Source organism: Phyllobates terribilis, unplaced genomic scaffold (genome assembly GCF_046119375.1).
Source record: "Phyllobates terribilis strain yellow unplaced genomic scaffold, ASM4611937v1 Scaffold_3__8_contigs__length_932513732, whole genome shotgun sequence".
Lineage (NCBI taxonomy): Eukaryota > Metazoa > Chordata > Amphibia > Anura > Dendrobatidae > Phyllobates > Phyllobates terribilis.
This window is the reverse complement of record NW_027362763.1, coordinates 399,644,739-400,684,093: the sequence shown is the minus strand read 5'-3', so window position 1 is coordinate 400,684,093 and position 1,039,355 is coordinate 399,644,739. Positions and strand designations below refer to the sequence as shown.

At 42.7% G+C, this 1,039,355-nt stretch overlaps 2 protein-coding genes across 5 annotated transcripts; one reads left to right on the top strand and one right to left on the bottom strand.

The window, feature by feature from the left end:
• Positions 1-68,711: 68,711 nt before the first annotated feature.
• Positions 68,712-935,446, bottom strand: KCNQ5 (potassium voltage-gated channel subfamily Q member 5). 4 transcript variants are annotated; one of them, XM_073675560.1, is made up of 15 exons: positions 933,835-935,446; positions 433,065-433,155; positions 294,930-295,056; positions 292,018-292,193; positions 285,577-285,702; positions 267,469-267,579; positions 263,051-263,146; positions 226,422-226,510; positions 219,864-219,890; positions 193,525-193,581; positions 178,539-178,759; positions 105,728-105,836; positions 74,487-74,618; positions 73,119-73,245; positions 68,712-71,037 (listed from the first exon to the last, which is right to left on the bottom strand). In XM_073675560.1, exons 1-15 carry the CDS (start codon positions 934,230-934,232, stop codon positions 70,090-70,092), a joined length of 2,835 nt encoding a protein of 944 aa, XP_073531661.1. In that variant the 5' UTR covers positions 934,233-935,446; the 3' UTR covers positions 68,712-70,089. The 4 variants fall into 4 exon arrangements, with proteins under 4 accessions (XP_073531661.1, XP_073531660.1, XP_073531663.1 ...); XM_073675559.1 differs by lacking the exon at positions 226,422-226,510 and adding an exon at positions 226,191-226,285 and having other exon boundaries at positions 933,835-935,445; XM_073675562.1 differs by lacking the exon at positions 193,525-193,581 and having other exon boundaries at positions 933,835-935,445.
• LOC141257844 (uncharacterized) lies at positions 587,545-590,308 on the top strand. Its single transcript, XM_073672857.1, has 4 exons — positions 587,545-587,688; positions 587,952-588,052; positions 588,772-589,055; positions 589,458-590,308. Exons 1-4 carry the CDS (start codon positions 587,545-587,547, stop codon positions 590,306-590,308), a joined length of 1,380 nt encoding a protein of 459 aa, XP_073528958.1.
• Positions 935,447-1,039,355: the final 103,909 nt, after the last annotated feature.

Sequence of the window (1,039,355 nt, the reverse complement as noted above, 5' to 3'; positions counted from 1 at the left end):
GTACGTGTTTAAATATGGCTGTGCGAATGAGGCCTTAGAGCTTATAAATCGGACGTGTGCGCTCTGATTTTTGATCAGACAGCACACTGACACGTGTTATTCAGTAGGACTGTTCAGATGAATGATTTTGCTCTTGGTCCGACTGTCCGTGAGAAATAACTGTAACATGCACTACTTTCAGATGAGTCTCACCCATTCAAGTCTATGGGTGTGTAAAAAAAAAAAAAAGGAACATCCCACACAGAACATCCAAGTGGCATCTGATTTATTCAGATACATTTCTGTTATAAACCTAGAAAATTGTATTTCATCATGTACATTTTTTAATGTAGATGCATGAAAACGGCTCGCACACGGACATTAAAAACACAGGCAGATGGCATAGGGATGAAAATCTGATGAAAATCGAAACAAATTTTTTTTATATTCTCGTCGCAGCCAACATAAGGTTATGTTCACATGTTCCTTTTTTTGCAGCATTTTTTTTTTACTATATTTTTCATGCAAATTAAAGCAGCTTTTTACAGTACCCTCAAAATCTATGACATATCAGAAATGTTATGCACACGCTTGTTATTTTTTCCTGACTGAATTGGAAAACTGTTGCGTTTTTTGAATCTGCAGCATGTCACTTCTTTCAGCGGTTTTGCAGTGTTTTTTCACCAATAGAAAGCAATGAGTAGGTGCAAATATGCAGCAAAAATGCTATCAGTTTTTGTAACATTTTTGGTGAAAAAATCTCAGGTACTGCAGGATGTGAATCCCATTTATTTTTGTGATTTTCCCAAATATAGACCATAATGTCCTTGTGTGATCCCAGGAGCATGCATATCAGTATTTTCTTATTGTAATTGTAATTTGCACTTTATTTTTTTAAAGCAATCCTTTTAATCCTTTTGTTTATCCTGACTCCAAACAAACAGTACAATGTTTCATTGAATTAGTGATAAGTGTCAGTAAACAATTCCTATCCCTACCTATTCAACTCTCCCTCCAATGCTGGTTTTACCTTTGCAATTGTGTGTTCATGGTTGCGCTTCATACATAAATCCAGCATTTTTTGTTCAGAAGTTACTATTTTTTCAGACATAAAAAACTTTTTCCCCTAAATAATTTGATCAAAAACAAAACGCGGCACAAAAGCCACATGTGAACATAGACTTAGGGCTCACTCACAGGAGTGTAAAAGACGGTGCTATCCAATGTTTTATCGGGTAGCACTCGGACCAGTGTTATACTATGAGGCTCTGCTGATCTGCAATTTCTTTATATAGACAATCAGTTTGTGGATAAAATTGCAGCATGCTGCGAGTGGCTTCTCTATTCGGATCACACGCACCCATACAAGTGCATTTCGTGTCATCCGAGTGCAGTCCGACATCCACAGACTCAGACAATGGAGAAATGAAGTCCTCTGTCTTCTCCACACCTGTGATATGATTCGCTCATGCGACAGAATCAGATCACACTAAGATGACACTCGTTTCCAACTCTGACAGAGTTTGAGACAAGTGTCTTTAGGATAATCGTCCCAATTCTCTTGCATGAGAGAATCAACGGCCATGTGACCTCGTCTTAGACTCTGAAAAATCTGTACACCTACATCAGTGTGAAATCACGCATGCCAATCTATGGCACAGTGATGAACAAGTATTCCAGTTACTACAAGTTTTATATATCCACAGGGTTCATGGGATTCTGACTTCTGACACCTCCGCTGATCTACTAGTTATCATCTATCCTGTGGAATGCCCTTTTTACCTGAGATAACGTCGTAGGCAGGGGCGTACATAGGAATCATGGGCCCCATAGCAGAAGCTCTAATTGGGCCCCCCCCCAAAAAAAAAATGTAAATAATTGTCGGGGTCACCAAAGATCAGATCTCACAACTTTCCATCCTTTACATAGTAATTTTCCTCCTGCTGACGTCCTAGATCTCTCTTTCATTGCCCCATAAAGTGTGATGCCAATAAAAGGGCCCCCCAAACACAGTATGAAACCCCCATGGTGAATTCCTCCACATGCACAGTATAATGACCCTACTGTACCCCACCTCAACTCCCAGGGTAAAGTATGCTGACCCCAACACAGTATGATCCCCCAACTGTGAGCCGCTAGAGAGGATGGTCCATTTAAAGGAATAGAGGAATCCAAGTTATCAGTAAACAGAAAGATTGTGAGGGAATATTTAGCTAACATAAATGAGTTCAAGTCTCCAGGTCCAGATGAATTACACCCCAGAGTACTGAAGGAGATTGTAGAAGAAATTTTAGAACCACTCTCCATAATCTTTGAAAATTCTTGGAGAACAGGAGAAGTCCCAGAAGACTGGAGAAGAGCAAATGTTGTTCCTATCTTCAAAAAGGGGAAGAAGGTGGACCCAGGGAACTATAGGCCGGTGAGTCTGACTTCTATACCAGGAAAGATCTTTGAACAAATTATTAAACAACATGTATGTAAGTACATGGATAAGAATGAAGTGATTAACCAGAGTCAGCATGGGTTTGTAACTAACAAGTCATGTCAGACTAACTTAATTTCCTTCTATGACAGAATCACTGACTGGGTGGATCAGGGAAATGCTGTAGATATAGTATATCTTGACTTCAGCAAAGCATTTGACAAAGTATCTCACATCATCCTTATTGAAAAAATGACCAAGTATGCAATGGACCAGGCAACTGTTAGGTGGATTCATAACTGGCTTAGTGATCGGACTCAAAGGGTGGTTGTAAATGGCTTCACATCCAGCTGGATGAATGTCTCAAGTGGGGTACCACAGGGCTCCGTCCTGGGACCTGTATTGTTCAACATCTTTATCAATGATTTAGATGAAGGAATTGAGGGTAAACTGATTAAATTTGCTGATGACACAAAGCTAGGAGGGATAGCTAATACTAGAGAAGAGAGAGAGAGGATTCAAAAAGACCTAAATAAACTGGAGCAGTGGGCAGCAACCAACAGAATGGTTTTTAACAGGGAAAAATGCAAAGTACTACATCTGGGCAATAAAAATGAAAAAAGCATATACAGAATGGGAGGAATAGAGCTAAGCAACAGTACATGTGAAAAAGACTTAGGTATACTAATAGATCATAGACTGAACATGAGTCAACAGTGTGATGCAGCAGCAAAAAAGGCAAATACAATTCTGGGATGTATTAACAGAAGCATACAGTCTAGATCACGTGAAGTCATTATCGGTCTTTACTCCTCTTTGGTCAGACCTCATCTGGAATACTGTGTACAGTTTTGGGCACCACATTTTAAAAAAGACATAGACAAACTGGAGCAAGTTCAGAGAAGAGCGACCAGAATGGTGACTGGTCTGCAAACCATGTCCTATGAGGAACGGTTGCAGGATTTGGGAATGTTTAGCTTGCAAAAAAGAAGACTGAGAGGAGACTTAATAGCTGTCTACAAATATGTCAAGGGCTGTCACATTGTAGAAGGATCATCTTTATTCTCATTTGCACAAGGAAAGACTAGAAGCAATGGGATGAAACTAAATGGGAGGAGACACAGATTAGATATTAGAAAAAACTTTTTGACAGTTAGGGTGATTAATGAGTGGAACAGGCTGCCACGAGAGGTGGTGAGTTCCCCTTCAATGGACGTCTTCAAACAGAGGCTGGACAGACATCTGTCTGAGATGATCTAGTGAATCCTGCTTTGAGCAGGGGGTTGGACCAGATGACCCAGGAGGTCCCTTCCAACTCTACCATTCTATGATTCTATGATTCTATGATTCTATGATAATAAGGGAGGGTGTTATACATAATAAAAGAGGAAACTATATAACTAAGGATGGCGCTATACATAATAAGTGAGTACACTATATACTAAGGGACTGTGCTATACATAATAAGGCTACATTCCTGCATCTGTGTGCCGTGTCGGTGTGCTGCCCTGTTTTACTGACGCATTGAGCATGTCCTATTCTAATCCTCAAAATCGGATCAGAACAGGACATTCTCTGACCCTCACAAATCTCATTCTCAGATCCGTGATTTTCATGGATGTGTGAATGGATCTATAAAACGGTACGAGTCCGTGGACCATCCGATAAAAAGATCTGGCAGCACACGGAAATTTCACACAAATGTGAGAATGTGGCCTAAGGGATTTTACAGATAACATTATCACTCCAAGTCACACAGTGCAGATACAGAATAATATTTACATCCAGGCACTTACCGCAGACGTCACATCTGATCAGAGCCGGTTTCTGCTGCTTCTTCTCCATCTGGTCAGACCTTCATGTCGACATCTCCCAGCCACAACTCGTCTTGTCACGATGATCTCCAGCCTAGAAAATAACAAGGTCACATATTGTATGTATACATGTGTCTCCCCCGCTCTGCGTCCTCGAATACAGATATGTAACCCCCCCATTAATATACTATTAGCCACTTAGTAATCAAAATATAAAGTGATAAGCAGCACTGTGCCCCCCATTAACTATAATCTGCACCGGCCAATAATATAAATTATTCAGTCTCTGTGACTCTCCCCAATTAACTGTAAGGCTATGTGCACACGGAAAACATACAAGGCTTCACAGTACAAGCAAAGTGAAACCCCCATAATTTCTCTCTCCCAGCACCCCCATCATTGCTCTCTCCCAGCACCCTCGTCATTGCTCTCTCCCAGCACCCCCATCATTACTCTCTCCCAGCACCCCCGTCATTGCTCTGTCCCAGCACCCCCGTCATTGCTCTGTCCCAGCACCCTCATCGTTGCTCTCTCCCAGCACCCCCATCACTGTTCTCTCCCAGCACCCGCATCATTGCTCTCTCTCAGCACCCGCATCATTGCTCTGTCCCACCACCCCCATCATTGCTCTCTTCCACCCCCCATCATTGCTCTGTCCCAGCACCCCCATCATTGCTGTGTCCCAGCACCTCCATCATTGCTCTCTCCCAGCCCCCCATCATTGCTCTGTCCCAGCACCTCCATCATTGCTTCTCCCAGCACTCCCATCATTGCTCTCTCCCAGCACCCCCATCATTGCGCTCTCCCACCACCCCCATCATTTCCTCTCAGCACCCCCATCATTACTCTGTTCCAGCACCTCCATCATTGCTCTCTCCCAGCCCCACATCATTGCTCTTTCCCAGCCCCCCCACCATTGCTCTCTCCCAGCACCCCCATCAGCCCCATTATTGCTCTTCCCAGCCCCATCATTCCTCTCCCCAGCCCCATCAGCCCCATTATTGCTCTCCCCAGCCCCATCATCCCATCATTCCTCTCCCCAGCCCCATCAACTCCATTATTCCTCTCCCCAGCCCCATCAGCCCCATTATTGCTCAGCCCAGCCCCACCATCTCATCATTGCTCTCCCCAGCCCCACCATCCCCATCATTGCTCTCCCCAGCCCTATCATTCCTCTCCCCAGCCCCATCATTGCTCTCTCTAGCCCTACCATCCCATTATCCCTCTCCCCAGCCCCATCAACCCCATTATTCCTCTCCCCAGTCCCATCATTCCTCTCCCCAGCCACATTATTGCTCTTCCCAGCCCCATTAGTCCCATTATTCCTATCCCAAGCCCCATCATTCCTCTCCCTAGCCCCATCAGCCCCATTATTGCTCTCCCCAGCCCCATCAACCCCATTATTCCTCTCCCCAGACCCATTATTGCTCTCCCCAGCCCCATCAACCCCATTATTCTTCTCCCCAGCCCCATCAGCCCTCTCTCCAGACCCAATATTTCTCTCCCCAGCCCCATCATTGTTCTCCCCAGTCCCATCAGCCCCATTATTGCTCTTCCCAGCCCCATCATTCCTCTCCCCAGCCCCACCATCCCACCATTGCTCTCCCCCCACCTCCCCTCCCCAGCATTTCAGTAAAAAACAAACAAAAAAAAACAAAACAACAACTTACCCTCAGCTCGCTCCCCTGCAGCAGCATCCTCCTGGTTGCCGGCAGCTTTCTTCCTGACCCAGGCGCGCGCTGCATGATGACGTCATCAAGCTGCGCGCGCCTGGGTCAGGGAGGAAGCAGAGGACGAACCCTCCAGCTCCGCTGCTATTCTCCTCCTGACAGCAGCATCGCTCCCTGACCGCCGCGTGCAGGGAGCAGCTGCACCTTTGGGGCCCCTTGGTTCAGCTGCATGGTGGGGACCCGGCACAGCTGCACCGGCGGCGGTATGTCCACCCCTGGACTGCTATGGGGCCCCCACGGCTCACGGGCCCCATAGCAGTCGCGTGGTCTGCCGCCATTGGCGGTACGCCACTGGTCGTAGGACCATATTTCAATGAGGGCACAAATATGACAGTAGTTATACACTAGATTGAGTTGCAGACCTTGGTAGTAACTCTATGAGACTGCAAACATGAACACTGCGTGCTGTAATGATTCTTCAGTGTTGGTGCCGGTGTTCATGTGATCGCAAGTATGCAATATGCATACTCCAGACCACAATCTAACTAGACGTGCGCGGCCTCACCTATTTCAAGCGTATTGAGTGAGGCTGGTAACAGTCAAGTCTGATTGTTTAAGGGAGTAGGCATATCGCATGCTTGTGATCGCATGACCGCCTTTCCCAGCGACCAGCGATGACACCGGAGAATCCTCACAGCATGCAGTGCACACGATGTGAGCATTCACAAGTTTGCAGTCTCATAGTGTGAGTGATAATACTATTTCTTGATGTTGTTATTGTTCAGTATCGATATCATTCACTATTGATTTTATTTTCAATAATGGTATTTCTAACATAAATGGCAAGCCACGATAGGAGGGGAATTGGTGTGTTGGAGAGCATATTGATAATTGAGTATGTTTTTATATCCAGAACAATTGTGAGGTGTTGGGAGTTGAGAAACTTTCTTTAACCCCATAAGGTTCAATGATGTACACTGTACGGCATGAGCGGGTGTAAGTCCCTGCTCATTGCCATTTAGTGTCCATCATGGCTTTGAACTGTTACTGCGTGTAAACACGCAGTGACAGCTAAGTGCCAACAGCTGTCACAGACAGCTGAGCGGTAGGTGAAGAGGTGCAGGGACCCATGCCGTGGTCCCCGCACCCGGATCGCTGTGATCGGTCAGTCAATCTGACTGATCGATCTCAGCATGATAGTGCAGGAGTTGCTGTAATATCAGCACCTCCTGCCCAATCAGTGCCAGAGGTTTGTGCTGCTGGTGGCTAAGCAAATGCAGTAAACATCCAGGAGTGGTGTCATCACCGACCCTGGATCTTAACCCCCTGAATGCTGCGATCGCGCTTTCATAGCATTTCATTGCAAAGATGTGCAGTTGTGGGGTGCGTTTTTGAGAAGAACTTTGCTTTTATCCGTTCTGTTATAGTTATTGGTTGTTGTGTAAGCTTAAACATGGCATACTTCTTAAAAAAGATTGTTAGAGTGAAGGATACTTAGGTGCTTGCAAGTGAAATGGAGGGACCTCGTGATCCATGGTTACTAGGCAAAATTTTTGTGACTGCAATAAAAGTCAAGATAAAACATGCAAAAATTGCAAAAAATATTAGAAAAACAACAACACAAAATAAAGAACAAAAATATTACTCCAGTAAGTGTGCTTATTTATGTAAAAATAAAAATACACATAGTTGGTATCGCTGCATACAGAACAAAGAAAAAACTGTCTCACTATTTAGCCCTTAGAGTGAATACCGTAAAAAAATATAAAATGTACAAAAAGTATGTTTTTGCATCATACCCCCAAACAAAAAGTGAAATAAAACATGATCAAACAGTCATATGTGAATTGGAATGGTATCCCTGAAAACGTGATCTTGCTCCCCTAAAAAGCAAGTCCCCATTCTGCACCATTAATGGAAAAAAAGGAATAGTTTTCTATAAAATTTTTATTATGTAGAAGAAACAAAACCTAAAAAACCTGCCTAAATGTATCACTGTAATCGTACTGATCCGAAAAATAAAGTCATCTTATCACTTTTACCATTCGATGAACAGTATAAAAAAAAACAAAAAAAAACCCCAAACTTCCTGAATTGTTGTTTTTTGTTAATTCTGCCTCACAAAATCAGAATTGAAAGTGATCAAAAAATGTTATGCACCCCAAAATGGTACTAATAAAAAGTTTAACTCCTCAAACAAGCCCTGACATGACTGTCGGCAGAAAAATGGAAAAATTAAAGCTCTCAGAATATGGCGATTAAAAAAAACTTTTTTTTATCAGTGTGAGATAGTAGCAAAACATAAAAAAACAAACCTAAAAAAGAACAATATAAATCGAGTATTAGGCCGGAGTCACACCAGCGTATGGCATCCAATGCGAGAGCATTGGATGCAATATGCTTATGAAACTCGGCTCCTGCTCTGCTGCAAGTGGGAGCTGAGTGTCATGCTACTGTGCTGCGATTCTCTCGCATGAGAAGATCGCAGCACAGCTGTGGAGGAAGCGGAGAATATAATTTCTCCATCTCCTCCATGGCATGACTCTGCGTATATCGGACTGCACTGGGCTGACATCCGTGTCCCATCCGATGTTTCACTCACACTCATAGACTTTGTATGGGTGTAAGTGAATTGAATGTTTCTGCAAATCGCAGCATGCTGCGATTGTTCTCTCATGCCGAATTGAGAAAATAATCGCTGATCTGAACTACCCCATAGAATAACACTGGGCCGAGTGCTATGCAAAGTTTTATCGCATAGCACTCGGCCGTGTTATACTGTAGTGCAGGGGTCTCAAACACGCGGCCCGCGGGCCGCATGCGGCCCCTGAGGTTGCTTTATGCGGCCCGCAGGCACAGACCCCTTGATGATCCCGACCAGGTCCAGGAGGAGCCGCCGACAGCAGCGCTGAATTGCCACACAGAGACCGTCTCCCAGCACTGCATTTCCAATGCCAGCCGCTGGCCAATCAGAGGCCAGCAGCTGATATCTGCGTGTCGGCGCAGCGAGTATGACGTCATTGCCATATGCAGATATCAGCTGCTGGCCTCTGATTGGCCAGCGCCTGACATTGGAAATGCAGTGCTGGGAGACAGTCTCTGTGTGGCAATTCAGCGCTGCTGTCGGCGGCTCCTCCTGGACCTGGTCGGGATCGTCAAGGGGTCGGACTCTGTGGTGCCTGCGGGACACATCTGCAGGAAGGACGCCGAGGGAACGGAGGACAGGTGAGAATCATCTTTTTTTTCTATTTTATGTGTGTGAAGAACAGCACAGGGGGCACATAGCCACAAGAGGGGACCTGGATGGGGCACATAGCCACAAGAGGGGACCTGGATGGGGCACATAGCCACAAGAGGGGACCTGGATGGGGCACATAGCCACAAGAGGGGACCTGGATGGGGCACATAGCCACAAGAGGGGACCTGGATGGGGCACATAGCCACAAGAGGGGACCTGGATGGGGCACATAGCCACAAGAGGGGACCTGGATGGGGCACATAGCCACAAGAGGGGACCTGGATGGGGCACATAGCCACAAGAGGAGACCTGGATGGGGCACATAGCCACAAGAGGGGACCTGGATGGGGCACATAGCCACAAGAGGGGACCTGGATGGGGCACATAGCCACAAGAGGGGACCTGGATGGGACATATAGCCACAAGATGGGGACCTGGATGGGGCACATAGCCACAAGAGGGGACCTGGATGGGGCACATAGCCACAAGAGGGGACCTGGATGGGACACATAGCCACAAGATGGGGACCTGGATGGGGCACATAGCCACAAGAGGGGACCTGGATGGGGCACATAGCCACAAGAGGGGACCTGGATGGGGCACATAGCCACAAGAGGGGACCTGGATGGGGCACATAGCCACAAGAGGGGACCTGGATGGGGCACATAGCCACAAGAGGGGACCTGGATGGGGCACATAGCCACAAGAGGGGACCTGGATGGGGCACATAGCCATAAGAGGGGACCTGGATGGGGCACATAGCCACAAGAGGGGACCTGGATGGGGCACATAGCCACAAGATGGTGACCTGGATGGGGCACAGAGCCACAAGATGGGGACCTGGATGAGGCACTTTAGTACAAGATGGGCGCCAGGATGGGGAACGTTGCCACAGGATGGGGACCTGGATGGGGCACATAGCCACAAGATGGGGACCTGGATGGGGCACATAGCCACAAGATGGGGACCTGGATGAGGCACATTAGTACAAGATGGGTGCCAGGATGGGGAACATTGCCAAAAGATGGGGACCTGGATGGGGCACATAGCCACAAGAGGGGACCTGGATGGGGCACATAGCCACAAGATGGGGACCAGAGCCACAACATGGGGACCTGGATGGGGCACAGAGCCACAAGATGGGGACCAGAGCCACAACATGGGGACCTGGATGGGGCACATAGCCACAAGAGGGGACCTGGATGGGGCACATTAGTACAAGATGGGCGCCAGGATGGGGAACATTGCCAAAAGATGGGGACCTGGATGGGGCACATAGACACAAGATGGGGACCTGGATCGGGAACATTGCCACAGGATGGGGACCTGGATGGGGTACATAGCCACAAGATGGGGACCTGGATGGGACACATAGCCACAGGATGGGGACCTGGATGGGGCACATAGCCACAGGATGGGGACCTGGATGGGGCACATTAGTACAAGATGGGGACTTGGATGGGGAACATTACTACAAGATGTTTTCCATTATTACTATATGATGCTAATTGTAAGACAATATTACTGTATGTGGCCAATTGGGGGAAATAAAATTGTAAAAAAAATAAAAAATAAAATAAAGCATGAAAAAATATTGGGCACTAAAAATGCTGTTTTATATGTAAACTAAAGTAAACACAAAAAAGTGCACGTTTATTATCGCCACATCCATAACGACCCAAGCCATAAAAAAATAAACACTGCAAAAATGTTCAAAAGGTGTATACAAAAAAAATGGTATCACTAAAAATGTCACATTGAACAAAGAATGCGGCCCCCCAAATTCAAATTTTTTCCATGTGCGGCCCATATACCCAGCCGAGTTTGAGACCCCTGCTGTAGTGTGACTCCGGCCTTACTGTGATCATACTGACACGAAAAATATAGCTGTTTTATCACTTGTACAGTGTGGTGAATGTCGTAAAAAAAAGTTCTTGACCTGCTGTTGATTTGTTCATTCTGCCTCCCAAAGATCGCAGTATAGCTCTGCTCACATTTATCCTGCGCACTACGCTGAGCGCTTACATTCGGGTTACGTGTAAATCTCTGAAATACATAATTCAAATGAAACCCCAAATGGAACATTCCCTATAATGAGGCAGATGGAGACACTTAATTTGGGGTTTATGTGTAAACTTATGTGTCAATTTCTGAAATATGTGATTCAAACTAAACCTTGATGGAACATTCCCTATAATAAGGGAGACGGAAATACTTTAGCCAATGATCCGGTGGTGTCCGGTTTTTAGGCATGCACTAAAGCGCGTTTGGTTTCACCTCTGAGTGTTGTTACCTTTGTGAAATATTCCAGCTAAAGCAATTTTTTAGTGGAAAAATATAATTTTTCATTTTTTGTATTCCACTTTCCCTTATTACTCCTCAGCTATTTAGAATAATTTGAGGTGTGCAATTTTTAAAACAGTATCACTTCTGAGGGTTTTCCAATATATAGGCCCTTCAAAACTAAATAGGTCGATAAAATATTGGATTTGTACATTTCGTTGAAAAAAAAATGAAATATTGCTGCTAAATTTTAATCATTCTACCATCACAGCTAAATAAAAGAACATTTGAAAAATGATGCTGACATAAATGAGACATGTGGGAAATGTTACTTATTAACTATTTTGTGCCGTATGCCTTTCTACCCTGCTGTTCTGTTCGCATTTGCTATACACTTGTACTGTTCCCGGGTCAATATGACTCGACCTATTAATTCTTGATTTTTAGCTACTCTAAGGCTGAGTTCACACGATGCGTTTTTAATGCGTTTCCGTGGCATTTTTGCAGTTGCGGAAACGCATTAAAAACGCATGGTAGAAGGGCAGCAATGTTCCCCAATTGAAATCCGCATGTGCTGTGCCCATGATGCGGATTTTTCCGCAGCGTAAACGCTGCGCTCAAAAATCCGCAGCATGTCAATTAATTTTGCGTAAATGCGGCGTTTTCGCCGCCATTGACTTGCATTAGAATGCGCCAATTCCGCAAGACTGCATTTGTACTTGCGCTATTGGCGCGTTCTAATGTGCGGATGGTACCCGAGTGTGGAGGAGAGGAGAGTCTCATCCACACCCAGGTACCATTAAAAAAGCTGTAAAAAAAGAATAAAATAAAAAATAAATGTATACTTACCTTCTGTCGGCCCGCGCAGCGCTCCTGCTTGGTTCCCGGCACTTTGCAGTGAGTTGAAGGACCTGCGCTGACGTCAGAGTCATGTGACGGGTCACATGACGCTGACGTCGGCCGGTCTTTCAATTCAAAGTTGCCGGCGAGGGAGAACAGATTGAGCAAGACAGCGCGGACCGTCGGAGGGTAAAGTATACATTTATTTTTTATTTTTACCACTCTCTCGGGTCACACTATATAAATCCATGCTGGTTGCATGGATTTATATAGTGTGACCTAGTTGTCAAGCACTTTCCAGGTGATGCTAAAATCGCCTGGAAAGCGCTTGTCAATCCACATGCGGAAACGCATGTGGAAACGCATGTGAATCCGCATGTATTCTGCAGGAAAAACGCATGCACAATCTGCATGTGTTTTTTCTGCCAGGGAGATGCAGAAATGATGCAGAAATTTTCTGCTTCATTTCTGCATCGTGTGCACATACCCTAAGGCTGTGTGCCCACGTAGCATTTTTCAAGCGTATATGATGCGGAATTTCCGCAGCGTAAACGCTTGAAAAACGTATGTATATCCGTACCCCATGGTCCCCAATGGGATTCCGCAAGTTCAATGCACATGCTGCGGATTTTTCCGCAGCGTTTATGCCGCGTTCAAAAATCCGCAGCATGTCATTTAATTTTGCGTTTCCGCAAGCGGAATTGCCTTTGTCCAATGCATAAAAAACGCAAGGCAATTCCGCATGTGGAAAACGCGTGATAAACGCGCGAAAAATGCGCGATAAACGCGTGCGTAATTCCGCATGCGTTTTTCCGGGAGAGGACTTACATTTATGAAGCAGAAATTTTCTGCTTCATAAATGCAACGTGGGCACATAGCCTTAGGCCCACGTTGCATTTATGAAGCAGAAAATTTCTGCTTCATAAATGCAAGTCCTCTCCCGGAAAAACGCATGCGGAATTCCGCACGCGTTTATCGCGCATTTTTCGCGCGTTTATCACGCGTTTTCCACATGCGGAATTGCCTTGCGTTTTTTATGCATTGGACAAAGGCAATTCCGCTTGCGGAAACGCAAAATTAAATGACATGCTGCGGATTTTTGAACGCAGCATAAACGCTGCGGAAAAATCCGCAGCATGTGCATAGAACTTGCAGAATCCCATTGGGGACCATGGGGTGCGGGTTACCAAGCGTTTTACAAGCGTTTCCGCTGCGGAAATTCCGCATCAAAAACGCTTGAAAAACGCTACGTGGGCACACAGCCTAAGTGTTTTATTTTAATACTTTTTTCATTATTATACTGTATGTGAACATGGTTGATCATAAACAAATGAAAAATTTAAATTCAAACTTAATAATTTCTTTTTTTTTCATAAAAAGGTTACACAGGCTTTTTACAATTATCTTTGATTGTTGGCATTCTGCACACAAATAACAAAGAAGCTTTACATTACTATTACTAAAACATAAAATTTAACTTTTTGAAAACAATATTTATAAATCAACAAATGAAAAATCATAAAAACTTCAACCTTTTTAGAAAGAAAAAAGAAAAAACTGAACATGTTCATGCGTTTTTACACTGAACACAATAATAAGACACATGTCCTTTACACAGATATTTTGAACATCCAGCACATGTCAGATTAGTCTTATTGTCACAGGAAGATGGACAGAAGCTACATCTCTTCCTTTTTTGCTGGTAGCTGTGCTGCTGGTATCTGTGCTGGTGGAGGCCGTGGATGTGGAGTCTCTTTCTTGAGCATGCTGGACACTTTTTACAATGGCTGTTGCTCCTTCACTTCTGGAGGTCACTTTTCTGCTCTCAATATATGGCCTAACCAGGGATTTTCCCAATTCCTCAAGAAATAATCTTCTTTTATGCAGCTTATTCCGGTTCCAATCGGGGTCGATTTCTCTCCATAAGACAAATGCATTGTATGCAGAAACGTCCAGTATGTTATAAAATAAAATCATTGGCCACCGATTGGTTTTGCGTTTGCATGTATATGTTGATATTGCTTGGTCTAAAGTATCAACTGCTCCCTTTGTGGCATTATAATCCAAAATAATGTCAGGCTTTCTGTCTTCTCTATCACTTACGGCATTGTCATGGTGCATTGTGCTCATTAGAATTACCTGTTTGTTTTTTTTTGGAACATAAGAAGCAACAGTTGTATTTCCATAAAAATAAAAAGCAGAACTGTACACTTCTCTCTTACTAAGGATACCTTGCGGTAGTTCAGGTTTGTTTTTTCTTATAGTACCCAGCATGGTAAGTTGTTTTTTCTTCAACATCTGGCCTAGTTGATAGGATGTAAAAAAGTTGTCACATGTGACATTTTGTCCTTTTAGTCCATGAGTCAAATCGAGAACAACACGCATACCCTGATTTTTTTCAGGTCTTTCACCGGGGGGTTTTTCCTGTATACACTTGAACATTTAGAGCATATGAACTTTTGCTGTCGCAAAGTGTCCAGATCTTGATGCCGTATTTTGCTGGATTACTTGGTATATATTGTCTGAATGGGCACCTACCTCGGAATGCCACCCGTTGCCCATCAACAGTTACATTTTCACCACTATTATACAATTTTGGTAGAATCTCTACCCATTGATTCCAAACATTTCTAATAGGTGCTAGTTTATCTTTAGCTCTTCTTTCCATTCTATCTGTTTTAGAATCAAACCGCAGTACTCTAGAAATTTCATGAAACCTTTCACGACACATTGTAGCTCTAAATATGTGGCGACCGGTTTCGCAATTCCACAAACTTTTAGTTGATTCACCATAAGATTTGTATACTCCCGCTAAAAGAAGTAAACCAATATAAGCATTTAGAGCTGTCACATCTAATTTTTTCCATTTATCACCATAAACTACTTGTCCCTCAATGTTTGTCATTTGTATTATAATATTTAGGATAGTCATATTTAGGAACAATGCGAATGCTGATCCTATATCAGATATTCTTGATGTAGCGTACCTTGTAGGACCAGGAGTAGCTTTTATGATATTTTCAGAGGACAATCTACCAGCCTGACTACTGTTAGAACCTTGCTGTTAGGTTTTTTTTCCTTTGCTGGTCACATGACCTTGTTGGCCTATTTAATCCTGCTCCGCCCTTCTGGCTTTGCTGGACTTCATTGTATATCTACTTTCTAGCTAGCCTGTGCTCTGTATCTACTCTGTTAGTTTGCTTGGTCTACGGACCTCTATGTTCTATCTATTTTGTTTGTTCTTCTGTCTGCTACTATTTCTGTTAGGAGGTGTCCCATATTCCTCCCAGTCCTTAGTACTTGTAGGGATTCCCTCCCCACATCTATAGGTCTTCGTACAGACTAGATTAGGACTTTAGCAGGTCTGATCGCAGGATCAGGTTCCCTGTTACATCGTAGGGATTCAGCTGAGTCCTATAGTAGGGACAGATCTCCTCTCTTTCCTTAGCTTTGGTAGCAGAACAGAACAGTAAGTCCAGCCTGTAAATTCTCTAAGGAAAGATTTTTTTTTTTGTTCCATCATGGTGTCGGTTCAGGATTTGGCTAAACACCTGCAGGGACTCTCTCTGGAAGTGGCCGAGCTCCGTCAGCACGTGAGTAACTGTCCTGGAGCATATTTCTTGGAGCCTAAGGTATGTTTGCCGGATTTATTTTTTGGTGAACATCGAGATTTTTTTTCATTTAAAAATGCTTGCTTATTGTATTTTCGTTTGAGACCCAAGTCCTCTGGGGATGAATCCCAGCGCGTAGGGTTCATAATGTCACTTTTGCGCAAAGAGCCTCAGGAGTGGGCCTTTTCTTTGCAACCTAGTGATACATGCTTCAGATCAGTGGATAGTTTTTTTTCTGCTTTAGGACTATTATATGATGATCCTGACCGTGTGGCATCAGCTGAGACTGAGTTGAGACGTTTAAAACAAGGATCAGGTAATATGGAAAAATATTGTACACATTTTCGTCGTTGGTCCACTCAAACAGGGTGGAACGATTCTGCTCTGAAAAGTCTATTTCTTGCTGGGCTCAGTGAAAGGGTTAAAGATCTGCTAATTGCTTATCCTACACCTGAGGATTTGCAACAGGCTATGCAATTAGCTATACGGGTGGATAGAAGACTGCGTGCTAGGGTTAATGAGAGCAAATCCTCTGCTATGTCAGTTTCTGGTTATGATAATGTGTGTACTAACAGTGGTGAACCGATGGAGATTGGATCGGTGGCACCTCGCTCTCAAGAAAAACACCGTCGTTTTTCAGAAGGCTTGTGTTTCTATTGCGGGAAATCTGGTCATTTGATTAAAGGCTGTGAGCTTCGTATGAAGAAAGAAAAAAAAATGGTCAGTCACGCCCGTATTGCCTGTTTAAATTCCAAGGGTATATTTTTAGCTGCTTCCACGATTGCTCAGGAAAAATTAATGGAATTTCGGGTGTTTGTTGATTGCGGGTCTACACTGAATGTAATTGATGGGGGATTCGTGGAAAAACTCAATTTAAAACCTGAACCTTTATCATGCCCCATTGCTGTGGTTTCTGTGGATGGCTCCCCTTTGAAGAATATTACTCTCAAGGTCTGTGAATTTCCTCTCACTATTAATGGTGTTCACCATGAGAAATTGGATTTGGTAGTGTTGAATAACTTGCCTTCTCCAGTAATATTGGGTTTGCCCTGGTTAAAATTTCACAATCCTGTACTGGATTGGTCTACCAGTGAAATTAAATCCTGGAGCCATAAATGTTATGACAAGTGTTGTAACGGGCGTATTGCAGCTTTGGATAGGGGAGAATTGCCTGTTCCTATTCAGGATTTTTGGAGAGTTTTTTCTGAGAAAGAATCGCAGGTTTTGCCTCCCCATAGAGACTATGATTGTTCTATTGAATTTGTCCCTGGAGCGACTCTTCCTAAAAGTCGTTTATTTAACCTTACTATTCCTGAGAGGAAGGCTTTGGAGGAATACATACAGACAAGTTTGGCCGCCGGTCACATTAGGCCCTCTAAGTCTCCTGTGGCGGTTGGATTTTTTTTTGTAAAAAAAAAGGACGGCGGTTTACGTCCTTGTCTGGATTTTCGTGAGATTAACAAAATTACGGTACGCAATCCTTACCCACTGCCATTGATTCCTGATCTGTTTAACCAGTTATTGGGGGCCAAGTGGTTCTCTAAAATTGACCTTAAGGGGGCATACAATCTGTTGCGCATGAAGGAGGGTGATGAATGGAAGACTGCTTTTAACACTCCTGTGGGTCATTTTGAGAATCTGGTTATGCCTTTTGGTCTTACTAATGCTCCTGCATTTTTTCAGAATCTGATTAATGACATCCTTAGACCTTTGATCGGTAAAAATGTGGTTGTGTATTTGGATGACATTTTGATTTATTCGCCAGATCTGGAGTCTCATTGGCGGAGCGTGCGTGAGGTATTACAGTTATTAATGGACAATTCGCTTTTTGCTAAGCTGGAGAAATGTGAGTTCGCTGTACAGAGAATTAGTTTTTTGGGCTACATTATCTCCAGCAAAGGTTTTGAGATGGATCCGGTTAAGGTTCAGGCTGTGCAGGAATGGCCTAGGCCTATTGGTTTGAAATCGATACAGAGGTTTTTGGGTTTCGCCAATTACTATAGAAAATTCATAAAAAATTTTTCTAGTATTGTCAAACCTCTGACTGATCTCACCAGGAAAGGTGCTGATGCGGTTCAGTGGTCTTCTGAGGCCATTGAAGCTTTTGTGTATCTCAAGGAGAGGTTCACCTCTGCTCCCATCCTTATGCAGCCTGATGTTACTAGGCCGTTTTTGGTTGAGGTTGATGCTTCCTCTGTGGGGGTTGGCGCAGTATTGTCTCAGGATAACGGGGATGGATTACATCCCTGTGCCTTTTTTTCAAAAAAATTTTCGGAGACTGAATTGAATTACGATATTGGTAATCGGGAATTATTGGCTATTAAACTCGCATTTGAACACTGGCGCCACTTCTTGGAAGGTGCGGAATTTCCCGTTCAGGTTCTTACGGATCATAAAAATCTGATATATCTTGACGCTGCCAAGCGCCTGAATGCCCGTCAGGCTAGGTGGGCACTGTTTTTCTCGCGGTTTAATTTCTCCGTTACTTACATCCCTGGTACTAAGAATGTTAAGGCGGATGCCTTGTCTCGCAGTTTTTCTCCCATAGTCGGTGCTGAGAAAGAGGAAAACATTTTACAAGAAGGTGTTGTGATAGCTGCTTTAGACTCCGTTTTGGAAGATGAGATTCTTAAAGCTCAGGAGAATGCCCCATCTAACACTCCTCATGGGAGGTTGTTTGTGCCTGGGACCTTTAGGAGAGATTTGTTTGTTGAGTGTCACGAATCTCGGTTGGCAGGTCATCCCGGAATCTCTGAGACCAAGAGACTGGTGGGTCGCAGTTTTTGGTGGCCTGGATGGCAGAAGGAAGTCATTAAGTGGGTGCGCCAATGTACTATATGTGCTAGATCTAAGTCCTCACATACTCCTGCTGCGGGGTTGCTTTGTCCTTTGGAGGTCCCCAGTGCTCCTTGGACACATTTGGCTATGGACTTTATAACTGACCTTCCCCCCTCTGAGGGTTTTACTGTCATCTGGGTGGTCGTGGACCGTTTTAGCAAGATGTGTCACTTGGTTCCCTTCGTCAAACTGCCCTGCGCTAAAACTCTCGCTAAGGCCTTTGTCAAGGAAATTGTCAGACTTCATGGCGTTCCGACTGACATTGTTTCTGATAGGGGTCCTCAGTTCGTGGCTCGTTTTTGGCGTGCCTTTTGTGACAGGTTGGGAATTCATTTGTCGTTTTCGTCCGGATATCATCCTGAATCTAATGGCCAGACAGAAAGGAAAAACCAGGATGTTGAGCAGTTCTTGCGTTGTTTTGTGGCAGACAATCAAGAGGGGTGGTCTGAGTTTCTGCCACTTGCCGAATTTGCTCTGAACAATCATACATCTTCTTCTGCTGGTTGTTCGCCTTTTTTTTGTTGTTCTGGGAGACATCCGTCGTTTGGGTCGTTCTCCAAGTTGGGATCTGCCGTGCCTGAGGAGGAGAATTTTTCCGGTGATTTGGAAAGAGTTTGGACGGATGTGCGTGGTAATCTTCAGGAGGCCAACAGAAAATCTAAAGACTACTTTGATAGGAAACGACAGGAGGTTTTGTTCGCTGTTGGTGACATGGTTTGGTTGTCCTCTAGGAATCTGCGGTTAAGGATTCCTTCTAAGAAATTGGGTCCCAAGTTTGTAGGGCCCTTTAAGGTGCTTCAGGTTGTCAACCAATCTGCTGTTAGGTTGGAGGTTCCTACCTCCTGGAGAATTAATCCGGTCTTTCATGTCTCTCTGTTAAAAAAAGCTGTTGTGTCGGATGGTGACGCCTCTGCCTCTGTTCCTCCGGTGGTGGAGGACGGGGAATATGAAATTTCTCGCATCCTTGACTCTAGACGGTATAGAGGTAGTTTGCAGTATCTTGTGGCCTGGAAAGGTTTCGGACCCGAGGATAACTCTTGGGTGAGGTCAGATGATGTTTCCGCGTCCAGACTTATCAGAGCGTTTCACAGGAGATTTCCTGATAAGCCTGGTCCTAGGGGATCCGGAGGATCCTCTTAAAAGGGGGGGTACTGTTAGAACCTTGCTGTTAGGTTTTTTTTCCTTTGCTGGTCACATGACCTTGTTGGCCTATTTAATCCTGCTCCGCCCTTCTGGCTTTGCTGGACTTCATTGTATATCTACTTTCTAGCTAGCCTGTGCTCTGTATCTACTCTGTTAGTTTGCTTGGTCTACGGACCTCTATGTTCTATCTATTTTGTTTGTTCTTCTGTCTGCTACTATTTCTGTTAGGAGGTGTCCCATATTCCTCCCAGTCCTTAGTACTTGTAGGGATTCCCTCCCCACATCTATAGGTCTTCGTACAGACTAGATTAGGACTTTAGCAGGTCTGATCGCAGGATCAGGTTCCCTGTTACATCGTAGGGATTCAGCTGAGTCCTATAGTAGGGACAGATCTCCTCTCTTTCCTTAGCTTTGGTAGCAGAACATAACAACTAGGCTGCAAGTTCCAAATTACACAGTTGTTTTTAGAAGGGATTTCTTGCATCCGGCTAGTTGTCTGGGTATCATGTTCCTCTTCATACTCCACTTCAGAATCCGAATTTTCAACATTGCTTTCCATCTCGCTTATGTGGTCCTCCTCTTCGGACATTATTTCCTGTGGGACATCATCTTCTGAATCAGAGGCGTTGACAAGCTCTTCCAATTCAGCGTCAGTCAACATACTTTTTCGAAACATTTTTATCTAAGTTTGGAAAAGAAAAGAATAGTTGTAAAGATATGTATTCACAGCGTCAGTCAATAGACATTTTAGAAACATTTTTATCCAAGTTTTGAAAAAAAAAGAATACCTGTAAAGATGTGTATTCACAGCTCAGTGCTCTGTCTCTCACAGATTCCAGTGTCTCTTTCACAGGACTTAGCTTCAGGTGTAAGTTAAATGATTGGTGTCCAATTTATAAGACAACAGTGTCTTCTCTCACAAACTGAAAATGCATTTGACTAAATAAGTACTTGATTACTGATAACAGTGAAACCCCCAGCCTTTGAATGATAGACAACCAGTCTCCTCTCTCACAAACAGAAAATGGATAATACTAGATAATTACTTGCTTACTGATAAGAACAGTGAAACCACCACCATTTTGAAATGAAGTACACATAAAAAAACATAACTTTTGCAGTCAGAAATAATCAGAGACCTGTAGAACAGTATAAAATGCTATCGGGTCATATTGACCCGAGCAGTACAAGTGTAAAGCCCCCGTCTCAAATAGCGAGATCGCTAGCGAGATCGCTGCTGTGTCACGGTTTTGGTGACGCAACAGCGACCTCACCAGCGATGTCGCTATGTGTGACACTTTGCAGCGATCAGGCCCCTGCTGTGAGGTCGCTGATCGCTGCAAAGTGTCCTGGACCATTTTTTGGTCGTTGCCCTCCCGCTGGTCAGCACACATCGCTGTGAGTGACCAGCGGGAGCAGCGATCAGGCTGGTAACCATGATAAACATCGGATTACTAGGGGCACACGCTCACCTAGTAACCCGTTGTTTATCATGGTTACAAGCCTACTAAAGTGAGTGGTAACCTCCCGCTCACCGTAGCAGAGTGGTAACCATGATAAACAACGGGTTACTAGGTGCGCGTGTGCCCCTAGTAACCCGCTGTTTATCATGGTTACCAACCTGCTCCTGCTTTAGCTGCAGGCTGGTAACCGGAGCAGGACATCGTGGAAAGATTCTTTCCACGATGTCTCTGCTCCCCTGATTGTTGGTGAGCCTGCCTCTTTGACAGCTCACCAGCGACCACATAGCGACGCAGCAACGATCCCTGACAGGTCATATCGTTGTCGGGATCGTTGCAGCGTTGCTAAGTGTGACGGGGCCTTAACAATCAGCATGTAGCAAAAAGTAAACAAAACAAAACAAAAAAATATATAGAGATCCACAAATGAGGAGAAGTCAAGATACCACTAGTTTCAAATCCTCATATAAAAAAATCTACAGGGTCTCAAAAATCATTTCGGGTCATATTGACCCGAACAGTACAGCAGGGTTTTAAGATACGAGCATTGAAAGTTTGAAACTCGCACATTTTTCTAAATTTTTATCAAAATTCTGATATTTTCACAAAAAAAAATCAAAGAAGCCTATCAATCTAAATTCACTGCTAACATTAAGCACAATGTGTCACGAAAAAAACAGTCTCAGGATCACTAAAGGCCCCGTCACACTTAGCGACGCTGCAGCGATCCTGACAACGATACAACTGTCAGGGATCATTGCTGCGTCACTATGTGGTCGCTGGTGAGCTGTCAAACAGGCAGGCTCACCAACGATCAGGGGAGCAGCGACATCGTGGAAAGAATCTTTCCACGATGTCCTGCTCCTGGTTACCAGCCTGCTGAAGCAGGAGCAGGCTGGTAACCATGGTAAACATCGGGTTACTATGGCCACACGCGCACCTAGTAACCCGTTGTTTATCATGGTTACCAATCTGCTACGGTGAGCGGGAGGTTACCGCTCACATTAGCAGGCTCGTAACCATGATAAACAGTGGGTTACTAGGTGCGCGTGTGCCCCTAGTAACCCGATATTTACCATGGTTACCAGCCTGATCGCTGCTCCCGCTGGTCCCACACAGCGATGTGTGCTGACCAGCGGGAGGGCACCGACCAAAAAAAGGTCCAGGACATTCTGCAGCGATCAGCGACCTCACAGCAGGGGCCTGATCGCTGCAAAGTGTCACACATAGCGACATCGCTGGTGAGGTCGCTGTTGTGTCACCAAAACCTTGACTCAGCAGCGATCTCGCTATGTGAGACGGGGGGGGGGGGGGGGCATGGAGAGGGGGGGGGGGGGGCTTAAGATATGTAGAAGCATCCAGTGTTTTTATCTCCTAAAGTGACACTGGTTAAAAGGAGGCTTAGTCATTAACATACAATACAAAGTGGGTCAGTTTTTAAGGGGTTAAGGAAAACCTCTAAATTGAGTGATGACTAAATTCTAAAGTGATTTTTTTTGTCCTTTTTTTTAGTCTTTGTCTTTAATGTTTTCCCCAAACATTAGCCTGTACTGTTGGCTAAGGTGGTAAAATTACCATCTAAATATCTAAATAATGAAGTTGCCATTGTGAGGCAAATACAAAGAGGACAATGGACAGTCACACCCCTCTGTGAATATAGGAGCCTGTAAGGCTGTCTCATTTACACATTCTATTGTGCGGATGTGTGCTATTTTGATTTTATTTTTGCATTAGTTATAATGGTAACATATTTCATGTGTTTTAATAGGTTGCATGCTACTTCAATACCAGCAGAAATGATCTAAGGGTACAGAGGTAGAGTGGTATAATGAGCACAATTCAGTCTGAATTTTTTCTTCCATTACTATCTATGTGGGTTATTTGTTTGTCTTTCTTAATTTTAGTTTCCATTTTTATCTATGTGGGTTGTTTGTCACAATTAATGCATGCAATTGTTGCATTAACTACACTTTATGTAAGGATCCCTTCACATGTCCATGTTTGCAGTGCATGTGATATCCATTTTTTTTTTCACGGATGCCACACGTACCCATTATAACCAATGATGCTGTGAACATGTCAGTGTTTTTACACGGACTGTGTGTCTGTGTAAACCACAAGGAGACATGTTCTGATACATGAGTGAAATGGCCAACCTTAGAAACCGTCTGGAGGTACTATACGTTAATGTGGGGTTAGATTTAGTGATATTTTTGGAAGGAACATGTAAAAAGTGAAATCTCACACTTTGTGTTAAATATGAATATGTTAATTCTGTTATAGTGACTGCACCGTTCACTAGAAAGACGCAGACTCTCCTGCAATATGTGTATTTTCTGTTATGGACTAAAATCGCTGAAGGAGCAAATATGATATATAGAAATGTCTGTGAATATTATAGGTGCAAATTTAACTTCACAGAATGCAACTTTACATTAATGGTTGTCAAATCCAGACTGTCTCAGTAAATCTTATCATTTCTACCTGTAATGGTATCAGCACAACTGTGAAAGTAAACATACAACATATAGGGGACATTTGTGAATGATTATGAGAGCTTACTCTTAGAAGTCCGTTCGCTCTCAGGTGGTGGATTGTAAAATATGCAGATATCAAATATGAAAATATTCTTCTATGGGAGCAGTGGTGTAATGTGTGACACTGCTCCGTTCACTTCTATGGGAATAGCGGTATAATGTGTGATGTGTGACATTGCTCCATCCACTTCTATAGGAGCAGTGGTGTAATGTGTGACACTGCTCCATCCACTTTTAAGGGAACAGCGGTGTTGTGTGTGACCCCTCTTTGTCCACTTCTATGGGAGTAGCAGTATTATATGTGACACTGCTCCATCCACATCTATGGGAGCAGTGGTCTAATGTGTGGCACCGCTCCGTCCACTTCTAGGGTAACAGTGGTATAATGTGTGACACCGCTCCATCCACTTCTATGGGAGCAGTGGTGTAATGTGTGTCACTACTCCATCCACTTCTATGGGCACAGTGGTGTAATGTTTGACACCACTCTGTCCGCTTCTGTGGGTGCATCGATGTAATGTGTGTCATACCGGCTGGGATGAGATACATGACTCTGTGGGGTAGCACGCAGGCTGGGATTAGATACACATCTCTGTAGGATAGCACGCAGGCTGGGATTAGATAAATGGCTCTTCAGGGTATCACGCAGGCTGGGATTGGATAAATGGCTCTGCAGGGTATCACGCAGGCTGGGATTGGATAAATGGCTCTGCAGGGTATCACGCAGGCTGGGATTGGATAAATGGCTCTGCAGGGTATCACGCAGGCTGGGATTGGATAAATGGCTCTGCAGGGTATCACGCAGGCTGGGATTAGGCTGGATGTTACAGCTCAGCAGCGTGATGATTACACTGCTGTGCTCTGAACACGGCAGCGGCGGGGAGCAGTGATTGGCAGCCTGGTATTGTACCGCAGTCTCCTATGTACAGGGGCTGCCATAATCGAGGTGTGTAAGTGTCATGCTCAGACACGTGCACATCAGCAAATGTAAATGGTGTGCAAGTGACTGAAGTGGCTGAAGAAAAAGTTACTAAATAAAAAAAATATTTAGCCAGTCCATTTAATTTTTTATTAAAAATAATCGATTATATAATCAATAATTATTAATACAAAATTAAAAATTGTGGCACCTCGCTTATCACTTGCTTCCATTCATGCATAGAAATGGAAGCAAGTGAAAGGGAAGGTGCCGCAATTTCATCCGTCATCCGTCCTGCTGCTCCCTAGAATCCTGTGTGTGCAACATCCTCCTTCCCCACGTGCCATCCTGCCAGCTGCACCAATGCCCGGGGTTCGTTTACCCACTGGACCTGGGGCTTAGCAAATCCACTTCACAAGATGAGTCTTACAGTGTGATTCTATGCTGACTGTTCCTCAGAATTTACATAGGAATATTGTTTTTGTGCAATATTTTTATCATTTGATGTTGGTGTTGTCAATAATAATATTTCTTGATGTTGTTATTGTTCAGTATCCTTGTCATTCGATATTGGTATTCTTCATGATAATGGTATTTCTTACAGCTGCTCCATTAATTCCCAATAGGGCTACTGAGTAGGAATGAGCAAACCCATTGAAATGCGGGTCCGGCTGAACTTGAGTCTAAAGTTCGGTTCGGATACCCGAACTTGACCCTGCACCTGAATCCCATATAAGTCAATTGGGGCCCAAACTTTGGTGCTGTAAAATGGCTGTAAAATGGTCGTAGTAAGGGCTAAAGTGCTGCAAAAGGAAGCAAAATGGGCGTAAGAGCAGGACAATTGCCCTGCAAACAAATATGGATAGGAAAATGACTTAAAATAACATAGAATAGGAAAAACTAATCTTGAACCAGGAGGCGGAGGTCCAAGTGGAGGAGTGGAGCAGTGCCTTGTGTGTGTAATTTACTGTACTTATTAACCCCTTAACAACCCTTGCCGTATTAGTATGCACATTTGCGTACCCCCCGTTCAGTGAGGGCTCCGGCGCTGAGCCCGCACTGAACCGAGCACATGTCAGCTGATTCTTACAGCTGACATGTGCCCGCAATAACCTCGGGTGGAATCGCGATCCACCCGCGGCTGTTAACATGTTAAATTCCGCTGTCAATCTCCGACAGCGGCATTTAACGCGCGCTTCCGGGTAGCGCGTCATAAGCCCCGCCCATCGGCGACCCCGTCACGTGATCGTGGTTCACTGATGGGTGGGCATGACAACCCAGGGTCTGCAGCAGACGCCTGTGGTTGTCATGATCTGGTCGCTATGAGCGCCACCTAGTGGTCGGCGCTCATAGCACAGGACCATTTCTGCTGCATGCAGGGGACCTGCTCGTCCCCTGTATGTAGCAGAGCCGATCGGACAGTTGCTGCTTCTAGTCTCCTATGGAGACTATTGAAGCATGCAGTAAGTGAAAAAAAAAAGTTTTTAAAAATATAAAAAAGAATAAAAAAATATAAAAGTTTAAATCACCCCCCTTTCGCCCCATTCAAAATAAAATATCTAAAAAAAAAACCTACATAGACATATTTGGTATCGCCGCGTTCAGAATCGCCCCATCTATCAATATAAAAAAAGAATTAGTCCGATCGGTAAACAGCGTAACGAGAAAAAAATTCTAAACGCTAGAATTACGTTTTTTGGTCGCCGCAAAATTGCAACAAAATGCAATAATGGGCGATCAAAACATCGGATCTACCCCAAAATGTTATCAATAAAAATGTCAGCCCGTCGCGCAAAAAATAAGCCCTCACCCAGCCCCAGATCACGAAAAATGGAGACGTTACAGGTCTCGGAAAATGGCGCTATTTTTTTTTTTTTACCAAATTTTGGATTTTTTTTTCACCACTTAAATATAAAAGAACCTATACATGTTTGGTGTCTATGAGCTCATAATGACCTGTAGAATAAGAATGGTAAGTCAGTTTTAGCATTCAGTGAATGTGGTAAAAAAATAAATAAAAAACAACTGTGGTATTGCACTTTTTTTGCAATTTTACCGCACTTGGAATTTTTTTCCCGTTTTCCCGTACACGATATGGTAAAACTAGTAATGGCGTTGAAAAGTACAACTTGTCCCGCAAAAAATAAGCCCTCACATGGCCATATTGACCAAAAAATAAAAACGCTATGACTCTGGGAACAAGGGGAGCAAAAAACGAAAATGCAAAAGCGGAAAATGCTCCGGGGCTTAAGGGGTTAATAAAAAAAATAAAAAAAAAACAACAACATGGGGTCCCCCCTATTTTTAATAACCAGTCAAGAGAAAGGAGACAGCTGGGGGCTGGTCTTACTATGCTGGGAAGGGGCCAATATCTATAGACCTTCCCAGCCTATTGATATCAGCCATCAGCTTTCTGCTTTGCCTTTGCTGGTTATTAAAAATGTGGGGACCCTAAAAATAATGACGTGGCATCCCCCTGTTTTTAATAACCGGCTAAGACAAAGCAGACGTCTGGGGGCTAATATTAACAGGCTGAGAAGGTCCATCGATATTGGCCCTGTCCCAGCCTAATAAGACCAGCCCTCAGCCACAACAGAAATGGGGTATCCATCAGATGCGCAAATTCTGGTTTCTTCACCTCGGCTCTTCCAGATTGCTCTGGTTCATTTTCAAATGGGGTAATAGTTTTGGGGTTGATGTCAGCTGTGTAATGTCCGCTGACATCAAGCCCAGGGGTTAGTAATGGAGAGGCATCTATTAGACACCCCCATTACTAACCACGTAGTCAAAAGAAAGAAACACACACACAGAAAAGTCCTTTATTTGACAATTTCCCTCTTTTCCCCCATTTATTACCATAAAAACAAAATCCACAGGGTCTGGCGTAATTGAAATGGATCCAGTCTATGGAGCTCCGTTCAGAGAACACAGCTCCATAGACTGGAGCAACAGCCATTACTGGGTCTCACTCTGTACTCTGCGAGACCCGGTCGCTGTGATCTCAGATGACGTGAGTAAGGATAAGGCTATGTGCCCACGATGCAGAAATGCTCCGGATTTTTTCCTGAGTGTGTCTGCATCTCCCTCGCAGAAAAAACGCATGCGGATTGTACATGCGTTTTCCTGCCAGGTACAAGTGGAAGTGAAGTGTTCTTCACATGCATTTCCGTATGCGGGTTGTCAAGCGCTTTCCAAGTGATTTTAGCATCACTTGGAAAGTGCTTGTCAACTTGGTCACACTATATAAATCCATGCAAACGGCATGGATTTATATAGTGTGACCACAAAGAATGTCAAAAAATAAAAAAATAAATCTATACTTACCTTCCGATGGCCCCCGAAATCTTGCTTCGCTCCGTCCTGGCTTGCTGGCAACTCGCGGTACACTGAAGGACCTGCCGTCACATGACTATGACGTCAGCTCAGGTCCTTCAGTCCACCGCGAGCTGCCGGCAAGGGAAGAGAAGGAGACCGGATGCCATCAGAAGGTAAATATAATATTTATTTTTAATTTATTCTTTTTTTTACAGATTCTATGGTACCCAGGTCCGGAGAGGAGTCTCCTGTCCTCTAGACCCGGGTACCATCCGCACATTGAAACGTTTGTATTCCGCATGTACAGATCCAGTGATGCGAAATCCAAGCGTTCCAATGAAAGTCAATGGCGGCGAAAATGCAGCGCTTCCGCAAAATCATTGGTAGTGCTGCGTTTTTTTCTGCAATGATAACCCGCAGCGAAAATTGCTGCAGCATGTGCACAGCACATGTGGATTATCATTGGGGAACATGGCAAGCCTTCTACCATGCGTTTTTTAAGCGTTTCTGCAGCGTTTTTGCCGCTGCGGAAACACTTAAAAAACGCATCGTGGGCACACAGCCTAAAGGGCTGTCTGCTGTGGCTCTTGGTGTTAGCTAATCCTTCTACTTATCTGCTTTCAATTCCACCAACCAAAATGCATTAGTCAGCGCTCTTGCATATGGAAAACCTGATGTGTGACTAGCCGCCCATGGAATGGCACTTTAAAGCCATCTCGTCGCACCTTAATTTCTCCCAGATACAGAAATGAAGACTGCATGATTCTAACTAGCCATTGTAGTTCTACCATGATGTGATTGATGTGTCAAGGTGCTATGCTAGTTAGGGGCTTAAACTCTCAATCAGTAATGCATTATGTAGGTATTTGAAGGCTCAAGTCTGCAGTCACTGTATGTGATTGCAGACTTGTGAATTCTCACATCGCACACACTTCTGGTGCTGATATCGAAAGATCCCAACAGCATGTAGTGCATAAATATGAGGATTCACAAGTATGCAGACTTGTAGCTGAAAAAAAAAGCAATATTCAGTTGAAGCCATGTCAGAATCCAGGAGAGACAAGCAAGACTTAGTCAAGCGAATAGTCAACATTTTTTTAGTTAAAACAAGAGCAGGAGCCAGAGGGATTAATCCAGAAGAGTAGTCAAACAATGGTCAAATCAGAGCAGTAAACAGATCCTCTACCACAAGGGTACACAACATTTTTTGGTCCAAGGGCCACATTGTCATACTAAACCAATCCTAAGGGCCGCAAAAAATGCAAATGAGTACTTACATGAATACATCAACAGAACCATTTTCAGTACACTAATACATCATCAGAACCAAATTTTTAGTATTTGAAAAGGATTTGGAGAGTTTCTGCTCCAAAAAATCAGTGTGAACACCCAAACCTACACTGCGTTTTTGGAGCAGAAACTCAACCAAATCTTTCTCATAATCTCAAAACTAAGATTTAAGGATTTTTCAGTTTTACCATGAAACACGTTATGGATTTCTACATGATCAGAATCACCGTCAGTAAATGAATGCAGCACCAGAACCACCGTCAGTACATGAATAAAACACCGTCAGTACAGGAATACATCAACAAGCTTAGTACAGTGATCAATTGCAGTTTCAGATCAGCCCTATATACACTTGTATCACAGGAACCTGCAACTCCCAGTTTGTCCTTAAAAATGGTGCCGGCGACAGCAGCAGTGTGATGAGGTCGCATCGTGATGACCTCAACACACTGCTGCATGTCAGGACGGGGGATGACGGGTGCTCCTCTGCCCCTGTCACGGGGCCAGAGTGTTCAACTGTATTCGCTTGTGAAAAAATAAGTGAGACGGAATCTCCCAGTTCTCTGCTGGCAGCACAATACTCTTTGGTGGGCCACATTTTGTGTAGGCAAGCAAAGAACCATTTTGTCTTCTGTATCTTCCATCTTGTTCCTTGTATTAACAGTGTGCATAGACTTTCGTCCATGCATTCCCCAACCTCGAAGACCAAGTTCTGTACATGCCCTACATGACTGTAGGTTAAATCTATTGGGCATGTCAGGAACACCCTGAATACTTGCCATTCTTTTGTTTACCTGTCTGTATAAACCTGCATTTGAGTCTAAATAAACAGGAATTTACATTGAATATAAAACTGCTGTATCTCTGTGTGTTGCTTCCTTCCAGCCGATTGTATACATTCATTTATATTCAATTTGGTACAACACTGTATTGCAAGGAGCTGATTTGGCTCACACCTACTATCTTGAAGAGGTCTCTTTCCTTTCTTTTCATCAACTAACCCAGCTCTGCCCTGAACAAACAGCCTGGTTTATATTCAATTTTATAAAAATTACTCTTTTGCTGCTGTTAGATGTGTCGATAATTAGGGAATGAGCGTTCCTAGGAACACGGATTCCAAGCTATCATAGTTACATAGTTTATAAGGCCGAAAAAAGACAAGCGTCCATCCAGTTCAGCCTATTTCTTGTGCACTGCAGCTATTCCGCAGCGTTGATCCAGGGGAAGGCAAAAAAAAACCATGCGGTATAGGCCAATTTACATCATTGAGGAAAAATTCACTTCCCGATACCAATCTGGCAGTCAGATTAAATCCCTGGATTAATTAACTATCACTAAGCATAAGATGTAATTTTATTGTTCTCAAGAAAGGCGTCCAGGCCTCTCTTGAACTCATTAAGTGAGTTGGACATCACCACTTCCTCTCCCAGAGAGTTCCAGAGTCTCACGGCTCTGACCGTAAAGAATCCCCTTCTATGCTGGTGCAGGAACCTCCTTTCCTCCAGACGCATAGTGCTCCCCCTCGTCTTTGTCACCATCCTTGGTATAAACAGGTCATGGGAGAGATCTCTGTACTGCCCCCTGATGTATTTATACATGTTTATGAGGTCTCCCCTAATCCTTCTCTTTTCCAACGTCAATAGGCCTAATTGTGACAACCTCTCTGGGTATTCTAGTCCCTCCATTCCCTTTATTACCTTAGTCACCCTCCTTTGTACCCTCTCTAGCTCCAATATGTCTTTCCTGAGCACCGGAGCCCAGAATTGTGCACAATATTCTAAGTGCGGCCTTACCAGCGCTTTATACAGAGGAAGAACAATGTTCTCATCATATGCCCCTATTCCTCTTCTGATGCATGCCATGACTCTATTTGCCTTCGCAGCTGCTGCCTGACACTGGGCACTCCAATTTAATTTGCTATTAACCAAGGCGCCCAGGTCCTTCTCTATGTCAGATTTCCCCAACGGTTTCCCATTTAATATGTATGGGTGACTGCTGTTTTTCTTTCCCATGTGCATGACCTTACATTTATCGGCATTGAACCCCATTTGCCATTTTTTGGCCCAACTCCCCAATTTATCTAAATTCTCCTGTAGCTGTGCCCTATCCTCATCTGTATTAACTACTTTACAAAGTTTAGTATCATCTGCAAATATTGCTATTTTACTATGCAACCCTTCCACTAGATCATTAATAAATATATTAAATAATATAGGGCCCAAGACAGACCCTTGAGGCACCCCGCTATTAACCCTGACACCCCCTGAGCTTACTCTATTGATAACCACCCTCTGCTTTCTATCACTCAGCCAGCTATTTACCCACTTGCACACATTATCCCCCAGACCAAGCATTCTCATTTTATATACCAACCTTTTGTGTGGCACGGTATCAAACGCTTTGGAGAAGTCAAGGTATACAACATCCACTGACTCTCCCCGGTCCAGCTGTGAGCTCACCTCCTCGTAGAAGGCGATCAGGTTTGTTTGGCAGGAGCGATCCCTCATGAATCCATGTTGATACAATAGCATCTCTAAGAAATCCTTCAAACAATTTACCCACAACAGACGTTAAGCTTACTGGTCTATAGTTCCCAGGGTCACTTTTAGACCCCTTTTTGAATATTGGTACCACATTTGCTTGGCGCCAGTCTAGTGGGACAGTCCCTGTCCATAAAGAGTGCTTGAATATAAGATACAGCGGTCTGTCTATCACATTACTTAATTCTTTTAGTACCCGGGGGTGTATGTCATCTGGGCCTGGTGACTTGTCTATTTTGATATTATTTAGGCGTTTCTGAACTTCCTCCTTGGTTAGGTGGGTGATATTTAGCGGAGGGTTTACTTTATCACTCTGCATTTCCTCCGATAAATTGTTTTCTTTTGTGAAAACAGTGGAGAAGAAGCTATTGAGTAGGTTTGCTTTACCCTCATCGCCCTCTATGATTTTACCCAGGTTATTTTTCAATGGGCCAACTCCATCAGTTTTAATCCTTTTACTGTTTATATAGTTAAAGAACAGTTTGGGATTCGTTTTACTTTCCTTGGCAATTAGTCTCTCTGTCTCCTCTTTTGCTATTCTTATTTGTTTCTTACAGATTTTGTTTTTTTCCCTATAAGATATTAGCGCTTCCTCGCTGCCTTCTTGTTTAAGTTTACCGAAAGCCCTTTTTTTGTTTTTCATTGCCCTCTTGACTTCTTTATTTAGCAACATTGGCTTCCTCCTATTCCTAGCCCTTTTATTCCCATAAGGTATGTACCTTCTACAGTGACTATGTAGGACTGTTTTGAAAATTTCCCATTTTCTATCCGTACTCCTATTACTAAAGATACTATCCCAGTCTATAAGGTGAAGGGCATCTCTTAGCTGATCAAACTTTGCCCTCCTGAAATTCAGTGTTTTTGTGACTCCCTTGCTGGGCACCCTACTGAAGCACATGTGGAATTGTATAATTTTGTGGTCACTATTTCCCAGGTGCCCCCCGACCTGCACCTCAGTTATTCTGTCTGGCCTGTTAGTTAATATTAAGTCTAAAAGGGCCGTCCCTCTAGTTGGTTCCTGCACAAGTTGTGACAAATAATTGTCTATGATAATTGACAGAAACCTGTTTCCTTTCTGAGATCTACAGCTTTCGGTTTCCCAGTCTATATCAGGGTAGTTGAAGTCCCCCATAATAATCACCTCGTTATTTTTTGCTACTTCGTCTATTTGTCTCATTAATAGACTTTCCGTGGCTTCTGCTATATTTGTTGGTTTATAACAGACTCCTATGATAATTTTATTATTGTTTTTTGCCCCATGTATCTCCACCCATAAGGACTCGACCTCCTCATTTCCCTCCCATACATCCTCCCGTATTGTAGTCTTTAGACACGTCTTTACATATAGACAGACTCCACCCCCTTTTCGATTTCTTCGATCTCTTCTAAACAGACTGTAACCCTGTAAGTTAACTGCCCAGTCATAGCTTTCATCTAACCATGTCTCGGTTATTCCCACTATGTCATAGTTACCTGTAGATATTTCTGCTTCCAGTTCATCCATCTTGTTTGTCAGGCTTCTGGCATTTGCTAGCATGCAGTTTACATGATTTTGTTTTGTTCCAATCTTCACCCTGTGGATTGTATTAGAAATGTTCTTACCTCCCTTCCAAGTATCTTGTCTTGGACCTTCTTTGTCGCACTTCATATCTTTCATTAGTATGTTCTCTGGTTGCATGTTCGTGTCCGGCGTTTTTCTTCCCATCCCCTCTTCTTCTAGTTTAACGCCCTCCTGATGAGTGTTGCGAGTCTCCTGGCGAATGTGTGTTTCCCGGGTTTGTTGAGGTGTAGTCCGTCTCTGGCAAGGAGTCCGTCATAGAGGTAATTCACACCGTGGTCCAGGAATCCAAATCCTTATTGTCTGCACCATCATCTCAGCCAGTTGTTCACATCAAGGATCCTGTTCCATCTCCTGACGCCATGCCCGTCTACTGGAAGGATAGAAGAAAAAACTACCTGCGCATCCAGTTCTTTTACTTTCTTCCCCAATGCTTCAAAGTCCTTGCAGATTGTCGGTAGGTCCTTCTTTGCCGTGTCATTGGTGCCAACATGTATCAGAAGAAATGGGTGGACATCCTTGGAACTGATGAGCTTCGGTATCCTATCGGTAACATCCTTGATCTTCGCCCCTGGGAGGCAGCATACTTTTCTTGCGGTTATGTCCGGTCTGCAGATAGCTGCTTCTGTTCCTCTCAGTAGTGCGTCTCCCACCACCACCATTCTTCTTCCCTTCTTGGCTGTCCTTTTTCTTGTCGCTTCTGGGTGTTTCTGAGTGCTCTTTTCTTTTTTGCTTGCTGGTAGCGCCTCATCCTTAGGTGTGCCATCTTCGTCCTCCACAAGTCCTTGGAATCTGTTTCTCAGTTGTGTGGTTGGTGGTGTCTCCATGGTCTTCTTGTTTCTTTTGGTCACTTGTCCCCACTTGTCTGCCTCTGGAGGTTCTCTGACGCTTCCTTCACTTTCCGTGACCAGTAGTGACGCTTCTGTTGTGTCCAGGAAGTCTTCATTTTCCTTGATGAGTTTTAATGTCGCAATTCTTTCTTCCAGTCCCTGCACCTTTTCTTCTAAAAGAGCCAGTAGTCTACACTTCTGGCAGGTGAAGTTGGTTTCAGCTTCTGGTCGATCTGCGAACAGGTAGCACATGTTGCAGCTCACCATGTAGGTTGTCACATCTGCCATGCTGCTCCTTGTCCCTGCTGATTGTCCTCTTCAAGCTTCAATCCCTGGTTTGGCGATGCTTTCCAAGCAGCTGGTCCCGGCTGTACCCAACGATCTTCTAGCTGAAGGAGACTCTTCGCTTTTCCCAGAAGGCACCTGGACTATGCAAATTGTCCTCTTCAAGCTTCAATCCCTGGTTTGGCGATGCTTTCCAAGCAGCTGGTCCCGGCTGTCCCAACCATCTTCTAGCTGAAGGAGACTCTTCGCTTTTCCCAGAAGGCACCTGGACTATGCAAATTGTCCTCTTCAAGCTTCAATCCCTGGTTTGGCGATGCTTTCCAAGCAGCTGGTCCCGGCTGTACCCAACGATCTTCTAGCTGAAGGAGACTCTTCGCTTTTCCCAGAAGGCACCTGGACTATGCAAATTGTCCTCTTCAAGCTTCAATCCCTGGTTTGGCGATGCTTTCCAAGCAGCTGGTCCCGGCTGTACCCAACGATCTTCTAGCTGAAGGAGACTCTTCGCTTTTCCCAGAAGGCACCTGGACTATGCAAATTGTCCTCTTCAAGCTTCAATCCCTGGTTTGGCGATGCTTTCCAAGCAGCTGGTCCCGGCTGTACCCAACGATCTTCTAGCTGAAGGAGACTCTTCGCTTTTCCCAGAAGGCACCTGGACTATGCAAATTGTCCTCTTCAAGCTTCAATCCCTGGTTTGGCGATGCTTTCCAAGCAGCTGGTCCCGGCTGTACCCAACGATCTTCTAGCTGAAGGAGACTCTTCGCTTTTCCCAGAAGGCACCTGGACTATGCAAATTGTCCTCTTCAAGCTTCAATCCCTGGTTTGGCGATGCTTTCCAAGCAGCTGGTCCCGGCTATACCCATCCCGATATATTCCCTCATGTAACCTCCGATCCTCCGAAGACCTCCTTCTCTTCTCCACACTTATTCATTCCTCACGCAATCGCCTCCAAGATTTCTCCTGAATATACCCTGTCCTATGGAATTCTGTGCCTCAACACGTCTGATTATCCACCACACCTGGATCCTTCAGACGGAACCTGAAAACCCATCTCTTCAAACAAGCTTACAGCCTGCCATGGCTTGCTGCCACCTCAACCAACAACACTGGAGCTACTGCAACCCCTCAACCTACTGTCTCCGCCCTATTCCTGTAGAATGTAAGCCCGCAAGGGCAGGGTGTCCTTCCTTCCGTACAGTTCTATCATTGTTAGTTTGTTTACTGTAAGTGATATCTGGATTTGGTATGTAACCCCTCCATATGTACAGCGCCATGGAATCAATGGCGCTATATAAATTAATAATAATAATAATAATAATACTAATACATTGGAGGAACAACCAGAAAACTGTGTGGAAAAAGGGGCCCTAAATAAATTTCCAATCTAACAAAAAAAACCTAAATGATATATTTATTAAATATAGATTAAAAACACTCCAAAATTTAGAAAGATCAAGGATAGACTTCTAAGGGAATGTACAGGTACACTCGGAAAGCAGCCCAGGCCTAATTGTCCCTAAATATTTTTTAAATTGACCCTACTTGTTGGCAGAGGTTAGCACCCTACTGGAGATGATGTGGCGCCTCCGCTGAACCAAGAGTAACCCTAGATAACCCTAGTGAATCCTACAGTGGATACGGAAAGTATTCAGACACCTTTAAATTTTTCACTCTTTGTTTCACTGCAGCCATTTGGTAAATTCTAAAAAGTTTATTTTTTTTCTCATTAATGTACACTCTGCACCCCATCTTGACTGAAAAAAGCCAGAAATGTAGAAATTTTTACAAATTTATTAAAAAAGAAAAACTGAAATATCACATGGTCATAAGTATTCGGACCCTTTGCTCAGTATGGAGTAGAAGCACCCTTTTGAGGTAGTACAGTCATGAGTCTTCTTGGGAATGATGCAAAAAGTTTTTCACACCTGGATTTGGGGATCCTATGCCATTCTTCCTTGCAGATCCTCTCCAGTTCCATCAAGTTGGATGGTGAATGTTGGTGGACAGCCATTTTCAGGTCTCTCCAGAGAAGCTCCATTGGGTTTAGGTCAGGGCTCTGGCTGGGCCACTCAAGAATGGTCACAGAGTTGTTCTGAAGCCACTCCTTTGTTATTTTAGCTGTGTGCTTAGGGTCATTGTCTTGTTGGAAGGTGAACCATCTGCCAAGTCTGAGGTCCAGAGCACTCTAAAAGAGGTTTTCATCCAGGATATCTCTGTATTTGGCCGCATTCATGTTTCCTTCAGTTGCAACCAGTCATCCTGTCCCTGCAGCTGAAAAACACCCCCATAGCATGATGCTGCCACCACCATGTTTCACTGTTGGGATTGTATTGAGCAGGTGATGAACAGTGCCTGGTTTTCTCCACACATACCACTTAGAATTATCATCAAAAAGTTCTATCTTCGTTTCATCAGACCAGAAAATCTTATTTCTCATAGTCTGGGAGACTTTCATGTGTTTTTGAGCAAACTCTATGCGGGCTTTCATATGTCTTGCACTGAGGAGAGGCTTCCGTCGGGCCACACTGGCATAAAGGCCCGACTGGTGGAGGGCTGCAGTGATAGTTGTCTTTGTGGAACTTTCTCCCATCTCCCTACAGCATCTCTGGAGCTCAGCCACAGTGATCTTGGGGTTCTTCTTTACCTCTCTCACCAAGGCTCTTCTCCCACAATTGCTCAGTTTGGCTGGACGGCCAAGTCTAGGAAGACTCCTGGTGGTCCCAAACTTCTTCCATTTAAGGATTATGGAGGCCACTGTGTTCTTAGAAACCTTGAGTACTGCAGAAATTCTTTTGTAACCTTGGCCAGATCCGTGCCTTGCCACAATTCTGTCTCTGAGCTCCTTGGGCGGTTCCTTTGAGCTCATGATTCTCATGCATTGTGAGCTGTAAGGTCTTATATAGACAGGTGTGTGCCTTTCCAAATCAAATCCTCTTAGTGTAATTAAACACAGCTGGACTCCAATGAAGGAGTAGAACCATCTCAAGGAGGATCACAAGGAAGTGGACAGCATGTGACTTAAATATGAGTGTCTGAGCAAAGGATCTCAATACTTATGACCACGTGATATTTCAGCTTTTCTTTTTTAATAAATTTGCAAAAATTTCTACATTTCTGTTTTTTTCAGTCAAGATGGGGTGCAGAGTGTACTTTAATGAGAAAAAAAATAAACTTTTTAGAATTTACCAAATGGCTGCAATGAAACAAAGAGTGAAAAATTTAAAGGAGTCTGAATACTTTCCGTACCCACTGTATCTCTGGTCAAAACCACCAACACCCAAAGCCTATAGATGCAAACAGTCACGGTGTCCTCTCTAAATGGAGAGTATAAAACTTGGAATATACACACAGGCTACTATAATGCACTGCTCAAAAAAATAAAGGGAACACTTAAACAACAGAATATAACTCCAAGAAAATCAAACTTCTGTGAAATCAAACTGTCCACTTAGGAAACAACACTGATTGACAATCAATTTCACATGCTGTTGTACAAATGGAATAGACAATAGATGGAAATTATTGGCAACTAGCTGTACTACCTGGCTTCGCCCGGGTTAATAACTGCTGTTAGCAAAATAGAATGTGTTAACAAAAATTTATTCTCCACACAAAAACCACAAAACAAATAGATAGAAATGTAATTATTAAAAGGCAAAAACTAAGCTAATAGAAGCATTTCACAACATATATTTCAACACCAGAGATATTCCACACAGATTTAACTAAATTGGCCAAGTAATGTGAAGTAATCTTCTACTCCTTATTCGAGAGCCTTTTGATAAACGACATTCTTAGTTCTTCCTTCAGGTGCAAACACGAACGGATTTTTGGCTGTTCCAACTCTTGAACAGGCCACATAGAGTTGACCATGAGAAAAGCATGGAGTTTGTAATTCGATTCCAACTACTTTCAAGGACGGTCCCTGAGCCTTGTTGATGGACATAGCAAATGCCAGTCGAACAGGAAACTGGAGGCGTTTAAAATCAAAAGGCAAATCAGATGGAATGAGAGGAATTGTTGGAATGAAAACATCTTCTCCCGTGGCACATCCTGTCAAAATGGTTGCCTCAGTTACATGTGGAAACAGGTTCTTAATCAAGAGTCTTGTTCCATTACACAGCTTTGGTGGATCCAAATTTCTCAATAGCAGAATAGGTGCTCCAGGTTTTAGAAAGAGGTTGTGAGGAGGAAGTCCTTGTGGCTCCAAGGAATTGAGGAACTCAGTTGGATAAAATAATGCTTGAGCAGGGTCTATTACTGTATCCACTGACTTGTAGGTTGTGCACACACCTGGAAGGAGATTTAGAATTTGAAGATTGATCTTGTTGACACTGTCATTTTTGGGAGCTAGAATAGCCCTTTCACACAGCCAGCCAGAATTTTTGAAGTGGAGTTGAATGTTTGGAAAAACCTTTGCTTTCAGCTCCTCAATGGAAGTCACAATGCAACAAAAGTTGCTTGGGAAGGTGATCTGTCCAATGGTTGAGTTTACTGGTTCCTTGCCATCTCCAATAGTCAACAGCTGGCTCGAAAACAGTCCAGCAGAAACATCGCCTGTCATGTAGACCCTCATGTTTGTGTTCAGTGACATTTTCTTTACTTTTCTCCAAGGTACGATACTTTGAGACAGGAATTCAGTTTGTCTGCAGGGGTTGATCTTGGAGTAACAGGTATAGTTTGGCGGAAGTCACCTGTGAAAACAACAACTACTCCTCCCATGATATATTTGTTGCTACGCAGGTCTTGCAGCAGTCTGTCCACTGCTTCCAGAGCCCTTTTGTGTGACATGGTGCATTCATCCCAAATGATGACACTGCATTTTTGAAGCAATTTGGCCAGTCCTGATCCCTTGGCAATATTACAAACGGGGCTATCACTATGAGACAGGTTAAGTGGTAGTTTGAATGTCGAATGTGCTGTCTTGCCACCTTTTAAAAGCGTAGCTGCAAGTCCAGAAGATGCCACTGCAAGTGCAATCTTTTTTTGTTGTCGAAATTTTGCCAGGAGCAAGTTGATTACAAATGTCTTTCCTGTTCCACCTGGAGCATCAAGGAAGACAATCCCACCTTTGTTGGTTTCACTGAAACTTAAAATGTAGTTATAGGCGTTCCTTTGATCTGGTAACAATATTGGCTCGTTCTGAGACACAAATGCTGTCAGTTCATCAATATTGTAGTTTGTTTCTAGGAAAATCTCCCTACAGATTTGGATGCCTTCAGGATTTCTTATTGGAGCAGGCAAACCAAGCAACTGTAAGACTTTTCCTGACATTGCTATGCACTGATCTTCAAGGAGCATTAAAGTTTCATTGAACATTTCCTCAGTGAAGTTGATGAGTTGCTGAGGATTTTCCCTTCTAATCTGCATGAGGATGTCCTCACTGAGATCAGTTTTGTACTTTGTCCAAATCTCAAGAGGATTTGAAATGCTACAGGTTGTTATAATAAAAGCAAAGAGGTGTCTTAGTCGCTTTGGGGTTTGTGTGGCTGCTGCTTCACTGAGGGTCATGTCCCAGTGTCCATCATTTTCCAAAAGTCCTTTTCTTTGGCAAGCTTCCCTGAATGTTTCACACACATGGCCTCCGAAGGTCTTCAGGTCAGAAAATGATGTAGGGCCTTTGACAACATGAAGTAACATGCGCAGGTAGAAGCACTCTGCATTTGACGGATGAACAGTGTAGACGCGACCAAGAGTATCAGTTGCTTTCACCCCTGGATAGCCTTCAATATCAAGCCCCCGTTTCCTCCGTTACAGTGTTTTCTGTGTTTTCTGGAGGCATTCCAAGTGTAGTACTTTGGTAAATCACAGTAGAGAATTGTTTTTGCAAAAGGGTCTTGTTGACACAGCTCAAAAAATGCCAAGAATGTGGTCTTAGGTGGTGTTAGGAGCTGCTGCTGCAAGTTTGCTGGGTTAAAGTAAATTCTCTGTCCATTTTCCAAGTGCACACTCAGATGCACAACTGGTGGGTAGCGCTCATGAATGGAGAATCCTAGTATTCTCCAAACAGCTTCATTGCTGCTTATGTACCTGCCCATCTGGAATGTCTCCACTTCATTAATAATAGGTCCATTTTTCTGGAGTTCAAAAACTGCTTGATCACTTCCTTTGTGGACATATTTGCAGATATACTTGATTGATTTCACAGAGTGGCAAGATTCGACATTTATGTGGGCCTGGAAGATTTTTGAGAGCAAAGGGTTGTAAGGCACTGCCCATCTATTGTCAATTTCTATCTCTTGGAGTGATGATCCAACACGCATTTTGAGCTTTGCTATGAAACCACCATCCCCTGGCTTTCTTCTTCGGTAGACTGGATATCCATCTTGTCCTGTTTGGGTTTCTTGGATCAGGGATCGTGGGTAATGCTTTGAACACCTGCCATCAATCATACAGGGAGAATTTTTGTTCAGACTCCCACACAAACCATGGATCTTGTTTTTTTGTGATTGTGTCAAACAGCAATGGGTCAATCTGAGGGTCTGACAATTCTGCACTGATGATATTGTCAATTTCGGTAGGCTGTATTTTTTGCTTCAGCCAAATCAAGATGTGGGCGTGAGGAAGGCCTCATTTTTGCCATTCAACTGAATACATCCAGCACTGCGTCTCACCATAAATATGTGATTTTGTGATGAGATTAGTCATTTTTGAAAGTTTCTGTTTGAAAACCCGAGCAATAAGGTCATGGCGATTCACTGTTTTTTGGCCCGGCAACAGGTGCCCTCCAATTTCCTCCCAGGCAGGATTGCAAGTAAAGGTGATGAAAAGATCTGGACAGCCATACTTTCTCACATAAGTCATTGCATCCTGTGTGTATTCATGCGTGTGTCGTGGGCTTCCAGTGACAGTTGATGGAAGAATAACCATTTTCCCCAACTCTTTTGGATCAGCATCATTTGCAACAGCATGTCTAAGTGAATATATTCCTCTGCCCTGAGCTTCTTTTGATTTAGTCGGATATATAAAAGACGTTAACTCTCAGTCTTTGCATACATGTCAACAATAAATTTGTGGAAGAGGTGTTTGCATTTCAAGATGTGATTTTCCTCTGCAAATCTTGTCATGATCCTATATGCATAGAAGTCCATGGCAGACACTTTTTTTCCTGAAGGGTTGCCTGTTGTAGGATCTGTCTGAGGTATTCCAAAGTGATAGCCATCCTGTCCCTGCCAAAAGATGATTGGATATTGCAGAGCATCATAGGACCTGTGAATTTCTGCTACTCATTGCAAATTATTGTTCCTTTTCTGAAGCACAATGTCACGGCTTTGAAAATCATTACCTACAATCAAGATGGCTACCTCATCAAATGTGGGAGCATTGAAACGTCGCTGATGTTCACCTTGTGGTGTTTTGTCAGCTCGAATGACAACCTTGTAATCGTCATATGGCATGCATTCAAGTGCAGTCTTGAAAAGTTGAACATATAGATTGTTGGAGTGAAGGAACTGCTGCAAAATAGTGACAATATCAAGGCGAGTGTTAGGAATTAAAGAGCATCTCCGCTGAGCCTCTGCTTCTGCATTTCTCATAAAGAAGAGTTGAAGAAATTGAGGTTCTTCACCTTGTAATGGAAGCAGTGAGCCAATTGAGTGGTAAACCTGTCCTTGAACTTTAAATGTCGGCATAAATCCTGTTGTAAACATTTCTTTTGTTACACCAAATGATGTCACTTGGAAGCAGGAGTTGTACTTCCTAATGTTGTCCAAGAAATGCTTTGATATTGTACTGGTACCTGTCATCAGAGACTTTAGGGGATCTAGTGGTGACAGGAGAGGTGGAAGTTTTATCTTGCCATTTGCACAGCATAAACCTGGCGGTTCATCTTTCCATTTCAGGGTACTGCAGTACATGCAGACCACATTTATTTTTCCTATCTGAACTTTAGGATTATCCTGATAGTTTATGTCTGACTGGTAACAAAAGGCAGCATGTTTCAAATCTCCAACCATTTCCTGTGCCCCGGTGGAAGAAATAGCAATTCTCTTAGTGGCAAGTCGGCCTTCTCTCTGCTGAGATGACTCATTGGCCCTTGAGGAAGCAGCTCTTCTCCTCTTATCTGCAAGCCTTGCTTCCCTCTCCTTAGAAAGTTCATTGGCTCTTGAGGAAGCAGTTCTTGTTTTCATGTCTGCAAGCCTCGCTTCCCTCTCCTCAGAAAGTTCATTGGCTCTTGAGGACGCAGCTCTTGTTTTCATGTCTGCAAGCCTCGCTTCCCTGTCCTCAGAAAGTTCATTGGCTCTTGAGGAAGCAGGTCTTGTTTTCATGTCTGCAAGCCTTGCTTCCCTCTCCTCAGAAAGTTCATTGGACCTTGAGGAAGCAGCTCTTGTTATCTTGTCTGCAAGCCTCGTTTCCCTCTGCTCAGAAAGTTCATTGGCTCTTGAGGAAGCAGCTGCTGTTCTCATGTGTGTCAGCCTTGTTTCTCGGTCTTCACATTTTTCATTGGCCCGTAATGCAGCTTTTCTTTTTGCATCAGCTGACATTTGTGCTATAAAATTCCTTTTCTTATGAGGCATTATTGTGGTAAAAATCGTCTGTAACTGGCAGTTTCTATATCCTCTCACATAGAAGTAATGTGACTGACATCAGCCTTTCCACCAACACACCCTAACTGATATCTTATTACCTTACACAAGCTTTGTTATATTGAGAATGTCCTTTGTTGCCTATATTAACCAATCACAGCTCAGATTAATTAACTGTAGCAAAATAGAAGCTGAGCTGTGATTGGTTGCTATTGGCAGCCTGATAAATCTTTGTGAGATGAGTTTTGTGTGTGCTGAGGGTGGTATATGTGTTCAAACACGTGGTAGTGTGTGGCGCATTTTGTGTGTGTGTTCATATCCCCGTGTGTGGTGAGTATGAGTATCCCATGTCGGGACCCCACCTTAGCAACTGTACGGTATATACTCTTTGGCGCCATCGCTCTCATTCTTTAATTCTCCCTTGTTCACATGTGGCAGCTGTCAATTTACCTCCAACACTTTTCCTTTCACTTTTTCCCCATTATGTAGATAGGGGTAAAATTGTTTGGTGAATTGGAATGCGCGGGGTTAAAATTTCGCCTCACAACATAGCCTATGACGCTCTCGCGGTCCAGACGTGTGACTGTGCAAAATTTTGTGGCTGTAGCTGCGACGGTGCAGATGCCAATCCTGGACATTCACACATACATACATACATACATACACACACACACACATTCAGCTTTATATATTAGATTATCAAGACACCCTCAATAAAGGAGTGGTTCTGCAGGTGGGGACCACAGACCACATCTCAGTACCAATGCTTTCTGGTTGATGTTTGGGTCACTTTTGAATGTTGGTTGTGCTTTCACACTTGTGGTAGCATGAGACGGACTCTATAGCCCACAGAAGTTGCTCAGGTAGTGCAGCTCATCCAGGATGGCAAATCAATGCGAGCTGTGGCAAGAAGGTTTGCCGTGTCTGTCAGCGTAGTGTCCAGTGGCAGGAGGCACTACCAGGAGACAGGCCATTACACCAGGAGACGTGGAGGGGCCGTAGGAGGGCAACAACCCAGCAGCAAGACCGCTACCTCCGCCTTTGTGCAAGGAGAAACAGGAGGAGCACTGCCAGAGCCCTGCAAAATGACCTCCAGCAGGCCACAAATGTGCATGTGTCTGCACAAACGGTTAGAAACCGACTCCATGAGGGTGGTATGATGGCCCGACATCCACAGATGGGGTTTGTGCTCACAGCCCAACACCGTGCAGGACGCTTGGCATTTGCCACAGAACACCAGGAGTGGCAAAGTCACCACTGGCGCCCTGTGCTCTTCATAGATGAAAGCACATTCACACTGAGCACATGTGACAGACGTGACAGAGTCTGGAGACGCCGTGGAGAGCGATCTGCTGCCTGCAACATCCTTCAGCATGACCGGTTTGGCAGTGGGTCAGTAATGGTGTGGGGTGGCATTTCTTTGGAGGGCCGCACAGCCCTCCATGTGCTCGCCAGAGGTAGCCTGACTGCCATTAGGTACCGAGATGAGATCCTCAGTCCCCTTGTGAGACTATATACTGGTGCGGTAGGCCCTGGGTTCCTCCTAATACCGAACAGTGCCAGACCTCATGTGGCTGGAGTGTGTCAGCAGTTCCTGCAAGATGAAGGCATTGAAGCTATGGACTGGCCCGCCCGTTCCCCAGACCTGAATCCGATTGAGCACATCTGGGACATCATGTCTCACTCCATCCACAAATGTCACGCTGCACCACAGACTGTCCAGGAGTTGGCGGATGCTTTAGTCCAGGTCTGGGAGGAGATTCCACAGGAAACCATCCGCAACCTCATCAGGAGCATGCCCAGGCATTGTAGGGAGGTCATACAGGCACTTGGAGGCCACACACAATACTGAGCCTCATTTTGACTTGTTTTAAGGACATTATATCAAAGTTGGATCAGCCTGTAGTGTGTTTTTCCACTTTAATTTTGGGGGTGACTCCAAATCCAGGCCTCCATTGGTTAATAAATTTGATTTCCATTGATGATTTTTGTGTGATTTTGTTGTTAGCACATTCAACTTTGTACAGAACAAAGTATTCAATCAGAATATTTCATTCATTCAGATCTAGGATGTTGCTCAGTTGATGAGCAACTTCTGTGGGTTGTACTGTAGACTCCCCCTCATGCTACTGTACCTCTAGGGGTGAGAGCAAAGGCAAAATGAAAAAGTGACCAAAACAACAGCCAAAAAGGGTGAGAACAGAGAAATGGTCTGTGGTCACCACCTGCAGAACCACTCCTTTATAGGGGGTATCTTGCTAATTGCCTATCATTTCTACCAATTGTCTGTTCCATTTGCACAACAGCAGGAGAAATTGATTCACAATCAGTGTTGCTTCATAACTGGACAGGTAGATTTCACAGAAGTGTTATTGACTTGGAGTTATCTGGCGCCCCTGAGGGTTCAGTCGCCACAGAGGTACTGCACCTCACCCAGAGGTGTGGTGTCTCCCTTCTCTCAGGTAAGGAGGGAGTGCTGCACAGAACCCCAAACACCTGCATCCAACACTACACTGCTCCTGGCCGGCTGGAGGGGCAACATGCAGAGCGCAGCTGCTGAGCCCTGACCCTGGCTGGAGTGGGGGGAACCCAAAGGTAGGGGAACCAGGTGTGGGTGGAGAAAGTAGTTAGAGGGAGCACTTTAGTAGGAGTATAAATAGGGAAGCCATCTTACAGTGGCAGGTCAGTTCTAGGGAGCAGTTCAGAAGAACAGCTCGGGACAGTTCAGAAGAACAGTCCGGAAGCCGAGTCTCATTAGGAGATCTGCTCCACAAGTAGGGCCAAGTCAGGAGGCCCAGGAGGGGAGCAGGGAGTAGGCTCCATTCTAAGAAAGGATCCTAGGGGTTACGGCGCGTGCTGGACGGCACCCTTACGCCCCCATCTGTCAGAAGACAGAGGGATCACAGCCGCATTCTAATCCCCTGAGGGTCAAGCAAGTCTGTGTAACTCCGACGGACAGGAGGGACTTCAGAGTACCTGAACAGGACTGAGAGTGGGCAGCGCAGAGCAGGAGGGAGAAAGACCAGTGTGAAGACGGTCAAAATAGGAACACGAGAAAGTGGGGTTCTGCCAGGTATTCCCAAGTTGCCTGAGGAAGGATTGAACCCCTGCCCGGTGAACGCAGCGCGACGCGGGAGGCCTTAACCTGTACAGTGCACCTGTGGACTGCCTTAAGAACTGTGAGTAAAGACACGGATGACTGCACTGCACCGCCTCTGTCCAATTATTTCGTTCGCGCCATGATTCCCTCCCTGCACTACAACGCCCAGCGCAACCACCATTCACTTACACTGCCCTGAGGCCTGCTCCACCTGTGGGGAGCTGTCCCATCACAAGCTGCCCTAACATCTGCCTCAGAGGACTGTTGCAGCGCTGGTGATCCTCACCAGACACCACAGGTGGTGTCACGAACTGTCCAAATCCCCCATATCTATCCCCCTTTTAACTGACCGCCCTGGGTCACGGAACGGGCCAGCCACCGTGATATTCCCTGCCAACCGGCATCTAGAGGCCCGGCTGCCGAGTACCCCATGGCCCTGGGGGCGCGTCAGTTACATTGTGTTGTTTAAGTGTTTCCTTTATTTTTTTGAGTAGTGTATTTAAGTGAACACATCAAAGAGTTATAGTTATCAAATATAACTTGCAAAGCTGAGCTGTTCATTAAGCCCCCTGGAGTCATCGAGTCAAGACAAAAAAATCCATCTAGTTTCGTGTTGTGTGATCTATTTATACCAGTCCCCTAATCTGAATGGGGGGAACTACTTCGATAACACAGAATGAAATAGCAGCAATGTCACCATTGAGTTTTTTATGACATGGTGGGTGTCACGCTGGTGGATTGTGGACCCACTGCACCATGGGTGGGTCTTACTCTGGAGGGGCATGGCTAGGCAGCTACCTGGTTTTCACTAGAGCCCCTGATGGTTGAGTTAGGCTTGAGCTGCAGGTAGCCACCAGGTACTACTCCAGTGCAATCCTCAATACTGCAGCAGCTGACCCCAAGGGTCAGGAACGCAGGTACAGTCTCAAAGTCCAAGGCAGAACCGGATACTGATGCTGGTTCATACAGTGCAGATTCCGGAACACGACAGACCGGACCCTGGTTCTGGTTCAGACAGTGCGGATCCTAGAACACTTGACAGGACTGACAGTGGCGCAGGTTCAAACAGTGCGAATCCTGGAACACTTGACAGGATGGACATTGGTGCAGGTTCAGACCGGAAGGTTCCAAGTTCAGGTGCAGACAGGACAGGTTCAGGTACAGAGAGATAATAGGTTCAAACAAGATGGTTCCAGGTTCAGGTACAGATGGGATGGATTCAGGTTCAGGTACAGATTCAGGAGGTTTCAGGTTTCGGGACCGGCAGAGCGGTTTCAGGTTCAGGGACTGACAGAGTGGTTTCAGTTTCAAGGACCGACAGAGCGGTTTCAGGTTCAGGGACCGACAAAGCAGTTTCAGGTTCAGGGACCAACAGAGTGGTTTCAGGTTCAAGGACTGACAAGGTGGTTTCAAGTTCATGGACCTACAGAGCGGTGTCAGGTTCAAGGACCAATAAGGCTGTTTCAGGTTCAGGGACCAACAGAGCTGTTTCAGGTTTGGGGACTTACAGAGCGGTTTCAGGTTCAGGGATAGACAGAGCGGTTTAAGGTTCAGGATTCAGGTTCAGGGACAGGGACCTGACAACGGCTTACTAGGTTGCAGACTAACTAAACACAGATATTTCACAGGCACCTCCCTATAGGGAAAGGTGCATTATATAATTTAGTACCTCCCAGCCATTGGTTGGGGCACATGAGGAATGCGCACCCTAAGCATGCTGACAGGAGACCTGCGTGACGTGCGCAAGTCCTAGGACACGGGAGTCGGAGCAGAGGACATAACTGGGTGGTCAAGATGGTGAGCATGTTGGCTTCCCTACCGGGAGGAAGGAAGGGTTCCATGCAGGGACGCCGGCATTACAGCAAGCCAGGGGAGTGTCTCTACCGTTTCTAATGTCCTCTTGGATGGGGTGATGAAACAACAGAAGCTACAGAAACCATATGTGATCAAGCCATGTGCTCATAAGTTTAGGGAAAGTGAAAAAACTGTGGACCAGATGGTCCCTTAAAGATTTCCCTCTCCTAAAGGTGACAGATGGCGCAGTAGAGATAGAATTGCAGATGTCAGGTTATCTAACTACATTGACAGATTATCTAATTTAATAAGCATACTATCTGTTACATGTCATGTGTGTGATCAGATTTGTATCACTTGTGCCTGCAAACTCTAGGGTACACATTCTTCCTTAAATGAACATTTTTATCATACATTATTGTGAGCAGCCTATCTGTTTGTATATGCTGAGTTTTACACTCTCGATTTAGAGAGGACACCATGACTGTTTGCATCTATAGGCTGATTTTTTAAGGTTATGCACTTTTTGGGTGTTGATGGTTATGACCAGAGATAAAATTCACTAGGGTTATGTAGGGTTACTCTTCATTGAACGGGGGCGTCACATTGTCTATACTAGGATGCCAACTTCCGCCAATAGACAGGGTTAATTTAGGAAATATTTAAGGACAGTTATGCCTGAGCTTCCTTTCTCGTGTACCTATACATTCTCTTTGAGGCCTATCCTTGTTATTTCTGAATTTTGGAGTGTTTTAACTTATTTTTAATAAAGATATCCTTTTATTTTTTTTTTTGTTAGGTTGATAATAAATTGGAGGCCATTCCCCATAATTAATGGGCTAAGATTCCTCAGAAACACTGCCAGAAGCTGGTGTCTGACTATGCATCATGTTTCAGCTAGATATAACAGGTAAAGAAAGCTTTACTAAATATTAAAGATGCTTCTCACGAAAAGGTTGAATAATTCTTACACTACAGTAGTCATTAAAAGTGAAATTTTGTGTTGATTTTTTGAAAAACACTTGTTATAATAGTTGTGTTTGTGATTGGCTTATTGCAAACAGCAGAATGTTTGTACAAATTACTAATAGTGATGAGCGAGCATACTCGCAAGTACTCGGTACTTGCCTGAGCATCTCAGTACTCGAGATGCTCGGAGCTCAACGAGTACTTGCGAGATGCTCGGGCGGATGCTCGTGTCCCCTCCCTGCATGTTTGGCGCTCTTTAGAGCGCCAATCAACATGCAGGGATTGCCTGCCACTCACTGTAATGCTGCAGCCATGTTGGTTGTGCCATTACAGTGATTGGCTAGCCGCACAGTGTCATCAGGTCTATATCAAACCTGGCGCCGCTGTGCTCGTCAGTCTACTCCGCAATCAGGCAGTATAGGGAGAGGTAACATAGTAACATAGTTTTTATGGTTGAAGGAAGACTAAGTCCATCTAGTTCAACCCATAGCCTAACATGTTGATCCAGAGGAAGGCAAAATAAAAACATGTGGCAAACACTAAGCTCCACATTGGGGAAAAAAATTCCTTCCCGACTCCATGCTGCTGAGCTAGGGAGAGATTTCTGTATTAGGTAGTGTAGGGAGAAAACAAGTACATTACACATATCCATCTCAACAAACAGTCCTTCTGAGCACTAATCCAGCTGCAGAGATATCAGGCAGGCAGTTTATATAGGCAGGCAGTGTATATAGCAGACTGCAGTGCATATAGCACAAGAGGCTCCATTCCAGTTGTGCTTTCTGCTGCTGTTAGACATTTCTAGACAAAGGATCTTAATCCTCATTATTTGCTTATAAAGCAATCCAGAGAACACTGTTTTTCTGCGCCATTTGCTTGTTGGCACTGCAGAATACAGCTAGGTCCGTTCCATATTACAGCCCTAAAAATCCAGTTATTTAAAACTGTAGTTTGTCACACGGATCACATATAATTGCGCTGAAAATACTTCCATTAGTGATGAGCGAGTATGTTTTGTTAACCCTTTCGCTGAGTATTCTCGGCCGAGCACCGAGTATTTATAGCGTGCTCAGTGATATGTTTGAATCACTCCCATGTGCATGATTTGCGACTTTTTGACAGCTATGATACATGTGAGGAATGTCTGTTTCTTACACATTCCTCACATGTATTAAAGCTGTCAAACCATCGCAAATCATGCACACGGGAGTGATTCAAACATATCACCGAGCCGAGCATACTCGGCGAAAGGGTTAACAAAACATACTCGCTCATCACTAACTGCCATTTTTGGCCTCCATTCAAATTTTTTTCAGTGTGTCAGCATCAGCAAAGTTTTTGACACCGGTTTGCTGTTCAAAATAGTTACTTACAGGCCAGGTATTTAAAACTGTAGTTTCTCCGTCACACGGATCACATATAATTGCGCTGAAAATACTGCCATTTTTGGCCTCCATTCAAATTTTTTTTCAGTGTTTCAGCAAAGTTTTTGGCACCGGTTTTGCTGTTCAAAATAGTTACCTACAGGCCAGGTATTTAAAACTGTGGTTTGTCCATCACACGGATTACATATAACTTCTCTCCAAATTCAGCCATTTGTAGTGAGCGTGGAAGATATTGTCCTCCATTTAAAATGGGCAAGGCGCGTGGCAAGGGACGGGGAACTGGACGTGATGGTGATGGTGCATGCAGAGGCCGAGGCCGTGGGCAAGCTGAAATTGTGCCACAACAAACACCCACATCTTCTCGCCCGACCTTCCTGTCCCAATTCCTAGGGGACTGCAGCACACCACTATTGAACCCAGAGCAGTATCAAAAGGTGGTTGGTTGGATAGCGGATAATGCTTCTAGTCACTTAGCCACCACCACCACCCTGTCTTCCACACAGTCAAATCTCAGTAGCTGTGAGTCTGGACTGCAGATTCCTCACCCTGATCCTCCTTCCTCCCACCATGCCGAGTGCCCGGAGGCAACTGATCCCACACTTGGACACTCTGAAGAGCTGTTCACTTTTCCATTTGTAGATTCGGGCCTCTCGTCCGGTCCACTTGAAGCGGGGCAAGGGGAGATCGCATGTAGCATTGCCCAAATATTTGAGCAGCCACTGTCACACGAAGGCGATGGTGGGAAAGTGTCACAAGAAAGTCAGGAGGAGGAACAGGGTGCAGTAGTGGAAGACGAGGTGGTGGATGATATAGTAACTGACCATACCTGGCAGGAGGACATGCAGAGCGAGGACAGCAGCACACAGGGGGAGGGAGGCAGAGCACTCCAATAGGCAGGAAGAAGCAGTGTGGTTGCGGCAGACAGAAGGCAGGCAACCGTTCCCCGTAACACCAACACGAAGGAAGTTGCCAGTACAACTTTTAGGTTTTCCCGAGTCTGGTTGCTTTTTAAAGACTCTGCCGATAACCCTCAAAAAAACATTTGCACCACCTGCCAGGCCAGCATCAGCAGGGGTGGCAAAACTAGCAGCCTGACCACCACCAGCATGATCAGGCAATGGGCAGCAAAGCACCCGACTTTGTGGGCCGAACCCCAGGGTCCAGGAACAGTGTCTGCGGATGGAACCATTGCTTCTTCCGCTGTTGTGCATGCAAGCCAATCCTCTGTGCATGGTGCATGCGAAGGTGCCTCGTGCCCTGTACCTGTCGTTGCACACTCTCAAGTAGTAGCATCAGGAAGCACGTCCACATCCTTGCCCCAGCGCAGCTTTCAGTTCTCCATACCCCAGTCCATGGAATGCAAATGCAAATACGCAGCCAACGCCCCACAGGCCACACTACTAAATTCCTATGTGGGGGTCGTGATGACATTCCACTCGTCCTCCAGTCACTCCAAATTAAGGCTATGAGCATGGGTCAACCATTCAAAGAATGAGTCAGACAACAAGCTGGTTCAAACTCTGAACACGCTCAAAAGACTACTACAGACAACGTTCTCAGCAATGTTCTGTGTTTATTCCTACATACACAAATCTAAATACACTACATAATGGGGAGGGGAAAGGGGTTGTCCGGGGCGGGGTAAGCCATGAAAGTCCAGTGTCTGGCCACTCCTGATTGGTCCACATCTCCTTATCTCAGTCTCTGGGCAGATATTGCAGCCGTCAGCTTATAATCTTGTTTCGTTTCTCTGAAATAAGTCTTGGCAACACTGGAACTGTCTTAGTTTAAGTTTCGATTTAAGTAATACGTAGCAAGGAAAGCTTATTGTTATAAGACACAAAATGGTGGTTAGTACATTAGCAAAAAAGCGTATAAAAGTATAAAAGTTACAAAATATATATATTCTCTTTTACCCCGACATTTGGGGGAGGAGGAGATGGTGTTCACACGAGCACGCGCAGGCATGCGACATCACTCGTTTTAACACTTGCTGGTTCAGGACGTGGTGCGGGACGCCTGAGGTCTCACCACTCGACCGATCACCCACCCAGATCCAACCTGTTAGGAAACAGTGTATTGAGGTGTCTCTACACTGTCAGGTGGTGCCGTGGTAGGAAAGGAGATAGATTGAGGTGTCTCTCTATCTCATCAGTGTATTGAGGTGTCTCTACACTGATGGGTGGTGACCTGTAGTCAGGGTGCCGTGGTGAGTCGCACTGTAAAGTCGCCATTCAAGGCTAGGAAAGGAGTTAGATTGAGGTGTCTCTCTATCTCATCAGTGTATTGAGGTGTGCTCTACACTGAGGAGTGGCGACCTGTGGACTGCACCAGTGATCTGAGTCGCGACAGATCATTGCATTCTATAAGAAAATGTTGCGTATATTCAAATTTGAAAGATCTCGTAAGTTGCGGAATGCTGCTGTGGGAGTTAAGCCAATTAGTGGAGTTACGGGAAGGCAAGAAGGCAAGAAGAATGTTAGGAATTTGTATAACATGATAAGCTTATCCAGTACAGGAAGGCTTTAGCTTTCAGTGTAGAAAGAATGTGTTACACAGAAATTGGGAAAGCTGGGTGAGGACTTCTGCACCAGGCTCAAGCACATCTTAGAGTAGCGAGTGATTTGAAGTCTGAAGGCTGGAAAGAAGTAGATGGTGTGGGGGGGACAGAGAATGCCGAGCCTTTGTTCGGATACATGAAAGCTGCAGACTGTGATTTGTTATGTGCCCCCAAAATGGCCGTTGCACCTTTGATGCCTGTCACTACACCGAGCCCTCAGCCACCGCCCTATAATGGTGCCAACAACAAATCACCGGAGGGGTGGACGTGTCGGGTGTGTGGAGAGCAAAACCCACCTTGGGCGGAGTTCTGCTGTGTCTCTGGGGCGGGCCGCCCATGGCACGATGCCCAGCCTGCCTCCAAGAACAATCCCACTCCACCTCCTCCCTCCAACGGCCATCTTACTACACCTTTTCCTGCCTCCAAGAACAATCCCACTCCACCTCCTCCCTCCCACGGCCATCTTGCTACACCTCTTACTTGTTGTGGGAGGCCCGGAAAGCCCCAATCCGGCCTATATCCACTACTAGATCTGTCCGGTGCTTATTACCAGCCGCCAGCACGGGTGGAAAAGCCCGCAGTCCCAGAGCACCCATCTGAAACTAATGTGACACCCTCTGCTCCAGTCCACGATGCTGAGACGCTTCTCCTGTTTCCTATGGGAGTCACCCACAACCCTGGGGATATCCTCCTCAACTCCCCAGAATTTCAGGCCAGACTGCTCTCCCTCCGCCAACATACTGTTACTCAAGACGATACGGAGCCAGAGGAGGGATGGGCTCAAGATACTCCAGCCCCCCCCTCCTTTACCCCATACGTCTCCTATGGCATCCTCCACCCCACATCCATTACCCGTACTCCGGCCCTTGCTCCAAGCAACTGCTGAAAGAACACCACCCCACAGCCTCTCAGAAGTTTGGGACCCCTGCCGCTCCCGTAATCTAGTAGACCCATCAGGACGCCCTGTCACTCTGTCAATAGGCTATGGTGACATCCTTACACATCGGGTGGGGGCCATAGTCAACCCTGCAAACACTTGTATGAGCCATGTTGGAGGATTGGCTCGCAAAATTTCCCTTGCTGCTGGTTCTACTCTGGCTGCAGAATGCCAGGCTCACTTAGCCGAAAACGGAGAGCTTTCACAAGGCCAGACCTTAGTCACCCGTGCGGGTAAACTGCCCGCTGATGTCATCATACATGCAGTGGGTCCTATTTATGACTCCCGGAACCCTGAAGAGTCACTTTCCACTCTCGCATCTACCATCCGTTCAGTACTCCTTCATGCAGGAAAATTGAGTCATCAGGATATGCCCAGACGCACTTTAGCGATACCACTCATATCTTCTGGAATTTTCGGCTACCCACTCGGGCCGTGCATGGAGGAACACGTACTGGCCCTCAAGGAAGGCATAGAGACCCTCCCTCATGGATTGGACTCGATACGCATTGTCTGTGTCCGTAGTCCAGCAGTTCATGTTGCTATGCCTTTGGCCCTTGAGCTACTAGTGGCAACCTCCTCCCCGACACCGATTCCCAATGCGGTTCTGTTGCCTGAAGAATCCTCCCTAGCGGCCACCCCAAACACCACCAAGGAACAAGCGACGCTGCCCGGTCCTCAACAAGTTCCTGGACCTTTAGGGATGATCAAATATCAACCCTTTACCCCAGTACAAGTAGACACTCTGGTCTCAAAGCTTCCTGATCCCGATAAATCTCCCATGCAGTATGCTAGACGCTTGGACACAACCAGAGCCATTTATGGTGCAACCGGGGCTGATTTGGCAGGTATCACATCTGTGAAGGCCAAGGAATATTTCTTGCCTACTATCGAAAAGGCCATGGATTCCACAAAAGCAGGATCTCTTAGTACGTATGAATCCGGCCTAGAATACATGAAACAGTTAAAGGCCTGGGCTCAGGGTCGCTTGTCAGATCAAGCTGGGTCTGTACAAGATGTTCAACAAGACCCTGATGAATCTGTGGAAAGATATGCTGCAAGACTCAGCATGCATTTTGAGGATCTCGGATACAGTCCTCACGTCAAGACGCAGGCCGCCCTGTTGGTTCAGGCCCTAGTAGATGGCCTACAAGACGCTCTCAGAGATGAAGTCCTGAGAGTACGGCCCGAGATTCGTTCTTCTTCTTTCAACGACGCGGTGGACATCGTTAAAGCTTTCCAAAAATCAATGCTAAAAATGAAAAAGGATACTAAGCCAAAGAAGAAAACCGCTCCTGCCATGGTATATCAAGCTCAAGAAAGCTACCCACCCCCTGGCAACCAACATGGAATCAAGTGGGTAATGGTTAAAGGCACAGGTGATGATACTCCTCCCACATATAGAAAACAAGACAGAAGAGATGACAAGGGACCATCTAGAAACAGAAGACAATCTCATGATTCTGGAGGACGAATGTTGTGTTGGGAGTGTGGTAGCCTTGACCACATCCTCAGAGACTGTCCAACCCGCAGACAGTACCATGACCGGTCGTTCCGTGACGGTCCACACAACCATGGACCTTCCCGTGAACCATCTCATCCACGCCAATGACGGCTCGGTCAACCAGTGTCCACTTTCCCGGCTACGCATCTCACGGCCGCCTGTGGGACTGTCACTTTACAGGTGGACCATCAACCACTGGAGTTCCTGGTGGACACTGGGGCGGCCACATCTGTCATTTCCTCTGCACAGCTCCCTCCTTCTGTATCCCTATCACCGGATACCCTCACCTGTGTTGGGGTGGAAGGCCAACATATTTCCTCTCCACTCACAGTCCCTGTGTCTGCAGGACCGTTCACCGGAGTACTCACAAGATTCTTGGTCTCTGAAACTTGCCCTGTCAATCTGTTGGGAGCCGATCTCTTAAAGCGGATGAAGGCAACAATTACCTTCGGAAACCATGGTATGGAGCTTCTTTTGCGGGACCCTCATTCCGAACAAGGGACTGAAGACCGCTGTGTTCTTAAAGCCTTCCCTCTCATGATGATGACTATACAACCTCACACTCTTCTTGATATCTCACAGTTTCCTCACTCTCTGTGGTCCAGTGGGCCAGAGGACGTCGGCCTCCTGCAGGTTCCCCCGGTCCGAGTACACCTCAAGCCTGGACACAGGTACCCACGGTTGCCACAATACCCCCTCAAGGCTGCACAAGAACAAAGCTTGGGTACCCAAATCGCTTCCCTCCTGGAATCAGGAGTCCTTGTCAGATGTGTATCTCCATACAATACACCCCTCTTTCCTGTAAAAAAGAAAACCGTTCCGGGAGAGTCTCCAAGATACCAGTTGGTTCAGGATCTCAGAGCCGTCAATGCAGCTACCATTTTAGAAACTCCAGTGGTACCTAACCCAAACACCCTCTTGTCTCAGCTGCCTCCAACGGCCACCTTGTTTACGGTGTTAGATCTGGCCAACGCCTTCTTCAGTATACCCTTACATGAAGATTCGTGGTTTCTTTCTGCCTTCACCTTTCAAGGAGCACAGCTTACATGGACCAGGACTCCGCAAAGAGCCCAGAACTCTCCTAACCAATTCACTCATTCTATGAAGTCTATTCTGGAGCCATGGGTTCAAGAGAACCCTCAGGTCACCCTTCTACAGTATGTGGATGATCTTTTACTCTGTGGCACTGAAGAAAATTTGCCAGAGATGTCAGCATCCCTATTCTGGTTTCTTCACTCAGCTAACTGTAAAGTCTCGAAAGGCGAAGTCCAATGGTGTCTGCCCAAGGTCATTTTCCTCGGACATTGTATATCACAAGGTGCTAGACATCTGACTGAAGAAAGAAAACAAGCCATCATGGATATCACCTTCCCAACCACCTACTCCGCTATGCAGACTTTCCTTGGCCTCATCACTTACTGCAGGCAATGGATCCCTGATGCCTCAAAGCTCATGCAACCTCTGTACTACTGTCTCAAGGATGAAGGCCCAGTTTGGCTTCATGCTGAAGATCCACGTGTTTCTCATCAACATAGACTATGTTTTGACCGCCTTAAACAGGCTGTTGTCTCTGCCCCGGCCTTGGGCTTACCAGACTATACTCAGCCATTTCACCTTTTTGTCTCGGAATCGGAAGGTCATGCCTCTGGAGTTCTAGCACAACGCTATGATCATAAGTATCGGCCTTTGGGCTACTACTCAGCCCGCCTGGACCCTGTCGCCCGAACTGCCCCCACGTGCCTTAAGGCGGTCCACGCTGCTCACATCCACCAACCAAAGACACCTGCGGCTGCAGTGTTCCCTATTGTTGCCCTCCAATATAACATTTACCAGATGTCTGACTATCAATCCTGCCACTTTGCTTCCACCTTCTAGGGGGGAAGGTGAAGAGGGTGAAGGTCCATTGGTGGGACCTCATGATTGTATAAAAATTTTGCAGGAAGAGACTTCAGCTCCAGAGAACATGGTGGCACATCCGCTCGCAGACCCTCAAGGGAAGTTCCACACGGGATATGCTGTCACAACGGACCTAACAGTCCTCAAGGCTGAAGCTCTACCACCATACATGTCTGCACAAGAAGCTGAACTTGTGGCTCTCACAGAGGCCTGCCACCTGGCAGCAGGAACAAAGGCGAATATGTATATACCGATTCCAGGTATGGACATGGAATTTGCAATGATTCTGGACTCTTGTGGAAGTCTAGAGGATTCATCACAGCTGCAGGTACACCAGTGAAACATGTCTCATGGATTAAGGCTCTAATGAAGGCCCTGGAACTACCCATTCAGGTTGCTGTTATCAAGGTCAAGGCTCATGGAAGACTAGAATCCAGAGAAGCCAGGGGCAACCACCTAGCTGACCAAGCAGCCAAGACTGCAGCAGTGGAGAATGTGTCATCAAAGTGGCAGGAAAAGGAAGAAGAGATGGGGGAGACCCTGCAAACCGTAGCTGTGGCGCTCACTAGAGCAAGAGCCAAAGAACAGCCGGCGGAAGACCATACAAGTCCAGCGGAGACACGAGTGGAATCCAGGGGGGTCAGGATGCCTGAAGAAAAATTGTGTGAGGAACAAAGGAAGACCCCCACTGAAGAAGTCAAGCAATGGAAAGCGGCAGGAGCCGTGCTGGCAGGTCGCAAAGATTCAAAGGTCAACTCGACTCTTTACCAAGTGGATGGGAAGCCTTGCTTGCCTAGACGCATGTACTCAGCTGTGGCAGCATGGGCTCACGGGCCTACACACAGAGGAAAGAATCAAGCCTTGGCATGTATCAAGAAACTGTACTTTGCACCCGGAATCTCTTCCACTGTGACTGCGTACTCAAAATCCTGCTCTGTCTGCGCTACCTGCAACCCAATGTGTACGGCACGGGTCCCTCTCCAACACCTGGCTAAACCAGACTACCCTTGGCAGAGAATACAAGTCGACCATATCCAAATGCCTAAAGCAGGAAAATATGAGTACGTTTTGGTAGCCGTGGATATGTTCTCAGCCTGGCCCGAGGCCTACCCGGTTGTCAACATGACTGCTAAAGTCACAGCCAAGAAACTGATCACCGAAATTGCCTGCAGATTTGGAGTTCCCCAAGTCATAGAATCGGATCAAGGACCAGCCTTCACAGCTAATATCTACGAAGAACTCTGGAACATGTTGGGAACAGATTTGGGCCTCCACACTCCATACCATCCTGCCAGTTCAGGCAAAGTGGAGAGAATGAATTCCACACTCAAGACCCAGCTCTTGAAAATGACCTAAGATCATCCCCTCCCCTGGCCCAACCTACTCCCCATAGTATTGTATCATATCGCACACACTCCTCAGGCCAAACATGGGCTGACTCCCTATAAAATTTTGTTTGGGACCCCACCCAAGATAGGAGAGATTAGGCCCCAAGAGTTGTCTGAAACACATGATAGAGTGGTAAAATTTGTGATTGCCTTGTCTAGAGAATTGACTAACACCCGCTCTCCAGTATCTGCTTCTCTCCCAGAATCTACAGGTGATGCAGTACATGATTTCATCCCAGGCGATCTAGTGTATGTGAAGAAGTTTGTCCGGAAAGACTGCCTCCAGCCGCGGTTCGAGGGACTGTACACTGTGCTTCTCACCACCCCGACGGCTCTGAAGCTTGAGGGCAAGAGCACCTGGATTCACGCCTCCCACTGCAAGAGAGACAGAACGAGTCTATAAAAGATGACTACCTTCTTCTATATCCTTTCCATATGCTTACTGTCTGTCCCAGGGTGGACAGCTACCACACAGGGGTAGATACCTCCTTCTTCTCAGGTTGGTTGGGAGGGCTCAAGGGATTCCTCCAACAAGTTTGTCTAGTAATGGGAGGTCTACTAGTATTGGGCCTGGTGGTCCTGTGCTGAATAGTCCCCTTATACAGGAAAGCTATAACCAATGCTGTCCCAACCTCCGGGACCTTTCTGAATCAAGAGAAGATATGGAGAAATACACTCCTTTGAACAAGCCTGACCAGCCCCCCCATAACAAAGTCCAATTGAGAGATTTAGTTTAGGGACAGTTGGGAGAACTCCATGTGTCACCCAGGATAGGGCTCGATTGTCTGGGGGCGTCCCATAAGGGGGCAGCTTCTAAGATGATTGGGTGAAGAAATCCACCTCCCCTCTCCCCACACATGGACAGTCTCAAAGGCCCCGAAGCAAGGGAAAGCTTAGTGTTTAGGGGGGAATGTCGGGGTAAAAGAGAATATATATATTTTGTAACTTTTATACTTTTATATGCTTTTTTGCTAATGTACTAACCACCATTTTGTGTCTTATAACAATAAGCTTTCCTTGCTACGTATTACTTAAATCGAAACTTAAACTAAGACAGTTCCAGTGTTGCCAAGACTTATTTCAGAGAAACGAAACAAGATTATAAGCTGACGGCTGCAATATCTGCCCAGAGACTGAGATAAGGAGATGTGGACCAATCAGGAGTGGCCAGACACTGGACTTTCATGGCTTACCCCGCCCCGGACAACCCCTTTCCCCTCCCCATTATGTAGTGTATTTAGGTTTGTGTATGTAGGAATAAACACAGAACATTGCTGAGAACGTTGTCTGTAGTAGTCTTTTGAGCGTGCTCTGAGTTTGAACCAGCTTGTTGTCTGACTCATTCTTTGAATGGTTGACCCATGCTCATAGCCTTAATTTGGAGTGACTGGAGGACGAGTGGAATGTCATCACGACCCCCACACCTACATTTCACGACTGCTTGCGCTCGAAATGTTGCCTTTTAGGCTCGTGGAGACGGAAGCATTCCGCAACCTGATGGTGGCAGCAGTCCCTCGGTACTCGGTTCCCAGCCACCACTATTTCTCTCGGTGTGCCGTCCTCACATTACACAAGTACGTGTCCCAAAACATTAGCCGTGCCCTCAACAAGGCAGTTAACGGGAAAGTCCACCTAACCACGGACACGTGGACAAGTGCTTGTGGGCATGGACAGTGCATCTCACTCACGACACACTGGGTTAACATAGTGGAAGCCAGGACCCAGCCGGACCTTGGGACGGAACACTTCCTCCCGACGCCAAGGATTGCGGGCCCTAGGTCAATGAGAGCTGCCCCCACGGTCTACAGCTCCTGCACCTCATCCTCCTCTGCCTCCTCCTCCTCTTCAGCCTCCATCTCCAAAATGACCACATCAGTCACAAGCTGGAAGCACTGCAGCACTGCCTCGGCCAAGCGGCAACAGGCTGTGCTGAAGCTAATATGACAAACCGCACAATGCTGAAGAGTTGTGGACAGCTCTGAAAGAGCAGGCAGATCTGTGGCTCACACCGCTGAACTTACAGCCAAGCATGGTCGTGTGTGACCATGGCCGGAACCTGGTGGAGGCTCTGAGGCGAGGCGAGCTCACACATGTACCATGCCTGGCCCATGTGCTTAACCTCGTGGTTCAGCGGTTTCTCAAATCCTACCCGTAGCTGCCGGATCAGCTTGTTAAAGTAGCCGCCTGTGTGCCCATTTTAGAAAGTCACCTACAGTTCCACCGCCTTTGCCGTGTTTCAGCAGCATTTGCAGCTTCTGGCTCACAGACTGGTGTGATGTCCCCACGCATTGGAACTCTACACTGCAGATGTTGGGAAGGATTTGTGAGCAGAAGAGGGCAGTTGTTGAGTACCAGCATCAACAAGGCCGTCGGTATTCAGTTCAGACTCCACATATAAGACCTCAGGAGTGGACATGGATGTCAGACATATGTACCATCCTCCAAAACTTTGAGGACTCCACCAAGATGGGAGCGGCGATGACGCCATAATTAGCATCACCATGCCGCTTCTCTGTCTTCTGAAATGCTCTCTGCTCACAATCAAAGAGGATGCATTGCAGGCGGAGCACGATGAGATGGAGCAAGGAACCATACAGGGTGATTACACACAGCCCAGCCCCATCTCATCCCAACATTGATTGGGTGACAATGAGGAAGAGGAGGAGGAGGAAGAACTGGATCTGCAAAAATGGAGCAGTACCAGAAGGCCCTTGTTGCGGAACTATTAAAAAAAATTCCCATCTGAAAACTCTGGCGCCAGAGGTCACAGTTCGTTGGACAACCAAGGGGTACTCTCACAAGGAGTGCAAGGTTTGGGAAGATGCTGAGGGAGTACCTTGCCGACGGTACCAATGTCTTCCGTGATTCCTCTGTGCCTTATAATTATTGGGTATCCAAGCTGGATACGTGAAATGAACTGGCTCTCTACACCTTGGATGTCCTGGCCTGCCCTGCTACTAGCGTTTTATCAGAGCGGGTTTTTAGTGCCGCTGGTGGAATTATAACTGATAAGCGCTTCCGCCTGTCAACTGAAAATGCTGTCAGGCTGGCTCTTATAAAAATGAACAAGGGCTGGATTGGGCCAGACTTCTCAACACCACCGAATGATAGCAGCGTAACCGAAACTCAAATCCAATGTCACCAGGGTGACCGTGGTCCGTGATGCAACACCCACATAATTTTTTAAAGGGTGTTTATGATGCCCGTATAAAATTTTTTTATACAGTATGTTCATGTATACCCCCCAGAGGTAAATGTTTGTCAGCCCATACACTTAGTGCATGGGGATTACAAGTATGGGAGACCCGCTCCTTTCTAATGGGAGCATTTTTTATGAGGCCCTCCTCCACATCTCTTCCAAGGGGCATTGGAGTGCCTCCAAATTTTTGGCAGCCCTTGCATTCACTGCATAAGCCAACACTATGGGAGACCCACTTCCTAATAATGGGAACATTGTTTTCAGGAGGCCCTCTGACCTCCATGTCCCTTCCAATGGGCATTGGAGTGCCTCCAAATTTTTGGCAATGCTTGCATTCACTGCATAGGCCAACACTATAGGAGATCCACTTCCTAATAATGGGAACAGTTTTCAGGAGACCCTCCTCTAAGTCTCTTCAAAGGGGTATTGGGGTGCGTCCAAATTTTCAAAGTGGTATTGGAGTGCGTCCAAATTTTGGGCACCCCTGCCACTCTATGCATACGCAATAACAGTATAGGAGACCCACTGTTTAGTAATGGGAACAATAAAACATAGCCGGCTGATGGCTCTCTAAGAATAGAGAGGGCCGACTGCTGGCCCTTTAAGAATAGTAAAGGCCGCCTGATGGCCCTATACAAAATAGGCTTTGTGACTTTCAGAGTCCCTCCTTCATAAATGAAACACGATGTGTCTGATGATATCTCACATACCACATGGCCAGATAAGGTTGTAAAATGTTAAAATGACATTTCCTGGGGAATGCATTTGTCACGGTTGAAAGCAATGCAAAAGTGCAAAAACGCATCAAAAACACTAAGTGTGAACATAGCCCAAGGTGTGGAGGAGTATTTTTGTTTTTGGTTATTTATTTTGCTTTATATACAAGTCATTACCCTGGAAAGGATGTCCCTTAACATATTTCCCAGGAAAATCCATTTTGTTTTTGCTTTTGTATGTTTTAATATTTTATTGTGAGTAATGCCTCTGACAACGTTGTTAACAGCAGTGACTTGGAAGTCAGAACTGCTTCCAGGGGTCTTCCCCATGCTGTTCCGATGTCATTTGAGCACTGTTCCCATCGATTTGGGCAATTTTTAGGCCCTCTGCAGACCGCCGGGGGGGAGCCGCCTGAAAAATGCTCGAGTTTCCCATAGACTTATATTGGGCTCGTTGCTTGGGTCGATCACCCGAGTATTCCAATGTGCTCGACCCGAGCATTTTAATGCTCGCCCATCACTAATTACTAAACTTATTTTGCAATTGGGGTTTAATAATTGTGAATGCAACTGTAAAGTTAAAATGTTGTTTATAACTAAGTAAACAATGCAAAACAACAATGATGAAAGTCCTTTTTTCAGCATTAATTTCACTAAAAAATTTAAGAGACATATATAACTTGTCCCATAAAAAACAAGCCCTCAAGTAGCTAAGCCAACAGAAAAATAAAAAGTTATGACTCTATGGATTTGGCAATGTAAAATGTTTTCTCTATGAAAAATGTTTGGTCCGGCGCGTGCGCACTGAGGCTGTGTGATTACCAGCTTCAGTGTGCACGTGCTGTGACCTGTGACTCCCGGTGCGTGCGCAGTCAATGTATCTTGCGGTCACCGCATGCACAGTCACACTGCAGCGTTGACCGCAAGATACATTGAATGCGCACGTGCCGGGAGCCACAGGTCACAGCGCGTGCACACTGAAGCTGGTAATCACACAGCCTCAGTGAGCACGCGCTGGGAGTTACAGGTCACAATGTGTGCGCACTGAAGCTGGTGACCACTCAGCCTCAGTGCGCACGCACTGGACCAACTGCCCAACGTGTACAAATGCGCATGCGCCCCTCAAACCTATCGCTTGCCAGGAGCAGTATTCAAATGTCATGGGCGGCACCAGCACTGAATGAATGCTGCGCCCGCCCACGACTGAATGTGAGGATCACTCCCCTATGACTGAATACGAGCAGGTAGGACAATGTATATAAAACGTTATAAAATCATTATACTACCACCGATTTTCATGAAAACAGCTTGTTAGTGATGCACACTGCATCACTAACAAAGCAATGGGGGCAGTGTACATAACAACTAGGACGTGACAGGTTCCCTTTAAGAGGTTAAAGGTTCAAAAAGACAACAAGTCCTCAAAAGACTGAATTTCAGCAACTGGTTTGTGAGCTGAACAGGTAAATGGATATGTAGCAAGTGTTCCAAAGCAGCTGACGTTCTTTTATTCAGTTTTCAGACCTAGCTTTGGTATACCGAGACTTAAGTAGGGGACTCTCTTTATGGCAAAAATGCGCAGTTATCACATATTAACAGGATATGTCTTGATTTGTCAACAGAGCACCATTAAAGTAAGGTTATGGTGGCCGACAAAATTGTTGTGCAGTGTAATACTCTGCTGCTAAAACATCATTCTGATGATCAGTGGGGGTCCCAGAAAGGATATCTCAATGATCAGTAAGTCATTGCTTATTCTAAGGCTAGGGTCACACAACTACTTTTTCTCCATCTGAGAGAAAATCGGTCCGATTATGCTAGTCGAACTCTGATTAGGCATGCTATCAGAGTTTGATCAGAGAGGGATCCGATTTTCTCTAAGGTGGAGAGAAAAAAAAAGTTTCTCCACTTTCTTCATTCAGTCAGTCCCTGAAATTCAGACTGCACTCGGATGTCAACCAAGTGTGGTCTGTTTTTTTCACAGACCCGTAGGTTTGCCATCCGATTCTCAGAGGCTCGCTGTTCCATGCTGTGATTTTTTCCTTGGACCACCACGGTGTACAGCCCCGTAGATTAACATGCGTATGAGTGCTATCTGAGAAACCGCGGATAGTACTTCTCCCCTTTATACGATTATTTGCACGAGCCCTAACAATCAAGGCTGTGGAGTCGGAGTCGTGGAGGTGGAGTCTGAGTCGTAGCCCATTTTGGTGGAGTCGGTATAAAATGGACCAACTCCGACTCCTAAAATATATAATAAATTGGGTACAGTAGTTCAACGAAGTTTATGGGGAATATTTTTTCATAAGAATTTGGGAAAGTTATGAAATGTCCTATAAATGTCTGTCCTATTCCTGATCTAAGGGTCTAGACTTTTAGCTGAGATGAATCTGTGCTACAGTAAATTTATCACTTAAACATGAGCCATGTATGAGGGAGTCAGAGTCGTGGAGTCGGAGTCGGTGTCATGGAAATTGAGGAGTCGGAGTCGGAGGTTTGGCTTACCAATTCCACAGCCCTGCTAACAATGTGCAATCACATATGATTGTGAGGAAACCCGTTAATGTGCTGTTTACAATCATGTCAAGGCTTCTGATATTATGTGATGTATCATTTGTGTTATGAATTCTAGTAGATCCCATTGACTTTTAATGAACTTGTCATGCCTCAGGATTCTCTGTCCGTTGAGCCACAGCAGGTTCTGTTGCTGTCCGGGTGCTGATTACCTTTTGCCTTTGTCCATTCTTTTAAGACAGCAGGTGTTTTTCATTTGTTATCTAGCCTGTCCAACACACTGCAGGTGCTACTATTTAAACCTTCCCCCTGCTGTTTTTTTCTGCTGGTGATAGTCTTTAGTGGATTCTGCTTGGAGTTCTAGTTCTACTTCTGGGTATCTAGGCCAGTCAGATAAATGTACTGCTGGGGTATATTTCTTATGCTGCACTCTCCCTTGATTCCTTAGGAGGTACGTGATACACTTTACGGAGTCAGGTCCAAGTTGTCTTCTCTAGTTTTTACCTTCAGGGTTTATCCAGGTTGCGCTGAAGCCGCTAGGGCCTGCATTACTGGACACCATAGTCTGTACAGGAACCAAGTGGGGTTTGTGCAGCTTTTTCATAGTTAGATCCTTTATCCCCGTGTTTACTACCACATGTTCATAACAGAACCATAGCCTAAAGGCCCCATACATAAAAAAATTATCTTAACCCATTGATAGTGGCAGGTTAAGTCTAACATCTCATGTGTATGGGGGGGGGGTGTCACCCGACTGTCACCTGGCAGATTATGTTGGAGAGCATAAAGATTGGGCGGTTGGAATTAAATTGCCTTATCGTTTTGTTTGACTGGGAAATGTGCCAAGCATTCCTTAGTTCCCTAGGAGAGAACCACTGTCAGAATCATCTGGCACTGGACCTCTTATAGAGCACTCTGAAGTGCTTCTCTGTGCCGAGCATTCCTGTTTAGATGGGAGGCATGAAAGATAGTTGTCAGTCAAACGATCATTCAGTCAACTGATATCTATTGTGCAAAGTCAGCTTAAGTGGAAACGTAGCCTGTGGTAGTGTATAAGTATATATTTTTGTGGAAACCCCAACCAGTGCAAATGTTCTTGCGTTCTTATTAGAAGTTTAACTTTACAGCACTCAAGAACATCTACTATACTGCAACCAAATGCACGCCCTTCCGAAGTCCCAATTTTCTAGACAAAATGTTGAATCATATTATGCTTTTGAGTGTTGACAGATTCTTGCCTTGGTTTTCTTCATATTCATGTGTTACATTTGCATTAGGCACTGTATTAGTTTTGTCTGCACAGTTCTTTTAAGATATTCATCTCTCACTCAACATTCATGGCCAAAAGTTTTGAGACCAACACAAATTTTGGCTTTCACAAAATTTGCTACATTGGTATTTTAAGATCTTTTAGTCAGATGTTTCTGTGGTTACTGAAGTACAGTTATCAGCATTTCATAAGTTTTTACATTTTTATTTACAAATACATCAAGTTTATGCAAAGACTGATTTACAGTGTTGACCCTTATTTATCAAGAGTTCTACAATTCACCCTGGCAGCTGGATATCAGCTTCTGGGCCAAATCCTAACTGATGACAACCCATTTTTGCCTAATTAGTATTTCGGAGCTTATCACAATTTATTTGCTTTTGTTTGTCCACCAGCTTTTGGAGGATTAACCACAGGTTCTCAATGAGACTGAAATCTGGAGATTTTCTTAGCCATGGACCCAAAATGTCAATGTTTTGTTCATTGATTCACTTAGTTATTACTTTTGCCTTGTGACATGGTGCTCCATCATGGGGCTTCATCCAAAAAAATAACCTTGCAGGAAGTACTTGGATTGGACGGCAGAGGACAGGTGTAAAGTTATTTTCTCTGATGAAGCCCTCTTCAGACTGTTTGGGACATCTGGAAGAATGATTGTCCGGAGAAGAAAAGGGGGGCCCACCATACGTCCTGTGTCATGCCATCAGTAAAGCACCCTGAGTCCATTCATGTGTGATGTTGCTTTTCATCCAAGGTAGTGGACTCACAATTTTGCCTAAGATCCCTTCAATGAATAAAGAATGGGATCTCAACATCCTAAAAGAGCAACTTGATCCAACAAACCAGAAGAAATTTGATGCTTTTTCCAGCATGATGGGGCACCATGTCACAAGGCAAGAGAGATAACTATGTGACTCGATGAACAAAACATTGAAATTTTTGGGTCCATGGCCAGAAAACTTCACAGATCTCAATGTCAGTCTTCAAACAGCAGATGGACAAAAAAAAACAAAGAAATTGAGATAAACTCCTAGCACTGATTAAACAAGCATGGTCTGATATCAGTCAGGATATGGCCCAGAATCTGATATTGTTAGAATCTATGTTGTTTTACTTTTCGGCCATCTTTTTGTGGTTTGCTGGCTCCTAGTCTTTTCCTCTGGTGCTGGGTGTCTTGGTCACGTGATCTCCTCACTCTTTATTACTCAGCACCTGTCTCCCATTCCCCGCTGGACATCAGTGTTGTTTTGCTTGTGCTCTGGCTAAGTTGCCTTGTTAGTTCTTTGTGCTTAGGACAATTGATTTCCTGGGACTTCTTGTTCCACCAGTTTTGTTTGCTTTTATCTTCGTTTCTGCAACTTACTTTTCTATGAGGAGATCTCCTGTTTTTGCTCCCAGTCCTTAGATCTTTTAGGGACACCCTTTCCCCTTCCTTCAGGTCTTCATTTGAGTTCAGTGCAGGAGTGTCGGTGGGGCTATTCACAATGAATAGGGCACCCATCCCAGCATAGGGTTTAAGCATACCAGGGTTAAGGGCAGTAGTCTTGCTAAATAACTGGACTACTGCCCTGTAAATATTGAGTCTTTACATAAACTTGATAAATTTGTCAATGAAATTCAAAACTTATGAAATGGTTATAATTGTACTTCAGTAACCATAGAAACATCTGACTAAAAGATCTAAAATTACCGAAGCAGCAGATTTTGTAATAACTAAAATTTGCGTCAATCTCAAAACTCTTTGCAAAAGCTGCACTTGTAAATCTGTTCTGATTTTTGTATGCATAATAAAATTAAACCACAGGATTACAATGACACCCTGAACGTTGCCGAAGGACTGTGTAAAGCCATTCGTGACCAGTAATAACCAGACCTATGAGTTTACAATTAATGTCAGTTTTTCAATATTGTGTGTATGACTCTACATTGAGCTAATCATTCAATTTCTATTCTACTGTAGCACAAAAAAATATCAGGATCGTAAAAAACAACCAAACTAAAACATATTTGTGTTTTATTACGTCTTCCAGGAAAAAAAATATTCCATATATTTTCTTATTCATATATGATCCATAGAGTTGCGCAGTAATGTGCACAAATTTTTATTGAATAAATTAAATTAAAACTAGTAAATTTCAAGCTCATAAGCATTTCATTTAAGGCAAATACAGTATACCAAGTTATTTGTGATCATTTACCAATAAAATCAAATAAGGGTACCTGCTTTGTCTAACGATGGAGAAAAAGGAACAGAAACCATTTTTTTTTTCTTTTTTCTTTTTAAATAAAAACTTTTTTTTATATTTTGCAATCATCTATTAATCAAAATGCAGACCTATGAGAAATGGCAAATGTACAATGAAATAAAGGCACGTGAAACATTGATTAAAATAAAATGAAAGGAAAACTTGTATAGCTGTATACATTGTACAATACTTTTCAATGTACAGAATAGTTATTTAGCTAAACGGATGCAGACATTCAAAATAAGTTATTTCTAATACGAGCTGAGATGTTGAGATACCCTACATAATGTCACAAAATTAGTAGTAGTAAACAAGCTTTAGTAAGAGCAAAAATGTACTAATGAAATAGAAACCCAAAATGCAATATGAAATGGCAAACAGTAAGAAGTGTTTTGTGCTTCAGACATCTTTCAGAATTGATCATTCATCTTTGTTCATGTAGGAGAAATAGTAAAACACAATAATTCATTTGCAATGACATCATGTCAGGGTCAGGGAGAGGAGTTTCTATCAACTACCCTATAATATGAGCATGTATTTCAATATCTCCTAAGAATGGCTTCGTCAGAACCACAAGCCAATCAATTAAAGAATCAAAAAAATACAAACGCAATCAAAATTGGCTTCAGTTCTTGTCTCTTTTTTTTGTTTGTTTCTGAACTGATGTCCCTCGAAGCAGTTTTCATAGACAAGGACACCATATATACAATATACAGTATGTAAGTATGTTCACATAACAAGCCTATCATTTAACATCCAAGAATACTTTGAAAAGAAATGTGGAGGCAGAACTTTTTTTTTTTTTCATAGTAAACAGGTCAAGTCCTTCATGAAAGAGTTTTTACAGCATTTTGTATGGTTAAGACTGCAGTGACTGGTTTCATATATTATAAATCTTCGTAGCAAAAGAACAACCTGAATGTGATGTGCCAAATGTATGCTTGTCACAACACTATTTCACCAAAAATATACAGAAATCAACATTCTTGTAACATGTGCATTAAATTACTGAAATGAATGAAAGTGTATGCGTCATGTTGTCACAACTAGCAGCGGGTACAGTCCAATGTTACTCATTCTGTGGTAAGATTGCTAGCAGCTGTAACATCCTTTTCTTGTAAACATGACCTTATAGATCTAGTTTGGAAAGATCATTTTTTCTACCTTGATACAAAGTGCTTTAGACTGTACAAGTAGAGAACAGTACCAGAAAAGTGTAGGGCTCCCAATACATTATGTCTATTCAATTTGGTGTCATTGACTTTCTAGGTGAGTGGGCATTTAAACCATCCACTATATACTGCATTCTATAGTTTATAGGATTAAAGATATAGGAATATCTTTATTAGATTTCTAGCCTTCACTTAAAACATGCATTTTCATGCAACAAAAAGAGATTGGCTCATAGAACTTCCATTCAGGTTCTTTCTAATTCTTGCACTGCTAATTGTAAGGGCTTTCAGAACAGTTCATGCAATGATATGAATGACTAAGGAAACTGTAAACCCTACAAAGTGTTATTTGTGTTTGACATGTGGAGGGCTAAGGGTTTCTGTACCATCCCTAGTTTTGCTAATGCTTTGAGATGATCTTGCTATTCCAGTCCTCATAGAGTCAGATAACAATGTGGTTTCCACCGTAGGCTCAGAGGCAGCATCGTATGTTTCCATCTCTGTCTCCAGCTCCTCGTCTGCAATAAAAAGTTTTGACTCTCTCCACTGTGGGTACGTGTCCTGGCTGCCTCTTGAGACACTCGAGTCACTGCATGATAGCTGTTCATTTAGTTCTTCTGTAGATTGAATTAGATTTTGTACAGAAATTGATTTGCCAAAATCCTTGTGTGTGAATGGACCTGAAGACAAAACCCCACTATTTGTATCAAGGCTTTTCCGCCTTACAAAATTTTTCGGTAAACTGGGTTGTGCAGGCTGTACGCTTTCTTTTGAAGCAACAAGGCAGGCGGTGACATCACAAGCATCCTCTTTTGTGGTCATGGGAATTATATGAATTGGTTCTGGTTTGCAGATATGCTTCAGTGGAGATACAGCTGGTATCTGTAGCGTTGTTGGTGCTGTTGGCTTTGAGGCCTGGCTTATTTGGTTTGATATACTGTTTGTTACCACAGTTACAGGTCCGTCATTTACATTTGCTGACACTTGTGTTGCTTGGCTATCCATTGTAGGACTAAACCCATAATAGGCAGGTGCATTAAATTCATTTGGTGTGAGCACAAACTGTAACCCCCGGGGGATGTTGGCACTGGCTGATCTGGTTATGAATCCACTGTTCTGTGCAGAATTTGACAAATCTTTGCTGTCTATTGGACTTTGATAATCAGAAGTTTGTTCACATTCAAATAGGGGCATCTGAAATGATGCCAATGTCAGTGCTGAGGCAGATCCCTTCTTTAAGACCTGTTGGTAGATATCAAGTAGGCTGTCCAATTTTGACTCAATTGACTGTACCTAGTAAAGAAATAAAAATATAAACATATATCTCATCATTGCCAATTTTAGTAATTATGAATCTTGGGCAAAATCTATTTTTATCAAATGCCTATATCAAAAGGGGCCACATACACTTCCACTCAGACTCTTTTCAAACTCCATTTTTTTTACTTCTGTTGAATGCATATTCCAGTAAATGCTCCTGAAATATAAATTAACAGAAATGTTTGATAGAGGCCATATAGTGGCATTCATCACCCTTAGAACTCCTTTTTAACCCACTAGCAACAGCCGCCAAACATGTATGGCAAGTTTATGGATTACAGCTCCAAGCTTCTGAAAGTAACATATAATAAACAATCTTTTTCCTCCTTCTCATCTGTTTTTCTAATATAGATTTGCATGTAGATTGTGAGAATGCTTATTATTATTATTAGTTGACTAGTTACTTTTACTAGTTTTACTAGTTACATAGGCAGATTGCTTTGTGGGACGCTAATTAAAAGCTGTGCTGAGGATCCTCAAAGATAAGAGATTCATGAGTCTCCTGTCCAGCGGCCAGAGACTACTGACCTACCTGATGGACTGGAATCCCGCGAATCGATTCACCCATCTCTACTAGTCACCAAAATTTAGTTTTGTTTTTTAAATGTTGCAATTAAAATTGTGTATTATAGAAATTTACTGCAGATGAGTCACTCATAAATGAGTTGTCCGGTCTTATATGAACCAGGATTCCCTATTTCAGCCAACCATTATTCTTATGCTTTTTCAAAGCAACTCTGTTTCATATCAATGGGATTTGGTAGAGGATCTCTGCCATCATTAAGGACATACTGTATCGGTCTGAAACGTGTAGGGAACATTTATATAAGCCATAATTGGGAACAAACGTTTCTAAGAATGCTCATGTCCTGATTATCTACCTGTCTAAACAGGCTAGCAATCGCCCTACGAATGAGCGAAATGCTTGTTCATTCAGTGAGATGATGTGTAAGCAGTAGTGATGAGCGAGCGTGCTTGTTTAACCCTTTCGCCGAGCACGCTCGGGTGCTTTCCGAGTATCTTTGGCGTGCTCGTATATTAAATTCGAGTCCCTGCGTCTGCATGATTTCTGGCTGCGTCAACACATGCAGAGATTGCCTGTTTGTTAGGGAATCCTCACATGTTGAGGTGAAAGGGTTAAAAGAGCACGCTCGCTCATCACTATTAAGCAGACTTAAAAATCATAGCTCTTGTCTTCACATAGGCTTGTGTAAACAGGTCATGTGTGGCCGAGATGCTCTGTGTGCATAGAATGATCGTATTAATGATCGTTCTGTGTGCTTGGAAGTGTTGTCTGTCTGTCTAAACTGGCCTTTAAAGAAAATCTGTTGATCTGTTGCCAGGTTTCTACTACCCTATCTGAGAGCAGCATGATGTAGGAGCAGGGAACATGATTTCAGCAATGTGTAATTTACTGGACTGTGTGTTGTATTTTTGATAAAATCAGTGTTTTCTCTGCTGCAGATCTGCCAGTTCCCTGAATGCTGAGCTCTGTATAACCCTGCCCACACCACTGATTGGCAACTTTCGGTATAGACTGTGCATAGGCAGAAAACTGACAATCAGTTGTGGGGGCAGGGTTATACAGAGCTCATGAATATAGAGGACTACATGGCAGCAGGTTTACTAGTCATCTAGTGATAATCTCCTGCTAACAAATCAGTCATTTTATCAAAACTACAGCAACCTAGTAAGTGACATATCACTGGAATCAGGGTCTCTGTCTCTACATCATGTTGCTCTCAGATTAGATGGCAAAAACCTGGTGATGTATTTCCTTTAAACAACTGCTGGTTTCCATATAGGTCAACTAACGGCCATAGTCAGCTAGTCTAAAGGGAACCTTAGTCTGAAGTCCAGAAGAGGAGAGATATTTGTGATGCTGCTATCTTTAACCCCAGAGGATTGTCCAAATGGACATATTGTAACAAAACTTCAGCTGTGTATGTAGGAGCTAGTCTAGACAGGATTTCATCTTCTGAGAATGAAATGCAAGAGATTCAACCACAAGTTTATTAGGCAGTTGCATCAACTTTCATTATTAAATATGTTACCTGTTTTTCCACTTTTACTACTCGGCCCAACATACTGAGGTCATCCCCTGCCTCAATTTCATGTACAGTTTTCTCACGACTCTTTTTATCTGTTGCTATTTGACCTTTGCCAAGAATCTGATCGACCCTGCACATGAAAAATAAAGCACAATGTAAATCATTCAGCAACAGAGGAGAAGAAACTAGAAGACAACAGATTTTAAGGAATGCAAATGAGAATAGAACTGTTTTCACCTCAGGGGCTCCTGCACAAGACCATAAAAATCGGACGAGTGCTATCCGTCGTTTTGAAGGATAGCACTCGTCCTCATGCTATTTTATGAGGCTGCACACATCCACAGTTTACCTCCGATAATCGGGATGCACTCGGCCATTCAAGTATGTAGGTGAGAAAAATTGGACCACACGCGGTTGATATAACAATGTGGACTGATTTTCATGGACAGACTGAATGGAGCAGATGTAGAAACTTTTTTTTTTTTTAATTCTCCACATCCAAGAAAATCGGATCACACTCTGATGAAACTCTGATCAGAGTGTAATTAGCATAATTGGACCGATTTTCTCAGATGAAAGAAAAACGGTCCTGTCAGCCTAAGGATACAATTAAGGCTGTATTCATAATTCGTGCTGCCTTAGGCACCTAGAGTTAACCCCTTTAACTGGGAGTCTCATGAATATTTTGGAGTTGGCAGGTATTGTATTAATTGTATTAATATTATTGTATTAATTTAAAGGAGTTGTCCTGGATTTAAAGGAGTTGTCCACTACTGTGAAATTTTTAGCAAGCCCTGCAGCTTGCCAGATATTAACGGTGTGTAATGTACACACTGCAAGGATTCGGCTCCGCTTGCCAGTTCCAGTGGTCGTCATGTGACCTCAAGTATGTGATTTGCATACTTGCTGTCCGGTGCTGACTAGAGTCTCAGCCACGTCTCTCAATAGTTTTTATTGATAAGCAGATGAGACTTTAGTTGGCTCTTGATTACAAGTATGCAAATCACATAATTACGGTAACATGTCGACCGCTGCAAGGTGCCAGAAAAATAATGCCTTGGGTACTACTACCATATTGCTGGAGACTGGCTGGCCTGACTTCTCTGCTCTATCTCATCGACTGTCTACATGATTATTCATAGGCAAACAAAGAGCAATTCTTATGCAGTCAAAGCTGCTTTTATGTTGAATTCTTGCATGTACCTGAGCCTGAAAAATCATATAAAAACATATCGGAAATCAAAAATATATTTTTTAGTATGCAAATGAATAGGAAATAGAACAGGTGTATCGTAATGACAAAGTCTTTATTCCGTTATTATAACACATATACTGTTCTTACTTAACAAAGAAAACATGCTAATTACTAACCGTGTTTGAAGGCTCTTTATCCTGCATAGCATATCTAAATGTCCAGCAGAATATTGCTCAATCACATCTTTCACATCATAAGGACGCAAAGTTTCCTTAAACTTCCTCTTTGCTACGTGGAACTTCATAATTCTGTAGGAAAAATGTTATGGTTAACTAATTTCCCTTGTAAATCATGGATGATTGATAGGCAGAAAATTAGTAAAACGATCCCACTTAGGGACTTCTAACATTCATGGTCATTTTAAGTAACTTGCCATGAGGATTTTATACTTTTAATCTAATGGCATGTACAGCGGGTGAAATAAGTATTGAACATGTCACCATTTTTTTAAGTAAATATATTTCTAAAGGAGCTTTTGACATGAAATTCTCACCAGATGTTGGTAACAACCTATCCAATCCACACAGGCAACTAAATCTAACCATAGATGTCCATAAGTTAAGTTATGTGTAATGAGAAATAACACAGGGAAAGTATTGAACACGATTACTGAAATTTAATTAACACTTCATCCAAAAGCCTTTGTTGGTGATGACAGCTTCAAGACGACTCCTGTATGGAGACACTAGTCGCATGCATTGCTCAGGTGTGATTTTGGCCCATTCTTCCACACAAACACTTTTCAAATTCTGAAGGTTCTGTGGGCTTCTTCTATAATCTCTGAGCTTTAGTTCCTTCCAGAAATGTTCTATTGGACTCAGTTCAGGTGATTGGCTGGGCCATTCCAACAGCTTTATTTTCTTTCTCTGTAACCAATTCATTGTTTCCTTGGCTGTGTGTTTGGGATCATTGTGTGGCTGAATTGTCCACCCTCATTTCATCTTCATCATGCTGGTAGATGGCAGCAGATTTTTTTCAAGAATGTCAGTACATTTCGCCATTCATTATTCCTTCAATTGCATGAATTTCGCTACTGCCATATGCTGAAAAAACGCCCCACACCAGGATGTACCCACCTATAAACTTCACTGTTGGTATGGTGTTTTTGGGGCTATATGCAGTGCCTTTTGGACTCCAAACATGCTGTGTATTATGGCATTCAAAGAGTTCAATTGTGGTCTCATCTAACCAGACTGTGTTCAATACTTTTTCCCTGTGTTATTTCTCATTATTAAACATAATTTATGGACATCTATGGTTGATTTCTTTGGCTGTGTGGAATAGATGGGTTCTTACCGACATCTGGTGAGAATTTCATGTACAATAATAATAAAAAGGGGAGAGGGAACAAAGGAGAATCAGCTCACCACAATCTGAAGCACCTTGTCAGCAGGATACATCGCACGGAGCCGCCTTAGTCCAGGTGTTAGAACTCTCCTGTTTGTTTTTTCCATCTTGTGTTTTGCGGTCACGTGACCACCTGCCTTTATATTCCTGCTCCGCCCTTTTGGCTGTGCTGGACTTCAGTGTTGTTTGACTGTTTTTCTAGCCAGGTGCTTCTGTGCCTATCTCTGTCAGTTCGCTTGGTCCTTCTGGGACCTCTAGTACCTTTTTGTCTGTTTATCTTTTTGTGTTTTGCAACAACTTCTCTGTTTAGGAGGTGTCCCATTTTTGTTCCAGTCCTTAGTTCTTTTAGGGACCCCTCCCCTTATGCTATAGGTCTTCGTTCAGACTAGCCGAGGACTAAGGCGAGTCTGTTCGCTAGGAACAGGCAGTCCACTACATCGTAGGGATTCAGCTTAGTCTTAATGTAGGAACAGCTTTCCCCTATCTTTCCTTAGTACATGTTGCAGATCATAACACCAGGCAGATATAATCATGTAGAAAAAAAGTAGTTCTCCAGCAATGATGGAAAAACAGGTAAGTATAAAACTTCACATTTATTTAAGCATATTATAAGTCCAACACGTCGGCATGACATAGTGTTTCCTGGTGGGCTGCACTAACGCGTTTCGGGCTAGCATGCCTTAGTCATGGTCTGTGTGAAAAAGCATCTAGCTAAGCTAATAAACATTTGTTCACTAGTTAAATAATTAGCACCAGTGTGCCAAATAATATTTAACTCTATCCTAGCTGGATGCAATAAAAGACTGAAAATACATTAGAACACAACATGAAACAAACTATTAGTACTGAATGATTAAATCTTGCCTTATCTAATATTCATATCAAGCAGTATTGTAGTTTGGAGCATATAGATCCAATATGATTCTCTGTTTAGTATTTTCATCTTTAAATCTCCTCCTCTGAAAAAAACTTTTTCAATATCTGCAAGTCTGAACTATGTCATATCCCCCTTATATCATCAAAAAATATTTACCAATTCTCAATCAGAACAATCAGGACTTACCTGTTTTTTCATCATTGCTGGAGAACTACTTTTTTCTTTCATGTCAATAGCGCTTTTAGAAATATAGTTACTTAGCAAATTGGTGACGTGTTCAATACTTATTTCACCCGCTGTATATACAGACGCCTTCATGCTAATTAAATCCATACTTGACTGCAGAAATCAGTTTTGTAGTTTCTGAGAAATCCTGTACGAAATTTGCAAATGAGAGCGCCGCATGAGCTTCGGAGTGGGGCATTGCCCACCTTCTTATTCCCCACCCGTCAACTGCCTCTTGTGTCTGACTGAAAAGTCACTCTTTTTTCAATTACCTGCCTCCCCTGACTTCAGGTTGACACTTTTTCGCTGCTGCGTGTTCCTGCACAGCTCAGTTCTTCAGATGGGGATGGCACGAGCTCATATCAATACACTGAGTCCAGCCATGTAATGAGTAACTTATTGTGCAGGATCTCACTCAGAGGAGGTAAGTCACTGAAACAAGAGTGATCTGTCAATCAGACTCAGGAAGCAGGGAATAGGGGAGGGTAGGAGAGTTGCAAGTACAATGTCTGTTCCAGCCCCAAAACACTTGCATATTTACATATGATACATTTACATTGTTTCGAAAAAGTATAACCTGCAAACTTTTCCACATTTTTCCACATTTCTTCACATTGCACCCACAAACTTAACTGTATTTCTTTGGGATTTTATGTGATATACCAACACTATGTAGCAAGTATTTGTGAAATTTAAAGGAAATGATACATGATTTTAAAAATATTTAAAAAATATAAATCTTAAAATTGTGACGTGCATTTGTATTCAGACCCCCGTAGTCTGATACCCCTAAATAAAATCCAGAGTGATCAATTGCATCCAAAAGTCACCCGATTAGTAAATTCAGTCCATCAGTGTGTAATTTATTCTCAATGTAATTACAGCTGTTCTGTGAGGGCCTCAGTGATCTGTTTGAGAACATTAGTGATCACTCAGCAACATTACAACCAAAGAACTGACCAGACAGGTCAGGGATAAAGTTGTGGAGAAGAGTAAAGGAGGGTTAGGTTATAAAAAAACAGCCCAAGTTCCGGACATCTCACAGAGCACTGTTCAATCCATCATTCAAAAAAGGAAAGAGTATGGCAAAACTGCAGACCTAATAAGACATGGCTGTCCACCTAAACTGATATCCCAAGCAAGGAGAGCACTAATTCGAGAAGCAGTCAAGAGGCCCATGGTCACTGTGGAGGAGCTACAGAGATCCACAGCTCAGGTGAGAGAATCTTTCCACAGGACATTTATTAGTTGTATACTTCACAAATCTGGCCTTTATGGAAGAGTGGCAAGAAGAAAGACATTTTTGAAAGCAAGCCATAAGAAGTCCTTTTTGCAGTTTGCAAAAGGCAATGTAGAAGACACAGCAAGCATGTGGAAGAAAGTGCTCTAGTCAGATGAGACCAAAGTAGAGCTTTTTGGGCTAAATACAGGATGCTATGTGTGGTGGAAAACTAACACAGTGCATCACCCTGAAAACACCATTCCCACCGACAAACATATTGGTGGCAGCATTATGCTGAGGAGATGCTTTTCTTCAGCTCGAACAGGAAAGCTGGTCAGAGTTAATGGGAAGATGGATGGAGCTAAATACTGGGCTATCCAGGAGGAAAACCTCTTACAGGCTGCAAAAGACATTAGACTGGGGTGTAGGTTCACCTTCCAGCAGGACAACTACCCTAAACATACTGCCAGAGCTACAATGTAATGGTTTAAATCAAAGCATATTCATGTGTGTAAATGGCCCAGTCACATTCCCGACTTAAATCCCATTGAGAATCTGTGACAAAACTTGAAAATTGCTGTTCACAGACTCTTCATCCAATCTCACCGAGCTAGAGCTAGTATGCAAAGAAGAATGGGAAAAAATTTCAGCCTTTAGGTGGTGGTCCTACAAAGTATTGACTTAGGGGGACTGAATACAAATTCACATCACAATTTTAAGATTCATATTTTTTAAATAATTACAAAGCCATGTATCATTTCCTTCACACTTCACAAATACATGTTACTTTATGTTGGTATATCACATAAAATCCCAATAAAATACATTTAAGCTTGTGGGTGTAAAACGTGAAAAAATTTGGAAAAGTTCACGGGGTATGAATACGTTTTCAAGGCACTTTATATATGATTTCAATACTGGATTTCACAGAAACAGCAAAATGGATTTCTACAATCATGGTATGGATTTAATCAGTATGAAACTTCCTGAACATATTTGACATTAGTTTGCTGTAAAAAATACTGATGACAGTTATCTCCTTTTCGTAATGTAGGTGATAACTTGCTGATCTCTGGGGGGTCTGACCGCTGGGTTCTGGAACCCCGAGAATAGAGCTCTGCAACCCCATCTTGAATTGCACAATGATGCACATGTTTTATCTTTGCTCCATTCATTATCTATGAGACTGCGGGAAATAGTGGGACACTGTACTCGGCAGTCCCATAGAAAATGAATGGAGTGGATGTCGAGCAAGCACACCTCTATTCCATTCAATATGGGTTTCAGAGACTAGTTCCTGGGTTTCAGATCCCCTACTCGGTATCGCTGGGTGTCTCACAGCAAGTAATGTCCAATCAGCAGGATTTGAGATTAATTGCTCTTTTGGGAATAATCCATTCTCTGTGCTTACCCCATGATGGTAATTTTAGTGGTACTTTTTAAAAATATATATTAGGAACAGTTAATTTAATAGAGATGTGCAGCTTAAAAAAAGTTCTTGCATAATTTTTTATCTAAGACATGACGCATATTTGGCTAGGCTATATAGTTCCTGTAAACAGAGCCTTAAGTATAGATACCTAATAAAGTAGACACTTGAATGTAATTATAATATCTATACCATTTTTCATTGACACTGTAATTAACTACATATAAACTGTAATCCAAATTAAAAATATTAAAACAGAAGATTTTCCAACATTTTTTGTGTAACATTGTTAAGTCAATTGTCTTATTCTAAACCACCACAAGAGGGCAGTAAAACAATGTCCTAACATTTTTACCATGACTGAGAAAGTAAGTGCTGAATGATTGGCAGCTAAATACATTCTGAAAATACTTTCATTTATAATTTGCGTTGTCCTAAGAGCCAAAAACAAACACATGGATAAGTACATGACTCCTTTTCTTAGATGAAAGTAGCAGCAGATTGGCAGGGTGACAGCAGCAGCTCAGAGCCCGGGTGAGTTGTAACAGTTGTGGAGAAATTAAGTAGAATAGGTGAAAATGTTTTCAAGAAAGACAAGCTGGCTTTGACAGTAAACGCAAGCTCAGCGATCAAGTGGTCACTGCAGATCCAGCTTCAGAAACTGTTCCATTACATGCCAGTCATTTAAATGGACATGCTCAGCGAGCGAGAGGTGCTCAGGTTCATGGAGGAGTGTCCTCAGCAGACAATCCTCCTCTATTACATTCATGTGCCCTAACTGGACATACTCACAGTGGCTTGTGGTTAATCATGAAGTAGTAAACGGGTGCTTGATCCATTTTATTAAGGATAGATAGCTATAAAAAGGTCAGTATTTTCACACAGGCTTTGGATAACTTTTTTGGTTGTAACTCTGACTTGTGACTACCTGTAGTGCTAAAAATCCTCTATGAGAACACAAAAAGCCAAGCAATCCTTCTCTTGGGGCATAGTATGAGCATGGTCTCATTCAAGGGCACCAGAAGGCTGGGAAAATTGGAATCTTAAAGGTGTTGTCCACTACTAAGACAACCCTTCTTGATCTAAATGTTTGGCCCTGATAAAATAAAAAAGCTTATACTCACCTCCTGTGCTGGTGCCGTTGCAGTGGTGTCGGCAGTCGTGTTTTCGGGGCTCTCATGCGGTTGTTATGATATGCGAACCTGGCGCCCAATCAGCGCTGATGTCACTGTCCACGCCTTTGTACAGTTAAGTTATTAACAGGAAGTGAGTGGCTGCTGTAGCTCTGGCTTCCAGTTAATTACTTAACTGTACAAAGGTGTGGAAAGTGACATCAGCGCTGATTGGGCGCAGGGCTCACGTGTCATAAAAACCACACGTGAGCCCCAGTAATACGAGTGCCGATACCTCTGGAACGGCGCCGGCACGGGAGGTGAGTATAAGCTTTTTTTATTTTATCTGTGCCAAACATTTAGATCAAGAAGGGGTTGTCCTAGTAGCGGACACCCCCTTTAAGGCCCATCATACACCAATTAGCCAAAAAAATAAAATTCAACACAACTAAGAATAGTATAGCATATCTATAATAGATTATTATATGAATAACCATACAATCATTTAAAATATTCATTTAATAGATTTTTTTAAAATACATACAGTACAGACCAAAAGTTTGGACACACCTTCTCATTTAAAGATTTTTCTGTATTTTCATGGCTATGAAAATTCTACATTCACACTGAAGACATCAAAACTATGAATTAACACGTGGAATTATACACTTAACAAAAAAGTGTGAAAAAACTGAAAATATGTCTTATATTCTAGGCTCTTCAAAGTAGCCACCTTTTGCTTTGATGACTGCTTTGCACACTCTTGGCATTCTCTTGATGAGCTTCAAGAGGTAGTCACTAGAGATGAGCGGTGTTCGACTAGAACTGTTCGCCAATCTCAAATTCGAGCTGTTTTGGGTGGTGTTCGAGTCGTTCGACGAACGCGAACGATTTGCAAAAAATTCGGCTGTTCGAGGTTATGTTCGATAACTGTTCGTGCACCAAAAGCGTGTCCTGCATGTCTGGCGCTATTTAGAGCACCAAACATGCAGGGATTGTCTGCCACTCACTGTAATGCCACAGCCATGGTGGTTGTGGCATTACAGTAGTTGCCCAAATCGATGGGAACAGTGCTCACAGTGAAACATGAAAAGCCGGCAATTCAGCAGCGGCATACACCGGTACCCGACAATTTAGAACCGAAAGAATAGAGTATCACACATAGATTAGATACATAGAAACATGTCAGTCACATATATAAGAAGTGCAGTGACAGTGTTGGTTACTGTACTTGTCATTTAGTGTTAAAGGATTTATTAAAAAAAATATTAGTGTTTTCATGCACCGTCTCATTAAAAAAGCCGGCCGGCAATTCAGCAGCGGTACCCGACAATTTATAACAGAAAAAATAGAGCATCACACATAGATTAGATAGATAGAAACATGTCAGTCACATATGTAAGAAGTACAGTGATAGTGTTGGTTACTGTACTTGTCATTTAGTGTTAAAATAAAGGATTTATTAAAAAAAAAACTGGCGTGGGGTTCCCCGTAATTTTAGTCTCTAGTGGAGGTTAAGCAGACGGCTGGGGGAGATGTTTGAAGCCTGGGAAGGGGGAAATACCCACGGAGCTTCCCAGGCTACTAATATCAGCCCCCAGCTGAATACCTAGCCTTTACTAGCTATTAAAATGGGGGACCCCAAAAAAGATGATGTGGGGTCCCCCCTATTTTAATAGCTAGCAAAGGCTAGGCATACAGCTGGGGGCTGATATTAATAGCCCTGGAAGGGTGCCATGAATATTGGCCCCCTCCCAGGCTAGAAACACCAGCCGTCCGCCGCCCCAGAAATGGCGCATCCATAGGATGCGCCAATTCTGGCACTTAGCCTCGCTCTTCCCACTGCCCTGTAGCGGTGGCAGTGGGGTAATAGGGCTTGGGTTGATGTCAGCTTATAATGCCAGCTGACATCAAGCCCAGGTTAGTAATGGAGAGGCGTCTATAAGACACCCCCATTACTAACCCCATAGTCAAAGTTACAAAAAAAACACAAACACCCAGAATAAAGTCCTTTAATTGAAATAAACACACAATTCTTTATTGTTCTAAATTAAACCATACTTATCATCACGCCCATTCCAGCTGAAGCCAACGATCTCCTGCAATAAAAGTAAAGTAATAAAATAGTAAAATAATAAAGCAACATCATCCTTACCTTTCCATGGTTCCCACGACGGCTCCAGCTCTGCTACATTCACATGACAGGCTGGACCGCAGCAGAACGCTGCCATCCAGCTTGCCATGCGGCAGACACTGAGAAGCGCAGGCATGCTTGCGCTCTGCAGTGTCTGGCTGTGACGGCATAAAGATGAGCTCAGCGCGCCTCATGCACTCACCGCATGCGCAGGAGAATTTTCCCACGCTGTCAGTGACGTGCATGAGGTGAGCTGAGTTCATTGGACATGAACTCGGCTCATCTTTATGCCGTCACAGCCAGACACTGCAGAGCGCAAGCATGCCTGCGCTTCTCAGTGTCTGCCGCATGGCAAGCTGGATGGCAGCGTTCTGCTGCGGTCCAGCCTGTCATGTGAATGTAGCAGAGCTGGAGCCGTCGTGGGAACCATGGAAAGGTAAGGATGATGTTGCTTTATTATTTTACTATTTTATTACTTTACTTTTATTGCAGGAGATCGTTGGCTTCAGCTGGAATGGGTGTGACGGTAAGTATGGTTTAATTTAGAACAATAAAGAATTTTGTGTTTATTTCAATTAAAGGACTTTATTCTGGGTGTTTGTGTTTTTTTTTGTAACTTTGACTATGGGGTTAGTAATGGGGGTGTCTTATAGACGCCTCTCCATTACTAACCTAGGCTTGATGTCAGCTGGCATTATAAGCTGACATCAACCCCTGCCCTATTACCCCACTGCCACCGCTACAGGGCAGTGGGAAGAGCGAGGCTAAATGCCAGAATTGGCGCATCCTATGGATGCGCCATTTCTGGGGCGGCTGACGGCTGGTGTTTCTATCCTGGGAGGGGGCCAATATTCATGGCACCCTTCCTTGGCTATTAATATCAGCCCCAGCTGTCTGCCTAGCCTTTGCTAGCTATTAAAATAGGGGGGACCCCCACGTCATTTTTTTGGGGGTCCCCCATTTTAATAGCTAGTAATGGCTAGGTATTCAGCTGGGGGCTGATATTAGTAGCCTGGGAAGCTCCGTGGGTATTACCCCCTTCCCAGGCTTCAAACATCTGCCCCAGCCGTCTGCTTAACCTCCGCTAGAGACTAAAATTACGGGGAACCTCACGCCAATTTTTTTTAAAATAAATCCTTTATTTTAACACTAAATGACAAGTACAGTAATCAACACTATCACTGTACTTCTTATATATGTGACTGACATGTTTCTATGTATCGAATCTATGTGTGATGCTCTATTCTTTCTGTTATAAATTGTCGGGTACCGCTGCTGAATTGCCGGCCGGCTTTTTTTAAAGAGACGGTGCATGAAAACACTAATATTTTTTTAAATAAATCCTTTAACACTAAATGACAAGTACAGTAACCAACACTGTCACTGTACTTCTTATAAATGTGACTGACATGTTTCTATCTATCTAATCTATGTGTGATGCTCTATTCTTTCTGTTATAAATTGTTGGGTACCGATGCTGAATTGCCGGCCGGCTTTTTTAAAGAGACGGTGCATGAAAACACTAATATTTTTTTAAATAAATCCTTTAACACTAAATGACAAGTACAGTAACCAACACTGTCACTGTACTTCTTATAAATGTGACTGACATGTTTCTATGTATCTAATCTATGTGTGATGCTCTATTCCTTCTTGTCTAAATTGTCGGGTATCGGTGCATGCCGCTGCTGAATTGCCGGCCGGCTTTTTTAAAGAGAGTGTCTTCTGAGCAGTTTGTCAGCTTTTGGACACCTTTGAAGGTGTTTTCTATGTGTTTTTGTTTGCCTGCCATTGGTTTTAACGGTGTTCGATGGTGTTCTAAGGTGTTCGACGAACAGTTCCACGAACATCCCGGTGTTCGACGAACCGAACCGAACCCGAACACTACGGGGGTGGCTCAACACTAGTAGTCACCGGAAATGGTCTTCCAACAATCTTGAAGGAGTTCCCAGAGACGCTTAGCACTTGTTGACCCTTTTTCCTTCACTCTGCAGTCCAGCTCACCCCAAACCATCTCGATTGGGTTCAGGTCTGGTGACTGTGGAGGCCAGGTCATCTGGCGTAACACCCCATCACTCTCCTCCTTGGTCAAATAGCCCTTACACAGCCTGGAGGTGTGTTTGGGGTCATTGTCCTGTTGAAAAATAAATGATGGTCCAACTAAACGCAAACCGGATGGAATAGCATGCTGCTGCAAGATGCTGTGGTAGCCATGCTGGTTCAGTATGCCTTCAATTTTGAATAAATCCCCAACAGTGTCACCAGCAAAGCACCCCCACACCATCACACCTCCTCCTCCATGCTTCACGGTGGGAACCAGGCATGTAGAGTCCATCCGTTCACCTTTTCTGTGTCGCACAAAGACACGGTGGTTGTAACCAAAGATCTCAAATTTGGACTCATCAGACCAAAGCACAGATTTCCACTGGTCTAATGTCCATTCCTTGTGTTCTTTAGCCCAAACAAGTCTCTTCTGCTTGTTGACTGTCCTTAGCAGTGGTTTCCTAGCAGCTATTTTACCATGAAGGCCTGCTGCACAAAGTATCCTCTTAACAGTTGTTGAAGAGATGTGTCTGCTGCTAGAACTCTGAGTGGCATTGACCTGGTGTCTAATCTGAGCTGCTGTTAACCTGCGATTTCTGAGGCTGGTGACTCGGATAAACTTATCCTCAGAAGCAGAGGTGACTCTTGGTCTTCCTTTCCTGGGGCGGTCCTCATGTGAGCCAGTTTCTTTGTAGCGCTTGATGGTTTTTGCAACTGCCCTTGGGAACACATTCAAAGTTTGCCCAATTTTTCGGACTGACTGACCTTCATTTCTTAAAGTAATGATGGCCACTCGTTTTTCTTTACTTAGCTGCTTTTTTCTTGCCATAATATAAATTCTAACAGTCTGTTCAATAGGACTATCAGCTGTGTATCCAGCAGACTTCTGCACAACACAACTGATGGTCCCAACCCCATTTATAAGGCAAGAAATCCCACTTATTAAACCTGACAGGGTACACCTGTGAAGTGAAAACCATTTCCGGTGACTACTATTCTCATCAAGAGAATGCCAAGAGTGTGCAAAGCAGTCGTCAAAGCAAAAGGTGGCTAATTTGAAGAACCTAGAATATAAGACATATTTTCTGTTGTTTCACACTTTTTTGTTAAGTATATAATTCCACATGTGTTAATTCATAGTTTTGATGCCTTCAGTGTGAATGTACAATTTTCATAGTCATGAAAATACAGAAAAATCTTTAAATGAGAAGGTGTGTCCAAACTTTTGGTCTGTACTGTATATAAATCAAAAAACACAATTTAGAAAACAGACTCAGGGATATATAATAAATACCCAATAATTAATTAACTGTGGGGCACAAATCAATAAGAAAAAAATAGAAGGCAAATCCAGATTATGTGTTGAAGTGCATAGTGCAATAGATACGTATAGCAGCAGCTAGAAATATAAATAAATAATTAAATCACATTGGATATATATAAATTAGAGTGCTAAACTGAATGCATTAATATGACTAAATAAACACATAGAGAGGAATAAATACCATATAAATAGGCCCCACCACCTCCAACGCCGTTTCGCCGGATGGGTTTCTCAAGGAGTATATAATCTTTATTTAAAACAATAAAATTGTTATATGTGAAGTGATTAACATTGATAATCTTATGATAACAGCATGAGCGGGTTCTCCACAATACATAGAATCATAGAATCATAGAATGGTAGAGTTGGAAGGGACCTCCTGGGTCATCTGGTCCAACCCCCTGCTCAAAGCAGGATTCACTAGATCATCTCAGACAGATGTCTGTCCAGCCTCTGTTTGAAGACGTCCATTGAAGGGGAACTCACCACCTCTCGTGGCAGCCTGTTCCACTCATTAATCACCCTAACTGTCAAAAAGTTTTTTCTAATATCTAATCTGTGTCTCCTCCCATTTAGTTTCATCCCATTGCTTCTAGTCTTTCCTTGTGCAAATGAGAATAAAGATGATCCTTCTACAATGTGACAGCCATTGACATATTTGTAGACAGCTATTAAGTCTCCTCTCAGTCTTCTTTTTTGCAAGCTAAACATTCCCAAATCCTGCAACCGTTTCTCATAGGACATGGTTTGCAGACCAATCACCATTCTGGTCGCTCTTCTCTGAACTTGCTCCAGTTTGTCTATGTCTTTTTTAAAATGTGGTGCCCAAAACTGTACACAGTATTCCAGATGAGGTCTGACCAAAGAGGAGTAAAGACCGATAATGACTTCACGTGATCTAGACTGTATGCTTCTGTTAATACATCCCAGAATTGTATTTGCCTTTTTTGCTGCTGCATCACACTGTTGACTCATGTTCAGTCTATGATCTATTAGTATACCTAAGTCTTTTTCACATGTACTGTTGCTTAGCTCTATTCCTCCCATTCTGTATATGCTTTTTTCATTTTTATTGCCCAGATGTAGTACTTTGCATTTTTCCCTGTTAAAAACCATTCTGTTGGTTGCTGCCCACTGCTCCAGTTTATTTAGGTCTTTTTGAATCCTCTCTCTCTCTTCTCTAGTATTAGCTATCCCTCCTAGCTTTGTGTCATCAGCAAATTTAATCAGTTTACCCTCAATTCCTTCATCTAAATCATTGATAAAGATGTTGAACAATACAGGTCCCAGGACGGAGCCCTGTGGTACCCCACTTGAGACATTCATCCAGCTGGATGTGAAGCCATTTACAACCACCCTTTGAGTCCGATCACTAAGCCAGTTATGAATCCACCTAACAGTTGCCTGGTCCATTGCATACTTGGTCATTTTTTCAATAAGGATGGTGTGAGATACTTTGTCAAATGCTTTGCTGAAGTCAAGATATACTATATCTACAGCATTTCCCTGATCCACCCAGTCAGTGATTCTGTCATAGAAGGAAATTAAGTTAGTCTGACATGACTTGTTAGTTACAAACCCATGCTGACTCTGGTTAATCACTTCATTCTTATCCATGTACTTACATACATGTTGTTTAATAATTTGTTCAAAGATCTTTCCTGGTATAGAAGTCAGACTCACCGGCCTATAGTTCCCTGTGTCCACCTTCTTCCCCTTTTTGAAGATAGGAACAACATTTGCTCTTCTCCAGTCTTCTGGGACTTCTCCTGTTCTCCAAGAATTTTCAAAGATTATGGAGAGTGGTTCTAAAATTTCTTCTACGATCTCCTTCAGTACTCTGGGGTGTAATTCATCTGGACCTGGAGACTTGAACTCATTTATGTTAGCTAAATATTCCCTCACAATCTTTCTGTTTACAGATAACTTGGATTCCTCTATTCCTTTAAAAGGACAGTGAAGATCAGTTGATGTTACATTTTCTTTCTGAGAGAAAACAGATGCAAAATAGGAATTAAAAAGTTCGGCCTTCTCAACATCCTCTCTTACCATTTCTCCATTTTCATCCTGTAAAAATCCTATAGCATCTTTGACTTTTCTTTTACTTTTGACATACCCCCAAAATCCTTTTTTATTGCTTTTGACATCTCTTGCAAGCCTTAATTCATTGTCAGCTTTAGCTAACCTGATACGTGCCCTACAGGATCTGCAGACTGCATTATAATCTTCTTTAGATATGCCTCCCTCTTTCCATTTAATAAACATTTCTTTCTTTCTTTTTAGCATGTGTTTAAGTTCTGTGTTCATGCATCCTGGTTTCCTTAAATGCTTCCCATTCTTCCTACTTTTCGGGATTGTTAACGATTGTGCTTTGAGAATTTCATTTTTAAAAATTTCCCATCCTTCCTGGACATTTTTGTCATTAAGGACATCCAGCCATTGGATCCCTCCTATTCTCTTTCTGAGTCTCTTAAAATCTGCCTTTCTAAAATCTAACCTTGAAGTTTGAGTCTTCACATGTCTTCCTCCTCTAGTTATCCAAAATTCTATAATAGCATGATCGCTGCCTCCTAGGGTCCCAGCCACCTTTACCTCCTCAACCATTTCCTCCCTGTTTATAAGGATTAGATCCAAAGTAGCAGATCCCCTTGTTTTCTCCCCTACCTTTTGGAAGATAAAGTTGTCAGCAAGAGAGGATAAGAATTTGCTTGACCTGTTAGTTTTACTTGAAAGAGATTCCCAACAAATGTCTGGATAGTTGAAATCTCCCATGACCACTACGTCATATTTTTTGGAGAACTTGGTCATTTGATACATAAAGAGTTCATCCATATCTTCAGCTTGCCCAGGTGGCCTGTAGTAAATGCCTACAATGGTGTCCTTTCCGTTGTTCTCTCCTTGTATTCTTACCCAAACAGTTTCCACAGAACTCCCAGTCTCTGAAGCTTCAATCTCTGTGCAGATATACACTTTTCTAACATACAATGCAACACCTCCTCCTCGTTTATCAAGTCTGTTTCTTGCAAATAAGTTGTATCCTTTTAGCCTTTTATTCCAATCATGTGTATCGTCCCACCAAGTTTCAGTGATTCCAATGACATCATATTCCTTTTCCTGCATTAGTAGTTCCAATTCTCCTTGTTTGTTGCCCATGCTTTGTGCATTTGTATAAAAACATTTTAGTTTGTGATTGGTTTCTCTTCCTCCCATATTTTTATTATTTAAATTGTTTTGTCTTTGTTCTTCCATTCCACTTCCAGTAGCAGAGATCTCAATAGTATTTGTCAGCTGTATGGCTTTTTCTGGCCTTTTGCTTCCCTTCCCACATTGTTCTAGTTTAAAGCTTTTCTGATGAGTGTAGCAAGGCGACTTCCAAATACATGTTTTCCAGTCTTCGTAAGGTGCACCCCATCTCTAGCAAGTAGTCCATCGTATAGGTAATTCATTCCGTGATCCAGAAATCCAAATCCTTGTTGACGGCACCATCGACGTAGCCAGTTGTTCACCTGTAGAATCTTATTCCACCTCATTGTTCCATGGCCATCCACTGGGAGGATGGATGAGAAGACCACCTGCGCTCCCAATTCTTTCACTTTCTTGCCTAAGTCTTCAAAGTCACTGCAGATGGTTTCCAAGTCCTTTCTTGCGGTGTCATTTGTCCCCACATGTATTAGCAGGAATGGGTAGTGATCTGTAGGTCTGAAGAGTCTTGATATCCTGTCAGACACATCTTTAATTTTTGCTCCTGGAAGACAGCACATTTCTCTTGAGGTTATGTCTGGTCTGCAGATAGCGGCCTCTGTTCCTCTTAACAGGGAATCCCCCATGACCACCACTCTCCGTTTTTTCTTCACAACATTCTTCTTTCTCCATCCAGGAGGAATCTGAGGGCTTACAAGGTTATTCATTGCTGGCAAAGTCTTATTTTGCTGTATTTCTTCATGGTTCTCCTGCGTGAGAGCCTGGTACTGGTTCCTGAGCAGTATGGGTGCTGACTGCCTCTCGATCCTCCTGCTTCTGTGGGTCACATGCTTCCATTCCTCTGTTTCGTCAGGTGCAGTTCGAATTTCTTCTCTTTCTGAATCATGAAGAGATAATTCTGCTCTGTCTAAGAACTCTTCACCTTCCTTAATGATTTTCAAGGTAGTTAACCTCTCTTCTAGATTTCGCAACTTTTCCTCCAACAGGGACACAAGCTTGCATTTCTGGCATGTGAAGTTTGGCTTTTCCACTGGCAAGTCTGTGAACATGTAGCAGGATATGCAGCTCACCAAATGGCTCCTGGACTCTTCCATGTTCTTATTGTTAATGTTCTGAAAACAGTGAAAAAAGCTTAAAAAAAAAGCGGTTTACCGATGTCCTCTTTTCAGCTCCAACAGCCAAAATCCAGTGTTCTTTGAGCTCGCGGAGACTCTTCACTTACCCCAAAATGCAGTGGGAATATTCAAATTATCTCCTCAGGACTCCTCCCCTGGTTTGCCGATGTCCTCTTTTCAGCTCCAACAGCCAAAATCCAGTGTTCTTTGAGCTCGCGGAGACTCTTCACTTACCCCAAAATGCAGTGGGAATATGCAAATTATCTCCTCAGGACTCCTCCCCTGGTTTGCCGATGTCCTCTTTTCAGCTCCAACAGCCAAAATCCAGTGTTCTTTGAGCTCGCGGAGACTCTTCACTTACCCCAAAATGCAGTGGGAATATGCAAATTATCTCCTCAGGACTCCTCCCCTGGTTTGCCGATGTCCTCTTTTCAGCTCCAACAGCCAAAATCCAGTGTTCTTTGAGCTCGCGGAGACTCTTCACTTACCCCAAAATGCAGTGGGAATATGCAAATTATCTCCTCAGGACTCCTCCCCTGGTTTTGGCAGGATGGAATGGGTGACCGGTGTATCTTAGACAATATCTAAGGGGTTTCCTGGGTGAAAGTTACATTTATGCAGTCAGTTTATTTGACTGTAGATTGCTGAATCCTACCATAGGCACACCATTAGGATTCCCCTCTGTGCCTGCTCTAACGGTTGTCACATGACTGCTCATATGCAATTTGAATATTTGCGATCTCATGCCAACTAGCAACTTATACTGCTTCTCTCATTATTCTTTTGAAAAGTTGATAGTCGGCACTAGACCGCCAGTAAGTAAATCTCATATTAGGGGAATCCTGACATGGAGCATATGGCACACTTATGACTTGGCACAAAGAGTGACTGCAGAAGTTTATGTTTAGAACGGAAAACCCATTTAATCATTAGGGTTGTCTGCTTGTCATGTTTTCATGAAATGCTGACATCAGCATGCTAGTAAATACCTGGAAGTTAAGAAAATCCTCTTTCTTTGCTCTTAAAGCGAACCTGTCAGAAGGATTTTGCTAAGTAAACTACAGGCAGTGTTATGTTACGGTTGCTGCACTGATTAATATGATACCTGAGGTGAAGAAATCAGTCTTGTGGTTCTTGTGTAATCAGTGTTTGCAGTTTTGAGCTAATGATATGTCCGTGCTCCGGGGCGGGACTGTAGGCAGAATCTTTCCTTGGTGCTCTAGTCAAGATCCACAAGATAAGACCTGCCCACAGGCCTGCCTCTCTGCTGGTGTCTCTATGATGAAGAGCATACTTGAGCCTTGGGGCGGGGCTGAGGGCTGGTCTTATTAGGCTGGGAAGGGGCCAATATACATGGCCCTTTCCAGCCTATTAATATAAGCCCACAGCTGTCTGCTTTCCCATGGCTGGCTATTAAATATAGGGGGGACCCCACATAATTTTTTTTAAGGTCCCCTCTGTGACGAAACAGCTTCTTATCTTAATCAGCCAGACGTCTAGATTTGTTAAGCCAATGTAATGTATGTAATGTATGTAATGTATTTATTTGGCTAGTCAAGAAGGACATACTATTATTTGTATAAACCTGAATGTTGACTTCTCTTCCTTTGGAAACAATAATGTTTGTTAATATGCTAGTTACATATTGTACTAAAACCAGCTAATTGTTGATTTAAAGAGCTCCCTTCTATACCAACTATGTAAATTGATTAAATGCTCAAACAATGAGACCTGAGCCCTGTGGAATAATACCCTCCCTAATCCTTGCCCTGTCGATGTGTGCTTGAAAGAACAGTTGTAACTATTTAAGGGACATATGCCTCTGTAACAGAGAGAATTGAAAGAGAGAATCAAAGATCAGACAGACACTTCAGGACATCAACGTGGCAGCATGCCTCAATCCAGAGAGACACAGATTTGGATTCTACATGATTCCGGCCTAATGGTACACGGCCCTGAATGGAAGGATATGGAATGGATCTGCTCCATTGACCATCAGAGAACCCATGGATACATTTAGGGAGACCACGTTGGGACAATGAAGTCACCTGGCCCCATGGATATGTTGTTTGGGGTTGCTAGGTGGGACCCTCCAGTCGCCTAGAGCTCATGGAGATGTGAGAGCAGGATTTATGTTTATCTCTCCTGACGCCATCTTGGATATTTTAAGTCCATCTTCTGCTTTCTTAAATGCAGTTTGAGCCAATATGTGTGTATGAGATAAAGAGTCTTTGGAATGTCTTTGTCTAAACACTTAGAGAAAACATAGGAAAGAGAAACGAAACTAGAAAGTGAGAGATTCATAAATCCAAAAGATGGCTGAGAACAGAATTACCTTTAGCAACTGAGATGTATGTATGCTAATGCCAGCACATATGTAGAGATAAGCTGAGCCAATTATATTGCTACAACGAATGTCCAAGAAATGTCTATATATAAGTGACCAATGATGTAATAAACTCAGACCTACCCTGATGCTCAAAAGAATCAGTGTAGTGCTTCCGTGCACGTATTTGAATTCTACATTTTTATTTGGAACAGGCACAACGTCTCAGAACGTCCCAAATTATGTAGCGATGACAAAACCAGGCACAACGAACAGGGACCCACTAATGCAAAAGACTGTTGACCCAACCAATTTGCTGGACCCCAGACAGATCGATAATTCGGGACAGCTACATCAATTGGTAAGAAGCTTTATTCTTACACTACCTGAATTTATCCCTCTGCTTTGTTGGTTTCACCGTGTGTTTGGTAAGTATTCGCAGATCATTCAATCTGTTCACAGTAAGTGGGTCCACTATTGTTAGACAAAGAACCCTGATGAGACCTTGTGAACTGTGTTGAGTTTCTGTGTTGTATGGGGAGTGTGGATTTGGTATTTCACTGGTCATCTGTACGTGGGGTTGGATTGTAGTGATTAGTTGGTTGTACCTGGTAGAGTAGACGTTGGTGATTGTCACAACAGCCTCATGTATTGCTAAGGAAGCCCATATGGTTCTGGCTCCTAGATGTAGGAGCTGTTAGTGTTCATCTGATACAGCTCTACCCTCACCTACTGTATCCTCATCCATCCCTTGTAAACTGTGAGCCCTCACGGGCAGGGTCCTCTCTCCTCCTGTACCAGTCGCTGACTTGTATTGTTCAAAATTATTGTAATTGTTTGTGCTATGTATACCCCTTTCATATGTAAAGCGTCATGTAATAAATGGCGCTATAATAATAAATAATAATAATAATTATAAGTCAGGCAAGGAGTGACAGAGCAGAAAGCCAAAGTGTGTGTGGTACGAGTGCCCGCTGGCTTGTCTTTCTAGTCCTGTATTCCTGTTTTCAAAGAAATAGAAGATGGATAGTAATCTGTTCAATAAGGGGCAGATTGAGCATGGTAGATGTGCTGTATAAAGTATACAAACCATAGTGAGTGTGGTATGAGTCCCCGCTGGTTTGTGACTATTCCTGTTTTTAAAGAAAAGGAAGGAAAGAAATTTGTGCAGAAAATGCATTGGTTTTGTTCAGTGTTTGGTTGTCCACCGGGTGGTAGATTTGATGAAGGTTTCTGAAAAGTATTTGAGGAACAGCAAGGTTATTTAAATGATGCTGGTTTACTAGATCAGGCTGAGATATGTTGGAAAAACTCTAAATCTGTAACTAGAGGCGAGGAAGAAAAACATGGTGATAAGTTTTTGTATGTTAAAGTATGTAGCAAAGATGGCGTTCATTCCCCTACTGCTCCCAGTTTGACTCCACCCCTGTACATTGTCCCTAAAGGATGGACATGTTGTGTATGTAGGTATCAGAATCTAGATTGGGTGGAGACCTGTTGTGTATGTGGTGCCCCCTGTTGGCACATAGTAACCATTAAACCTCCTACTCCTAAAACAGGATTGCACCTTTTTTGTCAACGCCCCACAATCCTTTTGAATAGTGAGCCACCCCCCTTGGCCAGTGTCCCAAGTGCTATGCCCCCATAAGTCTCGGCCAGGCCCCCAATGAATATCATGCCTGCACTGGATGGGACTAACGCTCCTTCATGCCCTGCCCTCCAGCACCTCCCCTGACACAGCCCAAATGGATGCAGCAGTTATACGTCGGCCTTTTGCTGTCATGAAAGACTCACTAGGACAATTACTTAGTCAGGGTGGGCAGCTCACCTTAACCTCCCCTGCTGCTTGCCCGCAGCTCTCGTCCAGACTGCTGCCACCAGACACTGTAGAACCCCAGAAGGGTGTGTGGTGTCACTGGAATCCTAGTGATATGCTGGCCATGATGAGTAGAATGCCACACCCTGAAATGTTTCCCATGCCATTTGTTAGAGAAAGTAGAGAAAATTAGAAAGGCTTTCTCCTGTTAGTAAAAAAATATTATACCCCGCTCTGGTAAAGCTGGCAGGACTTAGTATATGAGAACACGTCTAAAGTTCACACTTGTTTACTGTCTTGTGCCTCTGTTGAAGTTTTAAAAGCCTGTGATTAAAGAGCCACTAATAGTATCTCACCTAGAGTACCCGGCTGTCATACAAAGTAGCCAAGGGTGTAGAAGCAACAAATGCTTTGAATAACAAGGCAAAAACCCGGTTCAGAGCCCCTCTTCTGTATGACAAGTCCCGGAAGGACAAAGAAATTTCATATGTTATAAATGTGAGAAACCTAAACACACAGAAACTGCAGCACTGCTAGACTAATGATGATCACCCTCCTTCCCCCTTCTCCAGCAGGGAGGGGGGGAGACAGTGTTACACTAGGTCAGAAATGTTGTGTAACTCTTACTTGCTGTATAAGTCTGCTGGAATTTCTTTAACTTTCTCTCTCACTGTTTGATAACTTCACCATTCACATTGCACTACTCTGAATCCAGCCACCTTGTTGCCTCTGGAGGAAGGAGAGGGGTGGTAGTGATAATGTGGATGATCTGCTAGTTAAGTCACAAGAGGAACATGACTGTATACAACTAATGCCCCACAGGGGGTTTCAGTCATGTTACTGATGTCCCACTAGATAACTCAGACCATGAGCTCTTTGTGGATGGATCGCGGTATGGCGTGGATGGCCAGTTATACACTGGATATGCTATGGTTTCCCTCCATGAAACCATAAAAGCAGAGCAGCAGCCCCCACACATGTCCACCCAGGAAGCTGAACTCTGTGCCCTTATATAAGCCTGCAGACATGCTAAAGACCAGACTGCCACGATTTATACAGACAGCCGCTATGCTTTCATGACTATGGACCTATATGGAGAGCTTGATCTTTCCTCACAGTCGCAAGTAAGCTTATAAAGAATGATAAATCCATCCAATGCCTGATGGAGGACCTACCTTTGCCCTAGAAAGTTGCCATGATGAAAGTCAAAGGCCATGCAAAGGACGCTCAATACAGCCAAAGGAATCAGAGCAACAGTAACAGTTTTTGCAGAGTCAAAGGTAAGAAGGACTTTATTCTGGGTGTTGTGTTTTTTTAAATACTTCACTAGAAATTCATGGCGGTCATGTCTAATATTGGCGTGACCCCATGAATTTCGGGCATAGGGCCAGCTGATAATGTCAAACTGGCTCTAACCCCTTTATTACCCAGTGAGCCACCGCACCAGGGCCCTGGATGAGTTGGGTACAGCGCCAGAAGATGACGCTTCTATGAACGCGCCATTTTCTGGGGTGGCTGCGGACAGCAATTTGCAGCGGGGGGGGGGGGCCCAGAAAGCTTGGCCCTCCTGCGCTGCGGATTCCAGCCCACAGCTGCCTAGTTGTACCTGGCTGGACACAAAAATAGGGCAAAGCCCCACGTATTTTTTTTTTTAATTATTTCATGAAATTCATGAAATAATTAAAAAAAAAAGGGCTTCCCTATATTGTTGTGTCCGGCCAGGTACAAATAGGCAGCTGGTGGTTGGGGGCAGCCCGTTCCTGCCTGCTGTACCTGGCTGGACACAAAAATAGGGCGAAGTCCCGCGTATTTTTTTTTAAATTATTTCATGAAATTCATGAAATAATATTAAAAAAAAGGGTTACCTATATTGTTGTGTCCGGCCAGGTACAAATAGGCATCTGGTGGTTGGGGGCAGCCCGTTCCTGGATGCTGTACCTGGCTGGCATACAAAAATATGGCGAATCCCACGTCAAAATTTTTGTGAAAAATTAATTAAAAAATAATTAAAAAAAATAATAATTTAGGGACTGCATCTTTATTAACCCCTCACGTGGAGGGGTTAATAAAGATGCAGTCCCTAAATGTGTTTTTTTAAAAAAAATAATTTATTGAATTTTTCACCAAAAATTTGACGTGGCCTTCGCCATATTTTTGTGTCCAGCCAGGTACAGCAGGCAGGAACGGGCTGCCCCCAACCCCCAGATGCCTATTTGTACCTGGCTGGAAACAAAAATACAGGGAAGCCCTTTTTTAATTATTTCATGAATTTCATGAAATAATTTAAAAAAAATTTCCCTGGGGCTTCACCCTATTTTTGTGTCCAGCCAGGTACAGCAGGCAGGAACGGGCTGCCCCCAACCACCAGCTACCTATTTGTACCTGGCCAGACACAACAATATAGGGAAGCCCTTTTTTTAAAATTATTTCATGAATTTCATGAAATAATTAAAAAAAAAAAATATGTGGGGCTTCGCCCTATTTTTGTGTCCAGCCAGGTACATCTAGGCAGCTGTTGGCTGGAATCCGCAGAGCAGGGAGGCCCAAGCCTTCTGGGCCCCCCCCACTGCAAATTGCTATCCGCAGTCACCCCAGAAAATGGCGCGTTCATAGAAGCGCCATCTTCTGGCGCTGTACCCAACTCATCCAAGGCCCTGGTGCGGTGGCTCACTGGGTAATAAAGGGGTTAGGGCCAGCTTGGCATTATCAGCTGGCCCTAAACCCGAAATTCATGGGGTCACGCCAATATTGGACATGACCGCCATGAATTTCTAGTAAAGTATTTAAAAAAACACAACACCCAGAATAAAGTCCTTTAATTGAAATAAACACACAATTTTTTAATGTTCTAGTTAAACCATACTTACCATCACGCCCATTCCAGCTGAAGCCAATGTCTTCTGCAATAAAAGTAAAATAATAAACCAAAATCATCCTTACCTTTCCATGGTTCCCACAACGGCTACAGCTCTGCTACATTCACATGACAGGCTGGATCGCAGCTGAAAGCTGCCATCTAGCTTGCCTTGCTGCAGACACTGAGAAGCGCAGGCATGCTTGCGCTCTGCAGTGTCCGGCTGTGACGGCATCCAGATGAGCCGAGGTCATGTCCAATGAACTCAGCTCACCTCATGCACGTCACTGACAGCGTGGGAAAATTCTCCTGCGCTCAGCGCTTCAGCAGGAGAATTCTCTCACGCTCACTGCAAGCGCAGGAGAATTTTCCCACGCTGACAGTGACATGCATGAGGTGAGCCGAGTTCATTGGACATGAACTAGACTCATCTTTATGCCGTCACAGCCAGACACTGAGGAGCGCAAGCAGTTGTATCCCCTTATAAAGGCCAATAGGCCTGGGAATTACAATTGTTTGCAGAGTTTAACATGTACCATTAACTAAAGCATTTAGGTTCCTCCTACAGCAGTTCAACCACCACTCACTTGATATGAGGCCATGCCCTCCTGAATCAGACGGTAGCTAGGGCTGACTTGTGGTGGATGTGGGAAAAACTTTTATCCAGTACAGCCAATGGGATGGGAGAACTCTTGTTCTATTGTTAAGTTCCTGATACCACTCCAGATTGTGACTCCGAATACAGACGAGTGTGACACCAGTTTTCCTACTTCTTTCGATCCTCACGTGTACATCAACCCTATTGGAGTCCCAAGAGGAGTACCAGATGAGTTCAAAGCCACAGATCAAGTAGTAGCAGGACTTGAATCGCTATTCTCCATCGTTACAGCAAATAAAAATGTGGACTGGATAAATGATATCTTCAATGACAAACTGTTGGATGCCAACTCTGACCAGCACATGAATATGCCACCCAGTAAAGTTTCCTTGCTTGTTGTGGCTTGTGTGTGTATATGTGTGTCCATACGATGGTGTGACAGACAGACCGATCTGGAGAATCCGGTGAAGCAGTGTAGCGAGACCGGCTTCTTCTATTAGGGGAGGAGAACGTGTCTGGGGCAGTCTGTAGACAGGCACTTCGGCTGGAACAGCCACCCACTGCCGCAAGAGAAGGGAATTGTGAGAGCAGGATTTATATTTATCTATCCTGACTCCATCTTGGATATTCTAAGTCCACCTTCTGCTTTCTTAAATGCAGTTTGAGCCAGTATGTGTGTATGATTTAAGGAGTTTTTGGAAGTCTTTGTCTAAAGCGAAAACATAGGAAAGAGAAACAAAACTAGAAAGTGAGAGATTCCTAAATCCAAAAGATGGGTGTATACAGAATTACCTTTAGCCAATGAGATGTATGTATGCTAATGCCAGCACATATGTAGGGATAAGGTGAACCAATTATATTGCTACAACGAATGTCCAAGAAAAGTATATATATAAGTGACCAATGATGTAATAAACTCAGACCTACCCTGATGCTCAAAAGAATCAGTGTAGTGCTACCGTGCACGTATTTGAATTTTACATTTTAATTTGGGACAGGCACAACATCTCAGAACGTCCCACATTATGTTGCGATGACAGAGACATTCGGAGAAGCCAGAATGGGACCAAGCCGTCATCTGGCCCCATGGAAACTCTGGGAGAGGCCATGGTGGGACCCTCGGGTCTCCTGGCCTTGTACCTCGATGGACTGTCAGCTTCCTAAGCTTGTCGCTATCGCTTCACTGCGGGGGCCCGGCAAAAGCGGGGGGCCACTGGTTGAGGTAGTTGGCCCTGGAAGTCCCAAAGTGGCAGTTGTTCTATCCCAGGCGGGCCAGCGGAGCGGAAGGATGAGGCTGTGTAATGTTATACCATCTTGGGTATTTGCTGGGACTGCTCTATGTATTTCTTGTCCATTTTTTACCCTCGCCCTGTGTTGTCTGATTAGTATTATCCCAACGGAAGACCCCGGGTCTTCACACTCCCCATTTGTAATAACCAGCAAAGGCTAAGCAGACAGCTGTAAGCTGATATTAATAAGCTGGGAAGGTCCATGGGTATTGGCCCCTTCCCAGCATAATAAGACCAGCTGACAGCTGTCTGCTTTCCCTTAGCTGGTTATGAAAATAGGGGCGGGCATATGCCATTTTTTTACATTGATTCCTAGAAAGCTGCCGGATAAGCTCCACAGAGCTTATTAAATATCTTGACAGCTATCTCTCTCTCTCTTTGTATCTTTCATCTATGTTCCTCATCGCTATCTATCTCTATCTTTGAACATCTTTAAAACTGAATACTCTTTAATTTCTATACTGCATTTCATTCCATATGTGTCACAGGGCCTCACTCTGACAGCACACCGTGAGCACACAGACACACGGATACGGACAGCATACGGACATAAGGATGTCACATGGATAGCACACACATACACACAGATGACACACGGACACAGACAATGGATCTCACCAGCATTGGTGAATTATGAGGGCAATTTGGGCTACCACCCATGGCCCGAGACTCTGGGTGGCCCATGACCAGATTGCCCTCATTATAATGTTTTGTGCGCTGCTGAGGCAGCACACATATCCTGGCAAGGGCGAGCTGGGCCGGGGGGCCCCAGGCTGCTCCCCCGAAGCTGTGCAGGGCCGGCACTGCACCTTTTAAACGTTGTTGAATGCTGGCCCGGCCACGTAACAGCTAGCAGATGTGGCCCTGTGTGCAGCCATGTCTGCAAAAGTGATGTCACGCAGTGCGTCCTGCACTGCTACTTCCCACCAAAGAGGAGCGGGATGGGAGACAAGCCGTGGGATGGTGAGTGACATGTGCTGCTTCCAAATGTAGAAATATCTCTAGTGTGTGCATATATGATTGTGTTTATGTATCTATGTGACTCGCCCCCTGGGCCGTGGGGCACTCGGGACCGGGCTTCAGGGCAATGCTGGGAGTAGTGGTGGCGACCCGGTCCCGTGGCTCAGGGTGGTCAGACCAGTGGTAGTCTGCTATGCGCTGTAGGTAATGTCCGACTACGCCACCCGTGGATTGCGGCTATTATGAACCGCCGCTGCAAGGCAGACCGCTGAGGCTGATGGTGTTTGCAGCTGAGGTAGTGTTACTCCCCACGGGAAGAGTGCAGCCCCAGGGCAGTGTAGAGGATGGTGGGGGTGATGGTGCAGAGAGTCCCAGTGCCGTTAGTGCTGGAGGAGCAAGGAGTACACAGACAACGTACTGCAGTCCAATGTCTTTTACGCACAGTTCATATGCTCCGGGTCACTTCGGCGCAAGCAGTGACCACCCAAGCCGTGCTGTGTCCACCAGGTGAGGGACTCGGTCAACCCCAGGCACTTCAGGAGTATGGTTCAGAGCTCCTTCCTATCCTTCCTTTGGCTCGTGCCCCACCAGTGACCAAGCTTTTGTCCAGCTCCCGCGGGTCTATGCGGGCAAACGTGGGCCCCGTTTCCCGCTACCCTATATGGTATGCCTTCCTAGCAAGGTTTAGCAAGGGGTCGCACCAAGTGATGGTCGTGACCTCCGGTTCTTGGCTGAAGATTATTAGCTTCCACCAAATTGAGATCCGGTACCCTCTTCTTGCCTGACCCGTATCCCGATTCATGTTGGTCCTTAGGGTCCCTTCCACCTTCTTGTTCCTGAGCCCTTCTGTTTCTTGGCCACTTCTTTCCCTTTCCTGTACCTTCTCTTCTCCTCTGTTCCTTCTCCTCTCAGGCCCCGGCCTTTTCTCTAGGCCTGCCTCTGAGCAGAGCTCCTACAGAGCCTCTGCTCCCTGTCTTCTCTTCTGCGTTCTCCACCGAACAGACTGAACCCGAACCTAAGATGGTGCCCACCTTTTATACTTCCCTCTAGAACATGAGCCCAGGTGACCAGCAACCAATGAGCTCCTACCTACGCTCAGGAACCGTCCCCTCCTGCTCCTACATCCTCCCCCCTCCCCACTCCAGCCAGGGACATGGTCTGTCATGCCTGCATTAATATTTAAATGGGAGCACCGTTAAGCTGTCCCCCGGAAATGGGTTGTGTGTGCTGCATGCTGCTACCTGAGCCCTGGTCCATACTCCATCCTTACCCGGGAGTGGAATATCACACCTCTGGGTGAGGTGCAATACCTCTGTAGCGACCGAGCCCTTGGGCCGCTACATATGTCTGTGATATGTCTGTTTATGTTGCGTCGGCGTCCCTGCCTCCTGCTAGGCAGAGACGCCGTTCCTCTCACCTCCCTGCTCCGTCCTCGGAGTCCTCTTCCCGAGCTGCTGGCAGCGCTCGCCGCTTCCCGGGCACTGTGCTTAGGGCGCACGCGTGCTCTCGCCCTCTCTCTTAAAGGGGCTGCGCACGCCGTCCTAAGGAGTCCCCGGCCAATTGCCGGTGGAGCTCCCATATATAAGGCACCTCCTCTAAAATGGAGGTGCCCGAGCAAAGTTGTTGCAAAGCCTTTCACCTCTGCTTCAGCCCTCAGGTCCCATTGCCAGTCTGTTTTCCAGCTCTGTCTACCTGCTTGCATTCTCTGCGGTCCGACAGTCTACCAGCATCCGCCAGTCTGTCTATGGACCAGTCCGCCTGCGGATCAGGAAGCACCTGCCTGATACCTGCCTGATACCTGCTTGAGACCACCTGCCAGCCAGCCGAGAGACTCTTATCCGCTAACCTGGGAGCGCTCACCTGCTACCCGCCAGCTAGCCTACCTGGAGGCTCTGCCGTCACTTGCCGTGACCACCTGCCAGCCAGCCGAGAGACTCTTACCCGCTCACCTGGGAGCGCTCACCTGCTACCCGCCAGTTAGCCTACCTGGAGGCTCTGCCGTCACTTGCCGTGACCACCTGCCAGCCAGCCGAGAGACTCTTACCCTGCTGTCACTTGCCGTGACCACCTGCCTGTCTAGAGACTCCTACCCTGCTGTCACTTGCCGTGACCACCTGCCTGTCAAGAGACTGTTCCCGTCACTTGCCGTGACCTCCTGCCCTTCTATCCAGAGACTGTCCCTGTCACTTGCCGTGACTACCTGCCCGCCTTCCCTGGGAGCCACCCGCTTCCTTACAAGGACTGCCCCTTTGTATAGTAGCTCAGAGGTTCCACCTCCCAGACCCATTACAGTTTATATGTATTTTTGTGTATGTCTTCAAATATGTTTATGTCCGTATGTGTCTTTGTATGTCTGTGTGTGTGTACACATTTCTGCAACCCATATATGTGCAAGTCTGCATGTGTATACGTGACTGTGTGTGCGTATGTTCATAACTGCATGTGCATGACCATGTGTGTATGACCATGTGTGTGCATGCCTGCTGATGCCTGACTGCGTGTGTGTGTGTACAAGACTGCGTGTTTGCGTGACTGCATGCATGTGTATGTGCGGTGCGTGAGTATCTGTGTGTGTATGTGCGTGAGTCAGTGAGTGGGTGAGTGCGTCTACGTGTGCATGTGGACCAGTTTACAAAAAACAGATGAATATCCGAGGATTATCAATTACTAGCTAACAAATTTATCCACTTAAAAATGCAAAATGTATTCAATTTAGATAAAAAACAAAGAGCTTTTCAGAAGCTCATACTATATCTAGGAGGCTATGCGGGGGCTCGTACTGTATCTAGGAGGCTATGTGGGGGCTCTTACTGTATCTAGGAGGTTATGTATGGACTCATACTGTATCTAGGAAGCTATGCGGGGACTCATTCTGTATCTAGGAAGCTATGTGGGGGCTCATACTGTATCTAGGAGGCTATACAGGGGCTCATACTGTATCTAGGGAGCTATGCGGGGGCTTATACTGTATCTAGAGAGCTATGTGCAGGCTCATGCTGTATCTAGGAGGCTATGCGGGGGCTCATACTGTATCTAAGAGGCTATGCGGGGGCTCATATTGTATCTAGGAGGCTATGCGGAGGCTCATACTGTATCTAGGGAGCTATGCAGGGGCTCATACTGTATCTAGAAGGCTATGCGGGGGCGTATACTGTATCTAGGAGGCTATGCTTGGCTCATACTGTATCTATGGAGCTATGCAGGTGCTCATGCTGTATATAGGAGGCTATTATACTGTGTCTAGGGAGCCACATGCAGGCTCCTACTGTATATAGGAGGCTATATGGGGGCTCATACTGTGCATGGAGAGCTATGTGCGGACTCACACTGTATATAGGGCCTATGTGCGGGCTCATACTGTATGTAGGCGGCTATGTGGGGGCTCATACTGTATATAGAGGGATGTCAGCATACTTAATTGTGCTCAATATTAAGTCATACAATTAATGTAAAACAATAATTATAATTAATGTTAATATTAATATTGAACAGAATTAATTTCAGCCAATTGGTTTGGTCTCCACAACAGTCACTGTCTCTCATGAGGCCCCTTGGGAAAATTAACCTCCAACCCCTGCTCTATTTTATATAGCGCTATGTTATGCATATTGCTGTACATAAGGGTAAAATTTGCGTGCCGCGCTATGTGCGCTGCGCGCACCGCTGTCTGTCTTTTTCCATCTACAGATGTGCACCAGACCACCTGTGTGTTACTCACATGACCTATCACATGATTTATCAAATGGGGATCATGTGACAGGTCACGTGATACATTGGGTACCTAAAGGGGGGGTCCACGCCTTCTAAATTGCCCAGGACCCTGGCTTCTCTTAATCCATCCCTGCTCACCAGTACTGATATTTCCAGTACTGGAAAAACCAGGACATATGAAGGGGACCTTACTCAGTATGATGCAACTTCACAGAATGCTAAAGATTAGCCAACCTGCACTCTCTGCAAGAATTTTTCAACCTTTAGGCTAAAGTTACATGGTGACATGTGTCCTGTGACAGTAAATTCACAGTAATGCATTGCAACTTTGAATGTAATGATTTCCTATGGTGTCGTGTTGTGACTTCTGACATACTGCGACACAGAGTCGCAAATGTTTCCAAATGTGTTGAATTTTATGTTGTTGGTTACAACTTACAAGTCGCACGCAACACACTTGCCATAGACTTCAATGCAAGTCGTTTAAGAAATATGCAACTTGTGTGCAACTTCTCTGCTACTTGGTTGTTTTATTTACAGCTTTAAAATAGTTGCACAAGTCACAGAAAAGTTGCACAAATGATTTTGTTTTGCAAATTTCAAGTAGTTGCTACCGCACAACATGTGTCTCCAGACTTAAAGGGTTTTCCCACAAACAAAGTACATTTTAATCAATAGATTTCGGAATAAAAAATAATTTCCACAATTGGATGTGTTACATTTTTTTTCCAGAATGTAAGGGCTGATACTCTGATTCCAGTGATGTATTACTTACTGGGTTGCTTGCTGCAGTTTTGATAAAATCACAGATTTATTTGCTAAAGATATACCAGTTCTCTGAATGTTGAGCTCTGTATAACCCCGCATACACCACTGATGGACTGTTTTCTGTGTATGCTGTGCATAGGCAGAAGGATGTGAGGGCAGAGTTATACAGAGCTCATAAATATGCAGGACTACATGACAGCAGGTTTACTAGTCCTCTGCTTGTAATCACCTAATGATAAAAAAGTGAGGATGTTTAGATTCCATTCTTTATTCATTGCTGTTCCAGGTAGAATGTTTATAACCTGCGATGCTGATAGAAAAGCTAATTAGGTTTTGTCAATCAATCCTGAAAAAGCAGGTGCGCAAACAAAATCAAAGAAATTGTGATAAACTCCAAGCACTGATTAGACAAGAACGGGTTGTCATCAGTCAGGATTTGGTTCAGAAACTGACATCCAACTGCAAGGAGGTATTGTAGTAGTCTTGATAAATAAGGGTCAACACTATAAATATTGAGTCTTAAAATGAACTTGATGTATTTGTCAATAAAATTTTAAAACTTATGGAACGTCTATATTTGTACTTCAGTATCCAACTAAAAGATCTAAAAACACTGAAGCAGCAAACTTTATAATAGCTAAAATTTGGATCAGTCTCAAGCCTTTTCGCCACCAGGAGTATACAGTTAGGTCTGTTACTTTAACAGCTGAAAGCTAGGTGGCAGCAAATAAGCACGTAAACTAATACTTACTGCTATATCAAATTATTGAGTGACAAGGAAACAGCAATTACATAGTTTCATAGTGTCATGTCTTAGCAGAATTGTGTCACGTCTATTAATCCACTCAGAACTACAAAAAAGTTGCTCACCAACCCTAATGTGGGTTTACCTTGCATTTACTAACATTTTTGTATGAGCAGGTATATTGTTATTATTTAGGAAGGCAAATATTTTTGCATATTAGAAGTGTAACTTTTAACTGTAAATCTTATATATTTTTCTTACCTGATTGCTCGGATGACAGTTTTTAGAGCTGGGGTTAGATCCTCTACTGATACATCGCAATGACACCCTTTGTCATCGTGTACTTCCTCTGTTCCAAGGTTGGCGTCAGCTAAAAAGATAAAATCAGACACATCTAAGAAGATATTCATGAGAATTAAAATCCACAGCCTTTTAAGGGTAAGGCTGAAATAGGCATGTTTGGTATTGGATTCAGTTTTTCATAGTGCCCTCCTACTTAAATGTTGTTCAATAGCAAATATTGATATTTTGCTGATCTGTAACTCTCAGGGCTTTACTAGTCTGTTAAATCTTGTTTCTCAGCAGACCCAACAGTAGTTCAACTCACCAACACTTCACTTGTGCTTATTTTATTTTTCTCATAATATTGGTTCCCATATATCTAAGATAGCTATCAGCCTAACACTCGTTCACCCAACAGCTATTTTTCCCAAAACACTACAGTCAGTAGTGTGCAGTACTGCAGAAAGTTAGCAGGCTCTATAAGGGCTGCTAGGGTAGATGTGGGCCTAGTATCCCAGACAGTGGATTGCATGAGAATCCCTCCACAAGAGTCCACTAAGCTTGCCTGGGAACCTCGAGAAAGTCGTTGGGGGCCTGGGGGCACATTCTGTCTGCGAAGCTGCAGAATAAGTCAGGACTCAAGTACTCAGAGGTGGAGAGAAATGGGATCCAGATATACTGTCATTGGTGAGGAAGAGTCTCTAGGGCTAGAGAAGAAAGCAATAGAGATTCTTCACCTAAATCGGGAACCGAGGCTGAAGTTGTATCCAGTATCTGTGGAAAAGATGACAGCCCATTGCTTATCCTTTATACTTGCTTGTAAATACTGCCAATTACCAAGTAAAGTTCTGGTTGTTTTTATTAACTCTGTGTCCTCTGAATTGATTACTGCCCTGGTTCCAGAAGAGCAATTCCTGGAGTCAGAAGAGACGGTATGGCCAGAAGTAAGTGAGAAACACCACATACACAGCAGCACACCAGAGCGAGGACACACTTTGTCTGTAGGGTGCCAAAGCGAGCATGGGCTACAGCTCGCCCATGACTATCTTGCTTGGGCACCTTACAGAGAAGCGGCCTTGGCTCAATACAAGTGTATGGAACGAGGCCGCGCACCCTGGCTGGGAGTATGTGTTGTAGAAGTGGCAGGAAGAGTGCTGGTTTGCATCTTTGAAAAAACCTTATGACACTGTGAACACTAAGTCCTTAGCAGCCATTGTCCCCAAATGAATCCTGCTATCCAAGTGTTTTATTAAAACAAAAAAAAATCCATATTCTATTTAGTATACTTCACATTTCATTCTTGTTTGTGTATTAAAAGCAATTCCTTAATGCACTGTTTGATTTTGTTTAGAAAAGTTCCTTATATATTGAACTTACTGCATAATTATTTATGAGACATTCTGATTTCAGCTTGTTATACGTTTTTCTAGCATGCAATGCAGATAATTTATTATACAATATTAAACAGCTTTTATCCAATATTAGATTAAGTTTTATTGCACTATTCTGTAGAATATGCGTGCTGAATCAGAAGAAATGAAAATATGGCAGGTTTAGCAATGTTCTTAATGCTGAAATACATTTATGTATTTTCCTTTGCTCTAAAAAGTTAAAAGGTGTACTAAATTAGATCTACGTGTAGGAGTAAAGTATTCAAAATCATTATTTAATAGTTCATATATTTTTGACACAGTTAAAGATTTATTCTCATCTTCTATCTTCAGGAGCGCACCTCTCCCCAGCCTCCCACTTCCCTGCTTGCTCGGGGCGGTGCACTCCTGAAGAGTGACAGTTCGGACAATGATGAGCTCCTGGTCTAAACTGTTATCTCTCTATTGCTGCTAGCAGAAGCAGCTTTGCCTCTGCAGCATCGGAGAAGTACATGGGCACTGAAGCTGGTCGGATCTAGCAATTCACCCAATTTCAGAGCAGCGCTTCCAGGCTACAAAGCATAAAGCTTGCAAGTGTATGTGTAGCGCCCCGAGGGTTCGGCCGCTACAGGGGTATTGCACCTCAACCAGAGGTGTGGTATTCCACTCCCGGGTAAGGATGGAGTATGGACCAGGGCTCAGTTAGCTGCACACATATACAGTCCTCATTTCCGGGGGACAGCTCTACGGTGCTCCCATTAGTATGCAGGCACGACCGACTATGTCCCTGGCTGGAGTGGAGAGGGGGGGGAACCCTAGTGATGTGGGAGCAGATAGGGGTTGGTTCCTGGGCATAGGAAGGAGCTCATTGGTTGCAGGTCACCTGGGCTCATACAGAGAGGAGGAGGTATATAAGGTGGGCACCATCTTAGTTCTGGGAGTGGAGAGAGGAGAGAAGTTCAGTCTGTGAGGAGGAAGTGAGAGTGGAGGAGGAGGGGAGCAGAGGCTCCGCTGGAGTTCTGCTCCAGAGCCAGGCCTAGGGACATGGGCCGGGCGGGAAGGAGAGTAGGAAAGGAACGGGACAGAAAGAGAAAGGAACCGAAGAGAAAGGCCCTGGAACACGAAGGAAGAAGGGACCCTAAGGACCCAGGAAATTACGGGTGACGGGTCAGGCAAGGAAAGGGTACCGGATCCTAAGTTGGTGGAGGCAGATAATCCTCAGCCAAGAACCGGCGGTCGTGATCATATATTGGGGAGACCCCTCGCTAAACCTGCTAGGAAGGCACCATATAGGATAGCGGGAAACGGGGCCCACATTTGCCCGCATAAATCCGCGGCAGCTGGACAGAAGTTTGGTCACTGGTGGGGCACGAACCAGAGAAAGGACAGAAGGGGGTCCTGTACCATGCTCCTGAATTGCCTGGGAGTTGACCGAGCCCCTCACCTGGTGGATGCAGCACGGCTTGGGCAGTCACTACCTGTACAGAAGTGGCTTGGAGTATACGAACTGTGAGTAAAAGACCCTGGACTGCAACACGTTGTCTTTGTGCTTATTACTTCGCCAGTACTAACGGTACTGGGACTCCCTGCACCACAACCCCCACCATCTACCCCTCGCTGCCCTGAGGCTACATTCCTCCCGTGGGGAGTCGTACTATTTCCTGCTGCACCCACAACACCAGCCTCAGCGGTTGGCACTGCAGCGGCGGTTAGCCCTGACCGCAATCCACGGGTGGCGTAGTCGGACATTACAAAGCACATAGTAGACTACCACTGGCCTGACCACCCTGAGCCACAGACCGGGTTGCCACTACTACCCCCATCATCACACTGAAGCCCGGTTCCGAGTGCCCCAAGGCCCAGGGGGCGAGTCATATGCTCCTTGTCTACTAAACTGGTCACCTATAATAGACTGCAGCAGTGGCCAGTAACTTAAACAGGCAATTAATTATACAATTAAAAATCCCATTGTTCTTGAGAACGGAGAAGATTTTTTTTATTAATAGTAAGATTGCAAAATTGCTTGTTTTTACAATCAATTTGCAATTTTATTAATTTATAATGATGAGACTTACGCTTTAATATTATAGCTAAACATATGATATATTTTATTCATGTCATAAAATGTAAAAGTTTATACTTCATGTACTTTAAATGACCTCTCTATTTTCCATCCATTACTCAATGACCCTGATTCATCCAAGCAATTACGTAAAATGCTTGGATGAAATTTGCAACATTTTTGAAGTTACGGAAAAATATTGTGGAAAAACTTTTCAAATTTTCATCCCAATTTTGCCACTAAATTGGGTGGATCTGCGGCAGTACAGTGGTGTGACGGAGCATGGTGACGCCCTCATGTCTAATTCATGATGAGCTGAGCCACAAAATATTACTCAAGTCAAGGACTGGAGAAAGATAGGTGACAAGGTGCACACCACTTTTTACATGAATCAGGCGCATCTCACTCAAACACACACCCTCATCAAGACCAACATGTATCATGATGTGTGCGCCAGTTATTTCACTATTTTCTATTATATTGGAATTTATTAATTTATTGAGGGAACTGCAGTATAGAGATGAGCAAACCTTTCAAGGTTTCGGTTAGTTTCAGCTAGGCGAACTTCCCGATGTTCGCCGAACAGTTTGTCAAACATATCTGAATCCAATTGGATTCAATGGAAGGCAAAACCAAATGCATAGACAACACCTTCAAAGGGGCCCAGAAGCTGCCAAAACAGCTCAAAATAGGGGCAGACACCAGGGAAAGTGGCATCAATTGACCCACATTACAAATTTTATAATGGCACAGCAGCAGTCAACCATGGGCCATGCATGAGGTATCATGTTCTGGGCCAGTATTTACAGTTTTGAATTTAACTTCAAATTAAGACAATGTTGGTGAGGGATCGGTGTTGGTCTGCTGTGCTGGGAGCCTTGATATCACATGCAACAGCTCAAGCTGCTTTTCTGCTCAGCCACACTCAGGTGGCACACATATAAATTTTGTAAACTACTATTGCTAGAAAAAATTAAGGATAGTTGCACAGGTAGTTTACTGAAAGCAAGTGCAAGCCTGCCAGTCTGGGAGCCATACTGCTACAGACCCAACTTGGAGTCACCACATCTCAAAAAATGATTGCCACACGCCACAAAAGTGGCATCAATTACACCAGAGTAGAAATAATATAATGGGCCACTGACACCCCTTGCACTACAAGAAACACACCAGATGGAGTCCCAACCAGGAGTCTCCCTCTCCACATTTCAAAAAATTAGGGGCAGACACCACCAAAGTGGCATCAATTTCACTAGAGTAGAAATAGTATTATGGGGATCAACACCCCTTCCACTACAGGAAACACACCAGAAGTAGACCCAATCAGGAGTCTCCATGTTTTAAAAAAAATAGAGGCAGACACCACCAAAGTGGCATCAATTTCACTAGAGTAGAAATAGTATAATGGGGACAGACACTCCTTCCACTACAGGACACACACCAGATGGAGACCCAAACAGGAGTCTCCACTTTTCCAAAAATTATTGGTAACATCATCAGCAACAGCAACAGCAGGCACAGAAGCCACGACAAAGATGTCACAAACTGCAATAACCCGAGATCAATGCAGCACACTAAAAAACATCACCTAGGCTGCACAGTCTGCAATTGGGGAGAAAAAGTTCTTGGAGATCCATGACTTGTTCATCTTTATGAAAGTTAGGCAGTCTACACTTTCAGGGGACAGCCGAATGCGATAACAGAGAGGGGATCATGATCCTCTTCATCTCCTGACTGTTGCTCTTCCATCACCTCTTTCGCCTCTTCCTCCTCCATTTGTTCCTTGGCTCCTGCACTTTCAATAACAGTTTGTCTGGTACCACGAGCCCCCCTCGATCGCTGTAATCCACCTTCCCTTGGCACACACCTGTGTGATGACAGTCTGGAACTTAGAGACATTGTTATCCCTTCCGCATCCTCCTCTGCTTCCTCCTTTTCCTCTGGGACCACCACCTATTCAAAGTGTGCTCCAGCATGTAGATGACCAGAATAGTGATGCTGATGATGACATTGTCAGCACTAACCATCTTAGCAGCCATTTCGAAACAGTGCAGAAAGGTGTAGAGGTCCTTAATCTGTGCCACTGCACAAACATGATTTGCACCACGCCTGTACTGCGTTGGCTCGGGCTATACGACATGAGATACTGCATCAGGGCTCGTCGCTGTTGCCACAGTCACTGCAACATGTGCAGAGTGGAATTCCACCATGTCAGCACATTGCATATCAACTGGTTAACCGGTATGGCCAAAAACCTCTGTATTGATGCAAGTCGATGACCTGTGGGGTGCGAACGGCGGGAGTGAGCACACAGCAACCGGGCTTTCTGCAGCTGCGCTTCCAGGCCGGGATAGTGGCGGCAAATTGCTCTACCACCAGGTTGAGGACGTGAGCCATGCAAGGCACATGTGTGAGGTTGCCTCGTGTAGGGCCGCCATGAGGTTTGCACCGTATAGCACACGGCCCTCCCTGGCTCCAGATTCAATGGAGACAGTGGTTGCTCAAACTCGTCCTGGATAGCTGTCCACGACTCTTCAGCTGTGAGACCACGATCTCCAAGGCAAATTAATTTTAACACTGCCTGATTGCGGTGAGCTCTGGCTGCGCAGCACGGAAGTGGGGGGGGGGGGTTCTCTCTGCTCTGTTGGAGTGCGTGTCTCATTAAGGCAGAGGGCACAGGTGGAGGACCTAGAGGAGGTGGAAGAGGAAGAAGCAGAGGAGTAACTGTTAGATACAGAGGTTTGTCCGACAAGCCTTGAGGATTCCAAGACTTGGGGAGCAGTCCCTTCCCTGCTTGCCCCACAGCCACCAGTGTCACCCAATGCCAAGCAGTGAGATGCAACACTCCTGGACATGCTTACTCTTCCAGGTGTCTGTGGTGAAATGCCCCCTGGCAGACAAAAATTTATTCAAGGAACGGGTGATGTTGTCTGACATGCTGGTGTAGCGCAGGCACAGCTTTCTTAGAGAAGTAATAGCAACTGGTACTGGGGGACTGCGAGTGCCATCAGCTTTCAGAAGCAATCTGTATCCACCAGGCAGAAAGGCAGCATTTCCGTGGCTAACAGATTGGAGATGGTGGAGTTCAACCTCTTAGCTTTGTCATGTGTAGGATGAAACAATCTTTAACATGACCACAATTGTGGGACCGAGGTCTGGTTGATGTGCTCAGAGAGGGTGGAGTAGGGTGAACACAACAAACTGCTGGACCGTGAGTGAGGTGCAGGCAGAGATGTTACAGTGGATTGAGAAAGATGTGGTGTGCTCGGTGAAACATTAACAGCAGGCATGTCCACTTCTGTTACAGCTGACGGGCTGTCACTCACTCTGACTGGAGCGGGTAAACAAGTGGAGGTTCTGTGGCTGGAGACCTGTGTGAAAACACTTGGCACTGTGACGGAGGAGGAAGAAGCAGCAGATGCTGTTGATGGGGCGGCCGATGGTTGGTGAGACCTGCTAATGCGCATTTTATCGCAGTGAGATTCCCAGACTAACGCATGTTGATCACGCATGTGCTGGTTCATGCATGTACCCCCCTTGAAAAAGCTTTATGTGTGCGAAACACGCATTGGGGTGAATGGTGGTGGCCCGTAATAGTTCACGCTGACATGGGTAAGTGCAATTCTAAAGTTGGTGTGTGGTTCTGATTGCAGGACTAGGATGGGGGGTTGCATTGAGCTACATACTGTACTTTATTCTAATTACTGGGGCACCCTGAGAACCTGATCCGCATATTGATGCACTGTTGCACTTTGACTCTGAATCTGATATATTGCCAGAGGCTAGAGGATATACTAATGTCTCTGACTAGGCTTTATAGATAAGATTGTGATAAGAATACCTTACCCAGCACTGGGCTTACTGCCATTTTTGCTTGTTAATCCCTCTTTGTCAAATATCTCTGTGCAGTTTTTCTATATTGCTGCATTTTATTGTATTTTTGTCTACATTGTTTAATAAAGATTATTAGTCTTTTATTGAAATTGTCGGTGGTATTTTTTGGATGCTTTGGCATCCAAATATAGGTTTATAATTTGTATAATCCACTGTACTATATATTGAGATTAGTGTTGAGCCACCCCCGTAGTGTTCGAGTTCGGTTCGGTTCGTCGAACACCCGTGTGTTCGCCGAACTGTTCGTTGAACTGTTCATCGAACATCTTCGAACACCATTAAAACCAATGGCAGGCAAACAAAAACACATAGAAACACATAGAAAACACCTTCAAAGGTGTCCAAAAGCTGACAAACTGCTCAGAAGACACAACTAACACATGGAAAAGTGACAAGTACATATAGTCATGCGAAAAGAAAAGAGGTGGAGGAGTAAAAGGAGGGGGAGACACAGATATAGGCATGTCATGCCCTTCTAAAATCCAAAAAGTGAGAAGCCGACACGTTCAGTCCGCTCCTGCCCGTGCCACCTCCGCGTCGCCGGGTTTGTGCCAGAACCGCGGTGAACCCTGACGGCCAGCCCCCCTCTCCCAATACTGGTGCCTGTCCGCTGGTGGGTCGAGCGAGCCCCCCTGTGGTGGAGGCAGCTCTAAGCTTTTTAATTTAAATTGTCTCTCTAATTTGAATGAATACACTTTAAATCCATTTACAAGGATCTATTGGAGGGCAAGTCTCATGCCAGCAGCCGCGTAATTCCAGCTCCAGTAGCGTCCACTAAAGCTGCTGCAGTTAAAAAGCTTTTATAAGGATCGAGCTCGGCTGTCCACCGCAAGGCATCCTACTGCCAGTCCCAGCCCCTATGCCTTGGGGTGCCTCCTGATGCTCTTCACTGAGTATCCCGTGGTCCCGAAGCATTTCCTTTGAAAAAATTAAGTGTCCAAACTACAGGTGGTGTAGCTTGCTTAACAGCCGGGATAATCCGCTGACTAGCAGACACTGCTACTAGGCACAAAGTATTTCCTGGGCTAGATGCAGTTAAAAATTTGTAATTAGATACTCTCGTTGGATGCTGAGAAAGCATTCCATAGAGTCTCCTGGCACGCCATATATGATTCTCTTAAAAAGCTTGGGGTAGGGGTCTAGGGGACCCTTTTATAGCCAAAATCACGGCCCTGTATCGCAATACGTCACCTAGGCTGAAGATAAATGGAACTGTAGCACCCTGAGGGCTCGGTTGCTACAGAGGTATTGCACCTCACCCAGAGGTGTGATATCTCACTCTCAGGTAAGGATGTAGTGTGGATCAGGACCCGACACCTGCATGCATTACACCACATTGCCGTGGGGCAGGGCGACCAATATGCCCCTGAGATGGGCACGACAGTCCCTGTCCCTGGCTGGAGTGGGGGGAGGGAACACTGAGGAAGGGGAACCCTGTTGTGCAGGAGCAGGGAGGAAGCAGTTCCTGGGTGCATTGAGAAGGGAGTATAAAAGGTGGGCACCATCTTAGTTCAGTGCAGAGAAGTCTGAGCAGAAGTGGCAGGGAGCAGGGGCTCTGCATGAGCTCTGCTCCGGAGGCGGGCCTAGTAACAGAGGCCCAGGCCTGGAAGAGGGAGAAGGAAGGAAGAGGAGTGGAGAAGGCTCCAGGAACGAGGAACAAAGGGATCCCAGGGGTGCGGACGGGCGAGTCGCCACCGCACGCCCGAATCCACCTGCGTGGAGGGGTCAGGCCAAAGGGGGAGACCGGTCCCCGAAACTAGTGGAGGCAGGAAACGACCCTCAGCTAGAAACAGGAGGCTGTGACATTTTATGTGGCGCAGCCCCTCGCTACACCCGCTAGGAAGGCACCACATAGGGTCAGGGAAACTGGCGCCAAGTTTACCAAGAGGAGGCCCGAGGCAGCCGGACAGAAGGGTTGGTAAGAAAGGCCAGACAAAGGACACACAAAGGGGGTCCTGTGAAGCGCTCCAAAGTTATCTGGGAGTTGTCTGAGCCCCTCACCTGGTGAGCACAGTACGACGTGGGCAGCCGTTACCTGCAGACGTGGTCTGGATAATAAGAACTGTGAGTAAAGGCCCTGGACTGCATCACTGACTCCGTGTCGTTACTGCTGCTGCCCTGCACCATCACCCCCATCCTCCGCATACACTGCCCTGAGGCTATACTCCTCCCGTGGGGAGTTATGCTACGCTCTGCTGCACCCACAACACCAGCCTCAGCGGTCTGCCCTGGAGCGGCGGTTCACTCTGACCGCAATCCACGGGTGGCGTAGTTGGACATTTAAACATCAAAACCACATAAATAGTTTCGCCACTGGTTTGACCGCCCTGAGCCACGGAACCGGGTCGCCGCCACGGAGACTACAACCACCAGCATCCACCAAAAAGGGTCCGGCTCCGGGTGTCCCAAGGCCCAGGGGGCGCGTCAGAACATTTTCATCACCTTTCACAATCACCAATGGGACAAGGCAGGGATGTTCTCTGTCCCCTCTCTTATACATCTCTTATACATCCTAGTGACGGAGCACCTGCTCTCATCAATTCGCCATAACCCCAATATTAGGTGGATTGAGGTGGGAGGCACCGAGTACAAGTGCTCTCTATTTGCTGATGATGTCCTAGTATATATCACTCAATCACATATATCCATCCATGCTGTTATGGCTGAAATAGATCACTTTGTTACATGGTCAAATTTTAAAATCAATGCAGCGAAGTCTGAGGCCCTCGATGTCTCCCTCCCCAAATCCATATAGGATTCCATCCAGTCCAACTTTCCCTTTGCCTGGCCCTCACAGGGTATCAAATACTTAGGAATTCCTATTCATAGAGACCTCTCCCATCTATGTTATCTTAATTTTGGGCCCTTTATTGAACAACTCCATACAGACCACGGTTGGCAAGTTAGAACTGTAAGATTCACTACGTGAACCACTGGTGTTTTGTGGAAAAGCACATGTACACTGTGTTCCAAATTATTATGCAAAAAGTGTTTAGGAGTGATAAGGGAAGAATTTGTTTGTTTGTCAGTTAAACTCATTGATGGTGATGTGTGTCAGGGCTCTTTATATCACTGTAAGCAATTGCAGACACCTGTGCTAATTAGTTTGGCAGGTGTGTCCAATGAAAGGCAAGACTACTTAAGAAGGCTGTCTCACATTATTAAGCAGCCTACATTTTCTGCCAAAAAAGTATGTAGCTGATTCACAGTACACACGTGTGCGTGCTGATAAGGGCAAATTGAGGACTCTTTCCTACAGGCAATTACGTCAGGTTGAAAGAGCAGCGGCAAAAAAGCCTTGTCATAGCAGCAGACAAGTTTTTGAAGCTGCTGGTGCCTCCAACGTCCCCCGAACAACAAGATGCAGGGTCCTTCAGAGGTTTGCAGCTGTGCATACGCCATCCTGTTGACCTCCTCTATCCACTTCACACAAGCAGAAACGGCTCCAGTGGGCCAAACATTACATGAAGACTGATTTCAAAACTATTTTGTTCACGGATGAGTGCCGTGCAGCGCTCGATGGTCCAGATGGATGGAGTGGAGGATGGCTGGTTAATGGACACCCCACGTAAACACGGCTACAGCGCCAACAAGGAGGAGGTGGAGTAATGTTTTGGGCTGGAATCATGGGGAGAGAGATTGTTGGCCCCTTTAGGATCCCTGAAGGTGCTAAAGATGAACTCCATAATGTATGTGGATTTTCTCAAACAGCACTTCCTGCCATGGTTCAAGAAGAAGAACCGTGTATTTCACAGCAAGATCATTTTTTTGCATGATAATGCACCATCTCATGCTGCACATAAAACATCTGCATCTCTGGCTGATATGGGCATAAAAGGGGACAAACTTAAGGGGTGACCCCCATGTTCCCCTGACCTCTACCCCATTCAGAACCTTTGGAGCATCATTAAAAGGAGTGTCTATGATGGCGGGAGGCAGTTCACATCTAAGCAACAGCTCTGGGAGGGTATTCTGTCCTCATGCAAAACAATTGAAGCAGAAACCAGCCAAAACCTGACAAATTCAATGGACGAGAGAGTTCAGAAGCTCCTTTAGAACAAGGGGTCCTATGTGAAAATGTAACATCACCTAGAATAAAGTTTTGAGTTGAAAACTGTTTGATTTCAGTTTCTAACAACCTGCTAATGCTTATAATTTCAAAAATGACCATTTTTTTGGTCTTTATTAAAATGAAAAGGTTGATCGAAAAGTTTGGGGGATCTAAGAGTGTGGCAACCCAGTAGTCATGATTACTTCGAATTCTGACAATATGAGGGTCATGCTGCAGGTAGTGCAGCAAGAAGGCACTTATGTGTCTTGCGCATCTCGGAGCCCCAAAATTATTTTCCGGGCTAGATGCAGCTAAAAATTATTATTAATTTTAAATCTGGTGAAGCTTTAGTATAGATGGCCTAATAGGATCAGTGCTGCACACTGCTACAAAGCCCAAATTATTTTCCAGTCAAGATACAGATAAACATGATTAGTAATTTTAAATCTGGTGGAGCTTATTATAGATGGCCTAATAGAATCAGTGCTGCACACTGCTACAAAGCCCAAATTATTTTCCAGCCAAGATACAGATAAACATGATTAGTAATTTGAAAGCTTAAAACGGTTGGTAGGGTGATTTTAACCAATCATCAAGCTTTTACTCTCCCCAGGATGACACAGGGGTAGAAAAGTCGTTTCGGATCCATGATTTGTTCATCTTTATGAACGTGAGTCTGCCTACATTATCAGTGGAGAGCCGCGTGCGCTTATCTGTCAGCACACCACCAGCAGCGCTGAACACACGTTCAGACAGAACGCTGGCTGCGGGGCATGACAAGATCTCCAAGGCGTAAGTGGCTAGCTCTGGCCATTTATCCAGATTGGAAGCCCAAAAAGAGCAAGGGTCCAGTGACACAGTCATGGCTTCAATGTTTACTTGGAGATACTCCTGTACCATCGTCTCTAGGCGTTGACTATGTGTCAGACTTCTTGTCTCCTGTGGCCTTGCAAAGGATGGGCTAAAAAAGTGGTGAAATGATTCCGCAAAATTGATGTTACCAGCAGATACCGTGGTTCTGTTACGGTTTGAGTGCTGAACACTTGACGGTCCCACGGTTGGCAAGTTGGAACTGTGAGATTCACTACGTGCACCACTGGTATTTTGTGGAAAAGCACATGTAAGATTCTGCAACAGTCTCTGCTGATACTCCTGCATGCGTGCATCCCTTTCTATGGCAGGAATAATTTCTGTAAATTTACTTTTGTACCGGGGATCTAACAGTGTGGCAACCCAGTAGTCAGGATTATTTCTAATTCTCACAATTCGAGGGTCATGTTGCAGGTAGTGCAGCAAGAAGGCACTCATGTGTGTTGCGCATCCAGGAGCACCAAGTCCCTGTTGTGTTGGTGGCGAGGTAACAATCATGCTTCCTTCCTCTGTCCTCTCCCCCCAACCTCGCACAACAGAAATGTGATCAAGGTCTCCCTCATCTGATGAGTCTTCCATCAGTTCGTCCTCCACTTCTTCCTGGGCTCCTGCACCTTCCTCACTAGTTTGGCTGCTACCATGCGCCCTGGTAAAACCATCTCCCCCACCCTCACATGCCTGCCGCCTTGGTGCTGCCGACCGTCTGGACCTTGCAGATGTTAGCCCTTCCGCATACAACTCCTCCTCCTCTACTTCCTCCACCTCCTCTTGTGCCACCACCTGACTCCGAATTCTGTTTAACATGTGCTCCAGCATGTAAATCACCGGAATAGTCATGCTGATAATGGCATCGTCAGCACTAAACATCTTCGTCGCCATTTCAAAACTGTGCAGAAGGGTGCATAGGTCCCTGATCTGAGACCACTCCTCCAGCGTGATTTGCCCCACCTCTGGATCTCGTTGGCCCAGGCTATACGTCAGAACGTATTGCACCAGGGCTTGTCGGTGCTGCCACAGTCGCTGCAACATGTGCAGAGTTGAATTCCACCGGGTAGGCACATCGCATTTTAGCCGGTGAAGTGGCAGGCCCAACGACTTCTGTAGAGATGTAAGTCGCTGAGCGACCGTGCCCTCTGCAGAAGGCCATCTAGTCTGGGATAGTGGGCTAAAAATTGCTGGACAACCAGGTTCAACACGTGAGCCATACAAGGCACGTGTGTGACATTGCCCCGGCGAAGGGCCGCACCCAGGTTTGCAGCATTGTCGCACACGGCCTTCCCTGGTTTCAGGTCCAGTGGAGACAACCATTCATGAAATTGGTTCTCCAGAGCTGACCACAACTCCTCAGCTGTGTGACTCACATTTCCCAGACATTTCAATGTAAAAACCGCCTGATGACGTTGAGCCCTACTGCCAGCATAGTAAGGAGGTGTGCAGGATCCCTTCTGCGCAGTTAGAAAGCTTGTGGCATGACCAGACAGGCTTTGGGTGCAGGTGGAAGACCGAGAGGAGGTTGAGGAGGCAGAAGCAGTGGAAGAACTTTGACATAAAGAGGATTGACGCACAACTCGTGGGGACAGCAAGACTTGGACAGCAGCCCCTTGTCCTGCTGTCACCATAGTTAGCCAGTGCCCAGTCAGCGACATGTAACGCCCCTGTCCATGCCTACTCGTCCAAGTGTCTGTGGTGAAATGCACCCTGTCACACACAGAGTTTCTCAAAGAAGCGGTGTTGTTGTGTGCGACATGCTGGTGGAGCGCAGGCACACCTTTCTTTGAGAAGTAGTGCCGACTGGGCATCTGGTACTGGGGCACTGCGACGGACATAAGGTCTCGAAAATCCTCTGTGTCCACCAGGCGGAAAGGCAGCATTTCTGTAGCCAAGAGCTTGCAGATGGTGAAATTCAACCTCTTAGCTTTCTCATGGCTAGGAGGAAATGGTCTTTTACTTGTCCACATCTGAGGGCTGGCTATTGTGCTTAGACGGGGTTGATAAGGGTGTCCCCGGCAAACTGCCGGTCTGTGAGGAAGATGCAGGCAGACATGTTAGGTTGCCTTGATCCAAAGGTGGTGCTATCGATGTCGGACAGCGCTCAACACCAGCTGGTGTTACCACCTCCAAAGAAAATGATGACCTGCCAATCACGCTGGCTGTTGCGGGTAAAGAGGTGGCAGGTCTGCGCCCCAAAACAGGTGTGACTGCTGTCCCCCCAGTCACAGAGGATGAAGAGGCCGCGGATGCACAAGATATGGCAGACGGCGGTTGGCCCGGCCGGCTAGGCTGCATTGTAGCACACTGAGCTTCCCACTGCAACTTATGCTTCATGTCCATGTGCCGGTTCATGCATGAAGTACTCAAACTATGTATTTTTTGGCCTCTACTTAGCTTTTGCTGACAAATGTTACAGATAACACGAGTTGGGTCATCTTTATCGATCTGAAAAAATGCCCAGGCTATGCAAGGCTTAGCACCCATGCGACCTGAAGAGCCACCAAGAGTTGTGGTGAGAGGCAGAGTTGTGTTTGAGGATGCAGTTGTTGACATGCTTCCAGTACTACGTCTCTGTCCAGGAAGGCGCAACCTGACCTCGTCGTCACTAGCATCTTCCTCCACCTCCTCTGCTGACCTCATCTCTTGGCTGACTGTGGGTTGACAGTAAGTGGGATCTCCAACCTCATCATCATCACCCTGTGCGTTATCACACCCGTCGTCCTCAGAGCCAACCTGTTCCTGCCCTGACAAAAAACTAAAGTTGTCGCTCCAATCAGGTATTTGAGTCTTATCATCGTCTTCCTCATCCTCATTGTCTCCACCAACAGGAGTTACAGTTTGGGAATGAGGGTCTACATTATGGTCAGAACCTTCTGCGTCTGGTCCTGGATTCGACTCATAAAGATTCTGGGCATCAGTGCAGATCATTTCCTCGTCTGGATTCACAGAAGCGCTGGAGTCGACCTCTGATTCCCAGGCTATAGTATGAGTAAACAGCTCTGCAGACTCAACCATCTGTTCTACCTCATACTCAGACGGGCAGCTGGAGATTTGGGAGCTGTGAGGAAGCAAGTGCGATTGGGGTGACACCTTTGAGGACTGGAGTATTTGTGATGTTGAAGTTGATGTGGAGGAGAGCCCACTTAAAGGAGCACTTGATATCCGTTGAAGCACCTGCTGTTTTTGTGCCTCATCTGGAATTTGTAGCGATTGGCGTGGCCGTAAGAAAGGGATCTTATCACATTGTCCGCTAAAAGAAGTAGACATTTTAGTTTGGCTGGAAGATGGTCTTTCTTCTGCAGATGTTACTGTTGCTTTAACACCTACCCCACGGACACAACCTTTTTTCCCCTTCCCAACACGCCTATTCCCCTTTCCACCAGCAGCAGGCCTTTTTCCACTCATTTTGGTGGTTAACTAATTCACAACTCTGGAGTTGTTTGCACAAAAAAACAATGGATGGGAACCGAGCAGAGCTGAGTGGCCAAACTGTGGTATTAGGCCAAAACTATTGGCTGGGTTAGATGCAGAAAAAAATTATATTCATTTTGCAACCTGATGGAGGTCAGTATAGATGGACTAATAGAACAAGTCCCACACACAGCTAGAAGCCCAAATATTTTTTCAGAGGTAGATGCAGAAAATTTTTTTATTCAGTTTGCAACCTGATGGAGGTCTGTATAGATGGATTAATAGAACAAGTCCCACACACAGCTACAAGCCCAATATTTTTTCAGAGGTAGATGCAGAAAAAAAATATATTCAGTTTGCAACCTGATGGAGGTCAGTATAGATGGACTAATAGAGAAAGTCCCACACACTGCTAGAAGGCCAAATATTTTTTCAGAGCTAGATGCAGACAAAAAATTATTTTGAATTTGCAACCTGATGGAGGTCAGTATAGGTGGACTAATAGAACAAGTCCCACACACTGCTAGAAGGCCAAATATTTTTTCAGAGCTAGATGCAGAAAAAAATTATATTCAGTTTGCAACCTGATGGAGGTCTGTATAGATGGATTAATAGAACAAGTCCCACACACAGCTAGAAGCCCAAATATTTTTTCAGAGGTAGATGCAGATAAAAATTATTTTTAATTTGCAACCTGATGGAGGTCAGTATAGATGGACTAATAGAGAAAGTCCCACACACTGCTAGAAGGCCAAATATTTTTTCAGAGCTAGATGCAGAAAAAAATTATATTCAGTTTGCAACCTGATGGAGGTCAGTATAGATGGACTAATAGAGAAAGTCCCACACACTGCTAGGCCACATATTTTTTCAGTGGTAGATGCAGAAAAAAATATATTCAGTTTGCAACCTGATGGAGGTCTGTATAGATGGATTAATAGAACAAGTCCCACACACAGCTAGAAGCCCAATATTTTTTCAGAGGTAGATGCAGAAAAAAATATATTCAGTTTGCAACCTGATGGAGGTCAGTATAGATGGACTAATACAACAAGTCCCACACACAGCTAGAAGCCCAATATTTTTCAGAGGTAGATGCAGAAAAAAAAATATTCAGTTTGCAACCTGATGGAGGTCTGTATAGATAGATTAATAGAACAAGTCCCACACACAGCTAGAAGCCCAATATTTTTTCAGAGGTAGATGCAGAAAAACATATATTCAGTTTGCAACCTGATGGAGGTCAGTATAGATGGACTAATACAATAAGTCCCACACACAGCTAGAAGCCCAATATTTTTTCAGAGGTAGATGCAGAAAAAAATATATTCAGTTTGCAACCTGATGGAGGTCTGTATAGATGGATTAATAGAACAAGTCCCACACACAGCTAGAAGCCCAATATTTTTTCAGAGGTAGATGCAGAAAAAAATATATTCAGTTTGCAACCTGATGGAGGTCAGTATAGATGGACTAATACAACAAGTCCCACACACATCTAGAAGCCCAATATTTTTTCAGAGCTAGATGCAGAAAAAAATTATATTCAATTTGCAACCTGATGGAGGTCAGTATAGATGGACTAATAGAATGATGCTATGCCCAAAAGATTTTACTTCACTAGGTGCAGTAAAAAAATTGGTATTCTATACACAGGTGGTATATCTTGCAACACAGATAGGCTACTCCACTGACTAACACACTCTGCAATAGGCCAAAAAGGATTAGCTTTGCTAGATTCAGCCAAATGCTGTGAAAAAAACTTGCACAGCACCGGCACAGACCTGCCTGGCAAAAACTGATAGGAACTGATGTAACCTAGTCCTGAAAAGGACTCCAATTACAATTAGTCTTTACTCCCACAATCTATCTATTTAAGAGCACAGACCTGCCTGATAAAAGTCGTAGGAAATGCTGTAACCTAGTCCTTAAAAGGACTGCAATCACAACTATTCCCTACTCCCAAGCTATCTGTAGATTTGTGCGAAAATTGGCTTGAAATTAACAAGGTATAGCGCACACAGCAACAGCGGTGCCGTCTAACACGCAGCTGCAGCAGTGAGAAAAAGGTGGCGACGGGGAAAATGGCTTGGTCTTATAGGGCAAGGACATGTGACATACACTGCCAATGACACATGCCCTTGCTTGTGTGAAAAAAAGCACTTCGCTCCGTGTGTGCGCTGCTGATAGGCTGACAGATTGCACCTCCCCACTGTAAATGCGGGAAAGAGAAAAAAAAAATGGAGATCTTCATTGTTCCTGCAGAGACCCACCCCGCTGTACACTCAAACTGCGTATTAACATTAATTTTCATCATTATTGAGAAAAAATCCAGTTATCATTTTGGTGCACGAACAGTTATCGAACATAACCTCGAACAGCCAAATTTTTCTCAAATTGTTCGTGTTCGCCGAACGGCTCGAACACCGCCCAAAACAGCTCGAATTTGAGATTGGCGAACAGTTCGAGTAGAACAACGCTCATCTCTAATTGAGATATTATTTATGGGGAGATTAAACAGTGCTATATCTCTAGTCAATATGAAATGTATATGTCTTTTGAATGTTAGTTTGAGTAGTAGTCAAATTATTGCATTTTTTGCCTATACTGAGTCATTTTTTGCAAAGTTGTGAGATAACGAGTTGGGTCATCCTTTGCGGTCTCAAAAAAGTCCCAGGCTAGGCAACCTTTGCCACTCCTGTGAGCTGCAGACCTGCGACCCTGCTGGCCACAGTCACATTTGTGGCTGAGGATGCAGTGCTCGCCGTGGTTGCATCACTCCATGTCTGTGCGGTAGGCCGCAATGTAACCTCCTTGTCTTCCTCCTTCTCTGCTGAGCTACTCAGCTGCATGCTGGGTTCACACCAAGTGGGATCTGCAACCTCATCATCTTCCTCTCTGTTCTCCCACTCCTCACCCTGAGAGTGGCCCTTTTCCTGCCCTGACAGCACAGTACAGTCCGCGTGCGCCTCTTGTATCTGAGTCTCATCAGGATCACCTCCACCCCCAGGGGTTAACGTCTGGTGACGAGGGTCAGGATTCTGCTCGGACCCTACTTTATCCTGCCCTGGATCCAACAGAAAAAAAATTGGCCATTGCTGCAGATGCTTTCCTCCTCTTGAGTCTGTGAATTTTTGGAGCAGACCTCTGATACCCGTGACATATAATGTGTGAACAGCTCTGCAGACTCACCCATCTGTGCTTCCCTACAGTCAGTTGGCCGGTTGGAGAGTGGTAACATGGGCGGAAACAAGAGTAACTGGGGTGCCATCTCTGAGGACTGTACTGTGTGTGATGTTGAGGTGGAGGAAGAGGAAGAGAGGCCATTTGATGTAGCACTTGCCATCCACTAGAGCACATGCTCTTTCTGGCCCTCATCTACAAGGCGTACCGCTGTGCGGCTGCCAAAGAAAGGGAGTGGAATAGCCTGTCCATTCACAGAAGTTGTCAGTTGTCTTTGGATAGGACATGACGGTGTTGGTTCAGTAGAGCTTTCACTAACATTACCACCTACCCCACATACACCTTGAACACCAAGCCTATTCCCCCTTCCACCACAACCTTGCTTTTTCCCACTCATGTTGGATGTACCCTTCCCCTCTTTTAACCAGCTGTTTAACAAACCTATGCCCAGACCTGTGAGTCACCTGGCAGTAAATTACCAATCAGTATTTATTTCCTCAGAAAGTGTGGCTGGAGCACGCTATTAGCAAGAAAAAAATTTACTTTCTACTGTGGAGCCCTGGATACAGCAGAATCTCTGCACAAAAGAATTACAAGCAGAGATGTGGCCTGCTTTATGTAGCACATCAGTAACAGAAAAAAATTAATTTTTTTATTGTGGAGCCCTGGATACAGCAGAATCTCAACGCAAAAGAATTACAAGCTGAGATGTGGCCTGCTTTATGTATCACGCTAGTAACTGAAAAAAATTTATTTTTTACTGCGGGCCCTGGATACAGCAGAATCTCAGCACAAAAGAATTACAAGCTGAGATGTGGTCTGCTTTATGTACCACGGTAGTAGCAGAAAAAATTTGATTTTTTACCGTGGAGCCCTGAATACAGCTGAATCTCTGCACTAACCAATTACAAGCTCAGATGTGGACTGCTTTATGTAGCACAGTAGTAACAGAAAAAATTAGAGTTTCAAAAGTGTATTCCTGCATGGAGCACAATATCAGCGCAACAGAGTTCTATACTGAAATGTGGTCTGTTGTCTCTGTCTGGACCACATTAATAGCAAAACTAATTGATCTGCTGGAAGGTCGAATTCTCAGCCACACAGGGTCCTATCTATCTAAACTATCTGACTTACAAGCAACCGCGTAGCTAACTATCTCACTATCCAGTAGCAGCAGCAGGAGCAGCCTCTCTGCGCTGTTACACTTACAAAATGGTGCTAAAACAACATGTCCGCTCTTTATATGGAGAGGGACATGTGACTTCAGCAGCCATTGACACAAGCCCTTGTGTCTGGACATTGTGGATGGTTCCTTCGCCCCGATTGGCTTGCCGGAATCTCCAGACATTAAGTTAAGAAAAAAAAAAATTAAGATTAACAGTCCGCCGCTACTTCAACCTCTCCCCATCCCCTTCCCTCATCAAAGACATTCCCCCTGCTCATCATACAGCACAACTGTCCTAGCCAAAGTCCTAAAACATACACTAGCGATAATTTACTGCACTTTGGCTGAATTTTGCCGATTTTGAATAAAAACGCTCAGGGGTCCGATCACTAATCCGAATGTGCAATGCTCATGCCGAATTTGAAAAGAAACAAACGTTTTCCGCACAAGTTCGCTCATCTCTACTGCAGTAGCACCTGAATGATCAGAATGCACATACAGTGGTGGCCAAAAGTATTGGCACCCCTGCATTTCTGTCAGATAATACTCAGTTTCTTCCTGAAAATGATTGCAATCACAAATTCTTTGGTATTATTATCTTCATTTAATTTGCTTGCAAGGAAAAAACACAAAAGAGAATGAAGCAAAAATCAAATCATTGATTATTTCACACAAAACTCCAAAAATGGGCCAGACAAAAGTATTGGCACCCTCAGCCTAATACCTGGTTGCACAACCTTTAGCCAAAATAACTGCGAACAACCGCTTACGGTAACCATCAATGAGTTTCTTACAATGCTCTGCTGGAATTGTAGACCATTCTTCTTTGGCAAACTGCTCCAGGTCCCTGATATTTAAAGGGTGCCTTCTCCAAACTGCCATTTTGAGATCTCTTCACAGGTGTTCTATGGGATTCAAGTCTGGACTCATTGCTGGCCACCTTAGAAGTCTCCAGTGCTTTCTCTCAAACCATTTTATAGTGCTTTTGGAAGTGTGTTTTGGGTCATTGTCCTGCTGGAAGACCCATGACTTCTGAGGGAGACCCAACATTCTCACACTGGGCCCTAAATTATGCTGCAAAGTTTGTTGGTAGTCTTCAGACTTCATATTGCCATGCACACGGTCAAGCAGTCCAGTGCCCGAGGCAGCAAAGCAACCCCAAAACATCAGGGAACCTCCGCCATGTTTGACTGTAAGGACCGTGTTCTTTTCTTTGAATGCCTCTTTTTTTTCCTGTACACTCTATGCTGATGCTTTTTTCCCAAAAGCTCTACTTTTGTCTCATCTGACCAGAAAACATTCTTCCAAAACGTTTTAGGCTTTCTCAGGTAAGTTTTGGCAAACTCCAGCCTGGATTTTTTATGTCTCGGGGTAAGAAGTGGGGTCTTCCTGGGTATCCTATCATACAGTCCCTTTTCATTCAGACACTGACGGATAGTACGGGTTGACACTGTTGTACCCTCGGACTGCAGGGCAGCTTGAACTTGTTTGGATGTTAGTCGAGGTTCTTTATCCATCATACGCACAATCTTGCGTTGAAATCTCTCGTCAATTTTTCTTTTCCGTCCACATCTAGGGAGGTTAGCCACAGTGCCATGGGCTTTAAACTTCTTGATGACACTGCGCACGGAAGACACAGGAACATTCAGGTCTTTGGAGATGGACTTGTAGCCTTGAGATTGCTCATGCTTCCTCACAATTTGGTTTCTCAAGTCCTCAGACAGTTCTTTGGTCTTATTTCTTTTCTCCATGCTCAATGTGGTACACACAAGGACACAGGACAGAGGTTGAGTCAACTTTAATCCATGTTAACTGGCTGCAAGTGTGATTTAGTTATTGCCAACACCTGTTAGGTGCCACAGGTAAGTTACAGGTGCTGTTAATTACACGAATTAGAGAAGCATCACATGATTTTTCAAACAGTGCCAATACTTTTGTCCACCCCCTTTTTTAGGTTTGGTGTGGAATTGTATCCAATTTGGCTTTAGGACAATTCTTTTTGTGTTTTTTCATTGAAGACAAATTAAATGAAGATAATAATACCAAAGAATTTGTGATTGCAATAATTTTCAGGAAGAAACTGAGTATTATCTGACAGAATTGCAGGGGTGCCAATACTTTTGGCCATCACTGTAGCTCTAGCACTCATGATGTATGTCACCCATTTATGGTAAGCATCACCCAAAGAGAGGTCTGGAAGAAAATGTTTATCTATCAGAGCTGCATATAGTAAAAACAAGGCAAAAGCGTAGTGGGTTAATTCTCCTTTACAGTATAAGCAGCAATCCAGGGACCTAGGGGAAAGCAAGTGAAGTATATGCACCCATATAGATGAAATGTTTCAACTTCTCATTTGGTGCTTGATGCTTCTAATGCTTGATAAAAGCTTCAAACAAGAAACGGAAACTTTGCATGTATCTGGGCTAATAAACTTCACTTGCATTCCCCTATATCACTCACAATGATACACTTTGTAATGCTCTACTGACGGGGCGTAATATTAGAGGAAACAGACTCAATAAAGAGGTTACTCAATACAAGTGTATGGAAAGCAAGGCCGCACCGACTGGTCGGGGGTATGTATAACTCATACATACCCTCCAATACCGGGTCTGAAACCAGCGAATCCCCGCAGCGCACAGTGTGTGCACTGGGGGGATTCATAAGTCTACAGTCATACTGAGTGATTGCAGACTTATCAGTTTTGACAAGACAACCCCTTTAAATCGATTAGTTTCCCTCTATTTCGATGTAGGTGTCCCTGCTCCAAAAGATGCCTGAAAAATTACTTCAAAAATGGTGAAAGACTCTTCTTATTCATTTCTATTGTAAAACTACTTTGCTGTGCATATGTTGTCTTTTAAATATTTTTTTAATGTTTTTTATCTAGAGTGTGTGACTTCTTTAACCCCTTCACCACCCAGCTTGTTTTCACCTTCCTGACCAGGCCAAATTTTACAATTATGACTAGCATCAATTTATAAGGTAATAATTATGTAATGCTTCAACGAATCCCAATGATTCTGAGATAATTTTTTTGTGACACATTGTACTTTATGACAGTAGTAAATTTAGGTTGAATTTTTTTGCGTTTATTTGTGAAAATATGAGAATTTTGGCAAAAATTTAGCAATTTTCAAACTTTCAATTTGTATCCCCTTAAACCAGAGACTTTTAGAACACAAAATAGTTAATAACATTTACCATATGTCTACTTTACATCAGCATCATTTTTGAAACATCATTTTTTTTGTTAGGATATTAGAAAATATCAGCAATTTTCATTTTTCCAACAAAATTTACAAAACCAATTTTTTCAAGGACCACATCACATTTGAAGTGACTTTGAGGGACCTATATTACAGAAAATACCCCAAAGTAACACAGTTTTAAAAACTGCAACCCTCAAAGTGTTCAAAACCACATTCAACAAGTTTATTAAGGCTAAGTGCCCACAAACCAGAAATGCTCCGGATTTTTTCTGCATCTCCCTGGCAGGAAAAACGCATGCTAATTTTACAAAAATTACGTCAGCGGTCGCGTGACCTGTCACATGACTAAATGATGTCATGGAAGGTCCTTTTACACCACCGCGAGCCACCCAAGACACCAGACGCACCGTACAGGAGACCAGGGGCCATCAGAAGGTGAGTATAATGTTTTTTTTTATTTGAATTGTTTTTTAACTACAGGTACTATGGTACCCGGGTCTGGAGGAGAGTCTACTCTTCTCCAGACCCGGGTACCATTCGCGCATTGAATCGCTTAATATCCGCATGTGTACATGTACTCATGCGGATATTATGCGATTCAATGCAAGTCAATGGCGGCGATCACGCTGCGTTTCCGCAAAATTAATGGACATGCTGGGGATTTTTCTGCAATGATAATCAGCAGTGGAAATTTCCACAGCATGTGCACAGCACATGCGGATTATCATTGGGGACCATGGGGCATGTATTACCAAGCATTTTTTAAGCGTTTTCGCTGCGGAAATTTCCGCATGAAAAACGCATAGTGGGCACGCAGCTTCACACTGCAGGTGCTTCACAGAAATTAATGGAATGCGGAAGCAAAAAATTAACATTTTACATTTTTCCACAAAAATGTTACTTTAGCCCCCAATTTTTTATTTTCACAAGGGTAACAGGAGAAAAAGGACTCCAAAATTACTGTTTTGGCACACAGTAGGGCTCAGAAGGGAAGGAGCACCATTTGACTTTTGGAACGCAAAATTAGCGGAAATCGATAGCGGACGCCATGTCGTGTTTGCAGAGCCCCTACCTAAACAGTGGAAACCCCCCCACAAGTGACCCCATTTTGAAAACTAGACCCCTCAGAGAACTTAGCTGGATGTGTGGTGAGCACCTTGAACCCCCAGGTGGTTCACAGAATTTTATGACGTTAAGCCGTGAAAATAAAAAAATCCATTTTGTCCCACAAAAGGGTATTTTATTTTCATGAGGGTAACAGGAGAAAATGAACTTCAAAATTTGTTGTGCAATTTCTCCTGAGTACACCGATACCCCATATGTGGTGGAAAACTACTGTTTGGGGACACGGCAGGCCTCAGGAGGGAAGGAGCACCATTTGACTTTTGTCTGGAATCAATGTATTGATATTGATATTGAAGCCATGCCGCATTTACAGTCACTGATGACGTAAACATTGCAAGCCCCCCACAAATTATCCCATTTTGGAAACTTCTCCTCTTGAGGAATTCAAAATGCTGTAGTCAGCATTTTTAAACCATGCGATTCACAGAATTGTATAACATTGGGCTGAATAAATGGCAAATTACCATTTTTTTCCACTAAAATGTTGCATTGGCGCAAAGTTTTTAATTTTCAGAAGAGGTAATATGAGAAAACGAATTTTACAATTTATTATGCATTTTCTCCAGAGTATGCCAATTTCCCATATGTGGTAGAAAACTACTTTTTAGGCACAAAACAAAGCACAGAATTGAAGGTGCGCCATATTTTAGTGCAGATTTTTCTGGAATGGTTTGAGGGTACCATGCCACATTGACAGAGCCCCTAAGGTGCCAGAACAGCAGAACCCTCTATAAGTGACCCCATTTTACAAACTACATCTCTCAATGAATTCATCTAAGGGTGTGTCACAGAATTTTATACCATTGGGCGGTGAAGAAAAAATAATTACATTTTTACCATAAAAAGATTTTACATTTTTCCATTGATATCTATCACACTATTCAAAGATTTACAGTGGGAAAAAAATCTGGAGAAGATCTGTATGGAGGAGTTGGCCAAAATCCCTGTTGCAGTGTGTGCAAACTTGGTCAAGAACTATAGGAAACGTCTGACCTCTGTAATTGCAAACAAAGGTTTCTGTACCAAATACCCGTTTTTCTATTGTATCAAAAACTTATTTCATGCAATAAAATGCATTTTAAGTATTTAAAAATCATACAATGTGATTTTCTGTTTTTTATATTTGGAGTCTGTCTCTCACAGTTGATGTGTACCTACGATAAAAAATTACAGACCTCTCCATTCTTTGTAGGTGGGAAAACTTGCAAAATCGTCAGTGTATCAAATAATTATTTTCCCCACTGTAAATAGTCCGATGGCCCGCTCCTGGCCATGACAGCGGGAGCTCATCTATAACTTACGTATAGCTCCCGATGGAGATCACACAGGCACAGCTCTTATGCCAGCACGATTGCCATAACATAAGTTTACATCATAGGTCGTGAACCCCTATCTGATCAGGACGTAAACTTGCGTCAAAGGTCGTGAAGGAGTTAAAATGTCTCCTGATAGAAAACACTCCTAACTACGCTATGTCCAATCAAAAGGCTGCAAATAAAGGTTTTAAGAAAAAACAGTCTCCCAAAGCTCTTGAAAAACTCTTTAAAATGGTTCAGAGAATCAAAAAGTTTTCCAATAACTCTCCAAACAAGGAGCGTTTCCTAAAATGGTTTTCGCTAGAAAACGCATTGTGTTTGACGACCTCAAAAAAGTTCAGTGTGCACATATCTTATTTTTGAAGGCATTGCAGAAATGTGCGTCGGGGTGCGGGCAACACATAGGAGGTCCTGTAGCTATCATGGTATGTGTTAACCATTACCACTGGTTTAATATAGCAGGTTGTGTGGTGGTGTATACATGCAAGAATAATTATATACTTGCTCTAATATACTGTACATTATTATATACTTACCTATATTTATTTGACCATCTATGCCTCACTTGCACAGCTGGCTATAATTATAGTGTATATTTGTATTATCTTCAGCCTGATACATCTAGATACTGCATCCTGTTTCACACTGGGCATACATTCTTGCTATTGCTTATGCAGCATGCGTCCTGTCTTATTTTGACACTTGTCTTTTTTATTACCCTTATGTGATTTGCTCCCTTTTCCTTTTGTCTGTGTGTCACCCCATAGTTTTTATACTTGTATACTAATAAAATATTTAATTTTATAATGATTTTTTGCCTCACTGACTTTCTATTGATTTTCTTGTGGTTTGTTTATGTTACTTACTGATTAGTCTTTTGGCTACAAACAGACATATGCACAAATCTCTATCTATTCCTACATCCTTATGTTTTGTGCTTATTGATACTGTTGGTTCCTTACAACCCCTTTTCCTATACTATACTATACTATGCTATATTATATTAGAATTTGCCAGCCAAACTATAATGATTAGGGATGTTTTAAGAATATATGCACACTGGTTAACATTGAAATTGCATCACCAATAAAGAAAAAAAATTCAAAACATCTTGAATTATTCAGAATCAAGTATGAGTGACACGTGGAGAAATATGCGCACTTACACACCTTGTCATGCTATCAATGTGGTTATTAACCCCTTCACTCCGAAGCCTGTTTTCACCTTCCTGACCAGGCCATTTTTTTTAATTCTTGGTCAAATAGCCCTTACACAGCCTGGAGATGTGTTTGGGGTCATTGTCCTGTTGAAAAATAAATGATGGTCCAACTAAACGCAGACCGGATGGAATAGCATGCCGCTGCAAGATGCTGTGGTAGCCATGCTGGTTCAGTATGCCTTCAATTTTGAATAAATCACCAACAGTGTCACCAGCAAAGCACCCCCACACCATCACACCTCCTCCTCCATGCTTCATGGTGGGAACCAGGTATGTAGAGTCCATCCGTTCATCTTTTCTGCGTCGCACAAAGACACAGTGGTTGGAACCAAAGATCTCAAATTTGGACTCATCAGACCAAAGCACGGATTTCCACTGGTCTAATGTCCATTCCTTGTGTTCTTTAGCCCAAACAAGTCTCTTCTGCTTGTTGCCTGTCCTTAGCAGTGGTTTCCTAGCAGCTATTTTACCATGAAGGCCGGCTGCCCAAAGTTTCCTCTTAACAGTTGTTGAAGAGATGTGTCTGCTGCTAGAACTCTGTGTGGCATTGACCTGGTCTCTAATCTGAGCTGCTGTTAACCTGCGATTTCTGAGGCTGGTGACTCGGATAAACTTATCCTCAGAAGCAGAGGTGACTCTTGGTCTTCCTTTCCTGGGGCGGTCCTCATATGAAACAGTTTCTTTGTAGCGCTTGATGGTTTTTGCAACTGCACTTGGGGACACTTTCAAAGTTTTCCCAATATTTCGCACTGACTGACCTTCATTTCTTTAAGTAATGATGGCCACTCATTTTTCTTTACTTAGCTGCTTTTTTCTTGCCATAATACAAATTCTAACAGTCTATTCAGTAGGACTATCAGCTGTGTATCCACCAGACTTCTGCACAACACAACTGATGGTCCCAACCCCATTTATAAGGCAAGAAATCCCACTTATTAAACCTGACAGGGCACACCTGTGAAGTGAAAACCATTTCCGCTGACTACCTCTTGAAGCTCATCAAGAGAATGCCAAGAGTGTGCAAAGCAGTCATCAAAGCAAAAGGTGGCTACTTTGAAGAACCTAGAATATAAGACATATTTTCTGTTGTTTCACACTTTTTTGTTAAGTATATAATTCCACATGTGTTAATTCATAGTTGTGATGCCTTCAGTGTGAATGTACAATTTTCATAGTCATGAAAATACAGAAAAATCTTTAAATGAGAAGGTGTGTCCAAACTTTTGGTCTGTACTGTATGTCACACAAAATAGTTAATAAGTAACATTTCCCACATGTCTACTTTACATCAGCACAATTTTGGAACCAACATGTTTTTCATTAGGAAGTTCTAAGGGTTAAAAGTTGACCTGTGATTTCTCATTTTTCCAACAAAATTTACAAAACCATTTTTTTAGGGACCACATCACATTTGTAGTGACTTTGAGGGCTTTATATGACAGAAAATACCCAAAAGTGACACCATTCTAAAACTGCACACCTCATGGTACTCAAAATCACATTCAAGAAGTTTATTAACCCTTCAAGCGCTTCACAGGAATTTTTGGAATGTGGAAGGAAAAAATAAACATTTAACTTTTTTTTACAAAAATGTTACTTTAGACCCATTTTTTTTTACTTTCACAAGAGTAACAGGAGAAAATGGACCCCAAAATTAGTTGTGCAGTTTCTCTTGAGCACACCAATACCCAATATATTGGGGAAAACCCCTGTTTGGGCATACGGCAGGGTTCGGAAGGGATTGAGCGCCATTTGACTTTTTGAATGTAAAATTTGCTGGCATAATTAACTGACGCCATGTTGTGTTTGGAGGGCCGCTGATGTGCCTAATCAGTGGAAACCCTCCACAAGTGACACCATTTTGGAAATTAGACCCCTCAGGGGACTTATCTAGATGAGTGGTGAGCACTTTGAACCCTCAGGTGCTTCACAGAAGTTTATAACCTTGAGCTGTGAAAATAAAGAAATCAAATTTTTCCACAAAAATGTTTTTTTCAGCCCAAAATTTTGCATTTTCACTAAGGTAACAGGAAAAATTGCACCATATAATTTGTTGTGCAATTTCTCCTGAGTACGCAGATACCCAATATGTGGAGGAAGACTACTTTTTTGACGCACAGAAGGGCTTGGAACTAAAGGAGCGCCATTTGACTTTTTGAATGTAAAATTTGCTGGAATAATTAGCGGACGCTATGTCGCATTTGGAGAGCCCCTGAAGTGCCTAAACAGTGGAAACCCTCCACTGTTTTATACTGTTTGGCAGTGAAGAAATAATTATATTTTTACCACGAAAATTTTGTTTTAGCCCCAGATTTTCCATTTTCACACTGGGAAATGGGAAAAATGGCACCAAAATTTGTCCCACAAATTCTGCTGAATGTAGAAATACCCCATATGCAGCTGTACAGTACTGCTTAGTCACACGGCGAGACTCGGAGGGGACGAATCGCTTTTTGCCTCCTGGAGCGCAGATTTTCCTAGAATGGTTTGTGGATTCCCATATACAGACACCCTATGTGCTAGAAGAGCAGAATCCCCCTCAAGTGACCCCATTTTGAAAATTATACCTCTTTGTGAATTTATCTACAGGTGTAGTGACGATTTTGACTCCATGGGTGTTTTCCAGAAACAAGCACAGTGGATGTTGCTAAGTGAAGATTAAGAACTGCCGTTGTAGTGACCAGTACGCTGTAGTGACCAGTACATTGTAGTGACCAGTACATTATGCCCAGCTCGTTCTTCTGGAGACATGCACCGATAAATAAGGCAGGCTCTCATTGCTACAGGAATGCCAAACACGTGGATGTTAACAGTGGTTTAGACACAAACTGGAGCGCAGAATGGAGGGGGACATTTGGATTTGGGAGCGCAGAATTTGCTGGATTTCTTTTGGAGGGTGAGGAGCCATTTAGTTTTTCCGGAGCCTTTATGCTACCAGTAATTTGGAAGCCCCTATATTATTGTTAACAGATGACAGACCTGAGTGGGGGCTTTTTTTGTGAATGTAGTTGAAGATTTTAACATTTTACATAACATTTTGGATCATGTTTTTCCTGCGCTCTACGCTGAGCACTTACATCGGGGTTTCCATCTAAATCTCCGAGTGATGTGATTTAGATGAAATTCCCAAGGGATCCATTCACTATAATGAGGCAGCAGAGTTAGTCTGGACTCTGTCTGGCCTCTGTTCAGCGTCATCTTTCTTTTCAGAAGAGCACAGAACTGTGGCCAACGGCACTTTTATGCACGTCTAATAAAAAGATGGACACCGTGGGATTACAGGTCCTACGGCGTCCACAGTGCCTCCATCTGCCTCATTACAGGGAATCTTCCACCGGGGGTTCCGTCTGAATCACATATTTCAGTGATTTACTCGGAAATCCCGATGTAAGCGCTCAGCGCAGAGCGCCGGATAAATGTGAGCCAAGCCTTACTGCAATCTTTGGGAGGCAGAATGAATAAATCAACAGCCTGTGAATAATTGGTTTTATATATTTTTTACGTCTTTCCTCGTGCGGTATAAGTGATTAGATGACTTTATCCTTCGGGTCAGCTCAATTACAGTGATACCAGATTTTTATTGGGTTTTCTATCATTTACAGCTGTCACACACAACAGTAAAAGACGCTTTTTATTGCAAAAACAAGTTTTTGCATTGCTATATTTTGAGAGCTATAATTTTTCTATATTCTGGCTGAGAGAGTCATGTAAGGGCTTGTTTTTGCGGGACGAGTTGACGTATTTATTGGTACCATTTTCGGGCACGTAACATTTTTTGATCGCTTTCTATTACGTTTTTTAGGAGGCAGAATGAACAAAATCCAGCAATTCAGGAATTGCTTTTTGGGGATTTTTTTATGCCGTTCCGCGTGTGGTAAAACTGGTAAGGCAGATTTATTCTTCGAGTCGGTGTGATTAAAGCGATACCACATTTATATTTTTTTTATGTTTTGGCGCTTTTACACAATAAAAACTGTTTTATAGAAAAAATAATTATTTTGGCATCGCTTTATTCTGAGAGCTGTAACTTTTTTACTTTTCTGCTGACGGAGCTGTATGGCAGCTTGTTTTTTGCGGGACAAGATGACATTTTCAGTGGTACCATATTTATTTACAGGCGTCTTTTTGATTGCGTTTTATTCCACTTTTTGTTTGGTGGTATGATGTTAAAGCATCATTTTTTGCCTTGTTTTTTACTTCTTTTTTTTACAGTGTTCACTGAAGGGATTAACTAGTGGGACAGTTTTATAGGCCGGGTCGTTACAGACACGGCAATACCAAATATGTGTACTTTTATTGTTTTCTTTGTTTTTTTTACACAGATAAATATATTTATTGGATTAATATTTTTTCTTCTAATTTCTTTATTTTGTGATTTTTTAAAAAAATATGGTTTTAAAATTTTTATTAAAAGTTTTGTTTCATTTCTACATTGTCCCAGGGTGGGACATCAGCTTCAAACTGTCAGATCGCTGATCTGATGCTCTGCAATGCATCTGCACTGCAGAGAATCAGAGCGGCGTCTGACAGGCAGGAAGGAGGCGTCTCAGCTCCTGCTCTCTGAGCAGGCGCTGACAGGCCACCTTCCAGCAGGACCCTGAAGAACCCTGCGGCCATCTTGGGACCGGGGGTCATGATGGAGACCATCAACACAACGTGATCACATTGCGTTGTGCTGATGGGATCACAGAGGAAGCCCACTCCCTCTGCGATGCCCTGCGATGTCGCTGTCACTACTGACAGCAGCATCACAGGGATTAAACGCCCGCTATTGGTGCTATCACCGATCATGGGTAGTGCTGCGGATTGTCAGAAGTGTTGAGCCACCCCCGTAGTGTTCGGGTTCGGTTCGGTTCGTCGAACACCGGGATGTTCGAGGAACTGTTCGTCGAACTGTTCGTCGAACACCTTAGAACACCGTCGAACACCGTTAAAACCAGTGGCAGGCAAACAAAAACACATAGAAACACATAGAAAACACCTTCAAAGGTGTCCAAAAGCTGACAAACTGCTCAGAAGACGCTCTCTTAAAAAAAGCCGGCCGGCAATTCAGCAGCGGCATACACCGGTACCCGACAATTTAGACAAGAAGGAATAGAGCATCACACATAGATTAGATAGATAGAAACATGTCAGTCACACATATAAGAAGCACAGTGACAGTGTTGCTTACTGTACTTGTCATTTAGTGTAAAGGATTTATTAAAAAAAATAATAGTGTTTTCGTGCACCGTCTCTTTAAAAAAGCCGGCCGGCAATTCAGCAGCGGTACCCGACAATTTATAACAGAAAGAATAGAGCATCACACATAGATAGATATAAACATGCCAATCACATATATAATAAGTACAGTGACAGTGTTGGTTACTGTATTTGTCATTTAGTGTAAAGGATTTATTTAAAAAAATAATAGTGTTTTCATGCACCGTCTCTTTAAAAAAGCCGGCCGGCAATTCAGCCTCGGTACCCGACAATTTAGAACAGAAAGATAGAGCATCACACATAGATTAGATAGATAGAAACATGTCAGTCACATATATAAGAAGTACAGTGATAGTGTTGATCACTGTACTTGTCATTTAGTGTTAAAATAAAGGATTTATTAAAAAAAAAATTGGCGTGGGGTTCCCCCTAATTTTAGTCTCTAGCGGAGGTTAAGCAGACGGCTGGGGCAGATGTTTGAAGCCTGGGAAGGGGGTAATACCCACGGAGCTTCCCAGGCTACTAATATCAGCCCCCAGCTGAATACCTAGCCTTTACTAGCTATTAAAATGGGGGACCCCCCCAAAAAAATGACGTGGGGTCCCCCCTATTTAAATAGCTAGCAAAGGCTAAGCAGACAGCTGGGGGCTGATATTAATAGCCCAGGAAGGGTGCCATGAATATTGGCCCCCTCCCAGGCTAGAAACACCAGCCGTCAGCTGTCCCAGAAATGGCGCATCCGTAGGATGCGCCAAATCTGGCACTTAGCCTCGCTCTTCCCACTGCCCTGTAGCGGTGGCAGTGGGGTAATAGGGCTGGGGTTGATGTCAGCTTATAATGCCAGCTGACATCAAGCCCAGGTTAGTAATGGAGAGGCGTCTATAAGACACCCCCATTACTAACCCCATAGTCAAAGTTAAAAGAAAACACAAACACCCAGAATAAAGTCCTTTAATTGAAATAAACACAGAATTCTTTATTGTTCTAAATTAAACCATACTTACCATCACGCTCATTCCAGCTGAAGCCAACGATCTCCTGCAATAAAAGTAAAATAATAAACCAACATCATCCTTACCTTTCCATGGTTCCCACGACAGCTTCAGCTCTGCTACATCGAGATGACAGGCTGGACCGCAGCAGAACGCTGCCATCCAGCCTGTCATCCCGCAGACACTGAGAAGCGCAGGCTTGCTTGCGCTCCTCAGTGTCTGGCTGTGACGGCATAAAGATGAGCCGAGGTCATGTCCAATGAGCTCGGCTCACCTCATGCACGTCACTGACAGCGTGGGAGAATTCTCACGCTGAAGCGCTGAGTGCAGGAGAATTTTCCCACGCTGTCTGTGACGTGCATGAGGCTGATATTTAAATTTGGCGCACAAATCGGTGATTGGTCGCGGGCAGCGTCCGCGACCAATCAGCACAGTAGTGTTTAACTTTGGCGGCAAGATCAGTGATTGGTCGCGGTCAAGACGGCGACCAATCACCGATTTGTGCGGCACATTTAAATAGCGGCCGCGACCAATTGGATGTCAGCGCCGCTCCCTGGTCCTCCCTTCACGCCCTAGCCGCATGGATGTCACCGGCGCTGCCTGTGCGGATACTTCCGCTGCGAGAACCTGGGACATGAGTGGGCGCTCGGAGCAGAAGTATCCCGACCCGCAGCGCCGCTCCCCGGTCCTCCCTTTACACCCTAGCCGCTGATGACCCCACAGTATCCGCATGGTGTTACAAAGGTCCGGACATTTGTGTTAAAAATCGCTGATTGGTCGCTGGCGCTGCCCGCGACCAATCACCGATTTGGGCGCCAAATTTAAATATCGGCCGCGACCAATCACCCATCTTGGCTCCACATTTAAACACCGCTGTACTGATTGGTCGCGGACGCTATTTAAATGTGGCGCCAAAATCGGTGATTGGTCGCGCCCAGTGTCGGCGACCAAGCAGCACAGCGGTGTTTAAATGTGGAGCCAAGATCGGTGATTGGTTGCGGCCGATATTTAAATTTGGCGCCCAAATCGGTGATTGGTCGCGGGCAGCGCCAGCGACCAATCAGCGATTTTTAACACAAATGTCCGGATCTTTGTAACACCATGCGGATACTGTGGGGAGATCAGCGGCTAGGGTGTCAAGGGAGGACCGGGGAGCGGAGCTGCGGGTCGGGATACATCTGCTGCGAGCAGTCGCTCATCTCCCGGCTTCTCGCAGCGGAAGTATCCGACCAGGCAGCGGCGCTCCCCGGTCCTCACCAATACGATTCGCTGATTGGTCGCGATCTCCGCACGCGACCAATCAGTGATCTTGGCGCTAAAGTTAAACACCTCTCTGCTGATTGGTCGCGGAAACTGCCCGCAACCAATCACCGATTTGGGCGCCACATTTAAATAGCGGCCGCGACCAATCAGTGAGATTGGCGCCAAATTTAAACAACGCTCTGCTGATTGGTCGCGGACTCCAGCCGCGACCAATCAGCGAGATTGGCACCAAATTTAAACCCCGCTCTGCTAATTGATCGCGGTCGCCGTCCGCAACCAATCAGCAGTATTGGCGCCAAATTTAAACCCTGCTCGGCTGATTGGTCACGGTTGCCGGCCGCGACCAATCAGCAGTATTGCCGCCAAATTTAAACCCCGCTCTGCTGATGGGTCACGGTTGCCGGCCGCGACCAATCAGCGATTTTGGCGCCAAATTGAAACACCGCTCTGCTGATTGGTCGCGGCCGGCGATTGCGACCAATCAGTATTATTGGCACCAAATTTAAACCCCGCTCTGCTGATTGGTCGCGACCGCCGGCCGCGACTAATCAACATTGTTGCCGCCAAATTTAAACACCGCCCTGCTGAATGGTCGCGGTCGTGACCAATCACCGTTATTGGCGCCAAATTTAAACACCGCTTTGCTGATTGGTCGCAACCGCAACCAATCAGCATTATTGGCGCAAAATTTAAACACCGCTTTGCTGATTGGTCGCGACCGCGACCAATCAGCATTATTGGCGCAAAATTTAAACCCCGCTCTGCTGATTAGTCGCAACCGCCGGCCGTGATCAATCAGCGATATAGTCGCCAAATTTCAACACCGCTTTGCTGATTGGTCGCGGTTGCTGGCCGCGACCAGTCAGCGATTTTGGCGCCAAATTTAAACACCGCTCTGCTGATTGCGCCGGGTCTGCCGCATACATATTCTAGAATACCCGATGCGTTAGAATCGGGCCACCATCTAGTTTCATGAAATAATTTAAAAAAAAAATTGACGTGGGGCTTCGCACTATATTTGTGTCCAGCCAGGTACAGCAGGCAGGAACGGGCTGCCCCCAACCACCAGCTGCCTATTTGTACCTGGTTGGACACAACAATATAGGGAAGCCCTTTTTTTCTTAATTATTTCATGAATTTCATGAAATAATTAAAAAAAAAAATACGTGGGGCTTCGCCCTATTTTTGTGTCCAGCCAGGTACAACTAGGCAGCTGGGGGCTGGAATCTGCAGCGCAGGGAGGCCCAAGCTTTCTGGGTCCCCCCCGCTGCAAACTGCAGTCCGCAGCCACCCCGGAAAATGGCGCGTTCATAGAAGCGCCATCTTCTGGCGCTGTACCCAACTCATACAGGGCCCTGGTGCGGTGGCTCACTGGGTAATAAAGGGGTTAGGGCCAGCTTGGCATTATCAGCTGGCCCTAAGCCCGAAATTCATGGGGTCACGCCAATATTAGACATGACCGCCATGAATTTCTAGTAAAGTATTTAAAAAAAACACAACACCCAGAATAAAGTCCTTTAATTGAAATAAACACACAATTCTTTATTGTTCTAAATTAAATCATACTTACCGTCAAGCCCATTCCAGCTGAAGCCAATGTCTTCTGCAGTAAAAGTAAAATAATAAAGCAACCTCATCCTTACCTTTCCATGGTTCCCACGACAGCTTCAGCTCTGCTACATCGAGATGACAGGCTGGACCGCAGCAGAACGCTGCCATCCAGCCTGTCATCCCGCAGACACTGAGAAAGGCAGGCATGCTTGCGCTCCTCAGTGTCTCGCTGTGACGGCATAAAGATGAGACGAGTTCATGTCCAATGATCTCAGCTCACCTCATGCACGTCACTGACAGCGTGGGAAAATTCTCCTGCACTCAGCGCTACAGCGTGAGAATTCTCCCACGCTGTCAGTGACGTGCATGAGGTGAGCTGAGATCATTGGACATGAACTCGTCTCATCTTTATGCCGTCACAGCGAGACACTGAGGAGCGCAAGCATGCCTGCGCTTCTCAGTGTCTGCGGGATGACAGGCTGGATGGCAGCGTTCTGCTGCGGTCCAGCCTGTCATCTCGATGTAGCAGAGCTGAAGCTGTCGTGGGAACCATGGAAAGGTAAGGATGATGTTGCTTTATTATTTTACTTTTATTGCAGGAGATCGTTGGCTTCAGCTGGAATGGGCGTGGTGGTAAGTATGGTTTAATTTAGAACAATAAAGGAATGTGTCTTTATTTCAATTAAAGGAGTTTATTCTGGGTGTTTGTGTTTTCTTTTAACTTTGACTATGGGAATAGTAATGGGGGTGTCTTATAGACGCCTCTCCATTACTAACCTGGGCTTGATGTCAGCTGGCATTATAAGCTGACATTAACCCCAGCCCTATTACCCCACTACCACCGCTACAGGGCAGTGGGAAGAGCGAGGCTAAGTGCCAGAATTAGCGCATCCTATGGATGCGCCAGTTCTGGGGCGGCTGACGGCTGGTGTTTCTAGCCTGGGAGGGGGCCAATATTCATGGCACCCTTCCTGGGCTATTAATATCAGCTCCCAGCTGTCTGCCTAGCCTTTGCTAGCTATTAAAATAGGGGGGACCCCACGTCATTTTTTTCGGGGGGTCCCCCATTTTAATAGCTAGTAAAGGCTAGGTATTCAGCTGGGGGCTGATATTAGTAGCCTGGGAAGCTCCATGGGTATTACCCCCCTCCCAGGCTTCAAACATCTGCCCCAGCCGTCTGCTTAACCTCCGCTAGAGCCTAAAATTATGGGGACCCCCACGCCAATTTTTTTTTAAATAAATCCTTTATTTTAACACTAAATGACAAGTACAGTAAGCAACACTGTCACTGTACTTCATATATATGTGACTGACATGTTTCTATCTATCTAATCTATGTGTGATTCTCTATTCCTTGTATTCTAAATTGTCGGGTACCGCTGTTGAATTGCCGGCCGGCTTTTTTAAAGAGACAGTGCATGAAAACACTATTATTTTTTTTAATAAATCCTTTACACTAAATGACAAGTACAGTAAGCAACACTGTCACTGTACTTCATATATGTGACTGACATGTTTCTCTCTATCTAATCTATGTGTGATTCTCTATTCTTTCTATTCTAAATTGTCGGGTACCGCTGCTGAATTGCCGGCCGGCTTTTTTAAAGAGACGGTGCATGAAAACACTATTATTTTTTTTGATAAATCCTTTACACTAAATGACAAGTACAGTAAGCAACACTGTCACTGTACTTCGTATATATGTGGCTGACTTGTTTCTATCTATCTAATCTATGTGTGATGCTCTATTCTTTCTGTTCTAAATTGTCGGGTACCGGTCTATGCCGCTGTTGAATTGCCGCTTTTCATGTTTCACTGTTGGCACTGTTCCCATCGATTTGGGCAATCACTGTAATGCCACAACCACCATGGCTGTGGCATTACAGTGAGTGGCAGGCAATCCCTGCATGATTGGTGCTCAAAATAGTGCCAGACATGCAGGACACGCTTTTGGTGCACGAACAGTTATCGAACATAACCTCGAACAGCCGAATTTTTTGCAAATCGTTCGGGTTCGTCGAACAACTCGAACACCGCCCAAAACAGCTCGAATTTGAGATTGGCGAACAGTTCTAGTCGAACACCGCTCATCTCTAATTGTCAGCTTTCACACAGAGCTGACACCCGCATGTGATCGCGGCGGTGTAAATGTACTGCTCTTTGCTGGAACGCAACTCCCGCAGAGCAGTACATGTACGGCGCATGTCGGGAAGGGGTTAATGTTCTGTCTCGCTGAATGCACTTGGTCATGCAAATAAAGATCTACTATTGGAAGCTTCCTTTGCAATTGTCAACCAGCGAAGTCACAGATGGGTTTGATGGGATGTAAGCAGGTTGCAGAATGAAACAGCGGAGACACAGGTGGAACAACAGTCTATTTCCTTTATTTAACAAACTAATATTAATGATAGATCTCGTATAATACAATCACAATATCCACAATATTTAACAGTAAAATATCAGGAATTGGCACAACAGTATAAAAAATGATAAGAATGCACTAGAATTCAGAGATCGGCAGTTTAAAATGATCTACCGGAGGGAAGGAGAAATAAATTGTCATTAATTATAACGGGCGAGGGGCCGTCTTAGAAAGCCTTGCTAGTACTCTGTTCCTGTCACAAATCGCCACCCGTTCCTCCTGTCACCCTCTATTCTCTTTCGCGACGCTGCTCTGGCGTCTGCTGGGTCCTGTCTGACATTTGTCTTTCCCTCTATTTACACCCGATACCATGTGTCCCTGCCAGAAGTAACAGCCCGTCTCATGTGTCCTTCCTGTTCACCGGCCCGACCATGAATCTCCGACCTGACACCTCCAGAACTTCTGCGACATCCTGCTAATGGGGCGCACGTCTGAGAACCATGCCGCCGTAACTCACTCCCATCCCATGGGCCGATGTCGCTCAGGTGAAAAGCCTTGACTGGTGTCGCTCGGATCTTTGGGGCTTAGCCGTCGACGTCTGGGCTGGGATCCTTGATTGGTGCCGTTCAGGTCTTTGGGGCTTGACCATCGACATCTGAACTGGGAACCTTGATTAACGTTGCTCGGGTCTTTGGGGCTTGATCGTCAACGTCTGAGCTGGGTAAGTGCAGGGCACTTCTCTTTCTCACAGGAAATCCGGACACTGCTGCAGCTCCTTCCGTCTCTCTTCTTGGCACCAAAATCACCTCATGTGCGTTTATCTCCTGAGCTGGTCTCCCTGATGTCACTTGACCCGCAGTCCTCACCAATCGTGTCCCCTCTGCTACACTTCTTTGCCATTCTGGTTCCGTAGTGTTTTTTCTCCTTACAGGGAGACAAGTCTGGAGATGATCCAAGCCATCGTAGCACGTTTAGGCCACGTAGGCTGCTCACATTAGCACAAACAACATGTGGCTTGGCATCGTCATGTTGAAACACAGCTCTTGGAACACTTTAGTCAAATGGCCATACCACTGGTTCCACAAACAAATCAATGTAACTTCGAGCACCTGGATTGAAGATTAGATGGGTCTGTTTAATATATATTATGTCACCCCACACCATAATCCCAGGAGTAGAACGTTCCCTCGGGAAGGCCTTCACAGGGTTGTCCACATGGTCTCCATGACCAATTTACGGATTATTGCATCAAATACAAAAAACGGGACTCATCTCTGAAGAGAATAGACCTCCATTCCAGCCTCCATTACCATCTTGCTCTGCACCATTTACAGCATTTGAGAACAATGGCATGAGGTGAATGGAACACTTGTAGCTGGACTTCTGGCTTTTAGCCCAATGTCATGCAAATGCTTTCTAATAGGTTGTATAGACACTGTTTGACTCCCTAGGCTTGGCGTGTGATGTTTGATTTCACTTGCAGTACAGAATGCATCACTATGCACCATTTTTCTAATCACACAATCCATTGATGCAGAGGTTTGCCCTTGTGCAACTCTAGCTGTCTTTCCAGTTCATAATTTTTCTCCCAACCAGTGGAACATGTAACTTTGAACAGTGCTGACATATCAAGGTGTCCCTTCATTCAGGAAACATCTTTGAATATCCTTTGGGATTGCCTTTTTGCACAGGGCCTGTTGGATACCCTGCAGAGTGAACTCAAAGACTCTGAACCCAGGAAGAGCCTATTGTATCACTTTGTACTAAAGTATTCTATTCCCTGGGGTTTATTCCATTAGAACCATCCAGGAGGTCTGGCGACTTATCAAGGGTTTTAAACAAGCTTCTTGGCTTGCCATGAATTGGATCAATTTGCAAAGGGACAGCATTTCCATCCGACTACAGTAGGATGATGGACAACCTGCTCAGAGACTATTTCATCTTAGATGGTCCGGATGTCAAATTATCTCTCTATAAAGCTTTGGGCCTGGGATCTTCACCTCCATACCTCCTCTTTACAACTTCCTTTGCCCTATCATGTTTTTGTAAGCTTTGTTGAATGATATGTAGTAATAAGCTGGAGTGATTGTTTAGCGTAAAGGTATGATGTGTAGTGTGGGGTAATCTGCACTGTGTGTTGTACTCTCATGCTATGTGTGTTAAATGTTATACTGTGTGCTGCTTCCTAGCCTGTGCCTGTGGTTGCAAATTGAATTTTTGTGTTTGAGGACTGATTGTTAAAATGTTTTATTTTCAATAAAAAAAGAAAAATTGCTTAACTGACAATGTTTTACTATAAGATTATTGATATAGAATTAATCTAGAATTACTAATATTTACAGATAAAAGTTATATTTCAATTCATATTCCATTTGGAGGAAGAAAGGTAGTTTGCTGCTGATTGGATATTACCAGTGGCTCAGTGGTTAGCACTGCAGCATTGCAGCTCTGGGTTCCTGGGTTCAAATCACCAAGGACAACATCTGCAAGGAGATTGTATGTTCTCCCCGTGTTTGTGTGGGTTTCCTCCCACACTCCAAAGTCATACTGATAGGGAATCTAGATTGTGAGCTTCAATGAGGATGGTGCCAATAATGTCTGTAAATTGCTGCGGAATTTGTTGGCGCTATATAAATAAAAAGATTATTATTATTACCGATCCACCATTCATGGGGTTCATTATTTCTTGTTTCAACTATCAATGAACAGTTGAGGAAGCTAACATTTTGTCAGCCAGCACCTTCTCCTTGATCAGTTGGCATCTGGTAAATGCCTGGATTTAAAGCGCCTTTTTCTTATGACTCGGATACTTTAGATAGCAATGCTCTCATAAAATGCAATTAACATTTATACAGAACTTGTAGGTCATTCTGAAAATACTTAGCCAGCTCCAAATGAACTTAAATTTCCTAAGATTTCCTTCCAGCTCCATTAATGGACAATTTATAACAGAATTTTGCCTATTTCTGGATGGTTAGAGATGAGAGGGCAGACTTTAGCATTATTTTAGTGTCAGATACAACAGCCTTTTTTTAAGTGTTAGTGTTGCTAAAGTGCCAGTATTGGTTTTATTGTGCAAGCGGGATAAAAGCAAGGCTTATTCATTTGGGTGCTACATATCCATATTAGTCATTTGCCCTAATAAAATTGTAGCTGTAAGCTGATGGCATTGTTTTGTATAATGGAGCTCTTTTCCTGTAATTCAAAGTCTCTTTTTTCCTCTAATAGGAGCTTTTTTTGTATATGAATGAGTTTATTTAGAAAGTGTAATTAGTCATGTAAGAGTAGAAAAAATATGGGAACTATATTTTATGTGGCACGGACGATTTATGTATGCCTTTGGCACCAGTGTTTTACCAGCATTGCCTTATTCAGTAATGTTTTTAAGTGTTTCTTGACAACACTCTTTGCAAGCAGTGGGACTATCACACCAGTCTAATCTTGCGTGTAGTGGTGTCGTTTTAACAGTATTTACGATACCATCTGTTTAGTAGTTGAAAGAGCTGCTTTTAACTTTTAGCTTCTTTGTGTTTTTAGGCAATATATCTAAATGTAATCTCACATGTATACAATGTAACTAAAATGTATCATAAGAAAAAAAATGACACGTGGAAGTCATAATTACTATCAAATACTATGAAAAAAAACAGTCCACAGAATGGAAATGACAGCAGCGAATCAAATCAGAATGCAAATGATTTAAAATCTTTGTACTTTTTAACTCCTATATATTTCAGTGGCTGATCTACACATAAAGCATTACAGTAGAAAGCATCTGGCAGTGCAAAGGAGAAATGCCACAGAGCAACAAGCTTGAAAAGAAAAATGAACACACTGAAAGGAAGAAGCAGTGTAGTAATTTAAGAAGATTATAAACCAGAATTTATGTTAACCATATCTTAACTGTATGCATACTTTTCCTACATTTATTAGGACAGAGACTTATACTGAGATTTGTGAAAGTGTTTTAACAGTAATTCAAACCTCAGATGAAATTCGTTTTCTGTAAAAACAAAAATACCATATACTGGATGTACAGCTGCACAGCAGCCTTGTAGGGCGACATTTCCATGGTTTGCATAAATTGGTAAATTAGTATAAAAGTCAGATACAAGGGAGATGGTGAGTATGGGGCTGGCACACTTTATTATTGACTCCTAAAATCCCAAAGCTATCAAAACTATGGCTGAGGGTGTGATTGCTGTGTAAGTAGGTGGACTGTTGCTTTGCATTCCTTTCCCTGTAGACACCTATCACATAATTGTGATGTAATGTGAAAAGTGTAATATGTTAATGACATGTGTAATTTGACAGTAGGAACAGTTAGAGTTAATGTCTGGGACTTGCCCAGAGTGGGAGCAGATGAGTCATAGGAAAAGTGACAAGTTCCTGTCAGAGAGGCAGATAGGGCCTGGAGTGCTTAGTGAGTGGACCACAAGGTCCAAGGTGAGCAGTGCCGCATATTGGGGTAACCCTAAGTGAGATTAGACCGAAGAGCAGGGATAGCAAGATATGAATTACAAGTGACTAAGAGACAGAGTGGCCTTCTGGAAACTGATACTAGGAGAGGATGCCTTGCCTGCCACGAGACCCAGAGTTGATAATGCTGAAAGGTAACGGATCTAAACAGGACTGAGTACGTGGCGCTAGTAAAGTGTCCTGAATGGGAGTTCTAGGGTGCCAGCAGTGGAAAAAGAGCAAGGAACCGCACAACAAGTATAGGAGACTTGTTGATCAGGACTGTATCATTAAAACTGGGTTGTTGTTAAGTAGGGAGAAATAGTGGACATAGAGAGCATTGGAGTAAACTAGTCAGGAAGGAAACTTTGTGGAAAATGCTTTGTGTTGTAAAATAAACTTGTATATTCCTTGTATATCCTTGTAACCACCCCTAATCCCTACACCTAGTAAGGAACTCTTCATCTCTCCTCCATTCTCCCCACCCATCTCACCTCCTCCTCAGAGCTATTCCTCAACATACAATCCTTTGCCTCCAAACACAGACAGCCACCTCATGCCCTCTCCTGCTCCCACCTAATAACGCTTTCTCTGCTCCTCCTTACTGCTGGCGACATCTCTCCAAATCCTGGCCTTCCTCACCACATCCCTACAATCACTTCCACCTCCTACCCACGATCTATCCCAAACTCTCGTAACCCTTCTAACCTTACACCCATCCGCCCAGCCCCCGCTTCCCCAGTTCCACTAATAGGAGCTCTATGGAACGCTCGCTCCGTCTGCAATAAACTTTCCTACATTCACGATCTCTTCATCACTAACAAGCTTTCCTTCCTCGGCATCACTGAAACCTGGCTCACCCCCTCCGACACAGCCTCTCCTGCTGCACTTTCGTATGGCGGATTCCACCTCTCCCATACCCCCCGCCCCACCGGCAAGCACGGTGGAGGAATAGGTTTCCTCCTCTCAGAAAACTGCTCTTTCACCCATATCCCACTGCCACCCTCAATTACGCTCCCCTCTTTTGAAGTGCACTGCGTGCGCATCTACTCCCCATCCAACCTCCAACTGGCTGTCATCTACCGCCCCCCAGGATCAACCACCACTTTCTTTGACTACTTCACCACTTGGCTACTTCATTTCCTCTCCGTTGACATCCCCACTATCCTCATGGGCTACTTTAACATCTCCATTGACACTTCCCTCTCAGCTGCCTCTAAGCTTCTATCCCTCACTTCCTCCTTTGGTCTTACTCAGTGGTCTTCCACAGCCACCCACAAAGACGGCCACACGCTGGACCTCATCTTCACCCGCCTCTGTTCCCTATCTAACCTCTCTAACTCACCTCTCCCTCTCTCTGACCACAACCTACTCACATTCTCTTCTCTCTCCTCCCCGGGGCAACAATCTCCACTCCACAAACTTGCATACCCTCGCAGAAATCTCAAACACCTTGACCTACACTCACTCTCTGAATCCCTCCTCCCTCTTACAGACATTAGTTCCTTCCATGATGCAGATGTTGCTGCCACTTTATGCAACACCACAACCGCTGCATCTCTCGATTCAGTCGCGCCCCTCACACATACCAAGGCTCGCACAATCAACAGACAACCCTGGCACACCAGCCTAACTAAAGAACTGCGACGGGCCTCCAGGGTTGCTGAGCGTAGATGGAAAAGGTCCCACTCCCATGAGCACTTCATTGCATACAAACAGTCCCTCACTACCTTCAAGTCCACACTCACTGCAGCAAAACAAACATACTTCACATCTCTCATATCCTCCCTGTCTCACAACCCCAAACAACTATTCAACACCTTCAATTCTCTCCTCCGTCCCCCAGTGCCTCCTCCCTCTCCTCTTATTTCAGCCGAAGACTTTGCCTCATTCTTCAAATAGAAGATTGACACCATCAGACAAAGCTTTTGCCTAAAGCCCCCACAGCCCCTCCCCACACCTACTCAACCCTCTTCCTCCAAAACCACATTCTCCACCATTTCTGAAGATCAACTTTCCTCCTTACTCTCCAAATCATACCTCACCACCTGTAAACTTGACCCAATCCCGTCCCACCTCATCCCAAACCTTACCACTATCTTCATCCCAGCCCTAGCCCACCTCTTCAACCCGTCACTAACAACTGGTGTCTTCCCCTCATGCTTCAAACATGCCTCAATCACACCCATCCTTAAAAAGCCCTCCCTTGACCCATCCTCTGTGTCTAGCTATCGCCCCATATCACTTCTCCCCTATGCCTCAAAACTACTGGAACAACATGTCCATTCTGAACTGTCCTCCCACCTCTCCTCCTGCTCCCTCTTTGACCGCCTACAATCTTGTTTCCGACTGCACCATTCTACTGAAACTGCACTGACTAAAGTCACCAACGACCTACTAACCGCCAAATCTAAGCGACACTACTCTGTCCTCCTCCTCCTAGACCTGTCATCTGCCTTTGACACAGTGGACCATTCCCTCTTACTACAGACTCTCTCATCTATCGGCATCACAGACTTAGCCCTATCCTGGATCTCCTCATACAAAACAGACCGGACATTCAGTGTCTCCCACTCACACACCACCTCCTCATCTCGTCCCCTATCTGTCGGTGTCCCCCAAGGTTCAGTTCTAGGACCGCTGCTCTTCTCCATCTACACCTTCGGTCTGGGACAGCTCATAGAGTCCCACGGCTTTCATTATCACCTCTATGCTGATGACACACAGATCTACCTCTCTGGACCTGATATCACCTCCTTACTAACCAAAATCCCACAATGTCTGTCTGCTATTTCATCCTTCTTCTCTGCCAGATTTCTTAAACTTAACATGGACAAAACAGAATTAATCATCTTTCCGCCATCTCATTCAACCCCCCCAACTGACCTATTTATCAAAGTCAATGGCTGCCCACTCTCCCCAGTCCCTTAAGCTCGCTGCCTTGGGGTAACCCTGGACTCTGAACTCTCCTTCAAACCACATATCCAAGCCCTTTCCACTTCCTGCTGACTCCAACTCAAAAATATCTCCCGGATCCGCACATTCCTCAACCATGAATCTGCAAAAACACTAGTGCACGCCCTCATCATCTCCCGCCTTGACTACTGCAAACTCCTGCTCTGTGGCCTCCCCTCTAACACTCTCGCACCCCTCCAATCTATCCTAAACTCTGCTGCTCGACTAATCAACCTGTCCCCCCGCTATTCCCCGGCCTCTCCTCTCTGTCAGTCTCTTCACTAGCTCCCCATTGCTCAGAGACTCCAGTTCAAAACCCTAACCATGACATACAAAGCCATTCACAACCTGTCTCCTCCATATATCTCTGACCTAGTCTCCCGTTACATACCCGCACGCAACCTCCGATCCTCACAAGATCTCCTTCTCTACTCCCCTCTTATCTCCTCCTCCCACAATCACATACAAGATTTCTCCTGTGCTTCCCCCCTACTCTGGAACTCTCTACTAGAGATGAGCAGTGTTCGACTTGAACTGTTCGCCAATCTCAAATTCGAGCTGTTTTGGGCGGTGTTCGAGCCGTTCGACGAACCCGAACGATTTGCAAAAAATCCGGCTGTTCGAGGTTATGTTCGATAACTGTTCGTGCACCAAAATCGTAACTGGATTTTTTCACAGTAATACTGTTAATCAATGTTAATAGACAGTTTCAGTGTAGAGTGGGTGGGGGGAGGGGCAGGGGATGGATCTCTGCAGAAATAATGCCGATCTCCATTTTTTTTTTCTTTCCCGCATTTACAGTGGGGAAGTGCAGTCTGTCAGCCTATCAGCAGCACACACACGCAGCGAAGTGCTTTTTTTCACACAAGCAAGGGCATGTGTCATTGGCTGTGTATGTCACATGTCCTTGCCCTATAAGACCCAGCCATTTTCCCCGTCGCCACCATTTTCTCACTGCTGCAGCTGAGTGTTAGACGGCACCACTGCTGCTGTGGGCACTATACTTTGTAACTGTGTGAATTGCAAGCGAATTTGTTCTTAAATAGACAGATAGGTTTAGGGAGTAGGGACTAGTTGGAATTGCAGCCCTTTTGAGGGCTAGGTTACAGCAGTTCCTAGCACTTTTTGCCAGGCAGGTCTGTGCCAGTGCTGTGCAAGTGATTTTCACAGCATTTGGCTAAATCTAGCTAAGCCAATCCTTTTGGGCCTCTAGCAGTGTGTGTTAGTCAGTGGAGTAGCCTATCTGTGTTGCAAGCTACACCACCTGTGTATCTAATACCAAATTTTTACTGCCCCTAGCCCAGTAAAAACTTTTGGGCCTGTAGCAGTGCCTGTTACTCATTGTAGTAGCCCATCTGTACCAAGCTACACCACCTTTGTATTTAGTAACAATTTTTTACTGCATCAAGCCCAGTAAATCCTTTTGGGCCTGTAGCAGTGTCTGTTACGCATTGTAGTAGCCCATCTGTACCAAGCTAAACCACCTTTGTATTTAATAACAATTTTTTACTGCATCTAGCCCAGTAAATACTTTTGGGCCTGTAGCAGTGTCTGTTACTCATTGTAGTAGCCCATCTGTACCAAGCTACACCACCTTTGTATTTAATAACAATTTTTTACTGCATCTAGCCAAGTAAAACCTTTTGGGCATAGTAGCAGTGTCTGGTAGTCAGTGGAGTAGCCCATCTGTACCAAGCTACACCACCTTTGTATTTAAAAACAATTTTTTACTGCATCTAGCCCAGTAAATACTTTTGGGCCTGTAGCAGTGTCTGTTACTCATTGTAGTAGCCCATCTGTACCAAGCTACACCACATTTGTATTTAATAACAATTTTTTACTGCATCTAGCCAAGTAAAACCTGTTGGGCATGGTAGCATTGTCTGGTAATCAGTGGAGTAGCCTATCTGTACCAAGCTACACCACCTTTGTATTTAATAACAATTTTTTACTGCATCTAGCCCAGTAAATCCTTTGGGCCTGTAGCAGTGTCTGTTACACATTGTAGTAGCCCATCTGTACCAAGCTACACCACCTTTGTATTTAATAACAATTTTTTACCGCATCTAGCCAAGTAAAACCTTTTGGGCCTGTAGCAGTGTCTGTTACTCATTGGAGTAGCCCATCTGTACAGATATGCAGCGATACTAAATAACCAATGGAGCTTATGGCCTCTGTATTGGGCAGAACAAGTGCTGACAAAAAACAGACACTCCTGGAATTCTTCCCAATAGTGGTAGCAATAGAAATATGGGGCGCGCGCCTGGCTAACAAAAATATACGCTTCATAACAGAAAACACCAGCCTAGCGCACTGCATTAATAATATGGCATCATCGTCTCTCCCAGTGCTAGGCCTACTACGCCGGCTAGCATTCCTGTGCCTAAAACACAATGTACGGGTCCGCGCTAGCCACGATGCTGAGGGGTCTAACACTGCTGCTAACGCTTTATCACAATTCAATTGGCAGATTTTCACAGAGCTCCTCCCCAACGCCCACCCATCGGTCAACAGTTGCCCACCCTCCCTATGGGATCTAGTGGTGAATAGTTGATGCCATTAATCAGAGCGTCAGTTGCCCCGTCGACGTGGCAAGCATACGGTAAGGCATGGGAAGAGTGGACACGACTAGTAGCAGGCAGACGGGTTGACCAATGTGAACAAGCCAGATTACAAGTCACCATAGAATTTCTCCACCAGCTAATGATGAGGGGCATATCAGGGGCATCAGCGCAGCAGTGTCTGACCGGAGTAGCATTTCACTTCTAACTACTGAATTGGGGAGATGTGACAAAGAGATTCATCATCAGACAATCCATAAAAGGATGGAAAAGGGGTCAGCCAAGTCAGGAGTGTACACGTCCCGTCCCGTGTCACTAAAACTGATTTCTCACATCATATCCCTAACACCATTAACATGACACTCACAATTTGAAGCAACACTACTGTCTACTGCATTTGCGATCGCCTTCTTCGGGGCGCTATGCATAAGCGAATTAGTCCCTCAATCCAAAATTACCACCAGTGGAGGCTTATTACACCAGGACGTAGTCATAGCCAATAATGCAATACGTCTACGCATACGCAAATCGAAAATGGTTCCAGCGGGCAGGGGCACTTGGGTACTTCTACAACCCACAAACGGTACACTGAGTCAGGTAACAATAGTAAAAACATATATAACCATCAGATCACAAAGTAATTTCTTCCTATCACACATTGATGGAACGCCATTATCAAGATACCAGTTCCAAGCTATATTTAATAAATGCCTAACATCGGCAGGGAACCACCCCAAAGATTACGGGACACACTCATTCCGCATAGGCGCGGCCACGGAAGCAGCAACAGCAGGACTGTCAGAAACGGAAGTTCAGAGGATAGGGAGATGGTGATCCACGTGTTTGGCGAGATACATAAGACCGGACTTGTTATCCTAACGTGGTTTGTTTCTTTTACAGGTGACGCTAAGCCAATAGTGTGGGTGATAGGCCACTCGTATATATATTGGGCAGAAAAAAGGGCGAAAGTCCGCCCAGGCGAGAGGAAATTAGAGTTTCATAACACATATTTCAACAGGAAAGGTATTAGAGGCCTGCAATGGCCACAGGTACTAATGGAGGTAATCAAGGTAGGGAGAGAGGCAAGAGGTCCGGTCATCTTAGTTATACAGGCCGGGGGAAACGACCTAGGTCATCACAAGAGTGCATAACTAATGGCAATAATGAAACTAGACACTGAGCGCTTCAGAGAATTTTTCACAAAACTAACTGTAGTATGGTCAGAGATTGTGCCGATAGCAGTATGGCAAGGTGCGAGAGACATCACGGCCATCGAACGGACAAGGCGGGTAATAAATATTCGGATGGCAAAATTTAGAAGAGACAGAGGCGGTGTAGTGATACGACACCGACAACTGGAAGGAGATAAAGCAGGCCTCATACGGCCCGACGGTGTTCACTTAATGGATATTGGACTGGACATATTCCTGTCAGGACTCCAGGACGGAGTGGAACAAGCGTTAAGAGTGATGGATGGGGGTCAGAGTCCTGCATAAGAGTACGCAGGATCCTCCGTGGCCTGGAAATAGAAAGGACATGTTGGAGAGTTACACTTGTTGGCCAACTTGCCGGTGTGGAGACACAGGGCATGCTGCAACAAGCTGAATTATTTTAGAAATAAAATGCCTTTCTAATGGAATGAGTATAAAGAGTTAATAAAGCTGTGACCGATCCTCACCCATCCAGTTGTAAGAGTTACATTATTGTATTGTCAAGGAAAGGGGGCGGTAGGGGGGCTGAGCGTCTAGGTTTGGTTGGGGGTCCCCACAGTATGCCTAGGCTAGATGCAGTTAAAAATTCTTATTCGATACACAGGCGGTGTAGCTTGCTTCAGAGCTGGGCTACTACGCTGACTAGCAGACACTGAAGCTTTGGAGCAGACCTCTGAGTAAACAGCTCTTCAGACTCAACCATCTGTGTTACCCCAAGCCATAGTGTATGTAGTTTCTTACGGTTAAAAGGGGGGGGGAGTGACCCAACCCACCTGGAATTGACAATGCCAATGTCAAGTAAAACACAGCAAGGGGACTCCAAAAAGAGTTTCCATTTTTTCCAAAAATTGTGGCACAGACACCACTTAAGTGGCATCAATTGCCCCAGAGTTGCTTAAAACGGTTGGTGAGGTGATTTTACCAAATCCTCAAGCTTTTAGTCTCCCCAGGATGACACAGGGGTAGAAAAGTCCTTGCGGATCCATGATTTGTTCATCTTTATGAACGTGAGTCTGTCTACATTCTCAGTGGACAGCTGCGTGAGCTTATCTGTCAGCACACCACCAGCAGCGCTGAACACACATTCAGAGAGAACGCTGGCTGCAGGGCATGACAAGATCTCCAAGGCGTGAGTGGCGAGCTCCGGACATTTTTCCAGATTAGAAGGCTAAAATGAGCAAGGGTCCAGTGACACAGTCATGGCTTCGATGTTCACTTGGAGATACTCCTGTACCATCCTCTCTAGGCGTTGACTTTGTGTCAGACTTCTTGTCTCCTGTGGCCTTGCAAAGGATGGTCTAAAAAAGTGGTGAAACGATTCCACAAAATTGCTGTTACCAGCATATACTGTGTTACTGTTACGGTTTGAGTGATGAAGACTCGACAGTCCCACGGTTGGCAAGTTAGAACTGTGAGATTCACTACGTGCACCACTGGTGTTTTGTGGAAAAGCACATGGAAGAGTCTGCAACAGCCTCTGCTGATACTCCTGCATGCGTGAATCCCTTTCTATGGCAGGAATTATTTCGGCAAATTTACTTTTGTACCGGGGATCTAAGAGTGTGGCAACCCAGTAGTCGGGATTACTTTGAATTCTGACAATCCGAGGGTCATGTTGCAGGTAGTGCAGCAAGAAGGAACTCATGTGTCTTGCGCATCCAGGAGGACCAAGTCCTTGTTGTGTTGGTAGCGAGGTAAGAATCATGCTTCCTTCCTCTGCCCTCTCCCCCCAACCTCGCACAACAGAAATGTGATCAAGGTCTCCCTCATCTCATGAGTCTTCCATGCCCATCGCCAGTTCGTCCTCCACTTCTTCCTCAGCTCCTGTACCTTCCTCAACAGTTTGGCTGCTACCATGCGCCCTGGTTAATCCCTCTCCCCCACCCTCCCATGCCTGCCGCCTTGGTGCTGCCGACCGCCTGGACCTTGGAGATGTTATCTATTCCGCATATGACTCCTCCTCCACTTCCGCCACCTCCTCTTGTCCCACCACCTGACTCCGAATTCTTTTTAACGTGTGATCCAGCATGTAAATCACCGGAATAGTCATGCTGATAATGGCATCGTCAGCACTAAACATCTTCGTCGCCATTTCAAAACTGTGCAGAAGGGTGCATAGGTCCCTGACCTGAGATCACTCCTGCAGTGTGATTTGCCCCACCTCTGGATCTCGTTGGCCCAGGGTATACGTCAGAACGTATTGCACCCGGTTTTGTCGGTGCTGCCACAGTCGCTGCAACATGTGCAGAGTTGAATTCCACCGTGTCGGCACATCGCATTTCAGCTGGTGAACTGGCAGGCCCAACGACTTCTGTAGAGCTGTAAGTCGTTGAGCTGCGGGATGCGAACGGCGGAAGTGAGCACACAGCGACCGTGCCCTCTGCAGAAAGCCATCTAGCCCGGGATAGTGGGCTAAAAATTGCTGGACAACCAGGTTCAACACGTGAGCCATACAAGGCCCGTGTGTGACATTGCCCCGGCGAAGGGCCGCACCCAGGTTTGCAGCATTGTCGCACACGGCCTTCCCTGGTTGCAGGTCCAGTGGAGACAACCATTCATGAAACTTGGTCTCCAGAGCTGACCACAACTTCTCAGCTGTGTGACTCACATTTCCCAGACATTTCAAAGTAAACACCGCCTGATGCCGTTGAGCCCTGCTGCCAGCATAGTAAGGAGGTGTGCTGGATTCCTTCTGCGCAGTTAGAAGGCAGGCCGCATTACCAGACAGGCTTTGGGTGCAGGTGGAGGACCGAGAGGAGGTTGAGGAGGCAGAAGCAGTGGAGGAACTTCTAGATAAAGAGGATTGACGCACAACTCGTGGGGACGGCAAGACTTGGACAGCAGCCCCTTGTCCTGCTGTCACCATAGTTACCCAGTGCCCCGTCAGCGACATGTAACGCCCCTGTCCATGCCTACTCGTCCAAGTGTCTGTGGTGAAATGCACCCTGTCACACACAGAGTTTCTCAAAGAAGCGGTGATGTTGTGTGCGACATGCTGGTGGAGCGCAGGCACACCTTTCTTTGAGAAGTAGTGCCGACTGGGCATCTGGTACTGGGGCACTGCGACGGACATAAAGTCTCGAAAATCCTCTGTGTCCACCAGGCGAAAAGGCAGCATTTCTGTAGCCAACAGCTTGCAGATGGTGAAATTCAACCTCTTAGCTTTGTTATGGCTAGGAGGAAATGGTCTTTTACTTGTCCACATCTGAGGGACCGAGGGCTGGCTGTTGTGCTTAGACGGGGTTGAGTAGGGTGTCCCCGGCAAACTGCCGGTCTGTGAGGAAGATGCAGGCGGAAAAGTTAGGTTGCCTTGATCCAAAGGTGGTGCTCTCGATGTCGGAGAGCGCTCAACACCAGCTTGTGTTTCCACTTCCAAATGAAATGATGACCTGCCAATCACACTGGCTGTTGCGGGTAAAGAGGTGGCAGGTCTGCATCCAAAATCATGTGTGACTGCTGTCCCCCCAGTCACAGAGGATGAAGAGGCCGCGGATGCACAAGATGGGGCAGACAGTGGTTGGCCCGGCCCGCTAGGCAGCATTGTAGCACAGTGAGCTACCCACTGCAACTTATGCTTCATATCCATGTGACGGTTCATGCATGAAGTACTCAAACTATGGATTTTTTGGCCTCTACTTAGCTTTTGGTGACAAATATTACAGATAACACGAGTTGGGTCATCCTTATCGATCTGAAAAAATGCCCAGGCTATGCAAGGCTTAGAGCCCATGCGACCTGAATAGCCACCACGACTTGTGGTCAGAGGCAGAGTTGCGGTTGAGGATGCAGTTGTTGATGTGCTTAAAGTACTCCGTCTCTGTCCAGGAAGGCGCAACCTAACCTTGTCGTCAATAGCATCCTCCTCCACCTCCTTTGCTGACCTTATCGAGTATTTGTGATGTTGAAGTTGAGGTGGAGGAGAGCCCACTTGAAGGAGCACTTGATATCCGTTGAAGCACCTGCTGTTTTTGTGAATCATCTGGAATTTGTAGCGAATGGGCGTGTCCGTAAGAAAGGGATCATATCACTTTATCCACGAAAAGAAGTAGACATCTTAGTTTGGCTGGAAGATGGTCTTTCTTCTGCAGATGTTACTCCCCCCCCACCGCGGGGGGGCTCGACCCACCAGCGGACAGACACCAGTATTGGGAGAGGGGGGCTGGCTGTCAGGGTCCACCGCGGCTCTGGCACAAACCCGGCGACACGGAGGTCGCACGGGCATGAACAGACTGGCCGTGTCGGCTTCACACTCCAGCGTAGTCCTTCTGCCCGCTTGCGCCCGTAATTTTGGGCCTGTAGCAGTGTCTGTTACGCACTGGAGTAGCCCATCTGTACCAAGCTACACCACCTTTGTATTTAATAACAACTTTTTACTGCATCTAGCCCAGTAAATACTTTGGGGCCTGTAACAGTGTCTGTTACTCATTGTAGTAGCCCATCTGTGCCAAGCTACACCACCTGTGTATCTAATAAAATTGTTTTACTGCATCTAACCCAGCCAATCCTTTTGGGCTAGTACTACAGTTTGGCCACTCAGCTCTGCTCGGTTTCCATCCATTGATTTTTTTGTGCAAACAACTACAGAGTTGTCAATTAGTTAACCACCAAAATGAGTGGCAAAAGGGCTGCTGCTGGTGGAAAGGGGAATAGGCGTGTTGGAAAGGGAAAAAAAGGTTCTCAAATTTGATTGGTCCCAACCGATAAATCAGACTTTCTTTAAGGGCATCTTTGCGGCCTTTAGGGAATCCCTTCGTATTGACTTTGACTCTCGTTATGATAAACTCCAAAAATCTATTGACTCGGTTAATCTTAGGACAGATAAAAATGAGTCCGAAATTTTTAACTTGGGAGAAATGAGTAATAAATTAGAGAGGGACAACCGTCACCTTAGAGAAGAGTTACAGGGTGTTAAGAATAAACTCACCGACTTGGAGGATCGTAATAGAAGGCTGAATCTGAAGTTTAGAGCCATACCAGAAGCAGTTAAAAATGACCAGTTGGCTCCCTACATCAAGGATTTGGTAAGGGCAGCTATCCAATCCTTGTCTGACTTAGATCTGACCCTGTTGAGAGTACATCGTCTTCCAAAGCCCAAGCATCTCCAACCCGAAACACCCAGAGACATCATTGCTAAATTCCACTTCTATCACACGAAAGACCAACTAATGGAGTATCTTCGCCGCAAGGGGTCCCTCCCAAAACCTTATAACTCTGTTAAGATATTTGCGGACTTGTCTAGGGAAACTATGATGCAAAGCAAAAAATTTATAAAAATTACTGATGCCCTACGTAATAGTCAGATTCAGTACAAATGGGGATTTAATCCCACAAAAATTCTTTTCTTCTATCAAGGGAAGAACTATAGCGTCTCGGAAACTGAAAATGGGAAAAAAATTCTTGGGGATCTAGGGATCATCACCTGATGAACTATATCTATCATTAGGCTGATGCAATCCGCCGAAACTTTAGCTCCATATAGGAGGTATCCATCGAAATTTATTCCCTCCTTGTTGGGATTCCACAGAGTAATTTGATAGACTCGGACTTGATCTGAGACTAAGTTTTCTCTACTTGTTTAGTACAATTCAGTATAGTTTGACGTTAGGTAAAATTTAGATATTCCTTTTTATTCTTTCATTCTTCACTTATGTTTAAAGGAAAACTAATGACAGTAATCTCTCATTTGAAATTGAGTCTTTTTTCTTATCTCAACAAACTTGGTCATGTCACTTAAATTCTTGGTCAACAATGTTAACGGCCTGAACTCTCCCCAACGGTGCTTTTATACCTGGAAGATGATTAAAGACTACAAAGCTGATGTAGTGGCCTTACAGGAAACAAAAATTTTCCTCTACTAATCAACCTAGATTTTCACACAAGGACTTCCAAAATATATTTCTCGCAAATAATCAAAAAAAAAATGGGGTGTTGCCATCTTGATTAAAAATTCTGTTACATTCGAACAAATTTCTCGTATAGATGACCCAAATGGGAGGTTTATAATCTTAACCTGTAAACTAAATCACCAACTTTTTACCCTAGTGAATGTCTATGTACCTAACTGTGGACAAATCACCTTTCTTAACAGAATTTTGCAAAAAATTGACCAGCATACAAGGGGTGAATTGATAATTTTTGGTGATTTTAATATAGTCCCTAATCCCTCCCTTGATTCTTCTAACAAATCAAGGCAACACTCTTTATGCTTGGATCCTTGGATAATAAAATCTGGTTTGTATGATGTCTTTAGATGCATTCACCCATCATCTATGGAGTTCACACATTTCTCGGGTACTCATAATTCCTATGCCAGACTATATTTAGTCCTCACAAATATCTTCTCTCTCCACAAATTCAAATGTATCTCTATAGGCCCCAGAATATGGTCTGACCACTCTCCGGTAGTATTTGAGGTTGAGACACTATGCAATACCTCCGCACAACGGCTTTGGAGAAATAACAGCTTCCTCTATAACCATCCAGTTTATAAAAAAGAAATAGCACTATCCAAAACTATTTTAAAGACAATGATATTGATAACATATCAATATTTACTTTATGGTCTGCTTTCAAGGCAGTACTCAGAGGAAAGCTTATTCAATTAAATTCACAACTAGCTAAAACTAATAGAGACAAAACAAAAAATTTGGTCAACGATATACATAGTTTGGAACAAAAACAAGTTTCCAACCCCTCCCTAGACTATTCTGCTAAGATACTCCAACTTAGAATGAATCTCAAATCAATGTTAACAAGTGAATATGAAAAAATGGTACAAACAACCAAATCTAAATACTACTTCTCCGCAGATAGACCGTCTAAATTATTTGCTGCTAAGGTTAAACACTTTAAACTGAAGTCTAGAATAAATGAGATTAAAGACCCCTCCGGTCGTTTAGTAAAACATCCACAAGATATAGTTAACTCTTTTGCAGACTTTTATAAAGCACTATATAATTTAAGAGAAAACTCTACCTCAACCCAGCCCTCTGATATGGAGATTGATGGTTACTTAACCAAACTTAACTTGCCAACTTTAAACGATCAAGATCTGCAAGACTTAAACCTGCCATACTCATCCCAAGAAATCTCAGGAGTAATTAAAGAGTTTAAAATAGGTAAATCGCCGGGCCCAGGCGGCTTCCAAAATGAGTTGTATAAATCATTTAACAATTTACTGCTTCCTTATCTTACCAGATTATCTAATCAATCTGCTCAGCAGGGATTTCTTCCGCATGACATGTTGGAAGCTATTGTCACTATTATTCCCAAAAATAAAGGAGATCCCTTAGATACAAAGAACTACAGGCCTATCTCTCTCCTAAATTCTGATACAAAAATTCTGGCAAAATTGGTTGCGGATAGACTGAAATCACATATCGGTAAATTAATCCATAACGACCAGACAGGATTTATTCCTGGCCGAACCACTGCTGACGCCACAAGAAGAGCTATAGATCTAATTACCCTGGTTGAACGCTCAAAACTACTATCAGCCTTCCTAGCTCTAGATGCAGAGAAGGCTTTCATCAGAGTCTACTGGCCTTTTCTCTTTGGCACTCTGCAAAAATTCGGCCTTCATGGGAACATTTTTAGGTCTATTAAATCGATGTACTCCAATCAGTCTGCTCGAATCTACTCAAATAACACTCTTTCTCAAAAGTTTAGCCTTTCTAATGGTACTAGACAGGGGTGCCCCCTCTCACCCATCCTCTTTGCTCTCTTTATTGAGCCCTTTGCGGCCTCGATCAGGGAAAATATTAACATTAAAGGCATCCCTATTGATACCGAACAAATCAAAATAGCCCTGTTTGCAGATGATATTTTGCTTACCATTTCGAATCCTCTTAAATCTTTGAGACATGTAACATCATCAATCGAAGAATTTTCCCACCTCTCCCTTTATAAAGTAAATAAAGAAAAGTCCCAAATCATAGATTTTAATTTATATTGTACCCTACTGGCTTACCTTAAAGAAGAATTTGAATACACTTGGAAAGAAAGAAAAATCTCTTATTTGGGAATCCTCATAACTAAGCCCTCAACTGACATAGTCCAGGAGAATCTCTCTAACCTACTTAAAACCTTTCACCAGGACTACTTGCGCCTAACTAAACTTGAGATCTCCTGGCTAGGCAGAATTGAGGCATTTAAAATGCTTCTCCTTCCCAAGTTCTTATATATAATTAGGTCTATTCCTGTCTTTATTCCTAAAATCTGGTTCCAAAAATTCCAAACCCAATTGCTGAAGTACATTTGGAACAAGAAGAAACCAAGAATATCTAGGATATCTTTGGAAAAGCATAAGGGGATGGGAGGGTTGGGAGTCCCCAATCTCTATAATTATTACTTAGCTTCAATACTTAAACTTTCACGGGGATGGTTGTTAGACTCAGATATCTCAGCCTGGACTTTTATAGAAAAATCAATCGTTAAAACAAAACAAATGTCGGCATTAATACTAGCTCATCTAATTGAACCCTCCAGGCCTCCTCCAAACTATCCAGCTCTGAGGGCTGCTATTTTGGCATGGAGAAATCTTGTAAATAAATCCCCTGACCGAACTAGCCCGACACCAATAAAAAATATTCCTCTCACAGTACTGGAAATTTTAATACCAAAACTCAATCTATCGACGTGGTTGGATAGGGGAGTACTGTATGTAGATGATATTATGCAAAACGACTCTTTAGCGTCTTTCTATTATCTTCAATCCAAGTTCTCTCTTCCTAGAGATGAGAGAACAAGTTGGAGATCTATAGCTAACTATTTTGGAAATTCCTCTCCCACTCTTTCTCTCCCACAAATGGTACAAGACCTTATAAATTCTCCAAACAAGACCCAACTTTGGAAATCAAACATATTCTATAAAATCCTCAATGAGGAGACAGACATTCCTGACCACTCATTCGTAGGGGCATGGGAACAAGAATTGAATCTCAAAATAGATTTGCAAAAACTAAAAAAAACATTAGCTATTGCGTACTCCAATACTGCTTCTGCCACGATTCAGGAATCCTACTTTAAAATGCTATCTCGGTGGTATTGGACCCCAGTCAAGCTCCACTGTATTAATCCGGTAAACTCACCAAATTGCTGGAGAGCCTGTAACAACCCAGGTACTTTATCCCATATATTTTGGAGCTGCCCAAAATTGGTAAACTTCTGGCTAGGAATTAAACAACTCATAACAGATATCACCGGAATGAGAATTGACATTACTCCTCAGCTTGCTCTTTTATCCATAGGCATAGAAGACTTTCCCAAACAGCTGCGTTACATAATTTTACACATACTCTTTACAGCAAAACTCATCATAGCTTCCAGATGGAAAAGTGATGACCCACCAGCTTTAATACACTTGATAGAAAGAGTGACGCAACATAGCATATTTGAATATAATGCCGCCATTAGGAGTAACTCCTTCTCAAAATACTTAGAACGTTGGGATCTTTGGACCTCGAAATACTCTCCCATGTTATCAAACACGGCCTAGGTGACATGCCTAGGTTTGTTATTAGCTCATCTTCGTTTTTATGACAATCTTAATTTGAGATGATGATGAGGATTATGCTCAGTTTGACTTGGATTTCATTTCGGATTTTCTACTCTACTTTGCTTTAAAATACTGTCTTTATTTTATCAACCTCAACAACATTGTATGCTAATATACGAGAATCTTTTAGTTTTTATATATGTTCTCGTGTGTTATGGGAATTGCAAACTGTTGTATTCTAAATGTGAAACTCAATGTTTCTGTTTTAATATGTCTGTTCCCCTTCCCCCCTCCCTCTTTTATTTATGTACCCCCTCCTCCCCTTCTTTCCGTTTTATGGAAAATTTCAATAAAAATATTTAAACACAAGAACAGATGATTGGTGGGGTGCTGGTTGTCGCACATCCACCAATTTGATATTGATGACCTATCCTGAGGATAGGCTTCAATAGAAAGTATCAGACAACCCTATATGGTGAAACGTTATCGTTTAGACCTTTGTCAAAGGTTTTTCACCCAATTAACCAATGTGCTACTCTGCACTGATGAGAGGCAAGAGCCTTGAAATAGATGCCTGCTGATGGAGGTGTTTACCTTTTGGAGAAGACTTTGGTTTGGCTGAATATCCTAAGACATGTGCTAAGGTCTTTATTGACTTATATAGCTTGGTTACCCCTAATAGGTGGTAGTGCAGCTTTACAAAGCCCATATCTATGAGCATGCGAATATAATGGACCTCACAGAGTCTGCTGTCTTCATGAGGGGAGAAATCCTCCCCCTCCCCCCACAGCCTTAGCAGTGACTGATGCCGGCGACATTAACAATGAAAAAATAATAATGTATTCCCTATTATTTTTCTTTTCATTTATCTGGCCTCATAGCAATATATGGGATAAACAATCTTAGTTGTCAGCCCAGGCAAAATTGAGCTATCAGAGCTACTATTACAATCGATATTTAAAATGAAAAAGTAGCTTAGCACTACACAAAAAAAAGAGGAATACCCCACAAAAGCCATAGACAAGGAATAAAAAGAGTAGAAATTGAGTAGGATGTCTACCTAACAATTGCATTATTATATCTGTGCCTGTCAGTTGCACAGTGCTCAAAATTACAGCAATGTGACCTCCGAACCATTTTTATAAGTAAAAAATATTCAGATTTTTTCCCAAGCTTTTTAGCAATCAGTATGAAATACAAATCCATTGTATGTAATTTTTCTTCCTTATTGCTTTTTTCTTTCACTATGCTCTGAACATCATCAAAAAATAGGCCAAGATTATATCTTGATTATAATACTTGTTAAATATGGCTTATAGAACAAATCTGTGCTCTTTGAAGAAAATGTAATGTACAGTATATCTCTATTGCATAAAGATACAGTATGTATCTTTTACAGTATATTCATTGACATACAGCGAGAGCTGCGAGACAAAGATACTTAAAGAAGCACTCCTCCAATCAAAATGTTTATCCTCTTAATATTTTGCAGTCTTCATATTATATAGCATTGTGTACTTACAATTTCTCATTTTGTCTTTCTACCCAGCTAATTCTTCTGTTTTCCATTAGGTCTATGACCTCAGGTGATTAAAAACTGACTAGCTGAATCCTTCTAAGCTCTATGTAGAAACAGGAGGTCAATTTTCCCTGCATGAGTCATCACTGCAAAAGTCCCTGGCAGAGGGAGGAGCAAATCAGCTGGGTGAGGAGTTGAAGAGGGGGATGACTCATGCAGGGAAAAGAGACTTCTTGTTTCTACATAGAGCAGCGAAAAGAGACAAATTAACTGGGTAGAAAGTTAAAATGAGCAATTGTAAGTACACAGTGTTGAATAATATGACTGCAATATATTAAGACTCAGAGGATAAAAACTTTGATGAGAGTGCTTTTTCAAGTGATAAATAATAGTCCGGAAGATCAAAAGATGCTACAGCGAGTGTGTCCAGAAAGAATAAGATGTTCTAATTCAGGATTATATCCTTTAAGCAGTGGCAGACACAGGGCAAGAACAGTATATAAGCCCTTTGCAGTCCAATAGTTCTATTCTTTCTGCTGCTTGCTGCTTTGGAGGCAGAAGTGGCCCCCTTAACTCTTGAGCCCCTGTATGGCTGCACAGGTTGCACCAATGATATGTCCACCCCTGTATTGCACATTAACTATTACATGAACAGTTCAGTACTCCTATTAGCAAAAACTACACAGAAATATTGTGCCTTTTGGCAAATATGAGATACGAAAGAAAACAACGTCCAAAAAAGCTATGGGTCTGCCCCATTGATGAGGGAAGCTACACCTCCCGTCTCTGAAACTGATTTATCAGCTGCTTTATACCGTATGCAGATACACAGCCGCCAGCCACATCTGGGACACATACCTATCCCTAAAACTGAGGTTCCCCAACCCGATTTTGCCTGGTGAGCACTTAGGCAAGATATGAATGGAGAGATTGTCATTAAAGCGTGCTTGGCTTTTACTATAAATCCTAAAGAAATGAATGCAGTAAGCTGAACAACTAATTGGACCCCTTATCTCCTAATGAAAGATGTGCACCTGTTTTGCCTCCTCTCAATTCATTCCAGACTGCAACAGGTGGGATGGGGTTTCACAGACCTCTATTCTGCAGATGAGAGTGGGTCCCAAAATTGCAACCCACACCTATCAGCCATTTATGGCATATCCACATGGTATAATGTAAGTAATAAACATCTGTAAGAAGGTTAGAAGGGTGCATTTAGGGAAGAATATCTCAGTACATGCAGAGGGTATTAGTTTGTTTGTGACTATTTTCTTCACCTGCTGGTTAGCAAATCATTCTCTTTGGGCACCCCAAACGGCACACTTCTGGGATTTTGTGTCTTAAATGTCACTGTCAGTGAATAACAGCGCAATTTAAGGGGTTGATAGTAGCAATCAGAGCATATAACACAGCAAGTTTCTGCCAGTTGTGATGCAACCTCAGTTCCTGAGCCTGCTTCATACACCAGCACCTGACATGTGACGTATATGTACGGTGGATGAGAATAAGAGGTTAAAAGTAGAGATAGCAAATTATTATGATGCAAATCAAATTAAAGTTACATTTTTAGGAAATAACTAAACTCCAAAAAATTAAACAGTTTGCCATAAACTCTGCATGAATTGTCAAAAATGTCCACCACCATTTTACACATTGCACAAGACTACATTAGCTAGAAAAGGATCATATGACCTCAGGCGGGCTTCCCATTAATGCAATCCAGCTATCATATCACATGGTATAGCGCAGCCAATCAGGACGGACTATTAAAGCCAAAGAAGGAAATGCAGTAGCCATTTTTAAATGAATCTGGAAAGTGAAAGTGAACATCACAGCTCACAGCTTTGCCAACGAGATAGTGAGTGAAATCCATCAAATAGTGAAGAAACTGTACATATAATGTGTGACAGCATAGCACTGATGAAGGGAAAGCAAATACTGTCATACATGGTTTTCAGGGCAATTGGAGGATTCAATGCACTTTAAATATGCCAAGAATCAAATTTACTGGAAGATTCATCAAATTTGGAAAATTCAACTTTTAAAACACTTGCTTATCTCGAGTTTAAAGGGTTGACCACTACTCTGATGACCTTATGGTATGTGATCAATATCAGATCATAAAGGGTCTGACACCTCACCGATCAGCGGCTATCCCCCTCACCAGCAGCCAAATCCAAACAGTGTACTGCAGCTGAACAGCACAGCTCTGCACACTGTATAGTGGCCATTCTCATGTACTGCAGCTGAACAGCACAGCTCTGCACACTGTATAGTGGCCACACTCATGTACTACAGCTGAACAGCACAGCTCTGCACACTGTATAGTGGCCAGTCTCATGTACTGCAGCTGAACAGCACAGCTCTGCTCGCTGTATAGTGGCCATTCACATGTACTGCAGCTGAACAGCACAGCTCTGCTCGCTGTATAGTGGCCACTCTCATGTACTGCAGCTGAACAGCACAGTTCTGCACACTGTATAGTGGCCAGTCTCATGTACTGCAGCTGAACAGCACAGCTCTGCACACTGTATAGTGGCCAGTCTCATGTACTGCCGCTGAACAGCATAGCTCTGCTCGCTGTATAGTGGCCATTCTCAAGTACTGCAGCTGAACAGCACAGCTCTGCACACTGTATAGTGGCCATTCTCATGTACTGCAGCTGAACAGCACAGCTCTGCTCGCTGTATAGTGGCCATTCTCATGTACTGCAGCTGAACAGTACAGCTCTGCTCGCTGTATAGTGGCCATTCTCATGTACTGCAGCTGAACAGCACAGCTCTGCACACTGTATAGTGGCCATTCTCTTGTACTGCAGCTGAACAGCACAGCTCTGCACACTGTATAGTGGCCATTCTCATGTACTGCAGCTGAACAGCACAGCACTGCTCGCTGTATAGTGGCCATTCTCATGTACTGCAGCTGAACAGCACAGCTGTGCTCGCTGTATAGTGGCCATTCTCTTGTACTGCAGCTGAACAGCACAGCTCTGCACACTGTATAGTGGCCATTCTCTTGTACTGCAGCTGAACAGCACAGCACTGCTCGCTGTATAGTGGTCACTCTCATGTACTGCAGCTGAACAGCACAGCTCCGCTCGCTGCATAGTGGCCATTCTCATGTACTGCAGCTGAACAGCACAGCTCTGCACATTGTATAGTGGTCACTCTCATGTACTGCAGCTGAACAGCACAGCTCTGCTCGCTGCATAGTGGCCATTCTCATGTACTGCAGCTGAACAGCACAGCTCTGCTCGCTGTATAGTGGCCATTCTCATGTACTGCAGCTGAACAGCACAGCTCTGCACACTGTATAGTGGCCATTCTCATGTACTGCAGCTGAACAGCACAGCTCTGCACATTGTATAGTGGCCACTCTCATGTACTGCAGCTGAACAGCACAGCTCGGCTCGCTGTATAGTTGCCATTCTCATGTACTGCAGCTGAACAGCACAGCTCTGCTCGCTGTATAGTGGCCATTCTCATGTACTGCAGCTGAACAGCACAGCTCTGCTCGCTGTATAGTGGCCATTCTCATGTACTGCAGCAGAACAGCACAGCTCTGCACACTGGATAGTGGCCATTCTCATGTACTGCAGCTGAACAGCACAGCTCTGCTCGCTGTATAGTGGCCATTCTCAAGTACTGCAGCTGAACAGCACAGCTCTGCACACTGTATAGTGGCCATTCTCATGTACTGTAGCTGAACAGCACAGCTCTGCTCGCTGTATAGTGGCCATTCACATGTACTGCAGCTGAACAGCACAGCTCTGCTCGCGGTATAGTGGCCATTCTCATGTACTGCAGCTGAACAGCACAGTTCTGCACACTGTATAGTGGCCAGTCTAATGTACTGCAGCTGATCAGCACAGCTCTGCACACTGTATAGTGGCCAGTCTCATGTACTGCAGCTGAACAGCACAGCTCTGCACACTGTATAGTGGCCATTCTCATGTACTGCAGCTGAACAGCACAGCTCTGCTCGCTGTATAGTGGCCATTCTCAAGTACTGCAGCTGAACAGCACAGCTCTGCACACTGTATAGTGGCCATTCTCATGTACTGCAGCTGAACAGCACAGCTCTGCTCGCTGTATAGTGGCCATTCTCATGTACTGCAGCTGAACAGTACAGCTCTGCTCGCTGTATAGTGGCCATTCTCATGTACTGCAGCTGAACAGCACAGCTCTGCACACTGTATAGTGGCCATTCTCTTGTACTGCAGCTGAACAGCACAGCTCTGCACACTGTATAGTGGCCATTCTCATGTACTGCAGCTGAACAGCACAGCACTGCTCGCTGTATAGTGGCCATTCTCATGTACTGCAGCTGAACAGCACAGCTGTGCTCGCTGTATAGTGGCCATTCTCTTGTACTGCAGCTGAACAGCACAGCTCTGCACACTGTATAGTGGCCATTCTCTTGTACTGCAGCTGAACAGCACAGCACTGCTCGCTGTATAGTGGTCACTCTCATGTACTGCAGCTGAACAGCACAGCTCTGCTCGCTGCATAGTGGCCATTCTCATGTACTGCAGCTGAACAGCACAGCTCTGCTCGCTGTATAGTGGCCATTCTCATGTACTGCAGCTGAACAGCACAGCTCTGCTCGCTGTATAGTGGCCATTCTCATGTACTGCAGCTGAACAGCACAGCTCTGCTCGCTGTATAGTGGCCATTCTCATGTACTGCAGCAGAACAGCACAGCTCTGCACACTGGATAGTGGCCATTCTCATGTACTGCAGCTGAACAGCACAGCTCTGTACACTGGTTAGTGGCCATTCTCATGTACTGCAGCTGAACAGCACAGCTCTGCACACTGTATAGTGGCCACTCTCATATACTGCAGCTGAACAGCACAGCACTGCACACTGTATAGTGGCCACTCTCATGTACTGCAGCTGAACAGCACAGCTCTGCACACTGTATAGTGGCCAGTCTCATGTACTGCAGCTGAACAGCACAGCTCTGCACATTGTATAGTGGCCATTCTCATGTACTGCAGCTGAACAGCACAGCTCTGCACACTGCATAGTGGCCACACTCATGTACTGCAGCTGAACAGCACAGCTCTGCACACTGTATAGTGGCCAGTCTCATGTACTGCAGCTGAACAGCACAGCTCTGCACACTGTATAGTGGCCAGTCTCATGTACTGCAGCTGAACAGCACAGCTCTGCTCGCTGTATAGTGGCCATTCTCAAGTACTGCAGCTGAACAGCACAGCTCTGCACACTGTATAGTGGCCATTCTCATGTACTGCAGCTGAACAGCACAGCTCTGCTCGCTGTATAGTGGCCATTCTCATGTACTGCAGCTGAACAGTACAGCTCTGCTCGCTGTATAGTGGCCATTCTCATGTACTGCAGCTGAACAGCACAGCTCTGCACACTGTATAGTGGCCATTCTCTTGTACTGCAGCTGAACAGCACAGCTCTGCACACTGTATAGTGGCCATTCTCATGTACTGCAGCTGAACAGCACAGCACTGCTCGCTGTATAGTGGCCATTCTCATGTACTGCAGCTGAACAGCACAGCTGTGCTCGCTGTATAGTGGCCATTCTCTTGTACTGCAGCTGAACAGCACAGCTCTGCACACTGTATAGTGGCCATTCTCTTGTACTGCAGCTGAACAGCACAGCACTGCTCGCTGTATAGTGGTCACTCTCATGTACTGCAGCTGAACAGCACAGCTCCGCTCGCTGCATAGTGGCCATTCTCATGTAATGCAGCTGAACAGCACAGCTCTGCACATTGTATAGTGGTCACTCTCATGTACTGCAGCTGAACAGCACAGCTCTGCTCGCTGCATAGTGGCCATTCTCATGTACTGCAGCTGAACAGCACAGCTCTGCTCGCTGTATAGTGGCCATTCTCATGTACTGCAGCTGAACAGCACAGCTCTGCACACTGTATAGTGGCCATTCTCATGTACTGCAGCTGAACAGCACAGCTCTGCACATTGTATAGTGGCCACTCTCATGTACTGCAGCTGAACAGCACAGCTCGGCTCGCTGTATAGTTGCCATTCTCATGTACTGCAGCTGAACAGCACAGCTCTGCTCGCTGTATAGTGGCCATTCTCATGTACTGCAGCTGAACAGCACAGCTCTGCTCGCTGTATAGTGGCCATTCTCATGTACTGCAGCAGAACAGCACAGCTCTGCACACTGGATAGTGGCCATTCTCATGTACTGCAGCTGAACAGCACAGCTCTGCTCGCTGTATAGTGGCCATTCTCAAGTACTGCAGCTGAACAGCACAGCTCTGCACACTGTATAGTGGCCATTCTCATGTACTGCAGCTGAACAGCACAGCTCTGCTCGCTGTATAGTGGCCATTCACATGTACTGCAGCTGAACAGCACAGCTCTGCTCGCGGTATAGTGGCCATTCTCATGTACTGCAGCTGAACAGCACAGTTCTGCACACTGTATAGTGGCCAGTCTAATGTACTGCAGCTGATCAGCACAGCTCTGCACACTGTATAGTGGCCAGTCTCATGTACTGCAGCTGAACAGCACAGCTCTGCACACTGTATAGTGGCCATTCTCATGTACTGCAGCTGAACAGCACAGCTCTGCTCGCTGTATAGTGGCCATTCTCAAGTACTGCAGCTGAACAGCACAGCTCTGCACACTGTATAGTGGCCATTCTCATGTACTGCAGCTGAACAGCACAGCTCTGCTCGCTGTATAGTGGCCATTCTCATGTACTGCAGCTGAACAGTACAGCTCTGCTCGCTGTATAGTGGCCATTCTCATGTACTGCAGCTGAACAGCACAGCTCTGCACACTGTATAGTGGCCATTCTCTTGTACTGCAGCTGAACAGCACAGCTCTGCACACTGTATAGTGGCCATTCTCATGTACTGCAGCTGAACAGCACAGCACTGCTCGCTGTATAGTGGCCATTCTCATGTACTGCAGCTGAACAGCACAGCTGTGCTCATTGTATAGTGGCCATTCTCTTGTACTGCAGCTGAACAGCACAGCTCTGCACACTGTATAGTGGCCATTCTCTTGTACTGCAGCTGAACAGCACAGCACTGCTCGCTGTATAGTGGTCACTCTCATGTACTGCAGCTGAACAGCACAGCTCTGCTCGCTGCATAGTGGCCATTCTCATGTACTGCAGCTGAACAGCACAGCTCTGCTCGCTGTATAGTGGCCATTCTCATGTACTGCAGCTGAACAGCACAGCTCTGCTCGCTGTATAGTGGCCATTCTCATGTACTGCAGCTGAACAGCACAGCTCTGCTCGCTGTATAGTGGCCATTCTCATGTACTGCAGCAGAACAGCACAGCTCTGCACACTGGATAGTGGCCATTCTCATGTACTGCAGCTGAACAGCACAGCTCTGTACACTGGTTAGTGGCCATTCTCATGTACTGCAGCTGAACAGCACAGCTCTGCACACTGTATAGTGGCCATTCTCATGTACTGCAGCTGAACAGCACAGCTCTGCACACTGTATAGTGGCCATTCTCATGTACTCCAGCTGAACAGCACAGCTCTGCACATTGTATAGTGGCCACTCTCATGTACTGCAGCTGAAGAGCACAGCTCTGCACACTGTAGAGTGACCATTCTCATGTAATGCAGCTGAACAACACAGCTCTGCACACTGTATAGTGGCCAGTCTCATGTACTGCAGCTGAACAGCACAGCTATGTACACTGTATAGTGGCCACTTTCATGTACTGCAGCTGAACAGCACAGCTCTGCACATTGTATAGTGGCCATTCTCATGTACTGCAGCTGAGCAGCACACCTCTGCACACTGTATAGTGGCCATTCTCATGTACTACAGCTGAACAGCACAGCTCTGCACACTGTATAGTGGCCACTCTCATGTACTGCAGCTGAACAGCACAGCTATGCACACTGTATAGTGGCCACTCTCATATACTGCAGCTGAACAGCACAGCACTGCTCGCTGTATAGTGGTCACTCTCATGTACTGCAGCTGAACAGCACAGCTCTGCTCGCTGTATAGTGGCCATTCTCATGTACTGCAGCTGAACAGCACAGCTCTGCACACTGTATAGTGGCCACTCTCATGTACTGCAGCTGAACAGCACAGCTCGGCTTTCTGTATAGTAGCCACTCTCATGTACTACAGCTGAACAGCACATCTCTGCTCGTTGAATAGTGGCCAGTCTCATGGACTGCAGCTGAACAGCACAGCTCAGCACACTGTATAGTGGCCATTCTCATGTACTGCAGCTGAACAGCACAGCTCTGCTCACTGTATAGTGGCCACTCTCATGTACTGCAGCTGAACAGCACAGATCTGCACACTGTATAGTGGCCATTCTCATGTACTGCAGCTGAACAGCACAGCTCTGCACATTGTATAGTGGCCACTCTCATGTACTGCAGCTGAACAGCACAGCTCTGCACATTGTATAGTGGCCATTCTCATGTACTGCAGCTGAACAGCACAGCTCTGCACAGTTTATAGTGGCCACACTAATGTACTGCAGCTGAACAGCACAGCTCTGCTCAATGTATAGTGGCCATTCTCATGTACTGCAGATGAACAGCACAGCTCTGCTCACTGTATAGTGGCCACTCTCATGTACTGCAGCTGAACAGCACAGCACTGCACACTGTATATTGGCCAGTCTCATGTACTGCAGCTGAACAGCACAGCTCGGCTTTCTGTATAGTAGCCACTCTCATGTACTACAGCTTAACAGCACATCTCTGCTCGCTGTATAGTGGCCATTCTCATGTACTGCAGCTGAACAGCACAGCTCTGCTCGCTGTATAGTAGGCATTCTCATGTACTGCAGCTGAACAGCACAGCTCTGCACACTGTATAGTGGCCATTCTCATGTACTGCAGCTGAACAGCACAGCTCTGCTCGCTGTATAGTGGCCATTCTCATGTACTACAGCTGAATAGCACAGCTCTGCACACTGTAGAGTGGCCACTCTCATGTACTGCAGCTGAACAGCACAGCTCTGCACACTGTATAGTGGCCAATCTCATATGCTGCAGCTGAACAGCACAGCACTGCTCGCTGTATAGTGGTCACTCTCATGTACTGCAGCTGAACAGCACAGCACTGCTCGCTGTATAGTGGCCATTCTCATGTACTGCAGCTGAACAGCACAGCTCTGCACACTGTATAGTGGCCACTCTCATGTACTGCAGCTGAACAGCACAGCTCTGCTTGCTGTATAGTAGCCACTCTCATGTACTGCAGCTGAACAGCACAGCTCTGCTTGCTGTATAGTAGGCACTCTCATGTACTGCAGCTGAACAGCACAGCTCTGCACACTGTATAGTGGCCATTCTCATGTACTGCAGCTGAACAGCACAGCTCTGCACACTGTATAGTGGCCACTCTCATGTACTGCAGCTGAACAGCACAGCTCGGCACACTGTATAGTGGGCAGTCTCATGTACTGCAGCTGAACAGCACAGCTCTGCACACTGTATAGTGGCCAGTCTCATGTACTGCAGCTGAACAGCACAGCTCGGCACACTGTATAGTGGGCAGTCTCATGTACTGCAGCTGAACAGCACAGCTCTGCACACTGTATAGTGGCCAGTCTCATGTACTGCAGCTGAACAGCACAGCTCTGTACACTGTATAGTGGCCAGTCTCATGTACTGCAGCTGAATAGCACAGCTCTGCTCACTGTATAGTGAAACCAAACCTGGAAAAAAACGAAAAAGGGCCCATAGTATTGCAAAAATAGTATATATCAAAATTTATTATACATAAATGATCAGACAAATACTGGAATCAGTGCGGAAAATACATGAGGCATTAAAACCCGCAACAACCCTCTACACACGTCAGGGACACATCGAAACGCGCGTCGGGGCATCCCTGCTCTGCATGTGCCGACCCCAGACGGACCCATAATCCTGACTGTTCCGTGCTGAAGCCTGACATCCCTGGTATGTATATAGTTGAGACTCTAGCTAGTCACTCTTAGTTATATCCAGTACGTGATAGGGAATTTGCACCCAGCACGTATAGGACAGTGTGGGCAGTTTCGTATACATGCTAAACTATGTACTTATAGAGTACCCTCTCTGCAAATTTTGAAGAGAAGATAGACAATAATATTTCATGTATAGCGATGATCTTTTGATTATTTGATTCCATGGATACCTTATATATACAATTTTGTACTTTTTGTGTCCTGAATTGGGTCTGCCGTGTGTAGAGGGTTGTTGCGGGTTTTAATGCCTCATGTATTTTCCGCACTGATTCCTGTATTTGTCTGATCATTTATGTATAATAAATTTTGATATATACTATTTTTGCAATACTATGGGCTCCTTTTTAGTTTTTTTCCTGGTTTGGTTTGTAAATTTATGGCGATGGAGCCTTATGATGTCCGTAATAGGGTAGTATTGAATACAGCAATAATTTAGGTTTATAAATATTTGATATGATATACACTACCTGCTCATGATTAGTATGTACTACACTGTATAGTGGCCATTCTCATGTACTGCAGCTGAACAGCACAGCTCTGCACATTGTATAGTGGCCACTCTCATGTACTGCAGCTGAACAGCACAGCACTGCACACTGTATAGTGGCCATTCTCATGTACTGCAGCTGAACAGCACAGCTCTGCACACTGTATAGTGGCCACACTCATGTACTGCAGCTGAACAGCACAGCTCTGCTCGCTGTATAGCGGCCATTCTCATGTACTGCAGCTGAACAGCACAGCTCTGCACACTGTATAGTGGCCATTCTCATGTACTGCAGCTGAACAGCACAGCTCTGCTCGCTGTTTAGTGGCCACTCTCATGTACTGCAGCTGAACAGCACAGCACGGCACACTGTATAGTGGGCAGTCTCATGTACTGCAGCTGAACAGCACAGCTCTGCACACTGTATAGTGGCCAGTCTCATGTACTGCAGCTGAACAGCACAGCTCTGTACACTGTATAGTAGCCAGTCTCATGTACTGCAGCAGAATAGCACAGCTCTGCTCACTGTATAGTGAAACCAAACCTGGAAAAAAACGAAAAAGGGCCCATAGTATTGCAAAAATAGTATATATCAAAATTTATTATACATAAATGATCAGACAAATATTGGAATCAGTGCGGAAAATACATGAGGCATTAAAACCCGCAACAACCCTCTACACACGTCAGGGACACATCGAACCGCGCGTCGGGGCATCCCTGCTCTGCATGTGCCGACCCCAGACGGACCCATAATCCTGACTGTTCCGTGCTGAAGCCTGACATCCCTGGTATGTATATAGTTGAGACTCTAGCAAGTCACTCTTAGTTATATCCAGTACGTGATAGGGAATTTGCACCCAGCACGTATAGGACAGTGTGGGCAGTTTCGTATACACGCTAAACTATGTACTTATAGAGTACCCTCTCTGCAAATTTTGAAGAGAAGATAGACAATAATATTTCCTGTATAGCGATGATCTTTTGATTATTTGATTCCTTGGATACCTTATATATACAATTTTGTACTTTTTGTGTCCTGAATTGGGTCTGCCGTGTGTAGAGGGTTGTTGCGGGTTTTAATGCCTCATGTATTTTCCGCACTGATTCCTGTATTTGTCTGATCATTTATGTATAATAAATTTTGATATATACTATTTTTGCAATACTATGGGCTCGTTTTTAGTTTTTTTCCTGGTTTGGTTTGTAAATTTATGGCGATGGAGTCTTATGATGTCCGTAATAGGGTAGTATTAAATACAGCAATAATTTAGGTTTATAAATATTTGATATGATATACACTACCTGCTCATGATTAGTATGTACTACACTGTATAGTGGCCAGTGTCATGTACTGCAGTTGAAATCCTATTCAACTATAGGTCACCAATATCAAGCAAGAGGACAAACCCTTTAAGGTCTGCTTATTTATGCTAATGACATAAAAACCGAGAGAACATTCTTAAAAGGAAAAACAAGCTAAAATTATTTATATTCAGCATATACACCCACATTTTTTAAAATGTAATCATACCATCTTCACCAACTAAATACCCATACTGAAATCAATTGAGATAAAATGTATATTTGTATTAATACAGCACATATATACAAGTTCAGTTTAGCATAAAATACCCGTATCATTTTTAAATGATCATATTTCGCATTGGGTCAGACCTCTTTATAAAAATATATACGGTACTTTTAATATGGTAAAGTATTATTGCTATTATTCACCATTATTTGCACGTTAGTTGCTATTCTTGAATGTTTCTGTTTAGAGCTCATGTGTCTGTTGGGTAGATACTGATAGTTTTTGTTAATATGTGAATGGAGTATAAAACTTCATGTATATATTTCATACTGCAATTATAGTTGTAGAAAAGCAAACACTCTTACTGTCAGTCACCGGTTTAGGTTGTGAACTCTTCAGCCTGAGAGAAGGTCTAAATCTGGTTCTGTCATTGAAGCTCCAGCTTTTTTGTACTTTTGTTGGACTTGCTTCTGAGCCCATATCAGTGCTCGGGGAACGTCGATCTCCAACAGATGTTTGTCTGCCTTTTATACTTTGACCTCTTGGGCTTGCCATACGGACTCTCTCCTTGAAGCTCAATTTCTGGCTGTGAAAAAGAGATTATAGTTATTCAAATTTGAGGCCAGATCCATCAAACACTTTCTTAAGAGGACAATAAATAGTTAAGGTTTACTTATAATTTTTTTTTAAGAACTTCTGACTAGATAGGCTTAATATAGCTATAACTCAATAAAACTCAATAAGACAAAGAATAATGTAATGAGAAAAACTTTAGTCCAAACAGGAAGCTTAGATAGACACATTATAATGAAAGCAATTTAAAAAACAGATTCTGTTATGGCTCACAATGCAGAAAAAAGATTAAATATCACAGGTATTATAAGAAAACATGCAAGTTAGTTCACAGCAAGCAAATTGTCCATTTATTGAAACACGTCCTCATGCATGTGCACGACTTTACTATGCAGTCAATGAATATAATTTACATGTCATATTTGTTATCTGATGACTATATAACCAGACATAGCACATTACTTCAAATATATATACTTCCCAAATATACAATGCTGTTCTACACGGAAATTACGTTACTTATCAAAGTTTGCAATGGAATGCTTAACCACTGGATACCAATGATGAAATGATTTTCTTGGGTGGTATAGACATTTTCAGTTAATGGGGTTTGCCAGGATTTTGTATTGGTGCCCTTTACTTAGAATAGGTTATCCAAGTATAATTGGTGGTGTCCAACCATCAAGACACCAACAGACCAACAAAGCCAACAAAGCAAAAAGGCAGTAGTGCATGATGGTACACCATGGCCCCTCTTAAAGGGGTTGCCTCCAATTTTTTCTAATGAGTCCATGGTGATTAAAGAAAAGAAAACTACTAATACTCACCTCCCAGACTGTCTACTACTACTTATATTCACCTCCCAGGGTCCCACTCCTCCATACTTGCTACTGGGTCCACCAATGTTCTGCTGGCAGCAATATCTGGTGGGGCACATTGCATGACCACTACAGCCAATCAGTGAACACTGATCAAAGTCACGTCAATATTAACTTCATTGTCAGGTACTACATAGAAGTGACTCTGACGTTCCAGACTTTGCTGTGTTGGGTACTGAAGAGAAGTTGTGAAAGTCATTGCTGAAGTCCAGCAATTGCTGCTACCTCTGAGCTCTGCTGATCACTGAAGTTTCCTAGAGTAAGTCCCTTTATCCAATCCGACACTGATGGTCAACCCTAAAGATAGGCTATCAATGTAAATATTCCATAAGAAAAAAAACTTTAAAGAGTAGTACTACCTAGATAATGAACATGGAAGATTAGTATTTCTACATCATTCAAATTTGAACTGCAAGTGAAAATTGTGTATCCTTGCATGGACTATCATATTAAGGGCTTGTGCAGATGGTCGTATTATCAGCCCGAGTGTGATTCGACAAAACATTGGATCACACCCGCGCCAATGCTAGTCTATAGGGCTGTGCCCATGACCAATTTTTTTCCTTGGATAGAGTATATCTGAGAAAAAAACTGCTGCATGTCCGAATTTGATCCAATATTGGGAACACACTTGGCCAAGCAAGTCAATGACTGTGTGGAACTCATCGGACTGTCATCGTAGTCCGATTTCCTCGCACTTACACAATAGAGAAGATGGAGACATTTTGTTCTCCATAATATCCTCAAAATATATTCTGTCATCCGAGAGAATCGGATCACACGATGATCACAATCCGATCAAACTCTGATCAGAGTGTCATTTACATAATTGGCCCAATTCTCTCTGCTGAGAGAATCTACAGCCATCTGCACAAACTCTAAGGCTTTCCCTAGGTCGAATTGTTACTATTCATACTGTACAAATTGAGCTATTGCTGTAAGTTTAGGTCATAATAGTATCTTCCTTCGCTCATAGCTCCAATGGAAGTCTTGCTATGGCAGCATGGAATAAGACAGCTACAATGGGACATCCTGTACTAGTTGATATTTTTTTCTGTATAACATGAACACTTTTCTTATTAAGGTACTGATGTCTTTATATTGGTTGTTCTCAAGTTATATTGGTTATTTATCTTATTTAATCTTAATTTTGAAGGTCGAATACACAATTATGGGTTGATCTGCATTGGACATTCTCTACTTTTTATAAGGGTTGATAAACTAATAACAAAGATTCCCCTGATAGGAACTGCAGGAACCATTTGTAATCTATGAGGAAACCTTGTAGAAACTGTTCAATTTCCCCACAATTCTACTATGGTGAAATTAAAGGTATCACACTGAGTTTTTAGAAGTAATGCCCCCAAAAAATAGGAATGACTAGAAGAAAGACAAGCAGTAGGTTCACAAAAAGAGGGCTTCTTTCTTAGGTATAAAATACAACGCACTCACTAAGCTTTTTTACTAGGATACTGGAACAACTTCCTATCCATATTCAAATAAAAAATGTTCAAATACTCTTTGAATAAGCTTCTTATTGGCTTCAATTGGAAAATATGCCTTAGGGCACTTTTTTTTGAGCAGAAAAAAAGCATCATGCTAATGTGCCACCCCTGCGGGTTCAGTCACCACAGAGGTACTGCATCTCACCCAGAGGTGTGGTACCCCACTCTCAGGTAAGGAGGGAGTACTACCCGGGACCCACACACCCACATCCAACACTACACCACTCCAGACCAGCAGGTGGGGTAAGATGCACGTGTACAATGCTGATCCCTGTCCCTGGTTGGAAGGGCGGGAACCAAGAGAGGGGGAAGCATGTAGTGGGTGTGGGTGGAGGAAGTAGTTGAGGGGAGAACCGTCAGAAAGAGTATAAGAAGAAAGGGAGCCATCTAGAAGGAGTTCAGTCAGAACCAGTCCTGCTCAGGAGGAGTGGAGAAAGGAGCAGGGCCCAGTGAGAGAGGCCCAGGAGAAGGAAAGAGAGAAGAGAGGAGCAGAGGGTAGGCTCCAGGAGGTACAGAGGGGATCCCAGGGGAACGGTGAGTGCGGAGGCCACCCGTGCGCCCGAATCCACGCTAACGTGGAGGGATCAGGCCGCAGAGAGGGGACCGGCCTCTAAACTAGTGGAGAACAACCAGGCTCAGCTAGATAACCGGAGGCTGCTGTACTTGCAAGGAGCAGCGGCCAACCACCACAATTACATCGCCGAAAAGGTGGCCGCGTAGGGTCCAGGGAATTTCAAGTCCCCCGACAAGACACGATGCTACCGGCTTGGGACACTGATTGTGAGGCGCAGGGCAGGAGGGTGAGAGCCAGCGCAGGGAAGACGACCGAGAAAGGAACATAGAACGGGGACCCGTTTAAGTACTCCTGAGAGACTTGAGAGTTGCTGAATCTCTTCCCTGGTGAACACAGGACGACATGGGAGGTTACACACTGGCCCTGGTAACCTGGAGTCTTGAACAACTGTGAGTAAACCTTGAAGACTGCACCCCACTGTGTCCTGGAATTATTGCTGCGCCATCACCAGCCCAGCACTACACAGCACCAACAACATCTACCTCATAGCATCACTATATCCTGCCCTGGAGCTAAGCTCTGCCTGTGGAGAGCTGAACCAACTCTGCTGCGTCACCATCAGGTCCAGAGGACCTGCACCGCAGCGGTGGCCCCATATAACTGCATACCACAGGTGGCATCACAAATATTATCTCTAAAAACTTTATTCCCCTTTTACTTTACTTAGCCCTTTAATTGACCGCCCTGGGTCATGGACCGGGTCACTGCCACCGTGACATCCCCCAGCATTGACTGGCCCGGCTACCGAGTACCCCATGGCCCAGGGGGCGCGTCACTAATGCATAACAACAGCATCAAAAACAATGTTAGAAGCTTCAATCACCACTTTAGGTTTCCTAGACAGATTTTCTGGTAGAAAAATACCCAAATAAAAAAGGCTGTGTGAACTTAGCCTAAAACACCCTAATCATTACACAGCGGGATTTCATACCAATATGTTTCTGTGCCATACAGGTCAGGACAGGTTCTCCAGAGCAGGAGATGCTTATAATGACTTTTCATTTTAGCCAAGAGATGAAGATCCTGAATGGTCTCCTATGATTTAGTCAGATTTCTTTAATAAGTATATACAATTGATTTTATAAATTTAAACCAAATTATTAGTGTCAATTATGTTAAAATTACCTTAGTTTAATTAGAGTTGAGTTGTGGGGGGGGGTCATCTTTTGAGCTTGCAACTTTGGATGCCCTTTTTACACCAGTCGAAAAGATGCCAGATTGGCTGGAATTTTACCTTAATCAGGACAATTTGATAGCAAATGTAATTTGCAGATAGCTGCTGCTATTGTAATCCTATTTCCTATTCTAAAATTTTCATGTTAAATAGATTTTCTTTTGGATTTCTTTAATGACATTATCTATATCTTTGGTTGTCATCTCAATATTATGTCAAACAGTATTGCAATGAAAGATCTACCATTCACAAAATGTGATGGTCACAGCTCATCTACTTGACCACCCTGCACAATGACCTCTGCACAGGTCACAGAAGCATCCCTACTTTCCTATACATGTAAATGAAAATATCCCGTCTATTGTGTCTTATGGTCCATAAGGTTTCTACAATGCCTATCTCTAAATGCAGTTATCAGCAAGTTGGATGCCACCACAATCATGTACATAAAATAGTATAAAAAATCTTTAATCAGAAAAAAAAACAGACTATAAAAATGAATGTCAAGTATCTCATTTTAATTAGTAAGCAAAATATTGATTATTCAATGTCTTGAACAATTCACTGTTGTGTACTACACATAAATTCAGTATTAGGTTTATGTGACTGAAATCACATTTTGTCACTTGTATATACTGGAATAAGCTGCAGCGTTTAGTGTTAGAATCCCTAGATTTACTAATACCTAAGGCCTCATTCAGACATCCGTGATTTTTCACATATGTAAAAATGTGGACAGCTATTCATCAGTGCTTTGGATCCGAGTTTCATCAGTATTTGTTCAGTGTGGAAGTTTTTACTATCAGTATTTCAGCAGTGATTTTTCACCAATGGAAAAAAAAAATTAGACTGCAAAGCTTCTCCCACCCATTACAATGCTAAAAAAGAACTCCCATGAATCTTTTTATGCCCTAAAAAGTGTACATTTATATCTAATGTTCTAGTTCTTTTTTCACTCATGTGACTGCAACTCTGACTCACCAGATCACACTAGCGTTTATGCGTGAGCCGGTAGTCACTTCTACAATATAAGCCTATCCATAGGCTTAGGATTGCTACCCCAATAGGTGGCACTAGATTTGTAGTCTCATCCTCTCTGAAAGCTCTAGTTCTCTTCCTCTCTGAAGAGGATATTTGAATATTTAATTTCCCAGATGAGCATTGCATGGCCTATAAGTCTCCTTACACCAGCTGGCACAATCAGCAAGGAGAAATGTTCCCCCTTAGACATTCCTGTCAGAGGTTTCTCAATTAGCTACAGTTATATGAAAAAGTTTGGGCACCCCTATTAATCTTAAGCTTAATGTTTTATAAAAAATTGGTGTTTTTGCAACAGCTATTTCAGTTTGATATATGTAATAACTGTTGGACACAGTAATGTTTCTGCCTTGAAATGAGGTTTATTGTACTAACAGAAAATGTGCAATCTGCATTCAAACAAAATTTGACAGGTGCATAAGTATGGGCACCTCACCAGAAAAGTGACATTAATATTTAGTAGATCCTCCTTTTGCAAAAATAACAGCCTCTAGTCACTTCCTGTAGCTTTTAATGATTTCCTGGATCCTGGATGAAGGTATTTTTGACCATTCCTCTTTACAAAACAATTCCAGTTCAGTTAAGTTTGATGGTCGCCGAGCATGGACAGCCCTCTTCAAATGATCCCACAGATGTTCAATGATATTCAGGTCTGGGGACTGGGATGGCCATTCCAGAACATTGTAATTGTTCCTCTGCATGAATGCCTGAGTAGATTTGGAGCGGTGTTTTGGATCATTGTCTTGCTGAAAGATCCATCCCCTGCGTAACTTCAACTTTGTCACTGATTCTTGAACATTATTGTCAAGAATCTGCTGATACTGAGTGGAATCCATGCGTCCCTCAACTTTAACAAGATTCCCGGTGCCGGCATTGGCCACACAGCCCCAAAGCATGATGGAACCTCCACCAAATTTTACTGTGGGTAGCAAGTGTTTTTCTTGGAATGCTGTGTTCTTTTGCCGCCATGCATAACGCCTTTTTGTATGACCAAACAACTCAATCTTGGTTTCACCAGTCCACAGGACCTTCTTCCAAAAAGAAATTGGCTTCTCCAAATGTGCTTTTGCATACCTCAGCCGACTCTGTTTGTGGCGTGCTTGCAGAAACGGCTTCTTTCGCATCACTCTCCCATACAGCTTCTCCTTGTGCAAAGTGCGTTGTATAGTTGACCGATGCACAGTGACACCATCTGCAGCAAGTTGATGCTGCAGCTCTCTGGAGGTGGTCTGAGGATTGTCCTTGACTGATCTCACCATTCTTCTTCTCTGCCTTTCTGATGTTTTTCTTGGCCTGCCACTTCTGGCCTTAACAAGAACTGTTCCTGTGTTCTTCCATTTCCTTACTATGTTCCTCACAGTGGAAACTGACAGGTTAAATCTCTCAGACAGCTTTTTGTATCCTTCCCCTGAACAACTATGTTGAATAATCTTTGTTTTCAGATCATTTCACAGTTGTTTTGAGGAGCCCATGATGCCACTCTTCAGAGGAGATTCAAACAGGAGAACAACTTGCAAGTGGCCACTTTAAGTAGCTTTTCTCATGATTGCATACACCTGGCTATGAAGTTCAAAGCTCAATGAGGTTACAAAACCAAAAAAAGGGCTTTAGTAAGTCAGTAAAAAGTAGGTAGGAGTATTTAAAACAAGAAAATGATAAGGGTGCCCATACTTATGCACCTGTCAAATTTTGTTTGAATGCAGATTGCACATTTTCTGTTAGTACAATAAGCCTCATTTCAAGGCAGAAACATTACTGTGTCCAACAGTTATTACATATATCAAACTGAAATAGCTGTTGCAAAACACCAATTTTTATAAAACATTAAGCTTAAGATTAATAGGGGTGCCCAAACTTTTTCATATAACTGTAAATCATACCAACTTTCCAAAACACCCCCAAAAAATCTATCTGGTTTGGCTTTTTATCCGTCATATGACAAGGCTTGTTAAAGGGTTAACACTACCTTTTAGGATTGCTAACCCCCAATAGGTGGCACTAGAGTGGTAGTCCTCTTCTTCTCTGAAGAGGATATTTGCATAATCATAGATAGGACACATACGAGGCACACGAAAGTCTGAATGAGGTCTTAAATTGTATCATGTCTTCTGTTCAAGTCAAGCTGTAAACATTCTATGAGGAACCAGGCTACGTTTGATTTTTCTGCAACCTAACCATTAAAGAGGATTTCCATCCAAACTTAAAAATGCCATATATTAGTAGATCATAAGTTTGAGCAGTAGTCTAGGTTTGTAATTATGTCTTTTTTTCCGAAGGCCACAGCCCCACTATCAGTATTCGGTCAGTATTTTTTATCAGGAGTGGGGACAAAACCAGGTGAGGAACAATCAGGGAAAAGGTATAATAGAAACAAGTCACCAATTCTGCATTTATCACCCACTCCTGGTTTTGGCTCCCACTCCTGAGAAAAAATACTGATCGAATACTGACCAAATACTGTGGCCTAACAGTGATATTATTTTTTCTATTCAGTAGCAGAGACAATTTTTGCAGCAGTGAGTACATGAAGTGCAATCATATTGGCTATCACTTAAAAATTAGCTTCTCAGTAACTTTACATTTGATAGAATATATTGACGAAATTACAGTTTGTAGTCCGTTTCAAAGAAACTAATCCAAGGACAACCCGTTATAGTTGCTTGGCCTCTACAAACTAATAGAAAAATTATAAAGCACCATTCTGTTTTTTTTATTAAATTTCACCACTGGAGTTGTATCACTAATGCAAGTTTCCTGCCCTTTTTAAAATGCTTACAGGCCGCTGTCTTCTTCTGTTCTCGGTGCCGCTTCAGTCATATTCTACTAGTTGTGACCTGCCCGATCGCTCCAGTGTTTGCTGGGAGGACCAGAAGTCACTTCTCAATTCATGACTGAGAGCCAGAATGAGGATCTCATAGACTTACATTGAGAGCTTGCAACTGTTAGCTCTGACTTCCGGCCAGTCTGGAGCTGTGGTCACAAGATGGCGGAACAGGACCAGAGCAGCTCAGGGAAGAGCAGAAGATGGCAGCTGGTTAATATTTTACTAAGGGCAGGGAACAGACATTAGCGATACCATTCCAGTGGTGAAATAAAAAAAATGCCAGAGTGGTGCATTAAATATTTGTGCAAGTAGAACAGACATCATTCTCATACTTGTTGTTCTGGTGTGTTATTTCTTTACGTAAATCCGCTTTAGTCTGAATTCAAACATCAGTGGAAAACGGTCTGTGTACGGACAGTGATGTACAGACTGGTCTCCTGACACAAACTCAGAAAGTCATATATGAGGCTTTCAAGTTTGGATCTGGAGAGTCTGTGCATTGTGGTCTGTACTTGAACCATGATACAAGGATCTGAATTAGGCCTTAACATGACTGTGATTAGAAACTTAATAGAACAGTGGTTTCCTGTATGATTCCTAGCCCTCACTTCATAATATACATATATTCTGAAATAAATGAGCCCCATGTTAAAGGGGTAGTAAACTACTATGACAACCCCTTCTCCATCTGACTGTTGTGCCCCGTGAAAATAAAAAAGCTTATACTCACCTCCAATGCCGTTCCAGCGGTGTTGGCACTTGCATTCTCGGGGTTCACGTGAGGTTGTTATGACACATTAGCCCTGTGTTGAATCAGTGCTAGTTTCACTGTCCCTGCCTACAGACATAATTAAAAGGCAGTGAGAGCTGCGGCTGGCCTCTCACTTCCTCTTGATTACTTATACGGGAGGTGAGTATAGGCTTTTTAATTTTTGGAGGGTCAAACATTCAAGTCAAGAAGGGGTTGTCTTAGTAGTTGACAACCCCATTAAAAATACTCCTGAAAACAAAATTATTTAGAAAAAAACAAAACAAGATACTTTACACATTCTGTGGATGATCTCTAGCAACAATTAATATTGGATAAGCCAGTGACATTTTAAACTGACTTTTTTAGATGAGAAACTTCTCTATACAGTACTGAGCCTAAGGCATACTGTCATTAAAATTAAATAAATAAATAAATAAATAAATAAATAAATAAAAGTATCACCATATTGCATCCTTCTCATGATATAGCTGCATGGACTTTCTTTGGTCCATCCTGGGTTCAAATCCCACAAAGGACAACATCTGCAAGGAGTTTGTATGTTCTCCCCATGTTTGCCTGGGTTTCCTCCGGATTCTCCGGTTTCCTCCCACACTCCAAAGACATAGTGATAGGGAATGTAGATTGTGAGCCCCAATGGGGACAGCGCTGATAATGTCTGTAAATTGTCTGAATTGTAAAGCGCTGCGGAATATGTTAGCGCTATATAAATAAAAAGATTATTATTATTATTATTACTGACACCATCACTGTCTCTTATGGTTCTGTATTCTTTAGAGAAGCATTTGCTCTAGGCATTATGTCCTTTTATATAAGAGCCAGATAATGTTTTTATACCTTCTTTGTGCTGTTTGTAAAAAAAAACAATTTTGGGACTGAGATGGAAATTTTACAGTGTATTGGATTTTGGTAAATAAATGTGACACCTATTAAGTGTTTTTTATTACATCAGCCAGCACTTTAGTAAAATATAGCTTTCTTATATCTGGCAAAAGTTTCAGACAAGTGACGACTCAATGATTTTCAAACTAGTGAAGAATGAATATAGCCATCTAATTATCTTATGGGATTTTAAGCTATCTGTGGCTGATCATTATCCCATGCCATTATCGTTAAAGTAATTTGCATGAAATATGGTCATTATGTTTATTCCATAGTTAACTTCACACAGCTTGCTTACTTTGCAGATTTCTCCTGCAGTATATTGCCAAACTATGCATATATGTAATATTTCTAAATGAGATTTCATTAAATTCATAGTCACAAACTTCAGTGTATTGCCATTGTGGTCTTGCTACAAGTCCCAGGTGTTTTTGTGAATTTTTTTTCGCCAGTTGAGTTAGAAGAAACTAACATCCATTACTGGTAGATGAAAGATGAATATCCCAGTAAGGCACTCCCTTTGGTTTATACATACAGAATAATGGCCCCACATAGGGGTGGTGGTTCTGGTGTCGCAAGCCAAATATAATCACCATGGGGGCCAGATTTGGCATGTGTGCCCTAAGGGGTGTGAATGGCTTAGATGGGAATACCTGTCTCTGTGCAACTGCAAAAGATGTTTGGGACTCGCTTAGATGCATTGTTTCTGACACACTTTGGCTGATACTACCACTTCACCAACGAATGGCCGAAAAGGCAATACCCTTTAAACTAATGAAAGAGTCAGAGGATTACAGTATAGTGAAATACACGTAAACAATTCCTCTATTTCAACAATTTAGTAAAAAGCTACAAAGCTGTAAATAAGAGGCTTTTGTGACAGATGAAAATATAGTATAAACTAATAACTTATAATATAAAGCCGAGATTTATTAAGTTTCTTCCATCGATGGGCTTCAGTATTTACAATTTTATTTGTTTTATGGAGAAATCAGAACAGTCCCAAAGATGATGGATATTGGAAATGCTGATTGTATACATAACAGACTTTAACAAGACTATGAATTTCTTTAGGTCAATCAAAGCAAACATATTTCCAAGGCGTTAGAAATCCAATAAAATCTAAAGCTTATTCAGGCAGAGTGTGAAAGCATAAGAGGATGCTGCGGCCGCACTGGTGCCTTGGAGATTTCTTTACTGTTTGTGTGTCAGTAAGGTAGAATATTGCAGTAAGTTAATCATCCATATTGGAAAGAGAAGAGCTAACAATACACAACAGATCCATAAGTCAATCAATCACTTTCTTAACTTATCAAGCTCAAATTTTAATTATCCATTATTAAATTATATAATATTAAATACAAGTAACTATCAGCTTTGCTTTTCAGCTTTTGCCAGAGACGAAATGACCACTCGTCCCTTATAGTCTCACCTACATGGTTCCCACCAGTCGGAATTGTCTTCTACTAACATGATCAGGATCTGGACAGCTATGGTCATAGAAGTTGTATAGGAAACATGTTAGAGTTATCCCTGCACATGGAGACGCAGTGCGTTATTCTCTATACAAGTCCCCGAAGGGGTCATGACAACTGCTGCCCATGATTGAGGCAGTAGAATGGTCATCCGTGTATCTTCTGATCTGTGAGCACCTTGTAGTTCAGATTTTAGGGTTGGGTTGGCCACCTCCACTCCAGACCCATGCTGAATTTTTAGCTTCTATCCAGCGCATCACTTTAAGTTAAATTTTACAGCTTTTACATTCATATTAAAGAATTCCTCCAATATATAAACATTTCTGGTTAAAAGAATAATTTATACAAACTACATGCATTACACATGCACTTAATAAATATTCCACATGCAAAGTATTACATGAAAATATATTCTGCATGCTGCAATTATTAACAAAAAAATAACATACAAATATACAAGATCTAATTCTGTGAATTAATTTACACTGCACCGGTACCAAATGTAATTTTATGTTAATAAGTTAAAAAGAAAATGTAAAACTTTTATTTAAAATGATTTTATTTCCAAGCTAATAACTGATATCCGATTAAGAAAACACATGCAACATTTTTCACAACACTTTTCAGTCACCCTCCTGATATATTTACTATTACAGTAAGTCATGATTCCTGCTGTTATTAAAAAGGTTCTCCGGCCTTAGGCTACACGTCTGCAGTTATTCTATGTGACTGCAGACTTGTGAACCCACACATTGCGTTGTGAGAATTCTCCGGAGCAGTGTGTGTGTGTGTGACCGCATGTATGTAATTTGCATATATGCGGTCACGTGCCAACTAGACGTGCGCAGCCTCGCTCAATGCAAGTGTATTGAGCGAGGCTAGACATGTCTAGTCGGAATGTGGCTGGAAGTGTGTATATTACATACTTGCGGTCACAAGACCGCCCGCCCCTGGTGCGACACTAGAGAATTCCCATAGCGTCAGTGCATGTGCTGTGAGGATTCACAAGTCTGTAGTCACATAGAGTAATTGCAGAATTGTAGTCTAAGGTCGGGCAACCCATTTATGAGCTATTCAAATGGAGGAAGATAAATTTGTGGTAATTAAGTATGCAAATTGCCTCTTCAGAGAAAAAGAGGACTTGTACTCTATAGCGCCACCTATTGGAAGTAGCAATCCTACAATTCAAAATCAACCCTTTAACGAGTCGCGCAATATGACTTAGACAAAAGCCAAATCAGAATCTCAATTTGAAGACACGGTGTTTCGGGCTATTGGCCCTCGTCAGTGCAAAGTATGAGAACTGATTTGGCTAGGTGAGAGGCTCTGGACTGAGGTCTAAGGGGTAACGTTTCTCCTTATGGAGAGTGACACAGCAGCTCTGGCACGTCAAGGTAAGGAGGCTTATTTGCCATGGTAATTAAGTAAAATTCTTGCCTACACAGCATTGCAGAAAAGTAGGTAATTTTTTGCAGGTAGTGTAAATACTTTTAATTTCAAAATACCAAATGTTCCGTGAGCAAATTTCTTTTTAAATGTTTGATTTTTGTAATATTTTTTCCAGCTTAGAAAATTATGAAACTTTGCAATTCACTTCATTAGGTTTGTTTTCATTCCTCTAAAATACTTTCATGTAATTGACTTCCAAACCACTGCTTTTCCCTTGTCTGTTTTCCTTCAGCTGCTTTATTAGCTGAATGTACTCACTTGTAGTATAAACGATGGTAATGAAAGGGTCAGTACGAGTCCTCCACTGAGGATTGTACTTACTAGCACAACACTTTTCAGTGACCCTTCCAGCAACTCACCCGCCCAACAACTTATCTCCAGAAATGAAACGCAGGTACAGAGCTGACACTTTGACTGCCATCATCTGTACTCCAAAGCAGTAAGTTCAGATATCAATGCGCCTAAAAGCAGGCAAATATACTGGAAAAAAAGCAGGGATTTGGAAACCACTTGCATGCAATGTTTTATTACAAGAATGAAGACAATTGCCTAATATAGTGATTTGCAAAGTTTCATAACTTACTATGTTGGATAAAATCATTAGTTACTCTTAAATAAATGGAAACTTGTGCATTAGAAAAATGTGAAAAAAGTTCTTTGTTATATAGAAAGTTTTAAGGATCTGCATGATTAATATGCTTAAATATTATCTATCAGTCTGACTAGCTTAGCTTAAAGGGGTTATCCAGCCTTAGGCAACAAGTTTGCAGTCACTCTATGCATCTGCATGCAAACTTGTGAATCCTTACAGTGCACGCACTGGGCGCTATGAGGATTCTGCTGTGCCGCCGGCGGGCATGTGACCTAAACTATGTGATTTGCATTCATGCGGTCACATGCCAACTAGATGGGCACAACTAGTCAGAATGTGTCTGGAAGTATGCAAATCAAATAGTTGCACTCACATGACCACCCGCTGCCAGTGCCAGCACCGGAGAATCCTCACAGTGAACAGTGCACGTGATGTGAGGATTCACGAGTCTGCAGTCACATAAGGTGACAGAGTGACTGCAGACTTGTAGCCTAAGACCAGTTAACCCCTTTAATATTACAACATTACATGGTGATAATTCTATGTGAAAACTTTAGCTCATACTTGTCTTTTATTTGTTTTTTTATGTCATCTTAAGAATAAGGCAGTTATAAGGCTAATAAAGGAAACCTTTAGAACATGATTGCAGAAATGTTGGGCAGCTGTAGTATCCAACCTTTACTGCAAGCAGACATGAAGTTTATGGGGCCACAAAGACTTCCCATTTAAGGTTGTATAACATATATGCACTGTATATGGGACAGTTTGTTGTTGTGCGGTGATCGATATTTTTAATTGCTCCCATAATCTTACTTTTGCATACTTGCAGCTGCAGGTTTAGCAGCTCTTTAAGCATTTTTTAAATCTTACCATAAAGTTATCTGTGGAAGGAATAGAAAGCAGAAAAACAGCAAAGACAAGCAAATTGTAAATGTAGTAAAAGGCAATAAAATACGTCAACAGGACAAAGAAGGAAACAATGCAGAATAGCTCCAAAAATACTGTTTTGATCAGATTGTAACAGCTGAATGAGTCACACATTGTCTACGTTGAATAGGAGAATTCTTGAAATAAATGTATCAAGTATAAATTAATATGAAGTAATGAATTGACAGAATATCATCTTTTTGGCTGAATAAATGCACAATTCCATATACACACAAAATCGACTATTGCACATACCCAGCACAGCGCAGACTGCTGTTTAGCATATTGTAACAGGCCTATCCTGTTTTTTATCTTTCCGACACCAGTCAGTTTAATTATCCCATCTGTTCAGTTTTAGCTACTAATAAGAAGGGGTCATTATGAGGAATACGAGGGCGATTCAGTTTAGACAAACCTGAATGTTCGGTTATTCAGTCTAATATCAAATTCTATTTTTAATGGTAAGTGGCGACAACAACCTGCTGGCGGCGTACAATACGTCATTACAGGCAACAAGCAGCAGTGAATCTTGCAAGCAGTTTGATAGTACCACAAAAAAAAATAAAGTCACAGCAAGGATTAGGCAAAAACAGATTAGATTACGAAGCACGGGAAGAGGAAGTCACCCATCATGCACCTTCTCTCAGCTGGCATTCTCAGATATCATATGAGCAGACAGGATGCGGAATACCTAGGGTTCCGAGAGCTGTACATCCTGAAGAGCTTCTGCTTATTACTACAAAGCTTACTAGGAGTGAGGGGAAATAGAGGATCAGATTACTAAGCATGGCACGCTCAGGACATGTGTTAGGCCTCATTACGTACGATTATTACAGATTATTAAGGATAAACAGACAACCAAAGACACTAGTATTCACAGATAAAACCATCAGAAACAGCAGATAAATTAGGAGAATATGGTTTGTCATCAAGTTGTGTAATTTTTTTGACAATTTTTTAGCATCAGCTATTGAGCCAGTAAAGCTACATGATTAAATATATGATCAAAAAGTGGGTAGAGCTGTACATGTATCTGTGTACAGATAGACATAGTAGAGGATAGTATTAGTGGGTGTCTAGGAGCTGAGACCTCCACCAACCACTAAATTTGTTCCCATCAGCCTATCATGGCTTCATTAGGGAAAGATAAATCAATCCATTACTGTCTATGGCCCAACCAAGGCTGATGGAGGCCAAACGGACAAAACACCTCCTTATAATGGCTGTATTCAGAACCCAACCAATGCTATCTGCTAAAACAGGGCTTCTCAAACTTTTTCTACTGGTGCATCATTAGACAGATCAATGTAATGCTTGAGCCCAACAGACAGACCAAGGTTATGCCTGGGCATCTACTGGTGACTTATCAGACAGATCAAGATAATGCATGGGTCTACCAGACAGACCAAGATTATGCCTGGGCCTCTACTGGTGCCTCATCAGACAGACCAAGAAAATGCCTTGGCCTACCAGACAGACCAAGATTATGCCTGGGCCTCTACTAGTGCCTCATCAGACAGATCAAAAAAATGCCTTGGCCTACCAGACAGACCAAGGTTATGCCTGGGCCTTTACTGATGACTCATCATACAGATCAAGGTAATGCCTAGGCCTTACGATCTGTAGTGGAAGTACATATTAAAATTAAAAAATATATCTCAATTTTCTTTTTTTGTACATTATAATGTAGATGACTTGTAATTATCTTGTTAAACTACAGCAATCATGTGCAGCACTTGTTCGTTTTTAGGCTAAAACTGCCTTCCCAGCAATTCTTCACCAACAACTAGCTGGGGCCTCACTAGTGAGACCAGACTCACAGTTTGAGAAGCACTGTTGTAAAATGTCCTTATGTCATTCATAGATTAGAACTAAGAAAGTGCACATTTAATTTTAAATGGCATTCACACAATACAGATCTGGTGTGATCGCAGCATGCATTTTCTTTATGACATCAGGGATCTAAGTGGATAAGTGTAATAGAAATAGAAAGCTTTAAATGTAGTCTCAATTTTCTGATCTGACTCCAGTTTTCAGTAGGGAAAACACAAAAGAAAACTCTCCTGTAGTGCATATAGCCTTGTAGGAAACGACTAATATACCAAGACAGCTGCAAAAGTATTTAGACCTGTAAAATAGTTTAGTAAAATTGTATTTTGGAAAATGTTGCATTTGTGTTTTACTATGGTGAGCCGTACTGAACCTCCTATTATGAGTTACATAGACCATACTGTTACACTAGATAAGAAAATTGTAATGTCTTATGATAAGGAATTCTTAACATATTTTATGTATATTTATTCTCACTGTTGCATTGGCTGGAATAACCATTTTTCTAATACATGGTATATTATTAAAAAATGCATGATGCTGCTTATTCAACAAACTTAGAATCTTACACCATGTTTAGTGAAAAAGTAGTCATTCCATTTATATATTATTGCTCAAATAAATTGATAACCTTTCAAACAGGCTTTAAAAGTTGCAATCCTATGAACAGGTTTTAAATGTTTTCATTTTACTATTACTAGAGATGAGCAAATCGATTTGTAGGACTCCGGTCCAGTGTCCACGTCGGTATTCCGTGGTTACCGTACGGGAAGCCTGCAGACCAACTCCTACATGCTGGCCTCCTCGGAGCCTCTTTATTGTTTATAGGCCTGGCAGAATGTCATATGCGTCACGTCACAAGAATGATGTTGCGCCAGGCTTTTTAATTAAAAGAGGCGCTGGAGATGTCAGCAGGTAAGAGGTGGTTCTCAGGATTTCTGTCCGTTGCCACAGAATACTGAAGCTGCCAATGCACCAGTGTCTTGTGAATCAAATTGATCATCTCTAATTGTTACAATTGAAAGTAGATTTGCAATTAATTTTTACTAAAAAAAAATTTGGATTTTAGGACTTGCATCGTACACAACAGTGCAGCTGGTAGACCCAACTCGGTCATCGTTCCTTCAAACTATGTCTTGGATGGTTCTTTCTGCAGCTTCCCTCCAAACTCTCCTGAAGCTAATCTAAACTCAAATCTGGAGCTGGTGGTGACAGAATATTATCGAGCAGCTTCTCACTGTAGTGTATTATATGAAAGTTATAAGCCAAAAGGAAGAAAATGAAAACCAATGGCAGACCTCTCTTATTTGTAAAGGTGTATCTTACACAATAATAAAAAGTCTTCATTTGCCATTTATAGATAGTCTTTAAGATCTTCAGGAAAAAGAACTAATGTCTTATAAATACTGCTACATTTATTGGTTTAATGGAATAAAAGCCAACTTTAGTTACTCAACTTTTTCCCCACAGTTGTTTTCAGAGCTCGTAGACAGAAAACAGCTTCCAATATTTCATTTTTGGTTTGGTTTTCATATTTCACCTTTCTTGTGCAGTTTGTCAATTCTTCACAAACTCAGGGGAACCTAAAAAACAAGCCTGTGTACCATGAAGAGGCAGGCTATTGTGCAGCTTCCTGTGGCCACTTCAGTAAATTTAGTTAAATGTCCTGAAATATGAGTTATTACCACTTAAACTTACGCATCCATCTCTATTCACAGAGGAAGCATGCAAAAATCATGTACTTTTATTTAGTCGGAATTGTGTAAGGGTTTGAAGTAATAAAGAAAACAACAGGAAATATTTGTTAATCTATCGTCTCCATCAATCTCATGATGCCTGAAAATATTCTACTGTTTACACTTTTTTTTTCACCTTAGTTAAAAATTAATTTCCCTTTGCTCCTCTGGGATGGTTGAGAAGGTAAAAAAAAATATTTTTGTGATAGTGGAATGTTTTTTGGAATTTTTTCGTTAAACAAAATAAAAAAAGGAAGAAAAGAAAAAAAAAAAAGTAATACATTTTCTTCTATGTTCTTGATTTTGTTTTTGGGCATTTTCCCCAAAACATGTCATATTTACAGTATGTTAAATGCAATAAACGCGGGCTTAAAAAACTGTGGTGATTCTTTTTAAGTAAGATACTGTTTCTGTACTTGCTCAGTTCACTTATTGCGAAAGCAGGAAGACACGGAAAAATACAAAGGACGACCATAATCACACAATAAAATAGGGTAGTTCAGGTGCTAAAAAGTTAACTAAGAGTTGGATGAGGAGAGGAGGTGGGAGTAAGAATAAAATGTCAATTATTATATGCAGACTATGATTTTTAGTAACTTTTTTCATTATTCTGATCATATGCAGTCAAATTAAAAGACATAACAAGCCTCCAGACAGGAGAACAACTATAAATATCTTCTGGTGTGTTTATTCAGTGATATTTGCTAATGATCAAGGAAACATTAAATGAGTTAACAAACAATAACTACAGACACCAGACATCATTAGAACTTAGAGGCCAACTAGTCCATGACAAAAATCATCTAGAAAGATAATGACACAACGTATGATGATGAAATAACACATTTTACACTAGTCACCTAATATTTTCATTCGATATTTTTGTTTTTCTTACTTTTCTAAATTGTTAAGACATATTTTTTATTCAGTCATTGCTCTTTCCTTTTTTTCTTTTTCTTTAACCTATCTCTTATCTTCTTAGATTTCCATGATGCAGACTGTATGGATGCACCAAATGATAGCATTCTTAGATTGAGGAGTGAACACATTGTTCAATTGATATACATGCATTTTCTGACACATTGATAGCTGCCTTATGCTTTTTTTTTATTTGTTTAGTAATTGATCTCTGTTAATATATTCATGAAATTCCACCTTACCAAGAAGAAGGTATAATGGAAATGTACCATAGTGGGACATTTTCAAACATCTATATACATTCCTAATGTCTTCTAACATTCATATAATGTACAAAACATAATAAATAAAGTCATCTTAACACACAGTTACAATATTAGAAGCCTAGATTGAAATTGATTAGTCCTGCTAACAAGATGTGATGCTGATAAATGGATAGTGCAGTAAGAAAGAAAAGTGATCACAGTCAGACAAAATGTCTTGGACGTAGAAACAAGGCTGGAGAAAATACCCAACTGACTTCAATAATTTTCAGAAAACAACCCCCCCCTTGAATCAGATGCACTAAATACTTATAGATGACAAAAACGTAATTGCTATAAAAAAAGATATGACCTGTTGTAAACAATGAAAAATATCATGAACTTGTCAGGCTCAAGCCCTAAATGAAGTTAAAATGATAAATTATCAACTGACTTTTGAAATATCAGAATGTAGACCTAATGGATAGAACACCAGATAAATTGTCATCAAAGATGAATACAAGATGAAAAAATGCAGCAGATATAAAAGAAAACATCTGAAAACAACAAGGGACACACAACAATATTCTAACAAAATAAATAAAGATATTGACCTGGGAACATGTAAAAAAATAGTTTTTCAAGATGATCTGTGTGTAAAAACAATAGGAGAAGGATATTATAGGTGTACATATCTTCAAAAATGAAAACAATTTTGGAAAACAAGACAACTGACTTTTACTAGTAGGGATCCAGTGACTTTATGATCCAGAACCAAAGAAACAAGACTTGAAACCTAAAAAAAAGTGTGTGCTTTCATGCAAATTCTAACTTATTTTATACCAGTAAAAGAAGAAAAACTGGAAGAAAAAAAAGGAGGAATTGTTGTGATGCATACTAGAATTTTCAAAAAGTCAAGCTCGGCAATGCAAGATGGATGTCAAAAGTGAATCTTTGTCCCTGTCTGTGGGAAAGGGAATGTACTATAACATTGCATTGTTATGAAGAACCCACATAGACTACATATTTTGAAAATAAACAAAATAGTAGAAAAGCTAGTTCGCTGTAAATAGTTAAGTTCAGTATGATTGGATCAGACATGGAGACAATTATGAAAAAAGAATATTCTGGATAAAGCATTCAACTTTATTGGATAATTTAAAACTCCATTCCATGATGTGCATAGCAGAAGGATGGGGAAAAAAAGGTGACGCGTTTCGAACGCTGACCTGCCTACCTAGTCAATGCTTCTCAAAAAACCAATGTCTAAATGTGTAGTCCAAAGCAGTTATGGGTTGGATACTGGTGCTGAATACTGGTGCTGAGTTCAGTACCAGTTTCCAACTCATAACTGTTTTGAACTACACATTCAGACATGTTTTTTTATTTAAGAGAAGGAAACATATAACTGGAAGATTTGTCTCTATTTAATATCAACTATATAACTTGATCAAGAAAAAAATTAATTAAAAACTGCATCAACACAGCTGTAAATGGCTATCTTTATCAGTGCTATAGGCTTTGAGTGGTACAGCAGTGCGCATGCACAACCAGTGCTCTATTCAACTGGTAGAGTTGGCAATACTGTCAACTCCTTATTGCTGTTAAAGAGGAATGGGCAACAAAGAATTCTATGCATGTGATCACTGGGGGTCTGAGTTTTTTCAATTTTCTTGATTATTTTAAACTCTAAACATACAAAATGCAAATATCTAACCTATTTCTTTCTTAATCTTATTTTCTTTAATTCAATTTGTCTCATTTTGCAATTAAATATATAAAGAAAACTTTCTTGTGTGTCTCATGGAATGTAAATGTCAACCCTCCTTCACTATTCTGTGTAATGCTGTTAGGCAACTGCCCTCAGCATGAGTCACCTGTCTGTGCTCTGTCTGTACTAGGATGAAAATATTAGTAACCTCCTCCAGCCCTTGATTAAGTCTAGTACTTTAGCTATTAAAGGGTTATATCCAACTTGACAAGCTATAATTATCATTGTCTATGGCACTACGCTATTTCCAGCATTTAAATAGACAATGAATGGACATGGAATTGTATTCCTGTCATGCCACATCACTTTACATAAATCGTTGGAAAGCAGACCCCAAAAAGAAGTCGATCGCAGCATTGCGATGGCTAGGGGAGGTGATCGCAATACTCACCTCCTCTTCCGGCCTCCAGCGCTGTCTGCCGCGGCTTCCCGGATGTTGCCATGATGACCCGATGTCGTCATGACAACATCCGGGTCACCAGGCAGCAGTAAGATATTTTGGTCATGCGCAGTGCATGACCAAACTATCTTCTCCCTGTGCAGCGCTGACAGCCTGCATAGCACAGGGATGGTGCTCCATTCCTGCGCTATGCAGGCGATCAGAATAAAAAAAGTGAAAGTCCCATAGTGGGACAAAGTAAAAAAGTAAAAAAAATGTCAGAAAGTGAAAAAAAAAATTGTAAAAAAATAAATAAATAATCCACCAAAAATAAAAATATAATGTACCCATCAATAAATATTATTAAGAAAAAAAAACAAACAAAACAATAAAAGTACACATATTTGGTATCGCCACGTCTGGAACGACCTGACCTATAAAATTGTCCTACTAGTTAACCCCTTCAGTGAACACGGTAAAAAAAAAAAAAAAAAAACCGAAGCAAAAAACAATGGTTTATCAACATACTGGCCCAAAAAAAATGGAATAACACGCAATAAAAAAGACGAATATAAATAAAAATGGTATCGCTGAAAACATCATCTTGTCCTGCAAAAAACAAGCTGCCATACAGCTCCATAAGCCGAAAAATAAAAAAGTTATAGCTCTCAGAATAAAGCGATGCAAAAAAATATTTTTTTCTATAAAATTGCTTTTATTATGTAAAAGCGCCAAAACATAGAAAAACGATATAAATGTGGTACCGCTGAAAATGTACCGACCCGAAGAATAACGCTGCCTCAATTTTACCACACGCGGAACAGAATAAAAAAAAAACAATTCCTGAATTGTTTGTTTTTGTTTATTCTGCCTCCCAAAAATTGGAATAGAAAACAATCAAAAAATGTCACGTGCCTGAAAATGGCACCAATAAAAACGTCAACTCATCCCGCAAAAAACAAGCCATCACATGACTCTGTCGGCCAAAATATTGAAAAATTATAGCTCTCAAACTAGATTTTACAAAAAAATGCGTCTTTTACTGTGTGACAGCTGTCAATCATAAAAACCCGATATGATTCTGGTGTCTCTGTAGTCGCACCGACCCGAAGAATAAAGTCGTCTAATCACTTATACCGCACGAGGAACGGCATAAAAAATAAACTCTTGGGTTAGGGTTGTGCTAGGGTTAGGGTTGTGCTAGGGTTAGGGTTAGGGTCGGGGTTAGGGTTGGGTTGGGGTTAGGGTTGGGTTGGGGTTAGGGTTGGGCTAGGGTTAGGGTTGGGATTTTTTTCAAAAGTAAAAAAAAAAAGATGACGATATGGCGACTAGTGTTTCGCGCAAGTGCTCGCTACTTGAGTTTGCATCGGGTGCTCGGGTATGCATTGAGTATCGCGGGTGCTCGAGTCTCCACCCCATATGCTTCGCGGCCAAAAAACCTTGCGGGGATTGCCTGCCATGCACGAGCGATCCCCGCATGTTTTTTTTGGGTGTCTAATAAAAGTGAAACATGCGGGCGGGGACTCGAGTGTTAGAACTCTCCTGTTAGGTTTTTTCTATTTTGCTGGTCACATGACCTTTTTGCCTATTTAATCCTGCTCCGCCCTTCTGGCCATGCTGGACTTCATTGTAATTTCTACTCTTAAGCTAGCCAGGTGCTTTGTAACCTTTCTCAGTCAGTTTAGCTAGGTCTTTTGACCTTTATGTTCTATGTTGTGTGTTTGTCTTTTTACTGCTACAATTTCTGCTAGGAGGTGTCCATCTTTCTCCCAGTCCCTAGTTCTTGTAGGGATCCCTCCCTCACATCTATAGGTCTTCGTTCAGACTAGCTGAGGACTTAAGCGGGTCTGATCGCAGGATCAGGTCCCCGTTACATCGTAGGGATCTAGCTTAGTTCTATTGTAGGGACAGATCTCCTGTCTTTCCTTAGTGCTTGTAGCCTATCATAACAGTAAGTCCAGCCCAAAAATATCTCTAAGGAAAGACCACCAGTTTCCATCATGGTGTCGGTTCAGGATTTGGCTCAACGCCTGCAGGGACTCTCTCTGGAGGTGGCCGAGCTCCAACAACACGTGAGTAGCTGTTCTGGAGCGCATTTTGTGGAGCCAAAGGTACGATTGCCTGATTTATTTTTTGGTGAACAACAAGATTTTTTTTCCTTTAAAAATGCTTGTTTATTGTATTTTCGTTTGAGACCCAGATCCTCTGGTGATGAATCACAGCGCATAGGGTTCATAATGTCACTTTTGCGCAAAGAACCTCTGGGATGGGCCTTTTCTCTCCAACCTAGTGATCCGTGCTTTAGATCAGTGGATAGTTTTTTTTCTGCTTTGGGGTTGTTGTATGATGATCCTGATCGTGTCTTATCAACTGAGACGGAATTGAGACTTTTGAGACAGGGATCAGGTAATGTGGAAAATTATTGTACTCACTTCCGTCGGTGGTCTGCTCAGGTGGGGTGGAACGATTCAGCTCTGAAAAGTTTGTTTCTTGCTGGGCTAGGTGAAAGGGTTAAGGATCTGCTTATTGCTTATCCTACACCTGGAAACTTGCAGGAGGCAATGCAATTAGCTATACGGGTGGACAGGAGACTGCGTGCAAGGGTTAATGAGAGTAAATCCTTTGCCATGTCAGCTCCTAGTCTTGAGAGGGTCTGTACTGACATTGGAGAGCCGATGGAGATTGGGGCGATGTCACCCCGCTCTCAGGAAAAAGACAGCAGGTTTTCTGAAGGTTTGTGCTTTTATTGCGGAAAATCTGACCATTTCATTAAGAACTGTGTGCTTCGTATGAACAAAGAAAAAAAAAAGGTCAGTTACGCCCGTATAGCCTGTTTAAACACTAAGGGGGTATTTCTTTCTGCTACTACTGCAGCTCAGGAAGAATTAATTGAATTTCGGGTATTTGTGGATTGTGGTTCTACTCTGAATGTGATTGATGGGGGATTCTTGGAAAAACTTAAATTAAAACCCAAACCTTTGTCATCCCCTATTACCGTGGTTTCTGTCGATGGCTCTCCCTTGAAATGTGTTACTCACAAGGTTTATGGATTTCCCCTCACTATTAATGGTATTCACCAAGAAAATTTGGATTTGGTAGTATTAAATAATTTGCCTTCTCCAGTAATTTTGGGGTTACCCTGGTTAAAATTGCACAATCCTGTACTGCATTGGTCTACTAATGAAATTAAGTCCTGGAGCCCTAAGTGTTATGACAAGTGTTGTATAGGGCGCATTGCTGCTGTGGATAAAGGGGAATTTCCTGTACCTATTCAGGATTTTTGGAAAGTTTTTTCTGAGGAGGAGTCGCAAATTTTGCCTCCCCATAGAGACTATGATTGTACCATTGAATTTGTCCCTGGAGCGACTCTTCCTAAAAGTCGTTTATTTAATCTGACTATTCCTGAGAGAAAGGCTTTGGAGGAATACATACAGACGAGCTTGGCCGCCGGTCATATCAGACCCTCTAAGTCACCTGTGGCTGTTGGATTTTTTTTTGTTAAAAAAAAGGACGGCGGTTTACGTCCTTGTCTGGACTTTCGCGAGATTAATAAAATTACTGTACGTAATCCCTACCCACTGCCATTGATTCCTGATTTGTTTAACCAGTTAGTGGGGGCCAAGTGGTTCTCTAAAATTGATCTCCGGGGGGCATACAATTTGTTGCGCATGAAGGAGGGTGATGAATGGAAGACTGCTTTTAACACTCCTGTGGGTCATTTTGAGAATCTGGTTATGCCTTTTGGTCTTACCAATGCCCCAGCATTTTTTCAGAATCTTATTAATGACATCCTTAGACCTTTGATCGGCAAAAATGTGGTTGTGTATTTGGATGACATTTTGATTTATTCGCCTGATCTGGAGTCTCATTGGCGGAGCGTATGTGAGGTATTACAGTTATTAATTGACAATTCGCTTTTTGCTAAGCTAGAGAAATGTGAGTTCGCTGTACAGAGAATTAGTTTTTTGGGCTACATTATCTCCAGCGAGGGCTTTGAGATGGACCTGGTGAAAGTTCAAGCTGTGCAGGAATGGCCTAGGCCTATTGGTTTGAAATCGATACAGAGGTTTTTGGGTTTCGCCAATTATTACAGAAAATTCATTAAAAATTTTTCTATTATTGTTAAACCACTGACCGATCTCACCAGGAAAGGTGCTAATACGGTTCAGTGGACTACTGAGGCCATTGAAGCATTTGTGTTTCTAAAGGAGAGGTTCAGCTCTGCCCCCATCCTTATGCAGCCTGATGTGACTAAGCCGTTTTTGGTTGAGGTTGATGTTTCTTCTGTGGGGGTCGGTGCGGTGTTGTCTCAGGAAAACAAGGATGGAGTACATCCCTGTGCCTTTTTTTCAAAAAAATTTTCTGAGACTGAACTTAATTATGATATTGGTAATCGGGAATTGCTGGCTATTAAACTCGCATTTGAACACTGGCTTCATCTCTTGGAAGGTGCTGAATTTCCCATTCAGGTTTTCACTGATCATAAAAATCTGATCTATCTTGATGCTGCCAAGCGCTTGAATGCCCGTCAGGCTAGGTGGGCACTTTTTTTTTCGCGGTTTAATTTTTCCGTTACTTACATCCCGGGTACCACGAATGTTAAAGCTGATGCGTTGTCTCGCAGCTTTTCTCCCATGGTCGGTGCTGAGGAGGAGGAGAGCATTTTACAAGAAGGTGTTGTGATTGCTGCATTGGACTCCGTTTTGGAAGATGAGATTCTTAAAGCACAGGAGAATGCCCCATCTAACACTCCCCATGGGAGGTTATTTGTGCCTAGGACCTTTAGGAGAGATTTGTTTGTTGAGTGTCATGAGTCTCGGTTGGCAGGTCATCCAGGAATTTCTGAGACCAAGAGACTTGTGGGTCGCAGTTTTTGGTGGCCTGGATGGCAGAAGGAAGTCATTAAGTGGGTGCGTCAATGTACTGTGTGTGCTAGATCTAAGTCTTCTCATACTCCTGCTGCGGGGTTGCTTTGCCCTCTGGAGGTTCCTAGTGCACCTTGGACACATCTGGCTATGGACTTTATTACTGACCTTCCCTCCTCTGAGTGTTTCACGGTCATCTGGGTGGTCGTGGACTGTTTTAGCAAGATGTGTCACTTGGTTCCCTTCATCAAACTGCCCTGCGCTAAGACACTCGCTAAGGCCTTTGTCAAGGAAATTGGCAGACTCCATGGTGTTCCTACTGACATTGTTTCTGATAGGGGACCTCAGTTCGTGGCTCGTTTTTGGAGTGCCTTTTGTGACAGGTTGGGAGTTCATTTGTCATTTTCATCTGGATATCATCCTGAGTCTAATGGCCAGACAGAAAGGAAGAATCAGGATGTTGAGCAGTTCTTGCGTTGTTTTGTGGCAGACAATCAAGAGGGGTGGTCTGAGTTTCTGCCGCTTGCTGAATTTGCTCTTAACAACCATACATCCTCTTGTGCTGGGTGTTCGCCTTTTTTATGTTTTTCTGGGAGACATCCATCTTTTGGGTCATTCTCCAAATTGGTATCGGCTGTGCCTGAGGAGGAGAGTTTTTCCGGTGATTTGGAGAGAGTTTGGACGGATGTGCGTGGTAATCTTCAGGAGGCTAAAAAAAAATCTAAGAGGTACTTTGACAGGAAACGTCAATAGGTTATGTTTACGGTTGGTGACATGGTTTGGTTGTCCTCTAAGAATCTGCGGTTGAGGATTCCTTCAAAAAAATTGGGTCCCAAGTTTGTAGGGCCCTTTAAGGTGCTTCAGGTAGTTAACCAATTTGCTGTTAGGTTGAAGGTTCCTACCTCCTGGAAGATTAATCCGGTGTTTCATGTTTCTCTATTGAAAAAAGCTGATGTATCAGATAGAGACGCCACTGCCACTGTTCCCCCGGTGGTGGAGGATGGGGAATATGAAATGTCCCGCATCCTTAATTCTAGACGGTATAGGGGGAGTTTGCAGTATCTCGTCGCTTGGAAGGGTTTCGGTCCCGAGGATAACTCATGAGTGAGGGCGGATGATGTTTCTGCTTCCAGACTTGTCAGAGCGTTTCACAAGAGGTTTCCTGATAAGCCTGGGCCTAGGGGATCCGGAGGATCCTCTTAGAAGAGGGGGTACTGTTAGAACTCTCCTGTTAGGTTTTTTCTATTTTGCTGGTCACATGACCTTTTTGCCTATTTAATCCTGCTCCGCCCTTCTGGCCATGCTGGACTTCATTGTAATTTCTACTCTTAAGCTAGCCAGGTGCTTTGTAACCTTTCTCAGTCAGTTTAGCTAGGTCTTTTGACCTTTATGTTCTATGTTGTGTGTTTGTCTTTTTACTGCTACAATTTCTGCTAGGAGGTGTCCATCTTTCTCCCAGTCCCTAGTTCTTGTAGGGATCCCTCCCTCACATCTATAGGTCTTCGTTCAGACTAGCTGAGGACTTTAGCGGCTCTGATCGCAGGATCAGGTTCCCCGGTACATCGTAGGGATCTAGCTTAGTTCTATTGTAGGGACAGATCTCCTGTCTTTCCTTAGTGCTTGTAGCCTATCATAACATCAAGCATGTCACTTGAGCACCCGTGATACAAGGTGCATACCTGAGTACCCGATGCAAACTCAAGTAGCGAGCACTTGCGCTCAAGACTAATGACAACTTATTCAATATGATGACCTAATGTTATCAAATTCTGTGTCGTACCTCTGGGTTCAAAATGTTCACTATACCCCTTGATAAAATCCTTGAGTGGTGTAGTTTTCAAAATGAGGTCACTTGTGGGGGGTTTCCACTATTTAGGCACATCAGGCGTTCTCCAAACGCGACATGGCGTCCGCTCTCGATTCCAGACAATTTTGCGTTCAAAAAGTCACAAAGTGCTCCTTCCCTTCTGAACTCTGCCGTGTGCCCAAACACTGTATTTTCCCCACATATGGTGTATTGGCGTACTCAGGAGAAATTGCACAAAAGTTTTTGGGGTCCATTTTCTCCTCTTACCCTTGTGAAAATAAAAAAATAGGGGCTAAAACATCTTTTTTATGGAAAAAGTTAGATTTTTTAATTTTCGGGGCACCATGTTATAAACTTCTGTAAAGGACATCTAGATAAGTTCCCTGAGGGGTCTAGTTTCCAAAATGGTGTCACTTGTGGTGTGGTCCCTAAAAAAATGGTTTTGTAAATTTTGTTGGAAAAATGAGAAATCGCTGGTCAACTTTTAACCCTTATAGCTCCCTAATAAAAAAAAATTGGTTCCAAAATTGTGCTGATGTAAATTAGACATGTGGAAAATGTTATTTATTAACTATTTTGTGTGACATATCTCTGTGATTTAAGGGCATAAAAATTCAAATTTTGAAAATTGCAAAAGCTTCAAAATTTTCGCCAAATTTCCATTTTTTTCACAAATAAACGCAAGTGATATCGAAGAAATTTTACCACAATCATGAAGTACAATATGTCACGAAAAAACAATCTCAGAATCAGGGGGATCCGTTGAAGCGTTCCAGAGTAATTACCTCATAAAGTGACATGGTCAGAATTGTAAAAATTGGCCTGGTCATTAACGTGCAAACCACCTTGGGTTGTAAAGAGGTTAAAAGAGGCATAGATGCTCATGAGGAGAACATAATTTTACCTCTATACAAGTCACTAGTGCGACCACACTTAGAATACTGTGTACAGTTCTGGTCTCCGGTGTATAAGAAAGATATAGTTGAACTAGAGCGGGTGCAGAGAAGAGCGACCAAGGTTATTAGAGGACTGGGGGGTCTGCAATACCAAGACAGGTTATTACACTTGGGGTTATTTACTTTGGAAAAACGAAGGCTTAGGGGTGATCTTATTACTATGTACAAGTATATAAGGGGACAGTACAAAGACCTTTCTACTGATCTTTTTACTCTGAGGCCAGAGACGGGGAAAAGTGGGCATCTTCTACGTCTGGAGGAAAGAAGGTTTAATCATAATCACAGACGGTGATTCTTTACTGTAAGAGCAGTGAGACTATGGAACTCTCTGCCGCATGATGTTGTAATGAGTGATTCACTACTAAAATTTAAGAAGGGTCTGGATGCCTTTCTTGAAAAGTATAATATTACAGGTTATATATACTAAATTCCTTGATAGGGCGTTGATCCAGGGAATTAGTTTGATTGCCGTATGTGGAGTCACAAAGGATTTTTTTTCCCCAATGTGGAGCTTATTGTTTACCACGTGTTTTTTTTTTGCCTTCCTCTGGATCAACATGTTAGGCTATGGGTTGAACTAGATGGACTTAGTCTTCCTTCAACCTTAAAAACTATGTTACTATGTTACATTTACATGGTTGGAATTCATAGATGATGGCTTTTTCATAATTTGAGGACCTTGTACGTGAGAACATGATTGTAACAAGTAACGTTCCTAGAAACATTCTTTCCTGATCATTGCTCAGTATAAATCAGCTGAGATTTGAAATAATAAATGATAAAACACTTGTGCCTATAAAATATGTTGGTATGATCGTCTGATCTATACAGTTTTTATTTATGTTGTCAGTACATTCCCTGTTTATATTAAAGAATAATCTGCCACCATGAATGGAAAATATATGCAGTGGACAGTTACTCAATCCAAACCTCCCTGAAAACTGCAATATGTAAAATGTTTAGTAATGAGTGGCAATTAGCCTGCTGCCCATATAAAGGACCTTACTGTCATCTACCGGCTGACTGAGATATCATGTTACTTGTTCCAAAAAACTTTATATACTCAGCCAGGTCGTCCCATCAAAACAAACTTAAGACTCATTGAGATGTCTGTGAATTTTCACGCATGCAAAAAAAATGTCTGAGTTTCATTAGTGTTTGGTTAGTGTATCAGATTTTACCATTAATGTTTCATAAGCGATTTTCACGTATAAAAAAAATTAAAAAAATTATCGAAACTACTCTTATTCATTGTGCTGTCTGTGATTTTCATGGAACTACAGGTGCACCTCACTAAATTAGAATATCATCAAAAAGTTAATTTATTTCAGTTCTTCAATACAAAAAGTGAAACTCATATATTATATAGAGTCATTACAAACAGAGTGATCTATTTCAAGTGTTTATTTCCGTTAATGTTGATAATTATGGCTTACAGCCAATGAAAACACAAAAGTCATTAACTCAGTAAATTAGAATAATTAACAAAAAACACCTGAAAAGGCTTCCTAAGCATTTAAAAAGGTCCCTTAGTCTGTTTCAGTAGGCTCCACAATCATGGGGAAGACTGCTCACTCAACAGATGTCTAGAAGGCAGTCATTGACACACTCCACAAGGTCCCAGAGTTCCAATTTTCATTTGGAAATCAAGGTCCCAGAGTCTGGAGGAAGAGTGGAGAGGCCACAATCCAAGCTGCTTGAGGTCTAGTGTGAAGTTTCCACAATCAGTGATGGTTTGGGGAGCCATATCATCTGCTGGTGTAGGTCCACTGTGTTTTATCGAGACCAAAGTCAGCGCAGCCGTCTACCAGGAAATTTTAGAGCACTTCATGCTTCCCTCTGCCGACAAGCTTTTTGAGATGGAAATTTAATTCTCCTGCAGGACTTTGCACGTATCCACACTGCCAAAAGTACCAATACCTGGTTTAAAAACAACAGTATCACTGAGCTTGATTGGCCAGCAAACTCGCCTGACCTTAACCCCAGAGAGAATCCATCGGGTATTGTCAAGAGGAAGAAGAGAGACATCAGACCCAACAATGCAGACGAGCTGAAGGCAGCTATCAAAGCAACCTGGGCTTGCATAACACCTCAGCAGTGCCACAGGCTGATCGCCTCCATGCCACGCCGCATTGATGCAGTAATTGATGCAAAATGAGCCCCGACCAAGTATTGAGGGTACTTACTGAACATACATTTCAGTAGGCCAACATTTTGGATTTTAAAAACATTTTTCAAGCTGTTGTTCTAAAGTATTCTAATTTACTGAGATAATGACTTTTGTGTTTTCATTGGCTGTAAGCCATAATCATCAACATTAACAGAAAAAAACACTTGATATAGATCACTCTGTTTGTAATACTAATATATGAGTTTCACTTTTTGCATTGAAGAACTGAAATAAATTTACTTTTTGATGATTACTTTTACTTTACTTTTTGATTTATTCTAATTTTGTGAGATGCATCTGTATATACTTGTACGGGTATCTGTGACTTTGAGCAAGAATGGACGTCTCTATGATTTTTTTTGGCGGACACACAGTCAGCAGAGAAACATGAACATGTGAACCAGGGAATTAATCAATTAATCAATTAATTTATAGAATGTATGTACAGAGCACAGACAGATGGCGGCCCCTCTCCAAAAGTCCTTTGTTAGAGGAGTCACAATCACAGCAGTGTCTGAGCCTGCACAGCCAGGAGATATGGAGATATCGTCCTTTAATGGGTAACTGTTCTATCCCAAAAAATTACAAAAAGAACATGCATATTATTCATGGGCTTCTGAATGAGGTCTTAGAATATATCCGCTGACAATGACCTGACTGCGGTAATTCATGGCAATCAGAATTGGCAGAGGAAGCTGCTAGCATCAACACAATAATGGAAATTTCCCTCTACCTTAGCCATATGACTTAAAATGAGCATCAGGGCAGTATTGTTCCAGTACTGTCTTTACCCATTTAACCAAGCTAATAATTCATGTACATTAAATCACTATTTTTTTAATTTAAAGAGTTAACTAAAGAATAACTATACTTTTCATTTTAATAAATTTGTCCAGCATGGAAAGTTATACAAATTTGAAATTCCTTTTATTAGATGATTTGTTGTTATTCTTGATTTTCCCTAGTCTTTTTACCTGCCTTCAGCTGCATTGATATCAGAACATACTTCTCTGGAGTACGGTTGCTGGCAGTGAAAGGGTCAGTAACTGTGTCCTCCACATCTAAAAAATCTACTGTAGCAGCTTGTTTCCAGGGTTAGAGGGAATCTGTCAATAGCTTCAACCCTCCTAAGCTGTCTATATGGGCATGTAGGTCATAGGAAGCTGAATAAATTATTGCAGAGAAATACACGTTTTTCTTATATGTAAATGACCTCTTCCAGGCTATGGGGAGGACGCTGCCTGGAACATAACTTTGCCTCCAGAGATTATTTTACATGAAGGGGAAGTTACCAGTGTGAGACAAGTAACTAACAGAACAGGAGAAAATACATTTGTCTGAATCTCTCTGAGCTCTGCTGTATTGCAACAATATTACAACCCCGTCTGCCTGTGAGCTGGAAGTTGGAGCTGAGAGGAATCTGCAGATGTGTCAGGTATAATCACCTACAGCTCTGCAGTGAGATCAGGAGAGCAGAGAGCGGCAATTACACGTCACACTGGTAACTCCCCCTTCATGTAAAATAATCTCTGGAGGCAGAAGAGGTCATTTATATAAAGTTATAAATGATTTATCCACAAGACATCTGATATGAGACATACAGGTATCACTCTCCTCTGTAGTCTATAACCTGTATGCCCATATTAATAGTTTAGATAGGTCAAATGTGGTGACAGATTTTATTTTACATTGTTTACAGCTCATTACTAAGGAGACTGGTAAAACATGTGCAGTAGCTACATTCTACATTCTAGGCTGAGGAGTTACCTCATGAGATCCCAGTCAAATCTCTCAAGCTATTAATTTATATAAAGCAGTTAGACAGTGCTGCTCACCAGTCCCCCTTGGCTCAACTCTTTCCTGTCAGTCCTGCAAAATCATAAACCTTTGGCACCACCTGTTGGCTACTTAGCCAGTGTAGTTTTCCTAATCACTGCTCAGTTTCCCATGGGCTGCTGAGCACTTTTATCTATATATGTAAATATAAAGATAACAGCTGTGACAAAGTGACTGGCAGAGTACTGGAGGGGAGATATGTTTCACTGAGGCTCTTAGCTTCAGTGATGTGAAACATGGAAGTTTCTCCTGCATAGTAGGTGCAGAGAGGGTTAAACAGCCATTTAAAAAGGGCATGTTTTATAGGTGGATGGCTGTAGTGCAGGTGGGAGACCATCCACCATATCTCCACTCCAGGGCGGGGTCTGGGCTTTAAATAGCCAGCCTTTTCAGTCAGGTGGTATTCAGTATGTGGCAGCTGGCTCCTGAGAGAGGGAGCTTGTGTTTGTGCTATCACTGGACTATGTGCTCTTGCTAACCCTGAGTGGCCGGACCCCGGACGAAGTAAGGACTGTTGTGTACCTTTTTCTTTTTTGTTTCCTGTTATCCTGTTAAAGGCTACATTTATGTTATGCACTTGACCATGGTTTATGCTGCTTCCTGCAAATAAACCATTAAGTCATTTAAAGAGAAAGTGTCCTGTATCTATCTCCTAGTGCAGCAGAGTGAGCGACTGTACCACAAGTGGTGCGAGAGTGTGTGAAAGATCCCAGGAACATGTGTACCTGCCACAGAAAGCGGTGAATGTCCTGGGTAAAGGCCGTCTGCCAGCAGGAGATGTCTGGCAGCATGGAGGAGGTAATAAAACACCTGGTCCTGATGCATCAGCAGCAGGAGACAAACAAGCAGTTGCTACAGCAGATACATCAACAGCAGCAGGATCAACAGCAGCAGATGCAGCTTTTGGCGACTACAATCCAGGGCCGACAGACCACTCCTCCCCCAGGTCCGGCTGATGACTCCCAGGTCCGGAAGGCGGTAAGACTTGCGATGAAAAAAATGACCCCGGATGACGATATAGAGGCATTTCTGACCATTTATGAAAGGGTCGTCGAGAGGGAGAAACTTCCGCCAGACCAATAGGCAAAGGTGCTGGCACCAAACCTGACGGAGGAACCCCAGAAGGCATATTATGACTTGGCCTTGCAAGATGCCAAAGAGTATGGAAAGTTAAAAACTGAAAATTTGGCACGCTTGGGTTGTAACAATGACTGTCAGGGCACAGCGGGTCCACCGCTGGGCGTATCACCGCGAGAAACCCACTCAGTCCCAAATGTTTGACCTGTTGCACCTGGTCCAAAAATGACTGCAGCCGGAGTACTCTACCCTGGCTCAGATGGTAGAGCTGGTGGTGATGGACCGATTTGTGCATTCCCTGCCGAGGCCGATACAGACTTGGGTTGCCCAAGGTGATCCTCGGAACTGGTCAGACTGGTCGAGAGGTATCAGGGGGTCGAGGGTTCCTGTTTTGGTGGAAAGCAGATGTACCATGTGACTCAGGAAGGAGCCGTTTCCCCCATAATGAATTTACAGAGCAGTCAGAGGCGGATGAATTCCCCCTGTGTGTCCTTGCTGGTGATGAGGACAAAACGGTGACCCAAGATGCCGAGATTCCTGAATTGGGAGTTTCTGGGCGGAATTTTGATACTGCTCAGATGCAGGATCTTACCTTGAAGAATGCATTTGATAATGTGTCTGTAATCAATGGGGTTGCTCACGAGCCGGGGGCTGACACCAGGTTCCCATATTTTACACTCAATGGGGAACTCCTTTATCGAGTTACTCAGCCTAGAGGGGAAGTGATAGAGCAGTTGGTGATGCTGGGTCCCTATAGGCGGAAGGTATTAGACCTGTCCCATTCTCATATCTTGGGTGGGCATCTAGGGGTAGACAAAACTCGAGAGTGGGTCCTGCAGAGGTTCTACTGGCCTGGATGTCACCAAGAGATTGTGAATTATTGCCGATCTTGCCCCACATGTCAGCTGACTGCTCCTGTGTCCCACTTCCACAGCCCCCTAGTACCATTGTCTATTATAGAGGACCTATTTGACCGAATTGCCATGGACCTTGTCGGGCCCCTGGTCAAGTCCGTCAGGGGGCACCAATACATCCTGGTAGTGTTGGACTATGCAACTCGGTATCCGGAGGCGGTACCATTGAGAAACTCCTCCGCCAGGAGTATAGCCAGAAAGCTGGCGCATATTTTCTCCCGGACAGGCCTGCCAAAGGAAATCATGATGGACCAGGGAATTCCTTTTATGTCTAAGGTGATGAGGGAGTTGTGTAAGGCTCTCCAGATTACACAACTCCGGACGTCTGTATCCCATCCGCAAATGGACGGCCTGGTGGAGAGATTCAACAAGACCTTGAAGTCTATGCTGAAGAAGGTCGTGGAGAAGGATGGGCAAAACTGGGATTGCCTATTGCCATACCTGCTGTTCTCCATTAGGGATGTTCCCCAGGGCTCTACGGGATTTTCACCGTTTGAGCTGCAATACAGATGGCACCCTCGGGGAAATAGCAAAGGAGACCTGGGAAGCAGAGGTTACACCCCACTGGAACATCTTCGAGCATATGCCTCAAATGCAGGACCGGATTGCAAGGGTGATGCCAATTGTGAAGGAGAGCCTCCTACAGGCACAAGAAGCCCAGTCGAGGGTCTACAATTGGGCTGCAAGGCTGAGACAATTCAGCCCTGGAGACCGGGTATTAGTATTATTACCCACGGTCAAAAGTAAATTTCTGGCCAAGTGGCAAGGGCTGTACGAGGTGGTTGAGAAGTTGACTGAAGTCAATTATAAAATCCACCAGCCAGGAAGAAGAAAGCCATACCAGATCTACCACATCAACTTGCTGAAGACGTGGTGGGACAGGGAAACAAGGGAAGCTACGTGTCTTGGGGCCAATCCTGAAACCAGGGTCAAGGATGTCACAGTGGCAATGTCACACAAGGTGTAGGAAAGACTAAGTGCAACACGAAGGGAAGGGGGAAAGGGGGGCCCAGTCTCTAGGGAAAGTGGGTAATGGAGACCTCCTAGACTGACCTATATGACCCTGTCTCCCCTAACATCCCTATATTGGTTCCGCACCAATCGCCACACAGGAACCTCATCCTATCTTTCCCTGGCCTTTGGCCCTGGCTAGGGAAGGGAGGGGATGAGCACTAGTCGATTCCCACTGACAACTAAAGACAACAAGGGGGAACAAACATGGGAAGATAGCTTAGCTTTAGTCGACTTTGGAAAGATGAACACACGTCCTTTTGCACCAGAGAAGAAGAAGTACTGCACTAGCTCCAAGCCTTCACAAGAAGTCATGTAAGTATTGCCGGCACCTCCCTCTAGCAAACAGCAGGTATTTATACACCCAGGCCAGGGTGTTAATCAGCAAGAGGAAGGTAGCCGCTGGGTCCTAGAGAGACAGCTTCTAAGAAGGTGTCTGTAACGCCAAACAAAGAAATCTCTTGCACCCAACTGCAGGGCGACTGTCTGTCACTTCTGACACACCTGTGACAGGCAGACACACTATCATCGGCCCAAAAACAACAGTGTCGAGAACTGCTGCAGAGAACCAGAGACCTGTTCTCAGAGTTGCCCGGATGTATGCGGTTGTGGGGCATGAGATCTTGATGGAACCGCATGTACGTGTGAACCAGAGGCCATATCGAACCCCCAAGCCCATCTCGAGGTGATCTCCAAGGAAGTGCAGAAAATGTTGAGCCTGGGCATCATCGAGGAGTCTAAGAGTGGTTGGTCCAGCCTCATTGTTCTTGTACGCCGGATAGAGAATGGCGCTTCTGTAACAATTATAGGAAACTAAACGAAGTGTCTAAGCTTGATGCCTATCCGATGCCCCGAGTCGATGAACTTATTGAAAGGCTGGGGCCTGCCAGGTACATCACTACCCTAGACCTAACAAAAGGGTACTGGTAAATTCTCTTGTCCCCAGGGGCCAAGGAGAAGACTGCCTTCTCTACACCCGACGGGTGTTTCCAGTACACCAGGATGCCGTTCAGTCTGCAGGGAGCCCCAGCTACCTTCCAGAGGACCATGGACTGGATCCTGGCTTCGCACAAGAAGTACGCCGCTGCTTACCTGGACGACATCGTGATCTTCATCGTAGATTGGGGAAGTCACCTGCAGAAGGTTCAGGCAGTACTGGGGGCACTGAGAAAGGTCGGGTTTACCATACACCCAAAAAAATGTGCCATAGGAAAAGAAGAGGCAAAATACTTGGGCTACGTCGTTGGAAGGGGCGAAATAAAGCCACAAGTGAACAAGGTGAAAGCAATCCAGAATTGCCTGCAACCGTCCTACAAGAAACAGGTTCGGGCATTTCTGGCAATCGTGGGGTACTATTGGCGATTTATACATTTCGCTATGATAGAGGCACCTCTGACCGACCTACTTAAAGGTACGAAGACGGCGATGGCCAAGTGGTCTTCTGAGGCAGAAGGGGCATTCCAGAAATTGAAACTCGTCCTGTGTAGGCAGCCGGTCTTGATAGCGCCTGACTTCAATAAAGAGTTTGTGGTCCAGACGGACGCCTCAAAGGTTGGCATAGGAGCCGTCTTATCGCAAGAAGTAAATGGGGAGGAACACCCAATTCTTTATCTAAGCAGAAAACTCTCGACATGCGAAAAGAACTATGCTATTATGAAAAAAGAGTTCCTAGCCATCAAGTGGGCATTTGACACCCTGAAATACTACTTATTAGGTCGGACGTTCAGGGTAGTGTCAGATTATGCTCCCCTAAGATGGATGAGAGAAAGGAAGAATGCTCAGGTGACTAGGTGGTTCCTGGCATTTCAGAACTTTAGTTTTTTGGTGGAGCACAGGCCTGGAAAACTACATGGCAACACAGATGCCCTGTCCAGACTTCCATGTTTAGTAAGTGAAGGTGCCAAAATCCCTGGCTTTGGGCAGAGGGGGGATATGTGACAAAGTCACTGGCAGAATACTGGAGGGGAGATATGTTTCACTGAGGCTGTTAGCTTCAGTGATGTGAAACATGGATGTTTCTCCTGCATAGTAGGTGCAGAGAGGGTTAAAAAGCCATTTAAAAAGGGCATGTTTTATAGGTGAATGGCTGTAGAGCAGGCGGGAGGCCATCCACCATATCTCCACCCCAGGGTGGGGTCTGGGCTTTAAATAGACCTGCCTTTTCACTCAGGTGGTGTTCAGTGTGTGGAAGCTAGCTCCTGAAAGAGGGAAGCTTGTGTTTGTGCTAAGACTGGACCATGTGCTCTTGCTAACCCTGAATGACTGGACCCGGGCCGAAGTAAGGACTCTTCTGTACCTTTTTCCTTTTTGTTTCCTGTTATCCTGTAAAAGGCTACGTTTATGTTATGCACTTGACCGTGGTTTATGCTGCTGCCTACAAATAAACCACTAAGTCATGTAAAGAGACAGTGTCCTGTATCTACCTCCTAGTGCAGCAGAGCGAGCGACTCTACCACACAGCCTAGAGTTTAGAACAAGTACACTGTCAGACCTGTATGTGCCACATTAGCAAATATAGGTGTTCAGAAAGACAATGCTGCTCAAACAGTACTATCACTCCAGGAGGAGCACCTGCACCTCAACAACAAGGAAGCGAGGAGGCTTCAAAATTTTGTAAAGTACAACTGTAGCAAATTTACTTGTATTATGATGTAGTATTGATAGTTACCCATTTGATTGGCACACACTAATAGATCAGGGAACTTTTGTCTTCCATACTATAAACTTATTATTAGACTTAATGCCATTAAAACAGATCTCTCAGTTTGTTTCACAAAGTCTAGTCACAGATCATAGGTCACAGTAAACAGTAACCTATAATCTGTTATGCATTTATAGGGAATTGAATTTCTTGTAGTCCAACATTTATCAGCAGAATGTGAATGGAAAAATATCAATAGTTACTAACTACACTTTAACCCATTACTTACTATGAAATGCTGCAAATGACTGGCCACATACTGTATCTAAGAGCTAAAGTGTGTAGAAATATAGTCTGTAAGACAGTAAACTTTTGGCAGCTTAGATGAGATCTAACTTGTAAGCCTTTTTGCGTTATATTTTTTGAAAAGGGTAAACCCTACATTGACGGTTGTTTCTGTTATTAATGAGTTTTTGAGGATAACAAGCTGGGGCTGCAAGGTAATTTAAATGGGCAAGTCATTTTACCAAACTGCTTAAATCAAGAGAACAAACTAATACAGTAGGGAAAATAAGTATTTGATACACTGACGATTTTGCAAGTTTTCCCACCTACAAAGAATGGAGAGGTCTGTAATTTTTATCGTAGGTACACTTCAACTGTGAGAGACAAAATCTAAAAATAAAAGCCAGAAAATCACATTGTATGATTTTTAAATAATTAAATTGCATTTTATTGCATGAAATAAATATTTGGTCACCTACCAACCAGCAAGAATTCTGGCTCTCACAGATCTGTTAGTTTTTCTTTAAGAATCACTCCTACTCTGCACTCATTACCTATATTTATTGCACCTGATTGAACTTGTTACCTGTATAAAAGACACCTGTCCACACACTCAATCAATCACGCTCCAACCTCTCCAGCATGACCAGGACAAAAGAGCTGTCTAAGGACACCAAGGACAAAATTGTAGACCTGCACAAGGCTGGTTTAGGCTACGGGACAATAGGCAAGCAGCTTGTTGAAAATGCAACAACTGTTGGCGCAATTATTAGAAAATGGAAGAAACACAAGATGTCAATCTTCCTCGGTCTGGGGCTCCATGCAAGATCTCACCTCGTAGGGTAAGGATGACTCTGAGAAAGGTCAGCAATCAGCCCATAACTACATGGGAGGACCTGGTCAATGACCGGAAGAAAGCTGGGACCACAGTCTCAAACATTGCCGTTAGTAGCACACTAAAATCCTGCAGGGCATGCAAGGTCCCCCTGCTCACGCCAGCACATGTCCAAGCCTGTTTGAAGTTTGCCAATGACCATCTGGATGATTCAGAGAACATCGACCCAACCGTGAAGCATGGTGGGGGAAACATCATACTTTGGGAGTGCTTTTCTGCAAAGGGAACAGGATGATTGCACCTTATTGAAGTGATTGTGTCATATATCGTGAGATTTTGGCCAACAACCTCCTTCCCTCAGTAAGAGCATTGAAGATGGGTTGTGGCTGGGTCTTCCAGCATGACAATGACCTGAAACACACAGCCAGGGCAACTAAGGAGTCGCTCTGTAAGAAGCATTTCAAGGTCCTGGAGTGGCCTAGCCAGTCTCCAGACCTGAACCCAATAGCAAATCTTTGGAGAGAGCTGAAAATCAATGTTGCCCAGAGACAGCCCCGAAACCTGAAAGATCGGGATAAGATCTGTATGGAGGAGTAGGCCAAAATCCCTGTTGCAGTGTGTGCAAACTTGGTGAAGAACTATAGGAAACGTCTGACCTCCTTTAATTGCAAACAAAAGTTTCTGTAGCAAATATTAAGTTTTGTTTTTCTATTGTATCAAATACTTATTTCATGCAATAAAATGCTAATTAATTATGTAAAAATCATACAATGTGGTTTTCTGTATTTTCTTAAGATTCTGTCTCTGACAGTTGACGTGTATCTACTATAAAAATGACAGACCTCTCCATTCTTTGTAGGTGGGAAAACTTGCAAAACTCGGAAGTGTATCAAATACTTATTTCCCCCCACTGTAGGAGAAACTTTCTAATATATCTTAAAATATCTTTTTAGAGAAAACTGACTCTTTTTGACCTATGGGCCATAAATTCTTCCCCTCCCCTCTTAACTGATCATTCACTCTCAAAAATTGCAAAGATCTGTTTTGAGAATCAAATTATTAGCCTATTAAAAATTAAGTTACATGCTGACCTCAGAAATCAATGGGAAGGTGTGCTGGGGAGGCAGAAAGATGCACAGAAACTCTGTTGAGGGCTATAGTAAGTGTTTCTCACCCCAGTTGCGTATTCACAGCTACACTGCTCAGTATAGCTGTATAATGTCCTTCAAGGTGATGCAACTTTTGAAGCCTTACTACAGAGAGAAAGAGGAGCTGGATCACAGCAGCTAGTCTCTACCCAGGAAAACACATAATTAGAGATATAGAATTTAAAGAGGACAAAACGAAGGAAAACGCCATATAGAAGTCATATAATGGATAGCGATACTGCTACTACTCATGTTTCACACATGAGAGCTTATTCCGAAAACTCAGATCATATGACATGTACACTTTAAAAGACACACACAATGCACATAAAAATTGTGGCCATACTACAACTTGGACTAATCTTTACAGATAAAAAAAAAGACTCATGTCACCATATTAGACATTTTGTGATATCGGCAGGTCACATGCAATTTTTTTTGCTTTTGGTTGATTCTACTATGATTTGGAATTTCTGTATAAAAAATGAACTAACAATTGAGTAACATCATTGACATTTGGTAAACAGGACCTTCATTTGTATGCTTACTATGCGTATCCATTAAAATGTAATTTATGCTCAATGAAGAATAAATCATATTTATACAAACCTTCCAGATGTCTCTCCTTGTTCTTTCCTTCAGGTATTAGTTAATGAAAAAGAATGAAAAATAATGTAATTAAGCAAACTGTATTTATATTATGTGCTATAAACAGTGCATAGGATAATAGGAAATGCAATTGTTATTGATTATGGGACACACAACATACAATTTGCTTTAGCTTAAACAGCGCAACAAGGCTCTGAAGCAAACACATCACATATATTTTTCCACAGTCCTTTCCCATGCAGCATGCTCAGTGCATATCACAGCAGACTGGCAAAGCACTCAATGAGGCAAATGCATGGCTGACACATACTTTACAGAAAGCTGTAGACTTTTATTAAGAATAATAGTATCTGCAGTGATGAAGTAGATTAAAGTCAATTAATAGTTGTCTCTCACGGAACAATTTGGAAAATAAATGTATGTGGTTTATATTTTTACTTGTATTGAAAATATTGTCTTATATAAGCACATAATATGAACATATAATTGTGTTTGTCCAAGCATTGTTCTTCACGGTACTTGACAAATACTTTCCAAAGACCTAAAATCCCTAGGCTCCAAATTAATGTCCCTAAATTCTCAAAGAGGTTTAAAGTTTAACAATGCACAGGCTTGATCAGTCTAAGGCCTCCTTCACATGTCCGTGCTGTATTAGTTTTTTCCACTGGTGCCACACGTACCCATTATAATCTATAATCCATTTTTTTACCGGCAGCACGGATGACAAGGGCCAATACAAGTCTATGGGTCCATTTAAAACGTGTACAGTACAGGGATGGCAACTGGGTGCCGTCTGTGTGCTGTATATGTTTAGCATTGCAAAGTATAGGAGAAGGTTTTTTTACCAGAAAAAACAGATGGCACCCCGATGGCTCACTGATCCAAAACATTGATGACACTATTACCGTTTTTTTCCGTTACCGGTATTATATGGACATGTGAAGGGAGCCTAAAAAAGGAAAATTTATTTAAAAAAAGGAAAACCAGCATTGCTTACCTGCTGCCACTCCGGCGCTGCCTCTTCACTGCTCCCATACTGCAGTTAATCAGTGGGCTCAGCGGGCTACGCCATCGACCTTAGCATTGCTGCTGAGCCAAGTGATTGGCTGCAGTGGTCACATGCAGTAAATGGGACTTCACCACTATAACAATGTCAATGTAGATCAGGGTAGCACTTGAGAGGCAGCGCTGGAGTTACAGTCGATAAATACATTTTATTATTTTTAAACAGACCGTGCCTGTGCAGCATTAACATAAATGTTGACATCCCATTCCAGAAAACCTGTCACCAATCCCGTCATGTCTGCTTTAAAAAATACCAGAATTTCCCATGAAAATAAGATTCCCCAGCATTTTTTTTCACAACTCTGCATTTTGCCATTGCATTATGAATAAATTGCCAACTGGATGTTACCACCCTCCCTTGTCAAGTGGGTGTGTCCCTACACAGGCTCAAAGTGTTAGTACTGATAGGACTGTGTCAGAGTGTACAGAGACAAAACTCCAACTGATAACACCCAGCTGTCAATTTATTCATTTATAGGGGGAATTATATTAACAATACTACATTTTTTTTTTTATAAAAAGTCATATTAGGGGAGGTGAAAGGTCATCTTAAAATAATAATAACACCTTTTTTCATAAATCAGTAGTGAAAGTGAAGATAAGAAAGTTTGTAATAAATATTAGTAAAGAAAAATGACTTTCTTTCTCTTTCTTTCTTTTTCGTCACTTTTTTCTCCTGCACTGATCATTCGCTTAAAAAATAAACTGCTCAAATCCATCTACAAGTCTGTCTGCAATAAGTGGTCAAACTATATCCCCCAGCCTGTAACACCCTATAGAGAGGAAGGGGGGAAGAAGTTGGAGGGAAACAAAAGCAGAGACACAGAAATTGCTAATGTTTCTAGTGCAGAGGGAATAGCTGCTAAAAAAAGCAGGGTACAAGTCATATAACGGCCAGAATTATTATGTTTCCTTATATACACACACGACAGCTTATTCTGAAAAGTCACCAAAAGTGCATTTACCTTTAAAGGGAACCTGTCAGCTGATACTTGCAGCCCAAACCGTGGGCAGCATGCATCAGCCACTGGCTGTAGTATCCCAGTCATGTATGTTTGTCTCTGAAACACGTGGCATTTTAGAGAAAAAAACACTTTTAATAAGAATTTTTGTAATATATCTTATCAGAGAAATCTGCTTCTTTCTCCTCTAGAGCTAATCATTCATTTAAAAAATTCTCAATTCTCAGGTAAAATCTGATACAAAAAGGATTGTAAAACTAGTACAAAAATGGGTCTAGAACGCTGAAAAAAAAAACCACGCATATGGTGAAGAAATTGGTATATAGCTAGTGGTTCAAGGTTGATTAATTACTCTGGCAGTCTGGGGTGGAGAACAGCTTAAAAAAACTTTGGTGGTCTCCACGTTTACAATTAACATGTGGGTCATGAAGAAAGATGCATCAGCTCAGGTTAGAGTTCTATTTTGATTTTTCATGGGACTCTGTTACCCTAATCCATTACATCAAAAGTACATCCAATCTTAGAGGATAATTCTTTATGGCTGTGCTTTGCCTTTAGATAGGTCACCAATTTTTTTTTAAAGAGCCTTGTGGAATGTGTAGCATCTATGCAAATCTGCCAAATAGTTCATTAAATCTGTATGATTTGCAACCATAGAAGACTTGGATCTGTGTCTGGCAGAAAAGGCTGTGACAAAAATAGGTTGCTGTCTTTCCTGTTATTGAATAAAGGTCAGTGTGTACTAGTTTAGAAAACTGATATTCGGAGTGATGAAACGTAGAACGCAGAAGGGACAAATGCATTGGACAGTTTTCTCTTAAAGATCGCATATAATGAAGAGCCCGCTCCAGTCAGGGCTATATCTCTAACAAGCCTCTAAAAGGTCCAAGTCCTGTAAGGGGACTAACAAATAACGTAAAACGTAAAGAAATAAAAGTTTTTAAAAATGTGAAAAAATACAAAAGATATACAAATTCAAATTCCCCCATTTTCCTCAGTTAACAAAAGAAAAATAATGAAATGCAAAAGATAAAAAAAAAACATATTTGGTATTAACTTGTCTAGAAAAGTCTGATATATCTAAATATAAAATTAATAAACCCAATCTATAACAACTGTAAATAGAAAAAGAATTGACATACCAAAACTGCTGGTTTTTGGTTGCCGCAACTTCACAAAAGATGCAATAGGATGGGATTAAAGTGTTATATCTACACCAAAATAGAATCAATAAAAACATCACGTCACCACACAAAATAGAAGCACTAACAAAGTTGGATCAACCAAAAAATAAAAATTTTGAGCGGTGACTTCAGCAAAATTTTTTTAAATAAAAAAAAAATGCATGTTTGGTATTGGCATAATCGTACTGATGTGGACAATCATATTTTCAGGTAATTTTTACTGCAGAATGAACACCAGAAAAAAAAAGAAAAACCCCCAAAAACTATTGCGGAATTGTGTTTTTTTCTTAATTTCACTTCACTTGGAATTTTTTTTCCCATTCTCCAGTCAACAATATGATAGAATGAATAGTGTCATTCGAAAGTACTACTAGTCCCACAAGAAAGCAAGCCTTCATATGGCTTGGTCAGTTGGAAAATATTAAAGTTACAGCTCTTGGAAGAAGGGGAGGGAAAAATGAAAAGCGAAAAATTAAAAAATTGCTCGGTCCTTAAGGGGTTAATCATACACATTTGTTTTTTGAAATTCTGCTAGCTCTCTTCAGAAACAGGTAGTGGCCTGGCTTTATGTGACATTACTGCTATGGTAAGATGAAATCAACTAAATTCTAATTTGAGGTTTTTGCATGAATAGAATAGAGGGCGTCATGAAAGATGAAAGACAAAATTGAAATTGAGTTCAAGGCTAAAAAAAAGTACTTTAAGGAGTTTCCCGGTGTGATTCAAATACTGACAATGACAAGTCATGGGGATAACAGGAGAGAAGAAGATATACTCACCCTTCACCCGAATCTGCGTCCATTCTGATGGTATCTGCCACACTAGAAGTGATGACTTGCCAACAACCTGTCTTTTGATCCTACAGTCAATCAGTGGTCACAGTGGTCAAGTGACAAGCGGTCCGGCAGAAACCGTCATATTGGCCATGCTGTAGCGGGCAGCAGATTCCCGAGGTGAGTATATCTTCTTTCATCCGCATGGATTGTTGCTGTCAGTTTTTTAGTCAAGCTAGAGATCCCCTTTACAAGGTTGCTCAACACTTTAGAGAAATATAGTCTGAGGTGTGTTGTACATTTTGTTGATTTTGAACATACTGTCTGCAGGTGCCATGATACAAGTAGGAGGAGCGTAATATTTAATATTGTGATTTAAAATTGTGAAAAGGGGGAACAGCACAGTAACTTGATAATGTAGAGCTGGCCCGCATTCAGATACTTCTGCTAGTCCCAGTATTTCACAAAGAAAATGCAGAACTTCAAAAACATGTGTTCACACTTATGGTTTCAGCTCCTCAGTGTAGCCCGTTCTAAGCCAAAATGTTACCTGTGAACTTCAGTATAAAATATTTTCATTGTAGCATATTTTTTGGAATTATGCTGCTTTGTAATTTTCTATTTTTGATATAAATGAGTACAGTGGATGGTCCTAAAGCTGTCTGTAGGTATACACACTCATATGGAGTTACCGTAAGTACCAGCTACAAGATACTTAGGCCCAAATTCATCATTGTCTTCGCACCTGTTTGTCTATTTTTTGTACTTTTTTTGTTTGCACCCAATTCATGATTCTCTTTGCACATTTTTTTAAGTTTATTTTTACAAGTGCTCACCTGTTTTTTATTCTGCTTTCTGCGCAGAGTCTAGCAAAGTCATAAAATTTGGTGCAACTTTACTCCTTTCCACCCCTGGTGTATTTTTTAATATACCAAATTTTGGTGCATTTTTGCAACTTTTGGCACCAACGTGTGACTTTTGGCACTAAAGGTCTACACACAGTTCAAGAAGGAGGAAAGCCCATTTTCGACTTTGTGCCAAATTCATGAATGTGATGGACCATTCTGATGAATTTGGCTCCCAAAAAGGAAACTAATGCCACAAGACAAAAAAGGAAGGTGACTTAATAAAATATGCAAATGATGAATCGGGGCTTCCATCTTTTCCTACAATATATCGACATGCTCAGCTCCTCCTGCTCTATAGGATGGGATGTTGCCTGAACATCAGGCAGTATGTTCAACTTGACAAGTTCAAATAAAGGGGCTATCTCATGAAGATGACAGTCACTCATTCAATGAAAGCCATTCTGATAATCAGCTGATTGCTGTGGTTCCAGTCTCTCTAATGCATGGCTCATTATCAGTCATCATGGAAGGAAGACACTTGTGGTCATACATGTACCATTTAAATGGTTTTCTGTATAATGCGCTCAGGCAGAAGTTATTAAAGTTATTAAAGTGGTCAATTATATTGGCCTTACCAATTTCCCACCATTTCATTTATTTTTGCTGCTTATTTCTCCTGCTTCCCCCAATCTCTGCATTCTGGACCCTCTCAATAACCAGTAGATGACCTGTCAGCCAATCCCACCGATCACCAGTGATTGTGTTGAGCGGGATTAAGTAGCAGAGAACGGCAGGGACCCAGGAAGTATTGGAATGGAAGATTGGTTAGGCAATTGGCCAGACAACCAGAGCGGTTTTCTAGTTTCAGAAAATCCCTGTCCCGAGGTGCCATTTGTTTTAAAAATGCCATATGCTTTATTCACCCTCCTCAAGTCCAGCGATGTCTCTGTTGCTTCTCAAGGTGACTGGTATTGTCTGCAGCGCTGAAGTCTGTTATTGTCTGCAGCGCTGATTTCACTTTGCCAGCCCTGACGCTAATAATTGACCTCAGCGGCTCTGCCCAAGTAAATGGAAAGAGCTTCTCAAAGCCGCTGAGCTCACTGATTAGCTGCAGTGCTGTCTACATCAAGTCAGTGATGGAGGCAATATAAGACACTGGGAGCAGCAGAATAGTGCTGGACATAGGAAGGGTGAGTTAAGAATGTTTTCTTTATTAAAACAAACTGCACCTGAGGACAGAGGTTTTCTAAAATTGGAAAAGTCATCTGCCTTTTACAAAATCCTTCTAATAGCATTTAACAGAGAAAGTAATACAACAACCAGGAAAATAGGATTTTAATTTGGAGCCTGGAGATTTTAGTCTGGTTTATTAGTATACATTAAAATTTAGGACTGTCATGTAGAAAAAAGTCAAGAGACAAACCAACATAAATACTAGTGTTCTAGAAGTTAAACAGACATCACGAACAACACCAGCTGCCATATTTGTACCTACTTTGTAGGGCTGCAGGTATGCAAGGCCTTCAAATGAGGCTTCCAGGTAGCAATGGAAACCGATTTCTCATCAGCCGCATAACTACGCCATACACACTACGTGCAGGATATATAATAAAAAAAAAAGGAAAACAAGGCAGAAGGGAGCAGGGGATAAAACAAAATTGAAAAGCAGATTAGTAAACCAGTACAAGTCATGGCTTTATTCATCATTCATAGCATTGATACATGCCTGAGAGGTGGAAGAATACTTTCATAATATCGCCAGGTGGCTGTCAGGTATGTTCGACTGGAATCAGTAGAATAAAACCGCCACGTAGCCTGGTATGAGGAAAAAATAAGAAGCACAAGGGAACCAACAAAACATGAAATAAAGGAAGAACCAAGTCCGGTAAGGAGTATTAATACTTCACTCTGCAACTGCCTGCCAGTTATCTAAATTGTGTTTTACATAGGTAGATGATACCTAGGTACGGGAAGAAAATCACTATGAACATTATTCTCAAATAGATTTTTATTTTTAAGATCCATTTTATCAGCACTATTTGCCATGTCCTATTTATTTAGTAATATAGTGCATGATAATTTGTTCATTATCTGCTTTATAAAATGTGGTTCCAGGTAGTTACTGATAACAAGAGAAAAAGTTCCAGTACAATTTGTTTTTCTAAAGTGCATGAAAAAAGCCATTAATGAAAAATTAAGTCTCCGCAATAATGGGTGTGCTCGATTTACAACTCCCACTGCCTTTTTAAAACAATAAAGGTTAGGTGATTCCAGTGATGTCACATCTAGGTGGGTACAGGACAGTATGCTATGGCCACATTGCCCATAGGCTCTTGTAAAACATATTTGCAGATGCCCGTCCAGCTTGAGGGTCTATGGGTGATGTAATCACATAAAGCCAAAATTAGTATTTAACGTAATAAACCCATTATCAGTATTACCCTGCACTGAGAAATAACTATTGAGGCCAATTCATGAACAATGCAAAAAAGGTCATAACAAATATTAATGACACCTACTTGTGGCGCTGGAACCAGTCCAACAAGTGGAGACAATCTATGGGTAGGCGTAATTATTTAGCATTTTTCATGAATTGTACTTTATAATTATTTCTCATTACAGGGTGATACTGATAATGAGTTTATTTATGTCAGTCTAATGATGGTTCCACTCATCTGTGATTCACAGTCAGTATGTCGATCGCATTACACAGACTGGAAGCAGGTCTCATGCCCCTTAGACATATATGAGGTTGTGAAGTTTGGGTCTGGAGACCCACAGGTTGTCCATGCATCACGGTCAAGTATGACCTGTGAAACATAGATATGTGAACTCAGCCTAAGGTGGGTCATTGTATCTTCAGTCCTATTATTGGGCAGCATGGTGGCTCAGTGGTTAGCCTTGCAGCACTGGGGTCCTAGGTTAAAGTCCCAACAAGTACAATGTCTGTTTATATGTTCTCCCCGTGTTTGTGTGAGTTTCCTCCTAATCCAAAGACATACTGATAGGGAATTTAGATTGTGAGCTCCAATGGGGACAGTGATGATGATATCTGTAAAGTGCTGTGGAATTAATGGAGCTATAAAAGCGAGTAACATAAATAAATTACATTCAACTAAAATTGTAAGTGCTGATTTCTGGACAATTAGCCTGTGTAAACAGGCAGGCTATCACTCCACTTAAGAGCAAAACACTCCTATGTTGGGTAAGATGATTTTTAAGCCTGCTTATAAACCATCATTCTCACCATCCTGCTGCCAATAATAATGATTGTCTTCATGCACAGAATGATCTATCTGTTACATCTGCATATACTGTATGACTGTAAATGAAATTATATTTTTTTAATAAAGTTTGGCCATCCTAACTGGTTTTGTATTGAACAAAAAGATACATAAGTAAATAGTAAAAATTGTATTCACTTTGCTCGTATTGTAATACAATATGGTACAAAATACCTACTGAGCATTAGAGAATACTCTCAGATGCCATGGGTTGGTAACCACTGCTATAAATTCTTTTAATAAGAATTATTTCTAATTTGGTGAAAATGGGTTAAATGAATGTTTCCTTTAATTTGATAAAATTCCTACTGCCGGCTGAATGAGTTGTCTAATTTTAAGTGAATTAAAAGAATTGTCCCTTTTCAGAAAGTTTGTCTTATAGGGTAGGAAAATAACAAGCTGTGCGCTACTTACCCTTCCCGGGTCCACTGCTGAGTCTGCACTGTTGCTTCTGATGTCTGTTGTTGTCTGCAGTACTGATGTCACATTGACAGCGATGCAGATCCGCCCTGTCGATACAGATGGTACGAAGCGCTCAGTGCCCCTGAGTTCACTGATTGGCTGCAGCGGTGCTGTCAATGTGTCACCAGCGCAGCAAACAACAACAGAAACCAGGACAGTAGCGGAGGCTCAGGACCCAGGCAAGGTAAGTAAAGCACAATCTGCTTTTTTGTACTGCTAACATAGCTTATAGGAAAAAAACTTTTCTGAATGAGGACAGCCCCTTCTAGCTTTTTCATGGTATAATGAAGTCATGCTATTTGCTAATATTCTATGTGCTTCAAATCAAAGTTTTCAAGATCTCTACTGAGTTTTGTCAGTAAATGGAAACCATTTTCCAGATTTCTAGAAACTGTGGACGCCAGGAAATTAGACTGCAGACTGATACAGTCTCCAGGCAGAATTGTTTTTTAATATTTGTTGAAAAACTGGAAACAGTAAAGGTATTTCTGTAACTAAGATGATCAAGCTAATGTGTTGGAGGTGCAGAAGAATAAAATGGATTTTTCTCCAGACCAGTTTCAGTCTCATGTAATGTGTAGGATGAATTTATAGAACCCATAAAAAAAATATAATACCGATATTAAAAAACTTTACCAGGATCTCATTAGAATTTTTCAGATACAGATATTAAAAAACTTTACCAGATTCTCATTAGAACTTTTTGGCTGTTTTATTTTTTTTAGGGATACTATAGTACAAGTATTATTTGAACTTTTTTCACCTTAGAGAATCTGTACTTTGCAAGATATAGTAAAATATAACCTTTATTAATTAATCTAAAATTATGACATCCAATATGTGAAATAAAATAGAACCGCCACCACCAAAAAATACAGGTCAAAATTATTAACATGATAATATTACCAAAATAGAAAAAGTGCCAAGTGCATCTGAAAGGATCAAATTATCCCATATACTTAGAAAGCACCGGTACCTGAATGTACATATGGTAAACATATGTATTGTTTACATATTTATTGTGTACATATTTATTGTTTACCATATGTACATTCAGGTACCGGTGCTTTCTAAGTATATGGGATAATTTGATCCTTTCAGATGCACTTGGCACTTTTTCTATTTTGGTAATATTATCATGTTAATAAGTTTGGTCTGATAACTTGTTTCTTGACCCCATCACTTAGGGCCTTACAGGGCTAGAAGGCTCAGCCATCGGTGAGCAGGGGGCTCCACATGCGCAGTTATAGGGTGTCAACCTCCGCGGCAAGGCAGGGATAGTACAGTAGCTGAGCAGCGCGAGGCACCGACCCCTGGCTTCTCTTTTTGTATTGCTGTATTGTATTTTTTGGTGTTGGCGGTTCTATTTTATTTCACATATTGGATGTCATAATTTTAGTATTGTTGATTTACTTTGAACACTGATTTTCTATTTTTAAAGGGAACCTATCATGTGAAAAAAAGCTATTAACCTGCAGATATGGGGTCAATAGCATTTTGAACCTGCCCGGCATGGCCACTTAGACTCCCGCTGTAGGGAGGAAATGAACTTTATTCCTCCCAGTAGCGTTCGGGTTTCAGTCACGGGTATGGCGCCGTTGCGCATTCAATCACCGCTCTGTGTATAGAGAGCATTGGCCTTAACCGCGCCCCCGGCACTGACTGACAGCTGGATCTAATGCTGAGCTGCTGTCAGTCAGTGCCAGGGGCACAGTTATACACAGAGCGGTGATTGAAATCGCGTTTGCGCCGCCAACGTGACTGAAAAGTTCATTCCTCCCTCCAGCAGGGGTCTAAGTTCAGGCACTGAGTAGGTTCAGAACACTATTAACCTGCAGATTAACCCCATATATGCAGGTTAATAGCATTTTTTCATGTGATAGGTTCCTTTTAAGGCCATAAAAGGGGCAGCATTCTTTCTGGAACCTCTATGGTATAACACAAGTAGCCCGAATGGCTGGGAAAAGTTACAACAAACTTGTGTCTTGTAATTACTATAATTTATATAGGGATAATGTTACTGTATATTGCTTTAATTATTGTGTTTAAATATTGATGTTAATCCAGTACATTAATACGAAATGTCCCGACTTTTTTGCATTTTTATCTCGAGTATTTTGTCTATATCATTAGTAAGTATATGTTTGTTTCCTATAAATGTTGGTAATGTACCATGCAAACCATTTATTATCCATATTGCAATTCAGTACCAATTGAGCTATTAAGAAAGAAATATACTCTTCCACAATAACATTTGAAATAAACAATGTGTAATTAAACACATTTTTTTTATTTTACATTCCAGCAATTGTTCTTTGTCATTGCTTTGGGCTATAAAATGTTGGGCTCCAGCTCCAGTGTTTGTTCTTTTATATCCAGTATGTATATAAAACCTTTATTCCTCAGCAGAGGGACGGGGTGATTTTAGGGCATGTGCTCTGGGTACATGGGAAAGCCCCGAGCGTCTCTTCCCTGGCAATGTATTTAGACACAGAGCCAGGGGAATCAGCTACGGTAAATCTTCCCAGAAAGGGATTGGCCCAGTCTAAATAGCCTGTAATCCTATGCCCTGACCATGGCGTTCTTCTATTAACGAGAGCACACCTCTGGAAGACTAGTGGTGTCCATTGAAAAAAATAAACGCAATTACATTTAATAGGCACTACATATTCCACATAAAATTAAAACTTTGCAGTCCACATATTTCAGGTATCTCACTCATGACATATTGATTATATCTAACTTATTATTTCATTTATTTTCCCCTACACAGATTTTGAGTTGTGGATATATATATGTGTTTATGCAACAGCTATAGAGTATAAAAAATCTAAAAATGCATCACCGGGCCTAATAAAATACAATTGTAATTGTTAATTTCCATTCTATAATGTTTAAGTGCCTTCCTCATTGGTGTCTGGCAATAGTCAATGTAAAATTATGCATTGACTAGATGAAAGCAATGATATGGAAAATGAAGATATATTGAATATAGTATATGTACTAAGGCGATTAATGAGTATTTCATGCCAAATGTAGTCATCCTACATGCTCACCAAATATACTCTGGGAATTGGCAGCTTAAGATTTTAAAATTTTCTATTGATCCCTTGATGATGGTTGTTTAAAAGAGCTGGTGAGTGTGTTACATTTACATAAAACATTTGATTGTGTCTATTCTGCTACAGCTATTAAATGGAATTTGTCACCAGGTTTTTGTTATGCAATCTGAGAGAACCATGATGTAGGGGAAGAGAGCCTGATTTCAATGATGTGTCTCTTACTGAGCTGTGTGTTGATGTTTCTATATATTGTATAATCAATGTTTTACCAGCAGGAGATGATCACTACAGGACTAGGTGTCTCGTGCCTCCTAGTCCAGCCACTCCCCCACCACTGAGTTTCCTGCCAATATACAATATAGACAGAAAGCTAGTAATCAGTGGTGTAGGCAGGGTTACACACAGCTCAGCATTCTGAGCTCTGCTAGGTCTGCAGCAGAGAAAACTGTGATTCTATCACAACCGCTGCACCCAGTTAGCGAAGTGAAACACTGCTGGAATCAGGGTCTCTGTCCCTATACTGTCAGATTAGACAGCAAAACCTGCTGACAGATTCCCTTTAAGTATCAGGTAGCACAAGCTCATAGAAGGGGATTTCCAAAGTCCAAAGCATTATTGATTCTGCATGTTTCTGCTTTCAATGCCCTCTCATAAGGGCCAAACTAACCGTGGAACCAATGTCTACACAAACACTGTCTATCTTCTGTATGCATCACTAGCTTATTTTCATTGTCCAAGAAACTGCACACAAGCCTGAGATTAGCAAGTACAATCTCAAGAGTCAGCTGGTATGGTGTAAACAGACTTGGACTGGCCCACAGGAGAACAGGAGAATCCTTCGGGGTGCCCCTGTGCAGGAGTGGGCCCCCACCCTCTTATATGAGCAGTACTTGGCACTATATACTTGAATCACTATGTACAGACAAAGGCAGCAAGTTATTAATTTAACAATCTACCCAGATCATTGATTTATAAATTTGTGATTGAGCATAATGTCATGTTTGCAGGTAGCTGAAAAGTGGGGCCCTGGATTTGGTTACTGGTGGGCCATTGACACCCAGTCCGACACTGGGTGTAAAGCACATATCAATTGGACTATGGATCAAATCATGAATTGCCGTCACTTCTGTGGAAATTTAACTATTTGGTCAAAAGGGAAAATGGTCTGGGATTTCTTTTTATGGAAGGAAAATCTTAATATTGTAATATACATTGAAATTCTATTTTCAAGTTTGCAGCAATGGTTGTCAAAAATCCATTTACTGTAGAAATTGAACCTGTCAAGGGGATCTATCCATATAGTGTAATAGGATCACTTTCTCTGGACAGTAATAAAATTTTTATTCATGCGTTTATTACAAATAGCTGTGCAATTTGTGAAAAAAAGTTTAGTCGAGGTGCTTGTGCACCCAGAGAAGTCCAGGATTGCCTCCACTTATTCCTGTATTTACTTCTATCACACCCAGTGGTGTGATTGACAATCCAGCCCCTGCAGGAAAAGCAGAGACGCGGAGAAGAGGAACATATTCACCTCCCTGCTCTCACTGGTTCACAATCACACCAGTGTGTGAGGTACAAGTGAAAAGCAGGAATGAGTGACCGCTCTCCCCGAATTCTTTGGGTGCACAAGCACCAGGATTAGTTACTGTTTTTTTTACAAACTGCACTAACAGTTACTTGTAATAAAGGCATGATTAAAATGTTATTAGGACCTGATAAAGCTCTTTCATTACCTTGTAGGGGTAAATCCTTTAAGCAAGACAATCTACATTTTTGCAAAAATGGGTCCTAACTAGTGTTGAGCAAGTATGTTCTGTCCAAGTATGCTCGGGCCGAGCAGCGAGTATTTATAGCTGCTCGGTGATAAGGTTAAATTGCTCCCGTGTGCATGATTTGCAACTGTTTGACAGTTTTATTACATGTGAGGAATGTGTAAGAAATAGACATTCCTCACATGTAATAAAACTGTCAAACAGTTGCAAATCATGCACACGGGAGCGATTCAACCATATCACCGAGCAGCTATAAATACTCGGAGCTCGGCCCGAGCATACTCGGCGAAAGGGTTAATAGAACATACTCGCTCAACACTAGTCCTAACCTCAATTTCATTAAAAGCCTTTGGAATATATTGGAACTCTGAGCCATGCAATGACATTACAACTGCTCATTAGAGATGAGCGTTGTTCTACTCGAACTGTTCGCCAATCTCAAATTCGAGCTGTTTTGGGCGGTGTTCGAGCCGTTCGGCGAACACGAACAATTTGAGAAAAATTCGGCTGTTCGAGGTTATGTTCGATAACTGTTCGTGCACCAAAATCATAACTGGATTTTTTCTCAGTAATGATGAAAATTAATGTTAATACGCAGTTTGAGTGTACAGCGGGGTGGGGGGAGGGGCAGGGGATGGATCTCTGCAGGAACAATGAAGATCTCCATTTTTTTTCTCTTTCCCGCATTTGCAGTGGGGAGGTGCAATCTGTCAGCCTATCAGCAGCGCACACACGGAGCAAAGTGCTTTTTTTCACACAAGCAAGGGCATGTGTCATTGGCAGTGTATGTCACATGTCCTTGCCGTATAAGACCAAGCCATTTTCCCCGTCGCCACCATTTTCTCACTGCTGCAGCTGCGTGTTAGACGGCACCGCTGTTGCTGTGTGCGCTATACCTTGTTAATTTCAAGCCAATTTTCGCACAAATCTACAGATAGCTTGGGAGTAGGGAATAGTTGTGATTGCAGTCCTTTTAAGGACTAGGTTACAGCATTTCCTACGACTTTTATCAGGGAGGTCTGTGCTCTTAAATAGATAGGTTGTGGGAGTAAAGACTAATTGTAATTGGAGTCCTTTTCAGGACTAGGTTACATGAGTTCCTATCAGTTTTTGCCAGGCAGGTCTGTGCCAGTGCTGTGCAAGTTTTTTTCACAGCATTTGGCTGAATCTAGCAAAGCTAATCCTTTTTGGCCTATTGCAGAGTGTGTTAGTCAGTGGAGTAGCCTATCTGTGTTGCAAGATATAACACCTGTGTATAGAATACCAATTTTTTTTACTGCACCTAGTGAAGTAAAATCTTTTGGGCATAGCATCATTCTATTAGTCCATCTATACTGACCTCCATCAGGTTGCAAACTGAATATAATTTTTTTCTGCATCTAGCTCTGAAAAAATATTTGGGCTTCTAGCAGTGTGTGGGACTTGGTCTATTAGTCCATCTATACTGACCTCCATCAGGTTGCAAATTAAAAATAATTTTTTTCTTCATTTAGCTCTGAAAAAATATTTGGGCTTCTAGCAGTGTGTGGGACTTGTTCTATTAGTCCTTCTATACTGACCTCCAGCAGGTTGCAAATTGAATATAATTTTTTTCTGCATCTAGCTCTGAAAAAATAGTTGGGCTTCTAGCGGTGTGTGGGACTTGGTCTATTAGTCCATCTATACTGACCTCCATCAGGTTGCAAATTAAAAATAATTTTTTTCTGCATCTAGCTCTGAAAAAATATTTGGGCTTCTAGCAGTGTGTGGGACTTGGTCTATTAGTCCATCTATACTGACCTCCATCAGGTTGCAAATTAAAAATAATTTTTTTCTGCATCTAGCTCTGAAAAAATATTTGGGCTTCTAGCAGTGTGTGGGACTTGGTCTATTAGTCCATCTATACTGACCTCCATCAGGTTGCAAATTAAAAATATTTTTTTTCTGCATCTAGCTCTGAAAAAATATTTGGGCTTCTAGCAGTGTGTGGGACTTGGTCTATTAGTCCATCTATACTGACCTCCATCAGGTTGCAAATTAAAAATAATTTTTTTCTTCATTTAGCTCTGAAAAAATATTTGGGCTTCTAGCAGTGTGTGGGACTTGTTCTATTAGTCCTTCTATACTGACCTCCAGCAGGTTGCAAATTGAATATAATTTTTTTCTGCATCTAGCTCTGAAAAAATAGTTGGGCTTCTAGCGGTGTGTGGGACTTGGTCTATTAGTCCATCTATACTGACCTCCATCAGGTTGCAAATTAAAAATAATTTTTTTCTGCATCTAGCTCTGAAAAAATATTTGGGCTTCTAGCAGTGTGTGGGACTTGGTCTATTAGTCCATCTATACTGACCTCCATCAGGTTGCAAATTAAAAATAATTTTTTTCTGCATCTAGCTCTGAAAAAATATTTGGGCTTCTAGCAGTGTGTGGGACTTGGTCTATTAGTCCATCTATACTGACCTCCATCAGGTTGCAAATTAAAAATAATTTTTTTCTGCATCTAGCTCTGAAAAAATATTTGGGCTTCTAGCGGTGTGTGGGACTTGGTCTATTAGTCCATCTATACTGACCTCCATCAGGTTGCAAATTAAAAATAATTTTTTTCTGCATCTAGCTCTGAAAAAATATTTGGGCTTCTAGCAGTGTGTGGGACTTGGTCTATTAGTCCATCTATACTGACCTCCATCAGGTTGCAAATTAAAAATAATTTTTTTCTTCATTTAGCTCTGAAAAAATATTTGGGCTTCTAGCAGTGTGTGGGACTTGTTCTATTAGTCCTTCTATACTGACCTCCAGCAGGTTGCAAATTGAATATAATTTTTTTCTGCATCTAGCTCTGAAAAAATAGTTGGGCTTCTAGCGGTGTGTGGGACTTGGTCTATTAGTCCATCTATACTGACCTCCATCAGGTTGCAAATTAAAAATAATTTTTTTCTGCATCTAGCTCTGAAAAAATATTTGGGCTTCTAGCAGTGTGTGGGACTTGGTCTATTAGTCCATCTATACTGACCTCCATCAGGTTGCAAATTAAAAATAATTTTTTTCTGCATCTAGCTCTGAAAAAATATTTGGGCTTCTAGCAGTGTGTGGGACTTGGTCTATTAGTCCATCTATACTGACCTCCATCAGGTTGCAAATTAAAAATAATTTTTTTCTGCATCTAGCTCTGAAAAAATATTTGGGCTTCTAGCGGTGTGTGGGACTTGGTCTATTAGTCCATCTATACTGACCTCCATCAGGTTGCAAATTAAAAATAATTTTTTTCTGCATCTAGCTCTGAAAAAATATTTGGGCTTCTAGCAGTGTGTGGGACTTGGTCTATTAGTCCATCTATACTGACCTCCATCAGGTTGCAAATTAAAAATAATTTTTTTCTTCATTTAGCTCTGAAAAAATATTTGGGCTTCTAGCAGTGTGTGGGACTTGTTCTATTAGTCCTTCTATACTGACCTCCAGCAGGTTGCAAATTGAATATAATTTTTTTCTGCATCTAGCTCTGAAAAAATAGTTGGGCTTCTAGCGGTGTGTGGGACTTGGTCTATTAGTCCATCTATACTGACCTCCATCAGGTTGCAAATTAAAAATAATTTTTTTCTGCATCTAGCTCTGAAAAAATATTTGGGCTTCTAGCAGTGTGTGGGACTTGGTCTATTAGTCCATCTATACTGACCTCCATCAGGTTGCAAATTAAAAATAATTTTTATCTGCATCTACAGTACCTATGAAAAAATATTTGGGCTTCTAGCAGTGTGTGGGACTATTTGTATTAGTCCATCTATACTGACCTCCATCAGGTTGCAAATTCAAAATAATTTTTTTCTGCATCTAACCCAGCCAATAGTTTTGGCCTAATACCACAGTTTGGCCACTCAGCTCTGCTCGGTTACCATCCATTGTTTTTTTGTGCAAACAACTCCAGAGTTGTGAATTAGTTAACCACCAAAATGAGTGGAAAAAGGCCTGCTGCTGGTGGAAAGGGGAATAGGCGTGTTGGGAAGGGGAAAAAAGGTTGTGTCTGTGGGGTAGGTGTTAAAGCAACAGTAACATCTGCAGAAGAAAGACCATCTTCCAGCCAAACTAAAATGTCTACTTCTTTTAGCGGACAATGTGATAAGATCCCTTTCTTACGGCCATGCCAATCGCTACAAATTCCAGATGAGGCACAAAAACAGCAGGTGCTTCAACGGATATCAAGTGCTCCTTTAAGTGGGCTCTCCTCCACATCAACTTCAACATCACAAATACTCCAGTCCTCAAAGGTGTCACCCAAATCGCACTTGCTTCCTCACAGCTCCCAAATCTCCAGCTGCCCATCTGAGTATGAGGTAGAACAGATGGTTGAGTCTGCAGAGCTGTTTACTCATACTATAGCCTGGGAATCAGAGGTCGACTCCAGCGCTTCTGTGAATCCAGACGAGGAAATGATCTGCACTGATGCCCAGAATCTTTATGAGTCGGATCCAGGACCAGACGCAGAAGGTTCTGACCATAATGTAGACCCTCATTCCCAAACTGTAACTCCTGTTGGTGGAGACAATGAGGAAGACGATGATAAGACTCAAATACCTGATTGGAGCGACAACTTTAGTTTTTTGTCAGGGCAGGAACAGGTTGGCTCTGAGGACGACGGGTGTGATAACGCACAGGGTGATGATGATGAGGTCGGAGATCCCACTTACTGTCAACCCACAGTCAGCCAAGAGATGAGGTCAGCAGAGGAGGTGGAGGAAGATGCTAGTGACGACGAGGTCAGGTTGCGCCTTCCTGGACAGAGACGTAGTACTGGAAGCACGTCAACAACTGCATCCTCAAACACAACTCTGCCTCTCACCACAAGTCGTGGTGGCTCTTCAGGTCGCATGGGTGCTAAGCCTTGCATAGCCTGGGCATTTTTTCAGATCGATAAAGATGACCCAACTCGTGTTATCTGTAACATTTGTCAGCAAAAGCTAAGTAGAGGCCAAAAAATACATAGTTTGAGTACTTCATGCATGAACCGGCACATGGACATGAAGCATAAGTTGCAGTGGGAAGCTCAGTGTGCTACAATGCGGCCTAGCCGGCCGGGCCAATCACCGTCTGCCATATCTTGTGCATCCGCGGCCTCTTCATCCTCTGTGACTGGGGGGACAGCAGTCACACCTGTTTTGGGGCGCAGACCTGCCACCTCTTTACCCGCAACAGCCAGCGTGATTGGCAGGTCATCATTTTCTTTGGAGGTGGTAACACCAGCTGGTGTTGAGCGCTGTCCGACATCGATAGCACCACCTTTGTATCAAGGCAACCTAACATGTCCGCCTGCATCTTCCTCACAGACCGGCAGTTTGCCGGGGACACCCTTATCAACCCCGTCTAAGCACAATAGCCAGCCCTCGGTCCCTCAGATGTGGACAAGTAAAAGACCATTTCCTCCTAGCCATGAGAAAGCTAAGAGGTTGAATTTCACCATCTGCAAGCTCTTGGCTACAGAAATGCTGCCTTTCCGCCTGGTGGACACAGAGGATTTTCAAGACCTTATGTCCGTCGCAGTGCCCCAGTACCAGATGCCCAGTCAGCACTACTTCTCAAAGAAAGGTGTGCCTGCGCTCCACCAACATGTCGCACACAACATCACCGCTTCTTTGAGAAACTCTGTGTGTGACAGGGTGCATTTCACCACAGACACTTGGACGAGTAGGCATGGACAGGGGCGTTACATGTCGCTGACTGGACACTGGGTAACTATGGTGACAGCAGGACAAGGGGCTGCTGTCCAAGTCTTGCCGTCCCCACGAGTTGTGCGTCAATCCTCTTTATGTCAAAGTTCCTCCACTGCTTCTGCCTCCTCAACCTCCTCTCGGTCTTCCACCTGCACCCAAAGCCTGTCTGGTCATGCCACAAGCTTTCTAACTGCGCAGAAGGGATCCTGCACACCTCCTTACTATGCTGGCAGTAGGGCTCAACGTCATCAGGCGGTTTTTACATTGAAATGTCTGGGAAATGTGAGTCACACAGCTGAGGAGTTGTGGTCAGCTCTGGAGAACCAATTTCATGAATGGTTGTCTCCACTGGACCTGAAACCAGGGAAGGCCGTGTGCGACAATGCTGCAAACCTGGGTGCGGCCCTTCGCCGGGGCAATGTCACACACGTGCCTTGTATGGCTCACGTGTTGAACCTGGTTGTCCAGCAATTTTTAGCCCACTATCCCAGACTAGATGGCCTTCTGCAGAGGGCACGGTCGCTGTGTGCTCACTTCCGCCGTTCGCATCCCGCAGCTCAGCGACTTACATCTCTACAGAAGTCGTTGGGCCTGCCACTTCACCGGCTAAAATGCGATGTGCCTACCCGGTGGAATTCAACTCTGCACATGTTGCAGCGACTGTGGCAGCACCGACAAGCCCTGGTGCAATACGTTCTGACGTATAGCCTGGGCCAACGAGATTCAGAGGTGGGGCAAATCACGCTGGAGGAGTGGTCTCAGATCAGGGACCTATGCACCCTTCTGCACAGTTTTGAAATGGCGACGAAGATGTTTAGTGCTGACGATGCCATTATCAGCATGACTATTCCGGTGATTTACATGCTGGAGCACATGTTAAACAGAATTCGGAGTCAGGTGGTGGCACAAGAGGAGGTGGAGGAAGTAGAGGAGGAGGAGTTGTATGCGGAAGGGCTAACATCTGCAAGGTCCAGACGGTCGGCAGCACCAAGGCGGCAGGCATGTGAGGGTGGGGGAGATGGTTTTACCAGGGCGCATGGTAGCAGCCAAACTAGTGAGGAAGGTGCAGGAGCCCAGGAAGAAGTGGAGGACGAACTGATGGAAGACTCATCAGATGAGGGAGACCTTGATCACATTTCTGTTGTGCGAGGTTGGGGGGAGAGGACAGAGGAAGGAAGCATGATTGTTACCTAGCCACCAACACAACAGGGACTTGGTGCTCCTGGATGCGCAACACACGAGTGCCTTCTTGCTGCACTACCTGCAACATGACCCTCGAATTATGAGAATTAGAAATAATCCTGACTACTGGGTTGCCACACTGTTAGATCCCCGGTACAAAAGTAAATTTGCAGAAATTATTCCTGCCATAGAAAGGGATGCACGCATGCAGGAGTATCAGCAGAGACTGTTGCAGAATCTTACATGTGCTTTTCCACAAAATACCAGTGGTGCACGTAGTGAATCTCACAGTTCCAACTTGCCAACCGTGGGACCGTCAAGTGTTCAGCACTCAAACCGTAACAGAACCACAGTATCTGCTGGTAACATCAATTTTGCGGAATCATTTCACCACTTTTTTAGCCCATCCTTTGCAAGGCCACAGGAGACAAGAAGTCTGACACATAGTCAACGCCTAGAGACGATGGTACAGGAGTATCTCCAAGTAAACATTGAAGCCACGACTGTGTCACTGGACCCTTGCTCTTTTTGGGCTTCCAATCTGGATAAATGGCCGGAGCTAGCCACTTACGCCTTGGAGATCTTGTCATGCCCCGCAGCCAGCGTTCTGTCTGAACATGTGTTCAGCGCTGCTGGTGGTGTGCTGACAGATAAGCGCACACGGCTCTCCACTGATAATGTAGACAGACTCACGTTCATAAAGATGAACAAATCATGGATCCGAAACGACTTTTCTACCCCTGTGTCATCCTGGGGAGAGTAAAAGCTTGATGATTGGTTAAAATCACCCTACCAACTGTTTTAAGCTTTCAAATTACTAATCATGTTTATCTGTATCTTGACTGGAAAATAATTTGGGCTTTGTAGCAGTGTGCAGCACTGATCCTATTAGGCCATCTATACTAAAGCTTCACCAGATTTAAAATTCAAAATAATTTTTAGCTGCATCTAGCCCGGAAAATAATTTTGGGGCTCCGAGATGCGCAAGGCACATAAGTGCCTTCTTGCTGCACTACCTGCAGCATGACCCTCATATTGTCAGAATTCGAAGTAATCATGACTACTGGGTTGCCACACTCTTAGATCCCCCAAACTTTTCGATCAACCTTTTCATTTTAATAAAGACCAAAAAAATGGTCATTTTTGAAATTATAAGCATTAGCAGGTTGTTAGAAACTGAAATCAAACAGTTTTCAACTCAAAACTTTATTCTAGGTGATGTTACATTTTCACATAGGACCCCTTGTTCGAAAGGAGCTTCTGAACTCTCTCGTCCATTGAATTTGTCAGGTTTTGGATGGTTTCTGCTTCAATTGTTTTGCATGAGGACAGAATACCCTCCCAGAGCTGTTGCTTAGATGTGAACTGCCTCCCGCCATCATAGACACTCCTTTTAATGATGCTCCAAAGGTTCTGAATGGGGTAGAGGTCAGGGGAGTATGGGGGTCACACCATAAGTTTGTCCCCTTTTATGCCCATATCAGCCAGAGATGCAGATGTTTTATGTGCAGCATGAGATGGTGCATTATCATGCAGAAAAATGATCTTGCTGTGAAATACACGGTTCTTCTTCTTGAACCATGGCAGGAAGTGCTGTTTGAGAAAATCCACATACATTATGGAGTTCATCTTTAGCGCCTTCAGGGATCCTAAAGGGGCCGACAATCTCTCTCCCCATGATTCCAGCCCAAAACATTACTCCACCTCCTCCTTGTTGGCGCTGTAGCCGTGTTTGCGTGGGGTGTCCATCAACCAGCCATCCTCCACTCCATCCATCTGGACCATCGAGCGCTGCACGGCACTCATCCGTGAACAAAACAGTTTTGAAATCAGTCTTCATGTAATGTTTGGCCCACTGGAGCCGTTTCTGCTTGTGTGAAGTGGATAGAGGAGGTCGACAGGATGGCGCATGCACAGCTGCAAACCTCTGAAGGACCCTGCATCTTGTTGTTCGGGGGACGTTGGAGGCACAAGCAGCTTCAAAAACTTGTCTGCTGCTATGACAAGGCTTTTTTGCCGCTGCTCTTTCAACCTGACGTAATTGCCTGTAGGAAAGAGTCCTCAATTTGCCCTTATCAGCACGCACACGTGTGTACTGTGAATCAGCTACATACTTCTTGATTGCCAAGACACTTCATCCTGATCATCGCACAATGTTGATTGTAGTCATGCCTTGACCTAAACACTCCACAATTTGTTGCTTCTCAGCAGCCGACACATCCTTTTTCTTTCCCATTTTGGCAGAAAATGTAGGCTGCTTAATAATGTGAGAGAGCCTTCTTAAGTAGTCTTGCCTTTCATTGGACACACCTGCCAAACTGATTAGCACAGGTGTCTGCAATTGCTTACAGTGATATAAAGAGCCCTGACACACATCACCATCAATGAGTTTAACTGACAAACAAACAAATTCTTCCCTTATCACTCCTAAACACTTTTTGTATAATAATTTGGAACGCAGTGTACATGTGCTTTTCCACAAAACACCAGTGGTTCACGTAGTGAATCTTACAGTTCTAACTTGCCAACCGTGGTCTGTATGGAGTTGTTCAATAAAGGGCCCAAAATTAAGATAACATAGATGGGAGAGGTCTCTATGAATAGGAATTCCTAAGTATTTGATACCCTGTGAGGGCCAGGCAAAGGGAAAGTTGGACTGGATGGAATCCTATATGGATTTGGGGAGGGAGACATCGAGGGCCTCAGACTTCGCTGCATTGATTTTAAAATTTTACCATGTAACAAAGTGATCTATTTCAGCCATAACAGCATGGATGGATATATGTGATTGAGTGATATATACTAGGACATCATCAGCAAATAGAGAGCACTTGTACTCGGTGCCTCCCACCTCAATCCACCTAATATTGGGGTTATGGCGAATTGATGAGAGCAGGTGCTCCGTCACTAGGATGTATAAGAGAGGGGACAGAGGACATCACTGCCTTGTCCCATTGGTGATTGTGAAAGGTGATGAAAATGTTCTGACGCACCCCCTGGGCCTTGGGACACCCGGAGCCGGACCCTTTTTGGTGGATGCTGGTGGTTGTAGTCTTCGTGGCGGCGACCCAGTTCCGTGGCTCAGGGCGGTCAAACCAGTGGCGGAACTATTTATGTGGTTTTCATGTTTAAATGTCCGACTACGCCACCCGTGGATTGCGGTCAGAGTGAACCGCCGCTACAGGGCAGACCACTGAGGCTGGTGTTGTGGGTGCAGCAGAGCGTAGCATAACTCCCCACGGGAGGAGTATAGCCTCAGGGCAGTGTATGCGGAGGATGGGGGTGATGGTGCAGGGCAGCAGCAGTAACGACACGGAGTCAGTGATGCAGTTCAGGGCCTTTACTCACAGTTCTTATTATCCAGACCACGTCTGCAGGTAACGGCTGCCCACGTCGTACTGTGCTCACCAGGTGAGGGGCTCAGACAACTCCCAGATAACTTTGGAGCACTTCACAGGACCCCCTTTGTGTGTCCTTTGTCTGGCCTTTCTTACCAACACTTCTGTCCGGCTGCCTCGGGCCTCCTCTTGGTAAACTTGGCGCCAGTTTCCCTGACCCTATGTGGTGCCTTCCTAGCGGGTGTAGCGAGGGGCTGCGCCACATAAAATGTCAGAGCCTCCGGTTTCTAGCTGAGGGTCGTTTCCTGCCTCCACTAGTTCGGGGACCGGTCTCCCCCTTTGGCCTGACCCCTCCACGCAGGTGGATTCGGGCGTGCGGTGGCGACTCGCCCGTCCGCACCCCTGGGATCCCTTCATTCCTCGTTCCTGGAGCCTTCTCCGCTCCTCTTCCTTCCTTCTCCCTCTTCCAGGCCTGGGCCTCTGTTACTAGGCCCGCTTCCGGAGCAGAGCTCATGCAGAGCCCCTGCTCCCTGCCACTTCTGCTCAGACTTCTCTGCACTGAACTAAGATGGTGCCCACCTTTTATACTCCCTTCTCAATGCACCCAGGAACTGCTTCCTCCCTGCTCCTGCACTACAGGGTTCCCCTTCCTCAGTGTTCCCTCCCCCCACTCCAGCCAGGGACAGGGACTGTCGTGCCCATCTCAGGGGCATATTGGTCGCCCTGCCCCACGGCAATGTGGTGTAATGCATGCAGGTGTCGGGTCCTGATCCACACTACATCCTTACCTGAGAGTGAGATATCACACCTCTGGGTGAGGTGCAATACCTCTGTAGCAACCGAGCCCTCAGAGTGCTACAGTTCCATTTATCTTCAGCCTAGGTGACGTATTGCGATACAGGGCCGTGATTTTGGCTATAAAAGGGTCCCCTAGACCCCTACCCCAAGCTTTTTAAGAGAATCATATATGGCGTGCCAGGAGACTCTATGGAATGCTTTCTCAGCATCCAACGAGAGTATCTAATTACAAATTTTTAACTGCATCTAGCCCAGGAAATACTTTGTGCCTAGTAGCAGTGTCTGCTAGTGAGCGGATTATCCCGGCTGTTAAGCAAGCTGCACCACCTGTAGTTTAGACACTTAATTTTTTCAAAGGAAATGCTTCGGGACCATGGGATACTTAGTGAAGAGCATCAGGAGGCACCCCAAGGCATAGGGGCTGGGACTGGCAGTAGGATGCCTTGCGGTGGACAGCCGAGCTCGATCCTTATAAAAGCTTTTTAACTGCAGCAGCTTTAGTGGACGCTACTGGAGCTGGAATTACCGCGGCTGCTGGCATGAGACTTGCCCTCCAATAGATCCTTGTAAATGGATTTAAAGTGTATTCATTCAAATTAGAGAGACAATTTAAATTAAAAAGCTTAGAGCTGCCTCCACCACAGGGGGGCTCGCTCGACCCACCAGCGGACAGGCACCAGTATTGGGAGAGGGGGGCTGGCCGTCAGGGTTCACCGCGGCTCTGGCACAAACCCGGAGACACGGAGGTGGCACGGGCAGGAGCGGACTGGCTGTGTCGGCTTCTCACTTTTTGGATTTTAGAAGGGCATGACATGCCTATATCTGTGTCTCCCCCTCCTTTTACTCCTCCACCTCTTTTATTTTCGCATGACTATATGTACTTGTCACTTTTCCATGTGTTAGTTATGTCTTCTGAGCAGTTTGTCAGCTTTTGGACACCTTTGAAGGTGTTTTCTATGTGTTTCTATGTGTTTTTGTTTGCCTGCCATTGGTTTTAACGGTGTTCGAAGGTGTTCGACGAACAGTTCGACGAACAGTTCGGCGAACACACGGGTGTTCGACGAACCGAACCGAACTCGAACACTACGGGGGTGGCTCAACACTACTGCTCATATGGCTGAATACTGACAGCCATGTCATAAAATCTTGTGAAGACTGGACCAAATTCATCTTAATGACTGTGGTTTTACAATGAGATCTACTAGAGACTCACATGGATATGATGTTTGGTTGTCCACGACTACATAAAATATATTATTGGCAACGTAAAATTCAAAATAGTAATTTGCTAAAATAATGTTTTTCATTGGGAATCCCACCTTAAGATGGGGGAAGTGTTCAATAATAAAATGTGAGGCTCCAGGTCTATTTTACATTTTTTATGATTACTGCACATTAAGAGACACAAATGGCACCCAGTAGCCGGCTGACAGGTATGTAAGGCAAGCTTTTGAAATTTGAAAATCCTCTAGATCATTAAAACCAGTAATCAAGGAAAAAATTTCCATCAAAATGGTGACATTTTTTAATTTATTAAGGAACTATAAGTGGTCTTTGAGTGCCAGGTAAGGCGAAGCTCCTCGGCCTTGGCCAGGGTATCTAGATGTAGGACTTGGGCAGCAAACAGAATCTTGGCCCCTGGAGAAGCAATACCAAGCTACAGCTTTGGGAACTGCCATTTTTATCTACAAATGTCATATTTGCATATCTAGTATCACATAAATATACCGACTGTGAATAAAATATAGAAATATTTATTTTTAATTATTTTTAATCAAACAAGGCTGCTGGTGAGATCTGTAGTGCTTTTCGGCAGGCTCTAACAATAGCTACTTTAATGAGAACGAACTGTTGATTTACTATGTCAATGCCTGAAAGCCATGAAAAGTATTGCAAATATACACAAAAATCTAAAAAGTATGAAAAAAATCTGGTAAATACGCTCATTTCATGGCTTAGAGCTTTGTAGAAAATACACAATGAAAGTCATTTTCTATTTATCAAGAAATTTGGAATTCTTTAAAGAGCTGCATTCAGGCAGAAATTATATAAGTCTGCAAAACACAGGTAAAAAGAGGTATGAAAGAATAACAAGGCATTTCTAGAATAACAATATATCCCAGTGTCAATGTCATTTATTTTATCAGTTTAAGAGGTTGTTCAGGACTTTGATATTAATGTTCAGGAGTTGGAGTTAGACACCCACTGACCCACTGGACAACCCTTTTTGGTCAGAAATCTTTTTATAAACATTTTTACAATGATGATATTTTTTTTAAATTTAACTCTATTTTTCATTCATAGTAAATCAAAGTTAATCATTATCACTCAGAAGTACAACTCTCAAAATATACTATTTTCAAAATGTTGTGTATGTATTTCTTTAGTAAAGGTGCTTCCTGATCTTTAAAGGGGTTTTCTACTTATGGCCTTTAATGGTTGTTCACTGTAGTTGTGCTGTCACAGCTGCAGCCAGTAAATAGAAACCAGAACAAAAGTTGAGAACCATCCATGAGAAAGGACTGAAACATGTAGGAAAAGCTCCAACATTTATTTTTTTTCTATAGTACTAGGAATATTGTGTTTTCTTTTCTAATTCTACAAATACATTTTTTTTGTAATTTTTTTATCCAAAAAATGTCTGACTATCCCTACCATTCCAACCACCAGGATCGGTTTTTCATCCGAGCCAAGGATTTGTTGGCTACTTCAATGTGGGTGAGCAGGATCATACTTTTTCATTCAGCAGTGGAGAGCTGTCTCTGGACCTGGGGAAAGGTTGGATAGCATCTGATGGCCATTAGTGTCCAAAGAGCTTCAAGTGGAAAACCCCTTTAAATGTTTGCTTTGTGCAATTTTTGCCTCACATTTCATAACTACTGTAATGTATATGACCAAACCTGGCCATACACTTCTAATCTCACTGACAACTACTGCTTATAGGACATCAATCAGTGCTCTGAACCCACACCGTGGCCCCAGTGAAGGAAGTGTAATGGGGGACTATAATTCCCTTGAACCTTTAACTGCCACAAATACTGGCTCGCCTGTTGTTCAGGACCCTATAATCCTATTAGGTTGGGTCAGGCTCATGTTTAACTATATTTGAGACTCATATTTTAGAAGGGTTCTTTATGATGACAAAAGAGCAGTGATGTTCTGTACTTTGCCCTCTATAAACATAAATGATTTAACTGAAGTAATATATGATATGGAGCTGAGTGAATTTTAAAGGGGTTTTCGATACCCCATGTGACCTCTACAGCCAACCAATAATCTCAGCGGTCTTCTGCTGGACATGACTCTTAAAAATCAGAACAAGACAGAACACCACTAAAATTATGAATTTATTGGATAGAATTAAAATCCAAGACAAAAAATATTCTAAATAATTCTTGCAGCTTACTTGACCAGCATATACTCTATGCAAACAAAGATATAGATTAGGGACAAAAAAGATAAAATATATAGTATCAATTAGGGTAGGAAAGCGAAAGGCAGGATGATATTGTGGACAGCATTTTATCCTACAAATCCCTCCTATCAAGTCAATGAGGTTCGAACCCTAAATATTAGGCAATTATGGCTCCTCCGCTCAATGAGGTCTATGCCCTACTTACTCTAATTGACAATATACAATATAACTCTTGCGTCCTTAATCTATATGTTTGATTGTTTGATGTATTGATATTTGGTAGAGTATATGTTGGTCAAATAAATTGCCAAAACTATTGAGAATATTTTTGTCTTAGATTTTAACTCTATTTTAAAAATTCATAGTTTTAGTGATTTTTTTTCTTGTTCTGTTTCTTTTTTACATATGGCCCCTTAACCCCTAAGGTGATAGGCAATTTTGTCTTTAGTTGTCTTTGTACATTCTTCCTTTGTAAAAAAAACAAACCATATCTTAAAATAAAGTGAAAATTGATAAATTCACACATTTTTTGATGCAGTAAAGAATCAAAGCCAAGAGTGCATCCCAAAAGAAATAAAAATGTATTAAGGAATATTCACACATCCAGTAACAGATTTGTCCAAATTTTTCAACATTTCTGTGACTGAATATGATTTATATGATTGGGTTTTCTGGTGTATCTGCAGTATGTATATAGAATTCTGCAAACCCTTTTCAGATGAATAGGACAGGCGCTATATTGTCTGCAACATATCTGTCACGACTATATCCTAAACTTTTTTATTTGACATTTTTTTTAGAGCCTAAAGGAAACACTTCAATACCTCCTCTCTTTTGTATTCACACTGTTATTAGCTTAAATAAAATCTTGCACCAAAAACTGAATGTATGAAGGATGGGTATGATCAAAATGCTCTTAATTGTCATGTTTGGATGGAAAAGATCAAGGGAAATTCTCATTATTATATAACAGGAACTTTAATATGATATAACTTTGGATGCTAAAATAATGGAATTTTTATCTCAACCCCGGAGTTGCACTGTAAAATAAGGATTTTTTTCATTAAATGCATTACCGTCTGATTATGTTCTCAGTAATTTTTCACAAAACGTGAAGTTAATACTGGAGAAGTAAATTAATGAGGTTTTCCCACTGAATGCATTTATCAGTTCTCCACAGAATAGGTGATAAAATATAAGATCTTCAGGGGGTCCAATCATTGTGACCCTCACTGATCTGAGAATGGAGATCCCAAGTTCCGTGTGTAAATGGTGCAATAGTGTGCATGTGTGACTTCTTCATTAACTTACATGAGGCTCACAAAATAGTTATTTCTGTCAGTTCTATAGAAGTGAATGGAGCAGTAATAAATCAAGTGCACTACAGCTCCATTCGCACAGTTATATTTAGTGCTCCCATTCTTGGGATTGGTGGTCAGACTCCAAAGATCATACTTTTTTTGAATAGGTGATAAATGTATTTAGTGGGAAAACCCCCTTAAGATTTGTTTCTTTAATATATATCTATAAACAAGACTAAAACATCATCTTTTACACATTTAATTAACGAACACTAAAGGTCATTTAATTTATAATTCTTTAAAGCTTTAAATTATTTAAATAAAATTGACAAAAAAAAAACCTTTTAAGAGAGTAATGCACCTTACTGATTACAAGAGAAGATGGCAATGTGAGCACCGGATTATTATTCTAACTGTTCTGAAAAAAATTTACTTTCAAAAGTGTGGAAATAAATTTGCCGAAAATGATTCTATGCAAATTTAGAAACTTTGGCTTGTAACCTGAAACAGGATGCCAATATATCTGGATGCATAGCATAGCTTGAAACGTCTGTGCCCAGATGTCAACTTTCTACCTAGGTCCCCACAAGCACAAAGTTACATACATGCATATTTACACATATTTTTAATAAGGACTTGTCGCCAAGTCAAAAGTGGTTGCTTTTTGCTCATGCATTATTCCTGCTGCTCCTCTGAGTATTTTTTTAAGTCTGCCATACAGATTCATAGATATTGACCTTTTTTATTTAGTGCTGTTTTGGATAGTCTTTACCAAGGGGGTATTGCTCATATGGTAATAATGCAAAGCAGTATAAAGACAGAGAATTCTGTGAGCCATGCCATCTTGGTAAAGACCATAAAAATTAGCCTAAATAAAAAGGCCAATACTTCTGGAACCTTATTGAGTTAAAAAAACAGAATTAATCAAGAAAGGAGTGAGAATAAAAGAAGAGGAAAAATTGCTCACTTTTGACTTTGTGACAGATTCTCCTTAAAGAGGGAGTGAGAGGCAAGGGGGCTGAGTTTTTCCTCCTTTGTATATTTTAGTGTTTAGTACATATTGTAAGCGGGTAGGTAAATAAAAGTGAGTAGGGTCTGAATTAGAGCTATTGTGGCCACCACAGCTACAGAGATATTTCCACCAATAATGGAGTGATCTATCTTATCAAAGTCTGAATTCCTCATTAAGCCAGGTTGTTAAAGAGGTATTCTCAAGATCTTAGATTGCTTTAATTAGTTGGACAGCATGAAAATAAGCAAGTTTGCAATTGACTTGCTTTTTCTATCTACTGTCATTCTCCTACAATGAGAACTTTTATTATTTATAGTGTGCAGCTTGTTTCCATGGAGCTCGGACTCTAGTGCCTGACAAAGAGTTTTCAGTAGTTACATTCCAGGAGAGGGTTATTAACATCCCAGTCAGCTCTCTCTAGTCCATTGATTTCTGTACAGAAGTTTTAGCTGCTCACCTTCCTCCCTCCTCCTACCTCCTCTTCCTCTCATCTTCTAACGAGACACTGTTATAAATCACCAGCCTGGCAGCTTTTACAATAGTTCTCTTAAGGCCCCGTCACACATAACGAGATCGCTAGCGAGATCGTTGATACGTCACGTTTTTTGTGACGCAATAGCGATCTCGCTAGCGATCTCGTTATGTCTGACAGGTAGCAAAGATCAGGCCCCTGCTGTGAGATCGCTGATCGTTACAAATCTTCCTGGACCATTCCTGGGTTGTTGCGCTCCCGCTGGGCAGTGTGCATCGCTGTATTTGACACCTTATCAACGACCTCGTTAGCGATTCAGAACTGAGACACGTAGGCGTGCATAAATTGGACTTTTCCGCGCCCCTCGTCCCCGATTGGTGGTCGCTACAGCGTTCTCATTTTCCGCCGTGCATAAAGAAGGCAAAAGAATAGCGATTCCATCCTTTGTTTCTGACCTCGTGCTGGATTGCAGATCCTAGCAGAATTCTCCGGGCTGTTGATATCCGTTCATTCGACTGAGTCCTGATTTTGCGGATCGTTGTAGCGACCAAGGCCGCCCAATCAGAACACAGTAGCGTCCATCAATCGGAGATGAGGGGGTGCGGAAAAGTAATTTTATGCATGCCTTTGTGACACAGTACAGTCCCTATCAAGGTGTGGATCGTTGAAATAGCTGCTGTGTGAAAGCGTCCCAACGACCGCCGAGATCGTTAGTTAGATCGCTGGGGCGGCCGAAATCGTTGGGATGTTCTGCATGTTTGACAGCTCCCCAGCGATCACGAAACTACTCTCCAGTGATCCCAAAACCGTGACGTAATAACGATCTCGCTAGCGATCTCGTTATGTGTGACGGGGCCTTTAATCAGAGCTGTGTGCTTGTTTAAATGCCTTGTTATCTCTATGTGTGAATACAGTGATAACAGTGTACACTCCAGAACAAACCACTGATAGCTGAGTGTGTTATAGCAGAACTTGAGCTGGGCTTTATAGTTCTATTAATCCTAAAGCTCTGCTGACCACCAGAACTGTCACTCAAGGAGGAGAGTCCAACGTTTTAGAAACCAGGAAGTAAAGACATAGCAAGAAGATTGCATTACTCTGAACTGCTCCAGCGACAACTTGAGAATACCTCTTTAAGAACAATCTGTAATAGTAAATTGTTGCACTTACAGATTGTAAATTGTAGTAAATTGTTGCACTTGTTCCCTTATTGGGGAATGTTTTTGACCTTTCATATTGTGCAATATATGGCAATATGTGGATTGACACTTTCAGATGGAAGTGTCAGTCTACTGGCAAATGTTTCCAGACCAATGAAAATGTATTTATAAAAAATAATTGCTGTTTATTGTATGTTTTATGTGACACTAATATTTTAGGAATAGTTTTGTTGCAATTATGTTTTATATACACTTATTTTTATATCATTATGAATCTTTATAATATGTAAAGACAATGAGGCATATCTATGAAGCGAAATGTGCCAGAGTTGAGTTGCTCCAAAAATTTTTTTTTAATGATGTGCACCATACAGTGGGGAAAATAAGTATTTGATACACTGCCGATTTTGCAAGTTTTCCCACCTATAAAGAATGGAGAAGTCTGTAATTTCTATCGTACGCACACTTCAACTGTAAGAGACAGAATATAAAAAAAATCCAAAAAATCACATTGTATGATTTTTACATAATTAATTTGTATTTTATTGCATGAAATACAGTTGTGCTCAAAAGTTTACATACACCGGCAGAATTTTTGCTCTCTTGGCCTTGTTTCAGAGAATATGAATGATAACAAAAAACTTTTTTTCCACTCATGGTTATTGGTTAGTTGAAGCCATTTATTGTCAAACTACTGTGTTTTCTCTTTTTAAATCTTAACCCCTTTACCCCAGAGGGTGGTTTGCACGTTAATGACCAGGCCAATTTTTACAATTCTGACCACTGTCACTTTATGAGGTAATTACTCTGGAACGCTTCAACGGATCCCCCTGATTCTGAGACTGTTTTTTCGTGACATATTGTACTTCATGATTGTGGTAAAATTTCTTCGATATCACTTGCGTTTATTTGTGAAAGAAATGGAAATTTGGCAAAAATTTTGAAAATTTAGCAATTTTCAAAATTTGAATTTTTATGCCCTTAAATCAGAGAGATATGTCACACAAAATACTTAATAAATAACATTTCCCACATGTGTACTTTACATCAGCACAATTTTGGAACCAAAACTTTTTTTTGTTAGGGAGCTATAAGGGTGAAAAGTTGACCAGCGATTTCTCATTTTTCCAACAAAATTTACAAAACCATTTTTTTAGGGACCACATCACATTTGAAGTCACTTTGAGAGGTCTTTATGACAGAAAATACCAAAAAGTGACACCCTCAAGGTGCTCAAAACCACATTCAAGAACTTTATTAACCCTTCAGGTGCTTCACAGGAATTTTTGGAATGTGGAAGAAAAAAATGAACATTTAACTTTTTTCACAAAAATGTTAATTTAGACCCAATTTTTTTTATTTTCACAGGGGTAACAAGAAAAAATGGACCTCAAAATTTGTTGTGCAATTTACCCTGGGCACGCAGATACCCCATATGTGGGGAAAAACCACTGTTTGGGCGCACGGCAGGGCTCGGAAGGGAAGGAGCGCCATTTGACTTTTTGATTGTAAAATTTGCTTGAATAATTAGCGGACGCCATGTTGCGTTTGGAGAGCCCCTGATGTGCCTAAACATTGGAGCTCCCCCACAAGTGACCCCATTTTGGAAACTAGACCCCCAAGGCACCTATATAGATGCATAGTGAGCACTTGGAACCCCCAGGTGCTTCACAAATTGATTTGAAAAAATGAAAAAGTATTTTTTTTTCCACTTTTTCATTTTTACGAATCAATTTGTGAAGCACCTGGGGGTTCCAAGTGCTCACTATGCATATAGATAGGTGCCTTGGGTGGTATAGTTTCCAAAATGGGGTCACTTGTGGGGTAGCTCAAATGTTTAGGCACACAGGGGCTCTCCAAATGCAACATGGTGTCCGCTAACAAATTGAATGGAAAATCGGCTCAAATTGTTAGCGGACACCATGTTGCATTTGGAGAGCCCCTATGTGCCTAAACATTGGAGCTCCCCCACAAGTGACCCCATTTTGGAAACTAGATCCCCCAAGGCACCTATCTAGATGCATAGTGAGCACTTGGAACCCCCAGATGCTTCACAAATTGATTCGTAATAATGAAAAAGTGGAAAATAAAACATTTTTTCATTTTTACGAATCAATTTGTGAAGCACCTGGGGGTTCCAAGTGCTCACTATGCATCTAGATAGGTGCCTTGGGTGGTCTAGTTTCCAAAATGGGGTCACTTGTGGGGGAGCTCCAATGTTTAGGCACACAGGGGCTCTCCAAATGCAACATGGTGTCCGCTAACAAATTGAATGGAAAATCGGCTCAAATTGTTAGCGGACACCATGTTGCGTTTGGAGAGCCCCTGTGTGCCTAAACATTGGAGCTCCCCCACAAGAGACCCCATTTTGGAAACTAGATCCCCCAAGGCACCTATCTAGATGCATAGTGAGCACTTGGAACCCCCAGATGCTTCACAAATTGATTCGTAATAATGAAAAAGTGGAAAATAAAACATTTTTTCATTTTTACGAATCAATTTGTGAAGCACCTGGGGGTTCCAAGTGCTCACTATGCATCTAGATAGGTGCCTTGGGTGTTCTAGTTTCCAAAATGGGGTCACTTATGGGAGAGCTCCAATGTTTAGGCACACAGGGGCTCTCCAAATGCGACATGGTTCCAATTTGTTAGCGGACACCATGTCGCGTTTGGAGAGCTCCTGTGTGCCTAAACATTGGAGCTCCCCCACAAGTGACCCCATTTTGGAAACTAGACCACCCAAGGCACCTATCTAGATGCATAGTGAGCACTTGGAACCCCCAGGTGCTTCACAAATTGATTCGTAAAAATGAAAAAGTGGAAAAAAAAAACATTTTTTCATTTTTACGAATCAATTTGTGAAGCACCTAGGGGTTCCAAGTGCTCACTATGCATCTAGATAGGTGCCTTGGGAGATCTAGTTTCCAAAATGAGGTCACTTGTGGGGGAGCTCTAATGTTTAGGCACACAGGGGCTTTCCAAATGCAACATGGTGTCCGCTAACAAATTAAATGGAAAATCGGCTCAAATTGTTAGCGGACACCATGTTGCGTTTGGAGAGCCCCTGTGAGCCTAAACATTAGAGCTCCCCCACAAGTGACCCCATTTTGGAAACTAGAGCCCCCAAGGCACCTATCTAGAGGCACAGTGAGCACTTGGAACCCCCAGGTACTCCACAAACTGATTCGTAAAAATGAAAGTGTTTTTTTTTCACTTTTTCATTTTTATGAATCAATTTGTGAAGCACCTGGGGGTTCCAAGTGCTCACTATGCATCTAGATAGGTGCCTTGGGTGGTCTAGTTTCCAAAATGGTGTCACTTGTGGGGGAGCTCCAATGTTTGGCACACAGGGGCTCTCCAAACCTGACATAGTTCCAATTTGTTAGCGGACACCATGTCGCGTTTGGAGAGCTCCTGTGTGCCTAAACATTGGAGCTCCCCCACAAGTGACCCCATTTTGGAAACTAGACCACCCAATTCACCTATCTTGATGCATAGTGAGCACTTGGAACCCCCAGGTGCTTCACAAATTGATTCGTAAAAATGAAAAAGTGGAAAAAAAACACTTTTTCATTTTTACAAATCAATTTGTGAAGTACCTGGGGGTTTCAAGTGCTCACAATGCATCTAGATAGGTGCCTTGGGGGGTCTAGTTTCCAAAATGGGGTCACTTGTGGGGGAGCTCCAATGTTTAGGCACACAGGGGCTCTCCAAACGCAACATGGCGTCCGCTAACAATTTGAGCCGATTTTCCATTCAATTTGTTAGCGGACACCATGTTTCGTTTGGAGAGCCCCTGATGTGCCTAAACAGTGGAGCTCCCCCACAAGTGACCCCATTTTGGAAACTATAGCCCTCAAGGATTTTATTAAGGGGCATAGTGAACATTTTGAACCCAGAGGTACGACACAGAATTTGATAACATTAGGTCATCATATTGAATAAGTTGTCATTAGTCTTGAGCACAAGTGCTCGCTACTTGAGTTTGCATCGGGTACTCAGGTATGCACCATGTACTGCGTGTGCTCGAGTGACATGCTCGAGTCCCTGCCCCGCATGTTTCACGGTTATTAGACACCCCAAAAAAAACATGCGGGGATTGCTCGTGCATGGCAGGCAATCCCCGCAAAGTTTTTTTGGCCGCGAAGCATATGGGGCGGAGACTCGAGCATGTCACTCAATTACCCACGATACTCAATGCATACCAGAGCACCCGATGCAAACTCAAGTAGCGAGCACTTGCGCTCAACACTAGTCGCCATATCGTCATCTTTTTTTCTTACTTTTGAAAAAAATCCCAACCCCATCACAACCCTAACCCCAAACCCAGCCCTAACCCTAGCCCAACCCTAACCCTAGCAGAAACCTAAGCCTAGAGTTTATTTTTTACGCCGTTCCTCGTGCGGTATAAGTGATTAGACGACTTTATTCTTCGGGTCGGTGCGATTACAGCGATACCAGAATCATATGGGGGTTTTATGATTGACAGCTGTCACACACTAAAAGACGCATTTTTTGCAAAATCAAGTTTTTGCATCGCCATATTTTGAGAGCTATAATTTTTCCAGATTTTGGCAGACAGAGTCATGTGACGGCTTGTTTTTTGCGGGATGAGTTGACGTTGTTATTGGTGCCATTTTCAGGCACGTGACATTTTTTGATCGCTTTCTATTCCGATTTTTGGGAGGCAGAATAAACAAAAACCAACAATTCAGGAATTGTTTTTTTTCATTCTGTTCCGCGTGTGGTAAAATTGATAAGGCAGCTTTATTCTTCGGGTCAGTACGTTTACTGCGGTACCACATTTATATCGTTTTTCTATGTTTTGCACTTTTACATAATAAAAGCAATTTTATAGAAAAAATTATTTTTTAGCATCGCTTTATTCTGAGAGCTATAACTTTTTTATTTTTTGGCTGATGAAGCTATATGGTGGCTTGTTTTTTGCGGCACAAGATGACGTTTTCAGCAATACCATTTTTATTTATATTAGTCTTTTTGATCGCGTGTTATTCCATTTTTTGTTTGGCGGTATGGTGATAAAGCATTGTTTTTTTTTATTTTTTTTTTTACCGTGTTCACTGAAGGGGTTAACTAGTGGGACAGTTTTATAGGTCAGGTCGTTCCGGTCGCGGCGATACCGAATATGTGCACTTTTATTGTTTTTTTTTTTTTTTTTTTATAATAATATTTATTGATGGGTACATTATATTTTTATTTTTGGTGGATTATTTTTTTTATTTTTTTTTTAAATATTTTTGCAATTTTTTTTTATTTTTATTTTCACTTTATGACACTTTTTTTATTTTTTTACTTTGTCCCAATATGGGACTTTCACTTTTTTTTCTCTGATCGCCTGCATGGCACAGGAATGGAGCACCATCCCTGTGCCATGCAGGCTGTCAGCGCTGGACAGGGAGAAGATAGTTTGGAGATGCACTGCGCATGTCCAAAAATATTCCTGCTGTCTGGTGACCCGGATGTTGTCATGACGACATCGGGTCGTCATGGCAACATCCTAGAAGCCACGGCAGACAGCGCTGGAGGCCGGAAGAGGAGGTGAGTATCGGCGATCACCTCCCCTTGCCACCCCAATGCTGCGATTGACTGCAATCGACTTCGATCGCAGCATTGCAGGGGTTAATGTGCCGGGAGTGGTGCGGGACTGCTCCCTGCACATAGTACCGGGTGTCAGCTGTAACAATCAGCTGACACCCGGTGGCGATCACGCCCGCACAGCCTGTGTGCGGGCGAAATCGTCAGGGCGTATAAATACGTATCTGGTCCATAAGTCCCAGGGCACAGATACGTACTAATACGCCCTATGTCGTAAAGGGGTTAATTACAACCAAAAACATCCAAATGACCCTGATCAAAAGTTCACATACCCTGGTGATTTTGGCCTGATAACATGCACAGAATTTGACACAAATGGGTTTGAATGGCTACTAAAGGTAACATCCTCACTTGTGACCTATTTGCTTGTAATCACTGTGTGTGTGCATAAAAGCTGAGTGAGTTTCTGGGGTCCAGACAGACTCTTGCATCTTTCATCCAGCCACTGATGTTTCTGGATTGTGAGTCATGGGGAAAGCAAAATAATTGTCAACAGATCTATGGGAAAAGGTAGTTGAACAGTACAACACAGGAAAGGGATACAAAAGATATCCAAGGAATTGATAATGCCAGTCAGCAGCGTTCAAACTGTGATTAAGAAATGGAAAATCAGGGGCTCTGTAAAAACCAAACCACGGTCAGGTAGACCAGCAAACGGGATGCAAAGAAAAACCCACAAATAACATCAGCTGAAATTCAGGACTCTCTGAAAACTAGCGGTGTGACTATTTCAAGATGCACACTAAGGAGGCACATGAAGAAAAATGGGCTGCATGGTCAAATCATCAGAAGAAAGCCATTACTGCGCAAATGCCACAAAGGATCTCTCCTACAATACGCCAAAGAGCACAGAGACAAGCCTCAAAACTTCTGGAACAAGGTAATTTGGAATGATGAGACAAAAATTTTACTTTTTGGTCACAACCATAAACGTTACATTTGGAGAGAGGTAAACAAGACTTATAATGAAAGAAACACCATTCCTACTGTAGAGCACGGAGGCGGATCGCTGATGTTTTGGGGATATGTGAGCTACAAAGGCACAGGAAACTTGGTATAAGTTGAAGGTAAGATGAATGCAGCACGTTATCAGCAAATACTGGAGGCAAATTTGCACTCATCAGCCCGGAAGCTGCGCATGAGACGTTCCAACATGACAACGATCCAAAACACAAGGCAAAGTCGACCTGTCATTGGCTACAGCAGAACAAAGTGAAGGTTCTGGAGTGGCCATCTTGGTCTCCTGACCTCAATATCATTGAGTTACTCTGGGGAGATCTCAAGCACGTAGTTCATACTAGACAGCTCAGGAATTTACAGGAACTGGAGGCTTTTTGCCTAGAAGAATGGACAGCTTTACCATCTGAGAAAATAAAGAATCTCATCCACAACTACCATAAAAGAATTCAAGCTGTCATTGACGTTAGAGGGGGCAATACACGGTATTAAGAACTGGTGTATGTGAACTTTTGATCAGTGCCATTTGGATGTTTTTGGTTGTCATTAAGATTTAAAAAGAGAAAACACAGTAGTTTGACAATAAATGGCTTCACCCAACCAATAACCATGAGTGGAGAAAAAGTTTTTTTTGTTATCATTCATATTCTCTGAAACAAGGCCAAGAAAGCAAAAATTCTGCCGGGGTATGTAAACTTTTGAGCACAACTGTAAGTATTTGATACAATAGAAAAACAGAACTCAATATTTGGTACAGAAATCGTTGTTTGCAACTACAGAGGTCAGACATTTCCTGTTGCTCTTGACCAAGTTTGCGCACACTGCACCAGGGATTTTGGCCCACTCCTCTATACAGATCTTCTCCAGATCTTTCAGGTTTCAGGGCTGTTGCTGGCCATATAGAGTTTCAGCTCCCTCCAAAGATTTTCTATTGGGTTCAGGTCTGGAGACTGACTAGACCACTCCAGGACCTTAAAATGTTTCTTACGGAGCCACTCCTAAGTTGCCCTGGCTGTGTGTTTCGGGTCATTGTCATTCTGGAAGACCAAGCCACAGCCCATCTTCAATGCTCTTACTGAGGGAAGGAGGTTGTTGGCCAAAATCTTGTGATACATGACCCCATCCATCCTCCCTTTAATACGGTGCAGTCGCCCTGTCCCCTTTGCAGAAAATCACACCCAAAGTATGATGTTTCCCCCACCATGCTTCACGTTGGGACAGAGTTCGTGGGGTAGTACTCATCCTTCTTCTTCCTCCAAACACAGCAAGTAGAGTTGATACCAAAAAGTTCTATTTTGGTCTCTTCTGACCACATGACCTTCTCCCATGCCTCCTTTGGATCATCTAGATGGTCACTGGCAAACTTCAAACGGGCTTGGAAAAGTGCTGACATGAGCAGGGGACCTTGCATGCCCTGCAGGATTTTAATCCATGACAGCGTAGTGTGTTACTAACGGTAATGTTTGAGACTGTGGTCCCAGGTCTATTCAGGTCTGCCCGTGTAGTTCTGGGCTGATTCCTGACCTTTCCCAGAATCATCCTTACTAGTGATGAGTGAGCATGCTCGCCACTGCTCGGTACTCGCCCAAGCATCTCAGTACTCGAGATGCTCGGAGCTCGCCGAGTACTTTCAAGATGCTGGGGCGGGAGCTCGGGTCCCCGTCCTGCATGTTTGGCGCTATTTAGAGCACTAATCATGGTTGTGGCATTACAGTGATTGCCCAAATCGATGGGAACAGTGCTCACAGTGAAACATGAAAAGCTGGCAATTCAGCAGCGGCATACACCGATACCCGACAATTTAGAACAGAAAGAATAGAGCATCACATATAGATTAGATAGATAGAAACATGTCAGTCACATATATAATAAGTACAGTGACAGTGTTGGTTACTGTACTTGTTATTTAGTGTTAAAATAAAGGATTTATTTAAAAAAAAATTATAGTGTTTTCATGCACCCATCTCTTTAAAAAAGCCGGCCGGCAATTCTTTAGCGGCATACATCGGTACCCGACAATTTAGAACAGAAAGAATAGAGCATCACACATAGATTAGATAGATAGAAACATGTCAGTCACATATATAATAAGTAGAATGACAGTGTTAGTTACTGTACTTGTCATTTAGTGTTAAAATAAAGGATTTATTAAAAAAAAAATTGGCTTAGGGTTCCCCGTAATTTGTCTGCAGACACCTGGGGCAGATGTTTGAAGCCTGGGAAGGGGGTAATACCCACGGAGCTTCCCAGGCTACTAATATCAGCCCCCAGCTGAATACCTAGCCTTTACCAGCTATTAAAATGGAGGACCCCCAAAAATATGACGTGGGGTCCCCCCTATTTTAATAGCTAGCAAAGGCTAGGCAGACAGCTGGGGGCTGATATTAATAGCCCACGAAGGGTGCCATGAATATTGGCCCCCTCCCAGGCTAAAAACACCAGCCGTCAGCCGCCCCAGAAATGGCACATCTTCCCACTGCTCAGGAGAATTCTCTCACGCTCACTGCATGCGCAGGAGAATTCTCCCACGCTGTCAGTGACGGGCATGAGGTGAGCTGAGTTCATTGGACATGTACTCGGCTCATCTGGATGCCGTCACAGCCAGACACTGAGGAGCGCAAGCATGCCTGCGATTCTCAGTGTCTGCGGCATGGCAAGCTGGATGGCAGCTTTCTGCTGCGATCCAGCCTGTCATGTGAATGTAGCAGAGCTGGAGCCGTCCTGGGAACCATGGAAAGGTAAGGATGAGGTTGGTTTATTATTTTATTTTTAGTGCAGGAGATCGTTGGCTTCAGCTGGAATGGGCGTGATGGTAAGTATGGTTTAATTTAGAACATTAAAGAATTGTGTGTTTATTTCAATTAAAGGACTTTATTCTGGCTGTTTGTGTTTTTTTTTAACTTTGACTATGAGGTTAGTAATGGGGGTGTCTTATAGACGCCTCTCCATTACTAACCTGGGCTTGATGTCAGCTGGCATTATAAGCTGACATCAACCCCAGCCCTATTACCCCACTACCACCGCTACAGGGCAGTGGGAAGAGCGAGGCTAAGTGCCAGAATTGGTGCATCCTATGGATGCGCCATTTCTGGGGCGGCTGACGGCTGGTGTTTCTAGCCTGGGAGGGGGCCAATATTCATGGCACCCTTCCTGGGCTATTAATATCAGCCCCCAGCTGTCTGCCTAGCCTTTGTAAGCTATTAAAATAGGGGGGACGCCCACGTCATTTTTTTTTGGGTCCCCCATTTTAATAGCTAGTAAAGGCTAGGTATTCAGCTGGGGGCTGATATTAGTAGCCTGGGAAGCTCTGTGGGTATTACCCCCTTCCCAGGCTTCAAACATCTGCCCCAGGTGTCTGCTTAACCTTCGCTAGAGACTAAAATTATGGGGAAGCCCACGCCAATTTTTTTTTTTAATAAATCCTTTATTTTAACACTAAATGACAAGTACAGTAATCAACACTATCACTGTACTTATTATACATGCGACTGACTTCTATCTATCTAATCTATGTGTGATGCTCTATTCTTTCTGTTCTAAATTGTCGGGTACCGGTGTATGCCGTTGATGAATTGCTGGCCGGCTTTTTTAAAGAGACGGGTGCATGAAAATCGGAGGACACTAGTGTGTTCCAATTGCCCTGCTATGTTTTTCATGCACCCTCCTATATACCTTGCCTGCCTGTCTGCCTATATATTCTGACTCCCTGACGTTTAATTGAGCACCGTTCCCATCGATTTTGGCAATTTTTGACCTTCTGCAGATCGCCGGGGGGACCGCCAGAAAAATGCTCGAGTTTCCCATAGACTTACATTGGGCTCGTTGCTTGGGTCGAGCACCCGAGTCTTCCAATGTGCTCGACCCGAGCTTCGAGCACCCGAGCATTTTAGTGCTCGCTCATCATTAATCCTTACCCATGAGGCGAGATCCTCCATAGAGTTCCATACCAAGGAAGATTGACAGTCATCTTGTGTTTCTTCCATTTTCTAATAATTGCGCCAACAGTTGTTGCCTTCTCATCTAGCTGCTTGTCTATTGTCCTGTAGCCCATCCCAGCCTTGTGTAAGTCCCTGGTGTCCGTAGACAGCTCTTTGGTCTGGGCTATGGTGGAGAGGTTGCAGTGTGATTGAGTCTGTGGACGGGTGTCTTTTATACAGGTAACAAGTTCAATCAGGTGCAATTAATACAGGTAATGAGTGCAGAGTAGGAGGGCTTCTTAAATAAAAACTAGCAGGTCTGTGAGAGCCAGAATTCTTGCTGGTTGGTAGGTGATCAAATACTTATTTCATGCAATAAAATGCTATTTAATTATTTAAAAATCATACAATGTGATTTTCTGGTTTTAGATTCTGTCTCTCACAGTTGAAGTGTAACTACGATAAAAATTACAGACCTCTCCATTCTTAGGAAAACTTGCAAAATCAGCAGTGTATCAAATACTTATTTCCCCCACTATATATATATATATATGACATGTTTTAGACACTTTGTACAACTTGTCTATCTAGTGGGCTTGGCCTTGCTGAAAGGATGGGGCTTATCGGGACAAGGGTGTGACTTAATGTACGACACTATGAGCAAAAATTCTGACGCACATATCTGACACAAAGTAAGCCAACTGTTAGCTGATGTAAATTTAGACTAGACAGTCTGAAAATTAGACAGATTTATCAAACGGCATGAACCACTTTGGTAAAATGTGTCTGTCTAGTCTAAGTTTGCACTGATTAAGAAATAGACAATTATATTTAATATGTCCTAATGTGTACAAATGCAGTACCGAAAATGTTTCACATTTATACTATATACATGTTTTAGTATTGATTAAGACATTTCTTAACTCTCACCTGTATTAAGCTAGCTGCAGGGTTTCTCCTTTTTTCAAAGTGCTTCTGTCGATGTTGTTCCTGAACTTTTAAGGCAAATCCTGACCCAAGAATTCCCTGCAAGGTACAAAATATTTAGCATTTATAAGAATCAACACAGTAGAAGCATGTATTTTTTTCTGACAAGAAGAAAATAAGCCAATTTTTATTATCTGCACAATAGCTGGAATCATTTGGCCACCCGTATAATCAAAGAAATGGTTTTGGGGGCTGAGCTAATGTGCATGCGTGACCATCAACTCTAAGGACATTAGTTATACATTGTGAGTAGAAAGGACACAATGGGGGCCAGAAAAATGCATCTAACAACAATAACTAGACACCTTAGCTTTATCTCATAATTCCAATGAAATAGTGTTTGGCGTCATCTAACAGAGAAATGTAATATTGTGGGGCCACTTCAACCCTTAGGAAATTAATAGGCACATTAATCTTATATCCCTACCTGGATCTGCTCCAGCAATGTCTGCCTCTGTCACCAGACACCTCCATATTCACTCTGTGGGCAGCGCTAGTGATGAAGACATCATGGCAAATGTCACTGGACGGTGCAGGCTCTGTCCAGTCGGGGTTACTGGTATGTCTATGACTTGTAGTGTAACACAGCCAGACATGATGGGTTTGTATGCTGTCCATCACCTCAGCAGTTGTAATCAGCTGCCTGCTGTCGCCAATGGAACAAAGCCATACCTTCCTTAAACTCTCAGCTGCTGAGAGTTGTCAATAATTGTGCTTGGTGTTATTCATTTGTTGTACTCATCCTTCTTTACCAGGCTTGTGATCCTGTCTTTTTCTGTCTCCATGAACCCGCTGATCTGACCTTAGCTTGTCTACCTTTGATTTTGACTGACCAACTGGTATCTGACCTTTTTATTCCTCTGACTACGGTATTGTCTTCTTATTCTGTTCTTTATGTTACTGACACATCTAGTTTGGCTATCTTTGCCTCAGGCTTGCTCCTCTGGCCTGCAGTTACTCCGTGGATGCAACCCAAGGACCCCAATTGCAAGTCCAGATCCCTTTATAGGGGCTTTAGGGTGAAGGCTGAGGTTCCTTTGGCACCTACTAGACAGAGTGATTAGTGCCAAGTTTGTCTGAGGTGGCCTTTCTGAGCTAACAACATGAAGGCAGAGATACCAGGCGAAGGGCACTCCCACGATAACAGATGAAATCAATTCAAAAAATTCCCAATTAACTTTTTGGATAATTTTTCCATTTGATTGCATTTACTATCATGGGAGAGCCCTTCACCTGGTATCTCCACCCTCATTATACACTGTCGGAAACTCCCTTGGAGGAATTTCCATGAGCACACCAGGTCGGCTTCACCTATTAGATTTATTTCATACATTCTTAGGAGTTGGGCCCAAATATGCACAATGCCATCAGGTGAGCAGATTCCCTGTTTTTGATTTTAATCTCTCTCTTTTAAACTTACTTAAATCAGAAAGTGACATCTTCTCTCCTTTTTCCTTTAAAGGGGTTTTCCCACAAACAAAAGCACATTTTAATCAATAAATCTTGGAATAATAATACCTTTCACAATTGGATGTTTTAAATACATTGTTCCTGTGCTGAGATAATCTTATAAATGTGCCCCTGCTGTGTACTGTGTAATGACTGTGTCTGACTGTACAGGAACATGGTCTGATCATACCACATCTCCTGGGCAGGGGAGGAAGCAAAAGAGTATACAGACATTACAGCACGGGATCACAGCTGGTTCTTTCTTTGAAGTAAAACATTGTTTAAATTCAGACAGGAAAATGTTTTACCTCACAAAAAGAACCAGCTGCAATCCTGTACTGTATACTCTTTTGCTTCCTTCCCTTCCCAGGAGATGTGGTATGATCAGACCATGTTCCTGTATAGTCAGACACAGACAGTACACAGTACACAGCAGGGGCACATTTATAAGATTATCTCAGCACAGGAACATTTTATTTAAACACATCCAATTGTGGAAATTATTATTAGTCCAAGATCTATTGATTAAAATCAACTTTTGTTCGTGGGACAACCCCTTTGGAATTCCACTATTGATATATGAGCTGACAACATAAGACAGACTGTACAAGCATTGAGGTGTATCTCTCAGTATTTTAATATTCTAACAATTTGTACGATCGAAAACAAGAAAGATTTCCACAATGTTTGCTATTGCCTTGAATGGAATGATATTAAAAAGTCCACTTAATAAGTGTTTGACATATTACAAATTGGAAATGTTGAGCCAACCTTATAAAGAAACTTGATTTGAGAGACCATGAGTAAAATAGATATGCAGTACACTATCTTTTTTTAAGAAGTTAAATATCAGCAACCACCTACTCCCTCCGGTAGAAAGTTTGAAAGAAATCTACTGTCATGTAAAATTACATTCTTCCTACTTAATTGACTGACTTCTCCCAGTTTAACTCTGGTACTATGTTCTACCTTCCATTTCCAATTTAATTGGCCTCAAATAAGCAAAATAAACTATAATGTATCTTGTGGCCTCATTAAATAAAAACATTTCAAACAATCATTGATTAAAAAACATATTCAATATTGGAGGTCTCTGTTGGACAAAGGCTAGCATGAGTGAGAAATCACCAGTTATCTAGAAGACATATATTTACTTTATTGATTGGAGCACAAGGTTATTTTTTAGAAACAAACATTCATTGTATATTTTATGAGAAGAGTGTATGAACAACAAAGAAAATATGTTTTAGAAACTGAAAGGATAGCTATTACAGTTGTCTACTGTATGATGTTTATAGTGGTCTTATGTGTATTCGAGATGTGCTGTAATAAATTAGAAATGACCAAGGACCTACTAATTAAAGTGGTGGTCTACTTAATAAATATATTTAGAGGAGTTTATAATACAAATACAAACAACTTACTAATATATGTATATTTACAAAGGTGCCCTAATCTTCAGATTGCTCCTTGGACCTTGCAGTTGCTGGCTTGACCGATTGCCTCATTTCAACAGCTAAGCTAGTAATCCTCTTTCTATGATTGAACCGTAAAAAGAAATTGCTATTAAAATGAGCCAATTATCCAGCCTCATTAACACACACAGTGGTCTTAGCAATAATTTTATTGAAATAGCCAACTTCTTTAGGCTACGTTCCCACGATGAGTTTTTGACGCTGTTTTTTCAAGAAAATGCCAGTAATCTATTTTACTTAATGAGTGCAGAAATGGTGCAGAAAATCTGACTCACCAAAAGATCATTGTGAGAATGTAGCCTTAAAGGGATTGTTGTAAGCCCGCAAGGGCAGGGTCCTCTTCCATCTGTACCAGTCTATCATTGTTAGTTCATTTACTGTAAGTGATATCTGTATTTGGTATGTAACTCCTTCTTATTTACAGCACCATGGAATCAATGGCGCTATATAAATAAATAATAATAATAATTGTTTCAGTAGGAAAAATCCTTTATACATGTCTTACTTTACATCTTAAAGAAGAGACTGCCCCATTAAGAGACAGGTTAGAGCAGCTCCATTCAATGTGTAGTGGCTAGGCATGAGCGGATTAGTGGAAGTTCTGGTTCTGGTACCCGACCCAAACTTTATTCCAAAGTTCGAGTCAGATACCAGAACTGTACCCGAACTTGAACCAGGACCCGAACCCTATTGAAAACAATGGGGACCCGGACTTTTGGGCCGGAAAATTCTCTCTCCCTTTGCAACAGACTTTCCCCGAAACTCCGAACATTGCAACGGACTTACAGGAGAAATCCGTGTTAGCCGTTTAGCACCGGACACAAACCGTCCAGTACGAACCCCGAACTTTTAAGTTCGGGTTCGCTCATCTCTAGTAGTGGCCACTGGTGAGAACTGCAGATCAGCTTTTATAGGATATATCATCAATATGCCCAGACAAATCCCTCTAATATCCCTGATGCTAGGTTACTTTCCAAGACTGCATATAGAGCATGCTCATTTTTAATACAGGCTTATAAGAGCAAACAAAATCTTTATGAGAGTATGTTCACACATTAAGCATTTGCTGCGTTTTTGTAACATTTTTTTTCCACACAATTTTGTCACAAAAACGGAACCATTTCTTAGTACCAGGAAAGTGAATGAGATTCCTGAATTCTCATGCACACGTTACTTATTTTTTTTCTTACAGATTTGAAGCAGATTTAAATCTGATGCATGTAAATTCTTTCAGCGTTTTTGCAGCACTTTTAACCCATTCCAATGCATGGGAAAAAAGCAAGTAAAAAATGCGGCAAAAACGCATGAATTTTACACTGTTTTTCCTGCCAAGAGACAAGTTTTTGATGTAGAAATGTCTGCAGCAAATATTTCACATGTGCACATACCCTAACAGATCCACACTACATTATTATTTAAGTAAGGCTTAATACTCACTGCAGGTAGTGCAAAGAAGGAAATACCAAGAAGAGCAAAACCAGCTGAAAGAAGCCTTCCAAGCCATGTATGAGGAGTTTTATCACCATAGCCGATGGTTGTCAATGTGATCTGTAATACACACGAACAAGTAATATGTTAAGAATATATGAAGCATACAAAGATTACATACAGTGCTGCTCACCATTATTGCCACCCCTTCATTTTTTCATAGGCTGTACAATATCTTCAGAAATAAATGGAAATGTACCAAAGTTATATCCTCAGGCTTTTTTAATTAGTGGTCCAAAGTCCAAAAAACATTGTTTTTCAACTTTCATGTTGGAATTTCAAAGACAAAACAGAATAAACAGCATGTGCAGCAATAAAGGCACCCCTAATTAATACTTGGTTGCACACCCTTTGGCATTGCTGACAGCCTCCAAACGTTTCTTGCAGCCATCTATAAGCTTCTTGCACTTCTCAGCTGGAATTTTCTCCTACTCTTCCTTTGCAGTTTGTTCAAGCTCTTGAATGTTTGCAGGGTTCTTTTTCCCAATGGCAGATTTCAGCTCACTCCAAAGATTTTCAATGGGATTGAGGTCAGGACTCATTGCTGGCCATTTTAAAACAGTCCATTTTTTCTTTTTCAACCATTCCTATGTACTTTTGGATGTGTGCTTTGGGTCATTGTCTTGCTGGAGAACCCATGATCTTCGGCTCAAACCAAGTTTTCTTACACTGAGTAGTACATTTTGCTCTAAAATCTCTTGATTCTCTGATTTCATGATTCCTGTGATACAGTCAAAGCCTCCAGTACCAGACGCAGCAAAGCAACCCCACTGCATTATGGATCCTCTACCATGCTTAACTGTTGGTAAGGTGTTCTCTTCTTTATAAGCTTCATTGCACTGTCTGTAAACAAACTGTTGCTTTGCATTGCCAAAAAGCTCCATTTTTGTATCATCTGTCCACAGAACATTTTTCCAGAAGGATTGTGGCTTGTCAAGGTACTCTTTGGCAAAGATCAGTCGTTCCTTTTTATGTCTTTTCTTCAGCAATGGTTTCTTCCTTGGCCTTCGCCTATAAAGCTATGTTTGGTTTAGTGTGCAGCGTATGGTACTTGTTGAAACCATGACCCCAGACTGTTCCAGGTTGGCCTTCAGGTCTTTGGATGTTTGACGTGGTGTTTTTTCCACCATTCGCACCAACCTTTGAAGACATCTCTTGTCAATTTTTCTCTTTACCGCACGTACAGGGAGGTTCTTGACGGTTCCATGCTTGGCAAATTTCTTAATAACATTGCACACTGTTGAAACTGGGATACCAAGGTCTTTGGAGATAGCTTTATACCCTTTGGAAGTCTTGTGTTTGCTAATAATAGCAGTTCTGATGTCCCCAGACAGCTCATTTGTCTTCACCATTGTGACAAAGGAACAGGGCCTACCATATGGATTTTTAAAACAGTGAAGTCATCATTCATTGTCTAATTCATGTTACATGGGCTTCGACAATTACTCACAGGTGAATCTCTTTTGTAATTTATCACTGGCGAGTCAAAATGTGTTTCCATACTAAATTAATGTAAAGGGTGCCAATACCAGTGTCACAGCAAGCTTTAGGATTTTCTATACAAAAAAACTGTTTAACTTTATTCATTTTTTTCAGGAGATATTCCACATTATGTACTTAAACTTCATGAGTGCCAATGATGATGAGCAGGACTGTAGTACCGAATGTGCTAAAAGTAATTTACGAAGCTGTGATCAGCAGACGTGACTGTAATGTAGATTTTTACATTCACAGTGCAATGTACTCATTTATTGTAAAATGTGGATGGTCCATTGGAACAAAATGCATAGTACATAGTGAGGTAGAAAAAAAAATGGAAATGTAGGGACACAATTCTAAATGCAACAAGAACTCTGGCATCATTTCTGCAAAATAAAAAAAACCTCTTTCTTGACTTGTACCATATTTATTGTGGGTTTTCTACACTTTTTAAGCCTAGTCTATAGGAACATGACCTTGCTGAAATAGTGGGTGTGACCTAAATGTGACATCATGCTCTAATAAATGTGTCAACATTTTGGTTCAAATTTCTGTCACAAAGTAAGTTAAAAAAATTGGTGAAGTAAACTTAAAGGGCTTGAACGTTTAAAAGTGATAAGTCTACAGTCACTTTGTGTGACTGCAGGCTTATGAATCACTCAAGCGCAGGCACTGTGCATTGCGGGGATTCGATGGTCTCAAACCTTGGAACGGAGGGTATGTATGAGTTATACATACCCCCGGCCAGTGGGCGCAGCCTCGCTCTCCATACACTTGTATGGAGCGAGGCCATGCCCCGTCTAGTGATGCGGACTGCCAGCGGGCACGTCCGACTAGAGGGCGTGGCCTAGCTCAATACAAGTGTATGGAGAGCGAGGCTGCGCCCACAGGCCAGGGGTATGTATAACTCATACATACCCTCCTGTCCCGAGTCTGAAACCGTTGAATCCCAGCAGCGCATAGTGCCTGCGCTGGAGTGATTCATAAGCCTGCAGTCACACAAAGTGACCAGACAACCCCTTTAAAATGCACAATAAAGATGTGCCAAATGTATCAAACAGCATGAACCACTTTAATATATGTAGCACATATCAAGATTATATTGATAGCAAATATTGATAAATGTGTCCTAAAAGGTTCATTGTTAGATAAATTTGGGAAATAACTGACTGCTCCTCAGATACATTCTAAATATAAAAGATGACATTTTTTCATACAACAAGAACAAGCTTTCTACCCTCATATGTTTTTGTCAACTTGTTTTTTATTGAGTTTGCATAACATCTATTGTGTTTCTTTCTTTCTCCTTGGATACGTTGCATAGCTTAAGGACAAGTGATGGCCAAAGTGACAGCTGCGTTGGGTAACAAATACTATGGGGGTGCAGTTGTAGTTTTAAATAGCACCATTTATTTTACCATACAATGCACTGGAAAAAGGAAAAAAAATCCAAGTGCATTAAAAAAAAACCCCAATTCTGTAAAAAAATAATAAAAAAATTCAGGGGTGGGGAGGGTTTGCTTTTACAGTTTTCATTCTGCCGTAAAACTGACCTGGCAGTGTGATTCTCCAGAATAAGATAATTATTGCAATGCCAAACTTGTATAGTTCTGTATATTTACATATCATAAATCAATAGTGCACATGAAAATATGAAGCTGTGATATATCTTAAAAGATAAATCTGCTTCTTTCTTCAACAAGACTGATCAGTAATTTTCAAAATTATCAATTCACAGGTAAAATCTGTATTCAGTGAAGACAGATTTTTATATTATTGAGATAGAAGATGATGACATTTGCAGCTGAGAAGATTCTATGTTGATGAGAGGAGGAGGGAGAAGTTCTGCCTCTAGTTCCTCTTTCTTCCCTCCTTTCCCCTCCACATAGAATCTTATTAGTAAACTTTCATCTCCTATCTCAGTAACAGGTAAATGTCTTCCCTGAGAATTTTGAGAATGAATGATTAGTCCTGATGGAGAAAGAAGCACATCTCTCTAGTAAGATATATTACAAAATTGTTAATTTTCACGTGCACTGTTGATTTATGAAATAAAAATTAAAATGACATTTACTCTGTAAATGTTAAAAATAAATCAGAAATTTATAAGAAAAAGATTGTTTTGTGTTACCATTTTTGCTTAGAATCATGACTTTTTATTTTTTCCTTTGATGGAGCTGTTTTTTTATTTGGCAAGATATTGTTTTTATTGATGCCATTTTGGGGTACATACAAGGTTTCCATAAATTTTTCTTGCATTTTTCTTTGGGGGAGGGGGGGGGTGCAGTGACTAAAAAACAAAATGTTAGCATTTCAATTTATGGCATTTACCATATGACTGTGTGCCCAGGATGCAGAAATGCTCCGGATTTTTCCTGAGCGTTTCTGCATCTCCCCTGGCAGAAAAAACGCATGCGGATTGTACATGCGGATTGCACATGCGTTTTTCCTGTCAGGGACATGCGGATGTGAAGCGTTCTTCACATGCATTTCCGCATGCGGGTTGACAAGTGTTTCCAATCGATTTTAGCATCACTTGGAAAGTGCTTGACAACTTGGTCACACTATATAAAGCAATGCAACCGGCATGGATTTATATAGTGTGACCGAAAGAATGGTAAAAAATAAAAAACAAATATATACTTACCTTCTGATGGCCCCCGGAGTCTTTGTCCGATGCATCCTGGCTTGCCGGCAGCTCGCGGTACACTAAAGGACCTGCCGACGTCATCGGTCGCGTGACCCGTCACATGACTAAATGACGTCAGCGCAGGTCCTTTAGTCTACCGCGAGCTGCCGGCAAGCAGAGACAAGCACACCGGGGGCCATCAGAAGGTAAATATAATGTATATTTTTTATTTTATTCTTTTTTTTACAGGTACTATGGTACCCGGGTCCGGAGGAGAGTCTCCTCTTCTCCAAATCCGGGTACCATGCGCACATTGAAACGCATGGAATCCGCATCTGCAAGTCCAATGCAAGTTTAACAGCCATGACACATGCAGCCGCAGCGGCTCCAACATAGATGCCGAGCACACGAAAATACTCGACGAGCACCTGAGCATGCTCGATTAAAAAAAACATTTAAAAAATATTTTAAAAAAATACGTAAAACTTCAAATCACCACTAGTGATGAGCGAGCGTCCTCGTTTAACACTTTAATCGAGCACGCTCGCTCATCACTAGTGGTGATCTGAATTTTTACGTATTTTTTTAAAATATTTTTTAAATGTTTCACTTAACTTTTTAGTTAAATTTACCATCACTTGTTTTTTATACTGCAATACTATTGTGGCTGGACTTCTCTGGAGTTCCAACAGCAGCCATGGCAATCCTCAGCAAGGTTCTGACAGCCATGACATCCAACTGATACCATGTGGTCATGTTGTGGGGTGGGAAAGAGGGATATTACCACTTGCTTCAAATGCTACTATCAGAGATTGACAGCGGCGTTTAAAAGATTAAGTAGCAGCGATCGGTGCAAACTGCTGTCACTGCTGTTAGCGGTAGATGCTGGTGTATAACATATAGCCGCTCAAAGTTACATCATGTGTCAGAAAGTTACTATTCTTATTGTGAAAGCATGTTTTTATTATGTGTTTTTTTCAGTATTTTAGATTGTATATCATTAGTCAAACGTGATATGAGTGACTTGGGTGTTAGCACATGGTCCTAGTAGATGTATAGGTGGGGAATTTTCTGCAGTGGAATTGGGTGAATTAGTAAAATAGCATAAATAGACCATTGATGTGGATTTGAAATCCACATCATGTAAATTTATGCTGCCATGCATGCCACTGAATTTCTGCCACAAAATACTTTCCTCAACATTGAAATTGCAATACCAATAATAAAAAATTATAGAATTATGAAAATCACAGGATCAATAGACATTATAATTATATGCAAATGATGAAAAATAGAAACAAAATTTTGGAAAACTTCTTGATTTATGCAGTATGGAGTATGAACACCACATGCAGAAATACATGCACTTACAGGCCTTGGTACGCTATCAATTACATTATTAATGGTTTCCTTATGTATTTTCTGCCACATTGACATGCACTTGGTGTTGCATTGACCTCATTCCACTGCTCTCAAAGACAATTGTGGTGCAGAGGAAGATAGGAGTGGAGGTTGGAATGACGGTCTATGCTTTTCAGCGAGGAGTCAAGCTTTTGTCTAGCAGTAAATTAGCTAGGAAACTATATGGGTGACGCCATGAAGAGTGTAACATCCCTGGCGGCGTGCTTGCATGGCTTACCATCTCCCACCATGCAAGACCGCAATCTTACCTTTCAGGCCAGGCTGCACACTTTTGCTCCAGTACCTGCTGTTTGTATGTCTCTTGTCTGCTGGCTTAGGGCGTCGGCGCTGTTGCGTTCTGATTCTTAAAGCTACAGTGTGCGCAGTCCTAATGCATCCCCAGCCTATTGCTGTGAGTTACTGGATACTTAAACCCCCTCCACCCAGTAGGAGGTGCCTGAGCAACACTTTCTTACAGTCTGTTCTGTGCAACTGTGAGTTGCCAGGTCCTGTCCTGACTCTAGTCTGTCCGCCACCCTGGGGGCTGAGTACCCAGGGCCTTTACCTGTACCTGTGACTTCTAGTCAGTTTCTGCCACCCTGGGGGCTGAGTTCCCAGGCTCGTTCCTGTATCTTGTTCCTGGTTCAGATCCTGTCTGAACAGTGTCCTAGCCCATTACTTGTTTGTCTCTGCGGGTTTTGCTCTGCTTTGCTTGTTCACCGCATCTGCGGTTTTGCTCTGCTTTGCTTGTTCACCGCATCTGCGGGTTTTGCTCTGCTTTGCTTGTTCACCGCATCTGCGGTTTTGCTCTGCTTTGCTTGTTCACCGCATCTGCGGGTTTTGCTCTGCTTTGCTTGTTCACCGCATCTGCGGTTTTGCTCTGCTTTGCTTGTTCGCCGCATCTGCGGGTTTTGCTCTGCTTTGCTTTTTCACCGCATCTGCGGGTTTTGCTCTGCTCTGCTTGTCTACCGCACCTGCGGCTCTGTTCTTGTATCCCAGTCAGTACTGGTCCCTATCCTGCCTACGTTCCTACTTGCCAGTACCCGCCTGTCTGCATGTCAGCCGTGCCTCCCTGTGCCCACCTGTCTGCATGCCAGCCGTGCCTGCCAGTGCCCACCTGTCTGCATACCAGCTGTGCCTGTCAATATCCACCTGTCTGCATACCAGCCGTGCCTGCCAGTACCCACCAGTCAAAATGCCAGTTTAACCAGCCTGTTCCTGCATTCACTGGTGTGGGTCAACAGGTGTGACCGGGTCTGACCTGGAGTAGCACCTGGTCCCTCTGCTCAGTTCCTCCCTGGTTCACGGAGTCGACTCAGCCGCCGTGTGACCTTGGTCAGATCGGGTTGATACTTAGTTACGCCCCTCCAGGCACTCTTCGGTTCATGGTACAGTGGGATCACTAATAACGCTCACGCTAGTCTGCCCGGGTGTGTGCCTAACAAAGAGGCCTTCACAAGGTAAAGTCACACTAGTCTTACTCCCAAGATTATAGTGTGGGGTGGCATAACGTACTGTAGCTGGACCCCTCTATTCTTAATTCCAGGTACACTAACAGGTCGGCATTACCGTGATTTGGTTGTAGAACAGAATCTGTGCTATGGAAGTTTCTCCAAAGTGTCCCAGGAGTCATCTTTCAATATGGCATGTTACTCATGCTACTGTGAGTAGCCGGCGTGACCTAAACATGCTACCATGTCCTGCAGCATCTCTGGGCTTATCTCCCATTGAGCAAATCTAGAACGTCGTTGGTCAATAATTGATAAGGGAACTGCCAGCAGCAGATCTTGATGATTTGTGTGTCCCAGTGAATTCAATGTGGCAGAACATTCCCCAAACAACCATTAATAACTTCACTGATAGAAGTCAAGGCATGTGAGGGCATGTATTTCTGTGTGTGGCGCTCATCTTTAAAGCTAAAAGAATTCAGAAATTTTGAAAAATTTGTTTTCATCTTTTCACCAATATATTGTATATCGTTAACATGTTTATTGATCCTGTAATGTCCAACAACATAATTCCTCGACTTTTCCATCTTGATGTTGCAATTTCAATATTGAGGAGTGTAAGTAGTGCTTTTTGCCACTGCAGGAAGATATTTCGGTCAGAACATATCCTTATGAAACTAAGTTAGACCACGTTCCCACGTTTGGAAATAATGTTTTCTCTATATTCTCGACAGTCCGCTCCAAAATTAAAAATAGCAATTCTTTTTTTATTGCACTTTTGTTGCTTTTTATGTGTTATCAGGTTTTGATGCTTTTGACAGTCATAAAAGCTGCAATTTTATACCCTGTTTTCAGACGCTTAATAAAAGTCTTTGGTGAAAATGTGCACTAAAACAGGCACAGGCATGCCGCATCTTTATATCCATAGAAGGCATGAGTTTTCAATAAATCTCTTTAATTATGAAACACAGTGTTTTTTTTCTGCACAAAAAAATGCAAGGTAAATAATTTAGCATTTTCTCTACATGTGAATGCTCCCTAAAGGAAATATAGTGTGGTTTTACAGAAAACTACCTTGGGGCAATATGATTTTTGGTAGCATAGCTTGTACAAGTGAAGAACATGGATTCAATGTAGCTCTCCTGTACAAGCTATATCCACCATGCTCCCGTGGTGTATGGTTAAAATGCCAATTAACTGTGCTAATGTATACAAGCAAGTCAATTCCAATTAGCAGTAGCACATCTTCGAACCATCCATGACTTATTTTGGCAAAATAATCAGCACGTCTGTAAAGCCTATTAAGAAAAACAAGTTTCTACACTTAGCAGCAATTCCTATTAGTAAGTAGGAAAGAACAACAATGGGGTCGGGTCGAAGGCTTAACACAGCTGTACTTGCCAGAAATTGATTTTCAATAATGAGCGTTCAGTCAGCTGTCTTAAGATATACTAAAGGCTATAACTGTGAAGACGGCAATTTTATCCGATTACTTCATATGATAAGCCACTTGGTACTTGTTTATTCTTTTCACGCTATTTTTTCTTTGTCTGTCTGGGATTTTCTAAGAATAGCTCCCTGATTACAAACTGTTTTTGAGCATCCGCGCTGAAAATGAGCTAACAGACACTGCCATTCAGAATGTTCAGCCATTTCTAAATGGCATTGATGTAGTGGACTTACTTTTACCAATCATCTTTAGTGCCCCAATCAGCACTTGGCCCTTTGAGATTACACATGACCGGTGCAGTTTTCAGACTGACAGCTAATGGTGGCACAGTTTAGTGGGTAAACAGCAATTTTACCTGAAATAACAAACTATTTGAAAACTGCACCATATAAGGCTATGTGCGCACGATCAGTATTTGCTTGCAGAAATTTCTGCAGCGTTTCTGCAAGGTTCCACAGCGTTTTTGATGCTTTTTTGCCTGCGGATTTGCCATGTGTTTTTTCAAATGCATTGTATAGGAAAAGCACAGGCAAAAAACGCACAAAGAATGGACGTGCTGCTTATTTAAATGTACGTGAAATTCTGTCAGGAAAATTCCTGATCATGTGTACAGATCTTGCAAATTATCATAGAAAATGCTGGGATAAGGTTTGCAATGCATTTTTGGGGCCAATTCTGCGGGGATTTGCCACATCAAAAACGCATAAAAAGCGCACCGAGTGCACATACTCTTACAGTAAAATGCGTTTTAGCTCAGTTTCCACTTGCATCCTGTCCTGGCTATGGCCACCAGGGGAGAACCCCGCCTTAGGCGAGGGCTACTTTGAGACTTCTTTATAGAAAGCCCTATGTCTGCATTACTGATAGTTTGCCTTTAACAAGATTTTTTTGTAATTAACCCCTTTCCGGCCCAAGGCGTACTAATACGTATCTGCGCCCTGGGCCTTATTGGCCAGATAAGTATTAGTACGCCCTGTCGATTTCGCCCACACACAGGCAGTGCGGGCTCGATCGCCGCCAGGTGACATCTGCTCCGGATGTTGTCATGATGACCAGAAAAACAAAAACAAAATAAAAGTACACATATTTGGTATCACAACGTCCGGAACGACCTGACAGATAAAACTTAACCCCTGTAGTGAACACGGTAAAAAAAAAAAGAAACAAAGCAAAAAACGATGCTTTATTATCATACCGCCAAACAAAAAGTCGAATAAAACGCGATAAATAAGATGAATAATAATAAAAATGGTACAGATGATAACGTGATCTTGTCACGCAAAAAACAAGCCGCCATACTGCTCCAACGGCGGAAAAATAAAAAAGTTATAGCTCTCAGAATAAAACGATTCACAAACAATTCTTTTTTCTATAAAATTGTTTTTATTGTGTAAAAGCGCCAAAACATAAAAAAATATATAAATGTGGTACCGTTCTAAACGTACTGACCCGAAGAATAAAGCTGCCTTACCAATTTCACCACACGCGGAACGGCATAAAAAAACCCTCCAAAAAACAATTCCTGAATTGTTGGTTTTTGTTTATTCTGCCTCCCAAAAACGTCATGTGCCCGAAAATGGTACCAATAAAAACATCAACTTGTCCCACAAAAAACAAGCCATCACATGACTCTGTCGGCCAAAAAATGGAAAAATTATAGCTCTCAAAATATGGTGATGCAAAAACTAGTCTTTGCAAAAAAAAGTGTTTTTTTAGCGTGTGACAGCTGTCAATCATAAAAACCCGATATCAATCTGGTATCACTGTAATCGCACCGACCCAAAGAATAAAGTCATCTAATCACTTATACCACACGAGGAACAGAGTAAAAAATAAACTCTGGGGTTAGGGTTGTGCTAGGGTTAGGGCTGTCCTAGGGTTAGGGTTGAGCTAGGGTAAGGATTGTGCTAGGGTTACGGTTGGGCTAGGGTTATGGTTGTGCTATGGTTAGGGTTGGGCTAGGATTAGGGTTGGGCTAGGGTTAGGGCAAGGGTTAGGGTTAGGGCTAGGGTTAGGGCTAGAGCTAGGGTTGGGCTAGGGTTGGGCTAGGGTTAGGGTTAGGGTTAGGGCTAGGGTTAGGGCTAGGGCTAGGTTTAGGGCTAGGGTTAGGGTTGGGCTAGGGCTAGGGTTAGGGCTAGGGTTAGTTTTAGGGCTAGGGATAGGGTTGTGTTGGGGTGGGGATTTTTTCAGAAGTAAAGAAAAACAAATGATGACGATATGGCGATTAGTGTTGTGTTAGAACCCTCCTGTTTGTTTTTTCCATCTTGTGTTTGTCACGTGACCATCTGCCTTTATATTCCAGCTCCACCCTTTTGGCTGTGCTGGACTTCAGTGTTTGACTGTTTCTCTAGCCAGGTGCTTCTGTGCCTTTTTCGGTCAGTTCGCTTGGTCCTTCTGGGACCTCTAGTACCTTTTTGTCAGTTTGTCTTTTTGTGTTCTGCAACAACTTCTCTATTTAGGAATTGTCCCATTTTTGTCCCAATCCTTAGTTCTTTTAGGGATCCTTCCCCTTATGCTATAGGTCTTCGTTCAGACTAGCCGAGGACTAAGGTGGGTCTATTCGCTAGGAACAGTCAGCCCGCTACATCGTAGGGATTCAGCTTAGTCTTACTGTAGGGATCTTTCCTTAGTCCTTGTTGCAGATCATAACACTAAGTCCAGCCCAAAAAACTAAAAGGAAAGAAATTCGGGGATCAGTATGGTTTCCGTCCAGGATTTGGCTCAACGCTTGCAGGGATTGTCTCTGGAGGTGGCCGAGCTATAGCAACACGTGAGTAGCTGTTCTGGAGCGCATTTTGTGGAACCCAAGGTAGGACTGCCTGATGATTTTTTATGGTAAACAGCAAGATTTTTTTCCTTTAAAAATGCTTGTTTGTTATATTTTCGTTTGAGACCAAGGTCCTCTGGGAATGAATCACAGAGCATTGGTTTTATTATGTCACTTTTGCGCAATGAACCACAGGGGTGGGCCTTTTCTTTCCAACCTAATGATCCGTGATTAAGGTTTGTAGAAGAATTTTTTTCTGCTATGGGGCTATTATATGACGATCCTGATAGAATCTCATCTGCTGAGGCAGAACTCAGGCGTTTGAATCAGGGGTCAGGTGATGTTGAAAATTATTGCACACACTTCAGGAGATGGGCTTCAGAAGTCAAATGGAATTATCCTGCTCTGAACTGTTTATTTCTTGCTGGTCTGAGTGAAAGGGTTAAGGATCTGCTAATTGCATTCCCCGCACCTGAGACTCTGCAGGATGCCATGCAGTTAGCTGTTCGTGTGGACAAGAGACTGAGGTCCAGGGTAAATGAGGCAAAGACTCCTGTAATGTCAGGTCCTAGTCCCCAGAAAATCTGCTCTGACGGTGGAGAACCAATGGAGGTTGGGGCGATGTCACTCTGCTCTCAGGAAAGAGTTCGGAGGTTCGCCGAGGGATTGTGTCTTTATTGTGGTAAAGCTGACCATTTGATTAAGTATTGTGAGCTTCGTTTAAGTAAAGAAAAAAAACAGTCAGTTACGCCCGTATAGCTTGTTTACGCTCTGCAGGAGCATTTCTTTCTGGGAGTACTACTTTGCAGGAAAAAATTTGATTGAATTTCAGGTATTTGTGGATTGTGGTTCAACATTTAATGTGATTGATAAAGGGTTTTTGGAAAACCTTAAATTGAAATCCAAACCTTTGTCATCACCTATTTCTGTGATTGCAATTGATAACACTCCCTTGAAATGTATTGCTCACAAGGTTGCTGCATTTCTCCTCACTATCAATGGAGTTCACCAAGAAATTTTGGACTTGGTTGTATTAGATAATCTACCCTCTCCAGTCGTTTTAGGTTTGCCTTGGTTAAAACTGCACAATCCTTTGCTGGACTGGTCTACTAATGTGATTAAGTCTTGGAGTCCGAAGAGCTATGGTAAATGTTGTAATGGTCGCATTGCAGCTGTAGAAAAAAGGGAATTACCTGTACCTATTCAAGATTTTTGGAGGGTTTTTTCAGAGGAGGAGTCGCAAGTTTTACCTCCTCATAGGGATTATGATTGCGCCATTGAGGTTGTTCCTGGAGCTACTCTTCCCCAGAGTCGCTTGTTTAATCTGACTATTCGTGAAAGGAGTACATACAGACTAGCCTGGCTGCTGGTCACATTAGACCTTCTAAGTCGCCTGTGGCAGTTGGATTTTTCTTTGTTAAAATAAAGGACGGGGGTTTACGTCCATGTCTGGATTTTCGTGAAATTAATAAGATTACCGTACGCAATTCCTACCCGTTGCCGTTAATTCCTGACTTGTTTAACCAGTTGGTGGGGGTCAAGTGGTTCTCTAAAATTGGTCTCCGGGGGCGCATACAATTTGTTACGACTGATGGAGGGTGATGAATGGAAAACTGCTTTTAACACTCCGGTAGGTCATTTTGAGAATCTGGTGATGCCTTTTGGTCTTACCAATGCACCTGCATTTTTTCAGAACCTTATTAATGACATCCTGAGACCTTTGATTGGTAAGAATGTGGTTGTGTATTTGGATGACATTTTGATTTATTCACCAGATCTAGAGTCCCATTGGCAGAGTGTACGTGAAGTTTTGCAGTTACTGAGTGATAATTCACTCTTTGCTAAGCTGGAGAAATGTAACTTTGCTGTGCAGAAAATTAGTTTTTTGGGCTACATTGTCTCCAGCGAGGGCTTTGAGATGGACCCGGTGAAGCTTCAGGCTGTGCAGGAATGGTCTAGGCCTATTGTTTTGAAATCTATACAGAGATTTTTAGGTTTTGCCAATTATTACAGGAAATTCATTAAGAATTTTTCTATAATTGTTAAGCCTCTGACTGATCTCACTAGGAAAGGTGCGAATACGGTCCAGTGGACTACTGAGGCCATTGAAGCGTTTGAGTATCTCAAAGAGAGGTTCAGTTCTGCCCCTATCCTTATGCAGCCTGATGAGAACAAGCCTCTTTTGGTCAAGGTCGATACTTCATCGGTGGGGGTTGGAGCAGTTTTGTCTCAGGAGAACAAGGATGGAGTACATCCTTGTGCCTTCTTTTCGAAATTTTTTTCGGAAACCGAACTGAATTATGATGTTGGAAATCGGGAGTTGCTGGCTATTAAACTCGCGTTTGAACATTGGCGTCATTTTTTGGAAGGCGCTAGATTTCCTATTCAGGTTTTCACAGATCATAAGAATTTGATCTATCTGGATGCTGCCAAGCGCTTGAATGCCTGACAAGCTAGGTGGGCACTGGTACTAAGAATGTTAAAGCCGATGCTTTATCTCGCAGCTTCTCTCCTATTGTCGGTGCCGAGGAGGAGGAGAGCATTTTACAGAAAGGAGTTGTGTTGGCGGCATTGGACTCCGTTTTGGAGAATGGGATTCTGAAAGCTCAAGATGATGCTCCATCTAACACTCCCCATGGGAGGTTGTTCGTGCCTAGAGCCTTTAAGAGAGATTTGTTTGTGGAGTGTCATGAGTCTAGGTTGGCAGGTCATCCAGGAATTTCAGAGACTAAGAGACTTATCAGTCGCAGTTTTTGGTGGCCTGGATGGCAGAAGGAAGTCATCAAGTGGGTGCGTCAATGTACTGTGTGTGCTAGGTCAAAAGCTTCACATACTCCTCCTGCGGGGTTACTTTGCCCTCTGGAGGTTCCTAGTGCGCCTTGGACGCATCTCACAATGGATTTTATTACTGATCTTCCTGTGTCCGAAGGTTTTACTGTCATCTGGGTGGTCGTGGACCGTTTTAGTAAGATGTGTCATTTGGTTCCATTCATTAGTTTCCCTGCGCCAAGACACTCGCTAAGGCATTTGTTAAGGAGATTGTCAAGCTCCATGACGTTCCCACGGATATTGTTTCTGATAGAGGACCTCAGTTTGTGGCTCGCTTTTGGCGTGCTTTTTCTGACAGGTTGGGAGTCCATTTGTCATTTTCGTCTGGTTATCATCCTGAGTCTAATGGACAAACTGAAAGAAAGAACCAGGATACTGAACAGTTTTTGCGTTGTTTTGTGGCGGATAATCAAGAGGTGTGGTCTGAGTTTCTGCCTCTCGCAGAATTTGCTCTTAACAATCATACATCCTCCTCTGCTGGGTGTTCTCATTTATTTTGTTGTACTGGGAGACATCCGTCTTTTGGTTCGTTCTCCAAATTGGGGTCGGCGGTGCCGGAGGAGGAGAATTTTTCCGGTGATTTGGAGAGAGTTTGGACTAATGTACATTGCAACCTTCAAGAGGCTAACAAGAAGTCCAAGAAGTATTTTGACAGGAAACGTAAGGAGGTTTTGTTTACTGTGAGTGACATGGTTTGGTTGTCCTCAAAGAACCTGCGGTTGAGGATTCCCTCTAAAAAACTGGGTCCTAAGTTTGTGAGTCCATTTAAAGTGCTTCAGGTTGTTAACCCGTCTACTGTTAGGTTGGATGTCCCTACTTCCTGGAAGATTAATCCTGTGTTTCATGTTTCCTTGTTGAAAAAGGCTGATGTATCAGATAGGGACGCTACTGTCACAGTTCCTCCTGTGGTGGAAGACGGCGAATATGAAATTTCTCGTATCTTGAATTCTAGATGGCTTAGAGGGAGATTACATTATCTTGTCTTCTGGAAGGATCTCCGTCCCGAAGACAACTCCTGGGTAAGGACGGATGATGTCTCTGCTCCTAGGCTTGTTAAAGCTTTCCACAGGAGGTTTCCGGATAGGCCTGGAGGATCCGGAGGATCCTCATAAAAGAGGGGGTACTGTTAGAACCCTCCTGTTTGTTTTTTTCCATCTTGTGTTTTGCGGTCACATGACCATCTGCCTTTATGTTCCAGCTCCACCCTTTTGGCTGTGCTGGACTTCAGTGTTTGACTGTTTCTCTAGCCAGGTGCTTCTGTGCCTTTCTCTGTCAGTTCGCTTGGTCCTTCTGGGACCTCTAGTACCTTTTTGTCAGTTTGTCTTTTTGTGTTCTGCAACAACTTCTCTGTTTAGGAGGTGTCCCATTTTTGTCCAAGTCCTTAGTTCTTTTAGGGACCCCTCCCCTTATGCTATAGGTCTTCGTTCAGACTAGCTGAGGACTAAGGCAGGTCTGTTTGCTTGGAACAGTCAGCCCACTACATTGTAGGGATTCAGCTTAGTCTTACTGTAGGGACAGATTTCCCCTATCTTTCCTTAGTACTTGTTGCAGATCATAACATGTTGAGCGCAAGTGTCCGCTACTTGAGTTTGCATCGGGTGCTCGGGTATGCACAGAGTATCGCGGGTGCTCGAGTGACATGCTCGAGTCTTCACCCCATATGTGTTGCAACTGTTATACAGCCAAAAAAAACCCAGCGGGGATTGCCTGCCATGCACGAGCGATCCCTGCATGTCTTTTTTTAGGTGTCTAACAACCATGAAACATGCAGGCGGGGACTCGAGCATGTCACTTAAGCACCCGCGATTAGTGTTGAGCGAATTTGTTCGGCATTTAAAATTTGTGTTCGTTTTCGGGGTTCTGACTTGTTCGCGCCAAAAAATCGGCTCCGGCCATGAACATCCCTGATTTGCCAATATGGGACTAATATGATGACCTAATGTTATCAAATTCTGCGTCATACCTCTGGGTTCAAAATGTTCACTATACCATTTGATAAAATCCTTAAGAGGTGTAGTTTCCAAAATGGAGTCACTTGAGGGGGGTTTCCACTTTTTAAGCACATCAGGGCTCCCCAAACACAAAATGGCGTCCACTAATTATTCAATTATATTTGAATGATAAATTGGTGAATGAGGGAGTGTTTCTTGTCTTTATTTATTCAATTCTCTCTTTTTATGTCTTTCAGGTTCCCATTAACGGACTACTTCGGATTGTTAGGACTACTTCGTATCTTAATGTGTTTTTTGTTTACTGTTTTAATAAATTAGTGAAACAGGGCTAGAGTTGGGAGGTGTTTTTTTTTAATAAAATATTTGTTTGCTTTTTAATTTGAACTTAGTGGGCTAGTAATGGGAGTGTCTGATAGATGCCTTTCGATTACTAACCCCTGGCATTGATGCCAGCAGACATTACACAGCTGACATCAACCCCATAAACCATTACCCAGCTGACATCAACCCCATAAACCATTACCCCAATTACTAGTTCCCCAGGGAAATCAGGAAGAGCTGCGCCAAGCTCCAAAATTGGCACATCTAATGAATGTGATGCGCAATTCTGAGGCGGCTGCCGGCTTATATGTTTAGGCTAGAAGGGCCAAATAACCATGGACCTTTCCAGTCTGATAATACAAGTCCCTAGCTGTCTGCTTTATCTTAGCTGGATATCAAAAAAAGGGGAGACCCCACGTAATTTTTTAAAATTATTTATTTATTCAATAAGTTAAATAAGCCTTTTTTCTTCAGTCCGATTAGAGCTGAGGAAAAACTCACAGTTGAGCACTGACTCATTTACTAACATTGATCAGTGTGCAATGCGATGTTTTCTCGTATTGCACTCGTCTGATTTATATGGTGAGCTAGCATTAAGAGCTGCAGGTTTCGGCTGCAGAAAAAAATGCTGCAAAAAAAGGTACATATGAACATAGCCTTCCAGCCACTCACACACTTAATAGCCATGATGTAATTAAGGGCCCTGGAGGGTCTCCTGAGATAATCCCTGTTATGCCTTAACATTTGTCTGTGTGGTTTACACACACAAGGAACAATACATTTGAGTAAAGTTTAATACAGTAATCCGAAAAACTAAAATATGTAAATGAGGATGTAAAACAAAATGATGAAATCATTTAATAATAATAGTAATAATAATAATAATAATAATAATAATGAAAATGAAATTATTAGATATTTACTTGAAATACATCTTTTTGCATTCCTAAAAAAGAATAATAAATAAACACTATGTATAGAGAAAATGATACAAAATGTATATACCGCTATGGAAAAGGACAGAGCAAAATAAGCTGTTTCCTAAAAGAGGACCTGTCTCCACCATGTTTCTTTTATTCCTCCATTTTTCCTCCTAGAAATTTATGAATAAATTAGCAACTGCATGTGGACATTGCCTTTGTCAAAGAGGCCTAAACAATCGGTTGTAAATTTATTTACACATTTCTAGGAAGAATAACGGCAGATCAGGACAATATGATGTTATAAAACCGTGCTTAAGAATTATTATATCATGGAGTATGCAATTAATTGACTCAAATGGGCACGTCAGATACTCAAGGTTTTAAAGGTTTGTAACTTGACATAATTTAAAAATCGAAAAATATTAATATTAATAAAAAAAAAAAAAATTCTGTTTGTTCCAATAAAAATCTTAACTCACCAGAGAAGGATATTGATTATAGGTACACATCTTCTTCTAATGTACATGTTTTATTGAGCTGTTACAGTTTACATAAAGACATGAAGATAAATCTTATTATAGGGACCATTTCAATTACTGTGATGTGCTTTTTATGCTATTACCACATGCAAGATATGACAGTAAAATCATATAAACAATCACTCCCATTTTATCCCCTTTATTTTGACTTGTGATTCATCCAATAGCTCAAAAACTGATGACCTGTTCATTCCCGAAGAATAAATGACTGGTCACCTCCATTCCATATAGAAATCAATGTTGCATTGTTTTCATTGAAACCAGTTTAACCTTCCTCTAAGGACAATATCTCTATCCATTCAAGATTGATTTTACTTACCGTACCCCACCATAAAGCATCTGCATATGTTTGAAATTGTGTGTTAGCTTCTTTCTCCACCAGATACACAAGGAACGATGAAAAGATGAGCACTAAAAATCCTATATACCAAGCTGTGATGAGTTCCTGCATGATAAATGAAATATTTTAGAATAGTATGAAGACTAACAACAAGTTATCATAGTACGTCCATAGATTGTCAATTTGTAGAGAGTCTGGAATAGGTGAAAAATGTAACCTTTTACATTTTACTAAATATAATGTGTCCTTATAAAATACAGGTGCATCTCACTAAATTAGAATATCATCAAAAAGTTAATTTATTTCAGTAGCGGGGCAAATTTACTTTTGTTTAAATTTCTCTTCTCGCACAATAGATTTTCACACAAGATCTGTGTATCTCTCTGCAGCTTCCTCACGTTTATTCTATCCTCATCCTCAGGGTGCTAGAGTAATCAATTTATTTGTTTTGAATTATAATAGGAACACGTCACCACTTCTGCATTTTTCACCCACTCCTGGTTTTGGCTTACAAATACTGACCAAATACTGCACATGTGAACAGGGACTACAGTTGTGCTCAAAAGTTTACATACCCCGGCAGAATTTTTCCTTTCTTGGCCTTGTTTCAGAAAATATGAATGATAACAAAAAACTTTTTCTCCACTCATAGTTATTGGTTGGGTGAAGCTATTTATTGTCAAACTACTGTGTTTTCTCTTTTTAAATCTTAATGACAACCAAAAACATTCAAATGACCCTGATCAAAAGTTCACATACCTTGGTGATTTTGGCCTGATAACATGCACAGAATTTGACACAAATGGGTTTGAATGGCTACTAAAGGTAACATCCTCACTTGTGACCTGTTTGCTTGTAATCACTGTCTGTGTGCATAAAAGCTGAGTGAGTTTCTGAGAGCCAGACAGACTCTTGCATCTTTCATCCAGCCACTGATGTTTCTGGATTGTGAGTCATGGGGAAAGCAAAAGAATTGTCAACGGTTCTACGGGAAAAGGTAGTTGAACTGTATAACACAGGGAAGGGATACAAAAAAAATTATTTGTGATTAGCAAATGGAAAATCAGGGGCTCTATAAAAACCAAACCATGGTCAGGTAGACCAACAAAAATTTCAGCCACAACTGCCAGGAAAATTGTTCGGGATGCAGAGAAAAACCCACAAATAACATCAGCTGAAATTCAGGACTCTCTGAAAACTAGCGGTGTCGCTGTTTCAAGATGCACAATAAGGACGCACTTGAAGAAAAATGGGCTGCATGGCCGAGTCGCCAGAAGATAGCTATTACTGCACAAATGCCACAAAGTATCTCGCCTACAATACACCAAACAGCACAGAGACAAGCCTCAAAACTTTTGGAAAAAGGTAATTTGGAGTGATGAGACCAAAATTGAACTTTTTGACCACAACCATAAACGTTACATTTGGAGAGAGGTCAACAAGGCCTATGATGAAAGGAACACCATTCCTACAGTTAAGCATGGAGGTGGATCACTGATGTTTTGGGGATGTGTGAGCTGCAAAGGCACAGGAAACTTGGTAAAAGTTGAAGGAAAGATGAATGCAGCACGTTATCAGCAAATACTGGAGGCAAATTTGCACTCATCAGCCCGGAAGCTGCGCATGGGATGTACTTGGACGTTCCAACATGACAACGTTCCAAAACACAAGGCCAAGATGACCAGTCATTGGCTACAGCAGAACAAAGTATAGGTTCTGGAGTGGCCATCTCAGTCTCCTGACCTCAATATCATTGAGCCGCTCTGGGGAGTTCTCAAGCGTGCAGTTCATGCTAGACAGCCCAGGAATTTACAGGAACTGAAGGCTTTTTGCCAAGAAAAATGGGCAGCTTTACCATCTGAGAAAATAAAGAACCTAATCCACAACTACCACAAAAGACTTCAAGCTGTCATTGTTAGAGGGGGCAATACACGGTATTAAGAACTTTATGTGAACTTTTGATCAGGGTCATTTGGATGTTTTTTGTTGTCATTAAGATTCAAAAAGAGAAAACACAGTAGTTTGACAATAAATGACTTCACCCAACCAATAACCATGAGTGGAGAAAGTTTTTTTGTTATCATTCATATTCTCTGAAACAAGGCCAAGAAAGGAAAAATTCTGCCGGGGTATGTAAACTTTTGAGCACAACTGTAAGTAGAACACATGCCACACCACTCACACATAGGATTAATACATCAAAGAACAATCACACATACAACTTATGCCACACATGCCACTCACACTCGCCAAATAGGTCCCATGTTGCAAATGCTGCACACACCACTTTTATTTTTCATAGGATACTGGTCACACACCATTCAATGATCTTTGCCCATATGTCATGTATTGTAGTCCAGATTTCTGTGTAGCACTAGCCCAAATATAACAGCAGCTTGCAGACTGTGGACATACAGGTGCTTCTCACTAAATTAGAATATCATCAAAAAGTTAATTTATTTCAGTTCTTCAATACAAAAAGTGAAACTCATATATTATATATAATCATTACAAACAAAGTGATCTATTTCAAGTGTTTATTTCTGTTAATGTTGATGATTATGGCTTACAGCCAATGAAAACACAAAAGTCAGTATCTCAGTAAATTTGAATATTTAACAAAAAACACCTGCAAAAGCATCAAGTTTATATGGATCTTGCATTATGAATAGTGCGATTGTTATGGACTAATTTACTTATCTGTGGACTACAATAATCTTATGGGCATTTAATCCTATGTTTAACATGCATTGTAAGTTTTATGAAATGGATTAAGCATTTTTAAATACAGTCATGGCAAAAAGTTTTGAGAATGACACCAAAATTATATTTTCACATGATCTGCTGGCCTCTGGTTTTTATTAGTGTTTGTCTGATGTTTATATCACATACAGAAATATAATTGCAATCATATTATGAGTACCAATAGGTTATATTGACAGTTAGAATGAGTTAATGCAGCAAGTCAATATTTGCAGTGTTGCCCCTTCTTCTTCAAGACCTCTGTAATTCTCCCTGGCATGCTCTCAATCAACTTTTGGACCAAATCCTGACTGATAGCAGTCCATTCTTGCATAATCAATGCTTGCATTTTGCCAGAATTTGTTGGTTTTTGTTTGTCCACCCGTCTCTTGATGACTGACCACGAGTTCTCAATGGGATTAAGATCTGGGGAGTTTCCAGGCCATGGACCCAAAATCTCTATGTTTTGTTCCATGAGCCATTTAGTTATCACCTTTGCTTTATGGCAAGGTGCTCCATCATGCTGGAAAAGGCACTGTTGGGCGCCAAACTGCTCTTGGACGGTTGGGAGAAGCTGCTCTTGGAGGACATTCTGGTACCATTCTTTATTCATGGCTGTGTTTTTAGGCAAGACTGTGAGTGAGCCGATTCCCTTGGCTGAGAAGCAACCCCACACATGAATGGTTTCAGGATGCTTTACAGTTGGCATGAGACAAGACTGGTGGTAGCGCTCACCTCTTCTTCTCCGAATAAGCTGTTTTCCAGATGTCCCAAACAATCGAAAAGGGGATTCATCAGAGAAAATGACTTTGCCCCAGTCCTCAGCAGTCCACTCCCTGTACCTTTTGCAGAATATCAGTCGGTCCCTGATGTTTTTTCTGGAGAGAAGTGGCTTCTTTGCTGCCCTCCTTGAAACCAGCCCTTGCTCAAAGAGTCTCCGCCTCACAGTGCGTGCAGAAGCACTCACACCAGCCTGCTGCCATTCCTGAGCAAGCTCGGCACTGCTGGTAGTCCGATCCCACAGCTGAAACAGTTTTAAGATACGGTCCTGGCGCTTGCTGGTCTTTCTTGGGCGCCCTGGAGCCTTTTTGACAACAATGGAAGCTCTTTCCTTGAAGTTCTTGATGATGCGATAGATTGTTGACTGAGGTGCAATCTTTGTAGCTGCGATACTCTTCCCTGTTAGGCCATTTTTGTGCAGTGCAATGATGGCTGCACGTGTTTCTTTAGAGATAACCATGGTTAACTGAAGAGAAACAATGATACCAAGAACCAGCCTCCCTTTAAAGTGTCCAGTGATGTCATTCTTACTTAATCATGACTGATTGATCGCCAGCCCTGTCCTCATCAACACCCACACCTGTGTTAATGGATCAATCACTAAAACGATGTTAGCTGCTCCTTTTAAGGCAGGACTGCAATGATGTTGAAATGTGTTTTGGGGGTTAAAGTTCATTATCTGGGCAAATATTGACTTTGCTAGTACAGTAATTGCTGTTAAGCTGATCACTCTTTGACATTCAGGAGTATATGCAAATTGCCATTACAAAAAATGAAGCAGTAAACTTTGGAAAAATTACTGTTTGTCTCATTCTCAATACTTTTGGCTGTACATCTATTAACTATACTTCGGTTCTCTCCTACCAACTTGTTGTTCTATCAATTCCTTCCTTAATTTCAATTACGCATCTATGCACAGTGAGGGACGTGTTTCTATTATACTTTTCCTCTGATTGTTCCACTCCTGATTTTGGCTTACAGATACTGCGGTAAAATACTGACCAAATACTGAACATGTGAATGTTGCCTTACTATTAGCGTACATGCTCCATGTGTGAGTAGTATATGCACAGTATGTGTTCCTAATGTGAGAGGTGTGTGTCATGTGTGTAATGTCTACAGCATGATCCAATGTGTGTGACTTCTGTGCAGCTTAAATGTAGTTTTCTGAACCTTTACTTGATTCCTTTCAAATTACCATTAATATACTTTAAGATACCATAATTCCCAGATTTAAAGTCCACAAGAATGCAAAGAATAATAATGTTAATAATTAACATAAAAATAACGTGGTCTATATCTATTTTATGTATCTCAAAGGATTCAAAATCTAATTCTATACATTACTTTGGATTAATCCTAAGTGATAAGTTTGTGATGTAGGATTAGAAGCAGAACGAGTAAGGCTGTGTGCCCACGATGAGTTTTTTGGTGATTTTTTGACGTTATGTGTTTTTGCTGCATCTATAACGCAGCGACTTAGGCCACGTTCACACGTTCAGTATTTGGTCAGTATTTTACCTCAGTATTTGTAAGTCAAAACTAGGAGTGGATGATAAATACAGAAGTGGTGACGTGTTTCGATTATATTTTTCCTCTGATTGTTCCTCTTCTGGTTTTGGCTTACAAATACTGAGGTAAAATACTGAACGTGTGAATGTGGCCTTTCACTTCCAGCAAAGTGGATGGGATTTATAGAAATCTCCTGCCCACTGTGCTTTTTTTTACTCAGCGTAAACTGACCTGCGGTGCGGGTTTCAAATCCACAACATGTCAAATTCTCTGTGGGTGCGCGGAGTTTTATATGTAGATTTTCCACATGGACTTGCATTAGACGCATAAAATCCGCAGGTAAAAAAAGCATGTGTTTTTAGTGGTCTTTTGTAGCAGAAACGCATCAAGAACTCATGTAATCCATACACAACTGTATGAATAGTTTTGTCAAAGCCAAATACCAGGAAGTATCAAATGCAAAGGCGCTATGTTTAAAACATGACAATGACATACCACATAGAGAAAAAAACTGCAGTATCAAAAACGTGATAAAAACACATGTAAAAAAAACTAACTCAAAAACGAATTGAAAAAACATAGGTAACCTAATTTACTTAATAGGTGCAGAAATGGTGCAGAAAATCTGTAACATCAAAATCTCACCAAATACTGATCGTGGGAACATGGCCTAAGAAAATTTTTATGTTACCATCCCTATGTATATTAAAACTTGCTGGGTGATCAGAAGACCGCAGTGGGCCTGGCCTCAGACCTCCCCAGTGACTATGGTCAGCCATACCTGTCCCCTCCATTGGCTACTGCTGGGGAGATGCATTATTAAATTAAATGGATAAGATCAAATTCATAGAATTTTTTTCTCTTGTGCACAAAAAAACAGACCAGTTTTAATAATTGTGTGGGATACAGTTGTCATCCATTTTTGGTCTGTGTGTCATCTATTATTCTTGCATGAATAAATTAACTGATTGAGGTTTCCTAAGCTTCTTCTAACATCAGTTAAAAATGGATAGCACTTGGATGAATATGTTTTTTCATGTACCAACTAAGCTAAAATGTGTTCTACCTGCCCAAAAAGCCTCATACATATAGAATACGTACTTAAATCTCATATGTGTTAATGGGGCGTAACAATGTTGAGTCATATTTGCTACAGTAATAGCTTCCATTTGCCGCAGTTTTCTGCTCTGTCAAACCATGTATGATAGCTATATCTCCTGATAGTATGAAACATTGGAAAAGGGGATGTTTAAATGCAATAGCCCCTTTAATCTAATAGAAATGTATGTTCAGTAGATTAGGTACAAATAATAACATCAATTCCCATCCTATTTCTAGATTTACATGAAATGAAGTACAGTTTTCTGAGCATATGATAGTGATTACCTTGCTATGTGCATAAACAACAGAACCTAGCAGCTTCCAAGTTCCCCCTCTCCGATCCATCCGCACCATACGCAGGATCTGTAGAAATCGAAGACTTCGAAGTGCTGATGTTGCAAAAATATTTCCCTGAGATCCAGCAGACACAACTGCCACAGAAGCGATAAGAACTATGATATCTAGAAAATAATCAATTCAACATAATACGGGTTAGTTTGATGATATACATGGTACATGGGATTCTAAACTCCAACAAGATGGGTCTGGTGAGACTGGGCTTCCATATCAGAGAAGAAACACAAGAATATTGTTATAAAGGGTTGTGTTTGTTTCTCAACACTACAGAAGCATTCTGTGCCCTCTGGGAACCAGTCACCAAAAGAGACTGCTTACAGATTTTACAGCAGTCACACAATCATTCCTCTTCCTGCTCATAATTGGCACATAAGGGCCACACTTAATGAGCACAGTTGCATTTTATTAATGATGCCCTTATCGTAAGGAAACTTTTCTTCAACTCTCCCGTCATATCTATATTCTGAAGCATCTATTCTTAGAACTATACATCCTGCCGTTTCATTATCATTCCTCATGGGAGTCTGTGAGTAAATTAACAAGTGGGTGTTACCAATTGGAGGTGTGTCCTTACACAATCGAACACTGTCGATAGTGTCAGATATGCCCTATTGCTGGGAAAAATGGTCACAAAGTTGTCATGTGATTCAACATTTCCAGGGATATAACAGTCTGCTCACATCATTCTTTGCTATCTATGTCATTCTTTTTCTTCAAAGGCTTCCATAATAAATATAAACTACTTTTTTATACAAGTGTTTTTTTGTACGAGCCTATGGCTTCAGGCTAGGCGTTCTGTTACATCCTGATGCACCAGCAAAATAGAGAGTCCACTGCTCTGCAATCCACTCTATGGCATACAGCGGCATCTAGTAAAAATATTTATCCCAAGGGGGCCTATGGGTGACATTAACCTTTTCAAGGACTGGCCATTTTTTTGTTTTTGCTTTTTCATTTTATTTTCCTCTTTCAAGAGCCATAAATTATTTATTATTCCATTGACCATTCATGTTACCATAAACAATCTAAAATATGGGAAAAAATCCAAGTGAGATGAAATGGTAATAAAAATTGAAAATTCAACATTGTTTTTTGGGAATCATTTTTACTGTGTTCATTATGCAGTAAAAATGACCTACGCAATATGATTTTCCATCTCAATACGAAAAATGCCAAACTTATAGGTTTTTATTTATTTTTTGTGGTTTAAAAAATTCTGAACTTTCTGAAAAAAAAATAAAATAAACAATTTGTATTATCAAGTCCGTTTTTATTTTGCTGTGCATGGATCTGTAATAGGTCTTTTTTAGTGCTGCGCTGTAGTTTTTTTTTTTTTTTTTTTTTAGTGCCGAGCCTTAGTTCTTTTTTATATCATTTTGAGGTACTTATGATGTTTTGATAGCATTTTATTGCATTTTTTAGGAAGTGTGGAATTTCATTTTTTTTTACAATTTCAATTATTTAATATTTAATTATTTATATAATGTGTGTGTGTATGCATATTCATTTTTTTTATGCTATTGCTTTATTTTTCATCCCCATGTTTCTTCCAGCATCTGCTTTTTATGGAAGCGGTCTCTGCTCTTGAGCCCGCTCTATACACCCTGTACACAAAAATTTACGCCACAGATCATTTTGGGGTTAACATATATTCCCAAGGATTTAATTTGGAAATCCTCTTGACAGAAACATTGGGTGGGCAAAGCAGAACATGTGAACAAAGCAAGCAAAGAGCCTTATAGATGAATATCACAGATTTCTAAGAAAAGATGCTTCAGAATTGTTATTACATGGGGAATACCAGTATAAATCTTTGCTAAATCCAACTTGTCAGGGTTTAGTATAGACTTTCATCAAGCAATAATCTAAAAAGAAAACCAACGGGACAAAATGCATTTATTGCAATAATGTACCAGATATTTCACAATGTGATTTATAATCACATTGGTTAACATGGTATTAATTTCCAATCGCGGCTCACTGAACACACAATCACAGTCCTCATTGATATTTAGCAAAGCTTCCCTGCAGCTCTCATTTAATAGGTTCTCGTCAAGAGGCAACAGGCATAGATTCTCTATATTGCTGTAGGCAGCTTTGGCAGCAACAGCGATGATTTAGCAATATCAGAACATTACTGCAAGCGAGAGAAAGAATTTATTGCTTTGCTGTGACATAACACATAAATAATAAATTGGAGTTTCTTTATTTTTCATTCTTATCTTTATCACTCACTAGTAGCATAATTAAATACTTATTGCTCACTTATATCTATCAAGCATACTTTATCCATTAAAGGAGTTATCCAGGACTTTCATTATTTTTGTGTATGGGGCTCAGAACTAACATTCAGGTAGTTGCTAACTACTTGCCTGTTCTGCAAGGGGACAATCTCTCCCTGTGATTCTGCTGCTTCAATTCACCACTCGTCAACAGAACAGCTCCTTGTTTTCCGGGCTGGTCTGTCAATGGGACTTCACTGCAGACGACTTGCTGATTGACCGCTGGCTCCCCGCAATTAGGCAGTGGGGAGCCAGTTGTCAATCAGCATCACATCAACAGAGATGCACTGTTGACAGAGCAGAGTGGAAGAAAAAATGCTGCTCTGTCTATGTGATGTCAGCGGAAAACAGAGAATTGCCGTCAGGAGCGGACTGTGACTACATTGAGGCAGCAGAGATCAGTGCAGGACAGAACTGACAGGTTGTTAGCAAAAACTTGTCTATTAGTTCTTAGCCCCATAGCAAAAAATACTAAAAATCCTGGCTAACCCCTTTAAGTCAACAACTTGCATTCTTCCTCCATCATTTATGCCAAACCTCTATAATGAACATGCTTACCTATTACACAAAATGGTTTTCGGGCATATCTTAATCTTCCCTGCAATCCTCGATAGCGACAGCAGCAACCAGCAGACCATATTCGAATAATATATTCCAAACCGAACACGACAATCATTACGAATTCCTGAAATTAAAAGAATAACATTTAAAAATGCAAAGAAGTAAGTTTAGAATAGACATTGTTGTGAAGTAATTTTTTTAATTGAAGTTTCTTTTTTTAGCAAAATCTTACAAAATAGAAACTGAACTACTGAAATGTAGTTCAAAAAACTTGGAAAGCCTTGGAATTGGTACAGAAATATACATACAGTGGTGTGAAAAAAGTGTTTGCCCCCTTCCTGATTTCTTATTCTTTTGCATGTTTGTCACAATTATATATTTCAGATCACAAACAAATTTAAATATTAGACAAAAAGATAACACAAGTAAAATGTAGTTTTTAAATGAAGTCTTTATTATTAAGGGAAAAAGAAATCCAAACCTACAGGGCCTTGTGTGAAAAAGTGATTGCCCCCCCCCACACCTCCTTAAAACATAAATTAGCTGTGGTTTATCACATCTTTGGGAAGCTGAGTTCAATTTCCCTAGCCACACACAGGCTAGATTACTGCCACAACTGTTCTCAATCAAGAAATCGCTTAAATATGACCTGCCTGACAAAGTGAAGTAGACCAAAAGATCCTCAAAGGCTAGACATGATGCTGCGATCCAAAGAAAAACCACTGCTGAGTAAAAAGAACATAAAGGCTCATCTCAGTTTAGCCAGAAAACATCTTGATGAGCGGCAAGATTTTTGGGAGAATACTCTTTTCTCTGACGAGACAAAAGTTGAACTTTTTGGAAGGTGGTTGTCCCATTAGATCTGGTGTAGAAGTAACACAGTATTTCAGAAAAGGAACATGATACCAACAGTAAAATATGGTGGTGGTAGTGTGATGGTCTGGGGCTGTTTTGCTGAACCAGGATATGGAAGACTTGCTGTGCAAAAACCTCAGGACACATTCAGCCAATTTGTATCACAGGGAAAAATTCCTTCTTGACCCCGAGAAAAGGCAATCAGTACAAGAACTCTGGATCAAATGTACTACTATAGATGTAACATTTTGTTTAATTTAACTGTAACCCACAATGTCACCTGTATCGAGGAAATCATCCAGCCATTTTTTAAAAGCTGTTATAGTGTCTGCCATCACTACCTCTTGTGGTAGGGCATTCCACAGTCCGACTGCTCTGACTGTAAAGAACCCTTTCCTATTTAGCTGCTGGAATCGCCTTTCTTCCTTAGTATGGACTTTGGAAGGAATAAGTCGTGTGCCAGTCCTTTCAACTGACCACACATATAAAAGATATTTCCTCTGAGACGCGCAATCAATGCAAGAAATTCAATAATCTATAATGCATTATATTTACCTTATTTTTACTTGGTTTTCTGAGTGGTAGAATGTATTGGAAATAGCACACAATTATAACATTTTCCCCTTTTTTATTAATTTATTCACTTAGACTATCCCTTATCGGCATGTATTTTATGGTCCATGCATTTATTGGTTATAAATTGTACTATAAATAGCCCCCCAAAAAAGACAACATTACAAATGGTGCACATGCACATTAGATGAGTGGAGCTGCTGATTTCATTCAGAGCATCTTATCATTTCTAGATCATGGCAGAGTCAGTGTTCTCCCCCTAGAGTAGATGGTGGGGGAAAAGAAGGAAGCGTCACGTAGGATTTCAACACGCGCAATCCTTCATTCCTCCTGGAAATAAGCAACTACCTGGTCTATTCCTCTCTTCTTAGTAGAACATGTGAATGCTCAGTCAAGCCAAGCGTGTTTATGTTGGAGAAATATCTGTGGGATGAATGGCAGCTATAATAAGTGTATTATCGTCAAGCAGAAGTACTAGCTTCCTTTACATGCTGACAGCTAATGGTCATGTCAAAATAGCCTCATATATATTTTTAACCGAACATACTGAAACAGATCTGCTTCATAGAAATGCAAAAATATCTGGAAACAATGAAGAAAAACACTAAAGAAGTAAAGCATCTTTTATTTCAACACTCCTAATACCGCATGCAAAAATCTGACTATTAATCATCCTATGACACCACTACAGAGCAAATACTCAGCTATTTGAGTAGAATGCATAAAATAATTCACTCTCAGGTTTTTGGTTTATTAAAGGGATTTTGAAAATGATCTTTAGAATAAAAAGGGTTATAGCAGTAGTTATTAAGGGGGTTAAACCTATTGTGGCGCTCCTGTGACATATCCCGCTCACTATTTTGACTGATCCACACTGCACAGCACTGTAAGGACTTGTGCACATAAATGGTTTTCTTGGACGAGTGCTATCTGGTTTTCACGGATCGCACTCATCCCTATGATATTCTACGGTGATGTGCACATGTCCCATTTTTTTCTTCAGACCGAATTGTCTGCGGAAAAAAATGTAGAGATGTCCAATTTTGATCCAAGTGTCAGATCAAAATCATCAATGTAAGTCTATGGGTCCATGAAAAAATTGGACTGCATTAGGATGACATCCGAGTATAGTCTGATTTTCATGGACTGACAAACTGGAGAAGGCAAAGAAACTTATTTTTTTCTCCTCGTACGAGAGAAAAACTGATATCACTCTGATCAAACTCTGATCAAAGTCTTTGATCGAAGTAATAGGACCATTTTTTATGGATGTGAAAATATGGTCATGTGACTCTACCCTAAGAGTAAATTTACCCACTGCTTCATTTTTCCTGAAGTAGAGCTATATGAAATATTCTGACTCCATAGCTAAGCTGCAAATGTAGGGCACTGAGACACCGTTTCTAGGCAGCCTCTTTCAACTGTTACTCACACATAGTGATGTCCTCAGATAGCTTGAACTCGACTGTAGGAGGCACGTATGAAGATTCCAGAAGAAGGTTTATTTTCCAGCTGAATTCTTGTAGATATGCACACATACAGCAGGTAAAAAAGACTTTTCAGAAAAAGGGCTGTAAACACACAGGAGCTTCTAAGATGGCTGATAGTGAATGAGGAAGAAGGGAGGGTTTACTGACATCAGAGTTACATCAGAGAGAGACAGGGAGAGAGGAACGACAAACTTCTAAAGAGGGCAAACCTTATTGCATAGCAAGAAAACAGCACAATATAACAACACAATGATACTACAATACTGTCAGTATGATTCCTCAATCATGGGACATGACACTACCCATCTGAAATCTTTAGATTTCACAATGATCCAATTTTGACATGAAGTCCTTTTATGATGTCCACTGTCGATCTGTAACCTTAAAGATAAAAAAGATAAAATAGGAAAACACAAATATACAATAGTAACTATAACAGTTGTAAGTCCAAATTCGTGGCTTGTGGTCTATAGTGCCGGCTTTGGGGCTAGTTTGGCCTTGTCCAGGACAAATCAGCAATGCACCCTGTTGATGGCCTACGAGGTCTTCAGACAGGCCAATACAGCTATGGCCTCTGTAGATGCATCAGAGAAAATGTGTACTTCTCGTCTGATGGTGGCTGAAAGGGACTTTAAGGAATAACAACGTGGGACTTGGAGGTGTTCTAAGACCTTCTGAGACTTTTTCCATGCCTTTTTTGCTTTTGGTACGGTAGCATAGTGTCCCATTCCGTGTTCTCAGCATTCAACTGTCTCAACAGTATCGTGCCTTGAATGGTGATGGCCACTATAAACCCAAGAGGATCATAGATGCTGTTCCCAACAGATAAGACTCCTTGTTTGGTGAAGGATTTATCGCAGACTGACACCTGGAATGTGAATGAGTCCGATTTAATGTCTCAAAGCAGACCAATGCTGTGTTGCATAGGAGGAATGTCATAACCCAGATGGAAGTCTTTTAAGCTCGTTGCATGGACCTCAGATGGGAATGCCTTCATTATCTCCTGGCTGTTGGAGATGATCTTGTGAAGTCTGAGGTTTGCTACCGACAGCATTTCCAGTGTTATAGAGAGCAGATCAATTGCCTCTTTACTTGTGGGCAGAGACTTAAGCCCATCATCTACATAGAAGCTCTTCTCCACAAATAGACGAGCATCAGATCCATATTCTCTCTCACCTTCCTTGGCTGTCTGTCTCAGTCCATAGATTGCAGGTGAGGGGCTGTTCCCGAAGATACGTACCTTCATTTGGTAGTCTACGACCTTGTTGTGGAAGTCAATGTCCTTGTGCCATAGGAACCTGAAGTAGTTTCTACTGTCTTCTCGCATTATAAAACAATGGCGCATTTGCTGAATGTCAGCTATTACTGTCTGCAACAGGTTATTGTCTGAAGTGAATCAGTACTCCTATAAGGCTGTCGTTTAGGTTAGGCCCAGTGAGGAGCAGGCTATTGAGAGAGATGCCTTCATACTGAGCACTGGAGTCAAATACCACTCTGATTTGGTTAGGTTTGTGAGGGTGATAGACACCAAAGAATGAAAGATACCAGCATCCTTCTCCTTCCTTCAGTGGTGGTGCAGGCTCTGGATGACCTCTGATATTCTGCATGAAGTCGACAAAATGTTTCTCCATCTCTCGTTTTCTCTTAAGGGTGCATTTTAAAGATGAAAACCTTGCAGTTGGTTGCTGCAGATTGTTTGCCACTTTTTTTCTTGGAGAATGAAAGCGTAAAGGTGCTACCCAGCTGTTGGAGTCATCCTAAGTGAATTCTCTTTCCATAACCCTTATGAATTCCTTGTCCTCTCTTGCAGATGCCAGCTTGTTGTCTTCACTTGTAGAACTGAACACTGTTGACCTGAGGTTGTCATCACAGGACAGGAATGTGTTCATGTTGTCAGGGTTTTTTTGCTGACACTTATTGTCACTCAGCTTCTCTTTCACCCAGTAATGATGTGGGCATGGCTGAAAGTAAGTGCTGCGACCTGTTGGCAAGACATGAGTCTTAAATGAGGAAATCCTTGTCGGCCTCTTCAACTTATCTATGCAGACATTACCTATGATAACCCAGCTAGATCAAAGCGTTGACAAAATGGAGCATTATGTGGTCCGTTGATTTGCTGATGTACCTTGTGTAGCTTGAGAATGTCTCTGCCGAGCAGTATCAGGATATTTGCGCTGTTGTCAAGGGCTAGTATCTTGTTGGCTATAGTCTTTAGATGAGGGTGATGAAGAGCAGCCTCTGGGGTTGGGATTTCCTCTCTGTTGGATGGTATCTGGTTTCACTCAATGAGAGTGGGTAGGGGTATCTCCACGTTGTTCTTGAGAGAAGATACTATTAGTCCATTGGCTCTTCTCGCAGAGACCTCTGTAACACCACTACAGGTGCCCAGGGTGTAGGGGTGAGTTAAATAGATCAAAGAGTTCTGAACTTGCAAGTGATCGGTTACTATGATCGTCCAGGATCACGTACATCTTTACGGTTTTCTCTGGTTGACCCTTGGGATGCACATTCACCAGACATCTTCGCACAGGACTTGTCACAAAGGTCTTCTGCGCAGACTTCTGTGCATGAAGAACATATTGTGGTAGGACCTGCTGCTTGACCTGCATCCTCCCCGCCATGCCTTGTGGTGGGAGAAAGCGTAAGCGCTGTAAGAGTTAAATTGGGATAGATGGAACGCTTGTACGTGGTAATAGTATTGTCATGTGCAAAACAGGAGATTGTACAAGTATAGTTACATGCAGGACAGTGGATTGTGTCAGTATTGTTATGTGCAGAGCAGTGGATTATGTAAGTGTTATGTGCAGAACAGTGGATTGTACAAGTATAGTTACATGCAGAACAGTGGATTGTGTCAGTATTGTTATGTGCAGAACAGTGGATTGTGTCAGTATTGTTATGTGCAGAGCAGTGGATTGTGTTAGTATAGTTACATGCAAAACAGTGGATTGTGTTAGTATTATGTGCGGAACAGTGGATTATGCCAGTATTATTATGTTCAGAACAGTGGATTGTGCAAGTGTTATGTGTAGAACTGTGGATGGTGTCAGTATTATGTGCTGAACAGTGGATTGTGTCAGTATTATTATGTGCAGAGCAGAGGATTGTGCAAGTATAGTTGCATGTAGAACAGTGGATTGTGTCAGTATTGTTATGTTCAGAAAAGTGGATTGTGTAAGTGTTATGTGTAGGACTGTGGATTTTACAAGTATAGTTACATGCAGAACAGTGGATTGCGTCAGGATTGTTATGTGCAGAACAATGGATTATGTCAGTATTATTATGTGCAGAACAGTGGATTATGTCAGTATTATTATGTGCAGAACAGTGGATTTTGCCATTATGTGCAGAACAGTGGATTTTGCCATTATGTGCAGAACAGTGGACTCTATGTTATGTGATAAACTACAGATTGTGTAAGTATTGTTGTGTGTAGAACAGAGAAGTGGATTTGAGTATGTACTGAGAGTTTGACCCCCCCACCAATCTAATCTTAATTAGTCCATTAAGATAATTATAGTTAATCTGCAGGATAATGATAATGACCCAATGATGAAAAAAGAAAACAAGGCCAATGAATGGGACTTAATCTCTATTTTTTGCAGATGTTCAGTAGTGTTGAGCCACCCCAGTAGTGTTCGAGTTCGGTTCGGTTCGTCGAACACCCATGTGTTCGCCGAACTGTTCGTCGAACTGTTCGTCGAACACCTTCGAACACCGTTAAAACCAATGGCAGGCAAACAAAAACACATAGAAACACATAGAAAACACCTTCAAAGGTGTCCAAAAGCTGACAAACTGCTCAGAAGACATAACTAACACATGGAAAAGTGACAAGTACATATAGTCATGCGAAAATAAAAGAGGTGGAGGAGTAAAAGGAGGGGGAGACACAGATATAGGCATGTCATGCCCTTCTAAAATCCAAAAAGTGAGAAGCCGACACGGCCAGTCCGCTCCTGCCCGTGCCACCTCCGTGTCGCCGGGTTTGTGCCAGAGCCACGGTGAACCCTGACGGCCAGCCCCCCTCTCCCAATACTGGTGCCTGTCCGCTGGTGGGTCGAGCGAGCCCCCCTGTGGTGGAGGCAGCTCTAAGCTTTTTAATTTAAATTGTCTCTCTAATTTGAATGAATACACTTTAAATCCATTTACAAGGATCTATTGGAGGGCAAGTCTCATGCCAGCAGCCGCGGTAATTCCAGCTCCAGTAGCGTCCACTAAAGCTGCTGCAGTTAAAAAGCTTTTATAAGGATCGAGCTCGGCTGTCCACCGCAAGGCATCCTACTGCCAGTCCCAGCCCCTATGCCTTGGGGTGCCTCCTGATGCTCTTCACTAAGTATCCCATGGTCCCGAAGCATTTCCTTTGAAAAAATTAAGTGTCTAAACTACAGGTGGTGCAGCTTGCTTAACAGCCGGGATAATCCGCTCACTAGCAGACACTGCTAGTAGGATGTAGTGTGGATCAGGACCCGACACCTGCATGCATTACACCACATTGCCGTAGGGCAGGGCGACCAATATGCCCCTGAGATGGGCACGACAGTCCCTGTCCCTGGCTGGAGTGGGGGGAGGGAACACTGAGGAAGGGGAACCCTGTAGTGCAGGAGCAGGGAGGAAGCAGTTCCTGGGTGCATTGAGAAGGGAGTATAAAAGGTGGGCACCATCTTAGTTCAGTGCAGAGAAGTCTGAGCAGAAGTGGCAGGGAGCAGGGGCTCTGCATGAGCTCTGCTCCGGAGGCGGGCCTAGTAACAGAGGCCCAGGCCTGGAAGAGGGAGAAGGAAGGAAGAGGAGCGGAGAAGGCTCCAGGAACGAGGAATGAAGGGATCCCAGGGGTGCGGACGGGCGAGTCGCCACCGCACGCCCGAATCCACCTGCGTGGAGGGGTCAGGCCAAAGGGGGAGACCGGTCCCCGAACTACTGGAGGCAGGAAACGACCCTCAGCTAGAAACCGGAGGCTCTGACATTTTATGTGGCGCAGCCCCTCGCTACACCCGCTAGGAAGGCACCACATAGGGTCAGGGAAACTGGCGCCAAGTTTACCAAGAGGAGGCCCGAAGCAGCCGGACAGAAGTGTTGGTAAGAAAGGCCAGACAAAGGACACACAAAGGGGGTCCTGTGAAGTGCTCCAAAGTTATCTGGGAGTTGTCTGAGCCCCTCACCTGGTGAGCACAGTACGACGTGGGCAGCCGTTACCTGCAGACGTGGTCTGGATAATAAGAACTGTGAGTAAAGGCCCTGAACTGCATCACTGACTCCGTGTCGTTACTGCTGCTGCCCTGCACCATCACCCCCATCCTCCGCATACACTTCCCTGAGGCTATACTCCTCCCGTGGGGAGTTATGCTACGCTCTGCTGCACCCACAACACCAGCCTCAGTGGTCTGCCCTGTAGCGGCGGTTCACTCTGACCGCAATCCACGGGTGGCGTAGTCGTACATTTAAACATGAAAACCACATAAATAGTTCCGCCACTGGTTTGACCGCCCTGAGCCACGGAACTGGGTCGCCGCCACGAAGACTACAACCACCAGCATCCACCAAAAAGGGTCCGGCTCCGGGTGTCCCAAGGCCCAGGGGGTGCGTCAGAACATTTTCATCACCTTTCACAATCACCAATGGGACAAGGCAGTGATGTCCTCTGTCCCCTCTCTTATACATCCTAGTGACGGAGCACCTGCTCTCATCAATTCGCCATAACCCCAATATTAGGTGGATTGAGGTGGGAGGCACCGAGTACAAGTGCTCTCTATTTGCTGATGATGTCCTAGTATATATCACTCAATCACATATATCCATCCATGCTGTTATGGCTGAAATAGATCACTTTGTTACATGGTAAAATTTTAAAATCAATGCAGCGAAGTCTGAGGCCCTCGATGTCTCCCTCCCCAAATCCATATAGGATTCCATCCAGTCCAACTTTCCCTTTGCCTGGCCCTCACAGGGTATCAAATACTTAGGAATTCCTATTCATAGAGACCTCTCCCATCTATGTTATCTTAATTTTGGGCCCTTTATTGAACAACTCCATACAGACCACGGTTGGCAAGTTAGAACTGTAAGATTCACTACGTGAACCACTGGTGTTTTGTGGAAAAGCACATGTACACTGCGTTCCAAATTATTATACAAAAAGTGTTTAGGAGTGATAAGGGAAGAATTTGTTTGTTTGTCAGTTAAACTCATTGATGGTGATGTGTGTCAGGGCTCTTTATATCACTGTAAGCAATTGCAGACACCTGTGCTAATTAGTTTGGCAGGTGTGTCCAATGAAAGGCAAGACTACTTAAGAAGGCTCTATCACATTATTAAGCAGCCTACATTTTCTGCCAAAATGGGAAAGAAAAAGGATGTGTCGGCTGCTGAGAAGCAACAAATTGTGGAGTGTTTAGGTCAAGGCATGACTACAATCAACATTGTGCGATGATCAGGATGAAGTGTCTTGGCAATCAAGAAGTATGTAGCTGATTCACAGTACACACGTGTGCGTGCTGATAAGGGCAAATTGAGGACTCTTTCCTACAGGCAATTACGTCAGGTTGAAAGAGCAGCGGCAAAAAAGCCTTGTCATAGCAGCAGACAAGTTTTTGAAGCTGCTTGTGCCTCCAACGTCCCCCGAACAACAAGATGCAGGGTCCTTCAGAGGTTTGCAGCTGTGCATGCGCCATCCTGTCGACCTCCTCTATCCACTTCACACAAGCAGAAACGGCTCCAGTGGGCCAAACATTACATGAAGACTGATTTCAAAACTGTTTTGTTCACGGATGAGTGCCGTGCAGCGCTCGATGGTCCAGATGGATGGAGTGGAGGATGGCTGGTTGATGGACACCCCACGCAAACACGGCTACAGCGCCAACAAGGAGGAGGTGGAGTAATGTTTTGGGCTGGAATCATGGGGAGAGAGATTGTCGGCCCCTTTAGGATCCCTGAAGGCGCTAAAGATGAACTCCATAATGTATGTGGATTTTCTCAAACAGCACTTCCTGCCATGGTTCAAGAAGAAGAACCGTGTATTTCACAGCAAGATCATTTTTCTGCATGATAATGCACCATCTCATGCTGCACATAAAACATCTGCATCTCTGGCTGATTTGGGCATAAAAGGGGACAAACTTATGGTGTGACCCCCATGCTCCCCTGACCTCTACCCCATTCAGAACCTTTGGAGCATCATTAAAAGGAGTGTCTATGATGGCGGGAGGCAGTTCACATCTAAGCAACAGCTCTGGGAGGGTATTCTGTCCTCATGCAAAACAATTGAAGCAGAAACCATCCAAAACCTGACAAATTCAATGGACGAGAGAGTTCAGAAGCTCCTTTCGAACAAGGGGTCCTATGTGAAAATGTAACATCACCTAGAATAAAGTTTTGAGTTGAAAACTGTTTGATTTCAGTTTCTAACAACCTGCTAATGCTTATAATTTCAAAAATGACCATTTTTTTGGTCTTTATTAAAATGAAAAGGTTGATCGAAAAGTTTGGGGGATCTAAGAGTGTGGCAACCCAGTAGTCATGATTACTTCGAATTCTGACAATATGAGGGTCATGCTGCAGGTAGTGCAGCAAGAAGGCACTTATGTGCCTTGCGCATCTCGGAGCCCCAAAATTATTTTCCGGGCTAGATGCAGCTAAAAATTATTTTTAATTTTAAATCTGGTGAAGCTTTAGTATAGATGGCCTAATAGGATCAGTGCTGCACACTGCTACAAAGCCCAAATTATTTTCCAGTCAAGATACAGATAAACATGATTAGTAATTTGAAAGCTTAAAACGGTTGGTAGGGTGATTTTAACCAATCATCAAGCTTTTACTCTCCCCAGGATGACACAGGGGTAGAAAAGTCGTTTCGGATCCATGATTTGTTCATCTTTATGAACGTGAGTCTGTCTACATTATCAGTGGAGAGCCGCGTGCGCTTATCTGTCAGCACACCACCAGCAGCGCTGAACACACGTTCAGACAGAACGCTGGCTGCGGGGCATGACAAGATCTCCAAGGCGTAAGTGGCTAGCTCCGGCCATTTATCCAGATTGGAAGCCCAAAAAGAGCAAGGGTCCAGTGACACAGTCGTGGCTTCAATGTTTACTTGGAGATACTCCTGTACCATCGTCTCTAGGCGTTGACTATGTGTCAGACTTCTTGTCTACTGTGGCCTTGCAAAGGATGGGCTAAAAAAGTGGTGAAATGATTCCGCAAAATTGATGTTACCAGCAGATACTGTGGTTCTGTTACGGTTTGAGTGCTGAACACTTGACGGTCCCACGGTTGGCAAGTTGGAACTGTGAGATTCACTACGTGCACCACTGGTATTTTGTGGAAAAGCACATGTAAGATTCTGCAACAGTCTCTGCTGATACTCCTGCATGCGTGCATCCCTTTCTATGGCAGGAATAATTTCTGCAAATTTACTTTTGTACCGGGGATCTAACAGTGTGGCAACCCAGTAGTCAGGATTATTTCTAATTCTCACAATTCGAGGGTCATGTTGCAGGTAGTGCAGCAAGAAGGCACTCATGTGTGTTGCGCATCCAGGAGAACCAAGTCCCTGTTGTGTTGGTGGCGAGGTAACAATCATGCTTCCTTCCTCTGTCCTCTCCCCCCAACCTCGCACAACAGAAATGTGATCAAGGTCTCCCTCATCTGATGAGTCTTCCATCAGTTCGTCCTCCACTTCTTCCTGGGCTCCTGCACCTTCCTCACTAGTTTGGCTGCTACCATGCACCCTGGTAAAACCATCTCCCCCACCCTCACATGCCTGCCGCCTTGGTGCTGCCGACCGTCTGGACCTTGCAGATGTTAGCCCTTCCGCATACAACTCCTCCTCCTCTACTTCCTCCACCTCCTCTTGTGCCACCACCTGACTCCGAATTCTGTTTAACATGTGCTCCAGCATGTAAATCACCGGAATAGTCATGATGATAATGGCATCGTCAGCACTAAACATCTTCGTCGCCATTTCAAAACTGTGCAGAAGGGTGCATAGGTCCCTGATCTGAGACCACTCCTCCAGCGTGATTTGCCCCACCTCTGAATCTCGTTGGCCCAGGCTATACGTCAGAACGTATTGCACCAGGGCTTGTCGGTGCTGCCACAGTCGCTGCAACATGTGCAGAGTTGAATTCCACCGGGTAGGCACATCGCATTTTAGCCGGTGAAGTGGCAGGCCCAACGACTTCTGTAGAGATGTAAGTCGCTGAGCTGCGGGATGCGAACGGCGGAAGTGAGCACACAGCGACCGTGCCCTCTGCAGAAGGCCATCTAGTCTGGGATAGTGGGCTAAAAATTGCTGGACAACCAGGTTCAACACGTGAGCCATACAAGGCACGTGTGTGACATTGCCCCGGCGAAGGGCCGCACCCAGGTTTGCAGCATTGTCGCACACGGCCTTCCCTGGTTTCAGGTCCAGTGGAGACAACCATTCATGAAATTGGTTCTCCAGAGCTGACCACAACTCCTCAGCTGTGTGACTCACATTTCCCAGACATTTCAATGTAAAAACCGCCTGATGACGTTGAGCCCTACTGCCAGCATAGTAAGGAGGTGTGCAGGATCCCTTCTGCGCAGTTAGAAAGCTTGTGGCATGACCAGACAGGCTTTGGGTGCAGGTGGAAGACCGAGAGGAGGTTGAGGAGGCAGAAGCAGTGGAGGAACTTTGACATAAAGAGGATTGACGCACAACTCGTGGGGACGGCAAGACTTGGACAGCAGCCCCTTGTCCTGCTGTCACCATAGTTACCCAGTGCCCAGTCAGCGACATGTAACGCCCCTGTCCATGCCTACTCGTCCAAGTGTCTGTGGTGAAATGCACCCTGTCACACACAGAGTTTCTCAAAGAAGCGGTGATGTTGTGTGCGACATGCTGGTGGAGCGCAGGCACACCTTTCTTTGAGAAGTAGTGCCGACTGGGCATCTGGTACTGGGGCACTGCGACGGACATAAGGTCTCGAAAATCCTCTGTGTCCACCAGGCGGAAAGGCAGCATTTCTGTAGCCAAGAGCTTGCAGATGGTGAAATTCAACCTCTTAGCTTTCTCATGGCTAGGAGGAAATGGTCTTTTACTTGTCCACATCTGAGGGACCGAGGGCTGGCTATTGTGCTTAGACGGGGTTGATAAGGGTGTCCCCGGCAAACTGCCGGTCTGTGAGGAAGATGCAGGCGGACATGTTAGGTTGCCTTGATCCAAAGGTGGTGCTATCGATGTCGGACAACGCTCAACACCAGCTGGTGTTACCACCTCCAAAGAAAATGATGACCTGCCAATCACGCTGGCTGTTGCGGGTAAAGAGGTGGCAGTTCTGCGCCCCAAAACAGGTGTGACTGCTGTCCCCCCAGTCACAGAGGATGAAGAGGCCGCGGATGCACAAGATATGGCAGACGGTGATTGGCCCGGCCGGCTAGGCCGCATTGTAGCACACTGAGCTTCCCACTGCAACTTATGCTTCATGTCCATGTGCCGGTTCATGCATGAAGTACTCAAACTATGTATTTTTTGGCCTCTACTTAGCTTTTGCTGACAAATGTTACAGATAACACGAGTTGGGTCATCTTTATCGATCTGAAAAAATGCCCAGGCTATGCAAGGCTTAGCACCCATGCGACCTGAAGAGCCACCACGACTTGTGGTGAGAGGCAGAGTTGTGTTTGAGGATGCAGTTGTTGACGTGCTTCCAGTACTACGTCTCTGTCCAGGAAGGCGCAACCTGACCTCGTCGTCACTAGCATCTTCCTCCACCTCCTCTGCTGACCTCATCTCTTGGCTGACTGTGGGTTGACAGTAAGTGGGATCTCCGACCTCATCATCATCACCCTGTGCGTTATCACACCCGTCGTCCTCAGAGCCAACCTGTTAATGCCCTGACAAAAAACTAAAGTTGTCGCTCCAATCAGGTATTTGAGTCTTATCATCGTCTTCCTCCTTGTCTCCACCAACAGGAGTTACAGTTTGGGAATGAGGGTCTACATTATGGTCAGAACCTTCTGCGTCTGGTCCTGGATCCGACTCATAAAGATTCTGGGCATCAGTGCAGATCATTTCCTCGTCTGGATTCACAGAAGCGCTGGAGTCGACCTCTGATTCCCAGGCTATAGTATGAGTAAACAGCTCTGCAGACTCAACCATCTGTTCTACCTCATACTCAGACGGGCAGCTGGAGATTTGGGAGCTGTGAGGAAGCAAGTGCGATTTGGGTGACACCTTTGAGGACTGGAGTATTTGTGATGTTGAAGTTGATGTGGAGGAGAGCCCACTTAAAGGAGCACTTGATATCCGTTGAAGCACCTGCTGTTTTTGTGCCTCATCTGGAATTTGTAGCGATTGGCGTGGCCGTAAGAAAGGGATCTTATCACATTGTCCGCTAAAAGAAGTAGACATTTTAGTTTGGCTGGAAGATGGTCTTTCTTCTGCAGATGTTACTGTTGCTTTAACACCTACCCCACGGACACAACCTTTTTTCCCCTTCCCAACACGCCTATTCCCCTTTCCACCAGCAGCAGGCCTTTTTCCACTCATTTTGGTGGTTAACTAATTCACAACTCTGGAGTTGTTTGCACAAAAAAACAATGGATGGTAACCGAGCAGAGCTGAGTGGCCAAACTGTGGTATTAGGCCAAAACTATTGGCTGGGTTAGATGCAGAAAAAAATTATTTTGAATTTGCAACCTGATGGAGGTCAGTATAGATGGACTAATACAAATAGTCCCACACACTGCTAGAAGCCCAAATATTTTTTCAGAGGTACTGTAGATGCAGATAAAAATTATTTTTAATTTGCAACCTGATGGAGGTCAGTATAGATGGACTAATAGACCAAGTCCCACACACTGCTAGAAGCCCAAATATTTTTTCAGAGCTAGATGCAGAAAAAAATTATTTTTAATTTGCAACCTGATGGAGGTCAGTATAGATCGACTAATAGACCAAGTCCCACACACCGCTAGAAGCCCAAATATTTTTTCAGAGCTAGATGAAGAAAAAAATTATTTTTAATTTGCAACCTGATGGAGGTCAGTATAGATGGACTAATAGACCAAGTCCCACACACTGCTAGAAGCCCAAATATTTTTTCAGAGCTAGATGCAGAAAAAAATTATTTTTAATTTGCAACCTGATGGAGGTCAGTATAGATGGACTAATAGACCAAGTCCCACACACCGCTAGAAGCCCAAATATTTTTTCAGAGCTAGATGCAGAAAAAAATTATTTTTAATTTGCAACCTGATGGAGGTCAGTATAGATGGACTAATAGACCAAGTCCCACACACTGCTAGAAGCCCAAATATTTTTTCAGAGCTAGATGCAGAAAAAAATTATTTTTAATTTGCAACCTGATGGAGGTCAGTATAGATGGACTAATAGACCAAGTCCCACACACTGCTAGAAGCCCAACTATTTTTTCAGAGCTAGATGCAAAAAAAAATTATATTCAATTTGCAACCTGCTGGAGGTCAGTATAGAAGGACTAATAGAACAAGTCCCACACACTGCTAGAAGCCCAAATATTTTTTCAGAGCTAAATGAAGAAAAAAATTATTTTTAATTTGCAACCTGATGGAGGTCAGTATAGATGGACTAATAGACCAAGTCCCACACACTGCTAGAAGCCCAAATATTTTTTCAGAGCTAGATGCAGAAAAAAATTATTTTTAATTTGCAACCTGATGGAGGTCAGTATAGATGGACTAATAGACCAAGTCCCACACACTGCTAGAAGCCCAAATATTTTTTCAGAGCTAGATGCAGAAAAAAATTATTTTTAATTTGCAACCTGATGGAGGTCAGTATAGATGGACTAATAGACCAAGTCCCACACACCGCTAGAAGCCCAACTATTTTTTCAGAGCTAGATGCAGAAAAAAATTATATTCAATTTGCAACCTGCTGGAGGTCAGTATAGAAGGACTAATAGAACAAGTCCCACACACTGCTAGAAGCCCAAATATTTTTTCAGAGCTAAATGAAGAAAAAAATTATTTTTAATTTGCAACCTGATGGAGGTCAGTATAGATGGACTAATAGACCAAGTCCCACACACTGCTAGAAGCCCAAATATTTTTTCAGAGCTAGATGCAGAAAAAAATTATATTCAGTTTGCAACCTGATGGAGGTCAGTATAGATGGACTAATAGAATGATGCTATGCCCAAAAGATTTTACTTCACTAGGTGCAGTAAAAAAATTGGTATTCTATACACAGGTGTTATATCTTGCAACACAGATAGGCTACTCCACTGACTAACACACTCTGCAATAGGCCAAAAAGGATTAGCTTTGCTAGATTCAGCCAAATGCTGTGAAAAAAACTTGCACAGCACTGGCACAGACCTGCCTGGCAAAAACTGATAGGAACTCATGTAACCTAGTCCTGAAAAGGACTCCAATTACAATTAGTCTTTACTCCCACAACCTATCTATTTAAGAGCACAGACCTCCCTGATAAAAGTCGTAGGAAATGCTGTAACCTAGTCCTTAAAAGGACTGCAATCACAACTATTCCCTACTCCCAAGCTATCTGTATATTTGTGCGAAAATTGGCTTGAAATTAACAAGGTATAGCGCACACAGCAACAGCGGTGCCGTCTAACACGCAGCTGCAACAGTGAGAAAATGGTGGCGACGGGGAAAATGGCTTGGTCTTATAGGGCAAGGACATGTGACATACACTGCCAATGACACATGCCCTTGCTTGTGTGAAAAAAAGCACTTCGCTCCGTGTGTGCGCTGCTGATAGGCTGACAGATTGCACCTCCCCACTGCAAATGCGGGAAAGAGAAAAAAAAATGGAGATCTTCATTGTTCCTGCAGAGATCCATCCCCTGCCCCTCCCCCCACCCCGCTGTACACTCAAACTGCGTATTAACATTAATTTTCATCATTACTGAGAAAAAATCCAGTTATGATTTTGGTGCACGAACAGTTATCGAACATAACCTCGAACAGCCGAATTTTTCTCAAATTGTTCGTGTTCGCCGAACGGCTCGAACACCGCCCAAAACAACTCGAATTTGAGATTGGCGAACAGTTCGAGTAGAACAACGCTCATCTCTAATGTTCAGTTAAAAACAATTTGTCTGTGCAAAATATATATATATACTGTATATATGTATATATATATATATATATATATATATATATACAGTACAGACCAAAAGTTTGGACACACCTTCTCATTTATACATTTTTCTGTATTTTCATAACTATGAAAATTGTACATTCACACTGAAGGCATCAAAACTATGAATTAACACATGTGGAATTATATACTTAACAAAAAAGTGTGAAACAACTGAAAATATGTCTTATATTCTATGTTCTTCAAAGTAGCCACCTTTTGCTTTGATGAATGCTTTGCACACTCTTGGCATTCTCTTGATGAGATTCAAGAGGTAGTCACCGGAAATGTTTTTCACTTCACAGGTGTGCCCTGTCAGGTTTAATAAGTGGGATTTCTTGCCTTATAAATTATAAATAGGGTTGGGACCATCAGTTGTATTGTGCAGAAGTCTGGTGGATACACAGCTGAATAGACTGTTAGAATTTGTATTATGGCAAGAAAAAAGCGGCTAAGGAAAGAAAAACGAGTGGACATCATTACTTTAAGAAATGAAGGTCAGTCAGTCCGAAAAATTGGGAAAACTTTGAAAGTGTCCCCAAGTGCAGTTGCAAAAACCATCAAGCGCTACAAAGAAACTGGCTCACATGAGGACCGCCCAAGAAAAGGAAGACCAAGAGTCACCTCTGCTTCTGAGGATAAGTTTATCCGAGTCACCAGCCTCAGAAATCGCAGGTTAACAGCAGCTCAGATTAGAGACCAGGTCAATGCCACACAGAGTTCTAGCAGCAGACACATCTCTACAACAACTGTTAAGAGGAGACTTTGTGCAGCAGGCCTTCATGGTAAAATATCTGCTAGGAAGCCACTGCTAAGGACAGGCAACAAGCAGAAGAGACTTGTTTGGGCTAAAGAACACAAGGAATGGATATTAGACCAGTGGAAATCTGTGCTTTGGTCTGATGAGTCCAAATTTGAGATCTTTGGTTCTAACCACCATGTCTTTGTGCGACGCAGAAAAGGTGAACGGATGGACTCTACATGCCTGGTTCCCACCGTGAAGCATGGAGGAGGAGGTGTGATGTTGTGGGGGTGCTTTGCTGGTGACACTGATGGGGATTTATTCAAAATTGAAGGCATACTGAACCAGCAAAAACCACAGCATCTTGCAGCGGCATGCTATTCCATCCAGTTTGCGTTTAGTCGGACCATCATTTATTTTTCAACAGGACAATGACCCCAAACACACCTCCAGGCTGTGAAAGGGCTATTTGACCAAGAAGGAGAGTGATGGGGTGCTACGACAGATGACCTGGCCTCCACAGTCACCAGACCTGAACCCAATCGAGATGGTTTTGGGTGAGCTGGACCGCAGAGTGAAGGCAAAAGGGCTAAGCATCTCTGGGAACTCCTTCAAGATTGTTGGAAGACCATTTCCGGTGACTACCTCTTGAAGCTCATCAACAGAATGCCAAGAGTGTGCAAAGCAGTCATCAAAGCAAAAGGTGGCTACTTTGAAGAACCTAGAATATAAGACATATTTTCATTTGTTCCACACTTTTTTGTAAAGTACAGTACAGACCAAAAGTTTGGACACACCTTCTCATTTAAAGATTTTTCTGCATTTTCATGACTATGAAAATTGTACATTCACACTGAAGGCATCAAAACTATGAATTAACACATGTGGAATTATGTACTTAACAAAAAAGTGTGAAACAACTGAAAATATGTCTTATATTCTAGGTTCTTCAAAGTAGCCACCTTTTGCTTTGAAGACTGCTTTGCACACTCTTGGCATTCTCTTGATGAGCTTCAAGAAGTAGTGACCGGAAATGGTTTTCACTTCACAGGTGTGCCCTGTCAGGTTTAATAAGTGGGATTTCTTGCCTTATAAATGGGGTTGGGAACATCAGTTGTGTTCTGCAGAAGTCTGATGGAAACACAGCTGATAGTTCTACTGAATAGACTGTTAGAATTTGTATTATGGTAAGAAAAAAGCAGCTAAGTAAAGAAAAACGAGTGGCCATCATTACTTTAAGAAATGAAGATCAGTCAGTGCGAAAAATTGTGAAAACTTTGAAAGTGTCCCCAAGTGCAGTTGCAAAAACCATCAAGCGCTACAAAGAAACTGGCTCACATGAGGACCGCCCCAAAAAAGGAAGACCAAGAGTCACATCTGCTTCTGAGGATAAGTTTATCCGAGTCACCAGCCTCAGAAATCACAGGTTAACAGCAGCTCAGATTAGAGACCAGGTCAATGCCACACAGAGTTCTAGCAGCAGACACATCTCTTCAACAACTGTTAAGAGGAGACTTTGTGCTGCAGGCCTTCATGGTAAAATAGCTGCTAGGAAACCACTGCTAAGGACAGGCAACAAGCAAAAGAGACTTGTTTGGGCATTAGACATTAGACCAGTCGAAATGGACATTAGACCAGTCGAAATCTGTGCTTTGGTCTGATGAGTCCAAATTTGAGATCTTTGGTTCCAACCACCGTGTCTTTGTGCGACGCAGAAAAGGTGAACGGATGGACTCTACATGCCTGGTTCCCACCGTGAAGCATGGAGGAGGAGGTGTGATGGTGTGGGGTTGCTTTGCTGGTGACACTGTTGGGGATTTATTCAAAATTGAAGGCATACTGAACCAGCATGGCTACCACAGCATCTTGCAGCGGCATGCTATTCCATCCGGTTTGCATTTAGTTGGACCATCATTTATTTTTCAACAGGACAATGACCCCAAACACACCTCCAGGCTGTGTAAGGGCTATTTGGCCAAGAAAGAGAGTGATGGGGTGCTACGACAGATGATTGCCTCCACAGTCACCAGGCCTGAACCCAATCGAGATGGTTTGGGGTGAGCTGGACTGCAGAGTGAAAGCAAAAGGGCCAGCAAGTGCTAAGCATCTCAGGGAACTCCTTCAAGATTGTTGGAAGACCATTTCTGGTGACTACCTCTTGAAGCTCATCAAGAGAATGCCAAGAGTGTGCAAAGCAGTCATCAAAGCAAAAGGTGGCTACTTTGAAGAACCTAGAATATAAGACATATTTTCAGTTGTTTCACACTTTTTTGTTAAGTATATAATTCCACATGTGTTAATTCATAGTTTTGATGCCTTCAGTGTGAATGTACAATTTTCATAGTCATGAAAATATAGATAAATCTTTAAATGAGAAGGTGTGTCCAAACTTTTGGTCTGTACTGTATATAATTCAACATGTGTTAATTAATAGTTTTGATGCCTTCAGTGTGAATGTACAATTTTCATAGTCATAAAAATACAGAAAAATCCTTAAATGAGAAGGTGTGTCCAAACTTTTGGTCCGTACTGTATATATATATATATATATATATATATATATATATATATACATATATATATATATATTTGCATCTATAAGGACACAAATGGTTATTTAACACTTTCGCACCAGAGCATGTTTTCACCATGATAACCAAGCCAATTTTTTTAAATTCTGACCAGTGTCACTTTATGTGGTAATAACTCTAGAATGCTTCAATGTATCCGAGTGATTTTGTGCTTTTTTTCCGTGACACATTGTGCTTCATGGGAAATTTAGGTAGATATTTTTGCGTTTATTTGTAAAAATATCAGAATTTTGGCAAAAATGTTGAAAGTTTCGTAATTTTAAAACTTTACATTTTTATCCCCTTAAACCAGATAATTATATCACACAAAATAGTTAATAAATAACATTTACCAAGGGAAGGGGCACCATATGGCTTTTGGAATGCAAAATTGGCTGCATGTTTGGAGAGCCCCTGATGTGCCTAAACAGTGGAAACCTCCCACAAGTGAACCTATTTCACAGAATTTTATTACGTTAAGCCATGAAAATAAAAAAATATTTTTTTTTCCACAAAAATGTTGTTTTAGCCTTATATGTTTTATTTTCACAAGTCTAACAGGAGAAAATGGACCTTAAAATTTGTTGAGCAACTTCTCCTGAGTACGCTGATACCCTATATGTGGTAGAAAACTATTGTTTGGGCGCATGGCACGCCGCAGAAGGGATGCCATTTTGGCTGGAATAGGTTGCGGAAGCCATGTCATATTTGAAGAGCCTCTGACATGCCAAAACAGCAGAAACCCCCACAAGTGAACCAATTTTGGAAACTACACCTCTCTATAAATTCATCTAGGGGAGTATTGAGTATTTGCAATCCTCAGACAATTCACAGAATTGAATAACATTGTGCTGAGTAAATTAAATATTACAATTTTTCCCACTAAAATGTTAATTTGGCCCCAAGTTTGTAATTATCAAAAGGGGTAATGGGAAAAAATGAACAATACAATTTGTTACGCAATTTCTTCTGAGTACACCAATACCTCATAAGTGGTCGAAAATTACTCTTGAGGCACAGTACAAAGCTCATAAGGGAAGGAGCGCCATATTGAAGTGCAGATTTTGCTTTTATGGTTTGCCATGTCTCATTGACAGAGCCCCTGAGGTCCTAAAGCATCAGAACCCCCCAAAAGTGACCCCATTTTATAAACATCACCTCTCAATTAATTCATCTAGAGTTGTAGTAATCATATTGACACTACAGGTGTGTCACAGAATTTTATACTATTGGGCGGTGAAAAAATAATAATTACAATTTTACCACAAAAAAAAATGTTTTAACCCCAGAATTTACATTTTCACAAGTGAAAATGGGTAAAATGGCACCAAAATTTGTCACGCAATTTCAGCTGAAAGTGGCAATACCCAACGTGTGGCTGTACATTGCTGCTTAGCCACAAGGCAAAGGAGGGCTATTTGACTCTTGGAGAACAAATTTTCGTAGAATAGTTTGTGGACTCCATATACAGAGCCCTTAATACCAGAACCCCCCTTAAGTGACTCCATTTTGGAAATTGCAACCCTCTGGGAATTTATCTACAGGTGTAGTGATGATTTTGACTCCATGGGTGTTTTCCAGAAACAAGTAGCAACTGATATTGCTTAGTGAAAATTGCAAATCTACCTTTGTAGTGCCTAGTATGTTGTAGTGCCCAGTACGTTGTAGAGCCCATACATTGTGCCCAGCTCTTGCTTCTGGAGACACACACCCCATAAATTAAGCGGGCTCCAGTTGCTACAGAAATGTCAAACATGTGGACGCTATATGTGGTTTAGGCACACTGTGGAGCTCAGAAGGAAAGTGGGCATTAGGATTTGGGAGCGCAGAATTTGCTGGATTTTATTTTTTTTTGGGAGTAGTCATAGCGCTTTTTGAGAACCTTTGTGCTATCAGTAATGTGAAAGCCCCCATATATTTCTATTGACAGATGACGGACCTGAGAGGGGAATTGTTTGTTTTGTGGATTGAGTTGGAGCTTTTATTGGAAACATTCTACATAACATTTTGGATTATGTTTATCCTATGCTCTACACTGAGCGCTTACATCGGGGTGTCCATCTAAGTCTCCAAATGACATGACTCAGATGAAACCCCTTAGGGATCCATTCACTATGAGGAGGCAGCAGAGTTACTCTGGACTACGTCTGGCCTCTGTTCAGCGGTGTCCTTATTTTCAAAAGTGCACTAAACTGTGGTCGACCGCGATTTTATGCACACTTAAAAAGACAGACACCACTGGATGATAAGCCAGACAGCATCCAGAGTGCCTCCATCTACCTTATTAGAGGTAATCTTTCACCAGGGGTTCTGAATCTTGTATCCCTGAGATTTACATGGAAACCCCGGTGTAAGTGCTCAGCATAGAGTGACGACTAAATGTGCGCCGAGCTTTATTGCAAACTTTGGGAGGCAGAATGAACAAATCAACAGCAGATCAAGAATTGGTTTCATTTATGTTTTACACTGTTTCTTGTGCGGTATAAGTGATAAGACTTTATTTGTCGAGTCGGGACAATTACAGCGATACCATATTTATATAGTTTTTTTTAGGTTTGGCCACTACCACACACTGACACAAGGATATGGCTTCAGGATGATTCATAAAGATATATATGGTTAAAATGCAACTGCAAAAAAAGGGAGACAGAAGGAGTATATCTTCTCCGTTATAGTGTAATATGATAATTTCCACGGAGTCCAAGTTTTATTTAAATCTATGGAGATTCTTCCTTCTGGTTGAAACAAACTTTCTCGTGAGGGGTCTGAAGCTGGTCATGTGCACACAATAGCTGTCAGCCAGCAGCTATATGTACTTGCTCAACCATACACGTGAACGTCAAGTTTAGCCAACTCTCGTGTTTTCAATGGGAAGAGAAGCGTAACCCACTACCAGACAGCTAGAGGGGTGGCTTTATCTCCCAGAGAAAAAAATAGTTGGACATTTAAATTCACACTGCTTGACCCTTATTTCCCCAAAAAATAATCTGTCAGATGAATGTTGGGAGTCCTCTATACACATTAGATTGTTGGTCCATCCCACTGATATCATTGCATCAACTTTAATATGTATGGGGGCCTTTACTGGCTCCTATAATTCACAGTAATTTGCCTACACTTATCTTAGCACATGTTTAAATGTGAGATGTACTAATGTGTACTATTCCTAGCAGCACTTAACTAACCAATCAAAAGTTCAACTAGTTCCTTCATTATTCACTTAAAAGGAAGATTTAGGGTATGACAATATCAAGTCTTCCCTGGAATGCCTAAAATTGAGTAGATGAAATTTTCATTACTGATGTGTCAAACAGTGCAACCAGGGAGCAATTATCACAATTGTTTATTTTCCTTTAATTAAAAGTCTTACAGTAAATTTTCTTGCAAACTAATTAAATACTGTCTCCCACATTGCGGTTTAGAGCTTCTGTTTCTGCCTAAAATGCTTATAAATTTTGAATAGGTTTTGTTGTCCTATAGAGACATAAAATGTACAAGGTCAATGTTTCACAATTCTGTGTTGATTTGACAATTAAATGGAAAACCTCAAAGAGTGATTTTATTCCCGTATACCTAGCTATCATGGGTACTATGCAATTAAACAAGATAGATAATATCTTTAGACTTATTGTAATCATTGTTTTGCAGATCTTAGAATTTAAAATATTGGATAATGTAATCATTATCCATGTCCTTAAACATAATTCAAGCAAGCATTCCAAGGTGTACCCAATGCTTCAAGGGGTTGTCCATTTTTTTAACAAGTGTGTTACAGAGTTACATACTGTAGCTACATATGTTGAAAAAAAGGTCGATCTAGTTCAACTTTTCTCTATCAATTATACATTGTTTATCACTATATTATTTATAAACCTAAATAGAACTTGTTAATAGACAAGCTTCCAGACATTCTTTAATTGATGGATGTTCCAGTAGCATTATACTCAGTGATGGAGCTTGCAGTCAATGAACCTTTGAAAAATAGTATTATTCACGTCAGACTTTACATTAAGGATCATCATGTCACCAGAGCTTTAGCAGAATAAAATGAGGTCTCTACTAGCACATGATGATTAAGGAGGATCCCCTTTGACATAGATGCCTATTGATAGGAAGGTACCAGAACTCATTTGGAAGCTCCTTCACAATCTCAGCACTGAGGCTGTTTGCCCACGATGCGTTTTTTAAGAGTTTCCGCAGCGGCAAAAACGCTGCAGAAACGCTTAAAAAACACATGGTAGAAGGCCTGCCATGTTCCCCAATGAGAATCCGCATGTGCTGTGCACATGCTGCGGAAGTTTCCGCTGCGGATTATCATTGCGGAAAAAAACACAGCACTACCAATTATTTTGCGGAAGTGCTGCGTTTTCGCCGTCATTGACTTGCATTGAAATGCATGGATTACGCATCACTGCATATGTAGATGTGCATTCCACGTGTTTCAATGTGCAGATGGTACACGAGTCTGTAGAAGAGGAGACTCTCCTCCGGACCCGGGTACCATAGAACCTGTAAAAAAAAGAATAAAATAAAAAATAAATATATTTACCTTCCGATGACCCCCGCTGCGCTCGTCCTCCCTCACCGGCAGCTCGTGATGGACTGAAGGACCTGCACTGACGTCATAGTCATGTGACGGCAGGTCCTTCAGTGTAGTGCACCGCGAGCTTCCGGCAAGCCAGGACGGAGCGAAGCAAGACTGCGGGGGCCACCAGAAGGTAAGTATAGATAATTTTTTTTATTTTTAAACATTCTTTAAGGTCACACTATATAAATCCATGCCGGTTGCATGGATTTATATAGTGTGACCAAGTTGTCAAGCACTTTCCAAAGTGATGCTAAAATCGCTTGGAAAGCGCTTGACAACCCGCATGTGGAAATGCAAGTGAAGAACGCTTCACATCCGCATGTCCCTGGCAGGAAAAACACATGTACAATCCGCATGTACAATCCGCATGCGTTTTTTTTCTGCCAGGGAGATGCAGAAACGCTCAGGAAAAAATCCGGAGCATTTCTGCATCGTGGGCACTTAGCCTAAGGGTTACTCATTAGGCAGCATGAAGGATAATACAATGGGAAAGACCAGTTTTCAGCATTTTCTTTTTAAATGATGAGGCTTAATGTAAATTGGTCTGTTCTGATGAAAAGTATTTGCAAAGAGCTTTGGTGCTACTGATGCAATAGAAGGTTGATCTTTGAAGTGATGTTTCATATTAAGTTCCCAGTAGGTGCAGGGGTTACCTAATGTATTACTTGTTTGTGATTTTCCTTTTTGCTTATTGTAATGATTATAATTAATTGTACAACATCACAAAGAGTAGATGACCTTTATGTGTAGCTCTAAGACAAATGACTCTTCCTAATAAGAATATATCAAACACTGGAAATAATGATGAAAATATTATATTTAATAATCATATGAAAGCAGTGGTAGATAAGGCTTCAAACTAGGTAAAACCTTTCATCTTGCATGGCCAAAATAACCCTACAAAAATGTTACCCTCTCCCACTAACCACAGATCTGTTTTAAAAGATCAACAGTAGTCTATTAGTGGGCATCATAGATTAGAATACTAGGTAGAATACAGCTTTTAATAATAAAAATTATATTTATTATAAATATCTTACTTTCATTTGGCCTCTACAGGACCATAGAAGTCTTCCAAAAAGTAGTAAATGACTTATAAGGGAATTTATTATAAAGGTATATAATTGTTCACATTGCATGACACGTAGGGCATGTCATCCAGTCAACATGAGAAGGTCATGACAATAGTTGTGAAGAATTTTACTTCTGAAAACTGAGAAGTATCATTGCTATCATCACGATGGGTCTGAATAAATCCTTTTTTCTTCAACTGGCCATATAGATTTAACGCGAATGATTCATCATAAAATTATTGATTCTTTAAAATTTATTTATTTAAAAAAATGATTTTTTTTTAATTTATGACCCTTTTTAAATGTTTCATATGTATATATCTATCGCTCTGTGTGTACATGCATACAGTTCATATATATATAGACATTAGTGATGAGCGAGCACTAAAATGCTCGGGTACTACTTGCTCGGGTCGAGCAAATTGGAATACTCGGGTGCTCGACCCGAACAACGAGCCCAATGTAAATCTGTGGGAAACTCAAGCATTTTTCAGGCAGCTCCCCCCGGCGGTCTGCAGAGGGCCTAAAAATTGCCCAAATCGATGGGAACAGTGCTCAAATGACATGGGAACCGCATGGGGAAGACCCCTTGAAGCATTTCTGACTCCCAGGTCACTGCTGTCAACAACGTTGTCAGAGTATTTCGCCACTTTTACGGACTCACAATAAAACATGCAAAAACGAAACCAAAATGGATTTTCCTGGGAAATATGTTAAGGAACATCCTTTCCAGGGTAATGACTTGTATATAAGGCAAAATAAATAACCAAAACCAAAAATACTCCTCCACACCTTGGGCTATGTTCACACGTAGCGTTTTTGATGCGATTTTACACTTTTGCATTGCTTTCAACAAAGACAAATGCATTCACTGGGAAATGTCATTTTAATATTTTACAACCTTATCTGGCCATGTGGTGTGTGACACATCATCAGACACATGCATACAGTGCTGAAAAGACATGGGAACAGCATGGGTAAGACCTCTGGAAGCATATCTGACTCCCAGGTCACTGCCTAAAAGTGTGCCCATCATAAGTGATCCTTGGCGCATGCGAAAATGCCTCCCGCCATGCACCTGTCGTTGCAGACTTGCAACAATCACCATCCACGTCCTTGTCCCAGTGCAGGGTTCAGTTGTCCCTACCCCATTCCTTGGAATGCAAGTGCAAGTATGCAGCCAAACACCCACCCTCCCACAGGCCGCAATACTATACTGCCAAATTTTTGACCCCTGCTTGCACTTGAAATGTGGCCTTTTAGGCTCGTGGAGGCAGAAGCTTTTCACAACCTCATGCCGGCGGAAACCGGGTGTCCATACTCGGTTCCCAGCTGCCACTATTTATCCCGGTATCGTCTCAGCCTTCCACAAGCACGGGTCCCACAACATTACCCGTGCCCTACCCAGCGAACTTACTGGGAAGGACCGCCTAACCACAAACACGTGGACAGGTGAATGTGGCCAGGGACGGTATGGAGCCAGTCCACAGCTTTTTTGCTGAGTTGTATTTAGCTCAGTGAAAGGACTGGCATAGAGGGAAACCGTATCTACTCTGGGTGTAATTTCACCCAGGAAGTCCTCTAATGCAGCTTGTTGCAGAAGCAATGGCAGCCCGTCCAACATCAACTCGCACTTGTCGGTGGTTCTTTGACACACACACATCTTTCTTTGCGCATTTAATTTCATGACTACAGAGTTGGGCAATGGCCTGATCTGCAATGCGGTTTGATAAATAACATGCATAAGCACGTCCTATCCACATTAAAAAAGCAGCCATAGTGTCCAGGAACCTTCCCCCACACTTTTCTTAGCCAGGGCTGCTTCTCGGCAGGGATGGACAGACCCACCAGAAAACCGGAGACACCTCCAGTGGGCCCTGGCTTCTCCTTCAGGAGAGTTCATAGTGCCGAGGTGAGGCCATGATGATGATAGAGATCACCATCTGCTTAGTTTTCTGTTACTTGGAATGCAAGCGCAAGTATGCAGCCAGTCACCCACCCGCCCACTCACAGGCTGCAATACTAAACTGCTAGATTTCAGGGAAGCTGCTTGCACTTGAAATGTGGCCTTTTAGGCTCGTGGAGGCGGAAGCTGTCCACAATCTTATGACGGCGGCGACCGGGTGTCCATACTCGATCCCCAGCCGCCACTATTTTTCCCGGTATCATCTCCGCCTTCCACAAGCACGGGTCCCACAACATTACCTGTGCCCTCCCCAGTGCACTTACTGGGAAGGACCGCCTAACCACAAACATGTGGACAGGTGAACGTGGCCAGGGATGGTACGGAGCCAGTCCACAGCTTTCTTTGCTTAGTTGTATTTAGCTCGGTGAAAGGACTGGCATAGAGGGAAACCGCATCTACTCTGGGTGAAATTTCTCCCAGGAAGTCCTCTAATGCAGCTTGTTGCAGAAGCAATGGCAGCCCGTCCAACATCAACTCGCACTTGTCAGTGGTTCTTTGACACACACACACATCTTTCTTTGCGCATTTAATTTCATGACTACAGAGTTGGGCAATGGCCTGATCTGCAATGCGGTTTGAGAAATAACATGCATAAGCACGTCCGATCTGCATTAAAAAAGCAGCCATAGAGTGTCCAGGAACCTTCCCCCACACTTTTCTTAGCCAGGACTGCTTCTTGGCAGGGTTGGACGGTCCCACCAGAGAATCCTCTGGTGTGTCTTGGCTTCTACCTCAGGAGAGTTCATGATAGCGCTAACTTTGCTGCTGCTATGGGACTCTTGAGGGGGGAGAAAGGTGAGCTCTCAGATTCAAGTCCTGTGGTGGGCACAATGTTTTTCAATCTGAAACCACTTCTCAGTGGAAGTTGTATTTCACTGCAGCCATATTCTTTAGCTCGGTGAAAGGACTGGCATAGAGGGAAACCGTATCCACTCCAGCTGTCATTTCTCCGTCACCAGGTTCCGCCCATTGTCACACACGACCATGTCTGGCTGTATGTTCAGCGGTGAGAGCTACAGATCAGGCTGCTGTGTTACAGCTTTCAACAACTCTGCAGCGCTGGGCGGTTTGTCACCTAAGCATTAAGCATGTTATCTTCAGCACAGCCTGTTGCCTCTTGGCCAAGGCAGTGCTGCAGTGCTGTCAGTTTGTTACTGATGTGGTCATTTCGGAGATGGAGGAGGAGGTGTAAGAGCTGAACAATGTGATTACATTGAGGTTAAATTGGTGAAGCTGTTTTTTATACTAAAGAAAGATCCTATTGTTTTGTTTCTTTTTTCCTTATTTTTTAAGACAAATGCATTCACCGGGAAATGTCACGTAAACATTTTACAACCTTATCTGGGAAAGTGGTCTGTGACACATCATCAGACACATCCTGTTTTATTTATGATGGAGGGACTCTGAAAGTCATAAAGCCTATTTTTATAGGGCCATCAGATGGCCCTTACTATTCTTAAAAGGCCAGCAGTCGGCCCTCGCTATTGTTAAAGAGCCATCAGCCGGCTATGCTTTGTTGTTCCCATTATTAACAAGTGGGTCTCCTATACTGTTATTGCATATCCTGTGACTGCAAGGGCTGTCAAAAAAATTTGGACGCAACCCAATACCCCTTTGAAGAGACACAGAGGAGGTTCTCAGTAAAAAAAATGTTCCCATTATAAAGGAGTGGGTCTCCTATAGTGGTAATGCCCATGGTGTGACTGCAAGGGCTGCCAAAATTTGGGAAAAACCACACTAAGAATTTAAAGACACATAGAGCAGGGCCACAGTAACGACAAATTCCCATTAGAAAGGAGAGAGTCTGCTATACAGTTACAGGATATGCAGTGAGTCCAACGTTGATCAATTTTAGGAAAAACCCCACTAAGAATTTAAAGACACAGAGCAGGGCCACAGTAACAAGTATGACATGTTCCCATTAGAAAGGAGAGGGTCTGCTATACAGTTATAGGGTATGCAGTAAGTCCAATGACTGGCCAATTTTAGGAAAAACCCCACTAAGAATTTAAAGACACACACAGCAGGGCCACAGTAACAACAAATTCCTATTAGAAAGGAGAGTCTGCTATACAGTTATAGGGTATGCAGTGAGTCCAACAGCTGACAAATTTTAGGAAAAACCCCACTAAGAATTTAAAGACACATAGAGCAGGGCCACAGTAATGACAAATTCCCATTAGAAAGGAGAGAGTCTGCTATTCAGCCATAGGGTATGCAGTGAGTCCAACGGCTGACCAATTTTAGGAAAAACCCCACTAAGAATTTAAAGACACACAGAGCAGGGCCACAGTAACAAGTACGACATGTTCCCATTACAAAGGAGAGAGTCTGCTATACAGTTATAGGGTATGCAGTAAGTCCAATGGCTGGCCAATTTTAGGAAAAACCCCACTAAGAATTTGAAGACACATAGAGCAGGGCCACAGTAACGACAAATTCCCATTAGAAAGGAGAGAGTCTGCTATACAGTTACAGGATATGCAGTGAGTCCAGCGCTGACCAATTTTAGGAAAAACCCCACTAAGAATTTAAAGACACAGAGCAGTTCCACAGTAACAAGTACGACATGTTCCCATTACAAAGGAGAGGGTCTGCTATACAGTTATAGGGTATGCAGTGAGTCCAAGGCTGACCAATTTTAGGAAAAACCCCACTAAGAATTTAAAGACACATAGAGCAGGGTCACAGTAATGACAAATTCCCATTAGAAAGGAGAGAGTCTGCTATACGGTTATAGGCTATGCAGTGAGTCCAACGGCTGACCAATTTTAGGAAAAACCCCACTAAGAATTTAAAGCCACATAGAGCAGGGCCACAGTAACAACAAATTCCCATTAGAAATGAGAGAGTCTGCTATACAGTTATAGGGTATGCAGTGAGTCCAAGGCTGACCAATTTTAGGAAAAAACCCACTAAGAATTTAAAGACACATAGAGCAAGGCCACAGTAACGACAAATTCCCATTAGAAAGGAGAGAGTCTGCAATACAGTTATAGGGTATGCAGTGAGTCCAAGGCTGACCAATTTTAGGAAAAACCCCACTAAGAATTTAAAGACACAGAGAGCAGGGCCACAGTAATGACAAATTCCCATTAAAAAGGAGAGAGTCTGCTTTACAGTTATAGGGTATGCAGTGAGTTCAACAGCTGACCAATTTTAGGAAAAACTCCACTACGAATTTAAAGACACATAGAGCAGGGCCACAGTAATGACAAATTCCCATTAGAAAGGAGAGCGTCTGCTATACAGTTATAGGGTATGCAGTGAGTCCAACAGCTGACCAGTTTTAGGGAAAACCCCACTAAGAATTTAAAGACACATAGAGCAGGGCCACAGTAACGACAAATTCCCATTAGAAAGGAGAGTCTGCTATACAGTTATTGCATGTGCAGTGAGTCCAAGGCTGACCAATTTTAGGAAAAACCCCACTAAAAAAGACACATAGATCAGGGCCACAGTCACAACAAATTCTCATTAGAAAGGAGAGGGTCTCCCATAGTGTTGGCCTATGCAATGAATGCAAAGGCTGCCAAAAATTGGAGGCACTCCAATGCCCCTTGGAAGAGACTTAGAGGGCCTCATAAAAAAATGTTCCCATTAGAAAGGAGCGGGTCTCCTATACTTGGAATGCCCATGCACTAAGTGTATAGGCTGACAAACATTTACCCTTGGGGGTATACATGAACATACTGTATAATTTTTTTTTTTAAGGGCATCATAAACACCCTTTAAAAAAATTATGTGGGTGTTGCATCACGGACCACGGTCACCCTGGTGATATGGTGGTGGAGGATGAGGAGAAGGAGGAGGACAAGAGCAAATAGCCAAAATCAGGATGCGTATACCCATATGTGAGTGTGAAGAGGTGCATGGGAATACGCCTCCCAAAAAATGACACTGGATTTGAGTTTGTTACGCTGCTATCATTCGGTGGTGTTGAAAAGTCTGGTCCAATCCAGCCCTTGTTCATTTTTATAAGCCTGTCAGCATTTTCAGTTGACAGGCGGATGCGCTTATCAGTTATAATTCCACCAGCGGCACTAAAAACCCACTCTGATAAAACGCTGGCGGCAGGGCAGGCCAGGACCTCCAAGGCGTAGAGAGCCAGTTCATTCCACGTATCCAGCTTGGATACCCAATAAATAAAAGGCACCGCGGAATCACGGAGGACGGAGGTACGGTCGGCAAGGTACTCTCTCAGCATCTTCCCAAACTTTGCACTCCTTGTGAGAGTACCCTTCACATCAGGGCCTGTGCGATGGGAGGGTCTGAGAAAACTGTCCCAGAACTTTGACAGTGTTCCTCTGCTTCTGCTGGATTGCATTTGTGTCTCTCTCGCCTGTACTCCTTGATTGTCCAATGAACTGTGACCTCTGCCGCAAGCGTTTTCAGATGGGAATTTTTTTAATAGATGCAAACAAGGACCTTCTGGTACTGCCCCATTTTTGTAGACCTGTCCGCCTTAGGAATAAAAGATATAAAGTTCTCCTTGTAGCGTGGGTCTAGAAGTGTCACCAACCAGTAATAACTGTCATCCAAAATTTGGAGAATGCGAGGGTCATGGGAAAGGCAGCGTAACATAAATTCAGCCATGCGTGCCAGACTGTTAACAGGCAAGACTTCCGTGTCCTCACCAAGAGGATGATTGACCATGTGCTCCTCCTCCTTCTCTCTGTCCTCTGGCCATCCACGCTGAACAGACGGTATGACAGTTGTGCAGGTAGTACCGTCTATAGCGCATGAAACTAGCTCCTGTTCTTCCTCATCCTCCTCTTCCTCATTGTCACCCAATTCACGTTGGGACGAGATGAGGCTGGGCTGTGTGTAATCACCCTGTATGGTTCCTTGCTCCATCTCATCGTGCTCCGCCTGCAATGCGTCCTCTTTGATTGTGAGCAGAGAGCTTTTCAGAAGACAGAGAAGCGGGATGGTGACTCTAATTATGATGTCATCGCCGCTCACCATCTTGGTGGAGTCCTCAAAGTTTTGGAGGATGGTACATATGTCTGAAATCCATGTCCACTCCTGAGGTCTTATGTGTGGAGTCTGAACTGAATACCGACAGCCTTGTTGATGCTGGTACTCAACAACTGCCCTCTTTTGCTCACAAATCCTTCCCAACATCTGCAGTGTCACATCTCCATCAGGTGAGTGTAACCAGCACTCTCTTACTCTCCCTCCATAGGTTATCACCCTATTGTGTGCTCTGTTCCCCACATTTAGATCTACATAGGCTCTGGCCATTGTCACACATGACAAAGCCTGGCTGTAGGTTCAGCGGTGTGAGCCACAGATCTTCCTGCTCTTTCAGAGCTGTCCACAACTCTTCAGCATTGTGCAGTTTGTCACCAAAGCATATTAGCTTCAGCACAGCCTGTTGCCGCTTGGCCGAGGCAGTGCTGCAGTGCTTCTAGCTTGTGACTGATGTGGTCATTTCAGAGATGAAGGCTAAAGAGGAGGAGGAGGCTGAGGAGGATAAGGTGCAGGAGCTGTAGACTGTGGGGGCAACCCTGATTGACCTAGAGCCCGCAATCCTCAGTGTCGGGAGGATGTGTTCCATCCCAAGGTCCGACTGAGTCCCAGGTTCCACTATGCTAACCCAGTGTGCCGTCAGCGAGATGTACCGTCCCTGCCTACAAGCACTTGTCCACGTGTCTGTGGTTAGGTGGACTTTCCCGGTAACTGCATTGTTGACGGCACGGCTAATGTTTTGGGACACAAGCTTGTGTAATGCGGTGACGGCACAACGGGAGAAATAGTGGCGGCTGGGGACCGAGTACCGAGGGACGGCCGCCGCCATCAGGTTGCGGAATGCTTTAGTCTCCACGAGTCTAAAAGGCCACATTTCGAGCGCAAGCAGTCCTGAAATGAGGGAATTTAGTAGTGTGGCCTGTGGGGCGTTGGCTGCGTATTTGCACTTGCGTTCCAAGGACTGGGGTATGGACAACTGAATGCTGTGCTGGGACAAGGACGTGGATGTGCTTCCTGATGTTACTACTTGAGAGTGTGCAATGACAAGTGCAGGGCAGGAGGCATCTTCGCATGCACCATGGACAGGGGATTGGCTTGCATGCACAACAGCGGAAGAAGCAATGGTGCCACCCGCAGACACTGTTCCTGGATCCTGGGGCTCGGCCCACAAAGTCGGGTGCTTTGCTGCCATGTGCCTGATCGTGCTGGTGGTTTTCAGGCTGGTCGTTTTGCCACCCCTGCTGATGCTGGCCTGGCAAGTGGTGCAAATGGCCTTTTTGGGGTTATCGGCAGAGTCTTTAAAAAACAACCAGACTCGGGAAGACCTAACAGTTGTACTGGCAACTTCCTTCGTGTTGGTGGGGAACGGTTGCCTGCCTTCTTCTGCAGCCACCATACTGCTTCTTCCTGCCTGTTGGGGTGCTCTGCCTCCCTCCCCCTGTGTGCTGCTGTCCTCGCTCTGCATGTCATCCTGCCAGGTTGGGTCAGTTACTATATCATCCACCACCTCGTCTTCCACTTCCGCACTCTGGTCCTCCTCCTGATTTTCTGGCAATTGTGTCTCATCATCGTCCACCTCTTGTGACACTTTCCCACCGTCGCCTTCGTGTGACCGTGGCTGCTCAAATATTTGGGCATCGCTACATGCGATCTCCTTTTGCCCCGCTTCAAGTGGACCGGGCGAGAGGCCCGAATCTATAAATGGGAAAGTAAACAGCTCTTCGGAGTGTCCAAGTGTGGGATCAGTTGTCTCTGGGCACTTGGCATGGTGAGAGGAAGGTGTTATGATCTGCAACATGAACTAAGGAAAGAAAGAGGAAAGCTATCCCTACAGTAAGACTAAGCTGAATCCCTATGATGTACGGGGCTGCCTGTTCCTAATGAACAAACCCGCCTTAGTCCTCGGCTAGTCTGAACGAAGACCTATAGCATAAAGGAAGGAGTCCCTAAAAGAACTAAGGACTGGAGCAAAAATGGGATACCTCCTGAACAGAGAAAGTTGTTGCAGAACACAAAAAGACAAACTGACAAAAAGGTACTAGAGGTCCCAGAAGGACCAAGGGAACTGACAGAGATAGGCACCGAAGCACCTGGCAAGAGAAACAGTCAAACACTGAAGTCCAGCACAGCCAGAAGGGCAGAGCTGGAATATAAAGGCAGGTGGTCAGGTGACCGCAAAACACAATATGGAAAAAAACAAACAGGAAGGGTTCTAACAGTACCCCCTCTTTTATGAGGATCCTCCGAATCCTCCAGGCCCAGGCCTATCCGGAAACCTCCTGTGGAAAGCTCTAACAAGCCTGGGACCAGAGACATCATCCGTCCTTACCCAGGAGTTATCTTCGGGACCGAAACCCTTCCAGGAGACAAGAAACTGTAATCTCCTTCTATGCCATCTAGAATTCAAGATACGAGAAATTTCATATTCACCGTCTTCCACCACAGGAGGAACTGTGGCAGTGGCATCCCTATCTGATACATCAGCCTTTTTCAACAAGGAAACATGAAACACAGAATTAATCTTCCAGGAAGTAGGGATGTCCAACCTAACCACAGAAGGGTTAACAACCTAAAGCACTTTAAATGGACCCACAAACTTAGGACCCAGTTTTTAGAGGGAATCCTCAACCGCAGGTTCTTTGAGGACAACCAAACCATGTCACCCACTGTAAACAAAACCTCCTTATGTTTCCTGTCAAAATACTTCTTGGACTTCTTGTTAGCCTCTTGAAGGTTGCAACGTACATAAGTCTAAACTCTCTCCAAATCAACGGAAAAATTCTCCTCCTCCGCCACCGCCGACCCCAATTTGAAGAACGAACCAAAAGACGGATGTCTCCCTGTACAACAAAAGAAAGAGAACACCCAGCAGAGGAGGATGTGTGATTGTTAAAAGCAAATTCTGCGAGAGGCAGAAACTCAGACCACACCTCTTGATTGTCAGCCACAAAACAACGCAAAAACTGTTCTACATACTGGTTCTTTCTTTCAGTCTGTCCATTAGACTCAGGATGATACCCAGACGAAAATGACAAATGGACTCCCAACCTGTCACAAGAAGCATGCCAAAAGCGAGCCACAAACTGAGGTCCTCTATCAGAAACAATATCCATGGGAACGCCATGAAGCTTGACAATCTCCTTATCAAACGCCTTAGCGAGTGTCTTGGCGCAGGGCAACTTAATGAATGGAACCAAATGACACATCTTACTAAAACGGTCCACGACCACCCAGATGACAGTAAAACCCTTGGACACAGGAAGATCAGTAATAAAATCCATTGTGAGATGCGTCCAAGGTGCACTAGGAACCTCCAGAGGGTAAAACAACGCCGTAGCAGGAGTATGTGAAGCCTTTGACCTAGCACACACAGTACATTGACGCACCCACTTGATGACCTCTTTCTGCCATCCAGGCAACCAAAAACTGCGACTGATAAGTCTCTTTGTCTCTGAAATTCCTGGATGACCAGCCAACCGAGACTCATGACTAGTGTTGAGCCACCCCCGTAGTGTTCGAGTTCGGTTCGGTTCGTCGAACACCCGTGTGTTCGCCGAACTGTTCGTCGAACTGTTCGTCGAACACCTTCGAACACCGTTAAAACCAATTGCAGGCAAACAAAAACACATAGAAACACATAGAAAACACCTTCAAAGGTGTCCAAAAGCTGACAAACTGCTCAGAAGACATAACTAACACATGGAAAAGTGACAAGTACATATAGTCATGCGAAAATAAAAGAGGTGGAGGAGTAAAAGGAGGGGGAGACACAGATATAGGCATGTCATGCCCTTCTAAAATCCAAAAAGTGAGAAGCCGACACGGCCAGTCCGCTCCTGCCCGTGCCACCTCCGTGTCGCCGGGTTTGTGCCAGAGCCGCGGTGAACCCTGATGGCCAGCCCCCCTCTCCCAATACTGGTGCCTGTCCGCTGGTGGGTCGAGCGAGCCCCCCTGTGGTGGAGGCAGCTCTAAGCTTTTTAATTTAAATTGTCTCTCTAATTTGAATAGATACACTTTAAATCCATTTACAAGGATCTATTGGAGGGCAAGTCTCATGCCAGCAGCCGCGTAATTCCAGCTCCAGTAGCGTCCACTAAAGCTGCTGCAGTTAAAAAGCTTTTATAAGGATCGAGCTCGGCTGTCCACCGCAAGGCATCCTACTGCCAGTCCGAGCCCCTATGCCTTGGGGTGCCTCCTGATGCTCTTCACTGAGTATCCCGTGGTCCCGAAGCATTTCCTTTGAAAAAATTAAGTGTCCAAACTACAGGTGGTGTAGCTTGCTTAACAGCCGGGATAATCCGCTGACTAGCAGACACTGCTAGTAGGCACAAAGTATTTCTTGGGCTAGATGCAGTTAAAAATTTGTAATTAGATACTCTCGTTGGATGCTGAGAAAGCATTCCATAGAGTCTCCTGGCACGCCATATATGATTCTCTTAAAAAGCTTGGGGTAGAGGTCTAGGGGACCCTTTTATAGCCAAAATCACGGCCCTGTATCGCAATACGTCACCTAGGCTGAAGATAAATGGAACTGTAGCACCCTGAGGGCTCGGTTGCTACAGAGGTATTGCACCTCACCCAGAGGTGTGATATCTCACTCTCAGGTAAGGATGTAGTGTGGATCAGGACCCGACACCTGCATGCATTACACCACATTGCCGTGGGGCAGGGCGACCAATATGCCCCTGAGATGGGCACGACAGTACCTGTCCCTGGCTGGAGTGGGGGGAGGGAACACTGAGGAAGGGGAACCCTGTAGTGCAGGAGCAGGGAGGAAGCAGTTCCTGGGTGCATTGAGAAGGGAGTATAAAAGGTGGGCACCATCTTAGTTCAGTGCAGAGAAGTCTGAGCAGAAGTGGCAGGGAGCAGGGGCTCTGCATGAGCTCTGCTCCGGAGGCGGGCCTAGTAACAGAGGCCCAGGCCTGGAAGAGGGAGAAGGAAGGAAGAGGAGCGGAGAAGGCTCCAGGAACGAGGAATGAAGGGATCCCAGGGGTGCGGACGGGCGAGTCGCCACCGCACGCCCGAATCCACCTGCGTGGAGGGGTCAGGCCAAAGGGGGAGACCGGTCCCCGAACTAGTGGAGGCAGGAAACGACCCTCAGCTAGAAACCGGAGGCTCTGACATTTTATGTGGCGCAGCCCCTCGCTACACCCGCTAGGAAGGCACCACATAGGGTCAGGGAAACTGGCGCCAAGTTTACCAAGAGGAGGCCCGAGGCAGCCGGACAGAAGTGTTGGTAAGAAAGGCCATACAAAGGACACACAAAGGGGGTCCTGTGAAGTGCTCCAAAGTTATCTGGGAGTTGTCTGAGCCCCTCACCTGGTGAGCACAGTACGACGTGGGCAGCCGTTACCTGCAGACGTGGTCTGGATAATAAGAACTGTGAGTAAAGGCCCTGAACTGCATCACTGACTCCGTGTCGTTACTGCTGCTGCCCTGCACCATCACCCCCATCCTCCGCATACACTGCCCTGAGGCTATACTCCTCCCGTGGGGAGTTATGCTACGCTCTGCTGCACCCACAACACCAGCCTCAGCGGTCTGCCCTGTAGCGGCGGTTCACTCTGACCGCAATCCACGGGTGGCGTAGTCGTACATTTAAACATCAAAACCACATAAATAGTTCCGCCACTGGTTTGACCGCCCTGAGCCACGGAACCGGGTCGCCGCCACGAAGACTACAACCACCAGCATCCACCAAAAAGGGTCCGGTTCCGGGTGTCCCAAGGCCCAGGGGGTGCGTCAGAACATTTTCATCACCTTTTACAATCACCAATGGGACAAGGCAGGGATGTCCTCTGTCCCCTCTCTTATACATCCTAGTGACGGAGCACCTGCTCTCATCAATTCGCCATAACCCCAATATTAGGTGGATTGAGGTGGGAGGCACCGAGTACAAGTGCTCTCTATTTGCTGATGATGTCCTAGTATATATCACTCAATCACATATATCCATCCATGCTGTTATGGCTGAAATAGATCACTTTGTTACATGGTCAAATTTTAAAATCAATGCAGCGAAGTCTGAGGCCCTCGATGTCTCCCTCCCCAAATCCATATAGGATTCCATCCAGTCCAACTTTCCCTTTGCCTGGCCCTCACAGGGTATCAAATACTTAGGAATTCCTATTCATAGAGACCTCTCCCATCTTTGTTATCTTAATTTTGGGCCCTTTATTGAACAACTCCATACAGACCACGGTTGGCAAGTTAGAACTGTAAGATTCACTACGTGAACCGCTGGTGTTTTGTGGAAAAGCACATGTACACTGCGTTCCAAATTATTATGCAAAAAGTGTTTAGGAGTGATAAGGGAAGAATTTGTTTGTTTGTCAGTTAAACTCATTGATGGTGATGTGTGTCAGGGCTCTTTATATCACTGTAAGCAATTGCAGACACCTGTGCTAATTAGTTTGGCAGGTGTGTCCAATGAAAGGCAAGATTACTTAAGAAGGCTCTCTCATATTATTAAGCAGCCTACATTTTCTGCCAAAATGGGAAAGAAAAAGGATGTGTCGGCTGCTGAGAAGCAACAAATTGTGGAGTGTTTAGGTCAAGGCATGACTACAATCAACATTGTGCGATGATCAGGATGAAGTGTCTTGGCAATCAAGAAGTATGTAGCTGATTCACAGTACACACGTGTGCGTGCTGATAAGGGCAAATTGAGGACTCTTTCCTGCAGGCAATTACGTCAGGTTGAAAGAGCAGCGGCAAAAAAGCCTTGTCATAGCAGCAGACAAGTTTTTGAAGCTGCTTGTGCCTCCAACGTCCCCCGAACAACAAGATGCAGGGTCCTTCAGAGGTTTGCAGCTGTGCATACGCCATCCTGTCGACCTCCTCTATCCACTTCACACAAGCAGAAACGGCTCCAGTGGGCCAAACATTACATGAAGACTGATTTCAAAACAGTTTTGTTCACGGATGAGTGCCGTGCAGCGCTCGATGGTCCAGATGGATGGAGTGGAGGATGGCTGGTTGATGGACACCCCACGCAAACACGGCTACAGCACCAACAAGGAGGAGGTGGAGTAATGTTTTGGGCTGGAATCATGGGGAGAGAGATTGTCGGCCCCTTTAGGATCCCTGAAGGCGCTAAAGATGAACTCCATAATGTATGTGGATTTTCTCAAACAGCACTTCCTGCCATGGTTCAAGAAGAAGAACCGTGTATTTCACAGCAAGATCATTTTTCTGCATGATAATGCACCATCTCATGCTGCACATAAAACATCTGCATCTCTGGCTGATATGGGCATAAAAGGGGACAAACTTATGGTGTGACCCCCATGCTCCCCTGACCTCTACCCCATTCAGAACCTTTGGAGCATCATTAAAAGGAGTGTCTATGATGGCGGGAGGCAGTTCACATCTAAGCAACAGCTCTGGGAGGGTATTCTGTCCTCATGCAAAACAATTGAAGCAGAAACCATCCAAAACCTGACAAATTCAATGGACGAGAGAGTTCAGAAGCTCCTTTCGAACAAGGGGTCCTATGTGAAAATGTAACATCACCTAGAATAAAGTTTTGAGTTGAAAACTGTTTGATTTCAGTTTCTAACAACCTGCTAATGCTTATAATTTCAAAAATGACCATTTTTTTGGTCTTTATTAAAATGAAAAGGTTGATCGAAAAGTTTGGGGGATCTAAGAGTGTGGCAACCCAGTAGTCATGATTACTTCGAATTCTGACAATATGAGGGTCATGCTGCAGGTAGTGCTGCAAGAAGGCACTTATGTGTCTTGCGCATCTCGGAGCCCCAAAATTATTTTCCGGGCTAGATGCAGCTAAAAATTATTTTTAATTTTAAATCTGGTGAAGCTTTAGTATAGATGGCCTAATAGGATCAGTGCTGCACACTGCTACAAAGCCCAAATTATTTTCCAGCCAAGATACAGATAAACATGATTAGTAATTTGAAAGCTTAAAACGGTTGGTAGGGTGATTTTAACCAATCATCAAGCTTTTACTCTCCCCAGGATGACACAGGGGTAGAAAAGTCGTTTCGGATCCATGATTTGTTCATCTTTATGAACGTGAGTCTGTCTACATTATCAGTGGAGAGCCGCGTGCGCTTATCTGTCAGCACACCACCAGCAGCGCTGAACACACGTTCAGACAGAACGCTGGCTGCGGGGCATAACAAGATCTCCAAGGCGTAAGTGGCTAGCTCCGGCCATTTATCCAGATTGGAAGCCCAAAAAGAGCAAGGGTCCAGTGACACAGTCGTGGCTTCAATGTTTACTTGGAGATACTCCTGTACCATCGTCTCTAGGCGTTGACTATGTGTCAGACTTCTTGTCTCCTGTGGCCTTGCAAAGGATGGGCTAAAAAAGTGGTGAAATGATTCCGCAAAATTGATGTTACCAGCAGATACTGTGGTTCTGTTACGGTTTGAGTGCTGAACACTTGACAGTCCCACGGTTGGCAAGTTGGAACTGTGAGATTCACTACGTGCACCACTGGTATTTTGTGGAAAAGCACATGTAAGATTCTGCAACAGTCTCTGCTGATAATCCTGCATGCGTGCATCCCTTTCTATGGCAGGAATAATTTCTGCAAATTTACTTTTGTACCGGGGATCTAACAGTGTGGCAACCCAGTAGTCAGGATTATTTCTAATTCTCACAATTCGAGGGTCATGTTGCAGGTAGTGCAGCAAGAAGGCACTCATGTGTGTTGCGCATCCAGGAGCACCAAGTCCCTGTTGTGTTGGTGGCGAGGTAACAATCATGCTTCCTTCCTCTGTCCTCTCCCCCCAACCTCGCACAACAGAAATGTGATCAAGGTCTCCCTCATCTGATGAGTCTTCCATCAGTTCGTCCTCCACTTCTTCCTGGGCTCCTGCACCTTCCTCACTAGTTTGGCTGCTACCATGCGCCCTGGTAAAACCATCTCCCCCACCCTCACATGCCTGCCGCCTTGGTGCTGCCGACCGTCTGGACCTTGCAGATGTTAGCCCTTCCGCATACAACTCCTCCTCCTCTACTTCCTCCACCTCCTCTTGTGCCACCACCTGACTCCGAATTCTGTTTAACATGTGCTCCAGCATGTAAATCACCGGAATAGTCATGCTGATAATGGCATCGTCAGCACTAAACATCTTCGTCGCCATTTCAAAACTGTGCAGAAGGGTGCATAGGTCCCTGATCTGAGACCACTCCTCCAGCGTGATTTGCCCCACCTCTGAATCTCGTTGGCCCAGGCTATACGTCAGAACGTATTGCACCAGGGCTTGTCGGTGCTGCCACAGTCGCTGCAACATGTGCAGAGTTGAATTCCACCGGGTAGGCACATCGCATTTTAGCCGGTGAAGTGGCAGGCCCAACGACTTCTGTAGAGATGTAAGTCGCTGAGCTGCGGGATGCGAACGGCGGAAGTGAGCACACAGCGACCGTGCCCTCTGCAGAAGGCCATCTAGTCTGGGATAGTGGGCTAAAAATTGCTGGACAACCAGGTTCAACACGTGAGCCATACAAGGCACGTGTGTGACATTGCCCCGGCGAAGGGCCGCACCCAGGTTTGCAGCATTGTCGCACACGGCCTTCCCTGGTTTCAGGTCCAGTGGAGACAACCATTCATGAAATTGGTTCTCCAGAGCTGACCACAACTCCTCAGCTGTGTGACTCACATTTCCCAGACATTTCAATGTAAAAACCGCCTGATGACGTTGAGCCCTACTGCCAGCATAGTAAGGAGGTGTGCAGGATCCCTTCTGCGCAGTTAGAAAGCTTGTGGCATGACCAGACAGGCTTTGGGTGCAGGTGGAAGACCGAGAGGAGGTTGAGGAGGCAGAAGCAGTGGAGGAACTTTGACATAAAGAGGATTGACGCACAACTCGTGGGGACGGCAAGACTTGGACAGCAGCCCCTTGTCCTGCTGTCACCATAGTTACCCAGTGCCCAGTCAGCGACATGTAACGCCCCTGTCCATGCCTACTCGTCCAAGTGTCTGTGGTGAAATGCACCCTGTCACACACAGAGTTTCTCAAAGAAGCGGTGATGTTGTGTGCGACATGCTGGTGGAGCGCAGGCACACCTTTCTTTGAGAAGTAGTGCCGACTGGGCATCTGGTACTGGGGCACTGCGACGGACATAAGGTCTCGAAAATCCTCTGTGTCCACCAGGCGGAAAGGCAGCATTTCTGTAGCCAAGAGCTTGCAGATGGTGAAATTCAACCTCTTAGCTTTCTCATGGCTAGGAGGAAATGGTCTTTTACTTGTCCACATCTGAGGGACCGAGGGCTGGCTATTGTGCTTAGACGGGGTTGATAAGGGTGTCCCCGGCAAACTGCCGGTCTGTGAGGAAGATGCAGGCGGACATGTTAGGTTGCCTTGATCCAAAGGTGGTGCTATCGATGTCAGACAGCGCTCAACACCAGCTGGTGTTCCCACCTCCAAAGAAAATGATGACAGGTGTGACTGCTGTCCCCCCAGTCACAGAGGATGAAGAGGCCGCGGATGCACAAGATATGGCAGACGGTGGTTGACCCGGCCGGCTAGGCCGCATTGTAGCACACTTAGCTTCCCACTGCAACTTATGCTTCATGTCCATGTGCCGGTTCATGCATGAAGTACTCAAACTATGTATTTTTTGGCCTCTACTTAGCTTTTGCTGACAAATGTTACAGATAACACGAGTTGGGTCATCTTTATCGATCTGAAAAAATGCCCAGGCTATGCAAGGCTTAGCACCCATGCGACCTGAAGAGCCACCACGACTTGTGGTGAGAGGCAGAGTTGTGTTTGAGGATGCAGTTGTTGACGTGCTTCCAGTACTACGTCTCTGTCCAGGAAGGCGCAACCTGACCTCGTCGTCACTAGCATCTTCCTCCACCTCCTCTGCTGACCTCATCTCTTGGCTGACTGTGGGTTGACAGTAAGTGGGATCTCCAACCTCATCATCATCACCCTGTGCGTTATCACACCCGTCGTCCTCAGAGCCAACCTGTTCCTGCCCTGACAAAAAACTAAAGTTGTCGCTCCAATCAGGTATTTGAGTCTTATCATCGTCTTCCTCATTGTCTCCACCAACAGGAGTTACAGTTTGGGAATGAGGGTCTACATTATGGTCAGAACCTTCTGCGTCTGGTCCTGGATCCGACTCATAAAGATTCTGGGCATCAGTGCAGATCATTTCCTCGTCTGGATTCACAGAAGCGCTGGAGTCGACCTCTGATTCCCAGGCTATAGTATGAGTAAACAGCTCTGCAGACTCAACCATCTGTTCTACCTCATACTCAGACGGGCAGCTGGAGATTTGGGAGCTGTGAGGAAGCAAGTGCGATTGGGGTGACACCTTTGAGGACTGGAGTATTTGTGATGTTGAAGTTGATGTGGAGGAGAGCCCACTTAAAGGAGCACTTGATATCCGTTGAAGCACCTGCTGTTTTTGTGCCTCATCTGGAATTTGTAGCGATTGGCGTGGCCGTAAGAAAGGGATCTTATCACATTGTCCGCTAAAAGAAGTAGACATTTTAGTTTGGCTGGAAGATGGTCTTTCTTCTGCAGATGTTACTGTTGCTTTAACACCTACCCCACGGACACAACCTTTTTTCCCCTTCCCAACACGCCTATTCCCCTTTCCACCAGCAGCAGGCCTTTTTCCACTCATTTTGGTGGTTAACTAATTCACAACTCTGGAGTTGTTTGCACAAAAAAACAATGGATGGTAACCGAGCAGAGCTGAGTGGCCAAACTGTGGTATTAGGCCAAAACTATTGGTTGGGTTAGATGCAGAAAAAAATTATATTCAATTTGCAAACTGATGGAGGTCAGTATAGATGGACTAATACAACAAGTCCCACACACAGCTAGAAGCCCAATATTTTTTCAGAGGTAGATGCAGAAAAAAATATATTCAGTTTGCAACCTGATGGAGGTCAGTATAGATGGACTAATACAACAAGTCCCACACACAGCTAGAAGCCCAATATTTTTTCAGAGGTAGATGCAGAAAAAAATATATTCAGTTTGCAACCTGATGGAGGTCAGTATAGATGGACTAATACAACAAGTCCCACACACAGCTAGAAGCCCAAATATTTTTTCAGAGGTACTGTAGATGCAGATAAAAATTATTTTTAATTTGCAACCTGATGGAGGTCAGTATAGATGGACTAATAGAGAAAGTCCGACACACTGCTAGAAGGCCAAATATTTTTTCAGAGCTAGATGCAGAAAAAAATTATATTCAGTTTGCAACCTGATGGAGGTCTGTATAGATGGATTAATAGAACAAGACCCACACACAGCTAGAAGCCCAATATTTTTTCAGAGGTAGATGCAGAAAAAAATATATTCAGTTTGCAACCTGATGGAGGTCAGTATAGATGGACTAATACAACAAGTCCCACACACAGCTAGAAGCCCAATATTTTTTCAGAGGTAGATGCAGAAAAAAATATATTCAGTTTGCAACCTGATGGAGGTCAGTATAGATGGACTAATACAACAAGTCCCACACACAGCTAGAAGCCCAAATATTTTTTCAGAGGTACTGTAGATGCAGATAAAAATTATTTTTAATTTGCAACCTGATGGAGGTCAGTATAGATGGACTAATAGAGAAAGTCCGACACACTGCTAGAAGGCCAAATATTTTTTCAGAGCTAGATGCAGAAAAAAATTATATTCAGTTTGCAACCTGATGGAGGTCAGTATAGATGGACTAATAGAATGATGCTATGCCCAAAAGATTTTACTTCACTAGGTGCAGTAAAAAAATTGGTATTCTATACACAGGTGGTATATCTTGCAACACAGATAGGCTACTCCACTGACTAACACACTCTGCAATAGGCCAAAAAGGATTAGCTTTGCTAGATTCAGCCAAATGCTGTGAAAAAAACTTGCACAGCACTGGCACAGACCTGCCTGGCAAAAACTGATAGGAACTGATGTAACCTAGTCCTGAAAAGGACTCCAATTACAATTAGTCTTTACTCCCACAATCTATCTATTTAAGAGCACAGACCTCCCTGATAAAAGTCGTAGGAAATGCTGTAACCTAGTCCTTAAAAGGACTGCAATCACAACTATTTCCTACTCCCAAGCTATCTGTATATTTGTGCGAAAATTGGCTTGAAATTAACAAGGTATAGCGCACACAGCAACAGCGGTGCCGTCTAACACGCAGCTGCAGCAGTGAGAAAATGGTGGCGACGGGGAAAATGGCTTGGTCTTATAGGGCAAGGACATGTGACATACACTGCCAATGACACATGCCCTTGCTTGTGTGAAAAAAAGCACTTCGCTCCGTGTGTGCGCTGCTGATAGGCTGACAGATTGCACCTCCCCACTGCAAATGCGGGAAAGAGAAAAAAAAATGGAGATCTTCATTGTTCCTGCAGAGATCCATCCCCTGCCCCTCCCCCCACCCCGCTGTACACTCAAACCGCGTATTAACATTAATTTTCATCATTACTGAGAAAAAATCCAGTTATGATTTTGGTGCACGAACAGTTATCGAACATAACCTCGAACAGCCGAATTTTTCTCAAATTGTTCGTGTTCGCCGAACGGCTCGAACACCGCCCAAAACAGCTCGAATTTGAGATTGGCGAACAGTTCGAGTAGAACAACGCTCATCTCTACTCATGACACTCCACAAACAAATCTCTCCTAAAGGTTCTAGGCACAAACAACCTCCCATGGGAAGTGTTAGATGGAGCATCATCTTGAGCTTTCAGAATCCCATTCTCCAAAATGGAGTCCAGTGCCGCCACCACAACTCCTTTCTGTAAAATGCTCTCCTCCTCCTCGGCACCGACCGTAGGAGAGAAGCTGCGAGATAAAGCATCGGCTTTAACATTCTTAGTACCAGGGATATAGGTAACAGAAAAATGAAACCGAAAAAAAAAAAGTGCCCACCTAGCTTGACGGGCATTCCAGCGCTTGGCAGCATCGAGATAGATCAAATTCCTAAACCTGAAACCTGAATAGGAAGTCTAGCACCTTTCAAAAAATGACGCCAATGTTCAAACGTGAGTCTAATAGCCAGCAACTCCCGATTTCCAACATCATAATTCAGTTCGGTTTCTGAAATTTTTTTCAAAAAGAAGGCACAAGGATGTACTCCATCCTTGTTCTCCTGAGACAAAACTGCTCCGACCCCCACCGATGAAGCATCGACCTCGACCAAAAAAGGCTGGGTCTCATCAGGCTGCATAAGGATAGGGGCCGAACTGAACCTCTCTTTGAGACACTTAAACGCTTCAATGGCCTCAGTAGTCCACTGGACCGTATTCGGACCTTTCCTGGTGAGATCGGTTAGAGGCTTAACAATTACAGAAAAATTCTTAATGAATTTCCTGTAATAATTGGCAAAACCCAAAAATCTCTGTATAGATTTCAAACCAATAGCTTTACCACAATAAAGACACAATCCCTCGGCGAACCTCCAGTCTCTTTCCTGAGAGCAGCGTGACATCGCCCCAACCTCCATCGGTTCTCCTCCGTCACAGGAGATTTTCTGGGGACTAGGACCTGGCATTACAGGAGTCTTTACCTCATTCACCCTGGACCTCAGCCTCCTATCCACACGAAGAGCTAACTGCATGGCATCCTGCAGAGTCTCAGGTGCGGGGAATGTAATTAGCAAATTCTTAACCCTTTCACTCAGACCAGCAGGAAATAAACATTTCAGAGCAGGATCATTCCATTTGACTTCTGAAGCCCATCATCTAAAGTGTGTGCAATAATTTTCAACATCACCTGACCCCTGATTCAAACGCCTGAGTTCTGCCTCAGCGGATGAGATTCGATCAGGATCATCATATAATAGACCCATAGCAGAAAAAAATTCTTCTACCGACCTTAAACATGAATCATTAGGTTAGAGAGAAAAGGCCCACCCCTGTGGTTCATTGCGCAAAAGTGACATAATAAAACCAATGCGCTGTGATTCATTCCCAGAGGACCTTGGTCTCAAACAAAAATATAACAAACAAGCATTTTTAAAGGAAAAAAAATCTTGCTGTTTACCATAAAAAACATCAGGCAGTCCTACCTTGGGTTCCACAAAATGCACTCCAGAACAGCTACTCACGTGTTGCTGGAGCTTGGCCACCTCCAGAGACAATCCCTGCAAGCGTTGAGCCAAATCCTGGACAGAAACCTTACTGATCCCAGAATTTCTTTCCTTTTAGTTTTTGGGCTGGACTTACTGTTATGATCTGCAACATGAACTAAGGAAAGAAAGAGGAAAGCTATCCCTACAGTAAGACTAAGCTGAATCCCTGCCTGTTCCTAGCGAACAGACCCACCTTAGTCCTCGGCTAGACTGAACGAAGACCTATAGCATAAAGGAAGGAGTCCCTAAAAGAACTAAGGACTGGAACAAAAATGGGACACCACCTGAACAGAGAAAGTTGTTGCAGAACACAAAAAGACAAACTGACAAAAAGGTACTAGAGGTCTCAGAAGGACCAAGCAAACTGACAGAGATAGGCACCGAAGCACCTGGCTAGAGAAACAGTCAATCACTGAAGTCCAGCACAGCCAGAAGGGTGGAGATGGAATATAAAGGCCGGTGGTCACGTGACCGCAAAAGACAAGATGGAAAAAAACAAACAAGAGGGTTCTAACAGAAGGAGGTTTAGGGTGAGGAATATGCGGTCCAGACTCACAGCTACTGAAACTTGACCGTGTGGAAGACAAGGTGGTGGTGGTGGCTAAGTGACTGGAAGCATTATCTGCGTTCTGCGGTCCCCTATTAATTGGGACAGGAAGGTTGAGAGAAAAGATGTGGCTGTTTGTTGTGGCACAATTTCAGCTTGCCCACGGCCTCGGCCTCTGCATGCACCATCATCACCGTCACGTCCAGTTCCCCGTCCCTTGCCACGAGTCTTGCCCATTTTAAATGGAGGACAATATCTTCCACGCTCACAACAAATGACTGAATTTGGAGCGAACTTAAATGTGATCCGTGTGACGAACAAACCACAGTTTTAAATGCCTGTCCTGTAGGTAACTATTTTGAACAGCAATCTGGTGTCAATTGCTTCACTGACACACTGAAACAAATTTTTAATGGAGGCCAGAAATGGCAGTATTTTCTGAAAAAGTATATGTGATCCGTGTGACGGAGAAAACACAGTTTTAAATACCTGGCCTGTAGGTAAGTATTTTGAACAGCAATCTGGTGTCAACTACTTCACTGACACACTGCAACAAATTTTTAATGAAGATCCAAAATGGCAGTATTTTCTGAAAATGTATATGTGATCCGTGTGACGCAGAAAACACAGTTTTAAATACCTGGCCTGTAGGTAACTATTTTGAACAGCAAGCTGATGTTAATTGCTTCACTGACACACTGAAACAAATTTTTAATGAAGATCTGAAATGGCAGTATTTTCTGAAAACGTATATGTGATCCGTCTGACGAAGAAAACACAGTTTTGAATGCCTGGACTGTAGGTAACTATTTTGAACAGCAATCTGGTGTCAATTGCTTCACTGACACACTGCAACAAATTTTTAATGAAGATCCAAAATGGCAGTATTTTCTGAAAACATATATGTGATCCGTGTGATGCAGAAAACGCAGTTTTAAAAACCTGGCCTGTAGGTAACTATTTTGAACAGCAATCTGATGTCAATTGCTTCACTGACACACTGAAACAAATTTTTAATGAAGATCCGAAATGGTAGTATTTTCTGAAAACGTATATGTGATCCGTCTGATGAAGAAAACACAGTTTTAAATGCCTGGCCTGTAGGTAACTGCTTTGAACAGCAATCTGGAGTCAATTGCTTCACTGACACGCTGAAACAAATTTTTAATGGAGGCCAGAAATGGCAGTATTTTCTGAAAACATATATGTAATCCGTGTGTCGGAGAAAACACAGTTTTAAATACCTGGCCTGTAGGTAACTGTTTTGAACAGCAAACCGGTGTCAAAAACTTTGCTGACACACTGAAAAAAAATTTAATGGAGGCCAGAAATGGCAGTATTTTCTGAAAACGTATATGTGATCTGTGTGACGGAGAAAACACAGTTTTAAATAACTGGCCTGTATGTAACTATTTTGAACAGCATTCTGGTGTCAATTGCTTCACTGACACACTGCAACAAATTTTTAATGAAGATCCGAAATGGCAGTATTTTCTGAAAACGTATATGTGATCCGTCTGACGAAGAAAACACAGTTTTGAATACCTGGCCTGTAGGTAACTATTTTGAACAGCAATCTGGTGTCAATTGCTTCACTGACACACTGAAACAAATTTTTAATGGAGGCCAGAAATGGCAGTATTTTCTGAAAACGTATATGTGATCCGTGTGACGGAGAAAACACAGTTTTAAATGCCTGGCCTGTAGGTAACTATCTTGAACAGCAATCTGGTGTCAATTGCTTCACTGATACACTGAAACAAATTTTTAATGGAAGCCAGAAATGGCAGTATTTTCTGAAAACGTATATGTAATCCGTGTGACGGAAAAAACGCAGTTTTAAATACCTGGTCTGTAGGTAACTGTTTTGAACAGCAAACCAGTGTCAAAAACTTTGCTGACACACTGAAATTTTTTTTTAATGGAGGCCAGAAATGGCAGTATTTTCTGAAAACGTATATGTGATCTGTGTGACAGAGAAAACACAGTTTTAAATACCTGGCCTGTAGGTAACTATTTTGAACCGCAATCTAGAGTCAATTGCTTCACTGACACACTGAAACAAATTTTTAATGAAGATACAAAATGGCAGTATTTTCTGAATACGTATATGTAATCTGTGTGACGGGAAAAACACAGTTTTAAATACCTGGCCTGTAGGTAACTGTTTTGAACAGCAAACTGTAGTCAAAAACTTTGCTGACACACTGAAAAAAAAATTTGAAGGAGGCCAGAAAATGGCAGTATTTTCTGAAAACGTATATGTGATCCATGTGACGGAGAAAACACAGTTTTAAATACCTGGCCTGTAGCTAACAATTTTGAAAAGCAATCTGGTGTCAATTGCTTCACTGACACACTGCAACAAATTTTTAATGGAGGCAAGAAATGGTAGTATTTTCTGAAAACGTATAGTACAGACCAAAAGTTTGGACACACCTTCTCATTTAAAGATTTTTCTATATTTTCATGACTATGAAAATTGTACATTCACACTGAAGGCATCAAAACTATAAATTAACAAATGTGGAATTATATACTTAACAAAAAAGTGTGAAACAACTGAAAATATGTCTTAAATTTTAGGTTCTTCAAAGTAGCCACCTTTTGCTTTGATGACTGCTTTGCACACTCTTGGCATTCTCTTGATGAGCTTCAAGCGGTAGTCACTGGAAATGGTCTTCCAACAATCTTGAAGGAGTTCCCAGAGATGCTTAGCACTTGTTGGCCCTTTTGCCTTCACTCTGCGGTCCAGCTCACCGAAAACCATCTCGATTGGGTTCAGGTCTGGTGACTGTGGAGGCCAGGTCATCTGGCGTAGCACCCCATCACTCTCCTTCTTGGTCAAATAGCCCTTACACAGCCTGGAGGTGTGTTTGGGGTCATTGTTCTGTTGAAAAATAAATGATGGTCCAACTAAATGCAAACCGGATGGAATAGCATGCCGCTGCAAGATGCTGTGGTAGCCATGCTGGTTCAGTATGCCTTCAATTTTGAATAAATCCCCAACAGTGTCACCAGCAAAGCACCCCCACACCATCAGACTAACTTAGTTTCCTTCTATGACAGAATCACTGACTGGGTGGATCAGGGAAATGCTGTAGATATAGTATATCTTGACTTCAGCAAAGCATTTGACAAAGTATCTCACACCATCCTTATTGAAAAAATTACCAAGTATGGAATGGACAAGGCAACTGTTAGGTGGATTCATAACTGGCTTAGTGATCGGACTCAAAGAGTGGTCGTAAATGGCTTCACATCCAGTTGGATGAATGTCTCAAGTGGGGTACCACAGGGCTCTGTCCTGGTACCTGTATTGTTCAACATCTTTATCAATGATTTAGATGAAGGAATTGAGGGTAAACTGATTAAATTTACTGATGACACAAAGCTAGGAGGGATAGCTAATACTAGAGAAGAGAGAGAGAGGATTCAAAAAGACCTAAATAAACTGGAGCAGTGGGCAGTTGCTAACAGAATGGTTTTTAACAGGGAAAAATGCAAAGTACTACATCTGGGCAATAAAAATGAAAAAAGCATATACAAAATGGGAGAAATAGAGCTAAGCAACAGTACATGTGAAAAAGACTTAGGTATACTAATAGATCATAGACTGAGCATGAGTCAACAGTGTGATGCAGCAGCAAAAAAGGCAAATACAATTCTGGGATGTATTAACAGAAGCATACAGTCTAGATCACGTGAAGTCATTATTGCACTTTACTCCTCTTTGGTCAGACCTCATCTGGAATACTGTGTCCAGTTTTGGGCACCACATTTTAAAAAAGACATTGACAAACTGGAGCAAGTTCGGAGAAGAGCGACCAGAATGGTGACCGGTCTGCAAACCATGTCCTATGAGGAAAGGTTACAGGATTTGGGAATGTTTAGCTTGCAAAAAAGAAGACTGAGAGGAGACTTAATAGCTGTCTACAAATATCTCAAGGGCTGTCACATTGTAGAAGGATCATCTTTATTCTCATTTGCACAAGGAAAGACAAGAAGCAATGGGATGAAACTGAATGGGAGGAGACACAGATTAGATATTAGAAAAAACTTTTTGACAGTTAGGGTGATCAATGAGTGGAACAGGCTGCCACGAGAGGTGGTGAGTTCCCCTTCAATGGACGTCTTCAAACAGAGGCTGGACAGATATCTGTCTGAGATGATTTAGTGAATCCTGCTTTGAGCAGGGGGTTGGACCAGATGACCCAGTAGGTCCCCTCCAACTCTACCATTCTATGATTCTATGATCACACCTCCTTCTCCATGCTTCACGGTGGGAACCAGGCATGTAGATTCCATCCGTTCACCTTTTCTGGGTCACACAAAGACACGGTGGTTGGAATCAAAGATCTCAAATTTCAACTCATCAGACCAAAGCACAGATTTCCACTGGTCTAATGTCCATTCCTTGTGTTCTTTAACCCAAACAAGTCTCTTCTGCTTGCTGCCTGTCCTTAGCAGTGGTTTCCTAGCAGCTATTAGAATCATAGAATCATAGAATGGTAGAGTTGGAAGGGACCTCCTGGGTCATCTGGTCCAACCCCTTGCTCAAGGCAGGATTCACTAAATCATCTCAGACAGATATCTGTCCAGCCTCTGTTTGAAGACATCCATTGAAGGAGAACTCACCACCTCTCGTGGCAGCCTGTTCCACTCATTGATCACCCTAACTGTCAAAAAGTTTTTTCTAATATCTAATCTGTGTCTCCTCCCATTCAGTTTCATCCCATTGCTTCTAGTCTTTCCTTGTGCAAATGAGAATAAAGATGATCCTTCTACAATGTGACAGACCTTGAGATATTTGTAGACAGCTATTAAGTCTCCTCTCAGTCTTCTTTTTTGCAAGCTAAACATTCCCAAATCCAGTAACCGTTCCTCATAGGACTTGGTTTGCAGACCGGTCACTATTCTGGTCGCTCTTCTCCAACCTTGCTCCAGTTTGTCAATGTCTTTTTTAAAATGTGGTGCACAAAACTGGACACAGTATTCCAGATGTGGTCTGACCAAAGAGGAGTAAAGTGCGATAATGACTTCATGTGATCTAGACTGTATGCTTCTATTAACACATCCCAGAATTGTATTTACCTTTTTTGCTGCTGCATCACACTGTTGACTCATGTTCAGTCTATGATCTGTTAGTATACCTAAGTCTTTTTCACATGTGCTGTTGCTTAGCTCTATTCCTCCCATTCTGTATATGCTTTTTTCATTTTTATTGCCCAGATGTAGTACTTTGCATTTTCCCTGTTAAAAACCATTCTGTTAGTTGCTGCCTACTGCTCCAGTTTATTTAGGTCTTTTTGAAGCCTCTCTCTCTTCTCTAGTGTTAGCTATCCCTCCTAGCTTTGTGTCATCAGTAAATTTAATCAGTTTACCCTCAATTCCTTCATCTAAATCATTGATAAAGATGTTGAACAATACAGGTCCCAGGACAGAGCCCTGTGTTACCCCACTTGAGACATTCATCCAACTGGATGTGAAGCCATTTACGACCACTCTTTGGGTCCGATCACTAAGCCAGTTATGAATCCACCTAACAGTTGCCTTGTCCATTCCATACTTGGTCATTTTTTCAATAAGGATGGTATGAGATACTTTGTCAAATGCTTTGCTGAAGTCAAGATATACTATATCTACAGCATTTCCCTGATCCACCCAGTCAGTGATTCAGTCATAGAAGGAAATTAAGTTAGTCTGACATGACTTGTTAGTTACAAACCCATGCTGACTCTTGTTAATCACTTCATTGTTATCCAGGTACTTACATACATGTTGTTTAAAAATTTGTTCCAAGATCTTTCCTGGTATAGAAGTCAGACTCACCGGCCTATAGTTCCCTGGGTTCACCTTCTTCCCCTTTTTGAAAATAGGAACAACATTTGCTCTTCTCCAGTCTTCTGGGAGTTCTCCTGTTCTCCAAGAATTTTCAAAGATTATGGAGAGTGGTTCTAAAATTTCTTCTACGATCTCTTTCAGTACTCTGGGGTGTAATTCATCTGGACCTGGAGACTTGAACTCATTTATGTTATCTAAATATTCCCTCACAGTCTTTCTGTTTACAGATAACCTGAATTCTTCTATTCCTTTAATAGGACAGTGAAGATCAGTTGATGTTACATTTTCTTTCTGAGAGAAAACTGATGCAAAATAGGAATTAAAAAGTTTGGCCTTCTCATCATCCTTTTTTACCAGTTCACCATTTTCATCCTGTAAAAATCCTATAGCATCTTTGACTTTTCTTTTACTTTTGACATACTCCCAAAATCCTTTTTTATTGCTTTTGACATCTCTTGCAAGCCTTAATTCATTGTCAGCTTTAGCTAACCTGATACATGCCCTACAGGTTCTGCAGACTGCATTATAATCTTCTTTAGATATGCCTCCCTCTTTCCATTTGATAAACATTTCTTTCTTTTTAGCATGTGTTTAAGTTCTGTGTTCATCCATCTTGGTTTCCTTAAATTTATCCCATTCTTCCTACTTTTTGGGATTGTTAACGATTGTGCTTTGAGAATCTCATTTTTAAAAATTTCCCATCCTTTCTGGACATTTTTGTCCTTAAGGACATTCAGCCATTGGATCCCTCCTATTCTCTTTCTGAGTCGCTTAAAATCTGCCTTTCTGAAATCTAACCTTGAAGTTTGAGTCTTCACATGTCTTCCTCCTCTAGTTATCCAAAATTCTGTAATAGCATGATCGCTGCCTCCTAGGGTCCCAGACACTTTTACCTCCTCAACCATTTCCTCCTTGTTTATAAGGATTAGATCCAAAGTAGCAGATCCCCTTGTTTTCTCCCCTACTTTTTGGAAGTTAAAGTTGTCAGCAAGAGAGGATAAGAATTTGCTTGACCTGCTAGTTTTACTTGAGAGAGATTCCCAACAAATGTCTGGATAGTTGAAATCTCCCATGACCACTACATCATATTTTTGGAGAACTTGGTCATTTGACACATAAAGAGTTCATCCATATCTTCAGTTTGCCCATGTGGCCAGAAGTAAATGCCTACAATGGTGTCCTTTCCATTGTTCTCTCCTTGTATTCTTACCCAAACAGTTTCCACAGAACTCCCAGTCTCTGAAGCTTCAATCATTTTACCATGAAGGCCTGCTGCACAAAGTCTCCTCTTAACAGTTGTTGAAGAGATGTGTCTGCTGCTAAAACTCTATGTGGCATTGACCTGGTAGGCACAAACAACCTCCCATGGGGAGTGTTAGCTGGAGCATCATCTTGAGCTTTCAGAATCCCATTCTCCAAAATGGAGTCCAATGCCGCCACCACAACTCCTTTCTGTAAAATACTCTCCTCCTCGGCACCGACCATAGGAGAGAAGCTGCGAGATAAAGCATCGGCTTTAACATTTTTAGTACCAGGGATATAGGTAACAGAAAAATGAAACCGAGAAAAAAAAAGTGCCCACCTAGCTTGACGGGCATTCAAGCGCTTGGCAGCATCCAGATAGATCAAATTCCTAAACTTGAAAACCTGAATAGAAAATGTAGCACCTTTCAAAAAATGACGCCAATGTTCAAAAGCGAGTTTAATAGCCAGCACCTCCCGATTTCCAACATCATAATTCAGTTCGGATTCCGATTTTTTTTTCGAAAAGAAGGCACAAGGATGTATTCCATCCCTGTTCTCCTGAGACAAAACAGCTCCCACCCCCACCGATGAAGCATCGACCTCGACCAAAAAAGGCTTGGTCTCATCAGGCTGCATAAGGATAGGGGCCGAACTGAACCTCTCTTTGAGATACTTAAATGCTTCAATGGCCTCAGTAGTCCACTGGACCGTATTCGCACCTTTCCTGGTGAGATCGGTTAGAGGCTTAACAATTACAGAAAAATTCTTAATGAATTTCCTGTAATAATTGGCAAAACCGAAAAATCTCTGTATAGATTTCAAACCAATAGGCCTAGGCCATTCCTGCACAGCCTGAACCTTCACCAGGTCCATATCAAAGCCCTCGCTGGAGACAATGTAGCCCAAAAAACTAATTTTCTGCACAGCGAACTCACATTTCTCCAGCTTAACAAAGAGTGAATTATCACTCAATAACTGCAAAACTTCATATACATTCTGCCAATGGGACTCTAAATCTGGTGAATAAATCAAAATGTCATCCAAATACACAACCACATTCTTACCAATCAAAGGTCTCAGGATGTCATTAATAAGGTTCTGAAAAAATGCAGGTGCATTGGTAAGACCAAAAGGCATCACCAGATTCTCAAAATGACCTACAGGAGTGTTAAAAGAAGTTTTCCATTCATCACCCTCCTTCACTCGTAACAAATTGTATGCCCCCCGGAGATCAATTTTAGAGAACCACTTGGCCCCCACTAAGTGGATAAACAAGTCAGGAATTAACGGCAATGGGTAGGAATTGCGTACGGTAATCTTATTAATTTCATGAAAATCCAGACATGGATGTAAACCCCCATCCTTTTTTTTAACAAAGAAAAATCCAACTACCACAGGTGACTTAGAAGGTCTAATGTAACCAGCAGCCAGGCTAGTCTGTATGTACTCCTCCAAAGCCTTTCTTTCAAGGATAGACAGATTAAACAAGTGACTCTTGGGAAGAGTAGCTTCAGGAGCAAACTCAATGGCACAATCATAATCCCTATGAGGAGGTAAAACTTGCGACTCCTCCTCCGAAAAAACCCTCCAAAAATCTTGAATAGGTACCGGTATTTCCCCTTTTTCCACAGCCGCAATGCGACCATTACAACATTGATCATAGCACTTCGGAGTTCGGACTCCAAGACTTAATCACATTAGTAGACCAGTCCAGTAAAGGATTGTGCAGTTTTAACCAAGGCAATCCTAGAACGACCGGAGAGGGTAAATTATCTAATACAACCAAGTCCAAAATTTCTTGGTGAACTCCATTGATAGTGAGGGGAAATGCAGCAACCTTGTGAGTAATACATTTCAAGGGAGTGTTATCAATTGCAATCACAGAAATAGGTGATGACAAAGGTTTGGATTTCAATTTAAGTTTTTCCAAAAACCCTTTATCAATCACATTAAGTGTTGAACCACAATCCAGAAATACCTGAAATTCAATCGAATCTTCCTGCAAAGTAGTACTCCCAGAAAGAAATACTCCTGCAGAGCGTAAACAAGCTATACGGGCGTACCTGACCTTTTTTTTCTTTACTTAAACAAAGCTCACAATACTTAATCAAATTGTCAGCTTTACCACAATAAATACACAATCCCTCGGCAAACCTCCGGTCTCTTTCCTGAGAGAGGAGTGACATCGCCCTAACCTCCATCGGTTCTCCGCCATCACAGCAGATTTTCTGGGGACTAGGACCTGGCATTACAGGAGTCTTTACCTTATTCACCCTGGACCTCAGCCTCCTATCCACACGAACAGGTAAGTATTTTCTGAAAACATATATGTTATCCGTGTGACGGAGAAAACGCAGTTTTAAATACCTGGTCTGTAGGTAACTGTTTTGAACAGCAAACCTGTGTCAAAAACTTTGATGACACACTGAAAAAAAAATTTAATGGAGGCCAGAAGTGGCAGCATTATCTGAAAATGTGTATGTGATCAGTGTGACGGAGAAAACACAGTTTTAAATACCTGGCCTGTAGGTAACTATTTTGAACAGCAATCTGGTGTCAATTGCTTCACTGACACACTGAAACAAATTTTTAATGAAGATACAAAATGGCAGTATTTTCTGAATACGTTTATGTGATCCGTGTGACGGAGAAAACACAGTTTTAAATGCCTGGCCTGTAGGTAACTATTTTGAACAGCAATCTTGTGTCAATTGCTTCACTGACACACTGAAACAAATTTTTAATGGAGGCCAGAAATGGCAGTATTTTCTGAAAATGTATATGTAATCCGTGTGACTGGGAAAACACAGTTTTAAATACCTGGCCTGTAGTTAACTGTTCTGAACAGCAAACTGTAGTCAAAAACTTTGCTGACACACTGAAAAATTTTTTTTAAAGGAGGCCAGAAATGGCAGTATTTTCTGAAAATGTATATGTGATCCATGTGACGGAGAAAACACAGTTTTGAATACCTGGCCTGTAGGTAACTATTTTGAACAGGAATCTGGTGTCAATTGATTCACTGACACACTACAACAAATTTTTAATGGAGGCCAAAAATTGCAGTATTTTCTGAAAATGTATATGTAATCCGTGTGACGGAGAAAACCGTTTTAAATAGCTGGATTTTTAGCGCTGTAATATGGAAAGGACCTGGCTGTATTCTGCAGTGCCAACAAGCAAATGACGTAGAAAAACAGTGTTCTCTGGATTGCTTTTTAAGCAGATAATGAGGATTAGCAGCCAAAAAAAAATATTTCTGGTCCCTGAGACCTAGGCCTTTGCCTAGAAATATCTAACAGCAGCAGAAGGCAGAACTAGAATGGAGCCTCTTGTGCTATGTGTACTGCAGTCTGCTATATACCCTGCCTGCCTATATACACTGCCTGCCTGCCTATATAGACTGCCTGCCTGATATCTCTGCAGATGGATTAGTCCTCAGAAGGACTGTTTGTTGAGATAAATATGTGTCTCTAATATAGTCTGTACACATACACTAACTAGAAACAAGTGAATCTCTCCCTAGCTCAGCAGCAGCTCTCCCTACACTTTCTGATTCTGGAGTGACTGTGACGAGCATGGCAGCGCCAGGTCTGATATAGACCTGATGATGCTTTGCGGCCAGCGAATCACTGTAATGCCATTACAGTGAGTGGCAGGCAATCCCAGCATGTTCATTGGCCAACTAAAGAGCGCTAAACATGCAGGGAGGAGACCCGAGCTCCCGGCGAGCAACCCCGGAAATACGCGGCAAGCGCCGAGCATGTCGAGCAGTGAGATGCTCGGGCGAGCACCGAGCAGTACCGAACATGCTCGCTCATCACTAATAGACATATATATATATATATATATATATATATATATATATATATATATATGTACTGCTCAAAAAAATAAAGGGAACACTCAAATAACACATCCTAGATCTGAATGAATGAAATATTCTCATTGAATACTTTGTTCTGCACAAAGTTGAATGTGCTGACAACAAAATCACACAAAAATCATCAATGGAAATCAAATTTCTTAACCAATGGAGGCCTGGATTCGGAGTCACCCCCAAAATTAAACTGGAAAAACACACTACATGCTGATCCAACTTTGATGTAATGTCCTTAAAACAAGTCAAAATGAGGCTCAGTATTGTGTGTAGCCTCCACGTGCCTGTATGACCTCCCTACAATGCCTGGGCATGCTCCTGATGAGGTTGCAGATGGTCTCCTGCGTGATCTCCTCCCAGACCTGGACTAAAGCATCTGCCAACTCCCGGACAGTCTGTGGTGCAACGTGACGTTGGTGGATGGAGCGAGACATGATGTCCCAGATGTGCTCAATCGGATTCAGGTCTGGGGAACGGGTGGGCCAGTTCATAGCTTCAATGCCTTCATCTTGCAGGAACTGCTGACACACTCCAGCCACATGAGGTCGGGCATTGTCCTGCATTAGGAGGAACCCAGGGCCAACCGCACCAGCATATGGTCTCACAAGGGGTCTGAGGATCTCATCTCGGTACCTAATGGCAGTCAGGCTACCTCTGGCGAGTACATGGAAGGCTGTGCGGCCCTCCAAAGAAATGCCACCCCACACCATTACTGACATACTTCCAAACCGGTCACGCTGAAGGATGTTTCAGGCAGCAGATCACTTTCCACGGCGTCTCCAGACTCTGTCACGTCTGTCACATGTGCTCAGTGTGAACCTGCTTTCACCTGTGAAGATCACAGGATGCCAGTGTCGACTTTGCCAATCCTGGTGTTCTGTGGGAAATGCCAAGAGTCCTGCACGGTGTTGGGCTGTGAGCACAACCCCCATCTGTGGACGTCAGGCCCTCTTACCACCCTCATGGAGTCAGTTTCTAACCGTTTGTGCAGACACATGCACATTTGTGGCCTGCTGGAGGTCATTTTTCAGGGCTCTGGCAGTGCTCATCCTGTTCCTCCTTGCACAAAGCCGGAGGTAGCGATCCTGCTGCTGGGTTGTTGCCCTCCTACGGCCCCCTCCACGTCTCCTGGTGTACTGGCCTGTCTCTCCTGGTAGCGCCTCCAGCCTCTGGACACTACGCTGGCAGACACAGCAAACCTTTTTGCCACAGCTCGCATTGAGTCCATCTCATGCTACCACAAGTGTGAAAGCACAACCAACATTCAAAAGTGACCAAAACATCAGCCAGAAAGCATTGGTACTGAGATGTGGTCTGTGGTCCCCACCTGCAGAACCACTCCTTTATTGAGTGGGTCTTGATAATTTCCATCTATTGTCTATTCTATTTGCACAACAGCATGTGAAATTGATTGTGAATCAGTGTTGCTTCCTAAGTGGACAGTTTGATTTCACAGAAGTTTGATTCACTTGGAGTTATATTCTGTTGTTTAAGTGTTCCCTTTATTTTTTGAGCAGTGTATTATATATATATATATATATATATATATATATATATATATGTTTAGTTATACTGTATATCATACACACACAAAGACATTGGGGGATAGTTACAGAATTAATTTAAAATGTCATTCGTGTGCTACTTTAAGTTCATCTATTTGAAATTATTATAGAATGAACTTAGTTTCAGTAAATCAGTAACCTTTCATATACAATCATAGTAGAATAGTGGGTTTACATCTTAGATGCCTAGCAACTAAAAACTTCCATTAGCCAACACAGTTATATAAAAACATCCAGTAATCATAAGTGATTTTTAATTGAACAAGCATAATATAAAGTCAATACATGGCTGAGTGTTATATAATTAAGTAGGCTCCCATACACACCAACTTCTGAACTTACTAAAAAATAACCATTACTTTAATTTATACTTCATAAATCAATAGTTCACATGAAAATATTTAACTTTATAATATATCTTATCAGAGAAATCTGCTTCTTTCTCAGCCAGGAAATTCTAAATTCTCGGGTAAAATCTGTATTCAGCGAAGACAGATTGTTACATGCCTGAGATAGGAGCTGACCATTGCTACTGAAGAGATTTTAAGGAAAGAGGAGTGAGGAGGAGTAGGGAGGAGCTAGACATAGAGCTCCTCCCTCCTCCTCCCATCTCCCTTCTACAAAGAATCTCATTAGTAGCAATGGTCATCTCCTATTTCAGTAATGTAACAATCTGAGATAGGAGATGGCCATTGACATCTCCTATCTCAGTCCTGGCTGAGAAAGAAGCAGATTTCTCTGATGAGATATATTTTCATGCTTCTTATTTTCACGTGTACTATGATTTATTGCATAAAAATTAGAAAAATGGTTACTTGTTAATGGGAAACCATGCCTTGTGTACTACTATGCTAAATCTTCCAGCAACACTCTGCTTTTTTCAACTATGTTTAATCAAGTGGTGGTTGAAGCCTCAAAGTATTATAATGCATTATTATTGAAATCACAAAAAAAATTCCAAAAATGGATATACAGTATGTCAATATGTGCTAACAGAAGACCTTTCACCAGTTTGAGCATATTAAACTGGCCACATCGTAGAATAATAGCTGTAGAGCTGAGAGAAATGTGTTTCTTATGTTTTTATTTCTCCTCTCCGTTGCGAAGATATTAGCTTATAAACTTTAGGCTATAATTTATGTAAAGTTCAACTGGGTGTTAGCAAAGATTTGTCTCTTGAGTGTGTACTTTTTCCTCTGCCTGAGGTTGACCAATCATAAGTAGGCAGTGTCATGCAGGGAAGAAAAGAACACGCCCTCCTCTCCCCACTGATCTTTGCAGCTACTGTGCAGAGATCCAGCAAAGCTGAGTTATGTATCATTACAATCCCTTCCAGATTTAATCCTGCAGTGCAGTCAGATCTCCCCCTTCCCCAACATTGACTCTGCAGCTACACTTATATGATGTGTCTAGTTTAACATGCTCAAATTGGTGAAAGGTCCTCTTTAATCTTCATGGTTGCATAGTGAAGTATGCCATATATGAATCATGAGTAGTGATGAACGAACATGCTCGCCACTACTTGGTACTCACCCGAGCATCACTGTGCTCGACAAGCACGGCGAGTATTTCTGGGTTGCTCGGGCGGGAACTTGGGTCCTTGCCCTGCATGTTTGGCGCTCTTTAGAGCACCAATGAAAATGCAGGGATTGCTTGCCATGCACTGTAATGCCATAGCCATGTTGGTTGTGGGCATCACAGTGATTGGCTGGCCGCACAGTGTCATCAGGTCTATATAAGACCTGGCGCCGCTATGCTTGTCACAGTCTACCCTGGAAACAGGCTGAGTCAGGGAGAGATTTGCTTCTTTATGGTTAGTGTAGGCATTCCACAACATATATATATATATATATATATATATATCCATCTGAACTAACAGTCCTTCTGAGGACTAATCCAGCTGCATATTTTCAGGGGTGGAGGTGATAGCAGGAGTTAGGCAGGCAGGGTATGTGACAGACTGCAGTGCATGATACAGCACAAGAGGGTCCATTGCATGTACAACTTCTGACTGATCCTGCTTTGACAAATATTTGCAGACATAGCCCCAGGTATCAGGGGCCAGGGCTAATTTTGTTTTATCTTAATCCTGGTTATTTGCATAAAAAGCAATCCAGAGTACACCATTTTTCTGCTCCATTTGCTTGTTAGCACTGCAGAATGCAGCCAGATCTTTCCATATTACAGTGATAAAAATCCAGAAATTTGAACTGAACGTGGAAAATAATTTCTACATTTTCATTTTGTTGCAGTGTCGGTGAAGCTATTCACACTAGGTCTCTGTGAAGAATAGTATAAATAAACTACAGGCCTGGTAAACCGTGGTTGTCTGTCTGATGTATCACATATAACTGCGTTCCAAAATCAGCCATTTCTGGCTTCAATTTTTATTTTGCTGCAGTGTGTCAGTTGAGCTATTCACACTAGGTCTCTGTGAAGAATAGTATTAGTAAACTACAGGCCTGCTATTTAAAACCTTGGTTCTCTGTCAGACATATCACATATAACTGCGTTCCAATATCAGCCATTTCTAATGAACGTGGAAAATATTGTCCTCCATTTAAAATGGCCAAGGTGCATGGCAAGGGACGGGGAAGTGGACGTGATGGAGGCTGTGGGCAAGCTGAAATTGTGCCACAACAAACACCCACATATTGTTGCTCGACCTTCCTATCCTAATTATTAGGGGACTGCAGAACACCACTATTGAACACAGAGCAGTGGCAAAAGGTTGTTAGTTGGATAGTAGATAATGCTTCCAGTCACTTTGCCAAGTCTCAGTAGCCGTTAGTCTGGACCGCATATTTATCACCCTGATCCTCCTTCCTCCCACCATGTCAAGTGCCCGGAGACAACTGATCTCACACTTGGACACTCAGAAGAACTGTTCACTTTTCCATTTGCAGATTCTGGCTTCTCGCTTGGCCAGCTTCAAGTGAGTCAAGAGGAGAACGTGTGTAGCGATGCCCAAATATTGGAGCAGCCATGGTCACAAGAAGGCAAGGTTGGGAAAGTGCAATTACTGTCGCAAGAGGTGTATGATGATGATGTTAAGACACAATTGCCATAAAGTCAGGATGAGACCCAGGGTGCGGAAGTGGAAGACGAGGTGGTGGATGATATAGTAACTGACCCAACCTGGCAGGGGGACAAGCAGAGCGAGGACAGCAGCACACAGGGGGAGGGATACACAGCACCGCAACAGGCAGGAAGAAGCAGTGTGGTGCCCACAGACACAAGGCGGCAAAGCGTTTCCCTTAACGCCAGCACGATGGAAGTTGCCAGTACACCTGTAAGGTCTTCCCGAGTCTGGTTGTTTTTTAAAGACTCTGCAGATAACCCCAAAAAGGCAATTTGCACCAACTACCAGGCCAGCATCAGCAGGGGTAGCAAAACTAGCAGCCTGACCACCACCAGCATGATTAGGCACATGGCAGCAAAGCACCTGACTAAGTGGGATGAACCCCAGGGTCCAGAAACAGTGTCTGCTGGTGACACCAATGCTTCTTTCGCTGTTGTGCATGCACGCCAATCCCCTGTCTATGGCGCATGTGAAGATGCCTCCCACCCTGTAAGTGTCGTTGCACACTCTCAACTAGCACCATCAGCAAGCACGTCTACGTCCTTGTCCCAGCGCAGCGTTCAGTTGTCCCTGCTCCAGTCCTTGGAACGCAAGCGCAAATACGCAGCCAACGCCCCACAGGCCACACTACTAAATTCACGCTTTTCGTGACTGCTTGAGCTCGAAATGTTGCCTTTTAGGCACTGGGAAAGTCCACCTAACCACAGACACATAGACATGTGCTTGTGGGCAGGGACGGTACATCTCACTGACGGCACACTGGGTTAATATAGTGGAAGCCGGGACCCAGTTGGGCCTTGGGATGAAATATGTCCACCCGACGCCGAGGATTGCGGCCCTGTGTCAATCAGGGTTGCCCCCACATTCTACAACTCCTGCACCTCCTCCTCCTCCTCCTCTTTAGCCTCCATCTCCGAAATGACCACATCAGTCAGAAGCTGGAAGCACTGCAGCACTGCCTCGGCCAAGCGGCAACAGGCTGTGCTGAAGCTAATATGCTTAGGTGACAAACCGCACAACGCTGAAGAGTTGTGGACAGCTCTGAAAAAGCAGGCAGATCTGTGGCTGACACCGCTGACCCTAAAGCCAGGCATGGTCGTGTGTGACAATGGCCGAAACCTATGTAGATCTAAATGTGGGGAACAGAGCGCACAATAGGGTGAAACTCTATGGAGGGAGAGTAAGAGAGTGCTGGTTACACTCACCTGCTGGAGTTGTGACAGGCACAACTCCTATGAAGGCATGAAGAAAAACAGCTGCTGCTGCCCCGTGGCTGGAAGATAAATACTCCAGGAGATATTGGATCCAGTTGGATGAACATGTAAGTGAGCTGCGCTGCTGAAGTAAATCAACTCTTCAGAGATGATGATGATGAAAAGGCTTTTTATTTACATGGCCGGAACCTGGAGGCAGCTCTGAGGCGAGGCGAACTCACACACGTACCATGCCTGGCCCATGCGATTAACATCGTGGTTCAGCGGTTTCTCAAAACCTATCTGGATCTGCCGGATCTGCTTGTCAAATTATGCCATGTGTGTGCCCATTTCAGAAATTCAGCTACAGCTTCCGCCACCCTTGCCGTGCTCCAGCAGCGTTTGCAGCTTCCAGCTCACCGACTGGTGTGCGATGTCCCCACGCATTGGAACTCTACATTGCAGATGTTGGGAAGGATTTGTGAGCAGAAGAGGGCAATTGTTGACTACCAGCATCAACAAGACCATCAATATTCAGGTCAGACTCTACACATAAGACTAGTGATGAGCAAGCGTGCTCACCACTGCTCGGTACTCGCCCAAGAGATGCTCGGCACTCGCCGAGTATTTCCGGGGTTGCTCGGCGGGAGCTCGGGTCTCCTCCCTGCATGTTTGGCGCTCTTTACAGAGCCAATGAACATATAGGGATTGCCAGCCACTCACTGTAATGCGGTAGCCATGTTGGTTGTGGCATTACAGTGTCATCGGGTCTATATCAGACCTGGTGCCGCCATGCTCGTCACAGTCACTCCGGAATCAGATAGTGTAGGGAGAGGTGCTGCTGTGTCAGTGAGAGATTTGCTTGTGTATTAGGTAGTGTAGGGAGAAAAACCGTACATTACACATATCCATCTTAACAAACAGTCGTTTTGAGGACTAACTAATCCATCTGCAGAGATATCAGGCAGGCAGTGTATATAGGCAGGCAGAGTATATAGCATACTGCAGTGCATATAGCACAAGAGGCTCCATTCCAATTCTGCCTTCTGCTGCTGTTAGATATTTCTATACAAAGGCCAAGGTCTCAGGGGCCAGGAATACTTTTCTTTGAATCTTCATCCTCATTATTTTCTTAAAAAGCAATCCAGAGAACACCGTTTTTCTGCACCATTTGCTTGTTGGCACTGCAGAATACAGCCAGGTCCTTTCCATATTACAGCGCTAGAAATCCAGCTATTTAAAACTATGTTATCTCCGTCAAACGGATCACATATACGTTGTCAGAAAATACTGCCATTTCTGGCCTCCATTAAAAATTTCCTTTAATGTGTCAGTGAAACAATTCACAGCAGTTTGCTGTTCAAACTACTTACCTACAGGCCAGGTATTTAAAAGTCTGTTTTCTCCATCACACGGATCACATATACATTGTCAGAAAATACTGCCATTTCTGGCCTCCATTAAAAATTTATTTCAGTGTGTCAGTGAAGCAATTCACAGCAGTTTGCTGTTCAAACTACTTACCTACAGGCCAGCTATTTGAAACTCTGTTTTCTCCGTCACACGGATCACATATAAGTTCGCTCCAAACTCAGTCATTTGCAGTGAGCGTGGAAGATACTGTCCTCCATTTAAAATGGGCAAGGCACGTGGCAAGGGACGGGGAACTGGATGTGATAGTAATGGCACATGCAGAGGCTGAGGACAAGGCCGTGGGCAAGCTGAAATTGTGCCACAACAAACACCCACATCTTCTCGCCTGACCTTCCTGTCCCAATTTCTAGGGGACCGCCGCACACCACTATTGCACACAGAGCAGTGTCAAAAGGTTTTTGGTTGGAGAGCGGATAATGCTTCCAGTCACTTAGCCACCACCACCACCCCCACCACCCTGTCTTCCACACGGTCAAGTCTCAGTAGCCGTAAGTCTGGACCGCATATTCCTCACCCTGATCCTCCTTCCTCCCACCATGCCGAGTACCCAGAGACAACTGATCCCACACTTGGACACTCTGAAGGGCTGTTCACTTTTCCATTTATAGATTCGGGCCTCTCGCCCGGTCCACTTGAAGCGGGAAAAGACGAGATCGCGTGTAGCGATGCCCAAATATTTGAGCAGCCACGGTCACATGAAGGCGACGGTGGGAAAGTGTCACAAGAGGTGGACGATGATGAGACACAATTGCCAGAAAGTCAGGAGGAGTACCAGGGTGCGGAAGTGGAAGACGAGGTGGTGGATGATATAGTAACTGACCCAACCTGGCAGGAGGACATGCAGAGCGAGGACAGCAGCACAAAGGGGGAGGGAGGCAGAGCACCCCAACAGGCAGGAAGAAGCAGTGTGGTGGCCGCAGATAGAAGGCAGGCAACCGTTCCCCGTAACACCAACATAAAGGAAGTTGCCAGTACAACTGTTAGGTCTTCCCGAGTCTGGTTGTTTTTTAAAGACTCTGCCGATAACCCCAAAGAGGCCATTTGCACCACCTGCCAGGCCAGCATCAGCAGGGGTGGCAAAATGACCAGCCTCACCACCACCAGCATGATCAGGCACATGGCAGCAAAGCACTCGAGTTTGTGGGCCAAACCCCAGGGTCCAGGAACAGTGTCTACAGGTGGCACCATTGCTTCTTCTGCTGTTATGCATGCAAGCCAATCACCTGTCCATGGTGCATGCGAAGATGCCTCCTGCCCTGCACCTGTCATTGCACACTCTCAAGTAGCAGCATCAAGAAGCACATCCTTGTCCTTGTCGCAGCGCAGCGTTCAGTTGTCCATACCCCAGTCCTTGGAACGCAAGCTGAAATATGAAGCCAACACCCCACAGTCCACAGTCCTAAATTCTCACATTTCACGACTGCTTGCGCTCGAAATGTTGCCTTTTAGGCTTGGGGAGATGGAAGGATTCCGCAACCTGATGGCAGCGGTCGTCCCTCGGTACTCAGTCCCCAGCAGCCACTTATTCTCCTGGTGTGCCGTCCCCGCATTACACAAGCACGTCTCCCAAAACATTAGCCGTGCCCTCAACAACGCAGTTACCGGGAAAGTCCACCTAACCACGGAAACGTGGACAAGTGCTTGTGGGCAGGGACGGTACATCTCACTGACGGCACACTGGGTTAACATAGTGGAAGCCGGGACCCAGTCGGATCTTGGGACGGAACACGTCCCGACGCCAAGGATTGCGGGCCCTAGGTTAATCAGGGCAGCCCCCACGGGCTACAGCTCCTGCACCTGATCCTCCTCATCCTCTTCAGCCTCCATCACCAAAATGACCACATCAGTCTCAAGCTGGAAGCACTGCGGCACTGCCTCGACCAAGCGGCAACAGGCTGTGCTGAAGCTAATATGCTTAGGTGACAAACCGCACAATGCTGAAGAGTTGTGGACAGCTCTGAAAGAGCAGGCAGAACTGTGGCTCACACAGCTGAACCTACAGCCAGTCATGGTCGTGTGTGACAATGGCCGGAACCTGGTGGTGGCTCTCAGGCAAGGCGAGCTCACACACGTACCGTGCCTGGCCCATGTGCTCAACCATGTGGTTCAGCGGTTTCTCAAATCCTACCCAGAGATGCCGGACCTGCTTGTTAAAGTACGCCGCCTGTGTGCCCTTTTTAGAAAGTCAGCTACAGCTTCCGCCGCCCTTGCCGTGTTTCAGCAGCGTTTGCAGCTTCCGGCTCACAGACTGGTGGGTGATGTCCCCACGCGTTGGAACTCTACACTGCAGATGTTGGGAAGGATTTGTGAGCAGAAGAGGGCAATTGTTGAGTACCAGCATCAACATGGCCATCGGTATTCAGTTCAGACTCCACACATAACCTCAGGAGTGGACATGGATGTGTAACATACCTGGCGGCGTCCTTGCATGGTGGTCCATCTCCCACTGTGCAAGAGCGCGCACTTGATCTCCAGTCCAGAATGTCTCTCTGGCTTCCCTCCATGCTGTCTGTTTGTGTCTGTTTCTGCTGCTTAAGGGCGGCGCCCGATCACTTCCTGCTTTTTGTACCTGCTGTGGGTCACACCCCTTGTGCGTCCTCAGCCTATTGCTGTCTGTCACCTGGTATATAGCTCAGCTGCTCCCATCTATTCCTGCCTGAGCATAGTGTTTCATTCAGTGTGTGCTTGCACTCTGAAGGTGCCAGGTCCCATTCTGTGTTCTCTTGTCTGCCTATCCTGGAGGCTGTATTTCCAGGCCTGTCTGAACACGCTCCTAGCCTGTTCCTCCTGCCTTCTAGGGGCCGATTACCTAGACCCGTTCCTGTATCTTGTCTGACCTGTCTGAACACGCTCCTAGCCTGTTCCTCCCGCCTTCTAGGGGCTGATTACCTAGACCCGCTCCTGTATCTTGTCTGTCCTGTCTGAACACGCTCCTTGCCTGTTCGTCCTGCCTCTCTGGGGGCCGTATTCCCAGACCCGCTCCTGTATTCCGCTGCAGTGTCGGTCTCCTCCGTACACTCAGTTCCAGTCTGAACTCTCTCCTATCCTTTACCTGTTTTGCCTCTATGTCCGTTCCCTTCCTTTTTCTGCAGAGTCTGAACTCGTACCTAACTCCTGCTTGTTGTCTCTGTACTCCCGTTTGTGAGTTTGTGGTCCACTCGCTACTTCTCTGCTAGTACCCTGTGGGTGTCTGGCTCTGCCTTTCCCTTCCTGTCTGTTCCGTGTGAACAGAGCCCTGTCCCCCCTACTCAGCCTAGCCTGCTCTGACTCCTTTGCTCACCGCTCCAGCGGTTCTAGCCTGCTCTGACTCCTTTGCTCACTGCTCCGGCGGTTCTAGTCTGCTCTGACTCCTTTGCTCACCGCTCCGGCGGTTCTAGTCTGCTCCGACTCCTTTGCTTACCGCACCGGCGGTTCTAGCCTGCTCTGACTCCTTGCTCACTGCTCCGCAGCCTTGCTCCGCTCTGACCCTTTTGCTCACTGCTCCGGCAGCCTTGCTCCGCTCTGACCCTTTTGCTCACTGCTCCGGCAGTCCTGTCCTGCCCTGCTTCTGCCCGCTGCTCCGGCAGTCCTGTCCTGCCCTGCTTCTGCCCGCTGCTCCGGCAGTCCTGTCCTGCCCTGCTTCTGCCCGCTGCTCCGGCAGTCCTGTCCTGCCCTGCTTCTGCCCACTGCTCCGGCAGTCCTGTCCTGCCCTGCTTCTGCCCGCTGCTCCGGCAGTCCTGTCCTGCCCTGCTTCTGCCCGCTGCTCCGGCAGTCCTGTCCTGCCCTGCTTGTGCTCGCTGCTCCTGCAGCCCCGTCCTGCTCTGTTCTTGCCCACCGCTTCGGGCGTTCCCTCTCTGCTGTGGTTGTCTACCGCATCTGCGGTTCTGTGACCCAGTCTGTACTGGGTCTTAACCTTTCTGTGCTCCAGCCCGTCCTTTCGGCCAGTACCTCCCTGCCTGCATACTCGCCTGTATCCACCCATCTGCATACCTGCCGTGTTTGCTTACATCCACCAGTCTGTGCCAGCCTAACCTGCCTGTTCCTGAGTCCCAGTGTGTACTGGGTCCTATCCCGCCTGTGTTCCTACCTGCTAGTGCCTCCCTGTCTGCACTCTAGCTGTGCTTGCCTGTACCCCTCTGCCTGTATTGTTCCTGAGTCCCAGTGTGTACTGGGTCCTATCCCGCCTGTGTTCCTACCTGCTAGTGCCTCCCTGTCTGCACTCTAGCTGCGCTTGCCTTTACCCGCCTGCCTGCATACCAGTCGTGCCTGCCTATACCCTCCAGTCTGTGCGCCAGCCTAACCAGCCTGTTCCAGTAATCCCTGTGTGGGTCAACCCCCGTGTCCGGAGTTTGACCTGGAGTAGCACCTGGTCCCTCTGCCCGGTTTCTCCCTGGTGCACTGGCGTCGTATGCCGTCGTGCCATCTTGGTCGGATCGGCCAGATACTTAGTCACGCCCCTCCAGGCACTCTCCGGTTCATGGTCCAGTGGAACCACAACACCCGCACACGCCAGTCAGTCCGGGCGTGTGCATAACAGGATGTCAGACATATGTACCATCCTCCAAAACTTTGAGGACTCCACCAAGATGGTGAGCGGCGATGATGCCATAATTAGCATCAACATCCCGCTTCTCTTTTTACTGAAACGCTCTCTGCTCACAATCAAAGAGGATGCATTGCAGGCGGAGCACGATGAGATGGAGCAAGGAACCATACAGGGTGATTACACACAGCCAAGCCTCATCTCATCCCAATGTGGATTGAGTGACAATGAGGAACAGGAGGAGGAGGAGGAAGGACAGGAGCTAGTTTCATGCACTATAGACGGTACTACCTGCACAGCTGTCATACCGTCTGTTCAGCGTGGATGGCTAGAGGACAGAGAAGAGGAGGAGGAGAGGAGAGCATGGTCAGTCATCCTCTTGGTGAGGACACGGAAGTCTTGCCTGTTAGTATTCTGGCACGCATGGCTGAGTTTATGTTATACTGCCTTTCCCATGACCCTCACGTTCTCAAAATTTTGGGTGACAGGCATTACTGGTTGATGACACTTCTAGACCCACGCTACAAGGAGAACTTTATATCTCTTATTCCTGAGGCGGACAGGTCTACAAAAATGGGGCTGTACCAGAAGGCCCTTGTTGCGGAACTATTAAAAAAATTCCCATCTGAAAATGCTGGCGGCAGAGGGCACACTTCGTTAGACAACAAAGGAGTACAGGCGAGAGAGACACAACTTCAATTCAGCAGAGGCAGGGGAACACTGTCAAAGTTCTGGGAGAGTTTTCTCAGACCCTCCCATCGCACAGGCCCTGAGGCGCGGGGTACTCTCACAAGGAGTGCAAAGTTTTGGAAGATGCTGAGGGAGTACCTTGCTGACTGTACCAATGTCCTCCGTGATTCCTCTGTGCCTTATAATTATTGGGTATCCAAGCTGGATACGTGGAATGAACTGGCTTTCTATGCCTTGGAGGTCCTGGCCTGCCCTGCTGCCAGCGTTTTATCAGAGCGGGTATTTAGTGCCGCTGGTGGAATTATAACTGATAAGCGCATCCGCCTGTCAACTGAAAATGCTGACAGGCTGACTCTTATAAAAATGAACAAGGGCTGGATTGGGCCAGACTTCTCAACAGCATCGAATGATAGCAGCGTAACAAACTCAAATCCAGTGTCTTTTCTTGGGAGGTATATTCCCACCGACCTTTTCACACCCACACATGGGTATATGCTTCCTGATTTTGGCTATTTGCTCTTGTCCTCCTCCTTCTCCTCATCCTCCACCACCATATCACCAGGGTGACAGTGGTCCGTGATGCAACACCCACATAATTTTTTAAAGGGTGTTTATGATGCCCGTAAAAAAAAATTTTTATACAGTATGTTCATGTATACCCCCCAGGGGTAAATGTTTGTCTATACACTTGTGCATGGGCATTCCAAGTAAAGGAGGCCAGCTCCTTTCTAATGGGAACATTTTTTTATGAGGCCCTCCTCCACGTCTCTTCCAAGGGGCATTGAAGTGCCTCCAAAATTTTGGCAGCCCTTGCATTCACTGCATAGGCCAACTCTATGGGAGACTCTCTCCTTTCTAATGGGAACATGTCGTACTTTTTACTGTGACCCTGCTCTGTGTGTCTTTAAATTCTTAATGTTTTTTTTTCTAAAATTGGTCAGCCTTTGGACGCACTGCATACCCTATAACTGTATAGCAGACTCTCTCCTTTCTAATGGGAATTTGTCGTTAATGTGGCCCTGCTCTGTGTGTCTTTAAATTCTTAATGGGGTTTTTCCTAAAATTGGTCAGCCTTTGGACTCACTGCATACCCTATAACTGTATAGCAGACCCTCTTCTTTCTAATGGGAACATGTCATACTTGTTACTGTGGCCCTGCTCTATGTGTCTTTAAATTCTTAGTGGGGTTTTTCCTAAATTTGGTCAGCCATTGGACTCACTGCATACCCTATAACTGTATAGCAGACTCTCTCCGTTCTAATGGGAACATGTCGTACCTTGTTACTGTGGCCCTGCTCTATGTGTCTTTAAATTCTTAGTGGGGTTTTTCCAATAATTGGTCAGCCGTTGGACTCACTGCATACCCTATAACTGTATAGCAGACTCTCTCCTTTCTAATGTGAATTTGTCGTTACTGTGGCCCTGCTCTATGTGTCTTTAAATTCTTATTGGGGTTTTTCCTAAACTTGGTCAGCCGTTGGACTCACTGAATACCCTATAACTGTATAGCCGACTCTCTCCTTTCTAATGGGAATTTGCCATTACTGTGGCCCTGCTCTATGTGTCTTTAAATTCTTAGTGGGGTTTTTCCTAAATTTGGTCAGCCATTAGACTCACTGCATACCCTATAACTGTATAGCAGACTCTCTCCTTTCTAATGGGAACATGTCGTACCTTGTTACTGTGGCCCTGCTCTATGTGTCTTTAAATTCTTAGTGGGTCTTTTCCTAAAACTGTTCATCCGTTGGACTCACTGCATACCCTATAACTGTAAAGCAGACCCTCTCCTTTCTAATGGGAACATGTCGTACTTGTTACTGTGACCCTGCTCTGTGTGTCTTTAAATTCTTAATGGGGTTTTTCCTTAAATTGGTCAGCCTTTGGACTCACTGCATACCCTATAACTGTATAGCAGACTCTCTGCTTTCTAATGGGAATTTGTCGTTAATGTGGCCCTGCTCTATGTGTCTTTAAATTCTTAGTGGGGATTTTCCTAAAATTGTTCAGCCGTTGGACTCACTGCATACCCTATAACTGAATAGCAGACCCTCTCCTTTCTAAAGGGAACATGTCGTATTTGTTACTGTGGCTCTGCTCTGTGTGTCTTTAAATTCTTAGTCGGGTTTTTCCTAAAATTGGTCAGCCGTTGGACTCACTGCATACCCTATAACTGTTTTGCAGACTCTCTTCTTTCTAATGGGAACATGTCATACCTTGTAACTGTGGCCCTGCTCTATGTGTCTTTAAATTCTTAGTGGGGTTTTTCCTAAAATTGTTCAGCCGTTGGACTCACTGCATACCCTATAACTGTATAGCAGACTCTCTCCTTTCTAATGGGAATTTGTCGTTACTGTGGCCCTGCTCTATGTGTCTTTAAATTCTTAGTGGGGTTTTTCCTAAACTTGGTCAGCCGTTGGACTCACTGAATACCCTATAACTGTATAGCAGACTCTCTCCTTTCTAATGGGAACATGTCGTACTTTGTTACTGTGGCCCTGCTCTATGTGTCTTTAAATTCTTAGTGGGGTTTTTCCTAAAATTGGTCAGCCGTTGGACTCACTGCATACCCTATAACTGTATAGTAGACTCTCTCCTTTCTAATGGGAATTTGTCGTTACTGTGGCCCTGCTCTATGTGTCTTTAAATTCTTAGAGGGGTTTTTCCCAAATTTTGGCAGCCTAGCGCTGCATAGTTGTTGAAAGCTGTAACACAGCAGGCTGATCTGTGGCTCTCACCACTGAATATACAGCCAGGCACGGTCGTGTGTGACAATGGGCGGAACCTGGTGACGGAGAAATGACACCCAGAGTAGATACGGTTTCCCTCTATGCCAGTCTTTTCACCGAGCTAATTACAACTCTCATCAAAAAAAGCTGTTGACTGGCTCCGTACCGTCCCTGGCCACATTCACCTGTCCACGTGTTTGTGGTTAGGTGGTCCTTCCCAATAAGTGCACTGGGGATATCACGGGTAATGTTGTGGGACCCGTGCTTGTGGAAGGCGGAGACGACACCGGGAGAAACAGTGGCGGCTGGGGACCGATTATGGACACCCGGCCGCCGCCGGCATGAGGTCATGAAAAGCTTCCGTCTCCACGAGCCTAAAAGGCCATATTTCAAGTGCAAGCAGCTGCCCAGGAATCTGGCAGTTTAATGTTGCAGCCTGTGGGTGGGTGGATGGCTGGCTGCATACTTGCGCTTGCATTCCGAGAAACAGAAAACTAAGCAGATGGTGGCCTCTATCATCATCATGGCCTCACCTCGGCACTATGAACTCTCCTGAAGGAGAAGCCAGGGCCCACCGGAGGAGTCTCCGGTTCTCTGGTGGGCCCTTCCAACCCTGCCGAGAAGCAGCCCTAGCTAAGAAAAGTGTGGAGGAAGGTTCCAGGACACTCTATGGCTGCTTTTTTAATGTGGATCGGACATGCTTATGCATGTTATTTCTTAAACCGCATTGCAGATCAGGCCATAGTCCAACTCTGTATTCATGAAATTAAATGCGCAAAGAAAGATGTTTGTGCATCAAAGCACCACCGACAAGTGCGAGTTGATGTTGGACGGGCTGCCATTGCTTCTGCAACAAGCTGCATTAGAGGACTTCTTGGGAGAAATGACACCCAGGGTAGATACGGTTTCCCTCTATGCCAGTCCTTTCACCGAGCTAAATACAACTCTCATAAAAAAAAGCTGTAGACTGGCTTTGTACCGTCCTTGGCCACATTCACCTGTCCACGTGTTTGTGGTTAGGCAGTCCTTCCCAGTAAGTGCACTGGGGAGGTCACAGGTAATGTTGTGGGACCCGTGCTTGTGGAAGGCGGAGACGACACCGGGAGAAACAGTGGCGGCTAGGGACCGAGTATGGACACCCAGCCGCCGCCGGCATGAGGTTATGAAAAGCTTCCGCCTCCACGAGCCTATAAGGTCACATTTCAAGTGCAAGCAGCTGTCAAAAAATTGGCAGTAAAGTATTGCAGCCTGTGGGTGGGTGGGTGGCTGGCTGCATACTTGCGCTTGCATTCCAAGGAATGGGGTATGGACAGCTAAACGCTGCACCGGGACAAGGACGTGGACGATGATTGTTGCAAGTCTGCAACGACAGGTGCATGGCGGGAGGCACCTTCGTATGCGCCAAGGATCAAATATGATGGGCACAGTTTTAGGCAGTGACCTGGGAGTCAGAAATGCTTCCAGAGGTCTTCCCCATGCTGCTCCCATGTCTTTTCAGCACTGTATGCATGTGTCTGATGATGTGTCACACACCACATGGCCAGATAAGGTTGTAAAATGTTAAAATGACATTTCCCAGTAAATGCATTTGTCACGGTTGAAAGCAATGCAAAAGTGCAAAACGCATCAAAAGCGCTACGTGTGAACATAGCCCAAGGTGTTGAGGAGTACTTTTCATTTTGGTTATTTATTTTGCCTTATATACAAGTCATTACCCTGGAAAGGATGTTTCTTAATATATTTCCCAGGAAAATCCATTTTGGTTTTGTTTTTGTATGTTTTATTGTGAGTCCGTAAAAGTGGCATAATACTCTGACAACGTTGTTGATAGCAGTGACCTGGGAGTCAGAAATGCTTCCAGGGGTCTTCCCCATCCTGTTCCCATGTCATTTGAGCACTGTTCCCATCGATTTGGGCAATTTTTAGGCCCTCTGCAGACCGACGTGGGGAAATGCCTGAGAAATGCTCGAGTTTCCCATAGACTTACAATGGGCTCGTTGCTCGGGTTGAGCACCCGAGTATTCCAATTTGCTCGACCCGAGCAACGAGTACCCAAGCAATTTAGTGCTCGCTCATCACTACATAAGACCTCAGGAGTGGACATGGATGTCAGACATCTGTACCATCCTCTAAAATTTTGAGGACTCCACCAAGATGGTGAGTGGCAATGATGCCATAATTAAAGTCACCATCCCGCTTCTCTGTCCTCTGAAAAGATCTCTGCTCACAATTAAAGAGGATGCATCGCAGGCAGAACACGGTGAGATGGAGCAAGGAACCATACAGGGTGATTCCACACAGCCCAGCCTCATCTCATCCCAACGTGGATTGGGTGACAATGAGGAAGATGAGGATGAGGAACAGGAGCTAGTTTTCTGTGCTATAGACGGTACTACCTGCACAACTGTCATACCGTCTGTTCAGCGTGGATAGCCAGAGGACAGAGAGGAGGAGGAGGATGGGGAGGAGAGCATGGTCAGTCTTCCTCTTGGTGAGGACACGGAAGTCTTGCCTTTTAGCAGTCTGGCAAAAAATGGCTAAGTTTTTGTTATGCTGCTTTTCCCGTGACCCTCTAAATTTTGGGTGACTGTCATTACGGGTTGGTGACACTTCTAGACGCATGCTACAAGGAGAACTTTCTGTCTCTTATTCCCACGCCGAACAGGCCTAATAAAATGGGGCAGTAACAGAATGCCCTTGTTGCGGAATTATTAAAAAAATTCCCATCTGAAAACGCTTGCGGCAGCGATCACAGTTCATTGGACAACCAAGGAGTACAGGCGAGAGAGACACAAATGCAATCCAGCAGAGGCAGGGGAACACCGTCAAAGTTCTGGGACAGTTTTTTCAGACCCTTTCATCGCACAGGCCCTGGGGCTCGGGGTACTCTCACAAGGAGGGAAAATTTTCGGAAGATGCTGAGGGAGTACCTTGCTGTCCGTACCAACGTCCTCCATGATTCCTCTGTGCCTTATAATTATTGGGTATCCAAGCTGGACATGTGGAATGAACTAGCTTGGAGGTCCTGGCCTGCCCTGCCGCTAGCGTTTTGTCAGAGCGGATTTTTAGTGTCGCTGCTGGAATTATAACTGATAGGCGCATCCGCCTGTCAACTGAAAATGCTGACAGGCTGACTCTTATAAAAATGAACAAAGGCTTGATTGGGCCAGACTTCTCAACACTATCAAATGATAGCAACGTAACATGAACTCAAATACAGTGTCTTTTTTTTGGGAGGTTTAACTCTATTCCCATGCACCTCTGTTTTCACACCCAGACATGGATATACACTTCCTGATTTTGTCTATTTGCTCTTGTCCTCCTCCTTCTCCTCATCCTCATCCTCCACCACCATATCACCACCATATATACCATATCACCATATCTACGTCTCTTGCAAGGGGCATTGGAGTTCCTCCAAATTTTGGCAGCTGTTGCATTCACTGCATAGGCAAACAGTATGGGAGACCCACTTCCTAATAATGGAAACATTGTTTTCAGGAAGCCCTCTGACCTCTACATCTCTTGCAAGGTGCAATGGAGTTCCTCCAAATTTTTGGCAGCTGTGGCATTCACTGCATAGGCAAACAGTATGGGAGACCCACTTCCTAATAATGGGAACATTGTTTTCAGGAGGCTCTCCGAACTCTACGTCTCTTGCAAGGGGCATTGGAGTTTCTCAAAATTTTTGGCAGCCATTGCATTCACTGCATAGGCAAACAGTATGGGAGACCCACTTCCTAATAATGGGAACATTGTTTTCAGGAGGCTTTCTGAACTCTACGTCTCTTGCAAGGGGCATTGGAGTTCCTCCAAATTTTTGGGAGCCATTGCATTCACTGCAAAGGCAAACAGTATGGGAGACCCACTTCCTAATAATGGGAACATTATTTTCAGGAGGCCCTCCGACCACTACATCTCTTGCAAGGGGCATTGGAGTTCCTCCAAATTTGTGGTCGCTGTTGCAGTTACTGCATAAGCAAGAACAGTATGGGAGACCCACTAATTTCTGATGGGAACATGTTGTTACTGAGGCACAGCTCTATGTGTCTTTAAATTGTTATTGTGTTTTTTCCTAAATTTTGGCAGCTGTTGGTCTCACTGCATACCCTATAACTGTGTAGCAGACCCGCTCTTTTATAATGGGAACATGTCGCTACTGTGGCCCAGCTCTATGTGTCTTTAAATTGGTATTGGGGTTTTTCCTAAATTTTGGCAGCCATTGGACTCACTGCATACCCTATAACTGGATAGCAAACCTGCTCCTTTCTAATGGGAACATGTCGTTACTGAGGCCCAGCTCTATGTGTCTTTAAATTGGTATTGGGGTTTTTCCTAAATTTTGGAAGCCGTTGGACTCACTGCATACCCTATAACTGTATAGCAGACCTACTCCTTTCTAATGGGAACATGGTGTTACTGTGGCCTAGCTCTATGTGTCTTTAAATTGTTATTGGGTTTTTCCTAAATTTTGGCAGCTGTTTGACTCACTGCATACCCTATAACTAGGGAAAAAGCAAAGACAAGAAAAATACCCAAATAACTGAAAGTAAATGTATAAATCGCACAGTGCAAAAATAATAATAAATAATAAAGGGTATTTAGTTAACATAATTTTGCATGCACGTCAACTTACGTTTCAGTTCAGACCTTCAGGTTTTTTCTTTGCAGTCAGTATGCTTTAGTGCATATAAAAGGGTGTGGCCGCCCTTTGTCTGGGCTGAGACGCTCATTCTGCTTCGGCTTTATGCTTACACCAGGGATCCAGTCTCTCTGCCCTTGTCCATATGTATGTCACTTGACAAATGGTAAGGTTTTTAATATTAGAGTTAGGACTGTCCCATAAGGGTTGCCGTGAAGTGGCGGGATGGCTTTCACATTATTTTGATCAAAATTATGTTTACTAAATACCCTTTATTATTTATTATTATTTTTGCACTGTGCGATTTATACATTTACTTTCAGTTATTTGGGTATTTTTCTTGTCTTTGGTTTCTCTCTGTTTAATGGCCTTGTGTGAACATGTATTTACATTTTGCATGCACATCAACTTACGTTTCAGTTCAGACCTTCAGGTTTTTTCTTTGCAGTCAGTATGCTTTAGTGCATATAAAAGGGTGTGGCCGCCCTTTGTCTGGGCTGAGACGCTCATTCTGCTTCGGCTTTATGCTTACACCAGGGATCCAGTCTCTCTGCCCTTGTCCATATGTATGTCACTTGACAAATGGTAAGGTTTTTAATATTAGAGTTAGGACTGTCCCATAAGGGTTGCCGTGAAGTGGCGGGATGGCTTTCACATTATTTTGATCAAAATTATGTTAACTAAATACCCTTTATTATTTATTATTATTTTTGCACTGTGCGATTTATACATTTACTTTCAGTTATTTGGGTATTTTTCTTGTCTTTGGTTTCTCTCTGTTTAATGGCCTTGTGTGAACATGCATTTACTTTTGGCATGCACATCAACTTACGTTTCAGTTCAGACCTTCAGTTTTTTTTTGTTTGTTTTTTTATACCCTATAACTAGATAGCAGACCCACTCCTTTCTAATAGGAGCATGTCGTTACTGAAGTCCAGCTCTATGTGTCTTTAAATTGGTATTGGGGTTTTTCCTAAATTTTGGCAGCCATTAGACTCACTGCATACCCTATAACTGGATAGCAGACCTGCTCCTTTCTAATGGGAACATGTTGTTACTGAGGCCCAGCTCTATGTGTCTTTAAATTGGTATTGGGATTTTTCCTAAATTTTGGCAGCCGTTTGACTCACTGCATACCCTATAACTGTATAGCAGACCCGCTCCTTTCTAACAGGAACATGTCGTTACAGAGGCCCACCTCTATGTGTCTTTAAATTGTTATTGGAGCTTTTCCCAAATTTTGGCAGCCCTTGCAGTCACTGCATGGGCATTACCACTATAGGAGACCCACTCCTTTATAATGGCAACATTTTTTGGCAGTCCTTGCAGTCACTGCATACCCAATAACAGTATAGGAGACACACTCTTTAATAATGGGAACAACAAAGCATAGCAGACTGCTGGCCCTTTAAGAATAGTAAGGGCCTCCTGATGGCCCTATAAAAATAGTCTTTGTGACTTTCAGAGTCCCTCCTTAATAAATTAAACAGGATGTGCCTGATCATGTCTTACACACCACATGGCCAGATAAGATAGTAAGATGTTAAAATGATATTTACCGGTGAATGTATTTTTAACCGTTGAAAGCAATGCAATAGTGCAAAAACGCATCAAAAACGCTACGTGTGAACATAGCCCAAGGTGTGGAGGAGCATTTTTGCTTTTGTATATTCATTTTGCCTTATATACAAGTCATTACCATGGAAAGGATGTTCCTTAACATTTTTACAAGGAAAATCCATTTTGGTTTCGTTTTTGTATGTTTTATTGTGAGTCCGTAAAAGTGGCGTAATACCTCTGACAACATTGTTGACAGCAGTGACCTGGGAGTTAGAGATGCTTTCAGGGGTCTTCCCCATGCTGTTGCCATGTCATTTGAGCACTGTTCCCATCGACTTGGGCAATTTTTAGGCCCTCTGCAGACCGATGGGGGGGGCCCGCCGGAAAAATGCTCGAGTTTCCCATAGACTTACATTGGGTTCGTTACTCGGTCCGAGCACTCAAGCATTCCAATCTGCTCGACCCGAGCAACGAGTACCCGAGCATTTTAGTGCTCGCCCATCACTAATCATGAGAGTACTATGCTTGGCATTATAAGTAAAAATATATAAGTATATATGAAAATATATTAATGTGCACAATACATCTTTATGCAATCACTATGTACTGAGCTAAGTTTCAATATTTGTTGCTTTAAGTTTACTTATTTTTTTGGACAGGGCCATATTCATGATATAGTCTACCATAAGCCTAAGCAATTACTTAAGTTTTGACAAATAATATTGACAAAATGATCTATACATACATTTCATTATATATGACCACCCCTGGGACACTGTCATTCAACCCTCATAAAAGTGGCATATTACACATTGATCAAAAATCATAATTAGATATTAAAAAATTGATCTACGTTATCCTTTTACAGAAGCTTTTGCTGCAGTGTGTCAAAAGAGCATATTGTTGGTCTGTGACATTTTAATTATCACCTACTTATTTCTCTAACATAATTAACAGCATCCTGCTTAGCCGTAATATTATTGATGTCTACGAATCAAGGGAAAAAGTAAGCAGAAAATTATTGGCAATCCTTAAATCTTAGCTGATGGTCATTACAGCCAAGCTGACAATTTAGGTCCCATGTTATGTACTGTTAGGGAGGGTATTAAATATTGTAGAAATGACTAATCTCCTAATAACCTTAATAGTAGATCTATGTGGCAAAGATATAACGTAACTAAATAAATACGTAAACTAAATATGCAAAGGTAAATGCTAAGTTGACATTAAAAACACTTTTAGACTGGGAACATGCAGGATAATAAATACACAGAAACCTGCTGCATAAAATGTAGTTTTCCTATGAATCTGCAATTTTTAAGGAAACAGTCCAAGGAAATCCTATAATGGCTTCTACTGAAACTACATGCCATGTATGGTGCCATATGTCAAAATTACATAGTTTTACTGTTTGAAGTTAGAATGAAAATAAGCACAATAAAACCACACTAGCATGTTTCTGAGTTTGAACCCTGGAGCCTGTGCTTTGTGATCAGTTTCTCTGTCCATCAAGCCATAGCAGATGCACCTTTTCTCCAGGTGTTTAGTTTCTGCTATCCTTGCTTCAGTGTTTTTAGGGTAACAGGTGTTTTTATTTGCTCATTTGTCTGCCCTATCACCTTTAGGATGCGGCTTTATATACTTTTCCCCTGCTGGTATTTCCTGCTGGTTATAGTCTCATTTGGATGTCCAGCCATACTGTTGTAGTTTAATCCAGTCAGTGACAGACCAGCTAGGCTTTATGTCTTTGCTGTTTTTGTTATTTACCCTACATCTATCTTCTGTTTCTTTTTACGAAGTTGGCAGCATATATTCCAACAATACATACTTAATCCTGTATTTTGTATTTTGTGGTTTGTTTTAGTCACTCTGGGATCTTTTCTTTTGCAACACACTTTCCCTTCTCTAGATAATTTGCACTCTGCTCTGCCCTCCGGTACTTTAGGATTAATGTGAAGCACTCAATGGACTTTCAGGCAGCATAGTTCCGAGTGGCCATCATCTAGTCTGTGGCTCACGGAAGATCCACTGGGGACTGCGGGGTCAGGATCTCTAGTCTGTACAGGAACCAACCGGTTCAGTTGCAGTTTTTAGTGTGTTACCTATTTTCCCGAGTGAGTTGCTACACTATCATAACACACACCTACAGTACTCTGAATTGTAAGGGTATATTTATATAGAGTTTTTATGTTGAGTTTGGAGTGGATTCTTCACATCGAAAACCACTTCAAATGATCTTTGAATAAGCTTCTTATTGAGTTCATTGGGAAAACATATCACTGTTCATAAGGCACATTTATTTTCTAATTGGCTTTAAAACCATAACATGTCACGTCTTTGCTACGGATTGCTCATGGAATCTGCATCAAACTAAACTCAACAGGCTACAACAGGAAACGTAGAAAAAAATCTTTAAAAAACAAATAAAAATAGCTGATCAGTGGGGATACCGGATGTTGGACCCCTACTAATCTGATATTGATGATGTCTCCTAAGGACAGGTTATTAATATCTTTTGATCGAACTAACAATTTAAATGTTCAAAGTTCGCTTCAAAGTCACACCAATACAGGAATCTGTCCTTTGGTTTAGGGTCCCTCTGTTACATTAACATAGTAGCTGGTGACCAATAGACTGATTTGATGGAATAATTTACCCGGCAATAATTTGCAAGTTCAGAACCTGAGAGACAGGGACTAGGATAAAAATCTCAGCTAAAAATGTAGTCAAAAGGGTTCATGCAATAACCACAAGCGGTGGAGAGGTCTTGCAGTCCAAAAGTCATATTAAAAGGGTATTTAGGGGGTAAACGAGAGTTGTCAGGTATAGAGAAGATAGGATCTTTTGAAATTCAAATAAGCTGAAATTTATACCAAAATTAGATTCTTGGTGAATAAATGTGCGAGAATCTCAATACTGGAATGCTTGTAATTGCTCAGAAAATACATGTTGAAAAAAAGGAGTGAGAGCAAACCCTGCTGACCATAAGTGGTTACACTATAATGGGCAGAGAGAGAATCCTGCTGAGTATAAGAGCTTACATACTAAAAAAAGAGAGAAAGGGGAACCCCCTGATCATAAAGACTTACACTGTACAGAAGAGAAAGGACCTTGGTGATCATAAGATCTTACACTCTACAGGAGAGTTAGGACACCGCTGACCATAAGAACTTACATACTAAAGAATTGGAGAGAGAATCCCGCTGACCATAAGAGATTACACTCTATGAGAGAGAGTGGGCCTTGCTGATGATAAGAGCTTACACTCTAAAGGAAAGAAAGAAAGAGGACCCTACTGACTTTAAGAGTTTATACTCTACACACTCTACAGAAGAGAGAGAGGACCCAGCTGACCATAAGAGCTTACAATCTATAGACTTAGCCAGTGACTCTGGAGATGGAAAATGACTCTACTATACAAACTGTGCTCCGCTGGGAACCACTGATCTGTGATGGCCCAGGTACTCACCACCACTGTACAAGGTATTAAATTAATTACTAGATGTGTATTACAGTGAAGCTAGCAATGCCTTGCAAAAATACATTAGCCTGCTCTCTGATGCTTCAGCAGTGTGGGAAATGGTGACGGGGTAACATTTTTTTTTTTTTACGAATTACGAATCAAATATCAAAATGTTCGAATTTGTGTGAAACCTTGAATTTTAGTACATTCAACTCAAACTCCATCCTCTTTGGAACGATCCGCTCATCTGTAGTCAGGAACAAAAGCTGAGTCAGAAACACAAAGTCATTCCAAATAATAATGCACCAAGTAGTAATGTATACAATAATTATAATGACAGAATGTATTCAGGGGTTTTAAATAGTTCGCCATGAGTGAAGCTGCCCTCTGCTCTCTGGCCCATATGATTAGTCTGTCAAAAAATTTCCGCACTCCAGTTATATTAAAACTTCTATTGGCCGCAAAGTCTTATCAGCGCTTTTTGTACTGTCTCCATAGTCACTGCTGTGCAGGTTTGAATGGGTTACATCAGTTCATTTGAGACTGTGGTGAGAAAAACAATGGCTGCCCTACTTGTAATTTGCATGAAAGAAGATAAGAGTGCTGTGATTTTTATTTTGTGGTCTGTCATCTCTAGCAGCATTGGGAAAAGCTGGCCAGAGATTAGAGGTCATCTCCAGCTAAGGTCTCTGGATGAATCTTTAAAGTGTATCAAAGCTGAAACACAGGAGCTTTTCAGTGGAAAATATACCTGGCAGCAATTGTGCAGCCAGGCTCTGAGTCATGCTGCCCCCGGTTTGGGCAGCATAAATTCGGTAACGGGTTCCCTTTAATGAAGTAAATAAAGTTTCTATAAGATCCCCACAAACTGATAAAGTCTACAGGAACAATAGGTAATATTGAATTCAACATTGGCCTGAATCCACATTCCTACAAATTTGTGCAAAATTAATTTCTAAAAGGACAGAAGAGTTGCTTGTTCTAAATCTTGAGTCAGATCGATTCTACCAATATGACACTTGGACAAATCATAAAAAGTATATTTTCTGTTGGAGAATAAGGTGAATTGTAATAATATGTTTGTTACTAACGTAATTTATTGTTCTAGATATTTCCACAATTGTGAATCGTCAACCTAGCTGACACATGGTGGCGCAAGTTTACCATATTTAGAAAAATTTGGTCCCTTAAGGAAAAATGCAAAAAAAAAGAAATAACCTTTGATTTTTGTGACTTTGCATTGACCATAGTTGTATTTTGACATTAATTTGCTACCTTGATATCCTTCAGTTTGACATTTTGTGACATTTCTTTTGAATATTAAGTGTTTATAAGGTTGTTTTGTAATCAAGCTGCATTCATAAACTATAAAAGATCAGCTATTTTGAGAAAAGATAAGCTTGTCTCCATCTGAAAATGTTCATACCTTTGCATCAAAGTGCAGACTAAAGTCGGCAATAATTACTCATGAAACTTTCAAGCTACTGAAAAGTACTGGCTCACTCTCTACCTACTACTAACAGAATCTCATGTTTTAAAATGAAGAAAAGGTAAATTTGAATCCTATACAATTTCAATAAAAATATATGTGGGTTTCCAAATAGCTATACAGATAGTCCCCAACTTAAGAACATTCAATTCACTTACGACTCTTAGTTAAAGTCAAATTTTAAAATAAAAAAAATTAAAAAATACTCACCGCTGAACTGGTCTTTTTATTTCCATTGTTGCGCACTACATCTCCACTCTTCTTCACTATAGGCCAGGCCATGTCATGTTCAGGCTGGAGCTCACTGCGAATCATAATTTCACATCGTCCACTACTCGCCATCCGGTATTCTTCTTTCCGACGTGCATTTCCAAGTCCTCCGGCCATGTTCAGGCACCATAGGTCACTGCGCGTCAAAAGGTCATGCTCCTGAGCCTGTAAGAGCACACCTCTTAATGAATCAGGAGCATCTGATGAGTGCGCCTTGTCACAAATTTGTGATTTGTGGCATAAGAAACACCGCCGTTCATTATGAATTAAATGAGGTGGGGTTGCCACACTCTTATCCCACTCCACCCCAGCAGTGCCCCTTTTTTACCGGCTCCCCGAAAATGGCATGAGAAAGTCGTAAATTGCATATTTTAGAGCAGTCTAGCGTTGCGACAAAATTTAGTGTCACCAGAATTCTATTGAAAAAGCTTTGATAAATTGGCCCTAAAATTTCAAAACATTTTCATTTATTCAGTATTGAATATAAGCATCAAAAGCAGAAATACAATGAACTCAAGGAAAATGCACAAACAGGATGCAGCAGACCCCTTGTTGGAAGGCGATAAGACGGGTGCAGAATACTGATGAACAATCACTCTCAACCTTCTATTCCATGGAGGGTGTGATTGCCTAGCATTAGAACTCCACACAGATGAAGCTTTGAATAGGACGCAAGTCACACAAATGTAGCACAGTGCCTAGACAGCAGCTTATCAATGGTGACCTTGTAAATTAGGGGCTTGTACCTCTGTGATCCACTGATAGGGTGCCGGGCAGCCCGCCTAATCAAATAGTAGGGGCATGTAATAGGCTGTAGATGGCCTAGCATTTTTGTTTGCACAATGATTAATTTTGTAATTGCATTGCCATTTATGAAAATAATGCTGGTTCCAGCAAGTTAACAAAAAATCCACTGTGTTGGAGTTAAACGTCTTTGAAAGTCAACAATTTATCAAATAAGATGGCGATCCTGTTTGCTACTTGGCCTCCCAATTTCCACATTATACATATATATTAAGTTCTTCCCAACATTGGACCTACTGTTACATAATGTTTTATAGTCAGTTTCTGCAAAAGGATGTATTAGGACATCCAGGTAGTTATATGGGCACATGAGCAGTACCTGCACCATCAGCATCGGGAAGTAGGTATAATTGAATACTGAGTTCCTGCAGTACCAGCCAAGGCTGGTTCCATGATCAATAACGGTCACGATATTTAGAAGGGTGTGAGATGGAGGGGGCCCTTTCTCAACCCATCGGCACTCCACACCGTGATTGTGGTGATCCAACGGTTGTCATGGCAATTGGAGGTCAAATAATGACCAAGTTCCATGGCCTATTAGGTCCTGCCTTAAGCAAGGTCAAGCATGCACTCTGTCAGTGGCAGGGAAGAGCTGAATACAGTGGGTGGTGAGTATAATATTAGGTGCAGGGATATTACGATAGTAGCACCACTCCAAATATAGAGGGTTTCCATGTTACTGGTAGAAAAAAATGGAAAAGCAACATGGCTCCCCCTTAAAACAAAATCCAGTGAAATCTGTGCTGGAAAATCCAAATGCCCCCCTCTCTTCTGAACCACAGAGTGTGCCTAAACTGCAGTTAGCTTCCAAATATGTGGCATTATTGTAGCGAAGAGAGCCTACTTAACAAATTATGGGTTGCATGTCTCCAGAAGCACCAGCTGGGGATAATGTATTGGGCACCACAATGGTATTTTTGCAATTTTCACTTGAGGGATGTAGTTTACAAAATGTAGCCAGTTGTGGGGGTTTCCGCTATTTTGGCATCTCAATATCTCTCCTAATTTTACATGGCATCCGCAATCTATTCTAGCAAAAATGGCACGCAAAAGGTCAAATAATGCACCTTTCCTTTTGAGCCCTTACATTTGCCCAAATAGTAGTTTCTGACCACATATGAGGTATCAGTATACTGAGGAGAAATTGTACTTCCAATTGTGTGATCCATTTTCTCTGTTACACTTGTAAAAATGAGAATTTTGGGGCTAAAGCAAGATTTTTATTGTATAAAAGTAATATTTAAATTTTAAGGCACAATATTATAAAATTCTGAGACGCACTAGAGGGCTCAAGATGCTCAACACATCCCTAGATGAATTCCTTGTGGGATGTAGTTTCTAAAATTGTGTCAGTTGTTGGGCTGCTGTTTTGGTACAATTGGGGCTCTGCAAATGCGACATGGCGTCCGCAGTCTAATTTACACTCCAAAAATCAAATAGCTTCTTCCTTTCTGAGCCTAACCATCAAGGTACTCAGGAGAAATTGCATAACAAACTGTGGGGTCCATTTTCTCCTTTAACCCTTGTAAAGATGGGAATACATTTGGGGCTAAAGCAACATTTTAGTAAAAAAAAAATTTTTTTTACTTCCAGCACCTGAAATGTTAAATTTTCTGAACGTGTGTTTGAATGCGTTGAGGGGTGCAAATTTTAAAATTGGGTCTTTCTGAGTTTTCTAACACTCAGGCCCTTCAAAGTCACCTGAAAATTGACGTTGGTATGACTATCTGTTTTAATAGCATGAAAATTTAAAGTTTGAAGATTGTGAATTTTTCAAACTTTTTCTTCAATTTTAGATATTTTCATAAATAAATGCAAATTGTATTGACCTAAATTTACCATTAATTTGAAAAAACATTTTCAGAGTCACAGACAGATATGTGGAAGCATTGCAGCGCTATTACCACATAAATCGTCATGTCAAAATTAAAAAATTTGGCCTGGTCAAGAAGCTAAAAACAGCTTTAGGCAGAAAAGGATAGACGTAATTTTTTTTCTGCATGCTATTTTGTGACAACTGTTCAAAAAAAACAGAAATCGCACAACAATAGACTAAAAAAATCTAGGATATTTGTAGAAATATATACAGTAAAACCCAATTTATGTTACAGTTATTTTGTTTTAAGCTTTCACATATTCTGATTGGGCTGCATGCATTCCACAAGCTTTTTTTTCACTACTCTACAGTAAAGCTTAATGTACTTTTTTAATTTGGCTGCATGCAAATAGGATAAAGATCGTTGATGTCAGTCCACTAATTATAATGTCTGATAATTTTATACAGTTGATTATCTGCTCCATATGAAGTAGTGTTGAGCCACCCCCGTAGTGTTCGAGTTCGGTTCGGTTCGTCGAACACCCGTGTGTTCGCCGAACTGTTCGTCGAACTGTTCGTCGAACACCTTCGAACACCGTTAAAACCAATGGCAGGCAAACAAAAACACATAGAAACACATAGAAAACACCTTCAAAGGTGTCCAAAAGCTGACAAACTGCTCAGAAGACATAACTAACACATGGAAAAGTGACAAGTACATATAGTCATGCGAAAATAAAAGAGGTGGAGGAGTAAAAGGAGGGGGAGACACAGATATAGGCATGTCATGCCCTTCTAAAATCCAAAAAGTGAGAAGCCGACACGGCCAGTTCGTTCCTGCCCGTGCCACCTCCGTGTCGCCGGGTTTGTGCCAGAGCCGCGGTGGACCCTGACGGCCAGCCACCCTCTCCCAATACTGGTGCCTGTCCGCTGGTGGGTCGAGCCCCCCCGCAGTGGGGGGGGGGTAACATCTGCAGAAGAAAGACCATCTTCCAGCCAAGCTAAGATGTCGACTTCTTTTCGTGGACAATGTGATACGATCCCTTTCTTACGGACACGCCCATCGCTACAAATTCCAGATGAGGCACAAAAACAGCAGGTGCTTCAGCGGATATCAAGTGCTCCTTCAAGTGGGCTCTCCTCCACCTCAATTTCAACATCACAAATATTCCAGTCCTCAGAGATGTCACCCCAATCGCACAGCTCCCAAGTCTCCAGCTGCCCGTCTGAGTATGGGGTAACACAGATGGTTGAGTCTGCAGAGCTGTTTACTCATACTATAGCCTGGGAAACGTAAGTCTGCTCCAGATCTTCTGTTAATCCAGACGAGGAAATGATCTGCACTGATGCCCAGAATCTTTATAAGTCGGATCCAGGACCAGATGAAGAAGGTTCTGAGCATAATGTAGACCCTCGTTCCCAAACTGTCACTCCTGTTGGTGGAGACAATGATGAAGATGATGATGAGACTCAAATACCTGATTGGAGTGACAACTTGACTTTTCGGTCAGGGCAGGAAGTGGTTGGCTTTGAGGACGACGGGTGTGATAACACACAGGGTGATGATGACGAGGTTGGAGATCCCACTTACTGTCAACCCACAGTCAGCCAGTCGATGAGGTCAACGGAGGAGGTGGAGGAGTATGTGACTAGCCCAGGGGATGGGGATGACTCGGTACCCGGGCCTGTGCCTGGCCTTGGGGATGTCGCGGTGGTCGGCTCCCTGGCCCGTACCCTGGGGTCACTCTTTAAAAGAGTGGATAATTGTTAATTTTATAAGAGTTTGTGACGCCACCTGTGGTATCTGGTGAGAAGCACCAGCGCTGCAGCAGTCCACTGAGACCCGTGATAAGGCTGCTCGATGGTATAGCTCCCCACAGGTGGAGCTAGGTCTCAGGGCAGCGTATGCAGGGGGAATGCAGGACAGGCGAGACCCAGCTGGGTCAGAGCAAGAACGGGAACGGACACGGTAGTCACTTCAGTACCTTTTACTGGAGGAAATTCAGGCACATCCCGGAGCACTGTAGGGTGAAGGGTGAATATCAGGATCCTCCCCAATGAGCGGGTGTAGGGCCTCCTGTTTCTTGCCTCTGCGTAGTAAGTTTCTGACCTGCCTGGAGCTAGGCCTAACTTTGTCTCTGTCCTGCGCTGGCTGACCTTGTGGTAGGGCCTTCTCTTGGAGTTCACGCTCCCACTATGCGGGGCCTAAGCGTCTCCTGGCTCTGTTACGTATCAGCACCTTAGCCATCCTGGGACTTGTAGTTCTCCAGGGATTCCGGTTATGCCTTACTGAATCTAGTTAGCAGGAGCCTCGTGCTCCACTGCTGAACTATTAACTGAGTTCTCTAGACTAGACTGAGCTCCACTGCAGACTGACCTCTCTTAGGCTTCTCTACTGCAGGAACTCTTCAGAGGAACTGAACTGCCTAGCTCCACCTTCCCTATTTATATCCCTAACGGGCTCCCTCTGCTGGTCTGAGGTGGAAGGTGGAGATGTGTGAATGTTTATGGGGGCCTCTTGTGGAGGATTCCATCAATACACTCTTCTAGGATATGTGATACCAAGCACAGCGGGGCATCACAGATGCTATTGATGACGAGGTTAGGTTGCGCCTTCCTGGACACAGATGGAGTACTGGAAGCACGTCAACAACTGCATCCTCAACCACAACTCTGCCTCTGACCACAAGTCGTAGTGGCTCTTCAGGTCGCATGGGCTCTAAGCCTTGCATAGACTGGGCATTTATTCAGAATGATAAGGATGACCCAACTCGTGTTATCTGTAATAATTTGTAACCAAAACATAAGTAGAGGCCAAAAAATCCATAGTTTGAGTACTTCATGTATGAACCGGCACATGGATATGAAGCATAAGTTGCAGTGGGAAGCTCACTGTGCTACAATGCGGCCTAGCAGACTGGGCCAACCACCGTCTGCCCCATCTTGTGCATCCGTGGCCTCTTCATCCTCTGTGACTGGGGGGACAGCAGTCACACATGTTTTTGGACGCAGACCTGCCACCTCTTTACCTGCAACAGCCAGTGTGATTGGCAGGTCATCAGTTCATTGGGAAGTGGAAACACCTGCTGGTGTTGAGCGCTCTCTGACATCGAGAGCACCAACTTTGGATCAAGGCAATCTAACATGTCCGCCTGCATCTTCCTCACAGACCGGCAGTTTGCCGGGGACATCCTACTCAACCCCGTCTAAGCACAACAGCCAGCCCTCGGTCCCTCAGATGTGGAAAAGTAAAAGACCATTTCCTCCTAGCCATGAGAAAGCTAAGAGGTTGAATTTCACCATCTGCAAGCTCTTGGCTACAGAAATGCTGCCTTTCCGCCTGGAGGACACAGTGGATTTTCGAGACCTTATGTCCGTCTCAGTGCCCCAGTACCAGATGCTCAGTCGGCACTACTTCTCAAAGAAAGGTGTGCCTGCGCTCCACCAGCATGTCGCACACAACATCACCGCTTCTTTGAGAAACTCTGTGTGTGACAGGGTGCATTTCACCACGGACACTTGGATGAGTAGGCATGGACAGGGGCGTTACATGTCGCTGACTGGGCACTGGGTAACTATGGTGACAGCAGGACAAGGGGCTGCTGTCCAAGTTTTACCGTCCCCACGAGTTGTGCGTCAATCCTCTTTATCTCGAAGTTCCTCCACTGCTTCTGCCTCCTCAACCTCCTCTCGGTCCTCCACCTGCACCCAAAGCCTGTCTGGTAATGTCACCTACATTCTAACTGCGCAGAAGGAATCCTGCACACCTCCTTACTATGCTGGCAGCAGGGCTCAAGGCATCAGTGTTTACTTTGAAATGTCTGGGAAATGTGAGTCACACAGCTGAGGAGTTGTGGTCAGCTCTGGAGACCCAGTTTCATGAATGGTTGTCTCCACTGGACCTGCAACCAGGGAAGGCCGTGTGCGACAATGCTGCATCGCCGGGGCAATGTCACACACGTGCCTTGTATGGCTCACGTGTTGAACCTGGTTGTCCATAAATTGTTAGCCCACTATCCCGGACTAGATGGCCTTCTGCAGGGGGCACGGTCGCTGTGTGCTCACTTCCGCCGTTCGCATCCCGCAGCTCAATGACTTACATCTCTACAGAAATCGTTGGGCCTGCCAGTTCACCGGCTGAAATGCGATGTGCCGACACGGTGGAATTCAACTCTGACCATGTTGAAGCGACTGTGGCAGCACCGACAAGCCCTGGTGCAATACGTTCTGACGTATAGCCTGGGCCAACGAAATCCAGAGGTGGGGCAAATCACGCTGCAGGAGTGGTCTCAGATCAGGGACCTATGAAGTTGACGCGCCCCCTGGGCCGTGGGGTACCCTGAGCCGGGCCAGTAGACGCTGGGGGTTGTAGTCACTGTGGCGGTGACCGGTCCGTGATCCAGGGCGGTCAATCCAAGGGTAATTTGTATATATGGGTTTTATAATGTCCGACTACGCCACCTCTGGAGTGGGGCAAAAGGGGCCGCCACTGCGGAACAGTCCTCTGAAGCTGGTGGTTTTGCAGCAATGGTATTATTACTCACCACAGGAAGAGTGTTGCTTGAGGGCAGTGTGGGTGGATGATGGTGGTTGTAGTGCAGGGAGTCAGTAATGAACACAGAGTCCGTGTGATGCAGTCCCAAGATCTTTACTCACAGTTGTTGCAGTCCAGATTACAGGTACCAGAGCAATCTCAGTGAGGGGCTCAGTCCACCCCCAGATAGCTCCGGAGTACTTAGCAGGACCCCCTTCTGTGTGTCCTTTCTCTGGCCTTCTACCTGCACCTCACACCCAGTGACACTTCTATCCGGTATCCTCGGGCCTTGGCGGGCGACTTGTGTTCCGTCCCCTGGGTCCTATGTGGCTACCTTCTTAGTGAGACTGGTGTGGACTTTTACCTGCAGTACATGAAATGCTGCAGCCTCCGGTTTCTAGTTGAGCCTTGCTGTTTCTCCGCTAGTTGAGGGACCGGTTCCCCTTATCTGGTCTGACCCCTCTACCTCCTGGTAGCAGCTGGAGTACGGGTGGCCTTCTGCACGGCCCATAGCCCTAGGGTCCCTTCGGTTCCTGGAGGCTTCCTGCTCCCACTCCTCTCTTCTCTCCTTCAGTCCTGGGCCTCCCAGGCTAGGCCCGCCTCTGGAGCAGAGCTCATGCCGAGCCTCTGCTCCTGTCACTTTTCCTCCTCTGACTGGCTTGCTCTTTCTAAGATAGCTTCCTATTTATACTCTCCCTGTCATGTGCTCCGCTAAGCTGCTCCCCTAAGCACCCACTACATAGGACCCTTCCACCAGCTAGGGACCTGGGACTGTGCTCTCCCTTAGGAGCAATCTTGCCCTACCCCCACTGCGGGTATTTGTTGGATGCAGGTGTTAGGGTCCCGAGCCATATGCCTTCCTTACCTGAGGGTGAGATACCACACCTCTGGGTGAGATGCAGTAACTCTGTGGCGACTGAACCCTCAGGGGCGCCACACACCCTTCTGCACAGTTTTGAAATGGCGACGAAGATGTTTAGTGCTGACGACGATGCCATTATCGGCATGACTATTCCGGTGATTTACATGCTGGAGCACACACTAAACAGAATTCAGAGTCAGGTGGTGGGACAAGAGGAGGTGGAGGAAGTAGAGGAGGAGTCGTATGCGGAAGGGATAACATCTCCAAGGTCCAGACGGTTGGTAGCACCAAGGCGGCAGGCATGGGAGGGTGGGGGAGAGGGATTAACCAGGGCGCATGGTAGCAGCCAAACTGTTGAGGAAGGTGCAGGAGCCGAGGAAGAAGTGGAGGACGAACTGGCGATGGGCATGGAAGACTCATCAGATGAGGGAGACCTTGATCACATTTCAGTTGTGCGAGGTTGAGGGGAGAGGGCAGAGGAAGGAAGCATGATTCTTACCTCGCTACCAACACAACAAGGACTTGGTCCTCCTGGATGCGCAAGACTCATGAGTGCCTTCTTGCTGCACTACCTGCAACATGACCCTCAGATTGTCAGAATTCGAAGTAATCCCGACTACTGGGTTGCCACACTCTTAGATCCCCGGTACAAAAGTAAATTTGCCGAAATAATTCCTGCCATAGAAAGGGATTGACGCATGCAGGAGTATCTGCAGACGCTGTTGCAGAATCTTACATGTGCTTTTCCACAAAACACCAGTGGTGCATGTAGTGAATCTCACAGTTCTAACTTGCCAACCGTGGGACTGTCGAGTCTTCATCACTCAAACCGTAACAGTAACACAGTATCTGCTGGTAACAGCAATTTTGTGGAATCGTTTCACCACTTTTTTAGACCATCCTTTGCAAGGCCACAGGAGACAAGAAGTCTGACACATAGTCAACGCCTAGAGAGGATGGTGCAGGAGTATCTCCAAGTGAACATCGAAGCCATGACTGTGTCACTGGACCCTTGCTCATTTTGGTATTCCAATCTGGAAAAATGGCCGGAGCTCGCCACTCACGCCTTGGAGATCTTGGCATGCCCTGCAGCCAGTGTTCTCTCTGAACGTGTGTTCAGCGCTGCTGGTGGTGTGCTGACAGATAAGCACACGCGTCTGTCCACTGAGAATGTAGACAGACTCACGTTCATAAAGATGAACAAATCATGGATTCGCAAGGACTTTTCTACCCCTGTGTTATCCTTGGGAGACTAAAACCTTGAGGATTTGGTAAAATCACCTCACCAACCGTATTAAGCAACTGTGGGGCAATTGATGCCACTTAACCCTAGAACGCATGACCATAAAAATCTACACTTTCATATACCTGGGGCCTTTTAGGCTCGTGTGCAAATAACATGGAATAACTCAAACTCAAATGACAAACAACTATATACATGAAGAATACCTAGAGTTTCAAAATTCTAACTAAAGTAATCTTGCAGAAAATAGAAAACAATTAACAGGGCGGGCCTGCGAGTCCCCAGGTATGCGTTCTAGGGTTAAGTGGTGTCTGTGCCACAATTTTGGGAAAAAATGGAGACTCTTTTTGGAGTCCCCTTGCTGTGTCTTACGTGACGTTGGCATAGTCAATTCCAGGTGGGTTGGGTCGCCCCCCCCCCTTTTTAACTGTAAGAAACTAGATACACTATGGCTTGGGGTAACACAGATGGTTGAGTCTGAAGAGCTCAGAGGTCTGCTCCAAATCTTCAGTGTCTGCTAGTCAGCGTAGAATTTTTAACTGCATCTAGCCTAGGCAATACTTTGGGCGTAGTAGCCCAGCTGCGAAGCAAGCTGCACCGCCTGTGTATCTAATAAGAATTTTTAAATGCATCTAGCCTAGGCAGACTGTGGGGACCCCCAACCAAACCCAGACGCTCAGCCCACCTACCGCCCCCCTTTCCTTGACAATACAATAATGTAACTCTTACAACTGGATGGGTGAGGATCGGTCACAGCTTTATTAACTCTTTATACTCATTCCATTAGAAAGGCATTTTATTTCTAAAATAATTCAGCTTGTTGCAGCATGCCCTGGGTCTCCACTCCGGCAAGTTGGCCAACAAGTGTAACTCTCCAACATGTCCTTTCTATTTCCAGGCCACGGAGGATCCTGCGTACTCGTATGCAGGACTCTGACCCCCACCCATCACTCTTAACGCTTGTTCCACTCCGTCCTGGAGTCCTGACAGGAATATGTCCAGTTCAATATTCATTAAGTGAACAATGTCGGGCCGTATGAGGCCTGCTTTATCTCCTTCCAGTTGTCGGTGTCGTACCACTACACCGCCTTTGTCTCTTCTAAATTTTGCCATCCGAATATTTATTACCCGCCTTGTCCGTTCGATGGCCGTGATGTCTCACGCACCTTGCCATACCGCTATCGGCACAATCTCTGACCATACTATCGCTAGTTTCGCGAAAAATTCTCTGAAGCGCCCAGTGTCTAGTTTCATTATTGCCATTAGTTATGCGCTGTTATGATGACCTAGGTTGTTTCCCCCGGCCTGTATAACTAAGATGACCGGACATCTTGCCTCTCTCCCTACCTTGATTACCTCCATTAGTACCTGTGGCCATAGCAGGCCTCTAATACCTCTCTAGTTGAAATATGTGTTATGAAACTCTAATTTCCTCCCGCCTGGGCAGACTTTCGCCCTTTTTTCTGCCCAATACATATACGAGTGGCCTATCACCCACACTGTTGGCTTAGCGTCACCTGTAAAAGAAACAAACCACGTTAGGATAACAAGTCCGGTCTTATGTATCTTGCCAAACACGTGGATCGCCATCTCCCTATCCTCTGAACTTCCGTTTCTGACAGTCCTGCTCTTGCTGCTTCCGTGGCCGCGCCTATGCGGAATGAGTGTGTATCGTAATCTTTGGGGTGGTTCCCTGCCGATGTTATGCATTTATTAAATATAGCTTGGAACTGGTATCTTGATAATGGCATTCCATCAATGTGTGATAGGAAGAAATTACTTTGTGATCTGATGGTTAGATATGTTTTTACTATTGTTACCCAACTCAGTGTACCGTTTGTGGGTTGTAGAAGTACCCAAGTGCCCCTGCCCGCTGGAACCGTTTTCGATTTGTGTATGCGTAGACGTATTGAATTATTGGCTATGACTACGTCCTGGTGTAATAAGCCTCCACTGGTGGTAATTTTGGATTGAGGGACTAATTCGCTTATGCATAGCGCCCCGAAGAAGGCGATCACAGTTTGCAACCTGATGGAGGTCAGTATAGATGGACTAATAGAGAAAGTCCCACACACTGCTAGAAGGCCAAATATTTTTTCAGAGCTAGATGCAGACAAAAAATTATTTTTAATTTGCAACCTGATGGAGGTCAGTATAGATGGACTAATAGACCAAGTCCCACACACCGCTAGAAGCCCAAATATTTTTTCAGAGCTAGATGCAGAAAAAAATTATTTTTAATTTGCAACCTGATGGAGGTCAGTATAGATGGACTAATAGACCAAGTCCCACACACCGCTAGAAGCCCAAATATTTTTTCAGAGCTAGATGCAGAAAAAAATTATTTTTAATTTGCAACCTGATGGAGGTCTGTATAGATGGACTAATAGAACAAGTCCCACACACAGCTAGAAGCCCAAATATTTTTTCAGAGGTAGATGCAGAAAAAAATTATATTCAGTTTGCAACCTGATGGAGGTCTGTATAGATGGATTAATAGAACAAGTCCCACACATAGCTAGAAGCCCAATATTTTTTCAGAGGTAGATGCAGAAAAAAAATATATTCAGTTTGCAACCTGATGGAGGTCAGTATAGATGGACTAATAGAGAAAGTCCCACACACTGCTAGAAGGCCAAATATTTTTTCAGAGCTAGATGCAGAAAAAAATTATATTCAATTTGAAACCTGATGGAGGTCAGTATAGATGGACTAATAGAATGATGCTATGCCCAAAAGATTTTACTTCACTAGGTGCAGTAAAAAAATTGGTATTCTATACACAGGTGGTATATCTTGCAACACAGATAGGCTACTCCACTGACTAACACACTCTGCAATAGGCCAAAAAGGATTAGCTTTGCTAGATTCAGCCAAATGCTGTGAAAAAAACTTGCACAGCACTGGCACAGACCTGCCTGGCAAAAACTGATAGGAACTGATGTAACCTAGTCCTGAAAAGGACTGCAATTACAATTAGTCTTTACTCCCACAATCTATCTATTTAAGAGCACAGACCTGCCTGATAAAAGTCGTAGGAAATGCTGTAACCTAGTCCTTAAAAGGACTGCAATCACAACTATTCCTTACTCCCAAGCTATCTGTAGATTTGTGCGAAAATTGGCTTGAAATTAACAAGGTATAGCGCACACAGTGCCGTCTAACATGCAGCTGCAGCAGTGAGAAAATGGTGGCGACGGGGAAAATGGCTTGGTCTTATAGGGCAAGGACATGTGACATACACTGCCAATGACACATGCCCTTGCTTGTGTGAAAAAAGCACTTCGCTCCGTGTGTGCGCTGCTGATAGGCTGACAGATTGCACCTCCCCACTGCAAATGCGGGAAAGAGAAAAAAAAATGGAGATCTTCATTATTCCTGCAGAGATCCATCCCCTGCCCCTCCCCCCACCCCGCTGTACACTCAAACTGCGTATTAACATTAATTTTCATCATTACTGAGAAAAAATCCAGTTATGAATTTGGTGCAAGAACAGTTATCGAACATAACCTCGAACAGCCGAATTTTTCTCAAATCGTTCGTGTTCGCCGAACGGCTCGAACACCGCCCAAAACAGCTCGAATTTGAGATTGGCGAACAGTTCGAGTAGAACAACGCTCATCTCTAATATGAAGACATATGGGTATAGTTAAAGATGCCAGCATTAGGATCTAAGAGAAAAATATTTTCTATAAATAACTGTAATGCCACATTATGTTCAGTATGATAAATCTCTAAGGAATTCTACAAACCCATTAGGGTAACTTGCTCTTCCAGCCAGTAATGCTGTTTACATAATGTGTTTTATATGGATGATTAATAAAGATTAATTTGTATCTGCCTTGTGGTACAGGGCTAGACATAATGCATGACAAAATCTATCTTAGAGGTTCTTCATGCACTCTTATCAAGTAGGATTCTACAATTGTTTTTGATTTTCTAATTAAAATCTAGTTTATTATTTAAATCTAAAAACAACCAGTAGAAATATATTTTATGCATGTCAAAATGAAATTTGACACTTTTCTTTCATAAAAACTTTAAGGCTGTGTGCCCACGTAGCGTTTTTCAAGCGTTTATGCTGCGGAATTTCCGCAGCGGAAACGCTTGTGAAACGCTAGGTAATCCGCACCCCATGGTCCCCAAGGGGATTCCGCATTATCTATGCACATGCTGCGGATTTTTCCGCAGCGTTTATGCTGCGTACAAAAATCCGCAGCATGTCATTTAATTTTGCGGTAGCGCAGCGGAACTCCCGCCATTGACTTGCATTGAAACGCATAGAAACCGCGACTGTACATTTGTACAAGCGGCTTCTATGCGTTTCTATGTGCGGAGGGTACCCAGTTCTGGAGGAGAGGAGACTCTCCTCCAGACCTGGGTACCATTGTACCTGTAAAAAAAGAATAAAATAACAAATAAAGTTATATTCACCTGTCCGGCGTCTTCTCTCTGAATGCCGGCATCACTTGAGGACGTGCGGTGACGTCACAGTCATGTGACCGCAGGCCCTTCACCGCTCTGTCTCGCGATATGCCGGCAGCCGGGAACCAGACAGGAATGAGCGCTGCTGCACACACCTGGGCCTCGGGGGTGAGTATAGCTTTATTTGTTTTAATTTTTACGGTTCACACTGTATAAATCCATGCCGTTTGCATGGATTTATACAGTGTGACCTAGTTGTCAAGCACTTTCCAAGTGATGCTATCGCCTGGAAAGCGCTTGTCAATCTGCATGCGGAAACGCATGTGAATCCGCATGTGGATCCGCATGTATTCTGCAGGAAAAACGCATGCACAATCTGCATACGTTTTTTCTGCCAGGGAGATGCAGAAATGCTGCAGAAATTTTCTGCTTCATTTCTGCATCGTGGGCACATAGCCTGAACCCTCTGAATTGTAAAGTTCTGCAGAATATGTTTTCCTTTCATAAAAAAATGTATATTATTAATATGATTATTAAAAAATATATATCAGCGAATAAACCTTTAAACGGAATCATCTAATGTACAGTATTTTGTATCACTCTTTCAGGACTCGCTCACACGAGCATATGTTTTATCGGATATCACTTTGATCAATGTTATACTATGGGGCAGTGCTGTGAGTGGATCTGTAAATCGAATGACATGCACCCATACAAATCTATGGGTGCATGTAAAACATCAGACTGCACTCAAATGTCATCTGAGTGCAATCCGACATCCGCGGACTCAGACAAAGGAGAAGATGGAGAAATTAAGTTCTCCATCTTCTCCACACATTCCCAGGCAAGAGAATTGAATCACACCAAGCTGACACTCTGCTCAAGCTCCGATCAGAGTTTGAGCAGAGTGTCATTAACATAATTGATCCAATTCTCTCGTAGAGGGCATATACAATTGTGTGACCCCGACCTTATAGTCATCTGCATTGTAGGCTCTGCTCACACTAACATTGTTGTCAGTGCATTGGGGTTTCCAGTTTTTACAGTAAGAAAAGTACAATTTCCAATATTATTCTTGCCTTAATAAATACCAAACCCAATAGAAACCTGATAGGCCCTTGGTGTGACCAAAAGCTTAGGTCGTATACAGATTGCAATGCAAGGACTAAGTGCGTGCTTATGAGACTGTGAATTTTTGTCAGGAGACCCTTGGTCAGTTCTTGCATTGAGGTTCATATACTGACCATGAAATATTGCTGTCTTAACCCAGCCTTACTTGCATATATACTGTATTACTACATTAAGATACAGATCAAATATCTAGTACTAGGATAGTAATAAATGTATTCTATGAAATAAATCCAATATTGAAAATTTTGTATCCCTTATACATTTTACATATTCTCATTGTACTATTATGTTGATTTAAGAAACAAAATAAAAACTTCTATTTTTCTGGAAGTGTTTTGTATTACTTTTTTCCCTGGACTGGTTGTATAAATGTCATTCGATCACTGTTATCAAATATATTTGATTGTTGGGAATCACAAGCCTTTGTATGTCTCTGTTCTCACCGGCCGTCGACTGACTCTCAGAAACTAATAAGTTGGAGTTACCCTTGCGCTAATAGTTTTTGGAGGCACTGCTGAGATCCACAGAACACTTGAAACTTGAAAAAGGATGGTAAATAAGTCTTTGTCTTGCATATGCCCAGTTCATCTTCTGAGAACCTTTCCCAGTCAGTCTTGGGAGGTTCATTTTAAAGAACATTCTGGGATTTTACACTATGCATGCTATTTATGTGCTTCAATTATCCTTAGGCATGTGATTGAATGCGCGATTGAGAAGTTTAATTCAGGACTATTCCCAGCTGAAACGTCGCATGGGTTAATAAAATATTAATTTCACTGGGTGGTCGGCCTCTCTCTCGATATTTATTGAATTCAGGACTACAATGTCATCCCTTTCATACCCTGGCTGCCATTTTTCTAAACCATAAAGGGGCATCAAAAAGGTTTAAAATAATCTTTATACTCACATACCGTCGACCTCTCTGGCCCTCCCTTCCTCACCATCAACAGTCCGGATCACACTGCATCTTCTGATCACTGTCGCTTGTGCTGAAATCTCCGTACCTCTCACTCCAGTCTAGTACTTTTAGCTCTGATGAACTCTGAGAGGATTCTGCATATGTGTGCATAAAGTCATGTTGCATGTTGTGATGTCATGACATCGTGACCTTCTGTTCGCTTGTGCAGAACCCTGCTGGGTCTCATCAGAGTTGAATGTCCTGGCCTATCATGAGGGACCCAAGGATTTCAGTGTGAGCAGCTGTGGTCAGAAGATGCGACAAGGTTTGGAAGGCTGATAGTAAGAAGCAGAGAGACAATAGAGGTGAGTGGTGAGGTGAGTAAAAGGATTTTTTATTACCTACATCTTGCATTTGTTATGGTCTGGGGTTTGGAGAGATGCCGGGTAGCACTTGTGTTACTTAGGCAATGAATAAGGAATTATTTCCGAAATGCGTCTGTTTGTAGCAATACTCTGGTGGAATTTTACATGTATTTGTCTCTGATAAAAGGTTGTTCCTTCATTTTAAAGAATTTTTCATTAAAAGATTTTTTAAAGAAGTTCAGGACACTGGAAATACTTTTTCCTCTGATTCTTCTCCTGCGGCACTGCTGGCTTCCGAGTGCAGAACTTATAACATGGGTGAGCTGACTTTCCTTTTCTATTTTTTAAGTTCAGAGAAGAGCTACCAGGATGGTGAGCGGACTGCAAACTATGTCCTATGAGGAACGATTAAAGGATCTGGGAATGTTTAGCTTGCAAAAAAGAAGACTGAGAGGAGACTTAATAGCAGTCAACAAATATCTGAAGGGATGTCATAGTGTAGAGGGATCATCCTTAGTCTCATTTGCACATGCAAACATTAGAAGCGATGGAATGAAATTGATAGGGAGAAGATACGAATTAGATATTGCAAAAAACGTTTTGACAGTGAGGGTGATCAATGAGTGGAACAGGCTGCCACAAGAGGTTGTGAGTTCTCCTTCAATGGAATTCTTCAAACAGAGACTGGACAGACATCTGTCTGAGATGGTTTAGTTAATCCTGCATTGAGCAGGGGGTTACTCTGGAGGTCCCTTACAACTCTAACAAACTATGATTCTATTATGTTATATACAAGGGATAGCGGGTACAAAGTCTTAAGGACATTTCCTTTACAGTATGAAGCATTTTTCACACAGTATTCTTCCTCTGTAGTAAACTCCAGGGCTAATGAGCACACTGTTTCTCCCTACTTCATCCCACAATCCAGCTTTAACGCTACAGTGCTGATCAGCAAGTCTCCTTACTTGCTCTTCGGTTCTGTGTCCTTTTTCTTCCACTACTGGTGCCCTGGAACCTTTGCAATCAAGACCCCTATTAGTCCCACATACTCAGTCCTGTATAGGTTTGTTAACTTCTGTGTTACAAGCTCCATGATTCATGACTCAGCATCCTCTCCAAGAACCCTACTCTGGAATGCCACTCTGTCTCATCAGTCACTTTTCTTTACAATCTCACTTTCCCTTGTCCTCAGTCTCCTTTCACTCCGGATCACCCCTAAGGCAGCTCTGCTCACTTAGTACTTCCAACTCTATCTAATAGGAATACAGGGATCACTTTTCCTACCATTAACCAGTCCCACTGTGGGCTGGTCCCAACATTAACTGTCTCTGACCCTGCAGTCTGTTGCTAGGCAGACTTAACCTTTCACGCAGTTCTATGCAAACATTATAACACCTATCTCTATCATGCATTACATTACTATGCATTATACATTACCAACATTAACTCTATCACTAACAGAACATATTACAATTCACATTATACACACTATTCTTTACATTATACAACGCAGTTCACATTACATCACAATAACACATTTCAACACAATTCACAACTTCACATAACACAAACTTGTTTCTTCAAGTGGGAAAGATGATCAGCCTGTTGTGACAAAGTTACTGGCAAAGTACTGGAGGGAAGATATGTAGCACTGAGATTGTACGCTCCAGTAATATAAACATAGGAAAAATGTCCCAGCACATGAAGTGATATGAGAGGTTAATCAGCCATGTTTAGTGCAAGGGTGAATAAACACCTGTAGAGAGGGAGAAGTTCAGAGAATAAATTCTCAGCCTTTTAGAGCATTTGATTTGGGATGGGTCTGGAAGTGAAAGCTCTGGAGCTGTATTGCCATGTGAAGGAAAGTGCCATACGTTAAGTTTTGTTTTTCTGGGAAGACTGTGTTTGTTTTTGCTAACATTGCCGTGGTTTATGCCGTTCCCTTAATAAATCACAACAAGATTTAAAGAGACAGTGTTCCTGTGTCTACCTCTATGTGCAGCCGACTGATGTGATTACCACTGTCTATAACCTTACATTAGCTTACATTAGCAAAGAATAAAAACACTCCTTTCTTTTTCATGCATCATGACCAGTTAATCATCACTACAGCACCATATCAACCACATTTGATCAATAGATGCAAAAGCTGTGGTCAAACTAATTCCTGGAATGGCACCAATTATATATATTGTGGAATCCATAATTAGGACAAGGAAATGAATATTTTGTTATGCCCACCCATATTGTTAAGGGTATATCCCTTTAGTGTTGGGTTGGGTTAATCAATTTCATGCTTTAGGAAACAACAGAATTATTTGACAGGCATGAAGGGAAAGGGGTGAAAATTATAGAGTAAGGAATAAGTTAATGTCTTCAGACCTGCCAAATCCTACAAGGTGTGATAGATCTCATGAGAACTGTTCAGAATAAAGACTTGTTGAGGGGTGTGACCAAGCTGGTTGGATACACAGAGTGTCTTTTACTTAATATGCAGCTACATATTCTCCTAGTTGCTGTCATGGCACTCACGAAATGCCTACATTTAAACACAAAAGGCCTATATTCCTGAAGGGTTTAAAATAAACTAGTAATCATTAGTGTTGAGCGAACATGCTCGACACTGCTCGGTACTCGCCCGAGCATCACGCTACTCGGGATGTTCGGCGAGCACCGAGCATTTCCGGGTTACTCGGGCGGGAGCTCGGGTCTCCGCCCTGCATGTTTGGCGCTCTTTACAGAGCCAATGAACATGCAGGGATTGCCAGCCAGTCACTATAATGCCGCAGCCATGTTGTTTGTGGGCATTACAGTGATTGGCTGGCCGCACAGCGTCACCTTGAGTATTTAAAACCGGGCGCCGCCATCTTGGACACAGTCGCTCTGGATCAGACAGTGTAGGGACAGCGCTGCTGATTTAGGAAGAGATATATCCTGCAAAATTGTTAGTGTAGGGTCTGTAAAGGCTGCCAGATCAAACAAACAGTCCTTCTCAGGACTAATATCCATCCCAGGTATATCAGGCAGGCAGGCAGGCAGGCTGTATAGGAGACGCAGTGGTTATACCAGCAAACGCTGCATTACAGTCCTGTGTGCTGCTCCTGTTGCTGAAATTGCTGGACTTAGCTCCAGGTCCCGGGGGCCAGGAAAAATCCTTTTTTTTATCTAAATCCTCTTTTTTTTTCCTCCTTCACAATGTACAAATACCCATCTTATTAACTTTTTGGTGCCCCCCCCCCAAAAAAAAGTGTGCCTCTGATTTTTCAGACACAAATATATCTGTTGAAAATAGTCTGGTGTAGGCCAGAGAAATAGAAGTGTGGTTTTGCAGTTCTATGGGCCATTTGTATCTAAAAAAAACAGTTTGAGTGTGTCGCTCACTGTTCAGCCGCAAATATATATATATTTTAAAAAGCCTGGTATACACCAGTAAATTATTACTGTGGTTTTGATGTTCCACGGTAAAACATCTCTATTATCCTGTTTTTGGCATTTTTTGCTGTATAAAAATAATAAGTGTCTCCCTGATTTTTCAGACACAAATATATCTGTTGAAAATAGTCTGGTGTAGGCCAGAGAGACAGAAGTGTGCTTTTGCTGTTCCACGGTAAAAAATCTCTATTATCCTGCTTTTTGCATTTTTTGCTGTAAAAAAAAAAAATAGTGTCTCCCTGATTTTTCAGACACAAATATATCTGTTGAAAATAGTCTGGTGTAGGCCCGAGAAATACAAGTGTGGTTTTGCAGTTCCACGGTACAAACCTCTGTATTATCCACTTTTGGGCCATTTGTATCTAAAAAAAACAGTTTGAGTGTGTCGCTCACTGTTCAGCCGCAAATATATATATATTTTAAAAAGCCTGGTATACACCAGTAAATTATTACTGTGGTTTTGATGTTCCACGGTAAAACATCTCTATTATCCTGTTTTTGGCATTTTTTGCTGTATAAAAATAATAATAGTGTCTCCCTGATTTTTCAGACACAAATATATCTGTTGAAAATAGTCTGGTGTAGGCCAGAGAGACAGAAGTGTGCTTTTGCTGTTCCACTGTAAAAAATCTCTATTATCCTGCTTTTTGCATTTTTTGCTGTAAAAAAAAAAAAAAATAGTGTCTCCCTGATTTTTCAGACACAAATATATCTGTTGAAAATAGTCTGGTGTAGGCCCGAGAAATACAAGTGTGGTTTTGCAGTTCCACGGTACAAACCTCTGTATTATCCACTTTTGGGCCATTTGTATCTAAAAAAAACAGTTTGAGTGTGTCGCTCACTGTTCAGTCGCGAATATATATATATTTTAAAAAGCCTGGTATACACCAGTAAATTATTACTGTGGTTTTGATGTTCCACGGTAAAACATCTCTATTATTCTGTTTTTGGCATTTTTTGCTGTATAAAAATAATAATAGTGTCTCCCTGATTTTTTAGTCACAAATATATCTGTTGAAAATAGTCTGGTGTAGGCCAGAGAGACAGAAGTGTGCTTTTGCTGTTCCACGGTAAAAAATCTCTATTATCCTGCTTTTTGCATTTTTTGCTGTAAAAAAAAAAAATAGTGTCTCCCTGATTTTTCAGACACAAATATATCTGTTGAAAATAGTCTGGTGTAGGCCCGAGAAATACAAGTGTGGTTTTGCAGTTCCACGGTACAAACCTCTGTATTATCCACTTTTGGGCCATTTGTATCTAAAAAAAATAGTTTGAGTGTGTCGCTCACTGTTCAGCCGCAAATATATATATATTTTAAAAAGCCTGGTATACACCAGTAAATTATTACTGTGGTTTTGATGTTCCACGGTAAAACATCTCTATTATCCTGTTTTTGCCATTTTTTGCTGTATAAAAATAATAATAGTGTCTCCCTGATTTTTTAGTCACAAATATATCTGTTGAAAATAGTCTGGTGTAGGCCAGAGAGACAGAAGTGTGCTTTTGCTGTTCCACGGTAAAAAATCTCTATTATCCTGCTTTTTGCATTTTTTGCTGTAAAAAAAAAAAAAAATAGTGTCTCCCTGATTTTTCAGACACAAATATATCTGTTGAAAATAGTCTGGTGTAGGCCCGAGAAACACAAGTGTGGTTTTGCAGTTCCACGGTACAAACCTCTGTATTATCCACTTTTGGGCCATTTGTATCTAAAAAAAACAGTTTGAGTGTGTCGCTCACTGTTCAGCCGCAAATATATATATATTTTAAAAAGCCTGGTATACACCAGTAAATTATAACTGTGGTTTTGCTGTTCCACGGTAAAAAGTCTCTATTATTCAGGTTTTGGTAGTTTTTTCCGTAAAGAAAAACAGTAGTGTCTCCTGACTGTTGTGACACAAAAATATATCTGTTGAAAATAGTCTTGTGTAGGCCTGACATCCCAGTGTGGTTTCGCAGTTCCACGGGTCAAATCGCTGTACTATCCAGTTTTGGGCCTTTGGTATCTAAAAAAAAAGCAGTTTGAGTGTGTCGCTCACTGTTCAGCCGCAAATATCTCTATTTAAAAAAGTGTGGTATACCCCAGTAAACAATAACTGTGGTTTTCCTCTTCCACGGTTCTAATCTACTCTTTGTTACCCTTTTTCCATTGATAGTGCAAGTGTAAGCTGTTTTACTTCATTTACAATGGGCAAGGCGCGTGGCAAGGGACGTGGAAGTGGACGTTCTGGTGATGGTTCGTGCAGAGGACGGGGCCGTGGCCAAGGTGAAAATGTGCCACAACCAACAGCCACATCTTCTCGCTCCCACTTCTTGACCGAATTACTAGGGAAGCACAAAACAACACCAGTATTGAGAACTGATCAGTGTGAACAGGTTATTAATTGGATAGCAGACAATACTTCCAGTTACCTGGGCACCACCACCTCCGGTCTGTCTTCCACACGGTCAACTCTTAGTAGCCGTGAGTCTCGACCGCATACTCCTCCTCACCCTGATGCTCCTTCCTCCCACCATGCCGAGTGTCGTCAGACAGCAAGTGATCCCACACTTGGACACTCTGAAGAGCTGTTCACTGGTCCATTTCCATATTTGGGCCCCTCGCCTGATACGCTTGAAGTGGTGGAAGAGGAGATCCCATGTTGCGATGCCCAAATATTTGAACAGCCACGGCCGCAGGAAGTCGACGTTGGCAATCTGTCACAAGAGGTGGACGATGACGAGACACAATTGCCAGGAAGTGAGGAGGAGGATCGTGGTGCGCAAGTGGAAGAGGAGGAGGTGGTGGATGATCTAGTAACTGACCCAACGTGGAAGGAGGACATGCAGAGTGAGGCCAGCAGCACACAGGGGGAGGGAGGCAGAGTACCCCAACAGGCAGGAAGAAGCAGTGTGGTGGCCGCAGACAGAAGGCAGGCAACCATTCCCCGTAACACCAACACGAGGGACGCTGCCAGTACAAGCGGTAGGTCTTCCAGAGTCTGGAATTTTTTTAAAGACTCTGCTGATAACCCCAAAAAGGCCATATGTTCCATCTGCCATGCCAGCATCAGCAGGGGTGACAAAACTACCAGCCTGACCACCACCAGCATGATCAGGCACATGGCAGCAAAGCACCCGACTTTGTGGGGCGAAACCTAGGGTCCACGACCAGTGTAAGCGGGTGTCACCACTGCTTCTTCCACTGTTGTGCATGCAATAGAACCCCCTGTTGTGTGTGCAAGGCAATCCCCTGTCCATACTGCATGTAAAGATGCCCCCTCCTCTCAGTCTTCACTTGTTATGGCAGTTTCTCAAGAAACAGCATCAACGTCCACGTCCACGTCCCACCGCAGCATTCAATTGTCCATATCCCAGACCTTTGAATGAAAGCGGAAATTCGCAGCTAACGCCCCACAGGCCACAGTCCTAAATTCGCACATTTCACGACTGCTTGCATTGGAAATGCTGCCTTTTAGGCTGGTGGAGACGGAATCCTTCCGCAATCTTATGGCGGTGGCCGTCCCTCGGTACTCGGTCCCCAGCCGACACTATTTTGCCCGGTGTGCCATCCCCGCACTACACAAGCACGTGTCCCAAAGCATCTGCCGTGCCCTCAACAACGCAGTTACTGGGAGAGTCCACCTGACAACGGACACGTGGACAAGTGCTTGTGGCCAGGGATGGTACATTTCTCTGACGGCACACTGGGTAAACATAGTGGAAGCCGGGACCCAGTCGGACCTTGGGACGGAAAACATCCTCCCCACACCGAGAATTGCGGGCCCTATGTCAGTCAGAGTTGCCCCCACAGTGTACAGCTCCTGTGTATCCTCCTCCTCCTCCTCATGTTCAGCCTCCATCTCAGATATCACCACATCAGTTACAAGCTGGAAGCATTGCAGTACTGCCTCCGCCAATGGCAACAGGCTGTGCTGAAACTCATAAGCTTAGGTGATAAACCTCACAATGCTTGTGAGTTGTGGACAGCTGTGAAAGAGCAGGCAGATCTGTGGCTGAGACCGCTGAACCTACATCCCGGCATGGTCGTGTGTGACAATGGCCGTAACCTGGTGGCGGCTCTGAGGCGAGGTGAGATCACACACGTACCATGCCTGGCTCATGTGCTTAACCTCGTGGTTCAGCGGTTTCTTAAATCGTACCCCGAGTTGTTAGATCTGCTCGTGAAAGTACTCCGCCTGTCAGCTCATTTTCGCAAGTCGGCTACAGCTTCCGCCGCGCTTGCTGTGTTGCAGCAGCGTTTGCAGCTTCCGGCACACCGACTGGTGTGTGATGTCCCCACACGTTGGAACTCTACCCTCCACATGTTGCAAAGGATTTGTGAGCAGAAGAGAGCAGTTGTGGAGTACCAGCTGCAACAAGGCCGTCGATATTCAGGTCAGACTTCACACATAAGACCTCAGGAGTGGACCTGGATGTCTGACATATGTACCATCCTGACAAACTTTGAGGAGGCCACCAAGATGGTGAGTGGCGATGACGCCATCATTAGTGTCAGCATCCCACTTGTCTGTCTTTTGCAACGCTCTCTGCAGAGAATTAAAGAGGAGGCATTGCAGCCAGAGTATGATGAGATGGATCAAGAAGCCGTAGCGGGCGATTACACACAGCCCAGCCTCATGTCATCCCAACGTGCATTGGGGGACAATGAGGGAGAGGAGGAGGAGGAGGAGGAGGAAGAACAGGAGCTGCTATCATGCGTTGTAGACGGTAGTACCTGTACAAGTGTCATACCGTCGATTCAGCGTGGGTGGCCTGAGGACAGGGGGGAGGAGGAAGAGGAGGAGGAGGAGGAGGAGGAGAGCATGGTCAGTCGTCATCTTGGTGAGGACACGGAAATCTTGCCCGTTACCAGTCTGGCACGCATGGCTGACTTTATGTTACGCTGCCTTAACCGTGACCCTCGCGTTGTCAAAATGTTGGGTGACAGTCATTACTGGTTGGTGACACTTGTAGACCCCCGCTACAAGGAGAACTTTCACTCTCTTATTCCTGAGGTGGAGAAGTCTACAAAAATGGGGCAATACCAGAAGGCCCTTGCTGCAGAACTCTTAAAAAAATTCCCATCTGAACACGCTAGCGGCAGAGGTCACAGTTCGTTGCCCAACCAAGGCGTACAGGCGAGAGAGATGCAACTCCAATCCAGCAGAGGCAGGGGAACACTGTCAACGTTCTGGGACAGTTTTCTGACACCCGCCCAGCTTACAGGCCCTGAGGCGCGGGGTACTCTCACAAGGAGTGGAAAGTTTCAAAAGATGGTGAGGGAGTACCTTGCCGATTGTACCAGCATCCTCCGTGATTCCTCTGTGCCTTTTAATTATTGGGTATCCAAGCTGGACACTTGGAATGAACTCGCTCTGTATGCCTTGGAGGTCCTGGCCTGCCCTGCCGCTAGCGTGTTATCGAAGCGTGTTTTTAGTGCCGCTGGGGAATTATAACTGATAAGCGCACTCGCCTGTCAACTGACAATGCTGACAAGCTGACCCTTATCAAAATGAACAAGGGCTGGATTGGGCCAGACTTCTCATCACCACCAAATGACAGCAGAGTAACATAAAGTCAAATCCACTGTGTTATTTCGGGAGGTGTATTCACATGCACCGCTTCACACCCACACATGGGTATACGCTTCCTTGTTTCGGCTGTTTAATCTTCTTCTCCTTATCCTCAGCCTCCACCACCACTATACCACCAGGGTGCCAGCATTGCAAGTTCCTCCGTCCTAATTTTTGGCAGCTTTTGCTGGGAAAGCATAAGCAAATACCATGGGACACCCACTCCCCAATAATGGGACTTATGTTTGTAATATGCTGTACTGCATGGCTCTTGTAAGGGGCATTGCAAGTTGCTCCGTCCTAATTTTTGGCAGCTTTTGCTTGCAAGGCATAAGCAAATACTATGGGACACCCACTCCCCAATAATGGGACTTATGTTTGTAATATGCTGTACTGCATGTGACGCGCCCCCTGGGCCGTGTGTACACGTGTGTGGGATACCCGGTGCCGGGTCTCTGGGGTCTGTAGTCTCCGTGGCGGTGACCCGGTCCCATGGCTCAGGCTGGTCAAACCAGTGGCAATCTTTCTTAGGTTTTGAGGTTAATTGTCCGACTGCGCCACCCGTGGATTGCGGTCAGGGAGTACCACCACTGCGAGGCAGACCGCTGAGGCTGGTGTTGTGTGCGCAGCATAAAATGGGATAACTCCCCTCGGGAGGAGCATAGCCTCAGGGCAGTGAGTGTGGATGATGGGGGTGATGGTGCAAGAGCGCAGCAGGAATGACTCAGAGTCTTTGCAGTGCAGTTCAGGGTCTTTACTGATGATTATAAGGTAGACCCTCCCGGGAGTACTGGCTAGCATAAGAGGCCTGGTCAGTCTGTGAGCAAGCAGGAGTTCCCCTGGCCAGGTGGAGTTGTAGGCCTCCCCGTCTGTCTGCACTCTTCCTGGCTACCTTGCTGTAAGCGGGTAGAAGTAGCCCACGTCCCTGAGTGTACCGTGTAGTGCTCACCCGTATGGCTGGTGACTTGGGGCCTTCTGTTAGCCTCCGCTCCACGACGGCAGTGCTGGTCCCTTGCTTGTGACTGAGCCTCCGGGCTTCTATGGCCAGAGGACCTGAAATCCCCTGCCGGCTGGTTTCTGCTGCTGGATATATAAGTCCTCACAGCTTCGGACTCCTGTGTCCGGTTCCTATTGTCTTCTGCCAGGGCGAGCTCTGCTCAGCTTCCAGCCCCTCGTCTTTAGCTCCTAGCTCCTACAGAGCTCCTTGCTGTTACTTTCCCTTGCTCTCACTCTGACTCTGACTGTTCTCTGTTCTCTGACTCACTCAACCCCACCCCAGATCCAGTTTATAAGGGCAGAATTCTCCCCTCCCAGGACTCTATTACTGTGGTGACCAGACCCCTGGGGTGCCACACATGGCTCTTGTAAGGGGCATTGCAGTACCTCATAATTTTTGGAAAGCATTCCATTCACTGCTTAGGCCAACAGTGCACAGGAGACCCAGTTGCTATAAATGGAAAAAAAGGTTTAGTTAACGCCCTCTGACCTCCATGTCATTTCCAAGGGGCATTGGAGTGCCTCGAAATTTTTGGTAGGCATTGCACTCACTGTATGCCCTATAACTGTGTAGCCGAACCGCTCCTTTTGTTACAGAAACATATCCTACAAGACATATCTGGTTGACTGGCCTGATATTGATGTGAATGGTCCCTGTTCCTCCTGCTCTTTCTCCTTTGCCACTACCTCATCCATCATTTATCATCTGAAGCTTTGTTTTAACGGGAGTCATAGAACTTGGATAGTAGCAGGAAAACATCCAGCAATCCTCGGAGGAGGTAGGATATGCGCCAAAACGCTGACCTCCTCAGGCCTAGCCGCTACTACATACATGCGCTTGCATTACAACAAAACAAAGCAGATGCTAACTTCTATCATCCTCATCATGCTCCTCACCTTGGCACTCTCAACTCCCCTGATGGAGAAGCCAGGGCCAACCGGAGGAGTCTGATAGTCCGGTGGGCTCGGCCAATGCTGCCCTAAAGCAGGCCAGGCTAAGAAAAGTGTGGGAAAGGTTACCGGTACAAATAGGGGTGGCTGGGGACCGAGTATGGACACCCGGCCACCCCCTGGAGGCTGGGGAGCAAGCGGGGACACCCGGCCACCAGGCGGCTGGGGACTGAGTATGGATACCAGGCCGCCGACACAGCCATGGCGTGGTGGCCAGATTCCGCCTCCACATGCCTAAAAGGCCCAATTTAAAGTGCAAGCAAGCAAGCAGTATGGTATTGCAGCCTGGGGGTGGGTGGGTGGCAGGCTGCATACTTGAGATTGCATTGCAAGGAATGGGAGAGGTACAATTGAACACTGCCCTGGGACAAGGACTTGAATGGGGATAGTTGCAAGTCTGCAACGACAGGTGCAAGGTGGGAGGCATCTTCGCATGTACCATGAACAGGGGTTTGGCATGCACACACTACAGCGGAATAGGCTCTCCTTCCCACTAAATGCACTGGGGAGGGCACAGGTAATGTTTTGGTATACGCGCTTAATCTTATGTATAAGGCACACCAGGACAAATAGGGGCGGCTGGGGACTGAGTATGGATACCTCGCTGCCGAAGCAGCCATGAGGTAGTGGCCAGCTTCGGCCTCTTCTAAACTAAAAGGCCCCATTTCAGGTGCAAGCTTGCAGTATGAATTGCAGTCTGGGGGTGGGTGGGTGGCAGGATGCACACTTACACTTGCATTAAAAGAAAACATAGCAGATGCTAACTTCTGTCATCATCATCATGCTCCTCACCTTGGCACTCTCAACTCCACCGATGGAGAAGTCAGGGACCACCGGAGGAGTCTGGTTCTCTGGTGGGCTCGTCCAATGCTGCCTAAAGCAGGCCGGGCTAAGAAAAGTGTGTGGGGGGATGTTCCAAGGAGAAATGGGGGCGGCTGGGGACCGTTTATGGACACCCGACTGCCCCCAGGCGGCTGGGGACCGTGTGGACACTCGGCCGCGGGGCGGCTGGGGACTGAGTATGGATTCCAGGCCGCCAACACAGCCATGACGTGGTGGCCAGATTCCGCCTCCACATGCCTAAAAGGCCCAATTTCAAGTTCAAGCAAGCAAGCAGTATGGTATTGCAGCCTGGGGGTGGGTGGGTGGCAGGCTGCATACTTGCGCTTGTATTGCAAGGAATGGGGGAGGTACAATTGAACACTGCCCTGGGACTAGAACTTGCATGGGGATAGTTGCAAGTCTGCATCTTCTGATGCGGCAAGGATCACTTATGATGGGCACACTTTTAGACAGTGACCTGGGAGTCAGAGATGCTTCCAGGGGTCTTCCCCGTGCTGTTCCCATGTCTTTTCAGCACTTTATGCATGTGTCACACAGCACATGGCCAGATAAGGTTGTAAAATGTTAAAATGACATTTCCCGGTGAATGCATTTGTCATAGTTGAAAGCAATACAAAAGTTCAAAAACGCATAAAAAATGCTACTTGTGAACATAGCCGAAGGTGTGAAGGAGTATTTTTGTTTTTGGTCATTTATTTTAACTTATACACAAGTCTTTTCCCTGGAAAGGATGTTCCTTAACATATTTCACAGGAAAAAAGTTTCACTTTCGTTTTATTGTGAGCCTGTAAAAGTGGCTTAATACCTCTGACCACGTTGTTGACAGCAGTGACCTGGGGGTCAGAAATGCTTCCTGGGGCGATCCCCATGCTGTCCCCATGTCATTTGAGCACTGTCACTATCGTTTTGGGCACTTGTTAGGCTTTTAAAAGACTGCCGGGGGTGCCACCGCAAAAATGCTCGAGTCTCCCATAGACTAACATTGGGCTCGCTGCTCGGGTCGAGCACCCGAGTATCACGGCGAGCTCGGCCTGAGCTTCGAGCACCCGAGCATTTTAGTGCTCGCTCAACACTAGTAATCATTTAAAGTGAATCTGTCAGCAAGTTTTTGTTATGTAATCTGATGGCAGTATGAGGTAGGGGCTGAGACACAGATTTCCGTGATGTGTCACTTATCAGGCTTTGTGTTGTTGTTTCAATATAATGAATGTTTTATCACCAGGAGATTATCACTGTCTGGACTACAGCTCACAAAAGCCCTGGTCCGATCATGCCCCCTCCTCTGATAAGCAGCTAACTGTTAATAAACAATGTACACAGAAAGCTGTGGTGTGGGCGGGGTTAGCTTTCTCAGCTCTGCTACATGCTACATCTAAAAACTCTGATTGTGTCACAACTGCTGCACCCAGTAGTCTAAGTGACACATGGTTGGAATCAGGGTCTCTTTTCCTATATAATACTGCTCTCAGATGAAATAGCAAAAACCTGGTGACAGATTGACTTTAAACATTTAACTTTTTGGAAATCACATGCTTGTAAACATCCTCTGTTCTCACTGACCGTAAGCTGGAATTCTGGGAACTTGTAAATTGTAAATTATTTTTTTGAGATTTTTTTATTGATTTTTCTAAAAAAAAAAAAAAGTTAGTGAAACCATTATGATAGTTTTTTGTTGTTGTTTTTTTACATTTTTACGGTATATATCATATTTGTTGTGTGATATTTTTTCTATTTATTCCACCTGCTAAAAAATTAAATTAGGAGTAAACAGACCATATTTATTTATGCAACTGAATCTTCTGGAAACCGTGAACAGGCACCATGTAAATAAGCAGTGTGCATATAAACATTTTCTGCAACCAGAAGTATTGAGGAATGCCGTTCTCCCCTTTCCTGACATATATCAGATTTAATCATTGTTTTCCAGCTCTGAGTCTGCACTCTTCATGCTGGAATGTCTGACTACAGCAAACTCATATTTATGCAACATTTCTCAGAGAGGTGTTTAGAGGTGAATGCTTATCACTGGGAACTGTCTTGGAAGCTGTTCAGAAGTTGTCAGAAATTGGAACAAGCCAATACACATGCCAATTTTTGACATGTTATTATGTAATTTCCATTATATTATGGTGTTCTGTCAGTTTAGTAGCAGTCTTTCTGACTTCATAAAACTGTGGCTGTGGTGTATTAATGAAGAATGATAATTTATACACTGAATTATAGTATGCTCAGTAGCAAATACCCGATTCTCTGCCCTGGGGACCAGTTTTATTTATAATTCTTAATACATTCTGCCAGTCCTGGCTGTTGGAACAATTTCCATTCTGAAAAATGTGCACAATGATAAAAGAGAGAAATTCTATAATATAAACAGTATTCAAACCAAACAGGAAAAAGAGTTGTGATTTCTGGGCACTGCCACACAGTGAAGACAAGGGTGCATGGGGAAGGAGGCTCTGTATTACATACTATACCTGATGAAGGAGTCAACCCAACTTCGAAATGTGTTGTATGTATGAATAAAGATGCAGACAACATACACCCTTGTCTTCACTCTTTTTCCTTTTTTGGCTTGAATACATTTCTTCACACTGGCGTATGGGTCAGCGGTCGGAGCAGCAGCCCTTCATTCTTACAGATAGGGAGTTGTGCCAGGTCACAACCCAGCCGGGTGAGCATATATAATCCCTTATATTGGGGGTAACAAACTTGGACTGTCTTTTCTCTTTTCATAATATAAACAGTATGAAAGATGTTATCCACTTTTGGTGCCATATTTTTCTTCTTATTTAAATGCATGCAATTGGGGTTAGAAATAATTTTAGCAATTGGGTTTTATTAAAAAAAATTGCACCGCTGTATTATACTGTCTATTACTGGCTGTAGAATCAGTTGCCAGGGTCGGCCCCATTATCTTTATTTTTACAGATGTGTTGAGGACATGATTTTTTTGTACACTTACTATTATAGAAATATGCAGTTTTTACTACAACCTTCCTCACCGACTGACAGCTCTCCAGTCCAGTAAATGGCTGCTGGTGGAGGAGCAAGTGAGTGGACCTGTCCATCAGCCTCCTCCAATAGGAAAACACCTCATAGAGGAAAGCTGCTTTTAAATCGGAGGACACAAAATCATGTCCACAATAAATGTGTTAAAGTAACGATAAAATGGCCAACCCCTTTAGGTTAGAAAAGCAAAAATGTATGCAAATATATGAACTGGGGAGACTTTAGTTAACAGGTTGCATGTAGCAAAATATTCACTAAATGATTGATCATTACCTTTAGGCCATAGCCTCACTATCAGTATTTGGTCAGTAGTCGGTCAGTATTTTTTCTCAGGAGTGGGAGCCAAAACCAGGTGAGGAACAATCAGAGAAAAGGTATAATAGAAACAAGTCACCAATTCTGTATTTATCACCCACTCCTGGTTTTGGCTCCCACTCCTGAGAAAAAATACTGACCGAATACTGACCAAGTACTGATAGTACTTTCAAAGCAACTAACAAACTCCCCTTATACATCCATTCTCAGCTTGGTTGATTATTTCCCATGAAAATAAAGAATTTGACGCGTTCAATTTTTTTAGGAGTTTATACATATTTAGGAATACATATGTAAGATTATGGAGTTTTTCACTTTTGCTCCAATAACAGAATTCTAAGAAAATGCAGGGCTCAGGACATTTACAAATGTCTTATTTCCCTAGAGAACCGTCAGTAGAATCGGGGCTGCTCCTGACAGCAGTCCAGTGTGTCAGCAGAATAAGCGTGGCATTGAGCTGACAGACTCAGGGGTTTTCTGTACATGCCATTCCCTATCATAGTGTTTTTAGAGCCGCTACAAAAGTGGAGTTTTAATGTGAAGTTGTTATCAAACCATTGAGAGTCGAGTGTGTATCTGGCTGTTAAATTGTCTTATATTCATATCAACAGCGAGAGTAGTCGAATACAAATCATACTACAGATCAAAATCTTTTTCCATCCATCTTTACTCTGATGGCTGCCAAGAAACACAAACTGCAGAAAAATGCTGTAGACTCCCCAGATATCCATCAAGTGAACAGAAAGAAAAACAATAACAAACCTTATGAATTGGGCCACTGCAGGGGAATCATAGTGTTAACCTTTACATCCCAAAGCTATGAACATAGGATGCCAACACCCAAACTGTCAGCACTCCAACTACTCTTAAACTACAACTCCCAGCATTCCACGGCTTCCACACACATGCAATTCTCATGGCTTATTGGGACTTGTAGTTCCCCAGCAGCTTGAGTACCTGAGCTTGCTGATCGTTCCCTAGACACCATGAAAGGACAAAATAAACCCCAAAAACATGAATGCTGATGTTACAGTAGATGTAGCAGAAATAAAAATAAGCCGCTTATTCATTTTAGTTAAAGATCTAAAAAATAAAAAGATTTATACGAATTATCAGGAACAGATTATTAGAAAGCACTTTAGTGCCAACATTTAAGACCCTGTGGAAAATGTTTAGTTACAGTACAAGTACTTATAGTTTTGAAATATGGAAAAATTACTCCTATTCTATGCAAACTTTAAGATTTCCTGGGTCATCATATATAAAGTAATAATAAATTGCCCATAAATGAACCTAAGCATTAGGGCTTGTTCACACATTGCATTTTCAAAATGTTTTTTTCTGGGTGCTTTTACCACAGAAAAAGCACCGCATTTTACAGTACCAGCAAAGTGAATGAGATTTCTGAAATCTCATGCACACGCTGCTTTTTTTTTCATTGCAGATTTGAACTATTAGAGCATTTTTTCAAATCGACAGTATGTCAATTCTTTCAGAGTTTTTGCAGCATTTTTTACCCATTCTCGAAAAGTTCGTAATTTTCTCCAGTATCTCATTCATTGGTAGGGATACGGACCAGAGGAGAGATCCTAGGTGCCCGCTCAAGCCGTGAATGACGATTGTCTGGCCAGGGCCTTCCATTATAGGTTTCCCGGGAAGCCTGAGGATCTGGTGGCCTTCCCTAGAAGAGGGGGTACTGTCATGATTCCACCAATCACGGTGTCCTATGGGCGCTGTGAGAGCTTGCTGAGCTGTCAGGAATGTGAGTGACAGCTCAACCGCCCAATATGAAATTGGAAAGACTAAGTGCAACACAAAGGGAAAAAAGGGAAAAGGGGAAGGGAGCCCAGACTCTAGGGAAAGGGGAAGTGGAGACCTCCTTGGCTGATCTGATATCACCCTGTCTCCCCTACCTTCCCTATATTGGTTCTTCAACAATCACCGCACAGGAATCTATCCCTGTATCTCCCTAGCGCTTGGCCCTGACTAGAGAAGGAGGGGGATGAGCACTAGTCGATCCCCACTGACAACTAAAGACAAGAAGGTAGACAGACACGGGGGAAATATAACTTATCTTGAGCCGACTTCAGAGAGATAACACACACATCCTCTTAGCACCAGAGAGGAAGTAAACAGGCTGCACTCGCTCCAAGGTTTCACCAGAGAACAAATGAATATCACCAGCGCTGCCCTATAGCAGAATGAAAGTATTTAAACACCCAGGCCAGCGTGCTAGTTAGAGCAGGAGGGAGGTAGTCGCTGGACCCTAGAGTGAGACAGCTTCTAAGAAGGTGTCTGTAATGCCAAACAAAGATCTCCTGTAACCAACTGCAGGGCGACTGTCTGTCACATCTGACACACTGGTGATATGGGGTCTGAGGGATATCCTCCTGGTGTCATTTGTTCTGGATGATTACAGGTCTTTTTAGCACTCTGACAATGGTCTGACCATTGCCAATTGTAGCTTTGCTCAAGTGGTATGAGTTTGCTCTGTGATCTGAGTTGTATTCTGATCTCCGTTACTGACCTTGGATTTACTTTTGACCATCCATTAGACTTACCCATTTGTCATGATCCACTACCTTCCTGATACTCTGACCTCGGACTGTAACCTGACTATGCTTTTGTCTTTTCCCTTTGTCTGTTACGAGCCCTCTTGGTACTAAACCTGGACCTCTTGACTATCTTGCCTCACATCAAGTCCATGAGTAGTGACTAACATCACATTGAGAAGTGACTAGCGTCACAACAGCACCTTGTAGGAGACATAGCCCTAACAAATATCGTACCTTTAGTGTCCAAAGTCATATTTGCCAGAAATCGTTCTTTATTAAATTTGTTAAATAGGCGCTCATTGCACCCTTAGCATGTCTGAGTAGTTCAGTGCAGCCTCTGAGCTACAGGTTTTCCATCTTTCCCTGCCTGTGTCTTGCTCCTATAAAGTCAGAGCTATAAATCAAGGAGGAGGGTGGAGGTAGATGAAAACAAGTAGACGGGAAGGTGCACTGAATTGCTCAGCCATGCCAAAGGGGCACCAAACACCTCATTAGCATATTGGTATATCGAACAATTTATGGAAAATCCAGCAATGGATTTGTATGCTGAAGGTATGATGTTTATTAAGCCAATGTGGCGTGCTTGGTTTGAACAGTCATTTTGTGCTGACAGATGCCTTTTACTTAAAAAACAAACATACAATTTGCCCCAGTGGCTTACTGAATATATGTAATGAACAGTTCAGAGATATGATAACTCTGGACACAACTTTAATGTCCAATTAGGAAACCAACTGGCGATTTACAAATGAGCATGCCGCTATCGTGCAAAATAAAGAATCACTAGACCCATTTGTAGAAATAGCAAATTTTACTAGTTTCATGAAACTATCATTTCTAACACTTGACCTCAGACTTAAAATGATAAAACATAAATACTGATGTTACAAGTGGATGTATCAGAAGTGAGATTAGATATCAACAGATAAAGCCTGTTATTCACTAGCTGTTGTAAAAAGGAAGAGCTTTTCAGATGAGTTATTAGGAATAACTCAGCATTATACACTCGTGATTTTAGTCGTGACCTGGTCCAGTCATCTGTGCTGACCATTAGACAGACCAGCGTCTGCAGGCAAAAAATATAATTAGGTAATACATTTACTGTAGAATAACACTTGTCTGTCTGTGGGAGGGATGAAAGTACATTTAGAATAACACTTGTCTGTCTGTGGGAGGGATGAAAGTACAGCTCATTACCTTTCATAGAAAGCAGTGGACAGTTGAACCCTTTTTATAATGAATGTTTAATTGCTGTGACCAGTTCATGTTAATACTGAGTGATTAAACACTGGTGGAAACATTTATAGCTACTGTATGTTTTGCTATAGATTTAAGGTATAATCAATAAGTAAAAATATCAACCAAAAATCTAAATACTAATTCTAAACAGATATAGCCACAGAGAAGAACATGTAACCTCGGTCCTTGTGGAACAGTTCCCAGCTAATGTGATTTGCATTTCCTTACACATTTATTAACTGTAGTCTAATGACCTGCTTTCCTTGGGTTATTTCAGAATACATTTCCCTTAATGAATGTGGAGTTAACCCAGGAGACAATAAAACATTATTAAAGTAGTATTTTCACAATTTATTTCCGTGAATCAGCTTTTAACTTTTGCTTTTCCATGTGGAATAAAAAAGGAAAAAGGTCTAATCTTTTATAATTACAATTCCAAAGAGGGTTATACAATTTTCAAATATATATTAAAGGCTTCTTCAATAATAAAAAACTATATATTAAAAAGTAATCTAGCCTGATAAATTATTGCAAAGTATTTAACACTGATGTGAGTTTAGGTGTATATAGTCAGAGAATGAATTTGGAAATGTCCAATCTTGGGTCTCTCTTTGTTTAAATTACGGTTTATCTTTCTCATGATGAATTAAATCACAGTCACAGCTTACAATAGAGGAAAAAATAATATGCTAAAAAACAGCACTATGTGAACAAAGCATGTAAAATAAATAATCACCAAGCTGGCGCCCAACATACATATAATGCTGGTGAAAAGGAAAAGTCATGGAAGGCATTGAGAAGCCCAATACATGGTCATATGGTGCACAATACATGGTCATATAATACACAATACATGGTCATATGGTGCACAATACATGGTCATATGGTGCACAATACTTGGTCATATGGTGCACAATACATGGTCATATGGTGCACAATACATGGTCATATGGTGCACAAGACATGGTCAAATGATACACAATACATGGTTATATGATGAACTATACATGGTCAAATGGAATCACGACGAGTAGTAACAATTTTTGTTAATAACCTATTGTATGAAAAGTTTGGCTTGCATGTACAAATTTGTTAGATATGGGGTAGTTAAACATTTTCAACATTGTCCAAAGACATGTCCTAAATCTGATACGTTTGTAAAAGCACAGCTCCGTGTTATAAAGAAGTGTCAGCCTATCCACAAAACATGTTGACTTACAATTTCAAACTATTATGCTGGATCTAAGTAATAAAAAACCTACATGTGATAACATAAATTATTGCATCTTTTCTTTTGAATGGTGTCTTTTCTTGAGTTTACTATTAACATTTGCCATAAGGTTTCTATTAATCCAATATCTTTTATATCAGTGCATAAGTGTAAAAATTGATTGTTGTCCTGTTTTCTTTCAATTATAGCCAATTTAATAATCCTAGCAGGATATAACCTAAAACATACAGTAAGAGGGATAGCCTAATGGGAATGAATAATGTGGTAGGTCCTGAATGTATAATATGTGGAAACTATACAGGTGTTATTCCTCCAGCTTCACTTATACAAAAAGTTATAATCTTTACTAATTTACTTTTGTGAGGCAGTGAGGGGAATTATATGCGTGGAATGATATGCATCCCCCAGAATGCGCACTGAATCATGCTGAACCTGCTGGAGTGCATTGAAATCACAGGCAAGCCTGTGGTAGCATTGGAGAATAAAGGTAAGTTTGGACTTGGTCAAGCTCTTTGACCAAGGCAGATTTAGTAAAATCCGGCATGGGCTTTTATTCTTGGAGTGGACTACAGGATGGCAGTGGGACGGTCCACTCCCTCCAGCCCGGATCTTACAAGTGGCTCATGGCCACAGATTCCTTTTAAAAACCTGCAGCAAAGGTTTGGGTGTTTTGTCTGCAAGCTGCAGAGCAGGTGGCTCTGCAACACAGGCCTGTGTGAAGATGAACATAGAGCCAAGGAAAGCAAAACTCCTGGCGCTTCTCAGCGCGATACGGCGGTGCCGTTGCCTATGGTGACGAGTTTGGAGAAGGATTGTTTTACGACCCAGCTGTGATCCAGAGGATACCTTTACTTTGTGAGTTTTGGAAAATAAAAGACATTTAACCGGTTCCCGACCGCCCACTGTAGATAAACGTCGGCGCTTGCCGGGCTCTGTGCAGCGCCGACGTTTAAAAACGGTGGGTGGTCTCGCAGCGCTCAGGACCCCCAGGGTCCTGCAAGCGCTGCGATTCCGGTGCAGAGCGTTAGCTCTGACAGGGGACATCATCGGGACCTGATTAGATCAGGTCCCAGTGATGTTAACCCTTAGCTGTCTTCTATATGCTGTGATCTATTGTGATCGCGGCATATAGGAGACAGCAGGAGGAGAGGGGGTCGTCAACTTACCTCTCCGAAGATCTCCGAGTCCTTCCAGGACCTGGGGTTGCTATGGCAGCTGGAGGTCACATGACCGCCTCCAGCTCTGCCATATATGGTGTCCTGTCTGGCTCAGCTGCAGCTGTAGCCAGACAGGAGACTCTGACTGAAACAGTCAGGGAAGATCTCATGTAATGTAATATATGTCTATTACATTACATGAGATCAGAGATCAGAAAAATAAAAATTAATGTCCCATACAGGGACTAAGAAAAAATGTGAAAAAAAGTAAAAAAAAAGTTTTTAAACTATTAATAAAAAAATCACAAAATAAATAAAAATAAATAAATAAAATATTAAACCAATAAATCCGTATATTTTTACAAAACCAAAAAAAGTACACATATTTGGTATCGCCGCGTCCGAAACAACCCGAGCTATAAAACTGTCACACTAATTAACTCCTTCTGTGCACACCGTAATAAAAATAAATAAAAAACGGAGCAAAAAAATATGCTTTTTCATCATATTGCCAAACAAAAAGTGGAAAAAAATGCGATCAAAAAACAAAATAGAAATAAAAATGGTACCACTGAAAACGTCATCTTGTTACGCAAAAAAAAGCCGCCATACAGCTCCATCAGCCGAAAAATAAAAAAGTTATAGCGCTCAGAATAAAGCAATGCAAAAAAAATATTTTTTTCTATAAAATAGTTTTATTGTGTAAAAGCGCCAAAACATAAAAAAAATACAGTAAGTGTAGTATCGCTGTAAACGTACTGACCCGAAGAATAACGCTGCCTGATCACTTTTACCACACGCAGAACGGCATAAAAAAAAAACTCAAAAAACAATTCCTGAATTGTTTGTTTTTGTTAATTTTACCTCCCAAAAAACGGAATAGAAAGCGATCAAAAAATGTCACGTCCCCAAAAATGGTACCAATAAAAATGTCAACTCGTCCCGCAAAAAACAAGCCGTCACATGACTCTGTCGGCCGAAATATGGAAAAATTATAGCTCTCAAAATATGGTGATGCAAAAACTAGATTTTGCAAAAAAAGCGTCTTTTAGTGTGTGACAGCTGTCAGTCATAAAAACCCGATATCAATCTGGTATCTCTGTAATCACACCGACCCGAAGAATAAAGTAATCTAATCAGTTATATCACACTAGGAACGGCGTAAAAAATAAATAAAACCAATTCTTCACCTGCTACTGATTTGTTTATTATGTCCCCAAAGATCCCAGTAAGGCTCTGCCCACATTTATCCTGTGCTCTGCGCTGAGCACTTACACCAGAGTTTCCGTGTAAATCTCTGAAATACATGATTCAGCCGGAACCCATGACGGAAGATTCCCTGTAATGAGACAGATATAGGCCACTGTGGACGCCGTCTAGCCTGGGATCCCACGGTGTCATTTGTTTTAGGCGTGCATAAAAGTGCGGTTGGCCACAGTTTTGTGCACTTCTGAAAAAAAGGACACCGCTACACAGAGGCCAGACGGTGTCCAGAGTAACTCTACTGCCTCATTACAGTGAATGGATCCTGCAGGGGTTTCATCTGAATTACATCACTTGGAAATTTAGATGGAAACCCCGATGTAAGTGCTCAGCCTAGAGCGCCGGATAAATGTTACGTAAAATGTTCCCAATAAAAGCTTCAACTCAGTCCTCAAAAAAAGCTAGTCCCCACTCAGGTCCGTCATCTGTTAAAAATATAAGGGACTTCCAAGTTACTGGTAGCAGAAAGGCTCTGGAAAAGCAAAATGACCCTTGCCCCCCAAAAGAAATTCAGAAAATTTTGTGCTCCCAAATCCAAATGCCTATTCTACAATAATTTGTTCTCCAATTGTCAAATAGCACTCCGTCCCCCCCAGATCTTACCGTATGGCTAAGCGGTACGATACAGCCACATATGGGGTATTGACACTTTTAGAAGAAATTGTGTGACACATTTTGGCACCATTTTTACCCATTGCCCTGTTTGAAAATGTAAAATCTGAGGGTAAAACATTTTTTTGTGGTAAAAATATAATTATGATTTTTTCACTGCCCAATGGTATAAATTTAAAAATTAAAAAATACTCACTACTTCCCTAGATGAATTCCTTGAGAGGTGTAGTTTACAAAATGGGGTCATTTGTGGAGGTTTCTGCTGTTTTGGCATGTCAGCGACTCTTCAAATGTGACATGGTGTCTGCTGCCTATCCCAGCCAACATAGCGCTCCTTTCTCTTCCGAACCCTGCCGTACACCAAAGCAGTGGTTTTCCCCCACATATGGGGTATCGGCGTACTCAGGAGAAATTGTACAACAAATTTCATGGTGCAATTTCTCCGGTTATCCTTATGATAATGCAAAATTAGGGGATGAAAAACATTTTTTATGGGAAAAATGTGAAAATTTTATTTTCACGGCTCAATATTATAAACTTCTGTGAAGCAGCTGGGGGTGCAAGGTGCTCACCACACATCTAGATAAGTTCCCTAAGGGGTCTAGTTTCCAAAATGGTGGCACTTGTGGGGGGTTTCCACTGTTTAGGCACATCAGGAGCTCTCCAAACGCAACATGGCGTCTGCTAATTATTCAGACAAATTTTACATTCAAAAAGTCTAATGGCGCTCCTTCCCTTCCGAACCCTGCAGTGTGCCCAAACAGTGGTTTTCCCTCACATATGGGGTATCAGCACGCTCAAGAGAAATTGCACAAAAAAATTTGGGGTCCATTTTTTCCTGTTACCCCTGTGAAAATAAAAAAAATTGGGTCTAAAATAACATTTTTGTGAAAAAAGTTAAATGTTAATTTTTTTTTTCCACATTCCAAAAATTCCTGTGAAGCACCTGAAGTGTTAATAAAGTTCTTGAATGTGGTTTTGAGCACCTTGAGGGGTGCAGTTTTTAGAATGGTGTCAATTTTGGGTATTTTCTGTCATAAAGACCCCTCAAAGTGACTTCAAATATGATGTGGTCCCTAAAAAAATGTTTTTGTAAATTTTGTTGGAAAAATGAGAAATCGCTGGTCAACTTTTAACCCTTATAGCTCCCTAACAAAAAAAAATTTTGGTTCCAAAATTGTGCTGATGTAAAGTAGACATGTGGGAAATGTTATTTATTAACTATTTTGTGTGACATATCTCTCTGATTTAAGGGCATGAAAATTCAAAGTTTGAAAATTGCAAAATTTTCTAAATTTTCGCCAAATTTCCGATTTTTTCACAAATAAACGCAAGTTATATGGAAGAAATTTTACCACTATCATGAAGTACAATATGTCATGAAAAAACAGTCTCAGAATCAGGGGAATACGTTGAAGCGTTCCAGAGTAATTACTTCATAAATTGACAGTGGTCAGAATTGAAAAAATTGGCCCGGTCACGAAGGCAAAAACAGGCTCTGGCGCGAAGTGGTTAAGTTGAACTTTACAGGGTCACTGCTTCATTACCGAACAGTGTGAACACCGCCGCACTACATTTTGTATAAAGTACTAATTGACGTTTATTCTTCAACCAAAATTTCTAGATCAAGAGAAGTAGTTCCCTTTACATCAAACATTTTGATTATAACATGTAGCAATGTTTTGAAGGGAATCTGTCAGCAGGTTTTTGCTTTTTAAGAGAGTAGCATGATGAAGGGGCAAAGGGCGATGTGTCACTTACTGGACTGCTTGGTGCAGTTTCAATAAAATAAATTATTTATCAGCAGATTATTACTAAAGGACAAGTAGTCTCAAGCCATGTAGTCCTCCTGCTTTGTATAACTCCGTCCCCACCACTGATTGGCAGCTTTTTACCAATACACAGTGTTCAGAGAAAGCTGTCAAAGTTGTGGGTGGGGATATGCAGAGCTCAGCATTCCAAGATCTGCAAAATTTGACCAGTAAGTGACACATCGCTGGAAACAGGGTGTCTGCCTCTACATCATGCTACTCTAGGATTGCATAGCAAAAACAGATTCCCTTTAAGAAAATCCAACATTTTAAGAAATTCAAATAAGTCATTTTGGTAATAATAATAATAATAATAATAATATATTACAAAATATATTTTCAAATTCCACTAAATGTCCAATCATTTTATTACTTTCTAATAATGATTTGCTTTTTAATCATATGTGGGAAAAATTGAAATATTATTATTTTTGGGTAGCACTGTTGCAGTCTGTCATTCATAAATTTTATGTAAACAGCAATGAATAGAAGTTTATGATAAAAAAAAGATGCAAGAAGCTAACAAATGTTTTAGTCCTAAAAAACAGAAATAAATGTGCTTGAAGGAAAGGATAGATGTTCTTCCATACACTTCCAATACCCAAGAGACTCTTTTTACAAGATAGAACTTTTAGGTCAAATCAATATACAACTCAAACAAACCTGTTGACAGCAAAAAAAAGTTTTGTAGAACGTTACATTTTACGTAATATAATAAAGACAGTTAGCATGATCTCTGGTGAAAAGTGCACGAACATGGTATATATTTATCTCTGCATTATGTGCCTTGGGGGTATCAAATGTTCACTCAAGTGTTGATATGACAGGAAGAAAGAACGAGAATTGTAGCATGTCAAAGAGCGGAAAAGTTTAATTGATCCCACAAGACCCTATTTAGTCTATGGTAAGAGAAGCTGAAATTCAGAGGAAATTCGGTGCACCTGTGTTGGAAGAACGTACAGAACGGAGATGCCATAAGCCAGTCTCCTAGTGATTACAGAAATCCCCTCAACATATCAGTGAAAACTGAAAGTGTAAGTACTCATCTTGTCTTACAAGGGGTGAAGTATCATTCAGCAACTAAAAGAACATAACATGCCTGCCTGATCCCTTCCTCCAAGTTTCAAATACCTGTTCAAAAATGAATGCCACTTGGCAGTCACTCAACAAGCCTTTTACACACACTATAATATAGTATATGGAACAACTAAGGGGCTCTTCCTATTAGGAATCTCCACCTGTATTAGTCAAATGGGAAAGCTGCTGCAAAGGTTTGGAGAGCCCAAAAAGTCAGGGCATTATACTGTGCAATCCTTGGATATCATTGGGCTTAAAGGGTAATCATCGCTTCAATTTCTATTTCATAAATCAATAATATACCTGAAAATAAGAAACTTAGCAGTATATCTTATCAGAGAAATCTGATTCTTTCTGATCCTGGACTGATCATTCTTAAAATTCTCAATTCGTGGGTAAAATGTGTATTCAGCTAAGACAGATTCTTACATTACTGAGATAATAGATGGCTACTGATTAGTGTTGAGCGAGCATGCTCGACACTGCTCGGTACTCGCCCAAGCATCTCACTACTCGGGATGTTCGGCGAGCACCGAACATTTCCAGGTTACTCGGGCGGGAGCTCGGGTCTCCGCCCTGCACGTTTGGCGCTCTTTACAGAGCCAATGAACATGCAGGGATTGCCAGCCAGTCACTGTAATGCCGCAGCCATGTTGGTTGTGGGCATTACAGTGATTGGCTGGCCGCACAGCGTCACCTCGAGTATTTATAACCGGGCGCCGCCATCTTGGACACAGTCGCTCCGGATAAGACAGTGTAGGGCGAGTGCGCTGAGCTAGGGAGAGATTTATACTGCGAAATATGTAGTGTAGGGTCTCTAAAGACTGAAACATCAAACAAACAGTCATTCTGAGGACTAATATCCATCCCAGATATCAGGCAGGCAGGCAGGCTGTATAGGAGACGCAGTGGTTATAGCAACAAACACTGCATTACAGTCCTGTATGCTGCTTCTCAAATTGCTAGACTCAGGTCTCAGGGGCCAGGAAAAATCCTTTTATTTTCATCTAAATCCTCTTTTCTTTTTTTTTTCCTCAGTCAGACTGTACAAATACCCGTCTTATTAACCTTTTGGTATCCCCCCCCCCAAAAAAAAAAAAATAGAGTGTGTCTGTGAGTGTTCAGACACAAATATATCTGTTTAAAAGAGTCTGGTGCCGGCCAGATAACTAGAACTGTGGTTTTGCAGTTCCACGGTTCAAATCTCTGCATTATCCACTTTTTTGCCTTTTTTCCATAAAAAAAACTGTTTGAGTGTCTCGCTGACTGTTCAGACACAAATATATCTGTTTAAAAGATTCTGGTGTAGGACAGAGAACTAGAACTGTGGTTTTCCTCTTCCATGGTTCAAATCTGGGTGTAATCCACCTTTTTGCCTTTTTTACATAAAAAAAACAGTTTGAGTGTCTCGCTGACTGTTCAGACACAAATATATCTGTTTAAAAGATTCTGGTGTAGGCCAGAGAACTAGAACTGTGGTTTTCCTTTTCCACGGTTCAAGTCTGGGTGTAATCCACCTTTTTGCATAAAAAAAAACAGTTTGAGTGTCTCGCTGACTGTTCAGACACAAATATATCTGTTTAAAAGATTCTGGTGTAGGCCAGAGAAATAGAACTGTGGTTTTCCTCTTCCATGGTTCAAATCTGGGTGTAATCCACCTTTCTGCATAAAAAAAACAGTTTGCGTGTCTCGCTGACTGTTCAGACACAAATATATCTGTTTAAAAGATTCTGGTGTAGGCCAGAGAACTAGAACTGTGGTTTTCCTCTTCCATGGTTCAAATCTGGGTGTAATCCACCTTTTTGCATAAAAAAAAAACAGTTTGAGTGTCTCGCTGACTGTTCAGACACAAATATATCTGTTTAAAAGATTCTGGTGTAGGCCAGAGAAATAGTACTGTGGTTTTCCTTTTCCACGGTTCTAATCTCCTTTTTATTACCCTTTTGCCATTGATAGTGCGAGTGTAAGCTATTTTACTTCATTTACAATGGGCAAGGCGTGTGGCAAGGGACGTGGAACTGGACGTTCTGGTGATGGTGCGTGCAGAGGACGGGGCCGTGGACAAGGTGAAAATGTGCCACAACCAACAGCCACATCTTCTCGCTCCCAGTTCATGACCGAATTACTAGGGAAGCACACAACAACACCACTATTGCAAACTAATCAGTGTGAACAGGTTATTAATTGGATAGCAGATAATACTTCCAGTCACCTGGGCACCACCACCTCCAGTCTGTCTTCCACACGGTCAAGTGTTAGTAGCAGTGAGTCTCGACTGAATACTCCTCCTCACCCTGATGCTCCTTCCTCCCACTATGCCGAGTGTCGTCAGACAGCAACTGATCCCACATTTGGACACTCTGAAGAGCTGTTCACTGGTCCATTGACCAGTCAGTGGTAGAAGAGGAGATCCCATGTAGCGATGGCCAAATATTTGAACAGCCACGGCCACAGGAAGGCGACGCTGGCAATTTGTCACAAGAGGTGGACGATGACGAGACACAATTGCCATGGAGTGAGGAGGAGGACCGTGGTGCGGAAGTGGAAGAGGAGGAGGTGGTGGATGATCTAGTAACTGACCCAACGTGGCAGGAGGACACGCAGAGCGAGGCCAGAAGCACACAGGGGGAGGGAGGCAGAGTACCCCAACAGGCAAGAAGAAGCAGTGTGGTGGCCGCAGACAGAAGGCGGGCAACCGTTCCCTGTAACACCAACACGAGGGATGTTGCCAGTACAACCGGTAGGTCTTCCAGAGTCTGGAATTTTTTTAAAGACTCTGCTGATAACCCCAAAAAGGCCATTTGTACCACCTGCCATGCCAGCAACAGCAGGTCAGGTGCCTGACCACCACCAGCATGATCAGGCACATGTCAGCAAAGCACCTGACTTTGTGGGGAGAACACCAGGGTCCACAACTAGTGTCGGGGGTGTCACCACTGCTTCTTCCGCTGTTGTGCGTGTAAGAGAACCCCCTGTTGTGCGTGCAAGGCAATCCCCTATCCATACTGCATGCAAAGATACCCCCTCCTCTCAGTCTTCACTTGTTATGTCCGTTTCTCAAGAAACAGCATCAACAGCCACGTCCACGTCCCACCGCAGCGTTCAATTGTCCATATCCCAGACCTTTGAACGAAAGCGCAAATTCGCAGCCAACGCCCCACAGGTCACAGTCCTAAATTCGCACATTTCACGACTGCTTGCGTTGGAAATGCAGCCTTTTAGGCTGGTGGAGACGGAATCCTTCCGCAACCTTATGGCGGTGGCCGTCACTTGGTACTCGGTCCCCAGCCAACACTATTTTGCCCGGTATGCCATCCCCGCACTACACAAGCATGTGTCCCAAAATATCTGCCGTGCCCTCAACAATGCAGTTACTGGGAGAGTCCAGCTGACAACGGACATGTGGACAAGTGCTTGTGGCCAGGGACGGTACATCTCCCTGACAGCACACTTGGTAAACATAGTAGAAGCCGGGACCCAGTCGAACCTTGGGAAGGAACACATCCTCTCCACACCGAGGATTGCGGGCCCTATGTTAGTCATAGTTGCCCCCACAGTGTACAGCTCCTGTGCATCATCCTCCTCCTCCTCATGTTCAGCCTCCATCTCAGATATCACCACATCAGTTACAAGCTGGAAGCACTGCAGTACTGCCTCAGCCAAGCGGCAACAGGCTGTGCTGAAACTCAGAAGCTTAGCTGATAAACCTCACACTGCTTGTGAGTTGTGGACAGCTGTGAAAGAGCAGGCAGATCTGTGGCTGACACCGCTGAACCTACATCCAGGCATGGTCGTGTGTGACAATGGCCGTAACCTGGTGGCGGCTCTGAGGCGAGGCGAGATCACACACGTACCATGCCTGGCTCATGTGCCTAACCTCGTGGTTCAGCGGTTTCTTAAATCATACCCCGAGTTGCTAGATCTGCTCATCAAAGTACGCCACCTGTCATCTCATTTTCGGAAGTCGGCTACAGCTTCCGCCACCCTTGCTGTGTTGCAGCAGTGTTTGCAGCTTCCAGCACACCGACTGGTGTATTATGTCCCAACACGTTAGAACTCTACCCTCCACATGTTGCAAAGGATTTGTGAGCAGAAGAGAGCAGTTGTGGAGTACCAGCTGCAACAAGGCCATCGATATTCAGGTCAGACTCCACACATAAGATCTCAGGGATGGACCTAGATGTCTGACACTCGCATGTACAATCCTGACAAACTTTGAGGAGTCCACCAAGATGGTGAGTAGCGATGACGCCATCATTAGCGTCAGCATCCCAATTGTCTGTCGTTTGCAACGCTCTCTGCAGAGAATTAAAGAGGAGGCATTGCAGCCAGAGTATGATGAGATGGATCAAGAAGCCGTAGTGGGCGATTACACACAGTCCAGCCTCATCTCATCCCAACGTGGATTGGGGGACAATGAGGGAGAGGAGGAGGAGGAAGAACAGGAGCTTGTATCATGTGCTGTAGATGGTAGTACCTGTACAACTTTCATACCGTCGGTTCTGCGTGGGTGGCCTGAGGACAGGGGGGAAGAGGAGGAGGAGAAGAGCATGGTAAGTCGTCATCTTGGTGAGGACACGGAAGTCTTGCCCGTTACCAGTCTGGTACGCATGGCTGACTTTATGTTACGCTGCCTTAACCGTGACCCTCGCGTTGTCAAAATGTTGGGTGACAGTCATTACTGGTTGGTGACACTTTTAGACCCCCGCTACAAGGAGAACTTTCACTCTCTTATTCCTGAGGTGGAGAGGTCTACAAAAATGGGGCAGTACCAGAAGGCCCTTGCTGCAGAACTCCTAAAAAAATTCCCATCTGAACACACTAGTGGCAGATGTCACAGTTCGTTGACCAACCAAGGCGTACATGCGAGAGAGATGCAACTCCAATCCAGCAGACGCAGGGGAACACTGTCAACGTTTTGGGACAGTTTTCTGAGACCCGCCCAGCTTACAGGCCCTGAGGCGCGGGGTACTGTCACAAGGAGTGGAAAGTTTCAAAAGATGGTGAGCGAGTACCGTGATTCCTCTGTGCCTTTTAATTATTGGGTATCCAAGCTGGACACTTGGAATGAACTCGCTCTGTACACCTTGGAGGACCTGCCCTGCCCTGCCGCTAGCGTGTTATCGGAGCGTGTTTTTAGTGCCGCTGGGGGAATTATAACTGATAAGCGCACTCGCCTGTCAACTGACAATGCTGACAAGCTGACCCTTATCAAAATGAACAAGGGCTGGATTGGGCCAGACTTCTCATCACCACCAAATGACAGCAGAGTAACATAAAGTCAAATCCAGTGTGTTATTTCGGGAGGTGTATTCCCATGCACCGCTTCACACCCACACATGGGTATACGCTTCCTCATTTCGGCTGTTTTTTGCTCTTCTCCTTATCCTCAGCCTCCACCACCACTATACCACCAGGGTGACCATGGTCCGTGTTGCCAGGTTTGCAAGTTCCTCTGTCCTAATTTTTGGCAGCTTTCGCTTGGAAGGCATAGGCAAAGACTATGGGAGACCCACTCCCCAATAATGGGAATAATGTTTTTAATATGCTGTACTGCATGGCTCTTGTAAGGGGCATTGCAAGTTCCTCCGTCCTAATTTTTGGCAGCTTTGCTTGGAAGGCATAGGCAAAGACTATGGGAGACCCACTCCCCAATAATGGGAATAATGTTTTTAATATGCTGTACTGCATGGCTCTTGTAAGGGGCATTGCAAGTTCCTCCGTCCTAATTTTTGGCAGCTTTTGCTTGGAAGGCATAGGCAAAGACTATGGGAGACCCACTCCCCAATAATGGGAATAATGTTTTTAATATGCTGTACTGCATGGTTCTTGTAAGAGGCATTAAAATCATCTTGTTAAGCTACCGTGACCTCCACGTCTCTTCCAAGGGTCATTGATATTATCTTTTTATTCCACTGTGACATCCACGTCTCTTCCAAGGGGCATTAAAACTGTCTTGTTAAGCTACTATGACCTCCACGTCTCTTCCAAGGGGAATTAAAACCGTCTTGTTAAACCTCTCTGAACTCCACGTCTCTTCCAAGGGGCATTGAAATGTTGTTTTTAATTACCTCTAACCTCCACGACTCTTCCAACAGGCATTGCATTTACGCCTAATTTTAGTCAGCTTTTGCTTTTCAATGCATAGGCGAGACCCACTCCCCAATAATGGGTAGAAGGTTTTTAGTATGCTGTAATCCACGTCTGTTTCAAGGGGCATTGCAGTTCCTCATAATTTTTGGAAAACCTTCCATTCACTGCTTAGGCCAACAGTGTACAGGAGACCCAGTTGCTATAAATGGAAAAAACGGTTTAGTTAAGGCCCTCTGACCTCCATGTCACTTCCAAGGGGCATTGGAGTGCCTCGAAATTTTTGGTAGGCATTGCACTCACTGTATGCCCTATAACTGTGTAGCCGAACTGCTCCTTTTGGTACAGAAACATATCCTACAAGACATGTGTGGTTGACTGGCCTGATATTGATGTCAATGGTCCCTGTTCCTCCTGCTCTTTCTCCTTTGCCAGCACCTCATCCATCATTCATCACCTGAAGCTTTGTTTTAGCGGGCGTCATAGAACTGGGATAGTAGCAGGAGAACATCCAGCAATACTCAGAGGAGGTAGGATATGAGCCAAAACGCTGACCACCTCAGGCCTAGCCGCTACTACATACATACGCTTGCATTCCAAGAAACAGAAAGCTAAGGAGATGGATGGCCTCATGATCATGAATAATTTACTCGTTGTGTAGGAGGCTGACCACTGCTGCTGTCTACCTTCTGAACTTTGTGTTGAAGCCTGATTGACCCAGGACCCGCAATCCTCTATATCTGGAGGACGTGTTGCATCCCAGTGTCTAACTGTGTCCCGACTTCCACAATATTAACCCAATGTGAAGGCGTCAGTGAGATGGACCATCCCTAGCCACACTCACTTGTCCAGGTGTTTGTGGTTAGGCTGTCCTTCCCACGAAATGCACTGGGGAGGGCACAGGTAATGTTTTGGTATGCGCGCTTGTGTATAAGGCGCATCGGGACAAATAGGGGCGGCTGGGGACCGTTTATGGACACCTGGTCGCCCCCCAGGCGGCTGGGGACCAAGCGTGGACACCCGGCCGCCGGGCGGCTGGGGACTGAGTATGGATACCAGGCCGCCGACATAGCCAGATTCCGCCTCCACATGCCTAAAAGGCCCAATTTCAAGTGCAAGCAAGCAGTATGGTATTGCAGCCTGGGGGTGGGTGGGTGGCAGGCTGCATACTTGCGCTTGCATTGCAAGGAATAGGGGAGGTACAATTGAACACTGCCCTGGGACAAGGACTTGCACGGGGATAGTTGCAAGTCTGCATCTTCTGATGCGGCAAGGATCACGTCTGATGGGCACACTTTTAGGCAGTGACCTGGGTGTCAGAAATGCTTCCAGGGGTCTTCCCCATGCTGTTCCCATGTCTTTTCAGCACTGTATGCATGTGTCACACAGCACATGGCCAGATAAGGTTGTAAAATGTTAAAATTACATTTCTCGGTGAATGCATTTGTCACGGTTGAAAGCAATACAAAAGTGCAAAAACGCATAAAAAATGCTACTTGTGAACATAGTGCAAGGTGTGGAGGAGTATTTTTGTTTTGGTTATTGATTTTACCTTTTACATAAGTCTTTACCCTGGAAAGGATGTTCCTTAACATATTTCACAGGAAAACAGTTCACTTTAGTTTTTGAACGTTTTATTGTGAGCCCGTAAAAGTGGCTTAATACCCCTGACCATGTTGTTGACAGCAGTGACCTGGGGTTAGAAATGCTTCCTGGGGCGATCCCCATGCTGTCCCCATGTCATTTGAGCACTGTCACTATCGTTTTGGGCACTTTTTAGGCTTTCTACAGACTGCCGGGGGTGCCGCCGCAAAAATGCTCAGGTCTCCCATAGACTAACATTGGGCTCGTTGCTCGGGTTGAGCACCCAAGTATCACGGTGAGCTCTGCCCGAGCTTCAAGCACCTGAGCATTTAGTGCTCGATCAACACTACTACTGATATAATAGCACATATTCACCTCCCATATCAGTGCTGTATTAGCGAACTTGGCGCCAGGACTCCCAGCACTCACGAGACATTATGTCACTTGAGCAGTGGCTGCTAATGAGCTGCAGGTCTCATACTTCCCTCTGACATCTGAGTTTCATCTGAAGGAAGAGTGAGAATTGCAGGTTGTTAGCAGTCTTACCAACTGGCTGCAGCACTCACGTGGCATTACAGTGTCGGGAGAGAGTGCTGGGATACCCATTGCTGACATCATTGTAAGGCCAGGTTCGCACGATCAGTATTTGATCAGTATTTTACCTCAGTATGTGTAAGCCAAAACGAGGAGTGGGTGATAAATACAGAAGTAGTGACTTGTTTCTATTATACTTTTCCTCTGATTGTTCCTCGCCTGATTTTAGCTTACAAATACTGAGGTAAAAAACTCCCCATATATTGAACTTGTGACCCAGCCTTTACAGTATTGGTGCTGGAAGTGAATATCTGTTTATTTGCTTTTTTTTTTAATTTTACACTTGGGAATACAGTATATAAGAAGGACTTCTCTGAGTAGTGGACAACCCCTTTCACTCAAAGGATTTTCAACCAAATCAAATTAAATATAATTTTTCTTGTGTATGATCTTATAAGCATTTTATACCATGCCCTCACATTACTATAAGCTGACCTAGGAATAACATGATTTTACACAAAAAACATTCATCAATCATAGTAGTAAAGATTTCTGTTTCAAATTAAGGGTACTTTCATGCTATATTGGCCGTGTACATTTGGGTTATGCACCAAAAAACGTAGGCCTCACATACATCAATTTACTTTTTTCTGTATAGAATAGTATATTTGACTAATCTAATCTACACAAAGACAACCAGTAAAAAAAATAAATTATAAATACATACAGAGCCCGATCCATCAAGATGTTCACACCAGAATTCTGGCGTAAAACACTTAAAAATATCGCAACAATTTTTCAAAGTCGTAATTGTGCAAAAATTCAGTGACTTTTGCCATTTTTGTGCCAAATTGGGCGCAGCTGGGGCAGGACGGAGCCAACGCCACTAGACGGTTTAAATTACACCAGAAATGTACTTCAGTTCTTGCCTAATTCTTAATTGGCGTGCACCTCTTAATGAATTAGGTATATGTTATTCCGGTGGCCACTTCATTAAAGGTGTGTTCTCAAGTTTAAAAGTTATCCCCTATCCCTTTTTCCTAGTGTTGGGAGTCCGACTATCGATCCCAAGAACCGTAACTCTGAATGGAGAGGCACATTACCACTGTATTCATTCTTAATGAGAGCACCAGATTAGCAAGCGCACTGCTCGGGTGATCTTTGACGCTCCTATTAGAATGAATGGAGAGGCAGTGTTGATGATCGACCTCTGCTCCTTACAGCCAATGGGGGCCATGGCGGTTGGACCCCTAGAGATAACTTTCAAACTTGAGAACACATCATTAAGACGGGCATGCAAAACACCAGTCTTATTGAACTGTGCCCATATTTATGTGATATACTTAAATAAAAAAAAGAGAAAATGGAGGTTGCTGGATGTTGGACATTACGTCAAAGAGTGGGCCCTCAGAGAATCTTCTGGTACTGAATCTTATGTATAGACTGATCCACATTTCCTGGGCTCAGGGAATTTTGAAGATTGACATGGCACACAGTTTTATTACAAATTTAGAGCATCTTTTTATAAATTGACATCTATTTATATACTTTCTGAAAAATAATGTTTTAGAGTATTTAGGATTGTTTGCTGTGAACTTTGACTTCACAGTTTGTCACCATGTATAACATTGCGTCACCTACCAGGACAAAGAGGCAATATGAAGCTTGCTCTTGATGTTCAGGGATGGTGGAAAACACAGACAAAATTAAGCAACTGAAGACAAGAAGAAAGCTGTAAAAAAAAAAGAGAAACAAATATATGTCAGTTTTTTTTATTAAATCTCTTAGATTAAAAACAGTATTATAAATGTAAGTTATTGCACATTAGCATACATTGTACTCATGAATTAACCAGTATGCACAGGGGTGTAACTACAGTTTATGAGGTTCAACGCAGTAGAGTCTGAATAGGCCCTCCATTTTATTTTGATTGTGGACTTAATTAGTAATGCAGCGTAACTAGTTTTACCTGAGAAACAAACAAGTGATGGACAGTAGACCTAAATTACAGATGCTCTGTATAAAAAAAAGAATCCACAAAGTATAACAAGACAGTAGGTAAAAAGGAAGCCACCACAGTGTTTTGCCACCCAAAAGAAAACTCCAGAAACTTCTTGCCCCAAAGTCTGATACAACTGCAACTTCGTCCGTGAAAATGAAACAATTGAGTTCTGTGTCTGTCAAGTTTTCATTGCTGTTTCATGGCCATGGAGGGGCATGCTTTACCATTTTATCACTTACAAATTCTGAAACCTGACATGCCCATTATAAGTTATGGGGATCTATCAGTATCTAATACAAAATCGTTATCAAAGCCTAAAGATCTCTACAGATTCAGCCCAGGTCAGGACAAGGCAGAGAAGACAACTGTCTTGAGAAGAGTAGAGAAAAATGTTCACCCACAGTGTATTTAAAGGGCTTGTCCAGCCATAGTAAAAACTGTACAGGCACCATGCATGGGATGATAATAATAAATTGATGTATTCTCAGCTGCTGTCATCTCTGGGGATTCAACACAGGATACTCCAGTGGACTGTGCCAGACTAGAAGCCATGACATCACTGTTCTTCTGTTACAGCACCTCTGAGGTCTGTGATTGGCTGATACAGTCAGCTGACTAGAACAGCGGGTCATCAGATGTTTCTCTGGTGACACGGGGTAATAGTCAACTGATTACTGCAGCCAATCACAGGCCTCATTGGTCTGATGGTCTGATCTGTCTATTCTGGATACACAAGAGTGAGAACAAGTGAATATACATTAATTTGTTATTTTCACCCCATGCATGGTGCCTGTATAGTTTTTACTATGGCCAGACAACACTGTTAAGATTCAGGATTATGTTTTTTTCAGGTAAGATCTGAAACTCAAACAGTTAATGGCCACCTTTTTAATCTTATTTTCCATCTTTTTAACAATCTAGCCCAAAATCATGATGAACATCAAAACAGATTGTGTTGAACGGAATCTGTCAGTAGGATCAACCCTCCTATGCTGTCTATATGGGCATGTAGATCATAGGAAGCTTAATAAAGTGATACCTTGATATCTGCGATCTGACTTCTTATTCCAGAGAAATCCACATTTTCTTATATATAAATGAGCTATTAAGATCTATGGGCTGGACACTGATCTCCTTGAGAATCTGCCTCCAGAGCTTATTGTAAATAAAAAGAGAGAGTTACCAGTGTGAGACATGTAACTAAAACACAACTGAGGAACTGAACTTTGTCTCTTTACAGATACATCTGCCGCAGCTTTCTGAGCTCTGCTGTATTGCAACAGTAAAGTAACCCTGTCTGCCTGTGAGATGGAAGCTGAAGCTGAGAGGAACCTGCAGATGTGTCAGTTAAAGTCACACACAGCTCTGCAGTGAGATCAGGAGAGCAGAGAGCGGCTATTACATATCTCACTGGTAATGCCACCTTTTATTAAAATAATCTCTGAAAGCAGATTCTCATGCAGATCAGTGTCCGACCCATAGCCTGGAACAGCTCATTTACATATAAGAAAATTGTGGATGTCTCTGGAATATGCAGATATCAGGGTATTATTTTATTCAGCTTCCTATGACCTACATAGACCTATAGACGGCTTAGAATGGTTGAGCCTACTGATAGTTTCCCTCTAATTTAAATATCAAAGGGAAATAATGGAGTTTGAGATTTAGTGTTACCTTAGTGTCACTTAAAGCAATTTTGTCATGGGCAGATGATTTGGGGGAAGAAATACTCATATAAACATCCATTCTTGACTATTGGTCCATGTAACATGGTCATCAGTCAAATTAGCAAAAGCACGCTTGTCATCTGATCACATCTTTTATGGGAATATTAAAATCACGTCTCTTGTGAGAGGTGATTATTTGGTCAAAGGAGCACTGATGGACTTCCTATATTATTGATTCCCACTTATTTCAAACATGTTAAATGACTCAATACTTATATCACTGTATTTAAAGGCGTACTAAATCTAAAAATTCCATTCGAAATTCTTATAGTTGAAAATTTTTTTTTGCTATATTGGAGTTAAGCTTATACTCACTTGATAAAAAGTAATGACTAAAAAGTTACCCTGGCTAAAGTCTAATATTAGCCCAAATTTGTATATGTAATAACAACAACTATTCAGTAGTGTTGAGCCACCTCCGTAGTGTTCGGGTTCGGTTCGTCGAACACTGGCATGTTCGTCGAACGGTTCGTCAAATGGTTTGTCGAACACCGTCGAACACCGTTAAAACCAATGGCAGGCAAACAAAACCACATAGAAACACATAGAAAACACATAGAAAACACCTTCGAAGGTGTCCAAAAGCTGACAAACTGCTCAGAATAGAATAGAATAAAGCATCACACATAGATTAGATAGACAGAAACATGTCAGTCACATATATAATAAGTACAATGACAGTGTTGGTTACTGTACTTGTCATTTAGTGTTAAAATAAAGGATTTATTAAAAAAAAATTGGCGTGGGGTTCCCCGTAATTTTAGTCTATAGCGGAGGTTAAGCAGACGGCTGGGGCAGATGTTTGAAGCCTGGGAAGGGGGTAATACCCACGGAGCTTCCCAGGCTACTAATATCAGCCCCCAGCTGAATACCTAGCCTTTACTAGCTATTAAAATGGGGGACCCCCGAAAAACATAACGTGGGGTCCCCCCTATTTTAATAGCTAGCAAGGGCTAGGCAGACAGCTGGGGGCTGATATTAATAGCCCAGGAAGGGTGCCATGAATATTGGCCCCCTCCCAGGCTAGAAACACCAGCCGTCAGCCACCCCAGAAATGGCGCATCCACAGGATGCGCCAATTCTGGCACTTAGCCTCGCTCTTCCCACTGCTCTGTAGCGGTGGCAGTGGGGTAATAGGGCTGTGGTTGATGTCAGCTTATAATGCCAGCTGACATCAAGCCCAGGTTAGTAATGGAGATGCGTCTATAAGACGCTCCCATTACTAACCCCATAGTGAAAGTTAAAAAAAACACAAACACCCAGAATAAAGTCCTTTAATTGAAATAAAGACACAATTCTTTAATGTTGAAAATTAAACTCTACTTACCGTCACGCCCATTCCAGCTGAAGCCAATGTCTTCTGCAATAAAAGTAAAATAATAAACCAACCTTATCTTTACCTTTCCATGGTTCCCAGGATGGCTTCAGCTCTGCTACATTGACATGACAGGCTGGATCGCAGCAGAAAGCTGCCATCCAGCTTGCCATGCCGCAGACACTGAGAAGCGCAGGCATGCTTGTGCTCCTCAGTGTCTCGCTGTGACTGCATCCAGATGAGCCGAGTTCATGTCCAATGAACTCAGCTCACCTCATGCACGTCAATGACAGCGTGAGAGAATTCTCCTGCGCATGTGGTGCCGGCAAATGATGTCACCGCTTGAGCAGGAGAATTTTCCCACGCTTGGATGGCATTGACATTGCAGGCTGGACGGTAGCAGAACGCTGCCATCCAGCATGCCATCCTTCAGAGACAATGTGGAGCGCAGGCAATATCTCTAAAGGATGACAAGCTGGATGGCAGTGTTCTGCTACCATCCAGCCTGCCATCTCAATGCAATCCCAGGGGGAGAATTCTCCTGCTCAAGCGGTGACATCATTTGCCTGCACCGCATGCGCAGGAGAATTCTCCCACGCTGTCAGTGATGTGCATGAGGTGAGCTGAGTTCATTGGACATGAACTCGGCTCATCTGGATGCCGTCACAGCGAGACACTGAGGAGCACAAGCATGCCTGCGCTTCTCAGTGTCTGTGGCATGGCAAGCTGGATGGCAGCTTTCTGCTGCGATCCAGCCTGTCATGTCAAAGTAGCAGAGCTGAAGCCGTACTGGGAACCATGGAAATGTAAGGATGAGGTTGGTTTATTATTTTACTTTTATTGCAGGAGATCGTTGGCTTCAGCTGGAATGGGCGTGACGGTAAGTAGAGTTTAATATAGAACATTAAAGAATTGTGTCTTTATTTCAATTAAAGGACTTTATTCTGGGTGTTTTTTTTTTAACTTTCACTATGGGATTAGTAATGGGGGCGTCTCATAGACGCCTCTCCATTACTAACCTGGGCTTGATGTCAGCTGGCATTATAAGCTGACATCAACCCCAGCCCTATTACCCCACTGCGACCGCTACAGAGCAGAGGGAAGAGCGAGGCTAAGTGCCAGAATTGGATGCGCCATTTCTGGGGTGGCTGACGGCTGGTGTTTCTAGCCTGGGAGGGGGCCAATATTCATGGCACCCTTCCTGGGCTATTAATATCAGCCCCAGCTGTCTGCCTAGCCTTTGCTAGCTATTAAAATAGGGGGGACCCCACATCATTTTTTGTTTGAGTCCCCCATTTTAATAGCTAGTAAAGGCTAGGTATTCAGCTGGGGGCTGATATTAGTAGCCTGGGAAGCTCCGTGGGTATTACCCCCTTCCCAGGCTTTAAACATCTGCCCCAGCCGTCTGCTTAACCTCCGCTAGAGACTAAAATTACGGAGAACCCCACGCCAATTTTTTTTTAATAAATCCTTTATTTTAACACTAAATGACCAGTACAATAACCAACACTGTCACTGTACTTATTATATATGTGACTGACATGTTTCTATCTATCTAATCTATGTGTGATGCTCTATTCTTTCTGTTCTAAATTGTCGGGTACCGGTGTATGCCGCTGATGAATTGCCGGCTTTTCATGTTTCACTGTGAGCACTGTTCCCATAGATTTGGGCAATCACTGTAATGCCACAACCACCATGGCTGTGACATTACAGTGAGTGGCAGACAATCCCTGCATGATTGCTGCTCTAAATAGCGTCAAACAAGCAGGACGGGAACCTGAGCTCCCGCCCAAGCATCGCGCAAGTACTCGGCGAGCTCCGAGCATCTCGAGTACTGAGATGCTCGGGCGAGTACCGAGCAATGGCGAGCATGCTCGCTCATTACTAATTAATAGTATTACTGTGAAAAAATTCGGTTACGCTTTTGGTGCATGAACAGTTATCGAACATAACCTCGAACAGCCGAATTTTTTGCAAATCATTCAAGTTCGTCAAACGTCTCGAACACCGCCCAAAACAGCTTGAATTTGAGATTGGCGAACAGTTCGAGTCGAACACCGCTCATCTCTACTATTCAGCAAAATAATGTGTGAAAGTTCTCCTTATCCAAAATTCATTGAGGCTGAATCTAATTCTTTGTTGTAATACAACAATACAATGCACAAAGAGACTCCAGAACACATTTCTTGAACTAACACCTTAACAAGAGCATGTCTACCAATAGTTGAGTAGATCTGTTAACACTTTACAGTGCAACCTGTTTTTTATTTTATTCTCGCTGATTGTCTGAGAAATGAATACTGAGGTTTTTTATTAAACCACCATACAGTTCCAGAGATACAGTATGTTAATGCTAATTTTTAAGGTCTTTACCAATGGTACATGGCTCTCAGGATTCTCTGGGGACGTGCCGTTAGACTACACTGCATTGTTATCCTCTGGGCAATGCCCCCTTATTAAAGACGATAAAAATTAGGACTACATAAAAAGGCTCAAATCTCTGGAACTGTATAGTGGAATTATAAAAAATAAGAAAAAAATGGAATACTCAAGGGAGCAGTAGGAATAAAATAAGAGTAAAAACTGCCCACTTTTGACCTGGTGACAGGCCCTTTTTATAAAGGGGTTGAATTTTTGACAAACTGTAACTAAATTGTTTTTACAGAGTAGAGAATAAAGGCAGAAACTTCTGACAATGGAGGCGTGGAGCGGATATTCATTTTTACACTCAGCATTACACATTTATCAAATCTCTCACTTTCCGAAAGTAACAATCTGATAAAGTACAGTGATATAAACATTCAAATGGATTCAGACCACTTAAAACATTTTAATGTAATACATTAGTGTCTGTAGTTCTTTGCTTTGTGACTCAGTGTTCGTTGTTTGTGCTGTTCATTGTCAATGTAAGGCATCCCTTATGCTATATAATGATAAAAGGACAGAGCACGAGATGAAATTAAAAGCAGTGGGGAAAAAAAAAATTAGGACACATAATATATAAAAAAAAAATGAAGAAAAATTTAGAGTCCCGCCACATGAGTGCTGGCGAGATGAATGCGTGAAGGTTATTTATATTTTTCCATGTACAGATACACTGGGGTGGCCTTCACTGCACACGTGCATCAACAAGATCTGGTGACCCATTACCATGTGGACAGTTCACCAGCTGCCCTTTCTTGGGCTACTTTTGATAGATACTAATGGCTGCATAGTGGAAACAGCAAACAAGACCTGCTCTGTAAAAGGTAATCTGACCCAGATGTCTAGACAAGTGTTCCTTAACTCTAGTCCTCAAGGCCCACCAACAGATCATGTTTTAAGAACTAGCTTAGTATTGCACAGGTGATAATTGCACTGTCTGTGCAATGCTAAGGAAATCCTGAAAACATGATCTGTTGGGGGATGTGAAGACTGGAGTTGAGGAACACTCATCTAGACATCACAATTTGACCCATACAAAAGTTGATGAAATCCTTATGCTTCCTCATTTTTTTCTGTTTCTAACACATCAACTTTAAAGGGTTTTTCCCATGAACAAAAGTTGATTTTAATCAATAGATCTTAGAATAATAATAACTTCCACAATTGGATGTGTTTAAATAAAATGTTCCTGTGCTGAGATAATCTTATAAATGTGCCCCTGCTGTGTACTGTGTAATGGCTGTGTCTGACCGTGCAGGAACATACCACAGCTCATGGGCAGGGGAGGAGGCAAAAGAGTATACAGACATTACAGCAGATGATTGTAGTTGATTCTTTCTTTGAAGTAAAACATTTTTTAAAAACAGGCATGTTTTATCTCACAAAAAGAATCAGCTGTGATCCTGTGCTGTCCTGTGTGTATACTTTCTCTTCCTTCTTCCCATGCCCAGGAGCTGTGGTATGATCAGACCATGTTCCTGTACAGTCAGACACAGCCATTACACAGTACACAGCAGGGGCACATTTATAAGATTATCTCAGCACAGGAACATTTTATTTAAACACATCCAATTGTGGAAATTATTATTATTCCAAGATCTATTAATTAAAATGAACTTTTGTTTGTGGGAAAACCCCTTTAAGAAATGACTGTTTATATGTTCACCCTTTGAGAAATGGCAATATAAAAAGATAATTAATGTTATTCACTTCATCTTTCAGTGATTTTAATGTTATGGCTGATTTGTGTATTCTAGAAAATCTTAACATATTTTAGTTTATTAATGAGCCCTTAAAATATGTTACTGGACACCTAAAATGACATTTAACAAGAAAATGATGATGATGATAATAATAATAATAATAATAATAATAATAAGATAAATAGACAAACTACAATTATTAACCTGGTATAACCTCGTGTACACAATAAATGACTGGTTGGATAATTTTTGAAAGCTCATGAAGTTATTAGAAATAGAGCATTTTATTACAATAGTTTTTTTCTTCAGCTCTGTTTTTCAAACAGATGATGCTCTTTGTATTGCGATAAAGTGAAACTTAAAACTATAATTTATTGTTTTTCCCATTGGTTATTGCTCTACATATGCTGTGGCCGATAAGTAGGCTTCAGTGAGCTGTACATGCACCGTGGCACAGTACAATGAGCAATAGCCAAACATATTGGGCTGTGGGCTATAATACCTTTACATTTTAAAGTTAAATTTATCCAAATCACTAAGCAAAAAAAACAATAGTCTTGAAATCCCAATTCCACATACAAGCTTAGTGCTGGACACTATTTCTTAGCCGCCAAATATCATACCCTTTAATAACCATTGCAGTAACAACCAGAGTGCCCTAAATTTATAATCCCAGACAGAGTGACATTGTAATGAAGCTAACTATAGTTCACCCAAAATGAAACTAACCACAATACCCCAAGAACAGAAATCGTCACTGTGCCTCCATGGCAAACATATTGGGCTGAAATATCAAAAACTGATAACAGAAGATACTAACTAGCAAGCTAGAATATGATTTAGGGTTTCCTCCATAAACATATCATTTATCCAAACTATAGATGATAAATGTATCATTTCTGGGGTAAGACTGCTGTGACCTCCATAGATCACAGGTATGGGGTACCAAAGTCTATTGTGTAAAGTGAAGGTGTAGGAGCATGTGCAACCACTGGTTTATTCATTGCCTATAGGATTTGTGGTTGCACATGCTCACCACTGCTTCATTTACATGGGGTAATTTGAACCATCTTTTTCAGGATACATGAACATCTCAGCAGCTGGACCTTCAGTGGTCATACATTTTAAATGTTAACATGTATCCTATAGGTAGGTGATATATGTTGTTTATGGAACAACCTCTTTTAATTTAGATGTGTCTTACACACTCACACACACACACAGCACTAAAAATGACTATGATGGACAGACCTAGTGCAAGTCACTCTGTTTCAGATCCTTGTAGTTGCTCTGACATTAATGCAGGCTGGCAAAAAGAATGGTCATGTAGCCAGGCCAAGACCAAGAGGTACATGTAGGGATATAATCATAAGTCAGAACAATAGTCAGTAAATGAGCCAAAGTAATAATCAGGCATATCCATTGGGAATGCAAGCAAGGCACATAGGAGTTCACTTAAGTTAGTCAAATTATAACTGGCAGTGGAGAGCAGGGTTTCAGGAGTTTAAATAGCTTTCAGCTCCACCCAGGCCACACAGGATGGATCAAACACAGACAAAAGTTAACTATTGAGCTCCCAGCCTGGGCGATACTACAAGTCACAAAAGACACAGAACTAAAATTGTTAGCCTGTATCGTCTGCAACCAGAGTGTGGTGGCACTTGGCAACAGAAGTAGAGACAAGAAGGGTAGGCACCAATACAGCTGTCACATTGGCCAGTAATTGAGGCTTCTTTATTGACTATCTTTTTTATGTATTATGTATTTATTAACAAGAAGTCGTGGTTGTGCAATAAAGGAATAAACATCATATCAGTCAGTACACTTATTGGAAACAAAAAGTATCTTTTGAATCAAAGCATTTCATGTCATAAAGTCTGCAACTCTACAGTTGTGACATTTCTACAGAGATAATTCTGGCCGTGTAAACGTTACTGTGTTAAATGTCCAGCTTAATCTGCGCAGTTTTAGATATAACTATGAAGTGTATAAGAATGTATAGCTATATGTAAATGCATCTATAGAATATAGCAGAAGTGTATAAGGGAGGGGGTGACATTTTTAGTTTTTGAACATATCAAGTTCTATAGAGGAAAAGGAAGGTAGTGGAGCGAGTAAGTGAGCTACGCAAACCAAAACCTAAATAGTATATTTGATGTCCTGTCTAAATAATGAGACTAAGTCTATGAGGTTTATAATGAAGGTTGACAGTAGATGAATGTGTAGGTGAGGAGCCTGGGAATTGGAAAGGAGATGGCATCTTTGGAGCACCAAGGGGACCAGATCTTTTTGAAAGCTGAGTGGTTCCTATCTTCCCAATGGGACAGGTACTCCATTCTGCAAATAATATCTTTTTTGAGATGTGTTGCTGCTATAAATTTCTAAATGAGTTAATTTGATCAAATGAAATAGAAAATATCTAAGTCTCAACTTCTGATCTGTGTTCTATTGTAAATAAAATATGACTTTAACAGATTTCCAAATCATTGCATTCTTATTTTCTTTACAGTGTATATACAGTACAGACCAAAAGTTTGGACACACCTTCTCATTTAAAGATTTTTCTGTATTCTCTTGACTATGGAAATTGTACATTCACACTGAAGGCATCAAAACTATGAATTAACACATGTGGAATTATATACTTAGCAAAAAAGTGTGAAACAACTGAAAATATGTCTTAAATTCTAGGTTCTTCAAAGTAGCCATCTTATGCTTTGATGACTGCTTTGCACACTCTTGGCATTCTCTTGATGAGCTTCAAGAGGTAATCACCGGAAATTGTCTTCCAACAATCTTGAAGGAGTTCCCAGAGATACTTAGCACTTGTTGGCCCTTTTGCCTTCACTCTGCGGTCCAGCTCACCCCAAACCATCGCTATTGGGTTTAGGTCTGGTGACTGTGGAGGCCAGGTCATCTGGCGTAGCACGCCATCACTCTCCTTCTTAGTCAAATAGCCCTTACACAGCCTGGAGGTGTGTTTGGGGTCATTGTCCTGTTGAAAAATAAATGATGGTCCAACTAAACGCAAACCGTATGGAATAGCATGCCGCTGCAAGATGTTGTGGTAGCCATGCTGGTTCAGTATGCCTTCAATTTTGAATAAATCCCCAACAGTGTCACTAGCAAAGCACCCCCACACCATCACACCTCCTCCTCCATGCTTCACGGTGGGAACCAGGCATGTAGAGTCCATCCGTTCACCTTTTCTGCGTCACACAAAGACACGGTGGTTGGAACCAAAGATCTCAAATTTGGACTTATCAGAGCAAAGCACAGATTTCCACTGGTCTAATGTCCATTTCTTGTGTTCTTTAGCCCAAACAAGTCTCTTCTGCTTGTTACCTGTCCTTAGCAGTGGTTTCCTAGCAGCTATTTTACCATGAAGGCCTGCTGCACAAAGTCTCCTCTTAACAGTTGTTGAAGAGATGTGTCTGCTGCTAGAACTCTGTGTGGCATTGACCTGGTCTCTAATCTGAGCTGCTGTTAACCTGCGATTTCTGAGGCTGGAGACTCGGATAAACTTATCCTCAGAAGCAGAGGTGACTCTTGGTCTTCCTTTCCTGGGGCGGTCCCCATGTGAGCCAGTTTCTTTGTAGCGCTTGATGGTTTTTGCAACTGCACTTGGGGACACTTTCAAAGTTTTCCCAATTTTTCGGACTCACTGACCTTCATTTCTTAAAGTAATGATGGCCACTCGTTTTTCTTTACTTAGCTGCTTTTTTCTTGCCATAATACAAATTCTAACAGTATATTCAGTAGGACTATCAGCTGTGCATCCACCAGACTTCTACACAACACAACTGATGGCCCCAACCCCATTTATAAGGCAAGAAATCCCACTTGTTAAACCTGACAGGGCACACCTGTCGTGTGAAAACCATTTCTGGTGACTACCTCTTGACGCTCATCAAGAGAATGCCAAGAGTGTGCAAAGCAGTCATCAAAGCAAAAGGTGGCTACTTTGAAGAACCTAGAATATAAGACATATTTTCAGCTTTTTCACACTTTTTTGTTACGTATATAATTCCACATGTGTTAATTCATAGTTTTGATGCCTTCAGTGTGAATGTACAATTTTCATAGTCATGAAAATACAGTAAAATCTTTAAACGAGAAGGTGTGTCCAAACTTTTGGTCTGTACTGTATACAATTCGGGTTGTATATTTATTTTATATAAGAACATGAAAATCGGCACTGCTGCCTATTTCTATAGAGGGGGAATGAGGAACTTGCGATTACCTGTGTTATTAACATATATTGTAGCCATATGCTGTGACATTCTACGTACCCATGATTTACTGTGTCCTAGTGTCATATATGCATTGTATAATATATTCCCATTATATAAGACATTTTCCATTGGACTCAAAAGTATAAACATTGCCAAAATAAAACGTCAGTTATAATGGCAAATCTCGCTTCAATTCCCCCCTTTACCCCTGTTACAAAATCATCTGAACAACATTTCTCATAAAGCAGATAGCAGTTTCCAGACAGGGTGGAAAATAATTGTTTAACAGTTTTGATAATGCAAGCCATACAGCTTAAGTTTTCCACCATTTATAGTTTTAGCTAGAGCTGTTTATGTAGGAAAATGAGATATGGCAAAGGTTATTACCATTCGTTAGAAATGTTTGACAAGTGCTGTATGGAAGACAAGATTTCTTCCATAGATGAAGTCTAGTAAATTTAGATTACAGGTCTTCATGTAGAATGACATGTTATTTTGCTTTCACCAGTCTAATAGCATAATACAGAGTTTTGGCTTGAAAGGAAAGACTATAAAATACAAAAGCATATAAAATAAAGACATATATTTAAAGAGGACATGTCACTTGCCATAAATACTTATTTTTTACCTAGTGTAAATGATGCCGTTTTCTTGAATCTGGAGTTGTTGTTTTTTTTTTTGTCCTGCACCCCTCCTTTTCTGAGACATAGCCTTCCCTTCCTTATTACCCATCTTACATATAAATCTAGTTTTGTGAGACACAGAGTATGAGCCTTGAAAAGTCATCCACGGAAAAGCGTTGGGAATCATGATCCCTCGATTAATCAGACTAGGTTCACATTCAAGGTACTAAAAGAAAGAGGAGGCCATATTTCAGGAATGGAGAGGTGTAGGACCAAATTAAAAAACAATGCCAGATTCAGGAGCATTGAGACTAGGTAACAATTATAGCAATTGAGAGGCCCTCTTTAATTACTATGCTTATACCATAAGTAGGCATAGTCGTTTTTCAGAAAGATAAGTATCTTTCTGTACGTAAATGGAACTAACACAAAAAAGGAGCGATGATGAAAACTGAGGCCACTGATTGGACACAGCAGGCACATGTACCCACATGTTGCCATTTCTGCGGGCAAGTAAACAGAGACTCATGGAGCACAAAAGTGGTGGATCTGGAGTGGCGGGCGATTTAACAGGTAAGCAGAGGTTATATTTTTCACATTCCCACACCCTCCCCCGGCAATTTTTTTCTGAACTTGGACAAACCCCTTGAATTATTTTTGATAGATTAAAACTCTAGACTATAGGCATGTTTTGTATATAGGGTCAAAAGAGCCAATAACCTATGAAATTAAAAACTTGACAATAGATTTATTGGGTGCACAGTTCAGAATGTATGTTATTGTGGAGAATGCCTATCACTGGAGCAAGAAAAAACACTGCCTAATGCAGGGGTCTCAAACAAGCGGCCCGCGGGCCGCATGTGGCCCTACAGGCTGCTTCATGCGGCCTGCAGGCACCATAGACCCCGATCGCAGCCTGGTCCAGGAGCTGTCAACAGCTGCGCTTCAGTTCAATGTATTGGCGCGCAGAGACCGGCTCTCTGCACAGCAATACCAGTGTCAGCCGCCAGCCTATCAGAGGTCGGCAGCTGACATCTGTGTCCCAGCGCAGCGGCATATGACGTCACTGACACGTGCAGATGTCAGCTGCTGGCCTCTGATAGGCCGGCGGCTGGCATTGGTATTGCTATGCAGAGAGCCGGTCTCTGCGCGGCAATACACTGAACTGAAGCGCAGCTGCTGGCAGCTCCTGGACCGGGTCGCGATTGGGGTCTATGGTGCCTGCGGGCCACAGGTGCAGAAAGGACGCCGAGGGAATGGAGGACAGGTGAGAAGAATCTTTTTTTTTTCTCTTGTATGTGTAGAATGGCACAAGGGACAGTCCTCCAAGATGGGGACCAGGCTGGGGACAGTCCTAAAAGATGGGGACCAGGCTGGGGAGAGTCCTAAAAGATGGGGACCAGGCTGGGGACAGTCCTAAAAGATGGGGACCAGGTTGGGGACAGTCCTAAAACATGGGGACCAGGCTGGGGACAGTCCTAAAAGATGGGGACCAGGCTGGGGAGAGTCCTAAAACATGGGGACCAGGCTGGGGAGAGTCCTAAAACATGGGGACCAGGCTGGGGACAGTCCTAAAAGATGGGGACCAGGCTGGGGAGAGTCCTAAAACATGGGGACCAGGCTGTGGACAGTACTAAAACATGGGGACCAGGCTGGGGACAGTCCTAAAACATGGGGACCAGGCTGGGGATATTCCTAGAAGATGGGGACATTACAACAATATGGGGACCAGGATGGGGACAGTCCTAAAACATGAGGACCAGGCTGGGGACAGTCCTAAAACATGGGGACCAGGCTGGGGAGAGTCCTAAAACATGGGGACCAGGCTGGGGACAGTCCTAAAACATGGGGACCAGGCTGGGGACATTCCTAGAAGATGGGGACATTACAACAAGATGGGGACCAGGATCGGGCATTACTACAAGATGAGGACATATCTACAATATGGGGACCGGTATGTGACATTACGACAATATGTGGCCCAGGATGGAAGACATTACAACAAGATGGGGACCAGTATGGAATGTTACGACAAGATGGGGTCAAAGATGGGGGACATATCAAGATGCAGACCAGGGTGGGGCGCATTACTACAAGATTTTGGCAGAAAAACTTCAAAATAAAGCATGAAAAAATATTTTTCCACTAAAAATGATGCTTTATATCTAAACTAAAGTAAACAAAAAAAGTGCATGTTTTATTATCGCCACATCCATAACGACCCAAGCTATAAAAAATAAAACAGCAAAAATGTTCAAAAGGTGTATAGAAAGAAAAATAGTATCACTAAAAATGTCACTTTGTCCTGCAAAGAATGCGGCCCCCCAAATTAAATTTTTTTCCGTGTGCGGCCCATATACCCAGCCGAGTTTGAGACCCCTGGCCTAATGGATGGATGCTTGAGTTTCCTATGGATTAAAAAGATGAATAAAATGATGACTGATCCATGGGAAACATATCATGAGCTATGGATTCTATGAATATTTGTTACCGGTTTGAAAGTCAGCAATTTTTTCCATATACTGATCTATTCTATTTTTTTCATCTTTTCTCCAGCACAAATAAACTGTAATTGAAACAAATCTGTATTTATACTCCAGAGATGACGCTTTGCATCTCTTTATAGAGATGGCAACCAAATTTAAATTTCTCTTTATTGCTAGGCTGACAGCACAACAGTGTTATTTTAATGTAGGAGGGAGGAAGCAAACAAAGAAAATACAAGATGTGGGATGAGAATCAGACATATGCTGTGTCTGTAAAGAGACAATGCATTATCCAAATTTAAACAACAGAGTAATGATTGACAGGGTAACTAGGATTTGTGTATTACTAGCATACATACAATATTGCTAAAGTTACAATGTTGGCTGATTAACTGATGAAAATATTTTGGCCCAGATTTATTAAAGCGATTACGCCAGAATTCTGTTGTGAACTACTTTGAAAAGCTGAGCTGTGTAAAAATTTAGCAACTTTAGATATTTTTGACACTAGTCTCGCCCAGCTCCACCAAAATGGGCAGAACTAGGGCGAGGCGAGGATGGGATGAGGGTAATGCCACAGAGTAAGTTTTGTGGTGAGATGCACCAAGGCACTGCCACTTTTCAGATGATTATGATCCAATAAGAGGAGTGCTCCTCTAAATGAATCAAGAACATCTAACTCCAACAATCCCCCGCATCCATTATTTCTTGTAGAAAGGGTTGCACGCTCTATGCTCTTAAATGCAGGAGAATGTGGGCCGCTTTCTTGACTTGAATTTGAGCTCCAAAGTGAACTTCACCATAGACACATGGAGCAGTAACTAAGGGCAGGGACAATACATGAGTTACTTAGTTCAAAACAGCATCAGAGCAACAATTCTTCTAAGTACACTTGCCCATGCTTACTTCCCTTTAAAAATGGAAGATGTACAGCAGTGCCATCAGCTCAGAATTTGAAAATCAGGGGGACACAGCTACACCCATCTACTGTTCACAAAAGTTTGGCGAGAAGTGATCTTCAAGGAAAAATTGCGGCCAAAAACCATACACTTAACATAGAAATAATGCAATTTCCAACTATGGAAGAAAGCATAAAAACTGGGGTGCATGCAAATGGCAGCAGGTGCTCTGGACTGATGAGTCAAACTTTAAAAGTTTTGTTACTAACAGAGGGCAGTTTGTTTTCCAAATTGCTGTAGAGTGGTACAATAAGTGTCTGCAAGCAGCAATGAAGCATGGTGGAGGTTCCTCGCAAGTTTGGAGCTGCATTTCAGCAAATGATGTTGGGTATTTGGTCAGAATTAAAGGGAATTTTTCTCCCCCTTGGACTTTTCAGACTGCTAATATGGGCATACAGGTGATAGAAATGTGAATCTATACTTTCCTGTATGGCCCATATTAGCGGTCTGGTTGCTGTGTAATACATTATTTATTAAATTATTTCTGCTAAGCTTCGCGTCCCCTAAATACCAAAAAATGCCCACCTACTAGCCCTATTTCCATACTCACCCCACCTCCACTGCACGTCACAGGGACCTGTGACGTGCAGTTTCCGGCCAGATCCTGCACCTGCGCTGTTTCCTCGGTAAGGACGGCGCTCTTCTCCCTGCCGTTAATGTAGTGTTGTGCAGCAGAGAACTTGTGCGCAGGTGAGGGGAAGGCAGAGTGACTCACAGGCGCCTTCGCACAGGTTCCCTGCTGCACAACACTACACTGACAGCAGGGAGAAGAGCGCCGTCCGTACAGAGGAAACAGCGCAGGACCGGGATCCAGCTGGAAAAACAGAATGGTGCGATAGAACCCCGCTTACTTTGTGACATTGCAACCCACTGAAAATCAATGCTGCATATGTTGGGAGTGTCCGTACGAGCAGCATAAAGCCAGGGTGAACTATATCATCCAGCAGCCAAACTGGAGTGTGTTTTTTTTTGTCAATGGCAGCTGATGAGGGACCAGTGTTGCCTACTCAAGACTTTTGAAGAGGTGACAAAATTTGTCATTAGGGACAAATGTGGTATCAACAATGTCATGCCACTAATATTCATCATGAGAAAACACTTATGTAAGAGATGATACAAGAAGAACAGCAACATTTACAGCGACTGAATCGTGAACAGTCATACAAGTTATTAGATGTCTCAAAAATCTCTAGAAACCCATTGGTTCTTAGAAGAAAAGTAAAAAAATTTTAAAATTTGAGAGTCTTCAGTGCTTGATACCTTTTAATGGCTAACTGGAAAGGTGGTAACAAAAAGCTAACTTACGAGACTACTCAGGCCTCTTCATCAGGCATAGAATAACACAATGAATAGCAATAGATTCACTAGGGACATTGTGACAAAAAAACACCTAAACTATATTACGGCCACAAAACAACTGGAGTGTGTATTAGATGCCACTTCAAAAGATCAATGTATAGCAATCAGGCAAAAAAGAGTTTTTTGGCAAAAGATTTGAACACTTTATTGAACAATAAAATTAAATAGACACACAAGATTAAATAATGACGATAACCAGACAACCTTACTGAAGTGACATATGCATGAAATATCATATAATGTAAATAGTATAGGTCTCAATGGGCAAAAAGTGCAACAATAATTCCATTGGAATAGAGGTATGCTCTTACCAATGTAGAGCCAGATAGTAGTCCCCAGGACAAAAAAAGAGACCTATTAATACATTGGTTATCAGTTTGCTTGCATTTGTATTACAAACGTATCTATGTTGTGTTCTATTCCATATTTCTGGGGCTCTGTTTTTTGTCCTGGTGACTATCTGGCTCTACATGGGTAAGAGTGCAATATTAAGGGCATGATTATTTGAGAAACTATGACATAGGTCTGGTTTGGGTGTGTAATCAATATATCCATAGTGAGATCTGCGTTCATTACATTGATCATACCCAACCTATACCTAAATTCCCATGGAATTGTTGTTGCACTTTTTGTCCTTTGAGACCTACAGTACAGACCAAAAGTTTGGACACACCTTCTCATTTAAAGATTTTTCTGTTTTTTCATTACTATGAAAATTGTACATTCACACTGAAGGCATCAAAACTATGAATTAACACATGTGGAATTATATACTTAACAAAAAAGTGTGAAACAACTGAAAATATGTCTTATATTCTAGGTTCTTCAAAGTAGCCACCTTTTGCTTTGATGACAGCTTTGCACACTCTTGGCATTCTCTTGATGAGCTTCAAGAGGTAGTCACCGGAAATGGTTTTCACTTCACAGGTATGCCCTGTCAGGTTTAATAAGTGGGAATTCTTGCTTTATAAATGGGGTTGGGACCATCAGTTGTGTTGTGAAGAAGTCAGGTGGATACACAGCTGATAGTCCTACTGAATAGACTGTTAGAATTTGAATTATGGCAAGAAAAAAGCAGCTAAGTAAAGAAAAATGAGTGGTCATCATTACTTTAAGAAATGAAGGTCAGTCAGTCTGAAAAATTGGGCAAACTTTGAATGTGTCCCCAAGTGCAGTTGCAAAAACCATCAAGCGCTACAAAGAAACTGGCTCACATGAGGACTGCCCCAGGAAAGGAAGACCAAGAGTCACATCTGCTTCTGAGGATAAGTTTATCCGAGTCACCAGCCTCAGAAATCGCAGGTTAACAGCAGCTCAGATTAGAGACCAGGTCAATGCCACACAGAGTTCTAGCAGCAGACACATCTCTACAACAACTGTTTAGAGGAGACTTTGTGCAGCAGGCCTTCATGGTAAAATAGCTGCTAGGAAACCACTGCTAAGGACAGGCAACAAGCAGAAGAGACTTGTTTGGGCTAAAGAACACAAGGAATGGACATTAGACCAGTGGAAATCTGTGCTTTGGTCTGATGGGTCCAAATTTGAGATCTTTGGTTCCAACCACCGTGTCTTTGTGCGACGCAGAAAAGGTGAACGGATGGACTCTACATGCCTGGTTCCCACCGTGAAGCATGGAGGAGGAGGTGTGATGGTATGGGGGTGCTTTGCTGGTGACACTGTTGGGGATTTATTCAAAATTGAAGGCATACTGAACCAGCATGGCTGCCACAGCATCTTGCAGCGGCATGCTATTCCATCCGGTTTGCGTTTAGTTGGACCATCATTTATTTTTCAACAGGACAATGGCCCCAAACACACCTCCAGGCTGTGTAAGGGCTATTTGAACAAGAAGGAGAGTGATGGGGTGCTACGCCAGATGACCTGGCCTCCACAGTCACCAGACCTGAACCCAATCGAGATGGTTTGGGGTGAGCTGGACCGCAGAGTGAAGGCAAAAGGGCCAACAAGTGCTAAGCATCTCTGGGAACTCCTTCAAGATTGTTGGAAGACCATTTCCAGTGACTACCTCTTGAAGCTCATCAAGAGAATGCCAAGAGTGTGCAAAGCAGTCATCAAAGCAAAAGGTGGCTACTTTGAAGAACCTAGAATATAAGACATATTTTCAGTTGTTTCACACTTTTTTGTTAAGTATATAATTCCATATGTGTTAATTCATAGTTTTGATGCCTTCAGTGTGAATGTACAATTGTCATGAAAATACAGAAAAATCTTTAAATGAGAAGGTGTGTCCAAACTTTTGGTCTGTACTGTATACTATTTACATTTTATGATATTTCATGCATATGCCACTCAGGTATGGTTGTCTGGTTATCATCCTTTTTTAATCATGTGCGTCTATTTTATATTATTGCTCAATAAAGTGTTCAAATCTTTTGCCAAAAAACTCCTTTTTGTATGATTGCTATATATAGTATAACACAATATGTGAAAAATCACATATTTATACACAACAGGACACATATAGTGTAGAAGCAACACCCAGCAGTTACGTGATTTGTCTAGCTACAAGACTAACAACCCTAGTGGTGAATAAGTGTAGTGCAAAGCCTACTGGAGAATGTCAGGCACGGAGGAGGGACACATCCCCTCTACAGGGCTTGCAGAGAGAGCGGTCACACCTGAATTCTAATGGCTTCAGGGGTTCAATGTCCAATGTGTTTCCAAAAAAGTTACTAGTGTTGTAAATGGCATATAGCCGTCTTACAGATTTTGCAGGTCCAGGAAGATAAGTGTCTTCCATTGGCTGCATTGTTTTCATGCAGCTGTGGGTTTCATTGTATAAATTATTCATTATTCTATAAGAATAAGTTATTCTGTTACATAGCTTTGCACTAGTTGGCAGTTTGTGCACTGAATACTGAGTGGTACACAGCCCCACATAGTATATATGATTGCTGAATTTAATATCTATATTTTTTTGGCTATTAGAGCACACATTTCCAATTTGAGAAAATGAAATAGTTGCTCTCTGCTTTGTAGGTCAGAGAGTCACTCGGCTTCAGCTAAATATATCCAGTGTAATAAAATGCAATGTTGGGATGCCAGCAATTATGTGTGAAACCACAAATGGATCATTCAGAGTTTGCCATGATTCAGATACACTCTATTAGACTTTCCTTCTGCGCAGCAATGTTTGCAAGGAAGTCTATTACTCTGCCTCTATATTGCCTTTACTACTAGAATATTATTTGCTGTCCCTTGGCCTAGGCTACACTTTTAGTTATAAAGCAATTCTCAACGTTCATGAGATTGTTGTATTTAATCCACAGGACATTTGCTGTATTACAAGATCAAAAGAACAGTTGCTAATGCAGAACTGTAGAGAAAAACATAAAAGAAGACTGAATAAACACAACTTATAGCTTCAATATGTAAAAGGATAAATGAACAGTTTATTAACAAAATATAATATTCTAGTTTTCTCACTTTGATGAAATAGTAAAGGCAAACCTCTTAAGCCGAAATAGCAAAAGAGACTTCAAAAATTATTTTTCCAGCAAAACCAATATCAAGCTGTCTTTGTTGTTACACCATTTTACAGGGTTTTTTGACAGTCTACTTTCTACCAAAATCAGCGTCACTTGACTCAGTGGTTTGCGTCTGTATTTGCAGATGAACTTTTTTCTTATTGTAGCAAGATTATACTTTATCACCTATCCACAGGATAAGTTGCTGAACACTGGAGGTTGCACATTTCAATAAAGCTTCAGTCACAGTTGCTCAATTCAAAGTCTATGGGATTAACAAAGATGGTGGTTGATCCCCTAGAAATCAGCAACTTACGAGCTTAGGCGATGATTTGCAATCTTAGTATGAACCCTATAAAGACTTATTCACTTACACATTTCCTTCTTCAGTGCAAAAAAAACAAGCATTTTTGTAACATCTTTATATGTTTTATTCCTGTTGTTTTTCAAGAAAATGTCAGAAGAAAACATGATACCTAAAACATACTGCATTTGAAAAGAACTCACAAAACCTAAAGAGTTTAATATAAAATTTGGTTATGGGAATTAAAGTTTGGGTCCACTTTCCTGAAATAACAAACAAAGTAGGTCCTCATCCTCCCCAGATCCATTGCTGACTTCCTACCATTTCTGGGTCTTGATCTTTTGGCGGCAGCGGTGATGTGACATTGTGCATCACTTTAGCCAATCACTGAGCTTTGCAGCTGTGCAGAGCATAGAGCTATTTCACTGCCATGAATAGAGGAATATTCTGCAGGGGTCTGACTGTGGGGAGAGTATCTGAGCATGCAAGTCCACCAGCAATCATTTCATTAATTGGGTGTGCTCATTGCTATTCACTTTGAACATCAGGTGGTGCCATAATACATACATAAATCTTATTTGTAATGAGTTTGCAAGGAACCTGTAACATGATGCATGCAGCCCAAACAACATCAGACTGAACCAGAGACCAGATCCCGCTTTGCCAACTCATATGTTTTACTCCGAAATGCTGCAGTATTTTCTTTTTTTTCCAAGCACAGCTGGGACGATGGGACTAGTCCAAGAAGCTCATCCTTACTAGTGTTGAGCCACCCCCGTAGTGTTCGAGTTCGGTTCGGTTCGTCGAACACCCGTGTGTTCGCCGAACTGTTCGTCGAACTGTTCGTCGAACACCTTCGAACACCGTTAAAACCAATGGCAGGCAAACAAAAACACATAGAAACACATAGAAAACACCTTCAAAGGTGTCCAAAAGCTGACAAACTGCTCAGAAGACACAACTAACACATGGAAAAGTGACAAGTACATATAGTCATGCGAAAAGAAAAGAGGTGGGGGAGTAAAAGGAGGGGGAGACACAGATATAGGCATGTCATGCCCTTCTAAAATCCAAAAAGTGAGAAGCCGAGACGGCCAGTCCGCTCCTGCCCGTGCCACCTCCGTGTCGCCGGGTTTGTGCCAGAGCCGCGGTGAACCCTGACGGCCAGCCCCCCTCTCCCAATACTGGTGCCTGTCCGCTGGTGGGTCGAGAGAGCCCCCCTGTGGTGGAGGCAGCTCTAAGCTTTTTAATTTAAATTGTCCCTCTAATTTGAATGAATACACTTTAAATCCATTTACAAGGATCTATTGGAGGGCAAGTCTCATGCCAGCAGCCGCGTAATTCCAGCTCCAGTAGCGTCCACTAAAGCTGCTGCAGTTAAAAAGCTTTTATAAGGATCGAGCTCGGCTGTCCACCGCAAGGCATCCTAGTGCCAGTCCCAGCCCCTATGCCTTGGGGTGCCTCCTGATGCTCTTCACTAAGTATCCCGTGGTCCCGAAGCATTTCCTTTGAAAAAATTAAGTGTCCAAACTACAGGTGGTGTAGCTTGCTTAACAGCCGGGATAATCCGCTGACTAGCAGACACTGCTACTAGGCACAAAGTATTTCCTGGGCTAGATGCAGTTAAAAATTTGTAAGTAGATACTCTCGTTGGATGCTGAGAAAGCATTCCATAGAGTCTCCTGGCACGCCATATATGATTCTCTTAAAAAGCTTGGGGTAGGGGTCTAGGGGACCCTTTTATAGCCAAAATCACGGCCCTGTATCACAATACGTCACCTAGGCTGAAGATAAATGGAACTGTAGCACCGAGGGCTCGGTTGCTACAGACGTATTGCACCTCACCCAGAGGTGTGATATCTCACTCTCAGATAAGGATGGAGTGTGGATCAGGACCCGACACCTGCATGCATTACACCACATTGCCGTGGGGCAGGGCGACCAATATGCCCCTGAGATGGGCACGACAGTCCCTGTCCCTGGCTGGAGTGGGGGGAGGGAACACTGAGGAAGGGGAACCCTGCAGTGCAGGAGCAGGGAGGAAGCAGTTCCTGGGTGCATTGAGAAGGGAGTATAAAAGGTGGGCACCATCTTAGTTCAGTGCAGAGAAGTCTGAGCAGAAGTGGCAGGGAGCAGGGGCTCTGCATGAGCTCTGCTCCGGAGGCGGGCCTAGTAACAGAGGCCCAGGCCTGCAAGAGGGAGAAGGAAGGAAGAGGAGCAGAGAAGGCTCCAGGAACGAGGAATGAAGGGATCCCAGGGGTGCGGACGGGCGAGTCGCCACCGCACGCCCGAATCCACCTGCGTGGAGGGGTCAGGCCAAAGGGGGAGACCGGTCCCCGAACTAGTGGAGGCAGGAAACGACCCTCAGCTAGAAACCGGAGGCTCTGACATTTTATGTGGCGCAGCCCCTTGCTCCACCCGCTAGGAAGGCACCACATAGGGTCAGGGAAACTGGCGCCAAGTTTACCAAGAGGAGGCCCGAGGCAGCCGGACAGAAGTGTTGGTAAGAAAGGCCAGACAAAGGACACACAAAGGGGGTCCTGTGAAGCGCTCCAAAGTTATCTGGGAGTTGTCTGAGCCCCTCACCTGGTGAGCACAGTACGACGTGGGCAGCAGTTTCCTGCAGACGTGGTCTGGATAATAAGAACTGTGAGTAAAGGCCCTGAACTGCATCACTGACTCCGTGTCGTTACTGCTGCTGCCCTGCACCATCACCCCCATCCTCCGCATACACTGCCCTGAGGCTATACTCCTCCCATGGGGAGTTATGCTACGCTCTGCTGCACCCACAACACCAGCCTTAGCGGTCTGCCCTGTAGCGGCGGTTCACTCTGACCGCAATCCACGGGTGGCGTAGTCGGACATTTAAACATCAAAACCACATAAATAGTTCCGCCACTGGTTTGACCGCCCTGAGCCACGGAACCGGATCGCCGCCACGAAGACTACAACCACCAGCATCCACCAAAAAGGGTCCGGCTCCGGGTGTCCCAAGGCCCAGGGGGTGCGTCAGAACATTTTCATCACCTTTCACAATCACCAATGGGACAAGGCAGGGATGTCCTCTGTCCCCTCTCTTATACATCCTAGTGACGGAGCACCTGCTCTCATCAATTCGCCATAACCCCAATATTAGGTGGATTGAGATGGGAGGCACCGAGTACAAGTGCTCTCTATTTGCTGATGATGTCCTAGTATATATCAGTCAATCACATATATCCATCCCTGCTGTTATGGCTGAAATAGATCACTTTGTTACATGGTAAAATTTTAAAATCAATGCAGCGAAGTCTGAGGCCCTCGATGTCTCCCTCCCTAAATCCATATAGGATTCCATCCAGTCCAACTTTCCCTTTGCCTGGCCCTCACAGGGTATCAAATACTTAGGAATTCCTATTCATAGAGACCTCTCCCATCTATGTTATCTTAATTTTGGGCCCTTTATTGAACAATTCCATACAGACCACGGTTGGCAAGTTAGAACTGTAAGATTCACTACGTGAACCACTGGTGTTTTGTGGAAAAGCACATGTACACCGCGTTCCAAATTATTATGCAAAAAGTGTTTAGGAGTGATAAGGGAAGAATTTGTTTGTTTGTCAGTTAAACTCATTGATGGTGATGTGTGTCAGGGCTCTTTATATCACTGTAAGCAATTGCAGACACCTGTGCTAATTAGTTTGGCAGGTGTGTCCAATGAAAGGCAAGACTACTTAAGAAGGCTCTCTCACATTATTAAGCAGCCTACATTTTCTGCCAAAATGGGAAAGAAAAAGGATGTGTCGGCTGCTGAGAAGCAACAAATTGTGGAGTGTTTAGGTCAAGGCATGACTACAATCAACATTGTGCGATGATCAGGATGAAGTGTCTTGGCAATCAAGAAGTATGTAGCTGATTCACAGTACACACGTGTGCGTGCTGATAAGGGCAAATTGAGGACTCTTTCCTACAGGCAATTACGTCAGGTTGAAAGAGCAGCGGCAAAAAAGCCTTGTCATAGCAGCAGACAAGTTTTTGAAGCTGCTTGTGCCTCCAACGTCCCCCGAACAACAAGATGCAGGGTCCTTCAGAGGTTTGCAGCTGTGCATACGCCATCCTGTCGACCTCCTCTATCCACTTCACACAAGCAGAAACGGCTCCAGTGGGCCAAACATTACATGAAGACTGATTTCAAAACTGTTTTGTTCACGGATGAGTGCCGTGCAGCGCTCGATGGTCCAGATGAATGGAGTGGAGGATGGCTGGTTGATGGACACCCCACGCAAACACGGCTACAGCGCCAACAAGGAGGAGGTGGAGTAATGTTTTGGGCTGGAATCATGGGGAGAGAGATTGTCGGCCCCTTTAGGATCCCTGAAGGCGCTAAAGATGAACTCCATAATGTATGTGGATTTTCTCAAACAGCACTTCCTGCCATGGTTCAAGAAGAAGAACCGTGTATTTCACAGCAAGATCATTTTTCTGCATGATAATGCACCATCTCATGCTGCACATAAAACATCTGCATCTCTGGCTGATATGGGCATAAAAGGGGACAAACTTATGGTGTGACCCCCATGCTCCCCTGACCTCTACCCCATTCAGAACCTTTGGAGCATCATTAAAAGGAGTGTCTATGATGGCGGGAGGCAGTTCACATCTAAGCAACAGCTCTGGGAGGGTATTCTGTCCTCATGCAAAACAATTGAAGCAGAAACCATCCAAAACCTGACAAATTCAATGGACGAGAGAGTTCAGAAGCTCCTTTCGAACAAGGGGTCCTATGTGAAAATGTAACATCACCTAGAATAAAGTTTTGAGTTGAAAACTGTTTGATTTCAGTTTCTAACAACCTGCTAATGCTTATAATTTCAAAAATGACCATTTTTTTGGTCTTTATTAAAATGAAAAGGTTGATCGAAAAGTTTGGGGGATCTAAGAGTGTGGCAACCCAGTAGTCATGATTACTTCGAATTCTGACAATATGAGGGTCATGCTGCAGGTAGTGCAGCAAGAAGGCACTTATGTGTCTTGCGCATCTCGGAGCCCCAAAATTATTTTCCGGGCTAGATGCAGCTAAAAATTATTTTTAATTTTAAATCTGGTGAAGCTTATTATAGATGGCCTAATAGGATCAGTGCTGCACACTGCTACAAAGCCCAAATTATTTTCCAGTCAAGATACAGATAAACATGATTAGTAATTTGAAAGCTTAAAACGGTTGGTAGGGTGATTTTAACCAATCATCAAGCTTTTACTCTCCCCAGGATGACACAGGGGTAGAAAAGTCGTTTCGGATCCATGATTTGTTCATCTTTATGAACGTGAGTCTGTCTACATTATCAGTGGAGAGCCGCGTGCGCTTATCTGTCAGCACACCACCAGCAGCGCTGAATACACGTTCAGACAGAACGCTGGCTGCGGGGCATGACAAGATCTCCAAGGCGTAAGTGGCTAGCTCCGGCCATTTATCCAGATTGGAAGCCCAAAAAGAGCAAGGGTCCAGTGACACAGTCGTGGCTTCAATGTTTACTTGGAGATACTCCTGTACCATCGTCTCTAGGCGTTGACTATGTGTCAGACTTCTTGTCTCCTGTGGCCTTGCAAAGGATGGGCTAAAAAAGTGGTGAAATGATTCCGCAAAATTGATGTTACCAGCAGATACTGTGGTTCTGTTACGGTTTGAGTGCTGAACACTTGACGGTCCCACGGTTGGCAAGTTGGAACTGTGAGATTCACTACGTGCACCACTGGTATTTTGTGGAAAAGCACATGTAAGATTCTGCAACAGTCTCTGCTGATACTCCTGCATGCGTGCATCCCTTTCTATGGCAGGAATAATTTCTGCAAATTTACTTTTGTACCGGGGATCTAACAGTGTGGCAACCCAGTAGTCAGGATTATTTCTAATTCTCACAATTCGAGGGTCATGTTGCAGGTAGTGCAGCAAGAAGGCACTCATGTGTGTTGCGCATCCAGGAGCACCAAGTCCCTGTTGTGTTGGTGGCGAGGTAACAATCATGCTTCCTTCCTCTGTCCTCTCCCCCCAACCTCGCACAACAGAAATGTGATCAAGGTCTCCCTCATCTGATGAGTCTTCCATCAGTTCGTCCTCCACTTCTTCCTGGGCTCCTGCACCTTCCTCACTAGTTTGGCTGCTACCATGCGCCCTGGTAAAATCATCTCCCCCACCCTCACATGCCTGCCGCCCTGGTGCTGCCGACCGTCTGGACCTTGCAGATGTTAGCCCTTCCGCATACAACTCCTCCTCCTCTACTTCCTCCACCTCCTCTTGTGCCACCACCTGACTCCGAATTCTGTTTAACATGTGCTCCAGCATGTAAATCACCGGAATAGTCATGCTGATAATGGCATCGTCAGCACTAAACATCTTCGTCGCCATTTCAAAACTGTGCAGAAGGGTGCATAGGTCCCTGATCTGAGACCACTCCTCCAGCGTGATTTGCCCCACCTCTGAATCTCGTTGGCCCAGGCTATACGTCAGAACGTATTGCACCAGGGCTTGTCGGTGCTGCCACAGTCGCTGCAACATGTGCAGAGTTGAATTCCACCGGGTAGGCACATCGCATTTTAGCCGGTGAAGTGGCAGGCCCAACGACTTCTGTAGAGATGTAAGTCGCTGAGCTGCGGGATGCGAACGGCGGAAGTGAGCACACAGCGACCGTGCCCTCTGCAGAAGGCCATCTAGTCTGGGATAGTGGGCTAAAAATTGCTGGACAACCAGGTTCAACACGTGAGCCATACAAGGCACGTGTGTGACATTGCCCCGGCGAAGGGCCGCACCCAGGTTTGCAGCATTGTCGCACACGGCCTTCCCTGGTTTCAGGTCCAGTGGAGACAACCATTCATGAAATTGGTTCTCCAGAGCTGACCACAACTCCTCAGCTGTGTGACTCACATTTCCCAGACATTTCAATGTAAAAACCGCCTGATGACGTTGAGCCCTACTGCCAGCATAGTAAGGAGGTGTGCAGGATCCCTTCTGCGCAGTTAGAAAGCTTGTGGCATGACCAAACAGGCTTTGGGTGCAGGTGGAAGACCGAGAGGAGGTTGAGGAGGCAGAAGCAGTGGAGGAAAAATGACATAAAGAGGATTGACGCACAACTCGTGGGGACGGCAAGACTTGGACAGCAGCCCCTTGTCCTGCTGTCACCATAGTTACCCAGTGCCCAGTCAGCGACATGTAACGCCCCTGTCCATGCCTACTCGTCCAAGTGTCTGTGGTGAAATGCACCCTGTCACACACAGAGTTTCTCAAAGAAGCGGTGATGTTGTGTGCGACATGCTGGTGGAGCGCAGGCACACCTTTCTTTGAGAAGTAGTGCCGACTGGGCATCTGGTACTGGGGCACTGCGACGGACATAAGGTCTCGAAAATCCTCTGTGTCCACCAGGCGGAAAGGCAGCATTTCTGTAGCCAAGAGCTTGCAGATGGTGAAATTCAACCTCTTAGCTTTCTCATGGCTAGGAGGAAATGGTCTTTTACTTGTCCACATCTGAGGGACCGAGGGCTGGCTATTGTGCTTAGACGGGGTTGATAAGGGTGTCCCCGGCAAACTGCCGGTCTGTGAGGAAGATGCAGGCGGACATGTTAGGTTGCCTTGATCCAAAGGTGGTGCTATCGATGTCGGACAGCGCTCAAGACCAGCTGGTGTTACCACCTCCAAAGAAAATGATGACCTGCCAATCACGCTGGCTGTTGCGGGTAAAGAGGTGGCAGGTCTGCGCCCCAAAACAGGTGTGACTGCTGTCCCCCCAGTCACAGAGGATGAAGAGGCCGCGGATGCACAAGATATGGCAGACGGTGGTTGGCCCGGCCGGCTAGACCGCATTGTAGCACACTGAGCTTCCCACTGCAACTTATGCTTCATGTCCATGTGCCGGTTCATGCATGAAGTACTCAAACTATGTATTTTTTGGCCTCTACTTAGCTTTTGCTGACAAATGTTACAGATAACACGAGTTGGGTCATCTTTATCGATCTGAAAAAATGCCCAGGCTATGCAAGGCTTAGCACCCATGCGACCTGAAGAGCCACCACGACTTGTGGTGAGAGGCAGAGTTGTGTTTGAGGATGCAGTTGTTGACGTGCTTCCAGTACTACGTCTCTGTCCAGGAAGGCGCAACCTGACCTCGTCGTCACTAGCATCTTCCTCCACCTCCTCTGCTGACCTCATCTCTTGGCTGACTGTGGGTTGACAGTAAGTGGGATCTCCGACCTCATCATCATCACCCTGTGCGTTATCACACCCGTCGTCCTCAGAGCCAACCTGTTCCTGCCCTGACAAAAAACTAAAGTTGTCGCTCCAATCAGGTATTTGAGTCTTATCATCGTCTTCCTCATTGTCTCCACCAACAGGAGTTACAGTTTGGGAATGAGGGTCTACATTATGGTCAGAACCTTCTGCGTCTGGTCCTGGATCCGACTCATAAAGATTCTGGGCATCAGTGCAGATCATTTCCTCGTCTGGATTCACAGAAGCGCTGGAGTCGACCTCTGATTCCCAGGCTATAGTATGAGTAAACAGCTCTGCAGACTCAACCATCTGTTCTACCTCATACTCAGATGGGCAGCTGGAGATTTGGGAGCTGTGAGGAAGCAAGTGCGATTTGGGTGACACCTTTGAGGACTGGAGTATTTGTGATGTTGAAGTTGATGTGGAGGAGAGCCCACTTAAAGGAGCACTTGATATCCGTTGAAGCACCTGCTGTTTTTGTGCCTCATCTGGAATTTGTAGCGATTGGCGTGGCCGTAAGAAAGGGATCTTATCACATTGTCCGCTAAAAGAAGTAGACATTTTAGTTTGGCTGGAAGATGGTCTTTCTTCTGCACCTACCCCACGGACACAACCTTTTTTCCCCTTCCCAACACGCCTATTCCCCTTTCCACCAGCAGCAGGCCTTTTTCCACTCATTTTGGTGGTTAACTAATTCACAACTCTGGAGTTGTTTGCACAAAAAAACAATGGATGGTAACCGAGCAGAGCTGAGTGGCCAAACTGTGGTATTAGGCCAAAACTATTGGCTGGGTTAGATGCAGAAAAAAATTATTTTTAATTTGCAACCTGATGGAGGTCAGTATAGATGGACTAATAGACCAAGTCCCACACACCGCTAGAAGCCCAAATATTTTTTCAGAGCTAGATGCAGAAAAAAATTATATTCAATTTGCAACCTGCTGGACGTCAGTATAGAAGGACTAATAGAACAAGTCCCACACACTGCTAGAAGCCCAAATATTTTTTCAGAGCTAAATGAAGAAAAAAATTATTTTTAATTTGCAACCTGATGGAGGTCAGTATAGATGGACTAATAGACCAAGTCCCACACACTGCTAGAAGCCCAAATATTTTTTCAGAGCTAGATGCAGAAAAAAATTATTTTTAATTTGCAACCTGATGGAGGTCAGTATAGATGGACTAATAGACCAAGTCCCACACACCGCTAGAAGCCCAAATATTTTTTCAGAGCTAGATGCAGAAAATTTTTTTATTCAATTTGCAACCTGATGGAGGTCAGTATAGATGGACTAATAGACCAAGTCCCACACACTGCTAGAAGCCCAAATATTTTTTCAGAGCTAGATGCAGAAAAAAATTATTTTTAATTTGCAACCTGATGGAGGTCAGTATAGATGGACTAATAGACCAAGTCCCACACACTGCTAGAAGCCCAAATATTTTTTCAGAGCTAGATGCAGAAAAAAATTATTTTTAATTTGCAACCTGATGGAGGTCAGTATAGATGGACTAATAGAACAAGTCCCACATGCTGCTAGAAGCCCAAATATTTTTTCAGAGATAAATGAAGAAAAAAATTATTTTTAATTTGCAACCTGATGGAGGTCAGTATAGATGGACTAATAGACCAAGTCCCACACACTGCTAGAAGCCCAAATATTTTTTCAGAGCTAGATGCAGAAAAAAATTATTTTTAATTTGCAACCTGATGGAGGTCAGTATAGATGGACTAATAGACCAAGTCCCACACACCGCTAGAAGCCCAAATATTTTTTCAGAGCTAGATGCAGAAAAAAATTATATTCAATTTGCAACCTGCTGGAGGTCAGTATAGAAGGACTAATAGAACAATTCCCACACACTGCTAGAAGCCCAAATATTTTTTCAGAGCTAAATGAAGAAAAAAATTATTTTTAATTTGCAACCTGATGGAGGTCAGTATAGATGGACTAATAGACCAAGTCCCACACACTGCTAGAAGCCCAAATATTTTTTCAGAGCTAGATGCAGAAAAAAATTATATTCAGTTTGCATCCTGATGGAGGTCAGTATAGATGGACTAATAGAATGATGCTATGCCCAAAAGATTTTACTTCACTAGGTGCAGTAAAAAAATTGGTATTCTATACACAGGTGGTATATCTTGCAACACAGATAGGCTACTTCACTGACTAACACACTCTGCAATAGGCCAAAAAGGATTAGCTTTGCTAGATTCAGCCAAATGCTGTGAAAAAAACTTGCACAGCACTGGCACAGACCTGCCTGGCAAAAACTGATAGGATCTGATGTAACCTAGTCCTGAAAAGGACTCCAATTACAATTAGTCTTTACTCCCACAATCTATCTATTTAAGAGCACAGACCTGCCTGATAAAAGTCGTAGGAAATGCTGTAACCTAGTCCTTAAAAGGACTGCAATCACAACTATTCCCTACTCCCAAGCTATCTGTATATTTGTGCGAAAATTGGCTTGAAATTAACAAGGTATAGCGCACACAGCAACAGCGGTGCCGTCTAACACGCAGCTGCAGCAGTGAGAAAATGGTGGCGACGGGGAAAATGGCTTGGTCTTATAGGGCAAGGACATGTGACATACACTGCCAATCACACATGCCCTTGCTTGTGTGAAAAAAAGCACTTCGCTCCGTGTGTGCGCTGCTGATAGGCTGACAGATTGCACCTCCCCACTGCAAATGCGGGAAAGAGAAAAAAAAATGGAGATCTTCATTGTTCCTGCAGAGATCCATTCCCTGCCCCTCCCCCCGCCCCGCTGTACACTCAAACTGCGTATTAACATTAATTTTCATCATTACTGAGAAAAAATCCAGTTATGATTTTGGTGCACGAACAGTTATCGAACATAACCTCGAACAGCCGAATTTTTCTCAAATTGTTCGTGTTCGCCGACCGGCTCGAACACCGCCCAAAACAGCTCAAATTTGAGATTGGCGAACAGTTCGAGTAGAACAACGCTCATCTCTAATCCTTACCAGGTTTTACCTGCTCGCTCAGCTAGATCGACAGGTCACTCCATATATGTGTGCATAGGGAAAGACCTGACAGTCTAGTTAAGCTTGCATGGACACTCTTCTTGAGCTAGTCTTCTTGTCTTCTGCCATTCTTACAACTAGGTTTTTTATTGAAAGTTTCAGAGTAAAGCACGTGTTTGTAATGTAGGAACCAGTCTCTGATTCATCCTGCCCATGGTTAAGACAGTCTGAATCAAGTATCAGGCTTCCTTTAAGTAGAAAGTATGTTTAGAACTTAGTGCTTTATTTACATAAACATATGATTTGTGGTTTGATCCCTTTAAGTGCCAACTGACCGTGGTGAACCAGCAGTCGAAATCCCCCCCCAAAAAAATTGCAGGAACTTGAAAAGTAAACAATGTTCAGTACAATATCCAAGAGTACATATACATATATCAATGTCAAATATCACATTGTAAATTGTTTAAGCTGAATACATTTTTGTTAAAAAGTCTTCACATCACTCTCCATTCAGTTGCTAAACGATAGTAACAAAAAGACAAGTCGTGGAACGAGAGCCGGTTAACATAATCTAAACAAGTATTTACGGCACCACGCGTGCCTTCATACTGGCCAATTTTCCATGATGCTCCTGACTTAGAAGCCTTTGATGCATCATGCCAAAAGCCTTTTCATATCTGCAATAAGAAAACAAAAAAGAAGATCTTTCCATAAGTTAAAGACAAATCCCTAGTTAACAGGATCCAGATAAAAAGGTAATAGTGGAGGACAAGATTAATAACGTACACAGCCGCCTTGGCAGCAGGTTTCCATCAGCTGTAATTCTTAAGTCTGCCCCTTATTTTCAAGCTACATGAAGTTGTATTAAGCAGATGTCGACCAATATTTTACTGTTCAAGTGCAGCCAAACATTCACAAGCATCTTTCAGTAATAATTCATTTTTTTAGAGGTAGATTCTGTGCTGCATTTCATAAAAGCCAATTTGTGTAACAGTCGCCTACTCAGATTTGAACAGGTCAATCATGAGAACTATTCCTGTAAAATAACTGTGACAATTATAGAGCAATTATTTTGAAAGAATGGCAATACATGTTTTCCTGCGAGCTGTATGTGTAGGAGTGAGACTTAAAGAAACAATGAACTGACATGAGAAGAGAAAAGTCATTCCACCATATTTCGCATGGCAAACTTAAACTGTACTTTACACAGATTTTGACATACCCACCCCCCAAAAAAATATATATATATGTAGACACTACTGCCAAACGTTTTAGATGGGTGTCAAAGTAAGAATGGTTTCAAAAATAGAAATATTAATAGTTTATTTTTGTCAATTAACAAAATGCAAAGTGAATGAACAAAAGAGAAATCTAAATCATATTTTGGTGTGACCGCTCTTTGCCGTCAAAACAGCATCAGAGCAACAATTCCTCTAAGTACACTTGCTCATGCTTACTTCCCTTCAAAATTGGAAGATGTCCAGCAGTGCCATCAGCTCAGAATTTGGAAATCAGGGGGACACAGCTACACCCATCTACTGTTCACAAAAGTTTGGCGAGAAGTGATCTTCAAGGAAAAATTGCGGCCAAAAACCATACACTTAACATAGAAATAATGCAATATTCAACTATGGAAGAAAGCATAAAAACTGGGGTGCATGCAAATGGCAGAAGGTGCTCTGGACTGATGAGTCAAACTTTAAAAGTTTTGTTACTAACAGAGGGCAGTTTGTTTTCCGAATTGCTGTAGAGTGGTACAATAAGTGTCTGCAAGCAGCAATGAAGCATGGTGGAGGTTCCTCGCAAGTTTGGAGCTGCATTTCAGCAAATGATGTTGGGTATTTGGTCAGAATTAAAGGGAATCTGTCACCCCATGGGACTTTTCAGACTGCTAATATGGGCATACAGGTGATAGAAATGTGAATCTATACTTTCCTGTATAACCCATATTAGCGGTCTGGTTGCTGTGTAATACCTTATTTATTAAATTATTTCTGCTAAGCTTCGCGTCCCCCAAATGCCAAAAAATGCCCACCTACTAGCCCTATTTCCATACTCACCCCACCTCCACTGCACGTCACAGGGCCCTGTCACATGCAGTTCCAGGCTGGATCCTGCACCTGCGCTGTTTCCTCGGTACGGACGGCACTCTTCTCCCTGCCGTCAGTGTATTGTTGTGCAGCAGAGAACTTGTGCAGGCGCTGGGAAGGCAGGGTGACTCACTGGCGCTGGGAAGGCAGAGTGACTCACAGGCGCCTTCACACAGGCTCCCTGCTGCACAACACTACACTGACGGCAGGGAGAAGAGCGCCGTCCGTACAGAGGAAACAGAGCAGGACCGGGATCCAGCTGGGAACTGCATGTCACAGGGTCCTGTGACTTGCAGGGGAGGTGGGGTGAGTATGGAAATAGGGCTAGTAGGTGGGCATTTCTTGGCGTCTGGGGGACGTGAAGCTTAGCTTTTTTATTAAATTATTTCTGCTATTACACAGCCACCAGATTTATATCACCTGTATGCCCATATTAGCGGTCTGAAATTTCCCAGGGGGAGACAGATTTCCTTTAATGGTGTCCTCAACACTGAGAAATACAGGCAGATAATTATTCATAATGCAATACCATCAGGGAGGCATCTGACTGGCTCAAATTTGATTATGCAGCAGGACAACGACCCCAAACATAGAGTCAATGTCATTAAGAACAATCTTAAGCGTGAAGATAAATGAGTCCTGAAAGTTTTGATATGGCTCCAGACTGCCCTAATTTCAACATCAACAGAATAGCTGTGCCAAGTGCCTTGAAACACTGTGTTCAATTGTACCTTGAAAAATCGATGCTTTGATGCCATCTTGACAGAAAAGGGTGATCACACCAAATATTGATTTAATTTAGATTTCTCTTTTGTTCATTCACTTTGCATTTTGTTAATTGATATAAATAAACCATTAACACTTCTATTTTTTAAAAAAAATAGCCAGGCTGCATGTTGCTCGTGCTATTATGAGCAGTCTGCATGGTCTAAACGCATTACTATGGCTTTCATTGTCACCGGATTTGTCTCCCATCACACATTTGGGACATCATTGGTTGGCAAATGCAAAATTGCAAAGGGAGCTGCCAGCGGGGGATCTTTTTGATTTGTGCGCCCAAGTGCATTTATCGAGGCAGAATATTCCTCAGACAACCATTAGTAACATCATTGATGACAGCCAAGGTGTGTAAGTGCGGGGATTTCTGCACATGGTGCTCATGTTCAATACTGAATAAATTGTGATGTTTGGAAAATTTTGTTTCCACTTTTTTATTATTTGCATATCATTAACATGACTATCGATCCTTTGATTTCCAACAATCTAATTCCACAACTTTTTCTTTTTGCTGTTACAACTTCAGTGTTGAAGACTTTATATACAGCATATAAAGAGGAGAAACTGACCAAACACTGAGGCTTTACAACGTTCCTTGGAGCTGATACACTAAATAAAGTTTAATAATTTAGCTCACATAAGTCAGGGGAAGTGATGAGTAGATATGAATAATTTCACTTGATTTGCTAATTCTCCACTCCAGAAAATAACAAGAGAATTAATTAATTCTTATTTTCATAATTTCTCAAATCATGTAAATTGATGAATTACAAGAAGAATAACTTATCTCCTGTCCTCAGTACAAATACTGGAGATCAGGGCTAATGTTTTTCCTCTTTTTATTAATATTGTTCTTTACATTCCTGTCCAAGTACAAACAAAACAGCACCAGCATAAGGGTCTACATGATTTTCTCTATATGCACGTTCTGTGTTAAGGACATATTTAAATTTTCTACATGTAGTGAATGCCAAAATTAGAGCAATGTGCACTTAGCACACATAGTGTTAATAGTTTAGAAAATTTGACACGTACTACCACTATATAAAAATACAATAAAAAGTGTAAAATAATGGATGTGATTTTTAACACAGTTTATTCCACACATGTTGCAGCCTTTTCTAATTTGAGTAAAGTCATCACAAACTTATATTTCAGAGAGCCAGATTATGAAAAAAACACCCTAATTGACTGGCCCATCATACCATAAAGCTACTGAAGCTTATGGCTGACTACTGTTCAATAAACCCAACATGATCAATCAACATTTCCCAAATTGAATTAGCTAATACTTCGCTTATGATTAGGAGCATACGGCCATATAGAATAATTATTTTAGCATTTGTATGGCCAATTGGCCAAATTAAATGTTACGTCAAGTTTTTTAGAAGAATATTTGTCATTTCTACCACTTAGGCCAAATGCAATCTAAACTCTTCCTCAGGAATTGGAAAAGATTCCTTATCCCAAAATGTATATGTATAGCGATAATATTTTCAACTTTCACTAATACAGTTACAGTCTGGTATCTAATATTGAATAATGTGAAGTTGATCCCTACAAATACATAGGACCTAGTTACAAACATGTCTTCCCTTACCTCAGCTCATCTTATCCTGCCCCTGAGGAATAGACAAGAGCAGACAAGCAGGGGCATCACATGATAATAGCTAGTAAAAGTCACATCACTTTATGTTCATGGGAGTCTGACATTTTGTCCTCCACCAATCTTGAGAATGAAGGGGCCTCAGCTTTGATTTTGGGCTGTGGTCCCTTGACTACTTTTGCCTACTCAATGGTGCTTTCTGCAACCTGGCTACCCAGAAAACTGAGGCTAGCCTCATTCACTTCAGTTCAGGGCCGGCTCTAGGTTTTCGTGGGCCCTGGGCAAAAAAGTCTCATTGGACCCCTTTAACACGTACCAGGATTCATGCTGCACAGATATGGTGGAGAAATATAGGTATACAACACAGTGCCCAGCCTGTTCCCTCATCCTTCACATATGCAGATATGCACACAGTATGCAGGCATGCACACGAACAGTACGCAGACATGTGCACGCGCACAGTACGCAGACATGCGCACAAATGCAGGCATGCACACACATGCACATGGTGCACAGATATGCACACATACAATATGCAGACACACACATACACACAGATAGACACAAACATACGTACATATTTGAACACAAATTCTTAAAAACACATAAAACAGACATAAATATATACAGTCATACACACTGACATACACAGATATTCACATCATACATACACACACACACACACAGACAAATTAGAAATATTTTTAATCTGGGGATTGGGGAAGTGGGCAACAAGCCTTGCTTACCTGCCCCCGGCCTGTGTCCCATCTAGCTCCTCAGGCATGTGGCTGTGCAGGGCCACCGGCATGTCACAGACATGGCCCTGGACCATAAGGGGGGCCCACTCATCGCTAGGGCCCTGACCGCTCCCCCAGCATCTGTACTGGACTGCCGTCGCTGTTTGAGTGCTGTCACTTTCCAGACATGGCCGCGCGCAGTGCGCTGTGTGGCTGTGTCTGGTAGTAATGATGTGGCAGGGGCGACACACAAGCACAATTAAAGGCACAGTGTTGCCCCTGCCGTGTCATTACTAGCTAAGCAGATACAGCCGCACTGTGAAACTGCACGCAACCATGTTTGGAAAGTGACACCACTCAAACATCGCGGGGGTCATGTACAGATGCTGGGGGAACAGTCAGGGCCCCAACGGCGAGTGGGCCCAACTGATGGTCCAGGGCTCCGGCACTTGCCCGGGTGTGCCGGGTGTTGATGCCGGCTCTGATTCACTTGCATAGTACTTCTCTGCTCAGTGGGTGGCCAGGGTGCTGCTATGTAGGTAAAAATTGTGAAATTGCAGCAGTGCTAAATCAGCATTGTGAAGCCTTTATTCTTAAAATGGATTTGGAGCCCTAAAGGTCAGATTCACACCAATCATAAAGTGATGGCATAACTTGGCTCAATGAGACAGGAATACTCCTTTAAATTTGCAGGCTTCTTTTAGCTGCCCAAGTATACAGCTCACTTCTTGCAAGCATTTTATAGTAAATCTTAATTGGATCCTCTTATTTGTCACCAAATAAGGTTACACTAAATCTATTCCATCAGACAAGGTCTATGAAGATAATTTCATGACATCTGAATCGGAACACTGCATTAATCAGTATGTAACAGCAGCAATGTAATAGCTTCTATCAGCAGGACACTTGTGAACGGTTATTTTAAATATATGAGGTTTATAGAAAAGAATTAGCTTTTTGGCTGCTGAGTATCTGCTTTTATATTGTGGTCATTGTTTAACTATTTGATGAATGGAGGGTTTCCAGCATTTTGCCAAAATAATTTTAACACTTTGATCAATTCTGTTGGGAATAACTGTCAAGCTATAGCTATATATTCATTAGTGAATTAGGGTCAAGCTGCAAAATAGAGTGGGTTAACCTGCCAAACACACTACTATTCAAGAGTGATGGCAAGATAATCAGCACTATGCATACCAATAAATACTACATAACCATAAACTTAGTTTACTAAACTTCCTTTGGTTGGTGTAAAGTAATCAAGTCTGTATTAGCATTAAATGGGGCAGATTTAAATAGAGGTATTTAGACAAATAGTGCAAACTTAGACTAGTCAATCTGAGATAGCATCAACGCCGGACTGGGGTGTCTGGGGCCCACCAGGGAAATTGACTCCAGGGGCCCACCCACCTGGGCCAACCCACCTGGGCCAACCCACCCTTCAGCTATTTGCAAATACCTGTTAGCCGTTATACCCATTATATTGGCGGCTCCTGCACATCACTGTGCGCTCACCAGAAATGCGATGTACAATTACTGTAGTTTGCATTAAAGGGTTTTTATTGGTGAAAACAAGCATCTCAGCGATGCACAGGTTGGGAAGGTGATCACTTATTTATTGGTGGAATCCGCACTGTCAGAAGATTGTGGCACTTTGAGTATTTGGTGAGATTTTTACCTCAGTATTTATAAAATCAGGAGTGGAGCAATCAGAGGTAATGTTTTATGCATTTCTCACCCACTCCTGGTTTTGTCTTATAAATACAGAGGTGAAAATCTCACCAAATGCCAACTTGCTTTCTCTGGTGAACCTCTGTAACTGCATCTCTGCTGCTGTGTAATAGTTACAGGACAGGGAGGGGTTAAACTTCCAAGTATTTAATATCTATTGGAAATAATGAGGTTTCCCCTTATTGATATCAGATAAAACAAATGACCAACCACAATCCACTCTACCAAGACCAATATTACCAGATAGAAGGCAGAAATACTACAACATCGTGACTAGATCACATATTACCACCACATAGTGCCCAAATAATGCCACATACAAGGCACAAATACCGCCACACCATGAACAAAGCACATAATACCACCACATAGTGATCAAATTCTACCAGATACAAGGTATAAATACTGACACACCATGAGACCACATATTACCACCACATAGTGACTGAATAATACTACATACAAGGGAAAAATATCATCATGTCATGACCAAAGCACATAATGCCACCACATAGTGACAAATAATACTAAAATAATAAAAATGTAAAAAAGCTCTGTATATTGGGTCAGTGTACAGGTTATACAGTGATCACCAGTGACATTATACACAGGAGCTCTGTATATAGTGTACAGGTTATACAATCATCACCAGTGACATTATACACAGAAGTTCTGCATACAGTGTCAGTGCACAGGTAATGCAATGATCACCATTCATATTATACACAGGAGCTCTGTATATAGTGTCAGTGTGCATGTATAGGTGATACACATACTCACAAGTTCTTTATCTGCCGCAGACCGATATATCACATCTTCTATGCAGGACTTATCTCTGCAGAAAATAACATAGTTAGCTATAACTGATCACTTCCAGAGCACAATCCACACTATTCCCAAGACTTCTCCACTACATGAAATGACAAAAAAGCAACATAGTGCCGCACTACACAGTAACAGTGCTCCAGCGTCATTCTGTGCCTGCTCATCTCTGTCAGCAGACATATTGTCTGATGGCAAAGATGTAGCAGAGCTGAAGACAGAATACCTATGGATTACATTGGAGTGAGGATTTTTCTTTATTAACCCCTTTCCAACCCTTGCCGTATTAGTACGCACATTTGCGTACCCCCGGTTCAATGAGGGCTGCTGCGCCGAGCCCTCACTGAACCGAGCACATGTGAGGTGATTCTTACAGCTGACATGTGCCCGCAACAGCCGCGGGTGAAATCGTGATCCACCCGCGGCTGTTAACATGTTAAATGCCGCTGTCAATCTCCGACAGCGGTATTTAACGCACGCTTGGGGTTGCGCGTCATAAGCCAAGCCCATCGGCAACCCCGTCACGTGATCGCGGGTCACCGATGGGTGGGCATGACAACCCAGGGTCTGCAGCAGACGCCTGTGGTTGTCATGATCTGGTCGCTATGAGCGCCACCTAGTGGTCGGCGCTCATAGCACAGGACCATTTCTGCTGCATGCAGGGGATCTGCTCGTCCCCTGTATGTAGCAGAGACGATCAGACAACTGCTGCTTCTAGTCTCCTATGGAGACTATTGAAGCATGCAGTAAGTGAAAAAAAAATGTTTTTAAAAATATAAAAAAAATAAAAAAAATTTAAAAGTTTAAATCACCCCCCTTTCGCCCCATTCAAAATAAAATATATATAAAAAAAACCCACATACACATATTTGGTATCGCCGCATTCAGAATTGCCCCATCTATCAATATAAAAAAAGAATTAATCCGATCGGTAAATGGTGTAACGAGAAAAAAATTCTAAACGCCAGAATTACGTTTTTTGGTCGCCGCAAAATTGCAATAAAATGCAATAACGGGCGATCAAAACATCGGATCTACCCCAAAATGTTATAAATAAAAACATCAGCCCGGCGCGCAAAAAATAAGCCCACACCCAGCCCCGGATCACGAAAAATGGAGACGCTACAGGTCTCAGAAAATGGCACTATTTTTTTTTAGTTTTTTTTACCAAATTTTGGAATTTTTTTTCACCACTTAAATATAAAAGAACCTATACATGTTTGGTGTCTACGAATTCGTAATGACCTTGAGAATAATAATGGCAGGTCAGTTTTAGCATTCAGTGAACGTGGTAAAAAAAAACTAATAAAAAACAACTGTGGTATTGCACTTTTTTTGCAATTTTACCGCACTTGGAATTTTTTTCCCGCTTTCCCGTACACGATATGGTAAAACTAGTAATGGCGTTGAAAAGTATAACTTGTCCCGCAAAAAATAAGCCCTCACACGGCCATATTGTCCAAAAAATAAAAATGCTATGGCTCTGGGAACAAGGGGAGCAAAAAACAAAAAAGCAAAAACGACAAAACCCAAGGTTGCGAAGGGGTTAAAGATGGAGTCCCTAAATGTGTTTTATTTTTAATAAAAAAAAAAATTCTGTCTCTTTTTTTTTCTGTTTACTAGAAATTCATGGTGGCTATGTCTAATTTGACGTGACACAAGGAATTTCGGGCTTAGTACCAGCTAATAATACAAAGCTGGCCAGGTACTAACCCTATTATTACCCAGGGTGCCACTCACCACCAGAGCCGCTGGAAGAGCCAGGTAAAGCACCTGGAAATGGTGCTATGATGATTTTCAGGGGTGGCTGCGGGCTGCGATTTTCAGCGTGGCGGGCCAAGAACGCTTGGGTCTTACCATGCTGCGAATCCCAGCCCCCAGCTGCCTTGTTTTATCTGGCTGGCGATCAACATATGGCGGGAGCCCACGCATTTTTAAAAAACTAAAATGTTAAATAAGTTTAAAACAAATATTCGGCTTCTCTGTCTTTTGATCACCAGCCAAGGTAAAGCCAGGCAGCTGGGGGTGGCAGGCCATAGCTGTCTGCTTTATCTGCGGTGAGAATCAAAAATTCTTCAGAGTGCTACATCGTTTTTAAAAATTTATTTCACACTTCTGTATGTGATAGACCCAACAGCCAATCGCAGATGCTGTCAAAGAGGATGGGCGTCTGTGATTGACTGTTTGAGTAATGTACGATTAGCCCATATATTCTTGTATGGTACTATGTATGGGCTGCTTTCAGGTTACTCAAGCAGCCAATCACAGATGCCCATTCTCTGTGTCAGCGTCTGTGATTAGCTGTTGGGACTGTCAGACATATAGAAGTATGAAAATAAATAAATAATAAAACAAAAATGACATAACGCTCCGCAGAATTTTTGATTCTCAGCGCAGATAAAGCAGACAGCTACGGGCTGCCACCTCTAGCTGCCTGCCTTTATCGTGGCTGCTGATCAAAAGTCAGGAAAGCCCAATGTTTTTTTTAAATTATTTAAAAAAATAATTAAAAAAAAAAATGCGTGGGCTCCCGCCATATTTTGATCGCCAGCCAGGTAAAACCAGGCAGCTGGGGGCTGGGATTCTCAGCATGGTAAGGCCCAAGCATTCTGGGCCCCCCCACGCTGAAAACGGCAGCCTGCAGCCACCCCTGGAATTGGCGCATTCATCGTAGCGCCATTTCCAGGCGCTTTATTCGGCTCTTCCAACGGCCCTCGTGGGGGGTGGCACGCTGGGTAATAATGGGGTTAGCACCAGCTTTGCATTATCAGCTGGTACTAAGCCTGAAATTCATGGCGTCACGCCAAATTAGACATGGCCACCATGAATTTCTAGTAAACAGAAAAAAAAAAACACAACACAGAGAAATTTTTTTTTTAATAAAAATAAAACACAAAACACATGTAGGGACTCCATCTTTAATGAAAAAACAAAATGGGCAATCGACATGCATGATGGTACCACCAGTGGCTGGCAGGACATGCTGGGCATGATAGTACCACAGAGGCTGACAGGACATACTAGGCATGATTCATGCCTTGTATGTCTTGCCAGCCTCTGTGGTACTATCATGCCCACCAGGCATGTCCTGCCAGCCAGCCACTGGTGGTAGTAGTACTAGCATGATAGTACCACACTACCACCAGTGGCTGGCAGGACATGCCAGGTGGGCATGATAGTACCACAGAGGCTGGTAAGGCATACTAGGCAGGCATGATTCATGCCTAGTATGTCCTGCCAGCCTCCGTGGTACTATCATGCCCACCCAGCATGTCCTGCCAGCCACTGGTGGTAGTACATGCTGCTGGGCATAGTACCAGTAACCAGAGGCTGGCAGCAGGACATGCTGGGCAATGGGCATGATGGTAATCATGACCATTGCCCAGTAGTATTTAATGCCATCCTCGGCCAGGGGTCCTCAGCCAGGGGTCCCACCCCCCCAGCTATTCATACTCACACGTTGAGATGAGCTGCAGGCCTGCAGCCGCTGCCCGGGGTGAAGCCGGGTCCGTCCTCCACAGTGCGCACAGGAAGCAGTCCCAGGGCGATAATGTCAGTGTCACGCTGCGCAGTGGAGGCAGAGGGGCACTGCGGCAGCAGGCAGAGCAGGGAGATCGCTCTCCTTGCTTTGCCGCTGCAGGGGGCCCATCACTAATCATAGCGGCAGTGCTGCCGATATGATTAGCGAACCGGGGGGGCCTTCTGTTCTCTGTACAGGGCCCAGGTGGGGTAGGGGGTGGGGCTTGGGGGCATGGCCATTGGAACCCCCGGCCCACCGGGGGTTTTCCCAATCCTCCGGTGGGCCAGTCCGCCCCTGGATAGCATCATAGTGGCTCCTGCTGGGTGATAAATTTGGTGCATCTTAAGACACTTATATAAATGTGCACCACTTCTTGGTTGGCTTACAGGTATAGAAAATCTTAAATTGTGAGCTTGTCAATTAGTATTAGAGCAACCATAGCTACAGCAGCCCGATTTGTAAGCAGAGTAGTGTGCCATCTTTTAAAATGCCTTTCTTTCCATTTTTTTGCACTTTTATTTTGGCGCATGTTGTCACATTTTAAGTCACACCCTTTACAGTTAAGCTACACACACAGCAAAAACACTCCTCTCTTTGAAAGTTACAGTGTTTTAAAGAGTAATTGATTCTTTATAAAACTTTTTATATATTGTAAGTTCCGAATAGTGTTGCTTGTCGCTAAGGGTCAAAACACTGCTCATGCATGAGTTGCGTGCACAAAGCTCTGTACAGGCTCCATAATAAGTCTATGGGTCCATACACCACTTGGTGAGAGTGAATGTACAGACCCATAGACTTACTTTTGAGGACCCAGACCAACACCGATCAGCAACACTATTCAAATCCTATAATTTATAAAAAACGTTAACAGAGGGACAGTTAAACTGTAAACACATGGGACTCTATTCATCAAGACAGGCGTTGTTCACACTGGTCTTGATGAGGGGGCGTGTTAGAGTCGCTCCATTCATGAAGAGGTATAAGTGAATGCCACCACTAGTCATGAATTTGATGAGCAGCTGTCGCCACTCCCTATCCAGCCCCTACCTCTGCCCATTTCAGTGGAACTGTTAGAAACTGAAAATGACGCCAAAAGTTGCAAAATTTAGGTGCAACTCCGAGAATTGTGGCGTGAAAGCTTTGATGAATCGCGCCCACAGATTCAAAACAAGTAAGTCTGCCCCAGTGTTTTTATATGGGAGAACTTTTCGGTGTTGTATTTCGTATTCATACATTTTGTATCCATGGTATTGTTTATAACTTATCTATTAAGTAGTAACTGCCATTTTAATTTTTATTTCATAAATCAATAGTTCAGATTGAAAATAAGCAAATTTGTAATATATCTTATCAGAAAAATCTGCTTCTTTCTCCCCCAGGACTGATTAGTCACTCTCAAAATTTTTGGATAAAATCTGTATTTAGTGAAGACGAGATTTTTATATTACTAAAACAGGAGATGACATTTACAATTGATAAGATTCTATACAAACAGGAGGGAGAGGAGGGTCGAGTTCTGCTATCTCTTCCCTAATCCTCCTCACTACATAGGAGATGGCAGTTCTTATTGATAAGATTCTATATAAGTAATTAAAAACATCTACCTTCACCAAATATACATTTTACCCATGGATTCAGAATTTTTGAGAATGAAAAATCAGTCCTGGAGAAAATGAAGCAGATTTCTCTGGTACAATATATTGTAAAATTTCTTATTTTCATGTGCATTATTGATTTATGCAATAAAAATTAAAACAACGGTTGCTCTTTAAAAATTACACAGTTGTTTTTGATCAATGCAGCATATTGTAAAAAATTGAAAGTTATGTAAAAATGCCATTCACTTTAATGAAGCTGACGTATCACCGTGGTCACCTTACCTCTGTCCTCTGTCTTCTTCAGACATGCACTAAAAAATGCCAAACCATGTTATTGAGCAAGTCTGAAAAAGACAAGCACAAGTACCGCCAAGATGAAGGCCAGATTGTCGACTTCAATCAAGTGAATAACTCAGTTGAGGCTCTGTCAGGATTCCCATCAGAATACTGTTTTTTTGGGGATTCCAATAGAAACCCCGACATAGTGGTCAAAGGGGAGCACTGTGTAAACCTAGCCTAATACGGCATGTTAATGCAAAATTAGTCACTGAGTAAGAACAAGTTTTTCAATATATATCATCAAGGATGTGACAGTAATGTTACAATGTTCGAGTGATATATCTGTACCATGCTAGGCTGCAATGGAAGACTAATACCAGTATCTTATAATACAGAGGAGCATGGGATAAAAATTGCCAGAGAAAATGCAAAACCCCCAAATTGCCAAAAAAAAATCATATCCATTGGCATGAGGTATGATAAAAGACTTACTATTTTCATACTTCATACAGTAAATTACTATAAAGAAATATGAAAATATATTGCAGAAACCTGAAGAATGAGCCCAATGAATCCTGCTGACAACCCAGGTCAGAAAAAGAACAGTCATTTTCTCAGAAGCCAAGCTGAAATGAGCAGAGTTAAGGGGAAACATTTGTTTTCAAAAGTAACACACTTTGACACATGGAAGACTAGAATAGAGAAAGTAAAGCCTATGAATAATAGACTGATGGGTTCAGAGAAATGTTCTCCTTTTAACTACTATTTCTTTTATGAAAGACGAGACCGTATATTAGACCAAATATTCAGTCATGGTTTCCAGAGATATAACAATTCCCACATCATCTGTCACTAGATTTCCAAAGCGCCTGAATAGCAATCTATTTATGCACTGATGTAATGGCTCCCATATATCTTCTTCCTTACAAACGTCATGAGTATGGGTATTTTATGTCACTTTTCTGGCCTAAAGAACTAAATAGCTTTAATCATTTGAAAAGACAAAAAAAGACAACAAAGAGACACCCAAATTGTATTAGACAGTCGGAAAACAAGCAGGAGGCTGTTGTAACTTATATTGGTACCAAAGGATTGGCCGGGGGATCAGTACCTAAGTATCCTTTTTCTTTATATGACCACAATGCTGGGCCTATTTATATATAAAAAAAGTTGTGGATTGTTCTTTAATAAACATCTCGTGACATAATATCACCTACACATTTTCTTAGTTAACTGAAACCATAAAATGAGATCATTTAAAATGAGTAATTATTTGCATATTTTGTTGTACTAACACAACTTATTAGAGAGGAGCAAATCTGCAAAAATTCCAATTCAGCAGATTCGATCCGCGTTCAGCTGGGAAATTCAGTTCACATCAACATTATTCAATGCAAATCGAATGAGCCCTGATGTCTGGTATAAAAATCCATTTATTATGCTTTGAAGTCTCCTATCCCGATCCCAAAGCATAATAAAGAGATGAGACAGGAAGGGGTTAAGAAATAATAAAATATAACCTACTCACCTCATTCAGTCCATTATCTGCTGAGAACTGGTTTGGTGCTGTGGTGGCAGGAATGGGTGAGGAGCTAAGAAAGTATGATATTTTTTGTTTTTCAGCTTTTGCCTAGCTCATATGAAGCCAGTAAAATGGAAACCCAGCTAATAATTATTTTGTTTGGTTGACACAAATTGTATTTCCAAACATTTTGATTTTTGGAAACTCGAAATGAATTTGATTTGTTTCGAATCATCGTAACATAGTAACATAGTTTTTAAAGTTGAAGGAAGACTAAGTCCATCTAGTTCAACCCATGGCCTAACATGTTGATCCAGAGGAAGGCAAAAAAAAACCATCTAGCAAACACTAAGCTCCACAGTGGGGAAAAAAATTCCTTCCCGACTCCGTACGACAATCAGACTAGTTCCCTGGATCAACGCCCTATCAAGGAATCTAGTATATATAACCTGTAATATTATACTTTTCAAGAAAGGCATCCAGGCCCTTCGTAAATTTTAGTAGTGAATCACTCATTACAACATCATGCGGCAGAGAGTTCCATAGTCTCACTGCTCTTACAGTAAAGAATCCGCGTCTGTGATTATGATTAAACCGACTTCCTCATTCTTACCTTATAACTTATATAGCCAGGTAACCAAGAAACGTTTATCCAATTTGTCCAAATGACTAGTATATTTTCTATATCCTCTTAGTTACAGGTTCTATATCTATTGTCTTTTTATCTATCAGTACCCTATGCTCATGTCATGTCATGCTAATTTGTCAACATCCTAAAATGATGAACAAGTCATCAAAAATAAATATCTTGATGATATATCTTGATAACAAGCAATTTAAAAATAGATTTGCCCATTTCAAGATCATGTTCAGACCTTCCGGTTATGATTATTCAACCTTTATGCCAAGTGCCTGGCACACGGTGAACATTATGAGTGCCTTTGTTTTAATTTTCTGTTTACTTCAGCAATAATTTGATTCCAACTCGACAGCAAAAAAACATGTCACAACTAATTTTGCATGACTGCATCACAAACTGGTGGTAAGTCTAAAAAAGTCAGCAAAGGTTAATTAGAAAATATCTTTAGAAGATAACAAGCTCAGTGAAGGTAAACTGAAACAGAACTTTGAATTATGGGTCATCTTCATTTTTTAGGATAAGGGTAGGATAAGTTGGAAAAAATAGTCCATTAATAATCTTTCACAGTATGGTTTAATTTGTACTGTGACGAAAGATTAAAGGGGTATTCCCATCTCCAAGATCCTATTTCAATAGGTAGTTGGTGAAATAATAATGTTAGCAAATACCTCCAATTAGAAATGCAGCATTGTTCTGATAGGCTATGTCACTTACCCCATGTGCAGGGCATTGCAGTAGCTTAGTTATCCATGGTTACAACCACTCATATAGTGACAGTTAGTTAGCTTTTAGTTGTTGTAACCCTGGATACCTAAGCTACTACAATGCCCTGCACATGGGGTAAGCGACATAACTTATCAGGAGAACAATACTACATTTCTAATTTGAGGTATTTGCTAATATCATAATTATTACATCTACTACATATTAGAATATGATCTTGGAGATAGGAATACCTCTTTAAGGGATATGCGATATAATGAATGTGCTAGATTTACAAGTATTCTACTTACTCTAAATGCCCCCATACATATTAGACTTATGTCGGTCGAACCTGCAAATAGCGACGATTTCAACCAATGATGTAATGTGTACGTGGGGGAACTGATGGTCAGGGGAGATGTCAATCAGGCATTTCCGATTTTGGATTTCCAATCACATTGTTCTACCGGAGATTAGCTTGTGGCCGATGTGTCAGCCTGAGGCTTTCTGATAGAGACCACAGGAGCGCTTGTCCGAACAAGAGAGTCAACTAAGATGGGTGTTGGCCAAACGATTGGGAGAAGCATCATTCAAGCGACGGCGATCTAATATTTATGGGGTCCTTAAGTGATACATTTGACTTCATCAGGGTTTTAGGAAATATCTGTCATAATGGTATATTGGAAATCGGGTGATATGGCTATTTAAAGCGTTAAGCTTCCATGAGAAGGTACGTTCAAGGAGAGATTTTTTTAAGGGGATTTTGAAGTACTTCAGCTTCAAATCCACATCTAAGGGTATTCAAAGTTTAAAGCATTTTTTTATTTCAAATTTGAAGACGATCCACTTCAAAATCCATGCAACAAAAAAAAACCAATGTGAACATACCCTTAGCTGTTTTTAGTTGATGAGTCTGAAACTCATGAGCTAACATTGTTATACTGTGATTTTCTTTATAGAAACACATTATCATCAAAGGGCTTTAAGAACATCTGCATTGTGCTTGAAACAAGAGGTTCCCTATTGTCCCTCACCATCTGCAACTCAAGGCAAGACCAGGTGAGTCTTTTGTGTCAATGTTATGAAAGGAGGGAATCCTCCATGAAACAATTAGCAGATGAGATTTATTAGACTAATTTATAAAGAACTGCTACTCTTTAAACATTATGCAGATTAACTATTTTATGAAATCTTCACATGAGAAGTTTTATAAAAAACAATTAAGAAAGCAGAAAATAATGTCAGCTGCTTCAGTAATAAACCGCATTCCTGGATATTCGTTCTCTTTTATCCTTCCATACCGGCAGCGCAGAATTAACCGTTACATTCCATTTACTAGTAGGTTCCCTTTAATAACCAGCACTGGTTCTGGGATTGTATTGCTATGTCCTATTGGCACAATAAATAAGATGATCATTTTGTGAATGCAATATCTCTTTATGTAGTTTATATACATTAGTTACAGAATGTATGGCTAGCATAAGCATGACTAGAAATTGGCAGATTGCATGTGGTGTTTTTCTACTAGTAAGTATGATGCCAGTGAATTCTACGCACAAAGTATGATTCTATTCTATGTAAAGGAACATAGAAACTAAAAGGGATATGCTATCAGACATTTATGACATATAATCCTGTAGATATGCCAAAAATGTGTGTAATGCTAATTTCCTTATGTGTAACTTGAACTTTTTATACTTCAGAAATATATAGAAAATTAGCAACCCACGTATTGGTAAGAGCATGATCACACAGCTTCTTATAGACATGTTATGACAGCTTTTAGCAGACTGGTCACATCAGCTCAGTGTCATAGTAAATGGTCCATACTGACATCTCACTTTTATTCCCCATGACACTATAAGTATGGAGACATTTAAAAGTGATCAAATAAAATATAATTAAACTTAAATTAACTTCAATTAAAAGAAAAGTACTGCTACTTCCATCTATACTTTATATCATTATTATTATTCTGTGCCGGAAAATGTCTAAGTTTCCAATTAACCCCTTAAGAACCCCAGAGGATTTTTTTTTGCGTTTATGTTTTTTCCTCCCCTTTTCCAGAGAGCCATATGTTTTTTATTTTTCCATTAGCATAGCAATGTGAGAGCTTGCATTTGCAGGACTAGTTGTAGTTTTAATTTACATCATTCATCTTAACGTACAATGTTCTAGAAAACTGGAACTGTGGAAGGGTTTATTTGTTGTGCTCTGAGCTGACATTTTATTGGCACAGTACATTTTTGTACCCCTGAACGAAGCATTTCAGTGCGAAACGTGCGTCGGGTGTGGTAGATTCCCGGAGCTACTACAGAGGTAACAGTGTGGTATATTTTTCTTATATCTATACTTACGCTACATCCTACACATGGATGATTTATTTGGTGGAGATGGAGATATGATCTGATGCCAGTCTTACTAATATAGAAGGATTAGCATGTAACAATGTATGTATATTTAAGATGATTACCACTAGGTTATTAACTAGTACACCTGTATGAATTGTCTGACTCTTGATGTATCCATCTCCTAAACCTTTATTATTGTATACTCACTGATTAATATTAGTACTACACAAATTGCATATATGGTACAGACCTCTTTGTATTACACGGGTTAACCCACCTTGTGCATTATATGTGGTTTGCTTCACTTTTCCTTTATGTTGTTTTTATTTTTAATTTTTCATCAATAAAAATCATTTTTTAATATATACCTGGCCCATTTGTAAAGCCTGTTCATTGGAGCATTGTAGGGTAAGATTGCTTTACGGCCATTAAGTTGGGATAATATTGGTGTATATACAAATTGGACAACACTTCAAATACAGGTGTTAAAAAGACGAACCACACAAATATCTATTCTAAGATGAAGCCTTTAGGATATCACAAGGGCAGAATAATCTACATATTTTAAATGTTTAATACATATGATAAGGTTGTTAATAACTAACCATTAGATAAACTACTCTTATATCTGCTATTACAATTTTCTGCACATCCTGTAGAAATAGGTATTTAGATATATAATTATCAAATAATACACAGATTACTTTGAGCAAATAAAAAAATCTGTGTTAAAAAAATATTAATTTACAATATTACACTTGGCAATTTAACAAAATTCTAAAACTTTTTTTTTCTTCCTAAAAGCTTTGGGATACTATGAGGATCTAATAGGTTGCAAATGGCATAGTTAAAAAGAATAGGAAATTAATTTATTTTACCGCAGTATTGTGAGCATGGCTTTTATATTCAAAATCTAAATGATACTTCACTTCTCTATTAATTACAGTTAAACACAAGTATTTTGTTATAATGAAAAATCAAGTGTTCAGCAGGTTGTATACAGGTGGTGTTCTCTTTTCATCTGGTCCAGCTGCATTAAGAGTTTTTCATGATCAGATGAAAAGGAATAGATAGCTATTAGTCATTGTTTTGAAAGAGAATCATGAATCATGTTATGCCTTTCCCATTAGCAACCTTTGTTAGACCTTTATGTAGTATGGCATTTCTCCAGCTTCCTGTAAACTTATATAGCTGCTACAAAAACACTGGGACAATTGACTTTAATTGGCACTTTAATCGCTATTCTCAAATGAGCTGAAATAGGCAGCAGACCTAAAATCGACTTGTTTGCTCTTTTATGTTGTTCCTCTAGAGAACACTTGCTACCTCCTGCCCGGGTAGAGCAAGCTGATGTACACAAACTTCTCAGAATGTAACTTTGATTACTTGTTTAGTGCTAAATATCATGTCAATATGGCTTGGTCTCACTAACCTATAGATTTTGGAATTACTTAACCGGCACATCAATAAAATCTAAAATTTGGTTTACTTTAATAGAGACCATGCTGCACTCCAATATATTTCAGATACGTATCTGTAAAGCAATTTTGTAAGTGTTTTCATAGTGCTTTTCTTTCTCGCAGTTTTCAAGATCTTTGGCTGTAGTGTTTAAATGAGAACCAGTTGTTTCGAAAGTAATCTTAAGATATCATTTGTTTTTATTATTGGAATCTCTCAATAACTTTGCATTGGAAATAAGGTAATTAACATATTTGCAAACACCAATTTCCAGCACCAACTGCGAGCCATCTCCAACCTGTGTTATGATAAACATTTCCTAGAATGGGCTTTTGTAATTGACATCTGGCTGTGTCGTTGTTATCAGTGAAAATGGCCCTACTCTTCTGAAATATCCCTTTCCCGTTACAATTATGCATGCAAATTTGTTTGGGGCCTATATATTCAATAGAAAAATGTTTTTACAAGGTTTCCTATCTCTGTATTATCATCAGAACATTGGTATGTACAAGCTTCCATTCTAATGCAACTTCCCAACAGTCAACGTAACACTTAACACCTTCAAAGAACATTTAAAATTGGTTACTTTGTGATGATTAAGTGGATCAACATTGGCATTGGTCAAAAGGTAAGCAGGTCTGTAGAACAATAATATTATGGCAGCCAGTATGATGTGGCATGACATTAAATACTGTCATGCTTCATAACTGTTGTTTAAAAGACTCTAAAAGGGAACCTATCAGGTGATTTTTGTGTAGCATACTAATACTTTCTGAATATATATAACGTTTATTACTGTACGTTGCCCCATTGTCTTGCTGTAAGCTCCAGAAAATGTATAGCTGGACACCGGATAGTCAAGTATATGTAAATCTAAAGTGAATAGTCATCCCTACCCCTGTCCATAATCTCTCCGACCCCCCTGCACTGGCGTCAGTGATAGTGACTTTTCAAGTGTATGTAAATCCGAAGTAAATATTCACCCCTAGCCCCTCCCATAATCCTGCCCCCCACCCCTCCTGCACTGACGTCAGGGATTGGGTGCACTCAGACTAATATTCGGGCAAGGATCACATTGCAATTCTTGGACAGCTGCATAGAAATACATGCTGTCATGCTCAAGTCAGGAGAGCAGACGGACAGTCCGAAGATTGCGATGTAATCCTCGACAGAGTACTACAGCAGTTTGTCTGCACCCAATCACTAACACCGACGCAGAGGGGTGGACAGGATTATGGGAGGGGTGAATATTTACTTCGGATTTACATACACTTGACTAGCCGATGCACATGATTATGAATTGAGAGCTTACAGCAAGATATTGGGGCGACATACAGTAATAAACATTACATATTCTGAAAGGGCTGCCGAAGCCCCATTTCAGGATACTACTAGTATACTCATTTGATAAATTGGGTCCGACACAGTGATACAAAATATGCATGATTTATTTGTATTTTATAATAAAATCCAATAAAAAATAATGCTTTTATGTGTTGTCATATAGTAAGAGCTCTATGTTTTCATTTACAGAGCTATGTAAGGACTTATTTATTGTGTGACGAACTTAAGTTTTTATTAGGACCATTTTGAGGTTCTTGAGACTTTTTAATTGCTTTTTATTCAAATTTTTTAAGCCAAATTATTTTAAAACAGCAATTTTTTTTGTTTATGATGTTTACTGGGTGGGATAAATAGCATTCTCATTTTATAAACGGGATCGGTAAGCACAAGTTGATACTAAATATGGACAATAAAATGCAAATGAAAACATATTTTTCTTCTGAGTATTGCGATACTCTAAGAGCCATTTGTTTTTCAATTTTTTGACAACGCAGTATATGAGGGCATGTTATTTTGTAGGACAAATTATTATGTTAGTTAGTATTATTTTGGGGCTAGTGATTTTTTAAATCACTATTTATAAAAAAACCTTTTTTGAGACAAAGTGATTCTAAAACTACAATTTTAGCTCCGATGTTTTTTTTTCAGTATTAACCTGGGGAGCTAAATGGCGAAATAGTTTTATAGCTTGGGTCATTATAGATGTACCAATGCCAATATGTATGAAGGTTTTTTTTCAACAATAAAATACTTAAAAGGTAAAAAAAAGGCTATTTATCTTTTTTTTTACATGATTTTTTTATTTTATTTTATTTTTTTCACTTTGTTTAATACATGCAATACTCAGGGACAGGATGAGGATCACAGGTCTTAGATCTTTCTCCTGTGCCCATAGCCTGTCGTCAGATCACCTGCTTCCCTTCTACCCTCTCTCCCCTCATTCACACTGGCTAAAGTCAGAAGGAAGGGGGGAATTTTAACTGACTGTATCTTAGCTTACATTGTAGCAACAACAGTGATCTAGGGGTTCTTTAAAGTGGAGAGTCTCAGCTTTAAAACAAGCATTGCTGTTGCAAATGACAAATGTCGAAGCTGTAAGTCGGGAGTGAGGGCTGTGGACACACAGCCCTCATTTCTGGATATCTTGGGTAGGATTGTGCCTGCAGCTGCTACACTTGATCTTGAATTAAGGCCTCGTTCACACATTCAGTATTTGGTCAGTATTTTACATCAGTATTTGAAAGCCAAAAAACAGGAATGGGTGAAAAATGCAGAAGTGGTGACGTGTTTCTATTATACTTTTCTCCTCTGATTGTTCCAATCCTGATTTTGGCTTACAAATACTGATGTGAAATACTGACCAAATACTGAATGTGTGAATGTGGCCTAAAGTTGAAACTCTTAGCTTTAAAACAAGCCCTGGATCACTGCTGTATCTGTGATCCAGGCTGATATAAATCTAATATGTTCTTGACTACAGAGTTGCCATCTTACATATGAGATACAACCTTGACAGGGAAAGAGTTAAGAAATAATCTGCTAAGGAGGAAACAGCTGATTGTAAAGGGTTAAGTGGAGTCTCATAAAACAAACTGTACATAGTCAGAAGCAGTTAAACACACAGAGGAGCAGTCATGGGTGTGTGGGAAGTGACAGACGGTTGCCCTGCAGTGGTTTGCAGGGGGTCTCCACGTTTGGCAATGCAGACAGCTGCCTAGATAAGAAGCTGTGTTTAGGACCGAGCGACTACCTCACTTTAGTCTGGGTGCATATATATCTGGTGTGTCTAGGTGGGCTTCGCCGGTTATACTCATTTTTACTTGGAACTTGGCTGAAGCAGCATCACGTCCTCTCTGGAGTCTTGAGGCCGTGTGCCCTGTTGGAGTTCTTCTAAATGTAACACCCCTTTAGGGCTACCACGGTACGCTGGGTGTTATGGGGGGGTCTCATCTCCACCCGAATCTTGATTGGATCTCTCACTGGGACTGCAGAAGGACTGTTATCTTCTGCCAGGGACTGATTCGGGAAGCCCCTGCCACAGCTCAGTACACACTCACCCGGAACAGGAGTAAAACTGTTTAACAGGATTATTGCTATGCAGCAGAAATGAGGTGGATTTAAAGAAATAACATACAATACAAGTAACGGTGCTCTGTAAAAGTCATATACATATCACAATCTAATTCTACCCCGACCCTGCAAATATAACGTAGCAGGTTTTCCCCTTTTTGTATTAACTCACTCCAAACGTTAGAGCCCAGTTGCCGTGAATGTTGGCGCGCAAATTATAACCGTTGGTGCACTTAGATGAATATTAATGTCAATAGTCTGGGTTGTAGTGTACTCACTCTAAATAGCACTGGTAGAACCCCAAGTCTCAGAAGGGCACTCACGGTGCATCTCAAACGGTCATATGTTTCCCTGGACACCAGCTGGGGGCGGCAGGATTCAGCCCTTTATATGGTGGGAGTGCTGGCAGAACTCTCCGAGTCCTTGATGTCACTTGCTTCACAGAGTGACAAGGCCGCGCTCTCTCCAGCAGCGCGGGTATATCAGAGGGGACGGCAACACTCAGCAGCATAGAGGAATACAAATCCACAGTGCTCCGTCTTTCACAGCAAGCTGCCACGCTCTCTTTCCTCTGAACTTTTACTTTCACTTCCTGCCCCGCTCCCTCCCCCAAGTCCCTCCTCCTCCAATCCACTCTCTCTCCTTCTATCCTTCCAGGCTGTGCCATCTGACTGAAACAAGGGTCCCTGGGAATTGTAGTCCACTGCAGCTCAGGGGAAAAACGATTAATGTCTGTAGGTCCCTGTTTAACAGCAGCTGCAAAGCTCTTCTTAGTGTCTGTAAGTCCCAGTATACCAGTAGCTGATCTGACAGTTCCATGTGCAGGTGTTACATAAAGCTAAGTTATTATTCCCCTGTGTTGTCTTCTCCTTTTGTCTTTAGAGTGCTAGCGGAGATTGACTAGTGATCATCTCCTTCCACCCCCAGCTATAGCCTTATGCTAGGGATAGTAGGGCATGGCACGTGATCGGCGACATCTGCGGAGGCTGTATAGGGACAGTAGGGGGAGACAGGGTGACACTAGTCCAGATTAGGAGGTCACCTCTTCCCCCTTTTCCTAGTGTCTGGGCTCCCTTTCCCCTCTGTGTTGCACTCACACTTAGCGTGCCTCTCTGAGTTGCACTCACACCTGGCGTGACAGAAGCCTGTAGGATTTATCTAAACTGCAGCTTTGATTCTTCACCTGCTGCTCACATATAAATACATCCAGAATGAAATAAGAGAATCTCCGCAGTTAACATGCTACAATGTCCCAGTGTTCCCCCTACACAGTGGTATTTCCCAGCTCAAGAGCAGGAAGCCTCACAGAGCTGTCAAATTAGTGAGACGGGGAAAAGTCCCAACTTGATCTGACGTAAAGGGTTAAATCTTTTCTCACTAAGATAGTAACAAAATGTTTTAACTCGTGTAATTACATGTAACTGGAAAAGGTTTATATTTGATCTTTTATTTTATTAGATTTCCCAGGAGGTAACAGGTCTTTTAAGTACTGTTCATGTTGCTATTATTGGTTCATCATTGACTGAGAAGTAATTCTTTAATATTCCTTATAAATGATTGATTACAGTAATATAAGTTAGATCCAAGATGCATGATACAAATCGTAATCAATCAGAAACTACAGTACATATTCAGGCCAGGTTCACAACAGTAATCTTTTTTCAAGACTAAGTAAGAAATATAAAAGACAATAATGGAATGACTCTCCATTTTCCCCTCATAGATAGGAACCCAGACCCTTAAGTAAATTCAGATCCCAGATCAGATCTTAAAATAGACCACATATTTTGATGAAATCAACCCTCAAAAAGACCCTAAAATTTCCAACACACTAATTTTGGGGGCACCATTGCCCCCAACTCGTCATCACCATAACTTTGCCCCTGTCAATGTCCACTGCTAATTAAGTGTGACCTCTAAAAAGACAGTGAGTGAGGCATAGTTAATAGTTATCAATGCATCAATAAATACAGTGGCGTTCCCATGGAATAGTGGCTTAGTAGGTAGCACTGTTGCTTTGCATCACTGGGGTACTGGATTCAAAACCCACCAAGGATGACATCTGCAAGGAGTTGCTATGGTCCCCAAGTGTTTGCGTGGGTTTCCTGCGGGTTCTCTGGTTTCCTCCCACACTCCAAAAACATACTGATAGGGAACTTAGATTGTGAGCCCCAATGGGGACAGTGATGATAATGTCTTTAAATTATCTGCTGTGGAATATGATATCATTATGTAAGCAACGCATAATAAATAAATGTGAAAAAATCTGAAAATTGGAATCATGGCTTCCAAGATGAAACAATACAAATGATGTCATTTACTACTTGCATAGGGATTGCTTTGGCATTATACTGAGCAGTATAATAAAAATCAGACTTATGTTTCAAAATGTTGCCTAAGTAAATACTAAGCATTGTAACAGATGGCAATACTACTTCAGCAACAAAGAGGTTGATTTAAAACTTTATTTGAAAGGACCTTGTTTTCTGAATTCTGCTCATAAGCACATCTTGTACAAAATTATTTGTCCATTTGGAAAAAAATAGGTTTACAAGTAAAATAGGTTTATCATTCCTTAAATGACTTGCAAAAAAAATCTGAATCCACAATGTTCTGGTATTGTTCATTTTTGTAGAGGGGCATTGGCTCCTGAAATGTTTTTATTATTATCTTTCGGGAGAAGATGGCATGAATTTCTTTTTTTTAATTTTTTTATATGCTATAGTTGTAATATATGTAAGACTGAAAACATATATAGCGTTAAACATAAACCCCTTACTATATAGATTTAGATCCAAAATAAATGCATCGTGTACATTGCCTCTATCTGTAACAGGTAAGGGGATCTCATTAAAATGATGTTGATGCCATACTTGTTGTATTTGCTTCACAATTTCCCATGTTGGATCCCTCCTCCCATATCCGAAAGGTGCAATCATTGTTTAGAGAACTGATATGGTGCAAGCAAAATTCAAGGATAAAACTGGCGTCACTTCAAAGGGACAAAACTGAGGGAGGTTTGGCGATTTCAGGCCCATGGATATATTTTATAGTATATTATTACTTCGCAGATGCAACATTTTCATGGGAGTTGGAACAGAGAGCGTGTGGGCAAGAATGGTAGTCTTGCCCTTCAAGACAAAAAATGGGTGTTGCTCATATACGTACTGGAGGTGGGCACTAAGCACACATAGAGCCCGAACTTAGCAATGGTGTACAAGATGTGGGACAGTGGGAAGAGACTGCAGGGGATAAGGGAATACTCTAATTTTACCCTATTATGCAAAATCAGCGGCTGGCGGAGTTTGACAAATTGGTTGGGAATCAAGGGGAATTCAGACTTTAGATCAATTAATAGTTAATAGAAAATGTAACACTTAAAAACTTTAACAAACTACAAGTGTTGGAACTCACTCCTAGATTGTCCCCATGTGAATTTCAGAGGCTCCCGCAGATATACCTTATCCATAGAGTATATAGAACACCAAGATTTCTTTTTAGAATTGAGTTACGTCTAAATGCAGATTGTCCAAGATGTGAAACAGGAGATTCGCATTTATTACACGTGTTCTGGGAGTGCAGTAGATTGGGCTCCTACTGGAAAAATACACTATGTTTAATAAAAAGGGTGTTTGGTGTGCAAATCCAAGCAGACCACAAAATATGGATTTTGCGATATTTGGGGGATTTGGTCGATTTTGAATCCCCGATGACTATAGGTCTTCCGCGAACAGTGTATCAAGCATGCAAATTTATTGCACAACATTGGCTAGATGCTCAATCAGCGAGAGTTCATGAGTTAATAAATAAACTAAACAATATTATTTGGTTGTAAAAAGGGGTATATAGAAAGAGAAAAGCAATGAAGAAATTTGACAACATCTGGGGACCCTGGTTGAATGTTCCAGGCCTGCCATCTGGAGTACTCCCGAGAGATAGCACATGGCAATTTCTCTTTTCATGAACACTTGTGGTATGATCATTCCAGGTCAAATGTTATAAGTATGGTCAGTGCACATGCAAACTAATTATTACAACTGATTGGCAGATATTCTAACGTATATACATAAATAAACAACATAGTATGAATATAGATTTCTCTGGAGTGTTATTGGGGAGTGGGGGAGGGTTGTTGTAGTTTGAATGGAAAAATTGAATCCTTGGAAGAAGATGACAACTTAATTGTGTTTTATATATAACAAAAATATATAATGATCTTGTTATGCGTCGGGGCAGCTCCTGTATTTGAAATGGGTCCAGGAAATTCTGTGGTCTCCTATTCCAAGCCAGCCAGGGCTGATACTGCTCAGCATTGTTGTCAGTCCCAATGCCTAGCTGTTCCTCGAGCCCTGCAGATTGTCTCCCAGGTATTTGTGCCCAGCAGTGTTAAGCATAGGCTGCAGAGGGAGACAGGGCTCGTGGAGTCTAAGTCCAGGATTCGCCGCACTGAGCATGTCCGTGACCTGGCGGATCATGATTGGTGAGTTGGCACCCACCTGACTCGGTGACCTGGCACTCCCTGATTGGTTCACGGGTAACGTCACCAATAGCGCGTCGCTGGGCAGGGCTTAGTCTTTAAAAGGCCCGCCCACAAACATGGCGGCGCGCTCAGATCATTTGAGCTAGCTGTTTGGTGTGCACGCTTACTCTGGGCTCAAAGAGCCATAGCTTTAGTTAGGCAGGCCGGGCTCAAAGAGCCATAGCTTTAGTAAGCAGGTAGCTTCGCCTCGCTGACTGGCTCTAACCAGGGGGTTCACCTTACACCCCGAGCCGCCTGTGAGCTAAATAGAGCGGGTTTGCTCAGTCCGGTAGCACGCCGGCTGAGTGCTCGATTACCCGGTGGGAATCACCCGCACGCTAGCGCCGTCTCCTATAGCGTAGCGCCAGTACCGAAGACAGGGCTACTGCTCATAGTCCGTTCACACGTCTCCCTGCGGTTCTTGGAGATTGTGTGAACCGCTTTAGCGCCAATCCCCATAGCGTAGCGCCTGTATCAAAGACAGGGCTACTGCTGTTCCCACGGACGCACGTCTCCCTGCGGTTCTTGGAGATTGTGCGTACCGTCTTACCCTTCCGTGTGCGTTAACACGAAGGGCTGAGATATTTGTTAGGTGCGTCGCCGGTCGCTCTCTCCTCCGTGCAGTAAATGGAGATAGAGCGTACCGCTATACCCTGTCCGGTGTGTAGTTAACACGGAAGGGTTTAACTTTTAGTTGTCGTTTGCCTTTCCACCCGTGAAGTGTTCGGCAGCAGTCCTCTAGGCTGCATCGCGGACCCCGGGGTCGGTTGCGTTCCATTAAATAAAGTTGTCTGCAACCGCTCCCCCTAACAGTATCTGAGCGCCAGGGTCTTGCCGAACATGGCCGACAACCAGCAACTGCAGCGTTACATACAGCAGCTGGAGACCAGACTTAGGACTCTGGAACAAGCCCCGGTAGCTGATATCACTGCAGTAGCTACCCAGGCGGCCTCGCAAGCAGCCAATATGGTTAACTCGGCTGCATTAAATGCTGCGACAGCTGCAACTGCCCCATTACCCCGTTTTGCTCTCCCGGAAAAATTTTCTGGGGACAGTAAACTCTGTAGGGGTTTTGTTAATGTATGCTCCATTCATTTGGAGATGATGGAGACACGGTTCCCCTCCGAAAGAGCCAAAGTGGGATATATCATATCATTGCTCTCCCACCGAGCTCTGGAGTGGGCTACTCCCCTGTGGGAGCGAAATGACCCGGTAGTGGCTAATGCGGGCCTTTTTCTCAAGACCTTAAAAGGTATATTCCTAGGGCCCCAGATCACGCACGATACGGCTCTTAAGCTTCTCACGTTGACCCAGGGTTCGGCCACCGCCAGTTACTATGCCATCCAGTTCAGAGCCCTTGCGGCTGAGCTGGATTGGTCTGAGCGGTCGCTTATCCCGGTGTTCAGGAAGGGTCTGGCTGGGCATATTAAAGATGCTCTATCTACCCGAGAGATTCCAACCTCTCTGGAGGAATTAATATCTCTCGCTGATCGTATTGACTTACGTCATGCAGAACACTGGTTAGAGCTAGAGGTTGGCAGTCCCCAGTACCTGTTGGCACCGGGCGTCTTTAGACCCAAATCCAAGACCCTCCGACCCAGAGCCTGAGGCTATGGATGTATCCCGGACTGAGTCTAGTCCCTCTCGTTCCCGTTCTGCACATCTCTCGGAGCACCCCGTAAATAAGGGCTCCAAGCAGCCGGTAAAACGAGTAGGGCTTACCACCGTTGGTGGGGGTACATTAAATTCTGGGTCCTCCTTCTCCAAGATATCATATAAGGTGATCTTGTCCTTCGGTAAATCTGCAGTTACTGCCAAGGCGTGGGTGGACTCTGGTGCTGAGGGCAATTTTCTATCATCTACATTTGCCCAGAGACATGCCATCTCTACTGAGCCACTCTCTTGCCCAATGAACATTAGTGTTGCCAATGGGTCACTCCTGGATGTGCAAATCACTCATCAGTCGATCCCTCTCACCATGTCATTCCCTGAGGGCCACCGGGAGGTTATTTCTTTTCTTATTATTCCCGGTGGATTAGATGAGGTGTTGTTGGGTCTCCCCTGGTTACGCTGTTATTCTCCACACATTGACTGGAATTCGGGGAGAATTTCTTCCTGGAGTGAGAATTGTGCATCTCAGTGTTTGGGCAAACTCACCCGGAGGGTAGGCTCTGATCTTCCTATCATTGCGAAATCCTGTACAGATTCCTTGTCGGTTTCCAGAACCCGGTCCTTGTCAGACTATGTCGCAGAGAATTCTCAGGAGGAGAGAGTGTCTGCAGTGTCCTCCAACCCGGTTCCGTCGGGGAAGACGTTTGTTTCCCCTAATCTACAGAATATGGTGCTCTCCTGGGCTCATGCCCCTAAGTCCGGAGCGCACCTGGGGGTCAAATGTACCACTAAGTCCCTTCTACGGTCCTATTGGTGACCTCGGTGGCGCCAGGACATCAAGGACTTTGTTCTCGCGTGTCCCGTCTGTGCGAGAGATAAATCTTTTCGCCAGAGACCGGCAGGTCCTTCCTCTCTGTCACCCATGAGGGATCCTACGCATAGAGAACCAGTTGTCACTGCTTCCCAACCTAAAAGAGGGTACCCTGTACACCGGAGGGGTCACTGTATCGTGGGTTCTCTCTGTGACCCGTTGGACCACATCCTTGCCCCCTGGCTCAAGGAGGAAAATGAGCATCAAATGGAGGGGAGTATACTCAAGACTTGTCTATTATGGTTACTTACATAGCACCTGTTTGGAGTCGGTCTGAGGCTGGATTCGAAATGGGTCCAGGACCTTCTGTTGTCTCCCATTCCAGGCCAGCCAGGGCTGATACTGCTCAGCATTGTTGTCAGTCCCAACGCCTAGCTGTTCCACGAGCCCTGCAGATTGTCTTCCAGGCATTTGTGCCCAGCAGTGTTAAGCACAGGCTGCAGAGGGAGACAGGGCTCGTGGAGTCTAAGTCCAGGATTCGCCGCACTGAGCATGTCCGTGACCTGGCGGATCATGATTGGTGGGTTGGCACTAGTGTTGAGCTACCCCCGTAGTGTTCGAGTTCGGTTCGGTTCGTCGAACACCTTCGAACACCGTTAAAACCAATGGCAGGCATACAAAAACACATAGAAACACATAGAAAACACCTTCAAAGGTGTCCAAAAGCTGACAAACTGCTCAGAAGACATAACTAACACATGGAAAAGTGACAAGTACATATAGTCATGCGAAAATAAAAGAGGTGGAGGAGTAAAAGGAGGGGGAGACACAGATATAGGCATGTCATGCCCTTCTAAAATCCAAAAAGTGAGAAGCCGACACGGCCAGTCCGCTCCTGCCCGTGCCACCTCCGTGTCGCCGGGTTTGTGCCAGAGCCGCGGTGAACCCTGACGGCCAGCCCCCCTCTCCCAATACTGGTGCCTGTCCGCTGGTGGGTCGAGCGAGCCCCCCTGTGGTGGAGGCAGCTCTAAGCTTTTTAATTTAAATTGTCTCTCTAATTTGAATGAATACACTTTAAATCCATTTACAAGGATCTATTGGAGGGCAAGTCTCATGCCAGCAGCCGCGGTAATTCCAGCTCCAGTAGCGTCCACTAAAGCTGCTGCAGTTAAAAAGCTTTTATAAGGATCGAGCTCGGCTGTCCACCGCAAGGCATCCTACTGCCAGTCCCAGCCCCTATGCCTTGGGGTGCCTCCTGATGCTCTTCACTAACTATCCCATGGTCCCGAAGCATTTCCTTTGAAAAAATTAAGTGTCTAAACTACAGGTGGTGCAGCTTGCTTAACAGCCGGGATAATCCGCTCACTAGCAGACACTGCTACTAGGCACAAAGTATTTCCTGGGCTAGATGCAGTTAAAAATTTGTAATTAGATACTCTCGTTGGATGCTGAGAAAGCATTCCATAGAGTCTCCTGGCACGCCATATATGATTCTCTTAAAAAGCTTGGGGTAGGGGTCTAGGGGACCCTTTTACAGCCAAAATCACGGCCCTGTATCGCAATACGTCACCTAGGCTGAAGATAAATGGAACTGTAGCACCCTGAGGGCTCGGTTGCTACAGACGTATTGCACCTCACCCAGAGGTGTGATATCTCACTCTCAGGTAAGGATGGAGTGTGGATCAGGACCCGACACCTGCATGCATTACACCACATTGCCGTGGGGCAGGGCTCCCAATATGCCCCTGAGATGGGCACGACAGTCCCTGTCCCTGGCTGGAGTGGGGGGAGGGAACACTGAGGAAGGGGAACCCTGTAGTGCAGGAGCAGGGAGGAAGCAGTTCCTGGGTGCATTGAGAAGGGAGTATAAAAGGTGGGCACCATCTTAGTTCAGTGCAGAGAAGTCTGAGCAGAAGTGGCAGGGAGCAGGGGCTCTGCATGAGCTCTGCTCCGGAGGCGGGCCTAGTAACAGAGGCCCAGGCCTGGAAGAGGGAGAAGGAAGGAAGAGGAGCGGAGAAGGCTCCAGGAACGAGGAATGAAGGGATCCCAGGGGTGCGGACGGGCGAGTCGCCACCGCACGCCCGAATCCACCTGCGTGGAGGGGTCAGGCCAAAGGGGGAGACCGGTCCCCGAACTAGTGGAGGCAGGAAATGACCCTCAGCTAGAAACCGGAGGCTCTGACATTTTATGTGGCGCAGCCCCTCGCTACACCCGCTAGGAAGGCACCACATAGGGTCAGGGAAACTGGCGCCAAGTTTACCAAGAGGAGGCCCGAGGCAGCCGGACAGAAGTGTTGGTAAGAAAGGCCAGACAAAGGACACACAAAGGGGGTCATGTGAAGTGCTCCAAAGTTATCTGGGAGTTGTCTGAGCCCCTCACCTGGTGAGCACAGTACGACGTGGGCAGCCGTTACCTGCAGACGTGGTCTGGATAATAAGAACTGTGAGTAAAGGCCCTGAACTGCATCACTGACTCCGTGTCGTTACTGCTGCTGCCCTGCAACATCACCCCCATCCTCCGCATACACTGCCCTGAGGCTATACTCCTCCCGTGGGGAGTTATGCTACGCTCTGCTGCACCCACAACACCAGCCTCAGTGGTCTGCCCTGTAGCGGCGGTTCACTCTGACCGCAATCCACGGCTGGCGTAGTCAGACATTTAAACATGAAAACCACATAAATAGTTCCGCCACTGGTTTGACCGCCCTGAGCCACGGAACTGGGTCGCCGCCACGAAGACTACAACCACCAGCATCCACCAAAAAGGGTCCGGCTCCGGGTGTCCCAAGGCCCAGGGGGTGCGTCAGAACATTTTCATCACCTTTCACAATCACCAATGGGACAAGGCAGTGATGTCCTCTGTCCCCTCTCTTATACATCCTAGTGACGGAGCACCTGCTCTCATCAATTCGCCATAACCCCAATATTAGGTGGATTGAGGTGGGAGGCACCGAGTACAAGTGCTCTCTATTTGCTGATGATGTCCTAGTATATATCACTCAATCACATATATCCATCCATGCTGTTATGGCTGAAATAGATCACTTTGTTACATGGTAAAATTTTAAAATCAATGCAGCGAAGTCTGAGGCCCTCGATGTCTCCCTCCCCAAATCCATATAGGATTCCATCCAGTCCAACTTTCCCTTTGCCTGGCCCTCACAGGGTATCAAATACTTAGGAATTCCTATTCATAGAGACCTCTCCCATCTATGTTATCTTAATTTTGGGCCCTTTATTGAACAACTCCATACAGACCACGGTTGGCAAGTTAGAACTGTAAGATTCACTACGTGAACCACTGGTGTTTTGTGGAAAAGCACATGTACACTGCGTTCCAAATTATTATACAAAAAGTGTTTAGGAGTGATAAGGGAAGAATTTGTTTGTTTGTCAGTTAAACTCATTGATGGTGATGTGTGTCAGGGCTCTTTATATCACTGTAAGCAATTGCAGACACCTGTGCTAATTAGTTTGGCAGGTGTGTCCAATGAAAGGCAAGACTACTTAAGAAGGCTCTCTCACATTATTAAGCAGCCTACATTTTCTGCCAAAATGGGAAAGAAAAAGGATGTGTCGGCTGCTGAGAAGCAACAAATTGTGTAGTGTTTAGGTCAAGGCATGACTACAATCAACATTGTGCGATGATCAGGATGAAGTGTCTTGGCAATCAAGAAGTATGTAGCTGATTCACAGTACACACGTGTGCGTGCTGATAAGGGCAAATTGAGGACTCTTTCCTACAGGCAATTACGTCAGGTTGAAAGAGCAGCGGCAAAAAAGCCTTGTCATAGCAGCAGACAAGTTTTTGAAGCTGCTTGTGCCTCCAACGTCCCCCGAACAACAAGATGCAGGGTCCTTCAGAGGTTTGCAGCTGTGCATGCGCCATCCTGTCGACCTCCTCTATCCACTTCACACAAGCAGAAACGGCTCCAGTGGGCCAAACATTACATGAAGACTGATTTCAAAACTGTTTTGTTCACGGATGAGTGCCGTGCAGCGCTCGATGGTCCAGATGGATGGAGTGGAGGATGGCTGGTTGATGGACACCCCACGCAAACACGGCTACAGCGCCAACAAGGAGGAGGTGGAGTAATGTTTTGGGCTGGAATCATGGGGAGAGAGATTGTCGGCCCCTTTAGGATCCCTGAAGGCGCTAAAGATGAACTCCATAATGTATGTGGATTTTCTCAAACAGCACTTCCTGCCATGGTTCAAGAAGAAGAACCGTGTATTTCACAGCAAGATCATTTTTCTGCATGATAATGCACCATCTCATGCTGCACATAAAACATCTGCATCTCTGGCTGATATGGGCATAAAAGGGGACAAACTTATGGTGTGACCCCCATGCTCCCCTGACCTCTACCCCATTCAGAACCTTTGGAGCATCATTAAAAGGAGTGTCTATGATGGCGGGAGGCAGTTCACATCTAAACAACAGCTCTGGGAGGGTATTCTGTCCTCATGCAAAACAATTGAAGCAGAAACCATCCAAAACCTGACAAATTCAATGGACGAGAGAGTTCAGAAGCTCCTTTTGAACAAGGGGTCCTATGTGAAAATGTAACATCACCTAGAATAAAGTTTTGAGTTGAAAACTGTTTGATTTCAGTTTCTAACAACCTGCTAATGCTTATAATTTCAAAAATGACCATTTTTTTGGTCTTTATTAAAATGAAAAGGTTGATCGAAAAGTTTGGGGGATCTAAGAGTGTGGCAACCCAGTAGTCATGATTACTTCGAATTCTGACAATATGAGGGTCATGCTGCAGGTAGTGCAGCAAGAAGGCACTTATGTGCCTTGCGCATCTCGGAGCCCCAAAATTATTTTCCGGGCTAGATGCAGCTAAAAATTATTTTTAATTTTAAATCTGGTGAAGCTTTAGTATAGATGGCCTAATAGGATCAGTGCTGCACACTGCTACAAAGCCCAAATTATTTTCCAGTCAAGATACAGATAAACATGATTAGTAATTTGAAAGCTTAAAACGGTTGGTAGGGTGATTTTAACCAATCATCAAGCTTTTACTCTCCCCAGGATGACACAGGGGTAGAAAAGTCGTTTCAGATCCATGATTTGTTCATCTTTATGAACGTGAGTCTGTCTACATTATCAGTGGAGAGCCGCGTGCGCTTATCTGTCAGCACACCACCAGCAGCGCTGAACACACGTTCAGACAGAACGCTGGCTGCGGGGCATGACAAGATCTCCAAGGCGTAAGTGGCTAGCTCCGGCCATTTATCCAGATTGGAAGCCCAAAAAGAGCAAGGGTCCAGTGACACAGTCGTGGCTTCAATGTTTACTTGGAGATACTCCTGTACCATCGTCTCTAGGCGTTGACGATGTGTCAGACTTCTTGTCTCCTGTGGCCTTGCAAAGGATGGGCTAAAAAAGTGGTGAAATGATTCCGCAAAATTGATGTTACCAGCAGATACTGTGGTTCTGTTACGGTTTGAGTGCTGAACACTTGACGGTCCCACGGTTGGCAAGTTGGAACTGTGAGATTCACTACGTGCACCACTGGTATTTTGTGGAAAAGCACATGTAAGATTCTGCAACAGTCTCTGCTGATACTCCTGCATGCGTGCATCCCTTTCTATGGCAGGAATAATTTCTGCAAATTTACTTTTGTACCGGGGATCTAACAGTGTGGCAACCCAGTAGTCAGGATTATTTCTAATTCTCACAATTCGAGGGTCATGTTGCAGGTAGTGCAGCAAGAAGGCACTCATGTGTGTTGCGCATTCAGGAGCACCAAGTCCCTGTTGTGTTGGTGGCGAGGTAACAATCATGCTTCCTTCCTCTGTCCTCTCCCCCTAACCTCGCACAACAGAAATGTGATCAAGGTCTCCCTCATCTGATGAGTCTTCCATCAGTTCGTCCTCCACTTCTTCCTGGGCTCCTGCACCTTCCTCACTAGTTTGGCTGCTACCATGCGCCCTGGTAAAACCATCTCCCCCACCCTCACATGCCTGCCGCCTTGGTGCTGCCGACCGTCTGGACCTTGCAGATGTTAGCCCTTCCGCATACAACTCCTCCTCCTCTACTTCCTCCACCTCCTCTTGTGCCACCACCTGACTCCGAATTCTGTTTAACATGTGCTCCAGCATGTAAGTCACCGGAATAGTCATGCTGATAATGGCATCGTCAGCACTAAACATCTTCGTCGCCATTTCAAAACTGTGCAGAAGGGTGCATAGGTCCCTGATCTGAGACCACTCCTCCAGCGTGATTTGCCCCACCTCTGAATCTCGTTGGCCCAGGCTATACGTCAGAACGTATTGCACCAGGGCTTCTCGGTGCTGCCACAGTCGCTGCAACATGTGCAGAGTTGAATTCCACCGGGTAGGCACATCGCATTTTAGCCGGTGAAGTGGCAGGCCCAACGACTTCTGTAGAGATGTAAGTCGCTGAGCTGCGGGATGCGAACGGCGGAAGTGAGCACACAGCGACCGTGCCCTCTGCAGAAGGCCATCTAGTCTGGGATAGTGGGCTAAAAATTGCTGGACAACCAGGTTCAACACGTGAGCCATACAAGGCACGTGTGTGACATTGCCCCGGCGAAGGGCCGCACCCAGGTTTGCAGCATTGTCGCACACGGCCTTCCCTGGTTTCAGGTCCAGTGGAGACAACCATTCATGAAATTGGTTCTCCAGAGCTGACCACAACTCCTCAGCTGTGTGACTCACATTTCCCAGACATTTCAATGTAAAAACCGCCTGATGACGTTGAGCCCTACTGCCAGCATAGTAAGGAGGTGTGCAGGATCCCTTCTGCGCAGTTAGAAAGCTTGTGGCATGACCAGACAGGCTTTGGGTGCAGGTGGAAGACCGAGAGGAGGTTGAGGAGGCAGAAGCAGTGGAGGAGCTTTGACATAAAGAGGATTGACGCACAACTCGTGGGGACGGCAAGACTTGGACAGCAGCCCCTTGTCCTGCTGTCACCATAGTTACCCAGTGCCCAGTCAGCGACATGTAACGCCCCTGTCCATGCCTACTCGTCCAAGTGTCTGTGGTGAAATGCACCCTGTCACACACAGAGTTTCTCAAAGAAGCGGTGATGTTGTGTGCGACATGCTGGTGGAGCGCAGGCACACCTTTCTTTGAGAAGTAGTGCCGACTGGGCATCTGGTACTGGGGCACTGCGACGGACATAAGGTCTCGAAAATCCTCTGTGTCCACCAGGCGGAAAGGCAGCATTTCTGTAGCCAAGAGCTTGCAGATGGTGAAATTCAACCTCTTAGCTTTCTCATGGCTAGGAGGAAATGGTCTTTTACTTGTACACATCTGAGGGACCGAGGGCTGGCTATTGTGCTTAGACGGGGTTGATAAGGGTGTCCCCGGCAAACTGCCGGTCTGTGAGGAAGATGCAGGCGGACATGTTAGGTTGCCTTGATCCAAAGGTGGTGCTATCGATGTCGGACAGCGCTCAACACCAGCTGGTGTTACCACCTGCAAAGAAAATGATGACCTGCCAATCACGCTGGCTGTTGCGGGTAAAGAGGTGGCAGGTCTGCGCCCCAAAACAGGTGTGACTGCTGTCCCCCCAGTCACAGAGGATGAAGAGGCCGCGGATGCACAAGATATGGCAGACGGTGATTGGCCCGGCCGGCTAGGCCGCATTGTAGCACACTGAGCTTCCCACTGCAACTTATGCTTCATGTCCATGTGCCGGTTCATGCATGAAGTACTCAAACTATGTATTTTTTGGCCTCTACTTAGCTTTTGCTGACAAATGTTACAGATAACACGAGTTGGGTCATCTTTATCGATCTGAAAAAATGCCCAGGCTATGCAAGGCTTAGCACCCATGCGACCTGAAGAGCCACCACGACTTGTGGTGAGAGGCAGAGTTGTGTTTGAGGATGCAGTTGTTGACGTGCTTCCAGTACTACGTCTCTGTCCAGGAAGGCGCAACCTGACCTCGTCGTCACTAGCATCTTCCTCCACCTCCTCTGCTGACCTCATCTCTTGGCTGACTGTGGGTTGACAGTAAGTGGGATCTCCGACCTCATCATCATCACCCTGTGCGTTATCACACCCGTCGTCCTCAGAGCCAACCTGTTCCTGCCCTGACAAAAAACTAAAGTTGTCGCTCCAATCAGGTATTTGAGTCTTATCATCGTCTTCCTCATTGTCTCCACCAACAGGAGTTACAGTTTGGGAATGAGGGTCTACATTACGGTCAGAACCTTCTGCGTCTGGTCCTGGATCCGACTCATAAAGATTCTGGGCATCAGTGCAGATCATTTCCTCGTCTGGATTCACAGAAGCGCTGGAGTCGACCTCTGATTCCCAGGCTATAGTATGAGTAAACAGCTCTGCAGACTCAACCATCTGTTCTACCTCATACTCAGACGGGCAGCTGGAGATTTGGGAGCTGTGAGGAAGCAAGTGCGATTTGGGTGACACCTTTGAGGACTGGAGTATTTGTGATGTTGAAGTTGATGTGGAGGAGAGCCCACTTAAAGGAGCACTTGATATCCGTTGAAGCACCTGCTGTTTTTGTGCCTCATCTGGAATTTGTAGCGATTGGCGTGGCCGTAAGAAAGGGATCTTATCACATTGTCCGCTAAAAGAAGTAGACATTTTAGTTTGGCTGGAAGATGGTCTTTCTTCTGCAGATGTTACTGTTGCTTTAACACCTACCCCACGGACACAACCTTTTTTCCCCTTCCCAACACGCCTATTCCCCTTTCCACCAGCAGCAGGCCTTTTTCCACTCATTTTGGTGGTTAACTAATTCACAACTCTGGAGTTGCTTGCACAAAAAAACAATGGATGGTAACCGAGCAGAGCTGAGTGGCCAAACTGTGGTATTAGGCCAAAACTATTGGCTGGGTTAGATGCAGAAAAAAATTATTTTGAATTTGCAACCTGATGGAGGTCAGTATAGATGGACTAATACAAATAGTCCCACACACTGCTAGAAGCCCAAATATTTTTTCAGAGGTACTGTAGATGCAGATAAAAATTATTTTTAATTTGCAACCTGATGGAGGTCAGTATAGATGGACTAATAGACCAAGTCCCACACACTGCTAGAAGCCCAAATATTTTTTCAGAGCTAGATGCAGAAAAAAATTATTTTTAATTTGCAACCTGATGGAGGTCAGTATAGATGGACTAATAGACCAAGTCCCACACACCGCTAGAAGCCCAACTATTTTTTCAGAGCTAGATGCAGAAAAAAATTATATTCAATTTGCAACCTGCTGGAGGTCAGTATAGAAGGACTAATAGAACAAGTCCCACACACTGCTAGAAGCCCAAATATTTTTTCAGAGCTAAATGAAGAAAAAAATTATTTTTAATTTGCAACCTGATGGAGGTCAGTATAGATGGACTAATAGACCAAGTCCCACACACTGCTAGAAGCCCAAATATTTTTTCAGAGCTAGATGCAGAAAAAAATTATTTTTAATTTGCAACCTGATGGAGGTCAGTATAGATGGACTAATAGACCAAGAACCACACACCGCTAGAAGCCCAACTATTTTTTCAGAGCTAGATGCAGAAAAAAATTATATTCAATTTGCAACCTGCTGGAGGTCAGTATAGAAGGACTAATAGAACAAGTCCCACACACTGCTAGAAGCCCAAATATTTTTTCAGAGCTAAATGAAGAAAAAAATTATTTTTAATTTGCAACCTGATGGAGGTCAGTATAGATGGACTAATAGACCAAGTCCCACACACTGCTAGAAGCCCAAATATTTTTTCAGAGCTAGATGCAGAAAAAAATTATATTCAGTTTGCAACCTGATGGAGGTCAGTATAGATGGACTAATAGAATGATGCTATGCCCAAAAGATTTTACTTCACTAGGTGCAGTAAAAAAATTGGTATTCTATACACAGTTGTTATATCTTGCAACACAGATAGGCTACTCCACTGACTAACACACTCTGCAATAGGCCAAAAAGGATTAGCTTTGCTAGATTCAGCCAAATGCTGTGAAAAAAACTTGCACAGCACTGGCACAGACCTGCCTGGCAAAAACTGATAGGAACTCATGTAACCTAGTCCTGAAAAGGACTCCAATTACAATTAGTCTTTACTCCCACAACCTATCTATTTAAGAGCACAGACCTCCCTGATAAAAGTCGTAGGAAATGCTGTAACCTAGTCCTTAAAAGGACTGCAATCACAACTATTCCCTACTCCCAAGCTATCTGTATATTTGTGCGAAAATTGGCTTGAAATTAACAAGGTATAGCGCACACAGCAACAGCGGTGCCGTCTAACACGCAGCTGCAGCAGTGAGAAAATGGTGGCGACGGGGAAAATGGCTTGGTCTTATAGGGCAAGGACATGTGACATACACTGCCAATGACACATGCCCTTGCTTGTGTGAAAAAAAGCACTTCGCTCCGTGTGTGCGCTGCTGATAGGCTGACAGATTGCACCTCCCCACTGCAAATGCGGGAAAGAGAAAAAAAAATGGAGATCTTCATTGTTCCTGCAGAGATCCATCCCCTGCCCCTCCCCCCACCCCGCTGTACACTCAAACTGCGTATTAACATTAATTTTCATCATTACTGAGAAAAAATCCAGTTATGATTTTGGTGCACGAACAGTTATCGAACATAACCTCGAACAGCCGCATTTTTCTCAAATTGTTCGTGTTCGCCGAACGGCTCGAACACCGCCCAAAACAGCTCGAATTTGAGATTGGCGAACAGTTCGAGTAGAACAACGCTCATCTCTAGTTGGCACCCACCTGACTCGGTGACCTGGCACTCCCTGATTGGTTCACGGGTAACGTCACCAATAGCGCGTCGCTGGGCAGGGCTTAGTCTTTAAAAGGCCCGCCCACAAACATAGCGGCGCTCTCAGATCATTTGAGCTAGCTGTTTGGTGTGCACACTTACTCTGGGCTCAAAGAGCCATAGCTTTAGTTAGGCAGGCCGGGCTCAAAGAGCCATAGCTTTAGTAGGTAGGTAGCTTCGCCTCGCTCACTGGCTCTAACCAGGGGGTTCGCCTTACACCCCGAGCCGCCTGTGAGCTAAATAGAGCGGGTTTGCTCAGTCCGGTAGCACGCCGGCTGAGTGCTCGATTACCCGGCGGGAATCACCCGCACGCTAGCGCCGTCTCCTATAGCGTAGTGCCTGTACCGAAGACAGGGCTACTGCTCATAGTCCGGTCACACGTCTCCCTGCAGTTCTTGGAGATTGTGTGAACCGCTTTAGCGCCAATCCCCATAGCGTAGCGCCTGTATCAAAGACAGGGCTACTGCTGTTCCCACGGACGCATGTCTCCCTGCGGTTCTTGGAGATTGTGCGTACCGTCTTACCCTTCCGTGTGCGTTAACACGAAGGGCTAAGATATTTGTTAGGTGCGTCGCCGGTCGCTCTCTCCTCCGTGCAGTAAACGGAGATAGAGCGTACCGCTATACCCTGTCCGGTGTGTAGTTAACACGGAAGGGTTTATCTTTTAGTTGTCGTTTGCCTTTCCACCCGGGAAGTGTTCGGCAGCAGTCCTCTAGGCTGCATCGCGGACCCCGGGGTCGGTTGCGTTCCATTAAATAAAGTTGTCTGCAACCGCTCCCCCTAACAGATACCATGTAACATTGAATATCTCTTGGTACTACTGATCTTTCTTTGTAAAAATGTTAATGTGTAATTTTCTTAATAAAAATGATCTGATTAAATAAAAAAAGACTAAACTCTTTCTGAAAATGTTTGGAGCCGTTTGGTGTACAATAAAACCAAATAATTTGTAGAACTTCAATCACAATAAATTTGCAACAAAATATCACATTTATCTTCCTCACCATAACAAATCAAGTTTTTAAAGGATATGTACTTACATACACCTACGAAAATGACTGCATTTTTCTAGCATCCTGATATAGCTTTTTGAAAATGTATTTTTTTCACAGGTGTTTTTTATGTAGTTGTTTTTAGGTATATTTAAAATCATATCTAAGTCTATGGTAATAAATGCCATGAAAACCTCTATACCTGAGCATACAGAATTTTAAAAAAACAGACAAAAAGAAACAAAAAAGCCACTGTTTCTGTATATATTTGGCTTCAAAGTTTAGAGAATACTTAAGAGTACACATTGAATAACAGACATAATACCAATTTAATAAAATTGAAAAATTACTTGAATTTTCACTGCCACCATCCGCAGTACATGTACAACACAAGTTGGGTGCAGGTGTATGAAGCGGCTCAGGAGCTGAGCCTGCATCACACCTGTCATTTGCTGGTTGTGTTACACAGCCATAATCTGCCTGTAACAGGAGTGATTGAAGCTGAGTTCCAATCGCTCCTATTAACCCCTTGAGTGCCGCTGTCAATCTCTTTCAGCTACATTTACGGCGCGTAGTTCAGGGATCACGTCATTCCATTCACCAGACAAAATTATAACCATTTCATGAAGGTATATATATGTGATATTTTTTTCTTTATGGCATCAAAACAAAATTGAAGTAAATAATAGCAGCTCGAAAAAAATGGAAATAGCAAAAATAACAGCTAAACAAGCAAAATATCAGCTTGTATTTATGTTTCTACTCAAATGCATTTATTAGAAAAAGATAAGGGTTTGGCATTAAAAGCACCACTTTCCTCATATCCTATTTTTTGGCCCCCGCTTAGTGCTTTACATGTCAAACAAGGTCGTTTTCAAGACATATAAGAATGAGCTGTGTGTTGCCTGGAGACAAAGTAGAAGAATGAAATCAATGGATTTCTCCAACCTCCGTCACTCTCACTGCAAACCGCTCCTTAAAAAATAAAGCCGGAGAGCAGTCATTTTACGCTTTTTATAGTGACATTGCCCAGTAATGTCACTTGGCAGTAGTGCAATAATAAAAAGTAAGTGTAGACCAGGAGCCTGGTCCTTGGGATCATTTTCTCACTATGACATCTCAGGGAAAGATCTATAAAAAACACCAGTGTTGCTGTACGTAAATAAAGGGGATCTCTCACCAGGTTTTGCCACCTAATCGGAGAACAGCATATTGTAGAGACCCTGATTCCAGAGATATATCACTTACTGGGATGCTTAGTTAGTTTTGATAAAATCACTGTATTATCAGCAGGAGATTATCCCTAGTGAACTAGTAAACCTGCTGCCATGTAGTCCTCCATATTCTTGAGTTTTGTATAACTCCGTGTCCATCACTGATTGGCAGTCTTCTTCCTATGCACAGTATACACAGAAAGCTGCCAATCAGTGGTGTGGGTGGAGTTATACAGAGCTCAGCATTCAGATAACTGGTATATTTGCAGCAGGTGACAGTGATTTTATCAAAACTACAGCAAGCAGCCCAATAAGTGATATATCACTGGAATCAGGGTTTCTGCTCCTATATCATGCTGTTCTCAAATGGGTAGCAAAAACCTGGTGACAAATGCCCTTTAAGGAAGCCAAGTCTTCAAATATAGCATTGGCGTTAAAAAAGTCAAGAGGAGTTATCAACTTTGAGAAATCTCTGTCTAATATCTGAGTTTCTTTTTCATGAACTTGGTTGAACTTTCAAATGTACTAACTATGCACTGTAACTATGAACTGATGAAGCGAAGACCACACATAAATTAAATAGCTGTTATTATCTGCTAAATAATGGGGGTTGTCCATTACTGAATAACCAATTATTAATAATAGTCCAAAGGAAGTAAAAAAAATGTATACCCATCTCCCGGACAAATACTGCTCCTCTGTACTCAGCACCAGTCAGGAAGGTATGTAAAGGAGCAATTTCTTTTCACCTCCCTGAACCATTTATAAGTGATGATTATTAATAAACCAGCAAGGTCCACCAGAGTGAGGGCTACTCTTTCCACTAGTCCTCTGTCCTGCTAAACTGGACTTCAGTAACATAAAATTTTGCCGGCATTTAGGCCCATCCAATTGGATTTATTATATAATCAGCAATCATGACATGTAAATTAAACAATATTCATTATGTATATTTTGAATGAGGCTGCTAAATTTAAAGAAAAGTACAGTACAATGGTCATGAAAACAATACATCTCATGGGCCTGATTCATCAAGACTGGCGTTGTTAAAGCAGCTCTTGATGAGGGGGCGTGCTGGAGTGAGATACTTCTGATTCATGAAGGGGTGCACGCCTCTTCATGAATCTGGAGCATCTGACGAGTGGCGTGTGCCTTTGTGCGCTACACCACAAATCTTTCTCTAGTCAGGTACTAAAGGGAGATTTCTGGCTTTGGGAATGGCAGAGCTTGCAGCTTGCTATGAATGAGCCAAGCTGTGGCGTCCCACCCCCACTGTGCCCCCGATCCACCCCAGCTCTGCTCATTTGGTTGGATCTGGGAGAAACTGGTGTGGAAAAGGCAAAAGTCACAAAATGTTGCCACAACTCTGAGTTGCTACAAAATTGTGTGACCTTTCAAAGCTTTTGAGCCAGAATTCTTCTATATCACACAGCAGTTCATGTATTGGAAATCTGTCTAGGGATGGGGTGGGATACATTATCTATAGCGTCATGTGTCTTAGTGCTGGCTTACAAATCGTTGATTTAGATATTATTTTGGCATCAAGAAGGTGAATGGAATCTGACATTATAAGAAACACTACTTACCTCCATATTTATAGGGTTAATATGTACGTAAAAACCCTGTGTATCTACATGTCAAGTCAGCGAGATGCACACATGCTGCAGGCAGGCTGTCACTCATTGTGCCGGGGCGTGATTACAGCCGCACCTCCACAATACAATATCCCTCCCCTACTTGGTGACTTGGAGAGAGCCCTTACATGGAGACTACACCATGATTAAAACTTCATTTTCACTTCAAGTCTGCCGGCTACACAGGGTTTTAACGCTACTTACCTGCAGGTTAACCCTGTATCTGCCAGTAAATAGGTGGTGATGTCAGATTCCCTTTAAACTCCAATACACGTGCAAGCTCAGTATGGTTCTGTCAGTAGAGCTCAAACTTCCAAGTGTTTTAACATTTTTTGCAAAAATTTTACTGAAAAACGAGCTAAAATTGGACGAATGAATACAGATTGATCTTTTGGTAATAAATTTATAGAGCTGCATAATCTAGATGACACTAATGTGGAGTTACTACATCATATTCTTGTACCCCACAGAGATATAAGTAACCTACGCCACACATATAGTTATAGGACTGCATGCGCTTCATTACTTAATAATGAAATTAGATGTTTAATTGTATTTTCTCTGACACTCGGAGCACATTCCTTTATGCTAGCCAGATGTTTCAAGAGCAGTGATTATCTGCTTTATATCAGCGACATGAAAGCGAACAATAAACATGCCTTGTTTTCAGCATTCGGCTCGCTGCTCTATTATATAAGATAAGAAGCCTCTCAGGAAACCACAAGTGATATCATCATGGGAAAAACTGGAAGTTCACGATTTAGCTCACAAATAAACGTGGGATGAAGATTACTGAGTTTCCCCAGTGATTTACGGCACTCTCTAAAATATAGGTCTTATTGTAGGTATTTTAAGTCTTGTTTCATGTCATGTATAAAGCCCGAGCTTCAGCACATTTAGAAGCATTCGGAATGTGTTATCTATATACTGTATCAGTGAGTAAAGACATATGTGTAAGACGAAGATCTTATATAGAGCAGCAAATAGAAGGCTGTCCAGCTCCGCACTGAGTACCTGGGTTTCTAGTCTATTAATCCCTGGGCACTTCAAAATATATTCTTCCCTAGATGGACAACTCCATAAAACAGCATCCCACGGAGCATAGCGCTGATTTTCTCATGAATTTATACCTACTGTATTGTGCCAAATTCATACACATTCTTGGTGGGCCCTATAGAAGTCTATGGATGGCATATCATGGCTGGAAAAAAACTGTATGCTTTAGCAGAACCATACTATGACCATGGGCATGAAAAACCACCTTGTATGAAATGATGTAGCCTGAAATATTTTTTTTACCATTTCATCATCCATTTCTATACACAGAATATGTAATGCACATGCCCGGGCTGAGCGGCGTGTGCGTGTGATTCCACTGGACCGTGCCGGAGAGTGAATGCCTGGAGGGGCGTAACTAGGTATTCACCCGATCCGACCAGGGTCGCACGACGGCATACGACGCCAGTGCACCAAGGAGGAACCGAGCAGAGGGACCAGGTGCTACTCCAGGACAGACCCCGGACACGGCTGTTGACCCACGCAGGGGAATACAGGAACAGACAGGTTAGGCTGGCACACAGACTGATGGGTATAGGCAGGCACGATTGGTATGCAGGCAGGCGGGTATTGCAGGCAGGGGGGTACAGGCAAGCGCGGCTAGAGTGCAGACAGGGAGGCACTAGCAGGTTGGAACACAGGCGGGATAGGACCCAGTACACACTGGGACTCAGGAACAGAACCACAGATGTGGCGGACAAACACAGCAGAGTGAGGCCGCCCAGAGAGGTGAGCGAGAGCAGGGCAAGACGAGGCCGCCTAGAGTGGTGATCGAGAGTAGAGCAGGACGAGGCCGCCTGGAGCGGTGAGCGAGAGTAGAGCAAGACGAGGCCGCATGGAGCGGTGAGCCAGAGTAGAGCAGGACGAGGCCGCCTGGAGCGGTGAGCAAGAGTAGAGCAGGACGAGGCCGCCTGGAGCGGTGAGCAAGAGTAGAGCAGGACGAGGCCGCCTGGAGCGGTGAGCAAGAGTAGAGCAGGACGAGGCCGCCTGTAGCGGTGAGCAAGAGTAGAGCAGGACGAGGCCGCCTGGAGCGGTGAGCAAGAGTAGAGCAGGACGAGGCCGCCTGGAGCGGTGAGCAAGAGTAGAGCAGGACGAGGCCGCCTGGAGCGGTGAGCAAGAGTAGAGCAGGACGAGGCCGCCTGGAGCGGTGAGCAAGAGTAGAGCAGGACAAGGCCGCCTGGAGCAGTGAGCAAAGGGTCAGAGCGGAGCAAGACTGCCGGAGCAGTGAGCAAAGGGTCAGAGCGGAGCAAGACTGCCGGAGCAGTGAGCAAAGGGTCAGAGCGGAGCAAGACTGCCGGAGCAGTGAGCAAAGGGTCAGAGCGGAGCAAGACTGCCAGAGCAGTCAGCAAAGGGTCAGAGCAGGCCAGAACCGCCGGAGCGGTGAGCAAAGGCAGAGCAGGCTAGAACCGCCAGAGCGGTGAGTAAGGCAGAGCAGGCTAGAACCGCCGGAGCGGTGAGCAAGGCAGTGCAGGCTAGAACCGCCGGAGCGGTGAGCAGGGCAGAGCAGGCTAGAACCGCCGAAGCGGTGAGCAAGGCAGAGCAGGGGGGACAGGGCTCTGTTCACACGGAACAGACAGGAAGGGAAAGGCAGAACCAGATACCCACAGGGTGCTTGCAGTGAAGTAGAGAGTGGACCACAAACTCACAAACGGAAGTACAGTGACAACGAGCAGGAGTTAGGTACGAGTTCAGACTCTGCAGAAAAAGGAAAGGTACAGACACAGGAAACAGGCTAGAAGAGTATACAGACAAGAACAGACACAGTAGCAAGATACAGGAGCGGGTCTAGGTATGCAGCCCCTAGAAGGCGGGAGGAACAGGCTAGGAGAGTGTTCAGACAGGACAAACAAGATACGGGAGCGGGTCTAGGTATGCGGCCCCTAGAAGGCGGAATGAACAGGCAAGGAGCGTGTTCAGACAGGACTGGAAATACAGCCTACAAGAAAGGCAAGCAAACACAGAAAGGGACCTGGCACATTCAGAGTGAAAGAGCACACTGAATGAAACACAATGCTCAGGCAGGGATTCATTGGAGCAGCTGGTTTAAATACCAGGTGACAGACAGCAATAGGCTGAGGACGCACAAGGGGTGTGCCCGCAGCAGGTACAAGCAACAGGAAGTGATCGGGCGCTGCCCTTAAGCAGCAGACACAGAGGCAAGCAGACAGCATGGAGGGAAGCCAGGCCAGCAGACTGGACTGGAGATCAAGTGCGCGCTCTTGCACAGTGGGAGATGGACCACTATGCAAGGACGCCGCCAGGTATGTTACAGAATACATACAGCTCTGCGAGCAGCAAGTTGACATTATATTATTATCATCATTATTATTATTATTATTACTATTAATAACTGTAATCGATAAATGGCAAATTGCAAAATCTATATAAAAATGCAGCATTTTTTTCAGTAATTTTGGAAAATCTTAATAAAAAATGCCAGGTGGCCACAATGCAGATACAAAATAGAAACACAGCCTAAGAATTAAAACAAATAGATCAACCTCATATATAACATTACATGCACAGAAGTATTAGCAGAATTTTCAAATTTAATAAAGTTTTATCAGTGCTTTATCATTAAATGGAGTTTTGAGGTGAAGAAACTAGAGAACAAAAAGGCGCTACATGAGGTTAGTACCTCTGAAGACCACTCAAATTGAGTTAGGCTATGTGCCCACGATGCAGAAATACTCAGGATTTTTTCCTGAGCGTTTCTGCATCTCCCTGGCAGAAAAAAACGCATGCGGATTGTACATGCGGATTGTACATGCGGATTGTACATGCATTTTCCTGCCAGGGACAAGCGGAAGTGAAGCGTTCTTCACATGCATTTAAGCATGCGGGTGTCAAGCGCTTTCCAAGCGATTTTAGCATCACTTGGAAAGTGCTTGTCAACTTGGTCACACTATATAAATCCATGCAAACGGCATGGATTTATATAGTGTGACCGAGAGAATGTCAAAAAAATAAAAAAACAAATGTATACTTACCCTCTGATGGCCCATAGCACCGCGGGCCACCAGAAGGTAAGTATACATTTATTTTTTATTTTATTCTTTTTTTAACAGCTTTTTTAATGGTACCTAGGTGTGGATGAGACTCTCCTCTCCTCTACACCCGGGTACCATCCGCACATTAGAACGTGCCAATTACGCAAGTACAGATGCAGTCTTGCGGAATTGGTGCGTTCTAATGCAAGTCAATGGCTGCGAAAATGCAGCACTTCCGCAAAATAATTGGTAGTGCTGCGTTTTTTTCCGCAATGATAATCCGCAGCGGAAATTTCCGCAGCATGTGCACAGCACATGTGGATTATCATTGGGGGATATGGCAGGCCTTCTACCATGCTTTTTTTAAGCATTTCTGCAGCGTTTTTGCCGCTGCGGAAACGCTTAAAAAATGCATCGTGGGCACACAGCCTTAGAGTGGTGTTAGAATAGGCAAAATTCTATCCAAAAGCTCGTAGGCAGTAATTATCAGATGCCATCAGAGATGGACCAATGCCGCTGATACTCGAGTACCTCGGACATTAGGGTGATAACCTCTCCAGGAAAAACCAATAGATTAGATTGTGGTATTAAAATTTGATCTTAATGAGATTAGTGCAAATAAACGATATCCACCTTGACATTGATAGTTGATATGAATTTATTTAAACTTCTGGTAAAACACTGCATTTTGAGTAGACTCAAGCATTCCATCTACTTGATTAAGGGCACCTAGGTCCTTGAACTGTGTTTAAATAAATTCACATTGACTATGATTAACACAATGGACATGATTTCTGCCCTTATATAATCATTTATTTCTTCACATCTTTATATTAAATGTAAATTCATATAAAGACTACTAGCCATTTTTTTAAGAAAAATAGTATTTTACACATTCCATAAAACCCATAAAAATGTTCTATGTTAAAATCATGATGTCGGCATGATACTTTGTTGCTAATATAAACATAATTGATTTCTATTTTAAATTTTATATTCTATTACAATTTTTTGGCAGTTTATTATGTCCTCTTTAAATCTAAGAAAAAAACCACACAGACACTGGGAATATCTCAGAGGATTTTAGTGCTCAGAGTTTCTCATTGCCTCTGTGTTTATTTGTGAAGTATGTAAGAAAGAAAATATTAACTAAAGGGAATTTGAGTTATGAAGTTAAATGACAACTTTACATAGCCGTAGGGATCTGAAGATTCTCAACATGAATGACAAGTACATTCAGTGTTTAATAATTGATTCTCCTTTTCTTTTCTCATATTTTTGCTAAATATATCCAGTCGTTTATCACACTGCATTGCAATTTGATCCTGCACTTTTGTACAATATATAGTAGAAAGAAAAAAATATATAATTTCTGAAAGAAACCACAAAAATAACAGCTGAAAAAATGAAAAGACTTTTCTAACGTATATCCTTAGCAAATATTTTTTCCCCTCAGTATTACAGCGATGCAGGTTTATTTTATCAAAGTGAGCACAAAATCTAATGAAATACTGTTCCCTAGAAAATATCAACTTTGTGGGGGAAACTGATTTTATACAACATCTGAAATGGAGCTTTGTGCTCAAATCTGATAGGATTCAGGGTGAGTATTAATTTTTGTCAAGTTGCTGGTCCATAGAATACAGATGGTTGAATCCATTAACTTATTTTGAAATACCATTGTAGTGAATTAATTCACAAATGCATCTCAATAAGCTTCAGATCAGTGAAAATCATTCATAGGCAAATTTTCTTCACCTCCAACCACCAGCCTGATCTTAATTATATACAGAATAATGTTATTTATCAGGCATGTAATAACATTTCCCAGTGCATTATGCAAGTCAGAGAATGGAGAGAGCTACAACCACCTCTAAATGGTTAATCTGAAAGAGAGGGACATAGCTGCATCTAAAAGGTAAATCATGAAGAAAAGGAAACACCCTGTAAAGGGTTAAGCAGAGTCTTTCACTTCACATATATGCAGCTAGCAGCAGAAGCAATGAATAGAAATAGTTCACAGGTTTTAACCGGTTGTTGCTTCTGATCAGAACCTCCTCTTTCTACTCCTGCTATTCAATAAAACACAGGAATCCATCTTACATTGCTTCTCATATCACACCAACCAACAAGAATTCTGATAGCTACACAGATTTCCATTTGCTTACATGCTGCACACCCATGGTCTCCCATCCCCCACAGTAGTACAGTATCTCCCAGCTTAGAGGCAAAAAGTCTCACAGAGCTATCCAAATAGTAAAACAGTGAAGAGTGTGACTTTAGATTCCCTTTTTATAAAGGGCTTTAGCTTTCATTGCTAAATGAGACTTTTTTTCTTTAGTTCTAAAAATTACATGTACTTGAGAAAGGTATTATATTTTATTTTCCTTCTACTTCATGAACTTTGGAGGTGATACAATAGGTCACCTTTAAGGGTTTACAGTATATTACCTACAAGAGACAATTGGCATTGACTACGAACATACTGGCAATGTTTACACCAATATTTTATTGTTCCTACAGTGCTGTATGTTTTAAATGACTGTTCACTTTTTTCTTGCTCCTTTAAGGTTTGCCCTACTGCTAGGATTTGCAGTGATCACTTGCAATCTCTATCGGAACTTGTCAACAATTGTTCTCCCCTTCCGTAATTACACAAGAAATGAATTGTAATATAGTTCCAACAGAAATTGGGTTGTCGATGCATGAATTGGACATGTTGGGTCCTTCCGAATGAGAAAAGCTCTTTGTGCCCAAACTCCTTGTTGGATAATGAAAAGAGGTCCAAAAAAGAGCCCCTATATAAAAATCAGAATCTTTAATACAGTTTTTTAAAGTGGACCATGTTTCGTTACTTGCGGTGATAATTTTAGTTTGCTAAATGGCGCCAAGAATTAGCATAATTTGCTCTTCAACACTCACTGATGTGCTTATTCTACAAGACTACAAGTAGATACAGTTTTGCCAACAGAAGCGACTGAGAAATTTTACAGTGCCGTTTTTAACAAGATTTGCTGCATCATTCATACAGTGCAGTGATAAAAATAACTATAATGGAGTAAAACATGATCTGCAGTCCATTTGATGTACTTAGTGTAAAGAGCAAATTCATTCATGTTTTTCATACATTTTACTTTACAGAAGGAGATGATGGTATTTCACAGTGGGAGTTGAGAAGCAGAGATATATCATACTAAATATGACTCATTCTTGTTTCCTTCTAGGCATGCTAGAATACCAAACTCTTGGAGCAGTATGATGAATACTGGCACGTAAGGAACATAGAAGATGCCAAATGGTGACCTTTCTTAAACTTAATAGGTCAAGTAGGGATTATACTCATGGATCAGATATGCAAAATAAAGCATCAAAAGCATTCTTACAAGGTAGAAAACATCAGGAGTAATTTCACTTGCCTTCCAGCTGGAAATATTATTACCTCTATCTAGTATCATACTCAACATGTAATAAGATTTTGTAATATAAGCACAAGATAAATAAGAGTAAGAAACTGATTGGGGAGGAAGATGGCATTATAAGAGGGCTTAAAGGGGGTGTTGATGGTCTACCTTTAGTCATCTGTACTGACACATCTTTTGGTTAATGAAAAGAAAGAATCTTGGGGGTCCAGACCCGTCCCTTGGCTGTTTAAATGCTGATCTGCCAAAGTCCAGGTGTGCATAACTTTGCCTTTTGTTTAGTCTCTCTTAGCAGAATAACTTCTCCGCAAATCGACTTTCCTGGGAAAATTCGCAAGAACAGGTGAATTCGAATTTTGCCTGATCTGCTCATCTTTGATTGGTATCCATCAAAAATGGATGAAAAACAGAATACATCTGTGCTTCATCAGTTATACATCCATTTTTAACTGATCCGTTGCTAAGCCTCAAGAGGAAAAAGAAGTTCAAACAATTTATCTCCTTCAGTCTTTTAAAATGGCCGAAAAAAAATCTGAAGCAAGATGGATGTAAAACGGATACAAAAAAGAGGACACATGAGAGAAAATCAGTCCGTTTTTGATGGCTGTAAAAACTGAAATAGATGTGTAAATGTATTCTAGGGCCAAACCTTCTTAGAATTCTTTAAGTGGGCAATATCTGTTTAAGTGTTTATACCTGGCACTAGGAGAATGACTTTCCCGGATTCTCAGTATGGATTGGCTACAAGTTGAATACTCTATGTATGGATCAGGCAAAATTCTAATTCACTAGTTCACACTTTTTTCCCCAGGAATTTTGATTTACAGAGATGTTATCCTCAATTTTAATGTCCCTTATTATGCTCTGTGGTTTCTTAAGGTCCAAGAGCATAATAACTGCTATATGTAAAAAATAATAAAATCTTCTCTGGCCTGTCCCTACTCACCACCTCCCATCCGGTCCTCATTGTATGTTAAGATCAATATCAGCGGTGCTAAAATCCACGGGCCTTGGTTGCTAAGCCGAGGGATTTGAGCGCTGCCCATGCCGATTCGAAGATGCAAAATGGACCGGATTGGTGGAGGTGAATCATAGAATAATAGAATGTTAGAGTTGGAAGGGACCTCCTAAACCATCTCAGACAGATATCTGTCCAGCCTCTGTTTGAAGACTTCCATTGAAGGGGAACTCACCACCTCTCGTGGCAGCCTGTTCCACTCATTGATCACCCTCACTGTCAAAAAGTTTTTTCTAATATCTAATCTGTATCTTCTCCCATTCAGTTTCATCCTTTTACTTCTAGTCTTTCGTTGTGCGAGTAGTGGAGAGGAGAGCATTTAGGTGAGTATAGTGACTTTTTAATTTTTTTAACTATTTGATGACATATCAGACGCCAGCGGCCACCATTTTGCTGAATCCACATTGAAGAGAATTACAATAAATTCGCATTTTGCAGGTTGTGGATTTTTGTAAAATTGAGTCCAATTTAATTTCACTTAATTAATTTGCTCATTTCTAGTTCACAAGAGCTTTGAGCTTGAACTTTAGTCTTAACTTTCCTGTTTCTACAATTGGAGATTTATGAAAATATTTAATTGCCTAAATAGTATTTGCCTTAAATAATATTCTACTGCATTTAAAAATCTCACCTTAACTGGTAAAACCTGTATAATAGGACTGTACTATTTTTTTTAATCCTAGACACCAAAACTACCGTATTTTTCGGACCATAAGACACACCTTTTTTCCCCCCAAATTTGGGAGGAAAATGGGGTGCGTCTTATGGTCCGAAAGTAACTTACCAGTGGTGGTGGAGCGGGATAGGCAGCGGCAGCGGCAGCAGATGGCGGCGGCAGCAGAAGAGGTATCTGCCTGGGAGCCGGGGCCTTGCCCGGTACCGAGGCCGGTTTCTTGATGTGAGTGGCGTGAGCTACTTCCGGTGCGTGCGGCCATCTTTCTGAAGCTGATCTACAGGAAAATGGCCACCGGAGCCGGCGCATGCGCTCTGCTACGCCGACGGCCATTTTTCTGTAGATCTCAGCTTCAGAAAGATGGGCGCGAGCATCGGAAGCCGCTCACGCTGCTCTGCCACGCTACTCACAGGAAGACACCAGCCCCGGTACCAGGCCCCAGGGCCCCAGCCACCTCTCACCCAGGCCCCAAGACCCCAGCTACCACTCACCCAGGCCCCAAACCCCAGTGCCAGCCATCACTCCCCCAGGCCCCAAGCCCCCAGCCAGCACTCATTAAGGCCCCAAGCCCCCAGCCAGCACTCATTAAGGCCCCAAGCCCCAGCACCAGCCATCACTCCCCCAGGCCCCAAGCCCCCAGCCACCACTCACCCAGTCCCCAAGCCCCCAGCCACCACTCATCCAGGCCCCAAGCACCCAGCGCTAGCCACCACTCACCCAGGCACCAAGCCCCCAGCGCCAGCCACCACTCACCCAGGCACCCAAGCCCCCAGTGCCAGCAAACAGATGCCCAGCGCAAGCCACCAGGCCCCCAGCCCACCAGCACCAGGCGACCAGGCCACCAGGCGCCCAGCCCCAGGCCACCGGTGCCATGCCCGGCTTCCTGAAGGACCTTGCCTCCTGTGCCCCAGCTACACGGCCCATCCAGGTAAGATACCTATTGAGACTATAAGACGGACCCCATCTTATCCCAAAATTTTTTTTCCTATTTTCCACCCCAAAATTTGGGGTGCGTCTTATGGTCCGGTGCGTATTATAGTCCGAAAAATACTGTATTTGTTGGAGTTTATGCTTTTATCCTTAATTTTGTTTTTGTAGCAGGACTAGTGTTGATTTTTGTCTGCTCAGAAAGCGATGTCCCATTCTGTCTGGTTTTATCAGCAGCTAACCAGCTACATGATTCACACTATATTTCATTTTATTTAAGCCCCCCGGAACTACAATGTCTCTGACAGTATACTGCAGTATTCCTTTTTTTTTCTTCTTCATTTATTTGTATTTGTATTTCTACAGATCTTTATCTCAGGTGAAAATGTGACGCTGGTAAACTAATGGCCATGAAAAAGAGAATAACATTCCTACCAACAAAAAAAAACATTTTTACCATACACTCTCTCAACGGGTCAATTGTATGCTGAGACTTCCTTTTTACTTTAAGGCAACAAAATGTTAAGCTTTCTCTCCAACCTTATTTTTGTGAAATATGAATTCATATCAACAGAATCATACTTGGCATTAGTTGACCTTAAAAATCATAGCAAAATAACTAGAAATATTTAACTCATGTGTTCTACATATATTGAAAAATAAAATGTATGGTAGAGTGGGATCATGTCTTGGTAAATGGAGACATAGAAGCTAAAAGGGGTGTTTATCCACTTCAGGACTAGCCCATTTTCCCCTTTTCATGACCAGGCACATTTTCAGGTTTTATCGCAGATGCACTTTTAACAGCTCTATGAAAATTTCTCATTTGGAATTCAAATAATTGTTTAATCTTTTTTCACATTACATGGGGCTTAATTTTTATTTATTTTACTCGCTTTTATAGCCCCATTAATTCCACAGCGCTTTACAGACATTATTGTCACTGTCCCCATTGGGGCTCACAATCTAGATTCCCTATCAGTATGTCTTTGGAATTGTTATGTTATTATTATATTCTTTTTCATTTTTTTTGCTGCTATCGGGGGAAATGTAAAAAATCAGGTGGGTGCCAACCCACCAATCATTATCCGCCAGGTCACGGACATGCTCAGTACGGCAAATCCTGGACTTAGATTCCACAAGCCCTGTCTCCCTCTGCAACCCAGGCTTAACATTGCTAGGCACAACTACCTGGGAGACAAATAGTGCTCGGGGACCAGCTAGGCGTTGGGGCTGACGGTGATGCTGAGCAGCATCAGCCCCAGCTGGACTGAAATGGGAGACCACAGAAGATCCTGGACCCATTTCGAATCCAGCACCAGACTGACGCCTAACATTATCCCCCCCTTTAACATCCCCCTCCACTTGACGCTCATTTTCATCCATGAGCCGGGGGGCAAGGATGTGGTCCAACGGGTCACAGAGAGGATTTACGAAACAGTGACCCCTCCGGAGTACAGGATACCTTCTTTTAGGACGGGAAGCAGTGACATCTGGTTCTCTATGCATAGGATCCTTCACGGGTGACAGGGAGGAAGGACCCGCCAGTCTCTGGCAAAAAGATTTCTCTCTCGCACAGACGGGACATGCGAGAACAAAGTCCTTGACGTCCTGGCACCACCGGGGCCACCAATAGGACCGTAGAAGGGACTTAGTGGTACATTTGACCCCCAGGTGAGCTCCGATCTTAGGGGCATGAGCCCAGGAGAGCACCATACTCCGTAGATTAAGGGAAACAAACGTCCTCCCCGACGGAACCGGGTTGGAGGACACTGCAGCCACCCTCTCCTCCTGAGAGTTCTTTGCGACATAATCAGACAAAGACCGAGTCCTGGAAACAGATAAGGAATCTGTACCGGATGTCGCAATGATAGGAGGATTAGAGACTACCCTCCGGGTGACTTTTCCCAAACACTGAGATGCACAATTCTCAATCCAGGAAGAAATTCTCCCCGTATTCCAGTTAATGTGTGGAGAATGACAACGTAACCAGGGGAGACCCAATAACACCACGTCTAATCCACCAGGAATAATAAGAAAAGAGATAACCTCCCGGTGGCCCTGAGGAAATGACAAGGTGAGAGGGATCGACTGATGGGTGATCTGCACATCCAGGAGTGAACCATTGGCAACACTAATGTTCATAGGACTAGAGAGTAGCTCAATAGGGATGGCATGCCTCTGGGCAAACGTAGATGACAAAAAATTGCCCTGAGCACCAGAGTCCACCCACGCCTTGGCAGCAACTGCAGATCTACCAAAGGACAACATCACTTTATATGATAACTTGGAGGATGAAGTCCCGGAATTTAATACACCTCCTCCAACGGTGGTAAGACCCACTCGTTTTACCGACTGCTTGGAACCCTTATTTATGGGATGCTCCAAGAGATGTACAGGTCGGGAACGAGGGGGACCAGACTCAGTCCGGGATATATCCATAGCCTCAGGCTCCGGGTCGAGAGTCTTGGGTTTGGACCCAAAGACGCCTGGTGCCAACAGATACCGAGGTCTGCCAACCTCTAGCTCTAACTGGTGTTCTGCATGATGCAAGTCTATACAGTCAGCGAGAGATATTAACTCCTCCAGAGAGATTGGAATCTCTCTGGTAGATAAGGCATCTTTAATATGCCCAGCCAGACCCTTCCAGAACACCGGGATAAGCGACCGCACAGACCAATCCAGTTCAGCCGCTATGGTTCTGAACTGGATGGCATAGTGGCTGGCGGTGGCCGAACCCTGGACAAACGCAAGGAGCTTGAGAGCCGTATCATGCATGACCTGAGGACCCAGGAAAACACCTTTTAGGGTCTTAAGGAAAAGACCCTCATTTACTACTGTGACACCCCAGGGGTCTGGTTGCCACAGTAATAGAGATATTATGTCTGAGAGCAAGTGGGAGGTTTCTCTGGTCAGGAGCCCTAAGCATGCAACACTGCCTGCCCAGACCTGGGAGGGGAGGAATCTGCCCTTATAAACTGGGTCTGGGGTGGGATTAAGTCAGACAGAGCCTGCAGAACAAGCAGAGCAGTCAGAGCCTGGAGAGGGAAAGTGACAACAGGAGCTCTGTAGGAGCAGAGGCAGAAGGCCAGGGGCTGTGAGCAGAGATATAGCTCGCCCTGGCTGAAGTTACTAAAACCGGACACAGGAGTCCGAGGCTGTGGGGACTGATCTATACCCAGCAGCAGAAACCAGCCGGCAGGGGATTCCAGGTCCTCTGGCCATAGAAGCCCGGAGGCTCAGTCACAAAGAAGGGACCAGCGCCGCCATCCAGGAGCGGAGGATAACAGAAGGCCCCAAGTCACCAGCCATACGGGTGAGCACCACACGGTATACTCAGGGACGTGGGCTACTTGTAACCGCTGACAGCAAGGTAGCCAGGAAGAGTGCAGATAAACGGGGAGGCCTACAACTCCACCTGGCCAGGGGAACTCCTGCTTGCTCGCAGACTGACCAGGCCCCTTATACTAGCCAGTACTCCCGGGAGGGTCTGCCTTGTACCATCAGTAAAGACCCTGAACTGCACCTCACGTCTCTGTGATTCCTTGCCGCACCAGCACCATTAGCACTGGGACCCTCACACCATCACTCCCATCATCTCTCACATTAGCTGCCCTGAGGCAATACTTCTCCCGTGGGGAGTTATCCCATACTCGGCTGCGCAGACAACATCAGCCTCAGCGGTCGGCAGCGCAGCAATCCACGGGTGGCGTAGTCGGACATTTGCTATACATTAAGACTGCCACTGGTTTGACCACCCTGGGCACGGACCGGGTCACCGCCACACGGAGACTACAACCCCCAGCATTCCGGGTTCCCCTGCACAACACAGGCCCAGGGGGTGCGTCAACTTTGGCGTAGTCGGCAGGATTTCGTGCCCGCAACCACCGGGTACTGCGTGCCTGAAAAAGAGACTTTTATACTTACCTGTGGTGAAGTTTCCCGCCGTCCGGAGCCGATTCCCGCCATCAGACGCCATCTTGGACCGTTTCCCGCCGTCTTCTGCCTTCTTCCCGCCATCCGCAGCTGCTTCCCGCCTTCGGACGCCATCTTCGGGACGCCGCACGGGAAGAAGAGGGACGTGGACGCCGAAAGCGCGCGAGATCCGAAGCTCCGCCCCACGCTCTGACGCTGCGCAAGGTCCTGGAAGGGAGGAAGAGCGACGCTGACGTCATCTGAGCGCGACGCCAGGTCCTCAACCCCGACGATCGACTGCGGAGCCAAGGCCTACGGAAGAAGAGCATCGCAAGGTAGGCCACGGTCCACTAGGGGGGAGGAGGATGCCGGACACCGAGCGGAGCTCCACTGCCACAGCCACCGCCAGCGCAACCGCTGCAGCAGTCATGCCATTCACCATGCCCTATATCCCGGGGGCAACTTGGCTACCCCAGTACTCAGGGGAGTCACATACTCTAAATGACTTTAGAGAAAGACTGGATAGCCTCTTCCAGGTGTACCCCCTCACAGAAGAGCAAAAAGTGAGCATCCTGGTGGCCCAATTAATTGGGACAGCCCAAAGGGAGGTAAAGTCCTGGCCCCCTGGGAGGAAGAGGACTGTCAGAGAAATACTAGCCCGGCTGAAAGACACATTTGATACCCGCACCTCAGCCGAAATAAAGCTCAGATTTTACGGGTGTAAACAGCTGGCACATGAGAGTATAAGAGACTATGCTCTAAACCTACAAGAGGCCCTGAGAGCCATTAAGCAGGCAGACCCTGACAGCGTGGGAAATGAAGATAAGATGTTGACTGAACAATTTATTGAGGGTCTACTGTGCAATGCCCACCGAACCCAGTTGCGGGCAATGGCCTTACAGGACCCTGACCTGGACTTTGCACAGTTCAAGGACAGAGCCATCCGGGTGCTCCGAGAACCGGCACCAGGTGGCGCTGTGACCCACAGGCGCCCTGCTATCACTTACCACCAGGAGACGGCACCCTTGTCTGCAGGGCCTGTGGGAGCTGATGCGCAGGCTTTATACAGTGACCCGGCTACAGACCTGAACCATCAGGTTCAGGAGCTGACTAAGAGCGTTGCCGCGCTAACCAGAACTGTGCAGTCTTTACAGGTCTCTTCTCCAGGAAAGATCCAGCTGGCATCCGGACCAGAGGACGTCCCGTGGCACCGACTGAGGAGGACCCCACCGGCCAGAGGAAGACCCAGCGACAGATACAACGAGGACGGACGACCCATCTGCCGCCGCTGCAATCAACCCGGACATGTGGCAAGGTACTGTCATTTAAACGGGCACAACCTGGGGTAGAGGGCCAACCTCCAGGCATAAGACCATCAGGCCCATCAAACTGGCGTGATAAATACGTAGGGGGACGTCCAATCTTGCCTGTGGTACTGGATGGCATTCCTATGAGTGCCCTACTAGACACTGGGTCACAGGTGACCACCATCCCGTACGTGCTCTTTAAACAGTACTGGAATGACTCGGACATAACCCGCTACCCAGATGACGACCTGAGTATCATCGCCAGCAATGGTCAGCCCGTGCCGCAGGTGGGATTCAAAGAGGTGACCATTAAGATCGGTAAAGTCGAACTGGCAGCACAAGGACTGATTATAGTGGACATAGACCGTCATGAGAGTCACCCTAGAATAACCTTGGGAACTAATGTGATTGAAAATTGTCTTGCAGAGGTGATTCTCATTTTACAGCAGGTTGCCAAGAACGCCAGTTCCGGCCAGCAGCGTGTGCTCCAAAATGAGATCCTGGCACTGATGAAGCAGCAACAGGTGGATCTATCTGGTGGTGAGATAGGTAGCGTGAGAATGTGTGACCCGTTCCCTATTGCCATGTCCCCAAAAAGTGAGATGATGATTTGGTGCCGGGCAGCTATTGGTCTAAGAGGTAGAGACTACCAAGCAATGGTAGAACCCGTCTACTCAGACAGTAGGCCCACCATTTTGACGGCACGGGGGGTGGTCGATGTACGCCATGGGAGGGTGCCCGTTCGCATCATAAATATCGGGGAGAGAGAAGTATACCTGCCCCGGTTTGCCACGCTAGCCAAATTGTTCATCATAAACCAGAATTCTGTACAGGCCGTGGAACCCTTGCCTCCATCTCAACCAGAGGAAGGTAACGGCTCTAAGAAACCAATGGAGGACTGGTGTCAGCAACTGCATTTGGGTACTGACTCCACTCCCTCACAACAGAAACAGGGAGTCTATCGGGTGGTTCGAGAGTACGAGAGAGTGTTTAGTAAACACCCGCTAGACTTCAGGCGAGTAAAGGGGGTAGAACACCACATCCCCACGGGAGACCATCCTCCCATAAAGGAGAGATACCGACCCGTACCCCCGCCACACTACCAACACGCCAAGGGGATGCTTAGAGACATGAAGGAGGCTGGGGTAATCAGGGACAGCTGTAGCCCCGGGGCAGCTCCACTAGTCTTAGTGAAAAAGAAAGACAACACCATGAGAATGTGTGTAGACTACAGGAAGGTCAACCGTATCACACACAAAGATGCGTACCCGTTACCAAGGATAGAAGAGTCCTTAGCTGCATTAAAATCTGCTAACTTCTTCTCTACTTTGGATCTCACTAGCAGGTACTGGCAGGTTCCTGTAGCAGAGGCGGACCGGGAGAAGACCGCATTCACCACCCCGATGGGTCTCAGCGAATTTAACTGTATGCCGTTCGGGCTCTGCAACGCACCAGGAACCTTCCAATGGTTGATGGAATGCTGTCTGGGACACCGGAACTTCGAGACGGTCCTGTTATACCTGGACGATGTCATCGTCTATTCCAAGACCTACGAGGACCACCTGAAACACCTGGCAGAAGTGTTTGAAGCTCTGGCAAACTACGGCCTAAAGGTGAAACCCTCCAAGTGTCACCTCCTGAAACCAAAGGTGCAGTACCTGGAACACGTGGTGAGTGCTGACGGAGTGGCTCCGGACCCTGATAAGATCACCGTGATTAAGGACTGGCCAAGACCCTCCAGCATAAAGGAAGTGCAGCAGTTCCTCGGGTTGGTAGGCTACTACCAAAGATTCATTCCCGCTTTCACCAAAATGGCAGCCCCTACGCAGGACCTCCTGATAGGTCAATCTCGGAAAGCCAAAAACCAGAAGCCGCCCTTTAGGTGGGAAAAGCTGGAAGAGGAGTCCTTCTGCCAGCTGAAGATGGCCCTCACGGGGGATGAAATCCTGGCATATCCAGACTACAGCCAGCCCTTTATCCTCCACACGGACGCAAGCAACATCGGGCTAGGAGCCGTACTGTCCCAGATCCAGCAAGGGAAAGAACGGGTAATCGCTTACGCCAGCCGAAAGCTACGGCCCACGGAGAGGAACCCTGAGAATTATAGCTCATTCAAGCTGGAGTTCCTGGCAGTAGTGTGGGCAGTGACCGAACGTTTCAAGCATTACCTTGCCTCCTCCAAATTCACCGTGTACACGGATAACAACCCGTTGACACACCTGGACACTGCAAGGCTCGGTGCCCTGGAACAGAGATGGATGGCCTGCCTGTTCAACTTTGAATTCACCATCAAATACCGGGCAGGACGCTCAAATGCCAACGCGGATGCCCTGTCTAGAATGCCGAACTTACCGGACGTAGGGGAAGATCCAGAAGATCTGGAAGAAGTTGAGCTCCCTGCGTTCCACCGTCATGGGATTACCCTGTATTCCCACCGTGTGAAGGACAGGCGCTCCGTGACGTTCAATCCCTTGCCCCACTACAACTGGGCGGAGACGCAAGACAGTGATCCCGCAGTCCATTTGGTGAAGGAAATGCTGACCCAGGCCGATGCCCGTCTTGACCCAGATGCTCCGGAGGAGACCAAGCAACTGTGGAAGAAGAAAAGTAAGCTGTTCCTCTACAGGGAGAAGCTGTGCCGGAGAATGGTTAACTCTCGAACACATGAGTTGACCTGGCAGGTAGTGGTCCCAAGACGAGACGCGGCTATGGTTCTGGAGGCATACCACAACGGAGCAGGGCATTTCGGATGGAAGAAGCTGGAGTTCTTGTTGCGTGAACGGTTCTACTGGGTAGGCATGAGAGGAGCCATCGAGAGGTGGTGCAGAGACTGTGGCCCGTGCCACCTGAGAAGAAAAGACCGAGCCAGCCAGAAGACTGCACTGCAGCCCATCATCACCAGACAGCCACTGGAACTGGTAGCCCTGGACCATGTGAAACTGGCTCCAAGCAGATCTGGGTATGTCTACGCCCTCACAATTGTAGATCATTACTCCCGGTTCCTGGTGGTGGTCCCGGTCAAGGACTTAACGGCTCAAACAGCAGCTAGAGCCTTCCAGCAGCATTTCTGCCGTCCAAACGGGTACCCGGACCAAGTGTTGACAGACCAAGGACCAGCCTTCGAAGCGGAGGTCTTCCAGGAGTTCTGCAACCTGTATGGCTGCAAGAAGATAAGAACAACGCCCTATCACCCTCAAACCAATATACTCTGCGAGAAGATGAACCAGGTGGTGATAGATCTGCTAAAAACGTTGCCCCTGGAAGAACGCAGTCTGTGGCCTGAGAAACTGCCCGATCTGGTGGACCTGTATAACCACATCCCTGTAGGTTCCACCAACTGTACCCCGGCATACCTAATGAGAGCAAGACCTGGTAAGCTGCCTATTGACCTGGATATGGGAGTCCTGACGCCTGAGGACACCTCGCCAGAGGCAGACTGGGATACGGAACGGCAGCAGCAGTATCGGAAAGTACAGGAGAGCGTCGAGCGAAGTCTGTCTCAAGCTAGAGAAAGGCAAGAGAAGGCTTATGACTAGTATGCTCCCGCTGTTCCCCTGGTACCTGGAGAGCAGGTCTTGAAGAGGAAGAGGCGGCTCCACAAGTTGGACGACCAGTGGGAGAAGGACCCGTACACCGTACTGCCATCAAGCCATGAGAACCCAAAAATCTGCGTAATCAGTAAGGATGGAGGAGAAACCACAGCCATTGTCTCCAGAGATCACCTGAAGAAGTGTCCCGAGCAGCTGCAAAGCCCTGAAGAAGATCAAGGAAACCCTCAACCCGCAGAGGAAAGGGAAGAAATGATCAGTACCGTACTCGGAGACTTCCCCCGGTCTTGGACACAAGTAAACGGCGCTGTCGTGGTACCCGTCCTCACCTTTCTCCAGCCAGCCCCACAAGTGCCTACAGAGGAACCGGTAGAGCTGGAAGAGCAGCCGGCCCAAGAGGCAGAAGAGTCCACACCAGCAGTACAGGAGGATCAACCCTCTGCTAGTAGTGAGCCTGCCGTGCCCCTAGTGAGCCAAAGAGTGCGCAGACAGCTGCCCAGCTTACCCATAACATCTCCTACACCCTGTAGTGCAGAACCAGTTAGTGAGCTCCGTAGGTCCACTAGAGTCACTAGAGGTCAGATGCCCGCTCACTGGAGAATCTAAACTAATGCACTGTGAATTTAACTGTTAACTGTTTATGGTTTATGTTTGTTGCCTGTTATTAATTATGTTTCTCAGTTACCCTGCAGATTTTTATGGACTAAAAGGTTATGGACGCTGGATAACCGGAACAGTTTTGTAGATAGTTGCACCTTGGTGCCTCTTGCGAAGACGGCCACGGAAGAGAAAACCTGTCTGGCGTGGCCTCCTTGCAGCCCAAAGTAGTTAGTCTACCCTTGCAGCCACGCCCAAGGACAACGCAAGGGGTTTGCTTTGGACAGGTCCCCTACTTCGCTTAAAGCTTCACCTTGGGTGATATGGACACCCGGTTGCGGACATGCCGTGACCTTTAAAAAACTAAAGCTTCTTGTAAATATGTTATCGTATTATTGTTTATACCCTGTTATTATGTTTTAAAAATGTGTTTAGTCCCGGAGTACTAAAATTTACTAGGGGGGAATGTGACACCCCAGGGGTCTGGTTGCCACAGTAATAGAGATATTATGTCTGAGAGCAAGTGGGAGGTTTCTCTGGTCAGGAGCCCTAAGCATGCAACACTGCCCGCCCAGACCTGGGAGGGGAGGAATCTGCCCTTATAAACTGGGTCTGGGGCGGGATTAAGTCAGACAGAGCCTGCAGAACAAGCAGAGCAGTCAGAGTCTGGAGAGGGAAAGTGACAACAGGAGCTCTGTAGGAGCAGAGGCAGAAGGCCAGGGGCTGTGAGCAGAGATATAGCTCGCCCTGGCTGAAGTTACTAAAACCGGACACAGGAGTCCGAGGCTGTGGGGACTGATATATACCCAGCAGCAGAAACCAGCCGGCAGGGGATTCCAGGTCCTCTGGCCATAGAAGCCCGGAGGCTCAGTCACAAAGAAGGGACCAGCGCCGCCATCCAGGAGCGGAGGCTAACAGAAGGCCCCAAGTCACCAGCCATACGGGTGAGCACCACACGGTATACTCAGGGACGTGGGCTACTTGTAACCGCTGACAGCAAGGTAGCCAGGAAGAGTGCAGATAAATGGGGAGGCCTACAACTCCACCTGGCCAGGGGAACTCCTGCTTGCTCGCAGACTGACCAGGCCCCTTATACTAGCCAGTACTCCTGGGAGGGTCTGCCTTGTACCATCAGTAAAGACCCTGAACTGCACCTCACGTCTCTGTGATTCCTTGCCGCACCAGCACCATTAGCACTGGGACCCTCACACCATCACTCCCATCATCTCTCACATTAGCTGCCCTGAGGCAATACTTCTCCCGTGGGGAGTTATCCCATACTCGGCTGCGCAGACAACATCAGCCTCAGTGGTCGGCAGCGCAGCGGCAGTCCCCACTGACCGCAATCCACGGCTGGCGTAGTCGGACATTTGCTATACATTAAGACTGCCACTGGTTTGACCACCCTGGGCACGGACCGGGTCACTGCCACACGGAGACTACAACCCCCAGCATTCTACAACAGGCCCAGTTCCGGGTTCCCCTGCACAACACAGGCCCAGGGGGTGCGTCACTACAACCGGGTCGTTCCGCTCCCATAGAGGAGTAGCCCACTCTAGAGCCCTGTGGGAAAGCAAAGAGATGATATATCCCACTTTGGCTCTTTCGGAGGGGAACCGTGCCTCCATCATCTCCAAATGAATGGAGCATACATTAATAAAACCCCTGCAGAGTTTACTATCCCCAGAAAATTTCTCCGGGAGAGCAAACCGGGGTAATGGGGCACTTGCCGTGGTTGCAGTATTCGCCGCAGCTGAGTTAATAATATTCGCTGCAAGAGTAGCCGCCTGGGACGCTACTGCAGTGATTTCAACGGCCGAAGCAGTTTGTTCCAGAGTTCTAAGTCTGGTCTCCAGTTGTTGTATATAACGCTGCAGTTGTTGATTGTCGGCCATGTTCGGCAAGACCCTGGCGCTCAGATACTGCTAGGAGGGCGGTTGCAGACAACTTTATTTTAATGGAACGCAACCGACCCCGGGCCCGCGATGCAGCCTGGAGGACTGCTGCCGAACACTTTCCGGGTGGAAAGGCAAGCGACAACTTAAATGTAAAACCCTTCCGTGTTTCTTCACACAGGAACGGGTAAAGCGGTACGCTCTATCTCCGTTAACTGCACGGAGGGAGAGCGACCGGCGACGCACCTATCAACTATCTTAGCCCTTCGTGTTAAAGCACACGGAAGGGTAAGACGGTTCGCACAATCTCCAAGAACCGCAGGGAGACGTGCGACCGTGGGAGAAGCAGTAGCCCTGTCTTTGATACAGGCGCTACGCTATGGGGTTTGGCGCTAGTATAACGGTTCACACAATCTCCAAGAACCGCAGGGAGACTTGTGACCGTAGGAGAAGCAGCAGCCCTGTCTTCGATACAGGCGCTACGCTATAGAAGATGGCGCTAGCGTGCGGGTGATTCCCGCCGGGTATTCGAGCACTCAGCCGGCATGCTACCGGACTGAGCAAACCCGCTCTATATAGCTCACATGCGGAACAGACTTTTTCTGACCTGCCTAACTAAAGCTATGGCTCTACGAGGAGCCCAAGAGTAAGCGTGCACACCACAAACAGCTAGCTCAAATGATCTGTGTGCGTCGCCATGTTTGTGGGTGGGCCTTTTAAAGATTAAGCCCTGCCCACCGAAGTGCCATTGGTGACGTTACCTGTGGACCAATCAGGCGATGCCAGGTCACCGGGTCAGGTGGGTGCCAACCCACCAATCATGATCCGCCAGGTCACGGACATGCTCAGTACGGCAAATTCTGGACTTAGATTCCACAAGCCCTGTCTCCCTCTGCAACCCAGGCTTAACAGTGCTAGGCACAACTACCTGGGAGACAAACAGTGCTCGCGGACCAGCTAGGCGTTGGGGCTGATGACAATGCTGAGCAGCATCAACCCTGGCTGGACTGAAATAGGAGACCACAGAAGGTCCTGGACCCATTTTGAATCCAGCACCAGACCGACGCCTAACACTATGGATAGTCCAAAAGTAGTTAAAGATATATTACTAGAATCTTGTAGTAAATTTATACCCTCTGGTAACAAAAATATCCAGATAACATTCAAGAGGGCAGTTATTAAGTTTTATCACCTAAGAGCACTAGAACTTAGGCTGCATCTGAGCAAATTAAATATTGATAAAGCCCCCTGGGCCAGATGGTGTTCATCCATGTGTATTGAGGGAGTTGAGCTTAGTAATTGCTGTATCTCAACCTCTTAGACTCTCTTGTAACAGTCAGTGCCGCAAGACTAGAGGATGACTGACGTGGTACTGATATTTAAGAAAGGCAAAAATGAGGATCCAGGCAACTACCGTCCGATAAGTCTGACATCAGTAGTGTGCAAAGTTTTTGTGGGCATCATAAGAGATGACCTGCAGAAATATATTGCAGAGAATAAGATAATAATCGACAACGAGAATGGATTCATGAAAGATAAGTCATGTCTAACCAACATGTTGGGTTTCTATGAGGAGGTAAGTGGTAATCTGGGTGTTAGTCATGCGGCTGATGTAATATATCCAGCTTTTGTAAAGGCAGTTGACACTATACTGTGCAACGTAATAGTCTTACACTAAAGCTTCAGAAGCAATGACTAGGGGACTCAATATGCACATGGGTAAAGTGGAACATTCTCTAAATGGGATAAAGTCAGCAGTGGGAACCACAAGGATCAGTGTAAAAGCTGCATTTACACTGAAAGATAATCCTTAACGAACGTTGTTAAAAACTCTAATTTCACGATTATTTTGTTGTTTGAAAAGAATGACGATCAACCGATGAATGAGCAAAACACTCGATCAGGTGAAATTAACTTTTATGAAGAAAAAAAAAAAAATCATAGTTCTTGACGGACAGTACTTACACTGCATAGAACCATGGTAGCCTATGCAAAATGAATGATCTAGTATAGGTCGCTCAGTGCACATCTTTTACTTTGGTCTGCCTGTGTAAACAAGCATTCAAACGACCGTTTACAGAATGGTGGTTGTATCGTGCCGCCGGTGAGTCTCTGTCAATGAAACTTTAGGACCAATTATTTTTAATCTCTTTATTAATGACCTTTTTGACACTATTGAAAGAAAAAAATATTTTAATGCCGATGGCATAAAACTTTGACGCTAAAAGCTGAGCTTAACTGTATAATATTACAGAAAGATGTATATGAGCTGACTGAATAGGCAAAAACATGGCAGATACAAAGAACTAGGGTACATTCATTACTTGAGGAAGCCATTCCAGTATTGAAATAGGAAAGGATTCTTTAAAGTTAGAGTAGTCAGAATATGGAATACTCTACCACAAGAAGTGGTAACGTCAGATACATTATCAGTATTTAAAAAGGGCTGGATGCTTTTATCAAAACAATTGGTATTGTAGGTAATAAATAATTTTGCAATAGATAATGCGTAATTGATCTAGAAAGGTTAAACTTGATGAACTTGTATCATTTTTCTATAGAAACGAAAAAACACAGTGAAGCCCACACATAAAGGGCATCACTCAAGGTAGGACAAAAGAGATGCAGATTAATGTACACTGCTAACCAGATGTTGTTGCGCATCGGGCACCACAACTTTAGACACTTAAAATCAGATGGGCTGTTAGATGCTGGAGATCCTGCCAAAAACTTGAAATTTTACAATAATTTCACTGAAATAATATGATCCGCTTGTACGTGTATGAATAAATGGCCATTGCCACTTGTAGATAAAACCGCTGTGGTTGACTGGAATACATGTTGCAACCAAACCTTGCAGGCTCAATAATAGGGTCTTTTACTTTGCACAGTGATGGGTCACTACTGGTCTGAGAGAAAGTTTACCTTTTGTCTAATGTGCTATCACTCTGCAAGGTGGAATACCCTAGAACTGAACTAAAAATGTAAAAAGGACAAAATTGTGTTTTTTTGGTTGCGCGCAATGACGCAAAAAATGTAGTAAAAATGTCATATATATCCCAACTTGGTATCAATAAAAAATTTATGTTGTCCTGCAAAAAACAAGCCCTCACACAGCTCCATTGACCATTGTTACCTTGTCTAACTGAGCACCGCTGCTGAAGATCAGTGATTAGCTACATCGGTGACATGCACTGTCGATGTGACGTAACTGCTTTAGCCAATATACCGATACCCTGGCACCAGTGGGGAGCCAGCATTGGACGGAGAAGGTTGACTACCTGATCTGTTATTTTAGAGCATTTGTGGTCCACTTTCCTGAAAATGGAAAACCCCTATAAGAATAGGTCTACCGGATGGATAAAGTCCATGAAAAAATATTTGTGCCAATAGCTTGAGATGAAAATGTAATTCTATATCAAATGGACATCATGAAAGGTCATACCTAGCCATATGTGATCAATCATAGAACCTGTAAAAACTGATGTCACTGTGAATAGAGCTGGACTTGTATTGTCTCTAGCATCAGTAATTCTCTGGCTGGCTTGTTCTCCTTGACATATTGTATAGTATTCGGCTAGCCATATAACTGACTGATTGTAGTGAGGGCAGCATACATGCCCAAAAATGATAGTTAGAAATATTGGGGGTACATTCTGAAGTTTCTGTAAAAAAATTTGCCTACATTTTAATGGATTACTAAACTTGACAACTTTGTCGTTTCGTGCATTCATGTAACATAGTCCATTAAGTGAAAACGAGTAGCAGTGAGCTGATTCTATACTTTGCCTTTTTCACAAAAGATCATAAAGTGACTGCAGTCTAAGGAATCAAATACACCGGCCCAGCGGCTCCCAGCGGTGCCCATTTCTTGGTGCGTGAAATATGAACTGTACATCTTTTTGCTTTCTTTTCCATTTTATGAACAAGTAGAACAAAGGTCATGGAAAGGTTCAGAACATAACTAATGCAAGAAAATATACAATTTAATTCCAACAACAAGGTCAACTAAGACTGAACGGGGAAGGCAAAAAGGAATATTCCCATTGCTGTCAACCTCGTGCAATACTGTTCATGTTAATAGAGTTTTCGGTGTGGAAATAATGTCATTTTTCATTTCCCTGAAAACAGACAGCTGTCATAACTTTCTAAAAGCAATACAAAATAATGATGACACCTCTAAGTGCTCATGTATTAGTAATAATGCATTCCATAGCGAATGCTAAACCAGCCTGAGATGTTTTGGCACCTAAATCTGTATCTGAATCTGGTAATTACATACAGTTCAGAACACATTTTCTTTCTTTGCTTTGCTTTTTTTTGGGAACAAAAACACAACATGAATAATGTTAACCCTATAATCATCGATACTGTACATTCAAAGGGAACCTGTCACATCGATCCCATTAAGCAGCATGTTCTGGAACAGGAAAACCTTGGAACATGGATATGTAGGTTTGTGGGAAAAGATTTATCATAACTTGTGTTTTATTCATTTCTATTCCTGCTCGTTCTGGGATTAGCAGTTCAGTGTACGGTCCCAGTTTATTACTGACAGTCAACTGTGTGCACAAAAAGAGCTGTCAATTAGTGATGAGCGAGCATGCTCATTGCTCGAGATTTACGAGCATGCTCGGACGAGCACCTATTATCTTCAGCGTACTCGGGGGTTAAGTTTTCCTCGCTCTGTGAACATGATTTGCGACTGTTTGACAGCTTTAATACATGTGAGGAATGCTGAAAAAACAGGCATTCCTCAAATGTATTAAAGCTGTAAAACAGTCGCAAATCATGTTCACAGAGCGAGGAAAACTTAACCCCCGGGCACGCTGAAGATAATAGGTTCTCGCCCGAGCATGCTCGTAAATCTCGAGCATCGAGCATGCTATGGGCGAATCAACAATGAAGTCCCTGGACAAGGCCTTCAAATCAAAGAACATTTCACTAATGAAGAATACACGGCTGGTACATAGTTTGGTCTTTTCTGTAGTAACATATGGATGCGAAACCTGGACGATAAAGAAACAAGACAGAAGAATCAATGTCTTTGATATGTGGTGGTGGAGAAGGATGCTATCTATACCATGAATGGCAAGAAGAACAAACTAATCAATTTTGGAACAAACCAAGGCAGTCATATCACTCGAAGCAAGAATCATAAAGCTACGACTGCCTACTTTGGATCTATCATACAAAGAGAGCAATCACTGGAGAAGGACATCATGGTGAGAAAAATAGAAGGAACAAGGCGAAGAGGAAGACCAGCAACCTGATGGCTTGATGCTATCAACATTACGGTGGAGAAGACCCTGGTGGACATATCTAGGCTAGGACAAGCTCAATCTTCCTACATCTTCCTACAGAGTGTTCATCCATTACGTCGACATGGCTTGAGATCGAGCTGAAGGCCGATAAAAATAAAATAAAATAATAATAGTGCCAACTCTGCTTCATTGAATTTATCGAAAGTGCTGATATTTTTTATTGATTTATGGATGCAAAAAACCTCATAATTGTAGATTTAAGGCCTTATTAGCCATTAACTATTGTATACAGTACATGTATAGCCAAATATGTTATAAAATGGCAGTTAGTAGCAATCCAGGGTGTAAGTTACTCCCACCTTACCTATTGATATATATGTATCAGTGTTATTCTAGAGTTCACACATGTTGTATTTCCCAATGAATAAGGGTATGTTCACAAGTGACATTTTTGCCGCATACCATACATACAAGTTAAGTTGCATTTTTACATGTGTTTTAGCAGCATTTTTACTTGTGTTTTTTACCCATTAATTTGAATGGGTGAAAAGCTTTGCAAAAAAGCTGAAAGAATTGAAATTCTGTGCCTCGGCAAAAATGTAAAAAAACAAGCGAGTGCATGAGATTTCAGAAATCTCATTGATTATGCTGGTACTGTAAAGCGCTGCATATTTTACACACCAAAAACGTTACATTAAAACAATGCAGCAAAAAGGCTGCAAAAACACAACATGTGAACAGACTGTAGCATTGCTAAAAAATGAGTTGGCTTCTAAAGGTTCCTACCCAAGGTTTTAAATTAGGCGGTGCCCTCACTAGAAAATCTATTTTTTTACAGCTTTTTTGTCCAGTGCTGTAGACTATGAAGTAGTTAAGAAATTCTCTTTGTGGAAAGTCAGCGCACTAGTTCACTTTCCGAAGTATAATAATATTTTGGATCATTTTGCATTAGAACATGTCAAACAGAATATAAGAATGTGTTTTACAATTTGTACAACAATGAATAGAAGATAAAGCTATAAAGAGTTCTACTTGTACAGTGGCCTGAATGCTCTGCTATCTCCTAAGGATCAGGCTTATTTGCATGTCTAAAGAACTAATAGTGAACTTGTGATTGGCTGGAATATGCAGCATTAATTAGATGAATTTCATTTGTTTCAGCAGAACAAATGTGCGAATCTGTGAATACATATTAAAGCAGCTGCAATTTGAAATTCTATTGAAATATCTGCGATCCCAAGATATGGAGACTGTCTATATCTGATACTGTTTGGCATGATAACGTGCGTTCTAACACTGCAAAGTAGCATTATAATGTTGTGATTTACTATGCATCTGTACAGGCAGCTTGTAAAGGAATTTGATAATATTGTATAGATCTGACCTTGAACACCATCAAAACAACACAGCAGTAACTTATATCTACCTTATTTATAACCTTACTTAATTTGAAGGTACATTATGCAAAAGATGAAAGAAAAAGAATGTTAACCTCTTGCTTACCACCAGATGATGAGTTAATTTAGTTGACCAATAACTTGCCTATACAGGGTGCCGAGTCTGTAGCTGCACAGATTAATGTACCGCTGCAGAAGACAACTATTAATGGCCTTCAGACATCCCCTTATTATTTCTACATACATTCTTTATTCTCCTATATATTATCCTATATCAGACATGAGACTTATATAGGATACATGGTCACTGCTTTATTAAAATATAACTTTCATGAAACATGATGTAACCTGAAACAGCTAGGTTGTAGGCATGAACTTCATCACCACCAAAGTCCACAACCAAAATAAGTGTGCCCATACGGTGGCACCCCTCGTGTGGTATATACGGTGGCACCCCTCGTGTGGTATAAGGCACGAACACCATGTGTGCTCCCTCTATTGATCTATTTATCTACTGCATCTGTCTAAAAAAAAAAAATAAATAAACATAACAAAAAATCAGGCTGCACTCAAAAATGGAGAAGCATAAAAAGTCCAATGAAACTTTTTATAAGCCATATGTGAAAGAGGAAATGTTTCGGCTCCACAGAGCCTTTCTCAAGCAATTCACATAGTGCACATGTGTCAAACTTTAGCCCACAGGCCAAATCTGGCCCGTAGGGTGGTTATGTTTGGCCCGCAACACCAGAATCACCACCCCTATACGGGACCATTATTCTGTATGGAGGACTATGTGGAGCCCATTATTCTGTATGGAGGACTATGTGGGGCCCATTATACTGTATGGAGGACTATGTGGGGCCCATTATTCTGTATGGAGGACTATGTGGGGCCCATTATACTGTATGGAGGACTATGTGGGGGCCATTATACTGTATGGAGGACTATGTGGGGCCATTATTCTGTATGGAGGACTATGTGGGGCCATTATTCTGCGTGTAGGACTATGTGGGGCCATTATTCTGTATGGAGACTATGTGGGGCCCATTATACTGTATGGAGGACTATGTGGGGCCATTATTCTGTATGGAGGACTATGTGGGGCCATTATTCTGCGTGGAGGACTATGTGGGGCCATTATACTGTATGAAGGACTATGTAGGGCCCATTATTTTGTATGGAAGACTATGTGGGGTCATTATACTGTAAGGAGGACCATGTGGGGCCCATTATTTTGTATGGTGGACTGTGTGGGGCCATTATACGGTATGGAGGACTATGTGGAGCTCATTATTTTGTATGGAGGACTATGTGGGGCCCATTATTCTGTATGGAGGACTATAAGGGGCTCATTATCCTGTGTACTGGTTGGCCCACGGCTTTGTCCAAGTTTTTCATTTTGACCCTCTGTGTGTTTTGAGTTTGACATCCCTGACATAGTGCAAGAAGCTTTTAAATAAAGGTGCAAACATTTGCATAACAGCATAGAGCAATCAAGCAATAAAATGCTATACAATAATGTGAAAAAATGACATATATAAAAGAGGTAATACAGCATTCAATAGGGAAATGGTAAAGTGCAAAAAAATGCTTCTTAGATACACAAGGACTCATATAAAGTGCATATAAAGTTAATTGCATTAAGAATAAGTACGGGAATAATATAATCAATAAAGTGGCTCACCAATCGAAAAGGGTTAATAAATCAAGTAGTCCAGGAATGTGTCACCCATAACGGCGTTTTAATAAAGCACAAGATTCATGAATCATAGAAAAATGAGATTCTGCGCGAGGAGTATATCCGAGGTTAGAGGCCAGCAGGAAATGGCAGTGGACAGCAGGAACACAAAAGGACAAGTGCATTAAGCCCTGAGAGGATGGGTGCACCATCTTTGAAAATGGCATTCTATGATATAGCCATGTAAATATAATGTAACAGCATAACATTTCGCGCAATCCTTTAAAACATAGTACATAAGAATAAACGGGGACACTTCAATGTTTATAATTAAGAACAAAGGGATCAGGAGTATAAATATACATGAGGGGTGGGTACGAACCAAGTCTTAAAGATACACTCAGCTCCCAATCAGCCACTGTCTGTCTATCTAGCTAATCAAAATAAGGAAACTAAAGCAGCCCTAAATCCACTAAATATGAGTGCAAGCCTCTGGATCTTCTGACTGCTGGGTCACATAGTATGGAAAAACAAAAAGAGGCAGCACTTTCTTGAGATACAAACAAGAATGGAAGGTTTATTCCATAGTCAAGGTAAATGATGTCACTGCCTCTTTCCGTGACATCAGCCTTTACAATAGAAGCTCCATTCTCCATAACCATTCCGTTCCAATGGCAACTGGAGGCTAAATAGAGCCTGGAGGGTCATCTTTATGGAGAGTGATATGTGCTAAACGAGGCAGATTTAAAAATGGTTTATAGTGGCACAAATATACAAAAATATTTGTACATTATTATAGGATCACATTGTGATTTTGGGAATAATCTTTTAAGTTTCAACTTGAAAGATGAAACTGTCAATAAGGAAAAGGATATTAGAAAAGGATATTGTGGACGGATATTCAAAAGGTACAATTCAAAGTAGCGAGTACTGTATAAGATAAGGTCCTTTAAGGTATATACAGATAAACAGGGAGAGAATGATATCACATGAAAGTTCACATAATAATAAAGCATAGTGGCATAGAGTACACTTTACCTATCAAAGAAAACAAAGTCAATGCGCGTTTCGCATCAAGCTTTGTCAGGGGATATTCTTTAATTATTCTTAAGGTATTTAAACGTTTGTGTTCCATCAAAATACTATTATTAATACCATGATGAAGAGAAAATGGATAAAATAAGGTTTCCTTTTTTTAATTTTTCCCATTTGTATATTATATTTTCAGAATGCAATAAAACTGTGAAATCAGTCACTTCCTCTTAACTTTGCAAAAAAAACCCATAAACCCTAAGCACTGGCCCTAACTTAGCACTGTCCTTTCACTCATCCTCCAGTCACAAGTTTCAGGAGGAAACTAAAGTTGCATTTACACAGACGGATTATTGTGAACGAGTTGTCTAACTGCCTCTTTCCGTTGGCACTGCAATGTTTATAGCTGCTCTCTGTTTTCCACATGCGTTAAACCCATTATTCAGGTTCTTCTTCAGTCTCCTTTTCTTAAGAACGTTCATTCACGATAATCCTTCAGTGTAAACAGGCTGCCGATCACCTGATAAACCACCAAAAAATTCATTAATTGGAAATGATCTTGTGTGCAGTGCAAAAAGATGATCGTTCACTCTGGTGTATCATCCCGTATATCCAGGACTCACAAAGTCGAGAACAATGGCAGCCTACAGATCGCTCAGTGCTCATCGTTCTCTGCCTTTGTAAACAGTCTAATAAACGACCCACTATCGGTAAATCTTTACTGATCGGTGGTTATTTAGTGTCGCTGGTCAGTTCGTGTAAATGGATCCTAACATCCAAAATTTGTGCAAGTTTTCTACAATGTTATATGTTTTAGGGACATAGACAAAATCCTGCAGACTGTAAAAGAAAACAGGCCGGCTTCTCTACTGCTTTCTTTTATCATTTAGATCATCCATTCCTTGCTGTTGGATTGAATTGAGATGTGGTTGCTTTAAACATCATTGGTTTTCCATTGGTCTCTGGAGAGTATTCCAAATGTTTTCTAAGTCATTAAACATTTCCCTAAAGTATAGTGTTTGTCTGAAATTGTTAGTACATTGCCATTTCATTAATTTGCTGTTGGCGCTTGGTGTGGTGCCACATTAAACTGTGCCACTGGTGTTTTTCTCCAATAACTCCTGTGGCTAATGAACTCTGAAACAATTACCATGTGGGAGGTTTTTGTGTTATCTAATAATAGAATTTGTTTGAATTTCACAAAACTTCGATTTAGCCCTAAGCCGTAATCAAAATCCATTTGTTTAGTATGAGTATAAAAATTTTTGAAGAGTAAAAAGGAACATAACAAAAACTTGTAAGACTTTAATGTACTATATTACAGAGAACTTTTCCCGTGTTTTGGCAAATATAGTGCTGAACAGTGAATATCCAGAACAACCGAGACTGATTACATAACAAAGGCTGCACATTAATCAAAAGTGTTAGGAGTTTTCTGATAATTACCTTAGCTTCACAGTTGGGTGAATGGTGATTATGATTAGTGTTGAGCCACCCCCGTAGTGTTCGAGTTCGGTTCGGTTCGTCGAACACCCGTGTGTTCGCCGAACTGTTCGTCGAACTGTTCGTCGAACACCTTCGAACACCGTTAAAACCAATGGCAGGCAAACAAAAACACATAGAAACACATAGAAAACACCTTCAAAGGTGTCCAAAAGCCGACAAACTGCTCAGAAGACATAACTAACACATGGAAAAGTGACAAGTACATATAGTCATGCGAAAATAAAAGAGGTGGAGGAGTAAAAGGAGGGGGAGACACAGATATAGGCATGTCATGCCCTTCTAAAATCCAAAAAGTGAGAAGCCGACACGGCCAGTCCGCTCCTGCCCGTGCCACCTCCGTGTCGCCGGGTTTGTGCCAGAGCCACGGTGAACCCTGATGGCCAGCCCCCCTCTCCCAATACTGGTGTCTGTCCGCTGGTGGGTCGAGTGAGCCCCCCTGTGGTGGAGGCAGCTCTAAGCTTTTTAATTTAAATTGTCTCTCTAATTTGAATGAATACACTTTAAATCCATTTACAAGGATCTATTGGAGGGCAAGTCTCATGCCAGCAGCCGCGTAATTCCAGCTCCAGTAGCGTCCACTAAAGCTGCTGCAGTTAAAAAGCTTTTATAAGGATCGAGCTCGGCTGTCCACCGCAAGGCATCCTACTGCCAGTCCCAGCCCCTATGCCTTGGGGTGCCTCCTGATGCTCTTCACTGAGTATCCCGTGGTCCCGAAGCATTTCCTTTGAAAAAATTAAGTGTCCAAACTACAGGTGGTGTAGCTTGCTTAACAGCCGGGATAATCCGCTGACTAGCAGACCCTGCTACTAGGCACAAAGTATTTCCTGGGCTAGATGCAGTTAAAAATTTGTAATTAGATACTCTCGTTGGATGCTGAGAAAGCATTCCATAGAGTCTCCTGGCACGCCATATATGATTCTCTTAAAAAGCTTGGGGTAGGGGTCTAGGGGACCCTTTTATAGCCAAAATCACGGCCCTGTATCGCAATACGTCACCTAGGCTGAAGATAAATGGAACTGTAGCACCCTGAGGGCTCGGTTGCTACAGAGGTATTGCACCTCACCCAGAGGTGTGATATCTCACTCTCAGGTAAGGATGTAGTGTGGATCAGGACCCGACACCTGCATGCATTACACCACATTGCCGTGGGGCAGGGCGACCAATATGCCCCTGAGATGGGCACGACAGTCCCTGTCCCTGGCTGGAGTGGGGGGAGGGAACACTGAGGAAGGGGAACCCTGTAGTGCAGGAGCAGGGAGGAAGCAGTTCCTGGGTGCATTGAGAAGGGAGTATAAAAGGTGGGCACCATCTTAGTTCAGTGCAGAGAAGTCTGAGCAGAAGTGGCAGGGAGCAGGGGCTCTGCATGAGCTCTGCTCCGGAGGCGGGCCTAGTAACAGAGGCCCAGGCCTGGAAGAGGGAGAAGGAAGGAAGAGGAGCGGAGAAGGCTCCAGGAACGAGTAACGAAGGGATCTCAGGGGTGCGGACGGGCGAGTCGCCACCGCACGCCAGAATCCACCTGCGTGGAGGGGTCAGGCCAAAGGGGGAGACCGGTCCCCGAAACTAGTGGAGGCAGGAAACGACCCTCAGCTAGAAACAGGAGGCTGTGACATTTTATGTGGCGCAGCCCCTCGCTACACCCGCTAGGAAGGCACCACATAGGGTCAGGGAAACTGGCGCCAAGTTTACCAAGAGGAGGCCCGAGGCAGCCGGACAGAAGGGTTGGTAAGAAAGGCCAGACAAAGGACACACAAAGGGGGTCCTGTGAAGCACTCCAAAGTTATCTGGGAGTTGTCTGAGCCCCTCACCTGGTGAGCACAGTACGACGTGGGCAGCCGTTACCTGCAGACGTGGTCTGGATAATAAGAACTGTGAGTAAAGGCCCTGGACTGCATCACTGACTCCGTGTCATTACTGCTGCTGCCCTGCACCATCACCCCCATCCTCCGCATACACTGCCCTGAGGCTATACTCCTCCCGTGGGGAGTTATGCTACGCTCTGCTGCACCCACAACACCAGCCTCAGCGGTCTGCCCTGGAGCGGCGGTTCACTCTGACCGCAATCCACGGGTGGCGTAGTCGGACATTTAAACATCAAAACCACATAAATAGTTCCGCCACTGGTTTGACCGCCCTGAGCCACGGAACCGGGTTGCCGCCACGGAGACTACAACCACCAGCATCCACCAAAAAGGGTCCGGCTCCGGGTGTCCCAAGGCCCAGGGGGCGCGTCAGAACATTTTCATCACCTTTCACAATCACCAATGGGACAAGGCAGGGATGTTCTCTGTCCCCTCTCTTATACATCCTAGTGACGGAGCACGTGCTCTCATCAATTCGCCATAACCCCAATATTAGGTGGATTGAGGTGGGAGGCACCGAGTACAAGTGCTCTCTATTTGCTGATGATGTCCTAGTATATATCACTCAATCACATATATCCATCCATGCTGTTATGGCTGAAATAGATCACTTTGTTACATGGTCAAATTTTAAAATCAATGCAGCGAAGTCTGAGGCCCCCGATGTCTCCCTCCCCAAATCCATATAGGATTCCATCCAGTCCAACTTTCCCTTTGCCTGGCCCTCACAGGGTATCAAATACTTAGGAATTCCTATTCATAGAGACCTCTCCCATCTATGTTATCTTAATTTTTTGCCCTTTATTGAACAACTCCATACAGACCACGGTTGGCAAGTTAGAACTGTAAGATTCACTACGTGAACCACTGGTGTTTTGTGGAAAACCACATGTACACTGTGTTCCAAATTATTATGCAAAAAGTGTTTAGGAGTGATAAGGGAAGAATTTGTTTGTCAGTTAAACTCATTGATGGTGATGTGTGTCAGGGCTCTTTATATCACTGTAAGCAATTGCAGACACCAGTGCTAATTAGTTTGTCAGGTGTGTCCAATGAAAGGCAAGACTACTTAAGAAGGCTCTCTCACATTATTCAGCAGCCTACATTTTCTGCCAAAATGGGAAAGAAAAAGGATGTGTCGGCTGCTGAGAAGCAACAAATTGTGGAGTGTTTAGGTCAAGGCATGACTACAATCAACATTGTGCGATGATCAGGATGAAGTGTCTTGGCAATCAAGAAGTATGTAGCTGATTCACAGTACACACGTGTGCATGCTGATAAGGGCAAATTGAGGACTCTTTCCTACAGGCAATTACGTCAGGTTGAAAGAGCAGCGGCAAAAAAGCCTTGTCATAGCAGCAGACAAGTTTTTGAAGCTGCTTGTGCCTCCAACGTCCCCCGAACAACAAGATGCAGGGTCCTTCAGAGGTTTGCAGCTGTGCATACGCCATCCTGTCGACCTCCTCTATCCACTTCACACAAGCAGAAACGGCTCCAGTGGGCCAAACATTACATGAAGACTGATTTCAAAACTGTTTTGTTCACGGATGAGTGCCGTGAAGCGCTCGATGGTCCAGATGGATGGAGTGGAGGATGGCTGGTTGATGGACACCCCACGCAAACACGGCTACAGCGCCAACAAGGAGGAGGTGGAGTAATGTTTTGGGCTGGAATCATGGGGAGAGAGATTGTCGGCCCCTTTAGGATCCCTGAAGGCGCTAAAGATGAACTCCATAATGTATGTGGATTTTCTCAAACAGCACTTCCTGCCATGGTTCAAGAAGAAGAACCGTGTATTTCACAGCAAGATCATTTTTCTGCATGATAATGCACCATCTCATGCTGCACATAAAACATCTGCATCTCTGGCTGATATGGGCATAAAAGGGGACAAACTTATGGTGTGACCCCCATGCTCCCCTGACCTCTACCCCATTCAGAACCTTTGGAGCATCATTAAAAGGAGTGTCTATGATGGCGGGAGGCAGTTCACATCTAAGCAACAGCTCTGGGAGGGTATTCTGTCCTCATGCAAAACAATTGAAGCAGAAACCATCCAAAACCTGACAAATTCAATGGACGAGAGAGTTCAGAAGCTCCTTTCGAACAAGGGGTCCTATGTGAAAATGTAACATCACCTAGAATAAAGTTTTGAGTTGAAAACTGTTTTATTTCAGTTTCTAACAACCTGCTAATGCTTATAATTTCAAAAATGACCATTTTTTTGGTCTTTATTAAAATGAAAAGGTTGATCGAAAAGTTTGGGGGATCTAAGAGTGTGGCAACCCAGTAGTCATGATTACTTCGAATTCTGACAATATGAGGGTCATGCTGCAGGTAGTGCAGCAAGAAGGCACTTATGTGTCTTGCGCATCTCGGAGCCCCAAAATTATTTTCCGGGCTAGATGCAGCTAAAAATTATTTTTAATTTTAAATCTGATGGAGCTTATTATAGATGGCCTAATAGGATCAGTGCTGCACACTGCTACAAAGCCCAAATTATTTTCCAGTCAAGATACAGATAAACATGATTAGTAATTTGAAAGCTTAAAACGGTTGGTAGGGTGATTTTAAACAATCATCAAGCTTTTACTCTCCCCAGGATGACACAGGGGTAGAAAAGTCGTTTCGGATCCATGATTTGTTCATCTTTATGAACGTGAGTCTGTCTACATTATCAGTGGAGAGCCACGTGCGCTTATCTGTCAGCACACCACCAGCAGCGCTGAACACACGTTCAGACAGAACGCTGGCTGCGGGGCATGACAAGATCTCCAAGGCGTAAGTGGCTAGCTCCGGCCATTTATCCAGATTGGAAGCCCAAAAAGAGCAAGGGTCCAGTGACACAGTCGTGGCTTCAATGTTTACTTGGAGATACTCCTGTACCATCGTCTCTAGGCGTTGACTATGTGTCAGACTTCTTGTCTCCTGTGGCCTTGCAAAGGATGGGCTAAAAAAGTGGTGAAATGATTCCGCAAAATTGATGTTACCACCAGATACTGTGGTTCTGTTACGGTTTGAGTGCTGAACACTTGACGATCCCACGGTTGGCAAGTTGGAACTGTGAGATTCACTACGTGCACCACTGGTATTTTGGGGAAAAGCACATGTAAGATTCTGCAACAGTCTCTGCTGATACTCCTGCATGCGTGCATCCCTTTCTATGGCAGGAATAATTTCTGCAAATTTACTTTTGTACCGGGGATCTAACAGTGTGGCAACCCAGTAGTCAGGATTATTTCTAATTCTCACAATTCGAGGGTCATGTTGCAGGTAGTGCAGCAAGAAGGCACTCATGTGTGTTGCGCATCCAGGAGCACCAAGTCCCTGTTGTGTTGGTGGCGAGGTAACAATCATGCTTCCTTCCTCTGTCCTCTCCCCCCAACCTCGCACAACAGAAATGTGATCAAGGTCTCCCTCATCTGATGAGTCTTCCATCAGTTCGTCCTCCACTTCTTCCTGGGCTCCTGCACCTTCCTCACTAGTTTGGCTGCTACCATGTGCCCTGGTAAAACCATCTCCCCCACCCTCACATGCCTGCCGCCTTGGTGCTGCCGACCGTCTGGACCTTGCAGATGTTAGCCCTTCCGCATACAACTCCTCCTCCTCTACTTCCTCCACCTCCTCTTGTGCCACCACCTGACTCCGAATTCTGTTTAACATGTGCTCCACCATGTAAATCACCGGAATAGTCATGCTGATAATGGCATCGTCAGCACTAAACATCTTCGTCGCCATTTCAAAACTGTGCAGAAGGGTGCATAGGTCCCTGATCTGAGACCACTCCTCCAGCGTGATTTGCCCCACCTCTGAATCTCGTTGGCCCAGGCTATACGTCAGAACGTATTGCACCAGGGCTTGTCGGTGCTGCCACAGTCGCTGCAACATGTGCAGAGTTGAATTCCACCGGGTAGGCACATCGCATTTTAGCCGGTGAAGTGGCAGGCCCAACGACTTCTGTAGAGATGTAAGTCGCTGAGCTGCGGGATGCGAACGGCGGAAGTGAGCACACAGCGACCGTGCCCTCTGCAGAAGGCCATCTAGTCTGGGATAGTGGGCTAAAAATTGCTGGACAACCAGGTTCAACACGTGAGCCATACAAGGCACGTGTGTGACATTGCCCCGGCGAAGGGCCGCACCCAGGTTTGCAGCATTGTCGCACACGGCCTTCCCTGGTTTCAGGTCCAGTGGAGACAACCATTCATGAAATTGGTTCTCCAGAGCTGACCACAACTCCTCAGCTGTGTGACTCACATTTCCCAGACATTTCAATGTAAAAACCGCCTGATGACGTTGAGCCCTACTGCCAGCATAGTAAGGAGGTGTGCAGGATCCCTTCTGCGCAGTTAGAAAGCTTGTGGCATGACCAGACAGGCTTTGGGTGCAGGTGGAAGACCGAGAGGAGGTTGAGGAGGCAGAAGCAGTGGAGGAACTTTGACATAAAGAGGATTGACGCACAACTCGTGGGGACGGCAAGACTTGGACAGCAGCCCCTTGTCCTGCTGTCACCATAGTTACCCAGTGCCCAGTCAGCGACATGTAACGCCCCTGTCCATGCCTACTCGTCCAAGTGTCTGTGGTGAAATGCACCCTGTCACACACAGAGTTTCTCAAAGAAGCGGTGATGTTGTGTGCGACATGCTGTTGGAGCGCAGGCACACCTTTATTTGAGAAGTAGTGCCGACTGGGCATCTGGTACTGGGGCACTGCGACGGACATAAGGTCTCGAAAATCCTCTGTGTCCACCAGGCGGAAAGGCAGCATTTCTGTAGCCAAGAGCTTGCAGATGGTGAAATTCAACCTCTTAGCTTTCTCATGGCTAGGAGGAAATGGTCTTTTACTTGTCCACATCTGAGGGACCGAGGGCTGGCTATTGTGCTTAGACGGGGTTGATAAGGGTGTCCCCGGCAAACTGCCGGTCTGTGAGGAAGATGCAGGCGGACATGTTAGGTTGCCTTGATCCAAAGGTGGTGCTATCGATGTCGGACAGCGCTCAACACCAGCTGCTGTTACCACCTCCAAAGAAAATGATGACCTGCCAATCACGCTGGCTGTTGCGGGTAAAGAGGTGGCAGGTCTGCGCCCCAAAACAGGTGTGACTGCTGTCCCCCCAGTCACAGAGGATGAAGAGGCCGCGGATGCACAAGATATGGCAGACGGTGGTTGGCCCGGCCGGCTAGGCCGCATTGTAGCACACTGAGCTTCCCACTGCAACTTATGCTTCATGTCCATGTGCCGGTTCATGCATGAAGTACTCAAACTATGTATTTTTTGGCCTCTACTTAGCTTTTGCTGACAAATGTTACAGATAACACGAGTTGGGTCATCTTTATCGATCTGAAAAAATGCCCAGGCTATGCAAGGCTTAGCACCCATGCGACCTGAAGAGCCACCACGACTTGTGGTGAGAGGCAGAGTTGTGTTTGAGGATGCAGTTGTTGACGTGCTTCCAGTACTACGTCTCTGTCCAGGAAGGCGCAACCTGACCTCGTCGTCACTAACATCTTCCTCCACCTCCTCTGCTGACCTCATCTCTTGGCTGACTGTGGGTTGACAGTAAGTGGGATCTCCAACCTCATCATCATCACCCTGTGTGTTATCACACCCGTCATCCTCAGAGCCAACCTGTTCCTGCCCTGACAAAAAACTAAAGTTGTCGCTCCAATCAGGTATTTGAGTCTTATCATCGTCTTCCTCATTGTCTCCACCAACAGGAGTTACAGTTTGGGAATGAGGGTCTACATTATGGTCAGAACCTTCTGCGTCTGGTCCTGGATCCGACTCATAAAGATTCTGGGCATCAGTGCAGATCATTTCCTCGTCTGGATTCACAGAAGCGCTGGAGTCGACCTCTGATTCCCAGGCTATAGTATGAGTAAACAGCTCTGCAGACTCAACCATCTGTTCTACCTCATACTCAGACGGGCAGCTGGAGATTTGGGAGCTGTGAGGAAGCAAGTGCGATTTGGGTGACACCTTTGAGGACTGGAGTATTTGTGATGTTGAAGTTGATGTGGAGGAGAGCCCACTTAAAGGAGCACTTGATATCCGTTGAAGCACCTGCTGTTTTTGTGCCTCATCTGGAATTTGTAGCGATTGGCGTGGCCGTAAGAAAGGGATCTTATCACATTGTCCGCTAAAAGAAGTAGACATTTTAGTTTGGCTGGAAGATGGTCTTTCTTCTGCAGATGTTACTGTTGCTTTAACACCTACCCCACGGACACAACCTTTTTTCCCCTTCCCAACACGCCTATTCCCCTTTCCACCAGCAGCAGGCCTTTTTCCACTCATTTTGGTGGTTAACTAATTCACAACTCTGGAGTTGTTTGCACAAAAAAACAATGGATGGTAACCGAGCAGAGCTGAGTGGCCAAACTGTGGTATTAGGCCAAAACTATTGGCTGGGTTAGATGCAGAAAAAAATATATTCAGTTTGCAACCTGATGGAGGTCAGTATAGATGGACTAATAGAGAAAGTCCGACACACTGCTACAAGGCCAAATATTTTTTCAGAGGTAGATGCAGAAAAAAATTATATTCAGTTTGCAACCTGATGGAGGTCTGTATAGATGGATTAATAGAACAAGACCCACACATAGCTAGAAGCCCAATATTTTTTCAGAGGTAGATGCAGAAAAAAATATATTCAGTTTGCAACCTGATGGAGGTCAGTATAGATGGACTAATACAACAAGTCCCACACACAGCTAGAAGCCCAATATTTTTTCAGAGGTAGATGCAGAAAAAAATATATTCAGTTTGCAACCTGATGGAGGTCAGTATAGATGGACTAATACAACAAGTCCCACACACAGCTAGAAGCCCAAATATTTTTTCAGAGGTACTGTAGATGCAGATACAAATTATTTTTAATTTGCAACCTGATGGAGGTCAGTATAGATGGACTAATACAACAAGTCCCACTACAGCTAGAAGCCCAAATATTTTTTCAGAGGTACTGTAGATGCAGATAAAAATTATTTTTAATTTGCAACCTGATGGAGGTCAGTATAGATGGACTAATAGAGAAAGTCCGATACACTGCTAGAAGGCCAAATATTTTTTCAGAGCTAGATGCAGAAAAAAATTATATTCAGTTTGCAACCTGATGGAGGTCAGTATAGATGGATTAATAGAACAAGACCCACACACAGCTAGAAGCCCAATATTTTTTCAGAGGTAGATGCAGAAAAAAATATATTCAGTTTGCAACCTGATGGAGGTCAGTATAGATGGACTAATACAACAAGTCCCACACACAGCTAGAAGCCCAAATATTTTTTCAGAGGTACTGTAGATGCAGATAAAAATTATTTTTAATTTGCAACCTGATGGAGGTCAGTATAGATGGACTAATACAACAAGTCCCACACACAGCTAGAAGCCCAAATATTTTTTCAGAGGTACTGTAGATGCAGATACAAATTATTTTTAATTTGCAACCTGATGGAGGTCAGTATAGATGGACTAATAGAGAAAGTCCGACACACTGCTAGAAGGCCAAATATTTTTTCAGAGCTAGATGCAGAAAAAAATTATATTCAGTTTGCAACCTGATGGAGGTCAGTATAGATGGATTAATAGAACAAGACCCACACACAGCTAGAAGCCCAAATATTTTTTCAGAGGTAGATGCAGAAAAAAATATATTCAGTTTGCAACCTGATGGAGGTCAGCATAGATGGACTAATACAACAAGTCGCACACACAGCTAGAAGCCCAAATATTTTTTCAGAGGTACTGTAGATGCAGATAAAAATTAGTTTTAATTTGCAACCTGATGGAGGTCAGTATAGATGGACTAATAGAATGATGCTATGCCCAAAAGATTTTACTTCACTAGGTGCAGTAAAAAAATTGGTATTCTATACACAGGTGGTATATCTTGCAGCACAGATAGGCTACTCCACTGACTAACACACTCTGCAATAGGCCAAAAAGGATTAGCTTTGCTAGATTCAGCCAAATGCTGTGAAAAAAACTTGCACAGCACTGGCACAGACCTGCCTGGCAAAAACTGATAGGAACTGATGTAACCTAGTCCTGAAAAGGACTGCAATTACAATTAGTCTTTACTCCCGCAACCTATCTATTTAAGAGCACAGACCTCCCTGATAAAAGTCGTAGGAAATGCTGTAACCTAGTCCTTAAAAGGACTGCAATCACAACTATTCCCTACTCCCAAGCTATCTGTATATTTGTGCGAAAATTGGCTTGAAATTAACAAGGTATAGCGCACACAGCAACAGCGGTGCCGTCTAACACGCAGCTGCAGCAGTGAGAAAATGGTGGCGACGGGGAAAATGGCTTGGTCTTATAGGGCAAGGACATGTGACATACACTGCCAATGACACATGCCCTTGCTTGTGTGAAAAAAAGCACTTCGCTCCGTGTGTGCGCTGCTGATAGGCTGACAGATTGCACCTCCCCACTGCAAATGCGGGAAAGAGAAAAAAAAATGGAGATCTTCATTGTTCCTGCAGAGATCCATCCCCTGCCCCTCCCCCCACCCCGCTGTACACTCAAACTGCGTATTAACATTAATTTTCATCATTACTGAGAAAAAATCCAGTTATGATTTTGGTGCACGAACAGTTATCGAACATAACCTCGAACAGCCGAATTTTTATCAAATTGTTCGTGTTCGCCGACCGGCTCGAACACCGCCCAAAACAGCTCGAATTTGAGATTGGCGAACAGTTCGAGTAGAACAACGCTCATCTCTAATTATGATCAGTGTTTACATCAAATATCTGATATTTGGGAGAAAGTACCTGAATGCGAAAAGGAGGACAATACGGAAAGTGAATGTCCCTTGTTTAACATGGTCAAATTTTATTTCAATAATTCGGTTCTGATGAATTTTTCTAGATAATTTTATATCTACTTTCTACTGAGTTTGTCCTTACATTAGGGCTGCATTTACATTGAGAACATGCCATTCTCAAAGGAGTGAAAATTATTATGTCTTCCAATGATCACTCTACTTTCATCAACTTGATCTCATCTGATAGATAATGTGAAACAATCTGGAAATCACTTTATTTAAAAATTATATTGTCTTGCTCACAAAAAGTTATTGAAATGTGCTGGCCACTTCGTGGCTGCCTCCAATGTAACTTGCTATCCATTATCTGTTATGAAAGGGAATCTGTCAGCAGGTTTATGCTTTGTAATCTGAGGACAGCATGAGGTAGGGGTTAAAACACTGAATTCAGTGATGTGCCACTTATCAAGCTGTATGCTGTTGTTTACTTGCAATGAAGGTTTTATCACTAGGACATTATTGTTGCCAAGACTAGCTGCCTCATGAGCAGTTCTCTGACCACGCCCCTCCTGTGATAAGCAGCTCACTCTCAATAGACAATGTACATAGAGAACCTGGTGTGGGCGGGGTTAGCTTTCTCAGCTCTGCTACATGCTACATCTAAGATCTCTGATTGTGTCACAACTGTTACACTCAGTAAACTAAGTGATACATCGTTGGAATCAGGGTCTCTTTTCCTACATTCTCCAGCTCTCAGATGAGGTAGCAAAAACCTGATGACAAATTCCCTTTAAATGCAATGAAACTCAGCAGCAGCCATGTAAAGATAGATAACAGGTAGTGAGAGTGGGTCTTGATCTCGCTGCTCCTGCTTTTCCATCTATCAAACTGCATACAGACATAACAAAGAGGAAGCCTTTCAGTTAGGAGAATCCAAGCCATAGGACAATGACAGGCGAAATGTATGCTGAGAAGTGACATGGTGTAAGTCCCTGCACCTTTAGTGCAGGCAGAATATTGATGAAGAGGAACAATCAGCTCAAAAAGAGATGATAGAAAGCTACAGTGACTGAAAATTCACACATCCCATGAACATATTAGACCGGATATTGTTCCGGGCAGTTTCATTAAGTGGTCATACACATATAGTTATCTGTCTGCCTCTCTCAGTTGGCCCTTCAAAGTTCATAACTGTTCTATGTTTCGCACGTGCATTAATCCCGTTCTTCTAGATTTTCATCAATCTTCATTTTCATGCACATTTGCTGGTAGTGGTGTGGAGGAGAAAGTGGGCACTATTAGAAGCAATCAAGTTAGGGTAAAGATCATTGTATATGGGATTTGTGGGACAGTGGCATGACCTCAGTTGAGCACACAGCCACAAGACACAAGCAAGAAGTAAGTAGGACAGTGCGACTAGCAAAAATAAGGATGTTTATAACAAAAAATATTGTCATTTGTCTAAAAATAGACCTAGATACCCAAATATTCAAGCATATTTTTATTTGTGGGATAAACTTATTTAGGAAATCATTGAGGGGCCAATTCATTGAGAATAGGATTGTGTGTTCTTAATGAACAAGTTCACTGGAGTAAGATGCGCCTAATTCATTAAGAGGCACACTCCACTTAATGATCTAGGAGCTTTAATGTGGAGTGCAATGACATTTTGCCCCAGTCATATTAGTTGTATAATATTGGCTTAAAACTCCTTTTTTAGAGGAATTAGATGCTACGGAGATGCTTCAACACTATGCACACTATGCAACAAAATTACCAAACAACATATTGCCTTTTTGTAGGAAGTATGCCGGACCTTTCATACTAGGTTACTCCATGCATGAACTAATATTAACAAGTCTTTTAATGTGAACGTTACAGCATAGCCAAGCCTCAAGTGCAGACAGTGTGGAATTCAAGGTTAGATCAAGGTCTATGAAATACTTGCAGTCAACAATATCACTAACATGTGCGGAGCTCATAGTGTAAATTATTCATGGTGTTTTCCTCAGGAGTTTTCACATTTTGAAGAGTCAAGCATTTTGCTTCACTTTCAGCATATGGATTTGCCACTTACTGTAGTCATATGCTTCTGCAATGGACTATATTTATTTAATTTTTCTATATTTTTTTTACATGACCCACTGCATTAAATTGGATACTTACTACAAGGATGAAAGGAAGGTCAAAGCGTAAAGTGAAGTTTTCTCTACTTTCCTCAGCTCACCGCAATATGGCCATCAATGTTTTCTGTAAAAGAAGCTTGCTAATAAACAATTGAGGGCCAGAAGAATTCTTAGTTATCTATCTATCTATCTATCTATCTATCTATCTATCTATCTATCTATCTATCTATCTATCTATCTATCTATATGGGTGGTCTCTATGGGTAGTCCAGCTCTTCTATTGGCTAGAAAACTATATGCAATGTGGAATTTGATGGCGCTATATAAGTATATTAAATAACTAAATAATGACGCATTTGTGTGAGTGACAACACAGTATAGGAATCAAAGCAACTAAAGTTATATTTAGGTAATGAGTAGCAGGTAACCTGTGCTGCTGGTCAATATAGCCAAGAAAGGAGGTCCAATTCAGGAGAGGGTTACAGTACGGATTATTCTCAACATGTTTTGAAGTATTCTCACTTCATCAGGAGAACCTCACTTGCAGCACTGGGGTCTTGGGTTCAAATCCCACCAAGGACAACATTTGCAAGGAGTTTGTATGTTCTCCAAGTGTTTGTGAGGGTTTCCTCCAGGTTCTCTCGGTTTCCTCCCACACTCCAAAGGCATATTGATAAGGAATCTAGATTGTGAGCCCCAATATGGACATTGCCGATAATGTCTGTAAAGCGCTGTGGAACTAATGGTGCTATATAAATGAGTAAAATAAATCAATAAATGGTTCTCCTGATAAAGAAGTGAGAATGCTTCAAAGCGTGTTGAGAATAAACCGCACTGTTACCCTCTTCTGGATTGCATCTTCTTTCTTGGCTATATTGACCAGGAGCGCAGGTTACCTGCTACTCCCAAATTATCCTAAATAATAATTTTCTGATTATTGGATATGATGAAAAAAATTTTGCACAGGGTTCTGTCTATATGATATAGCACTAAACAACGGACCATCATAAGAAGGGTATTGTAAGTAAGCAAACAAGAATGCTATAATACTAATAAAACGAAATATATGAACGTTACAATTGATATAATTAAGACTACACCTAGCTTTATTTTACATAAGTGACCAACACATCTTGTCTTTATAATATACTGATAAATAGAATATATCTGAGAATATAAAATACAGAATAAAATATATTGAGTTTCCAAGAATATTTAGAGCACGTGGATATAATCTCTCTTCCAGCAAAGTGAACTGACAGAGATTTGTTCCAGGCAAAATTCAGTTTGCAGACTCTGTTAGGAAAACACTGGATATTTATTATACTCCTACCTAGAAGACAATGAAATATGTTACAATTATGAAATGGGTTTTCATTTCAGTTATGTATTATTTGGAAAATAAAGTAAGAAGACCTATTGACAAATTAAAGTAAAAAACCTTACTATTGGATTCTTAACCCCCATCCCCCTGGCCTAGACTACCATCAATGGAAGGAAGCTGTTGCTTCTGTATTGTGTTTAATGGATCTCTTTTACCTCTACATTCTACTACTGGGGAATATTTAGCTCTATATACTTAATTTCAACAAAATACCTGTTTTAGGCCACGTTCACACATTCAGTATTTGGTCAGTATTTTACATCAGTATTTGTAAGACAAAATCAGGAGTGGAACAACCATAGGAAAAGTATAATAGAAACATGTCACCACTTCTGTATTTATCACCCACTCCTGGTTTTGGCTTAAAAATAGTGATGTAAAATGAGGTTTATTGTACTAACAGAAAATGTGCAATCTGCATTCAAACAAAATTTGACAGGTGCATAAGTATGGGTACCCTTATCATTTTCTTGTTTTAAATACTCCTACCTACCTCCTGACGTACTAAAGCACTTTTTTTGGTTTTGTAACCTCATTGAGCTTTGAACTTCATAGCCAGGTGTATGCAATCATGAGAAAAGCTACTTAAAGTGGCCACTTGCAAGTTGTTCTCCTGTTTGAATCTCCTCTGAAGAGTGGCATCATGGGCTCCTCAAAACAACTGTCAAATGATCTGAAAACAAATATTATTCAACATAGTTGTTCAGGGGAAGGATACAAAAAGCTGTCTCAGAGATTTAACCTGTCAGTTTCCACTGTGAGGAACATAGTAAGGAAATGGAAGAACACAGGGACAGTTCTTGTTAAGGCCAGAAGTGGCAGGCCAAGGAAAACATCAGAAAGGCAGAGAAGAAGAATGGTGAGATCAGTCAAGGACAATCCTCAGACCACCTCCAGAGAGCTGCAGCATCAACTTGCTGCAGATGGTGTCACTGTGCATCGGTCAACTATACAACGCACTTTGCACAAGGAGAAGCAGTATGGGAGAGTGATGCGAAAGAAGCCGTTTCTGCAAGCACGCCACAAACAGAGTCAGCTGAGGTATGCAAAAGCACATTTGGAGAAGCCAATTTCTTTTTGGAAGAAGGTCCTGTGGACTGATGAAATCAAGATTGAGTTGTTTGGTCATACAAAAAGGCGTTATGCATGGCGGCAAAAAAACACAGCATTCCAAGAAAAACACTTGCTACCCACAGTAAAATTTGTTGGAGGTTCCATCATGCTTTGGGGCTGTGTGGCCAATGCCAGCACCGGGAATCTTGTTAAAGTTGAGGGACGCATGGATTCCACTCAGTATCAGCAGATTCTTGACAATTATGTTCAAGAATCAGTGATAAAGTTGAAGTTACGCAGGGGATGGATCTTTCAGCAAGACAATGATCCAAAACACCGCTCCAAATCTACTCAGGCATTCATGTAGAGGAACAATTGCAATGTTCTGGAATGGCCATCCCAGTCCCCAGACCTGAATATCATTGAACATCTGTGGGATCATTTGAAGAGGGCTGTCCATGCTCGGCGACCATCAAAATTAACTGAACTGGAATTGTTTTGTAAAGAGGAATGGTCAAAAATACCTTCATCCAGAATCCAGGAACTCATTAAAAGCTGCAGGAAGCGACTAGAGGCTGTTATTTTTGCAAAAGCAGGATCTACTAAATATTAATGTCACTTTTCTGGTGAGGTGCCCATACTTATGAACCTGTCAAATTTTGTTTGAATGCAGATTGCACATTTTCTGTTAGTACAATAAACCTCATTTCAAGGCAGAAACATTACTGTGTCCAACAGTTATTACATATATCAAACTGAAATAGCTGTTGCAAAAACACCAATTTTTATAAAACATTAAGCTTAAGATTAATAGGGGTGCCCAAACTTTTTCATATAACTGTATAGTTTAATCTACAGTACAGTCCAAAAGTTTGGACACACCTTCTCATTTAAAGATTTTTCTGTATTTTCTTGACTATGAAAATTGGACATTCACACTGAAGGCATCAAAACTATGAGTTAACACATGTGGAATTATATACTTAACAAAAAAGTGTGAAACAACTGAAAATATGTCTTATATTCTAGGTTCTTCAAAGTAGCCACCTTTTGCTTTGATGACTGCTTTGCACACTCTTGGCATTCTCTTGATGAGCTTCAAGAGGTAGTCACCAGAAATGGTCTTCCAACAATCTTGAAGGAGTTCCCTGAGATGCTTAGCACTTGCTGGCCCTTTTGCCTTCACTCTGCAGTCCAGCTCACTCCAAACCATCTCGATTGGGTTCAGGTCTGGTGACTGTGGAGGCCAGGTCATCTGGCGTAGCACCCCATCACTTTCCTTCTTGATCATATAGCCCTTACACAGCCTGGAGGTGTGTTTGGGTCATTGTCCTGTTGAAAAATAAATGATGGTCCAACTAAACGCAAACTGGATGGAATAACATGCCTCTGCAAGATGCTGTGGTAGCCATGCTGGTTCAGTATGCCTTCAGTTTTGAATAAATCCCCAACAGTGTCACCAGCAAAGCACCCCCACACCATCACACCTCCTTCTCCATGCTTCACGGTGGGAACCAGACATGTAGAGTCCATCCGTTCACCTTTTTTGCGTCGCACAAAGACACGGTGGTTGGAACCAAAGATCTCAAATTTGGACTCATCAGACCAAAGCACAGATTTCCACTGGTCTAATGTCCATTCCTTGTGTTCTTTAGCCCAAACAAGTCTCTTCTGCTTGTCGCCTGTCCTTAGCAGTGGTTTCCTAGCAGCTATTTTACCATGAAGGCCTGCTGCACAAAGTCTCCTCTTAACAGTTGTTGTAGAGATGTGTCTGCTGCTAGAACTCTGTGTGGCATTGACCTGGTCTCTAATCTGAGCTGTTGTTAACCTGCGATTTCTGAGGCTAGTGACTCGGATGAACTTATCCTCAGAAGCAGAGGTGACTCTTGGTCTTCCTTTCCTTGGGCGGTCCTCATGTGAGCCCGTTTCTTTGTAGCGCTTAATGGTTTTTGCAACTGCACTTGGGGACACTTTCAAAGTTTTCCCAATTTTTCGGACTGACTGACCTTCATTTCTTAAAGTAATGATGGCCACTCATTTTTCTTTACTTAGCTGCTTTTTTCTTGCCATAATACAATAATTCTAACAGTCTATTCAGTAGGACTATCAGCTGTGTATCCACCAGACTTCTGCACAACACAACTGATGGTCCCAACCCCATTTATAAGCCAAGAAATCCCACTTATTAAACCTGACAGGGCACACCTGTGAAGTGAAAACCATTTCCGGGGACTACCTCTTGAAGCTCATCAAGAGAATGCCAAGAGTGTGCAAAGCAGTCATCAAAGCAAAAGGTGGCTACTTTGAAGAACCTAGAATATAAGACATATTTTCAGTTGTTTCACACTTTTTTGTTACATACTATAAATAATTCCACATGTGTTAATTCATAGTTTTGATGCCTTCAGTGTGAATGTACAATTTTCATAGTCATGAAAATACAGAAAAATCTTTAAATGACGTGTGTCCAAACTTTTGGTCTGTACTGTATATTACTTATAGTACTAAATTGATCCTATGTCTGATAAATCAACCTGATATGTAGTCCAGTGTTAATCCCTTTGCCTCCTCTTCATGCTAACATACAGACTGCTGAAGAGAGGGCAGATAGGAGGAAGCAGATCACAACTGTAGAATCTCACTATAATATTAATAATAATCTTTATTTTTATATAGCGCTAACATATTCTGCAGCGCTTTACATACATTATTGTCGCTGTCCCCATCGGGGCTCACAATCTACATTCCCTATCAGTATGTCTTTGGAGTGTGGAAGGAAACCGGAGAACTCGGAGAAATCCCACGCAAACACGGGGAGAACATACAAACTCCTTGCAGATGTTGTCCTTGGTGGGATACAAAATTTGTTTATAGACTGTAACCTTGGAAACACATAGGACATCATAGAAGCTGTAAACAACAACAAAAGATACATATTTTCAAATACTTTTTGCAAAGTTACCATTTTAGGTGAAGTGGATCGAGTGTTTAGTTCATATGTATAGAAGGTGAAGCTGGCATAATGGGCTCATTCAACAAGGCAATCTAAATGGGTATGAATTGGCTTTGACTATCGATTGGCTTAAATCAAATACAGATGCTGTGACAATGCCTGAATGAGTTGTTCATGCACAAAAAGCTGATTTCGAGCAGTTCTACAAAGAAGATTGAATTAAATATTGTCGCCATCATTGTCAACCATCGATGTCAAATTATAGGTATAGAATATTTTTTATCAGTTGTTGAGTAGTATCATGTTGAATCTATTTTATTATGTATTCTTTCTATATAAAATAACAGTTAATTACATTTGAGGTCACGGAGTAGATTGCCCCGAAATATAACTGACTAGATATTCCAACTTTATTAAATGTAAAATAATGTTGCATCTATTAGGATGATCAAGTTAGAAAAGCATACATTTGGCCCTAAAACGTTAGTTTTAGGTATAGTTATTAGTTGAAATAATTGTGCTTTTGACTATCTGCTGTGCATCTGTTTAGGCAAAATAAGTGTTATTGTGATAAATACATTTTTTCACTACTGTGCAGTCTTAATTGCAGAGTACAGCTCTTGGCCTCTTGGAAATTAATTACAAATTTGCATGAATGAACAGCAATCATTAGAAATATGTATATGTAACTAGTTGGAGAAATGTTTCCACGAATTATATGTATGTGTATTGGGCCATCACAAGACTGCTAGAGCAGATTACAAGACACAGTACTAAATAGGCTCTTTGGGATCTTAATTGATAATTATTGACTTGAGAAGATAGTCAAATGCTAAATTATTGCTTTTATTTCTTATTAATTAGATAAATATAAAAGCCGTTAAATCTAGCATTATATTGGAAATCAGAAGCAACATGAAAATTAGGGTTAATTAAAGGGGTTGTCTACTTTCATCAAACTGCTCGTAGCCTCAGTTAGGAGTAAAAAACAGACTAAGCTTTGCTTACGTTCTACGGGTCCAGTGTTGTGTCTCCACTGCTTCTCCAGTCTCGGTTGTTTAGCTGCAGCAGTAATGTCACATCAACAGTGCTGCAGCCAATTACTAAGCTCAGAACTACATGGCACATACCGCTGAGCTCATTGATTGGCTGCAGTGCTGCCAAAGTGATTTCACTGCTGCAGCAAACAACAGAGACCAGGGCAATGGCAGAGTGAGTTATGGTAAGTAACACTCAGCTTGTTTTTACACACCTAACTAAGTCTATAGGCAAAAGTTTGGTGAAAGTGGAAAGCCCCTTTCATTAAACAATTTCATTATATACCAAGCCATTTATTCTAAAGATGAAATGTTTTAATATACAAAGGGGTGTAAACCTGCACATATATCCAATCAGCTAAAATTCTGGATCTCACTTTGCAATTTTTCTCTTGTAAAATACTTCTGTCCCAATTGGCTCAGATGAGCAAGTCTTAATTTTCACTAGTTTCATCAATTATCCCCCAATGTTCTGTGTTGAGTGCATGGTACTCAGAACAAATGTTTACATTCATCATCATCATGTATCAAAATATCGATAAAGGTAGTCTTGTCAGTACAAAATCACTGTTCAAACTAAGCACATCTGCTTGGTGCCCCCTTGGCATGGCCAAACAAGTCAGTGTACCTTCCCAGTTCTTTTCCATCTATCTCTGGCCTTTTCTGGCTTCTTAAAAAACAGATGTCACTTAAGAAAGAGGGAGTAGAGAGAGACTGAGCACAAGTATTTTTGAAGTTGCACTGAACTATTTAGCCATGCTGGTGGTGACCCTAGTGTCTGTGCTTGGTTTGACCGTATAACCCGGATGAGTGCTATCTGTCGTTTTGATGGATAGCACTCGTCCCTATGTTATTCAATTTTTTCCTTGGACAGATTTGGTCCGAGTTAAAAATCGCAGCATACATGATTTGCCTCCAAAAATCAAACAGCATGCGCCCATTCAACTATATGGGTCAATGGAAAAAATCGGATTGACCTCGGGTGACATCCGACTGCGGTCCTATTTTCATGGACTGACACAGAGAAGGTGGACAACCTTTTTTTTTTCTCTACACCTCAGAGAAAATTGGATCACACTCTGATCAAACTGTGTTCAGAGAGTGATTAGTATAATCAGACCGATTTTCTCAGATGTGGAGAAAACGATCATCTGCACCTACCCTAATAGTTTAAGAAACTGAAGCCACCAAATATTTTCCCTTTACAGAAAGAGTGGCTATAAACTGCTTTTGACCTCAGGGGCAGAGGTGGATGGCATTGTATATTGGGAATTGTCTGCTATTAGCTCATCTACATGGCCAAAATGTTATAACATAGATGTTTTTTGGCCAGTTGTCTTATTGCTAGAAGTGGTATGTACCTCTCCAATTTAAAATTTAGCGTGCGGTATAGCCTGTACATTTCATGGCCATCACTTTAACACTTTAAGGGCACCTTTCAGTAAATAAACCTACATCTGATACATTAAATACAGGGTCTAGTTTGAGATACTAATTCTTTAGGAAAGCTACTCTGATTCCATCTGTCATCGATCTTACTGTTTATTCTAACAGAATGATCATTGAGACAGGAGCATCCAAGCTGACCTTGCATGACCCAGCATCTTTTTATCTAATATGAGATACATTTTCCTGGTGCATCAGCTACTGAGTAGAAGGAATGGTTTCCAGGCACATCATTGCCACTTTTCCTACTCGCTCCCAACCACTTTCAGATCCCAGTATCCTACACCGGCTGCAGGGCAAGATATGCTAGCAATACAGTAATGGCTGATCTACTGTATTCAACCACCAAAGTTCAAAAGAGCTAAAATTAGAAACCTTTCATCACTTGTTTTTCGCATTAGAAAGTAACAGTTAAGTGAAAAATCTGTTTAGGCGACACATCTGAAATATGTTTAGTAGTGTTGAGCCACCCCCGTAGTGTTCGAGTTCGGTTCGGTTCGTCGAACACCCGTGTGTTCGCCGAACTGTTCGTCGAACTGTTCGTCGAACACCTTCGAACACCGTTAAAACCAATGGCAGGCAAACAAAAACACATAGCAACACATAGAAAACACCTTCAAAGGTGTCCAAAAGCTGACAAACTGCTCAGAAGACACAACTAACACATGGAAAAGTGACAAGTACATATAGTCATGCGAAAAGAAAAGAGGTGGAGGAGTAAAAGGAGGGGGAGACACAGATATAGGCATGTCATGCCCTTCTAAAATCCAAAAAGTGAGAAGCCGAGACGGCCAGTCTGCTCCTGCCCGTGCCACCTCCGTGTCGCCGGGTTTGTGCCAGAGCCGCGGTGAACCCTGACGGCCAGCCCCCCTCTCCCAATACTGGTGCCTGTCCGCTGGTGGGTCGAGAGAGCCCCCCTGTGGTGGAGGCAGCTCTAAGCTTTTTAATTTAAATTGTCCCTCTAATTTGAATGAATACACTTTAAATCCATTTACAAGGATCTATTGGAGGGCAAGTCTCATGCCAGCAGCCGCGTAATTCCAGCTCCAGTAGCGTCCACTAAAGCTGCTGCAGTTAAAAAGCTTTTATAAGGATCGAGCTCAGCTGTCCACCGCAAGGCATCCTAGTGCCAGTCCCAGCCCCTATGCCTTGGGGTGCCTCCTGATGCTCTTCACTGAGTATCCCGTGGTCCCGAAGCATTTCCTTTGAAAAAATTAAGTGTCCAAACTACAGGTGGTGTAGCTTGCTTAACAGCGGGGATAATCCGCTGACTAGCAGACACTGCTACTAGGCACAAAGTATTTCCTGGGCTAGATGCAGTTAAAAATTTGTAAGTAGATACTCTCGTTGGATGCTGAGAAAGCATTCCATAGAGTCTCCTGGCACGCCATATATGATTCTCTTAAAAAGCTTGGGGTAGGGGTCTAGGGGACCCTTTTATAGCCAAAATCACGGCCCTGTATCACAATACGTCACCTAGGCTGAAGATAAATGGAACTGTAGCACCGAGGGCTCGGTTGCTACAGACGTATTGCACCTCACCCAGAGGTGTGATATCTCACTCTCAGATAAGGATGGAGTGTGGATCAGGATCTGACACCTGCATGCATTACACCACATTGCCGTGGGGCAGGGCGACCAATATGCCCCTGAGATGGGCACGACAGTCCCTGTCCCTGGCTGGAGTGGGGGGAGGGAACACTGAGGAAGGGGAACCCTGCAGTGCAGGAGCAGGGAGGAAGCAGTTCCTGGGTGCATTGAGAAGGGAGTATAAAAGGTGGGCACCATCTTAGTTCAGTGCAGAGAAGTCTGAGCAGAAGTGGCAGGGAGCAGGGGCTCTGCATGAGCTCTGCTCCGGAGGCGGGCCTAGTAACAGAGGCCCAGGCCTGCAAGAGGGAGAAGGAAGGAAGAGGAGCGGAGAAGGCTCCAGGAACGAGGAATGAAGGGATCCCAGGGGTGCGGACGGGCGAGTCGCCACCGCACGCCCGAATCTACCTGCGTGGAGGGGTCAGGCCAAAGGGGGAGACCGGTCCCCGAACTAGTGGAGGCAGGAAACGACCCTCAGCTAGAAACCGGAGGCTCTGACATTTTATGTGGCGCAGCCCCTTGCTCCACCCGCTAGGAAGGCACCACATAGGGTCAGGGAAACTGGCGCCAAGTTTACCAAGAGGAGGCCCGAGGCAGCCGGACAGAAGTGTTGGTAAGAAAGGCCAGACAAAGGACACACAAAGGGGGTCCTGTGAAGCGCTCCAAAGTTATCTGGGAATTGTCTGAGCCCCTCACCTGGTGAGCACAGTACGACGTGGGCAGCCGTTACCTGCAGACGTGGTCTGGATAATAAGGACTGTGAGTAAAGGCCCTGAACTGCATCACTGACTCCGTGTCGTTACTGCTGCTGCCCTGCACCATCACCCCCATCCTCCGCATACACTGCCCTGAGGCTATACTCCTCCCGTGGGGAGTTATGCTACGCTCTGCTGCACCCACAACACCAGCCTTAGCGGTCTGCCCTGTAGCGGCGGTTCACTCTGACCGCAATCCACGGGTGGCGTAGTCGGACATTTAAACATCAAAACCACATAAATAGTTCCGCCACTGGTTTGACCGCCCTGAGCCACGGAACCGGATCGCTGCCACGAAGACTACAACCACCAGCATCCACCAAAAAGGGTCCGGCTCCGGGTGTCCCAAGGCCCAGGGGGTGCGTCAGAACATTTTCATCACCTTTCACAATCACCAATGGGACAAGGCAGGGATGTCCTCTGTCCCCTCTCTTATACATCCTAGTGACGGAGCACCTGCTCTCATCAATTCGCCATAACCCCAATATTAGGTGGATTGAGGTGGGAGGCACCGAGTACAAGTGCTCTCTATTTGCTGATGATGTCCTAGTATATATCACTCAATCACATATATCCATCCCTGCTGTTATGGCTGAAATAGATCACTTTGTTACATGGTAAAATTTTAAAATCAATGCAGCGAAGTCTGAGGCCCTCGATGTCTCCCTCCCTAAATCCATATAGGATTAAATCCAGTCCAACTTTCCCTTTGCCTGGCCCTCACAGGGTATCAAATACTTAGGAATTAATATTCATAGAGACCTCTCCCATCTATGTTATCTTAATTTTGGGCCCTTTATTGAACAATTCCATACAGACCACGGTTGGCAAGTTAGAACTGTAAGATTCACTACGTGAACCACTGGTGTTTTGTGGAAAAGCACATGTACACCGCGTTCCAAATTATTATGCAAAAAGTGTTTAGGAGTGATAAGGGAAGAATTTGTTTGTTTGTCAGTTAAACTCATTGATGGTGATGTGTGTCAGGGCTCTTTATATCACTGTAAGCAATTGCAGACACCTGTGCTAATTAGTTTGGCAGGTGTGTCCAATGAAAGGCAAGACTACTTAAGAAGGCTCTCTCACATTATTAAGCAGCCTACATTTTCTGCCAAAATGGGAAAGAAAAAGGATGTGTCGGCTGCTGAGAAGCAACAAATTGTGGAGTGTTTAGGTCAAGGCATGACTACAATCAACATTGTGCGATGATCAGGATGAAGTGTCTTGGCAATCAAGAAGTATGTAGCTGATTCACAGTACACATGTGTGCGTGCTGATAAGGGCAAATTGAGGACTCTTTCCTACAGGCAATTACGTCAGGTTGAAAGAGCAGCGGCAAAAAAGCCTTGTCATAGCAGCAGACAAGTTTTTGAAGCTGCTTGTGCCTCCAACGTCCCCCGAACAACAAGATGCAGGGTCCTTCAGAGGTTTGCAGCTGTGAATACGCCATCCTGTCGACCTCCTCTATCCACTTCACACAAGCAGAAACGGCTCCAGTGGGCCAAACATTACATGAAGACTGATTTCAAAACTGTTTTGTTCACGGATGAGTGCCGTGCAGCGCTCGATGGTCCAGATAAATGGAGTGGAGGATGGCTGGTTGATGGACACCCCACGCAAACACGGCTACAGCGCCAACAAGGAGGAGGTGGAGTAATGTTTTGGGCTGGAATCATGGGGAGAGAGATTGTCGGCCCCTTTAGGATCCCTGAAGGCGCTAAAGATGAACTCCATAATGTATGTGGATTTTCTCAAACAGCACTTCCTGCCATGGTTCAAGAAGAAGAACCGTGTATTTCACAGCAAGATCATTTTTCTGCATGATAATGCACCATCTCATGCTGCACATAAAACATCTGCATCTCTGGCTGATATGGGCATAAAAGGGGACAAACTTATGGTGTGACCCCCATGCTCCCCTGACCTCTACCCTATTCAGAACCTTTGGAGCATCATTAAAAGGAGTGTCTATGATGGCGGGAGGCAGTTCACATCTAAGCAACAGCTCTGGGAGGGTATTCTGTCCTCATGCAAAACAATTGAAGCAGAAACCATCCAAAACCTGACAAATTCAATGGACGAGAGAGTTCAGAAGCTCCTTTCGAACAAGGGGTCCTATGTGAAAATGTAACATCACCTAGAATAAAGTTTTGAGTTGAAAACTGTTTGATTTCAGTTTCTAACAACCTGCTAATGCTTATAATTTCAAAAATGACCATTTTTTTGGTCTTTATTAAAATGAAAAGGTTGATCGAAAAGTTTGGGGGATCTAAGAGTGTGGCAACCCAGTAGTCATGATTACTTCGAATTCTGACAATATGAGGGTCATGCTGCAGGTAGTGCAGCAAGAAGGCACTTATGTGTCTTGCGCATCTCGGAGCCCCAAAATTATTTTCCGGGCTAGATGCAGCTAAAAATTATTTTTAATTTTAAATCTGGTGAAGCTTATTATAGATGGCCTAATAGGATCAGTGCTGCACACTGCTACAAAGCCCAAATTATTTTCCAGTCAAGATACAGATAAACATGATTAGTAATTTGAAAGCTTAAAACGGTTGGTAGGGTGATTTTAACCAATCATCAAGCTTTTACTCTCCCCAGGATGACACAGGGGTAGAAAAGTCGTTTCGGATCCATGATTTGTTCATCTTTATGAACGTGAGTCTGTCTACATTATCAGTGGTGAGCCGCGTGCGCTTATCTGTCAGCACACCACCAGCAGCGCTGAACACACGTTCAGACAGAACGCTGGCTGCGGGGCATGACAAGATCTCCAAGGCGTAAGTGGCTAGCTCCGGCCATTTATCCAGATTGGAAGCCCAAAAAGAGCAAGGGTCCAGTGACACAGTCGTGGCTTCAATGTTTACTTGGAGATACTCCTGTACCATCGTCTCTAGGCGTTGACTATGTGTCAGACTTCTTGTCTCCTGTGGCCTTGCAAAGGATGGGCTAAAAAAGTGGTGAAATGATTCCGCAAAATTGATGTTACCAGCAGATACTGTGGTTCTGTTACGGTTTGAGTGCTGAACACTTGACGGTCCCACGGTTGGCAAGTTGGAACTGTGAGATTCACTACGTGCACCACTGGTATTTTGTGGAAAAGCACATGTAAGATTCTGCAACAGTCTCTGCTGATACTCCTGCATGCGTGCATCCCTTTCTATGGCAGGAATAATTTCTGCAAATTTACTTTTGTACCGGGGATCTAACAGTGTGGCAACCCAGTAGTCAGGATTATTTCTAATTCTCACAATTCGAGGGTCATGTTGCAGGTAGTGCAGCAAGAAGGCACTCATGTGTGTTGCGCATCCAGGAGCACCAAGTCCCTGTTGTGTTGGTGGCGAGGTAACAATCATGCTTCCTTCCTCTGTCCTCTCCCCCCAACCTCGCACAACAGAAATGTGATCAAGGTCTCCCTCATCTGATGAGTCTTCCATCAGTTCGTCCTCCACTTCTTCCTGGGCTCCTGCACCTTCCTCACTAGTTTGGCTGCTACCATGCGCCCTGGTAAAATCATCTCCCCCACCCTCACATGCCTGCCGCCCTGGTGCTGCCGACCGTCTGGACCTTGCAGATGTTAGCCCTTCCGCATACAACTCCTCCTCCTCTACTTCCTCCACCTCCTCTTGTGCCACCACCTGACTCCGAATTCTGTTTAACATGTGCTCCAGCATGTAAATCACCGGAATAGTCATGCTGATAATGGCATCGTCAGCACTAAACATCTTCGTCGCCATTTCAAAACTGTGCAGAAGGGTGCATAGGTCCCTGATCTGAGACCACTCCTCCAGCGTGATTTGCCCCACCTCTGAATCTCGTTGGCCCAGGCTATACGTCAGAACGTATTGCACCAGGGCTTGTCGGTGCTGCCACAGTCGCTGCAACATGTGCAGAGTTGAATTCCACCGGGTAGGCACATCGCATTTTAGCCGGTGAAGTGGCAGGCCCAACGACTTCTGTAGAGATGTAAGTCGCTGAGCTGCGGGATGCGAACGGCGGAAGTGAGCACACAGCGACCGTGCCCTCTGCAGAAGGCCATCTAGTCTGGGATAGTGGGCTAAAAATTGCTGGACAACCAGGTTCAACACGTGAGCCATACAAGGCACGTGTGTGACATTGCCCCGGCGAAGGGCCGCACCCAGGTTTGCAGCATTGTCGCACACGGCCTTCCCTGGTTTCAGGTCCAGTGGAGACAACCATTCATGAAATTGGTTCTCCAGAGCTGACCACAACTCCTCAGCTGTGTGACTCACATTTCCCAGACATTTCAATGTAAAAACCGCCTGATGACGTTGAGCCCTACTGCCAGCATAGTAAGGAGGTGTGCAGGATCCCTTCTGCGCAGTTAGAAAGCTTGTGGCATGACCAGACAGGCTTTGGGTGCAGGTGGAAGACCGAGAGGAGGTTGAGGAGGCAGAAGCAGTGGAGGAAAAATGACATAAAGAGGATTGACGCACAACTCGTGGGGACGGCAAGACTTGGACAGCAGCCCCTTGTCCTGCTGTCACCATAGTTACCCAGTGCCCAGTCAGCGACATGTAACGCCCCTGTCCATGCCTACTCGTCCAAGTGTCTGTGGTGAAATGCACCCTGTCACACACAGAGTTTCTCAAAGAAGCGGTGATGTTGTGTGCGACATGCTGGTGGAGCGCAGGCACACCTTTCTTTGAGAAGTAGTGCCGACTGGGCATCTGGTACTGGGGCACTGCGACGGACATAAGGTCTCGAAAATCCTCTGTGTCCACCAGGCGGAAAGGCAGCATTTCTGTAGCCAAGAGCTTGCAGATGGTGAAATTCAACCTCTTAGCTTTCTCATGGCTAGGAGGAAATGGTCTTTTACTTGTCCACATCTGAGGGACCGAGGGCTGGCTATTGTGCTTAGACGGGGTTGATAAGGGTGTCCCCGGCAAACTGCCGGTCTGTGAGGAAGATGCAGGCGGACATGTTAGGTTGCCTTGATCCAAAGGTGGTGCTATCGATGTCGGACAGCGCTCAAGACCAGCTGGTGTTACCACCTCCAAAGAAAATGATGACCTGCCAATCACGCTGGCTGTTGCGGGTAAAGAGGTGGCAGGTCTGCGCCCCAAAACAGGTGTGACTGCTGTCGCCCCAGTCACAGAGGATGAAGAGGCCGCGGATGCACAAGATATGGCAGACGGTGGTTGGCCCGGCCGGCTAGACCGCATTGTAGCACACTGAGCTTCCCACTGCAACTTATGCTTCATGTCCATGTGCCGGTTCATGCATGAAGTACTCAAACTATGTATTTTTTGGCCTCTACTTAGCTTTTGCTGACAAATGTTACAGATAACACGAGTTGGGTCATCTTTATCGATCTGAAAAAATGCCCAGGCTATGCAAGGCTTAGCACCCATGCGACCTGAAGAGCCACCACGACTTGTGGTGAGAGGCAGAGTTGTGTTTGAGGATGCAGTTGTTGATGTGCTTCCAGTACTACGTCTCTGTCCAGGAAGGCGCAACCTGACCTCGTCGTCACTAGCATCTTCCTCCACCTCCTCTGCTGACCTCATCTCTTGGCTGACTGTGGGTTGACAGTAAGTGGGATCTCCGACCTCATCATCATCACCCTGTGCGTTATCACACCCGTCGTCCTCAGAGCCAACCTGTTCCTGCCCTGACAAAAAACTAAAGTTGTCGCTCCAATCAGGTATTTGAGTCTTATCATCGTCTTCCTCATTGTCTCCACCAACAGGAGTTACAGTTTGGGAATGAGGGTCTACATTATGGTCAGAACCTTCTGCGTCTGGTCCTGGATCCGACTCATAAAGATTCTGGGCATCAGTGCAGATCATTTCCTCGTCTGGATTCACAGAAGCGCTGGAGTCGACCTCTGATTCCCAGGCTATAGTATGAGTAAACAGCTCTGCAGACTCAACCATCTGTTCTACCTCATACTCAGACGGGCAGCTGGAGATTTGGGAGCTGTGAGGAAGCAAGTGCGATTTGGGTGACACCTTTGAGGACTGGAGTATTTGTGATGTTGAAGTTGATGTGGAGGAGAGCCCACTTAAAGGAGCACTTGATATCCGTTGAAGCACCTGCTGTTTTTGTGCCTCATCTGGAATTTGTAGCGATTGGCGTGGCCGTAAGAAAGGGATCTTATCACATTGTCCGCTAAAAGAAGTAGACATTTTAGTTTGGCTGGAAGATGGTCTTTCTTCTGCACCTACCCCACGGACACAACCTTTTTTCCCCTTCCCAACACGCCTATTCCCCTTTCCACCAGCAGCAGGCCTTTTTCCACTCATTTTGGTGGTTAACTAATTCACAACTCTGGAGTTGTTTGCACAAAAAAACAATGGATGGTAACCGAGCAGAGCTGAGTGGCCAAACTGTGGTATTAGGCCAAAACTATTGGCTGGGTTAGATGCAGAAAAAAATTATTTTTAATTTGCAACCTGATGGAGGTCAGTATAGATGGACTAATAGACCAAGTCCCACACACCGCTAGAAGCCCAAATATTTTTTCAGAGCTAGATGCAGAAAATTTTTTTATTCAATTTGCAACCTGATGGAGGTCAGTATAGATGGACTAATAGACCAAGTCCCACACACTGCTAGAAGCCCAAATATTTTTTCAGAGGTAGATGCAGAAAAAAATTATTTTTAATTTGCAACCTGATGGAGGTCAGTATAGATGGACTAATAGACCAAGTCCCACACACCGCTAGAAGCCCAAATATTTTTTCAGAGCTAGATGCAGAAAAAAAATATTTTTAATTTGCAACCTGATGGAGGTCAGTATAGATGGACTAATAGACCAAGTCCCACACACCGCTAGAAGCCCAAATATTTTTTCAGAGCTAGATGCAGAAAAAAATTATATTCAATTTGCAACCTGCTGGAGGTCAGTATAGAAGGACTAATAGAACAAGTCCCACACACTGCTAGAAGCCCAAATATTTTTTCAGAGCTAAATGAAGAAAAAAATTATTTTTAATTTGCAACCTGATGGAGGTCAGTATAGATAGACTAATAGACCAAGTCCCACACACTGCTAGAAGCCCAAATATTTTTTCAGAGCTAGATGCAGAAAAAAATTATTTTTAATTTGCAACCTGATGGAGGTCAGTATAGATGGACTAATAGACCAAGTCCCACACACTGCTAGAAGCCCAAATATTTTTTCAGAGCTAGATGCAGAAAAAAATTATTTTTAATTTGCAACCTGATGGAGGTCAGTATAGATGGACTAATAGACCAAGTCCCACACACCGCTAGAAGCCCAAATATTTTTTCAGAGCTAGATGCAGAAAAAAATTATATTCAATTTGCAACCTGCTGGACGTCAGTATAGAAGGACTAATAGAACAAGTCCCACACACTGCTAGAAGCCCAAATATTTTTTCAGAGCTAAATGAAGAAAAAAATTATTTTTAATTTGCAACCTGATGGAGGTCAGTATAGATGGACTAATAGACCAAGTCCCACACACTGCTAGAAGCCCAAATATTTTTTCAGAGCTAGATGCAGAAAAAAATTATTTTTAATTTGCAACCTGATGGAGGTCAGTATAGATGGACTAATAGACCAAGTCCCACACACCGCTAGAAGCCCAAATATTTTTTCAGAGCTAGATGCAGAAATTTTTTTTATTCAATTTGCAACCTGATGGAGGTCAGTATAGATGGACTAATAGACCAAGTCCCACACACTGCTGGAAGCCCAAATATTTTTTCAGAGCTAGATGCAGAAAAAAAATATTTTTAATTTGCAACCTGATGGAGGTCAGTATAGATGGACTAATAGACCAAGTCCCACACACTGCTAGAAGCCCAAATATTTTTTCAGAGCTAGATGCAGAAAAAAATTATTTTTAATTTGCAACCTGATGGAGGTCAGTATAGATGGACTAATAGAACAAGTCCCACACGCTGCTAGAAGCCCAAATATTTTTTCAGAGATAAATGAAGAAAAAAATTATTTTTAATTTGCAACCTGATGGAGGTCAGTATAGATGGACTAATAGACCAAGTCCCACACACTGCTAGAAGCCCAAATATTTTTTCAGAGCTAGATGCAGAAAAAAATTATTTTTAATTTGCAACCTGATGGAGGTCAGTATAGATGGACTAATAGACCAAGTCCCACACACCGCTAGAAGCCCAAATATTTTTTCAGAGCTAGATGCAGAAAAAAATTATATTCAATTTGCAACCTGCTGGAGGTCAGTATAGAAGGACTAATAGAACAAGTCCCACACACTGCTAGAAGCCCAAATATTTTTTCAGAGCTAAATGAAGAAAAAAATTATTTTTAATTTGCAACCTGATGGAGGTCAGTATAGATGGACTAATAGACCAAGTCCCACACACTGCTAGAAGCCCAAATATTTTTTCAGAGCTAGATGCAGAAAAAAATTATATTCAGTTTGCAACCTGATGGAGGTCAGTATAGATGGACTAATAGAATGATGCTATGCCGAAAAGATTTTGCTTCACTAGGTGCAGTAAAAAAATTGGTATTCTATACACAGGTGGTATATCTTGCAACACAGATAGGCTACTCCACTGACTAACACACTCTGCAATAGGCCAAAAAGGATTAGCTTTGCTAGATTCAGCCAAATGCTGTGAAAAAAACTTGCACAGCACTGGCACAGACCTGCCTGGCAAAAACTGATAGGAACTGATGTAACCTAGTCCTGAAAAGGACTCCAATTACAATTAGTCTTTACTCCCACAATCTATCTATTTAAGAGCACAGACCTGCCTGATAAAAGTCGTAGGAAATGCTGTAACCTAGTCCTTAAAAGGACTGCAATCACAACTATTCCCTACTCCCAAGCTATCTGTATATTTGTGCGAAAATTGGCTTGAAATTAACAAGGTATAGCGCACACAGCAACAGCGGTGCCGTCTAACACGCAGCTGCAGCAGTGAGAAAATGGTGGCGACGGGGAAAATGGCTTGGTCTTATAGGGCAAGGACATGTGACATACACTGCCAATCACACATGCCCTTGCTTGTGTGAAAAAAAGCACTTCGCTCCGTGTGTGCGCTGCTGATAGGCTGACAGATTGCACCTCCCCACTGCAAATGCGGGAAAGAGAAAAAAAAATGGAGATCTTCATTGTTCCTGCAGAGATCCATCCCCTGCCCCTCCCCCCGCCCCGCTGTACACTCAAACTGCGTATTAACATTAATTTTCATCATTACTGAGAAAAAATCCAGTTATGATTTTGGTGCACGAACAGTTATCGAACATAACCTCGAACAGCCGAATTTTTCTCAAATTGTTCGTGTTCGCCGACCGGCTCGAACACCGCCCAAAACAGCTCGATTTTGAGATTGGCGAACAGTTCGAGTAGAACAACGCTCATCTCTAATGTTTAGAGCAACAGACTAAGCATGCCTAAGGAAAAACAATACTCTGGTTCCTGAAAAAAATTGTTCTCTCCTAATATCTAATCCTGAAAATTTATTAGAACCACCAAATATTATACAGATTTCCTTAAGGGTTTCTGTGTTCATCAAAAGACTCATAAGAAGTTCATTTTCAATCATCATTCATCAGAAATGGATTAAAATTTGTGTAAGCCCCTAAGCCAAACATGGGCTACAGGGAGAAATAGTGAAGTTGCCATAACGCAACTCATATAGTTCCATAAAGCACTTAAACAATACCACTATGTATGTTATTAATATAATACCTAAATAATACAGTAGCTAGCACTTTGATGTAAGGTTAAGAAAGCTCAGCAAGAACAATTAGTGTAGGCTATACATGGTTTAGGTGTGATCCAGAAGATCAGTGTGACCCGTCGTTGGAGCCATCTTTAAGCTGCTTTTACCTCTTCTTGCTTCTGTCGAATATCTTGGGGACTGAGTCTACCCTCTTTAGAGCTTTCCAAGGAACTTAGAGTGCTGCTTTGTCTACTTGTATCATGGGTTAGGTGTAGTGGTGAAGTACCCAAGTATTTGAAGTAGCTGCCTCTTTATCTTTGCTATTTGTGCTTTTGCTCCTGACGTTCAAGAATAAAACTTGGAGCAACAAATGTTATGCATTGTATTCCTGGGCATCTGGCCACAGTGACTCCCCGGCACCTGCGCAATAGAGCACTGTGGCACTGTGCTCAGCCAAACGGGCCCGGGAGGAAACAAAGCGCGTTCCCTGTGAGCCGCGCTTTGCACATGCGCCGGGAGATGAGGGAAAAAAGTGCACATCACAGGGAAATATGGTAAATGTGGACATAGGAGTAGAATTGGTGGAATAATAAGCAGATGGACGGGGATAGCTTGGCGTCTGGGGGACGCCAAGCCTGTGAAAAACAAAGAAGATAAAACTACATTTCTCTGCATTCAGACCTCTACCATGGGCCATACAGGTAAGTATAGATTTAGTTTTCTATACCCTGTATACCCATAGTAGAGGTCTGATAACTCCAAAGTGGTGACATATTCCCTTTAATGCAATTTTATTTATTTCTAAATTTGTTACAATTTTTAATTTTTTTAAGCAAGTGACAAGTTTCCTTTACCAGGGTTGGAGGAGCATGTGACCAAATCAGCCAGCCTCCTCCAATTGAAATACAGATTTCCTATGTTCAAGGTTTTTCAATTATATAAGGCTGTTAGACAGGTCTGGTCACATGCTCCTGAAACAATAATGGGTGTGCAAACATGTTTTCTTTTGGCATTGGCCATGTATTCTGTGTTATTTCACCAAACCAAGTCTACTACCTTTTGATTGAAAGGGATGTTGACTTAATCACCATCCCGGCCGCTCTAAGGCTCATGCCGTGGCTCCTGTGTCTCGGGACCTGCGCACGCCATGCGGGTGTCCTGGCAGCATTCTCTTGGTTTGTACCCAGCCAATATCTGGGAGACATTAAGTACCTAAGTCACCTTCCCCTGTAGGAAGGTGACTGAGCAACAATTGTCTTAGTCAGTCTGCAAGCTGCTAGTCTGTTGTTAGGTTCCTGAACCTGTGCAGTTTACCTATACCAGTACTAGCCTTGTCTGAATCAGTACCTAAACCTGAAACCACACCTGTAGTACCTGAACCTGAAACTGTACCTGCGGTACCTGAACCTGAAAACAGTGCCTGCAGTACTAGAGCCTGAAACTGCACCAGCGGTACTTGAACCTGAAACAGCTCCAGCGGTACATGAACCAGAACCTGTGCTGAAGACCCGCATTATCTATACTAGCACCAGCATCGGTCCCCTCTGAACCAGCTCCAATATCTGAGACTGTGTCTACTTTCCTGACCCTTGGGATCAGCTGCCATGGCACCGGGATCTGTCCTGGAGTGGCACCTGGTGTCCACCTGTGGATCAAGTTTAACCAAACCATCAGGGGCTCTAGTGAAAACCCAGGTGTTCACTTAGTTACGCCACTCCAGGCTATCCCCGGCCCGTGGCGCAGTGGGTCCACGATCCACCAGCGTGACAGTGTGCATACATGGACACATGCACAGCATCACTTCTCTCCACAAAGAGTGCCATTTAAATGGCAGGAATGGAACAAGCCTCATTTGTTTCCTATACTGCTGATTAGGCCATGTTCACTTATACGGTAGTTATTTCCATTTTTGGATCCATTTTGTCATCCATTTTGGGATGACAAAAAGATAAATACAATGATGAAGTATGGAATTCATTGATTTGAATGGGACAGATATGTCTAGAATGTCTTCCATTTGACTCCAATTCAAATGCAATTTGTTTGTTAACTGGATTTTTTGTCCGGCACCCCCAAAAAATTACTATGATTGTTTTTTTTTTTTTTTTTTTTTTTTTTAACACTGAGGTGTATGGGAAAAGGATCCTAATGGATGGTCATCTGTTATGAATGTCAATCATTAATGGACCTGCTTTTAAGAGGTGCACATACCCAGAACACTAGACATATTGAGAGAAAACGCTAATAAAAATGGATCTGTTACAAATGGCGCAAAAATGGATGCAAATTGGAAATCAAAGTTTACATTCCTCTGTAACAGATCCAGTTTTTTTAAATACTGGATCCTTAACAGATGACGTATGGACTTTTGAACCAGAAGGAGCTGGTTTCATGGCCAACCCTGTTATTATTAAGTATCACAAAGTCATGTCACCAATACAATTCTTAGAATAAAGATAAATTGGTCAACCCCTTAAAACCACATTTGCCATTTTTGTAGACATGATCGCTAACAATAGCAATCAGTGTTGAAACACGCTAAGTAATTGCATAAATGTTGTAGCATGTGCACCAATGATAATTGCCCTCCGCTTCATGCTTCGTACCAGCAAGATCTCAAACTGAGTTGATAACAGGAAACATGACATTCATCAAAAAACCAATATACTGTACAGACATACCTTTAGGTTCCAATGCAAGGTCCCCCACTATACAGTCATCATTTATAATACTGTTTTGCCAAGTGTCAGAGTGACCTTTGAACCCCCTAAGGAATGAGAGAATGGGGATCAGCCTTTGCACCCCCTATAACTATGGTGCTAACAATATATTATAAAATGACTTAACATTTTTAAGCTGTACTTCCAAGAATTGTTACTCAAAATGAAGATTTGTTTTAGAGATGAAGCTGTAGTTTTACTTTAGCACTTTGTTAAATGAAGACGCAAGCTAGATATGTTTAATCTGGAATCATTTATATATTCAGCAGATCTTACTAATCATTGCTTTACCAGAAACTCTCACAGAGAAAAATGTTCCGTAGGAAAAAAAACATTTCATGAGGTATATCATTTCACAAAACTGGCAGCTCATCTATTGCTCTCCTGGATGAGAACCACTGTTGTGTCACATTTAATATTTCAGATCTCTTGATCTCCTGCTATAATTCACTTTGGTATAAGTCTGCAGTGGTGAGAGGGGGATTTGCCTTATCCTTCTCAAATGTGAAATGTTCCATCGGCTAATCCTATAACTTCAAAGTCACTCTTAGTTATATCAAAATTGGTGCACTGTATGTGTAATGTTTTTTTCACACATCCGAGGATGCAAAAACCTCAAATAACTTAGAATGGGATTCGTTCATTATTTTGTTCTAATATTAAAAAAAAACATTAGCTACAGATTTATCTAAAGTAACTTCTTACAAAGGAGATCATTTTTAAGGCTAATCCCTGAGACATCTCACTCACAGATTCAAACCATTGTCATAAATGTTTTGTAGTACTTGGAAACTGATAGGAAGCAAAGATGATTTACCGATGTAAGAAAATGTACCTTTTGTGGCTGACAGCAGGGCATGAATCATACAGTTTCCACATTTGACAATGACAGCCATGTAGATCCTAAGGTGACGGGTGACACTGATGCTGCTACAAATGGTGTATATATAGGATGCAGAACTCATAGCAAAAATGTGACTCCTTTCAGACTTTTAGACAGTAGCAAACTTTTAACAACCCACAACAGCAATTCCTTATGCACCCTTCTCATTTTCATTATTAAAAAGTGCATTTTAGACACTATTTTAAATGGGAGTTTACCCTTTTACCTGTAACGGGTGGGGAGGCATCCATGGCCGAGGTGCACATCCTCTATGCCTTGCTGCACTACAGGAAAATGGGGGTCCTGGCTGGATTTGCATTTAGCTGTTACCTTGTTACCTGCAGACTGCATGTTGCCAACTGACATGGCAGGCCAGGACCAGATTGTATAGAGATGAATGAGGGAGGCCAGGGTCCAAAAATAAACTTCTCACTGAATAATTTGATGAGAAGTATATACACCAGATAGCAGGCACAACACTTTACAAATACTTCTTTTGCATAATCCAGAGACAAGAACTTTATGGTTACACGTGGCGGTACAATACTTTTATGACATTTTACATAAGTCCAGCAAACTATTATAGGAACCGCCATATTACCCTGTGAGGATCGTACGGGTCGAGGTATGTCGCTACGGCCCCTCACAGCTAGTCTCAATGCCCAGTTGATTTGTGAGGCCCTCACTGGCTGAGGTATGTTGGTACGACTCCACACTACTATTTCACAAGCATATTCAAAGAGGGCCACACGCTCCTTGTTGAGCCTCTGCAACTTCAGTTTCCTGTAATAGAAGTCATGTCCCAGCCTGGCCATCTTCTACTCTACGACCCTCAGGCCTGGCTACACTCTAGCTTTTTATCTAGTATAGATAATCATTTGCTTGAGGCCATTTTGCCTGAGTAAAGGAATCCTTCCTCCACTTTAGTCCTAGCTTTAGGCCCCTTGCCTGAGTTAAGGAGTCCTGCTGTCACTTAATCCTGGTTTCCTTCAGAACATGCTATCCAAATGCTCTTCCTTTCTTGGCACATAAATACCCATTTCAATGCAAGTCTACGAGCAGCAATACCATAGGTCTTTTTCATCTCTCAATACTTTTCCCTTTCTGCTTAATACAGGAAACTGCATTTCCCTGTGCCCACGTAACTCCTCCCAGCATGGGCTGGCCTCAATAATTAACCCTGTCTGCAGCTAGCTGATGGTTGCAGAATATAAACCAGATAGAACAACATTTAAACATGGCAATGCATGATATAACCATAAGATCTTCAAGGGTGGTATGGGCAGCTTCTCTACTCTTTTACATTTCAGAGACCAAAGAATGGCTCCATAGGATGCTTAATTTCTCCTAGCTATAGCCTTGCAATTGGTATAATGGGGGGAAACTGGGGTCCTCCAATCTGACAATCAGTGAGGTCTCTGCATTTAAACCACATCTAAGCAGCATTTATCTCTTATCCAGTTTAAAGGTGAAAAATATTGATAGAGTTACATTTTCGTCACATACAGTATGCTAACTTTATACATGGACTGCATTAACAATATTTAGTGCAGTAGATATTTCAATTTTTGGAATTGATTTTTTTTTAAATAGGGAGAGCATGTGAGCTACACGTCAGCAAGCTACAGGAGGAATACAGGAACATAGCAGTAATCCCAAACAGCCATTACTGAGAAAAACTATCGTGCTATACCTTACTGCACCACAGGGAACAACTTTCCGATTCTAATGGCCAGGTAATCGCATAGCTACTTTTAAAATACATGAAATAAAATTATTCTAATAAATATAAAGCAAACAAGAAAGCTTTCCTTGTACTTTCCCGCAGATCACATGCTGAGAATACAGACAAATGAAGAAAATCAATGAATGACTATTTTAATAATTACATTTTCTAAATAAATGTAATCTCCTTAATCCGTAGCGCAGATGCATGTACACTACCTGGTGGTCTCCTGCAAGTTTCTTCAATTAAGGTTATTTTTGGACAGGTATTACTAATAGTTTCCTCCGAAATCTATTTTAAGCACAATAGCATTAGTGTTGTCAGGCCAGACAGTGATTTTTATAGCAATTGGAAAAGCTGGGGGAATGCTGGCAGCGCAGCTCTGTGCTCACGCCATGATTCCACACTGCAGAATAGTGACACTATCGCAGGATCTCATCATCGTCACTGTTGAGACTGATGGAAGCTTTTTGATGCAGTACATGAACTAGCAGACCGGTAACAATTCAAGCTCCCAACTATGACATCATGGGAAAGTATTCTCATGTATAGAGTTTCAAAATAAAACCACATGAACAAAGAAGAAGATAGTCTTCTTGAAGTGTCTGAAAAAAAAGATCTTTTCCATAGATACAATAGATGTGAAGGCAAATAAATTCTGCTAAAGAAATGATCTCTTTAAAGAGCAGTGCCACCTGTATATTCACTACACTGGCTGAAGCCATGCGTCAGCTGAGATCAGTATTAGCACAGCCGTTTATGAACCATGAGCCATGAAAGACACATTTATGGGCAAATTATGTTTTCTAAAAATATCACCCCCCAGGACAGTGATCCACAACCTTTCTTGCCATGAGAGCCACCTTCAGCTCTGAGAGATGGCTGCGAGCCAGATTCAGTACCCCGCCCCCCCCACCCCCCTATTAGTGACACTCAGAACCTGGTAGAAAAGCAGCCAAAGCTTCCCCACAAAAAGCACACCGAGATAGGGCCCATTTTACCCCCAATCAATATTCTTGCATTAAGCATACTCACCACACTACTGCATCCAGCTTCAAGCACCTCTCTAAGGGCAGGTTCAAACGAGTGTATTAAAAATCCTTCAGAGTTTCATCCAGGAGAGTGGGATGAATTTTTTCTCACTTGTCATCCATGTGCTGTCTGCATACAATCCGCTTTTTTACTGTAGCAACTATTAATCTTCTACAGGACCATTCACAGTTTCCTATGCTTCAGAATTGTAATGTATCCGTAATAATCAGAGGCCATGCTGTGCCTCCGTATGGTGCCTGACTTTTGTCATGTACACATAGACTTTAATGGGTGAGTCTCATCCCATTTACAGAGGAAACTAGTACAGGCTGCAATTTTTGGTCAGTGAAAACAATCACTCATCTACAATGCTCCATTGAACAACATTTGTCCCAGTGCTATCTGTTTTTTTCATGGACAGCACTCAGATCAAAAATACGGTCATGTGAACTATCCCTAATTCACAGTGTCATTCTGTCTCCTGCTTATCATATTATTATTACACCTATGACATACTGGGATAGGATCTTGGAGATGGGAATACCCCTTTAAGTATGAGCATCCAGATCTGCTCTTCTGTACAGAGCTACTTAGAAGAGTCGCCATCTGGAGATGTACTAATGTACCAATGTACCAAGATGGCAGACAGCCATGAGCCACACATCATGGGTCCACGAGCCACATGATGCTCCCAAACCACAGGTTGGAGACCCCAGTTCTAGAGCTAATTTTCTACCCAATAACTTTGCTCAGATTAAAGCAACAAAGTGTTAGCTAAAAGACTTATACCAGCTCCAGGTGTTGCAACCTGTTATTTCAAGGACTTATGCCATAAAGACAACCACTGACCAATGCTGCTCCATATGAGGTGATGTAAATGTGTCCTTCCTCTGTCCAACAGTGCCAGCAAAAGTACGCTTATATAACCCCCATAGATCCCATCATTACCATTCAAATTTCTTCTATTTTTTGTAATCAGTATTGTTAAAAGTCCTCTATGTCTATGTGGCGCCCCTGAGGGTTCAGTCGCCACAGGGGTACTGCACCTCAGTCCGAGGTGTGGTATCTCCTCCTCCGAGGTAAGGGTGGAGCACTTCTCAGGACCCTACTTCACCATCCAACACTACACCTCTCCCACCTGAGGGGGGCTTATATGCACCAGGGTGCTGCCCCTGCCGGGATAAGAGGAGATGGGGGGAACCAAAGATAGGGGGAACCATGTAGTGGGAGAGGGTGGAGGACGCACTTAGAGGTTACACCACAAAATTCATATTTAATAAACGGCCATCTTGGGCTTATGGTCTTTGATTGTGATCTTCATCACTGAACATGGCTTTCTGTGTGAAGCTGCAGCTGATAGAGGATACACGGTCCTCGTCCTCTGGCCTTGAGGCGAGGAGCAGGTTAGAGTTAACGGCTATCTCTACCCGGTCAAGGTCCCTACCTAAGAAGGCCTGGAGGGGAGTAGAGGAGACAAGCTCCACAGGCAAAAGGATCCCAAGGGGGATACAGACGGAGCGGCTTACGCCACCTGTCCTCACTATTCTGGCCTAGTCAGAGGAATTCCTGCTGCAAAAGGAGTACCGGCCCCCGATATCTGACTCTGTCACTTCAAGTCTCAGTCAGAAAAGCCCGGAGGCTTAGTGGATCCCAGGAGGGATACGGATGGAGCGGCATATGCCACCTGTAACTCTCTACCTGCGCTTTATCTTTATCTTTACCTGCGGCCTTACACCTAGTTCTAGCCACACATACAGTCAAGTGAAGACTTAGTGTGAGAACTCACCTAGGCGAGGAACACACACCAGAGGGGTCTCGACAGTTGCTCCTGATCTATCTGGAAAGTGCTGGACCCCCTTCCTGGTGGCCGCAGCACGCCGCGAGGAGCAGAGGGAAGCTTTGCGGCTAAAGTTCATATGAATGTGAGTAAAAACCCTGGATGACTTCACACCCCGCTTCAGCCTGTTATTTACTGCGTGGCACTGCACCCACCATCATCCCTACTCATCCTGCCCTGAGGCCTGCTCTGCCTGCGGGGAGCTGTTACATCTAAGCTGCCCCCTTTAACACCGGCCTCAGTGGACTGAAGCAGCGCTGGTGTCTATCATCGGAAACCGTAGGTGGCGTAGTCGGAAAATTACCACTCAACCCTGAAAGCCCATTACATCTTTTATTGTGACCGCCCTGGGCACGGACCGGGTCCGGGCCACGACTGCAACCCCCAACATCTGACCCGGCTCCGAGTAACCCCCACTTCCCAGGGTGAGGGCTGTGAGCGTCACATCTACAGCATACAGTATGTGACATACCATGTCCTTTCTGCAAACCTTTGGCCACCATACCAAGGTTTATTCTTTCCTAAAGTCCTCACTATCAGGGGCGGAACTACCGCCCGTGCAGCCCGTTCATTGAACGGGGGCCCCGAGGGAGAGGGGGCCCCTCCAGGCTCCAGCAGGGCCGCCATCAGGGCATGTCTGCCCTGACTCCAGTGTGGGGCCCAGCCGGTAGGGGCCCCCTTGGAGCCCCGTTGGGGGCCCCCTCTTGTGAGTCTCTCTCCTCATGGGGCCCCCGGCCCCATGCTAAGCGCCGGTCCGGGACATCTCAGCGCTGCGCCTTCATGATTCCCCTGACTTCCGGTCATGTGACGGTGCCGTCACATGGCCGGAAGTCAGGAGAACCTGGTGTCAGCGATTTGGACGAGTGCCAGGATTCTGCAGGGATCGCATGGGGGTAAGTATAACAAGTTTTGTTTTTTTCAAAATACAATTTACTAGGAGTGGGGGGAATGGGAGGTGTGTGTGTGTGTGTGTGTGTGAGATAAGAGATGCACATGGGGGGGGGGAAGATGATAAAAGATGCACATGGGGTGGGGGGGGTGAGAGAGGTGCACATGTGGGGGGAGGGGGATGAGAGAGGTGCACATGTGGGGGGAGGGGGATGAGAGAGGTGCACATGTGGGGGGAGGGGGATGAGAGAGGTGCACATGTGGGGGGAGGGGGATGAGAGAGGTGCACGTGGGGGGAGGGGGATGAGAGAGGTGCACGTGGGGGGGGAGATGATAAAAGATGTACATGGGGTGGGGGGGATGAGAGAGGTGCACATGTGGGGGGGGATAAGAGATGCACATGGGGGGAGATAAGAGATGCACATGGGGGGGTAGATAAGAGATGCACATGTGGGGGGGGAATAAGAGATGCACATGGGGGGGGAGATAAGAGATGCACATGGGGGGAGATAAGAGATGCACATGGGGGAGGGGGATAAGAGATGCACATGGGGGAGGGGGATAAGAGATGCACATGGGGGAGGGGGATAAGAGATGCACATGGGGGAGGGGGATAAGAGATGCACATGGGGGGAGGGGGATAAGAGATGCACATGGGGAGGGGGATAAGAGATGCACATGGGGAGGGGGATAAGAGATGCACATGGGGGAGGGGGATAAGAGATGCACATGGGGGAGGGGGATAAGAGATGCACATGGGGGAGAGATAAGAGATGCACATGGGGAGGGGGATAAGAGATGCACATGGGGGGGAGATAAGAGATGCATGTGGGGGAGGGGGATGAGAGATGTGCACATGTGGGGGAGGGGGATGAGAGATGTGCACATGTGGGGGGGATGAGAGATGCACATGGGGGGGATGAGAGATGCACATGGGGGGATGAGAGATGCACATGGGGGGATGAGAGATGCACATGGGGGGGATGAGAGATGCACATGGGGGGGATGAGAGATGCACATGGGGGGGATGAGAGATGCACATGGGGGGGATGAGAGATGCACATGGGGGGGGTGAGAGATGCACATGGGGGGATGAGAGATGCACATGGGGGGGATGAGAGATGCACATGGGGGGGATGAGAGATGCACATGGGGGGGATGAGAGATGCACATGGGGGGGTGAGAGATGCACATGGGGGGATGAGAGATGCACATGGGGGGGGTGAGAGATGCACATAGGGGGGTGAGAGATGCACATGGGGGGGTGAGAGATGCACGGGGGGGATGAGAGATGCATCGGGGGGGTGAGCTGCACATGGGGGGGATGAGAGCTGCACATGGGGGGGTTATGTTTACATAACTTTGTTGCCTTATGAAGCGCAGGGGGGGGCCCCAAAAAATTTCTTGCACAGGGGCCCACTACAGTCTGTGTCCGCCCCTGCTCACTATGCATAATTCACTTCCTAGACATTAATTCAAAATGATCTGATCATGAACTATCGCAATTATTTAATTCATTTGCTGTAGATTTTCTAGATGTCTTCAGATTATGATGGATTAAAGCAATCCTCTCAATATAAAACATTTTTTCATTTACCAACATAAAAACACATTAGAGTAATGCTCCAGCCATTGGGAAAATATACACTGTGCTTATTTGGAAAGTGCATAATCTTTTTTTTAAAGAATACATTTCAATATACTGTTGTAATTATAACAATACTAGCTATTGAACCCGTTCTACGCCCGGGTGGCGAGCATTTTTATTGGTATATGGTCTCCCATGCTGGTATGTGCTGCCCCCCTCCTTGTATTTGTGCTGCCCCCATCCTGTCTTCACCATACTATCCTGGTATGCATGGCACCCCTCACCCCCTATCCTGGTATGCATGGCATCCCTCACCCCCAATCCTGGTATGCGTGGCACCCCTCACCCCCAATCCTGGTATGTGTGGCACACCTCATCCCTATCCTGGTATGCATGGTACCCCATCCCTCATCCCTATCCTGGTATGTATGGTATCCCTCATCCTGGTATGCATGGCACCCCATCCCTCATCCCCAATCCCGGTATGCATGGTACCCCGCACCCCCAATCCCGGTATGCATGGCACCCCATATCCCCAATCCCTGTATGCATGGCACCCCTCATCCCCAATCCCAGTATGCGTGGCACCCCTCATCCCCAATCCTGATATGCGTGGCACCCCTCATTCCCAATCTTGGTATGCGTGGCACCCCTCATCCCCAATCCTGGTATGCGTGGTACCCCACCCCTCATCCCTGTCCTGATATGTATGGTATCCCTCATCCTGGTATGCATGGTACCCCATCCCTAATCCCTATCCTGGAGTGTATGGTATCCCTCATCCTGGTATGCATGGCACCCCATCCCTCATCCCCAATCCCGGTATGCGTGGCACCCCTCATTCCCAATCCCGGTATGCGTGGCACCCCTCATCCCCAATCCTGGTATGCGTGGCACCCCTCATCCCCAATCCCGGTATGCGTGGCAACCCTCATCCCAAATCCCAGTATGCGTGGCACCCCTCATCCCCAATCTCGGTATGCGTGGCACCCCTCATCCCCAATCCTGGTATACGTGGCACCCCTCATCCCCAATCCCGGTATGCGTGGCACCCCTCATCCCCAATCCCGGTATGCATGGCTCCCTCATCCCCAATCCCGGTATGCGTGGCACCTCTCATCCCCAATCCCGGTATGGATGGCACCCCTCATCCCCAATCCCGGTATGCATGGCACCCTTCATCCCCAATCCCGGTATGCGTGGCACCCCTCATCCCCAATCCTGGTATGCGTGGCACCCCTCACCCCCCAATCCTGGTATGCGTGGCACTCCTCATCCCCAATCTTGATATGCATGGTCCCTCACCCCCCAATCCTGGTTTGTGTGGTACCCCTCACCCCCCAATCCTGGTATGTGTGGTACCCCTCACCCCCCAATCCTGGTATGCATGGTACCCCTCACCCCCCTATCCTGGTATGCGTGGTACCCCACCCCCAGCTGTTATCGGTGGCAGCTGCCAACTGGAAGTACTTGCTTGCCGAGTTGCTCCATTTACTGGTGGCCGGGGCTTCGTACTGCACGTTCGCCTCCTATTCAAATCAATGGGAGGCGGATGTGCAGTACCCTGTGCCATCCACTATAAGTAGACGGAGCAGCTCGGCAAGTGAGTGTTTTCTACCGGTGGCCACCGCCGCCAACACCGATAGCAGCTGATTGGTGGGGGTGCCGGGTGTCGGACACCAACCAATCAGACATTAATAAGGATAGGCCATCAATGTAAAAGTAGAGGACAACCTCTTTAACTCTAAACTCTGATTTGTTCCAAGGATACTTTGACCCTGATTCATCAGAGCTTTTTCACCAATACTGGAGTAAAAAGCTTTGAAAAGTTGCACATTTTTTTGCAACTTTCGGCTGCTCAAAAGTTTGTGACTTTTCTCATTTTCATGCTATTTTTGCCCAGCTCTGACAAAGTAGACAGAGTTTGAGCAGGACAGAGCATCACTGAGCATGGCGACTTGTAAAATTCATGACACGCCACTTTGCGACTTGCCTGATTCATTAAGAGGCGTGTGCCTCTTAGTGAATCATTTATCTCACACTTCACCCCGCTCTCCACTCCACCTGTCATCAATACCAGTGTGGAAAACTCCGGTCTTGATGATTTGGGGCCTCTCGCTCAGGTTGGCGATCTCAGCGACCAGCACTGTATGGGAAGCATTTGTTTTCACTTAAACAAACTCACCGTCATACCTGCGTCACATCTGTTAGAGGCCACAGACTCAAAAAGGCTAGCTCGGACAGACTTCTCACAAGCCACTCCATCTAACACATTCCAGAGGAACTGCGACCTTCACCCTTTAACCCCTATATAGCAATCTTATTTTACAACGGGATCCACTCAATTGCTTCCACAGATGGGCTTCCAGTCCAGAAGAGCGGATCAGAGGCAGGAAGGGTTACCAAGCAGTGTCAAAGTCAAGAGGTCACATCAGGGACAAAATTGTAAAGCAAACGGGTAGTTAAATGTCACACCAAGGTCAAAGAATGGGAATAATCATGACAAAACACAGGAGCACAGCACAGAGGTATAAATTAGGAAAGTTATTGACTAGCCGTGGAAACTGATTCTCAGGGGTTTAACACTAGAACTACTGATGGAGTCATTTTGACTCCTTTCGTTTTTTATTTCTCTTCTGTGACTACATTTTTCAGAATTCCGGCTTGAAACTCGATGACTTTTCCTCAAATATGATGTGAAAAAAGATTTTGTGAGAATAAATAATTTTGGTGAAAAATGTGCGCGTTTTTTCAAAATTTACCAAGAACTACTGAAGGGAGTCATTTTGACTCCCTACTACATTTTGAGGTCCTTTTGTCACTAAATGTTGCTATAAAGTTTTGTGCATAATTTTTTCACTCTGTCTTATTTACCCTGATGTTCATATAGATGTAGTTCAATTTACATGTCAACTTTTCACATTTTCCTTGTGTTTTACCTGCTTGTATTACTGTGTAATGCTGAACAAAATAGCTTGTTTACTCTAGGCTCTTATCTTATGCTAATGAAGGGTGGTGTTTTTCTAAGGTCCTAGCAGGAGACAGTATTCTGGATAGTAACTTTACTTTCAGTTCAGCTGAAGAGACAAAGAGAACAGACGCAGACATACGAGCTCTGAAGACTCATACAGGTATGAATTGTTATGAAATAGTTTAGCTGTCTGTCAACTGATTCAGCCCACCTACTTTTGAAGGTGGCAGAACAGTTATTATTTCTTTTAGTTTTCATTTCATTTCTATTTTCAGCAGGGAACTATATAGAATTATGGAATTTGTGAGGAATATGGAGAGAAGACGTTTGATAAAGCCTCAGGATATTCTGGCTACTTTGCAATCCATACCGGAGGATGAATCGGAATCCGAATTGCAGGAACATGTATTTGATTCTGACAGTGATGAAGATTTCATTCCTCAGAACATATCAAGTGAATCTGAAGACTCAGAAGGAACAAATCCAGAAGGTAAGTAGTTATGTGTATTTATTTGTTCTTCCACACACTGAGTTAGGGCCTGTGCACACTAGCAGAATTCTGGCTGAATAGCCATCTGGATATTCTTGCCGCAATACAGGCCGTACCTGCCCGCTCATGCCTGAAGCTCCGCTCCGAACCCCGGGCTGGAGCCGCTGTCAGGGACAGAGCAGCGCTTGCTTACGCGCGAACACGGCTCCGTCCCAGACAGCGGCTCCAGCCCGGGGTTCGGAGCGGAGCTTCAGGTATGAAACTCCGCTCTGTACCTGAGCGGGCAGGTACGGGCCGGATTGTGGTGAGAATATCCGGTCGGATATTCCGCCGCTAATCCAGCCAGTGTGCACGGACCCTTACAAAACAAAAATTCTAAATATTCATCAACTTTTTTTACAGATATTCCAAGCACATCAACTGGGGATCGGGCTCATGCAGTTATGTTGCCTCGTGACCATCCTCCTGGTCGTGGACAGAAAAAATCAGCAAAACGTCCCAGAAATGAAAGAACAACAGATAACGATGGCGGCGAAGGTAATGCAACAACAAACACCAGAGAAGGCGAATCTGAAGGAATACTAGTTTCAGCGGATGGTATTCAATGGAAACCTGTTGAAATTGGAGAACACTTGCCTGGTAGGCGTGACAGCCAAAATATTCTTCGAGAAGCACCTGGCCCTACAGGATACGCCAGAAGAAATATCATTATCGATAGTCCTTTGAGCGCATGGCGTTTATTTTTTGATTCATATATATTGACACATATAAAGAACTGTACGCTTGCAGAAGCATGCAGGAACAATAATTTACAGTTTACTCTATCTGATGAGGAGCTAGATGCATTCATTGCGATATTCTATGCTCGTGAAATATCTGGCACGAACCGTCACTCGATTAGCAGTATTTGGTGTAATGACTGGGGAATACCGTTTTGCAAAGCGACAATGTCTAGGGACCGCTTTGTTGAAATTATGAGGTTTCTCAGATTTGATGAGAAATCTACTCGATCGGAGAGACTGCAAATGGACAAGTTTGCTCTATTTTCTACTGTGTGGGACAGGTTTATTGAAAATTGTATTGCGTGTTACAAACCTGGCCCATACATAACGGTGGAAGAGCAACTTTTCCCAAGCAAAACTAGGTGTCCATTCACGCAGTACATGCCTTCCAAACCAGATAAATATGGCCACAAATATTGGCTAGCTGTTGATAAGGGAGCAAATATCTGGCAAATGGCTTCCCTTATCTAGGCAAAGATGACACACGCCGTGCTGAGGACCGTTTAGCTGACCATGTGGTAATGAAGTTATTGGACCCGTTTTTGAAAAAAGGTCGCAATGTTACAACCGATAATTATTTTACTTCAGTAAAATTAGCTAAACAGCTAAAAAGCAAAGGAACAACCATCGTGGGAACACTGAACAAGATAAGGCGAGAAGTGCCTAAAGAAATAAAATCCATGAAAGAGGAATTGTACAACACTAAAGTGTTTAGAAATGAAGACAATTTTACACTTACAGTATATCAAGGAAAGCCCAACAAAAATGTTGTCATTTTGAGTTCCGTCCATCCAGATGTTGTTGTTGCGTCTGATTCCGCTAAAAAAACTCCAGAAACGGTAAAGTTTTACAATGAAACAAAATATGGAGTAGATGTAGTGGATCAGATGGCACGAAAATATACCACACGAACATGCACAAGGAGATGGCCTGTTCATGCATTTGAAAATGCCTTAGACTTTGCGGGTATAAATGAATGGATAATATTCAAGGAGATTACCCACCAAAAAATGTCACGCAAGGCATTTTTGCAAACGCTTGTGAGAGAGTTGAGTGGTCCTTATGTCACAGATAGGGAAAAGGGTTCCACGTCCCAAGTTTCTACATGCTCAGAAGTGATGGTTCAAACAAAATTTTGCCAGATCAAAGAAAAGTGCAAGAAAAATAGATCTGTCGGAAATTGTAAGACTTGTGGTAAGTCTTTGTGTGGGCAATGTACTGCCATAAATCAAAGGCAATGCCTAAAATGCGAAACACCAAATGTTTAGAAGGTGAATTCTGCGCCATATTTTCATTTTTATGCTCCTCCACCTACATTTTCTCTGCTTTTTGTTCTTCAGTTGTTGTTTATATGTGTGCACTTGAATAAAAAAAAATGTTTGAAAAACGTCTATTATAATTATTGTTATTTTCTGTAGAAAAATAAGAAAAGCAGAAAAAAAACAATCAAAAGCATTACTGTTGGATCTCACAATAATAATACATTACAAAAAATATAATTATTAATAAATAACCACAAATGAAACTCTAAAAATAAACGAAAACAAGCAAGGAGTCAAAATGACTCCTTTCAGTAGTTCTAGGCGGGGTCACGAGTCCAGTAGTCCTAGTGTTAAATAGTGACCAGTCCCACTCAGTTCTGACAGGAGAAAGAAACACAATTTAACAGAACTTAACCCTATAGCTTCTGGACTAGAAAGAGCCCCAATTCCAGGATTAAAACAAGGCTACTGAATAGCCACTCTGCATCGGCCAATGAGTGAGGCAGGACTGGGGAGGACAGGCACGGATGTCACCACCTGGCTCTGTATTGTCATGTAGGAGCTGTATTGCACAGCTTGTCAATAGAGTGAGACATACACATAGAGGTCAATATCTGCGGCTTATCTATATAGACAACTATGGGTAATGCAAAACACAAAGAAGGCAACATAAAAAAGTAAGTATAAATGTCCATTTAACAATCATACCACCTGCCTAATGAACTAATGTATCACTGAAAGACTGTGGGTATAAAATATGTCTTGGTTGTTCACATTCTGGTGGTGAGGGATCAGTCCTAATGGCCCAATTAGACAAGCGAATAATCATTGAATAAGCATTTGTAAGAATGCTTGTTCCTGATTAGTGGCCTTTGAATATATGCTGGAGATCACCTGCCGAACAAGCAAAACACTCAAACGTTGTATAATCAGATAGTGCATAAAAATAATCTTTATCGGCAGTATATTGGCCCATACAAATGGTGAATGTGCTGAAAACAACATGAGGTCATATGGGGAAGGAAAGATAGTATTAGTGATCATTCTGTTGCCATCGATTGTTGTTGGCCTGTGTAACCAGGCAAGTAAATGAGCCCCGATCACGGTGTTTATACTTGATTGACATTCATTAACGGGGTGAAATTGGCCCATCTAAATATGCCCTTAGTCCATGGTATGCATTCTTTGTATCATATCCAATAGAAAGCAGAAGAGACGTCAGTGGGAAGTGAAAGAGTTTAGGTGTTTCTATCATGTTTATCTTTTGTTTTGTGATGTTTTAAATATTAGGTATGGTATTTTTGTCATTATGTGTACTTTATTGTTAGCACTGTACTTTTTATTTAAAATGGGTTGTCCATGAATGAAAACTAAATTTTTTGAAAATGAACGGAAATCCTTTCGGGAAAATACAAACATTACTCACCTCCAGCCCTGTTGTTCCATTGTTTTCTGCTGTTCTCTGTTTAACTCCTTGCATCTCATCACATACTGCAGGGCCAGCGTCAGCACCCAACCCACCTGGGCAAGTGCCGGGGCCCTAAGCCAGTGGGGGGACCCACTCGACGTCGGGGACACCGACATGCTAGAGGGCCTGTGATTCAGGGGAGACCAGTGCCAATGCCCATGAGTGGGCCCCCCTGCTTGCTCAAGGCCCTGGCACTTGGAATACTTACCTCTCCCCATTCCCCACAGCTCCAGCTTCTTCCACTTCTGCTGACTTGTGATGTCTCTGGGCAGAGGGTGCAATGATGTAACTACAGTGCGCCCTCTGCTATGAGCGTCAAAGAGAAGAAAGTGGGAAGACAGCGATGCTGAGGAGTCCAGAGCTGCAGCCAGCGTGGAACAAGGAGAGGTAAGTATATGTTTTTTTTTTTCCTGTACACAGCATTGTATGGGGCCCGTCATGTATCGAGCATTATATGGGGCCCATCTTGTATTTATTTATTGATTTATTTTACTCACTTATATAGCGTCATTAATTCCACAGTGCTTTACAGACATTATGGGCACTATTCCCATTGGGGTTCACAATCTAAATTCCATATCAGTATGTCTTTGGAGTGTGGGAGGAAAGCGGAGAACCCGGAGGAAAGCCACGCAAACACGGGGAGAACATACAAACTCCTTGTCCTTGGTGGGATTTGAACCCAGGACCCCAATGCTGCAAAGTTTCAGTGCTAACCACTGAGCCACCGTGCTGTATGGAGCATTATATAGGGGCAATTATGTAGGGAGCATTATATGAGGCCCATTTTGTAGGGAGCATTATATGGGGCCTATTATTCTGTATAGAGCATTATATGGGGCCCATTGTTCTGTATGGAGCATTATATGGGTTCCATTATTCTGTATGGTGCATTATATGAGGTCCATTATTCTGTATGGAGCATTATATGAGGTCCATTATTCTGTATGGAGCATTATATGGAGTCCATTATTCTGTATGGAGCATTATGTGGGGTCCATTATTTTGTATGGAGTATTATATGGGGTCCATTATTCTGCATGGAACAATATTTTGGCGTTCATAATACTGTATGGAGGACTAGGTGGTGACTATATTGTCCGGTCTAAAATGAAAACTTTTGAATCCACCCAGGTCACGCACTGCGCACTGCAAGGATTCACCGGTTTCTGAGCTATTGTAGAATTTACAATAGATATCACTCATGTAATGGAAGAAGTAAGTGAAATCTTTGGCCTTGTACTATATCTATATTTCTTATCTGTGCATCATGAATTGTGGTATGTGTTAAAGGGGCCCACTGAGACTCTTTCCCCGGGGGCCCATGAAAACTTGGAGCCGACCCTGACATACTGTCTACCCACATAACCGCTGCAGGCAATGACTAGCAGAAGAAAAGGTTCCCTGGGGGGGATTAAATCAATGAGTATTCTTTATTTTGCATATATCCTGGAAAATCCTTTTAAACCTTAAAATTTCAATAAGTTTTGAACTTTTATGTTCTAATGAACCTATGACCTCAACTCTTTGAATACTGAGGTGAGTGAGTTGTCTGATCTATTGACCTAGAACTTGGTTGGTAGCAGTGAGTTATGTGTCTGAGGTGTGCGGATTATGCTGGGGTGAGATTTACTCCCATTTTCCCCCCTGAATGAGAAAAAGTCCACCTCATACAGTTAGACCAACACTACATGCTGCAAAGGTGTGTACATGATATCTTCCACTGTAGAAAGTATTAAAGAAGTTATTCCATTCCAATTAACTTTCTACTTTGGCTGTAGTATGTTACAAAACAACAAACTGCAGCCAGTTTAGACCAAATGCCCCCTCCAGAATCGCTGACCTCCTGTGACATAAGCACCACACCCAATGCCAGGCACCAGGAGCAGCGATGAATACTCACTAGTGGACCTGGGAAAGGTGAGTACAATACAGTTTATTGTTTTATGGCAAAGTGCAGGCAGGGTAGGAGGTTAACAACCCCTTTAATATGATGTGTTGTCTGACATAAACTTAGCATCGTTTTTCTCTATGAGGCAACATATACTTTCAGAGCATTAGTAAGAGCCAACCAGGGAGCAACAATTCAGCAATGTCATTAACAATTACATTTCCTACATGCCGTAATAGCACCAGCTGCTTGAGAACGGCTTCCTAACTGTATGAGACAATCCGATACCACTACTGTTCTAATCTATTTGTTATTGAAGGTTCTAAGTATTTGATTTTTTTCATTCAAGTAAACAAGATAATTACACTAATTTAAATGCCAATATTTGCAATACAAATCCCTCTTGGTAGTTAATAAAGGTAAAATTCATAATTGGGAATATTAGTCACCTCACTAATAACATCTCAGGATGTTTCAAACATTTCAGTAATGGAAGGAAACTTTTGTCTGGGAAAAAAGACGTGAGAAATGAACTATCTTTATCACTTCTAATTACCAAGGTACTACTCCCAGCAGCCTGAAATTACCAATAAACTAGTAACAGTAACCTGCATTTACAGGTCTTGGCAAATCCAAACAATTTGAGATTTGATTTAAAAAAATGTCTAACGTCGTTTTACATATTGCATGTGATTGCATCTGCACCAGAAGGCTAACCTTGTACCTATTATATTCATGGTATGGAGCAGCCAATCATGCTTGATTATTGTAGCCTGTATAAAAGCCTAAGAAGTGAAGGCAGCAGCCACTTTATGGTGATTTAAAAAAGTGAGAAGATGACAGATATCAAGGCTCAGCAATTGAGATAAGAAGAGAAAACCCTAAAATTTTAGCCAAATACTTGAGCCAGTAAAGTGTTATACAATTTCAGTAGTGAGGAAGATGTAGTAGTCGGTGAATAATATAGATACAATTGATAAAGGAAGAGAGAGAGATAGGGGAAGTGCCAGTAGCAGTGCCAGAATGAGTATGATTGAGCTGACATCTGTCCTGCTGCATATGCATTACAATTGCACATGTTTGTCTTCGATTCTTAATGCACTAGAAAACAGCAAAAAGCCAGAACAATATTTTTTACAGAAAAAAAGTCTGTAAACAGAGTCAGTCAGAGATGGTGTACTTGCTTGTCACAAGTGACAGTACTGAGTTTTTGAGTTTCTTGTACAATCCTTTTTGTGAAGGGGGATGTGAAATCATTGTTTTTTAAAAAATACTAACAGAAATTTCCCAAAATCCAGACATTTAATTGCGACTGTCTACCACACAAAGATTTTGCACATCTGTTTTAGTAGTCAAACTTTACATCTTTACAAGCCACAATCATGCAATGTTCTGTTGCTAGTACTGGCTTTATGGATGGGTTTTTACCTAGAATTTCTTATTACATCATTTTTCAGAAGAAGGTTGACTTTTAATTTTTAAAAAAGTTTAAAATATTAAGACATTTAACTGTGCATATCTGTTTTTGCACATGTTTTACAAGTCCAATTTAACAACTATATATGCCATACTTATACTGCAGGCTGCTGCCAAATTTTGCTTTATATATCTACCAAACATTTCTTGTTACAATAGCAAGGCAATAAATTTAGTAGTATAAAAGATAAAAAAGATCTTACCATGAATAAGACTGGGACTATAAGCAACAGCAGAAGCACTACTACCATAACTTGCACCACTCATCTGGGTAGAAGTACTTTTAAACAAAAGTCACAATTGGCCTCCTTTGCCTTTGACAGACATATTCATGCAAAGGAAACAGAGTCCATTATGGAATATATGAGAAATAACTTGTCTCAGCCATAACAAGATGATGTTACCTCTGACAGCAACACCCTCTGCTTTAGTCAGTGTTCTGCAAAGAGCAGTCTGCCTGATCCCAAATGACTAACAGGAATATATTTTGTACTACCTTTTAATTACAAAAAAACATGAAAAGTTTGTCAGGTCACTGTGTTATTAAATGGGCTACTCGTTACAAAGGGAGAACCATCCTTTTATACAGTGAGGTCACGATATTATTAAGGCTGTGTTTGTATTAAAGAGCTTGAAAGGGGTTGGATACAGTCCTAAGAGACTTCACACATCTTTTCAGGGCAATTCAGAGCATTGCACTATTGCAATTTGCATCAAATAGATTGGCTTGAGAAAGGTTCATACCATAAACTAAAATGTCACCATAATGGGCTATTGTAAATGTACAATTTTTGCACATTTCTGGTGTGCTGCCTCCATTTAATATTTAAACTCTGAAGATTTTGTAATTACTTGGAGAGTTGGCATCAAAACTTTTTTATGGTGCACCAGATTTGTCAGTATATATGTGTGTGTAGATATATACTGTATATATACTGCTCAAAAAAATAAAGGGAACACTTAAACAACAGAATATAACTCCAAGTATATCAAACTTCTGTGAAATCAAACTGTCCACTTAGGACACATGCTGTTGTGCAAGTGGAATAGACAATAGATGGAAATTATTGGTAATTATCAAGACACACTCAATAAAGGAGTGGTTCTGCAGTTGGGAACCACAGACCACATCTCAGTACCAATGCTTTCTGGCTGATGTTTTGGCCACTTTTGAATGTTGGTTGTGCTTTCACAATCATGGTAGCATGAGATGGACTCTACAACCAACAGAAGTTGCTCAGGTAGTGCAGATCATCCAGGATGGCACATGAATGCTAGCTGTGGCAAGAAGGTTTGCTGTGTCTGTCAGCGTAGTGTCCAAAGGCTGGAGGCGCTACCAGGAGACAGGCCAGTACACCAGGAGACGTGGAGGGGGGCCGTAGGAGGGCAACAACCCAGCAGCAGGACCGCTACCTCTGCCTTTGCACAAGGAGGAACAGGAGAAGCACTGCTAGAGACCTGCAAAATGACCTCCAGCAGGCCACAAATGTGCATGTGTCTGCACAAATGGTTAGAAACCGACTCCATGAGGATGGTATGAGGGCCCGACGTACACAGATGGGGATTGTGCTCACAGTCCAACACCGTGCAGGACGCTTGGCATTTGCCACAGAACACCAGGATTGGCAAAGTCGCCACTGGCGCCCTGTGCTCTTCACAGATGAAAGCAGGCTCACACTCAGCACATGTGACAGACGTGACAGAGTCTGGAGACGCCCTGGAGAGCGATCTGCTGCCTGCAACATCCTTCAGCATGACCGTTTTTTTCAGTGGGTCAGTAATGGTGGCATTTCTTTGGAGTGCTGCACAGCCTTCCATGTGCTCGCCAGTGGTAGCCTGACTGCCATTAGGTACCGAGATGAAATCCTCAGACACCTTGTGAGACCATATGCTGGTGCGGTTGGCCCTGGGTTCCTCTTACTGCAGGAAAATGCCAGACCTCATGTGGCTGGAGTGTGTCAGCAGTTCCTGCAAGATGAAGGCATTGAAGCTATGGACTGGCCCGCCCGTTCCCCAGACCTGAATCCGATTGAGCACATCTGGGACATCATGTCTCGCTCCATTCACCAACGTCATGTTGCACCACAAACTGTCCAGGAGTTGGCAGATGCTTTAGTCCAGGTCTGGGAGGAGATCCCGCAGGAGACCATCCGCAACCTCATCAGGAGCATGCCCAGGGGTTGTAGAGAGGCCATACAGGCACGTAGAGGCCACACACAATACTGAGCCTCATTTTGACTGTTTTTAAGGACATTACATCAAAGTTGGATCAGCCTGTAGTGTGCTTTTCCACTTTAATTTTGGGGGTGACTCCAAATCCAGGCCTCCATTGGTTAATAAATTTGATTTCCATTGATGATTTTTGTGTGATTTTGTTGTCAGCACATTCAACTTTGTACAGAACAAAGTATTCAATGAGAATATTTCATTCATTCAGATCTAGGATGTGTTATTTGAGTGTTCCCTTTATTTTTTTGAGCAGTATATATACTGTATATATTATACTGTATATATATATATATATATTTATATATATGTATATATATATATATATATGCCTATGTTGTAGAGGTTAGAGTCTGATTGATTAAGTCTGTGGACAGGAGTCTGATTGAGTCTGTGGACAGGAGTCTTTTATACTGGTGACTATGTAAGACTGCTGTCTTTAATGGAGGTAACGAGTTAATTAGGCGCGTCTAACTGGTCTGTAGGAGCCAAAACTCATAATGGTTTGTAGAAGACTTATTTCTCACTGCAAAATACAAATAAATGTATCTAATTTATACAATGTGATTTTATCTCTCAATGTTAAAAATAACCCACTCTTAAAATTATAGACTGTTCATTTCTTTGTCAGTAGGCAAACTTACAAACTTACAAAAACAGCAAGGGATCAAATAATTATTTCCTTCTATATATATATATATATATATATATATATATATATATATATACAGTACAGACCAAAAGTTTGGACACACCTTCTCATTTAAAGATTTTTCTGTATTTTCATGACTATGAAAATTGTACATTAACACTGAAGGCATCAAAACTATGAATTAACACATTGGAATTATATACTTAACAAAAAAGTGTGAAACAACTGAAAACATGTCTTATATTCTAGGCTCTTCAAAGTAGCCACCTTTTGCTTTGATGACTGCTTTGCACACTCTTGGCATTCTCTTGATGAGCTTCAAGAGGTAGTCACCGGAAATGGTTTTCACTTCACAGGTGTGCCCTGTCAGGTTTAATAAGTGAGATTTCTTGCCTTATAAATGGGGTTGGGACCATCAGTTGTGTTGTGCAGAAGTCAGGTGCATACACAGCTCATAGTCCTACTGAATAGACAGTTAGAATTTGTATTACGGCAAGAAAAAAGCAGCTAAGTAAAGAAAAACAAGTAGCCATCATTACTTTAAGAAATGAAGGTCAGTCAGTCCGAAAAATTGGGCAAACTTTGAAAGTGTCCCCAAGTGCAGTTGCAAAAACCATCAAGCGCTACAAAGAAACTGGCTCACATGAGGACCGCCCCAAGAAAGGAAGACCAAGAGTCACCTCTGCTTCTGAGGATAAGTTTATCCTAGTCACCAGCCTCAGAAATCGCAGGTTAACAGCAGCTCAGATTAGAGACCAGGTCAATGCCACACAGCCACACAGAATTCTATCAGCAGACACATCTCTACAACAACTGTTAAGAAGAGACTTTGTGCAGCAGGCCTTCATGGTAAAATAGCTGCTAGGAAACCACTGCTAAGGACAGGCACCAAGCAGAAGAGACTTGTTTGGGCTAAAGAACACAAGAAATGGACATTAGACCAGTGGAAATCTCTGCTTTGGTCTGATGAGTCCAAATTTGAGATCTTTGTTTCCAACCACCGTGTCTTTGTGTGACGCAGAAAATGTGAACGGATGGACTCTACATGCCTGGTTCCCACCGTGAAGCATGGAGGAGGAGGTGTGATGGCGTGGGGGTGCTTTGCTGGTGACACTGTTTGGGATTTATTCAAAATTGAAGGCATACTGAACCAGCATGGCTACCACAGCATCTTGCAGCGGCATGCTATTCCATCCGGTTTGCGTTTAGTTGGACCATAATTTATTTTTCAACAGGACAATGAGCTCAAACACACCTCCACGCTGTGTAAGGGCTATTTGACCAAGAAGGAGAGTGATGGGGTGCTACGCCAGATGACCTGGCCTCCACAGTCACCAGACCTGAACCCAATCGAGATGGTTTGGGGTGAGCTGGACAGCAGAGTGAAGGCAAAAGGGCCAACAAGTGCTAAGCATCTCTGGGAACTCCTTCAAGATTGTTGGAAGACCATTTCCGGTGACTACCTCTTGAAGCTCAACAAGAGAATGCCAAGAGTGTGCAAAGCAGTCATCAAAGCAAAAGGTGGCTACTTTGAAGAACCTAGAATCTAAGACATATTTTCAGTTGTTTCACACTTTTTTGTTAAGTATATAATTCCACATGTGTTAATTCATAGTTTTGATGCCTTCAATGTGAATGTACAATTTCCATAGTCAAGAAAATGCAGAAACATCTTTAAATGAGAAGGTGTGTCCAAACTTTTGGTCTGTACTGTATATATATATAAAATGTAGACTCTAATCCTGTAAGGTGTCAGGTCCCTCTCCTTTCTGTACCAGTCTGGTATTGTTAGTTTGTTCACTGTAATTTATATTTGTATTCTATATGTAACCGTTTCTCATGTACTGTACCATGGAATCAATGGTGCTCTAATAATAAACAATTACATATATATTTGTACATATCTGTCTTATATACGTATATACATATGTATATAGGACTTATGACAATTTCATGGGTGGCCAATTTTTTACTTTTATAGTGGTACGGAAAGTATTCAGATCCCTTTAAATTTTTCACTCTTTGTTTCATTTCAGCCATTTGGTAAATTCTAAAAAGTTCACTTTTTTCTCATTAAAGTACACTCAGTAAAGCACCCCCATCTTGACTGAAAACAAAACAGAAATGTAGAAATTTTTGCAAATTTATTAAAAAAGAAAAACTGAAATATCACATGGTCATAATTATTCAGACCCTTTGCTCAGACACTCATATTTAAGTCACATGCTGTCCATTTCCTTGTGATCCTCCTTGAGATGGTTCTACTCCTTCATTGGAGTCCAAGCTGTGTTTAATTAAACTGATAGGGCTTGATTTGGAAAGGCACACACCTGTCTATATAAGACCTCACAACTCACAGTGCATGTCAGACCAAATGAGAATCATGAGCTCAAAGGAACTGCCCAAAGAGCTCAGAGACAGAATTGTGGCAAGGTACAGATCTGGCCAAGGTTACAAAAGAATTTCTGCATTACTCAAGGTTCTTAAGAGCACAGAGGCCTCCATAATCCTTAAATGGAAGAAGTTTGGGACCACCAGAAGTCTTCCTAGACCTGGCCGTCCAGCCAAACTGAGCAATCATGGGAGAAGACCCTTGGTGAGAGAGGTAAAGAAGAACCCCAAGATCACTGTGGCTGAGCTCCAGAGATGCAGTAGGGAGATGGGAGAAAGTTCCACAAAGTCAGCTATCACTGCAGCCCTCCACCAGTCGGGCCTTTATGGCAGAGTGGCCCGACGGAAGCCTCTCCTCAGTGCAAAACATATGAAAGCCCGCATAGAGTTTGCTCAAAAACAAATGAAGGACTACCAGACTATGAGAAATAAGATTCTCTGATCAAATGAGATGATAAGATGAAGATAGAACTTTTTGGTGATAATTCTAAGTGGTATGTCTGGAGAAAACCAGGAACTGCTCATCAGTGAAACATGGTGGTGGCAGCATCATGCTATGGAGGTGCTTTTCAGCTGCAGGGACAGGACGACTGGTTGCAATTGAAGGAAACATGAATGCGGCCAAGTACAGAGATATCCTGGATGAGAACCTCTTCCAGAGTCCTCTGGACCTCAGACTTGGCTGAAGGTTCACCTTCCAACAAGACAATGACCCTACGCACACAGCTAAAATAACAAAGGAGTGACTTCAGAACAACTCTGTGACCATTCTTGACTGGCCCAGCCAGAGCCCTGACCTAAACCCAATTGAGCATCTCTGGAGAGACCTGAAAATGGCTGTCCACCAACGTTCACCATCCAACCTGATGGAACTGGAGAGGATCTGCAAGGAAGAATGGCAGAGGATCCCCAAATCCAGGTGTGAAAAACTTGTTGCATTATTCCCAAAAAGACTCATGGCTGTACTAGCTCAAAAGGGTGCTTCTACTCAATACTGAGCAAAGGGTCTGAATACTTATGACCATGTGATATTTTAGTTTTTCTTTTTTAATAAATTTGCAGAAATTTCTACATTTGTTTTTTTTTCAGTCAAGATGGGGTGCAGAGTGTACTTTAATGAGAAAAAAAATGAACTTTTTAGAATTTACCAAATGGCTACAATGAAACAAAGAGTGAAAAATGTAAAGGGGTCTGAATAGTTTCCTTACCCACTGTATTTTATTCCACGTCTCATCTGAGTGTATACAATGCTGTCTTTTTGTGTGTTTGTTTTAAATCCACTAAATCATTTCACAGAAATGTTTCTTTTTATTTAGTGCAAATTTTTATGGTCTTTAACAAGGTGGCGTTACTCACAGGATTCTCTGCGGATTTTCATCCTGTGAGCAGCATGCCTTGATAAAGACAATAAAAAGGAGCACAAAATAAAATGACTCAAATCTCTGGAACTGTATGGTGAATATGAAAAAAACAAACCAAAAAAATTGGAATACTCAGGGGAGCAGAGAGAATAAAACAAGAACAAAAACTGGCCACTTTTAACCTTATGACTGGTAATTTTATCACTTTTTTGCTTATAAAAATCTTGATTGAATCTTAGCACAATGTAGAGAGGGTTTCTTATGCCAAAACAATTTTCATTCGCAAAATCTTTAGAGCAATGCATCTTTCAATAGTCAAACGAAAAGCACCATCAGGTATAATAAAACACAGTCATTCATATCATTGTACATAGACATAAAAATATGTATTTTTAGCATTTAGAAAAATGCCTCCATACTGAACTGTTGTCTGCAGCTTTAAAAAGAAATGCTGCAACCTAGTTTTCTAAAATAAGACTAAAACCTTGAGGGTGAAGATATATATTTGGTGCGTTTCATTACAAAAATACACACTATATAGTAGTGAATCGTTACGGTATTACTATCTGTCTGCACATCGCCTAAGGTTTTGCTGTTCACGTTGTACGGCAAATCGTGGACATTTGCCCTTCTTATAATTGGCAGTGGAATTCCACCTGTCACAATATATTACAGTGTCATACATTCAGCATATTTCCCTAAACCTGCCAATTAGTATGGTATCAGAGCCAATGCCGAGACTTTCGCTGAAAGCTTCTTTGCTGTTCCAAAATGCAACTCAGCATTTTTAAATCCGAGATGTATCATTCTTTATTTTAGTGTCGCTCATAGAAATGCTAAAGTACAATATAGTCTATTAGCAGTAGTACGATAAAATATTTATCAAATACAGCACTAATCTATCTAAAGTATTAATTTGAAATGCCTATATGATCGGACAAATGCTAACAGATATTGCATGGCATCCAGTGATTCATCTTTTTTCTGCAATAATCAATACCACTGTATTGTATAATGTGTTAAATGCTTTTACTATAATATCTAACAATAGGTATAATTTCACTCTAGAAGAAGACCCCACTGGAAATTTTGCAAAGAGCTACATTATGTAAATAGTAGTAAGAACTGAAATATATCCACATCTGTCTGTAATTCCAGACACTAAAAAAAGAATGAGATCATTGGTTTACCGCTATACGTTTGTGTGTAAGAGATCTTTATAGAATTTCCAGTCATAACCACAAAGATCACATTAATTTCTTCTGCAGGTTTAGCCATCTTAATACTGCATAAAACTATATACAGAGCACAGATGATTGTATAATAGGAGTCAAATGAGGTGAAACTAAAATTATGATTTGTGATTGGATAATTAAAAAAACTCAGTACATTGAACTTAGGTAGCTTTTCTTTGTGGGCCTGTATTCTACATAATACGTTACCTTGACAGCATAACAAGACTTTTAGAGCACGACACAATTTCACAGATTTTTAATTTCTCCATCTTCACGTTCTTCTCTTCTGGCCATTGCCTTTGCAATGTGGGTAATGTTATTTGTATGACATGCTAAGAGCAAAGCGAAATGAATCTCTAGGAAAATGTTTCGCTATTCACTATTAAGACCGGTCAGTCAAAAAGACACATTGTAAATAGTGTTGAGCGAGTAGGTTCTGTTCCGAGTACGCTCGGGCCGAGCTCCGAGTATTTACAGCTGCTCGGTGATATGTTTGAATCGCTCCCGTGTGCATGATTTGCAACTGTTTGACAGCTTTATTACATGCGAGGAATGTGTAAGAAATAGACATTCCTCACATGTATTAAAATTAGCTGGAATCGATAGCGGACGCCATGTAGTGTTTGGAGAGCCCCTGATGTACCTAAACAATGGAAACCCCCCATAAGTGACACCAATTTGGAAACTAAACCTCAAGGAAATTATCTAGACATGTGGTGAACACCTTGAACAACAAAGAATTTTACATTGAACCGTGAAAAGTAAAAAATTAGATTTTTTCCTCAAAAATGATGCTTTTGCTCCAATTGTTTTCATTTTCTCAAGGGTAGCAAGAGAAAATGGACTTCCAAACTTTGTTGTGAAATTTCTCTTGAGTACGCTGATACCCCATATCTGGTGGGAAACTACTGTTTGGACACACTGCCGACCTCCAAAAGGAAGGAGTGACGTTTTGGAGCGCAGACTTTGATGGAATGGTCTGTGGGTGCCATGTCGTGTTCAAGAGCGTGTGATGTACCTAAACAGTGGAAACCCCCACAAGTGACCCTATTTTGGAAACTACACCCCTCAAGGAATTTATTTAGATGTGTGGTGAGCACCTTGAACTCACAGGTCCTTCAAAGAATTTTACAACGTTGAACCATGAAAATTAAAAAATAGTTTTTTTCCCACAAAAATGTTGCTTTAGCCCCAAATTTTTTCATTTTCACAAGGTTAGAAAGAGAGAATTAACTCCAAAATTTGTTCCGCAATTTTTCCTGAGTATGCCTTTGCCCCATATGTGGTGGGAAGCTACTGTTTGGACACAACACTGAGTTCCAAAAGGAAGGAGTGATGTTTTGGAGCGCAGACTTTGATGCAATTGTTTGTGGGCACCATATCACGTTTGAAGAGCCCTTGATGTGCCTAAACAGTGGAAATCCCCCCACAAGTGACCCAATTTTTGGAAACTACACCCCCAAGGAATTATCTAGTGAAGTGCTGGCAAACCTATGGCACGCGTGCCAGAGGGGGCATGCAGAGCCCTGCTGGTGGGCTCGCGCGCCATCGCCACAGCACTAGCGCTACTGGATCGGGCCCGGCGGGTGAGAACTCTGAGCCCGCCGAGTGCCGACACCAGCCTCGCTACTTCAACTAGATGTGCGTTCTTGGACGCACATCTAGCTGAAGTGTATTGCAGCCCACAAACTTGCCAGGCTCGTGCGCTGCAGTACACACTGCTGGCCAATCAGAGACCAGCAGCTGCTGGCCAATCAGAGACCAGCAGCTGCTGGCCAATCAGAGACCAGCAGCTAGCAGCTGACGTCAGCGTACACGCGACTGGGCAGATGGCAGTGATGTCGTGTGCCCCGTCGCTAGGACGCTGGAGTCAGCTGCCGGCTACAGGAGAGGACGCTGCGCAGGAGAAGAAGGAAGGTGAGTAGGAGTGTTTATTATGTTTTTTTTTTTAATATGCGATGCACAGTGGCGCCAGCAGGCTGGGAGGGGGGGAGAATATATACATGGACAGGGGGAGAGGGAGCATATATACATGGACTGGGGGGGAGCATATATACATGGACTGGGGGGAGCACATATACATGAACTGAGGGGGGGAACATATATACATGGACTGGGGGGAGCATATATACATGGACTGGGGGAGGGAGAATACATACATGGACAGGGGGAGGGGGAGCATATATACATGGACTGGGGGAGGGAGCACACATACATGGACAGGGGGAGAAGGAGCATATATACATGGACTGGGGGGGGAGCATATATACATGGACTGGGGGGAGCATATATACATTGACTGAGGGGGAGCATATATACATGTGTGGCACCCCTGCGGGTTCAGTCGCCACAGAGGTACTGCATCTCACCCAGAGGTGTGGTATCTCACTCTCAGGTAAGGATAGAGTGCTGCCCGAGACCCTAACACCTGCATCCAACACTACACTACTCCAGACCAGCAGGAGGGGTAAGATGCGTTGCTTTCCTGCCGAGCCCTGTCCCTGGCTGGAGTGGGGGGAACCAAAGTAGGGGGAACCATGTAGTGGGTGTGGGTGGAGGAAGTAAATCAGGGGAGCACTTGTTAGGAATAGTATAAAGAGGGAAGCCATCTTGGGAGTTCAGTCAGTTGAGTGAGAGGAAGAGTTGGGAGCAGGAGCTCTGTAGGAGCTCTGCTCGAGATGAGGGCCTAGCCAGAGAGGCCCAAGACTGAAGAGAGAGAGAGGAGCAGGAGGAAGGCTCCAGGAATGAAGAAGGGATCCCAGGGGTACGGGCAGTGCTGGAGGCCACCCGTACGCCCGAATCTGCCAGGTGGTGGAGGGATCAAGCCGCAGAGGGGACTGGCCCCTAACTAGTGAGAATTACAAAGTTCAACTAGGAACCGGAGGCTTATGTACTTTCAGGGTGCAGTTGCCACATCCACACTCAAGTCGCCAAAAAGGTAACCACATAGAATCCAGGGAACTCCAGGTTGCCCAGAAAGATCCGAGGATACCGGCTTGGGACATTGTTTGGCGAGGTGCAGGGCAAGAAGTGTGAGGGCCAGAACAGGAAGACGGCTGAGAAGGGCATATAGAACAGGGTCCTGTCAGGCAATCTTGAAACACCTGGGAGTTTGCTGAACCCCTGCCTGGTGAACGCAGCGCGACGTGGGAGGTCGTAATCCGGAAAGTGCAACCTGAGGAACTTAACAACTGTGAGTAAACTCTGAAGACTGCACCCCACTGTGTCTGTCAATTATTACTGCTGCGCCATCACCCCCTGCACTACACTGCACCACGAGTGCTACTTCCATAACAGCAACATCTACACTGCCCTGGAGCCAAGCTCTACCTGTGGAGAGCTAAACCAACTCTGCTGCATTAACAACAGCTCCAGAGGATCTGGTCCGCAGCGGCGGCTCCCTTTAGCCACATACCACAGGTGGCGTCACGAACTCTATACAAGAACTATAAATCCCCTGTAAATATCTCCTTTTTAATGACCGCCCTGGGTCATGGACCGGGTCACCGCCACTCTGACATCACCCCTAGCAACGACCGGCCCGGCACCGAGTACCCCAAGGCCCAGGGGGTGCGTCACATGGACTGGGGGAGGGAGCATATATACACGGACTGAGGGGGAGCATATATACATGGACTGAGGAGGGAGCATATATACATGAACTGGGGGGAGCATATATACATGATCTGGGGGAGGGAGCATACATACATGGACAGGGGGATAAGGAGCATATATACATGGACTCGGGGGAGCATATATACATAGACTGGGGGAGCATATATACATGGACTGAGGGGGGAGCATATATACATGGACAGGGAGAGGGAGCATATATACATGGACTGGGGGAGAGGGAGCATATATACATGGACTGGGGAGGGAGCATATATGCATGGACTGAGGGGGAGCATATATACATGGACTGGGGGAGGGAGCATACATACATGGACAGGGGGAGAGGGAGCATACATACATGGACAGGGGGAGAGGGAGCATATATACATGGACTGGGGGAGGGAGCATATATACATGGACGGGGGAGAGGAAGCATATATACATGGACTGAGGGGGAGCATATATACATGGACTGGGGGAGGGAGCATACATAACATGGACGGGGGAGAGGGAGCATACATACATGGACAGGGGGAGAGGGAGCATATATACATGGACTGGGGGAGGGAGCATATATACATGGATGGGGGAGAGGGAGCATATATACATGTACTGGGGAGGGAGCATATATACATGGACTGGGGGGAGCATATATACATGGACTGGGGGGGATATATACATGGACTCGGGGGGAGCATATATACAAGGATGAGGGGAGGGCAGCATATATACAAGGATGGGGGGAGGGCAGCATATATACAAGGATGGGGGAGGGCAGCATATATACAAGGATGGGGGAGGGCAGCATATATACGAGGATGGGGCAGCATATATACAAGGATGGGGGAGGGAAGCATATAAGCAAGGACGGGGAAGGCAGCATATATACAAGGATGGGGTAGGGCAGTATATATACAAGGATGGGGGAGGGAAGCATATAAACAAGGATGGGGGAGGGAAGCATATGTACAAGGATGGGGGGGCAGCATATGTACAAGGATGGAGGGAGGGCAGCATATGTACAAGGATGGGGGGAGGACAGCATATATACAAGGATGGGGGGAAGGCAGCATATATACAAGGATGGGGGGGCAGAATATATACAAGGATGGGGGCATATACCAAGATGAGGGTGAGCACATTCTTTATTTCTGCAGTCTCATACCCCTGCTCCTTCCTGTGGCTGCTCTATGCTGCCCTCGCCTGCTCTTTGTATCAGTTGTTTGTATCAGTAAAACCTCAATATTTAGGTTAAATTGCTGTGTTGGCACTTGGCGATAAATAAGTGGATTTTGGATTGCAGTTTGGGCACTCGGTCTCTAAAAGGTTCACCATCACTGATCTAGTGGCATAGTTACAGTAATGATAATAATGCTTTCAGGTTTACTTGTGTATATATTTATAATGTGGTAGTATGTGTAAGTTGTGTGGAGTACATCAAAAATTAAAAGTTTGTTGTGTTAACGGGGTAAAACCAAATTGTATAAATTTATGAACATGTGATACGCTCTGAAGCAATCCTTTATGCAAAGGCAAGTTTTCTCAGGGCAGGTTTCACAATGGTAAATTGTGTCCTTTCATGTTCCCTTCTTGGAGCATACGCTGCACCTTTTTTGTGATCTTCCCTTCCTCACAGTTTTGGGGAACCTCACCGGGAAAATGTTGAACTGGTACAATATGAGCACCATCAGTTTCAGAAGTACTGGGACCCTCACCTTCCTGAGTGCCAAACATTAGGGCCTCGATGACTACCTCCTGAAACTGAAGGAATGTCCCCATATTGCCTGCACATCGAAACAGCATATCTGTGACCACAGATTGGTCACATAGCAGCCAGCACACAGACAGCATGCACAGCACTGCATCACAGGAGACATAGGAGATCGCAGGAGGATCGCATTGGCCACCAATGATTTTTCTTTCACTCAGTTACACTGAGGATCTACACAACCACACAACCGGGAATTGGTATGAACGGTCATTCTGTGCTGACAGACTCCCTTTAAGTTTCTATTTTTACATTCATCAAACAATGTGGCCATTATTTATACCCTTCTGTGAACATGTAATTTAATGTGTATGATTATCCAAGAATTCCTAGGAATAACGATAACTGTGCAAGGTAAATGGCTACCGATCACCTAATATGCAAGCAAAATACTAGTTTGTAGGATGAAATTACCTAAATGATCTATTGGTTTGTTTAAAAGATAATCGTTCAAGGCAGCACAACATCCTGTGTAAACAGGACATGTGCTGCCGAGAACATAGGCATCCTATGTGAACGGAAGGATTTATTACTGATTGTGCTGTGTGTATTGGAAATGTGGTCTGCCTGTCTAAATAGGCTATTGAATTACAAATCATTCATCAAACAAGTAGCTGATTGGCGGTCTTTTAATTTTGCAAGTCGGTTGGTGTAAACCCACCTCAATCATGTTAGTGATGTCTACGATAGAAACTTAGGCTCTTTCAAGGTCCCACCCATACAGTACAAGTTAAATAGCTGGCTAAGCAGCTCTCAGTCATCTCTATTATGCACAAGAGTGCTCCTGTGTGCTCTATCAGAGAGACATCTCTGATCCTTAACACCCTCAATATTAATCTGTCCAGGGCTCCCGTACACATTAGAACCCTTGTTCACTATCTCGCAGTGTAGATGCAGCTTAAATCATTGTGTTTTTTTTTCTTAAATTCTTCACACATTTATGCAATTTAAGAGCACTAGATCGCAGCCCGACTTTATTAAGTGGCAAGTGGCTGCTCGTGTTTTCGGCATCCCGACCCTCTATATGCACTAAGTTATGAAACACAGAGAAAAAATAAATTACAGATGTTAAGTATTAGACTTAAAACTATTGTGTTGAACAAAATTAAACAGCTGAAGAGTTAGTGTATCTTCTGGACTTAGTTGGCAAAATGTGGATGTGGTCATGCGCTGATAAACGATGAGCCATTATGCCGGGGTACAGCATGTAAAAGCCGAGTACACCTTTTGGCTATGATGGTACAATGCAAGGTACTTGTAAACAGACCAGAACGATTCCTGGAGCATCAGCTTCAATTAACAGTTTTGGTTTATGCAATTTCTTTTTTATATAAATTAGCCTCATTTTTTAATTCATCGATATGGAAAATTATACATACATACCTACCTTTCTTGATAATGCTACTGTACAATTAACAGCTAAGCCATTTCCACTCCTAATAAGCCCCTTCTCTCACCCATCATGATGATACAGAAAATGACTAGTGTGTTGTGGGGTGCATGCAGCTTTTAAGATGCGCCCAATTCATTAATAGGCATGTGCTTCTTAATGAATTGGAATTGTCTGATTACAACAGCCCCCTTCATCAAGACTGGCATTTTTCACTTGTGTCTTGATGAATCAGGGCTTTAGCATTTATTGAACAAATGACATACAAAATATATCTCTGCCTTCACTTATATAAAGTTTTCCTATAGGATATGCCAAAAATGTCTGATAAGGACATAGGACACCTCAAAGACCTTTATCCATTAGGATAATAAGGGTTCCCTGATTGAAGACTCAGCTGTTTATGTAGAGTTGAATGAAAGAGCTGATGTCTTTCCATTCAATCCTCATCTGATGGAGTAGATACCGACTTCCTCCCTTGGCAATCAAGGGTGATCACAGGTTAGATGACCCCAGTTCTTCTAATAGGTGTGGGTCCCTGAGAAGGGATTTGTGAGTCATTTATGGCATATTGTGTGGACCCAAGTTCTGTATATTTAGGGCTATTTACCAATAGTGGATTACAAGCACAACTATATATAGATATATTAAATCCAAATTTTGGTCTTACTAAACTAAGTCAGTCAATTTAATGATAATGAATAGCAGGGAATGAGTTCTTCAAGCTATTTAGCTGAAGTTATTTAAAGTTAACATTTGATGAAAGGATATTTTATTGTCGAAATGTTCAGTGATCTCATTTCGACATGAAAATGCATGTTGACGGATGTCATCCATGTCTACAATGTCTTCGGCTAAGCATTTGTTTCCCCTCTTTAGTATTTAATGGAATGAAGACGCTACAGATTACTCTACTAATGGTCAATTTGTATTTCTAAGATATTTAGGATATGGTAAATAATGATTTTCTGAGTGCATGTTCTTTATACCACTGTAGTATGGATTTACCTCATCACTTATTATCATTTTTCCAAATCTAAAAATATATTGTATAGGAATATAATCAAGCACAAAAATACATGCAAGAATGTATTAGCCTTTGTACAACACTCCCTTTCAGAAGTCTAAATAAACCATTAGTGCAGATCCCTCAAATGCATACTATTAACCAGAAATAATTCAAGCAGAGACTTTGTTCATGAACATTTTAAGCTAGATTTAAGACGAATTTCATACTGTGAAAGAATGTGCACTCAGGAGTTTTATTTTTTTAAATCCTTATAGAAATGGGAACATTTTTGCTGTCTGAATTTTATCCATTTTTTTTCTTCCTAAAAACATTATCTACTGATTTGTGTTCCTGTCAAAGAAAGGGAGGTTCATCTTTCTTTCATTCAAATTTTAATCAAATGGAGAAATAGGACAATTATTCAACAAAAGAAATATAAAAAGATAAGTTTTATTAACACTATACAGTACATATCTGAAATATTAAACTCTGAAAAGCAGTTTGCTAAACGTTCTGTACTGAGTTGAGAAACATTGCCATTTTAAATGGATTTTGTATAGATACAAAGACCATAATGATAAAGTGAGCTATATTATGCTGTGTGTACACAGGCCGATTTCAGGCCATCAAGCAAGAGCCGATGGACATTATACAAGTCGATCGGCACTTGTTTAGCGGCCTACGTAACTGAGCAATGATGGGACAGAGAGATGGCTAATATAATTTTTCTGTCCCCATAAGGTATCATGTTGTTGGCAGCACATTGCCTTACATAAACAGGATGATTTATACACTGGCATAAACCAGTTGATCACCTCCTTAAAGGGAACCTGTCACTAGAAATAATGCTGTTAACCTTCAGATATGGGGATAATCTGCAGGTTAACAGCGTTATTACACTGCCCGGCGCCTGAACACAGTCGAATGCATTTGGTTGCGTGCAGGAGCCGGGCAGCATAATAACAATGTTAACCTATAGATTAACCGCATATCAGCAGGTTAACAATGTTATTTCTGGTGACAGGTTCCCTTTAACTAGCGCTTTGCTCTTTTGTTGGATGATTACCGGTATGTTTATACGTGCTGATAATCAGGAATGAGCATTCGTAGAAAAGCTTGTTCACCTGTATATTTGTCTAAAGACACCATTACAGTTGCCAAAGAGTTGAGTGCAAAAAACATTTGATAAATTTACCGTATATTAACATAGAGCTTATTTATGGCATTACTCTGCATCGTTCTACAATAAGGGAGAAAACAAGCGTATTCTGTATTATCAGTATGAGGTTATTTGTTTTTTCAGGAGAACACTACTAGTATGTTGAATTGATATTCATCTTAGGTAACAAAATGTCTGTTGGATAGAGAGAATATTGTATAGAGAAGAGTAGTTAAACTATGTGTTTAGGCTCTGTTCACATCTGTGTCAGATGTTGGCACCTCCATTGCAGATTGCACTAATCACGCTGAAACCCTATGAGCATATGAGGGTCTGTCCCATCAGGCATCATGAGGGTCCGCTCTCAGTTGTAAATAGTAGTCACAACATCATAGTTGTAAACTAAGGCGAGAGTCCCTTTGCATTTCTATAAAATCCTATAAACTCTTTATTTTGTGTCATGCAATGGAGGGACCTTAATGCAGCTTGCAGTATTTAGAGCTGAACACAGCTTGAAAGGAAATGAGGGAAACAGAGACCATAACTTCTAGTAATCAATGATCTCTAAGGGCAGATCTGCTCATATTAATGGCTGCAGCTAATGCCAATGTCTCTTCCCTGAGGAATATTTCTAGCAGACAAGTATCTCCACATCTCCTGTATAGACACAATGCAATAAATTGGAAATGCAGTTATCTGCTCTCACAAAAGGGATTCAGCTGCCTAAACAATACAGGAATAACACTCATCCTATATATAAGAAGCTCATTATTACCCCTCAGGTCAGAAGAATTTTGTATTCTCTATCCATGACAATGCTGTGACCTTCTGCTATTACCTCTGGAAAGTCACCATCTAATTTACAGATAAGGCAAAGTCTCTTTTAAAGAATTTTCAAATGTGAGGCTTCATGAAGTGATGATAATGTGCTGGATTATACTGAAGCAGCTGTGGCTATTGAAGAATTTAGCATTGGGGGGTCAGATCATTGTGAAATGTACTTATTTGTATTCTTCTAAATAAAACTAACTCCACTTATAAGTGGTTTTCTGACCTTCAGTCTTATCTTTCTTCTTTTCTCACTTATGTATTTTACTATGATAATAGTAGCAGTTATCAGTGATTTATGGAGCAAACATAATCATAAAAAAACAGGAATTATATCAGATGTCAAAATATGTTTCAATTGGTTTTAGCATTAAAAGGGATAAATTCTATACATTATATAGGATATGAAGTATGCTGCTCCAGTTTTTATAGTGGCAATTTGCATTAACTCTAGATTGAGGTGTGATCATATAAAATGCAAAGTCATTCCTTGTCATGAAAATTAACTTAATTACAAAAAAAACATTTTCACTACATTTTAATGCTGCCACAAAATGACCTGCTTACATAATTTCAGTGATCTTCTTGTTAATTCAGGAGAAAGTGTTAACAAGGACATGGCAGCTAATATCACTCTGTCATTGAATTATAAATTCAGACTGGTTGCTTAAACAGGAGTCTGGTGTTTGAAATCATTGTCTTATTTTTTTAAACATTGTTACCTCCAAAGAAATAAGTGCTGTCATCACTGCTCTGCATCAAAAGGGCTTTACAGGCAAGAACATTGCTACTGGTAAGATTGCACTAATTCAAACCATTTATCGGATCATTCAAATAGAGATTCAACTATTGTGAAGAAGATTTCAGAGCACCCAAGAAACTTCAGCAAGTCTCAGACCCATGTCCTAAAGAGGATTCGGCTTTGGGTTCAATGCCAGTACATAGCTTGCTCAGGAATGGCAGTAAGCAGACGTCAGTGCATCTGCTCGCACAGTAAGTCAATCATTTTTGGAGGCTGGCCTGATGTAAAAAAGGGCAGCAAAAAGCCATTTCTCTCCAAAAAAAACATCAAGGACAGACTGATATCTTGCAAGAAGTATAGGGGTTAGACTATTGGACTGCAGAGGACTGGGGAAAGTTATCTTCTCTGATGAAGTCCCATTTAGACTGATTGGGACATCTGGAAGAATGATTGTTCAGAGAAGAAAAGGTGAGCACTACCATGAGTCCTGTATGTTATCAACAGTAAAGCAGCCTAAGACCATTCATGTGTGGGGTCACTTTTCATCAAAGTCAGTGGGCTCACTCAGAAATTTGCATAAAAAAAACTGCCATGAATAAAGAATGGTATCAAAACATCCTCCACAAGCAGCTTCTCCCAACTATACAGGAGCAAACTGGTGAAGAACAATGCTTTTTAAAGCATGATGGTAGTTAGGACATTGCATAGCTAAAGCCATAAGTTTACATGGTTATTCCGGTCATCAAAGATGGGTTCGACAAGGTAGTCCACTCCCCCAGAAGAAGGCACACTCGCTGAAATACGCATAGAGGAAGTGGGCCCATCACTTGGCTCAGGTATAGCGCTTAGTTATTTCTACAATATGTCTTTGTAATGGCTGAACTATGTACTTTTTGACCTTGAACATAGCACTTTAGTATAGATTTACGGCCAGTGTTAGCTTTCAATAGACTTACTATCACGGCTCAATGCCAATAAATAAGCTGTATTAATTTATGCTTTATTAATTATTTGTACCTTGCCTTTTTGTGGTGCCTCCTGATATTGGCTTCACACCGCAATTCACCTGCCCTACCTTTTTAACACTTTGTATTTAAATAATTTAATAAAGACTGTTGTTTTGTCTAGTTCTGTGTGCACTTTTCTCTTACATGCCGTCATCATTGTAGTGGCACTGAACTTCGTTTCATACTAGTCCTAGATGCAGGTACTTTACGTACATTTGTAGGTTTTTTACTGTGCATATATGAATTTGGTACCATACCGGGGACTAACCTTTTATGAATCATTTCTATTGCAGTTAGGTGTGGTGCTCAAAATAAATAAATGATCATGTATATATATATATATATATATATATTATATATATATAATATAATATATATACACACACAACCTCGTTTCCAAAACAGTTGCGATGTTGTGTGAGATGTATAGGAAATAAGAATGCATTTATTTGGAAACCTCTTACAGTCATACTTTATTAACTGCTGCCCATTTAGAGTCTCCCATTCCTATACTACTTCCTCATCCTACCCTCTCTCTGTTGGAGTCCCTCAAGTCTCTGACATAGAACCCCAACTCCTCACCATCTATATTTTTGGCATGGATAACTCCTAAAATTCCATAGCTTCTAGTACCATCTAGATGCTGATGACACACAATTTACCTTTTGGTTCAGATGTCGCCTCTCTCCTGTCCAGAATGCCATGGTGTCTATGAGATATATCCTTTTTCTAAAACTCAATATGGACAAAACTAAACTGATAATCTTTCTTCCATCTCATCCTTCCTGATCTATCTATTATAACAAATGGCATCACACTTTCCACTGTATCACAAGTCCGCTGCCTGGGTGTAAACCTTGACTCTACCCTGTCCTTTAAATCACACAGCCAAGCCCTTATCACCTTTTGCCACCTCCAACTAAAAAATATTTCCAGAATTCTTCACTGTCTCAGCTCTCAATCTACTAAAATGTTAGTGCATGCTTTGATAATCTCACGCCTCGACTACTTCAATATCCTCCTCTTTGGTAGTCTCCCAACTAACACTCTTCCACCTTTCCAGTCTATCCTTAAAAATGCTGCCTGATTAATATACCTATCCCCTAGCTACTCCTCTGCCTTTTCTTTCTGCCAATCCCTTCACTGGCTTCCAATTCCCCAGCAAATCAAGTTTAAATTACTTAATGATTTAAAAGGCTGTCCTTAAACTGTCTCCTCCATTAACCTCCAAACTAATCTCCCAATACTTCACCACACGTAATGTCTGGTCCTCAAAGACCTCCTTCTCTTCATCCTTTTGGATTCAGTGTCTAACATGTCCAATTGTCTTACACATTTAGAACTGTCATACAATAGCAAAAAACTCATCGCTTCATAAAAGCCAACAGCTTGCAATAACCCTGCTGCTACCTCACTACCACCAGAGCTTTGGCAACTCCCTGACCTACTCCTTCCTTCCCTATTACCTCAATGTCATTAACAACTTTTAACAGCATAAAGAACAATGAGTCTTGGAAGTGATGATATGGCCCAAACTCATCTCAACATCATAGAGTCTATATGGGATTACATGAAAAGACAGAAGGATCTGTGCAAGCCTACAACCACAAAAGATCTGTGGTTAGTTCTCTAAGATTTTTGGAACAACCTCCTTGCTGAATTCCTTCAAAAACTGTGTCCTCAGTGTTGCCCATTTTTTTGGTGCTTCTTCAAAAGAGGTTGGACAGTACAACTTGAAACTCCAGTCTGCTTTAAAATCTTTGTTTGGGAGAGACTGATGCAGTATAATTACCTTGTGTCTTGTTGCTGTGTTCAGTCTTACCATATTATGTGACCTGTGAAATGTCTTTGGCTGTTCTTCATCCAATTTTAAATCTTCTACAAAGCTGTTTCTGTTTCAGTTAATGACTATATTTTAACCAAATATGAAAATTACGATCACTTTCTTTTGTATAATTGGTTACTTATGCACCTGACTATAATCCTACAAAGTCGCTGATTTTCTGCAACTGTACCTAGAAGAATTGATGCTGTTTTGGAAAGCAAAGTGTGGTCACATCAAATAATCATTTGATTGCGATTTCTCTTTTGTTCACTCACTTAGCAACATTTTTCCACACCTGCCTAAAATTGTTGCGGCTCCTGTGAGGTGGTGTTTTTGAGGACACATGCAAATGTTTGAAAGGAAATATGCCTAAGAAAAAACTGTAGTTCAAAATGCTTTGGTAGATCTGTGGGGCCTTATCACTCTGTCACCTTGTTAAGGTTTTATATTTATGGATCAATAAAGTTTGTGATTTTACCTGATTAAGTTGTGAAGCCAAATCTGTGCAATTTTATCAAACTTTAGCTTAGTACTTGGTACCCTGTGCTCTAGTTCCTTGCGAGGAGAGTCGGGCTTCTGCATCAAGCCAGTAGTTGTCTATGAATTGAGTCCCATTGTAACACAGTGTAGTAAAAATATAAAGGAAACAGCTTGGTAAATAAGCTTGATCAAAATCTTCCCACCATTTATGCATGGAGGTTCTATGCAAACTATGTCTCTCTATGGTTACAGCCTTACAGTTACAAGTTATCTCTATCTTTTGTTTTGCTCTGTCTTTCTCCCATACTCTCACTTAAACTTCAGCGATGTATATGTTTTTTAAAGACTGATTTCGAAAATACAAAGTACGTTTTCTGTCAAATCCCAGCAGGGTTTGATTTTACCAAGGGCATAATGAAAAGTATGTATTCACTCTGCACATTTATCACAAATGTGATACTAGTAGTAATGTACATGCTGGGAGTGCTAGGAATGATCTCAATATGATCTCAGAGCATACAAATCATCCTTAAATAACCTGTATTGTGATTTATCAGATTTGATGGATGAACCTACAACACAAGTGTATTTTTGTGCTGTTTTTTTTTTTGATTAATGGGTCCAAGCCGTTCCGTATAATATGTCACACCACAACAAACTTCTATTTGCAAATATAATAAGGTAAAAGGGGAATTAATAATAACTACACTAGCATATGGACATGAAAATCAGAAGTATGTAAAAGCCTTCTGGCGTGACAAAGAAATCTGAATCCATACCATAGTATGCTTTCTTGGACTTCAGTAAAATTAGTTCATTTATTTTGAGTATTTTAAGTATCTGGTATAGCTATGAAGGTTTTGGGATAGCAGTTGCAATCAAGTCTCATATTCCAGCAGTCAAAAGTGGCCAGTTTTTTATCTTATTATATTTCTGCTACTCCCCTGAGTATTCCGTTTACCGTATATATTTTTTGCACATCCGTCCTCCAGTTCCACAAATATGCTCCTTTTTATTTAGTGGTAATTTTTATGATGTTTACCAAAGGGGCATTGCTCAGAAAGTAATTATGCAGATCAACTACAGATATGACCCAGAGAATATGTGATAAAGATAATCAAAATTAGCATTCGATTTCTAAACTGTATCATAGATAAAAAAAGGGGTAGTTGGGGGAGCTGCGTGAATAAATAAGAGCAAAATATGGCCACTTCTGACCCAGTGACTGGTCATCTTAAGCCTAGATAATACATAGGAAAACAATAGCACTTTAAGTGGGAAAATGGGGCACAGTGGCCACAGCAGAACAAAAGTGACAACTGACATGCATCCATTATAGCTTTTATAGACCCTATGGAGATGATGTTATTTTTTTTAAAGTTTACCCATTACAATAAGTCATCCCTTTACCCTATTAGAGCATATGGATATCATGGAAGGCCTATTCTGAACCTCCATTATTAACCAGAATTGAGCATCCCTTATGTGGGGGATTCACAATGGACATGTACTACAAGGTTGTTCATTTATTTTTCCTACATAGTCATTGCAATAGAAATGTTTGGCTTTCTGTACATAGATTTACCGAAGTTCTCCGCTTTCTCTGCATATTTTTTGTATCCTATCCAGTGATATATGTATCCATGTACGGACATTGCCTTTAATAGCTAATGGGCTGATGAGAGGATCCATAACAAGCATATTACAAAAGTTAATTTTGTGAGGACAAGTGTGAAAAAACAATATATTAAAATGTATCTTTCTAATAGTATAAGATTTTCCTTTGGACCATGGAAAGGAAATAGCATAGAGTGCATTATGCTAAAGCTGCTATATAAGCAACACAATGTGACTAAAACATATACATAAGCATCAAGTGTTAGACAAGGGAAGCCTTTATAATTATTCTGAAGACCCAACTATCACCCATACATTATATGTGCTCTCCTGACTTTGCATGTCTGACATTTAATTGTATCATAAATCTATGATCATTAAACATAGGATATATCATTAATATGAGATAATATTGTAGATTACTTATGAATCAACCCATAAGATTTAGACCTTAGCGGCAAAAGAATGATTCAAAAACCAACTTTAGGTCCTATCACTGTGTGAGGGCTTGGGCTCATCAATGAAACCTTTGTTACTCAATGGATCAGTCTGACCCTATATGCATTTATAATAAAAAAGTGAGATAAATATGATGGATAAATCCAGCATGTAGTTTATTCTCTGTCTTTAAAAATAGTACTGCTCCATTGTTTTTTTGCAAGGGAATGGGTGCTATTGCACTATGAGAAATATATGTATGCTATGCTCTGGTAAGCCTTATGTAAACCCAACAGAGAATCATTATTTCGTAGAGGCTACCACCCCTGCTGATCACATAGAATAACTAAGGGTCATGATCTAATATATATAATCGACTTATCCCATCTGTCTGTCTGTCCTTCTGTCCAGGAAATCCCGCGTCGCTGATTGGTCCGGCCGCAGCCAATCAGCGACACGGGATTTCAGAAAAAGATGGCGGCCGTTAGCGGCTCATCTGCCGCACGGAGGTCAGCAGCGATGCAGCCGGGAGATGACCGGCGCCAGCCGGTCATCTCCCGGCTGCTCGCAGCAGAAGGACCCCGACCGGCGGCGCCGCTGCCCTCCATGCGGCTGCCGTCAGGAGATCAGCGCCTAGGGCCGCTGATCTCCCGACGGCAAGTGTGAAGGGAGGACCGGGAAGCGGCGCCGCCGGTCGGGATGCTTCTGCTGCGAGCACCCGGTCATCTCCCGGCTGCTTGCAGCGGAATTACCCGCACAGGCAGCGCCGCTCCCCGGTCCTCACTAATACGATTCGCTGATTGGTCGCGGCCGCTGGCCACGACCAATCAGCGATATTGGCGCTAAATTTAAGCACCGTTCTGCTGATTGGTCGCGATCGCCGGCCGTGACCAATCAGCATTATTGCCGCCAAATTTAAACACCGCTTTGCTGATTGTACCCGCACAGGCAGCGCCGCTCCCCGGTCCTCACTAATAAGACTCGCTGATTGGTCGCGGTCACCGGCCGCGACCAATCGGCGATATTGGCGCCAAATTTAAACACCGCTCTGCTGATTGGTCACGACCGCCGGCCACGACCAATCAGCAGTATTGGCGCCAAATTTAAACTCCGCTCTGCTGATTGGTCACGACCGCCGGCCGCGACCAATCAGCGATATTGGCGCAAAATTTAAACACCGCTTTGCTGATTGGTCGCGACCGCCGGCCGAGACCAATCAGCAATTTTGGCGCCAAATTTAAACACGCTCTCCGGTCCTCACTAACACGGTTCGCTGATTGGTCGCAGTCACCGGCCACGACCAATCAGTGATTTTGGCGCCAAATTTAAACACGCTCTCCGGTCCTCCCTAACAGGGTTCGCTGATTGGTTGCAGTCGCCGGCCACGACCAATCAGCGATTTTGGCGCCAAATTTAAACACGCTCTCCGGTCCTCACTAACACAGCTCGCTGACTGGTCGCGGCGGCCGGCCGTGATCAATCAGCGATTTTGGCGCCAAATTTAAACACCGCTTTGCTGATTGTACCCTCACAGGCAGCGCCGCTCCCCGGTCCTCACTAATAAGACTCGCTGATTGGTCGCGGTCGCCGGCCGCGACCAATCAGCGATATTGGCGCCAAATTTAAACACCGCTCTGCTGATTGGTCGCGGTCGCCGGCCGCGACCAATCAGCAGTATTGGCGCCAAATTTAAACTCCGCTCTGCTGATTGGTCACGACCGCCGGCCGCGACCAATCAGCGATATTGGCGCAAAATTTAAACACCGCTTTGCTGATTGGTCGCGACCGCCGGCCGAGACCAATCAGCAATTTTGGCGCCAAATTTAAACACGCTCTCCGGTCCTCACTAACACGGTTCGCTGATTGGTCGCAGTCACCGGCCACGACCAATCAGTGATTTTGGCGCCAAATTTAAACACGCTCTCCGGTCCTCCCTAACAGGGTTCGCTGATTGGTTGCAGTCGCCGGCCACGACCAATCAGCGATTTTGGCGCCAAATTTAAACACGCTCTCCGGTCCTCACTAACACAGCTCGCTGACTGGTCGCGGCGGCCGGCCGTGATCAATCAGCGATTTTGGCGCCAAATTTAAACACCGCTTTGCTGATTGTACCCTCACAGGCAGCGCCGCTCCCCGGTCCTCACTAATAAGACTCGCTGATTGGTCGCGGTCGCCGGCCGCGACCAATCAGCGATATTGGCGCCAAATTTAAACACCGCTCTGCTGATTGGTCGCGGTCGCCGGCCGCGACCAATCAGCAGTATTGGCGCCAAATTTAAACTCCGCTCTGCTGATTGGTCACGACCGCCGGCCGCGACCAATCAGCGATATTGGCGCAAAATTTAAACACCGCTTTGCTGATTGGTCGCGGTCGCCGGCCGCGACCAATCAACATTTTTGGCGCCAAATTTAAACCCCGCTCTGCTGATTGGTCGCGACCGCCGGCCGCGACCAATCAGCAATTTTGGCGCCAAATTTAAACACGCTCTCCGGTCCTCACTAACACGGTTCCCTGATTGGTCGCAGTCGCCGGCCACGACCAATCAGTGATTTTGGCGCCAAATTTAAACACGCTCTCCGGTCCTCCCTAACAGGGTTCGCTGATTGGTCGTGGCCGGCGACTGCAACCAATCAGCGATTTTGGCGCCAAATTTATACACGCTCTCCGGTCCTCACTAACACAGCTCGCTGACTGGTCGCGGCGGCCGCCCGCGACCAATCAGCGACATTGCCGCCAAATTTAAACACCGCTTTGCTGATTGGTCGTGGTTGCCGGCAGTGACCAATCAGCGATTTTGGCGCCAAATTTAAACAACGCTCTGCTGATTACGCCCGGTCGGCCGCATACATATTCTAGAATACCCGATGCGTTAGAATCGGGCCACCATCTATGAAACTATAATTATTCAACACTACTGTGGAAATATGAATGTAGTTTGTTCTAAATGCGACTCTCTGAATTTCATTGAGGAAAAAACATCTGACAATCAGTTTACTCAATGCTGCCAAAAAGGAAAAGTTATGCTACAGAGACGTCACTACTCAGATCTGTTTGAGCAGTTGATGAAAGGAACGCATGAACACAGTAGAAATTTTATGGAAAATATCAGAAGTATCAACAGTTCTCATGCCTTTGCTTAATTTGGTGCCAGCATTGCACCGCCCCCTGGATTCGGACAGTATTGTTTTAAAATTCATGGTCAGATCTACCACCGCACTGGAACACTTCACCCAGAAATAGGACAACCACCAAAATTTGCACAATTATACATCTTTGATACAAATGAGGCTACAGAACAAAGGATGAAACTGAAAGAAAATGAAAAGTCTAATGCTGAACTGATGAACCTAATTGCCGTACATTTACAAACAATCAGCCCATTTGCTGCTGCATATCGCATGCTAAAAGACGTTGAAGCTCAGGAGGAACAGAGGGCTATACAAAATGGGACGGAAATGCCTTCTATTACCATGGCCATTAAACAAGAACGTAAACAAGATCCCCGATATTACAACAAACCACGTGTAAGTGAGGTCACAGTTGTTTTTCAAAATGATGATGGAGAGCCTCCTTTTCAAAGGGATATATTAGTCCATCTTAAGCCAGACCAAAACAACCCTTTCGTTCCTAAAACACAATGAATTAGCATTTTGCACAGCAACCTTGATGCTCTTCTGTATCCGCTATTCTTTCCAAGCGGTGATCAAGGGTGGCATGAAAATCTACACCAGCAAGGAACTTCAAGAAGAATTACACAACTGCAGTACTACAGTTTTCTTCTGTCTGTCCGAAATTACTTCAATCCTATTTTAAACAGTGGGAAACTGACACAACAGTACTTAGTCGACGCATACGTTAAAATTGAAGCTAATCGCCTCAATTTCATACTAATGAACCAAAAACAACTGAAAGTTGAAGACTACTGCATTCTTCAAGAACATTTGCAAAAACAATCCATTCAAAAGGGAATTCCAATTGGAAAAACAGTAATTCTCCTGTCGTCATTTGAAGGTAGTCCCCGCAACATGCAACAGCATTATCAAGATGCAAATAGTCGTGATGTAAGCGGAAGCAAGAGCCGGCTGCAGCCGGGGGAATTACGTGCTGGCTGTGCGTGGTCAGCGATGTTGTCACAAGCAGTATTGACAACATGACGTAATTACAAAATTCAATAGGGGCCCCGGGGGGATACATTGGGGGGTTAATTTAAAGTAGTGCACAACCCATTTAAATACTGTTTCGCTGCTTAGTTGCACCCCGTCGGCCGCATAAATATTCTAGAATACCCGATGCGTTAGAATCCGGCCTCCATCGAGTCATATTATAACCATGTTCTTCATCTTTTTGAAGACTAAACCTCCAACAACTAACAAAATACATTATAGGGTACCGAATATGGAATTCCCATGAGGGAAGTGGAAAGACAGTAGCGCTATCTGAGCTTAAGAATTAAAACTGTAGTGACCAAGACAGAAAAAATTTAATTTCCCACCTGATATAGTTGTGCAATGTAGGGCATAACTCTATGTAACATGTGTGAGACACGTATCAATTGAGTGCAGCTATAAAAAATGATGGCGCTATAAAGTAAGTGAAAAAATAAATAAAAAGAATCTCCCATCCATTTTCACTAATGAGCTACCAGTTTAACCAGCTTTTATTATGTATTTCCAAAAACTCGCCTCATTTCTCTATTGGCAGCCTGTAGATAAGATTTGCAATAAAGTAATAATCCCAGACTTGCTAAACGACTTCTACCAAAGCATAACATTTTCATCTAACAGATTTAACAGAGTGGCTCCAGCTATATATCTACTTGTGATTTATGTTGAGGCAGTTAACAATTGGCCAAGCTGCACCTGGTGCTGGAAGCCAATTATAAAGTACATTAATCAAAGTTACTGTAACATGCTAATATGGACAACGCTTCAACATTAATATCACCGAACAAAGGCTTGCTCACTCCAAATGTAATCCTCACAGTATTTAGAGGTGCTTTTACTTATTATGTAACATAATCAAAGCTGCCGACGGTCACATCAGCGTGCCAATGAAAGAAAACATGCTGCTGCCGCCATTTCTGGTTTAGAAAATGAACGTGTTTTTCACATATCATATGCACCTCTTCATGAGCAACACTTTGCCCGTGATCAGTTTGCCTTCTCTCTTTATAAAAAGTAAAGAAAAAATTGAAAACTCTCAACCCAAATATGAGAATCTGATATTAATATTTATAATAGTCATTTCAATTATAATTAGTGTTGAGCGAACGTGCTCGGATAAGGTACTATTAGAGCATGCTCAAGTCCTGAGTGTCTTCGGCGTGCTCATAAAATTTGATCGCGTGGCCGCAGCTGCATGTCTCATGGCTATTAGGCAGTCGCAACACATGCAGGGATTGCCGAACAAGCAGGCAATCCCTGCTTGTGTTGCGACTGTCTAATAGCCGCGAGACATGCAATCGTGGAGATGCAAACATATTTTCCGAGCATGTGGAAGACACTTGGTTAGGACTCGAGAATGCTCAGATAACACCTTATCCGAGAACGTTCGCTCAACACTAATTATAAGCCATTTGAATAATGTATAGTTCATGGTGCAAAGACAGTATATCCCAGAATGCAGTTCAGTTAAAGGGAATATATCAGCAGAAAATGACCTATTGTTTAAATCAAGTTTTTGTGTTAAATGTACTTTTTTATTTTTGGCAGTGTTTATTCTTTACATGTCACAATCTGGATTCAAAATAAAAAATTAGATCTTGAAATTTTCACATTGGCCACTGAGACTTCAATTTCCTATTGTTTCAGGAAACAACACATGTACATAGACACAATGTTGGGATATTGCCCCTATCTATTATATTGAATAAAGTCTATGTCAATAAAGTCTATGCAAAGGTCATTGTGATGGGAGGGTGAGCAGGCTGATGTGTGACATTGCTTATTGAGATTGGTGGATAAAGTGTTATCAGCTCTGTATAGAGGTGATACCTGGCATTGTAATCCTGCTTCTGTCAATATGGAACCTAACTGTAAACTCTTCCTGAAAGAACAGGAAGTATGAGTCTAAAAAAAAGTGGCACATGTGAAAATTGCAATATTACTAATCTTTTTATAAATGTAAAGATCATGACATGAAAAAAACATTGGCTAAAATAAAAAAAAAATACATGCAGCACAAAAGCTTGGTATAAACAATAGGTAAATTTCTGATTATAAATTCCCTTTAAGCAAGTTTTGCGGAGACACTGACTAAAAGTTGCATATGACTACACTAAATAGTGTGTATTCATATGTATATTATGTGCATATACAGTGGGTGAAATAAGTATTAAATACGTCACCAGATTTCTCAGTTAATATATTTCTAAAGGTGCTATTGACATGAAATTCTCACCAGGTGTTGGTAACAACCCATCCAATCCACACAGGCAAAGAAATCAAACCATTGATGTACATAAATTAACTTAGGATTCACAAAGAGAAATGGCAGGGAAAAAGTATGGAAGACGCTTACTGAAATTTAATTAATACTTTGTATAAAAGACTTTGTTGGTGATGACAGCTTCAAGACGCCTTCTGTATGGAGAAACTAGTCACATGCATTTCTCAGGTGTGATTTTGGCCCATTCTTCCACACAAACACTCTTCAAATCCTGAAGGTTCCGTGGATTGGATTGGTTGTTACCTACAACTGGTGAGAATTTCATGTCAATAGCACCTTTAGAAATATATTTACTTAGAAAATTGGTGATGTTTTCAATTCTTATTTCACCTGCTGTATACGTTTTTATAGATGCTAAATGCTAGTAAAATGAGACCAAGTAGATGCTATAAAGGGTGCTAAATGTTGTTTGAAGAATACTCCAAGTTTTTCGTAATTTTCCAGAAACAGAGCCAAAAAAACCCCGGCTTTTTAATAATCCTAAATAAATTCTTAAATGTGTGGCCAAATTGAAGAAGTGGAGTCTACATTTAAAGACAATCTGTCACTGCAGGCTCCGGAGATGTAAATCTAGTAGTGTATAGATTAAGCATCAAGGGTTAACCCGTGCTTTAAAAGCAATAAAACCCAGCATTAGAAGCTGTACATATTGGGAACATATCATTAAGATTTAATGGAACAGAATAGAATTTGCAATTAAAAATGATTGACAGGAGATTTGGCTCACAAAATGTGCTTTTTTTTCTATTTGTATTATTCCTAACCATGATAATTATCTTAATTATGTATCATTTCATTTCCTTAAAACCCATAAAATGTTGGTGTGTTATCCATTTGCCATCAATCACTCCAGTGAGAAAACCTCTTTAATAGGTTATCCCAATGAAATTACCGAAAAGTAAATCCAATTGACAATCAGGCATTTTGTTTCAAAATATCTAAAGTCATTACAATTCGATGTAAACATATTTTGGTATATCAGTGTTATTTTTCATTTTTATTTTATGCTCTCCCAATGGACATTTATATCCAATGTGAATATATTCTTAGCCTGTATTAATGTGTGTTTTTACTCAGAGGTATTTATTTACATCTTCTCTTAGACTGATAATTAGAAAGATTTCATATTTCAATGAGATGTTATTTGATTAGTCAAACTTATAATTAACCCATGTATTAATCATGCGGAGAATTCATTTAAAACACTCAAATTGATTGCCAAGGAATTACAAAAAAATATTTATATTTGTTCTAACACAATTACATACAGGCATCACTCATTAGGAGTTAGCAGCTAATCAAATTAAAAGTCATTTGATGTGATGCAGTCATCTGCTTTCTTGCTTTCTAAACTGAACATTACAAACAAGACCCAATGAATTGAAAATATGCTATTCGGTTTACTGACAAAGTACATTGTGTTTATTGAAATTAAGCCCAAGTTTCTCTTCAACAAATACGAGGTCATTGGGGTGAATATAAAAAATGAAATAAAACTTTCTCATTTTATCTTGTTAAAAATATCTTATTATATACGTTTCTATTACAAAAACATTTAGAAAAAAATGATACAAAAATTTATATTTTAGAATAGTAGTAATGAATGGTCCCTAGACTTAAATCATAACTCATTTGTGGATATAAAGCCATCTCATTAGGTTCATAATTTTTTTAACCTTGCTTTTACTAGTGTTTCTAGAAACTAAGCTTTAAGCTCCTGAATTTGAATAATACATATTCTTCAATGGGCTTGACAACTACTTTTTATTGATGGTTTATCCTGAGCATAGCCATCGATATCAGATCAGTAGGGGTACAACACTTAGCACCCCACTGATCAGCTGTTACCAGTGCCAGCGGTGACCGGAAGTTCTCATATGCTACCGGAAAACACAGCAGCTCTGTTATTTTCATTGTTTCTGCAGCCAGGTACTGCAGATCCACCCCCATTTAAATAGGGGGTGGATCTGAAGTACCCTGTCGTGGCCACTATAGTTTTGACGATAACAGCTAATTGACAAGGGGTAATGTGTGTCACACCTCCACCGATTAGATATTGATGGCCTATCCCAAGGTGGCCAACCTCTTTAATTTAGATCTCAGTTATTCTTGTGACCCTAATTAAAAGTGATACCCCCAAAACTGATATTTAGATCAAAATGTACCAACCAGTTTGGTGTAGCAGAAATGATTGATCAAAGGATACATGACTGTTGAGACCTTAGTGACAGTTATCATTGACATGTAGACCAAACATACATGGTTATATTCCACGGAGGTTTATTGGACATTTTTATGGGAGATGTTGGGTACTTCTGTCAACAAACTTCAAGTATAATGACTATTTCAATAAAATTATTATTACTATTTAAAAAATTGGAACTATGGCCTAAATGAGGTTTCCAGCCACTGAACCCACAGATAATGCATACATGAATGAGAATAGTGAGAAATTCCATTCTAGATGTTCATTTTAAATATGTTCACACAAGTTGAAGTTGATTGACAGGAACTCATCTTTTCCATGTTAAATGTTCAAAGTTGCCCAGCTAATAATCTGATCATGAAATAATTGGAAATGTACAGAACAGACCAAAAGTTTGGACACACCTTCTCATTTAAAGATTTTTCTGTATTTTCATGACTATGAAAATGGTAAATTCAAACTGAAGGCATCAAAACTATGAATTAACACATGTGGAATTATATACTTAACAAAAAAGTGTGAAACAACTGAAAATATGTCTTATATTCTAGGTTCTTCAAAGTAGCCACCTTTTGCTTTGATGACTGCTTTGCACACTCTTGGCATTCTCTTGATGAGCTTCAAGAGGTAGTCACCAGAAATGGTTTTCACTTCTCAGGTGTGCCCTCTCAGGTTTAATAAGTGGGATCTCTTGCCCTATAAATGGGGTTGGGACCATCAGTTGTGTTGTGCAGAAGTCTGGTGGATACACAGCTGATAGCCCTACTGAATAGACTGTTAGAATTTGTATTATGGCAAGAAAAAAGCAGCTAAGTAAAGAAAAACGAGTGGCCATCATTACTTTAAGAAATGAAGATCAGTCAGTGCGAAAAATTGGGCAAACTTTGAAAGTGTCCCCAAGTGCAGTTGCAAAAACCATCACGCGCTACAAAGAAACTGGCTCATGTGAGGACCGCCCCAGGAAAGGAAGACCAAGAGTCACCTCTGCTTCTGAGGATAAGTTTATCTTAGTCACCAGCCTCAGAAATCGCAAGTTAACAGCAGCTCAGATTAGAGACCAGGTCAATGCCACACAGAGTTCTAGCAGCAGACACATCTCTACAACAACTGTTAAGAGGAGGCTTTGTGTAGCAGGCCTTCATGGTAAAATAGCTGCTAGGAAACCACTGCTAAGGACAGGCAACAAGCAGAAGAGACTTGTTTGGGCTAAAGAACACAAGGAATGGACATTAGACCAGTGGAAATCTGTGCTTTGGTCTAATGAGTCCAAATTTGAGATCTTTGGTTCCAACCACCATGTCTTTGTGCGACGCAGAAAAGGTGAACGGATGGACTCTACATGCCTGGTTCCCACCGTGAAGCATGGAGGAGGAGGTGTAATGGTGTGGGGGTGCTTTACTGGTGACACTGTTGGAGTTTTATTCAAAATTGAAGGCATACTGAACCAGCGTGGCTACCATAGCATCTCGCATCGGCATGCTATTCCATCCGGTTTGCGTTTAGTTGGACCATCATTTATTTTTCAACAGGAACATGACCCCAAACACACCTCCAGGCTGTGTAAGGGCTATTTGACCAAGAAGGAGAGTGATGGGGTGCTATGCCAGATGACCTGGCCTCCACAGTCACCAGACCTGAACACAATCGAGATGGTTTGGGGTGAGCAGGACCGCAGAGTGAAGGCAAAATGGCCAACAAGTGCTAAGCATCTGTGGGAACTCCTTCAAGATTGTTGGAATACCATTTCCGGTGACTACCTCTTGAAGCTCATCAAGAGAATGCAAAGAGTGTGCAAAGCAGTCATCAAAGCAAAAGGTGGCTACTTTGAAGAACCTAGAATATAAGACATATTTTCAGTTGTTTCACACTTTTTTGTTAAGTTCCACATGTGTTAATTCATAGTTTTGATGCCTTCAGTGTGAATGTACAATTTTCATAGTCATGAAAATACAGAAAAATCTTTAACTGAGAAGGTGTGTCCAAACTTTTGTTCTGTACTGTACACAAATGACTTTTTTATAATAAACAATTTTGGGGGCAATATTCTTAATGAATACGTGAAATCATGTAATAATTTATGCAAATTAATAATGCAATGGAAAACTACTAATTTGCGCCATGGTATTTAGAAAGTGCACAAGTCTAACTCTCCAGTTAGAACAGTTTGCTTAAAATAATATGGCTTGCCGGTATCAAATAATCAATCAGACGCTATGGATTACATTAAATGTTACCTAATTAATCGGTTTTGGTGGCTGCCCTTTAGCAAAATTCTTGCACTTCCTACTCAGACCTTTTGGTACCTGTCTAATTGCAGGAATAAATGTCAATAACATTATTGGGGGAGACTGAATTCAGCGGTTCTATAACTGACTCATCAGGATAGTAATAATAATGATAAAACTATTATTAACGGATGTTCTAAGTTGCTAAGTTCTACAAGGAAATTATCTTCTACCAGTTTAAACTATTTAGCAATTTCGAAATATAACCCAATTGAAAACCATCTGTACGATGTAGCTAGAATATGCAGCACACAGCATTTAGCCTCCTACTACATTAGCTGGGATCAGTCAGGATAATTTCATCAAGCATGTAGATATACAGGGACAAGAAAGCAGATCAAACACACTTTTTCTTATAAGAACAACATACATATTACTTATTACTCCATGTTCAAACAACATACCATTATATCACAATGGAAGATGATAAAAGGAAAAGCGGGATTAAAGAACACCAACCATTCTGTAAAGACAAGATCATTTTTTTTACTAAGATTGTAGTTCTCAGCTCCACTAGAACATATTCTACTTAGTATATGGGAAGATCTTTGTCATATTTGTGAATTATTAAGTATCTTTAGGATGCAGAGCTGTATTTAAAAAAATAAACAACATGTATATATTATTTTTATTATTTTTTATGCTTTGCTTATAAAGCGCTATCATATTCTACAGCACTTTACAGACATCATCATTACTGTCCCCATTGGGGCTCATAATCTACATTCCCTATCAGTATGTCTTTGGAGTGTGGGAGGAAAAGGGAGAACATGGAGGAAACCCTCACAAACATGAGACGACTATACAAACTCCTTGCAGATGTTGTCCTTAGTAGGATTTGAGCTCAGGACCCCAGAGCTGCAAAGAAACAGTGCTAAGCACTGAGCCAGAAAATATTTTTTTGGGTTTAGAGTAGGTGTGAGCGCATCAAGCATTACTTGGTGAGGGCATATTACTTTAGCTAACAACTTTGATTAATTCCTGGTTGGTCACAAAGTAGTGAGGAACGGATAAATATATTATGCTATAAAATGAGGTTGGTGCCTACAAAAAGTCCGGCACTGTAATGACTGCTAGAAGGTTGGCACTGTGTGAAAACATGCATTCATCAGATCCAATAAGATAATTGCCCCAACTTGATGCGTTAGAAGAAGAAATAAGGGACAAGTGGAAAGATCCTTGACAATGGTCAATTTGTGACTGGTAGGTAACTGGATCTGAGCAATTAAAAAATGGCATGTCTTGTGGGGTGTTCAAGGAAAAACAACTGGTAAACCTGAGACAGTGACATGGGCATCTAGGGCTAAGGAATAGTCTGAGAATCATGATAAATATCAATTATTTATTTGACTTAAAGGGGTTTTCCCACGAACAAAAGTTCATTTTAAAAACTGTCTGTGTCTAACCATGTACGGAACATACCACATCTCCTGGCAGGGGAGGAAGCAAAAGACAATACAGACATTACAGTAGGGAATCACAGAGGATTCATTTTGTGAGGTAAAACATTTCACTGCCTGTTTTTAAACAATATTTTACCTCACAAAATGAATCCTCTGCGAACCCCTGCTGTAATGTCTGTATTGTCTTTTGCTTCCTCCCCTGCCAGGAGATGTGGTATGTTCCGTACACGGTCAGACACAGGCAATTTTTATAATGAGCTCTTGTTTGTGGAAAAACCCCTTTAACTTCCAAATTTCCAGAACAAATTTTGATTATTTGTGGGATGTGCTGGAAAAACAAGTCTGTTGGAGGTGCCGCCTCAATTCTTACTGGACTTAAAAGATCTGCTGTCAACCAGCTTCCACCTGACAACTTCAGATGTCTTGTAGATTTCCTGACTTAAAGGGTCAGAGGTGAATGTTTTGGTGACACAAGGGGCAACAACACCATATTAAGCAGGTGGTTTTAATCTTACTACTGATGGGTATATATTGTACCTCTGGTACCTTGGATACAATTATAATAAGAAAAACATAATGGGAGGAATTTCTCAAAACTAGTGAAAAGGAAATAAACTTCATTATTTCCAATACTTTTTATAACTTTTTCCTACTTAGCGTTTGCATCTCAGTAAAATGCAGCTCTGTTTTATGCAGCATCACTGATTTATACTAAAACCTATAAATATTGAAAGCATAAACTGCTGGGGGCATAGATTTAAGGATCCCTCACCGCCTATTTGTTTGGGTCAAGGGACAAATTCTAAAAATGGAAAAAGCTCAGAGCATTAAAGAGTAGTCATGGCTTTATTTTCAAACAAAAGAGAACTATCCGCACAATATGTCGAAGCCATCGTCCTGTCCATTGAGTTAATTACGTTTTGTGCACACAAATAAGATTCATTCTGGAGATGGAAATATCTGCACCTTTAGTAAGACTTCATTCCAATTAAAGACGCTGAATAACAGAACAATATTTAGCACATGCTTTATGCACATTCTAGTTTCAGGCTTAAAACAAGAACATCTTGTTCCTGCTCTTCAAGGATGTAGCAGTGGGAGATAACCCTAACCTTTCAATTCAATGGAGCCGAGCAAAAAAGCAACATGCACGTTTCTACCTACATCACATACCGTACGGTCACAAAAAAATACGGGCTGTCTCTCAACAATTTTATCACATCTGCCTGTATCAATGTCTTCTAATATTACCATGAGATAGCAAGAAATGTACTTTTACTGGTGCTGAAATAAACATGAAAGACAGCTGAAGTTATTGAGAAACTAATAACTAAAGTGGCTGGCTTTCTAAGCATGGCAATAAATAGGGGTCTTATTTCAAAGACAGCTGCTTATAGAGATCCTAGCTTTTTTCTTTCTATCATCTAAGCAGAGTAAACCAGTCATTCCCCGCTTATAGCTATTAAAGCCCTGCCAAGTAGCATGCAAACTGATATTTTCAACTACAGCCACAAATTCCCAATTTCTCATCTGAATTGAGGTCTGAACATTTCTGTGTAATATTAACTTTAGACCAGAATATTGGTGAAATTATTTTGCTGGAACAAGTTGTCATCCAGGACTTATGCTGTATGCATTTGCTGCATTTATTTTATTTCTACTTTTTCAATTTTTTCAGAAATCTTACAGAAAAATATCCACACAAATGTGATTTCCCAAAGCAATGGGCTGTTGCTGGAGTGGAAAGAGACAAAAGAGGGCCCCTGAGCAAGAACAATATATGGGCCCTTTACAGTCCAATATCTCATCATAAAGCACAATTCCACATGCTTTGGAGGTAGAAGTGGGACCCCGTACGTCATAGGCCCTGCACCAATGGTATGTCCACCCCTGAGCTGTTGCAGTGATTGATCATATTTGCACTATTCAATTATTTTTAAGTTCAAAGGGAACCTGTCAAGTATTTCATGCTACTTAAACCGCGGGCAACATGAATCACAGCCTGGCTGCATGATTGCAGCCAGGTATATTCTTCTCTGTAATGCTCTGGCATATCAGAGAACATATATTTTGAAGATCTGGTTGGGAAACATAGCCAGAGAGAATACAAGTCTGGCAGCACCCCCGGCTGGCTCTTTCCAGCATCCCTCTAGGAGATTGAAAGGTCTGACCCTTGCATGTACAAAGGGAGAGACCTGTCAATCATCTCTAGCAGTGCTGGAAACAGTTGGCTGGGGGAAGGACCAGACTAGTCTCTTCTCCTGCTATGTTACATGGCCGGATTTTCAAAGTATAGTTTCTCTGAAATGATAGAGCGTTTTAGAGAAAAATATACCTGACTGCAATTGTGATTCATGCTGCTCAAGGTTTGGGAAGCATGAATCACCTAATAGATTCTCTTTAAAGAAAACACCTATAAGAAAGAGCAACTGCTTTACCATGTACTAATTCAAAAATGCACACTTTATGCAAATTAAGGTGTCTTTTGACCTATACTAATTAGATAAGGTGTATATATTGTGGCTGCAACTCTTAATGACAGGTGTTTTCCGATTTGAGAACTAATTTGTATACATTTTCCCTGGCCTTAAAGTATCCCTATGACTGTGCCTACATGGAGAATCATTACTTCCTAGACCTACGCCTGATAGTATAATGCTGAGATGACCACCACATAGAATCATAGAATCATAGAATCATAGAATGGTAGAGTTGGAAGGGACCTCCTGGGTCATCTGGTCCAACCCCCTGCTCAAAGCAGGATTCACTAAATCATCTCAGACAGATGTCTGTCCAGCCTCTGTTTGAAGACGTCCATTGAAGGGGAACTCACCACCTCTCGTGGCAGCCTGTTCCACTCATTAATCACCCTAACTGTCAAAAAGTTTTTTCTAATATCTAATCTGTGTCTCCTCCCATTTAGTTTCATCCCATTGCTTCTAGTCTTTCCTTGTGCAAATGAGAATAAAGATGATCCTTCTACAATGTGACAGCCCTTGACATATTTGTAGGCAGCTATTAAGTCTCCTCTCAGTCTTCTTTTTTGCAAGCTAAACATTCCCAAATCCTGCAACCGTTCCTCATAGGACATGGTTTGCAGACCAGTCACCATTCTGGTCGCTCTTCTCTGAACTTGCTCCAATTTGTCTATGTCTTTTTTAAAATGTGGTGCCCAAAACTGTACACAGTATTCCAGATGAGGTCTGACCAAAGAGGAGTAAAGACCGATAATGACTTCACGTGATCTAGACTGTATGCTTCTGTTAATACATCCCAGAATTGTATTTGCCTTTTTTGCTGCTGCATCACACTGTTGACTCATGTTCAGTCTATGATCTATTAGTATACCTAAGTCTTTTTCACATGTACTGTTGCTTAGCTCTATTCCTCCCATTCTGTATATGCTTTTTTCATTTTTATTGCCTAGATGTAGTACTTTGCATTTTTCCCTGTTAAAAACCATTCTGTTGGTTGCTGCCCACTGCTCCAGTTTATTTAGGTCTTTTTGAATCCTCTCTCTCTCTTCTCTAGTATTAGCTATCCCTCCTAGCTTTGTTGCCCTTCAGCCGATCAAGCTGAGAACACGTTCGTTTGCATTCAGTGCGTCATTTGAATCTCCTGCAATTGCACACACTAATGTAATTTAGAAAAAGCAACTAATAGATGCACATTTTCTAAAGATGACACATTCCTTTTAATTACTGTAATGAATGTAGATCAATCACTTTGACATTTACAGTCTTTTGCTTTTGTAGTACATCCACCGAGTTTCCAATAAAAACAGGAAAAGTCCTACAGAGTGAATAATTTTTACATGTGGAGCACAACAATTAAAAATCATTATTAGGCAGATAGCTTCTTTGATAAATAGTAATATTGAACTTAATTTCTATATTGTAGCACTAACATTCATTAAAATCCCTGAGAAACAGAAATAATCCAATCATAAAAATAAACTATATAAATATGTACTGTATAAGGCAAAAGGCATAGATTGGACTATGAACAAACTACATACTCAGCCCATCATTTAACGTGGATAATTCAAGGGGTAACGTTTTTCCTTGTGGAGAGTGACATGTCAAGCCTGACATGCCAATGTGAGGAGGCTTTTAAGCCTTGCAATTGCACGGTGTCTGCAGATTTAGGTTCTGGTTTGTCTTTTATTCTAAGTCATGTGACAAGGCTTGTTAAAGGGTCGATATTGACTTTTAGGATTGCTACTTCCTATAGGTGGCACTAGAGTTATAGTCCTCTTCCCCTCTGAAGAAGCAATTTGCAACACGGATACTTGAAATTAGTGGATTGATCAATGGAAGATCAAATTTGAGTTGCATTTCCTGAAAGTTGCGGTGTCACACAAATTCAAAAACTTTGAAATTCCATTCGCAGTTTGCAAAGAAAAATACTTGCCCTGCACCATTTCCCACACTGGTGAAGCATCAGAGAGCAAACTAATGTATTTTTGCATGGCGTTGGCTTCACTATAATGCCCTACAGCTATGAAATTTTACAGATTACCATACCTTGTACAGTGGTGATCAGTACCTGGGCTGTCATAGATCAGCGGTTCCAAGTGGAGCACTGTTTATACAGCAGAGTTGTTTTCCATCTTCAGAGTCAGTGGGTAAGTCACTCTCTTCTGTAGAGTTTAACTCTTATGATGAGCGGGGTCCTCTCTCTTTTCTGTAAAGTCTAAGCTCTTATAATAAGCAAGGTCCTCTCTCTCTCTCCTGTGAGTTTCTTTGGTCAGCAGGGTCTCTCTCTCTCTTTTAATCTCTCTTCTGTAGAGTGTAAACTCTTATGATCAGCAGGGTCCTCTCTCCTGTAGAATGTAAGTTCTTATGATCAGTGGGGTCCTCTCTCTCCTGCAGAGTGTAAGCTCTTATGGTCAGCGGGGTCTTCTTTCTCTCTGTTTCTTGAAAAGTGTACAGTCATGGCCAAAAGTTTTGAGAATGACACCAAAATTATAATTTCACATGATCTGCTGGTCTCTGGTTTTTATTAGTGTTTGTCTGATGTTTATATCACATACAGAAATATAATTGCAATCATATTATGAGTACCAATAGGTTATATTGACAGTTAGAATGAGTCAATGCAGCAAGTCAATATTTGCAGTGTTGCCCCTTCTTCTTCAAGACCTCTGTAATTCTCCCTGGCATGCTCTCGGACCAAATCCTGACTGATAGCAGTCCATTCTTGCATAATCAATGCTTGCATTTTGCCAGAATTTGTTGGTTTTTGTTTGTCCACCCGTCTCTTGATGATTGACCACAAGTTCTCAATGGGATTAAGATCTGGGGAGTTTCCACGCCATGGACCCAAAATCTCTATGTTTTGTTCCATGAGCCATTTTGTTATCACCTTTGCTTTATGGCAAGGTGCTCCATCATGCTGGAAAAGGCATTTTTTGGCGCCAAACTGCTCTTGGACGGTTGGGAGAAGTTGCTCTTGGAGGACATTCTGGTACCATTCTTTATTCATGGCTGTGTTTTTAAGCAAGACTGTGAGTGAGCCGATTCCCTTGGCTGAGAAGCAACCCCACACATGAATGGTTTCAGGATGCTTTACAGTTGGCATGAGACAAGACTGGTGGTAGCGCTCACCTCCTCTTCTCCGAATAAGCTGTTTTCCAGATGTCCCAAACAATCGAAAAAAGGGGATTCATCAGAGAAAATGACTTTGCCCCAGTCCTCAGCAGTCCACTCCCTGTACCTTTTGCAGAATATCAGTCGGTCCCTGATGTTTTTTCTGGAGAGAAGTGGCTTCTTTGCTGCCCTCCTTGAAACCAGCCCTTGCTCAAAGAGTCTCCGCCTCACAGTGCGTGCAGAAGCACTCACACCAGCCTGCTGCCATTCCTGAGCAAGCTCGGCACTGCTGGTAGTCCGATCCCACAGCTGAAACAGTTTTAAGATACGGTCCTGGCGCTTGCTGGTCTTTCTTGGGCGCCCTGGAGCCTTTTTGACAACAATGGAAGCTCTCTCCTTGAAGTTCTTGATGATGCGATAGATTGTTGACTGAGGTGCAATCTTTGTAGCTGCGATACTCTTCCCTGTTAGGCCATTTTTGTGCAGTGCAATGATGGCTGCACGTGTTTCTTTAGAGATAACCATGGTTAACTGAAGAGAAACAATGATACCAAGAACCAGCCTCCTTTTAAAGTGTCCAGTGATGTCATTCTTACTTAATCATGACTGATTGATCACCAGCCCTGTCCTCATCAACACCCACACCTGTGTTAATGGATCAATCACTAAAACGATGTTAGCTGCTCCTTTTAAGGCAGGACTGCAATGATGTTGAAATGTGTTTTGGGGGTTAAAGTTCATTTTCTGGGCAAATATTGACTTTGCAAGTACAGAAATTGCTGTTAAGCTGATCACTCTGACATTTAGGAGTATATGCAAATTGCCATTACAAAAAATGAAGCAGTAAACTTTGGAAAAATGACTATTTGTCTCATTCTCAATACTTTTGGCCATGACTGTAAGTTGTTATGATCAGCAGGGTCCTCTCTCTCTCTCCTGTAGAGTGTAAACACTTATGATCAGCAGGGTCCTCTCTCTCTGTCTCCTGTAGAGTGCAAACACTTATGATCAGCAGGGTCCTCTCTCTCTGTCTCCTGTAGAATGTAAATACTTATGGTCAGCAGGGTCCTCTCTCTCTGTCTCCTGTAGAGTATAAACTCTTATGGTCAGTGGGTTCCTCTTTCTCTTTTTCTCTCTCTTCTTTAGAGTGTAAACTCCTATGATCAGTGTAGTCCTCTCTCTCTGTTGTAGAGTGTAAGCTCTTTTGATCAGTAGGGTCCTCTCCCTCTTTCCTGTAGTATGTAAACTCTTATGATCAGCCTGGTCCTGTCCCTCTCTCTTCTGTAGAGTATAAGCTCTTATGGTTATCAGAGTCCTCTGGCCCTCCTATAGAGTGTAAACTGTTATGGTCAGTGAGATTCTCTTTCTCTCTCCTCTCCCCATGTGTATTTTTCGAGCAATTACAAGATTTCCAGTACTGATATTTTTGTGAATTTATTCGCCACAAATCAAAGTTTCTGAGAAAATTTGGTGAATTTAAATTTCAAATCATCCAATATGTCTAGTGGATAATCCAAATGTGCACAAATGAGCATGGAGGTAGGGTTCCTCAAATATGTAACAAAAGATGTCCAACATCACTAGAGATTCCATAACTGTAGATTTAGTCAGATTTAGTGTATCTAAGTCAAACCACATCCCTATACAGATCCTGGTCAGCTCAATCTCTGGGTTTTGAATGTTAATTCATATTCATAGCATAGCATGCTGTAAGTAAGGATTAACAACTTAACTGAGTAAGCAGAGTTGACCAGGAACTGTGTATGGCCGTATTTTAACTTGCAGTATTGGATTCCCTTTTGCTGCTGGATTTTTCAGTTATCCAGCCAGTATCTACATCAAATTAAAACGCACTAATGATATAAGGAGTAGGTAAGACGATGTATTAGGAAAAAGGCTTGTATGTAACTACCGTATTTATGTTGTCGAAGGCTTGCAGTTGACACTGCACTATAGTTATGTGATATATAATCATCCCTCAATAAATGGATTTTCAAAGCCTGCCTAAAACTGTGAATGCATGTCAATTGATGATCCACAGAAAAACATTCCACATTATAAATGCAGAAAACAATAGCATCTGAAGGTTGAGAACAATAGCTATAGGTCATTGTCAAGAGCAGAAGAAGGCTGATTGACCAAGTGGAAAGAAGATACATAAATGTATTATGGAGAACTGTATACATTATCAGTAACGGATAATCTGGAAACTAAACTATTAGTATATTAGTTGGATAAAATGATCAATTTGACCTGTTTACACAAGATGCTTGCCTTTTATAAGAATACAGCTAATATTATCTGAGAGACATATTAAACATTTACAGATGGGAATAAAATTCCTACACATGCCAATATTCTTATTACTATCATTTGTTGTTCAAGACACAAAAATCCTGCCATGAAAAATCACTTTTAATAACATATCTGCGTTGGCAGTTGAATACAAACAAACGTAGCAGAATGGCCATTAATGGGTAAGGGTATAATAGAGGTGGCTGACAAGTGAAGGTTAATAAAAATAACTACCACCAAACTGAAGCATCTATACTCTGAAAAGGAAATACTTAATGGGCAATTCACTTCTCACAATCTGTATCTGTAGTGTAATTTAGACTACATTTTCCAAGATCGCTAAGCTACTCAACACAGTCTATATAAGAAAGCACTTAAAGGAGCACTATACCCAAAGTTAGTGGCACATACAGCTGTCGTTTTAAGAAGACCCACTAATATAATTCATGTGTGATAACATTTCTGGAGGTACCCAAAACTAGAGACATGTGAAATATAGTAATAATCATGGGAACAGACATTTACTGACCTTCCTGTCAGTCATCCAGCTTAAATGGGTATTCCCATCTATAAGATCCTATCCCAATATGTAGTAGGTGTAATAATAATAATATTAGCAAATACTTCCAATTAGAAATGTAGTATAGTATTTTTGATTCGCTATGTCTCTTTCCTCATGAGCAGGCATTGCATGACCTTAGGTATCCATGGTTACAACCACTAGCAACTAGCTAACTAACTGTGACTTTATCAGTGGTTGTAACCATGGATGCCTAAGGTCCTGCGATGCCTGCGCATGAGTAAATAGAGATAGTGAATCAGAAAAAATATACTACATTTCTAATTGGAGATATTTGCTAATATTACTATTATTACACCTACTACATATTGGGATAGGATCTTGGAGATGGGAATACCCCTTTAATGCTATAATATTTTGCAATGCATAATCTGTGATGAAGCCTTGGAAAAGCGTGTGTGTATGTGAAACGGACGTAGGTTGTCTTACAATGTTATTCCTCCTTTGGACCTACTATTTATGAACAATAAAAGGATCTGAATTGGCATATGATAAGTGTGGTAGATTATATTCTTCTAAATGTTAGACTGGTCTACTATTACTATGCCGCTGGGCACCACATTTAAATTGTTGTCTTTGGACTATTGCCGGGATCTTTCTTACTGCTTGATGATCGTGCTGGTGGATTTCTGTTTTCATGCATACCAGATTAATACCATTAATATTACTTTCTCACAAGTCTTAAATAGTTTCTCCATAGATTGCAGTCTACTGTACTACAAATATACACATGATAATCAGAGAGGTTTATTGTCTCCTTGATACGTTAATGGCCTATAAAATTTTCCTTTAAAAAGGATTCATAGTTATACAAATCACTAGAGGTTCCACCAATTATGACAACGGGCACAAGCAAGACCAGCCAGCTAGGGAGCAGCGGTGTATAGTAGCTGGCGCCTCTGGTGCTGCTGAAGCACGATAATGCCCAGCTCCTTAATTGGCCTGTACACACTCCTGTCCTCCTGCTTTAGCCAATCCTAAGCTGCCCCAGATATTTTAGGAGCTTTTCCTTTAGCCTTTCGCCTTGAAAATGTGTTTTTCTACTCAATATTTTGGCATTGACAAGACTTATCTTTTGACCATGTCTACCTGTTTGCCGCCATTCTGACTTTCCGCCTATCTTCAATTGTGCCGCTGAGAATGTACCCCACCTGGCCTGATCTTTGCCAGTCTAATTTCAACTTTTGTCTGCCACTTTGGTCCCTCGTTCTGGTATAAGCTGCTCAGTTTGTTTTTGCTAATTTTGCTGTTGTTAATAGAGACTATTCTTTGGGTATTGACCTCAGGATTTCAGGCCACACAGTCTAGATCCTGTGTAGAGATTAAAAGGTCTAAGTCCTGGAAACTCCTTAGACTCCGATTATGGATTTAGCAGAAGCCAAATCCCTAGCAAAAAAGTAGTCTACAATACCTACATTAAGATGTGGGACATGTACATGGCTACAATTTGAAGTCATAAGTAAAAATTTTAGCAGAGTATTAATGTGGAAAAAAGAAGTTCATTTATTTTACTTACCTACACTGCCATTAAGTCCACAGCAATTTACAGACATTATCATCACTGTCCCCATTGGGACTCACAATCTATATTCCCTATCACTATGTCTTTGGGGTGTATGAGGAAATCGGAGGAAACCCGCACAAACTCGAAGAGAACATACAAACTCCTTGCAGATGTTGTCCTTGGTGTGGTGGGATTTGAACCAAAGACCACAACTGTTCTTTCTATTTGAGTCTATTTTTAAGGGTATTCTCAAACAGAACTATGGTTTTAGTGGATGCTCTGTCAAAGGATGATAGTTACTGGCATGCCATAAAACCTGAGGTGAAGCTGCTTTTAATTTACCTACTTACTATAGCTAGGTTCACATGTACAGTATTTGTTGCCATTTTTTGATTCATCTTTGGATGGCAAAACCAATAATAAACACAATAAAATACATGTAAAAAATAGACTGCTCACAAACGCAATGAAAAAATGTCAATAACCTAATTTACCAAATAGGCACAGAAATGCAGAAAATCTGCAACATCAAAAATTCACCAAATACTCATCTTAGGAACATGGCCTAAGACACAGCTTTGTGATTGAAGAGTAGCTGAATGTTATGAACTTAAGTTGATGTAGTCTGAAAATTACCTTCTGTCTAAAGCCAATCATATACTGTACATGAGATAAATGTTGGCAAATACTAACACAACCGACAGCTATCTCCTGACTCCTGAGAGACATGCACACACCACTCTGTCTAACGTGTCTAATCTCAAACAAGCCCAATCGCTCTTTTTCCTGACATATTTATTATACAGAGAAATAGTCAGGAGGCCTCCATGGTAGTCAGACAATCTTTCCAAAATAAGTCAGATCGCACAACCATTATCTTGTGAGTTTTTTCAGGTTCAGCGATTATTGGGTGCAGATGTAGCTATTCTTAAATTAACAGTTGGTGCACCACGCTATAAACGTAGTGCACAGTGTGGTATGTGTTAAAACCAATATGGTGATAAGAAGCTACTTTAGGCAAAAAATGAAAACAAAAGGTCCCATATATTAAACAAATGTGCCTGTGATGCCACAGTCAGGCATCCGGGTTCATTGGCATCACTCCATCGAGAAATAAAAACAAAAGGAGGAACTGGAGTATATAATGTATAGAAAATGCAAAATATTTTATTAAACTAAAGTGGTAAACATAAAACAACAGAAAAAAGTCACATAAAACCAGGATAAAAAATGAGGGAATAAAAACCCTCCTGCACCAAGAAAATGACAACATCTCATGCTCTCAATGTGAGTCTTAATCTAAAGAAAAGCAAATAGACATACATATATCTAGAAAAACTCCTGGAGTATGAGTAATTTATAGGTGGGGATATTTCCATACAGCATCATCATGCATCATATATAGGGTGGTCCAAAAGTAGGTGGACAGAAAGTGTAATACGTTTATGAAGGGGGAGATTTATCAAACTAAATCCAGTAATTTTAGATATTATGTGGAGTGATGAAGCTTCTTTCAAATTATCCAGCCATATTAACGGACATAATTGTACTTACTGGTATAATGAGAACATGCATTTAACATTAGAGCAACAACTAAATGAGCCTGGTTGGGGGTTGGGTGTTTGGGGTGGTATTTCAAGTTTTGGTGTTTTAGGACCAATATTTTTCAATGGAACAGTCACAGGAGATAAGTATCTCGAAATTCTAATGAATCAAGTTGTTCCCCAGTTACAGCAACAGCCTAATTCAAATGACCTTTATTTCCAACAAGATGGGGCCCCTCCACATTATTCAAGAGTAGTCCGCGAGTATCTTGATGAAACATTTCCTAATAAATGGATTGGCCGAAGAGGTCCACTTGATTGGCCGGCACGTTCACCAGACTTGACCCCAATGGATTTTTTCTTTTGGGGAGTACTCAAGGACAAAGTTTATAGACGAAAACCAAAAAGTGTCAGTGATTTGAAAAATTACATAAGAGATGCATTTCAAGAAATTAATACCCAAAGAGACTTGTGCAAAAAAGTTTGTTGAAGCGTAAGAGGCAGACTTCAAAGCTGTGTAAATTGTAATGGAAAACAGTTTGAGCACCTGCGTTGATAAAATTTAAGGGCTTTTGTATTATTGTTCAGAATAAAATGTAATTGTCAATGTTATCCTTGTGTTAGTAAATATAATTTTATTTATAAATGAAAATAAATGTTATTATTTTCTGTCCACCTACTTTTGGACCACCCTGTATGTTTAAGCAGTTATAAAGTCAAGTGACATGAACAAGCTAAGCATGTACTGGAATAAACCTTACCCAGAATCAGAGCAGGAGGGAACAGAAGGTTTTAAGGGGAAACAGGATCCCCAAAAACAACCCCGACGCGCGTTTCGCATCTGGTATAAATGCTTTATCAAGGAGAAATACCTTCCTTCTAGCCAAAAAATGTTGTTGCACAAAACTACTGCTGCAGCTTTATGAGATGGTTAGCATGAAGTTTGCTACATCTGTAAATCCCCATGATCACATGGCAGTGCTCCTTTTCAGATTGGCTAATGTGTATAAGGACACACCTACCACAAGCTTAGATGGGTATAATTACATGCACTGTGATTAGGGGTGACGGGGTCCTGAATTTACCCTAAATATGACCTTACACAGGAGGACAAGTGACCTCATGAATACTTTTCCAGTGCAGAGACTGAGCACCAAGTATTCTAGGGATAATTTGATAGCAGTGGGAATCCTGCAAACTAAAATTCATTAAAAGGTGTATGTCACCAGGTTTTCCTACCTGATCTTAAAGTAGCATGATGTAGGAGCAGAGACTCTGATTCCAGTGATTTATCACTTACTGGGCTGCGTGCTGCAATTTCGATAAAATCACAATTTTATCTGCTGCAGATCTAGCAGTTCTCTGAATGCAGAGCTCTGTATAACCTGCCCACACCACTGATTAGCAGCTTTCTGTGTACACTGTGCATAGGCAGAAAGCTGCTAATCAGCGATGGGGATGGGGCCATACAGAGCTCATGAATATAAATGACAACATGGCAGCAGGTTTACTAGTCCTCTAGTGATAATCTACGGCTGATAAAACAGTGATTTTAGCAAAATTACAGCACGCAGCCCAGTAAAAGACACATCACTGAAATCAGCGTCTCTGTCTCTAAATTATGCTGCTCTCAGATGGGGGAGCAAAACTCTGGTGAAAGATTCATTTTAAGCAGTTGGAGGTGTTGACTTATCTGATTTTTATTCCCTTTGCCATCAAGAAATAATTTCTTTTGTTTTTCAGTAATTCAGAGCAGTATATATTTATCCAGTTTGTAAAAAGTTATGGAAAAAAAATAAAAAAAATAAAAGATGAATATACATGTGGAACAAATCTGGTCCTCATTAACACAGTAAACAACTATATGGAAACACAACTTTTCTCACAAAGGAAGAGATCTAATCTTAGAACAAATAAACTAGAGCAGATTTATATTACCATTAGTTCCCATGACATATGCAATTAGAGGACCTCAACAAAATAGGTATGTGTTAATTACTAAATATAGCCAAATTTGGTTTTATGCAGTCTCTTTTGTTCCGGCTCAGATATGCTCACAATTAATACAGTAGTTGAAAGCAATGTCCATTTATTTTAAGCTCATTTATTCACTTTGTGTGCATAAAATCCACTTAAAATACACATAGAAGCAGCAAATTTATATAAAAACATATGATGAATCCAGTTCCATTTCTGTACCCACAGTGTCCTCATCATTTCTGTAGCATTAATACTGCTGTAGTGTCTGACATTAAATGACAACTGATATTGGAGTAGTCAAAGGCCCGATTAATTAAGACTGTCGACTCTGTACTGGTAAAATGTGCCAAAGTCATTAAGAGGTATGCACATCTTTACAGGGGTGGTCCGAAGTTAAACTAAATTTCATTCTAAATCCCTGTTCAGTGCCATAGTCTAAGCTATTTTCTAATATACTTGTATTAAAAATTCCCTTTCCTTAACTACACTAACTGCTTATATAATGTTTTTCCTATTTCCTGTGTGATGACACTTTGAGAATCCCAGTGCATGCTGGGATACTCAAACAAAGTGTCATCAGAGCAGGGGGCAGAGGCTGAGGTCACTGTCACAGCCCCTGCCCCCTACCTGAAATGGAGTGTCAACAATGACTCTTGTTTCAGGGGCTGTGCTCATCCCTGCTGTGTCTCTCCCTGCGATCTGTGCACTGTGCAATCTGCACAATGACAGTGCCCACTCTATTGTCGGCTCAGATCAATAATCAGCCAGCAACAAAGCGGTGTTAGAATACCCGACATGCAGGAGACTAACTCTGCCGCCACTGGTGATGTCACTGGTCTCCAGCATTCTGGGTATTCTGACATCAATCTGTTGCCAGCTGACTTTTAGTGATCTGAGCTGACAAAAGAGCGGACGCTTTCACTGTGCAGATCGCACAGTACACAGCTTGCAGGGAGGGACACAGCAGGGATGAAACAGCCCTTGAAACAAGAGTCATTGATGATGCTTTGTTTCAGGGAGGGGACAGGAACTGTGACAGTGACCTCAGCCTCTGCCCCCTGATGACACTATGTTTGAGTATCCCAGCATGCACTGGGATTCTCAAACAAAGCTTTACCAAAAACGCAATAGGGAGAAAAATACAATAGCAATTAGACAGTGTAGTTAGGGAACAGTAGAGAATTTTTAATACAAATACATTAGAAAATAGATTAGATTATGGCACTAAATAGATAGGGATTTAGAATAAAATTTAGTTTGACTTCGGACCACCCCTTTAATTTATTTGTTACATGTTTCAGCTGCAGTGCATCATTTGCTGGGGAACATTTGTCATAATTTATGCCACATTTCTGGTGTAAATTATGATGAGTTTGTTGGGTGTGTATAGCCACTCTCATCCCGACTGAGCTCCATCCACTCTTAAAAAAGTTGTCTGACACCGGAGTGAAAATGTCAAAAGTCACTACATTCTAGCTCAACTTCAAATTATACCAAAAAAATCTCAACATTTCAAGCATTTCACGCAGGAATTCTGTCAAAAACTGATTAATGAATCGGGACCATAGTGTTTTCAGACATTTTGGCATTTATTTTCTATCATCCCTATAAGATTGCAGGTAAGGCTGTGCATTTTTACTGCATATGAGATTAGGAGACAAGACGCTACTGATTTTTTTTTTCACTTGGTAGAACATAAGATTGGGCATGTTTAAATCTGATATGCATGATCTTTATTTCCCCAGTAATCTGGCATCAAATCTGGCATTTAAAATCTATTGACCAAAATTGCTTTCTAGCTTAGGCCTCATTCAGAAAACCATGATTCTTATATGAGTTCTATCCATCAATTTTACAAATAGAACCCATACCCATTATAGTCTATGTGCATGTTCACATATCATAGTTTTTTTGTCCACAAAAAAACAACAGAGACATGTCATTTTTGATCCTAGTCAAAGATCAAACTTGCCAATGAAATTTGAAAAAAAAATTGAAAAAAATGCTAGAAAAAAAATACTAGGATATTATTCTACTTGCTTCCTAGAGCTGTCTGATTTCTGTGTTTTTTTGATAGGAGTAGCTTGAGAAACCTTCTCAAATGTAAAAACAAAAAAACAAAAGAAATGCAATGAAAATGGTAAAAAATGACACACTGACCAAACACTAATGGAAATTGGTACATCTGAATGAACCCTTAGCCACAGGCTTTCTTTTGTGGACTAAGTTTCCACTCTAAAATCCATGAGAAATCCACTCAGAAACCATCTCTCAATGATTTCAATGGGAAATACACATTGTATTCCATACGGTGCTGTTTTTTTCCATTTTGGTGTATAAAATCTGAACTTACATGTCAAATTTTGGTGTGGATTCCTTGTGGAATCCATACCAAGCTTACATTTTAAGGGAATCTGTCAGGTCATTTTGTGTAGTATACTAATAGTATCCTGAAATAGGGCTTGGGCAGCCCTTTCAGGATATGTAACTTGTATTTCTCTAAGTGGCCCCATTGTGTTAATGTAAGCCCCAGACAAATTTATTGTCTCAGGCAGGCAAGTCAAGCATATGTAAATGACAAATGAATATTCACCTCTTCCCCCGCCCATAATCCCACCCACCCCTCTGCACTGGCATCACTAATTCTGTCAGACTGCCTTATGGCCAAGGATTGCATCACAATCCTCGTACTGTACATCTGCTCTCCTGACCTGAGAGTGACAGCTAAATAGAAATACATGCTGTCATGCTCATGTCAGGAGAGCAGATGGCCAGTACGAGGATTGCAATGCGATCCTCAGGCATACGGCAGTCTGACAGAATCAGTGATGCCAGTGCAGAGGGGTGGGTACCTGTTAGGTACCTGAGTGTATATGTTTATTTGTGATATAGACTACGTCTCATCAATACTGTAGTGCCTGTATGGTCCACAGTCTGATGATGGCTGTTAAAAACAACTGACAGGATCTCCTTACCATTGTTAAGGACATACTGGGAATTATAGATTCATGATATATATTCATTGATTGCAGTACTAAGCCTGGAGATGTATTCATGTACTGATGGTGGCTCTGGTGATATATTTATGTACTGTTGGTGGTTTTGGTGATGTATTCATGTACTGATGGTAATTCTGGTGCTGTATTCATATACTGAAGCTGGTTCTGGTACTGTATTTATGTACTGATGGTGGTTCTGGTGATTTATTCAAAGTACTAATGGTGTTTCTAGTGGATATTTCAGGCATAAAAACTGAGTGTGATAGGGAATAACAGGCATGTAACTACAACTCGGAACATTCTTTAAATCTCTGGCTGATGAGATTTGATGTAGTTGGCAGTTTAAACTCTGAAAGCCATAGGTTCTACACAATAGTAGAATATAATAGTGGATGTATTGTGTATTGTACATGATTATAGACAGTCTTCATGGAGTATATGTCGTTTATGTTTACACTTCACCTAGCATCCTGAATGTATACTGTGTCCTTTGAGAAGACTAGCTTGGGTGATTGTCTCAATTATTTTTTTTATATCTGTCCTATTTTTTTATTTGTATTGAATATCTTTTCAAGAAAATAAATATCAATCTGGCTATAAGTAACTGAGTGGCATGATCTCAATGAACACAGATGTCAGACTGGAGCTCTTTAAGGGAAACCGATATCAGGTTTTGCTATGCAATCTGTGTGTGTATAAATATATTTGTGAATCAATATATTTTTGCTGCATGTTCAGCCCCTCAAAAGGATTTTACACTTTTTTTCACCTATACACACCCTTCCACAGGCCTCTTCACTACTGCCTTGTTCTTTATTTACAGACTGCAGTGGTAATATCATGACTACTGGGCTCAGTGGTAATGCCAAGGCATGTAGTCAGTTAAAAAAGGCTGAGCCTAGTGATTGGGTTAAGCACTAATGTGCAGTCATGAAATCAGCATAGTAGCCTATTAACAAAGATGAAAGCAGCAGTGGAGAGTGGAGCACTTGACCTGCGGAGGGTGAATTTAACAGAGTTTGTTACTTTATATGTCTGCAAGCCAAAGGAATAAACAAAAAAATCTAGGAAAATCCTCTGTTCATACAAAGTTTGCGACTTCTGCCAGATTGTATAGTTTAAAGTGATTTTCCAAGGCCAGAGCAAATGTTCAACAAGCACTATAGCATGTTTAAGCTGTATAGTGAAGGGATGCCAAGTTGAACTTTTGCCCCAGGTGCAGGAAAACCTAGATTCGCCTCTGCAGGGGGAACCTAGGGAACTGAGGTCAGATCTGAGCCCGGACAGCAGCCCAATTGGACTGCTACTTAGGAGCAGCATCTGCTATGCAATGTATTAGGAAAAAGGATTAATGACCACACTTCTACACTATAATTGTATACAGTATATTTGTTTTCAGTGCACGTTAGTTTAATGGCCATAACCAGTTTACTTGGTAGGCAATGAAGGTGTTTTTTCAGGTTTTTTTTCCATGACTATGGTCAGGAAAGCCTATGCATATATTGAAGAGCACATATGTAGCAGTATACATATTTTTTCTGCACATTATTATTATTAATAAAATATTCTGCAAACAAACTTTCAATAATAGCTTTCAAAAATAATGTGAAAACTATTCTTCACTTTCCATATACCCATGAAATACAACTCACAATACAGACTTTGTAGTAAGATGTTCTGCTTTAACAGCAGAATCAGCTGTTCTTTGCTCATTGCAACATCACATCCAGGCTAAGGAAATACCACACATTCTTCCACACAAAATAGATTTAGTCACACTTTCCATCTGAGCAGCTTAATGAAAGACCCAATGATTTATTAGCTTTGGTGCTGATTTACTTTTAGATGCAACTGCTTGGCTCTGGTTAGCACAATATTTAAAGCTAAACTGCTTCTTATTATAAGTCATGACAGCATAGTGATGGCTTTTTTAACTACTGTTCTTTGCACTGTGTAAATCACAGCCTTATGAGAAAGAAATCCAAAATGTAAAATCAGGGGGTTAAAAAATTACTTATCTATTGAATTATTATTGTTTTTATTTACATGACATAATTATCCAACACAATTACTTTCCCAGTGAAAAATGTAACTGTTCTCATAATTACGATACACTTTATTGATCCCAAGGGAAATTAGGCAATCTACAAAATTACGAAATTGGATTCATATTCAAATTAAAGTCTAGGCTTCATTGCGGCCAAACATATTTAATACATTCTTTCTATATGATAAGTCTTATTATTAAAGGAGCCTTTTCATAAAAAAAAACAATATTTACCTGCAGCCATAGTGGTAATTTGCAGGCAAATAACACTTTAAACAGATGTGACAGTCAACATGGAAGTTTGACAGCAGGGGGAAAATGAAGTTTCCCAGCGGGCACTTGTTTTCGGTCAAGTGGACAGCGTATGGGGCTGTAAACAGTCACCACTCAGGATACCTGGAGCGTGCTGTGTTCCCTATAGCAGAATCTGCAGAGTAGGATGTGAGTCAGGATCAGTGGGCATGAATACATCACTTTCCCTGCATAGAGAACACTGACTGGTCACTACCTCGGCACCACTAAGTGACTGGAAGGGTGTGAGCGATTCACACTCTCTTCTATGCCTTTTGAACTCCAAATTAATAAGATTTGTTTCACAAGCACTCAGAAAACTAATACAACACAGCCTTGTATGGTGTACTCAGCATTTCTGGCTTATTAATACAGAGCCAAAGGTTAAGTAGTGTCACAGGCAAAGAAAAGTTCCCCGCGAAATATGTAACCAATAGGAAATTTCGGGGCGTGAATATAAATGTGAAACTTCCCAACCAGCAGTGTTATTTGATCATCATGACACTGGGGTTATCAGATGAGATGGATACCACCAACACAAATTGGAATCTGTTCTCTTACAAAGGGAGAATAAAACAATCTTTTTTTCCAGCAGCCTAACTTACAATTTGACAGCAACATATATTAAAAATAGTACGTACCTGCAGATTAGCCCTCAGACTGCATATAAATAAAGATTTGTTTGTTTGTTTTTTTTAATGACAGGCTCCCTTTAAAGTGACCCTTGAGGTCATGGACCAAATTTAATATGTATAATGAGAAATTATACTTCATACCAACAACTTCACTTTTTTTGCCAAATTGCTGTTTTAGGGTCCACTTTAATTGGCAGCTATGCTTCTCAGATTCATGAGAAAGAAGAGGGGACTATAAAAAAGCAAATTGTTGGTAAAGAGAAGCAAAAGAAGGACATCAAGCAGTTATTGCTCCATAAAGCCCATCACATGTCAAATTTGGTGAAATTTGGAATCCGAGAAGTGTGGTTGTCATATTAAGGGAAGGAAGAAGGGATACTAAACAGCAAATGAGTTGAAAAGTGAAGCAGTGAGTATTAGGTATCATTGCTCCATTAAAAAGATTAGAAAGACTCTCCACTGTATTCTAAGCCTGAGGAGGTAGATCCGTATCCCTTTAGAAAAAAAGAGTGCAGTTGATTTCTTTCTGGCTACAAAAGTAATTCAAACTAATTTTTCAAATATCCGGCACTGTGTAAAATCAATTATTTTATTGCATCATATTAGAATAGGTAAATGTTAATCTCATGCATTAGGTCTATAACTAAGAGCGCGCAAGTACCTATTTTAATATTTTTCAATACAAGAACAGATTTTAAAGAAGAATTTGTTATCATTGCTCCTTCCTTAGACTCCATCATATGTGTTAATTTAGTCCCTGCACCAATAGGTTTGCTTTAAGTAGTGAGCAAAATAACTAATGTAAAGTTTCCACCCAAATATAATGTCATGATAAATCCAGAAAATCTAGAGAAAAAAAGAATTTGGGGAGATTAATGAAAATGTCCAAGAGAAAACTTGCTTTGATGTCTATAGCAATCAATAATGGAGCAGCTTTCCTTTCTTACAGTACTTTTCCAAAATGAAAGCTGTGCTGTGATTGGCAATAAAGACGCTTTTTCACACTGACAGTTGCATAAATTCACTGTAGTGTTAAAATAGTGTAAATCAGCCTGGAACAGACAAAGTCATTTAAAATGCCCTATGACTCGAAATGCTTAAAACCAGAAAGAATTCCCTTATTTTTGGAAACTTTAAAAGTATTTTGGTTTTAGCAAATAAAGGTTATTTATTGTCGAATTAATAGTTGCACAATTTACTTATTTTCTGTATAAATTGACAGTTTGTAGACATTTAATTGGAACCATATTTTCTATTCAGTACATACATATTGCCTGTGATTTAAGAATAGTGGGCTTTATGTTCCTCAATATGTCATATGCTGATGAAGGGGTTTTCTCATTAACTAGTTTGAAGAGCGTATCTCTCTCCTGCCTCCTAGCTTCGTGCCATTGGCTCCCATGCTACTGCAAAGGCAGCTTTGCCTCTGCAACATGAAAAGAGCAAAGGGAACTGAAGCTAGCGGGATCCAATGATCCAACCAACTTCAGAGCAGCACTTGCAAGCTCTATAGAAAAGAGCTTGAAAGTGCTGTGCTCCTTTCCTGGGAGATAGTCTACTTATTGGGTAAATTTAGTCCTGAATTAAACAGATTATATATTCTACATTATATTTGGCTATGCCATTAAGGGGGCTGTCCAATACTGGAAAACCTCTTTTGAATGCCTTGAACTCCTGGACTGCTCTTCTGGACATCTGCACTAATGGATACATTACTAAGTGCAAAAACATTTGTGGAACATATTTCCGACCTCTGGGCCTTATGATGTCATGTGAGGTCTCGCTATTAGGTCTCATGCAACGTCATGACATGTACCGTAATGTCATGATGATGTCGGATCTATGATGTGAAAGAGGTGCCCAGGGGAAGCCGTGCCAAGAATGATGGCCACAGAAGTGAAGTCCAGCTTCAACAAAGGAACGGACTACAAGATGGTGCCGGGGAGCGGTAATCTTTTTGGTCATCTCTAGAAAGTGTCATCACATTGGAAACGTGTAGTATTTGTCTTCTAATACTAAATCACACATTCTGCCATACTAGTAGAGAAAGTATGTACATTATTTTCAAGATTGTACAGACACCATTGCAAAAATGGTAGACTATAAAAGTACAATAAACACAAAATATATCATTACCCTAATACAGTGTCAATGGTATTTTGTAGAACAGAACAAGTTTCTACACAGTAATAGTAGTATTATAGAATCTCTGTGATATCCAGCACAAATACACAGATGACCCATTGAAGAATTTGAGATGCTCCTTTAGTTTAGGCGGATTAAGCCTTATGCTGCCAGGGGTTTTCCGTCAGTTTTCACCACTGGTAGTCTCGATAATTTTGGCACTTTTGACATGTACAAATTAAACCTAAATTCTAAAATTAAAAAATTGATAAAGTTCTGAAATTCTTCTTCTTAGTATGATTTTTTGCATGACAAAAAAACGGCATTTTATCAGGGGATTATAGACTTTTCATATCTGCTGTACATACAGTACAGACCAAAAGTTTGGACACACCTTCTCATTTAAAGACTTTTCTGTATTTTCATGACTTTGAAAATTGTACATTCACACTGAAGGCATCAAAACTATGAATTAACACATGTGGAATTATATACTTAACAAAAGGTGTGAAACAACTGAAAATATGTCTTATATTCTAGGTTCTTCAAAGTAGCCACCTTTTGCTTTGATGACTGCTTTGCACACTCTTGGCATTCTCTTGATGAGCTTCAAGCGGTAGTCTGTACTGTATATATGTATAACGTGATATGTATACAGGAGACATAGTCCTTTGTGTTTGTACCTTATGTCTGCTGGGTACTGCTGCTGATATATGGGGATACTACGTCCGTTAAGTAAATATTACTATAGTAGAAGACAATAACAGTGTAAGACATTTATAGACTTGTACTAGCACATAGACTCAGAATAAAATGCGCTGTACAGTTATTTTCTAAAACTGTCCTGTTGTCCAGCAAAGTGATGTCAGAACAAGCTAATTTAATGTATTCTATATTTCATTTAAATATTTCAGCCTTCAGAAAAGGGAGCAATTTTCTAATTAACTTCACAAATTTGTTGGCTCTTACGTCTGTCACAAATAAACAGGAAGGAAACATTTCCTCCTGCTGCTGGCAAATGAAAGTAGAAAAATGTACGATGGAATAAACAAAATCAATTATTTATTGAAATGACTTCTGTGTGGCAGTATAACATGAGTAATCAAAAGCAGGATTGCTAACCAAATCTACAAGTGACATATAAAGGCAATGTCCACCACTGCTATTTTATATTGGCCTACACATGTACAAATCTGATACCACATTTATTGAAAACATTCCTATGAACTGAAAAAATGGAAATTCCTAATATCTAACTTGCATGTGTAGAAAATTATTTAAAAAATTGCACAAAATTAGAGAAAAGTCTATATTTTTTTCTCAAAACCAGCACTCTTGTCCACTGTGGCGGATATTTCAACCAAGTGTCCTCGATTTGAATAGGAATGAGGTGAAAAATAAGACAATGAGTAGACAACAGTGCTGCTACATCTAAAAACAACTGACTCTTCATTTTAGGCTCTATTCACACATTAGTATTGTTGATCAGTATTTCATCAGCATTTTTATGCCAAAACCAGTTCTTTCAATTATAGTTTTTATCTGTAAGTATTGGCATACAAACACTAATGCAAAATACTGACCAAATACTGACGTGTGAATAAGCCCTAAATATCATACAAACTTTCCATTTTATTTGTGTGTTCCAAAAAAAAGATGGGTATTCTGGTTACAAGTAAGCTGAGCCGCAGTACTCAATGTCAAGCAGCAGCAAAAGCAAACAAGATTTCAGGTTGAGAGATAAAATCCTGCGATCCCAACATATTGTTACCCCTTTATAAATCACGGGTGAGGCCACATCTAGAATATGGGATCCAGTTTTGGGCTTCCACATTTTAAAAAGGATATTCAGAAGTTAGAGTCAGTTCAAAGGCGGGAAACTAGATTATTACAAGGGATGGAAGGCTACATAGGAAAGGGTTCTTTACAGTCAGAGAAGTCGGACTGTGGAATGTCCGACCACAAGAAGAAGTGATAGCAGACACTATAACAGCTTTTAACACCTTCGCAACCCTGGGATTTTCCGTTTTTGCATTTACGTTTTTTGCTCCCCTTGTTACCAGAGCCATAGCGTTTTTATTTTTAGGTCCATATGGCCGTATGAGGGCTTATTTTTTGCAGGACGAGTTGTACTTTTGAACGACATTGCTGGTTTTACCATATCGTGTACGGGAAAACAGGAAAAAAATTCCAAGTGCGGTGAAATTGCAAAAAGAGTGCAATACCACAGATGTTTTTTTTTTTAGTTTTTTTTACCACGTTCACTGAATGCTAAAACTGAACAGCTATTATTATTCTCCAGGTTATTACAAGTTCATAGATGCCAAACATGTATAGGTTCTTTTTTATTTAAGTGGTAAAAAAAAATTCCAAAGTTTGCTAAAAAAAAAAAAAAGGCGCCATTTTCGAAGACCCGTAGCGTCTCCATTTTTCGGGATCTGGGGCCGGGTGAGGGCTTATTTTTTGCATGCTGAGCTTAAGTTTTTATAGATACTATTTTGGGGTAGATCTGATGTTTTGATCACCCGTTATTAGATTTTATTGCAATGTTTCGGCAACCAAAAAACGTAATTCTATCGTTTAGAATTTTTTTCTTGTTACACCGTTTACTGATCGGATTAATTCTTTTTTTATATTGATAGATCAGGCGATTCTGAATGCGGCGATACCAAATATGTCTATGTGTTTTTTTTTATTTATTATTTTAGTTTGAATGGGGCGAAAGGGGGGTGATTTAAACTTATATATTTTTTTAATATTTTTAAAAATATTTTTTTTTACTTTTTGCATGCTTCTATAGTCTCCATAGGAGACTAGAAGCAGCAACTGTCCGATCACCTCTGCTACATAGAGGTGATGAGCAGATCACCTCTATGTAGCAGAAATGCTCCTGTGCCATGAGCGCCGACCACTAGGTGGCGCTCATAGGGATCAGCACATGACACATGTCATGCCCACCTATCAGTGACCCGCGATCACGTGACGGGGTGATGCGCTTCCGGCGCGGCGCTGTTAAATGCTGCTGTCAGAGATTGACAGCGGCATTTAACATGTTAACAGCCACGGGTGGATCGCAATTCCACCCGCGGCTGTTGCGGGCACGTCAGCTGTAATAATCAGCTGACATGTGCCCGATCCAGTGTGGGCTCAGCGCCGGAGACCCCGCTGAACAGGGGATGACAGCCTGGTGCGTACTAATAAGCCACAGGCTGTACAGGGGTTAAAAAAGGGCTGGATGATTTCCTCACTACACATAACATTGTGCGTTAGTTAAACTAGAGACAAAATGTATAATTGGTGGAGAAAGGTTGAACTTGATGGACCTAGGTCTTTCTTCAACCTATGTAACTATGTAACATAATTGTTTACTTTTTTTTCTTTTTGCACTGTATTTTGCTCTGTATTTGTTTGATTAACAAATGCCAAATGAGGCTAAAATGTTGTAATGCGATTAAGCTTTTATGAAATGCTTCTGGCTCCTTGGAACTTTGGATTACTAGTTCAGCTGAACAGAATAATATCAGTTCAAGCCATTTTAAAACATATCAGGAAAACATGTATTTTGTATAAAAAAAATAACCACAACATTAAGTGCTATTTAATCTGCAGACATAAAAAAAAAATCAGAGAAAAGAGAAAGATGTTTTGAATGCTGTCTCACAAAGGGTCAGAGGTTTCTTCACTGTGCCAAAACTGATGGTGACTTTTGGGTGCACTTTATGTGACAACAGGCTAGATTTATTATTATGTCCATTTAGATTAAAAGCTTAACATTTTAAGATCCATTAAACGCAAAAACAGAGGTGACTTTTTAACATTTCAATATGAAATAGTAGAAAGCTTCAAGGATAGCTTATTTACAAACAATTCTGGTTATGATGTATACAGTATACTCAAGACTTGTCTATTATGGTTACTTACATAGCACCTGTTTGGAGTCGGTCTGGGGCTGGATTCAAAATGGGTCCAGGACCTTCTGTGGTCTCCCATTCCAGGCCAGCGCTGATACTGCTCAGCATTGTTGTCAGTCCCAACGCCTAGCTGTTCCACGAGCCTTGCAGATTGTCTCCCAGGCATTTGTGCCCAGCAGTGTTAAGAATAGGCTGCAGAGGGAGACAGGGCTCGTGGAGTCTAAGTCCAGGATTCGCCGCACTGAGCATGTTCGTGACCTGGCGGATCATGATTGGTGGCACCCACCTGACTCGGTGACCTGGCACTCCCTGATTGGTTCACGGGTAACGTCACCAATAGCGCATCGCTGGGCAGGGCTTAGTCTTTAAAAGGCCTGCCCACAAACATGGCGGCACGCTCAGATCATTTGAGCTAGCTGTTTGGTGTGCACGCTTACTCTGGGCTCAAAGAGCCATAGCTTTAGCTAGGCAGGCCGGGCTCAAAGAGCCATAGCTTTAGTAGGCAGGTAGCTTCGCCTCGCTGACTGGCTCTAACCAGGGGGTTCGCCTTACACCCCGAGCCACCTGTGAGCTAAATAGAGCGGGTTTGCTCAGTCCGGTAGCACGCCGGCTGAGTGCTCGATTACCCGGCGGGAATCACCCGCACGCTAGCGCCGTCTCCTGTACCGAAGTCAGGGCTACTGCTCATAGTCCGGTCACACGTCTCCCAGCGGTTCTTGGAGATTGTGCGTACCGTCTTACCCTTCCGTGTGCGTTAACACGAAGGGCTAAGATATTTGTTAGGTGCGTCGCCGGTCGCGCTCTCCACCGTGCAGTAAACGGAGATAGAGCGTACCGCTATACCCTGTCCGGTGTGTAGTTAACATGGAAGGGTTTATCTTTTAGTTGTCGTTTTCCTTTCCACCCGGGAAGTGTTCGGCAGCAGTCCTCTAGGCTGCATCGCGGACCCCGGGGTCGGTTGCGTTCCATTAAATAAAGTTGTCTGCAACCGCTCCCTCTAACAGCACCATTATATTCTACATCACTTTACCAATATTGTCATCTCTGTCCCCATTGGAGCTCACAGAAAGAACAGATGTTGTCCTTGATGGGATTTGAACCCAGGACCCCAGTGTAGCAAAGCAACAGTGCTAACCACTGAGCCACCATGCCCTCCCATAAAGTTTTGTCAAAGTACTAACCTCTTCTTCTGATTGACGTCACCGCTCTTCAGACACTATCGATCACATTACCACTCGGAAGTGGCTTTTACAATGAACAACTCCATTGGCTTCCATTAAAAGAGACTTGCAGATCATGCATAGAGTGAGCCGAATAGGCTGAAAAGCGGTGACGTCACTCAGAAGAGGACCAGAGCAGCGCTATAAAGCAGAGTAGATGCCAATAGGTGAGTATTATTAACACATTCTATACTACACTACATACACATATGAAAAGATTTAGTGAAAAAATATCTTCATAGGAGTGCTTCTTTGACCTTGCTAGAACTTGTCTTAAAAATTTCTAAAATGTTTGATTCAAAATAAAATCAAAACTTGTACCATTAATATCCTGTGGTTATGAAAATGGTCATGCTCTTTGCTAAATGCACATCAACCATGACGATCACACATGCATACAAATTCAGAAATAAACTGATTTCTCTGTGAGAGGATCCACTCCGGGCATTTCTGGGTTAAACCTTCACTAAAGAGATACTTTGGAAACTTTTGTTATGAGAGAACTGCTGGCCTGGATGTCACATTCCCCACAGGCCCAGCTGTAATCAGGATATGAAAGAAGAAAGTCTTTGTCCAAGCCCTGTTCTTTGAGTTTTTTTAGATACATTTTTTTTACACGCCTTTATTTTCTCAGAAAAGATATTTAGTGACTTCAAATGGTGAAACCAAAATGAAAACTATTTTGAAAGTTCAACTGAAAAATAAATAGTTATAAATACCTCAATCTTGCTAATTTCAGTATAGCAATGTGTTTTGTGCAATTTGGACATTGACCTTGGATATTTTGGTCCCATTATATTGGACAGCAGCATTTAAAAGGAATCTGTCACCAGTTATTTGCCACCTAATCTGAAAACAACATAATATAGAGACAGAGACTCTAATTCTAGCAATGTGTCACTTACTAGGCTGCTTACTGTAGTTTTGATAAAATCACTGGTCTATCACCAGGAGATTATCACTAGCGGACTAGTAAACCTGCTGCCATGTAGTTCTTCATATTCATGAGCTCTGTATAACCCCGCCCCCACCACTGATTGGCAGCTTTCTGAGCACACTGCACATGTGCAGGAAGCTGCCAATCAGTGTTGTAGGCGGGGTTATACAGAGTTCAGCATTCAGAGAACTGTTAGATCTGTAGCAGAGAAAACATTGATTTTATCAAAACTGCTAGAATCAGGGTCTATACCCCTACATTATGCTGCTCTCAGATGGAGTAACAAAAACCTGCTGACAGATTCCCTTTATAGAAGTTTTAATTTTAGAAACAATATACCACTAAACTAAGTTTAATGTGTTTTCTTTTTTTTTTCTTTAATTCTCTCCGAATTAATTTTAATTAATTTCTGATGGCTATTATTAATGATATAGATATACACCATAGAAGCTGCAACACATTAATCTCTTTTGTTAAACATATCTTCTAACAGCTTGTTCATCAATTTTCTTATTTTCAGTTTTGGCACTCTTTCGCATACATTAATAAAATCCAAAATATAATTTGCAGATTTAATATAGTGATGAATAGCGGTACTTTTTACCCTAAAATATATGTCTATTGCTATCAAGTGTTGAACCTGTTATGTTTTTTTTAACCAACATCTGACACATTTTACAAGTTTAATAGAAGTTTTATGATGATTAATAGACTATAATACTAGTTTATTTTCACTACACTTACTGCATGACTTTCAGGATTTCATATTATGAACTTTGGATTTCAGTTTAATAGTCTAAATATTTCTTTATCATAAATCAAGTTTAGTTCTTTCTAATTGAAAGAAATGTCTGGGCAACTTGTCTGAGCTCCTAATGTAGGTAACGTTCCTGTATCTTCAAAATTAAGTGCATTCCAAGTAAAAAATGTTTAAATTAATTTTATTAAAGGTTTTCATTTTAAAAGAAACAGGAAGAAACATGAAAGACAGGAAAATCAAAATGGCTGGCTGGTTCCATAAACCATTGTTATTCAAAAAGATGTTTTTTTGTAAAGAAGAGCAAAGAAAACCAAGTTAAAGGGGTCTCCCATCTCCAAGATCCTATCCCAATATGTAGTAGGTGTAATAATAATAATATTTGCAAATACCTACAATTAGAAATTCGGTTTAAAGGGGGCTACCATCTCCAAGATCCTATCCCATTGTGTAGTAAGTGTAATAATAATAATATTAGCAAATACCTACAATTAGAAATGTAGCATAGGTATTCTGATTCACTATGTCACTTACCCCATGTGCAGGGCTATTGCAATGCCTTGCACATAGGGTAAGCAACATAGCTTATCAGAAGAACTATACTACATTTCTAATTGTAGGTATGTGCTAATATTATTATTATTACACCTACTACATATTGGGATAGGATCTTGGAGATGGTAGACCCCTTTAAACCAAATTTCTAATTGTAGGTATTTGCTAATATTATTATTATTATACCTATTACATATTGGGATAGGATCTTAGTGAAGAGAGAACCATTTAAACCAAATTACTCACATTAGACCAATCTGCCAAGAATAATGTCATCAGGAAAAAATATTTGGGGTATAAATGCTCAGAATGAACTAACATGAACACGTTTGTATTCCATCCAGTAGATGAATCGACAGTAAGACTGTATACAAACTTTTAAACTACTGATCAATTTAATTTAAATCATAAATGTTTATTCCCTCTGCTCAACCTCCTCTTTCCTTTTGTCCCCTCCCTTATCTCCCACATCTTATTAAAACATTTATTTAAAAAAATAGCTAGCTCATAGCCAATCACAGGGGTTTGGGTTAGAGGGTAGGGGGAATTTGCTATTCCCCTTTAATAAAAAAAAATGACCAAAAAATTGTTGCATGTCACATTTGAGCAAAATTTTTGAGACTTTTTGCTCTTTTGTGATGGCCCAGGTACTTTTTCAAGCTCATAGCTATCATAGATTTGATTCTGGTGCACTGACATCCAAAAGGCAGTCTCTTAATTTATTTGCCAGTGGCCTACAGATTCGATACTATTGTATGATATGCCAGTCTTGATAAATTCTAACCCAAATTTCTTAACAGTCGAAGCCTGAAAATAGTCAGAGAATTCACAATGAAAGTTGAATTTAAAGGGTTATTCTCCATATTTAAAGTTATCACCTATCCTCCAAAAAAATAGGTTAGAATTTGTGGATTATTGAGGTTCAGAGTCTTAGTACTCTACCAATCCAGAGAATTGGGTTCTGCAATGACCAGTTAGATTACAGCAGACTCCACGCGTGCAGGCCACCACTGGAACTGCTGGAGATAGCAGAGTACAGCAGTCAAAACAATTCGGGCACGTGCACATGTTGAGTATTTGGTGAGTTTTTTACCTCACTATTTGTAAGGCAAAACCAGGAGTGGGTGATAATACAGAAGTGGTGACGTGTTTCTATTATACTCTTCCTCTGAATGTTCCACTCCTGGTTTTCCTCACCAAATACTCAATGTGTGCATGTGGCCTTACTGCTTTTCAAGTCACCACCCATCCTTTGGGTAGGATATTGTTACTTGTTGCATGGGGACCACAATAAATGAAAAAGGCCCTGAGTGTTATATATCTTTAGAGTTAATATCTCCATTAATTTAATAGTGCCAGTATAATGATGCCGGACTTGTGAGGATGGAAAATATTTTTTTTTCAAACAGGGTTAAAAGAAATTTGGCCTCTGTGAGCAAGTGGTGGAGCAACCTGGTTTCATGCTTGCATGATGATTTGAGTGGGGAGCTTAAGACTTAAGATATATATAAAGGAATGTGATGGTAAATTGCTGTATAGTTTAATCTGTTGCAGGACCATGGTTCAATAGAAGTGAATCAAGGATCAGTGGCAATTTATATATCTAAGAGGCAATGAATATTCCAGGGTAACATACAACTTCATCACTTATTAGGGATGGAGAGATTCAGGCAGTGGAACAAGGACAGAGAATGCTATCAGTTCATCAGAATTTAATATTAATTCACTTTGTACAGAGTATAGATGGATGATTTGGCCGCCCTATAGTATATATAGACTGCAAATAAAGATCAATGTATCATTCTCACGTAAACATATAAGAATGCTTACTAGTCTTTCAAAGTCAAGTTAATATGTTTCATAATTGACCATGGTGTGTCATACCATTAATAGATTGTAGGAGAAAATATTTCTTCTGAACCTAAATCTGTTTAGCCAATAAAAAGTGAGCCTGATTTCGTTTCTCACAAATAGTTCCGCCTCAAGCATCATTTTGAGTGAGGTTTTAGGGCAATATTAAATTAAATGGGGCAGCAACTCAGAAATTATTTTGGCTTTCCCACTCTGTAGAAGGGTTACCACTAGAGATGAGTGGATCGATTTGTGGAGGATTGACTTTGAGTCGAACTTCCTGAAATTCGTAGATCCCCGTGAATTTGAACAATCTGTGATTTGGTTTTCAAAGATGGGCGAAAAAAAAAGCCTGGAGCCATTTAACACTTTGCTGAAGACTAATAGAGCAGGCTACTGATGTCATAGAGACTATAAAAGATTAGGGACGGCCAACCATTTAGGTTTTTACAGCGTAGGTCAGCGCGCACACTTCCTTCCACATAGGGATAGAAAAAGGCCTAATCTGATTGTGATGTACAACTCTAGTGCTGAAACATGAAGTGAAAATTGGAAATGTAGTGTCAGTCTGTATATTATAATCCAAAAATTCAAGAGATATAGGGAAGTGCTGTATCTGCATAGTCAGTGTGACTGTGAATCGATTGTTCTGAGATATACTTCAGTAAAAGCATTTTTTTTTAATTCTTCACACACTTACAAGAGGGCATTTTAATACCCCTCTGTCCTAATTTTGCTGCTAAAGCAAAGTCCTGAAACCAAGACTTGTGTGTCACAGAAAGTGTACTTCCTAGACTGTGATACAGGCAAGCCATATTTTTTTTAAGACAAAAGAAAAATATCCACAATCCAGAAATTTGAATACAACTGTCTTTCTCACAAAGTGTGTCGGTGTGTTGGTTATCATCTGGGTTTCCCTAGCCACATAGCTTGAGGTCACTTGGACATCAATTAAGCTGTGTTTGCATTAGAGAGCTCAAAAGGGGCTCAATACAGTCCTAGGAGATGTCAGAATGTTATATGGGTATTTTACAAGTAATTACAGCTTTTTCAGCATTGCAATTCTCTGCAAATTTATTGTTTAAAGTTTAGGGAGAAAATTCGGCAAAGCTGGCAAATTGAAATTTCAAATAATCCGCCCAACTCTAGTTGTCAAAAAAACCCTAATTCAGTCAGAAATAGTAGACTAAATGAAACCCAAGGGCCTCTGAGCACTTGGAAAGTTTAAGTCCCAAACAAGGACAAATGATTGGCTTTAAATGCGCTTTTACTTGTGGCATTTTGTTATATAGTCAAAAACCAAGTGGCAAAATTTGCATGCAGTTTTGCAGTGTTGACTGCTTTTAAAGGTCTTTTTGCATATTAGCAGTAAAAACTATGAATTTGCTACTTTTTTTAATTACATAGCAATTTATTAATGTCAAAGCAGCTAGTTTTTGCTCCAGATTGTCTTTCTCTACTGTAACTGGGGAAAGTAATCTGGAACCATATGCAAACATTTATGAGATCATAGAGAATTACAGAGGACAAAAATAGAAAACTACCGAAAAGCATTTTCAGGAAATGCACATTGAATTTAGTCATGAAAAGCTCACTGAGTAACCTGAATGGACAGATAGTAAGGTTTATGTTAATACATAGATATACGGTACATACAGTTTGTATATATGGTTTATATATAGTATATATATACACAGTGGTGTGAAAAAGCATTTGCCCTCTTCCTGATTTCTTATTCTTTTGCATGTTTGTCACACTTAAATGTTTACGATCACAAAACAAATTTAAATATAAGACAAAGATAACACAAGTAAGCACAAAATGCAATTTTTAAATGAAGGTCTTTATTATTAATGGAAAAATAATTCCAAACCTACAGGGTCCTGTGTGAAAAAGTGATTGCCCCCCCCTCGCCCCCACCCAAACATAAATTAACTGTGGTTTATCACATCTTTGGGAAGCTGAGTTCAATTTCCCTAGCCACACACAAGCCTGATTACTGCCACACCTGTTCTCAATGAAGAAATCACTTTATTAGGACCTGCCTGACAAGGTGAAGTAGACCAAAAGATCCACAAAAGCTAGACATCATGCTGCGATCCAAATAAATTCAGGAACAAATGAGAAACAAAATAATTGAGATTTATCAGTCTGTAAAAGGTTATAAAGCCATTTCTAAAGCTTTGGGACTCCAGCAAACCACAGTGTGAGCCATTATCTACAAATGGCAAAAACATGGAACAGCGGTGAACCTTCCCAGAAGTGGCCAGCTGACCAAAATTTCCCCAAGAGCGCAGCAACGACTCATCCAAGAGGTCACAAAAAACCCCACAACAACATCCAAAGAACTGCAGGTCTCACTTGTCTCAGTTAAGGTCAGTGTTTATGACGCCACCATAAAAAAGAGACTGGGCAGAAATGGCATGAATGGCACAGTTCCAAGAGGAAAACCACTACTGAGCAAAAAGAAAATAAAGGCTCATCTCTGTTTTGCCAGAAAACATCTTGATGATCGGTAAGACTTTTGGGAGAATACTCTGTGGACAGACTAAACAAAAGTTGAACTTTTTGAAAGGTATATGTCCCATTACATCTAGCGTAGAAATAACACAGCATTTCAGAAAAGAAACACCATACCAACGGTAAAATATGGTGGTGGTAGTGTGATGGTCTGGGGCTGTTTTGCTGCTTCAGGACCTGGAAGACTTCCTGTGATAAATGAAACCAAGAATTCTGCTGTCTACCAAAAAATCCTGAAGGAGAATATCTAGCCATCTGTTTGTGACCTCAAGCTGAAGCGCACTTGGGTTATGCAGCAGGACAATGATCCAAAACATACAAGCAAGTTAATTTCTGGATGGCTTAAGAAAAACAAAATTAAGACTTTGGAGTGGCCTAGTCAAAGTCCTGACCTTAACCCGATTGAGATGCTGTGGCATGACCTTAAAAAGACAGTTCATGCTTGGAAACCACCCAACATGGCTCAATTACAACAATTTTACAAAGATGAGTGGGCCAAAATTCCTCCAGAGCGTTGTATAAGGCTATGTGCCCACGTTGCGGAAATGAAGCGTATTTTTTACGCTTCTCCCTGGCAGGAAAAACGCATGCGGATTTTAAATGCGGTTTTCCTGCCAGGTAGAAGCGTTTGTGAAGCGTCTTTGCATGCATTTCCGCATGCGGGTTATCAAGCGCTTTTCCAAGCGATTTTAGCATCACTTGGAAAAGTGCTTGACAACTTGTTCACACTATATAAATCCATGCAACTGGCATGGATTTATAGTAGTGTGACCAAGTTAGTTAAAAAAAAAGAATAAAAATGGTGAAAAAAAAAAAAAAAAGTTTTTGATGGGTCACATGACTCAGTGACGTCATGGCAGGTCCTTCACATCAACGCGAACATTGCAAGACACTGGACGGAGCAGACAAAACACCGGGAAGACATCGGTAGGTGAGTATAAACTTTATTTTTTATTTTAAATTCTTTTTTTTACAGTTTCTATGGTACCCGGGTCTGGAGGAGAGTCTTCTCTCCTCCAGACTTGGGTACCATAAGCACATAGAAACGCATAATATCCGTGTGTACAAATGTACTGACACGGATATTATGAGTTTCAATGCAAGTCAATGGCGGCGATTATGCTGCGTGTCCACAAAATTAATGGACATGCTGCGGATTTTTGAGCGCAGCATAAACGCTGCAGAAAAATCCGCAACATGGGCATTGAAAGTGCGGCTTGTCATTGGGGACCATGGGGGGCGGATTACCAAGCGTTTCCCAAGCGTTTATGCTGCGGAAATTCCGCAGCATAAACGCTTGTAGAACGCTACGGAAATTCCGCAGCATAAACGCTTGTAGAACGCTACGTGGGCACACAGCCTAAGACTCATTGCCAGTTATCGCAAATGCTTGATTGCAGTTGTTGCTGCAAAGAGTGGCCCAACCACTTATTAGGTTTAGGGAGCAATCACTTTTTCACGCAGGGCCCTGTAGGTTTGGATTTCTCTTTCCTTTAATAATACAGACTTTTATTTAATTGCTGCATTTTGTGTTTACTTGTGTTATCTTTGTGTAATATTTAAATTTGTTTTGTGATCTGAAATATTTAAGTGTGACAAACATGCAAAAGAATTTTCACATCGTCCTACTTCTGACTTAGATAAGTGCACAGTCAGCGGTGAAGCCTAAGGTGTGTTTTTCTTAGGATCTAAAGATAATCCATGTTCACATGGAGGGCCTAGATTTCACCTACTAGCTTTTGGCATACAAACAATCGTATCACTTAATTTGTAAGGCTGCTCCGACCAGACTCAGCGGCAGCATTGCAGGTTAGGAAGAAACTCTCCTTCACAGGGTTTCCATAGCAACTAGTGTTTTCCACTGGGACAAGATTTTTATATGAGCTGACAAGGGTGGACATTACACATAGAAAAAAAATGTTGCTAAATTTAAATTGCCTACAAGACCTCCAATCCATGCAATATTACCAAAACCTTAATCCACCTCTAAATAAGGGATATAAATTGTTAACTTGAAACTGTAAATATTACTTTTAGTTGTAAAACCTTGTGTTTGTAAGGTCAGTTTCAGACAACCAAGTATGGACTGTGATACATGGATGGGCCTCCTGACCTGAATTCTACAGCCTCATATATGCATGTGAGGTTGTCAAGTTCTGGTGGAAAGACCTTCGGCAGATCTGTGCATTAAGGCTTGAGTATAGACTGCAAAAAATGGATGTGTAAAACAGGCCTGGAAGGTTCATATGATGTTGTTATGCCCCCCATTGACCAGAATCAGACAAAATGGTGGGTGACCCTGGCAGGAAGACCTCACACTGAAACAGTTCAACTTTTTCTTAATATATCAATTCTGACATGAAGAACAGGTCTTTAAACATTACAACTAAACAACGTACAGCTTTGGTTCAGGAGTCAGGGCACAGCACACTCAGATTTTATCTCGGGATTAGCCAGGCATCACACCCTGTCGCTACACAGAAATCACAAACACTTCTTTTCTGCTCTCACATGCAGTGACAGTGTCTCAAGCACCAGATGCACACCATTAGACCTTCCTCTATGTGGGAATTGTAAGCCTGTCCACAATCACATCCTCACTGTCCACAAAAAGATCCTCATGCCAGTGATCCACAAAATCAACCTCCTGGGTGTGGCACTTCTGCTCTCAGTAACTGCAATTCGCACAGCGGTCTATCTTGTTCACTATTGTGCAGTGACCCCTTTCTCAGTTCTGTATGCACTCAGGCCTGATGGCATGCTGTTTTCTGCAGCCTCTACTTTACTACTTTTTCTTGTACTCGGTTGGCTTTGTTCTTATAGGTTGCATGTCTTCAGTGTCCAGGACAGTCATGGAAGCAATAACTTCTTCAGAGACATAGCCTGAGACGGCACACTAATACTTTGCATGTACCCATCCCTTGCCTACATGACAAGAACCATTTTGGGTTGTGTAGCACCCACCCAACGCTCAAGCCTTCGGTAATTGACCTTAGGTGATGAGAAACTCGTTGTATATACTTAGTCATGCTTGGAGCATTCTGACACTTCCCACAAGAACATCCAATTAGACCGATTCATATCCCCTCTTAGCTCTAATCTACTCAACACATCTTCATACCATTCAAAACTTATTCCTAGAACACTGGACCTAAAAAAGATCAAAACTATCTACTAGTATCTTTCATGAAGAAAGGTACAGTTATATGAAAAAGTTTGGGCACCCCTGTTAATCTTAAGCTTAATGTTTTATAAAAATTGGTGTTTTTGCAACAGCTATTTCAGTTTGATATATGTAATAACTGTTGGACACAGTAATGTTTCTGCGTTGAAATGAGGTTTATTGTACTAACAGAAAATGTGCAATCTGCATTCAAACAAAATTTGACAGGTGCATAAGTATGGGCACCTCACCAGAAAAGTGACATTAATATTTAGTAGATCCTCCTTTTGCAAAAATAACAGCCTCTAGTCGCTTCCTGTAGCTTTTAATGAGTTCCTGGATCCTGGATGAAGGTATTTTTGACCATTCCTCTTTACAAAACAATTCCAGTTCCTGTAAGTTTGATGGTCGCCGCGCATGTACAGCCCTCTTCAAATGATCCCACCGATGTTTAATGATATTCAGGTCTGGGGACTGGGATGGCCATTCCAGAAAATTGTAATTGTTCCTCTGCATGAATGCCTGAAGCGGTGTTTTGGGTCATTGTCTTGCTGAAAGATCCATCCCCTGCGTAACTTCAACTTTGTCACTGATTCTTGAACATTATTGTCAAGAATCTGCTGATACTGAGTGGAATCCATGCGTCCCTCAACTTTAACAAGATTCCCGGTGCCGGCATTGGCCACACAGCCCCAAAGCATGATGGAACCTCCACCAAATTTTACTGTGGGTAGCAAGTGTTTTTCTTGGAATGCTGTGTTTTTTTGCCGCCACGCATAACGCCTTTTTGTATGACCAAACAACTCAATCTTGGTTTCATCAGTCCACAGGACCTTCTTCCAAAAAGAAATTGGCTTCTCCAAATGTGCTTTTGCATACCTCAGCCGACTCTGTTTGTGGCATGCTTGCAGAAACGGCTTCTTTCGCATCACTCTCCCATACAGCTTCTCCTTGTGCAAAGTGCGTTGTATTGTTGACCGATGCACAGTGACACCATCTGCAGCAAGTTGATGCTGCAGCTCTCTGGAGGTGGTCTGAGGATTGTCCTTGACTGATCTCACCATTCTTCTTCTCTGCCTTTCTGATGTTTTTCTTGGCCTGACACTTCTGGCCTTAACAAGAACTGTCCCTGTGTTCTTCCATTTCCTTACTATGTTCCTCACAGTGGAAACTGACAGGTTAAATCTCTGAGACAGCTTTTTGTATCCTTCCCCTGAACAACTATGTTGAATAATCTTTGTTTTCAGATCATTTGACAGTTGTTTTGAGGAGCCCATGATGCCACTCTTCAGATGAGATTCAAACAGGAGAACAACTTGCAAGTGGCCACTTTAAGTAGCTTTTCTCATGTTTGCATACACCTGGCTATGAAGTTCAAAGCTCAATGAGGTTACAAAACCAAAAAAAGTGCTTTAGTAAGTCAGTAAAAAGTAGGTAGGAGTATTTAAAACAAGAAAATGATAAGGATGCCCATACTTATGCACCTGTCAAATTTTGTTTGAATGCAGATTGCACATTTTCTGTTAGTACAATAAACCTCATTTCAAGGCAGAAACATTACTGTGTCCAACAGTTATTACATATATCAAACTGAAATAGCTGTTGCAAAAACACCAATTTTTATAAAACATTAAGCTTAAGATTAATAGGGGTGCCCAAACTTTTTCATATAACTGTATATTCACAGCATTAATGTACCTTTCTTCATTGAAGATTTTGCTGCATCTTTTTTATTTATACAGAGTACCAACCATCTTTAATGCAGAGACCTGTGGAATTTGTTTGTGCCGACCACATTCTCTTCGGGAGGACTACCTACTAGGATCTAAACCAAATTACCAACATAATATCATATTCCTAATGTTCATAAGGAATTATCTAGTTAACCTAGTAGACCCATCATTACAGTAATAGGATCCCTGACCAGTTTTCTACCTCAGTATATTGATAAACAGATATATGTAATAAAATTAGACTCTAATGTCAGGGATAATGCAAGCCTTATAGTTACACTAATAGAAGTTGAACGGCAGCCCAATTTCAAATGAGTTACACTTGATGTAGCTGCCCTTGATGTAGGCCGAGGCTCCGGAAACAATTCATATTGGATGGAATAGAATTTATCTTGAAACATAATGTATTCAGCTGCAATGGAGATACTGTATGTAGATTATATCTTAATCTGCTTATCTTTTTTCCCCTCACACTATTTTTGCTCCATTATATTCATAATTTAGTCTTATTTTTTATATTATATGCAATGCATCATCTACATTTGAACCTAGGATATTCCATTTGTATTGTCACTCGTATTAATACCCAAACACATAATAAAACTGTATAACACTGATACACTCCTATCACTAGCTACTGTATCTCTTATCACTAGCACTAATGAACTCATCTCACTAGTCCCCTTCAGGATTACAAAATAGAGTGCTCTGCTCCCTCTGGCAGTACTGTCCCCGCCACTCAAGCCTAGCTTCCTTGGTACATTTGGCTTGTTCCACCAAGCTTGCATTACTCAATATCAATCTAAATCTGCACTAAGCAACTTCAAGCATAGCTCTTCTGATGAATCACCACAATGGCTTCAAATCTCTGCAATGAGAGGGTAACAGGTGGTATTTACAATATTGGATACATTTGGCACATCATCAAGTACAGAACTATTGTCTATCTTGCTATATATTTTAATTCTATCTTGCTAAATATTCAATTCTAATTCGAGGCAACCAACCCCTTCATATATAATAATAATAATCTTTATTTATATAGCGCCAACATGTTCAGCAGCGCTTTACAATTCAGAGGTTCATATACAACAGTCATAAGTAACATAGCTAAAGATAATACAATAATTAAAGCAAAAATAATGACGACCCTGCTCGTAAGAGCTTACAATCTACAATGCGCTGGGGGTTACACAAAGTACAGGGGTTTATTTACAATGATGGTCCAGCCATCTTGAGGGGATGAGGGATAGATAAAGGCTGAATGAGCTCATCACCAGCCAGTATCTGTAGTGCTTTTGGGTGCGGTGGAGTTTGGTAGAGACTTATGTTTGGAGAAATAATGAATGGGCTATAAAAATATAAAAAGGACTATGATTAGGGAACGTGATAGGCCGCCCTAAACAGATGTGTTTTTAGGGAGCACCAAAAACTGTGTAAGTTGTAGTTCATACTAATTTCTTGGGGTAAAGCATTCCAAAGAATAGGTGCAGCTCTGGAGAAGTCTTGGAGCTGGGAGTGGAAGGTACAGATTAGTGCCGATGTTAGCCCAAAGTTGCTTGCAGAGCATAGAGGACGGGTAGGCCGATAAACAGAAATGAGGGAAGAGATGTAGGGGGGTGCAGCACTGTGGAGAGCTTTGTGGGAGAGAAGAAGCAATTTAAATTGGATCCTGTAATTCATGGGCAGCCAGTGCAATGACTGGCATAGAGCGGAAGCGTCTGAGTAACGATTAGCCAGATAGATGACCCTGGCTGCAGCATTAAGGATGGACTGGAGAGGGGATAGTCGAGTGAGGGGGAGGCCAATTAATAGAGAGTTACAGAAGTCAAGGCGGGAGTGGATCAGGGCAACAGTGAGGGTTTTTGTTGTTTCAAAGGTGAGAAAGGGGCAAATTCTAAAGATGTTCTTCAGGTGCAAGTGACAAGAGCGGGCAAGAGATTGTGTATGGAAGGTGAAGGAAAGATTGGTGTCAAACCACATCACCCAGACAGCACGCCTGCTGGCTAGGCATTATTTCGGTGCCACACATGGAGAGGGAGATGTCGGATTTAGGGAGGTGAGTAGATGGCGGGAGCAGAAGAAAATCAGTTTTGGAAAGGTTGAGTTTCAGAGAGCGGACATGATGTTGGAAACTGTGGCCAGACAGTCACTGTTGTTCTGTAGTACAGTGGGGGTAAGGTCAGGGGATGAGGTGTATAATTGTGTGTCATCAGCATAAAGATGAATGGTAGGTGTGTGAGTGGTTGTTTCATCAGTATTTTGCACCTGTCTTGCCTGCGCCTTTATTAAAGAGGGCTGCAGCATCCTGTAAGTGCATTCATTTTCTGACCTGTGTTGGTAAATTCAACTGCCTTTTTTCTGCTAGCTTTTTTTTACATTTTTTCTGTTCTTTTGTTGTGTTTTTTTTTTTAGTGTAGGGACTCGCAAGACAATGAGGACCATTGACGTGGGTTGTGAGCTTGCGTACTTTGGCCAAAATATCCAAACCAATACCTCATGCATATCATATATATTTTACGGCACGGTTTTCTTTTTTTATGCTTGGTGCAGTCAAGCCTATCATTGTTGGCTTTGTAAACTGGGGTGCCTGTCCCTGTTTGATGCACTTATATAGTGCTGGGCAGTCCGCCTGATCTAACTGTATGGGTGTCACCAATAGGCTGTAAGCCAGACACTGTGCACTACATCTGTGTGACTAGCACCCTATATAAGCCTTATCCGTGTGCAAAGATAATACTAGACGACAACCCACTCCATGAATTGGTAGATGTGTGAGTGGTCGTTTCATCAGTACCAAAGTGGGCTGCTACACCCTCTAAGTGCATTAGTTTCCTCACCTATGTTGATAAATACAGCTGCCTTTTTTCTAGTATAACAATCCATCTGACTAATATCAGAAACTCCAGGACATTTTAAAGTATGCTACTAATCCACAAATGTAGGAAGCTCAATATATATTAGAGTCAGGTTCTGTGTTTGCTTATTTAAATGCCTGTATAGTATGATGCATGTATTCTAACATGAATCATACTGTAGGAACTATCGGACCCCACACACATTAGACTAACGATATTAGATTCATCTTACAATCTAATATATATGGGGGCCTCTGACTTTCCCCTAACATATGATGTCGGGGAAAAGACGGCTCTGGCAAGTCCGATTTCCGACAGCATATCCATTTGTCCTCCTGGAGATAAGAATTTGCCAGTTGGTCTCACATAGAGAGTCTCATATTTTGGACTTGAGAGAAAACTGTCAGTAGAACAGTCATCCAAATATTACAGATGAGCCTAGTCTCATTTAGTAAGCCAATGCAGAATTATTAGATATCACTCAAAGTTAATACAAAGGTAAACGGTCTACTATATATAGTATATTGGTTTGTCTTTTCCCGTAGTGGAATCTGCAGTTCAGCTAAATATTTGTCATTAAATCTTACTGAACATTCTTAAGGGGGAAAACAAAGAGCTGAGAAAAACTACCATCCTCAAGGAGTGCAAAAAATAAATTACAGTGCCTTAAAGTGGACCTTAGGGAGTACAAATATGAGTAAATAAAAGCCTTTAGTAAACATAAAGACGTCAAGACTTTGCTGTTCTTAACATGGAGAAATTATGTATTATTGTAGTTGAGAAATAATTAATTGCTTTCCTGGAATCCTCCCACTCTACACAATCTCTTCGACTATTAATCATTAGCGTGACTACAGAAAGGAGCTGAAGAAAGCAGAAGAGATGCCGGCTTCCTAATTGCCATTACAATATACAGCGGATCACTCCATACTAGCAACTCCAACTGCATCTTACTGTTATCAGAGAGGAAGCGGTAAATCATATTCTGTTGCAGATGCTTCTGATACTTGAAATATCACATGGTTATTAGTTACAAAATAAATGAACCCGTGTGATGAACAGGAATGAATTATGATGAAACAGGAGTTTATTGTTTAAAATAGAAGTTAATCATTAAATGAAACCTTTATGGGGATATATGGTTGAATGGTAAATTATAGCTGACTAAGCACAGAATTGAGGATGCCAGAAACGCATTGGGAAATAGGTCATTTGAACTTACAGCAACTGGCTGCAAACCTGTATAAATCTAATGTTTAAGCAAAAATTGGCCTAGTGATCCAAAATTGAGTTGCCACCATACGTTATTCTAAAGTATGCCATGTTTTTTCAGCACTGCAGTAAGCTAGTGCTATATAATGAAATGCCTAATGTGATGCTTGAAAGTTTGTGAACCCATTCAGAATTTTCAATATTTTCGCAGAATTGTGACCTAAAACTGCATTAAATTTTCACACAAGTCTTAAAAGTAGATAAAGAGAACAAATAAAACAAATGTGTAAAAATATTTTTCTTTATTGAGGAAAATGATCCAATACCACATTTGTAAGTGGCTAAGTATAAGAACCTTTAGGATTAGCAGATAATTGTACAATTAGATTCTGGTGTTTTCAATCAATGGAATGACAATCAGGTGTTAGTGGGTGACCTGTTTTATTTAAAGAACAGGGATATATTTAAGTCTGATCTTCACATCACTTGTATGTGGAAGTATGTCATGGCATGCACAAAGATTTCTGAGGACCTCAGAAGAAGATGTGTTGATGCTCACCAGACTGGTAAAAATTAAATATCCAGCTCTAGAAAAGTTTGGACTCCACCAGTCCACAGTCAGATTGTGTACAAATGGAGGAGATTCAAGATCATTATTACCCCCCATATGAGGCAATGTGTGTACAAATGAAGGAAATGTATACCATTATTAACCTCCCCAGGTATGGTCGATCAATAAAGATCACTCCAAGAGCCAGATATTAGCTATAATACGTAGGTGGCATTTGCCTGTAACTATATCAGCCACAGCATGCTCTGATCGCTGTAGCTTAACCATTTAAACTCCGTTGTCAATTTCTGACAACCACATTTAAATAACTTCAGTGACGATGCAGTCATGACTGGCTTCCAATGGTCATGGCCTGCTGAGGAGCCCCTCGCCACCATCTTGTGTTTTTCACTGCATACTGCCATGCTGTGATATTGCAGTATATAGAATAAGCAATCGAGGGTTACAGTCGGGGTCTAAAAAAAGCTGAAAAAAAAATTGAAAAAAATAAATATATATAAACTTTTTAAAAATATGAAAGAGCAACAAGGATAACCAAAAATTTAAATCACCTCCTATTTCCCCATTAGAAATTAAACAAACATATTTGCCATCATTGCATCCGAAAAAGTCCGATCTATCAAAGTATAAAACTAATTAACGCCGTAAAGAAAAAAAAATTAGAAACGCCCTTTTTACAATCAAATCATAGTATCTAACCCAAAATGGCATCAATAAAAACATGAGCTCACCACGTCACAAAAAATAAGCTTTCATGCAATTTCATCAAAGTTATAATGAAATGTTATTACTTTTGAAAAATAGTGACACAATCAAATTTTTCGAATGAATTTCCACATTTTTTTTCACCACTTAAATAAAAGAAAAAACAGTACAAGTTTGGCATCATCATAATTGTCTAAAGTGACCTGAAGAATCATATTGCCAGGTCATTTTTACAATATAACCATTGCTGTAAAAACAAAACCCCCCCAAAGAATTGCGTAATTTTTCTTTGCACTTGAATTTTTTTCCCCATTTTCCAGTACATTGAATAACAAATGAATGGTGTTATTTAAACTTACAACTGGTTCTGCAAAAAATAAACCATCATAATGATACTTCAATGGAAAAATAAAAAGCTAAGACTCTTGGAACAAAAGGAGGAAAAAAAATGCAAAAAGTGGAAAATTTCCATGTTGGGAGGGGGTTGATCATTGATGACTAAATCAAATAATACTAAGACTTCAGATGGATATTAAAAAAGGTATTTAAATCTGAAACATTATGGAAGGTAAAAACTTTTTTGGATCAATTTCTTTTGATCCTAGGATTAAATGGAGAGAACAACTGACATACGTCTGTCTGATATGGGAAAACTCTTATGGATTGGTTTTCTCTAATGACATAATAAATTCAAACCCTTGAATATACTGCAAAAATAACACTAGTGTAATAGAGTTTTACACAATTATTTAATTAAAAGGCACAGTAATTATATGTTTTTTTATATAATAAGAAAATAATAAAAAAATGTATAATATTTTTGGTATGTAAGCAATTGCTGCATAAAAACATCAGAATCCCATATTACATTATGAGTACCTGAGAAGTAGATTCAAGAAAAGAGCTAACCTCTCAACATGACATGTTTTCTTACTGTGCTTCACCAACAACAAATTACACTGGGCAAAGAAGCTTTCAGATTTGTAGTCAGCAAACAATTGTGTTTCCTGTCAGTGCTAAGCTGGATATTTATGTTCTATATCAAAAACGATAAAGGACAACGTTAGCAAGCCCAGGTCTTAAATACGCTGAAAAATTGCCTTTTAGCAGGCCAACAAGCAGCCAGCACTCAATGAGTTTCCACAGCAGCCATAGATTTTATGTGCAGACATGCAAATGAGAATACCCTTTAGTCATTTGTGCTACAGAAGTCCCCTCACTGGATATTGTCGTAGACAAATCTTCGAATGGATCTGAATGCCCTTTCTTCGACATAAGTAATATATATCACTAATTAAAATGGCTCACAAGGCCTCAAACCTATGTGGAACCTGACAAATGGGTTTATAATCCAGAGAAGGAATCACGTAAATAATTATTATCATGATTGGCAGTGGTTGGCATCATTCATAGAGAACACTCAAGAATAATACCTGCGCAGTCTTCGAATGGCCAGCACGGCAGGGATATTCGAGGTTGCCAATGCTTGATGAAATGGTTATACCCAAGATAGTAAGTTTATCCCTATTCAGTGGATAAAGAATAACTTATTGATTTGGGGGTATGACCGCTGGGGGTTTGACCACTGGGGACCCTAAGCAGTCTCAAGAATGGAGTCCTAGAACCTGAGAACCAGCCGCTACCGAGCCCCGCCTTGAATGAATTTGAGGTGTCCACTCCATTCAATGTCTATAAGATTGACGCAGAAAGCCAACACAGTAGTCATCTATTTCTGACAGTTCATGTCTTGGATAAACCTAAATTGAATGTCTTAAACTAAGTCTTAAATTCCATAAATGCAGTGGCCACTAAATATATATGTAACAGGCATTGTGTGAAATGGAAAATACAAAGAACACCCAGCATTTTTTTGCAACATATGAAATAATGGGATTAAATTCTGACTCTAGCTACTTTACTTAAGGATTTTATAGGATGTCTAATTATTCTAAAGGGTGAAAAAAATAAACAATAGGGAGACTTTACTAATGTAATGAAACCACTGACAAGCAAACTAAATAAAAATAGAAAAATTGTATTAACAAACTGTTATCTGAAATCTAAAATTGCATAATTCGTTTGATATTAGGGTTAATATTAGGGTTAGGAAATGTTTTGTACAGATTTGAGAAGGGGCTGGATTAGTAGGGTTAGGGTTAGCAAATGTGTACAGATCAGTTAGGAAATGTGTAGATTAATTTATTTTATACATTGCTGTAGGCTGCAGCTTGGTGGCTTACATCAGCTATAATTAGATAATAATTTGTCTGTAATTAGTGTCTGGGATAGGGTTAGGAAATGTGTACAGATTATATTATGCCGGTCTTTAAGAGTGGTGGATGGCAGACATCCAGGGTCCTGTAAAATAGCTCCTATACTTTGTGGCTGGTTCTTGAACTGTGATTGAATGCATTTATTTTACACATTACCTTTAAGTCTTATACTGCAGTTTGGTCATTTTACACAATCTCAAAAACAAATTAAGCATTCTACAGAATGCCTAGGACATGTATAAAGATTAATTTATTTTTTGTGTTGCCTTCAAGTTTTAGGCATTCTATACACTACCTTCATTTCTCACAATACCTTAAATATACACATTAAATAACACATGCAAATACTTTGCACTTGTAGATTTCTACTCTATCAACATCCATACCTACAAGATTCATAATGATGCTGACTTCATGCTACCAGTAAACTGTGTATTATGTGAGTTTGATGATAGCCAGTTTAAAGAGAACTTGCCATCTTGGAAAATGCTATTTACATGCAGATAACAAGGTTAATCTACAAATAAACAGTGTTACAATGCTATCCGGAAACATTACTAAAAATGCGGCTACCATGAGAATATGAACTTGTTTCTTCCAGGGAGCTGATGGCTTCCAGTTATAAGGGCGGTGCAGGGAGTGATTACAGTCACCGCTCACAGCATCGCTCACTATATTGTTAGCTGTTAGTGGTGGCTGTAAGCATGCCCCGTCACTGATTGACAGCTCGTTGTGCACAGATACGATGCAAAGTGAGCTGTCAATCAAAGTTGTGGAGTGTGCTTAAAGCTACCACTAACAGTGTGCAATGTTATTAAGAATCTGCCAAGCATGGAATCATCAAGAACCTCCCTCGATGTGGGGGAAAGAGGAAAATGGACAAGAGATGTCTTCGAAGGTTGGTGCAAATGGTGGAAAAAACACCACGTCAAACATCCAAAGACCTGAAAGCCATCCTGGAACAGTCTGGGGTCATGAAAAAAAAATAAGTAAAGTCCGCTCACCATTGGGGTGTGGTGCAGTCCAGCCAGAGCAGCCTGGTTCATGAGTCAGAAAATAGAAGAAATGATCCAGCGTATCAGGCTATAAACTTGAGTAAAACATAGCTTTTATTGAGCCCTTAAAAAATGCTGCTACCACCATAATAAGTCTTAATGCACACAAGGAACTCAAGTTTATAGCCTGATACGCTGGATCATTCCTTCTATTTTCTGAGTCTGGGGTCATGGTATCAACAAGTACCATACGCCACACACTAAACCAAGTAGAGCTTTATGGGCTAAGGCCAAGGAAGAAACCATTGCTGAAGAAAAGACATAAAGGAATGACCGATCTTTGCCAAAGAGTACTTTAACAAACCACAATCCTTCTGGGAAAATGTTATGTGGACAGATGAAACAAAAATAGAGCTTTTTGGCAATGCAGCGCAACAGTTTGTTTACAGCGCAATGAAGCTTATAAGGAAAAGAACATCTTACCAACAGTTAAACATGGTAGAGGATTCATAATGCTGTGGGGTTGCTTTGCTGCATCCGGTACTGGAGGCCCTGACCTTATCACGGGAATCATGAAATCAAAGAATTATCAAGAGATTTTAGAGCAAACTGTTCTATCCAGTGTAAGAAAACTTGGTTTGAGTCAAAGATCATGGGTCCTCCAGCAAGACAATGACCCAAAGCACACATCCAAAAGTACAAAGGAAGGTGGAAAAAGAAAAAATGGACTGTTTTAAAATGGCCAGCAATGACTCTTGACATCAATCCCATTGAAAATCTTTGGGTTGAGCTGAAATCTGCCATTAGGAAAGAGAACCCTGCAAACATTCAAGAGCTTGAACAACTGCAAAGAAAGAGTGGGAGAAAATTCCAGCTGAGAAGTGCAAGAAGCTTACAAGAAACGCTTGGAGGCTTTCAACAATGCCAAAGGGCGTGCAACAAAGTATTAATTAGGGGTGCCTTTATAGCTGCACATGCTGTTTATTCTGTTTCTTCTTTGAAATTGCAACATGGAAATAGAAAAATATGTTTTATTGTTGTATTACTTTGGACCACTAATTAAAACATCCTAAGGATAAAAACTTTGGTACATTTCCATTTATTTCTGAAGATATTGTACAGTCTATGAAAAAATTGAAGGGTGCCAATAATGGTGAGAAACACTGTATGTGTGTAGGTAAATAGCACTTTCCGAGGTGACAGGTTGCCTTTAAGCAAAGATTGATGGCAAAAGACTGATTACAATGTGGAGATAAACTGCAGAAAATGTAATTTTGATGTGACAAAATATAAAATAAAAATCAGTATTGTGAATTGTAAATGAAGCTTTAGGACAAATTTGCGATGTGGAGCAATTCCTTTATCTTCATAATAAACAATAAACCATGTAATCACATACAACAGTGCGATTACAAAGATTTGCTTTTATTTGGCTAGTGAAAATATTAACCATTTTAAGATTGGTCATAAAAGCAATCTAATCAACAATAGTTCTAAAAGAATTTACAGGAAAACTAATCTCGTATTCTTTCATGCTCAGGGTAGAGAAACATCAATATTCACATGTCTGGACCAGTTGAACACTTCAAGGGCACATAATCAGCAGGCTCTTAATTGAAATGCATAGACCTTCATTAACATTTATAACAATTGATGTACACAAGGTTTTGTGTTTGAATACATAAATTTGTATAATTAGAACTTTTTTGTACGGTGATCAAGCGATTTTTCTTTTAATTTCATCTAATTTCAAAAACTTTTATTTTGTGTTTGAAAACAAATCACGACACATTTAAATGTGTAATAATCATACATTACAATTAAAGGTAAGCGAATCGAGGCACATTGAATCCGCCTTAAAATCTGCAAAAAAAATCACATTCGCCTAAATCCAGTTTTTATGTTTCACTTTTAAGCATCTAGAAAGCCACCATTTTGCTGATTTGTAGAGAGCCAGGGAATGGTGGGAAAAAAATCTAACTCCATTATTCACTTATTCCACTGCCACAGCACCCAGTCCGATCTTCTGTATAAATTTCCTGGACTAGTATAGAAGAAGCACTGCGGTGGCAGAACAAGTGTTCAGCAAGGTGAGTATTGATTTTTTTTTTCACTCTATACTCATTATGCTCTAATGTCTATTATAATCACATCAAATAAATAATTTAATTTACAAACCATTATTAATTATACAATAGATCACCATAAATAATATATTTTCTACCTCCACTACCTTAGAAACACCTTCTATTTTGGTTAAGTTGAAAAATAATTATGAATATTTGCTATCATTATTTTCCACTAAACAAAAAACATTTTTCTTTTTAAGTCTGTCCTCACTAAATTAAATTATTACTTTTTGGCCATGGCCCCACTGTCAGTATTTGGTCAGTATTTTTTTCTCAGGAGTGGGAGCCAAAACCAGGAGTGGGTGATAAATGCAGAATTGGTGACTTGTTTCTATTATACCTTTTACCTGATTGTTCCTCACCTGGTTTTGGCTCTCACTCCTGAGAAAAAATACTGACCGAATACTGACCAAATACTGATATTGGGGCCGTGGCCTTAAGGTCATTCCCTAAACTACTGAAACCCTGCTGTGTGTAGCACGAGTGATCAGATGATCACAGCTTCTAGTCTCCCATGGAGACTATTGAAGCAGGTAAAAAGTAAAAAAAAAAATGTTTTTAAAAATATAAAAAAATTAAAAAAATATAAAAGTTCAAATCACACCCCTTTTGCCACATTCAAAATAAATAAATCAAATATACACATATTTGGTATTGCCAAGTTCAGAATTGCTCGATCTATCAATATATAAAAATAATTAATCGTATCGTAAACGGTGTAATGAGAAAAAAATCAAGATGCCAGAATTACATTTTTTTGGTCACCACAACATTGTAATAAAATGCAATAACGGGCGATCAAAAGATCGTATCTACCGCAAAATGGTATCGATAAAAAGGTCAGCTTGGCATGCAAAAAATAAGCCCTCACACAGCTCAAGATCACGAAAAATGGAGACGCTATGGGTCTCAAAAAATGGCGCCATTTTTTTTAGGCAAATTTTGGAATTTTTTTTATCATTTGAAAAAGAAGGACCCATACATGTTCGGTATCTACAAGCTTGTAATGACCTGGAGAATTGCACTTTCTTTGCAATTTCACCGCACTTTGATTTTTTTCCCATTTTCCAGTACACAGTATGGTAAAATCAATGGTGTCGTTCAAAAGTACAACTTGTCCCACAAAAACCAAGACCTCACATGGCCATATTGACCGAAAAGTAAAAAAGTTATGGCTCTGGGAACAAGAGGAGCAAAAAACAAAAAAGCAAAAACAGAAAAACCCAAGGTCACAAAGGGGGTTAATATAGGGGGCTTTCCTTTTGGTTTTAAACTAAATTGAATACATTTTGAATTTTTAAGGGGATAAATTGGTTACTTAGCTATTGATAATCCTTGGCTATACATCTGTTTTTTGTAGACTGGTCCACACGCACACGTAGTCACACACATACACACACACACACATGCAGTCACACACACGTAGTCATGCACACACATGCAGTAACGCACATACACACACGCAGTCTTGTACACACAAGCAGTCACTCACACATGCAGTCAAGTACAGATTTAGTCAGACACCAACAGGCACGCACACACACAGTCATGCACAACTAGTCACACACGCTCCAGCAACCACACATACGCACACGCAGTCAAGTATACACATACAGACTGGCACACATATGGGTTACAGAAATGTGCACAGACACAAACATATAGAGACAGATACAAAGACTCATAAAGACAAACATATTTGAAGACATATACAAAAATACATATAAACAGACATAATCACAGACATACATAGATAAATACAATCATATATGCACACACAGACACACTAGGGGTATCTTTACATTTGAAAGCAGCACATGTCGCTTACAATCCCCCGGCTTGTCTCCCGTCCAACTCCTCTCCGGTGGGAAGCAGCAGTGCAGGGCGCACTGCATGGCGTCACTTTAGCAGACACGGATACGCACAGGACACATCTGCTAGCTGTGAGGCGGCCGGGCCGGCACACAAAGAAGTTTAAAGGTGCAGTGCCGGCCCAGCCAAAGTATATGCAGGCAGCCCTGCACAGCTGCTGGGTGAGTGTACCTTGCCCCCACGGCCCAGCCTGCCCCTGTCTGTGAGGATATGTGCACCACATTGGCGGTGCACAAAACATTATAATGAGGGCAATCTGGCCATGGGCCCCTTGGAGCCTCAGGCCCCGGGCGGTAGCCCAGTTTGCCCTCATTATAATCCGCCTATGCTGACACAGCCTCATTACACTAAGTGGCTGCCACAGTCTTTCCAGTGATTTACAGTAGAAACTGGACATGAAAAAAAACTGTACAAGCATGCGACATGTACAGAAGTGAAGGAAAGAAATATTGAGCTACTTTCAACCTTATAATAAAGGTGTATCCAAAGTGTAACTAACAATGTGTCATTTTATTATAGTAATTTCCCTATAATGAAAGATGAGAAGATAAGTTGTTAACTTTAAATGTCAATTGATACTTGCATGCATGCCCCTTTCATTGCAGAATATTGAAAAGGAGATAAAAATTAGGTAATGTCAAGTAATTATAGTCCATGTATAGATCTCAGGGACATTAAGGCATTGGAACTTCTATTGTAACTTATGAGATTCCTAAATGTTGAAGATATACAACATCATACATATTTCTATCAAGTACTAGTAGACACACCTATAGACATCTATTTTTCTTTATAAAAGCCAAAATAAGGTTTTTTTTTTATCATGGGTCTAAAAGCAATCCCACGCCCCTGTATGGGTATGTTCACACAACATCTTTAAGATGCCAGCGGAACCAGCAAGGTTTTCCCAGGTGAAACAGTTTCAGGTAAAAGCCAGAAATCTTTTCCTGGAGTGGCTTCACTGGCGATTTTGTGGTAGTTTTTGTGGTAGCTTTGCCGCCTTTGCCTTTTTTAAATGATTTAAACTGTAACTAGCAAGTGGCTTCCTAGTAGAAGCTGCCCAAAAAATGAGCATGCAACTTCTTTTAACCACTTAATGGTTTCTGAACTCTGCACATGTTCAGCCTTCTGTTACTTCTTTTAACTGCTTCGCAGCAATGTTTTTTTCACATTGATGTGCATTATATTCACTTTTTGTTACGGTTTTGTAGTGTCTTTCAGATGGGTTCCAAGCAGAATACCCTAAGATTTCATTCAGATGTCAGTTTTCCTCAAGTATGAGAAAAGAGTATCGGTTTTCATCAGTGATTTTTATCAGAGTTTTATCAGATTTCCATCAGAGTTTGGTAAGAGTTTCATCAGTTTGACTCTTAGGCCATAGCCCCACTATCAGTATTTGGTCAGTATTTTTTCTCTGGAGTGGGAGCAAAAATCAGGAGTGGGTGATAAATGCAGAATTGGTGACTTGTTTCTATTATACCTTTTCTCTGATTGTTCCTCACCTGGTTTTGGTTCCCACTGCTGAGAAAAACTACTGACCGAATACTGACTAAATACTGATAGTGGGGCCGTGGCCTTAAGGGTAAAAACGCACCAAGAAAAAATACTTTATGTACGGGCCAAGCAGAGTATAAAAATATATTTTATTTGAACAATTCATAAAACCGAGCCATAAAATGACATACAGACATATAGACAAGAGAAAACACAGATGAGGAAAAATGGTGAAAAACACCTGGACAGAAAGTATACCAAAATTGTATATAGTATATATGCATCATGTAATATAAACAGCAAGGTATATCCTTGGAATCATTAGGAGGAAAAACGGTATGAGAGCAACATCAAATGTGTGCTTTTTATATCAATAGTAATCATTTAGCAGCAGATTATAAACCAATATATAAGGCAATGTGCATAGTATATTCAAAGAAAGGTAATTCCTATCCAAAGGGATTAAGTAGGAAATATGGTGAAGAGAAAAGTTATACCACTCATATTATATCCTTTGGGGATATAAGCATGTGTACAAAACACATGATAAGAGTATACCTACATGAAAGCACATAGATAAAGCTGTTATATATTCTGTAGCTTAGGATTAAAAATGTCCAGGCATCCACCACATCCGACGCGCGTTTCGTGGTCGGTGGACATTTTTACTCCTAAGGTACAGAATATGTAACATAAATAAATAAAATGTATTTTTATACTCTGTTTGGCCAGTACATAAAATATTTTTTCTTGGTGCGTCTGTATGATGTATACTTTATGGCCTAATTTATAGTATCCAATTATAGGGGTTTCTGTCTTTCTTAAGGGTAAAAACTAAAACGTTTCTCGACGTTCTCCTATTAGCCAGTGAAAAACAAGCAGCACATGGATGGCATCTGGGTATTGTCCAATTTTTTTACGGACCTATAAATATGAATTGGTGATTTGTTATCCAACACTTGTATTCATTTTGGACATGTCTCCATGATTTTATGATTCGCCCCCTGGGCCGTGGGGCATGCGGATCCGGGCGATAGGGGAACGATGGGGGTAGTAGTAGTGGCGGCCTGGTCCCGCGGCTCAGGGTGGTCAGGCCAATGGTAGTCTGCTACGTGCTTTAGATAATGTCCGACTACGCCACCCGTGGATTGCGGTTATTAGGAACCGCCGCTGCAAGGCAGTCCGCTGGGGCTGATGATGGGTGCAGCTGAGGTGATGTGACTCCCGACGGGAAGAGTGCAGCCCCAGGGCAGTGTAGTGGATGGTGGGAGTGATGGTAGTGAGAGTCCCAGTACCGGTAGTGCCGGAGGAGCGAAAAAGCAGACAGACAACGTACTGCAGTCCAGCGTCTTTACTCACGGTTAATATCCAAGTCACTTCAGCTGGCAAAGACTGCCCGAGCCGTGCTGCGTCCACCAGGTGTGGGGCTCGGTCAACTCCCAGGCAGTTCAGGAGCATGGCACAGGACCCCCTTTTATCCTTTCTCTGGCCTGCCTCACCAGTGACCCACTTTTGTCCAGCTGCCGTGGACCTGTGCGGTTAAACGTGGGTCCCGTCCTCCGCTGTCCTATATGGTGCCTTCCTAGCAGGTTTGATGAGGTGTCGCACCAATATATGATCACGACGACCGGTCTTTGGCTGAGGGTTGTTTCTCCTCCACCAACTTGGGATCCGGTACCCTTAATCTGCCTGACCCTGCACCCTGGATTCTCGTGGGTTCTTAGGGTCCCTTCCACCTTCTTGTTCCTGAGCCCTTCTGTTTCTCTGTCTCTCCTTCTTTGCAGTTCCTTTCTGTTTCTGTTCCTTTCTCTTGGAGCTGAGATGAGCCAGAAACTCAGCTCCCCTTCACCTCCTCCTCGGCCTCTTCTCCAGGCCCACTTCTCCTTCTCCTCTCAGGCCCCGGCCTCTTCCCTAGGCCTGCCTCTGGAGCAGCACTCAGCCTGAGCTACTGCTCCCTGTCTTCTCCTCTCCACAGAACGAACTTCTCTCTCTAGAGCTAAGATGGTGCCCACCTTTTATACCTCCCTCTAGCCATGAGCCCAGGTGACCAGCAACCAATGGGCTCCTTCCTACGCTCAGGAACCGCCCCCTATCTGCCCCTACAGCACTGGGTGTTCCACCCCTCCCTCCCCACTCCAGCAGGGACATGGTCGGTCGTGCCTGCACTTCTGTCTAGTAGGAGCACCGTTGAGCTGTCCCTCGGAAATGGGGTGTGTGTGCTGCATGCAGCTAACTGAGCCCTGGTCCATACTCCATCCTTACCCGGGAGTGGAATATCACACCTCTGGACTGAGGTGCAATACCCCTGTAGCGGCCGATCCCTCGGGGCGCTACATTTACATGGACCACTCGGTCCAAAGAAAAAATCGGACATGTGAACTACCCCATTGTGTTCTGCATGATAATCCATGGATAGCACTTGTACAAGAAAAAGGGACATCTGACTGAGGCCTATACTGTTAGTCACAATTTCTCCCTAAAGTGGCAATATGGAAGAACATTTCTACAATTAGGATAAGGCTTTATAAAGGACACACACATTTATGAGCGCTCTTCTAGGAAGACTTCACTTAAGGTATGTGACAAGCAGCTTTCTACTAGTTATTCAATGACAAATTAGGATTAGGGTGTTTATCGATAAAACACAGGGAAGCAGTGAGTTGAAAGAATCCACTAATGCTCCATATCCACTCTTTGTAATCCAGTCTGGTTGCAAAGGCTTATCTGGCTGAGAACAATCTCATTACAGCTCACTGAATAGAGCCCACTATTACTACTTCTGGCACCTTAATCCTATTACATTTACTTGTTCATACAATAATTTGATTATCTAATCATTTTACATCATTGTTGTTACTGTATTTAGCATCGATAATGCATGCCCAGATTCTCTAATACTGGTTAGGGTTATATTTAGCGGATATCAGAAGGCTTTATTATGTTGCCATGGCTAGTGTCATTTCAATGGAATGATAACACTGACCAGCACAATCTAAATGGAAAGCACAATGCAAATTCAGATGTGAAACCTTAAAGGGGTTGTCGGGTCTAAACTGATAAGTCTGCAGTTACTCTGTATGACTGCAGACTTTTGAATCCCCCATCACACGCACTGTGCGCTGCGAACGTTCAACGGTTTCTGAGTCAAGAACGGCGGTGATGTATACGTAATACATACTCCCGGGCAGAAGCCGTCCAGTGGGTGCGGCCTCGTTCCATACACGTGTATGGAGCGAGGCCGCGCCCTGTCCAGTGATACAGCGGTTCAGTGGATGCGGCCATCAAGTGGGTGCAGCCTCTCTCCATACAAGTAGATTCACCAGTGGATTCTCAGTTAACTCATTCTGCAGCCAGTAATAGTCAGTGCAACACACAGGCTATAGGAGATAGACCTGTGATACATTTTTAATGAAACCCAAATACAAAAATGATGTTTAGCTAAATACCATGTATTTAAGAAAGAAAAAAAATGCCCCTAAAAATGGACAATTATTAATATTTTTTGTAGTAATAAAGGTAAAAAAGATTCCTGCCTTTATATGTTTGTGCAGGATTTTATTCCTCTAGTATATTAAAGAGTTGTCCATTATTGTACAATCTATCCTCATCTCTCGCAGCGGCACCATTTTAGCGATGTCAGTACTGCCGCTCCTGGATAATGATGTAATATTGTAGTGTCACGTGACCAAAGCAGCCAATCAGTGGCCACTGAATAGCTGCAACTTTTATTATTTCATCAGAGTGGGAGTTCACTTTGATGGAATACTGACTGGATGCAGCGGTCATTTGACACAACAATGTCATGTCTCCTTACTGGCATTAACAGCGTCGACTTCACTGGAATGGTGTAGCTCCAGGAGGTGAGTATGCATTCTTTTTATTTTCTATGGGGCACTGAATTGATCAGGTCTGGGTTGTCCAGTAGTGGACAAGCCCTTTAAACCTTTCATAACTAGGATTATTTTTTAAATGCTGCATTTTAAAGATGTATTATATTTCCAAATTTCCTTTCTTAGTTTATATTTCTGGGGATTTTCTCACTTTTTTAGGTTCTCCTGTACGGTAATAAGTATACATTTTCAGATAAATGCCTATGTGTTTATTTTAAAAACTGCTCTAACTGATATAACGGTAACAATCTATTAGATCACTCTTTGCAGTGATCAGCATATACAGTATAAGAACATATACAGATGATACTGATCATGTCTTCTCTGCAAGCTCTTGTGTCCCCTCTGCCACAAGGAACCATCAATACCATAACTTTCCTTGACATCTGCATTGGGCTGGGGCTACATTCCTATTTTGGCCATAGTACAGGTCACGCAGCCAAATATTTCTCTATGCCACTGCTATATCACAGCATTGTGAAAGTGAATGGGGTCACATTGGAGCCTGCTAAGTAATGAGACAAGCAAGTCAAAAAAATCAGAATCAATTTAATTTTTTACAACTTGCTTGTCGCAGTCATTGAACTTTGCGGGTCGCAATTAAAGAGGTTGTCCACTATTAGGACAACCCCTTCTTAAACTAAATGTTCGGCCCCAATAAAATAAAAAAACCTATACTCACCTCTTGTGCTGGCTCCATTCCAGTGGTGTCAGCAGTCGCTGTCCCGGGGCTGTGATGCAGTGGAATGACACATAGTGCTCAGAGCCCAATCAGCGCTAGCTTCACTGTTTCCGCATTCGGATAAACATCCAAATAACCCTGATCAAAAGTTCACATACCCTGGTGATTATGGCCTGATAGCATGCACAGAATTTGACACAAATGGGTTTGAATGGCTACTAAAGGTAACATCCTCACATGTGACCTGTTTGCTTGTAATCAGTGTGTGTGCATAAAAGATGAGTGAGTTTCTGGGATCTAGACAGACTCTTTCACCTTTCATCCAGCCACTGAGGTTTCTGGATTGTGAGTCATGGGGAAAGCAAAAGAATGGTCACTGCATCTACGGGAAAAGGTAGTTGAACTGTACAACACAGGTAAGGGATACAAAAAAATATCCAAGGAATTGATAATGCCAGTCAGCAGCATTCAAACTGTGATTAACAAATGGAAAATCAGGGGCTCTGTTAAAACTAAACCACGGTCAGGTAGACCAACAAAAATTTCATCCACAACTGTCAAGAAAATTGTTCGGGATGCAAAGGAAAACCCACAAATAACATCAGCTGAAATTCAGGACTCTCATAAAACTAGCAGTGTAGCTGTTTCAAGATGCACATTAAGGAGGCACTTGAAGAAAAATGGGCTGCATGTTCGAGTCGCCAGAAGAAAGCCATTACTGCGCAAATGCCACAAATTATCTCGCCTGCAATACGCCAAACAGCACAGAGACAAGCCTCAAAACTTCTGGTACAAGGTAATCTGGAGTGATGAGGCCAACATTTTTGCCCACAACCATGAACGTCAACAGGTCAACCAGGCCTATGATGAAAGGAACACCATTCCTACAGTAAAGCATGGAGGTGGATCACTGATGTTTTGGGGATGTGTGAGCTACAAAGGCACAGGAAACTTGGTAGAAGTTGAAGGAGAGATGAATGCAGCACGTTATCAGCAAATACTGGAGGCAAATTGGCACTCTTCAGCCCGGAAGATGCGCTTGGGACGTACTTGGACGTTCCAACATGACAACGATCCAAAACACAAGGCCAAGTCAACCTGTCATTGGCTACAGCAGAACAAAGTGAAGGTTCTGGAGTGGCCATCTCAGTCTCCTTACCTCGATATCATTGAGCCACTCTGGGGAGATCTCAAGCGCACAGTTCATGCTAGACAGTCCAGGAATTTACAGGAACTGGAGGCTTTTTGCCAAGAAGAATGGGCAGCTTTACCATCTGAGAAAATAAAGAACCTCATCCACAACTACCACAAAAGACTTCAAGCTGTCATTGATGTTAAAGGGGGCAATACACAGTATTAAGAACTGGGGTATGAGAATTTTTGATCAGGGTCATTTGGATGTTTTTGGTTGTCATTAAGATTTAAAAAGAGAAAGCACAGTAGTTTGACAATGAATGGCTTCACCCAACGAATAACCATGAGTGGATAAAAAGTTTTTTTGTTGTCATTCATATTCCCTGAAACAAGGCCAAGGACGAAAAAATTATGCCGCGGTATGTAAACTTTTGAGCACAACTTTGTATTGATCTTTGGCTGCATGACCTGCGTGTGTCGTGGCCAAAGTTGCCGTATAACCCCAGCCTTGGGGAACATAATATTCATTATGAGAGCTACTGTATTTTCTGGTATTTTGCAGAAAAAATACTGACTACTTCAGTTTCAAAGATCAGGTCCAAACTGTCAATGTGACCACGCCATTGACACATGCAATCACATGGGCCTGGATGAGCATAATATATCTTTTAGGTATTTTTTAGGTAGAAGAGGCGGTCTCAGAGTGTGACGTTTAATATGGAAGACCCCATGCATTCATTGTAAACAGCAGAGGGCAATGTGATTGCAGAATTCTGTTTTTATAACTTGAGAAGTTAAACTAAGATTTTTTTTCTGGTCTATGTATTTTTTTTGTTAAAATGGAATTTAGGATGTTCTTTCTACTTGAATGATTGGTATGTCTAACAGTTTAGTCACAGCTGCAATGTTTCCCATTACACGGTCATGTTTATCCTGTAGGCTTGCTGCTACCATATTCACACTTCCAAAACTGCAATATCTTTGACTGTCCTTGATAAATACAATGTAATATCTCTGCAATCCTTAACATAAGAGTGGCTTCACAATCAACTGCAATTAGCAAATATTTACCATAGTGTCAAACCTGCAGGAAGACTAAGACTATGTGCCCACGTAGCGTTTTTGTAGCGTTTTTGTGGTGTTTTTACGGCCGCGAAAACGCTTGTAAAACCGTCTGCCATGCAAAGCAATGTGAATTTGGATGTGCTGTGCACATGATGCGCTAATTAGCGTGCCGAATTCGCATTGCGTTGCAAAACGCAACATGACCATTTCTACCGTGATAACGCCGCAAATTTGTGGCCATTGAGGAACACTGAAACACAGCAAACCTGCTGGTATATGTGGATTTGCAGCATTTCAATTAAATTCAATGGCCGCAAATTTGCGGTGTAATCGTGGTGCATGTGGTACCCAGGATGAAGAGGAGACTACAACTCCTCTTCATCCCGGCTACCACGCGGTGAAAAAAAGAAATAAAAAGTTAAAAATAAAAAAAAAACTGTATACTCACCTCTCCGGTCTTCTCCCGGACGCGTCCTCTCTCTACTAGGCATCCCGCGGTGTACTTGCAGGACCTGCGGTGATGTCATTTAGTCAGCTGATGGTCACGCAACCGCTGACGTCAGCAGTGAGGTGATAGTCGCGCGACCATCAGTTGACTAAATGAGGTCACCACAGGTCCTGCCAGTACACTGCGGGACGCCGAGGAGAGAGGACGCCGCCGGGAGGAGACTGGAGAGGTGAGTATACAGGTTTTTTTTTATTTTTAACTTTTTAATTCTTTTTTATACTATAGATGTAGCATTTAAAGGATCTAAGTTGGTCACACAATATAAATCCATGCCGGTTGCATGGATTTATATTATGTGACCAATTTGTCAAGCACTTTTCCAAGTGATGCTCAAAATCACTTGGAAAAGTGTTTGAAAAAACGCATGGAAAAACGCTTCTCTCTGGCAGAAAAAACGCATGTAAATCTGCATGCGTTTTTTTCTGCCAGAGAGAGGCAAAAACACTCTGCAAAAAGTCTGCTACGTGGTCACATAGCCTAAAAGACAGACCGTATAAAAGAAGAAATGCAAAAAATATTTCACTTTTTTTCTTCAATAACCATAAAAGCTATATTGAATAATGGTTATGTTTTAAGATTGTTCTCAGTGCAATTTAGTAAGAAAAAAAAGACAAAACCAATCTAACAAGACACATTTTGTAGCCCCAAAATCATGTCATGTAGTGTTCTGTCTGCATTCTATGAATAACATATAACTGTATACTGTTAATTAGCAGCATTAAGTAAAAATTCAAAGGCACCGATTTATCATTTGTGTTTTTTTAAGTCACTTTCCTTTTCGTCGTGGGTATTCGGTGCCATTTTTAGTGTCAAATTCATCAAAATGGCGCACTCGATTCATGAACTTGGCGCAAAGTCAAAAATTGGATTTCTTGCCTTGAACCGTTTTGGCAACTTTTGCACATTAGGGTAAAACGTTGTAAAAACTGAGCCAAAATACTGGCTATTTCAAATAATACACCGGGAGGGGGTGAACTGGAGTGAAGTGGCGCCAAATTTTGTAACTTTTTAAAACGTTACAATTGATGAATCAGGCTAAAATATCTGGAACTGCTAGACTCCTCCCACAAGGCTGAAAAAAATAGGCAAGCACATATAAATAGGCTTCAAAAGGCGTAGAACACACGAACCTGGCCAAAAAACTGGAACAAAGGCAATAATGAATCGGCCCCTTTGTGCATATCAGTTGTAATAGCATTTAGCACTGTATTATAATGCATGAAACATTTGCTTATATCTTATACAACCAGTTTTCCAGCTAATATTATTATTATTACACCTACTACATATTGGGATAGGATCTTGGAGTGCAATTACCCCTCTAAACTTCCTAGTCCAACAATGAGAGTATGCATTGCAAAGCCTCTGTCTTGGATGCAAAAGTAACTAATCCTACCTTTGCTTACTGACGCTTGTAACCTCTATGATTGTTATATAGCAGCGAGTATCCTGAGCGCCATTAAATTAATGCTAAGACTGTTGTCACACTTAATAGGATGAGTATTAGGGGAAATATAACAGAAGCGTTTCTCATTCGGAACCTGTGAAAACCCAGTTGACAATCTATAGGAGCAGTTTTTAAAGGCGCTCTTATATAAGTATTCTACCTTCTTTTATCATGCTGCTCCCACTACTTTACCAAGGTTTGATTGGTGTGATACTAGAAAATTTGCATTTGCAATATACGCACTCTATTAATGTATACCGTCAAATGTAATAAGTGTATGGGTCAATTTAACTGTTCTCTGTGGTCGGGCTCTTGAGAATATGAACATGTTTCTTGCATTAAATTTTTTTTTCCTTTAATTACAGTCTTACCATCAATTCTTCCATGGTGGAAAGCCTTTGCAGTGTTCTTTCCTGTCAATGTGTTTTTCTGTCTCCTGCCTGTTGCTATTCTCTACACTCGGCTTAATCAGGAAGGATTATCTGTCCTTTGAATTGAGAATGCCAACCTTCAACAATAAAACTATTTTATAGGAGAGGTTTTCCACTTTTAGACAGAATCCATAAAGTGATCCTGCCCCCTGGTGCCCATTAAGGCTTTTCTTTCTCCTTCAATAGCGTCAAATTTTATTTTGCCTTGAAAAAATACTGAAGGAATAGTAAAACATTACTGTAACATTTACCTAGGAGTTGCTGCCTACAATTGCTATTACAGTATTCCATGACTAGGACGAGTTATACCAAAAACTGTGACCTCGAACATGACAATATGAATGCAATTCAACATGATATAGATTATGTACACTAATCGTACATATAAGAAACGTGGTTCGGTTTAGGTGAACCTGGTACCGGGGAGGATAAAATATAAAGTGACTCAAAGGGAACCTGTCACATCCAAAAACACAGTTAACCTGCAGATATGAATTTAATCTGCAGTTTAATAGTGTCCCAAAGCTGCTACCAGGAGGAAATGAACTTAATTCCTCCTGACAGTCTCTGGCTTTCAGTCATAGAGGTGCGTCCGGCTTGGCTTCAGTCACTGCTCAGTATGCAGTGAGAGGTGGCTGTGACCACAACCCCACACTGACTGACAGCTCACTATGCCCTGAAGCCACGCCTCTACGTCTGAAAGCCCGAGACTGCAGATAGGAATAAAGTAATAGCGTTTGGAGACGTGACAGTTTTCCTTTAAGCAAGAAAGACTCCAATAAAAAAATATAATGGGATAATCATTTTGAATAAAACAAAGTTCTGATCATTTTTTTTACATAAGACCTTAAACTGTAGCCACCTTCCAGTTATCTAACCCAAGTGGTAGCCAAGCAGCTTATTCTTTAGGATTATCACAATGAACATCTTAAGCAAGCAAGTAATGTATGGAACATCATTTAATTCAATGTCAGTCAATGAGCTGCAAATGTCCAAATTGGATGTGTCAGGAAGAAGAACACTCATCATGGAAAGATCAGAAACTGGTAAGTGTGCTTTATACATATAAAATGAAGCTCTATATGCCAAATATGGTCATGATATCAAACGTTAAATATAAATGGCACAATAGATGAATTATAGACTCAACTTTACCAAAGGATCGAAACATGAACATATTGGTTGCAGAGTGAGAATAGAAATTCTAATGAGTCCACCAATTCACTTGTGAGGAGCATCCTAATTAGAGATGAGCAAATAAATTCGAGGGGGAATTGAATTTTACTTGGATTTTACAAAAATCTGCATTCGCCAAAATGCAGATTTTTTTGTAATTTACTTCTGCTCAGATTCAGCAAAATGAGCTTAAGAAACCCAGAGGTTTCAGCCTGGTGACTGAGGCCCAGGGAGTTCACCACTTCCCATGCCCATCTGAAGATGCAATGAGGACCAGGCGGGAGGCAGTGAGTAGTGGAGGAGCCGGAGAGATCAGCAGTGAGGTGAGTATAATGATTTCTTTTCTCTTTTTTACATATTACGCATATTATGGTCGGGGGTCTGAAATGAGCCAAGAACATAATAAGTGACATTAAATTTGTTTAGAATAGCTTCTCTGCAAATCGAATTTCATCTAAATAAAATCTTGCAAATGGGCAAATTTGAATCTTGCCTGATCTGCTCATATCTAGTACTGGTGGTACATGAAAGCTAATCAACCAATCAGCAGCTAAGAAGACCATTAAAAGAATAGAAATCTGTAATTCAGGTTTAGCAGTGTACCCATTGAAAGGCTTCTATGGACTTCTATGTGGTACATAGTCAAGAGCCCAGTACCTGAGTGGTTGGCACGGTTGTCCTGCATAGTGTCATTTGGCTTTACCCTTAAAGGGAAGCTGTCACCATGAAAATGCAGCCCTATCTGCAGGCAGCATGTTATAGAGCAAGGGAGTCTAAGCAGAATGATATATAGTTTTTGGAGAAAAGATTCAGTATAACCGTTGTTTTATTCATTTAAACCTCTGCTCTTTATTGTATTTTTTGGTCCAGAGAGTGGTCCTCTCAGTGACTGACAGCTGTCTTTGTATAATTGTGCAAACAGACATAGCTGTTAGTCACTGATAGGACCGCCCACTGGACCAAAAATCCCAGAATTATGGGTATGTGCTGCCTAATTCTTCGGGTTCCAGAAGACCTATCTGGAGATCACTGGGGGTGCCTGTGGTAAGCAAATTATCCACTATTACAGGGATAATAATTTTTTAATAATCCTTTAAAGTTATGTATGCAGATATGGACTTGTCATTAAAGAAATCATAGAGCATATTGCTAAAAAGTATATCTGATTGAAAGATGAAAAATAATAGCCATAGTAATTGCTCCTGAGTAATGTTCAGCATTTTAGTGATTCATCACAAAGCAGTAGACAATCATTATACTCTTCTCTTTAAAGTGTACAGATCAATAGCAGAGAGCAATCCAACCTTTCCTATATTGGTACTTGAAAGTTTGTGATTTTCATACAAGTCTCAAAAGTAGATAAAGAGAATCAAATATAACAAATGGGAAAAAAATTAGATATTGCCATTTTTTAGATCAGAAAAGTGATCTAGTATCATATGTGAGTGGCAAAGTTATGTGAAAGTTAAAGTCTGGAGTTTTTAATCAGGCATGAGTGGATGACCTGTTTTATTTAAAGCACTATTCTGAGGAGCTCAGAAGAAGAGACATTTATCAGGCTGCAAAATGTTACAAAATTATCTCTGAACAGTTTGGACTCCAATAATCCATACAATAATAAAATATATTTTATGTGCGAGACCACAGGATTAGCCCAAAATGCAGAAGCAGTATGTGAAAATTTGAGTACACCCCATGAATCAAAAGCTTGTAGAACAATTTTTAGCAGCAACAAGGTGAAGTAATTGTTTTCTGTATTACTATCCATCTCTGGCATTATTCAGGTGGAATTTTGTTCCATTGTTATTTATAATGTTACATAAGGTCATTGAGATTTGTGGACATTCATTTATACACTACTCTCTTAAAATCCCACATAGTCAATTAGGTTGAGGTCTGGACTTTGTAGGCCATTGCATCATCTTGATTTTTTCCTTTACCAATTATTCTGATGTATATTTGCGGAAAAACTTGTGATTAATGTTCTATCAAAGCTTTAGCTTTGGGATAGGAGCCCTCACATTTGACTTTTTAATACTTTTGTATGCAAAGGAGTTTACGTTCGACTTAATGACTGGAAGGTGTCCATAATTTTTCTCATTGTAGAACGAAGGACTAACAGGTCTTCCACAATTGCTGGAAATCAAAAATTGCTTCTCTAAGATCATTCCTAATGTTTTTCCTACTTGGCATGGTATTAACACACTCCTGAATCTGAATGCTCAAGACAAGGCAGGAGATGCCTTGTAATCACTTGCAGCCTCCGTTTTACAACCTCTACTCTTGTATTCTGGAAAATGAGACACAAGATTTTTTTTGTGTAGTTTATGTACTGACATAAACTGACAATACATCTGCATTGACAAAGGTGGTCACACTTGACGATGAACAATTAAAGGGGTTGTCCGATACATATAATGCACTTTATAAATATTTATTTTTAAGCCCTAGCCACTTTTTTTCTTTGTTTTAGTTTAATTTCCCATACTACAATCCCTTTAAGCTAATGCCTATATCTGTTTTCTGTTTTGTTAGTTTTTTCCTGTGAAGTTTTTTTTAGGGAAGGATGGCCTTGCAATTACTTCCCAGCAGCTTCAATCGTCCCACCTGAAATAAGACGTCATCAGGGGGTGGAGCTGCGGTGGTCACATAACATAGCATCATCTTTCACCACCGCCTCCTTATGACACCCCGAATCAATCGTGGCGATTGTGATGGAGGCAGGAAGACCTGACTGCAGCTTCTTTCACTGCCACCACACTTGTTTTGTCCCCGCCGCCCCATATCTTCAGTCCCCAGTGACACATAGCTTCTGCCCCAGCAATCGTGTTCACTGAAAGAAGACGTCATCATGAGACGTTGATTGAAGCAGTATGAGTGACAGCAGCTCCACACCATGGCTTCTGTCACTGAAGCGAATCATCATTAAGGAACAGTGCTGTTGTCACTCACCCTGTTTCTATCATGCCCAATGATGACAATTCATCTCAGGGCAGTGACAGAAGCTGTGGTGCAGTGCTACTATCACTTACACTCCTTCTATCATCGTTTCCAGATAATGCCTTGTTTCAATGAATGAGATGGTGGGAACAGAAGCTGTGTGGCATTGGGGCTCGAAAATGCAGGGCAGTGGTGATCGAAGCTGTAGTCAGTTCTCCCTGCCCCCATCACCATCACCACAATTAATGCCAGACGTCATCAGGGGACAGCAGTTGTAAGTGACAGCAGCGCTGCTCCCTAATGTGGCGTGGGGGTGATAGAAGCTGCAGATAAGTGACTATAGGGCTATCTTCATGTGATGTCCTGTTTGAGCCTCCCGTCAAACGAAACGTCACAGGAAGTAAAAAAAAAAACTTGTACAGGGATTAGCTGTAAAGGGATTGCAGTAAGGAATTTTGAAATAAAGAAAATTCCAAAAGTGGTTAGGGATTAAAAATTGATATTTAAAAAGGGAATTATATGTATTGGACAACCCCCTTAATAAAGGGCATTTTATTAGCAGGACCTGGCTGCTACTTAACTGCTACTCTTCATAGAAATAGAAACAGTAATGGTGAGCACTTAACTTTTCACACACTTCTGCATTTTGGCCTAGCTTCTATTAAATAAATAATAACATGAAGTAATATGTAGAACCATGGAATTCTAAAATGATGTACTCAGTTGTCCTATTGACTATATATGAAATCCTGTTAGATGTTGTTATCTTAACAATAAAGCCATTGATCCATATTATCCACTTTCCTTTGATTCCATTTCTAATTGAAGATAATATCATTCATGTTCCATGACCACGGTCTTTACTGTATCAATCCTATGAAACTAATTTTTCCTTTTTTTCTTGATTTTCTAAATAAATTTTCCAGTCATTTAACAGATTTGACAACCAAGTGAAGCCAAAAGAAAATCTGTCAAAAGTCCCCTTACGTGTGTGTCGTGATGTGTTTTGCATGTTCTCTTATAGAAACGAGAAGCATTTAGCTACGCAAGACTGAAAATTGATCAACAGTATATATTTAAAGTATAGAATAAAAACTCTCAGAAGTAAGACGTAAGGTGTAAGGCTGAAACTAACTTTACTTGTGGCAAATACATATTTTAATATAAACTATAGTTTAACCCCTTAATGACCTAGAATGTATATTTTCATCATAGGTTGATAAATAGCTGAGCATGATTCATACCAGTAGCTGAGCCTGCTTCATACCAGTAGCTGAACATGCTTCATACCAGGAGCTGAGCCTGCTTCATACCAGGAGCTGAGCCTGCTTCATACCAGGAGCTGAACATGCTTCATAACCAGGAGCTGAACTTGCTTCATAACCAGGAGCTGAGCCTGCTTCATACCAGGAGCTGAGCCTGCTTCATACCAGGAGCTGAGCCTGTTTCATACCAGGAACTTAGCCTGCTTCATACCAGGAGCTGAGCCTGCTTCATTCCAGGAGCTGAGCCTGCTTCATACCAGGAGCTGAGCCTGCTTCATACCAGGAGCTGACCCGGCTTCACTCCAGGAGCTGAGCGTGCTTCATACCAGGAACTTAGCCTGCTTCATACCAGGAGCTGAGCCTGTTTCATACCAGGAACTTAGCCTGCTTCATACCAGGAGCTGAGCCGGCTTCATACCAGGAGCTGAGCGTGCTTCGTACCAGGAGCTGAGCGTGCTTCATACCAGGAGCTGAGCGTGCTTCATACCAGGAGCTGAACCTGCTTTATAACCAGGAGCTGAGCCTGCTTCATACCAGGAGCTGAGCCTGCTTCATACCAGGAGCTGAGCTTGCTTCATACCAGGAGCTGAGCGTGCTTCATACCAGGAGCTGAGCATGCTTCATACCAGGAGCTGAGCGTGCTTCATACCAGGAGCTGAGCATGCTTCATACCAGGAGCTGAGCCTGCTTCATACCAGGAGCTAAGCCTGCTTCATACCAGGAGCTGAGCCTGCTGCATACCACGAGCTGAGTCTGCTTCATACCAGGAGCTGAGCCTGCTTCATACCAGAAGCTAAGCCTGCTTCATACCAGGAGCTGAGCCTGCTTCATACCAGAAGCTAAGCCTGCTTGATACCAGGAGCTAAACCTGCTTCATACCAGGAGCTGATACTGCTTCATACCAGGAGCTGAGACTGCTTCATACCAGGAGCTGAGCGTGCTTCATACCAGGTGCTGAGCCTGCTTCATACCAGGAACTGAGCCTGCTTCATACCACGAGCTGAGCCGGCTTCATACCAGGAGCTGAGCCTTCTCCAATTGCCGCAGTTTAATCATGTCAATCTCTGTCATTTACATGATTTTATTGCCATCAGTCCCCTGCAATGTGATCATAAAGAACCGAGGGCCAAGATGACAGTTACTGGGGCTCAAGGCCCCAATAACTTCCATCTTGGCCCTTTTGTAAAGCTCAGTCTATAGAAAACCGCAATTTTTCAATATACTGAAATACTGTAGCAGTTTCATGTCAAGTAAGGGGACTAAAAACAAAGTGATCTAAGAATAAGGAAAACGTATTTATGATGATCACCTACTCACTGGTTTACTAGGCCACCTTTTGTTTGTCCCCATACACTGTAATGTCTGCCAATGGACTCAATCCAGCTGAAGCGTCCTATCGCCATCAACATCTGTGCAATGACCACTTTACATAAATGTTCTGCTGCTCATAAAATGGCAATACAAGGATGTACTGTGACTTGAAGTTTTGTTTGTGTTCCTGTTGTAATATTGCACTGTACTTCATGTAGTGGCTCCAAATTGTTGTAAAGAACAATATGCAGCCTTATAACACATCGTCCGGGACTTAGAATAATTATGCTCTCTATTATTATTATTATTTATTTATATAGCACCATTGATTCCATGGTGCTGTACATGAGAAAAGTGTTTCATACCACCAGATTCAATATATGTGCTGTTTTCAGAAAGTAGATAAAAAGTGTGTGCAACATTATCTGACTCAGCAGACCTGCCTGCTGTTAGGTTTACCTTCTGCTTGTTAACCTAAGGTGACATAACCATTCTTGAAATATATCTTATTACCTCCAAACAGCATTGTAGGTGTAAGCTTACCGTGAAAATAGCACATGTAAGCATTTCTACTTATGTCTTGGCTTTCATACATTTCTCTAAAGCACTTGTATTTTCAGCCACATACCGTTTTTATATAATTAACACTGACTAAAATCCAAATAAGTGATACATAAAGCACTTCCAAATTATTGAGCTGACAGAAATGTAATGATAAAGCAATGGCACAGTCAATAAATCTAGCAAAGAATCAATAGAAACTAGACCAAATTTAAAAATTGTGAGTATTTGTAGCCGCACAGTGTATCGGAAGACAGAATTTAGAAAAATATTTAGATTTTTGCAACAAAGAGACATCTACACTCTCAATTTAAATTGCAACAAGAACGAAGTGTCATGGAATTAAGGAAATCGCAGGACCTATAGATATGTTAATAGAACGCAAAAGACGTTAATTATATGCAAATGTTGAAAAAATGGAAACTACATTTTCAAAACATCTGGATTTTTTCAATATCAAGTATGAGTGCCACATGCAGAAACACATGCACTTACACACAGTATTATGTATGCTTCATAACCAGGAGCTGAGCCAGCTTCATACCAGTAGCTGAGCCTGCTTCATACCAGGAGTTAAGTAGCGTTGAGCCACCCCCATAGTGTTCGGGTTCGGTTCGGTTCGTCGAACGCCGGCATGTTCGCCGAACAGTTCGTCGAACGGTTCGTCGAACACCTTTGAACACCGTTAAAACCAATGGCAGGCAAACAAAAACACATAGAAACACATAGAAAACACATAGAAAACACCTTCAAAGGTGTCCAAAAGCTGACAAAATGGTCAGAAGACACAACTAACACATGGAAAAGTGACAAGTACATATAGTCATGCGAAAAGAAATGAGGTGGAGGAGTAAAAGGAGGAGGAGACACAGATATAGGCATGTCATGCCCTTCTAAAATCAAGAAAGGCTGGAGTAAAAATCTAAAATCAGCCTACCAACACCCAGACATCGTGACAAGAAAATTAAAAAAAGAAATATCTTTAGGTAGAATGGTGGTTCCATTCAGAACACTTTGCTTACAAGACATAGTGATATCCCCGTTGGGAGTCGTGCCAAAAACAGAACCCAATACATTCGGACTAATCCACCATTTGTCATATCCAAGGGGCAGGTCTGTAAACGATAACATCGACGCGGAACCAAGTACAGTAGTATATACTGTACCTCCATTGACAAGGCAATCAGGCGGGTCAAGTTGGGAAGGGGCACCCTAATGGCCAAAACAGACATTGAGGGGGCGTTCCGGTTACTTACTACCTGTGCCTCCGAATAGTGTCCGCCTATTGGGCTGCTTCTGGGAAGGCGCATACTATATAGATCGCTGTTTGCCCATGGAGTGCTCCATATCCTGCTCACTATTTGAGGCGTTTAGTTACTTCCTCGAATGGGTCGTCATGGGCGTTTCTAAGGGGGCACATATTATCCATTACCTCGACAACTTCTTATGCCTGGGCCCAAAAGATTCGCCGCAGTGTGAATACACGCGATAGTCCACCTGTGAGAAGGAGAGAGCTGGAGGGAGAGTGGACACCACAGAGCCGAGGGGTTAGATGGAGAACAGAAGAAGTAAAGACGGCGAGGGAGGTAAGGGAGTACGGTGGAAGGCCGACCTGAGCTCCTCCATGTTCCTGCTGGGTGGAGAACAGCCCTGGGAAGAAAAGCCGCTTGCGCATCCCTTTGAGGTTACGGGCGTGAGCGGGCAGAGGGACTACGCTGGAGTGCGAAGCTGACACAGCCAGGCCGTTCCTGCCCGTGCGACCTCCGTGTCGCCGGATTTGTGCCAGAGCCGCGGTGGACCCTGATGGCCAGCCCCCCTCTCCCAATACTGGTGCCTGTCTGCTGGTGGATCGAGACCCCCGCGGTGGAGGCAGGTCTAAGCTCTGTAATTTAAATTGGCTCTGTAATTTGAATGAGTACAATTTAAATCCTTTTACAAGGATCTATTGGAGGGCAAGTCTCGTGCCAGCAGCCGCGGTAATTCCGGCTCCAGTAGCGTCCACTAAAGCTGCTGCAGTTAAAAAGCTTTCATAAGGATCGAGCTTGGCGGTCCGCCGCAAGGCGTACTACCGCCAATCCCAGCCCCTTTGCCTTGGGGCGCCTCCCCGATGCTCTTGACTGAATGTCCCGGGGCCCGAAGCGTTTCCTTTGAAAAAATTAAGTGTCCAAAGCACAGGCGGTGTAGCTTGCTTAACAGCTGGGCTACTCCGCTGACTAGCAGACACTGCTACTAGGCCCAAAGTATTGCCTGGGCTAGATGCAGTTAAAAATTTGTAATTAGAGCTACAGGCGGTGTAGCTTGCTTAACAGCTGGGCTACTCCGCTGACTAGCAGACACAGCTACTAGGCCCAAAGTATTGCCTGGGCTAGATGCAGTTAAAAATTTGTAATTAGATCTACAGGCGGTGTACCTTGCTTAACAGCTGGGCTACTCCGCTGACTAGCAGACACTGCTACTAGCCCAAAAGGATTTACTGGGTTAGATGCAGTAAAAAATTGTTATTAGATACACAGGTGGTGTGGCTTGCTTCAGATGGGTTACTCCGCTGACTACGAGACACTGCTACTAGCCCAAAAGGATTTCCTTGGTTAGATGCAGTAAAAAATTGTTATTAGATACACAGGTGGTGTAGCTTGCTTCAGATGGGCTACTCCGCTGACTACGAGACACTGCTACTAGCACAAAAGGATTTCCTGGGTTAGATGCAGTAAAAAATTAGAATTAGATACACAGGCGGTGTAGCTTCCTTCACAGGTGGGCTACTCCGCTGACTACCAGACACTGCTACTAGGCCCAAAAAGATTTCCTGGGTTAGATGCAGTAAAAAATTTGAATTAGATCTACAGGCGGTGTAGCTTCCTTCACAGGTGGGCTACTCTGCTGACTACCAGACACTGCTACTAGGCCCAAAAAGATTTCCTGGGTTAGATGCAGTAAAAAATTAGAATTAGATACACAGGCGCTGTAGCTTCCTTCACAGGTGGGCTACTCCGCTGACTACCAGACACTGCTACTAGGCCCAAAAAGATTTCCTGGGTTAGATGCAGTAAAAAATTAGAATTAGATACACAGGTGGTGTAGCTTCCTTCACAGATGGGCTACTCTGCTGACTACGAGACACTGCTACTAGCCCAAAAGGATTTACTGTGTTAGATGCAGTAAAAAATTGTTATTAGATACACAGGTGGTGTAGCTTGCTTCAGATGGGCTACTCCACTGACTACGAGACACAGCTACTAGGCCCAAAAAGATTCCTGGGTTAGATGCAGTAAAAAATTAGAATTAGATCTACAGGCGGTGTAGCTTCCTTCACAGGTGGGCTACTCCGCTGACTACCAGACACTGCTACTAGGCCCATAATATTGCCTGGGCTAGATGCAGTTTAAAATTTGTAATTAGATCTACAGGCGGTGTAGCTTGCTTAACAGCTGGGCTACTCCGCTGACTAGCAGACACTGATACTAGGCCCAAAGTATTGCCTGGGCTAGATGCAGTTAAAAATTTGTAATTAGATCTACAGGCGGTGTAGCTTGCTTAACAGCTGGGCTACTCCGCTGACTAGCAGACACTGCTACTAGCCCAAAAGGATTTCCTGGGTTAGACGCAGTAAAAAATTGTTATTAGATGCACAGGTGGTGTGACTTGCTTCAGATGGGTTACTTCGCTGACTACGAGACACTGCTACTAGCCCAAAAGGATTTCCTGGGTTAGATGCAGTAAAAAATTGTTATTAGATACACAGGTGGTGTAGCTTGCTTCAGATGGGCTACTCCGCTGACTACGAGACACTGCTACTAGTCCAAAAGGATTTCCTGGGTTAGATGCAGTAAAAAATTTGAATTAGATACACAGGTGGTGTAGCTTCCTTCACAGGTGGGCTACTCCGCTGACTACGAGACACTGCTACTAGCCCAAAAGGATTTACTGTGTTAGATGCAGTAAAAAATTGTTATTAGATACACAGGTGGTGTAGCTTGCTTCAGATGGGCTACTCCACTGACTGCGAGACACTGATACTAGGCCCAAAAGGATTTCCTGGGTTAGATGCAGTAAAAAATTAGAATTAGATACACAGGCGGTGTAGCTTCCTTCACAGGTGGGCTACTCCGCTGACTACCAGACACTGCTACTAGGCCCAAAAAGATTTCCTGGGTTAGATGCAGTAAAGAATTAGAATTAGATACACAGGCGGTGTAGCTTCCTTCACAGGTGGGCTACTCCGATGACTACGAGACACTGCTACTAGGCCCAAAAAGATTTCCTGGGTTAGATGCAGTAAAAAATTAGAATTAGATACACAGGCGGTATAGCTTCCTTCACAGGTGGGCTACTCCGCTGACTACCAGATACTGCTACTAGGTCCAAAAAGATTTCCTGGGTTAGATGCAGAAAAAATTAGAATTAGATACACAGGCGGTGTAGCTTCCTTCGCAGGTGGGCTACTCCGCTGACTATGAGACACTGCTACTATGCCCAAAAGGATTTACTGGGTTAGATGTAGTAAAAAATTGTTATTAGATACACAGATGGTGTAGCTTGCTTCAGATAGGCTACTCCACTGACTACCAAACACTGCTACAGGCCCAAATGGATTGGCTGGCTTAGATGCAGTAAAAAATTGGTATTAGATACACATGTGGTGTAGCTTGCAACACAGATAGGCTACTCCAATGACTAACAGACACTGCTACAGGCCCAAAAGGATTGGCTGAGCTACATTTCCCCAAATGCTGTGAAAAACACTTGCACAGCACTGGCACAGACCTGCCGGGCAAAAAGTGCTATGAACTGCTGTAACCTAGCCCTCCAAAGGGCTGCAATTACAACTAGTCCCTACTCCCTAAACCTATCTCTCTATGTAACTGGAAATTCGCTCGCAATTCACACAGTTATACTGTATAGCGCCCACAGCAGCAGCGGTGCCGTCTAACACTCAGCTGCAGCAGTGAGAAAATGGTGGCGACGGGGAAAATGACTGGGTCTTATAGGGCAAGGACATGTGACATACACAGCCAATGACACATGCCCTTGCTTGTGTGAAAAAAAAGCACTTCGCTGCATGTGTGCGCTGCTGATAGGCTGACAGACTGCACCGCCCCACTGTAAATGCGGGAAAGAAAAAAAAAAATGGAGATCGGCATTATTTCTGCAGAGATCCATCCCCTGCCCCTCCCCCCGCCCACTCTACACTGAAACTGTCTATTAACATTGATTAACAGTATTACTGTGAAAAAATACAGTTACGCTTTTGGTGCGCAAACAGTTATCGAACATAACCTCGAACAACGGAATTTTTTGCAAATCGTTCGAGTTCGTCGAACGACTCGAACACCGCCCAAAACAGCTTGAATTTGAGATTGGCAAACAGTTCGAGTCTAACACCCCTCATCTCTAGAGTTAAGCCTGCTTCATACCAGGAGCTGAGCCAGCTTCATACCAGGAGCTGAGCCTGCATTATACCAGGAGCTATGCCTGCTTCATACAAGGAGCTGAGCCTGCTTCAAACTATGAGCTAAGCCTGCTTCATACCAGGAGCTGAGCCTGCTTCATACCAGGAGCTGAGCCTGCTTCATACCTGGAGCAAAGCCTGCTTCATACGAGGAGCTGAGCCTGCTTCATACCAGGAGCTAAGTCTGCTTCATACCAGGAGCTGAGCGTGCTTCATACCATGAGCTGAGCGTGTTTCATACTAGGAGCTAAGCATACTTCATACCAGGTGCTGAGCCTGCTTCATACCAGGAGCTAAGCCTGCTTCATACCAGGAGCTAAGCCTGCTTCATAGCAGGAGTTGAGACTGCTTCATTCCACATGCAGAAATACATGCACTTACACACCTTGGCTGCTATCAATGAGGTTACTAATGGTTGTTTGAGGAATGTTCTGCTACAATGAATGCACTTGGGCACTCTTGATGGCATAGCCCACGTGGTCTCCAAACCAATATCCGCCTTTCATTGCATACAGGACAAAAGCTAGTTTTCATCACTGATGAGCATAGACCTACATTCCAGCCTTCAATCTCCTACTGGAGAGAGCCATGAAGAGGCCTTTCATAAAGGAACGTCACACCTGTCCTACACCCAGGATTATGGTGTTTCGTGTAATAATGTATGGTAGCTGGACATCTCTAGTCATCATTGCAGGTGCACTAACAGGTGTTATATTGATTTGGTCATGGAAGCAGTGGTTCGGCTATTTCTCCAAAGTGTCTCAACAGCCTTTTTTCAAAACGACAAAACCAGGCTGCATGTTTCTTGTGCTACTGTAAGCAGCCTGCGTGACCTAAGCATGCTACCATGACCTACAGCATCTCTGGACTTGTCGCCAATATCTTCAATCGAGCACATCTGGGGCATCATTGGCGGCAGTTGCAAAAGGAGCTGTTAACAGTTGATCTTGATGATTTGCCCAAGTGCATTCAGCTTGCCCGAACATTCCTCAAACAACCATTAATACCCTCCCTAATGGCATGCCAAGGTGTGTAAGTGCATGTATTTCTGCACTTTGAGCTCATGCTCAATACTAAATAAATTGAGATGTTTTGAAAATGTTGTTTCCATCTTTTCAGCATTTATATATAATTTGCAGGTTTATTGATCCTATAATTTCCACAAGTCCGTGACTTTTCCTTCTTGGTGTAGCAATTTCAATGTTAAAGAGTATATTTTGTATAAACAAAAGGATTCTGTACTGTAACAGTAATATGACAATGGCACTCAGTCTGAATGTAGTTGTGACTTAAAAAAACAGTTTAAAAAAAGTCTGGATGCCATTCCTGTGTGTAATAATGTTACAAGTAATGAGTACTAGATTACTGAACATAGGTTTTGATGCAGGAAAATATTTTGATTGTTGTATTTGGAATTTGGAAGGATTTTTTTCCCTTGTATGAGAAAAGTTAGCATTGAATTCATGGACGTTCTTTTCTTCTTCTGGATCAATATTGCAGGGTAATAAGCCGAACTGGATGAACATGTTGGTTTTTGCTTCTTTGAGTATTTGCAGCAGAATTTTCTGCACTAAAACACATTTCTACGCATATTTTTTAAGGTTTTTACTTGCGTTTTTTATGCATTCATTTGAATGTGTGAAAAACACTGCAAAAACGCTGAAAGAATTGACATGCTGCAGATGTGAAATAATGCTTTGATGGTTAAAATATGTAAGGAACAAAAAGAAGAAGCCTGTACAAGAGATTTCATACATCTCATACATTTTGCATGTATTGTAAAATGCCTTGTTTTTAACACCCGAAAATACAGAGAAAAGACTGCAAATACACATGTGCACAAGGCCTTACAAGCTGTTACTGGTTCAATGTAATAGTACACATTCATATCTTACTTTCTATAGTTATATAACAATGACAAATACAAAACCATATGAACTAGATTTCCCAATTTCACTGACATACAGCAGGATATCATTGCATGGCTGCTATCACTGAAAGCTAATTAACCCTTAGGAAACCAATTTAGCCTTTGTTCTTCAAGTGTAGTGGAAAGCCCATAGAACTTCTGAGAGAAGATACACTCTGAATACAGATAACACTTGGATTCACCTTCTTGGTCCCAATTCTGCGAGGTGACAATGGCACTATTATATTCCACTAATCTCTGACATGCTCACACACAAAGTAGGACATGGCCTCACGTGAAAGCTATTTTGCAGGAGCTGAAATCATGTGTGATCCAATGACAGGTACATTTCATTATACCTTTTGTCATTGGGCATCAGAAACTGGTATTCTAAAATATGTTATCCATGGGGTCACCAAGGGAACTAAATAATAACTAGATGCCTCTAGAGAGTAGGATTAAATAGTCCTACTTTTCCTATGGTTACCACACTTTATTTCACAAATCAATTATGTTTTGTACCTTATTATTTCCTTTCCTTTCACTTTGCAAAAACTATTACTATCACTCTGATTTGTTCTCGCCTGGACTATTGCAACTCTCTATTAATCGGTACCCCTCTTATTAAACTCTCCTCTCTCTAATCTACTATGAATGCAGCAGCTACAGGATCATATTTATGTCCAACCCCTACACCAAAGCCTCCACTCTGTACCAGTGATTGCACTGGTTGCCCATCTGCTACAGAATCCAATATATATCACTCTCATACATAAAGCTCTGCAAAGGTCTCCTCCCTCATCTCTTTCTACCAGCCTACCCGCCGTCTTTGTTTTGATAACATCCTAAGACTGACATCCTCTCTAATCTGAACATTCCACTCCAACTACAGGATGTCTCTGGTTCTGCATCAGTTATCTGGAATGCACTATCCCAGACAATCCGATTAATTCCCAGTATCCACAGTTCCAAGTGTTCCCTAAAACACATTTGTTTAGACTGGCCTATCACCCTACCTCACTAATCTAATGAACTATCCCCCTGTTCTCTCTTCCATGCACTCAGGAGCACTTTGTACCTGTACTTGTACAGATACTGACTGATGACTGGTTCATGCAGTGTTATTTGAATGCCCCTATTTATTACACTGATGGCTGGATCTTACATGACAATCACACTATTTTTACCTTTTGTGTCCCCTTTATTTCCTCATAGATTGTAAGCTTGCTTATATTGAAAGTTGTGTTACTCTGTAATGTCTAATCTTATTTGTACAAGTACCTTCTGAATTGTAAAGTGCTGCGGAATATATTGACACTATAGAATTAAAAATTATTATTATTTTTTATTGATGCCTTAGCGCACATCCATATATCCAGCTTTCCATTTATAGCCAGCCCATACAGTTTAGATGGGAGAAGGAGTACCGCCTCTTACCTGACGGCATTTTCTTTTGAGTAGCCCACCTGTTGACGATAATGTGATGATAATGTCACATCAGGTCACTCTAATCAAAAGGAGAACCACAGATGTCGGCAGCTAAGACGCGGTACTCCTGCTTCCGTTCAGTGGCCACAAACCACTGATATGATCGATGGAATGGGACGTGCGAATAAATTCGCACGAACTGTAGTGCAGTTCTTGCAAATAATAGCGCTAACAAGAGGAAATATTAATGCATTCTACAGTATGTGGAGGATGTCTTCAGACACTCTTCATGTTCTGGGATCTTACAGAGATTGATGGAGAATTATCAGGCCTCTTCTATACACTGGATATTAGACAGATGATTGCGCGTAAGGTGAATAGTGTACACATTAACAGAGGACAGAAGAATTGTATATATAAACTGTGGATCTAAGGGCCTAATGTAGTCTGGAATCTATCTGAAGTTGCATGATTTAGTTCCATCAAATACTCCAAACACATCTCATTGCTAAATCCCAGAGCTACGTGCCACAGCGCTTCATAAACGTATTTTGAAACTACTGTCTGTTGTCTGTTTTACTTTTAACGCTTGATATTTTAATGGCGTATTACATTCCAGGTGTTTCTCATGAATATGAACAAAGGTTCGGAATCAGCCCATTTTTTTTGCCTATTGAACTGATATAGGAATGAGTCAACAAATGTTTCTTCTGGGATGCTACCTCAAAGCTTTGCTACTATAAACTGTTTCATGACAAAGCTTCAAACAGAAGTTCTGTTGTTAGATCTGCGAGGTAAAATATCTATCATTGTGTTCACATTGTTTACATCATTCAGAGGGTTCTGATAACACTTTACCAAACAAAACTGAGATTTAGCAATTACCCTTTTATGCTACAATGGGCAAAAAATGGGGCCCTGTGGATGAAAGGCACAGAACACAGCTTCTTTTCTTCCAACATAAACAATTATCATTACAGAAATATTCTCTAGAAGATGGGCTTTTATCATCTTATATACCATCACTGCCTTCTAAGTATAGCTAAAGAACAACATATCTAATGCTTGAATAATACTAATACTTATTTAGGTTCCTTTGATTTACAAATATTCTTCCAAGGATAAGTATATATGAGTATTTATTTTTATGGTGTGGCTTACTGGAAAGCTAAACTGGTTGTATACGACAAGGAAAATTGTTTTTTTTTTTTTTTCCAAAAACAAAGCAATTTTATTATTGGGACAGTTCACAAAAAAGAGCAATACTATTCTTGTGAAAAAAAGCTAAACTTACTAAAAAGGTATGAAGGTATATAGCTGATGTGATAATTACAAGATCAGGAGGCCCAATGGCCATTCTCCGAACTGCGCTATTACCACTTTAAAGGGATATAGGTGATAAATATTAGATTGGTAGGGGGGGGTTGAGCATTCTCAATACTGAGTTATTACCACTTTAATGCCATATAGATGATAACTACTAGATGGCCATTCTATATAATTGTATAATCAGAACCATGCTCGACCACTGCTTCATTCAAATGAAGGACAGAAGACCCCAATATTGGTGATCAGTGACTGAGTGCTGAGACCTGTAAATAGATGATAACATCTCAACTAACTACCTCTTTAAACTCAATTACCATCCAAAATTGTAAAAATTTATAGATATTAGTTTGAGAAAAAACTTAGCAACTTTTGATTTGACGTAGCTCCTCAGGAACTAATTTCCAACTTTAATTTTGTCAGCATGTTCTATCAATAAGAATTTGACATTTTTACCATCTGTATCTATGAAGCTGTTTCAAGATGACAGCCAATACTACTACACCTTATTTTGTCACATTTTTACTGAAAAGAAATAAATATATTTTGACTTGCTATTAAATGCTCATTGAATAACAATTGAGTTTGTACTACTTTCTAACTTTAATATAAAGAAATGAAAAAAAAAGACAATTAGCTCTTTATATGTGTTCCTTCTACTAATTCTTCCTATGATATAATTTCATCCATGTAGATATCAAGTGTAATGCAGTTTATACATCTCAGTCACAGATGTTCACTCTTAACCCATGAGAGCCTCAGCATCTGGCTGTCAAGGACGCTGTTTGTAAAAGCATACTGGTCAAGAAAACACTGGAGATTGCTGCAGTCAGGGAGGGTGAGAGAACATCTGTGAAGAGCGTACATGGAGCTGTAATACTCATCAAAAGACTTGAAGGAACTCGGGTCTGCCGGGGTCTGCGTGACATTGTATTCAGTGGCCGATATTAGGCTGCAATGCTCTCATTTCAGTCGGACAAATAAGGGACAAGTGGAACAAGTAAGACTGCAGCAGACCAATAGGGCGCCATGTGATTGGCGGCAGGGCTCACTTGGCATAACAAGAACTCCGGCAGAACCGGCACCAATTTTGCTTTAATGACACAGTTGAGGAAGGGAACAATTATGTTTTTTTATTTTTACAAGGAGGAATATTTAATTTAAAAAGGGTGGTCCAGGTAGCAGATAAACCCCTTAAAATAAGGAAAACTGCAAATATTCCTATATTCAATGCAGAATACTCTTTTTAAATAACTCTAGAAAATGAAATAGAAAATCTAGTTTGTTGGTGCTGGACTATAATCCTTTACAATATCTGAGCACTTTTTAAAACAGCGCATGCTCAAAAATGTGTAATGCACAGACTTGATTATCTTTCTCTGTAAAGGGAGCCAACACATCCACATTGACTCTTCAAAAATGTCTATGGGACAAAGCAATCCATAAAGCAGCTCGTTGTTTTTGGTGTTTCATGAAATAGGAACCAGGCATTCCTGTTTTTGAAAGTGGCCACACCTCAGCAGTCTGACTCCCGTTTATCAGACTTTTCATGCAATAAATCCTTTTACATTTGGCCACATAGACTAACAGAGTGTATTTGGGAGGAATGAGAAGTAACAAAATATAGGACAGGCTGGTAACATTTATTGCTAAATTGTGCTTAAATTATTTTTTTTCTGCGTACCTTGTCATCAAGAAAGCTACAGAAGAAGATTGTAACTGACAAAAATTCCAACATGATTTTAAAAATCAGTAAAGTGTAATTCTCTATCCCTGGGTAGTGACAGTCTAACCGTAATAATCATTTTGATGGCTAGCACTCGTCCCTATGTTATTCAATGAGGCAGCACACATGTCCGATTTTTTTCCTCGGATCGATTTGGTACTAGGGAAAAACTGATCAGAGTGTGATTAGCATAATCGGACCGAGTTTGAAAATTAGCCGTGTGACTCTAGACTTAGTATGAACATCAAAATCTAATATAAAGCATCCAATTCTTTTAACAAGGGAAGTCACATAACCTCTGAGTATTAAAAGTGCAGTGGGTGCTGGCTGGCACTAACAAGAGACATAGATAGTGACAGGATCAAAATTCAAAGCAGATGTATCACAAGTTCATACAAATTAGTCAATCTTGTGCATTGAATTGTCAGCAGAATGTAAAGATTTCACATACTCATTACAGGTCAACAACAACAAAGAAAGTCCAAAATGATATCTAGGTGTTCAAACCACAAATAACATAGCGCCAACTCAAAAAATCTGGATGAACACCATTATGATATTAAAAAATATAATTTTTATTGATACATGATAAAAAACTAAAAACATAGAATAATAAATAGAAGAGACCTCAGGGATAACAATAAATTTCCCAGAATAATAATGGGGTATAGCATATATCTGACTACATGAATTTCTTTAAAGCATATATAATTTTATATTGAAATTGAAAAAGCCATCCGGTGAAATGGCGTTGGAGGTGTTGAGGCCCTGACTACATGGTATTTATTCACTTATTTATTTCCTTTGTCAGCATGTTTACATTTATTTCTATCTGACATCTATATCTTTAGCACTTCTTTTGATTATATACTTACTTGGTATTTTACCATTGATTTATACATTATATCATTGAACTGCCATTATTATGTCATTTGTGTAATATTATATATGCTTTAAAGAAAATCATGTAGTCAGATATATGCTATACCCCATTATTATTCTGGGAAATTTATTGTTATCCCTGAAGTCTCTTCTATTTATTATTCTATGTTTTTAGTTTTTTATCATGTATCAAAAAAATTATATTTTTTAATATCATAATGGTGTTCGTCCAGATTTTTTGAGTTGGCGCTATAATCATTACAGGGCCAATGTCTTAGTCCTTCTCCGACCCTGATCACAGCCCGATGGAAGAGGCAGAGTTGTGTATTTTTAAGAACAATGACTTTGGCCTTCATCAATATCTGTCACAGAACTTAGATTATGATTTAAAAAATCCCTAATTGGATGCAATTCTTGGGTGGCACAATGTAACAATGTGACTCCAATCTGGTGGACTGAAAAGTCAATGCAAAATATGCAGCAGTCCACCATCATCCATAAAACAATAAGAACAAAGACATTATAATGGGCCCACGCAGGGGTCTTTTACAAGTGCACCTTCAAAAAGACCCTAAAGTAGGTTGATACATGTTTCTAATGCCACTAAAATGTCGTTTATGGATCCTGATGGATTATGGATTTTTTGGACTAGAGAAGATCTGGTTGGGTGAAGGGACCATCTTACTAGGCATGCAGTGTAAGATGGACCATTGCTGGTCTTGGCTGAAACTTTGTAGAAGAGTTGTACAAGTGCTGCCCAACCTCCCTTCACATCTGCCTTCTGAAGGTCTTGACAAAATATGATGTGGTGCATACTACCAAACTGTTCACATGCGCCACACATGTCAAAGATGCCATGGGATTGCCGGCTTTGCTATAGCCTCTTCCATACAAATGGCTGCTTCCATAGGCTGCTGACTGCTGCTTGCATTAATTTGCCTGTAGCTTGTACTACTGCTCCTTCCTGCCATTCACAGTAGCAGAATTTCATTCAATCCGCGTACAAAGTGCTAGTGCAACCATGTAATCAGGTATGATGAAAAATATATGATTAAATCTCACCAAGTGTAACATACTGCCAGAAGGATTAGACAATCACATAAGCTGGTGGTTATTGTTGGCAACATGTACTAAAGATAAATTAAATAATTCATTAAAGACAAAATCTATCAAAAGATGATTCTATTCATTTTTTTAAAATTAATAATACTCCATAAAGGTATGTTAAGAGCCAGCACATTCATTCCAGGAAGATCTACTACTGGAAGTCAGGTTCATACATACGAATGGGGTTGTGTTGGAGTTTTACAAAGCCAGTTCGCATGAATGGGATAGTAGTTGAAATCTGCGTCACATCTGCTGTGTGTGAATGAACACTTAGCACTATGACCTGTTAGACATGGCAGATTACATTTTGGAGAAGCAGCATATTAGCATATTAGTCTGCTATAATTTGCCATATTTGTTGCATATGTAAATGACATTTAGTGCATAAGATAAATCTACGTGTACAGCCGTTTTCACCGGGCTCGCTAGATATGACAAAGGATGAGTAACTCTGTGTATGTGTGTGGGAGACTAGAGAAAATCAGGATTTTTGAACCTGTAATTGTCACCCCCACACTGTCAGTGAACAGCCTATAGTTATCATGTGCACTACTGCCCTTTGTAGCCACTTTCAATAAATAGATTTTGGAGACTCATTGTAAAGCAAAAGAAGAGGTCGTCACAATAAATACAGGTATGCGAGTTATTTGATTATTGTAATTAGCTAGGTCCTGGACGTTTGAAGTATATTTTATTCATAAACCTGACTGAATTTATAGTTCTACTATTTATTAAATTCTGTAGTAAGTAACCACAGGCTCCATTCACATTAGCTTCCCTTCTTAAAGGAGCCATGACAGCCATGACAGATCTATTTTCAGTCCTGACCTATCCCATCGACCCATAATAAGGTTCATTGAGCTTTTATGTTATTTTTGACAGCAGGAATATGACTACAGATTACTTTTCTTGCCATAAAAATCAATGTGACTGTGTATTCCTCTGCTGAGTTAAAAAAAAGCTTCATTTTGATAATGCAAACTGAATATTAGTATTAGGTAGGATGCAGACAAGCCAATAAGAAATTGTTCAAGTTTCATCCAGGAAACTTGGGCAATTGTTTTCTCATTTTCATCCGTTTTTTACGTCTGCATGACATCAGTGTGCCGTCCGTGTGCCATCTTTTATCATACATCTACAATAAAAAATGTACATGGTCAAATACAGTTTTCTAGGTTTATAATCGAAATGTATCCTTAAAAATCAGATGTCACTCGAATGTTCCATGTGGGTTTTTTTTTTTTTTTACATACCCATAGACTTGAATAATCGAGACTCATATGTAACTCGGGAGAAAGTAGTGCATGCTGCGATTTTTTCTCTTAGACTGTCAGACAGAGAAAAAACATTGCTCATCTGAACAGCCCTATCGAATGACATGGGTCAATCTGCTGCCAAACAAAAATCGGAACGCACACAGCCGATTTCTACGTTTGTGTAGCATCGGCATCTCTGCCCCGTACTAGGCAGAGACGCCGTTCCTCTCACCTCCCCGCTCCCGGCGCGTCGTCCTCCAGCGCTTCTCTCCCCGCCGTCCTAAGGAGTCCCAAAGGACCTCCCATATATAAGGCACCTCCTCCAAAATGGAGGAGCCCGAGCAATGTTGTTGCAAAGCCTTCACTCTGCTTCAGCCCTCAGGTCCCGTTACCAGTTACCTGCCAGTCACCTGCCAGATTCCTGCTTGTTACCTGCCAGTCACCTGCCTGATTCCTGCCTGTTACCTGCCAGTCATCTGCCAGATTCCTGCTTGATACCTGCCTGATATCCGCTTACCAGCTTGCAAGCCTGCGGTCCGACGGTCTGCTCTCCGACACCTGTCAGTCTGTCTATGGACCAGCCTGCCCGCTCACCTGGGAGCGCTCACCTGTTACCTGCCTGCTAGCCTACCTGGAGGCTCTGCCGTCACTTGCCGTGACCACCTGCCTGTCCAGAGACTCTTGCCCGCTCACCTGGGAGCGCTCACCTGCTACCTGCCTGCTAGCCTACCTGGAGGCTCTGCTGTCACTTGCCGTGACCACCTGCCTGTCCAGAGACTCTTGCCCGCTCACCTGGGAGCGTCCACCCGCTACCTGTCTGCTAGTCTACCTGGAGGTTCTGCCGCCACTTGCCGTGACCACCTGCCTGTCCAGAGACTCTCGCCCGCTCACCTGGGAGCGCTCACCAGCCACCAGCCCGCTGCCCTTCTACCCAGAGACTGTCCCTGTCACTTGCCGTGACTACCTGCCCTTCTACCCAGAGACTGTCCCTGTCACTTGCCGTGACTACCTGCCCCTCTACCCAGAGACTGTCCCTGTCACTTGCCGTGACTACCTGCCCGTCTTCCCTGGGAGCCACCCGCTTCCTTACAAGGACTGCCCCCTTATATAGTTGCTCAGAGGTTCCACCTCCCAGACCCGTTACAGTTTGTCTGCATGCGCCCTAAAGAAGAGTCTCATATTCAGCGATATTTCCCACTTTTTACTTAACTTTCTTAAGTCTCACAATTTTGTAATTTGCTCAGTTTTGGCCTCAAATTTCATAAAATGCACGGTCATAAAAAGTTTTAGTGCTCATAAAATTTAGAATAAAATGTGCTTGTTTTAAGATAATTTCTTTTAAAACCACATATTCAATAAAACAACTAACTCTGCATTAAAGTTAAGCTGTCCATACATACTGTGATTTTTCACAGGGGTTTATGATGACCACGTCAAAGTGATCCAGGTAATGAAAATAGGACACTTATAGGCAAACTTAAAGAAGCACTCCCATCAAAATTTTTATCCTCTTAATATATTGCAATCATCATATTATATGGCACTGTGCCATATAAAACTTACAATTGCTAATTTTGCCTTTCTACCCAGCTAATTCTTCTCTTTTTCATTAGGTCTATGACTAGCTGAATTCTTCTAAGCTCTATGTAGAAACAGGAGGTCAATTTTTGTGCATGACTCATGAATAACTGCAAAAGTCCCTGACAGAGGGGAGGAGCAGAGCAGCTGGGTCAGGAGGCAAGAGGGGGTTGACTCATGCAGGGAAAAGAGACTTCCAGTTTTTACATAGTGCAGAGAAAAAAGAGAAAAGAGAAGAATTAGCTGGGTAGAAGGACAAAATGAGCAACTGTAAGTGCACAGTGCTGTATAATATGATGACTGCAATATATTAAGAGGATAAAAACTTTGATGGGAGGAGTGCTTCTATAAAAAAAATTATACATAAACAATGAATAGATAACAATATTAGAATGGAAATTCATTTGTTTTAGGAAAATGTTATCTTTGTACAAGAAGGTAGTATTCTTGACTGTAGACATCTAAAACTGAATGCGACAGTAATCAGGAAATACATTCAGTAAAGGTGCATGTACACTGCACAATTTTCAGGAATGATCATCATTTCCCAATAATTGTGCAGTGAAAACAGGCCACCAATCACGAGATGAACAAGCAACACTTGTTTGTCTTGTGAAATGATCTTTTGGTTTGTTTAAAAGATCATCTTTCTCGGTAGCACATTGTCCTACATAAACAAAACCTGTGCTGTCAAGATCAATGGCAGAGAATGATTTATTATTTATGACCGCTGGAATGGAAGATGGAGTACTGTCTCTTACCAGGCTGTTTCCGCAGCTCTTCTTTTGATTGGGTAGCCTGGCGTGATGTCTAGTGTTGAGCCACCCCAGTAGTGTTCGAGTTCGGTTCGGTTCGTCGAACACCCGTGTGTTCGCCGAACTGTTCGTCGAACTGTTCGTCGAACACCTTCGAACACCGTTAAAACCAATGGCAGGCAAACAAAAACACATAGAAACACATAGAAAACACCTTCAAAGGTGTCCAAAAGCTGACAAACTGCTCAGAAGACATAACTAACACATGGAAAAGTGACAAGTACATATAGTCATGCGAAAATAAAAGAGGTGGAGGAGTAAAAGGAGGGGGAGACACAGATATAGGCATGTCATGCCCTTCTAAAATCCAAAAAGTGAGAAGCCGACACGGCCAGTCCGCTCCTGCCCGTGCCACCTCCGTGTCGCCGGGTTTGTGCCAGAGCCGCAGTGAACCCTGACGGCCAGCCCCCCTCTCCCAATACTGGTGCCTGTCCGCTGGTGGGTCGAGCGAGCCCCCCTGTGGTGGAGGCAGCTCTAAGCTTTTTAATTTAAATTGTCTCTCTAATTTGAATGAATACACTTTAAATCCATTTACAAGGATCTATTGGAGGGCAAGTCTCATGCCAGCAGCCGCGGTAATTCCAGCTCCAGTAGCGTCCACTAAAGCTGCTGCAGTTAAAAAGCTTTTATAAGGATCGAGCTCGGCTGTCCACCGCAAGGCATCCTACTGCCAGTCCCAGCCCCTATGCCTTGGGGTGCCTCCTGATGCTCTTCACTAAGTATCCCATGGTCCCGAAGCATTTCCTTTGAAAAAATTAAGTGTCTAAACTACAGGTGGTGCAGCTTGCTTAACAGCCGGGATAATCCGCTCACTAGCAGACACTGCTACTAGGCACAAAGTATTTCCTGGGCTAGATGCAGTTAAAAATTTGTAATTAGATACTCTCGTTGGATGCTGAGAAAGCATTCCATAGAGTCTCCTGGCACGCCATATATGATTCTCTTAAAAAGCTTGGGGTAGGGGTCTAGGGGACCCTTTTATAGCCAAAATCACGGCCCTGTATCGCAATACGTCACCTAGGCTGAAGATAAATGGAACTGTAGCACCCTGAGGGCTCGGTTGCTACAGACGTATTGCACCTCACCCAGAGGTGTGATATCTCACTCTCAGGTAAGGATGGAGTGTGGATCAGGACCCGACACGTGCATGCATTACACCACATTGCCGTGGGGCAGGGCGACCAATATGCCCCTGAGATGGGCACGACAGTCCCTGTCCCTGGCTGGAGTGGGAACACTGAGGAAGGGGAACCCTGTAGTGCAGGAGCAGGGAGGAAGCAGTTCCTGGGTGCATTGAGAAGGGAGTATAAAAGGTGGGCACCATCTTAGTTCAGTGCAGAGAAGTCTGAGCAGAAGTGGCAGGGAGCAGGGGCTCTGCATGAGCTCTGCTCCGGAGGCGGGCCTAGTAACAGAGGCCCAGGCCTGGAAGAGGGAGAAGGAAGGAAGAGGAGCGGAGAAGGCTCCAGGAACGAGGAATGAAGGGATCCCAGGGGTGCGGACGGGCGAGTCGCCACCGCACGCCCGAATCCACCTGCGTGGAGGGGTCAGGCCAAAGGGGGAGACCGGTCCCCGAACTAGTGGAGGCAGGAAACGACCCTCAGCTAGAAACCGGAGGCTCTGACATTTTATGTGGCGCAGCCCCTCGCTACACCCGCTAGGAAGGCACCACATAGGGTCAGGGAAACTGGCGCCAAGTTTACCAAGAGGAGGCCCGAGGCAGCCGGACAGAAGTGTTGGTAAGAAAGGCCAGACAAAGGACACACAAAGGGGGTCCTGTGAAGTGCTCCAAAGTTATCTGGGAGTTGTCTGAGCCCCTCACCTGGTGAGCACAGTACGACGTGGGCAGCCGTTACCTGCAGACGTGGTCTGGATAATAAGAACTGTGAGTAAAGGCCCTGAACTGCATCACTGACTCCGTGTCGTTACTGCTGCTGCCCTGCACCATCACCCCATCCTCCGCATACACTGCCCTGAGGCTATACTCCTCCCGTGGGGAGTTATGCTACGCTCTGCTGCACCCACAACACCAGCCTCAGTGGTCTGCCCTGTAGTGGCGGTTCACTCTGACCGCAATCCACGGGTGGCGTAGTCGGACATTTAAACATGAAAACCACATAAATAGTTCCGCCACTGGTTTGACCGCCCTGAGCCACGGAACCGGGTCGCCGCCACGAAGACTACAACCACCAGCATCCACCAAAAAGGGTCCGGCTCCGGGTGTCCCAAGGCCCAGGGGGTGCGTCAGAACATTTTCATCACCTTTCACAATCACCAATGGGACAAGGCAGTGATGTCCTCTGTCCCCTCTCTTATACATCCTAGTGACGGAGCACCTGCTCTCATCAATTCGCCATAACCCCAATATTAGGTGGATTGAGGTGGGAGGCACCAAGTACAAGTGCTCTCTATTTGCTGATGATGTCCTAGTATATATCACTCAATCACATATATCCATCCATGCTGTTATGGCTGAAATAGATCACTTTGTTACATGGTAAAATTTTAAAATCAATGCAGCGAAGTCTGAGGCCCTCGATGTCTCCCTCCCCAAATCCATATAGGATTCCATCCAGTCCAACTTTCCCTTTGCCTGGCCCTCACAGGGTATCAAATACTTAGGAATTCCTATTCATAGAGACCTCTCCCATCTATGTTATCTTAATTTTGGGCCCTTTATTGAACAACTCCATACAGACCACGGTTGGCAAGTTAGAACTGTAAGATTCACTACGTGAACCACTGGTGTTTTGTGGAAAAGCACATGTACACTGCGTTCCAAATTATTATACAAAAAGTGTTTAGGAGTGATAAGGGAAGAATTTGTTTGTTTGTCAGTTAAACTCATTGATGGTGATGTGTGTCAGGGCTCTTTATATCACTGTAAGCAATTGCAGACACCTGTGCTAATTAGTTTGGCAGGTGTGTCCAATGAAAGGCAAGACTACTTAAGAAGGCTCTCTCACATTATTAAGCAGCCTACATTTTCTGCCAAAATGGGAAAGAAAAAGGATGTGTCGGCTGCTGAGAAGCAACAAATTGTGGAGTGTTTAGGTCAAGGCATGACTACAATCAACATTGTGCGATGATCAGGATGAAGTGTCTTGGCAATCAAGAAGTATGTAGCTGATTCACAGTACACACGTGTGCGTGCTGATAAGGGCAAATTGAGGACTCTTTCCTACAGGCAATTACGTCAGGTTGAAAGAGCAGCGGCAAAAAAGCCTTGTCATAGCAGCAGACAAGTTTTTGAAGCTGCTTGTGCCTCCAACGTCTCCCGAACAACAAGATGCAGGGTCCTTCAGAGGTTTGCAGCTGTGCATGCGCCATCCTGTCGACCTCCTCTATCCACTTCACACAAGCAGAAACGGCTCCAGTGGGCCAAACATTACATGAAGACTGATTTCAAAACTGTTTTGTTCACGGATGAGTGCCGTGCAGCGCTCGATGGTCCAGATGGATGGAGTGGAGGATGGCTGGTTGATGGACACCCCACGCAAACACGGCTACAGCGCCAACAAGGAGGAGGTGGAGTAATGTTTTGGGCTGGAATCATGGGGAGAGAGATTGTCGGCCCCTTTAGGATCCCTGAAGGCGCTAAAGATGAACTCCATAATGTATGTGGATTTTCTCAAACAGCACTTCCTGCCATGGTTCAAGAAGAAGAACCGTGTATTTCACAGCAAGATCATTTTTCTGCATGATAATGCACCATCTCATGCTGCACATAAAACATCTGCATCTCTGGCTGATATGGGCATAAAAGGGGACAAACTTATGGTGTGACCCCCATGCTCCCCTGACCTCTACCCCATTCAGAACCTTTGGAGCATCATTAAAAGGAGTGTCTATGATGGCGGGAGGCAGTTCACATCTAAGCAACAGCTCTGGGAGGGTATTCTGTCCTCATGCAAAACAATTGAAGCAGAAACCATCCAAAACCTGACAAATTCAATGGACGAGAGAGTTCAGAAGCTCCTTTCGAACAAGGGGTCCTATGTGAAAATGTAACATCACCTAGAATAAAGTTTTGAGTTGAAAACTGTTTGATTTCAGTTTCTAACAACCTGCTAATGCTTATAATTTCAAAAATGACCATTTTTTTGGTCTTTATTAAAATGAAAAGGTTGATCGAAAAGTTTGGGGGATCTAAGAGTGTGGCAACCCAGTAGTCATGATTACTTCGAATTCTGACAATATGAGGGTCATGCTGCAGGTAGTGCAGCAAGAAGGCACTTATGTGCCTTGCGCATCTCGGAGCCCCAAAATTATTTTCCGGGCTAGATGCAGCTAAAAATTATTTTTAATTTTAAATCTGGTGAAGCTTTAGTATAGATGGCCTAATAGGATCAGTGCTGCACACTGCTACAAAGCCCAAATTATTTTCCAGTCAAGATACAGATAAACATGATTAGTAATTTGAAAGCTTAAAACGGTTGGTAGGGTGATTTTAACCAATCATCAAGCTTTTACTCTCCCCAGGATGACACAGGGGTAGAAAAGTCGTTTCGGTTCCATGATTTGTTCATCTTTATGAACGTGAGTCTGTCTACATTATCAGTGGAGAGCCGCGTGCGCTTATCTGTCAGCACACCACCAGCAGCGCTGAACACACGTTCAGACAGAACGCTGGCTGCGGGGCATGACAAGATCTCCAAGGCGTAAGTGGCTAGCTCCGGCCATTTATCCAGATTGGAAGCCCAAAAAGAGCAAGGGTCCAGTGACACAGTCGTGGCTTCAATGTTTACTTGGAGATACTCCTGTACCATCGTCTCTAGGCGTTGACTATGTGTCAGACTTCTTGTCTCCTGTGGCCTTGCAAAGGATGGGCTAAAAAAGTGGTGAAATGATTCCGCAAAATTGATGTTACCAGCAGATACTGTGGTTCTGTTACGGTTTGAGTGCTGAACACTTGACGGTCCCACGGTTGGCAAGTTGGAACTGTGAGATTCACTACGTGCACCACTGGTATTTTGTGGAAAAGCACATGTAAGATTCTGCAACAGTCTCTGCTGATACTCCTGCATGCGTGCATCCCTTTCTATGGCAGGAATAATTTCTGCAAATTTACTTTTGTACCGGGGATCTAACAGTGTGGCAACCCAGTAGTCAGGATTATTTCTAATTCTCACAATTCGAGGGTCATGTTGCAGGTAGTGCAGCAAGAAGGCACTCATGTGTGTTGCGCATCCAGGAGCACCAAGTCCCTGTTGTGTTGGTGGCGAGGTAACAATCATGCTTCCTTCCTCTGTCCTCTCCCCCCAACCTCGCACAACAGAAATGTGATCAAGGTCTCCCTCATCTGATGAGTCTTCCATCAGTTCGTCCTCCACTTCTTCCTGGGCTCCTGCACCTTCCTCACTAGTTTGGCTGCTACCATGCGCCCTGGTAAAATCATCTCCCCCACCCTCACATGCCTGCCGCCTTGGTGCTGCCGACCGTCTGGACCTTGCAGATGTTAGCCCTTCCGCATACAACTCCTCCTCCTCTACTTCCTCCACCTCCTCTTGTGCCACCACCTGACTCCGAATTCTGTTTAACATGTGCTCCAGCATGTAAATCACCGGAATAGTCATGCTGATAATGGCATCGTCAGCACTAAACATCTTCGTCGCCATTTCAAAACTGTGCAGAAATGTGCATAGGTCCCTGATCTGAGACCACTCCTCCAGCGTGATTTGCCCCACCTCTGAATCTCGTTGGCCCAGGCTATACGTCAGAACGTATTGCACCAGGGCTTGTCGGTGCTGCCACAGTCGCTGCAACATGTGCAGAGTTGAATTCCACCGGGTAGGCACATCGCATTTTAGCCGGTGAAGTGGCAGGCCCAACGACTTCTGTAGAGATGTAAGTCGCTGAGCTGCGGGATGCGAACGGCGGAAGTGAGCACACAGCGACCGTGCCCTCTGCAGAAGGCCATCTAGTCTGGGATAGTGGGCTAAAAATTGCTGGACAACCAGGTTCAACACGTGAGCCATACAAGGCACGTGTGTGACATTGCCCCGGCGAAGGGCCGCACCCAGGTTTGCAGCATTGTCGCACACGGCCTTCCCTGGTTTCAGGTCCAGTGGAGACAACCATTCATGAAATTGGTTCTCCAGAGCTGACCACAACTCCTCAGCTGTGTGACTCACATTTCCCAGACATTTCAATGTAAAAACCGCCTGATGACGTTGAGCCCTACTGCCAGCATAGTAAGGAGGTGTGCAGGATCCCTTCTGCGCAGTTAGAAAGCTTGTGGCATGACCAGACAGGCTTTGGGTGCAGGTGGAAGACCGAGAGGAGGTTGAGGAGGCAGAAGCAGTGGAGGAACTTTGACATAAAGAGGATTGACGCACAACTCGTGGGGACGGCAAGACTTGGACAGCAGCCCCTTGTCCTGCTGTCACCATAGTTACCCAGTGCCCAGTCAGCGACATGTAACGCCCCTGTCCATGCCTACTCGTCCAAGTGTCTGTGGTGAAATGCACCCTGTCACACACAGAGTTTCTCAAAGAAGCGGTGATGTTGTGTGCGACATGCTGGTGGAGCGCAGGCACACCTTTCTTTGAGAAGTAGTGCCGACTGGGCATCTGGTACTGGGGCACTGCGACGGACATAAGGTCTCGAAAATCCTCTGTGTCCACCAGGCGGAAAGGCAGCATTTCTGTAGCCAAGAGCTTGCAGATGGTGAAATTCAACCTCTTAGCTTTCTCATGGCTAGGAGGAAATGGTCTTTTACTTGTCCACATCTGAGGGACCGAGGGCTGGCTATTGTGCTTAGACGGGGTTGATAAGGGTGTCCCCGGCAAACTGCCGGTCTGTGAGGAAGATGCAGGCGGACATGTTAGGTTGCCTTGATCCAAAGGTGGTGCTATCGATGTCGGACAGCGCTCAACACCAGCTGGTGTTACCACCTCCAAAGAAAATGATGACCTGCCAATCACGCTGGCTGTTGCGGGTAAAGAGGTGGCAGGTCTGCGCCCCAAAACAGGTGTGACTGCTGTCCCCCCAGTCACAGAGGATGAAGAGGCCGCGGATGCACAAGATATGGCAGACGGTGATTGGCCCGGCCGGCTAGGCCGCATTGTAGCACACTGAGCTTCCCACTGCAACTTATGCTTCATGTCCATGTGCCGGTTCATGCATGAAGTACTCAAACTATGTACTTTTTGGCCTCTACTTAGCTTTTGCTGACAAATGTTACAGATAACACGAGTTGGGTCATCTTTATCGATCTGAAAAAATGCCCAGGCTATGCAAGGCTTAGCACCCATGCGACCTGAAGCGCCACCACGACTTGTGGTGAGAGGCAGAGTTGTGTTTGAGGATGCAGTTGTTGACGTGCTTCCAGTACTACGTCTCTGTCCAGGAAGGCGCAACCTGACCTCGTCGTCACTAGCATCTTCCTCCACCTCCTCTGCTGACCTCATCTCTTGGCTGACTGTGGGTTGACAGTAAGTGGGATCTCCGACCTCATCATCATCACCCTGTGCGTTATCACACCCGTCGTCCTCAGAGCCAACCTGTTCCTGCCCTGACAAAAAACTAAAGTTGTCGCTCCAATCAGGTATTTGAGTCTTATCATCGTCTTCCTCATTGTCTCCACCAACAGGAGTTACAGTTTGGGAATGAGGGTCTACATTATGGTCAGAACCTTCTGCGTCTGGTCCTGGATCCGACTCATAAAGATTCTGGGCATCAGTGCAGATCATTTCCTCGTCTGGATTCACAGAAGCGCTGGAGTCGACCTCTGATTCCCAGGCTATAGTATGAGTAAACAGCTCTGCAGACTCAACCATCTGTTCTACCTCATACTCAGACGGGCAGCTGGAGATTTGGGAGCTGTGAGGAAGCAAGTGCGATTTGGGTGACACCTTTGAGGACTGGAGTATTTGTGATGTTGAAGTTGATGTGGAGGAGAGCCCACTTAAAGGAGCACTTGATATCCGTTGAAGCACCTGCTGTTTTTGTGCCTCATCTGGAATTTGTAGCGATTGGCGTGGCCGTAAGAAAGGGATCTTATCACATTGTCCGCTAAAAGAAGTAGACATTTTAGTTTGGCTGGAAGATGGTCTTTCTTCTGCAGATGTTACTGTTGCTTTAACACCTACCCCACGGACACAACCTTTTTTCCCCTTCCCAACACGCCTATTCCCCTTTCCACCAGCAGCAGGCCTTTTTCCACTCATTTTGGTGGTTAACTAATTCACAACTCTGGAGTTGTTTGCACAAAAAAACAATGGATGGTAACCGAGCAGAGCTGAGTGGCCAAACTGTGGTATTAGGCCAAAACTATTGGCTGGGTTAGATGCAGAAAAAAATTATTTTGAATTTGCAACCTGATGGAGGTCAGTATAGATGGACTAATACAAATAGTCCCACACACAGCTAGAAGCCCAAATATTTTTTCAGAGGTACTGTAGATGCAGATAAAAATTAGTTTTAATTTGCAACCTGATGGAGGTCAGTATAGATGGACTAATAGAGAAAGTCCGACACACTACTAGAAGGCCAAATATTTTTTCAGAGGTAGATGCAGAAAAAAATATATTCAGTTTGCAACCTGATGGAGGTCAGTATAGATGGACTAATACAAATAGTCCCACACACAGCTAGAAGCCCAAATATTTTTTCAGAGGTACTGTAGATGAAGATAAAAATTATTTTTAATTTGCAACCTGATGGAGGTCAGTATAGATGGACTAATAGACCAAGTCCCACACACTGCTAGAAGCCCAAATATTTTTTCAGAGCTAGATGCAGAAAAAAATTATTTTTAATTTGCAACCTGATGGAGGTCAGTATAGATGGACTAATAGACCAAGTCCCACACACCGCTAGAAGCCCAACTATTTTTTCAGAGCTAGATGCAGAAAAAAATTATATTCAATTTGCAACCTGCTGGAGGTCAGTATAGAAGGACTAATAGAACAAGTCCCACACACTGCTAGAAGCCCAAATATTTTTTCAGAGCTAAATGAAGAAAAAAATTATTTTTAATTTGCAACCTGATGGAGGTCAGTATAGATGGACTAATAGACCAAGTCCCACACACTGCTAGAAGCCCAAATATTTTTTCAGAGCTAGATGCAGAAAAAAATTATTTTTAATTTGCAACCTGATGGAGGTCAGTATAGATGGACTAATAGACCAAGTCCCACACACCGCTAGAAGCCCAAATATTTTTTCAGAGCTAGATGCAGAAAAAAATTATTTTTAATTTGCAACCTGATGGAGGTCAGTATAGATGGACTAATAGACCAAGTCCCACACACCGCTAGAAGCCCAACTATTTTTTCAGAGCTAGATGCAGAAAAAAATTATATTCAATTTGCAACCTGCTGGAGGTCAGTATAGAAGGACTAATAGAACAAGTCCCACACACTGCTAGAAGCCCAAATATTTTTTCAGAGCTAAATGAAGAAAAAAATTATTTTTAATTTGCAACCTGATGGAGGTCAGTATAGATGGACTAATAGACCAAGTCCCACACACTGCTAGAAGCCCAAATATTTTTTCAGAGCTAGATGCAGAAAAAAATTATTTTTAATTTGCAACCTGATGGAGGTCAGTATAGATGGACTAATAGACCAAGTCCCACACACCGCTAGAAGCCCAAACATTTTTTCAGAGCTAGATGCAGAAAAAAATTATTTTTAATTTGCAACCTGATGGAGGTCAGTATAGATGGACTAATAGACCAAGTCCCACACACCGCTAGAAGCCCAAATATTTTTTCAGAGCTAGATGCAGAAAAAAATTATTTTTAATTTGCAACCTGATGGAGGTCAGTATAGATGGACTAATAGACCAAGTCCCACACACCGCTAGAAGCCCAAATATTTTTTCAGAGCTAGATGCAGAAAAAAATTATATTCAATTTGCAACCTGCTGGAGGTCAGTATAGAAGGACTAATAGAACATGTCCCACACACTGCTAGAAGCCCAAATATTTTTTCAGAGCTAAATGAAGAAAAAAATTATTTTTAATTTGCAACCTGATGGAGGTCAGTATAGATGGACTAATAGACCAAGTCCCACACACTGCTAGAAGCCCAAATATTTTTTCAGAGCTAGATGCAGAAAAAAATTATTTTTAATTTGCAACCTGATGGAGGTCAGTATAGATGGACTAATAGACCAAGTCCCACACACCGCTAGAAGCCCAAATATTTTTTCAGAGCTAGATGCAGAAAAAAATTATTTTTAATTTGCAACCTGATGGAGGTCAGTATAGATGGACTAATAGACCAAGTCCCACACACCGCTAGAAGCCCAACTATTTTTTCAGAGCTAGATGCAGAAAAAAATTATATTCAATTTGCAACCTGCTGGAGGTTAGTATAGAAGGACTAATAGAACAAGTCCCACACACTGCTAGAAGCCCAAATATTTTTTCAGATCAGAGCTAAATGAAGAAAAAAATTATTTTTAATTTGCAACCTGATGGAGGTCAGTATAGATGGACTAATAGACCAAGTCCCACACACTGCTAGAAGCCCAAATATTTTTTCAGAGCTAGATGCAGAAAAAAATTATTTTTAATTTGCAACCTGATGGAGGTCAGTATAGATGGACTAATAGACCAAGTCCCACACACCGCTAGAAGCCCAAATATTTTTTCAGAGCTAGATGCAGAAAAAAATTATTTTTAATTTGCAACCTGATGGAGGTCAGTATAGATGGACTAATAGACCAAGTCCCACACACCGCTAGAAGCCCAAATATTTTTTCAGAGCTAGATGCAGAAAAAAATTATTTTTAATTTGCAACCTGATGGAGGTCAGTATAGATGGACTAATAGACCAAGTCCCACACACCGCTAGAAGCCCAAATATTTTTTCAGAGCTAGATGCAGAAAAAAATTATTTTTAATTTGCAACCTGATGGAGGTCAGTATAGATGGACTAATAGACCAAGTCCCACACACCGCTAGAAGCCCAAATATTTTTTCAGAGCTAGATGCAGAAAAAAATTATTTTTAATTTGCAACCTGATGGAGGTCAGTATAGATGGACTAATAGACCAAGTCCCACACACTGCTAGAAGCCCAAATATTTTTTCAGAGCTAGATGCAGAAAAAAATTATATTCAATTTGCAACCTGATGGAGGTCAGTATAGATGGCCTAATAGAATGATGCTATGCCCAAAAGATTTTACTTCACTAGGTGCAGTAAAAAAATTGGTATTCTATACACAGTTGTTATATCTTGCAACACAGATAGGCTACTCCACTGACTAACACACTCTGCAATAGGCCAAAAAGGATTAGCTTTGCTAGATTCAGCCAAATGCTGTGAAAAAAACTTGCACAGCACTGGCACAGACCTGCCTGGCAAAAACTGATAGGAACTCATGTAACCTAGTCCTGAAAAGGACTCCAATTACAATTAGTCTTTACTCCCACAACCTATCTATTTAAGAGCACAGACCTCCCTGATAAAAGTCGTAGGAAATGCTGTAACCTAGTCCTTAAAAGGACTGCAATCACAACTATTCCCTACTCCCAAGCTATCTGTATATTTGTGCGAAAATTGGCTTGAAATTAACAAGGTATAGCGCACACAGCAACAGCGGTGCCGTCTAACACGCAGCTGCAGCAGTGAGAAAATGGTGGCGACGGGGAAAATGGCTTGGTCTTATAGGGCAAGGACATGTGACATACACTGCCAATGACACATGCCCTAGCTTGTGTGAAAAAAAGCACTTCGCTCCGTGTGTGCGCTGCTGATAGGCTGACAGATTGCACCTCCCCACTGCAAATGTGGGAAAGAGAAAAAAAAATGGAGATCTTCATTGTTCCTGCAGAGATCCATCCCCTGCCCCTCCCCCCACCCCGCTGTACACTCAAACTGCGTATTAACATTAATTTTCATCATTACTGAGAAAAAATCCAGTTATGATTTTGGTGCACGAACAGTTATCGAACATAACCTCGAACAGCCGAATTTTTCTCAAATTGTTCGTGTTCGCCGAACGGCTCGAACACCGCCCAAAACAGCTCGAATTTGAGATTGGCGAACAGTTCGAGTAGAACAACGCTCATCTCTAGTGATGTCATCATTGCGGAGTCACACACATTTGACATAATGCAAGACCGGCTATTCAAAGAAGCGCCCCGGACATTGTCAAGAAAGAGGCGGCACTCCCTCTCCCATCCCAGGGGCCACAGACCAATGTGTGACCAGTGGTATGGGAAGTGCGTATCAATTCACACCAAATCTAGTTGGAGGCACACAGAAAACTAACAATACATACTGGTAACATGGGGAATATGGGTGAAAAACAGGTAAAACATCATTCTCCACCATGTGTTTGTCAGGACTGTTGGATTAGATGATGTTCCACTGTTCACTTTGAGCATGGCTTATATTTAAAAGAGTTCATCTTTTACGTCTACAATGCAAAATACAAAAAGGCAAAATTATGTGCAACTAATTAAATTTCCCAGAAAAGCACATGCCCTTTTATGTGATAATGCAAAAGATACATGTTCCTTATTCATGATAAGAAATTCAGCAGCAATTTCCTATTATACAGAGCATGGCATACTGCCAGGATGTAGCAGGTGGAGCAGGTCAAAATCCTTCCTGACAAAAACATTCCTCAGCTGTGCTAAATACATGCATATTAATGGAAATCCAATGCATATTCCTCAGAATGAAACATTCGGAACAATTAAGCTCTCAGTGAAAAAAATGAATATATCACTTGTATTTGTAGTTAATTTTAACTATTACTTTCTTTTATCATCTCTACTATAATGGTGATTTAGGGAAAGCCTACAACTAATGAAGAGTGCAAGTGCTCGTTACTCTAGTTTGCCTATGGTGCTCGGGTATGCACCGAGTATCGCGGGGCGGGTACTAGTGTGACATGTTCGAGTCCCCGCGGCCGCATCTTTTGCAGCTGTTAGAGAGCCGCAAATCATGCGGGGATTGCCAGTGCGTGTCAGGCAATCCCAATAGCTGTGATTTCACTGCGGTGGTTGCATGGCTTTAGAAGACTAATAGTGTCAAGGTAAAATATATATATTATAGAAAATCAATTAGTTTATTTTAATAGATTACCTAATCAGTGTGAATCAATATAGAGATAATGGAATAATCTATGTGTATGTATGTATGCAAATGTGTATATGCACATGGATAATGTTAATAGTTAATGAATATATAACTAACAGCTTCTGTTCTAATTTGTAGACACAAACAACTAAATGATTTCCTGGGAATGACGTATGCATGTGCACGGCTGATAACAGAGAGATTCATGTCGAGCTGGCAAAGATGGCGCTGAGAAACGAACTCACCCCTCCCATCGGAATTCCTAAGGCGTTACTGAGTGCAAGAGATACATGGATGAACAAATTACAGCGTGCCGAGTTATCAGAAAAGAGCAATACATTTTACTAATCCCACCTAGAAGGAGAATGCTATTTAACCCCATGTCTACGTAATAAAGTATGCCATTTGCGTGGTTCAGTCTCTGAGTGAAGTTTATCAACCAGATTAGCAGATTTGGTTAATTAGCTTCTCTGCATACACTCGGACATCTTTAATTTGGAGGAGAGCAGTTACCTAGTGTATTTTAAATTGGTGAAACCTTCACAATAGCCTGCAGATTAACCCCATATCTGCAGGTTATTTGCGTTTCAAAGCCATGCGACCGCCACACTGATATCACAGCTACCAGGAGGAAATGAACTTTATTCCTCCTGGAAGCCTCCAGCTTTCAGTCATAAAGGCACAGCTGGCACATCTACAGTCACCGCTCAATACACAGTGAGAGATACCTATAATTATTCCCCAGCAATGACTGACAGCTGAAACAGCAGTGCTCCAGTGGTGAGCTAGCTGTAAGTTAGTGCCATGGTATGGTTACTGCTGTCACTCACTGTATACTCAGCGGTGACTGTAGCTGTGCCAGCCGTGCCTTTATGACTGAAAGCTGGAGGCTGCTGATAAGAATAAAATGAATTTCCTCCCGGTAGCTGCGAATTCACGGCTTTAGAATGCTATTAGCCTGCAGATTAACCACATATCTGCAGGTTAATAGCATTTTTTTTTACATGGCAGGTTCCCTTTAACAAACCCAATCCAGATAGCCCTTGGTCTCCATTCAAAATTGAATCATGTGCAATGAGAAAACTGGTTGTCTAGCTATTAAGCATCCTTTGGCTATTCGCTAAAACGAACATTAGTAATTTATAATTAGCCGCTATTGGACAGCTAACCACACATTGTATATGTACATAGATTGCGATGAGTTTATCATTTGTCAAAATTCTGATGCTACATCGTGTTATCTGTAGTTTCAGGGTAGAACTTTTTATAGTGTGGCTTTCCAATTTTGACTAATCAAATGACAGTCCACAGTAATATACCAATGACAGCTCCGGTCCACAGTAGTACGGTGATGACAGTTCCAGTCCACAGTAGTACGGTGATGACATCTCCAGTCCACAGTAGTACGGTGACGACATCTACAGTCCACAGTAGTATGGTGATGACAGCTGCAGTCCACAGTAGTACGGTGATGACAGCTGCAGTCCACAGTCGTACGGTGATGACAGCGGCAGTCCACAGTAGTATGGTGATGAGAGCTGCAGTACACAGTAGTACGGTGATGACAGCTGCAGTCCACAGTAGTACGGTGATGACTGTTGCAGTCCACAGTAGTACGGTGACGACAGCTGCAGTCCACAATAGTATGGTGATGACAGATGCAGTCCACAGTAGTACGGTGACGACAGCTGCAGTCCACAGTAGTACGGTGACGACAGCTGCAGTCCACAGTAGTACGGTGATGACAGCTTCAGTCCACAGTAGTACGGTGACGACAGCTGCAGTCTACAGTAGTACGGTGACGACAGCTGCAGTCCACAGTAGTACGGTGACGACAGCTGCAGTCCACAGTAGTGCGGTGATGACAGCTGCAGTCCACAGTAGTGGGGTGATGACAGCTGCAGTCCACAGTAGTACACTAATGACAGCTGCAGTCCACAGTAGTACGATGATGACAGCAGCAGTCCACAGTAGTACGGTGACGACAGCGCCAGTCCACAGTAATACACTGATGACAGCTGCAGTCCACGGTAGCACACTGGTGAAAACTACAGTCCACAGTAGAACGGTGATGACAGCTGCAGTCCACAGTAGTACGGTGATGACAGCTGCAGTCCACAGTAGTACGGTGATGACAGCTGCAGTCCACAGTAGTATGATGATGACAGCTGCAGTCCGCAGTAGTACGGTGACGACAGCGCCAGTCCATATTAGTACACTAATGACAGCTGCAGTCCACAGTAGTACGGTGACGACAGCTGCAGTCCACAGTAGTACGGTGATGACAGCTGCAGTCCACAGTAGTACGGTGATGACAGCTGCAGTCCACAGTAGTACGATGATGACAGCTGCAGTCCACAATAGTACGGTGATGACAGCGCCAGTCCAAATTAGTACACTAATGACAGCTGCAGTCCACAGTAGTACGGTGACGACAGCTGTAGTCCATAGTAGTATGGTGATGACAGCTGCAGTCCACAGTAGTACGATGATGACAGCTGCAGTCCACAGTAGTACGGTGACGACAGCGCCAGTCCACATTAGTACACTAATGACAGCTGCAGTCCACAGTAGTACGGTGATGACAGCTGCAGTCCACAGTAGTACGGTGACGACAGCACCAGTCCACATTAGTACACTAATGACAGCTGCAGTCCACAGTAGTATGGTGATGACAGCTGCAGTCCACAGTAGTATGGTGATGACAGCTGCAGTCCACAGTAGTACGATGATGACAGCTGCAGTCCACAGCAGTACGGTGACGACAGCGCCAGTCCACATTAGTACACTAAAGACAGCTGCAGTCCACAGTAGTACGATGATGACAGCTGCAGTCCACAGTAGTAAGGTGATGACAGCGCCAGTCCACAGTAATACACTGATGACAGCTGCAGTCCACGGTAGCATACTGGTGAAAACTACAGTCCACAGTAGTACGGTGATGACAGCTGCAGTCCACAGTAGTACGGTGATGACAGCTGCAGTCCACAGTAGTACGGTGATGACAGCTGCAGTCCACAGTAGTGGAGTGATGACAGCTGCAGTCCACAGTAGTACACTAATGACAGCTGCAGTCCACAGTAGTACGATGATGACAGCAGCAGTCCACAGTAGTACGGTGACGACAGCGCCAGTCCACATTAGTACACTAATGACAGCTCCAGTCCACAGTAGTACGGTGATGAAAGCGCCAGTCCACAGTAATACACTGATGACAGCTGCAGTCCACGGTAGCACACTGGTGAAAACTACAGTCCACAGTAGTACGGTGATGACAGCTGCAGTCCACAGTAGTACGGTGATGACAGCTGCAGTCCACAGTAGTACGGTGATGACAGCTGCAGTCCACAGTAGTATGATGATGACAGCTGCAGTCCACAGTAGTACAGTGACGACAGCGCCAGTCCATATTAGTACACTAATGACAGCTGCAGTCCACAGTAGTACGGTGACGACAGCTGCAGTCCACAGTAGTACGGTGATGACAGCTGCAGTCCACAGTAGTACGGTGATGACAGCTGCAGTCCACAGTAGTACGATGATGACAGCTGCAGTCCACAGTAGTATGGTAACGACAGCGCCAGTCCACATTAGTACACTAATGACAGCTGCACTCCACAGTAGTACGGTGACGACAGCTGTAGTCCACAGTAGTATGGTGATGACAGCTGCAGTCCACAGTAGTACGATGATGACAGCTGCAGTCCACAGTAGTACGGTGACGACAGCACCAGTCCACATTAGTACACTAATGACAGCTGCAGTCCACAGTAGTACGGTGATGACAGCTGCAGTCCACAGTAGTACGGTGACGACAGCACCAGTCCACATTAGTACACTAATGACAGCTGCAGTCCACAGTAGTACGGTGATGACAGCTGCAGTCCACAGTAGTACGGTGATGACAGCTGCAGTCCACAGTAGTACGATGATGACAGCTGCAGTCCACAGTAGTACAGTGACGACAGCGCCAGTCCACATTAGTACACTAAAGACAGCTGCAGTCCACAGTAGTACGATGATGACAGCTGCAGTCCACAGTAGTATGGTGATGACAGCGCCAGTCCACAGTAATACACTGATGACAGCTGCAGTCCACGGTAGCACACTGGTGAAAACTACAGTCCACAGTAGTACGGTGATGACAGCTGCAGTCCACAGTAGTACGGTGATGACAGCTGCAGTTCACAGTAGTACGGTGATGACAGCTGCAGTCCACAGTAGTATGATGATGACAGCTGCAGTCCACAGTAGTACAGTGACGACAGCGCCAGTCCACATTAGTACACTAAAGACAGCTGCAGTCCACAGTAGTACGATGATGACAGCTGCAGTCCACAGAAGTATGGTGATGACAGCGCCAGTCCACAGTAATACACTGATGACAGCTGCAGTCCACGGTAGCACACTGGTGAAAACTACAGTCCACAGTAGTACGGTGATGACAGCTGCAGTCCACAGTAGTACGGTGATGACAGCTGCAGTCTACAGTAGTACGGTGATGACAGCTGCAGTCCACAGTAGTGGGGTGATGACAGCTGCAGTCCACAGTAGTACACTAATGACAGCTGCAGTCCACAGTAGTACGATGATGACAGCAGCAGTCCACAGTAGTACGGTGACGACAGCGCCAGTCCACATTAGTACACTAATGACAGCTCCAGTCCACAGTAGTACGGTGATGACAGCGCGAGTCCACAGTAATACACTGATGACAGCTGCAGTCCACGATAGCACACTGGTGAAAACTACAGTCCACAGTAGTAGGGTGATGACAGCTGCAGTCCACAGTAGTACGGTGATGACAGCTGCATTCCACAGTAGTACGGTGATGACAGCTGCAGTCCACAGTAGTATGATGATGACAGCTGCAGTCCACAGTAGTACGGTGACGACAGCGCCAGTCCATATTAGTACACTAATGACAGCTGCAGTCCACAGTAGTACGGTGACGACAGCTGCAGTCCACAGTAGTACAGTGATGACAGCTGCAGTCCACAGTAGTACGGTGATGACAGCTGCAGTCCACAGTAGTACGATGATGACAGCTGCAGTCCACAGTAGTACGGTGACGACAGCGCCAGTCCACATTAGTACACTAATGACAGCTGCAGTCCACAGTAGTACGGTGACGACAGCTGTAGTCCACAGTAGTATGGTGATGACAGCTGCAGTCCACAGTAGTACGATGATGACAGCTGCAGTCCACAGTAGTACGGTGACGACAGCACCAGTCCACATTAGTACACTAATGACAGCTGCAGTCCACAGTAGTACGGTGACGACAGCACCAGTCCACATTAGTACACTAATGACAGCTGCAGTCCACAGTAGTACGGTGATGACAGCTGCAGTCCACAGTAGTACGGTGATGACAGCTGCAGTCCACAGTAGTACGGTGATGACAGCTGCAGTCCACAGTAGTACGATGATGACAGCTGCAGTCCACAGTAGTACGGTGACGACAGCGCCAGTCCATATTAGTAAACTAATGACAGCTGCAGTCCACAGTAGTACGGTGACGACAGCTGCAGTCCACAGTAGTACGGTGATGACAGCTGCAGTCCACAGTAGTACGGTGATGACAGCTGCAGTCCACAGTAGTACGATGATGACAGCTGCAGTCCACAGTAGTACGGTGACGACAGCTGTAGTCCACAGTAGTATGGTGATGACAGCTGCAGTCCACAGTAGTACGATGATGACAGCTGCAGTCCACAGTAGTACGGTGACGACAGCGCCAGTCCACATTAGTACACTAATGACAGCTGCAGTCCACAGTAGTACGGTGATGACAGCTGCAGTCCACAGTAGTACGGTGACAACAGCACCAGTCCACATTAGTACACTAATGACAGCTGTAGTCCACAGTAGTACGGTGATGACAGCTGCAGTCCACAGTAGAACGGTGATGACAGCTGCAGTCCACAGTATTACGGTGATGACAGCTGCAGTCCACAGTAGTACGATGATGACAGCTGCAGTCCACAGTAGTACGGTGACGACAGCGCCAGTCCACATTAGTACACTAAAGACAGCTGCAGTCCACAGTAGTACGATGATGACAGCTGCAGTCCACAGTAGTATGGTGATGACAGCGCCAGTCCACAGTAATACACTGATGACAGCTGCAGTCCACGGTAGCACACTGGTGAAAACTACAGTCCACAGTAGTACGGTGATGACAGCTGCAGTCCACAGTAGTACGGTGATGACAGCTGCAGTCTACAGTAGTACGGTGATGACAGCTGCAGTCCACAGTAGTGGGGTGATGACAGCTGCAGTCCACAGTAGTACACTAATGACAGCTGCAGTCCACAGTAGTACGATGATGACAGCAGCAGTCCACAGTAGTACGGTGACGACAGTGCCAGTCCACATTAGTACACTAATGACAGCTCCAGTCCACAGTAGTACGGTGATGACAGCGCCAGTCCACAGTAATACACTGATGACAGCTGCAGTCCACGGTAGCACACTGGTGAAAACTACAGTCCACAGTAGTAGGGTGATGACAGCTGCAGTCCACAGTAGTACGCTGATGACAGCTGCAGTCCACAGTAGTACGGTGATGACAGCTGCAGTCCACAGTAGTATGATGATGACAGCTGCAGTCCACAGTAGTACGGTGACGACAGCGCCAGTCCTTATTAGTACACTAATGACAGCTGCAGTCCACAGTAGTACGGTGACGACAGCTGCAGTCCACAGTAGTACGGTGATGACAGCTGCAGTCCACAGTAGTACGGTGATGACAGCTGCAGTCCACAGTAGTACGATGATGACAGCTGCAGTCCACAGTAGTACGGTGACGACAGCGCCAGTCCACATTAGTACACTAATGACAGCTGCAGTCCACAGTAGTACGGTGACGACAGCTGTAGTCCACAGTAGTATGGTGATGACAGCTGCAGTCCACAGTAGTACGATGATGACAGCTGCAGTCCACAGTAGTACGGTGACGACAGCACCAGTCCACATTAGTACACTAATGACAGCTGCAGTCCACAGTAGTACGGTGATGACAGCTGCAGTCCACAGTAGTACGGTGATGACAGCTGCAGTCCACAGTAGTACGGTGATGACAGCTGCAGTCCACAGTAGTACGATGATGACAGCTGCAGTCCACAGTAGTACGGTGACGACAGCGCCAGTCCACATTAGTACACTAAAGACAGCTGCAGTCCACAGTAGTACGATGATGACAGCTGCAGTCCACAGTAGTATGGTGATGACAGCGCCAGTCCACAGTAATACACTGATGACAGCTGCAGTCCACGGTAGCACACTGGTGAAAACTACAGTCCACAGTAGTACGGTGATGACAGCTGCAGTCCACAGTAGTACGGTGATGACAGCTGCAGTCTACAGTAGTACGGTGATGACAGCTGCAGTCCACAGTAGTACGATGATGACAGCTGCAGTCCACAGTATTACGGTGACGACAGCGCCAGTCCACATTAGTACACTAATGACAGCTGCAGTCCACAGTAGTACGGTGATGACAGCTGCAGTCCACAGTAGTACGGTGATGACAGCTGCAGTCCACAGTAGTACACTGATGACAGCTGCAGTCTACGGTAGCACATGGGTGAAAATTACAGTCCACATTAGCACACTGATGACAGCTGCAGTCCACAGTAACACATTGATGACAACTGCAGTCCACATTAGTACACTGATGACAGCTGCAGTCCACATTAGTACACTGATGACAGCTGCAGTCCACATTAGTACACTGATGACAGCTGCAGTCCACATTAGTACACTGATGACAGCTGCAGTCCACAGCAATACACTGATAACATGTGCAGTCTACTGTAACACACTGGTGAAAATTACGGTTCACAATAGCACATTGCACATTGATGATAACTGCAGTCCACAGTAGTGTAGAGATGACAGCAGCAGATCTTAATAAAACACTGATAAAAACTACAATCCACAGAAGTACATTTAACGTTTGGTAATTGAACATCCACTTTAAGTGTTAAGTAGCGCTTAACTACAGATTGGCCCCAGTGCAAAATTTTGGACCCGGGCCACCTTACCAGCATATTGGTCAGATCCATGGGCCCTTGTAGCCCCATGAAGAGAAAAATTCAGATAAAATATATAATTCTCACAAAAAATGCAGCAATAAGATAATGTTCTAATACTTCTAAATAATACAGCGATACAGTTACTAAATACATATTATCACTATAATGCTATGCCAATAACATCACATAAAAGGGATAATGCCAACACACTATGACCGGACCACATATTACTTTCTCATAGTGACTAAATAATAGCAGCATTCTGATCATTAACAAAAACCACAGAACTAAGACTAATGTTACCACCAGTGACAGTTTTACACAGGAGTTCTCTAAGCAATATAAGCATATACAGTAAAGGTAAATCCAGTGACATTTCCAACTGAAGTCATTTATTTTTGTTTTTTCTTCATAATAGACCTTTATGACTTCTTCCAGCTAGTACTCGTCTCTGCAAAAACACACATAATGTACATATATCTATGTCTGATCGCTTCTAGAGCACCCACCCCACTTTTTCCCTCACCTATACACTGCGCCATATTATGAAGAAAAGCAACATAGTGACGCCCTGGTGCCCGGCAGAGTAATAATGCTTTCTTTTTGTTCTCTCCACAGTAACAGTATCTCCAAAAATAGAACATATTACAGTTGTAATGTTCCTAATTATAATATTCCCATTTGTGAATCCATACAGTAGTAATGTCTGTGAATGAGCTCAAATACACCAATAATGCCCCTTCTCAGTGACACCAAAAGAGTAATAGCATCCACCTTTTGTGCCTCAATACAGTTAGAGCATCCTAAATTGTTGTTCCATAAGTTAATAATTAATGTACGTGCCACAAAGGGGAAAATTAATAATGTCCCCCATTGTGGAGTAATAGTGTCCCCCATTCTGACCCCCATTCTGTCTCCCATACTGAACCCAATGTAGTAATACTGTACCTCAAATGGCCCCATATAGTAATAATGTCCCCCATTCTTACCCCAATAAAGTAATAAAGTCCCCCTTTTTGTCCCCAACATAGTAATACTGTCCCCCATAGGTGGAGGTGGGTGCTGCAATGCAGTGATGTCATGCGCTGCCTGAGAAGGGCATGCTGATGACATTTGTAGGTATAGCGGTGCAGGGAGCCAGCTACTCTCAGTTCTGCAATACTTTTTAACTGATTTTGTGTTTGAGAATGTACATCCAGCTGAGAGTAGTTTTCACAGCAGCAGGCCCTTTCCTCCACTCGTTACGCCCCTTAGGGTAAGGCAAATTCTTAGTGCAATTTAATTCGAGTTGTGGACAGGGGTCAGGTTACATTTATGGGGTATGCCATTCACCACCAATGTCTATTCGGAGACCACCCATTTAATAGAATTCAACATAACTGGCAGCATGCAATAACTGAATATAAAGTAATGCAACACATTGGGATTAGCAAACAAAAGCTGAAAATGCATACCCTGAACAGTTTTATTCAAATGCCTAGAAACATATATGTTCGATTTATGTTTTCGTTGATAAATATTGCTACAATGACCACAAACAGAAGGAAACACATACATTATACACAAAAGCCAAGAAAAAAAGTAGCTAAGTATTCCATCTGTATAGCTTCCCACGGATGGGCGTCTCAGTCTGGCCCTTTTCCTTATTCACATTGACGTCATTTGACATATGGTAAGATTTTAATACTAGAGACAGGTTAGGACCCTCACGATTGGGTACACCTTGTCGTGGTGGGATGGCTTTTATGCTTTTTTTATCAAAATAATGTTAACTAAGCACCCTATATTATTTATATGTACTATTACCATTTACTTGCTATAGGGTATTTGCTCATTTTTGTTTTTTTCTTAGGTTTTGTCTATGAAATGGCCACAGTGTGAATGTACTCTTACATTTTGCTCGTATAGCAGCTTATAGCTTTTTGGTTTTGATGTACATTATACACAGTTGAAGCTTAGTGAAAGAAACATACAACTGTAAAGAAGCATAACGGGCTCTTCCTTCATTATCATAAATGTAAGTAATTGGGAGTAAGCAGCTCCAAGTATCCTGAATGTCTATTTAACTCTTATCGAATGCCTAGCGTCTACACTAGTAGTCAAGGCACATACTGCTTCCCATCACTTTGCAGTGCGGAAGACATATACAGAGCAGATATTATTTTTATTAGGGAGAAAAGGGGACCATTTACAGTAGTATTACAGGAGCTAGAAGTAAAATGTAGATGAGAGACTATGCAGAATATCAGTAGGAAAAAGTCAAGAGAGCGGAAAGACAGCTACTGACGTCATTAGCAGGGAGACCAGTGGCTTGAAATGTGGGTAGGCAAACAGTGTAACAGCATGACGTGTGTAAGTAAGCAGAACAGCTTATTATTCAGGGACCAGATGAATGCCTGCTGGAATCCTGAGTGGGGGAAAGGGCTAAGGAATAAACCTGATAAGGAAAGGAAACATGTGACACTTGTCAAGTTACAAAAGCTTTAAATGATCCTGCTGCTTTGGGACTGCTTTGAAATCAATGTGCAACATTATGTTTCAGGTAGCTTAGGTGAAGGCAGAATACAAGAACAGCAGCAGGCAGCAGCATTATGTAAAGAGAACAAAATTATCTACGTCCTATAAGTGAAATGGGAAGACGAGAAAAGAGAATGGAATTGTATAAAAACGAATAACAAGATTGTTTATTTGTATAGAAATAGATCTGGCATATACTTTTATTGCGGCAAAGCAAACTAATAATTGTAATGAGAAAAATCATTGAATCGACCCTACAATTCAGCAAGGAAAATATGATACTAGCTGCTCACATGCAAATATATTAAAGGGGTTTTACAGCCTTATGATACTAATGATTTCTCCTTAGGTTAGGCTATCAATACTAGGTCAGTGGGGGTCTGACACTTGGGACCCCCACCGATCAACTCTAGATGTAAAAGTAGCTGCTGCTGAGGACTGCTTCAATGGGAGATGACTTCCAGTTCTAAGCAGTGGTCTCTAACCCTTTCATGACCATATAATAAAAGTTTACATCATATGGGCACAAGGGATATACAGAGCAGGCTCAGGAAGTAGGCACACACCATACACAGCAGATGATGGCTGTGTTAAACAGCTGGCATCTGTCTGTGAGAGCAGCAACAGGAGTGAGCTCCAATTTCTGCTTTTTAACCATTTAAATGCAGCTGTTAATCACTGAACTTTAGCAAGCATCTGGCTGCCATGGTAACCTACCGTGGTTTGCCGATGGGTTACCATGGCAGGCAGGGGGCCTGCTAAAAGCCCCTATTGCTGAAATGTTGGTCTTCCTATGAATGTCAGTCTCAATATACCTACAAACAACAATACCGTAATGCTGCAGTATATAGCATAGGCGAGTATATGATAGTAGGTTCAACTACCCTAAGGGGACTAAAAATATATAAAAAAAGTTTTTTTAAAAAAAAATGTATAAAAGTTTAACTCACCCCCTTTATCCACGTTAAAAAAATTAATAAATAAAAAGTAAGCATATTTTGTGTGGTCATTTCCATTATTTTTTTCCATCAATATTTTATTATTTAATTCTATATTCTATATTAAACGCCAAAAAGTTTAAAAAAAAAAACAAAAAAAAATGAAACACAAGAATTGCAGTTTCGTATGTCCCTTAAAAAATGCAATAAAACATTATCAATACATTATATGTAACCCAAAATGATACCAATAAAAAGGTCAGCTCGACATGCAGAAAACAAGCGTGAAAAAAATATGTGAATTTTTTTTTACAAATTTCTCAATTTTTTTTACCACTAAAATACAAATAAACCTTACACATTTGATATTTGTGTAATCGTACAGACCTGAAGAATTATAACGTTAAGACCTTTTTACTACACAATGAACAGTGTAAAAAAAAACCCTAAAAAAAAATTGATGTTTTTTTAATACATTATAATGTAAAGTTAATGGTATCATTCAATACTAAAGCTTTTCCCACAAAAATAAGAACTTATACAGATACGTTGATGAAAAAATAAAAAGTTATGGCTCTTTCAAGAAGGTGAGAAAAAAAAAACAAATGCACAAAAAAAAATGGAAAATCACCTGGTGATCACCCCATGAAGCGGTTAAGCAGTGTATTGTATACAGCTGAAGTGCTCAGCCTCATACACTATTTATATCCAACTGTCACTGGCACTGATAATAGCTGATCAGTGGGCTTACCAGCTGTCGGACGCCACCAATCTAATATAATTAACCTATCTGATGGATGGGCCATCAATATTGTAAGGGCTGAAAACGCCTTTAAAGAAGCACTTCCATCAAAGTTTCTATCCTCTTTATATATTACAGTCATCATATTATTTAGCACTGTGTACTTACAATTGCTCATTTTGCCCCTTTACCTAGTTAATTCTTCTCTTTTCTATTAAGTCTATGACATCACATGATTATAAACTGACTAGCTGAATCCGTCTAAGCTCTATGTAGAAAAATGAGGTCAATTTTCCCTGCATGAGTCAACCCCCTCTTCAACTCCTGACCCAGCTGCTCCGCTCCTCCCCCCTGCCAGGGACTTTGCAGTGACTTAGAATTGTAGTTCTAGTGTTGACTCATTTAAGGAAAATTGACCTCCTGTTTATGCAGAGCTTAGAAGGATTTAGCTAGGCAGTTTTTAATCACGTGATGTCATAGACCTAATGAAAAAGAGAAGAATTAACTGAGAAGAAAGGCAAAATTAGCAATTGTAAGCTGAAAAATGTTGATGTGAGTGCTTCTTTAAAGGCTTAATACTCTATACCGTCTGAGTTACATAGAGATATATTACAGGAACTATAAATTGAAAGTCTATAAGGCCACATGGTATTTAATGAGGTCTTTTATTTCATACAGAAGCATACAAGTATATTTATGACTGATTCTATATGATCAAAAAGGAAAAAAAAACATAACATGCTTCAGCAGTTGTCATATTAGGGAAGTTTGCTCTCCTAAAAAATTTGGTTTTAGGGAAGCATACTGTGGCCTTATAATACGGTGCCTCACAGAAGCACTATATGGCAGTACATGGTGTCTTTTCAGCTTTGATTAGATAGAATCTATTTTAAATGGACCAACAATTTTAGTGTCCTTTAATGATTCACCTTTTTCTTAGTACACTCTTAGAATAAATGGCCTTACTATTCTCTTTAGCATTTTACTTGATATATTTCCATTCTTTCTTGTTGTGCCTTAACCCATACAACCTGCAAAATAATTGACATTATTAAAGAAATGAAATATTTTGTTTTTATAAAAGAAGTTGTACAAACACCTTGATATGCAAAATGTCCTTGATCTTTTATGAATGTTTCTATTTGTGATGCATTATTTATCTTTATCTAGAAATACATCTTCAATCCAACACCAGATTTGCTCAGTGTGTTCAGACCCTCACAATTTAAAACATCTCAGTACTTGGATCAACTTAAAAGGCCTTTTCATTCATCCAGTTTTAGATTCATCCTTTGTAAAGCTATTGATTGGAAGCCAGACATTGAATTTAGAAGAATGTACAGTATCTGCAGTCTACAGAGCAATGTTGCAGTCACGGGATCTTGCGTTTGTAAGCTGTGTTAAATTGCTTAGCTTTTTTTATCATAGTTGTTGAGAAAACATGATCCAAGGAGTTTATAGATAACTTTGTAGAGGCAAAACATATCATTAGAGGCAGACAACGTTGACAGCCTTCAAAAATGTATAATATAGCTCCAAACACATATGTAAAATGAATGAAAAAAAAATTGTTTGGCACATAGTATGATAAATGTGCTAAAACAGTAATTCAAGACTCTGACAATCCTTGTGTTCTCTAGACTATACTTGCCTTGTATATCACAGAATACCACCACTAAATCTATATCATCTGTGTTAGGCTGGTACGCAGGAGAAGGGCTTTCTCGCGGCGTCCGGCCAGGCCCTTTCCTGCTGGTCAGTAATTGTCAGCATTTAGGTTCCGTTCTAGGGATTCTATGTGTGGTTTCTGCTGATGTACCGCTAAGCCACGCCCCTTGCGGTCATGTGCAGATAAACCACGCCCCCATTGTGGTCATGTGCAGATAAACCACGCCTCATTGTGGTCATGTGCTGCTAAGCCACGCCCCCTGCTGTCTGGTACAGCGTGGTTGGTTGTCCTGGAGGGCTGGAGCTGTCTCTAGTGTATTTAAGGGCTCCGTGGGCTCCACCCCGGTGCCTAGTCTATCTCTTTCTAACCTGGGGTGAGGTCTCTGGCAGTAAATGCAGTGTGTGAGAGTCGTTGTCAAGGGTTCCGGCTGAAAGCTCCCTAGTCATCCTAGCCATCAATTAGGGCTAGAGGAATGCTGTGAGCAGCGCGCTCTACCGTGTCGGTTCACCGGTTGGTGTCCACACCACGGAGGCGTCCTCGTTACTGATCCAGCATTCCAGGTCTCCGCCATTGTATGTGTGGTCACACTGCCGCTTTTACACCCATGTGTCGGGTGCTGCAGAGATCTTCCTCCTCTTTAGGAACTTAGGTTCCAGGCCTTTCCTGGCCTGCAGCTATCTGCAGCTCTATACGCCGCCATCTAGTGCTCGGGCATTTCATGCTGCCAAATCCTTCCTGCTCTGCACAGCGGTGTCTTGCAGTGCAGAAGTTTATTAGTTTCGTTTCTGGAGTGTTGCTAACCCTCAGCATTGTACCTTGTTTAGTTACTACTTGTGTGTGCACTTAACACACTAGTTCATTTCTTTCTCTGTGCTTAGCTGAACATTCCTCTGGACTCAGCTGCTGCAGCTCCTCTGCAGTCCGGTGGACCCCGACGTGTCCTTTGAGTTTTATTTTATTTAAGGATACACCAGAGTAACAATCTGCAATAATTAAATATATTATGTATTCAAACTTCTTTTATTGGATGTGAAATTAAAAAGAGTTATCAGTTTTCCTTTATCACTACCTTTACTCCAGTTAGCAGAAAATCCCAGTTATCATTCACCCAGGAGAAGCCTAATCTCTACATATGCAGCACCGGACTGGCCCACCAGATGACTGGAGGATCCTCCGGTGGGCCCTGGTAGGCAGTGCATTGCAGCAGTTCACTTACTTATAACTGCTCACTGTTTTCTTGACAACCCAGGAGAGTGGTGATGCAGTCATAAAACCTTAACCGCTGCAACTCCCTTCAGACTGAGAAGATCACCGCTCTTACCCCGGGTCGTAAAATCAGGAAAGCGGTGCTGCTGCAGTTATTCAGTCTGACACTAATTGGCTGTCCATTGTCTAGTTGTTGTAATGTTCAGAGCTAAGTTGTTTAGGGGTTATATGATTGGTGTTGGAGAGGGGCAATCATTCAGTTAGGGGTGACTGAGGACCTCTCCTACACCACCCATATCACCACTAACTCAAGGGGGGCTAGAGGGGGCTCATGATAGCCGTAGTGCAGGCAATGTAGTTAGGCAAATATGTAGGCAGTCACTTCATGAGGGGGAATGGCTTAGCAGGTAAATGGGCGGAACCTAATTGAGATGAGCGTAGCTTTGTTGTGCATGGTAGATGTGTGTAATGTGTGAGTGGCATTTATGTGTCATGTGTGTAGTGTGAGTGGTGTGTGTGTATGTGAGTGGTGTGTATGTGGCACATGTCTACTCTTTGATTGGTGTGTATGTGCCATGTATGTGACTAGCATGTATGAATAGCATGTATGTGGTATGTGTCTTCCATATATTCATTGTCTTTATGACTGAATGAATGTAATCTGTATAATATAATAATTAGTGTGTATGTACATGTGTATATACTGTGTGTATGTATATATGCATTATAATATAAAAGAGACAGCAATTAAGTGAAAAAATGTAGTCTTGGCCAATGGAGCTTTAATAAAGAATCTGCCTCTTTTGTTTTCTCTGATGTACTGAAGTGTTGCCTCTTCTTTCAATTTTCATACCAGATTGTGCTGTACTACTATTTTTTTATTTTATATCTGGACATTTGTCAACATAAAAGGAAAAAGACACAGACACAATTTTTGCACGGGGACCTCAAGCTGACAGTCACCGTCCCTGTGTATGGGTATGTTCATAGTAGAATGGCAGCAAATCCACTTGTTACATGAGTATTTTGCTGCAGATTTTGTTGCGGTTGTGCCACAGATTGTATTATAAAAGGTGAAATCTGCTTGGATTTTTAAAAAAAAATAAATTCTGCAATATGTATTTCGACTATTTAGCTGGTATAGTATTACGCTGCAGGTTCAGTGTACAAATCCTTGTGGAAATACACAATGTGCAAAAATACCGACAGTCAATCTCTGCATGTTTCACAGATGTCTAACAGCCATGACACTTGCAGCCGCGGCGACATTAAAAGAACTGCCAAGCACGCCAAAATACTCGCCGAAAGGGTTAATGAAGCCTGCTTCAATTATAAAGTATGGGCGGCTTCCATTTTTAGCCACTGAGCCCTTATGTGGTTAATAAGACAGAGCATGTGCACAGCAATGTTGTTTTGACATTGCTGTGTATTATGTTCATTGTAATGGGGGACTTTTTCAGTTGGATTCCATTCCTGGAAAACCCTTTCTTATTCCATCGAAAATTCTCCAACCACCCAAACCCTCAAAGAAAACGTACATCATGCAAGAACAATACAAATATATAACCTGGATTAAACTTAATAACCTTAAGTTAATAATTCTATTACCTTGACTTTCCTGTGAAAATACATGCATACAAGCTCATATGAATTCTGCCTGGTTTGCTCATTTCTAATATATATATATATTTATATATATATATATAGTGTATATTCTTATATATTGATTAGATGATTAAATGATTGAATTTGTCAATGGCCCGAGTACAGATGCAGCAGCTTCCACTGTGTTCTTCAATCCCAGTAAGGAGGGCTGATTTCTTTTGCATCCCCCACAAGGACCCGGCTGCCAGCTCTGTACATGCACGTACTGCAATCAAATACTGGATGCACATTACCATCAAATGGAACCATTTCATCTTGACGTTAATTTACATCTGCCAAACAAGAAGTTCTTACATTTTCTCCAATCATGTCTTCTAGATAGATATCAAAAATTACATACCAATTTTTGATTAAAAAAACAAGCATCCAAAAATACTTTTCCACATGAACGCTGTCGAATATACATGAAAATGCTTGTTTATATGATAAAAGCAATAAAAGACTGCTTTCACCCGACACTCCTCGCGCATCATGTTCAGTCTGCCAGCTATTACTGCCAATTAGCTAAAATGAAAATGCACAGATTTTCTTAAATAACAGATTATAAATCTGGCATGTTATAGTAGAGGTTATCGTCTTCAAAAGGGAGCATTATTAAGTGTGCCGTCAATCTCACTGTTGCTTCAGTAACCCTAAGATTGGATCAGCCACACTCCAGATGTTAATACCATAATTAGAGTCAACTTTGATATAAATTCATCATGTCTATGATAGATCACTGGAGATGACAGTGAGCGCTGCTGATATATTACAGATGGGCCGGTTACAGCCTATCAGATATTTCAGTAACTTATAAACTGACTTGCAGCTCAAGTGTAGGCAGAGATATTTACAGGTAAGCATAATACAGAATATTCATTTACTGACTTATTGTATGTGGCACTTCATGGGTTTATATACTACATAATAATTAAAGAAGACCTGTAATACCTTTTACATAAAACAAATAGAAAAGTTTACATCATCCCCTGTAATAAGTTAAAACTTTGCACATACCAATTTAAAATGTCTGTAACTTTCCATCCACTCATTTACAGTGGGCAGTTCCTCCTTATCAGCATCCTGCCAGCACTATAAGTGTTGGAAATTCCTTTCTATCACTTACCATCAGTGCTTGCCATAGTCTATGCCTGTCCTGACCTGTAAGCCTACCTCTATCTTATGCCTGTATGCAGTTTGACAGACAGAATAACAAAAGCACAGAGACAAAGACACGCTTTAATTTTCTGTAATTCGTCTCAACATCTCTGCTTTTAGAGATGGATTACACTTGACCACAAGTGTTGGAAGGCAGGTTAGACAACAGGGAAACATTAGGTAGCTGGCATTTTGGAGTGATTCTTTTGGGGAATAATAGAATATAAATATTAAATTACTTGCAACTTATCTACTTAGTACATCATCCATCAAGTGAGATCAAATTATCTGAAAGTACAATGATCACATAAGCTCCTAGGACCATTATCATGTGCTAAAGAGTTCACTTTTTTCAACAGGTAACTGACTGGCCCTCCCAATGCCCCCTTCTACACCACAAGTGCCAAAATATACATTTTAGGTGCAAATTATAAATCTGTCTAAAAAGATATATACTAATGTATAAAATAAATCTATTGCAAAAATGTGTTAATCATATGATTAGATTAAAAACAGAGCATAGTTAGCAAATCAGTGGGACATAAGTGCCAGAAAAGTGTGATGGAAAAAAAATAATATGTCTCTTTAATGCACCCATGGCTTTGCCTTAAGAATAACAATCCAAAATAATGATCAAATTTGCACTGAGTGAATGTGGCCTTTGGCTGGAAGGTAGCAAAAGATCTCCTACATTCATTGAATCTGATGCCGTGCAAAATTAAGCCCCCATTGATTAAACCACACATTTTTATACACTAAATTTATTGCAGTCTGTCACCACCAAAACACTATTTCAGCTAAGCACATACTCATATGGAGGACCTAATCCCCTGTAATAATAATATCTTTACTGTATTAAATATATTCTTATGTTTTTCAAAAAATACTTCTTATACCTTTCCTGCTAATTAGCGAGGCCAAGCATTGCAAGTGTACCGTTCTGCCCCCTGACTTTGGATACCCCGCCTAACTCTCCGGTGATACACAAAATTTCTCAGGAGACACTTATGTCTGACGCTCTGCTGACTGACAGCAATGACTTGCCCAAGCCATCGTTGACCCAGGAGAAAGCTGGTGCCTGCGCTCAGTCATTGGTAAAGTCCCTAGATTGGAGCATGTGTACAGCGCTCTCTCCTCTCTGCTGTGGCCGCATCCTGCACAGGGTAGATGAGCGGCTCTGGGCAAACCAGTACAGCATAACAAGAGAGGGAGGTGGGAATTCCCAAAATTAGGGGGCAAAATGGTACACTTAAGATACTTAGCATATATAAAGGCAATTTTTTGCAGAACAGAGGGGCAGATTAATACACTAAAGATTAAATTTGCATAGGGGATTAGGCCCCCATTCAGGCATTCAGTCCGAATGATATTTTTTACTATGAAATTCTGCCGAAAGAAAACACAATTGTGTTGATAAATACGAAGAATGCAGAAAATCAGTAAATTATCTTAAATTAGTAAGACACTAGGGTACATAAAAAGATTTTAAACATTGAAATTGTTAGAACCCTCCTGTTAGTTTTTTCTATTTTGCTGGTCACATGACTTTTTGCCTATTTAATCCAGCTCCGCCCTCCTGGCCTTGCTGGACTTCAGTGTTACATTTACTCTTAAGCTAGCCAGGTGCCTTCTACCTTACTCTGTAGTTTACTTGGTCTTTTGACCACTAGTACTTCTGTTTGTTTGTTTGTCTTTGCTCTGCTACAATTTCTGCTAGGAGGTGTCCAACTATATCCCAGTCCTTAGTTCTTGTAGGGACCCCTGCCTTATATCTATAGGTCTGCGTTCAGACTAGTCGAGGACTTAGGCGGGTCTGTTCACAAGGAACAGGTTCCCCGCTGCATCGTAGGGAATCAGCTTAGTCCTATTGTAGGGACAGTTTTCCTATCTTTCCTTAGTGTTTGTAGCAGTTCATAACAGTAAGTCCAGCCCAAAAATAAAACATTCTAAGGAAAGAAATCCTGATTTCAGCATGGTGTTGGTTCAGGAGTTGGCTCAACGCCTGCAGGGACTGTCTTTGGAGGTGGCCGAGCTCCAGCAACACGTGAGTAGCTGTCCTGGAGCGCATTTTGTCGAGCCGAAGGTAGGACTGCCAGATTTTTTTTATGGTAAACGGCAAGATTTTTTTTCCTTTAAAAACGCTTGTTTATTATATTTTCGTTTAAGACCCAGATCCTCGGGGAATGAATCACAGCGCATTGGGTTTATAATGTCACTTTTGCGCAAAGAACCACAGGGATGGGCCTTTTCTCTACAACCTAATGATCCGTGTTTTAGATCTGTGGAAGATTTTTTTTCTGCTATGGAGTTGTTGTATGATGATCCTGATCGAGTCTCATCTGCTGAAACTGAATTAAGACGTTTGAAGCAGGGATCAGGTGATGTGGAAAATTATTGTACATACTTCAGAAGATGGTCGGCTGAAGTGGAATGGAATGACTCAGCATTAAAATGTTTGTTTCTTGATGGTCTAGGTGAAAGGGTTAAGGATCTGCTGATTGCCTTCCCAAAACCTGGAACCTTGCAGGAGGCAATGCAATTAGCCATACTGTGGACAGGAGACTGCGTGCTAGGAGTAATGAAGAGAAATCTACTGCTATGGCAGCTCCTAGTTTTCAGAGGGTTTGTTCGGAGGGTGGAGAACCGATGGAGATTGGGGCGATGTCACCCCACTCTCAGGAAAAAGACCGCAGGTTTGCTAAAGGATTGTGTTTTTATTGCGGTAAATCTGACCACTTTATTAAGAACTGTGTGATTCGTTTGAACAAAGAAAAAAAAAAGAGGTCAGTTATGCCCGCATAGCTTGTTTAAACTCAAAAGGAGTATTTCTTTCTGGAAGCACCTCATTCCAGGAGGAGTTGATTGAATTTCGGGTATTTGTGTATTGTGGTTCTACACTCAATGTGATTGATGAGGGTTTTTTGGAAAAATTTAAATTAGAATCCAAACTCTCCCTTGAAGGGTATTACTCACAAGGTTTGTGAATTTCCCCTCACCATTAATGGTATCCACCAAGAGAATTTGGATTTGGCGGTATTAAATAATTTGCCTGCTCCAGTGGTTTTGGGGTTACCTTGGTTAAAACTGCACAATCCTGTACTGGACTGGTCTACCAATGAAATTAAGTCTTGGAGTTCTAATTGTTATGATAGATGTTGCAACGGTCGCATTGCTGCTGTGGAAAGAGGGGAATTACCTGTACCTATTCAGGATTTTTGGAAGTTTTTTTCTGAGGAGGAGTCGCAAGTTTTGCCTCCTCATAGGGACTATGATTGTACTATTAAGTTTGTCCCTGGAGCAACTATTCCCAAGAGTCGCTTATTTAATCTTACTATCCCTGAGAGAAAGGCCTTGGAGGAATACATACAGACAAGCTTGGCCGCCGGTCACATTAGACCTTCTAAGTCACCTGTGGCTGTTGGATTCTTTTTTGTAAAAAAAAAGGACGGCGGTTTACGTCCATGTCTGGACTTTCGCGAAATTAATAAAATTACAGTACGCAATTCCTACCCACTGCCATTAATTCCTGACTTGTTCAACCAGTTAGTGGGGGCCAAGTGGTTCTCTAAGATTTATCTCCGGGGGGCATACAATTTGTTACGTATGAAGGAAGGTGATGAGTGGAAAACTGCTTTTAACACTCCAGTGGGTCATTTTGAGAATCTGGTTATACCCTTTGGTCTTACCAACGCACCAGCGTTTTTTCAGAACCTTATTAATGACATCCTAAGACCGTTGATCGGTAAGAATGTGGTGGTGTATTTGGATGACATTTTGATTTTTGCGCCGGATCTGGAGTCTCATTGGCAGAGCGTATGTGAGGTATTGCAGTTGTTAAGCGACAATTCACTTTTTGCTAAGCTGGAGAAATGTGAGTTCGCTGTGCAGAGAATTAGTTTTTTGGGCTACATTATCTCCAGCGAGGGCTTTGAGATGGACCCGGTGAAGGTTCAGGCGGTTCAGGAATGGCCTAGGCCTATTGGTTTGAAACCAATACAAAGATTTTTGGGTTTTGCCAATTATTACAGAAAATTCATTAAGAATTTTCTATAATTGTTAAGCCGCTGACCGATCTCACCAGGAAAGGTGCGAATACGGTCCAGTGGACTACTGAGGCCATTGAAGCTTTTGTGTATCTCAAGGAGAGGTTCAGTTCTGCCCCCATCCTTATGCAGCCTGATGAGACCAAGCCTTTTTTGGTCGAGGTTGATGCTTCTTCTGTGGGGGTCGGTGATGTTTTGTCTCAGGAAAACAAGGATGGAGTACATCCCTGTGCTTTTTTTTCAAAAAAATTTTCTGAGACCGAACTTAATTACGATGTCGGTAATCGGGAATTGCTGGCGATTAAACTCGCATTTGAACATTGGCGTCATCTCTTGGAAGGTGCTAAATTTCCCATTCAGGTTTTTACTGATCATAAGAATCTGATCTATCTTGATGCTGCCAAGCGCTTGAATGCCCGTCAAGCTAGGTGGGCACTTTTTTTTTCGCGGTTTAATTTTTCTGTTACTTACATTCCGGGTACCAAGAATGTAAAAGCTGATGCTTTATCTCGCAGTTTTTCTCCCATGGTTGGTACCGAGGAGGAGGAGAGCATTTTACAGGAAGGTGTTGTGATAGCAGCATTGGACTCCGTTTTGGAAGATGGGATTCTGAAAGCACAGTAGGATGCCCCATCTAACACTCCCCATGGGAGGTTGTTTGTGCCTAGGTACTTTAGGAGAGATTTGTTTGTGGAGTGTCATGAGTCTCGGTTGGCAGGTCATCCAGGAATTTCGGAGACTAAGAGACTTGTAGGTCGTAGTTTTTGGTGGCCTGGGTGGCAGAAGGAAGTCATTAATTGGGTGCGTCAATGTACTGTGTGTGCTAGATCTAAGTCTTCACATGCTCCTGCTGCGGGGTTGCTTTGCCCTCTGGAGTTTCCTAGTGCTCCTTGGACGCATCTTGATATGGATTTTATTACTGACCTTCCTGCCTCTGAGGGTTTCACTGTTATCTGGGTGGTCGTGGACCGTTTTAGCAAGATGTGTCACTTGGTTCCCTTCATCAAACTGCCCTGCGCCAAGACACTCGCTAAGGCTTTTGTTAAAGAAATTGTCAGGATCCATGGCATTCCTACCGACATTGTTTCCGATAGGGGACCTCAGTTCGTGGCTCGTTTTTGGCGTGCCTTTTGTGACAGGTTGGGAGTCCATTTGTCATTTTCATCTGGTTATCATCCTGAGTCTAATGGACAGACAGAAAGAAAGAACCAGGATGTTGAACAGTTTTTGCGTTGTTTTGTGGCTGACAATCAAGAGGGGTGGTCTGAGTTTCTGACACTGGCTGAATTTGCTCTTAACAACCATACATCCTCTTCTGCTGGGTGTTCTCCTTTTTTTTGTTGCACTGGGAGACATCCGTCGTTTGGGTCATTCTCCAAATTGGTATCGGCTGTGCCGGAGGAGGAGAATTTTTCCGGTGATTTGGAGAGAGTTTGGACTGATGTACATCGTAACCTTCAAGAGGCTAACAAAAAATCCAAGAGGTACTTTGACAGGAAACGTCAAGAGGTTTTGTTTACTGTGGGTGACATGGTTTGGTTGTCCTCTAGGAATCTGCGGTTGAGGATTCCTTCTAAGAAATTGGGCCCGAAGAGTGTGGGTCCGTTTAAGGTGCTTCAGGTAGTTAACCAATCTGCTTTTAGGTTGGAGGTTCCTACCTCCTGGAAGATTAATCCGCTGTTTCATGTTTCCTTATTGAAAAAGCTGATGTTTCTGATAGGGACGCCACTGTCTCTGTTCCTCCGGTGGAGGAAGACGGTGAATATGAAATTTCTCGCATTCTTAATTCTAGATGGCATAGAGGGAGATTGCAGTATCTCGTCGCTTGGAAAGGTTTCGGTCCCGAGGATAACTCCTGGGTAAGGGCAGATGATGTCTCTGATCCTAGACTTGTCGGAGCGTTTCACAGGAGGTTTCCTGATAGACCTGGGCCTGGAGGATCCGGAGGATCCTCATAGAAGAGGGGGTACTGTTAGAACCCTCCTGTTAGTTTTTTCTATTTTGCTGGTCACATGACTTTTTGCCTATTTAATCCAGCTCCGCCCTCCTGGCCTTGCTGGACTTCAGTGTTACATTTACTCTTAAGCTAGCCAGGTGCCTTCTACCTTTCTTTGTAGTTTACTTGGTCTTTTGACCACTAGTACTTCTGTTTGTTTGTTTGTCTTTGCTCTGCTACAATTTCTGCTAGGAGGTGTCCAACTATATCCCAGTCCTTAGTTGTTGTAGGGACCCCTCCCTTATATCTATAGGTCTGCGTTCAGACTAGCCGAGGACTTAGGCGGGTCTGTTCACAAGGAACAGGTTCCCCGCTGCATCGTAGGTAATCAGCTTAGTCCTATTGTAGGGACAGTTTTCCTATCTTTCCTTAGTGTTTGTAGCAGTTCATAACAGAAATGTTAAAGGAAATCTGTCAACAGGTTTTTGCTATGGAATCTGAGAGCCTGATTCCAGCGATGTATCACTTACTAGACTGCTTGGCACAGTTTTGATAAATTCCCTATTTTCTCTGTTATAGATGTAGCAGTGTTATTAATGCTGAGCTGTGTATAACCCCACCCACACCACTGATTGGCAGTTTTCTGTGAGAAAGCTGCCAATCAGTGGTGGGGGCGGGGTTACACAGATTGGCTAGACTGCCTGGCATGTGACACCTAGTCCTGCAGTAATAATCTCCTTCTGATAAAACACTGATCGTATTGAAACTACAGCAACCAGCTGAGCAAGTGACACATTGATGAAATCAGGGTCTCGGCCCCTACAATATGCTGATCTCAGATTAAACAGCAAAAACCTGCTGACAAATTCTCTTAAAGAGACCGAGCTAAAACAGTATGAAGTTTGTGGGTAGCTAGAGCTTATCCATACATTTTACACAAAGCAGAAGATAGAGGAATCATTTAAGATTTCAAAATAGACCAAATATTGGGCCAAAGCATTACAATGGAGTGCCATTTATAAATACATTGGAATGATCGGGCGGGTCACAAACTGCTGGAGACTGACCGGAGCGGCGCCAATAAAAGATGAAGACAGCGGCTGGTAATTATAAGACTAGGGGCATGGAATTTAGATTAGATTAGCAGAACCATTTCAGCGCTGCAATAAAGAAAAAAGCTGTAGTGGTGCTTTAACCAGGATAGAACAATTGTTTTGTTTAAACAAATAGAATATCAAATATTCGTATTTGTATCATAAGGTTATGTAGGCCTTTGAAAGTTTTAAAGTACAATGTAAAAAAATCAATTTTAATCAGAGTTATTGCTTTTTTTGTATTTTAAACTCCAGATTCCAGTGAAAGTGTATAAGTAATTATGTATTTAACATGGATTTTTATTATTCACTTTATTATTAAGCCAATTACTCTAATGCTACCCTAGAAATGTGCCCAGCAGTTATTGTTCTAAAGTTGTATAATTGATTTTAACAGATGGGATTTGGAATTTTGCTAATTACTTTTAATGCATTTTATTTTCAAAACAACATGTCAGTTCTGTTTGGTGAAATAGAACATGATTTCAGCTACTTTTACATTTGTTTTAAAAATTTAGCATAATCTCTTACTGTAAAGGTGCGATTAGAATATTGCATGCAGGGAACTGCCTCCAGGGCTCACGTATAATAAAATAAACTGTATAAAATACACCTGTTCAACAAAGAACACTACAGGGAAGCATAAACCTTCATGAAGACCCCCATACATAATAGATTAACATCAGCCAAACCCGACCACAGTCTAATGTCAGATGGAGAGTTAACTATTGGAGAGCTAGCTGTGGACCAAACTAGCAGACAAAACATCATTCTGCTGACAGCTATTTATTGTGTACAAGATGGTGGCCCGATTCTAACGCATCGGGTATTCTAGAATATGTATGCGGCTGACCGGGCGCGACTAATCAGCGAAGCAGTCTTTAAATGGGTTGTGCACTACTTTAAATTCAGGACAGTGGTGTTTTAAATTTCGCGCCAATATCGCTGATTGGTCGCGGCCGGCGGCCGCGACCAATCAGCGAACCGTGTTAGTGAAGACCGGGGAGCGGCGCTGCCTGTGCGGGTACTTCCGCTGTGAAGGCAAGTGTGAAGGGAGGACCGGGGAGCGGCGCCGCCTAGGCCGTCGGTCGGGGTACTTCTGCTGCAAGCAGCCGGGAGATGACCGGTTAGCGCTGGTCATCTCCCGACTGCATCGCCGCTGACCTCCGTGCGGCAGATGAGCTGCTAACGGCCGCCATCTTGTTCTGAAATCCCATGTCACTGATTGGCCGCGGCCGGACCAATCAGCAACGCGGGATTTCCTGGACGGACAGACAGACAGAATAAGCCGATTATATAGTAGATTAGGGTCTTTAAAGGGTGGTTCGAAACTAACATTGATTTTAATCCTGAATGTCTATTTAATATAATATTCTAATCTCTTTTCTAATATACTTTAATTAAAAAGTTCTTATCATTCTAACTGCTTTTTTTTTTAACTTATTTCCAGTTTGATGATATTTTGTTTGAAAAGCCTCAGTGCATGCTGGGATACTCAAATGAGACATCATCAGGGGGCAGAGGCTGTGGTCACTGCCGCAGCCTCTGACCCCACCTTGAAACGAAGCGTGATCAGTGACATAAATTTCAGGGGCTGAACTAGTCCCAGCCCTACTGACCATGCATCGGTTGTCAATTCCAACAGCACGTCATTTTCATTGGACAGTGACAGTGCACTCCGTCAACATCTCTAATGAGAAGTGATGAGTCAGCAAGAGAGAGCACTGTTAGTGCTTATTAGGAGAGAATGCGTCGAGTAGGAAAAGCAGAGACCAGCCCCACATCACTTTTAGGTGTGGAGCTAGTCTTTGATTACCGTGTTCTCATCTTACAATGTGCATTAACAGTGCACTCTGTTGCTGGCTCATCACTTATTAAATACAGTTAGAAAGTGCACTGTCACTGTGCATTGAAAGTGATATTGCACAGTAACAAAGGAGCTAGCATTGAATATATGTCAGAATTGACAACCATTGCATGCTCAGTAGAGCGGGGACTAGCTCAGCCCCTGGAACAAACATCACTGATGACGCTTCGTTTCATGGTGGGGACAGAGGCTGCAGCGGTGACTAATGACATCTCATTTGAGTATCCCAGCATTCATTGGTGATTCTCAAATGAAATGTCATCAAACTGAAAGTAACTAAAAAAATTAATCAGTTAGAGAGAGTAGAGGGAAATATAGGGACTTTGCAAATACAATATATTAGAACAGAGATTAGATTATTACATGAAATAGACAGACATTTAAGATTAAAATCAATGTTAGTTTTGGACCACCCTTTTAAGTGTAGATGCAGTGTATGTCAGACCATGGGTAACCAGGATAGCTTTTGAACTTGAAGACACTTGAAAAAAATGGCGGTGTTGGTTTCCCTGAAGCGTCTTTTCTGAGATCCTTCCAGAATTTTTCTGTGGCAACTTTGCCACATCTTAATAGTTTTTTTTTGTTGTAAAACTAGTAATTTATAGTAACATTTTTCTTGCTTTATGCATTTCTAATTAGCATTTTGCTAATAATCTAATTAGTATGTAGTAAGACAAAATAATGTTATGGCACATTGCAGGAAAATTATATATCTTGGCATATTTGCGCTCAGTTTGAAATGAGGAACAGCATTTCAGAATGACAAATGCAATATGCCACCAAAATAAAAAAATTACATTTCTCTCAAAATGGAAGGGAATGTGTTGATTTTAACTTTGAGATAAAAAAAATCTCAACATTTTTGAAGTATCTGAGAATGCAGTCAATAAGCAGAAGCAATAATTTAAATTATTATGCTAAAATATCTGCTTTATGTACGCTGTGAAATAATGTGATGCTATTGTACATTATTTAAATTCACCCTCTAAAATATATTACACTGTGTAATTTATTAGTACATTATGTTATTCTCTGTATGTTTTAATTTTTCCCAAAAAAGTATTTGTCATTTGTTGTGGGCTAACTTTATGAATTAAAACCAGCTATCTGTGTGTTATTTATTACTGATGAACTGTCATTCTTCATTGTTAGATTGATAGGCTATTATCGGAAGCCTGTGCTATAAAACATCAGTTCACCAATAAAACTACTGCAAATAATTAGCGTTAGAGATGATCAAATCTTTAAAAATTCACATTTCCCATGTTCGTCGAATTTTTGCACCCAAATTGTATTTTTTTAGCAAATTGATACATTGCAAATCCCAATACTGCAAAGCCTCTAATTATCCTGAAAAGAAGTACAGGGTGGGCCATTTATATGGATACACCTAAATTAAATGGGAATGGTTGGTGATATCAACTTCCTGTTTGTGGCACATTAGTATATGGGAGGGGGAAACTTTTCAAGATTTAAATTATTATGCTAAAATATCTGCTTTATGTACGCTGTGAAATAATGTGATGCTATTGTACATTATTTAAATTCACCCTCTAAAATATATTACACTGTGTAATTTATTAGTACATTATGTTATTCTCTGTATGTTTTAATTTTTCCCAAAAAAGTATTTGTCATTTGTTGTGGGCTAACTTTATGAATTAAAACCAGCTATCTGTGTGTTATTTATTACTGATGAACTGTCATTCTTCATTGTTAGATTGATAGGCTATTATCGGAAGCCTGTGCTATAAAACATCAGTTCACCAATAAAACTACTGCAAATAATTAGCGTTAGAGATGATCAAATCTTTAAAAATTCACATTTCCCATGTTCGTCGAATTTTTGCACCCAAATTGTATTTTTTTAGCAAATTGATACATTGCAAATCCCAATACTGCAAAGCCTCTAATTGTCCTGAAAAGAAGTACAGGATGGGCCATTTATATGGATACACCTAAATTAAATGGGAATGGTTGGTGATATCAACTTCCTGTTTGTGGCACATTAGTATATGGGAGGGGGAAACTTTTCAAGATGGGTGGCCCATTTGGATCCAACTTTATTTTTTTCAATGGGAAGAAAAGCAATGGTGTGCTTGGTTTTAGCGTAACTTTATTCATTCATGAGTTTTTTGCATCTGAAACAACGGATACTGGAAGCCTGTGCTAGCATTTCTTCTGCAGTGTTGCTATCGGTGTGTCAAGAGTGGGAGAAGAGGGTTGCCTTGACAATCCAACACAATGGGCAGCACTTTGAACACATTTTATAAGTGGTCATAAACTTGTAAAAAACTCATGAAAGAATAAAGTTACATTAAAACCAAGCACACCATTGTTATTCTTATGAAATTCTCAATAAGTTTGATGTGTCACATGACCCTCTTCCCATTGAAAAAAATAAAGTTGGATCCAAAATGGCCGACTTTAAAATGGCCGCCATGGTCACCACCCATCTGGAAAAGTTTCCTATATACTAATGTGCCACAAACAGGAAGTTGACATTGACGCGCCCCCTGGGCCGTGGGGCACTCGGTAGCCGGGCCGGTCGTTGCTAGGGGAGATGTCACAGTGATGGTGACCCGGTCTGTGACCCAGGGCGGTCAATAAAAGGGCAATTTGAGAAAAGGGAAATTATAGTTTTTATATTTAATGTTCGTGACGCCACCTGTGGTATGCGGCTAAAGGGAGCCGCCGCTGCGGAGCAGGTCCTCTGGAGCTGTTGTTAATGCAGCAAAGTTGGTTTAGCTATCCACAGGTAGAGCTTAGCTCCAGGGCAGAGTAGTGGGGAAGTAATAGATGTTGCTGTTGCAGTGTGGTGCAGGCAGGTGATGGCGCAGCAATTATTCACAGAGACAGGTGGGTGCAGTCTTCAAGGTTTTACTCACAGTTTGCCAAGACTCCAGGTTACAGTTACCAGTGTATAACCTCCCACGTCGTCCTGTGTCTACTCAGGGAGGGGTTCAGCAAACCCTCAGGTAATTCCAGAGCACCTAGCGGGACCCCGTTCTGTGTGCCTTTTCTGGTCGACTTCCTGCGCTGGCTCTCACCCTCCTGCCCTGCGCCTCACACCCAGTGTCCCAAGCCAGTGACCGCGGACCTTGTCGCGCGACATCTTCTCTGTCCCCTGGGTCCTCTATGGCCACCTTTTTGGCGAGTTAGATGTAGCTGCTAGCTGCAGCACCTGAAATGCTGCACCCTCCGGTTATCTAGCTGAGACCTGAAGAACTCCGCTAGCTTAGGGGCCGGTCCCCTCTGCGGCCTGATCCTTCCACTCCTGGTAGATTCGGGCGCACGGGTGGCATCCGCACTGCCCGTGCCCCTGGGATCCTTTCTTTTCTGGAACCTTTCTCCCTGCTCCTCTCTTCAGTCTGTCCTGGGCCTCTCTCACTAGGCCCTCCTCCTGAGCAGAGCTCCTGCAGAGCTCCTCCTCCCACTACTTCTCCTCTGAACTGAACTCTCAGACTGTTCTGACTCCCCAGTTCACAAGATGGCTTCTCTTTTTATATCCTCCTTCTCAAGTGCTCCCCTCAACTTCTTCCTCCACCCACACCCACTACATGGTTCCCCCTCTCTTGGTTCCCCCCACTCCAGCCAGGGATAGGGCTCAGCCGTGTAGCAGTGCATCTTGCCCCTCCTGCTGGTCTGGAGTAATGTGGTGTTGGATGCAGGTGTTTGGGTCCCGGGCAGTACTCCATCCTTACCTGAGAGTGAGATACCACACCTCTGGGTGAGATGCAGTACCTCTGTGGCGACTGAACCCATAGGGGCGCCACATACCCCCTTGGTAAAACACAGCACGTCCGCAGGCTGGAACAAAGTAAAAACAAAGCAATTTTAAAGACATGCAATTTTTAGATGCATCACATAGAAGAATTTTCAAACAACTTTTTCTTCCCTTTATGGGAGGCACATTTCTTGAACGTTACAGGTTTCTTATTAATTTCTATAAAACATTATAAAACTTTTTCAATACAATTTTCTTCACATTTATAAAACACTTTTTCTTATAAAACACATCTTTCAACTCAAGGCAGCGAGATCCATAACCGGGTGTCCATCTCACTGGAGAAGGTGAAATCTGATGAACATGAAGGACCTGTCCGAAAACCCCCAACGTAGGCCGTGGGCGTGGCTGCCACGCCAAACGGGTTTTTGTTCTGTGATCTATTTAAAACCAATAAGAAGCACCTTAAGAAGTGCAAACTATTTACATGGAAAGTTTTTAGCTGCTCACCATCAACAGGCTAAATGTCCTTGTACCTTTACCGGGTACTCTAAATAAACACACTTTTCAAACACTCAACAGTATTGCAATACCCTCCCGTGTAACTATATATAGTTTCTTTCACTTTTAAGGCAAATAGTTCAGTAGTGGGGTCCCCTCCAGGGGATCATTGGCCCACCACTAGATGGCCGAGCCGGGTCATCTTCTTCAGGTGGCAAGGGTACACTCTCCTTCACCACCCTGCGTACACGGAGCGCATACCAGCCCCGCGCCCCTGTGTGTCGGGTGTAAGTGACTCGGTCACCGGGGTACAAATCTCGGTCAGGATGTCCTTGCTTGAGGTGCGACTCCACGTCCCTCCGGTTAACAAATAGATCCGTCGCGGCCTGTGGCTCTCTGATGAAGCCCCACCCGGCTTCCAGGTTGAACTTCACGACAGTCCCTTCTGCGCGGGGACTGGGTGCGGCCGTCTTTACCTTGCGGGCCCAGGTCTTCTCCTCCATGTTACGGGCCTCCATTTTCTCCCAGCGCACCCGCCGGATGCACCGCTCCTTCTCCAGCTGCAGGAGCTCCCACCGGCAGTGCCCCTCCCGACGTGCAGCCTCCCTTCGGGTCTCCCGGGGAAAACCCATGAGATCCCCCCCCCGGGTTATCCCACAGGAATTGATCTTCTTTCTGGTGGGCGACTGAGGACTCAGGAGCGGGCAGTAATGGGAGGCTCCGCTCCTCCACCTCCGTGGACCAGTCCCAGGGCATGCGCCCGTACACTCATTCGGGTGTAGGGGCAGGTGGCTCTTCCAGGGGGCCCAGGAGAAAGTATGCTTCATCAGCACCCGGGGTTAATGATTCTGGGCCTAGGAGCAGGTCTGGGGCGTGGGCGCCCGGGGGCAGAGATTCTTGCAGGGGGACCAGGAATGGTGCAGCGCCAGCCGCATCCGGGACAGGGGAATCACTCCTACCTGCTCCCTTGACCGCTTCAGCCTGGCCTGTCACCTCCCGGTCTGTGTGCAGCTCCGCCGGGGCTGGGGCGCTGCAGTCACTTGCAGAGCCGACTGCTGCCGGGTCACCAACTTCTCCACAAGCTCCGCTCTCCAGGCAGAAATTGCAACTTGCTGGGCCTCCTCCATTCTCCTGCCCAGCTCCTGCACCTCGTCTCAGAGGAACCCAGTGTCCTCCAGGGACAGTTTCAACAGGATCCCCTCCAGGGTGAGGGGTGATGTGCTTCTCTGCAGGTCGCAAGACGGAGCTTCAGGCTGACCACTCTCCATCTTGCCTGCCGGGTGTGGTCTGTCTAGACTGCTGGAGACTCCACCCTGTCTCCAAGGTTTCTCCTCTCCTCTCCCCTTTCTGGGGCGGTCCCATGGCTGCTTGCTGTCGGACACACCCGAAGGCGGCTTTCCCAGACTGATTGACAGATCCAGGTATATAGCCACAGGCGCATGGGGCAGGCTGCGCTTTTGGCGTCATTCCGGGACCCGGCCCACGATGGGAGGTTCCTTGCTGTCTTTGATAATGCACATAATGGTGCCCGTTCTTCTGGGGCAGGCGCCACATTCAGTATAGAACACAGTCTCTAGGAGCACAATTCCCGGTGATAATGGGTTTGTTCGAATCCTGTTCGTGACGCCAAAATATGACGCGCCCCCTGGGCCATGGGGCACTTGGTAGCCGGGCCGGTTGCTGCTAGGGGAGATGTTACAGTGACGGTGACCCGGTACATGACCCAGGGCGGTCAATAAAAGGGCAATTTGAGAAAAGGGAAATTATAGTTTTTATATTTAATGTTCTTAATGAAGAACTAAAATGTGTAATTTCTAAGTGCAGTAAGAACTAAAATGTGTAATTTCTAAGTGCAGTAGAACAGATGCCAGCTACCCTATATCACTGATCAATCACACTGAGTCTTGCACTGCTGCTGGCACTTTTGCTATCTCTCTTCCTCTATTAATTGAATCTCTGTATTATTTGCAGAGTACTATACTCATCTCCTTCACTGCCCACAGTTGTACAACATATTACTGTCTGGAGTGTTTGTCCAATGTTTTAGAGCTTTCTTTAACCTTCGATATTGCTGAGCTGTGAGCTCTGACATCCTCTCACTATGTTAAAGTTTGCTAAAATTTGTGCTGCATTCCCTGCCTAGGCTTTCATACAGGCTTTTATAGTTCTTCCTGACTGGCTGTTCTATATGATGTGATAGCTGCAAAAGGCTTTATGAGGAAGCTCGTGCAGATGTGCCTGCGTTCATTTCAGACTCCCGTGGCTGATCGAATTTTCTACAATGTGTAAAAGTCGGTGGGATTTTTTTAACAATTCGTGCAAATTGAATTATAAATTGAGTTTGAATTCGTCAGGACTTGAGAATGAAATTCAACTTGAATTCAATTTGAATCTAATTGATTCACTAATCTCTAGCTACAATGATCCTCGGGGTAACACTAATTACTAGAATAGCATAAATATTGGTGGAAAAGTGTGGACATAAGTTATTTCATGTTTTTATTATACCATTAAACCTTTTCTAGGATAATGTTTTGTTTAAAAAAAAGGCTTACTATACAGTAAAATACTATATTAACTGTGCTTTCAAAGGTTCATGAAAAACTGCTCATACCATACATACTGTTCATTATCATTTATATTGTATTTAGAATTGGCTCTGATATTTCAGAGAGCTTTCTTTATGCCATATTAATTTGTTACTACATTCAAAGGCAAGTGAATAAGTAAGCCTATTAACATTTATATATGTAGAAAGTACAGTGCACCCCCATAGTAACACTCACTTTAACAAATGTGTTTCAAAATAGGAGAATATTATTAAATATAATGTATTGTAAGTGGCATACAAGGTGAAATATATAATCAATGTGACAAATGTAACTATATTATAGGGCGCTGTTACTTAGAAGAGGTTTATAGATGAGACAAAAGGCATCTAACTGACTTTTTTATTCACAAAGGGAAATACACAAATTAATAGCGATTTAGAGAGATTCTTCATGATAATTGTGAAATATGACAGGTGTAATTCAGCCATTGTAAAAAACTGTTCAATTATCATCTCAAAGCACTACTGTTCACAGCTTACAGAATATGAAATAGAATATGTTTTTTATATATATACAATATTATGATGAATGAAGATAAGTGGGAGACTTCACACAGTTGTCAGATAAATAGGAAAGGGTTCTTTACAGTTAGAGCAGTCAGACTATGGAATCACCTACTACAATAGCTTGTAATGGCAGACATTATATCAGCTTTTAACCCCTTTACCCCCAAGGGTGGTTTGCACATTAATGACCAGGCCAATTTTTACAATTCTGACCACTGTCACTTTATGAGGTAATTACTCTGGAACGCTTCAACAAATCCCACTGATTCTGAGAATGTTTTTTCATGACATATTGTACTTCATGATAGTGGTAAAATTTCTTCAACATCACTTGCATTTATTTGTGAAAAAAATGGAAATTTGGCAAAAATTTTAAAAATTTTGCAATTTTCAAACTTTGAATTTCCATGCCCTTAAATCAGAGAGATATGTCACACAAAATAGTTAATAAATAACATTTCCCACATGTCTACTTTACATCAGCACAATTTTGTAACCAAATTTTTTTTTTGTTAGGGAGCTATAAGGGTTAAAATTTGACCAGCGATTTCTCATTTTTACAGCAAAATTTACAAAACCATTTTTTTAGGGACCACATCACATTTGAAGTGACTTTGAGGGGCCTTTATGACAGAAAATACTCAAAAATGACACCATTCTAAAAATTGCACCCCTCAAGGTGCTCAAAATCACATTTAAGAAGTTTATTAACCCTTCAGGTGCTTTACAAGAATTTTTGGAATGTGGAAGAAAAAAAATGAACATTTATTTTTTTTCACAAAAATGTTACTTTAGACCCCAATTTTTTTATTTTCGCAAGGGTATAATTAAAAAATGAACCCCAAAATTTGTTGTGCAATTCCTCCTGAGCACTCTGATACCCCATATGTGGGGGAAAACCACTGTTTGGCGCATGGCAGGGTTCGCTTGAATAATTAGCGGACACCAAGTTGCGTTTGGGGAGCCCCTGATGTGCTTAAATAGTGAAAAAAAAACACAAGTGACCCCATTTTGGGAATTAGACCCCCAAGGGAATTTATCTAGATGTGTCGTGAGCACCCTGAAGCCCCAGGTGCTTCACAGAAGTTTATAACATTGAGCCGTAAAAATAAAATTTTCAAATTTTTCCAACAAAAATGTTTTTCAGCCCCTAATTTTGCATTTTCATAAGGGTAACAGGAGAAATTGCACCATGCAATTTATTGTTCAATTTCTCCTGAGTAAGCCAATACCCCATATGTGGAGGAAAACCACTGTTTGAGCGCACGGCAGGGTTCGGAAGAGAAGGAGCGCCATTTGACTTTTTGAATGTAAAATTTGCTTGAATAATTAGCGGACGCCATGTTGCATTTGGGGAGCCCCTGATGTGCTTAAACAGTGGAACCCCCCCCCCCCAAGTGACTCCATTTTGGAAACTAGACCCCTCAAGGATTTTATCAAGGGGTATAGTGAACATTTTGAACCCAGAGGTACGAAACAGAATTTGATAATATTAGGTCATCATATTGAATAAGTTGTCATTAGTCTTGAGCGCAAGTGCTCGCTACTTGAGTTTTTTTTGGCTGTACAACAGCTGCAAAACATTTGGGGCGGAGACTCGAGCATGTCACTCGAGCCCCCGCTATACTCAGAGCATACCTGAGCACCCGATGCAAACTCAAGTAGCGAGCACTTGCGCTCAACATTAGTCGCCATATCGTCGTCATTTTTTTTTCTTTACTTCTGAAAAAATCCCAACCCCAACACAAGCCCAACCCTAACCCTAACCCTAGCACAACCCTAACACTTTTTTAGTTTATTTTTTACGCCGTTCCTCGTGCGGTGTAAGTGATTAGACGACTTTATTCTTTAGGTCAGTGCAATTACAGTGTCACTAGATTCATATTGGTTTTTACGATTGACATCTGCCACACACTAAAAAAACTTTTTTTTTTTGCAATGACTAGCTTTTGCATCGCCATATTTTGAGAGCTATAATTTTTCCGTATTTCGGCCAACAGAGTAATGTGATGGCTTGTTTTTTGCGGGACAAGTTGACATTTTTATTGGTACCATTTTCGAGCACATGACATTTTTTGATCGCTTTCTATTCCAATTTTTGGGAGGCAGAACAAACAAAATACAACAATTCAGGAATGTTTTTTTCGTTTTTTTTTTATGCCGTTCTGCGTGTGGTAAAATGCATAAGACAGCTTTATTCTTCTTGTCAGTATGTTTACAGCGGTACCACATTCATATTTTTTTTATATTTTGGCGCTTTTACACAATCAAAACTATTTTATAGAAAAAAAAAATGTTTTTGCATCGCTTTATTCTGAGAGCTATAACTTTTTTATTTTGCGGCCGTTGGAGCTGTATGGTGGCTTGTTTTTTTCAGGACTAGATGAAATTTTCAGCTGTATAATTTTTATTTACATTCGTCTTTTGATCGCGTGTTTGGCAGGATGATTATAAAGCATCATTTTTTGCTTCGTTTTTTATTTATTTTTTTACCGTGTACACTAAAGGGGTTAACCAGTGGGACATTTTATAGGTCAGGTCGTTCCGGACACGGCGATACCAAATATGTGTACTTTTACTGTTTTTTTTTTGTTTTTTTCATAATAAATAAATATTATGGGTTCAATATATTTTTATTTTTTGGGGATTATTTTTTTCATTTTTTTTTTAATATTTTTAACAATTTTTTTTTACTTTACACTTTTTTTTTCTTTTACACTTTTTCCCACTATGAGACTTTCACTTTTTGCATCCTGATTGGCTGTATAGCATAAAGAGCAGCAGCTCCCTATGCCATGCAGCCTGTCAGCGCTGCACACAGGGAGGCATTACTTTGGTCGTGCACTGCGCATGACCAAATTAACGTCCTGCTTCCTGGAGACCCGGATGTTGTCATGACGATATCGGGTCGTCATAACAACATCCAGAAGCCGCCGCAGACATTGCTGGACGCCGGCAGGAGAGGTGAGTATAACGATCACCTCCCCTCTTTCCCCCGCAATGCTGCAATCGACTTCGATCGCAGCACTGCGTAGGTTAATGTGCAGGGAGGGGTGCGGGACCACTCCCTGCACATAGCACCGGGTGTCAGCTGTGGCAATCAGCTGACACCCGGCGGCGATCTCGCCCACACCGCTTGTGTGCGGGCGAAATCGCCAAGGCGTACTAATACATATCAGGCACATAAGGCCCAGGGCACAGATACGTATTAGTACACCCTGGGCCAGAAAGGGGTTAAAAAATTGATTTGATGCTTTTCTCACAACAAATAGCATTGTGAGATCGAGCAATCGAGAGTGTATAAACTTGGTGAAAAAGTTGAACTTGATGGATTTATGTCTTTTTTCAACCTTTGTATCTCTGTATCAGCTGCCATCATGTGATAAAGTCATTATGACAATAGTTTTGGCAATTACATAAGCTTTTATACACCTTCAGATATCACAACTAAAATCAATGTTAGTATGTATTGCTACCTTTTGGCACCCCTCTTTATAGGCTAGAAACTCTTTGTGAGAGCAGCATTCTCCTTGGTGCACTCATACATTGCACAGACAGCGATTCATAGGAATTGTCAGCATTTAATGGAACAAAGTCATTGAAGCATAGTTTAGAGAAGAGTAAGTTCACACGTTCAGACTGTGATCTGCTAATGTTTAATTAACAACATATCTTCAATATAAGAAAACAAGGAACATTGTAGATGTAAATGTTGTCCTCCCTGCAGCTGCTGCTTCTGAACATGTTCAATATAGATGTAGAAGAGAAGGAATCCTTCATCTCTCAATGTACTATGTGTGAGAGACATCAAAGCAACAGTCTCCACCCACTAGATCAGAGATAACAGCACAGGAAAAAACTAAGGAAAATGCAAGGTACAAGTCATAAAATAACCAGAAATAGTGTTTTTCCTCATAGACAGCCTATTCTTCAAAGTTACCCGATACACTTTAAGTCTATAAAATAAAAACAATGATTCTCTTCTTCTACAGTCAAGGACTTAGGACATTATTCTAACATGTATGATAAAATAAACTATAGTGATGCTCAGATATTAGCCTTGTTAGAGCAAGACATTTTCCACTAAAAGGTTATGATGTGAACTTGCTATGTTCAGCAAAATATTTCTCCATCCTGCTATATACTGATACATGCAGTTTTCCTACTTTCTTCAAAGGGACTTGACTATATAAGTTAATATTATGAAAAAAAGAATCAACTCATAGTCTCCAAAATTTATATTTTAGAAAAAAAATATATAAATAATGGAGTGGCTCTTTAGTAAATTGTGTCCTATTTTAAATAAGTTAAAACAATTGTAAAAATATATCACAGGTAGCAATATTTACAGCATGATAGTAATGTGTATAAATAGGTATTCCAAGCTTATAATAAACAACGACTAGACTTTTAGATACCGGTACCTGTATTCATTTTTATCTTGCCCAGTACTGTACAGCACCTTTGTCTCCATGCTGCCAGGGCTCCATTCTGGGCAGGATTATCAATGTAAACACCTACAGTTCACAACATTCTCACATCCCTCAATGACCATGTATATATCTACAGCTGCCTGCATGTGCCCCTATTACAAGATGTAAGGTATTACTGTACTTACTGGAGCAGCGTGAGCAAGGGCACAAGGACAATTGCCCCGGGCACAAAAATTCCAGAGGATGTAAAATTAAAAAAAAAAAAAAGTACCCTCCCTAGACCACCACTCTCCATCCATCAGGCCTACGGCTTCACAACATCATTGCCCCAGGATAGGCAACCCAATGACTTCACTGCATTGTGTCTCCTGTGCTGCCCCACTTTATGTGAGGGTAAAGAGGACTATAAACTTTATTTTTATGCAGGTGAGACAAAGGGGGGAGGTAACACTTTTACTTTTGGAGGGGGCACTCTGGCGGCATCAATACTTTTTAAGCGGCATCAATAGCACATTATTAGTAAAGAGGGGAATTAGGAGGGAATTACTTGTTTCAGTGGGTACTCAGCAGGCATTATTACTATGTCACTGGCTGTAATCACTCATTGTCTTCAACAACACACCCTCTGCTACTGAAACATTACTCTTCAATCCTACTACTCAGACTGCACATCTACTGTCTGCTGCCAAGCATGTGATACAGGCTCCATAGGGAAATATGGAGTGAAGAGAGCCAGGCAACAGTGGGGATAGGAGAGGTAGTCAGAGGACAGAATGTGTGAAGTCCTTTACTTTAGGGAGAGGGTAAATAGCCACATGTTGAGGGTATGGAATGAGATAAGCACTGGGAGTACGATCATATGACGGCATGTGAACTTGGTTTCAAGAGGTATCTCAGCTACAGACAATACATTGGTTAGTGATCAATCAAACTGTATTTAATCTATTTGGAGATAGATTTAAAAATGAGAAAAAAGCTTTCAATGCATCTGCAATTAAAGGGGTTGTAGTATGAAAAAAGTACATTTTAATCAATGGATCTTGGAATAAAAATAAGTTCCACAATTTGAGGTCTTAAAAAATGCCCCTGTGCTGAGATAATCTTATAAATGTGCCACTACTATGTAGTGTGTAATGGATGTATCCAAACATGCAGAGCTGCGCTAGTTCATGGTCGGAATACACGGTAACTCCTGGCCAAGGGAGGAAGCTTAATTCACTTATGATAAGTGAACATGCAGACGAAGTAGCTACATGGACTCACAGTTTTACCTTTTCTTAATTTCCTTGTTTTATCACAAGTGAGTGTTTTTTTCTGCATCACCAGTCCTATAAGCTTAATCAAGTCAATGACATAAGAGCTGATTTCCTACATCACTGACTTGATTTATGATGAGCTCAGGGGGCTGGAGATGTGGCAGAAACACTCACTCCTGTGATAAAACAAGTAAGCGTGTTACCTCAGGCAAGGAAAATCTGTTACCTCAGACAGGCAAATATGGTACTTTAGGTAGGGAACTGTGTTACTTTAGAAAATAGCAGCTTTGAGCCCCTGCTATTTCATAAGTATATTCACTTATCTTAATAACTTATGCTTCCCACCACGGCCAGTGGCTGCGGTATGTGCCGACCATGAACTGGAGCAGCTCCATATGGAAATAAATAGCAAATAAAAGCATATAGTATGGGCACATTTATAAGATTATCTCAGCACAGGAACATTTTTATTAAAACATCCATTTGTACAACCCCTTTAACACCAGCGAAAATCCATTATGAAACCTGTCACCCCTGTATCCTGAAGAGAGTAAAATAAGAAATCAGACACAATCACAATTTTTCTAATATAGTAGTGATCTCCAGCCATTTACTGTTGTCAAATTATTGTTCATCTCATATAGTTGGAAAGCTGCATATATAACATATATAACATATATAATATTACATGTTGATGTAATATTAATGAGACTAGCTACTATAAAAGTATAAAAAGTTACATTTTACTTACAATCCCAATTCGAGAAAAGTTAGGACGACGCTGTATAAAATGTAAAGAAAAGAAGAATGCAATGATTTAGAAATCTATTACAGCCATATTTTATGCACAACAAAACATTCAAAAGTTGAAAGTTAAACATTTTTTCATTTCATTTGAAAAAAATTAACTAATTTAGAAATTGATGGCAGCAACACATCTCAAAAAGGTTGGGACAGGGTTAACAAATAACTGAAAAAGTAAATGGTACTAATGAAAAACGGCGAGAGGGCCAATTTTCATCTAAGTCACATAACTGTGTATAAAAAGAGTATGATAGAGGCAGAGTCTCTTAGAAGCAAAGATAGTCAGGGCATCACCAATCTGTGAACAACGGAGTCTAGAATTTGTAGGACAACTTCAGAAAAATGTTCAACTTAAAATTGAAAATACCTTAAATATTCCACCATGTACACTACATGATATCATGAAAAGATTCAGAGATACTGGAGAAATCGATGTGAACAAGGAATAAGGCAATAAGATGGTCAATATTGGGTGCTCGAGATCTAGAGACCCTCAGGCAGCACTGCATTATAAATAGGCATGTTTCGGTCATGCAAATCACAGCATGGGCTCAGGAATACTTCCAGAAATCATTGTCTATTAAGACACAGTTCACTGTGCAATCAACAAATGAAAGACAAAGTGCCATCATGCAAAAAAAATGCCATATATCAAAACAATCCAGAATGCTGCCGTCTTCTCTGGACCACAGCTCATTTAAAATGGACTGAGACAAAATGGAAAACTATTCTGTGATCAAAAGAATCAAAATGTGGAATATTATATCCTACAGATTTATGATGAGGGGCACCATCCAGCTTGTTATCAGGGCACAGTTCAATAGCGGGCATCTGACGGTATGGAGTGGCATTAGTGCCTATGGCATCGGCAGCTTACACATCTTGAAAGACATTATTGATGCTGAGCTTTATATATGGGTTTTACAGCATCATATGCAGCTATCCAGACCGCAGTTATTTGAACCCAAACCTTTTACTAATAGAAAAGATTTGGCGTATTAGGAAACAAAAATACATCAAAGATGACCCAGGACTGTTGAGCAGCTATAATCCTAAATCAGACAAGAATGGGACAACATTTCTCTCCCAAAACTCCAGCAATTGTCTCCTCACTTCCCAGATGTTTACAAACTGTTGTAAAAAAGAAGAGAGGGTGCTTCATTATGATAGACATGGCCTTGTCCCAACTTTTTTGAGACCTGTTGCTTCCATCAGTTTCTAAATGAGTTAATTTTTTTCAAATGAAATGGAAAGTGTCTTCTTTCACCTTCTGATTTGTGTTTCATGTTCTGCTGTGAATAAAATACGGCTATAAGAGATTTCAAAATCATTGCATTCTTGTCTTTATATTTTACACAATTTTTTTGAACTGGGGTTGTGCACTAAATATTCCTTCAACTCATGTGTTGGATACAAAACAAAGATCCTACTCTAGATTCAAGTCTCTCAAATTGTTAAGTCAGCTACCAACTGTTAAACTTGGACATCAATAAAAAAACAAAGCCATAAGCTATGAATGGTCTCCAAATTTTTGCCTACATGATCATCAAGAAAGTACAGACAAATAGGTCTTGATTCACTAAAGCATGAATCAGCCAAAGTTAGTAAAGCTTTCAGAACTCACTGCAAATCTGACACATTCACAGCTTCGCAACTGGCTCAAATATAGAGCAGCTGAGCCCAAATTAGAGCACACTTGCTCTTTAATTTCTGCATATAGTAACCGCAATTACATGCTCCCTAGAGCTACAAACCTAAATTCACAAGCTTTATTAGATTCACATCATATTCCAACTTTAAAAGAAACTCTTTCAGCTTTTATTCAATATATTACTGCAGTTAGCACAGACAGGCATTTCACTGAGCTTGCCAACGTGTGTCAACTTTTGCTTCTTTTTTGTGTGCCATTAGATTGCTTACAGTAAACAATAAATACAGCCAAATTTGGGGCAAATTGAGATGTTACTTAAATTTATGGCGTCCTGTATCATCAATTAGTGGTAAGATGTATTATTTAACGATCTAAAGACCAGGTCATTTTACCGTCCTTCTTGACCAGGCACATTTTCAAGTTTTTTCAAAAATGCAGTTTAAAGAGGTGTAATTTTTTTCCATTCAGATATTCAAATAATTTTTACATATTTTTTCGTGATACAAGGGGCCTAATTTTTATGTTATTTTCACACTCTCTTTTTTTATTTTTTGCTGATATCGGGCAATGTAATGCAGGTGGTAAAAAAAAGGAAACGTATTTTTCAAAATTTTTTTCATGACTACAAAGATCCACTTAAATACATTTTAAAATGTATTCCCCTTACCATAAAAAAATAATTTTATATATCGGAAATTTTTTTTTTAACAGGGAGGAGCTAATAACAGCAATTTGGAATGGCAGCTTCTTTTTTAATCTATTTTTTTCCTGCTTTTTGTTTACTTATATATTTATTTTCCATTTATTTCACATACTATGCCCTGTCATAAAAGACCTTTGAGATGCATTTAAACATTTAAATATTTTTTTTATCTGATTCCCTTTTTAACAGGGACTGGTATATTAGCCCCAGTTACAGTTGAAAATCAGCCATCTATCAGCATAGGAAAAGTAACTGGATCGCTAAGCATCCAGCAGCACCTACTCCCTCCTCCAATTATATGGTCACTGGATCTGGAGGAGGAAGCGCTGTCAACACTTTCTATATACTGTGTACACTGGGCTTGTTCCGAGCTGTGTATACAGCAATTTGAAAGGCAGAGAAGGTATCCAACCCTCTTTGTCTTCCCTACAGTGAGCATTTGATCATGGCCCACCGCTCCAGAAGCTGCAGCATGTTGTGCAGCTGCTCTACTATGCATTAACGTTTTACAATGTCACTGCAGAGTTGAATGCGGATTACCTGGAAGGTTATAGTCTATGGGCGGTTCAGAATTTGTTAAAAATCCACCCTAACATGTTTCACCATAGCATTGTTTTAGGTTTAAACTCTTAAATAGGACCTGTCATCAAGTCAAAAGTGTCATGGCGGTGCTTCACTTGCACTTGTGCTGGTCGACATAAGTGAGGTCTAGTCAACCATTAGGATTACTGGGAAGTCTGGTGCTACGCAACCAAGTGCTAATACGTATCATCAGCAATATTAGCTCTTTCCTCTGAGCCTCAGGCAGGGTCTCACCCTATTTAAACCCTCAGTCGTGTACTGCTATCTGCCAGCTAAAAGTGTATTTTGACCCTGGCCTGTTGCTTAGTACATCCCTGCTTTCTTGTTCCTAGTGTTGCTTTTGGCAACTGACTTTGGTCTGTTTAGACTTCCCGTCTGCCTTATGATTGTGACTCTATAACCCTATCCTCATATTTTTTTTTTTATCTTGGCTTCTTATTGACCATGTCTCTGACTTCAGATTGTGTTTTGACATATTGCTCCACCGGCCAGCAGTCACTCCATGGATATGGCCCATAGGGGCCTGCATAAGTTCAGATCCCTGACAGCTGACTCATGCCTCCCTTGATTTGGCAGCATGAATCAACTGACATGTTCCCTTTAAAGTGCACCTAACAACTGGTGCATGCTGGCCAATCCACGGGCAGCATGTATCAGACACTGTCTGTAAGATCTCGGATAGGTATTTTTGACTCTCAAACACTGCGGCATTTCAAAGAAGAACATAATTTAAAAGCCACCAGTAAACTATAATTCGCTGGAGACTAGCCAGACAGTTGGGTCCCTGGCAGCTTCTCTCTGTTCACTGTCCTGGAGTGACAGGTGTCTCCCTATACGTGCATGTAGGCAGAGACCTGTCAATCCAGGGCAGTGAGCGGGGAGAAGCCCATGGGACCCAACTGGCTGACTAGTCTACAGTGCGGCTCGGTCCCTGGTGGCTTTTAAAGTATTTTCTCTCTGGAATTCTGCATTTCAGAGTCAAGCATACCTGTCTCAGATCATATAGCCAGTGCCTGATACATGCTGCACGTGGATTGGGCAGCATGTATCAGTTGTCAGGTTCACTTCAAAGTGAAACTGTTAGTTGGTTCATGCTGCCAAAATCACGGGACGCATGAATCCGAGCCTGGCTGAAGGATTGTGTTTAAACAAACATAGTTTGAAAAGAAGGCAGGGGACTGTAGGGAGAAATAGCTGACACCCAGTGCTATGTCCAAGTAGTGGTGCCACACCACTCCCGGCACATTAACCCCCAAAATGCGGAGATCTAAGTTACTCGCAGCATTCTGGGAGCAAGGGGAGGTAAGCGCAGCTTACTTACCTCCTCTCCAACTTGTCTGTGCTGGGTCCCAGTAGTTGTCATGGTGACCCGATGTCATCATGACGACATCCGGGTCATCAGACAGCAGGAAGTTACTTTGATCATGCGCTGCTGCATCTCTATGCTATGCAAGTGATCAGTCTGCAAAAAATGAAAGTCCCATAGTGGAACAAGGTGTAAAAGTAAAAAAAAGTATCAGAAAGTAAAAAAAAAAAATTGTAAAAATATTTAAAAAGAAAAGAAAAAAAGAATCCAAAAAAAAAAATATATACAGTGCCTACAAGTAGTATTCAACCCCCTGCAGATTTAGCTGGTTGACACATGCGGAATTAACTTGGCATTGTGACATTTGTACTGTAGATCAGCCTGGAAGTGGGAAATGCACTGCAGCAAATTTTTTTTTTTTTTTTTTTTTTAAAAACGTTAAAAGTTAATTCAGAGTGTCATTTATTATTCAACCCCTCAAACCACAAGAATTCTGTTTGGTCCCCCAAAAGTATTAAGAAGTAGTTCAGGCACCAAGAATAATGAGCTTCACATGTGTGGATTAAAGATCTCTTTTGCCAGCCTTTTCTGACTATTTAAGACCCTCCCCAAACTTGTGAACAGCACTCAGACATGGTCAACATGGGAAAGACAAAGGAGCATTCCAAGGCCATCAGAGACAAGATCGTGGAGGGTCACAAGGCTGGCAAGGGGTACAAAACCCTTTCCAAGGAGTTGGGCCTACCTGTCTCCACTGTTGGGAGCATCATCCGTAAGTGGAAGGCTTATGGAACTACTGTTAGCCTTCCACGGCCAGGACAGCCTTTGAAAGTGTCCTCCCGTGCCGAGGCCAGGCTTGTCCGAAGAGTCAAGGCTAACCCAAGGACAACAAGGAAGGAGCTCCGGGAAGATCTCATGGCAGTGGGGACATTGGTTTCAGTAAATACCATAAGTAACGTACTCCACCGCAATGGTCTCCGTTCCAGACGAGCCCGTAAGGTACCTTTACTTTCAAAGCGTCATGTCAAGGCTCGTCTACAGTTTGCTCATGATCACTTGGAGGACTCTGAGACAGACTGGTTCAAGGTTCTATGGTCTGATGAGACCAAGATCGAGATCTTTGGTGCCAACCACACACGTGACGTTTGGAGACTGGATGGCACTGCATACGACCCCAAGAATACCATCCCTACAGTCAAGCATGGTGGTGGCAGCATCATGCTGTGGGGCTGTTTCTCTGCCAAGGGGCCTGGCCATGTGGTCCGCATCCATGGGAAGATGGATAGCACGGCCTACCTGGAGATTTTGGCCAAAAACCTCCGCTCCTCCATCAGGGATCTTAAGATGGGTCGTAATTTCATCTTCCAACAAGACAACGACCCAAAGCACACAGCCAAGAAAACCAAGGCCTGGTTCAAGAGGGAAAAAGTCAAGGTGTTGGAGTGGCCTAGTCAGTCTCCTGACCTTAACCCAATTGAAAACTTGTGGAAGGAGCTCAAGAATAAAGTCCACATGAGACACCCAAAGAACCTAGATAACTTGGAGAAGATCTGCATGGAGGAGTGGGCCAAGATAACTCCACAGACCTGTGCCGGCCTGATCAGGTCTTATAAAAGACGATTATTAGCTGTAATTGCAAACAAGGGTTATTCCACAAAATATTAAACATAGGGGTTGTATAATAATTGACCCACACTTTTATGTTTAAAATTTAATAAAATTCAACTGAGCAACATAACTTTTTGGTTTGTAAGATTTATGCTTCTGTTCATAAAACCTACTCTCGTTTGCAGTTTGAAGGCTCTAACTTATTTGCATCTTATCAAACCAGCTAAATCTGCAGGGGGTTGAATACTACTTGTAGGCACTGTATATACTGTACCCATAAATAAAGATTATTATGAAAAAAAACAAAAACAAAAAAGTACACATATTTTGTATTGCAGTGTCCGGAACGACCTGACCTATAAAACTGTCCCACTAGTTAACCCCTTTAGTGAACACGGTAAAAAAATAAATAAGAAATGAAGCAAAAAACGGGATGCTTTATCATCATACCGCCAAACAAAAAATGGAATAAAACACAATCAAAAAGACGGATGTAAATACTGGTACTGCTGAAAACTTCATCTTGTCCCACAAAAAACAAACCACCATACAGCTCCATCAGCCAAAAAATAAAAAGTTATAGCTCTCAGAATAAAGCGATACAAAAAAAATATTTTTTCTATAAAATAGTTTTTATTGTGTAAAAGCGCCAAAACCTAAAAAAATATATATAAATGTGGTACCGCTGTAAATGTGCTGACCTGAAGAATAAAGCTACTTTATCAATTTTACCACACGTGGAACGGCATAAAAAAAAAATCCTGAATTGTTGTTTTTTTGTTTATTCTGCCTCCCAAAAATCAGAATAGAAAGCGATCAAAAAATGTCACGCACCCAAAAATGGAACCAATAAAAACGTCAACTTGTTCTGCAATCACATCACATAACTCTGTTGGCCGAAATATGGAAAAATTATAGCTCTCAAAATATGGCGATGCAAAAACTAGTCTTTGCAAAAAAAAAGGGTTTTTAGTGTGTGACAGCTGTCAATCATAAAAACCCGATATGATCGCAACGACCCGAAGAATAAAGTCATCTAATCACTTATACCGCATGAGGAAAGACGTAAAAAATAAACTCTAGGGTTAGGGTTGTGCTAGGGTTAGGGTTGTTTTAGCGTTAGGGTTGTGTTAAGGTTAGGGTAGTGTTAGGGTTGTGTTAGAGTTGTGCTAGGGTTAAGGTTGTGCTAGAGTTAGGGTTGGGTTAGGGTTGTGTTAGGGTTGTGCTAGGGTTAGGGTTGTGCTAGGGTTAGGGTTGGGTTAGCGTAGGGTAAGGGTTCTGCTAGGGTTAGGGTTAAGCTAGGGTTAGGGTGAAGCTAGGGTTAGAGTTGTGCTAGGGCTAGGGTTGTGCTAGGGTTAGGGTTAAGGTTGTGCTAGAATTAGGGTTAGGGTTGTGCTAGGGTTAGGGTTTTGCTAGGGTTATGGTTAGGGATGTGCTAGTTTTAGGGTTGTGCTAGTGCTAGGGTTAGGGTTATGTTAGGGTTAGGTTTAGGGTTGTGCTAGGGTTGTGCTAGGGTTAGGGTTGTGTTGGGGTTGGGAGTTTTTCAGAAGCAAACAAAAAAACTTATGACGATATGGCGATTAGCGTTGAGCACAAGTGCTTGAGTTTGCAACAGGTGCTTGGGTATGCACCGAGTATCGCGGGTGCTCAAGTGACATGCTCGAGTCTCTGCCCCATATGCTTTGCAGCCAAAAAAAACCTTGTGGGGTTTGCCTGCCATGCACGAGCGATCCTGCATGTTTTTTTTTGGGTGTCTAACAGCCGTGAAACATGCGGAGCAGGACTCAAGCATGTCACTCTAGCATCCGCTATACTTGGTGCATACCCGAGTACTCAATGCAAACTCAAGTAGCGAGCACTTGTGCTCAAGACTAATGACAACTTATTCAATATGATGACTTCGTCAACGTCAACTTGTTCCGCAAAAAACAAGCTGTCACATAACTCTGTCGGCCGAAATATGGAAAAATTATAACTCTCAAAATATGGCGATGCAAAAACTAGTCTTTGCAAAAAAAGGGTTTTTAGTGTGTGACAGCTGTCAATCATAAAAACCCGATATGAATCTGGTATCGTTGTAATCGCAACGACCCGAAGAATAAAGTCATCTAATCACTTATACCGCATGAGGAAAGACGTAAAAAATAAACTTTACGGTTAGGGTTGTGTTAGGGTTAGGGTTGTTTTAGAGTTAGGGTTGTGTTAGGGTTAGAGTAGTGTTAGGGTTGTGTTAGGGTTAGGGTAGTGTTAGGGTTGTGTTAGGGTTGTGCTAGGGTTAGGGTTGTGCTAGGGTTAGGGTTGTGCTAGGGTTAGGGTTAAGCTAGGGTTAGGGTGAAGTTAGGGTTAGGGTGAAGTTAGGGTTAGAGTTGTGCTAGGGCTAGGGTTGTGCTAGGGCTAGGGTTGTGCTAGGGTTAGGGTTTGGTTAGGGTTAAGGTTGTGCTAGAGTTAGGGTTAGGGTTGTGCTAGGGTTAGGGTTGTGCTAGGGTTATGGTTAGGGATGTGCTAGTTTTAGGGCTGTGCTATGGTTAGGGTTGTGCTAGGGTTAGGGTTGTGCTAGGGTTAGGGTTGTGCTAGGGTTGTGCTAGGGTTAGGGTTGTGCTAGGGTTAGGTTTAGGGTTGTGCTAGGGTTACGGTTAGGGTTGTGCTAGGGCTAGGGTTGTGCTAGGGTTAGGGTTTTGTTGGGAGTTTTTCAAAAGCAAACAAAAAAAATTATGACGATATGGCGACTAGCGTTGAGCACAAGCACTTGCTACTTGAGTTCGCATCGGGTGCTTGGGTATGCACCGAGTATCGAGGTGCTCGAATGACATGGTCGAGTCTCTGCCCCATATGCTTTGCAGCCAAAAAAACCTTGCGGGGTTTGCCTGCTATGCACGAGCGATCCTGCATGGTTTTTTTTGGGTGTGTAACAGGAAACATGCGGGGCGGGACTCGAGCATGTCACTCTAGCATCCGCTATACTTGGTGCATACCCGAGTACTCAATGGAAACTCAAGTAGCGAACACTTGTGCTCAAAACTAATGACAACTTATTCAATATGATGACTTAATGTTATCAAATTCTGTGTCGTACCTCTGGGTTCAAAATGTTCAAAATACCCCTTGATAAAATCCTTGAGGGGTCTAGTTTCCAAAATGGGGTCACTTGTGGGGGGTTTCCACTATTTAGGTGCATCAGAGGCTCTCCAAAGGCGACATGGGGTCCGCTCTCGATTCCAGCAAATTTTGCGTTCAAAAAGTCACAAAGTGCATTTTCCCATATGGGGTATCGGCGTACTCAGGAGAAATTGCACAACAGATTTTGGGGTCCATTTTCTCCTTTTACCCTTGTGAAAATCAAAAATTTGGGGTTAAAAGATAATTTTTGTGGAAAAAGTATGATTTTTTTTACTTTCATGGCTCCATGTTATAAACTTCTGTGAAGCACCTGGGGGTTCAGGGTGCTCTCCACACATCTAGATAAGTTCCCTGAGTTGTCTAGTTTCCAAAATGGTGTCACTTGTGGGGGGTTTCCACTGTTTACGCACATTAGAAGCTCCCCAAATGCAACATGGCGTTCGCTAATTATTCAAGCAAATTTTACATTCAAAAAGTCAAATGGCGCTCCTTCCCCTCCAAACCCTGTTATGCGCCCAAACAGTGGTTTTCCCCAACATATGGGGTATCGGCTTACTCAGGAGAAATTGCACAACAAGTTTTGGGGTCCATTTTTCCTGTTACCCTTGAAAAACATTTTTGTGAAAAAAGTTAAATGTTTGTTTTTCTCCCACATTCCAAAAATTCCTGTGAAGCAGCTGAAGGGTTAATAAACTTCTTGAATGTGGTTTTGAGCCCCATGAGGGGTGCAGTTTTTAGAATGGTGTCACTTTTGGGTATTTTCTGTCATAAAGGCCCCTCAAAGTCTCTTCAAATGTGATGTGGTCCCTAAAACAATGGTTTTGTAAATTTTGTTCGAAAAATGAGAAATCGCTGGTCAACTTTTAACCCTTATAACTTCCTAGCAAAAAAAAATGTTGGTTCCAAAATTGTGCTGATGTAAAGTAAACATGTGGGAAATGTTATTTATTAACTATTTTGTGTGACATATCTCTCTGGTTTAAGGGCATGAAAATCAAAAGTTTAAAAATTGCGACATTTTCAAAATTTTCGCCAAATTTCTGATTTTTTCACAAATAAATGTAAGTCATATCGAAGAAATGTTGCCACTATCATGAAGTACAATATGTCATGAAAAATGGTCTCAGAATCAGTAGGATCCGTTGAAGTGTTCCAGAGGTATTACCTCATAAAGTGACAGTGGTCAGAATTGTAAAAATTGGCCTGATCATTAACATGCAAACCACCCTCGGGAGTGAAGTGGTTAAACTATGTTTTCAGTGTTTCAGAAAACACCATACCTGGCTGCAATTGTGCTGCCTGGTTCTGATTCACGCTATCCGTGGATTCGACAGCATGAACAGAGTGACAGGTTCCCTTTAAGCAGTCGTCATTATACTTTTTTTTCTGTCTTGCATCTGAAAATATCACAATGAAAAGGTAAAATGATTTAATGAATAGAAAGGAGATTAAGAAATCCTGTCTGCTCATTGTGGTAGTCTTTCAGCCTAATAATTTGAGTGCCTTTATTTTTAGTCCATGTATTTAGCAGAGAAGAGTCTGAAACTTCAATTCTGTCAAATGAAAACATTAATTAGCTAAATGCGAGTATGTCTATGTTAATCAAGTATATTATTTATCATATAGAATGCATATACACAGAGCCATCAATCATTTTCATTTTTATTGTGATATTTAGCCAAAGGGGAGACGGCTGACATGCACTGATTTATACCTCACAGCTTGCTATCTGTCCTCCTTCCTAACTTGAGTCATCCATTGAATCCAGGTCACATAACCTAATTAATTGTTACTAATAGAGTTAGCAAGGTCTCATTTCCATTGCCTAATACAGCATTATTTCAGAAAGGATCAGTAAAACACAGATGAATCACAGCAACAACGCAGGGAGCAATAGATATAATTATAGCATTGTCATATTTTGTGAACATATGATGCAATATTCTGGCACAAAAAAATACACATCACAGTTGCATACAATGGTTACACATGCCTTGTCAAAATTGTAAGGTTTTTTTTGGCTTTCTGATTTGTGTCATATACAGTTATATGAAAAAGTTTGGGCACCCCTATTAATCTTAAGCTTAATGTTTTATAAAAATTGGTGTTTTTGCAACAGCTATTTCAGTTTGATATATGTAATAACTGTTGGACACAGTAATGTTTCTGCCTTGAAATGAGGTTTATTGTACTAACAGAAAATGTGCAATCTGCATTCAAACAAAATTTGACATGTGCATAAGTATGGGCACCCTTATCATTTTCTTGTTTTAAATACTCCTACCTACTTTTTACTGACTTACTAAAGCACTTTTTTTTGTTTTGTAACCTCATTGAGCTTTGAACTTCAAAGCCAGGTGTATGCAATCATGAGAAAAGCTACTTAAAGTGGCCACTTGCAAGTTGTTCTCCTGTTTGAATCTCCTCTGAAGAGTGGCATCATGGGCTCCTCAAAACAACTGTCAAATGATCTGAAAACAAAGATTATTCAACATAGTTGTTCAGGGGAAGGATACAAAAAGCTTTCTCAGAGATTTAACCTGTCATTTTCCACTGTGAGGAACATAGTAAGGAAATGGAAGAACACATCGACAGTTCTTGTTAAGGCCAGAAGTGGCAGGCCAAGAAAAACATCAGAAAGGCAGAGAAGAAGAATGGTGAGATCAGTCAAGGACAATCCTCAGACCACCTCCAGAGAGCTGCAGCATCAACTTGCTGCAGATGGTGTCACTGTGCATCGGTCAACTATACAACGCACTTTGCACAAGGAGAAGCTGTATGGGAGAGTGATGCGAAAGAAGCCGTTTCTGCAAGCACGCCACAAACAGAGTCGGCTGAGGTATGCAAAAGCACATTTGGAGAAGCCAATTTCTTTTTGGAAGAAGGTCCTGTGGACTGATGAAACCAAGATTGAGTTGTTTGGTCATACAAAAAGGCGTTATGCATGGCGGCAAAAAAACACAGCATTCCAAGAAAAACACTTGCTACCCACAGTAAAATTTGGTGGAGGTTCCATCATGCTTTGGGGCTGTGTGGCCAATGCCGGCAGCGGGAATCTTGTTAAAGTTGAGGGACGCATGAATTTCACTCAGTATCAGCAGATTCTTGACAATAATGTTCAAGAATCAGTGATAAAGTTGAAGTTACGCAGGGGATGGATCTTTCAGCAAGACAATGATCCAAAACACAGCTCCAAATCTACTCAGGCATTCATGCAGAGGAACAATTACAATGTTCTGGAATGGCCATCCCAGTCCCCAGACCTGAATATCATTGAGCATCTGTGGGATCATTTGAAGAGGGCTGTCCATGCTCGGCGACCATCAAACTTAACTGAACTGGAATTGTTTTGTAAAGAGGAATGGTCAAAAATACCTTCATCCAGGATCCAGGAACTCATTAAAAGCTACAGGAAGCGACTAGAGGCTGTTATTTTTGCAAAAGGAGGATCTACTAAATATTAATGTCACTTTTCTGGTGAGGTGCCCATACTTATGCACCTGTCAAATTTTGTTTGAATGCAGATTGCACATTTTCTGTTAGTACAATAAACCTCATTTCAAGGCAGAAACATTACTGGGTCCAACAGTTATTACATATATCAATCTGAAATAGCTGTTGCAAAAAACACCAATCTTTATAAAACATTAAGCTTAAGATTAATAGGGGTGCCCAAACTTTTTCATATAACTGTATATGAGTTAAATGAGTGGGGCTGAGAGGTGGTTTGCTGGAAGAGTCAACTCATCAGTAAGGGAACAGTTTGGTGACATACTAATATACTAATATTTTCCTAATATGACATATACCAGGATTTAGCAAGGTAGCTTGATACTATGGTAATAGGAACTGGTCAGTAGCTTCAGGGTAACCAAACTAACTACATTGCTAACTAAAGAGATAAAAGACTAGGTCAAACATACCTTCCTAGCCGCTAATGGATTCTCCATCATTAAGAAAATCAACTATGAATTATAAATAAGGCTGCAAGTGCACTAAAGGTGTGTCATGATCACTGGCTAGTACATTCAGCCCACCATGGATGCACTTGCAGCCTCATTTACATCAAAATTTAAAGGGGTGTTCCTTGTCAGAAAATCAATTGTTTCTGGGAGCAGTTTGTTATAAAAACAATAGACCATTCTTTACTTGCCCTTCTCAGGTCCACCGCTGTGTCTCCACCACTGCACCAATGTCTCATACTAGTGATCAGCGGCTCTCAGTGGGGCATTTCGTCTACACGGGCAGAGACGCTGTGCTCATTGATTGGCTGCAGCACTGTTGACATGGGATTTTCTGAAAAGGGACATCCCCTTTAAAAAATTTTTACAGCAATGTAAAAAAACATTTACCGCTGTCAAGCTTTATTTATACTAGTCTTTCACTACCCTACCCAGAAATGTAATTCTTTTAGTGGCCCCGAAGCTCATGACAGATGACCGGATGCAGTTTTCGGCATTGTTAGAGTATGTGCACACGGTCAGGAATGGCTACGGATTGGACATAGCGCACTTGCATGTCAATTTCTATCAGTGCAATGTATAGGATGTGGTGAATCTGCATGTGTTCAAAGAACACATGCGGATTCAGCTGCGTGCAGCGCTTTGGACGCTGCATAGAGTATGCTGTGTTCAAAGTGCTGCCAGAAAGGATAATCTGCACATACCCTTAAGGACTCGCTCACAGGGATGTTTTCCGAGTGCAGTCGGATGCTTCACACGCACCCATAGACTTGTATGGGTGCGCATGGTCCGATTATTGGATGCACTTGCAGCATGCTGTGATTTTCTTTTCATGCCGATTTGGTATGAGAAAAAAAATGTAGATCTGCACTGCCTCATAGTATAACATTGGGCCGAGTGCTATCCGATAAAACATTGCAGAGCACTCGGCCATGTTATATGGTCGTGTGAGCGAGCCCTAAATTGTGGTAGGGTAAAAAATGATGAATTACTAGTAGATGTAAATATCCGACCAGTGAATAACTAGGAATTACAGCATTAACTGTTTAATATAATCACTAAAAATAATTGGAGGGGGGTCGCACATTTTTTGAATAGTAGAAGAATCAATGCAAATCTTTCATTTTCACCTCATAATCTATGTATATTCATTAGATGTATTGTACCACCTCCAACTATAAATAAATAATATATCTCTACTGTGTAAGTTCACCTTATAATTTTATATGCAGCTCCTCCATCCATATAAAAAAAGAAGTTCTGCAGCATCTGAGGTTGCTCTTTCTTGAACGGCAGCTTGGAAACAGTACTGTGTAATATACACTTGCAGCTGGAGCTGCTGAAGAACTTCTTGTCAGTTAGTGTGACACAGTAGAAGAGCCTTCACACAAGGTAATCACTTTGACAGGAAAATGTAAGCAGTGTCTATGTCAATGGATGATTGTTTAAAAAAAGTTTTTATTTATCATTGCAAAATTCTTTTGGTCATAATGAAATTTACTTTAAATTGTCTGACTAACAGTTCAGAATTTCTACAGGTAAATCTAAAGTGTAATAATTCCTTAATAAAATATGATCAATAATACACCATGACGTCATATGGTGCTTACATCTGCCCCATCTTTAATCATTGTTTAGGCACAAAACAGATTCTGCTTATAAAACCAAATTGCTGTTTCCACGGCCAAAACAATTTCACTGATTTATTTTGGATTATATTAAAAGTGTCCACTGATGTAAACTGTAAAAGTGGCTGTCACGATCAAGATATTAAACTTAATCTATGCAGTAAAATGAAGGAAAAACATCTTAAATATTCACAATGAGCTTTTCTTAGCAACATAACTTGCTTCTGCAGTATGGCTGTAATTGTGCTACAGCATCAAATGTCCTATGAGTGAGTTTTAAGACAGTGAACATAATAAAAAAACACATAAAAAAGAAGTCTATTCTTCTTCCATGTCTGTGACTAAACCCCTTCAGGGTTGAACAATTTTTCATTCACGCACTTTAGTTTTTTTCTCCATCTCTTCTTCCAAAAGCAATAGGCCCCAATTCATCAAGGTGATTTTCTCACCGGTCTTGATGAGTGGAGTCAAACTCCTGATTCATGAAGAGATAGATGCCTGCCTCTTCAAGCATCTGTAGCGTTTGATGGGTGGTGTAAACCTCCATGTGCCACGCCAAAAATTTTACTGAGTGAGATTCCTAGCATGCGAACAACACAGCTGGTCATAAAATAGCCGTGTTGTCAACACCCTGTCCCGCCCCAGCTGTGCCCATTTCAGAGGAGCTCGGAGAAACTTGTAGGATAACGCTAAAGTCGAAAAATTTTGGAGCAACTCCAAGTTGCTTTAACAAGGCTTTAACATCACTTTTTTGGCATAACAGCTTTGATGAATCGGGGCCATAATGTTTTTATTTTCCCATCGACATAGCCATATAATGTTTTTTCCTTTTTTTTTGTAGGATGAGATATAGTTTTAAATAGCGTCATAAAAAAAATTTCAGCAGGTCCAAGTTTGATTGGATATTCAGATCGCACTCGCCCTTGCAAGTGAATGAGTCTGTGGAAAACATAGGACTGTACTCGGATGACATCTGGATGCAGCCCAATTTCTACAGACTGACAGAATGGAGAAGATGGAGAGATTTTGTTGGTGACTTCAAAGTGATACTGACATGGGGACAGCTTCACCAAGAATGGCTGACAACGTAAATTCTGTAAATTGATGCTGCTCGCAGTATCACACACTGGGATTAGATATGAGGAGTGTATCACGCACTGGGATTAAATACGTGTCTCTGCATTATGCGTTATGCACTGGGATTAGATACGTGTCTGCATCACGTGCTGGGATTAGCACTATAGGTTGGATCACACATAACAGAATTAGATACACTGCTCTTCGGGCTGTATCACACATGATGGGATTAAATACGCTGCTCTGCAGGCTGTATCACACATGATGAGATTAGATATGCATCTCTGCAGGCTGTATCACACATGATGGACATTAGATACGCAGCACTGCAAGCAGTATCACACATGATGGATTTAGATACACTCCTCTGCAGGCTATATCATGCATGATGGAATTAGATACATGGCACTGTGGACTGTACTGTATCACACATGATGGGCATTAGATACTCAGCACTACGGGTTATATCACACATTCCCTGAAGCAAGGACTTCTCTGGCAGTGAAAACAGCTCGGTAGCTTGACAGTAGTACAATGTCATGGTGTCGACCAACGCTCACCACCCTAATGCTCTGCTCACCACTTGCCGTATCTCGGACCACTACTCACCGCATCCTGGCATCTCTTGTCACCACTTACACTGAACACTGAGCTGTGACAGGGTGAAATTGTAGCTCACAGCACAGCTCTGGGCTACAACAAAATGGCACCTGGCTCCCCCTGCATTTTTTAACTGGGCAGCCCAGGGGACATGTTCAGTTGACAGCTCAGGCAGCCACAGTGTAGGAGATGTGATCAGACACTGACCGCAGTCTCCTATGCCCAGGGGCTGCCATATTTCTGGTTTGTAAGTGTCATGCTCAGACACTTACACACCAGCATATAAAAATAGCAGCCTCCAGCAGCTGCAGAAAAAAAGAATAAATACAAATTGTTAAAATATGACATTTAATTTTATATTAAAATAATATAATTGATTATACAATCAATAATTATTAATATAAAAATAAAAATTGTGACACATTCCCTTCAGGCTGCGTGCACACGATGCGTTTTTCATGCGTTTCCGCTGCGGAATTTCCGCAGCGGAAACGCATCAAAAACGCATGGTAATCCGCACCTCATGGTGCCCAATGGCATTCCGCAATATCAATGCACATGCGGCGTATTTTTCCGCAGCGTTTCTGCAGCGCTCATAAATCCGCAGCATGTTCATTCATTTTGCGGAAGCGCAGCGGAAGCGCCCCCATTGACTTGCATTGAGACGCATAGAATCCGTGTCTGTACATTTGTACACGCAGATAATATGCGTTTCAATGTGCGGATGGTACCCAGTTCTGGAGGAGAGGAGACTCTCATCCAGACCTGGGTACCATTGTACCGGTAAAAAAAAGAATAAAATAAAAAATAAAGTTTATATTCACCTGTCCGGCGTCCCCTGCAGCGCTTCTCCTTCCAGGACCTGAGATGACGTCACGGTCATGTGATCGCAGGCTGTCTCGCGAGATGCCGGCAACCCGGAAGAAGCCAGGAAGGAGCGCGACAGCTCACGCGGCGGCATCGGAGGTGAGTATAGCTTTATTTTTTTTATGTTTACGGTCACACTGTATAAATCCATGCCGTTTGCATGGATTTATACAGTGTGACCTAGTTGTCAAGCACTTTCCAAGTGATGCTATCGCCTGGAAAGTGCTTGTCAGTCCGCATGCGGAAACACATGCGTTAACGCATGTGGATACGCATGTGGATCCGCATGTATTCTGCAGGAAAAACGCATGCACAATCTCCATGCATTTTTTCTGCCAGGGAGATGCAGAAATGCTGCAGAAATTTTCTGCTTCATTTCTGCATCGTGGGCACATAGCCTTAAACACATTCTCCACCTAAACTTACTGTTAGTTAAATCTTATTAATATCTGGGTCTGAAATGGACAATTGCATGCTGTGACCGCTGCCAAACCATTTATCTCCTGCTTTGCTTTCATCATAATACCAATCAGCTATATCTAAAAGTGAACACTATAAAGATAAACAACAGCCGGTGTAAATGGAACTTAATAAGAAAAAAAAAGAGAACAGAAAAAAATGAAAAAGGAAGACCATATAAAAGAAAAAAAAAGAATACAATTACAGTAACAGTGATATATATTTGTAGTATAATATATAAATGATATAAAAGCAAATTGAAGTATATAAAGCACAATTATAAAAATAGGAGAACAATTTCACATCATGACCAATGGTGATGTAATGGTGTTTTGGCTTTTTTTAGCAAACATGCAGACCTGATGCTCAAGCGTCTATATAGATTTGATTACCGTATATAATTTTTTACTGGAATTTTTTTTAACATTCAGCTGACAAACATTTGCAATTTTTATGAGAGTAGGATAGGCAAGACAACCTTTTATGGTAAAGATTATCTTTATTTTTTGTCATAAAAAAGAAGAAAATCTTATTTATATTAGGAGTACATATTGGTAGACTTCATGCTGTTTTAATCAATGCAACTGAATCTTGGAAGCAACAGATAATAGTATCCTGATACGAACTTTGAAAACTTCTTAATTCAATACTTGTATCTATAATTTAAAGCTTAATAATGATCTTTGTTCAGGGTCTTTGCACTGGCCATATCCAATTACTGTAGAAATACATGTAACAGTGCTACTCATATGGTACTGGATCCCAATATATTATGTCACATTAGCAAGTTTAAAGTATACCACTTGTCTGGAAAATTAACAATTATCACAATAGATCCAGTATATATAGCACTGCATTCATTAAAAGGAATATGTCAGCAGGTTTTTGATGTGTAATCTGAGGACAGCATGATGTGGGGGTTAAAACACAGGTTTCAACAATGTGTCACTTATCAGGCTGTGTGCTGTTGTTTACTTACAATCATCTGCTTGTTCCGCTCTGTTCCATCCTGTGATAAGTAGCTTACTGTCTATAGACAATGTCAATACAGAGCCTGGTGTGGGTGGTTCTAGCTTTCTCAGCTCTGCTTCATTCTAAATCTAAGAACTCTGTTTGTGTCAGAACCGCTGCATCCATTAATCTAAGTGATACTCTGACGTACGATGCGCCAAATTCATAAAGAGTCACATTTCACTTAATGAAACGTCACTTAAAGAAACAGCAGCACTTTTATTTAATTTGACAGATGGGCATAGCACACATTATCTTGCCCTTGCTCCTTCCAAACTTATTCCAAATTACTGCAGAGAAAGTGTTTCATGGTGCACCAAGTTAGCCAAAGTAAGTGAGTCACATCTATATGCCCCAACAAAGAAAAAAAAAGAAGGGAATGTGGGTATTTAGTAAAGTAAAATACTATTTGGTCTCTTTTTTTTTTTACACACATTAAGAAAAAAAAATACCTGCCTGCCACAAGATAGGCAAGATAGGCACGCATTTTTTAGACTATGATAAAACTACAATTTTGGATAAAGGCTAAAAAAATTACTCTGTAATAGTAAAAGGTTTTTGTTTTAAGTTTTAACGTATATATAAAATTTTGTGAAAATGTCAGCAAGTTTTTGCTTTGTAATTTGAGGACAGCATAAGGTAGGGGTAAAAAACTGAACTCAACGATGTGTCACATGTCTGGCTGTGTGCTGTTGTTTACTTAAACCTGGTGATTAACATTGCTGTGACTAGCTGCCCCAGCTTCCAAGTTTGACTCCGCCCCCTTCTGTGATAAGTAGCTCATTTGTCTATAGCTACAGTCCTGCTCATCGTTATTGACACCCCTGAAGTTTAAGTACATAATGTTGAGTGTCTCCTGAAAATAATGAATCAGTGAAAGTTTTTTTGCATAGAGCCCTCATGTTAAATGCATAAGAGCAAATAATAAGCAATAATTTAAAACCAAAAACAATGGGAGGGAAAAATAGAAAAACCTAAAGCTTGCTGTGTCACTGGTATTGGCACCCTTTACATTAATTTAGTATGGAAACACATTTTGACTCACCTGTGGTAAATCACAAAAGAGATTCACCTGTGATTAATTGTTGGAGCCCATGTGACATGAATTAGCCAATGAATCATGACTGTTTTAAAAATCCATATGGTAGGCCTTGTTCCTTTGTCACAATGGTGAAGACAAAAGAGCTGTCTGAGGACATCAGAACTGCTATTATTAGCAAACACAAGACTTCCAAAGGGTATAAGGCCATCTCCAAAGACCTTGGTATCCCAGTTTCAACAGTGCGCAATGTTATTAAGAAGTTTGCGAAGCATGGAACCGTTAAGAACCTCCCAGGACAAGGGGGAAAGAGGAAAATTGAGATGTCTTCGAAGGTTGGTGCAAATGGTGGAAAAAACACCATGTTGAACATCCAAAGACCTGAAGGTCAACCTGGAACAGTCTGGGGTCATGGTTTCAACAAGTATCATATGCCGCACACTAAACCAAGTAGAGCTTTTTGGGCGAAGTCCAAGGAAGAAACCATTGCTGAAGAAAATACATAAAGGAACGACTGATCTTTGCCAAAGAGTACATTGACAAACCACAATCCCTCTGGGAAAATGTTATGTGAACAGATGAAACAAAAATAGAGCTTTTTGGCAATGCAAAGCAACAGTTTGTTTACAGATGGCACAATGAAGCTTATAAGGAATAGAACACCTTACCAACAGTTAAGCACGGTAGAGGATCCATAATGCTGTGGGGTTGCTTTGCTGCATCTGGTACTGGAGGCCTTGACCGTATCACAGGAATCATGAAATCAGAGATTATCAAGAGATTAGAGCGAAATGTCCTACCCAGTGTAAGAAAACTTGGTTTGAGTCGAAGATCATGGGTCCTCCGGCAAGACAATGACGCAAAGCATATATCCAAAAGTACACAGGAATGGTTGAAAAAGAAAAAATGGATTGTTTTAAAATGGCCAGCAATGAGTCCTGACCTCAATCAACCGCATTGAAAATCTTTGAGGCGAGCTGAAATCTGCCATTGAGAGAAAGAACCCTGCAAACATTAAAGAGCTTGAACAAACTGCAAAGGAAGAGTGGGAGAAAATTTCAGCTGAGAAGTGCAAGAAGCTTATAGATGGCTACAAAAAACGTTTGGAGGCTCTCAGCAATGCCAAAGGGTGAACAACCAAGTATTACCGTAATTAGGGGCGCCTTTACTGCTGCACATGCTGTTTATTCTGTTTTTCTTTGAAATTGCAACACGGAAGTGGAAAAACAATGTTTTATTGTTGTATTACTTTGGACCACTAATTAAAAAATCCTGAGTATATAACTTTGGTACATTTTCATTTATTTCTGAAGATATTGTTCAGTCTATGAAAAAAATGAAGGGGTGCCAATAATGGCGAGCGGGGTTAGCTTTCTCAGCTCTGCTGCATTGCTAATTCTAAAAACTCTGATTGTGTCAGACTGTCTGCACCCAGTAAACTAAGTGATACATTATTGGATTCAGGGTCTCTTTGCCTACATCAGGCTGCTCTGAGATGAAGTAGCAAAAATCTTCTGACAGATTTCCTTTAAAGGTAACCTGTCTGCTGATTCATGATTCCCAAACCATGAGCAGCATGAATCAGAGCCTTGCTGCATGGTTACATGGTTACACCCAAGGGAGAGATGATACTAGTCCAGCACCACTTCTGGACTGCTTTTCCCAGCACCGCTCCAGTTGATTGACAGGTCTCTCCTGATGTACACCCAAGGGAGAGTTCTTGTAATCAACTAGAGCAGTGCAGAGAGAAGCCGGGTGGGATTTTTCTCATTTCTGACTATGGTTCCCCTTTCTTCAAACTATTTCAGAGAAAGATATGTCTGTTTGCAATCGTGCAGCCAGACTCTGATTCATGCGGCCTGTGGTTTGGGCAACATGAATCGAATGGCAAGTTCCCTTAAATGTTTAACACTTAATTTTCTACAATTATAATAATGCAATGACCAGTCCCTTTGGTAGTAATAATATTCACCTGTTACTTTAAAATAAATATTTTCTTTAAGCATAACTTATACTTGGAATGACCAGATATTTGTCCTTTGCCTCCATAAATATTTTATATAATGGTATAAATGAAAACCTAATTTTGCTGGATTCCAGTCTGACAGTCTGCAGAAAGTCCACAATATGAAATATCTAATCCAGTAATTACTACACATCGGAAAAGTGTCAACCCTTGAAGTAGTTCCATTAACATCTCACAGCTAACAGCAATGTATCCAAATTTACCAGCAGGAAAGATATTACACTTTAAAAGCAATATATTGTACATAAAGTCATTAAAATGTGGATATACCTACAGTGTTTCACATCATGACGTGGCATGATGGCTTTTATAATTATGACATTAGGAACAAACAGCTAAAACAGAAACCCACCAGTTCACTTTTAAAGGGCTCTGAAAAGACGGGCATCACTCAGACCAATGTTATTCAATGGGGCAGTGCAGATGAGCAATTTTTTTCACTGAAAAAGATTGCAGCATGCACTAGTTTCTTCTCTAAATCAGATGAGACTCACTCATTCAAGTCTATGGGTGTGTAAAAAAAAATCGGATGCCATACGGTGTATCATCCGATTTCTACAGATAGATTACAATTCTGCAACATAGGAAACTGTAAATGGTCATGTAAATGATTAATAGCTGCTGCTGTAAAAAATCGGATTGTATACGGACATCACACAGATGAAAAGTGAGAAACGAAATCATCTTCTGGATGAAACTGAATGATGTTTTATGCGTATATGTTAACCTACCCAAATACTGTATCTGTTGAGTAAAGATGAGCAATTCTTCAAATTAGAACTTTTCAGTTCACACAAATTCAGAAAAATGGCGGCTAAGCAGTCATCATTTTACTGAATTATAGTGAGCAAAGTAGTGAAATACTAACCTCACCCCTTAACTGTTCAGCTGCTGCAGCCCAGTGTCCAGTGGTTTGCACTTCGCATCTTCTTTCACAGTCTTGGCTTGGCGTCAGGTTTCTGAAGATTGCTAAGGAGATGCAAGAGTCCGCACGGAGCCGCTAATGGTGAGCTGTGCCGACAGAATGGGTAAGGAGCGAGGTAAGTATTTTTTTTTTTCACCCCATTATTATTATCCTTCTGGGTGCAGAGAGAACAGTCATGCATTTGGTGCATTTTTTTGCAACATTTTGCGACTTTCTCAACTAAAAAGTCATAAAAACAGATAAAGACAGAAAAACGACAATTTTGGGCATTGTGCAAAATTCATGAATCTCATGTACCATATTGATCAGTTTGGCACAAATAGGTCAGTGAAAAACACAAGTTAAAAAAAGAAAAGTGACTTAAAAAATGCAAATGATGAATCGGACCCCAGATCTTTAAAAAATAACTTGGTATAAAAAAGGAACATGCATGTAACTTTTTTGAAGCATCTTCAGATGGAATCCACTACAAGCTAGGCATTGTCCAATCAGAAGGCTGCAAAAAGGCTTTTATGAAAAAAAATTCTCCAAAAATGCTTGAAATACTCTTCAAAACCACGTCAGGAAACATAAAACTCCATAAGATTATGTTCACATAATGTCTTTTTCAGACAGATACTGCCACAGAAACAGCCTGATAAAACTATCAGAAAGCAATCAAAAGAATGAATATAAGTAGGGATCAGTGGACCCATGGAAGTTCAAGTTCTGGTACCCAACCCAAACTTTATTCCAAAGTTTGGTTCGGATACCAGAACTGTACCCGAACTTGAACCATAACCCGGACCCCATTGAAAACAATGCGGACCTGAACTTTTGAGCTGGATAATCTCTCTCTCTCTCCTCCCGGACTTTCCCTGGAACTCCTTGCAACGGATTTTCTGGAGAAGTCCATGTTTGGCGTTTAGTACCGGCCACTAACTGACGGTACGAACCCCGAACTTTTAAGTTCAGGTTCGCTCATCTCTAAACATAAGCATTTCTATGGTAAAACGACTTGCCATATGGTCAGGGTTTTGAACGTCAGATTTCTAAAAATGGCAAATGGTTAAAATAAGGAAAATGTCCATTCTTCTGGTGTTTTCCGCTTGGAAGACGCTTTGTACTTTAACCCCTTCGCAACCTTGGGTTTTGTCATTTTTGCTTTTTCGTTTTTTGCTCCCCTTGTTCCCAGAGCCATAGCGTTTTTATTTTTTGGACAATATGGCTATGTGAGGGCTTATTTTTTGCGGGACAAGTTGTACTTTTCAATGCCATTACTAGTTTTACCATATCGTGTACGGGAAAACGAGAAAAAAATTCCAAGTGCGGTAAAATTGTAAAAAAAGTGCAATACCACAGTTGTTTTTTATTTTTTTTTTTACCACGTTCACTGAATGCTAAAACTGACCTGCCATTCTTATTCTCCAGGTCATTATGAGTTCATAGACACCAAACATGTATAGGTTATTTTATATTTAAGTGGTGAAAAAAAATTCCAAAATTTGGTAAAAAAAACTAAAAAAAAAATAGTGCCATTTTCCGAGACCTGTAGCGTCTCCATTTTTCATTATCCGGGGCTGGGTAAGGGCTTATTTTATGCGTGCCGGGCTGACGTTTTTATTGATAACATTTTGGGGTAGATCCGATGTTTTGATCGCCCGTTATTGCATTTTATTGCAATTTTGCGGTGACCAAAAAACGTAATTCTGGCGTTTAGAATTTTTCTCTTGTTACACCGTTTACCGATCGGATTAATTATTTTTTTATATTGATAGATCGGGCGTTTCTGAACGCAGCGATACCAAATATGTGTATGTGGTTTTTTGTTTTTTTTTATATTTTATTTTGAATGGGGCGAAAGGGGGGTGATTTAAACTTTTATATTTTTTTTATTTTTTTTATATTTTTGAAAACATTTTTTTTTCACTTACTGCATGCTTCAATAGTCTCCATAGGAGACTAGAAGCAGCAACTATCCGATCGCTTCTGCTACATACAGGGGACGAGCAGATCCCCTGCATGCAGCAGAAATGGTCCTGTGCTATGAGCGCAGACCACTAGGTGGCGCTCATAGCGACCAGATCATGACAACCACAGGCGTCTGCCGCAGACCCTGGGTTGTCATGCACGCCCATCGGCGACCCGCGATCACGTGACGGGGTCGCCGATGGGCGGGGCTTATGACGCGCAACCCGGAAGCGCGCGTTAAATGCCGCTGTCGGAGATTGACAGCGGCATTTAACATGTTAACAGCCGCGGGTGGATCGCGATTCCACCCGCGGCTGTTGCGGGCACATGTCAGCTGTAAGAATCAGCTGACATGTGCTCGGTTCAGTGAGGGCTCAGCGCAGCAGCCCTCACTGAACCGTGGGTAAGCAAATGTGCGTACTAATACGGCAAGGGTTGGAAAGGGGTTAAAATGCACATCAATAGGAAAGCTCAAAAGATGTCAAGAAGATGTCCGGCCGTCTTTTGGAGTGTTTTGCCATTGTTCTTGCTTAAAAAAACACTAGAGGTTTCTCCATTACTCAAAGGAGTGAAAAAAGTCTGAAAAACGACAGTAAAAAAGACTTCACAAAAATCATTGGAAAATCATCCAAAAAAAAATCTCTGGCGGACAGAATTTTTTGGGGAAAAAAGCCCCAAAAAGTCACATCAGGAAAAAAAAACTTCAGAGTACTTCAGTGTCTTCTGCTTGGCAACTTTAAAAGCATTTACTTTTCAATGGAAAACGCATCTTTTTTAACCACCTGTGTACTTTTAAAAAGTAATCTATTTGCATAGAGCAAAATGTAATTCCTACCTCTACTCACAGTGATTATGCTGCCATAATTGCTTCTTTCTCTATGAATACACAACAGCATAGACTGTAATCATAATCACAAGATGCTGAAAATATTACTGCATGCTTTAATCACAGCTATCTCAAGCAATATTATACCAGAAAATATTTAATGTGATTTGCTTTTTCAACTAAAGGATGCAATAATATTTCTTATGACCAAAACATGAATCTCTGAGAATTAATATTGTATTCAATATATATGATAAGCCTTTAAAAATAAAAAAAATATGAATCATTTACATAGTGTCAACGTATTCCGTAGCATCAGACGGCACATGCACAGAAAAAAAAATCATCATTCAAACAATGAAACTGGACTGAAGAAGACTCCTGGACCAGAGATGGTGATAGCCAGGTAAGTATATGTATTTTTTTTTAATAATTATTATTATTATTAACTCCTTTTTGCGCCCTCTATGATTCAGCAAAATAGTGGCCAGCTAGCTGCTAAAGCAAATTACAAAAATCTTTTTGTAAAATACCATGCAAATTCGATGTGCCTCAAATCGTTCTGCTCGTCTCTATTTACAATACCATGCTTTATGTCTATCATACAATCGAAAAGAATTTTATGGGGCTACCAATGTAGTTTTTTAAAAATGCCACATCGATGAACATGGAACAAAAATGTGCAACTTTTATGGCAGGTATGATGGAACTATTTTTACATTTTTAGGAATAAATCATGGTGGATCACTTTGAGTTGTTCTGGAGTTGGTAAGATGTTTGCATCTTTGATGACAAGAAACTTTTGATCGAATGCCAATGTGAACAGGAAAAACTTACATACAGATGTCATTGTATACAACATTCTTGTAATTATGCAGATGAGGAAGCCCTCAGGATTGTAGTCCGGAATGAATAGAAATACAGAGAATACAAATCCAAGTACTACTTTTATATTTTTTAAAAAACACTATTCTGAGTATAAGAGCTCATTCAGACATCCGATTTTTGCTTATGAGTGCTATCCGTGATTTTACGGATAGCACTCGTACCTGTGTTAGTCTATAGGGCCATTCACATGTCCTTGAAACTCATGGATACATGTACGATTTTGATCTGAAGGTTGGATCAAAATCTTCACTCATCACTCATACCACACTTTGATAAAATATAACTCAAATTTAGAAAAAATGCAAGCCAAAATATTTTTAAAAACATCACGTTTATTTAGAATATCTAAAAATAGAACAAAAACAACATACGATAATAATGAGATAACATAAATATATAAAAATAGATAGCAAGACCAAAGTTTATACACAGACTGATTAATAAATAAATAGAGCTTCCTGGAAAGAGCATTTCTATGCGAAACGCGCGTCGGGTGCTGTGGGTCCTTGGTTTTTTATCTCTCCCTGACTGATTCTGCCATACATATACTTGTATTGTACTTTCTTTTGACGTTCTTTGTCTGCTATACATGTAATCTCCTATAGATAGCTTATTTGGAGTAGTTTGTTAACTGTTCTGGCCATACATTCTATTTTTGAGATCCACTTTAGCACATATATATGAATCATGTATGTACAGCTATTTATTGCTTTATTAAATTGTATACTCAGGATTTATTTATTTATTAATCAGTCTGTATACCAACTTTGGTAGTTAACTGCTTTGTCCTGCACATTGATGCCTCAAGCCATTTCCTGTGCAGAAAAAAATGTAATTTAGCCTTGATGCCTTTGTTTCCAATATCAACCAAAATCTGAAAAGTCAGAGCCCAAATTCAACGGGTTATGATTATGACATAGCTCAGCAATATGCAATATATAGAAATACCTCTTTTATTACATTCGGTTATATTCTTGCCTTGTTACAAAGAGTGACATAGAAAAGGAAAAAATATCCCAGCAATTCCTCCATTAAGCACCTCCTTTTGTATCCTACATTGTCTCATTTAATAATTAAAACGGAGAAATATATAAAGAAATCATCTTTGCCTGTGCACAGCCTGGCTGTAAGACAACTGACTATAGCAGAATCCTCTATGCTGTGCTCTGCAGGAAAAAAGTGTGACCAGACCTATCCCTTGGCTACTGGACGAGGCTTCAGCCAGCCACTAGCCAAAAACTAAATTGATCAGCAGATTAACCCTTCTGTTAACACAACTAAAAAAAAAAATTCTGCAGGCTAAAAAAAATAAGTGAGTGCAACCATATTTCTTGCTTAAATGAAACATCCGTTTCTAGTCTTAGTATTCCTTTAAGTAAATGATGTCTGCAGTGTTCCAATTAAAGAAATGTAATTGAATTGAAAGTCAGCTAAACTGCAATACTTATACAGTAATTAAAATATAATAAAACCATAAAGGTTATGTATAAAATACAAGGGAAACCAATAAGGGAATCACAAAGCAGTTCATGCCATTTTATTATATGTAAAATGCCAATAATCAGTTCTGCTGTATGGTCTGCAATGCATAGTATATTATGTAATTAGCTAAATTAATTTAATGCATGCCAACAAAATTCTGGAGGAAATCACAAAAGTAAATGAAGTGAACTAGAGCAGATGTCTGCTATTACTTACTACATCAAATTAAGCTTATGGTAATAAAACAAATATGTGTAATACAGGATATACATTGAGATATACAGAAAGACATCAGTAGGCTATTCAATAATACTATTCTTCTGAAAAAGAAAAAAAGTGGTTGATCAAGGTGGATTTGACTTCACTGAGACCAGACAAACAGCTTTTAAGGCGACACGTTCAGTATTTGGTCAGTATCTTACCTCAGTATTTGTAAGGTAAAACCAGGAGAGGAACAATCAGAGGAAAAGTATAATAGAAACACGTCACCACTTCTGTATTTATCACCCACTCCTGGTTCTGGCTTACACATACTGAGGTAAAATACTGACCAAATACTGAACATGTGAACATGGCCTTATACTTTTCCTCTGATTGTTCCTCTCCTGGTTTTGGCTTACAAATACTGAGGTAAAATACTGACCAAATACTGAGCGTGTGAACGTGGCATTATGCAAGAAAATGATACATCCACCTATTGTAGACAAGAAATTGCCATTTTCTCAAACTGTACCATAAAAACATCATGGAAACAAAAAACTTAAAATAATATATATATACAGTAAGTCCTACTGTACAATAATGTCTTTCATGGACTCTTAGGCTATGTTCACACATCATGGTTTTTATGCATCACAAATCTGCTGCAAAACCTGATCTTCAAGGGCATTTTGTTCAGGATTTTTCTTGCAGTTTTGGTGTTTTTTGATGCGTTTTTTCAGCTTTTTTTTCACTGTCCTTCTGTCTCTTTTTATGCATGTACATAAAGTTATGTGGAAAAAAAAAGAACCCCATTCTATTTTGGCATCAAAAACGCTTAAAAAACACTGAAAAAACGCTGATATAAATTTTGATGCGTTTTTTCAGCATTTTTTTCACTACCCATTACTTCCTATGGGTGAAAAAAATGCTGAAAAATGCAGAAAGAAGGGTCATGCTCTATTTTTCAAAAAACCACGAAAGGCACAAAATCCAGAACAAAAAAAAACATGATGTGTGAACTAAGAATTCGGGAACCTCATAGACTTTGCTGGTACTGCAAAAACACAGCTGAAAATTTGCATAAAAATCTGCAGCAAAAAACGCTGAAAAAAACATGATGTGTGAACACAGCCTTATATTGATATCCTCCATTGATAATTACTTGTCCAATACAGAAACACATATATACATAGCATATGTTTTTAACTGACACAATAAAATCAGCTGGACTACACAATGGACTGTGGACCTTCTTCAGCAGTAGTGGCCATATCTCAGCTTCTTCACTTTTCTATACTGTAAAATAGACCCACCAGACAGTGTTTGTGTGGGTTTCCTACGGGTTCTCCGGTTTCCTCCCACACTCCAAAGACATGATAAGGAAATTAGATTGTGAGCCCCAATGGGGAGAGTGCCGATAATGTCTGTAAATTGTCTGAATTGTAAAGCGCTACGGAATATGTTGGCGCTATATAAATAAAAAGATTATTATTAGTATTTTATGTGTTTGCCTGTGGTTTTTAGTTTACGGGTAGAGTTTAGGGTTTCCAAATGTTTTGACCTGATTCATCAATTGTTAATTTTTCGAAAGGTCATAAATGTACCCCGGTTTTACCTATGTCCCCCTAGAGTGATTTTATGTATGTCTGAAATTTCGGTGCATTTTTTTTTAAACATTTTAGCAGGACTCTTTACACCTAAAAGTTGCAAAACAGAATAAAACAAAGAGGATTTTTGATTTTGTGCAAGATGATGAATCGTGTCTTATCTGCTCGAGGTCTCATTCACACGTCAGTTTTTAAAGACGTATGTGAAAAAATTGTACCTTTGTCATCAGTGTTGTGCATCAGTGTGTCATCCGACTGTCCATTTTTACCATCATTGTATCATCAGTGTTTTTCATGGAGGGATAAAGAAATCAATAAATTACAAAGCTTCTCCTATACCTTGCAATGTTAAGCATGGACAGTACGGACACACTCCGTGTGCTGTACGTGGTTTTCAAAGACCCGTAGACTTGTATTGGCCCTTGTTATCCGTGCTGCTGGAAAAAAACAGACATGTGAAAAGCACCAAAGATTATAATGGGTACGTGTGATATCCGTGAAAACAACTAATACAACACGTACTGGAAATACGGATGTCCGAATAAGGCCTGTGATTTTTATATTTGGATATTTTTGCAATCAATTAAAACTGTATGCGTTTTGTTTTAGTCTACAATTATTAATATATAAATAGGAATGCTGAAGCTTCACATTTAATTTTATGTCATGTAACGATGCTGCTTTTATCCACAAAATGCCTTGTACAATCCTCTATAATCTGTATTAGGATGCAGCATTTGAACACTCACTGTACAGGCCATATTGCATAACACAATAAGAACCATAGTGAACGCCATCAGTATATTTTAGTAATCCACTAACTGAACTCTTTTCCCTACTTGCTGATCTTCCTTTTTATAAGCTTTATGTGTTGCCAAGTTCACTGATTTAGGATTATATTTAATGATGTTAGAAAAAATATAGCAGGATATTTTCTTTGCCACTAAAACACAATGCTCTGTGAAAAGTTCTGCACTGGTACAGGCCCATAAACATCAATACATAAGTATGTGATATGTATTTATGGAAGTTCACAAGATGGTGCCACAGGACCACCGGCACCGAAAAACCGTGAAGACGCCGGAGGGTGGATATATGACCGGGGCTAGGGGACTTACATTTAAAGCACCACTCCAGCGCTGAAAAAAAACCTGCTGGAGTGGTGCTTTAATAAAACCTTTTCCTATATCCATGGTTCAGTGGAAAAAACTTTACACCAGTCCTTCTCCGTGGCTTTAATCCTGAGTCTCTACCGCTGCCTCTGTCTCTGTTGTTTGACTGCAGCAGTAAAGTCACATCTCCATCACTGCAGCCATTCACGCGATCTACACGGGCACGGCCACTATGCTCAGTGATTGGCTGCAGTAATGTCTATATGACGTGACCACTGCAGCCAAGCAACAGAGACAGATGTGGAGAGATGGAGATTCAGTGCTGCACCCAGTAAGGGTATGTAAAACACAATTTGTTTTTTTACATTAAAGTGTGCATGTAGGAAACAGTTTTCTGAAAGGGGACAACCTTTTTAAAGGGAAGCTGTCACGTGAAAAAACGCTATTAACCTCCATATATGGGCTTAATCTGCAGGTTAATAGCATTCTGAACCTGCCTGGTGCCGGCACTTAGACCCACGCTGCCAGGAGGAAATAGACTTTATTCCTCCTGGTAGTGTTCGGGTTTCAGTCATGGGGGTGGCACCGCTGCAGGTTCAGTTACGGCATTGTGTATAGACAGTAGCGGCAGCAACCGCGCCCCCACCACTGACTGACAGCCGGCCCTAATGATGAGCTGCTGTTAGTCAGTGCCAGGGACGCGGTTAAAGCTGCCACTCTCTATACACAGAGCGGTGGCTGAATCCGCACTGGCGCCACCCCCGTGACTGAAACCCCAACAATACTGTGATGAATAAAGTTAATTTCCTCCCAGCAGCAGGAGTCTAATTGCCGACGGTGGGCAGGTTCAGAACGCTAATAATCTGCAGATAATAGCATTTCTTTCACATGACAGGTTCCCTTTAAATGGATTTTGCCACAAACTAAAGTTAATTTTAATCAATAGATCTTGGAATAATAATAAGTTCCACAATTGGATGCATTTAAATAAAATGTTCCTGTGCTGAGATAATCTTATAAATGTGCCCCTGCTGTGTACTGTGTAATGGCTGTGTCTGACCGTGCAGGAACATAGCCTGACCATACCACATCTCCTGGGCAGGGGAGGAAGCAAAAGAGTATACAGTACAGGATCACAGCTGGTTCTTTTTGTGAGATAAAACATTTCCCTGCCTGTTTTTAAACAATGTTTTACTTCAAAGAAAGAATTAGCTGTGATCCCGTGCCCAGGAGATGTGGTATGATCAGACCATGTTCCTGTACAGTCAGACACAGCCATTACACAGTACACAGCAGGGGCACATTTATAAGATTATCTCAGCACAGGAACATTTTATTTAAACACATCCAATTGTGGAAGTTATTATCATTCCATTATTTATTGATTAAAATGTACTTTTGTTTGTGGGAAAGCCCCTTTAAGGATTTGGGGATTACACATGAATGGCATCAAAGTGCTATCTATTTTTTTGACGATCCATTCATTTCATCTAGTAAATCAGGTTAAATTAAAAAACGTCTCCATTCCTTTTTTTTTTTGCTAACAATTGTTTTGCGTAAAATCCTGTGAATTTGCCCATAGACTATAATGAGTACATGTTCTCGCTATGAAAAACATGAACAGAACACATGTACTATATGTAAAAACTGGACATGTCAATTGGATCTAAGACAGAGAGACACTGAGAAATGATTGAAACAATGACACAATCTTCGTCAATTTCCTGCATATATTTAACCTTTTGTTTTATGTTTTCATAAAATAATAAATTCAGTCCTTAAAGCTAATATCTTTAAGTATTTTGTGATGGGATCCATTATCTTGCATAATTCATATTTATGCAGATGTATGCTCACTATGTTACCTATTGATTAATCATTGGGGCTTCCTCTTTATGCAGCCCTTACTTCATCTGTAATAGCTCCGGATGATACATTTCTTCTGCGGGATTCAGCATTGATTAAAGACAAATTAAAAAGGTGCCATTGTCTTGTTCCATAGCAGATCAATTTTTCTTGTTTTATACAAGGAAAGACGTACACTTGTAAATGCAACAGTAGATTTTTGTGCCCCCCCCCTCGAAAAGAACCCCAAAACGTGACATAATTGTAAGTTATGAGTAATTTACTGAGAGAAAAGGGCCCATGTGCAAGAACAGTATATGGGTCCTTTGTGTTCCAAAAACTCATCATAATGCACTCTGCATGTGTCTGAGATAGAAGCTGCTTGCTGCTTTGGAAATGGAAGTGGGCGCCCTTACCTCTTGGGACCCTGTGCAGCTACACAGGTTGCATTAATGGTATGTCCGCCCCTGAGGTTAACTCACTATTTTATTTTTTCTTCTACAAGCTGTACACAGGAGTTTGTAAAATTCCGATCACATGAATACGAAATATTTTTTTCGTGTAGATGCAACATTTATCCCTTTGGATGAAGCAATTGTTTCCATTTTTTTCACATTCTAGAAGCCATCATTTTTTTTTGTCAAAGTAGGTACAGTGGGGAAAAAAAGCATTTAGTCAGCCACCAATTGTGCAAGTTCTCCCACTTAAAAAGATGAGGGAGGCCTGTAATTGACATCACAGGTAGACCTCAACTATGAGAGACAAAATGAGAAAACAAATCCTGAAAATCACATTGTCTGATTTGGAAAGAAATGTTTTTTACATTTTGGTGGAAAATAAGTATTTGGTCAATTACAAAAGTTCATCTCAATACTTTGTTATAAATCCTTTGTTGGCAATGACAGAGGTCAAACGTTTTCTGTAAGTCTTCACAAGGTTGGCACACACTGTTGCTGGTATGTTGGACCATTCCTCCATGCAGATCTCCTCTAGAGCAGGGATGTTTTGGGGCTGTTGCTGGACAACACGGACTTTCAACTCCCTCCAAAGATTTTCTATAGGGTTTAGATCTGGAGACTGCCTAGGCCACTCCAGGACCTTGAAATGCTTCTTACAAAGCCACTCCTACGTTGTCTTGGCGGTGTACTTGGGATCATTGTCATGCTGAAAGACCCAGCCACGTTTCATCTTCAATGCCCTTGCTGATGGAAGGAGGTTTTCACTCAAAATCTCACGATACATGGCCCCATTCATTCTTTCATGTACACAGATCATTCATCCTGGTCCCTTGGCAGATAAACAGCCCCAAAGCATGATGTTGCCACCCGCATGCTTCACAGTAGGTATGGTGTTCTTTGGATGCAACTCAGCATTCTTTCTCATCCAAACACGCCGAGTTGTGTTTCTACCAAACAGTTCTACTTTGGTTTCATCTGACCATATGATATTCTCCCAATACTCTTCTGGATCATCCAAATGCTCTCTAGCAAACTTCAGACGGCCCGGACATGTAATGGCTTAAGCAGGGCGACACGTCTGGCATTGCAGGATCTGAGTCCATGGCTGCGTAGTGTGTTACTGATGGTAGCCTGTGTAACGTTGGTCCCAACTCTCTGCAGGTAATTCACTAGGTCCCCCCATGTGGTTCTGGGATTTTTGCTTACCGTTCTTGAGATCATTTTGACCCCAAAGGGCGAGATTTTGTGTGGAGTCCCAGATTGAGGGAGATTATCAATGGTCTTGTATGTCTTCCATTTTCTAATTATTGCTTCCACAGTTGATTTCTTCACACCAAGCTGCTTGCCTATTGCAGATTCAGTCTTCCCAGCTGAATCCTTCCAAGCTCTATGTAGAAACAGGAACACTTTTCCTTGAATGACTCACCCCCCCTCTTCACCTCCTGACCCAGCTGCTCCGCTCCCCCCCTCCCCCCACCCCCGCCAGGGACTTTGCAGTGATGACTCAGGCAGGGAAAATTTACCTCCTGTTTCTACATAGAGCTTGAAAGGATTCATCTAGTCAGTTTTTAACCACGTGATGTCAGACGTAATGGAAAAGAGAATAATTAGCTGGGTAGAAAGGTGATATGAGAAATTCAGCTAAGTCAGTATTTAATCACGTGATGTCATAGACCCAATGGAAAACAGAAAATGTAACTGGGTAGGAGGGCGAAATAAGCAATTTTAATGCACAGTGCTAAATAATATGATGATTGCAATATACTAAGAGGATGAAAAATCAGATGGGAGTGCTTCTTTACAGAAGATGTCCATTACTTTTTATTATCCCCCCAATGTATTCCCCAGGGCCCATAAGTATCTTTTGTAAATACCTTGCTTTGCAGTTACTGCCTGTGAGCGACGCTATTGCGGGCCGCTCACAGGCATCACGTGACCCGCCACTGATGAATGAAGAGAGGGAAAGCGTGCGGTGGATGTCGGGTGTGACGCGCGGGGTAACCCTGCCCACAGCCCAGTATTCACCATGGAATGCAGAAGTAAGTCATCCCCGGCTGCAGCCGGAACTTGACGTGACATCAGCGGATGTCAGAGCCGGCTGCAGCCGGGGGTCACGTGATGCCTGTGAGCGGCCAGCGATAGCGCCGCTCACAGGCAGTAACTGCAACTCAAGGTATTTACAAAAACCCTTATGGGTCCCGGGGGGATATATTAGGGGGATAATAAAAAGTAGTGGACAACCCTTTTGAGTGTATTAGTATATAACATCTATTTACTGTGTAGTATCAAGATAAATAACCATTGACATAGAGCAACATGCTGTATGTAAAAAGAAAACAGAAGTAATGGCTGCCTTTCATATTTATGTTAATAATTATATTAATAATAAAATCAAACATTTGTTGGTAGAGTCATCAGATTTCATACAATAGACTCATGTAACGGGTCTGGGAGGCGGAACCTCTGAGCTACTATACAAGGGGGCGGCCCTTGTAAGGGAGCGGGTGGCAGTCTCTGGATGAACGGACAGGGAGATACGGCAAGTGATCAGGGCAGTCTCTGGGTAAAGGGTAGGTACGACCTGTGATGGCAGAGCCTCCGGGTAGGCTAGCAGGCAGATGATAGATGTGTGCTCCCAGGTGAGCAAGCGAGAGTCTCTGGAATAACAAGTGGTCACGGCACGTGACGGCGGAACCTCCGGGCTGGCAAGCAGGTAGGTAACGGAGAAGCGCTCCCAGGTGAGCGGGCAAGAGTCTCTGGAATAGCTGGAGGTCACCGCACGTGACAACGGGACCTCCGGGCTGGCAAGCAGGCAGGTAACGGAGATGCGCTCCCAGGTGAGCGGGCAAGAGTCTCTGAGATAGCTGGTGGTCACAGCACGTGACAACGGAGCCTCCGGGCTGGCAAGCAGGCAGATAACAGAGAAGCGCTCCCAGGTGAGCGGGCAAGCTGGTCCATAGACAGACTGACCGGAGTAGTAAGGCAGACCGTCGGACCTCAGGCAAGCAGGCAGGTAGCTGATATGTGCTCCCAGGTGAGCGGGCAGGCTGGTCCTTTAGACAGACTGACAGGAGTAGTAAGGCAGACCGTCGGACCTCAGACTGGCAGACAGGTAACAAGTATTCAGGCAGGAATCAGGCAGGTAACTGGCAGGTAACTGGCAGGTAACTGGCAACGGGACCTGAGGGCTGAAGCACAGGTGAGACACAGGTGCAAACAACATTGCTCGGGCACCTCCATTTTGGAGGAGGTGCCTTAAATATGATGAAGTCCTCCGGCCATTGGCCGGGGACTCTTTAGGGCGGCGCGCGCGGCCCCTTTAAGAGGAGGGGAGCGCGCGCGCGCCCTAAGCACAGGGGCCGGGAAGGAGCGCGCGCTGAGAGCAGAGCAGGAGGAGGACGCCGGGACGGAGCGCGCGCTGACAGCAGAGCGGGGGGAGGAAGCCGGGCACGGAGCAGAGCGGTGAGGGGAGCAGCGTCCCTGCCTAGCAGAGGGCAGGGACGCCGGCACTACAGTACCCCCCCCTTTAGGCCCCCCCTTTTTTAGGCCAGACAGAAATTTAGCTAGGATGAGAGGGGCATGGATGTTCTCCCGGGGCTCCCACGTTCTCTCCTCAGGACCAAACCCCTTCCAATCTACCAGGAAAAAGGTCTTTCCTCTTACCCTTTTGGTGGCAAGAATGTTCTCTACCTCAAACTCGTCCACAGCAGAAACCGGAGCAGGAGGCGTACCTGTAGACTTGGAAAAAGAGTTAAGCACCACAGGTTTGAGGAGAGACACATGGAAGGAGTTAGGGATCCGTAAGTTGGCCGGGAGTTTCAATTTATAGGCCACCGGGTTGATCTGACTGATGACCTCCAGTGGGCCGATGAACCGAGGCCCTAACTTATAGGAAGGGATCTTGAGCCGGACATATTTGGACGAGAGCCAGACTTTATCCCCAGGGCGGAATTGAGGAGGGTCCAGACGTTTTTTGTCAGCGTGTCTTTTCATACGCTCGGATGACAGAAGGAGTGCGGACCGGGTACTCTCCCATATGGAGGAAAATTTGTTAACAAGAGATTCCGCAGCTGGATTGTCCGCCGAGGTGGAGACGGGAAACGGGATCCGAGGATGCTGACCGTAGACTACAAAAAACGGGGATTTGGAGGAAGACTCGCTCTCGTGATTGTTGTACGAGAATTCGGCCCATGGCAGGAGATCCACCCAGTCAGAATGGTGGGCATTAACGAAGTGCCGAAGGTAACTGGTCAGGTTCTGATTGATCCGCTCCACTTGACCATTAGACTGTGGGTGGTAAGCGGAGGAGAAGTCCAGGGTGACGTCCAGCAATTTACAAGTGGCTCTCCAGAAGCGGGAAGTGAACTGTACCCCACGATCCGACACGATGTGACGGGGCAGGCCATGAAGACGGAAGATGTGGCGGATAAAGTCTTTAGCCAGCTCGGGTGCAGACGGAAGACCTGGCAGTGGAGTGAAGTGAGCCATCTTGGAGAAGCGGTCAGCGACCACCCAAATGACCGTACAACCGGCAGAGACAGGCAGATCAGTAATGAAGTCCATCGCTATATGCTGCCAGGGGGCAGCAGGTACTGGCAGAGGTAGGAGGCGGCCGGCCGGCAGGTGTCTCGGAACTTTGTTGCGGGCGCAGGACACACAGGCAGAAACAAAGTCTATTACATCCTTGTGCAGGTTAGGCCACCAGTAGTGCCGGGTAATAAGCTGGAGGGTCTTTTTCTGACCGGCGTGGCCAGCTAGTTTAGACGAATGACCCCAGTGTAGGATCTTCTCCCGATCAGGTACTGGTACGAACGTCTTACCAGGAGGAAGACGATTTAGACTCACGGGAGCCACCTGCATTACTCTGGCGGGATCGATGATATGTTTCGGATCCTCCTCGAGATCAGACACCAGAAAGGATCGAGACAAGGCGTCCGCCTTGACGTTTTTGTCAGCCGGGCGAAAATGAAGGACAAAATCAAAACGAGCAAAAAACAAAGACCACCGGGCTTGGCGCGGGTTAAGTCTCTGGGCATGCTGGAGGTAAGCCAAGTTCTTGTGGTCAGTGTAAATTATTTCCGGGTGAAGAGCCCCCTCGAGCAGGTAACGCCACTCCTCCAATGCCAGTTTGATGGCCAATAACTCTCGGTCTCCTATGGAATAGTTGCGCTCAGAGGAGGAGAAGAGTTTAGAGAAGAAGCCACAAGTTACCATCCTCCCGGAAGATGATTTTTGAGTAAGTACCGCTCCGGCTCCAGAGGAGGAGGCGTCAACTTCCAGGAAGAACTGCTTGTTGCCATCTGGGCGATGCAGCACCGGGGCGGAAGAGAAGGCCTGTTTAAGGGAAAGAAAGGCCTCCTCTGCTTCGGGTGGCCACTCTTTGGGATTAGTACCTTTACGGGTGAGCGCAGAAATTGGGGCCGTCCGGGAAGAGAAGTGTGGTATGAAGAGGCGGTAGTAGTTGGCGAAGCCCAGGAATCGCTGAATGGCCTTCAACCCCTCCGGTCGGGGCCATTTCTCGATGGCAGACAGTTTCTCAGGATCCATTTGTAGGCCGGTCTGAGAGATAATGTAGCCCAGAAACGGAAGCGAGGTCTGCTCAAAGAGGCACTTCTCAAATTTAGCGTAGAGATGGTCTGCCTTAGCCTGAGCAGGACCCGACGAACGTCCCTCCGGTGAGTCTGGAGATCCGGAGAGAAGACCAAGATGTCGTCCAGGTACACCACTACGCAGGAGTAGAGAAGGTCCCGGAAGATGTCATTGACCAACTCTTGAAAGACGGCAGGAGCGTTACAGAGACCAAAGGGCATTACCAGGTATTCATAGTGGCCGTCCCGGGTGTTGAATGCCGTCTTCCATTCATCCCCCTGACGAATACGAACCAGGTTGTACGCCCCACGAAGGTCCAGTTTGGTGAAGATCCTAGCCCCCCTCAGACGATCAAATAATTCTGGAATGAGCGGAAGGGGGTACTTATTCTTCACCGTGATCAGGTTTAGGCCTCTATAGTCTATACAGGGACGGAGAGAGCCGTCCTTCTTTTTGACGAAAAAGAAGCCTGCTCCCGCCGGGGAGGTAGATTTCCGGATGAATCCTCTGGCCAGATTCTCCTCAATATATTCGGACATTGACCGGGTCTCAGCAGCGGATAAAGGATAGATACGCCCACGGGGAGGAGTAGTACCGGGTAGCAGATCGATGGGACAGTCGTATGGTCTATGTGGTGGTAATGTCTCTGCCTCCTTTTTATTAAAGACATCTGCATAAGACCAATAAGGAATCGGAAGTCCAGGTAGATTAGCTGGGGTAGGAGAGGGACGGACGGGATGGACGGGAACCAGGCAGGTTTTATGACAGTCTTGTCCCCAGCGAAGGACCTCTCCGGTTTGCCAGTCTAGCACGGGTGCATGTCTCTGGAGCCAGGGCAAACCTAGCAAGAGGGCGTGAGAGAGTCCAGGCAGAACATGAAAGGAGATACTTTCAGAATGCAGCATTCCCACCTGCAGGGTAATGGATTCGGTGATGAGTTGAATGGGGCGAGGTAAGAGGCCCCCATCCACGGCAGCGACAGACAAGGGTACAGCCAGAGGTTTGGTGGGGATGCGGTATTTCTCAACCAGGGACTGTGAAATAAGGTTCCCGGCTGCTCCAGAGTCAAGTTGGGCTAGTTCGAAATAACGGTTCTCCCCGTAGATGATCGAAACTGACAACAGCAGGGATGGAGAGGATTTATTCTTGTCTAGGTGGACCTCTCTGAGCGAACCTAGACACAGGCGTTTCCCGACCTCTCCGGGCAGGCACGGATCCGGTGCTCCTTACTGCCACAGTAGAAGCAGCTCCCCTCGGCACGGCGTGAGTCCTGACGGGTTTTGACCATCTTGGTCTGGTCGACCTGCATAGGCTCAGGAGAGTGTACCTGGGGAGAGATGGAGGGAATGACGGGTTTCTGGAAAGTAGGAGCTAAACGTGGAATCCTTCTCTCACGGGTGACCTCTTTGGCACGCTCCTGGAACCGTAGGTCAATCCGGGTGGCAAGAGTTATTAAGTCATCGAGAGTGGTAGGAATGTCCCGACCGGCAAGTTCATCTTTAATACGGCCGGACAGACCCTCCCAGAAGACGGAAACCAGAGCGTCGTTATCCCAGGCCAGCTCCGAGGCAAGGGTACGGAACCGTATGGCATATTGGCCCACGGTGAGACTCCCCTGACGGAGGCGTAGCAACGATGATGCAGATGAGGTCTTCCGTCCGGGTTCGTCGAAGACTTTCCGGAAAGCCGTGAGAAAAGCAGGCAAGTTGGACACCAGGGGGTCTCCTCTCTCCCATAGAGGATTCAGCCAGGCCAGGGCCTCCCCGGTGAGATGGGACATGATGAAGGCAATTTTGGCCCGGTCGGAGTTAAACTGGTAGGACAAAAGTTCAAAATGCAGGGTGCACTGATTTAAGAAGCCCCGAGCCTGGACGGGGTCGCCTCCGAAGCGAGGAGGTGCAGAAAGCCGGGGTCCGGGGTAGGAGACCATAGTATTAGTGGGCAGCGGAGCTGCCGGATTGCAAGATATGGCACTGGCGGAGGTTGTTGGTGGATCAGACAGAGTGTTCAGGCGAGTATTAACATTCCGCAGGTGACCCAGGATGGCCTCCTGTTGGGACCTCTGACGGGACAGTTCAAGACAGAGGTCCGAGAGCGAGGGAGCTTGGGTGCCACCGGGTTCCATGGCCCGAGCAAACTGTAACGGGTCTGGGAGGCGGAACCTCTGAGCTACTATACAAGGGGGCGGCCCTTGTAAGGGAGCGGGTGGCAGTCTCTGGATGAACGGACAGGGAGATACGGCAAGTGATCAGGGCAGTCTCTGGGTAAAGGGTAGGTACGACCTGTGATGGCAGAGCCTCCGGGTAGGCTAGCAGGCAGATGATAGATGTGTGCTCCCAGGTGAGCAAGCGAGAGTCTCTGGAATAACAGGTGGTCACGGCACGTGACGGCGGAACCTCCGGGCTGGCAAGCAGGTAGGTAACGGAGAAGCGCTCCCAGGTGAGCGGGCAAGAGTCTCTGGAATAGCTGGAGGTCACCGCACGTGACAACGGGACCTCCGGGCTGGCAAGCAGGCAGGTAACGGAGATGCGCTCCCAGGTGAGCGGGCAAGAGTCTCTGAGATAGCTGGTGGTCACAGCACGTGACAACGGAGCCTCCGGGCTGGCAAGCAGGCAGATAACGGAGAAGCGCTCCCAGGTGAGCGGGCAAGCTGGTCCATAGACAGACTGACCGGAGTAGTAAGGCAGACCGTCGGACCTCAGGCAAGCAGGCAGGTAGCTGATATGTGCTCCCAGGTGAGCGGGCAGGCTGGTCCTTTAGACAGACTGACAGGAGTAGTAAGGCAGACCGTCGGACCTCAGACTGGCAGACAGGTAACAAGTATTCAGGCAGGAATCAGGCAGGTAACTGGCAGGTAACTGGCAGGTAACTGGCAGGTAACTGGCAACGGGACCTGAGGGCTGAAGCACAGGTGAGACACAGGTGCAAACAACATTGCTCGGGCACCTCCATTTTGGAGGAGGTGCCTTAAATATGATGAAGTCCTCCGGCCATTGGCCGGGGACTCTTTAGGGCGGCGCGCGCGGCCCCTTTAAGAGGAGGGGAGCGCGCGCGCGCGCGCCCTAAGCACAGGGGCCGGGAAGGAGCGCGCGCTGAGAGCAGAGCAGGAGGAGGACGCCGGGACGGAGCGCGCGCTGACAGCAGAGCGGGGGGAGGAAGCCGGGCACGGAGCAGAGCGGTGAGGGGAGCAGCGTCCCTGCCTAGCAGAGGGCAGGGACGCCGGCACTACAACTCATTTCACAATCTGGAGCTGGAGGATCTCAATAACCAAATCCACCTTTTGGCCCTGTCTAGAGATCTCATCTCAGTCATGGAAACTGCTAAGACTTGTGGTCAAGACAGTTCTGTAAACAAAAATCAGTTGTCTTGATATTGTTTTAATCATCCCATTGGTCTTTCTATTTATTTGTAGTTTTTGAGTATCCAAAACATATTTCAATCCAAAATGGAGCAAAAGATAAAAGTAAAAAAAAAATGGAATAATTGTTTCATGTGATAATCTGTTAGTAGTTATAGGGAGTGCATAGACTGCAGTAGCACCATGGTAGTGGCATGGAGGCGGGAACGTTATAGCATTACTTTGTACATGGCCAGTTCTGAGTTACTATAGCATATTGTTATATTTGCACAATGACATAGCCATGCAAGACAGAGATATTTTACTATGGTAATTAATTCTGTACTTTAAAAACATATATAAAGTATAAAATTATTCAACATGATTTTGGATGGAGGCAAATACAGATATCATATTTTGGCCAATCATCACCTCTGCTGTTGATCCATAATATCTAATAAAATGATGACTGTCTTGTACATGCTGGATAATGGTTGTTTTTCTACTAAGGGACAATATTATTTAATAACAGGGACCTGCATATCCTTTTATTAATTCATGCATATATATATTTAATACAAGTTGTGCAGAGTTCATTTTTATGCATTGACATTTTGCAAAATGCATCATGAATACTGTACAAGGAATATGCTTCACGGAGTATTAAATCAACTAGAATTTGAAAGCAAGGCAAACTTTTTTACAGTTCTCCAACTTCATGGGAAAGGGTGATTGTGTCAAAGTTCAAAACTTTCTGGGCATGTTTTATATATTTTGTAGCATGGGGAATACAATAATACTAGCTACTAGAATAAAAAGAGAACAAAACAAATAGGAATAAAAGTACCTAAAAATTATGCATAATGCCTCAAAATAGGAAAATGATATATGCATAAAAAAATACTTTACTAAGTTTAATTCTTGTTTTATATCTTACATTTAGTATAAGCTTTACATGTCTGTGGATCATTCAGTACCCCCGCCAATCAGCTGTTATTGGTGTCTGCGGCAGCGGCCACCGGCCAGAAGTACTCACTGCTCCATTTTCTTGTAGTTGCCGAGGATTGGTACTGCACATTCGAATCAATAGGAAGTGGATGTGTAGTACCCTGCAGCGGCCACTATCAGAGGATGGAGCAACTCGGCAAGTGAGTATATCAGGCTGGCAGCCACCACCGCAGACACTGATAATAGCTGATCGGCGGAGGTGCCAGTTGTTGGACTCCAGATGATCAGACATTGATGACCTACCCTAAGGATAGGTCATCAATGTAAAAGTAGTGGACAACCTCTTTAAGTACTAACAAATACAGGGACTATTAAATGAAGGCCAAATGTTTTAAGGCATTTTCACAACAAGATGTAGTTTTACTGTAGCGCTACAGTTCAGAGACCAGTGGTTTAAAGTAAGTTTTATTGTGCATATATGCCCACATCAAACATCAGAAATGTTGAACACAGTCTGTAAATTACAAAATTAAGCTAATGTTGGATTTGCTCCAGAATAAGCATCCAAAATAGTAATACATATAAAATACTAACTATTTTAGACTATCTCTTAGATTACATATTGCTAAATGAATGTTTGCTGCTGCAAGAACTTCATCAATTCATGAAAAGACCAAGCTGCTTCGAGTCATATTTCTCCCATGGCAAAGATTTCTTTGGATAGAAAGTTGACCAATGTTTGATACATTTTAAAATAAGCTATGAATTACTGGTCCAATGTATCACACACCAAAACATAAAAACTATTTAACCTAAAAGGGCTATTTATATTGCTACTAAATCAAATTACTTCTAGAAAGCTCACAATGACGACTTTCTCTCATATAGATTAAGATAAATCTTTAGAAATCTTGGGGGAAAATTTTTAATGAGGATAAGAAATTCTCTTATAGACTTTAGCTTTATATTGTACATACTTTAGATTTATTGGCACTTTAAAGAGTACCTACAATTGTTGTCATAAATTATCATTATAAGCAAAAATAAGAAACTTTGTAATACGATATTAATGAAAAGTGCCTCTACCTCCACTTACTAGTCACTGTTCACTTCTTTCCTTCACTGATCATTTACTCTCAAAAACTGCTCCAATCTGTTTACAGTTCTGTCCACAGTGAATCAGCAAATACCCTGGTGACCCAGTCTATGAGGAAGGGAGGAAGAGGAGAGGACTGGAGGGAGACAGGTACAAAGAGAGAAAGAAAGAGAAACTACTGAGGCTTCCAGTGACTATAGCATAGAGTGGGCGACCACTAAAAACTGCAGGACACAAGTCATATAATGGACAGAAATAGTATTACTCATCTACAAACATGACAGCTTACTCTGAAAAGTTACCAGAGAATACAGTCAAACGTTAAGGAGATGCCATGTACTAATAAGGAATTTGTAATCTCCTTCACAAATGTTGTAGTCATGAACATCTGCAAACAAATGGATTATAGTATGCAGAATGGGATAACTGCATTGTCTGATTGCTTTGTGTTACTCTGCTTGCAATTTACAGAGAAAAACTATGTTGGAAAACATTCATACATATACTGTCAGTGAAACAGAAGTGAGAATGACTTGTTGTGCATTTCCAATAGCAGATCTATTCAGCAAGCATAAGAAAGCTAAGAAAAAAGATTCATGGGGTCCTGGTATCCTGGTCCAGCATCCACATCAATACTCCATGGCAGTCATATCGGGGTTTTACGAACTTCCTCTGTTGGCACTTCAATGCCAGCATCCTGGGCGAGTAAGGAAATAACATCATCATGTCAAGTGAGGTCCAGTGACTATGCCTCACACAACATCATTATATCGGTGGGACCTTGTAATCTTAAGAGGTTTCAAGGTAGCCAACATGTAAGTGCTGGCCGAGGTAGATTGTACTGTCCTTATCCAACTACAACATACGTGGATCCTACAAACCTTATTGCTCAACTTTACTGTAACAGAAAAATGTATACTTGTTATGACTGAGCCCTAACATTCATACGGGGATTAACAAACCAGAGATGTTAAACCTGCACACCACATGTTCATATACAGACCAGGCAAATCCCTAACCTGACCCTGATTTGTACCTGATGGACCGCAGAGTTTGGCACCCTAAAATTACACAATGGCGCCCCCACTCAACGTGGGCTGATCCTGAGTGTCCTTATCTACACCCTCATCAAAACACGGAGTGCAACCTAAAACAACAACAGAGTGCACAAAGACAGAGGGTGAGAGGTAGGGTTAAAGACATGTTCACACAGTCATATATGGAAGAAAAAGAAAGAAACCCAAAAAGACCTTTGGTATATGTTGGAACCCCCGGACGCTCAATGTAAAAATATGGGAAAATAGCTCAGAAGGGGAATACACAAAAAAAAGCGAAGGAGAAGCCACAGAGAAAACAAACCTCAGTAAGATAATCCTTCACTGGGGAGCTGGGACTTCAAACATCCATCTAACTTGGAATATAGCCAGCAATGACTGCATGTGTCAGGAGAGTATAAATAGCCCATCCCAAGATGTGATAGGATAAACCAAAACGAGCAAGTGAGAACACCTGCATAGAAGCCACACAGCAAAGCAAAGATAAGAGAATTATCAGCAGTTGGACAGATCGACAAGAGCATTATCAGTAGTTGGACAGATCGAGTCCCGGAGTCGAGCCATAACAATACTTTTTTTAATTATATCCTTGTTGAGTTCTATAAATATCTCATATGTGTCTAATATATGTGGATTCCACCTCTGAGGTCAGCACTTATCTCAAGAATGGATCCCAGACTAACAGCTGTGGTGAATGGACAATTGGTTTTGCATGTTTGACTACCTCCATTCATTTCTATGGAAGCACCGAAAGTAACTGAGCAGGCATGATCGTCTCTATTCGGAAATTCTACAGAAGTGAAAGGACACCTCTTAATTCACAGCATCCATAAGACAGAGACCTGGGAATCCTTGTTGTCAAGATGCGGGTCCCAGAGGAGGGACCCCTATCAATCAATCATTTATGAAGAAATCTAGATGCGAGGAACAGAGTCTAAAACAGGATGATACCCTATGGGGGGAGAGTGGGTAAGTGCTTGGTAACCACTCACCAGGTGAGGTTGTGACAGGCACAACTCCTATGTAGGCATGAGGAAAAACAGCTGCTGCTGTCCCATGGTTGGTAGATAGATCCTCCAGGAGATATTGGATACAGTTGAATAAAACATGTTAGGTGGGCTGCAGTGCTAGAGTAAACCGATTTTTCAACAGTGATGATATTACATTTTTTTTATTCACAACACATTTCAATGCTGCACCAGTGTCTTTTATCAAGTAAAAAAAAAATATATTTTTTTACGTGATAAAGGTGCCGGTTATGGCGTTGAAACGTGTTGTGAATAAAAACATCTTATTATCATCATTGTTTAAGAATAGGTTTACTCCAGCACTGCAGCCCACCTAACGTGTTTTATCTAACTAGGTGCAATCATTTAGTATATTGTAGATATATGCAATAAATCTCTAATATGAAAATAATCCATTAACTCAGTTACAGTATAGTGGTTAGAAATAATGAAGCTCTGGTCTCTATAAAGCTATAATATAATTCTAATCATCAAAGAATTTCAGAACTAGAAATTAAATGATTATCATAAATGGACTTTCAACTTGAATGAACTGTAGTCCTCTTAGTCCTTTAAAGAGTAACTGTTGTTTTAGTTTTTTTTCCATAAATTAGTAGTAAACATGAAAATAAGAAACTTTATATCATATATTATATCTCATATCTTCCATTACTGAGATAGAAGGTGGCAGTTGGTGCTCAGTAAGTTCTATGGAAAGCTGAACGATGTGCAGTAGTAAGTCTGTGTCTGCCTCTAGCTCTGCTCTACTCCTCCATCCCTCCATAGAATTTTAAAAGCACCAACTGTTATATCATCTCTCAGTAATGGGAAATCTGACTTCACTTAATGCAGGTGAAAAAAGCAGATATCTCTGATAAGAATAATTATGAAGTTGCTTATTTTCATGTTTACTATTGATTTATGAAATAAAACGACAGTTACTCTTTAAATACATTTACAGGGGTATTCCCATCTCCAAGATCCTATCCCAATATGTACCAGGTATAATAATAATAATAATAATATTAGCAAATACCTCCAATTAGAAATGTAGTATAGTTCTTCTAATTCACTATGTCGCTTACCCCATGTGCAAGGCATTTCAGTAGCTTAGGTATCCATGGTTACGACCACTCATATAGTGACAGTTAGTCAGTTGCTAGTTGTAACCATGGATACTTAAGCTATTGCAATGCCCTGCACATGGGGTAAACGACATAGTGAATCAGAACAACTATACTACATTTATAATTATTATTACCTACTACATATTGGGATATGATCTTGGAGAGGAGATGGGAATACCCCTTTAAGTTTCATAGGTTGACAAAAAAGACAAGTTAATATAAAAGCATCAGAATAAATCCCTTGACCAAACATCAAGTAATCTAATGTGAGTAACCTTTAACAGCAAGCTTTCAATAAAGGCATCCTCCAAACCCTCTTTAAATTAATTTCACAAATTTCCATCTTTTGGAAGCCACTTTATAGCTGTTAAATAGAATAGAGGTTAGCTTCTCTATAGCTGAGCAAAACATTTTCTGAAACAACCTAAATAGTTCCAAATGCTAAATAATCCTGCTTTCTTAGAGTCTTTGATATTCCACAGTCTCCCAGCTTCACTTTCTGCAATTTAGGTCTTTATTTAGCTCACAAAGTAGGCATTATACTAAGTAGGTAGCGCGTTCATCCATTGACATCAGTAGCGTTGCCCTTAGAAACCGCCAATTGAAGAGAAACCAGTTTTTTTAATGCAATAATACAAACTAAGGCTGAAGGGTCAGGCACGTGGCACTTGTAAGAAGTGTTCTTCAGCTTCTGCAGCTCTTATAATACAATATTGTTTCTAATTCTCCAGCTCGCCAAATAAAGCAAGTGAAAAAAAAAACATGGCAACAGCTCACCCCTATGACTGTGTAAGCTTATATCTAGGACAAGGAATAAAAGATCATGTCACCTGTCACCAGCGTGCAGGGCATCTCTCTAGGGGAAGCCGCAAACAAAGTGGATTGTTTCTGCTTCAAAATGGAATAATAACTAACCTACTCGCACAAGGATAAAACTGCAGCTCTAGCAGGAGATGAGCCGCTAGGTAACCTAGGGAAATACTGAGATACTAGACCTTCATTAGTGTGATGGAAATTCATGGGATGGTAAATAGCTTACTAAGGGGTTATTCACAAAACCACAAGTTATCTCCTATTTGCAGGATAGAAGATGCGTAATTTCCTAATCACTGCCGAAACATCCAGCTATCCCAAGAACAGGGTTTTGGAACGACGAGCCCATCCTGAATGGATCGGAGGTGCGTCTACTTAGCCCCTACTTATTCATTGTCAATGGGACTGCTGGAAATAGCCAAATACAATGCTCAGCTTTCTACAACAGTCCCACAGACAATGAATAGAGGGGAGGTTGAGCATTCGCACCTAAGGTCCATGACCGGGTATGGCTGATTCGTTCCATTCAATCCTTCCCCATTTACTAACTTCCCAATTCGGTTCCCTCTATACCACAATAATCATATGCAGGAGACTTCATTTTGGATTAAATTGCCCACAATGGCCATTTATTAATGAATAATAACAATACAATTATAATGTACCCAAATGGGGGTGGTCCTTGGAGCTACCAGATCTGGCACCCACATAAACCAAATTATTCAAAATAAAATATTTTACCCTCAGCCGTAAAACCCAGCTCAAGGGTACCACACCACTGTCAGGGGGAAATTAGACACACCACTGTCAGGGGGAAATTAGACACACCAGCGGTTACTAGGGTCCACCCACGTCCAGAGCCCGCTAAGTGCCAGATCAGCCATTATTATTTCCCTCCTGAACAAAGCCATCCATATAATTCCCCCACAACCAATATCACACCAAGGACCCCCCAACACCTCGATCACCACAACTCAAAATTTTAAAATAACCTTTCAGCATGCAAAAAATATATATATTTCTGATATCTAAATGTAAACATACAATTAAATAGGGTGGACGAGTGGGACTCTTCCATGTTGTAACCCCCTAAAATAACCTCCTTCCCACACTTTTTTCTTATGTACCTCCCACCTAACCCCTCCCCCCTCGCATCCCTCCAATAACCACCTATGCTCACTATTTTACTCACAGGCCAATCCCTGTCATGAGGGCCTCTACTTAGCCAGCTTAGCTCAGACCCATCCTTTAAAGACAGGGCTTTGCAGAGGCTATTTTCAGGATTGCTGGGGGTTCCAGCAGTGGATACCCCAGTGATCAGCATGTTATCCTCTATCATATGGAAGGAGGATAACTTGTGTTTTTGGGAAAAAAACTTTAACCACTTCCCACAGCCAATTTTCGTGCATAGCTGTATGATAGCTCCATCTTTGGGGGAAGAGTTGTAGTTTTAAATAATATTATTCGTTTTACCATAAAATGTACAGGAACATGGAAAAAGACTCCAAGTGCAGTGAAATGGTGGAAAAAAAATACTGCTAATCTGCTATTGTTTGTTTTGTGCTTTATTTTTACATTGTGTATTGTTGCTGTAAAAATGACCTGCCAACAAAATTCTCCAGGTCACTAAGATTATGGCGATAGCAAATTTGTATTTTTTTTTAATTTAAGGGATTGATAAAAAAATTCAGATTTTTGTAAAAAAAAATAAAAAATAAAAAATTGGTTTGTGTTGCCATTTTCTAAAACTAGCAACATTTAGATTTTTGCAGCTTTGGAGATATTTAAAAGCTTGCTTATTGCATGGCAAGCTGGCATTTCACTTGGTACTATTTTGCACTAAATGAAATGTTTTAATGACTTTTACTGGGGGAGGAATAGTGACCAAAGAAACTGCAATTCTGGCATTTCAATTTTTTTTTCTTTACAACATTTACCATAACGGTTAAATGATTTTATATTGTTGATAGATTGGACTTTTATGGATGGGGTGACACCAAATTTGTCTATTTTTATTTTTTTAATGTCTTTATTTTTAAAAAGGGTTGATCCAAAGTATGTTTATATATACAGTATATGTACACAGTGCATTCATTTTTAGTTTTTTTTTAGCTTTCTACTTATTTTTAGCCCCCTATGTGAATGCTTAGTCTCTACTACAGTGTACAGCAAGAATCAAAGTCTTCTGTGACAAGCATGTTCATGTTAGAGTATCACAAGCTTGGCAAAGCAGCGTAAAAACTATGAAAAGTCACAAAAAATTTTCAGCAACAGTGAGCAAAATAATTTAAACTTTTCACACCAGTTTGAATCAGCTCAGCAGAAATGGGTGGAGTTTGGGAGTAACCAGGGCAGGACCACAGTCACCACTCCCATTCATCAAATTTGCCAGCGTTTTACATTCCAGAAGTGCTACTCCAGTCCTTGACTTGACTGGAGTAGCATTTCTGGAGTGGCAAATCACTTACTGAATTTTGTGCCTGGTGTAGCATGAGTGTGTTTTATGCCATTTTTGATGAATCGGCCCCTTAGTATGTAGCTAACTAGGACGTACTGAAACTTGAAGATCCTGGAATCTACCATGTGCCTTTCATAATACTAATGCCTTCTTATGTGCCCCTACCCAATTGCAAATAATACACACCAAGGCAATGCTTATAATAAGCCAATGTTTAATATAGTAGTTCCATAGTAGATGTGTCTGGATCCACCAACTATCCAATGAACTATGGTTTAGCCAATCATATATGTTAATTTCAGAAGATGGTAATAATAACCTTTGTTGTCCATGTATTAGTGTGATCCAGGCAGGCTTGGAATGGCCCACAGGAGAATCCTCCGGTGGGCCCCTGTGCAGGAGAGGGTCCCCACCCTCTTATATGAGCAGTACTATGCACTATATACTTGAATCACTATGTACAGACAAAGGCAGCATCTTATTCATTTATCAATCTACCCAGATCATTGTTAAATGAATTTGTGATTGTGGATCACATTTGCATTTAGCTGAAAAGTGGGGCCCAGGAGTTGGTTACTGGTGGGCCCCTGGCACCCAGTCCGACACTGGATTTAGGTATGTAACTATAAGGTCTCATTCAGATGTCAGTGAACTTTTTGGTATACAGAAAAAAAAAACTGTCATGGTGTCGTCAGTGTTTGGGATCAGACTTTGATCAGCTTTTGGTCAGCGATGATTTCTTCGTATGAAAAAAAAAAAATTAATGAGGTCATGATGTATTATCATGTGTGATTATCCAAAAGAAAGACTGGCGCTTGGTATATGCGGGTGTGCATATATTATCCACGGGTCCTAGATCCTGGAGAATTTAGCCTGAGTGTCATTTAAGACATTAGAGAGTTACTCAATGGTCATAAAATTATCTATTTGGGATAGAAATTGCGAGTATGGTTTATGTCTTTTTTTCCAAGCATACCTTAATGCTGCTAAAAAGAACAAAGTGCGGAGTTCATACTGAGGCTGGGTGAGCGTGTATGATTTTTGGTGAAGCAGAGCTTCCCAAGGGTCTCTAGTTAGAGGGAAACGGAAAATGGCACAAGCCAATTTCTATACACATGACCAGAAACGAGAACCCTGGGGGCGAGTCCTCCACATGTGCAACATGTCACCTTGGGAAGCACCTCCCCGGAAGCAATCAGTGGGATATCCAGGGACAGAACAACTCCATAGACTATAATTGCTATATGTTCTATCCCTAAAAAACATGGTTAGAATACATACGTGATAACTGGATGTCTGGATGAGGCCTGTCTGGACTGACAGCACATATTGAATGGAAGCAGTACAGCACAGTGGTTTTCTGTTAGAACGGCAGTGAGTAGGTGAAGTCTTTTTATATTGACACCTGGTTCTCAAATTTCAAGCCTAAACTATGATAGCGTCACGGGGGGACATAACATTGGTGTAACCTGTGCAGCGGCTCAATTGGTTGGGGGGAGCACTGATATCTTAAAAGCTTCTGACCTCTGTAGGTTGTGTAGCTTGTCTCTAGTCACTAAGCAGCCATCATGATTAGCAGATGATTTAGACCATAAATAAAGAGCGGTCTATGAAGAATGTAAGGCGAGTATGAGAGAATAGAAAGAACATGTATTGGGCTGTTTTTTCCTGTTCAGGCTGCTTTTTATACGTACATAAATTCATCATAGTACAACCCCCTTGGGAAAAGCCATTAAACTATTTTGATATTTGCTTCACAAACTAAAGTAACTATGCTTGGTCACTGGCCAAACAATAAGTGCAAATAGAGCATGGACCAGTCACTTCCAAACAAATACAACTCACTTTTCTCTTTCTGCTGACAGCAGTGTTCCCAATAGACAACCCCAGCAATCAAAAAGCTTTACATTTGTCAGCGATCAGAGCACGTATCTTAGAAGTAACTTTTATTAATCACACAAATGTCAAATTTGTAATCAGTGTGTGCTCACTAAACAAAAAGGAATAAAATGTAAACCAGTATGTGTAGGCACAGGTATGCACAAGTAGAAGGATTAAAGGGAATGTATCTCTTATTGTTTAAATCTGATATTTTATTGTTGTTGAATATATTTTAAAAAAAATGATTTTTTTTTCAAATTACAATCTGCATTAAAAAATTGAAATCTTGCAATTTTTACAATTTTTTAAACTCCTGCTTCCTGTTCCTCTTCAGAAGTCTCATTATCATCAGAGGCAGGATTTCAATGACGGGTAAGACCTTTATACATAGCTGATAACATAAGATCCATAATTCATAGCCGGTGATGTCATAGCTCCCCTGATCCCTATCCCTTCATAATGTCATTTGCACACGCTCATTAGATGCTTCAATACAAAAGATAGGGCCTGAGTCAGTCTATTGCTGCTAATGTACATGTAAATGTCCTAAAAGAACAAGAAGTAGGAGTCTATAACAGCCATTGTGGTCAGTAGTTTTAAAATCGCAAGATTTCAACTTTTTATATACAGATAGTGATATAAAAAATAAAATAAAATTACCAAAATGTTTTAAAAATACAGCATATTTAACAAAATCTTGATTTAAACAGTATAACATTTTCTGAAGATACATTCCCTGTGAGGGGTGATTTTTCCATCCCTATTGTCTTGCCTCAACTATACCATACACTGGAAATCCATGATGCATGCATTTAACCATGCAATGTATTATGTGTATGTGTGCTGTATACGTCTAAATATGTAAACATTTTATGTTATATGTTATGCTTTTATGCCTATGATTGTGTTTATATAACAATGTGCAATAGACATTTTTTTGCAGTGTGATATTAAATTGCTTCATATTTCACCAGTAAGTAGGTGTTCTGTATTTAACATCAAGTAATAACAAGACGTCAAATAAGTGTGTTAGTAAAAGGGCAGTACCCAGTGTCGTACTGCACAGTATAAAACCCCTTTGGGAGGATTACTTTAGGGCTTTATACTATGCAGTACCACACTTGGGTACTGCCCTTGCAAGGGCAGGAGCCTTACACGGGGCACAACAGGGTATATTAGTTCCGATTTATGCTCGATCCTGCTTCTATAGACCTTGAAGGGATACGTCTCATCCGGATACATGGGTGAGATTGAACCATTTATTTATGAGAATTGGTATTTGTCAGCACTTCTACTTTATATTGTGATTAGTGTTGAGCGAGTGTGCTCGTTTAACCTTTAATCGAGCATGCTCGGGTGTTCGCTGAGTATTTTTGGCGTGCTCGGCATCTATGTTTGAGACACCGCGGCTGCATGTGTCATGGCTGTTAGACATCTGCGATACATGCAGGGATTGCCTCGGCGAAAACCCGAGCGTGCTCAATTAAAGGGTTAAACGAGCATGCTCGCTCAACAATAATTGTGATATATGTTTGGTCGATACTATACTTTTGTCATCCTACTCTAGGCTTATTTTTACTGATACTAATAAAAGTTAGGTTTTATTACCCTTACTATTACATTATCTCTCCCTGATGATTATACAGTTTGTACCTGAGAGATTAATAGGACCCTTATACACTTTAAGGTTCCCACCTGGAATCAGCTTGAAAGAGCGCAGCAGTACTGCGGCAAAAAATGAACTTAATGCACAGCAATGTAAAAACGACATATAAAGTGCCTACAAGTAGTATTCAACCCCCTGCAGATTTAGCTGGTTGACACATGCGGAATTAACTTGGCATTGTGACATTTGTACTGTAGATCAGCCTGGAAGTGAGAAATGCACTGCAGCAAATTTTTTTATTTTTTTTTAAAACGTAAAAAGTTAATTCAGAGTGTCATTTATTATTCAACCCCTCAAACCACAAGAATTCTGTTTGGTCCCCCTAAAGTATTAAGAAGTAGTTCAGGCACCAAGAATAATGAGCTTCACATGTGTGAATTAAAGATCTCTTTTGCCAGCCTTTTCTGACTATTTAAGACCCTCCCCAAACTTGTGAACAGCACTCAGACATGGTCAACATGGGAAAGACAAAGGAGCATTCCAAGGCCATCAGAGACAAGATCGTGGAGGGTCACAAGGCTGGCAAGGGGTACAAAACCCTTTCCAAGGAGTTGGGCCTACCTGCCTCCACTGTTGGGAGCATCATCCGTAAGTGGAAGGCTTATGGAACTACTGTTAGCCTTCCACGGCCAGGACAGCCTTTGAAAGTGTCCTCCCGTGCCGAGGCCAGGCTTGTCCGAAGAGTCAAGGCTAACCCAAGGACAACAAGGAAGGAGCTCCGGGAAGATCTCATGGCAGTGGGGACATTGGTTTCAGTCAATACCATAAGTAACGTACTCCACAGCAATGGTCTCCGTTCCCGACGAGCCCGTATGGTACCTTTACTTTCAAAGCGTCATGTCAAGGCTCGTCTACAGTTTGCTCATGATCACTTGGAGGACTCTGAGACAGACTGGTTCAAGGTTCTATGGTCTGATGAGACCAAGATCGAGATCTTTGGTGCCAACCACACACGTGACGTTTGGAGACTGGATGGCACTGCATACGACCCCAAGAATACCATCCCTACAGTCAAGCATGGTGGTGGCAGCATCCTGCTTTGGGGCTGTTTCTCTGCCAAGGGGCCTGGCCATCTGTTCCGCATCCATGGGAAGATGGATAGCACGGCCTACCTGGAGATTTTGGCCTTGAACCTCCGCTCCTCCATCAAGGATCTTAAGATGGGTCGTAATTTCATCTTCCAACAAGACAACGACCCAAAGCACACAGCCAAGAAAACCAAGGCCTGATTCAATAGGGAAAAAGTCAAGGTGTTGGAGTGGCCTAGTCAGTCTCCTGACCTTAACCCAATTGAAAACTTGTGGAAGGAGCTCAAGAATAAAGTCCACATGAGACACCCAAAGAACCTAGATAACTTGGAGAAGATCTGCATGGAGGAGTGGGCCAAGATAACTCCACAGACCTGTGCCGGCCTGATCAGGTCTTATAAAAGACGATTATTAGCTGTAATTGCAAACAAGGGTTATTCCACAAAATATTAAACATAGGGGTTGTATAATAATTGACCCACACTTTTATGTTTAAAATTTAATAAAATTAAAATGAGTAACATAACTTTTTGCTTTGTAAGATTTATGCTTCTGTTCATAAAACCTACTCTCGTTTGCAGTTTGAAGGCTCTAACTTATTTGCATCTTATCAAACCAGCTAAATCTGCAGGGGGTTGAATACTACTTGTAGGCACTGTATCACTTAATCTAGTTGCTTCGGGGTTCAGAAATCTTGAAGTGGTTAAAAGAATTAACATGTTCATTCTTCAGACGGTTTGGTTTGGAAGCCACCCGCTATACATGCTTGAAATAATAGAGCAAAGACACCTTCGGTGGAGCCTCCTGAAAAGTGGCTGAAAAGGTAAGGACTTCAGGAAATTGACAACCTGTTTTTACCTGAAGCGTTTTCGCCTTGGAAAACTTGACGGTTCTGCCAGAGTCTTAAAGACACCTTGGAAAACTTGACGGTTCTGCCAGTGTCTTAAAGACACTGTAGGAACATACGCAAAGGGACAATAATGCTGCTGTTCTTCCATCCAATCATCATCAGTAGAGTCAAAAGTGATTCAATTCACAATAACTTGACGCAAATAGAAAAGAAAAAAAAATAAACATATCACACTGTGTCCATAGCAGAAAAGAAGTATAATTCTTTCTGTGTATTTGGTCTGTTTTTATCCTAAGGCACCATGGGTCTTGAGGTTTCACAGGCTTCTATCACATTCTCTTCAATGTAATGTTTCCAAAAAAGAAGCCAAAAATAACCTAGAATCTCTTGATTCTATGCAGAAATATGACCATTTCCCTAGCAATAAATTATGCAACTGTGATCAACAAATAAGCCAGGAATGTATTCTATCAGTAGACGTTTCATGAGAACCTAAGTAAGAAAAAATATATCACTTTCAATATTTGTCAACTACAATTAGTTTAGCTGCAAGTGAATAGCACGTCTTAAAATAGAACATGAACTTCCCCTTCAGCAAATTAAGTCGGAACTTAAGCTCGCTGTTGTCTCTCCACCTGAAATGACCATTTCTGTACCTGTAAATCCACACTATGATTTTAATCCATCATTAGGAGAAAAAAAATAATGGCCTGAAAATCCTGTTTGTACAGTACTTATAAATCAGACCCATTTCCTCTAAGCATCACCTATTGAAGGACGGAGAGAATCCGTCTTAAAAAGCTAATGAGGCATGAAGCCAGCTGTTTCATCTCATTCATCTGTTTTACTGAGTTTCTCTTAGCAAAAGGTTTCCTGCTTGGTCAAAAGGAACCAGACCTTTCTAACTTGCTTGTGTTAAAGCCATTGCTAAAAACTGTTTTACATGGCAGGTATTATTTCTAAACACCAGTATTAATGATACATAAAGAAGGTTTTTTTTCCTGACAAAAAACAATATTACTGTGTATGCATCTATTTGATATATTTCATACCGTAGAACAGAAGACTAGACGAACAGATTGGAAATGTGACCCAAAAATGTATCAATCTACTGTCCACTGGGGGTAACTATCTAGAGAACTCCTTAGAATGAAGACCGAATCTGAACTAAAACGCATTGCATCAACTGTTATCTATGGGTAAAGTTATAAGATTTCTGCTACTATTGCCACAGCAGGAAAAATGTGATGTTACATGATAATGAAGAGTCCACCGTAGGAAAAACTGTTCATTTTACTTGGTTCTCCACTCTCATTAAAGAAGCACTCCCATCCAATATTTTATATTGCAATCATCATATTATATAGCACTGTGTACTTACAATTGCTCTTCTTGCCATCCTACCCAGTTAATTCTTCTCTTTTCTACATCACTGCAAAGTTGCCCCCCCCCTCCGCTAGGGACTTGAAGCAAGGTAAAATTGTAGTTATAATGCTGACTCACGCAAGGAAAATTGACCTGCTTCTACATAGAGCTTAGAAGGATTCAGCTAGTCAGTTTTTAATCATGTGATGTCATAGACCTAATGGAAAAGAGAAGAATTAGCTGGGTAGAAGAGCAAAATGAGCACTTGTAAGTACACAGTGCTATATAATATGATGACTGCAATATATTAAGAGGATAAAAACTTTGATGGGGGTGCTTTTTAATAGAGGGAGGACACACTAATTGGGCATTTGGATGGGTAATTTTCAAAAAAGAAATCCCAATTTATGTGCACAGATTATTTCTTCCTTTTACAACCGTTTGCATGGTTTTATCAGTCTAAAAGAACAGACCTTGACAGTATAAGCAGAAATTGGCACCAACACTTTTAACACAGTTGATACGAATAGGATCCATCAAAAGAAAGTCTCTTCCTTTAAATCGTATGTCTAAATAAAGCCCACATTTATATACTTGTAAAATCTATTCCTTATCAAGATTCCTTTTTTGACAGCTAAGATAGTAATATTTCCGGGAGATACACAAGTTTATCTCTGTGCTCTTATTTGGGGCCAAAGTCAATCACCTGTCCACCTACACTGGACTAATGTGACCTAATGTTACTCTCCTTCAGGTTTGCAGCCTGCATATCATGTACAGGCTTCTGATGTTAGGATCTCTCCAAGGCGTGATTGACATCTTCTAGTCCTCTAGTATAACAAAAGCAGCAATTTTCAATAAGGACCTCTCTCTTAGAAAGATACTTCAAAGGCTTCGTTATATTGACTTTAAAGAGGGATATGTTGTGTCAAAGTGAAATTATCTTGTTAAGAGGCTACAGTAAACATTTCTTAGAAATTAAGTGCAGTTTATTTTACTATAATTCAAAAAGTTAAAAGTCTAGTTAGCATTTAGTATTGCATAAAAACATAAAAACATTAACTGTTGCATTGTTAATGAATGGAAATCAGTTAATTCTCATATTTAGTTAGGTCTTCAATTGTAGGTACGTGGAGCTCTCCTGTTAGTGGTCCTCATAGGTTTCATATAGCAGACATTAAAGGGAATCTGTCAGTAGGATTAACCCTCCTAAGCCGTCTATATGGACATGCAGGTCATAGGGAGCTGAACAAAACGATACCTTGGTATATGTGATCCGATGTCTTATTCCAGAGAAATCCATGTTTATCTTATATGTAAATGAGCTGTTCCAGGCTATGGGCGGACACTGATCTGCATGAGAGTCTGCTTCCAGAGATTACTACAAATCAAAGAGGATTTTACCAGTGTGAGACATGTAACTAACACAGAATAGAGCAACTGAACTTTGTCTCCTTACAAACACATTAGCAGCTGCTGCTCTCACAGCTCTGCTGAATTGGAACATTATTACAACCCTATGAGATGGAAGTTGAAGCTAAGAGGAACCTGCAGATGTGTCAGGTATAGTCACACACAGCTCTGCAGTGAGATCAGGAGAGCAGAGAGCAGCCATTACACCTTACACTGGTAACACTCCCTTTCAATTCATATAATCTCTGGAGGAAGATTCTCATGCAGATTAGTGTTCTGCCTATAGATAGTAACAGCTCATTTACATATAAGAAAAACGTGGATTTCTCTGGAATAAGACATCGGATCACAGATATCAAGGTATTTTATTCAGCTTTCTATGATCTATATGCCCATATAGACGGCTTAGGAGGGTTGATACTACTGACAGATTCCCTTTAAGAGTAGCAGTACACCTTGCTAGTACTGTGCTGATAATAATGTGCCTATATGAGGATAATGCACATTGTCAAATATACAACTAGAATTTTATTCTGCCTTTAATATAGGAAGCAGTGTTTCTGTTTCTCAAGGATCTTCTTCTCAGGATGAAGGAATTGTATACCTCATTCAGACAGCTGTGATATTTATCATATGTAAAAATATGGACTGCTGTTCATCAGTGTTCGGTCAGTGTGTCAGTTTTTACCATTAGTGTTTCACCGGCGACTTTCACTTATAAAAAAAATAAAATAAGCTGCAATGCTTCTCCTGTCCATTACAGTGTTAATAATGGACCGCACACAGACTGCACACTGATGCCATCTTTGTGCCGTTCTTGATTTTTATGGACCTATAGACTTGTATGGGTAATTTTGATCTATGATTCATATCAAAAACATGTTTCTGTAATTTCAAAACACAGACAAGTGAATAGCACCAAAACCTTCAATGGGTACATGAATTTTTTTATACTACACCAACTTTAACCACATATGCAGAGGCCTCGTGTTGCGATGTTCGTTAAATCAGTTTGTAAGTAGCAAACCCCATATACTGTCATAAAGAATCAAGGGTTTCTCTGACAGGGTCACAGTAAAATATATTCGCTCAGGCATCTGTTTTGACTAGCTTAAGCAATCACCTCCAGACTGAATATTCCTTTTCTTTAACTCTGAAGACCATACCACCAGTGCCTGCAACAGTCCTATATTGACATGATCCTTCTTATTTAGATGATAACCACAAAAATAAAATGTAATATATATTCCATACACCTTTTATTGGGTTGTGTTATGAGGACAATCCCTGTTTAAACACAATATTAGGGTATTTGAATGTGATAAAGTGGTCCACCCTGTTTCGGACCACCCATTATCAATGAAAATGAGAAGCCAGTCTGTAAGAGTAACTGCTGTTCTGGCAGACTCCTCTGTCTTTGTATTACAAGGATGACCATTCATCTGAATGACTGTCACATACAGTAAATCTATATACTCTGTCCTGCTGATTGTCCTAGTAAACTCATGTTTGTGAGGAGCAGGACTGGAGGCTGTGGCCAAAATTTAGGAGGCCTTTTTTCTCATCGGACCTCCCTTTTCATTTTATTTTCCAAAATTTTAAAACATCGATTTTACATAAAAATAATCAACATCTATATAAATGCTTCATTTTGTAAATATATTGGGTCCAATGCATCAAAGCTTTCACGTGGTGAGGCGAACATAGAGGTGTATACCGCTCATCTTATGCGTCTTCATGACTCAGGAGCATCTGACTCCAACATGCCTTCTCATCAAAACTGGTATGAACAACGCTGGTCTTGATGCATTGGGCCCATGGTGTTACTTATTTCTGCTGATCTTGAGAGTGTTACAGTTCGTAAGATAGTCCAGAGCTGTATTCACAATCATGCAGGGTTCAGAGCTGAACTCTCTAAACATACCTTGCTGACTAGGTACTTGCATTCTGTATTAAGCCATTTTTTATACCTGGGGCAGTTGGAACAAGTAACCTTCTACTGCATTACGGGAGTTCAGAAGCTTCTCGATTGTATTTATTGGTAAGCTTGCAAAATTGTGAATGCTGGCTTGGCTGCAGGCTTCAACTGGATAAGGGCATTAAGTAATGTAACACCTTTACTCATTAGTCAACCTGTAGATTACACCAACAGAATAGGAGGAATGGATATGAGAGCATTAATGTAGTTCCTGAGGGCCATAGGATAAAGGAGACCTCAAGGACAAATTAATAGCTCATACCAAGTATTGTATTGTCGCATCATGTGAACCCTGCAGCAGGAGCTGATTGGCTGCAGCTCATCAATATTCTGTCAGTCCACACATCCGCCTTGATGAAATAGTAAAGGCTGCATCTAATCACTGCTGATTGGCTGCAGAGGTTATGTGACACAACAATGTCATATCACACACTGGGAACAGCAGTGCCGATATCCCTGGAACAATGCTGCTGTCGGAGATGAGTATGCATAGTTTTTATTTTCTATGAGGGACTAAATTGCTTAAGCAAGGGTTGACCAGTAGTGGACTTCCCTTTAAAGGGGCTCATGACCTTTTTACATAGGTTGCCTTATGATGAGAACTCTTGTCCAAATGCTTCACAAGGGCAAATGGACCACATATTTTAAGGGGGTTCCCTGTACAGAATCCACTCTGATGAGTTAGAGTGGACTACTGAGTTGGTGAGAATTGATTGGGGTATCCCATTCCATCGTCCACAACAGTGGTCTGTAGATGTGGCATGGGAGCAAGAGAAACGTATCTTACCTACTGTCATTCCCGACTCTTCTTTTGATTAGTCAGCCTGGTGAGGGATCACGCGCATCAGGCTGTAACTTTTACACTGTGCCAGGATGACTAATCAACAGAAGAGCCAGGCATGATGGCAGATAAGAGGTGGTACTCTCGCTCCCATGCAGTGACCACAGATCACTATCATGGGCGATGGAATGGGACATGTGAATAAATTCACACCAACTAAAGTGGACAACTTTTATCATGAAATGTTCCCACGCTGACTGACCTCTGCCTTCTATGCATTAATGCTATATTTAAAATTACTGACAGGTCATGACTTTCCTAGTAAAAATCAAACTCCCATATTAAAGAGTCATCATGAACTTTAGTGCCAGAGGGTCCATATTATTCCTCCTCTTTACATAACTGTAAAACTATATTCGAAGGTGAACATACCCTTTAGACCCTTAGATACGTTGTGTTTGTACTGACCTAATGTGTACAACATGATGGACACTTTCAATAAGATATAGCATCCAGGTGTTTTACCTATAGGGACAATTATATAATCAGAGAGGACATTGTATATCGAAATCCTCTGCCCCATGCATTGTGTGAGGCAGCGGCTGATAAGAATGTTTTGGATTGTGGTACAAACAAATGTGGTCTGTAAAGCCATTCTTCTTTGTGGAACATCCTCTGATTAAGGTTTTATCTGTAATTGCTTTTTTATAACAGGCAATCTGCTCGATCTGGTAAATACCACTTGCTTCGTTTCTTTCAATAGACCTGAATTGATAGTGTCTGTGAAACTCATGACCCGCCGCATAATGATATCTATCATTGCCAAGGTATAAACGATACCAAAGTCAGATTTTTAACCAGCTATTACTTGTGATGGTTAATGATTAGTGTTGAGCGAGTATGTTCTATTAACCCTTTCAGCGAGTATGCTCGGTCCGAGCTCCGAGTATTTATAGCTGCTCGGTGATAAGGTTAAATTGCTCCCATGTGCATGATTTGCGACTGTTTGACAGCTTTATTACATGTGAGGAATGTCTATTTCTTACACCTTCCTCACATGTAATAAAGCTGTCAAACAGTTGCAAATCATGCACACGGGAGCGATTTAACCTTATCACCGAGCAGCTGTTAATACTCGGAGCTCGGCCCGAGCATACCTGGACAGAACATACTCGCTCAACACTATTAATGATCAAAACAACAAAAAAAAAAGTGGTCGATAGGAAGACAATTTTTTCAGCATAGTTTTTACATCACAAATACGCATACATATGACATGGTACTATACCGGGGACATCAAATTTATAATGCTATGCATTTATCAGTAGAGATGGAAAAATAGCAAAGGCAGTAATATGCTTCCCTTTTAATAATTATTTAGAAGACAGAAGTCATTGGAGTAAACAAATGATAGTATTGCTAATACAAAGTGCCTCGAGAACCCAGCCCGCTGCTTTATATACTGTGGTTCCCAAGAGGAGAGCGTGCCAGCAGGTATACAACTGGTAGGAGGGAATACATTATGTGCAGAACACAACAGAACAACTAGCGGTATATAAATAATATATAGTAAAAGTAAAGGTAGAAAACCAACACACATCCCACTCACAATTCTGTTAGAACATACAATTCAAAAGCATGTTATACATCCGCTATAGTTACAGCTATTGTACCATGCAGAATATAATCTTTACTCTAGGGGGTTTAAGCATACAGACTGGTGCTGAAGAAGACCGGCACTGTCCCCAAGGGCTTACAATCTATAAGGAAAGGAGAAAGGGGGAGAATGTGTGTGCGATTTAAATACGTTTTCCTCTTTTATTTCTCCTTGAACAGTAAAAATAAATTGACGACCAATCATTGCCATTCCTTCGAGTTCTTAGACAATCAGGCTCTATCACCAGTGAATGGACGGTGTTAGGTTAGGGCCACACCAGTGTATTTTCTCTCATCCAAGAGAATAGGGTCGATTATGCTAATGATACACTGGTCAGAATTGGATCAAATAGTGTGATTTGATTTTCTTGGAAAAATTCTCCATCTTCTCCATTCCGTCAGTCCGTGAAAGTCGGACTGCATTCAGATGTCATCCGAGCGCAGTCTGATTTTTTTTCCATGGACTCATTGACTTAAACAGCCGAGTGCAATTTGAATATCAGATGAAAATCATACATGCTGCGATTGTTATCATGGACAGAGTCTGTCTGAAGAAAAAATCGGACATGTGCTTGGCTCCATAGAATAACATTGATTCTAGAGTAATCCAATCTTGGATCGTACTATCCAGACTGAAAATACCGTCATGTGTACGAGCTCTTAGGGTGTGAAGAAGGTGTGTATCTCATTAACTGGTGGAATTGTATCATCCACTTTTAATTTCTTTTCCCCAGGAATAATAACGCTACAACACAGACCCCGATTCATCATTTGTGGGTTTTTTTCAAGTCACTTTCCTTTTTTGTCTTGTATTAGATGCCGTTTTTTTACACCAAATTCTTCAAAATTGTGCATGCTATTCACAATATTTAAAATGGTCTTTAGCTCAGTCTTGAACCAGTTTTTGCAACTGTTTAGCTTAAAAAGTCTCACGTTTCGCAAACAATCGCACCAAAATAATGTCGTACTCAAAAATACACCCGAGGAAGAGACTGGAGTGAAGTTGCGCCAAATTTTGCAACTTTTTAAAAAGTCCTAATTGATGACTCAGGCCAAAACATCTGGAATAGCTAAACTCTGCCCACAAAGCCAAAAATAAACCAAAAAAACAGGCGAGCACATATAAAAAAGAAGGCGCAAATAGAATAAACTAATTTGGCGCAAACAAAAAAAACGGTGCAAAACACACAAAACCAGACAAAAAACTGGCGCAAAAGCAATGATAATTCAGGGTCGCAGACTTCTAATATAAGATGCTGCAAAAATGATTTCATAGAAAAAAAAATATTTATCAAAACAGATACAGGTGCATCTCAATAAATTAGAATATCATCAAAAAGTTAATTTATTTCTGTTCTTCAATACAAAAGTGAAACTCATATATTATATAGAGTCATTATGGAGTGATCTATTTCAAGTGTTTATTTCTGTTAATATTGATGATTATTGCTTACAGCCAATGAAAACACAAAAGTCATTATCTCAGTAAATTAGAATAATTAACAAAAAACACCTGCAAAGGCTTCCTAAGTGTTTAAAAAGGTCCTTTAGTCTGTTTCAGTAGGCTCCACAATCATGGGGAAGACTGCTGACTTGACAGATGTCCAGAAGGCAGTCATTGACACTAAGTAAATGCAAAGTAAATTTAGCATTTCATTTGGAAATCAAGGTCCCAGAGTCTTGAGGAAGAGTGGAGAGGCCACAATCCAAGCTGCTGGAGGTCTAGTGTGAAGTTTCCACAATCAGTGATGGTTTGGGGAGCCATGTCATCTGCTGGTGTAGGTCCACTGTGTTTTATCAAGACCAAAGTCAGCACAGCCGTCTACCAAGGAATTTTAGAGAAATTCATGCTTCCCTCTGCCAATAAGCTTTTTGGAGATGGAAATTTCATTCTCCAGCAGGACTTGGCACCTGTCCTCACTGCCAAAAGTACCAATACCTGGTTTACAAACAACAGTATCACTGTGCTTGACTGGCCAGCAAACTCGCCTGACCTTAACCCCATAGAGAATCTATGGAGTATTGTCAAGAGGAAGATGAGAGACACCAGACCCAACAATGCAGATGAGCTGAAGGCTGCTATCAAAGCAACCTGGGCTTCCATAACACCTCAGCAGTGCCACAGGTTGATCGCCTCCTTGCCACACCGCATTGATGCAGTAATTGATGCAAAAGGAGCCCCGACCAAGTATTGAGTGCATTTACTGAACATACATTTCAGTAGGCCAACATTACAGATTTTAAAAACATTTTCCAGGCTGTTTTTATAAAATATTCTAATTTACTGAGATAATGACTTTTGTGTTTTCATTGGCTGTAAGCCATAATCATCAACATTAACAGAAATAAACACTTGAAATAGATCACTCTGTTTGTAATGACTCTATATAATATACGAGTTTCACTTTTTGTATTGAAGAACTGAAATAAATTAACTTTTTGACGATATTCTAATTTAGTGAGATGCACCTGTATATCAGCAGAGCTGACAGGTCATCTGTCACTTTCTAATAAGGCGTACTAAAAAGAAATGTACTAAAGCATTTCGCTTTTATTATAGGACAGCAAAGAGAAAAATGTAAATTCAACATCCAACATGACTTCTAAAACTAATTAAAATCTGAATGGAAATGGATGAACACTGATGTCATTTTGGTCAACTTTATCCTATCATTATTATAAATGTTTATAAATGTTAAAATGATGAACAGGTTACAAAGTTCACAGGAAACATTGAAATGTGATTATAAACAGATGGTTTGAAAACATCAGCAGCTAACATTATTCCACTTCTGTTTAAGCTGTCTAATTTTGTTATTAAAGGGTTTGTCCACTATTAGGACAACCCCTTCTCAATGTGAATGTTTGCCCCCATTAAAATAAAATCACTTATACTCACCTCTGATGTTGGTGGCGTTCCAGAGGATTTTTTTTTTATTTGATGTCCTTTTTGTTGAGTTGCTCTAAACTAGATATGTAGACCCATTTTCTCTCCCTAGACAGTGTGAAGAACTTGGCTACATGTCACTTATTGCATATTTCCAGTAGGAAGCAAGGTACTGGCCAGAGCAGAGAGCCACAGCCAAGAACTACTCTCGCTCTGGTGTATCTGTCCTCTCCATGTATTACATGCTTTCCCATTCGTTAGGTTCACATAATAATTATTAAGTGGCTGCACAGATTAGTTATCATCAGGGGTTTAAAGGGAATCTTTTTAAGTGATAATTTTAGGAACCCTTTGATAATAACATTTTGCTATCTTTAGCAGCTAGAAATAATATTGTAAATACTCAATATTTACCAGGCACAAACTGATTTATTGTGAGGAATTAGCATTCAGTCAATGCAGATAGATTTAACTTTAGGGGTTTATTTTTTTGCATTTTTGATTTCCAGGTGTTGTTTTGACAATTCTGGAAATTAAACTAATCAAACTTTTATGCCATCAATTCACGTTTCCAAAAGTTATAAATAGAAAACCATAAATTACAATGGAATTATACTGCCCTTTTCAAAATGCGCTGTGTCTTTCACATTGTAAACACTTTGCCACAGAAAGTTCACTACCCCGGGGAATTCAGTGGAGCAGAATGATAGGTCTGTATTCCTATCTATGCAGGCTGCAAATTATTTCCATTTTTAAAACTCTATCTATCTATCTATCTATCTATCTATCTATCTATCTATCTATCATCTATCTATCTATCTATCATCTATCTATCTATCTATCTATCTATCTATCTATCTACCTACCCCATATCTATCTATTATCTATTTAATATCTGTCTATCCCATATCTATCTATCTATCTATCTATCTATCTATCTATCTATCTATCTACTGTATCTATTATCTATCTATATAATCTATCTATCACCTATCTATCATCTATATATTATCTATCTACCTATCCGTCTATTTATCTTATACAGAAACTCCTATCTACAGATGTATTATAATTCTAAATAATGTAATAACGATCACTATCCTATCAAATGGTGTTGTCTTCAAGGTCTACACATCTTCTGATATTATTCAGCGTGCCACAATAAACATTTTTGCAGTATTTCGTAGATCTGGTACACTGTCTATCTGACTTTATTTCATACAAGCATTGGCAGCAGCTGACTCGGCTGGACATGTATGCACAGTGTTATCTTCAGCTGGTCACTTCAACCAAAATAACCTTTTCATAGCCCTGGGCTTCGGAGAGTGTACTCTGTGTATTCTGAATTCTATTTATTAGTAGATAATCATTCAATTTTCTAATATACATGAATGTAAAATTCTGCACTCATACCTAGTGACTGATCATTTGATTGATGCCATGTTTAGCACTTTTCAGTAAAATTTAACTATGAAGCGACACGTCTACTTCCCTTTTTACAGGAATATGTCAGCAGAATTTGAAATATGTGAATGTTATAAAATGTATGCTATTTTTTTAAATGTATTAATGCAAAATAAATAATATGTAAATCTAAATAAATATGGGACAAACTATTTAGTGTCAATTGCAGAAATCATTTTAATATTGTCTTATTTGGTTATTTTTAAACACCTGTCACATTTGGATATGGCTACAAGCCTTCTGATTAGGTTCTCTCACTATAGTTGTCCATTGACAAAGGCTATCTGATATCATGTCAGTAGATTTAATGAATAAAGACTGGAAGTCAAAATACATATGTCTATGAATTGTACCTGACACCAGATGTTGTCAAGCCTAATAGCTTAAAGGGGATGTCCAGTCTTAAGCTACAAGTCTGCAGTCACTTTATGTGACTGCAGACTTGTGAATCCTCATATCGCGCACACTGCAGGCTGTTAGGATTCTCTGGTGCCGGCCCCGGGAGCGGGTGGTCATGTGACCGCAAGTATGTGATATGTATACTCCCAACCACATTCTAACTAGACTGTTCCCGGCCTCGCTCAATACACTTCCATTAACAGAGGCTGTGCCCATATATTAAAAACACATACTTGTCATCATGCGCTCGCCCTGTCGGCACCGGAGAATTCTCACAGTGTTCAGTGCACACGACGTGAGGATTCACATGTCTGCAGTCACATAGAGTGACTGCAGACTTGTAGCTTAAGACCGGACAACCTTTTTAATTCTCAGGGTAGAACAGGTCTTAACTGCATCATGCTGGTCACCAACCATTAGTCATTAGGCAATTTTTTTTTTTTTTTTTTAAACAGATAATTACATAAATATACATCATAGTTACTAAGCAAATACAGATTAGCATACCACAAGATTATGACTTAGGCCATGTTCACACATTCAGTATTTGGTCAGTATTTTACATTAGTATGTGTAAGCCAAATCCGGGAGTGGAACAATCAGAGGAAAAAGTATAATAGAAATGCGTCAGCACTTCTGTATTTATCACCCACTCCTGGTTTTAGCTTACAAATATTGATGTAAAATACTGACCAAATACTGAACGTGTGCACGTGGTCTTACAAGAATTCCAGAGGAGGACATGCTGCATTTATAACTGCACATCCACCTGTATTTAATGTGATTCTGCAGCAAAACTTCTTTGGAAATTAGGAGAACTTGACAGCTAAATTGACTAAGTTGCTTCCTATATCCAGCATTGGCTAAAGAGCAACTGTCAGAATTTAGATGTACTGTGCGTTTTCCACCCAAAGCTTACAAACCGCCCTATATCACTAAATTTGAGGTTAGATTAATAGTTTATTACATTTTTACTGCCATAGATATTGCAATATTTCATTGCATCTGTCAACTGCATCATCCCCAATATCGACAGTTTCAGTATTATATTGGAGACTGATACTTGTATCCACTATTCATAGTATATCAGCGTTGCTGTAAAATTTCATTTTTTCATCTATTTTTTTTCAGCATAGAAATTGTAACAGCATTCTGAAACATTTTTTTTTGGATATGCTAAGAAAATAGATGACAAATTGTGTTTTGAAAGACAGTGTGTCCTGGATAGCTTCCCTCCATGTGATTAGTAGAATGTGAAGCCTACACTCATTCTGTTATATGGAGGGCAATTAGGACATTGAACACTTTCCAGTCTAGATTTAAGTAAGCATTGCAAATCTACTTACTGTTGATCTGAAAAATAGGTAAACTATATGTAACACTGAATTATTAAATGTCAGAGATATCAATCTATCCAGTTAGGAAACACAAGCGAATGTGAATGAATTTCACCCACTGGTGAAAATGAAAGTAACAATCGGAAAGACAACAATCGGAAAGACAACACCTACAAAGGAAATGGTTTTGTAGATGGTGGTTACAGACAATGACTCCTTTACCTTCCTGACTGATTCTTCTTTAGTTTTGCACTTGGTTATTGTCTTTCTCACTCTTGGTTTCACGATGCGGTACCTGCAGCCCATTCAGGTTACACAGGTAGCCCAGTGACTCCGCATGGCACATACATAGATGCGAGCACAAGAAGGTTTACTTTGTCTGAAACACAGTCTCAAGAGCATGGTGCAGATACTAGGACAATGGACATTATAGAAGAAGAACTAGTTAGGTCTCTTGAAGGGTATCTACACAGAAACAAGACCGGTATCTACTCCTTTCCACATAGGGGGACAGGAGGAGCACTACCAAAGTGCTACAACATGACCTTCAGTTGGCTTCTGGTGTGCATCTGTTAGTCTAAACTGTAAGAAATAGACCCATTGAGGGTGGCATGAGGGCTTGAATTTCTGTAATGAGGCCTGTACTTGCACACTAGGACTGTCTAATTGACTGACCTTCACCACAGAACACCGGAATTGCAAAGTCTGCAATTGGTGCTCCAATCAAATAAGAGTAGGTTAACGCTGAACCGAATTTTCAGACATGAAAGAGTCTGTTATTGCCATAGTGAACATTATATTGCCTGTAACATCAGCCACCATAACTAGTTTGACAGTTGTTCAATAGTGGTCTTGGAAGTAATCTCTTTGGAGGGTCGCACAAATCTCCTCAAGAAGCTTTTAGGAGCCTAGATCAAATGCTCAGAGCCATTATTAGACATTATCCTGATGTAGTGGGCCCTGGTTTCCTCCTGATGGTGGACAATACCTAGCCTCATGGAGCTAGAGTTTGTAGAGAGTTCCTAGATGATCAAAGCATCGATGCCATTGACTGGTCCTCTTTGCTCCAGAAGTGAATCCTATTAAGAATATCTGGAAAAGTATGTATCAGTGCATCTGTGAACAATTAGCACCACAAACTATCCAGGAGCTCACTGATGCCTTAATTCAGGTCCGTGAGGAGATACTCCAGAACACTATTCACCATTTCATCAGGAACATACTAGACCTCTTCAGGATCTTTGAGACCATACAAGTGCTCAAATTATGAGTAGATGTGTGCCGCAGTATACTTCACTTCAAGAATGACATGCATCCATAACACCAGTCATAGTAAATTGCCCCATGCAAATATTTTAATGTAACATATTATCGCATGATTGGCCATAAACTAAAAATTGCCCAACTAAAGATACAAGATACCAATCCACTAGGTTACCCTCACTAAGCAGAGGAGTCAGAACATTTGCCAAAGAGGTCACCATGGGTACGACTCATAGCCACTTAGTCACTAATGAAAGTACAATTAACCACCAGGGAACAAAAAACCAACTGACACTCATCTGGAACACAAAAAAGAATACAGGTAACCAACAACTAATAAAAATCAGACATTAAGACTGCCAGGAGTTGTGGATGTAATCCCTGATGAAGGCGATCGTAGCCGGTGAAATGCGTTGTATGTTCTAGGACTCTTTCTTTCCCTGGAGAGATCCCGTACTTGCATAGTGACATCAGGTATCCACAAGGTGGGCGCTTCATAATTTTTTGGAACAATTGTTTGATACCAGCGTGACCGGCTGGCACCTGTTAACACTTTTTGTGTGTAAGCACAAGGAGAATCCAGCATGTGGGACCCCCTGCTGCTCCAAGCTTCACTACTCTCAAGCATCTTTTATACAGCAAGTGCAGTGCGGATCTAAGTCTTAGGAACCCTGGCACAATAGCCACAATCCTTCTCCAGCACAGATCGGCACCAAGATATAACGTTCCAATATCCACTTAGCGATATACCCTAGGTAAGGTGGATAAGAATTTTATTTTACATTGTCATTTATCTTCAGTTTGGGACTTTTTAGTGCATTGCAGAATATATAAAAATCAGACATTGCTTTTAATTGCGGTTCAACAAAAAAATGAAGAAAAAGAAAATAATAAAAATGGCCAGGACAAAAATAATGGTACCTCTAGAAAAGATTGAAAATTGTTTCACCATAGCGACATGATAAACTTAAGTGTCCCGTAATAAGCATAACAGGTGTCTACAAATTTGTAATCAGTTTTTCTGCATATTTAAAGTCTTAAAAGTAACTGTGCTGTTTGGCAACATGGTGTGTGCCACACTGAATGAGGACCAAAGAAAGCAAAGGAGAGAGTGGTCTCAGGAGATTAGAAAGAAAATTATAAACAAACATGTTAAAAGTAAAGGCTTTAAGACCATCTCCATACACCTTGTTGTTCCTGTTACTACAATTGCACATATTATTCATAATTTTAAGATCTATGGTACTGTAGCCAATCTCTCTGGAGGTGGCCGCAAAAGGAAAGATTATGACAAATTGAAGAGATGAATAATAATACGAATGGTGACCAAAAAACCCAGAACAACTTCCAAAAAGATTAGAGGCGAACGCCAAGGTCAAGGTACCCTAATGTCAAATCGCACCATCCTATCCTAATATGTAGTAGATGTAATAATAATAATAATAATAATAGCAAATACCTCCAATTAGAAATGTAGTATAGTTTTTCTGATTCGCTATGTCGCTTACCCCATGTGCAGGGCATTGCAGTAGCTTAGGTATCCAGGGTTATGATGACCACTAACAGCAAACTAACTAACCATGGATACCTAAGCTACTGCAATGCCTTACATGAGGAAAGCGACATATCGAATCAGAAGAACTATACTACATTTCTGAAAAGCTGATAACATTGGTACGTGCTAAGAGTAACTGGATAGAAAATGCTGAAGCCTACCTGATGTGGGTATAGCTCGGTTAAACGTCCGATTAGGATGTATGGGTCTCACTTCGGCAATCCGCAGACAAATATGCAGGCTGCAGCTGCTACTAGCTGTGTTAGACACTCTGCACGCCGTAGAGACAGGGTGCCAGCCGGCCACACCTGCGCTACTCCTGGCTTGAAAAAAGTAATACCGCTCTGTCTATGTGTGACATCATCAAAACTATGGGCTCTCCTTCTAATGCAAAAAGGTGCCAATAATGTATCCAATGCGTTTCGCCTCCTTCCTAAGGGATTCACTTTGGACGACATTTCTAATATACAGTACAGACAAAAAGTTTGGACACACCTTCTCATTTAAAGATTTTTCTGTATTTTCATGACTTTGAAAATTGTACATTCACACTGAAGGCATCAAAACTATGAATTAACACATGTGGAATTATATACTTAACAAAAAAGTGTGAAACAACTGAAAATATGTCTTATATTCTAGGTTCTTCAAAGTAGCCACCTTTTGCTTTGATGACTGCTTTGCACATTCTTGGCATTCTCTTGATGACCTTCAAGAGGTAGTCACCGGAAATGGTTTTCACTTCACAGGTGTGTCCTGTCAGGTTTAATAAGTGGGATTTCTTGCCTTATAAATGGGGTTGGGACAATCAGTTGTGTTGTGCAGAAGTCTGGTGGAAACACAGCTGATAGTCCTACTGAATAGACTGTTAGAATTTGTGTTATGGCAAGAAAAAAGCAGCTAAGTAAAGAAAAACGAGTAGCCATCATTACTTTAAGAAATGAAGGTCAATCAGTCTGAAAAATTGGGCAAACTTTGAATGTGTTCCCAAGTGCAGTTGAAAAAACCATCAAGCGCTACAAAGAAACTGGCTCACATGAGGAAAGCCCCAGGAAAGGAAGACCAAGAGTCACCTCTGCTTCTGAGGATAAGTTTATCCGAGTCACCAGCCTCAGAAATCGCAGGTTAACAGCAGCTCAGATTAGAGACCAGGTCACTGCCACATAGAGTTCTAGCAGCAGACACATCTCTACAACAACTGTTAAAAGGAGACTTTGTGCAGCAGGCCTTCATGGTAAAATAGCTGCTAGGAAACCACTGCTAAGTACAGGCAACAAGCAGAAGAGACTTGTTTGGGCTAAAGAACACAAGGAATGGACATTAGACCAGTGGAAATCTGTGCTTTGGTCTGATGAGTCCAAATTTGAGAACTTTGGTTCCAACCACCATGTCTTTGTGCGATGCAGAAAAGGTGAACGGATGGACTCTACATGCCTGGTTCCCACCAGGAAGCATGGAGGAGGAGGTGTGATGGTGTGGGGGTGCTTTGCTGGTGACACAGTTGGGGATTTATTCAAAATTGAAGGCATACTGAACCAGCATGGCTGCCACAGCATCTTGCAGCGGCATGCTATTCCATCCGGTTTGCGTTTAGTTGGACCATCATTTATTTTTCAACAGGACAATGACCACAAACACACCTCCAGGCTGTGTAAGGGCTATTTGACCAAGAAGGAGAGTGATGGGGTGCTACGCCAGATGACCTGGCCTCCACAATCACCAGACCTGAACCCAATCGAGATGGTTTGGGGTGAGTTGGACTGCAGAGTGAAGGCAAAAGGGCCATCAAGTGCTAAGCATCTCTGGGAACTCCTTCAAGATTGTTGGAAGACCATTTCCGGTGACTACCTCTTGAAGCTCATCAAGAGAATGGCAAGAGTGTGCAAAGCAGTCATCAAAGCAAAAGGTGGCTACTTTGAAGAACCTAGAATATAAGACATATTTTCAGCTGTTTCACACTTTTTTGTTAAGTATACAATGCCACATGTGTTAATTCATAGTTTTGATGCCTTCAGTGTGAATGTACAATTTTCATAGTCATGAAAATACAGAAAAATCTTTAAATGAGATGGTGTGTCCAAACTTTTGGTCTGTACTGTACGTGAGTGTCTTCTCTTATTGGTCTGCTTAACCACATCACTAATTGATGTCTTGTTGTACAAAAGGAATAATTTATTGTATACAATGTCCCTGTCATAAGCATTATATAGGCAGAACCAAAAGGGAATTAAAAATAAGAATGAAAGAACATATATACAATATTAAGCATGGGATATCCACAATCTATGCACTATAAAACAGTACATAATGATAAACTAGCAGGCAGCACATTTTGGGGAATAGAAACTGTTAAAAAACACCGGAGAGGAGGAAATTACATCCATAGGATGTTGAGAGTGGAGAGTAAATGGATTTTTACAATTAATTCATTGAGACCTTTTGGTTTAAATAGCGAAACAGAATTTTTTGTTTTCAATTAGTGATGTGGTTTAGCAGACCAATACGAGAAGACACTCACCTATCTTAGAAATGCCGTCCAAAGTGAATGTAATCCCTGATGAAGGAGGTCGTAAGCTCAGAAATGCGTTGGATGTACTAGTGGCACCTTTTTGCATTAGAAGGAGAACCCGTAGTTTTGGTGACATCAAACAGACACATGGCGGCATTACATTTTTCAAGCCAGGAGTAGCGCAGGTGTAGCCGGCTGGCACCCTGTCTCTACGGCGTGCAGAGTGTCTAACACAGCTAGTAGCAGCTGCTGCCTGAATATTTCTCTGTGCATTGCCAAAGCGAACCCCATACATCCGAATTGGACGATTACCCGAGCTATACCCACATCAGGTAGGCTTCAGCATTTTTTATCCAGTTACTCTTAGCGCGTACCACTGTTACCTGCTTTTCACTATTACTAGTTGACGCACGTGGGCAACAACTGCATTTGGCACCCAGCTTTTAATACACTGGATATCGGATATAGTGGTAGCGCTATTGCATATCCTATTTTTAATCTATACTACATTTCTAATTGGAAGTATTTGCTAACATTATTATTACAAATACTACATATTAGGTGGAGATGGAAATACCGTTGATTTTCATTAGTTGATATTCTGTAAATTTAAATTGAAAAATTACTTTTGCCAGTTTCAAGTTACAGTATATCAGTGATCATTCTTGGTTTTTCTTACTGTAACAGAAGGGTACCAAAAACTTTGTCCACTTGTGTTAATAGTCTTAAAGGTTTGACACATTTTATGGAAACATTTTAGTGTGGTTTATAGGAATATAAAATTAGGATTTATAACATCAATTCTATAGCATCACACTCGCAATCCAATCCTATATATTTTCTTAATCACGATGAACAATTTTTTTTTTCTACTATTTATTCCAAAGGGAACCACGAAGTTGAAGCAACATCATGCTCCATTTGTTCCAGTGTTCAGTCACCTGTATTTGATTAATTAGAAGTTGTCATGAATAAGAGTTAATGCTCTGACTCAACTTGACTAATCTTTAGATGTTTGATGAGTGGCTGAAGAATGGCAGATGCCCTGACTGTGTATTTTCACTCTATTGATTTGTTGTCTTGTCACTAAAAAAAACCTTTACAAGTCTTCACTGATCTAACATGCCAAGATCACACAGTTTTTATATAAATCCCATTTTCCATTTTTTATTCATTCTTATAGCATTCACAGGCTGTCAACTTTTTGTCACATAACAGTCTTCTTGCCTTCAAATTAAGCACCACTCTCAGATTAGTTCTGATACAGTGTCCTTGTATGTGAAGCAATATCTATAATATATATATGATATATATATATATATATATATATATATATATATATACATATATATATATGACGCGCCCCCTGGGCCATGTTCAAGAGACACCCGGAGCCGGATCTGGATAGGGGTAGTAGTCCTTGTGGCGGTGACCCGGTCCGTGCCCAGGGTGGTCAAACTAAGTGTGTGGCAGTCTTTGTAGATGTTGTTTGAGTGCCGACTACGCCACCCGTTGATTGCGGCTAGGAGGCCGCCGCTGCAGAGCAGACCGCTGAGGCCGGTGGTAGGTTTGTGCAGCAAGGATGGTATAACCCCCAACGGGAGGGGTATGGCCTCAGGGCAGCAGATGTGGAAGTTGGTGGTTGTGATGGTGCAACAAGGAAGCTCAGAGACAGGTGATGCAGTTTCAGGGTTTTTACTCACAGGTGTTGCTCCGGTCACTCCGGCCTTGAGTGACCACCCGAGCCGTGCTGCGTCCACCAGGTGTGGGACTCGGCCAACTCCCAGGCAATCCAGAGCGTGGTCCTGAGCTCCCTTCTCTCTCTCTCTCTGCTGGCCGTTCCCACCAGGGATCCACCTTTGTCTGGCTCCCTCGGGCCTCTTGGTGGTAAAACCTTCTCTGGCTTTCCTGACCCTATTCGTGGTGTGCCTTCCTGGTGGATGTGGTGAGGGTCGTGGCAAAACTTAACCACGACCTCCGGTTCCTGGCTAAGGATCATTAGCCTCTGCCAGTTAGGGTTCCGGTACCCGTTTCTGCCAACCCTTCACCCTTTTGGTTTACTTCTGGGATCTTAGGGTTCCCTCTTGTCTTGTGTCTCTGGGCCTTTCTTCCTCCTTCTCTCCACTACAGGCCTGGCCCTGGAGCTGGGCCCAGCCGGAGCCACAGCTCCCTGTCAGCCCTCCTGGCTGAGCTCCTCTGCTCTGCTCCTCCTCAGTCTGACTGACCCTGTCCTAAGATGGTGCCCACCATATATACTCCCTCTATGTGTGAGCCCAGGTGACTAGCACCCAATGGGCTCCTACCTCTATGCCCAGAGTCCCTCCCCTATCTGCCCCTACACTACTGGGATGTTCCTCCCCCCCTCCCACTCCAGCCAGGGACAGACGCTGTCGTACCTGCACATCTAACTGGTGGGAGTACCGTAGTTCTGTCCCCCGGAAATGGGATGAGTGTAGTGCATGCAGCTGTCTGAGCTCAGTCCCACACTCCATCCTTACCCGGGAGTGGAATACCACACCTCTGGAGTGAGGTGCAATACCCCTGTAGCAGCCGAGTCCTCAGGGTGCTACATTCCCCCCTGGTAAATCACAGCACGTCCTCGGGCTGTAAGAGAATAAAAACATACCAAAACATAAAAACTTTTTAAAACATACACTAACATATAAAACATTATAAACACATATAATATGACAGGTAACTTCTCATATATTATTTTAGCAATATAACTTTTGATATAAAACTTTTCATATAAAATGTTCTTAAGCTTCTGGCCACTGTGCAAATTGTGACCAGGTAAAGGGCCACAGTCACTAGAAGAAAACAGCAGTTTTCCTATAAAACCGGTAGGGGGCGCCTTGGGAAGCGCAACTATGTACAGGTTATGGCCGCTCTCAGTCCTCGGCCAGGTAGAGGGAAAGAACGACCGCTCTCAGTCCTCGGTCAGTGGGGATAAGGGATGGCTGCTCACAGTCCTCAGCCTGTGGGGAAAAGGGGCACACAGGTAACAGTTCACACTAGTCCCAACGGGGACCACACTTCACTTAGCAGCAATTCACATAACAGTTCTTGTAACAGTTCTCATACCCCGACGGGTAACTTTATACAGTTCTCTTTACCGTTCAGTGGTAACGATGCCCTCCTGCTCCTTCCTGAAGGTAATTTTCAGACCCGTCCGGGTCCTCTTGTTCTCCTCCATACCGCAGCTCTTCTTCCGTCAATCGGTGCACATGAAGGGCGTACGGTCCTTTGGCACACTGATGCCGGGTGAAGGTGACCTCGTCACCCAGGTAAAGGTCACGTCCACGGTGTCCCTCTGGCAGATGGGACTCGACATCCCTGCGGGTAACAAAGACGTCGCCGGGGGTTCTGTGATCCCTGATAAAGCCCCAACCGTGCTCCAGTTGGAACTTGATGACAGTCCCGGTGGCGCGGGGACCGTGGGCCGCACGGCGGTCTCGCCGGGTCCGGCTTTTCTGCTCCGCGCTCTGGACCTGCAGCCGCTCCTCGCGGATCCGCCTCTCTCGCCGTTCCCTCTGAAAGACCTCCAGCTGCTGACGGCAGCACTCCGCACGCTGGGCTGCGGCCGCCCGGGTCTCTTGGGTGAACCCCATGAGGTTTTCGCCGGTGGGGTCCCATTCGAACTGCGCCTCCTCCAACGGGAGTGGGGTTATCTTGGCGGGCGCCGGAGCCGGGATCAGGGGCTCACATAGGGGTCTTTCCTTCCGGAGTCGGAGATTGAGGTACTCCGGTGGCCACTCAAAGGGCTGCCCATCCGGGCAAGTATGTTGCGTGAACAGGTCTTCACCCAAGGGTAGCACAGTGGAGGTTGAGGGCGCGGTGGTGGTAGCGGCGCCCGGATGCACCAGGCCTTGCGACCAGGCCGGTGGCACCCTAAAGGTGAAGGGCACTGTGGAGACGGCGGCGCCTGGGGGTACTCGGCCTTGCGACCAGGCCGGTGGCGTATCCTGCTTGGCCGCGCTCAGGGTCAAGGCGTGTGACGTCACAGGGGGCGTGGCCGCGGCTCCTGCCGCTTGAGGCCTAGTTTGGAGCGGTGGCGGTGTAGCAACAGGAACGATCAGTGGGACTTCGGGCTCTGCGACGGGGAGCTGGGGCAGGCTTACGGCTTCTGGGCTCGGGGTGATGACGTCCCCTTTACCTGCTTCCATCTCTTCAGCTCCTTCCACGGCGTCGTCTCCGGCCTTCGTCCCTCCTGCACCATCCTCAGAGGCAGGCGTGCTCCTCGTTGCGGGTGGCGTCCTATGCTGGCGGGTTCCAGCCTGCAGGGCCATTTCTCTGCTCCACTCGGCCAGTACTTCTTGCTGCACTCGGGCCATCTTCCGAGCCAAGCCCTCCAGCGCGGTCTGTGCATGCTCCCGATCTTTGGGGAGCTGTGCCAGGATCTCCACCAGGCCTTCTGGGGTGGCAGCCTGCAGCAGGCTCCTGACCATCGGGTCGGTGCTGCCTGACTCTCCCTCCATCTCCGGGTGCGTTCTCTCCAGACTCCCCCAGGCTGCACCCATCCTCTCTCTTTTGTTCTTGATCCGCCCATACTGAGGGCGGTCCTGGGGCAACTTGGTGATTGTCAGTTCCAGGGGCAGCCCTCTCACGCTGATGGACATATCTACCATTGCAGTCTCTGCTGGTGGGGGCGGTTTCCGCTTTTGGCGCCATTCCTGGACCTGGCCCACGATGGGAGGTGGCCTCTTGCCACCCTCTGGCACGCCCATAATGGCGTCCGCTCTGCCAGGGTGGGAAATCGTCTCAGATGGCGGGAATTGTCTCTTTATGGCGGGAAACTCCGTGGATGGCGGGAAAAGGCTGCAGATGGCGGGCAAACGGCGGGAAACGACCCGAGATGGCGTCCGATGGCGGGGACCCTCCGGAATTGGTGGGAGACTCCTTTTTACGGTAAATGTGAACTTTTCTTCAGGCACGCAGTACCCGGTGGTTGCGGGCACGAAATCCTGCCGACTACGCCAAAGTTGACGCGCCCCCTGGGCCATGTTCAAGAGACACCCGGAGCCGGATCTGGATAGGGGTAGTAGTCCTTGTGGCGGTGACCCGGTCCGTGCCCAGGGTGGTCAAACTAAGTGTGTGGCAGTCTTTGTAGATGTTGTTTGAGTGCCGACTACGCCACCCGTTGATTGCGGCTAGGAGGCCGCCGCTGCAGAGCAGACCGCTGAGGCCGGTGGTAGGTTTGTGCAGCAAGGATGGTATAACCCCCAACGGGAGGGGTATGGCCTCAGGGCAGCAGATGTGGAAGTTGGTGGTTGTGATGGTGCAGCAAGGAAGCTCAGAGACAGGTGATGCAGTTTCAGGGTTTTTACTCACAGGTGTTGCTCCGGTCACTCCGGCCTTGAGTGACCACCCGAGCCGTGCTGCGTCCACCAGGTGTGGGACTCGGCCAACTCCCAGGCAATCCAGAGCGTGGTCCTGAGCTCCCTTCTCTCTCTCTCTCTGCTGGCCGTTCCCACCAGGGATCCACCTTTGTCTGGCTCCCTCGGGCCTCTTGGTGGTAAAACCTTCTCTGGCTTTCCTGACCCTATTCGTGGTGTGCCTTCCTGGTGGATGTGGTGAGGGTCGTGGCAAAACTTAACCACGACCTCCGGTTCCTGGCTAAGGATCATTAGCCTCTGCCAGTTAGGGTTCCGGTACCCGTTTCTGCCAACCCTTCACCCTTTTGGTTTACTTCTGGGATCTTAGGGTTCCCTCTTGTCTTGTGTCTCTGGGCCTTTCTTCCTCCTTCTCTCCACTACAGGCCTGGCCCTGGAGCTGGGCCCAGCCGGAGCCACAGCTCCCTGTCAGCCCTCCTGGCTGAGCTCCTCTGCTCTGCTCCTCCTCAGTCTGACTGACCCTGTCCTAAGATGGTGCCCACCATATATACTCCCTCTATGTGTGAGCCCAGGTGACTAGCACCCAATGGGCTCCTACCTCTATGCCCAGAGTCCCTCCCCTATCTGCCCCTACACTACTGGGATGTTCCTCCCCCCCTCCCACTCCAGCCAGGGACAGACGCTGTCGTACCTGCACATCTAACTGGTGGGAGTACCGTAGTTCTGTCCCCCGGAAATGGGATGAGTGTAGTGCATGCAGCTGTCTGAGCTCAGTCCCACACTCCATCCTTACCCGGGAGTGGAATACCACACCTCTGGAGTGAGGTGCAATACCCCTGTAGCAGCCGAGTCCTCAGGGTGCTACATATATATATATATATATATATATATATATATATATATATATATATATATATATATACAATACCGTTCAAAAGTTTGGGGTCACCCAGACAATTTTGTGTTTTCCATGAAAACTCATACTTTTATTTATCAAATGAGTTGCAAAATGAATAGAAAATATAGTCCAGACATTGACAAGGTTATAAATAATGATTTTTATTTGAAAGAATAATTTTCTCCTTCAAACTTCGTCAAAGAATGCTCCCTTTGCAGCAATTACAGCATTGCAGACCTTTGGCATTCTAACTGTTAATTTGCTGAGGTAATCTTGAGAAATTTCACCCCATGCTTCCTGATGCCCCTCCCACAAGTTGGATTGGCTTGATGGCCACTTTTTGCGTACCATACGGTCAAGCTGCTCCCACAACAGCTCAATGGGGTTGAGATCTGGTGACTGCGCTGACCACTCCATTACAGATAGAATACCAGCTGCCTGCTTCTTTCCTAAATAGTTCATGCATAATTTGGAGGTGTGCTTTGGGTCATTGTCCTGTTGTAGGATGAAATTGGCTCCAGTCAAGTGCTGTCCACAGGGTATGGTATGGCGTTGCAAAAAGGAGTGATAGCCTTCCTTATTCAAAATCACATTTACCTTGTACAAATCTCCCACTTTACCAGCACCAAAGCAACCCCAGACCATCACATTACCTCCACCATGCTTGACAGATGGCGTCAGGCACTCTTCCAGCATCTTTTCAGTTGTTCTGCGTCTCACAAATGTTCTTCTGTGTGATCCAAACACCTCAAACTTTGATTCGTCTGTCCATAAAACTTTTTTCCAATCTTCCTCTGTCCAATGTCTGTGTTCTTTTGCCCATATTAATCTTTTCCTTTTATTAGCCAGTTTTAGATATGGCTTTTTCTTTGCCACTTTGCCCTGAAGGCCAGCATCCCTGAGTCGCCTCTTCACTGTAGACGTTGACACTGGCATTTTGCGTGTACTATTTAATGAAGCTGCCAGTTGAGGAGCTGTGAGGCATCGATTTCTCAAACTAGAGACTCTAATGTACTTGACTTGTCGCTCAGTTGTGCAGCGGGGCCTCCCACTTCTCTTTCTACTCTGGTTAGAGCCTGTTTCTGCTCTCCTCTGAAGGGAGTAGTACACACCGTTGTAGGAAATCTTCAGTTTCTTGGCAACTTCTCGCATGGAATAGCCTTCATTTCTAAGAACAAGAATAGACGGTCGAGTTTCACATGAAAGTTCTCTTTTTCTGGCCATTTTGAGAGTTTCATAGAACAAACAAATGTAATGCTCCAGATTCTCAACTAGCTCAAAGGAAGGTCAATTTTATAGCTTCTCAAATCAGCCAAACCGTTTTCAGCTGGGCTAACATACTTGTGCAAGGGTTTTCTAGGGTTTTCTAAACATCCATTAGCCTACTTACACAGTTAGCAAACACAATGCACCATTAAAACACTGGAGTGGTGGTTGTTGGAAATGGGCCTCTATACACCTATGTAGATATTGCAATAAAAACAAGACGTTTGCAGCTAGAATAGTCATTCACCACATTAACAATGTATAGAGTGTATTTCTGATTCATTTAATGTTAGCTTCATTGAAAAAAATGTGCTTTTCTTTCAAAAATAATGAAATTTCTAAATGACCCCGAACTTTTGAACAGACCAGTGAACATAACACTGTACATCTATGCAGGGACTAGTGTTGCATCCCTCAGCACCAAGGACACTTGAACCTGACCAGGGCATCAATTGGCATCTATTCTTTGTTTGACTCCTCACCCTCTTGGCTCCCCAACTTCTTGCTTAGGTTACTTGAATTCTTAGACATTTGCCATAGACTGTGCTAGTGTTTAAGGAATAAAATATGACTGACTACATTGCAGACTATGAGTATCCTGTCAGTATAGCACTTTTTTATACAATGGTGCTATATAATGTTTAATGAATAGTGAAGTCAATAAAATAGTTAAAAAATGAGATGATAATATTGTGACAATAAATACAAATAATTAAATTTTGTTAGTTTAACAATTACTATAATGTTTAAGATCTCATTAAAACAATTATAAATTGTTGCTTTAAGAATTTGTGATACTAGCGTTAATTGTTTTATATCGAGCTGTGATGAAAGCTAATGAGCTTGAAAAAGTTTAGTATAGCTGTACTTACTATATATGATCATATAGGCTTTTTGCTTAGATATGGGTAGGTTACAAGAACTTAGCTATAACCATAGAAGTCATAGCAGCTGCTATGGGACCCAAAGGTTGAGGAGACCAGAGGTGGACATATCACTGGTGCAACCTGTGCAGCCACACAGGGGACCAAGAGGTAAGGGGCCACTTCTACCTCCAAAGCAATTAGAATTGTGCTTTATGATGAGCTATTGAACTGCAAAGGGCCCATATACTGTCCTTGCACAGGGACCCTTTACTGTTTGTCTCCCCAGTCGAGGAGGCAATTCAGGTGCAAAAACATTGCACATTTTATAGGGAATAACATATTGGTGGCTTTCTTCTAGTTAACATTAGTCTATGAGTTCTCTGATATATAGTATCTTCAGCTCCGCCATCTTCAATAGAAGGGCATGGAGTTTATTTCCCCCCTTTACACCCTATCTATAACTTTTTGGCCTATTCTCTTGAAAGTTGAATACTGCACCAGTTCTTTTCGCTAAATAGTAATGGCACAAATCGGGGGATGAGCCCTTTCCTCATTTTCATGTAATTCACAAATTTCTTATTATAGTTTAAATGGTGACCATACTTTCAAGTAACTTTTTAAAATAATCTGTCCTGTGTGTGTATATAAGGAATAACACTATATTTGGCCATTATATTATTTGTATCCTGCATTTTCACCAGCTTTCCTTTCTACATGCCCTTTCAATCTGCAATCCACTGGTAGCTGGGGTAGGAAACTAGCTGCAATGATCTGTTATACACATTATATCACACAAAGGTGGATTCCTGCTCTTCATTCATTTTCAAGCAACAGCAACATGTAGGATATTATACAGAAGTAATGAGCTCTCTGGATGTGTTCACCACATTCTGAAAGTGTTCCCCACAATCTTTCTATGTTTTGCTTTGCCTGTTTCCTCTCCTTGCTCCTCACTCCTCCTCTCCTCTCTCCATATATTATAATGGTCAGTGTCACATGACAACACAGTTAGTATGCAGTTGTCTGTCTTGTCTGAACAACACTGATTTCAAAAGGTTTTTTTTTCAGAATGTATTTCTAGTTAAGAAAGCAGTGGTGGGGGGGGGAAGTGGGTGGCAATAGAGTTGGTTGATAAATGGGGAAGGAAGCTTACTTCTCTGATAAGATATATTACAAAGCTTCTTATATTCGCCTGTACTATGCATTTACGCAAAGTTTATGGAACTTACAGTTCCATTTTAAACTTTATATTTTCAATAGGTTACAATAGCACAATTTCAGTTCACATTTGCATTGGGAATTTAGACTGAAAATAGTATGAGACTATAAGGATTTATTTTTTTATACAGATTCAAAAAGCAATGATGATGAATAAAATACAGTTGATCCTTTCGGACAAAGAGGCCTCAGAAGGATTTCATAATATAAAGCCATGTCTTTGTAGCTTTACTTTAAATAGCAGTTACTCTATTAGGAAATAATTTATTGGTTCATTTAAAGCCTCATTTCACTCAGTATTCTCAAATGCTTACAGGTGAATTTAATGGCCTGTATCCTGCTCTGCTAACAGCTGATTAGAGGGATTTTTTATTGAATCAATACTTATATAAGGATAAATTATGAAAGTGTGGGTCTGTGTATTTGTAGATTGTGCACTATTGTAATGATGTGGTAATTGTACGTGTTTATGTTACAATGGTGTGAACGTTTTAGACATGTGTGCTCTGTTTTCCAGACATTGCATTAGAGAATATCTGCTTTTATTCCCTGTACGTTACAGTAATAATACAACAGAAATGTGCGTCTATTAAAAATAATACAATAATGTGTCAATAATGTTTCTTAATATGATACTCTTATAAGGATGTCACAATCTTGTTTATTTATAGGATGTGATATTGTGTGTGACGTTATGTAAAGAGAGGAGAGAACAAGGCGCAATGGGTGACTCAGTATTGCAATTGTTAGAGGGGTGTGGGGATGGCTACTAACCTTATGAAGTTGTGCACCTCTGCACAACCCCAGTGTAAAGCTCCACAAGCTCCGCTCTGTTGGTGGCTGTCATCTATTTCCAGCGGCGTTCACAGATCCTGATCTCGCGGTGGTGGATCACGTGGTCAGGTTAGTAGCATGTAACGCCGAGATGGACGCCCAGCTTCACCAACACCCCCGGCAGCGCTCCGGAGGGGTTAGGGCAGCGCAGCTTGGAAAACCAGGGTAGTAATTCTAATTAAATTGCTCCCACAGGTGAAAGAACAATAGATTAAAGGCAGCTCTACCGCACCCCAACAGGGGGAAAGGGACAATCAGTGAATATGAATAGCGGTACCAGAGCGCCAATAACAGGGCAAAAATATTAAAAGGACTGATTTATTAATACACACAACGCGTTTCGGTTCATAAGGTGGCTGTGTCCACCGAAACGCGTTGTGTGTATTAATAAATCAGTCCTTTTAATATTTTTGCCCTGTTATTGGCGCTCTGGTACCGCTATTCATATTCACTGATTGTGTGTGACGTTGTCATCTTCAGCTAAGTGTGCACTTATACTGGCTGATTAGTGTGAATGAGTGTTCCTAGACACATTCATTTCAACCAGTGTAAACAGGTTGCCAATCACCCGACAAAAGAGCAAAACGCTCATTCGTCGGGAGAAATGATTTTTAAATGAGGTTAAAAATCATTGTTCTCGTCAGCTCATCGTGCTGTGAGTTCAGCGGATCTGCTGATGTAGACGGAATGAGCTCAGTGATTGGTTGCAGTTGTGATGTGCACTGTAGTAGTGAAGTCACCAAATAGAAGTGCTTCTCACTAAATTAAAATATCATCAAAAAGTTAATTTATTTTAGTTCTCCAATACAAAAAGTGAAACTCATATATTATATAGAGTCAATACAAACAGAGGGATATATTTCAAGTGTTTATTTCTGTTAATGTTGATGATTATGGCTTACAGCTAGTGTTGAGCGATACCTTCCGATATCAGGAAATATCGTATCGGATTGGATCGGGCCGATACCCAAAAAGTATCGGATATCGCCGATTCCGATACCGGAAACCAATGCAAGTCAATGGGACACAAATATCGGAATGAAAATAAACCCTTTCTTTCCTTGTAGGTTAATTCTACATGAAGTAAAACAACTAAGAATAATGTAGAATGACATGAAAAGCCGGCAATTCATCAGCGGCATTCACCGGTACCCGACAATTTACAACAGAAAGAATAGAGCATCACACATAGATTAGATAGATAGAAACATGTCAGTCACATATATATGAAGTACAGTGACAGTGTTGCTTACTGTACTTGTCATTTAGTGTAAAGGATTTATTAAAAAAAATATTAGTGTTTTCGTGCACCGTCTCTTTAAAAAAGCCGGCCGGCAATTCAGCAGCGGTACCCGACAATTTATAACAGACAGAATAGAGCTTCACACATAGATTAGATAGATAGAAACATGTCAGCCACATATATAAGAAGTACAGTGACAGTGTTGCTTACTGTACTTGTCATTTAGTGTAAAGGATTTATTTAAAAAAATAATAGTGTTTTCATGCACCGTCTCTTTAAGAAAGCCGGCCGGCAATTCAGCATCTGTACCCGACAATTTAGAATAGAAAGAATAGAGAATCACACATAGATTAGATAGATAGAAACATGTCAGTCACATATATATGAAGTACAGTGATAGTGTTGATTACTGTACTTGTCATTTAGTGTTAAAATAAAGGATTTATTTAAAAAAAATTGGCGTGGGGTTCCCCTTAATTTTAGGCTCTAGCGGAGGTTAAGCAGACAGCTGGGGCAAATGTTTGAAGCCTGGGAAGGGGGTAATACCCACGGAGCTTCCCAGGCTACTAATATCAGCCCCCAGCTGAATACCTAGCCTTTACTAGCTATTAAAATGGGGGAACCCCCCCAAAAAAATAACGTGGGGTCCCCCCTAATTTAATAGCTAGCACAGGCTAGGCAGACAGCTGGGGGCTGATATTAATAGCCCAGGAAGGGTGCCATGAATATTGGCCCCCTCCCAGGCTAGAAACACCAGCCGTCAGCCGCCCCAGAAATGGCGCATCCATAGGATGCGCCAATTCTGGCACTTAGCCTCGCTCTTCCACGCTGCCCTGGTGCGGTGGCAGGGGGTAATAGGGTTGGGGTTGATGTCAGCTTATAATGCCAGCTGACATCAAGCCCAGGTTAGTAATGGAGAGGCGTCTGTAAGACACCCCCATTACTAACCCCATAGTCAAAGTTAAAGAAAAACACAAACACCCAGAATAAAGTCCTTTAATTGAAATAAAGACACAATCCTTTATTGTTCTAAATTAAACCATACTTACCATCACGCCCATTCCAGCTGAAGCCAACGATCTCCTGCAATAAAAGTAAAATAATAAAGCAACCTCATCCTTACCTTTCCATGGTTCCCACGACAGCTTCAGCTCTGCTACATCGAGATGACAGGCTGGACCGCAGCAGAACGCTGCCATCCAGCCTGTCATCCCGCAGACACTGAGAAGCGCAGGCATGCTTGCGCTCCTCAGTGTCTCTCTGTGACGTCATCCAGATGAGCCGAGTTCATGTCCAATGAACTCAGCTCACCTCATGCACGTCACTGACAGCGTGGGAAAATTCTCACGCTGAAGTGCTGAGTGCAGGAGAATTTTCCCACGCTGTCAGTGACGTACATGAGGTGAGCTGAGTTCATTGGACATGACCTCGGCTCATCTGGATGCCGTCACAGCCAGACACTGAGGAGTGGAAGTATGCCTGCGCTTCTCAGTGTCTGCGGGATGACAGGATGGATGGCAGCGTTCTGCTGCGGTCCAGCCTGTCATCTCGATGTAGCAGAGCTGAAGCTGTCGTGGGAGCCATGGAAAGGTAAGGATGATGTTGCTTTATTATTTTACTTTTATTGCAGGAGATCGTTGGCTTCAGCTGGAATGGGCGTGATGGTAAGTATGGTTTAATTTAGAACAATAAAGAATTGTGTGTTTATTTCAATTAAAGGACTTTTTTCTGGGTGTTGTGTTTTTTTAAATACTTTACTAGAAATTCATGGTGGTCATGTCTAATATTGGCGTGACCCCATGAATTTCGGGCTTAGGGCCAGCTGATAATGCCAAGCTGGCCTTAACCCCTTTATTACCCAGTGAGCCACCGCACCAGGGCCCTGGATGAGTTGGGTACAGCGCCAGAACATGGCGCTTCTATGAACGCGCCATTTTCTGGGGCGACTGCGGACTGCAATTTGCAGCGGGGGTGGCCCAGAAAGCTTGGGCCTCCCTGCGCTGCGGATTCCAGCCCCCAGCTGCCTAGTTGTATCTGGCTGGGCACAAAAATAGGGCGAAGCCCCACGCATTTTTTTTTTAAATTATTTCATGAAATTCATGGAATAATTAAGAAAAAAAGGGCTTCCCTATATTGTTGTGTCCAACCAGGTACAAATAGGCAGCTGGTGGTTGGGGGCAGCCCATTCCTGCCTGCTGTACCTGGCTGGACACAAATATAGTGCGAAGCCCCACGTCAATTTTTTTTTAATTATTTCATGAAATAATTTTTTTAAAAAAGGGCTTCCCTATATTGTTGTGTCCGGCCAGGTACAAATAGGCAGCTGGTGGTTGGGGGCAGCCTGTTCCTGCCTGCTGTACCTGGCTGGACACAAATATAGGGCGAAGCCCCACGTCAATTTTTTTTAAAATAAATCCTTTATTTTAACACTAAATGACATTTGAGGAGTTAATAAAGATGCAGTCCCTAAATTATTATTTATTTTTTAATTAATTTTTCCCAAAACTTTTGACGTGGGCTTCGCCATATTTTTTTATGCCAGCCAGGTACAGCATCCAGCTTCTATGAACGCGCCATTTTCCGGGGTGGCTGCGGACTGCAATTTTAAGCGGGGGGGGGAGGCAGAAAGCTTGGGCCTCCCTGCGCTGCAGATTCCATCCCCCAGCTGCCTAGTTGTACCTGGCTGGACACAAAAATAGGGAGAAGCTTCAAGTATTTTTTTTTTTTAATTATTTCATGAAATTCATGAAATAATTAAGAAAAAAAGGGCTTCCCTATATTGTTGTGTCCAACCAGGTACAAATAGGCAGCTGGTGGTTGGGGGCAGCCCGTTCCTGCCTGCTGTACCTGGCTGGACACAAATATAGTGCGAAGCCCCACGTCAATTTTTTTTAAATCATTTCAGGAAATTCATGAAATAATTAAAAAAAATTGATGTGGGGCTTCGCCCTATATTTGTGTCCAGTCAGGTACAGCAGGCAGGAACGGGCTGCCCCCAACCACCAGCTGCCTATTTGTACCTAGCCGGACACAACAATATAGGGAAGCCCTTTTTTTCTTAATTATTCCATGAATTTCATGAATTTAAAAAAAAAAACGTGGAGCTTCGCCCTATTTTTGTGTCCAGCCAGGTACAACTAGGCAGCTGGGGGCTGGAATCTGCAGCGCAGGGAGGCCCAAGCTTTCTGGGCCCCACCCGATGCAAATTGCAGTCCGCAGCCGCCCCGGAAAATGGCGCGTTCATAGAAGCGCCATCTTCTGGCGTTGTACCCAACTCATCCAGGGCCCTGGTGCGGTGGCTCACTGGGTAATAAAGGGGTTAAGGCCAGCTTGGCATTATCAGCTGGCCCTAAGCCCGAAATTCATGGGGTCACGCCAATATTAGACATGACCACCATGAATTTCTAGTAAAGTATTTAAAAAAAACACAAACACCCAGAAAAAAGTCCTTTAATTGAAATAAACACACAATTCTTTATTGTTCTAAATTAAACCATACTTACCATCACGCCCATTGCAGCTGAAGCCAACGATCTCCTGCAATAAAAGAAAAATAATAAACCAACCTCATCCTTACCTTTCCATGGCTCCCACGACGGCTCCAGCTCTGCTACATCGAGATGACAGGCTGGACCGCAGCAGAACGCTGCCATCCAGCCTGTCATCCCGCAGACACTGAGAAGCGCAGGCATACTTCCACTCCTCAGTGTCTGGCTGTGACGGCATCCAGATGAGCCGACAATGAACTCGGCTCACCTCATGTACGTCACTGACAGCGTGGGAGAATTCTCCTGCACTCAGCGCTTCAGCGTGAGAATTTTCCCACGCTGTCAGTGACGTGCATGAGGTGAGGTCATGTCCAATGAACTCGGCGCACCTCATGCACGTCACTGACAGCGTGGGAAAATTCTCACGCTGAAGCGCTGAGTGCAGGAGAATTTTCCCACGCTGTCAGTGACGTGCATGAGGTGAGCTGAGTTCATTGGACATGACCTCCGCTCATCTGGATGCCGTCACAGCGAGACACTGAGGAGCGCAAGCATGCCTGCGCTTCTCAGTGTCTGCGGGATGACAGGCTGGATGGCAGCGTTCTGCTGCGGTCCAGCCTGTCATCTCGATGTAGCAGAGCTGAAGCTGTCCTGGGAACCATGGAAAGGTAAGGATGAGGTTGCTTTATTATTTTACTTTTATTGCAGGAGATCGTTGGCTTCAGCTGGAATGGGCGTGACTGTAAGTATGGTTTAATTTAGAACAATAAAGAATTGTGTCTTTATTTCAATTAAAGGACTTTTTTCTGGGTGTTTGTGTTTTTTTTAAATACTTTACTAGAAATTCATGGTGGTCATGTCTAATATTGGCGTGACCCCATGAATTTCGGGCTTAGGGCCAGCTGATAATGCCAAGCTGGCCTTAACCCCTTTATTACCCAGTGAGCCACCGCACCAGGGCCCTGGATGAGTTGGGTACAGCGCCAGAAGATGGCGCTTCTATGAACGCGCCATTTTCCGTGGCGGCTGCGGACTGCAATTTGCAGCGGGTGGGGCCCAGAAAGCTTGGGCCTCCCTGCGCTGCGGATTCCAGACCCCAGCTGCCTTGTTGTACCTGGCTGGACACAAAAATAGGGCGAAGCCCCACGTATTTTTTTTTTTAATTATTTCATGAAATTCATGGAATAATTAAGAAAAAAAGGGCTTCCCTATATTGTTTTGTCCGGCTAGGTACAAATAGGCAGCTGGTGGTTGGGGGCAGCCCGTTCCTGCCTGCTGTACCTGACTGGACACAAATATAGGGCGAAGCCCCACATAATTTTTTTTTAATTATTTCATGAATTTCCTGAAATAATTAAAAAAAAATTGACGTGGGGCTTTGCACTATATTTGGGTCCAGCCAGGTACAGCAGGCAGGAACGGGCTGCCCCCAACCACCAGCTGCCTATTTGTACCTGGTTGGACACAACAATATAGGGAAGCCCTTTTTTTCTTAATTATTCCATGAATTTCATGAAATAATTAAAAAAAAAAAAACGTGGAGCTTCTCCCTATTTTTGTGTCCAGCCAGGTACAACTAGGCAGCTGGGGGATGGAATCTGCAGTGCAGGGAGGCCCAAGCTTTCTGCCCCCCGCTGAAAATTGCAGTCCGCAGCCGCCCCGGAAAATGGCGCGTTCATAGAAGCTGGATGCTGTACCTGGCTGGCATACAAAAATATGGCGAAGCCCACGTCAAAAGTTTTGGGAAAAATTAATTAAAAAATAAATAATAATTTAGGGACTGCATCTTTATTAACTCCTCAAATGTCATTTAGTGTTAAAATAATGGATTTATTTAAAAAAAAAATGGCGTGGGATCCCCCATAATTTTAGTCTCTAGCGGAGGTTAAGCAGACGGCTGGGGCAGATGTTTGAAGCCTGGGAAGGGGGTAAAACCCACGGAGCTTCCCAGGCTACTAATATCAGCCCCCAGCTGAATACCTAGCCTTTACTAGCTATTAAAATGGGGGACCCCCCCCAAAAAAATGACGTGGGGTCCCCCCTATTTTAATAGCTAGCAAAGGCTAGGCAGACAGCTGGGGGCTGATATTAATAGCCCAGGAAGGGTGCCATGAATATTGGCCCCCTCCCAGGCTAGAAACACCAGTCGTCAGCCGCCCCAGAAATGGCGCATCCATAGGATGCGCCAACTCTGGCACTTAGCCTCGCTCTTCCACGCTGCCCTGGTGCGGTGGCAGGGGGTAATAGTGGTGGGGTTCATGTCAGCGCCAGCTGCCATGAAGCCCAGGTTAGTAATGATGGGCGTCTATAAGACACCCCCATTACTAACCTACAAAGTGTTAAAAAGAAAAAACACACACTACACCCAGAAAAAAATAATTTATTTGAAATAAAACACACAATTTTATTTAATTCTTAGTTTACTAAAAATAATAGTTACCTGTCCACGTTCCTGCGCTGATCTCCCATGCACAGCTGTCACATCTGGAGATGGTGACAGCTGTGCATGGCTGCTGTAAGCTCAAGCTGCCGGGAACACGTCAAAAGTTTTGGGAAAAATTAATTAAAAAATAAATAATAATTTAGGGACTGCATCTTTATTAACTCCTCAAATGTCATTTAGTGTTAAAATAATGGATTTATTTAAAAAAAAAATGGCGTGGGATCCCCCATAATTTTAGTCTCTAGCGGAGGTTAAGCAGACGGCTGGGGCAGATGTTTGAAGCCTGGGAAGGGGGTAAAACCCACGGAGCTTCCCAGGCTACTAATATCAGCCCCCAGCTGAATACCTAGCCTTTACTAGCTATTAAAATGGGGGACCCCCCCAAAAAAAATGACGTGGGGTCCCCCCTATTTTAATAGCTAGCAAAGGCTAGGCAGACAGCTGGGGGCTGATATTAATAGCCCAGGAAGGGTGCCATGAATATTGGCCCCCTCCCAGGCTAGAAACACCAGTCATCAGCCGCCCCAGAAATGGCGCATCCATAGGATGCGCCAACTCTGGCACTTAGCCTCGCTCTTCCACGCTGCCCTGGTGCGGTGGCAGGGGGTAATAGTGGTGGGGTTCATGTCAGCGCCAGCTGCCATGAAGCCCAGGTTAGTAATGATGGGCGTCTATAAGACACCCCCATTACTAACCTACAAAGTGTTAAAAAGAAAAAACACACACTACACCCAGAAAAAAATAATTTATTTGAAATAAAACACACAATTTTATTTAATTCTTAGTTTACTAAAAATAATAGTTACCTGTCCACGTTCCTGCGCTGATCTCCCATGCACAGCTGTCACATCTGGAGATGGTGACAGCTGTGCATGGCTGCTGTAAGCTCAAGCTGCCGGGAACACGTCCGCTCCCGGCAGCGGGAGCCACTGACTGAGGTCACCGGAGTGCATTCAGTCAGCGCAGCTCCGGAGACCTCCTTTACGGCACTGCTGTACCGTGGGAATTTCTCACTATACAGCAGGGCCGTAAAGCAGCTAACCGGAGCAGCGCTGCCTGAACTCCGGTGAACCCGCTTATGCTGTCATTCTAGCGGCGGCAGCGGTTCAGAGCGGTCACATTCTATGTGGCTGCTCTGAACTGGAGATCTTCGTGGGACACTCGTGGACTACTACGGAGGGGTAAGGATAAGGTTGTGGTTTATTATTTTATATTTTATTACAGGAGATCGATGGCTTCGGGGAATTAGGTGTCTTGGTGAGTATAGGTGTAGTTTTTTATTTTTTACTTTATTTTAGGTGGCGATCGGCGGGGACAGGTAATGTATGAACTAATTTCTTTTAGGTAACCACTGGCCACCAATGACATGTATTTAACATTTATTGGGGACACAGTAGGGCAATTTAAATAGCAGGATCAGTCTGATGGGAACTACTGCTCCCATCGAGCTGATCCTGCTGGCAGGAGTGGACGGGGGACAGACATAGGCCGATGGGAGTAGTAGTGTCACATCGGCCTATGTCTGCCTGCACGCACACACACCGCACACACCCGCACACATCGCACAGACACCGCGCACACCCGCACAAACATCGCGCACACACCCCGCACACACACCCCGCACACACACTAATCATGACGGGTCTGGGAGGTGAGGCTGACCTGTGCGGCCGTGGGAAAGTTCATGTGAGTTCATGCAGTCAAGCATGAACTCACATGAACCCTCTGAGGGCAACGCGGCGACTTCAAATGAACAGCTGATCGGCATCACCTGATACCTCAGCTGTTCATTTGAAATAACCGGCGGGAAAGCGCAGCACAGAACGGGAAAGCCGGCGGTGAAGTCTTTTCACTGCCGGCTTCCCCGCCCGGGTCCTTCACTCCCCGCTCCTTGGAGCTGCGCTCCCCGCCCGGTCCTAACTTACGATCGGGATGGGAGGTGGCGAGGGGAGCGGAGGATCGGGGTGGGAGGCTATGGGGAAGCAGTATGGGGCTGTGTGATTGTTTAAAAGCCGGCGGCTTTATACCGCCCGCCGGCTTTTAAACAATCAGGAGAATTCTCCCCCGCTGGGATGGCATTCTGATGACAGGCTGGATCGCGCTGCCATCCAACTTGTCATCCTTCACAGACACTACAGAGCGCAGGCATTATGGGAACTTCCGATTCCGGTATCCGATATTGTAAAAGTATCGGAATTAAGTATCGGAATTCCGATACCGTGAATATCGGCCGATACCCGATATTACAGTATCGGAATGCTCAACACTACTTACAGCCAATGAAAACACAAAAGTCATTATCTCAGTAAATTAGAATACTTTATAACAACAGCTTGAAAAATGTTTTTAAAATCCAAAATGTTGGCCTACTGAAATGTATGTTCAGTAAATGCACTCAATACTTGGTCGGGGCTCCTTTTGCATCAATTACTGCATCAATGCGGCGTGGCATGGAAGCGATCAGCCTGTGGCACTGCTGAGGTGTTATGGAAGCCCAGGTTGCTTTGATAGCAGCCTTCAGCTCATCTGCATTGTTGGGTCTGGTGTCTCTCATCTTCTTCTTGACAATACCCCATAGATTCTCTATGGGGTTAAGGTCAGGCAAGTTTGCTGGCCAATCAAGCACAGTGATACTGTTGTTTTTAAACCAGGTATTGGTACTTTTGGCAGTGTGAACAGGTGCCAAGTCCTGCTGGAGAATGAAATTTCCATCTCCAAAAAGCTTGTCGGCAGAGGGAAGCATGAAGTGCTCTAAAACTTCCTGGTAGATGGCTGCGCTGACTTTGGTTTTGATAAAACATAGTGGACCTACACCAGCAGATGACATGGCTCCCCAAACCATCACTGATTGAGGAAACTTCACACTAGACCTCAAGCAGCTTGGATTGTGGCCTCTCCACTCTTCCTCCAGACTCTGGGACCTTGATTTTCCAAATGAAATGCAAAATTTACTTTCATCTGAAAACAACACCTTGGACCACTGAGCAACAGTCCAGGTGTTTTTCTCCTTGGCCCAGGTAAGACGCTTCTGGCGTTGTCTATTGCATGAGTGGCTTGACACAAGGAATTCAACACTTATAGCCCATGTCCTGGATATGTCTGTGTGTGGTAGCTCTTGAAGCAATGACTCCAGCAGCAGTCCACTCCTTGTGAATCTCCCCCAAATTTTTGAATAGCCTTTTCATAACAATCCTTTCAAAGGCTGCGGTTATCCTGGTTGCTTGTGAACCTTTTTCTACCACACTTTTTCCTTCCACTCTATTTCCCATTAATATGCTTTGATATAGCACTCTGTGAACAGCCAGCTTCTATAGCAATGACCTTTTGTGGCTTACCCTCCTTGTGGAGTGTGTCAATGACTGCCTTCTGGACATCTGTCAAGTCAGCAGTCTTCCCCATGATTGTTGAGTCTACTGAAACAGACTAAGGGACCTTTTTAAACACTTAGGAAGCCTTTGCAGGTGCTTTTTGTTAATTATTCTAATTTACTGAGATAATGGTTGTATTTTCATTGGTTGTAAGCCATAATCATCAACATTTACAGAAATAAACACTTGAAATAGATTGCTCTGTTTGTAATGACTCTATAAAATATGCTAGCTATTGAGCCCGTTCTACGCCCGGGTGGCGAGCATTTTTATTGGTATATGGTCTCCCATGCTGGTATGTGCTGCCCCTATTCTGGTATTTGTGCTGCCCCCATCCTGGTATTTGTGCTGCCCCCATCCTGGTATTTGTGCTCCCCAATCCTGTTCCCCCATCCTTTTATGTACTGCCCTCATCCCTATCCTGGTATGCATGGCACGCCTCATCCCTATCCTGGTATGCATGGCATCCCTCACCCCCAATCCTGGTATGCATGGCACTCCTCACCCTCAATCCTGGTACGCATGGCACCCCTCACCCTCAATCCTGGTATGCATGGCACCCCTCACCCTCAATCCTGGTACGCATGGCACCCCTCACCCCCAATCCTGGTATGCATGGCACCTCTCACCACTAATCCTGGTATGCATGGCACCCCTCATTCCTATCCTGGTATGTATGGCACCCCTCACCTCCAATCCTGGTATACATTGCACCCCTCACCCCCAATCCTGTATGCATGGCACCCCTCACTCACAATCCTGGTATGCATGGCACCTCTCATCCCCAATCCTGGCATGCATGGCACCCCTTATCCCCAATCCTGGCATGCATGGCACCCCTCATCCCCAATCCTGGCATGCATGGCACCCCTCATCCTGGTATGCATGGCTCCCTCATCCCTCATCCTGGTAAGCATGGTACCCCTCATCCCTATCCTGGTATACATGGTACCCCTCATCCCTATCCTGGTATGCATGGCCCCTCATCCGAATCCTGGTATGCATGGCCCCCCCAGATCCCTATCCTGGTATGCATGGTACCCCTCACCCCTCAATCCTGGTATGCATGGCACCCCCCATCCTCTAACCTGGTATGCATGGCAGTCCTCATCCCCCAATCCTGGTATGTATGGTACCCCTCATCCCCCAATCCTGGTATGCATGGTACCCCTTATCCCCCAATCCTGGTATGTATGGTACCCCTCATCCCCCAATCCTGGTATGCATGGCCCCCTCATCCCCCAATCCTGGTATGCATGGCACCCATCTTCCCCCAATCCTCATATGCATGGCACCCCCCATCCCCTATCCTGGTATGCATGGCACTCCTCATCCCCCAATCCTGGTATGTATGGTAACCCTCATACCCCAATCCTGGTATGCGTGGCCCCCTCATCCCTCAATCCTGGTATGCATTGTACCCTCACCCCCAATCCTGGTATGCATGGTCACCTCATCCCCCAATCCTGGTATGCATGGTCCCCTCATCCCCCCAATCCTGGTATGTGTGGCCCCCTCATCACTCAATCCTGGTATGTATGGTACCCCTCATCCCCCAATCCTGGTATGTGTGACCCCCTCATCCCTCAATCCTAGTATGTGTGGCCCCCTCACCCCCCAATCCTGGTATGCATGGTACTCGTCTGCACACATACAAAAAAATAAACACTTATGCTCACCCTTCTTCCCTGTGCTCCAGCACTGCTGTGTCCTCTTCTGCCGGAGGCCAGGGGAGGAGTGCGGCGCCGGAGCACCGTGCTGTCCGGCGCCATTTTGCTAAAGACACACTGCAAATGTGTCTTCAGTAAAATGGCGCCAGATAGCCCTAAGCGCATGCGCCGATTCCGAAGCCTTCATTCCGCCCCCGGTCTCAAGCCAGAAGAGAGGCGCCGTGGCAATGCTCCTCCCGGTCAGGTAAGTATGTATGTATGGCGCCGGAGATCGCGGTATGCGTTCAGTGTCTATGCATACCGCGAACTCCGGCGCCATACACTCTTCTTACCTGTAATGGCTCCATGCGTTCTTCTATCTGGAGCCAGACTGCGCGTCACGCATGCGCAGTCTATAGAGGCTTCAGAGGGAGGGACGCTTGGCCGGTTATATTATAGATGAGTTTCACTTTTTGTATTGAAGAACTGAAATAAATTAACTTTTTGATGATATTCTAATTTAGTGAGATGCACCTGTATATTATTTTTTATGGTTTTTATCAGAGGGCCAGTGCTCACAGGTTAATTATTCAGAGTAGCCTAGAGACATGCACCTAGAGAATCCTGTGAGCACCACCCCATTGTATTGAACCTAATAATAAGTCTCTTGGGCACACTAAAAAGAAGGTCCATATTTCTAGTACCATAAGGCTATGTTCACACTAGGCGTTTTTTCCGATTTTTTTTTTTTCTGAATCAAATCCTGATCTCTTGGCAGGAAAGAAGCTGCGGCAAAAACGCAGGTTTTGCTGCATTTTTTGGTGCGTTTTTGTCATGCTACATTTGTCTCTTGTGCATGCTGATAAGGTTTAGTGCAAAAAAAATAATCTGATTCAATTTCATCAGGTTTTGGCACAAAAAACGCAACAAACCTGATACCTGCGTTTTTTTTCAGCATTTTTTCACCACCCATTACTTTCAATGGGTGAAAAACGCTGAAAGTGACATGAACTATTGTGCAAAAAAACATGCAAAACACAAAATACTGATGACAAAAAAAACAATGTTTGTGCATAAGATTTCTGAAATCTCAAAGACTTTGCTGGTACTGTAAAAGCAGCTGAAAATTTGCATAAAAATGCATTTAAAAAATGCTGAAAAAAACACATAGAGGCCTAAGGCAGATTAAAAAACAAAATACTCATGAGAGCAGAGGGAATAAAATAAAAGCAAAAATTGGTCACTTTTTACACTGTGACAGGTCTTCTTTAAAACACATAAACCTGTCATGATTTTCAAATCCAATAATTAAACCTAGAAGCTATTTATTCCTTGATAACTACTTGTTTATGGATTCAGTATATCTAAAATGAAAAAATGAAGGAGCTTTGCATATCGTCTCAATTAAAAATGTCCTATTGTTATATATCTAGAATGCTTATGAGACTTATACGTCTCCATGGTACCAGACACAAACCTTGTGCAGCCTGACCATGTCATATTGGCCTCCGATTGGTCTCCTTATAATTACGCATATAAATTTAGCAGGTAAGCAAAAGGTAGAGAAACAAAAAAAATGCACCATAAGGCTGTGTGCCCACTATGCGTTTTTCAAGCGTTTTTGCCGCGGAATTTCCGCAGTGAAATCGCTTGAAAAACACTTGGTAATACGTGCCCCATGGTCCCCAATGATAATCCGCATGTGCTGTGCACATGCTGCGGAAATTTGCGCTGCGGATTATCACTGCGGAAAAATATGCAGCATGTCCATTAATTTTGCGGACACGCAGCGTAATTACCACCATTGACTTGCATTAGACCGCATGACATCCGCATCACTGCATCTGCACAAGCGGATATCACATGGTTCAATGTGCGGATGCTACCCAGGTCTGGAGAAAAGGAGACTCTCATTCAGACCCGGGTACCATAGAACCTGTTAAAAAAAGAATTTGAAATAAAAAATAAAGATTATACTTACCTTCCGATGTCCTCCCGGTGTTTTTTCTCCTCCGTCTGGTCTGCTGTATTGGTCGCGGTGTTGTGAAGGACCTGCCATGACGTCACTGAGTCATGTAACCTGTCACATGACTCAATGACGTCACTGCAGGTCCTTCACACCACCGCGAGCCGCCCAAGACACCGGACGCAGCAGAGAAAACACCGGGAGGACATCGGAAGGTAAGTATAATCTTTTTTTTTTATTTTTTACCATTCTTATTCTTTTTTTTTTAACTAACTTGGTCACACTACTATAAATCCATGCTGGTTGCATGGATTTATATAGTGTGAACAAGTTGTCAAGCACTTTTCCAAGTGATGCTAAAATCGCTTGGAAAAGCACTTGATAACCCGCATGCAGAAATGCATGCAAAAACGCTTGACAAACGCTTCTACCTGGCGGGAAAAACGCATTTTAAAACCGCATGCGTTTTTCCTGCCAGGGAGAAGCCGAGAAAATATGCAGCATTTCTGCGTCGTGGGCACATAGCCTAACAAAGATAAAGAAGTATGTTTCCCTTTCTGACATGTCTTTTTAGCTTCCCCCTACTGTACTTCTAGCCTGCCTCAGAAATTGTTCTACTGGGAAACTGTAAGCTACAGAGTAACAAAATGTGGTGCCCTTGTTCTGTAAACCCCCAGAAAAGAAGAAAGTACCGGGCACTAGGGAGGAGCGGACACTTGGATGTTCGGGTTCGTCAGGTTTGACTCAACATTAGTCAAAGGTTCGGTTTGGGTACCAGAACTCTACCCCATCTTGAACCCAAACCCAACCCCCATAGAAGTCAATGGGGACCCGAATTTTGGTGCTGTAAAATGGTTGTAGTAAGGGTCAGGGGACTGTCAAACTAATCTCACTCTCTCCTCCTAGATCTCCGAACACTAAAATAGACTTCCGGGAGAAGTCCGTGTTTGAAGTACAGCAACGGACACTAGGTGTCTGGTATGAACCCCGAATTTTACAGTTTAGGTTCGCTCATCTTTCCCTATTAAAGTACCTAAATCTAGTTCCACATTTCATTGAATACATAACGGACTGATATAGCTCAGAGGATCCACAAGCAAATGTTATCTGAGAAAAATAATAATGCATAAAAAGTCAATAATTTTCTGGAAAGCTTCTAAAAAAGAGCGTAAATCACTGCTAATAAGTCATGCTTTTAAATGCCTACTTGCTGTCTGATTAACACACAGTCTACTTTGTTAATTGAAATGAGAGTTTTTATTCATCTGTGAAGCAATCACAAGGCAACTAAATGAAATGCCTTTCCACAACTCAGGATGCAATTTATCAATATTTAGTAATGTGCTGGTAAATCTACACAAGCTATCTATTCAACCCGCCATAACAAGACAACTGTGCTGAAGGCGATTGAAAATGTTCCTTCCAAGCTCGTGTGGCTGCTGCAGTTTAATTAGCGTGTATAATAAAGTTGTTTTTTACCAATGTTTTCAAATGCCAAATATTATGTGCTTGTAATTCTCACATTTTTGTAAGCTTCCAACTTGAACATTTCTAATTTTTCACCTGAGGGAATAAATGGCAATCAAAATATATTAAAAGAAGTAGATATGCATATAAACAAAAAAAAGATGCCTTAAACAGTAGAACAAGCAGCTTTATATTTTTTATAGGAATGTATTGTGTTTCATCATCTGTATGTTATTGTCACGGGTGTGTCAGAAGTGACAGAAAGTCGCCCTGCAGTTGGTTGCAGGAGATCACTACATTTGGCATTACAGACATCTTCTTAGAGGCTGTCTCTCTAGGACCCAGCGGCTACCTTCCTCTGGCTAATTAACACCCTGGTCTGGGTGTATAAATATCTGCTCTCTGCTAGAGGCAAATGCCGGCGATACTCACATTACCCTTTGTGAAGGCTCGGAGCAAGTGCATTACTTCATCCTCTCTGGAGCTATGAGGACGGGTGTTCATCTCTCTGAAGTCGACTAAAAGCTAAGCTATCTTCCCTTGCTTGTTCCCCCTTGTTGTCTTTAGTGGTCAGTGGGGATCGAATAGAGCTCACCCCCCTCCCTTCCCTAGCCAGGGCCAAACACCAGGGAAAGACAGGGCGAGGTTCGCGTGTGGCGATTGCTGAAGAGCCAATATAGGGACATTAGTGGAAACAGGGTGATTCTAGATCAGCCTAGGAGGTCTCCACTCCCCCCTTTCCCTAGAGTCTGGGCACATTTTCTCTTTTCCCTTTCTATTGCACTAAGTCTTTCCCACACCTTGCTTGACATTTATAAAAAAAAAAGACGAGATTGTTGAAGGTTGTTATTTGGCCAAAATTCCAGAAAATTTCACTAAAAGCAGTTTTGACATGTCTGACATTCATGGTCTGAGCATGGACTGCGACATCTTGACTGGCCAAGGGTCTCCTGACCCAAAATCAGCAACCTCATAGATATAGATAGATAAGGCTATTAAGTTCAGATGAGGAGCTGGCCTAAAATAGCTGTCTAGTTTATCTAAGACAGCCTTTATTCTTCCAGTAATTGCACTTAAATATTTTCAGAGAATCTCAAATATTAAAGGGTTTCTCTGGTATCTCTCATAAGAATAGTACTAGTTCATGAAACCTGGATGGCACCTGTCCATTCAACTTCATCTGCACCTCTCACACAAATACAGAACAGAGAGAGGGGAGTCTGAAAAACTCTTTACCATTAAAGAATTTTCCCTCCAAAATGGTAAAATTCTCAGATGTGAGTCAAAGGGCCAAATAAAGGGAATAAAATGTCATCAGGAATTATGGTCAATTAGTTTGTGCTGGGACACTGTATAAGGTGTTATCCTATCAGAGATCCCAACATGTACACAGAAACTCTTTTAATATTTTCATTTTCTTTTCTTTCATTTATGGTCTACTAAATTGTGGGTCAAGTGGAACATACTCTGGCAAAAGAAAAAATCCTTTGAATATTTAAGAGTGTATTATAATTTTTGCAAATCTGGTGTATCTATAACATCCAAAGCATGAAAAAAATTAAAGAAAACCTGGCATGTGCAAAAGATGCTATTTACCTACAGATAATATGTGTTAATCTGCAGGTAAATAACATTAAAACACTGTCTGGCCACCTCCTGAGAGACACTCACTTTCAGTCATAGGGGAATGTACAGAGTGGCTACAGTCAAAGCTCGCTGTCACGCTGGTGGATCGTGGACCCACTGCGCCACGGGCCGGGCTTACCCTGGAGGGGAATGGCTAAGCGGCTACCTGGTTTTCACTAGAGCCCCTGATGGTGGAGTTAGGCTTAAGCAGCAGGTAGCTGTTAGGTACCACTCCAGGGCAGACCACGGTACTGTGGCAGCTGGCCCTAAGGATCAGGATAGCAGTCACGGATACAGGCTAGGAGTCACAGGCAGGGCAGGATTTAGATAACTGGTAGAACAGATATTGTAGTCAGTCCAGACAGAAAAGGATCAGATACGGAGAGAACAGGATGATCAGCTGCGATGAACTCAGGGTTTAGGCGAGACAAGTTCTAGTTCTAGATCACTAGTAGATAACGCAGGTACAGGTTCAGACAGGATGGGTTCAGGATACAGGAACAGGTTCAGGTTCCAACAGGTTCCAACAAACCTCTAAAAGAAATAATCATTATACACAATGCCACCATCTTCTCTAAAATGAGCTGAAACTGTGTTGTGCCTAGTGCAGGAGTTAGAGGCTGAAACACAGATTTCAGTGATGTGTCATTTATCAGGCTGTGTGCTGGTGTTTACTAACAATGAAGGTTTTATTACTAGGACATTATCATTGCCCGGACTAGCAGCCAAGTGATCCAACCACGCCCCCTCCTGTGATAAGCAGCTCACTGACAATGCACACAGAAAGCTGTAGTGTGAGCGAGGCTAGCTTTTGAACTTTGCTACATGCTACATCTAAGAACTCTGTTTTTATCACAAATGCAGCACCCAGTAAACTAAGTGATACATCCTTGGAAATGTAATATTGCTGCTATCAGATGAGGTAGCAAAAAATCTGGTGACAGATTCCCTTTAATGCCGGTAATACAGCATAAAACTGATGAGGCCACTCATGAGCTCATGTCACCTGTAAGAAAAATCTGGGGGCAAAGCCTTAGCTTCTGTCTGGACAGTGGTTGTTATTTTATCACATATGCTGCAGTTTGTTCTCAGACAAGATAAACCTTTCATTACTAACATGTATGACTAAATAAATTGGTAATATATGAGATAATGTGTCCCATTTCTTCTGTAGTTTTGGTTTGGTTAAATGCAAGATGCTAGAAAAGTATTTATATGCTAGGAAGGGAAAGCTTCATTAAAGTGTGATTGCTGCGATTACACTGAGATTACACATTATGTGCCATTGACTTGAAAGGTAGTTAAAAGGGCAATTGCAGCATTTACGATTTAATGAATTTCACGCACAGATGTTAAAGGAATGTTTAACTATTTGAGAAATTCTTTTTGTGCTGTCATTTTTCCATCCTCCGAAGAGTGTAGGACATGTTACACCACAGACATATCAATGAAGGATTTTAATATTTATTCCTATTTCTTTTTAAACATTGATTTCTCAATAAGAAGGCTATAGGCATAAAGCCTATTTTGTAGTAAGGGGCTTCTTCCTCCTTTGGTACCAGAACAGCATGGATATATCTATGTCATGGATAAGCATGCAAGCTACTGGAAAAATAATGTTGCTAAAGGAAAAATCTTTACATCCTGTTGCTTACCATGTAGCCCCATGTTGGTTTACAATATTCCTCCAGAACTGATACTATGAAAATCTACTATGGCCCCTGGCTGGAAGAAGACAATTGTCCTCCATGCTAATTAACCGTATATTATTCTTTTTTTCACCCATTTTAGCTGCAAATAAATTCCTAAAGCTAGCATCATTTCATTAGAAATTATGCTTCTAAATCAGGGGTGGGCAATTAATTTTCCCAAGGGGCCGCATGAGAGACTGTGACTGTTGTGGAGGGTCAAATCAATAAGCCAAACTTAATTCTGATTCTTCTTCATTATTATTATTCTTAATAATAATAATTGTTATAATTTAATATTAAGCAGAATTAAGTCTGTTGACTCGCTGCTACAACTAATAGAAGTTACCATAGGGCTTTTTGTAACATGTTTTCTTAACAGTAGCAGCTAACCAAAACCATATAATTTACAGCTTTAATAAAAAAGGAGTATACCATACTGCCCGTTATTCAGTGTTAAAGGGGTATTCCCATCTCCAAGATCCTAACCCAATATGTAGTAGGTGAAATAATATTAATATTAGCAAATACCTCCAATTAGAAATGTAATATGGTTTTTCTGATTCTCTGTGTCACTTATCTCATGTGCAGGCATTGCAGGACCTTAGGTATCCATGGTTACGACCATTGATATAGTGAGTCAGCTCATTGCTGATGGTCGTAACCATGGATACCTAAAGTCCTGCAATGCCATGCACATGAGGAAAGAGACAACGAAAAACCGGAAAACTATACTACATTTCTAATTGAAGGTATTTGCTAATATTATTATTATTACACCTACTACATATTGGGATAGGATCTTGGAGATGGGAATACCCCTTTAAGTGCACTGCTCAAAAAAATAAAGGGAACACTTAAACAACAGAATATAACTCCAAGTACATCAAACTTCTATGAAATCAAACTGTCCACTTATAAAGCAACACTGATTGATAATCAATTTCACATGCTGTTGTGCAAATGGAATAGACAATATATGGAAATTATTGGCAATTATCAAGATACCCTCAATAAAGGAGTGGTTCTGCAGGTGGGGACCACAGACCACACCTCAGTACCAATGCTTTCTGGATGATGTTTTGCTCACTTTTGAATGTTGATTGTGCTTTCACACTCGTGGTAGCATGAGACGGACTCTACAACCCACAGAAGTTGCTCAGGTAGAGCAGCTCATCCAGGATGGCACATCATTGCGAGCTACGGCAAGAAGGTTTGCTGTGTCTGTCAGCGTAGTGTCCAGAGGCTGGAGGCGCTACCAGGAGACAGGCCAGTACATCAGGAGATGTGGAGAGGGCCGTAGGAGGGCAACAACCCAGCAGCAGAACCGCTACCTCCGCCTTTGTGCAAGGAGGAACAGGAGGAGCACTGCCAGAGCCCTGCAAAATGACCTCCAGCAGGCCACAAATGTGCATGTGTCTGCATAAACGGTTAGAAACTGACTCCATGAGGGTGGTATGAGGGCCCGACGTCCACAGATGGGGGTTGTGCTCACAGCCCAACACTGTGCAGGACGCTTGGCATTTACCACAGAACACCAGGATTGGCAAAGTCACCACTGGCGCCCTGTGCTCTTCACAGATGAAAGCAGGTTCACACTGAGCAAATGTGACAGACGTGACAGAGTCTGGAGACGTCGTGGAGAGCGATGTGCTGCCTGCAACATCCTTCAGCATGACCGGTTTGGCAGTGGGTCAGTAATGGTGTGGGGTGGCATTTCTTTGGAGGGCCACACAGCCCTCCATGTGCTCGCCAGAGGTAGCCTGACTGCCATTAGGTACAAAGATGAGATCCTCAGACCCCTTGTGAAACCATATGCTGGTGCGGCTGGCCCTGGGTTCCTCCTAATGCAGGACAATGCCAGACCTCATGTGGCTGGAGGGCGTCAGCAGTTCCTGCAAGATGAAGACATTGAAGCTATGGACTGACCCGCCCATTCCCCAGACCTGAATCCGATTGAGCACATCTGGGACATCATGTTTCGCTCCATCCACCAACGTCAAGTTGCACCACAGGCTGTCCAGGAGTTGGCGGATGCTTTAGTCCAGGTCTGGGAGGAGATCCCACAGGAGACCATCCGCAACCTCATCAGGAGCATGCCCAGGCATTGTAGGGAGGTCATACAGGCACATGGAGGCCACACACAATACTGAGCCTCATTCTGACTTGTTTTAAGGACATTACATCAAAGTTGGATCAGCCTGTAGTGTGTTTTTCCACTTTAATTTTGGAGGTGACTCCAAATCCAGGCCTCCATTAGTTAATACATTTGATTTCCATTGATGATTTTTGTGTGATTTTGTTGTCAGCACATTCAGCTTTGTACAGAACAAAGTATTCAATGAGAATATTTCATTCATTCATATCTAGGATGTGTTATTTGAGGGTTCCCTTTATTTTTTTGAGCAGTGTATATATAAGTAAAGATGTACCTTGATTAATTGATCCACCTACACAGTATGATACCCCCACAGCTCCCTATACAGTCTGATGCCCCCACACAATATGACCCCGACAGTCAACCTCACAGAGTATGAGTCCCATACAGACCCCAACACACGTATGATGTCCCCAGGGTCTAATTTCTTTAGGCCTGCCAATAGGGTGTGGTAATTCTCACAAAAACACACTGAAACAAAGACTTAAGAGGTTTAACCAAGTTGGATTGATACAAGGAGTATCTTTACCTAGTATGCAGCTATTTATTCTATAATTTTAGAAACGCTTAAATTTATACATGCATCGCCTAAATTCATGAAGCCTATAAATTAAACAAACTTTTCCGATTTCTTTGGAGAGTGTTAGAAATCACATGCCTGTGTACTTCTATTCTCACTGGCCTTAAACTGAATGCCAGAAACTGTTAGCTGGAGATAGGACTGCTCTAACAGGAGGTAAAATAATTAGCATAGTAATACATTAAAAGGGGTTATACCAAGAGTCCAATTTTTACCAATCCTTGGGGTAGGTGATAACTTTCTGGTCACTATGGGTCCCAGTTGAATGGAGCGATCATCTCACATGCACACTACTGCTCCATTCACTGTTTGTGGAATTGCTGGAAGTAGTTGATCGCTGTACTCCTCTATCTTCATCAGTCCCATAGACAATGCAAATGCAATACTGTCATTACATTCAAACAGTCCCAGCAGCAAGTCCAGCAAAATATCACCTGTCCTGAAGATAGCAACTTCCACCCTTGGTAAAACTTCTTTAAAGCACCACTCCAGAGGTTTTTTTTTTCTTTCAACATCGGAGTGGTATCAGTAATGCATGTTGCCTTTCCATAGTATACTTCTACTGCAAATTGTGACCTGCCAGATTGCTCCAGTGTCTGGTGGGTGAGCTGGAAATCATTTCTCAATGTAAGTCTATGAATGCCAGAATAAGGCTCTCGTACACTTACACTTAGAGTTTGTGACTTACAGCCAGTTAGAAGCTGCGATCACAAGATGGGTGGCACTGGGAAGAGCAGAAGACAGTGGCCGGTAAATATATTTCTAGGGGCATGGAAGAAGGATTAGTGCTACCAATCTAGTTGTGAAATAAAAAAAAATGCTGGATTGGTCTCACACATCTGGGTCCAAATCCTTGAGCCTTCGGTTTGTGGTCGGCTTCTCTGTCTGCTGAGCCACAGCACTTTTTCTCTGGGTGTTTAATTTCTGCTATCCTTGCTTCAGTCTTTTAAGGGTAACAGGTGTTTTCATTTACTCATTTGTCTGGCCTATCACCTTTCTGGTGTGGCTTTATATACTTTCCCCCTGCAGATATTTACTGATGGTGATAGTCTCATTTGGATGTCCAGCCATACTGCTGTAATTTAAGCCAGTCGGTGAAAGACCAGCTAGGGTTTATCTCTCTGATGTTTATGTTCTTTACTCTACACCTATCTTCTGTTTCTTTATAAGGGAGTGGGTGGCTTATTCTCTAACAGTTAATACTTAATACTTTATTTTGTATTTCGTGTTTTGATTTACTCACTCTGGGATCTTTTCTTTTTCAGCACACTTTCCCTTCTGTAGGTAATTTGCACTCTGCTCTGCCCTCCGGTTCTTTAGGATGATCATGAAGCGCTCGACAGCCTTTCTGGTAGCATAGGTCCGAGTTGCCATCAACTAGTTTGCGGTTAGTGCTATCTCAGCTCACGCAGGAACCACTAGGGACTGCGGAGTCAGGATTTCTAGTCCATACAGGGAGGGTCTGCTGCAGCTTTATTGTGTTAACTATTTTAACAACTAGTATCATGCCATCATACCAACTGGTGCTTCAAGTTGAAATTTAAATTTAACTCTACATTCGTTACACTTAAGCATTAAGAAAAAGAAAGAAGGATGTGTTTCTATTACATTAACCTACATAACCATTAATTTAAGTTTCACTTCTTTTGTACACATTTAGAATACATTTAGCGTAAGGTTAACACGTCTTCCAATCAACCATGAAACATAAAACATGTTTACTAAATCCTGATGAATTGTATCTTCCTAAGTATGGAAAATACTTGCAGGCTCATAAAGCTGTCAGAAGGCAATGCTATCAAGCAGTTACATTGTTTAGGTTTTCACAAGCCTTAGAGAAGCATAGAGGTCTGGATGCTACAACACTACATAGTAATAAAAATGTACTTATGGCAAGGATTTCGCTTCCCGTGCAATCTCACATTTAGGCTTTATTTGGCAATGCCCAGTGAAGAAAATCAAGGTTTGTCTGAGGAGAAGCAATTCATGTCTAACTTTTATTAGGAAAGCTGATGGGTCTTTAACAAAATATGGTCAGTATTTCAAAATGCCATCACACAAGTATGTCCTGATAATTCACAATATACTTTGATGTAGGGAATTATTAATGAACTACATCAAACTTAAATTATGTGTGTTGTCTTATCAAAGAAATTATATTGTCTGTAACTGCATCTAAATTGCACTAAATAGCCCTTAGACACATAGGCCCCAAATAGTCTTAGCCAGAATTCTTTCATAGAACTGTATAAGGTGTGTCAAGTTTTTTGTGCAATTCATAACAGAACTCGTACACAAAAAGATTGCAATTTTTGATATTTTTATTCCAGTCTTGGCCATCTTCATCAGCTTTGTGAATCGTGGATAATGTTTAGCGGAGACATGGCAAGGCCAAGTGCTGCCAACAAATTCATCACAATGTAAACCACTGGTGCCTTGATGATGTACAATGTACGCTGGTGGCACACTGATGCAACTAGCTCAATAAGAAACTAAAACCTCTTAATAAGTTTGGGGCATATCACTCCAGCCAACCCAAGACTAGCATACAAAATGTTTGCCAAAATGAATTGGAGTCGTAGACTACACAGATGCCATCAAAGTTACTACAAGTCAAATAAACTCAGGGGACCTACTGAGATATAGAAATTTTCATTTTTTATCTTCTCAAGTGAAAGCAGCAGCACTAGTACAATTATTTTGCGTAAATCACCCATTCCAGACTACAGTAAGTGTCCCTATATTCTAGTTACACACAACTTCTTGCGGGCAGCAAGACAGTAGGCTAATATGTAGACCTCCTCTTGCCAAGAATGGCCAAAATGATGCAAGGCAGAGCACACTGTGACTCCATCTGCATCATTAAAGTCAATGGGCCCATCATCGCATATGTCCGATTCTGTTATGGAGGGTTGGGACTTAAGTCCCGACGGAGCCACTAACCACAGGGTAAAATGTGACGTGAACCCTGCCTAACACATAAGACACATCCATATGCCTCCATGGGACTACTTTTGTTGCTGCTTATCATGATTATGTGGCAGTGCTTGGTCAGGTATAGACTTCTGCCATCTAGGAAGCATTTTTTTTTATTGTGAGTGTAATTGAATCTTTTAATTCCCAGTATCATACAGATGTAATAAAATTAAAGCAGTATATATTAGTGATGACTTGTATTTAGAACATTTGTCACTGTTACTTATCAGGCTTGCAATCTCATTGTTACACACCTCTCTGCTGCCTTCTATTGTGCTCCACAAGGAATTTTGCAGGTTGCCTGCCCTGACTACTTTACCCTTACAGGCACTGATTGGCTGCATTTGTGGCATGGCCATGTCATGACTGGGGCAGGAAGAATAGACCAGCAGGGGAACCAAGGAAGCATCGGAAATGGCAAGGTGGAAGATCAGTAAGATATCTATGTCTTTTTTTACGTTATAGCCTTCTAAGCTATTTTCAATGTTATTATTTTACAGAATTTGCCTTAAAAAAATCCCAAATGTATTATTTAACAATAAATCAAAGTAAAATATTCTCTGGGGTAATTTACTTTTATGGTATTTTGAGGTTTGAGAAATACAATATTTAAAAATAAACAGCATCAATTCCTATTTATTCCTTGTATTTGCTGTTTTTTACCCTTAATTTGCAATATTTCAAGAGACTGGACATATGCCGGCCATCTTGCCATATTTTCACATATTTATCACAGAAGTTGAAAGATATTTACAAGTATAAGCATTTTTTTCTAAAAAGTTAGGAAAGAATTTACATTAATAATACAGTTAAATTAACCAAGATATTTCAACTCAATATTTTATTGTCTGTGTAAATCCAGCAGCAATACTTGAATTAATAAGCCATAGCATGAAGCTCCAATAAAGCCTTAAATATCAGAAGTAGTGAGGTGCAGGGTTGTTGCACTGGCACTAGTAGCTTTTGCATACAAATTTCACGGGCCTGTATTTGGATTAGTCTTTGATGAAAAATTGGCAAAATTTTAATGCAAAATATTCTGTAAATTTCAAACTTTTTGTAAATCTCTAAATATGTATTAAAATGTCAAAATGAAAGAAATGAGAGAAATATGTAGTCAGGTAATAAATCTTGAGTGTCAAACTGTTCTAAAAGAGTTTTTCCAATTATACCTTCTTGCTGTTTTTACTACATTTTAGGCTACATCCTTATGTGCTCACCAAGACTTGACTGCACGGTTTACTCTGTTTCTCCAAGCCTGTTTAAATCGAATCTGTCAGCAGGGTTTTTCTATATAATATTAAAGCAGCGTAATATAGAGCAAGAAAGCCTGATTCCAGGAATGTATCACTTACAGGACTGCTTGGTATATTTTTGATAGGATACTTGCTTTGTCTGGTGTAGACTTAGCTGAGCTAAGTCTTCTGATCTGTGTATAACCCCACCCACGCCCCTGGCTGGCAGCTTCCTGTGTACACCGTGTATTGTGCCCCCTGATGAAGATATGGGCGAAACGCGTGTTGGGGCAGCGACGTAGACAGCACATGGGCACCTATGATACATTTGCAGGTAATTATCTGTCCATATTGATATACATATGTAATTGAACCCTGTATACTATATGCATTAGTCTAATTTTAAGCTAAATACGGGTAACCCATTGGACTCCTTAAGGACCTAAATGACTTATTGTTTGCACACAGCACATAGCACTTTTTGCTTGAAAACTAATGTATTAAGGAGTTAGGACTCTATTGCACACAGGGCATTTTTCAGGCATGGATTAATTGGGCAGGATAAACTGCATATACTTTAATCACCAGAGGGAAATATTTTTCTATATTAGGTTTTTCTGGTGATTTATTAACCCTTGTATAAATGTCTAAAAATCTCCTCGCTTTCATGGATGTTCTTTTTTTGAATGCATACTGTATATTTAATTATTTTTTAATCAATTATTAATAAAGAGATTATGGTTTAATACTCTTGATTTCCAAATCTTAATTTTTTTTGGAACATTGTGGTGTATGTTGATTGAGTTACACCAAGTAAATGTGGTGATTCCAGATGAGAATATAAGTATAATCAGTGGTGGAGGCGGGGTTACGCATATTAATCTGACTGATGGTCGCGTGAGCTGTAGTCCTGGCAGTTTTAATCTCCTGATGATAAAATACTAATTGTATTGAAACTATAGCACACAGCCTAATAAGTGACACATCGCTGTAATCAGGCTCCTGTGCCCTAGTTTATGCTCCCCTCACAGTAAACAGCAAAAACCTGTTGACAGATTCCCTTTAACTAAAACAGCATTGCGTGAAAGGTCTAAGAAGGACAGCAGTAAAACTATACTGTTTTCAGAAATGCTTTTCCAGTTATACTTCTATGGCAATTTTGCATTTCTGTCATTATATTTTTGGCTGATTTTGCAAATGGTTCACTAAATTTTTATGCTTTGATATATTCTTAAGTGATAACCAGGACACAACCTCCCTTCTTTCTTCCGTGAGCTACAGTGTTATTTGATTCTGTTATACCCCTCAGTTAAAGGGAATATGTCATCAGGTTTGTGCAACCTAATCTGAGAGCAGACTAATGTAGAGACAGAGACTCTGATTCCAGCAATATTTCTAGTCTGCTTGCTGTCATTTTGATAAAATCACTATTTTATCAGCAGGAGATTATCACTAGAGGACTAGTAAAGTGCTGCCAGCATATTCATGAGCTCTGTATAACCCCTCCCCCACCACTGATTGGCAGCTTTCTGTGTACACTGTACAAGGGCAGAAAGCTGCCAATCAGTGGTGTAGTCGAGGTTATACAGAGCTCAGCATTCAGGGTACTGCTAAATCTGCAGGATATAAAAGTTATTTTATCAAAATGATATCAAGCAGTCCCGTAAGTAAGATATTGTTGGAATCAGGATCTCTGCCACTACATCACGCATCTCTCAGATGGGGTAGCAAAAACTTGGGATATATTCTCTTTAAGGAACTGATTTTTTAAGACACCACTGTGTGAAATGTCCAGGAAGGGCAGTAGTAAAATTACAGTTTGCAGAAATAGAAGAATCACAGTTTCTTAAATGGCTACACTTTTATCATGTACAATGTAACACACATACTAGTGTATTCTTTACTGGACATCTTCTTTAAGAAGATAAAGAACTTTACTTCTTTAACTGTTTCCAGGCAGCAATCCAAGTCTTTATCCCAGTAAACTAAGAAAAAAAGATTTAATGTAAGCATATTCGATTTTATGTTACCCATTTAGCCAAAATTCAATAAACGCAGAGCCACTCTAGATTAGTGCAGCTGCCCAGTTCTGTTTTTCTACTTTGGACAATCTTGTCTCCTACAACCTTTGTATTAAGGAAAGAAAAACATTACTATCTTCAAATTTTATGTAACTAAAGCCAGAGATGGGGATTAGCTTTCTACCTGAAACAATGGGCGACCACAAGACTGACTAACTTCTGCAAAATTGTTTCCTAGCAGGCAACACCCTATTAGCAAACAACCAGTATTTGACAAGTTTCCCATATCTGGTATCAAACGTAGAATTGTTGTACAAATATCGAATGCTAATTAGGACCTGATCCTGCCACCACAATTACCGCTTTCTCATAGGAGTGCTTATACAGAAGGACTAATCTTATCTCTAGACATTAATACTACGCATAGAGCCTTTATTTCATGTGTGCCATTGTAATAATCCATCCATAGGAAGCAGTGGGTACTTTGGCTTTGAAGGTAAGGTTCTCTTTGATCTTTATTTAAATAGATTATGTTTGGTTCTAAAATTGTACATTTATTTCCTGACGAAGAATTTCACTGAAGAAATAGAATTTCACACATGCAAAGTGTAATAAAATGCAGAACATATTGGAGCGAACATGAAAAAACATTGAATAAATACTACTGAGTAAGCAAGCATGAGAACTAGATACTCTAGTATTGCTAGAATACTACAGCTTTTACAGGACATGTAGGAAGTGGTAACAGAAGTTGTTAGAAATGCATGAATTTATTAAAAAACGCATCTCCACTCCCCAGACATGACTTTTGTAGTAAATATTAAATTTCATGGAAAACTTGACATTTCCATTGCATTTTTTTTATAGGAAACATTGTTAGAACTGATTGGACAGTGACAGACCATGCCAGCACACACCCCTGTAACCTCTTCCCAACAAGGCTATTTTCCATTTTTGAATTTTCGTTTTTTCCTCTTCTTCTTCCAAAAGCCTTACCTTTTTTTATTTAGGCACATTACCATATGAGGGCTTGTTGTTTGCGGGACAACTAGTATTTTTGAGTGACACCAGTCATGTTATCATTTGATGTACTGTGAAAAAAATATCCCAAGTGCGGAGAAATTGCAAAAAAAGTGCAATTCCACAACTGTAACAATGACCTGGCAATATGATTCTCCAGGGCAGTATGATTACGAAGATTGCAGACATGCAAACTTTTTATTTTCCTTTAAGCGGCAAAAAAAAAAAAAAATCTAAAATTTGTATAAAAAAATTTGGCTTGTATCGACATTTTCTGAGACCCGTAAAATTTTCACTTTCAGTCAATGAGGCTACGTGAGGGCTTGTTTTTGCAGCTTGAGATGATGAGACGTCTGGCTGTTAGAGACAGATGATGGCTGAATATCACAGCCATCATCTGCCAACAAAGATGATGTAACTGTACGTCATATGTAAGGGATGTCATATCAGTAAGGGATTAAAAAGGGGAATGATAATATCCAATTTTGAATACATTTTCAGTAGAAATAACAGAAACAGCACAGTGCAGAGTTCTAATGAAAAAAAAAAATTTTTTTATTTAAGCAAAAATGTTATAATAGCAGGTCTAAATTTAATGGACTCATCTTATAGTGTGATATCATTTTCCATAATTTTTGAGACATATCTAAAACATATACAGTACAGACCAAAAGTTTGGACACACCTTCTCATTTAAAGATTTTTCTGTATTTTCATGACTATGAAAATTGTACGTTCACACTGAAGGCATCAAAACTATAAATTAACACATGTGGAATTATATACTTAACAAAAAAGTGTGAAACAACTGAAAATATGTCTTATATTCTAGGTTCCTCAAAGTAGCCACCTTTTGCTTTGATGACTGCTTTGCACACTCTTGGCATTCTCTTGATGAGCTTCAAGAGGTAGTCACCGAAAATGGTTTTCACTTCACAGGTGTGCCCTGTCAGGTTTAATAAGTGGAATTTCTTGCCTTATGAATGGGGTTGGGACCATCGTTGTGTTGTGCAGAAGTCTGGTGGATACACAGCTGATAGTCCTACTGAATAGACTGTTAGAATTTGTATTATGGCAAGAATAAAGCAGCTAAGTAAAGAAAAACGAGTGGCCATCATTATTTTAAGAAATGAAGGTCAGCCAGTCCAAAAAATTGGGCAAACTTTGAAAGTGTCCCCAAGTGCAGTTGCAAAAACCATCCAGCGCTACAAAGAAACTGGCTCACATGAGGACCGCCCCAGGAAAGGAAGACCAAGAGTCACCTCTGCTTCGAGGATAAGTTTATCCGAGTCACCAGCCTCAGAAATCACAGGTTAACAGCAGCTCAGATTAGAGACCAGGTCAATGCCACACAGAGTTCTAGCAGCAGACACATCTCTTCAACAACTGTTAAGAGGAGACTTTGTGCTGCAGGCCTTCATGGTAAAATAGCTGCTAGGAAACCACTGCTAAGGACAGGCAACAAGCAGAAAAGACTTGTTTGGGCTAAAGAACACAAGGAATGGACATTAGACCAGTGGAAATCTGTGCTTTGGTCTGATGAGTCCAAATTTGAGATCTTTGATTCCAACCACCGTGTCTTTGTGCGACGCAGAAAAGGTGAACGGATGGACTCTACATGCCTGGTTCCCACCGTGAAGCATGGAGGAGGAGGTGTGATGGTGTGGGGGTGCTTTGCTGGTGACACTGTTGGGGATTTATTCAAAATTGAAGGCATACTGAACCAGCATGGCTACCACAGCATCTTGCAGCGGCATGCTATTCCATCCGGTTTGCGTTTAGTTGGACCATCATTTATTTTTCAACAGGACAATGACCCCAAACACACCTCCAGGCTGTGTAAGGGCTATTTGACCAAGAAGGAGAGTGATGGGGTGCTACGCCAGATGACCTGGCCTCCACAGTCACCAGACCTGAACCCAATCGAGATGGTTTGGGGTGAGCTGGACCGCAGAATGAAGGCAAAAGGGCCAACAAGTGCTAAGCATCTCTGGGAACTCCTTCAAGATTGTTGGAAGACCATTTCCGGTGACTACCTCTTGAAGGTCATCAAGAGAATGCCAAGAGTGTGCAAAGCAGTCATCAAAGCAAAAGGTGGCTACTTTGAAGAACCTAGAATATAAGACATATTTTCAGTTGTTTCACACTTTTTTGTTAAGTATATAATTCCACAAGTGTTAATTCATAGTTTTGATGCCTTCAGTGTGAATGTACAGTTTTCATAGTCAAGAAAATGCAGAAAAATCTTTAAATGAGAAGGTGTGTCCAAACTTTTGGTCTGCACTGTATATATATTTATTTATTTTTCTGGACAACCTATACTATAAGCCAGAGTGGCCCAGGAGAGTATACAATCACCCACCTTCACTATGGGTCAGAATGGCCAAGAGTATTATGAAGTCACACATTTATTTAAAATGTTTTGCTTTCAAGACATGGTTGTTGGATTGGGACAGAGCTTTTAAGTAATTATAAATTCTTTATTGAAAAGGATGCTTCATTTTACAGCAAGTTAATGCAGTAAAGTATTAAAAGGTAGAAATCACCATAGACAATAATTGCACTTCCATGAAGACAAGAAGTTCAGCACTGGCAGTAACACCAATGATGTGTTGCCTGAAGTGACCTGACACATTGGATATATCTACCCTCTAAATTGTATATATTAGTAGGACCATGGATCAGCACAACAGTCTCGTCTTGTGATACTCAAGTGTCGCAATGTAGCCCATAACTTAACGTACTTTCATATGCCTATACCATCAGGGGTCAAGTTATGTAAGGAACTATAATGTTTCATGGATGGGGAAAGCAGCAGATATAAATTGCTTTGACATGAGGAATAGGTCAGATTTCCAGAGAACTCATCTGGTTACAGACATCATGGCTAGCGCAAAGTTTCCGGGACTGATATATATTTCCACAGAGATGTCATAAGAAACGTATAAACTAAAAAGTATAAAATAATTATAATGCTATTATTTTAATGCAATTATTCATCTAAGGAGCAACTCTCAGTCCACATAGAATAAGCTGAGGGTATGTCTTTTAGACGCTGGCGCGCCCACATAGTTTTTGAAGCAGAAGTCATTTTAGGAAAACGTTGGCGGTGTTTTCCTAAAATGTTTTTATTGATGTTTTCTGCATCGACTTTGCGGCGTTTTTGCCATCAGCTTTTTTTATTATTATTATTATTACATATATAAGATAGTGATTCCAAGTGGTAGCCGCCTGAAGCATGGTCAGGTAACTTGTTTAGCCGCTTTATGGCTTCCGAAGTTTGAAAAAATACAGAATGTCTAGACATTGCTGCGCATATGTTTATTCTTTTTGGCTTTTTTTTAGCTTGTGTGCACATGTTCTAAGACATTTTTGTAATATTAAGATCCCATTAAATTTCCCTGCTTTTATGGATTTTTTGATTTGGGCTAAAATTAGTCCATAAGTGAAGATTCATTTTAAATACCAAGATCTTCTTTCAAAAGACGTCCAAACTAAATGCTAAATATATACAGCAAGATGCTGCTCAACGTCTAGCTCCATATGCTGCAGGGCATCATGGCTACATATGTTAAGACTTGTTCACATCTGCTTTTGTCTGTATTCTAGGATTTATAAAAAATAAATGGATATATAATACAGAAAAAAGGAGCACACATGATTAGGCAGCAACAGCTCCACGGGCAACTGCAGGTGTTTCCCTGGAGATCTGTGATCAGATAAAGCCATGAAAATAAAGGAACAAAATCAAAAATCTATTCATTTTCTGCTATCGTTGATCAAGCATCCAAATTTGCTTTCTATATAAGATGCTTAGGCTCCAGTTCTGATTGCTACAATGAATTACTAGACAGGGAAGTGATATTTATTTTCATGTAGTGTTCCGTATCAAGTCTATTACGTAAAATCTAGCAGGCACATTTAATCCTGTAACAAAGACCTTACAAGGTATTATTTGGCCCCGGCACATGAAGTCAAAGCGGCATGAAAATCATGGAAAAAAGGGCTTGCTAATCCTTTTATATTTAGCCTAGGAGAAAAAAAATGGTCACAATAGCCTAATACTTTGATTTTTGTTTTAAAAAACTTTGTTTATCTGACACTTAGAGTTTTGTAGTACATTATACAATAATTTCATGATGACTTTGGTGGCAGAAATATAAAGCAATTTGCACTTACAATAAATATTAAAAAGTAACACTCCACTTAGCACAAAATGTTACCTAGATGGTGCCACTATGGGTAACCAATGTCACATTTTTTTACCTCTACTCACTTATATAGTAGAATAAATGTGTTGCATTTCAAAAGTGGCATAGCTAATAAACAAAATAAGATATTCTCAAATAAAAGTTTTCATGGGATTACCAAAAAGCCTTGCCAAAATGCTAAAATAATACATTTCTCAATATATTTACTTTTAGGATGCTTCATGGTTTTTGCCTTTTGGGTCACCATTTCTATGCACAATATCTGATGACTAGCAAATGGAAGCACCACTCCAGCATTTATTTTTATTTCAGAGCTGGAGTGGTGCCACTAATCTAAGTTCTCTGCCCCTAGACTTATACTAACCAGGCGCCATCTTGAGCTCTTCCCAGTGCCGCTCTGGTCCCGGGCTGCCATCTTGTGATTGCAACTTTTGACTAACCGGAAGTTATAGGTAACGGTTACAAGCTTTCGGTGTAAGTCTATGAGAGCCTCATTCTGGCCTCGTTCTGGCTTTCATAGACTTATATTCAGTTTTGAATTACCGAAATACTGGGGACATGTAACTTAGATTTGAAGCACCACTCCAGTGCTACAATAAATAAAGTGGTGCTTCAAATCTAAGTTACCTAATCTAAGTGAAGTGGAGCTTTAAAGGCTCATGAAGTGACACGTCAATCATAGTGACCTTTCTATAGTGAAGCTCATGTTATGTCCACGGCTGTATTATTCGTAAGACAGACTAGACTACAGAAGGGACTAGGTGCCCATCACTTTTCTTTTGCTGAGGCACTTTTACCTGCCCATGGGGCGTCAAGGATTATAGACACTATGCAATATTTATAATGGTGGGAGGTATCACAACCCTGATGCTAAAATGCAATTTGTCCACTGTCCCTACCTGAAAGACAATGGAGCAATAGAGCACTAGTATCACAGTTGTCACATCATGCCTCACCTAACTTATTACACTTCCATGAGCAATAGAGTATAGTCATGACCTTGATTCCGTGTTGTCAATCATTTTCATGGGGTGTTAGGTCCAGCCAAACAGATTATCTACTGGGCTGTACCCACCTACAACCCAGTATATTATAATGGCTATGTACTACGGTCTTGTGTCCACCGTACTGGAGTCAGGCTGCCATCTGCACTGGAGAGAGTGAACCCAAAACACTTGAAAACCTAGTAGTCCAGACTTGGGTCAATATGGCCTTGGCTATATCTTTTGTCAACGTCATCACATAGTGACAGTGTGAACAGAGATGTGTTAGCGAGAGAACGGTGAAGAATTTCAAAACTGAGTTACCGCAATTGAGAATTATTTTATTTCAGCATTTTGGGCAGAATTTGTTTTTATCTTCAGAAACCCTTTTATGCAATCTATACATTTTTTGTGGTTTTTGATCGCCTAAATATACGTTTTATTTAGTGAACTCCACTGTACATCATATGGTATAGCGTGTCAAAACAGGAGCCTATTTTTTCTTGAGAAGTATTGAAATGAATGCTTCTATGAAAACGCTAGATAAAAAGAATTTCCACCAGATTTTGATCTGCTAGTATGCATGGCTCCATTAAAGTGTATTACCTCTGTATTCACCATTTATGTGCATGAAGCCTATGCTTGTATGCATTAAGCCTGTCACAAACCAGAAATAATACTAAAAACCAAAGACAGCCCAGGTGCCACCACTGTATGTGAAAAAGAGCGCTGCACACAAATAGACTTAGTTGTCAACTCAAACAATGCAAAGTATCTCAATGGTTTAAACCATTCTTTTCTGACCTAATGCATTATTACGTGTCGGGATGTGCCTCTTTTTTCTGTATTACCATGGAGTAAAATAAAATAGAAGCACTTACGGAAACTATGTAAAATGTATTTTTTTCTCTTTTCATGTGGCAGAATTATGTAAACAATGCGCATCAATCACCGGGAAAGTCATGTAGACTTCACCTCGGTATCTTGAGAAATTATGGATCACAAGCATTACCTTTTCTGCTTCATTAACATCACAGAGGCGAGCTCATAGAGATCTTTTAACAATATGACAAGTCTCTTTCAGATGTAAGGTGGACTGTCAAAGAATCTGAAGTAAATTGTCTAATTAGCATAAAATGATTCAGTTCTTAACGGTCCTCTTTGGGACATAACGGCATGTCATTTCACTGCCTGTTCCCTATTATTCTTACTGTAAAGCGCCATAAGGTAATAAATAGAATTCACATGCATTTCTCACAAAAGTATACAGTTTTATGATAGTAGCTTAGTAACTGGAGTAAATCTGAAGTTAGTTTACACATAGCACTTCCAATAACTACTGGATTTCTTATCATTCCTTGCTGGAAATCAGGGCCGGCGTCAGCACCCGGGCAAATGCCGGGGCGAGCCAGGCGGGGGGGCCCACTCACCGTCGGGCACCCTGCCGCGCTATGGGACCCGTGAGCGGCGAAGAGCGTTGCCAGCGCCCACTCCCCCCACTTGCTCAGGGCCCGGGCACCCGGCGCAATCCTTACCTCTCCCCGTGCCTCCGCAGCAGCTCCAGTCTCTTCCGCGGCTGCTGCACAGTGACGTCACAGGTCAGAGGGCGTAGTGACGCCTTTACACCGCGCTCTCTCCTGAGCCGTCACAGAGCAGAGCGGGAAGACGCCAGCGATGCTGCAATCCAGAGCAGCGGCAGCAGGTGAGAAGTGGGGTGAGTATTTGATTTTTTTTATTGTATAGAGGCATGGGGCATTATATGGGGGAGTGAGGTGGGGGTGTGTGACATCCTGCATGGGGCATTATATGGGGGGAGGGTGACATCCTGCATGGGGCATTATAAGGGGGGGGTGACATCCTGCATTGGGCATTATAAGGGAGGGGGGGTGACATCCTGCATGGGGCATTATATGGGGGGAGGGTGACATCCTGCATGGGGCATTATAAGGGAAGGGGGGGTGACATCCTGCATGGGGCATTATAAGGGATGGGGTGTGTGACATCCTGTATGGGGCATTATAAGGGAGGGGGGGTGACATCCTGCATGGGGCTTTATATGGGGGAAGGGTGACATCCTGCATGGGGCATTCTAAGGGAGGGGGGGTGACATCCTGCATGGGGCATTATAAGGGAGGGGGTGTGAAATCCTGCATGGGGCATTATAAGGGGGTGACATCCTACATGGGGCATTATATGGGGGGGGAACAGCCTCCATGGGGCATTATGTGGGGGGAACAGCCTGCGTGGGGCATTATGTGGGGGGAACAGCCTGTTTGAGGCATTATGTGGGGGGAACAGCCTGCATGAGGCATTATGTGGGGGGAACAGCCTGCATGAGGCATTATGTGGGGGGAACAGCCTGCATGGAGCCTTATATGGGGGGCCAGTATTCTGTATGGAGCGTTATATGGGGGCCAGTATCCTGCATGGAGCGTTATATGGGGGCCAGTATTCTGTATGAAGTGTTACATGGAGGCCAGTATCCTGTATGGAGTGTTATATGGGGGCCAGTATTCCGTAGGGAGCATTTTATGGGGGCCAGTATTCTGTATGGAGCGATTCACCGGTTTCTGAGCTATTGTAGAATTTACAATAGATATCACTCATGTAATGCAAGAAGTGAAATCTTTGGCCTTGTACTATATATATTTGTCTGCGGTATCTGTGCATCATGAATCGTGGTATGTGTTAAAGGGGCCCACTGAGACTCTTTCGCCCGGGGCCCACAAAAACCTGGAGCCGGCCCTACTAGAGATCATCGAATCTTGTCAAATTTATCAGACTTGGTAAATTTTTCAATAAAATTTCTTTTGAAAGGAATACATTCACCCTGAATCACAGGTATTCCAATTTTCCTGAAAAGATGTATATAAGCGGTCTCCTAGGACTGTATCCAATGCCTTTCAGTATTTTTAAATAGAACCTGTCAGCACTATTTTGTAAAGTAGAGTAAAGACATGGCTGTAATCATGCTGTAATGCAGATTAAATTGAAACATTTCGTGCAGAAATTCACTTTGTGGTTCTTCTTAAATCACCATTTGACGTTTTTTGCTAATTAGATTTCGATACACAGGGGCCGGACTGTGCACTGGGTCTTCTCCTCCTTGTTGTCATGCTTCTGGATTTGAAACCTTGATTCTGTGTTCAGTGGTTGGCATCTCTTTCCATTGAGCCACAACTAATACACCTTTTCTTTGGGTGTTTTAGTTCTGTTATCTTTATTTCTGTCGGTTATGGGTAACAGGTATTTTACTCTGTCCTATCACCTTTCGGGTGCAGCTTTAAATAATTTCTTCTACTGGGGTTTCCTGCTGGTAAAATACTTTGTTGGATTCTTTCACTGTGCTGCGCTGCTACTCTAGTGATCCTAGGAGCTGCTAAGGACATTCAGGGTAAGCTGTCATTGAGTGGGGGCGCCATTGTGTTACCTTAGGGTGCCAACCTCCGCAGTCAGGCAGGGACAGACCAGGGTCAGAGAAGGGCTTTTCCTAGTCTGAACAGGGACCTGTCAGATTCAGGTACTTGTCTTCTTGGTTTGTACCCATGTGAATGTACTTTGGCAGCCATAACAACTGTCTGTGATTCCCCAGCCCCTCCGCCTCCCTCTGGTCTGTGAATGACAGGTCACTGCTTTTTCAGTGACCTATGTCCTCTGTTTGAAATCTCAGCAGTGACCTGTCATTCAAAGACTGTAGGCAGGTGGAGGGGTAAGAAACCACAGAAAGGGAGATGTCATGCAAGGTGTGGGAAAGACTATGTGCAACACAAAGGGAAGAGGGGGAGGAAGCCCAAACACTAGGGAAAGGGGGAGCGGAGACCCCTAGGCAGATCTAATATCACCCCGCCTACCCTACCGTCCCTATATAGGTTCCACACCTATTGATGAGCATGACCCTAAGCCCTGGATGTCCTTAGAGCTTGGCCCTAGATAGGGAGGGGGAGGGGTGAACACAGGTCAGGCCCCACTATAAGCTAAAAACAACAAGGTAGACAAACAAAGGAGATAAACTTAGCTTGAGCAGACACCAGAGGAGTAACGCCAACTGTCCTCCAAGGGCACCAGAGAAGAAGCTAGCCAACTGCTAGTGCTCCAAGCCTGCAGAAAGGTACATAGAAGTATCACCAGTGATTCCCTGGTGCAAACTGAGTGTTTTTAACTCACAGGTAAGGGTGTGTTAATCAGCAGCAGGAGGGAGATCGCCGCTGGGTCCTAAAGGAAGGTGGATTAAGAAGGCGTCTGTAATGTCAAGCGCAGTGACCTTCTACAGCCAGATCCAGAGCGACTGTCTATTACACCCGACATACGCGTGACTGGAGAAGACCCAGCCCCTTTGCACCAAAATCTAATTAGCACCAAAGTGGATTTCTTCACCAAAGGTATCAATTTAACCTGTATTTCAGTGCCAATATAGCCATATCTTTACTTTATATTACAAAATCATACTGACAGGATCTCTTCAAGGCTAACACAGCCTTTGTAATGTCAAAGTGACCTATAGAAATGGATGGTGACCCGGTAGTAGCCAGAAATCCATTTACTGTAATAACAGTGCACTGACTGACTTTTTATGTTTTTCACAATTAAAAAAAGTCAAAATATTAGTCATTTGTCATCAGGCAGACCATTCTGTGCAGAACGCTGATTCAAACTGGCGGCATCACTGAAAGGCTAGGTTCACATGAGAGTATCAAAAATCATCTGAGTTTCATCCAGAAAACTCGGACAATCTTTTTTTCTCATTCGTCATCTGTGCGCAATAAATATATGTGTAGCAGCCATTACTAAAACTTGGCAAGACCAATTATTGTTTCCTGCATTAAAGGGTTGCAATGTCTCCTTAAAAATTGGATGCTATACAGTGCCTCTGTGTACCCATAGATTTGAATAGGTGAGTGTCAACCAACACACCAAAGAAACTAGTGCATGTTGCAATTTTTTTCTTCATGTATGGATTCGGTGAATGAAAAAAATCACCCATCTGCACTGCCCCATCAAATAAATACCCTTGGCCTGAGTGCTTTCTGTTTTTTCATGGATAGCAACTGGAAAGCCAATTTCATATATACAATGCTGAGAAATCCATCAGACAGACTTCTTAGCATTGTATATATGAAAGTGGCTTTTTGTAAAGCATTACTATGACCACAGTGGTCTTTATTTAATATAGGGGTTATTTTCCCTTTAAATTAGATGTAGTTATTTTTATAGTGAGAGTCTGGTCTTGTTTTTCATACCTATTTAGTATACTGTATGTGAAATTCACCAGTATATACCCATCTCACACTATAATTTTGCTATCTGGCAGTCAGCGTGCTGTTTGTCTCATTCTGTACATCAGATCTATAGGTATTTATCTTGTGTGCACTTGAATAAAATATTTACTGCTTTTAGCTATTTAACTCCTTTCTTCTTTTATGTGTAGTCACCATAGAGGATAAGTGTGATCCATAAAAAGGAAGAGAATAGGACATTCTAGGAGAGGTTTCAAAGAGTGTAACAAGGTGAAGGCCATTTAATTTCTACAGTGTTTACCTCACTAGTTAATATGCTAGTAATTTGCATATTACAAGTATTTCAGAATTAATTTATAATCACATGTCCTTTAATTTTTTCATTTTATCACCCTATGTAATAATGGAGGAAGGGGATCAGGTGTAAATTGTGCACTTTCTGCTCCCTCCTTGTTATTGTTTTTCTTTTTCCTTTTACTGGGTGTGTTTAGAGAACATTGTAATGTTCTTAAAAAGTGATGTCTAGAAATTAGTGTTGAGCTAGGGTGTGTTGTTAACCCTTTAACCCGAGCGTGCTTGCCGAGTATTTGCGGCGTGCTCGGCATCTATGTTAGTGCCTCTGTGGCTGCACGTTTCACTGCTGTTAAACAGCCGTGACACATGCAGGGATTGCCTAACAAACAAGCAATCCCTGCATGTGTCACTGCTGTCTAATAGCCGCGACACATGCAGCCGCAGAGGCACTAGCATAGAAGCCGAGCACGCCGCAAATACTCGGCGAAAGGGTTAACAATGCACGCTTGCTCAACACTACTAGGAATATAAAATGTTATCATTTTTTTCTTAATTTATAAAAAAGATATTGACGGAATAGGTATTTGAACACTGCGGCCAAGTTGGCACAGTGATTACCGCTAATTGCCGTGCTTCACCTGTACTTTACCTTTACTTGCCATGGTTTCACAGCAAGTACAAGTGAAGCACAGCAACTTGAGATAATCTACGTGCGGCAACCATGTTTCACCTGCAGTGTGTAAAAACACTTTTACAATATCAGGAACATGAGGAATTACAATTAGCTCTTCAATTACACGTCCAGTAGCTTTAGGGGTATATTAACCTTCGACTAATGATGGATCCAAAATTCCAGTTGCTGCTTTTGTAATGTAGTTTAATTTTATTGGCACAGTTTACAGAGTGATTTTGTCCTTGTTCATCTATCCTATATCTCTTTGTATAAAGAAAAAGTACATTTATGGACGATCTGTCCTTTTGTAAATGTATCCAAAATGTGCAATATTATCCTTTGAAAACATCTCGAATGATGAGTAGCGCCATACAAAAGTATCCACTGTGAGCGCCTTAACCTGGAACAAATTTCTGACAGTATATAAAGGGAGCTGTGACAAAGAAAATCTAATGAAACAAGATGTTCCTCTAAATTACATATTGCAAATCACCTAAAAGATATAATTCTACTACGTGACCCAGCTAATTATCAGTCAGCCTGGCAGCAGAATACATCCCTTGAGGAACTATAGGCTGTTTAGATTTACTTATGGGCTTCTCAATAATTCTATTACTTTTCTACTGCAAACATTTATGGTGTATGATGCTTATGCAAAAAGAATTTTCAATATAAATTACTACTTGTCTATATTCGTGGTCTATTCTAAGACAATAGGCAAACAGCTCACCTCCGGCTCGTGACAATGATCCACAGCTCCGATAATAGCAACACTAAAAGTACTTTGATCCAGAACAGGGATTCTGTAGCATTAAATCATCTTTATACAGTAGATTATACACACACACAGATCAGGGTTGCAACTGTCTACAAATTTTGGATAGTCAATAAAAATATAAGACTTTTTTCCATGTAAGTAAAATCTTGAGAAGTTTGTTCGGATATTATGACTGTTGGAATACATCCGCACATCAGTGGGACACATGCCTTTGCTGTCCTTTCTTTATAGGACAAGACATGGATCCATAGTGCTAAGCATTAAAATGGCATATGGGTATGATCCATATGGGTATGGGGGAGGCACGCTCCTGGTTTATCAGGATGTGCTGATCCTTAGTCTTGACCTAAGGACTCAGGTGGATTAACAGGGCAGCAGATTTGAGGATGGATTGGAAAGGCACAAGATTATAAAATGGGAAGCAACAGATGGGGAAAATTGAAAAAGACTATTTTGAGTCGAAACGTTGTGTTTTACATGGCGGAATAAAAAACAACTTTATTTCATCACCCTGGAGTGGACGCTGTCTATTTTTTGCTCTTTGCTGTGACTTTCTTAGTAGGTTCCTTGGTTGTAGGAGAAGTGCATCCCAAGCATTGAGTGCTGCCAGACACATTTCTTTGGGAATACTGAAGTAGTCTAGACCGCGGATGATAAGAGGGTGGGGAACTAACATTTTTAAAGACTCTATAGTTAGGAAAAATCAGATTCAATAATTTTTTTTGAGTTTGATATGGCTAAGAGCTTTCACAAGGGGTTTGAAAGAAAGGCCACAAACAAGGGTTATACTGAATCACAGTGGCGAAAAAACAAACAATACAGTAGCACTCTATAATATGCAATCGTTAAATATGCGAAATTTAAACTGTATTACTGCTATACAGACTATATTTATAAAATGAAGGTACTTAATGCACAAAGTGGCCAAAAGTCGTACCTTTCTCTGATGGGATCCTAGCCATTTCTAGCAGACGTGTCACCCAAGACAAAAACCTACACATTTAAAGGTCAGGTAATTGAAAACAGACTGAGACTGATGTAAAGAGTGCTCAGCCAACTAAAGAAGGCAGTCACTACGTCAAAATGTATACTATAAAAAAAAGTGGTGGCAAATAAAGGTGCCAAAGGTTAGTGGTAACAATGGAGAAGACTGTTATAAACATGACAGGATGTTTGGAAATGAGGTGGGATGGAGCTGAGTCAAGTGCTCAGGTGCTGAGATACGATTTGGAGAGAAAGTTTTTCATCATTAAAGATGGAGAAGCAAGTCATGGTTGATGAGCACAGAGCAGCTGTTTAGAGGGTAATTATGCAACCCTGAGAGCTTGACTCCATTTTATTATAAGATTGGTATGGCAGGTGTATAAGGGAAAAAAAGGGAAAACTTCAACCTACCATGCATAGGTCATAAGGGTCCACTGGTGCACGGAAATCCTTGGTAGCAAATCCAGGGATGAGAAGCAGTAGGAAGTAGATTAGAAAAACTCCAGCACCTTCTCCGTATCCATCACAAGAAATCTAAAGTTAAAACGCCCGTTTTAACTTTACATTTCTTGTGATGGATACGGAGAAGGTGCTGGAGTTTTTCTAATCTACTTCCTATTGGTATGGCAGGACAAACTGTGGATTACAACTAAACTGAGTTGCTTCTCTCACATTGAAGAGAACTTGACTAAAGTAATTGTGGGGCCATAGAAAATAGTGGTTGCATCTATGTCATAAATTGACGAATTGGTGGTAGAAGTGATTCAGAGAGTGTGTAAATATAAGGCATGTATGTTTCCTATAAGGTCCATCTTCTAGCCTGGGGTGTCAGTTGAACAGAAAAGGTACGGCAATGTAAGTAAATTAAGGTCAGATAGCAAAAGAGGTGAGTTTCAGAGGTTAGATAGGGAACACAAGCATTTGGAAATAATGTCTCATTTGTGTCCATTCTTGTGAGTGGCCATGGTGTACACCTGTGAGAGTTTGAAAAATGAAGTAAGTCATAAAAGTTTTGGGGCACATGAATGACATGCGTCAATGGGGACTTTGAAGTAATTTATGATATTGGTGGGGATGTCTGTTGAATGGGTATAGGAGTTGGGTAGTGAAATGGTTAATAAAGCTGGCAAATGGGCGTGGTGGTTACTGGATGATTATTACTTGATAATTAAAGTATGAGTAGATGTAAACCAAGTGTACTTTAAAAGAAAAGAGGGTAAGGAATGGTAAAGATAGAGTTGGGTTTAAGAAGCAGTTTTCCCGACCATATTTGTTGCAAGAGCGTGGAGTGTCAGTAAATTGAATGCTGCCTTGTGAAAGTGCAAAAGAAGAGGCTGTGTCAGAGGGCGTCAGTCATGATTTTGTTATGCATGATTCAATTTATTAATCCTGAAGGATATTCAATGAAGATAAAAGTCCACAGCTTGCCAATATATAAAAAAATCTTCCTTTTATTAAATGATATAAAGTGTATTTATTGCCCCTGAGATATAGTCTAGCATTTTCTAAAGCAAAACAATATTTCCCATAACTACATCACAGCTAAATATTCTAAAGAATAGACAACACAGATTTGCAGAAAAGTATTTGCATCTACGGGAAGTAATACCAGACTGGACTGATCTAATTTACAAAGAGAACACACAAATATGCAAAGTGACTGAAAAGCCTATGACTTTGCCAAACCGATTTACTATGATTTACATATTGTAAGTGAAGGCTTTAAAAGCGATCATCAAAACTGAAAAATTGATAAAGTCTTCAAAGGTAGAATTAATGGGTGAATTTTTATTCAGTTTGATGGTAAGCATGCCTGTTCTATTACACTTATTGCAGTACTCTCTGTGATGATGGACTTAACAGGATGTGTACATAATCACTCAAAGAGATATTACAACAAAAGCCAAACTCAGCAAACTCTACATAAAATAAAAAGCTAAAATACCATTCCAGTTATGATTATACAGTAGCTGGGAGGAAAATGTATTACCGGGCCTTATTATATCCTGCAGTATCCAGAGGTGTAATATTAAACTTATTTGCCCAATCCAAAATGTATAACATAATCTCCAAAATACAACATATAATTTAATATATTGCTATGCTCCAGTGCTATCCTTAGCAGGCATAGCATCCCCTAATTGTTTAATCAAAGAGGGTTTGGCACATGAATGGCCTATTTTAGTTGTCATCGACCCATGACTCCCCAGCTCTTGCAAAAGTACACCTGACATGCTTTGACAGTTGGAGAGTTACAGTTTGGGAAAGGTAAAATGAGACTAAGTATAATACCTCACTCAAATCTACAGTACTGTGTAAAAGTTTTAGGCAGGTGTGGAAAAATGCTACACAATAAAAATGTGTTAAAAAGTGCTTGTTTAACAAAATTCAAAGAGAATGAACAAAGGACAATCTAAGTCAAATTAATATTTGATGGGACCACCCTTTAACTTCAAAACAATCTAAGTCAATTCTTCTAGTTACACTTGTACACAGTTTTTGAAGGAACTTGGCAGGACGTTTGTTACAAACATCTTGAAGAACTATCCACAGATCTGTGGATGTAGGCTTGCGCAGATCCTTCTTTCTCTTTATGTAATAACAGACAGACCTGATTATGTTGAGATTAGGACTTTGTGGGGACCATATCATCACTTCCAAAACTCCTTGTTCTTCTTTACGCTGAAGATAGTTCTTAATGCCATTGGCTATATGTTGGGGTTGTTGTCTTTCTGCAGAATAAGTGTGGAGCCAATCAGATGCTTCCCTGTTGGTATCTCATAATGGAAAAGTATCTGCCTATATTTCTCAGAATTGAGGCAACCAAGTTGACGACCATAGATGTAGTGGTGGCCAAGGAAACAACAGGTAGATGAAAGTCACATCAAGCTTACTTCCCTTTTAAATCTGAAGATGTCTCATAATGCCATCAGTTCAGAATTGGCAGCAACCAGTGCAACCCCGCTACACCCCTCTACTGTTCACAGAAGTCTGGTCAGAAGCTGTCTTCATGGAAGAATTGCAGCCAAAAAGACATACCTTTGACAAGGAAACAAGGTCAAGTGACTAAATTATGCACGAAAACATAAGTACTGAGGTGAATAAAAATGCCAGCAAGTGTCTGATGGGTCAAAAAGTAATATATTTCGCTTTAACAGGAGGCAATTTGTTTACCGAAGGGTTGGAGAGTGGTACAATAATGAGTGTCTGCAGGCAACAATGAGGCATGGTGGAGGTTCCTTGCAAGTTTTGGGCTGCTTTTCATTAAGTGGAGGAGCGAATTTGGTACAGATTAATGGTGTGCTCAATGCTGAGAAATACAGGCAGATTCTTACCATCATGCAATATCATCAAGGAAATATCGGTTTAGCTCTACATTTATTCTGCAGCAGGACAACGACCCGACACATATAGCCAATGTCACTAAGAATTGTCTTCAACATAAAGAAGATATTGGAGTCCTGGAAGTGATGAGATGGCTCCACAGAGATCTGATTTCAATATGTCTTTCTGGAATTACCTGAAGACACTGAAGATTTCTTGCAAGTCTACATTTACAGATGATTTGTGGTTAGTTCTCCAAGATGTTCGGAACAAACATCTTGCAGAGTTCCTACAAAAACTTTGTGCAAGTGTACCTAGAAGAATTGATGATGTTATGCTGTTTTAAAGGCCAAGGTTGGTCAAACAAAATATTGATCTGATTTAGATTTCTATTTTGTTCGTTCAGTTTGCATTTTGTTATGATTGATAAAACTAAACTATAAACACTTCTATTTTTGAAAGCATTCTTACCTTGCAGATTTTGTTTTCCACACCTGTCTAAAACATTTGCACGCTACTGTATATATTCAGGAAAAGTAAAAAAAAAATCCTAAATTAGAGATAATAGCAGATGATACAACAGCAACTGCCGCCTATATTGTTAAACAACCAGATGATCAAATTTAATAGAAAATAAGAAGTATAACTGAACATAAGCAGGCATGATTATAGGCAAACCAGTTGATTGGTGTCTCCCTATGGAAAAAAAAAGTTCCAAAGTCATATAACAAATGCAAATTTAATTCATTTTGTTGATCTTCAAGTTTCTTTAACGTATACAGTATCTCTCTAATGGTAATGTTGATGATCGTCAAAAAAAATGCTGAGTAGAAATTGTAAGCAATGCAAAGCAGCAAAGTGAAAACCACTGATATCCAACAGCAACATCAATGCTTAAGTTGAATTAAAAGTGCAATTTGTTGTGCTATTTGGGTATGTTAAGTTGGACATAAAGCAAGTACAGCATTTCACATCATCACACTATCATCACTCTGTGGTCGCCTGATACTGATTGAAACACAACAGATCTGCCATGTAAGAACCCAGAAAAACAATTCACTGTATGCACAAAAATCTCTCTGAATTAAAGAGGTTTTCTACTTTTATATTGACAACCTCTCTTAAGAATAGGTCATCAATAAAGGATTGGGATGAATCCAACACATTGCACTGAAGAGGATAGGAGTAGTGTTGAGCCACCCCCGTAGTGTTCGGGTTTGGTTCGGTTCGTCGAACACCGGGATGTTCGAGGAACTGTTCGTCGAACTGTTCGTCGAACACCTTAGAACACCGTCGAACACCGTTAAAACCAATGGCAGGCAAACAAAAACACATAGGAACACATAGAAAACATCTTCAAAGGTGTCCAAAAGCTCACAAACTGCTCAGAAGACGCTTTCTTTAAAAAAGCCGGCCGGCAATTCAGCAGCGGCATACACCGGTACCCGACAATTTAGACATGAAGGAATAGAGCATCACACATAGATTAGATAGATAGAAACATGTCAGTCACATATATATGAAGTACAGTGACAGTGTTGCTTACTGTACTTGTCATTTAGTGTAAAGGATTTATTAAAAAATATAATAGTGTTTTCGTGCACCGTCTCTTTAAAAAAGCCGGCCGGCAATTCAGCAGCGGTACCCGACAATTTATAACAGACAGAATAGAGCTTCACACATAGATTAGATAGATAGAAAAATGTCAGTCACATATATATGAAGTACTGTGACAGTGTTGCTTACTGTACTTGTCATTTGCTGCAAAGGATTTATTAAAAAAAATAATAGTGTTTTCATGCACCGTCTCTTTAAAAAAGCCGGCTGGCAATTCAGCATCTGTACCCGACAATTTAGAATAGAAGGAATAGAGAATCACACATAGATTAGATAGATAGAAACATGTCAGCCACATATATACGAAGTACAGTGACAGTGTTGCTTACTGTAATTGTCATTTAGTGTAAAGGATTTATCAAAAAAAATAATAGTGTTTTCATGCACCGTCTCTTTAAAAAAGCCGGCCGGCAATTCAGCATCTGTACCCGACAATTTATAACAGACAGAATAGAGCTTCACACATAGATTAGATAGATAGAAACATGTCAGTCACATATATAATAAGTACAGTGATAGTGTTGGTTACTGTACTTGTCATTTAGTATTAAAATAAAGGATTTATTATTAAAAAAAATTGGCGTGGGGTTCCCCGTAATTTTAGTCTCTAGCGGAGGTTAAGCAGACAGCTGGGGCAGATGTTTGAAGCCTGGGAAGGGGGTAATACCCACGGAGCTTCCCAGGCTACTAATATCAGCCCCCAGCTGAATACCTAGCCTTTACTAGCTATTAAAATGGGGGACCCCCCCAAAAAAATGACGTGGGGTCCCCCCTAATTTAATAGCTAGCAAAGGCTAGGCAGACAGCTGGGGGCTGATATTAATAGCCCAGGAAGGGAGCCATGAATATTGGCCCCCTCCCAGGCTAGAAACACCAGCCGTCAGCCGCCCCAGAAATGGCGCATCCATAGGATGCGCCAATTCTTGCACTTAGCCTCGCTCTTCCACGCTGCCCTGGTGCGGTGGCAGGGGGTAATAGGGTTGGGGTTGATGTCAGCTTATAATGCCAGCTGACATCAAGCCCAGGTTAGTAATGGAGAGGCGTCTATAAGACACCCCCATTACTAACCCCATAGTCAAAGTTAAAAAAAAAACACAAACACCCAGAATAAAGTCCTTTAATTGAAATAAAGACACAATTCTTTATTGTTCTAAATTAAACCATACTTACCATCACGCCCATTCCAGCTGAAGCCAACGATCTCCTGCAATAAAAGAAAAATAATAAAGCAACCTCATCCTTACCTTTCCATGGTTCCCAGGACAGCTTCAGCTCTGCTACATCGAGATGACAGGCTGGACCGCAGCAGAACGCTGCCATCCAGCTTGCCATGCCGCACACACTGAGAAGCGCAGGCATGCTTGCGCTCCTCAGTGTCTGACTGTGACGGCATCCAGATGAGCCGACAATGAACTCGGCTCACCTCATGTACGTCACTGACAGCGTGGGAAAATTCTCCTGCACTCAGCGCTTCAGCGTGAGAATTTTCCCACGCTGTCAGTGACGTGCATGAGGTGAGCCGAGTTATTGGACATGACCTCGGCTCATCTGGATGCCGTCACAGCCAGACACTGAGTAGCGCAAGCATGCCTGCGCTTCTCAGTGTCTGCGGGATGACAGGCTGGATGGCAGCGTTCTGCTGCGGTCCAGCCTGTCATCTCGATGTAGCAGAGCTGAAGCTGTCGTGGGAGCCATGGAAAGGTAAGGATGATGTTGCTTTATTATTTTACTTTTATTGAAGGAGATCATTGGCTTCAGCTGGAATGGGCGTGGCGGTAAGTATGGTTTAATTTAGAACAATAAAGAATTGTGTGTTTATTTCAATTAAAGGACTTTTTTCTGGGTGTTTGTGTTTTTTTTAAATACTTTACTAGAAATTCATGGTGGTCATGTCTAATATTGGCGTGACCCCATGAATTTCGGGCTTAGGGCCAGCTGATAATGCCAAGCTGGCCTTAACCCCTTTATTACCCAGTGAGCCACCGCACCAGGGCCCTGGATGAGTTGGGTACAGCGCCAGAAGATGGCGCTTCTATGAACGCGCCATTTTCCGGGGCGGCTGCGGACTGCAATTTGCAGCGGGTGGGGCCCAGAAAGCTTGGGCCTCCCTGCGCTGCAGATTCCAGCCCTCAGCTGCCTAGTTGTACCTGGCTGGACACAAAAATAGGGCGAAGCTCCACGTATTTTTTTTTTAAATTCATGAAATTCATGGAATAATTAAGAAAAAAAGGGCTTCCCTATATTGTTGTGTCCGGCTAGGTACAAATAGGCAGCTGGTGGTTGGGAGCAGCCCGTTCCTGCCTGCTGTACCTGACTGGACACAAATATAGGGCGAAGCCCCACATCAATTTTTTTTTCATTATTTCATGAATTTCCTGAAATAATTTAAAAAAAATTGACGTGGGGCTTCGCCCTATATTTGTGTCCAGTCAGGTACAGCAGGCAGGAACGGGCTGCCCCCAACCACCAGCTGCCTATTTGTACCTGGCCAGACACAACAATATAGGGAAGCCCTTTTTTAAAAAAATTATTTCATGAAATAATTTAAAAAAAATTGACGTGGGGCTTCGCACTATATTTGTGTCCAGCCAGGTACAGCAGGCAGGGACGGGCTGCCCCCAACCACCAGCTGCCTATTTGTACCTGGTTGGACACAACAATATAGGGAAGCCCTTTTTTTCTTAATTATTCCATGAATTTCATGAAATAATTTAAAAAAAAAATGCGTGGGGCTTCGCCCTATTTTTGTGCCCAGCCAGGTACAACTAGGCAGCTGGGAGCTGGAATCCGCAGCGCAGGGAGGCCCAAGCTTTCTGGGCCCCACCCGCTGCAAATTGCAGTCCGCAGCCGCCCCAGAAAATGGCGCGTTCATAGAAGCGCCATCTTCTGGCGCTGTACCCAACTCATCCAGGGCCCTGGTGCGGTGGCTCACTGGGTAATAAAGGGGTTAAGGCCAGCTTGGCATTATCAGCTGGCCCTAAGCCCGAAATTCATGGGGTCACGCCAATATTAGACATGACCACCATGAATTTCTAGTAAAGTATTTAAAAAAACACAACACCCAGAATAAAGTCCTTTAATTGAAATAAACACACAATTCTTTATTGTTCTAAATTAAACCATACTTACCGTCACGCCCATTCCAGCTGAAGCCAATGTCTTCTGCAATAAAAGTAAAATAATAAAGCAACCTCATCCTTACCTTTCCATGGTTCCCACGACAGCTTCAGCTCTGCTACATCGAGATGACAGGCTGGACCACAGCAGAAAGCTGCCATCCAGCCTGTCATCCCGCGGACACTGAGAAGCGCAGGCATGCTTGCGCTCCTCAGTGTCTCGCTGTGACGGCATAAAGATGAGACAAGTTCATGTCCAATGAACTCGGCGCACCTCATGCACGTCACTGACAGCGTGGGAGAATTCTCCTGCACTCAGCACTTCAGCGTGAAAATTCTCCCACGCTGTCAGTGACGTACATGAGGTCAGCTGAGTTCATTGGACATGAATGAGCTCACCTCATGCACGTCACTGACAGCGTGGGAAAATTCTCCTGCACTCAGCGCTACAGCGTGAGAATTCTCCCACGCTGTCAGTGACGTGCATGAGGTGAGCTCATTCATGTCCAATGAACTCAGCTGACCTCATGTACGTCACTGACAGCGTGGGAGAATTCTCACGCTGAAGTGCTGAGTGCAGGAGAATTCTCCCACGCTGTCAGTGACGTGCATGAGGTGCGCCGAGTTCATTGGACATGAACTCGTCTCATCTTTATGCCGTCACAGCCAGACACTGCAGAGCGCAAGCATGCCTGCGCTTCTCAGTGTCTGCGGGATGACAGGCTGGATGGCAGCGTTCTGCTGCGGTCCAGCCTGTTATCTCGATGTAGCAGAGCTGAAGCTGTCGTGGGAACCATGGAAAGGTAAGGATGAGGTTGCTTTATTATTTTTCTTTTATTGCAGGAGATCGTTGGCTTCAGCTGGAATGCGCGTGATGGTAAGTATTGTTTAATTTAGAACAATAAAGGAATGTGTCTTTATTTCAATTAAAGGACTTTATTCTGGGTGTTTGTGTTTTCTTTTAACTTTGACTATGGGGTTAGTAATGGGGGTGTCTTATAGACGCCTCTCCATTACTAACCTGGGCTTGATGTCAGCTGGCATTATAAGCTGACATCAACCCCAACCCTATTACCCCACTGCCACCGCTACAGGGCAGTGGGAAGAGCGAGGCTAAGTGCCAGAATTGGCGCATCCTAAGGATCGCCATTTCTGGGGCGGCTGACGGCTGGTGTTTCTAGCCTGAGAGGGGGCCAATATTCATGGAACCCTTCCTGGGCTATTAATATCAGCCCCCAGCTGTCTGCCTAGCCTTTGCTAGCTATTAAAATAGGGGGGACCCCACGTCATTTTTTTGGGGGGTCCCCCATTTTAATAGCTAGTAAAGGCTAGGTATTCCGCTGGGGGCTGATATTAGTAGCCTGGGAAGCTCCGTGGGTATTACCCCCTTCCCAGGCTTCAAACATCTGCCCCAGCCGTCTGGTTAACCTCCGCTAGAGCCTAAAATTATGGGGATCCCCACGCCAATTTTTTTTTAAATAAATCCTTTATTTTAACACTAAATGACAAGTACAGTAATCAACACTGTCACTGTACTTCATATATATGCGACTGACATGTTTCTATCTATCTAATCTATGTGTGATTCTCTATTCTTTCTATTCTAAATTGTCGGGTACAGATGCTGAATTGCCGGCCGGCTTTTTTAAAGAGACGGTGCATGAAAACACTATTATTTTTTTTTAATAATTCCTTTACACTAAATGACAAGTACAGTAAGCAACACTGTCACTGTACTTCATATATATGTGACTGACATGTTTCTATCTATCTAATCTATGTGTGATTCTCTATTCCTTCTATTCTAAATTGTCGGGTACAGATGCTGAATTGCCGGCCGGCTTTTTTAAAGAGACAGTGCATGAAAACACTATTATTTTATTTAATAAATCCTTTATACTAAATGACAAGTACAGTAAGCAACACTGTCACTGTACTTCATATATATGTGACTGACATGTTTCTATCTACCTAATCTATGTGTGATTCTCTATTCCTTCTATTCTAAATTGTTGGGTACAGATGCTGAATTGCCGGCTGGCTTTTTTAAAGAGACGGTGCATGAAAACACTATTATTTTTTTTAATAAATCCTTTACACTAAATGACAAGTACAGTAATCAACACTGTCACTGTACTTCATATATATATGACTGACATGTTTCTATCTATCTAATCTATGTGTGAAGCTCTATTCTGTCTGTTATAAATTGTCAGGTACCGCTGCTGAATTGCCGGCCGGCTTTTTTAAAGAGACGGTGCATGAAAACACTATTATTTTTTTTGATAAATCCTTTACACTAAATGACAAGTACAGTAAGCAACACTGTCACTGTGCTTCTTATATGTGTGACTGACATGTTTCTATCTATCTAATCTATGTGTGAAACTCTATTCTTTCGGTTCTAAATTGTCGGGTACCGGTGTATGCCGCTGATGAATTGCCGGCTTTTCATGTTTCACTGTTGGCACTGCTCCCATCGATTTGGGCAATCACTGTAATGCCACAACCACCATGGCTGTGGCATTACAGTGAGTGGCAGACAATCCCTGCATGATTGGTGCTCTAAATAGCGCCAGACATGCAGGACACGCTTTTGGTGCACGAACAGTTATCGAACATAACCTCGAACAGCCGAATTTTTTGCAAATCGTTCGGGTTCGTCGAACAACTCGAACACCGCCCAAAACAGCTCGAATTTGAGATTGGCGAACAGTTCTAGTCGAACACCGCTCATCTCTAGATAGGAACTGATCTGCAGTTCCCAACAGCAGCCTACAAACAACGTATGGAGCTGTGGTATTCTGCTTACATTTGGTTATCCCTGGAGATGATAACTGCTGATCGGTGGTAGTTCCCTGTGTTTGGACCTCCACACATCTAATATTGATGACTGATCATAAAGATAGGTAATCAGTATAAAAGTGATGGACAACTCCATTAATGCAGTTTAATGAAATAGTTTTTCACATGGATTAGTGAATATGTTTCTACTGTCTTCCATTCATTCCTGTTTTCCGTATTCAGTTTATACTTGTATACTGATGCATTAGTCTAGGTACATCTTAGCGGTGCCCACTCGTTTTTTCCCTTTTAAAAAATGTGTGAAACCTGCATTAGGGAAATTATAAAGACTGAAAACAGAAATCTACATTTAACACACCACATGCCTCGTGTACCTCTTTTGTTTGTACTGTATTATGTCTTTGCATGGCGTCATTTATCGAGATGTTGCATGTACTGATCATGCTGCGCACTAAAATGTGAGAGAGTGGGTGTTTTGTGGTACACACCAAAGAAGTGAGACACACATTGGAACATGTTTTTGAAATAACTACATATCTGAGACTATGTTATAGACACTGAAACAAAAGTTTAACAATCATACCAATTCTTTACAGCAAGATGCAAATAGCTATAGCCCTGGGATCTTCTATGTACAATGTCATTGTTTGAATTACTTCATGCAGGTGTATAATACCAACCAGTTCAATTGTAATACACAACAGTACTGTGGGGTAGAATACAACAATTGTCTAAATAGGCTGTTATGTTAAGTAATTTCTACCTGGATTTATAAAAATAGCAATATTCTGCAGCTGTCCACATGTATTTTGGACCACTCCTCATGAGCAAATACCTCCAGCTATCTCAGATTTGAAAAGTGCCTTCTCCAGACGGCATGTTTCAGCTCCTTTCACAGATGTTTAATAGGATTTAGATCAGGACTCAAAGAAGTCCACTTCAGAAGAGTTCAATGCTTTTCTCTTAGCCACTCTTCTATGTTTTTAGCTGTGTGTTTTGGGTCATTATGCTTTTGGAGAAACCTTGACCTGAGACTCAGACCAAGCTTTCTGATACTGGGTAGCATATTTCACTACAGAATGCCTTGATAGTATTGAGATTTTTATTGTACCCTGCACAGAATCAAGACACCTATGCCAGATGCCGTAAAGCAACCTCAAAACATATTGAGCCTCCTCCATGTTTCACACTGGGTACAATGTTCTTTTCTTTGTATTTTTCATTTTTCTGCCTGTGAACATAGTGCTGATGCGACTTGCCAAAAAGCAGCAGTTTTGAGCCTTCTGTCTAAATAACATTTTCCCAGAATATAGTCAAATTCTAGTCTCGCTTTTTTGTGATTTGCCTTCAAAAATGGTTTCTTCCTCAGTCTTTCATGAGGACAATGAGCCAAATATACTTCAGGAAGCACCCAGAAATGGATGGAAACAAAGAGCTGAAGCGTTCTGAAGCCAGCAATGAGTCTGGATCTAACTCCAATTGAACACCTGTGGAGAGATCTTAAAATTGCTGTTGGGAGAAGGCGCCCTTCAAATATGAGAGACCTGGAGCAGTTTGCCAAAGAAGAGTGGTTTAAAATTCCAGTTGAGAGGTGTAAGAAGCTTGTTGATGGTTATAGGAAGAGATTGGTTGCAGTTATTTATTCCAAAGGGGGTGCAACCAAATACTAAGTTGAGGATGCCAACAATTCTGTCCTGCCCATTTTTGGGCTTTTCTGTGAAATTCTGTCCAATTTGCCTTTTTTTCTCAGTTTTTTTTTCTGTTGTTCAAATACACACAAAGGGAATAAACATGCGTATAACAAAACATGTGTAATTTAAATAATTTTATGGGAGAAATACTTCATTTTCTGGAATAATTTCAAGGGTGCCAACACTTCCAGCTATGATTGTATGCTGCCCAATCTGTGGGCAGCATGTATCAGGCACTGGCTGTATTATCTAAGCCAGGTATACTCTGAAATGCTGTGGCGTTTTAGAGAAAAATATACTTTGAGGCTGTGTGCCCACGATGCATTTTTTAAGCGTTTCCGCAGAGGCAATTCCGCTGCAGAAACGCTTAAAAACGTATGGTAGAAGGCCTGCCATGTTCCCCAATGATAATCCGCATGTGCTGTGCACATGCTGCGGAAATTTCCACTGCGGATTATCATTGCGTAAAAAAATGCAGCCCTACCAATTATTTTGCGAAAGTTCTGCGTTTTCGCCATTGACTTGCATTGGAACGCATGTAATCCGCATCACTGGATCTGTACATGCGGATTCCATGCGTTTCAATGTGTGGATGATACCCAGGTTTGGAAAAGAGAAGACTCTCCTCCGGACCCGGGTACCATAGAACCTGTAAAAAAAAGAATAAAATAAAAAATAAACATTATACTTACCTTCAGATGGCCCGTGGTGTCTTTGTCCTGGCTTGCCGGAAGATCACGGTGGACTCGAGGACCTGCCATGACGTCATTTAGTCATGTGACGGGTCACGCGACTGCTGACATCGGCAGGTCCTTTCAGTGTACCGCGAGCTGCCGGCAAGCCGAGACGCATCAGATAAAGAGTCCGGGGGCCATCAGAAGGTAAGTATATATTTATTTTTTATTTTTTACCATTCTTTCGGTCACACTATATAAATCCATGCCGGCTGCATGGATTTATATTGTGTGACCAAGTTGTCAAGCACTTTCCAAGTGATGCTAAAATCGCTTGGAAAGCGCTTGACAACCCGCATGCGGAAATGCATGTGAAGAACGCTTCACATCCGCATGTCCCTGGCAGGAAAAACGCATGTACAATCCACATGTACAATCCGCATGCGTTTTTTCTGCCAGGGAGATGCAGAAACGCTCAGGAAAAATCCAGAGCATTTCTGCATCATGGGCACATAGCCTGAAAGCTTGTCGGTCTCTCCCCACCTACTACCCTGGATTGACAGGTCTCTGCCTACCCATCTGCCTTAAATATTATTCTTTAGTGTTACAAAAATCCAATACCAATAAACCAAAGTGAACCATCTCGTTGAAGAATTACATTCATATGCTGAGTTTGTCATACACATCTCTTTTACATGATTCCTACTCATACTTCACCTTCGCAATTATTAGAGCTAGGAATGTTGATTTAGCAACTATGAATAGTAAAGTCAGATGTTTAATACTACTCATATCTGGCACATCTATCCTTTCATTTGCAAAAGTTAATGAATGGCTAAAATTGGCAAATCCTAAGTTTCATAAATCATAGAGATCTATATCCCCATCCATAACAAAAAGAATGCAAAACTTTTACTATGTTAGTCAATATGAAGCTAAGAAATGTTTGCATTATTTACACAGGCCAGATAACAGGCTGGGATCCAGCATCACTACAGGAGGTAGGTATTTGCTAAAAATAAAATATGGAAAAAACAATAATTATGCGGGGAGCTGTGCACTGGTTTACTGTGTTATGATTCATGCAAAAACCAAAGTTACAGTTCTGCAAACTATATTAGCCATATAATTCATTGTTCTTGAAAGCTGCCAAGCGAAGATACAGAAAAGATGCATGGAGTAAATGAAGAGATCGACTCTCTTACTGTTAAACACATATAATTTACAGTATTGTAACAGGAAGCTGTTTAATAGTTTCTGGAATTTCAAGTAAAACACCAAACAATAAATTCAGATATTATGGGAAATTGAATGAATGACTGTGTCTGCTGATAGCATTATCCCAATGCTTAGTTAATAAATAAAAAAGTAAACAAGACCAAGATCTAAAGCCTCTCATTCACATTAGATCATCAGCTGAACATTGGGCCAACAGCCGTCTCTCTCGAGTCTCCCATGCACAGGACGGCTTGGTTGAGCACTCATGTGTTCTCTATGAGAGTCATTGCTGGACTCCTATAGCAGCTGCTTATCTCCCTGAGAACAAAAGGATAATTCAGTATAAATCGGATATACCAGATCCTTCTCTCCCTTCCAATATCATCTGTTGGGGGAGACTCGGGAGAACCTGTACACATCAGCTGATTCCGCCGGTATCAGTGAGTTCGGCTAACTTTCACCTAATGTGTATAGGGACCTCAATTAACTGTAGCTTAAAGGGTTATTCCAGTCTTTAGAAGAAATTACTTATCCACAGAACTTGTGTATAGGGTGGGGTAGTTCAACTGCTGAATGGATGGAGAGGTGGTGCGCATATCTGACCAACGCTCCACTCAAATGGGGCTCTACAGAAACCCATTCTCAGAACATCTACCAATTAGCAAGTGATCACCTAACTCTCAGATGTATGATAACCCTTTAAGTATGTTTCTTCTTACAAAAAAAAGTAACTTCAATTAAAATTCCAGTTAAGAATCCTACACATTTAAAAGGGGATTATGGCTTCCATAAACATAAATCATTCATTAGATAATGAAGTGTTATACAATCATATCATTTACTTTAGGATCGATTCCTCCAAGTTTTAAAGCACCACTCCAGTGTTTTCTTTTATTGCAGTGCTGGAGTGGTGCTTCTAATCTAAGGTCACTGACCCCAATCTTATACTTACCTGCCGCCAACTTCATCTTTTATCGCCGCCGCTCCCGTCGGTCTCTGGCAGTTTGTGACCTGACTGTGTTTGCATGGAGCGAGGTGGAGGTTACTCTTCAATGCCAGTCTATGAGAGCCATATTCTGGCTCTCACACACTTGCATTGAGAGCTTCTGATGTATCTTCTGACTCCCAGTCAGTTAGTAGTAGCGGTCACAAGATGGTGCCGTGGGACCGGAGTTGGGCCGAAGAAAGATGAAGACGCCAGAGGGTGAGTATAAGACCAGGGACAGGGACCTTACATTAGAAGCACCACTCCAGCGCTGAAAAAAGAAAACACTGGAGTGGTGCTTTAGAGATTTCTGTTTGCTGTCATTTACCATCATTGCGCTTTTCGGAAGGAGTCTGAATGATGGTAACAAGAAGCGATACTGAGATTTATAGGGAGCTGATACATACTGTATATATTACAAAATTGTACAATATTTCATCATCCAATGAATAATCTTTATTTTTTGAAAGCATAATATCCCTTTAACCCATAGTGTTCCTTCATAGATGAGAAATCTGATTTACTAGAGACTGTACCAGAATGAGAGCAAGTTGCTATAAGCTATAGTTAAAAGCACCTTGTCCTCCCTTCTCCCTACACTCTGCACATCTCACTTCAAAAGGTTACAAGTCCTTCTTTTGAAGTGAAGTCTCTCTTTCTGAGTCAATTCACTTTCAACTAATGAAAAGCAACCAGAGCGGTGCAATATCCAGAGATCTCCAGGCAACTGTACTTCATACACAGGCTGCGAGTATTAGTAATACAGGAGTCACGGCTGAGCTCTGGAGAATGATATACAGATATTTGGAAAAGGCTAATATAAGTGTATGTCGATGTTTAGTCCAATGTTTATTGGCTTAGTATTCCAAAATATAACATCAAACTACACCCAGGGAGTCGATCATACGTAGTACTACACATATAAAAACGCAGAATGAGAACAGTGCGTATACCCCCTAAGGACATTGGGCCCAATTCAGAGTTTTCACTTTTTTTTTTTACTTCTGGTTTTTGCTTACGTCTTTTTGCTCCAAATTCATCAAAACATCTTTTTTTCTGGCTACTTTTGAGATTTTAAAGTGGGAAAAAAATCCATTTGTCAGAAAATAAGCACCAAAATAACTGGCCGGGAGGGAGAGACTGGAATTGAACCAAATTATGCAACTTTTTTAAAAAGTGCATTTTATTAATTTGCAAAAGTCAACTTGACGAAAAAAACGGGAAACTATGAAAAGTTAGACGAACTTGAATAAAGGTGCAAATGGTTTGATCAATTTGTCACAAATCAAAAAGTCACTAATTAAGTGGTATACCTGCCAAACAACTGTCAGAAATGCAATTATGCATCAGGCCCATGGTGTATGTCCATGAGCAACTTATATGCAGTTTTAGTACTTGGATGTTACTGTGTGTGTGTTTGCGAGTTGTTTCGCTGAGTGATCACACAGAAGTGTATTTCTTTAACTTGTTTCTAAACTCAACACTCCCTCGGATGCAATGTACAAGATATTAAAAATGTAAAAAAGTAATGAATGTTTGAAAAATACATGTCATATGCCATCTGCTAGTCATTTGTCAGCCATTTGGCACCCAAATTTAAAAAAAAAGCATGTATGGTAAAGTATACTTTTTTTTGTACTGAGTGGTACAAGAATAATTTAAATTGGCATCATGACAAGTTGTCTAAGTGAACATTCATGAAATTTTAACTGTAAAAAGATTTTTATGGAAATGAAAGGGGTTGTCGGGAGTGAGGATACAAGTCTGCAGTCACTTTATGTGCCTGTAGACTTCTACTGGTTACAGTGTGCAGTGAGCAGGCTATCACAATTCTCTTGTATTCCGAGTGTGAGCGGGCCGTCACATGACTGTATGTATGTGATTTGCATACTCGTCACATGCCGACTTGTCTCATCCAGATTCTCTCAATTTTCCTGTATTGAGAGGAACTGAATGAATCTGGTCAGCATGTGACTGCAAGTATGCAGATCGCATGCAAGTGTGCGCACTGCACACTCTCACTAGTGACAGCCTGCAGCCCATCTACAATTTGCTGCTTCACTAACACACTAACACTGAACAGTATTGTAGGCTATTTCTGTAAAGACTAGTTAATATTAAAAATAGTCATTAGGTTCCAATGACTTGTAAAACACAGGACTTATGAAGTTAAAGGGAATCTGTCAGTAGGATCAACCCCCCTAAGCAGTCTATATTGGTGCGTAGGTCATGGGAAGCTGAATAAAATGATATCTTCATATCTGCAATCCAATGTCTGATTCCCTAGAAATCTTATTATGTAAATTAGCTGTTAAGATCTATGGGCCTGATACAGATCTCCCCGAGACACTACCTCCAGTTCTTGGAAATGAAAGGGCATGTTACTAATGTGAGACATGTAGATCAGGAGCACAGACTGTCAGCCATTACATGTCTCACACTGGTAACACCCCCTTTCATTTAAAATAAGATCTGGAGGCAGATTCTCAGGGAGATCTTTGTCCCACCCATAGATCATAACAGCTCATTTACATATTAAGAAAAATGTGGATTACTGTGGAATAAAACATCAGATCGCAGATATTAAGGTATCATTTTATTCAGTTTCCTATGACCTACGTGCCCATATAGACGGCTTAGGAGGGTTGAACCTACTGACTGATTCCTTTTAATTAATTTGGCGACTATTCTACCTTTAGGGGAGCACCATTATATTTAACTTTTATCGAGTAACCTTAAGTTTAGGATATCCAGCAGCCACATACATTTTAGACAAGGTACTGAATAGTGTATATAAAATTTCAGCTTTCAAAACACACAGAATTTCATAATTTCCAGGCTTTAATCTTGCTGTATTTTTCGTGACTGAAGCGTACTTAGGTGGAAATGACGGCACCGCATGTCCCTCGGTGCTGTGCTCATTACTTCAAACATTCACTTTTCTACCTGCTGTTACTTGGAGTGGAAATAAGGTTGTCCAGTACAGCTCAAAAGTGGTGGATACTTGGTGAGAAGATCAGATGGAAAAAAACAAGACTTAAGTTTGGGAGTTGCATGGCAACTATCCAACTGTAATTCAAAGGACGAATAATGTAAGGATGAAGGGATTTATGTAAATTTTCATTTACAAAAGACAGCGTGGGACCTTTCATCTGCATGTGTTATTCCATTAAGGGCAGAAAAAGTGGTAATTTCAAACCTACACACTATGCAGGAAATTAGCTTCCCTATTGAACTATGCCCTATTTTGAGAACACATCTGTATTACAGGTCTTTCACTAACTTAAACTACAGTCAGTTCTAACTCATATACACTAACAATAAAGTGCCTTTGGAAAACATTTTAATTTATAGGCAAATGACAATAAAAAAATGGAATTTCAAACTGTAATCATTCAATAGCGCCCTTAAAGGGGTAGTCTCAAATTTGGAAGTTTTCCCTAATCTGTTGGATAGGGGATAATGTCCCAATTGCTGGGGCTTCAGTCGGTGAGATCCTCAAAGATCCTGAGAACTGGGGAGCCCCATGTGAATGGAGCTGAGGTTGATCATGTGCACTGCTGCTCTATTTATTCTTATCGGAGTGTCATAGGCCTGCCGAGTGCAGTGCTCGGTTATTTCTGGCAGTCCATTGAATGGAGTGTCAGCATGCATGATCTACCACCACTCCATTCACACTTCGGTCTTGGAAATCGGTGGAGGTACCAGCAGTTGGACCCCAGCGATTGGGAAGTTATCCCCTAGCCAATAGATAGGGTATAACCTTCCAAACCTGAGAGAACCCTTTAAGTCTCCCTAATGATTATATTTGAACTGATGGTATCAGAATCTTGCAGCGGTTCAAGAAGATTGTTGTTAGGTGCCAATGCCCCTGTGGAGATCCAGCATCGCTACCAACATTGAGCAAGTGGACTGGGGTCTGTCATTATTTCAGCTGCCAGTGAGATGAAGATGCTGGTGGAGACCTAATGCATAACTGCTTATTAAAGGGGTTACCCAGCCTTAGGCAACAAGTCGGCACTCACTATATGTGGCTGCACATGTGGGAATCGTCACATCGTGCGCACTGCATGCTGTGAGGATACTCCAGTTCTGGTGCCAGGAGCAGCCAGCGAGTGACCACAAGTATGTGATTTGCATACATGCAGTCACGTGCCGACTAGACATGTGTGGCCTTAATGCTAGTGTATGGACACATCTAGTCAGAATGTGTCAGGAAGTATACAAATCACAAACTTGTGGTCACATGAAAGCCTGCTCCCAGCACCGGCACTGGAGAATCCTCATATTCCAATGCTGGACAACCCCTTTAAGTATTTATTTATTTTAAGAGAACAGTGTTAGAGGGCACATGTGACTGGCCAATGGAATTTGTTGCCCTGCATCTTTGGCTTTTCAAATAATGTTTGGTGTTAACTTTTGGTGGCCTCTGTGAAGTCTAAAGCTGGCAATACACATTAGATGTGTATGATGACAGAGACTGGCCTACCCTTCCAATATGTATGGGGGCCTACCAATTCTTCCTCATGCATCAGATTTTGGGGAAGATAAGGACTGACTGATCCTTACGTTCTCGGAGAAATAAACCATCATCAGACAAGTCTGTCATCAGTTTATTCCCCATCCTATTGAGAACAGATGCATAACTGGCTCAGTTTAGAGAGAAAGCTGTCGCCAAACAAGCCAACAGCTGGCTATGAGCTGATACTAGAGAGTTCAGGCAGTCTCTTTAAGAATGACTTGTCGCACACAGTTGGACTGTCAGTGTTGTTGGTCCGGACTACAATGCATGTGACAGATCAATTCCTGCTGTCCTCTGTGACCCTGCTGTGCTTTTAGTGTAAGAACGAAGGAGCTGTTTGCAGACTGTAGTTGTGTGTAGTCGTTTGCCATTAACGACTTTTCAAGTCTTGCCAATGACTGCAGCCAATAAGACCAAAAAAAAATTCAATCCGTGATATCAACTTTTCCACAGATATTTGCCTTCTGTTGTTGCCTGTCACGCTACTTAGTGCTACAGACAAGCACCGATATTCTGCAGAAAATGGCCTAAATCTGCTGATATGGCTGTATAAAATCTTTAGTGCATGACCAGCTTTAGTTAATACTGTAAATGTAACACACATAATGATGACCACAATCACTTACCAGGCGTACCCAGTGCACAAACTGGGGTCACAGCTTAGGAATCAATATGCCAAAAATAATGCATACACAATTTTTCTAAAGACAAATTGTATTCCCTTGGAAATATATTTAAAAATCATTCTAAAAAATAAAGTAAAAGAAGAAATGACCAGGGATTTCAAGATATTTGGTTCTATGTCAATGTTGTCCCAGGTCATTATTTTTTACATGTATTATGATAATAATTATAACAATTAGAGATGAACAAATTGATTCGCAGGATTCCGGTTCAGCGGCCAGGTCAGTATTCTGTAGCTGCGGGACGGGTGGTATTCTATTAATAAACTGGACGATACTGGAGCTGGTTATTAATCATAATCAAATTTATTAGTAATAGTTAGTTTTACTGAGAAATTATGAGAAATCTGCTAACTTAAACATACTTAGAGTTCTCTACTTGGTTTTATTGTCCCATCAAGCTTTTCCCATTAATAGTCCAATATTTATAAGATTAAGACATAGGGCCAATTCATTAATTTTTTTACGTCAGAATTCTGGCATGAAAAGCTTTGTAAAGTTACAAAATTTTGGTGCAACCCAAGGCTGCCCTAAAATTTAACGCGCTTTCTCACAGGGTCAGGGGGCGTGCCGATTGTAGCTGAATTCTTCTACATCACTGCAAAGTCCTTGACAGCCCAAGTCCAACCCTTTTCAACTCCTCCCCCAGGTGCTCCGCTCCCCCCCCCCCATGGACTTTGCAGTGATGTAGAATTGTAGTTCTAATGATGACTCATGCAGGCAGGGAAAAGAGACTTCCTTTTTCTAGATAGAGGTTAGAAGGATTCAACTAGTCAGTTTTTAATCACATGATGTCATAGACCTAGTGGAAAGGAGAAGAATTGACTGGGTAGAAAGGCAAATGAGAAATTTTATCCCCTTTACGACCTTGGACGTATGAGTACGTCCAAGGTCATATCCCTGCCCTCCATGCATGCTCCGTCGCTGAGCCCGCATGTTTTTGGGCACATGATAGCTGATTTGATCAGTTGTCATGTGCCTCTAACAGCCGCGGGTGGAATCGTGATCCACACGCGGCTGTTAACATGTTAAACGCCGCAGCAGCATTTAACATGTATGCGCCGGAAGTGCATCACTAATCATTGCCGGGATGTTATGAACGCCACCCAGTGGTTGTCGCTCATAGTAAGTGAACATTTTTGCTACACACACCAGGGCTCAAGCCCTGCTATATGTAACACAGGTGATCAGATAATCGCAGTTTCTAGTCTCCATGGAGACTATTGAAGCATACAAAAAGTAAAAAAAAGTTTTTAAAAATATTAAAAAAATAAAAAAATATATAAAAGTTCAAATCACCCCCCTTTTCTCCATTTAAAATAAAACAATAAAAAAAAATCAAATACACACATAATTGGTATTGCCGCATTCAGAATAGCCCGATCTATCAATATAAAAAATGGATTAATCCAATCAGTAAACGGCATAATGAGAAAAAAATCACAATGCCAGAATCTCGTTTTTTTGGTTGCGGTGCAATAACAGGCCTCAGATCCTGAAAAATGGAGATGCTACGGGTCTTGGAAAATGGCGATTTTTTTTTGCAAACTTTGGATTTTTTCTTCACCACTTAAATAAGAAAGAACCTATACATGTTTGGTATCAGCAAACTTGTAATGACCTGGAGAATAATAATGGCAGGTCAGTTTTAGCATTTAGTGAACGTGATAAAAAGAAAAAAAAAAGATTGTGGAATTGCACCTTTTTTGCAATTTCACTGCACTTCGAAATTTTTCCCTTTTTCTAGTACACGATATGGTAAAACCAACGGTGTCGTACAAAAGTACAACTTGTCCCACAAATAACAAGCCCTCACATGGCGATATTGATGGAAAAATAAAAAAGGTATGGCTCTGCGAAGAAGGGGAGCAAAAAAATAAAAAGGAAAAATGGAAAAACCCAAGGTGCCAAAGGGGTTAAGTACACAGTGCTATATAATATGATGACTGCAATATATTATGAGGATAAAAACTTTAATGGGAGTGCTTCTTTAATAGAGGGGGGACTTCCTAATTGGGCATATGGGATGGGAGGGCTTCTTTAAGGGGCTTGCACCTCTTAATGAATCAGGAGCGTCTGACTCCTGCACGCCTCCTCTTCAAGATCGGCATGAACAAGGACGGTACTGATGAAATGGGGGCCATAAACTCGTACCTTAAATGAGTATCAGGGTGAACTATTTCTTACTCACTTTTCCTTTAGTTCTAGCATCAAGTGTTCCTTTTCTACTGCATATAATAACGGTAAAACAACAGGATATATTACACCTACCATCAACATTTCAGGCAAACGCATTAAGAAAGTAAGCTGCTTTTCTCAGCTCTTTTGCCATTTCTCCTTGCCAAATATGCTATTTGCAATTTAAAATTGGCACTCTTTCCATATAGACAATTAGTTTAACGCAGTTGGCGATTACCCTTGTTTATCATGCATCACATTTTCTATTCTCACCCCCTTCTTGTTTATCTCCCTTTCTAATACTGTGTGTGGGTTTGTACAGATTATTCACAAAACATATCATATCTCATAATAATACTAATAATAATACTCCACAGTTAAATTATATTAGTATTATAGGTATTAGTAAGGGCTTATGTATTCAACGCACCTTGACACTTGTTTCAGGCAAGCAGCAAAAAGTGCTTTACTTGAATAGCACTGACTGATAAAGTCTGACACAATCGACTCAAAATCCCATTCAACCCATAATAACAGGATCCAATAGACAGAGCACTTCTCTTTATAGAGGAATCGAAGACGTCGCACCACATAAGTTTTGGAGCATTTAGGCTAAACCCATAAGAGCTCCAAATTGTGGATCCTGGGTGAGGATGTTTAGGAGTTCAAAATAGAATTGTAAACTTTCTTATTTGAAGGGGATGTCCCATGAACAATCAATAGATTTTGGAATAAAAATAAGTTCCATAATTGGATGTGTTAAACAAAAATGTTCCTGCGCTTGAATAATCTTATAAATGTGCCCCTGCTGTGAACTGTGTAATGGCTGTGTCTGACTGTACAGGAACATGGTCTGATTATACCACATCTCCTGGGCAGGGAAGGAAGCAAAAGAGTATACAGACAGGACAACATGAGATCGCAGTAACTGATGTCTATGAGATAAAACATTTCTCAGCTAAATTTATTTGTGAATTCTGAATTGAATCTTAAGATGTTCAAATTGACAGGAAACCGCGAATTTCAAGAAATTTGACTAGAACTTGATCCTCCACAAAACGATCCACTCTAATAGTCATTGATTTTTTTTTGTAATAAATCTGGTGCATGTGAATGTACCCCAAGAAGGGTTCAGTGTTTTGCTGAACTTTTATTGCATTATACGATGATAATAATAATGTATTATGTAGCAGCACAAAAAGTAGAACATTTTAGACTGTGCCAGAAGTAACAGACTTCACTTATGAATCTCGATATTTACATGACAACATTAACAAGAAACAATGTCACAATACAACTATATAACCTTCCTATTGTATCCCTCAGTATTACTGTATTCATTAAACAAGGTGTACTTGTCACCAAAACACAACTAATCCTGTTATTACATTACTTTATTAAATACGATTACAAATAACTGGCCACAGAGGTTCGCATTAAGCACTGAGTAGCCTTCAAGGAATTAAAAGGATTATCCACTAAAATAAAGCAGGGTTACATAGTGTGAGAACACAGTGTATGTCAACCCTTTTGATTTTTTATCCCTGAGATCAGTTACGGAGAAGAAAGGATAAGTACCAAGTAGACAAAAAGGGAAAGAATAATTAAGATATTTTCATCAGTTTTTGCTGAAAATTTTTTTCTGTAGAAAAGAGGCAGGGTTTAGTGGAAAGGGACATGTCACCTACTGTCACAAAAATGTACTATATCTTACGGTTTGGTTATTTATTGATGGACAGTACCAGGATGCACCGAGTCTATTAAGAGGCAGCACATCTTACTTCATTCCAGCTTGCTTATGATCATAACCAGTATAAGAAATACCAGTCAAAATGCTTCCCCCCAAATTGTTTTATATCAGTGTGGAAGCTAGAAAATAAAACCTGATTTTTATGTTTCATACACGATTTACCAGGTCTAGAATTACATTAGGGTATCTATAAAGATGGCAATTGGCCTATATTCATATTCCCAAATGGGGTACCGTATTAGGGAAAACACAGCTGCCCGGAAAACGAGCCGATTAGCAGGATTTTGCTACTAGAAGTAGAGATGGTGTGAATCGATTCACAGGACCCAGTCCAGCAGCCTCGTCAGTAATTTATGGCCGGGGTTGTCTCCTTTCAAAAAATGTTTAGAATTGTTTGTTGTAAAGAAAAAATGAACCGCACTTCACTTATTGTCCCCTACCCTAGACCAGCAATTTGTTTCCGGTACTGGTCCAGTTATTGTGGGTTATTGTAGGCTACAGGAGGAACATCATGTCACTTTAACAGTGCTGCAGACAATTACGGCTATGCTGATGTAAACTGCATGAGCTGCCGAGCTCGGTGATTGGCTGCAGTGCTACTGACTTGATGTCACAATTGCAGCCAAACACAAGAAACAGGGGCAGTGCTGGACACAAAGCGTTAGACCCAGAACGTGAAAATAAAGTTCTTTTTGTGTGTTTTTTCTACAACGAACTGAGCAGGTAGGCAAAAGATTTCTGAAAGGGAATAAGCCCTTTAATAGAGAGATATTTTTTTCTAAAATATTTTAGGTCAACATCATGTGAACATAAGGACGCAGTCAGACGGCCGTATAAATCGAATCAAGATTGGACCAAAATGCTACGACGGGCCGCAACTCTCCTGATCTGGGAGTGACATGGACACACCTTCTCATTTAAAGATTTTTCTGTATTTTCATGACTTTGAAAATTGTACATTCACACTTTAAATGAGAAGGTGTCCAAACTTTTGGTCTGTACTGTATATGCCGGCCAGTCCGCGTATTACGGGACAATCTCGGTCCGATTTGTATGGCTGTCTGACTGCGGCCATATGACCACAAGTCCTGTCCGGACTGTAGGTTGGCCCACCCAAACTGACAGCATTCTAAATCCTTATGGTGATGTTAATTTTGGGCATAAAATCTGCAGACGAGCTGTGACCTGCAAAAGAAATATGAATGCTAAAATGCGCTCAAATTCTAGCTGTCTGACAAAGGCCTAAAGGTAGATTGACGCAAACATGTTTGTGACTATCCAATTTATAATACTGGTTGAGGAAATCCATGTGCATTTTAGCAAATCTTCTCCATTCAGATAAATGGAAGCGATTTTTAGTTTAAAAAATTTGAGCAGTAAATCTGCGTTGTGTGAACGTCCCCTACTGCATTTTTTTTATCCTTGATTTTATCATCTTAATACAATATGTTATGCTTGAAATGCAAGCTGTAGTTGACTTTTTGCAAGACTGCCAGTGTTTCTCTTGATGGCAGAATAAAATATTTATTTAACAAAAAAAAGAAAGGAATAAATGAAATGTGATTTGTGTATAAAAAAGAAGCAATTCCAATAAAAACAAAATTACCACTCCGGAGTTGTAAGGACATTAATTCAATCCACAGACTACATAACTTGACAAGCAAACACTGTGGGAAAGCAGTAGCAGCCCCTTCAAATCACTGGAAACATTGGAGACTTCAGGGCAAAGCAAACATTTGTTTTCAATCAGTCGCTCATTATGTCCTCAGTTTGATGATCGGCCATTTCTACCAACATCAGTCCAACAACTCTCAAACCATCATTTCGTTTACACAGGTTTAACCAAGCATTTTCTTTGTGAAATCTCCACTGTATGATGAGAACAAATACGCCAACATTACATTTACAGCTCAGCCGTAGATTCTTGGCTGTGAGAGCGAACGCCTGTGGCAGCCAGGCAGTGACATTAACCACGGGTCATCATGCATACTGACACTCGGACTACAGAAACTCTGCCTTCAGGAAGCAGCAGCTTCACGAAAAATGAAAGGATAAAATTCAGTAACTTACAGCAATACCTAGCCTTACTCAGAAGACATATAGATGTAGCAGAACGGAATATGTAATTTACAGGGGATTTGTCAGCAGGTTTTCGCTACTATATCTGAGCACAGTATGATGTGGGGCAGGGAACCTGATTCCAGTGATGTATCTCTTACTGGGCTGATTGCTGTAGTTTTTATAAAACAGCTGTTTTACCTACTGCAGATCTACCAAGTCTCTGAATGCTGAGCTCTGTATAAACCCACCAACACTACTGATTGGCAGCTTTCTGTGTACACTGTGCATAGTGCATAGTTACGTAAATCAGTTCACATTTTGTGTTCTGGTATCACTTATCATGTCTTTACCTCATTTATGAAATGTAACAAAGAAACTAGAAATATGTCCATAGAACTGCTTTATTGAAAGCCCTATGACTAAACCTGTAGGGTGCCATTTTTTTTACTTAATTGTGGAGTAAAACTGCTTGAAATTTCAAATTTTTCACAACTTAAAGCTGACCCCCAGCTATGCACTGATGCACTGCGGAGATGGCTGTCAGTCAATGTGCCAGGGTATGCTTACAGTCACCACTCACTGTATACTGAAAAATGACTGAGGCTACACCAAAACGCCTCTATGACTGAAAGCCGGAGGCTGCTGGGAGGAAATGAACTTTACTCCTCCAGGCAGCTTTTGGCTTTCGCTCATAGAGGCGTTCCAGCACAGTTTCAGTCACCAGTCAGTAGAAAGCAAACCGGGCTATCAGTATCGCATGGGTTTAGACTGCTATTAACCTGCATATCTGAAGGTTAATAATGTTTGGGGGAAATGAAAGGCTCCCTTTAAGTGTTTTTAATTGTGTGCCTTGACAAAGCTTACATAATACAGTATATTTAATATAATCTTTTTGAATGGGAACAGTTTTCATTATGTGCATTCTTTGATTGGTTTCTAGTGAATGTTCACCATATGCAACGTTAAAGATCCCGGTGCATCCATAAACCCCTGTTCACCAGCCGTTAGCGGCATGCATCATCTGGATTCCTATATTTTTTACTACATGGAATAGTGCAAATGCCTGAGCAATCCTTTATGGTGGCATGTAGAGGAGTAATATACTTTTTATACTGCAGTCCTATGGGAAATAGATGCCACTGTATGACCACCCACCACAGCCTTCAGTTAAATGTTTAAAGGGGTTGTCCGGTACTTTTAAAAAAATGCCAACGTGTTTTAATGACAAATACAGCCTTCTTTCTAATTACCTTGCGCTGCTGATACTGCCTGTGAGCGGCGCTATCGGTGACGTCACAACAAATGAGGCGTGACTCAGCGCTGGGGTCCCCGCGGTGGCTGCTGGGTTGTGGGTGGGGTTATTCCCTGCGTCACACCCAGAATCCACCGCGTTCTTTCCCAATGAATGGGGAGAAGGATAGCGCAAGGTGGATGTCGGGTGTGACGCAGGGGAATAACCCCACCCACAACCAAGCAGCCACCGGTGGAATGCGGAAGAGGGACCCCCGGCTGCAGCCGCAACTTGTCGTGACATCAACGGATGTCAGTGCCGGCTGCAGCCGGGGGTCACATGATACCTGTGAGCAGTCACCGATAGCGGCGCTCACAGGCATGATCAACAGCGCAAGGTAATTAGAAAGAAGGTTGTATTTATCATTAAAACACTCTGGCATTTTTTTTAAAGTACCAGACAGCCACTTTAACAAAAGCAGTGATAAAGTGAGGATCATCATTGGGTCACTAGTCAACTATGAAGAGAATGGGGTAGAGAGTGACAATCCCATTGGCAGGTGCCATGACAAACACAGATTATCATCCAGATTACCACGAAACATATATGGAAAGAAAAAGACTTTACATGAAAGCAGGGGCGGAAACAGACAGAAGAGGACCCCTGTGCAAGAACAATTAATACACAATTCCCTTAAATAAGCACTCCCACTATATTTTTGTTATTAAACGTGTGTATATGTGTATGTAATGTAGTGTGAGTGTGTTAATATACTCACTTACCGCTGCTCTTTCCGGCATCCAGCGCCATTCTCTTCTCAGTGACGTCACCACAATTGAGACTCTATACTGTATGCGAGAGCCAGAAGTCTCTATTACAATGTAAGGGTATGTGCCCACGATGCAGAATTGAAGCAGAAAATTTCTGCAGCGTTTCTGCATGCTCTGGGCAGTAAAAACACTTGCAGATTTTACATGCGTTTTTGCCGTGTTTTTGCAGCGTTTTTACATGCAGATTTGAGATTTGACTTGCGTTTTTCAAATGCATTGGGACCTCAAATCCGCATGCAGAAACGCAGAAATAATGGACATGCTGCGGATTTTTCCGTAAGGAAAATCTGCTGCGGAAAATTCCGCAGCATGGACACAGAACATGCAGATTTTCATTGGGGACCATGGGGCATGGATTACCAAGCGTTTTACAGGCGTTTATGCTGCGGAAATTCCGCAGCAAAAACGCTTGAAAAACGCATAGTGGGCACGCAGCCTAAGTCTTTGGAGCCTCGTTCTGACGCTTTTTACATTGTAAAAGTCACTTCCCAGGTCAGAGCACATTATGACGTGGAGAGTCCGTAGAGCGGTGACGTCACTCAGAAGAGGAGAAGAACGGCGCTGGACACCGGAGAGAGCAACGGTAGGTGAGTACATTAATACGCTCACACTACATTTCATGAATATACACGCATTTAATAAAAAAATTATAGATGGGATTGCGTCTTTATAGAAGGAAATTAATTGTACGCATGTAGGAAAGTTCAATTAAACACAAAATTCGCTGAGACGTCCACAGTCCAGCAGATCTGACCCACCAACATGTGACCTGTTCGGCCTTAAATTGAAATGGTTGGCAATGGATTACGACATTTTCGGTACAGGATATGTGCAGCCAGGAGTGGTCTTACTCAGTTATTACTACTGCAGTTCCAGAAGCCGACGGATCAACTAATCACTGGGAGAGCTTCTATTGTTAGAGGAATTAATCATTCTCCAGATATGCTACTGTACCCATGTAAAAGTAAATCACGGGGGGTTAATAAAATATATATTACAAAAACGTTATTTGTCCTCCTCTGAAATTGGCTTGAGGATACGTACAAGTACTTGCGCTACCAAATTGAATTTTTAGCCTGCTGGAGGCAGCGACTGATGTAAGTAAGTAAATGCAATTTTATATACTTAAAATGGTTCAGTACATTACTCTCCAAAGAAAGTCAAGCAGGTCCCCTCAGAAATAAAGGGACATAAAGCCCATCAAAGCATTCCTGTCCTTTATTTTATTGTTCAGTGGGGGTCTCAGCAACCAATCGCTCACTAATCAAAACTTCTGACATGTCAGCATTTTTTTTAATGTCAGGTACCCTTCAGGCTTTTATTATAAGCAGCTTCCCACATGACGCGACTTCTAGTGTTCACATGGTGACTGAATGTTAATTATAAGCCTGGCCTTGTTTCCCCCATGTACCGTATGAATCAGTACGGTGTAAGCACTTGTGAAGCGATGTGTGCTCATGCATAACAACAATTTATCCAGGATATGAATACTGCATATGTTTCAGTGTATTTCTGAACTTGTTACATTATATATTTAGTAAGGCCGCCTTTGGCTCAGTTCACTAGAAAGTTTTTAGAAGCAGATTCCCAAGGATCATTCGTACTCACATTTCAAGTAGGATTGCTATTAACAAGGAATAACCAAAAATCACTGAGTAGATCTGTACACCACCAGGAGATCATTATAGTCACTATTACGACATCAAAATTATTTCTGGCTTTATTTGTTTCTGAAAGTTTAAGAGCGTTGTACTAAAGTAATTATAATACAGGAGGCAAAATGATAACTGAAGGCAACACACAGAAGAGCAAAAGCATATATCATTTACATAGCAGGTGTTTGCATGGCAGGATTTCCACATTCAATACAGGGGGAATACAATTCCCTTTAATCATTTCCTACAATACAATAATAAAATGCTGATTAAAAGTCAAACATGAGTATGAAAGATCATCTTCATTCCAATACCACTTCTAAGCTGAAGACACTCAAATGTATCTCTATAGTTCAGATGTCACCTTTCTGCTGTCCAAAATTCCAGCTGTATCCACCTTCTCCTCACGCTTTCTTAAACTCAACATGGAGAAATCTGAATTAGTTTTCTTTCCACCACCTTGCTGAAACCTCCCGTTGGACATCACAATTACTTAAGAGCTCTAAAGTTTCCCCAGTCTCCCAAGTCCAATGCCTTGGAGTAACCTTTGACTTTACCCTGTCCTTCAAACCACACATTCAAGCCCTTAGGCTATGTTCACACATCATGGTTTTTTCATTTTTTTTTCAGCAGTTTTTTATGCAAATTTTCAGCTGCGTTTTGCAGTACCAGCAAAGTCTATGAGAAACCAGAATTCTCTGTTCACACATCATGTTTTTTTTTTTTTGTTCAGGATTTTGTGCCTGGCATGGCTTTTTGGAAAATAGAGCATGACGCTTCTTTCAGCGTTTTTTCACCCATAGGAAGTAATGGGTGGTGAAAAAACGCTGAAAAATGAATCAAAAACGAACCAAAATGAGTTTTTTCACCGTTTGGTATGCCAAAATAGAATGGGGTACTTTTTTTTTCACAGAACTTTATGTACATGCATAAAAAGAGACAGAAGGACAGTGAAAAAAACGCTAAAGAAACCCTGAAAAAAAGCATAAAAAATGCATCAAAAAAGCACCAAAACTGCGAGAAAAATCCTGAACAAAATGCCCTTGAAGATCAGGTTTTGCTGCAGAAAATTGACACAAAAAAAACATGATGTGTGAACATAGCCTTACTGTCGTCTGCTGCTGTTGTTATTACTCGTCTAGGCAACGTCAACATCCTTCTATGTGGCCTTCTATTCTATCTTATGCTTTTGCAGCCCTCCAATCCATTCTTAACTCTACTGCCCCAATAATTCACACACCTCCCCACATAACTCTTCTGCTTCCCCCTCACACAATCCCTTCACTGACCCATTACCCTGAAATTTCAGTTCAAAATGTTAACAATGACTTCCAAGGCCATCCATAACCAGTCACCTCTACACATCTCTAACCTAATTGTATGTCATCTTCACACACATAATCTTTGGTTCTCAAAATACCTCCTTTTTTGCTTTCTTTTGATCTTTTCCTCACAAAACCATCTCCAATATTTCTCTTGTGCTTCCCTTGTTCTCTGGACTTCATTACCCCAATCATTCAGGTTATCTTCCACACTTGAAAACTTCTATTACAACCGAGAAAGCCACATCCTCAAGAACGCCTACAACCTACAAGCCTACAATAAAGGTCAATTATGTTCACACTAAGATTGTTTATGTGGATTTTGAAGTGAATCCACATAAAAAAATGCTTAAAATACTCTTTGGTGTGGATTTTGAAGTGGATCTTCTATAAATTCCACATACAAAAACTTTTTGAACATAATATAACCCCTGCTGCCACCACACTGCTATATCATCTACTGTCTCCTTCCTCCTCTCGTGTAGCCCTAGCTTACAATATATGGCCTTATTGGGAATGTATTAATATTTGGGCCTGGAATAAAAAAAAATTAGATTGTGAACCCTATTATGGAGAGGGGCTGAAATAATTAAGAGACTTCTGTGTAAAACATAGTAGAATATGTTAGAAATAAATGGATCCAAGTGTACAACTGGAGCAATAATAGTGATCTTACGTGTTTCGCCATTATGCCTTACTCAGGTGGGCAGACTATGTTTAAGGCATAAAGCCAAAATCCATTTTTGGTGTGATCATATTCACATAGTACAAGATTTTTAATGAGATAAATAAGGCTTTTTTATTTTACAATTATTCTAACTGGATACTGGGATCTATTTTTTTTCTAATTAATAAAATGTTGCTCTGACATGTCCTTGCAGGGAATTATCTGTGACTGCTATATCCACGACTGGTAAACTGACTCCTATTTGAACTGTTTGTTCCAGTAGAATATGTTAGGCTTATAGAAAATAAATACATGTACAAGTACTATCGGAGACCAGTGCATTGAATACTTTATAAAATACTATGTACTATGGGTATGAGACAAAAATGTAATGATACGTAATGCGTGCTGCATGTTCAGCAGTATGGTAGCAGAAAACAAATGTGCTCCACAATCAACACTACAGATAAAAGACTGATGGTGTGTGAGTTTTAGTGTAACATGAGAGCAATGCTAATGAAAGCTTTAGTTCTAGACACTATAAAAGTACAGTGTGAGTCACGTAGACAGAGCCCACCAGCAACAGTTAGTGGTTTCCTCCTTCTCTCAGCCATAAGCAGAAATCTAATTATGCCCTAGATAATAACACGCCCATTACTATTTCAGAAACTTATCTCACTTGTCTCCACCAAGTGACAGTGCTTCCTCTGCAAATGCAGGTCTGTAGCAATCTCCATTCATTTCTGGTCCAGAGTGAGCTACCTACATCTGAGCTGCCTGAGCTTGGTGCCATTTTTCTTAAAGGGGGATTCAGTACTGGGGTTCCTGGAAGAATATCAGTAAAATGTTGGGGTCTTCTATATGGATATCCAAGATAGATAGATAGATAGATACATAGATGCAAAAAAGGGATGTGAAAGTGCCATGCTACCACACATTGAGCAGCTGGCCACCTATAGCGGGACATAGCAATACTGGAAAACCTTTTTTACATTAAGGCCATAGTAACAGACACTGGGATTATATAGTAATGCAGATGATTATTTGAGATGGACAAAACAGCAGATATCACTTGAAACGATTTCCAAGCTTATCAACAGCCCATCATCGGAGACAGATGTTAATAACGCAAATGTTATTTCCCATTGTGGCCTGTGGTGTTGAAGTGCATTATAAATATTTAAAGCAAATGACTATTAAACTACACAAATCACTACATAATGAATAGCCCAACAGAACCATGGTTTGTGGGAAAATATCAAATCTTCCCTGAATTGTCAGAAAAATAACACCATGTATGGCCATGCTAGCAGACCTCACTGGCAGATGCTCATCCTCTATCCAATGTGCACAGTTCACACACAAACTTGTACATGACTTGTTGAGCTCCATCAGACAGTTAATAGTTTACAATGGAAAATGACATGGTTGGTCCTACATGGGAAACCTCCCATATAGTAAGTGTTGGTCCTACATGGGAAACCCCCCATATAGTAAGTGTTATCAGCGTCTTCTGCATGAGACTAACAATACATTGAAGGCTATTGAAATGATACATGAGTTACCACATGAAGTTATAACAGTTCACAATAGTATATAAGACTCTACAATATACCGGGACTCCACATGTAAAAGACCTTGTGACCAAACATTTTATAAGGGTTCGTTTTATAATACATTTTACATCATACATAAAGTATGTGCTAATTACACAGCATAATAATGGACAGAATACTATACAACTCTGCATAAGATTCCAGGACTGCCTCTGCATGTGATGTGAAAAGCGTATTATATATTGCATCAATGTAATCATACAGGTTATATCAATATAAATCATTATATTATCAATATAATCAAGGTATAGGTTTGTATCAGAGTATACAGTTCACAGGGCACAATACCATCCTTCAATACAAGTGACTGTGCATGTTGGCAATATGTATTGTACATTCATTGAATCCTATGTGTGTACCTAGAATTAGCTCACAGTAATATGTCATACCCTATAAGATGCCAGGTCTGTGCCTACATGAGTAAACCCATGACACTGTGTAGGATATCGGAACTCCATCATGCACTATATATATATATATATATATATATATATATATATATATATATATATACGCATGAATTGCCACAACTTTACATATATTAGGTAGTGATTGCAGTGCACAACACAGCTCTCATTAAATGTCAGGACTGTGCCGACAGTGAAAGCCCGTGTGCCAGGGCAGGTTGTCAGGGCTCCATCATGCTTCCTATTCTATTGTGTTTCTTCACAAGTTCACACATATATTATGTAGTAATTAAAGTGCAAAACACAGCTCTCACTGGTATGTAATAGCCTATGAGAAGCCAGGGCTGTGCCCACAGATGACTGCCCATGTGCAGGTTGTCAGGGACCTGTCATGCATTACATGCTTTTGGTTTCCTTGCCATGTGTACATACATTAGATAGTAATGATAATGCACAGCACAGTGCTCACTGGCACATAGTACCCTATGAGATGCCAGGCCTGTGCCCACAGATGACTGCCCATGTGCCTTTCCTGTACTCAGGACTCCATCAGGCTCATGCTATGGGGCTCTACATCCTATACAGATGTCTGGTACTCACACAAAGACGTGGTAGACGAATGCCCAGCCCCGGGGTCTCTCCAGCACGTTGTACAGGTAGTTCTGCAGCCTCCGGTACTTGACGTTTCTCCGGCAGCTCTGGCTGCTGTTGTAGGACAGCGGCTTCCCCAACAAACTCATGCGAGCTCCCTGCTTCCCCCTGCGGCTCTCCTGCAAGCCCACTCCGGGCCCCCCACTGTTGCCTCTGCCAGTGTCACTTGCTCCCAGGAGAAGCAGCCCGTCCCCTCTGTTGGAGTTCAGCAGCACCCTGCTGCCCCGACCCGACTCCACATCCTTCATGCCGTAGTAGCGGTCCCTGCCCCTGCCTCTCCCTCCAGAGCTGCTTTTCATCCAGAGCCCAGAGCTTCCCTCTTCGCCTCCACTATGGTTGCGGGGCATGGCATCACCAGTGTGGGCACAGAGGGCACAGCGAGGTGTTCTGAGTGCATGCACAGAGCAGACCTGAGGACGAGGTGGCAGTGCTTCAGGCTGAGACTGGACGATGTCAGACTAGATCACAACAAGTTGACATGAGTCGTATACACAGGAAGGCTGTGTGTGCAGGACGCCAGGGGCTTTCTGAGGGTCTGTCACTTGAGATGTCAGGGGCAGAGCTGCTGTAGACGGGACTTCTCATCCACTCCACTGTATCTCCACTCTCCGGTGCGATCACTCTGCTCTGTCACAGCAAGAAGACACATATTCTCCTCCAGAGTGGTCGCCCTCCTCAGTAGATCGGATTCCCTGCCCTGTGTGGGGGCACCATGCCCAGCAGATCGGAGGCACAGCAGTGATCACCGGGTCACACACCAAGATGTGCTCTAGTCTCAGCCCCTGCCAACCTGTGTGACTCCCTGTCAGAAGGTGCCACCTCCAACCAGAGCCCCTGCCATCAACTGCTCCAATCTCCTGGCTGTGTTGAATAGACGGGCATGTGATGGTCACAGATCACCAGCTGCAGAGTGCCCATGTAACACAGATCCCACAAGATGATCTCAGCTGATGTCACTCCTGGAGCTCAGCTCTGGAATTCCCTTGCTGCTCTTTGTACAGGAGGGGCCAGTGATCACACAGCTCTGTACATCCAGCAGGCAGCTGAACCTCCAGACAGAAGACAAGTGATCACACAGCCCTGGCAGTCCAGCAGGCTGCTGTGCCTTCATCCAGAAGAAGTGGAGGAGCTGGCAGGAGCACAGATCTCCACCACTGCCACATCTAGACAGCTAGACCTTCATACATTATAACACCAGGAGCTGTGAGAAGAAGGCAACCCACAACTTCCAGGCAGCTGCACTTTCCACCACCCTCCAAAAACTTTTCCAGGGAAATCCAATAACTCTGAAGATGGAGCCAGTCACTTGTCCCTGGGCAGCCTGCAGCTACAGTACTTCTCCTGGTGGTGCTGCTGCTGCTGACATTCAGGCTGATGTGGGAGTGGAGGAGGGGGTGTGGGGAAATGAACAGAAGCTGTTAACACTGTGATGTGGGGGAGAAGCAGCTGGCCACATTCCTCCTTTCTCAGGCAGCAGCAGCTCTTTCCTTTCCCCTTCCTTCACATGCTATATATGCTCCTCACTGTGCGCCTACATGTCTGTGCTGGCGTCCTGAGGCACAGGTGCAACCACCAGTCTGACTTGGGGGTGGAGATCTTTGTGGGCTGAGCAGCTTTTCTATTATATAAGCCCATCCAAAACTGAGGCTGTCACAGTTGTGGAGGCAGAATTGAAAGCAGCTGCATCATCTTAAGACTTATGTTTCATGCGCTTCTACATTAATGGGTTAAGTGACCAGCAGCATCTTTTTATTGAATAGTTCAGAAATCTTTATTTAGGTTGCTGTTTCAGTCTGAGGGGTAAATTTAAATTTTTTTTTAAAATTACCTATTTGTTAAACAAACATAAAACAAATTAGAATAAACCCCCTAGAAGTAAAGGAGAGAAGAGTGCCGTGGATCCCGTGCGCTGCCGTTGACAAAGGTTAATCCAGGCGGTAAATCTAAAAAACTTCCAATTTATTGCAACTTGTTTCAGAGTAGAACCTGAGGCAAGGATTTAAGGTTCTACTCCGAAACGCGTTGCAATAAATTGAAAGTTTTCTTATTCTGACACCTGAGGAAGGAGCAGGTTCTACTCCGAAACGCATTGCAATAAATTGAAAGTTTTTTATACTTAGTGCCTGTATTAACCTTTGTCAGCGACAGCGCCCGGGATCCACCGCACTCTTCTCTCCCTTACTTGTTATGTCCTCTCTCCATTTCTTGAGTACAGTGGCTGGAGCAGCAGCCATTATTGGATTGTACATCGCTCCTCACGTAGTTGTGTACAACCTGATCAGGCGAGCGACTCACCCATACCTGTTGCTCACGGTGTTACACAGTCAGCGCCTCTTGTATTTTATCTCCATGGAAGAAAAGAGTAAAGCTCCAGAAAGAAATTGATCCTAGATAGAAAGATTCAATTTTCCACAGGACTGGATTTAAAATACAAAGATATATAATTTTCCAACAAATTTATATAAAAAAAAGAGGGTGAAGATTCATAAGAGGATAAGATTTTCCAAAAGTTGCAACACAATTGGCCAGAGCTCCCCATATGGTAGCATTTCAATACAGACAAAGACAATGAGGTAAGAATAGGTATATAACAAGAAATAAAATTAAGGTAATTTGCACAGGACTAAGAGAATGACTTGTAAAGGAATAGATAATGGTTAAAACAGAAATAATTTATTAGGGTTAAAATAACATGAGATGTAGAGATAAAAATAAAAATTAGGGGGAGGGGGATGTTGAGGATGGTCCTGCTTCCAGAGACGGAGTCCTGCTTTGGATCGGGTAGCTGTTAGTAGTTAGGTCACTTGGGTGGCTGTTTGGAATGCTGAAAAGTTTAGGTTGGGGTAGCGGTCATCCCCTGAATAAAAAGAGAAGAAGGTAAAATTAGAGTTTTAGTTGTATTTAAAGGTAATTAGATCTGGGACCCAGTGATTATACCTGGATCGGGTCTAAGGTCAGGATATAGTGTAGCGGCCCCGTAGGGTGTTGTAGAACCCACTAGGGAGGATGCTGAAAAGCGAAATAAGAGGATGATTTCTAGATGATCTAGGTAATTAGATCCTGTAGTTATAAAAGTCAGTGCCTGAATATCAGGACGGTGTTTATAAACCTCCTATGAGCGTGTGGGAGGTCAGTGAAAGAAGAAAGAATTAGGCGAGATGTTTGTGACACCTTGGTAGCATAGATAGAGAAGGCAGATAGATTGTAGATTTGGTAAAATCTAATCTAATATAATCTAATCCAGTGGGTATAAAAAACACTTGACAGGATACCTACTGTACAGTAAGTAGATGTTGTGGCTAACATTGATGCATATATGGTAAATAAACAGACCTGGTCCCGTAAGATGGACAGATGTGCGCTTGGAGATGTCCCCAATATACACTTAATGCGGTACACGTGTGCAGGTGGAAAAAAGGCTGATCAGTACTGCGATCTTGGCAGTGCGTGAATTGTAGCAGGTTGGCACGCTGTGGCACCGCGGCCCTGGTAGGTTAGGAGAGAGTAGGCAGCGTTAGCTTACTGGAGATTGCGAGTCTGTAGGCACAGTCCTGTTTACGTATCAGAAGGTCTTACCTTCTTTTGCTGTGGTGGACGGTCTCAGGTTGCGGCTTGTGGTTTCCACAGGACTGCCTGTAGATTGCTCACCTCATTGGGGATACCCCATCGGGCGGTAGAGCCCGAGCTGTAACGAAGTGTGTGCTTGGTAGAGCAGGAACGGCATTCTCTCAATATCTCAATGACTAAGCTTTGAGCTAAGACATCCACTCCCCATAAAGATTCACCATAATATGGCTGCTGCATTTTCTTTCTTTTACACAGGCTACGATAGTCCCTTCTGATTGGCTCTGCTGTACCATGTGATGTGATAGCTGCTTATGATTGCAGGGAAGTCCACCCAGCCGCACTCAATGTAATGTGATTGTTCCATGGCTGATGCAATCTTCTGTAACGTTTAACCATTTTGGAAGATTACTAACCCCTTCACACCGCGACCCTTTTCTGTTTTTGTGCTTTTGTTTTTTGCTCTTTTTCCCAGAGCCATAACTTTATTATTTTTTGGTCCATATGGCCATGTAAGGGCTTGATTTTTGCAAGACAAGTTGTACTTTTGAGCAACACCATTGGTTTTACCATATCGTGTACTGGAAAACAGGAAAAAAAATTCCAAGTGCGGTGAAATTGCAAAAAATATGCAATTCCACAGTTTTTATGGGTTTTTGTTTACCATCTTCACTAAATGCTAAAACTGACCTGCCATTATTATTCTTCAGGTCCTTACGAGTTCACAGATACCAAACATGTATAGGTTCTTTTTTTGCTAAGGGGTGAAAAAAACCCCACAGTTTGTTAAAAAAAAAGTCGCCATTTTCTGAGACCCATAGAGTCTCCATTTTTTGGGGTCTGAGGACGAGTGAGGACTTATTTTTTGCGTGCCAAGCTGAAGTTTTTATAGATACCATTTTGGGGTAGATCCATGTTTTTATTGCCTGTTATTGCATTTTATTGCAATGTTGCGGCTATCAAAAAAATGTAATTGTTGCGTTTTGATTTTTTTCCACTACGCCGTTTAGCGATCGTATTAATTCTTTTTATATATTGACAGATTGAGCGATTCTGAACGCGGCAGTGCCAAATATGTGTATATTTGATTTTTTTATTGTTTTATTTTGAATGGGGCGAAAGGGGGGTGATTTAAACTTTTATATTTTTTACTTATTTTATATTATATTTTTAAAAACATTTTTTTACTTTTCACATGTTTCAATAGTCTCCAAGGGAGACTAGAAGTTGCGATCATCCGATTGCTTGTGCTACACACAGCAGGGCACAGATAGACGGGATTAGTGACAAGCTTCTGGTGCAGCCATGTTAAATGCCGCTGTTGAAGATTGAGAGCGGCATTTAATATGTTAACAGCTGCGGGTGGATCGCGATTCCACCCACGGCTGTTAGGGGCTCATGACAGCTGATCAGATCTGGTGTCATGTCCCTGGAAAGGTGCGGGTTCAGCGCTGGAGCCCGCATCAAAGGAGGAGACACGTCATGCGCTGTATATGTACGGCGCATTTTTGTGAAAGAGTTAAAATTTGAGTCCTCAGTGGTTGAAGAAACTTGAGTAGTCTTGGAAGCTTGCCATTTGTTACCATCTTTTCAGTTAGTCATTAAAAGGTATCATTAACCACTGAGGATTCTCAAATTTTAGTATTTTTCTATCTACTGGTTAATATGGTACAAAGATAGATTTTTCCTGAAGCCATTTAAAGTGATTTATGCAAATTGCTTGAATTTCCTGGCTTCAGCGAATTCCTAAAAATTCTACACAAATTCTGTTATTATAATCAATTTGCTCATTTCATAAGCACAAAAAAAAACAGGAATCGTAAAATAACATTAAAAAAAGTATTTTTATCAGTATCTGGGTTGTTTAATTAGTAAAAAAAATATTGATACATTCCTTGTAAGTTGTATACAGTAGCAATATTTCAGCTTATGTAAATGTTCCTGTTTAGTGCAACTGCAGGGCCCAAAGATGCCACCACTGGAAACAGCTCACGTTTCTCCAGGGGTCAGCACAAAGTGATGACTTATAAAGAAAAAATCTGAAGTCTTGGAATTAGCACTCCTTTTTTCAGATTGATTAAACATATGCCAAATTTTTTGAAGAAGATGTACCTCAAAACATTACATTGTAAGGATAGGGTCACACGAGTGATTTTCTCTCATCTGAGAAAATCAGTCCGATTATTCTAATCACACTCTGATGAGACTCTAGTCTCTTTATCAGGGTTTGATCAGAGTGTTATCTGATTTTCTCAGATGTGGAGAATAAAGAAAAAAAGATCTACATCCTCTTCATTCTGGAAGTCTGTGAAAATCTTACCCTATTATTTCCACTGATCCATACACATAAATGGTTGAGTGCGATCTGATAATTGGATGCAACTCGTGCATGCTGGCCCCATAGAGTACCATGGTGACGACTTAATCCATAAAAAAGACAGGTAGCACTCGTCCGATTTTTACATTCATGTGTACAAGCCCTAAGACTTATCAATGAAATGAAGCTTTTGATCAACAATGGTGAAAGAATCGGAAAATGTTTTGGTGTTAGTTTAAATACTTTGCAAGCAAACTCTGAATACTATATGTGTTACGACTCTGTTGTCGGGTATCCCGGGGCCAGGGGCTCCTTCCCTGTCCCTAACGTTAGATGCACCCTAGTTGGCCCTGTTCCCTGGATTACTTTTAAAGGTGAAGACGCCGGGGCCACGTACCTTGTCTGAGCTCCTCAATCTGCCCTCAGTCTGTTCCCTTCCCCCACCCAGGGAAGAGGGGAGTAGTAGTGTATGGCAGTACACCAACCAGACTAACAAGGTAATACAAAGATGGCTAAAGTAAAATACTAATCATCAAAAAACAAAATAGGAGAAAAAGAGGATTACACACAACCTAAACCACACAACAGTCTAACCTGAAATCCACCAAATGCCTTCTCAAATAACCACTCTCCACCACACTCCTAGATTCCTAGAACCAAGCAGCATAAGCTAGCTCTGACAATGACTCGAAGCAAAAGCCCAGTATATATAGGAGCAGGGAGTGGCTAAATATGGACAGCAGAGAGCCTTAATTCAGGAAAGCTTCCAGGAGCTCACAACTGAGCAGATTAACCCATGCACTGCTGAAAGAAACCTGCACCATTTAATATAAAGGTGAAAGGCTTTTAGTGAGTACAGGACTGGGAGGAATTATTATTATCATTCTTATTTATTATTATAGCTCCATTTATTCCATGGCACTTTACATGTGCAAACTTCTGGCTCCTCTCTGTTGCGGTAAACCTGTGACACTATGACTCTGGTATAGAAGAAGAATAACTACAAATATTTAATTAAATAGTAGTAATAATGAAGGTAAAAAGTTTTAGTCTAAGATCACACAACTGCATTTTTAGTTCCAAGTGTTGTTCATGGAAAAAACTGACAGTACTTGGATCAATGTTACTCAATAGGACTGTTCAGATGACAGATTTTTTTACACGGACCAAATGTCCTTATGAAAAAAGTTGCAGCATGCAGTAGTCTCTTCTGTATTTTGGATGAGGCTCTCCTATTCAAGTCTATGGGTGCGCAAAAAAAATCAGATCCCAACTGTATAGCATCTATACATATGGATGCATTGCTATTGTTTTTTATCTTGTAAATATTACTCACTGCTGATGTATAAAAACAAATGCATCACGGATTGCATATGAATGCCACGCAGATGACAATACAGATGCAAAATTGTCAGTTTTTTCTGGATGAAAGTTTTTTATACACTCCTGTGAACTTACTTAGCCTAAGGTCACGTGCACACGTTCAGTATTCCGTCTGTATTTCACATCAGTATTTGTAATCCAAAACCAGAAGTGGAACAATCAAAGGAAAAGTATCATAGAAACACGTCACCACTTCTGTATTTATCACCCACTCCTGGTTTTGGCTTACATATACTGATGTCAAATACTGACCAAATACTGAATGTGTGATCATGGCCTCAGTCAGTTCCTTCTATCTTCCTCAGATCCTTCTGCTTGGATGCATTTTAGCTCATCTCCATTAGGACAGAGAAGTGATTATAAATTGCACAGTGCTTTTTCTGACTGGATAAATCTCTTTAATAACATCCTGTAATTGACTCATTTTGTAGTTATTTTCAAGTACTCATTTAAAAGTTGCACAGAGTACATGAAACAAAAGAAGCGAAACCTACATTGAGCAGTATTTTTTCATTTTGGCATAACCTTGCACCATTAATGGTGAAGCCCAAGCAATAGCTTGGTCTGTCTGGGGAGGCCCCAGAAGAAAAAGTTTGAGAAACCCCACTCTAGAGTAAAGAGAAGAATACAATTTCCAGAGAAACTATTTCAGAGTTACCAAAATGCATGGATTTCAGAAAGGGAAAAGAATAAAGTTTCCCACCATGGGAAGAAAAGTAGAAGTTGTGGAAGATTTATAAAAATATAGGGCCTAATTCATTAAGACCGGCATTGTTCACACTGGTCTTAAGGAGAGGGCGTGCTGGAGTCAGACGCTCCTGATTCATGAAGAGGTGCAGGTCTCCTCTCTCTGTACTACGCTAGAAATCTCACACCTGTTGGGAATGCCACAGCTCGCAATGAATTAGAGGAGCTGTGGTGTCCTGTGCCCGCCATGCCCCTGTCCTGTCCCAGCCTGCCCATTTTGTCATAGCTGGGAGAAGCTAGTGTGAAAACACAAAAAGTCACAAAATGTAGGTGCAATTCCAAGTTACGCTAAATTGTGTGACTTTTCAATGCTTTTATACCAGCATTGTAATAAAGAGGGGAAATGAACATTTTCAGGAATAATTAATTCTTATGGAAAAAATAAAGCTTCCCAAAGAAAATGATGTTAATAAAAAGCTATATCCTTTGATGTATCTTGTTTAATTTCTTTTTTTTCTCATAAAATTAAAAGGTAAAGTGACAACAGCTAACCATTTGGTCTTATGTCACTTTTCCCACACATCGGAGTCCAAAAGAAAACAATAGGTCCTAATAAGTGAAATAAATTTAGAACAAGTATTAAGACTTAGAAATGCCAAATTTAGACATCTCTTAGATGTGAAGGTGTAGGGTATGTTTAGTGGCACTTCATCTATAGACTGGTATCTTCTGCAGGGATAATAGAATGACTTTCTTTTGTAAAAACTCAAAATTACCACCAATAGTTGTAATCCTACCCTACAGCCCTGGTAGTAAGGAGGCAATTCACATTGTCTTGAATAAAGGTCACTCATGAGTTGTTCTCAGAACTAGAGAAGAGCGGACTGCTCTGGGATTGCTCATCCCTAGAAATGTTAAAAGTTTGGTGTTCAAACTGGACACTTTGTGTCCGGTGCTAAACGCTGAACACAAACGTCTCCCGGAAGTCCACGTCCGGTGCTAAACGCTGAACACGGACTTCTGCAGGAAGTCCGTTGCAAAGTTCAGAGTTCCGGGGGAAGTCCGTGGCAGAGAGAAAGAGAATTTTCCAGTTCAAAAGTTCGGGTCCCCATTGTTTTCAATGGGGTTCGGGTTCTGGTTCAAGTTCGGGTACAGTTCTGGTAACCGGATCGAACTTTGGGCTAAAGTTCAGGTTGGGTACCAGAACCCGAGTTTCTACGAGTCCGCTCGTCTCTACTCATCTCTACTCAGAACCCTCTATTTAGCCCCTTGGCCATCTATTTTGATATATGTATAGTATTTTCACCAGTTCTTTCACCCAGAGGAGTGATGTATTGGTCACATACTGTACATGTTTCCACTGAGCAGAGAGTAAAAAGACTAGGAAGACACCCAAACAGTTTTGGTACAAGACCAGTCAGAGATCACTAATGTGAGTATTACTTATTCATGTTTAATTATAATAAAAAAAAATCCAGCAGCAGAGGAAGATAGGACTCCAAGCTAAGATGTGGGGTAGATATAGGATCCGGATATACTGTTGCTGGTGAGGAAGATTCTCTTGGGCTAGAGAATAGAGTCATAGAGATGCTTCACTTAAAGAGGGAACCAGGGCTGAAGATGTTTCCAGCACCCGTGATGGAGATGATAGCCTGTCATCCATTATATCTGCCTGTAAATACTGTATATATTCCTCTTCCCCAAGTAAAGTCCGAGTTATGGTTAAGAACCTCTTGTTATCTGAATTTATTGCTGCCCTGGTTCCAGAAGAGAAATGCCTGGAGGCAGCCACAATCGGATGGTCTGAAGTAAGTAGAGAGCACCACATACACAGCCACACGTCAGAGGGAGGACACGTATTGTCTGTAGGGTGCCTGAGCGAGCAGGGGCTACAGCTCGCCCATTACTACCTCGCTGAGGCACCTTACAATACAAATCCATAAATTTGCCAGAACAGGCATGTCCATTTTGGCATGGTTTCCCTAAAGATTGCATCTTTAGGTATCCAGTTCTCAGAACTGTCTGCGATTATTTTAATATTTTAGTGCATCCTAAGTCAGTGTTTTAAACAATTTAAACAGCTGAACAACACCTTAAAGTCTAAACAGATACCTTTGTTTTTAAAGGAATATGCCTACTCTTGAACACAAGATAAGGACCATCATCAGGCTTGCCAACCATCCAGAAATCCCTAGACAGTTCCATAAAATTGCAGCACTATTTTACTCTCTATGTAAAAAAAAAATGACGCATCCTTGATTTTTTTGAAGCTGGAGAAACTTGTACATATTATTAGGGGGACAGACAGGGCAATCTGTCACAAAGACGGGGATCGCCGAACGGTGTGCTGCCTCCCTGGCGCTCGAGTCCGGCACATCGCGGATCGGGTTGACAGGTCACTGGGTGGGGCTGGCGAAGACCCAGCGGTCATGGTCCACATCGGCACCAATCACAAAGTGAGTGGTAGATGGAGGGTCCTTAAAAATGATTTCAGGGACCTAGGTAGGAAGCTTAGGGCAAGGACCTCCAAGGTAGTTTTCTCAGAAATACTACCAATCCCGCGAGCCACACAGGAGCGCCAACGGGAAGTTAGGGAGGTGAATAAGTGGCTAAAGAGTTGGTGCAAGGCAGAAGGGTTTGGGTTCATGGAGAACAGGGCCAACTTCGCGGTCGGCTACAGGCTCTACCGTAGGGACGGGCTGCACCTCAATGGGGAGGGTGCAGCGGTGCTGGGGAAGAAGATGGCTAATAGGTTGGAGGAGTTTTTAAACTAGAGATGGGGGAGGGGGGGAAACCAAGGAAATAGGTGGGATGTGAGGCAAGCAAGGGGGAAGGGGAGAAGTGAATATAATGAGGGTGGAGAGGGGGGTGGGGATAGTACAGTTAGATCGTTAGAGAAGAATAGGATGCTAAATAACCCCAAAGCTTTATCTTGCATGCTGACCAACGCAAGAAGCCTGACCAATAAGGCGGATGAGCTGCGGGCGCTTATATCGGAGGAGAGGTATGACATCGTAGGTATAACAGAGACTTGGCTAGATGATAGCTACGACTGGGCGGTAAATTTATTAGATTATAGTTTATTTAGAAGGGACCGGAAACAGGGGAAAAGCGGAGGAGTCTGCTTATATGTAAAGTAATGTCTAAAACCCAGACTAAGGGAAGATATAGGAGAGGGAGAAGAGGGGGTCGAGTCCATGTGGGTAGAGATAGAGGGGGCAAAAAATAATAATAAAATATTACTGGGGGTCTGCTATAAGCCACCAAATATAACAGAGGAGAATGAGAATCTGCTATTAGGACAAATAGACAAAGTAGCAAAACATAATGAAGTGATTGTAATGGAGGATTTCAACTACCCGGATATTGACTGGGAAACAGAAACCTGTAGATCTCAGAAAGGAAAAAGGTTCTTGACAAATATTAAGGATAATTATCTCTCCCAACTAGTGCAGGAACCAACGAGAGGGACGGCCGTGTTGGACTTAATATTGACTAATAGGCCTGATAGAATAACTGAGGTACAGATAGGGGGGCACCTAGGTAATAGCGACCATAATATTATCGACTTCAAAATGCCCTTCAGTAGGGTTATCAATAAGGGAACAACAAAAACATTAAACTTTAGGAGGGTGAAGTTTGATCAGCTGATAGAAAACCCTCAACTTATTGACTGGGACAAAGTACTTAATCAAAGGAATACGAATAGTAATTGGGAAACCTTCAAAAGAATTCTGAATACTCAGTGTGAGAGGTATATACCGTATGGGAATAAAAGGGCCCGAAATAAGAGGAAACCAATATGGTTGAACAAGAACGTAAAAGGGGCGTTAAATAGCAAAAAAGAGGCATTCAAGAGATTAAAACAGGAAAACAGTAAGGAGGCACTAATGTGTTACAAGGAAAAAACGAGAACCTGCAAAAAACAAATAAAAATAACGAAGGAGGAAACAGAGAAACGTATTGCTAGGGAAAGTAGATCAAATCCCAAACTGTTCTTTACGTATATAAATAGTAAAAGGATTAAACCGGATAATATTGGACCGATAAAAAGTGAGGAAGGCAAAATCATAGAAAAAGATGAGGATAAAGCTAATCTATTAAATAATTTTTTTTCGACAACTTTCACAAAGGAAATAGAACTAACAGGAGAAATGAGAAGTGACAAGCTTAATCCTCCACTAAGTATGACTAATCTAACCCAAGTTGAGGTACAGAAACGCCTCAGTAGCATTAAAATAAACAAATCACCAGGACCTGATGGCATACACCCACGGGTACTAAGGGAACTAAGTAATGTGATAGACAGACCGTTATATCTTATATTTAAGGACTCTGTTGAGACTGGGTCTGTACCACTTGATTGGCGACAGGCGAATGTAGTGCCAATATTCAAAAAGGGAGCGAAAAGTGACGCCGGAAACTATCGGCCGGTGAGTCTGACGTCCGTTGTGGGCAAAATTTTTGAAAGCTTCATTAAAGAGGCGATTACGGAGCATCTTGATGCTAATAATCTTTTAATCCCGAACCAACATGGATTCATGAGGAATCGCTCCTGCCAAACAAACCTGATTGACTTCTACGAGGAGGTTAGCTCTCGATTAGATCAGGGGGAACCAGTGGATGTCGTGTATCTCGACTTCTCAAAAGCATTCGATAGCGTGCCACATAATAGGTTGGTATACAAAATGGGAATGATGGGGCTGGGGGAAAATGTTTGCAAGTGGGTAGCAAACTGGCTAAGGGATAGAAGACAGAGGGTGGTTATAAATGGAATATACTCAGAATGGGTAAGCGTCACTAGTGGGGTACCACAGGGGTCTGTACTAGGCCCAATGTTATTTAATATCTTTATTAACGACATAGTCAACGGGATAAATAGTAAAATATCAATATTTGCAGATGACACAAAGTTATGTAAAACAATTAATACAAAAGAGGACAGTGCAGACCTACAGAGGGATTTGGATAAGCTGGGTAGGTGGAGCATTAAATGGCAAATGAGGTTTAACGAGGAGAAATGTAAGGTCATACACATGGGAAGGAAAAATGGAAGTCACCAGTACTCACTGAATGGGAAATCATTGGGGAATTCAGAGATGGAGAAGGACTTGGGCATCTTGATTGATAGCAAACAAAATTGGAGTGCCCAAAGTCAGGCCGCTGCTGTTAGGGCAAACAGGGTAATGGGATGTATCAGAAGAGGTATAGCTGCAAAGGATGAGAACATTGTTCTTCCACTGTACAAAGCACTGGTCAGACCACACTTGGAATACTGTGCTCAGTTATGGGCCCCAATATATAGAAAGGATATAAATGAGCTTGAAAAGGTACAAAGGAGGGCAACAAAATTAATAAAGGGAATGGAGGGACTGCAATACCCAGAGAGGTTGGCAAAACTAGGACTATTCAGCCTGGAAAAGAGAAGGTTGAGGGGGGACATAATAAATGTGTACAAATATGTTAGGGGACAGTATAGAGATCTTGCCCGGGATTTTTTCAAAAGGAGGGATGTTACGGTAACAAGAGGGCATTCACTAAGACTGGAAGAGAAAAGGTTACTGCACCAGCATAGGAAGGGGTTCTTTACGGTAAGAGCAGTGAGAATATGGAATTCACTGAGTGAGGAGACGGTAATGTCGGATTCACTACACCAGTTCAAGCGGGGACAGGATGCATTTCTAGATACCAGGCAGATTTCAGCATATACTTAAAAATAAAATAAAATAGTAGGTTTATACAGGGATTTATTCTGACTGCTGGTTTCAGAGTCGGGAGGGAATTTTTCCTCAGGTGAAGATTGGCTAAATCATTTGGGGTTTTTGCCCTCCTCTGGATCAACTTTAGCAATTACAGAACTAACAGGTCGAACTTGATGGACGCAAGTCTTTATTCGGCTTTACAAACTATGTTATATGCCTAGAATTAGCATAATTTTATAGTTCACAGTGAATGCAACTAATGCCTTATTATCAGAATTATGGGCTGTAGTAGACATATATCACTTAAAATCTTAGCGATCCATTATGGTTTTATAATGCGTTTATAATTTTTTTTATAAACTGTCCTGAAAAATAGAGAAAATCAAGTTTATAACCATGACCATCATGTTTTGTGACTGAGAGAAAAATTTTGTAAGTAACATTTGTCTGTTCTTCAGGGAAGGCAGCTCTGATTATTGCGAAACATTGGCTGAACCCCCTGATATTTATGGGACAGTCTAAAATCGAACTTTTCCCTGACAGATGATGATCGAGGAGAGAAGGATCAAGCATGTCCGATTTTAGACTGCCAATCCTTCTGCTCCTGGTAAGATAAGCCACCACCATGGGATTCTGGCTCCAGCTCTCTCATAGGAGCACTCAGCTGATGGGGGAGTTAGGAGAGATAGCCGTTGGCCAAACGATTGGCTGAACCATCACTCACCCGACAGCTATCAATTATGTATGATGGGGGGGGCTTTACATCTATCCAGATCGGCTGTTTAAAAGGTGGAGGGATGAGTGTGAATGAGTCACCACATCTAAATAAAACCTTGAAAACCAGAAACATAGGTATTTATGTGGATTTTCTGATACTGTAGAGCCTACTGACTAGATAGCTGACAGTGCGAAGTTTACTGATTATGTGATTTAATGGGGCAGAATAAGTGCAAGTATAGCTAACAGTGAAGCATTCTCACAGATATTTGCTTATAATTAAAACAGTAGATCAGAAGGCAGAGATTGTGCAGAATGAATGACCCTTACAGGAAATACCCGTAGAGATTGGTTCCAATCACTACTAAGACAGACCGCAGCAGACAGAGCACATCTCTACCCTAGATGCTCAATTTCTGTACAGTCAAATGCTTTACTTTCCCAGAGATCAATTAGACATTTTTAGCATTGACTGCTATTTATAGGAAAAGCTGCCTTTGTTCTGAAAGCAATTTAAATTAACCTTATTTAATAGGATAAACACATTATACACTGGGAAAGATTAAAGTATTCTGGTGCAGAGCTTTCAAAAACAAATTTTAACCATATATACGGTATAAACCTATTAAACATTCAAAATGTATTATGTATTACTATTATCCTGGTATTTTTCACATGCTTGAAAAATACTCCATATTAGCCATTAACACCTGGCAATATTCTCTGGCACAATTGTAGCATGTTATGTTCAGATCATGGAGAAATATTTAGTCTTTGCCAAATTCCTGGCATCTCAGCAGCCTACATTTCACAAATGTCCTCAACCGGTAGTATACTATTAGTATAGTTTCCAATGACTAATGCCTCTGGATCTGTCAAATGGTTCTTCTCAGAAGTTCAAAACCTTAGCCTACATTACTTGAAACGCTTCATCCAATAGAGGCTTCAAACAACTTCTTGAGTGCATGTCAAAAATCCTACTGTGCCTTGATTCATCAAAACCAGCGATTTTCTCGCTGATCTCGATGAGGGGGTGTGGTGGTGTCAGACGCTCCTGATTCATGAAAAGGTGCACACCTCTTCTTGAATCCGGAGAGTCTAATTAGTGACGGGTACCTTCATGCACAATGCCAGAAACCCCTGACTGGAGTAAGATTCCTGGTATAGGGAATGCCACAGCTTGTCCCATTTTGGGTGAGCTGGGAGAAACGCCATTTTTGCCCAACTCTGATTCTTGTCAAAATTTTTGTAACCTTTCAAAGCATTTTAATATATAATACTGACAAAATTAGTTTGCTGAATTAGGGCCATGATCTGTATTTCAAGGCTTTCTACATAACTTTTACCAAACGATGTACTGAGGTCTAGATACATGTTTCGATGACCTTTAGAGGACCTTCTAAAACCATTTTTGTAGAAATATTTAGTGACATAATTATTTTCACTCTTACTTTAAAAAAGGTGTGGACCTTCGCCTTTGTTATTAAAGTTCTTTGAGATATTGTGTGAGTTAAAGAAAAGCTAAAATTGTGGCTTGAACCATAACTTAAAGATAACTTTGTCAGAAGGCACAATATTTATTTTCTTTTGTCTATGACACCAGATATCATTACTACCAAAACTATTCTTTTGAAAAGTTAAGCTTACGGTCTATGCAGAGTGGGGACAAATGCTACAAATCCTTTCCAATCCTCTATTAGATATTTTAGCCGCAGGAAGAAGATTGACTCTTCCTCTGTATGTGGGTATGACATGTCAAAGAAGTAGTCATTCTACAGCAAATAGAATGTTTTCTTTAGGATCAAATTTTCCATCTTTTTCCCAGACTTCTCCGAATCCCAGGCAAGACATCTGCAGAATACATATTACAAGTTTACAATAAGACTAAGGGAAGCATAAAGGAAAATCTGTTTAAATAAGTAGTACAATAACATGTATGTTTTGGATATGGTGGGAATCACATCCCCTGCATTCATAGCAAAGATTGTGGATTTGTAAGAAAAAATGTATTTGGTGAAAGTACTGAACAAGTAGAGGTTAGAACTAGCTCTTAGCTACTATCATATATATTGTATTTTGATCAAATCCCTGCACAGACTTTGTTAAGGAGTTTCCAAGGCTTTGAGCAATCACAAAGATATATTACTCTGTGGATTTCCCTTTTTATAGAAATGTGTAATCCTATTGTATCACATTGGGATATTACTGTTTTATTGCTCTCGTTTTCTAGGAATCTGTCTTTGCAAGAGAATCTATTGCATCATATACAGTAAAACAGAAAATATTTCCACTAAAATATAGAGACAGTCATGCTTTCTTCAAATGAGTTAAAGGGAATCTGTCTGTAGGGTCAATCACCCTAAGCCATCTATAAGGGCATCCAGGTCATAGAAAGTTGAAAAAATGATACCTTGATATCTGCAATCAGATGTCTTATTCCCGAGAATATGTAAATGAGTTGCTAAGATCTATGGGCGGGATAAGGATCTCCCTGAGAATCTGCCTCCTGAGTTCATTTTAAAGGGAATCTGTCACCAGTTTTTTGCTACCTCATCTGAGGGCAGCATCATGTAGAGAAAGAGACCCTAATTCCAAAGATGTATCACTTAGTTTACTGGGTTCAGCAGTTGTGATATAATCAAGAGTTTTTAGATTTAGCATGTAGCAGAGCTTAGAAAGCTAACCCCGCTCACACCAGGCTCTGTATTTACATTGTTCATGGACAGTAAGCTGCTTATCAGAGAAGGGGGCATGGTCGAACCAGGGCTCGCATGTGCTATAGTCTGGGAATTTATAATCTTTTGGCGATGAAACCTTAATTGTATGTAAACAACAGCTCACAGCCTAACAAGTGACACACCCTGAAATCCGTGTCTCAGCCTCTACATTATGCTGTCCTAAGATTACATAGAAAAACATGCAGACAGAGTCCTTTTAAATTAATGGGGATATTGCCAGTGTGAGACATGTAGATCAGGAGAGCACACTGTCAATAATTACATGTCTCACACTGGTAATGGCTCATTTGATTTAAAATAAGCGCTGGAGACAGATTCTCATGCAGATCAGTGTCCGTCCCATAGATCTTAACAGCTTATTAACATATTGAGGAAAACGTGGATTTCTCTATAATAAGACATCGGATTACATATATCAAGGTATCATTTTATTCAGCTTTCTATGACCTACATGCCCATATAAATGGTTTAAGGGGGGTTGACTAATTCCCTTTAAACAATAGTGGAGAATGAATTAAGGCATTATGATGAAAAAAGCAGAACTTTTCCAGATTTTTTAATAAAAATATGTTTATAAGGCTTAGTTTTTACAGTGATGTGAAAAAGTGTTTGCGCCCTACCTGATTTCTTATTCTTTTGCATGTTTGTCACACTTAAATGTTTACGATCACAAAACAAATGTAAAAATTAGACAAAGATAACACAAGAAAGCAAAAAATAATGTTTTTAAATGAAGGTCTTTAATATTAAGGGAAAAAGAAATCCAAACCTACAGGGCCCTGTGTGAAAAAGTGATTGCTCCCCCCCCATAAAACATAAATGAACTGTGGTTTATCACATCTTTGGGAAGCTGAGTTCAATTTCTCTAGCCACACACAGGCCTTATTACTGCCACACCTGTTCTAAATCAAGAAATCACTTAAATAGGACCTGCCTGGCAAAGTGAAATAGACCAAAAGATCCTCAAAAGCTAGACATTATGCTGCGATCCAAAGAAATTCAGGAACAAATGAGAAGCAAAGTAATTGAGATCTATCACTCTGGAAAAGGTTTTAAAGCCATTTCTAAAGTTTTGGGACTCCAGCGACCCACAGCGATCCTTTATCCACAAATGGCGAAACCATGAAACAGTTGTGAACCTTTTCAGGAGTGGTCGGCTGACCAAAGTTACCCCAAGAGCGCAGTGACGACTTATCCAAGAGGTCAAAAAAGACCCCACAACAGCATTCAAAGAACTACAGGCCTCACTTGCCTCAGTTAAGGTCAGTGTTCATGACTCCACCATGAGAAAGAGACTGGGCAAAAATGGCATGAATGGCAGAGTTGCAAGATGAAAACCACTGCTGAGCAAAAAGAACATAAAGGCTCATCTCAGTTTTCCAGAAAACATCTTGATCATCGCCAAGATTTTTGGGAGAATACTCTGTGGCCTCACGAAACAAAAGTTGAACTTTTTGGAAGGTGTATGTCCCATTACATCTGGCGTAGAAGTAACACAACATTTAAGAAAAGCAATATCATACCAACAGTAAAATATGGTGGTGGTAGTGTGATGGTCTGGGGCTGTTTTGTTGCTTCAGGACCTGGAAGACTTGCTATGTTAAATAGAACTATGAACTCTGCTGTCTACCAAAAAATCCTGAAGGAGAATGTCCGGCCATCTGTTCATGACTTCAAACTGAAACGCACTTGGGTTATGCAGCAGGACAATGATCCTAAACACAACAGCAAGTCCACCTCTGAATGGGTTAAGAAAAACAAAATTAAGACTTTGGAGTGGCCTAGTCAAAATCCTGACCTTAATCCGCTTGAGATGCTATGGCATGACCTTAAAAAGGCGGTTCATGCTCGGAAACTCTCCAATGTAGCTGAATTACAATCATTTTGCAAAGATGAGTGGGCCAAAATTCCTCCAGAGTGTTGTAAAAGACTCATTGCCAGTTATCGCAAATGCTTGATTGCAGTTGTTGCTGCTAAGGGTGGCCCAACCAGTTATTAGGTCTAGGGGGCAATCACTTTTTCACACAGGACCCTGTAGGTTTGGATTTATTTTCCCCTTAATAATACCTTAATTTAAAAACTGCATCTTATTTTTACTTGTGTTATCTTTGTCTAATATTTAAATTTGTTTTGGGATCTGAAACATTTAAGTGTGACAAACATGCAAAAGAATAAGAAACCAGGAAGGGGGAAAACACTTTTTCACACCAGTGTATATCATTTGGTGAAAGAGTTCACCCATAAGCCTCACAAAAACGCTCAGCACATACACCAAACATGTCCAATATGCATCCAGCAAATGCCAAAAGAGTAAAAAAGTAAAAGAGTATCCTTTTTCCATATTCTGGGCTATTTTTTACTATATTTATATTAGGAAGTCTAGTCTCCTGAGTTCTGCTATACAGATATGCAAATAGTCTCGTTAGGGATAATATTTTCATATTTAAATTCCCTAGGAGCATTCCATTACCTATAAGTCTTCTTAAACCAACTGCACTCTCCACAAGGAGAAACTTCACCTCTTAGACCCCCTGCTATATATAAAAATAAAGTAATGACAAATACAACACATGGTATAGTTTGTTTTTGTAACGGGTCTGGGAGGCGGAACCTCTGAGCTACTATACAAGGGGGCGGCCCTTGTAAGGGAGCGGGTGGCGACCAGGAAAGACGGGCTGGAAGTCACAGCAGGAGAACGGGATAGTCTCTGAGTGAACGGGCTGGAGGTCACGGCAAGTGACCGAGGCAGTCTCTGGATGAACGGGCTGGTGGTCACGGCAGGTGAACGGGACAGTCTCTGAGTGAACGGGCTGTAGGTCACGGTAAGTGACCGAGGCAGTCTCTGGATGAACGGGCTGGTGGTCACGGCAAGTGACCGGGACAGTCTCTAGGTAAAGGGTTGGTACGACCTATGGCGGCTGAAGATAGACGTGAGCTCCCAGGTGAGCAGGCGAGAGTCTGTGGATGAACGGGTGGTCACAGCATGTGACGGCGGTGCCTCCAGGAAGACCAACAAACAGGCGGCAGATGAGCGCTCCCAGGTGAGCGGACAGAAGTCTCTGGACAGGCGGGTGGTCACAGCACGTGACGGCGGAGCCTCCAGGTAGGCTAGCAGACAGGTAGCAGATGAGCGCTCCCAGGTGAGCGGGCAGGAGTCACTGGACAGGCAGGTGGTCACAGCACGTGACGGCGGAGCCTCCAGGTAGGCTAGCAGGCAGGTAGCAGATGTGCGCTCCCAGGTGAGCGGACAGGCTGGTCCTTAGACAGACTGACAGGAATGGTAAGGCAGACCGTCGGACCTCAGACTAGCAGGCAGGTAACAAGTAATCAGGCAGGAATCTGGCAGGTAACTGGCAGGTATCTGGCAACGGGACCTGAGGGCTGAAGCACAGGTGAGACACTGGTGCAAACAACATTGCTCGGGCACCTCCATTTTGGAGGAGGTGCCTTATATATGGTGAAGTCCTCCGGCCATTGGCCGGGGACTCCTTAGGACGGCGCGCGCGGCCCCTTTAAGAGGGAGGGAGAGCGCGCGCGCCCTAAGCACAGTGGCCGGGAAGGAGCGCGCGCTGCCAGCAGAGCGGGAGAGGGACGCCGGGCACGGAGCAGAGCGGTGAGGGGAACAGCGTCCCTGCCTAGCAGAGGGCAGGGACGCCGGCGCTACAGTTTTAATTTTTTTTTTTACAATGGAATAGTTCAAAATGTGCCCACCACGCTGATAAATATCAAGGATTATCGACACCTGAACCCTCACTTTTACATGCTGAACTATTCGGCACTGAAACATTCAATGTTGCTCTATTTCTGAGTCATGTTTATATCTATATGTGATGTTATTGTGTTTTATTAGTGTCACTGTTATGCTGTGAAATGCTGTGTAATCCCAGGAATATGTGTTATTGCCAGGTAGCATTATGCTTATTTTAGTTAGGTTAGCTTACAACGTACATTGCTATACATTTATGCCTATGTTATATTGCTATGTGAGTGCTTCAATAAATGTGACAGATGTTCAACATGTGCCATAAGAATGAGAAGTGTGACATGTGTGATGCATGTTATTGGCAATGTGTGTGCCAATTCATAATATCGGAGAAAGGCCTGAAGTGTAACTATGACTAGGTAGGGTCGCAATAGCAGGGCTATGGTCGTGATATGGTAATGTCATGGGAGAGTGTGAGATTTGTATTAGCAATCGATGTCCAAAACCCCCCAGAAGTGGACAGAGAGTTTAAAAGGTACCAGTTTCCAACCAGTAGATGTCAGACACATGCAAACAGAGTGGACAAGCAGAAGAAGGAAAAGTACGGAAGTCATGCAGAAAGGCTTGTATCTAAGTAGCTAGCAAGTAGAGCACTAGTTACTAAGTTGAGCTGCCCCAAGGCTTTACAGAGCTACAGAAGAACATCCAAAGAGCTTAAACAAGAGCTTCCTTGTAGTTTATCCCACCTATATGTGAGCATTGAGAGAGGGCAAGAAGACTTCTCCCAAGTACAGTAAGTCGACCATGAGGCTGGTTGTAATGAGCACAATGAGTGTGTACTGAACTTCATTGTGAGAGATGAAGAGGCTGTGCCAAAGTGAAAGATGTTCTGCGAAGAAGATTGCTAAGAAGATTGAACACTTACCTGCCAAAAGTCCCAATTTTATCAGGATACTCTCACAAAATTTGGTTGCAAAAAGATGTGGGGTTTAACAGACTCATTTTCATACTGATTTCCTATGCTTCAATTCCCCAAATTTTGGATTGATAAAATTGGTAAGTGTAGTGTTGTACTCTCCATCAAGTTTTCTTGGCATAATGCAAAAGTAGATTGCCAGGCCTTTCTTCCGCGCAGGAAGGAGGCACACTGAATATCAAGAAGAACAAATAAATCAACTTTGGAACAAATCAAGACAGACATGTCGCTCAAATCAAGGATCACCAAGATGCAACTTGCCTACTTTGGACACATCATACGAAGACTGGAGAAGGACATCATGGTCAGAAGAATAGAAGGAACAAGGAGAAGAGGCAGACCAGCTACCTGATGGCTTGATACAATCAAGATAACAGTGGAGAAGACACTGGTGGACCTATCTAGACTTGCAGAAGATCGATCTTCCTGCAGAGCGTTCAACCATCAAGTCTCCATGGCTCGAGATCGAGATGAAGGCCATTAATAATAATAATAATAATAATAATAATAGAGTTGCAATTACAAGCAGAGTATTGTAAGTAGAAGTATCACAAGTGTCAGCCCACTGCTGTAAGTCTACCACTGATCAAGCCTGTTACGTTATGTGAGATTCTGTGACCACCAAGTACAGGTATGTCATTTCATATAAGACCTTTTAACTATCAAGTTTATTTTCCCCATTGAGAGAAATATTTGAACTGTCTTCTGTGTATACCTGAATTCCTTTTGGTACTTGGCCTCTTCTTCCACCACATGAATGAAACCAAGGCTTTTACATGAAAGTACAGTGATCACCAAGAATATGAGCCTTAGAGAAGACAGCAAATATGCAAAAACAGATGTTTTTGTGTCTGACATGTTAGCAGGGTTGCCAACAAAACATTTGAGGCATCTGTGACTGTTTTTCAAACTGGAAAAACTTGTTCAGGTTATTCTGACTGTAATTATCATCATTCTACAGATCACAGTGGATGCAGCTGATGTCTTCATCTGAATTATTGGCTATAGACATATATCACTTATAGTCTTAATAATTTATTATTGCTTTTCAATGCATCTGTAAAAAATGTTGGTTGTCTGTGATTTTTAATGGGCTGTCCAGAAAAAAAGTAAAATATTCAACTTGGCAGTCATGCATCTTGGTGGTCTCCACAATCACATTAAAATAATGTGTGCAATTATATCTGAGTAATTGTCAAACAAATCTACAAAATTGGGTGATATGATTAGCAGTGCTGTACATTTTGCTGCTTTTACTGAGAGACAGCTGCCAAACTGTGCTCCTCCATACAATCATTTTGCCTATATGTAAGGTATGGTACTTTTTGTTAGTGGGGATGCCTTGAGGGCTGAATTACTGAAGATAATTCAATGAAGACGGTACAAGCCAGTGGACTTAGTAGAGTCTTAGCAGGCAATATGTAATGAATATGTATTACCTATACTATAACAAAGAAGTGGGATGAAGGTGCCAGCTATGGGTACTTCCACATATTAATGCCTATAGCCAATTTTATTTTTCTCTCTATCTGATGTAAACCAGTTAGACAGTCATTGACATCAATACATTTGTACAATCCAACAAATCATGCAGACAATTAGCATAAACAAGGTAAAATACATAGTGCTACAGCGATATATCTCCTACTAGATGGTGGCCCGATTCTAATGCATCGGGTATTCTAGAATATGTATGCGGCTGACCGGGCGCGACTAAGCAGCGAAGCAGTGTTTAAATGGGTTGTGCACTACTTTAAATTAACTTCACAATGTATCCCCTCGGTGACCCTAATGAATTTTGTCATTACTTCATGTTGTGAATCCTGCTTGTGACAACATCGCTGACGACGCACAGCCAGCACGTAATTCTCCCGCCTGCAGCCGGATCTTGCTTCCGTTTACATCACGACTATTTGCGTCTGCAGCCGGGGGTCTGCTGTTCCGCGCACCACAGTGAATGACGGGCTGAGAGCTGGGTTATCCCACATCGTGTCACATCCAGCATCCACAGCGCGGTCGGTCAATGAGGTTTGTATGGCTCCGTCATTCTTCTAATCATGGTTTGTATGGCTGACTTATTTTGGATTGTACGCCTTCCTCATCTTAGCTTGTATGGCCTCCTTATCCTGGTTTTGTATGACCTACTCATTCTCCCATCTCTACAGCACAGTTAAAAAACTAAACCCTAATACTCACCTTGTTTCCTTTTCTCTGCTCCAGCGCTGTCTGTCCTGTTTTCAGCAGCTCCTCGCAGGATGTGAGGCACAGCACGCGCTCTCGGATACTGCTGTGATTTGCTGCTGTCTGTAGATTCGCTGCTTTCCACGCCGGGACTAAGTGCGTGGAGAGGCACAAATCTGCATTCACTTTAGTAGCACATGCTGCAGATGTCGCTATGAAGATTTAACAATAATACAATGAATACACAAAATAATACTTTATTATTAACTATTATTGGTTATAGAACTTAATACAACTGAACAAAATTATTAAACAGATGATCAAAATATATAAACTATTCCATGAATATGTAACAAAATTTTACAATAAATCATCGGACAAAAGAAGTAAGACCCTAGAATATATTTCTTAACAATATCAACCTAAAATATTTTTGTACACAACATTTTTGGTGAATACTTTTGGACTATCTGTAAGCAACTTTCCTTGTAAATGGATATCCAAAACTTGCACCTTGACATTGGATCTCATTTTAACTCTTGAAAATGCAACATAGAGTTGTCCATGACCAAAAACGGGCTCCGGTAAATATATGCCAACACGTTGTAGAGTTTGACCTTGTGACTTGTTTATTGTCATGGCAAATGCTGGTTTTACTGGAAACTGTCGACGTCGAAGCCTAAATGGAAGACCGGTGTCTGAAGGACATAAATCAATGCGTGGAATGAACACTTCATCTCCTTTTGCAGATCCAGTGAACACTGTTGCTTGAATTATGTGGGAATGGAGTCCAGTAACAATAAGGCGAGTTCCATTACATAGACCATTTCTTGAATTTAGATTCCGCAGCAACATTACGATTGCTCCAACTTTAAGTTGTAGTCTGTGGGATGGCATTCCTGATGGCATAACACTATTTAAAAATTCAACTGGATAATGCTCTCGTTCATCTTCATTGTCGGCATCCACCGAATCATCACTTTTGTACAATTTATACTCTCCAGGCATTCTATCCATCACACGGGAATTTAGCAGAGCTACGTCATCGTTCTTGGGACAGAGAATTGCATAGGAAGAGGTCTTCTCAACACTGCTTTGGTCGTTCACATCTATTTCAACGCGTTTTCCAAAAACTTGTCTTCTGGTATTTCAATAATGTCTTCTCCAAGGTTATATTCATTGCTAAGTTCACCATTACCAAGTTTAAGAAGCCAGTTGCTGTACTCTTGGTCAGAAGATCGCATGTTGTTAATTAGTTGGAGTTTATTAAACTCTTTCCAAAGGTCTGACATTTTTAAGGTTGACTCGATAATATTTGCTCTTGTTCCATTTGGTACAACTGGAAGGCATTGCCTAAAATCCCCGCCAAGGACAAAAACTTTACCTCCAAAAGGAATTTCATTTTTTTCAGCAATATTTGTAGTCATAACTTCATGCAGAAGTCAGTCAATTAAGCTCAAAGCATATTTGGGTGCCATTGTGCACTCATCAAGTATCAAAAGATTTGCACTGTTCAACTGTTTTCCTGCAAATGTGTCTTGTTTGATTCTGGAAACGGAGATTTCATTGACTGGAACTGGTATCCCAAAGAGTGAATGCATAGTGCGACCTCCTCTTAAAAGGTTTGCTGCAATACCTGTTGTAGCCGATGGCAATACGACTTTTCCCAACGCTCTAACGTGATGCATTAAAACTTCATAGAGGTATTTTTTACCGCTGCCTCCAGGACCGTCAATAAAGAAACATTTTGGCGTTGGATCGGCTTGGTTTTCTACAGCACTCACAATAGTGTCATATGCAATCCGTTGTTCTTGATTTAAGGAGTTTTTCTTCACTGTTGCCAACAATAATTCATAAGCTTCGTCATACTCTTGAATTTGTGCAACTTGACTTGCAGGCTGTGGCAAATTAAAGTCTGAAAACGTTTTTCCATGCAGTAGTAGGACATTTTGGACATCTTGCATGGCATAAGATTCGCAATTTTGACAATTTCCACTTTTGTTGTGAAGACGTAAGCAGTAATCTTCAATTATATGTTCTTTGAAATTTGTCCAAAGTTGAGCCGGATTGGTAGGCGGTCCAAAGACACAAATGTAGGCAAACAATTCACAAAGTTTCTTAGGCATATGTAGGGTAACTGCGTCTTCTAAAGTAAGTGTCCAGATAGTATCATCCAATAGAAGTCCTAAAGCCAGAGCTGCAGCTTTAAATGTATCATGCAATACTCCATTAACTGTTTTCAAATCTTTGTAACTTCTAGCTCCTTTGACATGCAGTAGTAACAGCCGAAGGCAATATCTTTCTTGATCCTTGACACTAACAGTATATATGCGTCCAATTATTCTGCTAAGTCCTCGTTGTCTTGGCTTCCAAGTTTTATTCCAAACGTAATGCTCTGGAATCTCTCGATACAAATACTGCCTTGCGTTTTCATCACGTTGGTTCAGCAAAAACCATTCCATTAATGTTGACGTTGTGCTTAAATTTTTTGAGACATCTTCGACTTGAGCATTTTCAAAGAAATAAAGCTGCTGTTGATTTGGTAAATGAATAGCTAAACGTATAATGGCATGGGACTGTGAATGCATTGGAAATGCAAATATTCTCCAAGCAGCTTCTGGAGCACTGACATATCTTGAGTCAACAAACCGTGATGATTCATCGTGATTGACTGTTTTTTGTTGGATTTCGACGTTAGCTTTGTCATGTCCCTTGTAGATGTACTTGAAAAGATATTTAACACTTTTTATTGAAGCGCAGATTTCAACGTTGATGTGACAGTTGTAGCGTTTTAATAAGTACGGGTTGTATGGAACTATCCATGAGTTATTTATAATCTTTTTGTTGTGTACAATGTTATCAATCAGTTGTCTCCGGTAGGATGGGTAGCCAACCAAATCTTTAACAGTGTGCCGTCTCAACTGCTTTGGAAACCCTTTTGCACACTTTCCGTTTTCCATGCATGGACTTTTTGGATTTGCTACACCACATGGGCCATGAACCATATTACAGATTACAATATTATACAATTCAGGATACTTTTCTTGGTTAGGAATTTCAGCCCACACTATGTTGTCAATTTCGTCCTCCGTGCGAAATTTGGAATCCGCGTCTAAGATAATTAGTATATGCGCATGTGGGAGACCTCGTTTCTGAAACTCTATGACGTGTACAATTTCTACGACTGTTCCAAAAAGCCCATTTTTGATGTCTTTAAAAAGGCTGCTGAGTTTTAGTCGAAATACGCGTGCAACTAAGTCCGGCCTGTGTTCAACTTGCTGCCAGGGTTGTAGATTTTCGGTAATTTCCGGCCATTTAGGATTTCAGGTCATTGTTAAAAAAATGTCAGGTCTTCCATGCTTTGTTACTATTGCCATTGTATCTTGATAACACTGTTGCATATTGCGGGGGCTACCTTCAAAGGACGACGGGAGAATTACTGTTTTTCCAATTGGAATTCCTTTTTGAATGGATTGTTTTTGCAAATGTTCTTGAAGAACGCGGTAGTCTTCAACTTTAAGTTGTTTTTGGTTCATTCGTATGAAATTGAGCCGATTAGCTTCAATTTTAACATATGCATCGACTAAGTACTGTTGTGTCAGTTTCCCACCGTTTAAAATAGGATTGAAGTAATTTCGCATAAACAGAAGAAAACTGTAGTACTGTAGTTGTGTAATTCTTCTTGAAGTTCCTTGCTGGTGTAGGTTTTCATGCCACCCTGGATCACCGCTTGGAAAGAATAGCGGATACAGAAGAGCATCAAGGTTGCTGTGCAAAATGCTAATACGTTGTGTTTTAGGAATGAAAGGGTTGTTTTTGTCTGGCTTAAGATGGACTAATATATCTCTTTGAAAAGGAGGCTCTCTATCATCGTTTTGAAAAACAACTGCGACCTCACTTACACGTGGTTTGTTGTAACATCGGGGATCTTGTTGACGTTCTTGTTTAATGGCCATGATAATAGAAGGCATTTCCGTCCCATTTTGTATAGCTCTCTGTTCCTCCTCAGCTTCAACGTCTTTTAGCATGCGATATGCGGCAGCAAATGGGCTGATTGTTTGTAAATGTACGGCAATTTGGTTCATCAGTTCTGCATTACACTTTTCATTTTCTTTTCGGTTCATCCTTTGTTCTGTAGCCTCATTTGGATCAAAGATGTATAATTGTGCAAATGTTGGTGGTTGTCCTAGTTCTGGGTGAAGTGTTCCAGTGCGATGGTAGATCTGGCCATGAATTTTAAAACAATACGGTCCGAATCCAGGGGGCGGTGCAATGTTGGCACCAAAAGAAGCAAACGCATGAGAACTGTTGATACTTCTGATATTTTCCATAAAATTTCTACTGTGTTCATGCGTTCCTTTCATCAACTGCTCAAACAGATCTGAGTAGTGACATCTTGGTAGCATCACTTTTCCTTTTTGGCAGCACTGAGTAAACTGATTGTCAGATGGTTTTTCCTCGATGAAATTCAGAGAGTCGCAGTTTGAACAAACTACATTCATCTTCCCAATAATTATAGTTTCATTGTCTGTTATGTAACGTGCAAGTTGTTGAATGCTCTGCTGGGTTTGCCTTAGTTGGTAGAGCAATCGTTTTTGATAAATTTGTCAATCGTGTTGTTCTTGGTTTGTCCTGGGTTCTGGAGATTCATTCAGCCGACATTGTCTATGGGATTCCGCATCGTGTTCCTGTCTAGCCGCAGTGTGTTGCGGTGTTTCCCGTTCCCGACGTTGTCTGTGAGATTGCGCATCCTGGGCTTGTCTGGCGGTAGTGTGTTGTGGTGTCTCCTGTTTCCGATGTTGTCTGTGAGATTCCGCATCCTGGGCTTGTCTGGCGAAAGTGTGTTGTGGTGTCTCTTGTTCCTGGCGTTTTTGGTGAGATTCCACATCCTCGGCTTGTCTGGTGCCAGTGTGTTGTGGTGTCTCTTGTTCCCGACGTTGCCGATGACATTCGGCATCCTGGGCTTGTCTGGCGACAGTGTGTTGTGGTGTCTCCTGTTCCCGACGTTTTCTGTGAGATTGCGCATCCTGGACTTGTCTGGCGGCAGTGTGTGTTGTGGTGTCTCCTGGTCCCGAAGTTTTCTGTGAGCTTCTGCATCCTGGGCTTGTCTGCCGGCAGTGTGTCGTGGTGTCTCCTGTTGCCGAATTTTTCTGTGAGCTTCCGCATCCTGGGCTTGTCTGGCGGCAGTGTGTGTTGTTGTCTCCTGCTTCCGAAGTTTTCTGTGAGCTTCTGCATCCTGGGCTTGTCTGCCGGCAGTGTGTTGTGGTGTCTCCTGTTCCCGGCGTTTTTGGTGAGATTCCGCATCCTGGGCTTGTCTGGCGGCAGTGTGTTGCGGTGTCTCTTGTTTCCGGCGTTTTTGGCGATATTCTGCATCCTTGGCTTGTCTGGCGGCAGTGTGTTGCAGTGTCCCCTGTTCCCGGCATTTTTGTTGAGATTCCGCATCGTGGACTTGTCTGGCGGAAGTGTTTTGTGGTGTCTCCTGCTTCCGGCGTTTTTGGTGAGATTCCGCATCCTGGACATGTCTGGCAGCAGTGTGTTGCGGTGTCTCCTGTTCCCGTCGTTTTTGGTGAGCTTCCGCATCCTGGGCTTGTCTGGCAGCAGTGTGTTGCGGTTTCTCCTGTTTCCAGCGTTTTTGTTGAGCTTCCGCATCCTGGGCTTGTCTGGCGGCAGTGTGTTGCGGTGTCTCCTGTTCCCGGCGTTTTTGGTGAGATTCCGCATCCTGGGCTTGTCTGGTGCCAGTGTGTTGTGGTGTCTCTTGTTCCCAACGTTGTCTGTGACATTCGGCATCCTGGGCTTGTCTGGCGACAGTGTGTTGTGGTGTCTCCTGTTCCCGACGTTTTCTGTGAGATTGCGCATCCTGGGCTTGTCTGCCGGCAGTGTGTTGTGGTGTCTCCTGGTCCCGAAGTTTTCTGTGAGCTTCTGCATCCTGGGCTTGTCTGCCGGCAGTGTGTCGTGGTGTCTCCTGTTGCCGAATTTTTCTGTGAGCTTCCGCATCCTGGGCTTGTCTGGAGGCAGTGTGTGTTGTTGTCTCCTGCTTCCGATGTTTTCTGTGAGCTTCTGCATCCTGGGCTTGTCTGCCGGCAGTGTGTCGTGGTGTCTCCTGTTGCTGAATTTTTCTGTGAGCTTCCGCATCCTGGGCTTGTCTGGCGGCAGTGTGTGTTGTTGTCTCCTGCTTCTGAAGTTTTCTGTGAGCTTCTGCATCCTGGGCTTGTCTGCCGGCAGTGTGTTGTGGTGTCTCCTGTTCCCGGCATTTTTGGTGAGATTCCGCATCCTGGGCTTGTCTGGCGGCAGTGTGTTGCGGTGTCTCCTGTTCCCGGCGTTTTTGGTGATATTCTGCATCCTTGGCTTGTCTGGCGGCAGTGTGTTGCAGTGTCTCCTGTTCCCGGCGCTATTGTTGAGATTCCGCATCCTGGGCTTGTCTGGCGGCGGTGTGTTGCGGTGTCTCCTGCTTCCGGCGTTTTTAGTGAGATTCCGCATCCTGGGCTTGTCTGGCGGCAGTGTGTTGCGGTGTCTCCTGTTCCCGTCGTTTTTGGTGAGCTTCCGCATCCTGGGCTTGTCTGGCAGCAGTGTGTTGCGGTGTCTCCTGTTTCCGGCGTTTTTGTTGAGCTTCCACATCCTGGGCTTGTCTGGCGGCAGTGTGTTGCGGTGTCTCCTGTTCCCGGCGATTTTGTTGAAATTCCGCATCCTGGGCTTGTCTGGCAGCAGTGTGTTGCGGTGTCTCCTGTTCCCGTCGTTTTTGGTGAGCTTCCACATCCTGGGCTTGTCTGGCGGCAGTGTGTTGCGGTGTCTCCTGTTCCCGTCGTTTTTGGTGAGCTTCCGCATCCTGGGCTTGTCTGGCGGCAGTCTGTTGCGGTGTCTCCTGTTCCCAGCGTTTTTGTTGAGCTTCCGCATCCTGGGCTTGTCTGGCGGCAGTGTGTTGCGGTGTCTCCTGTTCCCGGCGTTTTTTGTGACATTCGGCATCCTGGGCTTGTCTAGCGGCAGTGTGTTGCGGTGTCTCCTGCTCCCGACATTTTTGGTGAGCTTCCGCATCCTGGGCTTGTCTGGCGGCAGTATGTTGTGGTGTCTCCTGTTCCCGGCGTTTTTTGTGAGATTCCGCATCCTGGGCTTGTCTGGCGGCAGTATGTTGTGGTGTCTGTTGCTCTCGACGTTGTCGTTTTCTTGCTGCTTCTGCTGCTTTTCTGTCTTCCTCCATGGCGTATTTTCGTTTTTGACCCATTATAAAACAGGAAGCGTAAAGAAGTATCTCTTCAGCACGCTGTCACTGGCAGAACATGTTCAGTAAACCTGACTGAAGTCCCTCGCACAGTGTGACTGAATTCCCTCGCATAGTGTGAGTAAAGTCCCTCGCACAGTGTGACAGAAGTCCCTCGCACAGTGTGACAGAAGTCCCTCGCACAGTGTGAAAGAAGTCCCTCACACAGTCTGACTGAAGTCCCGCGCACTGTGTGACTGAGAAAAGCTGCTCAGTACGTTATGAGAAGCTTGTGAGTCACATGACCACATGGGCGGAGTTAGCCCTGCTGTCTCCCGAAGGTGGCGTAGCTATTAGAAAAGTTACGTTAATTGGCCGGAGAGCGTGTTTAAATTTGGAGCGAAAATCTGTGATTGGTCACGGGCGGCGTCCGCGACCAATCATAGAACGGGTTTTAAATCTCGCGTGCCGTGTTACTAAGCAGCGGACAGTGTGTTTGAATTTAGCGTGAAAATCTCTGATTGGTCGCGGCAGGAGTGCGCGACCAATCAGCGAATTGTATTGGTGAGGACGGGGAGCGGCTGCCTGTGCGGCTACTTCCGCTCCGAGAAGCCGGGAGATGAGCGACTGCTCGCAGCAGACAGCAGAAGTATCCCGACCCGCAGCGCCGCTCCCCGGTCCTCCCTTGACACGCTAGCCGCATGGATGTCAGCGCCGCTCCCCGGTCCTCCCTTGACACGCTAGCAGCATGGAGGTCAGCGGCGCTGCCTGTGCGGATACTTCCGCTCCGAGAACCCGGGACATGAGCGGGCGCTCGCAGCAGAAGTATCCCGACCCGCAGCGCCGCTCCCCGGTCCTCCCTTGACACCCTAGCCGCTGACCTCCCGACAGTAGCCAAATGGTGTTACTAAGGTCCGGACATTTGTGTTCAAAATCGCTGATTGTTCGCGGGCGCTGCCCGCGACCAATCACCGATTTGGGCGCCACATTTAAATATCGTCCGCGACCAATCACCGATCTTGGCGCCACATTTAAACACCACTGTGCTGATTGGTCGCGGACGCTGCCCGCGACCAATCACCAATTTTGGCGCCACATTTAAATCGCGTCCGCGACCAATCAGCACAACGGTGTTTAAATGTGTCTGCAAGATCGGTGATTGGTCGCGGCCGCTATTTAAATGTGGCGCACAAATCGGTGATTGGTCGCGGTCTTCGGCTGCGACCAATCACTGATCTTGGCGCAAAAGTTAAACACCGCTGTGCTGATTGGTCGCGGACGCTGCCCGCGACCAATCACCGATCTTGGCGCCACATTTAAACACCGCTGTGCTGATTGGTGGCGAACGCTGGCCGCGACCAATCACCGATTTTGGCGCCACATTTAAATAGCGTCCGCGCCAATCAGCACAGCGGTGTTTAAATGTGGCGCCCAAATCGCTGATTGGTCGCGGGCAGCGTCCGCGGCCAATCAGCACAGCGGTGTTTAACTTTTGCGGCAAGATCAGTGATTGGTCGCGGCCGAAGACTGCGACCAATCACCGGTTTGTGCGCCATATTTAAATAGCGGCCGCGACCAATCACCGATCTTGCAGACACATTTAAACACCGCTGTTCTGATTGGTCGCGGACGCAATTTAAATGTGGCGCCAAAATCGGTGATTGGTCGTAGGCAGCGTCTGCGACCAATCAGCACAGCAGTGTTTAAATGTGGCGCCAAGATCGGTGATTGGTTGCGGCCGATATTTAAATGTGGCGCCCAAATCGGTGATTGGTCGCGGGCAGCGTCCGCAACCAATCAGCACAGCGGTGTTTAAATGTGGTGCCAAGATCGGTGATTGGTCGCGGGCGCTATTTAAATGTGGCGCCCAAATCGGTGATTGGTCGCGGGCAGCGTCTGCAACCAATCAGCACAGCGGTGTTTAACTATTGTGGCAAGATCGATGATTGGTCGCGGCCGAAGACCGCGACCAATCATCGAATCGTATTGGTGAGGACCGGGGAGCGCCCCTGCCTGTACGGCTCCTTCCGCTGCGAGAACCCGGGACATGAGCGGGCGCTCGCAGCAGAAGTATCCCGACCCGAAGCGCCGCTCCCCGGTCCTCCCTTGACACCCTAGCCGCATGGATGTCAGCGGCGCTGCCTGTACGGCTACTTCCGCTGCGAGAACCCAGGACATGAGCGGGCGCTCGCAGCAGAAGTATCCCGACCTGCAGCGCCGCTCCCCGGTCCTCCCTTCCGCATGGAGGTCAGCGGCGCCGGCGGTCGACGTCCTTCTGCTGCTAGCGGCCGGGAGATGAGCGCCTCACGCTGGTCATCTCCCGGCTGCATCTCCATCCCGCAGATGAGCCGCTAACGGCCGCCATATTTTTTCAGAAATCCCGCGGCGCTGATTGCCCGCTGCCGGACCAATGAGCGACGCGGGATTTCCAGGACAGACAGACAGACAGACAGAAAGACAGACAGACAGACAGATGGGATAAGACGATTATATATATACAGTGGTGGCCAAAAGTATTGGCACCCCTGCAATTCTGTCAGATAATACTCAGTTTCTTCCTGAAAATGATTGCAATCACAAATTCTTTGGTATTATTATCTTCATTTAATTTGCTTGCAAGGAAAAAACACAAAAGAGAATGAAGCGAACTTCAAATCATGGATCATTTCACACAAAACTCCAAAAATGGGCCAGACAAAAGTATTGGCACCCTCAGCCTAATACTTGGTTGCACAACCTTTAGCCAAAATAACTGCGAACAACCGCTTCCGGTAACCATCAATGAGTTTCTTACAATGCTCTGCAGGAATTGTAGACCATTCTTCTTTGGCAAACTGCTCCAGGTCCCTGATATTTGAACGGTGCCTTCTCCAAACTGCCATTTTGAGATCTCTCCACAGGTGTTCTATGGGATTCAGGTCTGGACTCATTGCTGGCCACCTTAGAAGTCTCCAGTGCTTTCTCTCAAACCAGTTTATAGTGCTTTTGGAATTGTGTTTTGGGTCATTGTCCTGCTGGAAGACCCATGACCTCTGAGGGAGACACAGCTTTCTCACACTGGGCCCTACATTATGCTGCAAAATTTGTTGGTAGTCTTCAGACTTAATAATGCCATGCACACGGTCAAGCAGTCCAGTGCCAGAGGCAGCAAAGCAACCCCAAAACATCAGGCAACCTCCGCCATGTTTGACTGTAGGGACCGTGTTCTTTTCTTTGAATGCCTCTTTTTTTTCCTGTACACTCTATGTTGATGCTTTTTCCCAAAAAGCTTTACTTTTGTCTCATCTGACCAGAGAACATTCTTCCAAAACGTTTTAGGCTTTCTCAGGTAAGTTTTGGCAAACTCCAGCCTGGCTTTTTTATGTCTCGGGGTAAGAAGTGGGGTTTTCCTGGGTATCCTACCATACAGTCCCTTTTCATTCAGACGCCAACGGATAGTACGGGTTGACACCGTGGTACCCTCGGACTGCAGGGCAGCTTGAACTTGTTTGGATGTTAGTCGAGGTTCTTTATCCACCATCCGCACAATCTTGCGTTGAAATCTCTCGTCAATTTTTCTTTTCCGTCCACATCTAGGGAGGTTAGCCACAGTGCCATGGGCTTTAAACTTCTCGATGACACTGCGCACGGAAGACACAGGAACATTCAGGTCTTTGGAGATGCACTTGTAGCCTTGAGATTGCTCATGCTTCCTCACAATTTGGTTTCTCAAGTCCTCAGACAGTTCTTTGGTCTTCTTTCTTTTCTCCATGCTCAATGTGGTATACACAAGGACACAGGACAGAGGTTGAGTCAACTTTAATCCATGTTAACTGGCTGAAAGTGTGATTTAGTCATTGCTAACACCTGTTAGGTGCCACAGGTAAGTTACAGGTGCTGTTAATTACACGAATTAGAGAAGGATCACATGATTTTTCAAACAGTGCCAATACTTTTGTCCACCCCCTTTTTTAGGTTTGGTGTGGAATTATATCCAATTTGGCTTTAGGACAATTCTTTTTGTGTTTTTTCATTGAAGACAAATTAAATGAAGATAATAATACCAAAGAATTTGTGATTGCAATCATTTTCAAGAAGAAACTGAGTATTATCTGTCAGAATTGCAGGGGTGCCAATACTTTTGGCCACCACTGTAGATGTATTAATTAATAGTAGACAGTGAGACTTATAATGATAAGGTCAAACCTGATTATATTATGGCATGCAAAACATGATGTACAGTACAGACCAAAAGTTTGGACACACCTTCTGATTTAAATTTTTTTCTGTATTTTCATGACTTTGAAAATTGTACATTCACACTGAAGGCATCAAAACCATGAATTAACACATGTGGAATTATATACTTAACAAAAAAGTGTGAAACAACTGAAAATATGTCTTATATTCTAGGTTCTTCAAAGTAGCCACCTTTTGCTTTGATGACTGCTTTGCACACTCTTGGCATTCTCTTGATGAGCTTCAAGAGGTAGTCACCGGAAAGGGTTTTCATTTCACAGGTATGCCCTGTCAGGTTTAATAAGTGGGATTTCTTGCCTTATAAATGGGGTTGGGACCATCAGTTATGTTGTGCAGAAATCAGGTGGAAACACAGCTGATAGTCCTACTGAATAGACTGTTAGAATTTGTATTATGGCAAGAAAAAAGCAGTAAAGAAAAACGAGTGGCCATCATTACTTTAAGAAATGAATGTCAGTCAGTCCGAAAAATTGTGCAAACTTTGAAAGTGTCCCCAAGTGCAGTTGCAAAAACCATCAAGCGCTACAAAGAAACTGGCTCACATGAGGACCGCCCCAGGAAAGGAAGACCAAGAGTCACCTCTGCTTCTGATGATAAGTTTATCCGAGTCACCAGCCTCAGAAATCGCAGGTTAACAGCAGCTCAGATTAGAGACCAGGTCAATGCCACACAGAGTTCTAGCAGCAGACACATCTCTTCAACAACTGTTAAGAGGAGACTTTGTGCTGCAGGCCTTCATGGTAAAATAGCTGCTAGGAAACCACTGCTAAGGACAGGCAACAAGCAGAAGAGACTTGTTTGGGCTAAAGAACACAAGGAATGGACATTAGACCAGTGGAAATCTGTGCTTTGGTCTGATGAGTCCAAATTTGAGATCTTTGGTTCCAACCACCATGTCTTTGTGCGACGCAGAAAAGGTGAACAGATGGACTCTACATGCCTGGTTCCCACCGTGAAGCATGGAGGAGGAGGTGTGATGGTGTGGGGGTGCTTTGCTGGTGACACTGTTGGGGATTTATTCAAAAACAAAATTGAAGGCATACTGAACCAGCATGGCTACCACAGCATCTTGCAGCGGCATGCTATTCCATCCGGTTTGCGTTTAGTTGGACCATCATTTATTTTTCAACAGGACAATGACCCCAAACACACCTCCAGGCTGTGTAAGGGCTATTTGACCAAGAGGGAGAGTGATGGGGTGCTATGCCAGATGACCTGGCCTCCACAGTCACCAGACCTGAACCCAATCGAGATGGTTTGGGGTGAGCTGGACCGCAGAGTGAAGGCAAAAGGGCCAACAAGTGCTAAGCATCTCTGGGAACTCCTTCAAGATTGTTGGAAGACCATTTCCTGTGACTACCTCTTGAAGCTCATTAAGAGAATGCCAAGAGTGTGCAAAGCAGTCATCAAAGTAAAAGGTGGCTACTTTGAAGAACTTAGAATATAAGACATATTTTCAGTTGTTTCACACTTTTTTAAGTATATAATTCCACATGTGGTAATTCATAGTTTTGATGCCTTCAGTGTGAATGTACAATTTTCATAGTCATGAAAATACAGAAAAATCTTTAAATGAGAAGGTGTGTCCAAACTTTTGGTCTGTACTGTATATTATATCAAATCAAAATGGAGCAGAGTGAAGCAAGTAAGATGTGTACATGATATTGACTCCCTGGGTGCCATCGCTCATCCGATGCACGTTTCACCGTATGCTTTGAAAACCTCGTCAAAGCATACGGCGAATATATCGCTGTAGCACTATGCACTTTACCTTTTTCCTATGTTATGTTATGGCTGGACACTATTGATATAATAGAATTGTTTATGCTAATTTATATTTAACTATGCATTCATATGTATTGATGTTGAGCTGTGAGTTATGAATTTTCACCATTGATACCACATTCCTGTATCCCCAGTGCTTCCTTCTGTTTCGCACCCTTGTTCCTGTTTTATTCCTCTCACCCCATATTCGTATACTATTTTAACTGATTTATAAAATTGAGACATTTTATTATTATACATTGTGACCCTTCTAAACATTATGAATAAGAATAAATTATTCCATATAGCTTCTGTTGTTTTGGGAAGACTTGTTTTCAGTTTTTAAACAAGTAATATGTTTCTAACATATTTGGCTACTTTTTCTGATTCACACAATCCTATTTATCCCAAACAAAATTTAGGCATGTAGAGTTCTTGCAATGATGTATCCAGATGTAATGGACTCTGTTTAATGTATAAGCTTAGAAAAGCACCCACTAATACAGTACATTAAATGGAAGCTATGATGAGTGCCTAACAGTGGCATCCACCACCCATAGGCTTTTTATAGCATTTGTTTAATGGATATGTCATATGATGTTAGGTGAATGCCATAATAATATTTAGGTGATGGATGGTGCTGTTGAAAATCTCATGATGTATCCATTAAATGGATGCCTATGACAGATGCCTTACAGTCATATATACTGTACATACACTGTGCGTCAGCACACTGCAATCAATGAACACATGAATTCCACTATTGCTACACATGTTAAAAAAGTCAGGTGCTTAACATTTTTTGTATCAAACATATAAGACACCCAATAGTGACAAGGTGACCTCAATTTGATGTACCCTACACTCTAATGAATCACCTCTGTATGTTCTCAAAAATGACTCAATACTAATTTCACAAATAAACTATTATGGTATTTGCTAAATGGATACATATTTTACAGGAATATAGAAGAACAAAGTTTACTATTTAAGTAAATACTTATTTTTTTGCTGAATACTGATTTATACCAGCCCAATGGAGGAACCCTTTTGACATGTTTACCATCTAGAATGGGGGATTTTATAACCTACAAAGTAAACAAGGAAGAAATGTACAAAGGCTATGGTCACAGTGTGCTAATGGCCTTCATTATCATGAATAGGCTGGCAAATGCTCCCTACATATACAGTTATATGAAAAAGTTTGGGCACCCCTATTAATCTTAAGCTTAATGTTTTATAAAAATTGGTGTTTTTGCAACAGCTATTTCAGTTTGATATATGTAATAACTGTTGGACACAGTAATGTTTCTGCCTTGAAATGAGCTTTATTGTACTAACAGAAAATGTGCAATCTGCATTCAAACAAAATTTGACAGGTGCATAAGTATGGGCACCTCACCAGAAAAGTGACATTAATATTTAGTAGATCCTCCTTTTGCAAAAATAACAGCCTCTAGTCGCTTCCTGTAGCTTTTAATGATTTCCTGGATCCTGGATGAAGGTATTTTTGACCATTCCTCTTTACAAAACAATTCCAGTTCAGTTAAGTTTGATGGTCGCCGAGCATGGACAGCCCTCTTCAAATGATCCCACAGATGTTCAATGATATTCAGGTCTGGGGACTGGGATGGCCATTTCAGAACATTGTAATTGTTCCTCTGCATGAATGCCTGAGTAGATTTGGAGCGGTGTTTTGGATCATTGTCTTGCTGAAAGATCCATCCCCTGCGTAACTTCAACTTTGTCACTGATTCTTGAACATTATTGTCAAGAATCTGCTGATACTGAGTGGAATCCATGCGTCCCTCAACTTTAACAAGATTCCCGGTGCCGGCATTGGCCACACAGCCCCAAAGCATGATGGAACCTCCACCAAATTTTACTGTGGGTAGCAAGTGTTTTTCTTGGAATGCTGTGTTTTTTTGCCGCCATGCATAACGCCTTTTTGTATGACCAAACAAGTCAATCTTGGTTTCATCAGTCCACAGGACCTTCTTCCAAAAAGAAATTGGCTTCTCCAAATGTGCTTTTGCATACCTCAGCCGACTCTGTTTGTGGCGTGCTTGCAGAAACGGCTTCTTTCGCATCACTCTCCCATACAGCTTCTCCTTGTGCAAAGTGCGTTGTATAGTTGACCGATGCACAGTGACACCATCTGCAGCAAGTTGATGCTGCAGCTCTCTGGAGGTGGTCTGAGGATTGTCCTTGACTGATCTCACCATTCTTCTTCTCTGCCTTTCTGATGTTTTTCTTGGCCTGCCACTTCTGGCATTAACAAGAACTGTCCCTGTGTTCTTCCATTTCCTTACTATGTTCCTCACAGTGGAAACTGACAGGTTAAATCGCTGAGACAGCTTTTTGGATCCTTCCCCTGAACAACTATGTTGAATAATCTTTGTTTTCAGATCATTTGACAGTTGTTTTGAGGAGCCCATGATGCCACTCTTCAGAGGAGATTCAAACAGGAGAACAACTTGCAAGTGGCCACTTTAAGTAGCTTTTCTCATGATTGCATACACCTGGCTATGAAGTTCAAAGCTCAATGAGGTTACAAAACCAAAAAAAGTGCTTTAATAAGTCAGTAAAAAGTAGGTAGGAGTATTTAAAACAAGAAAATGATAAGGGTGCCCATACTTATGCACCTGTCAAATTTTGTTTGAATGCAGATTGCACATTTTCTGTTAGTACAATAAACCTCATTTCAAGGCAGAAACATTACTGTGTCCAACAGTTATTACATATATCAAACTGAAATAGCTGTTGCAAAAACACCAATTTTTATAAAACATTAAGCTTAAGATTAGAGATGAGCGTTGTTCTACTCGAACTGTTCGCCAATCTCAAATTCGAGCTGTTTTGGGCGGTGTTCGAGCCGTTCGGCGAACACGAACAATTTGAGAAAAATTCGGCTGTTCGAGGTTATGTTCGATAACTGTTCGTGCACCAAAATCATAACTGGATTTTTTCTCAGTAATGATGAAAATTAATGTTAATACGCAGTTTGAGTGTACAGCGGGGTGGGGGGAGGGGCAGGGGATGGATCTCTGCAGGAACAATGAAGATCTCCATTTTTTTTTCTCTTTCCCGCATTTACAGTGGGGAGGTGCAATCTGTCAGCCTATCAGCAGCGCACACACGGAGCGAAGTGCTTTTTTTCACACAAGCAAGGGCATGTGTCATTGGCAGTGTATGTCACATGTCCTTGCCCTATAAGACCAAGCCATTTTCCCCGTCGCCACCATTTTCTCACTGCTGCAGCTGCGTGTTAGACGGCACCGCTGTTGCTGTGTGCGCTATACCTTGTTAATTTCAAGCCAATTTTCGCACAAATATACAGATAGCTTGGGAGTAGGGAATAGTTGTGATTGCAGTCCTTTTAAGGACTAGGTTACAGCATTTCCTACGACTTTTATCAGGGAGGTCTGTGCTCTTAAATAGATTGGTTGTGGGAGTAAAGACTAATTGTAATTGCAGTCCTTTTCAGGACTAGGTTACATGAGTTCCTATCAGTTTTTGCCAGGCAGGTCTGTGCCAGTGCTGTGCAAGTTTTTTTCACAGCATTTGGCTGAATCTAGCAAAGCTAATCCTTTTTGGCCTATTGCAGAGTGTGTTAGTCAGTGGAGTAGCCTATCTGTGTTGCAAGATATACCACCTGTGTATAGAATACCAATTTTTTTACTGCACCTAGTGAAGTAAAATCTTTTGGACTTAGCATCATTCTATTAGTCCATCTATACTGACCTCCATCAGGTTGCAAATTAAAACTAATTTTTATCTGCATCTACAGTACCTCTGAAAAAATATTTGGGCTTCTAGCAGTGTGTGGGACTTGTTCTATTAGTCCATCTATACTGACCTCCATCAGGTTGCAAACTGAATATATTTTTTTCTGCATCTACCTCTGAAAAAATATTGGGCTTCTAGCTGTGAGTTGGTCTTGTTCTATTAATCCATCTATACTGACCTCCATCAGGTTGCAAACTGAATATATTTTTTTCTGCATCTACCTCTGAAAAAATATTTGGCCTTCTAGTAGTGTGTCGGACTTTCTCTATTAGTCCATCAATACTGACCTCCATCAGGTTGCAAATTAAAACTAATTTTTATCTGCATCTACAGTACCTCTGAAAAAATATTTGGGCTTCTAGCAGTGTGTGGGACTTGTTCTATTAGTCCATCTATACTGACCTCCATCTGGTTGCAAACTGAATATAGTTTTTTCTGCATCTACCTCTGAAAAAATATTGGGCTTCTAGCTGTGTGTGGGTCTTGTTCTATTAATCCATCTATACTGACCTCCATCAGGTTGCAAACTGAATATATTTTTTTCTGCATCTACCTCTGAAAAAATATTTGGCCTTCTAGTAGTGTGTCGGACTTTCTCTATTAGTCCATCTATACTGACCTCCATCAGGTTGCAAACTGAATATATTTTTTTTCTGCATCTAGCTCTGAAAAAATATTTGGCCTTCTAGTAGAGTGTCGGACTTTCTCTATTAGTCCATCTATACTGACCTCCATCAGGTTGCAAATTAAAACTAATTTTTATCTGCATCTACAGTACCTCTGAAAAAATATTTGGGCTTCTAGCAGTGTGTGGGACTTGTTCTATTAGTCCATCTATACTGACCTCCATCAGGTTGCAAACTGAATATATTTTTTTCTGCATCTACCTCTGAAAAAATATTGGGCTTCTAGCTGTGTGTGGGTCTTGTTCTATTAATCCATCTATACTGACCTCCATCAGGTTGCAAACTGAATATAATTTTTTTCTGCATCTAGCTCTGAAAAAATATTTGGCCTTCTAGTAGTGTGTCGGACTTTCTCTATTAGTCCATCTATACTGACCTCCATCAGGTTGCAAATTAAAACTAATTTTTATCTGCATCTATAGTACCTCTGAAAAAATATTTGGGCTTCTAGCTGTGTGTGGGACTTGTTGTATTAGTCAATCTATACTGACCTCCATCAGGTTGCAAACTGAATATATTTTTTTCTGCATCTACCTCTGAAAAAATATTTGGCCTTCTAGTAGTGTGTCGGACTTTCTCTATTAGTCCATCTATACTGACCTCCATCAGGTTGCAAATTAAAAATAATTTTTATCTGCATCTACAGTACCTCTGAAAAAATATTTGGGCTTCTAGCTGTGTGCGGGACTTGTTGTATTAGTCCATCTATACTGAACTCCATCAGGTTGCAAACTGAATATATTTTTTTCTGCATCTACCTCTGAAAAAATATTTGGCCTTCTAGTAGTGTGTCGGACTTTCTCTATTAGTCCATCTATACTGACCTCCATCAGGTTGCAAATTAAAACTAATTTTTATCTGCATCTACAGTACCTCTGAAAAAATATTTGGGCTTCTAGCAGTGTGTGGGACTTGTTCTATTAGTCCATCTATACTGACCTCCATCAGGTTGCAAACTGAATATAGTTTTTTCTGCATCTACATCTGAAAAAATATTGGGCTTCTAGCTGTGTGTGGGTCTTGTTCTATTAATCCATCTATACTGACCTCCATCAGGTTGCAAACTGAATATATTTTTTTCTGCATCTACCTCTGAAAAAATATTTGGCCTTCTATTAGTGTGTCGGACTTTCTCTATTAGTCCATCTATACTGACCTCCATCAGGTTGCAAATTGAATATAATTTTTTTCTGCATCTAGCTCTGAAAAAATATTTGGCCTTCTAGTAGTGTGTCGGACTTTCTCTATTAGTCCATCTATACTGACCTCCATCAGGTTGCAAATTAAAAATAATTTTTATCTGCATCTACAGTACCTCTGAAAAAATATTTGGGCTTCTAGCTGTGTGTGGGACTTGTTGTATTAGTCCATCTATACTGACCTCCATCAGGTTGCAAACTGAATATATTTTTTTCTGCATCTACCTCTGAAAAAGTATTTGGCCTTCTAGTAGTGTGTCGGACTTTCTCTATTAGTCCATCTATACTGACCTCCATCAGGTTGCAAATTAAAAATAATTTTTATCTGCATCTACAGTACCTCTGAAAAAATATTTGGGCTTCTAGCAGTGTGTGGGACTTGTTCTATTAGTCCATCTATACTGACCTCCATCAGGTTGCAAACTGAATATATTTTTTTCTGCATCTACCTCTGAAAAAATATTGGGCTTCTAGCTGTGTGTGGGTCTTGTTCTATTAATCCATCTATACTGACCTCCATCAGGTTGCAAACTGAATATATTTTTTTCTGCATCTTCCTCTGAAAAAATATTTGGCCTTCTATTAGTGTGTCGGACTTTCTCTATTAGTCCATCTATACTGACCTCCATCAGGTTGCAAATTGAATATAATTTTTTTCTGCATCTAGCTCTGAAAAAATATTTGGCCTTCTAGTAGTGTGTCGGACTTTCTCTATTAGTCCATCTATACTGACCTCCATCAGGTTGCAAATTAAAACTAATTTTTATCTGCATCTACAGTACCTCTGAAAAAATATTTGGGCTTCTAGCTGTGTGTGGGACTTGTATTAGTCCATCTATACTGACCTCCATCAGGTTGCAAACTGAATATATTTTTTTCTGCATCTACCTCTGAAAAAATATTTGGCCTTCTAGTAGTGTGTCGGACTTTCTCTATTAGTCCATCTATACTGACCTCCATCAGGTTGCAAATTAAAACTAATTTTTATCTGCATCTACAGTACCTCTGAAAAAATATTTTGCTTCTAGCAGTGTGTGGGACTTGTTCTATTAGTCCATCTATACTGACCTCCATCAGGTTGCAAACTGAATATATTTTTTTCTGCATCTACCTCTGAAAAAATATTGGGCTTCTAGCTGTGTGTGGGTCTTGTTCTATTAATCCATCTATACTGACCTCCATCAGGTTGCAAACTGAATATATTTTTTTCTGCATCTACCTCTGAAAAAATATTTTGCCTTCTAGTAGTGTGTCAGACTTTCTCTTTTAGTCCATCTATACTGACCTCCATCAGGTTGCAAATTAAAACTAATTTTTATCTGCATCTACAGTACCTCTGAAAAAATATTTGGGCTTCTAGCAGTGTGTGGGACTTGTTCTATTAGTCCATCTATACTGACCTCCATCAGGTTGCAAACTGAATATAGTTTTTTCTGCATCTACCTCTGAAAAAATATTGGGCTTCTAGCTGTGTGTGGGTCTTGTTCTATTAATCCATCTATACTGACCTCCATCAGGTTGCAAACTGAATATATTTTTTTCTGCATCTACCTCTGAAAAAATATTTGGCCTTCTAGTAGTGTGTCGGACTTTCTCTATTAGTCCATCTATACTGACCTCCATCAGGTTGCAAACTGAATATAATTTTTTTCTGCATCTAGCTCTGAAAAAATATTTGGCCTTCTAGTAGTGTGTCGGACTTTCTCTATTAGTCCATCTATACTGACCTCCATCAGGTTGCAAATTCAAAGTAATTTTTTTCTGCATCTAACCCAGCCAATAGTTTTGGCCTAATACCACAGTTTGGCCACTCAGCTCTGCTCGGTTTCCATCCAGAGTTGTGAATTAGTTAACCACCAAAATGAGTGGAAAAAGGCCTGCTGCTGGTTGAAAGGGGAATAGGCGTGTTGGGAAGGGGAAAAAAGGTTGTGTCCGTGGGGTAGGTGTTAAAGCAACAGTAACATCTGCAGAAGAAAGACCATCTTCCAGCCAAACTAAAATGTCTACTTCTTTTAGCGGACAATGTGATAAGATCCCTTTCTTACGGCCACGCCAATCGCTACAAATTCCAGATGAGGCACAAAAACAGCAGGTGCTTCAACGGATATCAAGTGCTCCTTTAAGTGGGCTCTCCTCCACATCAACTTCAACATCACAAATACTCCAGTCCTCAAAGGTGTCACCCAAATCGCACTTGCTTCCTCACAGCTCCAAAATCTCCAGCTGCCTGTCTGAGTATGAGGTAGAACAGATGGTTGAGTCTGTAGAGCTGTTTACTCATACTATAGCCTGGGAATCAGAGGTCGACTCCAGCGCTTCTGTGAATCCAGATGAGGAAATGATCTGCACTGATGCCCAGAATCTTTATGAGTCGGATCCAGGACCAGACGCAGAAGGTTCTGACCATAATGTAGACCCTCATTCCCAAACTGTAACTCCTGTTGGTGGAGACAATGAGGAAGACGATGATAAGACTCAAATACCTGATTGGAGCGACAACTTTAGTTTTTTGTCAGGGCAGGAACAGGTTGGCTCTGAGGACGACGGGTGTGATAACGCACAGGGTGATGATGATGAGGTCGGAGATCCCACTTACTGTCAACCCACAGTCAGCCAAGAGATGAGGTCAGCAGAGGAGGTGGAGGAAGATGCTAGTGACGACGAGGTCAGGTTGCGCCTTCCTGGACAGAGACGTAGTACTGGAAGCACGTCAACAACTGCATCCTCAAACACAACTCTGCCTCTCACCACAAGTCGTGGTGGCTCTTCAGGTCGCATGGGTGCTAAGCCTTGCATAGCCTGGGCATTTTTTCAGATCGATAAAGATGACCCAACTCGTGTTATCTGTAACATTTGTCAGCAAAAGCTAAGTAGAGGCCAAAAAATACATAGTTTGAGTACTTCATGCATGAACCGGCACATGGACATGAAGCATAAGTTGCAGTGGGAAGCTCAGTGTGCTACAATGCGGCCTAGCCGGCCGGCCCAACCACCGTCTGCCATATCTTGTGCATCCGCGGCCTCTTCATCCTCTGTGACTGGGGGGACAGCAGTCACACCTGTTTTGGGGCGCAGACCTGCCACCTCTTTACCCGCAACAGCCAGCGTGATTGGCAGGTCATCATTTTCTTTGGAGGTGGTAACACCAGCTGGTGTTGAGCGCTGTCCGACATCGATAGCACCACCTTTGGATGAAGGCAACCTAACATGTCCGCCTGCATCTTCCTCACAGACCGGCAGTTTGCCGGGGACACCCTTATCAACCCCGTCTAAGCACAATAGCCAGCCCTCGGTCCCTCAGATGTGGACAAGTAAAAGACCATTTCCTCCTAGCCATGAGAAAGCTAAGAGGTTGAATTTCACCATCTGCAAGCTCTTAGCTACAGAAATACTGCCTTTCCGCCTGGTGGACACAGAGGATTTTCGAGACCTTATGTCCGTCGCAGTGCCCCAGTACCAGATGCCCAGTCGGCACTACTTCTCAAAGAATGGTGTGCCTGCGCTCCACCAGCATGTCGCACACAACATCACCGCTTCTTTGAGAAACTCTGTGTGTGACAGGGTGCATTTCACCACAGACACTTGGACGAGTAGGCATGGACAGGGGCGTTACATGTCGCTGACTGGGCACTGGGTAACTATGGTGACAGCAGGACAAGGGGCTGCTGTCCAAGTCTTGCCGTCCCCACGAGTTGTGCGTCAATCCTCTTTATGTCAAAGTTCCTCCACTGCTTCTGCCTCCTCAACCTCCTCTCGGTCTTCCACCTGCACCCAAAGCCTGTCTGGTCATGCCACAAGCTTTCTAACTGCGCAGAAGGGATCCTGCACACCTCCTTACTATGCTGGCAGTAGGGCTCAACGTCATCAGGCGGTTTTTACATTGAAATGTCTGGGAAATGTGAGTCACACAGCTGAGGAGTTGTGGTCAGCTCTGGAGAACCAATTTCATGAATGGTTGTCTCCACTGGACCTGAAACCAGGGAAGGCCGTGTGCGACAATGCTGCAAACCTGGGTGCGGCCCTTCGCCGGGGCAATGTCACACACGTGCCTTGTATGGCTCACGTGTTGAACCTGGTTGTCCAGCAATTTTTAGCCCACTATCCCAGACTAGATGGCCTTCTGCAGAGGGCACGGTCGCTGTGTGCTCACTTCCGCCGTTCGCATCCCGCAGCTCAGCGACTTACATCTCTACAGAAGTCATTGGGCCTGCCACTTCACCGGCTAAAATGCGATGTGCCTACCCGGTGGAATTCAACTCTGCACATGTTGCAGCGACTGTGGCAGCACCGACAAGCCCTGGTGCAATACGTTCTGACGTATAGCCTGGGCCAACGAGATTCAGAGGTGGGGCAAATCACGCTGGAGGAGTGGTCTCAGATCAGGGACCTATGCACCCTTCTGCACAGTTTTGAAATGGCGACGAAGATGTTTAGTGCTGACGATGCCATTATCAGCATGACTATTCCGGTGATTTACATGCTGGAGCACATGTTAAACAGAATTCGGAGTCAGGTGGTGGCACAAGAGGAGGTGGAGGAAGTAGAGGAGGAGGAGTTGTATGCGGAAGGGCTAACACCTGCAAGGTCCAGAAGGTCGGCAGCACCAAGGCGGCAGGCATGTGAGGGTGGGGGAGATGGTTTTACCAGGGCGCATGGTAGCAGCCAAACTAGTGAGGAAGGTGCAGGAGCCCAGGAAGAAGTGGAGGACGAACTGATGGAAGACTCATCAGATGAGGGAGACCTTGATCACATTTCTGTTGTGCGAGGTTGGGGGGAGAGGACAGAGGAAGGAAGCATGATTGTTACCTCGCCACCAACACAACAGGGACTTGGTGCTCCTGGATGCGCAACACACATGAGTGCCTTCTTGCTGCACTACCTGCAACATGACCCTCGAATTGTGAGAATTAGAAATAATCCTGACTACTGGGTTGCCACACTGTTAGATCCCCGGTACAAAAGTAAATTTGCAGAAATTATTCCTGCCATAGAAAGGGATGCACGCATGCAGGAGTATCAGCAGAGACTGTTGCAGAATCTTACATGTGCTTTTCCACAAAATACCAGTGGTGCACGTAGTGAATCTCACAGTTCCAACTTGCCAACCGTGGGACCGTCAAGTGTTCAGCACTCAAACCGTAACAGAACCACAGTATCTGCTGGTAACATCAATTTTGCGGAATCATTTCACCACTTTTTTAGCCCATCCTTTGCAAGGCCACAGGAGACAAGAAGTCTGACACATAGTCAACGCCTAGAGACGATGGTACAGGAGTATCTCCAAGTAAACATTGAAGCCACGACTGTGTCACTGGACCCTTGCTCTTTTTGGGCTTCCAATCTGGATAAATGGCCGGAGCTAGCCACTTACGCCTTGGAGATCTTGTCATGCCCCACAGCCAGCGTTCTGTCTGAACGTGTGTTCAGCGCTGCTGGTGGTGTGCTGACAGATAAGCGCACGCGGCTCTCCACTGATAATGTAGACAGACTCACGTTCATAAAGATGAACAAATCATGGATCCGAAACGACTTTTCTACCCCTGTGTCATCCTGGGGAGAGTAAAAGCTTGATGATTGGTTAAAATCACCCTACCAAACGTTTTAAGCTTTCAAATTACTAATCATGTTTATCTGTATCTTGACTGGAAAATAATTTGGGCTTTGTAGCAGTGTGCAGCACTGATCCTATTAGGCCATCTATAATAAGCTCCACCAGATTTAAAATTAAAAATAATTTTTAGCTGCATCTAGCCCGGAAAATAATTTTGGGGCTCCGAGATGCGCAAGACACATAAGTGCCTTCTTGCTTTCTTGCTGCACTACCTGCAGCATGACCCTCATATTGTCAGAATTCGAAGTAATCATGACTACTGGGTTGCCACACTCTTAGATCCCCCAAACTTTTCGATCAACCTTTTCATTTTAATAAAGACCAAAAAAATGCTCATTTTTGAAATTATAAGCATTAGCAGGTTGTTAGAAACTGAAATCAAACAGTTTTCAACTCAAAACTTTATTCTAGGTGATGTTACATTTTCACATAGGACCCCTTGTTCGAAAGGAGCTTCTGAACTCTCTCGTCCATTGAATTTGTCAGGTTTTGGATGGTTTCTGCTTCAATTGTTTTGCATGAGGACAGAATACCCTCCCAGAGCTGTTGCTTAGATGTGAACTGCCTCCCGCCATCATAGACACTCCTTTTAATGATGCTCCAAAGGTTCTGAATGGGGTAGAGGTCAGGGGAGCATGGGGGTCACACCATAAGTTTGTCCCCTTTTATGCCCATATCAGCCAGAGATGCAGATGTTTTATGTGCAGCATGAGATGGTGCATTATCATGCAGAAAAATGATCTTGCTGTGAAATACACGGTTCTTCTTCTTGAACCATGGCAGGAAGTGCTGTTTGAGAAAATCCACATACATTATGGAGTTCATCTTTAGCGCCTTCAGGGATCCTAAAGGGGCCGACAATCTCTCTCCCCATGATTCCAGCCCAAAACATTACTCCACCTCCTCCTTGTTGGCGCTGTAGCCGTGTTTGCGTGGGGTGTCCATCAACCAGCCATCCTCCACTCCATCCATCTGGACCATCGAGCGCTGCACGGCACTCATCCGTGAACAAAACAGTTTTGAAATCAGTCTTCATGTAATGTTTGGCCCACTGGAGCCGTTTCTGCTTGTGTGAAGTGGATAGAGGAGGTCGACAGGATGGCGTATGCACAGCTGCAAACCTCTGAAGGACCCTGCATCTTGTTGTTCGGGGGACGTTGGAGGCACAAGCAGCTTCAAAAACTTGTCTGCTGCTATGACAAGGCTTTTTTGCCGCTGCTCTTTCAACCTGACGTAATTGCCTGTAGGAAAGAGTCCTCAATTTGCCCTTATCAGCATGCACACGTGTGTACTGTGAATCAGCTACATACTTCTTGATTGCCAAGACACTTCATCCTGATCATCGCACAATGTTGATTGTAGTCATGCCTTGACCTAAACACTCCACAATTTGTTGCTTCTCAGCAGCCGACACATCCTTTTCTTTCCCATTTTGGCAGAAAATGTAGGCTGCTTAATAATGTGAGAGAGCCTTCTTAAGTAGTCTTGCCTTTCATTGGACACACCTGCCAAACTAATTAGCACAGGTGTCTGCAATTGCTTACAGTGATATAAAGAGCCCTGACACACATCACCATCAATGAGTTTAACTGACAAACAAACAAATTCTTCCCTTATCACTCCTAAACACTTTTTGCATAATAATTTGGAACGCGGTGTACATGTGCTTTTCCACAAAGCACCAGCGGTTCACGTAGTGAATCTTACAGTTCTAACTTGCCAACCGTGGTCTGTATGGAATTGTTCAATAAAGGGCCCAAAATTAAGATAACATAGATGGGAGAGGTCTCTATGAATAGGAATTCCTAAGTATTTGATACCCTGTGAGGGCCAGGCAAAGGGAAAGTTGGACTGGATGGAATCCTATATGGATTTGGGGAGGGAGACATCGAGGGCCTCAGACTTCGCTGCATTGATTTTAAAATTTTACCATGTAACAAAGTGATCTATTTCAGCCATAACAGCATGGATGGATATATGTGATTGAGTGATATATACTAGGACATCATCAGCAAATAGAGAGCACTTGTACTCGGTGCCTCCCACCTCAATCCACCTAATATTGGGGTTATGGCGAATTGATGAGAGCAGGTGCTCCGTCACTAGGATGTATAAGAGAGGGGACAGAGGACATCCCTGCCTTGTCCCATTGGTGATTGTGAAAGGTGATGAAAATGTTCTGACGCACCCCCTGGGCCTTGGGACACCCGGAGCCGGACCCTTTTTGGTGGATGTTGGTGGTTGTAGTCTTCGTGGCGGCGACCCGGTTCCGTGGCTCAGGGCGGTCAAACCAGTGGCGGAACTATTTATGTGGTTTTGATGTTTAAATGTCCGACTACGCCACCCGTGGATTGCGGTCAGAGTGAACCGCCGCTACAGGGCAGACCGCTGAGGCTGGTGTTGTGGGTGCAGCAGAGCGTAGCATAACTCCCCACGGGAGGAGTATAGCCTCAGGGCAGTGTATGCGGAGGATGGGGGTGATGGTGCAGGGCAGCAGCAGTAACGACACGGAGTCAGTGATGCAGTCCAGGGCCTTTACTCACAGTTCTTATTATCCAGACCACGTCTGCAGGTAACGGCTGCCCACGTCGTACTGTGCTCACCAGGTGAGGGGCTCAGACAACTCCCAGATAACTTTGGAGCACTTCACAGGACCCCCTTTGTGTGTCCTTTGTCTGGCCTTTCTTACCAACACTTCTGTCCGGCTGCCTCGGGCCTCCTCTTGGTAAACTTGGCGCCAGTTTCCCTGACCCTATGTGGTGCCTTCCTAGCGGGTGTAGCGAGGGGCTGCGCCACATAAAATGTCAGAGCCTCCGGTTTCTAGCTGAGGGTCCTTTCCTGCCTCCACTAGTTCGGGGACCGGTCTCCCCCTTTGGCCTGACCCCTCCACGCAGGTGGATTCGGGCGTGCGGTGGCGACTCGCCCGTCCGCACCCCTGGGATCCCTTCATTCCTCGTTCCTGGAGCCTTCTCCGCTCCTCTTCCTTCCTTCTCCCTCTTCCAGGCCTGGGCCTCTGTTACTAGGCCCGCCTCCGGAGCAGAGCTCATGCAGAGCCCCTGCTCCCTGCCACTTCTGCTCAGACTTCTCTGCACTGAACTAAGATGGTGCCCACCTTTTATACTCCCTTCTCAATGCACCCAGGAACTGCTTCCTCCCTGCTCCTGCACTACAGGGTTCCCCTTCCTCAGTGTTCCCTCCCCCCACTCCAGCCAGGGACAGGGACTGTCGTGCCCATCTCAGGGGCATATTGGTCGCCCTGCCCCACGGCAATGTGGTGTAATGCATGCAGGTGTCGGGTCCTGATCCACACTCCATTCTTACCTGAGAGTGAGATATCACACCTCTGGGTGAGGTGCAATACGTCTGTAGCAACCGAGCCCTCAGGGTGCTACAGTTCCATTTATCTTCAGCCTAGGTGACGTATTGCGATACAGGGCCGTGATTTTGGCTATAAAAGGGTCCCCTAGACCCCTACCCCAAGCTTTTTAAGAGAATCATATATGGCGTGCCAGGAGACTCTATGGAATGCTTTCTCAGCATCCAACGAGAGTATCTAATTACAAATTTTTAACTGCATCTAGCCCAGGAAATACTTTGTGCCTAGTAGCAGTGTCTGCTAGTCAGCGGATTATCCCGGCTGTTAAGCAAGCTACACCACCTGTAGTTTAGACACTTAATTTTTTCAAAGGAAATGCTTCGGGACCATGGGATACTCAGTGAAGAGCATCAGGAGGCACCCCAAGGCATAGGGGCTGGGACTGGCAGTAGGATGCCTTGCGGTGGACAGCCGAGCTCGATCCTTATAAAAGCTTTTTAACTGCAGCAGCTTTAGTGGACGCTACTGGAGCTGGAATTACGCGGCTGCTGGCATGAGACTTGCCCTCCAATAGATCCTTGTAAATGGATTTAAAGTGTATTCATTCAAATTAGAGAGACAATTTAAATTAAAAAGCTTAGAGCTGCCTCCACCACAGGGGGGCTCGCTCGACCCACCAGCGGACAGGCACCAGTATTGGGAGAGGGGGGCTGGCCATCAGGGTTCACCGCGGCTCTGGCACAAACCCGGCGACACGGAGGTGGCACGGGCAGGAGCGGACTGGCTGTGTCGGCTTCTCACTTTTTGGATTTTAGAAGGGCATGACATGCCTATATCTGTGTCTCCCCCTCCTTTTACTCCTCCACCTCTTTTATTTTCGCATGACTATATGTACTTGTCACTTTTCCATGTGTTAGTTGTGTCTTCTGAGCAGTTTGTCAGCTTTTGGACACCTTTGAAGGTGTTTTCTATGTGTTTCTATGTGTTTTTGTTTGCCTGCCATTGGTTTTAATGGTGTTCGAAGGTGTTCGACGAACAGTTCGACGAACAGTTCGGCGAACACACGGGTGTTCGACGAACCGAACCGAACTCGAACACTACGGGGGTGGCTCAACACTACTTAAGATTAATAGGGGTGCCCAAACTTTTTCATATAACTGTATGTTAAACAGTGTCCAAGATGGACAACTAGCAGCGGTAGGATGGATGCATCAGCTGAGCAGATCCTCTAATGCACACATATCAAACTCTGGTCCGAGGGCCAAACCTGGCCTACAGAGTGGTTTTATTTGGCACCAGAACCACCACCCCAATGTGGGGCCCATTATTCTGTATGGAGGGCTATGTGGGACCCATTATTCTGTAATGATGACTATGCAGGACCATTATTCTGTATTGAGGACTATGTGGAGCCCATTATACTATATGGAGGACTATGTGGGACCCATTATTCTGTATTGAGGACTATGTGGGGCCCATTATTCTGTATTGAGGACTATGTAACTAACCGACTGGACATTCAGTGTCTCCAACTCACACACCACCTCCTCGGTGTCCCCCGAGGTTCAGTTTTAGGACCACTACTCTTCTCCATCTACACCTTCGGCCTGGGACAGCTCATAGAGTCTCACAGCTTTCAGTATCTCCTCTATGTTGATGACACACAGATCTACCTCTCTGGACCTGATATCACCTCCTTACTAACCAGAATCCCACAATGTGTGTCCGCTGTTTTATCTTTCTTTTCTGCTAGATTTGAAAAACTTAACATGGATAAAGCCGAATTCATCTTCTTTCCACCATCTCATTCATACTCCTCCAACTGACCTATCCATCAAAGTCAATGGCTGCCCACTCTCCCCAGTCCTTCAAACATCAGATCCAAGCCCTTTCCACTTGCTGCTGACTCCAATGCCAAAATATATGTGGGATCCACACATTCCTCAGCCATGAATCTACCAAAACACCAGTGCACGCCCTCATCATCTCCCGCCTTGACTACTGCAAGCTCGTGCTCTGTGGCCTCCCTTCTACCACTCTTGCACCCGTCCAATCTATCCTATCCTAAGAATGGCAGAGGATCACCAAATCCAGGTTTGAAAAACCTTTTGCATTATTCCCAAGAAGACTCATGGCTGTACTAGCTCAAAAGGGTGCTTCTATTCAATACTGAGCAAAGGGTCTGAATACTTATGACCATGTGATATTTCAGTTTTTCTTTTTTAATAAATTGGCAAAAATGTCTATATTTCTGTTTTTTATAGACAAGATGGGGTGCAGAGTGTACTTTAATGAGTAAAAAAATGAACTTTTTAGAATTTACCAAATGGCTGCAATGAAACAAGGAGTGAAAAATTTAAAGGGGTCTAAAAACTTTCCGTACCCACGGTAGAGGCATATTGAATCTGTTGGAGTGCATTGCTATCACAGAAACAGCTGTGGTTGCAGTGCAAAATAAAAGTAAAGTTTGAACTTGGTCAAGCTATTTAGGAAAGTTGGATTGAAGAAAACCCAGCATGGGCTTTTATTTTGGGAGTGAACTACAGGTGGCAGCGAGGCGGTTCACTCCCTCCAGCCGAGTCTTACAAGTGGCTCATGGCCACAGATTTTTTTTAAAAACCTGCAGCAAAGGTTTGGGTGTGTCAGTGGTTTGCCTGCAAGCTGCAGATCAGGTGGATCTGCAACACAGGCCTGTGTGAAGCAAACGTAGAGCCAAGGAAAGCAAAACTTCTGGCGCACCTCAGCGCAACACGGCAGTGCAGTCGCCTATGGTAACGAGTTTGGAAAAGGACTGTGTTATGACCCGGCTGCGATCCGGAGGATACCATTTACCTTTACTTTGTGAGTTTTTGGAAAATAAAGACATTTAAGTTGAACTGTACTGGGTCACTGCCTCAGACCGCACAGTGTGAACACCGTTGCACTACACAGCACATCAGTGAAAAAGATTAGTGTGTGAGGAAAAGACAATAGTATCATACACGTTGTTCAAGGCAATTGGAGGTTTTGGAGTACTCTTGATTTGCGATGAATCAATTTGCAACAAACTGAATTTCCTGTAAAATTAGTCTAATTTGGATAATTCAGATGTCAAAAGATTCACTCATCTCTATTTATAAGTACTACTTGGTATCCAAGTCACACTTTTGGTCTGAAGGATGAGTGGGTAGATTCTTGGTTTTTGCAGACTATGGTAAGAAACTGAACATCAAACCATCATTGTCTCACTATTTAAAACTGGCCTATACGCAACAAATGTGCATCGCTACTGCAAATGCACATGCAAAATATGGAGAATCAGTTAGCTTCCCCTCTTCTTCAAGCTTGTAAAAATGCTTTTTCTATTAGCATTCTAAAATGTGAGTGGAAACTAAAACCACTTTTTACATCCTCTTTAGTTTCTTATCTCTACCTCATGTTATAAAAAAGTTGCATCAAACAAATGTAAGAAAATCATTCCCTTATATATATGAAATTGGAACTGTATATAAATTCAATAATTATGCCTTACTGACTGACAGTTATGTAACATCACAGCGTACGATAAGGGGATATTTAAGCAAAAATAAGCTGGCCCACCCTTTCTAGATATCAAGACCTGTCTTTAAATCATGTACACTCGCGAATATACTTGATATGTTCAAAGTATGAAACTTCAAAAGTTCTGGTTGTTTGTAAGATTCAAGCATAGCTTTTTCGAGTAGAAACTTTAACTATTGTACAGTAGCTTGTATTAAATATTCAGAGTGGCAAAAAAAATCAAGTGGTAGAAAGAGATCTGTTACTTTTATATTATTTTATTTTTCCTTTTTTTCCATACTAATAATACAATTGTTGATCTAGGAAGACAAGTAACATCTAATCCAGAAGTGTTCACTTCACACAAATGGCAACAAGCAATTTTTTTCCATTGCCTTTGGTACATGCATAATTTGAGCTTTTCCCATGTAAATACATAAGCTATATTTGAATAATGAAATCAGCTTGAATGCTGTCTGACAGGTTGTGTATAGGGGATGAGACACTCTGTTTACAGCCACATTGCTGGGTTTGTGTTTATAGCGTGCACTGATTAGTCACATGAAACCTTCTACAGCGCATGGCAGTGTATATACTGCAAATAGTAAAATAAGTCCATTAAACTGTACCGAAAATACATTGTCCTTGTGTTTGGTAGCTGGTAACACTGTACTGGATGCACAGAAGAACTTTTGGTGATCAGCTCTTTGCATACAGATGAACCGACCAGTTTCTATATTTGCTGTTTCGGTCAATGAAAAAGTGAAGTAACTTAGTTTATCCTTAGTATCTTTCCAGCTGTGCGTTCTGGTCTTCAGTGGCCACCTGTCATTGACATGAGGCTGTAAATCTAATTCTTCTCTCTTCCAGTTATATAATGTTATTTATGAACAGCTCAGGTTTCCTATTCAGAAGAGGGATTTTATCAATCCACAATGTTCAGTTTAGCAATATGTTTTTACTTAAGAGATTAAGAGCTGTCACCAAGTCAAAAGTGGGAATATATTAGAGTAAAACTGGCTGTTTTTAGCCGTAATGACAAGTCCTCTTTGATGTCCAAATAGTAGCACAAGCTGTAATAACTGGAAGACAGTGAGAGATTTGAAAAGTCGTTCCTCAAGAGCAAGAAAACTTTATTTGAAAACATTTTGCATGGCAAGTATCTTCAAACTAAATGTTACTATGTGCTTTAAGAATACTATAAAATATTAATCTACCACTTGGGTTGTCCGGCCTTAGGGTAAAAGTCTGCAGTCACTCTATGTGCCGACGTCAGGAGCGGTGAGTGCGTTACCGCAAGTATGCGATTTGCATAAATGTGTTCACATGCCGAATAGACATGCGTGGCCTCGTTCAATGCAAGTGCATTGAGTTAAAGCCGTCCCGTCTTGTCAGAATGTGTAGCTGAATATATTCAAATTGCATGCTTGCTGTCATACAGTTATATGAAAAAGTTTGGGCACCCCTATTAATCTTAAGCTTAATGTTTTATAAAAATTGGTGTTTTTGCAACAGCTATTTCAGTTTGATATATGTAATAACTGTTGGACACAGTAATGTTTCTGCCTTGAAATGAGGTTTATTGTACTAACAGAAAATGTGCAATCTGCATTCAAACAAAATTTGACAGGTGCATAAGTATGGGCACCTCACCAGAAAAGTGACATTAATATTTAATAGATCCTCCTTTTGCAAAAATAACAGCCTCTAGTTGCTTCCTGTAGCTTTTAATGAGTTCCTGGATCCTGGATGAAGGTATTTTTGACCATTGCTCTTTACAAAACAATTCCAGTTCAGTTAAGTTTGATGGTCGCCGAGCATGGACAGCCCTCTTCAAATGATCCCACAGATGTTCAATGATATTCAGGTCTGGGGACTGGGATGGCCATTCCAGAACATTGTAATTGTTCCTCTGCATGAATGCCTGAGTAGATTTGGAGCGGTGTTTTGGATCATTGTCTTGCTGAAAGATCCATCCCCTGCGTAACTTCAACTTTATCACTGATTCTTGAACATTATTGTCAAGAATCTGCTGATACTGAGTGGAATCCATGCGTCCCTCAACTTTAACAAGATTCCCGGTGCCGGCATTGGCCACACAGCCCCAAAGCATGATGGAACCTCCACCAAATTTTACTGTGGGTAGCAAGTGTTTTTCTTGGAATGCTGTGTTTTTTTGCCGCCATGCATAACGCCTTTTTGTATGACCAAACAACTCAATCTTGGTTTCATCAGTCCACAGGACCTTCTTCCAAAAAGAAATTGGCTTCTCCAAATGTGCTTTTGCATACCTCAGCCGACTCTGTTTGTGGCGTGCTTGCAGAAACGGCTTCTTTCTCATCACTCTCCCATACAGCTTCTCCTTGTGCAAAGTGCGTTGTATAGTTGACCAATGCACAGTGACACCATCTGCAGCAAGTTGATGCTGCAGCTCTCTGGAGGTGGTCTGAGGATTGTCCTTGACTGATCTCACCATTCTTCTTCTCTGCCTTTCTGATGTTTTTCTTGGCCTGCCACTTTTGGCCTTAACAAGAACTGTCCCTGTGTTCTTCCATTTCCTTACTATGTTCCTCACAGTGGAAACTGACAGGTTAAATCTCTGAGACAGCTTTTTGTGTCCTTCCCGTGAACAACTATGTTGAATAATCTTTGTTTTCAGATCATTTGACAGTTGTTTGGAGGAGCCCATGATGCCACTCTTCAGAGGAGATTCAAACAGGAGAACAACTTGCAAGTGGCCACTTTAAGTAGCTTTTCTCATGATTGCATACACCTGGCTCTGAAGTTCAAAGCTCAGTGAGGTTACAAAACCAAAAAAAGTGCTTTAGTAAGTCAGTAAAAAGTAGGTAGGAGTATTTAAAACAAGAAAATGATAAGGGTGCCCATACTTATGCACCTGTCAAATTTTGTTTGAATGCAGATTGCACATTTTCTGTTAGTACAATAAACCTCATTTCAAGGCAGAAACATTACTGTGTCCAACAGTTATTACATATATCAAACTGAAATAGCTGTTGCAAAAACACCAATTTTTATAAAACATTAAGCTTAAGATTAATAGGGGTGCCCAAACTTTTTCATATAACTGTATGATCGCCTGCTCCTAGCACCAGCACCGGAGAATCTCCACAGCGCTCACACTGCACAAACATATGAAATTTGCCATGAGCGATGGAAGTATCCTGTGCTGCTAGAGAAATGAGAAGCCAGGATGGAATATTGAATGTTTGGTTTTTTTTCGCCAATGAGTTTCAGAGTCACTCTGACTCCTTCTTCAGGACAACCACAAATAAAAGTTTTTTGATTTTTGGTTGTCCTGAAGAAGGAGTTGTAGTGAAGAAGGAGCAGTGTATATATGTATATGTGTATATAGATATAGATGTGTGTATATAGATATACATTGCTCAAAAAAATAAAGGGAACACTCAAATAACACATCCTAGATCTGAATGAATGAAATATTCTCATTGAATACTTTGTTCTGTACAAAGTTGAATGCGCTGACAACAAAATAACACAAAAATCATCAATGGAAATCAAATTTATTAACCAATGGAGGCCTGGATTTGGAGTCACCCCCAAAATTAAAGTGGAAAAACACACTACAGGCTGATCCAACTTTGAAGTAATGTCCTTAAAACAAGTCAAAATGAGGCTCAGTATTGTGTGTGGCCTCCACATGACTGAATGACCTCCCCACAATGCCTGGGCATGCTCCTGATGAGGTTGCGGATGGTCTCCTGTGAGATCTCCTCCCAGACCTGGACTAAAGCATCCACCAACTCCTGGACAGTCTGTGGTGCAACGTGACGTTGGTGGATGGAGTGAGACATGATGTCCCAGATGTGCTCAATCGGATTCAGGTCTGGGGAATGGGCGGGCCAGTCCATAGCTTCAATGCTTTCATCTTGCAGGAACGGCTGACACATGAGGTCTGGCATTGTTCAGCATTAGGAGGAATCCAGGGCCAACCGCACCAGCGTATGGTCTCACAAGGGGTCTGAGGATCTCATCTCGGTACCTAATGGCAGTCAGGCTATCTCTGGCGAGCATATGGAGGACTGTGCGGCGCTCCAAAGAAATGCCACCCCACACCATTACTGACCCACTGTCAAACCGGTTATGCTGAAGGATATTGCAGGCAGCAGATCGCTCTCCACGGCATCTCCAGACTCTGTCACGTCTGTCACATGTGCTCAGTGTGAACTTGCTTTCATCTGTGAAGAGCACAGGGCGCCAGTGGTGACTTTGCCAATCCTGGTGTTCTGTGGCAAATGCCAAGCGTCCTGCGCGGTGTTGGGCTGTGAACACAACTCCCATCTGGACGTCGGGCCCTCATACCACCCTCATGGAGTCGGTTTCTAACCATTTGTGCAGACACATGCACATTTGGGGCCTGCTGGTGGTCATTTTGCAGGGCTCTGGCAGTGCTCCTCCTGTTCCTCCTTGCATAAAGGTGGAGGTAACGGTCCTGCTGCTGGGTTGTTGCCCTCCTACGGCCCCCTCCACGTATCCTGATGTACCGGCCTGTCTCCTGGCAGCGCCTCCAGCCTCAGGACACTACACTTACAGACACAGCAAACCTTCTTGCCACAGCTCGCATTGATGTGCCATCCTGGATGAGCTGCACTACCTGAGCAACTTCTGTGGGTTGTAGAGTCTCTCTCATGCTACCACGAGTGTGAAAGCACAAGCAACATTCAAAAGTGACCAAAACATCAGCCAGAAAGCATTGGTACTGAGATGTGGTCTGTGGTCCCCACCTGCAGAACCACTCCTTTATTGAGTGGGTCTTGATAATTGCCAATAATTTTCATCTATTGTATATTCCATTTGCACAACAGCGTGTGAAATTGATTGTCAATCAGTGTTGCTTCCTAAGTGGACAGTTTGATTTCACAGAAGTTTGATTAACTTGGAGTTATATTCTGTTGTTTAAGTGTTCCCTTTATTTTTTTGAGCAGTGTACATACAAAAATAAAGGTGCATCTCACTAAATTAGAATATCATAAAAAAGTTAATTTATTTCAGTTCTTCAATTCATAAAATGAAACTCATATATTATATAAAGTCATTGCAAACAGAGTGATCTAATTCAAGTGTTTATTTCTGTTAATGCTGATTATTATGGCTTACAGCCAATGAAAACACAAAAGTCAGTGTCTCAGTAATTTAGAATAATTAACAAAAACACCTGCAAAGGCTTCCTACGTGTTTAAAAAGGTCCCTTAGTCTGTTTCAATAGGCTCCACAATCATAGGGAAGACTCCTGACTTGACAGATGTCCAGAAGGCAGTCATTGACACACTAAGTAAATACAAAGTAAATTTTGCATTTCATTTGGATATCAAAGTCCCAGAGTCTGGAGGAAGAGTGGAGAGGCACACAATCCAAGCTGCTTGAGGTCTAGTGTGAAGTTTCCACAATCAGTGATAGTTTGGGGAGCCATGTCATCTGCTGGTGTAGGTCCACTGTGTTTTATCAAGACCAAAGTCAGCGCAGCCGTCTACCAGGAAATTTTAGAGCACTTCATGCTTCCCTCTGCCGACAAGCTTTTTGGACATGGAAATTTCATTGTCCAGCAGGACTTGGCACCTGTCCACACTGCCAAAAGTACCAATACCTGGTTTAAAAAACAACAGTATCACTGTTCTTGATTGGCCAGCAAACTCGCCTGACTTTAACCCCATAGAGAATCTATTGGGTATTGTCAAGAGGAAGATGAGACACCAGACCCAACAATGCAGACGAGCTGAAGGCTGCTATCAAAGCAACCTCGGCTTCCATAACACTACAGCAGTGCCACAGGCTGATTGCCTCCATGCCACGACACAATCATACAGTAATAGATGCAAAAGGAGCCCCAACCAAGTATTGAGTGCATTTACTGAACATACATTTCAGTAGGCCAACATTTCAGATTATAAAAACATTTTTCAAGCTGTTGTTATAAAGTATTCTAATTTACTGAGATAATGACTTTTTTGTTTTCATTGGCTGTAAGTAATGAAAACACAAAATGTAAGCATTGGCTGTTAATCAACATTAACAGAAATAAACACTTGAAAAGTGCCATGAAATAAATGACGCTATAATAATAAATAATAATAATAATAAATAGATCACTCTGTTTGTAATGACTCTATATAATATGTGAGCTTGACTTTTTGTATTGAAGAACTGAAATAAATGAACCTTTTGATGATATTCTAATTAAGTGAGATGCACCTGTATGTGTGTGTGTATAAATACACATATACACACATATATGTATATTTATATCTATAAACATGTGGTCAAAATTGTTGGTACCCCTCGTTTAATGAAAGAAAAACCCACAATGGTCACTGAACTAATTTGAATCTGACAAAAGTAATAATAAATTAAAAATCTATGAAAATGAACAAATGAAAGTCAGACATTGCTTTTTAACCCTGCTTCCACAGAATTTAAAAAAAAAATTGAACTCATGAAATAGGCCTGGATAGAAATGATAGTACCCCTGAAAATAATGTGACAAAAGGGACATGTTTAATCAAGTTGTGTCCAATAATTAGCATCACAGATGTCTACTATCTTGTAATCAGTCAGTGGGTCTGTATATAGGGCTACAGATACTCACTGTGCTGTTTGGTGACATGGTGTGTACCACACTCAACATGGACCAGAGGAAGCAAAGGAAAGAGTTGTCTCAGGAGATTAGAAAGAAAATTATAGACAAGCATGTTAAAGTTAAAAGTCATAAGACCATCTCCAAGCAGCTTGATGTTCCTGTGACTACAGTTGCACATATTATTCAGAAATTTAAGATCCATGGGACTGTAGCCAACCTCCCTGGACGTGGCCGCAGGAGGAAAATTGATGACAAATCAAAGAGACGGATAATAAGAATGGTAACAAAAGAGCCCAGGATAACTTCTAAAGAGATTAAAGGTGAACTTCAAGCCCAAGGAACATCAGTGTCAGATTGTACCATCCGTCGTTGTTTGATCCAAAGTGGACTTCTTGGGAGACAACCAAGGAGAACACCATTGTTGAAAAAAAATCATAAAAAAGCCAGACTGGAATTTGCCAAACTACATGTTGACAAGCCAAAAAGCTTCTGGGAAAATGTCCTATGGACAGATGAGACAAAAATGGAAGTTTTTGGCAAGGCACATCAGACATTCACAGATGGATAAATGAAGCATATCAAGAAAAGAACACTGTCCCTACTGTGAAACATGGAGGAAGCTCTGTTATGTTCTGGAGCTGCTTTGCTGCATCTGGCACAGGGTATCTTGAATCTGTGCAGGGTACAATGAAATATCAAAACTATCAAGGGATTCTAGAGAGAAATGTGCTGCTCAGTATCAGAAAGCTTGGTCTCAGCCGCAGGTCATGGGTCTTGCAATAGCATAATGACCCACAGCTAAAAGCACCCAAGAATGGCTAAGAGGAAGACATTGGACTATTCTGAAGTGGCCTTCTACGAGCCCTGACCTAAATCCTATTGAGCATCTTTGGAAAGAGCTGAAACATACAGTCTGGAAAAGGCGACCTTCAAACACGAGACAACTGGAGCAGTTTGCTCATGAGGAGTGGGCCAAAATACCCGTCAAGAGGTGCAGAAGTCTCATTGACAGTTACAGGAATCGTTTGATTGCAGTGATTGCCTCAAAAGGTTGTTCAACAAAATATTAAGTTAAGAGTACCATCATTTTTGTCCAGGCCTACTTCATGAGTTAAATTTTTTTTAAATTCTGTGGAAGCAGGGTTGCAAAGCAATGTCTGATTTTTATTTGTTCATTTTCATGGATTTTTAATTTATTACTTTTGTCAGATTCAAGTTATTTCTGTGACCATTGTGGGTTTTTCTCTCATTAAACGAGGGGTACCAACAATTTTGACCACATGTGTATATGTATATATATGTCTATTCCCCAGACTCCAAGCATAGGAAAACTGATTTTATAAAAAGACAATTCAAAGCAACCGAACATCTAATATGTGGCATACAGGTATTTATAGATTTACATTTCTATCCCATATTAGAGGTCTGATAAGTCCCAAGGGGTGACAGATTCCCTTTAAAAGAAAAAAAGAAAAGTAATACAATAGCAAAACTGAACCTCTGTGTGCAGGGTTAAAAAGTATTTTTACATAGGCCGACTTGGGGCACTTAACTACCGACAATCAGCTTCTTGCTTGCTGATAAGTGGTCATTTAAAAGCCTGTTTAAACAGGTCGACTCAGCTTCAGATGCGCATTAAACAATCTGTAAAAGATAGTTCAGTGCACATTGGCAGCTATTGTTCTCGGCCGTGCGAGTCCTGGTTACATTGGTTGATGCACTATCGAGAATGATGATCTTTTGTACAGCACAAAAGAACAAGAGTCCCTGCGAATTTTGCAGTGTAATTTAATTTTAAAGGGGATGGGCACAAATATTCTTACTTTTGTGTCCTTTGAAACCTTGAGTGTTGCACTTATTTTTTGGTTTCTTTATAACAAATGGATTTAACCGCAGATGATTATGATGGTTGCCCATTGTGGCATTAAAGTGTCAGACAAAGTCCGACTGAAATCCTAAGCCTAATGCATATTATGTGTATAATGTACGTAAAATATTTGGGAATTCAAAAAGTCACATTAACAAGAACCTGGCAGGAAATTCATGCTGCCTGAGCCACAAGCAGCATGAATCTGACACTTGCTGCATTATTGCACTTGTGTACATTTTACTCTAAAATGCTGCGGCGCTTCATAGAAAACATACTTTGGGAAGCCAGCTGGGGACTATGATTAGTTTGAAGTCAATCCCCTGAGACCTCTCTTCACTCTGCACCCCAAGATTGACAAGTCTCTCCCTATACACACAAATATGTCTAGGGGAGTGTGGTAGAGAAAATTCGCTAAGGATCTACCTCGGACTAATCTTTCCAGACATATACTTTTAAAAATATGGTTTCTCTGAAACATCACAGCGCCTTACATTAAAATGTACATGTCTGCAATAATGCAGCCGATGTCTGATTCATGCTGCCGTTGTTTGGAATCTCATGTCAGATTCCCTTTAAATGTATAATTTCATTTTTTTTTAATCAATTATACCTTTATTACATGGATGTTTTATATTTATGTCAAATATATGCAGTATAAAAGTAAAAGTAAAATGATGACAAACGGCAAGGTCAATGAGAGGCCAGACTACTGTTTTATTTGTCTACCCCACATATACTAGTTTGAGCATCCCTGCTTCTAGATCTCTCATTTTCCAGTAGATAATTCTGATTTACTATGTTCCCTACTTTTGACATTATTGGCATCTTGATATTGCTCTTTTTTGCGCATGATTGATAAATGCAAATGATGATATGGACAAATTCGATGAGAATACTACAGATCATATGAATATTTTTATCAAAGGGGTTGTCTGATACCTATAATGCTTTGACTCTGAGTCACTACTCATGGGCAAGCCATGAGAAAGGGGAGTCAGGAGCTCCGAGGTCAGATACCAGGAGGGCTCGTAGAGGAGTAAGTCAAAGGCATGGTCCGAAAACAGTCCGGGGTCAAATGCCAGAAGGGCACGTCAAAACAAGGGAGTACAAAAAATGGATGGCCAGAGGCCGTATCCGGGCTTAGATACCTGAAGTCATAGAGCGTTCAAAGCAGAAGTGATAATCCACGAGAATCGTCACAACAGATACAAAGTCATAAATAAGATCAGATGTCCACTGAGCAAGCACACTCACCTAAATCAAAGCAACAACTGACAATCTGCTGCCTGCTCACAGCAAGCCAGCTAAATACCTGGCAAATCATTTGAGGATGGGAGGCTCCTGGGGAAATGCCCACAGACGCGACCAGATTGAGCAGCAGTACTGTCAATCAAAATGCTTACAGCTGAGCATGCCCCAGGATCAGATTGAATGACTGGAGTGTCACTCAGAAAACCGACAGTCCAGCACACTCCAGATTCCAGAGGGCGGCTGGTCTTTCACTCATAGCGTCCCTAGGCCATAGTCATTCATAAAACTGTGACAAATACCTTTTATAAATATCTATCTTTAAGCCCTACCACTTTGCAGTTTGCTTTAGTATAAAATTCTCTACCATATTCCCTATACAGCTAGTCCCTAAATGTGCTTACTTTACTTTACTACCTGCAACATTAGGGGAGTTTCAAATGGAATGTTACAGCAGGATTACCATGCAGTCTCTATCCCGGAGCTTCTACAGCCCTCCCCACTCCTGAAATCTGACATCATCAGGGGACGACGCTGTGGTCACTTCACACTGTTTCTCTGTTCCAGGGGGTTGATGGAGAAATGACCACATCTTCAGTGACCCCCATCGCACTTCTTCTATGCCTGCTGACTATAGCTTTACTGGCCACCTCTACACTTTTTCTGTGCCCACCACCTGCATCTTCAGTTGCCGCCGCCACTGTCCCTTCTCTGAAATGAGACATTATCATGGAGCAGTGATTGAAACAGTCAGAATGACAGCAATGCCACCTTATAGATTCTATTACTGCCCTCAAATGAATAATCAAGGGGTGATGCAAGGTGAGTGACACCAGCACTGTCCCTTCATAACATTTCATTTGTAGATGGTGATAGAGGCTGTGGAGCAGCACTGCTCTCACTCACCCTGCTTCTGTCACCGTTCCCTGATGAGGTCTCATTTAAGGAAAAAAGCGGTGGTGTCAAAAAAGCGGTGGTGACTGTGGTGGCGGCCACTGAGGATGTGGGCAGCATTCATAGAAGAAGTGTGGTGGTGACCACTGAAAATGTGGGAATTTCTCCATCAACCCCCTGAAACAGAACATCATCAAGGGATGGCGATGACAGAAAGTGTCACCTCAGTGCCACCCACTGTTTCAGGCATGGAGGTTAGGGGAGAGAAGTGACTGAAGGGCTATCATCCTGTGACACTCTCTTTGAGACTGCCCTCAATCAAGACGTCACAGGAAGTAAAGAAAAAAAGCAGGATAGGGAGAATGGTAAGGCATTGTATAATAAAGCTAGTTGCAAAAGTATTTAGGGCTCAAAAGATGGATATTTGTAAAGGGCATTATAGGTATTGGACAACCCCTTTAAGAATTTATCCGTGGAAACATATAGATTATGTAAAGCGTGTAATTAATATATGATTCATTGCTACCAATTTTTGTTAGTTCCTGGCATACTATGGTATGATGTATTAATAAAACTCATGACTTTGATGAGGAGCACAGAAGGTCAAGCTTTCTATGTTTTATCATCTTGGACAATGATTTTGATTGAAGAAAGGAACACAGCATGATTCCAGTTACAGCTTGTAACGGGCACACTATCAGATACACATACTTATAATATTTATTTACCCCAAGAATGCAATCTGCAGCTATGTGTATGTTACAGTGGATTCACCTAATTGGTGTTCAGTCAATCTACAAATAGATTTGAGATCTGCCCAAGATTAGTCATGTCTGTAATTCATTTACACGTTTTGAAAGTGAAGCAAGCTGAGAATCTGTTCAGCCTTATTGGCCGGTTAGTGGCTGATCTGCTGAAGAAGGTATCTGATCTTTTGTTTTTACCTATGTTATGTAATGAGACATTGCGGTGAACGCGTTCAGTATGTTTAGGTCATGTCCTTTTTGAATGTGTAAGAAGCATAGTATTTCATCCAAATGACTGATAGGGTTTCTAGAAATGACATAAAGTCAGTCAACCCTTTCTTGGTTTTGTACTTTACACTATCTAGTTAATATCTCATTTTTCAGCAGTTTCTGCATCTTCATTTAGAATGTGCTGACTAAGACGAGGAAGCATTTCATAGAAAATTTATTCCACACGCTAAGCATATTATTTTACTGTATACAACAAAGAATGATTCAAAACGAGACTGTACATGTTTTGTCTAGGATTGAACTCTGATCCCTGTTGAACTTTACGGATCTGTAAAATAATGCATTGAGCAGATCCAGCCTCTTCAACAAGGAAAGATATTAACTTGCTCCCCCTAGTGTTCTATAATATGTACTCATCGCTCACATCTTTTACAAAATGACTTGTTTTTTAACATTTCCTTTCAAAGGATTGCAATAGTTTGTTTTATATCAAACAGTTAAAAGTAAATAGTAAAGTAAATATTCTGACTTGTAATGCTCATAAGTTTGATATATTCATTAACCCTCCAACTCATTCTCATCTCTTAGTGGTCACAGTAATGTGTACACAGTAATGTGACTACTAAGCAACAGTGCAACAGAGTCCATAACTTCTGTATATCTTTACCGCAGCAGCTTGGAGTCAATTACAATATAACAGTGTCATTCATCTATATGCATTATTGGCATATACTAAGGCCCGGATTCATTAAAGCGATTGTGACAGAATCCTGACTTAAATCACTTTAAAAAGTCGCAACATTTTTGTGCAATGTGCGGTTCTTCAAAAAATGTTTGACTTTTGGTGTTTTTAGACCAGTGTCACCCTACTCTGTCAAAATTGATAGCATGATGTCACAGCTCATCGAGATCATGATGAGCTGGGGTGTAACTTACACCTTAAATTTTACTGTAGGTCCTGACTGAAGTAAAATTTGTGGCGAGGCGAACGCCACTTCTCAGACTTTCTTGATTCATTTAGATGCATGTGCCTCTTAATTAATTAGGCGCCTCTGAATCCATCACGCCTCCTCATCAAGACCGACGTTGTTCATCAGGGTTAATATCTCCATCCAGTGGCGTACCGCCAATGGCGGCAGACCACGCCACTGCTATGGGGCCTGTGGCCGGAGGGGGCCCGTGAGGGCCCCAAGTAGCGTGGGAACGAGGAGGATAGGTGAGTAGGAGGTTGCGGCTGCAGAGGAGCGGGTTGCGCAGTGGAGGAGTGGTGCACATGCAGTAGCCGGCTGCTGCAGCCACCACGTGTCCCCTTTGCTAAAGGCACATGAATATTCCCTCTTCTCCACTCCCATGGGCGTGGAGAAGAATGAATATGCATTCTCTTTAGTAGCGGGCACGGAGGAGCGCTGAGCCCCGGCTCCTGCTGTCAGTGCAGAGGAGTGAATGTGCCGGCAGCAGCAGCTCACCTCTGTGTCTGAGAGCGCGCGCTGCTCAGATGCCGACATGAGCTGCAGCAGACAGGACGCAGCGCTGGAGCAGAGGTGAGGAAGGAAGGTGAGTATAAGTGTTTATTGTTTTGTGTGCAGTGATTGGGGGGTTGAAGAGGCCACACATACCAGGATTTGGGGATTGTGGGGGCCACACATACCAGGGATTGTGGGGGCCACACATACCAGGGATTGTGGGGGCCACACATACCAGGGATTGTGGGGGCCACACATACCAGGGATTGTGGGGGCCACACATACCACGACTTCAGAAGGAGGTAAATTACTATGTAAAGGCTGGAAAGTTATGAGATCTGCTCTTCTGTGACACTGACAAATATTTATTTTTTTGTAGGGGGCCCAATTAGAGCTTCTGCTATGGGGCCCCATGACTTCTATGTACGCCCCTGTCTCCATCCCGCCCAGAAGTCCAGGATGATAGCTTTTGGGTACAGTCATAAAATGTAATAATCTACCATTTTAAAGGGTATCTGTCAGGTACAATAACCACATATAACCGATTTAATAGGTGATACCTTAGGTGAAGCTATTTCCAATTATGTAATCCTTTTTTCTGAGTCATCCACTGTCCATTTTAATGCGCTCAAAAATTGTTTCATTAGCTGCTGTCAATCATATAGTGTGGAACCTCCCACTCCATAGCCACACTCTCCCTTACTAATAAATATTTCTATAGAGACATTACTGTCCTGCCCATTCTGTCCTCCTATAGAGTGGGCAGTCTGGTCACAAACTCACACTGTAGCTGTATTGTGCTTAGCGTAACCATGAATGTGCAGGATTTGTAAACCCAGACATGGTGATTACAGCTGCAGGGAGGTATAAGGATGAGTGTGGTTCAGATTGGCTCATTGTCATATGGGGGATTAGGGGGCACACATCACAGGCATTCTACCAGTCCATTATAGAACACCTTATCTCCAAAACATGTGTATTGTTACACAACTGTTCCAGGTATTCCGGTCCATATTTTTTCCCCTGGATCTACTACTTTCTGTTGTGGTTCATGTCGAGTTTTGTGAACCCACTGCGCCATGGGCTGGGCTTACTCTGTGGGGAGGGTGCTACTAAGCGACTACCTGGTGTTCACTAGAGTCTCTGGCAGTGAGGTTAGGCTTGGCCGCAGGTAGTCACCAGGTGGCACTCCAGGGCAGTAGCTGGGACTGCGGCAGCTGACTGAAGGGTCAAGGGCACGGGTATTCGGTACAGAGAGCTAAGACAGAGGCGAAGTCAGACTGTCCGAGGTCGGGGCAGGCAGCACCAGATCAGAAAACAAAAACCAAGGTCAGGAGCGGTGAAGTCAGACAGGATGGGTATACAGGCCAGGTCATTAATGGGGAGTTGAATACAGGAAGATGCATGCACATGGACTAACTGAGCAGAAACCACTTTTGAGCAAGGGGTAGAGGGCAGAGCTGCCTTAAGTAGGGCCTGCTTGCATGGAATAACCCGGGAAGCCAAATCTCTGCAAAACACAGCAGGGTTAAATTCCTGCAGAGACCGGCCACGCCCCCTAAGGCCATATGGAACCACCATGCTTTAGTAGCAGTGCAAAGGAGTGCAGCGGGAAACAAACCTTAGCGAAATGACCTTTGCGAGGAGACGCCGCGCGGTGACCATGGTGAGTAGGGCAGCGCTGAGGAGGCACATGAGTTACCGCCGTGACAGACATCACCTCCCTAGTCCTATTTAAAGGGAACCTGTCACCAGAAAAACGCTATTAACCTGCAGATATTGGGTCAATCTGCAGGTTAATAGTATTATTAACATGCCCGGTGCCTGCTCTTAGCTGAACGCTGCGGAGAGAAAATTAATTTTATTCCTCTCAGCAGTGTTCTGGTTTCAGTCACAGTGGTGGTGATGATGTGGGTTCATTGACCACTATGAGTAAACAGAGTGGCGGCTGTAACGGCGCCCTCCTGGCCATGACTGACACTGGCTCTGCATTCGGACTCAGATATGTTGGCTTCATTTTCTATTATCTGTAGCAAATGAAGTTTTTACTCTCACATACAAAGAACAAAGAACAGAGACAGAATTAATTTTCTATGTACATAAAGATACATTAAATCATTCCAGTAATTAATGTAAGTTGGGAACCTACTATTAAGTTTCAGTATCCCTAGCACTTCCCTATTTAACAAAATCCTTTTCCAGTTGCCACCCCGGTTGGGTTTGTTGACCCTTTTTTTTACCAAAATATCTGAAGTATTCCAAATTAACATAATGTTTCTCTGAACAGTGTTTAGCCATAGTTGATGTATTATCCCTCTTCTTTATGATTACTTCAGATATATGTTCAGCTAGCTTCGATTTTTCTTTCTCATTGTACAGTCAATATACATTATATTACGACCTATACACATGACATAAATTTTATACTTTCGTTAACATTCTGACTCACACATTGTATTTATTTTTCTTGGCTCCCCCACACTATGCCACTCCCACAAATATCATACTATCAAAGATAACATAAGATACCTAACGTAAATGTTATGAACGTGTACACACTCACACACGGGTAATGGAAAAAGGGAGGTGCAACCACAGGGAGATGCTGCACCTACACACAACTGGTACAGACTAGAAGGCCCTAGCTGCACATCTAAAAAGAACACCTCAGACCTAACTCCCTAAAAGGACATTGAAGGGTTTCTCATACCCCTTGAGGAACCAGAGGGGAGGCTGCAACACACTGCAACCAAGGGAAGATGAGAGTGTGAAGTAAAACACGAAAACCCAGAGTGAGAAACTAAAACAGGTTCATATTGATTAGTGAGAGAAAACTAAGGAGAACCAAACTAAAAGGAACAAGTAACCTTCCAGAAACCTAATAGTGGTAAAATGTAAAGGTGCTGTGAACGAAAGCAAACAGACTCACTGTAGGAATACAACTGGAGTTTACCAAACAAGGCAAACCTCTTAGCTGAAGAGCTGGAACTCCTGAATACACATAAACCAAGAGGTATAACCAGCAAGGAAGTGCAGTGAAGGGTGAACATGACCATATAAAACCCTACTCTGAATGTGATAAGGCAAACAAAAATGGGAAAATGAGAAACACATGGAGAGAAGCAAACCAAGAAAGATAGCAAAGACAATAGAAACCATCAACATTTTGGCAGGGAAGAAAGGTAATAGATCAGCATACAGTGGAACTGACCAAGCAGCAACAGGTCACAGGATCGAATCCCCAAACCAAGTCATGACAGTAAATTGCCAACTTTTTTTGCTGATCTCGTGTATTACTAGATGTGGTTAAAGATGGCGATTGGAAAAGTTTCAAATAGAAAAGATTTTCTTCCCATGAAAGAAAAATTCTTGTGGAGCACAGCATTTCATAAAAGTAATACTCCAGTGTATAATACATATGCAGAACATATGACTAAATCCATCCATTCTATGCAGGTTGACAGCACTGTTAGTCAGCAGAAACAGACTGAAAATAGCAAATGTGATACTCTACAATATTAATGTTAGTAAAAGGTGGTTATTCACTGTTCTCATATGTGCATATAGGGGACTATAGCTAAACACAAAGGAGACACAACAGCTAATTTTTAAGAAACAGTATAGTGTATAGTGTGTATGTTCTCAGTTTAGGGATATTATCCAGGCTGCCTTCTGGTTCTTACTTGGCTTCATCTGCTCTTAACTGTGCCTATTTTATTTAATTGAGAAAGACAGTGAAGTCTTTCAAGAACTCCTACACAACAGACCTGCTTCAGATGTTTCTTTGAAAAATGAGACAGCAGAAGATCTTCTGATGGCCACATTTGTGTTTTAGCATATAGATAAAAATGTATGTACACATTACAGCCTCTGTATTAGTTTGATGAAAGCAACTGGCAGGTAGATAGCTGCATGGTAGGTGGATGCCTTTGAAGTTACAGCTTTCAGTGGTATAAATCGCAAAAGGATTTGCAACTGTTTAACATTTAGTTATCAAGTCTTTTATTTGGGCGAATTCAAGGTTCTAGCACTTAGGAGTAACTGTAGAGCCTGAGTAAGGTGGTTAATTATTATTGTGATTACTTATATAGCACCATCATATTCTGTAGCACTTTACATTGTCATCACTGTCCCCATTGGGATTCACAATCTAAATTCCCTATCAGTATGTCTTGGAGTGTGGGAGGAAACCTGAGTACCTGTATAAAACCCACGCAAATAAGGGGAGACTATACAAACGCCTTACGGCTTCTACGGAGGCTGATAGGATACAAAAAAATAAAAGAACTATTATCCATTTAATTATAAGATAGTGGCAGCTAGCTATAAAATAATGCTTTTGCAGAAAATTGCTCATGTAGTGCTGTGATCAATGGTGAAAATCAACCCACTAGAGAGAAAAGAACTACAATTCACAAAAGCATAGAACTGCACTTAAGAGTGACTGGGGTGAACAGGAATATCAAACCTGTTGAACCAAGTCATTGAGACCGTCAGGATATAAACTTTGTAATTAATATATTCAGTATGACTCTTTCATATTTATTTTTTTGTATCTATTTTGATTGTCATGATTTATTTGTTCCAAAGGAGTAACTTACATAGAATTACATAGTTACATAGGTTGAAAAAAGACATAGGTCCACCATGTTCAAACTTTCTCTGCCAATTATACATTTTGTCACTAAATTATCTATAACCCATAATGTGATGTGCATTGAGTAGAGATGGGCGAACCCGAACAGTAAAGTTTGGCGTCTGTACCGAACACCTACTTTTCGGGCACGGACCATGAACACGGACTTCCTTAGGAAGTCCGTGTTATTGTTGTAATCACTCCTGTGTCAATGTATAGCTCTTGGGTGCCGGGAGTGAGGTCACCGGAGTTCAATCAGCTGATGAGCCCCAATGACCTCACTTACGGCACCACTGCTGAGTGGGAATATTCTCACGCAGCAGTTGTGTTGTAAGTTAGGTCACCAATGACATCCTGTCAGTGTATCACCGGCTGCTGAATAGAGCGGTCACATATAACGATGTGGCTGTTCTATTCATGAGTTCGTCGTGGGACACTCGGAACTAAGGCGGATAGGTGAGTATTATGGTGGTTTATTATGTTTTCTTTATTACAGGTGACATGAGCTTCATGGATTAGGTGTCAAGGTGAGTATAATGTGTTTTTTATTTTTGTTTCAATATTTATTTATTAATTTTAACTTTTTTTTTTTTACTTTCAGCACAGGCACCAATTAGAGACTTCTGCTCCCATCCAGCGGCGCCTACACTCTTTATTTACAATGACAGCAGGCTTTTTACCGCAGGTCACTGTCACGTCACAGCTGCGGGATCACGCTGACATCTTACAGCGTAATCCCGCTCTGACACATGGTAATGATGTTAAAGCCGATCAGAGCCTGTGTTTCCCGCGCTGTCACGCAGATGACAGTGCAAGAAACCAGGGATATTCGGGTCCCCCATATGAATGGGGTCCGTGTTTGCGTTCGGGTATTGTTTTAGTACTCAAACCTGAACTTTTAACAAACTGTTCGATGTTCGGCTGCTCCCGCCAAACTCAGTCAGGGGTTCGCCCATCACTAGTAGTGAGGAAATCATCCAGCCCTTTTTTAAAAGCTTTTATAGTGTTTGCCATTACTACATCTTGTGATAGGGCATTCCACAGTCTTAACTGCTCTAACTTTCCTATTTCCTACTTTCCTTTAACAACATTAAAATTACTATTGTGTTTACTGGTAAGATGTTGTGAAAGACTTTGTTTCAGAAAACCGTTCTTTGTGTTAGGTCTGTCCATTCATACGAGATCGCAGAGGTTGCGTATGTAGTGCGGCCAATATATTGGAGATGGAGACTGCAAGAACAATCAATTGCATAAACATCAAAATCCGAATTGCAAGACAATCTGTGCTTATTATTATATGTCTCCCCTGTATTGTATTGGATAATTTTTGGTTGCTATTGTGATTGATGATTTTACAGTAAAAACATTTTTTCCCACATTTAAAAACACCTGGATTCATAGTATTTGGTATAGTAGCTTTTTTAAGTTAACTTTAGGCAATTATGTTTTTAATTATATTACCTCTACGGAATGTAATACCTGGTTCTGCTGGTTTTATTTCTTTTAATATTGGATCCCTTTTCAAGACATACTTGTATATTTTTATGGTATTTCTGATAGTTTGATTACTCTTATTATAAGGGTTTCCCATCATTTGCACAACCTAGCCAGATGAAACAGACTTCTCTTCTTATTATCGTATTGATCTTCAACTTACTTCACTCAGAAAGCACCACCTTTTCTCTCTTTCGCACAGGTATAATCCACATTAAATGTTTGTTATACTAGTCGTTTCCAATGAATCGCCACTCTATATCGAGTGGTGAGCTGCTCAGAGCCATCATGGAATACTTCTCTACACGATTACAATCTAGGAAAGATTTGATCATCTTTTGCAAACGTATGCTGTAACGTTGACATGGCCGACCATGTACAGTGTCCATTTTAGGACATGATCAGATATCAAAATCAAGCATCAGAATGATGTCAGTTTGAGGCTAAATACCCTGTCTGACAAGTGATTCTGACAAGTGATTCTGACGAGTGATTCTGACAAGTGATTCTGACAAGTGATCCTGACAAGTGATTTTGACAAGTGATTTTGACGAGTGATTTTGATGAGTGATTCTGACAAGTGATTTTGACAAGTGATTCTGATGAGTGATTTTGACAAGTGATTTTGACGAGTGATTTTGACAAGTGATTCTGACGAGTGATTCTGACGAGTGATTTTGACGAGTGATTCTGACGAGTGATTTTGAGAAGTGATTTTGATGAGTGTTTCGAACAATTGATTTTGACAAGTGATTTTGACGATTGATTCTGACAAGTGATTCTGACCAGTGATTCTGACAAGTGTTTTTGACAAATGATTCTGACAAGAGATCCTGATGAGAGATTCTGACGAGTGATTCTGACGAGTGATTTTGATGAGTGATTTTGACGAGTGATTTTGATGAGTGATTCTGACAAGTGATTTTGACAAATGATTCTGACGAGTGATTTTGACGAGTGATTCTGACGAGTGATTTTGATGAGTGATTTCGATGAGTGATTCTGACAAAATCACTTGTCAGAATCACTTATCAAAATCAGTTCTCAGACAGGGTATATAGCCTCAAACTGACATCATTCTGATGTTTGATTTTGATATCTGATCATGTCCTAAAATGGACACTATACACACATCAGACTCACACGTCAAAATCAAACATCATTTGAATTTGGCTTGCTTGCAGTCTGTGCATAAGTCCCAATGAGTTATAGACAAGTTTGCACTGAAAATCATATAAGCAAATAGAAATCCAAGGTTTTAACAACTGAGTTTCTAGCTTAGTGGTTAGTGCACTAGCTTTGGGATACAGAATTTTGGGTGCAAGTCCCATCAGCGAAGTCATTTTTTTTTTATTATTATTATTATAGTTGTAAAAGTCACTTGTCAAAGTCACTTGTCAAAATCACTCATCAGAATCACTCATCAAAATCACTCGTCAGAATCACTTGTCAGAATCACTCATCAAAATCACTCGTCAGAATCACTCGTCAAAATCACTCATCAGAATCACTCGTCAGAATCACTTGTCAGAATCACTCGTCAGGATCATTTGTCAAAATCACTTGTGAGAATCACTTGTCAGAATCACTCGTCAGAATCACTCGTCAGGATCATTTGTCAAAATCACTTGTCAGAATCACTGGTCAGAATCACTCATCAGAATCACTTGTCAAAATCACTTGTCAGAATCACTCATCAAAATCACTTGTCAAAATCACTCGTCAGAATCACTTGTGAAAATCACTTGTCAGGATCACTTGTCAGAATCATTTGTCAAAATCACTTGTCAGAATCACTCGTCAAAATCACTCATCAAAATCACTCGTCAGAATCACTTGTCAAAATCACTTGTCAGAATCACTTGTCAGAATCACTCATCAAAATCACTCGTCAGAATCACTCGTCAGAATCACTTGTCTAAATCACTCGTCAGAATCACTTGTCAAAATCACTTGTCAGAATCACTTGTCAGAATCACTCATCAAAATCACTCGTCAAAATCACTCGTCAGAATCACTTGTCAAAATCACCTGTCAAAATCACTTGTCAGGATCACTTGTCAGAATCACTTGTCAGACAGGGTATTTAGCTTCAAACTGACATCATTCTGATGCTTGATTTTGATATCTGATCATGTTCTAAAATGGACACTGTACCCTCGCTGGTCCAGCGTTCATGGACATGGAAAATGAATCATCACTTTCAAAAAGACAAAATCTGTATGGCAGAATTAAAGGATTCTATTGATTCTTTTTTGCAGATTCATAAAGCAGATCAGACCTCAATACCTCTGCTATGGGAAACTTTAAAATGTGTCATGAGAGGTGTGATGATTAAGCATGGTTCAAAACTCAAAAAGGAGAGAACACTAAAGGTAAATGACCTTTTGAGACAGATACACACACTTGAGGTCTCGCATAAACATATGTTGTTTATGTTTTTTTGCAGAATTATCCAAAAAAAGGAATGATCTCAAGATCTTGCTAGACTAAAAATATCTAAGGCACAGGGAGCTAATTAAAAACTTTTTTTATGAATCGTCAGATAAATGTGGACGGGCACTCTCAAGGTTGCTTCACCCTCGCTCTGTGGCGGCATACGTTCCATATATCAAAAAACAAAATGCGGAGGATGCTCATAATTAGAGATGAGCGGTGTTCGACTCGAACTGTTCGCCAATCTCAAATTCGAGCTGTTTTGGGCGGTGTTCGAGCCGTTCGGCGAACACGAACGGTTTGAAAAAAATTCGGCTGTTCGAGGTTATGTTCCATAACTGTTCGTGCACCAAAATCATAACTGGATTTTTTCTCAGTAATGCTGAAAATTAATGTTAATGCGCAGTTTGAGTGTACAGCGGGGCGGGGGGAGGGGCAGGGAATGGATCTCTGCATCAATAATGAAGATCTCCATTTTTTTTTCTCTTTCCCGCATTTACAGTGGGGAGGTGCAATCTGTCAGCCTATCAGCAGGGCACACACGGAGCGAACTGCTTTTTTTCACACAAGCAAGGGCATGTGTCATTGACAGTGTATGTCACATGTCCTTGCCCTATAAGACCCAGCCATTTTCCACGTAGCCACCATTTTCTCACTGCTGCAGCTGCGTGTTAGACGGCACCGCTGTTGCTGTGTGCGCTATACTTTGAGTGTTAATTTCAAGCCAATTTTCGCACACATCTACAGATAGCTTGGGAGTAGGGAATAGTTGTGATTGCAGTCCTTTTGAGGGCTAGGTTACATAATTTCCTACAACTTTTATCAGGCAGGTTTGTGCTCTTAAATAGATAGGTTTGGAGTAGGGACTAATTGTAATTGCAGTCCTTTTGAGGGCTAGGTTACATCAGTTCCTATCACTTTTTGCCAGGCAGGTCTGTGCCAGTGCTGTGCAAGTTTTTTTCACAGCATTTGGCTAAATCTAGCTAAGCAAATCCTTTTTGGTCTCTTGCAGTGTGTGTTAGTCAGTGGAGTAGCCTGTGTTGCACGCTACACCACCTATGTATAGAATACAATTTTTTTTACTGCACCTAGCCAAGTAAAACCTTTTGGGCAGAGCATCATTCTATTAGTCCATCTATACTAACCTCCACCAGGTTGCAAATTCAAAATAATTTTTATCTGCATCTAGCTCTGAAAAAATATTTGGGCTTGTAGCAGTGTGTGGGACTTGTTCTATTAGTCCATCTATACTAACCTCCACCAGGTTGCAAATTAAAAATAATTTTTATCTGCATCTAGCTCAGAAAAAATATTTGGGCTTGTAGTAGTGTGTGGGACTTGTTCTATTAGTCCATCTATATTAACCTCCACCAGGTTGCAAATTAAAAATAATTTTTATCTGCATCTAGCTCTGAAAAAATATTTGGGCTTGTAGCAGTGTGTGGTACTCATTGTATTAGGCCATCTATACCAAGCTCCACCAGCGTTTAAATTAAAAATAATTTTTAGCTGCATCTAGCCCGGAAAATAATTTTTCTTCCCAATAGTGGTAGCAATAGAAATATGGGGCACGTGCCTGGCTAACAAAAATATACGCTTCATAACAAAAAACACCAGCCTAGAGCACTGCATTAATAAGATGGCATCATCGTCTCTCCCAGTGCTAGGCCTACTATGCCGGCTAGCATTCCTGTGCCTAAAACACAATGTATGGGTCCGTGCTAGCCACGATGCTGAGGGGTCTAAAGATTTTCACAGAGCTCCTCCCCAACGCCCACCCATCGGGCAACAGTTGGACACCCTCCCTATGGGATCTAGTGGCGAATAGTTGATGCCATTAATCAGAGCGTCAGTTGCCCCGTCGACGTGGCAAGCATACGGTAAGGCATGGGAAGAGTGGACACGACTAGTAGCAGGCAGGCCGGTTGACCAATGTGAACAAGCCAGATCACAAGTCACCATAGAATTTCTCCACCAGCTAATGATGAGGGGCATATCAGGGGCGTCAGCGCAGCGGTGTCTGACCGGAGTAGCATTTCACTTCCAACTACTGAATTGGGGAGATGTGACAAAGAGATTCATCATCAGACAATCCATAAAAGGGTGGAAAAGGATCAGCCAAGTCAGGAGAATAGACGTCCCGTCCCGTGTCACTAAAACTGATTTCTCACATCATATCCCTAACACCATTAACATGACACTCACAATTTGAAGTAACACTACTGTCTACTGCATTTGCGATCGCCTTCTTCGAGGCGCTATGCATAAGCGAATTAGTCCCTCAATCCAAAATTACCACCAGTGGAGGCTTATTACACCAGGACGTAGTCATAGCCAATAATGCAATACGTCTACGCATACGCCATTCGAAAACGGTTCAAGCGGGCAGGGGCACTTGGGTACTTCTACAACCCACAAATGGTACACTGAGTCGGGTAACAATAGTAAAACATATATAACCATCAGATCACAAAGTAATTTCTTCCTATCACACATTGATGGAATGCCATTATTAACCCCTTAATAACATCTGACGTACTAATACGCGTCTGTGCCCTGGGACTTAAGAGCCAGACCCGTATTAGTACGTCATGGCGATCGCGCGCGCACACAGGCTGTGCGGGCGCGATCGCCGCCGGGTGTCAGCTGATTGTCACAGCTGACACATGGTACTATGTGCAGGGAGCAGTCCTGCACCGCTCCCAGCACATTAAACCCCGCGATGCTGCGATCGAAGTCGATCGAAGTTGATCGCGGCATTGCGGGGGCAAGGGGAGGTGATCGGCGATACTCACCTCCTCTTCCGGCTTCCAGCGCAGTCTGCAAAGGCTTCCCGGGTGTTGCCATGACGACCCGATGTCGTCATGACAACAACCGGGTCACCAGAGAGCAGGAAGATTGCTTGGGCATGCGCAGTGCATCTCCAAGCAATCTTCACACTGTGCACTTCTGACAGCCTTCATGGCATAGGGATGGTGCTTCATTCCTGTGCCATGCAGGCGATCAGAAAAAAAAAAGTGAAAGTCCCAGAGTGGGACAAAGTAATAAAGTGTATAAACTGTGTGAAAGTGGAAAAAAAAAAAAAATGTGCAAAAATATTATAAAAAAAAAATAAATAATACACCAAAAATAAATATATAATGTACCCATCAATAAATATTATTATAAAAAAAAAACAAACAAACAATAAAAGTACACATATTTGGTATCGTCGCGTCCGGAACAACCTGACCTATAAAACTGTCCCACTAGTTAACCCCTTCAGTGAACACGGTAAAAAAAAAAAAAAAAAAAACGAAGCAAAAAACAATGCTTTATCACATACCGCCAAACAAAAAGTGGAATAACGCGCGATCAAAAAAACGCATATAAATAAAAATGATACCGCTGAAAACTTCATCTCGTCCCGCAAAAAACAAGCCACCATACAGCTCCATCAACCGAAAAATAAAAAAGTTATAGCTCTCAGAATAAAGCGATGCTAAAAAATATTTTTTTCTATAAAATAGCTTTTATTGTGTATAAGCGCCAAAAAATAGAAAAATGATACAAATGTGGTACCGCTGTAAACGTACTGACCCAAAGAATAAAGCTACCTCATCAATTTTACCACACGCGGAACAGAATAAAAATTTAAAAAAAAAACAATTCCTGAATTGTTGGTTTTTGTTTATTCTGCCTCCCAAAAATCGGAATAGAAAGCGATCAAAAAATGTCACGTGCCTGAAAATGGCACCAAAAACAACGTCAAGTCATCCCGCAAAAAACGAGCCGTCACATGACTGTCTGCCAAAATCTGGAAAAATTATAGCTCTCAAAATATGGCGATGCAAAAACTAGATTTTACAAAAAATGCGTCTTTTAGTGTGTGACAGCTGTCAGTCATAAAAACCCCATATGATTCTGGTATTGCTGTAATCACACCGACCCGAAGAATAAAGTCGTCTAATCACTTATACCACACAAGGAACGGCGTCAAAAATAAACTCTGGGGTTAGGATTGGGCTAGGGTTAGGGCTGGGTTTGGGGCTAGGGTTGTGCTGGGGCTAGGGTTGTGCTGGGGCTAGGGTTGTGCTGGGGCTAGGGTTGTGCTGGGGCTAGGGTTGTGCTAGGGCTAGGGTTATGCTAGGGCTAGGGTTGTGCTAGGGTTAGGGCTGGGGTTGGGATTTTTTTCAAAAGTAAGAAAAAAAGATGACGATATGGCGACTAGTGTTGAGAGCAAATGCTCGCTACTTGAGTTTGCATCGGGTGCTCTGGTATGCATTGAGTATCGTGGGTATTTGAGTGACATGCTCGAGTCTCTGCCCCATATGCTTCGCGGCCAAAAAACTTTACGGGGATTGCCTGCCATGCACGAGCGATCCCCGCATGTTTTTTTTTGGGTGTCTAATAACCGTGAAACATGCGGAGCAGGGACTTGAGCATGTCACTCGAGCACACGCTGTACATGGTGCATACCTGAGTACCCGATGCAAACTCAAGTAGCGAGCAATTGCGCTCAAGAATAATGACAACTTATTCAATATGATGACCTAATGTAAACAAATTCTGTGCCGTACCTCTGGGTTCAAAATGTTCACTATACACCTTAATAAAATCCTTGAGGGGTATAGTTTCCAAAATGGGGACACTTGTGGGGGAGCTCCACTGTTTAGGCACATCACGGGCTCTCCAAACGCGACATGGTGTCCGCTAACAAATTGAATGGAAAATCGGCTCAAATTGTTAGCGGACGCCATGTTGCGTTTGGAGAGCCCCTGTGTGCCCAAACATTGGAGCTCCCCCACAAGTGACCCCATTTTGGAAACTAGACCCCCCAAGGCACCTATCTAGATGCATAGTGAGCACTTGGAACCCCCATGTGCTTCACAAATTGATTCATAAAAATGAAAAAGTGAAAAAAAAAACACTTTTTCATTTTTATGAATCAATTTGTGAAGCACCTGGGGTTCCAAGTGCTCACTATGAATCTAGATAGGTGCCTTGGGTGGTCTAGTTTCCAAAATGGGGTCACTTGTGGGGGAGCTCCAATGTTTGGGCACACAGGGACTCTCCAAATGCAACATGATATCCGCTAACAAATTGTCGGCTCAATTTGTTAGCGGATATCATGTTGCATTTGGAGAGTCCCTGTGTGCCCAAACATTGGAGCTCCCCCACAAGTGACCCCATTTTGGAAACTAGACCCCCCAAGGCACCTATCCAGATGCATAGTGAGCACTTGGAACCCCAGGTGTTTCACAAATTGATTCATAAAAATGAAAAAGTGTTTTTTTTTTCACTTTTTCATTGTTACGAATCAATTTGTGAAGCACCTGGGGGTTCCAAGTGCTCACTATGCATCTAGAAAGGTGCCTTGGGGGGTCTAGTTTCCAAAATGGGGTCACTTGTGGGGGTGCTCCAAAGTTTGGGCACAGAGGGGCTCTCCAAACGCAATGTGGTGTCCGCTAACAATTTGAGCCGATTTTCCATTCAATTTGTTAGCGGATACCATGTTGCATTTAGAGAGTCCCTGTGTGCCCAAACATTGGAGCTCCCCCACAAGTGACCCCATTTTGGAAACTAGACCCCCCAAGGCACCTATCTACATGCATAGTGAGCACTTGGAACCCCTAGGTGCTTCACAAATTGATTCGTAAAAATGAAAAAGTGTTTTTTTTTTCACTTTTTCATTTTTACGAATCAATTTGTGAAGCACCTGGGGGTTCCAAGTGCTCACTATGCATCTAGAAAGGTGCCTTGGGGGGTCTAGTTTCGAAAATGGGGTCACTTATGGGGGAACTCCAAAGTTTGGGCACAGAGGGGCTCTCCAAACGCAATGTGGTGTCCGCTAACAATTTGAGCCGATTTTCCATTCAATTTGTTAGCGGATACCATGTTGCATTTAGAGAGTCCCTGTGTGCCCAAACATTGGAGCTCCCCCACAAGTGACCCCATTTTGGAAACTAGACCCCCCAAGGCACCTATCTAGATGCATAGTGAGCACTTGGAACCCCTAGGTGCTTCACAAATTGATTCGTAAAAATGAAAAAGTGTTTTTTTTTTTCACTTTTTCATTTTTACGAATCAATTTGTGAAGCACCTGGGGGTTCCAAGTGCTCACTATGCATCTAGAAAGGTGCCTTGGGGGGTCTAGTTTCCAAAATGGGGTCACTTGTGGCAGAGCTCCAAAGTTTGGGCACAGAGGGGCTCTCCAAACACAATGTGGTGTCCGCTAACAATTTGAGCCGATTTTCCATTCAATTTGTTAGCGGATACCATGTTGTATTTAGAGAGTTCCTGTGTGTCCAAACATTGGAGCTCCCCCACAAGTGACACCATTTTGGAAACTAGACCCCCCAAGGCACGTATCTAGATGCATAGTGAGCACTTGGAACCCATAGGTGCTTCACAAATTGATTCGTAAAAATGAAAAAGTGTTTTTTTTTTCAATTTTTCATTTTTACGAATCAATTTGTGAAGCACCTGGGGGTTCCAAGTGCTCACTATGCATCTATAAAGGTTCCTTGGGGGGTCTAGTTTCCAAAATGGGGTCACTTGTGGGGGAACTCCAAAGTTTGGGCACACAGGGGCTCTCCAAACACAACATGGCGTCCGCTAATTATTCAAGCAAATTTTACAATCAAAAAGTCAAATGGCGCTCCTTCCCTTCCGAGCCCTGCCGTGCGCCCAAATAGTGTTTTTTCCCCAAATATTGGGTATCTGCGTGCCCAGGGGAAATTGCACAACAAATTTTGGGGTCCATTTTTTCTTGTTACCCCTGTGAAAATAAAAAAAATTGGGTCTAAAGTAACATTTTTGTGAAAAAAGTTAAATGTTCATTTTTTTCTTCCACATTCAAAAAATTCCTGTGAAGCACCTGAAGGGTTAATAAAGTTCTTGAATGTGGTTTTGAGCACCTTGAGGGGTGTAGTTTTTAGAATGGTGTCACTTTTGGGTATTTTCTGTCAAAAAGACCTCTCCAAGTGACTTCAAATGTGATGTGGTCCCTAAAAAAATGGTTTTGTAAATTTTGTTGGAAAAATGAGAAATCGCTGGTCAACTTTTAACCCTTATAGCTCCCTAACAAAAAAAAATGTTGGTTCAAAAATTGTGCTGATGTAAAGTAGACATGTGGGAAATGTTATTTATTAACTCTTTTGTGTGACATATCGCTCTGATTTCAGGGCTTAAAAATTCAAATTTTGAAAATTGCAAAATTTTCAAAATTTTCGCCAAATTTCCGTTTTTTTCACAAATAAACGCAAGTGATATCGAAGAAATTTTTCCACAATCATGAAGTACAATATGTCACGAAAAAACAATCTCAGAATCAGGGGGATCTGTTGAAGCGTTCCAGAGTAATTACTTCATAAAGTGACAGTAGTCAGAATTGTAAAAATTGGCCCGGTCATTAACGTGCAAACCACCCGCGGGGCTTAAGGGGTTAAGATACCAGTTCCAAGCTATATTTAATAAATGCATAACGTTGGCAGGGAACCACGCCAAAGATTATGGGACGCACTCATTCCGCATAGGCGCGGCCACGGAAGCAACAAGAGCAGGACTGTCAGAAACGGAAGTTCAGAGGATATGGAGATGGCGATCCACGTGTTTGGCGAGGTACATAAGACCGGACTTGTTATCCTAACGTGGTTTGTTTCTTTTACAGGTGACACTAAGCCAACAGTGTGGGTGATAGGCCACTAGTATATATATTGGGCAGAAAAAAGGGCAAAAGTCCGCCCAGGCAGGAGGAAATTAGAGTTTCATAGCACAAATTTCAACTGGAGAGGTATTAAAGGCCTGCTATGGCCACAGGTACTAATGGAGGTAATCAAGGTAGGGAGAGAGGCAAGAGGTCCGGTCATCTTAGTTATACAGGCCGGGGGAAACGACCTAGGTCATCACAAGAGCGCATAACCAATGGCAATAATGAAACTAGACACTGAGCGCTTCAGAGAATTTTTCACAAAACTAACTATAGTATGGTCAGAGATTGTGCCGATAGCGGTATGACAAGGTGCACGAGACATCACGGCCATCGAACGGACAAGGCGGGTAACAAATATTCGGATGGCAAAATTTAGAAGAGACAGAGGCGGTGTAGTGATACAACACCGACAACTGGAAGGAGATAAAGCAGGCCTCATACGGCCCGATGGTTTTCACTTAATGGATATTGGACTGGACATATTCCTGTCAGGACTCCAGGACGGAGTGGAAGAAGCGTTAAGAGTGATGGATGGAGGTCAGAGTCCTGCATACGAGTACGCAGGATCCTCCGTGGCCTGGAAATAGAAAGGACACGTTGGAGAGTTACACTTGTTGGCCAACTTGCCGGTGTGGAGACCCAGGGCATGCTGCAACAAGCTGAATTATTTTAGAAATAAAATGCCTTTCTAATAGATTGAGTATAAAGAGTTAATAAAGCTGTGACCGATCCTCACCCATCCAGTTGTAAGAGATACATTATTGTATTGTCAAGGAAAGGGGGGCGGTAGGGGGGCTGAGCGTCTGGGTTTGGTTGGGGGTCCCCACAGTCTGCCTAGGCTAGATGCATTTAAAATTCTTATTAGATACACAGGCGGTGCAGCTTGCTTCGCAGCTGGGCTACTACGCCCAAAGTTTTGCCTAAGCTAGATGCAGTTAAAAATTCTATGCTGACTAGCAGACACTGAAGCTTTGGAGCAGACCTCTGAGTAAACAGCTCTTCAGACTTAACCATCTGTGTTACCCCAAGCCATAGTGTATGTAGTTTCTTACAGTTAAAAGGGGGGGGGGGCGACCCAACCCACCTGGAATTGACAATGCCAACATCACGTAAAACACAGCAAGTGGACTCCAAAAAGAGTCTCCATTTTTTCCAAAAATTGTGGCACAGACACCACTTAAGTGGCATCAATTGCCCCAGAGTTCCTTAAAACGGTTGGTGAGGTGATTTTACCAAATCCTCAAGCTTTTAGTCTCCCCAGGATGACACAGGGGTAGAAAAGTCCTTGCGGATCCATGATTTGTTCATCTTTATGAATGTGGGTCTGTCTGCATTCTCAGTGGACAGCCACGTGCGCTTATCTGTCAGCACACCACCAGCAGCGCTGAACACACATTCAGAGAGAACGCTGGCTGCAGGGCATGACAAGATCTCCAAGGCGTGAGTGGCGAGCTCCGGACATTTTTCTAGATTGGTATCCCAAAATGAGCAAGGGTCCAGTGACACAGTCATGACTTCGATGTTCACTTAGAGATACTCCTGTACCATCCTCTCTAGGCGTTGACTATGTGTCAGACTTCTTGTCTCCTATGGCCTTGCAAAGGATGGTCTAAAAAAGTGGTGAAACGATTCCACAAAATTGCTGTTACCAGCAGATACTGTGTTACTGTTACGGTTTGAGTGATGAAGACTCGACAGTCCCACAGTTTGCAAGTTAGAACTGTGAGATTCACTACGTGCACCACTAGTATTTTGTGGAAAAGCACATGTAAGATTCTGCAACAGCCTCTGCTGATACTCCTGCATGCGTGAATCCCTTTCTATGGCAGGAATTATTTCGGCAAATTTACTTTTGTACCGGGGATCTAAGAGTGTGGCAACCCAGTAGTCGGGATTACTTCGAATTTTGACAATCCAAGGGTCATGTTGCAGGTAGTGCAGCAAGAAGGCAGTCATGTGTCTTGCGCATCCAGGAGGACCAAGTCCTTGTTGTGTTAGTAGCGAGGTAAGAATCATGCTTCCTTCCTCTGCCCTCTCCCCCCAACCTTACACAACAGAAATGTGATCAAGGTCTCCCTCATCTGATGAGTCTTACATGCCCATCGCCAGTTCGTCCTCTACTTCCTCCTGGGCTCCTGCACCTTCCTCAACAGTTTGGCTGCTACCATGCGCCCTGGTTAATCCCTCTCCCCCACCGTCCCATGCCTGCCGCCTTGGTGCTGCCCACTGTCTGCAACTTGGAGATGTTATCCCTTCCGCATATGACTCCTCCTCTACTTCCTCCACCTCCTCTTGTCCCACCAACTGACTCTGAGTTCTGTTTAATGTGTGCTCCAGCATGTAAATCACCGGAATAGTCATGCTGATAATGGCATCATCAGCACTAAACATCTTCGTCGCCATTTCAAAACTGTGCAGAAGGGTGTGTGGCGCCCCTGAGGGTTCAGTCGCCACAGAGGTACTGCATCTCACCCAGAGGTGTGGTATCTCACCCTCAGGTAAGGAAGGCGTATGGCTCGGGACCCTAACACCTGCATCCAACACATACCCGCAGTGGGGGTAGGGCGAGATTGCTCCTAAGGGGGAGCACAGTCCCAGGTCCCTAGCTGGTGGGAGGGTCCTATGTAGTGGGTGTGGGTGGAGAAAGCAGCTTAGGGGAGCACATGACAGGGAGAGTATAAATAGGAAGCCATCTTAGAAAGAGCAAGCCAGTCAGAGGAGGAGAAGTGACAGGAGCAGAGGCTCTGCATGAGCTCCTCTCCGGAGGCGGGCCTAGCCTGGGTGGCCCAGGACTGAAGGAGAGAAGAGAGGAGTGGGAGCAGGAAGGCTCCAGGAACCGAAGGGACCCTAGGGGTACGGGCCATGCAGAAGGCCACCAATATGCCCCCTGCTACCAGGAGGTAGAGGGGTCAGGCCAGATAATGGGAAGCGGTCCCTCAACTAGCAGAGAAACAGCAAGGCTCAACGAGAAACCGGAGGCTGCAGCATTTCATGTACTGCAGGCCAAAGTCCACACCAGTCTCACTAAGAAGGTAGCCACATAGGACCCAGGGGACGGAACACACGTCGCCCGCCAATGCCCGAGGATACCGGATAGAAATGTCACAGGGTGTCAGGTGCAGGGAGAAGGCCAGAGAAAGGACACACAGAAGGGGGTCCTGCTAAGTACTCCGGAGCTATCTGGGGGTGGACTGAGCCCCTCACTGAGTACGCACAGCACGACGGAGGAGATTACTCTGGTACCTGTAATCTGGACTGCAACAACTGTGAGTAATGATCTTGGGACTGCATCACACGGACTCTGTGTTCATTCCCTACACTACAACCACCATCATCCACCCACACTGCCCTGAAGCTACACTCTTCCTGTGGGGAGTAATAATACCATTGCTGCAAAACCACCAGCTTCAGAGGACTGTTCCGCAGCGGCAGCCCCTTTTGCCGCACTCCACAAGTAGCGTAGTCGGACATTATAAAACCCATATATACAAATTACCCTTGGCTTGACCGCCCTGGGTCACGGACCGGGTCACCACCACAGTGACTACAACCCCCAGCGTCTACCGGCTCGGCTCTGGGTACCCCACGGCCCAGGGGGTGCGTCAACTTCATAGGTCCCTGATCTGAGACCACTCCTGCAGCGTGATTTGCCCAACCTCTGGATCTCGTTGGCCCAGGCTTTACGTCAGAACGTATTGCACCAGGGCTTGTCGGTGCTGCCACAGTCACTGCAACATGTGCAGAGTTGAATTCCACCGTGTCGGCACATCGCATTTCAGCCGGTGAACTGGCAGGCCCAACGACTTCTGTAGAGATGTAAGTCGTTGAGCTGCGGGATGCGAACGGCGGAAGTGAGCACACAGCGACCGTGCCCCCTGCAGAAGGCCATCTAGTCCGGGATAGTGGGCTAAAAATTGCAGGACAACCAGGTTCAACACGTGAGCCATACAAGGCACGTGTGTGACATTGCCCCGGCGAAGGGCCGCACCCAGGTTTGCAGCATTGTCGCACACGGCCTTCCCTGCTTGAAGGTCCAGTGGAGACAACCATTCATGAAACTGGGTCTCCAGAGCTGACCACAACTTCTCAGCTGTGTGACTCACATTTCCCAGACATTTCAAAGTAAACACCGCCTGATGCCGTTGGGCCCTGCTGCCAGCATAGTAAGGAGGTGTGCAGGATTCCTTCTGCGCAGTTAGAAGGCGGGTGGCATTACCAGACAGGCTTTGGGTGCAAGTGGAGGACCGAGAGGAGGTTGAGGAGGCAGAAGCAGTGGAGGAGCTTCTAGATAAAGAGGATTGATGTACAACTCGTGGGGACGGCAAGACTTGGACAGCAGCCCCTTGTCCTGCTGTCACCATAGTTACCCAGTGCCCAGTCAGCGACATGTAATGCCCCTGTCCATGCCTACTCGCCCAAGTGTCTGTGGTGAAATGCACTCTGTCACACACAGAGTTTCTCAAAGAAGCGGTGATGTTGTGTGCGACATGCTGGTGGAGGGCAGGCACACCTTTCTTTGAGAAATAGTGCCAACTGGGCATCTGGTACTGGGGCACTGCGACGGACATAAGGTCTCGAAAATCCTCTGTGTCCACCAGGCGGAAAGGCAGCATTTCTGTAGCCAAGAGCTTGCAGATGGTGAAATTCAACCTCTTAGCTTTGTCATGGCTAGGAGGAAATGGTCTTTTACTTGTCCACATCTGAGGGACCGAGGACTGTCTGTTGTGCTTAGACAGGGTTGAGTAGGGTGTCCCCGGCAAACTTGCCGGTCTGTGAGGAAGATGCAGGCAGAAAATTTAGGTTGCCTTGATCCAAAGGTGGTGCTCTCGATGTCGGAGAGCGCTCAACACCAGCTGGTGTTTCCACTTCCAAATGAAATGATGACCTGCCAATCACACTGGCTGTTGCAGGTAAAGATGTGGCAGGTCTGCGTCCAAAAACATTTGTGACTGCAGTTCCCTCAGTCACAGATGATGAAGAGGCCGCGGATGCACAAGATGGGGCAGACGGTGGTTGGCCCGGCCCGCTAGGCCGCATTGTAGCACAGTGAGCTTCCCACTGCAACTTATGCTTCATATCCATGTGACGGTTCATGCATGATGTACTCAAACTATGGATTTTTTAGCCTCTACTTAGCTTTTGGTGACAAATATTACAGATAACACGAGTTGGGTCATCCTTATCGATCTGAAAAAATGCCCAGTCTATGCAAGGCTTAGAGCCCATGCGACCTGAAGAGCCACTACGACTTGTTGTCAGAGTCAGAGTTCTGGTTGAGGATGCAGTTGTTGACGTGCTTCCAGTACTCCGTCTCTGTCCAGGAAGGCGCAACCTAACCTCGTCGTCAATAGCATCTGTGACGCCCAGCTGCGCTTGGTATCACAGATCCTAGAAGAGTGCATTGATGGAATCCTCCACAAGAGGCACCCATAAATATTCACACATCTCCACCTTCCACCTCAGACCAGCAGAGGGAGCCCGTTAGGGATATAAATAGAGAAGGTGGAGCTAGGCAGTTCAGTTCCTCTGAAGAGTTCCTGCAGTAGAGAAGCCTAAGAGAGGTCTGTCTGCAGTGGAGCTCAGTCTAGTCTAGAGAATTCAGTTAATAGTTCAGCAGTGGAGCACGAGGCTCCTGCTAGCTAGATTCAGGGAACCCAGTTAGAGCTTAAGGTGTGCTGGCGCCATAAGATCGGTGAAGCGAGGCAAGCTGCCGTTAGTGTGTATAGCCTAGTGAGGGCCCGAGTAGGCCGAAGGCGAGTGGAGAGTTAGTGCATAGGGGGCAGAGGAGCTTAACCAGCTCACCCCGAAGCACTTACCGGACACCTGATCCAAGCTTACCGGGATCTCTATGACCCAGTAAGGCATAACCGAAATCCCTGGAGAACTACAAGTCCCAGGATCGCTAAGGTGCTGATACGTAACAGAGCCAGGAGACGCTTAGACCCCACATACTGGGAGCGTGAACTCCAAGACAAGGCCCTACCACAAGGTCAGCCAGCGCAGGAGAGAGACAAAGTTAGGCCTAGCTCCAGGCAGGTCAGAAACTTAATACGCAGAGGCAAGAAACAGGAGGCCCTACACCCGCTCATTGGGGAGGATCCTGATATGCACCCTTCACCCTACAGTGCTCCGGGATGTGCCTGAATTTCCACCAGTAAAAGGTACTGAAGTGACTACCGTGTCCATTCCCGTTCTTGCTCTGACCCAGCTGGGTCTCGCCTGTCCTGCATTCCCCCTGCATATGCTTTTCTGAGGCCTAGCTCCACCTGTGGGGAGCTATACCATCGAGCTGCCTTATCACCGTCCTCAGTGGACTGCTGCAGCACTGGTGCTTCTCACCAGGTACCACAGTGGCGTCACAAACTCTTATAAAATTAACAATTATCCACCCTTTTAAAGAGTGACCCCAGGGTACGGGCCCGGGAGCCGACCACCTCGATATCCCCAAGGCCAGGCAAAGGCCCGGGTACCAAGTCATCCCCATCCCCTGGGCTAGTCACATCCTCCTCCACCTCCTCTGCTGACCTCATTGACTGGCTGACTGTGGGTTGACAGTAAGTGGGATCTCCAACCTCGCCATCATCACCCTGTGTGTTCTCACACCCGTCGTCCTCAGAGCCAAACTCTTCCTGCCCTAACTGAAAAGTCAAGTTGTCGCTCCAATCAGGTATTTGAGTCTCATCATCGTCTTCATCATTGTCTCCACCAACAGGAGTTACAGTTTGGGAACGAGGGTCTACATTATGCTCAGAACCTTCTTCATCTGGTCCTGGATCCGACTCATAAAGATTCTGGGCATCAGTGCAGATCATTTCCTCGTCTGGATTAACAGAAGCTCTGGAGCAGACCTCCGTTTCCCAGGCTATAGTATGAGTAAACAGGTGTGCAGACTCAACCATCTGTGTTACCCCATACTCAGACGGGCAGCTGGAGACTTGGGAGCTGTGAGGAAGCAAATGCGATTGGGGTGACACCTCTGAGGACTGGAGTATTTGTGATGTTGAAGTTGAGGTGGAGGAGAGCCCACTTTAAGGAGCACTTGATATCCGTTGAAGCACCTGCTGTTTTTGTGCCTCATCTGGAATTTGTAGCGATGGACGTGTCCGTAAGAAAGGGATCGTATCACATTGTCCACGAAAAAAAGTAGACATCTTAGTTTGGCTGGAAGATGGTCTTTCTTCTGCAGATGTTACTCCCCCCCACCGCGGGGGGGCTCGACCCACCAGCGGACAGGCACCAGTATTGGGAGAGGGGGGCTGGCCGTCAGGGTCCACCGCGGCTCTGGCACAAACCCGGCGACACGGAGATCGCACGGTCAGGAACGGACTGGCCGTGTGGGCTTCGCACTCCAGCGTAGTCCTTCTGCCCGCTCGCGCCCGCTTTTCTTCCCAGGGCTGTTCCCCGCCCAGCAGGAACGTGGGGGAGCTCAGGTCGGCCTTCCACTGTACTCCCTTACCTCCCTCGCCCTCTTTCCTTCTTCCGTTCTCCATCTAACCCCTCGGCTCTGTGGTGTCCGCTCTCCCTCCAGCTCTCTCCTTCTCACAGGTGGACTACCGCGTGTATTCACACTGTGGCGAATCTTTTGGGCCCAGGCATAAGAAGTTGTCGAGGTAATGGATAATATGTGCCCCCTTAGAAACGTCCATTACAACCCATTCGAGGAAGCAACTAAACGCCTCAAATAGTGAGCAGGATCTGGAGCACCCCATGGGCAAACAGCGATCTATACAGTATGCTCCTTCCCAGAAGCAGCCCAATAGGTGGGCACTATTCGGAGGCACAGGTAGCAAGTAACCGGAAAGCCGCATCAACGTCTGTTTTGGCCATTAGGGTGATCCTTCCCAACTTCTTAATCCGCCTGATTGCCTTGTCAAAGGATGTACAGTATATACTACTGTACTTGCTTCCGCGTCGATGTTGTTGTTTACTGACCTGCCCCTTGGATATGACAAATGGTGGATTAGTCCGAATGTATTGGGTTCCGTTTTTGGCACAACTCACAATGGGGATACCACTACGTCTTGTAAGGAAAGTGTTCTGAATGGAACCGCCATTCTACCTAAAGATATTTCTTTTTTTAATTTTCTTGTCACGACGTCTGGGTGTTGGTAGGCTGATTTTAGATTTTTACTCCAGCCTTTCTTGATTTTAGAAGGGCATGACATGTCTATATCTGTGCCTCCCCCTCCTTTTACTCCTCCACCTCTTTTCTTTTCGCATGACTATATGTACTTGTCACTTTACCATGTGTTAGTTGTGTCTTCTGAGCAGTTTGTCAGCTTTTGGACACCTTTGAAGTGTTTTCTATGTGTTTTCTATGTGTTTCTATATGTTTTTGTTTGCCTGCCATTGGTTTTAAGGTGTTCGAAGGTGTTCGACTAACAGTTCGACGAACAGTTCAGCGAACATACGGGTGTTCGACAAACCGAACTGAACTCGAACACTACGGGGGTGGCTCAACACTACTCATAATCCTACAGAAATCATTGACATATTCCGCTCATACTATGAGAAGTTGTACGATATTAAAGGGCAATACTCTGATGTCTCTCCTTCTGACCTATCTATCCGAATTAAGGAGTACATACAAGATACTTCTTTACCCTCTTTAGATAGTCAGGTTTCTGAGGCACTGGAAAAGGACATTACAGAGGAGGAGGTCAATCTTGCAATTCAATCTACACCATCTGGTAAAAGTCCTGGCACAGACGGATTTACTCCAGCATTCTATAAATCCCTTAAAACTCAGCTATCCACTGTTATGAACAAAACCTTTAATTCATTAAATGATAAGACATGTTTTGTCCCCCAATCATTGGAAGCTCATATTAACGTTCTCCCTAAACCAGGTAAGGTTCTTACAGTCACAGCTAATTATAGACCCATATCATTAATAAATGTGGACATTAAAATACTATCAAAAATACTAACAGAAAGACTTGCCCCATTGTTGCCCTCTCTTATAAATACTGATCAAGTAGGATCAAGTAGGATTTATTCAGGGCTGAGAGGCAAGAGACAACACTATTATGACCATGTTGCTAATCTCTAAAGCTCAAAGTAGCTCCATATCTATGGGCCTTTTATGTGTTGATGCAGAGAAGGCCTTTGACAGGGTTTATTGGGGGTTTATGAAGTAGGCATTATGTCAAATAGGCATTGGACCACAATTTTTACTGTTAATTTTTTCCCTGTACTCTGGCCCTACTGCTAGAGTTAGGGTCAATGGAACCTTGTCCTCACCTTTTGCGATACGAAACGGGACAAGACAAGGGTGCCCTCTGTCCCCCATTCTGTATGTGATAGTGATGGAACTCTTGGCCAATGCAATAAGGAAAAACAGCAATATTCATGGGGTTAAAATAGGTACCAGGACATATAAGACAGCATTATATGCAGATGACCTTCTCCTCTATGTGTCTCAGCCTCAGACATGTCTTCCTGCTTTAATGAAGGAGTTTGATAGATCTTGAGTAATTTTAAAGTTAATTATTCAAAATCGGAGGCATTAAATGTATCGCTGTCACAGAGAGAAGTTGAACATGTAATGGATAACTTCCCTTTTAAATGGAAGTCAGAAGCGATAAAATACTTAGGCGTGCTAATTTCTCCTGACTTTTCAAAACTTTTTGCACTAAATTACCAATTGCTTTTGGATCGTACATATAAAGACCTACTGAATTACAGTAAACTGAGACTATCCTGGTTTGGTAAAATGAACGCAGTAAAAATCGATATATTGCCCCACTTTTTATACATTTTTCAAACTGTTCCCATTTCTCGCCATGCAGCTTCATCAGCAAACTACGTACAGCATTAATCAGGTTTGTGTGGGGTAAATATACTGTAGATCCAGGCTAAGTATGCAGACTTTAAACCACCCTAAAATAGCCGGTGGAGCTGGATTTCCGAATTTTAAAATATACTTTCAAGCTTCTGTTTTAGGTCACTTTATAGACTGGCATGTCAACTCTCTGACAAAACTATGGGTCACTATTGAGCAGGAAGGGGTGGGTGTTCCTTTGAAGCATCTTCCTTGGCTTTTTGCCTCTGATATTTTCTCGATAGGAGGCTTGACAGAATAGACTAGGGGAACAATTAAAATTTGGCATGCAACTATGAAAAATACCATCCCTCTAGAACATTCAGCCCTCTTACGCCACTTTTCTCTAATCTTTCCTTTCGTCCTGGATATCTGAGAGAATCTTTCTTGGGATGGAGAGCTATGGAGGACACTCGCCTCCTACAGATATTAGAAAATGGTAAAATACCGTCATTCAATACATTACAGGATAGGTCTCTGTCTAGAAAATTGCTGTGGATGGAATACTTACAGTTGCAATCATTCTTGTTTTCTCAGAGGATGGCACCCCCATTTCAGTGTATACCATCTTCTTTTAAGAGGTTATTCTTACAGGAATCTCCCCCCAATCATATAATATCCCTGCTTTATAATTATTTGATTGGGGAAAGTATCTCAGGAAAGTTACAATTTCAACACATGTGAGAACAAGAATTGGGGGTAGTCATATCTTCAACAGATTGGGAAAAAGGATTCTTGTTTACACACAAAATGTCAGTCACATGTTAAGCGCAGGAGAAAAATTTCAAAATTATGGCAAGATGGTACCAGTATCCAGTAAAACTTCACACCATATTTCCGGCAGCCTCAGACTTATGTTGGCGATGTAAAGTGGAAAAAGGATCTATGCTTCACATACGGTGGCAGTGTAGTAAGATCAAACCTTTGTGGGAAAAAATATTTTCCAATTATAATATAATTACCGGAAGAAGGGTCGAAAATCATCCTGAGAAAGCTCGGCTTTCTATCCTGCCCTCATCAATAGGATTTCAAAAAAATGAAATGATTAATATCTGCAGAATGGAGGAACTTTCTGCTGACTTTAATAGATGTGCTGATAAATTAAGGAAGATCTGGAGTGTCTGGATTCTGTTTCAGGACTCATCGGTAGTGTTGAGCATTCCGATACTGAAATATCGGGTATCGGCCGATATTCGCGGTATCGGAATTCCGATACTTAATTCAGATACTTTTACAATATCGAATACCAGAATCGGAAATTCCCATAATGCCTGCGCTCTGCAGTATCTCTGAAGTATGACAAGCTGGATGGCAGCGCTCAGCTGAGATCCATCCTGTCATCAGAATGCCATCCCAGCGTGGGAGAATTCTCCTGATCGTTTAAAAGCCGGCGGGCGGTAAAAAGCCACCGGCTTTTAAACAATCACACAGCCCCATACTGCTTCCCCGCAGCCTCCCACCCCGATCCTCCGCTCCCCTCGCCACCTCCCATCCCGATCGTAAGTTAGGACCGGGCGGGAAGCGCAGCACCAAGGAGCGGGGAGCGAAGGACCCGGGCGGGGAAGCCGTCAGTGAAAAGGCTTCACCGCCGGCTTTCCCGTTCTGTGCTGCGCTTTCCCGCCGGTTATTTCAAATGAACAGCTGAGGTATCAGGTGATGCTGATCAGCTGTTCATTTGAAGTCGCCGCGGTGCCCTCAGAGGGTTCATGTGAGTTTATGCTTGACTGCATTGCATGAACTCACATGAACTTTCCCACGGCCGCACAGGTCAGCCTCACCTCCCAGATGATCAGCCCGTCATGATTGGTGTGTGTGGGTGTCTGTGCGTGTGTCTGTGCGTGTGTCTGCGAGTGTGTGCGGGGTGTCTGTGCGATGTCTGCGGGTGTGTGCGATGTCTGCGGGTGTGTGCGGTGTCTGTGCGATGTGTGCGGGTGTGCGCAGTGTTTGTGTGATGTCTGCGGTGTCTGTGCGATGTCTGCGAGTGTGTGCGGTGTCTGTGCGATGTCTGCGAGTGTGTGCGGTGTCTGTGCGATGTCTGCGAGTGTGTGCGTGCAGGCAGACATAGGCCGATGTGACACTACTACTCCCATCGGCCTATGTCTGTCCCCCATCCACTCGTGCCAGCAGGATCAGCTCGATGGGAGCAGTAGTTCCCATCAGCCTGATCCTGCTATTTAAATTGCCCTACTGTGTCCCCAATAAATTTTAAATACATGTCATTGGTGGCCAGTGGTTGCCTACAATAAATTAGTTCATACATTACCTGTCCCCGCCGATCGCCACCTAAAATAAAGTAAAAAATAAAAAACTACACCTATACTCACCTAGACACCTAATTCCCCGAAGCCATCGATCTCCTGTAATAAAATATAAAATAATAAACCACAACCTTATCCTTACCCCTCCATAGTAGTCCACGAGTGTCCCACGATGATCTCCAGTTTAGAGCAGCCACATAGAATTTGACCGCTCTGAACCGCTGCCGCCGCTAGAATGATGGGGCCGTAAAGCAGCCCCGTCATTGCATAAGCGGGTTCGCTGGAGTTCAGGCAGCGCTGCTCCGGTTAGCTCCTTTACGGCCCTGCTGTATCTTGAGAAATTCCCATGGTACAGCAGTGCCGTAAAGGAGGTCTCCGGAGCTGCGCTGCCTGAATGCACTCCGGTGACCTCAGTCAGTGGCTCCCGCTGCCGGGAGCGGACGTGTTCCCGGCAGTGTGAGCTTACAGCAGCAATGACAGCTGTCACCATCTCCAGATGTGACAGCTGTGCATGGGAGATCAGCGCAGGAACGTGGACAGGTAACTATTTTTTTTTTAGTAAACTAAGAATTAAATAAAATTGTGTGTTTTATTTCAAATAAATTATTTTTTTCTGGGTGTAGTGTGTTTTTTCTTTTTAACACTTTGTAGGTTAGTAATGGGGGTGTCTTATAGACGCCCATCATTACTAACCTGGGCTTCATGGCAGCTGGCGCTGACATGAACCCCAACCCTATTACCCCCTGCCACCGCACCAGGGCAGCGTGGAAGATCGAGGCTAAGTGCCAGAGTTGGCGCATCCTATGGATGCGCCATTTCTGGGGCAGCTGACGGCTGGTGTTTCTAGCCTGGGAGGGGGCCAATATTCATGGCACCCTTCCTGGGCTATTAATATCAGCCCCCAGCTGTCTGCCTAGCCTTTGCTAGCTATTAAATAGGGGGTACCCCACGTCATTTTTTGGGGGGGGGTCCCCCATTTTAATAGCTAGTAAAGGCTAGGTATTCAGCTGGGGGCTGATATTAGTAGTCTGGGAAGCTCCGTGGGTATTACCCACTTCCCAGGCTTCAAACATCTGCCCCAGCCGTCTGCTTAACCTCCGCTAGAGCCTAAAATTATGGGGGATCCCACGCCAATTTTTTTTTAAATAATTCCTTTATTTTAACACTAAATGACATTTGAGGAGTTAATAAAGATACAGTCCCTAAATTATTATTTATTTTTTAATTAATTTTTCCCAAAAATTTTGACGTGGGCTTTGCCATATTTTTGTATGCCAGCCAGGTACAGCATCCAGCTTCTATGAACGCGCCATTTTCCGGGGTGCCTGCGGACTGCAATTTGCTGCGGGGGGTGCGGCAGAAAGCTTGGGCCTCCCTGCGCTGCGGATTCCAGCCCCCAGCTGCCTAGTTGTACCTGGCTGGACACAAAAATAGGGCGAAGCCCCACGTATTTTTTTTTTAAATTATTTCATGAAATTCATGAAATAATTAAGAAAAAAAAAATTGTTGTGTCCAACCAGGTACAAATAGGCAGCTGGTGGTTGGGGGCAGCCCGTTCCTGCCTGCTGTACCTGGCTGGACACAAATATAGTGCGAAGCCCCACGTCAATTTTTTTTTAATTATTTCAGGAAATTCATGAAATAATTAAAAAAAAATTGATGTGGGGCTTCGCCCTATATTTGTGTCCAGCCAGGTACAGCAGGCAGGAACGGGCTGCGCCCTACCACCAGCTGCCTATTTGTACCTGGCCGGACACAACAATACAGGGAAGCCCTTTTTTTAAAAAATTATTTCATGAAATAATTTTAAAAAAATTGACGTGGGGCTTCGCACTATATTTGTGTCCAGCCAGGTACAGCAGGCAGGAACGGGCTGCCCCCAACCACCAGCTGCCTATTTGTACCTGGTTGGACACAACAATATAGGGAAGCCCTTTTTTTCTTAATTATTTCATGAATTTCATGAAATAATTTAAAAAAAAAATACGTGGGGCTTCGCCCTATTTTTGTGTCCAGCCAGGTACAACTAGGCAGCTGGGGGCTGGAATCCGCAGCGCAGGGAGGCCCAAGCTTTCTGGGCCCCACCCGCTGCAAATTGCAGTCCGCAGCCACCCCGGAAAATGGCGCGTTCATAGAAGCGCCATCTTCTGGCGCTGTACCCAACTCATCCAGGGCCCTGGTGCGGTGGCTCACTGGGTAATAAAGGGGTTAAGGCCAGCTTGGCATTATCAGCTGGCCCTAAGCCCGAAATTCATGGGGTCACGCCAATATTAGACATGACCACCATGAATTTCTAGTAAAGTATTTAAAAAAAACACAACACCCAGAAAAAAGTCCTTTAATTGAAATAAACACACAATTCTTTATTGTTCTAAATTAAACTATACTTACCATCACGCCCATTCCAGCTGAAGCCAACGATCTCCTGCAATAAAAGAAAAATAATAAAGCAACCTCATCCTTACCTTTCCATGGTTCCCACGACAGCTTCAGCTCTGCTACATCGAGATGACAGGCTGGACCGCAGCAGAACGCTGCCATCCAGCCTGTCATCCCGCAGACACTGAGAAGCGCAGGCTTGCTTGCGCTCCTCAGTGTCTCTCTGTGACGGCATAAAGATGAGCCGAGGTCATGTCATGTCCAATTAACTCGGTTCACCTCATGCACGTCACTGACAGCGTGGGAAAATTCTCCTGCACACAGTGCTTCAGCGTGAGAATTTTCCCACGCTGTCAGTGACGTGAATGAGGTGAGGTCATGTCCAATGAACTCAGCTCACCTCATGCACGTCACTAACAGCGTGGGAAAATTCTCACGCTGAAGCACTGAGTGCAGGAGAATTGTCCCACGCTGTCAGTGACGTGCATGAGGTGAGCTGAGTTCATTGGACATGAACTCGGCTCATCTGGATGCCGTCACAGAGAGACACTGAGGAGCGCAAGCATGCCTGCGCTTCTCAGTGTCTGCGGGATGACAGGCTGGATGGCAGCGTTCTGCTGCGGTCCAGCCTGTCATCTCGATGTAGCAGAGCTGAAGCTGTCCTGGGAACCATGGAAAGATAAGGATGAGGTTGCTTTATTATTTTTCTTTTATTGCAGGAGATCGTTGGCTTCAGCTGGAATGGGCGTGATGGTTAGTAGAGTTTAATTTAGAACAATAAAGAACTCTGTGTTTATTTCAATTAAAGGACTTTATTCTGGGTGTTTGTGTTTTTTTAACTTTGACTATGGGGTTAGTAATGGGGGTGTCTTATAGACGCCTCTCCATTACTAACCTGGGCTTAATGTCAGCTGGCATTATAAGCTGACATCAACCCCAACCCTATTACCCCACTGCCACCGCTACAGGGCAGTGGGAAGAGCGAGGCTAAGTGCCAGAATTGGCGCATCCTATGGATGCGCCATTTCTGGGGCGGCTGACGGCTGGTGTTTCTAGCCCGGGAGGGGGCCAATATTCATGGCACCCTTCCTGGGCTATTAATATCAGCCCCCAGCTGTCTGCCTAGCCTTTGCTAGCTATTAAATTAGGGGGGACCCCACGTTATTTTTTTGAGGGGGTCCCCCATTTTAATAGCTAGTAAAGGCTAGGTATTCAGCTGGGGGCTCATATTAGTAGCCTTTGAAGCTCCGTGGGTATTACCCCCTTCCCAGGCTTCAAACATCTGCCCCAGCCGTCTGCTTAACCTCCGCTAGAGACTAAAATTAGGGGGAACCCCACGCCAATTTTTTTTAAAATAAATCCTTTATTTTAACACTAAATGACAAGTACAGTAATCAACACTGTCACTGTACGTCATATATATGTGACTGACATGTTTCTATCTATCTAATCTGTGTGTGATGCTCTCTCTTTCTGTTCTAAATTGTCGGGTACAGATGCTGAATTGCCGGCCGGCTTTTTTAAAGAGACGGTGCATGAAAACACTATTATATTTTTAAATAAATCCTTTACACTAAATGACAAGTACAGTAAGCAACACTGTCACTGTACTTCATATATATGTGACTGACATGTTTCTATCTATCTAATCTATGTGTGAAGCTCTATTCTGTCTGTTATAAATTGTCGGGCACCGCTGCAGAATTGCCGGCCGGCTTTTTTAAAGAGACAGTGCATGAAAACACAATTATTTTTTTAAATAAATCCTTTACACTAAATGACAAGTACAGTAAGCAACACTGTCACTGTACTTCATATATATGTGACTGACATGTTTCTATCTATCTAATCTATGTGTGAAGCTCTATTCTTTCTGTTGTAAATTGTCGGGTACCGGTGTATGCCGCTGATGAATTGCCGGCTTTTCGCGTAATACATTCTACATTATTCTTAGTTGTTTTACTTCATGTAGAATTAACCTACAAGGAAAGAAAGGGTTTATTTTCATTCCGATATTTGTGTCCCATTGACTTGCATTGGTTTCCGGTATCGGAATCGGCGATATCCGATACTTTTTGGGTATCGGTCCGATCCAATCTGATACGATATTTCCTGATATCGGAAGGTATCGCTCAACACTACTCATCGGAGTTTCACAGGCTATTTGAGTGAGAGACTGATAAATTGGTGAATTGGATCTGGGTTGGTGCTGGGAACTAATTAGAGAGTCTAAAAATAAGCCTTAGTTTATGTTCTCCTTCTCCTCTTCAATTTCCTAACCCTACCCTCCTTTCTTATCTTTCTTTCTCTTTTTCCTCTTCCCCCCTCACCACCCCTTCTTTTTTTTCTTTTTTCTCTTTTTGTTTTTGTACTGTTGTATTGTTGATTTATGTAGTGGTCTGCACTGTTGGATATGATTAAAAGTAATGTTTACATTATTAGATAAGAGGTGTAGGAGTCTTATCAGAGAAGTGATACAGAATATGTTATTTTGATCGCCATGATGACTAAACACCAGCATTTATTAATGTATGTTATATATGTTAATGTCTATTTCTATTTCAATAAACAGAGATTATACTGAAATTTCATTGAATCCATTCTTCCCTCTACCCTTTAAATGTTCCCCGTGCCATTGGCTGCAACACAACGCCAAAGCATTGATTGATCCACCCCCATGCTTAATGGTTGGCAAGATATTATTTTCCTGAAATTCTGTGCCCTTTTTCTCAACACATACCTATGATCATTGTGGCCAAAGAGTTCTATTTTAACCTCATCTGTCCACAGTACTTATTTCCAAAATGCATCCGACTTGTTTAGATGTTCTTTTGCATACTTCTGATGCTGATTTTTATGGTGAGAATGCAGGAGAGGTTTTCTTCTCATGACTCTTCCATGAAGGCCATATTTGTGCACGTTCCTCCGAACAGTAGAACAATGTACCACAAATCCAGGGTCTGATAAATCTTTCTGAAGGTCTTTTGCAGTAAATTGAGTGTTCTGATGTGCCTCTCTAGCAATCCTCAGGAAGTCTGTGTTTCTCATGATGTCATCTGTGTGGCAGCTTGAGAAACACTCGCGTCTCTGATCGGTGGTAACATCGTTACCAACAGTTAGAGCACTGAAGGATCATGCTGTCAGATGTCAGTGTGAGCCCGCAGCTGTAACTATGACCCACGGTAAAAAGCTTACTGTGGGTCACAGGCGTTGGCTGATGAGTGTATTACTCCCATCAGATCAGCCTATGACTGCTTTCACTAATAACGGCGAGAGCAGGTGCCGCTGATGGAAGAAGTCATCAGCCAGGGCCTCTTCTCAAAGTAAAATAAATAAATACATATTGAATTAAAAATAAAAAATACAGATATCGTCATCTATCATCTAACGCCTTGTCTCCCTGAGATGATCATGATCCGGCGACAATGATGGGAGTTTTAGTCAGCACCCGCAGTGTACATTATGTGTAAAATACAGAATTAAATAAAAAATCATCGTGGGCTACTGCCTATTATTCATAATCAGCAGAAGGAAATTTGCCCACTGTAGGCTGATATTACTAATCCAGTTAAAGAGGTCATTAGGCCCAAATGTTCCCTGGTTTCACTGTTGGGATTGTATTGGGCAGGTGATGAGCAGTGTCTGGTTTTCTCCACACATACCGCTTAGAATTATCACCAAAAAGTTTTATCTTCGTCTCATCAGACCAGAGAATCTTATTTCTCACAGTCTGGGAGTCCTTCATGTGTTTTTGAGCAAACTCGATGCAGGTGTTATGTTCTGCTACCAGAGCTAAGGAAAGAGAGGAGATCTGTCCCTACGATAGAACTCAGCTGAATCCCTACGATGTAACAGGGAACCTGATCCTGCGATCAGACCTGCTAAAGTCCTAAGCTAGTCTGTACGGAGACCTATAGATGTGGGGAAGGAATCCCTACAAGTACTAAGGACTGGGAGGAAAATGGGACACCTCCTAACAGAAATAATAGCAGACAGACGAACAAACAAAATATATAGAACATAGAGGTCCGTAGACCAAGCAAACTAACAGAGTTAGATACAGAGCACAGGCTAGCTAGAAAGTAGTTATACAATGAAGTCCAGCAAAGCCAGAAGGGCGGAGCAGGATTAAATAGGCCAACAAGGTCATGTGACCAGCAAAGGAAAAAACCTAAGAGCAAGGTTCTAACAGTACCCCCCCTTCTAAGAGGATCCTCCGGATCCCCTAGGACCAGGCTTATCAGGAAATCTCCTGTGAAACGCTCTGATAAGTCTGGACGCGGAAACATCATCTGACCTCACCCAAGAGTTATCCTCGGGTCCGAAACCTTTCCAGGCCACAAGATACTGCAAACTACCTCTATACCGTCTAGAGTTAAGGATGCGAGAAATTTCATATTCCCCGTCCTCCACCACCGGAGGAACAGAGGCAGAGGCGTCACCATCCGACACAACAGCTTTTTTTAACAGAGAGACATGAAATACCGGATTAATTCTCCAGGAGGTAGGAACCTCTAACCTAACAGCAGATTGGTTGACAACCTGAAGCACCTTAAAGGGCCCTACAAACTTGGGACCCAATTTCTTAGAAGGAATCCTCAACCGCAGATTCCTAGAGGACAACCAAACCATGTCACCAACAGCGAACAAAACCTCCTGTCGTTTCCTATCAAAGTAGTCTTTAGATTTTCTGTTGGCCTCCTGAAGATTACCACGCACATCCGTCCAAACTCTCTCCAAATCACCGGAAAAATTCTCCTCCTCAGGCACGGCAGATCCCAACTTGGAGAACGACCCAAACGACGGATGTCTCCCAGAACAACAAAAAAAAGGCGAACAACCAGCAGAAGAAGATGTATGATTATTCAGAGCAAATTCAGCAAGTGGCAGAAACTCAGACCACCCCTCTTGATTGTCTACCACAAAACAACGCAAGAACTGCTCAACATCCTGGTTTTTCCTTTCTGTCTGGCCATTAGATTCAGGATGATATCCTGACGAGAACGACAAATGAACTCCCAACCTGTCACAAAAGGCACGCCAAAAACGAGCCACGAACTGAGAACCCCTCTCAGAAACAATGTCAGTAGGAACGCCATGAAGTCTGACAATTTCCTTGATAAAGGCCTTAGCGAGAGTTTTAGCGCAGGGCAGTTTGACAAAGGGAACCAAGTGACACATCTTGCTAAAACGGTCCACGACCACCCAGATAACAGTAAAACCCTCAGAGGGGGGAAGGTCAGTTATAAAGTCCATAGCCAAATGTGTCCAAGGAGCACTGGGAACCTCCAAAGGACAAAGCAACCCCTCAGCAGGAGTATGTGAGGACTTAGATCTAGCACAAATAGTACATTGACGCACCCACTTAATGACCTCCTTCTGCCATCCAGGCCACCAAAAACTGCGACCCACCAGTCTCTTGGTCTCAGAGATTCCGGGATGACCTGCCAACCGAGACTCGCGACACTCAACAAACAAATCTCTCCTAAAGGTCCCAGGCACAAACAACCTCCCATGAGGAGTGTTAGATGGGGCATTCTCCTGTGCTTTAAGAATCTCATCTTCCAAAACGGAGTCCAAAGCAGCTATCACAACACCTTCTTGTAAAATGTTCTCCTCTTTCTCAGCACCGACTATGGGAGAAAAACTGCGAGACAAGGCATCCGCCTTAACATTCTTAGTACCAGGGATGTAAGTAACGGAGAAATTAAACCGCGAGAAAAACAGTGTCCACCTAGCCTGACGGGCATTCAGGCGCTTGGCAGCATCAAGATATATCAGTTTTTTATGATCCGTAAGAACCTGAACGGGAAATTCCGCACCTTCCAAGAAGTGGCGCCAGTGTTCAAATGCGAGTTTAATAGCCAGCAATTCCCGATTACCAATATCGTAATTCAGTTCAGTCTCCGAAAAATTTTTTGAAAAAAAGGCACAGGGATGTAATCCATCCCCGTTATCCTGAGACAATACTGCGCCAACCCCCACAGAGGAAGCATCAACCTCAACCAAAAACGGCTTAGTCACATCAGGCTGCATAAGGATGGGAGCAGAGGTGAACCTCTCCTTGAGATACACAAAAGCTTCAATGGCCTCAGAAGACCACTGAACCGCATCAGCACCTTTCCTGGTGAGATCGGTCAGAGGTTTGACAATACTAGAAAAATTTTTTATGAATTTTCTGTAATAATTGGCGAAACCTAAAAACCTCTGTATCGATTTCAAACCAATAGGCCTAGGCCATTCCTGTACAGCTTGAACTTTCACCGGGTCCATCTCAAAACCATCGCTGGAGATAATGTAACCCAAAAAACTAATTCTCTGTACAGCGAACTCACATTTCTCCAGCTTAGCAAAAAGCGAATTGTCCATTAATAACTGTAATACCTCACGTACGCTCCGCCAA

Coding starts and splice junctions, on each gene's coding strand:
- LOC141257844 (XM_073672857.1), top strand. CDS start 587,545: ATGGCGACTTGTAAAATTCATGACACGCCACTTTGCGACTTGCCTGAT. Junction 587,689..587,951: donor TACCAGTGTGGAAAACTCCG/GTCTTGATGATT, acceptor TTGCTTCCACAG/ATGGGCTTCCAGTCCAGAAG. Junction 588,053..588,771: donor CAAAATTGTAAAGCAAACGG/GTAGTTAAATGT, acceptor CAACTGATTCAG/CCCACCTACTTTTGAAGGTG.
- KCNQ5 (XM_073675559.1), bottom strand. CDS start 934,232: ATGCCCCGCAACCATAGTGGAGGCGAAGAGGGAAGCTCTGGGCTCTGG. Junction 219,891..226,190: donor CATACCTGCAGCCCTACAAA/GTAGGTACAAAT, acceptor TAATACCTGAAG/GAAAGAACAAGGAGAGACAT. Junction 74,619..105,727: donor ACTGTCATCCGAGCAATCAG/GTAAGAAAAATA, acceptor TTTTTCCTACAG/AATTATGAAGTTCCACGTAG.